This window comes from Megalopta genalis, chromosome 2 (genome assembly GCF_051020955.1).
Source record: "Megalopta genalis isolate 19385.01 chromosome 2, iyMegGena1_principal, whole genome shotgun sequence".
Taxonomy (NCBI): domain Eukaryota; kingdom Metazoa; phylum Arthropoda; class Insecta; order Hymenoptera; family Halictidae; genus Megalopta; species Megalopta genalis.
In genome coordinates this window covers 26,817,247-27,846,875 of record NC_135014.1, presented here as the reverse complement: position 1 = coordinate 27,846,875, position 1,029,629 = coordinate 26,817,247, and the positions used below count along the sequence as shown (strand labels likewise).

The 1,029,629-nt window shown below is 44.3% G+C and overlaps 18 protein-coding genes, 3 long non-coding RNA genes and 2 other non-coding genes across 64 annotated transcripts; 13 read left to right on the top strand and 10 right to left on the bottom strand.

The window, feature by feature from the left end:
* The first annotated feature begins 9,867 nt into the window (after window positions 1-9,867).
* mGluR (metabotropic Glutamate Receptor) lies at window positions 9,868-71,933 on the top strand. The gene is made up of 7 exons (XM_033486652.2): window positions 9,868-10,550; window positions 39,542-41,543; window positions 42,204-43,000; window positions 52,926-53,038; window positions 55,972-56,628; window positions 57,613-58,084; window positions 65,503-71,933. Exons 2-7 carry the CDS (start codon window positions 40,996-40,998, stop codon window positions 65,646-65,648), a joined length of 2,733 nt encoding a protein of 910 aa, XP_033342543.1. The 5' UTR covers window positions 9,868-10,550; window positions 39,542-40,995; the 3' UTR covers window positions 65,649-71,933.
* Window positions 71,934-75,598: 3,665 nt separating this feature from the next.
* Dbct (Dihydrolipoamide branched chain transacylase E2) lies at window positions 75,599-89,647 on the top strand. 2 transcript variants are annotated; one of them, XM_076518936.1, is made up of 6 exons: window positions 75,599-75,835; window positions 79,004-79,128; window positions 79,933-80,361; window positions 83,485-83,880; window positions 84,910-85,150; window positions 86,434-89,647. In XM_076518936.1, the coding sequence occupies exons 2-5, from the start codon at window positions 79,027-79,029 to the stop codon at window positions 85,144-85,146; spliced, it is 1,164 nt and encodes a 387-aa protein (XP_076375051.1). In that variant the 5' UTR covers window positions 75,599-75,835; window positions 79,004-79,026; the 3' UTR covers window positions 85,147-85,150; window positions 86,434-89,647. The 2 variants fall into 2 exon arrangements, with proteins under 2 accessions (XP_076375051.1, XP_033342958.2); XM_033487067.2 differs by having other exon boundaries at window positions 79,812-80,361.
* On the bottom strand, window positions 85,317-95,650 carry Lap1 (leucine rich repeat containing protein 7 lap1). The gene is made up of 10 exons (XM_033487062.2): window positions 94,470-95,650; window positions 94,166-94,332; window positions 93,666-94,091; window positions 92,883-93,594; window positions 92,431-92,621; window positions 92,109-92,222; window positions 91,599-92,031; window positions 90,740-91,530; window positions 90,596-90,667; window positions 85,317-90,524 (listed from the first exon to the last, which is right to left on the bottom strand). Exons 2-10 carry the CDS (start codon window positions 94,319-94,321, stop codon window positions 90,348-90,350), a joined length of 3,072 nt encoding a protein of 1,023 aa, XP_033342953.1. The 5' UTR covers window positions 94,322-94,332; window positions 94,470-95,650; the 3' UTR covers window positions 85,317-90,347.
* Window positions 95,651-95,985: 335 nt separating this feature from the next.
* On the top strand, window positions 95,986-100,265 carry LOC117230025 (RUN domain-containing protein 1). Of its 2 annotated transcripts, none has more exons than XM_033487065.2 (10): window positions 95,986-96,188; window positions 96,250-96,468; window positions 96,545-96,638; window positions 96,700-96,867; window positions 97,235-97,415; window positions 97,478-97,572; window positions 97,650-98,411; window positions 98,479-98,576; window positions 98,637-98,731; window positions 98,793-100,265. In XM_033487065.2, the coding sequence occupies exons 2-10, from the start codon at window positions 96,314-96,316 to the stop codon at window positions 98,897-98,899; spliced, it is 1,755 nt and encodes a 584-aa protein (XP_033342956.1). In that variant the 5' UTR covers window positions 95,986-96,188; window positions 96,250-96,313; the 3' UTR covers window positions 98,900-100,265. The 2 variants fall into 2 exon arrangements, with proteins under 2 accessions (XP_033342956.1, XP_033342955.1); XM_033487064.2 differs by having other exon boundaries at window positions 95,988-96,188; window positions 96,284-96,468.
* Window positions 100,266-100,337: 72 nt separating this feature from the next.
* Window positions 100,338-105,523, bottom strand: Nrk (Neurospecific receptor kinase). Its single transcript, XM_033486636.2, has 6 exons — window positions 105,383-105,523; window positions 105,124-105,314; window positions 104,805-105,066; window positions 104,491-104,733; window positions 104,223-104,410; window positions 100,338-104,033 (listed from the first exon to the last, which is right to left on the bottom strand). The coding sequence occupies exons 1-6, from the start codon at window positions 105,441-105,443 to the stop codon at window positions 103,032-103,034; spliced, it is 1,947 nt and encodes a 648-aa protein (XP_033342527.1). The 5' UTR covers window positions 105,444-105,523; the 3' UTR covers window positions 100,338-103,031.
* Window positions 105,524-105,840: 317 nt separating this feature from the next.
* On the top strand, window positions 105,841-108,171 carry LOC117229817 (replication factor C subunit 4). 2 transcript variants are annotated; one of them, XM_033486639.2, is made up of 7 exons: window positions 105,841-105,979; window positions 106,208-106,427; window positions 106,518-106,793; window positions 107,193-107,586; window positions 107,667-107,780; window positions 107,850-107,933; window positions 108,008-108,171. In XM_033486639.2, exons 2-7 carry the CDS (start codon window positions 106,321-106,323, stop codon window positions 108,098-108,100), a joined length of 1,068 nt encoding a protein of 355 aa, XP_033342530.2. In that variant the 5' UTR covers window positions 105,841-105,979; window positions 106,208-106,320; the 3' UTR covers window positions 108,101-108,171. The 2 variants fall into 2 exon arrangements, with proteins under 2 accessions (XP_033342530.2, XP_033342532.2); XM_033486641.2 differs by lacking the exon at window positions 105,841-105,979 and having other exon boundaries at window positions 106,131-106,427; window positions 106,500-106,793.
* Window positions 108,172-108,970: 799 nt separating this feature from the next.
* p120ctn (adherens junction protein p120) lies at window positions 108,971-173,734 on the top strand. Of its 10 annotated transcripts, none has more exons than XM_033487090.2 (16): window positions 108,971-110,298; window positions 153,556-153,634; window positions 154,058-154,123; window positions 155,344-155,385; window positions 155,476-155,605; window positions 156,106-156,388; window positions 157,247-157,372; window positions 157,636-157,695; window positions 159,899-160,521; window positions 160,600-160,987; window positions 162,337-162,354; window positions 163,111-163,424; window positions 163,868-164,171; window positions 164,248-164,386; window positions 164,641-164,764; window positions 168,114-173,734. In XM_033487090.2, exons 2-16 carry the CDS (start codon window positions 153,603-153,605, stop codon window positions 168,369-168,371), a joined length of 2,907 nt encoding a protein of 968 aa, XP_033342981.1. In that variant the 5' UTR covers window positions 108,971-110,298; window positions 153,556-153,602; the 3' UTR covers window positions 168,372-173,734. The 10 variants fall into 10 exon arrangements, with proteins under 10 accessions (XP_033342981.1, XP_076375048.1, XP_033342989.1 ...); XM_076518933.1 differs by having other exon boundaries at window positions 108,972-110,298; window positions 153,556-153,600; XM_033487098.2 differs by having other exon boundaries at window positions 108,972-110,298; window positions 153,556-153,600; window positions 154,058-154,148.
* Window positions 173,735-175,609: 1,875 nt separating this feature from the next.
* On the top strand, window positions 175,610-180,844 carry LOC117229780 (uncharacterized). Its single transcript, XM_033486572.2, has 7 exons — window positions 175,610-176,324; window positions 176,534-176,840; window positions 177,839-177,963; window positions 178,237-178,461; window positions 179,351-179,486; window positions 179,567-179,696; window positions 180,619-180,844. Exons 1-7 carry the CDS (start codon window positions 176,131-176,133, stop codon window positions 180,702-180,704), a joined length of 1,203 nt encoding a protein of 400 aa, XP_033342463.2. The 5' UTR covers window positions 175,610-176,130; the 3' UTR covers window positions 180,705-180,844.
* A 13,927-nt stretch (window positions 180,845-194,771) lies between these two features.
* Window positions 194,772-323,309, top strand: LOC117230040 (uncharacterized). 4 transcript variants are annotated; one of them, XM_076518931.1, is made up of 6 exons: window positions 194,774-200,568; window positions 220,850-220,957; window positions 273,364-273,436; window positions 303,121-303,144; window positions 304,257-304,372; window positions 313,392-313,530. In XM_076518931.1, the coding sequence occupies exons 1-5, from the start codon at window positions 198,336-198,338 to the stop codon at window positions 304,369-304,371; spliced, it is 2,553 nt and encodes an 850-aa protein (XP_076375046.1). In that variant the 5' UTR covers window positions 194,774-198,335; the 3' UTR covers window position 304,372; window positions 313,392-313,530. The 4 variants fall into 4 exon arrangements, with proteins under 4 accessions (XP_076375047.1, XP_076375046.1, XP_076375045.1 ...); XM_076518932.1 differs by lacking the exon at window positions 220,850-220,957 and having other exon boundaries at window positions 194,772-200,568; XM_076518929.1 differs by lacking the exon at window positions 273,364-273,436 and having other exon boundaries at window positions 194,787-200,568; window positions 313,392-323,309.
* A 717-nt stretch (window positions 323,310-324,026) lies between these two features.
* Window positions 324,027-331,261, bottom strand: LOC117229818 (glutaryl-CoA dehydrogenase, mitochondrial). The gene is made up of 9 exons (XM_033486642.2): window positions 331,121-331,261; window positions 327,850-327,988; window positions 327,638-327,670; window positions 326,666-327,034; window positions 325,685-325,814; window positions 325,398-325,620; window positions 325,101-325,330; window positions 324,307-324,467; window positions 324,027-324,194 (listed from the first exon to the last, which is right to left on the bottom strand). The coding sequence occupies exons 2-9, from the start codon at window positions 327,914-327,916 to the stop codon at window positions 324,130-324,132; spliced, it is 1,278 nt and encodes a 425-aa protein (XP_033342533.2). The 5' UTR covers window positions 327,917-327,988; window positions 331,121-331,261; the 3' UTR covers window positions 324,027-324,129.
* LOC117229812 (caveolin-3) lies at window positions 330,009-332,716 on the bottom strand. The gene is made up of 3 exons (XM_033486628.2): window positions 332,630-332,716; window positions 331,121-331,300; window positions 330,009-330,206 (listed from the first exon to the last, which is right to left on the bottom strand). The coding sequence occupies exons 1-3, from the start codon at window positions 332,714-332,716 to the stop codon at window positions 330,009-330,011; spliced, it is 465 nt and encodes a 154-aa protein (XP_033342519.2).
* A 25,439-nt stretch (window positions 332,717-358,155) lies between these two features.
* Window positions 358,156-892,037, top strand: nrm (neuromusculin). 9 transcript variants are annotated; one of them, XM_033487004.2, is made up of 23 exons: window positions 358,156-359,518; window positions 737,878-738,067; window positions 758,547-758,701; window positions 772,952-773,122; window positions 775,714-775,875; window positions 802,319-802,500; window positions 808,657-808,807; window positions 811,917-812,028; window positions 816,899-817,077; window positions 821,629-821,964; window positions 824,140-824,406; window positions 826,859-827,215; window positions 827,840-828,100; window positions 828,986-829,243; window positions 833,346-833,363; window positions 834,231-834,371; window positions 840,892-840,928; window positions 847,800-848,230; window positions 852,827-852,934; window positions 856,757-856,878; window positions 875,530-876,117; window positions 880,154-880,879; window positions 891,900-892,037. In XM_033487004.2, the coding sequence occupies exons 1-22, from the start codon at window positions 359,422-359,424 to the stop codon at window positions 880,874-880,876; spliced, it is 5,046 nt and encodes a 1,681-aa protein (XP_033342895.2). In that variant the 5' UTR covers window positions 358,156-359,421; the 3' UTR covers window positions 880,877-880,879; window positions 891,900-892,037. The 9 variants fall into 9 exon arrangements, with proteins under 9 accessions (XP_033342895.2, XP_033342893.1, XP_033342889.1 ...); XM_033486998.2 differs by lacking the exons at window positions 840,892-840,928; window positions 847,800-848,230; window positions 852,827-852,934 and adding an exon at window positions 878,031-878,153 and having other exon boundaries at window positions 358,160-359,518; XM_033486999.2 differs by lacking the exons at window positions 840,892-840,928; window positions 847,800-848,230; window positions 852,827-852,934; window positions 891,900-892,037 and adding exons at window positions 878,031-878,153; window positions 885,519-885,570 and having other exon boundaries at window positions 358,160-359,518.
* LOC143258837 (uncharacterized) lies at window positions 599,377-764,486 on the bottom strand. The gene is made up of 2 exons (XR_013032731.1): window positions 764,396-764,486; window positions 599,377-601,435 (listed from the first exon to the last, which is right to left on the bottom strand). It is a non-coding gene; the product is annotated as an uncharacterized LOC143258837 (long non-coding RNA).
* On the bottom strand, window positions 843,803-846,719 carry LOC143258836 (uncharacterized). The gene is made up of 3 exons (XR_013032730.1): window positions 846,155-846,719; window positions 845,594-846,079; window positions 843,803-844,197 (listed from the first exon to the last, which is right to left on the bottom strand). It is a non-coding gene; the product is annotated as an uncharacterized LOC143258836 (long non-coding RNA).
* Window positions 892,038-905,177: 13,140 nt separating the features above from the next.
* Window positions 905,178-913,746, top strand: LOC117230000 (choline/ethanolamine transporter flvcr2a). Its single transcript, XM_033487005.2, has 7 exons — window positions 905,178-906,086; window positions 908,741-908,972; window positions 910,453-910,690; window positions 911,179-911,390; window positions 911,511-911,614; window positions 912,022-912,132; window positions 912,851-913,746. The coding sequence occupies exons 1-7, from the start codon at window positions 905,881-905,883 to the stop codon at window positions 913,179-913,181; spliced, it is 1,434 nt and encodes a 477-aa protein (XP_033342896.2). The 5' UTR covers window positions 905,178-905,880; the 3' UTR covers window positions 913,182-913,746.
* Window positions 913,747-923,952: 10,206 nt separating this feature from the next.
* Window positions 923,953-925,725, top strand: LOC117230001 (uncharacterized). 2 transcript variants are annotated; one of them, XM_033487007.2, is made up of 2 exons: window positions 923,953-924,057; window positions 925,103-925,725. In XM_033487007.2, the coding sequence occupies exons 1-2, from the start codon at window positions 924,028-924,030 to the stop codon at window positions 925,493-925,495; spliced, it is 423 nt and encodes a 140-aa protein (XP_033342898.1). In that variant the 5' UTR covers window positions 923,953-924,027; the 3' UTR covers window positions 925,496-925,725. The 2 variants fall into 2 exon arrangements, with proteins under 2 accessions (XP_033342898.1, XP_033342899.1); XM_033487008.2 differs by having other exon boundaries at window positions 923,958-924,042.
* Window positions 925,726-927,328: 1,603 nt separating this feature from the next.
* On the bottom strand, window positions 927,329-953,954 carry kar (monocarboxylate transporter 10-like protein kar). Of its 12 annotated transcripts, none has more exons than XR_013032727.1 (12): window positions 953,743-953,954; window positions 952,544-952,670; window positions 949,797-950,597; window positions 942,366-942,849; window positions 937,435-937,586; window positions 936,626-936,899; window positions 935,119-935,254; window positions 934,445-934,610; window positions 933,346-933,592; window positions 932,455-932,595; window positions 932,244-932,369; window positions 930,030-930,168 (listed from the first exon to the last, which is right to left on the bottom strand). XR_013032727.1 is itself a non-coding variant. In XM_076518920.1 (11 exons), the coding sequence occupies exons 4-11, from the start codon at window positions 942,790-942,792 to the stop codon at window positions 929,873-929,875; spliced, it is 1,839 nt and encodes a 612-aa protein (XP_076375035.1). In that variant the 5' UTR covers window positions 942,793-942,849; window positions 949,797-950,597; window positions 952,544-952,670; window positions 953,743-953,953; the 3' UTR covers window positions 927,329-929,872. The 12 variants fall into 12 exon arrangements, 10 of the variants coding, with proteins under 10 accessions (XP_076375035.1, XP_076375037.1, XP_076375036.1 ...); XR_013032728.1 differs by lacking the exon at window positions 930,030-930,168 and adding an exon at window positions 930,756-931,029; XM_076518920.1 differs by lacking the exon at window positions 932,244-932,369 and having other exon boundaries at window positions 927,329-930,168; window positions 953,743-953,953.
* A 1,122-nt stretch (window positions 953,955-955,076) lies between these two features.
* On the bottom strand, window positions 955,077-1,016,774 carry LOC117229981 (uncharacterized). 5 transcript variants are annotated; one of them, XM_033486968.2, is made up of 6 exons: window positions 1,016,494-1,016,774; window positions 991,279-991,481; window positions 986,049-986,297; window positions 975,724-975,937; window positions 970,919-971,053; window positions 955,077-967,524 (listed from the first exon to the last, which is right to left on the bottom strand). In XM_033486968.2, exons 1-6 carry the CDS (start codon window positions 1,016,625-1,016,627, stop codon window positions 967,326-967,328), a joined length of 1,134 nt encoding a protein of 377 aa, XP_033342859.1. In that variant the 5' UTR covers window positions 1,016,628-1,016,774; the 3' UTR covers window positions 955,077-967,325. The 5 variants fall into 5 exon arrangements, with proteins under 5 accessions (XP_033342859.1, XP_033342860.1, XP_033342862.1 ...); XM_033486969.2 differs by having other exon boundaries at window positions 970,919-971,050; XM_033486971.2 differs by having other exon boundaries at window positions 1,016,490-1,016,627.
* TRNAP-UGG (transfer RNA proline (anticodon UGG)) lies at window positions 992,774-992,845 on the bottom strand. Its single transcript has one exon. It is a non-coding gene; the product is annotated as a tRNA-Pro (tRNA).
* TRNAP-UGG (transfer RNA proline (anticodon UGG)) lies at window positions 993,811-993,882 on the bottom strand. The gene has a single exon. It is a non-coding gene; the product is annotated as a tRNA-Pro (tRNA).
* On the top strand, window positions 1,008,005-1,009,646 carry LOC143258835 (uncharacterized). The gene is made up of 2 exons (XR_013032729.1): window positions 1,008,005-1,009,134; window positions 1,009,212-1,009,646. It is a non-coding gene; the product is annotated as an uncharacterized LOC143258835 (long non-coding RNA).
* Window positions 1,016,775-1,016,834: 60 nt separating the features above from the next.
* Window positions 1,016,835-1,021,008, top strand: LOC117229980 (Dpt-YFP repressor by overexpression). Of its 2 annotated transcripts, none has more exons than XM_033486966.2 (4): window positions 1,016,835-1,017,066; window positions 1,018,996-1,019,396; window positions 1,019,481-1,019,572; window positions 1,020,405-1,021,008. In XM_033486966.2, the coding sequence occupies exons 1-4, from the start codon at window positions 1,016,975-1,016,977 to the stop codon at window positions 1,020,960-1,020,962; spliced, it is 1,143 nt and encodes a 380-aa protein (XP_033342857.1). In that variant the 5' UTR covers window positions 1,016,835-1,016,974; the 3' UTR covers window positions 1,020,963-1,021,008. The 2 variants fall into 2 exon arrangements, with proteins under 2 accessions (XP_033342857.1, XP_033342858.1); XM_033486967.2 differs by having other exon boundaries at window positions 1,016,945-1,017,066; window positions 1,018,980-1,019,396.
* Window positions 1,021,009-1,021,569: 561 nt separating this feature from the next.
* LOC117229982 (E3 ubiquitin-protein ligase NRDP1) lies at window positions 1,021,570-1,023,658 on the top strand. 2 transcript variants are annotated; one of them, XM_033486973.2, is made up of 3 exons: window positions 1,021,570-1,021,996; window positions 1,022,360-1,022,974; window positions 1,023,344-1,023,658. In XM_033486973.2, the coding sequence occupies exons 1-2, from the start codon at window positions 1,021,907-1,021,909 to the stop codon at window positions 1,022,957-1,022,959; spliced, it is 690 nt and encodes a 229-aa protein (XP_033342864.1). In that variant the 5' UTR covers window positions 1,021,570-1,021,906; the 3' UTR covers window positions 1,022,960-1,022,974; window positions 1,023,344-1,023,658. The 2 variants fall into 2 exon arrangements, with proteins under 2 accessions (XP_033342864.1, XP_033342863.1); XM_033486972.2 differs by having other exon boundaries at window positions 1,021,574-1,021,996; window positions 1,023,521-1,023,658.
* The last annotated feature ends 5,971 nt before the right edge of the window (window positions 1,023,659-1,029,629 follow it).

Sequence of the window (1,029,629 nt, the reverse complement as noted above, 5' to 3'; positions counted from 1 at the left end):
GAATTAAAAATCGCCTGGAACTCGATGGGAAACTGGATCGCCGTTGTTTCGAACTATTAATTAAAGCTCGGGAAATGTTTTCGGGGAAACGTTTAAGAAACACAAACTCGGCCGGCAGGGAAATCAGAGAGAAAGAGAGAGAGAGAGAGAGAGAGAGAGAGAGAGAGAGAGAGAGAGAGATTGAGAGAGAGATTGAAAGAGAGAGAGATTGAGAGAGAGAGAGATTGAGAGAGAGAGAGAGAGAGAGAGAGAGAGAGAGAGAGAGAGAGACACACACACAGATGATATGTGTTGGCCGGCGAGTCGCTCCGAAATAATTACACAATGGAATCACCGGCGTAACCACTCCATTAACCGTCAACCGTGATGACAGGCACGTTCGCGTCCGCTACAAATGAAATTCTAGCGGAGTTAATTTAGAGAATTCCGATGGGATCTCGTGTCTCCGGCCGGCGGGCCCGAAAATTTTCGGACGATTGGCGAAATTGATTCGATCGGCTCGCGCGCGCGCGGAATTAAAAGAAAGGCTTTAGGCAGCCTTTAGGCGCGAGCCAAACGTTTCCGCCTCAACCTTTTAGGTATGGCTGAATTCTGCGCGAGGCTATTTCTCTGGACGGCAGAATCTGATATGGACTGTACAGAGTCTGATGCTGTATATTCTGTCTGTATATGCAGGGTGTCCCAAAAATATCTCGCAATTCGAAAGTGGCGGGTTCCTCGGGCCATTTGAAGCAACTTTTTCCTTTACAAAAATGTTCTCCGAGGCACCGTTAACGAGTTATTAACGAGAATCAGCGACCAATGAGAGGCGAGCTCGGCTGGCGCGAGGCGATCGAGCCAATGAGCGGAACCGGGCTTCGCGCGCTGGTTGGCTGGGCCGCCTCGCGCCAGCCGTACTCGATTCTTATTGGTCACTGTTTTTCGTTGATAACTCGTGAACGGTGCCTCGGAGAACATTTTTGTAAAGGAAGAAGTTGCTTCGAATGATTCGAGGAACCCGCCGTTTCCGGATTGCGAGACATTTTTGGGACATCCTGTAGACCGTTGTAAATCGATGTGAAGACAAAAGAAATATGAAACAATGCGTATGAAGACGATTATTTGATTCAAACGATGACCGAGTGAGCTAATAGAGCAAGCCACTATAGTGGCGCGTCGTCCAGAGAGATGACATCCGCGAAAGCCACTATAGCGGCGCGTCGGGCCTAAAAGGTTAAAGGCGGCGACACGCCTGTGTCCCGGAAAAGAAATCTGGTCCCGAGCGGATCGCCGTTAAAAATGGAAACGGGATCCCGGACCGCGGCCGGGGACAAGATTAATGGTGAAACAACAGAGCCCGATCGGGGTACATTATCCCCTTTCGTCGTGGCGCAATAATGCACTTTTATCAGGAGCAAGGGGGGGGCGGGCGGGGGAGCGGGTCGAGGGTGAACGAAGAAGCGCGGGCGGCGGGGGTGGGGTGGGGGGCTCGGGGATGGAAGGGATGAACTGGAAGGTCGATCTGAAAGGGAAAATGGAATGACGGGAGGGTTGGATGGCTCGCAGGAAGCGACGTAGAGCGAAACGGAGGATGTGGAGGTCCCGGCGTGTAATAGAGACAGCCGCGGAGGGACTGTCATGCGCGTCTTGTCGCGGAATAACCAATGAGGTACGCGTATCCCGGCTTACCTCATTGATTACCGGGTTCGCGCTCGTTCTAAATTTCGCATTGTGCCCGTCGTCCTCGTCATCGCCGCCGCCGCCGTCACCGTCGTCGTCGTCGTAGTCGTCGTACTCGTCGTCGTCGGGCGAAATATGAATCGGTCGCGATCCGCGGCCACCGACCATGGGGGCACCCCGTCGCGGAAGATTGATGGGAGGAAATGGAACGGCCCCGGCTGCCAGGACAATAATCTCCCGCTCCTGCTTCCGCGCTGCATTAACAATAGGCTCCTGGGGCAGGTGTATTGAAAAGCCGGGCGAATCTCCTGGGGGCAGGGGCTGCGGATAGGGAGAACGCGTATCGCCGAACCTACGAGCATACCGGGTGTCCCGCGGAGCCGAACTCGCCCGGCGATCCGGCGATCCTCTACGGGACACGTGCTGTCGATCGTGGGACATCGCCGCTGTCCGTACAGCTGTAATAACAACAATTAAGTAGCTTCCGCGTAAGTGGCGGCTCAACGTTGTCGGCCGGAGGGGGAACGTATTTAGACAGGGAAGATGGATACCGGCTCGTAGGTGGAGAGACGCCTCTTGTTGGCGCTCGAAATGGCGCTCCGGGATTCTTAGTACAGGAACGTCGTTTCAAATATCGCGGAAAAACAGAGGCACCGTGGGCCACCTCGACCGTCCTTGGCCAATAAAAAAGAAATGTCTCGAAATGCTCCGGGTGGGCGTGGCCTCGTTGCTCCCGATCGTGGGCGGAGCCGCGACCGTCCACCTTGGGCTAATTTAACACTTATGCTCGTTCCGCGGCAACGCTTCGCGACTAACAACGCCGAAGAGATGAACAAACGACTGTCCACGGTACGTTTTCCTCGTGGCCGAAGCGGGCGGGCGTGGCTTACCGTGGTTCCGGAGCTGCGACGTTGCTCCACGGGCAATCTACGGTTTGTTCTGTCCGGAGTTATGCTTCATGGAAACGAAAAGAGACTGTCGAGCCGTCGTCTGCCTATCTACGATCGCGGCAATTAAGATAAGAAAAAGGTCTTCGAAGCGGATATCCTTGCGCCCCTATTTACCTTGACCAATCCCTACAGCGGCTCCGAAGCGAGCTAACCCCTAACCCCCCCGGAGTCGGAAGCAACGTTGCACGGGTCTGCGAGCGCTAATAGAAGATCGACGGGGGCCAGGAGCAGGGGCGGGCCGAGGAATAATTATTTCTGCAATAAGTAGTATCCACCGTTGTCTCGATGCCGGCTGGAGGGGTGGTTCCGTGGAAGGGCGAGAGGGCGGAGATCGGAAATTAGGTCATGCAAGAATATCGACGGACCGACGTAATCACGGTGCACGACGCGGCTAAGGTCATCAGGCGAGTCACGCTTTTTTCCCAGGGGAGTCCTCGTCGCCGAGTCGGCCGTCGCGTCGGTCGACAAGCAACCCGAAAGCTAAGTCGGAGAGATTGGTCGCGGTAATGGTCGGACAATCGACCGAGATACGCACGCTCCTCCTGGACGTGTCCGGTTAGCCAGGAAGGTGGAAGGTTCGCCGGGCCTTGCTCCGAACTGTGTTGAATCTTAGCCCGAAGTGAGAAAATGGAGGACGAACGCTGCGCGTCGCCGAGTTCAGGAATCGGTTGATAACTGATTGATCAGGACTCGGACATCTGCGAGACTGCGCTGCGAGAACACTTCTGGGGTTCGTAGAGATGTTCCGGCGAACAGAGAGGTACGGTTCGCCACTGGAAAGACTGCGGATGCTGGCTATTATTGTTTGATTTTTTGTTGATTATGTGTCGAGGACCTGGGGATCCCCATGGAGTGAATAAAACCTGCAGGTGGCGAGTCGATCGTTTCAAGGCTGGATTCGTCGTTGGGTCCGAGTGGCTTCCCAGCGATTCGTCCCGAGAATTACGCAATATCCGTCCCGACTGCCGATAGTTCCTTCTTATTCGGTTACACGGCCGCGGGGAGGATTTCGTCCTCAGGGGTTGGAACTTGGAGAGAACCCTAATGGAAGCGCCGAGGGGCGCGCAGCGCAGAACAAACTGCTCCCACGAGCCCTGCAGTTACTGCTTTCCTCCGAAAGTTCTTTCAGAGACTACGTCGCGTTCTCTCTATCCACCCTATCTATTTCTCTCTCTCTGTCTCTCTCTCTTTCTCTCTGCCTCGGACCAACCCTCGGCGATGCTGAAGCGTGGGCGTGAGCAGCAGCGAGCACCGCCGTTACACGACTGATAATTCCCATCAGAGAGAGGACTCATTAACGAAGCTATACTTCCACGAAGCGGAGCGTGCCAATATGCACGGCTCGTGAAACGCGGAAACTCGGCCGGCTTTGCGCGATATTAGCCGGCGGAATCGATAAATCGACCCGGCTTCCAACCGCGGGAAACTCGCGCGAATTAAATGCCGGGTCCGTTCTCTCGCGACGAATCGGCCAACGATGCCGCGCATCGATCTGGCGCTTCGCGTGCCATTGAAAAAAAACATCCGCGACGCCGATCTTGCAATTTTTCCGCGCGGAAAATGTCACAGATTTTATATTCTTTCTTTCGACAAAAAAAATGATGTTCTCACGAGGAGAATGAATTTGGCTATTAATTCGGTGTACTTGGAATCGCGTCATCGAGTTCTAGTAAAAGGAATGACGTTCCAGCATGTTCGAATTGTATTCTTAAATTTTTTGGTTTATATAGTGTTAATAGTTTTTGAGCGACGATTGTTTAAAGACCGAACTGGGCCCGAGTGACGTAGAAGTACGGACGCGTTTCGCATTGGAAGAGCGTCACGGCGGAGGGTTAATACAGCAAATTCTCCCTAATCGACCCTTAGTTTGAAAACAAAAATGGAGAATTTGGGAAGAAGAGATACAATTATTCTATATGTTATGACATATTTTATAGTATTATATAGTATTATATATATATTTTTTTAAGTATATTATAGTATATTATAATACAGTAATATATAGTAATATATAAAATATAGCAATTTATATAGTATAATATAATATAGAGTATACTATAATATATAAAAAATATTATATAATATATAATATTATATAATATTATATATATATTATATATATAATATATAATATTATATAATATAGTATACTATAATATATTTAGTATATAATATAGTATACTATAATATATTTAGTATATTTATTATATTACATTATGGTATATTATACAGTATTATATAATCGTATCTGCTCTTCCCAAATTGTCCAATTTCGTTTCCAAGCAGAGAGTCAATTAGGGAGAATTTACCTCGTCCATTTTAAAAGCACACCGCTGAATCGTTAAAGGAATGCGACCAACTATAAGACGGTATTGTGACATAAATTTAGAAATTATAATGCGAATGGAAACTGTCCCGAAGACTCGGGCTAAGCCGCGATGCATTCCGCTTCTGCAGCGTGCAAACTAATTTCACTTAGTTCTCGTCGTTCGGACAAGATTCGAAACGAACTAGGACTCGATTAAACAATCGTCGAAGCGCCGTGCCGAAGAACAAAGCGCGTGCCTAATTAACGACTAGTTCTCGTTCGGCAGCTCGAATGATTTTCGTCGCGTCGACGCCTCGCGGAGCGGAGCGCTCTTGGGCCCTATCCGGGCGGATAAGAATGGGGAAAGTATCCGGAATGAAAATAAATCGTCCGTGTAAAGTACACGGCCTGGGATTCGCGCGGACGAACGGGGCCGGCCGTGTATGAATAAGTACGGCTAAGTTAAAACAAACTCGCGAAACTCGCCGAGCCGGGGAACGGGAAGGGGGCGATTGATTAATATCGAGCGCAGCTGGCCTCGCGTCGCTGCTGGAAACTGCTTTTGCCGAAAGAATCGGAGAAAGATTGCCGAAGTTCCCGTAGAACGGACGGGACCTCGAAAAGCCCGGCTTTTCCAGAGCAATGGGAATTTAATGGGACACCGGAGGAAGCGCGCGTTTCCTCCTGTTCAAGCGATCGTGATTTCTAGCTGAAATGGTAGCGCGAACATTACAGGGTGTTCCATAATTATGTAAATACTCGGAAAGGGGTGATCGCTGAGGTGATTCGAAGCAACTTTTTCCTTAGCGAAAATGCGATCCGCGGCTTCGTTTACGAGTTATCGACGAAAAACACTGACCAATGAGAGGCGAGCTCTCGCCTGACGCTAGGAGGCCGGGCCAATCGGCGGAACTGGGCGTCGCTCGTTGGCTCGGACCGCCTCGCGCCTCTTATTCGTCACTGTTTTTCGTTAATAACTCGTAAACGAAGCCGCGGATTGCATTTTCGCTGAGGAAAAAGTTGCTTAAAATAGTCTCAGCAATCACTTGGTCATCGATCACCTAGGAATACCTTTTTCGGGTGTTAACATAATTACGGAACACTCTGTACATTCAATGGGACCGGGTATATTTGATTTTCGTATCGGTGAAAAATAATCGCAGGCTTGAAATGTTCGGGGAAAGTCGGCGCGGAAGAGGAGGAATTTTGCCGACAAAATGACCGCTGCGGCGGACTTAATTATCGCAAGGGTCGTGGGTCCCGCGGTTTAACGAAAACGGAGCATTTGTTAACGAGCACAGGACGGAGCGGTTGGTTTTGATTTATTTCGCCGGACAAAGGAATATAATAAATCGTTCTCGATCGCAGACGAACGCGACGAGCGCGACGAGCTTCTGGGACTGCCGATGGCAAAATCCCTGCAGCAGGATAAAGACAACGGGCATCGTTCGGAATAAATCGTTTCGCGACAAAGGACGAATCGGAACGAGTTGATTATCATTTATTTCGCGGGACAAAAGGATGATAAATCGCTCGAAATTCTGTACGCTTTGAGTTCTCGGACGGCGGTGAAATGATTGGCGGGGCTCGTCTTCCTCGCCTCCAGCAGAATTAATGCGACGAGCGTTGAGCGGACGAGACGACGGATCGCGAAGGGCCGATCGGGATTTGTATTTTGCAAGCTGAGAATATATGTATAAAATTCACCCGCTCGGTAGTCCGGCCGCTAACTCGCCATTTTGTCGGCGCAGATCGCCGAGCGCGGACAGAAGATTCTACGGAACTGGCCCGATTAAAATTCAATTTAGCCGCGCGCAAACTTCCAGATTAAAATAGCCGAGCTTCGGCGTGTTCTGCTCCGAGAACGAGATTTAAGTCGCTCGGTGGCAACCGTCTGCCGTACAAAAGTTGGCGACTCGGCTCCAAGTTCGGGAAAGGAGAAGCCGCGGCGGCGAGTTTACCTTGAAAACAGCTTGCCGCGAGCGCGCGTGTCACTTATCATAATTAATTCGGCAAATTAACGACGCGACGCGACGCAGTCGTCGTCGTCGTCCTCGTGGTCGTCGCAGTCGTCTGGGCCCGCGTGCGTCGGCCAGCCCGTTAACTTACCGCTGTAACAATATTACAGGCATTGCCGGCGACACAGTCGAGTCACGTGTAACGGCCACCTGTAAATTATGGCGGCGTCATAACTCACGGAACGCGGTTCGGTGGCTCGATCGCGAGCAAACAGACGGATCGATTCCATAGTCTTGGTCTGCCGGGTGCAATTATCGCTCGCTAACCCCCCCGCCGCACCCCCCCTGGTTTCTTTCGACCGCGAGGAAACGTTCGATCTCGCGTTTGCCGGAACTTCGAACGCGACTGGAAACGCGTCCTTCGACGGGCGCGGTTAAATTCGCCGTTTCCTTCTCCCGCTCGAACGATTTTCCCCCGAAAAAGTGTTCCTCGCCGAGTCGAACTCTGCCGGAAAAATGTTGCAATAAAACGCGGGAGAACGACCGGCGAAGTTGTTCTGTAAAATATCGAGTTCCCGGTAGAACCGCGGCCGAAAACTTTCCGAATTCCATCGGCTGCCAGCTGGCCGATTCCGCGGCCGATTTCGTGCGGCTCTCTCTTCCGGGGTATTGGCTTCGCTCTCTTTTTCCCGGCCCGGAGAAGAACAGTCCATAAACCTGTCAGACTATCGCTGACCAAGGAGCTAATCCAGATCAAGCGTCGCATTCAAGGGCTATTGACCAAGGAGCTTGAAAGGGTAGCAAACTGCTTGACATTACGAAAGGGTTTCGCTTACACGAGGCCTACCAAATATTGTAAGCGTCCAGAAGTATCAGCGGAGGCAGCGGCGTATGCTGGCTATGATTCTTTCCGCTTCTCTCTCACCCTCTCCCTCTCCCTCTCTCTCTCACTCTCTTTTTCTCTTTCTCTCTGGGTTTCGTTTCTTTCCCGAAGAGGCGGAGCACACAAGCAACTATCTGCGATTCCGTCCGCGCGCCTCGCGGCGATTCTCTCGCCGTTTGCACGATGACTTGAACAAGGCCTGCCTCTCTCACCCCTCGCCCCGGTTCTTTCTCCGCTGTCCGCGTCTCGCAGGGTGAAACGTGCCCTCCAGGATTTACTCTGTCCAGGATAAACTTCAGCAAGGGAAATAATATCCTTACACGCGGCATAGTTTCCGTCGGGGAAAGCGCTGCGACGGCGCGTATTAAATTAAAACGAAATCCCCGGGCCGAGCCGGGCCGAGCCGAGCGGATCGCGGCGAGGACGTCGGAGCGCGCACCTGACTCGGCCGGATATTCCGGTCTCGTCGCTTCAACGTCCGTCGGATGTCTGCATTTAAACGACCCTCTTAAACGCCGGCGAAGATTAGCGCGAGCCTATTAGATCTCGCCCGGATCCCGGCGCAAATCGATTACAGCGCAAACGTTTGCGTAAAACACACCCCGCCGATGGAGAAAAAGATCGTTGACGGAACGGCAGAGGATTTTTCCGCTTCCCGTCGCGACGCTTTCACCGCGAAGACGATGTTAGAGAAGTACTCGCGGTTCCGCGAGTTGTCGAAGCAAATACAGTAATGTCTCTCTAATTGACGCTCGGATTGTGCACAAAATTGGACAGTTTGGAAGGAGGAGATACGATTGTTCGAGCCTTGTGGCTCGTTTTTTATGGTTATCGATTGTCAACAATCGTAAAAACGACCTGCAAGGTTCGAATAATCGCATCTCCTCTTCCCAAATTGTCCATTTTTGTTTGCAAGCTGGAGGAAAATTAGGGAGAATTTGCTGTATTAGGTACGTGGCCGTGGAATCGTGGCATGTGGCCTACGAATTGCCTTCGAATCGTGGCATGTGGCCTTCGAATTGCCTTCGAATCGTGATATGTGAGCTTTGAATTGCCTTTTAATTGCCTTCAAAGCGTGGCATACGAACTTCGAATTGCCTTCGAATCGTATCATGTTGCCTCCGAATTGTCTTGGAATCATGTCACGTGGTCCCCGAATTGCCTTGGAATCGTGTCACGTGGCCTTCGAATTGCCTTCGAATCGTAATACATGAGCTTTGAATTGCCTTCGAATTGCCCTTAAAGCGTGGCATTCGAATCGTGGCATGTTGCCTCCGAATTGCCTTCGAATCGTGTCACGTGGCCTCCGAATCGCGTCTCGCGGACGCTTCGCGACGTTGGATTCTCCGCTTGTTACGACCTTCGCCGACGATAATCGTCGCGTCGCGGCAGCACGCGCGTACACATTAAAAAAGTATCCTCCGCGACGATCTCGAGGCGATCTTGGACGTACGGAAGCGGGACGAATCGATGCTACACGACCGAATGCTATGCGATTAAAGCGCATCGCATTGCGTCGCGTCGCGTCGCGTCGGGCGAATTCTGTAGCGTCTCCGGGATTCGCAGAAACCGTATACCATATTATCCGAATCGGAATCGATAAACCAGCGCCGAGGGATCCTCGAAGCGAGCCAGCCCGAATCAAAACAAACTGGTGGCCTAGTCTGGCAAGCTTAGGCGAGCCAGCGTATACAATAGGCGACGGGACGCGACGCGACGGTGTCAAGATATCGCGCGGACATCTAAAAACTGGCGGGAAAATTCGGGGCGCCGAGACCGTGACGGAGGGGCGGGAGGACGCGGGGAGACAGGGTGACGGTGGGTGTAGCTATTGGACGAGGACGAGGACGAGGAGGAAGAGAAAGAGGAAGAGGAAGCGAAGAGGAGGACGAGGATGAGGCGGAATAGGAGGAGGTGGAGGAGGATGAGGACGAGGAGCAGGAGGAGGAAGAGGAGGATGAGGATGAGGATGAGGAGGAGGAGGAAGCGGTACGAGCCCTGGCTGGTGAGGGTGGGCATGGGCGAGGGTGCGGGCCGCGGGGCGAGGTCGGGGGAGCGCGCGCAAGAGTGAAAGAGGAATGCGGGAGAGATACGGGGCGAAAGCAGAGAGGGTGGCTTCGGCCGGCCGGTCAGTCGTGCTGTGGCGGCAACCACGACGCGTAGTCGGTTCCACGTTCCACCGCGATGTTGCCAAACAAGATCCTCGATCGTCGGTTCGAGTCCTCGAGGACCGGTCCGCGGGAGGGATGAACTGAGCCGGGGAGGATCGGCGATCTCTCGTTCCCGTGGGAACCAGCGGGATCGTTCCGGGCCCGCCGGGAGCCGTTTGGGACCAGCGGACGGACGCAGCAGCCTCGCGGCGCCTCTTCCACAGACCTACGGTCTCCGAGCCCTCGGACCCGTGTGTGTGCGTGCGTGCACCTCCGCGCCTCTAATATCTGGCATAATCCATCCCGGTCGAGCCAGTGGGATCGTCCCGATGGCTCGCACTCGCTCCGCCTCGCGGCAATTAGTCCCGAGCCGCAGGATCCCCTGACTCCGGCGATCCACGAGCCCCTCGCCGAGAGACGATCGCCCCTCGATCCTGGTAAACAAAACGAGGACCCGGCCGGATACTTTCGTCCAGCAGGCTCGGCGTCGGCACCCTCGGCCTCGGGGAACACGTGCGGATGCTCGGGGCGCCAAGTGGTTCCAGATGATCGTCGTCCCGCGACGTCGTGTGTCGATGATCCTCGACGGTCCACGTCCGCGTCGTTCTCGCCTAGCGAAACGATCATCGTTCGACTGACGGGGTAAGTGACGAAAGCGACGCCGACGAACGGCGGGAGGACGGGGAGGGTGAAAACCGCTTTTTCACCGGGGTTTGTCCGCCAAGGACAAGACGCTGGTCGATCGCCCTCGCTGCCACAGCTGTGCACGCGGCTCTCTGATCCTTGCGAACGAGATAACCTTGGTCTATCCGGATCTCTAGGTCAGACACGAACTATCGCGAGCTCATAATTAACGGAGCCTCTTTTGCACTCGCTCTCTCCCTCTCCCTCTCTCTCTCTCTCTCTCTCTGTTCTCTCTCTCTCTCTCTCTCAACGACCGAGTTTCCAAGCGACTTTATCACGCGAGGCGCGAGGATCTACCGCGTTAGATCCTCGCCTCGCGATTTCGTTTCACGAGCATCGCCTTCTCCCGGAAATATTAGCGGCGCATGTTTCGGACGCGGTTGCACCTGTCGAACGTGGAACGAGATCGATAGTTACGGACGGTTCGTCGTGAATATTTATAAATCGTTGCTCCGGGTCCGAATCCGTTCGCTGAACTGCGGAGATTTCTGAACGCTGGACGGAATCCGTCGATCGTTTTGCTGCCAGCAAAATTAAATCGACCGTGCCTCTCCGAGCGCTATTCAACGGTTCGAGACCGACGACGACGACGACGACGACGACGACTCGGCCTCGGCAGTTCCGTGACATTCGAGTAATTCGTTTAATCAAGATCCGCTCGACCTCCTGGCATTTCGCAGCCGAATTCGGCGGCGCGCGGATTATCGCGGAGACCCGTTTCTAAATCTGGAGGAACGGTTTCCACGGCCGGGCAAACGCGACGCGCGCGAATCGCGGCCAGTCCGCCGCGTTCTTACACCGGAAGGGTTTCAATTCGAAGGGTCCCGGGGTCGTTCGGCGGTCCCAAACGCGTCGGCGACCCTTCTCCGAGAGCCTCGCAGTGGAACGAGTCGGCCCAGAGCCGGACCGCCGCCCGATTGATCCAGGCGGGACGATCTCTCACGCAGGATCCCGCAGGATCTCGCGGCGTCGGTGATTCCGCGGGGGCGGCGACGGTAAACAAGTGTCCGTAGCCGGCGGCGGACTGGTTTATCGATTCGATACGCACGATATTCGCGGCCGACAGCGGGTCCAGGGCTAATTATTTCTCGGACAGAGAGGGAAAGCCGGCTCTCTGCCGCCCGGCTACCCGGCACCGGGCTAGGCCTCCTCCTCTGCGTGCTGGCAGCGTTTTTCCGCGGCGCGATGAATGAAGTGGTGATCGTTATTTAGGTCAGCCGGCAATTTTCGTACCCGAGGCTTTTAAGCGTCCCGTTCTCTAAAGGGTTTTCAGACGAAAAGCGGCGAAAGAAGCGGCGAGGCGGGGCGCCCCCCGGGCCGGCGCGAAACGGGCGACGATAACCGGCCGCTTTAAAAAGCCTCGGCCCCGGCTCGGATCCCGCTTGCTCCTTAGACACCAGGACTCTCTCCCCTCCCCCCCTCGCCGCCACCCCTCGGGGCTCGAGAGGTCCTTCGGCCGATAGGTGTAAGCGGTGATTGCCCCTCGACTCGAGAATCCCGCAGTCGAAAGTCTTATTCCGAGAGGAATCACGGAAACTTCTCGAGCAACGCCACGGTTCGTCGAACCGATCCCTTATTTTGGCCGACCCTTCCACGGCCTTTCCCATCGATTCTGCTCGATAGCAACTTCCATTTCCCGTGCGTAATTCGTTCCCGATAACGTTCCTCGCGGATCTCTCGATATTTATGTCGATAATGGGATAAGGGTTGAGTGGACAGTAAGGTCAACCTAATTGACGCTCGGATTGCCAAGAAAAATGGGCGATTTGGAAGAGGAGATACGATAGTACCTTTATAATAGTATATTTATAGTATTATATAATATTTTATATTATTATGTATTATTATTATATTATATTATATTATATTATATTATATTATATTATATTATATTATATTATATTATATTATATTATATTATATTATATATTATAGTATATTATATTATATTATATAATATTATAGTATATTATATTATATTATATAATCGTATCTTCTCTCCCCAAATTGTCCACTTTTGTTCCCAAGCAAAGCGTCAATTAGGAAGAATTGATCTTACCGGTACTTTATCATATAAAAATGTCTTCGTACACTAAGGAATTCATTTTCATAAAGATTCGCCGAACGAATCTTCAGCAACGGCTGTCAACTTGAAGGCGTGATTAGGCTTCAGAGACCCGAAATAAAGCATCGACGCATCCGATACTTTTCTATCTTAATTTCAAAGGTTCTGAGAACGTTGAATTACTTTCGCTCTTGGACAATAACTTCGTTATAGTTATAGTTATACATCCGTAATCCAACAGCGCGCTCCTAAAGTGCATGGAAACGCGTGTATCGACAACTATACCGCAGATCATTATGCATAATGATTGAATAAAAATTGGCCGCATCAATCGCAGAACGTAGGGATCAGCACGAACAATTTATACGTCTGTTGATAATTTTAAGAATTTCACTTTCTGGAATTTCTTCGAATATTTCCACTGTTTTAAATTACACCTAATCGTATTTTTCGCCGTAAATGCGTAAGGTCCATCGACGAGTAGACCGTGGATGTACGAGTAAAAATATTGAAACACGTAGAAGAGCCAGAGCCAGACGGACGATTTATTCGATCATTTTGTTCAATCGTTTCTACGACTTGAAAATAGTTATCTCGATCGATGCTTATTCGCTGGAACTTGTCTCCCGCCGCGAACGCATAATAACCGCGATCTATTTATGCTATCTCCGAAGAAATCGAGCGTCGAAATTGCTCGGAGATCTGCCGTCTACCGATAAGCAAGACCTGAAATTAGAGGAATAACAAACGATAGCATTAAACCACTCGCCGTACCTCGTCGAGCCACGATCCGCGATGGAGATTTCTACTAATGACCTCTTAAGGATGTGAATAGCGCATTTCGTTCTAAGAAATTGGATTAAAATTCAAGTTTCCCTGTCGTTGATATTCAAGCGGCCGGGCGAACGCAGGAGAACGAGAAATATCTTTGTGTTTCTTGGAAGGAAATAGCCTCGGGTTTCTTCCGCTTTTGAAACAGCCCCTCGCGCGTTTCTTCTTTTGAGATTGTTCGAGCCGCGAATCTCTTCTGCGATCCTTCTCGCACGAAATAAATTAATGAAATTTTCTTCGTTGACGCATTATGCTGCGCTAAAGCATCGGAGATTGTAACGAGGCGACGCGCGCGTTAATAAACACACGGTCAAAGCGTTGACACGATTAAAGTGTCAACCCCATGCGCGATTTCTTTCACAGTCGATCAGTTGCTCGATCGCTTTCTCGACGCTAATAAATTACTAAAATAAATTAGTAATTAGTAAAGCTTTGCTTGAACGCGTCCACTGCCTCGCCAGCCTTACCGACGCTCAGATCGTCCATTAAAATGGGTAATTTGGGAAGAGGAGATACGATTGATCGAGCCTTGCGGCTCGTTTTTATAATTGTGGACAATTTATAACTGTAAAAATAAACCGCAAAGCTCGAATAATCGTATCTGCTCTTCCCAAATTGTCCATTTTTGTGGTCAATCTGTCGCTTAGCTTGTACAGTAAATGTCTCCCTAATTCATGCTCAGATTACAGTAAACTCTCCCGAATTGACGCTCAGCTTGTACAGTAAATGTCTCCCTAATTCGCGCTCAGATTACAGTAAACTCTCTCCAATTGTCGCTCAGCTTATACAGTAAAAATGTCTCCCTAATTCGCGCTCAGATTACAGTAAACTCTCTCCAATTGTCGCTCAGCTTATACAGTAAAAATGTCTCCCTAATTCATGCTCAGATTACAGTAAACTCTCTCCAATTGTCGCACAACTTGTACAGTAAATGTCTCCCTAATTCGCGCTCAGATTACAGTAAACTCTCTCCAATTGTCGCTCAGCTTATACAGTAAAAATGTCTCCCTAATTCGCGCTCAGATTACAGTAAACTCTCTCCAATTGTCGCTCAGCTTATACAGTAAAAATGTCTCCCTAATTCATGCTCAGATTACAGTAAACTCTCTCCAATTGTCGCACAACTTGTACAGTAAATGTCTCCCTAATTCGCGCTCAGATTACAGTAAACTCTCTCCAATTGTCGCTCAGCTTATACAGTAAAAATGTCTCCCTAATTCATGCTCAGATTACAGTAAACTCTCTCCAATTGTCGCACAACTTGTACAGTAAATGTCTGCCTAATTCGCGCTCAGATTACAGTAAACTCTCTCCAATTGTCGCTCAGCTTGTACAGTAAATGTCTCCCTAATTCGCGCTCAGATTACAGTAAACTCTCTCCAATTGTCGCTCAGCTTATACAGTAAAAATGTCTCCCTAATTCGCGCTCAGATTACAGTAAACTCTCTCCAATTGTCGCTCAGCTTATACAGTAAAAATGTCTCCCTAATTCATGCTCAGATTACAGTAAACTCTCTCCAATTGTCGCACAACTTGTACAGTAAATGTCTCCCTAATTCGCGCTCAGATTACAGTAAACTCTCTCCAATTGTCGCTCAGCTTATACAGTAAAAATGTCTCCCTAATTCATGCTCAGATTACAGTAAACTCTCTCCAATTGTCGCACAACTTGTACAGTAAATGTCTGCCTAATTCGCGCTCAGATTACAGTAAACTCTCTCCAATTGTCGCTCAGCTTGTACAGTAAATGTCTCCCTAATTCGCGCTCAGATTACAATAAATTCTCCCCAATTGTCGCTCAGCTTATACAGTAAATGTCTCCCTAAGAGGGACATTACTGTACGTCTAAATTACATTCGCAACGAGCGCGTCGCGAGTTGCATTAGGGGATGCACTGTTAGGGGTTGAAGGCCGTTAACGGACGAAAACTTCCGTCGCATCGTAGGTTATCGAGCGATCGATCCGATCGATTGGAACGTTCAATCGAAACGAGCCGACCCGACGATCCAGAAGGGTCCCTTAAGGGTTGATCCGCGGCACGATTTCGAGCGCGAGCATGAATCTACGGGGCGGATTAGACGGTGTAACCGGCGGCGAGCGAGTGAAACAAAATTTCGCGCACGGCCACGGAGCGACGGTGGCCGGATGAAAGGGAGGTCCAGTTTCTTTTCCGAGCCGCGCCGGTGAAAAGAATCGGGGATACCGTCCGAACGGGAGTGGTGCGCTCGCTTCGAGCGTAATTAACGAGCCGTTCGTTCAAAGTGCATCGAACGCGGCCCCCTGCGGCGCGGGCCCCCGAAAACTTATCCGACTTTCGAGCTTCCGAATTAATTAGAGCGCGAATAGTAATTGCGTTCCGCGAGTTTTCGCCGGATTCCGGCCCCGGCCCCGGCCCCGGGCGAACGATATCTTCGGCCGACTGTGATATGCCGTTCGCCGAACAAGGATATCAAACGGTGAACGGCGCTCGAAAGCGTTCTCTATGCTTTAGCGCGCCGAGCCTAGTAATTGTACGGCGGTTTATCACAGACCTGACCGGCTCTCTGCTCGAATTCCGCACAGTTTTAGAGCGCTTGGGAAGGGGCGAGCCGCCCCGCCGTTGCCGTTCGCCACGGCCGCCTAAGATCTCTGGGCGCGGCATCAACCCCTTCGCGAGCGAGTGAAACAGTTTTCCTTGTTTTATAAAATTTGGCGATTGTCGTATTTAATTTATTGGTTATCTAGGAGACGAAATTTGCCAGCGACGTGCAGAAAGCGGGGGAAATGAAGAGATGCGTAAATTGTGTTAAATGTCGCATTTGTTAATTTAAAGGAATCGATTTCTCGATTCACAGAAACGATTGAATCGATTTCTCGAGTCACGGGAAACGATTGGATCGATTTCTCGAGTCACAGGGAACGATTTAATCGATTTCTCGAGTCACGGGAAACGATTGAATCGATTTCTCGATTCACAGGGAATGATTGAATCGATTTCTCGATTCACAGGAAGAGATTGAATCGATTTCTCGATTCACAGGAAATGATTGAATCGATTGAATTGATTTCTCGATTCACAGAAACGATTGAATCGATTTCTCGAGTCACGAGAAACGATTGAATCGATTTCTCGATTCACAGGGAACGATTGTATCGATTTCTCGACTCGCAGGAAACGACTGCAATAAAAACGGCGAGATTCAATTACCATTCGTTAATACGCATAATTTACGAACATTAAGATAAAGGTTGGCATGCGACAAGTATAAATCTTGTTCCGATAGAAGAACTTATACAAAAAAAGAAGTGCTGGTCAACGTAACCGCGAAAGAAATCACGATGCCAGGGGTTTGACGAACAAATGGGCAAGTGAAACACGAAACTGTGCAGACATCGGCAGAATCTGAGAGGCCATGTTTCTCTGGCCAATCTGTCTTCTCTGGCTTAATCTGTCAATTATTTCTCAGCTTATGTTTCTATCGCATCAAGATCCGCAGTCTAATCGTCGTCGTCGTGGCCGTCTTCGCGCAGCGCCTCGGGAATCCTTGTTCGGACGGTCGCCAACGGCGGAGTCACGCGAGCCTTCCAAGGTGTCTCCCGGGAACCGGAAGTCCTCCGACTCGTACGCTTTCGTTCTCGGAGGGCAGCCAACCGGCTCGCAGACCGTCGATCCCGAGGCCGCGGCAGAAGGATGAAGGTATCCGGGTGTCCCGTGGTTCTCGTTACGTTCGTTGATCGATCGGGCTAACGAGCTGCCGGCGGGGACAATAAGAAGAATCAAAGCCGCCGAAGTGGTCGTCGATGCGCGAAATAATAGAGAGAAAAAGAAGCGAGCCTGGCCGAGAGAGCGAGAGTGAGAGAGGAAGAGAGACAGAGTGGAACGAGGAACAAGAACAACGTCCCAGTGACGCACGCCGTGTCCGTCGTTGCTCGGTGTGTTAACTAGGACGACGACGTCGACGAGGAAGAAGAAGAAGCGTCGAGGAGCGAAGGTACAAACCGAGAAAACGAAAGAAGGGAACGGTTTCCGGAAGAGAGGGGGGGGGGGAGGACGGGGTTGGTAGTCGTCGGGGAAAATAATCTCGGTGCCGGGGCGGAGGGGCTCGGCGGCGGATAGCGGGCGGATAAGTGTCCGCGGGCGGACTTCGGGAGAGGATATTGATTTGTTTTTGTTGCTCGTGATAGCGGGCGAATGTGTGTCAGGTGGCAGACGACGGACGAAATTTCCCCGAGGCTCGGCTGAGACCCGAAGGGACCACGAGCTGGCGAGCGACGAAACGGGAGCTGGCGAGCGGGAAAACGGCGCAATGAAAGAGAGAGAGAAAGATAGATCGAGAGGGAGAGATATATATAAATCGAGAGAGAGAGAGAGAGAGAGTGAGAGAGAGAGAGAGAGAGAGAGAGAGAGGTGGGAACAGAGAGAAGGCGGGGGAAGGAGAGACAAATAGACGGCAGGCGGGCCGGTGAAAAAACAGCAGCCACGAACAATTATTGCGAGACCAGGAGGCTCGAAGACTCGGCCGGATACAATGAGAACGGGGCCAGAGGGTCGATGCATTCGCCCGATGCCGGAGAGCTAACTCAGGTTAGCATCGGACGACGATGCTGGAGGGACGACGACGACGACGACGCCGCGCACAGCCTTTCGATCTCGATCCGACCGGATTAACGTCTCGCCGAGCCTGGTAAATCGGCTTGATCCTCGCCGACTTACTTGTCCCAGCTTCCCGGGACGGTCGGGCTTCCGAACGATTCATTTGCGACCGCTTTGTGGCCGGCTGAACCGTTCCTAGACCGCTTGCACCGACTTTCTTCGGATCGCCGCGGTCGCCGAGACCGATGACCCGGGCCGAACGGTTCAAGGTCGATCTTGAACCCTCTTGCACGGTTCGGAGCTCGTCGAGATTATTGCGCCGCGCGTTGCTTCGGTTCTTTGGCAGACGGTAGTTCGAGGGTGCTGAATGCGTCCGCGGGGTACAGTGTGATCTCTCCTGGAAATGTTAGAGGACGTCGGAATCGAAACCGGCGGATACGAGAATACTGTGTCGCGATTCTTCGGGACTCGCGGATCGGTTTTATGGAAACTCGGGGTTAAAGGCGGAAAAAGGTAGCGGCCAGGTTTGACTCTTTTATTTCTAATTTTTTGCCACGATTCGGAGACCACGTGACACGATTCGAAGACAATTCGGAGGCAACATGATACGATTCAAAGGCAATTCGAAGTTCATATGCCACGATTCGAAGGACATTCGGAGGTAACATGATACGATTCAAAGGCAATTCGAAGTTCATATGCCACGATTCGAAGGCAATTCGGAGGCTACATGCTACGATTCGAAGGAAATTCGGAGGCGACATGCCACGATTCCACGGCCACGTACCTAATGCAGCAAATTCTCCCTAATTTTCCTCCAGCTTGCAAACAAAAATGGACAATTTGGGAAGAGGAGATACGATTATTCGAGCCCCGCACCTCGTTTTTACAATTGTTGACAATCGGAAACTATAAAAATAAGCAGAGAGGCTCGAATAAATCGTATCTCTTCCTTCCAAACTGTCCATTTTTGTTCATAAACTGAAGGAAAATTAGGGAAAATTTACTGTACGTGCCCTGTAGCTCCGCAATTTTTCTTACCTGGCTCGCAGCCAAACATAACAGCAGGGTAAATTCACGGCAACCCGAAATTTGTTGGCATTTCCGGCCAAAGAAATTAATGCACGGCCGAACAAGATTACATTTTCGGGGATCGATTAATTCGTTGTTCGACGATGGATCTTCCGACACGCGTTACTTCCCCGTTCGCCAGTCTACTTCGAGGAACATTAACCCCGGGTGATAAATGTTACGGTCTATGGATAAACGATCCGCGGACGAGATTATATCTTTCAGCGACCGATTGGGTCGTAGTTAGATGTTGGATCTTCCAGCGAGGGATACAGTGGTCCATAAAGAATGTTGCGGGGGCGCGCGTTGCTTCTTGTTTTGCAAGGATAGCTTTCGAGGCGGTAGGCTGGAAGGGTGCTAATTGAAATGGGATATAGCGGACACGGTTCATAACAAGATTACATCTTCGAGGGTCGATTGATTTACTGTTCCATGTCGTGGACCTCTGAACAAGATCCAGGGGACTGTAAAGTATCTTGCGACAAGAGAGCAGAAAAGGGTGCTAAATGCTGCGGGGTGGAAGCGAACGATTCGTAAGAGGGTGTCTTTGAAAATCGGCTGAACGATTCGGTATAGTATGCGAAAATGTCTGCTAAATTAGTTTCATCGACAGTAACAAGCAAATGGATAGCGGCAAATATTGTTAGACAAAAGGAAACGATGGTTGGACCACTTTGTTAAGGGTTGATCGGTGGCCAGGGCGGCTGCGACGGCTCCACGCAACTTTAAACAAGTTATCATCGTCGATATACGTAAATTTAATTGTTTAAAAATGCAAGTACAGTAATTTCTCCTTAAATTCTCCTTTGGCGATCGTCAACAATAATAAAAACGAGGTGCAAGGCACAAATAATAGCTGCAGAAAAATGAAGGGAAATTTACAGTAATCCCCCATCGAGTCTGCAGCATTTCCACGTAAATTGAAATAAACGAAATAAACGTTCCACTCGTTAATTTGTGAACACGCAATATCCATTGAAACAACAGCTGCCGCTAATCACGCGATTCAGTCGTTTAACTGAATTCGGAACGATTCCGAACGATTCTCGGTCGATCTTAGAATCACCGCGGCATCCAGAGGAACGCTTGTTCGTCCAGAAGAGTCGCTCGAAAGATGTTTAGCGAGCCAAGGAAGAGACGCTGCCGCCACTGGGCGAAGAAGTGAAAAGTAAACGTTTCGCGGAATTGCGTCGCCGAGGATCGATTAAACGATTCGCTGTTTGATCTCGAGCCTCCTCGGACGATCCTCGGTGTCCGTCCGGCATTCGTCTTCCAGGCACGCGTCGCTCGCGTTCCTTTCGCGCGAGGGGGTAGTTCGGTGGAAACGGGTATAGAACGGGATAAGAAGAAGAAGAATGCCGGTGAAAGCGGCGCGAGGAGAGGCGATGGTAAACGATTCGCGAAATTACGTGTTCGAGGACGCGCGAGCCACTGGAGGCGTTTTTTTTCGAGGCGGCGAACGAACGAACGAAAGTCTATTTAAAACATCGGCTCTCTCTCGCCTGTCGTTTGTCAAAGCGGCCGCCGCTAAAACCGGCGCTCCAGCGTCTCGGCGGTTATTTGTGAAAATGAAGAGCGCCACCGACGAGAATATATATATACATACATATATATTTCGAAGAGTCGAGAGGTCGAAAAACAGATTTTTCTCTCTTCCCTCTCGCTCGCGCTCCTTTTCTCCGTGTCACTCGGTTCCGCTTCGAGATATCGCCGGGATTGAAATAACCGTCGGGCGGCGAAACGGAATCGCGGGGCTATCGATCGGCCGCGGAGCAGAGATTCTAGAATCGCGCCAGTCGATCGAGAGGTTGACATTGCGCAGCCAGCTCTCGGCCGCCGAGACGACGCCAATTAGACAGCCGCGTCGCCTCCGGAGCCGTCGTTTTCGCGCTCGTTATTTCCGCGCGGAATCGGTCAAAGCGGAACCTCCTTGCGGGGGGGCCTCCACTTCGCAACGCTCCGCTCCGCTCGGCTCCGCTCCGTTCGACCGCTCGAACCCTCGAGGAAGCGACGCGCTCAATTACGTCGTCACGGAGACACCGACAATAGAAACGTGCCCGCAGGCTCGAAGCAAGCATTCCCGGTGTCTCTGCGGCACCGGGTCCGATTCATCGGGGCCCGACCAGCCGGGTCCGGCGAATGGACGCCGTTCGGACAGAGGGGATGATCCGGAAGATCGTAGGATTCTCCTAAGATCAGCGACTGGAGAGATAGAGGAGGCTTTGCAGCCTGCTCGGTCGTTGCTCCGAGCGGAGGACCAAGAGGAATAAACGACCAGGTACGACGATCTGATTGCGGAGGATGCGGGCGCGCGTTAGGGTAGTTCGCCCTGTTCGAGGAGATCGAGTTAAACGACGAAGTCGCGGAACCGACGCGAAGGGGGAAACTTCTCGTCCGGGCCCGTTCATCCGGCGCTAAACGCGGTAGCTGGCACCTGAAAAAGACGATACGGAGGGACATTAGGGCGAGAAGATCGAGCTAAACGGGCAAGACTGCGGGGTTAGCGCGAAGGGGGATGATCCCGGCGTGTCCGATAAACGACATCCGAAGAGGAGGACACCGCTGAAGACATTAGCTACTTCGCCGTGGTGCTCCGGCTAAATGGCGGAGCAATGGGCGAGACACAAAGGGTGCCAGCGTCTGTCTCGGGCTGTGACAGTCTCGATGAACGTCGGCTGAGAGGACATTAGGACAAGCAGGATCGAGTCTCTGCTCGCGGATCGCGAGTTAGAGGACCGCGAAGCCTCGGAGAGCGCGCTGGATATTCCGCGGGATCTGGATCCCGATTGCGATCAGCTGACGAGGGCGCTGAAGGGTGCCGGGCTGAAGGACGGCGAACGCGTCGCGCGACCAGCTCGCTCGGTGTTCGCTCGCTAAATGAACAACAGCGGCGCCTTCTAGGTGGAGTGGAAGAAACGGGAAGTCGAGTAGCGGCGGCGGCTTTTAAGGCTGCTCTGCGGGGCCGGCCGCGAGGGTTGCAGCGAGGGGCGGCGGAGGAGAGGCCGATGGGGAGAGGTGAAGGGCAGCAGCCGGCGGGGCGGAGGAACGTGGCATGAATTAGAACTCATTTGGTAAAGTGTTGCGCGTGTAGCGAGTTTTCAAGAGGTCGTCGGGGGTGGTTCGACTACGGCGGGTGGGGGTGCGTCGCAGGGACGCGGGCGAGGGGCGCGCGCGTAGCTAAAAGCGAAAACGAGGATGCCGGGGGTGTGGAGAGGGTGAGTCGGTTGCCGGAGGAGAGACCGAGAGGGAGCGGCGAGAACGCGATGCGAGGGGAAGTGGGGGTTGGTGAGGGTGGAAGCGAGAGACAGAAGCGAAGGAGAGAGCGAGAGAGAGAGAGAGAGGGAGAGAGAGAGGGAGAGGTGCTGGACCGTATCGTGGAAACTTGAATCCGCTGGCAACTTGAAGGGAGAAAAGGTGAAAGAGGAAGCTCGCCGTTGCTGCAGGGCTAAGGGAGAAGGCCGGAGAGAAAAAGAGGGAAAAAGAGAGAGAGAGAGAGGGCAGAGGTTGGCGGCGGAGGAACAGAGGAACACCACTTTGCCGGTTCTCTCGGTCCGTTCAAAGAAAACGGGTCGACTTGTCGAGGTTGTACGACTACCGAGTAAGTAATACCCTTTAATCAACGACCGGTAGGAGGAACGCCGGCAAGTTTATGCTCGCGGATCGGCTGCTAGGCACAAAACTGTTGTACAACGGCTGCAAAAAGATTGCTGGCGAACGCTGCCCGAAATCCCCGTTGCCGGAAACAACGTGGCGCACGTTCCCGTAGATAGAAAGCTACGTTTTCGGCAGCCCTCGACGCGAAATCTCGTGCCGAAATTAGATTACCAGTTGCCAAGAAACTTCGTGCCAATCCGGCATGGTATCTTGGTCACCGGGATAATTCTCCGTACATCGTATTGCAACGTAATTGCAAGCACGGAGTCCATAACTTGTCTCAAACGTTGGAATTTTCTGGTCGCGATCTACGCGCGGCGACTGCAGAATGTCTTCCCGATTTTAAGTATCAGAACATTGAATTTAAAGGATAAACGATTTTTAATATTTAAGAGCTTCGTAGAGCTTTATTTTTATTTTTTTTTATTTTATTATTATTATATTTATATTATAGTTTTTGTTTTATTGTTATTATTATAATCTTTCGCCATCTTTCCGGTAACTTGCTCGACGAAGACCAGCTGCTTATTGGCAAAAAGATTTTATTTCGCCGCGAAGAATGCACAGTAAATTCTTCCTAATTTTCCTTCAGCTTGTAAAACAAGAAATATGGACAATTTGGGAAAAGGAGGTACGATTATTCCAGCCTTGCGCCTCGTTTTTGCAATCGTTCGCAATCGGCAATTATAAGAACGAGCCGCGAGGCTCGAACGATCGTACCTCCTCTCCCCAAATCGTCCATTCTCGCTAACAAGCTGAAGAGCAATTGGGGAGAATTTACTGCAACTAGTTTCCAAACAATCTAATATTTTGTTTGCAAAGGAAAATACGAAGCTCTCGTGCTGGTCGATTTTGATGAAACACGCGCGAGAGATAGTTCCCGGGGAAAATATTTCGCGCGTACCTTTTTTTTTTATCGACGGTCGTCCATGTCGGAAGAGTGAAAACAGCTCGACGCCGGGGGTTGAAACCATATATTTCTTTAATATTACTTGCCACACCGATCACGCGGTAGCAAAATTTCTTTCCAAGAACTGCGACTAAAAGATCCGTGAAAACAGCGCGTTCAAAATTGCGTGCCACCCACGCCCCCGCATTTCCCTCCCGCGACTTCCCATTGCAGTATCGCGGACCGTTTTCACCCCTTTCGAGCGCGCGCGACACGCGAATCGATAAAAAGTACGCGCGTGTTTTTATTTCGAGAACCGGCGGCCGTGCAGATTTCGCAAGCGGGAATCGTCGCGCCGGATCGCGACGACGCGAACCCCCTTGTTAGCGAACAAAATTTCGTCTCGAAACCGTTATAAACGATTGTGTGTACGTTCCCCGCGTCCATTACGGGGAGTAGTTTTTGCTCGTTTATTCCGGAGAGCGTCGGAGAGTTCTTAATGATGACTCGTTAACCGGACCGGCATCGAACACCTGTGTGATCCCCATCGAGCAATGACTCGGCTCTTCTGGTCTCGCGCTCTTCAAGGGAATTGCCAAGAGAAGCGCCGCGCCGCGTGCCGCTTTTTTTCCCACCCCAGCAGAATCAGCACCCCCCTTCGGAATCTTTCGTTTCGAAACGTCACCTTTTTCCAGGAGCCTTTCCATTCAAACGATTTAACCATCGCTCGATCCATCATTACTGAAAGTGTACGGTTTGATCTTGCGGGCTTTTGTGTATAAGACTCTCCAGCTACATCCCTTAACCCTTTCTGTTACAAGTGGAGGAGCGCGTTATGGTCCACATCGAAATTTCTAATATTTTCTTCTGAGATTTTTGGGAAAAAAACTGAAACACCTAACATACGTTTTTTTTATCGGATTCGACTGAACGAATAAGATACGATTATATTTTATTATATTATATATTATATACATATTATATATATATATATATATATATAACATATATTATTATATTATTGTATTAAATATTATATATATTATTATATTACATATTATATGTTATAAATATTATTATATTGTATATTATATATATCATTATATTATATATTATATTATATGGTTATGGTCGAAACCAGGATTGCGTAGAAACATTGAAAATTCGAAATTAGGCAACAAATCGATGCAGAATCATCGCATTTTGTGTCTCGTCTTTAAAAATAAATTTCTCCCAAAAAATGCGAACGTAAAATATCAGAAATCGCGGACCGGACTAGAATAGCCCCTTAAGAAAATTAAGGGGCTACAATTAGTGCTCGAAGAAGAGAAATCCTCAATCTCTCGCTAGTCTCGCTAGACGCGGCAAATATTTTGCCAAACAACATTGGCAACTTCTATTCCGTCTCTACGCTCAAGTTCCCGGAAGGGTTAATCCCTGGGAACTGTTCGACCGAAGGCAACGACGGTCCAAAAACATCCCCCGGCTCTCCATGGGAAATAAATTTCGCCGGTGCTCCGCCCACCGAAACCGTGGATTTGCACGAACTTCCGCAGCCTGGTCGCGAAACAATGTTCCGAGAGGAATGAAATCCGGTCATACAGAGGGCTAACGAGAAGGTCAATATTTACTTGAAGTAGCGACGGGCCGGCAATTGGTCGGGCAAGGATTTTCGAAGTCGATTTCCTCGGAAATTCCACTTGATTCCGCGGCCACGCCCCGTATCAACCACTACATCGATCCCCCTGATAATCCGAGGATATTACCGCGTAGTAATCATCAGCTTTCGAGCTTTTGAGCCGAGCTGTAGCCCGACGAAGACGCGGCCCCGCCGGTTCCCAGAAGCTCCGGCCGAAAATTAGCAAAAGTCTGGAAACGAGCTCCTGGCTCCCGAACCCTTTCCTTTTACGAGAACAATCGCCTCACTCGCTGCAAGGCCTCAACCAGGAAGACGCTCCTTTTAGAATATATTTCGTTGAAAAAAAAATATAACTCGGAGAGTTTTGAATATTTTCTCTTGAAAATATATATATATTGTACCTCAAATACTGTGCAAAAGCATCGGAAAAATACCAATGCAAAACGGTCGATCGTTTTCCTGTGAATAAATCCCGTTGGAGTGCTAAGAAACGCAGCCCCGAAGAGAAGAAAATTTCGTTTCTTGCGATTAACCGGTGCAAGATATCGATTTTGCACAGAGACATATAACCCAGCGATGGGAAATAATTGCGCGAAAGGGTTCAGGCTATCTGTGTATCCGAGATAATTAACCGATCGGCCCGAAAAACGGCTCGGTCGGCCGCGGGCACGAGATATTCCGCCATCTTTTCCGGTCGCCGTCCCAATTTCGCCGGCTCGCCGCCGCCTGGAAATCGAGGTCCGCGGTGGTGTTGACAGCGGAGTTTTAATGCTGGAAAAATCGGCGGAAAATCCGCGGAAGCGTAACGATCCGGAGCGGCGGGCACGCCGCGGCGGAACAGCGAAATTTATGCGAGTTTATTCAGCGGCGGTTGCGCGCGGATTTTACAAATTCCCCCGCGGCGCGGGCACAATGGCTGTTTGGGTTTCCGCTCGAGATGGATCGACGATCCGCGGCCGGTTTCCGCTCGTTTTCAAGATGAACTTCGCGTTCGGTGGCTGGGCGGGAAGGGTTCGCGGGCCGAATGAATGCCCGGGAAATAAAAAGCGATGGCGAGCCACTCGAGCAAGTTAACAGGTGTTCTCCTCGAAGCTTCGAAAGCCGTGCTTCCGAACAAAACCGTTTCCAACCACCCCGGCGTTCTCCTCGCGAAACATTGTTAGAAGTTCGCGGACCGGCCGAGCAGCAACCGAAAAACCGTGAAACAGCCTCCAGACCCCCCTCCCGCCCCTCGAGAATCGATCATTTATCGACGATGCATTTTCTCTCTCGCCTCTTTCTCGCGGATGAAAAAATAAAAGTTCCGCGGAATATCTCCGGCGTTCTCGCGTTCTCCTGTTCTCCCGCGGAAATTCTCACTTTTTTAACGCGAGTTCGCGAGAGGGAGAGAACTGGATATCAAGCCGCGCACGAAATATAATAATTAGTCGGACGAAAAGCGCGGCGGAAAAATCCGACGGAAGTACAATTTCATTCTTGACGTTCTTTCGTCGTCGTCGTTGTCGAGTGCGCGTGCACTCTGGTGACTGGCTGGTTAAGCACGTGTGCGCTGAAACCGACACGGGGTTGGGTTTCACGGAAGAATGGAATAGAACGTTTTTCCGCGGAGCGCGGCGGCGGCTCTGTTTCTCGGGAAAAATATCGGGTTCGAAAGCGTTTTCAAACTGGATATTTTTGCGTGGAAACGACCGAGCAAACTTCATTCTACAGTCTCCGCTCGCCTCCGCCCGTAGATTCACCCGTGCGCGGCATCGAAGACGCTCTCCGATCGGACATTCTCCATAGAATCCGACGCCGAAGTCGTCTTCGAGGTTCGCACATGACTCGTAAATTGATCGGCGCGTCCGTAATACAGTACTTTCACTCTGTAAAATGTTCGGAGGTCGGAATTGAAACCGGCAGATCCGAGAATACAGTAATGTCTCTCTAATTGATGCTGTAATTTACTGTAATCTGAGCGCGAATTAGGGAGACATTTACTGTACAAGCTGAGCGACAATTGGAGAGAATTTACTGTGATCTGAGCGCGAATTAGGGAGACATTTACTGTACAAGCTGAGCGACAATTGGAGAGAATTTACTGTAATCTGTGAGCGCGAATTAGGGAGACATTTACTGTACAAGCTGAGCGACAATTTGGAGAGAGTTTACTGTAATCTGAGCGCGAATTAGGGAGACATTTACTGGACAAGTTGTGCGACAATTGGAGAGAGTTTACTGTAATCTGAGCGCGAATTAGGGAGACATTTACTGGACAAGCTGAGCGACAATTGGAGAGAATTTACTGTGATCTGAGCGCGAATTAGGGAGACATTTACTGGACAAGTTGTGCGACAATTGGAGAGAGTTTACTGTAATCTGAGCGCGAATTAGGGAGACATTTACTGTACAAGCTGAGCGACAATTGGAGAGAGTTCACTGTAATCTGAGCGCGAATTAGGGAGACATTTACTGTACAAGCTGAGCGACAGATTGACCGCAAAAATGAACAATTTGGGAAGAGGAGATACGATTATTCGAGCCTTGCGGTTTGTTCTTATAGTTATAAATTGTCAACGATTATAGATCATCGTATGCTCTCTTCCCAATTTATCCATTTTAGTGGACAATCTGAGCGTCAGTAAGAGAGACATTACCGTACCGAGTTTCTTCGAGCCTCGCGGCTCATTTTTATAGAAATTCGGGGCAGTTGGCCCTAATTTTCCTTCAGCTCCCGCCCTTAAAAGATGAAGAAGTTTCATTCGGCTGTTCGTTTCTTCTGCTACGAACACAATTACAGTAAATTCTCCTGAATTTTCTTTCAAATTTTGCAGAATTTTTAATCGTTGACAATCGGCAAATCAAATAATCGCATCTTCTCTTCCGAAATTGTCCATTTTTGTTCAGAAGCCGAATAAAAATTAGGGAGAATTTACTATACCTTCCACGCACCTTGTAGCTTCGCGGAATTCCGACGTGGCAATGAATTACATAGGCGTAGGATTGGCACAGCGAAATTCACGGCAGCCCGAAATTTGGCATTTCCGGGAGAAATTGCAGTAGTTTCTACGCAGTCCTCCGCGATTTTCGCCGATTTCCACCCCAACCATCGTCTATTCAATTTCGCATCTTCTCTTCCGAAATCGTCCATTTTTGTTTAGAAGCCGAATATAACTTAGGGAGAATTTACTATACCTTCGACGCATCTTGTAGCTCCACGATTTTTCTTACTTGACTCGCAATTTTCTGTTGTCTGGAATTCCGACGTGGCAAAGAATTACATAGGCGTAGGATTGGCACAGCGAAATTCACGGCAGCCCGAAATTTGGCATTTCCGGGAGAAATTGCCGTAGTTTCTACGCAGTCCTCCGCGATTTTCGCCGATTCCAATCACCCCAACCATCGTCTATTCAATTTCGCGTCTCCGTGTCGGTGCACCTACGGTCGGTTAGGCTTAAAATATACTGTCGCCGTTACTATGACGCGCCGAGTGTCAAGTCGCTTATCCGTTATTATCAAACCTCAACTATCGCGTAACGTTTTAACGAACCGCATCCGAAGTGAAACGGACGCGCGAAATACCGCGCACGTACAATGCAGTTCGCTGTGTTTGTTTGTCGGTTTTACAAAGTGCATCGTGTCTTCGGGCAACGTTCAAGTTACATCGTGGCGATGTAAAAAAAATTCTTCGGTGAAAACTTCGGTGAAATTGAACGAGGAGTCCCCTGTTTTCGCGTAAAATCGTGCGATTCGGCGGGAAACGCGTTGTTCCCGGTTCGATTTCACGGTGGTTGAAATTGAAAAAATGAGAAGAACCAAGATGGTCGCCCGATTCGTAGAATCGCAGCGGTTTCGCGCGACAATTGGTTTCGCCGGAAGTTGTCTCGGCCGATGAAAAATGCAAATTGAAACGGGCATCTTGGAACAAGGGCCGCTTTCGCGGATGCCCGCCGTTCCGCCGTCCGTGGAACGCGTAACTTTCGCCTTATCCCGATGAAACGGTTAACAGAGCAAACTAATTTCAAGCTCGCGAACCGGTGTTCCGTAAGTTGGCGAATAAAAATCCGTGTTTGCCGAACGCGTCCGCAAGGAATATAATCAATTTAGGCGCGGGCGCGACTATTGGATCGCCGAAATCAATTCCGACTTGCGCCGCTTTTCCCGGGCTTTGATCTACGTGCCGGCGTCTTTCACAGTTAATTGTGGACAGATTGACGAGCAATTCGGGACGAAGCCGTTGCCGGAACGTTGAGGGAACGGTTCGAGTCGCGGACCGATGGATGTTGCGCCGCGAGGCGCGATTCAGGTGAAGCCATTGTCGTTCATTTGTGCATTATTTTCCGCTTAAAAATAAAGAATGATCTACGGAGAACGACGTTCTACTCATTCGATTAAAATATCGAGCGAAGCTATTCGTTCGTTTGCGTTCAATATCAACGCAGATACAAATATTATAAAACTAGAAATAATAAATAAATAACCTATTAAATAACTTATTATTGTCGTAAAATATTCTATTAAATCGAATGAACGAATATACTCCAGCAGCAACTAAAGTCGACGAATGAACCGACGAACGTTTTGCATTGTTCTTAAAATAATGCAGTTTCGAGGTGAACAGCTTCGAAGTTCGCTAACTTCTACGATTTTTGGGATATTTCGACGATATTTTTTTTCGAAATGTTCGCGAAGAGTCGAGCTTTCGAACCCGGTAATAAAATGCTCGGTTCGCTGAAGTCTCGATTAGCTCGCAGCGCTTCTTCGAGGTGAAAATATTCGACCGAGGCGAACAGCTTCAAAGTTTGGCAACTTTCGCGATCGCTGGAATATTTCAACGAAATTGTTCGCGAACGACGTGGTTTCCGAACGCGGCAACGAAATGCTCGATTCGTCGAAGCGTAGACGGCGGGGGACATAATTACCGCATGGGGTAAGTGCGGGTATTACCGCGGACGCCCCAAACACTGCGGTATTTTGTAAAAGCGATGAGATCTAACGTTTTACAGCGCGTAATCTTCTAACAAACGAATCTCATAATTTTCTATGCGTTTAATATCGATAATTTGTGACATGGGACTAACAGCAATCGCAGTTTTAATTCGTTTATTGACTTTTGATACGTGCATACGTATGATTTCTTAAGATTTCTTTTACATTTAATGAAATTCGTGCTTTCGGAGATCGAATATTTTGATAAAGATAAATATTTTCGCCTTATAACTTAGCCTTAAATAGTTCGCCTTTATTGAGAAATCGCAGTACAGTAATGTCTCCCTAATTGACGCTCGGATTGTGCACAAAAGTGGACAATTTGGGAAGAAGAGACACGATTATTCGAGCCTCCATAATCGAGAAACAGCGATCTCGATCGCGAATTTTTCTTGTTCTCGTATGTTATTCAGCTCGTATTCTTTAGACGTTCGTTCGGGGTTGCGGTGTTTTTTAATCTAATTCCATATTTAACCGCGTCGCGACGAAAGCAGGCAAAAGATGGAGAATGAAACGCGGAACGATGAAGATAAAAGTACAGTAATGTCTCCCTAATTGACGCTCGGATTGTGCACGAAAGTAGACAATTTCGAAAGAGGAGATGCGATTGTTCGAGCCTCGCCGTTCGTTTTTATAATCCTTGACAATCGATAACCATAAAAAACGAGCCACCAAGCTCGAACAAAATCGTGTCTCCTCTGTCCACTGTCCAATTGTCCATTTTTCTGAACAATCCGAGCGTCGATTAGAGAGACATTACTGTAAATACGTGCACACTTACCCTTCGAGAATCGTGTTCACGATGGATCGAGGAACGTCGCGCGAGTCTTGCCGAGAGGTTTTTGTCTTGGATGCACTCGGAAGTTGCCGATGGCGTCTCAGCCTCAGTTCGACGGGCCGTGCTCTCTGTGTATCCGGTTTTCGGACTGATAATTTTGCGGGCAACTTCCGGCCCGTGATTGCCCAGGAAACTGCTAATGTGCGCACGTCCTACATACGGTGTAGGTAGAGGCAGAGGATCGAACGTTCCCGAAGTCGGGCTCCCGAAGGCGCACGCTTTCGGGACCCGGAATTGGTCCTGGATTGCTTTCCAAAGGGGCTTCCTCCTTCGCCGTGGAAAAGAACAGCTGGCCGGCACGCAGGCCGACTGAAAAATCGCCGGGAAATTCGCCCGGGAGGATAAACGAACGACCGGCGGATGACGTCTACGGCCGATATCTCGGGTAAATTGGCAATTTCTCCCCCCTCCCCCTCCGGCGGAGGGCCTCGCGATAAATCAAACGAGAGCCTCGTCCGATTCGCCGCGCGAAAACACGTCGAAAACGTCGGCGCGACAAGGTTCTTCTCTCTAACGACGGTCTCGTTCCCGAGAAAATCGAGTTCAGACGCGGCGATGAGACGCCGCGCGGGCGGCTCGCCTTGATCCGCAATTTTTAAATCGAATTTTCTCATCCGCCGAGTCCTCTGTTGAAACAAATTTCTTACCGCGATCTTCTCAGCGCGCCTTCGACGAAGAACACGTTTTTCACTTGTTAACGCGGCGGATTCGCGGCGAAGCGAGCGCGAAGCGAGTGCTCGTAGATGTTGCTCGTTGCGGAACGGAGCTTGCGTTGGGTGCTGCGAACGATTAAGGAAATTCTTCGCGATAGAATGTGGATGATGTCGGAAGAATTGTACAAAATTTAGCAGATCGTTCGATTCAATTTTTATGAAATTATTGCGTTTTAATTTATCGTTCGAATACCTTTTTTTACAAGGGGATGTTTTACGCGGCCGAGATCGTCGAGTCGTCGCGGTGACGCGTGATCCAAGAAAAGGGTCGGGAAACGCGTTCGTGTCTGGCCGATTAGTTCGAACGATCTGATTTTTATAGTCGTCGATTGTCAACAATTATAAAAACGAAGTGCAAGGCTCGAGTGTCTCCTCTTCCCAAATTGTCAATTTTTGTTCGCAAGCTTTTGTTCACATTCAGTGGACTGTGTAAATGTTAATATTCTTTCAATTTCTCTCGAATTCATGGTATCCAAAGTCTTAATTTCAAGGTCCAATTTCAAAGTAAAAGTTGTCCGCGTCGATATAATAATAATAATAATTATATAATAATAAATAAATAATTATTATATAATTATTATTATTATTATATCGACGCGGACAACTTTTACTTTGAAATTAGATAATAATAATAATATAATATAATAATAATAATTATATAATTATTATTATTAATTGTCCGCAGAGGATATAGGAGTTGCACGTAATTATGTCTCCTCTGTTAACGATAAATTGAAAATAACGCAACAGAGTCGAATACCTCTAAATATTTTTGTTCTTCGTATTCGATCTATCAATCGTTATTTGCAATAAAATCCTAAATTTATCAAATCCTCAGTCCGATGGCATCGTCGGCAGATCCAAGCGTAACGCTTGCCCCGAAAAAAAGCAGCATTTCGTGGTTAACAATCTCTAGCTGCAGCGAATATCGACAGAAATCTCTACGACTCGCGGAATTATTAATTAGCCATTTGCGCGGGGGATGCTGTTTGAATAAGCGACGAGTTCCCGCGAGGCGGAACGAAGAACGCCGATCGTCGTGAACAAACCGTTCCCGGTTAAATATCGAGAGTGCTGGGCAGGCCTCCTGTCCACGCTCGGTCGATACTCTAAACGTGAAAACAGGAAGATAGCCGCTTTTTATTTCGCGCCGGAGAGACACAGGCCCGGAAGTTCCGCCCGAGGAGGAAGCACATCGAGCGTATCGGCGACGAGGGAACGCGCGCGTGAATATTCAGGCCGGAATATGCACTGTGCGCTCCGCTCTGCTCAGCTCTGCTCCGCTCTGCTCTGCTCAGCTCCGGCTGCAAAGCCATTTCGATCGGGATACACGCGATGCCGAAAATTCGCCGGCGCTACAAGGATTGATTGGCTCGACCGAGCTCGCTTTCAACCCCCTTCCCCCCCTCCCCACGGCTATTGCATGTTTAATGCGAGAACGGGAACGGGATCGGGATTCCTCCGGCGGGGAAACGCGCCGGAAACGCAGAAACCAGGTTTTTCTCGCGCGAGCCTTCGTTTCTAAGGTAATCGAGTTTGAAAATGGAACGGCTGACGCGATGACAGCATCCCCGAGCGTGTTACAGCCCCGGCGGAAGCCGTGGGGAACAACTCGCCCGTCGACGGAGACCTGCGAGAAAAATTCCGTTCCCCGAGCGCGTTCCGCGTTTTCGAGCCGATTTTTCGACACCGGGTTCCGCTCTTCCCCTCCCTCCCCCACCGCACTCTTTTCTATTCGATCCCGAAACACGGGAGCTGGTTCAACGAGGTGACGTTCGATTCTGTCAGCGAAACTGGAACGAAAATGTACGAAGAACTTTTTTTTAGTCGTGCGGGATACGTGTAGGGTGACTAACGCGAGACCCATTTTTTCTTCCTTTTTTTAAATCATGATTTTCGATTGAAAATGTTTCTATGAAGAACAGATACACGTTTGAAGAGTGAAGTCTTTTACAATCTACGGTAATGTCTCCCTAATTGACGCTCGGATTGTCTACGAGAATGGACAATTTGGGGAGAGGAGATGCGATTACTCGAGCCTTGTAGCTCGTCTTTGTATAACTGTCGACAATCGGTAACTATAAAAACGAGTTGCAAGGCTCGAATAATGGAATCTCCTCTTCCGAATATTGTCCATTATTGTGGACAATTTGAGCGTCGATTAGGGAGACATTACTGTATTGGGAGATACGGAAGAATAAATTCTGCGGGACTCGAATTGATCGTTGTTGAAAAAATCAGTCTTGCAGATAGTTTTTATTTACCACCGCGATTTAATTGCGAAGGCGTATGATTTTGCTTTTCTTCTAATCGTTGTTGTTTTTGCCGAGTCGAATCGCGCCGGTTAACGCAGACATCTCGCGAAGAGAGGACATATTTTATAGCTTCTTTAATTAGATAAAAGTCCTAATTGAAAGCTCGAATAGTGAAAAGTATATCAAAGTTATTTCCATAACTATTATAAATATATTATAATAATTCAATAATCGTTCCTCCTCTTTCTGAATCGTCTGAATCGCTCATTTCTGTGCACAATCCGAGCGTTGATTAGGAAGAGTTTACCGCGATTGTGTTCGAAGCAGAAAGAACGGGTTTCGAAAAAGGAAAGAAGGAGCGAAAGCTTCGTCTCTTAGGGACGATTTTCGTGGACCCTTGGTCGCACATTTTCTCGCACAGTTTTCTTCTTCGTAGGTAGGTTCGCGGGTGCTGATTGTTTCCACGATGGTGGTGGTATTAATTCGACGGGAACGCTCGCAGGAAAATTCTGGACAAATATAGTTCGCGATGTCTCGCACGTTGGACACGCGCGACAGAAATGGGCCGAGGGTGAGCGCCTAACAAAGAGCCGTGCCTCGAAGAAACTGCGCGGGGCGACGGTTTTCCCGTAGACCGAGGAGAGCGCGTTTTGCATAAAACCTCCATTTACTTTGTGGGATTTCGTGGCGCGGCCCTCTCGCGACGTGACAAATTTTCGATATGCACGTTCCATTTGAACATCTATCTCGCGGCTAAGAGGGCCGCCGCGCGCCGCCCGGCCCTCTTTTTCCGTCCCGCCGAAAGAGACCGGCTTTTCGGGGAATAATGGCCTGACACGGCCCGTTAAAAAATGGTCCCACGACTCGCCGGCCCGTTGCTCCGTTATCAATCAGCCCGGGACTCCCGCCGCTCGGGCGCCGCACGCTTTCCTTTCCACGTTCGCGAAAGGGTTGTCCTCCTCCGTCCACAGTAACGGCGGAAGCATCGAGCTCTAAACGCGACTAACGCGTACTTTTATACTTGCTTTTATAGCAACGGCGGATTTTTATGGCAATACTAATTGCTAATATAATTTTGATAATTTTTATAACAATACCGGAATCTCGTGTTGTTATCAATCAGCGCGGATTTACCGCCGTTCCGTCGTCACATGCTCCCTATTTCGTATTCGCGACGGAGAGGGATGTTCTCATCCATTTTTATTGACGCTAGAACTATCTGAACGCGACAGGGTGTCTCAAAAATGTCTCGCAATCCAGAAAACGTTATTTGAAGCAACTTTTTCCTTTGCGAAAATGCGATCCGCGGCTTCGTTCGCGAGTTATTCGCGAAAAACAGCGACCAATGAGAGGCGAGCTCGGCTGGCGCGAGACGGCAGAGCCAATCAGCGGAACTAGGCTTCGCGCGCTTCGTTGGCTGGACCGCCTCGCGCCTGTCGAGCTCGCCTCTCATTGGTCACTGCTTTTTCCTTAATAACTCGCAAACGAAGCCGCGGATCGCATTTTCGCCGAGGAAAAAGTTACTCCAGATGACCTCAGGTATCCACGATTTCCAGATTGCGAGACATTTTTGGAACACAGTGTATATTTATTTCATAGCAATGTCAGGATTGCTGTTGCTCAAACTCGATTAACCGAGATCTCTGAATTATTTCCAATTTAAAAGCGTCTGGCGTGGAAATAGATCGAGATAAAGTGATGTATATGCGACACTGTCTCGCAGACGAAACAGTAATTAATTCATCCAACACGTCCGGCGATCTGTACGCGATGCTATCTCGTAGAAAAATTAATGATTCGATGTAACATGTCTCGGGAATCTGTACTCTATTATCCGTATTGTATTATCTCGATAAAAAAAATCGGTAAAGATTCGATCTAACGCGACTGGCGATCTGAACACAATGCTATCTCGCAGACGAATCGGTAAAGAACTAATCTAACGTGTCGCAGAACACTCGTTTCACTTTGATCGGCTCGGATAACACGGTATCTACCGCGTGTGCACGAAAAGGGAACATTTTTACAATTTCTGCGACGGCGAAAGAAACAATCGGAACGCTCATTTCAACCCCCGACGATTTCGAGGGTTGAGGAACGTCGCGAATAAATTCGAATCGGTCGAACCTAGCGAGACGCTACGGAGGGATATCCGTCGCGTTTAATACGCGCGCGAGATAATTCGCGTGGGAGCGAGACGACAATGGGGGCGAGAAGAGGGGGGATGGACGCGCGTCTGTCGGCGATCTTAGGCGAGACAGGGGTGGGGGAAAAACGGCGGAGGGCCCTCGAATTTAAAGCCGGCTGCCGGTGCCACGGTTGTTAGAGTTCCGTGAAATTAAGTCCGCTTAACGAGTACGAGTCGGGAAATTTAACGAGCCCGCGAAGGAGCGAGAGCCAGCCCCTAGAATTTCGCAGCCGTTTTGACGCTGACGGCGTGCGCTGTCCCCCCCGGCGTCCCCCCTCGCTCTTATTTCCCCACTTCCTTTCGCCGCGTCTCCTCTCTATTTTTCGCCCATTCGTCGCGGCTTTTCAGAAAACCGGTAAGAGTGAAATCGTCCTAAATAGCGGCCGACGCGGTCACGTCGTCGAGTTAAATCGAATGAAACCGGCGCGCGGCGCGGCGAGCGGAAAGATATCCGACGGGGAAGATAAGGAGGGGGCTGTTCTCCCCGTCTTTTTCGCCGTTTTTTTCGCCAGCGTTTACGCCCACTTTAGCCACCCCTCCCCCCTTTCCACCCTTTCGCTCTCTTTCCCGCATTTGTTAATCCTGATATTAATTTCGAGCCCGCGGACTCGGAAGCCCGCGCCATATTGGATCCGTCGTCGTGCTGTTTATTAGCCGAACGAGTTCGTTCGCCGACCATTTTTTAAAGCGATCCAGGAGCGGGTTTCCCTTTTATCCGTTCGATTGTTAACGCTGGATCGAGGAACGGGGAGAAACGATTCGATTCCGACTCGAAAATTTCTGGGAGAAATTACTGTCACCCTCGGTCAAAATCACCCGCGGGGGTGGATTATTCTCTAATGAAGATAACGAGATTACGCTCGTTGGAATTTCGCGTTGTTTTTGCTATAATGCGCGTCAAAGTGAACGTGCTCGCTAATTTTTCAACGGCAGAATCTTCGCGACTACGCTAATTGGAAAAAAAGAAAACAAAAGGAGAGCCGATTATTTCGATGCACCCCGGGTCTCGTGGCAGCGTCAAGCACGAATTGCCGGCCGTTGCAAGAATGTGAAAACCTGGATTTTATTGAAAGAATATCAATGGGGGAGGGATCGCGAGGGTCCACGAAATTCGTGCATTTAATAGCCGATGGGATTTCTCTCCGGCTCGCGAATGGGTAATTAACTTTTTTAGCCGATCGAATACTATCGGACGGACGAAGAAATTAATCGGCCGTGATCGAAGCGCATCGTTTCGTTAAACGGAGAAAGTACCGATCCGCCATCAACGAAAGAATAAATATCTTTGTTTATATCGAGGGAACGCCGAGGGACAGTCAATTGTACAGCGAAGGATCGATGGACGTTACTAATAATTTCCGCTACACGGTCGCCTTTGTTACGTGGAATTAACAATTCTTTAATACCCTTCTCTCTTTCTCTCTCTCTCTCTTTGTCTGTGTAATTTTCATGTTCCAATGCACACTATCTCGCATTTCGCAAACGGGCGAGCGGGTATTAATAATTGTTTCATCGATATTTTCGTTAAAATACCGTGCACGCTTCCCTTTTGTTTGCTCCTGCCCCGGTGTTTTTCCTGTTTTTCCGCGCCGACAACAGCTAAGAAACAAAACGATTCCAACCGTTCCCCGTTCACGCGTAATTGCCGTTAATTGATCCTACGTGGTCCGCTCGGTTTCCGCGAAAACACGTGCGTGCCGCGCGGATTTTATTCGAACGAACTTGCTGGAAAAAAAGAACGGCGAAAGAGAACGAGCAACATTCGCGTCCAGGAATATCGTCGGATTTTTAACCGTTGCACGCTTCGATAAGAAACTTCCGTATTAAATTTATTCCGCTCATGCGGACACTCGTCATTTTTTCATGTGCTCGTATAGTTCATACGATTACCGTTGTTGAGTCTTGCAAACACGTGCGATATTTACAGTCTCGAAATTTTAGAAATTATCTATTCGAATCTTTCAGGCGATTTTAACATTTTATCCGCTGCATTCTGATGTATACGGGCGGTTCACAATGATGCACGATGAATAATAGTAATATATGAACACGATTCGATACGAACATGAAGCGATACATGATTCAGAAACATGATTCGAAACAGAGAAACAGTAGAAAACAGGATAGAGATCGCTCGGTTGTCCCGTTCGTCTCGCGTTGTAATCGAGAAGAATATCATTCGTTATTTCATATTTTTAATATACAAGATTTCCCAAAAATGTCTCATAATTCGAAAATGGGTTTCATTTGAAGTAACTTTTTCTTTAGCGAAAATGCGATCCGCGGCTTCGTTTACGAGTTATTCGCGAAAAACAGTGACCAATGAGAGACCGGGTCAGCTGGCGCGAGGCGGTCCAGTCAACGCGCGGTCGACACCCAGTTCCGCTCACTGGCTCAGCCGCTTCGCGCCAGCCGAGTTCGCCTCTCATTGGTCACCGTTTTTCCTTAATAACTCGTAAACGAAGCCACGGATTGCATTTTCGCAAAGGAAAAAGTTACTCCAAATAATCTCAGGAACCTGCCCTCCCAATTTCCGGAATGCGAGATATTTTTGGGATATAATAATAATCCTGCAAAAAAATAATCTTGACAACTGCCTCGCAACACTGCAAAATCTAGATTACACGGTACATCGTTAAACTCACCGAAGATAATTCTTTCGAGAACGAAAAAAGTGTTCGCGTACTTTCGTGCCCCGAGCGGCAGTCTCTGCGCCGCGAAAGCAAGTTTCATAAGCAAACTCGCGGAGCTCATTTCGCGCTATCGGTGTTCCGCAACTCGAGTACCATTTCTATCGAAGAAGACGTTTCTCTTTGCCATTAATTTCCACCGCGGTGGAAAAAACACCGCCGGTTCCGGTCGGTCGGTCGGTCGGTCTCCCTCGGGGTCAAACGAAAGAAGTTTCCCGACGATTTACACCCGCGGGGGGCCGCGAAGTGGTCCACACGGGCCGGAAGTTTATCGGGCCCCGTAAGACTCGGGGAAAATATCGTCCGACGGTTCCGAGGCGTGCTGCGACGTCGCCGGAAACGCCGCTGGCGCCGGAAATCGTCAGGATCGTCGCGCCGGGATCGGCGACGGTGCGTTCCGCGGAATCGACGGAGGAGCGTTTTTCCGGGTCGGCCGGCCGGGAAATAGCATGCTTCCGGACGTCGCGACGCCGGGCATCCGGCGTTTCTCGATCGATAAAATGCTTCGGTAATCTTTGCCCGGCTTCCACCGAAACCCGACGCATTAATATCGCGATTGCTTACGCGGACGCCAGGTGGAGATCGAGAGGGGTCAGCCGGGACTTCGCTCCGGGTGCTGGGGATCCACGGATCGCCGGGGCGGACTTGCTGCGGGAAGCCGACGACTTCAGGACGACTTCAAGCCGTCGCTGGGACGTTGACGCTGCGTTCGCAGTGATCGCGGACGCCACTCTGGACTCTTCTAACCGTGAGATCACGCAAATTGTGGTGCAACGAGGTTCCGAAGGCCTGCGAGCTTCTGCGAAGATAGCTCGTTCTAAGAGAAAACTCCGAGAGAAGCGAAGGGACTCGCTTCAACTGCCTCGCTCGCGAAGGAGTTTAGACGTCGAAGCCTGGCAACGCGCAGGCTCGAAGGGCCTAATCGCGAAGCTAGATGGTACACCGAAGCCCACAGCGAGATTTCCGAGGGCCTGATCGCGGTCACCGCGAAGCTAGACAGCTGTACGCCGAAGCCTAAAGCGAGATCTTCGAGGGCCTGATCGCGGTCACCGCGAAGCTAGACAGCTGTACGCCGAAGCCTAAAGCGAGATCTCGTCTAATCGCGGCGTTTGCGAATCCTTGGAGAGCCTAATCGCGGCCTCCGCGACCCCCGGAGAGCCTAATCGCTGCCTCGGCGAAGCCTCGAAGAGCCTAAAAATCGACTAGCCAAAGGGAGAAAGTTTTTCTACGCCGAAGAATCCTGTTAGCCTTTCTTCCCGGTCCCTCCCTGTCCCCGCCGTAGACGAAACGCAGACGCAGTTCCACAGTCGATTGATCGACTTTAAAGAGACTCGATTTTCACTCGAAGGGAAGTGTCCCGACAGTCGAGCGATCGACTTTAAAAAGACAGCCCCCGCCTCCCGGAAGATCGGGAAGAGGACACGCGGTCCCTCGCTGAAAACTTGCAACGAGCCTGGGAGAGCAGCGAGCAGGACGCGGCCGACATCTCGCAGAGTCGGCTCGAGGCTTTAAAGAAACCTAATTTCGAGACTCTTGGAGGCTGGGTATATATATATACCGAGGAGAGAGAGGAGAGAGAGAGAACGGTGTAACTCGGTACGAAGTAGCTATTAAACTTCGCCCGACATCGATACCAGTCGAACGGATCGACTTTAAAGAACGGTACAAGTCCCGGGACAGAGGACTCGGAGATATTATTAAATTCGCGTCGAGAACATAGATAGATCATCCCGGCGGACCCAAACAGCCCCTGGCCGGCCTGGATCTGGCAAAGGCGTGGAGTTTTCGGCTGCGAAACGAGCTAACGTCGAGCCGAGAGGCCCGGTTCAACTCGGAGATTCGGTTCGAGATTTGGACCAGACCCGTTCGGAGACCTCGTCGAGGGCCTGGTGCAGCTCGAATATCGGCTGGAAGAGATCCCCCGGCTCGGGGACCCGGTCCAAGGTGGGAGACCCATCGAAGGGAGGTCTCCTCGACTCGAAATAAGATGTCAGAAGCCTCGTGAACCGAAGAGCCCCCACCGGTTACAATGAGCCACCATCTCGGTCGGCTGCTGATCCTACTGTTGTCGCTCCAGCAGCTTCCCCTGGTGACGCAGTCGAAGAATCACAGCGAACGCGAGGCCGTGGTGATCCCCGGGGACATCGTGTTAGGGGGCCTGTTCCCGGTGCACGAGAAAGGCAGCTCCTCCTGCGGTCCCAATGTCTACCACCGCGGCGTGCAACGTCTCGAGGCGATGCTCTTCGCCATCGACCAGATCAACAACAACAGAACCATCCTGCCCGGCATCACCCTCGGCGTCCACATCCTGGACACCTGCAGCAGGGACACCTACGCCCTCAATCAGAGCCTGCATTTCGTTAGGGCCTCGCTGTCCGGCCCGGACACCAGCATCCTCGAGTGCGCCGATCGATCGGTGCCCAAGGTCACCAAGACCGCTTCCGTCGGCCCCATCTTCGGGGTGATCGGGGGCTCCTACAGCTCGGTGTCCCTCCAGGTGGCCAACCTGCTCAGGCTGTTCCATATACCGCAGATCTCGCCCGCGTCCACCGCCAAGGCGCTCAGCGACAAGACCAGGTATTTAGGAGATGCTTTTGGCTCTCGTTTCTGTATCTCTAGATATTGACAGTCTCTCTAGCACCAGAGGGAACAGCAATTGGCTGCGTGGCAGACGCAGTTGCATCTCCTGCAATTATTCTATACGCTGTTCTTACGATTTTCCCGCGTCCAAAGCAGAGTCTGTTAAATAGTCCGATCCTTTAGAAGATCCCGGACAATACGCTCAATTTCTTTTGCTTTCCTTCATTGACTCGCTTGCATCCTTGGATGTCAAGTATCGCCAATCGGTTAACTGTTCAGGGTGTCCTAAAAATGTCTCGTAATACGGAAATGGGGGATTCCTCGGATCATTTGGAGCAACTTTTTCCTTTGCGAAAATGCAATCCGAGGCTCCGTTCACGAGTTATCAGCGAAAAACAGTGACCAATGCGAGGCGAGGTCTGCTAACGCGTGACGGTCGAGCCAATGGCGGAAGCGGGCTTCGCGCGCTGGCCCGCTTCGCGCCAGTCGAGCTCGCCGCTCATTGGTCATCGTTTTTCGCGAATAACTCGTAAACGAAGCCTCGGATCGCATTTTCGCTAAGGAAAAAGTTACTCCAAATAACCCGAGGAACATTTCTGGAGTATCTTGTATATTCAAGTAGTTTAACAAATGGCCCCCTCCGCATCGTGTCCTCAGGTTCGACTACTTCGCCCGGACAGTGCCACCGGACACGTTCCAGTCGATCGCCCTGGTGGACGTGGTGAAGAGCGCGAACTGGTCGTACGTCTCCACGGTGTACTCGGAGGGTAGCTACGGGGAGTACGGTATAGAGGTGTTCACGCGCGAGGCGACCGAGCGCAACGTGTGCATCGCGGCGGCCCTGAAGGTGCCGAGCGCGGCGGACGACCACATCTTCGACGACATCATCCAGCGGCTTAGCAAGAAATCGAACGCCAGAGCGGTGGTGTTGTTCACGAGGGCCGAGGACGCTCGAGGGATCCTGGAAGCGGCCAGCCGGTCGAACCTGAGCCAGCCGTTCCAGTGGCTCGCCAGCGACGGCTGGGGTCGACAGGGCAAGCTGGTGGAGGGCCTGGAGGACGAGGCCGAGGGCGCGATCACCGTCGAGCTGCAGTCGAAGAACATACCGGGCTTCGACGAGTACATGGCCTCGCTCACGCCGGAGAACAACCGCAGGAACCCGTGGTTCACCGAGTACTGGGAAGAGGTGTTCGGCTGCGTGCTGAGGAGATCATCGCCGGTCTTCCAGAACGGCACCACGCCGTGCTCCCCGCAGCTGAGACTGACGGCCGCGTCCGGCTACGAGCAGGAGTCCAAGGTGCAGTTCGTCGTCGACGCGGTGTACGCGTTCGCCCTCGCGTTGCACAACCTGCAGAAGGACAGCTGCGCGAAGCGCGAGGGTCTCTGCAACAGCATGGCGGCCTACGACCGGGGTTCCTTCTACAGGAACTATCTGCTCAACGTGTCCTTCATCGGTGAGTCGAACAGACCGCTCGTAAACGGTCCGAAACGATCCTAATCGCGATCCGAAACGATCGACGCATCCCGCGGATTTCGAACTTCTCGTCGTCCCCCCCAAAAGATGCAAGCCCGTGATGACTTCCGTCGATGCCGAACACGTTCCCGATGATTACCAAAGCACCCTAGACTTTCCCCTCGTCATCCCCTCGATCGAAAGCCAGCGAGATTTACGCGACCAGGTGATCGCGTCGTTCCTCACAGGTGAGCCTTTGGAAGCGTGAAGAGGGCGGGACGGCCGGGCTCTGAAAGGCGGGATTCAATATTTCGGGGATGAATAGGGTGGTCGAGTGGACGTATTCCCGGCGTCTGGGCTGTCTTTTTCTCTTTTCGGGACCGCGAGCGGCGCGCAATAAACGGGCGCGACCCGTTATCGCGAGGCCGATAATATCGCCTGGATGCCGAAAGCGGTGGAGGATTCGGGGGCAGTGGGGGAGGGCAGAGGTAAACGCCGATGGAACGGAGACGTTCACAGAGAGGGGATCGACGGAACCGCGGGCCGATATGAAATTTTACACGCACCTGGAATGCCTCCGGGGCCGCGCTTTGATCGGACGGGTAATTCGCGGGTAACCGGGTTTCGGGAACCGTTTCAGAGATGATACACTCGCTCTCCTTCTATTTCCCACCCCTCTTTCTCTCACTCTTTCTCTCTCTGGCACTCTCTTTCTCTCCGGTTTACCGTGGAGATGAATTTCTGCCGAGATAGAGAGCGGGTGCGCTCGAGTTTTCCGGTTCTCCACCGCGGATGCAGATTTTTGCGAATAATAAACAGCACGGGGGTGGTAATGACGCTGCGTGGGAAGGGGAGGGGGGATGTGCACTCGGAACGAAGAAGTTATTCGAAGCCCTGTGTTTGAAGCTCCGACCGAGGAGGGGCTCCGCGTTCTTTTAGTTTGCACGAGGATCAAAAGCATTCCGAAACGCGCGCGGCACTCGCGGCGGGGCAACGCGATATCTCTCTTTCGCGTAGTTCGACGTTTCGCGGATGCTTCTGCCAACGGGTGCTCGAAGTTTTCGCGATTGAAGACCGGCATTTTGCCGACCGGCTCTTCGAGATTGTTTTCTTTTTTTGTCGGCGGAGCGTTACACCGAGCACGGGGCGCGTCTTTGCGGAATCCGACCCCTAAAGCAAATAAGCGATTCGAGCGGAACGCTCGGCCTTTCGGAGAAACGAGAGCGGAGAATGATACGGCGGATCTCTACCCCTCGGCGAATAATATACTACCCTCGGAGGAAGATCCGTTTTTATCGGACGATAAATCAACCGGCCATACGGTTTTCTAGAATCCAGCCCCCAGTTTTTGCGGGCCGCGTCCCCTAAATCAAGAGACGATACGTTCTTGGGATACCTACGGTGGCCGACGGAAGTGTTCGTGCACCTTTGGAAACGCAATAACTTCTTTCAAACTTGAGTAAATGAGCTGAACTTATTTTTTTAGATGATAACAGGGGTAACAGACGATAGCGGGCGATGACCAAAATGCTTTTAAATTTTGCTATTACTTGGAATGACGAAAAAAGAATGCAAAGCTCTCGCTTTTTAACTTTTTCATCCGAGCCCATATAAAACAGAATTTAAAAAAGTCTCGTAGATCTCGCGTGCTGAAGATTGTATCGAAATCGATCGACGTCGTTAATGAGTTATAACGAATTGAAGATGGCGAAAACCGCAGTGCAATAATTGGACACAATATTAGAATTTAGAGCCTATATAAAAAAGAATTAAAAAAATGCCTCTCGTAGATCTCGCGTGCTGAAGATCGTATCGAAATCGATCGACGTCGTTAATGAGTTACAACGAATTGAAGATGGCGAAAACCGCAGTGCAATAATTGGACGCGATATTACAATTTCAGCGTTCTCCGGCGCGCGTAATTATTTAAACGGCGCGCAAGAATTTATCGATATTATATTTAGAAATAATTCGGCCGGCTCGGTTCAGTCGACTCGAACACTATTTTCGGGGACACGCAAGCTCGCGTTCTTATTTTACGTCATCGGTTCGATCGAACGGCGGCGCGGTGCGATTTTGCCGAATTCGCTGTGCGAAAAGCTGCTACATGATCCGCCGAAACCGCGCCGAAACCGGCGAGCGAAGAAGAAATCATCGAACCGTTTCCGCGAACAACGAGCATCCCCGTCGCGAATCATTGAAAGGGGCGCTTCTGGAGCGGGTAGCGGAATCCGCAGGGCGGAAACCGAGTTTTCGGCGGGTTTGTTCGCGGCTGTAAAGCAAAAAGGGGGAGGGGCGGGGGAGGGAAGGGCAGAAAAATTAGGAAAAGTCGGTATTCCCGTGTTCGGGAACGAGCCGAGACGAGCCCACTCGGAGCCTCGGGGAGCCCGGCCGAAACACGCGGAGGGCGGTTTTTTTGTCCTCGCGCCGGGCAAAGACAGACCCATTAAAAAGGGTTGAGAGAAAAATTTCGTCCGAGGCCAGCCAGCGAGGCACCGTGACTCTGGATGTGCGAGCACGCGGCGGGGGTTACAGGGGCGGGGAAAAGCCAGGCGAGCCGGGATGGTCGGAGGGTGGGAAAAGGGTGGGAAAAGCGCGAAAGGGAGAAAAAAATGTGGGGCGGGGGTGTATCGCAGAGGGATCGTGCTGTATCGATCCTAAATGTGCAGTCCAATGGCATTGTTTTTTTTCCAGCGATTTGAAAAGGCGGCGGGGGTTTCGTGGGCGCAAACTAGGGACGAACCCTATTTTCTGAAATATTAACGAGCCCAAACGCTGTGAAACGTATCTTCGTACTAACCGTGGAACGAACCGGTGTACCTAGTTTGTACGCGATCTTTCACGGTACACCGAACGAACCCCGCTTTGGGATAACGATTTTTTCCAAATGCCAAATGTTTCCCCTCGGAGAACTGGATTACCCAAGATTTAAATTAACGGGCAGCATTGTACAATTATTCCGATCTCTCGGTGTGTACGCAACGCTCTTAACCAGATTGCCGGTGTAATCTCTGTGAAAAGTGTGGTTGGTTACCGTAGTTGTACTGCGTACGATCGAGATTTTCTTGATATTTTGTTTAAGCTCAACGATTCGAAGACATATATGATTTAATGAAGAACATCAAAGCATGTTGCCCTTCATAATAACCGGTCAGCTGTTTTCGACGAGTGTACTCGGCACGAAGAGATTTGCAACGTTTTGCGTCACGACGAGTACGCCTGTCAAAAACAGTTTCTAGTCAGCTGCGTTATACGACTTTTTTTCGAAATAAAAAGTCTATTACACCGCACGCGACTTTAATAATTTAGGTATACCTCTTCTTCTTCTTTTTCTTTCTATTTCGTTCTTTCTTTACGATCTTTCTGCCATTTAATTTGCACCTTTGTCAAGAGTAATGTCTTAACGACGGTGTGTGAGAATATTCTGAAGTCGCAAAATAAAATATCTCGCATCGATTACAGTACGGGTAAAACGGTTGAAACAAAATGACTAAATTTCCCGCGACAGCCTGGATAAATTGAAAATACTGTACAGATATTTTGACACTCTTGCGACGTCTTCGCTGTTCTGTTTATACAAATTTCATTTATTTCAACTTTCTACGATTATTCTACTTTTGTTGTTATTCTACTATATTTCTACTATTATTTTTAATTTATACCATCTTATTTACTTTCAGTTTTTAATATTTATATATATTATAATATATATAATATTATATTATTTATTTATATTTTTAATATTTTATTAATTTATCATAATATATCCTGGAAAATTCATACAAAAATCTCTGACAAAACCATTTCCACAATATCAGGGATTGCAAACGAAAAAAGATCCGAAAGCAGTCGTCTCGACTGTTTCGGCAGTTCTATCGTTCGAATCATCCCTAATCGATTATCTCAGAAACGACACGACTGTCACGAAAAAGAAAAACGCGTGCTTCGTTTCCGGCGCGCTTTTTTCTGCAGAATCCAGCACGCGCCGTGTCCGCGGGGAGGATATCGGTGCTCGGACAGGCTGCATATTAGTTTCTTCGGCGGATTGTTTGATTCGATTTGGTCGTTGTCGGGGGGCGCGTTTCGACCGGCGTATCTCGAAATCGAAGCGAAAAGAAACGAATCGAATCGACATCGACGTCGGGGGCCGGGTATCCGTTATCGATCCTGTTCGGCGATACCGTTCGGCGTTCGTTCGGCCGTCGGGCGGCCGTTTCCACGAAATGACCAGGAAATAATGGCCCGGTTTCGGTGACTTCGCTCCCGGTTTAGATCGATCTCGGCCGCGAGGCTTTTACGAGCCCGCCGCGGATCAGGAGGAGATTACGGCGCGCGCTACGCGATCGTAAAAAACGATCGGGAATCGTTTTTCTTGGACGCGCGGCTCGAGGGGGTGGCGCGAGGGGCGGGCCGCCGTCGGACGACACGGTCGGGCCGGGACCGGGCCGCCGGATTTAGGGGATCGATCGGCGACTTTGATTTCTTGCGCGCGATTCGTCGCCGGCGTAAATAAACGGTCGACGACGGACGGGCTTTTTCTATGGGGGATGGCACCCACCCTTGTGCTCGCCGCCCAATAAATAAACTATTACGACCGCTTCGGATCGACCTCGGACCGCCGAACACAACCGGGATAGCGCTGGAAAATGTAAATAAAGGGAGAACGATCGGCATCCGGAGAACAGAAGGCAGAATTTAACCCCTTCGCAGTAACGATTTTTCTCGCGGATGCACAATGACCGGCGCACACTTTCGTCGGCTTTCGATTATGCGAATTTCGATTATCGCGGGTGAACACGATGGATTGAACAATAACAGGGCCATTCGTTTAGTTACGGTGGTCGAGGAAATTTTTGTTTCAATGAATTTCAGAGAATTCGAAATAAATTGTGCGCGCTGTGGTTGCAAGATCGCGTCGAATAAATCCTGAAAATTCCTTGAAAAATGTCGAACTGGGGGAAGAAGGGGGGAATAGGGACGAGAGGTGAACGAGCTGTTGCAAGATACGAAAATGAAGTTGTTGCAAGATCAGAGACCGAGGAACAACAATAGCAACCCTCGGGAGAGAGAATCTGGACGAATAAAAGGGAATAAAAATAGGGGATGTAAGGACGGAAGAAAGGATAAAAAATGAAATATAAACGCGTAGGCGTTGCCGCGAGACCGTCGTCGAACTAATTAACAAAAACCGGACGCTATTGATAATTACGGGATGCTCGTTTTAATGAACTCGGGCGGCCAAGAAAAAGTTCCGCCATGCGTTAAGCTGCGACAATTTATGTCAATGCAACTGTGCGCCGCGCTTTTCGCGTACGCTTTTGCACGAAATCCGGGCTACGTATCGCTGTCCCGAATTTTTAAGGACCAATTAGACTTCGCGGAAAAAGGCTCGTGAAACATTTCAACCGGACGACAAAAATGGGAGGCGACTGCTAAACTTTGCCGAGGCTCGTTTTTTAGCGATACAATACGCTAATTAAATACGCCGCCCGCTAATTGCGTCCTCCCTCGCGTGAACGAAATTTGTCCTCCGTAGCGTAGCGAGGGGAAAAATATCGAGACGAAAAGAATAGATATCGGTAAAATTCGCCGCGATTGCGCGAATCTGATCCGAAACGACGTCTCTCGCGTATCCGAAAAAGCACGATTGTAGTTTCAGTATTGAAATTCGCTTTGAAATTATGGCACTTTGACCGTCGCTTACGCTAACTTGTTCAGTCTTTCTAATTATATTAGATTCCGTAAAACGTAAGAATATCGAGACTATTATTTTATATTATATTTATATTATATATCATATGTTATACGATTTAACTTTTCAGTTTTAATTTGGGTAAACAGATTAGGACAATTTTACGAAGATTTTCTGGTCGTTGGCATAGCAATCGAAGCGTTAAGACGATGCATCTCCAGATTTCAAAATGAAACGAACTAAATATTTATATATATAACGATATATTATAATATATATACTATATATATTAGTATATAATATACTTATATATATTATAACGATATTTTTACCATTGCAATAAAAATTCGTCATTTTCGCGACCGCAACTGTACGCACGCGCATCTGGCCAGATTTGTATAATAATCGCGAACCGACACAGCGAACATGTTCTTAGCACTCGAAGTCGGCGCGGAGTTTTTCTTTTTAATCTCGACTCGAGGTTGTCCCTTTCCTCTGGGATCTCTAGATCGCGATCGGAAACACAAAGTTACGCGCACGGAAAAATTCATGCTATATTCCCGCGGCCGACCGACGCTGACACGATCAGATAGGCCCCCGGGGTTATTACCGACGCATTTCCGTTGGCAATGAAGGAAGGTAATAGTCGTCGTGTGTCATTGATTGCCCCGCGGCGGCGTTATCGCGGAAACTACCGTGTATAATTGCGCGCCGGAGCAAACTGGACGAACGCGAAAGGCCGAGCCGCGCTTTGCGAACTTTCTCTAATCTAGTAATTTCGAAATCGACGGCGAAACGGCGCCGGGATCCGCGACATTTCATCGTCGTCTCGCGCTCTAATTCGCGGCTATCGGTTCGAAACAGCTGTCGCGATACGGCCGCGATTTTTCATCCGATTTTTCGATCCTGCGAATAGTTCACATATTCCGCGTCCTCGCCGGTCTCCGAGCCTTCGAACGACGCGAAAAAAATTCGCGAACGCTCCTTTCGACGATTCTAAAATGTCACGCAACAGTTTCGATCGATTTAACCAGTTGGCTGTGGCGCTTCCTTTTAAGACCGCGCACCTGTATATGTGTCGCGAGGATCGAGCGACGACGAGTATACTCGTCGAGCGAAATTTTATTTTGTAAAATCGACGATTTTAGTACTAATATTTGCTTATTCGCTTAATATTCATAATCAACGAAAATAACGCGAAATAATCTTGACATAAAACACTGCCGCTTCTTCGTGACGAGTATACTCGTCGCGACAGAAAACACTGCCGCTACTCCATGGCGAGTATACTCGTCGCGACAGAAAACACTGCCGCTACTCCATGGCGAGTATACTCGTGACAGAAAATAGTGTCGTGTCTCCATGACGAGTATACTCGTCGTGACTCACAAAATACTGCCGCTTCTCCGCGACGAGTATACTCGTCGTGACAGAAAATAGTGTCGTGTCTCCGTGACGAGTATACTCGTCGTGACCCACAAACTACTGCCGCGACCCCATGACGAGTATACTCGTCGTGACCCACAAAATACTGTCGCTTCTCCGCAGCGACTATACTCGTCGAACACAGTTAACTGGTTAAAGAAAAAGTAACACGAGAAAGCGGTTTCCAGTTCTCGTCGGCGGCACTTGCGAATTAATTCGATCGCAAAGCGGGTGAATGCGAATACGCGTCGGATCGACGTTTACAACGGGTTAAGTCGCTCCGGATCGGTATTATTAGACCGCGGCATTTGCGCGTTCGCGCGAACCGACGGGACCGACGCGGAGCACAATGCAGCAAGAAGTTCAGCGCGGTTCGTCGCGACCCCTACTTTTTTTTTCTTCCTCCCCGTGCAACAAAAGTAATTGGGCTAATCAGATTCTATTTATACCCCGCCGTGGCGGATGGATCGATAAAAATATTAATTTGCACTGAATGGTCCGCGATCGCGCCATTACGTCGCACCTCGCGAGCCGGCCGTTCGAATTCCGTTCGAGCTCCGTCGTCGACTCGATGAAAAATCGCTCTGCGCGTCGACGCGCGTCGAACGACGATGAAATTTTTACGATTCCTATTCGACACGTTTCTGTCTCCTCCCGTGGATTTACGGTATCGTCGCGCGATCTTTCGCAGCGACAAAAAAAAGAGAGGAAAAAAAAACGAAAAAAGAAACGGTCGCTGCTACACCGTCACCGGTCGGAACGCTCGAAAGGAACGCCCGGATCGTATCGGCTAACGCGATAAACGTCCTTTCGACATTGCCGTCCAAGTAAATCACGGCAGATAAGCCTGCGAAATAAAAATAAAAACGGAAGAGGGGGAAAAGGAAAAAAAGCGGCGAGCCGTATCGCTCGACGTCGAGCTGGAAACTGCGACGGACGGGAAACAAAAAGCCGACGAAAAAGCCCGAAAACAAAATGAATAAAGTACAGAGGCCGGCGATCTCCCCGGGCGAGAAAGAATAAGCGAGAAAAAACGGGGGCGAGTTCTCCGGGCCGGGTAAATCGAGAGTGATCGGGGAACGGTTTCGTGGATCCCGTTGATCCGTGGATATTGCGCGGGTCCGTGCGCCGTATCGTATTAAAAACAAATCGGGCTTATAATTTTCGCAGCCGGTCGAATTGTTTCGCGAACCGGGTACCGGTCGGCCGCGAAACCCGACCCCCCCCCCTCTCCGGGGACACAATCGCGTGTCAATTACGCAGGCCGGAAGAGCGATAATTAAAAGCTATATTGTCGGGGATCGCGCTCGGCCTCGCCTCTACGCGGATATATTAAAATCGAGCCGGCCGGCCGAGCGATAAGCAAACGAAAGCCCGGCTGCGCGCATAAATCCGCCGTGTAAATTTAACGAAACGCTTTTTTAAAGGCTCGCCGCGGCGAACAATGCGCCGCCCGAACACCGTAATTGAATGCGACCGTGGCGCGACCGTCGAGAACGCCGGATTCCAAAGCGGCGCGAAACATTATTACAATAAAGACCGGCCGGATGTTCGAATGGGCAAGGACACTGCGGATCGTCGGTTTCAAACAATCGGGAACAATGACAATTAAACGGGTGTATCGTTATCAGGTCGCCGGTACTTTCGTTTGGGTAGGAAAATGCATTGAAAAGTCTACAACACCCTGAACCTTAACCCCTTTTGCATTAACCTTGACATTTAACGCGGAGTCTAAAATAGTTTCTTCTGACGTACAGTATTTCCATTTTGTATAATTTAACGCATTCTAATAATATATATATATATATATATATATATACAGGGTGTTCTGTAATTATGTTAACAGTCGGAAAGGGATGATTCCTGAGGTCATTTGAAGCAGCTTTTTCCTTTACAAAAATTTTCTCCGAGGCATGGTTTACGAGTTATTGACGAAAGTCCACTAACCAATGGGAGGCGAGCTCGCCTAGAGCCAGGCTACCGAGCCAATCGGCGAAACTGGGCGTCCGTCGCTCGTTCGCTCGGCCCACTTGCGCCAGCTAATCTCGCCTCTCGTTGGTCAGTGTTTTTCGTCGATAACTCGAGAACGATGCCTCGGAGAACATTTTTGTAAAGGAAAAGGTTGTTTCAAATGACCCGAGGTACCCTCCATTGCCTTCTGTTAACATAATTATGGAATACCCTCTGTATATATAAAATTATTTATTTTGAAACGCGATAGAACAACTTTTAATCGCACCTTAAAGTCACCACTCGACTGCAAAGGGTTAAATCTATAAACGTGAACGGTTGGCTCCGCCCAGAAGGCTCTTCCAACCCCGCCCCTCGATAGCTACTGGTTCGAAGAAACGAATCAGACTCCCCTCAAGAAGTTCAAATCCTTTCCACGAACCCGTACAGTTTCTTCTACCTCGGTCCACTGATTTAAAGAAAGTCAGACCCTCCCAATCAAGTTCCGTCGACTCCTCCCACCAAGTATCCTCAGCTCCTCCCATCGAATTTCCGTAACTCCGTCCGCAATGTTCGTTTCTTAAATACAAAGTTCCGTGCAGCAAGGACGACAGGATCGATCAACGTCGATCTCTTGCGCCAATTCTCATTGCTGGATCTCCCTGGGCCACGCCCCCGGTCCCCGGCTCCTCCCACAAAGTTGAATATCGTCGCGATAGCTTGTCCCGTTTCGCGTCGTCGCATGCAGCAAACATTATTGTCGAATTCGTAACGAACGGGCTGGACGGACGATCGATAGTCCAAGGCGTTGCTAACGAGGCGAACGAGGAAACAAGAGAGGTGTAAATTGATTTTTCAGATCGCGCCGGCAGCGAGGTGAAGTTCGACGAGCACGGGGACGGGCTGCCGCGTTACGAGATCCTCAACTTCCGGAAATCGGACCACAACGGGTCCAACGGATACCACTATCGGGCAAGTGAAAGTACTTACTTTCGGGGCTTTCTCTCCGCCGGTTAATTAGAAGGGCCGGCGGTCGCGTCGCGGCCGGTCTCTTTTCACGGCGGGCCGCGAGAAAACTTTCGCCACCGGGAGAGAGAGAGAGAGAGAGAAAGAGAGACCGCTTTTTCAGCAGTTTTAACGGCCGCGCGGCTCGGAATAATATCGGCTGCGAAGTTTCCATTATTGGGTTCATGACGAGTTTCGACGGGCCAGAGATAATTACCCCCGGGAGATCGGGGGGCGCGCGGCGCCGATCATTCGGTCGTTCCGAAAATACAAATTATTTTTCCGTCCCTCCGGTCGAATCTCGATGCAAAAACGAGAGACACGTGTGCGTCATCCTGGAACATCCGTGCCTCGATATCTCGTATCAAACATCCTGCTCGCTGTTATCTGCGACAGTGTCGTCTCGGTCGCGCGCGACTTATAGTAATGTCTCACTAACTGACGCTAAGATCGTCTTATTAATTGTTTCACGTACTCTAAAAATAGATATAAATCGGGAGAATATTGGGAGGAGCGTCCCGGTCGCGTTGACTCGGCGAAATGGAACGGTCGATCGCCGCGCGGTTTTTGGCACATTATATAATAATAATTAATAATAATTATATATTAATATATTAATAATATAATAATAATAATAATAATAATAATATATTAATAATAATAATAATAATATAATAATATATTAATAATAATTACGATCTAAACTGTGATATCGAGTACAGTAATGTCTCTCTAATTGACGCTCAGATTGTCCACAGAAATTGGACAATTTGGGAAGAGGAGATACGATTATTCGTGTCTTGTAGCTCGTTTTTATGGTTATTAATAATTCGTAACTATAAAAACGATCATCGCAAGGCTCGAACAATCGTATCTCCTCTTCCCAAATCGTCCATTTTCGTGGACAACCTGTGCGTCAATTCGAGAGACATTACCGTGTCCCCGTTCGCGCGGTTCACCGTTTCTTCCGTGCAGCCGCGTCGGAATTCCGCAGAATCGAAGCGCCCGGCGCAACGCGGGCACGACGGTCGACGGGATTCGATTAAGCACACCTTCCGCCGTGCTTTAATTTGAATCGCTTTAATTTGTTTAACGTTCCGTTCCGAGCGGCGACCGGGTGTTGCCTCCCGCGTCTCTCCCGATCCGATGGATCCGCGCGGTTAATTTTCCGCGCCGCGTGCTACTGAAAATCCTTTTCCCTTTGTCCCTGGTAATCGTGCGTCCCCGCGGCCGTGGCCGGCTCAAAGAAACGCTTGATACTTTATTTCCAACGTGGAAACGCCGTCGAACGCCGGGGCGCGGTCCGATTCAATTTGCGGCCGGCCCTTTGGATCGTCGCCGGCACGAGATTTTCGAACTGGGGAGACCGCGCGGGGCCGTTTCGGGATTGCGTTTCACGGCGAAACGGCCGGCCGGGGACCCGGTTAACGATTGTTTTTCGATAAAAATCGTAAATCAATGGGCGGCGCAGGGGCGCGGCGGCGCTCGCGTTTCCCAACGATAAAGTAGCCCCGGCGCGCGGCGCGGACATAAATTGCAACGTGACCTTCGTCGCAGCGGCCACCCACAACACCCTGGAGCGCAACTTGCCGGATGATATACGACGTTTCACTTGCCGGAACAGGTAACTTTAAATCGTCAAAAAGCGCCGGTTTTATTGCGCCCGCTGCGCCCGGCCGTTAATAAAATAAAAAGGCTGGGAAACGTGGAGAGGAAAGGACCGCCGGCCCAACCCCGCGCCATCCCTCATCCGCGGATAGCGACGGGTCGTTCCTTTTTCCTCTCCGCCCGTTGCCTCGCTCGCGTTTCAATCGGCGCGCTATCAGAAAACAAGCTTCGTTCGAAGCTTAGATACACTCGGCGATTAATGGAACGCTAATCGGTCGATGGAAAACGGATCGCGCGATTCGAACGACATCCGCGAACGTTCTCGTCGGCTGCCGATCCGCGGTGAGCGTTTCGAATTTCTCTGATCGGGCGACGCGCGCGCGGCGCCTCCGTGCGAATAAAAAAGCAAAAAGAAAATTGACAAATTAGAAGTGCCCTCGAAATCGAGCGAACGATCCGATTTTCTCGCCCTCGACGAGAAGCCTCTCCAGCCTCGAAAAGCGCTCGCATCGAAAAACAATCCCCGGCGGGGACGCGCGGCGTGTGGAACGTGTCGCTGACATCGAGTGCCACCTGAAGTCACAGTTTTGTAGCGAGTTTCAACGAGTCCTCTCTCTCTCTCTCTCTCTCCCTCTCTCTCTCTCTCTCTCTCTCTCTCTCTCTCTCTCTCGATAGCTAACGGATCGGAATTGGACTAGAATTACCATTTCGATCGATAGCCCGCCGCGAAAATCACGGCTAGACGCGCCGGCTCGACGACGCCGGTGCATCGATGCATTTTTTCGGAGACCGATACGGCGAGACTCGAAACACCTCGAACACTCTTTCCGCGACATTAGTGCCCACCGCACCGTCGAAGATGGATTTTCCGGGCTGTGTGGCTGGTTTTCTCGGGAAACGGTTGCCCACAAACACCGCCCATCGCTTTTCTACACGCCCTTTGTTTTCTCGCCCCACCCACCGCTCGCACGTCCCGCCCACTATTCATTTAACCCCGCCCACTTGCTCCGTCGATTTAATTGTTCCGTCTTGCCTGCTCGCTTCGCCCCTTATTTATTCGCCTAGCACGTTCTTCGCTCAGCCCCGCCCATCGTTCAAAAACCCCACCTATCGCTCATTCGCACCAATCGTTCTTCGTCAGTACCGCCCACGCACAGCTCGGTTGCTCCGCTTATCGTCGATACGCTCCGCCCGTTGGCTGCCAACTCTCAGAATATTCGGGACTCGCGAGAGCTTTCCGACGCGGTGCGTCGGGTTGTGGGTCGACGCGATGACCTTGGGAATGTTGTCAGGTGGTGGGCAAATGGTTCAACTCGCTGAACATGAGCACGGAGGAGCTGGTGTGGGCCAGGGGCACGAAAGACATACCGATATCCGCGTGCTCGTTGCCCTGCGAGCCAGGTATGATAAAGAAGCAACAGGGTGACACTTGTTGCTGGGTGTGCGACCAGTGCGAGGAGTACGAGTACGTCTACGACGAGCACACCTGCAAGGATTGCGGCCCGGGGAAGTGGCCCCACGACGACAAGAGGGGCTGCTACGAGCTGCCGATCAACCACATCAGGTGGAACAGCGCGTTCGCGATCGTTCCCGCGGTGATCTCGAGCTTAGGTATCACGATGACCTTGGCGGTCGCCTGCGTTCTGTTCCATCACCGCGACACGCCCCTCGTGAAGGCGTCCGGCCGCGAGCTGACCATCATCATGCTGGCCGGAGTCCTCGTCTGCTATCTGAACACGTTCCTGTTGCTGGTGACCCCTACCACGGTCACCTGTATCCTACAAAGGTTCGGGGTGGGCGTCAGCTTCAGCGCCGTCTACGGGGCGTTGCTCACCAAGACCAATAGGATCGCGAGGATCTTCGACTCCGCCTCGAGGTCCGCGGTCAGGCCCAGGTACATCAGTCCCACCTCCCAGGTGTGCATCGCCGCGGCGCTGATCGCTTTGCAGGTGAGCCGAAGACGCGACCGGCTCGGTTCGCCGGGGTCTAAAGGTTAAGGGAGGGGTTCTGGGTCGGCGGGGGGTGTTCAGAATCAAAGTGCAAAGTGATTAGTAAATTCTTCCTGATCGACGCTGCTCGGCTTGGAAACGATAATGGATAATTTGGGAAGAGGAGATTGACGATTGGTAACTATGAAAACGGGTCGCAAGGTTATTCTAGCTGTTTCAATTTTAATCGATTGTCAAGGCACGGGGTGAGCGTTAATTAGGGAGAATTTGCTCGAGAGAAGTCCCTGAAGGAACGACTGGGCGCGGCCGGTTCAGGCAACCAACCATTGAGAATCGATAGGAGGGTCTGGATCAGCGATGGCGAACCTATGACCCGCGGGTCACACACTGACCCACGCGTTGATCTTTATAAATTTATTTTTTATATCAGAACAGAGGGAACAGGCAACCAAAATATTAAAAAAATAAAATATCTAATGTTCGTCTATAACATTAATCTAATCATATAATATTAATCTAATTATATCATCTGTAACATTAATCTGTAATATGAATCTATCTATACATAATTGTTCATTCAAATACTCAGCGCAGGGCTGACAGGTCGTGGTGTCACCTGGTGCAGTGATTCATGCCATCACCCCATTTATATCAATTTTTTGCCATCGACCTTTACTCTTTGCTCTTCACTCGCAAAGGTAAAAGTTGCAAAACAAAAAGGAACAAATAAATAAATAAACTTTGTAGAGCATTTTAAAAGCGAATACCAAGAAAAGTAGTTTTCAACCACTCTCCCCTCCCCCTTTCCAAACGACACCACTGACTCGGCGACCCACGAGCTAGTACTAAAAAAAAAGAGAAAATAATGAACTCAAAATTCGACCCACTTCTCAAAAAGGTTCGCCATCGCAGTTCTAGATTGAACCGCGTATTCAGGCTGATTCAGACACGATATCTGGACCGGTCCGTTCGAAACTGTTGCAGTTGGTGTTGACGTTGGTCTGGATGATCGTCCAGCCGCCGGGCACCAGGTACTCGTACCCGACGCGCAGACAGGTGATACTCAAGTGCAACATCCAGGACATGAGCTTCCTGTTCTCGCAGCTGTACAACGCCCTGCTGATCGTGGTCTCGACGATCTACGCGGTGAAAACGCGCAAGATCCCGGAGAACTTCAACGAGAGCAAGTTCATCGGGTTCACCATGTACACCACGTGCATCATCTGGCTGGCGTTCGTGCCGATCTACTTCGGCACCGGGAACGCCCACGAGACGCAGATCACCACCCTCTGCGTGGCGATCAGTCTGAGCGCCTCGGTGACCTTGGTCTGTTTGTACTCCCCGAAGGTCTACATCATCCTGTTCCAGCCGGACAAGAATATCCGGCGGAAGGTGACCATGGGTGACAAGTTCAAGAAGCCGGGCAGCAGCGCGGGCACCTCATCCATTACCAAGTGTGAGTAGCCGACGACGATCGTCGCGAATTCAGGCTCCTCGCGCTCCCAAGGGTGCGTAAATTAGCTCCTTGTGCTCCCAAAATTATTCAACCAGATATTACGGGTGCCTGAAGTCGTTTGGGACACCCTGTATATCGTTTCCAGCTCCGGTAAAGGCGCCACCGGCTTGGCCATGCCGCGCGGCTTTGCCGCTCGGCAAGAGCCGAAAGCCAGTGGCAGCGCGTCTCGAGACCCGCGGAATCGAGCCGGCTTCAAACGAGTCCGGAGACAGGACGAGACGACATTGTTTCGTCGGAGGCTCCGATCAGTTTCGGGGGAGAAATAACGAACGGGAGAATAAGAAATGAAGGCTATTAGTATCGAGTGCCCGAGCCTCGAGCTTTTGTCTCGCGGGGAACGGGCGCATTTTAATGACATCGGGGAACGAGGGGGCAACGGGACGGCTAAACAAATAACAAGCGACGGGGTTGGGCACGAGAATTCGGGATCCCTCCGCGCGCTTTTGTCCCCGCCGCCTTGAAATAGCTCCCAATTATTACGCTACCGTTAAGGTTGTTCGATCTACAGTAATGTCTCCCTAATTGACGCTCGGATTGTCCACTAAAATGGACAATTTGGGGAGAGGAGATACGATTGTTCGAGTCTTGCGGCTCGTTTTTATAACTGTCGAAAATCGGTAACTGTAAAAACGAGTTGCGAGGCTCGAACAATCGTGTCTCCCCTTCCCGAATTGTCCACTTTTGTGCACAATATCCGAGCGTCGACTAGGGAGGCACTGCTGTACTTTTATCTTCATCGTTCCGCGTTTCATTCGTCCGTCTACTTTCGTCGCGACGCGGTTAAATATGGAATTAGATTAAAAAAAACACCGCAACCCCGAACGAGCGTCTAAAGAATACGAGCTGAATAACATACGAGAATAAGAGAAATTCGCGACGAAGATCGCTGTTTCTCGATCGTGGAGGCTCGAATAATCGCATCTCCACCTCACAAATTCTCCGTTTTCGTCAACAGACTGAAAGAAAAATTAGGGAGAATTTCGGTGTACCGGAGATCGAAGAATTAGGCCTCGGAATATGCGCGAGACGCGATACGTCGTACCACAGAAGAGATGTTCAATCGCAGCGGATTTCACGAATTCCTTTCTTTCGTTCGCCTCGTCTTAATCTTTTGTCGCGCTACTGTATTTTCGGGTGTCGCCGCGCGATAGTGGATTATCCTAGGTGCCCCGAGGGCTCGTCGAATGCGGGCTCGAATCAGCTCGTCACGATCGAGCCTAATAATGCCGGGAATACGCTGACTCGATCGCAAATTACCCGGCAGCGAAACACGCCCGGTGAACTCGGCTCGCTGCCAACGCCTTGTATCTCGCGGTCCCACTTTTCCGCGCCCGTCCGCCCCCGCGTTGCCCTTTCTTTTGTGGCCGGACCGATGCGGCGCGGCGCGGCACACCGGGGTCGGCCGATTTGTACGTCATTAGCGGCGGAACAACGGGAAAACAAAACTTTCCGGCCGCTTGAACGCGCGCGCGGCGCTTCATCGAGCGCCACAGTTTTCGAAAGTTGTATAAATCAGTCTCCGCGCTCCTCCCGCAGCGTCTCCGAGTCAATCTGGTCAAGAGCAAGCCGCCGGCTTCCTTGGAGACCGACGTCGGGATCAGAGGGTGTTTGTCACGGGGTGCTAAATCGGTCCAGTCCCGGTCCTCGGACCAATTTAACCGAGGACGAGCCAAGATTCTATCTCTAACGATTATTCGTGCCCCTTGCAGCTCGTTTTTATGGTTGTTGATAATCGATAACCATAACGAAAGAGCCACAGGGCTCGAACAATCGTATCTCCTCTTTCAAAATTGTCCATTTTTGTGGACAATCTGAGCGTCGATTGGGGAGACGTTACTTTATTTTGGAGTACCGCAGCGTCACTTTCACTGTATCAACGTCGTTGAAAGAAGAGAAATACATTTTTATCTAATTTCTGTTCGATACGATTCCACGACCGATGACTCGAGAGGCCCAAAAATCTTGTTAAATCGATTTCTGCGCGATCCGAAAGCCGCGATTACTGCCTAATATCGATCTAGAGTCAGGAGGTAATCGATATTAATTAGGAGCCGGTCGCGATCAACGACACCGGCGAATTACAGTGGCGGTCGTTGAAACGCGAGACGACGAATTTGAGTTTCCGTTTTAATTGCTATACCGTACAGCCAATTATGCGTTTATTTGATTCGTTTCATTCTGAAAACCGCAGACGCAGGTGTTATTAACTTAATCTCGTACCGCGACTCGACTCGTTTCGCATACTTTGCAGCGCAATCGGTTAACATTAAAGTTACGGAGCACACCGCGATAGCAGCTGTTTTATATCAGTTTATAAAATAAGACATTTATTCTGATTTTGAGCAAGCGTTATTGCAACATTTGCCGCGAGCAGCATATATAAATCGAATAAATAACTCATAAAAATGTATTTTCACGAATAATCGCAAGTGAAAAAATTAGTGACCCGCCATTTTGACGAGTTCTGTGAATTTATTGCTAAACGATACCGAAAATCAAGTTCCCGGGTTCCCGCGACGCGCGTCCACGCGAAAACTTTTCGCCTCTGTCGCCGAGGAACGCGGGATTTCACATTAAATTTACGGAGCACCGAAAGCAGCTGTTTTATATCATTTTATAAAATAAGACATTTATTCTCATTTTGAGCAAGCGTTATTGCAACATTTGCCGCGAGCAATATATATAAATCGGACAAATAACTCATAAAAATGTATCTTCACGATACGAATAATCGCAAGTGAAAAAATTAGCCATTTTGATGAGTTCCGTGAATTTAGTGCTAAAATCAAGTTCCCAGGTTCTCGCGCGCGACGCGCGTCCACGCGAAGACTTTTCGCGTTCGTCGCCGAGGAACGCGGGTGCCGATAAACGTCAGTGGAGGGTGCTCGATAGATCGTGCCGGAGAGGAGCAGGCCAAGAATTAACTTAATAATTCGTCGCAGGCAAGAACAATTCCGGGCATTATCGTTCCCGGGGCCGTAATCCCCGGTGATTGCACGCCAGCCGGCTGTGTAACTAGCCCCGTAATTACAATAGACATTGGTAACCGGGGAGAGGGCGACGACGGTCGATTTCCATACGGAAATCGGACGGGGGCTGATGCGTCTGCCAACAATCGAATTCGCATTAAGTATTATCGCCGGAAAATATTCAGCCCTCTCTCTCTCTTTCTCGAGGGTGGCTTCGCGTTAAAACGGGGAGAGCGCGCGCCTTCTTCCTCGCCCAATCGTCCGTGAAATTTCGAAAGTCCGTCGATCCCTCTCCGCGCGCAGGTACGTAACAATTCGACTCCTTTGTAGGGATTGTCTGTCCGGCAAACGTTCGTTCGCTCCGTTCGATTAGGCTCTGTCCTCCTGCAGCTACTGCAATGTTTCGGGTCTGAATATGTCCCGACACGCGTTACCGCCGTGCGTTAAAAATATGGGACATTTTTAATCCCATCGTGTCTCGAAGAGTTGAAAAGTGTGCGAACACTTTCGTGGGCCATTGTAAATCGACGATTCGAGCCTGCAGATTTTTGTCCGTTTTCCCGGCGACACCGATTCGAAGGACAAGCTTCGAAAAGCATCGCGTCGCGGCGAATAAGTGGTTCGTCTTTGCGAAACCTTAAACGACCGGCACCGCCGCTGTATAAGAGAAGCGAGGAGAAGATGTTTTCGAGGAGAATAAACGTTCTCTCGGGCAGAGTCCGTTATCCTTGAGAGTGTCCTGGCGGGATCGCGATTCGCCCGGCTAGACGACGGGGCGTCGCGGCGCGATCGATCGGGGCCGGAGCGTTTTTAAACCGTCCCCTGTTAAGTCCCCTGAAAATTTCATATCACGTAATATCTGGCATCCGCATATTGGGAGCGTCCTCTGTGAAGTTATCTGTGTTGCATATTTCCGCGAATTCCTCGCGAGCGCCGGTTGAAGATACAGAGCGCGGACGGGGGGAGGGTGTGCTGCTGGGTGGCCGAACGGCGGGGGGGAGGGAGGGCGGGGAAATTGGAGGAATTATGGGCTGTAGCATTATTGACGGGGCTCTCGAACCTGGGAAACTTTTATTTCCCAATGATCCCGCAGGCATCGGGACCATGGTATGGTATTCTCGCGGCGTTTATACCTCCGACTCGCCCCTCTCCTCCCGCCCCTGCCTCCTACGCCTCCAGGCACACACTGATTTATTTTCAATAAATGCTCGAACACTTTGTCCGCCGGTCACGTATTATTCCGTGTCTCCTATTTCGATGTTTGTCCGCGCATTGTCCGGCCCGCGCCATTGTGCCGCGCCAATTGACGTTTTTATGGGGTAGAAATGGGTTAGCTTCTGGATAGATTAATTCCTATTTGCGGCCGGGAACGCGAGAAACACTTGTTCCCTTGTTGTTTAGCCTCGGCCATTGTACACGCGGCGCGCTCGCGCTGGCAAAAAAATTTACGAGCCGTCGTTTTATCGACGCGAAATGGATTAGCTCTCCTAGACAGATTGACTGCTACTTGTGCCAGATTCCTCGGAGAATTACTCTTACGCGGCTCGCGGTTTATCGCGACCATTGGGGAGCGTATCGACGCGATGCGCGATGATAATTTGGGAAAAGCTGCTTCCGGAGACAAATATTCGACGCGTGTTTTGTTTCAAGTCTCGAGGCCTATCGGGGTTCAGGCTCGCGCAAGTGGCTCCGCGGGGTAGTTTTCTACTCGATTCGAGAATCGCAGATGTCTGCGCGGGGTTTATATTATTAGAAACGATTGTTTTTTGGACTATGAAAGACTAATTATGGACCGTTTATTCTGAAAGCGATTTTTAAAAATTAAGAAATGAGATGTCATCATAGTTTGTCACTAATTTAGCGTAACCTTTTTATTTATAACCAAAAGAAAATTAACCGCTATCCAAATAAACAGTTAAATACATCGTCGAACAGAATAAAATATAATATAATATAATATTCATTACATATTTTATTTATTTACCCGAACGTCTATCCCGCGAAAATCCTTGAGGGTTAATCTCGCCCGTGAAATTTCCCATCGAGAGATTTTTTATAATTTCGGCCCAGCGATTATTCGATCTTACTCCCGCGATCATAATGAGACTATTTATTCCGATGAATGAATTTAATAAGCTCGGCAAATTGGGATCGCCTCCGACGGAATAATTTGTACAAGGGTTGTGCTCGGGAAGTAATTACCAGAGCGTAGATTTTTCTACGAAAGAAAAATCGCGTCCGCGCTAATTGCGGAAGCTGCGTCGATCTCGTTTTTTTCAATCATTTTAACGAGCTAAAAAATCGAGCAGCAGCAGCAGCAGCGTTTTCAATGTCTCTTAATGTTTTCGCTGTTTCGTACCTCGATCGGACGCTTCGTTGCCATAAACGCGCGAAATTCGTTCCCCCATCCGATAATAATTTTCGAATTTCTCGATTTCGAATCGGGTCGCGCGAATCGTCGAACGTAGACTGCTAAAAACAAAGGAATTTTCCCCGCAAATCGCGTTTATCACGGAGCGTTTTTTCTCTGTTCCTCGAGGATCGCGGGGGTGGGTGGGGGCGAGGGTGTATCGGTTACAATTAAAACGGCGAAAACTTTCGACGATCGTCCGAGAAGTTGTACAGTTTTGCGCTACGTCGATGCTCGGTAACCGTGTTTGCTCTTCCGAAGTTCGAGTCAAGTTCCGAACTAACAGTGGGAATTTTCATTTCCGCGCGCTGCAATCGTGCCGCACGGGAAACTTTAAGCCGCCTTTCCGAATGCCGGCGTTCCGCTCTTCCGTCGCGCCTATCGCGGAATAATCGTTTCCCGTGGGCTCCGCCAATCGCTGGGAAACGTTCCGCCAATTTTCCCGTCGTTACCCTAATTCCTCACCTTTCGACCGTCCCGCAAGTCCCGATCTGCACGAGCAGAACAAATTCTATCCCGAACTCGGTCCGCGTCCGAATCGATATCGTTTCTATTTTAGATTTTCAGATTCCGCGCACCCCTCCGAGACGGTGCCGCATATATCCTGCGGCAGTCATTTATTATGCGTGGACCACCTCGTTTCGTTTTCGTCCCGATCGGTCCTCCTAAAGGCGAGATTTCCTGTCGTGTATCCGACGCTGGCGTTTATAACGTCGTAACAACGGAAACTACAGTAATTTCTTAGAGAAACAGACCATATTGTATCGTTTTCCGTCGATTCCTGGCATCGACGTAGCAATAAATTGCATAAGCGCAGGAGTAGCACAGGGAAATTCACAGCAACCGGGAATTTGGCAATTCTGGGAGAAATTGCTGTAATCGTGTAAGAGATTATTATATATTCTATTTGTTTATCTATTCTTATTCGTTTATCTATCTATTATCTATTCTATTCCATTCTATTATTTTGTATTCGTGTAAGAGATTTCCAAAAGTTGCAAACGCGTTCTGTTTAATTTCAAGGTTGCACGTATAAAAATGTGTAAAGAAATATTGCCAATAAAAGTTAAGGCTAAATTCGCTCGTTCTTGTAGCAATAAATTGCATAGGCGCAGGAGTAGCACAGGGAAATTCACAGCAACCGGGAATTTGGCAATTCCGGGAGAAATTGCTGTAATCCTTTCGTATTCGTGTAAGAGATTTCCATAAGTTGCAAACGCGTTCTGTTTAATTTCAAGGTTGCACGTATAAAAATGTTTAAAGAAATATTGCCAATATTTGCCAATATTAAGGTTAAATTCACTCGTTCTTTACCCGATCTAAAGAAACTGCCTCTTCAGCGACGCCTCGAAGCAACTTTTACAGTTTTCTAGCGATATTTGAACGAAGACTTAACAAAACACCGTACAGTAAATTTTTAAATTGTATATTTAATATATATTATATATAATATACTATAATAACATATAAAAATAATAAAATAATATAATATATAAATAAATAATATATACAATATATATTATATATGTTTTAATACGTATATAACATAAATCTTATATATTTTAATATATATTAAACTATGTTATATATTTCTCTAAATAGGAAGCTTCAAAATATTTCTAAATAGAAAATAGAAACGCACAAACGCGATGCTATTTTTGAAGTTTTCCTTTCGACAGAGCATCAACAACGTAAAACGATGTTATCAACAATCGTCGGGGTCGATTCACCGTCTAACGTACCGAGATATAATCCGACGTGCATCACCGCAAGGGTTAGCAGTGAATCCGACGTATATCGGCACACTGGTGTTGGGAGTCAATTGGACGCGCGTCACCGCTCGTAGGTTAAATCCGCGCTGGCCGGGTTTCTGGGCGCGGAAAATCCGCGTGTTAATCGCGGGGCCACGAAAATATCTGGCAACAACGTGTCATCGAGAATGATCGTCTGCGTTACCTCGGACCTCGGTTTGTTTTCAGACACGGGCTGCGAGCTGACCAGCGAGAGCATGCCGTTGCAGAGCGCCCTGACGGCGGCGGTGCAGACGTCGGTCGGCGTGACGGAGATCAGCTTGACGTCGAACACATCGGGCAAAACTACTAACGAGCAAGTGGCCGAGCTGTAGAGAGCAAGAGAGCAAGAGAACGAGAGAGAGAGAGAGAGAGAGAGGGAGCGCGCGCGAAAGAGGGAAACAGAGAAAGAGATAGAGCGAGGGGGAGAGAAGGGGGTAGGCAGAGGCGGCCCGTCGTAATTCAGATTTTCAGAGAACCCTGGCCTCCGGTTGCACCCTCTGGCAACCGGCCAGCCGATAAGACCGGCCGGAAGGGTCGCGGTAGTGAATAGTGCGAATGTGTGCTAATAAAAAGGGGAAGGACAGCTCTCCCCTACCCCCCGAGACCGACCCCCGCGCGCCGCTGTCTGGCCATGTTCGTCAGAGAAACGTAGCGCGAATCGGGAGCAGCAGGGCCGAGGAGAATGGACGGCCCGGCCCGATAAGGGAGCGGTTACAAAGAATCGCGACAAAGCTCCTCGCGTGATGTCCGATGCCTCGTGAATCCTCCACGGATCTGGGTAAGCTTAGGTTATTTACTGCCGGCGCTGGAGGTACAGCGGGCTCTTCTTTTTCGCGGGGGTCGAACTCCGGAAGAGGATCGCCTAATTTCGGCTCCTGTTCGCACAACTATTGCGAAGAAGTATACGAACACCTTTTGACCCTTTCATGGGCACAATACGAATTTTCAAGGTGTCAGTACATTTCAACGGTGCGAATAATTGAGCCCAGTGTCCGTGTACGCGCTAAAAGGGGGTGGGAAGCTTAGTTTCCAGGGCCTGTGAAAGGGTTAAAACGCAATAACTCTCTTAAAGCCGGACTAAATGATTCGAATTCTTTCTTAAATGTTAAAATAACTGGTTCGCTCTACCGCGTTTGAAACATAATATTTTTTTAATTTTGGTATTACGTAGTGTGGCACCGATAATTTCTTTGAAATCGGAATTATATTTCGCGTAATTTTAATCAGGCCAAAAGATTGAGGGATCGATTTGCATAAAATTCGTTCGGAAGAGCAGCGATCTCAATTGATTTGCAAACTGTCTGATCTAGGGCGGAGCGTTCAATTCGGCGGCCCGCCCCTATCAGCTGCGCGACGCGGCATTGGCCACAGGGACGGAGCGTCGGCCGCACTCGCTCTCGGATTGGTCAGTGTTTTTCGTTAATAACTCGCGAACGAAGCCGCTGATCGCGTTTTCGCTGAGGAAAAAGTTACTCGAGATAACCCCAGGAATCCCTCATTTCCCGGAAGTATCATAATTTCGGGACGCCCTCGTATCTCCTCTTTCCAAATTGCCCATTTTTGTGCACAATCTAAGCGTCGATCGGGAAAAATTCACCGTATTCGCGTTCGATCGCCGACCACAGCAGATCGTTTTCCAAAAAAACATGTAACTATGTCCTTCCCTCTTCCGTTCGAGAATGCCATCTTACTCGCTCCTTCCCAACGCAAATTAGCCTCAACAACACGTCAAATTCCAACGAAACTAATCGCGCAGCCGCTGTCGATCCTTTCGCTGAAGTATCGAAAGCCGATCAAGCGGCAGCGAAGTTTCCGTTTGCCATTCCCGAAGAAGCAAAAACACTCGCCAAGCCCGCCGTACCTCCGGCGTTCGGTTAACAGAGATCAGCGGGACGGAGCATCGCCGGGGAGCGTGACAAAAGACTATAAATAGTACGCGCGGAGAGAAAAAAAACCTAGATACGCTTAGAAATCGTGTTTGACTGCGGCGTCCACGGTGGTAGACCGTCGCCGACAGGTGTGTGTAATCGGTGGTGAACTTTGTATGTTGTATCGGAGGATGAAAGCCTGCGTTGCCTATTGTCTGTAACGGCGGCGACAGCGACGACGATGCCCTCTGACCCTGTTCATGGTCGTCGCCGGCGTTTTCGTTCGCTCATTATATGTATACCGGTACGTCGGGATCACTCGTATCGCGATCACTGTTGTCGTTATTGTTACTGTTAACGTTTACTTCGTGAATTATATATGAACACGTACACACACATACAGACACAAAGAGAGAGAGAGATACATGTACACAGAGACACGCGCGACTCAGAACCTACACGGTGTATAGGTATTGTCGGCACGAGACCGCGTTTTGAGAACGGTCCCGGAACACCGACGACTCGTCGCAGAGACTCGGCGCGCGACGATTTATCGGCGACAGTTAGAAACGAAACGGTTTCCGAGTTCGGAAAGTCGTCGCGCTGTTTCGCGAATCGTTGCACCGATCCCGAGGATATCGGGAGCCCCGGGAACGCGAAGGAGCCGGCATCCGGTTGCGACGATCGCAGCTGAAACGGCGGTCGCCGGGAGCTCGCAGTTAACAAATGCGTCGTTTCCCGTCGTTTCCCCGAAGTTTCGGGTCCGCGGAACGGTAAAAGGATTCTACAGTTTGTATCCGAGCTCATTAAAATTTATAAAGGGAACGGTAATTCTTTATTCGCTCGAGGACGCAGTTCGCGTTCAAATAAATTCGAAGGCACCCCCGAGAGCTCGCGAGACGGCGAAGGATTTCTCGCAATTTGCGCTCGCGTTTCGCGTCGTGCGCGTTCGAAAACCGTCGATTTTCAGACCGATTAAAAAGACCGGTTTAATCGCGGATTAAAATCACCGTCGAAGGGGAAGGAAGCAGTCTCTTCTCCGCCATCGTTCGAAGGACGATCGAAATAAATTCAACTTGGTTTCGCCCGTCCCGAAAAACTTGCCGACGCCGAAAAGTTCCCGCGGCCGGAACAAAAGAACGCGGATCGTCTCGCTCGTCGGTGAAATCCAATTCCGTGGATCCGGGAAAGACGTTCGACGAGATCGTCGAGATCGCGCCGGAAACGATTCTGCCCCGCGTTCATTGACCGGTCGCGCCCCGGGCTAATTGACAAGATTAGAGCGACAGTATCAGAGGACTCGATTCGATTACGGCTAATGACGAGGAGCGTATTCGAGGTTTTCCGGCGTGGCCCGAGGACGCAACCCCCGCCGGACTCGTGCCAGGAATTGTTTCTGTCGGGGAACAACGCCGGTTATTCGCTCGCGCAAATCTAATTAGCTTGTTCCGAGTGATCGACGTTCATTGTCCATTCTTCCCACGTACGGGAACGGAGCAGCGAGAGTGCGAGAGCGTAAGAGATAACGAGAGAAAACGAGAGAGAAAGAGAACGAGAGAGAGAGAGAGAGAAAGAGAGAGAGAGAGTATTTACATTCCGCGAGATGAGTATATAACGCGCGCGCACGTGTCGTAGGCGTATTGTATTATCGCGCGAGATACCTCGCGCGTCTCCTCGAGACGCTATTACCGTAGCTTATTTAACCTGTTAAACGGGCCGACGACGAGTATACTCGTCGCGCCGCTCAACGTCCATCTTCCTTAGCGATCTTTCGAACGTCGTTGCGCTTCAAACAAGCACGCGAAGACCGATGATCCCCCAAGAACAAATTGCATAATATAATCATAACTCGTTGGCTTTCCAACACAATTTTTACATAACAACGTTGCGGGAAAATTGAAACCTCGAATCAACAAATATATCCAAACTTTAGTTCCATCATCAACCTCAACGATCCTCAACGATTTCTTTCACCCCTGTACTCTTCGCGCTTTGTTCTCGGGCATGGTTAACATGGCATTGTAACGAATTAGACGCGTTAAATTTTTGTCATTCTTTTATCGAGTTTATTTCCGAATAAAAGAATTTAATACGTCGTGCATATGTGTATGTACGTCGTATGTAAAGAGTTACCCTCGGGTTACCCTAATTAAGTTGACATTTGTCGAATAAGATTGTATCAAGGTTTTCTTTCTTGACTCAAAAATAAATGAAATAAAAGAACGAAGAATTCTAACACGTTTCATTCGATAGACATAAAAACGATTTATCGATCGTTCCACGGTAACCGGCGCGTACCGCGACGCCATACGGGTCTTAATTTCGCAAAGAGGGAGGAGAAAAATCTGACCCTATCGAAACTGCCACGTCTATCGCGACGATGTATGTACATGTATGTATTCCGTTCGACACCATCTCTTATCGCGGAACGTCTCCGACGGGATAAAAAGGCGGAGCGAAATAATTCGGAACAATAGACCGGAAGGCGTGGGAGGCGTCGACGAGGACGTCGAGCGGCGTCGACACGGGGGAGGAACGACGGGAGATTTTTGGAAACTAGGCCGGCCACGGGACGTGTGAACCCGACACACACATACACACACATACACACACCACTTCTTCTTCCACGAAACGGCGGTAGACAATAAACGAGTCTCGCTTTAAACGCGAACTTCGGGAAACCCCCGGCCCCCGACCAATATCAGGATTTACACTCGACCTGTTCGATCTCGCGACACTTCAATTTCGTCGACTAAGGCGGCCAGGATATTTAGTTTCTAGCCGAGAACACAGCCGTCGAACTGCATACATATAGCCGAGAACATCGTTCTCCTGCGAGCACTCGAGGAGGGACCGCCGCCATTGTTCGCGATACATATTTGTAAATCGAGTTGCCGTCGCCGCCGTCGCGAACTGAATTAAAAGGATTTTAACGAGAGCCCCTCATCCCCCGTGCGTCCGTGAACGGAAACGCCGCTGCAGAAAGATTCCCCGTTCGATTCTGAAACGGGTCGGGCTTGTATCGCGAGGGGACCCGGCTCGCTCCAGCGCGTTCGCGTCCGATGACGCACGTACGCGTCCTGTGCCACCCTTATCGATCGAAGCGTGGATCGTTCGCTTCGCTTGCGGGCAGAGATGCGAGAATCGCGAGAATCGATGCTCCTAAATATACATATATATATATATATTGTGGACGAAAAGGATCGATCGATTTTCCAACCGGTCGATCCAAAATTGTTATCTTTAATTTAAGAAGAATCTTTAATTTAATTCGAAGAACAACTTTACAGCTTTTGTGACAAACTTGTAATTGAAGTGATAGCAATTCAGTGATAAATTATATTGCGCGACTGCATGAACAAGCTGTACAATTTTTGAAACATTTATTTATATATATTTATATCTTTTTGGAACATTTGGAACATTTCGCGGTACATTGGAGAGCAAATTTTGACTGTGATTCGACTGTTTTGGCAATGACGCAATGACGCAGATACGATGACTGCAGACACTTGTACCTTCGATGCAAAACCAAACTAAGAAATATGAAAGTATCGCAACGGAATTTGCGCGCAGCAAATTTTCGTAAATATCGGCGAATTTCTCGAATTTTTGGTTGTGGTCTTTCTGTCGATGATAAATAAATAAATAAATAACAGAGACAACAATAAAAAGAACATCGTTTCTACGATACTCGATACTCGAGTAAAAGAACCGATTGTCAGAAAAATCCGTGATTAGAAAATCGATTCAAGAAATCGGTTTTTCGACCGAGAGCATCGATTTCGCCACGAATCGTATCGGGATCGAACATCTCTAGCTTCAAACGATTTTGTTCGCGGCCTGCGAAGTATTCTGCGAGCACCAGCGGACTAGAACGCGTCATCAGAAAATTCTAATTAAAATCGTTCGCGACGAAAATCGGACGCGAACGCGCGAGAGCAGGATCATCGATCCGATCGAGAATCTGTGTTCGTTGACACGAGTCAATTCTTTGGTACGAAATCCTCGACGTCAATTGGACGGAATCGATCGCCGTGAGAACACTTGCGGGACCCGAAGATTCGAATCGCGATCAAAGGGTTCCGCGATTCGTCTGCGTTCGAACAGAAACATGGTAATTCGTCGTTCCAAGTCAATTCAAAGGTAATTCGTTCGCGTCGCTGTCGGAGACGTCGCGGGTCGCGAGCGACCCGGAGCCGGAGGGGCTTAAAGGATTCGAACACCGAGAACTGAATTTTTGAACGAGGAACGGTGTGCTTCTTCGACGAAGTTAACGGCTCGGCTCGTTCGATCGAGAACAGGGGGCGGATAAAATCGCGCGGAATTTATTATGTCGCGTCTTGTCGGCGACCTAATGCGTCCAGCATTGTCTCGGCGACACTTGCCATCGGATCTCGGCCGGTTCGAATCGATTTTAAAGCGAGAGTTGCGCAACGTTCACGTAACTTCGAGACTGTAATCTTCGAGGACTACGTTTCTCGGACTGCGCATACGAATGAGAGCGATCGGCTCGCGGAAACGTCTGTGCTGAGAGGAAGAGTGCGAGAGAAAGGAAGATTGAAAGAACGAGAGAACGAGAGAGAAAAAGAAGAGAGAAAGAGAGAGAGAGTATCGTCGAAGAGATGGGGACGTGTGCGTGCACGTGAACCGAACGGTTGAACCGGAAGCATCGTACAAAAGGTAACTTTGTATCTTTTATTATAACACTGAAAGCGTTGAAATAGATTTGCCCCGTCGAAAACTCGAGCTGTTCGAGCTTTTCCGTCTTTTTTCTGTCCAACGACCATCCCCCCTCCTCCTTCACCCTCCCCGGCACCCTTTTTTATCGTCCAAAAAAGAGGGAAAAAAAGGAATTAATTAAACATCGTTCTGCCGGTCCGCGGCGCATCGAAAATATCCCTCTCCGAATAAAATATCGGGGCTCTAATTAAACATACGGTCTCTTTGCTTCTGGTCCGTATGAAAAATTAACGAACCCGATACCTGGAATCCGTAATTCGCCGGGACACGGGAATTCGGCTGGGTGGCCGAACGACCCTCGACGAAGAGGCCGCGCGATTGCGAAAGAGGACAAAAGGTCGAGAAATCGACCGCGGGGAAACTGGTCGTTTCATAATTATTTATGCCCTCCGAGGAATTTATAAGTGTCCCGTTACACGTTTTATCAAGACTTGGCTTTCTCCTATCAATTATTTGGAATCGTGCTCGCATGATTCGGGGAAACTATTATGCGACACAAACAAAAAATCGTTCGTCGTTTTCCAGGTGCCGATTCACGGTCCGGTAGAGGATGCAAATCGAATAACGTGCGCATTGTTTACAAATTGGACACCCCGCGGAAATCCGCCGCGTTAAAAAGGAGACGCGAATCGAAAACATTTTTTACAATATAAAATACATCGTAAATGCAATACGGATAGATACGATTCCAAGTTGCTAAATGCACCTCTGCAATTCAAAATGGCCCTACGAGTATATATTAATAATTTTCGCGAATTTATGCCAACAACATTAACCGACTTCGGCGACCAAGATCCACAGTGTTCGGGGTAATGGAGCCGGTTACTGTGGGGCGACAAATTGCCGTGCCTTTGGCTCGTTTTCGGGCACAATCGACTCCATATTTATCGAACGAGACGCGGCAAGTTTAGCTCGATCGTCGAAGCTTTCACAGGTAAGTAATTTATTTGGCGGGTCATTTCGGTGTGATCTAGCACGCCGATTCGTTAAGGTGAGAATTCCGGTGCTGAAACTCGGACGAGGTGGTCTGCTGTTCGTCGTTCGCCGGCGTATTTAAATTAATTAAGCCGCGCCGCGGTCGGCGATACGGTCGCGTCGGTGGATATTATTTCAGCCGGTTGGTAAATCGCGATCCAATTAGGGAGGGGACCGCACCGGTCGCCACGTGTTCTCGTTCTTTCCGAATGATCTTTCCATTAGGAACATTCTGGATACCTTGCCGAACGCGAAGATCCCACGGTGGATCCAATCGGTTATGCGTCGCGGAGCCGAAACCGACTCCGGATAATTTGATTCTCGTTGCTCCGCTAATTTATCGGCCGCCAAAACCGGGTTACAGTTCCATAAGTCATGAAGCGAGAGTGTCACGCTTGCGTCATCGAATCTACGTATGGATTTTGTCACCGGCGGCCGAACACCGAATTATTTAACCTCGCCCCGTCCCGGCGATAATGGAATTTCTGGCCTCGTAATTTCGAATTTCGCGCCTCGCGGAACTGTCGGGTCGCCCCTCGTTAACCCCGCCCCGCGCTGGTTGCATATCCGTCGTTTCGTTTTCGAATTAATTCACGAAGCAACAATCTCATGAGAAACGTTCGAATCGCAGTCGATACAGACTGCGTTTTCGATACATTCGCGACGAAAACGAGTACACGGAGGCTCGCAAAAGTGTTCGTACACCTTTTAAAACGCAATAAATATTTTAGAACTGAATTAAATAGCTTGAATTTGTTTTTAGATGATAGAGGGACTGGTCTACTAGACGATGGCTATAAGCTTTTCCTTAATTTTGCTATTACTTGGAGCGAAGAGAAATAATTGAAAACCCTCGTTTCTTAACTTTTTTGTCCGAGCCTATAACGAAAATTTAAGAAATGCCTTTTGTAGATCTCGCTTGGGAGCGTGCTAATGGCGTCTGCCAATTAGCAGCGCTAAATAAATCTCTTTCAGAAAAATTCCACCGGCGGCACCCTCCGAGTCCATTTTATTCGGCGAATTACCGATTCAGCAGCCGCCGCGTTAAGCTCCGATTATACTTGCGAACGCCGAGTCGCCCACGAGTTATTTATAACCACGGCCAATAAATCTGGGGGTGAATTTCGGTGCCGATTTTCCACGATAGCAGCGCGACCCGAAAAGAACGTGTCGCCAAACACATTCCAGTGATTTCAGTTGCGAATTAACGTAATTAACGCGTGTCGCAGCCGGCGTCGCGTCGTCGTTGCAGCACGTGTGCATGTGCAGGCCGCCATTGTGCCGAGTTGATTTCGTATTCGGCCGCGTCTTATTACCGGACGATATAAGAATATTCATGACCCCGTATTCGGGAACGGTGGGCCAATTTTCGCGGAGGACAGGCTCCAAAAAAAAGACAGAAGAAAAAAGATGAAGAAAACGAAAACTGTTGTATAGCGAGCCGGAATGTGCTGACACGGCTCCGAGTGTATCCCATTCGGTACAGCAAACAGCGGAGTCTGCCGAAGATAGCGAGGAACACGCGGTTATCATCGTTCACCGAGCAATTCGGATTCAACAATAATCGTTATCTGTCGGCCCGCTCGCCGATTTCTATGGAAATCCGATGTGCATCGCATTTAAATAGAATTAAGGCCGAGCCGCGGCTACAGGACGGCTCAACGGAGGCTCGAGATGCGACGATCGCCGACAAAATGGCGGATCCGGGACCTGGTTGCAGCATGAAATGGCAGCGGTTCGCGGGGGACTCGAATTTGCGGAGGAAATCGTCTTATTTCGGTTACATCCTACTCGAGTTGAACGAATTCTATCCCAAATTCTGTTCCAGTCTTTTGTTGTATTTTATATTATGTATATTATAGTTGTATTTTATAAGGTTTAACAACCTTATAGAAAGCAATAAAATTCTCTTTTGTCTCCGGAATTGTCCATTTCTGTTTACAAGCTGAAGAAAGATTAGAGAGAATTTATTGTACCATTATAATTAAAAATACGCTCGAATAAAAGAGTTCGCCAACATATTTCTTATTGAAATCAGAAGCTAAGTTGTATTTCGAGTTGATTAGGTATATTTCCAGTGACGATAACGAAATCATTTGTTCTGCTACATTTTCGTAGACCGAGAAGGCAATTTTACCACTTCCTATGAAAGTATCTTCCGCCAGATAAAAATTGTCTCCACTATAATTGCAATTACGTACGCATCGATCACGCGTTCTCTGTCGAAACACAAAGCACCGGGGCCGTCGGAATCGCATAAAATCCACAGCGATCGCTTCCGCCGTTCCAAAGAAAATGAAACCGCGAATATTTGTCCGCTTTTAACAAACAAACCCCTGCTATTAACACGTTCCGTGCCACGTGTACCATCGATGGTACACGCTTGCATGTTTACTTAGTGAACTGAACAAATTGTTTACAAGAAATTTAGAACCGAAGAATCAATTTCCACTGCAAGAATGGGCGTTGATAAGTTTTTGTTACGTTGTTATGTGTACGAGAATTAATAATTGCACGTAATACATCAAGTTTTAGTAAAATATCAAAGTGTGAAGATTCGAGTAAAAAAAGCTCGGCACTGAACGTGTTAAACCGAACCTCGCGCGAGGGGTCTGCCGCAATAAGCGAACGCCGAAAGCCGAAAGAGAAGCGCGATCGCGCGGCGAGTTTCTGTTGGTTTCGTCAGTAGCTATCGCGTTGCCAGCGACAGAGAATGTTTACAGGCAGCACGGAATCGCGTTGCGTAACAGGCGAGCAACGCGCGCCGCTATCAGCGTGAAAGATAACGAGGCTAAAAGTCGTCCGCGCGGTCCGCGGTGTCTACGAGATTTTCGTCGGTCGCTGGTCCGTCGGATTTCGAAGAGGAATCGCGGGACGCCCTGTTCTCCATCATGTCGTCTCTACCTTGGCGACTCGCGGCCATCGTTCGTCTGGTAAGACAACACTAGAGCCATCCGTTTCCCGAGAGATTGCACACGTACCCCGTGGAAATTGCGGCGTGGGATCGATCGCGGGATCTCGCTTTAGCACGGCGGCTATCGCGTCGCTCTGTTTACAAGCCGCTCGAAACGTTTAAACAATCCGACGATTCTTCGCCGCGGCGCGCGATATTTTTCTGTTCACCGGCGTGGAAATGACGTTCGCGAAGAATCGCGCGCGGCGCGAGTGAAACAGTCTCGGAAACCGAATCGAACGACTCTGTTGTCTCGTTGTTTTTCGATCCACGGAAATAACGAAAATATATTGACCGGTTGGCGCTGTCGCAATCTGTTCGAGAAGCGTGCAAGCTACTGTAATCGTGTCGCATATGCTTGGTTTTCTTCGTAGTTCGTTCAATTGCAACATCTTTATGAAATATATAATTTAGTGAGTAGTGTAAATTCTTCCTAATAGTATATTATTAGAATATAGAATTATTATATTATAATTCTCTCGCTAAGATTGTGCACAAAAATGAACAGTTTGGAAAGAGGAGATGCGATTATTCTTGCTCCTATTCTTATGATTCTAGTATTTGTGAAAGATTAAATTGGGAGCTAGTTATTTTGAGTGATTAGGTGGTCCCAGTGTTGATAATAAAACCATTTATCCCGATACATTTTCGTGGACTAAGAAGGCAATTTTATCGTACAAAAGCGAGCCGAATAATCGTACCGCCTCTTCCCAAATTGTCCATTTCTATTTCCGTGCCGAGAGTCAATTAGGGAGAATTTACTATAACACCAAAATAAATGCTCTTCTTAAACCGGTTGAGGAGTCCACGTGAAACGAAACACCCTGAGACAAATTTTTGTTCGACAAGATGTCGCTCGAACGGTTCCAAGGGCAGAAAGTGCACCCTCGAAGACCAAGGTTCGACGTAAAAATCGGAAACGTAACATTTCCGCGTGTCGAAAATCACCGATCTTCGATCGTCGCGCGTGTCATAATTTGTTTCCACGAGGTTTGCCCGTCGTTTGCAAGCTCGTCCAGCTCGTTTAAAGTGGCGGCCCCGTGCCGGGGCCACCCGATCCTGCGGCGCTGGGGTGAAATTATGCGGGGCGCCGGTGGTAAAGCGATAAACAGGCGGAAATGAAATTAAGACGCGTCGATCAAACCGCCACCGGAAGCGTTCGCGTTTTCCGACCGACGGAAAAGAGATCGGATCGGCGGAATTGCACGGGTTTCGAGGGCTGCCAGCCCCTTTCTCCGCTTCCGCCGGAGCCCCCTTCGCCATCCCTTCGCCACCTTCGAATCTATTCCGTGTAGAACCAATATCCGGACGAATATTAGTTATCGCACACCCGCGTTAACAGTTTCAAAGTTTCGATGCCGATGGAATTGCTGACGGCGGCATTTGTATCGGGGACGAAGTGGCAGAGAAGGGGCGGAAGCCTTTCTGTTTAGCGATCCCGAGACCTTCGGTTATTAGTTCGTCGTCTCCCCGTGATTCCGAGTCTGCTAATGGCAACCTAATAGCCGGGCGTTTTCAACTGCCGGCGACGTTGGCAAACATATTATTAATATCGTAATAACGAAACTTTCTGTGTCGCAAAGGTCTGATTCGTTCTTGAAGCTTCGGCGATTCTATTTTCCATTTTCGATCTCGCGCGGCCGGAGACCGTTTCGACGTTAAAATTGTTGAAATCGCGACGAATCTTTCGTAGGAAATGTTCGATCAAATCGCTCAGCTCGAGCACAGATTGAAATAAAGATAGTTCGCTGTCCTGAAACTTTTATGAAGCAACCGCGTGTCAGACATCTTTAGCGCTCGGTCGGTTAATATGCAATTCGAGCGTTTCTGCAGCGTCGATGCAATTTCCAGGAATCATTTACTGTTCGACGCGTCGTTGAACAATTCGTTCAATTTGAACGAACAGTTCGTGCAATTTGAACGTTCGAAAGTTCTCGGTGGTTAAAAATTTTCGGTTAAAAAACGCGAAGCCGCCGCGCGGTATTATCGCGATTATTCGAGAGCCTAAAGTTGCGCCGCGATTATTATGTATTCGCGAGATGGAAATATCGCGATGTTAATGATCCGGTGAAAGGTCGGGTGCAATTGGATCGCGACGGGGAGAGGGATCGGTGCGACAGGTAATTTCGTTGCTGGGTACGCGGCAAAATATATTACAATTGCTGTGCTCGTAACGTGGATCTGGAATATAATAGTCGTAAAACACGATGAATTTTGTAATTGTTTAATGGCTCACCGGTGGCAGCGATTCAATTATCGGCTCCATTAAGATTAGCGCCCGTCCGAAGCTTGAGAACAAATCGTTGGTAATCGATCGACTTAATTAAGGGATCGGATTATAATTATCCGGGAGCTGTTCGCAGTACCTTGAAGTCGATTACGATCATTATTTATGCCGCTCTTTCAATCCCGGCATGCCTCTGTCACACTTCGCGCTGTCCCCGATTTCGAGATCAAATTGTCTCCCCTTTGTAGCGGCAGTCGCTGTTCCAACGTTGTAACTTCGTACAAAAGAATCGTACGATGATAAGCTTCGGCTCGTTTCAAAGCTCGAAGCTTCCATTTTCGCATGTCGGCGTTCATTTTTCACTGCGATCTTTTTTCTGCGCGACAGAAATTTCTGCTTTCAGGAAATCCTCGGTTCCCAGAAATACCATAATTTTGTGGAAATCCAGTCGCGCAGAAAAAAAATCGCAGAGAAAAATGAACGACGGTCTGCGAAAATAGAAGCTTCGAGCTTTGAAACGAGCCGAAGCTTATCATCGTACGATTCTTTCACAGGGTGTCCCAAAATGGTGGAATTTCCGGGAATGCTTCCAGGAAGTACCACTCATTTCCCGGTAATGCCATAATTTTGGGACATTCCGTAGAGCATCTTCGAAAGCGAGGAAAATTAGTTTATGCGAGTGCAATTGGATTCGCAGAAGTTTCACTAGAAAAATAATTAATTTTCCCGCTTTCGTCGGGCCTCTGGAAATCAGCTGTTCCGCATCGCCGACTTCGCCTCTGATCGATGAAGTTCTTTTCAAGGGCCCGCGAAGCGTCGATTCCTAATCGAACATTGACACGCGCGGCGTACAATTACGGAATCGAATATTCTCGGTTTTATTGCCGAGCGTGTACACAATGAAAATCCATGTTTATTTAGGGTAGGAGCGTCCGCGATCAAAAATGTCGATTTCTCCACGTAAGCGGCTTTCGATGCGGAAACGTCGTCCCCTTCAAACTATCGGATATCGGAGAAGGAATTCGAGACGTCACGATCAAAGAATGGTGAGCAAAACAATGAATTCCCCTCCAGACGTCGCAATTATGCGCTGCGATTTTCGCCGAAAAGCACGGTCCCGTACGAAGACGGCGTTTTCTGTTTCTCTTTCGAGGACCCGTCGACGGTAATAAGCGAGCGACACGCGTAAGCCGTCGCGGTTTATTATTTCTTCCGATACTTGAGACAGAATTTTCGAAAACAATGCCACTTGCCGCGAGTATCGCGAGTCGTTTAAAACTCCGACACGATGTAACTTCAAGGCAAAACTCGCCTTGCCCGGGCTCTTTCGTTTTATTCAGCTGACACAGCTCGCGAGCGCGAGCGCGAGCTTCTGTTTGCCTCGGATAATCTAGAAATAAGCTCGGCAAACTCGGCGAAAGCTAAGCGCCCGTTTAAAAGAGGAACTATTAAAACCCGTCCGTCGTACACGCACGGCGCGTAGCTTCTCTGCTCGCGAATTTTCCGATTTAAGCGAGCGCCGTTACGCGAACGCGCCGTTTGCTAAAGCAAACGCCGGTGAATCGGATGGCACAATCGCGACGAGACGCCGTCGTGCGAACTTTTCGGGCTGTTAATTGCAAGCAGTATTGTCGACGGAGGGCGGAAAGGGGGGGTTTTAGCCGGCTGTCATCCTAAATGCACCGTGAATTCGGCCGGGGCTCTGTACACGAGCGATTCGAATGCACAGGTTCGTGAAGCCGGGGGACCGGGTGTCTCAATTCGATAACATTTGCGAGGTGCAGAGCGACAAAGCGTCCGTGACGATTACCAGCCGTTACGACGGATTAATTAAGGCCTTGCACTACAAGGTGGACGAGGTGGCTCTGATAGGGGATTCGCTGCTGGACATCGAGCTGGACAACGATAACGGCCCGCACGGAAATCCACCGGCGAGTACCACGGCGGCCGTCGTCGAGGAGCCGCCGGCTGCTGCGGAAGGGAAAAATCTTGCCGGCGAGGACGGCGATCGTGAGGGACAAGGGCCGGGAAATGGGCTAGAAAAAGCTCTGGCTACTCCTGCGGTTAGGCGGATAGCCATGGAGAACAGAATCGCGTTAAAGGACGTCGTTCCCACCGGCAAAGGCGGCCGAGTACTTAAAGAGGATATATTGGCGCACTTGGAGCGAATTTCTGCTGGTTCCGCGGGAAACGCCGGCCCGGAAAAACCAGCAAATGGAAAGGCCGTGCCGATAAAGGGCTACACCAAGCATATGTGGAAAACGATGACGCGATCGCTGGTAAGTCCGCACGAGATAGCAACCACGGAAATCGTAAAGGCGAATTATGTGCCTCCGCAATGACCACTCGCAATCTCTTCTCGACCATTGCCGGGCTTTTCTCCCGCGATGTGTATGTTCGAACGCGCGCGGACCTGGTTCCCCTAGAATTTTCCTACCTTCGACCATTTTTCATGCCGGTTCCGGCATCGATCCATCATTGCTTCCCCCGTGAACAGGCTCGATAGACGGTGAAAAATCATGTTCCTGGTTTAGCTCCTCGATGTTATCGGGCAAATTAACCTTCGTATTTAACTCATTCGCGTCGTCAGCGTGATGTTTTCTCGATCGGAAGTACAGTAATTTATCCCGGAAATGCCAAATTTCGGGTGGCTGCGAATTTTCCTGTACTGATCCTGCGCCTATGCAATTTATCGCTACGACGATGCTAAGGGTGGCGGAGGAAGACGGCACAAAATGATCTGCTCGGGTAAGAAAAACCTTATAGACAGTAACAAAATTGCCTTCTCAGTCTACGAAAATTGATCAGAAGAAATGATTTCATTATCAACGCTGAAACCACCTAATCACTCGATATAACTAGCTTCTAATTTTGTCTTTTGCAAAATATTACGATCATAAAAATCTCTCAATAAGAAGTTCGTTGATGAACCCTTTTATTCGTACATTTTAATAGTACGATAAATTCTCCCTAATTTCGATTCAGCTTGTACATAAGAATGGGCAAATTGAGAATGAGAACATAGTTAATAGTTAACAATCAGACGGCTATAGGCTGAATAGGCTCGAATAATCGCGACCCAGTATTCTCGTATCTGCCGGTTTCAATTCCGACCTCCGTACATTTCTGGGAGAAATTACTGTGATTGGTCGATTCGTAAGTTCTCGCTGTTTTAATTTCGATCCGGATTTTCGTTCGATGCACCTTCGGTTTTCTCTTGTCGCGCGATTGTTCGCTTCTATTTGTTCCGCGCGAGTAATAAAATGATTCGAATAATGTAACGAGACCGCAACTGTTGGACAATTACTATACGGGGGATCGTAAGTCGAAATTAAAACCGCGCGAACTTATGGGACCGGAAAGCGTCGGCTCGTTTGTTTATCGCGAAAGAAAATAAAGGGACATCATTTCTCAGCCTGGCAACTGCAAGGTGCGCGCGCTTACTTACTACTTTGCACAGCTGTACGAAACAATTGATGACAGGGTCATTATGGTTCGTTCTCCCTTGTAACGTGAATGGATTAAGGGTGGTTCGTAAACAAGTACATAATTGCGGATACCCGATCTTCGTTGTTTCTACGAATTCGTTGCAACCGAGAAGAAATTACATCATTAGATATATCAAAGTGTTGTAATTTCGTCGAAACGGCTTAGATAATGTATCCAATTCGGACAGCTTATTTTGTTAAAACATGCCGAACCGTGTCGCTTTTGTCGCGAGAGTACGATTTATTGCACATATTATGCAACGGAATTCTCACTTCGACGAAATTCTCAGAACTCGTCGATCTCGCAGAAAAGTTCTCGCAACTCGGTGTTTCGAGTAATGTACTTTGCGTCTCGACGCGTTGGGCTGTAGGCGAAAATTTATAATGTTTTCGACAAATGGCCGCGTTTACGTTGGAACCGGATAGCCGCGTTTCGGATCACGTTCGAATATAATAGAAACGAGCGCGGTCGCTCGCGGCATTGTCCATCGCCGCTTGGCCTACGGGGTTGTTCGGTCGCGTTCGTTTACAATGGATCGTAACGATTGCCCGTAAATCCCGGATAAAAAGAATCCCGCGAATTTTTTCGCGGCATACGGCGCGGCCGTTGAAAGATGGCAACGGTGGCTGGCTGTTCGCGATATTAATAAACCGTACGTGGGACGGGACGGCCTGCATAAAATGCAGGCCACGCGTGAATTGCAAGATTAGCAGAATTTCGCGTATCGCGTCCCACGTGGCCGCAGAGCCGTTAAATAAACGACCAGTTAATCGTTGTAAAACAATGCGTGGCGAGGCGGCCGAGTTAATGACGCGGCCGAACAAACTGCTGCTGCTGCTGCTGGTGCCGCGATTAAACGACCGTGACGTAAACGGGGGTGGCAGCGGCGGCGGTGCGGCCTCTCCGCTCGGCTGTGCACCCGTTAGAACCGGGAGACGAAACAGAGGTAAAAAAAAAGAAGGAGGAAGGGAAGACGGGACGGGATCCAGGGATTTAATATCCCCCCGAGGATTTTTCGCCGGGGCTGAAATTTCGTTGCTGGGAAAACGCCGGAAGTGACGGCGAGCCGATAATGGCAGCGGCCGACGTTGACACGACCGATACCGATCGATTCGAATTTCCGCGTGAACGTTGCCGCCGCGCGGCGAACGCGATTAAAGCGTTCCAAAAGGCACCCCCCGCCCTCCCCGCCGGTTACTTTTAATGTCCAAATATGCTGGCCGTATTTTCTCTCGCTAATTGCGCCCGCCGCGCAAACGTTCCGATCCCAGAAGTACACACTGATTTACCCCGCTCGCAGCGGTTTTCCGAAACAAGTTGTGCCACTTTGCGAAATTCGGGCACAGGTTTTAGGAAAGGTTTTTTTTAGGAAAGAAGATTTTGGGTCAGGCCACGGCGACGTGACCCGACACCCTCGACACCTTTTTCCCATGATTTTTCACCCTCGCTCTCAATTATTTCCTAAGAGGAAAGGACGAACGTGCATTGTAACTCTGACTCCCGAAGAAAAGTAGCAGATCAAATAACAATTCAACCTTATGTCCTACCATCACGTTAAACCTACGTTTGTTTAAACCTCCTATTAACAATCGCCTATCTGGAATAATTAGATTCACATTTATCGCATGCTAACGTTTAATCTAATGGTCGGGTATCGATAAACAAAGAAATAAAATTTTACTTCGGTTTAAGGGAAATTAATTTGGTTATTATTAACTTAGTATTAATTACTATAATATAATCATAATATATATAATATATAATATAATTATTATATATTAATTATTATATAATTTAATTATTAATTATGAACTGAATTAACTTAATTAATAATTCTGTTTGTATGTTATAAACTCTGTTCTCTACCACCCCCATTCTGTTGCCACCATGCACATACACGCAACTATTCGCAGAGCATCCCGCACTTCGTGTACAGCGACGAGTGCACCGTCAATAAATTAATGGCCTACCGTAATGAAGTGAAGGACAATCTGAAGGAGCAAGGCGTCGCTCTAAGCCTGATGCCGTTTTTCATCAAAGCGGCATCCAGGGCGTTGGAGAAGGTGCCCCAGCTGAACGCCTGGCTGGACGAGGATGTCCAAGAGTTGCGTGTCCTCGGGGGCCACAACATTGGCGTAGCAATGGACACTCCGGAGGGCCTCGTTGTTCCGAATATCAAGAACGTGCAAAACCTGAGCATTTTGGAGATCGCGAGAGAGTTGAACAGGTTGCAGGAGCTGGGCAGGAAGTCCTCCATTCCCTTGATCGACCTGACCGACACCACCTTCTCGCTCTCCAACATCGGCGTGGTAAGTGATTTTTCTCTCCTCTCTCTCCCTCTGCCTCTCTCGCTCGCTCTCTGTCGGGTTAAGCGATCTCGATTGGCTGAACGGTCAAATTGAATCTCGAGATCGCTTTAAATTTAATTCGACCCGTTGACGGAGAAAATATTTGCGCTCCTCGCGCTTCCTCTGTATACATGTGTACATGCATACAGTTGCGTGGATGTGCGGGCAAGGGCCGAGAGATTTCCCGCCGCGCCGTGAAACACAATTACGTAATTCGTTAATTTCGCACGCGATTCCCCCGATATTCGGCACAAACTGAATTAATCGCGAGGGGGGGAAAAAAAAACTGTTTTTCACCGGGCCGGTCCGGCGCGCCGAGATTTAATTGACCGGCCGTGCTTTGCGGTCCCAATTGCTTCTGGCAACAGTTCACGCCGTGTGATAATTTGACACATCGCGATAACATCGTGTTGAACAACGTTTCGACCGAACTGTTAGCGAAAGCGAAGGATGATCGATGCGCGGCTAGTCGAATCGACGGTTATACGCCAATGTGTCCGCGCTTTTCTAACGGAAGCCTCGTTACATCGTATTCTTAACAGCTTCTCTATTAATTTAACCGACTCGAAATTTCGATTTCACTGCAACAACATCCAATAGACAGGCATTCCCAAATGCAGTTGCGAAACGCGAAGTCATTTAAGAATTAAATTTAATTTAATTTAATTACTGGTGCAGTAAATTCTCCCTAATTTTCCTACAGCTTGTAAACAAAATAATTATTCGATTATAAAAACGAGTCGCAAGGGCTTGAATAATCGTATCTCCTCTCCCCAAATTGTCCAGTTTAGTTTACAAAGCGAAGGAAAATTAGGGAGAATTTGCTGTATGGAAATTTCAATTAAATAAATCACGGAAACAGAGCTTTCGAAAATAATAATCTTTGAAATCACGTGAAAATCCACCGTCCACTGCACCAGCCCATGAATTTACAATACGTTAAAGGGGAATCCTATTCGCCGATTTGTTTTCAATTATGGCACTTCGCAGGTCGGTGGCACGTACACGAAACCGGTGATCCTGCCGCCGCAGATCGTGATCGGCGCGTTCGGTAAAGTACAGAAACTACCGCGATTCGACGAGGAAGGGAACATTATAGCTGCGAGCATAATCTCGGTAAGCTGGGCGGCCGACCATCGAGTCGTGGACGGCGTTACCATGGCGAGATACTCGAATCTATGGAAGCACTATGTCGAGAACCCCTCGTTCCTGTTAATTGGAGCATGATCAGGTATACAACGCATGGAGAAACATGCTTCGTTTCTTCTTTTTCTTTTTTCTTTTCTCCCGAACGTTTATTAGCACTTTCATACCACGCGGATGTACGCTAAGTCGGATGATTGTTGGATCAAGGACGTTGTTAATCGCTGGATGCGAGAAAAAAGTACGACGCAACGTTTCCTTTTTTTTTTTGTACGTAAATATTAATTTATTTATTGCTGCACAACCAACTAGGACTTTGTTTTTTTCATAAAGATAAAATATCTTGTTTTTTGTCATTTTTATCTGTTTGCTTGTATGTTCACTAACATATTCAAAGTGTTACAACTTGTAATGGTAGTTATTAATTATATATATATATATATTTTTTTATATATATATATATACGATGACCAGTCGAACTGTGAGCATTTTTGTACATTAAATCTATTACACATTGTTCATACAAATTATGCTAGGAGAATATATATATGTATTTATATATATACATATATATATACAAAAAAATATGTCAAGGAAGTGGTTGTACTGATTAGTATCCTTTGTGCATTGATTGCTCTTCTCGTGAGAAGTGTGGAGAAGGGGGAGAGGGGGGGAGGGGGCGGATAGACACAGATTTTCTCTACGGGAATATTCTGAGCGTAGATTGGAGAAAAGAGAAACAAAGTCTAATCATCGGAATTCACGCATGTTGAAACGATAAAAAGATGTTCATAATGAGTACGACCACTTATCGGTATTTACGTATCTCGTAACTCTTTATATACGTATATATACACGGTTTTATAATAATTGTATCCCATGTACTCAGTCACACCCGTGCTCCCACGCAATCATTCCATTCCCTTAAATGCCACATAAATATTTACTCAAAAAGTAGTCAGTCTGTTTAGTAGTTAGAGTAGTAGAAAAGATTGTATATATATGTTCGCATGGTCCAAAATTTTGTATGATAATCAAGTTGCCTTTCGGAGAAACGAGAACCGAAATCCTCGAACGATACTAACGATGTGGCGGATTATTGCTACTTAATTGCTCGACTAAATTATCCCTCCCCCCCCCCCTCCGGTGATCGTTCGCAACAACAATGTTAGAATTCTATTCGCGTGTCGGCCGGCAAATTACCGGCCCGATAGATCCTGCGATATCAAAGCACTTTAACGAGAAGCAATTCCATTTAAAATTAATTCCCCAATTACCGAAACCGGCGATGAACTGTTAATATTTGACACGTTTCGTTAACGATTCGCTATCACCACCGAAAGCCTGCTAATATTTCTTTTTCTTTTCAAGAAACCCCCAATGATGTTGAATGTTGATCTCGAAGCAAGTTAATAGACCTCAGAGACAACTTTTGTTAGTTTACAAATGAAATTGCCATCGTCGCAGAATTATCAACAAAATCTTCGGCTGTTCCGTATTCTATTAAACGCTATCGATTAATCTAATCGAACGTAAGATTGCGACTTGTTAAGAAAAATCTGTATAACTTTTAGTTGTCGTATAAATATTTTATAAATATTTTAGTTTGTAAGGACAAATACTAATAAAAGAATTCACATACAAACGAAGATAAAATTGAAAAATAATATAAAAATTTCGCTGCTTTCTCTCGTTCTCAACATTATCGAGGTTTCGATCCCCCGAAATTCTGTTTCGCATAATCCGCCACCGGACAAACTATCTGGCATAAAAAAGAAACGATATCGACTACGAATAAATGCAGGTTCCCGGTTTCGACGGACGAACGAGAGAGAACCTCGTCCCTATCGCAGCTCTCTTAATCGAAAGAAAATGGAAACCCTACGGATAGAGAGAGAGAGAGAGAGAGATAGAGAAGAGAGAGTATCGATAGAAACACAGACGTGATCGAGCGGGGGCTTGTCCCCGCCCTCAATCATACTATACTTATCTCTCGCGCGCGCGAATATGACTAGGTGTATATAGATTATTATTGGTAATGTAGTTAGTCCAAGAGTGTAAATGCAAAGCTGCTTTCGTCGGATAAAGCTACGCGTATACTCGTCGAGAGTGAAGAAAGAAACCAAAGATTTGAAAAGAAAAAGAAAAAAAAAACGAAAAAGCGAAAGGAAAGCAACGGTGCATCCTACGTCATTCTCGAGCATCGTCAGGTTTTCGCTTTTGAATATCGGACAACAACAGCTTAAACTTAGAAGTCCCCGGATCGTGTATAACTCTCACTAAGAATACCTCATCAATCGAGTATATTAGTCGTTTAAAGATTTTACAAAATACGCAAGCAAAAAGTCAGGATAAAAAATAATTCTTTTTTTCTTCTTCTTTTTGCTTCTTCCGCGCCGCTCGTTTGGAAAATATATATCGCCGCGCACTCGCGTGCCTAAGACATATGTACGCGTATGTGTGTGAAATGTGTGTGCCGCGACACCCCCATAGACAGCGAGCGGGTCTCTGTGGGCTTTTTGTTTTGTAACTTGAAGGAAGTCTTTCTGAAAATATACATTTTCCGCCGTGATTCTCAATTCTGGAAAATCCAAGCCTCGTCACGGTCCCGGAGGAAGAAAACGACGCATGCTGGACGATCCCGAGGCTCGGAGAATTGTAGAATATCGTGTATAGAGTAACTCTTACTCACTAGCATATACTTATTACATAATTATATATATGTACACGTAGATTTGAAATCATGCTCAACAGACACACACTCATAAATACGCCGCCTCCGTCGCTACCGCAACTTTTAACTGGTAATACGTTATTTCAACATTAACACAGAGGTTTGTGTGTGTGTGTATGTGTGTGCGCGCGTGTGTGCGTGTGTGCTTAAATAGATATCTAACGAAACAAACAAACATTCGAATGTCCTGAAAGAGACAGTCTAAGAAACAACGGAAAACAAGAACTGTTCTCTTCTAATCTGTGGAAACGGAATAGTGTAGTTTAATTAATGCTGCGGTTGTCCATGCAGCTGACAAGAGTTCTCAGTGACCGCGGATATTGTTTATGCGAAATAATATCTTTATGCGTACACGTTACAAGAAAAGACAATGAAATGGAGATTTGCTTTCTCCGTTAATAATTATCATTATTCGTCGAACAACGTGCTCGTTATGTTTACACGCTTACAATGCATTTCTATTGTTTTATATTTCGCATGCTCATTTTTCATACAAATCCATGAAATCCGCAGTCCGATTATCGAATTTGGATAGAATCTTAAATAGACAAATCGTAAGAAATCTTGGGAGCTGAAGTCCAACGAACATCCGCAGTTTGAACGAGAAGAATGCGCCTAACAGTTTCCTATGCGAGGTAAAGTGCAGTATTACGATCTTCTTGTAAAAGTACGCATACCGATTCGAACCGGTGTATTCGTCCAGGCGAATCGTTTTCCGCATGGTGCTTACACATCGTCGTTTACAACCTTTCTAAAACATCGATCTCACAGCTCTACGCCATTTACGTGTGCGAATAACTTTCATTCCGCCTGTTGCCGATCCACTAACATAGAAAAGTAGCGTTCGCTTTTCCTTTTATCTTACGATAACTGTCGCCGAGAGAACAGTTTCCTCTACGAGGTACATACACTTTTGTTCCTTTAACATACGAGTGAATTCGAGTATCATAATGATTCACAACCACAACGAGACGACGATACGTCTCTCTCGTCGAAAATACTAACATCCGGAGGAGGAAAGAAGAGAAACATAATGAAAGAAAGAAAGAAAGAAAAAAAAAACTCATAAAATAAACTTTTCCTTTAGCCATCATTAAAATATAAAACGTATCACGAATCCATGGCAAGCAAAACGAGCATAAAATTGCCTAGTCGTCCAATAAAAACGAAACGAGCCGAATTACGGCACATAGAAGAATACTTTTGTCTCCGCATCGTACCGAATGCCGTCTTATAAAATAATACATATTATTTAAAACAAAGAAATAGAGCTCACTCATCGTAATGTTTGTGCAAATTTAAGATAGAAAACATTTCAACGCATCCGAAAAATATATATATATATATATATGTATTCGTATATATAAAAAAAGAAAAAGTCTGCAAAAATCCCATCCAACTATCAAAGATAATGTCGCATATAACGTGCAGGGTGACTCGCGAAAATAGGACATCCGAACGACTCTATTTAAATTGCCTAAATTGTCACCGAAAAGATTTTGTTCGGAATTATTCGAAGATCGTCGATATTTTCTTGAATATTGTATTTTTAGTTTTATAGTGTCGTCTAAAAACACATCGACGGTCTTCGAACGACCTCGAGAATCAGGTGTGACCCATATTTGAACTTTTGTCTTGACCAGTGTCTTTGATCTTTCACTCGAACAGGGACATTCGGGTGTCCTATTTCTCACGATTGACCCGGCAAATCTACGATATATATATATGTATTCACAATATATACTCTCTATATATGTGTGTATATATATATATATATACATATACATAGATTCACTTTAATATAATTACTTTGCATGTATACGATTAATAAATAGTAATTTGTTTCTGGCACATTGTCAGCTCTCCATGCAGGAGAACAAGCGAGTCCACACGAATACAACCAACACCATAAAACAACATAATGCATATGTTCACGGGGTCAGTGATTATTTCATTGTCACCCTGGGTATTAGGGGTTTGAACTTATCTAAACTGTTCGCTAAATAGCCACTACCTTACGCTATCCATATGAATTGGCCCGTGAAGAAATATTCTCTTAAAAATAACTCTCTTGTACATCACAATGTTCAAACCTCTTTCGCCTCCGATAATTGTGCAGGGGACCATGCTCCTAGTCTACTGTATACCCTAACGAATTGTCGACTGCCGCTTATTGTTACTCATTCCCTTAAACACGACGTGTTTGTATCGTATGTCTGTGTGTATGTATGTATGTATGTGTACTTAGGTGTATATATTTATGCGAATCGCGTACGACCACTGGAAGCCAAACATTTTGTTTCATCTGTGAACTGCCCACTCTCACCTTTGGTAACGCTGCCTCAGTCGTACAAATCAGTCGCTCGACAGTGTCGGAGAGAGAGCACTACCAACGTTGTTTGCAAACAAGCGAACCAAGCAAGAGTCCTCTTCATCGCCGATCTTCCTCCGTGTCGATTAATCGTAACAAAACGAAAATACAAGATAAAAGGGCTTACGTAAATCAGTCAGGAATCGCGGGAGTCGATGCTGATCAACCGATAGTCTGGCGTCATTGGTGGCGGCTGATCATCATCGACACAACGGCACCGGTCGCTCGAAGAACAGCCACGGCGTTGTTGTGATCGGACTTTGTGAAATCTATACCGTCCACCTCCAGAATCTTATCTCCAGGTCGAAGAGTGCCTTGAGCAGGCCCGTCAGGGTTCACTTTGGTCACTATAATTCCCTGAAGGGGCAAAGAACGATGTTAGTCGACGGGTCACGAGATCCTCTTTCAAGAGAGGTTGTAAGACTCACGGTTTCCGCGCCTGCAACACCGCCAGCTATGCTAAAACCGAGGCCCGGGTTCTTTCTAACTTGAACAGGCAACTGCAAAATTAGCAATTGATTATCTCTCGGCGTGATTAACTTCGCGAATTTCTTGTATTGCGAATTACGTACTACGTTAGCATTTCTATGGGGGCCAAACATCCACTTGAACCTCGGTCTCCTGTCCAAATTGACCAACTCGCTCAAAGACTTGTTGTTCAGCAGGACCGGCGTGCTTCGGCCGGAATTAGTCTCGTTCTTCAGACTCGTAGGACTGTTTGCGTCCGACATTTCATTGGGTACGCTCTTCAACGGACCATCCTGACAATCCAAACCTGGATTTCCAATTAAATTCGAATTCATGGTGTTCAGCGACGACAGATTGTCGCAGGACGCGTTATTGTTCGATACGGTCCCGTTCATTATTTTTTTCGGTCGATCACCGAACTTCGGTTGCATGGAGAGCGGACTTCTGTACTTCTTGCCCGTTACAGGTGACGTGGGGATACTCGAGGAATTCAGCATCTTCAAACTCTCGTAGTCCTCTGTGGAAGAGTTCATGCACTTGTTGGACAAGTCGCTGTTGTTGGGCGCGGGATTCGCGGAGTCTAGGTGCTTCGTTTTCAAGATCGGGATCCTGCTCGGCTTCAACGATCGGTCGCCCTCAAAGGATTGCTCCTGGTCACTCGGTTCGGTCAACAGATTCGTCTGATCGGGAGTGGAATCTGTTTTCCCATTGCTGATGGCCACGTCCGAGCCATCCGTGTTGGACGAGAACTTCTCGTTGCACAGACGCACGTATTCCTCCGCTTTGAACGACTCGTCGTTTCCATCATAGTTCTGAGTTTCCTGAGACACCTTCAGATTTGATATGTTAACGTCCGTTTGCGGGGAGACGATCATTGGAGAGTCCGATTGACCAGCTGAAATCAAAGTAGGGATATTTTTGGAAACCGTTTTAGACTAGCATCGCAAGTAAACGAAAACATACATTGATTTAACTGTTGGAAAAGTGCTGCTTTCTTGGAGAACGCAGCAGCGATATGATAAGGCGGTGGCACAGGGGGAATTTCGTTCAATTTTGGCGCTTGTATGTGCATCTGATCGCCGTTGTTACTGCCTACGGCGAACTTCTCCGATTCCACGATTTTTGCTGTGTTCGCTTTCGAGTATTCGTCCGGTTTCCACGTCGAGTTCACGTAATCCGCCACTGTCGGGGGCTTTGATAAATACTCCGATGTCGGGTTACGGATATACTTTGCTTCTCGGATGTCTGGACTCTTCTCCTTTGCGAGCACTGTCTTGTTTGCCTCGTCCGATGATTCCTCTGACACTGACTGCTCCGTTCCGATATCCGTAGGGCTCGCGCTCTTGTATCCTTTTGATGTGTTGCGATCGACAGGTGAGAGTGAAGCATGTGAACCCTGAAGAATAAACATATAAGCAGGCAAGAAGGCAATAAGCGTTGCCTTTCTATTACATAATTCTTTTTGATCAATACCTTATTAAAGAAACTTTGTGAGAAACAGGTCCCAGTTTTTGAGGCAAGATCCAGAGTAGTAGTAGCTTTTGCAATAATAGCTTCTTTGATCATTGTCTCCTGTTCTAAATGCATCTGGAAGTGTCAATCGCCAATTGTTTCGTATCGCTCTATCTTTGTGTAAACATAAGGCAGAAATAAATAAAATAAAAATATAGATACCAACTTAAAGTCATCGAGATCTTATGATGTCACTTTCCTACGTTTTTAGAGTTACGCAAGTAACTGTTCGACTTTCGAACGAGAACAGTTGAGTGGATTATTGTTGAACGACGACACTTACTCTTTGATCGTGAGCTGATTGATGTTGCAAATTACGGGCATGCCTAGCAAGGTTGCGCAGCTCTTTAGGGTAGGGTGTTGGTGCTCGATGGAGTTGTCTAGGGATCTCGGATTCTACCTCAGCAGCAAAACATATTCTCTTTCCGGTACCAACAATCGAACTCGAAATTAGTCCTACAGCCGGCGGTATTTCTACAAATATAAAATCGTGTCTTACTAAGAACACAGGCATACTGTGAAAACTATGAAAACTATTAACAATCTCAAGGAATATAGCTCGTATTTTTCTGAATATTATACTTTACCATTTCATTCTTCATCTTCCTCCTCATTTTCGACTAGCGGCAATAATATATTACACATAGATGTTAAATACGCGTTTATAAAATTAAATTCAAGATATATTGGACACGCTACATAGTTATTAGTTATTTAGAATTTAATGATACTCACGCTCAAGTTCCTGCCGCGGATTCTGCGGTAGCATGAAACAGCTCAAGACCATCATATCCTCCTCGCAATTGAACTCCTGTTGCAGTGGCACCAGTGGTTGACTTTGATTGTCGCTCAGCCATAACGCTTTCAAGTTATTCAAGTTTAACATAGAAACAGGCAAATATTTAATGCAATTGTTCACGAGATTGAGTACTCTTAACGAGGACAAATGACCCAACTCTGGCGGGACCCGGGTCAGATAATTTGATCGCAATGAAAGCAACGATAACGAGGTGCAGCTTCCGATCTCTGGCGGAAGGCATCTCAAGCAGTTATTGTCAGCGTTCAAACAGTGCAGTTTCCGTAGAAGACCTATCGACGATGGTAGATACTCAAGAAAGTTCTTAGTAACTATAAGCTCCTCTAAGTTCGACATTTGTCCGATGTCGTTTGGCAGTGCACTCAATTGATTGCGATCGACTTTGAGGGTCACGATTGTTCGCAGATAGCACAGGGAATTCGGTAACTGATAAATCTCATTGGAAGAAAGATGCATAATCGAAATATCTCTCCAGCCTTCTATCTCCGATGGGAGCACGTGGATCGTGTTCATCGTGCAATCGAAATGATTCAAACGGTACAGTTGATTGATGTTGACTGGTATACGCTTGATATCATTCCCGTCTATCCACAGCTCGGTGAGATTGATTAGATCCCCAACAACCTCAGGCTGAAAAAGCGCAATTAATTAATAGATAATAGAAGTACCTATTATCTGTCATAGATAAAAGGAGAACATACCAATTCAGTGAAGTCATTGTTGCCAATATCAAGTCTTTGCAAGTTTACCAGACGACTCATGCTCTTTGGTAATGTCACCATGTTATTAACCCTAAGCTCCAGAGTTCTGAGAGCCGAGAGTCTCCCGAAATTAGCTGGCAAATATTCTATATATGCATCGTTTATATATAATTCCCGCAACTCAACGATGTGCGTAATAGCATCGGGAAAACGTTCGAAAGGATTAACACTGATATCTATGGAACGAAGATTTTTACATTCTTTTATACTGTCTGGTAGTTCTTTAATACTATTTTTACTGAGGTCTAGATATTCAAGGTTGATTAACGATGCTATGGCGGGTGGTAACGTGGTGACTTCATTATCGCTAAGGGATAGTACTCGTAACTCATGGCACTGAAACAGTGGCCTTGGAAGATCCTTTATCTGGAAAAATGTTTGTCGTTAGTATATTCAACGAACATCATTAAAAAAAGCAAATTAATGGCATTGATATTTACTCTATTACAGTCCAGACAAAGCTTTTCCAATGTTCTTTCATAAATGAACACGTCAGGTGGTACATCATAAAGATTATAGTGGCTCAAGTTCAACTCGTAGATATCTTCTTCTTGTGCTCTCAGACATGCAGCGCACTGCCACCAAGCACTACCCATTTCATGTATAACTGTAAAACAATTTTTATCACAACTAACGAAAATGAATCTAAGATGTACACGGTGCTTTATAAATATGCATGCAACGCGGAGAACAATGAAATTCAATTTACATACGAATCTTCTAAAGAGGAAAGAAGGATGATACCTATAATACTTCAACAACGATTCCCTAAGAGCATCGATATATGTATGGCAAGCAGACAGGTCCGAACAGTGCGAGACTCTCTAAAGACTATTGTTCCATGTGATCCTCGGGAATCATTCGGCAATCAGTGCGTCGACGTTCCGTTTCTTTCGTGCCGGCTTCGCCAGGATCGTCTCCAGCCGCATCATCGCGGAACACCACGAAAAGCGACTCACTATCTTCTCGTTCTGAATCAGTATCGAGAATGGATCGCACAGCTTGCGACGATGTACCGATCGACACCGAGTAGATGTCAAGAGGTGCAGGTTATTCGATAGATTTCTTCAAGGACTTCTTTCATGGGCATATCTCACTATTCACTCATCAATTACGATCGTCCTCGTTGTTATCCTAACGACGACCGATCACAAACGGCAACCGGGCGATGTAACTGTTCCCGACACATTTATCGAACAAACGTACAGAACCCTATTATTCATTGAAAGAAAAACCTTCAAAGAAACGTAATGGCCCGTTCATAATGCTGCGTCGATGAATTTTCACGGTATCTTGCTTCACGATATATTTCGAGGCTGACAGATCGTGCGAAACTTGTGCGGAAAATATAGAGCTCCAGTTTAATGAACCGTTATTGAGTTGTCTTGGTGTAGCATGGTGTAGCAGCCTGAATCGATCACAGCCAGATTTTTATCGTGTAAAAACGAGCCAATTCTATGCCAGGGTGCACCGTTGTTGGCAACTTTAAGCCGAGAGGGGGATATATATCCCTACTCGGTTCTATACATAGTGATGCTTGAACGAAATTTGCCCAACTTTGCCTGCTTTGTCTATGTGTTTGTTAGGCTTACGAACTAAATATCTGTAATATCCTTTTTAATATCCTTAGTTTCGTATATTTTTTCAGCATTCCAAACTAAATAATAAAGTTTAAGTTAAGCCAGAGAATTTGAATTAATCGTACCTGAACGGTAGTTGAGAAGCACTGAAGAAATCCAACTGTAAATGATGGTGGGGGGAAGGGGAATACAATTTGGCCAGGCATAGAGTACACCAAGAGGAGAAACTCCCGCGTTTTTCAAAAACCAGTGCGCTTACGTACACGCTTTGTGGGTCACCATGCGCGTAGATGATCAAATATTCGGACAATTCAAAATTGTAAACGCGATTGTTAAGAGAATCATTGAGCTGTATATTTTCCGCACTTTTATTATTTATTATTACCGCACTTCTCGGTGGTTCGAATATAGTCGTAATTTCCAACGTTTCAAATGTCGCCACATTTCCTTCTTCATTTAGTGCATGCACCCGGTCCACCTGTGTGAAGCTGGCTCACAATATCGATGAAACAGCTGAAAAATTGCTCTTTAATTGCATATAATTGCTCACCAATTGCTCACAACTTGAAGAAGCGGCAGCGTTGCATATACGTATGTAGAATGTCAAGGCCACTAAACTTAGAGACGAAAATACGAAAAAATTTGGCAGTAATTTCACCTCTAGTGTACTCTCTGCGACCAGTCTGTTGACGCCATTATAAATCTATGATGGCGACGAGGATTTGAGAACGCGCCTTACAGGGGCGCCTAATCGCAATCGACAACAGTCAGTGACGTTTCCAGTTGTACACGTGCGCAGAAGTTAATTAATGGATTAAACGTGACGAGAAAAGGTGGAAGACCGAGAGCGTTGTGATGTCCTGCAACGGGAATCAGTTTTCTGGTACGTAGAAAGCGGAGGCGGGAATCGGGTCTCGTTTGACTACGCCGGATCTGTTTCTAAGGAGGGGAATCGATCAATGTGAACTCGAATTGTAGAAGAAAGACGAGATCGTAGACGATAAGAAAATGAGTGCTAAGGAACATAAGGGTTGCGAGATAGAGGATATCGAGAATTCGGATGAAAGCGACAGACCTTCTGGAGAAAGGTGGGCGCCAGTCGGGGCGAACGATTGCGACAATGATTTCGCCGATGAGTATAAATATGTAGATAACATGGAGAAGTAAGTAGCCTTCTCCTCAAAGTTTTTAAGATATTTCCTTGTTATTGTAATTAAGCAACGATTTTTTTTCTCTCAGCTTATCATACGATATGGAGAGGCTGAAGGTGCTGGAGGAGGAACAGGAGTTGCTTAACTCATCTCTCATTGCATTGACTACTCATTTTGCCCAGGTACAGAATGCTTCTTTAGTATCTAAAAAACATTTTTCTTTATGCTATTTCGTTATTTCAGGTTCAGTTTCGTTTAAGACAAATTGTGGATGCACCAACCAATGAGAAGGAGGCATTGCTCAAAGAGTTAGAAGAGTTTGCATTTAGGGGAATCCCTGATGTTCCAAATAATTTGTCACTTGATAGTAGATCAATCACTCCGACTTCTCCAGTGTCCTGCAAGCAAAGCGTAAGCTGTGCAACAATATGCCGTGCTAGTATTTCAAGTTTTTAATACTTTCTTTAAGTTTTCACACTTTTGTTTTAATTCTTTTTTCACGATGATTTCCTCTGTGTGTTCGCCTAATTCTAATACAACTCGCTTTGCTTGTAAAATGCTGACATGCATACTGATCTGTGATATATTTTTTCTTTGTTTTCTAGCGAAGTTTTAATTATTTTGTAGATAAAACCTATGTTATGTTGGGAAATAAATGTTTTTACACATGTTGTTCTTTTTTTACATATGCTTCTGTTATTTTCAAGCTTTCGATCCTTACCTCATTTTTAACTTTTTTTTTATAAACAAAATCTGCTTAGTTTGTGCAATTTAACAGATATCCGGTGTGATTAATGATGTTGATGTTGAATCTAAAATGGCTTTGCAAAGAACGAAGCAAAAAGAACTAATATGCCAACTGAAATCTCAGTTGGAGGATCTAGAGAAGTATGCTTATGAGACTGGTGATGCAGACTTACCACAGAGCATGATATTAGAACGGCAAAATATTATAATCAGTAAGTTCTACAAGACTGAAACTTCACACATAAACTTTAGATTAACATGATTTCTTTTTCAGGTCACCTAAAAGAGAAATTGAATTTTAATGTCGACGAGCTCTGCAAACTACCGGTTGACGATTTAAGATGGCAAGTAGATTATGCTATAAGTCAGGTAAATCATTTGACTCAGTAGGATGCATTAATGAGCATTCCCTCGTGGATTAGAGAATTAATAAATTTCTTTTGTAGATCGTTAGTCCTTTGAAAATGAAGGAACAACTAGTATCTCAATTGAAGACACAAATTACGGATCTAGAGAGATTTATAAATTATCTTCAAGGGGAAGTTAGCACAGAGACCCTAGCGTGTACTTGTGCTTGTCCAGTACACACTAGTGGTTCAGCTACTTCTTCTTCTTCTTACGCTAGGAATGCATTTACGAAGAAACCAATAGAGGAGGAAAATGCAACAAAGACGATTAACACTGTTAAGAAGGTGGTTGCTCTGTTGCACATGTTCCTAATGTCCCAGTTGGGATGCGGCAGTGAAAGAGTGCGGCGGAACTTCAAGAAAAATTCGATGCACAAATGGCGCGATCTGAGAACCAGACTGGATATAGCTGTTGAGCATGTTATAGAAATGATCACAGAAGTTAATTACCATCCAGATGACGACGACGCTGCTAACGAAAACGATTACGCCTCGGATTCTGACTCCTCATCCAATTGTAATGCCAGAGTAACATCTGCCGTAAGGAAGCATTTAGCAACCTCCGTACGCGACTTAATGCAGCATGGATTAATGTCCGACGTGCGTTCCAATAGTGTAGTTCCGTTCGTTGGATGTTTTCCGCAAAGACACTCCTCTGCTACCAATTTAATGCACGCATGGGAACTAATATTGAAATATTATGAAATTAAAAATGGCCACCGTTACAATTCTAGCCCGGCACAGAAATTATCACAAAGCTTTAATCTAGATCTCACAGGAAGAATTGTATCCTCCAAACAGGTATTACTTAATGCAATAAATTAAAGTAATAAAAATTTCTACTATTTAAAATGATTAAAATTTCCAGAGCCTACTAACGACTATCGGGAATATCATTGCCTCGCACAGCCCGTACAAGAGAAGTTACGATTCCCATTTTAAAGCGTTCATATGTGCGTCCCTGAAGTAAGTAAATAATGTTAGAAGTCTTTTCGAAACTCACGACTCATCGATGCTTTATTACAGTGCTAAGAAACTAGTGGCTTGGTTGAAACTGATCTTGCAATGCCAGTACCTTCTCGAGAATCATTATGCATCGTGGAGTTATGTCGTAAAAACAGGTATAACGAATTATTAAAATGAAAACTAAAATGAACCTGACTCTGTTATTATTGCAAACAGGTTTCCAAGATGCGTTTCACACTCTCGATCGTCTTACGAATTATAAGTTCGACCTACCAGTGGACCTGGCGGTAAGACAATTCCAAAACATAAAGGATGCGTTTTGATTGCGAAGCAAGATGATGTTCGTCATTATACGACTATGGGTTAGTCAATTTTAGTGAACAAAGTACACGGACAACGTAAACGAGAGTCAGTACATTTTAACTTTTACGTTGACTTTACACGGATCCATTGTATTTTAAAAGTATTCTTTCGTGGCGATCATTCTTTTCTCTCATTCTCTGAGCGATCATTAGTGGAAGATTATTAAACGCAATAATGTAGCTGTAATAATTTCGAGTATCAGTATTGCTGTGTTTAATCCCCAGAGAGGGTCTGGGTTTTTAATTACTCTATTTTAAGAACGTCTCGCTCTGTGAGATCTAAGAGGAAGGTAATCTCTGATGCCTGTGGAGACTTAACGACGATACGTATAGAGATATATTGCGACTTTACAGCACAGGTATAAATGCAATGCTGCCTGATATAATATGGACTGATAACATATTACGTAGTTATTTTGAGGTACATTTTCGGATACTGCACGTTCTCAAGAAACAATAGACATTTTCTTTGTACCATTTAACGAGTAACGTTAAATCGATTTTATAGAATTGAGAACCGGGGTCATCGCTGTGATCAAAATTAACTGAAATTTCTTACTAAATCTTCTCGCGAAAAACTGTTAAGAAAGTCACGTTACTCCTTATTAGATATCGAACGAGAAACCAAAGACCAACATTTCTTTTTAATCATTGAGAAGAATATTACTCTTTAGTTCTTAGTACCTCTTCGCATGTTAAAGTTGATGAGTTTGCGGTAACATATCATCGAGACAGTAGTTAAATCTTGTAACATATAAACAGTATATACCATGCATAATCGTCGATGTTGTAATATATTGTCAACATTTTATCTTTGTTGTGTTTCATAAATCTATATCATTGATTTATCTTCCCATTTTCACGTTCACATATTGTATATGCGTTAATATAAATGTGTAAGATTCGGCTTTAGTTAGTCATCACTGTTGAAAAAAAAGAAAAAAAAAGTGCAGATCATCGACTAAATCTGTATAAAACGTTACATTCTTATATGCAGCTGAAAGTATAAGTCTCTTATAAAGATTTTCTCTCAATTATATAACAACTGTTCCTAATTTTACGACGGTTAAGTACGTTAAACAAGAGTAGATATATTAATAATAGAACACACGCATTGTTTTCAAATAGTTAACAATTTACTGGACATACACAATAGTTACTTGCAGTTATATATATATAAAGATACATCACATGTAAGATAGTTTTTAAGTGAAACTCAAATGTATTATACCATATATATATAAATATCTGCTTTTTATATACATAATAATTTGACATTAGTTTATTGAAGAGAAGATGTGCAGAAATATATTTATGGAGCAATGTATTCAGTTTTGTACTGCAATATATCCTGATATTCTATTCCTATACAAATGACAATGCAAAATGAAAAACAGTGTACATGAAATTGGTTGTTTATTTCTTGTAAAAGTTGTACATTAGTAAAAGTTTCATAGCAGTTCTTCTTTCAACACGTTTGTAGTATTTCATTGATAATTCCCCGATATTCGTAATAATAAAATCCACAGGGCGAATCACAAGAAATCTTTAAATAAAAATACCTAAGACCAATGTTGCATATTCCTGAAAGATAAGCATAACTTTTTTTTCTGAACATTAATTACTTCCCGAAAGCACGTGGTAGATGGTATTACGCTCTAAATAAAATTTGCATTGAAATCTTCATTTTGTCTTACTTCTTACGATTCACCCTGTATAATTTTCATTAACTTTTATTTAAATACGATTCTCTACAGCGAGAAAAAAGGAACATGTAAATTAGACGTCGCTACCTCTAAATTATATATAATATATATATATTTGTTTTCATTTTAGTCCGATACTTATGAATTTCATCTCTGATCTTCAAAATAGATTATCGAGGAATCTCGATGTTCTTACTGATTAGATTACAGTTTTGTTGTACATAAAATTCAGAATAGAGTCTACATTGTCAATAACGTATCTGAACTCAACGAATGTATATAATACCAGAAGTTTCTTTCTTGGTCGCCGACGGATACGCATTTATGTACGTACCATCATAAATATATATCACGTACAATACTACTTATACAGGATACAAGTACACAGATGTAAGAGCACAAACTTGGTAGAAGTTCTTCTTCTCTTTTCACAATATAAAAGTCGTGTATAAAAAGGTTTATGGAAGAGCATTCGGATATTGCATTCACATTTTTTTTCATCTTCTTTCGTGTATTACATTTAGTATTTGTTAATGCTCAACCAAGAATTACAGCGGAACGAAGAACATTCGACTGCCTATTGCGATGCATACTCATTGAGAACCAAATAGACAATGACATTCATTAGCTATACGTATCTATGGTACTTAAGAATAGGATACAACATTCACAAATTAATAGACTGGTTATAATACATTTACATAATACGGAATAAGCAAGGATTACATTTAATATCACTTAGAAGGTGCTGAATTGTATCACAACAGTTGAAAGTAAATACCTGCTCTGATAAAAAAAAAAAGAAAATGTATCCTTATGATAGGAAAAATGCATTAGGCGCGTTATACATATATCTCGTAGAACAAATAATACTCTAAATCAATTCTATGTTACAATTAAAACATTCATTTAAATATCGTTTTACAGCACAGTAATGATTTACTTTCAAACCTTAATGTATAACAGTTGCACAGTATACACTCACTTAATGTTTCATTTCTTTTTTCTTTACTGTAACATTTGTCATAATAGCTTTCATTGATATTCTTCGTACATTAAATAGGCTATTTTTGGTACAGCAACGATCTAACATCTAACAATTAAGGACAGTTTACATATAACGTCGCTAAATATAAACCCATTCTTTTTTATGGCCGAATCGCTCACGTAGTTTATATAAATTCAGTAGGTCAATTATCTGTGTTAGGCTTCACCGAAACATCATTATTTGTTGCTTTTTCATATATATATATAATATATTTATATATATAAATATCTATAGGAAAGTCTGTCTGCCAACATAGCATATGTCTCTTAAGATATTCCAGTTCTGAAGTGAGGAAATACAGCAAATGTATTCGTTAATACATATAATTACGTATAAATATATAGGTATATGTGTAGTTATGATCAAGTCAAATGAAGGGTGAAGCTCCGCGCTTTGATAAAGCAACTAATTCAAAAAAATAATTACTAACTACATATTTATACTGTTCAAACTTATTTTTAAAAAATGCATCATCAGTCTTCAAGTTTCTAATCGTGAGAGTAACAAGGCAGTAAAATTTGTAAAAATATAATATAAAGTCTCATTTTTTTGTGATTCAAGAAATATCAATGACAATTTTGTTCATAAATACGATGAAACTGATAGCCTGCTGATATCAATTATAAATAAATGATTTTTTTACGGCGTATAAAAATCGGCAGTCTGCTTACTACTTACACAAGAAACATTGTATCTATCGGTATTATGTTACCACAGAAATCTTTATCTCAGTATGCTTCATCATCAGTATCCTCACTGGCAGTACGTGTAATGTTGTAAAATTCGTTGACGGAATGCGTGAAATCACAATAGATGTAAACGTAATACAAAAGTTCATGTAAAATCGATACAAAATAGTTTAAACACGCATATAAATAAATTATGGATAAACATAAATTAGCAGTAGAGTACTGGAAACGTTCCAAATATCATCTTACTCCATTCGCTTAGGAATGTGGTCTAGAAACAATTTAGATAGACTTTCGTTGTAGTCTTTAAAAAAACAAGAAAAAAAGTCATTCTAAAAACAAAATATTCAATGTAACGTGATGTATTTACAAGCAAAGAACTAAAAAAAAATAGGTAAATGAATTTGTGCCCTTGTTTTACTCGAATATTCAATGTTGTAAAACACAATGGCTACTAATATCAAACGCTTTTTATAAACATTTCAGTCAGTTCGTTCGACGAGGCTACGCAACAAACATAACAAAGGCAGTTACGCGCAACACGTAGGTACGATTTACCATTCACTTACCGTTACCTTTGCATAAATATCACTTATTTGCTAATTCTCTAGGATCATAGAGTTCCTATTTAGTACAAATTATTATCAGGTTCAAACGTGAATACGCAGCGGCACGCTGTCCGACTTGTTCTCCGCTTCTAAATTGTGTTTTATGGTGTCCAACGTGTTGTAAATGGTTCTGAACGCTGGTCGGTCCGATGGTCTCCTGTTCCAGCACAGTTTCATTAAATCATAGATCGCCGAGGGTGTGTGCTCCGGACATTGAAGGACGTTTCCTTCCTTAATATACTTTACAACTTCCTCGTGGGTCATCCCATAGTAAGGCTGAAGAGCGAAACTAAATATCTCCCATAAGCACACCGCAAACGCCCATACATCGGACTCGACGGTGTATTTGTTGTACAATATGCTCTCTAGAGGCATCCATCTGACGGGGATCGCATCCTGCTCGTCCCCTTTGTAGTAATCCTGCAGATAAATTTTCTGTGACAGCCCGAAGTCGGCAATCTTCACGATCATTTGGTCGTTGATCAAACAGTTGCGCGTGGCGAGATCCCTATGAACGAACTTCCGGTCGGACAGGTACACCATACCGGAAGCTACTTGCAGCGCGATGTTGATCAAGTCCATGTGCGACAGACGCGAGTCCGTGAAATGTTCGTCCCTTTCCAAGCTTCGGATAATGTAATTACCGGGTGAACAGGACCGCAAGAACTCGTTTAGGTCACCACGTCCCATGTACTCGAACAGCAAGCACATTGGCCGTCCTAGCGCACAAACGCCCAGCAATTTCACAATGTTAGGGTGATCGAATTCAGCCAAAAGACAAGCCTCGCGCTCGAAATCCTTTAGCAGGTCCTCCGATGCCTCATCCTTGAGCATCTTGACAGCAACGTTTGTGAACTCCTCGCCTGGGACCAACCCGGGTGCCTTCGCCTGGAATACTCTGCCGAAAGCACCTTGGCCTAAGTCTCGCTCATAGATAACATTGTTCCTTGGGAATTCCAGCTTCTCCAGTTTCGGATTCAGCTGGGCACTTGTCTTGTGATACGCGTTGTTGCTCGGCAGTTTGTCCAGATCGATGGTTATATACTGAAAATAATGTGGCATTACAGACTTTGATAATAATAGTTTTCCTAGATTACCCAAAAATTTAAGGCTGATAACTGAAAGAACTAGTGATAGATTAAGTCCAGACCCAGCAAAATTTTTCTGGACAACTTGCACAAGTACATAATTTTTAATTCTGCATTATTTTAGAGTCAAGCAGATTTAGTGTACCTGATTATTTGTTGGGTTGTATCCTTGGTGTCGTTTGTGAAGCCTGTGACTCAAAACAATCGACAATACGGTTCCGACTATAATTACAAATCCCAATGAGGACAGTATTAGTATAAACATTGGGGTAAACAGTGTAGTCATTGTTAAGTCTTTTGGGTCGACATCCAGTACTTTACTAGTTACTTTATCTAAATAATAGACAAAAAAAGAAACAGACCATGAATATAGACAATTCAAACGGATAACTCGTTAAATATTAATAACGTACCGCATATAGGAATATCACAATGTTGCCACCGTCTTGCAGGATCCATGGTGAAGCACCATGGCATTGGTTCCTCTCCACCGGCATTTCTACAGTAGTTCTCGCCGTCACGAATTTGTGGGAAGACGTCCGGTGGTCTGTCGTGATTATGGGGTATTTGTGCACTCCATGCCTGACAGTCTAAACCAAACTTTGTCGTATTTACTTTGCCCATATAAAACCTACCATTGCCCTTGACACAATCATCTGAAACAATAAGTAAGTAAAAGAAAGCACATATCAAATTGAAAAAGAATTTTCTTTAAAGTCTGCATTACATGTAACAAGCTCTTCGTTCATATCAGTCAAATGAATGTGCGAACAAGTGACTTTCCCTTTGACTACTTTTGGCAGTGATTCGCATTCTGGAAGTGTAAAATGTCCCCTTGATCTGATATAAATCTTCCTTTGCTTGTTGTCTTCTATCATTGCCCAATCGTTAAAGCAGAACTGATGACGTACTGCCATGCAATCTTCGTAACATAATGGCAGCCCAACCGAGTTGTGGCATTGCGGAAAGGCATACATGCACAGCATTTTCTGAAAGAATAACATTGTTAGTAAAAAAATCTGGTTGCTATTTAAGAAACTGGCTACCTCTGCGGCAGAACGACATGGTTCTTGAAGCTTCTCTATCAACTCCTTCCACAAATTTGTGGTAATCTGTTCATTCAGGAATCCTCCAGGATTAATGTTGGAGTCGTTGAACCATACTTTCCCGATACCATCTAGATACTTTTTGCAGATCTTTCCCCTATAGGGGAGACAATAACCATCGGATTCTGGTTCTGTGAAACAAGCAAATACAAATAGAAAATTCTCTCTTTTATGGTACACAGTATTTATGAATACGTACTGGTCTGAGCGGAACTGAAATGCAAAATGATTGCTATCAGAGAAAAGATCCAGAACACCATTATTTAAACGTGTTGCGTCGAAGTAAGGCCAACAAGAAAATATCACATGTTTAAAGTGAGAGATCGCTGCATAAGAAAGCACGCCAACACCGATGCCCGTTTAATTTACATTGAATTGCATCGGATCCGTAGTGTAAGTTAAATATCTTTTGATGTAGAACCGATTGTTACGCTCCATTCTACACGGATGATCACGCAAAGTCTTATTTGACAATCGCCAAATGAATATTACAATTATCGATTGTAATTTTTCAAACTGTTTTCAATGGGGCCCAGCACGATAACTCAACAAAAATAATGTCAATGGGGGTAACGATGATTTGGGACACACGTCGTTGCACGGTAACAATCATCCGAGCTACCCTAAGAAAAATTCTTCTTCCTTATCACGCGTATGATAAACCAGTACACGGCCGAGCATTCCGTTTTATTTACAATGCCGATACGCGACGAACAAACGGCAAATTTGCTCGTTTTGTAACGAGCCTGAGTGGCTGCTAATCTGAGGGAAATTTGGAACTAGGCCAACGCGTGCGGTAAGTTCGAAAATTGTCAGATTTTTTATTCTTCTCCATGTATTCGATATCCTCTTACATTTTGTTACACGTTTGTTTGTACAAATATTCATGACCGATCTCGTACATTTGAATATTGTTATAATTTCAACGAAAAGATTTAGGAATTTTCGAGATCTAGTGTAATTCATAGAAACGTAGGTGGCTTATAGAGGTGTATAGGAGTTTATTGCATTTTATTTCCGACAGTGGCGTGAGTGGATCGAAAGGGAAAATGCGCGGGAACGAATCTCCACCGGTTAATTGAATTTTGAGTTTAGTTTCACAGTAGTTCCAGATAGTTCCAGAGCTGACGAAAAAACATGCACGCTTTTTTAAAAACTGGAAAATTGGGAGCTGGAGAGTCGAGAAAGCCTTCGACCTCTAGTGCGAAAGAACGTGGTCCTGCGCCGCCATGGGTTGAGAAATAGTGAGTATCGCTGCGGTTTAACCTTAATTCAGAATCACGCGTTACAATATATTCTAATGAGTTTAAATAAAGATTTTCGTGCTTTTCCAGCCGCCCCAGAACCGTCGAAGACGTAGTCGAACAAGGTGAAGTGGTTGAGGTATTGAAACAATGTATGAAAGGTAGTGATTTTCCAAATCTGCTATTTTATGGTCCTCCTGGTACTGGTAAAACGAGTACTATATTGGCTGCAGCCAGACAGTTATTTGGCAGCCTTTACAAACAGAGAATATTAGAATTAAATGCCTCCGACGAAAGAGGTATCCAAGTTGTTAGAGATAAGATAAAGACCTTCGCTCAGCTTACCGCGGGTGGCACGAGGGAGGAGTAAGTTTGTATTTGAATCATTTTTATAAGTATAACAAAATCAGAATACCAATGATGCTTAGTAAAAGGTTTGAGAACCACGTTGGAGCTAAGCACAGAGACTGCTTTAAGAATATGGTTGTTATCAGGTGTTATAACCAAGTATTCTTTTAACTCTTATTACCAACTGAATAATAAAATGCTATGGACAGGCTATTCCAGAAGTATCGTAAAGTATTCGAACTTTTGGTTCTGTTTCTAGAGCAGACAACTAGATTATATACTATTCTTCGGCAGTCTGCTGCTGTGCTCGTGTGGTTTCTGTGAGAACGGCACAATCTGAGGCAATGAAAACTTAATACCTCCATCCTACAACATAGAATGGGAATAATACTTTTCACAGGAATAATTTTTTTCCAGTGGCAAAAAATGTCCACCTTTTAAAATTATTATCCTGGATGAAGCAGACAGTATGACCAGTGCGGCGCAAGCTGCTCTTCGTCGTACTATGGAGAAAGAATCGCACAGTACACGTTTCTGTTTGATTTGCAATTATGTCTCAAGAATCATAGAACCATTGACTTCTCGTTGTACAAAGTTCAGATTTAAGCCTCTCGGAGAAAACAAAATTATTGAGAGATTAGAATATATTTGTGACAAGGAGGATATAAAAGCAGAAAAACCTGTTCTATTGAAAATTGTGGAAGCTTCAGGAGGAGATCTGAGACGTGCTATAACGTGTCTGCAGTCTATTACAAGATTAAAGGGCAAAGGCATCGAAATTACGATCGACGATGTCCTCGAAATTATCGGGGTAACTTGTCCTCTTCTCTACAACCTGTTAGTTAATTCTATCGTCATTATTTTAATATAATACGATCTAAAAAATTACAGATTGTTCCTGATAAATGGTTGGAAGAATTGTTAGATGTGTGTAGAACAAAGAACTATAGCAAGGCTGAAGCTTTTGTGGATAACTTTATGTTGGAAGCATATGCCACGTCACAAGTGAGTGCACTAATTGGGCAAAGGCATTTGTACATCATGATAATATTCTAATTTCCTTTTTTTCCTTAGGTAATTGAGCAACTAAGTGAAAAAATTATATACTCCAATGAACTATCAGATAAACAGAAAGCTTTGATAGCTGATCGGCTTGGAGTAAGTGTCCTTAAATTTTGTAGAAAAACTATATTTACTCGGATTTGTATTATTAATTACGCTCCGTTTTGTAGGAATGCAACTACAGACTGTTGGACGGTGGGAGCGAGTATATACAGTTCATAAATCTTTGTTGTGGCATCATACAAGCTTACGAATTAAAATAAGGAGTAATTTACTTAATATTATACATTGTTATATTCTTTTTTATAATAAATATTTATTGTTTTTATAGAAAGTGAGTAGTACTGCTATTTTGTGGAGAAAAGTGGTGGAACTTGTAAACGGATTGCTCGATTTTTAATTAGAATATTTAGAGTTTTTAACATACTTGTCGATGCAATTTGAACGCAAACTATCACGAATCTAGTATTATCAATTGTCCAGTAGCTTGGACGTCTTTTGGTAGATGTCGCCATATGTATAATCCAGCGATCTTTTTCTTACGATAAGAACCAGATCGCGGCGCCATCTAGTGTTATCAATTGTCCAGTAGTTTGCGCGTTTTCTCGATAGATGGCGTTCAAATTGCATCGACAAGTATGTTAAAAACTCTAAATATTCTAATTAAAAATTAACACAACTAACGAGAGCGCGATCTATGAAAAGAACGACTATACATCTCCACCGAAAGTAATTCTCGTAAACGTTTTTCCAAGTACGCCTTCTTCCGTACACAGCCCAAAATAATGTCACAGACTTAAATTTCCCTAGGTACATTCTTCGATCGCGTCTATGTTCACCTATGCAGTAACTTCCATCCTTCCGATGTGTCTCGTCTCTCGGAATTAAAAAAAAAAATGCAATCAAACATTCGTCTCGCGATCAAACTACGGTCGTTGAAAAATGAAATACAGACGAGTCGAACGAGTCTACACGTGGCAGCGGAGAATCCACCGCCGACGAACGGCGTCGCCGTCTTTCATGCTAGTTCCGTGCGGCGCCGGGAGGACCGTCCTAGGGACACCAATCTAGGGACAAAACGGCCCATTGAGAAGCATCGACGTGGGACACCAGGGATTGAGAGCCGCTGGGATCGGCGTGTAGGGGCGTCGTTGCTGCGTGCAATGTGTATCGTGTAGGCGTTGGCGAGGAGGAGACAAGTACGGGGATGTGTCCGTAAAAAAGTTGCGGTTTCTGCGTACTCTGCCGCACGTGCACGCTCGAAATCGTGTCCCGGAAGCCGCCGTGTCCCCAGGGGATCGTCGAGGAGCGGTCGTATCGCTCGCGTAGGCCGCGGCTGTCCGTTGAAACGCGGGGCCCCGTAACAATCACGGGTGCCAGGAAGAAGAAAAAAAGTGCGGTCGGTGTTCGTTCGTTCGTTCTCTCGTCGGGAGGAGGCCACGTATCGTGCGTGTGTATCTCGACCGGCCTTGTCACGGGGACGTTGCTCTGTCGAAGCGGGGGGAAACAACTCGCCCCGACGGGGAGGAGGAGAGGAGGACGGCGGCCGGAGAGCACACGGTGCGCGCGTGCACCGAGAGAGGAAAGACGCCCGTACCAGGATGCCAGGACGTCCCGATCGCGGGCCTATTGAGACGGTCAGTGTTCCACGCGCGAGTTAATTCCGTGCCGCGTGAATCCGGAGCGCTATCGTTGGCCTCGCGCTCTCGCGACGCGTACACCGAGACGGGCACAACAGGAGAGCCGAGAGAGCCTAGAAGAGAGACAGCGTGACGGTGGGAGAGAAAGAGAGAGAGAGCCGACGGCGCGTTTGTGTAGGAGATGTTCGGGATCTCGGAGCGAGATCCTGGTGCGGGAGGATTCGGCTATCAGCGGTCACGATCGAGCGTATTATCGCAGCTCGGTTGTCCGAGCGTACGAGGCGCACGCTTCTGCTCTCGCTAGCCATAGCAGTCCGCGTACGCCCGTACCCAGCGAGCAAAGGCACGCGAGAACAGATTTGATATCGTCGCCGAGCAGATTTTTCGGAGCGCGTCGTCGTCGCCGCCGCCGCCGCTGCCGCTACTGCGTGTGACTCAGGCGACAAAGGATAACGTCACGGAACCGGAGATACGTATTTTTCCTTCGCCGACGTTCCTCTCTCGCGCGTTCCGCGTCGGGGCTCGATGATAGTGGCGCGGTTGACAGTGCGACTGCTCTCTGTCGGCGTGGATTTCACGGGACATCGTCGCGTCGGGGCTCGCGTGGCGTGAAAAAGAAAAACGAGACGGACGCGCGTGCGAAGCCTGGAGTTGGCCCTCTTGGATGGTTAACCGCGGGAACAGCTCGCCGTCGGCCAGATATCTGGGATATCCGGGGATACATCGTCATCGTCATCGTTGGCGACCGGCTACTGCGTCGCGCGTCAACGCTTCTTGGAATGTGACGGGCGACTCCCGGCGTGGGAAATATCGTAGAAAAGGTAAGAAGAGAGACGGACACGCATATAGAGAGAGATTCGAACGAGAGCGTTGCTCGATGCTCCCGACGACGAGAGAGTCGGGACGACGACGCTTCTCCTCTCTGCCCACGTCCTATCGACTCCGCGATGCGATACAAACTGTCACTGGCACCGGCGTCTGCTTAACGGTATACTCGTTTTCTAACCTGTAAACCAGGCCCCCCGGATACGCTGGTGGTAGTAAATAGCCGCGGTAGTACGGCGGATAGTATCGGGGAACCGTAAATAGCAGAGCACGCGATCGAACGCCGACGGTTTTTAACCTATTAACGTCCCATCGCCGCGTTTCAACGGCGCGTTCGTTCATTCTTGTCTTTTACCGCCGAGCGGACCAAATTTTCAGCCGAGCCTGCGATCCAGTTCCCGGCGAATGCCGGGTCCGTCGTGACCCGTTCGTATACGATCACGTGTCAGATCGAAAATTCGATCTGAAATTTCGATCAACGTGTGCGACGTTGTAAATTTAGAGCGATCTTTTCGGTGACAACAAATGATAAAAAAAAGACAATTCTGTTACTTATTATATAATTGTATAATATTATTAATAAACAAATAATAATAATATTATTAAGCAGAATTATATATTATACAATTCTATTACTTTCTTTCGAAATCGGCCGATGTGCGCGCGCAGAGACACGAGAATTTTGAATATTCGATATGAAGAAACGTATACAAAGCTTTCATGGCACGAAGAAGAAGAAGAAGAAGAAGGACGCGATGTAAATATTCTTTTTATGGGTGGTGACTTCACGGTCACCCTTCTCGGTTCTACATGGAATTTAGCAAGCTGTAGTTGTGGGATTCCCGCGTGAGAGCGTTAATATGCTGGAGGATACGCGGGGCCCGAGAAGTATAAATTCATGTGTGTGTGTGTGTGTGTGTGTGTGTGTGTGTGTGTGTGTGTGTGTGTGTGTGTGTGTGTGTGTGTGTGTAGAGCAGGGGGGTGTCAAACTCGCGGCCCGAGATGAACATTTTTGATGTCAAGTATCAGGACGTAAACAATAATTTAACTTTATTATTACTAACTATTATTATTACTATTATTATTACTATTATTATTACTATTATTACTATTATTACTAACTTCATATATGTTTATTACAATGTACTAGTCAAAATGAAAATATTTGTTTCTACGAACATTGATTTTTCTTTTTTTTTGCGGTCCACCTAAAGTTAAGCATTGTTTATTTATTATTATGGCCCAAGTTAGCTTTTGAGTTTGACACCCCTGGTGCAGAGAGTCGAAACGTTTCGCTGACCGATCAGCGTCCAGCGGTAAACAATGTCGATAGCGTATTTTTTCTGTGCACTTTATTAAAACCCGATACCGTTATGTCATTGCGAACCGCGTCTTAAAACCGTGGCTGTTCAAAAGTGGAGGAAAAACCAGCTTCGACGGAAGTCTCGGACTACGATGAAAACGTGAATCGATCGCGTGGCGGGTTCGATTTTTAAAAACCTAGTATTCCTATCGGGGTCATATCGATTGCTCGTAGAATACGAGTGTGTTCAATAATTAAGTAGTGCTGAATTATTAATTTGAGAACCGAAGCGTAGATTACGGACCGAGAAACGTAGAACTAAGCGAAGTTTTTCAGATCATCGGGCAAACAGTATATACATATATATATAGGTTTTAATGTTCAAACTTTGTCAGTATATTCTATGGCACAGAGTATGAAAATATAGGTCGTATAGAAATATCAAAAATATGTAGAAATATCATGTAATATATAATATATGTATATATGTATATTATATGTATATTATATAATATATGTAATATATGTATATTATATGTATATTATATAATATATGTAATATATGTATATTATATGTATATTATATAATATATGTAATATGTAAAAATATTAAAATATGTAAACATAGGTCATATAGAACTTTATTAAGAAGTTATAACAAAAATTCAGAATAGGAATAGTAATCGACTAAAAAAGAAAATAAAAAATAAAAATAAATCTTCGATCGATGTCGATCATGTATTGTCAACAACGGTTATTAATACGTTTCGAAATGTATTAATTCAACACAGTTTACATAAACACATGGCTTGTGTTGAGCTATTCGAGCCAATGCTCGCAGTAACAGCGAGTTGATTACTATACCTATTCTGAATTTTTGTTATAACTTCTTAATAAAGCTCTATATGACCTATGTTCACATAACATTTTTTTCTTACTTTGTGCCATAGAATACACTGACAAAGTTTGAACATTAAAACGTGGGATACCCTGTATATAGATACATATATATGGTTGAGTATCGGTGACACGAGCGTGATCGATGAAAAGCATCCACGTTTATAATTGACAGGTGGCAGATACGCGATTAACAGGTTATCGTAATTACTTTAACCAGGGTAAAAGCAGCAGCACCAGCAGCAACAAGGTTTTTGAAAAAAATCCTGTCGCCGGTGTACTTGTTACCCGGGATACAATGACATTTGTCGCGCCAGTCGTCGTCGGTCGTGTGTCAGCTTTGTTTTTGTTTTGGAGCGTACACAACATTCGACGCCGTCGCGCGTCCCTTGCACGCTTGCCAACATAATTCAAAGCGCACGACCGGATCAATGACAAGAAATTCGAATAATCGCCCGCGCTCTTTTCTCGCTAAGTAAATTACACGGTGTAACGAAGAGAGAGAGAGAGAGAGAGAGAGAGAGAGAGAGAGAGAGAGAGAGAGAGAGAGAGGATGCACGTTCCAGTTACGGAACGTTCGGAACGACGCGAATCGATAGGTACGTCTCGACCGATTTATCGTACGCGGCAGGTTCGATATTTAATTATCGAAGAAATATCGATTCGCGGAAACGGCGCGAAATAACGTCGATACAAATTCGAAATAACGTCGCATCCGATAACGCGTGTTCGAAGCGAAGACAACGGCGAATGCGAAAATGACGTTATCCGAGCCACCGTGGGCAACGGGATGACGACATTTAACACGCGATGCTCTGTACTGTCGTTCTTCGAACAGAAACATTCCAATAATAAATTCGTAATTAAGGCTAGAATTGTCGCGTTCTCTAACGAGTATCATTTTAAAATAATAATGACCAGATTGGATTTACTAAAAACTTCTCGTACGATTTCTGTCGTAGAATACTATATGATAATAGTATTATACAGGGTGTCCCGAAAATGTCTCGCAATCCGAAAGTAGGGGATTCCTGAGGTCGTTTGAAGCAACTTTTTCCTTTGCGAAAATGCGATCCGCGGCTTCGTTTACGAGTTATTAATGAAAAACAGTGACCAATCAGGGACGAGATCATTCGACGCGAGACGGCCGAGCCAATGAGCGGAACTAGGCTCCGTGCACTCGTTGGCTGGGCCGCCGCGCGCCAGCCGAGCTCGCCTCTTATTGGTCAGTGTTTTTCGTTGATAACTCGTAAACGAAGCCTCGGAGAAAATTTTTGCAAAGGAAAAAGTTGCTTCAAATGACCTCAGGAACCTCTCATTTCCGGATTGCGAGACATTTTCGGGATACACTGTAGTATAGTGTTATACTATATAATAATAGCATTATACTATATAATAATAGTATTATTTACGTGTCGCGTGAAACCATTTTTACAATTTCAGCGATTGCGAATGCAAAAAAGGGAGACTAGTCGCAGCACTGATAGAGGACGAATCATTTCTTTACTATTTGATAAAAATTAACCGAACTATGGTAGACGAAACTGAGAACGTGTGTTCGAGAATAGCGTAAGAACGAAATCTCGACGAGACACGCGAGAGAATTCGCGGTACAGTAATGTCTCTCTAATTGACGCTCGGATTGTTCAGAAAAATAGATAATTTTGGAAGAGGAGATACGATTGTTCAAGACTTGTGGCTCATTTTTTAGCTCGAATTATGGTATCTCCTCTCCCAAATTGTCCATTTTTGTGCAGAATCTGAGCGTCAGTTAGGGAGACATTACTGTAGATCTAAAGTGCAGTAATGTCTCCCATACTGACGCTCAGATTGTCCACAGAAATAGACAGTTTGGGAAGAGGAGATGCGATTATTCGAGCCTCGCGGTTCGTTTTCACAGTTACAAATGGTCAAGAAACATAAAAACGAACCGCGAGGCTCGAATAAATCGTATCTTCTCTTCCCAAATTGTCCGCTTTTGTGCGCAATCTGAGCGCGTCAGTTAGGGAGACATTACTGTACGCTGTACTGCTGGCCAGCGGCTGGACGCAAAAATGGCTTAACGCGTTAATGCGGGTGGTAATTTCGCGAGCGGACGACTATTCGAGCACTTGATAATTAGCGGACGTATACCGGAGCGGGGCCCGAAACTGCGGCAGTAAGAAAAGTCATAACGGGAGCTTATGGAACGAGGTGTTGTGCACCGTGGTCGTTCCTTCCTGCAAGGTTGCACTCGGGGATGCTGCATCCCGGCCACGTCCCGACGCTCCCGTCGTAGCTGTTCGCATCCGGCGAGATAAGGCGAACAACTTATGCCATTTCGGAATATGGATGTGTCCAGACTCCGCCGGCTACTTTTCACCGCGGGACAAAGTTAACGAACAACCGGAGAGCCGACCGGGGCCGAACTGCTCGCCCGTGGAAATAACAACGATAATAACAATAAAACCTTGGGACCGACGCGCATCCGTTTCCGTGGCCGTGGATTAACCGGCGGTACCGTTGCGCCCTACCGTAAATAATGAATAAACATTCTGAAAGGGTTGTTGCAGAGACTGGAATATACTGGGAAATAATAGTCGAGGATGTCCTACTCGCTGGAAGCTACAATTACAATTTAGAAAAGTGGGGCTTACCGGCCGTTCCTGTAGCAAGAACGGAGAACTATATTCGAACATGGTTCCACAGGGATTCTCTCCTGTTCTATCTGGGTCAAGACGTTCGTTCGGTCGGGAACATGGACAAGCTGGAATTGAATAAGCAAATAACAACGGTGATTAAACCGTCTTAGCTACCGTCGTCGAGGTCCTCTGTCCCAGACAGTCCAGCAGAGAGTCCCCAGGTATGGACGAGGACACGGAGATGAAACGGAAAAGATACAGTGATGTCTCTCTAACTGACGCCTCGGATCGTGCAGAAAAATGAACAATTTGAGAAGAGTAGACACGATTTATTCGAGCCTCGCGGCTCGTTTTTACATTTCTTGACAATTTGTAACTATGAAAACGAACCGCGAGGCTCGAATAATCGTATCTCTCCTCTTCCCGAACTGTCCATTTTTGTGCGCAATCCGAGCGTCAATTAGAGAGACATTACTGTACCGCGAATTCTCTCGCGCGTCTCGTCGAGATTTCGTTCTTACGCTATTCTCGAACACGCGTTCTCGATCTCGTCTACGATAGTTTGATCAATTTTTACCGAATCGTACAGAAATGATTTGTCCTCTATCAACGCGAGAACTAGTTTCCCTTTTTTCTGTGTTCGCAATCGCTGAAATCGTAAAAATGGTTTTACGCGACACGTAAATTGCTGAAAAAGAAACTTTAGTCTCGGACAAAAATTCATCTATAGTTTACTCAGGACTGAGATTCGGAAATATCAGATTACATTTCCGCCGGTTCCGTCAACGCGCACCGACGGTGACGTAAACTGCATGTTATAGATACCGCGATACAATAATGTCTCCCTTACTGACGCTCGGATCGTCCACTGAAATGGATAATTTGGAAAAAGGAGATACGATTATTCGAGCCTTGCGGTTTATTGTTATAGTTATAAATTGTCCACAATTATAAAAACGAGCCGCAAGGCTCGAATAATCGTATCTCCTCTTCCCAAATTATTCATTTTAGTGGACAATCTGAGCGTCAGTATGGGAGACATTACTGTACTTTAGATCTACAGTAATGTCTCCCTTATTGACGCTCAGATTCTGCACAAAACTGGACAATTTGGGAAGAGGAGATACCATTATTCGAGCCTTGCAAAGAAATGCTAAAAAATGAGCCACAAGTCTTGAACAATCGTACCTCCTTTTCCAAAATTATCCATTTTCGTGGACAATCTGAGCGTCAATTAGAGATACATTTTGGAAACCCTGACGATCGACTTTCGTCTATCCTCCTTGTCCACTTCAGAAACTCCCAAGCAATACCAACCCTTTCATAAGCACTGGGAACTATGCTTCCCAGCCATTTTTAGTGCGTGCATGGACCATCAGGCTCAAATATTCCCACCGTTGAAAATTCTTATCAAATCGAAATATATTCTCGAGAGTTCATACTGCGCCCGTGAAAGGGTTAATTCCTCTGTCAGCTTGTCATTCGACCATCCATATTCACGGTGAAATTACAGTAATGTCTCCCTAACTGACGCTCAGATCGCGCACAAAAATGGACAATTTGGGAAGAGGAGATACGATTATTCGAGCCGTGCATCTCGTTTTTATAATTGCAGACAATTTATAACTATAAAAATAAACCGCAAGGCTCGAACAATCGTACCTCCTCTTCCCGAACTGTCCATTTTTCTGCACAATCCGAGCGTCAATTAAAGAGACATTACTGTAATTTCGAGAGCGATTACGATTAAACATGCCAGTCGGTCGGTTTCTACGGTGGCGGGTCGCGGATTCTTTGGTGCCGGTAGCAAAGGAGGATAATCTTTCAGCTACTGAGGACGTTGAGAAACCGCAAGCTCGCTCAGTCACTCGCTCGTTGGCTCGCTCGCGAGATCCGTCCCCGTTTTCCTAAGCAATCACGCGACGAGAGATGCAGCTTCGAACGATTCTGGTGGAGCTCAGCTCTCGGTTGCGCAACCAGAGAGAGAGCTTCAACGGTTAGAAATATTTCGAGCGGCTAATAACGCTTAGGGTCAAACGGAGGACAACGCGTTTCGCGTCGTATCTTATCATTCGGTTGTAATTCACGATAGCGGAAGAGACGCGGGGCCGCGTTAATCTCGGCCGGCTATCGCCCGGCTTTGAAACAGAGGGGAGAACGTTCAATCGCTATTGACGACGCTGACGTGATTTTATAACGAAAGTTCCAGCGACTTTTTCGCCGGGAGGAGAGAGGGCCACTTTTCCCTCGCGGCTCCTCCGCGCTGAATAATTGCTCGGGTCCCGATCATGTGATTTTGATCGGCGAAAATGCAACTAGCGCTCTCTAATCGCGGCCGCTGCAGACCGGGCCAAAAACGGGCCGACAATGCTTTCCAATAACGAAACACACGAGGGGGGGCTAAGAGCTCTGATTCACAGCCCGGCGATTTTTCATTCAGCCGACAATCGTAATCCTTTTCATTCCCGAGCGGTTTCTCTGTTCCGTTTACCGTCGCCCGGTTTTCACATGTTTTCCACCGCGCGCAACAGTATAATGGCCGGTGTGAAATCTCCGCGATCATTGTTCCCCCGACCCTATCCGTGCACGCTTTATTCCCTCGGATCGCGACGGGCCCGTTGGCCAGGTCTTCTTTCAATTATGATTAATCGCAAATATCCTCTTCAACGAGGCCGTTATGCTGCTCGTTCGGTTCCGTACGCGGATCCCACGATGCCGGCGTGTCTCGCGCACATTTTTTACTCTTTGATAAGTTTTATCGGTTTTATAAGTTTTATCTCGAGGCTTCTCGGCGAAACGCTACAGAGATCTATTTCGAGAATCGAAATAAAGGTTTTTACTTTTATTGATATATATTATCGAGAAAAGAAATAAACGTCTACGCGGCTATACTGTAACTCGCGATTCGCGCGGACAATTTGTTACTTTGCATGGAAAATTCGCTCGGTCTACTTGTCAAAGAAAAGTTACAGCTCGCCGGGTTCGCCATGTGCTGTATTTGTAATTTCAAATAACGACGCTAACGCAAACCTTAACGAGAGATCCATAATTCATATCGCGTGGCGAGACGGAAACAAATGTGCGATTTATTGCTGGCAAACTTTTTAATTCTACCTGTCGCTGTTTCGCCGTTGCCTTTTGAGATTCGGTCGTAGGCTTCGTAGAAATTCCGTAGATTGTAGATTTCATTCGCTTAGGATTAAATTGACCGGGTAGAATGTAGAACGATTAAGACGTTCGAGGAATACAGGAATGTATTTCCTACGTTCTTTTCGATTTAGTGAAATTGGAAAGAAGTTGGAAGAAGAAATACATTGTCGATTAGCTTCCGTTTCTCGCTGAATTGATTTCGAAAATTTCTACCTTGCATATTATTTAAAATGCAAGAATGAATCTTCTAGTGGACAATGAAATATTTCTAATTTCAGTCGCAACTGAGGCAGTAAATTGATTTTCCTTCGGCTTGTTAACAAAAACAGAAAATTTCTTTAGACGAGATGCGATTGTTCGAGCCTTTGACACCTCGTTTTTATAATTGTTGACCATCGAAAACCATAAAAATGAGCTCTCCTCTTCCCTAATTGTCCATTTTTGCTTGCAAGCGCAAAAATACATTGTCGATTAGCTTTTGTTTCTCGCTGAATTGATCTCGAAAGTTTTTACCTCGCACATTTAAAATGCAAGAATGAGCCTTCCAGTGGACGATGCAATATTTCTGATTTCAGTCGCAACTGAGGCAGTAAATTGATTTTCCTTCGGCTTGTTAACAAAAACTGAAAATTTCTTTAGATGGGATGCGATTGTTCGAGCCTTTGACACCTCGTTTTTATAATTGTTGACCATCGGCAACCCTAAAAATGAGCTCTCCCCTTCCCAAATTGTCCACTTTTGCTCGCAAGCGCAAGGAAAATCGGGGAGAATTTACCGTATTCGCAGAGAGATCCGCGTTATTGGACACGTTGGTCGAATTCTTCTTATTGGGATTATGGAATGAAAATGAATATAATACTCTAATTCTTTGCTTAAAAGGACTTTATTTTATTCCTTTATTGAGAGAAGGTATATGGGCGAAAACGATCGAGCGACCAAACTCTACTGAGAGTCCGGCAAGAAAAAACGCTTCTTTTATACCCTTTTTGGGTTCGTCTTGTCCACCAATCAGAGACGTTTTATTTGTCGCGTTTCACATTGTATACGTGATGCTGGGACCCCCAAACAGTCAGGGTACGATGTATATCTAATGGTACCAGTGATGATGTATCGCGGTATCTACTATATACAGTTTACATCACCGTCGTTGCCCGCTGACGGAACCGACGAAAATGTAAACCGATATCTTAGTATCTTAGTACTAAGTAAACTATAGATTAATTTTTGTTCGAGGCTAAAATTTCAACACTTCTAATAAAGCGAGCAAACCGACTTTCCAGGCGGGTCTTCCGCAGGGTCCCGGTGACTTTCCTCGGAAAGAGGGCCTGGACTGTACCGGAACCGGTGTCGGCCACCGGTGTGCGCAGCCCCGGAGCGGACGCGGGGGCGTGGAAAAAGAATGAAAACTGTTCCGCGATCGTTTCACGGGATAAAGTCCATTTAATTCGTGATCGAACGGTCGCGGTTCAACAATGCTTTGAATCGGTATTCGAGCGGCGTGTCCCCTTTGGCCGGCGGCGGCGATGGCGGCCTCTGAATAGGCCCGGTCGGCCTCCGTTATATTCAGCGTTTCGAGTGACCGAAACGGTGACGGGCCGGTGATTGTTCCACCGCGGAAATGACGTTGTCAGTGTCACGTGTCCCCCGATTCATCCTGGCACGGTTATTAAGTCGACGACTTGCCCTACGCCGCCGTCTCGTTGCACTTTTCCCAGCTATGGACACTGCGGTCCAGCGATACAGTAATGTCTCTCTCTAATTGTCCACAGAAATGGATAATTTGGGAAGAGGAGATGCGATTATTCGAGGCTTGCGGTTCGTTTTCATAGTTACAAATTGTCAAGAAATATAAAAACGTGCCGCAAGGCTCGTATAAATCGTAGCTCCTCTTCCCAAATTGTCCATTTTTGTGCGCGATCTGAGCGTCAGTTAGGGAGACATTACTGTAATTTCACCGTGAATATGGATGGTCGAATGACAAGCTGCCAGAGGAATTAACCCTTTCACGGGCGCAGTGTGAATTCTCGAGAATATTTCGATTCGATAAGGATTTTCAACGGTGGGAATATTTGAGCCTGATGGTCCATGCGCGCACTAAAAGTGGCTGGGAAGCACAGTTCCCAGTGCTTATGAAAGGGTTGACATTGCTTGGGAGTTTCTGAAGTGGACCAGGAGGATAGACGAAAGCCGATCATCAGGGTTTCCAAGATGTCTCTCTAATTGACGCTCAGATTGTCCACAAAAATGGATAATTTTGGAAAAGGAAGATTGTTCAAGACTTGTGGCTCATTTTTTAGTATTTCTTTGCAAGGCTCGAATAATCGTATCTCCTCTTCCTAAATTGTCCATTTCTGTGCGCAATGCGAGCGTCAGTAAGGAAGACATTACTGTAGCTGCTAGTAGAAACAGGGGTTGTCGAGGACAGATCGCCATTACAATAAATTCTGCCTAATTGACGCTCGGATTGTACGCAGAAATGGACGATTTAAGAAGAGGAGACTGCAACAGTAAAAACGAGACTCGAACAACTGTATCTCCTCTTCCAAAATTCTGCATTTCTGTGCACAATGCGAGCGTCAATTAGGGAGAGTTCGCCGTATCTCGGCAGTGCGATGGTCGTTACCCGGATTATCTGAGTCGGAAGCACAGCGGAGATAATTCTAGCGAAATAACAAATAACAGTTTGTTAAACCTCGATGAAAATTGGCCGGGAAAATAGTCCGGAGAGGCAAGTTTCCGGAGTGGCCGATTCGCTGCTCGACGCGGCGACGACGGTCGTTACGGTACCGCGGAAGGATGCGGCGGATCTAACGATTAAAAATAGGGGATGCAGTCGAGCCCGATTCTTCCGCCACGGTCAGCGAACAATGGAGCTAAAGTTGGTCACGAAGATCGGGAAGACAAGTTTTCGCGGCAGCGAATTCCACGGCGTGGCGACACAGCCGACCGAGAGAGGCAGTCGTTACGGTGCCGCGAAAGGACGCCGGCAGATCCAACCATTAAAAATAGGGGTGGATTCGGTGAAGCTAGATTGTCTCCGACACGGCAAACGGACGTTACAACGACTGAGAAAAATGGCGGGGCTCCTCGCGAAGTTTTCGGGGCATAAGGAGAGAGAGAGCGAGAGGCGGCCATTAGGGCGCCGCGGAAACTTCGGCGGTGGGTGCACTTAGAAGGGTACATCGTCGTCGGGTGGTTCGCCCGACTCGATTTCGATCTCGACCGAAGCTCAATCGAGGTATTGTTTGGGTACTCGTTCGGTCACGCTTGATTCATGGGGTCGATACTGTCTATTGATACTCTGCCGGGCTTCCGGGGTGACGTCCGGACGTTCCCCTGCGGGCTTTATCTGCCCCCACGATGACTCATTGATGCTTAAGTACTTATGTGCCGACTTATTGCTCGTTATTTGGGGGCTTTTTATTGGCGCGGTCAATTACGAGAGGACGCCCGGCGGCCGGCCGCTCGTCTCTGGGTGCTCCAGGTGGCTGAAGGGTCTTCACGCTCGAGGAATTGGTCTGGGATTATTTTCTTCTTTCTTTCTTTTTTTCTTTTTTTTTCTCTCTCTCCGGGGAAACCGTCGGCTTTACGAGCCGTTTTATTTTTATTTGCCCAGGAGGTTCCGTAATTTTAGGTGAAACGTTCCTCTCGTAGATGGTTACAACCATCTCTGCGCGTCTCTCTCTCTCTCTCTCTCTCTCTCTCTCTCTCTATATATATATATATGTATGTATGTGTGTGTTTTACTTATGATTTCTGCGGATCATTCCACGTCGGACCGGACCTTTCGTCGGTCGGACACGGCATTTTCCCCTGTTATTTCGCGGAAATTGCTAGATAGAAATGAACGGAACCGATCAGAGCTCATCTTGCAGGTAATACGAATCTAATCGCAATCGTTCTTGCAGAATTCCGGGAAATGTGTAACAGTAATAATATTTATTTACCATCCATAATCTGTGCGTTCGTTTTATTTGTTTCTCTGGGGGCTCATATAATGTTAGATGAGAGAAACGCGTTTCTTACATCCACATGGAATTACGACCGCGTATCGATCATCGTTTCTGCGAGTCGTTTCTTTATACGTACGCCAGATTGTGTCCGTCGGTCTCTATTAGGCCACGTTTTCTATTATTTCGACGAACGGTGGATAGAAATGCGCGGGATCGATAAGCTTATCGGGCCGCCTGGAACGTTCGCGATTATTACGGATCTTAAACAATAATCGTCCGCACCTGTTGCGGCAAACAGGAGTCGTTTGCGAATCAATTTCTCGGTTTAATTATTCCAACCGGTCGAAAAAGTAACGCAGCCGTTTCTTCATCTATTTTCTCTCCGCTGCTTCGAACCGCAGCTACACATTTTTCTCGCATAGTAAAATCCAGTGTCCAACGATTATTTTCCTACGGGAATGTTAACGAAGCAGACACGAAACGCGCTAACCCCGGAATATCTGCGCGGCCATCTTTGCGGAGCACGCGAGGTCTCGAATTCAGGGGAGGTTTTCCGTACGAGCATGTAAGGGTCAGCGTCCGCCATCTTGCTCATCTCCCGCGGGAACATTTCCTTTTGGTATTCGAACGTTTATGCCGACAATTTTGCTCGAGGAATCGATAGTCCAGCGCGAACCCTTATCCGCTGCCCGCCGCTCGAGAGGATTGCTTAACGAGAAATGTCTCGGGAGCTGGATCGCGCGTCGATCGGACCGTGACCGATAGATCCGACGCTCGCGATCGACGAACGTGAAATAATTAATTGCCGCGGCCGTCGATATCGTTCTCGTACGCCGTCGGAATTACGAAATTCGAGGGGAAGAGAGGAGGCTCGAACATTTTTTTCGAATCGGCTGCAAGCCGCGACGATGCGCTGTCCGTAGAAATTCTAATGACGCAGCGTGGCACGCCGATACACGCGTCGTATCGTCATCGAATTCCTCTCGCATTACCGTTCCGGTTTTGTAGCAGCGCCTTCGTCCGCGGCCTTCGCGGAGAAGAAAAAACAAATGAATTCGAACGAAAATTCTTCGTCGAAGAATTCAACCAACGTGGCGGAAGCTGCGATTGTTCTCTTCTTGTCGCGAACGATTTTTATCAGAACGGAATCGATCTCGCTTTTCGGCTGCCTATCGGTGCTGAATATTTTTATTGTGCAGCGAGATACGCAATCTAATGATCAGTGAACCTGCCTAATGCTATCTAGTTCCCCTATTTATTTTCTTCTATTTTTCTGTGTTTCCTTGCATTTACCCTTATTTCCACCATTACCGTTACTTTAGTTTTGCATATTATTTTGTTGCATTTATATTAACGTCTTTTCCACTTCTTACTCACTTATTATTGTTATTATTATTATTATTATTATTATTATTATTATTATTATTATTATCATCATCATCATTCTTGTAATTAATGTGCTAATTCTTTTATAATTATGCTCGTGCGATTGCTTTTACGTTGCCTGTATTACAATATTTTATTATATATATTATATTATGTAATATTATATATATTATAATAATTAAATATTATATATATTATAATATTTAAATATTATATATATATATTATAATAATTAAATATATATATATATATATATTATTATATTATATTATATAATTATATATATAATAAATTATTATTCTAAGCTCGTCGTAAACGTGATCGCACAGAGATGATCCCCGAGCTGTTTACGGCTTCGTGGAAGCAAGTTTCCGTCGTCCGAAAACCGAGAAAATTTCGAAAGTGGAACGCGGAGAAGCGGCGAGTTATTTAGCCGTGACCCCCCCTCCCCCCCGTTCCTGTTGGAGAAGGCAAGGATTAATCGTCCGCCGATTAAATCTCGATCGGCTCGGGCAGACGGCGGCGTCTCGGTATACGCGGTCTCGCCTCCTGTTTGTCCCCTAGTAATGACCGGGTGTATAATTTACGAAAAGAAGGACGGAAGACGGTCGAGGAGCGGCGCGCGGCGCTCCTCTCCATTCAGCTGAATAAAACCGTCAGTGGTCCCGCGGGACCGACAGGGAGAGTCGGAAACGAATTCCATAAATTCTTTAAGAGTTTCCTTCGAGATAGAATGGGACACGATTATACGTCCCTCCCTCCGTCGTGGACAATGAGCTCCGTTATTGTTTCGGATCTCGACGCGCCGTTAAATTCGCATTTTCGACGGACGGTCGAGCCCCCCCCCCCCTCCGCCTCCCCCCGTCTCCCGTCTTTCGTCGCGTCCGGATTCTCTTGAAACTGATAGCATCGTCGACACAAAAATACGGCTTTGAGCACAGTTCGTTGACCTTGGTCGCGATCTTGCCCGGGTAAGGATCGCGACGGCGACGAAGGGGGGGGATTACGAAGTCCGTCGATGACCCAGAAATTATTGGGTCCCGCGACGAGTTTGGTCTTTAAACGACGTCGTTAATCCCGTCGCGTGTTGCAACAACGTGTCAGACTCGCGACGAAGATTTTTTTAGCATAAGAAGACTTTATTCTTCTGTTACAATATAATAATGATAATAATACTATAGTATAAAAGAAATGGAAAAGTAGAAGCAATAGTGAATATGAATTAAATGGCGATGAAAGAAGAAAATAAGGAGCAATTACTGATAATAATAATAAAAATAATAATAACAGTAGTTATAATAATAAAAATAATAATAATAATAACGATAGTTATAATAATATAGTATTAATAATAATTAATGATAGACTAGGAGTAATAGGTGCAATTTAGAACACTGAAAAGATGAAAAGAAATGTATTAATTTGAAATAATTAAAATTATAGTTAGTTATAAATACAGTCAGTTACAACAACGTAGGAACAAAATGACACATGGACATGCAAGAGGCAACGATCGCCTCGTATACCGGGAAAATGATTAAGAACGAAGACTCGCCATTCGACGAGGCAGCGAAAGAAGTCGCGGTGGAAGGGGTTAATAAAAAATATGAAATAGCTTCGCGATTCTCGGCGAGCTCGCAGCAGCATCCCCGTGCAGTAAATCCCGCAAAGAGGATGCTACTCTATATTTCAGGGGCCGCTGTCTGCGAGCGAAAATCAGTCGGCGACCGACCGACCAGTATCGGCGAGTTTTCTTTCTAATTAGCGGCGTGTCGTTGGACGATTAATAGGAAGAACCGACGCGGCGTCTCATAAATCTAGATCAGCCGTTTCCGCGAAAGAGGAGCCCCGTTTCAAGGGGATTCGTTCGTTTTTCTTAACGCGGACGAGCCGCGCACCGCGTCGGTAATTAGATCACCGCCGGCCGGTGTACTTTTAATGAAACCACAGCCGCGAATAACTCACGGTTACTCTGCCGCCGCCGTCGCCGCCTCCGCCCCCGCGTCCTCCCCCGGATCCTCGCTTCTTGAAGTCGCGGGATGGCTTATTAACAAAGTGGAACTGATCCCGTCCGATAACGACTCGTATGCGGCGTCGGTCGATCGTTAATTCCAACCCGAAACAATACGGGGACGTACTAACAGGAAAAACGGAATGGGAAACCGCCGTGCGTGTCTCTCTGCGAGCGCAAAGAACGTGCGGAAAGGCATAGCACGTGTCGTTTCTCGGCGATGTCTTCTCGAATCTACGAGAATCACAGATTCGAGTCACGTAGGAATTCTGTTGGAAAAATGATGCGGCGATCTTTAATGACGCCTCGGAGTCGCTGTTCGAGTGCGCGAACGGTTGACAAAGCGTGGCCATTGTCGTTGATATAATCAACTCGGAAGAATGCAGAAGCAAATCGTAGAAAGAACGAAGAAGGAGAAGAAACGGTGGCTCTTTATAGCAAACTGGCGGCGAACCTATGACCCGCGGGTCAGACGCTGACCCACGCAGGCTTTTTAAATCACGCGTTTAATCTCTCATAAACTTATTTTTTATATCATAAAAGAGAGAACGGACAATTTAAAATATTAAACAAATAAAGTGTATATATCTATAATGTTGAATTTAATCGAATTTAATAATCTTCCCCCTCGCTGTCCCCCCGTTTTCCAAGTAATGCCGCTGACTTGGTGACTCACGAGCTAGTATTAAAAAAAATAATGAATAAAATTCGACTCACTTCACGAAAAGGTTCTCCATCACTGCTCTATGCGGTGTATACAGTATACATCCCTCGCCTCTCATTGGTCAGTGTTTTTCGTGAATAACTCGTGAACAAAGCCGCGGATTGCATTTTCGCGAAGGAAAAAGTTACTTAGAATGACCTCGGCTAGCCCACATTTCCGTAATGCGAGACATTTTTGGGACACCCTGTATAGGCACTGCTATATCGCTGCTATATCCTATAATCGCTGGATCCTGAACTACATCCGCGTGTTCTTCATCGATTTCCGAAGGATTATAGCAGCGAACTTGCTGATCTTCCTTGGATTTGGGCGCATCGCCGGACGCGAACGCTTATGAGGCTGGTTCCTCGCAGCCGGCATAATTACGGCGTCACGTGTTTGGATATCGGCCGGGTCTTAATCGTGCCGGATAGGTTGATTCGCGGGACTTTGATCGCTCGAGCAGCGGCCAGGACTCCGGCAAGGAGCAACTGTGGCAAGTCGCGCGTGTCACCGTACGGCCGGTGATTCCGAATGCAACGGAAGACGAGAAAGCCGAGGATGAGGAGACCGAGGAGAGGACGAGGACGAGGACAGAGGGAGGAGGACGAGGAGGAGGTGGTGGGCGTGCAGCCCGGACCCGCGGCTGGAAACTTAAATTAGGCGTCTCGGGGGCAACGTAACGCGCGCGCGACGCTAATTAGACGCCACGGATTTACCGCGACGGAGGCCACCGAGTGGTTGAACTACTTTCGGAGAGGCCGAAAAAATGGCCGAGTTCCGTTCGTTCGCGTTTCGAGTTACCCCGGGATCGTTTAACGTTCCACGGACTGCCTCGGGCCTCGATTAAATTGCTACCGAACTCGGTTAAATTGCCCGCGATTCCCGAGGAATAACGCTTTTGCTTCGACTGTTCAATCTTCCTTTCTTCTCTTTCCCTCTCTCTCTCTCTCTCTCTCTCTCTCTTTCCCCTTTCTCTCTTTCTCTCTCATCCTCTCTCACTCTCGATTGCGCTCCGGCTCTCTCCCTTTTTTTCATCCGTTTAAAACGAGAGAACCTGTAGCGTCAGCGCTAGTGATTTTCCGACTAACAGAATCCTGAATTGACTATTCCAGCAAGAACTCCCGGCGGATAGCAAATCGTTCCGAACGATTCGCGGTTTTGAGGTCGAGCGAAAAAGTAACTAGCACCGCGGATGGCTCTAGGTACTTTTATTCTGGCAATGTCCCGCCGCTGATTGAACTCGGAAGCACGAACGACGACAGAACACTCCGTCCGTTCCTTCTCCGCGTTGTTCGTTCGAGCGGAATACATATCGCGTCGGTCGCCCGGATTTCGAGGCGGATTTAATAAATACAAATTACGACGCTGCGAGAATAATGTCACGGGAGAGACACATTTTTTCCCTCCCGACACCTTAATTATTCGCGCAAACAATCCCCGGACCGCGGCCCGGTAACCCGGGATTCAATTACCACCGCCGAAAATGCGTGGAATCTCGCAAAATTTTGAAAGTCGCCGTGCCACTGTTCCGTTGGTCTCGTTTGTTCTGCTCCTGGGAACAATCCGGAACACTTTTTCACGGTCTGGAGCAACGGAATACGGTCTGAAGAGCGAGCAGACCACGCCCATCCAGGCAACGGTGCGAAGGAAGAGCGAGGATACAGTCTTCCGTCGCGAGATTGCTATCCCTTTCTGTTTCCCACGTTGGTCGGTAGCGTAAGCTTTGCTCCAGAATGATCACCGTGTTCTGCAGCGGCAGAATAGAGTCTCAAGAGCAACTGGACCACGCCTACTCAAAGGGTGCACGCCCAGCAAAGCGACACTGCAAAGGAAGAACAAGATACAGATCTTCTATCGGAAGATCGATGATCTTTTCCACATCTGAGCGTCAGTTAGGAGCGTAAGCATTTGCTTCAAGGTGATCACCGTGCTCTGTAGTGGCAGAATACTGTCTCAAGAGCAACTGGACCACGCCTACTCAAAGGGGGCACGCCCAACAAAGCGACATTGCAAAGGAAGAGTAAGATACAGATATTGTATCGAAAGATCGATGATATTTGCGACATCTGAGCATCAGTTAGGAGCGTAAGCATTACTCCAAGGTGATCACCGTGCTCTGTAGTGGCAGAATACAATCTTAAGAGCAACTGAACCACGCCCACTTAAAAGGACACGCCCATCAAAGCGATACTACGGAAGAAGAGCAAGATACAGACTTTTCGTCAATCTTTTTTATACTTAACGTCAGTCAGGAGTATAATCGAGGCTTCTACGAGCGAACTATAGCTCCGATAGATCCGGAACAGTAAGGAAAGATCTGAAGGGTAACGAGACCACGCCCACTGCGGACACCACGAGAAGAACGACCACGAGAATGATGTTCTCGTAGCAAGATTCTCGGATCTCTTCCTTCTCCGGCGTCATCGAAATTGCTCCTGGAGGCAATAGGATCGTTCCGAATCTAGAGCAACGGAATCTAGTCGCGGTTCCGTACGAAAGCTCTAAAAGCTCCGGCGCTAAATTCGGCAGAAGAGAGACGTTCGTTCCCTCGATCTCCTTCGAATCTTCCGTCACGTTTCCCCGGTCTTTCGTCCGGATTCCACGATCCGGACGATTCTCCGGGGCTATACGATCCGCCCTGGACCGGACTCTAATTTCCGGAGAGCCCGCTGCAACGCAGCGTGGAATTCCGGCCGCGTGCTGCATCGCCGCCGCTAATTTATCGCCGCGCTAATTCACCATTAGCCGGGCGCAGGGCCGCGATAAATCAGGTTCAATTAATTCGCGGGAATATGATCCGAAAGAACGGGACCCGTTCTCTCTATCATTCTCTCTTTCTCTTTCTCTCTCTCGTTCTCTGCCCGCGTTTTATCGCGAGCCACGCTCGAAAAGCGGAGCGGAAAAAAGCGGCAGCGAAGCGACTAGCGAAAAAGGGAAAAGGGTCGAAGAATCGAATTATTATTCGCGTTCGTTCGATTCAACCGTTCGCCGGGGAGTGGCTCGTCGATCCGCGAAAGCGATCGCGGGATCTAAGATCGAACGAGATCTCGATCGTTGCACCGCGCCGCGCCGCGCCGCGCCGATCCAATTAGAGGTTTCCCGGCTCGGACCGCGTGAATTTTGATGGCGAAGCTTCTCTATCCGCCGTAAATGGGTTACACGCGGTCAACGATCGTAATAATGGGCGACCATGGAATTAATTAATCGGGGACCAGACAATCCGCCGGAACGGAACAGAAAGTTCCGGCGAATTTTCGTCGATCTCGGCGTCGCGCGCGCAACAGAAAAATTAAGCGGAGGTCCGGCGTTTCTCGCGCCGGGATTTCTGCTGATTAAACGCGCGGAACTCCGCGAACGGCGGGTAATTAAAAGAACGAATTTTAATTGACTGCGGAGTTGGAAAAAGTTGCCGTTCCGCCGGCGACCGGCGGCGGTTCGACGCGCGGCTAAAATAAATTCGCCGGAAATTCCTGCTTGCGCTGGAACCTGATCGCGCGCGTGTTCTCTCGGTCCGCGGATGGCCCCGGCTTCGGCCGCGGAGAAGCAGAAACGCGGAGCCGCTCGGTGGGCAGTTCGGCTTTTAAGCGACGCTTTCGCGCGATAAAAAAGTTCCGAATCGATCGGATCCACCGGGCTCGTTTCGCGGACCAGAGTTGCCCAAGAGAGCTTGGGAAACAATTAAACGCGCGCTGATCCACGGTTTCCGAGCCATCTTGATACGATACTTTCACCGCGCCGCGCAACTTCATCGGGCCGCGTAATTGCGCAACATTTGCATTCCGCAGGCGATTGCCGCCGAAATCGCCCCGTAAATCATTCACTTTATCGATCCCATTGAGAAACATTCGGCCCGCGTAGTCTTGCTTCGAAGAACCCGTTACCGAACATTGCTCGCCGCCTCGAGACCATCCCGAACGCTTTTTCGAGGGCCCCGATTTTTCGAATAAATCTTCAACGAAGAATTATTAAGATCGTTATTGCAGTTTGATGTCCTGCACTTACCAAAAAATGATTCTGATTATCCAAGAATTGGAATCGTAACGTGCGTTTCATAGAAATGTCAGATAATCGATTCGAAACGGGTATGACATCAATTATAATAAATCGCTGCGATAAATTTGAATTACGATGAAATTTTAATTGAACAGACGGTAATTTTCGGTCGTGATAGATCGTTTCTTCTCGTAATTATTAATACGGTCCTCGTCTTTCCCAAGCAAATTGCCTTTGTCGAACGTACCCGGCGGATTTTCGACAGCGTCTATTTCCGACTCCGTCGCAAATTCGTCTCGAATAGTTGCGCTCGGAGCTCGAATTTACCTTGCGCGCCGTCACAGACGCATAAAAGAGAGATTCCAATTAGCCGAAAATGTTCGGCGAACGTAGTTCTAGTTTTTCTTTCTCGCCCGCGACGAGAGTTATTCCACGGTGCCGTTCGGCCGTATTTATTTCCTTGATTGACCGTAAAGGTGTCGACGACGACGGTGCCCCCGCTCGTCGGGCACCAACGAACCGGCCGACGTCGAATCAATGAATAAGCAATTACGAATTCGCCGAGAACCGCGGGAAGAGTTCCAAGCGGTGGCCCGGCGGCCGCGGTAAAAAGTTGATAAATCCGTTCGATTCCGCGAACGAGCACCATTTTTCATCGTTGCCCGTCGCGGCCCCGCGCGCGTACCGTGTACTCCGCCCGGTATTTACGAGGCTGTCAGATTGCAGCGCGAAATCGAATTACAATTTATATTACACCCGGGCGTTGCTCATTCCGGTCCCCCGGACCTTACACGCGAGATCGATCCGTGGGACGGACCGAAAGAAACGGAAATGGAAATGCGCGCCGCGCCTCACGGTTTCCGCGCTTTAATCAAACACGGTAATTCGATCTGCATCGCGAACGAAAGACGTTCGATTTCGATGCTAATTTCGTGAACGGACCGCGGCCGCGTCGCGACTTGTTCCGAGGAATTAAATGCGGGCACAGGGCGGAGAGCACGGTAAAGTCACCCTAATTGACCCTCGGATTGTGCACGAGAATGGACAATTTCGGAGGAGGAGATACCAGATAGACGATAGCACGATCTGAGCGTCGGTTAGGGCGATTTTTACTGTACCGCGACTGGCGTACAGTAAGCCAAATGTCCCAGAATAAATAATAATTGAGTAAATAATAAAATTATACTTACTATTACATGTGTATTGTATATATATTATATATAAATAATAAAAGTAAGACATCGAGACGATAAGAAAGGCGGAGAAAGAAATGGTAAAACGCAGCGTAGATTTCAAACCGGAACGAGTAAATAAATAAATAACAGTAACACAATGTACGTATAACTGAAATGAAAATTCTTTTAAACGATCGCTACTACACGTTGTTGTGCAACAACGCAAGTTTCGTTCACTTCGAAAATATTCCAAGGATGTTGATAAATGTTCAAGAAGAATCGTTTTACTTTTCTAGTCTGTAGCACCCTGGCTCTTGGCCTAAGGCTTCTCATTCTTTTAATAATTTTCCACTTCTTCGTCTTGTGCAGTAAACGGTTTTCCCGTTGAAATTGCCAGCTAAATAAATGAATAAATAGGAAGAAACGAGAAAGAAGTAACGCGAACTCGCCGGTTGCTCGGGGTTGCCTAGCGTTAAAATGGCGCTATGATAATTTCCACGGCGGAATTAGATTGGCCGAGGCCAACGAGGGGAAGACGAATTCGAATATTTCAGCGTCGAAATGAAGGGCGAAACTTTTCGAGAATATGGTTGGCTCGCCGGAATTTTCAAAATGGCGGCCGAGAAGGCAAGTTCTCCCATCGGGCGTGCAACAGCATCCGAATTTCAGGGCGTTTGTTACGTGTCCACTCGAGAGTTCTACTTCCCCGGCGAAGTTCCTTCCTGCTGGAGCACGTTCGACAGCTTTTTCGAAACTTCCCGAATAACGAGCGATTCTCCGGTTCAAGTTTTTCCCAAGATCTTCCGAGAGTCTTCGCGCGGGGAACGGCTCTGCGTGCTTTTCCTTCCGTCGAGAAAATTCCGGGCGCCCGCCGGGCGCCGTTTCCTCGAGAGCATCGTTTCGTCATCGAACCGATCCCACCGGATCATCGTCGTCGTCGTCGTCGTCATTGTTCCCCGGAATTTCCGCGGAAACACGGTGCACGAAAGCGCGGCCACCGCGCGCGGAAAATGTTCGAACGTATGAAACGACACCGTCCGATAAATATCACGGCGGCTGCGCTTTTAGAGACATTCGTTTCTATCGGGATCGACGTTTGTCCCGACGCAAAAATGGGAATGCAAATAGCTGCGCTGATTTCGCGCTCGCCTTCGTTTCACCGGTGTTCCATCAATTTTCCACTTCAGCGGCCGTTGAAAAGGGAAAATAAGAACGCGTCGCGGGCTCGTTAATTCCCTCGAACAACAACGTTCATTGGGAACCGCTTAGCGAACGATTTGAACGTTGCTAAATGCCGTCGAGATTCAAACTGAAACTTCTGACGAGATTTACGCGTTTGGTCAGCTTGTTTCTGCGGGCTCTTTTCCTAGAAAATCGTTCTTTTCGGTGTTTCGATTATGAAACGCCGAAATTTTCCCGTTTACGATTAAATAAATACAGTAAATTCGCCCGAATTTTCCTTCAGCTTGCAAACAAAAATGGACAATTTCGGAAGAGATTATAATCATAAAAACGAGCTGCAAGGTTCGAATGATCGCTTCTTCCCAAAATTGTCCATTTTCGTTTAGAAGCTGAAAGATTATTGGAAGAATTTACTGTACACAGCGGCGTATCGGCGACATCCGACTACAAAGGGTTGAAAAATGCGCGCCAGGGACTTCGAGGAGCCCTGGAAGGCTCGGACAGGATCCGCCAACGAAAGGCTACGCTGACAAACAAACAGAATCCAGCGGGAAGCACAACCGGCCGAAAAACGTCCCGAAAACAGCGTCCTTGTTCCGGGAATGGCGCGCGTCGCCGTAACCCGTACGGAAAACCTACAAATCCCGGCGGAGCGGCCGCGAAGCCGAATATCCGCTGGAAAATAACAACAACAATAATAACAGCGTAGGAAGCGCGGGGGAGAAGAAGGAGGATCCGAAAACCGGCGGAAAAACAAGCCGAAAACAAAAGGAGGAAGAAGAACAAGGACTCGAGAGAAGAGGAGAGGAGAGGCGAAGAGACGAGCGCTAGGAAAGGAGACGAGAGGAGAGGAGAGGAGAGGAGAGGAGGGACGGACGAGACGAGAGACGAGACGAGGGGGCACCGGAGTTACATAGAAATTTCCACGGCGTGTGCGCAGAGGGAAACGCGTACACGCCTCGTGTTATCGTGCACCGTTTCCGTGTGTGCGTGAGCTTGTCTGTGTGCCGTGCGTGTGCAACGTTGCCCCCCGCACACACGGTTCATTCATTCATTGTCAAACACGCGTCGGCCTCGTATGCGTTCGCACGACCGAGCCATCGAGAGCAAAGTGGCGAAGGGGGTGGTTGGGGGGGCGGAGGGGTGGGAGAGCGCAGAGAGAGGAGAGGCGAGCGGAGGAGAGGACGCCGAGCGAGAAGGGAGACAGCTTTTCAACGCGTCAGCCGGAAAGGAGAATGAGGTTGCGGCAGAGTTCTCATTCTCTCGTGATATATCGCCCCCCGCTCTCCCCCCCCGGCCCGTCCTCTGTACAGAATTCTCCTCGGTGCCTCCCCCCTCGCAACCCCGAACCCGTCGAACCGCGCTCCCGTGCCATCGTCTTTCCTCCCGTCTCTCTCTCTCTCTCTCTCTCTATTTCTCTCTTTCCCTCGGTCACCCCCTGCCCCCCTTTCTCGCCCCTTCCGATCCACGGTCCTTGTCCGTTCCGCGATACCAGTCGATTCTGTTTTCTGGTTTTTCGATCACGCCCCACGATTTTACTCTGCGGCCAAGTGCCGCCTCTCTGTACGCTCCTGCCTCGTCTGTACTTGCGCCGCGCACGTCTCCGCCACTCTCCGAAAACTAGCAGCTCTTCTCTCTTCCGACAGAACGAATATGTTAGGAAGGAACATCCTTATTTAACGGTTTTTGACTGCCGCGGAAACTTTGTAATTTAATTCGTATAATTTCATCATCGGAATCCACGAAATGTAATCACTTTGGGAACGCGATCGATTTTTGTACGATTGAGGACGTTTCTGAAAAAGGAAACATTTTTTACAGTGAACAATTTAAGCGTAGGCAAATGTTGAATAAAACTTATATAGAGAGATTCTCACGTTTCCTCGGGGTTTGGCTTATGGACCCTTTCTTCGGGGCCCTTCTCAATTTAATTTTGCAATTTTAACCCTCTAACAACCCTCTTCTATTTTTTGGCATAAGCGATACTACCGTGGGGTTGCGAGCGACCCAGAATAAAATCTTAGTAACTAAAATATTATTTACTGTTTTCAAAATATAATATATATTATTATTTCTATTATTATAATTATAAGCGATACCATCGCGGGGTTGCGAGCGACTCAGAATAAAATCTTAGTAACTAAAATATTATTTACTATTTTCAAAATATAATATATATTATTATTTCTATTATTATTTACTCATATTATGTGTTATATAATATTTGACATCAATGTGTGTTACAGTATTTATTCGCACGTTTGCAAATTAAACATTTTTCGGGGTCGCCGTTAACCCTAGAGGGTTCAATCCTAGGGTTAATTTGAAAAATAAAGTACTATAATCTCGTGAAACTTCCAAGCTGTTTGCGGTCAAACAAAACCAGCGTCGAGGTATACGTTGATCCACGAAAGAGTCGAACCTATTGCACGTCGTGCCGGAGACAAATTCTGCAACCATTTACATACAAGTTTCGCTAATTACTGACCCGAATGTAACTAGCTAGAACACAGTGGCCGCCTCTCTACGTGTCCACGGCTCGTTACCTTCCCCGAAATCATCTCCGCGTTGCAAGATCAAACAAAATGAGTCTTCGTTTCGAAAGGAATCAAATAGAATACTTTGGGCCGGAGCCAAATTCTCTGGTCATTTCCAAGCGCCGCTAATTGCTGGCTGAAAGCGAGCCTCCGTTTCCGAGAGGACATTTCGCGTTATCCAAAATTGAACCCCGGCGATCGTCCGATGACTCGAGCGGCGAGATTCTGTGGGACGCGATTTCTGTTTTCCGACTCTCGATGACGGCAACCTGCTCTCGATTTTACCCGCTGTCTCCTGAATTTACCGGCGTGGCGCGCCGAGATTAGAATATTGATGGGAACCGCCCTCGGGGGCATTCCGGCACGGCCCGCACGGAGTCCTTTGAGAACGCCGGAAGTGAAATTGTTGGCTGCCCGAGGAGAGGAGGAGAACGATGTCCCGAGGAATCCCGTCGACGAATCGCCAAGATGTTGCCAGAGAGAGAGAGAGAGAGAGAGAGAGAGAGAGAGAGAACGAAAGCGCCCCCGTGACATGGAGCAATTGCCAGACCCCGACGATTTTGCGGGTTTGGCGGTCGAGGTTGTCGAAACGGACGAAATGACGGGCTGGGGGGATGGCTGATGGAGGGCTTTGCACGGTTTTCGGGTTCGAGGAATTTTCGCTTACGCGGTCAGCGCCGGTGACGCACTATGGCGTCGTCGCACCGCACGGTATTCCTGGCTTCTTCGGTCTTGGTTCGATCGGACGAAGGAGACGGATGGAAATTGTTGGAAGAGGGATCGAAGGACGACCAGCAAAAATGATTTGTAATTACACAGTCAGGCTCGATTTATACCGTGGTATTAAAGTCGAAGGTTCTAAGAAGTTGGACGCGATGGCACCAAGTACACGTGCAATTTTCTCGCGCTTCGAACGCTGCGAAAATTCTGCAAAGATTGATCAAGACGCTTTCGTAAATGCGCTTCGAGCCTGCGACGTTCAAATGGACAGAAGCGAGCTGAATAGGTGTATTATTATTATTATTATTATTATTATTATTATTATTATTATTATCTGTTATATAATTCTTGCTTTTGGACGTTGGGTGACTTCCGGTTACATCTATTTCGCTTACTTTATTATTATTTATTTATATTATATATACAAATATTTATTCATATCTTTATATCATTATTATTTATTTAATTTACGTCCAATTTGGCTTTTTCCCTTCATAACCTGTATTATCCGAAATTCTTTAGGGTTCTCAAGAAATATATTACTTTATATACTTTTTATATATACTACTTTTTATATATATATAATACAAAGTAGCAAACTTATATATTATATATTTTATTTATACTATTTTTTACGTATATACGACCGAGGAGGGAGGATCAGAGAGAGCTCTCGCAGAGATCACGTAGATCACGTCCATACGTTATTATAATTATCCGGTACAATAGAGAAAATCGTACTCCGGAGGATCCAGCTACGGTCGTAAAGAGGCCCGCTATCGTCCCGTCGCAGAATGGAAAGTGCTCCAGATTAACAGGGGAACGGATAGCCAAGATGGTTACTTACTACTCGACAGTTAAACCGTGACACGGCGATGACAGAAGCCCGCCGGTAATCGTCCAGACCGTACAAACTCTTTCGTGGTAGCTAAAGGCAATTACCGGTCGCGATAACGTCAGCACTAAACGCTGGAACGGTCGAAAATAAATTAGTTTACCGTGTACACTGGCGGGGGGGAAACAACGGATCCTCGGCTTTTAATAACCGGAGGCCCGTAGAAATTGGCCGCGCTTCACCGCGGCCACGGGAAAAGTCAATTCGACCGCGGGGTTGGTCGGATTCTACGGTCTCGTCGCGGGCTCGTGTGTGTCTGTGCTCTAGAATCCGAGAGAATCCTTCCCGCGAACAATTAGAGCCGATGTCTCGGCTGGCGCTACCTGTCGAGCGGGTTGACGAGCCAATAAAGTGGGCCTCGAGGCCTTGGGGAGAGAGGAGAGCGAGAGAGAGAGACGGAAAGTAAGGGGAGGGAGAGAGAGAAGGAGACCGCGGAGGAGAGGGAGAGAGTAGCGTCGCGACGCGGCGTGCGGAGACCGGCCGGAGACGAGGCAAAAATTAAGTCACGCTACCAGTTCTCCGCGGGGCACGAAAAGGGCGTCGCGCGGAACAAGAAAGGGAGAGGGAGAGAAAGAGAGAAAGAGAGAGAGGACACGGCGGACGAACACGCGACAACGGGACAACGAAAGTTTGTCGTGGTATAATAGCTCCGGGACGAATCCGAACAATTTTTCCGCGGCGGCGGAGAAATAATCCCAGGCTTCATTTCTTTTTTTCGCTACCTCCCCCCTCCCTTTTTTTTAATTACAATTTACGCCGGTCCCCGAGAGACGCGAGCAATTTCCACGCGCGCTTCCCTCGCCACCGGAATCGACCGAAAGAGATCCATCCGTCTCTCTCTCTCTCTCTCTCTCGCTCTCTGCGCTGTCCTCCTAGGTCGGAAGCCTTTCCGCAGCGGGAACGCCGCGGAAAAGACCATTTTTCATCGGGCGAGACGCGCAGTTTCGGTTGGTCTAGGATACACCGATTCGAGGAACGAGAAACGTCGGGGTTAAATTGATCGTTGAACCTCCTCGACTCTCGACGAGGAGACACACAGGGGTTGTTTCTCTGTCTCGAAGACGCGGGGAACGGCTTCTGTTTCTCCCGGGGAACGACGGCGTGTCTTCGTAAAGAGAGGACAATGGCGAAAGGGAACGGTTTCGTAATAGGTTGGAAAAGGGTTCGCTAATGGATTCATCAGGCTGCCCGAGCGGCAGACACTCGATAGCTTGATCTATTTCAAGAGATCGGTGACTAGACGATCGAAAGGGAACCTTTCCCGTAATGGAGACCCTTCGCTCCCCGGTTAGACGTTGCCCTCGATGGAAGCTCGTCGTCCCTCTCCCCCCCTCCGCGGCTCGAGGGGAGCCGCTCGTTAGAAGACTCCGGGCAGCAATTAACATTACTTGGGATAGCTGCTCGCTGTCCGCATTGTATTATTTAATCGAGTCCCCCGGGGACATTAGATCCTCGCTGCTCCAACGCCGGTTAGGACGCGCATACTGGCGAATTAGTGCTAATTTTTGTCTCGTCGCGGAGCCAAGATCGTTCCATTAAATAACATTCTGGACACGAGAAACTGTGACTGTGGTGTTTTCGTGTATTATAGCGAATTCTCCCCGATCGACGCTCCGATTGTACACAAAAATGCACGATTTGAGATGAGGAGATACGATTGTTCGAGCCTCGCGGTCCGTTTTTATAATTATTGTTTGTAATGTTGTTTTGTAATACCTGTTTTACGCTCTTTTCTTTCTCTTTTTATATATTTCTTTTTATTACAGTAAATTCTCCCTATTTTTCCTTCAGCTTGTGAACAAAAATGGACAATCCGGGAAGAGAATATGATTGGACAATCCGAGATAGATATAGTTGCCAATTGTCACAATTGTCAAATTGTTGTTTTTCATTTGAATACAGTCTCTCAGCGTCCAACAAGATAAATCTTATCGAGAAAATACTATCAGTATGCTTTTAACCCCTTGGCATACTTTGACGAGTCTGACACGTGATGGAGACTTCTGGTAATAATCTATTAAATACGAACGCTATCCCTATTTCTCTTCAGTCTGACTAAAATTCTGATTTCTTGTCAGTAGTGTTTAAACATTCAAGTAAATGTAGACACACGATAAATTAAAATTATCTTGTTTCTTCTTAGAAATTATTACAATCGAAAATAGTACGGCAAGGGGTTAGCCTATAAACATAAAAATTCAAAATTACAATTCTGACTACAATGAAGACAACAGCAATTGTCAAATTATCAAATAGGTCAGTCGACCACCTGCGGTTGGTGATCATCGATTGCCTGCCCTAGAATCTGCAGATACAGAAATTCGGTCTAGAGATCCTGATCGACGGATCGTCGGTCAGCGATTCCTCCCGAGCGTCGTCCAGGGACAAAATGGTCGCGCGGGCTCGCGTAAACATCGGCCGTCGTTGTGTGAATGGAAGAGAAAAAAGAAGGGATTAACCCGGACGCTGCTCGGAGAAACCCGTGCAATCCAATTAAACGGGATGCAAACTAAAAGCATTGTACGGGTCGGCCTGGTATCGGGGTTTGCGCGAAGGTCGTCTGGTCACGGCACCGATCCGGGAACGCATTGTTGGACGGGTCTCAGCGTTCGCAGCGGAGCGTGATGTTTGAGGGGGGCGCAGGGGGCGAGCGAGAGAGAGAGCGCTCCAGAGAGAGAGAGAGAGAGAGAGAGAGAGCGCTCCAGAGAAAGAGAGAGAGAGCGCGCTCCAGAGAGAGAGAGAGAGAGAGAGAGCGCTCTAGAGAAAGAGAGAGAGGGGGGGAGAGTTTCCCGTTGAAAACGGGGGCCGCGCCGCTTCTTTATCGGTGGACGGGGCGAACCTGTCGATTGATTTCCCGCGCCTATTAAAACGCCACGGAACCGTGGACGCCGGATGCATGCCGGGCGTCGCTATCTTCAGACCGCGGGAACCACCGGCGACGCCCGACTATCGAGAAATGCGTCCAACTATCGGGTTCGCGCGGCCCATCGATCTCGGAATAGTTTGCGGGACAACGGATTGATTGATGGTATCGGCCAGTACCGACTCAATCCCAGTTTTCGACGGGGACGACCGAGCTCGTGGCTCCTTCGCCGACGATTTCCCGCGAGCATCGAGTGGATACCTCGATATACTACTGTATACATACTACTTGTTCCCATCGCCCCTCCCGAATTTGGCAGAGTCGAGGCTTCCTTATCGACGATACCCTTGCGCCCGAGGGACATCCGGAGTCTCCGCTTGAAGTGCCTCGCTTCTTGACCCACGGCAATCTCCGTTTCGTTGCTTTCCAATAATCTTTAACCCGATCCTTTTCGATGTAAAACCGACCGTCTCTTTGACCAGTTAGCTGTTGCAATCTCCTTGGTAAGTGAGTAACTTGCTGTAATTATACTCTACGTGCTCGATTTTCTTCATATCTTGTTTAAATACAACAGTCTTATAAAAAATATTCTTAAAAAAACGTATATGTGTATGTTTTTTTTAATAGAATATTTTATAAGAATAATAGAAATAGTATAATAGAATAGTAGAGTAGTATATAAAATATATAAGAATAATAGAATAATTTTATTAGAATATCAAATTATATTCTTCTTAACCAGTTAGCTGTTTTCGACGAGTGAAAACAGGGAGAATTTACTGTAGTAGAAAAAAACATATAAAAAGAGAAAGAAAAGAGCGCGTTGCATTCGCAATGAGAAAATTCGCGGCAAAACGATAACCATAAAAAACGAGTAACAAGGCTCGAACAATCGTATCTTCTTTTCCAAAATTATCCATTTTAGTGGACAATCTGAGCGTCAGTAAGGGAGACGTTACTGTACCCAGAGTCGTCCGACGCTGTTCAACGATTTTCCGCCTCGCGAAAGTAACGATTCGGCTTCTGTCCTACGATACCTGTCCTACTGCGAAGAAAACTATATTTACGTTAAACGTCGACGAGTTTTGCGCGAGTTCCGAGGCCGGTCTCGCCCACGCGCGTTCTCCCCGTGCATCGGGGGACACGTCGCTCGATCCTGGCCGACAAATCTCGCAAAATAGATTCTCCGATCGAGTCCCATCTTCGACAGCTGTCCACTGGCTGACACCGTTCCGCCCGCCGCCGCCGCCTCCTCCCGTTGAAACGTGAATAATTAATTCTCGAGGAACGTGGTTAGCAGGCATGTTCGGTCTTTGAAGCGGGCAGATTGAAAACCCGCGGATAAACGGAGATTTCTACAGGTTTCATTTTCTGAAAGCGAGGGAGGGTCGCAGCGGCAGCCCCCGTGGATATTCGAAGGGGTCGTTCGGCGCAGTGAAAGGGGTGTTAAGGGGTGAATACGTTTCCAAGAGGCCGTGGTGCCGCGCGACGTCGAGAACTCTCCTCCTCTCCTCCCCTTCGCCCGCACCCCCGCGGCGTCCGCCGTCGTGCTCGCCGTCGGTTATGCAACCGTGTATACCGCTCGGTCTCGAAAATCGATCGTAACGAGGCAAATGCCAACAATTTCGTGCAGGGCTCTTAAAGTGCAGGTGGAGCGGTCGATCGATGGACCTTGACTAACAGCCACGAAAACTCGATAATTCGAGGCACGTGCAGGGCTGTGCCTTGTGCCTTCGCCTCGTCTCGCCTCGCGGCGCGGCACGGCGCGGCGACGAATGAATCGGTCGTTCGTCGATTTAAACCGTCGCCGTTTCGGAGTTTCCGCTCGAAACGGAGACGAATGACCTCGTGGAAAAGTTTCCGCCAAGAGTGACTTTCCGCGCGGAGGGATGGATTCTCGCTCTGCGGAGAACTAGACGGAGAAGAAGAAGAAGAAGAAGAAGAAGTAGAAGAGAAGAAGAAGAGGAAGAGGAGGAGGGGGTGGAGGAGGAGGCAGGAGGATTACAAAGTTGGCCGTAACGAATGGCCTGGGGGATGGATCACCCTCGGGGAGCAATTTCACCCCGCGGCTCGCGCCGATATCGCGGATATATAATCGGTATCATCATCATCATCATCGTCGCCCCTCCTCCAACCGCGGCGCTCGTCTCCGAGTGCCACTCGAGCGTTCCTCGCCGATTTGATCGATGTCCCGCAAGCTGGATACTCTTTTCACTCGGCATCCGACGGCCCACTTTTCCGAATTAATTACGTTCTAATGGGAGTTTTGGAGGACCGACCGTATTGCGTCTCGATGGATCATGGTAACCGCCGCCGCTCTCCTCTCTCCTCCTCCTGATTATTGCCTGTCCTCCACGGGCCCCTGGGATCTTCGGAAAATTTCAACGCTCGGACGAATTGCCGCTTCGAGTTCGTTTGTGGTTAACCGGTCTCCTTTTACCGTAATTGACACTGGAACCACCGACCATGGAAAACAGCAGGCGCCGGCGTGTTCTACTCGAGAATAATCGCGAGACTGAATTATTGTTATTATATATATTTATTATTATTTTTTATTGTGACAAATGTGTTCATGTGTTCGAATATGAAGAGCAGAAACGGAAAACGGTTAAATATATTGAAGGAATTTGCAAAATATTCGAGTACGATTATCATCCTAATAGATAAACTGCGGGATCTTTGCTGCGAAATAAAAATTGACCGCAATGATTACAGGAAACAGGAGTTAGTGCGTTTATTGAACCGTTCTGTATGGGATTTATGTGTCTATGGGAAGAAAACATTGTGAAAATGCGTTCTATAGACTCGAGGAAAATTGTTAAACTTTAAGATCTATGATTCGCCGTGATCGTGTCATGTGGTCTCCGAATTGCCTTCGAATCGTGTCATGTTGCCTTCGAATTACCTTCGAATCGTGTCACGTGGCCTTTGAATTGCCTTCGAATCGTGTCATGTGGCCTCCGAATTGCCTTCGAATTACCTTCGAATTGCCTTCGAATTGCCTTCGAATTGTCTTCGAATTATCTCCGAATTGCCTTCGAATTATCTCCAAATTGCCTTCGAATTGTCTTCGAATTGCTTTCGAATTGCCTTCGAATTGTCTTCGAATTGCTTTCGAATTGCCTTCGAATTCTTCGAATCGTGTCACGTGGCCTCCAAATTGCCTTCGAATCGTGTCAAGTGGCCTCCGAATTGCCTCCGAATTGCCTCCGAATTGCCTCCGAATTGCCTTCGAATTGCCTTCGAATTGTCTTCGAATTATCTCCGAATTGCCTTCGAATTATCTCCGAATTGCCTTCGAATTGTCTTCGAATTGCTTTCGAATTGCCTTCGAATCGTGTCACGTGGCCTCCGAATTGCCCCGAGTTTCCATAAAACCGATGCCCGAAGTAATCGCAACTTAGAATCCTCGGATCTGCCGATTTCAATTCCGACCTCCGAATTCGGTGAAAATTACTGTATTTCCGGCGCGTACGCTTGTCGCGGGTGGCGCGTGACGAAGGGCAATGGACGGGCCGCGAGACGGTAATTAGCGGATCCCGCGCACGGTTTTCGGCTCGCCGAGTTTTTCGGAAGTCGTTCGTTCCGGTTATCGCGGCCCGGGATCGGCCGCGGCGAAGCCGCGAGCGGCAATACATATTCATTAAAGTCGGCGTTCGTCCCGCAGCGTCGGCGGATTTCTAAACGGCCACGGTAATACGGTTTGTCCGGCTACTTCGCGGCGTTAAACAGGTTTCCGACTTCCTGAGACGCGGCGGTTTCCACCCGGGGAAACGGCGTTAGAACCGGAGAATCGTGCGCGGAACGTCGGCGGAAAGAAGTCGTACAGAATCGGCGAATCGATTCTGTCCCCGATACCTGCGGACGCGTCCGTTATGGTTTAATTTCCCTTGGAAAACTCATGTCGAATCTGTGTACACATTTTGAAGCCGGCGGCGGAGATCCTGATTCATTAACGCTGAACGCATCGAGCATTAACCACTTAGCCGTGGACGACATGCACACACGTCCCAAGGAAATGGCAATTTTACCCTTTGCAAAAAAAATATATAATACTTCTCCTACCATTTCGGTTAAAATGCTTGTGAAACGTATTCATAAATTTCGTACATTTTAGAATTATTCTAATTAATTCGGAGGAATTGACTTGCCGAGAGAAACTGCTTGCCGAGAGTGCCCTAAAAATACAATACTATGTAATAGAAATACATTTCCACTCGCCAGTAACTATTTAAGATCGCCTGAAATAAATCTGACCTGATCTCGACCTAACCTCGACGGTAATTATTACGATCGTTCTAAATAGAATTTCGACTGGTCCATTATAGTAAAATAAATTTTCCCTCGTCGACAACGAGTGATAAAAGCAAAGATTACAATCAAAGCGATAAATTACCCGATATTTTTATATAATCACGTGTTTATAGTTTACAATTAGAGCATTATCCTTAACATAACTATGAACGAATTTTCGTTAGCAATTAACGTTCCATTAAAATATCTCGAACAACTGTGTTTTACCCTTGGCTCCTCTGTTCGCATTGAATTTCTAGGATCGAGCCAAGATTATGGGCTGTCGTTACGCAACGTTCTGTACAGGATAATATCGAAGCTCGGACGGGATAAACGGGCCAATTAAAACGAGATCCCGGTGCCGGGCAGAGGATCATTCGCGTTAAACGCGGAACTTACGCGGCTGCGATTTATCGGCGCGCCGGCCCCCGTGGAAAATTGATCGTTCAATTTTCCATATCCCGGACCTTTGGTCCTCGCAGCAAAGGCCACGTGACCCCCGTGCCGACGCACACCGGTGCCCGTCGTCGGATCGTCGGCACCTGTCCACGGGCTTCGCCGTCGTTCCAACGGCGCGCCTCGGCGACTACGGTTTTAAATGAATTTTCACACGCGCCGGGTTCCCATAAAGCCTCGCCGCTCCTCCGGCCGCTCTTGAAACTAATTAAGACCGCCGCTACTTTGGGCTAAGGGATGTGGTAATCTTGTTTCCCTAAGCGGAGATAAGTTAGACAACCCCTTTTAAGGGTTAACTTATATCCGGTCGACGACGGCCCGGCGCCGCTCGAATTAGAACGTGCGACTCGAACTTGCCCGCAATTTACACATTTTACGCCGCGAAACCGTCCCTCTCCCTCCCTTCCACGCCCTCTCGTAGCGAGAAAGTTTATCCTTGAATCGCCTCGTTATAATGCTAATCCACCCCCGCGTCGCGTTTGTCGAGGCTCCGATGATTTCCCGCGGATCTTTCGGGCACCCTCGGCTCGGCTCGAGATTTTCTCAGGTTTCGTTTGTTAAATCAGAGGCTCGCAGTCCCCGTGGACGAAGTCTTTGCTTCTTCTTCTTCTTGCTAATTATACCTTCTAATTGCTGATTATTTTTGGATCAAAGTATCGCGAGACCCTTTCCGAGGCGATCTTTTCGAAACGTCAAAGGATTCGTCGTTTATGGAATAGTGTCCATTTTATACGAACGCACATTTCATTTAACATATTCAATTAATATTCCGTATCATATTCAAATAATACATAATTTCATTTTGTGATAATTTCTCGCGCAGAGTCGAGCTTAAATTAAATTGTCCGCGCGGCGCGCGTAATGAATCGCGCGGCCTGGAGTCGATCATAATTACCTAATACGAAGCACCTTTAAGAATTTTCCGAGAGAAACACGTCGCGAGTGCTATAATTCGAAACTCGCCACGCTTGTTATCCGATATATAATTCGAGCGATTTTCCCGTATTTTTCCAAGCGACGACAACTATTCCCATCGAAGTTACAGGCGGCCGGAACAATAACAGCGGCCGAAAGCTACGCGGCCGCAACGAATTCCCCCTAAGCTCCGTATTTATTTGACGAACTCCTGCGGAACATGCTCGGTTATGGAATTGTCCGGAGTGTATAGTAACGCGCAACGAGGCGTATTATTTCCGCGGTATCAGTGCCGTGCACGGCGTGGAACAACAAAGCGCCTTCGAGCTGGAACTGGGCCGCGGCCCGCGCTCGATTCGGCAACAACAAACGTCGGGGCTAATTAATTATTTAAACGGAGAATCGCGGGCGAGAGAGAGAGAGAGAGAGAGAGAGAGAGAGAGAGAGAAAGAGAGTCCTGCACACGGTCGCCGATGGCGGACGATGAAGATGAAGAGATATACCCGCAGGAACAGCGACGCGGGTTCTCACGCGCCCGACGGTTCGCGCCGCGTGTAATGTATGCACTTGCGTAAGTTGCACGCGTTGCACCCGCCGCGCGCCGTTACACCGCGTTGCACCGGACCGCGCGAATCTGGTCAGCCGGAGGTAAATGGCTGCCGCGTGAAACTTCGTGCCGCGGCAGGCGGGAGACATCAAAACTTTATGGAATTTCAATTTTCAACGCTTTGACCGCCGGCCCGATACAAATAGACCGCCCACGCGTTCTCCTTTTTTTTCACGGGGAATTTATTGTTCGCCTGGTTCCGCGCCGCTTCACTTTTCGCTCCTCCGCCGGCCGGATATTTTTCCAGCGATTTTTCGAACGCTGCGAACGTGTCGCGATCGCTCGTACTTACGTGCCAACGGTATCGTCGTACTCGCAGCGGAATGATAAGGATAAGGAGTCTGATTCAGCTGGCATAAACGGATCGGTGACTCATTTTCCACGGGCCAACCGCTCGGACACGCCTGCATTCTTTCCTAACCCGTTCACTCTTTCGACGGGTTTCGATCGATTTTCAAGTAATATAATTACAGTAATGTCTCTCTAATTGACGCTGAGATTGTCCACAAAAATGGACAATTTGGGAAGAGCAGATGCGATTATTTAAGCGTTGTGGCTCGTTTTTTATGGTTACCGATTGTCAACGTTTATAAAAAGGAGCCGCGAGACTCGAATAATCGCATCTCCTGTTCCAAAAATTGTCCATTCTTCTGCACAATCTGAGCGTCAATTAGAGAGACATTACTGTACTTGATGTCTCACAGCTTAGATCGTAATAATAATACAAAATGTGCCGAAAACCGCGCGGCGGACATCCGTTTCATTTCGCCGAGTCGACGCGACCGGGACGCTCCTCCCAATATTCTCGCGATTTATATCTATTTTTAGAGCACGTAAAACCTCTCGACAAAAACGGAACGACTCGTTCCGACGGTAACAGAATCAAGCTTGATATTTAATACACGCGCGTTATCGCTCTAATAATTCGATCGTCCGTTGCAGCCGCGTTCGCTGCAACGCCGATTCCGCATCGGCGGTCGGAAACCGAGAAGAGAACGGAAGTTCCGCGTTATCTTTTAGTAGAATTCGATTTAGTCCCGAATGTCTTCTTCGTCGAATCCCGTAGCGTAAGTCGACGTCATTGACGTTCCCGGCCTCTTATCGAACCAGGAAAACGAAGATTATGCAACGATGTTTGCATCACTCGCTAAAGAACACCCGGCGAACCAATCATCGAACGATGCAAACATTTGCACACACGCTTACCCGAGCGACAATAAAGCGTTGAAACATTGTCCTCGCCAGGACGACGTTTTCTCAGCTAACAACATGCACTCTACGCGCGACGAGTCGCGCCTCTTCCCTGCTATTTACTCGATCGATGATTTATATACCTTCTGCGCGACAAAGAAATGTTCGAATTGCAGTAATTCTGGGACACAATTATGTTAATATACAATATTGTCGATCGTGTGAATTGTCAATTTTCTGCGCAATCTGAGCGCGAATTTACCGCGTGCACCTGTTATGAAACACCGCTGATTTGCGAGTTCTTCATGAAACTGCAGCGCAAACGATGCGATACAAAATACGTAGAGCACACGAAAGCGAATATAAAAATTCTAGCAATATTTTTGAGATTTGTTCTTTGTAAATTCGCTCGCAGAGATACTGTCACGTAACAACATCTTTCTGTCCTTAATTATTGTATCAAAACACCGACGTGTAAACAACTGAAAATTGCTGAGCGGTATTATTTTCTGTTCGTATCAGATGACTATTGAATAGTCATCGTTTCGTTATCTAGAAACGTCGATTCATCGAGCAATACTATAAATATTCAACGCTTCTCGATCGTAATGAACGCCGACGATGATCTAACGCCAAGTGAAAAGCGTTCCACGATAGGTACTCTTAGCTTAATCAGGGCCGCTGTTCCGGCCCATCGGCGCCGGAGGTGCCGAAAATAAAAAAAGAAAACGAAAAAAGGAAAACGCCCGAATGGATCTTGATCCGCGGATCGCGAGGGCCGCGCGATATCGGCCGCGAAACGCATTGAAAACGGCCGGCTGAAAGCCCTCGAAGAAAGAGTCTCCGGATGCGGAATTCGCGAGCAGAAGAGTCGTGGGTGGTGCGGCGGTGTGGGTGCAGCAAGGGGCGCGCGGGGCGGGGGAGAGCACGTGGAACGAGGGCGGAAGAGGAGCTGGAGGATCGCATTATCGTCAATGAGATTTCCGCGCGATCAAGGGGACGAGGAAAATGAAGAGGCGGGAGAGGTCGGGTGCGTTCCAGGGCACGCGTTCGACATTCCTGCTTTGAATGCGAATCCCCGCGCCGCTGCGGGGTGCGGCGGGGCGGAGGTGCAACGCTGGTGCAGCGGGAGTGGCGCGATGCGCCGCGTGCGTGCGTGCGTTTATGCGCCTGTCTCCGATGAACCGGCCGAAAGACATTCCTGCCGCGGGATACGTCGATTCTGATAAAATTGCGACACCTCTGCCGGAACGATCGAGGAGCAAAAAGAATTCCTCCGGTTCCCGGGGCAACCCGCGCCGTTTCCGGCCGCGGCGGATCCTCCGCGCGATCCACCGGCGCGCTCCGACTGGCTGACGAAGACCCTGCGAAAATTGATCGAGCGGAAAAAGATAAAAATCGAGGCCTGCTAAAGCTCGGCTCGTATATTTGTCTCGTAGGGGAATTAACATTTCAAACACGGGAAAATGATGCGCGGCCTAGCATCGTTTTATAGGGGAATTAACATTTCAAGGAGAGGAGAACAATGCGTAGCGACATCGCTTCGTTGGGGAATTAACATTTCGAGAGGAGAACGAAATTGGCAATTAACCTGGTAACCGGCGAATGTGACTTATATTCAAGTGGTTTCACAATGGGCACTTTTTTTTTTCTTCGCAGCGAGCAGTTGTATTATCGTGCTTGAAAAAGTAGCAATTCGCATGTCGATTCTTCGCTTTGACAAAATATTTTACGACGTATCTCGAAATATATAAATCAAATATTTGCAATGTCCCTTGGTCGAATCATGGTTAAACATACTAATTATAACGAGAATATCTCTAATTATAACGAAATCGGAGATAAACTTCGTCGAGCAGATCGCGCATTTGTTCTATCAGTTTGAATCGATTTCTACGCTTGTCAAACGAATACTTTTTATGGATTCCTATACACGGGTTCAAAGTGTCGAGTCTCGCCGACAAGATGGCGGCCAGAAGTTCGCAATGAATCGCTGTGTTTCAAAGTTACGGCCATTCGAAGCCCGGAGTGGCAGATTTTCCGGTGCCGGCAATTTACGCGTTTTTCGTAAGTTTTCCATCGTTCTACCGGCAAACGACCATACTTTCGCGGCACTCCGGAGCCCGGAGAACGGTTCGGAATTGTTCCCATCGTTTTTCAGCGTTCCCTGATTCTCTCCCGGCGAGAGGCCGCCGACAAAAACGCGATTCGAATTCCCGTTGAACACGGGAGCCTCGGGTTCCCCGGGATTTCCGTAGCACGAGCTCGTTGATATTCCGCGGAACGGCGAGGCGCGGCGCGCGGCCGAAATTCGCGAAATTTTCGGAAAACGCGCGGAGAATAGGCGGCGAAGTTCCCCAAGCGGATGAAGTCGCAAACTGTGGGACGAACTCGCGGAAACTGCGCGGCCCTAGAGAACGTTTCCGAGAAGAGAGTAGCCTATGGATCGCCGCCTATCCGGCGGCGAATTCGGCGAGCCTGTCCTCGTGGACCACGGGGAGCAACCCGGGAAGCCAAACGCCGGATATCGCCGAACTTCGAGAATCGAATCGATAAATTAAGCAACCGGGGATCCCCCCGGCGAAATTGAAAGCGAAGACGACCGTCGACGCCGCGGGCGTCGCTGTTTTTCACCTGGAGCTCGAAAATTAATCTTCCGAGCAATTTGGCTGCGGCCCAGAAGGCTCCGGCGACTCTGCAATCAATTTTGGTTCCCTGAAAAAAATCGCCCCCGCCCGCGGAACGTTTATCCGCTCGAAACGGTTCGCTCGTCGACGGAAAATCGTGGGAATTTAACCGGGCGAATAAGATCGTCGCTGACGCTCGCGCCGGACTGCATTGACTTCTTGATGATTTTAACGAATTTAAAAGTCAATGATCTTATCGGAAGCTCTTCGGCTATCGGAAGCTGTGTTTGCTCTGTATATTGTGGTTATATTGTTCTCATTTTCATTCTTGCGATTTTTCCGTTATTATTACTATATTTCCAGTGCTGTTATTATTATGTTGAAATTCTATAGAAAAGTTGAAGGGCATTTTATGCTAAATAAATTAAATTAAATTGAATTAAAGACTGGTCGGGACCATCGAATATCTTGGTAATTCGACCGGAAAAGCGAGGAAGCTGCGCAAGGCTACGCGAAATCTCGCGTAGCAAGGCGAACCGGGAATAGAGTCTTACGGACGAGGTGCAAAGAAACGCGCGGGACAAGTCGCGGCGGACGGCGGAGACGGCGAAATATTGATTCGCGGAGAATTTAATTTGCGTGAGATAGTCAAAGAGAGGGAGGACGGGTTCGGCGGGATCGACGGCCATATTGGTGGAAATCAGCGTTTCGAGTCGGCGTCCCCGTTAATTAAGCGACGGTACAGGGCCTCCGACCCGATGCAGGCTAATATTTCCCGGGCCGGAATTGATTGTAAAAGGGGCTGGCGGCGTTCGTCGAGCAATTTTTCATTTCGGAAGAACAGCGTCGCAGGCGTGAGAACGCTTTTGAGCTTTTCAGAGGGTCCGCGCAGCCGAAAATCTGGGCCAACGTCGCCCGGAGCTTTGTCCCGTAATAGTCTCCGGCATATTAGATTTTTTACACGTCGGAACGAATTCGGATACCCCCCTCCTCCCCTCTCCCCGCCCTCGCCTTTTTTTTTATCCTGGCGAATAACCCGCCGGCGAGAACCGTCTCTTCGGCGCGTGCATCTCGCAGCCTCCAGAACCGCGAGGCTGATTTCCGTCGGAGACGGTTTTTCATCCGTCCGAGGGATGCTCCGTCGTTGATAAGAATGATCGACGTACGACGGACAGCGCGACATTTCGACAATCTACGCGTGCTTAATTTTCAATGACCACTTTCTTTCTCCGTTCTCCTCTTTCGTTATGCGTTTAATTGTAGTTACTTAGACTGTCGATTTATAATCACTTCTTTTACACGACTTAGTGATAATAATTATGAAAATAGTTCGACGATAGGTTAACGCGAACAGCGAACACAATTATTAGATGGAAGATATTTAAAATATATAATTGAAAGGGTGGAAGAATAATTGTCAAAAAATAAATACGATAGCAACCGGAGCTCAAACGCGGACGTTTTCGCTATGGAACAGGTGTCGGTTGATAAATCAATTTCTGAGGGTTCGTTTCAGGTATATTTATCCTCATCGGAATAGAATAGAAATGGAATATTAAGAGCAATAATACTTATTCTATGACACTGAGTTTTGTTATATTTGAATCAGCGGCAACGTTTTCTAAAAATACACAATTTCGCGATTAAACGTTTCCAGGTTGTCGAAATATCCTCGAGTTACCGTACCGCGTCGAGATCGCCGATTTCTGGCTCTCGCGAACGATCGTAGACAGATGCACAGGCGGTGCAAACGAGCGAGTGCCGGCCGTGTCGGTTCGATATTCCGACAATAATTCAACGCGCTCGGGGCCGGGGATTAATGCTGGGAAAAAATGTCCGCCGGCGAAGGGTTACAGCGTTTAACTGAAAATTGAATTCCAGCATCGGGGACATTTTCTGCTCGAGGACCCCCTCGAACGAACCACCCGTTCCCTTCGCGCTTGAAAAAAAAGAAAAAAATAAAGATGGTTCCCGCGATTTCAGGTGACTCTCAGCGTGCAAAGTGCAGCGAGCAGAGTTCGTCGCGCCTATAGAACTCCGGGTGCAACGAGCGAGAGAAGTAGAGGGACAGAGCGCGAGAGAAAGAGAGAGAGAGAGAGAGAGGGAGAGAGAGAGGGCGGCTCTCTCTCTTTCCGATTCTTCATTGAAATTATTAAGTGAGCTCGACGAGGCCAGCGGTCGAATTCAACGGCCGTGGAGAAAAAAAGATCGCGACAATGGCAAACACCGGGAGCGCAAAATTTCCACTCGGGGAGACAGACGGGCAAGATGGGAAAAAGGGACGGGGAACACCGAGGTTATTTGTTTAAGTTATGGCACTCTTATTGCGCTTTCGACCTGGATTCAAACGGGCCCGGGGAGGAGGAGAAGAAATCGATGTCACTGGTACAGAGAGCCGTGTTCTCATCGACGTTACCGGGATTATTACGCGCGGGGACGGATACGCGCCGTTTTGCCGCCTCTTTAACCCTTTCTCATCGAGAATCGTTCCCTCCCGTCTGTCTATCCGGCTCGCACGAAAACCTGGGGGGAGAATCATGCTCAGACGATGTTCGGAAGCCGTCGACCGCAGCTCGCCTCCAAATTTTCCCGGTTTGTGGAACAATAGAGAGTGTGCACGCGGAGAACAGTTGATATGGATTTTCTGGCTACACACGCGCAATCGATTTCAGGGACCGACGTTCGAAATTTCGGACAGAGCACGGTGTTAGCGACCGGGGGGAACGGTATTATCGAAATAGAAGCCCGGACGGTTTCCTAACACAATGTTCGTAACGGAATTGAGAAATGGTTTCCCTCCCCCGCCTTCCGGATACAGGGAAAGGATCTTCAACCGGTTCAATTGCCTCCGAGCGAAATGTCACGCCGCCCCGACGAAGACAAAATGCAAATGGCCGGGAGATAGATTGCCAAGGAGAACAGTTTCCAAAAAAAAAAGGAGAAAAAGGAAAGATCACGCGGACCCAGTTCGGGCACTTAACGCGAGGGTGATTAACGGCCGGCGACGACCGCAGGCGAGCTTTAATATTCATTTTACACCGGGACAATCAATTCCGAGTTTCTGTTTCGATGTCCAGCCTTGGATTAGTTTTCGCGTAGCGCGGTGGGAACGAAAGTTGACCGGGTTCCGGACGGTAATTCCATACAGCAAGCGGCGAACAATTATGCGAGTCCTTGCAATAAGTGGAAACGGACAGCGCTGGGTCCGTGGACAGGGAGCAGCCGAATCCCTTTAGGAGACTGCGAAATTCCGTGGTGCTTGCGCCGCGCGCCGGGCGAATTCGTTAGCGAAGCTTCTCTCGGTCGGATCTGTGTCATCCTTTTATGTTCCTAGTTTCGAGCGTGTGTGGCAGGAGCCTCTCTGCCGTGCGTGCATGTGCGCGCGCGAGGCAATCGAACCGCGCGATAAAAGAGCGACGAGGCAGCAAATTAATTAAACTCTTCTGCTCGTTTTATATTTTAATGCTGTGATTACGCGAGGTGCCGAGGACGCGATACAGCCTCGCGCTAACTACGCGAAACTGATGAAATTAATTAACGTATCCCGCGAGCCGACTGCAAAAAAGTAGGGGGATCGAGGACCACGGGGCGTTAATCGAAACTTCGCGGGGCCGCCTTTTTTACCGGCGCGAGATGGAATTTGCGTTCGCGGATCGGTCGATTAAGGAACGATTTCTTTTCTTCGACACGGTCGAATAGAACCGTATTTTTCCCGCGAATTTGATCACCGTTTGCCAAACATTTGTTTACCGATTCGTCTGGTTTGTTTCAGGAGACGCCTTCGACTGCTGAGCGGCAAGAGACCAAAAATCAGCTGGTATGTCAAATAATCAGCTGGTTGACTCCTGTCTGTAAGTGTCTTTCTCTCCTCGAACTATCGAGAGACTCGTAACCGATTAACTCTACGCTCTTCTCCCTTTCTAAAACAAAGCAAAAACAGAAGAAAAAAAATAAAGAAAAAGGAAAGAAAAAAGCAACGCGAATCTTGACTAGCTTTCGATCTTCTCGCCGCTACTAACATTTTCCTGTTTCAACTAACTAAACGGCGTACGAGTGACTAACAAACGAACGCAGCTTCATTGGCATTGTCGTGATCGGATGTGTTTCTCCGTCGATCGACCGGTTAAATCGTTGAAAAAGACAGTTACAACCTTCCGTTGTTGCACCGGGTGCACGGTAGACACCTAGAGACCACGCCCCCCTGACCGTCCCACAACTCTCACCCCCTCTCCGCCCCCTGTCCCCAATAACGCTGGCGAAATTGTTAATGTCAGGCTGGTGAATCGTCGGATCGAGAAGCGACAGGAGCACAGCATTACGCGCACCGAGATCACGCAGAGGTGACTAACATGACCTAATCACGAGGTTAGTCATTCTGAATGCGAGTGTACAAATGATAGTCGTTCACTGGTCATCACTTAAGCAGCCACCCCTCCACCTCGTTTCATTTGCGAGCATCGCCGGCGAGAAATCATCCAGCTGTATCGCCGATCTTTTTGCTGATGGATCCTCGATCGCGCTCGGCACACCGGCTCTCGAACTAGAAAATTCGGTTTCGTCGTGTAATTCGCGGTTTTCGGACTCATCACAGTGCCTAAATCAATCTCTGTCGTTGCTCCTTGGACACTCCCACAAATTTTCACTCCTCCCGCGATTTTTCACGGGCTCCGAAACGTTCTTAGCTCCGCCCACAGCTTCTCCATTGGCTCCTGTTCACGCGACACGCCCGCCCACCGTTCTTCCATTCGTCCTATTTCACTGTTGGATCCTCCCACCAGTTCCCATAGGTGCTGCCGACTCACTGGCTCCTCCCACTTCCTTCGCACCGCCGCCAAACTTTAAATTTGCCCGAAAAATTAGCGACATTGATCATCGATCATTTCGATAGACACGATGACAAGATTTTGAGAGATTTTCCTCGCGGCGAAGAGAGTCGGTTCGCGTCGAGCGCACCGAGGACCTTGGTAGATCATGGCTAAAACGTACCGCTAAAAATCATCCACCGATCATTACCGCCCAATTCTCGTTAGTTAACGTACACGTGACTCAGAATGAATAACTTCGGTCGCACCGGCAGCGTGTGTTGGTTTTTCGCATGCGTCCGAATGGTGTTTGCGGCGCGCGTGCCTGCCTGTACGAGTGTGTGCCTGCGCGTGGACAAGGGACACGAGTAGTTTAGCGCAATTAGAGGTATTCCTGGACGCTTTAGTAGGCCATGCGCGCTCCTTCGTTCTTTCGTTATGCGTGTGCTGTTTTTGTTTTTTGCGTGTCGCAACATAGTCGTCGTCGTTCGGTGTGCACGGTTTTTACATTTTTCGCGCGCGTGTGTGTGCTTTCTTTTTGTTTGGTTCCACGCGTCGCCTACATTTTCCAGGGCTCCCCCCGGATCACATTCATCAGTATTTATTGATTTTCTTTCCGCGCGCGCGAACATTCTTTTGCTCTGCCGATTCGCCTGTTTAACGTTAAATCGATCGATGTTGTCGCTCTGTTTGTAACCTTCGCGGCTCGTTCTCTCTCATGTACGATCGCGTGACCCCGATTGCTTCTGTATTTTCAGACGCGTTCTCCAGGAAAAAGGACCCGACATGCCGCAATACACGTAAGTTATCGACCGGCGGCCGACAAATCGCTGATTGCCCGATGGCGCGGAACGCGGCACTAATTGATCATTATTGCGGACGTTTTCCAGCGGGCAGAGTGATGCAGATTACCACGGAAGTAACGGCCAGGCGGACACCCACTCGTTGCATTCGTCTCATTTGTCTGTACAAGAGGATCCATTACTCATCCGGTCCCACAAGCAGCAGACTACTCAACAAGTAAGTCGCGTTTCCAGGTATCGGACCGTTCGATTCGACCAATTAATTATGTATCACCTGTTCCGCGAGATCTTCCCTTCGATGCTCGCCAGACCTCGCTGCGGGCCCCGTTTCCGTCGAAGCGACGCCTCCCCGCTCCAACCAACGAATAAAAAATAAAACAACACTTTCCGCTTAAAGACGCATCCCGGTCTCAGAGAGACCAGCTTCCGATTTTCCAGCATTTCCCCTGCGAACTTCTCGCGGCGCCCGCGATTCCCTCCTTCCATCGGAACCACGCCTCCCGGCTCCGCCCACCGAATAGTAAAACAACTCCCTCGTTTTCCCTAGAACCCGGTTTACATTCTAACAAAGTTCCACAGGCGTTTGCACGCTGCGCACGCTAAATATTTTACCACGTTAGAAAAAGCAATTTCGCGGCCACGCCCAATGCGGGGCCACGCCCACCGGGCAGACGAACGACCGCCGCTGTAACCCGCCTCTCTGATTCTCCGTTCCAGGTGACAAGCGTGTCGAAAGTAGTGCGCGAAGTTTCACACATGGAGCCGGATCCAGGAGCGGTCAGCTACATGTCGGTGCCATTGATGTCGCAGGACTATCAGCACGCGGACCCGCGGTACCCGACGGACTCGTACATGGTCGGGTTCGAGCATTATGAGCCGTTCATCGCTTATCCACCTCAGCCGGGGTATCCGGGTCCGCACGGCATCTACATGCCGCGCTCGCATTCCCCTCACAGCCCTCATAGTCCTTCGGAGCACAGTCGTGCCTCGCCCCCACATGGTAACTACCTCGAATCTTCATCGATGTAACGCGGAGACCGAGTTTAGTGTCCCCGTTAAACGACCCTGCTGCAAAACCGGGTACAGCAATGTCTCTCTGATTGACGCCTGGATGGTCCACAAAAATGGACGATTTAGGGAGAGGAGATACGATTATTCGATTCTTGCGGTTAAGTTTTTATAGCTACTGATTATCAACAATTATAGAAACGAGCTGCAAGGCTCGAATAATCGTATCTCCTCTTTCCAAATTGTCAATTTCTGTACACGACCTGAGCGTCAGTAAGGGAGACTTTATCGTACAGTAATGTCTCCCTTACTGACACTCCGATTGTCCACAAAAATGGACAGCCTTGTTACTCGGTTTTTATGGTTATCGATAGTCACAACTATAAAAACGAGCCGCAAGGCTCGAATAATCGTATCTCCTCTTCCCAAATTGTCCATTTCTGTACACAACCTGAGCGTCAGTATGGGAGACATTATTTTACAGTAATGCTTCCCTTACTGACGCTCAGATTGTCCACAAAAATGGACAGCCTTGTTACTCGTTTTTTATGGTTATCGATAGTCACAACTATAAAAACGAGTCGCAAGGTTCGAATAATCGTATCTCCTCTTTCCAAATTGTCCATTTTTCTGCACAATCTGAGAGCGTCAGTTAGGGAGACATTAACCGTAGCTTCTAGCGAAACAAAAGCGAGCTTGCGCCTCGCCGAGAAGCGGACACGTCGTCGGTTACTTTTGCACCAGGGTTTTCGGCTATGCGACTGAAGTTTCCGAAATTTGCTTGTAGCAAAAGTGTACGGGATTTCTGTCAGCGCCTGATCGTTTCTTGTTTTTCTCTTTTCCTTTGTAGAATACCTGCGTAAAGCGGCGCCGTACGTGGAGACCGGGTACAACGACATCGATCCAGGCCTGAATCCAGCTTTACAGGATCATTATCGTATCACTCCTAGTCCAGGCGGTCCCGGGGATCAGTACGGTACGTTCGGAGGAAAATAGAGAGAACGGCGGGAACACGGTGTTCGCCGCCGTGTAAAAATCGGCCGCGCTGTCGGCCCGCGTTCGATTTTCGGTAACGGGTCACGCGGCGTTGATCCCGCCGGCTCCTATAATGAGACATTCAGCTATCATGTTGCAGCGCGGCCCCCGGCTATTTGTCTGCCCGTGGTCACCGGGCAGAGCATAATTCACTTTAATTATCTCTATGCCTGACGTTCGTTTGTTATTTTGTGTTCCCTCTAGATCAAATCAGCAACTCTTGGAATATGGATGACTCTGGCGAACCCTCTCAGCATCCTCATGGTAGGGTCACATCAATAATTTATTTAACATTTTTTTTTCTTCTTCTTTGGTTGCTCTTGCTCTTGCTCTGTCCTTCCTTCTTTCTACGGTGTCTCGCTCTGTCTTCTCTTCGCGCGAGTTTCTTTCTCTGTCTCTTGGTTTCTCGCCCCTCCCACCCCCGCCCCCCGTTAAGCTTTGTCACGCTGACCTCGTTCAGACTTCATCTTCCCCAGCCCCCCGTCCATATTCCATGGATAATATGAGTGAATTATGCGTTTCACGTCTACGGCTAAGTATCAAGGATCATAACCGCAGTCCGAGCCAGATTTAGTCCTCGGCTAATTGGTCCGCCGAACGAGTTCTTTCTCTATTAACGACCGCAGTGATTCTGCGGTTCTTCGGTGTGTCGCGGTACAGGGTATTAAAGACTGTATTCGAATTCTGTAACCCGCGTAACAGAGATACGTTGGCCACGAATGAATATCGCGATCTCGAAGAAATATTGCACAGTTTCTCGACGAATAAAGGCTGTTCAATTAATGAAGCAATGCCATTGATAGTTTTGGCCCAAAATGGCAGAGCAATCTGATCGAAGATGCGCGGGAAACATGGTACAATAATTTCTCCCGGAAATGCCGAATTTCGGGTTGCTGTGAATTTCCCTGCGCTGGTCCTACGCCTGTGTAATTTATTGCTGCGTCGATGCTAAAGGGCGATGCGAATTCCCGGAAGATGATACAAAATGGTCTGCTTGTCCTTGTTTGTCTCAGAATTGCCTTTGAATCGTGGCAAAAAGTCAGAAATAAAAACGTTAAGTCATTGTTTTTATTCTAGCATTAGTCTCATATTAGTGTACGCTGGTCGCTGCTTTTTCTTGCCGACTGCCTCGAGTTTCTATGAAACTTAGTATTCTCGGACCTGCCGGTTTCAATTCCGAACATTTCTGGGAAAAATTACTGTATTTGGTGATAAGAGTCTTGTTAGAGCAGCGAGCAGAATACTCGAGCGCTGGTCGAACAGCCAGCATTCGAATCCCGGTGGACCCCGAAAATTTCACACTAATTTCTAACAAGATATTCAAAGTTTTCGTTATATTACAATAGCGATGTTATTAACCGCTCAAATTTACAAAAGGGCACATTAATCCTGAGGACATTCTGAAAATATCTAAGGTCAGTATTCCCAAGGATGATCCCTGGGTCTGCGCGTTAGTTATCATTGTCAGCGTTCCCTTAACCTTTTGAGCTCTGAATACTTCTGGCCGAAACGGTTCAAGGCGCAAACAGTAATAAATCATAGTGATTCTTTTGCAGAAGGTTAAATAATTAATCTTCTGATTCAATGTCCGACGATAGCGATTCACTATATTCTATTTCACTGTCGTCCCTTGTGAAATATTCCTCAAGATTTGACATTTTGTAGGGTGTCACGAATAAAAAAAAATCGAACAAGTTATATTCCGCACTATCGTTGTTGACGCGAGCGAGACCGCGAGGTTCTTACATTCACAAGACGATACTGCTGACTGAGTCGTTTCGAGTGCTTTGAGTCGCGAAAAGGTGACAGTGCGGGTAATTATTTTGAAATCTAATTGGTTAGAGATTGGGACACATAAAATGGGATTTCACTTTCGGAAATTCCCGGGGATTTTTATGACCCTAATATTGCCCAGTCGCTACCTAAGGAAGGCAAATTACTAACGAGTGTCCCTGTATTAATTTTATACGAAAATAACTGCATATCGATTGAAAAAATCGACAAACGCATATATGCGCCCTTATGTGAAAACACATAAATGCGGCCTTAGGCTACACGGATGACTTTCGCCAAACGCATATATGCGTCCATGGAGCTCTAAGGGTTAAGGGTGCTAGGGATCTCAAAAAGGTCCGCAACAGTATTCCCCTGGAATCCAGGAACGCGAAAGACCCAGGATTCCCAAAGACACGCCCGTAGGAACGCGAAGGCCCTAGGATTCGCAAAATGTTCCGACCGGGAACCCCAATAATTCTAAATCTACACGGACAAAATCTGAGATCGGCTTCGCAAAAACCACTTTGCTACTCTTTAACACCCTGTCTTCCTTCTAAATTCTTCCGAAACACGAGAGAGAGAGGTGTGCTCAACGAGACGAGGTGACCCGGGTTTCAAATCGGGTTCTGGTTCCCCTCTGACCCGAATTCGGAGCCATCCGTAACCGTAGCCTCTTCGAATCTGACCGTAGACGAGAGTAAAGTGCCGTACGGTTACGTGTCTCCGTCCCCCTACGGACCAGTCGGATACGGGCCAGGCGTAGGTGTAGGTCCGGTCACAGTTCCTAGCGATGTACCCGGCTACGACGAGGGCCACCCGGTCCCCCTATCGTCGGGAGTACCACCAGGAATGTTCGAGGACGAGGTCCACCTTCAACGGCTACAGTCGCGGCACCCGGTGGTGCCCGGCATGGCGAGCCCGTTGGACGACGACCAGAAGTCGATGAGATGGCGGGACCCGAACCTGTCCGAGGTGATCGGGTTCCTCAGCAATCCGAACAACATCATCAAGGCGAACGCCGCCGCGTATCTGCAGCATCTCTGCTACATGGACGACCCGAACAAACAGAAGACGAGAAGCCTGGGCGGGATCCCACCGTTGGTCCAGTTGCTGGATCACGATAATCCGGACGTTTATAGGAACGCCTGCGGGGCGTTGAGGAACTTGTCTTACGGCAGACAGAACGACGAGAACAAGAGGGCCATCAAGAACGCCGGCGGTGTGCCGGCCTTGATCAACTTGCTTCGCAGGACATCGGACGCCGACGTGAAGGAACTGGTCACCGGGGTTTTATGGAACCTGTCGTCCTGCGAGGTAAGTCGACGCGTTCGTCGTCGTCGTCGTTGTCATAGTTCTGTTCGGGTCTCATAGTTTGTTCGACGATTCTTTCAGGACCTGAAGAAGTCCATCATCGACGACGGGGTCACGATGGTGGTGAACAATATAATCATACCGCACAGCGGCTGGGACCCCAGCTCTTCCAGCGGAGAGACCTGCTGGTCCACGGTCTTCAGGAACGCCTCGGGGGTCCTGAGAAACGTCTCCAGCGCCGGGGAGTACGCGAGGAAAAAGCTGAGGGAATGCGACGGTCTGGTCGACGCGCTGCTCTACGTGGTCCGGTCGGCCATCGAGAAGTCGAACATCGGCAACAAGATCGTGGAGAACTGCGTCTGCATCCTGAGAAACCTGAGCTACCGGTGTCAAGAGGTCGAGGACCCGAACTACGACAAGCATCCCATCCAGTCGACCGTGCAGAACAGGGTGGCGGCGCCCGCCAAAGGTGAGAATCCGTTCCCGGTTCTCGTTGCATTCTAGGGAATGAGAGTACCTTTGCGAAGACACGCGGGTTTACTCAGTGGGCATGCGGCGAGACACGCATGCGGCCGAATGGTGTGTGCGGATGATAAGCGGTTGTACCTTTATCCCGAGAGATAAGATAACGGAGGAAGTGCGTACTTGCGCCGCGGCCGTGTCCAAAGGTTTTAGCTTCGGGGGATATTTATGGGCACGAGATAGCGTTAATTGCTCGGCCGTACAATGGACCGTTTCACTTCTAGTCCATCGGGTTCCGTAATTAATCCGGAGATTCGAAGGAACGGCGGGATACTTCGAGGTGTAATGAATCGTGTGTACTGTGTTTACGGATAAACGCGCGCATTGTCGACAACCTGTTCCCCCTTCGGACCTGTTAAGAGCCGTTCGGAACGTTTCCTAGAGGAACGTGGAACGGAGTGAAATTTTTCTGACAAAATATCCCTCTACCCCTTCCTTGTCGTCCTTTCCTCTTCCCTATATATTCGGACCCCCGTTTCTTTTTGCGTTGTACCGCCTACCTTTTTTTTTTATTATTATAGACTTATCGGTGCATCGACAAAATATAGGCTGACAGAATGATGCACCGACAACAAGTATAAAGTCCTCGAACGTGTAGCGTCTATAGCTAGCTATCTGTAATCCGGTGAAGAAAGAATGATAATTCAAGGTTTATACTCGGTTAGATAACATTAGGATAGACGAGCGTAGCTTTCGTTTTAGATAAATAAGTTGACCGGACGCTTGGGAAGGTCTCTCTGTACAGTAATCATATTGACAATGTGTTTTTTGATACCCTTATTTGATTGTGCAAAGTAGTAATTAGAACTTGTAGCTATAGCCCCCCCCCCCCCACCCTACACTGAGTCTATCAAGACGGTTTCTGACCTGTGTACACTTTCCGTTTGTTGTGATGCTTACGTCTTTGTCTGAAGTTGTTGTTGAGACCGCTTAAACGTTTGATGGAACCAGCGCGCGTGTGTGTGTTTGCGGCAGAGACGCGACCACATTGTCGGAAACAATGATCCTCCTGGCACACGACGGTTAGCAAAGACCCCTGTGTTCCCTCATCGGGCATATTGTAATTGGCTTGGGTGTCCTCTGTTGTTAATTTGGTACCTGTCTCACCTGCCACACCGTCCTGATTTGTTTCGTAGATTCTCTCTCTCTCTCTCTCTGTCTCGTGTGTCTCGAGTTCCTTTTCTGTTTTCCGTTCAAAGACTAAATTCGAGATCGGTGTACAACGGGTTCGAAATGAAACCGACGTTACACCCTTCCTAGTTCAGCATGGATTAAAATGTGTTTCAATCTTTTTAGCGTACAGTTTATGTCAAGGTAAGACATTCTTGTAATTCCACTGCTAGCCATATATAGTCCTCTCGGTTTTGCATCGAATCGAATTCGCTAGAGCATGCTTCGCTTTTCAATGGTTGCTCGTCGATGTTATCGAGGCCCCGCCGATAAGGTGCTGGATCGAGCTTTACTCGAGCTTAGAGGCATGCAAGAGTTATCACAATCCGAAAACAACTCACATCGTCGTCGTCGTTGTCGTCCCCTTTATCATTGTTCCAACATGAACTCCCTTGGCCACACTTTGACTTTTATCTGTATCTAGAGAAACGATACTTGCTGCGTTCAATCCTCGCTTTTTAATGTATATACATAGACAATTAGATTAAGAGTTCTTTCATTGTAGAGGCTTTGTTATCTGTGCATCCGTAGTGCATTTTGAAAATATAATTGTTTTACCCAGGCACGGACACAGATTGCCCTGAGGGGCCGCGAAACCACGCCTAGCCGACGAGGCCACGCCCACTCTGAGCATCTGAGCCAATGCTTGGCGCCCCCCAGGGCGTCAGAACTACTTGTTCATGCCTGGACTACTCGGACAATACTTTGCCAACGAGTTGTCGTTAACAAAAGTAGCGCGAGCAATCAAAATCTAAATGCACAAAGCAATTCTTTCGGCCTTCGAGAATCGAATATTCGAATCAAGTAGCACTATTCGCGTTAGGCTCCATGCAGCTATCGACACGCTACGCAGCGAGTCAGCTTCCGAAATACTGTCAATCCCGAATCTCTGTGCTTTAGGTGAGAATCTGGGTTGCTTCGGCGGCAGCAAGAAGAAGAAGGACGGCCAGCCGGTGCAGAAGGAGACCACAGCCTCGCGCACGACCAGTCCTAGGACAGAGCCGGTCAGAGGCATGGAATTGCTCTGGCAACCAGAGGTGGTGCAGTCCTACCTGAAGCTGTTGCAAACTTGTTCAAACCCGGAGACACTCGAGGCAGCTGCCGGGGCTCTTCAGAACCTCGCGGCTTGCTACTGGCAGCCGAGCATCGAGATTCGTGCAGCTGTGAGGAAGGAGAAAGGACTTCCCATTTTGGTAGAACTGCTGCGAATGGAGGTACGAAAACTGTAGAAATAATATTGTTGCGAATTACACCATTTCTCTTGCGTCGCGGCATTTTATTTACAATAAAGAATATTAACTATAACACAATTCGATACAAATACACTTCAGATCTTTCAGAAGTGGGATGTTGATCGTTCGACGGTCCGATCTCGACTTCTGAAAGATCTAAATTGTATTTGTATCGAATTGTGTTATAGTTAATATTCTTTATTGTAAATAAAATGCCGCGACGCGAGATAAATGGTGTAACAATTCAGATCTTTCAGAGTCGAGATCGGACCGTCGAACGATCAACATCCCACTTCTGAAAGATCTGAATTGTTATTGTATCGAATTGTGTTATAGTTAATATTCTTTATTGTAATTCGCAACAATATCTAACGAGATTCTGAGAGAGACGGCGGACTGATCGAACGAATCGATGTTATTTCTAGGTGGATCGTGTGGTCTGCGCGGTGGCCACGGCGCTCAGGAACCTAGCAATAGATCAACGTAACAAAGAATTGATAGGGAAGTACGCGATGCGAGATCTCATCCAGAAGCTACCGTCTGGCAACAACCAACACGACCAGGGAACGAGCGACGACACCATCGCCGCCGTTCTTGCTACTCTGAACGAAGTTATAAAGAAGAACGCCGAATTCTCGCGGTCACTGCTGGACGCCGGTGGCGTGGACAGATTAATGAACATCACCAGGCAACGCCAGAAGTACACGCCTCGTGTTCTTAAATTTGCAGGCAAGAGAAACGGGACACTTCGATCTTCGAGCCACGAGTCCCGGAACAGTCTAATTAAATTGATAAAACGTTTCAGGACAAGTATTATTCACCATGTGGCAGCACCAAGAACTGAGAGACGTCTACAAGAAGCACGGATGGAAGGAGCAAGATTTCGTGACGAAAACGGTGGCGGCACGAAATTCAGGGCCTAATTCACCCAACAATGCAAATAGGTAATCAACGTTTACACTACCGCGGACCATTTCTTCTTTTTTTTATGTCTTTATGGTTCAATCCGATTTCATTTTCGAATAGTCAAAGTTTCCGTTTGTTTTTCTTTGAGTTCTTGGACTCTGCGGTTGATCGTTCAGTGTATGCTTTAGAATCTTTTTCTAGACGTTTTGTTTTTTCTAGTATGTTCAGTAATTTGAGTTGAGCAGAGTCCTAATTCGTTTTGGAACATTGCCGGCACTACGTTGAAATATAGCTATGATTGTAGCACTCTGAACCGACCGATGGCGAGCCAAGGGAGCACCAGATACGAGGACCGAACGATTCAAAGAGCGAATATGAATTCTAATAACGTTGGTCGACCGAATATATATCAGTCTGTAAGTAACAACAACTAAATGGCACTGTTGACGAACACGTTTGGGGTAGGTTCCACCGGTAGGTTTTAGGGTACCATGTTTCTCAGTGAAAGTTAAAAAAAAAAAAAGAAAAGAAAAGAAAGGAAAAGGAAAAGAAAAGCAGTAAAAACAGAAAAGACCAGGACACGGATTCGTGTTCGGGTCGACTAGACTGTTTATTCGATTATTATGTTTGTTTACATCGCAGTTACCACGATTTCTCATTAACGAATGACTAACGGTAAAAAGGAAAAAAGAAAAAAAAGATGGAGAACGAAAGAAATTAATAATATTCGAACAAACGTCCAGAAGAGAAGTTTTTAAACGGAACTAATGTTTAAACTAAGAGTTTTTTCTTTGCAAATTGAGTCTTCCTCTTGTCAGTATCGGTGCAGATCAACTTATATCTATATAGACGAGATTCTATATACATATGTACACCCTTTCTTGTTTCGATAAAAATGAAAAATAGAAGATGCTAATCGAGCGGTTTGCACAGAGATTGATTTTGTTGATTTTTCTCGTTTTTGTTAATTTTTATATTATATATACGTACGAGATCCGCGCGACGCGCATTTCTCTATACGAAATGCTCGTGGGAATACTTAGAAGAGATATATCGCATTATTACGTATGTACGGGACGATACGGTCATAATCAGCATTGTGACGCCTATAATAATCACGACACTTTATTTATAATATTTATCCGCTTGCACGAGGAACAGACAGGGCCGCGAATATCATTACACACGGAGGCATGTGAACGAGGAGAAAAAATTCGGATTAGTTGTGATAAACAGAGAGAAAGAGAAAGAGAGAGGGAGAGAAAGAGGAACCGCAGTTACTTAACGAACATTTATAAGTGTATAAACTAAGTCAATTAACGAGTACCAATTATCACCACGTGTTTTATGCTAAAAAAAGATAAAAGGAAAACGGCATTTGTTAGCGCAGTATTACTGTAGAATCGTGTGCGGTACGCATCAAAACAGTCCATTGAATTATCTAACAATTTTTACACAATAATCTACACAATTATAATAACAATATGTAGTAGGGAAAAAAGCATTGTTATCGGGTAACGAACAGAATTTATATCACATGGACAAGTGCATCCGCGGTCTAGAAAATGAAACGATATTCGTCGATAGAAACGTTAAGCCTCCGTTGCACAATTTGTTTCTGCATTTCATGGAAATACTGTTTTCCCTCCGCAACGTCGCGGCGACCGTGGGTTGTGACGAACGGCTGCCACGCCCCCCGTGCATTCTCGCCGCTGCTTTATAGTTAGCGGCGAAGCAGAATGGGCGGTGCTAGAGCAACGACGCTACGGAGGAAAAGCTTCATCACTCGTCACCCGATGATCATTCATCATGGCACGCGAGTTGTTCTTGATTTCCATGGACTTTCCTATGCAGATTTTTCTAGACGATAAGAGAAAGTCACGCTGTAACGAACGTAGACTCGAACGGAACTTGTTTCGTCGTCGTCGTCGCGGTTCGCGCGACGAGTAGAGAAATCTTCCTTTCAGTTAAGCCTATAAACTTGCAGTAGCCGTGTTAAGGTGTAGAGTTAGAGCCGTGAAAGTCCAGTTAGTAATGTTTGATACCCAGGAAGGATCGCAGGCGTTTGCCTCTGAACGGCATTCGACTATTTATGCTGTAGACTATAGCAGGACGAAGCACGAGTCTATGCACGAATTAATTATACGAAAGAGTTAAAGAGTCAGATTGTTAACTTAGCGTTGAAGTGTGTCTTGCATAATTCTATGATTGTATAAGAAGAGTAGGTATTACAGGACCAAAATACTTCAAGTTCTTTTTATCATCGACGGGGGGCACGCTCGGCCATCAACATGTACACCACGATCCAGCAGCGTTCATTCAGGATTCTCTAATTTTCATCACATTATCGATATACATATATATATGCTACAGAACTCTCGGAACAATTATTCGACACGTGTCTTTTCGTTTCGACTTCCGCCACGCGTGGACAGATTTTGCGAGACTCAATTTGTTTGGAAAACGTCTGACCGAAAGGAGGGGAGGATACGTGTAGAATATTTTCTGGGGTTGTTTCACGTTGTACAGAAGTCCGCCCCGTGCGCGACTGTACGGAGGCGCAAGTGATTTTCAGACACCGTTCGAAAGAAAAGCGCACAAAGGTTGACGCTCGCTGCCCGGTTAAACAGTAATTAACACAACTCTAACGGTAGAAGTAGCGTGTATTCACTTGTTTGAAGGGATCCCATCGAACCTCTGTCCCTCCATGGACGTAGAGATCTCGAGGACTCGGTTTTCACTCGTTACCTAAGTGATCATAGTCTATATTACTAAGTAAGAAAAGTAAACACACCGAAGAAACAGAAGTAATCAGTAGACCGAGATTAATTACTATACAACAGAGAGACACAGAGAGAGAGAGACACGTACATATTCACACACACACACACATGCACACTCATACATACAGTACGATCAGTTCACAGTAAGCAGGGTAATGTACAAGCACAACAAGAGTCTCTTTACACACTGACATGATTGTGTGTTAAGTTCTTCCTCGGAGGTCCACTCCGAACATCCAATTTTACACGGTGTTACATCGTTACACACGTTGTTGAATCCATATAGCAATTGAACAAATGAAAAAAGAACAAAGCGGCAGCACCGAGAGGAACTGAAACAGAAATAATGTCAAAGAAGAGTTGTTACGATATAAGTTCTTTTTATACACATCCGTTAAGCGACATTTATTGTACGAGAGAAAGGCTAGACGCACCACAAAAGCATGGTTTATAATGATACGTTGACTATTGCACGAACTTATTTATAATCTATTTATATCCAAATTAATCGAGCATAATAAAAGAGTATCTGACAGTATACACCTACTCTATTCTGTCCGGCGCACTTGGTGCGCGAATCCGTGAAGAAACGCCTCTTTCAACGAGGTCCTCTTCCAACCGGAATGATCCTAACACTCTGAAGTTTTGTTACATTTTTCCAAGCAGCACCGTCGAAACACCTCGAACATTCTCTCTCACACGATTCGTCCCGAATTGCTGGAGCACAGACATTGGTTCCCGCAATTGGTCCCACCCTGCAAGCCACGCCCAGTCCCAGTCCCGCCCCTGCAAGCCACGCCCAGTAAAACCGAGAAGCCAAAAGATAAGATTGAACGAACTCGATCGAATGGAGCACACTTTCCCCGGGTCCTAAGGATCCAGGTGCCGGGCCCATCCCCTTGGTACACAGCCCACCCCCGCGTCCACCCCCGGCGCTGATCAGCCAGGGCTCTAACTAACCGTTGGCTTGTGTGTGTTGCAGCAACCGAAACCCGGTGAGCCGCTCTACGCGCAAGTTAACTTGGAGAAGAAAAAGAAGCGGCAGTATGAGCTGGGGGTGGGCCAGGGACAGGGTCAGGGCCCGGTAGGCGGCGGAGTGGGCGTGGCGGCGATCCCACCGACGGCCGGCCAATGGGTGACCGACGGCGTGGTGGGCGTGCCCGACGGCTCCGCGGCCACCGCGACGGTGAACGTTCCGCCGAACTCGACCGCGGCTTCCGCCGGCGATTCCTGGGTATAACAGAGTCGAAATGCTGTTCCTGGAGCCCAGGGTGCTCGAGTTTGCCTTCCCCCGAGCCTGTACGCCTAGGTTGCCGACGGACGAACGCAGAACAGGAGGAACCTCTCTTGTGTCGGGAGGTGTGGAGACTGGTTTATGGACAGCCCTCGCGCCGATCCTAGGCACCGTGCAAGCAAGCAAGCAAGAAGGACCGGGATGATCGTTTTCGTTGCCGATTGTTTTTCATTCTGTCGATGGTCCGGCGTTGTCCGGAAAAGGGCGGAGCTTAGGAGATTAGGAGGTTAAGAGATTAGGATAGAATCCTTTGTTTTGAGGATTTTGGAATCGTTGGATTGTTGAGGGCTGGAGCAGAGGGAATAGGAAGACTGAGGACGGAGAAGGGTGTAGCTTTCTCTCGGTTACCGCGGAGAGAAGATCATCTTAATCTTAGTATGGTTGTTTTCATTGTCGAGGTGATTCCGAAACGATTGCACCCACCACCCAGCACCCCACCCCACGTTTTTGTCGTGTATAGTAGGCGGAAAGCGACTTGTCCGACCACATCCGCAGCAGTAGTCGCACCAATGGCTCTAAACCTTCATTGCACAATTCTAAATTAATATATACACGTAACTATACGCATTATAAATATTATACATATATGTATATTGTAAGGGGTACTCGCTGTGGCGGTTACGAGTGCCGGCGTAAAAGTACTATTAAGATTAAGTAGACGGTATTATTGCTAATATTATTATTATTATTATTATTATAATTACGATTTACGATGACTATTATTATTATTATTATTATTATTATTATTATTATTATTATTACTATTATTATAAATACAAGGAGGGTATAAATGAATTATATAAATATATATTATACAGATATATCGACACACCTGCACACAGACGACACACGATTCACACAGGACACATATATGTAGGCGTATCAATTATCATTGTATTACGGAAACTTCTGAGGCTGTGGGTGTGGCATACACGAGGATGCTGAACATATTCGCGAGCTGCACTTTGTTTTTCTTTTAACTGAAGAGAGAGATATATTATATATATACATATAAGAGCGAGAGAGAGAGAGAGAGAGAAAGAGAGAATGAGAGAGAGAGAGAGAGAGAGAGCGAATGATAGAGAGAAAGAGAGAGAGAGAGAAGAGAGAAAGTGTACGTGTGATCGATGTGTGTCTTCACGTCTGATACTGTCCAATAAGCGACTCGGGGGCGGGGCAAGCGGTGAAAGAGCCCGCTCCCGTCAAAAGCCACGTTGTCAATAGGCGGGTATAAACGCCGTTAAAAGTCTGTTAATCATGATGGGAAGAAAACGGAGCGACTAGAAAAATGGTGAAAAATATTCTCGGGTCCCTTTGGACCCGGCCGGACGAGATAACGGAACGACAAGAGGGAAGAGTATGTGATGTTCAATGTTATCGAATGTTTAACAGAGATGACATTATTGATAGCCGATATACATATTATATATATATATTATATATATATACAAATAAATATATCCTTGTTCTATTTCTTAAATAATATTATAACGACAGTTGAATCGAGCGTGTTCGCGGATGATTATAAATGGAGAAAGTATAAACACCAATCGACGGACGGTTTCTTGTAAAATTCAGAATTCTATATATATATATATATATAAATATATATAATAATTATTATACTAATGAACGTATATGAATGTACGGACGTGGCGACGAAGCACGAGGATCGATCCAGTCGATCGTCCAACAACCCGGTCCAAGCTTCTCATCGATCCGCGCGTTCTGTGTGTGTGTGTATATATACTCATCCTCGAGACGATCCATTCCTTCATCTCTGTCGAACGATCGACGGGATCGACGAGCTATCGTCGCCGGACGGTATATGGTGTTCGCAACCACCATCGTCGACGTACCCACCCGAGGAGAACCATAATCGTCGCCGGAGAGCGACGACAGTCGATCGGCTTAGGCGATCGTTTCTGTCGCGGGAAATCGCTGTAAGACACACCCCGTGTATCGATATCGGCGCTGCGCGAACCTCGAGAAACATATTCGTCTAACTATACATATATATCATATCACAGCCGCGCGATGCCAGCCCTAACTATACCAGAAACTCGGCGACTTCCCGACGCGACGTTGGCGAACGGACGTCGGAACGTCGAGCCTCTACGGAGAACGTTGTCGCAGCGCCGGTGAAAGGGGGAAAACACCCCCGACAGAAACGATCGCGTGCTATCTTTGGACCGCGAGCAGATAACGAGCCACCAATTGACGCCTCTCAGCGAAACGGGAGGCGAATCTTCGAGCTTATCGTTCGGACTGCTGGCGGGTCCCCCGTGCGCTCGCGACGTAGCGTGATAAATAGAGTGCCATGATGCGCGACGCGCTAATTGGCGCGAACCTCTTAGAGGACCCTGGACCATTCCGCTCAAGGTGACACACGCAGCTCCGTTGGTCATCCGAGCGACCCTCCGACCACTCTTCGGGGCTCTCTTTCCCCTTCAAAATCGATCACGACGCCGCCCTTTAAGAAGCTCGCGAGAATCGTCCTATTCGAGGACCTTCGAATTCGAACGACTCGGTCCCGGAAAAATTGTCCGGACCCCCCCTTCAAACCCTCCAAAAATACAGCCATCTGGTTCGAGGCGATGCTCGAAGATTAATGTTCGCAGCACAGGCGTGACCTTGAGATTCAGGGTTAAATCTCTCGATATCGAACGCGGGAGGAAGACGGTCGATCCGTGATCGATTCTGGAAGGGACGACGCGAGATGTTCGAAGCAGGATTTAGAGATATAAGGTACGGGGGGAGAAAGGAGGGATCGATGAAATCGGTTCCTCGAGGGGGTGTAGCCGGGGGAGGGTCGCCGGGGCCGCCGAGATCGACACGAACGAACCGAGATTTTGATACCCGCTTTTTATCGTTTGTGCGTATAACCGGCGTTTCTAATTTTCTACGAAGAACCGCGGGAAATGGAAGAAAACAAGGAGCAAAAAGAAAAACAAACGCCCCCAAGGTGCACCCACGCACGGAGTTTGTCGGGCGAAGCGTCCCGTGATGATCGACCGAAGAGGAGAAGGAGGAGGAGGAAAGATCGTCGGAACGTTAGAACGACCGTAGGCTGATCGACCGGCCGCCGATACACGTAAAACGAACGATTGATCACGCGAGGAAGAATTTTCTATCGATCCTTACACTTTTACACAGTTTTTACCATTCTATGTTCGCGCGCGAGACCCCCGTGATATCGTTATTGGTTCCGCGATCGTTAACCTTTGTATTGGCGCACGTTTCGAGCGACCATGAATTTTTCCGGCGCGGCTCAGCGTACGGTTTTCTACGGGCGGACGAGGGCGACGCGGCGGCGCCATTTCTTTTCTTTTTGTTCGAGAGAGAGAGAGATAAAGAAAAAGAGAGTGAGAGAGAGAGAACGGCGCCGCGTTTCAACAGCGATTTTTACGCTGTCTTTTACACGTTTCTCGCCGGCCTAAGCAGCTACCGGGCTGGAACAACGATCGATGGCGATCGCGATCATTCGCGCTCTCGATCTCTCGCGAACGGGGTCGCGGAATCCTGCTCGTCGGCCGGGGGGAGGCCGTTGTAAACAACTTAATTCGATTAAAGGGCGACTTGAAAGCTCGCCATTAGACGGACTAATTGCGTCCCCGTGATTCGTTTTCTCCGGATTTCTTTTTTCTTCCACCACCGTGCGATAAACGATTCTACGAGAACTATGGTGTCCCCCGCGGAGTTCGTTTTCTCTTTTTCTTTCGGCGCGGACGATCGATTGGCAAAATTCTGCAGCTCGGTAGATTCATTCGAAACGATATATCGCCGGAAAGCATGCGAACGCCGTGTTCGGACGGATTTCATGCGAGAAATACGATTGTCACGCTGCTAAGTGCAATATGTATCTGCCAGACGACTATTCGGCGGATAGACAGAATTTGTTTTTCCGGATAATTTCGAGCAGGGTTCCCGGCCCCGAGAATTCACACGTTCACCGTCAAAAACGATCATCGTCACCGACAAACACGAGAAGACTGATAGCGTTAAAAGCCGAGTGGCTCCATCAGGCCGCTCCATCATCCGGAGGAGAGCGAGAAGACCAGGGAACACATTAACGGAGAACAGGCCGAAGCGACCAACACAGCCGGGACAAGCGATGTCGCGCGCGAACACGTCGAAGACGCGAACTTTGGCTTCCGGCGAGGACGACAGGGACGACGAGAGGAGGGGAGGGTCGTGAAACGACCCGACGCAGGATAAAAATGAGGAACGGAGGCGAACGATGCCAGAAAGGGAAAATAACAAAATCTCTCACGTATCTCGCATGCATACGTACACACACATACACATCCCTCATACATACATATACATTTGCATACAAACACGTACGCCCCACACAGACACAAATGCATAACGAATAGAAAGACAAAAAATGATAGGCTACAGTGCTGCATACGTATTTAAATTAAAGGAGCATTAAATAAGCATGGATGTGCATTCTAGATGTATTAGAGGAGTTTCACCCACACATTTAGTATTAATTGTAAAACGTTGTAGTCCGACGTGGGGGCAGGCCAGAGAGTTCACCCCTAAAAATCGTTTTATCTTCGTCTCATCGACGGGACAATCGATATTCGTGTTTCGCGACGATTATTATTCGACGATCGATTCAGTTGTACGCGTCGTCGTCGATGCTTTTATTTACGTTCATTCCGAAGCCTACTTTGCGAGATCGAGACTGCGATTGCGAGAGACTGCACCGAGACCGTGTGCACCGAAAGATGCAACGCGTTCGACGAGCCGCTTAACGATCCTCAAGATTTACCAAATAATTTCACGAAGCGCGCGGAATCGATTCTTCGATCAAACGGATCGAGATCGTTTCGTTCGCGCGGCCGGTGGTTTATGGGGAGAGCAGCCCTCTGACCGCCGCCCCCACCCATCCCCCCATCCAACCCCTCGAAGAGAACCGCGGCGGGGATTGTCATCGTCACGATCATTTATCATCGTCATCGTCGTTTATTTTATTCCACGCTCGCGACAGAGCGTTTCCCGCAGGGATCTACCGACAGAAAGCGAGTATACATTAAGAAAACACGATGTAGGGTATAATGTAATGTGTACTTTTGTTAAGACCGGGGACGAACAGCAAACATAACTGTCATTATTTTATCGACGTCGTATTATTTATATCTTGGAGGAGTACCACGTATATACAATAACTATTAAACTTTAAAGGATAACAAACAAAACAAAACAACAAAAAAAAAGAGAAGAAGAAGAAACAGACAAGATCGACTAGTGTATTTCGAACCCGACTGACAACAATTAAAGAATTTAATTGCGCTGAACGGGGCGGTCTTCTTTATCCACTTCCACGCCCCCGTCCATCATCGATCCATCGACGAAATAAAAAGAAAGAAAGAAACTTTCGAAAACACACTTGGATCGTCTTTCCCGCAGTTTTGTATACTCCGTTACACTTTTCACCGCTTCTCTTTTGCTTTCCGTTGCTTCGTATCGATTTTCTGCGGGAATGGCTTTTACATCGGCGAAGAAGCAACGAACGCGCGTCGGTCAGAAAAATCAATCTTTTCTCTCATCTGTCCCGCAAATTTTTACGTCCCGTTCCGTTTTTCAGCGTTCCTCCTTTTGCATTGGCCCGGGCACAAACGACGTTCACGCGAACAAACGTCAAAGAAGAGACGCGCGCGCGCGGGGGTGAAACGCGTTTCGCGGGGGTAGCAGCACCAACAGCAGCAGCAGCCGCCGCCGTCGATTCTCCGTCGGTAATTGTTAATTAAGAAACGGATTGCAACGGGAATTGTCAATTTGTAATCGTAAAAGGCGAGTCCCTTCTGGCGATAGAATGAAACAACCGCCCCATCCCCCTCGCCGCCCTTCCGGTCTGCGCCGGAATTGTTCCGCGAATTGTTCGCGTTCCCGGCCGCCATTTTGACGCGTCCCGGCGCAAGCCGAGCCGGCATAAATAAAATCGTCCGAACACTTGGCTCAAATTGTCTCTTTTCGTTCGGGGAATCGAGCCGCCGGCAGGACCGGGAGGAGCTTTTATTTCAGCGGATCGGGCGGAGATTGCACGGGCTGTTAATAGGTTTTGCGAATGATATGTATATAGGAGGGCCGCGTTTCGTTCGTGAATTGATAGATCGATTCGATCCGACGAAGAAGCCGCGTTAAAGAAATGGGAACGAGCGATAAAGGCCCCACGGGGGGAACAGGGGGGGACAGGGGGCTCGATGATTGTATTTTAACAAGAAAATCCTCACGGCTCGGCGAGCAGCGGCACCTGCACACCGCGTGATAAGAAACCGACGACACACATTTCCAATGAGTGAGATCCACTCGAGCGGCGGCCGTCGATGCTTTCAATCGTCGATTTCGCGAAACGGGCGAAATGTGTTGCGAAATTTCGCTCGCTCGGAACCACGAAAACGTTTCCCCCCCCTAACGCCGTGAAAATCTCGGGACGACCCCGTTAAAAAAAAGTTTCACCGTAGAAACTCCCCGTTGGAATTTATTTTTCCGCCTTTAATTCACTGCGATATCCGATCGCATATTTTCACTGATTTATCGGGCGCGATGCGTTTACGGGGATGCCGGTGTCGTTTCAACCCTCCGCGCTCGAAGCTATTCGACCCGTGCGGCTCGAATATTTCTAACACTCTCGTTCTGTGTCGTCGACTTTCTCTCGTTTATGCGAAATTAAGCGCGTTTACACGTTTTACGCCGCGTTTAAGTTTTCAGCGAATTATTACATTGAGACAGTAAACTTAGGTAACAGTGAACATTTGCAATTGTTTACATTGCGACGTGGCAATTTTTAATGGTGCCACAGTTTAAGTTTTCAGCGAATTATTAAATTGAAACAGTAAACTTAGGTAACAGTAAACATCTGCAATTGCTTAGTTTGCGACGTGGCAATTTTTAATGGTGCCTCTAGATCGCCAAATCGAGTACAAACAGTCGAATCAATTTTTGTTCAACTTCCTTTTATTTTCCGCTGCGTGCAAATATTTATTTCGATCGTTCGCAGAATTATTTTACAGATTTTATTCACTCGGTGAAATATTCTCACGATGACGTTGCTAATTTACGCGTTAAATAATGCAATTATAATAATAAATATAGTTAAACATATAGTCAAATAATGTAATTGCAATTGCAATTTCTATGCAATTTTTAATTAACTTCCATGTTAATTGTTGCACGCAAATGTCGATATTTATCGGCTCGCAGAGACTTGTTTCAGTCTTCGTCGATTATTTCAATTATTATTATTATTAATAATCAATTATTATTATTTCGATTATTATAATTATTTCTCGATTATCGCTCGGTCAATTATTTTTTATTTGGACGCGGCGAATTCGGTGACGAATTCATTATTATTATTATTATTATTATAATTCATTATTATTATTATTAATCAATTATTATTATTTCGATTATTATAATTATTTCTCGATTATCGTTCGATCAATTATATTTTATTTGTACGCGGCGAATTCGGCGACGAATTCGGCACAGCTTCGTCGCGGAGATTTCGTTTGGGAATGGGTTTTATTATTCGGTTCCGTGACCGGATTATGGAAGTTTGCCGCACGGGAAAATCGAGGAGAAATGGTCCCGGCTCTCTCGATCAGGCCGAACAGATTTCATTTGAATCAATCGTAGCCCAGTTTCCTGTTCATTTCACACCCCCGTGGTCGGGTCACGGCATATCCCCATGCGCAACGGAGTCCTTTCGCTTTGTGGGACCCCGCGGAAGAATCCTGGCGCAGTTCGTTGTCGACCAGCTGAACCATTGGAGGTCCTGGAAACCGCAGAACGCGTTCACCAGTCCGCGGAGAGTAATTCTTCGAAATTTCGAAGCCTTGTCGTCCACGACAGCAAGAACAAATCGATTCGAACGACCTTCCGGTAATTAATAATAAATACAGCAATAAATGCAGCCGGAAATAAATATCGCTCATTATAAAGATTACTAAAAATTTCTAACAAATTCGACCAGATGCTCGGCACTGACAAAATCGCCGTAAATATTCATTTTAAATTCGATTGAAAGTGTAAAAACTCGGTTCTCCGTACTCGTCATTTCTCGAACGGTCAAAGTGAATTCGGTTGCTCAGGATTTCACGAAGGTTTAGCGAGATATTCGGAGGTGCTCGCGCGATGACGGACGCGAACAGCAACAAAGGAGCCTCCGGGTCCTCGAAGAGGTCCTTTGAGCAAGCGAAGAAGGAGCTGCATTCGATAGTCGCTAAAATCGAGGAGACTGGCCTGACGAACAGGACGCTGAAGCTGGTCCACGCGCAGTCCTTGCTGCGACCACGGGGATCGAAGATCCGCAAGAGACACCTGTGGATCCTGCTGATCTTCGCGTGGATTCTCGGACAGCTTCTGTGGAACCATGTCCGCGTTGCTCGCGACGACCGAGTAAGTAACGAACACGTTCGGACAATCCCTTCGTTGCTATTTCGACACGTCCGAGCTTCGAGTTTCTTTCCAGCACGATTTTCGTTTCATTTTCATTGCGGCGATATTGTTGTTTGATTGCTCGTTCAAGCGACTACTTTTGCAATATCCTTTAACACTCGGACGACGGAGCGATTTTTATTGTGAACGTCGTTATTCGACTGCACAACTTTTGGCAATCAGTTCGTATATTCGCATATTTTATTGTCTCCGCGAAATTTTACGTTTTTTTCAGGGTGTATTTTAATACTTGAATTATCAAACCAGTCGAAACGACTGGTCTCTGGTTCTTTATTTTACGGTGACTGATATTATTAGAAGAATGTTCTTATTAATAAATTTTTGAGTAAACTTTTTTATTCAAGCGTTGTGCACAAATGCAATAACAATCTGCCAGAGTAACCTTTGTAATAAATACTAGTATTATTATTATTATATATTATTATATTATATTATTATTATATATTATAAGGTATATTATATACCATTATATAATTATTATTATATATTATTATATAGTGATATATAATATACCTTTCGTTGCGCAAAAATGCGATGACAATCCGCCAGAGTAACCTTTATAATAAATACTAGTATTATTATTATTATATATTATATATTATAAGGTATATTATATATCATTATATAATTATTATTATATATTATTATATAGTGATATATAATATACCTTTCGTTGCGCAAAAATGCGATGACAATCCACCAGAGTAACCTTTGTAACAAATACTAGTATTATTATTATATATCATTATATTATATTATCATTATTATTATTATTATTATTATATATATATTATATATTGTAAATGATCCCGAGGTCCCGAGTGTTAAAGGATCTTCAGGTTGCCTCAGCTTCGCGACTATCTTTCGCGCATAGATTCTGCATGCGAAATTACCGGCGTTGTTCGAGCGACAATCTCATGGAGCGCATTGTTTTCAAGTGTCTGGCGGGGCTGCCCTCCTTCACGCAGAAAATTTTCCGGCCGGCGGAGGATTGCTCGATTTGCCGGGACGTTCAACAGGTTGACAGAATATCGAACGTGGTTCCTGGGACTTTCGAGGAACGGTACTCGCCCGTCCAATTGGTCTGATCGCGCGATTTTCACGCGCCCCGAACCCCCGGCCGTTCGATTTTACGCGATTTTTCGAACAAACGTCGCCCCGATCCTTCGAATTACGCGCGATCCCATGAAATTCGCGGTTCGTATTAGGTTCGATTCGCCTTTTACATCGCGAGATCCCCGACGGATTCTCGATTTAACTTCTCGAGGCAAATCTAAACCTTTCGATCGTCGAGATCGCGACGATTCGAGCTCAAATTGATCAATTTCGACGGCAGCTACGCTTATTCCGGAAGGCCGGTGGTGGTCACCGACGCCACGACGAACTGGACAGCGCCGGGGATCTTCTCGTTCGCGTTCTTCAAGTCGCTGTACGACGGCGAGAACGCCAACTGCCAGTTCTTCCCTTATAAAACCGGGTTCAAGGGTCTCCAAGACGTTTTCAACATGAGCGCGAGCAGATCCTTGCTGGAGAAGGGCACGGAACCGTGGTACGTTGGATGGTGAGTGAAACGAATCCGTTTTGTTTTTTCTTTCTTTTGTTTTTGTTTGTGTTTCGAGCGAACCCGATCGACCAAAATATTCCGGAAGCTGAGGCTCGCCCGTGAACCGAGCATCCCTAAGGCTTCGACGACTGCCTTAAAGCTCGCACGTATGCGCACAATCCGGCTAACGAGCTTAGGACCGTCTCTCTGTCTATCCCGCGGGGCAATTAGCCTGCGAGAACGCAACAAATCTATCGCATTTGTTGCACCGCCGGCACGAATCTCGCTCTGCCCGCGAGCTACTCGCTGCGCGGAGGAAAATATCCGTCTGTTTTATAAAATATGGGATGCTGAAAATTAGCACGCTGTGGCGAAGATATTATTATTATATTATTATATTATATTACATATATATAATATAATATAATATAATAATATATTATATTATTTATTTTATATATACGAGCTATCATAATAATATTAATAATATAATAAATAATATAATAATATAATATATTATTATATTATTTATTATATTATTAATATTATTATGATAGCTCGTGATGGGATAATAATAATAATGCGATAATCAACTAGAGCGACGCGGAGATGACGATAGTAGAAGACGCGATCCGATGAATCGCGGCGAGAAATAAGAGCGAGCGCGGATAAACATTTGAAAACAATAACACCGAAACTGTCGAGGAACGTTAACATTTACTTCTCATTTATCGAGATTATCAAGAAACGGAAAGATCTTTCTATTCTCTTTTTTCTCTATTCTCGCGTCCACTCTTCTTAATTATATTTTGTACGAAAATCCGCGGCCCGATCGTTTCTGTGTCGCGAAATTTGCAATGCAAATATTTCATCGCATTTGTTTACGATGTTTATGGAACCTTCGAAGGAGCAACTGCGACGAGAAGATCGGCAACATCCTCAGGCAGCACTATCACAGGCCGTATTTCCTGCCGTCCACCGCCGAGACCGAGAAGACCGACTGGATTTTTATGGGGAGCCATGGCTACGGTGCCCCGATGCACGTGAGTATGCCTTTTCGATAACAGGGTGGCAATGGGCAGAGAGACTGTGTGCCGGATATTTTCCTCGAATTTTCGTCTAGGTGGACGACGTGGAGCATCCTTCGTGGCAGGCGCAGATCAAGGGGGCGAAAGTGTGGGTCCTGGAGCCGCCCAGAGAATGTCACTACACCTGCAACAGGCTGGAGATCGTGGTGCAGCCCGGCGAGATAAGTGAGTGCATTTCTGCACGGTAATTGTTTTCCCCCGAGTAACGATCGTAAACGCGATTCGAACGCGCGAGGCATCGATCGTTCCGCGTGCTTCTCTCTCTCTCTCTCTCTCTCTCTCTCTCTCTCTCTCGATAGAATGATCTTCGATCGCCATAAAATTGTTGATCTTTTTTCTGAGACACGATTTTTCGGTTTTTGCGTTGCAAATGTTGTTTGTTGAATTTCGAGTTTTATAGTCAAATTTATATTCGCTGTACTATATTAATAATGTATATTGTTAAATTATTTCGAGTTTCGGCGAATCAAATTTATGGTCGCCTACGTTATATTCGCTATACTATATTAATAATATATATATTGTTAAATTATTTCGAGTTTTGGCCAATCAAATTTATGGTCGCCTACGTTATATTCGCTATACTATATTAATAATATATATATTGTTAAATTATTTCGAGTTTTGGCAAATCAAATTTATATTCGTCTATATCATATATATTAAATTATTACGTAAATTATTATATATATTATTAAATATATATAGTAATATATATATGTATATATATTTATATTAGTTAGTTAAATATATATTATATAATATATAATATATATAATTTTATATATTATTAAAATTTTATATATATATATATAGTTAATACTATAATAATAGTTAATACTATACTATATATTAGTTGAAAGATCGATCGAGGAGCATGGTAATTTCGAAATAATTTCTAAAAAAGATTCTAAAAAGTGCCCAGTGTCCATCTTTTCGGTAAAGACAACTCCGACTGAAATTTTTTTAAAAAAGCCTCGATCGACCGCTTTCGTAAAGACACCGCGACCAAATCTTATGAATCGTGAACGAGAAACCGTGGACCAGTTTCGCGGGCTATACACCTTGACATATTTTGCTTTGCCAGTTGTCCTGGACACGAATCGCTGGTACCACCAAACGCAGATCGTGTCGGAGGAGATGAGCATCACTATCGGAGCGGAGTACGACTGAAGACGGAGGAGTTCAGTTCGAATTGTTCGGCAAGCAGAGATACGTGTATATCAGTATTTTATGATCATCCAGCGAAGTTATTGTAATTAATACAGTTCTAGTATATACGCGAGGATCAATAAAAAAGTCGTTTTATTCTCTTCGGTGTAACACAGTTCTTCGTAAGAATTGTTGCCGGCCATGGAGTCATTAATAACGCGGGTTCTGCCCACGAATGAAAATGTGCAGCAGTAAAATTAGATTCCCGCCGATAGAAAGAGCACACATTCTCTTTTACGTCGCACACTTTCCACGACGCTTTCGTACGCCCACGTCTCTGACATTTGCATACTCGGAGAGCTGCGCTATATAGCTCTCGACTATGTATGCATGTATGTACTAACATCTGTTACGCAATCTGCCGATCTAACGAATCAATCAAAATCGAAATTATTCTTCCTCGCGATTCGGTTCACCCTTTCTGCAAGATTATCGAGTTCCCCGTCCTCGATCGTCTATAAAATAGTCTTACAAAATGGGAAATACGGTGTAATAAATATGATGTAATAAAATATAATGTAAATACAATATATATATAATAAAATATATAATATAAATACGATAATATAATAGTAAATACTATAGTTGCAGTTTAGTATAGATACAAATATGATATAATCAAAATTAGTCTTATAAAATTGGTGCCTGTTTTTAGGAAACAGGAAATACAATATAATAAATATAATATATTGAAATATAATATAATGATAAATATTATAGTTACAATATAAATATGAATATGATATATAATGAAAGAGGAAAAGTACACAAAATTATTGGAGGTCTATGACTAAGTCCAGTCAGCTGTTTCAATGGATATGTAGTAAATTCTCTACAATTGTCCTGCAGCTTGTGAACAATTTGAGACACTTCGGGGAGAGAAGATACGATTATTCGAGCTTCGCGGCTCGCTCTTATAGTCGCCGATCGTCAACGACGATAAAAACGAGGCCCAAGACCAAACTGTTCATTTCTATATACACTAATGTCTCCCTTACTGACGCTCAGATTGTCCACTAAATTGGATAATTTGTGAAGAGGAGGTGCGATTATTCGAGCCTCGTTTTTTATAATTGTGGACAATTTATAACTATAAAAATATAACCGCAAGGTTCGAATAATCGTATCTCCTCTTCCCATATTGTCCATTTTTGTAAATGGGCGTCAATTAATAATATTAATAAATCTGGGCGTCAATTAGAGAGACATTATTGTACAAGCAGAAGAACAATCGGAGATAATTATAATATAATAATATTAATAATAATATTATAATATTAATAATAATATTATTAATAATAATATTACCGAATTAGTACGTTCGCGTAAGTCCACGTCGAAACGTTGGGAACGCGACGAGTTAATAGAGCACCGCATGAAATTTTGTGTAATTCGATTAACGCGTATCAATGCATGACATGTTAAAGTCGCGTGCGGCCGTCGCGACCTCCGTAATCCGGTTAAGGGTTAAGAATAATCCGGTTAAGAGCGGAACATTCGGTGGATGAAATTGCACCGGAACATCGACGAAGTTCAATGTTATTCGGCAAACGTTCGCAAACGATCGAGCACCGGATCCCAGGTTCGAGCCGATCGGCGGCCTCCGGTGATGGCGGTCGTATAGGGCAACATATGATCGAGGGCACACGCATGGATCCACGAGGTCCGCCGAGGGGAACCCCCGCAGCAGGGACCACCTGCCGCCAGGTGCGAATCCACGAGACATCTGCACGAGGGGGCCCGTGCCCGTTTCCTTTTCTCTATTCCCCGCCATTAACCTCGCCGTGCCCCCTCCTCGTGCCCCCTGCCCCCTGGGAGATTAGGTGTCTGTCTGTGAACCGTGCCCTATTACGCGCGGATAATTATCTCGGCCAATTCGTCGACCATCGGCGTCCCCGCGGACTTGACGTTTGTCGCGTGGACCCGTTTCGGTGCACCCTCTCGGGGTTTCGCGACCTCCAGGGGGTGCTGATCGAATTCCGGGAGACCCGATCGATCGTAGGATTAGCAGAAATCGCTGTAAAAAAATATTTAAAAAAAGACATATATATATAAATATATATTTAATATAATAATATATATATTAATACTCATTATTTTAATATAATATATATATATATATTATATATCTATCTATCTATTATTATATATATAATATAATATAATATTATTATATATATAATATTTAAAAAAATATTTCATTTCATAAGGGTGTTGAGAAAGCACCTGATTCGGTATATAATTATTGTTAAATAAAGAATACAGTTTCTGTAATTATACAAGTCAACGGCGGCAGTTTAGAAACGATTGAAAAATTGAACAAGAAGACCGTCGAACAACGGGAACACCTTTTACAGTGTATACGAATTTTTAGCAAAAGTTTTAGAAACAAATAGCTGGGATAATTTCGTTCCGGTGATGTTTCAGATTGGAATCGCGTTTGAAAAAATGGCGGCGGATACGCGCCCCGGCCGCGATTACCGACAAAATAACTGGCGCGACTATAATGAGCGAAACCGGTGTAATAATATGCCCGCAGAGTGACGAAATAATTATAGATATCGATTGTCCGCGCGGACAGCGCGCTCGAGAACAGAGAGGTGGCGCTCTATATTTAATGGCGTTACTCGCAGGAACGCTTACGAGCCAATTATCTACGGATCATAAAGTTTCCCCGAAGATTCACTTCAGAAACAAATTAAATGAATGTTCCATGAGTCTCGAAATCCGCTAAAGAACACGTGATTGCTTTACGGGGAAAGGGGGAGGGAGGGGGCGGCGAGGGGACCCCCGTTCGACGCCGTTAATTGACTTCTTGCTTTTCAACCCTTCCGCGCAGTTTCCAGCAGAGAATAAATTCTGGCCAACTTCTGTGCCGAATAATCGCTGGATTAATTATACGTACGTAATTACGCGAGCGCGACATTCGTGTCACAATGATTACGGGAATGTTTCGCGAGGCTCGAGCAGCTGTTTACATATATATAGAACTTATAACTTTTAAAGAGTTCAGCTGATATATATATATCAGCTGAGCTCTTTAAATAAATATATATATATATCTTTAGATATATAAGATCAATACATGCTTGATTTAATAATTACCTAATAATTGTAAAAATATTGTGCCAAGGGTTGCCGGTGCAACGAAAATTCGGCGCAGCGAATCGGCGCGCAAAGATTCGCGTATTGTCCGGTGAAAAATGACGATTGCCGGATTCCAGGACCGGAAAATTAATTAACAGATCAAAGGGGGGTCAGCGCCCCCCCCCCCCCCCCAGTCCCCGGCCGGAACAGTCGAAACGGCCAGCGATTTTCGAACGGGAAACGCGTCGATATAGATGGCGGCACCGTGATGGTCACAATCGAATGACAGGAAACGGTTTTTCCCGCGTACAGGGCTGGCTGGGAAGGGGTGGAAAGGGGGCGGCAGAGGGGCCACATCGAAGAAGGCCTCGGGGCTTTCCGTTTCAACCTAATTACATTCCACGCGACGCACGTCGACGAACAAAAAATAAAAAAACCGGAGGAGGCGTGGGGGGTGGGGGGTGGACGCAACAAAATCTCGTTAATTCATAAAAATTCTCCGTTCGTTTCCCGGCGGTCTTTTTGCCCGCGCGAAATTAAAATCCCCGCGCCGTCGAACGTGATCGATAGGCGAGGAATTGCGCCCTCCACACCCCCTCGCCGTCGCCGCGCGCGATCTGTCGATCGTCCCTTACCCTTTCTATCCCACCACCTCCCACCCCGCTCCCTGAGGAAAAATAAGAGACACCGAATGAAATTAATTATGAAAAATCCCGGGGAAAATCGCGTTACACCATCGATTTAAAATCCGATCCATCGACATTGTATTTTTATTGCTAAACTAATATTTCCGGCGAAATTCCAGCGCGCGGTGTGCTTCGAGGGAAATGGCCTCGCCTCGAATTATCATTATTACCGCGGATCTGTGAAACGTTGAATTTCGATTGCAACGAAAAGTCGAACGGGGGTACAATTTTATTCCTGGGAATTTTTATAGGAGGATAATATAAAATCTTTATTTTCAGTATCGCAATGTATTGGAAATTTAGGTAGCGAATTCTTGTGCGAAATTTAAAATTATCCAGCATCGTTCCTCTTAATGATATCGATCGTTTAGAGACAATATATTTTTGTAACCGATGATTTTACTATTTTGCACTTCGCACGATCATTCGTCTGCCGGATGCATAAAGATCCGTAGTCTGCTGACGATTTACAGAAATTATTACGCAAATTAATGCAATCGAGATATTATCTACACTAAGAGATCGGTTGAGAGCACGTACACTAATTAGATCATGTACACTAATTGCCGAATAAAGCATTCGAAATCGGTTCTCAGAGATGTCCGGTTGCATTTGAAAGAATTGCACACGCCGTATCAGTGTCGAAATCCTCTAGAACCACGGTTTCTCTTCCACGCGCGATTAAATAAGCTTATTAAATCCAGGAAAGATAGAGGACACGGTTCAACGTGTCTAATTATCCAAATAATCGTTCCCTAATTATCCCAACTATTCCCAATTTCTTGCTAGAAATTTGTATGCACTGTAAAAGTGCATAAATCCTGCACTCCAGCTACAATGATCGCTGGGATTATGCAAGAGGAAGGGGGAAAGGATCCTCTTGTTAAAAATTGAAGGCGGAAACAGGAGAATAAATTTCTTGGACGGGGTCCTGGAAGCTGGCAGGACGGCTTATCGATTCATCGATCTGGGTCGCGAATCCCCGATGTTTGCGGCACAATTTCGGAAAATTTTCAATGGCGGTCAATGCGATACGGGGCGCTCGGTGACCGCCGACCGATGCCTGTAATGGCCTGTGTACGTGTAGCCTAAACGTACACGCGTTTCGAGGCGGCCCACTCTCCCCCTCCCACCACCACCCCCTCCGCCGTTTCACTCCCTCTGTCTCACCCCGTTTGCGGCTATGTACAAATTTCACGTACTTAGGTACATATGGTTTCCCTGTTCGCGTCTCGCTTTCTCCCGACCCGGCAACACCTACGCGCTTGTTCTTCGCGCTCCCTGTCACCCCCTTCAAACCCCTCCCCGTTCCATCCCCTCCCGCGCGTTATATACTTGCGGTTACACATATATACGGTATGTGCCAGACCCTCCATTTCACTTCACGGGAGTACATGGAGGCCCCTCGCACACAGCCGTGCTTTTGTGTACAAAAAAATTTGCCTTCCACCCTCTTCTCGCTCCCCCCACCTCCCCCCGTATCTCTTTCCCAACCCGTTATCGTAGATCGCACTCGATCGTCCAAATTGTTTCAATCGGGGGTGCCCGTCAAAGTTGTTTCCACGAGGCGCCGTCACTTTTCCTTTCGGACGAGCTGCGTGACTTTCCACCCCCCGGCTGACTTCGTTACCCCTCTCACTGCCGGGTGGTAATTGAGAAAATTCGCGGACGTTTATCGCTGCGGCGTTTTCGCGCGGCTCGGTTAGCTCCGATTAAACGGCAGTTCGTCTTCCGCGTTCGCGGTGCCACCCTCTTGTTCCGTTCCCATTCGTTACAACCCCTTCCACGTCGCTCGAATCTTGGAAATTATAATCGGTCAAGTCTTTATTTATAATCGGTATAATTCTCGAATTTGCCGCCTTCGTTTCTCGCCGCTCTTTCGACCTGTAATCCACGCAAGAACGCATAAATAAAATATCTTCATCCCCTCGAACAGCAATAATATCTCCCGCGCCGTCTAACCTCGCTCCCTCATCGAATCGACTCGTCGAGACTCCGACTATCGCGCGAGCATCGCGATAAATTTCCGTTTCTTGATACATTCTAACCACATTTTCTCCGCACCCCCGAGACAGTTCCTCCCCGGGGCCCGCGCAAATATTATTTCCATACGCTTCGCCACCCCTCGCCACCTTTCCCCACCTCCCCCACCGACGGCAGCGACGCATTCTCTTTGATTTGATTCTTTTGCTTCGCGTTCCCGTCCACCCTGCCGTCCCGTTTTCTCACGTAAAATCAGCACGAGCTGATTATTATTAGCCATCCCCCCCGTTCCGTGTACGCGTACAGTGATCATCTCCTCGTCCGCGATCTCCCTTCTTCGGGAACAACCTAATCTATTGTTATTCGTGCACGGTGTACACACTATATTAACGTTCTTATCCGTTCGGTACCGAATGCAAATTTCACGTGCTCGGATTTTATCTTCCCTCTCCCTCGCTTTCTCGCTCCTTCTCTCTCTCTCTCTCTTTCTCGTTCTCTCTATCGCGGCAACCTGTACACCCTTGCCTCCACCCTATTTATAAATAGAATTTGCGCAACCCTGTTAATAACTAGAGTGGTTCCTCCCTCGCGAGCTATATACGGGCTTCAATTTTACACGACTTTCTGTACGAACACGGGAACGGCGTGTCTCCCGTCCACCCTTCTTCCCGACGACAAAACTAAACTTGTACCTTGCCGCTTCCTTCTCCGTCCGGCAGTTGTTCCTCACTGTTTACACCGACGACGACGACGACAGTGCAACTTGAAAATAGCCGCCGAACAAACTCTCTTCAACATTCATCGCCCACCCCCTTTTACAGAGCACCACCCCGCGCTCTCCTCGATCGCGCGAGCCAGGATCCGGCTCGATAAAAACACTGACCCGACGAATCTCGCCCCCAGTTTTCCTTATACTCCCCCCTCCTGCTTCCGATCTTTGCATCATTGTTCCGTAGAATGCAAAGGGATCCAGCAACGCGAACTATGGCTGTCTTTACAGGCGAAATGCAGTGTACAGGTTCGCTAAAGAATTTGGCGTAACCAGCCCGCGGATTTTACACGGTTATGACGATAATTGGTAGATTAATTTGGAAACAGTCGAAACAGAGAATTGGGAAACGTTATCGCTTTGCTGTATGTTCTAATAAATATAGATAGAATATAATAAAACAGGAAAAGTGTAGAAAATTATTGTAGGCCTGTGAAAGTCGAGACAGCTTACTGTTACAATAAATATAATATAATAAAACAGGAAAAGTATAGAAAATTATTGGAGCTCTATCAAAATCCAGGCAGCCGGTTACTGTTACACTAAATGCAATAAATTCTCCCCGATTTTCCTTCAGCTTGTAAGCAAAAATGGACTATTTGGGCAATGAACATTATAGTTGCCAGTTGCTAACAATTATAAAAACCAGCTGCAAGGCTCAATCAGTCGTATCTCTTCTTCCCAAATTGTCCACTTTTGTTTACAAGGGAAATTAGGGAGAATTTACTGTGTTCGCAATTTTCATTCCTCGGAAAAATCCTAATCGATTCTCCTTTGACCCACCCCTCGGCCTCCAACAATGGGAGAACGTGTCCAAGAAAGGCATTGTTATGATCATTGCGATCGATTATACTTCCGTCCATCCCCCTGTCTTTAGCGTCAAGAAACGTGGCCAAGAAAGGCACAGTTATGGCTACAGCAACCAATTATGGCTCGATCCACCCCCTGTCTTCGGCGCGAAGAAAACCGCGCGCAACAAAGGCATCGGCTCCTGCTGTTGCGATCAATTACGATTCCACGCGAGCCCTCAATTTTCGCGATCAAGAAAAAATACCAGGGAGACAACCGTGTCCGTCCACCCTCGGCGACAACCACCCCCTCCGCAATTATCCATCGGCCTCGCACCTGCAGTTCTCGTTGTATCTGCCGGCTCAAAGCATTCTCTCCTTTCTCCGGCACCCCTAATTCCTTTCTCGGGCGGACAAGAACGCGCCACCCCCGCTCGCTCAGAAGACAACAACCCTTTCGCACCTGAACTTCTGTTCCGCTGAAAGTTCGTTCCCTTTAAATTTGCCGGAGCCCTTCGCGTCCCCTTTTTTTCCATGGAAGTTTCCCTTTTCCGAGTCGCGGCTCAAAATTGCCTCAAAGTAGCCCTCCTTTTCTCTCACCCTCTCTCATTCTATCTCTCTCTCTCTCGCGCGCACGCTGCCCCCTCTCACACCGCCCCCTTCTCTTCGCTTCAGCCCCCCTAGTGTGCGGCACGTTTCCGTGTTTATGGCAGCACGCGTTTATGTGCACGGGCTGACCGCTCTTCCTCCGCACCCCTTCCGCCCCCGCGTCGCCGTCTTCATCCCAGTTCTGCTCGCGTGTAACCACACGCGTCGCACATACAGGCCCCCCTCGCTCGACTGTGTTCGTGCGCGGTTATGTACGCTCTCTCTGCCTCTCTCTCTCTCTCTCTTACTCCCTTACTCTCTCCTTCTCGCTCTCTCTCTCTCTTTCTCTCTCTCGCTCGCTCGCTCTCCGCGGCCCCTCTTCGTCTGGCGAACCCGGTACATACATATCGGTCGCGCTATCGATTATTTTACCCATGTGGAACTTTCCCCTATACCCCGGACGCCCCACTCGGCGTCGCGACGCCCGGTATAGAGCGCGATATCGACGTTACATCGCCGCACTCCCCTCACAGCCGTGCCCCACCACCGACCACCACCGACCAACCCCAGGAGCGTCGCAAATGGGTCGACCAGGGCTCCCCGCTTCATCGAAACCACGGAATCAGGCCGCCAGCGATTTCTCCGTCACCGAATTTCGGGGCCCATTTCGCGAGATTTCTCACCTCGCGATCGACCCCCGTTCAATAATCGAGACTTTCGCCGATATTTTTACAGGCGATTTCAGTTTGAATACGTGCGATGCGAAGGAAACATGGTTGCCGTGGCACGGTTGATTCGTTGGATATCGCAGGCTGATTGAACACCCCGTGCCCCGTAACCATAACCTTCGACCGGCGCCACCTTTTAATAATCCGCGTTTGCTCGCGAGCTTTTTAAGGGTAAATTCTCTGAGCTTGGAAAATTATTCGAGAGTGCGACGATTTGCGGGGACTGTCCGCGCAGCCCTCCTTTGACCTCTAAGTTTGCCTTCGGCAAACTAAATTTATCATTATAATTTTTAGAGAACGTCAGTCGCCGCCCGTTCGACCTCTGCCCTCTTAGGGCGAGCTGGATTTATTGTCGTAATTTAATTTTTTCGGCGTGGAGGGTAATCGTTCAGTATTTTTAGAGAGTCGATTTTTTTCGGATTGAAACACTTTTTTGCTCGACGCACGGCCCCCTTCATTGAGGGGATGAAACTGCCATGATCGAGCCTTTTTAGAAAATATTTAGCCAACGATTATTTCGGTAATCATAGTTTAGCACGGTGAGCACCCCGTCAAAATCAAACATGATCGACACTTATTTATTGACCAATCTTGGACTCTCATCGTAATATAATAATAATAATAATAATATAATAATTCGAACTGAATTTGACTAGGGCATGTTTCGGACGCGAAAGAGCCCTAACATCGTGCGCTATGATAAATTTCAACTTTCTAGTTTCGATTTAATTAATTAAATTGCTTCGGCGGTCGATCGCGGACGCCGAACGTGTTAAATCGGCTCCAGCAATTTTCCAACCTTCCAGCCGAAGGAGAATACAATATTTTGAACTTCATTACTTTTAAATGTGTGTTTTGTTTTGTTTTTTCAAATTCTTTAGAGTAGAAAATTTGGAGAACGAAGCAGCGAACGATGCACGAGGGTCGAACAGCAGAGCCAGCCTCCAGAAAAATACCTGCGGGGTTGGTGGGTTCACTTTGCGCGAGCACCGAACCCCGACAGATTTCATTGTTTTGCACGTTACCGTTGTCGGATTCTTTTTTACAAAGTTGGGAGTCGCTTCCGATCTCCTTTTTTCTTCGCACAGCCGATCCGTCGCACGCGGCGAAAATCCGTCGCGAACATGCTCGCTCCTCGGCAAGCGGTCACCTTAATTAAAACGTTCTTCCCATTACTCGGTGATCTATCGAAAACGACTCGATGTTCCGTCGATCTATCAATTATGTAATTCGTTGGTTAAGAGGATCTGTTCCATCGATCGTTGATCCGAGAATTTCGGCACCCCTCCGCGCCGCTATTACCGATTCACCATCGACGGACTCCCCCCGCCTGAATAATTCGACGGTCGATCGAAAAGTTGACCGAAGATTCGAATGTTCGTCCGTTATTAATTATTTCGATACGCCGAATTTCGGGGCGCGGATTCAATTTGGCCCGCTCGACGTTTTAAGTACACTCTAATGAAATTGCATATGCTGATCGGCGAAATAGATTATTAGGACTCCGTTACGCTCTGTTAACCGATCGCTTCGGAATACGCGCCGTCGAATGGAATCCGCCGAGCCGAACGTCCCAGACACGGCGACGATGATCTATCGATAAATTAAAATCTCTGTTTGGAAATTCGGATCTCTCGCGATGGAGATCTGGAGAAACGAAAGATCCAGGCGCGTGTCCGCCGAAAGCGTCGCGACAGTTTCGACGTTGAAAAAGTCGCGGAGACTTTTTCTTCGGCGGATCGATCGTGTTCGCCGAATTCGATCCGCGCCTTCCGCGACTTCCGGTCGAATTTTCGATCGGTCGGCGGCAGAGCGGAGGGGCCGCGCTTTTCAGAGGGCCGCTCGTTCGAAGGAAATCGAGCATGGACACGCGGAATCGCGCGGATTACGTCTCCGCCGGCTCGCCGGGGCGCGACGCGTTTTTATTTCTTCGTGCTCGACTTCGCCGTCTCGTTGCGCGCGCGATATCGATTTTATTTTCTCGCCGATGCGATGGATTTCGTCTGGGCAACGCGACGTGTTCCGCCATTCCGCGGGCAAGCCGACAGTTCCTCCCGCGCGGCCCCGAAACGACGCGATCGCGATCGATCGATCGGACGGCTCTGCGAGCGCGCTCTGCGCGATCCGCCCGGAAATCATCCCTCTGATCGCGTCGCTCCGCGCGGGAAAATCGTTTCATTTTCGAACGGCGAAATCTTCTCGGAACAACACGCCTCTTTTTATCCTCCTGCGTCGCTGCGAGATCAGATTAACAGGCTTTGCCTGTCGCGTTGGCTAGCTGAAACGTTTCATAAAATTAACGCATTTTACTTGCTCGAATTAAAATTGACGGGATCGGTTGTGCGACATCAATTGCGCTTGGAATATTCTTATTCTCATCGTTTCACCATTAGCAAGATATGAGCCGTTTATTTTGAAAGTGGCATAAGTCACTTTTTCAAAAATATCGAGTTAATGGTAACACTAATTACAATTGAACGGTATCTTTTCATTAAAAAAAAAAAGTGACTTTTGCCACTTTCAAAATAAACGGCTCATATATTAGATCAACGCGCAAATTAGTTTTCACGTATTAGCCCTTCGCACTCGAAGCTATTTTAATTATATTTTAACCATATTTTCTGATCTACGATGTTTCTGTTTTATACGACTTATTGCGATTTATGCGTATGGAAGCTTATTGGAAAGCACAAAACTTGCAAATTGAACAGTCTTTTAGATATAAACGAGTTTGATACTGTTACAATTATTTTGAAAAATAGTATAGCAATTTTTAATGGCGCCTCGGAGTCGCCACTCGAGTGCAAAGGGTTGGCAAATAATTTCGTCACCCACGTATGGGTGACATGGGTGTTGATGTCTTAATTACCGTGGTCGAGAATTCTGTAGACATTGTAGCTGGCCTTACGATCGAGCGAGATGCTCTCGTTTTTGAGATATTTATATTATTATTATTGTAATTATTGATAGCGTATTATTTATTTTAGCACTAACGATTCTGAACTTTCTGGAAGCACTTGGACGCGATTAGAAGATAAGGTTTCCGTTTTGGAAAGGACAAATAAGCGCTTCATTTATGCCCGAAGATCCTTGGTCAAACGAAGAAGTAGAAATTGCCTCCGACTAATCGACTGCGCCCATTGTTCTGCCCGTAATAATTTAACTTAACAACAATAATGCCCGATAATTTTCCTCTCGTTGCTCGCTTCGGTCTCGACGACGGAAGAATCAAATACGGTTCCGCGTTGGAGGAATCGAATGGCATTTCTCCTGAGCAGATAACGTCTGAAATAAACTCGAGATGTTGCAAGAGGTTAGAAAGACATTCCTCCCCGTAATTGCAATCGTCTCCGATGTTTTACGATGCCGGTCTTTGCGCGACGTTTCGCAAGATCTGCGTACCGTCCGAGTACCTTCCGCGATCCGAACGATCTCTAAAAAGATCTATGTATCCCCCTCCCCCTCCTCGCGACGGTGTATTCGCGTATTTCGTGCCGAGAGCACGGTAAAAACCGGCGACGAATTCGCGCCGTGAAATTCCCAAGTTCCGCCGTCGCGCGAACGGAGAGCAAGCGATGTCAGTGTACAAACGCGCAGCGAGGAGGATAGGTGTAGCAATTATTTCCGAAGATCGCGTAATATATATACGAGTATCGAACTATCGACGGCGGGATTTAATTAGCGATAAAAATAATGAAATAATGGAATAAAAAGGAGGAGGAGGAGGAGGAGGAGCCCCGACAGAGAAAATGGGTGAGCGGCGTAACGCGGCTAAACTTTTACCGAAGAATGTAATTTATTGGCCTTTCAAAAAGTTTGCCGCGCGGTTGATTTACGAAGAGGAACTCGCGCCGTTCTCTCGAGAGAAAGAGGATATTCTTATTAATTCGCGGGGGGCGCCCGGCTCCGCTGGCTGTTCCTCGGCGGGGCCGCAACGGATCAAACGACGTCGAAGGCGAACCGAATGAAAACGGCTTCGAAGCCGCTTTCTCCGGTGCACCGTGTCTCCTCCGACGCCGTTGTCCTAATAAATTGCGTATTAGCCTGATTCGCCCGTTGCCGAACAAACAATATCCCGGCGGCGAATCAAACCGTTCGAATTTAATAGTCGAGCCTGGGCACCGACGAGCTCTCGTAGTTCCGCGATCCCCTTTCCGCCATTGTCGGGCCATTCTATAAATATCCGTCGGTCATTATTCTAAACACTATTCTCTCGTTACTCAACTGCCGTCGTTCTCCGTCATTAACAATTCTCGCGATCGAATGCCAGAGTTCGTTAATACAAAAATCCCGCTTCGATCTCTCCGCGCCAGATTTCTCGATCACGAAGATCGAGCACCGAGGATCCGTTGGAAACGGTCGAAGAAACCCTGCAGATCGGTGACCTGTAGCTTGACCTCTCCCATAGACGACAAGTAGATCGTAATCTTTCGTAAAAAAATTCTTCGTTGAGCGGCGCCAAAAAATCCCGATTCTCCCGATCATCCCCTAAGTTAGCTTAAGGAAGCTTACGTTTGTTGCTCGACAACGACAACGAGATTGAATTCACCGTTCTTTTTTATGTTTGAAAAATTGATTCCTTACGAATATTCTTGAGAATTTCAGCCATTTCGAAACTGCATATGCGAAACACGTCAATTCGAATGACATATTACGTTAACGCTAGATTCACGGAACCCGTCAAAATGGCGGGTCGCTAATTTATTAATCTACGACTATTCGTATCGTGAAGATACATTTAAGGAGTTATTCAATTTATATATTGCTCGCGGCAAATGTTACAACAACACTGTTGTTCAAAATCAGAATAAATGTCTTCTTATTGTTGCTTATCTCACAAACTATCAATATAAAACAGTTGTTTCCCGTGCTCCGTAAATCTATCGTTAACGGAACAAGAACGGTCGACGAATTTTCCACTGGGAAAAACGGTTCCCAAGGAAGCGGGGAACAAGAAACGAGTAGAACGGTTCTTCCTCGAATACCGGTTTCCTTTCGGATCCCTTAGAGCAGGGTGCAAAGAGAAGCGCCTAGTCCCTGAGCTGGTCGTTGCTGCGCCCCTCGCGGTCTCCTCTCGACCCCTGCGTATCGAGTTCGTTACAGATCCCCGTGGCAAGATCTCCACCCCTCTGCGCTCCCCACCGAGCCGTGGCTTTCCCCTCTGGTCCCGACGAAGGACGAATCGCACGAAGAGAAAAAGAGAAAGAGAGCGAGCGAGAAAGAACGAGAAAGCGAGCGAGAGAGAGAGAGAGGCTGGTATAGTCGCGGCCGCGATCTGCGCAACTCGTCCGCTCGCTGGGTCTCCGTCGCGCGAAAGGGGTTGAATCGGGCCTCTCGGTTTCCAGCCCCGGCGTCCTTTTCTTCCGTCGTGGACGCGCGAAAACCGCCTAACCTCGCCGCGGAACAAACATCGAAATCATTGTCCGCGAAAGGTCCGAGGAATCGTCGAGAAGATAGAGAGAGAGAGAGAGAGAGAGAGTGCGTATATTCGGCGCGCGTGACCGCGGCGACGTTCGCCGAGGGTGGGCCGCCAAGGGGCGAGAGAGACGCGTCCGAAGGGTGCGCGGAGGCGCGCGCGTGGCTGCGCGCTCGCTGTCGAAGGCTCGCGCGATCGCGAGTCGAAGAGGATCGGTTATCCCGTGAGGCGCGTGCGGGGCGATTCGCCGAGCGATTTCCGTCTCGTTCGAGGAGCTTTCGGGAAGGTAACACGTATATCGACTGCCGCTCTCGGCGTCGAATCGAATCGGCTCGCCGTAAAATCGATCCGGGCCTCCCCTCGCTCGCCGCACCGCCGGCGACGCTCCCCCCCACCCTAGCTACTTTCCATCCCCTATTGATCCCGCTATCGACGCGAGAGCCCCGAGAGCCGGGAGGAGAGTCTCGTCGATGGTCTCTCGCCGCTTCGACCATCGTCCTCGACCCTCGATCAACCCTCCTTTGCCGACACGGGGGAAGACCCAGGGGAGGACATCTTGGAACACGCCGGCCCCCCTCGCCGGCCCCCTCTTCCAAGCTTCTGGCCGCCCCTGCGGAGACGGGGATGCGCGTTTCGATCGCGGAATTGCGTCCAAGTGCTCGGCCGTTCCGGAGCGCGTCTCTCGCCTCGCAAACGCTTCGGGTACACGTGGAGCTGATCGATTCTTCCTCGTTCTCTCGCGACGTCACCGGTGGCAGTCGCGGCGCGGTTCGATTGCGTATTGATCAACGGGATTCGGTGCGGCGACGCAACGCCTCGGAATATTCGGGAAACCCGGGAAGCCTGCTAGAAACGATTTAAGAACATCGCCGTCTACGGGGGAAAAGAAACTGACGTCGAGAGAAAAAGGTATCCTCCGGTGGTAATCCTGGTCGGGCGACCGGATTCTCGCGATCCTATATCGCGAGTTACGCGGAACGATAGCGAAGAGGACTCTCTCCTGGAGTCTCTAGAAGAGAGAAAAATCAAGAGAGAGAGAGAGAGAGAGAGAGAGAGAGATCGCCAAAGTGAGAACGTTTCGTCGACGTCGGGGGACAGAAGACGATCGAACGGGCCGGCTACTCGATAATCGGATCGAAGAGGCCGTGGCGTGGAGAGTCTGCCGGAGAGCAGTCGGAAGGTGGCCAATCGAGGATAGGTCGCCGGGTCCGGGGATAGCAGTCGATGTTTATGCTCGAAGTATCGGCGCATCGAGCAACGTTGGTCACGAGGTATCGGAAAATCGATAGAACGCTGAGTGACGGCAGAGTGGTGGCGGCGTCGGTGGCGGCGTCGCCGTTGCTGGTGCTGCTGTTGGTGATAGCGGCGGTGGTGGTGGTGGCGGCGTCGGCGTCGTGGCCGTCTTTGGTGGTGGTGTGACGGTGTTCGACGGCGCGCACGTAGTGGTCGCTCGCGGCACACGACGATATACGTTCGCCGACGACTTAGACGGGGTGGCTTCTCGTCTGGTGACTTGGAAGACCCTAGACTCGCCGGGGACAGAGACACTGTGTACACGTGCGTGTCGGGATATCTTCGCGCGCGTACACCTGGAAAAACAGAGAGGGTTCGCGTACGAAGCCTACGCGCGAATAAAGGCAGACTTACAGGCGTACAGAGAGATAGATATATATGTATATATATATATATAGACAGAGAAAGAGTGAGGGAGAGAGATACGGAGAGAGACAGGGAGAGATATAACGAAGAGAGACAGTCGGCGCGACAGAGAGAAAGTAAAAGAAAAGACGATCGTCGAGTATCTCGCGGCAACTCGAGCCGAACTTCGTGCCGGTGCGGTAGTTCGCGTCGCGTGTGTTAATCCTGATCGACGAAAGGGGGTTAACTTTTCACGTGGATCGTGTCTGGCAAGGATCGCGCGCAGGTACAGGGAACACGGTGGCGCGTCGGTGATGGTGTCGGTGTTGGTGTCGTCGTCGTCGTCGTCGTCGTCGTTGTTGTTGGTGGTGGTGGTGGTGGTGGCAGCGGCCGGGGGGTGTCCCCGTGGTATGCTGGGCAGAGAGAGACGGGACGATAGACGATAGACTGGCGCGAGCGAGGAAACGTGGATATAGTACGAGTCGCACCTGGACCCGGAGGAAGGAAGCGTAGTTAGAGCGTAGCACGCGTCAGAGGGTGTCGCTTACACCGAACGGCGAGCGTAAAAAATAAAGAACCGAGAGAGAGAGAGAGGGAGAGAGAGAGAGAAATATATATATAGAGAGAGAGAGAGTAAGAGAGGTAGACAGAGGTAGAGAGGAAGAGAGATAGACAGAGGTAGAGATAGGGGATATCAAAGGGAGTAAAGGAGAGAGATAGAGAGCAAAAGGGAACACGCACAGAGAGAAGGAAAACGAAGCACGTTAGAGGTAGTAGGGTGGACCAGGTGGTAACGGTGCTACTGGCGGTAGTGGTGGTTCCCGGTGGTGGTAGTGGCTCGTGTGCCTCGTGTCCGGGGTTGGGGGACGGAGTGAAACGGAACGGAAGGGTCTCTCCTCTGGACAGCTCGGGGGTACCGGCGGGAACAAAGTGAGAAAGAGAGAGAGAGACTAGTTCGAGGAGCCGCTGAAAAGAAGGAGAGAGAGAGAGAGAGAGAGAGAGAACCACGTCCCCCCTTCTACAGCACGGGTTCCGCTGACTGATCGGTCTCTCTCGCTCTCTCGCTTGTCGCTCGACACGAACTAACGTATTCACTGGAGCGCGCTTGGTGTGCGTTCTCTCACTCGCTCCGCGTATGTCATGGGCGCACGGTGGTCGCCGCTGCTGTGCTACCGGATCTCTATGCCGATCCGACCGAGTGCCGGAGCGATAGAGGAAGAAGCATCAGCGGCAGCAGCAGCAGCAGCAACGAGATCAGCAGCAGCAACCTTGTTGTCGGGAACACCGTCGACGTCGGCGTCGTCCTCGTACACGAGCGTCCGCGACGACGTCCTCGGCGCCGGGATTCGTTGTCCCACCTCCGCTTCGTCTCGTTGTTCATCTTGTTGTTCCGCGCGGAGGCTGTCGTCGGTCGCGAGAAGTCGTAGTCGGTGGTGGCGATCGTTGTCCCGCTCGATGCTCCCCAAGCTGTCTGCCTCGTCGGACGTTCAGTGACGACGCGGACGGTGATATCGCGGAAACTTTTTCAGTGAAGCAGACAAACGGGCCGACGTCGCAGCAGAACCGTAGCAGACGTAGCAGCACCCGGCAGCAGCAGCAGCAGCAGCAACACGTATTTAGCCTTCTTCGGGGGTGGTGGTCGCTTGGCTCAGTGTCTTGGCGCGGATTCGAAAAGCGAACCTTTGTGAACCTTGTTGCAATCGGAAGTAAACAAACCGTATATATATATACAATATATATGTATATGTATATTTACATATACCGGCGGTGGTAGTTCTTTTTTTGCGTTTCGAGAGGGAAACAGAAAACGTGTGCGGTGTGAAATTTCTCTGGTACCCGGAGTGTGTGCACGCGGTGTGTCCGAGCACGGGAGAGCGAGTGCGCGGCCACACGAACTAGATGTGCGTAAATGGAAGGTATAGGGGACATAGCCGATCATCAATCGCATAGCGAGCAATTACTGGACTCGGTCGATTCCCCGGCGGCGGTTTCTACGCATGGCCGGGGAACCGGTGGGGGTGGCTCGAATGGGAACTGTGCAGGTGGAGGAGGTAACACCGGTGGAGGTGGTAGCAGCGCCGGTGGTAGAGGAACGGTGGTTGGTGGGGGTAGGCATCACCATCATCACCACCACCATCACCACCATCATCACCAAAACCAACAACAACAACAACAACAGCAGCAACATCATCCTCATCCTCATCATCCACAGGGTCATCATCAACAGCAACAACACCATCAGCAGCAACAGCAACAACAACAACAGCATCACCACCAGCAACAACAACAACATCATCATCATCACCACCACCCGCAACATCATCATCATCACGAATCGGACGGTACGATCGGTGGGAACGGTGGTGGTGGAGGAGGAGGAGGAGGAGGAGGAGGAGGCGGCCGAGTCCACGGTGGTGGAAGTGGAAACGGTGGAGGTGGTAGCGCAGAGGGTATGTCGTCTTCCGCCTCGCAAAGTCCCGACATCGCGTGCGCGAGCTTGCCGCTGGAACTACTGGCGGCCGGCGCGCTCGGCGTCAAGGAGGAGCGAGAGCTCACCGCCGCGGAGGATCTGTCGTCGTCCCAGGAACCGCCGAGTAACAGTGGCAGCAGCGGTGGTGGAGGTGGCGGCAGTGGTAGCAGCGGCAGCAGCAGCAGCAGCAGCGGCAGCGGCGGCGGTGGTGGCGGCGGCGGCGGCGGTGGCGGTGGTGGTGGCGGTGGCGGCGGCGTGGTCGTTGTTAGTGGTGGTGGTGGTGGTGGAGGTGGCGGTGGTGGTGGCGGTGGTAGCGGTAGCACAAGCAGTAGCTGTAGTACAAGCAGCAGCAGTGGCGGCAGCGGCGGAGGTGCCGTCGGTGGCGCCGGTGGTGGCAACGGGAACGGCAACGGCAACGGCAACGGTAGCGGCAACGGCAACGGCAACGGAAACGGTGGCGGCGGTGGCGGTGGTGGCGGCGGCGGCGGCGGCAGCGGCGGCGGCGGAGGCGGCGGCGGCGGCGGCGGCGGTGGTGGAGGTGGTGGTGGTGGCAGACAGAACGCGAGGGAGTCCCTGTCGGTGATCGTGCCACCTCAGGACGTGGACGTGGACTCGCGTGACGCCGACTCGGAGCTGCTCAGTCCGGGCAAGCTAACGCCGACGTCGGGGATAAGCGTCTCGGTCGCGAGTATGATCGACGCGACGGACTTCAGGGCGATGCAGCCGGAGCCGACCTATCAGACACTGACCTCGGTCGCGGAGAGGATGTCGCCGCCTGGCTTCAGCCCGGGCTCGTCTTACGCGACCCTGACGCCGTTGCAGCCGTTACCGCCGATCTCGACGATGAGCGACAAGTTTGTGTACAGCGCGCACACCGCTGGCGGCGTCACCGGCAGTTTCGCGGTCATGCAGAACAACGGCCTCGGTAACATCGGCCTCAGCATGAGCAGCTCGCCGTACGCGTACGACAAGCTGCCCTCGATGAGCATGTCGCCGCCGCACAATTACCCTTCGCCCGGCGCCGGACTACAGCCGAGCCCTTTGTCGCCCCAGAGCGCCTACAGCCAGAGCGGACTGAACTCGCCGCACAAGTCCGCGAGCCCTCACTACGATCCGGCCTTTTTGCCGAGGCTGCAACAGAGCCCGGCGGCGTTGAGCCCGTCGTCGCCGCCGGCCGTTTCGGCGACGGCCAGTTTCGCGCCCTCGCATCATTCCCCGCCCACGCACTCGGTGCCGGCTGCCTCGCCGCCTCCCATGCAGACGCAGCTGCAGCAACAGCAGCAACAGCAACAACAGCAACAGCAACAGCAGCAGCAGCAGCAGCAGCAACAGTCGATGCAGTCGCAGCAGACGATATCGCACACGCAGCACGTGCAGCACACGTCGGTCGTGATGAAGACCGTCTCGACCGCTGGGAACGGGGCCGGCGAGGTCGAGGAGATCAACACCAAGGAGCTGGCCCAGAGGATCAGCGCCGAACTCAAGAGGTACAGCATACCGCAGGCGATATTCGCTCAGAGGGTCCTGTGCCGAAGCCAGGGCACCCTCAGCGACCTTCTGCGCAACCCGAAACCCTGGTCGAAGTTGAAGAGCGGTCGCGAGACCTTCCGACGGATGTGGAAGTGGCTGCAGGAGCCCGAGTTTCAGAGAATGTCGGCCTTGCGGCTAGCAGGTTAGTCTCCTACGAACACCTAACACCATTATACTACTACTACTACTACTACTACTACTACTACTACTATTACTACTACTACTACTACTACTACTACTACTACTACTACTACTGTCTTCTCTCACTTTGACTAAACGGTGCAATACACCATGTTAATCTGTCTATCTATATCTATATATATACATATCTATGCATACATACATATATTTATCTTTATACATGTATACGTGCGTACATATATATATATATGTATATACATATACACTGTGCTCCTCTTGACACCTTTATCTCGCTAACATTACGACCACCGCGAAATCTGTCGTCTAATCTACCTTCTACATGTATACACGCTCTCACGCGCGTACATCTGTGTCTGCTGCGTTGTTACGCGTCGACGTATATATGTATGTATACGCGTATCGTTATCGCTCGATACGATCCAGCGTGTCGCTCAATCGTGAAACGATTCTACGCTCGAACACCGCCGTCTGTGTGTGTCTCTCTCACTGAAAACGCGGCCAAGATCCGCGTCGATCTATCCGATTCTACCGTGCTCCACGTCCGATGATCTAGTTACCCATTGTCGGCCTAGACTCCTCTCTCTGTCTGTTAACGATTCGACGTTATTCCGCGTACACCTACAGTCTATACCGCGCCGGTCGACCTCTCGGAATCTACCACCTGAACAGAAGCTATTTCTCTCTCTCCCGAGAGAGAGAGAGACAGAGAGAAAGATAGAACGAGAGAGAGCGAGAGAGAGAGAGAGAGAGAGAGAGAGAGAGAGAGAGCGAGGTCTCCGAAAGAAGATCGTCGCGCGAAAAATCGTTGCCCGATCTCGGGGCCAGTCGATCGTTCCGTCGACGGTTTCGAGAGCCGGAAAACGCTATAGCGGAAAGGAGAGAGGACGGGTCGCGCGTTCGGTCGCGGAAAAAGGACCGAGGGGGCGGCTCTCTCTCTCTCTTTCTCTCTCTCTGTTTTGGCGGCGACGAAATCGGACGACGAGAGCGCGTGCACGCGCGTAAGAGACGCGGGCGGAAGCGCACACGTGGCACCCACGTGGAGAGGCGTTCCCTTCCATATCATTCAGAGATAGACGCGCGGAATAACACTTTTCGAATTCAACATCCTTTGCCCCGGCACAACACCGCGTACAGTTATTGATCGTGGTCACGCGGCGATAGGCGGAACGCGCAGCCGCGACCTCGCGGACGCCATGTTCGCCATGCCGCCGCCACGCTGTCGTCCGCTCCCGCCCCCTCCCCTTCTGCCACCACGGATTTCTACCCCTGTCCCTGTCCCTGTCCCTGTCCCTGTCCCTGTCCGTCCGGGAACACGTTATCTATCTGGCCCGAGACCGAATTCGCGCCCGAATGCCACGGGCTTCCATCCTGCGTCTCGCCGACTTCCCTTTATCCCGACCAGCCCAGCCGAACTATACCCTCTTGCCCGGAACTTAGGGGTTGCCGTTTCCCTCGGTCCGCACCTGGACTAACCGCGGATCTCCCTGATTCTCCGATGCGACCGATTTCCTTAGCCGTCCTTGCCGTTCGATCGGCTTCGAACCTCGAAGATCGTTCGAACCACCCTTCGCTTCGCGATCTCCGCGGCGGCGAAGCTTCCTCCGATTTTTTCAGAGAAATCCGATCGATCCTCGGGGACGATCGCGAGTTCGCTTCTCTTCGCGATCTTCTATGCGACAGCTCGACGCTTCGTATCGGCTGCACTAGCCGATCCAACGTCGATTCTTCAATTAATTCGAAAGAGTCGCGGAAGATGAAACGCTCCGCCGTCTTCCGTCTCGCCGTTTCAGCGAAAGGGCTTCGCGTTCTCTCTCCGCCGGCGATCCCGAATTCGTGTCAAGCGGTTCAAGAAACGTGTCCGCGTCTAGCCGGGGTACACCATAACGGCGTCAAGTTGCTCGCCGACCATTCCCGCTGATATACTGTTCGCGATGTTTTGGATACTAAACGATCCTCGTGTCTACAGCAGGGGTTTAGATCACCGTGGGCCGCGGTTAACATCGGTTATTCGCAAACTAGGCCAGCCCCACGGCCCTCCCCGGCCATTCAGGGGACCTTAATTTCGGAACAACGGACCTCGGACCGTTCCCCCGAACTTGTAAATCCACTTTTTCCCATTCTTCCTTGCGACGCATTGTCTAGGAAGCCTCGTTCTCGAGTGTAACTCCGGTCGAACCTCGTCTCCGGGTCCCTTGCGAGACGTCCCGCGCGTCCAACTGGCAACCGTAGAACGCTTCGGGGACGATTATCCTCGTCGTGGACAATTTTGTAGCGAAGATCGGACCGCCGTGAAAAGCGTTCGGCGCGCAGTTCACAGTTTCGGCCGTTCTTGTCGCGAACGCGTCGAATTCGCGGCCCCCTTATCGTCCCGCCGAACGTCTTCGACGATGCACAACCAACGTTCCGCTTATCTAGCCGTCGTAAATTCGCTTTTTGCGAACGTGCTTCTCGCGTAGCGATCGCCGGACCGCGGATTTTACTATTTATTGCGCGCACGGACCTGTTAATGGTCGCCGTGGCTGAGAATTTCGCGAATTCGGAACGAACTCGAGCGGAGCTCTCGCGACGGGGCGCGAGAATGTTCCGCCGATTCGACGAGGTTGGACGTCGCGGTTGAATTTCCAAAAAAAGAAAGAAAAAGGAAGAACGAAAGCGCAGGCTTGATGAACGAGATCGGCGAACGCGAGCGAGCGCGAAGCGAGAGCGTGACCGAAGCGTCGCCACGGAGGATTGTTCGAGGTCGCGGATGGTGAAATAAATCGTAAGATAGCGAAATGAATCGCGGAAAAAGCGAGATTCGGATTCACCGTGGCCGAGGGCTCGCGGATGAACGGGTAAACGGCGGTCCCGCGGCCCGACGAATATTAATGAAGCCTCTCCCGAAGTAGCCCCAGTGACTCGCATTCGGATCCGCGTCGGTCGGGCAAGAAGGTCAGGCCAGATCGCATGCAAGATGGCGAAGGCGAGGGGGGGGTTGGAAATAAGAAAAGCAAACTCGCGTTTCGGGGCGGACAAACATTTCTCTCCGGAGTCTTTTCTCAAACCCTCCCGGCTTCCGTCGTTCCTTTTGTACGCCGGCAAAGGCGTAAAGATAATGTCGAGGAGGGCCAGTAACTATTCTGTAGCTAGCATCTCCCCGTCTCTCTCCCTCTCTCGCACTCTTTCTCTCTCTCTCACTCTCTTCTTCCCTCTCTCTGTCTCTCTCGTTCTCGTTTCTTGCGCCACGGAGGTTCGCGAGGGTCGTGGAAAGGCCGAGGGAGACCGAAGAAAAGGTGGCAGTGGCGAAAGGGTTCGAGGCAGACAATGCTGGAGGAGAAGGGTTCGATCCAGTGCCCTTCAGATTAGAGTCCCCGCTATTGTTTCCCACGTTTCTTTCTCGCTCGTTCTCAAAGCGTCGTCTCATTAAAACACGTTCGAGAGCGGCGAGCACAGGTGTCCCTCTGGGAATCGCTTCGCCTCCGGGAGACGATCGTTGCCGCAAGAAAATCATCTTCGTCGTCGTCATCGTCTTCCTTCGATGACGAAACACCCCGGTTCGATCCGATCGAAAGATCACCGGCGGGGCTCGTCCCGCTTTTTGAAACCGATTTCTCGGCGTTTCTACGTCGTCGCCGACTTCTTGTGCCAGAAGAATCGTCGACTCCGGGGTCTTCGAAACAGCTGTGCTTTGTACTTCAGACTATCTAGAGCAGATTTTTCGAAGGGGTCGATCTATGGCTCGTCTCAGAAAATCCGATTTTCGGTGTCGTTGCTATCCAAATAGCGGATTTTGTACGCAAACTGGGAACATTCCGCCTCGATTATCGGAGACAGAGATTAGACAGAAATCTATTTCTGATTCAGTTTATTCGGATCACAAGTGCATAATATCCACAGTGTAATCAGAATTAGTACTCGACTGCTAAAAATCATCGACTCCGGTTCGCCGGGTCTTCGAGTCAGCTGTGCGTTACACGCGAAAATAGATCGATCTAGTACCACGTTGCATCAACAATTCTCCCTAACATCGACCACGTAAATCATCAATTTCTCATCAACCAACTGCGGTAATTATGAACTACTAATTAGCAGACCGTGGATCTACGAAATAATAGCAGTCTGTATCGATTGCAAGACAAACGAGCCGATTATAATATTCTCGTTCGGTCTTAAAAAACTCGTTCTTCGTGTTCGCCATGAACGCATGAAACGCATGAAATGCATAAAATGCATAAAATGCATGCAAGAAGGAGGCATAACGGCTCGTTCGATCCCGGCCTTCGCGTTCGTTCGTTTTCGAGGAGCCGAGAGAACGCGGCGCGCGAAACCGTGCGGGTTGCGGCGATCGCGACACCGCGGGCCTAAGAATGCAGCTCGGCCGACGCACGGGTCGGCTCGTAAATGATTCAGCGGTTGGGATCGATGGGAAAACGGTGCTAATTCCACCGGCCGTATCTTGAGCTGCTACGCTCACGATAATGGACACACGGTGTAGTAATAGTCGCATCGATCGCAGCTACGCTGACCGAAGGAAACACGGTTGGCCGGCCGCGCGGCGCGTGCTGCATTTTTTACGAAACGGAGAAACAACTCCGCGGAAAATCCTGTTCTGGCCCAGGCCCGGCACGAGCCCCGGCCGACGATGAATGATGCAGCGCCTAATCATTCCGTGCAAACGGACCGCCGCGCCGCAACGCTCCGCGAGCCCTCGAACTTTGATCGAGCATCGATTAACGCTGGAACCGTCGTGCGCCAGCGATCCCTCTAACTCTCGCCGGGGCTTAATTGCTGATCTGTTCGAACGTCTGCTTACGAAACCGGCCGCGATCCTCCTCTGTACTGGACACTTCGCTGGCCGAAACTCGGGAGCGCCTTTTGTCCCCGAATTTACATCGCTCGCGTTGCTCGCGCGCGATCGCGAGCTCTCCGAATCGACGAAAGAGATTCGGTCGTCCCTTGGCTGCTATTTTGGCCTCGATCTTGAGCTCGATCCGAGCTTCGAGTTTCTTTTCAACGCGATTTTCGTCTCATTTTGATCGCGGCGATGTTGTTATTTGATCGCGAATTAGGGTGAATTTACTGTACTAGCGCCTCGTTTCCGACGATCCGAATACAAGAGGTGCAGCAAATTCTCCTCAATTTTTCTACAGCTTGTGAACAAAAGTGGACAATTTGGGAATGAAAGATACGATTATCATTCGATATTATGAGATATGATTATTATATATATTCAATATAAGAACGAGGGGCAAGGCTCGAGTAATCGTACCTTCCTTTCCCGAATTGTCCATTTTTGTTTACAAGCTGCAGGAAAATTAGGGAGAATTTACCGTACGCGTTTTAATCGCCTCTGCTCTCTGCCACCGTCGACGAGCGTGCCTCTTCTCTAACTCGTCGCCAGATCCTCATCCGGACCTATAACTTGCACTCAAACAAAGATAACAATGGTTGCGGATCGCCATTTTGTAGACACGTGGTCCTCGAATGTTCCGACTTCTCGCTCGGTAAAGATCGACGTATCGTAAACCAACAGAAAATAATTAAATAAACCAACAGATGCGAACTGTCGGGCACGTCTTGAGCCCTCTCGTCGGGTCCGCCGTGACCCGGGCGTTCGTTTCGAGCAGCGGACGAGCCGACGACGAGAATTCCAGGATTCGTTCTCGCAGTCGTTCCACCTACAGTAATGTCTCCCTAACTGACGCTTAGATTATGCATAAAAATGGACAATTTGGGAAGAGGAGATACGATTATTCGAGCCTTGCGGTTTATTTTTATAGTTATAGATTGTCCACAATTATAAAAACGAGCCGCAAGGCTCGAATAATCGTGTCTACTCCTCCCAAAATTGTCCATTTTCGTGCACGATCTCGGCTAGAATTAGGGAGAATTTGCTGTATACAGTAATGTCTCTCTAATTGACGCTCGGATTTTCCACAAAAACGGACAATTTTTGGAAGAGGAGATACGATGATACGAGCTTTTAGGGTCGTTTTTATGGTCATTGATTCTCAACAATTATAAAAACGAGCCACAAGGCTCGAACAATCGTGTCTCCTCTTCCCAAATTATCCATTTTAGTGGACAATCCGAGCGTCAGTAAGGGAGACATTACTGTATTCGGTTCTCAAGATTCTCGTCCGCCACACCTCTCGATTCGAGTCCGCTTTCTAAATACGTAAGTCGAATGACGGAGGTACGCGCACACGAACTTCAGTCGAAGTCGTCCCGATGACACTGCAGTTTTGAATGTCAAACGGAACGGTGCTCGACGGTATTACGCGGCGGTGGCGGCTGCGGGAAATAAAATCAATCCGAGACGAAAATATAAATGCGCGGAGGATCGAGTGCGCTTTATAAAAGGATCGGCCGTACGCGATTATATTCTGGGCCAGTGTTTTCGCGAGCCGCGGGGGGAAGGAGAGATCGCGGCCGCACAAAGGGCAGAAGAACTCATATTTCGTTTGTTAATTCAACGTGCTCGAAGCAGCGTGCCCGGTCTCTCTCTCTCTCCCTCTCTCTCTCGGCTTTCACGGGGCTGGCTGGTTTGAAAGAAACGCAACAATCGGCTTTTCAAGATCAAACCCTGTCTTCGTGTAGCATAATAGGGGATGAAAATTTCATGGAATTAGTGTTTACGCAATGCAATGGAGGAGAGCCTCTCTTCTACTCGAGCCTCGAGCCTCCCCGAACATTCTTCCGTTCGGTTCTAAAGCCGCATTCATCCTCTTCCAGCGCGTTTTCTCTGCCGCCCGGTTTATTCCCAGATCGCGGAAACGTCATCGATGACCTCGTTACAGCCCCCGACGCGTAACCTTGAAGCGACGACAGTTTTTCCGTCGACGGAGCCCGCCGCGTCTCTCCCCCGCCTCCCTTGATAAAAGTTAATTAAAACGAAGACAGTCGGACGAGGCTCCGCCCACGCACGCAATTAATATCCAGGAGCGAGATCAAGCAGTGTCCCGAAGCCCGGATCTCTCCCGTTTCTTTTCAATCCCTCTCCCTCCCCCTCCCCCCGTGTTCGATACGCCGCTCGCGATAGGTTTACGGTTCGCGCGGCGCGCGACATTATTGCGTTTTAATGATCTCGGACAGCGTGTAAGCATACGGCCGGGTAAATAAAACGGAAAATCGACTCGCGGGGATCGGCCGCCTCGGCTGAATTATTAACGAACGCGATTCCGGGAGCCGACGGTGCCGGCCCCCCCGTAAACCACCCCCGACGAAATTCATCCAGTAATGACTGCCTCTGGCCCGCTTCTGACTGTCATTCGCGCTTAATCGCGTCCACCGCCCGGTCCGTTATCGATCCTCGAAACGGGTCAGGCACATTAGTTACAGAGACACGCCGGGCCTCCTGTGTCCACTTATTTACTTTTGCCAGGCAAAGATACGCCCCTGCGACCGTTGTCCGATCGATCCGATCCCGGTCACCGGGACCAATCGGAATCAATGCCGGAAAGCCGGCGAAGGATCGGACAGCTCCGTCGTATCGAATTTTTTTTCCCGACGCGCGCTCGAACGTCTCGCGAAAACTCGAAAGAATTTCTCCCGCGGATGAAACTAACGGCGATTTAAAGATCGAAGCTTCCCCTTTCCAACGATCTCTTCGAATCTGCTGCACGATTTTTCTTCACCGTTTTATGCGGCGTGAACGGAAAACGTGTTCGTTCGGTTCGAATTCTCAGCGTCTTCGAGACGACAAAACATGGCCTCGGTTTCCCGGTTGTTGCACCGGGCGGGAGTATCGCCGGAAAAAATGAACGATGTAGAAAAAAAAGAGCAGGTTTTCAGCTGTAAAAGGAGCCGAGGTCGATCGCCGTACGATGATTCCACGCGAAATTATAACGATATCGAGAATTTATCGGATATCGGGAATTCGGCGTTTAACAGCGGAGCCAAAGTGAAATTGTTCGTCTCGTCGCTTCTTTTACAGTTGTTGAAATTACAACAATGCTTTCCGCGTGAAATTGATCGCGCGTGGATCGCGATAGAGATCGCGCGAAGTCGACAGAGTCCAATTATTGTTATCAAATAATATGCATCGGTCGCGTCGGGGCTCGATGGTTCCAGCGTCGAGCGTCTCGGGGCCCCGGGCGGGGCCCGACGAGTCCCTCGGTCACGTGGCCCCGTAGATTTTAATTTTGCCCCACTCGCGAGCGAGACACGCGCGCAGAGCCCGTCCAGCTCGCGTCGAAGAGATTACAGATGCGAGTGACAGCTGCGAAAGGTGTCGTCCGCAGCCCCGAAACGCGAAGAATAGGGGGACACCGGCGAAAGAAAAAGCCGTGTAAGTGACGTCACGTTCCCTCGTGGTACCCACATCATCTGTCGTCGTTACGGAGGTGCTTCGCAAAGAGAAACCGACACAATGTCTAAGAGGTTCCGTTCGAGGACGAGAGTCCACGTGTCCTCGTCCCTTCCTTTCGAATTAATTTGCAATTTCTCGGGTTCCTCGGATCGGCCGTCTAACGCTCCCTCGCGCTCGTTTTCACCTCTCGAAAGTTCACAAGCTTGCGCAACTTTGCACCTGTTCTTTAGAAATGCTTGCTTCAAATTCAAGCTGTAAAATCGATCGTGGAATGGCTTCTTTTCGCATCGCGAGCACCGATCGACGATCTTTCCGCCATTTTTCATCGATAGTTGAGAGCTCGTTGCCGATCGACGACGCGTTACGATCTACTGAAATTGGTTAAAAACGCTAAAAATTAATTAGAGAACATGTTCTTAAACCCTTGTCGTATTTCGACGAGTCCGTTCTTTATAGTCGATATGCTGTCCTTTGAAATCGGAATAAAATTCGAATAACTGCGAAGAAAATGGCATGTCAAGGGTTTAACCCAAGTACAACTGTTCCAAACGATTTTTAATTTGTCCGCGAACGTGCTAAATAAGTACAAAAAACATTGAGTGGCAGTACTTTTGCAGAAATGTTCTTTTTTCTTTTAGATATTCGTATCGAGCTCTTGGCTTTCTTTATATTTGAAAAACTACGTTTCAATTAAGATTTTATTTCGGGTTGCCCGCGAACGTCGAGAACGTCGCTGCTGCCGTGAAAAAGTGAAAGAGGATCGTTCCGGAATGCAATCTGCACGATCTATTGAAAAACAGCTCGTCAACCACCGACTACATTCTAAATCTGGCCCGAACTTCAAACACCCGATGCGACGCTTCTACGATTCTACTCGGAAGATGTTAAAAGCCGCGGCTGAATAATACAGCGATCGATAGAATTTTCCCAACAACGGCGCATTAAAAATTCGTCTCGAGGCTAGTTTATGGTCGCGGGAAATCGTCGGATTCGCAAGGTCCCATAAAATATGTAAACGGAGAAGCGGCAGCCAGGGTTCCCAGGGTTCCCAGGGTTCCCAGGGTTTCCCGACCAACGTTCGCGTTTCGCCCCGCGAAACCGGCCACGTTTATAAACATAATCATCCCTCCACATTTTCCCCCAAGTTGTCAGAATATTCGAGGAAATCTTGCTCGTCACGGAATGGCAGCCAGAGGCAGCCCTCTCGGGTCCGTTTCCATATTTAGAAACGAAGCCTCTGTCTCGATGATAAGACGAACGCCGCAGTCCGCTTCTGATTGACGTTAATATTTTTATTAACACGGCGCCGTATAAATACACCTGTCGTTATGCCCTGCTCGCGTGGCTCAATCCGTTCCTCTATTCTCGAAAAATATTGCATCCGTCCGTCCCCCATAATCGGCGAAAATGATAAACGACGTTTCCGTTCGCCTTTAACCGGCTCCCCGCATAACAAATTCTTCGCCGCTGGACGACAATTTATTAGTTCGTTCGGAAAACAATTTCGCGTCTCGAAGGGATCGTGGAGCCTCCGGGAGCTTAATGATATTAAAGTGCTTTATTCGATCGGATTATAATCGAAAAGTTCGTTCGATCGTACGACATCGATTACTTTTGCATCGTTCCTGGCGCGTTCGCGGATCCGCGCGAAAATTCGAAGACCCGACGAGTTAGCGCGAAAATTCATTTCGGACCAAATACTTCTCAGACGAGTGTCGCGGCGTCTAGACTCTTAAATCCAGCTATTTAGAGCAAATTTTACGTCGAATAATTTCATCGATCTCTCGCGAGAATTATTTTTCCGAACAAGAATTGATCATCCCCGTCGCAAGATTTTTCCCTGGCCGAAGTTCGTCGATTAGAGAAACCATTGGTACGCCGGCGATTCGTAGCTTAACGATCAGGAACAATTGTCTGCGTTGCCCGGAAATGTTTGCGAAGCGTTCGAAAGCGGGGCGGGAGTTATTTAGAGCGAGTGAAAGACGCGACAGAGGATTTTCGCGACCGGTTTGAAGATCCCGGGGATAGCCGGATCGTCGCTCGGCGGATCGGTGTTCCGAACGGTGGAAGTTCTCCCTTTGACGTTAAAAAGTTTCCTCGGCGGCCGTGTGTCGTTCCTCGAGGCGCGTTTCCTCGGATCCTCTTCGCCGCGGGCGATAAAGAGCAATCGATGCGGGCTTTTATGCGAGAGAACGGCCAGGAGGACGTGTACCGTGGTGACCGCCGCGGTTTCCGGGCCGTAGTCACAGGACAATTATTTTCAACGTGTTGGCTCCCCTGCTCCGAGGCGGCATTCCTTTTTCTTTTTTCCAAGTATAGAATGCCCCCTCTGCGCATGACGATCGTCCCATTATTAATAATTAAAGACGTCGAAACACCCGGCCGCCTCGCGGAGCCTCGCTCGGGCGAAGCTCCGCTTTCTTTCGTTTTCCACGGTTTTCCACGACGAAACACCTTCGAATACCATCCCGGACGTGCAAAGCGATTCTCGCGGATCATTTTCAGCTAATTTCGAACGCTCCACGACGGAGATTCGAGCGGTTTTAGTCGAATTTTTCGTCGCTCGGCGCGCGAGAATTCAACATGGCGGACGGGCGGTTCTTCGCGGTTGCGACGCACCGTCGCTGGAATCGACATCGGACAGCCTGGAAATGTCGTTCGAAAGCGTGTGTCGCGTGTCTCCGGATTCTCTGTACACGATGGATGAATTTTCTCCGGACTCGCGAATTTCCGGAAATGTCCGGGACGCAATTCACGGAGGCACGGAGGACATCGGGGCCCCGTTCCCGTGAAATGCAGTTTAAACACCGTTCGGCTCCCGGGCATTCGAATATTATTACCAATATTATACTAATTCTGGAGCACGTAGCCAGGAATTTTCGACTATTATCGTGTAATCCCGATTATCCCGATCTCGGATTCCGGATTTCAATATGGCGGAGGGGGAGCGGGACACGCGCCGGGCGACTCGGAGCCGCCAAACGACTGCTCCTAATCGTCGCAATAATTCGAGACCGTCTTCTCGGGGGAAAACGATTCGATCGTCCGGCCCCGATCGAAGATCCGAAAACGGCAAAAATCGATCGATTTCTTTCGACAGAAATCGTCACCGCGAGCCGATCGACGATCGCGCGCGACTCGCGTCCCGAGTTCGCAGAGCGGATCGTGGAAGCGCGACGACCCATGCGACGACAAACAGCTATTAATAACGGTTCTGCGTTAAAAATATCCGACAGAAAAATATTGCAGAATCTAGATCGCGTCTTCACGGATCGTTCGCGAAGGATGCGCCGCGCAGGAAGAGCTCTACGTGCTCGTTTGATTTTCGGCGTGCGGACCGGAACGGACGTGAGAACGTTTTTTTTTAGGAAGGTGTTGGTTACAAGCCGGTGGTCGCAGCACGCGCCGAAACGCGACACCAGAACGAAAGAGGCCTTATATGCGTGTTCGCGCTTGTGCGCCGTGTGACGCACGGCCTGCGAATTCCGTGCGTCTTGGATTGCCGATCGGCGGACGCCGCCGTAGGACATCCTGCGGGCTTCGTTGGTTCCGCTTCGAGATACTTCCGTCGCAAACGAATTTCCTGCGACCGTCTTCGCCGCGAATTCCCTTTCCTGGTCACCGATTATTGTGATAATTAACTCTGATCTTTGCCTCGCGATTTTTCCGCGAGTTTCGTCGGAAGCTCGATCTCGCACGTGAATTTCAATTTTACAGTCGATTAGCTGGTCATTAGATCGTCTCTAGACCGCGAATTTTACGTGACGACAGCGAATGGATCGAATAGAATGTACTGGGTGGCTCATAAGTCTTGCAGCGGATGCGGACAATTTTTCTTTCGCGCAATAATCCACTAGCTGTTACCATTGTTTAGCATTATTTAGCATAAATTATTACGCTCATGTATCGAGTGCGAAGCAACGTAGATGGCCGATTTATTTTCTATTTATTTATCCATTTACACATGTGCGGGCTGTGGGGTCTTTAGTGTACCAAAAATATTAATAACTGTACGAGAACTATGCAATTTTTCTCTCGCATAAAACTCTAAGTGTGAGTGTCGCTATCGCGTCGAAAAGAAAGCTATCCGCCATTTTGTCGTCTATAATCTAGTAAGCGAAACGGGAGGTTCGCGGTTTTTCTTCCCTAGAGCAAGGGTGGCTAAAGCGTCGACAACGTAACTATTCTGAATCTATGTTTATTTAAACTAATTTGTGGCTTTAAATTACTAGTTTTTCTTAAGATCGCTTAATAAGTACGACGTTGATAGACCGCCGGCTATAATTGAAAAAAAGCACCCAGTGATCCTCGCCCCTGTGATCAAAATTTTGGCCACCCCTGCCTCGATTTCACCGTTAAAAATTTCTCATAAAATCTTCTCCCTCTCTCGAGCATCTTCAGAATATTCGGCAAATATATTTTCTCAGTCCATGACTCTCGATGACGGACGAAATACAGTCATCACGTGGCCGTTGGCGGGAGATTTAAGTAGGTCGTCGACCCCGGGTTTCCGCACAACGGGCACCCGTTACGATCCCGGAATCGATTCTCCCCTGGGAAAATCAATTTCCATCGGTCGGGGCACGCGTCGTTGATTCGACTGGGGAAAGTTTGTTTTCGGATGCTCCGACGCCGTAGGAAAGGCTACTCGGTACATAGAGTCGAATGCCTGGGCCAGGGGCGACGAGATCAAGGTGCAGATGTCACGTGAACGAGCACCTTTCATGGTACAGCTGTTACGACGGCGCGCCGTGGATCCAGGAAAATCGTGGCCACCGGTTTACGATCTCGCGCGCCCCGACGAAACCCGTCGACTTTTTCAACTCGGGCGCTTACACAGCTTTACCTCGGAGCGATTTCTCACGGAACGGTCATCGGGCCGAGATTCGCGCGACGGGACGAACAACGGATTTATGTTTCCTGTTTTTCGGATACTAAATTACTCTGGAGAAGAGAGTTCTTCGGTTCGGAACAGTTTGATATTTTTCGTGGGCAAAATTGCCAGACTCTGGTGTATATATTTTGAGAAAGCGTTAATTAATGAAATGTTATTGTTTGTATGAATATAGTTATTTGTACCGTTGCAAAGAGGATTGTTAATTGAAACAGTGATTTCTTAAGATGCTCTGGAAATAATTGTTTGATACAGTATGTTCTGTTATAACTGTTTGGAATTCTGTTTCTTGAGATTAATATTTATGAGGAAGAATAAATGTACAGGAAAAGCACAAACACTGCAAAATTGAGATTTGAAGAATTTCTATTATAACTGTTTGAAATTCTGTTTCTTGAGATTAATATTTATGAGGGAGGATAAACGTACAGGAAAAGCACAAGCACTGAAAAATTGAGATTTGAGAAATTTCTATTATAACTGTTTGAAATTGTGTTTCTTGAGATTAATATTTATGAGAGAGAGTAAACGTACAGGAAAAGCACAAACACTGAAAAATTGAGATTTGAAGAATTTCTATTATAACTATTTGAAATTCTGTTTCTTGAGATTAATATTTATGAGGGAGGATAAACGTACAGGAAAAGCACAAACATTGAAAAATTGAGATTTGAAGAATTTCTATTATAACTATTTGAAATTCTGTTTCTTGAGATTAATATTTACGAGGGAGAATAAACGTACAGGAAAAGCACAAACACTGAAAAATTGAGATTTGAGAAATTTCTATTATAACTATTTGAAATTGTGTCTCTTGAGATTAATATTTATGAGGGAGAATAAACGTACAGGAAAAGCACAAGCACTGCAAAATTGAGATTTGAAGAATTTCTATTATAACTATTTGAAATTCTGTTTCTTGAGATTAATATTTACGAGGGAGAATAAACGTACAAGAAAAGCACAAACCACACTGAAAAATTGAAATATGAAAAATTAGCTTTTCCTTACATTTTTCTTAATCAACGAATGTAATGGGAGCAATTAACGTCTGTTCGCTTTCAACAATGCATCTGAAATGTCGGAAGAATTGTCATGGAAATGATATTCAAGTGTTTCACATTTCACGCGCAATAAAGAAGATATTTATTCGAATCAAGTGCTTCAGACTCGCATTGTAAAAAGGTTAATTCGTGGGTTGCAACGCGTATACTTTTGTTCATTGTCCTTCACCTTGTTGTCTTATGTATACCGAAGGGTTTTATGCCCGCTAATAAATCAATCGATCAACCCTTCTGTTGGGACTTCTACAATTTCGTCTGGCAAGGTCGCGAAGGTGTAGAAAGAAACCGTTTGCCAATTCGTTCGATTCTTCGTTCGCGTTCGCGTTCGCGTATTCGCTCTGTCGATTTCTTTCGCGAGGCGATTGTTGATCGGCAGGCTTTCCTTTTTTCTTTCTTTTTTTAGCAGAATCACGGTGATTTTTTGTTCGTCCCTCGCGCCGAGGATCGAGGAGAAATATCGATTGTTCCGCCGAACGCATTGTCACGGTCGCTGAAAGAGCGTCGCCGTCGTCGTCGTCGGCTCGTTGCTCGTTCGGCTCGAATTAAACTTCAGCCAGGTCGTTGATAAACGAAAGGTGACACTGGTATGTTTTACGATAAGCCTGTTCTCCTCGAACGACGCTCCATACGCGGCTCTCGGTAAACGTTAACAAGAACGCGCGAGCCACAATCGAAAGGAATCTTCGCGAATCAGGCCTTGCCCGTCGTTTTTTTTCCTCGTATTGTTCCCGTTCGCTGTGCATAGAACGTTGTTCCCGACAATTTCAAACAAGAAAATTTCACTTCTTCACGCTGCTGGTATTAGCAGCTGCTGGTTAATTCTTTGGAGCATGCTGCGATTAAAAGTGTCGCGTCTTTTTAACGCACGGAATGCACGCGCATTCGTGAACCCGTGTGGCACCCTATAACAACAAATTGAATTGAATTTTCATATTATGCGATTCCTTTGCTAATAAAAATATATCAATTTTGTTTAATTTAAAGCGCGATAAAATTTCTGTGCAACATGGTTCTATTTTATTCTCTGAAATCCTGTGCCCAAAGATCTCAATTTTGCTCGCACTTTTGCGCACTGTTTGCCCAGTTTTATAACATTGTACGGAGGACTGAAACTGAAAATAGCCAAAGTCGAAGAAGAATATTCGACTGCCGGATCACCGTTGATCGCATCGTTCGCAGTTCAGAGTTTAGATGACAGATATTTATTTTATTTTCGAAAGAATAGAGGACAGATCTTCGCGCATCTTCTTCATACGCACACTGTTCACTAAATACCATAGCTTCCGTTCGTGGAAATACAAATTTCGATTACGGAATTACAGCGCCATAAATCCTTACCGATGTCGTACCTGCGACAGTACGTACATAAATCTCTGTTGCGCGTGGATCAGGTTCCGAGTGTTTTATGCCAGAAAACTGTTCGTTCGACGAAGAAGCGAGATATCGGGTGTTCCGTCGCATCGGCATGAAATTAGTTTAACATAAATAATTCCGGTGCACCCAAAAGGCTTCGAATCGGATGAAGAAACAAACAGGAAACAGCGTCCGCTTCGAAAATTTGCCGAGAAACAGAGCCGAGGAAGCTCGGCGATCCGGCGAAGTTCTCCGTAACGGCGAATAAAATCGAAACCGTAAATTCAAGATCCGCGAGTCGCTCGACAAAAATCGATTCGTTCGAACTTCTAATTATCGTCCGTTCCGGACTACATAGTAGACGGTGCTGAACGGGGCCGCGTGCAGAACAGACGAATTTCCGCGGGAAGTTCAAAGTCTGCGAAAGAATTCCGCGTCGGCGGCAAGAAGGACGAAAAAGGACAAACATTTCCGGAAAGTTTCGTGATGAATTCTCCCTGAAACTGCTTTCCACGAGCTGACTCATCCTCCACGTCATGCATGCGGTATATGTCTATGTACACCGCACGGAACACGTATTACAACACAAAGTCTCTCTCTTCTCTGTCGGGTTCTCTCTCTCTTTCTCTCTCTCTCTTTCTCCCTGCCTCACCCTCCCGGTACACACTCTCGCTCTTTCTCTCGTTCGCTCTCTCGCTCTCTCCCGGTCGCTTTCTACCCTCTTTTCCGCCATGTAGACGTAGTAACAGGGTTCTCAGTGGGAACCGGCTTACTGTTACGAGGCATACATGTCAGTCCGCTACTGTTACGTACGTGACTCGCGTATGTACGGGCTGGTACCGTCCAGAAGGGGATGATTCTTCGCGTGGCTAAAAGAGAAAAGAGGAAGAAAAAAGGGCTAGAGAGAGAGAGAGAGAGAGACAGAAAGGAAAGAGAGAAGAGAGAGAGAGAGAAAGAGAGAGGGACGAAGGGAAAAGAGAAGCTCGGAGCCCCTCGACTCTGTTCTCTTCTCTGTGCGACGACGGAGGCTCTTGTTCCCGTTTTTCGTTAACGCGAGGCGCCTCCTGTTTGATTATTCGAACATTTATGACGGGCTTATTAGAGCCTCGAAGACTCTTCCAGCCCGGCCCCACCCCCCGGACAACCTTCTCACCCCATCCCCCCTCGATCTCTAGAGATTCTTCCGCGGCGTTTAACGCGCACCGCGTCGTCGCCGGGCCCCGGCGATTTACAAACGCGTTCCCGAGCCCGGAAAAACGAGACGATTTTGCAGCGCTCGATTTTCTTTCGCGCTCGATTTTCTTTCCTCCACGCCCCGCCCCCCGAAGGATTCCTCGCCGTTGTCTTTGCGGATCAAAGCGGGGGCTCCGGTACCGTTTTTTCGGGGGCGCAGCCAGTTCGCCTTCTTTTTCGGGGAGCCGTCTCGGTTCCGAGGGGAGCAGAATTTAATAAGAGCCGCCTTTGAGCGGTCCGCCGGAGCTTTCCCGAATATTTACAGAGATTTTTAGGAAGAGAGAGAGAGAGAGAGAGAGAGAGAGAGAGAGAGAGAGAGAGAGAGAGAGAGACGACCCCGGGGCCAGCCTGCGCGGACTCCTCCTTTCAAGAGGCATCGGCGAACGGCCGGCCGACGTCGGGGAATAATTTACAACTGCGCATATAATCGTTCCGACCGAATATCCGAACGATTATTCAGGACCGGTCCCGGGGAACTATTCGAGACGCGGAAGGGGATGACAGGGCCGCCATTCAATTCCGGCGGATCGAGGGGCCGAAGAAATAATTCACAATCTGCTCGGAGATTCGCAAACTTTTCTCCGCGCGAGAGATCGTTCGCTTTGGGGGATCCGTTGATTTCTCCGGGACCGTCTAGATCTCCCTCGATCGGTTTCGGCCGTTTTCAGCTGCGCGATACGGGCGAGCCGTTCCGGGGGGCCAGAAGGTTCCCTCGTCGAGAGGGAATTCGCAGGAAGCGACTCGAGGACGAGTTGCCGAGCGAACGTTCTCTCGCGTCTTGCGATCGAGGTCGCGCCGCAGCTTCGAGTCGCTTCCCACGATTTTGCAGCAGACATTTTTCGACGGCGACTGTTCCCGTCTCTGCAGAGACACGATCTATTATTTGTTCGATTTATTTAACCTCGATATTTTTCGCGGGACGAACCTTCCGCGTCGCGAGATCGCGAAGCGACGACCGTCGAACGAACAAGAAACGATGAACACAGATGGGAACGAACGGAACTCGCTCCGGAGAACAGAGAACGACGGAACGCAGAGACATCGAAATAAATAACTCGTGAAATTACAGAAAAAAATCACGATTGCCGTTTATCTAGACAAAGCGTTGCGGTCGACCGTAATTGTTTTACAGTTCGAAGCCTGGCGGCGTCGAGCGTCGCGAAATCGACGCCGACGTTGCGCTTCGATTGTCTTCGAACCGCAACGTAAATTTCGTTCTTTCACGATTCTGGAAGCTCCCGAACGGATCGAAGATCCCCGAGAACTACCCTCCGTCAGGTAGCGCACGTGAACAAAGCGCCGCAGCCCCGTTCCCGAGAACGTCGTTCGGCCCAGCTCGCTGGGACAGGTAACGGAAGAGACGAGCGATGAGAGAGGTTTTCGCTACGGGTCAGAACCGACCCGGCCTCGCCCCGAGTCCCGCAGGGCTGTCGAACAGTGCCCGATCTGCGGTCTCTTCCGTGTTTCGTTGCCTCGACGGTTCTTCGCGCGGAACGAGGAACGTTCCACGGTCCCCGAGAACCACCCTCCCGCCTCGCGCTCGCGCGAAGCCGAGGGTTGAACCGATCGGTTAGTCGCCCCCGTCATCGGCCGAAGACGATCGGAAGAGATTCTACACGGAAGATCGCCGAGGAGGAAGCTTCTTCAAGGGACGCAGGCCGCTTCCGAGCTCCTTCCGTGGCATCGGACGCGAGGAACGATCGATAGTTCGAGCCGAGTTGTCCGAGTTATCACGAGCAGCCAAACGGATAGACAAAGACACGCACCTCCGAAAAGTCGTCAGACGCGCGTCCCGCGGCCGGAAGTGGTTTCGTTCCGCGTTTCTTTCATCCCTCCTCCCCCCTCACCCAGAACCCCGCCGATCCAAACCGCCATCGCTCCCGCACACGACCAAAGTATTTTTGATTTCGTTCTTCGCCTTGCTTTCCACCTTGTTCTCTCCTGTTTTTTACGCTTCATATTTTCCGTTTGTTTTCTGTTCTTTTTTTCAGCGTAGATAGGCCAACGCGCAACGTCTTCGCAGCCCGCTCGATTCGAGTTCCCCGCGTCGTCCATCTTGCGGGCGTTGCAAACGCGCGCCGGGCGCGCTTACTTTTCGCTTTCTCTCGGTCTGTGATTTTTTTCTCGGGAACTTCGACGACGCGGACGTTCGAATCGAGCGCGCGGATTTTCTCGTTTTTCGACGAGACTTTGATCTCTTTTTTAGCGGAGAACCGAGTCGCAGAGCGCTCGAAGACGTTGCCGGCCGGCCCAGTTTGGTTTTTGGTATCGATAAGTTCCGAGCGAAACGCACGCGCGACATACCCCAGCTTTCTGTTTTCTGATTTCTTTCACGGGCCGCACGTTTCTCCTCTGTTACAAACGGTTCTTTACGTTTCCGTTCCATTTTGTTGTTCGCCCGCGAGGACGAGGAAACGGAGAACGAAGTCACGCGAGCACGCGCCCGTCTCGGCCCGGTCCGGTCCCGGAAACGGCGGGAACAACAGAATTCGAACAAACAAACCGGCCCCGTCGCCCCCGATGATTTTCGTCCGAGGGGACTATGATTCAGCGATAGATCCCGTAATATAGATCGTTCTCGCATCGGGCGCTCGCCCCGAATCACCCCGCCATTTTCTGACCCCTTTGCTCGCGCGATCCCCCGCGAAGGAGACTCGCTCCGACCGCCGTTTTCAAAGTCCAGTAGAGTCCAGTCGCTTTTCAAGACGAGTTCTAGCAATCACTTACGATCTATTATCAAATATACATCTTAATATATATATACATATATATATACATAATGTAGAAAGTACACATAGTGTTAAAATGAACGCGTTCGAAATTCGATCTGCGGCTGGCGGATATCGCTTTGGCGACGGGAGAACGCTTGAAAGGCCTCTAGCATTCGTTAATTTTCAATGTTTAGAACGTAGTTGGACAATTACTGAAATTCGAGCCGTGAAAATTCAAAGGGTAGTCGAGTAATTGATCAAATCCAAGGCCCGGGAGCTCGCGAGTCGATAAAAGAAAAACAGACAAGTCAACGAGATCGGGAGTTAGCTGAAAGAATTGATGAAATTCGAGATTCGAACGTCGAAGAATTGTTAAAGAATTGTTCAAGAATTCGCGAAATTTGCGAGCATAGAGTTTCGCGAACAGATTTAAACGATAAAAAAGCGTTGCGCTCTGTAGAGTTTCGATTCAAGGGGAAAACGGAAGGTGGTCGAAAATCAGGGTACGGGGCCGAGGAGAGAGAGCGAGAGGGAGAGAGAGAAAGAGAAAGAGAGAAAGGGAGAGAGAGAAAGAGAGAGAGCGAGTGAGAGATAAAAATCTAGAGAGACGCGAAAGAAATGATAAGCGAGGGTATTCCGCGGAATTACGGATCGCCGTCATTGCAAACTGATTTGAAGTTTAAACGCAAGGTGTGTGTCTATCGGTTTGGTTTTAGCCCTGAGCAACTGCTCTGAGAGCGGAGGCGAGCCGGATGCCATGCTGGATATCCACCACCCAGGAACCGGTCTCGAGTCTCATCACCAACAGTTTCACAACTCATATGGTAATATCAAAATACATCACTTTAATATTTTACTTAAACTTACCGTCGCTCGCCGCGTGGACGGCGACACCGAGAATATCACAAACAGAGAAATAATAACGAGGCAACCCCAGCAGCGTTCCCCCCCATCGGTAAAAAAGCAGACGAATGTTTGCCCGTTGCGAACACCAACGAAAGGGACAACGATAGCCGTTAGGAATAAAATAGAGATATATACATTTAACCCTGATGATCGTCGAGGCTCTTTATCTTCCAAATCGCTGTTAACGTAGAACCGAAATTCTCAGCTGTTGTCAGTTCGCTGAACAGTTTTCGAGTTCGAACAAATGAAATTGGAAGAATTTTCTTGTCCGTGAAATTCGAGGTTTCGGTTCTCTCCCCCTTGTTCGTTTCATTCGAAGAAACGCGACGGTCGTCGGATAGAAAAATGCGTCGGAAAAAGAATTATTCGAGATTTCGGTTGTCCGGAAAAACAGCTGTTCGGAAAACAAAGACGTGGCAGTCCTCGAGCCGCGAACATCGAACGATCGAGCAACGTTTCCCCGTTTTCTTTGTCGTTAGAGACGTTGATTCTTAGAGCGAACCCACAACCCTTAGAGGACCGCGAACGTTCCCTTAGTGAGTTTTAACGATCGCTAGAGCTCTAATGTGATTAAAAACAATCGATTAAACCACCCGCCCCACTAGTTAGATTGTTACACCGGTTGCACCCCACGTAGCTGCCCCTTAACGAGCCCCCCCTTTCCTCCGAAAAAAATAAAAGAAAGAAAGAGAAACGGGACAACGAATGCGCCCTTAATACGCAGGACGTTGCGAACCCTTCCGAGGCGATCGTTCAACCGTTACGGAAGTAAATTCTTGTAAATGTTTGATCGAGCGTTTCCTCCGGGGGGGTTGAAACGCGGCAGCGGAGCACCCCGGATCGCGTGCCGCTCGAGGGTTGGGGTTGCAGTTTTCGGGGAACCAAGGCATATCGTTCTCACCAGGCTCGTGAAATTCTTATCAGTTATATTTCCGGCCTGTTAGCTCCGGGAGATCGATCGACACCATGAATTCGGTTCAATTCGACCTTCCTACCGCGAACAAAGCTGCGATAATCAGCGGCTCGCGGAATTCGACGTTCGTGGACGAATCGGGTCGCGGATTCGTTTCGTTGTCGTCCGAATAGGGTCGCGACGCGACCGTTGCGATTCGAAAATGCGCGGGAGAATTCCAACTCTGAACTCTAAATGCGATTTAATTCGGTGTTATTTTATTGAGCGAATGTTCTTCGAGGTTTCAGTTTGTCATTTATTTTTTATTCAGTTATTAAATTGTAGTAAAATATTATTTCTTACTACTACTGCTACTACTAATTATTTTTATTATTATTATTATTATTAAATGCTAGTGGAAAATTATTTTCGTGTAAAAGCTTGAACGACGAGAAGCGCTTCAAATTTTCAAACGACCATGCCCAGTCTGCCAGCAGTATTCGAAACTCTGTATAATTTTTATCGCAGAAGCAGTTTTACGAATTTTCATAATTATAAAATGAAGATTTTCGCAAATTTTGATAATTATAAGATGAAAACTACCGGAGCAGTAGCGCCGGTTACTGTGGGGTGACCGAGTTAAATATTTTCGTTCGAAAATAAATAAAATAGAAGAATCTTCCTACCAAAAAATAAACAGAACAAAGGAATAAAAGAATTTAATATATTCCATTCGATAAATGGAAGATTAATCGTGTCTGTCAGCAATTGGTCGCCCCACAGTAACCGGTCCCGCCACCCTACCGTCGTACTTATGGACAGTTCGAGGTGCCGGATTCAAAAACTGGCGCCGGAATTCGGATCGAAATTCGATCGGCAAAATTTCGTTCAAAAAAGAAAAAAATTGAAATTCGAACGTCGCGCGCCGGGGTCCGAAATTCGAGCACCGCCCGTCGGGATTCCCGGTCGGAAAGGAAGAATACACTCGCGGCCCGGTACAATTGAATTAATTAATCCAGCCCTAGTTTTCTATCGATTTATCCGTCGTCGGAACGCTCTGAATAATACGAAGCCGCGTCGAACGGACGGCGGCGCGCGCGTTATTTTGACCGGATCGTGCCCCCTCCCCCCCTCCCCTACCCCCCCGAGTTCTTCGGAAACGGTATGAATTTTGCAACCAGTTGAGCATCGGCTAACTTTCCGCCGGAGCCCCGCCGCGTCCCGGCCAGAAAACTGTTGATCGATCAATTAACGCCTCACGGGCCGCCGATGTTCGCCGATGAAACTGATTTAGGGGGTTGAACGGCGCGCGAACTTGCAACAGATAAACTTCCGCGCGAAAGAAGCTCAAATAAACATCCCCGGCGGTCGGGGGCCTGTGTTTCTACCACTCCTTTTCTTCGCTCTTCCGGAACGTTCCGGGCAGCTGCAGCCCGCTGACGTCATTTACATGGCGCATTTTCGCCGAGAAACTCACCCCGCGGTGAAGAATTCGTTCGTTAGCTGAGAATCCTCGAATGGACGTAGAAATTATTCTGGTCGCTTCGCCCGGTCTTGTTTATTCGCGAAAGAGATTTCTTTTTTTTCGTACGTAAAGAGAAAACAGGGTTGAGGGTGCAGCGGGATTACCGTGGGCCGAACAATTGCTTTTGTCCTCGGATATAATTAACTTCACATTCATCGAATAGAATATACTAAATTTTGTTTATATTTGAAAATAGACAAAATGCAGGAACGAAGAAGCCAGTGTGTTTTATTCGATAAATATGGAGTTATATATGCTCGAATACAGAACCAAAGGCACAGCAATTGGCGGCCGCCCCTTGGTAACCGGCGTCACTACGCTACGTTGGGTAATAACACAGGCTCGTCCAGTTTCTCCTCTTTTAGAACGTTCAAAGAACGAGATTAACTCTTTCATGGGCACAATATGAATCTTCAAAAAAATTGGGATATTCACTTACCATCATTTTACTGCATATGTAGTACATATAATATATTATTTATTATATATTATATTATTTTATTACATATTATATATAATATAGTATATAATATATAATATTATATAATAATATATAATAAAAAATAATATAATAATATATTATTTATATATTATAATATTATATATAATAATTGTATAATATTATGTATATAATTATATAATATAATAATTATATATAATACAGCAGTTATTCGCATTTCCATTATTTCCAATTTCTCACCCCTCAAAATCAGAGGTGTTGGGACCTACATATAGATGGCAGCACATTTCAGCGGTGGGAATACTTGAGCCCGGTGTCCCTGTGCGCACTGAAACGGGTGGCAAGCTCGTTCCCAGTGCCTGTGAAAGGGTTAATCGGATCGAAAACCGTCGCAAGAACCGTCGCAATTTTTCAGTATAATTAATAAAATTCGGGAATTGATCAGCTGCAAACAACTCCGAGAAAAAAATCGAGTTCTCGCAAGTCCCTTACAACCCACCCCCAGGAAGAAGGTACTGAAACGTAGCGTAATCGGGGACTCCGCCGAGCCCTGTTCCAATCGAAAACGATCTCCCGACGCTCCCGACGTCGTCCCTCCAATCTCAAGTTCAGCCGGCGGATCGATCGGGCCGGAAGTCGGCCCGAAATCTCGTTTTCAAGATTCCATTACTTAACCGCGAAGATCCAATAACAAATTCCCGTCGTTAGCCCCCTCTCCCCCCGTCCCTCCCACGGGTTCCGTCTAATAAATTCCCGCGCGCCTTCATCCCCCCCCACGAGCCGGGTCGCAAAACCGAACCAAATTCATTCCGGAGCACCGACAAAGCGGGTCCTGCGAACCGTCCCCGCGAAAAATGGGAAGTTTCCTGTTCGGGAGTGCACGTACCCCCGGCGAATTCGAACTTTCATTTTTCCCCGGCGTTCCCGTTCCCGTTCCCCTAATAGAAAACGACGCGGAGGACCGCGTTGAATCGGGCCGGAGGGATGGAATAAAATCAGTCGGCCGGATACAGGCTCAAAAATCCACCCTCTCCCCGGTGCAATTCGCGGAAGAAGCCCGGAAGCTCGTTCGATTCGAGCGGCCGAATGGCGGCCGGGGGTTGCGCGGGAGCGGTTGCTTGCGCGCCCGATGCAAGAAAGCACACCCCTCCCCTTCCTCCCCCTTGCGAATGAAAGTCTAACGTTCCTCTCTCCGCGCCGCGCTCGCGAAGTTTAATTAGGTGCGCTCCGACGATGTGCGCCGCGACGCTCGCCGGCTGTGTTGTGTACGCGAGAGAGAGCCGATACACCGGGGATATCTCTCCCCGGGACTCTCCGTCGAAGGGAAAACGGGCGCGGATCGCGCGCGGGGAGGGTGGTCGAGCTTGAAAGGACTCCGAGGAGCGCGCGCGCGTACCCACACACGCACCCGACCGACCCCGGCACACGTACGTTATCGGGCAAAAGTTGCCGGTCGCGATCGGCGAAACTCGTCTTGACCTCCGCTCGATCGGTTTCCGCCTGCGGATTCCGACGAGCCGCTCTCGTTTTTGTGAACGGGTTGCGAACGGATTCCGGTGCCACGGGGGGTTGGTGTGAGGGCGGCGCGCACGGGCGCGGCTTGACCGATCTGCCTCACGATGGATGGCCAATTTCGGTTTTTCTCTTTTTTATTTTTTATCGGACGCTTTAGCTAATTAGCGGATCGTCTTTATTCGGCGAGCTTTCGCCTGCTGCAGTTCGACGAATTGTTTTTGGTCCGATGGGGCTTGTATCGGGCAACGGTCGAATTTATTTGAACAAATTCTTGGTCTTTGTCGCGCAGAGGAATCAACGCTCGCGGACGAAGATCGTTTGAAAGCGCCGCGAATATTTTATTCCGTTATGGATCAACTTGGGGAGCAATAGGAAAAATTGCCAATACGTTAGGATTTCTTTTATGTGCATAGACTGTGGAGTTTTATGCAAAATTAAGATTGTATGGCCTGTAGGATAGCCTTGGATATTTATTTCGTTTTTTAATCATTTTTAACCCTTGCACTGTTTGTTCTAAGTCTTCATTATTATCTCGTTGCTATAATGCAGGGTTGTACATAATAATTACCGAGTTGAGAACAATGTAATATTCTTTAACGATTATTCATATCGTAAAGACACATTTATAAGTTATTTATACAATTTATATGTTGCTGACGGCAAATTTTACAGTAATACTTGTTCAAAATAAGAATAAATGTCTCATCGTTACTTTTATAAAGCAATATAAAACAGCCCGCTTTTTGGTGCTCCGTGAATCTAGCGTTAATTCATCTAATATTTTCACTGTTTTCTATTTAGTGTTTCTACGCTTATGTGTAACACACAATTGAACAGTTTCTGTAATTAAATATGCACGGATTATGCGGACGGTTCTCCCAAAATGTTAAATACCGGTTTCGTTCGAAAAACGAAGTTTGCCCGGCAAAATGTATAGAATCGGGAAATAGCATAACGACGTTGCTCTGACCGAAATTGCGAGGGTGGCCGCCCCACCCCTGCTAAGGATTTCCCCGGAATGGTGAACGATGGGGAAATTATTCCACCGCAGGATCTTAGACGGCGGCAACGAATGCCTCTCGATTTTTCTTCATTCAGAATGATTCGCCAACCCCTTCGAGCCGACTTTCAAAATCACCCTGTTTAGACTAAGTCTCTCTTGTTCTACATGATTAATGCCTGTAGAGTATTTAGACTCCGCAAGCCGCGGTGTTACGGAATCCCCTAACGTTCCCGAACAACCCTCGTCGTCGTCGTCGTCTGCGAGACGCCTATCCATTTTATTTACCTGAGCGAAGAGGGAATATGATAAATTACGCTTGTTCGGCGAAGTATAACGCGAGTTCTACGATGCGTCGGTTATGTGTGTCGAGTGTAATTTTCGTATCGGCGCGGAGATTAAACGTCCAACGGCGAGGAGGGTTTAGTTACACCGCGAGGGTAGTTTGACTTTTATTCTTTGATAGCTTGAAATAGGACGGTCGAAATTCAACGGTGTCGTTGCTCCGTGCATTTTTTGAGAAGAAATTCTCAACAAATTCTCGCGGCTCATTTTTATAATATATATATATATATATATATATATATATATATATATATATATATATATATATATATATGTCAATAATTATAAAAAACGAGATGCGAGGATCGAATAATCGTCGCTCCCTTCTTCCCAAATTGTCCATTGTTTGCTTGCAAGCTGAAGGAAAATTCGGAGGAATTTACCGCAACCCCAGCAGCGCGATGCAAGAAGATACTTATATTAAAAAGATATAACGTAAAATAAAAATATCACGTACGATTTCCCCGCAGAAAAATTCTGCGAGCAGCCAAACTCTCGAGAGCATCGCCGCCCTCGGAAATTCGAAAGGTAACCACCACCACCACCACCACCACCACCCCATCCGTCTCGAAATTTGTGCTAACAGAAGTTTCACGATTTTCCATACAAAAGGTTGTAGCGAACGGCGAAATCCTGAGAGCACGGGAACGGAGGGGGGGGGGGGGCATTCTCGAAGGATCGGAGGGTAGCCAGCCCTCTCCCGAAATTCTAACAATCCTCGACCGATGCAAGAAAATTGTAACATTCTCGAACGGCCCCGCGATCGGCCAATCGCGAGAAAAGATCGAACCTCGCAATCTAAAGGGGGTGACCACCCTTTCGGATCGCGGAAACTTTTGCCGAGCGAGCTGCTACTGGCGGCGTTAGAGTGGCTAGATTCAAATGGACCGGCGCACACGTGTGCACCGCGATGGGAGGATGTACGTGCACGGGGGGAGGGCGGGGGGTGGTTAGGGGGCGGAGGATCACAGAAATGGACCGTTGCCTCGAGCACGAGTCGCTCCAGTGTCACGAGGAACCGAACCCGCCGGAGTGTGGGCAGGGGGTGGCCGGAGGATGAGGGAAGGCCGACTTTTGTACACGTCAGATTGAAATTTAGCGTGGGATTCGAATGAGCGGCCGAAGAGTAGCGAGATTACCCCCGTTCGTCGCGTTCTCCTCGCTACTTCGACGTGGCTCCGACGTTTTTCGTCCGACTTAGCGTCCCCCCTCTCTCTCTTTCTCGTTCGCTTTTGCTCTCTCTCTTTTCCTCTCTCTCTCTCTCTCTCTCTCTCTCTCTCTCTCTCGCTCGCTCGCTCGCTCCTTTTCCTCTCCGCTCCGACGCCGATCGATCTCTCCACCTCCAACCCATCGGGAGCCCTCCCCTTCCCGCGGTTTTGTATCTTTTTTTTCCAGTGGTCTACTCTCTTGTCCCTTTTCTTCCTTCCTCCCATTTTTTCTTCCTCCTTTTCTCGTTTCCTCCCCCCCTTTTTTTTGATTTTCTGCCCGTTGATTGGGGCGGAGCTATCGTCGGGGATCAGGGAGCTCGTTTCTTTCATTCGTCGATGTTTTCCTTCGGCGGGGGTGGATCGGCGGCCGGCTCGACTTAGATTTCGGGGATTGTCGATGTTCTCTCCTGGTTCCGGGTTTCTCGTTTTCCCTCGTTTTTTCCGTTTTTAAATAGTTTCTGGCCGGCGGGGGTGTTTAGCGGGAACGGGGCTGATTGGACGGGGGTGGATTTCGAGGCTCGGACCGGTCAACTTTGGAACGACTGTACGGAGGAATCGCGTTTGTCAGCTGGAGTCGAAATTCGGGGATAAACGCCGGGGGACAAGTGAACGGTTTCCGCGGGGGTTGTCGAGGGTCAACCCTCGCGTCTTCGTTTTTCAATAATTGTGAATCGAGTTACGTCGGTGTTACGTAGTATATTTCGGAAATCTGTTGGACCAATTAATTCACGAAATTCCACGGAACGAATTCGTCCAATAAAATTATCACACTTGTATGCTTGTTGGGGCTGTTGATGTCCAACCCTTATCTTCTTCCTTAACAATAGATCTACCGAGCCTTAATCGCGACTAATATACGCGGTTTTATAACAATAATAATATTAGATAATAATAATAATAATATATGCTTTTCGATTTATCGAAGTACAATCAAAAATTGCACACAAAAACGTTTTAATAATATCAGCAATTGTAAATGAATAAAAACGGGAACCAGTCATCTTGACTGGCTCGGTAGTTCCAGCCTTAAATAACCATAATGTAATTTACACCTCGCTCGCAATTAGCTCCGACGTTCTACGAAATTAACGAGAGCCCTAAATTCTCGAAATTCCGCAGGGGTATTCGTCAAATAAAATTGCAGCGAAAGCCTGGCGTCCTTCGGGCAGCTGTCAGGGGTTGAAACAGGGTTAAGAATTCATCCACCGACAGGTGAACGAACAGTGAGACTGAAAGGGGTAGATCGATCAGTCGTGTCGAATATCCCCGGCGAAGATTCCGCAGGCAGTTTCGAGTAACAAGCCCCCTGTAGCCGGCCGGGTATCGAGGAAAACACCGCGCCGCCGCTCGAACTAATTACCTTGTTACTAATGAAATTAATTGCTATCGCACGCGTGTTCTTTGATGCGAGGCCGGCTCGAGATACCGCGGGAGCTCGTCGACTCTTGTCAGACGCATGCCACCGCCGACAGTATCGCGTCGCCGCGTTGTTTGCCGGCGTTTTGATGCGCGACCGCGAAAATTCCCGCCTGCCCCGCAGCCCCCTGCTATCCCCCGCCGCGCCCCCGTCGAGCATGAATGAGCACGAGAAAATTCGCCGCCACCTATATTTCCCCGGCATTCCAGCCGGTCGTTTCCGTTCGAAATCCCCCGGCAAATTTTGGAAAAGAGAGATCCTCGGACGAGAATAGTTTAGGGGTTGAAAAATATTTTCGAGCTCTGCGCAGGAAACGGTGGAAAATTCCAGGCACGATAAGAAAGCGAAGATTTCGCCTTGGGAGATGACGGAAGGGTGTCCAGAATTTCGAGGTTCCCTCGGCCAACCTCTGCAACCCCTATGGAGACTTTTTATCGCTTCATTCGCGACACTCTGCCTATTTTCGTTCGAATTAAAATCTTGATTTCACTCGAACGAGGGTTTTTGGATAAAACTGTGTGCAGGGGTTGAAAAATGAGAAGCCGTGTTAAAGATATTCCAGGGCCGCGCAACGAAGAATTCGAAGGACATCGATCAGGGTTCTCAACGACCTCGGACCAGAAATTTCTCCACAGGGGTGAAGAACATCCCCGAAACTCTCGGCCTCCCTCGGCCACCCCCTTCACACCCGGTCATCGGATATCCAGGGAACACGAAGACGCTCTAAAGGCATTAACGACTTTCGAGACAGATTTTAAAACACGGACTCTTCTTCGGACAAGCGCGACCCACCCCTAACCCCCCTCCCCCGTCCTCCGCCGCGAAAGAAAGTGTGCAGGTCTCGTACAAGCAGCAGAGGAACAACGCTTCATTATCGAAAAATTGATCTGATTAGGCGGCGGTGGGCGCCGTGCCTTGGAAACTTTTCGCCGGACATCCCTCTCGGTTCCCACGTCTCGCGGGGATCGGCTCTGCGAATTAAGGGCTGCTTAAACTCTTTACTATCACCCTCCCCCCCCCCAGCCCTGCCCACCATCGAGGTCGTTGATGGTCCAAGTTTCGCTCGAGACATGGTACGTTAATTGCCGGCAGGTCGAAAGACTCCGTGGATGAAACCCCCGGCGAGGAAGTATGGGAAACTCGTGAAATTTCTGCTGCCGGGGGTGGAACCGCTCCCGACTATTTCCACCCTTGGATCTTTCGCCGATTTACTTTCGCGAGACACTCGAACCCTAAGGAACTAGCCGCGAGGCTCTTTAATTCGTGTCAGCTTCCAGCGAAAATAATTCTCTGTTTCGTTAATAAATTGTTCTTGCAATGTTCTTCGAAATTTTCTGATTTTTTAGCTCCCCCCCCTTTTTTCCGAATTTTCTCTGGCGCAAATTTCCGGACCTACGTCGCAACGGTTCTGAATTAAATAATCCTCGGGACAAGATTTCACCCTATTGTTGCATCGAAAATAATTTATCGCGATTATTTTATTAACGCTTCATTTACTGGAATATTAATATTCATTAATAGAGAATTTTCAATTATCGGGCCGCACTTGAGAGAAATCTAAGCGATCTTTTTCTACACGATAATTAATTAAACAATAAAATATCAGGCAATGTTATTGAGGACAACTCGTTGAATGGAACGATTGGAACCACTAATCAATTTATTAAAGAAATTTCTAACCGTGAAATAGAAACTTTTGAAAATCATAAAATCACTGCCGCTGAAAATGATAAAATGTAACGATATAAATTATGATAAAATAAAATAAATTATTAAACAATGATAATATAAAATCATTGCAATCGGAACACTTCGGGGGTTCAAAAGAATCGACAATTTCACCCTTTACTTTAACCGAGAAAAGCAACGATAGTTGTCGAGCTCCAGGAAAATCGGCGGCCGCGGTTTTCGGAGACCGCGTCTCCGTGTCCCCGAGATAAATGTCGCAATAATATTTCACGCGCCGTTGTACGTCGTCGCGGGGGTGGGCTCGGGGTGGCGACGGCGTCGTTCAAACTCACTTAAACCCTCGAACATCGCCGGAGCGGTCCGCGGGCACGGTTTAAGATTGATTCGACGTGCTTCCAGCGCATTTATTTAGTAGGCTGCGATGGAAGTCGGTCTCCCTTCGCGTGAAAAATCACTGATATCGCTCCGAGACGCTCTCGCCTCTCGCATTATATACACGCGGAAGGGAAAACCACCCCCGGTCGCTTTTCCGCGGGCTTAGAGCACGCTCGGGGACGATTCTTCCACTTGCCGGCGCTGCTGAAAGGCGCGAAAACGAAGCGCCTCTGCTCGATACTTGCTCGCCTTCGTGTCGCCGGCTTCCTCGGATTCAGCCGACGCCACGCCGGCGAACATTTTTGTCGCGATATCTACCGCTTGAACTTTGATCGTGGATCGTCACGCGTTTTTTAGAACACGTTTGTACCGCGTATTAACCCCTTCTCGTGTTCGCGGTCTATTTATAGTTGCAACGATTCCGGAAGATTCTCGGTTGTTTTCTTCGAACGAAATATATATTTTAACGTAACTTGCGTTATTATTATTATTTCGACTTTTCGGAACAATGCTCGTGCTCGATTCTTTGGACTACTTAGTTTTTTCTTCCGCAGCTGCGTCGATCGGCACATTTTTCTGCTACGCGTGTAACACGTTTACACGCGTTTCACGTCCACGCTATTTGCAATCGCGAAACCTCGACAACAGAGGAACTCAATTTTATTTCCATTAAAAGAGCGAAGCATATTTAGCGGATTATGGCCGCGAAATAGGTATAACGAGCCTGATACGGTGCACGGCGGCTATTACCAGAAATCTCCATCGCGAGTCCTCCATTCTCATTTCACTTTACGGTAACCGCCAATTTGCAGAATATTATAGAAATCATGTCGAATGCTTCTAATAAAAAATCGTACCAGATCGACTTATTTGTTTATACGCGAACGGATAAGGCAGGATCGATGCCATTGATTACAACAATTGCTTTTGTAATCTGCGTACTTCTCGTAGAGACGCCGAAGAAGCTAGATTTGTTTAATTAATTTTCGTAGATATTTATAGGCAGATTATTCAGAAGAAATATATCAGTTGAATCTCTGGTCACGTGTGAAAGATTTTAGTATTCTTGCTGAAAACGATGGAAATTGCATCTTCGTTCTCTCCGACCAGAGTGTAATTGTTTAACGAATATTGATCGGAATTACCGGGGAATATTGTTGCATATATTCGTTTCAAAGGAAATAAATCTGAGCTCTCGTTTTATGCGAAAGAAAATTGAAAAATTCGGAATACGGCGCAGGAATAATAATCGAATTAAAGGCAGAGGTGGACGTACACCGACGCCGTATCGAATTTGCCCGACCCTTTGGGCAAAGGGACGACGAATGCTTTCACGGAACTAATTTACAATGTCCCTGTAATATCGTCGCGAATGTAAGGAACGTCTTAACCAGTTAGCTGTGGCACCTGTCTGACGAGTATACTCGTCGAACACAGAGTAAGCGTCGCTGTTAAATTATCGGATCGAAAAGACGGTTTCATTTTATTATAAATATATATTTTATATGATATATATTTATAATAAATATATATTATATATATTTATATATATTTATTCTAATTTATTATAAATATATATCATATAAAATATATATTTATAATAAAATAAAACCGTCTTTTCGATCCGATAATATATTTTATATAATATATATTTAAGTTAACAATTTTATTACCAATATTTACTCAAGCACAGCTAGCTGGTTAAAAATTGAAAGACGCTACTAATCGAAAAGTTTCGGATAGCAGATATCTGACTTATTAAATTGCGAAAGTACAGTAAATTCTCCACAATTGTCCTTCAGCTTGTAAACGATTCGAGACAATTCGAGACAATCTGAGAAGAGGAGGATTATTCGAGCCTCGCGGCTCGTTTTTCCAATCGTCGACAACCGGCAACTATAAAAATGAGCCTGAAGGCTCGAATAATCGTATCTCCTCTTCCCAAATTGTCTCAAATTGTTTACAATCTGTAGAAAAATTCCGGAGAATTTAGCTTGTTATCGCAGAGGACGCGATTTCATAAAAGTTGTTCCGGCCGCGTTCTAACCGCGGAACAACCGCGAAATCTTCGTGGACCGTGAGCGTATTTAACAATTAATTATCCCCATTGCTGTTGCATAATTGCGCCGGCAACAATTCGTGAGATAATTCTGCCAATATCGATCCGCAGTTCGGCGGCCACCTTCGGCTCAAATTCCCGCGCTTCGCGACGCTCGCAACGAAGAAACAATTCCGGCCGGTCTAAACCGCGGTGAATCAGTGCCCGTAGATCGTAATTAGGGATACCGGCGCTAATTTAGTAAGGTAAAACCGATCGAGCTCAATTTATCGTCGCGCGCGCGCGCGAGCGCGCTCTTTTTTTCTTCTTGTGTTCCGGGTGTGTAGGATGTATCGTTCTCGTCGAAGGGAAAGACGGCTGATTGGCCCGGACCGTTTAACCGAGCGTTTTTGCCGGCCGCTCGCGAATTATTTAGTCCCGTTGATTACAGAACGGCTCCGCGGAACGTTCCTACGGAACGTCCGTTCATTAGACGGGTTTGTTATCGACGGTTACGTTGACTATGCTTCGTCGCCCTGTAAGTCGGCCTCGTGAAAATTCAACGACCCCCTTCCTTCCCCCTGTTCCCGACGATTTTTCGGCATGACGGCGCGCCGTAGTTCTTCGTCGCGGCCGCTACGGAAACTCTGACGACGTCCGAACGCCGTTTTCTAATCGTTCGATCGCCTGAATTTTTAGTCTGAAATATTTTACGATGGAACTTGGATAATCGACCGCAGGAAGTCTTCACAGAGTCTAACGTAATTTGATCAACGAAACTGGAACTGAAATGTTAAAATTGATCGGAGCGAATGGCATTTGAAGTATTTCGCGTCTTAAACGTCCTAATAAAATTCAGATTATTTCGATATATAATACGGTACTAAACAAGTTATTTTGACGCGTCCGGTGGTTTTAGTATGAAGATCCAATAGTCGCGGAATTATGTTCGAAGCGTTTGATAATACGGTCCAGATCGAAAAGAGCTGCTAAAAAATCGTATCTTCTCTTCCCGAATTGTCCATTTTTGTTTACAAGTTGGAGGAAAAGGAAGAATTTACTGTAGTGGAAAGAAATATATAGAAAGAGAAAGAAAAAAACATAAAACAGGAATTATAGAATTGCCTTCGAATAATGGCATGTGGCCTCCAAATTGCCTCTTTTTTCGATAATCGACCGCAGGAAGTCTCCACAGAGTTTAACGTAATTTGATCAATGAAACTGGAACTGAAATGTTAAAATTGATCGGAGCGAATGTCATTTGAAGTATTTCGCGTCTTAAACGTCCTAATAAAATTCAGATTATTTCGATATATAATACGGTACTAAACAAGTTATTTTGACGCGTCCGGTGGTTCTAGTATGAAGATCCAATGGTCGCGGAATTATGTTCGAAGCGTTTGATAATACCAGGTCCAGATCGAAAAGGGCTGCTAAAAGGAGCCGCCGGAAAAGGTTGGTGAACCACGGATCTAGACGTTTCCCGCAGAAAGGCAAACAAGCGACTCGACTCGTTTATTGGATTATCCGGTCGTTCAATCGAAATCAATCCGATCTCTTATAGTCTATATTATCGAATCCGAAAAGGAGTGTCGTTAAATTATGCATACCTGGCCCGTTCTTGCGCCTTAATCTCCGATGTCGCGTCGATTTTGATTGACGTCTCGGTTCGGAACTCGTCTGTCCTACATTTCCCTTTATTCTCGAATTTCGTTCTGTCTCCGAACGATCCGAAGTATCGATCCATTGCGAGGATTTTGCGGGAAACATCGGCGTAGAGAATTCTGGAGAAAACAATGAAATTTCAAACCGAAAAGCATTGATGGTTCAAAGTCTAGAAAGTACGATTGATGCTCAGCTTCGAAACAAAGATGGACAATTTGGGAGAAGGCGCGATCATTCGAGCCTCGTAGCTCATTTTTATAGTTGTTGACAATCGGCGACTACAATAAGGAATAATAATAATAATAATAACAGAAATAATACGAATGATCGTATCTTCTCTTCCGGAATTGTCCATTTTTGAAAGCTGACGGAAAATTAGGGAAAATTTACCATACCAGAAATAAATATATAAAAAGAGAAAGAAAGGAACATAAAACAGAAATTCTAGAATTGCCTTCGAATAGTGGCACGTGGCCTCCGAATTGCCTCTTGTTTTACCGTAATCCTCGAATCCAGAAATTAAATTTCCGGCAGGAAATCTTCGAAAGTGATCGTCCGCAAATTGAATCGCCGTAAAAATTGCCACGAATTCGAAAGCAAATCGGATCGATAATCGATGGAACAAATGAGAATGAAGAAGTCCTCGAAGAGAGGAACCGGCCCGAAAATTAAAACAGCAGGATCTCGGGAGAAAAGGAGAAAGAGAGGCCGCCCGTGACCATGAACGAAAGCGAGGCAGCAGTCGTGCCGCGTTTCTAGGGTAGAGAAAATTCTACGTAAGTAGGTAGAACCGAATAAGACAAAGTTCCGAGGGGGTGGGCGAGCAGGGCGAGGGTGGGGGTGGGGGCTGTGCGAGGCGAAGTGCGATCTAACGGCGGCGACGTAGTTGCTTCTGCCGAGTACTTGTGTAACGGAGGCCACAGGGGTGGCGGACCGATGGATCGGCCTGGGGTTGCAGGGGGTTGCAGGAGGGTGGTTGCCGTGGGTGGTGCACGGCTTTGTAACGACGTGGGGCACCGTGCATGTAACGAGTTTCCAATAATGGCTCAGCTGCGTTACGCCATTGGCCGCTAGTTTCGTTGCAGCCGCAGAAGTCGAACCAAGAAACCTTTCCATCCCCCTCGAACCCACCCTCGCGTTTTCGGGCGGCCACGATTTCTACTGTTTTCTAACTGTTTTCCATCGGCTCTCGCCTCTCGGTTTCTGCTAATTTTTCTGATTTGCCGGCGTGGTTTATCCTCTTCGTCGCCTTCTCCGCCCTTCTCACCCCCTTTTCACTCTTTGATCTCTGCATTAGAAATTCGGCGAGCTCGATTGTATTATTGCGTCGTTTGTGCTTCGATTTGTAACTAAAATTTATGCTGTGCTAGAATATATTATAATAATATTATATGATAATTAATATACCCGGGCATATTAGTATATTATTATATTATTATTATTATATGCTGTGCTAGAATTTATTCTGTGCTAGATATTATTATATAATATTTATTATATATTATACAATATATTTTGTATATATTGCTACATTATTATTATATGCTGTACCAGAATTTATTTAAGATTTTCAGCATTTATGCTTCGATTACGAAGGCCGAGGTTTACCTGTTTTCTTGAATCCACATTTTTACGATGTTTCGAAGCAACCAACCCCTTTGTGTCGATACTAAAATTTCTTTTAGATTTCGAGCAACTACGCTTCGATTGCGGAGACCAAAGATTCGGTAATTTCTTTTCAAATTTATACTTTATGATTTTTCGGAGATACCATCCCCCTCGAGACAATGTCAGCATTTCTTTAAGATTTTTAGCAATTACGCTCCGACCGCAGTGACCGAAGGTTTCAGCGATTTTTCTCGAAGTGGAATTTTCTGATTTTTCGTGAAAGCCGGCCATCTTAAGTCAGCGCTAGAATTTCTGTCAAGCAATCTCGACACTTTTCGCGCAATCTTTTCTATACCTCTGCCGCCGATTCTTCTTCTACCCCCAGCGTCGATAGATCTTCCGTTCCCTTTGACCGGCAATTCCGGTCTCTTCTTCCCGCGAATTCCACGCCGCGATTCAATCCATTTTTGTCCACCCCCCGTGTTTCCAACCCCCGCCGCTGTATCCTACATTTCTCAGCCCGGATCGAATTTTCTTTCGAAATTCCTTTTCTTCCCCCGACGGCACTGGCCGTCTCGACCGACTGGTTCTCCTCCGGCTCGACTGTTTCGCACGGACTCTTAATTATCAGCCTCAGCGTTTTCAACCCTTGTCTTCAACCCCTTCCGCAGCCCAGATCCGGCGGTGTCTCGGCCGGCAGCTTTTCGCCAGACGCCGCGTGATCCTTTGATCCTTCGCCGCAGCCGTTTTCTTCTCGGCGACCAGAGACTTCTTCGCTCCAACCCCCCGGGATGGGGGGGTGGAAAAGCTCGTTGTTCCTCGCAGTTTCGACCGCGCGAAGAGCAAGTTACGGTCGTCTAAACGCTTCTAACTCTCTCTCTCTCTCCCCGCCATCGATTTCCGTGACTCGAGTGGTAGGCACATACCGGGGCCTCGGGACCGCAGACGTCAATTCGCGTCGAGGATCTCCTGTTCCCTAGATTTTTCGGGATGCGACACGGAATTTTCGCGTCGGTTCGTCGCGAGATCGAATTCTGTTGGGATCAGGCGCGAGCATAACTCCTCGGAGCACAGGATTCCAGAAAATAAAACAGCCCCGCGTTGCTCAGAAATTTCATTGCGTTTTTAAATCGAACAAATATTTTGTGTTTCAACGAAATATTTATTAACCTTTTGCGCTCGAAGCTGTTTTAACTGTAAATGTAACATTATTTTTCTAACTTATAGTGTTTTTATTTTATACGGCAAGGTGCATTTTATGCATATGAAATTGACTCTCGGGAATCGTACAACAATTACGCTCGTAACAATTTTTTAAATCTAGACTTTGTCGATATAGAAATTATCTTAAAACGTGATGTAACAAATTTTAGTGGTGCCTCAGAGTCACCACTCGGGTGCAAAGGGTTAACAAAGCGATCGCATAATATAAAAGCATAACAAAATTATAACAATAGGACTCGAACGGAAGCGCGTGCAATTATTGCAATATTTCAAAAGGTGGGTCTAAAAATGTCCCATTATGCCCAAAAGAGATAAAAGATGTCTATCTCCATTGTATAACCCCCAGGAACGCGTTCGTTCTTCGGGAGGGGGGGGGGCACGCGAATATCAGCTCCGACGATTTACACATCCGCGGAATAGTTATTATCGTAAAGGGCCGATCCTCGAAGAGTAATCGCCCCCCCTCCCCCCCCCCCCTCGTGAAGAATGGCTCCTCGTGCTCGAATAATACGGGCAATAATAATTAGCGTGCAATTACGATCGTTCTCGAATCGTTTCTAAACAAACGAGAAGAAAGGAACGTTGTTGCGTCGCGAGGCATCCTCGAAAGCCCGACCGCGGACCGTTTAACAGAGTCTGCTAGGAAACAATCCGTTGGTAAACGAGAAACGGATAATCGACTCTTCGGGGCGGCACTCTTCTCCCTCTCCGAAAACCGGCGGCCAGCGGCAACAACAACAACAACAACAACAACAACAGCAACGCGAACGACGACAGGCGGCGCACAGCTTTAGGGGATGAAATGAAATTCATGTATCCAGAGCTAACGAGTCCCGAGTGCCGGCTCGTACGGGATTTCTTGGCCGACTTTCACGGCTATTATAAGCTCGAGTATTTTCATTATACATTTTTTTTCCTCCTTCCACGGCCACTTCGCATTGATACTCTTCTGTCCCCCCTCGCCCCCGGCCCACTCGCCGCGCGGCCATACCTTTTTCTCCACCCCACCGATACAACGTCGCGGATCGACGTAACGATCCACTTATGGAAAATGCCGCGGCAGAGAAGAAGAAAGGCTCTTGTCGCTTCTACTCGGACATCAGCCCCCTCCTCTGCCCCTACCCTTCGCCCTGGGCCGCTCCGTTCGCGGCCCTCCAACTTCTGCCGCACCGAATCCCAACCCCCCGCGCTCTCCTTGTTCCGTCTTTTTTTTCGGAGAGAATCCTCTTAGCGATCCAACGGCCGTGCGCGCAGAAATACGCTCGAGGTTCGTGAAAGTCGCAAACGGTTTGTCGATCCCCGGCCGCGCTTCGACTCCCCTCGATCCACCCTCGCCCTTCCGCCGCCGTGTAATTGTAATTAACTTTATATCGTGGTGTTCCGGTCGGCTTTTTCGTGGGAAACTGACGCCGGCTCGACGTTAAATATTTTAGCCACCGCGGCGGCGGGGGCGAGATCGAAGGGGCGCGCAGCGAAGAACGTGGCGGCATCGATCGGAACGATCGTAATTAATTAATTGTTGTTAATAATAATAATATTAGATCGATGCTCCGTAAAGGTTCGAGGTGAACTCGGTATTTATCTCGCGTCGACCTCCGGGGGACGTTCTCGTTTTTCGAAGCACGCCGATCCGCGTGGAAACGCGTTTTTGATTTTTCTATTTTCGTTGGAAAGCTTCGCGGAAAGAGGGTTGCTGGGCGGTGTCTATAGAGCGCCTCTATAACTAGCGCCGTAAAAGTATGCTACGGATTTATAAAATGGCGTCCACGTGTCGTCGAGTGTATCATTTGCCTCGACAACCCTCGCGCGAGCCCCCGTGTCAACCCTCTCGCACCCTCTCGTCGCCCAGGCGCTATTTTATCGATCTAAATTTACGATCCCGCCGTTTCCCGCTTTCGGAACGTTCGATGCAACCAACATTCGCCGGTGGATCGATGGTTTCTAACGAAATTACACGATATAATTTATTTATTGTATATAATAAAACATTCTGAATCGCTCCGTTCCGTTCTACCCGCCCCTCTGAAATCGGCCCCGGCTCGATTCGATCGGCGGATCGACAGTGAGAATTTAATATCATTAGAATCGACGGACAATCCCGTGTTCTTCCACCTGGAAAACTACCCCCGGCCCCCTCGAAAACAGGAGATCCAGCGACGAGAGGCGTCGTTAGACCCGGCCGCTTGTAACCGGAGTATCCAGCCGGCAATTAATTAACCAGTTAATTAAACATTTAGACGCCGTTGGCGGTCGCCTAAAATTTAATTCGTCCATTAATTAATGCTCCTGCAGCCCGGTGCTCGATGGCCGGGCGCGGCGAGAGGGCTCGGGGAGCCGGGAAGACCGTTCGCGGAGGGGTCGCGGGGCCGCGGGGGTGGATGCATTATTACCGGGCTCGGTTCTCAGGTATTCATATTCGGACAAAACCGATAGAGAGGCGCGCACGCTTATCGGCGAATTTTTCTAGCCTCGGGAGAAGGAACGTCGAAGGAACAAAAAAATAATAAAACGGAAAAGAGAACCGGAACGGGGGAAAAAAAACGACGCGAGCATCGGCCGAGAGAGGGGCGGAGCGTGGAAAAGGGGTGGGGGAACGGTCGGCGCGCTATTTTATTTTGTTTCGCTGCGTTTCCGGAGCCTCTCTTTGGCCCTTCGAGGACCGGCGACGATACAGCGACGACATCGAGGACCGTGCGTTTTGTTCCGCGGGTTGAAAACCCCTTCATCGTTTCGTTAGGCATTTGGTTAGATCGTCTTAGCTTTTCGAGCGAGAAATGCCTGTTCAATATCAAACCAGTCTGAACGTATACGAAATGTACATATGAACCGTTTATTTCGAAAGCGGTGCAGGTCCATTGTTTTTGTTCTTGTTACAAATAGAAAGGTTACGCTAAATTAATCAATATCTTACGCGATTACATATTACGCGATATCTCGTTTCCTTTTAAAAATGGACTTACAGCGCTACCAAAATAAACGCTTCCATGTTATACAGTTTCGTTTGCATTTATGCTAAAAACGTGGAGATTAAATTTCAAATCACTGATTTAAATCTCATCGAGTAATTCGCCGATTAAAAGAATCCAAGAACGTTCGTACACTATTTTCAACTCGTCGGAAATGTTAAAAGATCGTAGGAAAATTCGTCTGCCTCCTGTCCGTTGTAATTATTAACATCGGCAATTATTAAATCCAACTCGCTCGGTATATAAAATTCTGTTCCCTTGCGATCAATGTTTAAACAATCGAGTATATATTTGCCTTTTCTTCTAAGAAACGATCGATTCGAAGGCATCCTTGATTTTGTAAGGGAATACCGTGAAACCGTGCCGCGACTCGGCGGCTAGAAATTAAATGCGATTAAATAACATTGCTAAATCGTTGCGCGGCTTCGGCACCAGTCTGCGAGTTCCGTGGAGAGTTAACCCCTTGCCTCTGGTAATAACTTATCGAGTGCAGACGCGATTCTGCCCTTTAAAATTCGAATAAAATTCTAATCCCGACATTTAATCGTTCGAGTAAATTTCGGCACACGATGAGCATCGATTTTCTTTCCCTTCCGAGAAATGATCGCGATCGAGAGATTCCAAATCGCGGTAACCGCGAAGAAAATGTAATATCAACGGGGTTGATCGAACGTCTCGAAAATTAACGTTCTACCGTCCTATTGTCCCGTCGACTGGAAACTCGAACCGGAAGAGCACAGGGGTTGCAACAACGGTCTGTCGCCGAAACTTCCCGCGCCCCTCTCTCGCGTCCTGGAACCGAAAGACTCGGTTCGTAGGCGAGCATTAAACCGAAGAGAAAGGAACCAGCGAGACCGTTGGGCTCGTGGGAAGGGTCGTGGCGGGGTTGGGAAGCCACGGTGAAAAAAAAAGGGAAAAAGACGGAAAAGCGATCGGGGTAGCAGCGGGAAAGAGTGAAAAAGAAATTCGTTAACGCGGTCCACGGTGAACGGGCGGTGGGTGGTTCTCGTTTCGGGTGCGACAGGCACATGTGCGCATAATGATCTCCGCTATGGCCAGGTTTATGTCGGCTGCGGGCAGAGAAAGGTTGCCTTTAATTAGCATAACTACTGCGTACCAACGTTAGCCGGAACGCTAGCCTGGCTGGCCTGGCTGGTATGGTGGTAATATGCGGCCCGACTAGTCCTTGAGTTATTGCCTGATCAATAATCTATATGTGGCAGCAACAGTACCGTACACCGTAGGGCGAGCTGCTGTCCACGTAAACCCACCCCTCTCTCGCTCTCCCACCCCCGTGGCGGCCCCCCTCGCGCAGCCCCCCTCCCAGCGCCGGGCTCTCTAAGCTTCCCAGCGCTGAATATTGCAGCTGGGTATCGCTCTCCGCCGATAAATCTTCCGCTCCTTCGTGCAAAACAAGCGAAAGAAAAAATGTATATATAAATACACCTGCCTAGGGGGGCGTTCGTCGGGGCTGGAGAAGCAGGGCAGCGGGGGGACGCGAGGGGGGCGAGGCACGAAAACAGAAAACTGGGCTAACTTCCGGCCCGACAGCGGAATAAGCATTAAGAGGCATTAGAGGGTGCTCCACTCGCGTGTGTACATTATTTCCAGCGGCGAAACGAGCCGGGGCTGCGCCCGGCCTCGGCAACAATGGAGAAATCCACCCCCCTGGCACCCCCGGCCCCGCCACCCCGGATCACCGTCAAATTTTTTCGGACGGATATCTCCTCTGGAAACCCTTGTTCGCGATTTCTCGGCTAACCGTACAGGTTGCTCGTGTGCTCTCTCTCTCTCTCTCTCTCTCTCTCTATCTGTGTTCGGGGGTGGTTTCTCTTTTTAAGATCGGGCTCTGGTCGTTTTAGAGAAGTTGTTGATACGTTCGAGACACGCGTGCCTCGCTAGAAAGAATTATTCGTGCGTGATTCGCGCGTGATTTCGTGTTATTTCGTCTTTGGAAATTCGGGTCGGAGACAGATTTTTATAAGGGTGAAACGTTTGATAGGACAGAGAAATGATTTTTCTAGATGATCGGTGATGATATCGTTCGATTCTTCGATTCGATGCAATCCGCTGGCAATGTCATTATTCTGTGGCTATAGTAATTTCTGACAGAAATATTCGGAGATCGGAATTGAAATCGGCAGATCTGAGAATATTATAGTTGCGATTCTTCGGGCCCCGCGGCTCGTTTTTATGGAAACTTTAGGGCCAGTCGGCGAAAAAAGGCAGCAACCAGCATGCTGATGTTCATTAATATGAACAATGAGAATAAAAACGATAACTTGACTTTTTTTATTTCTTATTTTTTGCTATGATTCGAAGGCAATTCGCAGGCCACGTGACACGATTCGAAGGCAATTCGGAGACCACATGACACGATTCAACGATCATGTGCCTAGTACAATAAATTTTCCCTAATTATTCTCCAGCTTGTAAGCAATAATGGACAATTTAGGAAGAGCAGATACGATTATTCGAGCCTTGCACCTCGTTTTTATAATTATCATTTATAGTGTTGTTTTATAATTCCTGTTTTATATTTTTTTCTATCACAGTAAATTCTTCCTAATTTTCCTTCAGCTCAAATACAAAAATTGGCAATTCGGGAAGAGAATATAAACGGACAATTCGAAACAGATATAATCGCCAATCGTCAACAACTATAAAAAAAGAGCCGCGAGGCTCGAACAATCGTATTTCCTCATCCAAAATTGTCCACTTTTATTTACAATCTAAAGGAAAAAGTCCGCGGTTTTTCTTACCCATTTTGCATCGTCTTCTAGGAACTTGGTCGACCCTTAGCATCGACGTAGCGATAAATTAGCACAGAGAAATTCGCAGTATCGTCTGGTCTTCGAACGGCGTTGCATGGGAAAGCAATCATTAATATTCGCTCTCCTGTTCCTTGGAAAGGAGACGTTTTTGGCACTGGCCAGATTCAACCAGTCTTTCGCGTCGATTCTTACGGATTTATTTTCGAGCGTGCATCGCGGGCAAGCATCGATCTTCTTTCGGATCTAGCACGAGCAACTGCCAAGTCAAGTCAGCCTTCATAAGCTGGAGTAGTCGGACGGATCTTCGTAGAACTTGGGTCGAATCGAAACGCGCGCTCTAGTACTGTTCCAGAATTAGCCGAAAAAAACTCGCGCCAGATTCTAGAACCGACCCATAAGCTTGCGAGACTGTATTTCGTGCGGAAATAGCATGAATTTTTTTCGAAGGCAATCTAGAAAGTCAAAGACAAATTTACGGAATATTTTCCGATACATCGTCGGGAGATTAATGAAAGCCGAGTCTGGAAAATTCGCGCCGGACGAAGGCAGGAGTGCCCGAAGTACGTTGGAAAAAGCTCTAAACGATAATTTACAAAGTACGCAGGAATTAATTGAATAGCAATAGCCGTATCCAGAGGAACGTTTCGATTAAATAAATGGAAGCTGACGGCGGCGCTAGTAAATATTTGATATCGCGCGAGTCGAAATATCATTCCGGTCGATGTTTCCCGGGATTAAAGTTGTTTAAATTGATTAAAAAACCGTGACTCCGTTAATGGACTGCCTATTAACGAAAGCTGATGAATCTCTCTTGATCATTTCCGAGCGCAGATTACCAGCGGCGGCGCGGCCACGCTCGCCGCGGCTAACAAGAATCAACTTATCTTGTCGCGCACCAGTTATCGAAATCGCGATAGTGTGACGCGGATTATGGTCTGACCCATATCGACGCGTTCTACTTCCACTTAGAACCGTTGGGTTCCCGATATATTCGGGACGGTTAACGGGGAAACGAAACACTGATCCGCGGGCATCCGTCGACGCCATGGTATCATTCAATTAACACCATGAAATATCGCGAACGCTCGGCCCACCTTTGTTACCCGAGCGAAAATCGATCCGAAAGCAACAATCGCTCCCCAGAAGCTTGCGCGTCTCTACGGGAATCGGTCGAAAAAACGGGAACATCGATTTGAATTTTCTTTTTATGGAATACGATCGTTTCCGAGGGAATTTTTGGCGGAAAGCTGGAGAAACGCGATAAAGACGGTCGAAATCGCATCCTTAATTTTCTGTTCTCATATACAGGATGATCCAAAATTATGTTACTTCCAGGGAATGAGAGGTTCCTGAGGTTATTTCAAGTAACTTTTTTCTTAGCGAAAATGCGATCCGCGGCTTCGTTTACGAGTTATCAGCGAAAAACAGTGACCAGTGAGAAACTAGCGCGGCTGACGCGAGGCGACCGAGCCAATCAGAGGAACTGGACTTCGTTGGCTCGGCCGCCTCGCGCCAGCTCATCCGGCCTCTCATTGGTCAGCGTTTTTCGTTAATATCTCGTAAACGAAGCTACAGATCGCATTTTCGCTAAGGAAAAAGTTGCTTCGAATGGCCTTAGGAATCACTCTATTCCGAGTATTAGCATAATTATGGGATGAAGAACGTAGTGTTGGAAACTGTAGAAATTTTTTGGAGAACGTGATACAAAAATTTAGTGGTACCGGAAGGACTTCGATTTAAATTTTGCACGCAATAGAATTGTTTTCGGAGGTGAATCGCGTCTCTGATTAAGAAATGGTCGTTATGGGATTCGGTTGCGGCTTCTATTTAACTTGTAATCACGGAATACGACGGAGTCGTTCGAAGAACGCAGGATTTTCGTTCGAAGCGCGACTTTCGCCGGATTTGGAAACGCGAGTTCGCATTCGCGTAAGGTCCGGCATAATCGTGACGTTCGGGCGAATACTTTACGGGGAAATGAATGGGCGCTGACCGCGAGACTAATGGTTAATTAAATGAGGAAAAATCGGTTCTGCCGTCGGCTGCGTGGCCGAGGCACGGCTGAAATCGATTCCGCCAGGAATTTCGCGGCGCGGACTCGTCAAATCGGCGTCCGACGTCACTCGAGACCGTCAACCCGCGTCACCGTCCAACAAAATCCCAGGATTCGAGCCTCCTAATTACCAGGATAATTAGAAATAACGCTGACAGTGATTCGCAAATTCGTCGCCGGTCTTATGCCGCGCGCGTTAATGGCCGCTCCCGTGGTTCGCCGACACTCTCTATTTTTTTTCCTTCTTTTCCTTTCCTTTTACACCTTCGTGCAGACCCCCGTCTCATTTTTCCGAAAACATTTCAAAGCCTCATCGTTCCGACGTAATCGACGATGTTCGTGCGTGCGTGCACTTAGGTTCTTGATTCGTTCTTAACTAGGTTGTGAAATTCATTTTTATTGTCATATATTCCGAGAACCGAGCGTTGCTGGGATTTTTGGAGGAACAAAGGGCGAACCGTCTTGAGAGCGAACGTCTTATCGCTCTGCGAAACAAGCTGTACAAAAATTTGGTCTAAATTGCTAAAAGATTGAACTAATAGGTTCCATGGTAAATTTTAACTTTCTACTTTCATCTTAATTAATTAAATGACTTCGATATTTTGTGGGAATCTTTGCGTTAAATTTGGTGTCAATGTTATATCTGTCGAGACGTTTTCCTGCGTACGTCGGTACATTTTAATATTAAATAGAAATGTAATATAATATAATAATATAATATAATATAATAATATAATATAATATAATATAATATAATATAATATAATATAATATAATATAATATAATATAATATAATATAATGTAAAATAAAATATATTATATTATGTAATATATAATATAATATTTGTAATCATGGGTGATAATATTAGGAAATAAATGGTAAATAATAACCACAAATCGAGCCACGAAAATTAAGATTTCGAATTCGCAAATTCTACGAGAGAGAGAGAGAGGAGGGGGGAGAGTTTCCCGTCGTTTAATATATTTTTCAGATTAGCGTAGGCATTGTTGTCGCTGAACGAACGGGGAAATCGCGAAGAAAGCATGGCGGTCGCGTCGGAAGGCTGGAAGGAAATGGGAAAAGAAAGGGGAAAAGTGGGTCGCGATCGAAGCGCGGAGGACGAACGCGAACCGACCCCGAAACGTCGCGGTTAATCAGATTACCAGCTAATTACTCGTTACGGCGTTAAACTTATCATTGGATTTATGCGACGGTGACGCGGTCAAAGCGCGCGGTGCCTGAATATTTAACAATAGCCGCGGCTGGCCGTGTCTCGTCGATATCGATTCCCGAACCGGTCGATACCCGCCGATTCGGATCGTCTCTCCCCGTGTCGTCTGCCACGCGATCAAATAGCAAAATTTCCGCGACAGGATTTTCAGGTCGCTCGAAGAAAACGTCTAGCCGAGTCTCTGAATTTTAATATCGCCTCAAATAATGAAGAAAAAAAAGAGAGGAACCGTCGCATTTTTTACAGACAACGCCTAACCGCGTATCGAGCGTTGTTTAACAGTATCGCATACTCGTTCGTACACTTTGAAGCAGTCTGCTTTTTGTTAATAATAATCTTGTAAATTAATAACATATCGAAACGATATATTTTTTAGAGCGGAACAATCGAAATTCTATTAATTGCTATCGAGCATAGATCCTCGTGATTACGCCGACGATGATTTATCCGCGGAGGAATGTGTTACGGAGGGGCGCGACCCCTAACAGCGACCCTCCGAGCATCGAATTACGAAATTAATTTGCTCCGGTTAATTAGGGAATCGTTGGTATTTAAACGACGACTGTTACCAAGCCCCCCGGCCCCCGCAGGCTTTTCAGTTTCGAGGGTGCGGGTTTGTCGAAACTGGGGTAAGAATTAAGATTGATGACCTCTCGACCTCGAGACGAACGCCTAAGAATTTCTTATTGCGACGGTTCACTCTTGGCCGACGCTCCCGGCGATTTACTCAAGATAATGCAACTCGTAAATTACGGTAAATTCTCCCTAATTGACGCTCAGATTCTGCATAAAAATTGACGAATTTGGGAGGGCATGTACGATTAATCGGCTCGTTTCTATAGTTCTTGACAATCGGTAATAATAAAAACGAGACGCAAGGTTATCTTTTTTATCATTTCCCTCTCTTCCCGAATTGTCCATTTCTGTGTCTCCAAGCTGAGCGTCAATTAGGGAGAATTCGCCGTGTTTCTTAAGCACAAATAAACGTGTCCCGAAATCAAAATGCCGAGCCTAGAGTTTCATTCGCGGAAAATCGGTGTGCACCGATTTAAACCTTCCGATCGAACGTCTCTTATTTCTATCGACGATAATTTCAACCGACGCAAACATCTAGGTTATTATCGACGGAAGAAGTCGAAGGGGTAGCCAGTGGTGCCTCGGCATCCCCCAAGTGGTGGATCGCCGTTGAAAAAAAATTCGCGCGTCCGAGGGTCAGTCACCCAGGATCGGCGCGTTATCGTCATCCTTCGATTTCTCACGTGTGCGTCGGGCCGTCGACCAATCGGGCGGGTGGCCTTTGGGGGTGTGTACGCGCGCGCACACACACACGTATACGTGCATGCGTGTACGAGAGCCGGGGAAGAAACGAGAGCAAAATAGAGGAGGCGGAGGACGAGCGAAAGGAGGGAAGAATCGTTGGCGATAGATAACGAGGAGGACAGAAACGATTCGAAACGAAGAAAAATCCGCTCTTGCGGGGCGAGAGGGTAGTGCCGGGCCGCCGAGGGGGTCGCGGGGAGAGGAGACGGAGTCACGGTAATCACCGAAAATTCCTTGGATTTGGCGTGTAACGGGGGTTCTAGCGGCTACTAATTTCGAAAACGGCCAGGTATAGAGCTGCGTCACGGGCTCTTCGATGGCGGGGGTGGCGGGAGCGCGATCGGGAGGTATCGGTGGGTGGCGAGCGAAAGAAAAAGGGAAATATAGAAGGAAAAAACGAGGGAGATCGCGGCAGAACGAGAGAGAACCGGGGGAGAAAGAGACTCGATGAAGAGAGAGAGAGAGAGAGAGAGAGAGAGAGAGAGAAAGAGAGAGAGAGAGAGACAGGGAGAGAGAGTGGGATGAGAACGGTGGATCGGGGGTGGGACGGGGGTGGAAGAAGGAAAGAGAAAGCCACGGAGAGCGACCAGTCCGGTTCTGGTTCGACGCAGTTCGGTTCGGTTCCTAGCCAGTAAGCGGTAGATTAAAGAGAAATGGCTACACGTTCATATTGATTTTTGTCCTCAGTTCGCGGGTGGATACGAGAGGGTGAGGGTGGCTGGTCGAGGCTGACGGTGAGGCGAGCTCACTCAGGAGGAGGAGGAGGTGGTGGAGGAGGAGAGCGACGGAGGTGGTCTGTACGCGAGAAAGACAACCTTATCCGGTCGGTCTCCCTCTCGCCCCTTTCTCGCTCTCTCTCACACTCTCTCTTACTCTCTCTCTCTCTCTCTCTCTCTCTCTCTCTCTCCGTTCCTCGTCCCCTTTTCCAACCCCTCTCTTCCTCCGACTCGCAACTCTCGCTCTCTCCGACTAGGTGCTCGCGTGCTTCTATCTATGGCCTCTTTCTCTTCCCCCGTCGCGCCCCTGCACCCTCGATCCCTCACTTACCGACTCGTCTCACCCCCGCGAGCGCCACTCTCTCGCGTTTCTCTCTCTCGCTCCTGCTCGGTGCCACCCTTCCCACGGCTCTCCGGCTTCCTCCCTGGCCTCTTCCTCCTCCACCTCCTCCTCCACCTCCTCCGGCTTCTCATCCTCCCGGCTCTCCAACCCTCCCACACCCCCCCCCGTTGCCACCGCCGTTGCCGTTGCCGTTGCCGCGACCGGTTTCGCTGCTCCGGCAGAGCCACCCCCCCGCTCTGAACCCTCCCCGAGAGAGCGGCCGCTATTCCAAGCCCTCTTTTTCTTTCGCCGGCGCGCATTCACTGCACCTCCTCTCCTCCTCCGCCCCGGCCGCCCACCGCCGCGGACTCCATCCTTGTCCCCGTTCCCATCCGACGCGGTCTGTCAATCGGCGGAGGGCTGCTGCCACCCCCACCGGCTGAAAACTCGTCAAAAAATATACATTCCGCGACGGCCGGCAATACGTCGATGCTTGTAACGGCACACCGAACCGATGGAGAGGAGCGCGGCGAGCGGGTGGGCCGGGGGTGGGGACGGACGAACGGGGGGAGGGGGTGGAAAAGCGAGGGAGACACCGGGAAAAGTAGTAGTCGAACCCGGTCCCACCGGGGGACCAAAGAGGACGAAACGGGGCGAAAGGGGAAGACGGAGGTACGAAAAGGGGCGGCCCGGAGAGCCCGGAAGGATTGATAAAAAGAGAAACAGAGTGCGGCCTGATAACGATGCAAATTTTCCAGGTATCTGCCTCCTAGGGAACACCGGCACCCATCCCACCCTACTTTCGTTCGTTCGTTCGCTCGCTCGCTCGCTCGCGGTCGCGTCCAATGAAGTTGAGGACGACGTTCGACGATAGAGGGGCGAGGGGAGAGAGACCGGGTGCTGGCTCCGGCGAGAACCAAAGACCTGATTAGCCGTGTTCATCGTATCGTTCGAGGCACGATGTTCCGCGGACAAGCTGCGATTACGATACCCGGGCCACGATGGAGTTAGGGGTGTTCGGTAACGAGCGACGTAAATTCGTGCGAAGGCAACGGCGATGGGACCGCCAGTGGGCGACGAGCCTCCCGAAAGGAATTTACGAGGCTGCGTGCCCCTTGGATTTCGATTTCGTTGCGGCCGGGTGAAGGGGTTGCTTTTCTGTAATAATTGAGACACGTATAACGATATCTTGCCGGCGTTTCTACCCTTCGAGATTTGTTTCCGGGTACTATGCGTCGTTGCTGAAATTTATTGCAAATATGTAGTCTGGGATCGTAACGTTGATCTTTCAATCTTATCTTTTCGATCTGGGAATCTTCTCTTTGTAATTTCGTTTTCTTAACAATATGGTTTTTTCAACACTTTCGCTGGCACATCGACGACCATCAAAATTTCACGCAATCGAAGCATTTTATTCGATGAAATTATAGTTATAATCGTAAGGTGTATCGCGTTGATTATTTTTTAAATGTTTTACGTTTCGTGGATCCTGATAAAATTAGGAAGATGCGATGGATGAACAATTAATTCCTAAATCTGACGATATTCTCGAAGAAGAGGGACGGATGTACGTTACAATCTGATACTTTGGGACTGTCGCTTCGGAGGGAGGGTGGTCTTTCGAGTTGATAATCGCAGTAAATTTTGATAACGACGTTCCGATGGTTTATCAGTGGAAATCGTGTTTCATAGTTACGGATTCGAAAGCAGCAGTTCCAGAGGTTTTCGAAGCCGCGTTCTATATCGATGATGGGTCAGGGACCCATCCCCTCAGGGAGGGTAGGCATCTCCAGCCGACGGTTTTCTTGGTGAACAATAAACGACGTGACGAGCGGCGTAACTCGTCGGTGGTCGCGATTTCATTGTCTCCCCCATCGTGGAGCGATCAAACCCTGTGGAACGAGGCTTCGAGGGGCGCAGAGCCGCGGTGCGTTGCACCCTTTCACCCTTCCTCGAGCATTCGATATGCTTATTAGAGAAAGGGAAAGGTGTCTTCTTCGCTGCACTTCAACCCCCTCTGTTCAAAGGGGCTCGTCACTTTTTGTTATCCTCCCTCGAAACTGCACTTTATCCTCGCGTTCCCGTTTACTCGAGAAATTTCCAGCGGCCGTCCTCTCGCCGCGTCCTTCCTCCGACGATTTTCGTACCGCACATTTTCGTTAACGAGTCTCCTACCCCCCACTTCCCCCTCGAGCCTCGTCGCGCCAAAAGTGCCCGCACGCGGGGCGCGAGAATAATTTCGCGATTTTCTCGATCGCGTTATCGGATTCCCGGCGCGGCTCGGCCCGCGAGGATCGCGCGCCCGATCGCGGTGCATCCCGCGGACGACTGCAATCGATTGCCGCGCATCGGCGGAGGCCTCTCTCCGTCCTCCATAAACACGATTCGACCGACCTTGCGGTTTGCATTCTAATTCCTGTCGCGGCGCCGGCTAACGCAATTATTCCGCGGAACCCGGAAATTGCGCGTATGGAAAATCGGGTTTAGACCTCCCATAATTTACTGTCCCGTCGACCCGCGGCCCAGAGCCCACCCCCGTGTACGCGTCCGACCCTCCATTCCGCCACTTATAGTTCGCCGGGAAACACAATACAAACGGAAAGAGATGCGCTTCGACCGCATTCGCGGAACTCCGGAGATATTGGGGCCGCCTGTTTCGCGAACCCCGCGCACCCCTCGCCGCGCGATCATCCGTTTCCGCCGATACGTTTCCCTTAGGAAGGACACCGACGTCTCCTGACGATTGCATGGAACGATCATCGAACGTCGTCGAAAAGTTTCTTCCAGAATTTTTGCATCCCCCTATATCGGTTCGATCGACCGGCACTCTGGTCGCTTCCCTCCGGATAATGGAAACAGCGATAACAATTACCGCGCGCATTAATAGTCGAAACGTTTCACCATCGATCCGCGACTGAAATCATCATCCCTTGCGAGACCGTTCGATTTTCCCCGATCGCCTCGAATCGAAAAAAGAACTCCGAAACGACTCTCTCACGGTTGACCCTGATTAGCTTCCACCCCTACGGAGGTCCGGGCATCCCCGGACACAAGCCTCGTACACAGGGCACGACCTCTGAAACGGAGCCGCGTAGGGTCGAAAAACAGTTGAAAAATTCGTACGAGCCCCGGAGTGGGGGTAGTCGGAGTTACGAGTTCAAAAGGATCCCGTTGGAATATGGTTCGGGAAGCGAGTCATCGGGAGATAGCACCCGGCGATAGGATTTCGCGAGGAGGAGGACAGGAGCGAGCGAAACGCGGAATGAAAAGAGACGACGGGCTGGCGGGGAGGGGGGCAGAAAAAGGAAAATATCACACGAATATAATTCCGCCGGGGCTGAAAAGGGTGGCGAGGAGGAAAAGTAGAGGAGGGGCGGCGGGGAACGAGCAGAAATAATTTCTTCCTTGGTCGCAACTTCGACGGGGGCTCGAATGGACGCCCGGGGAGAGTCTTCTCCGGCGGAACTTGACAAATTTTCAATAAGATCGCTAATTGGCCGGTTATTTCATCCCCCGCGAAAAAGAATTCAGTGACGCCGGACTTGGTCTCTCCGTTAGCCGGCTCTCCCTCCCATCTCTTTCTCTCTCTCTCTCTCTCTCTCTCTCTCTTCCTCTTCTTCGTTCTCTCTCTCTCGCTCTATCTTCCTGTCTCTATTTTTCTCTCTTCGCCGGTCCACCCTTGAGCCACCCCCCATCCTCCCGCAACCCCCAGAACGGCTGGTCGCCCGATATTCCCGCTCATATCCCCTGGCTATCAATGTATAGCCGCGTTATCGATCGGGTCCGGCTTTCATTTTTTGCTTATTTGACTTTTCGGCCCGGGCTTTCGTTCGTTCGTTAGCTCTTCTTCGAGGGCCATCGAACGACGCCCCACCGCAAATAATTTTCCAGATAAGCCCGCGCCCCGAGCCCGGGTCCGCACGGAAAACCCGTTTCGAACGTTCCCGCGTCCTCGCGACCCGGCGACCACTCGCGAACCACCTAACCCACCGCCGCTCGCTGCAAAATCTCACCCCCTCACCGACGACTGCGGTGTTTTCGAAATGAATCCGGTTCACGGTCTTCGGACCCCGGGATCGAGTACACCATCCACGCGAATTTTCTTCACGGAGAAACATCGGGAACGCTATCGTCGATCTTCAAATTTCTAGGGGATGTTTAACGTGCGCGCTAATCGCTCGTTGCTCGTGTTCGTTCGCGAAATTTTTCATCGTTCAAATATTTCGGTTTTAGGCCCAGCTGCTTTCCGAAATGTTGTAATAATTTTCAAGCGAGAACTGTTTGTGGAATTTGCGATAGAAACGTGCAAATTAGAGACTGTAAGAGCATTTAAAGAATTCAATGACACTTTCGTATCGTGTTCGTTGAGATTGTTAATAGGAGATGCAAATGTCCAGCAGCCATAGCGGACCATTTTTATTGCTAATGTTATAATAATTTTGCAAGCGAGAACTGTTCGTGCAATTTACGATAGAAACGTGCGAAACGAAAATTAGAAACTATAAGAGCATTTAAAGAATTCAATGACACTTTTGTATCATGCTCGTTAAAATTATTAATAGGAGATGTCAATATCCAGCAGCCAAAGCGGACCTATATGCCTGAATATTTTCACATGACAGATGAGATCATGGGGGCGTTGCATCATGCGCCGAACATGTTAATAGGTTAGGTCTTCTTCGAGTCTTCAGCTCGAGATCGTAAGGGTGCAGTAAGTTTCAAATATCGTGGAACGAGAATTGCTTAAGTGGCAACTTGTTAGCAGAAGTTTTCATCATCATCAGATATTCGTGAAAATGGTTAGTTAAATCGTTACTTAAATATTCAATACCTACTTGTTTCGCACATGTCAATCTTGAGATTATAAAACAATGTTAACCCTTTGCACTCGAGTGGCGACTTTGAGGCGCCACTAAAAATTGGTATACTATTTCTCAAAATCATTCTAAGAGCATCTGACTCGTTTATATGTTTAAAAAACTGTTAAAATTGCATTGTACTTGCCAACAGGCTCAATTTCACATGTATAAATCGCAATAAATTATATAAAACAGAAGTTCTGTAGATCAGAGATCATGTTCTGGATTTCGAATTCGAATAGCTTCGACTGCAAAGGATTAAATTGAGAACAGAATTATGTAGCGAGAAATTTTTAGAACGTCCAATCGCACTGTTCCAAGCACCTCGAGATCTTATCGCGGTAGAGCAACGCCGATTAAGTAGAAACCAGACGGAAAAAACGAGACCCTCGCGCCTCGGAAAATCCGCGAAGTGTAACCGGTGGGATCGGTTACCGTAAGGGGTGGCAGATCGCGCGGCCATAATCGCGTCGGACAGCCGAATATCCGCGGAGTTCATCTTCGACTGGGGCTAAAAATCCGGAATGAAAAATTCCCGGGTAAAAATTGCACGTTCCTCCGGGGCCGGGCCGATCCCTGGAGGCGCTGGCTCATCGATTCCTCGATCGCGGCTTACAATTACCCCGCCCCCACCCCGTGTTACGAGCCGGCGAGTGGGATGGCGGAGCGGATCCGAGCAGGCACCGCAGCCTTCGAAACTCCGCCGGTATTCCGGAGAGCGTATTATTAATAAAATATTATAGAACGCTTTATAAAAAAGTGGCCGGCCACCGGTTAGGGGATGTGCCGTGGAGAGGGGTGGGGGGATCGTTGCCGGCGAGAGGGGCCGGGGGATGGTGCGGTTCGAGGCGGAGGCTCGAATAAACCACAGATACCCGACTATAGAGAGCTCTCGCGCGCTCTTCGCTTGAAAGAGAGAGGACCACCCCCTCCTAGGGGGCGAGAGAGGCGCCGGCAGAGAACCGGAGAGAGAGCGAGAGGACCAGCGAGAGAAATAGAGAGAGAGAGGGAGAGAGGGGGAGAGAGCGAACGGGGCGGAGAGTTCTGGAGTTCGAGCGATATATTGCGACTAAACCAAACTGACGGAATGCCAAAACTTTTTTGTAATTAAATTTTTCACCGCGATAGAAAAAGCTGGACGCGGCGGCGGCGAGGGCGGGGGTGGCCCGGGGGCAGGGGCCAGCGACAAGGGGGCGGCCTCGCGCCACTATGCACGGTGTACAGGTTTTTTCGTCGGCGGCCGCGCCGCCTACGACGTACGTGTTCCTCTTTTTTTTCACCCTATTTTTTCATCGCTCATCAATCCCCATCCGGCCAGGTATACCGGGGCTTTGTTAATGGGTTACAGGGGCTCGCTCTCTCTTCTCGCGGCCACGGCAGAGAAAAAAAAACGCCGCTCCCGCGCGGCGCACATACACACGCGAAGTAATGATTCGGGGGTTCGGAGCGACCGCCCTCTCCTCCCTCTTTGCGCTCCGTCGTCGTGATCGGGCCTCCGGAACGGTGTTAATCGAAACGGATTACTGACAGTTTTTAACAATCCTCTGTTTACTCGTTCATTACGGTGCGGTCGGCACCGTCGGTTGGTTCTCCCTTGTCCGCGGATCGGCTCGCTGGACAATTATTTTTTGGCTCGGTCGACCCGAGCTCGCTTCTTTGTCTCCGCTTTGTTCTCGAATTTCGAGGCGGCTTTCTTAGCCTGTTGCCAGGATTTATGAAATTGGGCCAGCCGCGAGGTAGATTCTGTTCGTCGCGGAGCTTCGAATCGGAATCGTTCTTCGCGACGTCGATTTCTGTATCGCGATCGTCGTTTCCGGTCGACGGGCTAAATGTCATCGAGCGTGTGTCTGTGTGTGTGTGTCTAACACGCTTTGCTCTATAGCAATCGCAAGATTTCTACTTATTTACGTCGTTTCGATCGAAATTTCAATCATCTTCAATGGAAACGTCTTCATAATTCCGCAACTATCGAATGGAAGATTGGAAATCGGCCATTTTGACTGGCTCGATAGGTTTAATCTTAAAGATGTACTAGAAATTGGTCATTACAATTGTTAATTATTGTTTTAAAACGTTCTATATATGTGCATATAAACGTCTATATAAACGTCTACCATATGTGCATATCAATATAGATATGCACATATTCATTTGAGACATATATTTTTTGCCATCACGCTGGCAAGAGGTCGTAAGTAACGACGGAAATTATATTGTACAATATAAATATTACTAAATTTATGAAAAATCTATTATTTCCTTTCATTTCTCAAACGGACAGAACTTTCCGGTAGACCTAATATATACATCCTCGGTTCTTTATAAATATTTCTTCACCGGCGAAGAGGAACAACAGCAACATCCCTGTCAAAAGTGCAGATTTCAATGTTCTCGGCTGAAATTATCGCATTTAATTAACGACAGGCTTAATTGATTCTATCGGAACGTTCGCTGCAAGCGTCGGTCGTTTCTCCAGCGACTGGACTACAGTCTTAGCTGGCAGGGGTAGCTCGTCGAGGGCGTAGACTGTTTATTCGAAGGAATATCTTAGGGGTGATTTTGGCTAGGTTATGGCACCCGAACGGGAGGTGGAACGAGCCTGTCGGGTCACGTTTCACGGTCGATTTAGTGAGTGCTAAACGCCCTCTAAGTTCTCCGCCCTAGCTTCCTTCCGGCGTCCTATATTACAACCCTCTTCGACCCTTAACCCGGGATCTTTGAATCCAAGATTTTGTCACTCGGCCCTTCCATGTCCAATAACTATGCCCGAATAAGCGTCCGCGACGCTTCCCCGAACGTCCAGAGCCCCTCTTCCGAAAAATTGGCACCCTTTGGAAAAACGATTTGCTCGACTCTCAACCCTCGAGTCGAGAACCGTGAATTATTTTATCATTTTTACGTACAAAGAAATCACGGATTCTTCCCTCTCGAGCCTTCTCTTCGACGTTCCTCGAAGCGTTTCGGGTTCCTTTTGGATCGGCTCCTCCAGATTTCCATATCTCGAGGACCCTCGCGAGCAACCCTCCGTTCGCAAGCTAATTTTTCCGCGGCCGATTATTTACACCGCGATGATATCATCCGAGCTGTCGTGGAAATCGTTCGTTCGCGGAGCTCTCCCGGCCAGCGGTCATAAAATTCTGACAACGTAATTGCTCGCTCTGTAATTTACTCGGCGAGAGCCACCTCCGCGCCGCCCACCCCCCGCCCGCGCACAGGTCCTAGGAATGCGCCGGGTTTGCCACGGGCCGCACGTGCCCGGCCCGCGTAAATTTGCACGGCCCCTGAGAATTTTTCGCCCCGGCCAATCTCTTTATTAAGTTCGCTCGAATGTGCCCCGGAATATATCTGCGGATCGCCGGATGCGCGCGGGAAATCGGAAATCGATCCCGGCCGATCCTTCGTGGATGCTTTCGCGTTTCGTGCCTGGATTAGACGGTCAGCCGACTGGAAACGTGTCTCCGGCAAATCTTGACACGTGCGGACGATAATTGTCACTTAACCTGTTAACCGGGCATAAGATGGAATACCTCGTCGCGTCGCGAACGACGACGCCAATCGGCGTCGCGACATTTCTCTTTATTTATTTATACGCTTTCGAAATACGTCAGAAGGAACACTTTGACAAATTACATAATTAATAACGGGTGAAAGCGGGTTTCTCTTATTATCTTAGACGCGATAATGTAAGTCTTCGCTGCGAAGAAAGAAGTCGCCATTGTGAAACGAGTTGAAGTTAATTATAACTATTGATAAACAGGTTATACAGTTTCATGTGCATTGCAATATATTGCAAGCGTAAGATCTTTTCTGGATGCTTCGTGCACGCGTTTCGAAGACCTCAGCGCCGTGGTTTATCTGTTCTTGGAGAATTTATCGTCGAATAAATCAAATTCGAATAATCATTTCGCGAAGCCAAGCAGATAATTGGAACTCGTTACGAAATTGTTGGAAAAATTAGATTAAAAATTAGAACCTCGGTCGTTTCAACTGATCAGTTGCAATCATTCATAGTAGAACAATTACAGATCAAACCTCAGAAAATTTAATTAAACCGCAGAAATTACTATAAAATTTGCGCACAGAGTCGCCTGGGAAGATCGGTCGCGATCGAACGGATCGCTAAAAAATCGCTCGCTGGAACGCGTTCTCACTGTCTGATCTACATTTCCCTGATCAAAATTGCTACACATAACCAAAAAGCAGCTGCGCCAGACCAAAGAGAAGACGAGCCGGTCGAAAACCGAGCCCGAATCGCAAACTCCGCGCCGCGATCTCTTGCGAGCGTGATCGAAGCGGAAAGAAAATTTTAGCCGCGAAAAAGGCGAACAAGAGGAAACGAGCGGAACGGTGGATAGGCGGTGGGTTGGGGGTTGGTACTAGTTCCTGCGGGCACGGTCGTTCGCCGGCCGGGGAGAACCACCCCTTCCGATGGATGAAAAATGTGTAATTTTTATTAATTGTACCTTTATTAATTTTCACCGGGGCGAGTCTCTCGGATAGGGGTGGTTGCCGTGCGGCTCTCTCCGTGTGCGCGCGCGCGCGTGTGTGTGGGGCAGGCCTTGTTACACGCATGTACGACACGTGCGCTCGAAGCAGCCGGCACAGAGTCAGCTGCAGCAATGGCGACGGACACCATTTCCCTCGGCGTTCCCCGTGTTCCGTTCCGATGCCCCTGATAAAATTGTTTCGTACCGATGCCTCTGATGAAACGGGTCAGTTGCTCCTTCGCGGAAGCGGCTACCCCCTCGATTTTACAGTGAAATTAACCCCTTAGCCGGCGGGGTATTTTCTTCGTCGACTTTGCGGCCAGAATAGATCCGCGTCTTCGTCGATTATTTCGCTTCTCGACGTTGCGATAATATATTGTCGGAAAGGCTTGGTACCCGGTCGACTTTTAGGATATCCTCGTGTACAGTAATGTCTCTATGTCAGAAATATAGACGATTTGGGAAGAGGAGATGCAATTATTCGAGCTTCGCGGTTTATTCTTATAGTCACGAATTGTCGACGATTATAGAAACGAGCTGCGAGGCTCGAATAATCGTGTCTCCTCTTCCCGAATTGTCCATTTTTGTGCACGATCTGAGCGTCAGTCAGGGAGACATTACTGTACACTGTTTGCGATTTGCCAAGCGAGCCATCGGACCCTTCATCACGGAGATCGAACTGCGGTAATTTCAGTCAGAAATGTTCGGAGGTTTGAGACCGGCAAATCCGAGAGTACTAAGTCGCGATTCTTCGGGCCTCGCGCGGCTCGTTCGCATAGAAACTCGGGGCAAAATGCGGAAAAACGCAGCGGCCAACATTAATACGAATGCATAATAATTGGTAATTCTAATTCTATCCAATAATAATTGGTAATTGGAATTCTAACTGTTTGCAAGGATCGACGTCCAGGAAATTCCATTCTTCTTCTCATAACCTTGACATAACACGATCTTTCCACTGTCACGCGTCCCTTCTGCCCATTTCGGTCGCGAGACTCGCCGTCTGCTAATTGAATCTAGAAGCAGAAAATAGGAGATTCGGTCGTTTCCACGGTCTACGATACAATTTGGCGGTGCTCGTAGATTCGGGGCTGCGCCGCGCCGGTAGAATATTCAAGTTAATCGGGTTTGGGGCCGCACTTCCGGTCCCTCGAGGAAGATCTTATCCGGGGGTGTGGATCGGGCACGTCACAGGTACGCCGAGTATCCGGGTCATCGTAAGGAAAGTGAAACGTCGATAAATTCCGACTTCGAAAGGACCTTGGACTAGTGTCCCGCTTAACCTTCCAGGATCCCGGATTCCAGCGTTACCGGGCCGCCATTTTTTCCCTCGGCTCGTAGACTCCGCGTCGCTTCTTACCACTTTATCGTACAGAAAATTCCTAGTCCGAAGGGACTGAGTCATTTCTCGCGCGATTCCTCGTTCTCTTATAGCTCGGGCCCCTTTTAAAGGAACACCTTTCGAAGGAACAATTCATTCGCTACGCAAAATTGGTCGCCGAAGGCCATCTCTGATCGAGCGAACGAATCGACGCGAGCTCGAAGGATCGAGCTAAATTGCCGAAACCTCAACGAACTCTGCTTTCGCAGGGAGAGAGGAAGCCTATTTTCTGGTCCCGGGGTCCTAGCTTGCGCGAGTAAGGCCGTCGTCCTCGGCACCGCACCGGTTCGTCTCAAAGAGGAGGGCGGCAGAAAGGAGCTAACTTCCACTTGTTCCTCCGGGAGTTCTCGAGGTTCGATCGTCCCCTCGACCACGTATCGAGTTCCTCCGGGGACAGCCAGGGAAGGGGGGGGGGAAGTGGCAGGTAACATCGAGACGAGAAAGAGAGCCCGCCGTCTTTGTCGCGGAGAGGAGGACTTCTGGCCTCGGCGGCGGCGGCGGCGGCGCGGGGTTTCCTCATTTGCGTGCGCTTCCGGTTTCGGTTACCCTGGGGGCCCTTTCGATCGTTATTGAGTTACCGGTAACGTTATACAGGCACTTCCAGCCGGTCGTCCGGCCCGCGGACGCGGACGCGGGCGGGGGCCGCACAAAAGAGGCGAATAATTGGCAAAGCGGACGGCGACAAAGGACCAGGGCCAGGACTCCGGTTAATTCGATCGCGGGGAGGATCGTGCGCGTGCACGCGCGCACACGCGAGCCTCGTGCCACGTTTTCGAATTCGGCCCGTGTGAAATTCCTTAAACGAATTCACGGCTCGCTGGGAATTCAGAGCTTTGAGGAACCTACCCTCTCTCTCCCTCTCTTCATCGCGCTTTCTCTCTCTCTTTCTCTTTCGCTCTGTCTCTTCTTCGTCTCCTCCTCTTCTATCGCCCTCTGCGGCTTCTAGGTCTAGTTTCTGTTCATCGTCGCGAGAGCGAATCGTGTAATTGAACGAGGGAATCGGTTGTTCGAAGGCGCGCACGGTATTCTCAAGATGGCCGCCCAGGCGGAGGCTGAATTTTGAAATTCACGGAAAACACGGCTGGAACCGTCCGACACTGGAACCCGGGTTTATCAGAGAATCTTTGGCATAACATCTTCGATTATCGTGATTAAAACTCTTTCTATTGTAATCATTTCTTGGAGGAAACGGAGTACAGTAAATTCTCCATGATCGACGCTCAGCTTGGAAACGGAAATGAATGATTTGGCGACTACGATATTTATTTCAATGAATTATTCCTAGGGCGCTTAAGGTATTGGAAAGTTCAAGGTCTGCTCAAGGGAGGACAATTTTCTATTCATGGACGTAAGGAAAAGTGCTGTGTTATTTTTTCTGCTCGCGGTATATTTACTTATACAATACCGTTAAATAATACATTTAGGCCTCTGCACAAATAAAATGTAAAGAATTGATAAAAGAACATCGTTGGAACAAAAGATACGCGTTTAAAATTCTCTGGACACTTTTTAACCCTTCCTTAAGCGCGACTAGGGTCAAGTATCGACGACGATAGAATAGAATATATTATAATATTATAATAGAATTGTATTTAAAGATTGAAATAACAGTCGTACTTGACAGCCTATTACCAGAAATCTGGCCATTCTCAGCTTTGTTCGTCGACTTTCCGAAACATATTTCTCAAAATACTTCCTCGTTAACTTGTTGTTCTTATATCGTGACAGTAATTTATTTCTTTATCTTCTCGAACTAAACGATTTACTTCGTGCAAGCAAGCGAATAAATTTATTCGACAACGAATCTGCTACAAATCTATTCGGCACAGAAATTGGTCAGGTCTTGTCACGTTTCTCGATTGCTATCGTTGCTGTCTGGCGATGTGGGACGAATCGGAGAGCTCGTCGAATTTAGAGGGACTTGTTTCTTCGAGGGAAACCTGCGCGAGAGGACGAAGGCTCGAGAAACTGTTCTCAACCGTGTGCTCAGCTTCGGAACCGTTCTTCGTCGGTTTTCGGCGATCGATCGGATCGTTTTCGTAAATAATAATACGTCGTTTTCGCGAGAAAACGATTCCGCCGTGTTTCTCCGTTCGCCGCCGGAGCGAGCCGTTCTTCGGGAAAACATTTCGGGCCGCGGATCTCCGCGTCGGTGAAAATATTCGGCGTCGTTGATTTTCGTTGGATCGCGATCAGATCAGGCGGGTCGAGACGGCCTCGACGTCAGCCGGCGCTCGTTTTCAATGCATATTAATCACGGGCCGAGCTGGCTCCGCGATCGGAGGCCATTCATCAAACCGCGGCCGATCCTGAAATCTGCTACGCAGCAAACCGGGGCGCCCGCCTCCTCGACAGACGCGGTCCTCGGGGGTGAATTTCGGCCAATTACAGCCGCCGCCGGGCGAAACGCGCCACCGAGGAAGCTTCTTAATGCGCCCCGAGATATTCCGGAGAACCGATTATTTCAACTTTCTCGTCGGAATCGGCGCGATCGTTCTTCCAGCGAACGGATGTCAGGGTTGCTTGGCTGTTCCGGGGGCGTATCTGTGCTCTCGTCTAGAAGACAGCGTATTCTTCCCATCGCATTTCGGTATTCCTAATTCGCTCTTTTCGTCGGACAAAAGCGAATTCGCGCAGTTTGATCGCTTTATGATGACGATTGATTGCTTATGGAAATGGCCGACGGAATTAACGTATTTTTATCGCTGCGCCAGTTTTAGAGGAGCGGGAAAATCGAATTTTGATTCACATTCGCTAATTTCTCATCGCGCGTAAGATTTGTGGCACCGATTTGTCGAATACGATTGTTATTTCATTTCTTGGAGTCCGAATGAGATTTTGTTCTTTTGTCGACGATATTCAGATAATTTAAGTAAACGATAAATATAAATTTTCTTCTCGTTTTAAGAAATTTTTAGAGCCGAGGAAATCGTGATCAATCTAATTGCGGAGACGATAATGGCACGGCAAGGGGTTAAATTGCTCGTTAAAAGCTTAAATATACTGCGTTATTTAAATTATATTATACTGCATTATTTATATTAAACCGCAGTGTTTTGTGCAAAATAAAAATTGTCCAAGTGATTCCAAGAATCTTCTTTTCTCTCTTAATCATTTTAGTAAGATGTACGTTATGCCGCGTTTTGCTTTCCGCAAAATTTATTTAACCATTTTCTGTGAAAGAGTCCTCGCAATTCCGACAACTGTAAAATCGAAAATCTGAGACCGATCGTAACTACCGAGCCTTAAACGCGACCAATGCATATTGTTTTACAACAACGCCGAAACTGGATTTATTTGAACTTCGTCCGATTTATATTACAATACGTACTTCGATCGAGAAGCGTACCGGAAGATTTCGTCTGGAAATATTTTTACGACGTCGGAAACGGTGAAAGAAAAAATATCAGAAACAACGTCGAGTTTTCGTCGGGGGCCGAATTTGAAGAGTTAAGGGTGGAGACGCTCCGGAGCCGTTCAGATCTCTACGGAACGGATTTCGTCGAACTGTGAAACGAGGCACAGACATCGACGGTACAACCTCCGATATCCGTCTGCTCGCGTTTCAAATAATTTGCCCTGTTCCGGTGGCCCGACGATTGTCCCCCGAAAGGGATGATTCGGCCCGATTAGCGTCCAAGAGTCAATTAATCGGCCGATACTCCGACTTCGGCCGTTCGGCCAGGAAAATTCGGGAATTTCCCTGTGGCCGGTCCCTAGCCGGCGCGCACGCTTAATTATACTCTGGTGGCCGCACACGTGCACGCGAATACGCACACGCACACACCCGCAGATAGTAGAGACAGAGACACGCTGAAAACGCGCACCGCTCTCGCACGCTCGCAACGGTGTATTTTTATTCGCATAATTAGATAGCCATCAATCCTGCCGATGGCAGTCTCGCCCCGACTGCGCAACGGCCCCGCATTTATAATATATATATTTGAGACAGAGCCGCGTGAAAAATGCGAGAAGAAACCGGGGTCGGGGGTGGTTCTCGCGCCGCGGGATAATTATAAATTATTGATGCGCGTCGAGGTCGCAGCGAATCGTCGCCGCGGGATCGATTTTTGATTCTTGATCCACGGTTTAGAGAATTGTGGGCAGAATTTATTTGCAGAATTTATTTGCCGAATCGGGGGCTGTTATCGAAAAGAAAACATTCTGTCGGTTTTTCGTCGGGTCGCTTCTGAGCGAAGCGTTCGATGGGAATGATATTTTAACCCTTTCGAGATGGATTTGTTGCGGCGATTACATTGGCACTGTGTTCAGACCGCGGATTTTAATGAATAATTTTACTATAATAATAATAAAAGCGTTTTGAAATTGTTTGAAATATTTCACCGTTTTGCGTACGATTTTCTAGCTTTTTTTATAATATATTCGATTATAAAACATTGTATTTTGTTTAAAAACATCGTATGTCGGTAAATGCAAACAATGAAATAATTTTCATCTTATTTTGTTCTTTCTATAATTTGAGCCTTCGAATATATCGTAGGTTACGTCGCGGCTTAGGGGATCCCGCGAAATTAGGGTGGCTTCGCGAATCTCGAAGAAGAAGAAGAATATCCGGTAAAACTGAACGAACACGAATTCGCCGAAGACAATGCAAATATTTTCGAACATTTGCCATCGTTAGCAGTAAATATTTTTCGTGGAGATACAATGCGACCAAAAGAAAGTCGTAAAAACGGGAATAAATTCCTAGTCGGGAATAAAATCCTCGTTATCAGAAAGTCGAATAATAACATATACATTCTCGCGGCCGTCGAATAATTAACGTTCGCGAAGTATAATAATTGACATCGTACGTTCCGCCGAATTTGATCATGCGTATCGCGCGCGAATCGAAAATTAGGAAAATCGCGGTTCGTCCGTCCGTCCGAGGGGAGGGAGCGCCGTGTTCCGGCCGGCGAAAAAAGAATTTCAAAGCCCGTCGAGCATTAATTAATATATCCGTGCCGAAAAATCGAAACTCGCCGGCGAGCCGGTTCTTCCTTTTCTTAAGGCCGACGGAACACATAAAATCCGTGGAAAAAAATTCGTAATTTCGCCGGGCGAAACATCGGCCGGGCATCGACGGGAAACGGATCGGCCGCGCGGCTATGTCGAGGGCGGAGGTTTGCTGCGGGGGCGCAGCGGGGAGGGGTGGGTGGCCCTTCGAAAGCAAAATTCCAGGCAGGAAATACCGGGATCGAATAATGGCTTAATATCGCCTTAATAAAAGTCCAGAGAGAGCCGAGCGCCGGGTTTTTGGATTAGTCGACGTCGATCGAGATATCCCGGTGCCGGTAGACGGTGCGCGCGGCGGGCCACGGTTGTCCCAACCCCCTGGAAACCACCCCCTCGGTCCGCCGGATATAAAATATACACGTCGCTAGATATCCTGACTAGTTTCGAATATGTGTGCAACGGCATATTAAGAGCGTTTCGTGGCCGTATATACCCTACGTACGTGTTCCTCTTTTCGTACGTGTGCGGCCGCGTCCGTGTGTGCGCGAGCGAGAGGGGGATGGTCGCGTACCACCCTCGAAAACCAGCAGCACCGGCCAGGGGGTAGGTATTGTGTTTATATGCATATCGGGGGAAGCCTCCGCGAGTCTCCCTTGTACTCGAACTCGGCGTTTTCCAATATTCGAGCCGAAACTCTCGACCAGAAAAGCCCGGCCTTCGAATCCCTGCCCGCCCAACCCTTTCGACCACCCCCTCGGACCCACCCTCCTTCTGGCCGGTGTACATCGAACCGTCATATTTGGACAAAATCGAACGTATCCTATCTAAACGTTTCCCTCGTTTTCCTACCCCTTCGTCCCTCTCCCTCTCTCTCTCTCTCTCTCTCTCTGCTTCTCTCTATTTCGTTGGTTGCTCCCGCCACTCCTCCACCCCCCCAGCTTTTTCTTCCATACGTTTTTCAACGGATTCTTCATTTCGTGTTCCGCTACACTGCACCGCCGCTCGCCCGCCCCCTCTTCGGCCTACCGCGAGAGCGCAGCCCCGTCTTTTTTCTTCGATGAAATTGCGACTCTCTTCGAGCCAACCACGGAGACGTTGCTCGGCGCGAGTTTTTGTTGCACTATGCGGAATTCAGAGAGGGAGTTCCGGGGTTTCGCGAGCGGTCCCTTTTCAACCCCATCGGTACGCGACCGGGGGTCACGGGTTTTCTCGTTGACGGCTGCTCCGCGGCGCGTTCTCGTTTTTTCCCCGAAACGCGACTTTCTAGACGCTTTGAATTTCATCTTCGACGCCGCCAAAGTTCGCTGAGTTATTTTCGTTATCCAGAGAGAGAGAGAGAATAAGATTCTTTTATATACTTGCTTAGGGTCGTTCTCGATCGGATGATCCACGGATTTTCCCGCTTCTTCGATCTCTTCGAGAATTTGGTGATTTGCAATACGATTTTCGAACTTTCGAGTTTGACGCAGAGATTCCACTGGAGACGGAGAGTTTCATTTTTGTTTAATATAAAGATTCGTCGACATTCGTTTAAAGTCTTTAAATTACTATGAGGACGCGATGATTCTGGAGTTCGCTTCATCGGGAGCGGTGAAAGGGTGGTTTTCTTAACCGAGTTCCACTTTCCCGAGCCAACTTCCTAACTTCCGTTGGCATTTAATAATAATCTCCTCTGTTACCAACGATTAATCGACCGAAAAGAAAGATTCAAACATTGCGGCGATTTTCAGCGATTTCTCAGTACACTACGAACAGTGATAACATACATAATTAACTTTATACTCATCGAATGAGACATATGAAATATTTGTATTCGGAAATAAGCAAGATAAAGGAGTCAAAGAATTTAATACGTCTTATTCGACGAATATAAAGTTAATTATGACAGAAAACAACCCAATGGAACAGTAATTGGTCAGCTCACAGCAACATCTTCCAATCGCCCCAAGAAATTAACATCTTTCAATCGCCCCAAGAAATTGCAATCCACGCTTACCAAAGCCGCGAAACTCCGAGGCGCATATATTTATTTAAAGAATTTATTTTCAATAAATTCTCGCATCCCCAGCAAATCGAACGAAGAACGAAAAATCCATCCAGTCGATGCAACGAGCGCCTACCACCACCGTTCCTGTCCCTAACTGCATCCCTCGTCATTGTAGAAACAGCCTGCCATCGGGTCGCGGAGCACAAAAGCGTTAGTGACCGGTCGGACAGGTCGGAGGGGAGAGGGGAGAGGGGTGGTGGCAACGCGAAGATCAATCGACAATCGTTAAACCCCGAAAAGCGTTCGGCGACTCGAGGATCCGAAGATATCCTGGCAGTCATGGTCCGCGAAGGGGGTAGGCAGGGGGCGATCGCATAAGAGTAGCCATCGAAAGCGGGCGGGGGGTGGTCCGGGGGTGGCGATAGGGCGGTCGGAGAACCGGCGACTGGCGGACGACGGTGGAAAAAAGCGGAAAAAAAAGGAAAATACGGCATTTCCGAGTCCGGGGTTGGAAAGACAGACGGACAGACGGACGGACAGCCGAAACGCGGAGGTAGAAGGCTGGAAGGAGAGACCCGTGACGCGGAGGATCGGCCGGAAAAGAGTACGCGGGGGCGGGACGAGAGAGTTGCGCAAAGGATTTATCCTCTCGACTAGGATTGAAATAGTAATATGTTATTGGTAAGCTCTTCTTTTACATCGGCAGCGCCAATAAACGCTGCAGACAGGTTAACGAACCGTCCATCGTCACGCGGAAGGAGGAACAAGAGGGACACGTAAAGAGGGAGAGAGAGGGAGAGAGAGCGAGACAGAGAGGAGGAGCCGTCGGAGTGACGAGGTCCGGGCTAGCTAGAGGAAAAGACAGACAGCCGGACGAACGAACGTAGTGAGAGAGAGAGAGAGAGAGAGAGAGAGAGAGAGAGAGGAGAGAGAAAAAAAGAAAGTAGCCGGGGAAAGAGCTGGCAGATATGTAGATCGAGAAGGGTGGCGAACGGGGTGAGGACTCCGAGGGAGAGGGAGAGAGAGAGAGACAGAGGGGGAGGCTGTAGAGGTGGCATCGCTAAACTGTCGACTTTCAAGCTTTTAATTCGCGATCAAAGGCCCGTAACGATCCGTCGGAAACCCTTTCGCGGCGCTCTTTCCGACGTCAAAATTACTTTTAAATTCGCCCGGCTCTTCCTGCCCCCTCTCCGGATCAACCACCCACCACCCCCGCTATCTGACCCTTCTCTCTCTCTCTCTCTCTCTCTCTCTCTTTCTCTTTTTCCGTGTCCCATCACCCGCCTTCGACGTCCACTTTGCCGCTCTTCACCAGGGGCGGGTTACGAGCGAATTCGGGGCCTTCTCGCTCTTCCTCTCCCTCCCGCCCTCCCGCTCTCGCTCGCTCCCTCTCTCTCTCACTCGCCTCTTCTCGCGAAAAAAGAGAAAAGGTCGAACAGGTGGTTCCGTCAAAGGTAATCGACTCTCTGCGGTGGATCGAATACGGAGTTCCCGTCGACGAGGCCGCCTCGCGACGAAACGGCGCCGGTTTTCACGGATAATCACGCGTCCGGGACACTTTTAGTTGCCAGCACCCCTTGGGATCGGTTCTTCGGGCTTTTTTTGACCGGTCCCCGTCGGGACAACGGCGAAATTGCCGCTGGAGGAGGTTAGTTTCGAGGAGAAGTTCGCTGTTTGATCCGTAGTCGCCGGGAGAGTCGGCCCTCGGTCGAACTCTACGAATTTTTTCGGGACTAGTTTAGCGGCGTTGCCCGTTCGCAACTCTGGTGGCTTGCGATTTGTTCACAGATCGTTCCCAGCAGAGAATTGGAAATCGGTCTTTCGGAATTTGGAAATTTTCTTTCCTCGAATTCGAGGAATTTTGGTTCACGTTGGACGGAGATCGTTTTAGAATTCGTTCAACCCCTTGCGCTAATCATTCGCAAGTCGATCTAATACAATTCCGATGATCAAAGGAATCGGATTTTTAGCAGTTGGTAAGCGTTGCGGATTTCGCAACGTAATATGGGCCTGGCTTGACGAAAATCGAACCCGAAGATCGTAAATTGTAACGTGAATTGCTCACCGTGAGGGACGGAAGTCGTCTTCTTCAGAAATTCTCGTTTCGTAAATCGTGAAACTTCAGCGAAATCGAAAATAGTCGAATTCGTTACACGATTGCAATGTTCCCCCGTTTAGGGGATGCTTTCGATTCCCTTCGCTCGTTCAACCTCTTGCATCGACCCTTCGAGCGCCGACTAAATTGTGAAAGTACAGTGGAAAATCTTTCCATTTCTTATACTATCGTTTCTGTACCATCGTTTTTGCGTTCTGTTCGTATTATTTGTTATTTACGTCGAATCGCATTCGTATTAAAAATTATACAAAGATCATGGTGGATCAAATTTCCCACAGACGATTCTTCAGATTATATCGATTGTTATTTGGCATTTACGAAGCGATTAAATCCAGCCTGCTGCGTTTAAAATTTGAAGCAAACGATACCTAATTGATAATTCGCGGAAATGTTTGCATTAACATCGGGCGCCGATGAAATCATTTCCGCGGCTTGTTGAGTTTTCCCGAACGGGTTTGCGGGCGAGGAATCGAACGTAAATGAATCGAGGCGAAGCTCCGCCGCGTCCGCCGAGCCTGATATTCGAGAATTTTCAGGCCGCGGAAAGCTCCGATTTCAAAGATATCGGGGCCGAATGATAATAAGAATAGGTATGATTATTCTGTCTTAACGTAACCGGATCCGGCCGCGGCGTTTCCGTTTGAAAAACCGAGGCGAACGCCTCTCGCGTTTTAGACGAATATGCTTTTTACCTCGTTAAAACACCTTTGAAAATCGGATACGATTGAGGACAGTTCTGTGACGTGGAGCAACGCGGCGCGGCGGTTTCTCTCTTTCGCGGCGCCCGGCCGACGCGAATATTTATCGCGCGAATACGAATTTCGAACGTTTCACGATCCAAGAGCGACACGATAATGATAACGATAACGATATGCCTCTTTGTCCCCTTGCAGGAACTAATCTTCTTTTCAGGTTTACGGAACCTCGGCGCCGACACGGAAATTCGGGAAACCGCGCTCGGAGTTTCATGGCGCGAGCCGCGACGCGATTCGCGCGTTTTTAACGACGCCGAGAGGATTGTTCGGCCAGCGCTTGATTATATCGCCGGTTTATTAGCGCTCTCGGGAGCCCGGCGAAATGGCAGCCACGATCGGCCAAATGTTAAAGAGTCGCGTAACCTTCGTTCCGATTTTACGAACGACTACGTTATAGCTCGGAGACATTCTTCTACGCGGCGAGAGCGTTTGCCTTATTGCGTTGTTGCCTTTATAGCAACGAGGCGCGATAAAAACTAACAGCGGCGCTGTTTCGTTTCGTTTCGTTCTTGTTGCCGGTGCTGAGCCGCGTCGACGATTACTACGCAGAGCACCTTTTCATTTGCGACTTTCTTTCGAACTCGTCTGCTCGGCGAGTCGACGACAATGTTGAAAAATTGCGACAACGCCGCGGTCGTCGCGGAACATTTTCTTTCTCTGCGGAAAACTCGATGCTAGAACGTTCTCGAAACGGTCACAGAGAATGCAAGAAGCGTAAAAATAATTCTAGAATAATTCGTTGGCGCTCGCGGAATCGCCTAACCGATCAATTTATCGCACCAACGTCGTAAAACGTAACAGAAATTTGCCCGCGTATAGTTCGATGTTACAGCCGTTTCTTCGGAAAGAAAAGCCGCGTTCAAAATTCCGTCGTACAATTTAGTCAACTAGAAAAGCAAAGAAAAAGAGCAAGATGTTCGGATTGCATCGAAAGCGAGAGACGCGAGAAATTCCGAGTTCCGCCGAGGTTCCCGAGGAGTTCCGCCGGAAGCGAGTGCTGGATCGGCTCCCGGCGGCTGCGAGGATCGCGGATCGACGGGGGAAAGCGAACGCGGTCGTAGGATCTTGGCCGTGGATCGCGCGGTTCTCGATCGCGTGGCCGCGCGAGCCCAGCGAAACCGAAAAAAACAAAAAAAAAAGAAAACGGTTCCCCGAGACACCGCGTTCGCGCCCCTCCTCGCGTTTGTCAAGGGAGGGGGAGAGTCCCTCCGAGACAGATCTAAAAAAAAAAAAATAAAAAAACAGACAGAGATGGAGAGAGGGCAGAGCAAAAGGATATAGCCGGAAGTCAGAGTTCACGATCTCTGCGACACAGGTCTATGTGTGCGGTACACGCGTAGACAGAGAACGGGGACGAGCAAAGAGTTACAAGAGAGAGAATTCACGAGAGAGAGAGATAGAGATGGAGAGAGATAGAGAGAGAAAGAGAGAGCTGGTCGGTTCCGTCCAGGGGATGAAAACGTCCCCGTCTGTCCTTTTGCCCGCGCTACGTTCACCCCGTCCGTTTCGTTTCGAATTTAGAGTGGACCTTCTGCGTTCAGTAGTCGGCACCCTGTCGTAAGATAGCGGCCGGGAGTGGAGAGAAAGCAGAGAACCGAACAAAAACAAAAAAAATATATATATCAAAGATCATGGCAACAGAAGGCAACAAACACCGGAGGGCGAAACAAAGCGCAAAAAACGATTAATCGGTTCGACCGACGAAAAACGGATCGTCGGGTGCCGCCCCCCACTTCCGGTTCTCTTCGACCGGTCGACCGTCGAGTCTCACGGGAGAACGGGGATCCTGGACATGGTTCTCTACCCCTTTCGTAACTCATTCTTTCAGTCATTGTTTCCCGGAGAACGGAGAAAAGTACCGCGCGTGCACGGTTCTTCCGCGGACGTTATTGCCTTCGGCGGAAGTCGACGGATTCTCGGAGCGAGAGCGGATCGTTTTGGATCCGACTCGTTCGAGGATCGATCGCGGATCGTTCGACCGAACCGCGGCGAGACGCGACCTTTCATCGACGGAGATATTCTTCGACGATCTACAAGCGTCGATTCGCGTCGCGAGGATCATCTTCTCCGAAATTGCTCGGCTTTCGACCGATCGACGTAATTAATATTCGATAGTTCGGTTCGAAAACGTGAGATTCGATATTTATTTGGAACGATCGCTTAGACCATGATACGTTTAATAAATTGTCGAGCGACACAGTAATGTCCGCCGGAGGTGCTGAATTATACATAATAAATTATATTATAATAATAATTATAACCGCGCGTACTTCTCTCCGGCTCCGCCATTCACAGATCGTCCGTCGGCAAATCGCAATCGAGTCGCGGCAGAAAAGTCCTAGAGCAGGTTCGGCCGGACAGCCGACAGCCTTCGAGATGTCCGAGAGCGTACGAAGGAGGGTCCCCGTCCCCCTCGATCGAGGATATTCCGTGACGATCGAAACCTAGACGATTTTCGATGGCGCAGCAGCAGGTAGACGCCGAGTGTGTTTCCATCGTCGAGGAATATCGAGGGTGAATCCTGCGATCGGCGTCCGTTACCGTCGGCATTCCCGTCGGAATTCGAGGGGTCGGCGTCGGCGTTCGGCGGGGGTGGAGCTCGCAAACAACCCCCCCTTCGGACGATCTATCCCCGATCTGGCCTCGATCCGTCGTCTCCCCGGGATCGCTCCGAGAGAGCGACGAGGACGGAAAGCAATTAGAACGCGATCGGCGATCGCGAAAATCGGAACGAAATTTCGGAAGGGGTTCGTCGATCCGGAGGATCGAGAGGGTGGATCCCACCCCCGCCGACGTCGCGGCGGACCACGGGCGAGACACAGACGACGGCTTGCGACGACGGGGGTGCAAACTCGTCGAGAAGTAGAGGGTTTTGCGAGGTGGAAAAAAGAAAACGAATCGGAGGGTTTTTCGTGGGGGTAGGTGTGGGGGGTGTAGCCGCGCGAACCGCCCCTGACCTAAGAGACAGAGATGACAGCGTGAGAGATAGAGACAGAAAAGATCGATCGGCGCAGAGAAACAGGAGAGAAACGTAGAGAGAGTGTGTGAGAGAGAGAGATAGAGAGAGAGACAGGAGAGAGAGAGACACGCGTAGAGAGCCGACCATCTGGCGACGAACAAAAAAAGCAAAAAAAAAAAAGAATCAGCACATAACAGAAACAATCGAAAACTAAAGAGAACTCGAAACGAAAATAAAACGAAAACAAAATTAACGAAACAGTATATGCTCGTGCGCCGAAACGAAGATATTTTCGCAAAAACAAAATCAAAACGGAAAAGCAAAAGACAAGTAAACATTGAACACAAATCTAAATAACAAAAAAGAATAAAATACAAAAACAAAACAGTAAAAAAGTAAAAAAGTTGCTTTTCGTTTCTCGTCACCTCGAAAGGCCGTCGTCCGTCCCTGACCCTACCAAAGTGTGTTTTGCATTGCAGACTACCAGATGCGCAATGTTAACGTGAGATCGGTCAACTCTAAACGAAGGAAAACACCCTCCTCTTCCTGCTTGTGAGTCTCTCAGTTTCGGTGTTTCGTAACTAATTCCACCTATGATAACTACACATCTTCTCAACCAGATATATATATCTATACATTATATTATATGACGTTGTTGTAATGGATCGAGACGTACGTTGACCTTTGACCTTGCCTTTATATATATATCCGTAAATATATATACATATATTGTAAGCAACATGCAACCGCCCGTACACAGCATTGTGGAAAGCGCAAGTGGAAGAACAAAAAATATATATATATATATTTATCTATACAACAAAAAGAAACAGCTGTGTATTACACGAGACACGTACATACACAACGAAGACACACATATCGTCTCTTTTCAACTCTCGATCATTCCGCGAATGGATTCCATCGACGCCGGGGGATCCATCGACGAGGATCGCTGGCTATCGTAGATCGAGAATTCGATGCTTGCGATATAATAATTTATTCGATGCTCACGTAATAACCACGTTACATAATAATACTTGATCGTGTTGCGTGTTTAAATTGCAAATTCTCCGAGCGCCCGACGTGTCGCGGACAAGATGGCGCGCGCGCGCTCTGGCTCGTCGGAGGAAGATGGCGGACGAATTTCGCAGTGACCAGAGAGATGCGTTCGCCTGTTCGTTGCGAAACTGGTTCGCTGGAATCTCGCCCGTACGAAATCTCGTTTCGCCTAGCTCGAAAATTATAATTCGGATCTACAAACCTCGGCGATTCGGTCTCGCGGATCCGAGGGGCGCGCGCGCGCGGAGTGCGTCCATCTTGCAACTTCTCGAAGAGCGCTCCGCCACGAAAGACCTAATTTAGACCAATTTAGAACCAAAATACGATTCACGGGTCTAACCGAATCCAAGCATTTCCAGCTGAGAAGTCTCGTTCTCGATCCGCCCAGCCGATTTTCGCGCGACGATCCCGCCGACCGGAAGCAGCGCGGCGTCGTTTCTCCTTTCGTTTCGGTTCGCATCGATCCGCGAATTCGACGAACGACGAACGGTGATCGATCGGCCGCATTTTATGAGTTTGTTTCCGTTTGCGAGCGCCCGCAGGCTTCTTCTACTATTTTTTCGCCCGGCCGTTTAACCCGCGCGCGCTCTCTTCTTCCGCTTTCGTTTTGTCGCGGCCGGGAACAGCGGCGTGCGAGCGAGCGGGCGATCGATCGATCGATCGATCGATCGGCCGATCGATCGCGCGCTCCCAATTGAACGTTTAATCCCGGCTTCGTGCAGCTCTCGCGAGAGTTTCTTGTCCCTTCGACGGACGCTGAAGGGGCTCTCTCGGCCGTTCCGAACGAAAACGATCACCGAATTCCGCCTCTAATCTTCGACCGATCGATAGCGACACGTTATTTCATACTGACGGATGTTGTTCTTCTGTTACAGAGCCACGTCTCTAGCTCTCAGTGACAAAATAGAATCGTCGAATAACGCGCGCGCTAGCCTGTAATAATTCCACTCGGAGAGCCGGGTAAATTTTTAATGCGTGTACAGGATGTCCGGTGACTAGATGGGCGGTGACTTCTTGGTGAAATGTCGAACGATGCACGTTTCTCAGGAAGAATCTCCTGCGAAAGAGGAGAAACTGCGGGCGACTCTGCGGGAAGCAATCGAAAGAATATCCGGCCGACGGAAAGGTCGCTAGCTCGCGAACTTTGCGTCGTCCTTCTTAATCCTTGATTCTCGCGCGAGATTTGCACGAGAGCGACGCTCCGGAAGGAGCCGCGAGAAACTGCGCGGCTGGACCGGGAGAAAAAAGCCCGGAACAGCCGGGAATAGGCTCCGAAATACACGATTAGGATCGTACTTTCGGTCCGACGGGCTTCGACCGAGAAATCGCGTTTCCGCGTGGTTGACCGAGTCGCAGCGCGGTTCGTTCGTCGTCGTCCCAGGCGTTTTTCCCGCGCGTTTCTTCCTTTCCTCGCGACACGTTTCGGTTGATTTCGGCAGCGTCGATTTCCCAGCCTAATTTCCTCGAATCTTTCGCGGTTTATCGGGGAGGCTCGGCGCTTGGTTTCGTGAACGAGCGCAGCGCAGACGTACGCTGCGCGACGCTCGCTCGAAATCCAAGCGCCCCGCCTCCCCGCTCGAGACGATCTCGTGGTGATCGATCGAGATCGATCGCGATCGATCTCCCGCCGGCAAGGATCACGGCGGCCGCGCGCGCCCGAAGCTACGGATGTCCTGCGATTGCAGGCCTCGGTCACAGGACATCTCCGTTCCGGCGCGCCGCGACGCCTCGCCACCCTTGTCCTCGATCAGCTCGAGAACGCTCGAGCCTCGATGCATCGCGAGCCCGCGAAATCGACGCTCCGTTTCACTTTATTATTGTTTTTTTTCGTCGCCGCTTCCCTCGTTTCCCGCTCTTATTTGCTATTGTTGCCGGCTCGTCGCCCGGAATTATTTCGCAACGATTTCGTTCGCCGTCCATTTACGTTCCAAGTTTTCGAGCCCCTCGAACGGAAAGTTCCCCTTGATTTCTCCGCGTTCTCTCGATTTTTCTTCCTCGAGGATCTTTCGTGCTCGCGGGTAGGATAGCGTCCTCCGTTTGATTCAGTTTCGGAGAGTCGAACGGTCGCGTTAAAGGGTCAAACGACTGCTCCTGATTTTCTTCCATGTTTCTCGATTATTTTTGCTTTGTTTTTCGAACTCTTCTCTGATCATCGGAAAATTCTTCGGCAGAGAGAATTCTTTGACGAACTCGTTTTTTCAAAGTGATTATCGAGGTTCGCGGAACTTTTCGACGATCGAGACATCAAGTCGCTCGAAATTTTTCATTTCTCCGATGTTCCTAGAGCCTCGGATTGTCTTCGGTACTTCTCGGAAACTCGCGGATCGTCTGCTAAACTAGAGACATTTCTTTTTGTACGATCTTCAGAGGCTCGGACCGTCTTCAGATTCTTCGATCGCTCGGGAATGATTTTTCCCTACGGATTATTTCCTTTCGCCGAGATCGCGAAGAACAATTCTGTACTACAATTCGGTTTTCGCGGGATTATTTGCATTATTGCCTTATTTTCCCCGGATCAGTTGTCTGTTGCGATCTTACACGACACGCCGGATTTCGGTAAATTTCTCACGCGATCTTCAGACAGACATTTCGCGAGCGCGGTTAGATCGTCTTTTAAGTTCAATCGCGATCTATTATTATGGAACGCGAGCGTCCGGTCGGCATCGATTTCTGCGGTCCCTTTTGGTTGCCACGACGACGCCGGGTCCTTCCGAAAAAGTTCGCGCGATTCGAAAATGGAGCGCGACAAGAGGGGAAGGGCCCGGCAGGGAACCGCGCTGTCGCGAGAACAAAGCGAGAGGAGTCGGTCCGTGAATAAGCGGGAAGAAACGCGTGCACGCGCGCGAACCGAGAGAAAAGTAGTTTCTCGAACGGCTGCGGCGTGCCCGTTAGCCGACTTTTCGTTTCGCCGGATTTTTCGCCGCGAACGCGAGCCTCGAAAGACCCGCGGAATAACGCCACAGAGACAGAGACACGCGTGCCAGCCGACACACACATACACACACACTCGTACAGGAACAATTAAACGAGAAGAGAAAGGCAAGACTGACACGCAGCAACAGAAACAAAGTACAGTACAATTCCATGCACGTTCGCTGTACCTGTATGAACCGTAATAATATTATTTATCATCTCCGTACATGTGACACGCAACATCTACAACACGCACACACGTACACACAGACATACGTGTACACGCGTACACAGATAACACGACGAAGAAAACAGTATAGTCTCTCGACACGCCACATGCATACGTAACAGTATACACGTGTCTGTACATCGTATTTTTGCTGCCGCTTCTTTGAACGTAAGCTTTAGATTGGAGAGAGAGAAAGAGAGAGAGAGAGAGAGAGAGTGAGAGAGAGAGAACAGCGATATCAGACAACACGAACAAAAGAGACAGTCCCGCGCACGTGTGTGCACAGGGTGGGCCAAAACAAGAGAGAAAAAAGAAAGAGAAAGAAACCTCGGACGTCACCTCGATGAAAAATCAAGCGAAAAGGTGCGATTTCTCGCGAGAGAGATCCTTCGTCTTCGCGGCGATCGACTGTTCGAAGTCGCGCCGTGTACGAGGATTCGCGTCCGACCGATTGCTAACTCGCGGTCGAAACGGTGCCAACCGTCTGCGATCGATTCGAGAAGACCGCTAAATAATTTCGGCTTCTTCGAGGCGACATTTTCGAAATATCCGGCCGCGAGTGGAATTAATCCGCGAGCGATCGGACGCGTTATCCGACGCCTCCGACCCCGATATTCCTCTCGAAAACGGGGAACGGGGTCCGAGGAAAGCTGGGCGGAAACGCGGTTTCGACCGCGGAATCGATCGCCGCCCGTTTCTTGCGAAACTCCGGAATTTCAGGCGGATCTGTTGACCGCGGAACGCCCTGTGCACGATCGTGTGCACGGACGGAGACGCCCATACACGGGACACAGGTTCAGCTAATGAACAAGCGAGGAGAACGAAGAAAAGAGAAGCACACACGCGTACATACTGTCGCACATACATACACATACATACACGTACATACGTACACGCACACACGATACACAGGCAGACAGACACGTAACCCATTCTCATGTATGTATGTCTCGCGAAAGCGAACAAGAGAAAACAAGAAGGCACAAAGCCTGACAAGTGACACGTACGGAGGCATTTTATTGAGAAGCCGCTCGGGAGAGCCGCGGTTTGTCGAGGCGATAGAACAGAGAAGAGAGATCGAACGCCACGAGCCACAGACCGAGACAACTACACCGTACACACACACATACACACACGTACATACATTCACGCGCGCACACGCAGGGAGGAGAAGAGTCGACACGCAGGGACAAAGAAAATATACCCAGGGTGACGGGGTTGGGGGCGGGGGTGGAACGGGACGCGAGACGGTTCTGCGGCTCTTTTTGGACCCCTGCGGTCGGAACTTTCGATTTTTCACGAGGATCGCGCGAAACAGCGAACAGAAACTAAATCGTTCCACGAAACTCGAAGCGTCCTGCGCTCCGATCTCGTCCAAATTACCGTCTACGTTCCGTCTCGTTCGCGTCTTCTTCGTTCGTTCGCGATCCAAGCGACCGTATTCAATCGTCTCTGCTCGTTCGCAAGAAGTTCGCCGCGCGCGATCGATTTTCGTTGGCCGAGAATCGATGGCTCGCTGGAAAATAGAACGGCCTCGGTTCGCGTTTTAACTCTTTGGGCCGCGGCGGGATTAAAAATGTCCCATCTTTTTGACGCGCGGTGATTCATTGTGGCACATTTTTGGAACCGCCTTGAAATATTGTAATAAATGCTTTCGCATTCATGGACCCACGTGGCACGGTGGGACTACGTAAGTCCCACCTTGTAACGACGAATCGAATTGAATTGTTATTATTCTTTTATATTCTTATATTATGCGATTCGTTTGTCAATAGACGTATACCAATTTTGGTGAGTTTAAATCGCGATAAAATTTCTGTCAATAAAAGTATACCAATTTTGATCAATTTAAATCGCGATAAAATTTCTGTCAATAAAAGTATACCAATTTTGATCAATTTAAATCGCGATAAAATTTCTGTCAATAAAAGTATACCAATTTTGATCAATACAAATCGCGATAAAATTTCTGTGCAACACGAGTTTATCTTATTTTCTGAAGCAGAAAATAGAAATAGAGTCTATAAAAATCTATAGAAATCTATGGAAACCTGCCCCAAAGGGTTAAAGAGGCTGAACGTAAAGTCGAACTTGTCGCCCGAAATTCGAATTCGCCGGAGGATTAAAAACAAAGTTATTGTCAACGCGAACGTGGAATTAACCCTTTGCACTCGAGTGGCGACTCTGAGGCGCCGCTAATATTTGTTGTATCACCTTTTAGGATAATTTTGACATTTGAAAAATTGTTAAGAGTGTATCTGTTGCGCGAGTCCCAAGAGTCAATTTTCATATATGCAAAACTTGCTGCATTTTCTCATATAAAATAGAAATACTGTAAGTTAGAAAAATTATCTTATATTTTCGGTTGAAGTAGCTTCGAGTGCAAAAGGTTAACCGAGGTTTTAGAAGAGCGAGCAGATTTTCCCGCGATTAAACGGAGGGGAGGTTTTTTCCTCCGAGTCCGTTTTGAATCGGTTTCGGTCGAAGCAGTTCTCGGACAAGATAAACCGCGGAAACGTTGAGATTGTTTAGGATGTCGGAGGATGGACTCGCCGTGGGCGATTCCAGCGAACGGTTCGCCGGAGTTCGCGGACGGAGATTTCGGCACGAGATTCGGACCGTGGCGGAGAGAATTTTGGTTCGGGAATGGTAACCGAGAGAGAGGGTAGCCATGGGGAGGAGGCCATTTCAGCCGCGCGATCAATCGATCTCGCGGCGTTAAAATGTCCCGGCCTTGACCCCATTGCGACCGAAATAGAGGACACACGGTCCCTCTGGTTCTCTCCTCGAGCCGTTTCCTGTTTCACGCGATTCTCCGGCCTGCACCTCGAACGTTTCCCCGAAAATCGGGGCTCGTTGGTATCGATCGGCGATTTTGTTTCCATGGACGCTATTTCCGAGCAAACAGAAACCGTCTGGAAACTTCTGCAAAATGTCTACCGCACGGTCAAATTAAACCGAAACGCAGCGACAGCCATTTTGCGTTCGCGAAACGGTTTGCTTCTCCGAGCTTTGCTGTCATTTTTCCTTTTAAATAGAAACGCGACACGGAGGATTCGAGGGTAAGCTTGCTTCACACGGGGCGGTTTTAGAGGAAAATATCGCGAAAGATCTCGCCGGATTTTTGGATCAAAAGATCGAAATATTGCAACCATCTTGGATCTTTTCGATGCTCCCTTGTCGAGAGAACGAGTCTTTTTCTTCACCCTTAACGACATTAAATTGTTCTTCGTTCGGTGGTATTCGAAATCGAGAAAATTCGCTTTGCGCGCAAGGGTTGTTCTGTTCGAGAGCGGCGTATGTTCAAATAATTTCTAGCAAAGCTAATTTAAAAATAATCGCCGGGCGAAATACGAAACAACGAAGCCGTTGCAGGAGTATTTGAGGATTAAGTGTATCAAAGAAACGATCGAGGGTGGAAATACATTTTTATTTAGCTTCCGTTCCCCGCGATTGCTCCAGACAATTTTTATTTCGCACAAGGGTCCGCGGTCTGACGATCGGAATTCGTTTCTAGAAGGAAGCGCGTTAATTAAATCGTCGGAAGTGCTAATTCGATATAATTTAAGAGGAGGAAGACTCGTTTCGTGCGAGGGGTGGTTTTTCCAAGAACGAGGCGAGCTACCGGAACCGTTTAAAGATTAACAAAGTTCGTATCTGACAATACGGCGAAGAGCTTTTTATTCGCGCGAAGGGTGGGATTTCCGGAACAAAACTGTGCGAAGCGCTAACCTCGCTCGATGCAAAATGGCGGAGAGTTATTTTCATAAAGAGCGAAGCAAGTTGTCAAAATCGCTCAAAGATCTGATTCGGGTTAATTTGAAAAGGAGAGGACTCGAGTTTCGCTCGAGGGGTGATTTTCTCAGCGGTGAAGCAAGCCGACCGAAATTGTTTAAATAATTAACAATGTAAAATGGCGAAGACTCGTTCGGACGGTTTCTTCGGCAGCGAAATGGGTCCGAGAAACAACAACAAAAATTCGCGAACGCATCGTTCGCGGATCTGCGGCGATCGGTTGGCGATTCGAGGGGGTGAGGGGGGCAGTTCGACGGTGTCCGTCTAATCCCGATCGATACCATAGTCGTGAGCACGCGTGAGTCCTCGAGGAGTTTCCGGGGAGGATGCTCGAACGGTGGATGCACGTTGAATCGCAGAAGCGGCCGGATCGACGAGGCCTCGTCTATTCTAATTGGCTTCGAATATTACCTCCAAGTCGAGGGACGAACGATCGACCACCACGAACGAGCTAACGCGACTCTCACACGCGAAAAAGTACATGCCACGCCAATGACCCAGAAAGCGGCAACAATGTATCGCTGGCTGCCGACGCGAGGGACCGTTTCAATGGTCTCCCTCCCCCCTCCGCGAAACAAATTCGCTCGGCGAATTCTCTGGGAAATTCGACGGACCTCCGTTTTACCCAGAAACAATTACTTGAACAACAAAGATCGAACAACGTTCCCGGACGGCGAAATAATTGGAAAAATTAATAATCGCCAGGAAATTGCTACCCGGACTACTGTCCGGCGACTACTTTTGCTGCAACAGAAATCGCTTTTCCCTTCGAACGACACTCGCGTGTCGGCCGAACAATCGTTCCTAAATAGAACGCGTGTCCGATCGCTGGCCGACATACGCTACTTGAGAAATTGTTGTTCATTTCGGTGAAACTTGTTTACACGAGTCTCTGGGTTTCTGTCGTTCGAGAACGCTTCGCGTACGATTTTGTTCGATCTGAAAGCGATCCAAGAGTGCAGCTCGATTTATATTGTACGAACAATTGATCGGCCCAGTTCGGATAGCCGAAGTTCTACCGAGTGGTGAACATTTTTGGAAAAAATGGAATCGAACTATTCTCTTGCAGATTTTAAGATCGATGTCGGTAATTCCGATGGATGCAGGAGGTCAACGAATGTTTCCCGGAGCCAGCGACGCATTGTTTCTCACGGCGCCTGGTCGCGTGCGACAGTCGGAGGGGCCTCAGTCCCGTGGAACCGTCGGCTCTGCTTACTCCGGGGTACCGAAATCACTATCAAGTAGCCACACTCTAAATTCGAAACCAGCTGCCAATCGGCTAATAAAATTACACTCGACAAATTGGACAGGCGGATTAACCGGATTTGGACGCGAGAGGGTCGGCGGGCAGCTCTCGACCGTCGGTGTCAGGACTCTCCCCTGTTTTCCTCGGAAACGCGCGCGCGGAACACCCCCTAAAATTGCTTTCGATAAATCGAATCGAAAGCTGTCACTGGTAACCGCAAAATATAAATGCAAGAAGAACCTCCCCCGGAAAAATGCCGGACGTACGGCGGGGAAACCGCCCCGGCGAAAATATCGGACGCCGGAGGAATGGTTTCTCCGTTTTCGAAACCAGAAAAATCTCGGGAATTCCGTTTCGAATTCTTGGACGACCCTCGGGCAAAAATTCCGCTCGCGGAAAGGGTTTCGAAATCTTCGAACTGCCATGCCGGGAGCTTAAATATTCAAACTTTACAAAATTTCAGTTCCAGAACTCTCTGTCCACTTTCATGGACACGCGAGAGCGAGAAAATATTGGAATGCAAATTTTCAAGAATTCATGCTCGCAGATTTTTATGGAAATTCGAATGTCGACTGTTTTTCAGGAATTTTCAACGTTTAAACTTCGAACGGTTTTTTGAACGGTCGGGCTCGAACGATTTCTCGATGCGTTGGAATATTCAAGCTTTTACAATGTTCAAAGATTCAAAACGTTCGAGTTTCCGCAATTTTCAAATATTCAAGCTTTGTAAAAGCAAAGTATTCGAGCTGTCGAACATTCGGATTTTCTAATTCTCGCGGAATTCGATGTTCGGAAGCCTGAAAATTCAAGCATTCGATTTTATTATACAAATTTTCAAAGATTCGAGCTCATTCGGGCTTTCGAGAATTGCAACGTCGATCAAAAAATTCGATTGTCGCAAGCCTAAAATTTCAAGCGTTCGAAATTTCGCTCCTCCGAGAGAGGGACTGTTGCGGTTTAATAAACTAAAAACAGGAGAGCTATCGGGAGAATCGCCGAAGGAAAGTCCTGTAATCGCGAGTCGAGGCCCACGAAATTATTTGAAAAATCCCGCGAGCCGCCGAGAGGGTTTGCAGGTTTTGATGACACGAGTCACCCTCTCGACTGGCACTCGAGCCACCCCTTCGGAAAGCCACGTAGGCAGAGGGGGCGGCTTTTTTCAATGCCGCTGTCTTCCATTCTGTAAGGAAGCTCCGTCTTTCGCCACTCTATTCGCAGCCAATTTCGAGCCCTTGCCGAATTTTCAACCTCCTTGTCACGGCTAAATTCCTCCAGGATTTACCAATAAATTGTTTCGCCGATCATTTCATCGTTCGCGGACGTCTCCTCGGGATTTTCTATTCTTCTCCTATATTTATTTTTCACGTATTCGACGATCGTGTTCTCGATTTTATTTCTAAATTCATCGTCGACAAACGACGGCGTCAAAATTTCTCCCCCGATAAATATATATATTAATATTACAATATATATATATATATATATACATAAATATAAATATAAATATTAAAATATATATACAAATAAATAAATAAATAAATATATATATATATATTTATATTATATTTATAATATAAATGGAGAATTAATTTTGGATTTAATGTTGCATTTTATTTTGACGCTTAAAGGGGTTGATCGTTCGTCGAAGTCTCGTTTATCGTGCCATTATTACAAAGATTATTTCGAGGGGGTTGAAACAAGCTGCGAAACAAAATGGAAGACGCGATCGTTTCGTCGTTGCAGTTGATCGCGGAAAGACGAACAGCGACGAACTCGAATTTCTGCTATTTATCGGTGATTTTGCGATCCTCGGAGCCCTGTTTTTAGCCGAAAGAATTAGAAACGGTGATCGCAACGTCCTCGAAATAAATCGGCGAAACAGAGGGTCCGCCGACGCCTAGCGACGCTAAACCGGGGTGGCGGTTCGCGGCAGATCGAAAATCCACACAACGAACGCACGAACGCAAACACGATTCATACACACGCACGTACACACGATCGAGATCACCGGGAAACGAGCGAGAAGGAAGATCGAAGAGAATCCACGTAGGAAAAAGTGCGCGACGTGCTGTAAACACGCGTCGCAATACGGTTGATTGAGATTGCAAGAGGATAATTAATAAAGAAAGAGAGATTATAAAGCAAAAAGAGGGGGGATGATAAAACGGTGGGCCGTTCGAATCGTTGAGGAAGAGACAAATTTCTCAATAAAACGCCGCCGGGCCTTATATTATCCAAGTCTCTTATTATATGTACAGTAGCGTATTGCATGGCCAACATACATATATATATTTACATATATATATATATTCTCTATATATATATAATTATTATTATTATTATTACTATTATTATTATTAATTATTATGTGATACGAGTGACATTGAATCGAAGAACAATACAAAACAGAAGTAAACGATCGAGACATGTCATGTTTCCCCTATGTTCTGCGTCTTCGAGTCTGTTCTCCCGCGAACGCAGACGGCGTTCCGGATCGACGACGGCGCCGTTTCGGAAGCGCAAAACTTCGAGGATAAAAGGCCACTTGAAAATGGCTCGAGATTATTTTTGGGAACGGTGCTGGGTGAAAACGAGACGGTCTCATACTCCCACGCGGTGATATCTCCCCGCCCTCCCCCCCCCCAACCCTCGACCCTGGAATCGCGCACCCCTCTCCACCGAATTTGTTCTTTCAACTTTCGAGACGGTTCTTTCTCTCGGTGCATGGCCTCTTCATCCCCGTATCGATTTCGCGCTGCTCAGAGTGACCATTTAGATTCGTGTGCCGCCGTTGTTTTTAAACAATCACCGCTCGTTCGTTCCAAGTGTACCGCTACCAATCGAAAATATTGCAAATTAATATCGAATCGATGAGATCGTGAACAACCGGCCGGGTAAATTGTAATTTAATTGCACGGGCTCCAAATGTTTCGATTTGTTTGTGCTTATTGAAAGCTTTTCAATCGGTTTCGCTGATTTTTGGGCAATCGTGCTAATACTTTTCAATGAACGTTATCGCGTCGACTGCGTTGAAAAAAAAGAAATAATATTCACGTTGCGGAAATATAAATGGTCATTCCACGGTCGTTCCCGACTCTCTCTCGACGATTTGATTATGTTCGCGATAATGTTAGGATTGGTTTGTTACGTTTGCTGCAATTATAACCGATTCGTTCGCGATTTTAACGCGAATTCTGCGATTTAGGGAATGCGTTGGTACGCTTTGCTTCCAAGAGAAGAAAGTTATCAAACGTTTACTGACTTCGGTTATAATTGAACAGCCATGCTAAGTTTAATCTGTTTGTCTTTCGTAGTTTAGATTATTCGATGTTGCATCGGCGAAATTGTTATTAATTTTTGCTCGATTTTCATCCTGATTTATGCTCTAATGGTTTCATAGATATATATTCGTGGCCCTGGCATTATTAATTATATCAGCCACAGAAACAACTATTTCAAGACTTTGGAAATAAGCCATTACTATTGAATCAAACCTCTTAAAGCATATATTATTTATATAATATATTTATATTAATACCGATATGCTGAAACTGTAGATTATATTATTATTATTTAGCTTATCCTCTAACACGCTAGTCTTTTATCTCTCAATATTAATTCTAATTATAAAGTGTATATATTCTGGTTATAAATAATCATTCGGCTGATTTTTTAAATGCTACTCTATCTTGCTGATATTAATTCTGCCGTGGACGCTTCACTTAAACCAGCATTTAATTAAACCTGCATCGCCACTTTGGCTTTCTGATATTAATTCCGATTCTGAAATGTAAAGTTTAATTTGAAATCATGTTTATACTTTCTGTCATCGATTCGGATGCTGTAAATATAGATTTTTCTTTGATATCATTGCGTAACTAATTACATAAGGCCTTTTTTTGCTTTCTTGCAACGAGTCCCGGAAAGAAGAGTGATATATTATAAATTGTATATTTGGTAATATATTATAATGGTATATTCTAAATTAATACGCTCGCATATCCAGTTCCGATTGCCCAGAAAATTTGATTTCTTTTCCTCGGCTACCGAAAATTTCACTGTTAATTTTCGATTCAAAGAAACCGCGATTCTCGCTGCTTCGCAAATCGCAAGCTCGCGAAACCCCGTCGCGCACACCGACGCGCGCAGCCGATCCTTTAAAAAACGACTCCCATTCCCGCGCGCAGCTGATCTTCTTTTCGGATTCGAATCTCGTTTCCCGCGCACCCGAGCCTCGTCTCCCGCCCTCGTGGACCTCGTCTGGACCAATCGATCCCCAGCATCGTTTGCGCAAAAGAACGAAAAACAAAAAACAAAAAAAAATCGAGAAAACAAAAAAAAGCTACCAAAAAACGTGCCGAAAGAGAAAACGGAATCCCGCCATTTGGGTCACGCAATAGGGTGTCCCCGAATTCTTTCGTGTTTCTCCCCTCGAAGCGACCGTCGTCGCCCGAAACCAAAAGCCGAGAAACGAACCAAAAACTGAAAAAAATGAGACTGACCAAAAAAAGTAAATAAATAAATGACCAGTCATGTGAAAAAAAAGTAGAGATCAATTCGTAACGCGGAAAATTCGACGAGACTCGGCGAGAAGCGCCAACAAAAATAATCGATATATCATAATAGAGTACGTTGTATATATAATAGAAACGTATAAAAATTCGTCGAGGGAACGCAAACGCAATCGAATAAAATAATAATTAAAAAAAAAATGTATATGTACATATATATATATAGAGAGTGAAGGAGAGAACAGGCAAAAGAAAATACAGGACACCCTAGTTACACGGCGATCCTTTCGTACAAATTCGACGACGACAGACGACAAGTTTGCTTGCTTGCTTGCTTGCTGAAATTCCTCGGCGTGGAAACGGGGACGAGGAACACGAACGCGCCCTCGTTTCCGGTGCCCCTCTCTGTCTCTCGCGTCTTTGTCCTTAGAATACGACACGAAGACGTACACGGGGAATAAAAAAAAATATATACGTATATATCTGAGTGATGTTTAGACGATTTGTCATGTGCCGGAGGCCGGCGATCGTTTTCCCGAGCACCGATCGATCGATATATCGTCGACCCTTGATCTTCGCTCGATCTTCGATCATTGTCGTTCTTGGCCGCTTGAACCAGCGCCGACAATTCTATGCACAAACAACGATATTTTAGCGATATTTTAGCGTGTCACAGTAATGACTATTGTCCAAGTTTCCCGTCGTTTCCCTCGTTTATTTGCTTATACAGTAAATTCTCCGTAATTCGCGCTCAGATCGCGCGCAAAAGTGGACAATTTTGGGAGAGGAGATTACGATTATTATTATTATTATTATTTTATAGTTGTTGACAATCGTATCTCTTCTTCACAAATTGTCTTTATATGTGTATAATTTGAGTGAGAATTAGGGAGAATTTACTGTATCTAGAATTTTAACCCTTCACGGTATATAACCCATCACGATAAGGGTTTATGCTCGCTGATTTTGTGTGAGATTGGAACCGGAGCCTTTCTTTTCCGTTTCGTGGCAGCGAAGATTGTCCACGTTGAATTTATAGAAATATACCATTCTCATTGATTTTTTGGGGCCAGAGGATTGGGTTCTTCTTTTCCGTTTTATTTTGCAATCTTTGCCTAATGTCGCGCGCGAAGGCGACAGTCTTATTCCCCATTTGTCAGAGAATAGACGCAATGCCGGGTTGAAGTTAATTAAAGTATTCGGTCTCGCGGTCGGCCATCTATAAATGCATCGAGCGCGCACAGCTTAATTAGACGATTCTATTCCGCGCCGTTTCGATCGTCAAGTGTCCGGTAATTTAAAGGACAGTGAAATTCTGTCTCGCGGGTATCCGAGCGATGTAAAATTAGAATTTTTTGATTCGGTCTGGGATATCGAGCTTTTTTTTTCTTCTCCTCCGTGACGAGAAACCGCGGAACCCTTCACCGAGATTTATCGGGATTCTAAATTTCATTATCCGAGTAAACGAATCTTCTAAATTTGCGAGTCGGATTCATTATTAACAGCTGTCACGCGTTAATGGACCCCTCTGACTCCCGGTTAACCGGAAGAGCACCGCAATTTATAACTTGCTAGTCGAAGCTTTGAATATTGATTCACGTCCGAAGACGGTGGTGCGCGCCTTCGTTTCGAAGAATCGTCCGCCGTTCGATAATAATGCCGAGTCTTTGTCCATTTTACAGTCGCTCTTACCAAGATGATTCCATTTGCTAAATGAACCTCAACAATCGACTTTTATCGAGCTCCCCGTTCCACGACCCGGGCAATTTTTAATTATCCCGGCACCCTCTGTTCGCGTTTCCCTAAAACCTCTGGCAATTTTTATTAAACAAAAAAATGTGCAAGTTCATAGCCGGGCCGACCCTCGACGATCCTTTATTTGTTGTAATAATCACGCATCGAGAAATGCGAACGTTCCGAATGTTATTTAACCCTTCGCAGTCGAAGCTATCTTAACCCGCTGCTCATTTTTATAGTTGCCTATATCGTCGACAATTGTAAAAACGAGCTGCAACGCTGGAATAATCGTATCTCCCTTTCCAAAATCGTCCATTTTCGTGCACAATCCGAGCGTCAATTAGAGAGAATTTACCGTATCTCCATTTCATACGATTCGATGCAATTTATGCGTACGAAATCGAGCCTATTTGCAAGAGCACGATACTTGCGATTTTAACGGTTCTTTTTTAAATACAAACAAATCGGGTATCGTTACGATTATTTTGAAAAATAGCACTCGATTGCGAAGGGTCAACATTCCAACTGAAGTAGGACTCGTTGTACATTTTATAAAAGTTACATAGAATACTAATTCAGGTTGGACAAGTATTATCGCGCATCCTATGATTTAACCTAGACAAATGCAATTTCATACCAGTCTTAAATATAGATATAGTCCGATCCTAGAATTTTTTACCTCGTTATTAATTTTACTTATTTATTATTTAACCTCGTACGTACAAACCAAACTTGGACAAGATTATTGTACCCGATTTATGTTAGACAAATACAGCGACACTGAGACTTAACCCAGAATTTATCATTCGCTGAATCATTTGTGCAGAGAAGTTTCTGTCCGGCGCCGCGACGAAAGCGTCGTTTAATCGTCGAATAAGCCACGACGAACGTGTCGATCGGATCGAGGGAAAATCGTCGCCGACGTCCGGTCTCGAATGCTGTCTTACCGAGCGCGAGCATTTTGCTGCGAGCCGAACATCCCCCGCCAGACAAATCCTAGTCTTAGAAATCCACTGTAATACAAAGAGTGCCCTTCTACTTAGCTGTTAATTTTTGAGGTCCCTTCCGCAGGTAGTTATTTGGCCCCATACCCCCACACCCCCCCTCGCCCATACTCAGCCAGATACCAGTATTTGTTAGTCGACACCCTGCGAGACAAAGCATGAATGTCCAAAAGCCCGACGCGACGTCGCTCGCCGCGGCGGCTGCCGTCATATCGACGTGTTTCTCGAATTCTCGTAAGCCGATCGGACTTTACGCGAACCGATCGGCCAGAGCGTTTAATCGGACACGTACAGGGTGGCTGAAAAGTAACGGGCGAGAAGCGTCGGTCGGTGCCGAAATCACGAAACACTTAATGCTCGTCGATTTCGGTGACTTTGATCGGTTTCGCGCGGGGCACCCTGTACGATTTTGTTCATTTCGCAGAATCTCGTCGCGAGATTATGCTACGCGACGTATATGCTACCCGTATGAACGAGAAATACGTCGTGGCGTTTTATCAGATAAAAAAATCAGAAACATCAAGGCTACACGACACAACGAATCGGAACGATCGTCTCTCAGTATCGATTAATTCCCTGGGGAATTCCGACCACACCAGGAGGCATAGTTTCTCTTTTTTTGCTGTGAAACAACGCACCCGAGGATTCGTCGATGGTCGAACAACGAGCGTCGTCGCGTCGTTGTTCCGCCATCCTACGAAAAGCCTCGAACACGTCGTTCGTGCGAACGTGAAACAGCGAGCAGGATTTAAACCGACCACCGCTCGAGAAGTCGAACCACAGCTCGAAAGATCGAGAGTCATCGGCGATCGATCGAACTTCTCAGCTTCTCTCCGGGAACAGTCGTTTTCGTGGGAACTCTGTTCACGGAACGGAATGTAAGAACGAATTAACAGCCTGGAAATCGAAATCTACTACTAATCGCCTTTTCTTTCAGGGTCCATCAGAGTGCCGGTACGCGATTCGAATTTCCCGCGCGAGGAATTCGAACTCGGCCGGACAGGAGACACCCGGCGCCGATCGGACCAGAAAATTTCACGTGTAATTAACGGAAAGGAATCGGGACGGGGGGATTCTCTCGGCGCGCCCGCGCGCGTTCAGAGAGAGAGAGAGAGAGAGAGAGAGACTCGTGTAACCGCTCGTTAAAAATTCCCGATACGATCAATTTTCGCGGGAATCGAATATCCCTTCCCGCCGCGCCGTTTCGAGCGTGTCCGTCAAGTCGAGAAGGGCTCCTCGATGAATCGATAATGAGCACCGACAGAGGCTGCCCGGTTATTGTTGCTGGGATCCGTCGACGGTAATTATTAGCTCCGCGGAACGTTAATTACGCGCCGCGAGCTCCACGGCGGTCCGAAAATATGCTCTGATCGGACGTGACCGATCCGCGTCGAAAATGATCGCTGGATCGCTGTCTCGCCGTCGCCGCACACGGCTTCCGAGGTACGGCTTTCAATATTTTCGAAACGTTTCGACGGTGGACATCGATTTCCTCGAATTAGCGGGCCAAGGAGAGTATCGGCTCAGGCGGAAATAGGTTCCATCGGATTTGGAGAAGGTCCATCACCGGATGTCCTATCGCGGATTGTTTAAGGCTCGTAGAAAAATGCTATGTTTGTAACCGGCGGATCCACTTTCGGGTTCGTCACCTTTTCGCTTATCGGCTTTCCATGTTAATGGAATTTAATCGTAGCCGAAGCCGGGTCATAGTTCGACCGAAACCAAATTTCTTCGTTTCTGTAGCGAGATGAGACGCTTTTCCGCCGGATTTTTAGTTAGATTCATCGGGTTACACACTTTCTTTTTATGATATTATAAAATATAGTTCAGATTGAAAATATATAATATTATACCATGAAATATATATTTTATAATTTGCGATTAGGCGAAAGGAAAGCAACGGACGCGCTTAGAAAAATTTACTTGTAAATATAAAAGTATGTACAATAGATTCGCCCTAATTTTCCTTCAGCTTGTAAACAAAAATGGACAATTTGGGAAGAGAATTATTCGAGCCTTGTAGCTCGTTTTTACAGTTGACAATAATTTGTCAACAATTATAAAATCGAATGATCGCGCCTCCTATTCTCAAATCGTCTATTTTCCTGCAGAATCTGAGCGTCGATTAGGGAGAATTTATTATACTCTTTTATCCAGAGCTGCTTCCTCTATATTTACACGAAGCTTCTTAAAATGATTTTTTTTTTCACAAAAGTTGCTCGATAGACCGGTCGAGCAAGTGGAAAACTCGAGCGAAGCAACGGCGGACTCGGTGGTCGGCGATTCGGGTCAATATAAACCCGGCTTAGTCGGGCTACGATTAAAAGTCGGCTCCGGCGTATCGTTGAAGAACGAAGGTGTTGCTCGGTTGAATCGGCGTAGTCCGGGAATAGTTGCAGAATGTTTGCCGAAATTGCCGGTAAACGAGAGGTTGTTTCTAATTTCTGGTAGTTTTGAAGAGCCGTGGAATTTGTGGTAATTGGACGGTAGGAATCGGTACAGTCGATGGGTGCTCGAAGAATTTTTGCGAAAATTGCTAGTGTAAACGCGAGGATGTTTCGGTTCGAAGGGCTGGTATTTTGGAATTCAACCCCTTGACGTAACGCGCGGAGCTTAAGAAGCGAGGTTCCGGCAGGAAACGACACGAAGATGGTCGAGTTTTCGGCGAGAACGATTTAAACCAAGGGAATTACCATTCGAAGCGGAAGCAAGGGACACGATCCGCGAAAGTTCAGCTAAAATAAATACTTCAGGGCGAGGCAGAAGAAGTCGAAGGGACAGTTTCGAAGGGCCGCTGGAAAGGGCGGGTTTTCAGCTAGGACGAACCGAGACGAGAAAGTCATATCCGACCGCGACGAAAGAAACGCGATTCACGAGGAAATAAATGTGCACGGAGGGTGGAGCGTGAAACCATTTTGAAGGGCGAAGATTCCGATGGTAACACAAATGACGGAAGAATCGAAAGGGATCTGCAGACTGAATAAAGAACTGCGGAACTGCGAATAAATCGCGTATTAAAGAGAGCACGGGGTCAGCTAGCTTGCCTGCTGCGAGACAATGCCGCGAAAAGAAGCCGGCGACGAAGAAAAAAATAAAGAAAATCTGCAAACGGAACGGTAAACGGGCAAACACGACCATACCTCGGAAATAAATGAACACGGAGGGTTGAGTTCGCAGCTAGAACAAATCCGGAACAGGAAAACAATGTTTAAACGAGGTGAAACAAACGCAGACGACTGGAAACGGAGAGCGCGCATATATACGAAACGTGTGTACAAAAGGTAAAAAAGAATCGAGCGACGCGGAGGGGCGCGAGAGGAAGGGGCGCGGGGTCACGCGCGTAAACTAATCCGCGACACGAAAGTCGTGTTTGAGTACGAAGAAAGCAAAACGTGGGAGGAAAGACGCGAAAGGAAATATACATGACGACACACGCGGGGGAAGTCGCAGAACTGTGTCGAAGAGCGCGGCGCAGGACGGGGGTGGGTTTCCGAGTGGGCGTCGGAGCACCGCGAATATCGGCGAGTTCGGCCAATAAGCAATAAAATTGAATCGCTCTCATAAATCTGCGCGAAGCGAGAAAATCCAAGGAGAACTGGGCGTCCCGACTCTATCGGAATGCGAGCCTATCAGGCAAAAACGGGGGGAGCCGGAGGGGGTTTGCTGAACTATCGGAGACGAGGTTCACCCTTGCACCGACCTCTCATCCCCCTGTCTACAGGGTGTACCTTCGAATCATTTTTTTTCAACGCTTCTCGCGTCAACCGAATTTTTATCGATTTTTTCCACGGCACCTAAAGCTTCGTTATTAATATTAATATGTTTTATTAATGTCGGTTTTACACGAATTGGATTATGAAAATTTCGCCGAACCAATCGAGACCAGGTTCACCGATGCTCCTGTCTATAATAGCGTGTATCTTTAAATCATTTTTTCAACGCTTTTCACGTCAACCGAATTTTTATCGATTTTTCCACGTTACCTAAAATTTCAATATTAATATTAATATGTTTGATTAATGTCGGTTTTATTCGAATTGGATTATGAAAATTTCGCTGAACCGATCGAGACGTGGTTCACCCTGCCTACAGTGTGCATCTTTAAATCATTTTGTCAACGCTTTTCATCCCTCTCGAATTTTTATCGATCTTTCTGCGTCCCCTAAAACATCGTTATTATTATCAAAACAAATTTTACCGGTGTCGATTACATAAATTAAATTATTAAATTCTGTCGAGCTATCGGAGACGAGATTCACTCATGACGCCGTCCACACGGTGCACCTTCAAATTATATTATCAACGGCGCTCATCCCCTCGAATTTTTGTTAGCCTTTCTGCGTCACCGAGAAGTTCATTATTGGTGTCCACAAATTTTATTGGCATCGGTTATATAAATTCTATCACAGAAATTCCGTTGAACTATCGGCGACAACGTTCGCCCTTACGCAGACTTCTCATACACCTGTCCACAGGGTGCACTTTCGAGTCATTTTTGGCGACGTCTTTCACCTCTTTTGAAATTGCATCAGTCTTGCCGCGTTACCAACATATCATTGTTATTAACAAATCTCTTTATCATCGATTTTATCGTTCGGTTCCAATTTCTCTGGTCGATTACCATTTCTTTTTCTTCGTATCGCGAAATCTGTATCGAAAAGAACGCAAATATTTATAATAATTATCGCAAATAGACAGAAACATTGCAGCATTTTAAATGAGGTTTATAACATCGAATCTAGCTATTTGTACGTTTCTTGAACGTTGTGTTTCATGGTAGCGTGAATTATCAAAATTTTGTGCACCGAAATAGGGACGAAGAGCTTGATAGAACCGTCATTTTTCGGGGAAATTTCATATTTTCTCTCGGATGAAAATTTAATCGCCTCGCGGCGAATCGACGTTTATTTAAAAATGACTTCGTTTCGGGCAACGTTTTATTTCCCGCTGGGGGATGACGATGACGTTATTAAAGCTGAAAGTGACGAAAGGGCTGCGGCGCGCGAGGTGTCGATGAATCCGCGTTAGACAAACTTCGAAATCGTGATAATACGCGCAATTGCAGTCGATGGATTAACGGAAATGAAGCGAGATTCAATTTCCTGGGCAAGCCGGGGATTTGCTGAAAAATGGCGTGATCGAGTTTCGGTTTAAATATTGCACACGGGAAGGAAGGGGAAACCGAAAAACGGATTCCGGCGAGCGGGGGCGAGCGGGGGCGGGACGATCTCGTTGCGTCGTCTGGAACTTTAAGAGAAGCTGCCACGGAGAGCACGGGTCGCTCTCTTTCAAGGTGTCCGGACGGAAAAAAAAGAAACGAAGAGAGACCACCGCGGTGACGAACGCGAATTACGTACTCGAAAGTATCGCCGCCGAGAGTTGATTCAACCGGAAGTGGCCCATTCGGGCCGGCGTTTCTCGAAAAACGAACGCCGCGAGAAATAGCCTGGAACGTAGCAGAGAATGCGAACGATCTTTAATCGGCGAAAAAGGGATTATCCGAAATGGAAAACCGAAAACGGAGAGCCGTCAAAGAGATTTTTCTAGAGACCGTCTTGAAAAATGGAGGAAGACATTAACGGTACACTCTGCTTTTAACCTCGAGTGCCGTGCTCCGCCGGAAGTGGCTGTTGGCCGTTGGCTTTTCGCTTCTCCGCGAGAAAAATAGCGACAATATAAATGTTGCCGGCGAGCTGAATAATTTCTAAAACACCGAGTCTGTGAGAAAAGGAACTTCTCGTCGGATGGATTCCACCGGATTCTGCCGCGCTCTCGCTTCTCTTATTCTCCGTTGTAACGATTCGCTTCCGAGATCGATACCAGAAATATTATTAAAAAAAAAAAAAACACGAGAAACAATCTCTCCTGTACCGGAAGTTCGCCTCCTTGGCCCGCATCGAGGGACGCGGGAGCAGACAGCTTAAAAATGAAAATGATGGCGGAAACAGGGTGTCAGTCGATTCCCATGGCGCGGCGAGCCCCCGGGCACACCCGGTGTATCGACGGGGGTTGAACGGGGTTGAAAGGGGTCGGAAGAGGCTAGAGAACAGAGTATCGGGCTCACGTGGCCCATGTAAATGCGCGGAGAGGGGGGGGGGGGAGGAGGCACCGCCGCCTCCTCTGCGTGTATTATTTTATTATATAGCAGAAGCTATTGGGGCCACGTGACGCCAGCAGGTTCCCTCGGCCGAAACGCAATCATTCTTGAGTTATTCGAAAAGACCGTCGGCTGCGACGGAATCCGGCCGACCCTCCGGAGCTTATATGAACAACACGCCTACGTGCCGCACTCGCATACTCTCCTGACAAACTTCCTTTTGATTGGTCCCGGCCATCGGTTACGGCCAGCCTCGTCGTACGTGAATCCGATTCCACGACGATTCCGCGGCCTGGTTCATGGACTTTCCGATTTTATGGTCTTCGGGCTCGACGTCTGCCACCTTCCGATACCGATCTCGTTCCCGGACACTCCATTACGAGGCCTCCACTCGCTTCCGGCGACTACAAAATTCATCGATTCGTTAATCTTTGCATTCGTTGCGATCGCAAATTTCGTTGTGAAGAAACGTTGGCCGGTTCTCGGCTCCCCGAAATGGACGCGCAAGCTTTCTAGGGCCAGTTAAGCTTCTGTCATTCTGTATTATGCTGCTTCTTCTCTGCGATGATCCATCGTTCATCGCGTTATTTCCATGGTTGCTTTAAATTCCACGCACGTAGTCTCATAGCTTCGCATAAAGATCTCGAATCTTTGCGCAAAAAATCGCAGGACCAATCTTGGACATCGTTTCGTTACATGTTGCACAGTAACGCTCCTGGCGTAGCCGATTATGGCAACTTCCAAGCAGATAGCGACCACTGTCGATCAGTTTAGATCCTCCGACATGGACGCGCGAGCTTTCTAGGGCCAGTTAAGCTTCTGTCATTCTGTATTATGCTTCTTCTTCTCTGCGATGATCCATCGTTCATTGCGTTCTTTCCATGGTTGCTTTAAATTCCACGCACGTAGTCTCATACCTTCGCATAAAGGTCTCGAATCTTTGCGCAAAAAATCGCAGGACCAACCTTGGACATCGTTTCAATCAATTGCCTTTTGTACGTATTGCACAGTAACAGTCCTGACGTAGCCGATTACGGCAACTTCCAAGCAGATGGCGACCATTGTCGATCAGTTTAAATCCTCCGACATGGACGTACAAAAGCAGAACGTCCAGAAGTGTTTCTATTTTGCAAAAATCGCGACGATGAACGGCATCTTAAAACTTCGCGGCTTCCTCTGCCTCGAAAATCTCCGCTCTCCCCGCAGAAATCCTCGATCCGGCCTAAGGAATCGCGAAACCGTGCGTCGTCGATGAATTTCCGAGAAGATAAATTCCCAGCGAAGCCAATAAAACGGCAAACAGAGGTTCGAGGAAAACGGCGCGCGTGGTGGTCATCGATCATTCTCGTTCCGCGAAGACGGCATGGAAAATTCAGGAAGATCGGGGGTTGTCTCTCTAAAATCGGACCCGGTTCTTGGGTCTGTTCACCGGCGGACAGGTGTTGTTCGACGGCGTGTCTGTGTCGGTGTATACGGCACGGTTCGATTAGGCGGCGATGCGATGGATGAAATTTTTCCGGGCGAGCAGAGCTTCTCCTCTCCGTCAAAGTGGCCTTTCGTCGAGCCGGCTCACAAAGTGTCAGCCGGATTATATTTTCCGAAAAAGCGGCCGCGGAAACACCGTCAGAGATTTTCAACCCCTCCGCACGTTAGGAGGCTGGGTTAGGCTCTCGTTAATGCTTTATCGCGCGTCGCGCCCGACTGGATTTGGCCCACTTTGCCCGTTTCTCGGATCCACCGGCGATCGATCCGGTGACATCCGGCTCTTGCTTCGCATCCATTTCGAGTTCTGCTCGCCGATGGATACACGTCCCGGGCTGTCTGACTTCCGGCTGACAATTTTAACGCGTCCGACGCTCTTGTCCGTTCTCCCGGCCGCTGTCACCGCCGTTCTTCCCCCTTTCGTATCTTCCGCCGCGGCCAGAATAGATTTTTATTGCGAACAATGCGCAGATCGCCGCTTTCTTCTTCGTCCGATCGCGCTCGCGGCCGGCTTCTTACGGCACCGCGCCGTTCCTTCGAGAAGACGAGTTTGTTTTTCCAAGAAAACAAAACTGTCCCTCGGTTAAGGTTAGGGTAAAGGTGCCTAATGAGTCGCACTTTTTTTAAAAATCATAATTGTGAGAAGCAGATGCAAGTTTGAAGAGTAGAATGTGATATATTCTTTTAGAATCGACTGTACAAAATTCTGCTCGTACGTGATAAAGGAAAAACTAAAAGAGCGTATATAAATTCATAGATTTGGAAAAAAACTAACTAACGTGAGAGTCAGTTTGGCTTTTTCTGGAAATTTATTCTGTTCATCTTTTCTCATATTTTGGGCATATTTGTTGCATATTGACAGTATTTATGGGAATAATAACACACTTGCCATTTTTAAGATATTTTTCATATAATTGAACTCTTTCAAAGACTTTTCTCTTTGGGCCACTTTTACCCTATGTCGAGATTATACAGATTTGTATAGAATGATCCTAAAGTGGTGTAGGTTTACAGGCGTGGAATATATTGTTAGAAGAGATGATGTAGGAGATGATTATGTCAGAAGAGGATAATATAGAGGGTATTAAAAGAAGCTAAATCGTCGGTTACTTTGTTCCCTGTTTCCAATCAATAAAATGGTCTCCGATTCTTCTTACGAATGGGCCCGCGAAACGTCCAAATCGTCGCAGATAGTCAATCCGATTTTTAGGGTTAATAGAACATTAAAGTCCGTTCGAGCGGTGCGCGGTCTGCCGATACGAAGCTGCCGAAAAAGGGGACAAATTCTCGCGTCGCGCGTCGACATATAAGGTCGGAAGAAAAATCCAGCCGGGGTCGATATAATTGATCGTTTCGATCGGATCGACGTCGGGGGGATCCTAGACGGTATCCTAAATGACCAGCCGGCGAGCGATCTTGAATAGGGATACCGCAGCCCCCGCCACTTCTCCCGCGGAGAATTCATCGTCGAAATGTTTCCAACGAGTGAGAATTTTCTATTCGAGGCTCTCGATCCACGAAAATGAAATGCCAGCGCGTGGCTGAAAGGGGTTGGTTGCCGGCAAAGGGACGAAGACACCGCGACCAGCCGGGCCGGGGACGCGGGGGTTGGGAGGGGGTTGAAAAGGCAATCGCGTGCCATTAGCAAGCGGGCCGATAGCGAATGAAAGGAAGCTCGCGAAAAAAATGGCACCGGGAACAGGGACATCGAGAGCCCAGCCGCGGATACCGCTGCAAGGGGTTGCAAAGGGGCGCTTCGGGGGTGGACAGGCCGGCAGAGACGGAAAATTGACGCGTTCATTATTACCCCCGGGGGCTTTCCACCCCGGGAAAAGGCTCGATCGCCGTGACAATCGACTTACGGACGCGTCGCGTTTCACTTTTTTACCCCGGCCAACCCCTGTCCGCCTTCTGCCCACCCCCCGTTCCGTCTTATTCCTTCTCGCGGAATATTTTTGGTCGCATGGCGCGACAGGACTCTTTTCGTTCGTGCACCGGGGGACGTTGAACGGGTCTGCGGCCTGTCGAAATTAGAGGGGGTGCGTTTTTATTGCAGAAATCTTGCAATTCCGGGCGATCGGCTAGCGACGTTTTAGTATTTTTCTGTGGAATTTTGCGGAGTAAATTTATGGCGGTTCGCTCAGGGTGCAGATGAGGAAGTCAATTAACCTTTAGCTACTGTGCCGATACGCGAGACCGCTTTTAATTATTTCTTCACTTGTTATGATATTACAATCGTCGGACAAATTGTAAAAAAGTTAACGTTATTAATACGCTTGCTTCTATTCAATCGTGCTGGTCAAGTTGGGCCCCTTAATTACTGATGTGCACAACAAGAATCATTGATTTTTTATTTTCAATAAATATTATCGATTTTAGTGGTTACATAAGTTTTCATTGGCGTAGTAGTTAAGGGTTGGAAAAAGTCATAATTTAGAAATAACGTAGAATTTCTCCTTAGAAGTTGGTAGAACAGAGATTGCGAACGTTAAGAGGGTCATCTTCGCGATAGGAAAAAATTAAAATTTCATCCCCTGCGATCGCGGGCAATTTGATATTAGAGCTCGCCGAATTTTCGAGTCGTCAATTCGCAATTAGAGGATTAAGGACAGCTCCGGTGGAGCATCTATCGACCTCCTCGCGGAGCAATTTATTAAAATCGAGAACCGAAAGGAGCAATTAAGGTCCGAAAAAAATGCGGGACAATCAGCCGCTTTCGTTTCGACCGGAAAGGCGGGAATTATCGAGAAATTTAAATGATGTCCAAGTTTCGAGGGTCCGATCGGCGCCGACAAAGAGAAAATTGACGAGTTATTTAATCTAATATCGGCCTGTTGAGTGGGAGAAAATTCCAGTGCCCGGGACAACGATGGACCAGCGATAAACGCGTGTATATGTGTATATATATATATATATATATATATATATATATGCGTGTGTGTGCTTCTTTCTTTTTTTTTGTTCGTATCTGCTGTCTCGTTCTTTTTTTCTGCACTGGCGCATCTCTTGATCCGCAATTATGCGCCACAGCGTTACGAGACCGGCACAAAGGGTAGGCAGTGATTACGTTCCAATTTCGCGCTAATATCGGGATCGAATCGAAAACGCGATCGTTATTATTTCAAAGGGCAGTCGGCCCGCGAACGGCATTAAATTCGAATCCCGTGATGCACTCGTTCCGCGAGGCAAAAAAAAGAAAAAAAGGATTCGATGAAAATGGCCGCGGCGCCGTCGTCGCATTTCCCATTTGTCTCGTCGAGCGAGCTCTTATCGAGCAGCTTTTTCCGCCTATCTGCAACATTCGACGTTCAGCGGGGGGAATTATGTTTCCACGTTTTTGGGGAATTTTTAAATCGTGTACTCTCGCGATATCGGTCGACGAACGCGGGCCGTCGCGCGGACCGAATTTCAGTGCGCATATTACGGAATAAATTGTTACGATTTCTGAGATCTCGCAATCTCGTGATTCGGACCCGAGAGACGATGCTTATCTTCGAGAATAAATTGCAACGATTTTTGAAATCTTGTTCGGCCAATCGAGAAGCTGAGAATTCGCAGTATATACGGAGATAATTGTGTGTGATCGAACACGCGAATAATTCTCGTCTCCGAGAGCGAAAATATTGATTAAATTTCGTTCACGGAGAAAGTCGAGGAGCTGAGAATGTTGCAATTTGGTCGCCGGCCGTGAAGCTTGTCTTTAACGGTAAAAGTGTTTATCATATTTTCGTTGTCGCAGGAAGTTGAGAGGCTGAGAATTTTGCAATTTCGAGCCCAGAACGACCCAATTAGGGTGTTACTCGCTCTGCGAAGGTTTTCTGATTCGGAAGGGTGGAGCTTGATAGCGTTCTAATTGGGAAAGTGGGAGAACTTGAGAACTTGAAGACGCTCTAGTTCGGGAATTAGAGACTGGAAGATGTTAAACGGAACATTGGGAACCCGAGGCCGTTCTGATTAGGAAATCGAAAGCCCGGGGCCGTTCAAATCAACGACTCGAGAACTTGAGAACTACTCGTATCAGCCACTCGAAAACTATGCGGCTGAAAATACAAAACAGCTTCGTCGAAAAATTCGATGTTCGACGAAAGCTTCCTTCGCACGCACTTAGACATTTGAGAATGTAGACAGCACGATATTTGCAAATTTAGACGATTAGATAATTAAAAGTATAAAACGGTTAGGGTAATGTAGCCGGTTACTGCGAAGCGACCGATTGCTGTGCCTTTGATTTGTTTTCGGGCGTAATTAACTTTATATTATAATATATTTATCGAATAAGATGCTAAAGAGAAACAAAATAAAAGAATAAAAAGATGTAATATATCTTGTTTGATAAATGTAATTGAATGTAAGTGAAATTAAATAAGAAAGCCTAATTATGCTCGAAAACGAACCAAAAGTGCACAGCAGTTGGTCACTTCGCAGCAACCGGCAGCACAACCCTATTTGAAAATGTCGGCTCTTAGATACTTGAATGGACGATTTTTTGTTGCTCGCGCAACTATTCATTCGAATGCGCACAGTCGTCGAGTTTCCCAATCTCCGGAATTCTCGCAAAAAGCCTGGAAACTGTAAACTCGCGCGGCCGGCTAATTTCGTCGATTAGAAAGCGGGAACTTTTCGCGCGATCGGAGATAATTGTGTTTCGAGACGCGGCAAGAATTTCCTAATCGGAAAAGCGGGTAACAATCGGTGGCAAGAAGGGAAACATTGCTGAATGGCGCCGAGTACCCAATTAAAAGCTGCGCGCCGGGTTTTCCCGCGGAAAAAATTAAACACCCTCTAATGGGGCGTGCAATTTCGCAAGTTCGAGTCTCTCTCTGGTGGCTCGGTTTAAATCCTCGTCGGTTTTCCCCGCTGTAAAAATTACCGCTCCTCGCTCGTTGGAGCCTGTCCAACGACAACGCTTGCAGAAGCGAGCGAAAGAGAGAAAGAGAAATAGTGAAAGAGAGAGAGAGAGAGAAATAGAGAAGGATAGAGAAAGATAGAGAAAGAAAGCTAGATAGAGAGATAGAAAGAGAGAGAGAGAGAAAAGGAAGAGAGACGAGGAGAGACGTAGGTGGGTGAAAAGTAAAAATAGAAAGTCAAATGGAAAACAGACATATAGATATATATATATTATATAACCACTCAGATTCGAAACAAGGCAGTACATATATCACTCACTCGAAAGACACCAAACGAAAAACACAGCGTAAACCAAAAAAACTCTCGCTTCTCCAAGGGAATGCATCTCTTGACACTCTTGCATCGTCACACGTCCGCCCCCCCCCCTTGCCAACCCTCCAGCCCATGAACCCCATAGAACCACCCCCTTTGCCAGCCCTAAGACCACCCGTTTTTATGCCGTTTATTTGGTACCCCTTAGTGAGATGTTTATCAGCTGTAGTATATACATATTATTCTATATTATAAATATATATATATATTAATATCAGTTTGGAAATATTCGTGGTATGCAACCAGAACCCCAATTATTTTTCACTCCAGTGACTTGTGTACATGTTAATTATATTATACCCTTGAACATATACATATGTTTCTATATTTATACAGTTCTAAGTTAAGTACTGATCGATGTGTATCTGTGATTCGAGAATATTGTTTTCTTTGCCTTTTCTTTTCGTTCTTTCTTTTTTCTCTTTTTTTTTATCGTTCACTGTCTCTGTCGGAGAAATGTAACGATTTACGTTCGGTAATTATTCACGGGAAGGTGCCGCCCTTCTGTCTCGACGACTATTTAATGTGCCATCAAGGTTGTCGCTCCGAACACCGTCGCGGAGCGGAGCTTCCGCTCGTCGCGGCGGTTGCTTATTAAAAAGTTATTAATGAGAAAAATGCTGATTGCGCGCGCCGTAACATCCAACGAAAATCTGTTCGAACTTTCCGCAGAGCGATTTCGCCGGATCAAAGACGAAGAGATCAGGCGCGGCGATCTTCGCCGCATATCGGATAATCCTCGCGTTCGCCGGACGGCACCTTTCCGCGAACGTTTGCCCGCGGTTTCGTAACGATCGAAAGACACGATTATTCGAAAAGAGAAAACGCGGGAAAAGAGAAAAAGAAAAAATTGATTTTGACCCTCCGCACCGGGTACGCGGGGGTCGAGACTCGATTTTGCTGCCACTATCGATTCACATTTGTCTTTTTTTTCTGCTTTCAGCTGCACAGATTCCTCAACGCGCACGTAAGTACGATTGAATTACGTTGACAAAACAAAAACAGTAAAATTCAAACGAACAGAAAAAGTACCGTTCTCCCTTTCGTTCGCGCCGGCGGCGTCTTAATTGGAACTCTATCGTCGCACCCGTGGAAGAAATTTTTCTTCGACCCCCCGCCCCTCCCCGATTCGCTCTTCGCTTCGTTTTCCGGTTGACTTTTCTTTCTTTTCGTTCCCGTCCATTTGAATCCGAAGAAAAAGTGTTTAATGGCTACTCGCGGACTGCTCCGGATAGAACACGGCCAATCGAATTCGAGTTCCCCCACTCCCTCTCGCCCGGGACGGCCCTTTTCACCGACTAATTACCAATTAGTTCGCGTCTTCTCGCGGCCGCGTACCTCGCAAACACATTTTAATCCGGCAGCGATCGGTCTTCTCGGTTCCACGATCCTCGACATCCGCTTTTCGGGATTCCATAGATCCTTCCCTCGGTTCTCCCACCCTTTCTTTCTTTCTCCGAGAAAAAAAGAAAACAGAAAACCACTCGAGCAGATCGAAATCCAACTTCTTTCGAAGCAAGCCGAAACGGTCAAACATTGTTTTGTAATTATAACCGCCGGTTATTATCTCTGCTGTACTCTCCGGTTTGGCTCGACCCTGTCGATTTATTATTGTCCAGTCTTTTACGCGAACTATTCTCTTCGTAAATAAATAATAGAATTCCTTGCTGAAATTCCGATAAAAGTCCGAAGCGATCTTCAGATCGACGAGCCATTTTCTCCCAGCCTTTGCAACCGGTGCAGCAAACTGCATGCCGATGCAGTTTCGCTGAATTTTAGTATCGATCTTTGTTAAACAATGTTGCTCTAATTCCTCGATCTTGTTTATACCGCTGGTGCTATGAAAATCGATGTAAGAATGCATTCGGAGAGAAACTTTGAAACAACTTTTCAGATCGAATATTTTTCTCTCGCAGCGTTTTCTGCTCGAGTTTCTCAAGTTCCGATGTAAATTGTACCGTAATTAATCGAGCCCACGTTCCCTCCTTTTTCCACGGCGTTTCTTCCCGCCCATTGTTTCCCTGTAAATCGTTGTCAGAGCCGTTACGACGATCGACTAAAAGCTGACTTGAATTTTAGCATGCAAGAGGAAAGACGAGATGGCGAGCCAGGCAGAACACCAACAGCCCGCCCCCAAGAAACCGCGCCTGGTTTTCACAGACCTTCAGCGCCGTACTCTACAGGCTATTTTTAAAGTAAGTCTTGTATAACTTAACTCGCGTTTTGATCGATACCGTCACCCCCGCGCCGCCGTCCCGATTGACCCGCGACGGGGGTGCCGGCGAACAAGCTTGGAAAAAGCTTCTGTAACACTTTGTCCTCAAACCTGTCCGTCAACCGCGGCAATTTTTAACGGGTAACCTTTATCGATCGACCAGCCATTCACCGGAAAATCCAGCGCTCCCGGCGGATCGATTAATTTTTAATGGTAAACGCGAAAATTTATATTTCCCACCGATAAATTAGATTTATCCACGAGACAACGGTTCTTCGAAAATGAAATTTTCGCGACCGCCGCGGCCGTCGCCGCCGCCGCTTGCTTGCTTGACCCGACCGACAGGCTTGACCTAATAGGCTCGACCTAATTCCGGTGTTGTTGAGAAATTTTCGGCGTTGACGCGGCTGGTTGAATCGGACGTCCAGATCGGCTATGTTTTTCTCGAACTACCCTCTTCTGGGGGAACGAAAAGGGAACTTCTGGGACGAGGCGAAATCTCGCTCGTCTTGTCAACCCTTCGAGGACGATACGTGTGTCTCTTGTCCCAGGGGTTGCGAGCATGTTTTTTCATTGTGTGCGCAACGAAAGATTGGGATACATATTGATAGTAATAATAATATATATTATTATTATATTAAATATTATTACCACAGCAGGACCTCGATCGTTCGCACCATTTACTGCAAAAATCAATAATCCGACGATATTCCATTGTATTGGGTCGTTCGCGAGAAAATCAACGACGACTTTTCAATGTACAGAGTAAAAACATTTTTCGACAATTTCCCGGTACCTCTAAAATGTTTTTCCATCAGCAAAATACCGAAGCAGGTGCTTTTTTAACGTCCCCACAAACCGAAATGTTTCATTGAGAAATGAAACAACTTTCCGAGCAACCGAACACATTTGTCCGCAAATGTTCAACAACATTACGGTCGCGTTGTTCATGGAGCTGCTCGTTCAGCTACTCGTGCAGGCCGGACAGGTGTGGAATTGTGTACAAAACAGCAGCGAGCCTCGCGGCCGCTGTCAAAGCAACAAAATCCGCTGGCGAAGAATGTCCTCGTTAACTTTCTGCGGGCGAAAGAGTTCTGTTGGCCGCGGTATTTCCTTTCGCGAGGTAGCACGATGAGAGAGAGAGAGAGAGAGAGAGAGAGAGAGAGAGAGAGAGGAAGAGAGGAGACCCTAGAAGAAGGAAACAACATTCAAAGGATCAACCGATGAAATTTGCTCGTTGCCTGGCGGGCCTCGGAGGCAATGGGCATCGTTAAGAGCGGGGAAAACCGGGAACCGCGGGAGGAGGGCACGGTGAACGGGGTTGGGGTGCGGATTTTTGTCCCGTCGACGTGGAACGCTAATGAGGAAACGGACAATATCGATGGCCATTCTCGAAAGTGCTCGCGATCGTAGTCGCAATCGAAGTGCGCGGGGGACGCGCGGCGAAGGAACCGGCCGCGAAATTATTCAAGACGGATCGATAACCGGCGATGGCGGTTGACGCGCGCTAGGGGTTGCAACTCACCCTCCAATCCCTCTATCCTTCTCTCTCTCTCTCCTCTCTCTCTCGCGCTTCCTCTCACCCTCTCTGTTTCCATTCGCACGCCACCCACGCTATCTCCGCGTTTTTCTCCACGTGCACGCGAAAAATCAGGGACACGCGACCCTGTCTGATTAGTTTCGCCCGGTTTTTTTCCTTTCGCCTCCTCTTATTAGCCACCGTACCAGCGCTTAGGCGAATTTCGACGGGATGGAAACAACCGTGGGACTTCGTCACCCTGATTCATTGGTGCCTCATTTTCGTGTTTCAGCTGTTTTTGTTTTGTTTTTTCTTACCGGCCATAAGTGAATGATCGTACATTTTTCGAATTCCATATATTTCTGCGACCCGTTCGTATTTCGTGTTTTATCCCTATTCGTGTTTTATCCTGTTTTCTACTTCATCCTGTATTCATCCTGTTTATTCTGCTTAATTGTTCGACGTAATCTGACAAAACAATTTTGTTTTTGTTCCTGGCTACGATATGCTTTTTCAGCGATAGATCTAGATTTTTAGCGTAACTTTCGCATTTATCTCCGCGATCCGCTTTGCTGAGCGTCGATCGAGGAGAATTTACTGAATTTAAATAGCGAGTTACTCGAAGCGGTTTTTAGTTAAGAAAACCGAAACGGTGAATTTACAATCGACTAAAGCGATTGTCTCTTTCCTCGCGCATGCTGCACATCCTAGTGAAACTTAATCCACTCGAACACGTCACGATACTTTGCATCGATATCTGATCAAAGAGCGAGTGTCTCATCGGCGGGCCACCGTGTGAAGAACGGAGCATCGGACGCGAAGGATTCGAGGAAGTCTAGAATAATATTCTCGAAGCAATAATTCGGAGCAATAATTCGAAGCTTTCCTCTACTGCTCGCACTGCACGATTTCATTCGCAACCGCGTTAATTAGCCTGCCTTCGTCCTTCATAATCAACTAAATGGAACGAGACGATTTTTGTTTCTTCCTCGTTCACTTTCAGTCCCAGATTTTTGCTCGATCACAGGAGCAGATCGAGCGTGAGATTCGGACACGCCGTTTTAAGTTAAGGCCATTTTTGGACACGCTCGCAAACCGATTACGAGCAGGCGACGAAACGGACAACACCCTAATTAATTCGTAAGAATTCGCGGCTAAACCGAGCCGTCGATGAACACGATAGATCACGAACTCGGCCGAAGATATTACAACGTGACACGGGACGCGTTACAACGCGATACCAGAACGCGTTACAATGCGGCACAGAGAACGCGTTACAACGTGACACAGCACGGCAGACGTTATTACATCCCGATGCAGGACGTATTAGATCTTGTAACACGAACGATCGCCTTGCACCTACACGTCCAATTGCGAACCGTCGAATCGTTATATTTCGAATATAGTATTCGGTTCTATTATCGGGCGCGCGTTCCGTTAGCTCCGCGAATTATCGTCGAAAATTCGCGAAATTCGTTGTAGAAATTTCGCTGTTTGAGGACGCGACGCGACGGATAACGGAAGAATCGAAATTTTATAGCGATTCGGAACGGCGTACGTTCGCGTTTCGCAGATCGCGCACCGACTATCTTTGCACAGGAGTCGCGACCCGGTGTAATCGTGCGAGGGGTTATTTCGAAAATGCAATTAGTCGCCGGAGAGAAGAATTGGCCGAAACCGAAAGCGGTTACGAAATGGAATCGAGGGGATGGAAATTCGTTGACAGCGTTACGGGAGCGGAGATAGGCAATCGAGGGCTATGTGGAAATAGTTTTAAGGTTGTTGCCGGACGGAAAAACTCGAGGGATTGTTGTAGAGTTTTTACGCGGCTGGGAATCGAACGGCCGCGATATCGACGATTTCGACGAGGTATCGAGTGAGCAGCGGCGCGCATAAATTCCGCGCCGTCATTCCCCGGTTCTTTCGTTGTCTTTTAATGCCTCCTTTAATGACAGGTTCGTCGCAGTTACGGCCGCCGGTTTGCAAACTATTTGGCATAGTTCCCAACGACGTTACCGGGAGCGCGCCTCGCTCCGATTTCCACCGTTGCCTGCTAATATTTAGACGTTTCTACTTGCCCGCCCATTACTGTCTCCGCCGTCAACGTCCCCGCCATCTGGAAACACTCGTTGAACCCCCCTAATCCTTCGCCATCGTGACGGAAAAATTTCTTTCCCGTTAAATCGCGAATTCGTTGCCGAGATCGAATTCGAAATATCCCTTCGAAACATCTAATCGCACTCGATGCGATTTATCGGACTCGTCTAGGGGCGTTTTTTAAAGCTGTATTTTTCTTTTTATTCCCGCACCCTCTCTGTTTCAATTATTGCCGGCAGCGTACTCGCGAGTTTTCTTCGTTCCCTACGAAGCGCGCTAATTAGCCTCCGCAAAAATCGTAGCGTCACGCTATCTTCGAAGGTTCGCTGCGACATCGGTTTCTGAGGTAGCGAACCGAAGGTCATTTTGCAGAGTTCGAGGGACAAATTTGTACAGTAAATTCTCCCGATCGTTCCTTTAGCTTGGAAACAAACGTGGAAAATTTGGGAAAAGGAGGATCGTGGTCAACGATTACGAAAGCGAGTCGCAGTGGCTCGAATAATTATATCCCCTTTTCCCAAATTGTTCAGTTTCGTTTGCAATCCGAAAGACATTTAGGGAGAATTTACTGTATTTATTTTTGAGAAACTCTGTCGGCAGTCCGCCGTGAAATCGTTCGATCTTCGAGCAGCCACGGAGAAAGGAGAACGAGCGTTGTCGGAGGCGGTTCGGCCGCGGCCGGAGCGGATCCACCCTTCAGATTCGATCGGGGGATAAATATGGAAATAACGTGGACGTCCGCCGAGGAAAAGGGAAAATCGAGTCGGAGCGTATTCCTCGGCTCTTTGGAACTATGCCAAATAGTTCGCGAATTGACCTTAGCCCAGTTAACGCCGCTCGATCTTTCTCGCGTTCCGCTTCTATTTCCCGCTCGATTATTCGAGCACCGAGCTCCCCCCTTCTCTCCCCCGCGCGAAAAATCATCGATCCACGGAGAGTTCGACTAATCTAGTAGGATGCCCAGGGTCGGTCTAGACCCGACGCTGCGGGCGTTCCATCGGAAATGCTCCAGCAGCCAACATATCAAATTCGAAAACACGAAAATACGTTTCAAATACGAATATCGATTAATCGTTAATTAATGAAGAAAATTCATGCTCGACGATTCGCGTAGATCTAGCCGCAACGGTCGCGAGACGATCGTAATACCAACGAGATGGGCGGCCAGGGATCGTTGATTCGATTGCCGATCGACGCGGCGAAATCCGCGCCGCCGAATGGAATTAATGTTGCGAAAATTCGCGGCGGAGACACGAGTCGGCGGCGAATTAATCTCGCGCGAGCGCGCGATAAGGAACGGCGTCGAATCGCGGTCGGATCGGACGCGGTGAAATCGACGGGGGTGGTTTCGAGTGGGGCACGGGCGGAAGATCGCGCGGCGAAAGTCAGAGAAGAAATGAGATTAAGCCACTGGAGCCCCGCGCCATTACGAGAGATTTAATTACTGCCGAGTGCCGCCGCGGGAATTCGAGGGTAATTCGGCGAACACTTGAAGCCCGCGCGCGCGTTCACGGGAAAAACAACGATCGCCGCGTACGTACGGGAGAGACGTTGAAGCGGTCGCCGGGGCTCGCGAGCTGAAACAACATTTGTGCGCCCGCGATGCACGAATTGATCCCTGACTGCTTCGGGAATTTCGTGTTCTCGTGCCGGAAACGATGACTGGATGATCGAGGAGGATCGAGCCCCAACCCCCGCTCGGCTCGCGGGACCCTTTGACATTCGGGGATTGTGCGACGGGTTAAAAAATATTCTTGCGATCTCTCGTGGACTCGATGGGGCGCGAGACTTTGTACGCGGGGCCGGTGAAATGCGAAACGCGCGCGCGGCTGGGGCTGTTCGTCTTGTTTATTTCTGGAAAAAGTTTTGCGGGGAATCGGATACGTCGACACGTCGATCGGAACGGTATTTCGTTAATTCCGTACGGATATTCATTCGTTTCATTATTTATTTATTTATTTGTTCGTTTGTCCAACCCTGGTTTTATCACTATTTTATTCCGTTTAAATCCTGGCCGCCACTTCTCCCTCCGCACACCGCGCTTTTGCACCGCGTGCTTTATTATCCGCTCGCAAATAAATAAATAAATAAATAAATAAATAATCAAACAAATAAATGAATATCGATTTGCGCGCAGGTATGAATAATCTCGTAATATTTGCGAGATCTTTCAGCTGTTTATAATCCGTGTATTTTGCATATTGTTGTCCGCGGGGTTCGCGGAGGGTTCGAGGCATTGAACGGGGCGGGAATTTCGAATCGTCGAATTCACGCGGACGGGGTGACGTTCAAGGAACCGCAGTCGTATTGATATCCTGTCTGGATGTAATTCAGCGCGTGTAACGCAACGAAACGAAGGTTCCCGCCACTGTCTGTGGGATACCAGTTTCTCTATACAGGGAGCGACAGAGATAGAGGGGAGGAGAAAACGAAAGAGAGGGTGACAAACGGAGGGAGAGAGACAGAGAGAGACAGAGGGAGAGAGAGAGAGAGAGAGAGAGAGACAGTGGGAGAGAGAGAGAGGGAGAGAGAAAGAGCCGTATCAATTGTTGGAAATACAGGACACTATCGGCACGAGGATCGTGATTATTCCTTGACAGCCACTGTGCACCGCGCCTGAAGAGAAAAGGGGAATGGGGGGGGCAGAGGGTTGCGTACGTGTCACAGGGGGTGGAAAGGAACAGACAACCTCGAGATGGAACCGAGAGAAAAAAAACTAGACGCTTCCTGTCCGACAGACCGATCGTTTAGCCAATTTTTTCAACCCTTTGTCCGCGCCGCGATATTCAAACCCACCCCCTTCCACGATCCTCAACAGTTCTTCGAACTGTTAAACTAATTGGAAGAACGTTACGCGAGATCGTACACGTTTTCAATTAGTTAAACAAATTAGAACGAACATTTATAGGACCGTGTACACACCGACTGGGGGCAATTTTTCTCATAATCTTGCTTGTCGAACTTCTTCTTCGATTGTTAGAATTCTTGAAATCGCGCTCTAAAATTGCGATGATTTTGAAGCGCGTGGATCGAGGTTCCACGTCTTCTGGGAAAACGTGCGCAACGCTAGTGGACAGACTCTGCAGTGGGCATCGCGTATTATTATAAAATTGAATGAAAATTGTAGCTAAATTATTAAATGTTCTGTCTCGACGAGAAGCGACTGCGACTTTTACAGATGGCCGAGATCGAGCCGGAGTTTCGAAAATTCGATATCGAAGTCCGGATACAAAGGGCAGTTATCCTAATGGATCGAAGGCCGGTCCCTAAAACCAAATTCGTCCGGATCCTGTAACTTGGCGCGAGTCTGCGCGTGTCCCCGAAGTCTCCGCAGACTATTAGGGCCTCGGGATCGGATAATGCCGTTGAATATTCGCGACTAATTGTCCCCGGACGGTCCGAGAGCGTGTCGGTTTTCAAGGGCCAAGGATTCGGCGAACCGTAGGGACAGGTGAATCGCACGGCGCCGCTCGTTCGTTCTAATTTAATCACGTTCACTCGGCTAAACGATAGGCGTTTCGCGCGGGAACGCGTTAATTATTGCGTTCTGCCACGCACGCCGGAGCATCGGTTTGTAATAATTGTTGCTTCGACCAATCGATATCCCTTCTCTCTGTATTTCTCTCTCTCTCTCTCTCTATTTCTCTCGCTCTGTGTACCTGTCTTTCTCCTTTCCCTCTCGCTCTCTCTCTATTTCTCTCGCTCTGTGTGTACCTGTCTTTCTCCTCCCCCCCCCTCTCTCTCTCTCTCTCTCTCTATCCACCTCGTCCGTTATTGATCGAGCCACGAGTCGAGTAAGAAACGTCGCGTGGGAAGAAAGCGTGCCGGCCCGTTTACCGCGTGCACAGAAATGTTTACCGACGATCTATCGACACGACTTTCTTTCCTGCCCCCCCCCCCTTTCCCCGTTCGTTCCGATTCGTCACGGGCAAACCCGGGGAATCCTTCAGGATATCCCGAATTGGTCCGACGATTTTCGGGCACGTTCGCGCTAATTGGAAACCGTTTTCAAGAATATTCACGGGCCATCGAAACCGATTTCTCTCGAACCACCCTTCCCCTCCCCAACCCTCCGAGTTCGTTCGGTTCGTCGACGGTGCCCACGAAATCGCGTTCTTGCGATATCACGCACTTTCGCAGAAAGGTGACCCGAAGTTCCCGCAGAATCATCCGCTCTTCTCGATCGTTGGTAAATGGAGCGGAGGGGCCCAGCTTTTTAATTGATTGTACGAGATCGCGTTTTACCGTGCAATAGACCGTCCAGACTCTGAAAAATACTGGCAGCAAAACATGTTTGCTCAAAGGCTGAGCCGTGCTACCAACTTCCGAACGGTATTTGACTATAAAAGCTTGATCTACTTTCCGCCGTAAGCGGCGGGCCGCCATGTTGTGTGTTTACGTTCACGTTGACATGAATTTCGAGAACGTCCTGTAACTTCGTTAAATAATATAAGATCCGGATATGCCTGTCGCAAGAAATTTGTCGTAATTTCTCAAATAAAAGAAATATATATATGATATTATATATTATATAATATTTTGTTACGTTTCCCTTTATATATCGGTGACAACGTAAAAGTTACTACGATGCTATAATTGTGCACATCACCGTGGGAATTGTTGTTAAATAAATTGGAAAAACGTTAGGGGATACACATATTAACTAGAGAATGTTCTTCGCATTAAACATTCTAGATTATTTTATTCGTCAAACAGCTACGCTGCACAGATATTTACAGTTCTGCAGTTTTAATTGACGCATAGACTGTACGCAAAAATGGACAATTTGGGAAGAAGAGTTTTTATAGTCTTCGATTGTCTCAACAAAATGATATATATTTATATATAATGTATATAAATAGTATACAATTGAAACTGACCATTCTCGTTCACAGTCTGAGCACCAATTAAGGTGAATTTACTGTATTTGAATTACGGTATTCTCTTCACCTACGAAAGGGATACAAAACTAAGTAAAAAAAGATAATTAATTTAAGATACTATATTATAAATTAATATATTATTATAATATTATAATATTATATATTATATATATATTATATTATATGTATATTATATTATATTATATTATATTATATTACATTATATTATATTATATTATATTATATTATATTATATTATATTATATTATATTATATTATATATTTATATATATTATATATATATATTATAATATTAATTACATTAATTTTAAGATAATAATCCAGTGTCACACTTACAATCGGTCATTATTGCTAAAATCTCGCTATTTCCAAGTTAAACGGTAAACGCTAAGTTCCGTGAAAAAAGTCTTCTGTAACATTTTCTTGGACGCGTTCCAAACGATCGTTCGGTCGTAGTAACCTGTTCGACGTTGTTGCAGGAGACCAAGAGGCCGTCGAAAGAGATGCAGGTGACAATCGCCAGGCAGCTGGGCCTGGAGCCGACGACGGTCGGCAACTTCTTCATGAACGCTCGACGCCGCTCCATGGACAAGTGGAAGGACGAGGACCCGAAGACCGTAGCGGTCGACGAGGGACAGCTATCACCCACAATAGGTATCGGGCAACGGCAGCCAAGCGACGTTTTGTGACACACGTCCGACCACGAGGAGTACCACGACGAGTCCCCCGAAGAGGACCTGCCCTTCTCGTAAGGGCGGCCGCACTTTGTCGCGTAACACGCGGCGCGACGCTCGCGATGCTGCGGATATCTCGATCGTGCGAGTCACGACCAACTGACCTGGAACGTCAGTTTAATCGGGCGACCCTAGGCCATTGCTATGCCGCCCCGGAGCCCGATGACGCCCATCGGTCATCACCCGCGGCTCCGGATCCAGAAACACAGGGGGTCGCTGGACGTGGGGAGGGATGCTCCGCGAAATTCCCCCGGGTTCTCCGCGAACTCGGGGGGGAAACGTGGGGATTTTTGTCGTTGGCAGCAGCGTCTCGCCGACGGAAACCGTCCTGGAGATGTCTCGGGACGTCCGCCGGAAAATTAGCCTCGCTCGATCAACGATCCGTCAACCGCGATTCGATCAACCGGTGATCGATCCATCAACCGCTTCGAATTTCTCCGCGACAAAATTTGCATTTTCTGAACACGATTTTCTGACACTGTCTTCTTAAAACAGAGAACTCCGCGTTGTTCAATCATCGCGAGTTCCCGCGAATACAAAATTGCGTAAAACTAAAGCTCCGTGCTTGCATCGGAATCGGCCGGTTGAATAATTCGTTTGCGCGCGCGCGCTCTGTCGTCGGCCATTCCTGCGAACGATTAGGGGGCGAACTTTTCCGGCGGTTCCGAGATCTGCGAGGCGTTTTTCTTCGGAACAAGACGGAACTGCATACCGTGTCAGCGGAAAGTCAAACGAGTTTCAAGGCGGTCTCGACCGCTGCCGCTCCTCGTTATTATCTTATGGTCTCGCTCGAAGTGCTGGACGAATCGCACGCGCTCGGCTACGATCATTTTTTAACGAGAACGAGAGCCCGTGAGCGGCGGGGCATCGTTCGTGAATATTACAGACGAGCCTCGCCGCGTCCCACGGCGACAAGCCGACGAGGAAACTCCGATTCCTCCGTAACAAGCGTAGAAAAAGATCCGAAAAAACGATCGTGCGAAACGATCGTCTTCGCCGGGCCTCGTACCCGGCGGCCAAGGTCGCGTAGCTCAAGGTCGAATCTAAATTATCCGGGATCGTAGTCGAGGATCCGCGGCGATTCGGCCGGGACTGCGATGGTTTACGAAAAACTGTCGACGTTGCATTCGGCAACGAGCTTCGAAGAACGTTCCAGCGCCATCGAAACCGAGCATCGTCGAGCACAGCGTCGTGGATCGCGGTCAGCCCTCGACTTCCGGCCGGGGAATCTCTCTCCCCCGTGATCCGGGGGAACGATCTAACGGGATCGTCGTTTCGCCGTTCGCGTCCGCGGCCAAGGGTGCCATAATTTGTTGCCATATTAGCGTAAGCAGCGAGATCTGCCGCCGCGGAGGCGGCTTTTTCTCACCCCGCCGCGACGTGTTCCGCGAGAAATTTTCTAGTCGACGCGCGCGCGCCAAGGTCGTCCGCCCGAGGGCCGCCATATTTTATCTAGTCAAAATTAGAACGAGGAGAACGCGCGCCTCGGGATCGTTTCCCTTTTTCTCTTTCCTGATCCGCGTCCCGAGCCTGCTTTTGCTCGGGTCGCAACCCGCCTGCCATCCTCCGGGCCGGTTCTAACCCTCGGCGTTATTTATAAACATTGTTTAACAATCTGTTGGACGTTTAAAGGTCGAAGGAGAATACGTTGTTGTTCGCCGAGGGGGTTGAACACGGCCGCCTTCCGCGACCCTGATCCTTTCAGCTGGATCGAGATGGGGCTGTAATTAACTCTTGTAATCTCGCGAGCCGGTAAACGTTCGATACGATTCGATAGCTTCATTCGAGAGCGTTCCTTTTCGAAACAAAAAAGAAGCGTTGAAACGAGAGTGCCCCGGTGCCGTTTTTGTTTCAAGTAGAACGAAATGTCGCGAGGACGGATCCCGGAGGGTCGCAAGACGATCGACGGTTCCGAGAGAATTCGGTGATCCGATCGACGCCCGCTCCTGCACCCGTGCGGAAACCACGAGAATCCTGCATTTGCTAAATAATAATAAACTAATCGCAGAGTTTACTACCCGGAGAGGTCCATTTCATTTCCTGTAAATCCCTACCGTCTACGAAATAGCGAAATTAAAGGAGTTAGCGCGGGCAGGGAACGAAGTCGATCGCGAGCGCCAAAACTGTAAACCGAACGGCGGTGGTGAGAACGGCTACGGCGGGGGACGGGGGACGGGGGGCGAGAGAACGGTCCCGACTGGAAGCTGGGGGTTGAATCTAGGGGTGATATTCGACTCGTCGTGTCCTCGTTGGTCGCTAAACGGAACAACCACCGGGAGACCCGTGAACCAAAAAATTAAACAGGGACGCGGAGGGGAACGTGTCGACGTTCCTCGAGGCACAGACCACACTGTACACAGATAGAAACGGAGCGAGGAAGGCGTACAGAGAGATCCGACAAGAGACGCAGGAAGGACGGTTTAGGATCGCTGGAGAAACCGAGAGGAACAAAAATATAGGGAGAGGAAAACGTGAGGGGAGAGAGGAGAGAGAGAGAGAGCGAAGTAAATAAAATTCAGATAAAATAAAAAATGAAAATAAGTGGCATCGTGTCGAGGGTGCACGTGCCAAGTGATAATATATATTCTATGTATGTAATGAACATTGTATATCAGAGTGGACGCTGTTTTGCGCGAACCGACATAGAAGAGAGAGAGAGAGAGAGAGGGAGGGAGAGAACAGAGGAGAACGGGACACGGGACGTGCCGAGGATGATCGTTCGCGGGAATTAGTGGTTTTCAGTGTTCACCGACACGCGAACAGCGAGCGGGATCGAATGCGTGTTTGTGTGCGAGCGTCCGTGTGAGTGAGCCAGCGAGATAGATAGCGAAATATGTCCGAGAGAGAAAGAGTGTGAGAGAGGAAGAGCGAGAAAGCGAGCGAGAGAGAGAAAGAGAGAGAGAGAGCGAGAGAGCGTGCGCGAGAAATACAGAGACGAAACTTAAGCGAACCGCACTCGATACCGTGCCGCAATTGTGCTGTGCTATTGTACATATTAAAAGAGATAGGGCAGGGGGGAAGAGAGACAGCTGAGAGAGAGAGAGAGAATGAGAGAGAGAGACTTTCGATCGCGCGGAAGAGCGGTCGCGAAGGCTAAGAACGAGTCTTCTTCCCGCGTGTCACGCGCGCACCGTTCCTCCCTCGAGCGGAAACGCTCGTTTTTCCGATCTACGCGCGATTTACCGATCGTTTCGAAGGTCCTGCGGCCTCTTTCGAATGCCCGAGAGTGATCCGCGGGTCTTTCGGAGTCTTTCAACTGCGACATTTCCCCGGACAAATGCAGGGAACCGGGAGGGCTGGTTTTGTAAAGATGTTTTTAGGGTTTCGGCTGTACTTGAGAACGCTTCTAACACCGACAATGAGTCTTTTCGAAATGGTTTCTAGGCCGGAAAATTGCCGGCCAGATTTTTGCATTGGTTTTCGATGGTTTTGGAAATTTTCCGCGAGTTCGGCATCTCCGACGGGGCACGTTCTTTGAATATTTTCGACGGCGACTTGCACCGAAGCCTCGGCTGCTTTCGGCGTCTTTTCGTATCGGCCGCGAGGAACAAAATTAACGGCGAACAGGTCCTCGAGAAGCCATCAAACGGTAATGAATAATAAAATAGCTAGAACCACCCGTAAATCGTTTCCTCTCGTTTCGCCGACGCGTTCGAAGCGAACGTCTCGCCGAAATAGATCACCGAGCGCAGCGAGGAATCCGCCGATCACTCTAGGGCCCGGCGGAAAGGAACGAATTCTAAGAATCATCTGTGCTAATCGACGCGAAACGCGTTTCCGCGTTGGCCGGAGAGAATCGCGAAAGGTTCTCTACGCTTTTCGAGGAACCTGCGACAGTTCACACGTTTCGTTGTCCGACGTTTCGGTGCGCGGCCGTGGACACGCGGGAATCAGAATCGCGCGCGCGCGCGCGTCTGTTTCGCCGGAAATCGGAGCGGGGGGGATTGATAGTGGCTGCATCATCGTACCAAAAAATAAAAAGAGAGAGAAACGAATGAAAGAAATCTAAGGAGAACTGGATCACCAAGCACCGGAGGGCAAACCGGGAACGCGGCCGTGTCGGCTCGGCCGTCGATTATAAGATCATATATAGTACAAAGTAAACATATATTATTGTAATAACGGTTTAAATCTAACTATAAGAGGAACGTCGCTGTTTCAACGGGGTGCGGGACGAGGGGGTTGTAGGTTCCGAATCGTTCGGGTCGAGTTCTTTTTCCTTGGGGAAGGGTCAGACGATTTTCAGAGATCGGCTGATTAATATCGAGCCTGTGCGAGACTCGCGCGAAGAAACTCGTTAACTGTCGATTTCATTTACAAAATCAAACGGAATTTGTCGCGTTCAACGATTTCGATCGTACGGAATATACTTTGATCTGGCAATATTGCTTCTTGACGATATGTTGGGGTGAGAGATTCTTAGGAGATTCTAATGAGATTCTTAGGTACATCGAGAGGTAACTTTGAGCGACCTATATTACGGCAAACTAACGCAGTTTTTCTGTACAAATTTTGACTAAATGTATCGGCATAATGTAGGTCGCTGAATTCGCTTTTTTAGCCGCAACGTGGCAATGATCAAAATACACGGTTCCATTGGATAAACTGATAATTGGGTCAATATCTCGAAAAAATATACGATGCTGTAAGATCGAAAGTACAGTCGCATGATCGGGCTCCTTGAACACGATGGATTTGGTTTCAAACATTTTTCGACGAAGCGGATGGAAAACGAGTTATTTCGAGCGGAACGTCTCATCCACGCACCTTCGAATAATTCCTCCCGCTCTGCGGCCTCGGCGCGCCGCCATCTTGCGACAAGATGGCCGGTGGCTGCGCCTGCGATCATCGAGTTCCACGACTAATTCGCCGTCAACTACTTACGAGCATTTCCAAGAGAAAATCGCGAACTGCGGATTATCATCTCGACGCATATCGAGCGGTAAAAATGCTTATCGAAGCCGAAGATATTTGGGGGATGTTTAAAACGTCGTGCTCGTCAAACGATCGCGTTATCGAATTTTAAGAGACAAGATTGGGTCCGCGAAGATCGGAAAATAAAATATTGAATCGCGGAAGTATCGGATTCGCGGAAAATAAACGATATTAACAGACAATAAATTCCAAAGAAAGTAATTCGTAAATCGACGAGTCCGTGAAGTAACATCAAATTCACAGAGTTTGGATCTTATTAAAAAATTAACGAAAATTCCTTCAACCGCTTGGAGTACTCTTTAAAAGGTACAAGATGGAAATAATTCGTGGAATCGAATCAAATGACATTGTGGAAAAATCACGAGAGTCGAGTGCCGGACGCGTCGTTGACGGGAGAATTTTCGAGAAAGATCGAGGGACCGGAGGTGGCCGCGGAACCGGAGGAAATTCGAGGGTGGGTCACGAAGTCCGGATCTCGGGGACTCGCCTGATCGGTAGATTCTGCGGGAGGACTGAAATCTGTACGATAGAACCTGTAAATACATGGTTAATTGCGTTCGCGATCGCGGATGATTCTTCTTATCGATCGACGTTTATCATCGGCATCGTCACCTCTTCGTCACTGTTCGTTGTTACGATTATTTCAATCGCCATTTCCCCGTACGACATTTCAAATCGCGGTTTTCATTGTCGTTTTTCCGTGACGGTTTACCATTAATTATTAATTAACGACACGCAAGTTCGTTTGTTGTACGATGGGCGTACACCGAGACGGTTTTGTGGGTGGCAGGATGTTCCGAGAGGGATGAGAATTTAGACACGAGAACAGATGTCGCGTTCGAGTTAGAAAAATTGTTTAAAGAAAAAAAAAGAACTATTACAGGATAGGGGTGGGGCGGGGGGGGGTGGAGGGGGTGGAGACACACACAGACACACACAGGTTAGGTACACGCGAAACAGAACCCGCTAAACGTAAAAAAAAGCAAGGACATAGTATATAATTCTATATATACTATATATATATAAATATAAATATATAAATATGAATATAAATATAAATATAAATATAAATGAATGATATATTATATATATATATAAATATATAAATATAATTGCCATTTTCACGGCAGAACAGGGGGGGGGGGTAGGGATAGTTAGGGGGGTTGGGCGACACGGGGCGGGTAGGGGATACATTGTTTAGTATAGAGAACTAAGGGCCCTGGCGATCGATAAGGGATGCGATCGTCGATCGATCACGCCAATGTCGATCGATCGACTATCCGCGGAAATATTTAATTAGATACAGGGGTTGCCGCGAGACGAGGATTTTCGACGGACGAGACAGAGAGCGAGCGAGCGAGCGAGAGCGAGAGAGAGAGAAGAATATTCGATGATCTATTTATATATATTCTGCCTCGTCTCGAACCGGCGAGGCTCGATCATGCGAAGGTGTCGAGACGAAGAACCATAAATTTCGTGGGGGTGCTGTTTATAACACCCTCCGAATGCCATTTGCAAAATGGCGCGCGGTAATCAGGGGGTCGGGAGCTCGAGACGCAGGCTAATGAACATATATAAATACGAGTATATAAATATTAATATTAACAAACAAAAAAAAGGCAGAAATAATATAATAATAACGATAAAAAATGGGAGTAAAAATCCGTAGACTAAGAGAATCTATTTCGGGTCCGTGTGTGTATACGCGTTTTTTTATATTGCAACGATTGCAAGTCGCGCGCGCGAGTTTTAAATCGATAGAAAACGAAGTGGGGGCGGAGAACGGATCGCGGTTTGCCGGGGTTTGCGGGGCTGGTGGGAGTAGAACAAAAAATGTAAACGTTGAGAGTCGTTGGTCGACGGGTTTTGGGACGTTGGACGAATGTTGAGTAATATATGGATATATTATATTATTGTATAGCACGCGTAAAGGTTCGCGGATCGATCGGGCCTCGATCATTTCGGGCCTGGCCCTCGCTACTCGGTCCGTGGATTTTTCAATATATTTGTTTTCGTTGTTGATCTCGATGCACATCACTCGGTACTTCGATCGTCGCTTATGTGTAATATTATTCATTTTTAACCGTACTCGATAGATTTCCGTGTTCGATGTGGTTCATTGTTCCGGGACTTTTAGTATTAATTGTTGTTGCGCGCGGTCATTGTTCGACTCATCGTTCGATCGAGGCGCGGATCGCCGTTCGGGAATGTTGTTCCGCGGGTTATGTCAAGGTTCAATCTGGTTTTGCTATTCGGTGTCGCGAGTTGCGCATGGTATGCGGGTCGCGTTTGAGCTCGTTCGACGTCGCACGGTTACGCGAGAGATCTCCTACGATGGTTATCTCCAACGTTAAATTCGATATTGTAATAAAATTCATACTGAATCGATTCGGTCGCATCAAGCTCGACGTTGCAATTTTTACAAAATATTTCCGGAACGTCAAATCATTCGCCGGTTCGACGAAAGTCGAAGAATAAAATGTCGAATAAATCTCGATCGAATAAGAGACCGCGCGACGTCCGAAACGTCTTCGAGGCTCGTCGAGCTCGGCGCAACCGCGGAAACAAAAATGCAGAAGGTACAGACGCGAAAACAACAGGTGAACGACACGATCGATCGCGAGGCCTCGTTTCGATCGTTCACGATCGAGTAGCGAGGACAAAGGCGTCGGGAGTCGAAGGTTCTCGAGCGATCGCGAGGAAGTCTGAGGACCTGTAACTCATCAGCTAATTATCTGTTAATTGGATCGAATGGGTATCGACGTGGCAACATAGAGAAAGGTAGAAAAGAGAGAGAAAGTAAGAGAGAGAGAGAGGGAGAGAAATAGGGAGAGAGAGAGAGAAGAGGGATGGAGGAAGGTGCGAGAACAGGTGAACGGTTCGTACGACAATAAGGTATCGATTAGTTAATCAGAGATGAAATAATGTAAAATACAAGTGCAAAAGCAAGTATACATTATTATATTTACTATAATACGAGGGTTCATCGTGTCGACATCCAGTGAACAGGGGCGGGGGCGGGGGGAAAAAAAACAGGAAATATTCAACGAGCGGGGTGGTGAAACACGGTCTCTCGAACGCGAAAGCAGAAGAAAACGGGGGCGAAGGGCGGGCGAAATATACGAACGTGGACATAGGTGAGAGTCCCGAGAGCTGCGAGGGTGGGATTTTTAGGGGGTCGAAGCTCCGTTTTAGTGTTTTAAACGCGAACCGCTGCGTCGCGGGGATCGAGCATGGCTGGGTTTGCGCGGAATTTTCCGGAGAATCGGCGAGAACGTGGACAAACTATAAACGAGAGTGAGTAAGAATGAGCGAGAGTGAGAGAAAGAGAGAGAGAGAGAGAGAGAGAGAGAGAGAGCGAAAAAATTGTCGAGCGGATCGATCTCTCGCTATAGCGGCGTCGTTACCATTTAGTTTCTCGATCGGAGGGGACGGCCGCGGATCGATATGGATCGTCCGCGGGGACACATACCAAAGGACCGTAGATTAAACGCGAGTAACAAAGAAAATTGAGAAAGCATTATTTATTGTTTACACTTACGTATTCATTAGTGAAATGACACACAGATGACACACACACATAATACAGAGAACACACGGTGACACGCGCATATACGTACACACACGTACACGCAGGAGAGAGAGAGACACACACACACACGGGAACACGTATACGGAGAATGAACGAAGGAACGGGTTCGTGAGTCGATGATACCGTAAAAAAAAGCTTAGTCGGTGGGAGCGGCGTGTTGATTTTTGCGAGCGAGATTAGATTGATTGCGGCGAGGCTGGAGTTAATTATTGTAAATGCCGGCTTCGAAGTTTCCGTCGGTCCTGGACGACAAAATACCTAGCTGGATGGGGCGAGGGATCGACGGGCGAGTCGAGCGTTTCTCTCGCGAGTCGCCATTTTGGTAGCAAGCGGGTGCGCGCGCGCGCGCGCCCGTCGATCGAGGATTTTTTTAGGATCGAATCGCGGCGAACGATCGCGGAATCGAACTCGCGATGGACGGAGGAAGGAATTCCGATGGAAATTTCGAGGTCGACATGGCGGCGTGAAAAAAAGAAGGACACACGATGTCCCGGCGAGAGGGGCGGCTGTAAACTACTGTAAACTAACGATGTTACTACGTTTTACCAAGAGCTTATTGTAGTCGAGTACCATTTAAAGATGACAAAGAAAACCTCTTACCAGCAGAAAACAACAGAGAGAGAAAGAGAGAGAGAGAGAGACAACAGTGAGAAAGGGTCGACACACAGAGAGACAGACACAGGGAAACCGGAAATAAATACGACACCGACAGACGGGCGAGGAGCGTAACAACAGAACTTACGTTGTAAAAACCAAAAAAAAAGAGAATAAGAACAAAGATAGAGAGAAAGAGAGAGAGAGAAAGAGGGAGAGATTGCGAGTGAGAGAGTGAGAGAGAGAGAGAGAGCGAGAGCGAGATAAGAACATAACAAACTAACAAAGCAAGTAATAAGAAAAAAAAACCAATGGTAATTGAGTGTAGCACGAAAAAAGAAACTTCTTTACACTTTTGCACGAGACGTGTGTTGTACTTAAATTAATTATCAATTGACATATGTAATTAACGTTTTATTACTTAGCAATTAAACTTAATTTATTTATGATTAAAAAAAAAAGAACATAAACATAAACCTCGGAGTTTCACGCTTGTGTTGTGGACACGCCCTTGTTGATAAATAATAAGCGAACGAAACGGACCAGGCTCTAGTGTGTTTCACGCTCCCCTTTTATCTTATCCGACGATTTCGCGTCGACTTTGATCATCCATCGAGAGAGTGAGAGTGAGAGCGAGAGAGGGGTGAAAGAAGCAGAGAGATCATACTGTTCCCGAGACACATCCGCGTCGCGTTCTTTCACTCTCCTTTGCCGACACTGTGCTAGTTTTCTCCGAACCGGGTCGCTTCGCGATGTTTCATCGCTATTCACGATTGCTTTCACGGCAAATTCTCCCCAATATTCCTTCAGCTTGTAAAGAAACGTGTACAATTCAGAAAAATGAGAGATGCGATTATTCGATCCTCGCAGCTCGCTCTTTTTAGTCACCGATTATCGAAAACTATAAAAACGAGCCGCGAGTCTCGAATGATCGTATCTCTTTCTTATCAAATTATTCATTTTGTTCAAAAGCTGATGGAAAATTAGGGAGAATTAACTGTATTTATCCTGTCAATCGACGATCGTTGCGAAACGTCTAGAAAGCGTCCTCGAGATTCGTTCGTTTCAGCTTTTTACGCTCCGCCGGGTTGAATGGAAAACACGGTCGAGCAACAGAAACGTGCGAATCGTAGGAGAAGCAACAACAAGCTTTTTGTATTGTCCTTTCTCGATCATACGATCTTTCTAGAAGGAACAATCGACTTTTTTAGACCGGTGAGCAAAGCTTTCGCTTCCTTCGAAGTAACAATCCTCCGAGCTCCTAGAAAACGCTCGAGGCTTTATTGAGACGTATCAAAGGCATTGTACAAATGTAAATAAAATAAATCGATGTTTCCCAAAAGACACGCCAGCAGGTGACCCTTAACTGAAGGCCTGTATGCCTGTGATCGCTCTGCCGAGTATCAGAGCATGGATGTTGTCCGTACCTAAGATTAAAACGATTAGCAAACATCGATGTTTCAAGCCTCAGAAATTGGTTCTAGCGAAAAATAACTATGCTAGAAATATAGAAATATTATCTCGAAAATATTAACTCACCCTCGTACGTAATGACGCTCTCTAAGTTCATCACGTGGCGAATCACGTGGTATTCGTCGGATATTCCGTTGCCGCCGAGCATGTCTCTAGCGGTTCTCGCGATCTGTATCGCTTTCGAGGCCGAGTTCTTCTTGATCATCGAGATCATTTCCGGCGTGGCCCTGGGGAACGAGAAAGCCTTTGAGAAACGATGGAAATTAGGCTCGAACGAATGCTAGATCAGGCGACAGAAACTAACGTTAACGGTACGCTATAGAAATATAGCGTCACAGCTTCGGTAAACTGTGACGAAAGAGTTGAAGGATCGCAGGAAACTGATGTAAATCCAGTTCTACTTTTACGCGACAGATACGTTCCTGAATGAGAATAATTATGCTTGAAAATTATCGCGTGAAAACGAAATTGAATTTATTCTTCTGGATCGTGTCGAATCAACGGCGAGTAAAAGCAGAATTGGGTGTACAATTGGGTCCCCAATTTTCCTTCGAACGAAAATGGACAATTTGGGAAGAGCGAATACAATTATTCGAATCTTCTTCTCATTTTTATAATTGCAGATTGCCAACAATTATAAAAACGAGGCGAAAGGCCCGAATAATCGTATCTTCTCTCTTCCAAAATTGTCAATTTTTCTGCGCGATCTGAGCGCGAATTACGGGAAAATGACTGTACAATCCGAAGGAAAATTAGGGAGAAATTACTGTATTTGGACTCGAGTACTTAAGGAAGAGAAATTATGCCAAAGAAACACGTCAGACCCCCGAGAGCGAGGGATCGACGAGACGTTGCCTTACTTGCCCTCGTCCTTCAGCCGGCCAACCCTCAGACAAGCCTGAAGACCGAACGCGATGTCGCTCATCATGTCCGTCAGCTTGGCCTGCATTAATTGGTTCGCCGCCAGCGGCCTTCCAAATTGCCGTCTCTCAAGGGTGTACGTCCTGGCAGCCCTGAAGCAAGTTTCCGCGGCTCCCAGAGCTCCCCACGCGATGCCGTATCGAGCGTTGTTCAAACAACTGAACGGCCCCTGTTCCAAGCTCGCTTCTATACCAAAACTTCGACTCGTCGGACGCCTTAGAATCCTTCAAACTTACCCTCAACCCCTGCACATTCGGCAGGACGTTCTCCGATGGGACTTCGACGTCGTCCATCAGGATCATCCCGGTCGTCGAAACTCTCAATGAGAATTTCCCTTCGATCCTAGGCGTGGAGAGACGATCCTCGTTGCCTTTCCTCTCGACTATGAAACCGCGGATCGTTTCGTCCGGACATTTCGCCCAGACGATCAGTATGTCCGCGATGGGGGCGTTCGTGATCCTGTTAGGCGAAGAATTCGGAGAACAATTTTTTACAATGTTCGATAACTTTTTACGAAACTGACCAAGTTTTGCTTCCGTTCAGCCTGTATATCTTCCTCTCTTGATCGTAAATGGCTCTGGTTTCCATAGATCCTGGATCGCTGCCGTGATTAGGCTCGGTGAGACCGAAGCAGCCGACCAACTCGCCGGTAACTGTGAACAATTAGGGTTTCGGGGTGTTTTTGGTGCTCGTGTTCTGATTGTCTTAAGTGGACTGCGGACGCTTTCGTAGGTTCCCAAAGTAATTGTTTCGATATCGATTATATATATCGATTCTGATTGAGATAACGATTAACGCCGAATTAAATTATTCAGAATAATTAACGAGCATTGCTTTGCAACGACGAAAAGATTGAATGCGTTACTTGTATCAACGATCTCAGACGTTTCATAAAATTGAAGTGTTAGATTTAATCGAATTTACAATTGAAAAGTTACGTTGTATCAAATAGATTACTTTTTTAAAATTAATTTTCGATTATCTGAGCCAATAAGTCAAAGGGTCTTCGTGTCAAGATGTTAAAAGAGGAATGACATTTTCAATTGATTAATGTCTCTTACAATCGACTTGGACAATTTTTATTTTACATAGAGAACCGCAGTCTATTTATAACAGTCACGTGATTTCTTTAATTCTCCATACCGTTTTCAGTATAACGACCGAAAATACAGTAATGTGAATAATTATAGACTCGAAGTAACGTTTACATTTTAAATGATATTTGAACGAAGACTCAAGCAAACATCCTATTTGCATATGTCTGTATCAGATATTTATTATATGATATAATATCTATATAATATTTATTATATATTATTATATATTATATTTATTTATTATATAATATAATATCTATATAATATTTATTATGTAATATAATGTCTATGTAATATTTATTATATAATAGCAAGTAGAAATATGCAAATATGGTTTTTCCTGCTTTTTGTTTGGATACCGGCAACACTGTAAACGTTAAATTGAGTCTTCAACTTGGTCCACGTACCAAGTTTCGGTAAGTACCGTTGCCTCTGCGACTCGTCCCCGTGGGAATAAATCGATCCGATCACCAAAGAGGCTTGAACGGACATCGCGGACCTGTAGCCACTGTCTATAGACTCTATCTCCTTCGCCATAAGTCCATAAGCCACGGTAGACACGTCCGAGCCGCCGTAGCCCTTTATAGCGCAGCCGAGGGTCCCCATTTCGCCCAACTCTCTGATGATCTCTTTGTGGAAAATCTCTCTACGATTTGCCTCGATCACTCGCGGCAGCAGCTTCTCTCTGCAGTAAGCGCGGAATTGATCTCTGATCAGGATCTCGTCTTGGGTCAGCTGGGACTCGAGGTTGAACGGGTCCTCCCAATCAAAGACAGCTAATCGACCAATTCGTTAGTAAATGTTCGTTGTAAATGTACGAAACACGGTGGAGAATTATTTATTATTTATTCATTAACGCCGGGCTTAGCGGAATAACAGCAGCTTTTTTATATTGCTTACTAAAAATAACAATAGTACATTTGTTCAAATTTTTAGCGGTCGCTATTATTGCATAGATTCAAAGAAACAAATTTTGAATATTTTATATTATATATATATAATAATTATGTAATATATATATATAATATATTATATATAATATAATATAATACATTTATTTATATTGAATTAATTCTCCATATATTTATGTTTGCAATTTCACTAAATATGGATAAACAAATTTTGAATTCGTCATTTTGGCGAGTCCTGTAAATCTGGTATCAAAGAATGAAAATTTCCCTAAAAATTAAAAAGAATATATATCTGTACATAAATAAATTAATTAACTTTTTAGACTTTTAATTTAAAGAACAGTCGGTGCTGCCATCCGACAACGAGACAGCGAAACTTCAAGCCGATTACATAACTGTACCGACCAGCGTGTTTACGTGTGTCAAAAGAAAAAGATAGATAAATCGATGGAAGCAAAGATAACTTACATTTTCCGGCGAGCGTGGTCGAAATGGAAAGCTCTGTCGCGTCGAGACAATGATTAAGAACAATAATGATTCACAAAACAGAGAAACCGTATGGTATCGGATGAAAAACTAATTAATGTTTCGATTGCATGAAAATTAGAGATTTCGATTAGATTTCGTTCGAGAGCACAGAGTCGGTCTGATTTAGTTAGTCGACGATAAATAAAGGATACGCCTGGACGATGTCCCTTGATGGAATCGTGCGCATCGTGACAGGATCTTCTGCGCGAGTGCGGCCATTTTGATGGAGAACCAACAGAAAACTGACTCGATCTCTGTCCGGCGCGCTTATCGCGGATCGCCTTCGCCCCACTTAAAATCAACGATAATATTGTTATTTGCTTGTTTTCGCTTTCGCGGAAGATCTCATCGCGATTAAAATTCATAAAACTTCCAGAATAAATTCGCCAGAAGCGGCGCGAAATTTGAACCGTCGAACCGTCGACTTCGTTCTTTAACGAAGTCTTAGTACTTACTTAGTCTTTACTAAGTTTTAGTCTTTACTAACAACAAGAAATAAGAAGATCGAATTCGAATCTATGAAATCGCCGTTTTCATTTGCCGAACTGATCGGTATTTAAATCGAAATTCGAATCGCTGGTCGTCGCTTAATTCCATTTGTTTTTTTAATTTAAACTGATAATCGACGTTGCAACTTGTTGCAACTTCGCTCAGATTTAAATTGAATGCTGTCGTCGAGAGTCAGTAAATTGGTATTTTCACAAGGTTTATACGTTTTATTTACAAAAACACCGTAACAACAGATACACGTATTCAGACGTTCCTTCGTTGATAAGGCACACGAAGAAGTTCCACTAATTTTAGAGTAATTGAGAATGGAGTTTGACACGTTGAATGCCACGGGGGTCACCGGTGACCCGCACTTAAATTGGCGGTGACGCTATGGGGGCCACCGGTGACCGGCGCACCCAAATTGATAGAAATATATATAATTTAAAAGAAATGTCAATATCTAAATTTTTGTACTATTACCATCGTCGATTCAAACAGTGACCTCTGTCGCAATTCACACGTCAAACATGGTTATACACTGTAACTTATTTATTGCAGGTAATATTTCAACATTATATGTATCACATAGAAGAAAATTCATCGTGGCGCCACGGACAATTTCTGTAAAACCGGCGTGGCATTCGACGCGTTAATGACAGGACCGATTAATGACGGACGTAAATCGCCTTCGTGCGACGAAGCGCGAGGATTAAGATCGTTCTAAGTTTCATACTATTCAATTATTGCATTCAGACGCCGCAACAGCACGTATTATACGACGATGAACTTTACCCTTCTCGCTATTACCTTGCACATAGTTCCACTATTTATATCTTTAATCGTCAGAACTTGGCAACAAAATCGTGTTATCGATCCGCATTACGGTAAATTCTCGCCAATTTTCCTTCGGCTTGCGAACCAAAATGGACGATTCGGGCCTCGCGGCTCAGTTTTATAATTGCCGATTGTCAACGATTAATAAAAATTAGATGCAAGACTCGAATAATCGTATCTTCTCCCAAATTCTCTCAAATGCTCCATTTTCGTGTACCAGCTGAGGGACAATTGGGGAGAATTTACCGTATTTTGCAATCGCACGATCTCGCTAAAGACGTTCACGAATTTTCAGACCTTCGAACTCGCAGAAAAATCCAACAGGACTTCGCACGAAATCGAATCGAATCAAATCGAAACTTCGCCAGATTTCTGTTAACCCTTTCGGTACGAGCGCGTTGTCCGCCGTGACACTCCCACTGTACGGGGTGCCGCGCCGAAAATGCGCACATAACGCAGGCTCGGTCCACGTTTGTACGAAGATTTTCTTAAGCGTTAAGTAACGACTGTGCTTAATCCGTTTCTAAATCTTTCTTTAAATGTTTCCTGCATTACATTCTGTAAAGGGCCTACAGAAATATGGCTTACATGGATGCCAGTTGTATTCGGCGCTCGTCCATATTGGTCACCAGATGGATGCCGGATATATCCGGCGCTCGTACCGAAAGGGTTAAACGTTGTACTAAGCTTGGAAACTCTTTATTATTCCGTTCTCTTACAGCTAAATTCCTTTGATCGTAATACTACCTCGAGGGAGGTTGCGACATTGGATGAAAATTGAGATCAAGTGAAACATCGCGCTATTAATTAAAATCTGAAATGGTTCTTAATCCGATTGGGCAGCGTGTCCCGGTGTGAAATTCTGTGGTTATTCGATTGTTCGCAACGTCCTCCGTCCGAAACACGATTGTCCGACGACTGAAAAGGCACTCGGTGACGAGGAGAGGGCACCCCGAAGAGATTGCAAGCGAACGGGGGGTTGCGATCAGACTATCAAAAGATCGTCTTTGATTTGGGCACCGTCAGGTAGCTTCTGATTGAACACACGGATATTGTGGAACAGGTAACCAACGGCGTCCGTCACGGGCCGCACGATAGCCTGCGTCAACGCAGCGAGAAAATTTCTTGTGGCTGCGCAGGTGATTTTCCAGACGCGGAGGCAGGGGGCCACGCACCATATGTGCTGCAAAGATCGATTCCTTAATGCTTATTCTTACCACGATTACACGTGTCGCGAGCTTTACTTGTCGCGTCCGACTTAGAGATAGACTTGGAGTTAGACTTTGAGTTAGGCGTGAACTTAGGCTTATCGTCGAACCTCGGATTTTTATAGAAGAAAAGAAAGAGCGACTGCATCGGTTGCACGAAATATAAACGAAATGGTTACTAAGTTCTTTCTTCGATCATTTGAATAGTAACGATTACGGTAAATTATAGCAAATTCTCCCCAATTTTTATTAAGCTTGTAGAAAACAAAATGGACCACGTATTCGACGATGAAATTTACCCTTCTCGCTATTACCTTGTAAATAATTCCATTACCTATATTTTTAAGCTATTATTATTATTATTATTATTATTATTTTATTATATTATTATTATTATTTTATTATATTATTATTATTATTTTATTATATTATTATTATATTATTATATTATTATATCACTATACTATCATACTATTATTCGAACTATATTCAAACAATAATTATTGGTGTTCGAATAATTGTCCATCTCTGTTTGCAAGCTAAAGGAAAATTAAGGAAAATTTACTAAGGAGAATCGAGAAAAATTTCAATAAACTTCCTACTCCTTCCGAATAATTTTAGAAACGAAATCGCGACGACTTCGCGGAAGACAATAATCGGTGCTCGGAAAAGCCGAATCGATGGATCGCGCAGCAATTTAAAAATCGAACGCTGTGCACAGGTATAATCTAAAAAACTTACTAAAAGAAAGAAACGGGGTCAAGCGCGGCGTAGCCGCACAGTCCAGCCTGGGGATCGCGGGGAACCAGTAAAACGAAAACAAACGCACCTGGCCGGCATCGATCGGCCGGAGGAAACGGGGGAGAAAAAAGAAAGATGGAGGGCTCACCTGAAAGGAGAGGCAGGCGAAGGTGAAGCCGAAACAGAGCGCCAACACAGGCGCTATCAGGACGGAGAGCAAGATGTAGCAGCAGCCCCTGGACAACCGGAAGCAGTGGCCGCTTAGACGCCACGCGCACTCCGGGCTGCGTATTCCTTCCGGTTCTCCGATCACGTCGTCCCACATCACCTGTCATTCATCGGCACACGTCGAGTAAAACGACGGAACGAATTCCGAGTCACCGTGCGCAAAGCTGAGACAATGGTGCCGATCGTTCTCGATGCCGCGTTCTTACCGAAAAGTTCGGTAGGAATGATCGAGAGGAAGAGAAACGAGTCCGGAGAACGGCAATGCGCGAAGGAAGGTGCTTATAAAATTGTTCAGAAACGTGTATGAATCATTTGGGAGATAGATAATAGGTGCTTGAGACTGCGAAAACGATGATTAAATAAAATGGTCGAATGGCGAATTTCATGCATCTGAGACACACGCGGCGCTTATAAAATTGTTCAGAAACCTATATGAATTATTTGGGAGAAAGATAATGGTGCTTGAGACTGCGAAAACGATGATTAAATAAAATGGTCGAATGGCGAATTTCATGCATCTGAGACACACGCGGCGCTTATAAAATTGTTCAGAAACCTATATGAATTATTTGGGAGAAAGATAATGGTGCTTGAGACTGCGAAAACGATGATTAAATAAAATGGTCGAATGGCGAATTTCATGCATCTGCGACACACGCGGCGCTAGCCTAACAAAAGCCTGACAAAATCGAGATTTTCGAACCGAGATCAATTTCTATTCGGCTTTTCATTCTTGCAACTACGTTACGCCGTGCAAAGGTTGGTCGTCCAACGAACGGGAATATTAAACGAAGTACGAAAATAAATGTCACTGAAACATTCGTGGAAACTTCTCTTTGTTCAAGGAACAGCTGAATCGACGAATCATTCTGCGGCACGCGAACATTTTTCAATACGATCCGCGGTATCTCCGTTTGATTTACGGATATTTCTCGTAACGATCGAGCAGGGGGAAACACGAAAAGTCACTCGAAGCCGAACAACGGTGACCATACGGTCGAATATTGCGGTAAATCCTCGCCAATCGACGGTCAGCTTGGAAGCAAAAATGGACGATTTGGGGAGGGGAGATGCGATTAATGACGAAAAGTCACTCGAAGCCGAACAATGACGACCATAGGGTTAAATATTGCGGTAAATTCTCGCTAATCGACGGTCAGCTTGGAAGCAAAAATGGACGATTTGGGAATAGGAGATGCGATTAATCGGAGCGGAGCGTCGATTAGGAAGAAATTACGATTTTCCGAACAAAGACGTTACATTTAAACACCCTCAAATTGTCGAGTTGTGCAGAGAAGTGGTGTAAGCGGACTTTTAAAAAGCATTCGAAAGAAGCGTTCGAATCGAGAAACGTGCTAGTGCGCGTTCAAAGGTCGAAGGCTTGGTGCAAAATTAACAGATCGGTGGTTGCGGAATCGCACGTGGGTACCTGAAGATGCTGGTTCAGGCTGTTGGGGTCCCTGTCCTCGAGCTCGGTGTTGCTCTCGTCCCCGTTCGAGGACTCGGGCTTCTCCATCCCTGGAAATTTGAAATTCCCGCATTTCGGTAAGTTGCAGGCGAACGCGTTTCGAACACGCGCGAGCATAATTCTCCCTCGAGGAGAGCGAGAGCGAGAGCGAGCCGCGACGACCGCGAACTGCGACGCTGCGAACTATAAGAGCGTCGCCGTCGCCATCGGGGAAAAACGTTCGAAGCGTAAGCACGTAACCCTGGCCGGGGGATCCATAGCTGACCGCACATCGATTCACCGGTTCTTAAATAATTAACGCAGCTCCGGTGGAACGGTGCCAATGCCTCGGAACCGGATTCGACGTCGAAGGACGACACTCTCTGTCCCGCGAAACTCCGCCGGCTCTGGGAAGAAACGTGGAAAAACCGCGACGCAATCTCGCCGCTATCGATTCGCTCGGACTTTGCTTGGTAATCGCCGCAGCGGCCGATCCAGGCGATTAGGGAGCTTGCTATAGCCTGATACTTGTTGCGGAGACCGGTCGCGAATTTTATACAGGGTGTCCCGCGACTTATATGTACTTGGAACGGGGTGGTTTCTCAGCCGATTTGAAGACAGCTTTTTCTTTGCGAAATTGTTGCCCGAGGATTCCTTAGCGAGTTATTAACGAAAAACGTTGACCGATCAGAGGGCGAGTGTTCTTTTCTTAATAATAATTTTTGATAAATTTAATACATTTTTTAAAATAATGATTTCTCCCCAATTCGCGCTTAGATTGCGCGCAGAAATGGATAATTCGCGAAGAGAAGATACGATTATCCGAGTCTCGCGGCTCATTTTTATAGTCACCGATTATAAACAATTATAAACAGCCGCGAGGCTCGATTAATCGTATTTCCTCTTCCAAAATTGTCGATTTTCGCATCCAAGCTGAGCGTCGATTACGGAGAATTCGCCGTACATTGTAATCCGAAAGTTTTACCTAGTTTCTAGATCAATAATTTGCGCGCACGATTCGATTAGTAACTAAACCGAACTCGCAACTACCGCGAATAGAAGTTCAGAAGCAAAGTGTATACACTCTTGCGCTTTTAGAACAACGTTGGATCTACGGTCGCGTGAAAAATTAATGATCCCCTCGAACACCTGTTACCTAGCTCCCAGAAATATGCTCAGATATAGAAACTGGGATTCGCCGCGCAGAAAGTGTCCCTTGATCCCGATTCCCTATTTATTTTTCTATCAACTATTAACGCGCGAGGCGATCCTTAACGCAACCTTCCTTCAGAATTTTCTATACAGCCTACGAGAGACCGTGTCAACGCTATCCATTGTCAGCCGTCGTTTATAATTCTGGGTCAATGTGGCGCAGAGACGAAGCTCCGGATTTACACGTTATTATTTATACGTCAATCAGCGTACGGAAAAATTCCGTCGAATTCTACGTACACGAAGGTTGCGACAATTGCTATGCTCGACGAACAAAGATGCGAATAAATAAATATAAAAGACGAAATCGTTTTCTTTAAATCCCTTTAAATCTCTCAACCCTTCCGAATCCCGAACGAAGAACGAACACCTAACTTTTACTTCGAAAGTTTCCATTTGGATTGCGATCAAAAATTGAAACAAAGCCCGCAAACAATGAACGACTTCACGGAGGATCAATTAGCGCGAAAGCCGATCGATTAATCGACCGCGTCGCGATATCAATCAGCAGGACTCACAATAAAGCTCCTCGAAGCGAAAGCACCGGCCCTCGCGACTCATCGAGGATTCTCGCCGCGGTTTCACGCGCGTTAAATTCTTCCGTCACGGAGCGGACAAGTACGTTCACCCTTGCGGGGGGTTGCAATACTCACTGGTCTCCCCGTTGGCGACTCGTGTTCCCCTTATTTTGCCTGCGTTTATTCGTTCCGGTTCACCGACTCCCAGCCTCTGCCACGCTTTCCTCGGTTTCTACTTGACAGCAGGTGCCAGCAGGTGGAGGATTATCCACGAGCTGCCAGGTGGACAGCGGTCAGCGCGGCTGCGCAATCAACCCCCCGATACAACCCCGCGACGTTCTGCGCGGCACGCGACTTCCTGGGTGCAACCACCCCGGACGAACCGAAAGTGAATGGCCCGATCGTTCGATCGCCGCTGATCGAAACGGAGGCGACTGAATTCGCGGGTTCGCGCGTGATTGATCGTCGCTGTCCTCTCGGTCGAGATCCTTCAGGGTTCGAGAGTCGAACGATTGCTCTCGATCGCATTGGAGATGATAGTTGGAATAGTAAATCGAATAGTAGACTGAATTGCGATAGCAAGTGATTTTGAATATTATTTAGTAATTATGTATCAATAATAATTGTCGTTAAAATTTATGATAATAAAATTATTTATAATGTAAATTAATCACATTAATTTATTAATCATTAGAATTTATGTTAAAATAATTGTACTGTTAATAATAATTATAAGAACGTTAATGTTTTTGATACCCCTTTTTATTGAGACTTGTTGCGACTCCATGTATTCTGATTCTTTTATAAAAAGATTAAAACAGTTTAACATAATTTTCGACAGCCATGAGATCAATTATTGTCTGTTTTCTCAAAATAGATCGATGAAAATGTGAACCCTTTTCTTCCCTTTTGAAATAAAGCGATCGAAATCAGCGCTTTTGCAGCAAACACTGCAAACTGTTCGACCAAATTACCAACAGTTGTTTAATATTTGAAAATCTGGACACAGCTTGTGCGCGTTAGCGAGAAGAAAATATCCTATATACCTAATTTCTGCTACTAGTGCTGAAGATTATCACCGCAAACGAGGTATACCTTGTTTACGTTATCACAGACGAATATATCCTATACTTTGTATTGCTGTTCGCGGTCTTTTAGTTTCCGATTTCTCTAGGAGGTGTCGCCACCGTTCACTTTTCCGAATCATTCAATATTTAAATTCGCTTCGTCGCTGTATTAATATTGGTAGACATTATTAATATATTTTTAATAATAATAGAGATTATTGTCGAACTTTCTATCTGTGCGAAATTTTAATAAATTGCATAAAATTATGCATTAACCTTTTTCTCGGTCCCACGATTCGGTGAAATATTCTGTAATCTGGATGAATATTTTATTAATTTAATGAGTAAAAGCGTTAATAATTAAAATAAAGGCTACCGATTAAATATATAAAATTACTTAGTAAATATATAAAGACTGCTTATTAAATATATAAAACTACTTGGTAAATGTATAAAGACTGCTTATTAAATATATAAGACTACTTATTAAATATATAAAACTACTGTTTTAAACTTTTGCACGTTAATTATTCCAGGCTTTGCTATTCTCAGGCGATATAGCTTCGAAAATGAATACTTCTGTCGCGTCACCGAGCTAATGGTCGCTTTGTTAAATAATTCGAGTGCTCTGTTACGTGGTATTATAAATATTTCGTGCGCAGAAAATTCCAACGTCGAGTAATTCGCGGATGACCTGTACGTGTTTCAGATGCCCAATAAATATGTAAAAAGTGTAACACGGTATCTGCGGCGGTATAAGTTTCCAGATGAAGCCATCCGATACGCCGGCGAACTGTTGAACACGTCTCTAAAAGGATACGGTTTACACGCGGAAACCTTATGCAATTCTACCTGTAGGAATCTGCAGTGGCAAGTCTCGAGTAGCTTGCAATATTTTTACCATTAGCCTTGCGCCCCGTATTGGACCGTGAATATTTAGCCTGCCTTGCTGAAATTACATCAGAATTCTGTCTTCACTTCGGCTTGTTCACCGAGCTTCTCTATGATTGGCACGGCAATCACTCGGTCTTGGCGGAACTATTTCTCAATGAAATTTCCGTATCGTTCCGTAACGGTTATATGCTTTATCCAAATTTTGTAAATTAATTGGACGTTATTCTTTTAAGGAGCAACATTTGATCGTAGCTTTTATATTTCTTGAATGTATATGTTTGATCGTCGGACCGCGGATTTGTGCGCGAATTCTCGTGTCATTTTTGAAAAATTAGGACGATAGAAGAGATTCCATCGTTAATTAAAAGATCGCTCGTGAAAATAAAATCGAAATGCTATCGGACCTTGTCAATTTTCCTCGGATTTTAACACTAATTCTACGGCGGTGAAAATGACCAATTTCTCATTTTAGAATTATAAAATGATGTAGAAATGGCTTGGAAGAAGCGAGAAGAGAGTGACGAAATTTTGGCAATTTCGGTGAAATGTCTGCTCGAAACGGCAGAACGTAGCAGAACTTCTCAGGGATTCTTGGAGCAGCGACGAAATAAGTCGCGATAGATATTAAATCGTCATCTCCGGCGCAAGATTTCATCAAGATCGCTTCGGTGGCTGATCGCATGAAACAAGACGAACAAAGCACACACTCGTCCTCCGGTTCCCACGTAATCAAATACTGTCCTACCGGCGCGGCGTTCTCATTTTTCAAGGCAGAAACTGATTCCGCCGAGGATTGTAGTCGAGATGTCGGAGGTAATCTTCCGAATTGGTACGATCTTTAGGGATTCGATGAAAGGGTATTGGCACAATTATCGTCACCGTGACGAAGCTATTCTGCAGACGGTACCCTCGTCCTCCCGATTCTTTCGTTCGCAATCATGGCTTGCTAAAGCGAAGAGAGAGAGGGAGAGAGAGAGAGAGAGGGGGAGGGGGGGGGCGAGAGAGCCGCTTAAGGAAATGCCTGATTAGTTATCGGTTAAGATCGCCAATTCAATGCTAACATTTACTTAACACTAATATACCCTCGTTTACTGGCAGCGTTTGAAATAGTGCAATTTTACTCGGCCGCTGGGATTTTGCCAAATTCAATTGTGCCCGTCGTCAATTTACGAGAAAGAGTTCTGTAAAACAAGCACAAGAAGGGACAAATTTTGTTTAAATCTAGGAGAAACGAGTAACATTTATATTTCGGTAAAGCAAATTGAGAAACAAAAATTGTCTCGTTCTTTAGGGAAGTTATTTAAGGACGAAGCAGTGCTAATTAACGCAGCTGTGAAAGAAATTGTAGCGCACGGGATTAAAGACAATGGGAATAGCAAATGGCGCGGGTTTATGGGACGATCTAATATCTTGCGAAATAAATATTTAGTGGATACTATCCGGCCGCGGTGTAAAGAAAGCCAGTTGGTCCACTTAATCAAAGTCCGGCAAGAAATATCACGTGTCGCCCGGCGATATCCGGGTTGCGTTCCCGTGATAATTATCGCCGTTTATTACTGCAAAATTGTCGCGATAAAATTCCCATCGCGAAATTCTCCGAGCTCCGCGCGATGCAAATGCATACCGTCACGTGTGAAAGTTACGGGGCAGAAGATCGTACGCAAGAAAATTAGATAGTGGCTTAATAAGAAAAGTAAGGGAACTCGTTAACCAACTGAAACGAACGTACACCGTTCTGTGCCCGCGATGCAATTATAATTACTACATTCTAATAGAAAACTTGTTTATTCGAATTACACGTAGTCATTCAATTTCTCGTTACTTGATCATTTGATCACTGATCAGTGACCATTGATCAGTGACCACTTGTCTACTTGACCACTTGTCTACTTGACCACTTGATCACTGATCATTGACCACTGATCAGTGACCACTCGTCTACTTGACTACTTGATCACTGATCACTTGATCACTGATCACTGACCACTGATAAGTGACTACTCGTCTACTTGACTTCTTGATCACTGATCACTGACCACTGATAAGTGACTACTCGTCTACTTGACTTCTTGATCACTGATCACTGACCACTGATCAGTGACCACTGATCTACTTGACAACTTGACAACTTGACTACTTGATCACTGATCACTTGAACACTTGACCACCGATCACTGATCACTGATCACTCGACCAGTGACCACTGTATATTACTTGTGCACAAATCGATTCATCTTGGTATTCCCTTTAAAAAATGCTTAACATATTTGTGTCGAAAATTAATTAGTTCAGAAGTTACGATTATTGTCCCAAAAAAAGGCGCATAAGATCGCATCACTGTGCGCCGCGGCGCTGCTCCCGCGAGCGTATTTCAGTTTCAAAAGCCTTCCAGGTCGGCGATTTGTTTCGCAAAAGTTCGCGAAAGCGTAATCAGTAAAATCTGAATGAACGGTCATACCGAGAGTGGAACAGAAAATTTGTCTGCCATTTCGTTACATTCGCTCGCCCGCACCGTCATCTATGTTATTAATTAATCTTTGCGCGTATCGAGCGCACCGCGAGACCGCCCGCACCTTCAGCACCACGAATGCATGCAGATGAATGACCTTTCTGCGAACGCGAACCTGAAATTGACTTCTGAGAGGAATTGAACAAACGCCTCGTTTATGCCGCCGTCCATAAGCATCCTCTTAACTAATTCAGCTTTCGAATTTATTTGCGAAGACAGAATCGAATTAAATGTTACTCTATTCTATTACTATATAGTAAATGGTCTGCTTCATTTTAGACCGCGTTTTCAGTAATAAAATATATCTTTCGTGTGAAAATCTCTTGACAATAGAAGAAACATTGTACGAAATATTGCAATATTTGTTTCAGTCTAATTAATCGTGGTTTCTTCGCAACATAAAAATATGAACAAGAATAGAATTAGAAAATTAAAGTTGTAATATTATTTTAATTTTAGGTACAACCGGGATCACTGTTATTTAACAACTGTAAGAGTTAATATATATCAAGTACAAACACAATGAAATATATTTATTAGCGAATAATCACGTGGATATTCAGCTTCTTCAGAGATCATACGGTTGCATTTGATAACAGAATGTTTCCATGTTTCAACTGTTCCGGTCGGATCTTAAGTAACGAAGGACTTTATACACGAAACGTCCGACCTTATCATCTCGTTATTTTAAGTACAGTCACTTTTCTGTGTCGCCAAACAGATCCCCGCGAAGCAATTCGAAAGTAATTAACGCGTTGAATAATTGAAATTAAAGTAAGACAACGGCCGTAATTCAATTGAATCGTTCCGGTTTTATGACTTCCACGTTCCGGCGAGTCACTTTTATGAAGTGGCACCGAACAACTTCTGCGAAATACTTAATCGCGAGCTATATTTTTAAACAGAAGAATGTGTGCGTTATTCGTACGAGTGTACCGTCTTCGAAGATGAACGTGTTGTATTCGCGTGTAGCCAGATGAAAGACATTAAATCGGATTACAAAGATGTCGATCGTGTTCGTAAGCGATGGAAACGATAGTTTGACTTTATTATCCACGGTACGATCGTCTTGATTACCTTGGAACTGAAACGGTAGCCATATGTTTTACACGCAATCTAATTTCGTTATGTAAAGTAACACGAGCCGTGTCAAGGTTGGGTCAGTAATGGCAACGCAACCGAACAATGCTGATCTCTTTACGCAGAAACAAATATAAACAACAACAAAAATATCGAAAAACAAATATGAAACGTAGAAAAATTGTTTGTTCGAATGTTGCAACGAATGCGTGCACAATAAGCGCATACATTTCCGGATTACAGATTTTTACGGATTAATCTCGTCCGCGCGTTGTACAAATGTACACTTTGCAGCATAAAGTGCAAACACACTTTTAACCCTTTGCACTCGAGTGGTGACTCTGAGGCACCACTAAAATTTGTTGTATCACCTTTTAAGATAACTTTGATATTAACAAAGTTTAGAGATATAATAAATCGTTAAGAGTGTAACCGTTGCGCGAGTCCCAAGAATCAATTTCGTATGCATAAAATGCATTTTGTCGCATAAAATAGGAATACTATAAGTTAGAAGAACGATCTTATATTTACAGTTAAAATAGCTTCGAGTGCAAAGGGTTAAACGTGGAACAAATAAATAGCGGAATACGACTGTCGCGAAATCATCGGTAAGGACACATCGGTCCGTCGCGGCTCTCGCACATCGAATTAACCTTGCGCGCGTATTTGATTACAAAAGTGGACCGTATATTGTATGAAATGAATTACCGGATTACAAAGACGTCGCCGACCGTGTCGTCAGGCTAACAAACGTGAATCGTGTGTGATGCGGCCGGTCGGTGTCGCGGTTATACAGGGTGCGCCGATGGAACCCGACGGTTTTTCGTGTCACGATGTTTATTTTCGAATAAATTATCGAGCGCAGATTCAGACGGTCTAGACTTTTAAATCAAGAGCAATCACGACGGACGAGCATCCGTTGTCTCGGTAGGTATCGCACGGGGCACCCCGGGTTCAAAGGCGTAGCGAAGGGTGCCCTCTGCGAGAGAGAGCCACGCGCAAGGTTTTCCATCATCGTTCACGGTCTCCTTCCGACGCGGGCCAAGTCCCCCACTAAATCGTCGCCGGCTGCTTTCCGGTACAAAGAAATCTTATGCATATGGCTGAATAATCCTCGGGCAGAATGCGGTGGCCCCTTCGAGGAACTAGGACATCCGATATTAAATTCTCGTAGCGCGGCAAGAAGTCCGACACGATTCCCCACGGAAGTAGCCTTTTCCATGAACGCGCCGAGCAAACATTGACGCTGTTACGTACGGAGACTTTCTCGCCCGTTTCTGGTCACGTGTTGAAACATTTTTACGTCTACTGCGAGCTCAACCCCTCCTATTGCAATCATTTAATTCGCGGACACTCTGAAACTGCGATTCGGGCAGAGCCGGGAAAGTCGCGGCTCTCCGATTCGAAGGCAATTCGGAGGCCACTTGACACGATTCGAAGGCAATTCGGAGGCAATTAAAAGACCGTATGCCACGATTCGAAGGCAATTCGAAGACAATTCGAAGGCAATTCAAAGACAATTCGAAGATCACATGACACGATTCGAAGGCAATTCGGAGGCCACTTGACACGATTCGAAGGCAATTCGGAGGCCACATAACATGATTCGAAGGCAATTCGGAAGCCACTTGACACGATTCGAAAGCAATTCGAAGGCAACATGACACGATTCGAAGGCAATTCGGAGACCACATGACACGATTCGAAGGCAATTCGGAGGCCACTTGACACGATTCGAAGGCAATTCGGAGGCCACATAACATGATTCGAAGGCAATTCGGAAGCCACTTGACACGATTCGAAAGCAATTCGAAGGCAACATGACACGATTCGAAGGCAATTCGGAGGCAATTAAAAGACCGTATGCCACGATTCGAAGGCAATTCGAAGACAATTCGAAGGCAATTCAAAGACAATTCGAAGGCAATTCGAAGATCACATGACACGATTCGAAGGCAATTCGGAGACCACGTGACACGATTCGAAGGCAATTCGGAGACCACGTGACACGATTCGAAGGCACCGACGTAGCGAAATCCACGTCAACCCGAAATATGGCATTCCCGGGAGAAATTACTGTATTTTCTGGCCGGGGTTTCGCGTCGCCGTTCCGTAACTGTTCTGCATTAACGAATTTCTTCTCTCGCGAAAAAAAACACCAAGCGAAACCCCGCAGCCACGGTCCACCCGGTCCCATCCTCCGGCCTTTTCCATTTATCCTTTGGTAATCGATAAAAGAACGACCTTTCAGCCAAGAGCTGACGTTAAATCTTTTTTTGCAACTTCATCGATTCGCCGCGCGAATGGATAAGGGAACAGAGACTTGTTAGCCGACTGATTCAAGTGGACAAAAGCTGCACAATCCAGCCAAATAGGTGCCGCCGGAAAGGACAAGCTCCAGCCCTTCATTGTTCAATATAACCTTACTCATTTCCCCCCTTCTTCCGTACCCCGGCCCGGTTACTTTCCAGGGCCCTGAACAGTCCGCCGGATGAGAAAAAACGGCTCGGGATCGGTCGGTGAATCATTTAACCCAGACGGTCATCGTTTCACGCAATTATTCCTGGAGATTCGGGGTGAAAGTGTAAGAGTCTCTGCTATTGATCCGGAATCTGTTCGGCACGGGACTCGGGAAGAAGCTTCTTCTTCTTCTTCTTCTTCTTTTTCTTCTTTCGTTAACTCGCGTTTATTAATAATCTATAATTTATAATCTGATAACCTTGACACGCGATAGATCTTTATTAGTACGTGGCTTGAATTTTAAGAGGACCGTGCAATTAATAATGATAACGCGGGATCGGAATCGAAGAGCAACGTATTCGATGCAAATTAATAACGTGAAAACAAGATGACTAATTGCGCAACGTGAAACAATGCAAATATATGTATTACATTTGAAATCGACAAAATGACGGATGTGCCAGCTCGATTACCGACGAAAGACCGATAGAACCGTGAACTTTTACAATTGAAAATGGTAATGCTGTCTTCGTAATGCTCGGTAACAAAATCATATTCTCTCTCTCTCTCTCTCTCACTCTCTCAAACGTTATCACAATAATGATAATCAACGTAAAACATAATGGATCCTTGAATCAAATTAAAGCAATTTAATTCAATAAACGGATGCTCTTAACCAGAGGCGATGAGCTAATTGGCCATTGATGCTCGTCATTACCCTTCAGAATCACCTAATTTTCTTCTTAATCCGACAATTAATTTTGTCACTTTATTGTACCATAAGCTCCACGTTGGTATAAATTCGATTTGGACAGCAATCGATTATTTTGTGGTCACCTTCGAAATTGATTGGCAAAAGTAATAATTATTAGACGGCAGATTTTATACATTTACGTGTAATACATAATATTTACGCGTGTCATATTGTATTCGGAATGTTTACATATAAAATCTGTCGCTTTAAATAACATTGTTATTAACATCGTTATTAACATTGTTATTATTTCCTGTTTGACACAGACGAGGCTTTATCCACGCGCCTAGCGAGGAGAAATCAGCGAAGCTTGAAAAAGACCACGGTCTAAAAAACATATAACACTTTTAAAACTAGCAATAAGATTTTGTGAACAAGTATACCACGAGGATTTTCAGGATTTCTTCAAAATACGTGACAAAACTTGCGAGAATTAAATGTTTAAGAAGATACTAATATATCTCACGAGTACACAATTTGTTAACCTCGAGAACAAATCTCGCAGCACAGACGACAAACGGTGAAAAAAAATATAAGTACATATCACCTAGTGATTCGATGATAGGATTTGCGCCACTCCTATCAATATTCCGAGGCACTATTCCCAGAGCTCCGCGTCTCATTAAAGCCCGAAGTTTCCCTCGAGCCGACAATCGCTGACAACGTTGTATTGTCTTCGCAGCCCGCCGAATAAATTATCAGCGGCAAAAAAAGAGGAATGTTTATCCCATTGTTTAATTTGCTCGGGGCGGCTGAGAAGTTCAGCGTGAAATGCGCGGCGCGCGATTTCCGGCCGATTGTGCCGCGGCCCCGAAGAAATTTTCCGGCCGGCGCCCGCCGACAATTTAATTAATCGAAGTCTACGCGCGCTCTTACTAATCGCTTTGCAAACAGAGGACCGGCAATTATTTACCGCCGGCCGTCGAATCGCGGGGCCGAAGTCGTCGATACCGCGCCGCGATCGCCGCGATCCCCACGATTTCCGCATTTATATTCCGCGCCGCGGCCGTCTTTATGCTCGCGAGTTTTTCGAAGTTTACGCGCGGTGATACATCGCGGCAAGCGATTCCGTGTAACGTGTAATTTGCGTTTCAATCGGCCGGGATATTCTCGCCCCCTTTCCACCCCCGCCCCCTCCTCCGCCGAAGGCGAAATCAACGAAACGGAATGACGCCCCAGGAATTCGAAGCCACGGCTGATAACAATAGAAAAACCGGCCGTGGAAACGTCTGCCGCGCGAACCAATCGTGTCGTAACTGCGGCCCAGATTTCGCTGAGCCCCCGGGTCCTGATGATAGACAAAAATCGCCAATTTACTTCTGCCAGTTTCCGTCGCTGAATGGAATTAAAACGCGGTCGGGGAACGATTTTTCGATCACGGGAATAAACTGATATTTTTTTTTTCTTTTTTGTTTTGGACTGCGCGGGTTTAAGAGTATCCGGCGGGTTCGTGTATTCGGTTGTAACATAAATTCATCCCGGTTTTGATTGACGGCAACGCGGCGTTGTTCATTAAACGCGTTTAGAACGCCGGTCTGTCGAGTGGCGAATATCAGTTCAATTTCAAACGTCATCGGTGATTATTTTCGTAAATGTATTTTGCGATCGCAGCCTCTAAAACCAGAGAACAGTTCCGATAATGTTCTTGCTGTTATCGTAGAACGTAAAAGCTTGTAGAAAATTATGTTTAGTATCATAATTGTAATAACGATAACACGTAGGAGTACGTATTAAAATTAAAATTATTGTATTAAATAAAATATTTGTAGTGATATGTTTGTAATCAAAATATTGTTTTAAAACGAGAAGAGCGGAGAGGGTGGCTTTAAAAATGATATTAGAATTTTAGAAATGCTGTAGTTTAATATCTGATAAAATTATCGAAAGTTCCGGTCGGAAAGCTGCAACAATTGTACCTCTTATTTCACGATTGTTACGTTGAATGTTGCAATTGATCTCAATTTTTCTAAGTTATGACATCGAAACGCGAACCAATGTAGCCATTCGCAGTCCGCCGGCAATGCTACAAATTTACACGGAGTTGTACATCTTGCCCACAATTAGCCGGTGATATATATTATGAGCTGTGGAACAATACTGTCATAAATCGCGAATCCTGCGAGACACCCTTGGCGATCGACGCAACTAGTTCTCCGAATCAATCACTTAATTAGGTCGGGCAAGCTTGGAAGCGATTCGTCCTAAGGGGATTTCTCGCTGAAGAAATTTCTTATCGAGCACTGTCGTATAATTATCGAATTTTATGGTAATTACGCCGACTTCTCCGACGACTTCGATATCTTCGATTAAAAACCGTGAAACCGAGGGAAAATCGAATTCTACATCTTTAAAATCGTAAACAACTATGAAGATAATGTTTATACTAGTTAATAATAAATTGTTCCTTTAATTTTTACTGGAAATAGTAAAATTATATATAATATATAATATAATATATTATAATATATATTATACATAATATAAAATATAAATATACTATATAATAGTATAAATTATTATAATATAGTATATTATAGTATATTATATTATAATATAATATAATAATATAATAATAATAATATAATATATTATAGTATATTATATATAGTATAAATTATGTATAATATATAATATAATATATATTACACATAATATAAAATATAAATATACTATATAATAGTATAAATTATTTCCAATCCCACGACAAAATTTTATTTGCACTAGTTCGACGATTTATACACGCGAATGCTTTCACGATTCATGTAGGAATATTTTTCATTGAATATTATAGCTCGCTAAAAATTTTCCCAGCAAAATACAATGCCCTCTTCGTCGGAGAAATATAAATTGCTAACGATTAGAAGAGAACCGAATGCAAGGCTCTCGCAGACACTTTATATATATCGAATGGATTGAGTTTTAACGACGTAACGATTCGCTTCGACTAATTTATCTTTTTTTTTTTTCTTTATTTCTAATTGCTTTCCTCGACGAGTGCCGTAACAAGCTCATCCATTTACGTTTATCGAAATCCAGAAGCAATCGGAGGGAATCCATGACGAATCGGTCCCTCTCATCTGCAGAAGTGTAACCTGAAGTGCTTTAGTCTCCAATTTCCACCCGCCTCTTATAATTGGATTTTTATTTTCACTCGAATGGAACAAAGAGCTCCGGGGACACGGCGGAACTCTGATACCGTATCGGTCGTTGAAAAGATCGTACTTATTCGAACGCAGAGCAAAGTATCGCCTTCGTGGACGATTCTTATTCCGCGAAGCTTCCTGCATTCGGAGATGTGCGAGATCATCGAAGAACTTTATGGTAATTTCGCAAAAATTCTTCAAAAGTTTCTTCCACAAATGATTCGAAATTCGAAACGAGGCACAGTTTCTCCCCCCGCCCCCCTCCTCGATTGATGCATGGAAATCGACAGCAATTAATTTCGAACAAAACTGACGCGCAATTGCAGTTGAAATGCAATTTTATAGAATTTCGTTCTCGGCCGCGGCGATACGGCACGCAATACTTTCGCGTGTTGATTAAATTTGTAATGGATTTAGTTTCTATATTAAATTCGTTACTGCAATCAGATCGGCAATTTCGGCAGAAATTGAAATAATCAATTCATTCGTGGTTATTTGAAGAGACTTTCGTTACTGTCGCCGACGAATCGAATACCTTTCTCGACACGAGCATAATATCATTGTAAAATTTAATTAAATTAATTCGCGCAGATCGATGGATCAGAAATGACGTCGGTTAATAACGGTGGGTCCAGTTACACGTGAATTTTATTTAAACACATTACGGGATCCGGTATTATTCCGTATAATGTACCCCTGTAAATCTTATTTCAGCTAAATTACCGAATCCGTTGATTAATCGGCTGATCGAATCTCCGTTTCTTCCTGAATTTTCATCGAGCGAACCGTACAAGTTTCATGACCGCGATTTGCGAATAATCGTTTCATAACAATAATAATAATAATAATAATAATAATAATCCACTTTTTAACCTTTTGCACTCGAGTGGTGACTCTGAGGCACCACTAAAATTTGTTACATCACGTTTTAAGATAATTTTTATATGAACAAAGTTTAGATTTAAAAAATTGTTAAGAGCGCAATTGTTGCGCGACTCCCAAGAGTCAATTTCATATGCATAAAATGCATTTTGCCATATAAAATAGAAACACTATAAGTTAGAAAAATAATGTTATATTTACAGTTAAAATAGCTTCGAGTGCAAAGGGTTAAAGCGCGTGTCTTAATTACGCTTACGACCTTAGAAATTATTTGCCCACAATTCGGCACGCGAATTACGTTACGCCGCGTTCCAAAATATTGTTACCCCTTTTCATTAGCCAGAGGGAGAGAGACACGTTCTCGTGGCTCTAAACAGCGGCGTGCACACAACAACACAGCGACAAGAATTTGCACGCATCGCCGTACCACTAAATCCCTACAGCCGTTCGAGAGTTTGTGACCACTTGTTTAATGAGAAGTTAACTTGCGCATTTTAATGGAAAAAGTTCGAACGAACGTTCGGCCTATACGTACGTATATGTATCCGTGCATACTATATTTCAAGTTAGCGCTCGGCTCTGCAAATGTTAATGCGTTCTCATACGTTTGTAGAACAATGCGGCGGGGTAGAATTTCACGTAAAATTTATCTCGTTCGCCAAGAATTCCACCGAAAATAAAACACGGATACACATACGCGTGCTGCTTTCCATGGAAAGTTATTTCGTTAACGTTTCACTTCTTGTCGGATATTTCGGGTGTTCCTTTTCTTTTTTTTTTACGTTGCAATCGATAATCGCGAATGACAAACGACGAAGAGAACACGGCGTAAAAAACGCCGCGACACAACGTCTGTCGCAACAAGTTTAGATGGACACGGCCCTTAACACTAAACCTACCAAGCAGTAATATTAACTGGCATGCACTGCTTCGCAAAAGTGAGAAGACCGAGTTTATTTGGAATTTGTATTTGTTATAATATTTATATTATATTATTAGATATTATTACATATTATTATATTATTATATATTATATATTATATTAATTTAATTTATTATTATATAATATTATTATTAATATATATATATATATATATATATATATATAATATTATATATCATATATTATATATTATACACATATTATTATATTATTACATATTGTTATTATTATTATTATTATTATATTAGTATTATTATAATATTTATTATAGAATTTGTTTTTATTATAAAACTTCGACTCGATGTTTGCCCCCGCGAAATTTTCGTCACGTAGAGACCAACATGGCGGAGGGTTAGTGAAAAGGGTGTCTCGCGCTCCTCGATTAAGTGATAAAATTCTTATTTATATGGTGTGTTATCGAAGTGTCAAAGTAGTTTCGGCGAACAGGCTGGGCGTCTGGAACAAGTGGAGGCGTTTGTGAAAATTGTAGTTGCAGAATAGAACGAGTATCCGAGAAGGAAGCGAAGCATCTCCCAGCCCTTTGTCCATCCGGCTGAAATTGAGATCCGTGCGGTATGTCGACGATTTATAATATCGGAGTGTTTAAAGATTGTAACGCACGCCTAGATACACGTTTCAACGAATTTATTACGTTCTCGAAGGAATGTTGCTCGATCGGACCGGGCCGTTAATATTTATCCGCGGACAAATATTTGATCGTTATCGTTCTTGCGAACTGCGCGCGCATCGGCGCGTCCATAGGCGGCTCGTTTTCACCGTTATAGAACAACAAATATTAAATGTTTCTATCGATTCGTTAAAAATTCAATGGAGCCCTCTAATTGCATGTTTGCTTAGTCGTTCTGCGCTCTGTTTACGCTGCGATGCCGTAGCAGAACGGTGGCAATTTCATATCGACAGCGAAACCGTTTACGAAACTCGACTTTATGTAAAACATCGCACCCGCGTTGCTTACCCGATGACGGAAGTTCCGATGCGATTGTATTATTTGAGTTGCAATCTCTGTCTCATTGGCGACGACAGGAACAGTCTTGAGCGTAAGGAACCTCGGGAAATGGGACAATGGCGCGTTAAAATTCGCGATTCTTCTCGTCGTTTTTATGTTAAATATGTTTCTATGGATTACAATAATTGTAATAATAATCTTTTCTTTTTATTGTAAATGATTATTTTTAGGGAGTCAATCTAGGCGTTAATCAAATGACTTTGATATTGCGAGAACTTTCGGATCTCCTCTTTCTAAATTGTCCATTTTTGTGCGTCTGTTAGGGAGCACCGATTGAGCGTCAATTAGAGAGAATTTACTGTATTCGGCATTTAAGACGTCAAAGAGAAATGAATGCGGATAAAAGAACGCCGAATCTTTTGCAACAATTGCACCTGGAACGTTTTATCGCGCTTTATCATCCTTTATTATTATTATTATTGTTATTATTATTATTGTTTTTTCTCGCCGATGTTATTAGAACATCGAAGGTTATTTTCCGCCGCGGTTTGCCGCATCCGCGGGTTCAATTAACATTATTTATGAGCCATTACAACCTCGGAATGAAGTGTCCTTTCCTTTTCAACGTTGTCATTGTGCCGCGCAAGGGTTATTCAAATTTTTATCTCGCCATTGACTTGATTACCACCACATTATACCGTCGGGATCGTTAATGAGTACTTCACCGGCCCTTGTAACCGAGGAATTCGTGTGGCTCCTTAATCAGATAGTTCAAGATCATTTCGAGTGTCTAACCGTGGCCTTCCGGGCGCAGTGGAGCCTTGTGTCCGTATTAAAATCGATTGCTATGATTAAAAAGTTTAATCGAATATTCTGTCCTGCGTTCGCGAATATATTTTACGAAGTAAAATATATAATATATATTAATATATTAATACATTAATTAATTAATATATTATAAATATTAATATTATTAATATATAATATATATAATATATAAGTATATTACGAAGTAATATTTTACATATCGAAAATTTGCTCTATGCTGTACGGTTAATATAATTTTATAAAGATCACGTGCACGATGCTATACGTATGCTATTATTATAGTGTACGCACGATGTACCGTGTGCACGTATTAATTAATTATTGAAAACGATATACTTAGCACCGAGTGGTTTGCACAGTCTTTCAACAAATTTCTTGCCTATCGGCTGAGAGCATCTCCGTGCAAATCTGTTTAACGATTTTACAAGAAAGCTCTACGATATCGAAACTCCCCCACCGTTCGATCGTTACAGAAAGGAAAACAATGGCACGATCATTATATTGGCTATGTATTTACAGTGAATAGTGGGAACTCTACTTGTTTGTAGAACAGTTTCTCTCGGAGCAAGAGTGTTCATCATAGACGTCCGTGTTTTCTTTTCATTCCCGGGGGGGAATTTACATTTCATAAGACCGATAACTTTGTCCTGCGTTCGATGTTAAGCAAAATCCGTCGTGCGCACACTATACAATACTAAATTGAAGGGACCACGTTCTGTCGTGCAGAAAATATACGACCTGTTGTAGCTAACCATGTGAAATTAATCTCGAGCCTTGACGATTCTTTCGCAACCGTGCTCGTCGAAGTCGCTTCATCGACGATGATTTGCTACATTCGCGTAGATATTATTTCCTTCCGGCTTAGGAAAGAATTGATAATTTGTATGTACATTTAATTCGGCTCGAAATTTGCGTATAGCGTAAATGCGAATTTATCATCATCGTGTAATTGTTCTACAGATTAACCGTGCACTGTTAGAATAGAATATAAAAATTGGAAAAGAATATAATTTTATGGTTAACATAAGCTCGTACATCTTAAGTTTGCAACGAGGAAATCCGAGGAAGCAAAATTCATTAATACGATCGATAATTTTCCTTCGCCCGTTTAACTTCTCCCGTAATTAACAAATATTGCCAACATAATAAACGGGTGGTATCGCTGTTGATTGATACCAGTGCCATTGAAACCTGCGTCGGTGCTATCAATACAGCTCTATCACAAGTTATGACCCCTCATAGTATCGCTGAGCTGTTACTCATCCACACGCGAATCGATTGATACGACCTTGTGCAGAAATTGAGAAAACTTCGGGCAATTCAGTAGTTAATAAATTGAATTTCGCGTTCTATATCATCGAATCTCGCGCAATTTGGTCGCGGGTAAATCGAATTTTGCATAAAAAATTCTTCGACCTCCGTACGATTCGGTTAGAAATTAATTGTGTTTCATATCGGGAATGTTTGCATTCCGCGCGATTCGTTGACAAATAAATTGACTTTTGCATTCGAAACTATTGACATTCATACGGTTCGGTTACCGTGCGTACGTGTATAATGAATTTAACCGTAGTACATTTTTGTATTTCACGTGAATTTTTACAGTCGGAAGTTTTCAATTTCACGCTTCCCGGTTAAAAAATTAAAATTGAATTGCGCGGTTCAAAAAAAAAATACTTCGGATTTCGGCTTACGGTTCGGTTACGCGCGAAATTAGACTTCGCATAGGGAATTCGTTGATTACATTAATTTAGTACCGTCGCGAAGATCGACTGGAAACAGGTAAACAGAGCCGAAGCGTAAAAGCGGCGCCCGTAGATAAAACAAAGGTGAGATACCGGCGGCGAGATTAGATCCGGCGAACAGAGAGAACGTTATTTCGAATCACACGGTTCATTTCCGAAAATCTACAAAACACCCGTCCGCGGTCCTTTGTGTGCCGGGAGGGGAATCGAGGCCGGTAGGAAAATTTTAATTTAACGTTACGTACGTTATCTCACAGTCTGGTCCAATTACACGTTCTCATGCTAATAAGCACTCACGAGTAATTAGCCGGGACGCCGAGCAGCCTGAAAATCCATTTGCCCAAAGAAATTCCATGCTTTCCAATTCGTTTGTTCTATCGGGAAACGGAGGCAGCGTTAATTAAACGAATGCCGACTGACCGATCGTCGTAAACATAAATAACCGAACCGTACAAATAAATGGAGCACGTTTACGCTACTCGAAATGATTGAGTCGCGGCCCGATTGATTGCTGATCTAATTATATTTCGGATGATTCCCAATCCGGCGTTATGGAGACGATTACAATACGTTGCAACATTAGCGTTTGCCTGGTATTTACTCGTCCCCGGATAAAACTAGATTTTAACGTCAATATTTGATGCACTATGCCGTACGATTCATGCGAACATCGAATTACTGTATATGGCTACACTTAGGAGATCGATCGAATTCGGGAAACAAATATTTCAAACGTTGCTCGAAGCACTAGATCGCCTTTTATGGAAATAATTTGCGTCATTTGTAATTATTAAACAGGGAGTCCCAAAAATGTCTAGCCATCCGGAAATGGCGGGTTCCTCGGATCATTTGAAGCAGCTTCTTCCTTTACAAAAATGTTCTCCGATGCGCCGTTAACGAGTTATTAACGAAAAACAGTGACCAATAAGAATCGAGTACAATTGACGCGAGGCGGCCCAGCCAACCAGCGCACGAAGCCCAGTTCCGCTCATTGGCTCGGTCGCCTTGCGTCAGACGACCTCGCCTCTCATTGGTCACTGTTTTTCGTTAATAACTCGTTAACGGTGCCTTGGAGAACATTTTTGTAAAGGAAGAAGCTGCTTCAAATTATCCGAGGAACCCGCCATTTCCGAATTACGAGACATTTTTGGGACACCCTGTATATACGATACATACTAACTATTATACGTATGAATCAACGACAAATGTATAGTTTCTGATAACAGCGAATTTACTATGACGCGACAAATAGGATCCGATGATTAAGTTGTAAAATCTTCTTCCATCGTCTTCCATTGTCTGTGTTACAATATTTTAAGATTCCTCTAACGTCATCATAATGCCATAAGCGCATACGATCATAAATATGTATTCGATTAAAAACGTTATACAAATTCTAAATTATTTATACCGTCGTTCCTCTCGAACATGACACGCGGAACATAATATATTCGATAGAATATCGTCGGTCCCAAGGATAACAGAAATTAAAGAGCCTCCACACGCTAACGGTAACGTTTGTGCGCTAATGAAATGATTCGAAGAGCTGTTGCCGCTATTTTACTTTCTATTTAATTCCGTGTGCGAACGATGCTTATCGGGTCGAGCGGCGTTTTTTCCTGGTCGCGTGTGAAACCATCCTCCGTTAGGACAAACCAGCGATTCCGCTATAATTTCGATGGACACGCGCGAGCGATAGCGCTCGACTCAGCGTTCCCAACGAGCCGAACGCGTGAAAAAGACGCGCGAGATAAAGGGTTCGAATAAGCGTAAGTCATCCGTGTTAATGATTTCCTCGCGGGCCGGCGAACAGTTGCACGTTCGGTCACATGCGCGACGAAATCTCTTCGGTAATGGCACGATGCCCCGAGCCGGATTCCTTTTTCTGGAAGGAAGAGAAGTCACGCGGCGTGACTCGATAGGAAACAGGTGTCCGAGCAGAAAGGGGAGATCCGACGAGGCGCTCGGCTGTTCCCCAAGAACTCTTTCACACGGCGATACGTGCGTGTATCGCGATGCTCGTACGGCGGATACCGATATTAAATTGTTCGTTACGGAAGCGTTCGTACGACGATTCTTGCATCGCTACGCCTGCCGCACCGATTCCGTGTACTCCGCGAAATTCGCTCGCTGCGATGCATCGCGAGCGAAGTTGCCGCACGAGCCAGCGAACACGTGTACACGTGTCGCAGATAATTCATTATCGAACATTCGAACTTCGCTTTGCAATTTAAATTCGATCGAACAACACGCTCTGATTTTGTAAAATCGTTCAAGTTGCTTCCATGCCGATCGAAGCGTTGACGATGCATCGATCGCCGTCGATGCAGGTGTCGCGATATTTCTAGCACATGCGCACGCGTGAAAAAAAGTCTAATTCGCCGTCTTCGCGAAACATTCTGCTGTCGGACTGCTGTTCGAAAAGCACCGCGAAGTGTTCGGAAGCTTTCGGAACGTCGAGGAAACGACGTTCCACGGATCGAATTCCGGCAGATCGCAAAAAAAAGGTGAACTGCGAACTGTCGGATCGACGGTCGATTAAGTTAATGAAACAGCGGCCGTTGGAATTCGACCGATGCGAAACTGGAGCGGACGAATAATATGAAAGTTGTATCGGCAATCAACGCCGCCCGTGATTCGCCGCAAACGATCGTTCCGATGCACAGATTTTCGGCATTAGTATACCCGGCTCTGCTCTGCAAAACACCATTCGTTTCGCAGCGCAATCAAGTCCTTAGGGTGGTCCCTACGTTGATGGTGTCTTCCATTAGCTGCGCCGTTTTATTAAACGGCGGAGAAACGTTGAAACCACTTTTTATGGACTTCTGTGCGGAGCTAGTCGAATTGTTTGCTTGGTTTGCACACGCAACCGGAATGTAATTAATTGTTGGCAGCGCAAAAGCGCGTAATTAGGTTCATTTGCGAATGTCTATTGACCGATTAGATGCTGCGGTCTCTTTGAAAAGTGTGTACCTAAACCATGTCGAAGAAAGCAAGCGTGAAGACCACCTAATTCAGACACTGTATAATACAGTTTTCTTATAATAATTATTTATATTTTTTTATTTGTCCGTTTTAGTTCGTCTTGGCCTTCGAATGCTCGAAACATCTTGAAATTTATGTGAATATCTTAGTTTTCATTAAGAATGTACTCGTTATAGCAATAATTATGGCATTTCTATACGACGAGTATACTCGTCAAAAATAGCCAAAGTGCGTTAGCCTAATTATAGATAAACGATCCAACGCATCTTATTTGTAGTTGGTGTAGGAAACGACGAAAACGGGGAAAATGAAACTTTTACTGCAAAATGAAATAAAAACTGCAATGTTGGGATTACTGACCCCAGCATATACCAATATTAACGGCTAAACATACTTTCAAAGTTGCTATATCGAAGCACCTAGATATATTCAATGAATCTAATTAAATAGCTTTACCGTTTAAGTTACTTTTCAGAGGCTAAAAAAGGCCAAACGTTCACGCATAAAACTCATTAATTATATTATCAAGCATGAATTTTCATTCCGCAAACAGTTGTTAGTTCTGTTCGCTTTATTTATCACATTGTGTAGGGAAACACAATCATTTCGTAATTGTGATACTTTGTGAGCGCGCCACTACGTAATTTTATGGTTTTAATTACTGAGCTGCGTCGCGGCTATGAAAACGAGTTGGAAAACTAATGATACATACGAATGAAAATATATGTATGTATACAAATAAGTAGAGTTTTGTATGATTACTTTAATATCGCTGGCAGCCATTTAATATTGTTGTCACTGTGTTTAATATCGTCGTCTGTTACAGTGTGTAACACGTGCAGTACGATGAATTATTGAAATTTATGAGAAGTGTCGTAAACGTCGTAAAACTCGTAAAAGCAAAATTATACTCTTATTATAGTTATGCATATCAGTTGTAGCGTAATGAGTTAATTATAAATTTAGTAACATTTGCTAAAGTTATACAATTGCTACGCTATCGATTGGCGATCGAGTAATTTTTTATTCGATGAGATCGATTTCTTTCCCAGAGATTCTGGTTTCTACGAACTCTATTCGTCCTAGTTCGCTTGTTTAGCAGCATTTTCAGTTCGTTTGCTTTGAGATAACAGTACTGATGAATGAAAGCATTACGTGCAGATGCTCATTCCGCGAAGCTCCGTCGCTCGCTTGTTTTAAATCAAAAGTTTTCGTACAACCGTTTGACAAATGATACAAAGGAGTCCGGGAGGTTAATGAAAACGAATTTCAACTTCGTGAACGCCGAGTTCGATAAGCGTTTGTGCTCTACTGAAAATCTTCGTTTTCGTTGTTCCGCAGCTCGCAATGTTTCTGCTTGCTGTAGCCGAGCGCCGATTCAATAAATGCGACACTTCTAGGGAAGTTTTAATAAACCTTTCGAGATATACAAAAAGATATTCTGTTTCGTTCACCTACTTTTTACGAGGACTATAATATTATATTATATATTATATATATTAATTATATTATATATATTATATATATTAATTATATTATATATATTATATATATTAATTATATTATATATATTATATATATTAATTATATTATATATTATATATAGTAATAATATTATATTATATATTATATATAATAATATTATATTATATTATTTATATTATATTTCGATAACAATAAACATTTCAATCAAAATCGACAGCAAATTTTAACTATGTTTAACTGTTTAGTTTATCATTGCGCGTGTCGTGAGGTAAACTATTTGATCGATTTGTTTATTTAATCAATTATGTGTGAACGCTTTAGTTTTCATAAATCAATATTGCACTTAAGCTAACAATACCATAAACTAGTTATATGTTTTAGCGTATTCATAGTATATATATATATATATATATATATATATATATATATGTTTAACTATACAAACCACAATAGTAATAATATTGAAAACCTCAAATATTGAAATAGCATACAGCGATACACGAAAAATCGGCTCCTCTAACAATGTGTACGACATGGACGAAAATAAAAGCTCTAATTGAGGTAAAAGTTTTTTAATTAAAAATCGGGAACTTTCTGGAAACAATGTCAAAAAGTTGTTCGGCAAATAAAAAAGGACAAAAGCAAATATTATTTCACGTTGGAAATTAATGCCAAAACATGACACTCATTTAAAAAGGGGTTCTACGTTACCGTGGTCATTTTCGATCATTTATACGAGGTAAAAAAGAGATCATTCCGGCCTCGTACCCGGACATCGCTTCCTCCGTTCTTCTCTCCGGTGAGATTTCTTTCTGCCTCTGCACATCGTGCCTTTCATACGACGATGAAATACGTTGGAACAAAATTCTACATATTTTAATTTCATTCCGAATTACAGCAATCGGGCGATTAAATTAAAAATTCCATTTAACTGTTATTTTCGAACGTGCGGACCGCGCGTTCAAAATGAAAATGAAAGTATACCCCGCGGATGCTTAAATTAATTATACATAGAGAATACAATTCATTTGGTCAGAAATGTACGAAATGGGTTTCATAAAAAATGCATTAATACAATGAAACACGGTAGAAATTAATGGACATTATAAGAAATGTTTTATTTAACATCGACAACGAATTGGACTTTCGTTTGCGCTGTTCTACTTTTCATAAAAACCATCTCATTCGCGCTCTCACTCTGTTTCCAATTTATTATATTACTCTGTCCATTTCTCCTACTTCTCTAACTGTTCCTAAGCTTGATTAGACTTCCTTTGTTACCCTTAGTTACGCGCATCTTTATCTTCCCCTCCTGTCTCATCTCCTCAAATCATATTTCGATCTCTCCACTCGTCTCTCGCCCACCGAATCCTCGATCCTCGTCCCCGTTTCAACATTCCCGCGGCATCTAAACAACAGGCATTAACAAAGACCAACAACAACGCGACAAATAAAGAAGCCCCCCTCCCCCTTAACACCGAAACCACGTTCCCCCGAGCAAGCAGCAATACCGGTAAAAAGTCCGCGTCTAGCTTGTGCGGAAGCCAAAAATTTCAGGACCGTGTTAGAACGGCGCGCCACCCCCGCGTCATCAGCGATCTCGAGGGTGGCGGTTCCGCGCGATTGAAGCGACCCGTTCAAATCCGCGAAATCTTGGTCCATCGGGTGAATGGAAAAACTCGCGGCCGCGATAAGCGGGTAAAATTTCGCGTCGGCGGGGTAGATTGCGGGACGGGGAGGGGACGAGGGACAGGAGGATTGAGAAAAGGGAGAGACAGAGGGAGAGAGGGAGAGAGAGAGAGGAATGGTACGAGGGGAGGGAGGGATATGTTGAGCTGCGACGAGCGATGCGCCGTGGCGTCGTGGCAGGGGTTCAGGTCACACGGAAAATCTTAATTCCATGTTCAGGACTTTCCACCACCTTTCCGCGTTCATGCAGAGACTGGCTCGGTTCTCCCATCTGCGCCCACCCCGGACGGACGAGCTACCGTTGCAGGCAGTCGGGTTCCTTCGTAGGGACATGCGCAGCGACCCGCGGAACGACAGGTGCGCGCCGCGGCGTTCGCCACGAATCGCTTAGTTTCGGGTAAGCGTACGAAACGGTCGTATCGCGTCCGTGCCGCCTGGTCTCCGGCACAGCCAGCGTCGGTCTCTCGCGGGCTCTCTCGCTCTCCTGTTCTCTGGGTCAGTAATCGAGACGAGCGCGTTTCTCTGGCGAACGCACGCACCACGCCATTGACACCGATCCGATCCGAGCCGATCGGGACCGATCCGATCCACAGCCTGTCTCGACCCGGTGCGCGGTGGTGCGCGCGACAACAGGGGTCCCCGTCCGAGCGCAACCTTCAGGAAGGATAACACGCTCGATCATCGGCCCGAAATTCCGGCGGTCCTGTCTCTCGCACTTGTCGACGCCCTGAACACCCGACTCGACGTCCTTCTCTCGCTCGCTCGCTCTCTCTCTCTCTCTCTCCCTCTCCCTTCCTCTCTCTCTCTCTCTCTCTTCCTCCCCGCTGCTTCCAGGTGACTCTCCGTCCCCCTTCTATTTCTCTCGTTCTTACACCCTCTCGGCAGCGTCGCTCCGCACAGTAGCCCGCCGTTTATCGAGCGTGCACGTGCTCCTCCTCGTCGTCGTCGTCGTCGTCGTCGTCGCCGTCGTCGTCGTCGCTCGCTTCTTCTTCCTTGCGCTCCGCTGACACGCTTTTAGCAACCCGACCGGGTAACACTCGCCGCGCTTGTACACTCGAAACGAGAGTATCTCCTTCCGGGCCAGCCGGCGTCTTTCCGCCCCCTCGAGTCCCGTGCAAACCTCTCCGGAATCGGATGCTCGGTAGACCGATCTCCCCAGACTCGGGCCGGAGAACCTCGGGACCAATGATCGCCGTCGCGGCACCTCTAGCGACCGCCTAGTGACTCTCGGTGAACCGACGTCGCCGCCGCGACATCCGAACTCTCTGGATAGCGGGGATCCTCCGACACGGGCGCATCCGGCCCACGTTCCCCGTCGCCGACGCACCCGCAAGTATTGTTTTGTGCTACGCGCGCCGCGCCGGGACTCTGTGAGTGTGTTTGACCGCGAGTGAAGATACCCGCCGGAGGTCTCCGCGATTCTCACCGTCGCCTCTGTCTTTCTCTCTCTTTCTCTCTCTCTGTCTGTCCGTCTATCTGTCTGTCTATCTGGATCTATCTCTGTGCGCGCAGAGATAGATCGTCCACGGTACAGTGGTGCGTCGAATGTGGTGCGTGAGCTGTTGAGATACCGCGGTTTTCCGTTCGCCGTACGACGACACGACTCTTCAAGGATGGCCGACGGACTGGGACACCGCAGGAATAGGGGGACGCCTGCGAACATCCTGCTGATGGTCTTAGCCGCGCTGCACATCCTGCACGCCGTCGAAGGTGAGTCAGAGACGGGAAACCGCGTTGCGGAACGTGCGAAACACTCGAACGGAGAGATTGCTCGCGGTTCGCACGATGCTCGCGATTCGCCGGCACCCGTGGAAACGGGTCGCGACCCCCGCCAGTTTCGCCCGAGTTGCACGGTTTTTCGCTGGCTTGTGTTGTTGCGAACACCGGCAGAAATTTTTAAGGAGCGAGACGACGGCTCTCCGCGGGCGGGGAGACCGATGCGGCAAGAACGCGCGCACATGTGCGGAAATTTATAACTGGGAAATGAGCGGAGAGATCGCCGTGCGATGCGAACCGTGGGCAAAAATTCTCGTTTATAGGGTGGTCGGAAAAATGCGGTCCGAGGAATTTGCCGCTGCATCTGCGGCTGCGGAAGCAACGCGTCACTTGGGTGCTCGCGTGATAAAGAGGCTGCCGATCGCGTTAGACATATTCGGACGGCTTCGACGCTTCGTAAAACATTCCGCGTAAATATCTTGTTTGTTCGATCTCGCGGTCGAAGGGGCTCCTGTTCGGTTATGGTCGACCGTTTATCTGCGACGGTTCGTTGTGTCGCGAGTACGTCGATTTTAACATCTCGGCTGAAACTTTCGCGAAACGTTGTTCGTAAATTTCGGACGATTTGCAGCGATTTTGGGAGGATTCGTCGGAAAAAATCGTGCACAATGCGGTCGACGCATGATCTAGCTTCGGCGATTGGTCCACGGAGACACTGTCTAGGGCCAGACATTTCTCGATGTGTCGACGGTTTCGTACGAAACTTCGGCGCGAAGCCTCTCGGAGATGTAATTAAGCAAAATCGCGGAAGGTGGAAAGTTTGTCGATTCCTTGTCGGATAACCGATGCCCGAGACGCGTCACGGGTTTTGGACGTCGATGATGACACTTTCGGTTCTTCGTCGGAGAGCGACACATTTTAGCAGCAATCTAATTACTCGAGACTTCGAGCAGCAACACGGAGTATTCTGTTTTCCACGGTTGCGTATGCAGAGCGCCGAGCATAATAAAGCAGTACGTTCCAATCTGAGAGCTTGGAACGATATTGCAAAGAGAGGGATTAAGAGTAGAAGCAAACGTTATCGTATCTTCGTGCGTCGACGGTTTTATAACAAACACGTAGCTTTTCAACGTGCATTCGAGCTGTTATTGTATTTACGGTCGGTCATAGATTAGGAAAGTGTTCGAGCGTTTTGCGGACGTTGATCGACTTGTCTGACAAAGATCGACTTTGATTTAACAATGGACTGTAACATTTCGTTTTAAAGGGACGCGATGGACATCGTTGTCTAGAAAATGAAAAAGGAACGAGCTTACGCTATAGCGAGCGTTTCCAGTTAGTAGATTGAGCGATCGATAGCCAGACACACATCGACAAAGAATCGCGGTATATTTAACGCAACGAAATGAAGCGATGAATATTAAAATTTCATGTTTTGATGAACGTAGAGAGTTCGGTGGGAAAATTTCATTTTGCTAATTGCAAGACATTGTCTCGCGGAAAACAAAGCGGTCGAATGACAGAAGAATAATCGACGCATTTGCATATTAAGCATTCGCGAGTTTCACGATTAATTTGATAGCTCCCCCAAACGTTTCTATTCGATCGGGTTTTTTTTCGTATAATTAATCGAGTCGTTGCTCGCATACATTGTAAATTTATTTCCGAATGCCGAACGATCGATGGAGATTCCGTATTCCGAGCAGAGAGTTTTCATTTTTAATTTTTCCGAATATCGCCGGTAGCGGTGCGCGAGACACAAAGAGCGTTTAAAATGATTCTCATAATCGTGTTTACGTTCTGGTCGTTGTTTGGCTCTGATTATAATATCCATCGTGTAGCGAGTACCGAACAGAACTGATTCTCCTGTCTGCAACGCTCCGAGCATTTTAATGTTACCGTCAGACTGCGGGTTTCTGTGCGCACCGCATTAATTGCAAGATGCCTTCTCTTTTTCAACAATCTTCCGAGCCAGAAATATTGCAACCGTGTTATTACATTTTTTAAAAATGTTTTTACCGTTTTCCATTCGTTCCGCCGATGTTTGCTATACATTCGCAAAATTCACAATCCAATCGTTCGTATTTTTCTTCGACGATATTTTTACGGTTTTATTTTGCGATTGGTCCGATTATGGCGATTATGAATGCTGATCGGAATTGTAGTTTCACAGACTTCGTCACAATTATAAAGTGAAACTCGAAAATAAATTTGTCGCATTGTACGAAAGCGTTCGAAAATAAATATATAATTCCTACGACATCGTCTTCATAATTTCAACAATTTCAAATAATCTTTGCACCGACAGAATTGCAGAATATTCGAGAATAATTCATACAGGTAAAAGGTTTCGGAACGATCGTATTTAATTTATGATACGCGTAGGAGATAACAATATATCAGGCGGAAGAGAAGTATTAATTAATCCGGTTGAAATATCGAAGTCGCTTCGGTAAAGCGACTCGGAAGTCTCTCGCGGAGCTGGTAAAGAGGGACACGGGTCATGAAAAATGTACAAGAGGTATTCATTGAACGTCAAGAGTCTCCGGGAAAATCAACGAAATCCACGGAGACGGAGTCGCGCGGGTTACATGATCGTTCTCTTGAAAAACACGCCGTGCACGTCGGATATTTCATGTTCCGGCGGTCTGTTCCAGCCGCAGCGTTTTCACTTTCATTTCGCGAAGCCGTGGAAACACCACGTTTCAATAAAGTTCCTTGAATATCCGCCGCCGAAGGCCGAAGACCGCGGCCGCGCGTAATTTCGAATTAAAAATCGCGGGATAAAACTGGACCGCCGCATCGCGCGGCAGCATCTCGGTGGCCGCAAATTAATGTTTGCGCGGAACGGCCGGATGTAAATGCACGCTCGGCCAATCGAAACGGGGGAAATATAAAGTCGGCGTGTTTGCGAAATAAGCCGCGGCAGCAAAGCGCTCGCGGAAAAATTTATTGCGCGCGTGCCGTCGCCGGAAGATACGCAACGTCGTCGCCGTTTCGCGCGCGCGAATATTCGACGCGTTTATTACCGAGAACTCGCGAGAGACAATTCCGTCCTATCCAACCTTGTGTCACGCTTTCGCGAGAAGTTAATGAACTCCGAAGAATTCGTATTCTTTACGGCGCCCCATAGAAATCGTTCGCCGGCCCGCCTCTTCGCGGAAGCATTCGAATCCCTTACAAATGGAACTTCCTGCCGGCTCCGGTATTACATATTTCTGCTTTACGGTACCTCGCGAAAAATTCGCGATCGATTCCACGCCGAGATTTCACCGGCGAAATGAGAATTGGTCGTTTTCAACCGGAATTGCGTTTCGAACTGTCTGTCAAACTGTACGATGCATTTTGCCAATGTAAAGCTACCGAAATGACGCGACGTTTTCTTGCTCGACGATCTTCTTCGCGGCTTCGATGCTCAGAAATTCGTTCTAGTTGTTAATATTGCAGGAGATCACGATTATCTGCTTCTAATAGGTATGTATCGATGAGCAACATACAGTAATGTCTCCCTAACTCAGATTGTCCACAAGAATGGACAATTTGGGAAGAGAAATCTTGCGAATTCGAGCCTTGCAGCTCGTTTTTATAGTTGTTGACAATTCGTGACTATAAAAATGAGCCGCAAGGATCGAATAATCGTCTCTCTTCTCCCTAAATTGTCCATTTTTGTGGACAATCTGTGCGTCAATTAGAGAGACTTGGTACAAATGTTTGACGTGGCCGATGTTGCTCGATGCACATAGATCGATCTTGTTTGATGTTGGTGAATTAATTGACAGCTACTTCGAGGTGTGACTGCGTACGCTTTCGATAGTACTAGTCGTTCGATGCACGTATAATAAATAAATTGTATCAAGTGTATTTGTAACGTTGAATGTTTGGAAGCAAAGAAATGCATGGAATGCACGCGATGCGCGGATGCTTCTTAGACGGTTTGACCATGTTTGAAGCTGTTCGAGCGGACTGGCGCCTATCTATTTTAGATCATACCAGAATAACATTAGTAGTTACCGGATTTTCTTCGACATGTTCATCGCGTGTCCGGCTCGGCATGATAAAGCAAGAGTTTAAATGTCACCGGGAGTCCGCATTTCATAATTTTTCAGGGACTTTTATATAATTTTATACATTCACGAAGTTACGAAGTCTGTCCATTATCAGTTTCGATAAATCGATACGGCGAGCGCAAAATATAGTCTCAACTGAAATGTTTTTTCTCGTTTGAGAACCCCTTTTTATCTCTATATAGCGATCATGTTTGTTTATGTTCCGTCGAAATTATGCATCCTGCGCATTCTGGGAAAATTACGGGTTGTTGACGGTACACGCGTAATTTTAAACGTGAAATATATATATGTATATAATATATCGAAGCGTTTAATGCTTGGAATATTTCACTTTGAGTAATCTTCTCGAAATTCGCATTTTATCGGCGCGCGTATCTCGGCATTCGCGGTCCAGCCGCGTGTAATTTTTTCGCGGAATTAAGGACAAAAGTACTCGCGAATCTGTTAGTCAGTCATTTCTGAATGATTTGGAGCAGAAGTATCTACGCGGGTTCTTTCTTGGTTTTCGAACAATGGTTCTTCCTTTACCGACGATTCAGCTACTTTTACCGCTCTCCGTATAGTATATATATATATATATATATATATATATATATATATATATATATATATATATATATATATAGCAGACGGTGTTCCCAATAGCACTTTCGACTTTTTATTCCTTTTATTATATAACTGGAAGCAGTCTGAGAATACTCCCGGCCCTCATATGAGATTTCTTCCCTTGTAATATCCGGGGAAACAGTGCTTAATCCGATATCTCGATTCCTAAATTCTTCGGAATTCGTTTCTCGCTGCTCGTCCGGTTTTCGGAGCGATTTTCTCATTTTACTTGTTACCTCTGTCGTGTCGCATGATTTCTTCGCGTTTAGAACTTCTTCGTTTACGAGTTTGCAAGAAGCAAAAATATAATACGCACCCGTCAAATAGCTATGTAACTCCGTAATTCCTGGATACCGATAAAAATACGATTCCACTTTCGTTTAAAATAAAGGAATGACGTACGTACCTATTTCGGTTCTTTTTAACGTCTTCATCCACGAGGCTTGATCTCTTCGTCCAATGTCTTCGGCAACGGCAACAGTGTACTCTGTATTTCCATTAAATTTAACGACCATCGGCAAACTTAGAAATTTGTTGCTATCGCTGGAACGACTCGAGTAACATGATTAATGGATTTCATAATTGAAAAGCAGCGGTTCTTTGAGGCAAAGAAATCGCATTACCTTCCGCCGTAGGAAGGAGGAACGGGAGAAGAGAAATTTTAAAAATGAACGCGAACGCAGAATGTCAATAAAAAGGACACCGCTCCAAATGTGATGTTCTACGACTGCGAGGACGTTTACGATGCCGTAAACAGGAGTAATAAAGACGCCGGGCAAAGGCTTCGATGACATTATTTCTTCGAAAAGCGGGGTTCATATAAGTTGTGTTTTACCCTTTTCCGAATCGGAGAGGAAAAAAAACATCCACTCTAGTTTACACCGCTGTAAAACGTACGGGCCGTTTACGTTACACGTCGAATCCATTTGTCGTCCAACAAATTCTGAAGCTGTCGCGCTGACAAATACTAAATAGGCGACGCTGTTCTTCGATTTAGCGTACGAACATTTCACATTCAAGGGTCGAATCTGTGGTCGCAAGGAAGAACGTCGGATGTTTTCGCTTCGGCGACGGTTCTTCTCGCTTAAAGATCCGATCACGCTGTATTCGTTATAATTATTCGCGATTATTCGTACTTTCGTTGAGCCGGATGAATTTGCTTTCGTGGCGTACATTCTGGCGAGCACGTAATACAGCAATGTCTCTCTAATTGACGCTTAGCTTGGAGAGATATGTGGACAACTTGGGAGAAAGAGGTACGATTTTTCGAGTTTTGCACCTCGTTTCTATAATTATTGATAATCTGCTACTATAAAAACGATCAATCGTATTTCCTCTTCCCAAAATCTCCACTTTCGTGCGCAATCTGAGCGTCAGTTAGGGAGACATTGCTACGCGAATATATGAGAATACTAAGTCGCGATTCCTCCGGCCTCGCGGCTCGTTTCTGCAGTCGTCGATCGTCGATGACGATAAAAACGAGCCGCAAGGCTCGAATAATCGTATCTCCTCTTCCCAAATTGTCTATTTCTGTGGACAATCTGAGCGTCAATAAGGGAGACACAGCACGATCGACGCGTAAACCGAGATTTTTCATGGTCGTGACACGCGACGTTCCTGCTTCCGGCCGCAGAAATATCTCGAATCAGCGACGCGCCGAAACAAATGGCCAACGGGAGGAGTTTAGCATCGCGATTTCATTGATCAGAACACGGCTGGCTGTTTGACACAGTTCGCGCTTTCTAAGTAGTCGATAACGTCCTTTGTCACGATCGACGCGGCCGCGTCGGCGAAGTTTCAGCGCGTATAAAAACAATCCAATTTCTAATGAACGACGCGTGCTGACTGATCGGCAAACATTACCTTCGGGGGATGAAAGATGAAAGGGAGGAGGAGGAGAATCGGTGGACGATGGGCTCGAGTGTCGAAACGCTGGAGAGGGTGAATCCATGCACCGACTCGCCCTGGCTCGACCCTAAGTTTACCCAGCCCTGGCGAGACCGAGCCTCGGGGCCAACCAATTTCTCCGCGTACAGGATCACTCGTTTCCGGCGTTCATTATGGAGAATAATACGTTTGTTAAATTAAAAACGATATTTCGGCAGCAATCTGGAGAGAAGACGCGAGCTTTAATACATGATTTGTTTCCGATTTTTATCGCTAAGAAAGAAGAAAAGTGGAATAAATGCTTTTATGTATTCGAAATTCGACGGATTCTAGATTTTCTATTTTACAACTATTTATTCATTCAACTGTATTATGAAGCAAAAATCGTGCAGCATTCCTAATCAATTAATATTTTGGGCAATAGGCATAATATAAATGATGTGGGTTGAAATATCGAATGAAAGAATTGAATATATATATAGTTCTACCAAACCAACGTACTTATACATTGCTTAAATAATGCACTATAAAATTCATACTGCTAAGTGGCATTGTCTCGTTAATTACCTCGACGATGCCATTTTTTAATCGATCGGCTTTAGAAACTCCTGTTCAGTGTTTTCATAACTAAAATAAATGAGAGATTATAATATACACAAGCTTCCTGATAATAATAAAAGAATTAACTCTTTTTTAAAATGTTGGCTCGATGTACCTTCGATAACAATAGTCGGCAATGTTACCTTAAAGCATTAAGAATTGTCTTCTCGAAAAATTGCGTTCTCTCGAAGCATCGCATTTTTGCTACTTCTAGACTGTTTCATCGTTTCTGATTGTAATAATTTCCGAACAATTACGCCGGTTTCATAAATTCCCGGCAAAATATTCCCACCGAAACGTTGATCCGTATCGAAAGCAATTTAAGTTACCCTTGTTCCGCGTATATTTTGCAAATCCGGTTGCGGCCGTAAGTTTATGTAGTTTGTTCGGACGCGTCGCTCTTCCTTTTTTTTCCTCTCCCCCTCCGCGGAAATGTTTTGAGGCAGATAGTTCGCCCCGCGGATTTGCTCGAAAAAGTGCAATTTAAAATTCTCGCGCCTCAACGCGGCGAAGTTATACAGGGCGCGCAGTTTTCGTTATGCGGTGCGAACTTTTAAATACTAGAAAACCGACACTGCCGGCCATAGAGCCGGAGTTTTTTTCAGTTCTTGACAGTTTTAGGATTAACGACTCGACACGAATCAATGCGCGAACGTGTGCGGGGCCGTGCGATCGAGTTTGCGAACCGTTGTCGGTGTGCTTTCGCGAAAATGCAAAGTTTTCGAGCGAGCGCCGCCGTTCGGAAATTAGTAAATGACCCGCGTCTGATAATATCGTCGGACGCGTGTCACGCAGTGTAGTACGCTTTTATTTAGTTCATCAAGTATCATTGCAGCATGTATTTCGGTATTATGCGGTTACGGTTATTATTAAACTGTCGCGATTATATTTAATCGCAACATCGGCACTGCTAATTAAAATGCCCCAGCCATCGGTTCATAAATATCCCACATGTTCAACATATTTGTAACAACGAGACAGACGATGTAATCTACTGGCAACAATGTGTATTATATCGTTTTATTGTTAATCGCGTTATTCCATGTCGAATGCAGACATACGAATTTAGTTGCAACGGCACCGGTCGCTTTTTATAGTTCCGACGAGCGGAATCGCTTGTCTCGCAGAACTTTTTGCATTTACAATGCACAAATAATATGTGTCTCGAAAAATTACCGTTTACCGTTTAAAAATCCTGTTTTTTCAGAGCACACACGTAAACTTTTCGATGAATTACCGAAGGCTGATACAGCAATGTCTCCCTTACTGACGCTCGGATAGTGGAGAGAAACGGACAATTTGGGAAGAGGAGACACGATTGTTCGAGCCTTGCAGCTCGTTTGTATAATCGTTGACGATTCGTGACTATAAAAACAAAAACCGCGAAGCTCGAATAATCGCATCTCCTCTTCCGAAATTGTCCATTTTCGTGGACGATCTGAGCGTCAATTGGAGAGACATTACTGTACTTCGTCATAGAATCGTTATCGTTCGTTCCTGTAACGCCGATAATCTTCTCGAAACACGCCCGGCGTACGAAAATTACGATTCCGCAGGAACGACTTTTCCCGGCGTTCTCCACATTCCGAAAATAAAAATGGCGTGCAAGCGTAAAACCGGCGGCAGCTTAACATATCTTCGCAGTGAAATCGTTCGCATAGCAGACTGAGCAATTTTTTTTTCCTCGAGCCCCGTAAAACCCGGAAAAAGTCCGAATGAATGGAATTCAGTTCTTGCGCTTCTTACCGTTCGAAAAACAAAGGTAAAAATTTTGTTCCATTGTTGAACGAGATCCGGGGCCAGGCGGGACACAGGGGGAGGGGCGGCGCGAGCGCGGCAAGTACCAAAGCGTTTTCGGCGGCGGAGTTTCGATACGTTGACAAAAAGTTTCCTCTAAAAATCGATCCGGCCGGACTTGAATCGGTAAAAAAGGCGAACAGAAGAACCGTGGCGAGGGCGGGGGTGGAGGGGGGTGGGTCCGACGGAATTGAAACACGTCCGGGAGGGAAAAGAAAAGTGTCCCGAGAGCTGGACTCGTTTAATCTCGCTGCTAGAACGCGTTTAATGCTAATCATGGGATTAACGGCGATGCAAATGATCGCGATCGGGTCGAACGAAAACGAGAGGAATTCGTAAACGATCCTTCCCCGGCTCCGAACTGTTACTAACGTAACCGGGACGCCCGTCGAAAAACTAATAATTCGGCGGTGCACGCGGCCCCGAATAGAACGGTTCGGTTCTATTCATCCCGGTATCGGTAATCGATACCGGCAATTAATACGAACACGATGTCGCAAGGTTAAGCGTAAATATTATCGCAGCATTAATTTTCGTTTGAATTTGCATGCCCACGCCACCGAGCTATGTGCGAATGCGTATGTATATCGACCCTCTCTCTGATCCCTATGCGTTGCCGGCCGTCCGAAAGATGCTGTGTATCCTCACAATAATTTATACCGTGAATTAATTAGCAGTCCACTGTTAGGACCGCCGTTGTACGAGTAGCCTGGGATTGTCTCGTAGGAGAATTATTTCGCGACGCGATCGTTATCGCCGCGTAGAAATATTCTCATCGACGTTCCATGCACGTTTTCACAGTGAAATATTTTGTTTACAATTATCCGACGTTAATCGACGTTCTACGCCCTCTCGTTTCTTCTCTCGCGATCATGCGAGTTGTTTGCATCTCCTAGATATAATATAATATAATATAAATATTTTTCAACAAACTACATCGTGCTTAGAGGAAAATGCAGTAAATAGGAATCGCTGTTTTCCTGATGAAATGAATCGTGGATGGTGCAAATAAATGATATTGCATCTGTTATTGTGTATGTGTGTGTGTACAGCAGTGTTTATGAAAATGATTATGCACTTGGCATTGTTCAAGTATTTCGAATTGAATCGAGCCGGTGTAGAGAATGTTGTGTAGAAAAATGTTTCAGAAAATGTGCTTGCTCAATTAACACAAGTATAAATAACGAATACATGTTTAAAAATCCGGTGCGACAGATATTAAATAATAATTTAGCAGCGTCCACGAGAGAATGAACACATTTGGTATATCGATCGTCCGGCCAATAATTGATTAGGTTCTACCGGAAACAATTTGTGTATTGGGTTTGTAGAACGGATGTAATTAGTCGTTGTGGTGGCGCGGCTAAAACAGCGTAAATAATAAGCTGTAAAAACATACTGAATAATGAACGTCGAACGAAAGCGACGGTCTTTGCCACTTCGGTGCTTTATTATTTAACTTATCCGTTCGGGAGCGCGTGCCGATAACAATTTTCTGCCATAATTTATCATCGTCAAAGGTTATATTCGATGATAGTTGGTCACGCAGAATTTGCGCATCAGATTCGCGGAATAAACGTAATCGCTTGTGTGCGAATGATCGAAAATTCTAAAAATAGTTCGACGGCGTGTAGCATATTCGAGCTAAATTTAAAGATTATATAGTAATCTATATTTTTAGTAGCTCGACAAGTTCTCAGCGATCGCGCCAACGGGAATTAAAATTTTACCAGAAGTTAAATTTTCCCTCGCGTTTTCTAAGATCCATAGAAAAGCTAACAAATTCTTTAAAAACTATATCGATAGAAGTGGATAAATGAAATTATAAACGATCTTAACCCTAGAAAGATAACCATATGACAACGTACGTAAAAGATAACCATACGCTTCAGAGGCGCATGCTTTTCTAAGGCGTCAGTTTTATACTAACAATGGATATTTATTTAAGTTAATCTAGTCATTTTAAAGGTTTGGCATTATTGTAAAAATAAAATGCATTTATATTACATTTTTTTATATTTTAAGTAATTTTAAACTTAAATCACTAGACCTCTATGAAAAATTAACAAAAATCAACAGTCTTCGCAGGCGCCTCTGCGACGTAGGTTATCTTTCTCGGGTTAAACACACTCGGTTATGATTTTGTCGAGAAGGTCCATCGGTACAGTGCCGATAAATAGTTTCACGTGTTTCTCTTATACGCATCCGCAACGTTCGCGTCTTAACGTCGTCGAATAAGGGGTTTCCGTCTCGCGGTGTAATCTGTAGAAAGCGAAAGGAGAGGTTGATACGTGGTATCAACGGACTCCGAGCATTTTTCAGAATTCTATTTACAAAGAAGCGCAGGAACGCGGGCGGAACGCGAGCTGAACGCAAGCAACGTCCCTCGGTGGATTTACGTTAAACACATCCCGTTCCTGGGCCGTAATTGAGTCGGCTTAATTAGATCCTCTGTTGTTCGGCCCGGCGTATTTTACTACGGGAATATTTCCCCATGAACTTTCCTAGAAGTAACACAACGCGCTCGAAATAGACGTATTCTAGTGGCGGCTGGAGCACCGCGAATTCTGACAACAGAAATAAACCTTCCGTCTACGCGGAGCCGCGCCGAACGCGCGAATGCGCAGAACTGATTTGCTACAATGGATGTGGTTTAATAGAGCAAACGCTCGAGGTATAGCTAATTCCGAACGCTAACCTATGGCTAAACGCCTTTTCTATTTCCAACCGAAAGTCCATCGCGGACGAAATTATTAATTCGACACGTCGAGAGTGCCGGAAATCAACTCCGTAAATTCCAACCAATTAATCTGCGGAGCATTAGCGGTGTATAATTAATTGTTGAAGTGGCTTCGAGAACGAGATTAAAAGTGGAGAGTTCAAATTTATCACACCGGATGGCGTCTGAATTATTTAGTATCACAGAAAGATCTTAGAAGAATGCGATCCGTTCGAATGCACCAACAAAAATGAATTCTGAGAACTCGTCAAATATTAGCGCCACATTGCAGTAATCCGAATTATTGTACATTAAATACCTATGTCAGAATCGAAGGATTAATTTTGATTCTGAAACTGAACATATTTAGGGTCAACGATGTTGAATTTTCTTAAAACATTCACGCAAGTCTAAAGAACTTCGTTTTATACAATAATTTGGTAAGTCAAATATCATTATTATCATAAAAAAACCAGTTCACTTGTTTCTCAGTAGAATCACGAAGAAAAAGAAGCATTCGTTTCGGTGGATGACGCGGCGAGGAGTTGATGGCATAAAGTACAGATATAGACGCGTATTCGCGAAGCGAAAAATAGTTTTTGTAAATTCGATACTCGTAGCCGTCTGCCTGCGTAACATAATAATATATAGTATTCTGTCGTCTAGTAAAAACTTGCGTTTCACGGCTTACATAAGAAACCAAGAAGAGTTTCGGAGCTGGGGAAGGGTTGACACTCCTCTGTTCTGCCGGTCGACGCAGAAGAAACTATTATTGCCGGTCGCACGTGGCCTCAAGGGGTGCTTCCGGCGCATAAAAAATGTTGATATTGCAAATACTTGTTTTTCCCTCTCTTTTGTTGTAGTTCCGGCCCGGCTACAAAACATAATACGCCCCGTAAATGGATAACGTTGCATGACCGTGTGCCTCTCGTTCCGCTATTCTTTTTATTCGAACGTAAATCCCACGCCGCGCTGGAATTACTTTCGGCTGGGATTTTATATTTGTGCAATTATACATCGCGCGAATATATATATAAATATCGTGTATATATATGTATATATACGATCATTCCGAACGGCGAAACGCTTTCGAGTAGCTGTCCGATTTGAATTGTGCCGAAATAAATTTCGAGATCGATCATATCGATTTTTTAGTATTACAATTTCAGCTTCGCGTTGCCTTTGGTTAGCCGAAGTCCTTTCGCCGAGCACGCCAATGCATTCGAAATGGTGCTTCGCGCAGACATAGTTTTATGTGGCACTCTACATAGTTTTACAAAGGACCGGGCTTCACATGTAAATTAGCCGCCACGAAGTCGATCGTATACATAATCCACCTAAATAGTCTTTCGATAACTTTGCGAAACCGCGAACCGTCTTATAAATTTTTACATCTCGAACCCCTCTTGTCCTTTATCGTTTTTTCGCTCGATCTTCCCAATATCGAGCTGTCTTTTATCCGGTCGCACGCGATAACCGTATCAATGAGAAATAGAATTACGGTCTGCGCCGTGAATTTCGTTGCAAAATGAGAATTGTCCGCGTCGATCGCACGAGATAGAAAATAGATAGAAAATTCTTCCGTTCTTTAATCTTATTTTTATAGCGAGACCAGTGCATTGAACGATTCATTAACATTCTTAAATTCTCTCCAGCCCTCTGCTATATTAAATTGCAATTATTCAATCTTGCTTTAGGTGCATAAAATCCGCAGTTCATTCATGTTAAAATAATCATCCGCAAATATTTCTAATAGCTTCGTTCATTTCTGTTTCACCTACTCGTTTCTGTAACGAATACATCAAAGTTGATCCTACCTAAAATATGTATTTAACTTCAATTTCAAAAGCGTTCGTTAAACATTGGTTACACCAGTTTCATGCTTCTCTCGATGGGTTATTTGAACAAAAAAGTACGATGCTATTTGTAATAATCTAGTTGCGACATGGTTGACGTTTCCGGCACAAAGGGCTCTGGCCCGTATTCGGGGAATAGTATTCCGTAAGCACGCGGGGTTATTGGAAAAATAATTGCCGCGCGATAACGTGATTTGATGAAAATGATATGCGGCAGAAGTTGATCGTTGATTTTCCACGGCGTGTAAACGCGCAACAAACGGCCGGCAAATAGTTTTCCCGGCGGGCAGCCCGCGGCACGAAAAGAAGCGTTAACGTTAAACGTTAACATTAATTTAATGGCGCCTTCCTGTACCGGTTCGATGTCATTTGCATACGTTTCGGTCGGTCCCGCACACTAACTTCGCGCTTACGCGTCTCTACACGGGAACCGTGCGTAAGCCGGCGAGAGCGTTGTCAAGCAACGCGAATTTCAACGGGCGGGCATAGAACAATTTATGGAAATCGTTCGAAATTAACGGACAAATTCGGGGGGGACTCGTCGGAAAGCCGAAATTTTCCGACGAGCCTCTTTGGCGTTCTTTCATCTCGCCGATTCGCGCGCATAACCAAATTCGCGGTTCGTCGAACTCGTCGAACAACGCTCGCTCCTCTTTTTTTTTCGCGCATAATTTTTCCACCCTTCTCATAGATCCACGGCGGACCGGGGTCATATTTTCGCTTCTGCATTTAATAACGCGTTCCCACGGTTATTTGTCAGCAATTTATTTCACGTTTATTTGTTGTTCAGCTCGATCTGTCGGCGGTCCTTTGAGGGGCCCCGCGGCCGATCATTTTCGATTGTAGGCAAATCGAACGCCGCCCAACCATACAGAAATTATTGGTCTGCCCGGAATGCTCGTGACGATTTTTCCATGAAAATTCGAAGCCAATATTTTTGTATGCCGGTGTTTCGTATTCGTTTAAATTGTGCGCCCCGCCACTTTGTTCCCGGAACTTTCGAGATGCTGTTTCACCGCGTCCAAAGGGTTAACGTTTCTCGCAGTTTTCCAAGCTGAAAACATGTCCGCGAACAGCGCGGACGATCTTCCTTTTTTGGTTCGCGTGTCATTTTTGCCTTTGCCGGCGAGATGAAATAACGTTAAACGTCTAAAGTGTACTTTATTCGCTTGCATCGTCGACAGGCCACAAAACTGGCGCAAAGGTATTTAACCCAGCCGAACGTTTTTCTCAACGAATGGTCGAGATCGCGTTGTCACTTGTCGGGATATCCGCGGGTTCGGTTTTAATTTTCCCGGCAAACACAATTACACATACTTTGATAGCATGCACTTTGTGCACCACGCTGGTTTCCGCTAAAATTAATTTGTGAATCCTGAGACTAGAAGCAAACAATGCCTGGAGGCTAGCATGGAACACGCTTTCGACAAGCTGAACCGTTTACGCTAATATTTACGGCAAGCTAACCGATGAATCGCGAATTAATTTTCAGGAATACCGAACCCGAAAATTCCGGATTTAACCCTCTGCTCCGCGCTTCCTCTTTTTTTTTCTCTTCCGAAGATATCTTAAGAGCCGGGTTTACACCGATGATCCAACATCGACGAAGAAATTAAAAGAAAACATACTTCGCGAAATTGGAAGCGTCCGCGCGTGAAACATGGCCTGTTCACGAAAACTCGAGGGTCAGGCCTGAAGGGAACTGTGCGCGAGGATTTTTGTAAGCAGCAGGAAAAACAAATTCTTAACACGTAATTGCGTGCGATAACGAACGCATCGTTTTCGAAGCCGTCATTCTTTTATGCATTTCGTTCTAAGTACACTATAATTATAGATATAATTATAGATATAATGCTGGAATATGCAAATTAAACAGCGTATTCTTGCTTATATATTGTTTTTCTACCAAAAAAACCCTTCGCGCGAGCTTCGGAAGTGCGATTCGCAGCAGCGATCGAACAGATTCGAGAAGACGCAGGACAGGACATTCGGAGAATCCGAAGATTTTCGGTCCGATCGGTTGTATCGAGGGCTCGGCACGCATCGGTTGTTGCACGAATCCGGATCGTTCGGTCTCGAAAAAAGTTCGTTGTTCAAATTCAATTTAATAGGCACTTCGGAAACTACAATTATAGATATAATGCTGGAATACGCAAATTAAACAGCGTATATTTTCTCGTACATTGGATTCCAACAGAAATGTCCCTTCGCGCGAGCTTCGGAAGTGCGATTCGCAGCAGCGATCGAACAGATTCGAGAAGACGCAGGACAGGACATTCGGGGAATCCGAAGATTTTCGGTCCGATCGGTTACATCGAGGGCTCGGCACGCATCGGTTGTTGCACGAAACCGGATCCTTCGGTCTCGAAAAAAGTTCGTTGTTCAAATTCAATTTCATAGGCGCTTCGGAACAGGATCAATCGAATGCGGCCATCGAAAGAAGCCAATTTCACGGAAGAAAGCTCCGGCTACGGGTCCCGAGACGAGTCCGGATGGATTAAGGAGAGACTATCGACAACCGATACATTATTCATTTATCGACATCGATTGCCAGCATACGCGGCATTATGGCGGGAGACAGATAGTCGTAACACCGATCCGGAATACGATAAATATCGGGCATGAAAGTTTATTCGGTGCGCGAATCTCTCGTCGCGAATATACGCGGGGACCACGCGACGGAGCACAACGACGTTTATCGATTGCCCGGCGTCGAACCCGCGGCACAGAATTTCGTTCCCGCGATTGTCAAGTGGCAAAAATGCTAATGCCCGGTGTGTCCCACTCTTGAGCGGGGAAACGGATATCGTGCTTTTTCGCGTTTCGAGCGATCGTTACAACTCGCGCGGCGCGGCGACGTCCTCTTTCGTTCAATTATGCTTTCGCTCCTCTATCGCGTTGCATTTGTAACCGCTGCTGTAACGACGCGGCGCGACGCGACGCGACGCGTCCCGTTCCAAGGATTATTTCATTTGTTTCGACGGTCGTTCCGTTGTCGAACGATACGTAATCGACGCGGATATTTATAAAGGCTAATTTAATTAAAATATTACGTTACAACGGGATCGTGTTTCGCATCCGATTCCGCTGCAGTTTATACGCGCCGCGCGCGCACTGCGGTGTTCGAACCGAAAAATTCAACACGAATATCTTGACCCTTCTGCGGGCAATCGAAGTTTTCACGGTTGTTCGGTAATCTAGGTTTTATTTAAATTTCGACTACACGAGAGTTTCGTTTGATCTTATCGTTTCTTCGAAATTCATAATTTCCACCTACGATAATATCGATTCGATGCTTCGGAGTCAATCGTTCGTGTCTATACATGTATATAATATTAATATTGATAATTTTATTCTTATTCAGGGGCAAAAGCTCTTTGTCAACAGAAAAGAGAAGCATAAAGCATTAATTGTAAGATGCTTTTGCTTGACAGAACGTGGAAAGCTGAAGATTTATTTCTTCTCGAAAATGCTACAAATTCGAAGATCAAAGCCTCTCGTCTTTACAAGGGCTCCTCTTTAAAACTTGATGTACGACTCCTTTTTGACGGTTTTATGGAACAGAAATAAGGAACAAGTTCGATCGCGTAAAACCTTCGTGTATTTTACATTGTTGCGAGGCTGGCGGTGGAAGGCTGTCGTTCGAAGCTCGACGAAACAGCAACGGGGAATCGTGTGTCGGGTTTTTAAGGTGTCGTTGTAAACAGGAAGCTCGAATCTTCGAATCCGTGGTAGGTTCAGCTACGAAGGAAGTTCGTTAATATTTTTAGAAATTTTTTAAAAATTGTCTTTCTCTTTGTAGAACAAAAAGAAAAGAATTCAAACCGAGCGCAGGTTTTTAATTATTTTTTCGCGAAACTTGAAAACAAATTGTGAAAAACGCTATTTGTATATTGTACACGGCCATTGCAAGTTACACACGGTTTTGTCGGAATTTCGTTGTAATTTTATCGCGAAATTCAGGCTTCGAACATTTTTGTCGATTCGACGGTCCGTTCGCGAAATTCCAGCTACGAAAAAACACGACGTTGTTTTGGAAATTCGTTGATCGTTCGACGCGGATAAGAAGGTATTAAAGAGCGAAACGAACATCATTGGAAGCGCACAACGGCATTCCTGTAATTGGCACTTTCCCGTGACACGTAGGGCTACCCCTCGGAATGCTTATTCACGGTAATTCCTTACCTGCAGAGATACTATTTGCATGATCTAATCTCGGTAGAAAATTGGCTTCTGCTCGCAGCTTAGCAGGTACATTCGATGCGACGGTTTGATGCGGAGTTTAGGGAAATCTAATTTACCCGGCTCAGCGAGAACAACCCGATAGTTTCTTCCATTGTTTCCGAATAAATGTAATGAGAGATTTAATCGCGTTAAAGTATTCGGCCCGGAGAATCGTGAATCTTGCGCCGTTTTCTTTTCTTTTCTTTTCTTCTTTTTTTTAGCGCGCACCAACTGCAACACTTCGCGAGATCAACGGAAAAATATCTGCGCGAGAATGTGTTCGTTTCGTTTGCACGAGAAGGAGATCAAGATTAAACGAGAAGGTGTTAATTTATCAACGAAAGGATATATGCAACAATTTCTTGGGAATCGGCACCTGTTGAATTTCACGGCCGAATGTAATTCTCGATCGCGAAACTTTCATCGCGAAAGATATTCGCGAGAAAGATCCGATACTTTCGTTGAGCATACTTACTTCGGTACGATATCTCGCCGTTTAATTCAATAGTTGATGGAATCGCGTCCCGAAAATTACTAAGTCGCTGGTTCAAGGAACCCCAGCCGTGAAGACTTACTATACGGTAATAATAATTCATGCACAAAACTAGAACCTCGTCCATCAACTCTCTCGGAAATTATTCATTCTGGAGTTTGTAAGAGTCGGCAGGAAAATTCTTATAGAAAATTCATGCCGGCAAATATTAACTTTCAAGGTTGGGGCTATTTGCATAACGTTTTCTAGCGAACTTCCGTCCGAATGACGAAGTTTCTTCGTTAAACAGGAATTCACGATCGAGAACAATATTGCAATAATTCATCTCCTTGCTACCTTCGTTCCCTCGAGAATCATGTTTCGGGGCGCACAGTGCCGAAAAAAATCTACTTCTAGGCACGCAAGTGTCGCGAAAGTATTCGAACACTTTTAAAAAGCTGCATCACCTTTTCGAAAGTGCGCGAAATGACTTTTTTACTCGGTCAATGTTTACAATTTTTTTCAGCGATCGTAACTCGTTGGAATGCGCAACGCGTGCAGGAAATGTCATCGAATTTTCCAAAATAACATGCATTTTATTTTCGAGATTAATACAGTTTTATTAAACCGCGATAAAAACGCGGAGCTCGGCGGAGAATAAAAATACCAGCTAAACTTCTCGATGAAATTTCGATTATCTATATTTCCTTCCGTCGTCGATTAATTTCATCAAAAGACTCTTAATTTGGAAACACGTATGCTCTTTTCACTGTTTTCGTGGTATTTTTAGAAAAAACGTCCACCGCGCAATTCGAGATCCGCGAGCATACAATAATATTGCACCGTTCGATTATAATCATATTGTTCGATTACAATAATATTACAGCATACGGTCGCGTTCGTTTCGAACGGATAACAAAGCATTCTAGAGTTTAGGGGACGCCTCTACGTGATACCCGGGCTAATCGTCGAAACTTTACGCGGTGCACTGTCCGAATTGCAGTTGGTCACGCTGCGCTTCCTTCGCGTGCGCGCGCGCGCGCTCTCCGAGAAAAAACAAATTCTGCTCGAATTTTCTGTCAATGACGCGCGAATGGAAATTCATTCTATCGGAGGCCCGACGACGACAGTTCCGGAATTGAACGTCCCCTCGGCTTAAATACGCGCCGGCCACCGAGATTGTTTAATTTCGGTGTGGCCCGTTTCGGAAAAATTTACGAAGCGCCGGCGAATTTATAACGCTGTCCGCGGCAAGGATTTTCGCGGGGATTACCGCTCCGGTTACCTGATTGAATTTCAGTGGAATTTTTAAATCGTATCATTTACGTTTGTTCAATCGCGATCGCGTCGATTCCGGTGGTTTTATTAGCGTTAAATTATTGGCTCGGCTCGGCGAACGCTTACCGAACTCTGTGGAACATTTAACCTGTTTTTACATTATTCTTTTGACAGTTTTTACATATGTAGTATCGCGTTACACTGATCACTGGATCGTGTAATTTATGCAATTTCAAAGGATGCAAATATCGAAAGAATTCAAGGACATTTACGAATTCATTGCAACTGGAATTATTGAAGAATATCTTTCTTGCACAATTTCACGCACGATACAAAAATAATGCAGAAATACGATACGCTGGGGGAAACTACTTAATTTCGAAATTAAAGCGGTCCAGAGTGCAAAGGGTTAATCGTCTGCCGACCGATAAGTGCGATAGAAAAATGTCCGAAAATTCGGAGCGGTTCTCGCGCACGCGACACAACAAGTATGACACAAAATGTTCAACGAAATCGTGGAATGAAGCGTGCGCTCGATCGGTAATCGAAACACGATAAAAACACGGCCGCAACGAAGCACCCTTCCCGATCTTGATTTCATGTTTAATTCGCATAGCAAAGTATCCGAGTGCCGGCGCGTCGCGATTTTTCAGCGTCCATTATCTCCCCGCCCGGATTCTGAAGCTCCGCGACTGCAAGAAATATCGAGCAGACGCGGTTTGCATTAACGATTTCCAGTAATGTGGACGATAAATATCGATCGCGATGTTTTAACAAACCGGAATTCGCGCGGACGATAACGACGACATTATCCCGCGCACGGGGCTACGGGTTCGACGGTTTTCGACGCGATCCGGAACGACTCCCGTGACTCTTCGAGGAGAGATTGATACGTTAATCAGAAAATACGGAAGATCTATCCGTTGTCCGTGAGTAAAAATATGATCGTCCGATAGATTCGTGATTTTCCGAATTAATACCGTTCTCGTTCGACGGCGCGCTCGATCCCGTATACAGCGACGATTTCGTTACGATTTGCAACTTTCAGTTCGTGAAATCGGCGAATATCGTTGGCCCTTGTTGAAGAAATAATAATAAATTCGCTGGAAATGTATTCGAGCTTCCCGCGTGCTTTCTGGACACTTCCGTCGTCCGAATTAATATTTTTGAAGCAGCTTGGAGCTTTTTCTGCTGTAAATACGGGGGATTAATTGCTTCTTAAAATTCAATAATATATTTAATTATTTATAAATAATAACGAATAATATAAGTATTAAAATTGTAATAAAGTACTGAAATTAATTTCTCACAGAAACGGTGAATGTATAAACAGTTTGCACAATTATCGCAATAGAATAGAGTTGCAGAGCTTTTTTTGTAATCGATCGTCGGCTCCTATTCGATTTACAAAATGAAATTAATCGAGTCTGGACAGTGTACGATGGACGATTCAGGTTTCTAATCGAACTCGGTTCAGAATGTGGACATTTCGTTGATAAACTGTGATTTATGAGGCGATCGTAACGGGCTTTCTTCGAGGTGGTGCGGGCCAGGAGAGGACCGCGAGAGCCCGAAGACGATTATAAATTCCCGCGTATTTTTAATAGCCCGCGGTATTAAGGAAGTTTCAATTTTAATGAAGCTTGCCCGAGTGAGGAAGGCCTCGCGCGAAGCTCCGTTACACGCTGCGTAGCTAGGGACTGGATCCCACGCGATTTAAAAGTTCCTCCATCGACTGCGCCGGTAACAAATTGCCCCGGAGCTTCCACTTTTCGCGGACTTTTAAAATGTAAATGAATTAGCGTAAAGTGCCTAAATTACATGAATACGTAAGCCCGGCCAGTGGCCGTGTAATTGGGCGTAATTGCAAATGGCTTAAAGACGGGGAAAGCTTCTTTGCGGACGCCGCGGCAAAGTGAGCGGCTATTAAATTTTGCCTACGTCACCGGCGGACTGTATCTCTCGCAAATAAAGATCCGCGAGATTCGTCGATAAGTGCTATCTCTTTGTCGAAATTCGTTGTACAGATTCCGCTCGTTCTGCAATCTAGAACAGAATTAATGTTGTACCCAAAAATCCCACAATTTACCCAAAATTTCGATCTTCGAGATTATTTTGTACGAGTAAGGTATTTGTTTAAAATCCTAACTGTTTTATGCTGTATCTTTCAGAGTAATATATATATTAATTTTAGTACGAACTATCGCCGATTGAACGATCTAATGAATAATTTGCGAAGAAATATACGAACTTAAATGTTACAACTTATAATATCGAAATTGATCTTGCTCGAATGCTTCCAAAATTGTTCGTGGCAGTTTTCGAAGCAACGTTTACCGACGCGCTTAAATTTTGTCCACGAACTGTTTCATTTTTACACCCGCTATAGCTTTTACCTTGCCCACCGCTTCTTTTCCGCCAATTTCTTTCGCATTTATCGCGTCTAATCGAACGTTCTTCGCCTCTATCGAGACCGCTGTTAGAACTCGTCCCACTTTCGCTCAATGTTTCCACGACACGCTGAGCAAATAATTAAAAAATATGTTCAACAATACGATCGTAGCAGCGCACAGTTCACATGGCGAACGCACGATTTCCAGAAGTTCGTACGCACGGAAGATCGAAGAATACGATTACGACGTGTTCCGCGAGAACAATTCAATCCGAGACTTCGGTTATTATTATTCGACTTGGTAAGGAGTTTCGGTATTGGTCACTTGAACTGTTTCCCGCGGCGCGGCCCAATTCGAAGCTCGCATATTACCGCGCGGAAAGGTGTCGCAGCGACGCCAGGCACGAAATAAAGTTTTAATGGTCGGCAACCGGGGAGAGCTCGCGTTCGGAACGTAATTAAATAAAACGCGGTATCTGGATCAACTTGTCGCCCGGCAAATGGGGAACAAATTATTTAATCATAACTGTTCGTTTACGCCGCGAAACGGGGAACTTTCGTTGCAGCCGGCTCTGCAGATGCAGGCGCGGTCAACTTCCGCGAACGGCCATTTCTAGTTTGGCAGTGCCATTTGTTTGCATATAACTCACGCGCGGCCGGGTATCAATAATTTCGGGTCGTTACGCGTTTCATCGCGAATCACGTAAGTTATAATACGCGCGTTCCAGCGGGGCAACTTAGGCGATTTCGCAGTGAACTATGGGGTTATTATGTCCCCGGGAGCTCGCGGAACGGCCCCGCCGTCCCCTAACAGCATCATCGGGCAAAGCCGAGTAAATAATGCGATTTTCGCCGAGCCGGGGGAAATTCTTTCTTTCTTTTTTTTTTCATGGGAACTCGATTTCTCGGGAACTTCGTAATTTCGCGCGGTTTTAGAAGTAGCGGGCCTCGCGTGTTCTGCATAAAAGAGAAAGAGCCGGGAAGAAAGAGAAAAATGAGCAAAAGAAAACAGACGGACAGAGAGGGAGAAAGAGAGAAAGAGAGAGAGAGGAGCTCCGCGAAACGCGAATTAATTTTCAGGAGTGGGGATTTCATTTTTCTGACGAGCAAATTAGAAGTCGTCGCCGCACACGCGTCGGCCTCTGTCTCGGCCGCGTCTGTCTTGTTTTTTAAACATGCACGAGGACCACGGAGCCTGGCGCTATTTTTGAATGAAACATATTAGATTGTTAGAGCTTCTCGGCTCTCTAGCCGCAAATTAAAAACTTGCCCGAAAAGATTGCATTTTTCTGCCGGCGCAAAGAGCTGGTCGGTCCGCGCCGGAATTATTGGACGGCGAAGTAATCGCCGGAATGTGCGAGACGCGTTTCGCATCGACATTTTACTTTTGATCGTTTCGGTTTGTCGAACTTTCGACAATTTCTGCGTTTTTTCCAACGAGTCGGTCTCGCGATGCTTAATCGACCAAATATTAACGTCATTAACTTCCTCTAATTCGATGAAACAAATCGTATTGTTAGAGGCCAAAGATCCATTTCGGAACAGTTAATGGATAAATGGTGTAATAACTAAGTAGCACAGTGCACGGAAGACTTTTTTAGATACGTTGAATTATGCAGCTGTTCAAGCGACTCGATAAGTATTCGTTGGAGGATAAACCTAAACGGAATACTTCGGTGATAACGATAAATCTGCGGGAAATCAATGGCACTTCGCAGATATCGCTTTCTTTTCCTTATCGATGCAGTTGTTGGAGAAGTTTAAATGAAATAAGTTTTTGTTTGGACAGAGTGATGCATGCCTTATGTAACTTTCGCTCCATCTCCCGCGGGGTCGGTTTGTTTCACAGGAAGCGTTTACTGCAGACGGAAATAATTACCCTTGCCGCGGGTTCACACGATGATAATAATTAAGAACGGACTTTTCGCGCCAGGGAGCCCAGGCCGGCGTGTCTGTTGTTCAGTAAATTCCGCGCGATCGTCTGGAATCGTTAAAAATCCGTGAAATTTCGACCCTGTCGTTCTGCCAATTTTTCTCGACAATTTCGAACGTTTAAATATACTTTCGGCACTGATTAAAACCAAAGACGAAACACGATAAAATGACTAGGATATTTGCGGAAGCTTGCTAATTGTTTATCATCTTCGGGTCGCATTTATATTGATACACGCGTGACAGTGATTTTTTAATCGCTTAAATAAACGTTAAACTTTTTCAACGACTTAATTAATGATTTTATAAATTAATTTGAGGAAAATGTAAACCACGGATTTGTAAACGAAATGAAATGATTGCCTGTATTAATTGCAAAATGCAGAAGCTACGTAGACTTATCTTACCATCTTTAATTATTTTATTATATGGAAAATAGTGTAATATTTGCAAGATACAAAAGATACATACACGTTTCTTCCTCGTTTAATTATTGTGCTGAATACAACGCAACAATTACAAGATACAGAAGCTACGCATAAATTTCCTTTTTTCTGTAATTATTTTATAGAAAATAATGCGACACTATTTTAAAATGTTACAAACTATTCTACTGTTTATTATTTCATCAGGAAATTGTTGTCACACCCGTACATACATCAAATCCCCAGTCAGAATTCGTTATTCGTGCGATCGTAATTGTTCCCTCTGGTGGTACATTTCTATGGGAACTTCGAACTGTTAAAAAAGAGAGCACAACAAGTAAAAGCCATTGAATTCTATGACGCACGAAAAGCAACCGACCAAATTAATCCGTCTGAAATATCACTGGAACACCGAGCAACAGGAAATGTTAACGATATAGGTTTTTTTTTCATTCGTTCCAATGCATGCGGATGGAGGCGCGAAGATGATTAAGGTCAAGCCCGGCGAATATTTCCCAAGTAATTATCGTCTAACGAATTTTCCGTAACATCAACTTTAGGAATTACCGGGTGTACCTTTCCGTGACGTGTTCGTGTTCGCACTCTGATTCACAGTGTCGTAAAGACAATTTGCACCTTCTCGTGTGAAACTGGATGAAAGCTGCGGAGAAAAACAAATTATGCGACTTAATGATGAAGTTTCTCCGAATGCGTACATCATGTGTTCCTAAAACATGTTCTTCTCGTTATTCCCGACTTAACATTGTCCCGCAGAAATAATTAAAATATTCTTATCCATTGACCGAGCTGTCTTTATTTTAATCACGGTGGGAACCGTCCTTGGACGTTCGCGTCGTACCACGACGGTTCCCATGTCGCTTTTCGGCGACGGATGAAACAATTAACGCGAATACTTCTCGTCTGACTAATAAGCCCACCCTCGTGAGTCATTGAAGCCCTTGTTACACTTTTAGGTTGTTGTCGATAGCTCAGCTTAGATGGAAGCCGTTCAACAGCGACAAGCTTAAGAGTGTTCTCTTTTGGAAGTGTTGCTCTGCTCCGATCAGGTTACACGTTTATATTAAGAAATTGTTGAATCACAATTTTCGCCGTATTTTCTACGCGCCAATATCGTCGTTGTATCGCCTATTTCGCACTAATTTACTTGGATGTCGCGCGGCAGATTAATTTTGACCGAAAAAAATTGCGAGATCAAATTATTCGAACTTGGATTTATTTGAACTTGGAATTATTTGAACCTGCAAATATTTGAACTTGGAATTATTTGGACTTGGAATTATTTCGACTTGCAAATATTTGAACTTGCAAATATTTGAACCTGCAAATGTTTAAACTTGCAAATATTGAAACTTCCAAATATTTGAACTTGCAAGTATTTAAACTTTAAAATATTAAAACTTGAAAATATTTAAGCTTGCAAATATTTAGACTTGCAAATATTTAAACCTGCAAATATTCAAACTCGCAAATATTCAAACTGGCGAATATTTAAACCTGCAAATATTGAACCATAAATCCAGCTATACGCTTCGATGTAACTAAATACGCTGTCAATAAAGAATCGAATGTTTCCATAACAAAAAAGTTGTCCGAGAATTGAAAGATTACTTGACACTAGATCAACGGAAGCGAGTCTGTCGAAAAATCATGTCTGCTCTCCTCTATAGTCGCGTTGTCAATCCTGATGGATGCATTCGTGCAGAGGGAAGGACAGAAGGCTTTTATCAGAAACTGTTGTTAATCAAAAAGTCGAGATTTCGGTAAAAATGGAGCGAGCACGACGGAATAGAAAAAACGGACCTCTAATTAAAGAATAAATATAATTGTCGCGACGCGATCCGTAATTGTTCGATTCAATTGATTCCAAATATTCGCATCCTACCGATACAAATTAGCAGAGTTTGTCTTTCGGTGCACGAGCAAACATAACCTTGACATAACCTTTTCCTGCGTTACGTTCTCTGTATTCGCTCGATTATTCATTGCATGAAATAAAATTGCTTGGCGTAGCGTGTTTCACATGGAACGTTAGAATTTTTTTTTTGGGGGGGGGGCAACAATACACAGAAATATTTCCCGTGGAAACACCAAACTTTATCGGGACCAATAACATTCGTAGAGAAACGCGATCGATACGTGCGCCAATCTGCGGTCACGTCCATTGAATCAAAAAATGAATTCCGCTTGTACCTTCGCTCGTTGGTAAATCAATTGCACGAAAATCGGCGCCGCGACGAGTCGCTAGCTCGGTAAAAATATAATAAATATCGAATAAACACGGAGACGGAAGGAGTCCGACGAATTTGTGTTCTTAAAAAATGTTCTCTCGAGAGAGAACGGATCGCCCGCGGAGAGAGGTTTCATTTCGCGGAGACGCGTGTGTCAAGCCTTATCCGGGGAATTAATTAATTAACGTTGCTGCCACGTTCCTATCCGGAATATCGGCTATCGAAGTATCGGAATCGCAGAAGATCGGAAGAAAGACGCGGGAAAAAACGAGCGCGCGGCCGGGTAGCGCGCGGGCGCAGCGCGAGGTAAATTTTTGCGCGAGAACGTGCCGCGAACGAGCACGCGATTACGGAACACACGTTCGTTCCGGTATTCTGCAATTGCGGGGCTAAATTGATACGATGGTACATAAGGACCTGGTTATCTGATACGGCGGTCCGAGTTTTCATTTTTACGCGCATCGCATCGGCCGGCGAAGGCATATTGGCCGGCCGCCAGGTTTATTCCTGTATTTCGGAGCTTCCGAAACTGTGATTGACCCCACTGTAGAATCTGTTATTACACACGGCGGGCCGTGCCTTCGGAATATCGATGGGCTTTACGTTTCATTGGATACACTTAGCCTGTCGTTCCTAATCCGAAAAATAATACACCGTGCCCCCACCCCTCCCCATTAATTACGCCGACCGATATTTCCAGCCGATTCTTGCAGATTTTCATCTCGCGTTGATCGGAAATTCGAAAGTCGTTTTCTTCTGTCGCTCTGTTTTTTCGGTAATTATTTAATCGAACTCGAATTTTCAGGAAAATCTGTTCCGATTTGCACTCCTCTCGATAAATGTATTTTGTTTATCGTGTTATAGATATTTATGGACGCTCGAAAGGAGCGAGATATTTTTATTTGGGAAATTGGGGGGGAGGGGACGAATTTGGAGATTGTTAAAAAATGTGGGTACAACGATTTTTATTTTAAACGTAGTACATTATTGTTTGTAGTAACGAGAGGTCTTTATGCAGAATAATATTCTTTCTCTCGGAATTCGAAGAATTTCTTTCTTTTATCATTAAAGAAAATTGGGAACATTGTATTTGCTTTCTTAAATTCTTTTAATCATTCTGTTGTATGAAATACGAATCGTTTTTTACAATTTTAGAAAGTAACCTTAAAAATATTGTATATTATTTCGAATGTTGTTCTCTAAATAGGTACGAAATATATAATGTACTTTTTTGTATACTTTGTGCTTTAATGTACTTTTATACCCATTTTTATACCCATTTTTATACCTATTTTTATACCCACAGAATTATCGTTATTTCAACTGTTGAATACGCGTTCGTTCGATTTCGAAAACAGGGCGTCGAAAATTCGTATTTTTACTTGCAAACAATATCGGCGAAATGAAATTCACTTTCGCGTGACACTGGCCGATAATCACTGCTTGAGGGAGGTCAGGCACGCGTGACACCGACTGTCAAAGCATTATTCTAGAAATGGAACTTTTAAACCGTGTGTCAGACCCTCTTTAAGCAAGGAAAAGTAGATTTTACCGTTTCCGCGCGTTGAAAATCTCTCCATCATTCATTTGTAAAATCATTGTTCGATTAACCGGTTCATCTGATTTCTTCGGACAGCTATAATTGAAGTTGGAATAGTCATTGTCTCGATTTATATAAACGATAATAATCATCTCGTCTGGAAACTGTAAATCGGCCGGGAATATAACTCGATACAATAAAATGTTATTATATTGCGAAATTATTCGGGGCCATCGAACATTTCAATTCCCCGAAACGAAATACTGTAACATAATTTTAAATTTCATCGTTCCACGCGACTCTTGTAATCCAATATACGTACGATCTACGTACTCTCTTTTTTTCGCTCGAATTTTTCAAACGCTTCTCCGCGCGCATTCGCGTGTTGCGCACAATTTTCATTCCATTTCTCCTTCCGCGAACTACGATTTTCCTCCGTTAGCACGTTATAATTAACGCCACTCTTACGGCCAGATTATTATGCGGCAACGCGTCGCGCATTCGAAGAAGGATTTTCTCATTAACGAGTGTATCTCTCGTTAAAACAAATAAAATGCCTCATTAGTTGAAAGGGAATTTCCCAGCCGAGTGAATGGAAGTTACGCCGTTGAATGGAAATTATACCATGGAAACTGTACCATGGAATCAAAAGAACGCATTATTCTTGGATTTCGGTGGAAATAATTTATGCACAATGGCCAGCGGCAACGCTCGCACATTATTCGAAGTTTATTAACAGAATGCTGTGCATTTAATATCTGGCGATGTAACTTGACCGAGCGAATTTCTAGACGTTCGAGCAAGCGTTCGCGCGAGCAGGGCAATAAAAGTTAGGCTCGCGTCGGCTCCCGCTTTGGACCCGGCGGATGCGTGAACCGTTGCGAATTACTTTTGGCACGTCAAAGACAGACAATCGCTCGATTTGTTTGCCGAGGGTGCAGCAGGGTGCCGAATGCGCACGCAGATCGGCGCGATAGCAACAGCTAAAATAATGGCGGATATAGACGCATTGTGATTGCTTCGTTGACGGTCGGGGGGGATAGTTTTATAGCCTAGGAACCCCGGAAATTACCTCCGGTTCTCGAGCTCTCGCGTTCCCTCGCCAGGGAATCGCGGCAATCCGAAAGTTCCAATTTTTTTTTTTTCATAAAACTTCGCAGATTCGTGGAGCACCTCGACGAAATCATCGGGCTATTTTTCCTCTCTCGCGTGATTTTAGTATATGGAGACGGATATGAACATCCAATGAACAGTGTTCGCGATATTTTATCGAGAATGTTAATAAACGCTTTTGGTCTTTTACCGAATACAGCGAATTCTCCGCAATTTTCTTTCGGCTTGTAAACAAAAATGGACAATTTTAATCATTTTTATAGCCGCCGATTGTCGACAATTATAAAAACGAGATGCGACGGATAAATTGTCGCCAAAATGCTCCTGAATTGTCCATTTTTGTCTACGAAAGCTGAAGAAAAATTAGGGACAATTGACTGTACTGTAACGTCTCGCTAATTGACGCTCAGATTGTCCATAAAAATGGAGAATTTGGGAAGAGGAGACACGATTATTCGAGCCTTGCGGTGTGTTTTTATAGTCGCCGATTTTCAACAATTAAAAGCGAGGCTCGAATAATCGTATCTCCTCTTCCCAAGTTGTCCATTTTTCTGCGCAATCTGAGCGTCAGTTAGGGAGACATTACTACGCGAATATACGAGAATACTAAGTCGCGATTCTTCGGGCCTCGCGGCTCGTTTCTGCAGTCGTCGATCGTTAATGTATCTCCTCTTCCAAAATTGTCCATTTTTGTGCGCAATCCGAGCGTCAGTTAGGGAGACATTACTGTATAACGTGGAATTATCTGCGGTGAATTTTCCGGGGATCCCGTAGACGAATTATCGCGATTGTTCCTCGACGAATTCCCGTTCTCGTCACTGTCGAAGTCGCATATTTATGGATATACCGGCGCATTACTCGCCGGAAACCTTCCCATTGACGTTTCTGCTCGCTTTCACGCTGGAGTAAAGTAAAACTTGCCGCGACACATATTTCGCGTTCTCTCAAAGCGTTTATACTTTTCCGCCGGGGAAATATTATCGGTTAAAGTGAAACACTTTTGACAAGTTTATCGAGCGAAATGCGTTCGAATAGAATCAGTTACCTACGGGCCGAGACCTGGCACGACATAAAAACGTTCATTACAGGCGGCACGCGAACCCCCGGACAGTTTCGGAATAATTGCAATCGAAATATTGTTCCGCGTACGATATTTCATTCGGTTGTATATGTATAAACACGCGGGAAATAACGATTCTTTCCGATACATTTCTATTATCTTACTTCTCCTCGGACGAAGCGATTAATACCGTTTGTCGCTGTACACCGTCGATTTCAGTAATTTTATGCGTCGCTCGGATGAAAAAAGAAAACAAAAAATAACGTAATCGAGTGCGACGGTGTATTTCATTCGCGACCGATCGTCGATATTAATAATTTTATCGACACCGTTTTGGGTCCGGCGCGGCGGTTATTTTAATTTGCAAACGATCACACGATTTTAATTATTTCATCGAATCAACAGATTGAAACTAAAATAATGCGATTTATCTTATTTCCCCGCGAGTTGGACGCGGCGGTTATTTCATTTGCACTAATATACTAATTATAATTATATATTATATTACTAATTATAATTAACACGCTGAATTAAAAGATCGAAATAGTGCGGGCGATTTATCGCTGCCGTGGGGCGACGATTAATCGAACGACGCCGACGTAATTTTTATACAATATCGTAGGACTTTTCTTCAGCCGAAAAGCCGTTGATTCGGCATGCAGTTTCGGGCATTTCATTTTGAAAGTGCGAGTACGCGTATCGGTGTCCAGCCTGTCAAATAATTTTCGCGCTTCGAGGCCGCAAAAGAGCTGCGAAATTCCGAAATTGTTCGTTCCCCGCATAATTTTTCGCAAGACCGAAATTAACGGGTCGATTGCACCGCGCTAGTCCTATTTGTTAACAATTACCCGGCACAATGACGAGGCGCGCGCGCGCGCGTGCACGTACACGCTCGGCCCGGCGACGCGGAATCCCGGCTGTTATTATAACTCAAAACGACTATAAATGAACGGGTGAAAGTTTCATGTGTAAGCGCTGCGAGCGATAAGCTGCCGGTGCTTTCTCGTTCGCTCTCCGGCGAAGTGCGTGTTTACGGGCTGTTTATTAATCTAAATAATTAAGGTCAAATTAATCCGCTATCATTTACACACCCACTCCGCCTCGCCGCTGGATAACGCATGAACTTTCGAAACGCTGTCGAAACGCGCGTCATTTGCTTCGAAACAATTTTCATTTCGTTATCGCCGGGCTGCGGATTTCGTGCGTTTTTTACCGGGCGACGAGAACAGGCGAGATATAGAATAGTGCGAAAAAATTGCAAGAATCTGAGAACGCTGATCAATTTGAAACGCGACGAAATTTCTGGCTAACGTGGGTCTGTTATTTTATTTTCTGGAATTCTGTGCCCCGACGAGTTGAGAAAGATAAAAGAAAACCGCATTTTGGCTCTCATCGTCGCCCAGTTCGCGAGTTTCTTCCCAAAACGTCATCCGACTTTCAACGAATTCTCAAATTCCCTTTAGGCAGATGTCCCCAGAGCGACAGGCATTAGGCACATTAATCCGCAACCGGCACGGGCTGCGAAATATTGAATGGCCAGCTTTTCAACTTGGTGAACGCCGCGCATTACCGAAATGCGATTACAGATGCAATGAAAACCGTGATTCAAATGTGGCCGGCTTTGATTAATTAAAATCCAAGAGTAGTTGGGTAACGAGCGCGAGATAATTTCGTTGCTGTTTTCACGCGCGCGCGCGCGTGTGCGCGTGTCGCTGGCGCGCGGCGGAAAAGTGTAACAGGAAAAATTAGCTTATGGCAGCGGGCCGGTGAATTACGAGTTACGAAAATTCCGAGCATTCGAGGATACGATGAGTCCTGCGTTTTGTAATTGGCGCGCCGCAAATTAGAGAAGTTGCCAATGCGGCTTTTTTTACGCGAGAGTTTCGCGGCCACCGCGCCGCGAGAGGAAACTGCTTCGCCTCGACGACTCCGTTGCAATCGCAAATAAAAATGCCGCACAGTTGACTCGACTTGGCGATAACGGGTGTCCCGTCGTTCATTTTGCGCGCGATTTGTTTGCCCTCCGCCGCGCTTTTTTATTTAAATCTCCGCCATTCACCGATAGAACGAGCTTTTCATTAGAGGTTCCATTCGACGTAATTTACAGTGAATTTGATTTCTGTAAAACCGTGCTGCGGTGTCTGCGTGAACTAAAATCGCGAATCGACAATGTAACGCGACCGTCAGCCTCCTGCAACGACGCCGCTAAATTTGTTCTCCGTACAGTAATGTTTCTCTAATTGACGCTCAGATTGTCCACAGAAATAGACAATTTAGGGAGAGGAGATACGATTATTCGAGCCTTGCGACTCGTTCTTATAGTTACCGATTTTCAACAATTATAAAAACGAGCCGCGTGCCCACTTGTGGACAATCTGAGCGTCAGTTAGGGAGACATTACTGTATTTCGTTATACCATAGGGTTCAACCTGTTCACAGACAAATAAGTCACGTAATTAATCGATGCGAATAACGGAAACGTCGGGAAATCTGATCGTTTCGTTATACCAAAGGGTTCAACCTGTTCACAGACAAATAAGTCACGTAATTAATCGATGCGAATAACGGAAACGTCGGGAAATCTGATCGTTTCGTTATACCAAAGGGTTCAACCTGTTCACAGACAAATAAGTCACGTAATTAATCGATGCGAATAACGGAAACGTCGGGAAATCTGATCGTTTCGTTATACCAAAGGGTTCAACCTGTTCACAGACAAATAAGTCACGTAATTAATCGATGCGAATAACGGAAACGTCGGGAAATGTGATTGTTTTGTGGAATATCTGAGGCAACGATTGTTAGATTTCAAAGAAGCAATTTTCAATATTGCAGAAACATGTGGAAAAATCAAGCGACCCTTTTATTTTAATATTTGCGGATGATTCGATCGACGTATACCATGCTCGAACAACGTTCGAGATACTCGACCGGTGTTCATCGTCGAATAATTGCCTCTCGCGAAAAAGTATTCATAAACATCGCGTCGTTGCCGCGATGCCATTTGATTTCCTCAATAATTTGATAGAATCTGCTCGGTGGGGAATAATGAGAACGAAACATCGGCGGAACATGGCCGACATCGCGGTCGATGTTTACTCTAATTAGAATCATTGAATAATATCAGACACGATACTATCCATATTCATGTTCTATCGGACGAACTTGCCAATTCCATCGCGCGGCAAATAAAACCGTCTGCCGGGGGACGCGTTTTTTTTCCATTCGATTTTTTAGATTCGGTCGACCTGTTGCGGATCACGTTGGTTCTTCCGGATCGCCGGGCACATGAGAATAGTTCGAATATATGCATTTTCTGATTGAATAAAAAGCGTGTTCGTAGTTCGTGATAATGAAATTACGCGGACGGCCGACGCGCGCGCGCCCACCGCTCCGAGAGGGAGAGCTCGTAGAGAGGGAGGATCGCGTGAATTCGAACGATAGTATTGCAACAACGCGGTGATCTCATTGAATTAATTTTAATCAGTCCACGTGATACACCTCACGGAACGCGCAACGATTAGCCGGGTACGCGTTAACACGTTCGGCACGCTTACGTGAAATCGCTAACTCGGCAGTGCCGCTATTGACACATGAAACGCCGCGGCTGTCATTGAATGTTAATGATGCCGCCCGGTAGAACGACGTCTACGGGCCCGGCGAAGTTTAATTAGCTACCGGCACACCTGTTCTATCGATAGAATTCATAATCGTACCGCGTCGCCGATGGACTGCGAATTTCGCGCTTTTACCGTAAAAACGAGGCCGACGAATACGAGATCGTGGAAACCCTAGAAAAGTTCCCGGGAGATCGTTCTAATATTTTTAATTCGGTCGAACAAATACGAGATCGTAGAAACTTCGGGAATGTTTAAAAATTTCGAATCGTGACCAACTTTTTAGGAAAAAGTCATCACCGTGCTGACGATTTCTTTCTTGCTGTGCCTTTGGTTTGTTTTCGAGCGTAATTAATGTTATAGCTGTAGAATAAAACGTAATAATTTTTTTAATTAGAAAATAAAATAAACGAAGGAATAAACAAATTTAATGTCTTGTGAATACGAAGTTAATAATGCCCGAAAATGAATCAAAGGCACAGCGCTGGGTCAGCCCACAGTAACAGGCTTCGCTACCCTACAAATTAATTTGTAAAAGTTACAAATTAAATTACTCATTTACAAATTAAATTACAAACTAAATTGCAAGCTAAATAACAAATTAAAACGGGCAAGAGTCGGAGCGAAATTGGCAAGACTGGATCTACGAAATGTGAACGAAACGTGGAAGCCGCGAGGACGATATCATAGCTCTGTTGACCTCGATAACAATAATAACCTTGATTGTTGCAGAGGAGAGCACGGATCGGATAGCATTTAGAATTCTGCGAAGCCAGAGAGCGTTCGTTGCATTTCCGTTTTCGTCGAATGACGTCTGATCTGTAATTAAATGGTCATTGCAAAACTGAATATAGGTCTTCCGTTCGCGCGGTTTCGGTTCGCTGCAATAATAGACGCTTCGATGAACTTTGCAATTACTGCATTTGTACGTCTCCGAAATCTTACAAGGGAACACGTCGAGATTGCACGATATGCGATCGGTCGCGAGAACATTGGGACAGTTTTTGAAACGGAATAACTTTTTTTTGTAATCGGACCAAGCAACTTGAATTCTGTTTACAAGCTAGTGGCAATGTGTAACTTTTTTTTAATTTTCGTTTCGGGTGAAAAAGTTTGAAAAAAGAACGAGAAATTTGGATCTTTTGTTGTTGTTTCAAGTAGTAGCAAAATTAAAAAAAAAGATGTAATTTCATGTACCGTATTTGAATGTGTGTTCGACTAATTTTGGTCGCGGCCAGTGTACCGGATGGATTAATACTGAAACGGAGTTTCTATTTTCGGAAAGAAAGCGAATCAAGTGAAGCGAGGTTCGTTTCGAGCACAATAGGATAGTTAGTTCTGTGACGATAGAAAGATGAAACAGGAAAGGAATAATTATTACCTCGTCGGGCCGCGGCAGGGGGCAATCTGATGGCTGCGATCAAAGTGCTGTTATTAATCCGCCGAGTTATAAAATGTTAATTTGCATACCGGGAAGGCGGTGGGAAAGCCGGTAATTGGCTAGCCGCTGTTAATGCAAAATTTAAAGGATAGAAAGAATGCAATTTGCGGTGATTCGACGGCCGCTCGAAAAATTTCGGATGTTCCCATTCCGTCTACGAGAATTATTCAAAACGCAATGTCGACGTAGTAAATTGAAGCGATTCGATACTGTTTTTGTGAGTTATTGTCATGGTTACAGGATCATTTTTACTTTCTACATTTTTCAAATGTTACCAATAATTGGTATTCGATAAATTTTCGCTATTTTATATACGGGGAAAGAGAATATTTTTCAACTGCACTTTGAAAATGTAAAGCGATGGATTATGTTCGAAAAGAAAGATGCAGCACAGAATAATGTACAATTATACAAAGATAGATTATAACGTCTGTTGAAATAATTGGTATATATATAAATTGTAATAAATATAATATATGGTATATAATTTATAGTCTATATTATAAATATAGACTATTTATAATATAATATAATTTATTTAAATATCTATATTCATAATATAGACTATTATAAATATTTATATTTATAATATAGACGATTATATATATTTATATTTATAATATAGACGATTATAAATATTTATATTTATAATATAGACTATTATAAATATTTATATTGATAATATAGACTATTATAAATATCTATATTTATAATATAGACCATAAATTATATACTATATATTATATTTATATTAGATATATCTATAAGATATATCTTATAGTCTTATATTATATTTATGTAATATATAGTATACGTATTATATACATATAGTATTTATATAGTGTATATAGCGTACATTCTAATAAATATATACTAGTATAAAAATAAACCGTTCGGTGGACGAACAGTATTTCCCGCGTTCCATTATTTCACCTGGAAAAGCTACTCCCAATGACGCCATGAATTACGCATTCCATGTGAATAATATAAAGCGATGTAGTTTAACGTAAGCCTCTAAGCTTACGGACTTTCTTCTGCTGCACCCCCATCAGTTTCTCCCCGTTTCGCCTTCCCCGTAGAGCACGGTGGATGAGTGCATTGCATACGAACATAATGCCGCGCAGGAAAAGAAGCAGAAGACGCGCCGCGCGGTCCATAAATAATTAGACAGTTATTGGAATCTGATCGAGAGCTTACCATTGTTTCAGCACGAATACATTTTAACGAACTCGCGAATTATGCCGTACGAATATACATACATATATATTACGAAAATGATTCTGTCACTGGACTGCGGATTTTGCGCGTTCGCGACAAAAATCTGTGCGATTTAAAACATTCCGGAACATCGATGTTTCACAGGTTTTGTCACGGTTATATCGATTTAGCGTGTTTCGCTTTAAAAGCATTGAAATCATGCGCGTGGACAGTTTCCTAGAAAATAATTCTACAAAGGTCGATCGTGCATCGTAATGAAACTGTCGGAAAGTTTAAACGGACGTCGCTTTAGTGGGCACAGTAACCGGTCCTATCTCGAAGTCTCCTGCACCGATCGGCGACCTAAGAGTTCGCGCAAGAAACGAACCGTCGAAATGGCCGACCTGAGAAAACGGGACGAACTTTTCGACCCGTTCAACGCACGTCTTGCGTTCTTTTTTTCCTGAAACGGAGCCGCTCGGATCAAGGTTGCGTCGTCGACGGGTCGACCGCATTAGGAACGGAAACAAATGCAACGCGACAAAACGCGGGACCGTGACTTACGATTTCTGAATGCATAATGACCGCCGGCATTAACGGTGGACGGTTGGGTCGCCGAGTGAAACGAAAGCCGGCCAGAGGGGCTCGTTCAAAAATAAAAGGCAATCTTCGTTCTCTTGTTTGCCGGGTTGTATTATCAAAGTCGTGCGGCCGTCTAATGGGGATAGTCGACTGTATCGTATTTACGTCCCATTCCGTCTTCAACGAACCGAGAGCCTCCAACGGTAATGTGATTTCTGTAACGGACAGCTTCATTTGGCCGACGGATTCCGATACGAGCCTAGCCGGTCAAAGAGATCCGAACTTCGTTCCGGCTAATTTAAATTGCATTCCGCGGCTGAAAATTACTCGCGGGCCCGGTCATTAACGTATCCGCGGACGCGGATCATCCTTACCGTCCGAATCGCCGGTGCATTAGAAGAAAATCGAGTTCCCCGGGAATCACCGTCCGTTGCCCCATTAACGAGCATCGTCCACTTTTCCCCTTTGATGCGAAAATTAACAATTGCCCCGGCAAATTCTAGAACGACTCGCGATTTTGCGGTATCCGCGTCGCTAAATATTGCCCCCAGCTTGTAGAATAATATCCAGCGTACCTAATATGCTGGAGCATTAATAAATACCGTGCTGTTAACGGTATCCTTGATTATGAACGCTATTTAATTCAACGCGAATCGAACGGGGGAAAATGAAGCGAAGAGTCGGCTCGAAGTAAAACTGATTATTTTTAAGCACGCGACATACTTTCGCATACGACCACGCATAGAACTTTGCCTGCGTTTTCTCGAAATAGCTTCCTCCTCGCAATTAGTTGGCCCGATTTCAAGCCGAGCTGTCGATCGGCCGACGAATATTTTTCTTCTCGGTTGTCGTGTCGCGACGACACGACGAGGGAGTTTCGCAAGAAATGCGAGGATTCTCGTTCTGATCGGAGAATTCACCGAGACTCGTTCCGAGTTAAACTGATATCAAGGTAATGTCAAGGTTATGTCAAGGTTATGTCAAGGTCATGTCAAGGTCATGTCAAGGTCATGTCAAGGTTATGTCAAGGTTATGTCAAGGTTATATCAAGGTTATGTTCAGCGTCTTCAGGTCACCGCGGAGGTTTTAGTGGGTCAAACCCCACACTACCCTCGTTCCGCTCCCCCGGGCGGGCCGGTGGTTTCTGGCGAGCAGATTTCCTCCATGTAAAATAAAAAAAAAGGTTATGTCAAGGTTATGTCAAGGTTAATGTCTCCCAATTGACGCTCAGATTGTGCACAAAAATGGACAATTTGGGAAGAGGAAGCTTGTTTTTGTAGTTATTGATAATCGATAAGCATAAAAAACGAGCCACAAGGCTCGAACAATCGCATCCCCCCTTCCAAAATTGTCCATTTTTGTAGACAATCCGAGCGTCAATTAGAGAGACATTACTGTAGAACGTAAAATCGGCACAAAAGAGAGGAACCGCGTAATTTTGATTCCGACTCGAACAGTTCCAAACAAACGATAAACCCTTGAACCGAACAGCAACAGCACCGAACATCACCGTCAATAATAAGTCAATACCGCCGCTAATAAGTCACAGTATCTGCTAAGCCCTAAATAGAAGTCGCCGAGCAGAACGCTTCCATCGAGACGAATCGATGAAATCGTACCGCGGCGCCGTAAAAGTGTCGCTAATCGATGAAACCTAAAAAAAGGGTACAATTTCGTGGAGAAAGGCGATACATCCGTCATAATAAGCCCGGTGCCGAATATAAAATTCGCCCAGCAGCCGCAGCGATCCTCGTCAAATAGTTGGCTCCGGATGGAAGCCTATCTTCCACGGTCTCGTTAGAGGCTGGGCACCTTATCGATTCTTGTTCGCGATCCACCGTTGCGAGACAGTCGATCCTTGAATCCCCCGACAATAAAACACAGACTGCACATCCGCTTACGACGGAACACGGCGCCGCGCGTCCTCGCCGCGTTCTCCCGCGAACGATTCCGTTCGAGCCGGTATTCGTTAAAACGGATGCCGCGTCTAAGAGCGGCGAATCCTCTCGGCTCGGCGCGGGGAGACCGCACGCACGTAAGATCGGGCGGGGTTAAGCGTCGCGGAACAGTTTCGCGGGGGGTGAACGAGGGGAGGGAGAGGGTGGAAAGTGCGAGGTGTACGGTGCATATTCATTGAAGGCAAGCCCCGGTAGATTCGCAGGGGAGAAGAAAGCTGTGCTGATACCTCTCGGTTCATTTTTATACGACGAAAATCGTTACGAGCTTTCGCCGTGCTGCTGCCGCCGTTGCTCCATGCGACTCGGAATGGCGTTCGCCGTCGTCGCAGCTGCGCGACCGAACCCCCATTTGCATACGCGCGGGATGCTTTCATTTTGCTTCTTTCCTCCGTCGCCCCGCGCGCCGCCCCCCGCGGCGTCGGTCTTTTCAACGGCCGGCATACTTCTTTCCGCGGCATTTACGAGTCTTCCGTTACGGATCAAATTTAATACGCGCACGCGGCATTACGGTCCATTATATTCCCGCGGAATCCCCGCCACCTTAAAGAACCGCGCGGAAACACCGAGCGCAAAGACACCTCTCTCGGCGCTCCGTTCGCGCGGAATCGCGCTTACACGCGCCGCGCCGCCCGGAGAACCAGGATTTTCAAGTTCCATCGCGCGGATAAGTGATTGCTGGACGGCCTGCGACCGTATCTCTGCGAACGTGTCGAGCTGCCGGGCGCGATTGTTAGCGCGCGAAATCTCTGCACGGTCAGATTCGCGGTACTAATGACGGACCTCGGCCGCGCGTTTCGACCGATGCCTGCGGAAGACGGTTTCAACGGTTGTTTAATTGGCGTTCGAGTCGGACAATTAAAAGTTCCGTTGGCGCACGGCAGAGTGGCCCTTCGGCTGCGGAGGCGAACGATTTTTTTCAGGCAGACTTTTTTTTTTGGTCCGATCGCCATAAATAGCGCAGAATCGGGAAGCGCGCGGACAACGGGAAGTCACGACGACACGTTTGCTTATATTGTTTAAACGTGTCGGGGTTTTTATTTATTTATATTATATATTATATTTATTTATTATATATATATATATATATTAATATATATATTATTTATTAATTATAGTATATTAATAATATATATATATATATATATATATATATATATATATATATATATATATATTATTTATTATATTTATTTATTATATATTTATATTATTTTTATATTATATTATATTTATATATTATATTTATTTATTTCGTTTCTTTTGTATCTCGTTGCTTTGGAAGCATTGTCGAACGATTTCGACAATTTCTTAGACGAATAACGACGAGCTTCGTGTGTTATTTTTAAGAAATATGAAAGATCACAAAATACGCAGTGATGTTTATTACGTTTCTGCGAGAGGTTCATTTTTATAGTTGCCGATTATCGACAAATAGAATGCACGGCCTAATACACCGTCAATAGCGATCTATGTGCCACAAATTGCGTAAGTTTATGCAGGCGTGCGATTTTGTAGGAATAAATTAATTCTCTGTGTATTTCGACAGGAATACGCTTCGTAATTATATAATATAATCGGTTCACTTTGCATAGAGCACACGTTCCGCGTAATCCGCGCATTTGCAGTGTTTATCGCGTGTACGGTATTTGTTTAAAATCTAACGAAATCGAATATCTATATTGTAACATTCTCGAAGTCTTGTTACTGCATACTATAATAACTGCACTGTGAAGTCAGATTATTGACTATACGTAGTCGGAGTTTCACGGTTAAATAGTTTATACAGTGAAAAATACTGTTTACGAAACGGTTTGATAATTTTCTAAAGGGTTTTAAACGTCGTATTTTGTACGTGTAATAAATATTTTAGTCGCGTAGAAAATTTTATACGTGTAATTCTCGTATGACGAATACATTGTATGTATTATATATATGCATAGTCGTCGCGGAGAAATTGCAACTTTTTGAGATGCAAATACGCTCGTCTCATGTTCCCGTGAAACGTGTTCGGGTATTCCCGACTTTCTCGAATTATTTTCGACGGGGACACGCTTCGAAGAAACGCGTATCGTACGATCGATGAAATTTATACCGTCTTAAAAATCGATCCACGCAAATTGAGCTAAACACATAAATTAAACTGAATTTTCCGAGGTTTTTCTTTCTTGCCGATCTCTGTTGTTCTCCGTATTTTTTGCACGTATACTTTGCATATATTTCCCATGTACGCGGCACTTTCGCCGCACACTATGTCTGCATAAACTTCCATAGTTCCGTCATAAGCATTCAAATGAATCGTTTGATATAACGTCGCGCAGAATTTGCCACGTGCTCGCGGATCTTCTTCGGAGAGAACGTTTCGTCTTTCTTTTCATAAAGATCTCGATATCCTTGCATGTTCAACGAAACGACAAACCGACGTCGAAAATTCCAATCCGGATTTACTTTGGACACCTGGAATCAGTGAAAACGAATCAGTTCCAAAGAAACGCTAAATGTTCGAACGAATTTCGCTTGTAACGATTTCTGAACGAAGAGAATTCTATTTGCACGCGTGAACAGTATTTATGCGCCAAAGATAATCGATGCGGCGATATAATTGCTGCAGCTACGTCCGGCACCGGTCGCATGAAGAATTCAATTGATTTTAAATATGCATAGAGCGAAAAGCGAGAGATTCGCGAATTATGCTATATTATAATTATATTATTATTATTTCGAACTTCCGCGAAACCGCATCAAAGAGGAATTTATCGGATGCGCGATGCATGATTTTCTCTGCGAACTATTCCAAATACGCGAACTATTTAAAAACATTACCGATACGCCGGATTATTTATTATTCCATGGTATCTTTGCAGGCGCGCATTTAATGACTGCGATCGAAAGGTTAAACGTCGAGTCACCGTGGCAGCGGCAGATAAATTAGTCTCTTTGGGACGCGTTAAAACATCGTCCTTATTTCTCTGCGCGCGACATTTGTGCGCTTTTTAAAAGCGGAGATCAAACGAATGTCTACGGCGCAGCGCAATTGTTCAAATATTATTATCGATGCGTCTGTGTATAGTAACGACCTGTTTCTATTTACGATCTGTCGCGGTATTATTTGCCGTCTATAAATCGTATTTATCAGAGCGTTTACCAATAATCGTACATGCAAATACTTATCAAACTGTAAATCCAAATACTTATCGAACCGTAAATCCAAATATTTATCAAACTATAAATACAAATATTCAACTGAATGCGAATCCAAATGTTTATAAAAATTGTACAAAATCGAGATAATCGAACGTGAAATATTGAATTTAACCGGCTGTTGTTTTCGACGACGTATAATTTGCGTTTTCGCAACGCGAAATGTTGCGATTTCTTCGTGACAAGTATATTCGCTGAAAATTAATAATATTATATAATATATAATATAACATATTATATATTATATATTATATGATATATTATATATTATATATTATATTATATATATTATATATTATATATTATATATTATATATTATATATTATATATTATATATTATATATTATATATTATATATTATATATTATATATTATATATTATATATTATAATAATATTCGAATATTCGCCGATTAATAAGCACAAGTCGCGCCACCGAAAGTATCGGCACGGAATGAAAAAACACGCAGGTCCTGTTTAACATTGCATCGATGTTATTTCCGCGAATTTCAATTCTGCGAGAGATCGACGATTTTTACTGGACAAAAGCATTTAAAATATTTATTCTCCGTCTATATTTATTCTCGGCTCTAAACAAATTGTTAATATTTGAAAGGCGGTGTCTAGCGGCTTTGAACCATGGCAACTAGATTTTTTTCAACGGTAAAACACCGAAACGTTGGAAACTCGGGCATGAGGTGTCATAAAGCCGGAATGCATGCGGACTTTTTCTACTATTTTGTCTAAAATTCGTTCCGATTTTATGTCTTTCGGTATAACGCGGCCGCGCGTATACATAGCCTAGAATGGACCGGTATAGTTTATCATTCCGAGTTGCCGACCTATGATGCTACAGAAAGATTGCTAACGCTAAAACAAATCCTGATTAACCGTAGAATATACGGAGTGTCCCAAAAATGTCTCGCAATCCGGAAATGGCGGGTTCCGCGGATCATTTGAAGCAACTTCTTCCTTTACAAAAATGTCCTCCGAGACACCGTTAACGAGTTATTAACGAAAAACAGTGACCAATAAGAATCGAGTACGGCTGACGCGAGGCGGCCCAGCCAACCAGCGCACGAAGCCCGGTTCCGCTCATTGGCTTGCGTCTCGCGTCAGCCGAGCTCGCCGCTCATTGGTCACTGTTTTTCGTTAATAACTCGTTAACGGTGCCTCGGAGAACATTTTTGTAAAGGAAAAATTTGCTTGAAACGACTCGAGGAACCTGCCACTTTCGGATTGCGAGACATTTTTGGGACATCCCGTATATCGTGCTTTGAACCGCTGTTCACCCCCGTCGCTGCACGGTTTACGTTTACAAGCGGGAACAGTGAATAATATGAACGGTCGCGGCGAAAATGTATTCAGGAGCGTGCGTAGCCAAGGAATATTTAAATTCAATTTACTCGTAATCGAAGCCGCGTATCAGGGACCCTCTATTCACGCTTTGTACATTATACTTCGCGGTCAATTACCTTCATTTCGTTGGACCAAAACGCCCGATACATACCGTATAAACCGGCCACTGATTGCGTTTTCAGATGCAAACGGAACCTATTATCGTGTTCCCGCTCCCTGCGAAATAGAAAACTTCTAATTGGATAGTGGAACTTTCGTAATCAGCTGACAGCGGCTGTTTAAAAAGAACTTCGAAATATCCCGAACGAAAGCGATGCCCTGGAACCGAGTTTAACCCTCGTTCGTCCCTGCCGTCAATTTGACGCTATCTTCAAGTTTCGGAGTATATTATTATTTTGATGAAAATTCGTCGTTCATTCTTATTTTGCGCATATTTTTATTCGGAGCCAGAGTCGAACAATTCTCGTTCGAGCATCAAGTTTCTGTTAAACTAATTCAAATCTTCGAAGGAAATTCGTCCCTGCTGTCAATTTGACGCTATCTTCAAGTTTCGGAGTACATTATTCTATTATTTTACTGAAGATAATATTCAGCATATTTTTATATGCTGATATAATAATATTTTTATATTATGTAATCCTCATTCATATTTTTCGCATATTTTTATTCGGACCCAGAGTCGAACAATTCTCGTTCGAGCATCAAGTTTCTGTTAAACTAATTCAAATCTTCGAAGGAAATTCGTCCCTGCTGTCAATTTGACGCTATCTTCAAGTTTCGGAGTACATTATTCTATTATTTTGCTGAAGATAATATTCAGCATATTTTTATATGCTGATATAATAATATTTTTATATTATGTAATCCTCATTCATATTTTGCGCATATTTTTATTCGGACCCAGAGTCGAACAATTCTCGTTCGAGCATCAAGCTTCTGTTGAACTAATTCAAATCTTCGCATATTTCATCGAACTAACTACAAAAACGTGACTAGAGAAGTACGAGCGCGTCGAAGGAAATAAGATCGCAAATGATCCTAAGCTGTGCCGAACTATATTTCCGAGATCCGTTGTCCGCTAATGAAGCATTTCAACGATGAAAATAGACAACGAAGAGGACAGCGAGCGCCCGCGTTGATCGAACTGTTAACGCGTTCGCGTTCCTTTGTCGACGCCGAAGTGGTAAATTGCACGGCGACATTGCGTTCACGGAATTTCGCGCGTCTTGAAACGAAAAAAGAAAAGAAGAAAGGAAAAAGGAAAGACCGCCTCCGACCAGCGACGAACCAGAAATTGAACAGTGCGGAGTTCAATCAGCGGACCAGCAGCCGCACGGTCGATTTCTCCGAATAGTTTCGTGTCCGGGACCGGTGTACTTGAACGGTGAATTCTACGAGAACGAGTCGGTCCCGCCGCGCGGTAATTTCGCGCCGGGCTGCGAATTTTTCCCCTTTGTTCCGCCCACGCGTTGTTTAACTGCCGCAGGAAAGTCCCGTTTAAACGAAAATCTTGATGAAATTTACGAAAGGCTTTGCACACTGCCGCGCCACTTTCACTCTCGCCGACGCGAACGTATTAATTAACAGCGGCGAGTTTGGCGGCTCGATCGACGCGTTCGCCGGACTTTACTTGCCCCTTCGAAATTTATTCGCCTTCGGACGTTAAAAACAATCGAGAGAAGGATTTTGTTACTGTGAAACCCCTGCTGTTCACTATTGAAGCGAAACATTTTAATTTTGCATAAAGAGCAATTATATATATATATTTATTATTATTTATATTAATAATCATATAATATAATAATAATATATAATAATGTTATATATAATAATAATATATAATAATATAATATAATAATAATAATTATTATTATATATATTATTATTATTTATATATATATTTAGCAATAATAACAAAGGAATAACAAAATGGAAGGATGCACCCTTTCGTCGAGAAAATTGTACGCGTTCAATGTTAATTAATATGCCAGCGCATAGGATGATCGTTCATTTGCATTGGGTTTAAAAATTTCACCAATTTGCAGCGTCGATATTTGAAATAAAGAGCTATTCTTTGCGAATATTCCTGAGAATCGTGCAGAAAGAAACTTACAAAACGGGTCGATGGAGGCATTGTTATTTGATTCGAACATTTTTCCAGAGTTTATTAAAAGAAAAAGAACCCTGCGCCTCGTCTCTCTTTCGTTTCTGTGAAAAACTGGCCGGACTCTCCGGAAAATGCTTTCGTATTTGAAAAAAAAAGTGTCTAGCGCGGACATTTTTCAAACAAACTCTTTCCGAAATCCGCCATTTCTCTGGCTTCCGGCTGAGCCCGAACCCTTAAAAGGTCGATGAACAAGCCCGGTGATCCAATGTGTCCGCAACATTGCGTTTCGTGTGCACGGGTATCAGATGGGGCGAGATCTGCAACGAAAGTTTGCTGGGACATTTGGCGGCGTGTTTCGGGCCGAGCCATCAAATCCATCGAAATATCCATTAAGGGAGCGTGATAAATGTTGATACGGCGCTTGACATTATTGACTGATATTTTTCTGTTATCCGAAACGGAAGTTTTCGAGAATATTTTCAACAGCTCCGCTTTCAATATCCGGACGTTCCATTTGGAAAACCGAAACCCTCCGCTATCTGCCCTATTTAAACTGTCAACAGATTCTCGGCCGCTAAGCCCTTGATATACGTATATTGCGTTACAAATATAGGAAGTTAAGCTACACCATAACCCTTTGTTATCAACGCTTATGTCTAACGCATGTTTGACCGTTCATTGTGCCGCAAATGAAACGAAGGAATTACTCTTAACGTTTCCGCGATCATTGTAAATATCGCGCGGACGTGACGATACCAAAGAGATAACGCGAAATCGTGGATGCTCGGTTTCTGGAATCATGATAGTTGCAGGCGATCATGCGTCGAATTGATGCGCTAATGAACGGGACAAAAGGAGACATAATAGAAACCGGCGTAACTTTTTAGATATTAAATTAACCGTGATGCTAATTAGATCTTTCTATTAGAATCGTAAAACTATATCGAGCAATTCGAGAAAAACAATGAAATTTTCGTGGTTAAAGAATTAGATTCGATACGAAGAATTATGCTCTAAAATCTTCGTGTCAATACTGACGCAAAATCGTTCGTTTCAAGCGCCCGACAAATTGCAGTCAGTTATCGAAGTTTCGGGCTCGTTTCGTCCCATCATTTTTCATCATTTCGTCTCGAAACGAAGACGAAAAATGTATCTGGTGCAGCAAATTGACGCGTCTGTTTACATTTAATTACCGACGCGATACTCGTCGCACTTTTCTCGTTTACGCGCCGGGCTGTCCGGCACAGGACGCCGCGCGCGATCCTCGAAAATGCAGCTCTATTGTTAGAGTTAGACAATTGACTTAATTATTGCAATAAACATTCCGCTGTTTCGCCTTAATTGACGCAGACGCGGGTCCGCGCATCCGTGCGTCGACGAATGGACGCGCAAAAATGATTTTTTTTCCCACGCGCGAAAACTTCTTCCCATTATTCGTCTCCTCCAATGGGCGTTAACTTAATCGTTTCGGCTTCGATTGTCTTCCGGCACGAACGAATCTCCGGTAGAAATAGTACGAGCGCGAGCTTTCCCGCGACAGAGAAGCCGCGCAGAGAACGGGTTTCGCGCATCGTCAATCAACGCTGGCATTTCGCTGTCGGAGCGTCGCGCTACAACTGCAATCATTCCCGTTTAGCATCGGGTGACCTGTTCCACCGGGAACAGAAGGAATATCGTACGTATAGAGCCGAGTGGAAATCGATGCCTCGAGGAAGGGTAAATCGCGCTCGTTCCGCGAACTTTTTCCACGGTGGTCTTCGTTTCAGCGGCGAACTTCGATTCTCAAAGTTCGCCGCATATCCGTGTCATTAAAATCCTCCGTTCGACCTCTAATTGGATGAATTACTATCGAAAGTCTCGAAGGATCCGCCAAGCATCTCCGACTTCATTTGAACTTCATACATTCGTGATTCCACTCGGGCCGGGTATAACTGCGATTGATACCCGAAACAAGCGCGCCCATTTTACAGTTCGTAACTTTAAATTGCGTGCTCTAACGAGCGTTTTTCCATCTTCCTTTTTTTTGCTTTCTAGATACTTCGAACAAACAACGATAGTCTGTAATCAGAGCGCGGATGTTCGATGAAATATAAACATTCTCTATATTGCAAGGAATAGGATTCGAGTAAGAAATCGTTTCGATTCTTGATCGAAGAATTATAATGTATCTCTCGCGTGTACCGATATGTACAGTAATGTCTCCCTAACTGATGCTAAAATTGTCCACAAAAATGGGCAATTGAGAGGAGGATTATTCGAGCCTTGTAACTCGTTTTCGTAGTTGTTGACAATTCGTAACTATAAAAACGAACCGCAAGGCTCGAACAATCGTATCTCCTCTCCTTAATAGTAAATATCTCTTGACAAATTTTGCAGTGTTCCACGGTCCTAAATTCGAGTCTACAATTTGTCGGTTTGACCCCGGAAACGCTTCTGTACATTTAAATCTCTCGTTCTCTTTCTACGTTCGGCGCGCTGACTTTCCACCATAAATCCACGAAATCCTGATAACGGATGTGAACGGTCCGATGATCATTTCGATGGCTCGAACGGGTCCGTCATCCTCGAGCGTACGAAGAAATAAATGTTTCAACGGGATCCAAAGGCTGGAGAGAGAGTCTCTTGGTCGGAAACGGTGAAATTGACAAATGAATGATTGAGCATGATCGGGCGTCGTCGAACGCGCCGACGGACGGAAGTAAAGCAGAAAGTAGTTGGATCGTCGTCGTCGTCGTCGTCGCGATCGCCGGCGGAGGACCGTGCGTTTAAATATTAATTTTCATTAGATGGAGTTGAAATTAGAGAAGATAATGGGCCGGGGCTCGGTCCGTCGTCGAGGAAAAGTTTCCGCGCCGGTGGCGCGGCCCGCGACTCGCGGGTAACCGGACGAAAAAGCCACGATGTTTCGAGCTGCTCCTCTTTCCCGAAGAAATCATCCCTCTTTCTGATTGTATTACAATTCCCAGCCAGCCTTGTGTAATCGCGGCGAAGCGAGCCACTCCGCGGGCATACACAGGCAGGGACCAATCAGACGAAGTTGAACGTACAACCGAGTTTCCAATAGTGACCGATATGAGGTCAAATAACTTACGTTAGTTTAGATCCAGCCAAACTTCGTTATGGAAAGTTTGCCGACGTTCTCCGCCGCGCAGAAACGTAGGGAGACACCCTCCGGGGAGGGCGATCGTAGGAAAGGGGCAGGGGGGGAGGGGGAAGTTGGAGGAGATAAAGAGGACGAGATGAAAGAAGTCGACGGAAACCGAGACTGTAGTTCTGGAAACGCGGCTACGTCTGCCGGAAATGATTGATGCGGCCGATCCGAGGCAAAGTAACGGCGGGCCGACGTAACGATTTATTTGTGCCGCAATTTTTCTCGGTTTACCTAACTTATTTCATAAGGAACTTCGCTAAAATCGTAAACGGGAACTCGATCTCATCGTTGCGATCGACCGTTCTCAATTACGTTCAATGCCGTGTTTCGCGTTGCCCGCAATTAGCCGATCGACCGCGGGCCACGCGGAATTCGCGGTCTAAATATTTTCTAGCGGAAGAAAAAAGAAAGAAAAAGAAGAAAGCAACTTTCACAGTTACGCGAACCGTCGTCGTGGAAACGTTTAACGGCCAGCTTACCGATTTAACGAGACTGCGTGTTCGACGTTGATGAAGCAGCATTAATATAAGAAGCATTGCTCGGGGAAACCATAGTTTCTCTCTGCGGAAAGGCAACACCTGCTCGCAAGATGGTCGAGGACCATATTGCAGCACTTTTTTCCCTGCGAACGCTACCAGTTGCCGCCGCTCCTGCTTTTAATAATAGACAAAAGGTAAAAACCTCGATTCGTTCCAGCGGAGTTATTGCTTCTTCGGCTGCGCGCGTGCAGGTCCCTTTCGAAATGACAAATTTCTCGTTGACACGTTTTCATCGGTAGGTTATTCTCGAAGCATTCCTTTATTTTATTATTCCTTCATTTAACCGAATTCCTTTATCTTGGCCGAAAAGTGATTTTTTGGAATCCTGCTTAAAAAACTTCGACCAACCCGATAGGCGCACTCTTAATGAATTCGATTTAGCTTAAAGCATCGCGATGCGCATCGTGTTCCACTAACAACTATTTATTAGTACATCGTTTAAATCATTATTTAACGTGCTACGTACATTGCATATTATTTATTTGCGATCGTACACATTTAACGCGATTCGAACAATTTCGAAGTACGGTAAATTCTCTCCAATTCGCGCTCAGATTGTGCACAAAAATGGACACAAAAATTTGGGAAGAGAAGATAGGATTATTATAAAATCGAAGTACAACTATAAACTATTAACTATAAAATCGAGACGCAAGGCTCGATTAATCGTATCTTCTCCCCCCAAATTGTCCACTTTCGTGCGCAATCCGAGCGCGAATTCGGGAGAATTTACTGCACATCGACGCGCAAGATCGGGCAAAAAATGCCAATTAACACGTTCCGTGCCACGTGTACCATCGATGGTACACGCTTGCATGTTTACTTAGTGAACTGAACAAATTGTTTACAAGAAATTTAGAACCGAAGAATCAATTTCCACCGCAAGAATGGGCGTTGATAAGTTTTTGTTACGTTGTTATGTGTACGAGAATTAATAATTGCACGTAATACATCAAGTTTTAGTAAAATATCAAAGTGTGAAGATTCGAGTAAAAAAAGCTCGGCACGGAACGTGTTAAATGATGTTCGAGATGACGCTTCGATAAACTGGCTGTGCAACAACGTTCCCACGACATAATCGTGCAATATGAGGGATGCGGGGAGGATCTTCCGTCGAACAAGAATCCCGCGCGAGCGTGACGCGCAACCGGCGGCAAGTAAATAAAATGGAATAAAGTGACAAAAGCAATTTCATCCAAAGTTTCTAGCTATTTTAATAGGAATTCCAGGAATTCGTTAGATGCCCCGTTCTCCTCGGAGTCATGATCTCGGGCCGGGTTCAAGGTGCATGTGTATGTGTGTGTGTGTGTGCTCCGCAGCCCGTTCCACCGAAACAATATATCGTCGCGATACAGTTTAAATATGGCGGGCGGAAGTGTGCGTGTGGCAAACACATGCGAGGCAGCAGTTAATTCTCGGTAACACGCGATACATTGGCCCGCGCGCGACGAGACGAACTTGTTATTTTTCTATTGAAAAATTTATCGCCGGCCCGGGCCCGCGGCCCGATTATGGAAATAAATATTATCATCCGGCCCGGCTCGCGATATTTACAATGGCGAGGCGAAAGTACGCGGCCGGGCTTTTTCGCCGGGGAAATATTAACGCAAGCGCACGCGAACTTCGTTTTCTATTAAGGGCCGAGCGTAATTTACAACCGGAAAAAAGAACTCGGGACGCGGCTCGTTTTAATATTCTGATATCCGCTGTTCGGAACAACTTCGGACGTTTTTGCGAACCGTTGTTCGTCTTCGCGACGAAGAAACGTTTGCCGCAGGCATTTCAGAATTATTATGATAGCGGCTATGGTAGCTCAAGGATTGCTAATACTTTATCAGTTTATCGAATACGATGTTTAAACATAGAGAGAAATTTCTACACCAATTACACTCGCGATATTTTAGGGTGCACGTAACAATTTCATTTGTTTCTCATTTCTGTCGCATCGTTCGAATGAACTGTCTCTTTTCTTTACTTCAGTTTATTGCAATTAAGCTAGACAATTTTTATTTCCCATAAACATTCTATCGATCTAGTTAGACCGTAATTATTACATGTATCTGTGTAGAATAATATTCAATTTATTGCAATTAAGGTAGACAATTTTTATTTCCCGAAAACATCCGCGGTCCATCGATCTAGTTAGACCGTAATTATTGTATGTATCTATGCGGAATAATATTAAATTTATTGCAAGTTTCAATCTCGACTAGCCGCCGAGAATTCCGACAAATTTCGCGCGCATTGTTAAACATAAGATGCCGATTAATTTCTTTCTTATGCCCGCGCGATGGGACACGAATCGTTGGACCCTCGATTCCAAGAATTTGCACTTGGAATTTTAATTCCGAACATGTCCGGCGCAATTAGCGTGATTCATCCGGATCAAACACTCGAGGAAAACCTGCCGGTTCGTTACTGCACCAATCATGTTGGTACATTATGTGTGCTTGTATTTGCTTTCCATCCACGTTCAACATCTCTTCATCGTATAAATGGAAGCGGATCTACCGGGGTCTCATCTTTATAGCGCGCGCGCGCGCACACGCTATCTACGGGCGAAAAAAGGAAATTTTCCATGGTAACGATACTACGTGACAATTAATACCGACGTTGTATGTGTGTACGTCATTATGCATGGCCATCGGTATTTATAATCGGAGCCCGGCATGCATAATTTGATAATTTCTCATCGAGATTGATAATTCTGTAAATTAGTTATTTTACCGAAAATTGTAGAGTCGGTGTAACCGAACGATCGTAGAGCTCCCGCATTCGGGTATTAATTTATGAAATGATCACATGTGAGCGTCCTTCATAATTCTATTTCGAGTAATCAAACGGATAAACGAGATCTCCAGCATATTGCTGTATTAAAACGTATCGAAACAAGCGGCACCGAACGCTTAATTAACACACCGTTAACGTCGACATGCCCGAAAGAAGGTTCGAACACTCGATTGTTCGGACGGCTGCGGATTTCCGTGAGAAATATGAATTTTCTATGTCCTGTTGCAACAAATTCGAGTTAAAAGTTTCTTTTTCTCGACGGGTTTAACAGCCTGAAAATAATTCTGACGCGCTCACCGCATGTTTCATCTACTAATGCATTCTCATAAACGCGCACACACAAGCCGCGGCATAGTAATTACTAGTGAATTCAGTATCAAAAGCATATAATCATGTGTAGGTAATACCGTAATATTCCATTTATGAACACGTTTCGACGTGGATCTCAATTTCTGCTCTACACTTTTATCGTTCCGATTAACTGTACGGTGGAAGATTACCAAATTAATTATTACCTAATTATTATTATAATAATCGATGATGCTTCTTGTATTTCTTTACTCGCATTCTTATAATTGCTGACAATGGGCAACTATAAAAAATGAGCCGCGGGCTCGAATTCCCAAATGGTTCATTTTCGTTTACAAACAAATTTTGTTACGATAAAATTAGGCAGAATTTACCGTAATTCGGAAAAGATGTATTAATGCACGTAAACACGGAGAGACACGGAAATCAGTGCGGATAACGAGGAGCGTCTTCGCTTTGGGAAATCTCGACTTAAGCCCGAACAATAAATACTTGGTACACAGCGTTCGACGAGCGCACAGTATGCAATATACATTGTGCGCATTGTGCCGGTTATTTTCTCCGATTTCCGTCACGTCCGTGCTCCATCGATTCCCATAAATACCCTGGAAAGCGAGTCTTCATCAAAGCGAGAGAAATGAAAAAAGGTCTGTTCCCCAATCGACAGATTCGTGACAAAGAAACCAGTTCTGGTATACATTCGAGCTCCCCTCCTCGAGTAAGCTTCTCCATCATCGATAAAAAGAAAGTTGATAAGAGCCGTTCAGCAGATCGACTCGATATCCCTTTCTCCTCGGTGACCATCTTGTTCTTATCGGCTCAAATGATCAGTAGTTACGTTCATCGGCTACCAATAAGGTTAACCAATACGGAAAATCAATGCGCATCGACGAAGCGGCTCGGAATCTGTCGCAGTCGATTCGTCGAAACGCAGTCACAATAGAAGCAATAATTGTCAGCGACGCGAAGAGCTTCCATTAGCGTTTACATAAACTTGTTATCGGACCGTCGATTATCGTTATTATCGATATTTTGCAAAAATAAAGAGAAACGAGGCAATCTATTTAATTAGCTGATCGATTTAATCGAACAATCGTTTCAATAATCACGATTACGAGAGATCACACATTTTATTGTTGTATAAGTTGATTATTAAACGGTCGATTTTGATGGACAAGGTACTTCGTGCGAGCGAAAGCGAGGGACAATTTTTTAAACGATTTCATTAATATCAAACGCGATTGTTAACAATTAAACGCGAGTGTTTTCATTCGTTTCATTCGAAATGACAAGATTATTCGAAATGTTCGATCGATTGTTCGATTATTTCGATCGATTCGATTATTCTAAATCGATCTAAATTTTGGATTAGTTCACTGGACAATGGTTAAGAAATTGTTCTTACAAATTGCAATCGGCTGTGACGGTGAAAACATTAAAAAAACGATGCTTTTTCAATCTGTTTATCCGAAGCTGTAAAAAATGCGTTTCGTACATCCGAAGACGTTCCAAGAAAATTTCGATCCGACGTCGCGATCCAAGCGTTCTCCTTGTCGCTGTTAATTAACACGGATTCAACGGAATTCGTCGAATCGCAGGATCGATAGAGAGCAATCGCGCGGCGTCTGCAAATATATAAAATCTTCCGTAATCACGCGGATCCGACTCGTTTCGCATTATTCCGAGCGACGCGACGCGCCGCGGCGCGTTTCATTTGGCTGAAAATCGAAAAGGTGTTATCGAATTTCGTGTGTTCCAGTGTTGTTCCGGCCGACACGACGGATGGCTGTTTGTTTGCCCGGTTCTCCCGGCCGTAGTCGAGCGTCACTCAATTATTTCAAAATTTAAATGAAACTAACTCTGTCACCGGGCCGGGGGTAGAAAATGCGGCCCGGTCTGGTGAGAAAATACGCGATCGCGGGAAACGAATTCAGTGAAAAAAATCCGTTGACGTTCCGCCACGCCGGCCGAACGTGTGAAATTCGATCGGCCTTGTCCTGCCGAATTTTTATTTCACCAAGACAGAAAAGCGCGGCGGTAACGCGGCGCGTGCATACAACGCGTCGAATCGTCGTCGTCCGATTCGCTAAATCGCGCGGCCGCGCTAGCCCGGAAGGGATACGGGCGAGCCGCTGCGATATTCGCCCGTGGGAAATCCTCGAATTCGAATGGAACGACAAATTTTTCCGAGCGTAGTTTTAGGGAAAGGCCCGTTTCCAGCCGGCCGACAAGGGCGCCGGAACGAGGAAGGAAACAAGGAACTTTCGGCCGAGATCCGATACGCCGAGGAAGCGATAGAATCACAAAAGACGTAGGAATCCCGGTGAAAAAGCGGCGAAAGATCGACGAAAGAGTCGCCGGTAAAACTGTTCGAAATATGAAACGAACTCCCTTCGCGGCTTTCTTTCGCCGGTCTATTGTGAAACGATCACGAAGCGTCGCGATCTTTGTCGCGACTCTGTCCAACGATCCATTTCTGGACGTAATGTGTCCGTAATGTCTACAGGGTGTACCGAGATTATGGTACTTCCGCGAAATAGGGGGTTCCTGAGATTATTTGGAGTAACTTTTTCTTCAAGGAAAATGCGATCCGCGGCTTCGTTTGCGAGTTATTAACGAAAAACTGTGATCAATGAGAGGCGAGCTCGCCTGGCGTTAGGCGGTCGACGCCCAGTTCCGCTCATTGGCTCAGCCGCCACGCGTCAGCTGATCTCGCCTCTCATTGGTCATCGTTTTTCGTCGATAACTCGTAAACGAAGCCTCGTATTGCATTTTCGTTAAGGAAAAAGTTGCTTCAAACGATCTCAGGAACCCCTCGTTTCTCGCTCCTACAATAATTTCAGGACACCCTGTGCGAGGAAATTGAGAGCAACAACTTCATTTTTCGGAGTGATAGTGTATAGCGGTTCGTGCATCACGACGAACATAGTAGTGCTTAGGCAACGATGTCACGATCTCGGTGTGACAAACTAGTTCGCCAGTTTTAAGTCCAATCCCAACAGTTATCGCATGTTTCGCTACATGTTTCAATAATTCGTATTATTGTGATATCTAGTATTTTATTACCTTTTACATATCGCGCGAGCGATAGAACTTCTGATCGAGCGAATGTAGCACTTGGATATTGAAAAGTGTGATACGAGGGAAGCGGATCAGTCTTCCTCGAATCGCTGATACTAGGATTTACGGAGCACCGAAAGTGCTTGCTTTGCATATCTTTCTAAAAATAGTGCGTAGCTGTACCAAGAAGAAAATACTAAGGAATCAAATTGAATAAATTCTCTGTGAAAACATGTTTGTCACGTTCAGCGTCGACAATCGACCACTAAAAATCTTACATAGTCAACGCAATTTAATTCATTAAACTGAGACCAGAGTAGTTAATAAAAATATCACTATTGTTAGCAGTTAATGAAACTAATGGTCGAGGTACCGATCTCAAAATTTCTCCAAAAATATGAAAACCGTTGAAAATTGCGAACGGTCCTAATTCTTCTCCGATAATCGACCACTAAAAATCTCACAAAATCAGTGCAATTTAATTCATTAAACTGAGACCAGAGTAGTTAATAAAAATATCACTATTATTGGCAGTTAATAAAACTAATGGTCGAGGTACCGATCCCAAAATTTCTCTAAAAATATGAAAAGCATCCAAAATTGCGAACGGCCCTAATTCTTCGGCCTTCAGTTGTAAATCACAAGAGTCGCCTCCGTTCGCGATACTTTACAGGAAGCTAGAAAATGGATAAAAAAAGAAGTGCGCGCCTTCTCTCATCGTCGACTACGTTCGATAAGAAGTTAGATACTGCTCCATCTTTTCGGGAACGTCATTTGCCCCGAAGCGTTTGCTCCCGGAGCAAATCCGAAGTGCTCGCAAGGCAAAGAGCATAAGTTGCTCGTGGCTGCACTAGACGAACGATGATACAGTGCAACATCAAATGTTCGGTAATATTATTCTGTATTCAGGACTTCTTAAACGTCCTCCGAATTTTGCATAGACTCCCCGGAAACTGTGCTAACGCGATCGTCGTATAACCCTGCTAGTTAGCGAATGGGATCAAGTTCAATATGTGCTTACGAATCCGAGACAAGTTCTGCGCGCAAGTTTCATTCCGCGAGCATCGAATGCTGCGCGAATACCACGCGGTTTAGGCGAGTGCACTTGTCGCGAGCTATTCATCTCGTATTAGCTTGCGAAATTAAATCGACTTTTTCCATTCAATATTAGTAATATAATAATATAATATATAATAATTAATATTATAATATAAATATTATAATATATTATATTATAAGATTAGATTAAGGCAATATTATTATAAGACAATAATATATATTATAAGATTAGATTAAGACAATATTATAATATAAGATATATAAAAATATAAAAATAATAAAGAGTCTTTCGAATAAACAGATACAATAATTTACGACGGATAATGAATTAATCGAATAAAATATTCGACTGAAAGTAATTCGATCGGACAATTGTCTCAGATAAATATTTATTCGAAACAGTCCGAGGGAATAATGACCGACCATGCTTCGCAAGGAATTACCATTATATTTTGTCGAACAAAAAGCACAGAATTCGGACAGAATTTCCTTCGCAACGGAAGAAGCTATCTGTCCATTTTGAACCTTGTCAAATATCGATAGAGTAGAATTGTATTTCGATTGATTGTTCCAAATCTGCGCGACGAGACCGAGGGAAGCGCGACATAGGCGCCGCTCGTTTCTACAAATTTTAATCTAATCGCGCAGCTCGTGGAGCGAGAAATCGTGTTACGCGAAAACTGTGGTCGCAACATTTTTACAGGAACAATTCGCGTCGCACAGGAACCGACGATCCAACGGGAGACTTCGGCGATCGGTTATTGCGGATGCTCGCAACGTGGACACAGAATCGACGCGATTTCGAGAAGCATTCGACGAGACAAACAATTCGACGATTCCCTTAACAATCGCCCTCCAGTTTCGAAGTACTTACTCGTCGCGCGTTTCGAGCTGTCTAGAGGGAGATTCGAGGGTAATATACTTGGCCCCGCGTGCATCGACAGCGCCGTTAACCGGAGACAAGGCCGGGTTACATTTTATTTTGGTACGACGGGCGCGGATTTCGTCAAGTGGCAGATTTCCCGCGGCAACCGCGGCAGCCACGTACGCGAAAATCCCGGGAAAATATTCAACGGCAAACCCGGGGATCTGATTTCCGTCGTAAAAGCTTGCTGGCGCGACCATCCGCGGGGTAATAACTCTTGTAAAGTCGCGTCACTCGGGGCACCCGGAATCGAAACGGAATCCATCTCGTCGCAGCGGAGCCTCGTCAGGTGCGAGCGGACTTCCGAACCGATTATGGCAAAACGGGCAACGCGCGCGCGTGCCAGCGCATACAGGGTGTAAATGTCTCGCCGTGCAAACACGAAACGGTCGACGATACGAAAACGTTTAATAGGGCAAATTTGTACGGTTTCGCGTTAGCTGCAAGCTGCGCGAGATTATTCTTTCCTTATTTGTTCTCGTTCCGAGTTATGCCGAGCATTTACGAGCCGTTCGTACGTGTTACTTGCGGCGAGTGTTACGGCGGCGATCGTTAAAAAATCAGGATAAACGTCTTATTAACACGAAACAGCGCTCTTTGAGCCTAGCGTTGGAAAATGGCAAGTTCGCCGCTGCAACTATTTCTATAAGTTGTACAAAAGAATAATTCACGGGCACCTCGAGGCTGGCTGAAAACCGTGCGAATTTGTCCTATTTCGCTTTTTCGCAGCTTCGACCGAGATGTTTGCTTTGACATTTATGGGCACCCTGTACATACCTGAACACGTTTCGCTCACCTGTATTACACACACACGCGCGCGTAACTGTTCGCTCGCGCGCACGTACGGCGGCAATTTCAACGACGCCGCCGCGCGGCACCAATATCCGAGCGATGATCTTTTGGCGCGGCGGCTGGCAGCTCGCGGTTCTGCATTCACGATGCTGAAAAGATCGTTCCCTTTCGGGTCGCGAAACGGTATTCTATGTTGATAAAAATAATCCCCCCGTCGCCCTTCGCCCTGCGCCGCCCAACGCGGTGCCGGCCCGTCAAAACGACTTGCCACGAAATTGGCCACGTAGCTCGCCGGCTCGCGGCGAAGTTCCCCGGCTGGCAGCGAGCAAACTTATTTACACTTCAGAGGAGAAAGAAACTTCTGTTCCGTGACTTTTCAATTTTTACGGAAACGAGCAACCAAAACAGGAAAAGCCAGCTTCTATAGCTCCGAGGCCGCGACGCCGGGAGAACGTCTGAGCTGAATGGCGGCCCGGTCGTTGGGCCGACTCCATAACGCAGCCCTTAATCGCGTAAGCATTGTTCGCCGGGAATTATCGCGAACCATCTGTTCTATTTATAACGCCGAGAAACGCGTTCAAAGCGGCCGTATTTTCCTTTTCCGGCACGGGGAAATGCTTCGTGCTCCTTTTCCGCGGAATCTATCGCTGCTATCGGCTTCAGATTTTTCGAACGACTGGCGCCGTGTTGGATCCGCATTTCCGAAACGGAGGATATTTTCGAATATCGAGTATATTTCAGCCGGATGAATCGTCGTCGCGTAGAAAACGTAGAAGAGAGTCGTAACCGAACCGCGGATTTTTATGGAAAAATTATCGAATGCGAAACGATAGAAATTAAGTGGAACGTTCTTTCGTTCTTTCTTTAATAATGCTAATAGATAGACATTTCAAATTTCTCTTAATATTCTTACCGTCTGAAATTGCGACCACTGAATTCTCCTGTAAACGCATGAAACACGCATTCTAATAATAATCGTCGCGAAAGTTACGAAATCGTCGCCATTAGCCGCCGGTCCACGAAGTTCGCGCGGTTTTAATTCGATCTCGCAGCAAAACCCCACGGTACAGATTTCCGAGCGATTTTCTTCTCGCAGTATACGAAATGGACTTTCGAGATCGATGGTAACCGGAAATAAAAATCCTGCCGCGAACGGAAATATTTCACAAATAAATCACAGCCGAAGGAAGCTCGGACCGTCGAGCGGCGGTCAAAAATTGTTGTACGACAGTGTACGCAGACCTTGTATCGATTTCAATGAATTTCAAGTTTCAGTGTCGCGGAAGCGCGAGTATCGTGTACCAGTAGCCGCGCTTACGTTACAAAATAAGAGTATACCAATCCTTGAATTACATGATCCGCGGATCCCGCGAAGTGTGTCAGCGCTACTGGAATCGACACTCTCGATCGCGCGCGCAGAAGTCGATATTTTCCTGTCAGCTGTTCGCTGACACAATTTCTGCGACGAGTTCCGTTCCCCGCGCGGTCGTGCTCGTCCGCTCATATATTATTTATACCGTTCATTTGTGACTAACAATCGGCAAATCGAGAACGAGCGCCGTACATTGTGTATTTTTCAGTTGCGCGGAGGGGCGGGCGGCGGCGCGGGTAACGGAAACAAATGTTTATTTCGTGATATATGGATAAATGGATTTAGCATGGGTCGAAAGTGACTCCGGCACCCGCTATTTGTCATGCTGTCGTACCTTCGCGGCGTAACCGTGAAATATCACGACGCCGAAAAAGAGGGCTCGGCGATGATTGTTTCTCGAACGCGGTTTAATAGGCGCGCCTAAGGACAATAAGAACGACGCACGAGAACGCCGACGTATAAAAGTATTAATATTCTTTTGATAACGGGCTCGCGCCGCTTTATGCGCACGGTTTTACAGATAACGCGTCTCCGCGGACATTGATAGGCGTTGTGTTCCTTCGGGTCGAAGGAAACGTGCGCGGCTCGGCAAATGCCAGATGGATACAAGCAATAAAGGAATACTATTTCATATGCTATTACTATATTTCCTTATCTCCGTTTCTCTCCGTTCGACGTACACACACACACATACATCTTTATTAGCTTATTTAAAGACATCATAAATCTTTTATACTTTCTACGCTGGCGCATTGACTCGCGTGGGTGGTCGATAAACAGCAACGATCAAACAGAAACTGTCTCTGTCTCGTACCCCGTATATAGTTAGTTTAATGCCGCCTCTATGCTATATTAGCGCGTTAAATCTTTACGACAGCGCGGCATTATTCGGTACTTAAATTTGATATTTCGGTGGGGGAGGGGGGAGGGGGGTCGAAGTTATAGTATTGTGTTAATGGTCCTTGTTATTTCTATTCTTTAAATGTGCTTCGGCGATATTAAATATCTCGAAGCAAGGGTTCACCTTTTCGTATCAGCGTCTCTTAAGATTTTTGAAGAAATGTGTAATCTTTAGCTATCAAATCGTGAAGTTTCATGTAGATTCGCGTGTCGATAGGAGGCTTCGAAGAAATAAATTTTTCGACATTGCTTTCGAGGAATCGGAACGTTTGATTTTCCAGCTTCGAGCTGTTCTTGGAAGATAGAACGATTTTATTGCTCGGCCGACGTTTCGAATCGCGAGTGAACAAAGTCTGCGATGGTCAGGCACATTTCGACGACGATATAAAATTTGATAAATCGGTATAACTTAATCCTTCTTGCTTAATTTCGTGTTCGCGTTCGGCTGTCGATGATCCGAAGAATTATTTAAACGTGCGTGTAATTTATTCTTTGGAACAATTCGGGGGTACTTTTGTATCACGTTTTATTGCCTAACAGCGGCTAGACGCTGTCGAGTATTTTTTTAATCTTTCCCCCTGCGCCGTCATATTTAGGACACCGGCAAGGTATGCTTTCTATGGCGATGACGATTTCGCAACGATCACAGAGTTCTAGTTTCCGTTCGCCGTGTACGAAGCACGAGTGCGTAATATTCGCGCGTTCTATTCTCGGTTCAGTTACAATAATAGGCCCCTTTTTTATTTCGCAATAATAATAGTAATAATAATAATAATAATAATAATAGTAATAATAATAATAATAGTAATAATAATAATAATAGTAATAATAATAATAATAGTAATAGTAATAATAATAATAATAGTAATAATAATAATAATAGTAATAATAATAATAATAGTAATAATAATAATAATAATAGTAATAATAATAATAATAGTAATAATAATAATAATAGTAATAATAATAATAATAATAGTAATAATAAGTGGACGCGATCCCATCGGTCGTTTACTTATCCGACTTCCGGCCTTTGACACCGATACGCCGCCATTCAGAAACTGACTCCTGTCGATAGATCTCCAACTAAATTGTTTCCACTGTTCCTGCGGAAGACACTGGCTCAACTTGTCCCGATGCTTGTAGACAATGTACCGTGCAGAATGGGATAGCTGACCAAAGCCAAAATTACTTCCATCCCTGTTTGGAAACGCTAATTCAGGCAATGGGCAGCTATGCCCGGCTCAATTATAAATATATGCTTCATGTATCGTCTACCGAGTTTCGTCCCTCGACAAACATTTCACGACTCGAATCGATGCGATCTGTTTGCACGCAAAAATATTCATATCAATGGCAGTATCAATTTTCATTAGTGTAACAGTAATGCTGCTTATTTGCTAATACTTATTAACTATCTTATAACCTGCCCTCTTAATCGCAACATTTCGTATTACAGTGAATTTTCCTTGATGTTTCTTCAGCTTGTAAACAAACGACGATTCGTTTTTAAAATTGTTGAGTCGTTAAAAATAAGCCGCGAGACTCGAATAATCTCCGCTTGTCCGCAAATTGTCCGTTTTTGTTTGCAAACTGAAGGAGAATTGGGGAGAATTTATTGTAATATATTATTTAGCTAGATTTAACAACTATTGATTGGCTCCTCGGATCGAGGTAAGCTAAGAATTAGGTCATTTTCTTGATTCCCCTGTTTCGTTGTAATTTCCAAAGTATTTTTAAGCACCGATTATGCAGTATCCATGCATTATGCGGTACCACGGTTCCTACGATACCGAAATCGACATGCTTACACGATAACACACACGCATATATCTACCACATTCGCGAATGGAAGAGGATACGACATTACAATTTACAAGTTGACATATCGTATACGTCATGCGTTGTCGATCAGCGCCTCCGCGGCTTCTAGACTTCGACAAGGACAAACGAAACACGATATCCTTTCTCGCGGCTGGAGTTGCACTTATTATACTAAAATGCGTTGATATTTTATATTAAAGAAGAACACGTTACGTCGGTATTTTTACAGTTACAGTAAACACGAGAATTACCAAACCGATAAAAATAACCAGTTTCAGATTGTTTCTTCCACGATTCCTGATGTATTATTAAAACTATTTCGAATAAACTTCTTCATTAGAGCCGAATATACTGCGATAAAAATTGTACAAAGTTTAAATAAATTCGATCTTGCCGCTGTTTAAAAACTCGGTATTAAGAGAAATCTCGAAGCAACGTAAAGATTCGTTCAGAAAGCATCTTCAACGATCTCATCGAACAGAAGCAAAACGTTACGAAAAAGCACAAATTTCAGAAACGTCGAGGACTTCGACAACTGTCGGTCGAAGACGCTTTAACAGCTACGAAACGTTTTAATAATCCCCTCGAAATTAGTATCCGCATGATCCTTCCTCGAGCGAGAGTTTTCCGGCGGTACACGCGCGTCGCATAGAAAGCGCGACGGCGGAGGGTTGAAAAAGACCGGAAAGAATGGCCGAGAAGCACATGTCTAAGCCGGGATACCCCTATAAGAGCCCGCACTCTATCGATAACTCCGGTAACTGGCTCCGGGACTCTAAACTTCTGAAAGAGAGCAGAAAGAAAAATATTCCACGTCGCGCGCCCGACGCGGAGGAATATAAATTTCCGAAAACGAAAGGTTTCATCTAGAGAGCCGGTCGATCGATATCGATCGGGGGTAGACGAGGGGTGCCGGCTGTCGACCGGCGTCGAACGATCTAAATATCTCGGCCCCCGGCCCGGCCGGGAAAGCTAGGTCGAAACGCAGCCCCACATATGTAACACCTCCCTTTACGTGGCAGCGCGGGCCCCGAGCTAGATTCTTAGTCGGTTGAGACTCAAGACACGAACTCAATTCTGGATCGCTCCGGGCACTCCGCCCACTTAGGAACAACACCGCTTCTCGCCTGCCCTCTTCACCCTCTGTGCTCACCCTTCGCTCGCTCGCACAGCTCTCTCTCTCTCTCTCTCTCTCTCTCTCTCTCTATCTTTCTCTTTCTCTCTCTCTCCTCTCTCTCTCTCTCTCTCTCTCTCTCTCTCTCTCTCTCGACCCAGCGGGCTCTGCGGCGTTCCCGCGCGGACTTGCACAAGTGCGCACTATAACCTATCGTTTTAGCGTTGTTCGAATTAGGACCACGTAGAAGACTTGTTACGTCGTTACCTCGCTACCGACCCCCGCCGATATCCTCTCGAAGCGCCCCCCTCTCCTGTACAGCGGTGCACGGTTAAATTTACATCGATTCGGGCGCCAGCGCGTGTAAGTTTTAAACGCACGGGACAACTTCTCCTTCGGAGAAGTGACTCGAGACTTACGGAACTCGAGTTCGAATTCTCGTTTTATCGTTGCTAAAAGCAGCGAAAGACGTGTAATTATTATACGCATCGTGCAACTAATTGCTTGTACTATGTGAATAGTATGCGCGAATAAATAAAGGAGGATATTATAACGTTCAAATCTATCCTGGTCTGTCGAGATGAGGCTTCGCCTCGAGGCACTGTCATGCAAAAAAGAGCAAGGCTGAGTCTTGTAAATTTAACCGTGCACAATCATCGAGGCACTGTCGTGCAAAAAAGAGCGAGGCTGAGTCTTATAAATTTAACCGTGCCCAGTCATCGAGGCACTGTCGTGCAAAAAAGAGCGAGGCTGAGTCTTGTAAATTTAACCGTGCCCAGTCATCGAGGCACTGTCGTGCAAAAAAGAGCAAGGCCGAGTCTTGTAAATTTAACCGTGCACAGTCATCGGGGCACTGACGCGTAAAAAAGAACAAGACTGAACCCTGTAAATTCAAGCGTACGGATTTCATGTAAATTTGACCGTGCCCGGTTATGTCAAGAGAAGCGTTGTTCCCACGATTTTTTTTTTCGACAAGATCTTATTCGTTTTCTACGGGCATTGTTATCACCGGCGCGGGTCCTCACCGCCGAGGAACGGGCTCCGGAACTTTTTCGCTGAATGGTTTCACCGCCGAACGATCCGACGACTCGAAACGCGCGCGGGACTCGTTAAAATTTTAAGGCTGTAACTTTTCCGATCGCTTCCTCTTTTAGTTCCGACCCTCTTCTCTCTCTCTCTCTCTCTCTCTCCCCCTTCGATCTCAGGATCCACACTTTTTTAGCGGTGCCAACACGAACCGGAAAACGGATTGAATTTCATCACGGAAGGATTCACCGTAGCCTCGACCGCGCGCGCAGTCACGGAACGACGATGTCGGGGATCCGATGTCCTGGACGACGAGGCCTGGGAATTGACTGCTAGAGTCGGCGAGGTTTATAACACCCAGTCCTCCTGTCCTAGGTGTCCGGACGGTCCTGTGGTATTAGGCCAATTGATAGCGCTTTCGCGGCCTTGGTATTCAAGGCATACCGCTGTCAGGTGCTGGGGAATACGCGAGTCCTCCGACCTATTGCCGTCGACCTCTGACCTCCGGGCCTATTGCTGCTTGCAATCAGCTGTCTTCCACCTTATCTTACCTCGTGGCGGACACGCTCTCCGACCCGGAAAGCGCAAAGACGTTTTTTAAGACGTCTTAAGCGCCCCAGAAACGTCCTCCGAAGGTCTCGCGTTGCAAAACTGCGAGTCTTAAAGACGTCTTTGTGCTGTCCTCTAGACGTCACTAACGGGGCGTTCTTTGTGCCAGCTTCTGAACGTCTTGAGGACGTCTTAAAGACCTCTAACAGCACTTTATTTTGTTTCAGGTAAGAGATTGGTTCCCGTAAACGATAAATGGTGGGATATAAGTGTCGCGAAATAGAAAGATCGAAGAGCTCTACGTCAAGGTAAATAGATCATCGTTGATTACAAATTTATTGAGATCAGTTTGGTAATTTGATTGAACTCGATAACCTACATATTTCCTCTGATCTCGTTATAATATATTTTTGTAACGAGCAGAGCACACCAATGAACGAAACATTCGTCGGAGAAAAGCAGCAGCTTGATAAGAAACGTAGCAACTCGTTAACTGAAGCAAGAACAGCGGATTTGTTATCGGAGAAATTACGAGAATCTGTACGAAACGTAGAAATACTGAGAAAGTAATTTTAAAGTAAAGAAAACACGTCGTGAAATTATGCTAAAAATCTCTGTTTCGAGTTCCCTTTTGATCTAGGTCATAGAGAAAAGGAAAATTGTTCGAAGAATCCTTTGATTCGGATTAAATTATACGTTGTCTGTCGATCATTATCGATCTTCTCGCGAAGGAAAATGTTGCAGTGAGGGACAGCGACGTTCGATCGGGTTCCCGAGAACTCCGCGACTTCGTAGTTTGCGCGATTTTTAACTAATTTCGAATGTAAATTGCTTAGTTCTAGGCGCGCCCCGAGGCGCGCGCCAATTAACGAGGCATAAAGTCATCGAGTCTCAAGTTTTCTCGGAATTAAAATACCGAAGCGATTGTACAAGTGGCGAAGCAATCTAAAGTCGCTTTGAGCTGAAATTACAGTCTATAAGTGACTATTACTCCGAGCAACTTAGAGGCATTCAACCCAATTTCGCGAAGTCCTTCTTCCATCGACACACTCGAACAAATAATCTCCACGGTTTTAGTTTCTAAATTGCCATTCGATTTCGAGTACGGAAAATTCCCTACACAATATCCAAGTTAGCCGTCGGATAAATTGCTGTTAGCTGCGAAATGTCTCCTAGCATGCATCGAAATAATTATGAAAAGGTTCGAAAATATTTCTGCGTCGTGTGCGCGATTTATATATGATAAATATTATATTTTATATTTATATCTTATATTTAGATTTCATATTTATATTTTATATTCATATCTTATATTTATTTTTCATATTTATATTTTATATTTATATCTTATATTTATATCTTATATTTAGATTTCATATTTAGATCTTGTATTTATATCTTATATTTAGATTTCATATTTAGATCTTATATTCATATCTTATATTTAGATTTCTTATTTATATTTTATATTTATATATCTTATATTTATATTTCATATTTACATTTTATATTTATATCTTATATTTAGATTTTTCATATTTATATTTTATGTTTATTTTTCCTGTCGTTTGCAATTGATGTCGGTCGATAAAGATATCGCTTTCGACGATCGATTCTCCAAGACGAGAAACAAAATAGCGTTGCACGTTCATGCACTATCTTTCAATTTGGAGTTCTCGCGCGGGTTAGGGTAGCGCGCGATGCGCTCGGCTCGTAAACGAACGGGACGCGGGAACCGACCGAGACAACGAAACACAAAAGTTTCCAATTTCATTTCGATAAACCATCCCCGCACTCGATAAAACGTTGATCGAACGAACGAACGAACGAACGAACGAACGAACGCGCGCGGCCGCACGCCTACTTTATAAAGGAACTTGTACATCGGCGGAGTTCGATAACAAACTTTTTAAGATAGTAAGCCCGATATCCCATTTCCGTGGGAAGAATGGGGCCGAAATGATTCTTTGATGCAACGATGCACGGGAGTTGCTGAAGTTCTCGCGAAAAATTGTCTCGGTGTCCATGAATCATCGGAACTTTCAATTAAGTCCGGCCCGGTTATTGTCCCGGCGACGGTGAAGAGAGAACGCGAAGCCTCTCTCCTCCGGCGAACTAATTAATATAGTGGCCGAGTTTATCCGTTCCGGAGATGGAGAAAAGAGTAATTCGCTTAATTTCGGTATAAAAAGCACGGCCCATTTAGCATGCCCCTCGGTCGGCCAACCCCGTTCCGGATCCACCCGCATTAATTACGTTAACCGCATTAATCCGGCGCCCCGTCGAAATCCATATCCGCGACGCCGCGCCGCGCCGCGGAACGGACGCCCGGCGAAAGTTAAAAATTTATTGTTCATTAAATCGTCAGCACCATTTAGAGTTCACTAATTAGCCGTATGATATTCGAATGTGAAAACGCGTGCTCGGCCAAACAGCCCGCGTTAATATGGAAATTAACGAGCAGATAGAACGCGCAATAAAGAACGACGGGAGTCGCGCGGACTCGGCAAGTAACTAGAATTAAATAGGGGAAAAGAAGGAACACGCGTGTTCGGATTAATTACGATGAAGTCGTTACGGCTCGTCAAACACGCCCCCGCAAATTCATATTGAAAACTTTACGATTGGGATCAAGCTTCGCGACGATTTCGGTCTTTGTTGTATGCGCGCGCTCACGCGCAATTGTTTCTCGATTCGGCGGAATGCTTGAACTCGATCGCGAGCAGCTGCCGAAGATCATCGGATCATCTATGTTTAATCAATTGGGGACAAAAGTGAAACGTGCTCTTTAAGGATTACGATTAATACGCGCTCGTTTCAGCGACGGGACTCGTGAATTAATTGAATATTTGTTAATCGATCGAGGATCGCTTCGCGCTCGGGCACTGAAGTACGCATTACGGACGATTTAATTGGACTGTGACACATCATGCATTCGCGAAAGGAGAGTTTAATCACGTTTTACATGGTTTTACCGTGTTTTTAATTTAATATCGCGCGCCCCGAATTTCCACCGTGACAAGCGCGATAATGCAATTGATCGCACTACTCTGCGAAGCTGTTTTAGTCGATCGTCGAAAGATATAGGTTTATGTATATATATAGATTTTTCAGAAAACTTTAACAAAGAAGTTCCTTCCTTTTCGTGTCGTTTTAAAATGTCCGCACATTTATCTTGAAATTTGAACGTCCACGCGTAGATTTTTATTACACTCGTGCACGGTGTTGCTTTATTCCTAATTTAACCATCGAATCCATCAAATTGCTTATGAAGTTAGCGCGATAATAATTGATTAATCAGCTCACGAACGTGCCAAAAAGAATTCCCTCGATCTACTGAAAAATATATCAACTTCTCCTGCGTTTTCAAAAATAAAAAACCGCGCGCCGAGCCTCGCGCGCTTCAGCGATCGATTATAACACAAAAACAACTCTAAGTTTCAACCGAACATTGCTCATAGACGTTTCTACGGTTCTCTAAAAGACCATATTGTGCATTTCTCGAAAGACGCCGAAATCCGGCGGAAGGATCGATCCTCTCCGCGAAAAGAAAAGAGATCCCGAAGAGAATCCGAAGATACCTGGGCCAAAGCAAGATAATTACGTTTCCAGTTTCGAAGCAAGAGAGTACAAAGAATAAATTGCATTGTCAAATTAACGCCGCGGGCAGCCAGCAACAACAAACGCGGTTTCCGTGCACGGAAATCTCGCCGGAAATCCAGTTGCGGGGTGCGCCGTGGAAACGTGGGAGGACAATGAAAAACCGAAAACGAGTGAAAGAAAATCTGTGGATCCTTTCTAAGTATCAATACCTTGGAAATTTATGGTCCCCGCCCTCCGTTCCATCTTTATCCGTAGAATAGCGCCGGGCACTGGCCACGGTGGAGAACGGTGCACAATCGGTAGAGGAATAGGGGATCCAGCCACTCATCTTCGCGGTTTCACCGACAGAAGCGGTTATTCAGCCTCTTAAGCTCGGCCGGCCGGTCGTCCCGATCATTACAGCGAGGATCTTAGATCGTCGGCGGTTGGGTCCGTGTTACGTGCACGTGCGCGCACGGCCCCCCGTTCGTAAATAATACTTCCGCGGGGGCCGTTTAACGATCGGAAAAGTGAACCTCGACGAAACATTATGAAATCGTTCGAAGCTGTTCATAAATATCGGGCGGGGCTATCTCGGGGCTTAACAGATAATACGTCGACGGACGTGAAATCACGGGGCCGGCCAATATTAATCTCGTTCGGCGTTATCAAAACATTCATCGATCGCGTCGCGCCGCGTCGCGAACTCAAATGAAGCGTCACGGGAACGTTGCTCGTAAATATATCGTCGCGCGAGAACGCGCTGTTAGCTCTCTCCGGGAAAAAAGTCATTTTTAGGAAAACCGTCGTGCGGCCAAGCGCCAGCGTTTTCATTGTAGATTTTTGATTTATTGCCTCGAACGCGTAACAATGATTATTAGCGACGGAAATTCGTTTCTATTCGAATTCTCCCTCTGTAATATTATTATTTATTATATATATTTATTATATATATAATAACATTATATCATTAGAATAATTAGATAATTAATTTTAATATATATAATCATTATTTATAATTAGTTTTAATTATCTGATTATTCTAATGATTCTAATTAATATAATCACTTTAATTAACCGTTTGACTGCTGAGGAGCGCTGTCGCGCTCTTCTTATATCGCTCTTCTCATTATAAAAAAATACGTCAGCAGCCGAACGGTTAATTTAATAACATTATAAGTTACAGCTGGAGTTACTAGTTCATTAATACGCAGAATCTTTGCACCGATTATTTCAGTAATTTAATAAGTTCGACAGGAATCGTTACGATAAATCTTGTCGTTTCTTTCTAATCAAACGCGAAACACTTAATTCATACAGACTGTTACAAAACACAAATTGAACAGCATCGAATATTACGTTGAACCTAAAGTGTGGCAAGTTTATCGCGTCCCCTGACCGTTTAATTCGTCTATTATCCAATCACGAGCGCGAAGGTTCGATTCCCTATAATCGATGAATTAGCGGCACTATTTTCTCGAATCAGCGAACGCGTACTCTAAAATTGGCTATACTTTTTCCAACGATTCGCATCTCCAGTTCGATTGTAATTATCTGAACGGGACGGTGGCGCGTCCCGTTTCTCATTAAACGGAAACGTACGCGGGCCGGGCCGAACGTTTCGATAAAAAAATGCAGCTTTAAACAACGTAAGTGTAAGCGGCGCCGTCGGAAAATCCGGTCGAAGTCGTGTACTCACTTGTTAGCCCGGCTTTTTTCCCTTGGCCGTTGTTTCATTTCGGCCACAAATGTTATACTCCGCGGGAATTTAAATACTGCATGCATGTACATACATGGATAGTATACGTACCTATGTACATATGCATATGTATATAGAGAGAGGTGGCGCACGCGCGCGCGAGCATCTATATGTAAATAAACAGCCGCGTTTCGTTTCGGCGTATGACGCGCCTCGTGGGAGGACTCGATTGCTACGATTGTTGCGAAAACTGCTCCGTGTAAATAGCACCGAGCGATACACACACGTATGTAGGCGCGCGCGCGCACAGAGGGACACGCGTGTATGTGTTCGTCGGCGGGGGTACATATAGTTTTCCCTTTTTTCTCCCTTTTTTTTTTTAATATCCGCGCGTTGCGTCATTCACGAGCCGCCACACGTGCAATCTGCCACTCGCAATAAATTGGAATACGGATCGATTTAGATTGAGCCATATTAGTTGGTGGAAGTTACGTCAAACCGTCCGGTGACGAATTAATACCATGGTTTTTTAAAATTGAAACAGATGTAACAGCTTCGCCGTTTCGCCGATGGTGCGCGTCGGCGTCGGTTTAACTGGTAGAACCCTCGGCATGATAGCCGAACGGTAGCTGAGTTTGTTAGCTCTCGGTGATTGATGAAATCATTAAGGGGAGCTTCTGGCCGAACGGCTACGAAAGCGATTTTCGGGCATCTCTTTCGGCACGAAGTTTCGAATCGTAAAAGTAATTCGTTTCATCGCAAATCTTTTTACCCGTTACCAAGTTAATCCTTTCGTTTCCGATGTTGCTACTTTGACGAGATTCAATTTTTACATCGAATCCGTGCAATTTATTCGTACAAACGATGCCGTCGATGCCGTAATCTCGGCTTTCAGAAGGCTTTGCGAAGGTAAAGCCTTATTATCATTATTATTATTATTATTATTACTATTATTATTATTATTATTATTATTATTATTATAAAATTATTATATTATAAAATATGATTTTACAAAATAATCGTCGGAGTCGGTAAAAAAGGCGGTATATAATAGTTAAAATTTAAGAATGTCATCTCTGTGCTTGAAAAGGAAAAAGGAATTCTCGAACGAAATATAGAATTGCGGAACTAGAAAAAGGATTCATCCCTCATTCGAGAGCGAGCGAAAGAAAGGGAACTATAAAACCACAGTAATTGAAGAATAAGAAGTGGTATTCTCATGCGTTCGGATGACCCCGTTTCGCGAGTAGCTGCAGTTGAACATTTCTCCGCCGCGCTGCTTTCTATCTCCATTACCGCATCCCAATCTCGGAAATCTTACCAATTGATATGAACCTATTTGTATCCGCTGAAAAATGCCGTAGACCGCGATTGTGCTCATTGTCCGGTTTAACCAATAAATCCGGCAATAATTTAATATTTGTCGATCTAGGGAGAACCGATGAATCGTTATCGTTCGTGACGTTGACAAGCCATATATATATTTATATATATAATATAATGTAATATAATATAATATAATATAATATAGTATAGTATAATATAATATAGTATAGTATAATATAATATAATATAATATAATATAATATAATATAATATAATATAATATAATATAATATAATATAATATAATATAATATAATATAATATAATATAATATAATATAATATAATATAATATAATATAATATAATATAATATAATATAATATAATATAATATAATATAATATAATATAATATAATATAATATAATATAATATAATATAATATAATATAATATAATATAATATAATATAATATAATATAATATAATATAATATAATATAATATAATATAATATAATATAACATAATATAATATAATATATTTAATAAATAAAAATAAAAATAATATATTAATAATATAATTCTAGTACTGGAAATAATATATTACTAGAATACATGTAGACGGCTTTCAACGAATCTATTGGCAATGCCGTCGCTATAAAATAAAATATACAGGCAATCTTTTAAACGTCGAATCTATAAATTTATCGTGTAATTACTCCCGCAGGAATTTTCACGGTATTATTTCGCGGCGTCAACTTTTCTATCAGCCGCGACGGTTTCCAAGATTCTGCATCACGTTTTTCACCCGCAATTTTGAGAGCCATTTCCGTGCCTTCAGCATGTATGTCACTCTATTAAATGATACGTGCCAAACATTTTTCAACGTTCCGCCTTCGTGTTCAATTTCAATAAAATCGGGGATAGACGCGTCGAGATTGTCTCCCTCGTTGAAAGCCCGCGATACGAAAGAAAATATTACACCGGCAGTCTCGAACCGGATCTATTAATTAACCGAACGTAAAATTGTACAGTAATGTCTCCCTAATTGTCGCCGAAATTCTGCACTGAAATAGACAATTTTGGAAGTGGAGACGCGAATTATTCGAGCCTTGCGGCTCGCTTTTTATACTTGTTGACAATTTATAACTATAAAAGCGAGCCAAAAAGCTCGAATAATCGTATCTCCAGTTTTGGGGACAATCTGAGCGTCAGTAAGGGAGACATTACTGTACTCGTTGAATTACCATCTGATTGTTATTCGACCGATTCATCGTACCTTCGTTGCTCCTATAGCAGTCAATTTTTATAAGAATAAATGCTGGTTTATGTAACTAATGAAACGTTTTTTCCTCCGACATCGTGAAAGTATATTTTTTAATTTCTGTCCGAAAGTCGGAAGAGTATCTTGCGCGCAAAGATCGCGTGCATTACGGAATAAAGTGATTTTCTGCAATCTAAGTTTCGCGAAGAAATTAGAGCGGCGATGTAAATTTTTTGGACGAAGGAACTCCGCGTTCGCTATAACGCTACCCGAGGCACAGAGTATCCTACACAGGCGGAACTTCAGCTGGAACTTTTGATGTTGGTGTCCCTAAATTGGGGGACCCTAAGGTATTACTTACGAGCCACGTTGCCGGTTCCTTACAGACGAGTATCTTCATCATTCTCCATCGACCAGGGCATAAAGGAGCACGGAGGAATGTATGCAAAGTATTCGAAACGTTCCGCATGGCCGCGTGTACCGCCATTACCGGCGTACACGATGTTTTTCTCGATGAAACACGAAATTAATCTATCGCACAAGCATGAATAATAAATAACAGTTTCTTCGCGAAAACACGCGTCGAAATTTCATCGCTCGCGCGTGCTCAAATTGCGACTTACATAGGCGATGCGTACGAAAATTCTTTAAAAAATCGTCGCTTGCGCGATTTTCGCAACATTTAATCGAATCTCGACACGCATTTTCGGCGAAATTATTATTGAAATGTTCTCACGGGAAACGCGGTACAAATTCGTAATTATTTGTACGTTCCAAAAGGCGGCCCGACAAAGGAGGAACGAAACTATCGCAATCGCGGCTCGAAAACTGTTTTAATTCCATTTCGGCAGCGAGCTTTTACGGTTTTATTGAAATCGTCGATATCAAATGCAAACAGCCCCGATATCAGTGGACCCAAAACGAAGCAGAATTCTATGAGAAACGATTTATACATGTTAGTTTAAATTCAACCTTCGTTCCCCGTTTAACGATCGATACGTTGTTTCACGGAGCTACGATTCGAAGAGGAGATCCCGCAGGATTTCGCCGTATTAAAAATTTCGTCGGAAAATAAACCGCCGCTGTCGAAAAGACAGCACATTTAACCGGGCCAATTCGGTTCGAACATTCTCTCCGATGATTTTCCACCAGGTTTTCTGCCAACATTGCGAATAACACGATCCTCTTTCGTATCTTGCCTTTATGAAGCAATTTTTACAGACGTTCAATACTTCTTTGCGAAGCAAACAAGCTTTCGTTTTTTTCACAGCGGTTCTAAAGTTACGCGACAAAAATTCATCTCCCCGACAGTCGAAATAACTGCGGGAACTTTGAGATTGTCTATCAACCCTTTGCACTCGAGTGGCGACTCTGAGGCACCGCTAAAATTGTTGGTTCACGTTCCAAGATAATTTTTATATCGACGAAGTTGAAGTTGAAGAAATCGTTGAAAGCGTAACTGTCATCGCAAGTCATCGCAAGACTCAATTTCATATGCATAAAATGCACTTTGTCATGTAAAATGGAAACATCATAAGTTAGAGAAATTATTTTAGATTTACAGAGTTAAAGTGGCTTCGAGTTCAAAGAGTTAAAAATTATTGAAACACTAAGAGTAATAAGAAACGCGCAAGTACGCGATATTTTTAATCGCAGCTCGCAGCAAAATAAACAATGGTTCGCGACAAAATTTTCCACAATAATTCCGTACAATTGATGCGAATACGCGAAACACGTTCCTAAGATTGCTATAAATCCGTCAAAGACATCTCCGTAATCGAAAGGAATCAATAAAAGCACACGATGCTCGTTAACAATAGCGATCGCGTAATAGTCGACTCGTCGAGCTGCATGAAACGGTAGTCGTTTAGTCGAATTTGCGAGAATTTATTGCGCTTTAAGTAGCGTTTGACCAATTACAGGAGCCGGCGCTGCACACGCCGTTGGAAACTTCGACGTAATCTTAATTATGACAGGCGAAATTAACGGACGCGCGCGCCGCGCGGCCGCGTGGCAGCGCAGTCTCTCTTCCTCTCTCTCTCTCTCTCTCCTGGCTCCGGTAACAAGTGTACACGGTAATAGAAATAATGACACCGGTGTGCAGGTCATATCAAAACTTTCGCAATCACCGGGTGCCACTGAAATGAAAGGACAGCGAACTTGTGGAATCTTTTAATTCCCCGCGAAACTTCGGCTCCCCTTTAACGTTCCGCGAAAGTTTCCCCGGGGACGGGAGATCGCGCGCGGATCGAGGAATGTCGTGGAATCAGATTGTTCCCGGTGTAAAGGAGATTCATTTCCGCTTAAGTATGTCGGCGGCGTCTCCTTAGTTCAGTTCCCGGTGTTGTTTATGATCCCGGACCGTCGCGCGTACGCAAAGAAAACGGCCGAGCGTTAAGAACGCACGCCGTTGCCGCGCGGCGCGGCGCGGGTTTCTAGGCCAAGTGGATGATTGCGGTGGTAATTTGCGGAGTTCCCGAGCCGAGCGAACGCTGAACTAGCGGGAAAAGATAGCCGGCCGAGGAATAATTTCGGATTAATATGCGACGCGTGTCCGTCGCTATAAATACTGTTCAGATTAAACTCGCAGTTTGCAGCCCGAGCATTTGTGCTTAGAGGTGCCGAGGACGCATCAAATACGCGGCCGCGGTGCCCGCGGGGCCGGATCACGTAGAGAACTGGATTATCCTTTGACGGAATACTGATTACTCGGCATTTTATGAGATATACCCGCGCGCAGGAACGACGATGGCCGGGGCTTCTCGTCGGCCGCAGCCGTGTTTGCTAATGGAGGACGCGCCGGAGAAATACGCGCGCGAGATCGAGCGCTGCTCTTCGACCCTCCGCAAGACGACGGTCTCGCGACACGCGGAAACATTTCGGAAACATTTTTAGACCGCGGGGTCGAAATCGTAGCTAGGGAGAAGTTTCGTACGGACGACGGACACGGGATAATTCGAACGCTATCGAAACAATTTTCCGGACGAAAGTCTCTCAACCGGAATATAAATTTGTCTATCTGGAAAAATTTACTTTACCCTGCAATTTCATCCCGTCGAATAAATATCCGATCGAGTACGAATTTATCCGAGCAAAATTTCATCCGAATTTATTCGAATCGCGAGGTCAGAATTTATGCGGAACCGTCGCGACCCCGGGCTCGAAGTGGACCGAATTTCTAAATCTGCCGCGACGCTGTATCGTTCAATCACCCTCTCGTGCGTGACTTTACAGCCTATTTCGGACAGCGGAGAAATACTACGGTCGGTGTTAAATGCCGAAGTGTCGAGTCAGGGTCGAGCCAAGCTTAATATTATGGGTAATGAACGCAGAGAGAGATTCGATGTGGTCATCGCGACTAGATCGAGGATTCTACGCGTTTGTAACGAGAGTGGCCGATTGCAGAACAACGAGAACGTTTAACTAATTTAGAGACATCGTTGCGTTGCTATCGACGATCGTTGGAATTATTTAGAAAGGAAACAAGTGTCCACGGAGTATCATTGTACAGTGTCATTGTAACTATAAAGATACATTTAGGAGGAATTTGTTCAATAAATTTCGTGAATTCTGAATAAACGAATTTCTGTTGCCTTTACGAAGCAGTATAAATTATTAGCTGAATTATTAGCTGAATTTTTAGCTGTATTATTAGCTGAATTATTAAATTATTAGCTGAATTAGCTAAATTATTTCGGAGCCCTTTGAACCGAATGTTAACGCTAGATTTACGGGGCATGAAAAACAGCTGATCTATACAGTAATGTCTCTCTAATTGACGCTCAGATTGTCCACAGAAATAGATAATTCGGGGAGAGGAAATACGATTATTCGAGCCATGCGACTCATTTTTATAGTTACCGATTTTCAACAATTATAAAAACAAGGCTCGAATAATCGTATATTCTCTTCCCAAATTGTCAATTTTTGTGCGCAATCCGAGCGTCAATTAGAGAGACATTACTGTAGCTGCTAGTAAAAACAGAAGTTTTCGAGAACAGATCGCCATTACAATAAATTCCCCCTAATTGACGCTCGGATTGTCCACAGAAATAGACAATTTGGGAAGAGGAGATACGATTATTCGAGCCATGCGACTCGTTTTTACAGCTACCGATTTTCAACAATTATAAAAACAAGGCTCGAATAATCGTATATCCTCTTTCCAAATTGTCAATTTTTCTGCACAATCCGAGCGTCAGTTAGGGAGACATTGCTGTATTCTGCAACGTTCGCAGAATTTGCGAAACTATCGACCAAGATGCGCTTCTCTATTTTCATCGCCGGTCTAAAAAAAAAGAAGGTAGAGAATGCAGTTTCCTTGGTAGCAGAGAGAAAAACGAATCGGAGGTTCGTTAGGTTCGAGTATGGCCGGCTGACCATCGCATACTACTTCTACTTACGGCGAATACGAAGTGGCCTGGGTTAGCTATTGGATTTCCATTGAGGATCGCCTTTCGAGCACGCGTTAAATAATTATAAAATAGTAACGATGTCAACGTTTTCGTGCTATTGCTAATGGTCACGAAAAATAGTACGGATAAAAAACGACGTGCACGGATAAGAGAAAAGTATGCGGACTAAATTTCTGCAGTATTTTCGAGCTTCGTGTAAATAAACGTTCCGCGTTAATTTACTCATGTAAATGAAATGTGAATGTCATTCGATATCGACATATTTTTCCTCCGAATTTTTCCAACGAAATTCTATCAAATTTTTCGTCATATTTATTCTCAGATAGGATTATACAAAATGCACCGCATTATTTTTGAACTGTTTCTTTTCTTTATTTAAGCAATTGTCATTTATTTAGGCGGTTATCGTCTATTTAAGCAGTCGGCGTTTATCATAAACTTTTCGTGCAATATTGTATCAATCAATTTGTTCGCTTTCGTTTAGGCTGTCTCGCGTCGGCTGATCTCTCGCCTCTCATTGGTCAGGGTTTTTCGCTAATAATTCGTAAACGAAGCCGCGGATCGCATTTTCGCTAAGGAAAAAGTTACTTCAAATCGCCTGAGGAATCAGCCCTTTCCGGGTGTTAACACAATTATGGAACACCCTGTAGATCCTTTAATTCTCTCGTCGGTACTTTTTCTCCCGTTTGCATCGCGCTCATTGTCGCGTATGTCACGAGTGGAACCGACGTATCTACTCTCGGCGTGATTAGCGCAGGCTTAATTTCCATCTTCCTGTCCGCGTCTCTGACTAGCTAGGCTCTCGCGCACGGAACCGGAGGCGAACAACAGGGGGCCCTAAGATATGTTTTCTGTTTTAAAAAGGGCTGAATGCCAGGCTCATAAAACTGATGGGACGAGAAAGTTGCGCGAAGCGCTGCGCTTTTGATTCCTCGCGGAAAACCATTGTGTAATAGCGATGCTGAAAGGATTGCCTACCAGGTCTGGAACGCGAAGTATAATTAGAGGTATTACACAACGAAAAATAGAAAAAAGAGCCTGTAGTACCTGTGCCGATCGTCAACGAAAAATACTGTTTTTAATACGCCGATGTTTTCAATATATTGCTTCGTTTACGAGAAAACAGTATTTAGGTATTAACACGTCTTCTCTTGCCTGTCGAAGGGGAAATTTCAAACTCGCAGATTTATGGTTTACTTCTTGGTTCTTCGAAAAGAGATCGTCCTTTCTTCTCTGAATATTTTTAAGATTTTTTCTGGCGAATATAAGAATTCGGTGCAACAAAAGTTCAACGAATTTTTATGCTAGTTAAAACGGCGCTATTATATTTGTACCTTTTATCAGGAGAGGTAATGTATACCATCATCGTCACTCGGATAAATTTATAAATTTTCCGTCACGTCGACGAACGTCGCGATTTTCATAAATCATCGATCGCACGATTTCCCGCGCATTTGTTGTCGCTGCGAAAAATTCGGTGTCCGGCGTCTATGAATATTAATACAAGCAGAAATATTCGGAATACCGTACAGGACGATGAATACAATCGACTTGAATTTCCACTGGAGAAACAAGCTTTTAAATTATGCAGATATTAAAAAATTAGTTGAACATGTCGAGCCAACGTCAGCCAACTTCGCATCAACGGTGACAATGGTGTAACCGAAATAGCTTTCGCAGCCGCGAAATGAGTCGGTATAGATTAACAATTACGCGGTTCATAAATTCCATCGCTCGATAATTTAGTTCTCGGCGAAACCGTCTTTATTTTACAAACGAAGTTCGCCCACGATTTGCGTCGACGCGAACGTAATTACCGTAGACGCGCGTGCCGATTCGTTCGGATCTTTTTCTAAACGCGCTCCCCAAATGCTCGAAAGAAAATACAGAAGTTAACGCGTTACGGGACACGGGGAGAATTTAATTCGATTCGGCGGGACAAGAGCGAAAGCGTTTTAATAATAGGAATCCTGGAATTTAATTCCGCGGCGCTTCCGCGTTTTCTTTCTTCGTATTTTCAAATAAGTATACGTGACGAAACTGGGAACGACGGACGAACGAACGAACGAACGAACGAACGGCCGGCCGGCCGCCGGGTATTCGTCCTAAGAACCGCTTATTTTGCAAGTGTCCATGAGGCACGTATGTTTCGGAGGACATCCACTCGAAGAACTAAAGCGGTAAACTAACGGCAGATCCCCGGGACGTGACCGACATAAGCGAGTGTGGGTCGAAATTATGATAAAACGGATCGGCCGGGAAGAAGCGAAATGTGTTTGGAGATTTTCGTTCGCGCGCTATCCACTTGATATTCGCGAGCCGTAATCTCCGAACAGCGGGCCCGTCGATATCAATTAAGTCCGACAGCCGCGTGGATAGCGCGAGAGCGTAGTTTATCGGGAAATGATCGAGCTCTCGGTACGTAGGCGATGGTTAAAAGAAATAAATTGTCCACCGCGGCCGTGGAGAGAATTGAAGCACTATTTCAGCGGCAGGGAAGATCGCATCCTCTTCTGACGAAAGATATCAAATACAGCCTGCCAGGTAAGGAGAGATCCCCGAGGAATGGCTTTATACGTGTCGAGGTGAAAAGAAATGACAGACAAGAGGAGCGAACGTGTCGCCGCTAAAATAGTCGGCAGACATTTTATAACCCCGGAGCATCCCCCCTACCCTCCCCGCGCCTCTTTCTTCGCAATATTTATCAAACATCGCGTATCGCGCGCGCGTTATAAGCGTCGCGAGGCTGAATTTCGCGCGTAACGCGAAACATTCGCGGGGCAAAGTCGCACGTAAAACGGGAATACCGGATGGATCCGAAAAACAGTTTTGGACTTCGAAAAAGAGACAGTTTCGAGGGCAAAGGGTTAAGAAAAGCGAGACAAACGAAACCGCGCACGGATCCCCGCGTCGGCGTTTTTAAGGTCCGCCGATTCGCCATTATGTAATGTCTCCCTTACTGACGCTTAGATTGTCCCCAAAACTGGACAATTTGGGAGGAGGAGATACGATTATTCGAGCCTTTCGGCTCGCTTTTGTAGTTATAAATTGTGTCAACAAGTATAAAAAACGGGAGAGATAATCGTATCTCCTCTTCCAAAATCGTCCATTTTTGTGGACAATCCGAGCGTCAGTAAGGGAGACGTTATACCGTATTCGGGAATCCGGCGTGGCGAAACGTTCGCGTCGCGGGCTCGATATCATATCCAGGGTGTCGCCGCAACGAGGCGGCAACCGCGAGGCGGAATATTTTAGCACGTCGCGTGTTAGCGGATATAAAAATGCGTGACAGGGTTATGCGGCCCTCTCCGTCGGAATTTAAAAATGCAGTGGAATCGTAAAGTAAAGCTCTTACACCGCGGCCGTTCGTCGGGCCGAGAGGCGCCCGGGCGCGCCGGTAAAACCGGGCCAGCCGCGATGAAATTGTCAGTCGTCTTCCATAATTTAACGGAAGAAACTGTCTTCCGTTGCGCGTGAAAAACGCTCGGCCAGGAAAATGTAACGGCTTTCCATGAATCCGGCGAGAGGATGATTTATCCGGCCGCGACGCGCGACGCGTCCTCGCGACGCGCTTGTTAACGCCTCGACGCCGTTACGAGAAACGTTATTCGCGGCGGTTCGTCGATCGTCCGATCGCCGATCCGATTCCGTCGATAATAAGAAGATCGTGGAAATATCCGCGGAATTAACGGCCCGCCTGCATAAACGGCCTCGCAATTCGGCCCGGTTGTCGCGCGTTAACGAGCCTCGGCCAAAGCGGATCCATTCTTTTCACGCTTTTTTCTCCGCTTCTCCTCCTTCTCCTCCTCCATCTTGTTCTTCTTCTTCTTCCTCTTCCTCCTCCTCCTCCTCGTTCACGGCTTCCATCCTCTCCTTCGTTTTTTAATCAATAGTTTAATTGTAAAGGGGGCGAGTTGCGCTATGAAGTTTTCTAGTGCTATGTAACTCCGGCACGGCTCAACTTTAGAGAGCAGTTTCACCTTCTGGGATCGAATTACCGTCGGTGCCGACGGGGGAGAGAAGAGAGAGAGAAAAAAAGGGAAAGAAACGATCCACCTATTTTGGCGTAACTCGGCGAAGTTTCATCAAAACTGAAAATCGAAGTCCGACGAGGGGCCCCTCGTAAATCCGATATTTCTTTCGGGCTGGTTGCGATCGCGTCGATCGCTTCCGAAGGATTCTCGTTCTACGTCCGAGTTGATCAAAAGCGTCGGCCAGATTGTCGGCATCGCATTCCGTAACGCGGGACGCGACATGTCTCGCGCAGATTTCATCGTTCCCGACCTTTTTTTGTCGCTCGTCCCGGGGAAATATCTCGAATCGTTGCACCGTAATCCTTGCGAATACGAGCGATAAAATCAGCGATGATCGCGCGCTTAAATGCTTCACGTTGTACATTGTCGATCGCGCTTAATGCCGTCCGAATTACAAATCGCTTTTGTGGATCATGGGTAACTCCGAATGGACGAATATCTATTACGCGTTCATCTCGTTAACGTAGTTCGAGATCGTTCGATTTTTAGGATGTCGTGAAATTTTTAAAAAGCGATCGCGTACTTGATCGTTATCGACTTTTCATCGCCGCATTTATCGCGAGCGTAATCGTCTCATTTATTTCTGTCATTTTAGCCAAGCCTTTGACGAAAATGAGATTCACAGAGCAATACGCAGAATATTCAGATTTTAAATTGATCCTTGACGCAACCTTTTAATCGCTCGATTAGAACGTCGTTCAGGCTTGCAGATAGTTGGAGGACTGTAATCAAGAATTTCTTCTACAACGAATCGCTGCAATTTAATGCGTGCCAAAATTTCAAATTGTCGGCACTCAGTTGTGATCGATGCGCGTGTTCGACGATCACAATTGACGCAACGAGCGTAGAAGTCAAAATTATTTAGTTTATTATTTGTCGCTGTGCCGGTCGCGTTCGCAACGTTACATTTTATTTATTACCCGGTCGCATTCAGCGAATACACGCCGATTCTAGCACAAATTAACCCTTTGCACTCGAAGCCATATTGACTATAAATCTAAATCCATTCTTCTGACTTACGGTATTTCTCTTCTATACGATAAAGTGTATTTTATGCATATAAAATTTAATCTTGCGACTCATACAACAATTAGACTTTTAGTAATTTTTTATATGTAAGCTTTTATAATATAAAAATTATCTTGGAACGTGATATAACAATTTTTTAGTGGTGCCTCGCGGTTGCCACTCGAGTGCAAAGGGTTAATTTCGATTTACACACATTTTGCTAAAATCGTTTACGCGCGCGGGATTCGATTATTAACCCGAACGGAATTCCCCGGCGGGAAATTTCGGAGAGATCAAAGTCCTCGCGGGATTTTTGTTTATTCGCGCGACGCGTCTTTAGACGTTCGTCCCGTTGTCAGCGAAGTGTCTTGAGACAGCGGGGGGGAAGGAGGGAACGGGAACTCTTGGAGCTTCTGTTGCCGCGGGGTTTAATCTACTTCAATTCATTTTATTGAGAGCGCATTCCGCGCTGAAACAGGAATCGCGAGAGGATAAGTTCGCGCGTAATTCGATCTCTTTATCCGCTTGGTGCGTGGGAAATCGTACTGAAACTGCAGCTACGGGCCTGTGTTGTCGTTTAAAATTTCAAAGTCGCGCATCCGGTGTCCCACTTCTAAGGACTAAGAATACAGTTCTTCTTGAAATTCTCAGCCGGCGTTGTTCTTATCGCAAAAAACTGGGTCCGCTGCGAGCAAAGGAAGCGGCCGGAACTTTTTCGAACAGAATATCGTGTTCGAGCGATTAATTAGAGAACGGCTAAACACGGCGATCTCGATGGATTCGGTGTTTTTAATAAGCGGATCGCGGATTTTACGCGTTCGCGGCAAAATTTGGATAGTTGCGATTTAAAATAGCAGGCAGCAGGCATCGAGATTATTTAAGAACGTCGGTGTATTATTTCGAATCTGTCTAAGTCACCGAATAAAGAAAGAACTTGCTATTTAGTTCGTATTTGCTGCGATCGACGCGAAGATAATTCATATTTTGAAATCGATTAATCAACTTCGCGATGTTGAACAAATATTTCAAGGCGAGCCGGTCACTTTCATTTCGCGAAATAATTTCGGCCCGCTCTTTCGTCGCCGGGCACCGGGCGCTGACAGTTGACAAGGATTTATGCGACTATACCAACGATGATAATATATCGTCGTGCCATTGCCGTGCATAATTAAATACATATATCACGATTAATAATATTTAACGGGTAACAGGAATTGCATATTTCGTATGCGATTTAGCGTTATCCGTGATTATCAGCCGGAAATGGAGGCTGTGAAATCGTCGACGAAAAATGAGGAGACGCGGTAAAAAAATAACGCGTTTAAAGATTAATGCATTTTACGCGAGGCGAGAGACGCGTTTAAAAGAATTTGAAAATACCGTCGCGCGTTCCTTCGAACTCGTTGAAACTGTTAAAGAAGGAAATAAATATTGTCGTAGCTTCGGCATCTTGCAACGAACGCGGACAATCGATACGAAACGGTGGAAATGATAGAAATCGAATCTGCCAAAAGAATTTGTCGAATTTCGACATGGAAACATGCATATTCGCGTAAGCATTCGCGGTAGATTCGCGCCGAGAACGAACGGACGAACCGAGGAGGCTAATTCGTCTTAAACACACTCTAATTAATCGAGAAATCACATCACCCTCGATCTCGATTTACCACTTGGCGTTACAACCGGCACACGCTCTCCCAGCTCGACCAACTTTATATCGCAGCCAATTAAATTGAACCGCTAAATCAAGCATCGACCAGCTCGAATTCAGAGGCAGCCCGGTTCGAATAAGCAGCGCAAACTTCGTTCGCTCGTGCGGGATCATCGTTTGATTCTTGCGAGGACGATCTTCCTAGTCGTGCCCTAAATTTTCCTCTTTCCGCTGGATGGATAACGAAAATTCGACGACACAATTGCCGGGTCGATAACTTCGTCGATAATTTTCTAATAAAATCACTTCGATTTCTTGGAATTAAAGCGATTCGTTTCGATCTCTTCGAATTCGAATGATTCGCTTTCGTTTCTACGAATTTACTTCGATCGCGTAACAAAATAAATCTCTGGGTGTAATAAATAAATTACTGGATGTAATAATGGATAAATGCTCGCTCCTTGCGATCGATACCGGCAAATCACATTTTCATTTTCGGACAATGAAAAAAAAAATGGACAATTTGGGAAGAAGAGATACGATTATTCGAGATTCGATTCGATTATTTATAGTTGTTGAGAATCGGTAATTATAAAAACAAGGCGCAAGACTCAAATTAATCGTATCTCCTCTTCCCAAATTGTCCATTTTTTTCCACAATCTGGACGCCAGTTGTTCAATAAATTTCGTAAACTCTAAATAAACGAATCTCTGTTACCTTCAGGAAGCAGTATAAATTATTAGCTGAATTATTAGCTGAATTATTCAATTATTAGCTGAATTAGCTAAATTATTTCAGAGCCCCGTGAACCTAATATTAACGCTAGATTTACAGGACACGTAAAACAGCTGCTCTATACAGTAATGTCTCTCTAATTGACGCTCTAATTGCGGCTCGTTTTTATAATTGTGGACAATTTATAACTATAAAAACGAGCCGCAAGGCTCGAATAATCGTGTCTCCTCTTCCCAAATGATCCATTTTAGTGGACAATCCGAGCGTCAGTAAGGGAGACATTACTGTATGAGCGTCAGTAAGGGAGACATCGCTGTGATTCGATATTTCGATCGCGTTAGAAAAAGCGCCGAATATTCCGAACATCCCGCGTCACCCTGTAGAAAGAACAACATCGCCGGTAAAAATTCGCGGGAGAAGACTCCGGTAGCTAGGAGGGCGGAATCCCCGGAAGAGTGCAAACTGATCGGGGACCGGGTTAAGAGCCTTTAAAAATTCAGTGCGGCTCTCTGGAAAGGATAGCGACGTGTCGTTGTTTCGCATCCTGCCGAAGACTCGTGTCCGCTGGCAAGACCCGAACAAGATCGGGCATCCGAACGATCCGACACGGAACCATCGTGACCGTTTAATAAATCTCGATAGGGTTACGATCGAGCGTGTGCTGGCCGGCGTCAAAGCCGTCGACGATCGGAACGATTACCGTGAATTTTACCGTCGCTCTTGACCCCGAACGGCGCAAGTAAAACTGTCTTATCTGGCGAATGCCATTGGAATCGATAGCCTTGTTAGCGAACGTTTGCGGTCGAGTGGGCTCGCTCGGAAGCTGTCAATGGTTTTCGTCGGAGAGGCGGTCCCGGCTTACCGCGGAATTACAAATTACGGGATATTGCAAAGCGCCGCTTTACCGCGTGCGCGCCGCCTCATTGCGAGCGATCGTCGAGCCCCGACGCTTCGGAGGAGACGCGGCTCGGATAGCCCATCAGGATCGGGATCGGCACCAGTTGTATTCCTCGGACGTGTTCCCGTTTATATTTATTGCACGGTGGTCCGGGTAACGACTTTTTGCGGCCGCAGTTTCGTTGCAACTCGTTCGGCAACTCCTCGGCGATCAACGGCGTTTAACGCTGGGGTACGCCGGCTCCTAAAAACGACGTGCTGCTGTCTTTTCACCGGTTAGTTGGAGTTTGACGAGTATACTCGTCGTGGAGAAGTGGCAGTGTATCTTTATGTATTCACAGAACGCGGAATTTTCCGCAACGCGCGAGGAAAAAGTGTTTAAGGATTTGTGTGAATTTCAATGGAAATACAGTTAATTTTCTCTAATTGGTGCTCGGATTGTGCACGAAAATAGACAATTTGGGGAGAGGAGATACTTATTATTATTATTAGATTATTATATTATTACTTTATTATTAGATTATTATTATTATAGTCGCAGATTGCCGACAATTATAAAAACGAGATGCAAGGCTCGGCCAAATAGTCCCCAAAATGCCCCCAAATTGTCCATGAAAATTGTCCCTAAAATGCTCCCAAATGGTCTAGGAAAGCTGAAGGAAGATTAGGGAGAATTTACTGTATAACAGGGATCTTGGAGACAAATTATTGCGACGGTTCCTCGACGAACTCTCGTTTCGTCGATTTTATAAAATAAAACCGCCCACACGATGCGATATTTTAACAACGGCACTTGCTCCGCGTTCGACGAGTATTGACGAGTATCGACGGCGCCGGTGTTTCGCAGTCTAGTTTCGCAGAAACAGAAAATGTTCGTATTTCGCAGGAAGAAGATCCGCAGCGAGATGACAGTTCTCGGTTTCATAGATCGTTCGATATCGACGACTGGGAACGCGAACGACCGTTTAATTGCTGCCGCAGATCTCCATTATTCAATTTGTTCGTTAACAGTTATCCGCTCGTTACACGCGAGGTCTAGACAGGTTCATTATCCGCGAACGAAAGTGCTATCGCGCGTCTAGCGTTCACCGGTGCTCGCTAATATTTACGGAACGTATTTTCGTAAACTACTTACGCTCGTTGACTTTCTAGAGAATTATGTCGAAGTAGTCGGCGGGCAGGGACTCGGAAAGAACACTCCTATTCGCGCAGCAGAAAAAAAGCATGGTGCTCCAGGGGAACGAAAAAAAAAAGGGAGCGAGCGAGAGCGAGTAAGAGCGAGTAAGAGCGAGAGAGAGAGAGAGGGAGGGAGGGAGGGAAGAAAAAAAGGAGAACGAAGGAAGCTTAAGAAATTAATTAAGTAAAATATACGAACGATACTTCAGCCGTTTAATGAATTGCCGAGTAATTGTTCTGTATGCGGCAGGCATTTGAAAAATTCATTAAATGTCTGCCACTCGAGACTACCCCGCGAGAACCATTCAAGTATTATTTGCGTCTTAAATGAATGGGAAATTTATAAATACCGTTAATTGCGGAAGCTCCCGGACGCATGGGGACCGGCAGATTCGATTCCACGTTGCCGGAAAATTCTGAACCACCCAACCTGAACGATCCTACCAGATTTTCTGTCCTTAACGAGTCCGCGGACGCGTTCCTCGAACATGTTCCCCGGAATATTTCAGCCACGAGTTGCGATTACTTGGCATTTGCATGTCAGATTTATTTGCCGATTCTCAGACGCCTCTGCGTGCCCTCTACACGTTGCCCTGGCGAACGCGTTTCCATGATATTAACGCTTATTTCGCTTTCTATTTGTATTCACGTTTATTCGAGTCTTTTACACTTATTAAAATTTATATTATTTATTATACATTATTAGTATTATTATTTATTATATATTATTATTATTATTGTTATTATTATGAAAGTCTTAAAAAAACGTATAAGGTGTAATTAACGCTTTCCGGTTCGCAGACCAATGTACAGCGAAAGCTTGCGAAATACAAACCCAGTCTCCAGGAGGCTTGTACAAATACATGTACGAGAAACTAATAATATTTATTATGTATTAGTATTATTATGAAAGTTTTAAGAAAGATATAAGGTATAATTAACACTTTACGGTTCGAAGTCCAGTGGACAGCGAAAGCTTGCGAAATACGGTAATGTCTCCCTTACTGACGCTCAGATTGTCCCCAGAAATGAACAATTTGGGAAGAGAAGATACGATTGTTCGAGCCTTGCAACTCGCTTTTATAGTTGTTGACAATCCATAGCCGTAAAAAACGAGCCACAAGGCTCGAACAATCGTATCTCCTTTTCCAAAATTGTCCACTTTTTCACATAACCTTGACATAACCTTGCCATAAAAAACGAGCCACGAGGCTCGAACAATCGCATCTCCTTTTCCAAAATTGTCCACTTTTTCACATAACCTTGACATAACCTTGCCATAAAAAACGAGCCACGAGGCTCGAACAATCGTATCTCCTTTTCCAAAATTGTCCACTTTTTCACATAACCTTGACATAACCTTGCCATAAAAAACGAGCCACGAGGCTCGAACAATCGTATCTCCTTTTCCAAAATTGTCCACTTTTTCACATAACCTTGACATAACCTTGCCATAAAAAACGAGCCACGAGGCTCGAACAATCACATCTCCTTTTCCAAAATTGTCCACTTTTTGACACAACCTTGACATAACCTTGACACAACAATCGTATCTCCTTTTCCAAAATTGTCCACTTTTGGGGACAATCTGAGCGTCAGTTAGGGAGACATTACTGTACAAACCCAGTCTCCAGGAGGCTTCCTCAAGAGACACAGCACGCATTGAAACATTTCAAGCTGCGACGAGATACACGTACGAGAAACTGATAAGGAAAAGACAGAAGCTGAAACTATTTCGACAACGAAGAGAAACAAGAGTAAACAGTTTTATTTATCTCCAATATTCCGTCGATTTATCCGTAGACCGAACAACAGCGTGAAAAAATACTTGCGTCGCGGAAAGGGTTGATGCCTCTCTGCATCACGCGCATAACGTGTTAATATTTATCCTAGTTTTCCCGGACCACAGATTTTCATTCGAAGTCCAGAGACCGTGCAATATTTCCGGCCCGATATACATACATACATACACATGTATATATGTATTTTTTTGTCGAGCACGTGAATTAAAGCTGATCCGGAGCGATGCTCGCTCATAAATAAGAGCGCGCGCCCGCGCACGTTACATCGGCCCCGGAACGAAAAATATAGAGGCTCTCGGCCTTTCAATCTATGCGGAGGAAGGGGGGAGGGAGGGATCCGCTGGTTCATGAAATGTTCGTAGCTACGGCACTCACGGAATCAGTGAATATCAATCTAGTGACCCGGAAATGTAATATCCGTTACATATCTCATGGATGTCACTAGACGCTCGTATATAGCTACGATAATGGACCGTAAATATTTTCCGAGTTAACGGGGGCCCGCGCGTTCGGTAATGACGACTTCATTCGGCTACGAAATTGCGTCGCCCCGGAACCCACCCCGTCACGGTCCCGTCTTTTTTTTCCTTCGGCCGCGCCTCGTCGTCCGCGCCCTAGCGATATCCTCGCGGAAATCCCCCTACACCGGCCGACGAGAGGAGGGGTGCACGCGCGCCCAAACCTTCGCGTGATCGGGAACTGTAAAATTTCTCGGGGACCTGGATCCCGAACACCATAATTCGAGACTTAAACCCGGCGACGTGATTCATGGTCACGTGAACGGCCGGGGCTCGCGGCCGTTTTATAGTCTGTCCGCGTATGCATCCGCAGAATTTCAAACGATCGTGCGGCGATAATGAAACTGTTAATGATTTAGGGGTCGGGGAACGTTTATCGCGACGTTCGCGGTCCGATCGCGGCGGCTCGGTCCTCTCTTTTTCCCATCGATAATACTCTTTCGTCGATTTCTATCACAGCGCCGAAGCGTAGAGACTTTCGTTCCATTTCGTCGCTCCATCGCCGATCATTTTTTTAAGCTAACGCGCAACGCGATGACGATTATAACGTATAAATATGATAATAATAATATATAGAAAATATACGAATAAATTTGATGTATAAAATTTTGTTACGTCGTTTATTACTTGAAATTTAACGCATAGTTATCATTGTGACATTTATTTTATCGTTTAAGAAATACGTTTCAATCTTTCGATTGAAATATAATGAACTATAATAGAATAAAAATAAAATAATAATAAAAATTTTCCAGCTCAATCGCAACGGGCGGAAATAAAAATTGATTTCACCAACTAAGGCTTCGTTTTATACTATACTTAAGCGTTTCGCCGATAAATTCATAGGAACGCGTTGCAAACAAAATTAAATTCTCCAAAGATTTTTTTTCAGTCGTACAAACATAAAATTTGCACTCTGCGCCAGAGTTTGTTTAAAACCGCCTCGACTGTTTCGAACGTAAAATCTGAAATCAGAGGAAACACGAAAATCGACTACGAAAAACGAATACGAGACCGATAAAACGTGCAACCTAATTGTTGGAAATTCGGCTCGGTGGAATGATCAAACAGTCTCGAAAGCGGTTAAAGTTTCCCCGCGGCGGTTACTTAAAATACTTCGCTAATTGATCGACGCGAGAGCGAGCCGTCATAAAAACCGGGGTAGGGAAATCGGTTCTAATCGCGTGCGGTATTTATACGCGTAATTAGCAGGCCGGCTCGCGAGCCCAATTATACGGGAAAATCGTTCGCGAGTTCCGATGCCTCCGTCGGAGTTCATAACTCTTTACGCAAGCTGCGATAAATCGCCAGATTTGTAACCGGCGCTGGCAATAAATTCGCAAGTTTCTATTGTAAAATATGTGTTTCACAGGGGGCGCAGCAGTAGGCAGGGAACCAGTTCCAGGGCCGGGAACCGGCGGAATAGCTTTCAGACGGTTTTTAACTGTCCCGGGGAACCGGCACTGCCACGCGAAACTTTCGTTCAATTAATTATGCAAATGAAATTCCCGCCTCGTTCCTTATCTGCTGTTTCAATTTTCGCGATGTCGCATTCAAACGGAACTTACGAACTCGTTAATTTGCCGGTCTACCCCTCGCCCCCATCCGCGGCCTCGACTCGAGTCATTTTTACGCGTGGACGAGCTGCAAGTTTGTACTTTTCATTCGGGCATTATGCCGGCTATTACGCGGCGACGATTCCGACGATTTGCGGGGGCGCGACGCGCGCGTTCAACACGGCGAACGAGCGGTTAGCACGGGCCCGCGAATTATCGGAAGCGTGTCGCGGACGCGGCCTGCGACGAACGTTTATAACAATTTATACCTTCCAGGAATTGTTTCGCGAAAATCCTTCGGCGATCGTTCGTTGCGGTTCGAAGAGACGCGACGGACGAATTTGTGTTATTCGCCGAGGTTAAACATTCTGTTTCATACGCGTGCGTTCCTTCGCGTTTCAATTATAATATATATATTTCTTTTTTATTCTTTTATTTTATCGTAATTTTATTATTCACATTTTCGTATTAATTTTATACAAAGATCCGCAGCCTACAATAGCAACTTTTCGTCGCGAATAATTTTTCAATCACGTTATCCCGTATTACGGTTTAACACTTTCGCGTGCCGCGAGTTTATTCGAGCGGAAAATATTGTACAATGTACATCGAATGCAGATCCTCTCACATTTTTTTAGTCCACGAGCTTCTCCAGTACCGTATCTTCTAATTTTTCGCAGGCCCGATCGATTTCTCCAGAGATCGTAGGAGCCCTCCGCTATTGTTAACCGCCGACATTTATTCGACGATACAAAATTAAAACGTGTACGAATATTCCCCTCGTTCCAACTTGTTGCACGATGTTCGATGGTTTTACAACCGATAAATAAACCATGGAGCTTTACGCGGATCCACGTTTTTTTTTTAAACCTACCGGAATTAAATAAAATACTATTTTCCGCGCGAGCGAATCGGATAAATTACAAATTGAACGAACCACTGTACGATTGTTTAATACATTTCGATCAAGATTGTTTATCCTAACGATCGAATATAACACCATCGCTGTTTATTTTGAACGAACGGTTCAGCGTTTACAAATCATCTGCGAATCGTTTACGAAAGTCCGATATTTACGGGCAAGAGAAATCGTTCGATAGCTGATCGATCGATTTATTACCTAGTGAAAAATCAACTCGAGTTCATATTTTGTAAATGTTATACATAGCTGAACAAGTAAATATTTAACGTAAATGCAATTTTCTTTCTGAAATTGCGAGCATACGAATATCAACATAAGATTTCAAAGCTATCAGAAAAATGGCGGAGAGTATTTTTTCCACTTTAAAAAAATCGTCCCCCATTTTCTCGCGAGAGGACGGCAGAAATTTTGATAAAAATCTGCGCATAAAACCGTACGTCGGCTCGGCGATCAGGATTTTCGAATGCGAATTTCGAAGCGATCCTAGGGGGATCGTGGAGTTCCGAGCGGAGTCCAGGAAATTGAAGGATGTTGCGAATCCGGGAAGCACGGGGAGCCCTTGGCCAACAGGGCGAATTAATTCCGTTCGTTTCTAGTCTAGTGAATTTTGCCGCGCACACGTCTCACGGTAAAACTGTGCACGTGAACGTTTCTTACGTTTCGCAGCCTTAATTTAGCGCGGCGCCCCGGCACTCGGCGCTGCTGGAACTCGCTTTCGGGATACTCGAGCCGTCCTAGCGCCCCGCCCGGTCGCCCCGCGCACCCTTTGTTTCTCCCTTTCCGTTCGACGACCTCGTTCCGTGCCAGTTTTCTTCCGATCCTGCGGACCGGAATACGGTAATAATTTCGCGCAATGCGACGGCTTGCGACACTCCGTTGATAGCCATTTTTCTTGCGAAACAGCCGAACTTTCCGCAAGGCGACGCGCCGCGCCGCGCCGCGCGCCGCCCTCGCTCCGGCAAGAAAATTTTGAGAACTTCGCCGGGGCGCGACTTCGTGTTTCGGAAACAACCGTAACGCGAGAAACGGATTTCGGGCGCCGGTAATTTCACGCGGAACACCTTTTTGATTAGAAAGTGCGACGTGCTTCGAAACTCGAAACGCTGATGCGAGCGTCATACTTTTTCGCATTCTCGTGGAAACCAAGTTTCTTCCTAATAGGGCTAGTGTCGGCGTTACTGCGGGCGTCCCAAATGCTGCGGTGTTTTGTCAAAGTAATAAGATCTAATATTTTATAGCGTGCAATCTTCTAGAAATGAATCTCATAATCTTTCGCCTGATTTTTCTCCTTTTACAACTCTCTTGATACTGTGAAAATGTTAAATTAATAATAGTTAATTTAAACTAATGGAGCTAGTGTCGGTGTTACTGCGGACGTCCCAAATACTGCGCTATTTTATAAAAGTTCAGTAATGTCGCTCTAATTGACGCTCGGATTGTCCACAAAAATGGACAATTTGGGAAGAGGAGATGCGATTATTCGAGCCTTGCGGTTCGTTCTCATAGTTACAAATTGTCAAGAAATATAAAAACGAGCTACAAGGCTCGAATAATGCTGAGCGTCAGTTATGGAGACATTATTAGCGACAGTTAGGGAGACAAGATCTAACATTTTATAGCGTGTAATCTTCTAAAAATGAATCTCAGAATTATCCTCCTTTTACAATTCTTGATACTGTGCAAATGTTTTCGTCAATAATTAATAAAAATCGTAGAAAGTTAAAATAACTCCAATCTTGTCATCGTTATAAAACAACATACATTGGTCGCGTTTAGGGCGCGCTGGTTCCAACGTTAATAGCTCTAATGGATCAGAAATAACGCGACAATAGTCTCGAACTCTTTTCGTCCGTTTACCATTCCGTGTTTCGCTCGCTCGCGCTTTAAACCATACTCTTATACGTTTTTTTAAAGCGGGATAAAACTGCTTGTCGCCGATTTAAAAGGAACGTGTAATTTGATTTGCGTCCGCAGACTCCGCAACAGGGAAACATTTGCCAAGGTATATTTCGCTCGGAAACGGACAACCGAGAATCTGAAAGTACAACGATTTTTTTAAATATTCATCGGACTTGGCTAACTGTAACAAACTTTCGCGGACCGTCGCATTGTTTGCCAGATTATCCTGCGACTCGCCGTTTCGCGTTCGCCGCGGCGAAGAAAAAAAGGAGAAATCGATCGGCATTTTCATAATTCACTAGATGCGGGCGCAGCAAGAAACGTTCCCTCTCTCTCTCACACACTCTCTCTCAACAGGGCACATGTGATTTCCTTGAAAATACATATTTGCCTATTCCGCAATCAATGTTGCTGTTTGCACGTGACCGCCGCATCCTACGTTCACAATGCACAATTATCTGAATATGGTATGTGCGGCTACATCGCTGGCCCGTCCTAATGAGCCGCGTTCCGTCGCTTCGATGACAAACCAAATTGAAAAAACCGCCGGCTTAGCGATACGAGTCGCCGGTAATTCGCGTAATTAGCCGCGGAACTCCGGCACGAGGTGTGCCGGAAAATGAATTTCCTAACAAAGTGAACAATTCCGCGACGCTCCCAGCGAAAGAAAAATATTAAGTGTCTTCGCGGGGAACGATTTCACGTTGGACTGCGAAAGTGGTTCACGATTCTTTTTTTAATTACTGGCTTTCGGTATCGCTTGTGAAAATGTCCAGAGGAGAATATCAACTGGAAATATTTTTCTAGGTTTCAGATGCTTCATTTGTACAATATTTGTTAATATAGTGTAACATGGGTTTTTACATATGATAATAACTTAGAAAAATGTGCATCAAATAGTACAAAAATTGAAGCTTCTCTTTCGAAGATTTGAACTGTCTCTTATATTTGTTAAGATCATAGAATACAGCTCTAGGAATATTATTATATTATATATTATACATTATTAGTATATATATTATATATTATTATTATTATTATTATATTATATTATATATTATACAGCTCAGTCTCCAGGAATATAAAAACGCGTTGTAAAATATCAATAATTCGGCGAATGTTGAACTTCTATTAAATAAAACAAGTTCTTTTGGACCAGAAAAGTGAACCAATGGTTTGGCAATTAATTATTAATACTAATTACAACAGGTGAACATCGCAATACATGTAATCGTCTAAACATGTAATTTTGTGAACTGCTTGGTGATTAATTTAGAACCGTGAAACTGTGCTTCAATCTTGATGTTTACAATATTACGGAGGAGACACGAGAAAAAGGAACAAATATGTGTATAATTGTGCAAATGAAGTGAAATTTGCGCGAAGAAAATTGGAGTTCCCGAAGTTCCCTACGCGAAGGCCTCGTTTGCAATCTATTTTAAACGTGGCGTGTCGAGCGTAATTGATCACGAAATATGTATTACGGGACAGGTAGCTTCATAATTGCGGTGCAATAAAGATACGACTAATCTTCTTAGCAATCAGTTCGCAAAAACCGTAATGAATTTTCGCTGTACTCGGTGTGGCTGGAACTTCGACGATTCCGAATCTCCGTAGACGCGGAACGAATGAAAAATCGAGCAGCTCTTCCTCCAGCGAGAATTAATCCGGCCGTTGCGCTTTCGTTGTTAAACGTTCGTTGCTAAAAAGCTAAATTTAAAAATTACGGCTCTCGCTCGTGTTTTTCCTCGTAACAATGAAATCGTTCGATCGACGATGCATCATTACGAATACAGAATTCGCAGAGGTTTATAAACTTTGATTTTTATTTATACGTTGATTTTATTCCGCGTTTCACGCGCATTAAAAGGATTTTATTAAAGGTAATTGTAGAGTCGTACATTTTTATTCGCATTCATTTTTATTTCATTCCGCATTTTGCGCGCGCGTTAAAGTTATTTTATTAGCGGTGATCGTAGATCCGTGAATAAATTTTTCTGTTTGCATTTATATTTCGATTTCATTCGGTATTTCACAGGCTTCGAAAACAATTTTATTACAGTCTGCAACTTTATACGCGACTCGACGTCGTGCAAATCGCAACCGGAAGTTATCGAAGTTAAAGTGAAATGTTTTCTTTTCTAGGAAATCTTTAAGAAGCAACGCACAAAGATTGCTTTCAACGATATTACGAGTCTCTCGTAATATTTACGGTTACCTGCAATTTCAGGAATGGTGAAAAATTGGTGGTTGCTTCAAAGTCGACCGCACGAAACGGAGTTTCGTTTTTTCTATGGAGTCGTAACGGGATCGGCCGACGGTTAATTTTGTTGCGTAAAGTACAACGTGTATCCTTCGTGTATTCCGTTTCTTCGGCATCGTACTCGGCGCTGCTCATTACCGAGGTTTTTTTTTCTCTCCCAAACTCCTTAAAACCGGGTAACTATTTTAACCGTGTTTGATGTACGAGTACTCGACGGTAATCCACTTCTGTGCGCCGTCAAAAGCCATCGAACTGGCTGCCAATTTGACATGCTTCACTTAGGCTACGAGAGGATAGCAGAGAATGGTATTGGCTGTTTCGTGATTGTTCCAGGATCCACTCGGAGCTTCTCGAAAGCTTTCCTATTCTGAACTCGGCGATGGAAAGAAACAGTTATCGTGGTTTTAGCGTTATCCGCGAATATTCACAGTTCCGGGAATTTCGGGGATACTTTGACGGCTGATAGATACGGGGATGATAATCGTGCCATGGACGAAAGTTGATTTTACGATTCAATTCCGATTCGAAATGAATTGAATATTTCGCTACTCTCGACAGTGGTCGATTAAATATTTCGATTTCAGCGGGTGCACAGCTTCTAAAATATTCGTACGAATAAAAATATAATGTATGAAATGCATAATAAAATATATAATGAAAATATATGATATATGAAAATTGACGCTTGTTAATATTAACAGTAAGTTCTATTGGCATTGAGTTCTATTGACACTAAATTCTAGCAACACTAAATTCTATTGGCATTGAATTCTATTGACACTAAATTCTATTATTACTAAATTCTATTGGCATTGAATTCTATTGACACTAAATTCTATTGTTACTAAATTATATTAGCATTGAATTCTATTGACACTAAATTCTAGCAACACTAAATTCTATTGGCATTGAATTCTATTGACACTAAATTCTATTGTTAGTAAATTCTATTGGCATTGAATTCTATTGGCACTACATTCTATTGTTACTATATTCGATTGTCACTAAATTCTATTAACACAAAATCCTATTATAACACAAAACTCTATAGCACTAAATTCTATTGTCACTAAATTCTATTGTCACTAAATTCTATTGTCACTAAATTCTATTGTCACTAAATTCTATTAACACAAAATTCGGTAACACTAAATTCTATTCATACTAGAAGATTGTTAAAAAAGATCGTTATAACGTCATCCATGCTCCAACAAGTTATTTATTGTAGATTAACGTAATGCGACGAATTCTTTTGAAAAATTATCATTTAGATCCACTCTTCTCTTAGACAGAGCGCGCGGTCGTGAAATATGTATCAACGTATTATATTTAATAATTACATTCAATGAAAAGAAGTTCTTCCCTCGCATCGGCATTTATAAAATTGCTCGCGAAAATAGGAATTTTCGCGACAACGTGTTGAGCACGGACATCATAAAATCCAAAATACCGACAGGTCATTCCCATTATGTCGTCGAAGCATTCATAGTAGCTACTTGAATCGGTTACGTTTACAGCCTACCAATGAACGTTCCGAAACGATAGTGCATTATTGGACGATATGTAAAACGAGCTCGCGTACGGGCGACGCCGAATATTCGAATATTTATTACATAGAAATCACGTTTAATTTCCATCCCGCAGAATTTATGAATGTTTCGCATCAACATCAGCTGCTGCAACGGTCCGCCGCGGAAAGTACAATTTATCCAGCGAACTAAATATCCTAATGCATATCCGAAATTTCATTCCATTTCCGTGGAAACTTTGCGACCGTATCGAAATTTGTTTACGCGTTGTTTATGGACCAGCGCCGGCGTTAATTACGAAGTAATTCGTTTCGAGGAAATCGACGGGAAGCTGACATGCTACGGTAAATTCGCGCTAATCGACGCTCTCAGATTGTGCACAAACGCGAACAATTTGGGAAGAAGCGACACGATCGCTCGAGCGTCGTTCAGGGAGAATTTACTGTACTTGGGGCAACGTAATTTTCTGGTATTTCAATGTTTCCGTAGATAAACGCGAGGGCAAAATTATAACAATCGTCGGATGGTTAACCCTCTCGTTTCGTTATCCTCTAGATCGGTTCAGACAACGAACTTTCCATTCGAATGATTCATCGCTTCCATCCCTCCATATGCTTAATAAGCTGTAAATTTCATGACTGTCGGACGGTTCGTTTAGATCTCCGTTAAGAATTTCTCATTTCCTTCGTTTCAACGAGGTTTCGAGCAAGAACACGGCATTCCAGCTCTGTAATCGCATGGAATCGACTTTCTTATAATCGCATGGTCATAGTTAACGTGTCATGCAGCCAGTTGATAGCAGCCCGGTCTTGTTTCAGCCTTGATAATAGCGCCGGAGAGAATCGATTGGACAACTTAGCGTACAAACTAAGCAGCAATAACGAGTACAGTGAGTTCTCCCTAATTGACGCTCGGATTATACACGAAAATGGACGATTTGGAGAGAGGAGATACGATTGTTCGAGCCTTGCGGCTCGTTTCTACAGTCACCGATTGCCAACAATTATAAAATAATATATATCTATAATATGCAATTGTAAAATAATCGTATCAGCTCTTTCGAAATTGTCCATTGTTCTTCACAAGCTGAAGGAAAATTCGGGAGAATTTACCGTATACAGGTTTTCCCGAAAGAATGCGGAAAAGAGCCAAAGGCTTAACGAATACAATTTTATTCGACGCCATCGAATCTCGTTATTCACGTTATACATTATAACAAAGTTAGCATTTGCAGGATATTCTACAAGTCGCCGTGCTTCAACTGGTCGCAAAGCAATTATTTAATTTCGCAAGGTCCTCTGGATAAAAATTCGTTCGGATCTTAACAGCGCGGGTGTTGAAATGCTCCTCGGAACTTTCTCCGTCTTGCACCCTCGTCGCTAACATCGAAACTTTCTAAATGCCTGCATTTATTATCGTTGGACCGCGCGGATCTTAATGCGAACGTTGGCGCGGTTTTAGGGTCTAATCGACGCAAACAGGAATTAGATAAAAGCGATTGACGAAAGAAAGTTTTGACGGATCGTCGTCCGCGGGAAGCCGAGAATCGCTGCCGGCGTGTCCAACAAGACGTTGCGGAACGAAAGTTTTAGGACAAACCCGAACGCCGCGCGTTCATTAATAAACCGGCGGAATTGCGTGTTCGCGGCGTGAAAAGATCGGCAAGAAATTGCGGGAAAAGAACAGCGCGTCGACAGAGAATCCGACGCGGTTCCACTTAATTCTCGATTCACTGAAAGCGTTCGCAACGGCGCGGGGCCGGGTGCCGGGGGGGGGGGGATAGGGGAGAAGGAAAATTCCATTTCACTTTAATTTCTCTTAATTTGTGCACAAAGCTGTGAATTTGCATAAACTTCCGCGGCGGGGGAGGGGCCCGGTTATAACACTTGTCGTTGCGGCGGCGGCAACGACGACAATGCTGTACCCTTTAATACTTCGCGCCGTGTTAATTGTTACGCCGACTAGATTCGAATGCGGCCGGTTTTGTTCCTGAGAACCCATTCAGCTAACAAAACAATAACTTACCGATTGTCGCGCTGCCGCATAATACAAGCGTTTTCGTTCTTCCGAAGGACAGAGAATACTCGGCGAACTGTGCGCCGCCGACTGAAAGATGAGTCCGCGACGCGAAGCGAAGCGAAAACATGGCGACGGACATGACGAACTTTCCGTAAACACGAAGGAAAGAAGCACGAACGGAAAGTAGAAAGTTTCCCGTTGCCCTCTTCCGTGGGCGAATCCGCGGCGAATCCGCGATCGAAGCATGAATCCGACGCGACCGCGCCTAATCAAGTAACGAGGCACGGCACGGCCCCGTTGTATCCGTTTCAACGATGCGCGCAAGTCTCTTCCCATTGTTTCTTGCAGCTCGCGTGCCTGCGCGGACCCCGCTAATGAATTCTCTCATATTCATTAACCAATTTGCGAGCTCCTCGAGGCTGCGACAACTGGAACTTCCTTCGTCTTCGATGGTTTCCTGGAAGAGAAAGACAAGGGAGATATACATCGATACGATCTTCTCTTATAAAGAAGATCGCGAAAAGGAAACTTGAAAAAGTTACTTCGAATGATCCCAGGAAGCCCTTTCTTTTTGAGGCAGCCTGTATCAATGATCCGTTTACACGCCCGGAATCGATATTCGAGTCGATCGAACATGAACAGAGCACAAAAACGAAGAACATTTGATTAGATAGAATAAGTCTGTTGTCTGAGATGTATTTAAAAATGTGATTGCGAATGATGATTTAGAAACGACGATTTGTCGAGATTTAATGATTAAGCCGTTTCAGAACACTGTCCAGGATATACAATAATGTCTCTCTAATTGACGCTCAGTTTGTCCATAAAAATGGACAATTTAGAGAGAGGAGATACGATTATTCGAGCCTTGCAACTCGTTTTTATAGTTACCAATTGTCAACAGTTATAAAAAAATGAGCTACAAGGCTCGAACAATCGTATCTCCTCTTTCCAAATTGTCCATTTTTGTGGACAATCTTAGCGTCGGATAGGGAGACATTGCTGTATTAACACTTAGCCAACCGAATGGGGAGATCTCCCCGTTTGAAATTCAGTCGATTGATGACCGAATTACTGAAAAATTAAAAATGATTGCTTAATTTTATTAAGATCTGCAAAAGGTACGAATGCTGATGCCATATAAGTTTGCTTCATAATTTTTGTTCAATCGAATGAAATATTTTAATTTTATGAAAACTTTTTAGGTTTCTAGCGCGGTCGTGGAAAGAAAGTTAAGAAAGTGACCACTTGAAATCGTTATCCAAGATGTGTATTTAAAAATTCAACAATATAAAAATAATATTCGACGTGCGCGTAAACGATTAAAAAGCTTAAGAACGTTCCTCCGAGAGAGGTGTTTAGAAATCGAACAATTTCTTGAATATTATCCAAGTACGCGCGATACCATTAAAAAAAAATAAGAACAATCGAAGAACGTAATTCAAGAACGTGATTAAGCCATCCAAGCTCGATCGAACAAGAAAAACGTAGACGACGGTCCAAGATCAATGTCTATTAAAATGCCGGCGCGGATCTCAGGTGTGCGAAAGAGCACTCGAGACGGATAGGGTTCACCTGACAGAATGGTCTGAGGTTGATCCGATAAAGGTGGCACGATCGAATGCCTCCGCAAGATGTCGACAGATTGAACTGCGTCGAATGCAGGTCGAACGCTATCCACGGCAGACCCTGCGCGAGGTTTCGGAAAGTCCGGGAACTTGGACGTGTGTCGTTCAGCCCTCGATCATGCGATTGGGATCCGGGCTGGGTTTGGACGAGCCGATTGGGCGTATCCCGGTCCCTCGACCCTGTGGATTAGGGCATCGTCCATCGAGCTAAAATCACCGGCGCGTTCCAGGGATATTTATCGCGCGCGCGCGCGGATTCGGCCGCGTGTTAATTTTCGTTCTCGAGCCGCCGCGGAAAAGAGATTCGCCGCGATCGCAGCCGCGGATAGCGTCGTTGAAAAAGCGGCAATGTGATGGACAGCGTGCAAGAACGTATACCTCTTTGGATGTTGAGTTTGCCTCGTTTCTATCGTAGTTACCGCGCAGTTGACTTAATGGAGTGCTTCGCCCTCATTAGCGAGCGTAACGACAAGTGCTCCGGTTCCGCGGCAGACATTTTCAGCGCGAGGGCTTCAGACTTTTCTTTTCTCTCTCGCGTCCCTCCCTCTCTCTCTCTCTCTCTCTCGCGTCTCGTTCTCTCTCTCCGTCTCTCTTCTCCCTTCCACCGCCATTCCATCCCGCCGTCCCTCTATTCGCTCTTTTTTTACTGCTTGGCAACTTTCACAGCGTATCGGTTCGCGAACGCGAAGTCACATTTTTCTTGTTCCACTCTCGGAGTCTCGAGTCCTGAAAACTGTTCCTCTCTTTTTTTACCCCTCCCCCTCCCCCGTTAAAATCCGTCGGTATACAGGGTGAATCGCGCGACACCGACATTCCGTGTGCTTAGGACGCCATGGGGATGAAAGTGTCGTAGAGAACGATTAAATGGCGTTCGCGTTACGATGCCGCCCCGCCCCTCCCCCTTTCGCGCTCCGATGAATCCGAAAAGTGTAAGACGCGTTTCGGTCCCCGTATTTTCGTTTGCCCGATTCAGCGTTCGCTCCGGAAACCGCGGGAGAGACCGGTTTCTTGGAACACGGTTGATTAAGGAAACGGCCGCTGTCTCCTTTTCGTGCACGAGAATATGACGAAAGAGAGCGCCGCGTTTTCTTCGCGAGAGTGGCTCCGAAGTTCGTTGTTCCTTTCAGCCGGCGGTCCCGATGCCGACGAGGATAATGTTATTTCCAAGGGAACGGTAAAACGCAAATTGTACAGCAGAATTGTTTATTTTGTCCCTCGAATCGAGTTACTTTTCATCGGTTGTTCGCTAATGGAGTTCATTCTGAAATTAATTACACGACCGTGGAAGTTTATGCGAAATACAGATTCGGCCGAGGGCAGAGAATAGAAATGCGGTTGTCTCTGAATAATTTCAACGAGTCGCGGAAACCGTAATAATTAGTCCGCGGATTGTACGCATTTATGGGAATATCGGGCATCCGAACTTGAAAATTGCGAGGACAGTGGAAGAATTTCGTAACGCTGTCGCGGTATTTGCTGCTTATCGAGTTTATTAGAAGAAACTATTTCACTTTTTCTCGCTTTTATCTCTAACTCTTGTCTCTAGCTTTTATCTCGTAATTTTCATTATCTCGGTTTCCGTTTCTTACGGTCGCCTTGGAAACTTTTCATTTCGCACAAAGATCCATACTTTACGACGACATCGACGTTTTTGCATTTCGCCTGAGATACAATTTGTCGCGCATGAATAATATTCGTTTATTAATTACACACACACACACACATGTGCGCACGAAAGTCTTCGAAACCGTGAAAAATATAATTACAGTTTAATTCAATCGCCAAGTCCAAGTCCATTAAAAATGTTAATCAACTTACATCGAATCTTAATTACTCATTTCAAAGACGTTGCTTTCGAATACGTTTACACACAAAATAATCGTACGAACGTAAAATTACGCGGCGTTGTATAATTTGAGTCTCGTTCGGCAAAGACGCGTTCTATTCTCACCGATCGGTTTGTCACGGTTATCGCATGGGTCACACTGTATATATAATTAAACTAGCGGCGAGACGCACCCCATGGGATAAATGGGACCACGTCGTTAAATGTTTTCCTTACAAATAATGCACGATAATTTAGCACGGCGGCGTAACGTTTCGAATTATGAACGCGCAGCTAACGCGAAATACTTTTAATGACGACGCCCGGGTGTGGAAATATTTCCACCAAGGAGAGTGCGTAATCTCTGGAACGGCACTCCATTATTCAGGCATTTCTTTTTTTCACGACTCGATGAAATCCATGGATTTCAATGAAGAATCGTTATCGTTCCGCGTTTTACGTTTACCGAAAACGTATCGTTAAGTCTCTCCGAACCAATTGACGCTCAGATTGTGCACGATATTGGACAATTTGGGGAGAGGAGACACGATTATTCGAGCCTTGCGACTCGTTTTTATAGCTACCGATTTTCAACAATTATAAAAACGAGCTAGAAGGCTCGAATAATTGTGTCTCCTCTTCCAAAATTGTCCATTTTTGTGCGTAATCTGAGCGTCAGTTAGGGAGACATTACTATGCGAATATACGAGAATACTAAGTCGCGATTTTTCGGGCCTCGCGGCTCGTTTCTGCAGTCGTCGATCGTCAATGACGATAAAAACGAGCAGCAAGGCTAGAATAATCGTGTCTCCTCTTCCCAAATTGTTCGTTTTTGTGCGCAATCTTAGCGCTAATTAGGGAGAAATTATTGTAATACCTAAATTTAACCCTGTTTCTCTCTCTCTCTCTCTCTCTCTCAATGCGAACAATACAGTAATGTCTCCCTAACTGACGCTCAGATTGTGCACGAAATTGAACAATTTGGGAAGAGGAGATACGATCATTGGAGCCTTGCGACACGTTTTTATAGTTGTCGACAATCGATAACCATAAAAAACGAGCCACAAGGCTCTTTACAATCGTATCTCCTTCTCCAAAATTGTCCATTTCTTGTGGACAATCTGAGCGTCAATTATAGAGACATTACTGCAGTTTCGCAGCGCATTCGACCGTCCGGAACCATGTTCCCCTCTTGTTAAATTTCGCGCAAAAAGCACGGGTATTGTTTGCCATCCGCGAGCGTATTTGCATTCTTATCGAATCGCAGTAATATCAACTTTGCGGAACGGCACGTGCTCCATGTGACAGCTCGAGGACACATTGTTTTCTTTGAGGTCGGCGAACACTCCAACTTCTCCCTTACTGGGACGCGTTACGTAATACTTTTGCTCGCAAGAAGGGTGATTTATGAAAGGCGCGAACGCGAGAGACAAAGAGAACAATGCGTCCCTTTATTGGATTATCCGTCTTTTTCCTAAACACGGCGTCTGTGCTCTCTTATTTCGTCGTAGTTGACGGGCCACTTTTTTTTTACTGTGTCGCAGCTCAACGCAGATCCGTCTACGATTCGTCATTTCCGACTGGCTCGTACGGGTTCGCCCCGCGTTCGTGCGATCATCGAATCGAATTAATTTTAATCTATTCTCTTTGAACGCGCACGGATAACCCCCGATCCTCGGTGGGCGAGACTAAAATTTCCGGGACTCTGTTCAATTTCGGCCGCGAATTGACGATTCATAAATACGGCATTCGGCGAAAATTCGTAATCGCCCCCGTCGAATCGACAGAAATCGGAATTTAACCATGGCGCGCACATAATTGTCCGCACACATGTTCGATATACACGTTCCACCTAATTCCATTAATTCTGCGATCGTGGCTCCGCCATTGGAGTTCTTGGCGCGCCGATTGTTTTGTAACAGAGAGATATCGATGGTTCGCTAATAAATAAAATCGACCGAACTTCTCCCTTTGAACAACCGCTGTGTACCGGTTAATTTCACGGAAAATCGGTTGCGCAACGATTATGAACCTTCGGTTCGCTGCTGTATTTGTCAAAGTCCACGGGCATTTCGTAGACCGAATTTAGTTCGTTAAATTCGCCGCGGCGAATAGCGATAAAAACTGTATCAAAGAGATTCCATCGTGTCCCGATGCTTGACGCATTATGGCTCGAGGTGTCAACGCGCGTTAAATTAGTCGGCTTCCGTTTTCGTAAAATACGGGCACGGCCGCGCGGAAGTCGTCCGAAATACAGTCAATGTCTCCCTAATCGACGCTCGGATTGTCCATAAAAATGGGCAATCAGGAAATTGACAGGAAACGCATTTTGTTTTTCCGATCGTATTTACCCGCGAAAATGCGCGTACACTTGAACGTTTAATCTGTCTGTTTGCCAGCGATTCGCGCCGGGTATCGGGAAATAGAATCGTTAATGCGTTTCCGTGTTGCCGCGTTGCTCGCGATGCGACGCGATGCAACGCGACGAAAAGCGTGCACACGTACGCGCCGCGAACGCCAAGAGCGCGTTCGCAAGGAAAATATTGTTCGCCGGAAATATTACGAGACACGGGCGTCGGTCATTTATTTCTCATCTTCCAGATTTCTGCTTGATTTCGCCGTGCCGGCGATAATACGTCCGAACGTTACATTATTTATGGTAATCCAGCTGTCGGCCGCGTGCAGCTTTATGCGCCGATTAGTATTTCCAGCGGATCTCGTTCGCGTAATATCCAACGGGCTGGTTTTATTTGAAAATAGCGTTGCATTCGCTTTCGCTGCCGCGTTCATCTCCTCCTCCTCCTCCTCCTCCTCCTCGTCGTCGTGGTGGCAGCCGTTGCTTTCAGCATTTTCTAAAGTGTTCGCCTCTTTCGTAGTTTCGTGCTCGGCGCAACCTTGCCAAGAAAATGGAACGCGGAAATTACAAATCGTTTACACACCGGTTTCATCGGGGGCAACGAACCTTTTAACGAAATATAATAAGTAACGGCGCGCTTTACGTACACAACGAATAGGATTTCCTCTTATCTCGGATCCCAACTTGAACTCCAGACGCGACCGTGGCGTTTCAGGAGCCACGGAAAAGACGCTGAATAATCCAATAACGTTCTAATAATATATGCGAACAGTTTGGCGGCGATGTGCATTCGCGGATAACACACGCACATATATATATCTTTTTTTTATTATTTATATATATATATTTCAGTCATCAAGTTCGCGACCCGTACTTTTTATATCGTTATGTTATATATATATATATATTCTCTCTCTCTCTCTCTCTCTCTCTCTCTCTCTCTCTCTCTCTCTCTCTCTCTCTCTCTCTCTCTCTCTCTCTCTCTCTCTAATTCAGAATGTTAAAGAAAAGAAAACGATTTAAAATAGGCCGAAATTTTCCGCAACTCGCGTACAAAGTGTATATTTATTTTTCTTCCAAAAGCTGCGAATATTGATCAGCAGACCGCGGCTTATTATGCATTTCTGAGAAAAATGAATCGGTCAATTGTAAAAGAATTTGACGAATTTGAAGAATTTTCATTGGAAGGATTCGAGGATGTCGCACGAAGCGAACGATAAGAAAACAACATCGCGTTCGAATATTAATGCGTATGAACTTTATATCGGCGAGAGCACCTCGGCGGACATTTAAGAGCAACGGGCACATTACGAGGAGAAGAGAGAGAGAGAGGGAGGGTTCCCCGTGCCGGAATTACATTGCCGGTCGAATTCCGGTCAAGCATAACTGCGGCACGTGTCGCCAAGGAAAAGATGACCAGGGCTAAGTGGCCGAAAGGTAGTTAATTTTTTGCCGCGAGCAGTCTCGAACGGCGGAAACTCGATAACGACGGCCGTAAATCCTGGGCCGGGGGCGAGTTCCGCGAGAAATTGAAGAAACGGAGGGGCCCACAGAGTTTCCCCTGTTAGTAATTTCTCGACGAAGGCGGCCGGCAACAGGAAATATGAAGCCACTCTCTCTCTCTCTCTCTCTCTCTCTCTCTCTCTCTCTTGGACCCCCGGCTCCGGGATCGGCGAACAATCGGCGCCGCGAGCAATACACGACGCGATACATGTACACGCGCGCCAAATACACACACAGACACACGCGAGAGCGCGCGGATGTACTTCGCGACGAAACTGCGATTCCGCGCCGGAAACACCGCGACCCGGACCACAACTTCCCTCCGCAATTATTTCGCGAAACGGATCACGATGAAACGAACTCCGGCTAAGCAAACCCGCCCTCTGCGGCGCGCGGATGCTTCCGGGAGCAAATGTTTACTCGTAGAAAATGTTTATTCGATAGGTTTCGCGCTCGGTATCAACCTGGCCGCGCGGAGTTTTCGACGTTGTTCGAAAATTAATTGACGCCTCCACGGTCGAGAATGCACCCCGCGCGATCCGGATGGCCGGACGAAACGTGCCGCTTCGCCCGACACGCTCGGAAACGCGATCAGCTCGGCTCGTAAGTACGGAAAGTTGGTTAGCAGCGATCGCCGCGCTTCCAGGCTGGTTGTATTGTACAATGTTATTGACGATGTTTCGGAATCGTTTGGTCTTGAACGGCCTTTTTCGACGTTCCGCGACGCACCGTTCTACACAGCGGAACGATTGTTATAATCAGTTTAGCCGTGTTCGACGAGTATACTCGTCACGGAGAAGTGGCAGTATTTGTGATTAGTCGTGACGAGTATACTCGCCGCGCGAAAAAGGTAGCGACCATTGGCTATTCGAGTTGCAATTTTAGCGAATACAGAAACATGTTCTGAAATTTCAAGGTGTTTCGAATATTTTTAGGCCAATCCTACGCGAAAGTGTTTACATTGTTATAAAGGAGATACCGTAAATGTCTCTCTAATCGACGCTGAGATTGTACAATCGACGATGGACAATTTGGGAAGATAAGACGCGAATTGTCCATTTTCGCGCACAATTCCAGCGTCGATCAGGGATAATTTATCTCCTGTAATTAACGCAGAACATTTTTATCGCGCACAATACAAAAGTAGAAATTTCTCCTGAAACAACGATGGTCAATTAACGCATTCCGGATAAAGGTATTAAAGATATTTAATTTCTTTTTCTCTTAAATTGTCTTATACATTCGACAGAATCCACCTTTGAGATCCTAAAAAACCCCGTTACACACTCGTTGTCGAGATCCCGCTGTCGATTCTCAGAACATTAAACGCTTCTGTCTTCTCTTATATAAAACGCGTTGATAAATTTTTCATTGTTCATCGAACGACGTCGCGTCGCGAGAACGAACGCAAACATTGGAAACGGCGAGCAGAACGTTTCGACGCCGATAGAACTAAGTGCGCACCGCGATAGTGGTCGGTCACCCGATTTCACGGGTGCAAGTCATTAAACGATAAAAAATGTCGCGCGGCAAAAGGGACGGACCGCTGACACAACAAAACGGTGGAACCGCGGCGCGATTGTAACGGTGCGCGGGGGGTCGCGGGGGTGGCCCCCGTCCAGCGAAAATAATTTCGCCGGTGTACGTGCAGCAGCACACCGATGGTCACGGGGTGGTTTTCATTCGACAATGCGATTTCGCGCCCCCGGAGATCGATAATGCTCGTTAAATATCTGTTTCGCGCGATCAGAAACGGCGCGGCGGTGGTGGAAAAAAAAAGTGTATTTCACTGAACGCTCCGCGATCTACGCTCTCCTCTTTTTCCCGCGGATTTTTAATGAATTCGCCGGGATCGCTTTAAACCGGGGCCACTCCGCGATGCTCCTCGCGTCGAACGCTTCAAATTGGAATAATAACGCGTCGTAATGGTTCGCCGGCATGCGAACGGACTACTCGCCGCGTCGATAATCCCGTTGTAATACGTTTGACGCCGAACTACCCGTTTCGCGGCACGTTTAACGTTTATTACATGTTAGTATTGTCCGCTGCCTCGCCCGTGTAATTACCGATGAATGCATCGCAAACAAAGAATAACCGCCGCGGCCGTCCGACAAGTGAATCGTAATTAACCGACCGTTTCGCCCGACGAGAAGTTTAAAGCGGCATCACGGGATCATCGGAGAGAGGGAGTGTAAACACGGCTAATTAAATTCTCTCTAATTTTTCCGACAGCTTGTAAACAAACAAAAAATAGACGATTTGGGAAGAGGGGATACGCGATTCATCGAGACGTTCGATCATTATTGACATTCGGCGACTACAAAAACGAGTCGATCTGGGCGTCAATTAGAGAGACATTACCGTATTGTGCACAATGATGGACAATTTGGGAAGAGCGGATACGATTGTTCGAGCCTTGCAGCTCGTTTTTATAGTTGTCGACAACTCGTAACTATAAAAATAACCCGCAAGGATCGAATAATCGTGTCTATCCGCTGCCCAAATTGTCCATTTTCGTTTACAAGCTCGAGGAAAATTGGGCAGAATTTACCGTGTCGTGAAATCCCGATTACGCGAGCCTCGCGTTTTACGCTCGAGTAGCTCAATTTATAGCGAACGCTATTTATCGTATGTTTATCTAGCACCGCGATCGAGTAAATTGTTCGCGCCCTAAAAGTTTCGAGCTTTCTAACAAAATTTGCACCGCGCACGAGCGGCTTGAAATCACGGTGGCGCGCGCGGTAAATCACATTTTCCTCGCCGTAAGAAACGAAAAACGTTATTGTTTACCAGCACGCGGATTGTTCACCGACCGAATCTTCTCGTTAAGATAATTCAGAGTCGAGTCGGGTCGTCTTCTCGCGTTCTCGTTGACGCGTGCACGCGGCTGATGAAAACATAAACGCCGGATTTCGTTTCACCCTTTCTCTCGTCGACGTCCCTCTTCGGCTCGTCTTCGCCGTCGCCCCTCTCGCGGGGGGGAGAACGGCGGTCGGTATAAAACATCTTGGCGCCTCGGCGAAGCCGGATTTAATTAAGGGCTAACTTGCATACGCAATGTTTATATAGCGGGCACGCGGGGGCGGCATCGCGACCGCGTAATTAAATGCATAAACAGCCGGCATTTTCGACTCGTTCCGCCCTCTTCTTTTTTTTGTTCCGCTCGCGGCAAGTTCGCGAACGCGTGCCACGCGTAAGTTTCACCGACACAAATAATTGGCATCGGTTCGGTGAATTTTGATCGCGTGCAATTCGCCCGCTCGTTCGCTGGAAATTTTTTGCGTGCGACTCCGAGGAGAAGTTCGATCCCGCGGTCGAGCCCCCCCTCGGCTACTCGACAATCATAATTGAATTTATCGCCGCGCTATTACCGGGATAACGGATTAAAGTCGGCCTGGCGACCGCGGTGATTAACCGGAATGTTCTTTTCTTTATTCGCGGCCCTGACGGATTTCGTGTGCTTCGGCGGGCTCGCCACTTCCGGCGGTAACTCCGAGGCACCGCGAAAATTTGTTACGTCGAATAGTTTCAAATTTATGTTTATGCATTCGCTTTAATAATAAGCGATACTCGATGCTTCCGTATTTTATAGGCTTTTCACCTTGTTCGCATGAACCTTTTAAGACAAAATTGATTCTTCTCAAAATATTTCAGCCAGGAATGAACGTTCTTGAACGATTATTTGTTATACTGTGGATTTTTATGCAAGATAAAAATTGTCCGCGCTAGTTGCACGATACAGGAGATACATTGGAGATACGTACTTCCATTCTGAATCATTTTACCGAGTTGAGAACAATGCGATAGATTCTTTTTTCTAGCCTGGATGCTTTCGTTATCTTGCATTTTAAACGAATGATATATAATTGAAATATACGGTATAAATATAATTAATTTATTACAATTATATAATATTATATAACATAATTATACGTAACTATATAATTGAAATTAATTATCGCTGTCCAACAAATTCGAATATCTTTCGCAAGCGAGTCGTTTTTTCCAGCAAAGATCAACACCAAGAATTTTGTCTGCTTCGAGTGGGAACGGTTATGCGAACGGTCCTTACGACCGGCGAGATTTTTGCAACATTGTAAGCCTTTTGAACGCGAGACACCATCGACGTTGGAAAATTTTATTCGGGAGCTTTTCAATTTATTTGGAGCGCACGTGTATAAGAATCGTCTGCTGATCGTCAGAACGTGAAATTGGCGTTGGACAGCGTAAAAAAATTCCACGGTGAAAGGTTTCAAGGGACCTATTTTTTTGGCGAATGCCTGGAGCGACGCTGGACATTCATTTTTTACAGTAATTGCTAGAGCGCGAACGTCCTCCTCCGTGAATTCAAGTTAATTTAGCCGCGCAATTATCAAACGCTTTAATTAGTAAATTGTTTTTCGTCGACGTTAACGAGGTGTCGCCGCCAGATTAATGTTACGATCGTCGGCTATAACTGTAAAACCGATCTCCATCGCTGCAATTAATTCGACACTCTTACGTTAATTGTTACGTCACGGCCGCAGAAGCCGCGCGACAAAGTGTTCGCAAAATGCTGCGATTACGTGATCGCGCGCATCACAGTTTGCGTCCGTAGAATCGTGGCTGTACCATCGAAATTGCATAATATCAAGTACAAGTAAAATATTTATACTATGCTAATTATACTTGGAATCAGCCTCGATTGCAAATCGATTCGGCTTTATTTGTAGCCGCGCGTCGAAGATACGGTTAATAGACTATGGTTCTTTATGCGTTCGTGACAAAATGAATGCGCGAAATACAAGAGAATTTGGCAATTTGTTTATATCGTTTATACTATGTTCCTGTTAATCGTTATTAATATTCAACGATATTATATATTATTATATAATATTATATAATATTAATATACCGCAAATAAAATGTTGACGAGCCTGTTCCATGACAGCGCGAAGTACAAAAATCGAGTAAGATCGATTTAATTATAAATCGAAGACAAATACGATAATCTTAATCGGATCGTAACAGCGTATCGATGCTTCTAAATTCTTCCAATCCACGTGGTAATTACAGTCCAGTCGTGAGTATTATTTCGGTTCAGGAATTACAGATTCGTGCGTTCGCATCGGGTACGACATCATCAGCGGCGCGCGGAATTTTTCTTTTAATAAACCCCGCCGGCAATTTCGGGTAACTTCATAAGAACGAGGAATTGGACCACATACTTCCGTAAAGATTAATAACGAAAAAGGCGTAGCACGTAGTTTAACGAGTCCCATAAACGGCGCATTCCTTCGCATTCCGCCATTCGGCTTTTTCCTTCTTGAAAAGCAATTTCCTCTCCCCTCCCCCTCCCCCCTCCCCACGGCCGCGTGTACCGCGATTTTCATCTGCAATGCTAGCGCGGCATAATTTAATTTCGCGAAAGTGATTAAAATTCTACGCCTGTTAAAATCCACTTGTGAAAGATTGCTCGACTCTTATTCCTCCGGTTTCCTCGTTCCCCTCTCTGTCTCCGCATTCCCTTCGTCCCCTCGCACACGTATTCCCTCCCTCCCTCTCTCTCTCTCTCTCTCTCTCTCCAGAATAAAATCCCCCGTTCCTATAACAAACATTTCGCCCCGGAGACTCTCGAGCATTGTGTTTTGACTCCGTATAATTGCGCGCCGCGAACGAGTCCGGACACACTGAATAGAGAACGATAATTATTAATATTTAATTCGCGATCCGCAAACACCGGCGTGCATCATTGAAACTGTAATTGCAAGGTAAGGAAGAAAACTGAACGTTCGTCGACCAATTGGCGGAAAAGTTCTTGCATACGTAAGAATGCAAGTGAATCTTGCACATACATAAGAATGCAAGAAAATCTTGCCCATACATAAGAATGCAAATGAATCTTGCACATACATAAGAATGCAAGTAAATTTTGCACATATATAAGAATGCAAGTAAATCTTGCACATACGTAAGAATACAAGTAAATCTTGCACATACATAAGAATGCAAGTAAATCTTGCACATACATAATGCATGCACGATAAACGCGATCTGCGATCTGTTTACGTGCATCATTGCTCGATATTAATTAATAACAGATAAATGGCGTTCACAGTTGGTTCTAGAGGTCCATTAGCTGCGGGCCGTAGTCGTCGACTTTTCTGGCCGGGCATTCGTCGCGACGTCTGTTTATTGTGCCGCAAATGCAGAAAAATTGTAACATTCGACCTCTCGGCGGTGTGTAATTGATCAAGATTAAAGTAAGTGGCTCCGGCATTGTGGAAAAATCCGCGTCCATTAGGTTAGCACTTCGAGTGGAACGCCCAACAACTTAAAGTCGACTCGGTTGGCATTCAGAGTGAAAAGGGTTAGCACGAGAGCCCTGACAATGAGTCGCCTGTATACCTTCGGGAAGTGCCCCGAAGCTTCTTTCGCTTGATCCACGAAATGCTCGAGGACGCAGTTAACTGCCCCTGACATATTATGACATTGACTTCGACCTTTAGACGCGTTTTTCCCATTCGTCCCTTTAAGCGTCGGCTGTGCAACTGGACGAAACGTTTCGACATTTTGTTTAAAGAGACGTTATTATTTGTATACGCCGGCCTTCAGAATTCTCGAATTCGCGTTTTATCGCCCGCGGAGCCATTGACGGAATCCGTGCTATGCTAGTACGCGAATAAAAATGCTAATCCACTTTTCTGCTTCGTGACACAGCGAATGTCTCCTCAATTGACGCTCAGTTTGGAGACGAAAATGGACAATTTGGGACGAGGAGATGCGATTATTCGAGCCTCGCGGCTCATTTTTATAATCGTTGACAATTCATAACTATAAAAACGTATCTCCTCTTCCCAAATTGTCCAGTTTTGTGGACAATCTGAGTGTCAATTAGAGAGACATTACTGTGCAGCAAATTCTCCCCAATTGACGCTCAGTTTGGAGACGAAAATGGACAATTTGGGACGAGGAGATGCGATTATTCGAGCCTCGCGGCTCATTTTTATAATCGTTGACAATTCGTAACTATAAAAACGTTTCTCCTCTTCCCAAATTGTCCAGTTTTGTGGACAATCTGAGCATCAATTAGAGAGACATTACTATATATACAGCAAATTCTCCCCAATTAACGCTCAGTTTAGAGATAAAAATGGACAATTTTGCAAGAGGAGAGATGCGATTATTCCAGCCTCGTGGCTCGTTCTTATAGTTATTGTTGCTATCGATAACTGTGATAGTACCCTCCTCTCCTGACAAAGATAACAGCAAGACGCTCTATGCGCATAATCTTCCTAAATCGTTTCAAGCTCTACAACGTCGCGTAAAGATAATAGAAAAGCTCTCTGTATAGATCGCTACCCTAACACGTTTCTACCTCCATAACGTCTCGCAATGGTGCCAGCGAGACACCTCTGGCGTTTTTTTAAATACATTTTACAGCTCTGGAATGTCTCGCGTTGGACACCGAGAATAACGCGGATAATATCGTTCCTCTTAATGTATTCGCAGCTCTAGATTGCAGCCTGACAATGGGAAACGGCCGAATTGTAATACAGGAGATTTCGCGTAAACCGCATCCGCCGGCGAGTGCGTTCACCTCTAGGATATCTGACAAGGAGAACAGCAGAACTGAATAGCGAAATAATTGATAGAATCCGCTCCTCTGATACCATACTGGACGAGCAATGGCGGAGGCGTGGAACAAAATATTTCGTCGAAATGTGTTCTCGGCTCTAAAACGTCTAGCAGAAAACGGAGCTGAATATTAACCCGTTGACGTGGGAAATGAAACGGAATTCGACGCGTGTGAAAAATGCTATTTAATTTGGCTCGACTGAAATTTGTTTTATCCTCGAATTTAGAAGTAAAAGTTGCGTAGTGCGAGACAGTGAAAGTGACAAAGTGGGAACACGGAGACGAGGACTCGGGCGAAGATGATGAATGGGCGGATGCGACGGAAAAATAATCGTATCTCCTCTTCCAAAATTGTCCATTTCTGTGGACAATCTCAGCGCCAATTAGAGAGACATAACTATGTATGTATAGCGCAGATCGTTTCTTCTAATGTGCTCTATGCTTTGAAATGCATCGCAAGGATTGCATCTGCACGACAATAGCGTAGCATCCGAGTGATCCGACAGCTTCGTTCGGTAGATTGGTAGCATCTTACATCGGCCGCAAATTATGCGAGTGCTCGCGATGCGCTTGAAATTCTCTAAAATGTTTGAATTCGACGAAATCGAATTCGCGGTGTCTGCGTCGTTGACGCGTTCTTTTCGGTACACCGTGTACACTTTGTTCGGCGATTGTAATTTTTTTATTCGATCGCCGTTCGACTTGGGTTCGACGACCGGCATCGATTTTTATCGATACGCGAAGATCACCGCCGACACTTTTCGCGTATCCACTTCGCCGTTCCACGGGAAAATTGATTATCTTAATCGCGGCGACACGCAAATTGCAGGCAGCAGTCGGCGGACGCATACGCGCACGGAACTTCATTCCGGCGATCAATAATCTAAGCACCCATCGTTCCGTTTAATCGAAGCCCCGCAACTTCTACATAAACGCTGTTAACTACATAATTGCCCTAAAACTCCCTCTTAGGATAACTACGATAAGTGTTTACGGGTATCTTCGAGGCAATTGTGGCCTCTCCACGAAAGTGCAGCCGCGGGTGGAAACTGTCGGAACAGCCTGGCATTATTGCAACATTCTGCGCCCCGTTGAATTTTTTCCCCGGTTCGCCACGGTTTTATTCCATCGAGACAACGCTTATCCCGCTAATCGTTCGCGTTTTAAAGCGATCCGAATCATTCTCTCGCCGGATAAATTGCGTCGACGATGGTCGTACGTTGTCTCGTTCGCGATCCAGAGATCATTCTTCAACGATGAAGCGTTTAATCGATCAAGTTTTTCGATCTTTCGATCGATCTTTTTTTAATCTTTCGACAAAAATCGAAAACGAGCCGAAAACTCCGCAATTTATATGTTATTATTATATGTTATTTATATATTATTATCTCCGCAATTTATATATATTTCTCCGAAATTCCGTTTCGGTGATCTTTTCTATCCGCGAAGTTATCAATTTTGGTATTGTTTCCGCGAAAGCGATCGTTAAATTCGCGAACGAGAGAGAAGAAAAAAAGTTACAAATCGTTTCGCGGTATTCTTGATTTCAGCGCGGGATCGATACTTCCGTTCGCCAAGGCGTTCCGTAAAACTCTGTTTCTTCTGACCTATTTCAAAGAGAAACAACAAACCTCACAAATTTATTCATATGAGACAACCCCGCTCACGCTCCAGTTTATGTAGTCATAGAATTTCTTCCGAAATCCGAGGTACTATATTATATGCGCAAGAGAGTGTTGTACTATCCTCTACCCTTCGTGTCCTGGCCGTTTCAAAGCTAACAAAGAGATCCAATTAAGAAATGAAACTTGCCGGCGAACTCGCTCGCTTAAAGTAATTCATACATTATCGTTAATTGTGTGCTGCGACCTATTTGTGCGGAAATATTACTACCACGTATAATAGAAAGGTGTAACAGGAAATTCCAAGATAAATTCGGCGATATCGAGTTGGGACACTGGGTGCGTTACTTTTTAGCTCGGTTAACCCTTTCGCAGGCACCGGGAACGAGCTTCTCGTCCACTTTTAGCGCGCGTATGGACGCCTCGAATATTCTCACTGTTGAAATGTGCTGCCATCCGTAATATAGGTCCTACCAGCCCTAAATTGAGGGCCTAATTTTGAGGGGCGAAAAATTAATAATATCAGAGAAGCGAATAACAGCTGTATCGCTGCATGATAAAATTATGGCAACTGGATATTCGAATTTTTTGTGAATTCATATTGTCTGCATGGAATAAATAAAAATAAAATTAACCCTTGATTATGCGAATATCTCGGTCCACGGGACGATGTTACAACAAAAATGTGCTTTAATTCGCTCGACGAACATCCGCGCGTGTTTTTTAACCATCGAATCCGTCGCTTTTCATACGGTATCGTCGAAAACACGAGCGCGAAGCGGGCATAGATTGCGTTACGCGGCTAACCGAGCGTTAAATTTACAATAATAATAATAACAGTAGCAACGAAAACGCAACGGCGAAGGTGCGGCGCGTAACGAGCACAGAATTCACGAAACCGTTTATAGCCGTAAGCTTCTATTAACCTAACCTTTAGCGATGTTTGGATAAACCGGCACCTACGGAGGAGGTTCTATTGTACCTAATTTAAAAATACTCGCGGTATCTACAATCTAATTTCCTTATGTAGAGCCGCAGCCGCGTTCTACCGTGCCCCGCCGTTACCTTGTAATGAGTAGATCGCGGATCTTTATGCACCTTGTACCTCGTAAAATCGTTTAAAAAGAACAAAGTCGGCCGGAATCTTATTCTTTAATTAAATCGAACCGGTTGATCCGCGTTCGAGTGAGTCCAGCCGAACGGAAAATTCGCGTCGAACCATTTCCATGGATCTCGAACGATGAAAATCGGTCGAAACGATACGTTTCTGCTAGATATTTTACGATGGAAAAAATTCATATGCTCTCTGCACGCGGCGCTAAATTATCTTGAAATTTTCGAGCAGAACGGCTTCGTGATTTATTTTTAAAACAATCACACGGGTCGCCTGTTTTTTAAATTCTAACATCGGCTGCGACCAAAGAGGGTTCTATGTAAATAAATATTTTTTCCTGTCCTAGATTTGTTTCTCGATGAAAAAAAGGGTATATATATAAAGGGTGTCCCAAAAATGTCTCGCAATCCGGAAATGGCGGGTTCCTCGGATCATTTGAAGCAGCTTCTTCCTTTACAAAAATGTTCTCCGAGGCACCGTTAACGAGTTATTAACGAAAAACAGTGACCCAATAAGAATCGAGTACGGCTGACGCGAGGCGGCCCAGCCAACCAGCGCACGAAGCCCGGTTCCGCTCATTGGCTCGGTCGCCTCGCGTCAGCCGAGCTCGCCTCTCATTGGTCACTGTTTTTCGTTAATAACTCGTTAACGGTGCCTCAGAGAACATTTTTGTAAAGGAAAAAGTTGCTTCGAACGACCCGAGGAACCCGCCACTTTCGGATTGCGAGACATTTTTGGGACACCCCCACAGGATATTTGTTATGCAAGCTGTCGATTATTTTTACATTCTCGAATGGTTCTCATGATGTATTTTCGATGAATCCGCAAATATCGCCTCGCCACGAAGTTCGAATACGCGATGGAATTGCAGAGGCTCTATTAAACATTTATACAGATCCATTTCTGCCGGATAGTTTTTAGCGAGAAAATTCGTGAATACATGCACGAAATAAATTATTGAGAAATCCCGCGAAGACCGTCCTTCGCTCTGAACTCCGACCAACCGGTCAGAATACCGAAAGCCTTTCGGTTAACACGCAGGAAATAAAAATTCCTTTTTCGGGGCCGGTTCCAGAAGAGCGAGCCGCACGAATGTAAATTAGCGGAGAAACATCGGCCGGGTAGTTACGAGTTTATCGGCCGTAGCACGGCCGCAGTCGAGGAAACGTTTCAGCCCGGTCGAAAATTTCTTGCGCGCCGAGAGCGGCGCGCGATGTGTAATAGATTCGCGTCGGATTAGCCGAAATTCGTGGGTGTACGCCGCGACGCTAGACGAAAATCGACGCCGCGCATGCCAACGACACGTTTCGCTCTCCTTAATGAGAATTCGCCTTCAGGCACGGCCGCTTCGCTTAACGACGACCGCCGCCGCTATTCGTTGGCCGCGTTGTTCGCGACGGGAAAGACTCGCGTGTCATTTAACACGTCCGACGGAGGCCTTGATACTGTTCGCCGCGTTGAATCCAGCATCGCGGAACGCTTATCCGACCACGGGGCCACCGGTTCGTCCTTCTTTCTCCTCGCCTCGGGATCGGCCCTGCTCGCGGAAGAAACGCGAGCCGTTGCGTTTCGCCGCATACGTTATGCTCAAACGACAGGGAACGCCGTATTAAGCCGTTTCGCTGCTTTCAGCTTTTCGAGGGACGCGTATTGAAGCGTGTGTTTCAACGATCCGTTGAATTCCCTCGGGAATTACGGCTTTCTTCGAAGCATTTAAACTCGCGTCCGTATTCGTACGCTGTTCTTCCGAGTTTAATGAGGTACGTGTCGTGACTCCGCGGTTTGTCCAGCTAATATCGTTCCTCGTGCTTTGGAATTCATAAGCGCGAATTTTGATGTACACGACTAATAACTTCGATATTGTATGCTATATCGTGCAGACGTATTTCGTTGCTTCGAGAACAATACACGAGTTAGAAGAAATCGCACAAAAATGTCTCGCTATGCGGATTATGGTTCCTGAGGTCATTCGAAGCAACTTTTTCCTCAGCGAAAATGCGATCCGCGGCCTCGTTTGCGAGTTATTAACGAGAAACAGTGACCAATGAGAGGCGAGCTCGCCTGGCGCCAGGCGGTCGACGCCCAGTTCCGCTCATTGGCTCGGCCGCCACGCGTCAGCTGATCTCGCCTCTCATTGGCCACTGTTTTTCGTCGATAACTCGTAAACGAAGCCTCGTATTGCATTTTCGCTAAGGAAAAAGTTACTTGAAATGACCTCAGGAACCCCTAATTTCTCGCTCCTACAATAATTCCAGGATACCCTGTAGAAATGGTGGGATTTCGTTTCAACGTTGTTCTCGTTTGGACAAATAACATGAACTCCGAAACCAGCAAAATATTGTCTTTAATAATAAAACAATCTTCGCTGTTCTCCTGGCATCTCATCTACATATTTTAGCTGTGACATCAAGACAATCGCCGGCAGTAACAATTTCCCTAATGTCCACTGTCCCTTTCCCATTGTCCCAATGTCATTCGGGTTTTCATCATCATTATCCTTATCATTGTATCTTGCTTTCATCATCAACCTTTATGCACCGTAATCTGCATTCCTCTGCTGCCTCGTCGCGCGAACACTCGAACGATGACTCTTGTCGATAGTCTAAGGCTTCTCTGCGCTATCAGCATGATAATAGGAGCGGGAACGACGACCTGTTCTTGATCGACAATCGAGGACGATATTCGTAATGATTTCTTTATTCGTTTCATTCGAATTTTCCCGATGAAAATATCAAGGGCTAATATTATTGCATTTGTTATAACAGAGAATGGTAAAATAATATTTTATACAACACGAGCAACATCGTGGAATATTTTTGGAAATACATCATTGAAATATTTTTTCAACGCGGAATATTTGTGCAATATCAAAGAGTACAACAATATTATCCATCCATGAAATTGTTCGCGAACAATCGGATTGTTTACACGTCGGTGCAAATTAATAGAACGAGACAATTTCACTTTTCATTTATTATTTCTTACTGTCTCACTTTTTTCATTCACTTTCATTCCTGTATTCTGTTAAGAGAAAGATAAGATTTCGTTGTAATCCTTTGCCCTCGAAGCCGAATTAACGCAAAATTTCAAGCAGTTCTTCCGATCCACGGTTTTCCCATTTTACAGGAATGCATTTTATGCACATGAAATCGAATATTGCGACCCGTGCGACAGTTACGCTTTCAACGGCCCTTCAAATACACAAACATAATTTACCAAATGAGATTATGTATTTCGAGAGACGCGACATAACAATTTTTAATGGATTCGCCGCACGAGTGCAAAGGTTTAAATTGAAGATGAACAACGACCGACGCGCGTAGAGCAGTAGATCACGTACGAAATCCTTATTTGTTGCTCTCCACGGTGTTCCATAAAGGTGGCAGCGAAACTCTCTCTCGAAAGTAGCCAGAAATCTTGCCTCTCCGAAAAAAGTGGGAATCGGATAAAAAGAACGTCGACGGAGGAACGTGTGTGTGTGTGTGTGTACCATCGCGATGTTCCACGGTGTACGAAAAGGGGACGGAAGCCTCTATTTAATTCATAAAGCAGCGCGCTCTCGCCGGGTGCAGCGGCAGTTGAAGAGTCGCTGGCCCAGTCCCATGGTGCCCCTTAGGTCGAATCTGGTCGTCCGAGTGCGCAACGGAAATCCTCGTCGATCCTCGTCGCCCCCCGCGCGCGCGCGCCCGCAACCTCATTGCTTACAAAAGTTTCGCTTCTCGAGTGCAATAAAAATGTTCTCACCCCGGTTTTTCTCCCGTCCATTGTTTCGCCTCCGCATTTGTTCCCGTCGCGCGCTGGAACAGACGTAGGCGCGCGGGGTCTCTCTTTCGTTACTCCTTTCCGCGGACAGTTTTTGAGTCGGGACTTAATTTTATCTTCGTCGGTATCCAGAGAGCGTCCCATTCTTGCGAATTATTTTTCTTGCGGCGCGGGTGTTTAGTTACGAGGAAACGCTGCTCCGCGACGGCGTCGCCGACGACGGCGACGACGACGGCGACGGGTTTGCGGCGCTGATACACGCCGTTTCCAACGCTTTCTCGTCGAGTGAAAAAGCGTCGGGTGTCCGCCGACAGCTTTCTTCCCGTGGAATTCTTTGTGCGCCGCGAAACATTGTTTCGCGTCCCGGAGGCGCGCCGAGCCGCAGACGTACACGCACGCACACACACGGACGGACAGAGACGGACAGACAGAAAGGGCCCGGTGTCTTTGGGAAACCGGAGACTGTTTCATTTTCAGAAATAAAACGAGCAGGACAATCGGTGACCAACACACGCCCCCGCTTGTTTTTGACGCGCCCGAGGAAATTGAATCGCTCGGCGTCACCCGCGATCCGAAACGGATAAACGGACGGACGACCGCTTTTGATCCGCGATTTAGGTCACGACTCGCGTTCGGACTGTCGCCCTTCTAAAGGATTAATTCATTAACTGCCAAACGAGTCGAAACACGACTGCTTCCTGATTCTTTTTCTTTCACAGTTTTCCCGGGATACAAGTATTTCTTGCAGACATTGTTTAGGCACGCTTTCTTGTTCAAGTGTACATTGTGATATAAATTATACGATTAAAAAGATTTAAATTGCTTTCGAAATTTAAATAAATCCAGTCTCGACATTGCTATAAAATAATTAGTCGCGTTTATATATTTTAACATAAATCGTACGATGAAATAGATTTAGATCGCTTTCGAAATTTAAGTAAATCCAGTCTCGACGTTGCTATAAAACAATTAGTCGCATTTAGGGCTCGTTGGTTCTAATGTTAACGCGTTAAATTCCGAATATTTGCTCGAAAAATTCACAGAATATATCAAAGTTATTTAATTAATGAAAGTGAAGAGAATAGAGAGCGAATATTTACCATAGGAAATATAGATATCGCTATTTTGTATTCTACAAGTCCTAGTAACATTCGATTTGTTCAATGTATTACGATAGAAATGAATTTCGAACACCTGGTTAAAAATTAGTGTCATTCACACGTGACTCACGCGGCATTGAACGTGTTAAATGTCCGGATCGGCGAGCCTCCTGCTTTTTCCCATCGTTGTCCTTACGAATGTCTCCCTAATTGACGCTCGGATTGTGCACAAAAATGAACCATTTGGAAAGTGGAGATACGATTATTCGAGCTTCGCGGCTCGTTTTTACGGTTGTTAGCAACCGATAACCATAAAAAACGAGTCGCATGGCTCGAACAATCGTATCCACTCTTCCAAAAGCGTCAATTAAAGAGACATTACTGTATCTGCTTCGAGGTTGACGCGCGTTTGTTCCGTGAATTATTCTTTCACCGAGGAATCCTCGACACTCGACACGGTTCTCCATTTGTTCGAAAGCAGCGAGATCACGTGGAAGCTCGACTTCCGTTTCGAAATGCGCGCTCGATCGAGAGATTGTTTGAAAACTTCCGCGAAGAGGTTCGCGTAAATTGTTCGTCCGGGCGAAAATTAACTTTTACATAAATTGATTGTTGGGCAAGTTGACGCTCGGATAGATGAATTTGTTCGCAGTCAATACAGGGAAAAGGACGCGGACACGGGCGGGCATAGAGGGTTAACTTCGGCAATTGAGCTAGTCGCAGTATTTAATTAATTGGTTAATTTTGAACGTTCCCTTAACTTCGGCGGCGCCGAAGTGAAAAACAAGTTACTGGGCTACGTTCCCTCAATTTACGTCTGTAATTTGCGACAAACTCGCTGGGAGATCGTATAACTTCCCCGAGCCAACCTGCAGAATCCTTTTAATTGAATTCGACAGCCTTTCCAAATACGGAGATAGCAGCCTGCAGAAACTCATCTGCGCTCTGTATACAAATAAGAAGGCTAAACAGACGGGTAAACAACTCCTGAGAGCGCCGATGAAACAAAATGGACGACAATCCGAACGCGCGGATGGCTCCGTACGCTGGAACACGTGTGACCCCTCCCCTCCCCCTCGCAAATGAGACGCGAACGAGATCCTTAAATCTGGAAATAACGATCGGACAGTATACAGTGGCACAATAGTGCGATATAATTAATTAGAAACGCTGTCAAATTATACTAGACGTTTATTCGCGGTTCTGTTGCTGGTCTTTCGCGCGTTATTCGTTGGAAATTCATAGCGAAGTTCGCATAGTCTGCGCGAAGTACGTTCAAGGAACGTGCCATCTCCGAGAGAAGGAACACAAAATGAAATTGTTCGAATTTTCAGGCAATGTGTTATCCTTTATGATATTTCGGCGGAATTTAGCTTAAACGCGGCAATACGGAACTTCTGTAATTATAGTAGCATGCATAATTAAACTAACGTGTCCATTGTAATAACCTGCCCTATACGTTCAATTACGGAAGACATTAAATGGCCAGCGTGTAACGTGTCAACGCTTTGAATCGCTTCCCTTGTCGCATCAACTTCCCTCGCCGTTATACTTCGTTATAGTAAATTTTTAATAATCTTTCTAGAACTTACGGTTAAACTATGATCGAGTATCATTTTATTCCGTCGATATAACATCAAATGTTGCGTTAAAATTGTCTTCTTTGCAACGCCCCGTCGCGCTATCTTGATCATCGTCGAAACGAAACGAAAGCGACGGTGTTCCGGGGACGGCCACGGTAATTGGGACTCTTGTCCCCCGTTACCCGAATCCATAGAATTTCAGCTGGCAGTTTCGAGCCGCATGCGCGGCATGCCCGAAAGATCAACGAAAAATCGATGGACCGGTCGTTGTTTTTACGAACTCGAAGACGCTGTTGTATACTGTTGGCAATAAAACCGCGTTACGTTTCGTTCGGTCGCGTGAGTTTTTGAAGTTTCGGGCAGGGTCGTTCGAGGCCATCGGAAGTTCCTTGCACGTAGCCGGTCTACCGAGAAAGGTATTCCTCCTTGGTTATGTCAATGGGTGGGAACCGAGCGGAGGAAGCACGCATGAGGGAGCGCCGTCCTGACCCCAGACGCGACTTTACGTGTCGTTGACTGCGCCCGAATATACACGATCTACAGGAAACCCGCACGTGGGAACATCGTAGCTTACTTACTTAAGGATCCCCATTACGGCATCGAAACAATTACCGCTCTCCTTGCTCGTCTCGCTATCATTTCTGGCCCGCGAACAATGTTGCCCTGCGTTCGCGGTGTCGCGCGTCCCCTGAATATCTCGCTGACACGCCAGCCCAGCCGGCGACGTCGACGACGACGACGACGACGGCGACGACACTGCTTTTTTAAATCAATTAATTAAGGGAGCCGCGGAATCTCGGCGCCGCCTCGCTGGAAAAATGGAACACGCCGGTGTTACACCCGATGCGACCCGGTAACGCGCTCCCCGGATTATAGGTCTCTCCGTGTGTCCCTTTCAAATTTATTTGCCGTGCGCGAGGAACAGCGCTGAATGCGGGATACTTGACGCGCGAGATCATTCTCGAAAACGTATCCCCGTCGCGGATCTGTTCGCCGAGCTTAGGTGAGTTCGTTCGTTGTTCTAGATCGCGCCGATCTTAACGAGCTGCGTGGGTTTCTGTTCCCGGCTCGTTCTAGCTTGCCGAAGATTGCCAGCACGATCATGCTACAGGCCCTATCGAGGCCTGAAATCGCCTATTAAATCGTTGTTTTATAAACGCCGATTTTTATGCGACATTTTGTACGCATCGATCGCAAAATTCCAAGCATAATTCTCTTTCTTTCGATATTTCTTTTCTCAAAAGATTCTTAATTTTTTCGACGTTTCCGGTAACGTTCGTCCACTTTTGCTTCGAATGCTTGAAATCCGCTGAAATCCGAAATCTGTTCACGATCGGATCGAAATAATAAACCGTTCGAAATAATAAAACCGTAGAACGTCGCGGCCGATTAGCAGCGGGCGACGTTATCGTCGTCGGTCGTCGCACGTCAACATTACTTCACGGTTTATAGCAGAGAAATTTACCGGAACAAATTCCCAATTACCCAGCAATAATGACATTAATTGCACGTTATTGCTTCAACGAGCAGATAATTTTCGACGCCGGTCGCGAAGTCACCACCGAGGCTGAATTATTGGTCGCGCGGCGCGCTTCGCGCTCGCATTGCGGACCGCGGAAGAACTGTAACGCAACGGCATAATGTACAATTAAGTTGTCATTCGAAATAGTGCACGGGACCGGTCGATACGCATTATCGACACCGCGTTATTTGCGCGACACTAAATTCAATGTTAACCGTTCCGGCGTTTCCTACGCCGAAAGAATCACAGCATTTGTTACAATACGCCGTTTCTCCCGGAAATACCGAATTTCGGGTTGCCGTGAATTTCCCTGGTCTAGTCTTACGCCTGTGCGATAATACGCGCGATAATTGTTGAAGCATCGCACACGTATTGCGCGAGGGACCGTGTGTTAACCCTTTGCGCTCGAATGGCGACTCCGAGGCGGTGCTAAAAGTTGCTATTTTAGCGAAATTTGTCTGCATTCGATAAATTGATAAATAATAGAAGCGATCTTTATTTCAATTTCACGCGTATCGAATAAGAGCAATCATAGCAAATGAAAATACAGCAATGTCTCTCTAATTGACGCTCAGATCGTCCATGAAAGTGGACAATTTAGAAAGAGGATTGTCCATTTTTGTGCACAATTTAGTCAGTTAGGGAGACATTGCTGTACTGTCGAAGCAAATGTCTCCATTTTGGAGTTCAAACAGTTTCGAATATAAAGGGTTAACGCACACCGGCACGTTGTCCGCTACCTTTTTCCGTCGACCACCCCCGAGTTCTTAAAAAACCGAGCCGCGAGGCCCGAAGAACCGCAGTACGTATTCTCAGTATTCCCGGATCTGCCGGTTTCAATTCCGAGCACCGTACGTTTCCGAGAGAAATTACTGCATTCATCTTTCCGCTCCCATCGACCGTCGTCGCAGCTTGCCGACAGTTTCGCAGCATGGTCGCGGCTAATTCTCGAAAACCGGTGAACCGGGTCTCGGTTAAACAGATTACGCCCATTCGGCGCAATTTTTCCGCTCGCTGGTTCAGCGGCCGAATGCGACGCGTTACAAGCTCCCGGCGACGAGACAAAGAAGCGAAACGTGCTCTTCCGTGTTATTAAGCGAACCGCATAGCGCGCCGCCGATGTTGTCCACCGCGTTCACGAATTTCGCCGGCGGATCCGCGCCCAAGGCGGCACCCGACGCGGCCCGGCGAGACGGTCGCAGACCCGTGAGAGGGTTTATTTGTTTTTCAATTAGATTCTGCGACGCGCGGTACTTTTTTTCCCCGGCAGGACGAGGGGCGACGGCGGCGGCGGCAGCGGCGGCGGTGCCAGTGGCCGCTGCCAAGAAACGGTGACGGTCCTCCTGCGAAATCAATTCTTTTCTTTTTCACTTTGCCTCCGCGTCTGGTCCCCGCCGCCGCACCGCACCGCACCGCGCCGCGCCGCGTCCATCCGCCGCTGCAGCCACGCTAGGCGACTCGTTCCTCCGCTCTGTTTGTTGAACTACGTACAGGGAAACACTCCGGGGCGTCCCGTGTTCATTGTCAGACACCCCTTCGTTCGCCCCTCGCGCCCCGTCGCTCTCCCCCCGCGCGACTCCTTCCCCCGTTTTCCAGAAGATTTGTATCCGTGGGTGTGCGGCAGACTCCTGTTCTGAATTCCGTGATATACTTCGCTTACGTATGCCAGCGGCGCCGCGCGGCTTCTAGACCCCTCCGGAGAACTCTCCCGGCAATCACTGTCGATTTTCGATACCTAAAACCACCACCTCCGCCCATGCCTTTCGTACTGTCCATACTTGTTAGCTATGTCTCTCTCTCTCTCTCTCTCTCTCTCTCTCTCTCTCTCTCTCTATCTCTCTCTCTGTCTGTCTGTCTGTCTCTGTTTTCTTGCCACAATACGACAGCAAAGCTTTCCAAAATGTTCCTGGCTAGATCGACGAAATTTACGTACAGTTGCTCGCTTTATTGTTCGCACGCTGCGACACTTTTTCATTTTCGATCGCTCGTATCTTCCCGGATCGTTCGAAATATTCGTTCGATTGCTCCTCGCTGTAACCGCGTTGGTTCCAAGTTCTCTTATTTTTCAGATTTCTTGCAATCGATTGGCGACTCGATTTGCGTCACAATTCCGAATGAATCAAAGATTGGTATCTTAAACGTTGTTGTTAACAACAAGAATCCAGGTCGCTCGCGCGCCCTTTGTAACAAAGCACTGCAGTTTAAAAACCGTAGTTCGGTCGGTTCGACCCCACGCGGCTCGCGGGGGGTTAAAGGGGTACGGACGTCGGACTGTGAGCTAGTTTAAGCTGACGTGTGCGAGATGCGAGCGCGGACGTTTCAGTTCCGTGGGAAACGCGGTTTTCATCGATGGCGGGTGAAGTAAATGACGACGGTAGTACTCGTAATAATAATAATAGTAATAATAAGAATAAGAATAATAGACATTCACACCAATAAGCCAGATGTCACATTTATGGATAAAATAAATAGATCCACACGCATCATTGACATAGCAGCACTCGGTGATCACAACGTAAAAATAAAATAATAATAGTAATATAAATAGTAATAATAGTAACGATGATAATAATAATAAATCTAGTTAGAATAATATACGTGATATTATTAATATATAATATATTTAATACTAATAAATCCAGTTATAACTGATGATAATAATAATGGTAATAATAATAATAATAATAATAATAATAATAATAATAATAATAAATCTAGTTATAACTGATAATAATAATAACAGTAAGAATAGTAATAATAATAATAATAATAAATCTAGTTATAACTGATAATAATAATAACAGTAATAATAGTAATAATAATAATAATAATAATAATAAATCTAATTAGAATAATAGCAATAATAAATCTAGAACCGAAGCGCGCAAAGAGAGTGAAGCAGTGGGGGGCAGGGTGCACCGCGCTCTCCCTTTCCTCCCTTGTTTCCTCTCTGTCGCGCGTTTGCCGGTGCAGCCGCGCGGATCCAAGATAGCGGCGCAATTAATCTTGCGTGATTACTCCCGGCTCTCCCGCGTGACACCGCGTGTGGCTGCAGTTTTACTTCAGCCAGACGATTGGCCGGAATTTGCATTCATCGCCGAGACGTATTCAGGTGCGCCGCAGATAACTACTTGTAAATCAGACGGCCGCGCTTGGAAATGGTAATAAGGGGGGGGGGGAGGGAACGGATCGAGCGTGTTTCGGCGAAGAGGAGAAGCGGGGGGCTCGGGGAACTTTGAGGAGCCGGCACCGGGTCACTTGAGACCCCTCCTTCAATCGGGAGGAGACGCGCCACGCCGAGAATTGCGCGAAATTTATGTGACGTTCCTGGAAGTACGTCCAATCGGTGGAACTAATGTCCTTGGCACAATGCGGGCGCTGATTTTGGGACCGTATTGCCGTCTAGGGAGATCGCGCGTTGCTTAATCCTGCGCGCCGTGTCTCCGCGTTCTTACCTTTTCTTCTTTTTTTTACCGTTCTCTATTAGTTCCATCGTCGTCGGAGATAGCGCGATTAATTCACGGACTGCCCCGGCGAACGGAAGTATTTTCGCGGAACATTTGTTCGCGAGCACGCTGTCACATTTTCTCGTTATGAATTTACGGGGCACATTTAAATCCGTTTGCGAGACACGGAATGGATTTTAATTAATTCTTGGAACTGGCGCGTTTCACGCGCGGCGCGATTACAGATCGAATCATTTTCCGATGCTGCTTTTTCCTTGAGTGAAACGCGCGCGGTTCGTGTGGACGATTCGAACGTAAGCGGTGCTGAAGAATCTTGCATATTCTAGATTAGGCGAACGTGAACGTTCAGACAGTGGAACACTTAAATGAGGCGTTCGTGACATATTCTTGGAAAATACTAAACGCAGACGACGGATGTTCGGATAATCGAGGTTCTGCTTTAGCAGATCCGCAGAACCGAAACTATATTTTTATTTAAATCGACTTTTAATTTGAATCGACGTGTCGCTGTACACGTTTACACCGTCGCGATCGCGATACACATTTACAGTCAGCGTATAAAAGACGAATTTATATACAGAAACGTCTCCCTAAATGACGCTCAGATTGTGCATAAAAATGGACAATTCTGGAAGAGGAGATACGATTATTCGAGCCTTGCGGCTCGTTTTTATCATCATTGACGATCGACGACTGCAGAAACGAGTCGCGAGGCCTGAAGAATCGCGACTTAGTATTCTCGTACATTCCCGTAGTAATGTCTCCCTAACCGACGCTCAGATTTCGCACAAAAATGGACAATTTTGGAAGAGGAGATACGATCGTTTTTATAATTATTAACAATTCGTAGCTATAAAAAGAAACCGCAAGGCTCGAATAATAGTATCTCCTCTTCCCAAATTGTCCACTTTTGTGGACAATCTGAGCGTCAATCAGAGAGACATTACTGTAATTCGCCCGAAATGCATACTTCTCTCGAAACAACGGGAAAAATTGAGCAACGTAGAAAAAGATTAATGCCCGCAATTTTCTGGAAGTATCCAGAACGAAAGTAGCCCCGGGTAAAACCGGCTTTACGCGGGATAATGCCTACGGAGCACTCAGAAAGTTGAATGGTCAAATTTTTAGAATCCCATATTCGGAAGTTTCCGCTACATTTACGTTCACTTTGAAGCTACGTTTTAGTAGGTACGTTTATGTTGTCTCTCCAGTGTAAACTTTTCGCGCCATTGGGCATCGGCGTGCTCGTTTTATCCGTTCCTTTTATCCAGCATTTTTGGCTCATTTGCGCGCGCGCCCGCGTGCCGGTACCAGTGCCATTTGCGGCGCGGAAACTTTTCATACGTGTGCCCGCGGAAGATGGGGGAGAAACTGCGAAACAGTTGGTACGGTCGTTAGGTGAGTCTGTAGTATTATGTTTACGAGTGAAAGTGGCGAGCATGAAAAAATTGGGCCAACTGATGTTCAGCGCGCTCGCAATTAGGACTGTTCTTCCTGTACCGCAGTTTCCCGTGGTTGTTACGCGGAACAGAAAAAAAAATAAGAGCGAGTTTATCGGAGGTTTCTTCATTATACTAACACGCGGAGCGGTATCTTGGTGGAACTTGAGCTTCGAAAAATTGTCTGCGAACGCTTCCCGACGTCCGCTCGCGAAGTCGAAGCTGCCAGAAAACCTTGGATTACGGTAATGTCTCCCTAATTGATGCTCAGATTGTGCAGAATAATGGACGATTTGGGAGCAGGAGATACGATTATTCCGGGTTTGCGCTATGTTTTTATAATCGTTGACAATCGGAAACTATACAAACGAGTCGCAAGGCTCCTCTTCCTAAATTGTCCATTTTTGTGGACAATCTAGGGATCGCGCGAGCTGCTCTCGTTTCGCGTAGATCTTCGATAATGTTATTTCACATTTAACATACTCGTCGTCGCTCGATTCTCGCGACACGTATAGGCGCGCGCTCTGAAAAGGCGGCGCCTGGTTAATTACTGTTCCGTTTTTCGAAGGACGGGAAAACCGGTGTCCACCGACGATCGCACGGTCCTGTAAACGGTAGTCGAATCGATAATGAAAGAATTTACCGGTCCCAAAGAAAACTGCAGAAACGCGGAATGTCCGGCACTCTTCGCAGTTTCGTCACGCGGCGATAATCAAAAGTTTCACGGCAGAAGACGAGGGAAGCACATAACGAATCGGCAATGGATTTTAGGACGAAATTGAAACCGTGAGATTTAACGCAGTAGAAGGATTCGTGAACAATGGTGTACTTGAAAACAATTACGGATGGAACGAGATTGCAATTTAGCTTCGTGCAATCGACGCGGAGAATTTGTGTTCCCCTTAAAAATTCACGATGCGGATGATAACATGTTGCAATAGACGCTGAAAATTATGCGAATATAAGATCGATCGAACCGTGTTTCACGAAACTACGACGATGGTAGATTACGTATCGCGAACCAAGTGCATCCTCGATTTATTACAATCCGAATGCAATCGCGGCGATTAATATTTTGTAACGAAGAGAAATACAATCGGTGATAATTAATGAGCAGAATGAAATTCACTCTGACTTAATGAACGACGAATCGTTGGAACAGCATCGTTGGAACAGGCAACGAACGCGTTTCTGCCTGGTCATGGTGTACGCGGAATAATTATTTTTCGCAGATAATCGCGAATAATTTTTCGCGGTCTAAGCACCGCCTCGGCGTGCTTACGCGCGACAAATGGTGCCCTTTTGCGAGAATAATGTTTCGAACGCGTTTTCTGCTGGCCGGTATTCCCCGGCCGACCGGTATTCTAATTGAAATTGAAAATTTCCCGTCAACAAGTACATTAACATTCAAATGCCAGCGGCCATTACAACGGAAATCTACCGTGGCAGGATTCGCGCGTTGACGCGCGCCGACAGCGATTTTACGCGCCGATCCATTCCGTTCAATTACGTTTTTCCTCCCACTTTTCTTCTACGTTACGACGCGTAACCAACGTTTCACGGAATTCCGCTAAAGCAATAGAGCGATTTGACAGCGCGTTTCAGCGAAAATCAATTCGCTTCGACGAATTATCCGTCGCGAGCGGTTTCGCGTTCCCGACGTTCGAGCGACGTTCTTCGCTGCGATTTTTCGGTTCCGTTGTCGTTTATACGCCGGATCAAATTATCGTTTCAATCTCCTTTTTGTCGCGTAATAAACTACTCGATGTTCGATCAAATTCGTTCGTTTGTCGTACATTTTTCCGTGCCGGACGAAAGAAAGAATAACGCGTTCGAGTGGTCGAAAGCGCATCGCGACATGTTCGAACAATAGAGAACACGATCATTCTAATATTCCTATAGTAATTTTTCACTGGATACAATAATACTTGACTTTATATTCTGTCGGCTGTCGTATCCGTTTACCCTGGAAACCCTTACAGAAGCAACTGGTTTATTAATAAAAACGAAGAAAATGAATTCACAGAAATTTGTCGTCGCGCACAGTTGGTTAACAAAAGCATCCCGAAACGGTCGTCGGAGCTCGACACGGATGTGCGCATTGTTTTTTAATTTACTAAAAGCACAGACGGAGAGGAGATCGCTATCGAATGTAACAGCTTCCGAAAATTTGTCTATAAAACCGTGAATTTACGCGGCTCCTCGAGCACGCCGGCGCATCGCGTTCCCGTTCAATTTTTAAACAAACAGCATTACCGCCGACGGTGTTGCGTTTCGCCGATAAACATCAATCGAAGGATGCCGCGACGTACGAACGGATCAAATTCGACTGTTTCATCGGGTTTCATTCCGGCACACAAAGGGCCGCAGCCGCGTATTAGCGTGGAATAAACGCATCCACGCGAAATCTAATCCCACGTGACATAATTTAAATGAGCGCAATATGCTAGAACACATTATCACGCTGTGAAACAAGTAAACTTGGCGCGCAGCGCTCTGACGGATACGGGGAAGTAAATTACACGGTTTATTAACAACCCACAAAAATCAGGGAGGGACGAGACTGGAATAATGATGTCACCGTCAGCGGAGCCGCACCTACAAAGTGTTTCCTCGTACGGTTATTACTGCAATTAGTTTCATTACTTGATTTTTCCGTGTGCGGAAAGTTGGACCGAGCCTTTCAGCGGAACCGGTTCGTATTTCTTACCGACACCTCGACGGACGGTTCGTTTATTTAACGAACCATGTTCGTTCCAACATTCGCCGCTCTAATGGGTCTCCGATTCCATTAGGAATGATTTAGAGATTTAGCGAAAAATCAGATGCTATGGGATATAATAAATGATAATGACAATAATGATAAATGATATCAACAAGAATTCCTCGTTTACTTATTTATTTATTTCACTAATAAACAGGGCAAGGCCCTTGGAGCGCATAAAATTGGAAAAATAGAATTGTGTAACTTGAAATATTAAAAATTGTGCTATTAAAAAAATAATAAAAATGATGAGTGTAAAGAAGAGTAAATATTTAAAATTGTACTATTGAAGAAAAGAAAAAAAATTAGCTGTAAAAAAATAACCAGGCCACTAACGATAACGATAAGATCGTATGCGTGTTACAGAATCATTTTTGCTATTGAAGAAAAGAAAAAGATTGGCTGTGAAAAAAATAACCAGGCCACTGACGATAGTGATAAGATCGTACGCGTGTTACAGGATCCTTTTTTTTCGTGTTCTTAGCAACAGTAGCTAAATACGACTGCTTGTATGCGAGGCGAACGGTGACCATTGAATCGGAGAATTCGGAATGCATACCAGTCCGTTGCATCGGGATCACGGCGAAGCCGTGAAATACATCGACTGTCCTCTTACAAGAGAGCCCCGATACCATTTAACGTATACCCGCGAAGCGGCCAATGAGATTCCGCAGGAAATTGGTTCTTGCGTCGGGAAAATTTTTCGGCTCCCGCTGTCAAAGTTATCAAGCTTTGCATGGGAATGGAAAATCATGCGGCAGTATATCCTAAACTCGGCCGTGCCTTAAAGCGTCCATCTCCCTCTCCCTCTCCCTCTCTCTCTCTCTCTCTCTCTCTCTCTCTCTCTCTCGCGGATCGACTTTCGTAAAACGGTTTCATCTTAATAAAATCGAGTTATCGTCGCGACGAGGAGCTACGTGTTTCTTATTCTTCGTACCCTTGCGTTACCTAAAAATTTTACGGTCGCTTACACGAGTCGAGCTATTTATTTTTACCGGCCAATCCCTCGAAACCGATTCCCTTAAACCTTATCGCCGCCCCGGTGCCAGGCGTTCCCCTATGATTTTATCCGGCCGCTCAAATTCTCATGATTCCGCGTCTAATTATTATTAGTAATATTAGTAGTAATTTATTAATATCATTAATAATATTATTAGTAATTTATTAATATCATTACTGATATTATTAGTAATTTATTAATATCATTACTGATATTATTAGTAATTTATTAATATTATACAATAATATTATCGATATTATTAGTAATTTATTAATATTATACAATAATATTATCGATATTATTAGTAATTTATTAATATTATACAATAATATTATCGATATTATTAGTAATTTATTAATATTATACAATAATATTATCAATATTATTAGTAATTTATTAATATTATACAACAATATTATTAATATTAGTAATTTATTAATATTGTACAATAATATTATTGATATTATTAATAATTTATTAATATTATACAATAATATTACCAATATTAGTATTAATTTATTAATATTATACAACAATATTATTAATATTATTGTTATTATCTAATAATGATTACACTCGCGGCGTGTTCAGATTTTCAAAGTGCAAGAAAACGTATAAATCAACAAGGCCCAATAGCATTTTCTTTTTACCATGGATAATCGATTAATCGACGAATTTTCTTTAATTTTAATATCTGTAAAATGATGCACGAAGGTTCGAAATTTAATTATGAACGTAACGTAAAAATTATACGATAATGTGACAAATTCTTTGGAACGTGATCTAACAATTTTTTAGCGGTGCCTTGGAAAAAAGGTTAGGAACACGTGCGCAAATTGCGGACGACGACGCGTAATTACTGAAAGTGCAAGACATTTCTGTCGCGAATAAATATAATCTATTAGAACACAGATGGTGTATTTTTTCAGAGAACGTATTTCCAGCTAATGTGCCACCAAGCTGCCGAACATCAACGGATTCCGATTTCTCGTTATCTAGCGTGAATTTTCGAAAGACAATAACTCTTGGACTTGTCTCTTAATAGCGCTTTCAAACGCTTGTCTCGAGTTATCAAAGCAGTCCGGTAGTTTGAAGTAGTATACCCGTTTGTCGCATCGCCAGTTTCGACTATGGTCTCGGTTTACACTGCAGTCGACAAGGACAATGCCGTTTTTGAGACGCGAGCTCCGGCGAGCTCGTTGTGTGCATATTCCACGACGGCTAGGCTCGCGGGGTACTACCGTTGGAAAATGTCGGCCGAGTTTCTTTGGAAAACAAGCCAGCCGTGCCGATCTCAATGGTATTATTTGATGTATTGTCGGCTCACACATTGCCAGAAAGAGGATTCTGATTTATGGCCCGATTTCTAGAATTCAAAGGACTTTCAATCGTGTCCCTGCACCGCCGAGCAGCCTGCTTGCATCTGCATGCTGTGGCCGGTGAACAAAAAAATCAGAAAAACGACTACGCGCTCGTGAAATTATGCTAATTGGTTTCTCCTAGTGCTCGATGATAAAACGTTCGAGCTTCGAAGCGCGTTACACTGTTTATCGTCTCGAAATAAATTGTCGTCTTTGTTACGCGCTGCGAACGAAATGGCACGTGCTATTCGTTATTGCATAAACGTAAGGCTTGTGTTACATTTTTTATCGTTTTACCTGCTGTATTTTTTAGCGTTACGAAGTCGTTGTCCGATATGAATGGGGGAGCATAGTTAACAGTTACTAAAATTAGGTAAATATGGATATATTTAAGAAAATAAAGCTAACTAATTGTAACCATAAATACTAGTAATTGTAATTGCAACGTATTTATTTTCTAGAATATCTAAATCTTCATCTATATATATATACATACATTTTGTTTTGTTTATCACGAAGGAAATTATTTCGATTTTCTAGAAGATAAATACATTGCAATTACAATTACTAGTATTAGTAATTGTAAAAGTATTAGTAACTTTTAACTACATGTATATGCAACTAACAAACGTGTCAATCTTTTGGGTCAATACCGATCCACCCTTACCATCGAACCCTTTACTTGACAATTAAATTCAATCGGAGAATCTGATGCGTTATTCTCTCGAGACTGCAATATATAATTATAATATAAGAATATAAATTTTCTCGAGATTACAGGGTGTCCAAAAGGGGTGAATTCACGAAGTAATTCGAAGTAACTTGTACTCTCGCTACCGTCTTCGACAATTGACGGTGCAAACGATCCATAAAATGGCGTAGTTTCGTCCCGAATTTGCAATCTGTTTCGAAGGTCCCGCCCGAAACGGTGGGATGACTTCGAAAATGGGGAACCTTCCGTCGCGTAAAGGATTCAGCACGTCAGGAGTTGGTCGCGTTTGCGCGCCGAGCGTGATAACGTGGTTTACATTTTAATCCGCGGCAACTCGACTAAACTGACAATGAAACTTAATAATTGAAACGGCGGCGCGGCCATTGCACGAAATTGCGTGTCCTTAGCTGGAAAACTGGTGGCGCGGGCATCCGAACGCGCACGAAATCCCGCGGAGCCCGGAAGAGACGCGGAACGGCCCGGAAAATCCCGGGTTTCACGGCGCCCTCCGAGCGAACCTCTTTCATCATCCCTTATCAAGATTCGAACCTGCTTAAACCCCCCTTCGGAGGTGGGGGGGTCGATTCTCTTTTTGTTTCGCCGGAAAGTTGTGTAACGGCCGATAACGTGATTACAAAGTGAAAGCGCTCTCCTCGTCGACTAAACTCGAGCCGTTCGTTAAGTCTCGTTGCATTTCAAATACTTATTTGCGGTCCATTAAGTACCGTTGATGGAACGAAAGCTGCCCGGGGAATTTTCGTAAAACGAAGATATACCACTGTCGGATTCTTCTCGGGATCGCAACGTCGAGTTGACGCTTTATTTGACGCACGCCGACGCGGAACCAGACATTTTTGACGACCGAGTTCTCTGCGCTGCGTTGATCCGACGATTTGTTGAATCGTGGACGAAATTGCTGTCGCCTTGTTTTCTCGGAAATTATTTTACAAGTATATTTCGACGAGAATAGCTGGTAAATAAAGTGTCGAGAACGAAGCTTTCGCCGAGAGCCGATTACGAATTTGTAAGTACAGGAATGTCTCTCTAATTGACGCCCAGATTGCGCTCAGAAATGGACAATACGGGAAGAGGAGATACGATTATTCGAGCCTTGCAGTTTATTTTTATAGTTATTAATTGTCTACATTTTATAGTATTTATTTTATAGTTATAAAAACGAGCCGCAAGGCTTTCGAGCCTTCGAGCCTAATCGTATCTCCTCTTCCCAAATTATCCAATTTAGTGGACAATCTGAGCGTCAGTAAGGGAGACATTACCGTAATTGCAAGTAAAAGATGCTACTGTAATTGTATAGAAATTCTCATTTTTGTTCAATTATAAATTATTATCAACCATCTTCGAAGCCGAGCAATCCCTATAACGTTTATTACTTTATTTTTAAAAGTACTCTGTTTCATAACTAATTCGGTGGAACAGTAATTACGTTTCATACGTCGACGAAGAGCACAATCTATTCTTCATTAAATTGTTCTCTTTATTAAATTCTTTTCTTTACTAAATTTCGATTACTTTTCAAACGTTCGCAACGAAGATATATTTGGCAAACAATTCTGTTTGAAATACACGGTGGACACGTGCACGCTGCACTATAATCACCGTCACACGATTGTTTCGCAATTACAGCGTTGTTGCACGAGAACGGTCCCGTCAAAGTTTTTCAAATGAAACGCAGTATTTCTAATTTAGTTTCACGTATGGTCGACGACATTTTTAATATCCCTGGTTCGGATACAGTTAACCGTTCCATTCGGCGTGTAAACGATGGAATTCTGTCCGAGTGAAAACACGAAAATCGAAATTCTTAACCGTACCGATTCGATTAAATCGAGATCGAAGGTTACAAAATAATGGTAAAAAAAACGGTGAAATATGTGACTTCGAACGACAGAAAAATTGAAAGAATTTCAGAGAACATCGAATACGTTGTATCAACTTCGTAAAATAATCAAGCGATATACAATAAAAATCTAATTCCGACGAGCATGAATAAGCGAAGAGTTTCGCGGTTACCTAATAACGTAAAAGGTCGTTGAACTTTCTTGATCAGCTTCGCTAATCTGTTGCCCCGAATGAAAATGGCGCTCGCGGATGGACCCGCCGCCGGTGTAGTAACGCAAATGGTACATAATCTCTGCCGATTTAGTTCTGCAGATTTTGCCAAGATCACTTTGGCACTGTATGACTTGCCATTATGGCGTTGGAGCGATGCCTGTTCCCTATTCATGACGTTTGCTTTCCTTTATTAATTCCCACCCCCCTAGCTCGACGTGAACCAAGGGTAAATTGCCAAGAGATGCGCGCACACGCTGCACGGTGTACACCCTTGGGAATTAAGAAAACAAGTCGCTGCATCTCGGTTAACTTACAGAAAATACGGTTCCGGTATTTCTGTAATTTCCGGTTCATTGCTGCCGCGGTTCAAGCGAAATAGGGGAACGAAGAGGACGTAGAGAACGGAGCTCGATTATCGGAAAGGAGATCTCCTTCGCTTCGACAATGATTAGAACTTCTTGAATAATGTCTCCGGACATAGAAGAAGATTCCTGTTTGTCTCTACAGGGTGTTCCAAAATTATTGTACATGTGGGAAGCGAGGGATTCCTGAGGTCGTTCGAAGCAACTTTTTCCTCAGCGAAAATGCAATCCGCGGCTTCGTTTGCGAGTTATTCGCGAAAAACGCTGACCAATGAGAGGCGAGCTCGGCTGGCGCGAGACGACCGAGCCAATGAGCGAAGCTGGGCTTCGCGCGGCCGCCTCTCTGGGCCGTCTCGCGTCGCCGAGCTCGCCTCTCATTGGTCCGTGCTTTTTCGTTAATAACTCGCAAACGAAGCCGCGGATCGCATTTTCGCTGAGGAAAAAGTTGCTTCAAATAACTTCAGGAATCCCTCATTTCCCGGACGTGCCATAATATTGGAACAGTCTATAGAGAATTATAGAAATTTTTAAATAATTACAGTAACGTCTATCAATGCGTGACCGTCGTATTAACCATAATCGGGTTAAGGGTTAAGACGCGTATAAGCTCCAATGCGCAACGTTCATTAAAAGTCCAGCTCGATATGATATTGAAAGAGGTTAACGGCAATCGAAACCGCCGCTATAAAGCTTCGGTATAATGCAATCAAACGAAATACGTGCCGTACCGATGGATAATATCCCGCCATTTTATGGTTGGCGCCATTAATTCCGCCGGCGCAGAATTTCTACGGCTTCCAGTTAAAGAACTCGAAAAGGTTTTAAACTTCTCCGACGAACCAATGGGAAAAAGAAAGGCCTGGGAGAGCGGGACTAAAGCCCGCAATCTCGAGATTCACCTCGGCCACAATGGCCACGGTGCCATTCCCGCTTTTCGCAGTTTCCCGGCGTTCTTTTAACAAATTGTTTGCCGATCGCGGGTTCGTTCGCGAGCAAATTTCGCCAATTAATCGCAGCGCGCGTTATTTGCGAACGCATTCGGCGAACGAATAGAAGATCGTCGAAGATCGTAGAACGATCTCTGTGTAAGCAAACGATTAACTTTCGCTTAATGGAAAAAGTGCTGCGAAAGTCGCGGCACGCCAGAAAATTCATCGCGTTTTAAACTATATCCGAATGATAGGGAATTACTGTAGCATTCGCAAAACAATCGTGGAACGTAGAATAATATTTAAAATTGTTTTCCATTATGTATGTTTCGATTCGTCGTGTATTTCCTGTTAGGTCCGCGCGCGGAAATCCAGTTTCCGTGTTCGTTGGAAATCAAATTTTTAATGGAAACGGAGGTCGAACGAAATATTTCTGCTATGCGCAACGTTCCGATAGAATGCAGCCAAAATGGGGTTACCGCTGGAATTGTTAACCTTTTTACAGAAAGATTCTACCGTGCTGATAATTAACCATTGTCCGACAAATATACTCGTCACGGAGAGGCGGCAGTATTTCGTGTCGCGACGAGTGTATTCGTTGCGCGTAAAAAGTAGCCACCATTGGCCTCATTCAAATTGTAATTTCAGTTAAAATAAAAATATATTCTCGAACCGTCTTTTTCATCGAATGTTTTAACAGCGACGCTTCCTACAGTAATGTCTCCCTAATTGACGCTCAGATTGCCCACGATTTGGGAAGAGGAGCCTTGCGAATTCGAGCCTCGCGACGAGTGTATTCGTTGCGCGTAAAAAGTAGCGACCATTGGCCTCATTCAAAAATTGTAATTTTAGTTAAAATAAAAATATATTCTCGAGAACCGTCTTTTACATCGAATGTTTTAACAGCGACGCTTACTACAGTAATGACGCTCAGATTGTCCACGATTTGGGAAGAGGAGCCTTGCGAATTCGAATCTCGCGACTCGTTTTTATAGTTACCGATTTTCAACAAGATATAAAAACGAGCCGCAAGGCTCGAATAATCGTGTCTCCTGTTCCCAAATTGTCCATTTTTGTGCACAATCTCAGGCGTCAATTTAGGAGACATTACTGTATGTGTTCGACGAGTATACTCGTCGTCGCTCGATTCTCGCGACACGTACAGCTGCGCGCTCTGAAAAGTAGGCGACCAATATACGGAGGATTCGGTTCGCGGAATAATCATTTCGATGATAATAGCTAATTATCGAGTCTGTCGCCGAGCGCGAATGTCGGGAACGAGAGCGGCGATGTTTATAATCGAACCAGACGGTTCTAGAGCTGCCAATTACGAGCAGAACGACGACGGGATTCTCTGTCGGAAGGAAAGTTTCGTTTCGCATAAGAACCGAGCTATCGTCCGCTGTCTCTGTAGTCATGCTCCATGGGCAACGAATAATTAAAGAGAGAGAGAGAGAGAGAGAGAGAGAGAGAGAGAGAGAGAGAGAGAGAGGCTAATCTAGAGCGGCATTCAAAAAGTTCTACGGGGCAAATGGAGGCAAAGTTTCCACGTGAAATAATTCATATTCATTCGCTGCTCTATGCACGGAAACGGAAACCTAAAGAAAGACCGGCAGAGCTAAGCGCCGGGTGGCGAATAATCCTCAAAGGAAAAATAAAGAGTGTGGGATTGGTCGAAATTGTTCAGGGGGAGGGGGGTGGGAGGAGGGATGGAAGGCGGTCGCGAAAGAAACGGAAGATGGATTTTCAGGATTTCATCGTTCCGTGGCGTTACGACGGGCCCGGACAGTAGGAATCCTCTGATAAATTGTGACAGGCCGAAAGACAGTTTAATCAAACCCGGGAGAACCGGCTATAATTAATCGACCATTTTTCTCCTGTCAATTAACCCGCTAATTTCGACCGGCGTTTCTTGCCACGAACAAGCTGAATATTTACAGGCGCGACGCGCTCCGGCAATATTTCATTTTTATTAGGCTGTTGCACGTGGAATGGCGGTTTTTTTTTCAGGACTCGTACCGTTTCTCCTTTATAGTTTAACTTCCACGCTGGCGTTTCGTGCGCGTAATTTGAATAATCTCCGTTCGATCCGTGAATCAGCGTGCACGCATCTATGAACATTGTACGATAGATTATCGTCTCCTAAAACGAAAATCCATGGACACGATAGATAAAAGTTGTCGCGTCCTGTTTCAAAATCATTTCTACATCATTTCTGAATATTTAGACAAAAAAAACTGTTGATAGTTCAAAACTGTACAATGGAAAAGTATTATAATAATTAATATATAAGTTTAAGTTTTCTCTGTGCAAGTATACGCAATATTTTTCAATGAAAACGCGCGACACGCGTTACATTTGATCTCTAAATAAAAATATCAACGTCGTATTAATTTTACAGACAATACGTTTTAACGAGAGTCCGACGCGCGTCGTGCAATTAAGGGTTGAAACGGGTTCGAGTACAAAAGGTAATTCTGCGATACGAAATTTCTGGACGTTATCAGCGGCACGGTTGCTTAACAATGGACGGTACCAACGGAATAATTCAAGCAATGCCTCAGAGTAACCCAATACATCCCCGGAGAGGTATCGGGTACACCCTTAAGCAACCACCACAGAGACTAAATCGGCTGCAAAATAGCCGCAAGAAAGCCGTCCTCGTGGTACAGGGAAGAACGCTCGCAGGCGCCGGATTTCCATACGCAAACCGAACGAAAAACCGGAGCGCGGCGTGTCCTTAATGCAGCGCGGACGATCGGCACGCCGAAGAAAAACGTTATCCGGCCGCTGTCGATCCGACAGGCGGGCGCATTAATCTTGGACCGATAACTCTTGGGCGACCGGCAAATTAGAATTCATGAAAAGACGCAAGTCGCGATGGCAGATCGGGGCCGACGAGCGAACCTCGCGAGATGATTCTCCGCTTTCCGATCGTGATTCCGCTGAAATTCGGGGAGCCGGCGAGTATAAACGAACCGTGAAAATCAATTCCTTATAGCCGGCAGTCCTCGTAATGCATTATGGTTGCCTATATAAGTAACGTCGTTTCGACGACGTCGTCGAAAACCAGCTTTCCTCGCGTCGGCTCGTTGTTTTCTTATGCGAATTCGCTGAATAGAATCCATTTCGCGTCTTCGCCGACAATATTTTCGGATGATGGGTTCTCCCGGTTTTCAAATCTATGCCGACACTTCTCGGAATCCAAAAACTAACCTTTCAAAACGCGATAACTTCTTGAAAACTGAACGAAACGTCTCGAATCTTTTTTTAGATGGCAAAAGGACCGATCTACTAGACGGTGGCTAAAAAGCTTCCTCTTTTCAATTTTGCCATTACTTGGAATTATGCCATTACTCGAGTCGTTTGGTTCAGCTTTAAAATAGTTATCGAAATGGTTATTATTTTAAGGGGGTTATTTTAAAACGAACACTTTTGTGGGCCACTGTATACTCAAAATTAATATCGCTCTCGTGGCACCGGTACCAGTTTTATTCTTGTTTTGTAACCCACGGTCCTTTTCTTTTATAAAGTTCAGCTTTCAAATAGTTATTGAAACAGTTATTATCTTGAAAGGTGTACGAACATTTTTGTGGGCCACTGTATATTCAAAATTAATGTCTTATATAGAGAAAAAAAACACCAAATCGTTTCTAAATGCACTCGATTCGCACAAAACTCGAAGCTTGTCCATACGACGAGTTTGCGTGACAAAAATTCTGATAAAAATTGCGCAAAGTCTAGAATCTAAATGCCATCATACGCCTGTTAGAAGGTAATAAAAACCAGTCGCTTTCAATTCACAGAGAAATTCGTAGCCGGTGCCCATCGTTCGGCAAAAAGTTGCCGCACCGCGCGAGCAGACTCCGAAGGACCGGCGACGTTCCGTTGAAACGGAGCGGACTTATCCGAGCCGAAAATTAACGCGGCGATTTCCGGAGCGTCGCGGAACGGTTAAAAACAGGCCCGCAGCGATCCTCGGATCGTTTAAACGACGGCGCGACGGGGGTGTTCGAAGCGCGAACAAACGACGGCGGATTTATCAGAACGTTTTGGGACGCGTTACCGGCCAGTCGATTTGCGGAAGTCGCGCGGCGTACGCCGCCGCGCTGATGAATTATTCATCAAGACAGGGCGCGATCGTTCTTCCGGGTGGTTGGTAGACAGGGGTAGGCAGCAGAGGGTAGGGGAGAGGACTGGGACAAATCACGGCGGGTCGAGACAATCCCTTGGAGCCGGGCGGCCGCGTCTACCGTCGTCGGATTCGCCGCGCGTACGCTCCGATCCGGCGTGTCCCTTTTTCCGCCGTGCAGGTGCGGTTCGGCGTGGCATTTAGAAGCGGATCTCGATTTCCAGCGGCGACGGCGACGACGACGTCGGCGACGGCGTCCCGTTGATTTTCCGTCGAGCCGTCCGCATCGGTGTCGCGAGCAAATTGAAGGGACTCGAGGACGGGTCTCTCGAGTCGTTCCTCTCGTGCTTCCTTTGTCGAGGCTCCGGCTTTTTGAGGGCACTCGACGCTCCGCAGTCTGCCTCGTGTTTTAGGGCCGGATCGAGCCGAGTTCAGATTTAAACGGCGGGGTCGCGGCCCCTTTCCCCCCGCGCCATTCTTATACGAACAAATAACATCCTCCGTTGCCACGCGGAATCCTCCGGCGAGACGCCGCTAACGGCGCAACGACAAGCTTGTCGCATTCCTTCATCTACGAGGTCAAGGTTCAAAGGGGATGCCTCTGCCGCGCTAAATTCGATCCCGAGGAGTCTGGCATAACAGTTGGTTGACAGACGTCGCATTCGGCTGACCATAGCTCGTCGATTGTCTCTGCATTTTCGAGAGACCGGAGTCATTGATCCCCGACCCCCGTGACCTCGATTGCACGAATTTAGGGAAACGTTAGTGTTCAGGCATTGCCGCGATTTCTTTCGCTGCTGCGTCGATTGCAGCTTGATCGACGCTTTAATAATACAACCTGGAAAGCGAAGACTATGATTTTGAGATCCGTGACAGCATAACGGCGACGCGTAGTGTCTACCCACGCACGCTTGACTCGACGTAAAACAAGACGCCGTCGCGTCGTCGCATAATTTCCGGAGTTTATGTGCAAGTTCGTTCGCTGCTTTAATTTTGAGGCAATTAGGCCACTTCTCCGCGACAAGTATACACGTCGAACACAGCTAAATCTTTAGGACTCGCACGATTCATAATACGCAAGACTTTACGAATATTTCGATCGAGATTCGCAGAAATCCTTAATAAAGAAATCCTTAACCTCTGCACAGAATCGCGTCGGTTTTTCTCGCGTGTCATATAAAATTCCGCGATCCGTGATCGTAGATAGATCAAGGCTTATCTTCGAAGCCTGATGTTTAGGGAGCGCGTGGTAGCAGGGGTCGGCGCAAAAAGCGGGGAAAAGAGAGGCGCGGAACGCGCGGCAATCACAGCTGCCATTTTCGCTCCATTGTCCGAGTCACTTAAGAGCAATTTATTTGCTAGGATTCGCGGGGACAATGGTGTCAACCCTCCGCGGCTTAGCGCGATCCTAAACAGCCCCGCAATCAGCCCTCCGGCCCGTCGAAACTTCCGGCGAACTCGTTCGCCCCTCGTTGGCCACCCCCATGCATATCCGGCTAATTTTCGGAACAAAAACCATTGGAAAAGAGGGCCGGCTGCCGCCTCATTCGAATGCATAACTATCGCCAATGAATTAATCGCCGCTTTAACGCAATATGGCAGGAAAGTTTTTCGGCCGTTTAAAGGCTTGAAACCACGCCAAACCGAACGGCGGCGGCGGCGGCGTCGGCGGCAGCCATCCGAGTTCGTTGGATTCGCTTCCGCCGAATTCGCCTCTTTCCATCGCGATAACGAATTGCACTCTCGGCAGGCTCCGTTGGAATTTATAATAATTGAATCGCGAAAACAAACGGCGGCTAATCGCGCTCCCCGTTCACCGTATTTTAGCATGGCTGTACGAACGTTGCCCGGGGGGTAGTTCACCCGAATCGCATCTTCGGTTTGCGATTACGCGAATATTTTATTCGAGGTTTGATGGAAATGAATTCCTTGTGCAATTTCAATTTTTGGGAGTCGAGGATCTGTTGAAAAGTCAAAAAATATATTCTGAGAATATATGTTCTGAAGTTGTTATTATATCAATTATTATTATAGCCTCGGTATGAACAACAATCGATCAAATAACTCTATCGATGCTGTTCTCGTTTTTTATTTCAACGATAAAATATATCGAGATTTTAATGCCGCAGTTTCTTCGAATAAAAAGAAAAAACAACATCTTGCACACACACGCTCTATACCGAGATCTTCCATTCGAGATCGATTTCGCGCGTGCACGTTTAAAATTAACTTCGAAGCATTTGCATCGCCGATCGAGGCTGGGCTCGGACACGGTCGTTTTCAAGGAAGTATCAGCAAGATCCTGGCGCATCGAATGATACGCGAGCGGCGACTGGTAACAGCGGCAGCAGTTTGCGTGACAACGATCGTATAAATTTTCAGTAATTGCGTTAATGCGAGTCCCATGTAAATGATTGTTTATCTTCCACAAAGGAACAAGGTACCGGGTCAATCGTTAGGAGCCAATGTCTCGGGAGGATAGCGCCGGGCGACGATCTTGCAGTGACATATCGGACCACTGCAGTGTCCTGCAGCAAACGCATAGATCAGCCTTGGTGAGCAATTCCCGAAGATTCTGGTTACGAGAGATAGAAGACGCATAGATTTATGGTCGTTATAACCTTTAACTGCCTCCGGTGTGGTGCCGGCACCTCTACAGTAATGTCTCCCTAATTGACGCTCGGATTGTCCCCAAAAGTGGACAATTTTGGAAGAAGGAGATACCATTATTCGAGCCTTGCGGTTTATTTTTATAGTCACGAATTGTTAACGATTATGAAAACGAGACGCGAGGCTCGAACAATCGTATCTCCTCTTCCCAAATCTTCCAGTTTTGTGCGTTATCTGAGCGTCAGTTAGGGAGACATTGCTACGCGAATATGCGAGAATACTAAGTCGCGATTCTTCGGGCTTCGTGGCTCGTTTCTGCAGTCGTCGATCGTCAATGACGATAAAAACGAGCCGTAAGGCTCGAACAACCGTATCTCCTCTTCCCAAATTGTCCATTTTTCTGCGCAATCTGAGCGTCAGTTAGGGAGACATTGCAACGCGAATATACGAGAATACTAAGTCGCGATTCTTCGGGCCTCGCGGCTCGTTTCTGCAGTCGTCGATCGTCAATGACGATAAAAACGAGCCGCAAGGCTCGAACAATCGTATCTCCTCTTCCCAAATTGTCCATTTTTCTGCGCAATCTGAGCGTCAGTTAGGGAGGCATTGCTACGCGAATATACGAGAATACTAAGTCGCGATTCTTCGGGCCTCGCGGCTCGTTTCTGCAGTCGTCGATCGTCAATGACGATAAAAACGAGCCGCAAGGCTCGAATAATCGTGTCTCCTCTTCCAAAATTGTCCACTTTTGTGCTCAATCCGAGCGTCAGTTAGGGAGACATTACTGTATTTACAAATCTAAGAGAACCTGCGATTCGTTCGTTTATTTATACATCCGCACAGTCTGTAAACACGTTATTCGAAAATAGTCCAAATCGATTTCTTCGCCTTCGAAATAGCTTACGTCCGAGTTTACATACACAGCTACGCTTCTTCCAATCTTGAAAAGATTTTTCGAGTACTGAAGAAGCCCCGTATAGCCTTCAACTTCTTCTGCGAGTTCTCTTTTGTGCCTTCAGTCGACTCAAAACGCCTGCATGCATTCTTATCGCTAGTAGCAGATAGTATAAACGTTAGTATAATAACCTACTTAAATACAAGAGATTGTATCGATAGATATCGTGCACCGCGGCACTGTTAGAACAATAAATTTGTCACAGCTTCTCTGCCAAATGTATAATGAAAATATGTCTCCTAAGGTAAATCGGAGATTGGTAATTGTTGTTTGAAAAAATTGGGAAAAAGATTGTACCGATAGAAACGTGCACTGCGGTACTATTAGAACAATAAATTTGTCACAGCTTCTCTGCCAAATGTATAATGAAAATATGTCTCCTAAGGTAAATCGGAGATCGGTAATTGTTGTTTGAAAAAATTGGGAAAAAATGCGGTACTATTAGAACAATAAATTTGCAACAGCTTTTCTGCCAAATGTATAATAAAAATATGTCTCCTAAGGTAAATCGGGGATCGGTAATCGTTGTTCGAAAAAAATTGGAAAAATCGACTGCGTTTTCTCATCGGCTTTTGCAAACATTTATAATAAGAGACCACGTCGGAGGGTCTGCGTGGGAAAAGCTTTCAGCAGATTGTCGCTTAGAAAACGTGTGACGCCCGCCACTTTTCATACACCTTCCCTGTTTAGGTAAACCGAATTTGAAAATCCGTTCAATAAAAGCTCCGAATATTTGCATGCGCCATGCATTTAACATTACTCGAGATTATGCCGAAGTCAGAAATGGCTGCCGTTGACGCTCGGTGCGGAATACAGCGCGAATCGGAAATAAATAATTCATCTGCTTACTAAATTCCGAAAACAATTTGTTGCCTTCCGAAAATTGTTGCGATAGAATCGTGACACTCGATACGAGAAACGTATCAAAGATTGACGAAACTCTGTGAACGTTGAGCGAGACATCGAAGAGCGGAGAAATATTTGTAATATATCGTCGATCCGATTTACCGAACAAAATTGTCCGATCAACGAACGTATTAAATTTTCCGCCGCTTACAATTCCGCGAAAACGTGCGCGGTTCGTCGTTTCAGAATTTTTCGATCGATCGAAAAAGCAAAAATTTGATATCATCTCAGATTCCCGGCGCGATCTATAAAAGCTTCCGCCGCAGTTGGCACCGTGTTCGACCGCCCCTGTTCCTGAATAATCATGAGTAGAGTGCAGATCTTTATGCAAAATTCGGTCTTCGTGTGTTGTTTTTTAAGAATCGGAATCGGGCGAAATTTATTTCTTCGAATAAACGACTTTTAGTCGCGAAGATAACGTCGAAATATCGTCGATCATTTTTAATCCGAACGTCGCTGTATCTCCGAGCTTTGCACAAACACCAAAATAGTAATTGCAACCTAGAAATCTGTAATCGAGAGATCGAAACGCGCGTGACCCGCGATTTTTATTTTATAATTAATTATTCATATATCATTATTAATATATTATTATTAATATATTCTATAATTAATTATTTATATATTAATTATTCTATAATTCAAGCAGCGCGCGGTTACAGCCGAACAAATGCGAAACACGGGCCGATAATTGCGAACAAAAATGCACGCATCAAAAATCCGCGATATATATATATATATATTTAGGGAATTGAAATGGAAGACCACGGCGCGCAATTTTTCAGAATATATACATCGAAGTGAAAATCAATCTTTGTTAGCCTAAAAATTCTATAGCGCTGTACAGGCTTCGCGAGCATCAAACGCGAGCGGATAATGCAACCAACAAAAATTCGTAATCTATTTGCGAGATTTAAACCGGGGATTCTGTGTACAATTAAAAAAACACGACTACGTAAATATGAACAAATGCTGGTCCACGAATTCTATCGTTGCGAGCTTGAACTACTAGACGCGGAAAAATTCGCCGTGCAGGAAACTGAAACGAAGGACCCGCGTAGTCGCAATTTCGGGAAATAAGTCCAAATAAAATTTGCGGAAGATTGCGCAGTTCCGCGAATCTCGGAGGGATGAAAAGGTTCGACGTCTTCCGACGTAAATCGTCGACACGTTGAAGCTCCGTATGTCACGCGGCCAGAGCCGAAATTTGGCGTGCTGGAGCAACGCGAAAATGTATATGCCCATGTATTGCGAAAACGAGGAAAAAAGGAGGAGCGGAAGATCGACCGATAAAAGGTTGGCAGCCGTTCGGTACCTCTCTCTCTCTCTCTCTCTCTCTCTCTCTCTCTCTCGTACTCTCTCTCTCTCGCACTCTCTCTCTCTCTCGCGCGCGCTCTGACACTCTCGTATTCTGTTACTCGCGCGCTCTGGCTCTCTCGCGCTCTGGCTCTCTCGCGCTCTGACTCTCTCGCGCTCTGGCTCTCTCGCGCTCTCTCTCCCACGCTCTGGCTCTCTCGCGCTCAGTCACTCGCGCTCTGACTCTCTCGCGCTCAGTCACTCACGCTCTGACTCTCTCGCGCTCAGTCACTCGCGCTCTGTCTCTCGCGCTCTATCTCTCGCGCTCTCTCTCTCCCGAGCATATCGGTTTTGTCGCGGCAAGAAAAACCTTTCCCCGTGCTCGTTTCCCCTTTACATCCCGGTTAATATCCTGTCCTGACGTAGATGTTTGCGAGTGATCCGATTTCATACTTTCCTGTCAGGCTCAACTGGTCTCGGGGCCACGTTAAAAATCAATGTTCCAGTGTGTAGGCGTTTTTCCACGGCCGTCGCGACACGCACACAACGTGTATTGTTTGATCCGAACATTTTATGGTTTTACGATGGTTTTCGCTCGCGATAGAACACACGCGATCGGCTGCGGTTTTCACCGCTTCTCGGCCCACCGCCGGTCAATCTGCAGCGGCGGATTGCTATTTTCTCGATCAATATTAACGATTCCACGAGCAAAATGCTCGACGCTCCCGTTGACTTATCGTTCCAACGAAACTCGAACGTTTCGTTCCGCGGGTTTCGCTTCGTTACGAACGGGGATCTGTTTTGTTACCAGATTCGCGCGAATCTTCGTGCAAATTCGGACGATTATTCGAGCATCGCGGCTCTACTAGTTGACAATCGACGACTATGATAAAAACGAGACGAGAAAAGAGGAGACATTCGCGTCTCCTCTTCCCAAGCTGTCCGTTTCATCATACAAGCTGAGGGACAATTGGAGAGAATTTATCGTATACTGATTTTCTCTTATTCGCAGCGGAGTATGTGGGCGCGGTTAAATGGGAAACGTCCGGAACACTTCGCGGGACCACGGTTATCCGACATGCCGAGTCGAATAGAGAGTCTGAAAAAAAGGAGACGGTTCACTTTCCTGTCTTCGACAAGCAATCCCTCGTCTTACCGAGATCCACCGACGTGGAAACGCGTCGCACGAGGACCGCTTCCTTTCTCGTGGCATCGTGGCGTTGTGTACACGCTCCCGATTTGTTTGCCTGTCTGCTAATGATATGCATTTAGGCGAGCAAACATCGATAAATTCGGAGTACGATAGGGTATGACGCGGTAATTGCTTTAGAAACTGTTCCGGCCGGTGAACGTGCGACGTTGTTACGCATCCGCGTTTATTTTCCACTCTTAACGCTTCCTGTTAACTTTCGCAGCCAATTTATCGCAAACCTGATCTTTTATCATTCACAAGTCGGCTAATCTCTTGCGTTAATTTTGTTCTAAACTTGTATATTTAATATTAATATATTAATAAATACGTGCATTTGGAAACTGCACTATAGTGCAATGCTGTCGAGCTTGTTATGCGAAAAGGCATTATTATTGATATAAGAATATGCTAGTTAATTTTTAATATACTAATGAATAATATATTAATATGTCAATATATTAACAATAATAATATATTAATTAATGCATTAATAAATAATGGATATATTAATGTATGGATTCTTCATATATTATTATATTAATATATTATGTATATATTTTTACTATATAATTAGTATATTTTTAGTATTATTACTATATTATTATTATTATTACTTATTAGTTATTAGTATTACTATATTATATATTACTATATTAGTATTATTACTATATTAGTATATTGATATATTAATATATTTTATAGTATATTTTTATTAACATATTAATATATTATTTACTAATGTATCAACGACTAACTTGCACATTTTTGTATTAATAATTATGCCCTCTTCGCATAATAAATTCAACAGCATTGCATTATATGCAGTGTTTCCAAATGTATCTACTAAGTCCATTGATGTCTTCACGGCCACCGCGCGAGAGTTTCGAGCAAGCTGCACCGATTTTAACGAGTTTTCATGGTCGCCGTGCTGCCGATCGCGTTGAAAAAAAAATCGAGAAAGCGTAACATCGATCGCAACGCGGCAGGAGCCCCGGTGTTCCTTTGTCGTTCGTTGGTAGCCAATTTGTCAACGTGGTGGCCCGATTGTCCGTCCCGTCGGTGTATCCCCGCGAGACACTCGTCGCGGACGATTGATTTACCATTCCTTTCGTTTCCGTCGAGTTAAACGGCATTTACATGGCGAACGAAGGCGGCCGCAGCCGGCTTTGTGTCGGCCCCCGCAGCTCCTTGGGCCGATCGTCGCTGTGATTGATTAACCCGCCACGGCTGGCAGCTGTTCACCGTCTACGGTCAAAGGATCGATCCGCGGCTCGCGCTGCGAAATGGAATCTCGATCCGATCGCAAACAACCTAATAGATATTTACGTTATTCGGGACGGTGATTAGCAATTCTCGCGACCAACGACGAGCAACCGCGGCGACCCGAGGAGCGCGGCATTCTCTGCTAATCATTTTCTGGTTGATAATCAACTTTTGGAACGGTGCGAAGAAGAACGAAGAACGATGCGATCACAGACGTCTATGTTTAGTCGGAAAATACCATTAGCAAATTAACATTCTGCCCGGGAAACTAATGAAACGAGGACAATTTAACCGACGAGATTTGGCCCGATCCGAGAAAGATTTTGGCTAATGAATGGGCCTAGCCGGTGCTTTTCGGTAGACCGTTTTCAGCGAACGTTTTCGTGACAGCCGAGGGTCGATTGCTGTACCGATTATTCATAAAAAAATCGCGCGACGTTTCGCGAAACATTCTCGCGGAACAAAGCGAAGCGAAAAAATGACGCGTCGCCCGCATAACCCGATGTCCCCGTCGCCGATTCGCAACAGCCCAAAGAGACCGACAAACAATGTTTCGGATACTTGTCGAAGCCCCGCCCCGGACGTTCGTTTCTCGGCCGTTCGCGATCGCGGTTCCGGCAGCGAATTAAAAAAGGCTTTTTGCCCGGCGATTGGCCGGTTAATCGAAAAACAATCGCAGAAATACGAGGCGGCGTTTCGTCCGGCGGATTTTGTATCTCGAGGAAATCGATTTGAGAATTTCCGTGACATGCGCAACGCGGAATTGTGACTTTGTGGTACAATGCGGTAGAACGGGGAAAGAAAATTGCGCTGGAATCGACGGGAATCATTGGCTCGTCGATTTCTGTCCGGGATTTTTATCTTCTGTTGATTGTCTTTCAGCCACGGAACAGAGAGACTGGACGCGGTTTAATCAGATACTTTTGGCGATGGATTGGAGAGCGGCATCGCAGATTATTTTGTTACGAAATGGGATCCGCGGACTGATCTACCGTTTTTTTTTTGCGTGTGAAACGATAGCCTTAAAAAACTCTAATTGACGCTCAGATTGTCCAGAAAAATGGACAATTTTGGAAGAGAAGATACGATTGTTCGAGCCTCGCGTCTCGTTTTTATAATTGTTAATAATTCGTAGCTATAAAAATAAACCGCAAGGTTCGAATAATCGTATCTCCTCTTTCCAAATTGTCCATTTCTGTACACAACCTAAGCGTCAGTAAGGGAGACATTACTGTAATTACAGTCGTTCACATTTGTTCGAACAACACCATTTGTAAATCGACAATCGGATGAAAGTATCACCTAATATATCTTGCAACTAATTTAAAATAGATTGTAGATTACTCTGTCGCGTGTCTGACCGTTGCTGGCCTTTTCTACTTAAACGAATACCGTAATGTCTCCCTAACTGACGCTCAGGTTGTGCACAAAAATGGACAATTTGGGAAGAGGAGATACGATTGTTCGAGCCTTGCTGGAACTATCTAAATTAAGTGGAAGGCTCGAATAATCGTATCTCCTCTTCCCGAATTGTCCATTTCTGTGGACAATATAAGCGTCAATTAGAGAGACATTACTGTATTTCCTTATAAGAGCTCTCTCTCTCTCTCTCTCTCTTTCTCTCTCGTGTTTTCTGCTATCGATTACTATTGATATTCCATACACATTGAACACGATTCAACTGTACAACGTTAACATTCAAATATATTTCAATAACACGTTTAAATGATATATCGATAAAAACGAATTCAGCAACGAATTCTCTAACAATTTCTACCGTACGAATTTCTGTCGTTTCTTAACACCTGCGGATCCGCGCGCGGGCGTAAAATTTAATAATGAACGTTCGGAAGCGGGAAGCGTGAAAAATAATTAGAGCTTTCCCCGCGAAGAATTTTAATTCCATCGCGTTGCCTTATTCTCATTAATGCCGTGACGATACGAGCATAAATCCCGCTGCGTACCGTATTATTTTATCACAGCGTTGACTCGTACCGCCGCATTTTAACGGCCGCGTTTTCTCTCTGTGTTACAGGTAAGGAAATTTTTATAACAAGCGCATCTTGCCGGGCCGCTCGAAGAAAAAAGAAAAAGGTCGGGAGGTCCGAACCGTAAAAGCTGAAGATTCATCCTTCGAGTAAGTAAATCCGCTAAAAGCTGCAGACAGAATCTCCGGGTAAAGAAATTTTGTTTGCGTCGTTCCGCGAGGATCTACAGTTTGACTACTCTCGTAATTAGAATGCGGATTAAACTGGAGCTGCAACAAACAAAAAATTAGTTGCACGTTCTACCGGGTTACAATCGCGCGCACCTAACAATCCCATTGACGGTCCATTCGACGGTCATTTATGTTTCATGATTATTCCGTACGCTCGAAAGATCAATCGTCCGCAACATGGAAGCGCATCATTAGAAAATTATTCAATTCATTACGACCGATCGATCGATTAAAATCAACTGTGTTATTTGAAAAAAATTTCGGTATTCTTTCAAGCGACTTTATCGGTTCCATAAAGAGATTATTATTATTACGCATTATGTACGTGGGTGACGGAATAATTTGCTCGGACTTGAAAATGAAGATATACAAATATTTGTTACAATTAACCAGTTAGCTGTGGCGCCTCCATTTCAGAGCGCGCACCTATATGTGTCGCGAGAATCGAGCGACGACGAGTATACTCGTCGAACACAATGTAAGCGTCGCTGTTAAAATATTGGATCGAAAAGACGGTTTTATTTGATAAAATTAACAATCTTATTACTAATATTTACTTATTCACTCGACGTTAACATATACTGTATACATAATAAACGAAAAACCCAGGGATAATCGAATACTTATAAAAGTTAAAAATTCAAATTGCTGCTGTAGAAAGAGAGAGAGAGAGAGAGAGAGAGAGAGAGAGAGAGAGAGAGAGAGAGAGAGAGAGAGAGAGAGAGAGTGGTATTTAGCAAAGCAGAGAACAATATACAATGACACTTTGCACATCGAACACCAATACCGTGATTCTTTTCTAATTTTACTTTTACAACAATGTAAACAACTTCGTGCAGGATCGGCCTCGAAAACATTCTGAACATCTTGAAATTTCAGAATACGTTTTTGTTTTCCTTAAAATTACAATTTAAATAACCAATGGTCGCTGCTTCTTACGCACGACGAGTATACTCGTCGTGTCGCAAAACATTGCCATTTCTCCGTGACGAGTGTACTCGTCAAACACAGCTAAAACTGGTTATTTGAACAGTATTTTGTTCAAATCGATGACATTTCACTTTTCATTTCCGCTTTCGAACGGAACGTCCAAACAAACTGCGATCTTTTGCACAAAAAACAAGCGCACCAAACGCGATCCCGGCGACCTAACGTTTCTTGATCGCGCGCATTCGCCGCAATGTGACCGACCACCCTCCCCCGTTCCGTCCCGCAATAAACTAAAATCTGGGAATAGTTCGAATCGGCGAGCAGTTCGGCGAATCATTGATCCCGCGACGCCAATTTCGAATCACTCGCTTAAATCGCACGGACGAACGAGTCGAACGAAATTACGGGTCCGGGCTTCGGTTTCGGCTCGTTGGCAGCCGGCGATGCCGAAGTGTCGTCAAATTCGGCGTCTGTCACGTTCAAAGCTGTCGCCATTACTCATGCCAGGGACAAGGCGCATTCGATATGAACCCGGTCCGTTCTCATGTTTCTAAATTGGACATGCTCGAGACAACGGGTTACGCGAGCGGGAGCGCGAGCGCGCGCGCGCGCTAATTTTCCAATTTCCGATGTCTCGGCCGGCCATAACGTCGGCTCGTCCAATAACTTAAGCCGGCCTATACGTGTGTGCGTGCGCGCGGGGCATGGGCGCGGCCGGGGTCCCCCGGCAATGGACGAGAAAATCGGGGAACGTAATCGATCGCGGTCACGACGCCGAGATCAATTTTTATCGGATCACCGGCACCGAACAATGGACGCTAATGAATATGAAGTTCGGCCGGCCTCTGTCCGACACCCGCGAACAAGCGATCCGATCTGCGGACGAATTAAGGCCGCTCCTTTCACCGGAGGGGGCGACGGAAGAAATCGCGTTGTTTCGACGTTTCTGCAGTTCCCCGCGGAAAAAAAGACTCGCCCGATGAATCGAATTGTTCACGGCGATGCGTGGGATCGTTTGATCCGGCACAATGTCTGCACCACCCGTTGCTTCGCAAGATCGTTTTGCACTTTTGCCACGCTCGGATCGTTTTTCTTCTTCTCGGCATCGCGCGTTGTTAACCCTTTTCACCCGGAGCCATTTTAAATGTAAATTTAAATGTAAATTTAAAATAAAGTGCATTTTAGCGCATATAAGTGCATTTTAGCGTATATAAGTGCATATAAGTGCATATAAGTGCATTTTAGCGCATATAAGTGCATATAAGTGCATATAAGTGCATTTATGCATTTAAGTGCATATAAAATTGAGTCTCGCGACTCGTACAACGGAAACAATTTTAACAATTTTTTAAATCGGAACTTTGATCGTATAAACATTGTCTTTGAACGTGGTGTAACAATTTCAGCGGTGTCTCGGAGTCACCACTCGAGTGCAAAGGGTTAATATGCAATGATTTCTCCGTAATTAGCGCTCGGATCGCGCGCAAAAATGGCCTTTTTTGAAAGAGGAGATGCGATTATTCGAGCCTTGCGTCTTGTTTTTTATAGTAACTGACGATCGGTAATTACCAAAAACGAGTCGCAAGGCTCGAATAATCGCATCTCCTCTCCACAAATTGTCCACATTTTTGCGCGCAATCCGAGCGCGAATTAGAGAGAAACTGCTGTATTCCGTAAATCCATGGAATTCGATCTGTTTCCGTATTTGATCACTGAACTGTGCATTTAATTAATAATTAATAATAATTGGTGCGAGGTAAAAATGTTCCGCATCAATCGCACGGGCTAGAAACGTAACAAAAATGGCATTTGGACACCTCGTTAGTAAATGACGTTGCGTTATTCGGACGTTCTTCCGATGGTTTCGCCGTTTTACATTTCACTCGCGCGTTCTCACCGTAAAAACTCTCTCTCGGTTTTATAAAAAAAAAAAGAGGAAAAAAGAAACGACGAAAATCCGAAAGCATCGTAATGAAAGGCTGACGGTTCTTTTCGATGCACAGTAGATTCTCTCTAATTTTCGATCAGCTCGTAAACAAAATTTAACAATTCGGAAAGAGGAGACACGATTGTTCGAGCCCCGCGCCTCGTTTTCATAATCGTTGATCAAATCGGCGAGCAAATTCACTCGATTTCAGTTCGCGAGCCGTAGGTGAAATTAGAGAGAATTTTCTGTAATTATTGCGCGCCGTATTTTGACCGTATCATTATACCGTGATTTTTTACGTGATTCTTGTTCTCGTAACGCGACACCGCGTAAACAATCGCAGCCTACCGCTACGGGTCAGTTTCTATTACGAGACCCGGGGAATTTCGCAGGCTGTACGCGAATGCTCGTGTTATGGCGCGACCCTAACTCACGGGGCTGGATGCTTGATTGATTTCTTGCTCGCGATACGTCAATGCTAGTTGGTAAATTAATAGCACGAAGCCGGCGCGGAGATGGGCGCGATACGATGAATAACGTACCGCGGGCGCACGCTCGCCGATAAAAGTTACGATGGCTAGATGTTTAAGCGGGATAGCGCCGCTATATTTTCCTTCTTCGCTCGCGTCCGAATTAATTGTATGCTAACGGGCAGTCATAATTACGGCGCTTGTTAAAATTCTTTTGTTTCTTTCGCGTTCACCGGTGACGTAACGGCCACGCTTTGACAGCTACGACCACGTCACAGCTCCGGACACGATTTTCCCATTCGAAATTCAAAGAACGGAATTCTACGAAATTCTGTTTAACCACGGCTTCGTTTAAATACACGCAGCTGTGTGCTTCGTTAATAAAAAAAAAACGTTCGTCGACGCTGCGATTTCGCGGCGGCGAACTTCTTCGAAATTCGGCCGAATTAGCGCGTCGTCGTCGTCGTCGTCGTCGATACGACGATGCTCGCTGTTACAAATTCTCCGCACATATTAGTCCAAGGATTCCATTAGATCCGGCTTCCCGGTAATAAATTATGTTCGGAGATAATATACCGTCGCACCTGATGTGTAGCTACGCGAAGACCTCGGTTTACGACTTCTTGGGGGATACATTAGCCGTCCTGAGACCACCCGGTGACCATCGATTCGCCGTGCCAGGCTGCTGCTTTGCATAAAAATTGCAGCGCCGGGAATCATCAAAATATCATCGCTGGACCTTCGTGCGTTTACGGTGCTCTCGGACGTTGTCGAAATACGAGAGTGCACGTATCGCCGGACGTTCGTTTTATTTGTATTTCTACGAAGTTTTCTAGTTGGCGAAGCGAATTTGTTTCCGATTCTGAGAAGATTGTTAATTAGAACTACACGCGAAAAGACGCGTAAACATCTGCTTTAATACACCGTTTGTCCGCCGTCGTATACTATGAACAAAACGTGCCATATTTTTATATATTTATGCATTGCGCGCATCGTTCTTCGCGTCATATTTTACGCAATCGAAAATTTGTTTCTCGAGTGAAACAGTTTCGTTTTTCGATCTAGGGACATTGATATAACAGAAATTGCTTCGCGACAAATTTACGGTCCGAAAGGTTGATACATTTGTTGCGCGAATAATTACTATTGTTCTCGAATGTTGCGTAATTTCATCGTGATCTTCGAAGAAGAATCGCGATCTAAAGAAAAGCGGAAAATGAACTCGTACACAGAGTATATACAAAAGTGTTCGTACACCTTTTAAAAGGCAATAACTTTTTTTAAACTGGACTAAGTGACTTGAATTGTTTTTGGGGGCATAATAGAGCGACGTTTCTTTTTGGGATTAGACGTCAAATTAGACGTCAAATTTTATACGAACCTTCGCGATATCTTCAATATAACCCTTTGCAGTCGGAGCTATTTTAATTTGAAATCCAAAAGATGTTTTCTGATCTGCAGTATTTCCGTTTTACACGATTCAGTGCAGTTTATGCATCTGAAATTGTGCCCACTGGCAAGTACAATAATTGCAATTTTAACAGTATTTTAGATACAACAAATCTGGTGCTGTTACAATTATTGAATGAAGAATGCTATAACAATTTTTAGTGGCTCCTCAGACTCGCCGCTCGAGTGCAAAGGGTTAACCTTCGCGGCTCGCTTTCGATTCGAGACTGCCACCAAGCCGCGAATATCTCAAAAGTGTTCGTACACCTTTTAAAAGGCGATAACTTTTTCAAAACTGGACTAAGTGACTTGAATTGTTTTTGGGGTCATAATAGAACGACGTTTCTTTTTGGGATAAAATTAGACGTCGTCAAATTTATTCGAATCTTCACGATATTTTCAATTCAACCTGCGCGGCTCGCTTTCGATTCGAGACTGCCACGAAGCCGCGAATATCTCGAAGTAGCCGAGCTATCGATCACAACAAACGCGAAGCTTGGTAGAGAATGATGAATGAAAGCGGGGAAGACTCGGATGTCGCGATTGTCGAAATTTCGCGAATGCCAATCTCTCGAATGACACGGCTCTCGATAACCGGTGGCCAATTAACCGTGTCATTGGAGGGTTGGTTTTCACGTGGAACGCGACACCGAAACGAGCCCGCGACTCGGCCGATCTAATGAGACCGGTTTCCCGCGAGATATCGGCGAAATTCGTTCCGGCGTAGCGGCGCGTTTCGGCTCGGCGATACATCCGCGCGTCACCGGCACTCGCGCCGCTCGCGGAAACAGCCTCGCCGTGATTTATTCGTCGACTCCGGCGACGCATGTTTTCGGGGGAACACTTCGCAGGTACAGGGAGAGCACTTCCCGTAGCGTCGCGCAAGGCGTCGCGACGCGGGCGTGAATCATATCCGCAACCTGACGGCTTGAAATATTTATGCCGGGCGTTCGTTGCTTTCTGGTTCCGCGGAAACTTGGTCCCGGCCGGGGCCCCGTATTGTTTCTGTTAAGGCACACGTTGCCGCGAGCCGGTGGGAAGCCGCTTTGTCGAATCTCCTCGAATCACTCTTCCTCTCTCTTGCTTTTTTTTCCTTTCTTCCCGACTTCCGCCGACAGCGTTACGCAAGTTTGGTCCCCGCGACCCAGCGAGAGAGAAATCCCGGGCAACTTTCCCGCTCGTTTGCTTTCCGCGGCTCGCGTCGCTTTCTTTTGTCCCGATATCGTCTCGTCCGCTTAACGCGGCCCCGTCATTCGCGATCTATTAGGGCCGCGCGGACGTAGCTGCGCTTTTTGCTGTCGCAAACTTCGCCTATTCCGCGCGGTCGCCGAAACTTCGCCGGCCGAGGCTCTCGGCGACAAAGTTCCCAGCGAGAAAGTTCCCGTTTTCGAATATTTCGCCAATTTCTTGGGAAACGTTCGCAGCGTCGTGGACCTCTCTACGAGGTCGTTCTGCAGGATGAGGGAATTTTGATTTAGGCGAGTTGTATCGTTGCGTCGGTTTCACTCGTCGAAGGCTGGTTCGTTGGACGGCAAATTCGGTCTTCTAATTTTTCTTCGGTTTGTACAAAAATGGACCATTTGGGGAGAGGAGATACGATTATTCGAGCCTGGAGGCTCGTCTTTGTTGTCTTGATTGTCGACAGCTGTAAAAAACGAGCCGCGAAGCTCGAGTAATCGTATCTCCACTTCCCAAATTGTTCAGTTTTTATTCCAAGCTGTCGGTCAATTAGGGAGACATTTACTGTGCTATCGTGCTTTAAAGTTCGTCGAATTGGAATACGTTCGTGAATAATGGCAAATTTTTAATGGAAAATCTACCTACAGAAGCATCGTTTTAACTAATTTCTGTTTCGTATCAATAATTTCATAACAGTGAAAAATACGTCGGCAGAAATTTGCAGCGTTTCACGTTTTGACAAAAATCTGTCTCGCATTGGGCCAAATTTCGGCGGTAAAATTATCCTGATTTTTTACAATTCGATTACAAAACTAATAAATTATTTTCCTGGACAGATCGTTGATTTACAAGCGGTGTTATTCGAATAAATACGGGCGGCTGTAATTACATAGTTTGCCAAGGCTACCGTTCCAAAAATTATTTATTAACAGGGACGTTATATATGTATATAATTTAGATAATAATATATAAATAATAATATATATAATTGGGATAAATATACTGTATTTGTTAGGGTTTCCACGTCCGAGAAAAATATTTAATACCGAGCGAATAACAACCTTCGTTGTTATTGCATGTATATAATTGGGATAATAATATATAAATAATAATATATATAATTAGGACAAATTTACTGTATTTGTCAGGGTTTCCACGTCCGAGAAAAGTATTTAATACCGAGCGAATAACAACCTTCGTTGTTATTGCATGTATATAATTGGGATAATAATATATAAATAATATATACATAATTAGGATAAATTTACTGTATTTGTCAGGGTTTCCACGTCCGAGAAAAATATTTAGTACCGAGCAAAAATAACAAGCTTCGTTGTTATTGCTCCCCGGAATGCGATAATCGACTATCGAACATCAACTAACAAAATAGAGCGCAAACGCAGGTTTTCAAACGCAGTTTTCAAGCGCAGAAATTCCTCGGGATCTCTCGAGCGTAGCACACACAATTCGGAAGTGATTGAAAGTACACATTAAAGTTTCCTATTTCATATGTATGCCCGTATAGTGGAAACGGTGACGTAACCTACTTCGGCATACTGTTTTAGTACAGCGCTGAATAATATATCTGCTATAGCAGGTCCTCGTTCTGCCATTGTTCATGATCCTCGAACTACGAATTTTATTCATAACCGTATAAAACGCAGTAAAATAGACGGTTCCCCGAAAGTGCGAAATTTTCGTCCAATCCGAAGTTCCAGCAATCGTTCCATAAAAATTTCTATTCGCTCTCGTGAAAAGAATTCTTCATCCAATTACACGCATGTTTCCGTGCTACGTGCAAGATACAGTAAATTACAATATGTTATATTATTTAGAAAATATTCGTCCGGAATATTACAGGATTACGCACAGATTACACGAGGAGCATGCACTCGATTTATATTAAAAGGGATTCAGGATTTAGAAATACTCGTCGCAGAATTAGGGATAGAAAGAAAAATGATTAGGCGATTTAATTGGGCCGATACTTCGGCATTGCGCCGGCTGATCTCGTCTCTTATTGGTCAAAGTCTTCGAAATCAAAGTTACTCCAAATAATCTCAGGAATCTCTTATTTTCCGCTTGTACAATAATTTTGGGACACCCTGTAATATTTGTAGCACTCGTCTTACGAATAATATTCGATTAAAATATAAATTAAATGCTGCAATAGTCTTCTGCGTTTCTAATGATAATGATGGCGATACAGTAATGTCTCCCTAATTGACGCTCAGATTGTCCAGAAAAATGGACAATTTCGGAAGAGGAGCCTTGCGAATTCGAGTCGAGTATAGTTACCGATTGTCAACGATTATAAAAACATAGTGCAAAGCCGGAATAATCGTATCGCCTCTTCCCAAATTGTCCATTTTTGTGGACAATCTGAGCGTCGGTAAGGGAGACATTACTGTAACTCGTAATCAAACTCCAAATGACGTAAAGAACCCCTCACATTTCCTGCTTGTACAATAATTTTGGGACACCCTGTAATATTTATAGGGTGTAGGGTAATTTATGTATAATATTTTATACGAATAATATTCGATTAAAATATAAAATAATAAACTGTATACCATTATGTGACAATTCTGAAGAAATTAAGATGCTGCAATAGTCTTCTGCGTTTCTAATGATAGCGATGGCGACACTACGCATTGCCAAAAGAATGCTTGAGGAATCTTCCTCGAGCCAGTCTCGAATTTCCCCCGTCTCGTCTTGTAAATTACGTAATTACATGGTCCACCTTGAATTCGACAAACATATCGCAGCGATATCGAGAGAACGAGAATCCGCGCAATCGTTCGTTGTCCAGCAACGACGAGCAAAATATGGTCGGGGCCAAGTTATTACGCGGCAATAACTTACGTCCGCTATTTTATATCTACTCGCTCGGAGTCGTACGACGCGAACGGGGCGAAGTTAAGGTGATCAAAAGTCGGATGCGCTTTCATGCATTTAATCAAGATCACAGCCGAGCCGTGTTTCCAGTGAGTTTTCAGGGCGTCGCGTCGCGTCGCGTCGGCTGACCCAGCGTCGCATAGTTAATTCCGAATATAATATCAGGCCTGATCCCCGGCCGAAGAAGCTATAAATCTTCTTTTATTCATGGTACGTAGCCCGGGTCTTATGGGACGAAATTTCAAACGGAGACCGGGCGCGCTCGCTAAAAACTATTCGCAACGAAGTTAGCGGGGAAGAGTGAGGAGGGGGGAAGGAGAAGGAGAGGCCCGGCGCATGCAGAACGGAACAGTAAAACGTTTGAGTTCTTCATTCGACAGAACCTTTTAGAGAGACATAAACTTTCCCGTAGTTTGCCGGCCATACAAAAGGGGTTAAGTATCCGAAAGAGAATGACTGGGGAAGAGATAGCGCGTTGGAAGTTGATTTGCGATGCAGTCGGCGCTCCCGCACAAAGGGGGTCAAATCGAAAAACATCCCCTTCCAGTTTGATTTCCCGTGGCAGCCGGAACGAGCGTCTGTCAGCTTCCACCTACGCCATTGCGTCCCGACCGGCTCGAACAAAAATAAGACAATAAATAATTTTGACAAAGGCTCTGGTTATAGGCCATGCGGGACCGGTTACTGTTACGTCACCAAGCGCTGTGCCTTTGGCTTGTTTTCGGGCATAATTGATTTTATATTTTATATTTATATTGTATTTATATTTTATTGTATTATATACTTATATTATAATTATACTTTATTACATTATTTATATATGTGTATTGTATTTATATTTTATTATATTATTTAGATTTATATTATACTTATACTTTATTACATTATTTATATTTGTATTATATTTATATTTTACTATATTATTTAGATTTATATTATACTTATACCTTATTACATTATTTATATTTGTATTATATTTATATTTTACTATATTATTTAGATTTATATTATATTTTATATTTACATTTATTAACACATAATCTTTTTAATTAAAAAAAAATTAAGCGCGCCTTATTCGAAAAAAATGAAGTTAATTAAGGGTAAATTTAGGGTGTTAATTTAGCTACTGCAATTGGTCGCACCACAATAAACGGCTCCTTATCGTCGCCTCGAAGCTGTATTTTCAAATTCTCCGAAACGCTCCGTATTCGAGTGAACAAAACATTTTGCACTTGCCATAAAAATCCGCGCTCTATTTTTATAATTAACCCTCCCAATATTTCGAGCACCGCGACGATACATCGAAAGAAGTAACGTTTATTCGGACAACGCAAACATTGCTGCGATCGATCGAGGTTAAATTGGACCTTCGGCGACAACGACCAAATCATTCGAAGGCGATCGCAGTTATTCCTCCACCCGGTAGATCGCCGGACATCGGTGCGCCCGCGCGGCCCGATGTATCGAGTTTCGTTGACAGCGATAGCCGGGTTTAACGTTTCCGAAACGGTGGGACCACGGGAAAACGCGTAAAGAGTATCGTGTTCCCGGGACTTGGAATTTAGCGGAAGATAATTTCGCCGGGGATTATTTCGTATTCAGCGAATTTCGCGGCCGCGGAGAAAGAATACGGAGCTTCGGCTCCCCGACTGCTTGGTTATTTGATATTCAAATTCGAGAAAAAGAAACGTCCGGCCGAGGCGGGGCCCCTGTAACGTAACCGGATAGGCGGTGATTCTACGTGTACGAACAAAGAAACCGTCCGGAATACGTTCTGCTACCCCGTGAAGCTTCGTTTCCAACGGAAACCCGGCCGCCCGGTGGTGTGGACGCCAGACCAGAGACAGAGCTCGACTACTTGCACCGCTGCGTATTCTTCTGCGCGGACCGCCGCATCCTCCATTATGAATTAGGTTCTCATCGCGGAACGGTGTTTCGTCAATCGACGATTTAGTCGAACAAGATTGAAATCGGTTTTGGGATAGTACAAGGGCCGGTTGAGATACGTGCGAGAATCGTGTGCGTTTTGGAGACGTTTTCTTTCTGTTTCAACCCTTTGCGCTCGAAGCTATTTCAGCCGTAAACCTAAAATAATTGTTCTGACTTACAGTATTTCCATTTTATGTGACGAAGTGCGTTTTATGCGTATGAAATTGAGTCTTGCGGCGACTCGTGCAACAGTTACACTTTTAACGATTTCTTAAATGTAAACTTTATTGATATAAAAATTATCTTGGAATATGCTATAACCATTTGAGTGCAAAGGGTTAATGTCCGTGTATCGAATATTTGATAATGAAATCGAGTTATTAATCGCGAGCAATGAAACAGAGGCAATGGAGGAAGGAACACGTTTCACGTGTCGATGTAATTAAACAATGGCAATACAGTGGAGCGAAATGATGTAGAGAGGAGCACGTGCCAATTGTCAATGTTAAATTAAATAGTGGCGAAATAGTGAAATAAAATGATGTAGAAGGAAACAGGTTTCACGTGTCGATGCAATTAAACGATGGCAAAATAGAGGAACAAAATAATATAAAAATATAGAACACGTCCCATTTACCAATGAAATTAAATAATGGAAAAATAGTGGAACAAAATAATACAGAAAGGAACGCGTCCCATCTGTCGACACAATTAAACGATGACAATTTATTGTACGTTTAGATATTCTTCGGATTATTCTATACGAGAAGGAAACACAATACGTTGCAGTAGAAAATACATGTCGAACGTGTCTCCAGTAGTTTTACATTTCAACGAAGAACGCGATAAGAGCAGTTTGATTAGAGGTCTGCAGAAGCTTTGTACGCGTCTCGAACATTTTTCATCATTCCGTGAACGGTGATTTTAAGGTGCGCCGATAGTGTGACTCTACTTGCACGCGTCACGCTCCTATCGAGAGAATAATAGCCTTCGATGAACTTTCAACCATCTTGGAAATCATAAATTGATACAAGGCGTCGAGTAGCAACACGCTCCATCATCGCGCGAAGTCGCTTCTTCTCGTCGATAAGTGACATCCGTGACTAAGTAGTTCGAAACTGGAAAGGCTTCTCTAAAAGGTGTCGGAAAGTTCCGATGTACGTCCCCGACGATAATAAACTGCGAAATCTTCGTTTTCGACAAGTTGCCGCGATCGTGGACGAGGAGCTCGACGGTTTTACGACGGCGCACGAAATCTCGCGGTTGCCGGGAAACGGAGAAATCGATTGTTCTTAGCAACCTGCAAACTTCCTATGCTTTGCGATCGCTTTCAATCGATTTTACACGCTGTTACAGTAAATGTCTCCCTTACTGACGCTCAGATTGTCCACTAAAACGGCTAATTTGGGAAGAGGAGATACGATTATTCGAGTTTCTATAGTCACCGATTGCCAACAATTATAAAATGATATATATTTATAATATACAACTATACAATAATCGTATCAGCTCTCTTTCCAAATTGTCCATTTTTGTTCACAAGCTGAAGGAAAATTCGGGAGAATTTATTGTATACAGGTTTTTCCGAAAGAATGCGGAAAAAAGGCATTTATCGCTCGCGGAGCCATTGACAAAATCTGTGCTATGCTAATATGCGAATAAAAATGCTAATCCACTTTTCTAGTTCATGACACAGTGAATGTCTCCCTAATTGACGCTCGGTTTGGAGACAAAAATGGACAATTTGGGAAGAGGAGATGCGATTATTCGAGCCTTGCGGCTCGTTTTTATAATTCTGGACAATTTATAACTATAAAAATAAACCGTAAGGCACGAATAATCGTATCTCCTGTTCCCAAATTGTCCATTTTAGTGGACAACCTGAGCGTCAGTAAGGGAGATATTACTGTAATAGCGTATGAAATCGTTTGAAAGCGATTGCAAAGCATAGAAAGTTTGCAGGTTGCCAGGAACAATCGAAGAGAAGATACGATTATTCAAGCCTCACGGCTCGTTTTTATAATTCTGGACAATTTATAACTGTAAAAATAAACCGCAAGGCTCGAATAATCGCATCTCCTCTTCCCAAATTGTCCATTTTTGTGGACAATCTCAGCGTCAATTAGAGATATATTATATTATAGCGCAGATCATTTCTTCTAATGTGCTCTATGCTTATAATTCGTTTTTATCGTATCGCGGTCAATATATCATTTAAATATGATATTGAAATATATTTGAACGCGTTAACGTTGTACAGTTAAATCGCGTCGAATGTGTATGAAATATCGATAATAATTGATAGCGGAGAACACGAGGGAGAGAGAGAGAGAGAGCTCTTATAAGGAAATACAGTAATGTCTCTCTAATTGACGCCTAAATTGTCCATTCTGTGGTCAATCTAGCCATCAATTAGAGAGACATTACTGTATTCCGTCCGAATGGTCGTCTCTAACGCTTCAACGTTAAACCAAAAAAAAAAGATCAAAGATTGTTCGCAGAAGTTATTTTCGTTTTATATTCCTCGATCGTTCGGCGGCCAAGCCGCGCAAGAAATTCAGCGTCCGTCCGTGCCTTCCTATCGCGGAAAGCTGGACGAAATCGTGACACGTCGGTTCGAATAGGTGCACGAAATCGCTGCAAACCCGGCCTTAATCTCCAAACAAAGCATTCCGCGCGCGTCCTCTTCGAGATTTCTGGTCTCGCGCAGCGGCGCCGTGCTCTAAAGTCGGCGACGCGCGGGGCGACGGGGCGGATGCTTCGGTCAACGCGAATCTCTCGCAAGACTCGAACAATCGGTAATCCCCGAGTGCCGATGAATTAATGATTTCGCCGGTGGCCCGGCGAGGCGGTATTCGGTAGTCTTTTGCGTGGGCATCCGCGTCGGCGGGCATTGTTGCGCCGCATCGAAAGCGGTCGGAGCTTTTGACGTTGTTCCGTTCGGGCGCTCACCTTTGCCGGAATGGCTCAAAGAATCGACGAATTCGAGTTGCGCGGGCCGGTTGTGTCTCGCGGCGATGCGCAAAGCTGGAGAGAACAAGAGGAACAGGCAGATACCGAAATCGAGGAAAAGCGGAAGAGAGAGAGAGAGATAGAATAGAGCGAACGAGCGTCGATGTCAGACGCTCCGGGCGAAGCGTGTGCAGGCGTGTTGCAGCGAAACGGGCCAGGGAAACTCCATTCTCTTTCCAGTTGGTCTGTGCCAATTCCCCCGAGTGATGTATCACCGCGGCGGCGTAATGCAAGCGGATAACAATATGCCGGTTCCAAAGACGCGTTTTGGGAATACCCGGGAATTATATCTCCGCGTATCGCGACTTACACGTTTAAATATTTCCGGGCCCGGCGAGCTCGCCGGTGTTACCCGGAGAGATTTTTCCGGATTTTCCTTATCTTCCCTTACGCGAGCCCTAACCTTTGCCGAGGATCGTGAGCCGGTACAAAGGATCTATCGTCGACCCTTACTCGGTTAGCCGTTCGGTTCCCTTTGAAGAGCGCGCGAGTTACTCTAATTAGGCTGTATACGTTCGAGTTTCTTCGTTTAACGCCGTTTCTACCGAAGGCGGAATGATTATGATTTCCTATTTAACGCTGTCTTTTTACCGAAGTGTTGTCGAGTGTTGACGTAACCTTTAAAATCAAATTAATGTTGGCTTTGATAAAGGAAATGATTATTATAAAATGTATAAATGTAATAAAATGATTAGTATGAATTAATAGTAAATTAAATGGTACAAAGGTAACCTTTTAACTCGTTAATTTAACGAGCCTAATTCCATGAGCCAAACTCTTCATTTTTAGCGATAATCGGTCGAGCATGAATTTCATTGTTCCGTTTTTTCAAGTTTGAATAAAATTCTGTTCATTTCGCCGCGATATTTAAATATTTGTGCAAACGAGGGCACACGATACATACAAATTTTCTTTTTCTTCTTTTTCTTCTTCTTATTCTTCTAGGAAATTATTATACAATTATTCTAATTTGGTAAAATCGATGGATAAAATTAAAGTACACGTACATTTATTATTATCTTTTGATAGAAAAATTTATCCTTTCCTCGCAATATACGATAAATACAAATTTTCTTCTTCTTCTTCTTCTTTTTCTAGGAAATTATTATATAATTATTCTAATTTGGTAAAATCGATGAATAATATTAAGGTATACATACATTTATTATCTTTTAAATGTTCCATCTTCTTGAGGCACGGTAATGCACGGTGGGACATTTTGGACCCACCTCGAAATATTGCAGTAGCTGCACACATTATAGCTGCACCCTCGAAATATTGCATTCACGAACCCACGTGGCATAGTGGCAGTATTCGAGTCCCCTTTACCAACAAAAACACCTATTTTGTTCGATCCAAAAACACGATAAAATTCCTGCGTCTATGTTTATTTTATTCTCTAAACTCCTGTTCCCCCGAAAAAAGTTAAATACTTTGAATTTACCAGTTTCGTCCGTTGCACCGCAGGCCGTGCATCGTTGTCGATCCGTTCATCCGGTCTGCCCGTCTCATTGTCAGCTGTCGTTGCGCTCGCGCGCGACAGTGAATCACCGTAGGAGATAGCAAATAAAAAGAAAAAAAGGGGTGGAGAAAAAAGGAAGAAAAGAACGGGTTTCCTTCGTTGCAGTTCCGATATCACCGTGGTTTTTCTTTGGTCTCCCTTAGCGTTCGGTCCGGTTACACGTTGTTGTCTCGAATTAAACTTCGCCTTCTCGCTTTATCCTCGGAAACGAGTGGCCGGCTTTTTGCGGTCGCGGCGTATTCGAATGAATTCCGTTCGCCGTTACACGTGAACCTGGCACCGCTATTGTTTCCATTTGTTTCTCGCCCGGTTTTTTCCCCCTCTACCTCGGCGCTTCCGCCGTCGCTCGTTTTCCTTGCGATCCGTCGGACGGCACTCCAATTGCGGATCGAATGCATAAACCCCGAGCACGCCGGATAGGTAAATAGATACGAAAATCGATGGCCGGGAAGTTTTGCATTTATTTACAAGCGAAGGATATCGCTGGGCCAGACACCGCTCGCACGGCGGATCCGATGAATTTGTAAATACTGGGTCCCGCGCGCTCTGTGTGTGTTCCGGAGCATCGTAACTGGAAATTATTGCTCGCGGGGCTCGGCCGTGTCTTTCGGAGCCGGACGATCAGCGGAATTGTTGCGATCACGCCGATCCGGTCGTTCGCAGAGGATATAAGTGGATCGCGATACGGTAATTTCTCCCGGAAACGCCGAATTTCGGCTCGCTGCGAATTTCCTTGCGCTAGGTCTACACCTATGCGGTTTATCGCGTGCGATTGCGTGATGTGCGACGCGAATGCCCGAAAGACGACACAAAATAGTCTGTTTGGGTCGCTTGGCCCAGTTTCGCTCATCGGACCACCTCGCGTCAGCAGATCCAGTCGTTCGCAGAGGACGTAAGTGGATCGCGATACGGTAATTTCTCCCGGAAACGCCGAATTTCGGCTCGCTGCGAATTTCCTTGCGCTAGGTCTACGCCTATGCGGTTTATCGCGTGCGATTGCGTGATGTGCGACGCGAATGCCCGAAAGACGACACAAAATAGTCTGTTTGGGTCGCTTGGCCCAGTTCCGCTCATCGGGCCGCCTCGCGTCAGCCGATCTCGCCTCCCATTGGTCACCGTTTCGTCGTTGCTAACTCGCGAACGACGCCGCGGATTGCATTTTCGCCAAGGAAAAAGTTACTGGAAATAACCTCAGGAACCCTATATTTCCTGGAAATACTATAATATGGAATATATATATTGTGCCATAATAATAGGACAGCCAGTATATTACCGGCATTCTATTCGCGACGAACTTCCTCGTCGACGAACAGCAAAATTGCTGTCGATTTTTACTCCCTCTTAGCTACAGCATAGGGACTCTCCGAAGGTTCATTTTTGTAATATCCTGACACGAAAACGTTCTACTCTATAAAAAGAATGCCTGCGGAATCTCGCAGTCGCGATGATAATAATAATAAAGAATCGCAGCATACGCGAGGGACGAGTACATAGAGATGTTTACGGCGAGCCCGATATATCGGCGGCGGTACGCTTGTAGCACAGAGCGCGGCGCGTTATTGAAATCGCCTAAGTACGGCAGCGTCAGAAGCCGTCTGAACAGCTCGGCACACATAAGTCCGTAATCGATGAAACGTTGCCGTCGGCCGATTAATAAGTCTAATGGCAGATTAAGGGGGCGACAGTGTTACGGGGGATGCATCCGCAAACCGTGACCCACATGTCGGACAAGCAAGTTAATCCGGGCCCGGTTTCTCGACGGTGTAGATCAAATTAACGCGGTTTATACGCCGGCAAGTTAGACAACTTGGCCGAGCCGCTTAGTCACAACCGTGAGGATACCAAAGGCTTTCGCCGAAAGCGTGCGCGTTCGGCAAAAACTGGTAAGGGGATTAAATTCGACGGTCGCGCGAAGCCACGCGGAAACCTATGAAGTTCTCCCCGGGCTTTCGCGTCGGAGATCTCCGGGAAATTTCGCTGACTTTCTTTAAGCACCAGAGAGACAGGCAGACAGAGAGAGAGAGAGAGAGAGAGAGAGAGAGAGAGAGAGAGAGCTCTATGAAAATTGGAGGCTGTTGCAGTAACCAGGGAAAAACTGCTGGCTGTTTGAGGCGAGCCGGGGCCACGCAAACAACTAAACTTTCACGAAAATATAAGCGAAAGAAACTCCTGGCTGGCTATCTGCTCGTAAAAACATTTAAATTCGTCTCGCGATGCTACTCGAATCTTTCGGAGCCATTCGTGCGAACTACACGGACGCTATTTTCACGGAGACCGGAGCTTCCGTTTGCCGGGGACGTTGAAGCATTGTTTTAAAAGCTAAACCACAACCACCGAGCTGCGCGGACTAATTTTTTGAGAACGCGCGCGCGTGTGCGGCAAGTTGTCCCCTAATTGATCCGAAACGTTTGGAACTCGCGAATACGTTTCACGATTGTTTTAATCGACGTCGAAGGACCAGCCTGCTCGTTGCGACAGATTTTGTGTTTTTACGATGATGAAATTTTGAGAAATCTTTTATTGGAAATTATGGAACGAGCTTCTTGGTCCAAGCACATTTTTCAATGATGATAATCGAATGTCTAAATAAATCAGCGGTCTTGTATATTGTCCTAACGACGTTAAATTAGCGGAATACGAATGAAAAATGAGCAGAAAAATTTGAAATGAAATTTTAAGAAATCTCTTACTGGAAATGATGGTACGAGCTTCTTGGACCAAGCACACTTTGCAATGACGACGATGGAAGGTCTTAATAATAATAAATAATATTATTAACATTAATATAATAGTATTATATTATTAATAATAAATAAGTAAATCTTGTCTATTGTCCTAACGACGTTAAAGTGGCGGAATACGAATGAAAAATGAGCAGAAAAATTTGAAATGAAATTTCAAGAAATCTTTTATTGGAAATGATGGAACAAGCTTCTTGGTCCAAGCACACTTTGCAATGACGACGATGGAAGGTCTAAATAATAATAAATAATATTATTAACATTAATATAATAATATTATATTATTAATAATAAATAAATAAATCTTGTCTATTGTCCTAACGACGGAATACGAATGAAAAATGAGCACAAAAATTTGAAAAGAAAGCACGTCAAAGTATGCCGAATGAAGCAACGAGCATTCTTAACGCTAATTAGTTCCGTGAGAAATCGATTGTCCGCAATTCCGGACTTACAGCGCTTGTCAATAAGGGGCCCGTATGACGTTTATCGATGAATCCCTGCGACATTTATCGGCCAGGTTCCGACCTTAACAAGTCGAACGCGTTTCGGCGGCGCTGCTCTAAGCTCATCCTTCACGTTCGACAGTTTCGAAATAATTCCTGCACCGGCCGCGGCGTTTTCGAACGGCCATCCCCGACGAGAAATTCGTTCCCCCGGAATCGGGCCGCGCGAATCGATACGCGTTTATGCGTATCAATTTCACAGTCGGGCATCCGATTATCCGACAACGTCCGATTTCAACTGTGAAATTTTCACGCTTCTTTGGAACCGGTCCGGCTCGGCCCGGCGCGCCGGAATCGGTGTAACCCGTCCGATATCCTCCTTTGTTTGCTCGTCACGGGGGATCCGATTCGACGGTGAAGCAAAACCGGCGAGTACTATAACCCCTGGCCGTATGTTTGTTTTCATTAGTCGAGAGCGCCGCGCCGGCGAGTTCCGCGCACGCTTATATCCGATTTCGCACGCGGACGTTCGAATTCCTGTAATAAACGCTTCTCTCGCCGTTCAGCCGCACTCTTTCGCACGCCCGTAACCTTAACCCCCGTCCGACCCTCGTTCTCTTTCAAGCTAATTTGTCATTTGTATGGAACGCGGCCCGTTTAAGGGCGCGGCTGCGGTCGCATGCGATACGTTCGATCGCGTGCGACACGTACCGGCCGACCGACTCGCTTCGATGCGAATTTTTAAGAGCCGCCGGCCACTTTACCGCCACGGAGATTAATATTTCGCCGCTCGCAATTGTTAGTAGACTAATTTTCTTTTCGTTAGCTTGTTTATTTAGCCTGCGCACTCGACGCTGTTTCATCCGCGCGACGCGGACTTCGAGTCTCGATAGAACGGCGATAGCGGGTCGCGGATTAATTAGTAATTAGGCTCCGGATTTTATGCGTTCATAGCTGAAACGAGTAACCGATGTATTGTTGTTAATATCGTCTATTTGTAAAAGTCGCATCATTCGGCAATAACGCGAATAAAACCGTTCTGTCGCGATGCGCAGTGTGCGCAAGGAAAACGCGCGAAATTGACAGAAAATGCATACAACGGATCGCGTGAATAAATCTGTGTAGCGTAAAATTTTGAGAAGGCAGACCAACATTTGATTCGGCTTGATCCAAGTCGTTGTTTTCACAAGCACCGTTCGTCGCGGGGAATCGCGATATTCAACGTTTAATTTAGCGTCAAATATTTATCTTTCGGACGTGGCGAATTACAATAACTCGAGTTATACCGAATAACAATAAAGTATAAAGAATATTCTCGTTCGCGTTTCGGTTTAAAACGATAGAACGTTTCGATCTTGTTCGTCGCTTAAACGCGTTCTTTAAAGTTGCCGCGAGTGCCATAAGTGGTACGAACGTGTCTTCACCAGAGAGAGAGAGAGGAGAGACAGTCCTTTTCTTTTTTTTTCTTTTATAACGAATGCAATTTCTTCGGAAAGAAATGTATCTGTTTAGCCGCACGATTGCATCGAACGCCGGCAAACATTGACTTTTATCGACTCGTCGCGTGCGCCGGTTTTATCATTTTGCTGCCAAAAAGTATGAAAGATGTAAGCCGTGCGATCGTATTGCGGATCGTTGCGCGACGTTCGCGCGATGTTTCAATGAATTATTCGATCGCAGGAATTGTTAAGCGAGAACACGTTGACGCTGCTCCGCTGATCGGAAGAATCGCGCGGTCCGGTTTACGGTGCTCTTATAACGCGATAAATATTCGCGCGGGCTTCCGTCGTTGCTTGACACACCTGTCGGCGGTGTAACACGGCACGTCGCGGAATTTATGGCCGGCCGCGAACCCGATATAGCAAAGTAAACATATTTAATTAATAAACGTCCGCGGAACGTGATTCACCGATTCGCGACCGAAATGCTAAGAATAATTCATTGATTTAATTTCGCGGCGCCCCTTCGCCGGCCGCTACACTATATAATTTGAAGTCTCGCTGCATACAAATTGTATGATTAACTGACCTTTATAGTTTAACGTTGTTAATGTGACAGTACACGTGATACAGTTACACACGCGAAACTTCAGTTACTTGTTTTCGGTTCAACGGTGGCCCGGCCGCGTTCCACCGAAACTCTGGTTTTAATCGATTCCGCTGCAATTTCTATCGCTCTCGCGTCGCAACGCGCCACCCAAAACTGTATGCAAATCTTGATTTTAGGCATCCGTTATGAACGGTGGTCCCGGATGAAATCGTACCGCGAGATCGCAAAAATTACCGCCTCGATAATAACTTGCTTTGCTAAACGTCGTTCGAGCAGCGCGAAACGATTCTTTCCTGCGATCGCGTTCTCGGCGATTTACAAATTTTCACGGGTTTCGTTGCGGCAATGCTGAGAACTTTATCAGAGTTCAAGATTTAATTCGGTTACGAGAAACGCGGATAAAATTTTATTTGAAAAATTTCGCATTTTTAATCAGTTTTAGCTGTGTTCGACGAGTGTACTCGTCGCGGAGACGCGGCAATACAGTAATGTCTTCCTAATTGACGCTCAGATTGTCCACAAAAATGGACAATTTTGGAAGAGCAGCCTTGTTTTTATAGTTACCGATTGTCAACGATTATAAAAACATGGTGCAAAGCCGGAATAATCGTATCTCCTGTTCCCACATTGTCCATTTTTCTGCACAATCTAAGCGTCAGTTAGGGAGACAGTATTTTGTGCCATCGTATAATCTATTTAAATAGTAATTCTATTATTTTATTTTATTTCCTATTATTTTATTATTATAGAATATTTTGAGGCCAGGCCAAATCAAAAGTATGAATAATTCGAAATAAATTCGTGCTTTCCGTATGCACAAACTGAAACAGTTCATCAGTTCGCATAACAAATTCATTTGTATGCAACGATAACGTTCTTTAGACGTAACAGCAGCAAATATTAGCAATAGAATCGTTAATTTTATAAAATAAAACCGTCTTTTCGATCCAATATTTTAACTCTGTGTTCAGAATTGATAACTCTGTGTTGTTTCAACCTTTGCACTCGAAGCTATCTTAACTGAAATCGACATTTGGGACTCGCACAACCGTTACGCTCTTAACAATCTCTTAAATTCGAACCTTGTCAATATAAAAATCATCTTACAAACGAGATACAACAAATTTTAGCGGCGCCTCTGAGTCGCCACTCGAGTGCAAAGGGTTAATCACGTTGCTCTCGAAAGCGAGTTAAATTATCGTAAGGGCACCGTAATTGGCACGCTTGCCCTATTACTAAGCGATCATCCCCGCGAATCGATTCGCCGATCGCAAAGTCGCGAAATCATTGCGCAGAACGTAAAAAAGATCAAGGAGAATCGCGTTTTCGATCTGGTACACAGGCCCGCCCCTCGCCTCCTCCCGTCGCCCAGCATCAGCAATTCAATCCCGCGCGCAATAACACCGGCCTGTTCGCGTTTACACGAATGCGCGTAGAAGTTCGTACCTAGCCGGAATCGTTGCCGTCTGGGTTACGACGAGTCGTGTCACGGAACCGTCATCTGCCGGTGTTTCGTATCGGCTGACTTATGCAAATCTGCACGCGAGTACGCTCTTCCCCCGTTCGTCGGTTAGGTATGGCTCGCAACCTGATCGCACGCCAGCTCCACGCCCCGAGCATAAATTTTCGTGCTCGCGTTGCCAGATTTATGAAACTATCCGACCGAAGGTGAGGGCACCCCGTCCCGCTACCCCCACCCCCCGTGGTCCACGTGGTCAACGGGTATAATGACTCTTGTCGTAACGCGCGATTAATAAACCGTTTGATTCGATTTTTCACGTGAATTATGACAGAATTTACCCCTCGACCGGCGGCGGTTCCGGTTAATTTACCCCTACCATAAAAGCAAACCTTTTCTAACCACGGAGATATATTAACCGTATTCGATGCGTTCGATCATTGCCGGCTTGAGCCCACGGTTTCGGATTTATCGCGGGAACGTGTAAAATCATTTTGCGCCAACGTTACGAATCAGAGAGAAATTGTCTACGCGAGGATAACTCTGGCAAATATTGATTTTATGTTCTGGACGAAGAGAGTACGGCTTTTTTTCTCTGTCTATTCTATTTTCCGTAGGTTCATTGTCGAAAGAAAATATTGTTAACTATTCGTGTCAATTCTAACGCGTTGCGACGACTTCGAGGATAATTTTTTCTAATAATGAATGGTATTCGTTTCTTCTAGATGTATTGGTTTTATAATCGTATCTTATAATTCGATTTAAATAAATTTGTAAATTAAATCGATATTTGATTCATCTGTTATCAAAATCTAGGAATTAAAGTGAAGAGACAAAAATTGTCTACGTTCTATTAGCGAAATTATTGAGGACGATGGAACTCTAATCAACGTAGGTCAATGCAGTGGAAAAAATCGTGTCAGAACAATTATCATGATTAGGGACAATTTAAATGTATTCATATTAAGGGAATATTAAATGAGAATGTGAATGGAAATGCGAATTGGACTGCGAATTAGATTGCTAATTAGATTACGAATTCGATTGTGAATTGGATTTGGAATTGGATCGCGAATTAGATTGTGAATTAGACTGTGAATTATATTGCGAGTTAGATTGCTAATTAGATTACGAATTAGATTGTGAATTGGATTGCGAATTAGATCGCGAATTCGATTGTGAATTGGATTGCGAATTATATCGTGAATTAAAATGTGAATTATATTGCGAGTTGGATTGCTAATTAGATTACGAATTCGATTGTGAATTGGATTGCGAATCAGATTGCGAATCAGATTGCGAGTTAGATCGCGAATTAGATTGTGATTTAGACTGTGAATTATATTGCGAGTTAGATTGCTAATTAGATTACGAATTAGATCGTGAATTGGATTTCGAATCAGATTGCGAGTTAGATCGCGAATTAGATTACGAATTGTATTATAAATTAGATCGCGAATAAGTTCTTCAATTAGATCGTGCATTGCTCGAGAAGACGAGTTAGTATTTTTCAGACTCGCTGTAATATGTTTCCCCGAAACGTTAGTATGCAGAAGAAAAATGTCTCGAAGAGCACGTTCGAATCTGATTTTGATGGCGCCGGATAAAATATGTATAAGGTTTCGGACACGTTCTACTTTCCCCGGGGGGCAAGATAAATATGTATATCATCCGCTGAACTTCCGGCGTCCATTTTTTATTACGATTGAAATTTATTTGGCCTGAAACTTTGAAAATGTCGCGACGCAAACTTCGGGGGACGCGTTGCTTATGAAAACGATGCGTGGCACCGTGTCACGGATTACTCCGGCAGCGCTCATCTTTTAAAGTTCCCCGCTGCACCCTTGTCATCCCCCTTCGAAACTCCGTCTTCGAGTATATCCGGTTCTTTTTTTGCATACATACCCGACGAGCGCATTATAAATAACTACTTGACATAACCTGGAATTTGTCGGCCCGCCCTTTGACGCTGTCCTCGATTTTTCCGAGGCGATCGTTAGACACTCTTTCCTGTAATTATCCAGTTCTTCGTTAAGGAACCCTCCGCACCTTCTTAAGAAAAAAAGAGGAAAAAAATGTACAGTCAGCGGAAAACGTATTCGCACGCTGTATGTCGGATCTTCGATATATCGTTGACATTTGAACTGTTACAATTTCGTTATAATGTTATACAATATAATATAATTATTATATTATTATAATTATAATAATATAATTTGATGAGGGCTGGTACACAAAATTTGACTTGTTAATATACGAAATCGTTACTTTCGAGAAAAATATCCTAAAGCTATAGATAATGTGGTATTGAAATGGCGAGAGGTGCTTGTGAATAATTATTTAACATCCGAAAAACAACGTCTCTTAAATGAAACAATCTCTGAAAACCTAGAAGTAAATAAAAGACAATTTCGTATTCTTAAAAATTGTATCCATTTTACATCGACCAAACGCGAGCCAGTCAGAATCGTTACGCGTAAACCAAAATTATAGTCTTTTTGCGTCGAACAAATACAATCCTAAGCACCGGGGCAACGCGAAACCAGACGATCGAACTCCCCCGCATCGAGGGACTTCAAATTACCGAAAGTACCGTAAATAGATGATCAAATATTTGTCTCCGTGCAAATGTTGCCGGTCGCAGTTTAAGGAGATTATTATGCTCTAACGCTACCGCTTCGCAGGAAACACCGTTCGCGGCACTCTATTATGCCTGATTTCCCTTCAATACGACACTTGTTCCACCGCTCGGAGTCCTTTCACTTATTCTCAAGTTTCTCGGAGGGTAATAATTTTCCGGTACGCTTTTAAACGGCGCGCCGCGCGCCGCGCCGGGTCGGCGTGTGGATTGACTTTCCCCTTTGATGCTCGCGAGCATACCTTCGCCGTGACGACGATAATTAGAAGCCAGGTGGATCCTTCGTTCCGTTTGAAGAAGACAATTTTCTTAGCGGATCGCGGCGCCCGGCTTCGAACGAGATTAAAAGCTGGATTTACCGGAGGGCGAAAGAAAACCGACGTTGAATTACATCGAACGTATCGAATCGTGCGCGATGTTCTTCTCGGCCCCGAAGCACCCGGGAACACTTTTAATTTCGAACACGATGTACAAAAAAAAAAGAAAAGAAAAAAGAAAAGAGAGAGAGAGAGCGCCGAGAGACCATTCCACTTCCATTTCGTTTCATTGGAAGAGTCGGCTATCCGGCTGGAAACGTGTGTGGCACATTACGAACGAAACGGTGTAACGAAAGTCCGACCAACGGGACGAACAATTATATTTTCGCGGCATAATTTCGCAGCTGCGATATCGGGACCGGGCCTCGATTCAACCTGCGAAAAGCTTCGCGAGCTCGCGGAATATTCGAAGAGGACAGAGAGTGCCCCGGGAACAACGGGCTCGTCTTTTAACGTTTCGGAAGGAACAACGGACGACGCCTCGTTCTTTGCCGCCTGCCTCGAAAGTTAGTGTCTTACGTGCTGAAGGTGATGGAACCGGACCCGGGGAAAAAGGCGGGCAACTTTTCTTAGTTCCCGTAACTGGATTGCGGATCTTATGCAAATTGAAATTTCTCCAGTCGGAAGTTACGGGAACTGCGGGGAATAGAATTTTCTTTTTCTCTGCGCGCTAACAGTTCCGGCGCGTTAAAAAAGTAATGTAAACAAGAACGAAATTCCGCGAGAAGTTTCCGCCCTGTATCACCGTTCGGAGATTATCGGGTAATGTTATTTCGTATCGGAAAGTCGCGTCTCGACTTACATCGCCGAGAGGATTACGAGGCCGACGAACAGCTCGGTGTTTAATGCGACTGCGAATGAAATGAAATTCGATGAGAAACGCCTTGCCTCGTTCTTTCTCGATAATCGTCGGATAATATTTGATATAATAACGATTAATGAATCGTGTTCGATCGAATTCTAGAGAAATGAAATTCCATAGGAAATGTTTATTTTGCTTTTGCTTGACGATGGTCGCGTAATGTGCATATAAAAAGATCGCGAAACTGATAAATAATGTTTCGTTGAATCGTGAAGAAATTAATTTTCGGTGGAAAGCTTTTATCTCTTGTTCTCTTCGAGGATTGCCAAGCAACATTTGCGCATCTAAAACTTGCTTCTGAAACGAAGTGATTAAGTAAATAACGAGACTGCTAAAAATATCATAAAATCGCGTGTAATAGAAATAAGAGTTTCGTACAATTTGTTTTTATTATCGCTCGCGAAGGAATTCTTCGAATGCATTTTCTATTTCTGTTGAAACGAGCAAAATTGTATAAGGGAAGATCTGGTTGGATTTTTGGCCAGTTTCTACCGGTTCATTGGTAGAATAAGCAACTTCTCCTCTCTCTGTATCATTCCATTCTGTCCAACTACTGGCAACTGGGTGAAACTGTTCGTGCTAAACGTCAAAATTCTCGACCCTCGTGCACGACTGAAACACTATTCGCTAGGTCTAAGGTTATCCGGAGATCATTCTTAAGTACTTAGTTAAGCAGTTCCGACTGCGTTCTTGTTGTTAATTCGCAAAGTTAGTTTTGGTTGTTGCCGCTCCGCGTTGTAGCTGGATACTAATCCATTTTGAATGACAATAATAAGGTCGTGTCCAAAATTAATTACCATATAGCGGCACTAACAAAGTTGCGGGAACTACTTAGCGCTCCCGTAGAATCTACTCGAGTTACAGTGACAATTCTTCTACCGTCGTCGTTCCTCTGTACAGCAAATTCTCCCGGAAATGTTCGGAGGTCGGAATTGAAACCGGCGGATCCGGGAATACTGAGTCGCGATTCTTCTTCGCGTTTTTATAGGAACTCGGGGCATAGCAATGCTAGAATATAAAAAGGATTACTTCGCTTTTTTATTTCTAATCTTTTGCCACGATTCGAAGGCAATTCCGAGGCCACGCGCCATTATTCGAAGGCAATTCGGAGGCCACAGACCGCTTTTCGAAGGCGATTCGGAGGCCACGTAACACGATTCAAAGGCAATTCGTAGGCCACATGCCACGATTCGACGTAGCAATAAATTAGAAAGGCGTGGAACCAGCACAAGGAAATTCACAGCGACCCGAAATTTGGTATTTCCGGGAGAAATGCTTCGCTTGACCATTTTTGCCATAAACGAGTAAAATATATTTTACGAGAATATTCATTACTATCTACAAATTCCAGCATGCTTAAAAGAGGGTCGAACAAAGTCCCCAAACTTTTAAATACATGTTTTTCTTCTAACAATGTCCTGTCATAAATGTTTTACACATTATCCACCCGATTGTCTTACATTGACACAAAACGAGCCTCCCTTAAGCAGACCTTGAATCATCTAATACTTCGAGCATCCTAGAATTAAGTAACTCAACCTTTTCTACACTTTCTTAAGCTGTCCAATTGCTATAACAAATCGTCTCTTGCCGATCCTCGTATCGGTTAGTTCGCGTGCCTGTTACGGAATACGGAGTCGACGCGTCGAACCCGTGAAAAACGACAGCACGTCGACCATATCGGGACCAAGGAACCGCTGTGGATCGCGAACAGACGGTTCGCATTGGTCCTCGATTGTCATTTCGCTGTCGGTGCACCGGCAGGCCGATACACGCGACGCTCGGTTCGCCTGTCCCGTTCTTTCCGCGCCTGTATTTTACAGGGCAATCACGCCGCGAACCGGCGGCGCTCGTTCCGCCGTTGTGATTAACACGAGCATTTCACTGTTTACTCGTTCCCATCGCGTATGACAGTTGATCGTGATTGGAGCTTGCGCAATCATACGGCCGATCGCCTAAATTGGCGATACCGGTTTGATTATGAGATATGCGAGCCGGCGATTCAACTGATTACGATCCCCGTGTCGCTAACTATTCTCTGAGCCGCAACGTTTAATCGCGGAATCGCCGCTAAGCCTCTTCCGGACTCCGAGGAACACTGCGAAGTTTCAGCTGGAGCCTGTGCCAACCGTTCCAGCGATTCCGTGGCCGCAAGGTGAAACGCCGCGAGTCACAAATTCGAATAATTTAGGTAAACGCGTTGATTGAACTGTGGAATATACAGGGAGTCCCATGATTTTGTTAACAGCTGGAAAGGAGTGATTCCTGAAGTTATTTGAAGCAACTTGTTCCTTTACAAAAATGTTCTCCGCGGCTTCGTTCGCGAGTTATTAGCGAAAAACACTGACCAATGAGAGGCGAGTGTGGCCAGCGCTCCGCTCTTAGGGCCAATGCCGCGACCGTCTAACGCAGCGGCAGTGGTCACGAGGGCGGGGCGTTGGCCGTACGCGATGTCTCATTGGTCACTGTTTTTCGTTGATAACTCGTAAACGAAGCCGCGGATCACATTTTCGCTAAGGGAAAAGTTACTTCGAATGACCTCTGGAATCTCCCTTTACAAGGTGTTAACACGATTATGGGACACCCTGTAAAAGGTTTACGTATTTATCAGGAAAACATCGTGATCACAAATTCTATAGACTCGATAAAATCATGCAATTTGAAGAACTACTGCTTGAATGCAGCAATGCCGCTGTTTAGGGAGTCTCGAATTTCACGACTCGTGTTCGCGGAGAAATACATTAGCTAGATGGAAATACATTAGGCATCTAGGAGGCCGTAAATGTTTGCTTCGGAGATCTAGAGTTGATTATGAAAATGATGAAACATTAGAAAGGCATTGTGAAATAGTTTTGAGCGTTTAAAGGCATTTCATTAATTTCGTTCACGATAATTTCAATTACGTTCTGAATTTTTGTCTTAATTTCAGTGTCACTTAAAAAGGATATATTTCAACTTTTATTTGACGTTATGGTTACTTTATCAATCTGTGTTGTTAACGTTCTATTGCGAACGAAATGGTTTTCACATTTTTTATAAATATTCTAAATAAAAGCAGAAATATTATAGGCGATTTTTAAGACGAACGAATTGAAATAATGATTCGGTCGATCGTTAATCTCTGAAACGCTTGAAGACTCGGATGGGCGGTTCCTCGAGAGATCATCGATTATTTCAGTCGATGATACAAAGCGTTATATTGGATGATGACTACTATAGCTGGCAGCTGGTCGTTCGATTTCTGCGAAAGTTAAAAATGGAAATCGTGGAAAACAGAAGATTCGAATTCGAGTTGTACAGAATCTGGCGCAACCTTTGATAATTAACTCCCGCCAGCTGATCGTATATTTCAGAAACATAATTTGCAAAGCAGAAAGCCATAATAATAATTGATTTAATGAATGCACTAAAATTACCCGCGTTACACGAGCACATAAATTAAAATAATAATTATAACGGATGAAATTTGCATATCTCTGCTGCTTTTACCTTCCCCGTGCGCTTTATAATCGTATTATCGTTATAAAATTAGCGTTTCCTTTGTTGGTAGTATGAAAGTTGCGCGTATCTATTACGAATTCAAATAATTTCGGTCTGGCACTGACGGAATTCTACGCATCAGATAGAGAAACAGACGACACGATCTCTGCTTTCGACGCGAAATGTGATCGATCGAGAGAAGAATCGTTTGTGTTCACGGTTTTACGGAAATTCTTTTGTTCCGTGCGAAATCATTGTCACGTGTACGTTGACACTGGAACTACGAAAACAATCAAAATAACTGGCGTCTGATTTTTTCTTTTACAATTCCCGATGCTATAAAAATGTTTTCGTTGGACATTCTCATACGAACTTCATCGAAGCACATATTATAATAAAAATAAACGTACAACAAAATAGATATATGCATAAACAAATCCGATCTTGTCGTCGCTATGAAACAATACACGTTAGTCACGTTCAGGTCTCGGCATTTCTAGCGTTAATCACAGGGAAGCCGGTGTTTCGCGGGGTCTCGTCCGAAAAGCGGAACGCATTAGCTATGCAGGGCGTTACTTAAAGCAGAAACTAATCGGCGCTGCTTAATAACAGGCCGACAAGTTAAGTTCCCGTTCGTAAGAAGCCGACGAAGTCGGAGTAAGTACAGGATTTAAATTCCAAAGTTAACGTATTACTGCTTGTTGCGGGCGAAACTCCGGCGACGCGGCCGATCTTCTTAAACTAACCAACGGGACGAACTCCGGTTACTTTAAGAGTGACGTTACTTTCAATAAAGAAGTTAAAATTGACGCAGGAATACGAGCTGTCTTTTTCAGATAAGTTCCGTCATCTTTGTAGCCGGCAAGCGGCGCGGCGCGACGGCGCGCCTGGATATAGAACTTCGAGTATAACTTTGCCTTCGCCGAAATAGATCGAACTTCGTAATTCGCGGCAATAACGACCGATTGTAACCCGATATTTTCGCTTTCCGCCGGGTTAAAGCGTGCGTGAACAATGCTCGAGGCGAGAATAGAAGACCCGAAACGCGTCATTTCGCGAAACCGATTTGTTGCCGAAACTTTCGAGCGCTGGAAATTAGATGATTTAATAATTTAACATAAACGTGCTTTCGTATGTTAATAATTTAGAATTAAACCTATAATTATTTATATCATATTAAATATACAGGGTGTCCCAAAAATGTCTGGCAATCCGAATAGTGACGGGTTCCTCGGGTCATTTGAAGCAACTTTTCCCTTTACAAAAATGTTCTCCGAGGCACCGTTAACGAGTTATTAACGAAAAACAGTGACCAATGAGAGGCGAGCTCGGCTGGCGCGAGGCGACCGAGCCAGTGAGCGGAACCGGGCTTCGCGCGCTGGTTGGCTGGGCCGCCTCGCGTCAGCCGTACTCGATTCTTATTGGTCACTGTTTTTCGTTGATAACTCGTTAACGGTGCCTCGGAGAACATTTTTGTAAAGGAAGAAGTTGCTTCAAATGATCCGAGAAACCCGCCATTTCCGGATTGCGAGACATTTTTGGGACAACCTGTATATATTATACGAAGTACGAGTAAACCACATTAATTATATTATATTAATTTACATCGTATAAATACTGATACGTTGGGATAATTCAATGGAAACGACAGGTCTCATTTGCAAACATTTTCTGCGCGAAACTTCGATTTATCGGGCGATGATAATTAAAAGAAAAAAAAACATTATTGTGCCATTTCCACATTGTCAAGGTTATATCGTGATCGAAATAATTCGAAGGAGTAAAATAAATAATAATAACTAATAAAGTCGGAGTAAAATAATTCGAGCTTTGTCCGACGATTCGTGATCGATGCACGCTTTTAATTCGGGAGACGCAGGCGTGATCGCGCGAAATTGTCACCAAGACAGTATGTTTAACGCCGCCGACGACGAGTATACCACGGTTCCTCAATTCGGGACGTCCATCACTGGCCGCCGGAGATCGTCAAAATATTCTCCCTGAGAACGCTGTCGATGAACTGACGGCAGTTCAACACGCCGGTGACGAACAGCCGGTGAACACTCGAACGCCAAAATCCGTCGAATGGTTTGACGAACGGCTGACAGACGGTTGCCAGCCCTCGACCAGACGGATAGCCCGAATTATCCTTCAGACATTGCACAAACAGGAAGCCGCGGTAATGTAAGCCGAACGCGTCTACGTAATCAAAATGAATCACGCTGTTTTGTGCTGACCACTGGAAATTTTCATATCTCCGGCCGATGGAATTTTCCTGCAAATGTCCGCTCGGATTTGTACGAATTCCGATTTTGTCGCGTTTCAATAATCATCGAAATTAAGCTCGCGTAAACGCCGTGCCGAGCTTTGGTAAATCAAGAGTCGCGTTCGCGTGCAGAGACGATTGTCATCTAGATTTCGTTTGAATTTAGAAAGATTAATCGGTTAATCTCCTCCTTGGGGGTTTCTAAACTAGTCGCTTTAACACTTAAAAAGAGATTCAAGTGAATTGGACCACTTCGAAAAAAGTTATCGCGTTTTAAAGTTATCGCTCGAATACATTTCGCCAGGGTTCGTATATAAAAACGAGCGGCGAGGCTCGAACAGTCGCGTCTCCTCTCTCCCCACATTGTCCATTTTCGTTTCTAAACTGATGGTCAATTAGGGGGAACCCGCGAGGCCGCTTACGCGAGCCTAAACAACGAAGATGCACGATGGTCTCCGCATCGATGGAAATGGCGTCGACCGTATTTTTCGCGGTTCGAACGGCGGGCTTTGTCCGTCACAAAGCGTGACGCTCGAGATCGTTTCTAACTAGACCGCGGGATCCGAGGAATTCGCCGCGAATAACGGCATTGTAAAAACCGGGTTATAAAGTCGGACGCGTTCGCACCGAGAGACCGCTGGATGGAAAATGCGGGGAGGCAGAGAGAGAGAGAGAGAGAGAGAGAGAGAGAGAGAGAAAGCGAGAGAGGGAGAGAGAGAGAGAGAGATGGAGAGAAAGCGAGAGAGAAAGAGAAAAAGCGAGAGAGAAAGAGAAAAAGCGAGAGAGGGAGAGAGAGAGAAAGCGAGAGAGAGAGAGAGAGAGAAAAAGTGAGAGAGGGAGAGAGAAAGCGAGAGAGGGAGAGAGAGAGAAAGCGAGAGAGGGAGAGAGAGAGAAAGCGAGAGAGAGAGAGAGAGAGAAAGCGAGAGAGAGGGAGAGAAAGCGAGAGAGGGAGAGAGAGAGAGAGAGAGAGAGAGGGAATGGTCGCGAGGCGATTGAATAAAGTATCCGGGAGCCGGTCCAGCATGTCGCGCACTATAATCCGAGCCGATGCAATAATGCACGCTAAGTGCGCAATAAGTAGATCCGCGGAAGGGAATCGGCCAGTTACCGTCTTCCCGGACGGCATACGGGGAACGATGGAACCGTAGACGTCGTTCGGTTTAAAGTCCTATTCTCATGCGGCATAAACTCGGTGTCGTTAGATCCGTAGGACCATTCTTATGGCAAACATTTGGAGAGAACTCCGTTAGCGGATCGAAGCACTGGCTCAGGGAATACTTCGATTCCCTCTATGATAGCGCGGGATCCCACGGGGTATATATGTACATATATACACGAACACCGCCGGATACTTTGCCTCCCGTGGATATCCTCCCGTGTAAGGTGATTTCGGGACAGCTATGAATCGGAACGGGTTTGACGGTTTTTGGAAGCTAAACGCTCGCGAGAATCCCGCTATGCCGGGGCATTTCGGCCCGAATAAACTTTGATACGCGACCGAAAAAGCACTTTTATTCGGATACTGGATGTTAAGGAACTAACGGGGCCACGTTCAGTTTCTCCGGCGTCGGTAACCGGCATTGAAATTCGCCGCGCGGCACGATTCTATGTCGTTCGAAACCAGTCCGCTGTCCTCGACGAGTACGCTCGTCATGCGGGAACGGCGACGTTTCGCTTTATCGGGGGCACAGAGAACCGGATAATTTCAGCGAATACGAATGAATGTCGGTGGCGAAATAAAAAACAAGCGAAACGGTCGTTTCGTTGCGACTTAATTCTACAGGTTGTCCCAAAAAATGTCTCGCAATTCGGAAATGGCGGGTTCCTCGGATCGTTCGAAGCAACTTTTTCCTTTACAAAAATGTTCTCCGAGTCACCGTTAACGAGTTATCAACGAAAAACAGTGACCAATAAGAATCGAGTACGGCTGACGCGAGGCGGCCCAGCCAACCGTCGCACGAAGCCCAGTTCCGCTTATTGGCTCGGTCGCCTCGCGCCAGCCGTGCTCGCCTCTCATTGGCCACTGTTTTTCGTTAATAACTCGTTGACGGTGCCTCGGAGAACATTTTTGTAAAGGAAAAAGTTGCTTCGAATGACCCGAGGAACCCGCCACTTTCGGGTCGCGAGACATTTTTGGGACACCCCGTACGTTCGAACGGCAGCACGCGTTTCGAAGCGACGACGCGTATTTATCGTTTAGTAGCGGAAACGATGGAAATTTCGCCGCGAGAGATCCGTTCGAAAAATTGCTCCCAGCACTTGGTCCTCGATAGAACGAGAACATGCAGAACATATAGAAGGTTCGAAGTAATTAGTGCGAGCTCCGTTCGAAAGTCAAACATCTTGCGAATCGCGAAATTGCGAACGGCCGCGGAAAAGTGGTCTCCGCGAACGAAAATATGTACATATTTATCGGACGAAGGAAACTTCGTCGAAGTCGGAAGCAATCGAGGGTAATCACTCGCGGACGAGCCCGGTCGTGTTTTTGTTACACTTACGCGGGACGAGTTATATTTATTTAAGAACATCGAATTGCCTTGATTTCCTATTCACCGGACGAATCGACTCGACGATCGACGTTTTGCATCTCGTGATTACAAGCTCCATTCGCTGAAAAGATCCGAGACTTTTCATCCGGTTGCCCAGTGTTTGCCTCCGCTAATTGTTATTGGAATAGCAATTATTGTTTCCACCGTTTCGCCAAAGGTTCGATTGCCATGAATTAATGAACGGCTCGACGATGCCGCGCCGGGCATCGAATGGAAACTTTCGAAATCAAGCGGACAAGCGTCGAGTCCTGTCGAACCTATGAAAAATGCATTTCTATCGGCTGACATAACTTTTACATAAGCCTGACATAACATTTACATAAGCCCGACATGATCTAAGTACAAAATCGGAATAGAAAATTAATGCAAACGAAATTTTGCACGTTTTTCTTCGTCTTTTGATACGACTTCTCGCCGATTTCTTCAAAAATTAATAAAATCTAGATTAGAAAAACAATCGTGAAATTACGATTATAATCGAAAGTGCGATTCCTTTTATTTCAATCGCCGAGCATATCCGTGTATCGCGTTTTCGCGGGGACGACGAAGAGAGCTCGCAAATGTTGCTTTTTAACAATGGTTGTCGCTGCAGAATCGATGCCGTTTTTATCCAGTAGAATTGCATCGGATCCCGTGGCCGGCGCAGTTCGCGATCAAAAATTCAGATACACTCGGCGTGCCCGATTTCCCGAAAATCAAAAAGCTAGCGAAAATATTTGCCTTCAATTTTCGCGCACCGCGAACTATAGAATCCGTAATGGAGCGGGGCCGCAATTATCAGCCGCGAGTCCATAGTAAGAGCGCGAACCCGTAAGACACGCGATGATAGATATCGATCGGTCCTGACAACAGACATCGCGTTTGATTTCTCATGAATATCTATTGGACGAGGCGACAATGAACGTTCCGGTATAAAGGATGCACGCCGAATGCACTTGACATCCCGAGATATTCGATCGAGATGTCGCCCGATTTTGTTGACTTTTCTTCGCTCGCTCGCTCGCGCGCACCTATTTTCAACATCCCATTTCGCTGGACTCGGATTTTTCATTTTCGCTGCTTCGAGCATATAGGAGGATTAAATCGAAATAGGGGCTTGTGTAAATTCTTTTAGAAATTCCTTTATAAGTTTGCAGTTCGTCTGCTCGATTTTGCGATTCGATTTGTTGTTCGGGAAGGCTGTTCGTCGCCGGACCGTGGATTATTCCGCGAAATAAATATTGCTCGTCGCTTCGTAGACTTCGTAGACGTTGATTCTGTTTTTTAATACTTGTACTATTTCTCTACATAATATTCTCTATTTTTAAATCCGTTCAATTGCAATAGAATCCGCAGTATTCTAATAGCAACGTTCTTCGAGCAAAATCTTTTTACCAGAAATATCGCAGAGATGTATGAAACAATTCGATAAACAGCACTCTAACTATTGCACAAATATGCATCGAACGTAGGATAAATGTAACAGGATAAAATAATGTAAGTGCAGAAAATCGCAAGCTAAAAGGAAAATGATGATTATTTATCCGAATTTTTCCTTTTAGTTCCAATCGCAGTATTTCATTTACTGTGCGAAACGACTTACAATACGTTATAATGCGACTTACAATACTTATTAATACGTTATAATACGAATTGTAATACTTATTAATACGTTATAATACGTCTTATAATACTTATCAATACGTTAAAACTTTCCTATCACCGTGTCAAATTTTCCTATACACCGTAAAAATTGACGAAACCACGTTTACCATTAAATTCGTATCGGAGAGCACAGTAACCGGGGGAGAAAGAACGAACACATGCGTCTTGTGCAACATATTCAGAAGCACCGAAGGCTAAGCGCCGAGGCGTAGTACGCTACTTTCCGAAGAGTTCGGGCGCACACGTGATGCACGCCGAGCTGCTTGCAAAATGCAGGACGTTGGTCAATACGTAATCCGGCAAACGAAACATGGGCGCGTCGATGGAATCCCAAGCAAGCGCGGTAGTTCCCGATTAAATGAAAATAAAGAAGCGGAGAACCGGTCGAAAAAGTTCGGCAAATGAAAATCGAGAAGTTGATCGGGACCGATGGGCGGTGGAGAGGAGAGAGAGAGAGAGAGGGAGAGGCGAGGGGGGGATGGAGAGGGTGTTCGTTGAGATTCTCCGCGAGGATCCGTCGCCAGACCGTGTCCCGGATTCGTCGGCGACGGTCCGAGGTTTATCTTTTCGCGGGCACTATGCAGAATTTCCAATTGCGGAACTAATCTTCGCGAGTTTGAATCTCGATAGCTATCAGCATTCTGGTCGACGCGCGTCGCGTCGCGCCGCGCCGCGCCGTGATATTACACGGCACGCAAAAGCAGAGGTAAGTAAGCCGGGGAAAATACGGAACATCCCCGGGGAGATTGTTGTTAGAGACAGTCTTAGTCGATCGAGCCGGAGCCCGACATTCCTCCAGAACTTTAATAATGCACGGTTTCCCCCCCTCCCCCCCGTCCCCCCTGAGGAGGATGTTCGGAATTTCTTATTCCGCGTGACGCTGTCGATACGTTCGGCCCCACGGTCTTAAAGGATCATCGGCATTGATTAATTACGCCGCGCAGCTAATTAAGATACCACGGAAATTCGAAAATTCGAGGCGTTCTTTGCTCTAAGCGATCCGCGGGCGCACCAATTTAGAGGCGGTTGAATAGAAGATATTCTCCTGAATTTTCTTTCGGCTTGGAAACGAAAATGGAAGAAATTTGGGAGGCTCGTTTTTATAGTTGTCGATTGTCAACGATTATAGAAACGAGGTGCAAGGCTCGAATAATCGTATCTCCTCTTCCCATATTGTCCATTTTTGTTCGCAAGCTGAAGGAAAATTAGGGAGAATTTAATCGTGGAGTTGCATTTATTGGACTGCGAATTTTACGAGAATTTACGATCGAATTGAATGGTTTAATGCAAAACTATTGAGACGCTTTAATGCTATTTAAACAACGTATCTATATTAATATAATATATACAATTTAGAACAGTTCTTAAAAGAGGAGACATTTAGCATATATTTCTCATAATCGATACTTATACTATTTTTAGTTGCAATAAAGAACCACAGTTTGGCGACAACAATTGAACTGTGAAGTTTTACACGAATGAAAAATTCGTAAAGGTCTATTGCAAGGAACACAAGTTGAACGTAAATGGCGCATCGTATCTTTACAGTCTTGCATTCCACAAGTGCAGTTCTGCCAGTGCATTTCTGCCATTTACGCATCGGTCTCTCGTGGAAAGATATTTTGGTAGAATATTTGCTAGATATTTGATAGAAGCAAACGCAATTGTCGAGCCAATTTTAAAGGCGCGTAAAACATTAACCGGAAAGTGCATATACTTGATTGAAAGTGAAATAATTACATTGCTAGAGTAATTTAGAGCGAGTCGAGTCCGCTAACGTTCGGAATTTCTTACTCCGAGAGGACGTTGTCGATACGTTCGGTTGTACAGCCTTAAAGGATCCTCGCCATTAATTAATTACGCTGCGAAGCTAATTAAGATACTTTGAGAATTCGAAGCGTTGTTAACAAACTCTGATTCTCTATGAGATACTATAGATCTGTGTGCGCTAGTTTAGGAGGGAACTGAATAAAATAAAGAGCTCGTTAATCAGTTTCCCCGGGGAGATCGAATTTTCGGAAATCCTGCACGCCCGTAAGTGCATAAAATGCACGCGGTCTAATCGTGAATCGTGGCGGGAACACGAGGGCGGGCTTTTAGAGAAGATTATTAAGGCGAAGATTATAGGGGATATTTTGGGTGAATTTAGGATTATTCCACTTGCTGGTCGAACTTACGGAGTGTCCGAAGTATGCTCGCCACTGGCCATAGCGTTTCAGACACGCGATCCTGCCTACCTCTAACGAATAACTATGAAAAGCTCTCTTCGAACTGCATATTTGTAAACCTGATATTCTGTTGTTCAAAAATCGTGAAACATTGTTCATTGATGTCGACGCAAAAAAGTCGAAAAACTTCTCCACGTTTTGCGTCAAAAAGTAAATTCCATCGAGTGTGTAAACGCTTTAAATATTGTTACATATAAAATAAACATACAAAACATATAAAACATGCAAAACAATTTTCATGCATTTTATGTACTCGCGTTCGCTTACTCGATATTATAAAACGCGTTGCAAAAAACGAATTGCATTTTGATCGATTCGTTACAAATGCATTACGAATGCATTACAAATACACTATGAATGCAGTACGAATGCATCACAAATGCACTACGTACGCGTTACAAATAAGTCCACTGTCAACACAGATCCGATTTAATTGACAGGATAATAGTGCGACAATGTCTCGGACGATGCACAAACGACGAGGCAATTGCGTAACGAACGATTTATCGCAGCTTAGAGGCAGCCGAGAAATTGCAATGCTGCGACGATCGCAGCAATCGAGGCCCGGCTCGTAATTAAATAAATAATCGGAGGTTCGTGGCGGCGACGATTCGCGTTCCGCGGACATGTTCCAGGATAATTTTGACACGCGAACGTAGAAATTCGCCGTTCGAACAATTACTTATGATGCAGCGGCGGCCCTCCGAATAATTGTCCCCCGAGATCTCCGTATATACATATTACATCCTACAAATGAAATCGGCACGAAGATGTCAATGCGACCGCGCCGCTGCCGTGGGAACCCAGACGGCATGCGCATATGGTTTCGATTCGCCGTTTCATATTCGGAAAAATGGGAATCCACGGCCGAATATCGTATGCTAAAAGTCTGAGCTACGGTCCGCTCTCCGTGGACCTTGGATTAAAATTGATCTCGCCCGTGCCAGCCGAAAAATATCGATCCCATGAATATTACATTCGACATAGCTCACAATTAGCACAGATATTAGATACCGTTGCACGATTTCCATCTGGTATCTCGCCGCGCATCGGGCACATCGACATCCAAGAAATTATTGTCGAACCGCGCCCGCTGGCTCCACTTCGCAGCATGCATCTCTTCGATTGTCTCTTCGCACGATTGTCTGTCAAAACGTGCGCTTACGAAACTGTCCGATACGCATAAGCGAGCGGACAAGAAATTAATGCAGCGTTCGAATGAAATACATACGAACGAAATACATCGTGCTCTATCGATTACAAATTCAGAGCGAAAATGATTAAGCTCCTCTTTTAACTCGTCGCGATTATTCTCATATTTCCTGTCACTCCGCTGGCCAATGCTTCGCGAAATTATTAAATATACCGTGCTCTATCTATTGTTATTTACGGTAGAAATGATTAAATTGCTTATACGCGTTTTTCTGACGGATTTATCCATGTACAGTAACGTCTCCCTAATTGACGCTCAGATTGTGCAGAAGAATGGAGAATTTGGGAAGAGGAGATACGATTATTCGAGCCTTGCAGCTCGTTTTTATGGTTACCGATTTTGAATAGTCATAAAAACAGTTATAACAACATTTCATGATCGCATTTCACAGTAATACAGTAATGTCTCCCTTACTGACGCTCAGATTGTGCAGAAAAATGGAGAATTTAGGAAGAAGAGATACGATTATTCGAGCCTTGCGGCTCCTTTTTATAGTTGTTGACAATCGATAACCATAACAAAAGAGTCACGAGGCTCGAACAATCGTATCTCCTCTTCCAAAATTGTTTTTCAAATTGTCACATTCTTGTGGACGATCTGAGCGTCGATCGGAGAGACATTACCGTAAACCTAGATTCTCAAGATTTACGTACGGCGACTCCAATTGATTATTCTCGGACACTTTTTAAGGCTGAAATCAACGATTCGAATTTCTGTTTTAGCCGATATATTAAGGTGGTCTTTTTATATAGTTCGCGGTAAAGCGTCGACGCGAAACGACCAAACAGACCACATTTTTTCCGCGCGAAAAAAAGAAGAAAGAAGAATCGGGTCTACGTCGGCGCGCGTGGCGGCAGGGCCGGTTTAATGAATATCGATCTTTTCGAGTTTCGGATGTTTCCGACTCTTTAACGCCATCAGTCATAATTAAGCGGGCCGAACGTCACCTGGCCGGGTAATTGAAATCCGGCGCGGTTTTTCCCGCGGATATTAATAGCGGCCGCACGCGGGTGACCGGCGCGGTCGAAAATCTGAGAAACCCGGCGTCCCGTGGAAAAATAACGTATATACAGCCCCGAAGGGGGTGGGCGCAGCGTGGAAATTAGCGGGGGCTCGGCATCGATCGGTCATTTGTGCGGTTTCATGACACAGCTATAGGTCCGCCGGCGAAGCGGGAAACCGTCTCTGGTCTGCGACCTCCACCTATTTTCGTATAGCAAGGAATTGGCATGAAGCCACAGCCGCAGAGCTGCAGCCTACCCGTACGTAGCCATCATCGTCCGACAAACTCGTCGTGGCTGACATCCACGAACGATTACGTCGATTGCGTCACCGTGTACACATATATACACACACACAAACACATCGATTTCCTAAGAAACGCGCTGGCGATCGAAAATAAACCGTTTCGCCGGAACCCAACCCTGACCTGGGCCCATTGGACGCCGTTTCTCTGTTTATGAAATACGCCGAACGGCATTGAAGTTGACGCAATCTGTGCTCCGAGCGTCGCTTGCGTCCGAAGCAGTGTCAGATGCATCCCTGTGCATTTCGCCGGTGACTAGAGGATTTTATTGCGGTACGGAAGTACAGTCGTTTCTCCCAGAAATGTTCCGGGGTCGGAATTGAAACCGGCAGATACGAGAATAGTTGGTCGCGATTCTTCGGGTTTTATTTCGAATTTTTTGATTCGAGGGCAATTCGGAGGCCACTTGACACGATTCGAGGGAAATTCGGAGGCAACATGATACGATTCGTAGGCAATTCAGAGATAATTTGAAGGCCACATGCTACGATTTGAAGGCAATTCGAAGGTCACGTGCCATAATTCGGAGGCAATTAGAACGCCACATGCCACGATTCAAAGGCAATTCGATGGAAATTCGGAGGCCACGTGATACGATTCGAAGGCAATTCGGAAGCCACATGCCACGATTCGAAGACAATTCGAAGGCCACATGTCACGATTCGAAGGCAATTCAGAGGCCACATGCTACGATTCGAAGGCAATTCGATGGTCAGATGCCACGATTTTAAGGCAATTCGATGGCCACATGACACGATTCGAAAGCAATTCGAAGGCTACATGCCGCGATTCGAAGGCGATTCGAAGGCAATTCGAGGGCCACATGCCACGATTCGAAGGCAATTCAGATTATTTGACCATTTTGCGTTGTCTTCCAGGAATTCGCGTAGCGTGCCACATCACACGAAGTAAATTACATAGACGTAGGACTAACCAGCACGGGGAAATTCACAGCAACCCGAAATTTGGCAATTGGGAGAATGTCATTGAGATAATGACAATGCAATTGACAGATGCCGATGCAACGATGTTTTCGCACTGTTTTAAACTTGTCAAAATTATTGCATCGAACGATTTATTTTCATTTAATTTCTCATTTTATTTCTTTCGTCTCGGATTATTTTTATTTCGCCCAAAGATTTGCAGGCTGGTCATACATGGATGACGCTATACTCGACATTTATAGCGGAAAATGTAGAGAGAATGTTCGTTTACGAGGCGGTCGCTTGAGAAAATGATTACGTAATGCGTAGTTGACCATTTGATTCGCAATTTCTCTTGATGCACTCGGGGAGATGCACGAGCGTGGAGGGTGGACAGCTTGAATTATACAAATTGGAAGACGGAGTTCAGCTGATGCTGGTTCAGGTGCACTTGTGCAAAGACACGGGGAAAATGTGAATCGAACGAATTGCGTCCGAGGGGATTGATGGACGCAGACATCGAATTAATTATAAATGATGGTCGAGTCGTATCGATTTTGCTCAGACGTTCGTTTAAGATGTTAACCGTCTCTTCGCCTGAAAAGATGCTCGAACATCCGGTTGCGTGTTATTTAACGCAATAATAGAACACAGAATTCCAATAAAATGTTCTCCGGAATTTTCTGCTGCAATTACGAAACCGGCGAATCCAACAAAATGTTCCAATAAAAGCCGTTCCAATAAAACGGCTGCCTCGGAATTTTGCGCTATCGTTGCAAAAAACAACGATTCGATAGAATGTTTTTTGCAATCTTTTTCGCTGTCGTTAGAAAAATAATGGCCGCGCTCGAATATTCTTCGCAATTTTCTACCACGATCGGAAGTCGGCCGTGCGAATAACATATTCTTCGCAACGTTCTGTTGTCATTTTAAAAAACACTGATTTCAGCAGAACGTAATTTACGATACTGCTGAACCGTTATCATCGGTTATGCTGTCCGTTATCGTCGGAACGCCATCGGTATCGTCGATAAATAAAAATGTCGGGCGACTCCGCGAGCAGATGTTAACCCTTTAACTTGTACGCTCGAGTTAATTCGAGCGCGCTAAACAGGAGGCCAAACTGTGCACACTCGAGATAATTCGAGCGGCGTTGTATTTTATGCTGCTACAATTGTTCACACTCGAATATAATCGAGAATTGAAAATAACAATGCGAAAGCAAAGAGAAGAAAATCGTTTTATCGATATTTTTATCATTTACATGGGATCGTAAGCTGTAACACTTATTTATTCAAGAATAAAATATAGCCTTTCTCTACGGAACAAAAGCGCAGCATATCAAAATTCTCCGCCGAAAGAAAAGTTGAATCAGAAAATCAAAATTGATTTTTTTGGCCAGTTTTTTCCAAAAAACTGCGTTACGGGGTTAATGGGCGCGCATGTCGGCCGGCCCGTTTCTTGATTTTCCAGCCTGCGCGTTGGTTGAAAGATTGCACGGCCGCAAGGCAACGGAATCCCGTGGCGACCGAATCGATGACCGTTCCACCGGAAACCGAAGCGATTGTTAGTTTGTTCCGCGTAATGTAGAAAGCTTTGTTTACTTCATCCGCGGACATTCCGTTCGTATAAACTGAATTAATCACGACGGAAATGGAGCGAAATGGAGGAACAGAGAGCGGGTCGTAGATTTCGAGCGAAGTAGAATGGGCCCCGGACGAAAATAATAGCCGGAGAATTAAATCGATCGCGGCGAATTGTAACGTTGCACACGCCCGTTGTTTCACCCCGGATCGCCGGAGAAATTTCGGAAATCGTCGCGCGATCCTCTAACCCTTCGTCCACTTAATTGTCGCATTTTCATCGCCGCCCGGACGCCTTTTGACTCCGAACTTTCCTCCCGGCGACGATAAACAACAATTTCACCGTGCTGTTAGAATAGATCCGAGTAACTATGCTGTATATATTCGTACCGGAAACTTCCGGCCCGTATTTTCACGACAGGTTGTTCAACGCTTTAGGAACTATGAACATTTAGGATCGGAAAAGTTTCGCAATTTTTGCGAACTGCGGCATGAATAAAATTTGAAACGGAAGTTTAAAGAACCGTGTTCGGTCGTTGATGCGACGATTAATACGATTGTTTAAACCGTTTGCATTTCGAGAACAGCGTTCGCGGCTGCAATGTCTCGCAAAATGCGGTTCCTTTGTGCTGGAATTGAACAATTCTCTCAGAGGGTAGTCGCCGTTTTTTAGAATACGCTGCGCGTTGTTAACGATTTAAGCACTCTTCTAGACAGATTTTGATAATTATTGTGCAATAATACGTGGATCGAACGTAAATCTCTGTTGAAATTATTATTCAATTATTATTCATTTTCTCCGAGGATCGACGTTATTTTCCAGAATATCTCGCACATTGTTAATGAAATAAGAACGCTTTCGAGTAAAATTGAAGGTACAAATACGGTAAATTCTCCTGAATTTTCCCTCAGCTTGTAAACAAAAATGAACGATTTGCCGATTGTCAAGAATTGCTCGAACGATCGTATCCCCTCTTCCCAAATTGTCCATTTTTGTTTGCAGGCTGAAGGAAAATTAGGGAGAGTTTACTGTAATTTTACCGTAAATTTTCTGTAATACGCGATTCAAGTGTAGATATTGTGGCGGACCAGACACAAAAAGACACGTCCTTCAAAAACGGGGTGTACACATGCCTTTTTCGGGTTTTCCCGACGCAAGGCGTACACCCCGCAATAAAACAATAAAAACGTTGGGACACAGCTTCGGACCATAGGTCCCGGACCACTCCGGTCGGAAAATCTTCGGGAAAGGCCTTCGCCCTTCCCGAGGACTTTCCCTTACCAATTTCAAGGACTTTCCCTACCAATAAATACGAGGACCTCTCGACCGAGAAAAGTCAGTTAGCAAGTTTTCCTCCGACTCTCAACGTGTCCATATTTCTGTATCATCCGTCACTCGTTTACCTTTACCTTCTACACACTGTATCTCATCGCCTTTGTTACAAGTTATATTAAAGTTCTCGTTATTTAAAAACCAAAAAAAACTCTCGGATTATTTTATACAAACCGTCGCAGTAACCCCTGCGACAAACTGGTGACCCCCGACGTGATCCGAGAGTACCGCGAGTGCGTGATAACCGAGAACTTAGTAACTCTTAGTGACATTCCGTTCGGCAACATACGAACTTCGCGATCCGAGTGGTGTTATACAAACTGTGTGAACCTTTTTTTTTAATACATACGAAATGACGGACGCCAGCCCCATCCAAACTACTGCCTCCGGTGTAGAGGTAAATCAAATTAATATACGCGTACCTAGCTTCACACCCGAGGTGCCAGCTATGTGGTTTGCACAACTGGAAGGACAGTTTCTCATAGCGGGAATAAAAAGTGAGAATAAGAAGTTCTGGTACGCAGCCTCGAACTTGGAAACCAAGTATGCAACAGAGGTACAGGATCTAATTATCAACCCTCCAGCTGAAAATCCCTTCAAAATTTTGAAAGAGACGCTCATATCGCGCCTCTCGCAGTCGAACGAATCGCGTCTTCAGCGACTCCTGGAGCAAGAAGAAATGGGAGACCGGAAACCTTCACAGTTTTTGCGGTACCTAAGGGGACTGGAAAATTCAGTGCCGGACAATATAGTTCGAACTATATGGCTCAACCGGTTGCCGACGCATGTACGAGCAATCCTCGCTACGCACACGGATACGACGTTGGAGAAACTCGGCCTACTCGCCGACCAAATAGTGGAACTCGCACCGAGAGCATACGTAGCCAGCATCGACAGGACACCCGCCCCGGACAACAATTTGGCGCAGCAAGTAGAAGCTTTAACGCGTCAAGTAGCCACGCTGACAGCAAGATTAACCGAAAGAGAAGCCCGACCACGCAGTAAAAACTTCACGCGAGGCAGATCACGGCAACGTAGCCATAGTCGTGGTAAGCAAGGTATGTGTTGGTACCACGCACGCTTCGCGGATAAAGCTGTAAAATGCATTTCTCCGTGCACCGCGAATCCGGGAAACTCAAATCCTCGTCAATAATCGCGGCAACATATGACGAGTTCCCTACAAGCCGCCTTTTTATCACTGAAAAAGCGTCAAGAATTCAATACCTCATTGATACTGGCGCGGACGTGAGCGTTTACCCTCGGACGTACCTATCGACGAACCCGCCGCGCTCAAATTACGAAATGTTTGCGGCAAACGGCACAAGGATCCCCACATATGGGACAATTACACTGAGAGTCGACTTCGATCTACGTCGCGAATTAATATGGCGATTTATTGTAGCGGATATCGCTAAACCAATCATCGGCGCGGATTTCCTAGGTCATTTTGGGTTACTCGTCGACATCAAAAACAGATGTTTAGTCGATGGCACAACATCGCGAACTACGCAAGGCTCAATAGTACGGGACAAATTTGTCACAATCAAGACAATTCACGGCGATACGCAATATCACGCCTTACTTTCACGATACAGCGAAATTACACATCCCGCGGGCACGCCTAGCGCTGCAAAACACAGTATCGAGCACCATATTGAAACGACCCCCGGAACGCCTATCTCTTACAAAGTCCGACGACTCGCACCGGACCGCTATAAAGCAGCAAAAGCGGAATTTGACCTGCTGCTCAAGCAAGGGATTATTCGACCTTCTAAGAGCCCATGGTCATCACCGTTGCACATGGTCACGAAAAAGAACGGAGAATGGCGCCCTTGCGTCGACTACCGCGGGTTGAATAAACGAACAATTCCGAATAGATATCCCATACGACGCATCGAAGATTTCTCACAAAATCTACACGGGAAAACAATCTTTTCAACCATCGACCTCGTGCGCGCTTACCACCAGATACCGATAGCTGCGGAGGATATTCCAAAAACCGCCGTAATTACACCTTTTGGTTTATTTGAATATTTATACGGACCCTTCGGCCTTTGCGGGATAGCTCAAACTTTTCAGAGATTCATAGACGAAGTTACGCGAGGTTTGGATTTCGTCTTCGCCTATCTCGACGATTTTTTAATAGCTTCCGCAAACCCGAGCGAACATCTGCAACACCTCGAGATTATTTTCAAAAGATTTAAGGAATATGGCATTATCATAAACCCAAGCAAATGCGTATTCGGAGCCTCTCAGGTCAAATTTCTCGGCTACCAGGTAGACGAGAAGGGCACTCGCCCACCCGAACATAAGGTCGACGCCGTAAAAAACTTCCCTCAGCCGACAACCGTAAAACAATTACGCCGTTTCCTTGGGATGGTTAACTTCTACCGTCGATTCCTGCCAGCAGCTGCGACACGACAAAAGCCCCTTAACGGCCTACTGACAGGCCCAAAAATGACAGGCAACAAACCTATCAATTGGACCGAAGAGGCCAAACAAGCTTTCGTCGCAATAAAAGAAGGCCTAGCCAACGCCACGCTGTTGGTACATCCAGCAATAAATGCTCCATTATCAATAACTGTGGACGCTTCTGACCACGCGATAGGAGCCGTTTTGCAACAAAGGACAAACAACGATTGGCAACCCCTTGGATTTTTCTCTCGCCCCCTGACAAAAACACAAGTTAAGTATAGCGCGTACGATCGCGAGCTTCTCGCTATTTACGAAGCCATAAAGTACTTCATTTACGCTGTAGAAGGCAGAAACTTCACCATATTCACAGATCACAAACCGCTTACTTATGTTTTTAACCAAAAGAAAGAAAAATCCCCAAGGCAGTTTCGTTACTTTGATTACATTTCACAATTCACATCGGACATAAAACATATTTCGGGCATAAATAATGTAGTCGCAGACGCTCTATCGAGAATCGAAGAAATCGAAGAGATCAATTATTCAGCTCTCGCCGCAGCACAAACCGATGACGAAGAACTACAACATTTATTGCAATCCGATACAAACCTACAACTAAAATCTATTTTCTTTGAACCGTGTAAAGCCAACATCTACTGCGATATTTCTACACAGAGAGCCCGCCCTTATATTGTACCGTCATTTCGCAAGAAGGTTTTCCAACGGATCCATGGATTAGCCCACCCAGGTACACGGGCCACCATAAAACTTATCTCAGAAAGGTTTGTGTGGCCATCCATGCGGAAAGATTGCACACAATGGGTTCGAACATGCATACCATGTCAAAAAGCAAAAATAACTAAACACGTGTCTTCACCTATAGGCAAATTCGAAACACCGAGCGCTAGATTCCAGCACATTCATATGGACATAGTTGGCCCGATGTCATCCTCAGAAGGTTTCAAGTACTGCGTAACGTGCGTGGATCGATTCACGCGATGGCCCGAAGCCTGGCCAGTGGAAGAAATCACCGCAGAAGCAGTCGCAAAAGTTTTTATGAACTGGATTAGCCGCTTCGGAGTCCCCGCGAGAATAACAACCGACCAAGGAAGACAGTTCACTTCACAGTTATTCAAAGAATTAACCCGTTTGATTGGCGCCTCACACCTTATGACAACCGCATACCACCCGCAAGCCAACGGAATGGTTGAACGATTCCATAGGCAACTCAAAGCAGGAATCATGTGTCATGAAGACAACAAATGGACCCAACGACTTCCGATTGTTCTATTAGGCATTAGATCAGCACCCAAAGAAGATCTACAGGCAAGTTCAACAGAGCTAGTATATGGAGAAAGTGTCCGCTTACCGGGAGAATTTTTCGAAAACCACACAGTACAGGATACCAATGATTTCATAAAACAACTACGCCAGCATATTAAGGAAATAAAACCAACAGCTCCGGTTAAACACGGAGAGAAGAAACCTTTTATTTTTAAAGATCTAGCAACGTCGCAACAAGCCTTCGTTCGCCATGACGCGGTAAGAAAACCCTTACAGCCACCATACGATGGACCATATACAGTAATCGACCGCGCAACAAAATACTTCACCCTTGATATCGCCGGAAAACATACAAAAATCTCCATCGACCGCCTTAAACCAGCATATTTCTTAAAAGATGCCGCAAACAATAATACACAACACAACAAGACTAACCTGCAACCAGAAGTACAAGTACAAGGCACTTCTAACGTACCAACGACAACACGTTCCGGTAGAAGAATAAAATTTCCAGACTTCTTCGGAATGCCGTTAGCTCACGAACATACTTATTAATATACTCCGATATATCTTACGTACGCATATTACAAACCATGAAAAGTGCTGTCCACTATTAATACTCCCATAGGTATAATATTTTTTTTTCTTCAACCAATTTTGTACCTTAGCGTTAATCACTGGAAGGGGGGTGAATGTGGCGGACCAGACACAAAAAGACACGTCCTTCAAAAACGGGGTGTACACATGCCTTTTTCGGGTTTTCCCGACGCAAGGCGTACACCCCGCAATAAAACAATAAAAACGTTGGGACACAGCTTCGGACCATAGGTCCCGGACCACTCCGGTCGGAAAATCTTCGGGAAAGGCCTTCGCCCTTCCCGAGGACTTTCCCTTACCAATTTCAAGGACTTTCCCTACCAATAAATACGAGGACCTCTCGACCGAGAAAAGTCAGTTAGCAAGTTTTCCTCCGACTCTCAACGTGTCCATATTTCTGTATCATCCGTCACTCGTTTACCTTTACCTTCTACACACTGTATCTCATCGCCTTTGTTACAAGTTATATTAAAGTTCTCGTTATTTAAAAACCAAAAAAAACTCTCGGATTATTTTATACAAACCGTCGCAGTAACCCCTGCGACAAAATATCTATTGGAATTGTTAGATCGCTTGGAAAAAAAAAATATACAATTTCCTATATGGAGATTAAAGAAAAGAAACGCGCGTTCAAACGAAGCGATATTTCAAAGCCCGCGAAAGGTTAAAGGATAATGTTTGGCAGCGTCGAGTGTTACCGGTTTAAACGGCGTTCGCGAATCGCTTCCTCGGTTCCTATCACGAAGACCGATTGCGCCCGGGGAAAGAATATTACAGAGCACCATAAAACCCATTAGCTTTCTTATGTGTACGATTTATACGTGCCAGTTGATCGCGAGCCTGTTCTTGAAAGAGCCATTTTTATTCGAGAGTCAATATTGGATACCTGCTTGGATTCAGCTTTCTTCCATTCAGCTCTTCAATGCCTGGAAAACTGACGTGCCGTAATGGAGTTTGTTTGCCCCGACTTCGTATAGTTATCGCAAAGACATTCTACGCCCTCGCGACCGAGGAAACGTGACAACCCTTTGCACCCGTGACTTGTTGAGCAAACACTGTCCGGGAAAAAAAATTAAAATCATTTATATCGATATTTGTAATGTCGTTTAAATACGTCGAGCTCGCGCGTTTTTATTATACTGTTTTATTGTTCTATTTTATTATTCTATGTTACTATTCCATTTCTGCGAGAGCTCTGTATTTTAGTATTCAATATTCAAGAGAGAAAATAACAATGATTTTTCTCGGGCCTGCTGTAGCGATCGTCTAATTAGCATCTCCGAGTGAAAATGTGTACTTTTACGTTTATTAAGCATACATGAGACTGATTGTTATAATAGTTGGTTGTCTCAGTTGGTTGGAGTCTTTTGATATATGACAATATATTTAGTTTAGACTAGCTTAAAAAAATATTTAAAAAATTGTACTTACCGGAAGATGTTCCCATAATAAATTCCATCGCGATCACGTCAGTCAAGTAACAAATGACGGAGATAACTATAATCGTCTAAAGAATATTCTCCATCGATCGCAGAAAGAGCCAGGTGGACATTCTTTCTGAAATAATTTGTTCATGTTCTTCGATTATCTGAATTTTTCGGTGATTTCAAGTTACTCATTTTTACATAAAATTCACAGGTCCATTGGCGTACTATTTTCAAAAGTAACGATTCGAAAGATCGATCGAATATTTAGCGATCTTCTGTCTTGGTTAATAAAAGGAAGCTAACAAATCGGATCGATAAACCTTTCTAACATTTCGAAACTACTTCGAAACGAAATTCCGTCGATGATTTCGTTTCGCGCGGAACGTTCTTTATTTTACAACCGTACGGGATACGATATATTTATTAGTTCAGCTCCGCTGTTGCGCGCGCCGTGATCGACAGATTCTAAACAATGGCTGGCACTTAATTTTGAATTATTGCAGTTTTTATTTGCGTTGACAGTGCAACATGTAACGTCGTATATCATCGTATCATCGATACATGCTCTACAATCACCATTATCTGTGCGCCGAATACACCGAGCGTCGCGTATTGTTAACACAAGACAATAGTTTGTATGATGTATCAATACAACTGGAAACTATGATTTCCAATCAGGTGACTGAATCGATCGACGCCGGTGCTCAGATTGAATGACCCATATTTATAGTTCAATCTCGCTGTTTACTCGACGTCTGCTATTACAGCTGATCGGTCGGCGCGTTCTCTTTTTTCTTTTTACAGAAATCGTCTTCTTTTCAAGAACGAAATACAGTAATATGTCTCTCTAATTGACGCCCCGATTGACACACAAAAATGGACAATTTGGGAAGAGGAGATACGATTATTCGAGCCTTGCCGTTCATTTTTATAGTTATAAATTGTCCACAATTATAAAAACGAGCCGCGAGGCTCGAACAATCGTATCTCCTCTTCCCAAATTATCCATTTTAGTGGACAATCTGAGCGTCAGTAAGGGAGACATTACTGTACATTTCCTGGAAACGTAGAATTACGAGCGAAGCAAAATTCATCGACAGAAAGTGTAACATAAAAGCGGATTAAGCGACCCATTCCGTTCGAATGTGTTCGAAAATCTTTGTTCTCCTTCTACTCGCGTCGCGGTATTTTATTTTTTAATATCTCTCTAATTGACGTCCAGATTGGCCACTGAAATGGATAATTTGGGAAGAGGAGATACGATTATTCGAGCCTTGCGGCTCGTTTTTATAATTGTGGACGATTTATAACTATAAAAATGAACCGCAAGGCTCGAATAATCGTATCTCCTCTTCCCAAATTGTCCATTTTAGTGGACAATCTGGGGATCAGTAAGCGTCCGCTTTAATCGATTAATTAGTCGAGAGTCTCTATTGTAGACGCTTTTCCCATTTTTTCATCCGCGCTTCGTTTCCGTAATTTCGCATAATTCTGGCCCTGTTTCTACGCGAACGTGGATTGACGCAATTTACGTATGGTTGGGAACACATAACAGAGAAGCTAAACAAACCGAGCAGTTTCATTTGCTCGAAAAATTAGTGTTACGCGGGAACGAAAAAAGCGTGCCGGATTTTTCGAAGTGCCTTCCAATATTTGCGTTTCCTTTTGTTACCGAAAAAGTCGAACCGCCTGCTGCTTCACTTTATTGTATTTGCTCTGCAATTCGAACATTACTACGGCTACCCCGTTCGTTCGGCTACTCCGCCATCATACGTTCGTGGATTTTCAAAATATTGGACATTCAAAGGGCCGGCTATTCCGTATTCCATCTAAAAAAAAATTTGTTCCGAACATGTCTCGCGTTTCAAGCTTTCCCGTTCGCAATCGAAATAATTTGTTTCGTCTCTGGTCGGGTATTTCGAGGTATAGCCCCCCATTTGAAAGTGTTCGCGGATTTTTTAGAACATCAAAAATTCAATGGCACCAAGAATATTGTATATTCCATCGAAGTAATTTTGTCCCGTCCCTGATTACGCAGCGCTCCAAATTTTTGTTCTGCTTCAAAATATTCGCTCGTCGATTTCAACAATATCTTGAAAATATCGAAAGTTCGAACGGCTGGAATTCTCGATAATTTTCCCCGTTTTTTAGTCAGATATTTCAAACTGTATACTTCGTTTGAAAAATTGCTTCGTTTCGCTTGTTTGTTTACCAGCCTTTCAAGGTTATATTTCGGAGGAGGGAGATCTTGTTCCTCTCCTTGGTCTAATACTTTCGCCCGATAGAAAGAAGCATCCGAGCCCGCCATTTCGGTGAAATAGAGAGGCACTTTTGCAGATTGAAAATCATGTTTCATCCCCCCGCAGAAAAAGGGCCGCCGTCCAAATATCGTTTCTCATCATTTATACGGATCACGGCCCGCTTTTTGCTACTCCATTTTACGAATTCTTCGCGGACCTAATTTCCCCTTCTGGAAACGCCCGAGATCTATGGAACCTTTCTACAGAGTTAACAAACGCGAGACGATACATACGCGTGCTATCGTTCTTCTTTTTTTCCCCCCTGCGATACCTCGGTCGTCGTAATTCATAGCCGCGAAATCTGTATTTATAGCGCGCTGTGTTTCACCCTTTAACCGAGCATCGTCGATGATTAAATTAACCCTTTGCACTCGAGTGGTGACTCCGAGGCGCCGTTAAAATTGTTACATCATCGATTGTTTCCAAGATAATTTTTATATTATAAAAGTCTAGACGCGAAAAAATTGTTAAAAGTCCAACTGTTGTACGAGTCGCAAGACTATAAATTTCGTATGCATAAAATGCACTTTGTTATGTAAAATGGAAATACCATAAGTCGGAAAAATTAATTTAGATTTACAGTTAAAATCGCTTCGAGTGCAAAGGGTTAATACAGAAACTAGTCGAGATGACATAGATAAAGTGTAGGCATTACCGCGAACGCCCCGAATACTGCGGTATTTTATAAAAGAAATAAATACTGACATTTTATAGTGCGTAATCTTCTAACAAATGAATCTCATAACTTTTTATATATTTAATATTGGATAATTTATGACATAGAAATAACATCAATCGCGCTTTCAATTCATTTATTGACTTTCGATATTCGAACGCGAACGCTGATTCGAGAGGCGTTTATGTGTTTTGGTAATTAACAATAATCTATTCATGTTAGCGTTGCTTTTTAGATAAAGTAATCGTTGCTTCGACAACAAAAAATCGACGTACACCGTCGCCATCGTGCGTCCCCGAGTTAAAGAACAATAAGTATACCTCGAGTTGTCGATTCGTCGAAAGATATTGTCATTTTATTTTGCAACTGCGGCGTCTTCGTTCGCTCGATTACGATTCATGCGGACCTTCAGCACGTATCATTCGCGAATCTTTATCGGTGGGACGATGCTTCCGAGTGGCCCGCGCACAGCGCGAGGCAAGAAATTAAAGAAAAGAAGAATAGGGCCGCGTTTTCCCCCCGGTTTAACAGCCGCCATAAATCGCCGATGAATCTTGCGCGCGAGGATCGCCAGGACGATGGCGGCACGGTTGCCAAAATAAGTCGCGAGTCGGTTGTTTATCTTAAATGTAGCGGATGCGTCGCGTCGGCGGCGTCGCGGCGCTATCCTACGGCACCTCGCCCCGGAAATTAAGATAATAAGGCGTAATTTGGCAGTCACGCGCCGGAGTTGCGGCGAAGTTAAATCCTTCGCAGAGACAACTGCAGACATACATTACGTTAATCCGTCAATATAATTAGGAGCTGCCGCGCGATTCAGCGATTCGCTGCCGAATGCGGAAACTCTCGAGACTTGAGACCGGCGTCGCGCAACGTTTTCAGTATCCCTGGTATCTTAAGAGTTGCACTTTTAGCGAGATATTCGTGCTAGCGTTTCAGCTAATGTCCGCCCGCGTTAGGTTTAATTTATAACGACGCATAAAACTTGTATTTAGGGCACGACCCAAATCATAAAGTCAGCCACGAAGTTGGATGATACCGAGAGGATGGGAATGTCTTGGGTCGCCGTAGAGCATTCGAGAGCGATTCGGTGGCTCCGTTTAGTTAAATAAGAAGATTATTTTCATTCGTTATTTCACGATTTTTCGAATATCGAAAGATAGATATACCGCGCGTAAAAATAAATATAAAATGGAAAATATGACATATATTGTATGTTATTTTTCGTTATAAATGTAACGGTGAATATGGAAATGAGTTTTTTCGTAATTAACTTCGCCGTATATAGCTGACAATATTGACTGAAATATATTGAAATTTATTATATATAGTATATAATATAACATATATAATACAATATATAATATAATATATATAATATAATATATATAATATAATATATAATATATAATTAAATATATTGAAATATATTGACTTAAATGACAATATTGACTGAATGTTTCGACGATTGGCAAACCCGCAACTATGCTTCAATAAAATTATAAATTGACTCGGAAATGAAAATGAATTCGCTTCGACGTCGCCTAATTATTTATTTTCCTAATTATTTTCTCGCGATCGTCTCGTATCTTCATCGCCGTGCCTCCTTGCGTGAAATTTTCATGTCCTCCTTCTTTGCATGTTTCAGGTAAGGAGGGGCTTTTAATGTTTCACTCCGCGCGATGAAAAATTTAGCGAACCTCAAAGGATGGAAAGTCCGCCTTCGCTCAAGCAGTAAGTAAATTCGCAAAATGTTGGTTCATACAAGACGCTTTGAATTCGTTTTGCATACCTGTTTCTATAATTCCCGGAGTCTGTACTTCTGTATTACGAATGTGGCCCTGCGGACGAAGGTAACGATCCCTGTATATACGAACTAGAAGAAAGTATTCTTTTAAGCGAGAGGGCGAATGTCACGTTTGAATGGGTGAAAAGTGAAGGAAACTTGAAGAAACTCGATGAAAAGAACTTCCGAGGCGGCTTAATAAATCGTTCAACGAAATTTCTTATAATTCGAGTTTCCCAACAGCAATAAGAATCCTTTAAGAATCGGGGTTCGACGCTTTCGGGAATTAATAAATATTGCTTTGTATATTTTATTTTGTGTACGTAGAACTTTTGAACAAAAGTTTTCACTCCCACCAATCGATTTTTAGAAAGTTCCTTATGGCGAACCAATTTTTTGGAACACAGAAGTATAATATACGTACACATATACAGGGTGTCTCAAAGATCTCTCGCAATCCGAAAGTGGATTCTTGAGGCCATTTGAAGCAACTTTTTCCTCAGCGAAAATGCAATCCGCAGCTTCGTTCACGAGTTATTAACGAAAAACAGCGACCAATGAGAAACGAGCTCGCCTGGCGCGAGGCGGTCCAGTCAACGCGCGGTCGACGCCCAGTTCCGCTCATTGGCTCGGCAGCTTCGCGCCAGTCGAGCTCGCCTCTCATTGGTCGCCGTTTTTCGCGAATAACTCGCAAACGAAGCCGCGGATCGCATTTCCGCTAAGGAAAAAGTTGCTTCAAATCGCCTCAGGAACCCGATATTTCCGAATTCCGAGACATTTTTGGGACAGCTTGCATAATAAACGTGATCTCGATTTCAGTATCTCAATAATCAGATAATATTTCCAGTCCCGTTTTGCACTATCCGAAGGATCGATTAGAAATTCTCTCGAACAACACGAACGACAGAAGTAATACCCGTGGTTCGATCGAAGATCAGTCGAGATCTTGATCACCGAAGCGTCTCGCGGAGCCGTGCAGCTCGATTCCACCGAACAACCATACACTGCCATGTTTATAGTTGGATTTGTCTCAGATATCGGCGACTCGAGACCGACGCGACGTCGGGCTCATTGTCCCGGGGTTACGACGACTGCTTGTAAGCCGGGTATCACCGGCTGTAATTCCGGCCCGTATAAGCATGTAACTGCTGTTCAATTAACCACAAAGCATTCGGTAATCATAACTACAAAGATCCCGGCGTCGTCTTGCAGATAAGTAGATTGTTCAGCGTTTATGCAAAATCGGTCCTGGGACCACTTAACGGAAATGCCAACGAAACCGGGTTGCAACAGATTAAAACGTTGTTATAAATAATTCAACATACTCCGGAGAAAACCGATTGTTCGTTTACTAAATTGCTAGCAGCTGGAAGATCGGCCCTCGAGCATCGCTCTCGTCGATGAAATACGGTGCATGCATATTTAATAATTATAGATCGCGAATCTCGATGCAGGAGCCACGTTTGATGCATCGGAAAGGCCCAGATAAAAATATTCCGAGCTTCCTTTGACACCGTTAACGAGCATTCGCGAGTAATCGAACGGTATTCTCATCTTTCGACCGTGTTAAATCACTTTTGAGCGATTAAAATAGTTTAGATACGTTTCGAGTGCATAAAATCTGTAATTCACGAACGATCAGCGTCGTTCTTGTTTCCAGAATTTTTCTTATTTCGCAAACGGTTTCGCCATAATGTTTACAGAAATATCGCGAATACGATCGAACGTTATTTCGGTCACCTTTAAGAAATTCATTCTGATCTGATTTAGCGATTTGAAATATTTTTTTTTATATATTCCCGGTTCGTTGTTTCTTCGAATACACGTACATTAGTTGTTAGTTGTTACGTGCGAATGCTAATGTAAACGATCGAATGCTGAACGTCAAGTTGTCGGCTTCGTTGCTTCGCCGACGCAGGGAACGATTTTGATGTTGATTCGTTTCCTAATGCCGCGGAGGCTCGGCTGTGAAACGTTTTTAAAACACTGTCGTGTCTGCGCGATTACCGGACGTGTGCAGTGTGCAGGTAAAGTAGTGCATCAGCGTGCAACGTTAAGGGATCAACGTCGATGCGGAGTGGCGCATAAAAGAGGCACCTCAAAATCCATCATGTTCAAACGGCGTAGGCTCCGCCCTCGGTGGATTTACTGTTACAGTAATGTCTCTCTAATCGACGCTCGGATTGTCTACAAAAATAGACAATTTCGGGAGAGGAGATACGATTATTCGAGCCTTGCGGTTCGTTTTTATAGTCGCCGATTTTCAACAATCAAAAGCGAGGCTCGAATAATCGTATCTCCTCTTCCCAAATTGTCCACTTTTCTGCGCAATCTGAGCGTCAGTTAGGGAGACATTACTACGCGAATATACGAGAATACTAAGTCAGCATAGTTACGAATTGTCAACAATTATGAAAACGAGTTGCAGGGCTCAAATAATCGTATCTCCTCTTCCAAAATTGTCTACTTTTCTAGACGATCTGTTTTTTTGGACTTAAACGAATCCTTGCAGCGGACTAATAATAAATAAATAATAATAATAAATATATAATAATATATAAATATAATATAAATATAATATAATTAAACAGCGACGATTTAAAAAAAAAAAATGTTGTCTTAACGACGAAGGTGTCTGTTGCTCGAACAATAGTTCCAAAAAATCACGGCGAACGGAGCAACGATTTGAAAGATTGTCTCGTATTCAGCGACGAATTTTCCTCGAAAACTAGTATTCGAACGATCGTCGGAGATATTTTCGATTACTTTCAGCGTCCGCGAATTCTCGCTAATTATCGTCGCGCGTACCCGTTCGATTAAAACGAACGCGCCTCTCCCCCCCCCCTCCCCCGCCAGTGTTCTACGAAAATATCGCGTGGGGTATCGGTCGCGATATTTTAAAACATTAAAGCTCTCGTTTCATCAGAGTGTGCTGGTGAATTATTCCGGCGTTCCTGTGTTTTCATATTTAAACACAATTTCCCGAAAGGAAATTCGGTCGTTAAAACGTTCAATATGTATTGTTAATGGGGATCTCTTTGCGCTGGAGAGCAATCAAAACGATATATCCCGGGGAAATTAATCATCCGATGTTGTCCGTGGCTTACGTTTGAGGACTAACAGTTCAATCTTCCTTGGACGTATGCATAGAACATCAAAGGCCCGGTTGGGAGGGGAAGGGGGAAGGGGAATAATTGAACGTGTGTGCCAAAAGTCAATACATAATACGGTCTGACGTCGTCGTCGAACAATTTCGTATTTATAATAGATTCTAGCGTACTCGATCTTCTGGTTACCAACGGTTCGTTGTCGCGAACGAAGGTGAACGACGACGCGCGTTGTAGTAGTCTGGCTAATTAGTGTGCCAACTAAATATAACACGCGACGCGAATATATTTATCGGATGCGCGCCGAACGAAACGCGAATTTCTCAAGCAAGAGAAACGCGTCTTTCCGAAGTAATTCGAACAATTTCTAATATTTTTTCTTAAATCTCGTTAAAAATCACGGGCATTCTTTTTATAAATATCGACAGAAGGTTCTTGAAAATGTGAGCTAGTATTTCCCAATTTTTTCTGGCAACAGAGCCGACGCGTCTTTCAAAGATGTTCTATAAAAGATATCGTGCATTTAATGGGAAAATAAATACAGCGACTCGCATTAATATTCGGACACGACATTGTTGGAAGAATTATTGCTCCTTTTTATTGTTTATGATAGTATTATTGAATCGATTGTATGTCAGAAAGTCATGATGACAATAGATGGATTCAACGACATTGTTACATTACTTTCGACTCGTTACAGTTATTAAAATAGAAAAGACTCTAACGCATCTATTTAAGTCACGTTTCTAGCAATTAATACGACCAACTCTTCGTTTTGCAAAAAGATCGCGCGTTCATCGGAAGAACGAGAGCAGATCAGCTGCATTATTCTCGGCTCGCCAAATTTATTAACAGAAGAAACGTAGTCGTAATCCAGCCCGTTCTCGTCGACGCGCACGACGATTTTTATTCCGCGTAAAAATCCGCCGACCGGTTACGGCATTCGGTACGAGCTGCAAAATCTATCGCGCGTAATAAGGCTAGCTGGCAGTTAGTATCACTCAACGTAGGATGAAATTGAGCCTACGAGGAGCACGCTCATTGGAGTAGTCCGCGTTCGTCCGCGTCTCCAGATGTCGTCGTCGGCGCGATTCAGCGCACGAGGAAAAGTGGCACTAGAAGCCACCGGCTCCCGTAAAATCAGGGTTTTAAGGAAAGGAGACCCGACTCGCCTCGCCGCGAGGAATTTTTCTCTCGGGCATTTCTTAGCTAAATGGATTGTCTGAACCCGCCGCGCCGCCGTGGCGTGGCGGGAGCTGCTCGCAGAACCGGCTGACAACACATACAGGGTGTCCCGAAAATGTCTCGCAATCTGGAAATGGCAGGTTCCTGAGGTCATTTGAAACAACTTTTTCCTTTGCGAAAATTTTCTCCGAGGCTTCGTTTACGAGTTATTAACGAAAAACGCTGACCAATAAGAGGCGAGCTCGACTGGTGCACGGCGGCCCAACCAACGAGTGCACGGAGCCCGGTTCCGCTCATTGGCTCGGCCGTCTCGCGCCAAATGATTTCGCCTCTGATTGGTCACTGTTTTTCGTTAATAACTCGTAAACGGAGCCGCGGATCGCATTTTCGCTAAGGAAAAAGTTGCTTCGAATCACCTCAGGAATCCCCTATTTTCGGATTGCGAGACATTTTCGGGACACCCTGTACAGACGTTGCCTCGGTCTCGCTGACATAACGGCAGGACAGGCACTCGCTGACGGACGAGTGAAAGAACCCGGGTAGCAGCTAATCGATAACCGATGTTAGCGACCGCGGAATCGCGTTCGCCGCTCTTTATAATCACGTTGCTTGTCCCGGGCGACTCCTGATGCGCCCAGATATCGCAACGTTCCCGGCACAATTTTTTTTGTGACTCATTGTGCGTCGCCAGCAGCCGCGCAAACTTTTAATTAATACACGCCGCTCGAATATTCTGCTCTTTACGAGCGTTCCAAGTATTGTTTCAAAAATATTGCTGATTATTCGATGCCACGCTTTTTTACCTCGCCGACGGCGTCCCGGTTCTAATTAGCTAAGCAGTTGCGTCGACGTGCGGGGAATTCTTCCTTTGCGAGATTTGAAGCTCTCGCTTGTCGATTCGAGGTTGAACGTTGCATGGAGAAATGCGAAGAAAGCTTGATAATGTATTTCTGATGATGTAATGTCACGTCTGATCTTTTTAGGTAGAGGATCATCTTTTAATTGCCTCCGAATCGCCTTCGAATCGTGTCCTGTGATCTTCGAATTGTCTTCGAATTGCCTTCGAATCGTGGCATACGGTCTTTTAATTGCCTCCGAATTGCCATGGAATCGTGTCACGTGGCCTCCGAATTGCCTCCGAATCGTGTCACGTGGCCTCCGAATTGCCTTCGAATCGTGTCATGTGATCTTCGAATTGCCTTCGAATTGTCTTCGAATTGCCTTCGAATCGTCTTCGAATTGTCATCGAATTGCCTCGGAATCGTATCACGTGGCCTCCAAATTGCCTTCGAATCGCAAAATTAGAAATAAAAAAGTCAAGTCATCGTTTCTATTCCATTTCAGCATATCAGAGCATTGCATTTCCTCGCGATGCCCGCAGAATCGCGACTTAGTATTCTCGGATCTGCCGGTTTCAATTCCGACCGCCGAGCATTTCCGGGAGAAATAGCTGCGCTTCCGTCGCTATTGTCGCGCACGTGACGCGATGTCAGGAGGCCGCCGATAGCGAAACCAATCTCTCGGAAAAGAATTAAATAGTTCCGCCGCCGTGATTCGAGGCGTGGAAACGCCGTAGAGACGGCGGGGTAGATTTCCGCGGATCGGATTAATTCGAAGCGTAGCACCGTTCTACAACCGAGAGAGAGAGAGAGAGAGAGAGAGAGAGAGACAGCGAGAGAAGGGTTCGCGAAAAGGAAAAGCGAACGGCTCGCAACGAAACAACGAAAACAACGCGAGCACGAAGGTGGCTGCGCACGCGTGCCCAGCCATGCAGTTTCGGCTAGGGCGCTGCGAAGATTTGGAGCGGCGCCAACGCCTCTGATGCTGCATCTGCATTTCGCAGATGTGAAAATAGCACGGAACCGCTAATTCGTATCTGCATATTCGAGGTTTCTCGCGGCGGTCGTGCGCGCGGCATTTCCCTAATTTCCAAATGAAATGACGTAACGGCGAACACCGACAGCGGGAATTCGATTTTCTTTTTACCGTAGCCCCGTATCGGATCGCCTCGTTCCGCGGCGCGGCGCATCCCGTCGCAGCGCAACGCGGCGCTTCGTCGGTCGTTCGTCTTGCGGCTCCCTTTATCCTACACCTTTCAGCCTTGATTTCCCTCATGTCACGTTGCGAATCGTTCTCCGTTCCTGGGTCGACCTGTCACAGTCATCGCGCCCAGACTTCCTCTGAATCGACTGGTCGCGAGAGAGAGAGAGAGAGAGAGAGAGAGAGAGAGAGAGACTTGGAATTTGTCGGACGCGTTTCGCCGTCTCTTTGCGAACCCTGACGAGTGACGGCGATTCGTTTCTTGGATGAGCAACGTTTTTTTCGGTCAACAGACTGAGATCTGTCCGACGAACGAACTTGCGGTAATTATCTACGAATTATTCGAGATGAATTATTCAACCAGGTTCAGCTAATATCACCTAACATCGCCTAATCCTCGGATATTTCATATTTCGGCACAGCTAACCGTTCGAGTCCCAGGGATTATTCAGAAAACACGGTCGAAAAGTGGCGAACAACGTAACAGCGCTTCTCTTAATCGATCGCGAAGAGAACCAAGCAACGCGATAGCGCTCGTCAAGATTGACAAACACAACAAAATGGATCAAAATGAGAAAAAGCAGCTATGTACGTGCGTCACTAAGGCTTGATCGCGATACAAGATCTAAACAGCGCGATCGTGCTGCTTGGGACTCGAACGGTTGAACGAAAATTTCTCGAAAATCTCGTGATCTTGACAAAAAATCTTGATAATACAGTAATGTCTCCCATGCTGACGCTGGATAATTGGGAAGAGGATAATTTGGATAATTTGAGGAGAGGAGACACGATTATTCGAGCCTTGCGGCTCGTTTTTATAATTGCGGACAATTTATAACTATAAAATTAAACCGCAAGGCTCGAATAATCGTATCTTCTCTTCCCAAATTGTCCACTTTAGTGGACAATCTGAGCGTCAGTAAGGGAGACATTACTGTAATAGCGTATATAATCGATTGAAAGCGATTGCAAAGCATAGAAAGTTTGCAGGTTGCGAGGAACAATCGAAGAGAAGATACGATTATTCAAGCCACGCGGCTTGTTTTAATAATCATGGACAATTTATAACTATAAAAATAAACCGCAAAGCTCGGACAATCGTATCTCCTCTCCCTAAATTGTCTATTTTTGTGGTCAATCTGGGCGTCAATTAGAGAGACATTACTATATCTACTCGATCGACGAGAGAAAATCGCAAACAAGTGAAAGACGGGGTCGCGAGAAAGAGGAGAATACTTTCGAGAACATACTCTCGAGTCTCTCGTCGCGTTTCGAGTCGAAATCTTGGATGCCTCGGGCACCTTTGATCGCAGCGGTCGAAGAGTTGAGCCGAGAACGACGGAGGCGCCTCGGAAAGGTCGAGACGCGTTTAATCGGGGCCGCGGACAGGTGAATCGGGTTCCATCGGTGGCACAATGCGCCGCGAAATTAGACTCTCGCGCGGCCTATGCGCGGCATTTGAATTATAATACCACCGCCGGCCGGTTCAATTGCCGCATTCGAGGCTCTCGGACCCTTCCCTCCGAGGGTGCGCCGGCGATTCACCGAGCCGGCTGGCGACCTAATTTCTTTCGGCCGGATCCCACGCGTCCGTTCGGACACGATCGGGTCCGACGGGGAACTTGAATTCGTGCGTTCTATTGCGGTTTGATTTTTCTTCGTTCTTCCCTTCGTTCCACGGCGCGTGAAAAGAACGGGACTCGCCATACGCGGGGGGGGGGGGGGGGGGAGGCTCGCAAATCACAGTCTATTGGATGTTTATGTATCGCTTGACCGGATCGGAGCGATACCGGCTGGAATGAATATTTCATTGGACGCAGGTCGCAGAGCGGCCGCCATCGCGAGAATTCGGCTGCGATGCTCGTTCGCGGAACGCGCGCGGTGAAAAAATGCCGGCCCGAATTGCTTCCTGTGCCACCGCCGCTGCCCATTAAAGCCTATGAGTCTATCAAATAAGATTTATTGGTCTGCGCCGCCCGGTTTTATTTATTTCGCGGGGAACGCGCCGGCTCTGGGACCCGCTCGTTCTCGCCGCGGAAAGATTAAAACCGTGCTTTCCCCGATCCTCCCGGATAAATTCGAATTATTCGCGCTGCTATTTTATCGAGATCGCTTGATTTCGAGCGCGGTTTCCACCGGCGCGTGCTAATATTTCCGCGCGACGATTCGCTCTCCGGGAGACCGCGGATTTTATGCAGTTTTTCGAGATCGAGAAAATTTCGTAGATCGAACGCGAAACGGTGGAAGCGTTTAGAGAGTTCGAGAATATTCGCGCAGCGTTTGGACCAATTCTCGAGAGAAATAAATGTGTATGTAGAATTTTTATTTTACGTAAACGTCTACTGCACGATTATAAATAATTTCATGCAACTTTTACATTATTAAATTATATTACTTGGGAAATCGTATGTGAAACGGTAGAAGCATTTAAGGAATTTAAACAAATGATTGTACTGCTTTCAGTTAATTAAAACTGATTCGCAAGGATGACCTCTCTGAACAATTTTTGTTCCCCGTAAACATCCACGGTCTAAATATAAATAATTCTGTGTAAATAATTTCGTCTAATATTCCAGATTAAATCGCCCTATTAAATAATAGTAATAATAGTAATAATTTCACTACAATACTTTTTCAGTCAGTTCGATACGAACTTCCAAAGTTCGAGATCTATCAATTAATTAGATTTCAAAGGACAGAATTAATTGAATTCTGTTCTGTAAATCCCTGCGAAGGTGTGCGCCCAGCATACGACCATGAGCGTTTCAATGGCCGTCGAGTCGGGAATCGATCGACGACCAATTTTTTCCCGATTATTACGGCATTAATTACTCTGTTCGAGTTTATCGGGAACAGTGCGCTTCTCCGGTCGAAGCGGTACGGATCAACAATGGGTCGGTCGTCCGACGTGCCAACCCGTCATTTCTGTGTGTCGGGGAAAGTTTATCTTGAACGTGATTCGACGGTAAATCTTCCGCGCGCATCGTGCCGCTGTAAAATGTTCAAAAATGTATAGAAAAGGCGCGTGGTATTGTAAGAGGACAGTCTTTGTGCGAGCGAAGAACAATTATCGGTCGATACGAGAGAGCGCGGCCATTGTGCCGATCCGCCGAAAGAAGATTGCATCTTCGCGAAGAATCGGATAGATCTTCCTCGGAACTTGTTCTACAATTTGAAGCACGAAGTTTGAAAATAAAGCGGGAAATCGCGCGAACGATATCACAGGATTAAAAGTAACGACGAAAGTTCGGAGAACGATCTCGCTGAAATATCATCCGTCTTTCCGTCAAACATGACACAAGAGATCTTCGAGATAACTTCGAATAAATTATTTTCTAGAAAGCATTTTATTCTGAGAAACCTTTAAGCGAACTAGGTTTTTTTAACAAACCTCTTTCCCTTCGCGAAGAGGTATAATTCTAGAAACAGTTACGCATCGAAAAGACCTTATTTTAATTAGCCTTCGCAGCGTTTTGCTTTCAGCAGAACTCCTTCATTAAAAAGATCATCCCCGAGAGTTTTACGCCCGGTTCCGTCGCGAACGAAAATAATCGTTCCGCCGGCGTGGAAAGATAAAAGATGGATGTCAGTCTTTAAAACAAACGTTCCCCGTTATGTTATCTCGTGGAAATGTCGCCAAAGGATGTCGCTATCGACCGCCCTTGGACTTGATGTAATTAGATCACCGTGAATTCGCCAATTTCGAAGAAGAACCTCGCGATTATCTCTCGGACAATTGTTTCAAATGATTGGAAAATGAAATAGTACGTTATTTAAGAAATAACGTTTGAAATGATATTACTTCGAAAGTGATCGCGGGCAAGGAAATAATTACGATATTGAAATTACACGTTACAGTAATGTCTCTCTAGTTGACGCTCAGATTGTCTCTCTGATTGACGCTCAGATTGTCCACTAAAATGGATAATTTGGCTTTCGGCTCGTTCTTATAGTTGTTGACAATTGACAACCATAAAAAAACGAGCGACGAGGCTCGAACAATCGTATCTCCTCTTCCCAAACTGTCCATTTTCGTGTACAATCCGAGCGTCAGTTAGGGAGACATTACTGTGCTTGAAACAATATTTCTAAAAACATCGTTTTTTCAAACGTGCTTTATAGTGTGGCGTGGAGAAAAATGGATAGAATAAAATTTGCCGCAATTGGTGCAGCAGCCAGCCTAAATTTTCGTTGGTAATTCATCGGACGCAGCACCCGATCGACATCCTTCTGCGGTATCGGTAAAGTGGCCGGCACTTTGTCGCGGAGGAAGCGGTTCGTGCCATTTCTACGAGAGCGGAGAAGCGGTTTATATCATCATTGGACAATTAGGCAACCCCGTATCAGCTCTCCTATTCAGTGCTTCTTCTCCTTTGGAACAGACGACCGCAGGAAGGTGGCTTCTGTCGAGTGCAACCAACCTCGTTTAGACGCTCAAGTGCCCCGGCTGGAATTCTTCTTTCCCCCGGAGCGTCCTTTCCTCCTCGAACTCGCGGAAGACAATTAATCGTCTTATTCCATTGCGCCCTCCATCTTTGCCCTTTGAACGGAGTCGTTATCGTACGGCGTTTAAACATTATTTGCTTATTCACGGCCATTAACGAACGCCGGCCTTTCGTTTCATCGCATCGACTGACCGTTTGCTCCACCTTTTTTTTCTGAGAAAACTCCGGACGAAATGCGTTCTAATGCATCCCAGGCCACCGCGAATGCTCGTCATACCGAATATTTATCGAAGGCACATTTTTAACTCCGACGCGACGATCTCCGAATGCCAGAAGCGAGATTGAACGTTAAATTGCATTTCCGAAAAAATTGCGCGCAAAATATCTTTTCGATTATCGTAACCGGAGAACATTTTTCGACGAGCATTTCCAAAACAATCGAGCACTTTTCGCGTATCGATTAATATTTCCATTAACGTTTCGATTCATATTTTAAATTGTTGATGTACCTTTTATGGTTTATGAAATGTACAGTGTTATATTTAAAATAAATAATTTCAAAACGCTCGAGAAAGACGCGATTAGATTCGAAAGGGCAATTACTTTAAACGTTGAATGTATAATTTCTTACGTACGCGATCCTTTTGATCTGCGAAAATGAAACTTGAATAAGAGAACAATAGTATTCTAAGTACGCGTACCGTCGATCTATCTATATATACAGGATATCCCAAAATTATGGCACTTCCGGGAAATTAGAGATTCCTGAGGTGATTCGAAGCAACTTTTTCCTTTACAAAAATGTTCTCCGAGGCGTCGTTAACGAGTTATCAACGAAAACCGCTGACCAATGAGAGGCGAGCTCGCCTAGCGTTAGACGGTCGACGCCCAGTTCCGCTCGTTGGCTCAGCCGCCACGCGTCGGCTGATCTGGCCTCTCATTGGTCACCGTTTTTCATGAATAACTCGCGAACGAAGCCTCGGATCGCATTTTCGCTGAGGAAAAGATTGCTCGAAACGATCTCGGGAACCCCTGATTTCCTGGAAATACCATAATTTTGGGACACCCTGTATATCTTGTACGCTGAATTTGCTTCGCCCAAGATGCAGTTTATTGCGCGCGCGTTCAAGTTACAGCACAGAAATTGTACCGAATTTTCGACATCGATGCCGAAGACGTATCGCAGCTAATAATTAAATTAATTACAAAAGGTATCGAATGTCCTGTACAAAGACTCGATCCGGAGCCGAGAATTTAGTGAATAACTAAAAGCGACGTGTGCACGAGAAATTCGATAGCGACGGACCGTTCGCTTTCTACACGGAAAATTTCGAAGTTGACGCATTCAACGATGGATCATTAAAGAGATTCCTCGTTACCGAACCGTTCAAGCTCGCCGAAAAGTACGCTGTTAGACGCGTGCGTCGAGCCCGCCGCACTCCGTTAAACAAGTTCCACTCTAAAATCACTAAACTCCGTGAAAAACCTCTCTAACCCTTATCACGCCATCGGCTGCCATTAAAGACTCTCGCCTCTCATGCATACACAAAGGCGAAAGCTTGTAGTTCAGCCACTCCGTGTACGCATTCCGTGAAACCTTAGTTTTTAAAGACTTCTGTTACACTGTTTCTCAGAAGGCAACCTCGTTTTTACGGCGGAACAATCTCGAGTTTCCAGCAGGGCAAAAAAAAGAAAAAGGAAAGAAAAGAAAAGAAAAAAATAAAGAGCAGCTTGCCCCCTTTATTCGCGATTCTTTAAACGAATAGTTATGGGATCCGAAGTGAAACGTTTTCACCACCGTAACACCGACTTTATGATACCTCGCGATAGCTTGCTTTTATTCGATTTTACGCTGTTTACTCGTTTTTTTTTGTTTTTGTTTTTTTTTTTTAATCAGGGTTCCAGTTCTTATCGCCGAGGGTTGTAATCGAAGTCCGACTCGATTATTGCTATGATTCGATGTAAAGGAAAATAAATGTTCTGCTTCGGCGTTGTGAAAATGTTTCGCGCGCTGCTACCGAGAGATCCGCGAGTGCAAATTTTCGTTTTCGACTGTAAAAAACGCGAGAATTAAATGAGAATTTACGCTCTGTGCCGACAGGTTTCATTATGTTAAAATATAAAATAAGAGGACACGCGTTTTATGGTACCGCGTGTGCCATAAGCGTAAGGAATTGTTAGTTCGCTCGACGGAACAGCAGTCGCGACGAGATGCAACAATTTTTCCGTTTCAAGATGTTACTTCTGTGCGATTGTTGCTTATTCATTTTCTTCCGTGCAAATTCTTAACAAATGCAAAGCTCGTTTCGGCGCAGCTGTTGTTCTTCGTTCGATAAAAATAAGGCGTACTTTGAAACCGTAAACAATTCAGAAAAAAAGAGAGAGACATCCGACAATATCGATGCAATATTTCGCGGACTGCTAATAAATTATCTCATTCTCCGGCTCCGTCGACCGCGTTGTATACACATTTATGATAGAAACGTTGACGCTTCCACTATTTCGTGTTCGATATCCGTTCTCGAGACGCGGCGTAAACTTCGGCCGCCTTTTTAGGAACTTTTTCTGTTTTAGTAATCGCGCTCCCTCTCGCCGATGTCCGTAAATCATCGCATACAGGGACGTGACTCTCGAAATATCCACCGTAAACCAACATTTTCCGGGTCTACGTGCCGCACAACGAACACGGGAATTTCCTCTGCCGCGAAATAAAATGAAGGCATCGAAACACCGAAAGCGGAATCTTGCCAAGGTTTCAATCGTATCAAACGAATCTTGGGGCTCGTCGCGTCTCGCTTATTAGCACGGCGATACGAGTACAGTAATGTCTCTCCAATTGACGTCCAGATTGCGCACAAAAATGGACAGTTTGGGGAGAGGAGATACGATTATTCGAGCGTTGCGGTTTATTTTGATAAAATTCTATAATATTATTTCATAATATTATATTATAATAATATTTATAATATTCTTATAATATTATTTTATAATATATATAATATTATATTATATATATTATTTTGATAAAAAAGAATTTTTAAAAATTCTCCACGATTATAAAAATGCACACAACTATTATAAATCCGCGACACGAACGTTTCGCCACGCTGGATTCCCGAATACAGTAATGTCTCCCTTACTGACGCTGAGATTGGCCACAGAAATGGACAATTTGGGGAGAGGAGATACGATCATTCGAAACATTCGATTATCGTTGACATTCGGCGACTATAAAAATGAGTCGATTAATCGTACTTCACGTTCCAAGCGTTCTTGTTCAAGTTGATCGATTATTACACGCTTATGGTCGTTTGACGCACCATTCTCTTCGCAGTTACTGCGAGCAGAAATTTTTCGATTGCAATCATTTCTTAGAAATGGACGAAAATTGATGCTTATCGCGTGCCTAAATTTACTCGAGTGCTTGAAAATTTTATTCCAATTTTAAAGGACAGAATAACATCTAGACTCGATAAGTGTTAAATGCAATAAACTTTCCAATAAACTTTCGTCGAACATTTTTGTAACAGCTTCAAACATCATGCTTACCGTTTCGTTAAAATTCCGACCGGTTCAACAAGATGTCAACTATATAATATGTACATAGTAATACGTAATAATACGTACGTAATTTACGAACAAACATTACCGCAGACTTTTTCTGTTTTTTTTCAGACGTTTTTACATTTCACGGCCGCTGATCACGGCCATCGCGGCGGCCGCGTCCCCTCGATTTACGCGTTTCCCGAATTTTACAATTCAAATACTAGTTCTCGCACCTCTGTTAATACGTTCATGTTAATACGGTCGCGTTAATAATTCCTTTTCGTTTGCCGGCGGATTAAACTTGTAACCCCCCAATAAATTCCCGATAATAGTCAAATTAACAATTCCGTGTACTGGCTCGTTCCATTCGGCCGCGAATTATGCGCGGGGCGCTTAAGAAATGCGGATAAATAGACAGCGGCGAAATTTCTTTTCTCTCTTTCAATTATACACCGGTTGTCCCGGATGCATATTCATTGCTTTCTCGACCGTGAGCTCGAATATCCTACCGAGCACAAAATAATATTTGCCGGATTATGTTGCAAAGAACGACGACGCTTGGTAGATTAAGCGAAAATGATCCATTGGCGTACGATCGCGTTCCTTTTTTCCCACGGCGTTCGTACAATTTCGAATGAAATCGTTTTTATCGATTCATTGCGAAGCGGACACCGGATCGTTTCGCGCGCGCGATCTCGCGATTTCGTAGAATTTATCGCTGGAAAATTAGTGAAAAATCGTTGGCAAGTAGCGGCTCGAGATATAATCAAATGAAATCTCCTATCGTCTTTTTAAAGACGAGGACAGTGTCTCGATTTTATCGGAATATTTATAATAACATAAAACTATTCTTTAGTATTTATAATAATTTTATGTAGTATCTATATAATATACTATAAATATTCTTCGTGTAAAATATTTAACCGTAGCAGGGAGATATTTCGAAAGTTTCCGCACGAAATTCGAAATAATTAAAATCGTCGAACTCGAGGAACTAGTCTGACCAATCTGTAAAAAATTTTAAACAGGAGATATCACGAAAGTTTCTGGTGGAAATCGTGGAAAAATCTCGCTGTGTAAAAAGACTGTCAAAAAAAATTCGGCTCCCCGACTTAATTTTCGTTGACATTTCGGCGACCTTGTTTTCCATGCTCTTCAACGTTTAACCCCTTAACTTGTACGCTCGAGTTAATTCGAGCGCGCTAAACAGGAGGCCAAACTGTGCACACTCGAGATAATCCGAGCGGCGTTGTATTTTATGCTGCTACAATTGTTCACACTCGAATATAATCGAGAATTGAAAATAACAGTGCGAAAGCAAAGAAAAACAAATCGTTTTATCGATATTTATCATTTACATGGGATCGTAAGCTGTAACACATATTTATTCAAGATTAAAATATAGCCTTTTTCTATGGAACAAAAGCGCAGTATATCAGAATTCTCCGCCGAAAGAAAAGTTGAATCAAAAAATCAAAATTGATATTTTTGGCCGATTTAAAAAAAAAAAAAAAAACTGTGCGTTAAGGGGTTAATATGTCGTTTTGAATACGACGAAGATAGAAACGAGAAAACGGTGGAAAGTTAAATAAGAAATGCCTCGAAAAGATCCATGAAAGGGCGGAACTGTTAAATAGGATTAAGCCGAAGTAATATAGTTAGAATGAAGCAAGAGAATGCCGAAAGTCATTATTCTCGGCAGCAAGGAGTCGAGAAAAAGCCAGAAATGTAGGGAACGCGAAAGGATCTTAGGATATGAGAATTTAATATGTCGCCGCGTCTTAGCTTCGCGAAGGAAGAAGATAACAAAGTTTTATGCGAACGCAGCCACGGGAGAGGGTACTCAAGAGACACTATGTAAGTCCTCAGGATTCTCGGATTTGATTATGGCAGTCAAGGGATAATGCGGAGTCATCAGGCTCTCCTAGACTCCGTGAAAGCGTCCCGGTTGTACAGATTCCTTCGGACACACTTCTCCGAACGATTCGTCCATTTCTTTAATTAAAACGCGTCGATCGGTGCGTTCGATCGACGATGCGCCGATCGACGCGATCGCATTTATCAAAAAGAAATTAGTATCGTTGCATTGTTCGTTTCGCCGAAGCTGCGCGAATCACTTCGTTCGTTGAAGCATTGCTAAAATATATTGTTCAACGTTATGCGGACGATAATGCGGGAAACGTGTTCACGTTCGTCAAAGATTTCATAAGCGAGCGAATCGGATTTTTACAGAAATGCATCGATGCACTTGTAAGCTGCGATCGCATGTTTCTCTATTTTTTTTTTTAAACGAAGCGCTGCAATCTTTTCGCACCATTCGATTGTCCGATTCTCACGATCGACGAAATTATTGTCAAACGATTCGATGGTTATGTCAAATTTGATGCGAAAACGCGCGGACGTTGCACCTGGTACGTTTGCTAAAAAAAAAGTATACAACGATGCTAACAAACTTCCGAAAGGGACTACACCGTTTTGGACTGTCGAAACCGACTGTCCTAACAATATATCGTTGAAAATGAAACAAAGCGCCGAACAGCGTATAAAAATTCGGCCGTGCCTTTTAAAAACGAATGGAAACGCACTTAGCAACAGTGCCCGATATGGTCGCCCGCAGAAACCCAAACCGCTCTCTTTCTCTCTCCCTCTCTCCCTCTACAATAGAGCTCGATAAACACTGCAAAATTGCCCCGGTACAATTCGTTTTCATCCACAATGGAAACGGAGTTACAGCCGGCCCGGTTGTTAGACTCGCAACACTAAAAACAACTTTATCGCGCGTATTTTACTTATCCTACAAAAGCTGACCGCGGTTCGGTACGAAGAAAGCGAAGCGCACGTTCGCGGCGATATCACAGGTCGGGGCAATAACTATGACGATCTTTGGATGGTTTCGTTATTCCCGACAATATAAATTGCATCGCACGGATGGCTCGGTATTTCCGTGCAAACATTTTTCTATGCATTTTGCAGGGCGCGGCGATTAAGCGCGAGTTGGTCGCGAGCGGTGCGTGGACGGGAAAATAAGTTACGCGAGGAGGCAGGCGACGCGTGCGCGGGAGTCCTGCGCAGCTTAATTTTTTCATTTTTCTTTTACTTTCTTTACTCTTTTCTATCGTTATTTTTATAAAAATGTAATTGTTACGCATGGGATTGGTCTCAAAATATTCTAAACATCTTGAAGTTTGAGAATTTTGCTTTGTTTTCACTGAAATTGCAATTTAGTTAGACTATGGTCGCTACTTTTTTACGCGCGACGAGTATACTCGTCGTGACACAAAATATTGCCAGTTCTCCATGACGAGTATATTCGTCAAATACTGCCAGATCCCCATGACGAGTATACTCGTCGTAACACAAAATGCTGTCACATCTCTATGACGAGAATATTCGTCAAATACTGCCACTTCCCCATGACGAGTATACTCGTCAAACACTGCCACATATCCATGACGAGTATACTCGTTGTGACACAAAATACTGCCACATGTCCGTGACGAGTATACTCGTCAAATACAGCCACTTCCCCACGACGAGTATACTCGTCAAACAAATTCAATTGGTTAACAAAGGCATTATTGCTTCTAAAAGAATGCTCTCCCTCGTACAAAAAAGAAAGATCGGAGCGAAAGTATTAAACGGGACGCTTAAGAGGAGCAGCTCGTCGAGATAAAAAATAGTAGTTCGAAAATGCGCTACCTCGATAATCGGCGTCGATCAAAACGCTCGTTAAATCTCGCTCGTTTCTATATTTTCCCGACTGACGGACATTCGTGGAGCAATACAGGCGATACGGAAATGTCGGCGTTCGAATCGCCGCGCTGAATTTCTCGAATCTCCGGACCGCTGCGGCGGCGATGATAATCCCGGCCGCGTAAAAATACGCGCGGACCGCGACGGCGTGAAATCAGAAAAGCAATCGCGCAACAAGCCGAATGAAAACCGTCTGCAATCGGCGGCCGTATCACGGTCGCGCAGAGAGAGAAAGAGAGAGAGAGCAGCGTATTCTCGCGCCTCGGTGTTCGGAGGGATGTACGGTTTCTGCAATCCGCAATTCCGTGAACGGCGTTCCCGCAGCCCCGCCCCGCGCAGAGGCCCGTTATGAATCGGATATTAATCGCGGCCAAACGATCAAGGATTGCAGTAATTCGTTTCGGGCCGTTATCAATCTATAACGAACGGAGCCCGGCCGCCCCGCGCTCCCCGATCAAACTGTCGCCGGATTACACCGGGCGCCATTGTGCCCGCGTAAAAAGGAACACTCTCCGCGAGGCTTTACGAGCGTTTTCCGCCACGGCTCTTTCGTTTTATTAAAAGCTAAGAGCGTACACCGATGTCTCGACATGGCCGCGTCGCTGTTTCCTTTTTCCGTTCCTCTTCCGCTGGCGCTTTCGCCCGCGCGCGCCCGTTCCTCTCTCTATCTCTCGCGTTTTTCGGCTCGATTTGCCTCTTTTTTTTCTCTCCGCCCCTCCCCCCTGCAGGGGGTTCTCGAGCGCATGGTAAGCTGATTGTAAGTTACGCGGCTCGCTCTGCGCCGCGAATTGATTGCTCTCCGCGAACCGGAGGGGAGAAAAAAGAATGAAACATCGGACAGTTCGCGGTTGTCGAGCACCCACCGGTGCACCGAGTTTATGGACACGTGGCTATCCGCCCGATCCCTAAGCGTGTAGCCGAGCGGCACTGGAACGTTTTATACGGCGACGTTGTAGGTAGTCGCGAAGCTCGCAGTTTCCACCGGTAACAAAACGGAATCGTAAGACGGTACCGCGCGCGGTGTCGGGCGTAGTCGAACGAATGGAGTCCGGCGACGTAAAAGTTTTAGCACGACGGGACGCGCCCGGGTTTATATTCCTCTTTGTCCGGTTGCGATAGATTTTTTTTCCACGACGCGAGGCTTGCGTTTAATAGGTTTCTTCGATCGAGCGCACTTTATTCTTCGCGGATTATACGAGCTTTTCTTGGCCCTTTGAACACGGATTTCGACGTAACGCCGAGCCACGGCGAATTGTTTCCAGCAAATATTTTTGGCAAACGGTTGTTCGAACGAAATTGATTTTGGTCGGGCAATTTATTGTGAGAATCGTCACAATTTTGTGAGCAATTATTCTGGCTATTTTACATTCGAATGATTCTTCGTTTGATCTTCGAATATTGTTCTTTATTTGTTGGTCGAGCAATTCGACGTTCGTTGTTCGAATCAGTTATTCAACGATTATAACAACAGTTATTCGTTGCTCGTAAGAAACAATTATAGCTATTTATTCATGATAATTTTGTTGCTCGAATAATTCTTCGGTTGTTATTCGAATAAATTCGAACAGAGATTGCAAAATCTTGTAAATGCGAATCCTGGAATGTACGACGACTTCATTTGAATAATTGGCGAAGAAGTTTAACGATGTTTAAACAACGGGAACACGTTCGTTGTTGATTGAGCTATGAAATGATTTTTCACGACGAGTAAACAATCGCAGCGTTTCGCAAAAATTCAATGGAGCTGTAGAATATCATCAGCAATGATTTCGTATATAATTTATTTAATGTGTAAATATTGAATATTGAATGTGTTAATATTAAATTATATTAAATATTAAATATGTTAATGTTAAATTATATTGATATTAAATATCAAATGTATAAACACGATTGCATAAAGTTCGAACGAACGTGCCGAACGCGCTCCGAATAAATAACGCGATCGTAGATATATATATGTACACACGTTTCGTTTTATCGCATTGTATGAATAATATAAACATTAGTATTTATAGAAAACTGCGAGAGTGTAGGAAGAATAAGGGCTACCACGGTACGGTTCACTTGTCGCCTTGCATTAGCAGTCAAGGACTTTTTACAGGCGGCTCGATATCATCTGTTCCGTTTTATTACAATAGAAGTGGGCTAACATTTCGCGCAGCAATCTATATATTCGCTAATGAACATTTTACATCGTGCATGGAATTGCACATTTATAATCCGGTTCCAAGTAGTTTGCTCACCGATGCTATCGTACCACCGCCGACTCGCGACCGTAGTTTGTCGATGAAACACGAACCTTTCTCCTAGCTTATTTACACGAATCACCGCCGTTCCCATGATCGGATAATGAATATTCGTACACTAATTTCTTCGTTCATTAAATTTCCTTCCGTATTGAAAATAGGATCGACGATCGAATGCGCACGAAGCCGATAATTTTGAACGGATTTAATAAATGAAGCAAATTCTCCCTAATTGACGCTCAGATTGTACGCTAAAGTGGACAGTTTGGGAAGAGGAGATACGGCTCGCTTTTATAGTTACCGGTTGTCGACAGTTATAAAAATTATAAAACATTATAAAAACGAGGCAATTGTAAAAACGAGCAGTTATAAAAATCGCAAGGCTCGAACAACCGTATCTTCTGTTCCCAAATTGTTCTTTTTTTTCTACAAGCTGAAGGAAAATTAGGGAGAATTTATTGTAATTTTACTGTAATTTTACTGTAAGTTTTTCTGTACAATTTGAGCGTCAATAAGACAGACTTCTCTGTACACCGAAATCATAGTTCTCGACGTTTCAATAATTCGTCGGTGTATTTACATTCTTGGCAACTTTCGAAGCTGCGCTGCATTTATTTATTATTCCACGATATTCAGACTGCATCCCAGGAAAATCGACGCAAACTTCGCCGTTCATGTAATCAAAGTTCGCGTACATGCTTATTTATGTACACAGGATACTCGTCGAATTCGAGCCCCTTCTACTGCTCGCGCCTTAATCCTGTTAAATTTTCAACTCGTTCGTCGAAAAAAAGAGAGCTCCCGCAGGCGGGAGCCGGAGTTTCCGTGCGCGTTCGTTTATTTAATTGTGGCTGATATTTAAATTATTTTTCACAGAGAGAGAGAGAGAGAGAGAAAACTCTCCCCGGCCGCAAAAGAAGTTTACGGATTAAGCCGGTTCTAATGAATGCATCGTTGACGATAACTGGTCTCGTTGTTTCGCGATGCACGCGCGATGCTCGCCGTTCGAGAGAACCGCGGATCGCAAATTGCAAAAAACGGATATACTATATAATCAGCGCTTTGACGAACAATAAACTTGGATTCCGGGGGGTTACGTACGCGGCAAGCATAAAGACATCAAAGCCGCGACGCGGTTTCGTTGTCATCCGTTTAACCGGCGGGATCGCTCTCCGAGACACAAAGAAACTTCTCATTTAAATAATCGTCCGACTGTCTCTGTAACCAGACTGCGGAATTTCGAGTTTCAATCGACTGCCGTCGCGAGAAATACAGCGAGTCGAGGTAGAGGTCGTGACTAAATTATGCAGGATTATATAGAAATTATGTGTGCTCAAAATTATGGTATTTCCGGGAACTATGAGGTTCCTCGGGTCATTCGAAGTAACTTTTTCCTCAGCGAAAATGCGATCGGCGGCTTCGTTTACGAGTTATTCGCGAAAAACACTGACCAATTAGAGGCGAGAGCTCAGCTGGCGTGGAGCGGCTGAGCCAGTGAGCGGAACTGGGCGTCGACCGCGCGTCGACTGGACCGCCTCGCGCTAACTGAGCTCTCGCCTCTCATTGGTCACTGCTTTTTCCTTAATAACTCGCGAACGAAGCCGCGGATTGCATTTTCGCTGAGGAAAAAGTTACTTCGAATCATCTCAGGAATGCTCCCCTGGATTGCGATACATTTTCGGGACAGTCTGTACATTTAGTGCCGCGTCAGCAGGACAGAAGTCGTGCGATCATCGATTAGCGATAGTTTAGCGATCGCCGTTGCCCGTATGTTACCGCGATTAGAATCGGATCGCCGTGGTTCTGTGAGTAATGAAGAGGAACGATATTATCTCGAAACAATGGGATTTATGATTGACCCGTCAAATCTGTAACACTGTACGAATGTTCCTATTCGGAAAACACAAAGTTTAAATGTCTGATAACAATATCATTTTATAACGATCGTTAGCATTGTAATTATACGAATTGTTCGTGTTGTTATTTCGAGAACAATGTTTTCAATGTTCGTCGATGAACATAAAGAATAATAAAAAATATACAGACTGGTTCCCACGGTTTTGGCCGACAGAATTTGCACCCAGTTTCGACGAAGCGACGAAGTCTGCGGGACAAGAATGAGTTATAGCTCGCTTCCGCGACGCTGCATGTGCGAAAGAGGTCCGACGGGTTCGGCAGATGTTGCTAAAAAGCGGAGACGGCCGATAGAAGGAGAGGGCGACTGTGTTCTAATTAAATCGCAGGAACTTGCATTCTGTACAACACCGTCGGTTCCACTGAATAGCTCAGCAGCTGCCTTTAAAAGTTCCGATAACTTCCGTTGTGGCCCACAATTCCATTTCATCTCCGTAATTGAAATGGCAAGTTAGTTCGACCTCAAAACAGCTTCCTTGTATTTTCGTAACGAAGAAGTTTGCGCCGCTATTAAATAACGCCTTAATGATCCGCGGCGATGGAACCGCCGCCCACGCCCCACGAGAAACCCGTTGAATTTTTCTTAGAGCGCCGAACCTTTCCGCGGCGAACTCCGAACTTCGTTGCCGCGAACCGAGCACCCGGACCATTTAATTCGTCTTAATTAAGTGGACGAACATGGGAGGCGTTTCGTTCCTCGAACGGTCACTCCCAATGCGCTTCGATCTTTTCTTTTTCTTACAGATCAATTTCACCCGAAAGCAGATCTTCGTTTTCACTTGCAGTTTTCACTTGATGAAATATGTCAAGTAATTGGACATTAACAGTCAAGCTTCGGTTAATTAGTAATGCACAAAATGGCGTAATATTTTTGAAAGGCTAGCCTCTCGATTAAAAAAAAGAAATCGATTTCTTATGCCATAATCTTATCTGCGGCACGGCTAATGAAATGTTAGTATTCGTTCTCAAAAATTGCTTCTATTTTTGTTAATTTTTATAATATAATAATATAATATATATAATAAATTTTATAATATAATATAATAATATAATAAAATTAATTCGAGTCGAGAACAGGTTTCCTCCGCAGCGTTGTTTATTCCTATTTCGCACAGCGTTGTAGAAAGGAATTGAATGCGCTAAAAAAAAGCTCATAACGAATTTAGTACGAAAAAATTAACTTCCGCCGCAAGAATGGATCATAATGGCTTTGTTGCAATGTTATAAATATACGATAATTAATAATTACATACAATGTACCAAGTTTCAGCGAAAATATCAAACGATCAGAGTGACGAGTCGAGTGAAAACAGCTCGGCGCGTTAAATAAATAAGAGCACGCTTGTCGATCGAGCGAGCAATCACGCTAATAGAAACATCGAGCTTAATAGGCGATGAGAACGACGCTTGGTCATTTATTCCGTTAGCTCGTCGGGTTCTACAACGTTTTTCACGATCTGAATTTCATAAAGGTGAGAGGTTAAGGTCCCTTAACGTCGCAGACTCGAAGGCTCCGCCGGTATCGAGAGCGAGGTCCCAACATGTTTGAATAACATGCGATTCGTAGGAGCCAGAAGCGCATCGAGAATGTCAACTACCCCTCTCTCCCGTATCGTAAACCCATCTTAAATCCATGGGAATGCCAGATTCGAACGAAGGGATTGAAGATTTACGGGGGCCGGTTTCCTCGAGATTAGGAACTTGCTGAACGTCCCTGAGCTGCATACCTGCATGTTATGCGCGACAGCAGTCTAGAAGCCGTACACCGGATCCAGAAAACCTGCTAGAACGATCCCCTGTAGCTTGTTTTATATTCCCGTACGCACTTGCGATAAACCAGCGGATTTTTGTGCCCGGAGATCTCGAAAAATAAGACGCGCTTCGGTCGATCGAATCTGAAACGCTCGTAGATTATTTTTCGTTCGCTCGAACGTACTCGCGATTAAGCTGTGAATCTAGTATATATATAGACAAAGTGTCCCAAAAATGTCTCGCAATCCGAAAGTGGCGGGTTCCTCGGATCATTTGAAGCAACTTTTTCCTTTACAAAAATTTTCTCCGAGGCACCGTTAACGAGTTATTAACGAAAAACAGTGACCAATGAGAGGCGAGCTCGGCTGGCGCGAGGCGACCGAGCCAATGAGCGGAACTGGGCTTCGCGCGCTGGTTGGCTGGGCCGCCTCGCGTCAGCCGTACTCGATTCTTATTGGTCACTGTTTTTCGTTAATAACTCGTTAACGGTGCGTCGGAGCACATTTTTGTAAAGGAAGAAGCTGCTTCGAATGATCCGAGGAACCCACCATTTTCGGATTGCGAGACATTTTTGGGACACCCTGTTTACGTACAACTTCCTTCGAATGTCGCCTTATCTTCGTTCGAAGCAGCGTTCGATCGCAGTTCATCGGCATTGTCCCGTAATTAAAAGCGCTCAAGTACGTTCGAGTGGCGAGACGACGGCCGCGTTTCGAGCCGTTCCAAAAATCGATGATCGAAAACCGATAACGTTGGCGGGCGTCGGCTAATTATAAGACCCGCGGAACGAGAAGCGACGCGGCCTGTCAAGCAGACACACCGGGCATTCAGGATTTTCGCCGGCGAACGTTCGCGAGCGATTCAATCATTGTGGGAAGTTCGACGTACTCCGGTAATTATTCGGGGTCAGAAGATCTTGTAAGTTCCTTGGGCAACCTTGGGCAAACCCGTCGAAAATCGCGAGAGCCTTTTATATCTCGCGAAAATCTTGCAAGCCTTGCAAGTTTTCCGAGCAACGCGGGAGTTTCCGGAAGTTCCGGCGGGGGAGGCATTGCTTTGAAGCGAGGCGAAAGTTGTCCGCGTCGTGCCCGGTCCCTTAAATAAGTAGCCGGGTATTTAGTTTATAATTAATGCGCACGAGCGACGTCTAATGACAAACGTACGAAGCGAATGAGCAATGGAGAACCGTAAATATCGAGTTCCCGTTCGCGTCGCGTCTACGCTCTCTAATTCAAATATTTCTGAATTTTCGAACCTCGACGCGAACTTTATAATTATTTGATAATTATTGTCGTCCGGGGATCGTGTTACCTTCGCGTTCCTGCTCGTTAAATGCCGGAGACGGTAGTGGATTGCTAGTGTCGTTTGAACAATTGGAAAATGCTTCGTTGGAAAATAATTTAGCGGTGGAAATATATTATTCTTCCATCTGTTGGATATAATATGTTATACAATATGTACATATATACATATAATTTATATATTATACAACTTTGCAATATAATTTATATACTACTATTTTTTGTATATTACTATTGCAATATAATTTATATATTATACAAAATATTTTATAATATATACACTGCATAATATTTTGTATAATGCATGCATCATATAATATTTTATATAATATATAAATTATATTACATATTGTACTATTGTGCTGTCTTAAGACGATATTAACATCCTTCAATTCTCCCAACACCTTCAATATTTATTTGTCAGTTAATACATGTTTCCGTGCACAAGATGCGCGGCATTGATTACGATCGTGCGACGATTTCCCTTTCGTCGCGCCTCGACAAGAGTAAAAATACCGATTTTCCGAAGGCGGGGCGCCGTTCGGTCGGTTCTTCATCGCGTGGAAAGCAGCGAGATAGCGTTCCGAGGCGAGAATTTCGCTTCGACTGTCCGAAATAAAAGAATTATCGGAACAGTTAGTCGGTGACTCGGGCCCGGCGGAAGGAGTGCACACAAAATAGGGACAACTTATTCTGCGGGGTGGTAAACAGCCGGGAAAACGACTCGCGAGATGCAAAAGAACTGCGATTCCTTTTGTCGTTCTTTCAGGGGGAGCGCCGCTCAGAGAGATCTCATTATAGCTAGACGTCCTCTCTTTCTCTCTCTCTCTCTCTCTCTCTCTCTCTCTCTCTCGGATCCTTTAATGACGCACTAATCCACGCTGGTCCGGCGACCGGAACGCAGGACAATGCGGCGCAAACAGCCGACGACTCTCTGTTCCCAATGTCCGTGTTCCCGATGCTGCCGTAGAATATCCAGTCGGTCGTCGGACTTGCCAAAAATCCTTTGAACTTCGTTATCAGTCGTTATGAAACGCCGTGCCGCCTCTTTCACCGGGACAGAGAGCCGTTTGATACCGGAACATCGGCCGGGGAATTTCGTGAAATGAAAAGTGTTCCTCCCAATCTCTGGTCCCTTTGACATTTTCCCGCGGCCCGGCCCCGGGCTCGGCGACAATTTTCACGCGATCGAACGTGATTATTAGACCACAGGCTCTTTATGCGATCCCGCATTTTCACTGGCGCCGCGCCGAATTCGCGGCTACCGGATTTTAACGACGCTTTGCTACCTTGGAACACGGTGAAATATTTTCGAAGATGTTTCGTTCGATGCCGAGCGATTTTACTCCGGTTTTCAGCGATTTTATGCGTTTTACGGGATTGTTGTTTATGATTTCGCGTGAACGAATGTTTAATTTCGTCTGCGAAAGCATTATTTTTAAACGAAGGCATCTCTTGTCTTTCATTGGAATCGGGTGTCGCTTTTAATAAAAATTGAGATAAATAATTGACATAGAAAGATGACAGAAGATCTGGCGATGATTTTGACGGGAAGCATAACTTTTTGTAAATGATCATTACGTTTTCATCTAAATTAAATACAGTAACGATCTCTCTCTCTCTCTCTCTCTCTCTCTCTAATTAACGTTGCCGTATAAATCTTCGAATATTTTGTAACTGCTCGAAGTTTCGCAATTTAGCCCTCGGATTTGTATACATTTTTAGCTTATGAAATATGTCAGGAAACGATGGAACATCAAATTTGATGTAACTCGGTTTCATATTTCATATTCCCAAACTGTTATTACCCCGGGGGAATAAAGTTCTACTTTCCTTCCACATTCTTGAGATTTGACTATGAAAAGAGGATTTGCATAATGAAAATATCCTCCTGCTGTATCTGCAAGTTTCGCGGCGTGGAATACGCGGCGTGTAATTAGTACCGTTTCATTGCGTATGAAAAATACGATTGTAAAATTATTACTTTATTAACCGGAAATCTCGTCGAATTAGAGAAGAAAGACAAATGCATAGTAATCATCGATCTGAACAAACTATTCGATGATTCTATTTCGCGTGAAATACATTTTCGAGAAATGAAAATTAATTAATAAACGATTCGAACGAGCATCGAGTAAAAAACTGTTAAGTTATATGCGATTAATATACTGCGAATTATTAAACAAGATAAAAATCATCAGCATCGATTGCAGATCGTTTCTAGTCTCGATAATTTTAATTGCAACGATATCCTTAAATTATTCTGCTGTTTTTGATATCTGCTAATTCGCCTATTCGTATCGCGAGTGCATCGAGTCCATTATTAATGCATTATTAAAATCATATAGTTGCTAGGATTGCTTAATCTTTACTATAAACACGGTGATTGCTGCGCGATCACCTTCGAACCTCGCTAAAATACATCGAAAGCCTAATTCGCTTAGAAGAAGCGATCGCGCGCCGGTAGGTCGAAAGGCGTAGTTAAATAATTCGCCTGATATAATTAGCTGCAATTTCTAGACCAACATGAAATATCTGGGAGCTTGGTTGAGGCCGCGATTGATGTCGGCTGTCCATCCGATCCCCTGATTATGTGGAACCGTGAATATTGACATTTTCTGTCAATATTAGCGCAAGTACGTTTTGTGATTACAGCCGAGGTTATTAAGCAGTGACTCGGTAATTGGATAGTCTTTTCGAAATGGAACCCGAACCCGGCCGGGCAGAGGTGCGCTGCGGAGAGGGTGGAGGAGGGAGGAGTTAATGCTATCAGTTTCGCTGAAACATATTTTAGCGCAGCTAAAGTCGATTCCATTACTCCACCCTCTCCGGCCGGCTCCAAATACATATTTTCTACGTGTCCTTCCGTGCCCGGAATGGAACGGGAGGCGAAAGGACGAGGGTGGGAGGGGGGAAAGGGAAAAGAAAAAACGAGGTAAAAATGAGGAAAGTTAAAAGTCACGCAGAGCCAAGCCGGCGCGGCGCTTTTCCACGTAACAAATGCGTGCACGTCAGGCGAAAATCTCGGCGATAGATAAATTGGCGAATTTACAGCGTGTCACTTAAATCACGCAGCCTATGATTTACTCGTAATCTTCGTATAATACATTTATGTTCCATAGTTTATCGTCTGCCCTCGCGGCGATAGATCAAGGCCCCGGCGCTAAATTGTTTTTTCGAGCGGGACACGCGGAACGGGAGAAATCAAAATTCAACGGATCGTCGAGATCGCGACGAGACTATATTTTTACATAAATTATATATGTATAATATAATGTAATATAATATAATTATCAGATAAAAATTGAACGTGCGCAGAGGAATGCGATGCCTCGCATCTTCGTTAATCGCCGAGGTCCGCGCGTTTTTTCGTTTTCTCGTCGATCCGTTGCAGTGCAACCGCGATTCTGTTCTTTCAGGATGCTATTTTGAACTAAAAAGAGGAAAGAAAAGTGACGATGAACGCCTGTCAAAATAATCCGCCGAATATAATAATCGTCATTAATAACATAACTTTCGATACGAATATTTTCTACCCAAAAAGTATGAGCCGCCTGCTTCAAGATCGAAAGACTAATTACATTCGATTAAGCTTTGTAAAATCCTGCAGATGTCGCTCGCTTTCCCGAACATATATCCAGCCTCCTTCCAGAACACCGAATTGTATTTTTATCTTTCCTATCTTGCACGCTGCTATCGCGGCACCGAAAAGAAAACTGATCTAGCCGCTGCATCCAGGCCGATGAATTACCGCGTATAAATCTTATTTCCCGCGTCTTTGTTCGTGCTCGGAGCGCGATTCGGCGGGAATTCGGTAAACGTTGCTTAAAATTCATCGATGTCAAGTTTAAACACCGCGACGGAATTTATTGGACAATAGTTAATCAGAAGCGACCGAAGCCCCGTCCTGCTCGTTTTTTGCCGCGCCCCAGTCCCGGCGCGGCGCGGCGCGACGCGGCGCAATCGGCGAAGAATGGATTAATGCCGGAATATTTCATGAACGGGACCAAGTATCGGGCCAATGAAGAACTGGAAAAGGTCACCGCCGGATATCTAAAAAGTCTACGGTCGACTGAGTGGATATGAAATATTTACGCCGGTTCCGCGGAAAACTTCTTAGGTCGGTTCCGAGTGAATGAGCCTACTCGCGGCGAGCAGAGTGGGCCCCCCGATAAAGGTCCATTGTTAGACTCGATACGAAACCGGGATCTCGTGCGATACATTGTTCGCGAGAAAACGGGATCAATGAAAGGACGTGTCTCGCGAGAAATATTGACAGAGAAACCTGCCGAGGCCACCAATCTTATCCGGCTTTGTTCTTGTCCGCGCGGACACGATATCGCAACGTTAATAACACAACGGCGTGATTCAATGTTTAATAGGAGAGAACGATATTACACTTGAGAAACGTTGATCACTGACGCAGAAAAAAAAGCTGCGTCGCCATTGTGTCGCGGCTATCCTTAACTATACCGCTGCGATAAGTATTAGATCCTTTTTGGATAATCGATTAGCTGTGTTCATATATTATTATATCATTATTATATATTATTCTATTATATATTATATATTATTATATATTATTCTCTCTCTATTATATATTATATATTATTATATATTATTCTCTCTCTATTATATATTATATATTATTATATATTATTCTCTCTCTCTATTATATATTATATATTATTATATATTATTCTCTCTCTCTCTCTCTATGATATTATTATTCTTTTTCTTTTGTACAAATTCTAACAAACGCAGCAGCGAAATTCGCATCGTTCCCACAGTTTTGGAAACGTTTTTTGTGCGCTCTGAAAAAGAGGCGCCACGCAGCAAATTGGTTGGATTGTTCCGACTAACATTTCTATTCGTTCATTTTATTTTATCATTTTATCAATGCGTTTTCATTCTACCAATGCGGGAAACAACGAGTGTAAGCGAGAAAGGAAGATCACGTTTCCACGCGGCACAGATGCGAAGAGCAACGGCCGTAATTGTACAGAAAATGCTATCCGAGAAGAATTTAAAAATATATGCGAGATATTTTGTGCTCTGGTTGCGTCCGACATCTAAGAATTTTCAGTTTACCGGGCTACCGGCATTCTCGGTGAACAAAAGAAATTTGTATTACGCACGGAAGCTCTATTATCTCGTAAATAAGTACCTTCTTCGTAGAATAATAGCTGGTTGTTATTATAAAAATGCTCTAATTGATTTTGCATCGTTTCATCCTCTCTCAACAGCCGGTTTAAATTATTAATTATTCTTACCAAGCTCGACGATCAATCATGACCCCCTCCCCCCCCCCCCCTAAAAAAGAAACAGATTGAAAAATATGTATAAGAAAATTGGTAAATAAGAGCTTGAATAGGTTTGATCACGACTGTCATAAAATCGTCGAAAGCGTCCACCGTGCAAGTCGAATGAATAAAAAGTGTCCAGGACATTTCAAGAATTGTTAAAAATTCGCGAAGGAGTTAATGCGACGCGTAGAAAATATTTCGGACGTTTCCCGAAAGCGGGAGAGGCGAGCGGAACGGCGAAGAAATTTGTGTCCCGTAACACGTGTGTCGAAATGATCAGTGGAAAATTAATTGCCTTTTAATGTCTCCTAGCAGCGGGCCACCGGGACACGAAATAATTGACGGTGGAGCGACGCTCTCAAATTGATATCGTGTCAGCGGAAAGAAATGGAACGCGTTAATTACAAATTTCGAGGGGGGTGAGGGGAGGGGGAGCGCGGTCGCCGCGCTAATTGTTTCAATTCGGAGAAAAAGCCAACCGGGCACGTGTACCGGCCAATTTCATACCGAATTAGCGGTGTTTCACTTTCGAATAATGTCCGGCCGAATCTATTCGCGGCGGTACGCGAAGCGGCGAATTAATGAAACAAATTGGAGGAACGTAAGAACTTTCGGTATTCCAATTCCGGTATTTACGATCGATCTGTTTGCGCGGAAACATTTATGGACGACGAATGAAATATCAAACGCGGCGTCAGCCGTGTTTGAAGAGATGCTATCAAATATTTCCCTTCGTAATATATTTATTGGATCGATTACGTTTCAATCGTGACAGGCATCGCCGATGTTATCGTACAAAATGCATTATCTTACGCAAAGAATAGATGCCGCGCGCAATTTAGCGCATGGCATCGTGTGCAAACATTTCCGCAGAAGTATCACCGAACAGCACTTTTATCGACAATTAACTTCGGGACGTTGATTAAAAATTCGCGTCGCTCTCGTTTCGATTATCAAAACAATGTACGAAAGAAATGCAATTTACTCGCATCGATTTCTTTTCTGTGAAATGCTGTGAAATTCTTCTTCCACGCGATAGATTGCTTCTGTTCATCGACGATCAGCATGATCGATTAATATTAGCGGATAATTGCCGACGTTTATTAGTAATTACCCGACGAACGGGTGTTAATTATGGACGTCGAACATTCGTTGCCGGACGGCCAGTGAAACAGAGGTACTTCCCGAAAATGAACTTTAACAAAGTGCGGGTAATTAGAGGTATTATAGCATCGCCTAACAAAATCTTTTAATCTGGTAATTAAACTTGCACGGCGCAACGTAATGGCGGCGCTGTTCGGTCATTTCCGCTGTAATAAAAAGGCTAATTAAGCCTTTCTTCCTCGTTTATCACCAGAAAACAGATGAAGTCCCAGCTTATCACGTGTATTCTATTTATTTACAAGTAGTCCGCCTTCATGGTCGCGCTTTCTCTTTAATAGCTCGTAAGAACGTGACACGAAACTAATTATATTTGACTAACATGTACGAAGATTCAGCCGCGATTCGCGCGAATACGTTACAGTTTATGCAATTACTAACATTCTAATTCGATAATGACGTACGCATTTATTTTTCTCTCTCGTTAATTTAGCTCATTTTTTCTGCACTTTGTTCCATTATTCGCAGGCAACACTTATCTCATTGCATTTCACACTGCGAGCCCTTTTTCTATAAATTAGATGAAAACGTAAGCCATATTTTCACTAAATTTCTTTGCCAATTTATTGCAAATTATTCAACGTATTTAAATACTCGACAAGTTATATGCAGCTCTTATAAATTAGATGAAAACGTAAGCCATATTTTCACTAAATTTCTTTGCCAATTTATTGCAAATTATTCAACGTATTTAAATACTCGACAAGTTATATGCAGCTCTTATAAATTAGATGAAAACGTAAGTCATATTTTCACTAAATTCGTTTGCCAATTTATTGCAAATTATTCAACAAGTTATACGCAGCTCTTGCATCTTGCAAGCGATGCGACAAATTTTTATCTCGCATGAAGATCCGCTGGTCGCGAGTAATCGAGAAACAAACGAGAATCTCGTGGAAAATGAAAAATTATCGAATGACAAACAAACGCGAATAAGTGAGCTGGTCGTTCTCGGTTAACAAGTTGAAATCCTATTGCGAACGGCGCGTCGCGTCGACGTATTTTCGAAATGGCAGATTTTATTAATTAAACGGTATAACCGGTAAACAATCCCGAAACACTTTTCGGCAATCCCGTTTCATTTGATCCTCGCTAACAGCGGCTCGAGAGACACAGAATGGCAGGATTATTGTTTCCCTGTGACCCCGTAGTTCGTCAATATTCGCGATTTAGGCCGAGTGAATTGGAGTGCACTCTGAAGGGCAGGGACGCCGAGTTGATTGCACGTGATACATCCTATAATAATCGCATCATTCCGAAGCGACTGTACTATTATTTGGGTTCAGTGATCACGCATGTGAGTACGCGTAACGTTCCGAGTATTCAACACGGTTTTCGCATCCTGTAATACGCTCGCGTTTAGGCCCGAATCCGCGTCGCTTATAATTGATATCGCGAGATCATTATGCGGAAATCCGGCGCAGCTTTGCTTCCCCTCCCGCGACTTCCCGAAGAAAAGAATCTCCATCTATTTCCATCCACCGGATGCAGTTCGCGTTAGGCTCGCCAGAAAGTTCGCGCGGTTTTCGACGATTCCTGCGGTTAGGCGTCCCAAGATGCAACTTAATTTCGGTTGCTGCTTGTCCGAAGCGGATAAAAGCTCGACAGCTGCGACGCTTTCACCTGAAATCATATCGAAAGATTTTCGCATTTTAGTAGATTCTGCTGAGATATGATATCGTAATTATGTCTCGACTTCGTTCAGGAAACAATTAATTTCGGAAAATCCTGCGACATTTATTAATCGTTGTCTGAAAGAAATGGAAATAATAAGGCATGATCGGACATGCCAAGAAATCTTTTTACCTAGAACTTCGAAGAAGCGATTTAAAAAAAGATCCTCGATATCGGAGAAGACAGAATGATCGATTTTTTCCCGAAATTTTGTATGCGGTTTGTTAGAGAAAATGAAACAAAAATTGACTGTTTCATTTTTACTTTTCCAGTGAATATAAAGTGATAAAATTGGTATAATTGTATCAAATAAACCGTCGAATGATATATCATCGAGTTAATCGGACTATCCGTGATTGAATTTCACCTAAATGTTCATTACACGTTGACGCTTTCGTCGTTTTTCTTACAACATTTGCAAGCGTCTTCGGTACGTCTTCACACACGTGTTTAAAATGTGAATGCACGAAATCCGGGCGAATTTTTTTTAGGGAACGAATTAAGAACTTTCGGGGACAGAACTTTTGTTGGCCCAATTGCGAGAAGAAGGGTTCCGTTGAAGCAGAAATACTTTAAAAAACTGAAAGTTCCTTTTTCTCTTGTGTGTTTTTTTTTATTCGAGCGCCCTTAAACCTCTTTTGTTCCAAGCATGGTATGAAGCTTATTTCGCAAAAAAATCATGAGTAAACCGTTCTCATTATAACCGGCGTGGAAATATTATTAGAACACGGGAGAGAGAAAAGTTTCGTCAGTCTGAAACTCTTCTTGAAAAATACGAAATGGTCTTGATACTTGAATTTCCTCGGGAATTTTTCCTCTCCCCGTGCTAAGAGCGATAGAAATTGGCTGCTTTTCGACATTAGTCCGTTGAAAACCAATTAAAGCAACGTTCTAATTAACTTTCTGTTTGCGGCACATTAAAAAGGAAGCGGATTTACGAAAAAGTGCGGCCGGGAAGCTGTTTTTCAATTAGAACTTTTCGTTGCTGCCCCCGCTCTGACAGGGTTTTGCTTATTGAAAGCATAACGTCGGCATGATTTTTCGTGACCCACGATCCACTTTATTTTGCTTCTCAAATATTTCTTTCGTTCGCCTGAATTATATTTTTCCTTCTCAATATAATTTATTTCACGAGAATGTGCCCATTCTCGGTTCCATTTGCGCCAAATCTTTTATCGTTAAAAATTTCTCAGCATCCTCGAAAATGGGATTTCAATGTGCCTTGGATCTGCGTTTATCTATTATTTCCTGGAATTTCAATATTGTCGCGTTTACTTTCGCAGAGAGGGTTATATTTGGATCTACATTTATCTATTATTTCCTGGAATTTCAATATCGTCGCGTTTACTTTCGCAAACGGTTATATTTCGGTGTCCGCGTAACTCGTTCTGCAAATCACTGATTAGAACGTGAATTACACGTTCGCCGATTGATACAAGCTCGCGCGACGCTTAAATCGACGAAGCAGAAACTTGCAAACGTATTAATGCGAAGCGCACACAATCCGCGATATAGCTTTTTGATCGAACCGACGCGTGCACGCCACAGTTGCGACCGTTTTATAATTTATTGAAATGGAGTTCGCAGCGTATTAGTGGCGGAAGTTGTTCAAATAAACACGTCCAGCAGCATTAACAAATAAATCTCCAACCTGTGCATTTAATCGGTCGACCCCGCGATCGATAACACTCCCGGAAGAAGAAGAGCACAAGTAAATCCGGATTACACGAACGAAAACAAAAAAAAAAGAAAAAAGAAGGACTGCTTCTCGCTCGATATTTTCCATCGATAAACACTTCCGCGAGAAGTGGCAACGCGATGTTGAAATTTTAATTAAGCGAAACTTCAAGTCGTCGGCTCGGACATTTATAGCACCCGGGGAAAAAAGCAATCGCCGAAGGTCGGAGAATTAAGCCCATCAAAAGGTAACAGTCGGTGACTTTTATAAATGTCAGCTTTGTCCGACGGCTTGTAAAAAAATCGTTTTTCTTCTCTTTTTCCAGTTTCCCGCAGTTCCAATCGATTTATTAACATTGCAGCTGAATTCCTGAACTCCTCGCTGGGCACTTTAAAGCCGTGCCCCGAGGTGAATGCGACTTTTTCGAAGCAGCTTTCTCCGACTATCGACGATCGCGGTGTTTTAATAATTAATCGGTGCACTGCGTATCTTTTCGCGAAATAAATCATTTAAATGATACCAATACGCGTTGAGAATCAGCATCCGGGTGCAATTCTGCATCGGCCGACTGCGCAAAGCAAACATTTTCCAAGACTTCTGTCTCAAGAACCAGAAATATCAAATAAAAATATGTTTATCCTGGAATTTTCATAAATCACGAACGGTGCACGAATGTTCTTCAATTTTGTCGATGTCCTCGCCGTTTAACTTGTTCAGTTTTCTCACAAATACGCGAAATGCTCTTGTCCAGTTGATTCCATCGAAATTCTTCGATCAAATGAAAGCATTCCGAGTCAATCGGCAGAAACAGAAATGACGAATTAAAACTACGTTCCTCCAATTTGCGGCTTTAACAAGTCGAACAATAACGCAGAAATGTTCGTCGACGTTCGCAGCAACGTCGTCGCAGCTCCGCGTTCGAGTTTATCGTAAGTACATAAAATTCTCGATTTAATTAATTCGTTGCCGCCGTTCGCGCGACGCATAAAACACGAGATCGAGCAATTTTCGGCGAAACCACCTGAAAATCGGAGGTTCCGCGTTCATACGAAGCCGCGAACTGTTTATTGGCCGCGCGCGTAAAGTCCATCGGAAAGGGCCTCGCTCCGATAGCCAATATTTAATATCGTATATTCATTTACGCTTTGCTCTTAAAGCGTCGATTTCCGGCTGGCAGCGGCCGTACACGATCGGAAGTAATTTTTCATCGAATCGACGCCAGTCAAGCAAACGCGTCGACGACTGGTAGGGTGTTCGGTTTTAACGTGATTGTTTCCCTCGCCGGCGTGGCTCGGTTTGCTGATGCTACTGCGGTCGCGAAATCCATACGCATAATTGCGTTGACGTCCCCGCGCGCTTCGAACATTTACAATGTCACCGGCGGGAGAATGGATATTGCTGTTGCGACTGTCCCGTCGTGCAAATCAAATTTACAGCATTCTGCGGTTTGAGCGGAATGGATTTCTGAAAGACTTAATAGGGATTGACGTGTTTTCTGAAAGAGCTGCGGGACCTCCAATGCTACGGCGTTTATTCGATAGTCGCCGGCGAACGTCGCTCGCAATTTAGAGAAATTCCGGATTCGCGCGGTATTATCAAGCATTATCCGATTCGATTTATATTGCGAGTAGAACTGATTAATCGATTACTTCGTTATCTCGTTCATTTTAGAAATGAGAAGTGGTATCGTGGTAAATAACTATGATGTCGGGGATATTTAGCAAATTGTAATAACAAAGTCTGAAAATTGTCGAGGAATTTGAAGCATTTTTTTGAATTGGTGTCACATCTTTTTTGCTTCTGTAATATTCGTGTATTTATTTTTCATAATGTTATATTATATAGTAATTTTCTAAATTGGTGTCACATTTTTTTGCTTTCGTAATATTCGTGTATTTATTTTTAATAATGTTGTATTATATAGTAATTTTTTAAATTGGTGTCACATTTTTTTTGCTTTCGTAATGCTCGCGTATTTATTTTTAATAATGTTATATTATACAGTAATTGTTTAAATTGGTGCCACATTTTTTGCTTCTGTAATATTCGTGTATTTATTTCTAATAACGTTATATCATATAGTATCGTAATTGATTTCGAACAGAAATTGAAACTGTAATAGAAAATTATTCTTTAAAATTGCCATAAGCCACGAAGTCAACATTGTTGTCCACAAGATTCGGTAATAACGTGTTGGAGAATGCGTGTGGCCGTGTAACATTTCGGCAGACCTTTCCGGAATTATCAATATGCGTGGAACGTTATGCCGTCATTTCTTTATTAAATTCCTTTCCACTGGATATGTGGGATGCTGTGTCTAAGGGTGTTCTCTATTATCGTTAACTCGGAGATTGTGTACATTTCCCGCATTTGCGATCCTATCGCGTATTATGAAATGCACGGTGAAGAACGACGAGGCAATTTTTGTATCTAGATATACGATGATTCGCAGCGAAATTTGAGTGATTCTAATTTGATTCCACTGTGTTCAGACAAATTCAGCGAATTCATAATTAATTGCTCGCGATAAATTCAACATGGAGCACAATAAAATCATAATAAAGTGTTCACAATAAATTCGCAATAAATTGTGCGCAATAAAATCGTAATAAAGTGTTCACAATAAATTCATAAAAATAAATTGTGCACAATAAAATCATAATAAAGTGTTCGTAATAAATTCGTAATATATTCATAACAAATTGTTCGCAAGAAATTCGTAATAAATGACGATATATATACTTATTCGCAGATACAGTCCTCTCATAACTAAATATATTATCGTCGCTGTTACATTTCTTGGCTTCCTTTAACCCTTCTGCTGTCATCGGAACACCGATCACCAAATTATAATTTCATAATTTAACATAAACAGCCGACGATAACTTGAGACGACGACCGTGCGCAAAAATCATTTCGAACGTTGTCGCCGCATCGAATCGCGCGCGGCCCGCATAAATTTCCGCGGCGTACAGCCGGGCGATATGGAAATCTATCGGCGCTGATTCCAGGCGGCGCGTGAAAATTTCGTAAAAACGTTAGCCAACGCGACGCTTCTAAAACGGCGCGGCGGAAACAAATTTTATAGACGGGCGATACACGCGTATATTTAACGTTAATTCGAGTCGCGCGGCGGACGAACGATAAATAATGGTCACGTACGCATAAAATGTCGCGGAAAAAATTGCAGGATGAAAGCGCGTAAATTTGAAGCCGTCCGAGGGGAAGAGCGCAGATAAAAATGATAAACGCGTACGCGGGCCGCGTAATAAAAACGAAATTTGTAGGACGCGTGAGTGTTACGTCAGCGTGGAAACGGATGTTCAAGCAACGGCCCTCCGCCCCCTGCCTTTAATTTCCGCGCGATATTAATTACCAAGCAAATGTAGAAATAACACGTGCTGCTCGCTCTCCCTCCGGTTAGTATCTTGCCGTATCTTCCAACCAACGACACCGCAACCCAGTTCAAAATTGTTATTGTATATTACTCGAAACGTTTCTGTACAACATCCCCCAACGGTGGTACTGATAATCTCTGGATCAGTATTACGCGTTTAGGCTAGATTCGTAGCAGATGCCGCGAAACTTTCGTGTTTGATTGGTTGTATTTGAACCGTTGATTCGATTCGAAGTACAGTAATGTCTCTCTAATTGACGCTCAGTTTGTCCACAAAAATGGACAATTTAGAGAGAGGAGATACGATTATGCGAGCGTTGCGGCTCATTTTCAGAGATACCGATGTCAGTTTCCTGATTAAATAATGGAATTTAGGTCGATTTTGATCCAAAATGTTATCTCAATCATAAGTTAATTTATATATACAGGGTGTCCCAAAAATGTCTCGCAATCCGAAAATAGGGGATTCCTGAGGTGATTTGAAGCAACTTTTCCCTTAGCGAAAATGCGATCCGTGGCTTCGTTTACGAGTTATTATCGAAAAACAGTGACCAATTAGAGGCGAGATCATTTGGCGCAAGACAACCGTGCCAATGAGCGGAACTGGGCTCCGTGCACTCGTTGGCTGGGCCGCCGCGCGCCAGCCGAGCTCGCCTCTCATTGGTCAGAGTTTTTCGTTAATAACTCGTAAACGGAACCTCGGATTGCATTTTCGCTAAGGAAAAAGTTGCTTCAAATGACCTCAGGAACCTGCCATTTCCGGATTGCGAGACATTTTTGGGACACCTTGCATATATATTTTTGTATTTTTATATTTTTTATGGCCTGCTTCCAAAATTGTTCAAATTATAAAAGGGCTTATAAAAGGGCAAAAAAGCTCACAGTGGAAAAATCGTCGCGTCCGCGATATTATTGCGTGGTCCGGAACCTTTTGAACACCCGGTACAGCAGTCTCGTGGCGTTCCTTCGCCAACCGACGAGATTCTGCTCCGCCGATGTATCAAATTTCCGACGCGGATCGGCCGCGCATATGATGCGTGAAGCCGTAACGGTGCCCGGTTAGCGTACGATCCTCGAAGCGGAGGCGCGACGACGCAGGATGACCGGCTTTTCCGTGGGAACGAATCCGGCCGGGAGCCCGCGACCCGCCCGAGAAATATCGCTTTATTTCGGAGCGGAGCCAACGGATATTGCGGACCGTTTACCGGTCGACAAGCCGCCGTTAACCTTTATCTTATTGACGGCGGAGCGAGCGGAAAAAAAGAAGGAAGGGACCCGGGGAAAACGAGGACTCGATACACCCCGCACCGGAGGCTGAAATATTCTTTCAGCCCGAATCCCGCCGGTCGCCGGGCTAACGGCATTAGATCCTCTCCTTTCCGACGTTTTTTCGTCTATTTCGGGGACAGGGGCTTGCCGGCGAATTAATTGATTAAGCTACAACGGCAACGCGGGCCTGGCTGTCACCGGAGAAGATTGGTCATTGTTGTTCGCGGGAATTACAGTTATTGCTCCCAGAAATGTCCGGTGGTCGGAATTGAAAGCGGCGAATCCGAGAATACTAAGTCGCGATTCTTCGAGCTTCGCGGCTCGTTTTTATGGAAACCCGAGGTTAAAGGCAGAAAAAAGGCGGCGGACTGCGTGCCTTTTCTATTTCTAATTTTTTGCCACGATTCGAAGGCAATTCGGAGGCTACGTGACGCGATTCGAAGGCAATTCAGAGGCAATTCGAAGATCACGTGCCACGATTCGAAGGCAATTCGAAGACAATTCGAAGACAATTCGAAGGTAATTCGAAGGCAATTCGAAGATCACATGACACGATTTGAAGGCAATTCGGAGGCAATTCGAAGACCATATGCCACGATTCGAAGGCAAATCAAAGAGCACATGCCACGATTCGATGGCAATTCGAAGACAATTCGAAGGTAATTCGAAGGCAATTCAAAGATAATTCGATGGCAATTCAAAGATCACATGATACAATTCGAAGGCAATTCGGAGGCAATTCGAAGACTATAATCCACGATTCGAAGGCAAATCAAAGAGCATATGCCACGATTCGAAGGCAATTCGAAGACCATAAGCCACGATTCGAAGGCAAATCAAAGAGCATATGCCACGATTCGAAGGCAATTCGAAGACCATAAGCCACGATTCGAAGGCAATTCGAAGATCACATGCCACGATTCGGAGGCAATTCGGAGACCCAAACAGACCATTTTCGTATCCAAGCCGAGCGTCAATTAGGGAGAACTTACCCTAATAATATCAAGAATTTAAAAGAATCGATTGCAAAGACCTTTGCATACTTAAACCAGAAATAACTATAAAAATGACAAAAGAGCCCACCTAAACAAATTACAGAAACGATATAAAATAAAAGAGACTCCACCCACTACTACCATTCCAAAATCTGCAAATAATTGTATTTAAATTCTATACGTTCTCTTTACTTCCACAAACAGCGTCTCATCATCTAGTACAAGTAACATTATACTATTACTATTATAAATTCAAACACATTTATCATCGCCCCTTGTGCAAAATTCACGAGAAACCTCGCTCGATAACCCGATTTTATTTTACATAAAACGCATTTCAACGTAAATATCGTATGAAGCTCCTGCACCAACATTTTCCTAGCTCCTCGACTCGCGAGTAATCTCGCGTCACAGACCACGTATACCGCGTTGCAAGGGATCCTAATCGCGAGACATCTTATCCCGGCGGCCGATTTCTCGGACACACCCGGTGCACCGGGCGCAGCCGGCGGTAACGGGCATATTTTTCTTTGGTCGCGCGGATAGCGTAAGGTTGCCCGCGCGGATCATTCGGTGCCGTTTCCGGCACCGCGAGCAGCGAGCTATCTTCCACGGCGACGGTCCCCGGGGTCACGTTCCGGGCATACGGAACGGAGAGAGGAGAGGGCATTTTTCCGTTTTGCCCGCGGAACTCGGTTTTGGCAGCGTCGCCCGGACGGATTCGGCGAATTGTCTGAATTCCGGCCGGCGGAAACTCCGCCGATCTGGTGGCATCAAATTGGACGCGGATCCTGGGACCTCGCCCGCCCCTGCCCCGCCGGGCGACGCCGGCTGTTAACGACGGGCGCCGGTTTATGAGACTGATGCGACCGTTTCGTTAGTTTCTGGGTTAGCCCCGGCTACATCCGGCGGATCGTCGATCGCCGTTTTACTGGTTTCGATGAGCGCGGTGCCTGCTCGACGGTCGGCGACGATTGAGAAAGTAATTATGCCCGAGCGAGGGAACGAGCAGTTTCCGGGCCCCGATCGAGCTGCCGGCCGAATTGCTACGCGCGCGCCCCGTTCGACGAGGCCCCGCTCCGCCTCGCTACTTCCGCGAGCCGAATTATCGCTTTCTTAGGTTTTACTCGCGAATTCGTTCCGGATATACCTCGAGGTGCCGTGACGCGGTCACTGCCGACTCAGCGAGACCCCCCGAATCCCGTGGAAGTTCGTTTAATTAACGAAACTTTAAAGCCGCGTTTAAGGAGCTCGATCGCGCAGCTAATATGATATATTATGTATGATATAATGCAATGTAATGTTACGAAATGTGACGTAACGTAACGCAATGTAATGTAATATATAAATATATAAATATAATATAATAATATAATGAAAAAATAATCTGCTATTCGTGGCGTGGAAATATTAAGTTCATTGAAAATATTACTATTTTTGATGGAGGCGTATTTCTATCTTTATTACACGTATATTATATAGACCGTTTGTTTCGAAGGTGGTGCAAGTCCATTTTGTTAGTTATAAACGAAAAGATTACACGAAATGAATCGCAAAATTATGTGATATCTTATTTTCTTAAAAAATTGGACTTCCAAAATAAACGGTCCATATATTTGTATTGTATTGTACGACTCTTCATTATATACTTGATATTAATGATCTAACAGTCTACTGATTAATAGGAATTTAAGTATAGGTAATATAAGTATATTTAATAGATTTAAGTATAGTATCTAGGAAATTCGAGATTTTAGCGAACGATCGGCATTTAAGGTTTCAAAGCTGACAAATGAAATTAATCGAAGTTTTCAATACAATTAAAGAAGCCCGTAATCGTGGCGAAGCGAGTTGCCTAATTACTATTAAGCGAATGGCTATTTAATTACATTAACGATAGATCCGATATTCTAGATGGATCTAATGGTTTCTTTTGAAGTCGATTAATTTATTTAGCTTGTAATTTATTTAGCTCCAGAACGATTTGAATATATTTCATCGATATTTCATCGAAATATTTTTCCATTTACGTAAATCTTAAATGTATAAAAAAATTTCAACGCATGTAAAAAAGAACATTTATTAGAAATAATATAAATATATGTATATAATAATATAACTAATAGTATATAATTTCACGTTGAAGACGCATAACGAGATATTTGAAGAAGCAGAATGTTGTGTCACGAATGAATCGAGTTTCGTTGCTATCGAACGAGCAGAAGTGTTCGACGCGAGAGTTCGTCGACGCCACCGAGACACAACATTTATAGAGTCTCGATTATTTTATGGACGAGGAACACGGCGAGACGAGTTTCGGATTTCGCCTAAATTCCGCGTTTAAACGCGATAAATGGTACGGTGAAAATTGAAACGACGGTGGAAGCCGCTTTCAAGGGTGTTCCTGGGAGGCGACACGCGAAACGAAAATCGTTCCGGTTGACGAAATTTGTTAGTCGTCTAACTATGCTCACTGCGGCGAGTTTTGTTGCTTTTGTAATTACACGCGCGGTCTGTAAATTTCGTTACTTTTGCAATCATGCTTGCGCAGCGGGGCGGCCGGGCGGAAGGGCGCTCGCGCTCGCGCGCGCGCGCGCAATATTTTTGGAAAAACAATTTCGTCTCTGGATCTAGGTACGTTAATTCCGGGAACACGCGTGCAATTGCTTGATCATTCCCGAAGTTGTGACAGAGTGAAGTGTCAATTTACGTTTTCATTTCGATTAATCACGTTTCGCGCACGGGTTTTCGTTACCGTCGCCGTTCTCCGACACGCAGTTGCTAGAAAATGAAAATCATATCGTACTTTCCGTTCGCGAAACTTCCGACGATGCTTCGCAAATTTTTCCATATTTTTTTCATTTCGCTGCCAGCCGGTTTCGATTCTGTAACCGCGGCCGAGTTTTTGGTTTTTTCGCTATGAAATCGCGGTCCGGCTTTATTCGTTATGCAGATGCGTCCCAGGAATTAGTTTTAAGCAGATATAATAAGAGAAACAAATTTAAAAAAAAGGTTAAAAAATCGTAAGAACTTTGAACGTTGAAATTTGTTAAATTCCGTTCACTCTTTATATTAATATTCTATATTTTTAATCCGCAACTGTTTTCAATCTCTAGCCATTTTTAATCGCAAAATATTTTTGAGATATCATAAGAGAAACAAATTTAAAAAAAAGGTTAAAAAATCGTAAGAACTTTAAACGTTAACATTTGTTAAATTCGGTTCACTCTTTATATTAATATTCTATATTTTTAATCCGCAACCGTTTTCAATCTCGAGCTATTTTTAATCGCTAAATATTTTTAATATCTAGCTATTTTTATTCTTTATTTCTAGTCTCAGAAAATTTTATCGTCGAAATTAATATTACGTTGTCCTAATTTTAAGTACCTCACGGGTCTCCTCTCCCGCAAATCCGAGAGTTATTATCTACGATTATTTCAGAGCATTGTCCGACTCGTGTTCAATCCCGTTTAATATTTTATTAATTTTGCATGCAATCAAAATTTTATCAGCAACGTGTGCCTGCATTTCAATAATCTGCAACGTGGCTTTATTCCCTTTCATTCCAATATCTGCGTTTTCATTATCGTCGTATTTTTCATTTTACATTATTCATTTCGATGTAACCCATTTCCGTCGCTCTGACTTTGTATTAATTCTTCGCTGTCCGCCGCTGTTTTCAGCGATTTCGAAAAAGTCATCGAATTATACGGAATTTTTTGTTTTTCGACGTCGATCGAATATAATTACGTTGCAACAATATATTCATTTCGCAACCTGTGTTCTGATCAAGTATGGTAAACTCGCGAAAAGATAGAAAAAACCATATAAAATACACACACATACAATCCGTAGAATATTTCTATTTTTTTTTTCGCAAATGAATTATTTCCTCGACGATATCGAGGTAGCATCAAGTACACGTTTTCGTGTTGGAACATAATATATATTACCATGTGATAGGCAAACTCCATAGTGGAGCACTCTTCTCTCTATAGAAGGCTCAAATTGCTTATGCTGTACGTCACCTTATTAAGACTATTATAGTGTGTTCAAGGGAGAGTGCATGCTCGTATCTGTACGAAACAAAATTTGTAGCATGTTCCATTTACTTGTTTCAAGCATCTGCAATATCCTTAGTCACAGTCAGTTCCATTTAATACTTCGTCTAACGAGGGGTTATTAAAATTGCCTTTTAAAGTGACACTAATTAGAAATTAGTAAGTTCGTTGGAACAACATAATTACGAAAGAGCTGATTAGATCTGATCGATTCGATCATTCTTTTAGGAGCATTACGGTATCAAGAAATAGAAAATAGATGAGCCAATCAGAAATTAGTAATTAGAAATTACTAATTAGAGATTAGTAAGAGATCCATTGGAACAACATAATTCTCTCTGATAAAACTGATTAGATCTGATCGATTCAATCATTCTTTTAGGAGCATTACAGTATCAAGAAATAGAAAATAGATGAACTAATCAGAAATTAGTAATTAGAAATTACTAATTAGAGATCAGTAAGAGATCCATTGGAACAACATAATTCTCTGATAGAACTGATTAGATCTGATCGATTCAATTATTCTTTTAGGAGCATTACAGTATCAAGAAATAGAAAATAGATGAACTAATCAGAAATTAGTAATTAGAAATTACTAATTAGAAATTAGTAAGGAGTTCATTGAAACAGCATAATACTGATAGAACTCTGATTAGATCTGATCAATTCAATCATTCTTTTAGGAGTATTACATTATCGTAAAAGAGAAAATGGATGAATTAAGTAATTATAAATTACTAATTACTATTAATTACTATTATAACTTATATTAGATCTGATCAATTCAATCATTCTTATAGAAGTGCGACAGTATCATGAAGAAGAGAATAGCTGAATTTATATGCAAAAATAGCTCTCTTATCGATCAAGCTTGGAAAGATTGCAACGCGACTATGTGTAAGAAGAGGCACGGCAGCCCAGATTTTTCAAATCAAACAGTAATTATTTCGGTGGCGGAACGAACGGTTAACGGACTAAACTAAATCGCGTGTCGCCGGATCGGCCGCTTGTTCGAAATTGGAGGAGCGCGGAAACGTAATTTCCATAAGAAAACCAGACGACCGCGAATCTCCGCGGTGCAGTTTGCGCAACGAATGCGGAGCGAGAGAGGCAGAGAGGGTGGGAGGGAGGGAGGGAGTTATGAATTAAGCCCACGGGTAATGCAAGAAAAGTAAGCGACGACTTACGGCGTAAGCTGAAAGTGTTAAAACGCCGTGATACATTTTGATGACCTCTCGGATTTGTATTATCACGTGCAACGCGATATTATATTACCAAGTTGCGAGGGAAAATTTGAATACGCTCTGCGCCCTCCCCCACGCCCCTCCCCTCCCCGCCCTGCTACTCTGTTCCCGACGTTATTTAAGTTTTCCGGCGAGTAAGTTAATTAAATAATGGGAAATAACTTGGTTGACGATTTCAATGGAACAGAAACTTTCGCGGATCTCGTGAATCCCGCGCTAATGCAGCTTTCTATCGCGTATCCGCGACTTTCTATCCAGCGAACTCCGCGCGAGTTATTCAAACGCTTCGATTCGCTTCGCGTTTCTTGACAAGTCCATCGATTTTCTTCGCGACGATTAATGCGCTGTTTCGGTAAACAGCTGATCTTAGTACATTTTTGCGAATTTTTGAAATGCAACACGAAGCTGGTATTAACGTTAGAATGGCTCGGGTCCGTTCGGACCCGCAGAGCGTAAATATTGCTATTTAACAAGTTGAATAAATTAAAATAAAATTATAGAAAATATTAGTTTAACCATATCGTATTCTAGAAATCCTGGAATATATTGCAATGTGTTGCACTAAAAATGAATCTCAAATCCTAATTAAAAATTAGTGACATTAACACTCGACGTGTTAATATGCCAATCTTTAACGAATAAAATAGATATTATTAAACATCATTCGAACGTTCAAATACTAATAACGTAACGGTAGAAATTTCTTTCGATTTAGAATTCGCCATTAAGATCCAAATTCGGTACACGTGTTCCAAATCTTCGTAACGTGTCCGACACGTTATTTTAAAGCGATTGCTTAAAAATATTAATATCACGCGTCGCAGGATAACCTATATTCTGGATGGAGATGAGCCGTTTCAAAATACGAAGATGTTGCATTATTAAAAGTCTGTTCTTCGTTACCGCGAACTAATTCCACCGGTCTGGTCGGAGCCGAAGTATAATTTAAGTTTTCGCGTATTTCTCCAATGGTCAGCATTCCAGTAATCGACTACCTGTCAACTTGTTTGCGAAGTTTCGCGGGATAGACAGAAACCTTCACGGCGACAGCAACTTTTAAATAAACAATAAGAAACCGCCGCAGAGGTTCTTTCTTTGCTTCGAAGTGACTCGTGTCCACGACAGCGATCGAATTTTCTGAAAGGTGGAAGAAAAATCGGATTATAGTAATTGCTCCCGGAAATGCCAAATTTCGGGTTGCTGTGAATTTCCCTGTGTAATTTATTGCTACTTCGACGCTAAGACGCAAGACAACGCAAAATGGTCAGTTCGGGCCTCCGAATTACCTTCGAATCATCAATTATCCTTCGATCATTTATTCCAGCATTGCTGCGTCATGATTATCTAAAAACGGCGACTTCTCGGCGATAGCAACTTTTAAATAAACAATAAGAAACCGCCGCAGAGATTCTCTCTTTGCTTCGAAGTGACTCGTGTCCACGATAACGATCGAATTTTCTGAAAGGAGAAAGAAAATCGGATTATAATAATTGCTCCCGAAAATGCCAAATTTCGGGTTGCTGTGAATTTCCCTGTGCTACGCCTGTGTAATTTATTGCTACGTCGACGCTAAGGATCGTCGGAAGACGACGCAAAATGGTCAGTTCGGGCCTCCGAATTGCCTTCGAATCATCAATTATCCTTCGCTCATTTATTCCAGCATAGCTGCGTCATGGTTATCTAAAAACGAAGAACAACGCTCATCGATTACGCGCGTACCAGTCACTGTGAAATCGCGCAATTATTATCAATTCGCAGCGATATTTGTTAAAACCGTGTGTGCGCTATTCTTTATCGATCGCCGAGCGTCCCGAGGTAACTGGGTCGCGGAACAACAGACAGAAACGTGGAAAAAAAATCCGCGGACTTGGCGAACTTCTCGGCCAGCCGCGAGATTAAGCCGCTTATCGTGGGGAAGTAACCCCGCCGCGACTCCGCGATCCGATTTAAACATCTACGTGCTCCCGTACAATAACTCATTCGCGAGGAATTAATCAACGCTCGGCGATCGCGTATTCAGTAAACGTCCGACCGATGAAATATTAATGAAAATCTCTCACTTAGAAATTCCACGTTCCGTCCCATCCTCGCGCCATCCCACCCCATCCCTCCCCCCTTTCGCGCCGGACTCAATTTTTTCGTTCATTGCCGGGTCCCGTGATCGACTATCGTTCTCTATCGGATTTATTAATTTCACACGGACGAAGGCGCGCTGGCATGATTGATTAAGCCCGATGTTAGCTTACGCCCGAAAGACTCGTCGTTCGCCGGTTATTGCTGCCGGTACCGAAGGTTCCTACCTCGCGAATCCAAGTTATTCCAGGATTATTTAAATTATCCATTTTAGTGGACAATCCGAGCGTCGGTAAGAGAGACATTACTGTATTCTTTTTGTAAAAGCATCAAATCTGTAACAATCGTCTAATAATCGAGTCTTCAAAGAGATATTAACAATAAGATAGATATTAAGATCTATCTTAATAATACTTCTATTAATACTATTATTATACTATTATTAATAATAGTATTATTATTATAGTATTATTATTATATTATTATTAATAATAGTATTATTATTATAGTATTATTATTATATTATTATTATAGTATTATTATTATATTATTATTATTATAGTATTATTAATAATAGTATCATTATTATAGTATTATTATTATAGTATTATTAATAATAGTATCATTATTATAGTATTATTATTATAGTATTATTAATAATAGTATTAACTATTATTAATAATAAGATAGATATTAAGGCAGATAAGAAGAGCTATCAACAATTGTGAACACAAACTATAACGAAATACAGTAATGTCTCCCTTACTGACGCTCAGACCGCAAAAGAATCATCCCCGGGATTAGGCGATCGCGCCCCGTCCGCGCTGGGCGAATTAAAGATATTACGAACGAATTCCGTCTCGCGAGACGGGAATTAAAACGTTCCACCGATCGGTTCGCGCCTGCTTTAGGGGTAAGTCAGTTTTTGTTCTGCATAATTGAGAGCTTTTCTAGTCGATTAGTTTTCCTTTCGCGGCATTCAAGGTGCCGTTAATGGGCTGGTCTTCGCCCGACGATAAATGAACGTTTCATTGGGCGAGTCGCGCGCTTCCACGGAGTGGAAGCTGCTGCAGGTAAGTTGCAGCAAAGAGGCGAAAATAACCGTCCGGGGGGTTCGAGGGAAATTGTACCGGATTACTGTGCTCCGTTTTAAAGTCGGCCCGCTATTCGCAGCGCCCGTACGATATCGTTATTATTGAAGAAATAATCTAGCGATCCGATTGCGCGCGCGCTTCTCTTTCGAATCGTTGGTAATAGCTGCGCGAAACGCTCGTTCTCTCTGTGTTCTACGCTCCGTAGAAATGATCGCGCGCGTTCGTTATAACGAGCTAATCGATTATTCGCGCGGAACGAACGTGGCGTATTTTTTTTCGCGAAAAGTCGGAGGATGCGAAAATCGGTTGCACCGAATAAAATGAATTTAATTTCAATTTTTCTCATTCGATGCGTGAAATTCGTGTGACGGACTTATAAGATACAAAGAAGAAACAAGAGAAATCGGATCTTGAAATCTCGTCTGCTTTTAAGCAGAATTTATTCTTCTACGACAATGCTTTCTATGTGCCTTTTTATCGCCGCGGTCGGTCTTACATATTACAAGCTTGTAAAAATGCTTTCGCGATCAATTACAGGCTGCACACCGTTTATTCGCTCGTATTTCGACGCGAACACCGTGCATTTTTACGATAAATACAGCGTCGCTGGTTTCAACGTCGAATGCAAACGTCGGTCAGCCGAAGTCTTCGATTGCGTCGGTGTTACTATAGGGAACAAGATTTCGAACAGTAGAGTAATGTCTCCCTTACTGACGCTCGGATTGTGCAGAGAACTGGACAATTTGGAAAGAGGAGATGCGATTATTCGAACCGCAATGCTCTTGTTTCTATAATTGTTGAGAATCGATAACCATAAAAAACGAGCCACAAGACTCGAACAATCGTATCTCCTCTTCCCAAATTATCCATTTTAGTGGACAATCCGAGCGTCAGTAAGGGAGACATTACTGTATTCTTTTTGTAGAAGCATCAAATCTAACAATCGTCTAATAATCGAATCTTCAAAGAGATATTAACAATAAGATAGATATTAAGATCTGTCTTAATAATACTTTTATTAATACTATTATTATACTATTATTAATAATAGTATTATTATTATAGTATTATTATTATAGTATTATTAATAAGAGTATTATTATTATAGTATCATTAATAATAGTATTATTATTATAGTATTATTATTAGTAGTATTATTATTATTATAGTTAATACTATTATTAATAATACTATAAGATAGATAAGAAGAGCTATCAACAATTATAAACACGAAATATAACGAAATACAGTAATGTCTCTCTTACTGACGCTCAGATTGTCCACCAAAATGGATAATTTGGGAAGAGGAGATACGATTATTCGAACTTTGATAATTGTGGACAATTTATAACTATAACAATAAACCGTAAGGCTCGAACAATCGTATCTCCTCTTCCTAAATTGTCCATTTTTGTGGGCAATCTAAGCGTCAATTAGAGAGACATTACTGTACCGCGCGAAGAAGCTCGAACGCCGTCGATCGAACACGAGATTCTAAGCTGGTGGTTTTTGCAGCGGCCCTTTAATTTGCATGAAGCGAGCCCGGCTGTGCTCATCCGAAGCAACATGTGAAATTCGAACGGTGCGCTAAGAACTGTTGTTACGGAACAGTTAGCAGAAATGGGATACTGTTACTCATCGATCAGGGGGTTACCTAATCCCCTTACAATTGAATCCCCGATCCCCTTTTGATAATCGAGGGCCGCGGACCCTACGATTTTCTAATAATTTTTCGCTGCACACCATCGCGGATCACGGAACACGCCTTGCAGAGGCGTAGTCGCGTTGTTTCGTAAGATCACATTGTGGACGATATAGCTGTTCTACTCTGTTAACATTAGATTTACGTCAAAACGACGGGTCACTAACTTTTTAATTTACGATCATTCGTATCGTAAAGATGCATTTACGAGTTATTTATTCAATTTACCTGTTAGAAATCAGAACACTTGTTAAAAGAAGTGTCTTATAAGAATAAGTTATATATATAATATTATTATATTATTTATTATAAATATATATATATATTTATATAATAATCTATAATATTATTATTATTATATTATATATATAATATTGTTTGCTTTTATAAACTAATACGAAACAACTGTTTTCTGTGCTCCGTAGATCTAGCGTTAATCAATTAGCTGTGTTCGACGAGTATACTCGTCATCGCTCGATTCTCGCGACACATATAAGTGCACACTCTAGAACGAAGGCGCCACAGTTAAATCTGGTCAAAGGTCGAATGTATATTTTATTTCGATGCTACGGTGACTGGTTCGTGCGAATAAATTATTCCAATAATTCTGACATCGACGAATTCGTTTTAACGACAGTTTTAATCGGAGCACTTCAACGAGTATACTCGTCGTATACAGCCGAATGGTTGAAACGTTGTCAAAATTTCTAATAATTGCATCGATTGCTGCAAAATGTATGAACTGAATGGAAGATATTTAAGATAGCTGCCACGGTGAGAAAGCTGTCGCAGCTAACCGATTAATAAAACATCGCGAATCCGGCGTTCCGCTTAAAAGTTACAACTACTTTTCAAATTACCGTCAAAGCTGAAAATGTTTTAAATTTCTCCCGTTTAAACGTAATACAATATATGAGTTTGCAAAATCTTCCGCGTTTCGCGCAGTTAAAAATATCCCCGGGGATAATTCCAGTTAAAGCTTTGAGATATGTAACCATTAACCCGTCGTGCCGCGACTTTTTGTAACCGCTAAAAGTATTATGCAGAAGGAAGAGTGTGAAAAGCTTTCGCATAAACTTTTTCCCTCGCATAGTTCTCCGCTTGATTCTATCCTTTTTCTCGAGCTATATTACACGTATTTTATATTTCGCTGCTGTTTCGTAAGTCGCATTGTTTCAAAGAGAGAGAGAGGTACAATGATTAAAATTCTGCAAAGAAATTCTGCTCGACCCGCACGAAATGATACAGCGTTTGTTCAACGATTATTGTTAAAGAGAAAATAATTTTGTTGTTACTCAAAACGTCCAATTTTTAGCATCGATGGCTATGTAGTCTTATAAAGCTACTCTTTGCGACCTCGAATTAATTCCGAAACTTGCAACAAGGAAAAAGACTTTTCCATAATTTTATTATAATGTACGTAAAATCTTGATACAATTTTAACCCCTTGACTACGGCAGGCTTTGAGGCGCATCGACCGTATTATACGGCAGGAAATATGTTACGCCGAGCACGGCGATCTTTTGGGTAGGGATGCATTTTTGTGAGAACATATTTCAGTAATCAAAAAACTGAATTTCACTGCATTAAAACAATATTATTAATTTCTCTGAACCAAATTGCTATAAATATTACAAAATTTAATATTAATGTAAAACTTTAGATAAGATTTATCGGAATATGTAAATATCGATAAAATTCTCAGGACGCCTATGGACGCCCTCCGTGCCAGAAAACTAAACTGCGTTGACGCCTAAAGGTGCTCTCAGTGTCACAAACGCAAAATTCTAAGCGCCTATAGGCGCCCTCGGTAGCCGTGGGGTTAATATACACATATATCTCTATCAGGCCAGTGGAATTAACGATAAAAATAAGAATTAACTTCAAGAACCGTAAAAGTACAAATTTTGTTGAAACTTTCCTCGATTTAAGCGTAGCATTTAATTACGAAGTAGAATCGAAACACGCGAAATGTTAAACATCGATCGAATCGCGTTGTATGAAAAATACCGCGATCGCGAACACCGAGACACAATTTGGAGCAGAATCTCGTTTACACTTTCAGCGGGCGGTGGCGGCAGAGTAAATAATGTTACTAAGCCGGCCCGAGTTCTTGGCCTTTATGTTATTTAAAGTTATGAATTCTATTTACGCGCTGGATTACTAATTAACGAAATGAAAAACCCGCGTCTACCAGCGACGACCACTTTGCATTAAAACTTTCTTACATTTTGCAGCTAGTTTCATTAACAACCGGTTTCAACTTCTCTGCGCACAGTTACCAAGCACTTTCTGCGGGGTATCATTTACCTAACCAGAAAAGTGGAAGGGAAAACACAAAGACAAACGAATGCACGAAATTAAATTCGATGAGACTGAATTACATTCGCGATATTTTTTACTCTGCCTATAATAAACGGTCGGATGCTTCGGCACGATCAATGCTTGGTGAAAAAGACACATTCTGCATGAAATGAACATCATCGTCACATTCTGAAGCAATGAAATCGACGCTAAAAATTCTCGCAACGTCGAGGTCGTTCGATCAATGAAACTAGAAACTTAACATTCGTCATAGGAAACATTGATCTACACTAATATCGATCTATTCCGATGAGAATAAATTTCAAAAGCTAATCTCCAAAATTAGGGATATTACGTATACGTGATCGACGACGCATCCGTCCGAGTGTCCCAGTAAAAATTTCATAAAAAGTCAGCAGTCTAATCGTCGCATCCGCGAGAGAAGCGACACCCGCTAGACCAGCACGGTTAAACGATCGAGATCATCGATCGGTCGTGGGCGTCGCGGCGATCTATTCCGATGAGAATAAATTTCAAAAGCTAATCTCCAAAATTAGGGTTATTACGTACGCGAGTGTCCGAGTAAAAATTTCATGGAAAGTCGGCAGTCTAATCGTCGCATCCGCGAGTCGAGCGACACCCGTTGGACCAGCGCGGTTAAACGATCGATCGGGAGATCATCGATCGCGTCGCGGCGGGTCGCGTCGGGCCCGAGGGATGAAGACTTATGGGCAGGCCGGTCTTCCAAGTGTTCGACGTCTCCCGGTTTCCCGGTGACAATAGAATTCGCCCCCTGTGACAGATACGTTCTTACTGTCTCGGTGGAGACCAGCCTCGTCCTCTTTGTCCCGATACGTCGTCGAGCCCTTTCAACCCTTCGGGCCCGACCTTCGCCCTCTGTCACACGGTGTCTACTTACCCGCCATAATAGTCCGCCGCGATAACACTGCATCATCCGCGCCGTGACGCGGCAACATCAGTTTCCGACTGCCCAGATATTTACGACGGGATACGCGGGATTCTTCGTCATCTGTGTGTTTCAACGGACGGATCCAGGCGGCGGCCCGCGCTGGACGCCCACGGAATAGTAATTCTTATCGAATATGATAAGAAGAATGAATGGCTCCGGCGTCTGCGGATCGTTACGGTCCAAGGAAATATGGCGGAGGCTTTTATCAGGGAAGATTCGGTCCGCTGGATTTCGGGGGACCTCACGGCGATTCGGTGCGACAGAGATCGGCCATCGGACATGCTCCGACGAACCGAGTTTCGTAATTTTTCACCGAGGTGCGAAGACCCGGCTGCTGTCTCTTCTTTATCTGTCTTCTTTATCTGTTTCGTTGTGCCATCAAGCAACGACAGAGTTTCTCGAAATGCGCGAGTGTAGGTGTTACAGTAATGACGCTCTAATCGACGCTCAGATTGTCCACAAATGTGGACAATTCGGGAAGTTATTTGTATAAAATATAAATGCCTTTCGAGTCAACGTTCACAGCTGCCGTTAAGAGTATTTTATGAGATTCAACATTTTCGCGAGCTTCCGAATATCAAAAGTCAATAAATGAATTGAAACTGCGATTGCCGTTACTTGCATGGCATAAATTATCAATATTAAAAATATAAAAAATTATGAGATTCGTTTTTAGAAGATTACACACTATAAAATGTCAGTGTTTATTTCTTTTATAAAATACCGTAGTATTTAGGGCGTCCGCCCTATAATATAAGGGCGGATAATATGTAATATGTATAATATATAATATATAAAATAATAATAATATATATAATATAATATATAATATATAATAATATATACAATAATAATAATAATATATATAATATAATAATATATAATATATATAATATAAATACCATGTTTGAATATCTCCATATAAGAAATAATAAAAACTAGAAATACACGAGCAGAATTTCTCCAACTGGACATTATTTGTGTTTCTGTAACAAATAATGTGCTACGAGTTTAAATACGAGATAAATTTTCTCGGAACTAATAAACAGCGAACAAATGCGTTGAACGAAACTGTCGGCCGCTGTTAAAAACGTGGAACGATAATTTGCGGATACAGAGGGCTGCCCCACGGTTTATAAAACAGGATCGGTGAACAGCAATGAGAGGAAAAGAGGTCGGTCTTAAATGAGTCATTAAGCGTGAAAAATTTTCGAACCGGCGCGGCGGCGTTCCCGCTAAATAAATCGCCGGAGTCGAATCGGCGTAACTCCGGGGAGAGCACTACGTTCCGGCGTCCATACACATTTAAGCGAGATAATCTCGTTGCCGCGGCCGCTTGGAACTTTTTTACGTGATGTATTTAAAGATAACTTGAAAAAAGTTGCGGCGGAATTGAACACGTTTAGAGGGCATCTACATAGTGTTCCGAGCACGAGAGATTATATCGCTTAAGTAGCTGGATACGTGATCGCATCTGGCGGTGTTTTACATTTTTTGGAAACGTGTTTGCGCTGTTCGGAAAAATAGGGAATCTTTATAAATAGCTGTACAGCGTCTGTCCCAAAATTATGGCGTTTCGATGAAATAATGGATTCCCATCAAGCAGAGCTATGGTTTTACCGGTAAAAAAAACAAAACTCTGCTACACTTTCTTGCACAGGGTGTCCCAAAATTATGGTATTTCCGGGAAATAAGGGATTCCCGAGGTTACTCGAAGCAACTTTTTCCTTTGCAAAAACGCAATCCGCGGCTTCGTTCGCGAGTTATCAAGGAAAAAGCAGTGACCAATGAGAGGCGAGGGCTCAACGCAAGGCGCGAGGCGGCCGAGCCAATCGGCGCAACTGGGAGCCAAACTCCGCCTCGCCTCGGCTAATCTCGCCTCTCATTGGCCAGCGTTTTTCGTTAATAACTCGCAAACGAAGCCGCGGATCGCATTTTCGCTGAGGAAAAAGTTACTCGGAATGACCTCGGGAACCTCTAAATTCCCGGAAATACTACAATACAATTTTGGGACACCCTGTGCAAGAAAACGTAACAGGGTTTTGTTTCTTTTACCGGTGAAACCATAGCTCTGCTCGATTCTAATTTTCCCAGTCTGTCTGCGCAAACATCGATTTGCATAAACCTCGTCCGAGGGATTATTACTCGTCTCCTCGGTAACAATTACACAAACGAAAGAATTAGGAACGGACAATTCGCTCGGACTGGATGGAAAAACATTGTGGAGAAAGCTGTCGCCCTTCATTGTCGCGAAGGAAAGTATTCTTCTAGCCGGGATGATGACAATGCCGCGGTAATTTACGATGTTTTTCTTAGTATTTCGTTTGAAAAGCTGCGACTATTCTCTTCCACGTTCGCGAGACGAACGAGATTTCCTCGTTGATCGTAATTTACACGCGATTATAAATTGGGTAAAATAAACGCTGTCGTTTATTATTCGAACGAACGCGACTCGATTAACGGACTGCAGATTTTTACGCGGTTATAACAGAGACGAGAGGGAGAGAGGAAACGAGCTTGAGAAAGAATTAAAAAATCTTATTTTCCGGATGTTAGAGCTTACGGAGGAGGTAAATTTTTTGTTCGGTTCCCGCGTTCGCCGGAGACGCTTATAATTTCAAGAAAAACCGCGCACGATCGCGAGAAAAGCGATCGAGTGCGGGCTGGGAAATTGTCGCGGCTAGAAAATAGGAAAGAAATAGGAGCACGGAATCATCTGGCACTCAATATGGACGGCCAGATGCAGTCGCATTCGGTCGGGATTTTGATTTATTAACCACTCACTGCATAAAGCAGACGATCGATTGCATATAAATGTATTCGTTCCCGTCGAAATAGTTTTGACAGGGAGCTGGGCCTAGGTGACGTACGATTGTTAATGGGAAATTTACGAGCCGCGGGATTAAAGGGGACGATTTATAGAGGAATTTAGTTATATATACCGTCGGGGGGCCCGCGCATACACGTAAAGATGCTTATTAGCTGCGATTGCGCGAAAAGTATGCGCGCGTTCGCGAGAGATTAATGCGGAGCGGAGGCGGAACGAAAATTTTTTAACGGGCAATAAGTACATAGAAATGACAATTTATGGTTTTAAAAGCGGGATAACGGGCGCCGCGCGGAAGAGGAGTCCCGCTTTCTCGTTGAATATTATGCAAACGGACGCTTCGAGAATTACAGAACATTTTTTTAATAAAGCTCGCGGTGCTTGATGCTGTTTCATCCGATATTAAACGATCGGCGGATTCACAGCAGATTTTTACATTCGCAGAAAATATGCAATTTGTAATAATGCTACGGATTTCCAGTTCACTCTTAATTATATTTTATATTTTATGTTCTATATTTTTGTATTTATATTTTATTGTGCTGCGAAAATTTGATCTCCGTACGTTTCCATTATTTTATACGTTGGAAATAAAAATAAAACGGAACGGATCGTTTCTATTCGGGGTCTACCGTGACCCAGATAAATAGAACTCTTCTATTTCACGAGACGCGCGCTGTAAGAATAAGAAAATACGTCAAGTTACAATTATTTCTGCTCGTTCGTCTGTTAAATTATTCGTTTGCAATCGCTGGATTGCGTATCCTCGTGCAAAATATAAATTCTTCTTATCAATTAAGAGGAACGGAGGTTCGATAGAAATGTATTTCTTCTCTTAATGATTTTAATAAGCTGAGAACAACGGAGCAGCGTACGTCAATTCTTCCAATGTTTTCGCCATTTCGCACTCGCGGTTTAGTAATCACGTTAATTACTTTGCTCGCTATGACAATGATTTTGTATTTTGTTTAAATCGATTCGAATATCGTTGTTTAAATTTATTTCAGCTGTAATGTCAGTCGGAGTACCCGTTTTCTTTCGATTGTTACCAAGATCTGCGGACTTTTTATTCATTTCTTCATTCATCTGAAGAACTTTTTATTCATTTCTTCTGTCATTCCAAATAATAACAAAATTTAAAACAAGATACTTTGGCGATCGTCTAGTATACTAGTCCCTCCATTATTTAAAAAAAAAAGTTCAAGTCACTTGGTCCAGTTTGAAAAAAGTTATTTCGTTTAAAAAGATGTACGGACACTTTTGCGAGCCACTGTATACCATATCGAAGTGCATCCAAGTGTGTCTCTCGTACGAGAGACGGAGAAAAGAGTAAAGTTTTTTCCCGGGGGTAAAGTTTTTTCGTTGATCGTTATTCGACAGGCGCGTACGGTTCGCGCTGTCGAGCCGTTTATCCGATCACAATTTCCCCGGAATGATCCTGGCTGGCAGTCGCCGCCCGCCGCCACGGCATTCTTAGAGTCGAACACGTTGTCATCGATGAAATAACGCGGAGCCGGGGACCTTCGTGAAAAGGGGGAGGGGGCGGCAGGGGGACACAATACCTGTTTGCGCGACAGTCTGCGGGTTTATTCAATGATTGGAAACTCGGCGGCGGCGGCGGCGGAGGAGGAAGCAGAAAATTTGATTCTTCCTTTCGAATGGAACAACACGTGACAGTTTTCTCGATCAAAGAACACGGGGCGTTAAAGCCGAACGAACGGCTGTCTGGTCGTGATACAGCGCGCGCGCGTGCGCGCAGACACACACACAGCCGGAATAAGCGAGCGAGCAACAATATTGTCATGAAGTGGAACGGACGTAAAAGGCAATCGATTTTTGATCGGTTCCGTCGACGGATAGAAAAAAAACCGCGCGCACGCACGTACGCGCGCGCGCACACACGGACGTCGCATGCAGGGGCGGGGGTGGGAAAAAAAGAGGAAAAGAAACGACGGAGGTGAGGTTCCTCGCGAGCGGCTTTCGTATATTTCCCCCTAGATTTTTTTTTCTCTCCTCTTATTTATCGAAGGGCGTCGACCGATTCCATCGGAGTCGCGCCGATCCCCGAGGCTCGTTCTTCGCCCTCCGCGGAAGAAGAAGTTATTATCGGCATCTGGGGTTAATCAAAATTACGCGGGAGAGCCCGGCTGCGCGCGGGAATTCTTCTCTCCTTTATGAACGTCGTCGCCTTTATGAAGCCGAGCGAACGACCCCCGCCGTCTCTCGTTTCTGCACGTCTCTCGCGACGCCGTATCGCGGAATTCTATTCTTTTTTGCCAGCTAATTGACTGCGCCGCGGAGTCACGTAAGTCTTGATCCAGGCCCGGCACCACAGAAGAAAAAGATTTATTATTATTTCGACCAGCCGGAGAAACGCGGCGCTCTGTTTTCTTCTCGGCCGGCTGACAATGCGCTGCTCCAACGTCCTCCGACTCTCTCTCTCTCGTTATTCAAGGGTTTTTTTCTCCCACCCCCCAGAAACTACACTTGGCAATTATTTCTGAAAGTTTTACGGAAACAGCGGCGTTGTTTAATGGCGCGTGCGAGTCGATTCGAAGAGTCGTGGACACGTTTTCCTGAATGCGAGAAACAATCGTTATGTTATCGTTCAGCAATGTGCGTACCGTTCGCCGATCAAATTTATTCTTAACCCTTTGCACTCGAGTGGCGACTCGGAGGCACCGCTAGAATTTGTTACATCACGTTTTAACACTTCCACGACCGCGCTGGAAAGCTGAAAAATTGTCATAAAATTAAGATATTTCGTTCAATTAAGCAAACATTCCGAAGCACACTTATATGGCATCGATTACTTCTTCAGCATTCGTACCTCTTGCAGATCTTAATAAAATGAAGCAATCATTTTTAGTTTTTCATTAATCATCCATTCGGTCACCAATCGACTGAATTTATAGCGGGGAGATCTCCCCATTCGGTTGGCCAAGTGTTAAGATAACTTTTATATTGACAAGGTTTAGATATAAAAAATTGATAAGAGTGTAACTATTGTGCGGAGTCCCAAGAGTCAACTTCGTATGCATAAAATGCATTTTATCGTAGAAAATAAAAATACTATAAGTGAGAAAACTGATTTTATATTTACAGTTAAAACAGCTTCGAGTGCAAAGAGTTAAGATAATTTGAGACGAGAATGAGAATTTGAGACAAATATGTATAACTTTCAGCTTTCTTGAACATTTTGCAGTAGTTGATATATGCTATCCCTGGCAAAAAGTATTCGACCACCTTTTTAAAACGTAATAACTTTTTTTGAACTGGTTTAATCGGCTCGGATCCTTTTCCAGATGTCAAAGAGACTAGTTCATGGCCAGCATTGCATTATTAAATTCTGCTATTGCATAAAATGACAGCAGAAGATAAAAAGCACTCGTTTTCTAACTTTCTCGTTCGAACCTGAAATTTAAGCGACTGCGATCGAGACCGATAAGAGACACGTTGAACAAACGGCTCGACAAACAATTCGGAATCACATTCTGCAACTAATTGTAAGAGCACTCGCAACGAAGGCCGCGCAATCCGCAGCGGCCAGAACTTTCGGATGGACCCCCGATACAAAGTTTGCCCGCGATGGCGCCGCGCATGAGACCAATACGGATCAATTAAACATTTCCTGTTCGAATTTAAAGACAGCGAAGTGTGGCGGAACTGAGCGCAAGCCCCGAAACAGTTCGAATCGAATATTCGGCACTGAAATTTCGACGAAGCGAGATTTTCGAACAGATTGAAAGAGATTTTCGAAAATTACAGCGCAATCTCCCGAATTGTCCTTTACTTTGTGACCAAACATGGACATTCTGGTGACTCGTTTTTATAGTCGTTGACAATTGGCGACTGTAAAAAACGAGCCGCGAGGCTGACGATCGAAGAGAATTTACTATATTCCGATGATTTTCATACTGTAAAAAATGCGAAATCTGCGCGTAGAAAATGCGGTGTAGTATTTTTTGTATACATCGTGGACGTGTTATAAGATATCGGAGAATAACGAAAAACGTTAAAAATTCGAGAAACGGTACACCTGAACGCTCGAATGGAATAATAATAGCGTAAACGATTGGCGTCTAGCGGGTTTCTAGCATAAGTTCTGCATAAATAACCGCTGCTTAAATAGGTTAACGCAGAGATCTGATACGGTATGCGAGGAAAAAAGAGATTTCGCGATAACGTGATCTCCCGTGACCTTCGTTGCTTAAGATTTTCTATGCGCAGGCCGGATCGAATTAAGTTTGTATAATCAGGTCAACGTAACGGGAGAACAAAGCGACTCGCGCGAGAACAGAGTTCCATGGAACGAAACGGATCGCCAGAGAATATAAAAACTAGACAGCGAATAATATGCATTTATGAGAAAAGATACGCAGATCGAGTGCGAAATAGAGAAATCGATTGAACGATTCGAAAATATTATCGCTGTTAAAGCAACTCGCTGAAACGATTCGGAGTAACGACAAATAAATGTCTGCAAAGTTCCTGTACGTTGCAATCGACGAAGACTGTTTTTAATTTGCAAAAAGACCCGTGGCACTTCGGGATACATTTCAGCGTCTAATTTTGGTTCAAAGTCGGACCGAATGAATCGATTACCGAATCTTGAAAGCCGTCGTCTCTCATAAACTGCAGCAGATAAAAAAGGAGAGAAAAAATGTTTCGAGTGCAAAGAAGTTGGCTGGCTTTTTAGCCGGGTGGGAAAAAAATCACATTTTGCAAGTATCGGCTTGGCTCTAGTTCAGGCAATAAAGCGACGTCCGCCGAAGATATCTGCCAAGTTTCAATATCGTGTCAGCCAGCTCGAAAAACGTCGTTTCGAGGAAAACGCGTTCAAAGTTTCCCGTCCTGTTTCAAAGCGTACGAGTGGCGCTCCATTCCCGAGTCTATAATACCTCGGCGTTATATTTTTAAGATATAACGTCGTAAGAGGCCAGCGGAATAGAAATTCAATTTTTTGGTAGCTGCCAAAGCGAGGGGGCCACTCCACGATATGACTGCTGAGAACTAGTTAACGCTAGATTTACGGGCCACCGAACAAGTGGCACCTGTTTTATATTACTTTCTAAGAGCGAAGGCGTTTATCCCGATTGGAACTTGAAAGCAAGAACGTTCTTGGAAATAAAGTTCCACGAGTACAGTAATGTCTCCCTAACTGACGCTCGGATTGTCCACAAAAGTGGACAATTTGGGAAGAGGAGACACGATTATTCGAGCCTTACGGCTCGTTTTTACAACTGTTGAAAATCGGTAACTATAAAAACGAGTTGCAAGGCTCGAATATTCGCAAGGCTCCTCTTCCCAAATTGTCTATTTTTCTGGACAATCTGAGCGTCAATTAGGGAGACATTACCGTAAATCTGTTCGATTACGACAAAACGTGTAATTGGACGAAACGAAGAGAAGATACTATTATATATATAATATATACATTATTATATATATATTATTATATTATAATATATTATTAAAACTATATATTATATATATCAAGACTATATAATATATATTATTCAAACTAATTATATAAATCTGTTCGATTACGACAAAACGTGTAATTGGACGAAACGAAGAGGAGATACGATTCTATATATTATATATATCAAGACTATATAATATATATTATTAAAACTAACTATATAAATCTGTTCGATTACAACAAAACGTGTAATTGGACGAAACGAAGAGGAGATACGATTCTATATATTATATATACATTATTATATATATATATTATTATATTATAATATATTATTAAAACTGAATATATTATATATATTAAGACTATATAATATATATTATTAAAACTAATTATATAAACTACAAAAACGAGGCTCGAGTGCTCGTATCTCCTCTTCCCAAATTGTCCATTTCTGTGCACAATCAGTGCACAATCACCGCCAGCTAGGGAAACATTACTAGAACCTGTCGAAAAGTTCCAAGACATTTTCCATCTCTGCAGCCGCGCATGAACCCCCGTCGCGAACCCATAAAATCCGCGTTCCCTAAGAAAGTTCAGCATGGATTTCGAAGCGAAAAAATCGCTTCGTACGACAAAACGCGTCACGGAAATCGCTAACAACTTCGAAATAATTTGGACAGCGGAACGTGTCGAACGAGCACCGTGGCCGGGAGGGGCAGCGAAATAGCGGGCGAACCGTAGGATGTCCGGCGTAAACGAAGCGCAGTTCATTAACCAGAAGACGAGATTCGTGTCGACGTAATGGGCTTATCGGCGCAGCGGCTGTCGTCCGATTTCGCAGAGGATCTTGAATAGCGTGGCGCGGCTCCGCCGTCTCCTCCGCAACCTTCTCCGCCGCCGCCGCCCGGTCCCCGACGTTCTCCGATTTGCGGGATTTTCGAAATTGGGTTGAGCTTCGCCCTGCGAAATGCAAAACCGTGCAATCGGCGAAACGTCTCGGCCAAGATAGCGACTGTACCGGAAGTTCTGGAACGCTTGCGGAAACAAAGGACGTCCGAGCGGGGCTGTCGTTGCGCGCCCGGCACACAATGCTCCATCGTGTTTCCCATAATTAAACCGATACCGAGTCGGTTTGGTTGATCGAGCGTGTGATTGGATGCCGATGCGATCGCGTATATGGCAAAATAGAAGCGCCACGGAATGCTCGCAAGACGCGCAATTGGCGGCTAAGAGATACTAGTCACGCCGCGGTCGTTCGCGCTGATTGACTAATTAAACCGTCTCGCGCGCACTCGTAACGGCGCTCGAGGCGCGCGCCCCCGCGCTCGAAAATCGGGCCGAAGGTCGCCTCCGAGTAGGGGCTCGTCTTTTTTCTTGTTTTCTTTTTCCTCTCTCTCTCCCTCTGTCTCTCTCTGTTTTTTTTCTTTTTTTGTAATAGCAGCGGAACGGTCATTGAAAACAGGCGCAATGGACTGTGAAATTGAAAGACCGGATGAAAGTGTTTTACCCGGCGTTGTCGATCCGCGAACGCTAACGACGATGCGCTACGCCCCGGCTACGATTCAATGAAAAATCTGAATAGGTCGTGCCGCTGTTGTGCCGCTGCGCTATCCTCCATCAAAAATCTAAACATCATTAGTACGACGACCCCGCGCCGATGCAGCGCCGAACGAACACCGTTCGCGGCCGTGTAGATGGGGCCTTTTCAGATCCGTAATTCAATGGATCGACGCCGCTAATATAACATTGTTCGATCGATACCGAACCGGGGAAGGGAGCGTACGAACTGTTAATGATCGCGTTCGATCGAAATTCGGGCGCATCGTTGGCGAAAGAATGACTCGAAACCGCGTTGGAAACCGAAAATTTGTTGCCCGCGCGTTGGCCTAATTTTATCGGCACGCGTTTAAACGCGATTGAATAGATCGCGATATTTTAACAAGACGCTAATCATGGTTGAAATAACGTGTTTAGAATGGATCGCGATATTTCAACGAGACACTAACTGTAATTAATGTAATGAATTTAGAATGGGTCGCGATATTTTAATGAGACGGTAACTATATATTGAATTAATTAATTTAGGATGGGTCGCGATATTTTAATAGGACACTAACTATAATTATAGTGATGTATTCAGAATGGGTCGTTTTTCAAGGTGGCACTAAATATAATTAAAAGAATTAATTTAGAATGGGTCGCGATATTTTAATGAGACACTATAACTATAAATTGAAATAATGAATTTGGAATGGATCACGATATTTTAATGAGACACTAACTATAATTTGAAATAATGAATTTAGAATTGATCACGATATTTTATCGAGGCCCTAATTATAATTTGAAATAATGAATTTAGAATTGATCACGATATTTTATCGAGACACTGATCGGATCTTCGTGCACAATAAACGTTGAATTCTTCTGGTTTTCATCGGGTTTTCTCATAAATTCTAAAACCTGCGGTTTCACTATAACTGACTATAGCTCGTTCTGTTCGAACGCTCTGTCAATTTCGCAATTCAGTCAAAAAAGGAACGATTACAATAAGCGTGGTTTCCGTCTACTAATTATTGTATACTCGAACGAACGAACGAACGAACATGTATCCACCGCTGCATTTAATATTTAATAATATTTGTTATTCGAAGAATACACCGGCGGACAGTGTACGCTGCTTCTCGCCCGAGCATTTTAAAATTGCATTTCTCATTTACCAAACGAGATCGTGAAATACGCGGTGATACGCTTAATTTGCGATACCATAAAATAAAATCACGTAAGGAATACTTTCGCCGTCGGTGGAAAATGTTCCGGGTTGAAACAGGATCGCATATATACGTATAGGTATTGTTATTTTCAGTTACGTGCAATTAATGAATCGCTCACGGGCGAACAGAGAATCGGCGCGTGTAGATTTTATTTGGGCCGCGTCGGGGAAAATTCCGCGTTTATATAATGAAAATTTGTCTGCCGATAAAGTTTTTATCTCATTTTATTTCATTGTTTCCGTTTCCATTTTACTAATACCGATGCCGCATAATTGCTGTCGAAAAATAAAATGATCGTGTTAACAACGAGCGCGCCGGACTTCGTTCGTTCGCTTTATTACTTCAACATTTTCTTTCTTGTTTTTTTTTTTTTTATTTCGAATATTGCATACACGCAACTATCGCTCGCACTCGTATATAATATACGTATAATACAATATTTTTTTTATAGTTATTACGTACGGCTGATTTCGCGCTAAATGGATTACTTTTCGGACGCGACGTCGGAAATTTGATAAAATTGAAATACGATATAACGCGCGCGGGGAAACTGTTTTTTTTTTTGCTCAAACAATTCTCTCTCCGAAAATTCGCGCATTCGTTTTTCACCGTATCTCTTGTGACACTCGATCACACTTCGCGCTTTCATCGCATGTTTGACAATTGAGACGCCTAATTATTTTCCATCGATAATTAAATAGCGATCGTCTTCGATCCAGCGTTTTATTCGTGAAATTCTACGTTTCCGAGCTTTCGGTATTTTAGATACAAAACGCATGGATTTTACGGTAGAATTATGCAGCAAAGCATGCGTTTCATACTTAATGACCTAAATAATAGCTACATTTAGTTTTCAATTAGCAACTCAACGTTCTCTTTTTTTGAAAGCACGATTTGCTGTAGCAATGCGGAATCATATTGATATAACTGCTTTAAACGCTATTCGGCCGCGATACGAAATTCATACTGAATTAATTGAACAAAATAGATGATTCAGATCCGGAAATGGCGGGTTCCTCGGATCACTTGAAGCAGCTTCTTCCTTTACAAAAATTTTCTGCGAGGCATCGTTAACGAGTTATTAACGAAAAACAGTGACCAATAAGAATCGAGTACGGCCGACGCGAGGCGGCTCAGCCAACCAGCGCACCAAGCCCAGTTCCGCTCATTGGCTCGGTCGCCTCGCGCCAGCCGAGCTCGCCTCTCATTGGTCACTGTTTATCGTTAATAACTCGCTAATGGTGCCTCGCAGAGAATTTTTATAAAGGAAAAAGTTGCTTCGAATGACCCGAGGAACCCGCCGCTTTCGGATTGCGAGACATTTTTGGAACACCCTGTATATGTATAACATATACAAGATATAATCGCAACGATAATACATCGCCCGTATTTTTAAACAGAAATCTGCAAAAAAATATATTTTCAGCCGACGATGACATAAATTTCTATTTATGTCTAACTATTAGTCCTTTAATATTTCCGTTCCGGCGCGGAGCGATTCCGTTTCGCGCGGAACGATCGACGTTATAATACTTAATATATTCGTCTGTCCCTCCCACGAAGAGTTCGCAAACAGCCGAGGCGCGAATTAATTTATTCGGATCCCGGCCGCTCGATAAAATTCTCCGTTCAGTGTCTGACGTCGGTATCAGGAAAAATTTGTATGCTTTCACAGTAAATTAAGCCTCGTATCTTTCTGAACGGTAAATTTTATGCGGCCGTATTGCCTTTGCCCGCGGGCACCTGGGAGACCCCCCTGCACAATAGAAACATAATACCAGTGACCTCGATATTTATACACGAACGCCGGCGCGCTCTATCGATGAACAATGTCATTTAACATCTAGAACGCGCGCGAATTATTATCGAAATATCGAAACGAACCCGTCGGGAATATATTTGATTATCAGCGCTGTCGGACGAAAGAACGCTCGACATATTTCGTAATTGTTTATATTTAAGTGTGGGGTTAAACGTTTTCTTGCTACTCGAGTTGAGTCGTTCGGCTCTTTCGGTATTAATAAATTCAAGTATTGATAAATAAATAAAGAAAAATCGTAAAGATATAATAAAATTGTGACATCGACATCATAAAGGGTTGTAAAGTTCACACAGCTTCAATTGTGTAATTAAAATATTCAATAAAAGTTCTCTTACTAGAATGACAGAAATTACAGTATATACATCGAATTTGATATTAACGATGTAAATACCGTGAATAAATGTCTCATTGATTTTTAGAATTTATTGTTAAATAATTTCATCACGATAGATATCGATTTATTTCCAAATGTGTTCGTATTTTAATGAATAAACACGTAACGATATATAATGTAATAATAAATGTTGATTATTGCCAAACGTGTTCGTATCTTAATAAGCAATTATTATTCTTCGAAAACACTTAAAAAAAATTCGTACAAATATTTCGAAAGATGCGAGGACCTTGCTCCTCGTATCAGGTATGGCGTGTGGAACAACCCCTTTATTTCTCCAATTCGTAGGCATAGAGATTTCTCTCGATTTACATAATTGTTCTTAGTGGAAACATCGCACATTTCACATCTCGTGCAAACACTTATGAAATATGGCGAGCGCCTTATCCCTTTGTCCGGGACTTTAGCCGACTTCCTTTCCGCGAGATTTATTTTTCCTCGCGCCGGAGATAAGGCCAAATTGCATCAGCTGCGAGAATAGCGTTAAACGTTGCACCAACAAGTCGAATTAACTGAATTAATTGGGGAGGAACAAGGAGGGAGAGAGAGAGAGAGAGAGAGAAACCTACGGAGTTACAAGTTGGTTCGCATTTTAACTCTGCCCTCCATTCGGCGAGAAACCGGAGGACCTAATCTTCCGCCCTAACTTTTGTGTAATCTCCTGGAATTTTTCTTCCCGCCGGAACTGATAAATGTCCGTCTTCGCGAGCCGGGCTTCGTTCTGACGGGGTTTAGCAAGATAAGTGAAAAATTCGATTCGCGGCCGAGATAGCCGGCTTTTAATTCCATTCGCCGCGATCCGAACTTGCCGGCGCTTCTCAAATATTCCGTCTTGTTCATCCCTTTTTCTCGGCCATTTAATTGCTCCGCGAAACAAATATCGCTGGCCGAAGCAACGTTCTGCGATTCCGCGGTAACGGAGCTGTGTGTGTGTCTTTTTAAGCAACAATCGTATAATATTCGCGAGAGACGCTTCCCGAAAACAGAGCGAATGATTTCTGTATGACTCGCGGACAATAGTACGCCGAGGGCTGTTTATGAACTGTGCGGTTCCGATTTTAGTGTGTCGGCTACAGGTGTTGTTTTAATTATTGCGAGGGCTTGATGATATGTACAGTTTGCGAATGATTCATTGTTGCGCGGAGATCGTGCGATAAATTGGTCGAAAGTAAAATGTCTGCGTATGTTATTTTAGACTGCAGATTTGATGCATTTGTAATAATTAAACCGCGGATCTTCATGCAAAATAAAAGCTACGTTCGTCAGTTGCAACAATCACGAGCCGAGCAGAGATATCTTTTTAGATATTTAATTTTATATTTATATATAAAATTACAGAACGTTCAAGTCCTTATTTATTGCTTGAAGTAACCCAAAAGCAACGACGTTCCCGCCAAAATGTTGAATTATACGAGAACATTAAGAACATTAAACACCGAATTGGAATCGATCGTGCTTATAACGATGTTTCAGGTATTTAACGGAATATTAATTAAAGAGTCGTCAACACGACGAAATTCCACTCGCGTTCTATCAATTGGCGAGGAGAACGGAGAAATTTCTGCACCGCTGATATCGTCAAACGGAGGAACATTCCATATTTATATTAAATTGAATAATGGAGTCCCATTGAAGTGTTACATTCTATTGTCGAAGCGGAGATTTATTCATTATTCTCACTCTCTCGCGTTAACCGTTTTACCAAAGATTCGTCGCTTATTAATATCGAATATCCTTTCTGTGTTTCAGGTAAGCGACGATCGATCGCCGTATTCGAACGGTTTCGCGGTACGTAATTAACAATTGTACTAATTCCTACGATCGCCGCGCTTGTCCAGTATCGTTGGATGTTATTACCGATTAATCCGAAATTTAGCCAAATTGAAGGCAAGGTCGGAAAGGCTGCAGATGAAATTTCTATCGCAGCCGAAGCTCTAAAACGAAGCCAACACAGCTGGTGCAATAGCTTGAAACTTTAACGATTCGAATAATCTTTCGCGGCATTTATCGCGCCCTGCTGTTTCGTGTCCCGCGGGGCCTTCTCCTCCTATCATAGACGCTTCGCAATTTGGCCTAATGAAAAATTTCGATCCGATAATTGCTCTCGTCGCGAGCCGAGACGAAATCGCACCGTGTCGAACGATGCGACTCGCGTCGCATAACATAGAGAAACTAATCGATTAGAAACGATTGTAAATTAGAACTTAATCAATTCGAAAACAGTTTGTCCTCGATGCGACTCGATCGGACAGATACAGTTTCCTCTCGCAGTATTTCCGCGGCGTTATCGGACCGTTTCATTTCCGTTTAAACCGTCGCGACGCGTCGCGTCGTCGCGCGGTTCGCAAAAATGACGGTGGATTCCGGGGGGAGGGGCCGGATCGGTCAAAAACAATTTGCTAATGGCGAGATCGACCGCGTCACGCTTGTCGCGATTCTTATAAACATTTTAATGCCGTTCCAGCCCGCTCGCCAGTTAATTCGTTTCCGCGATATCGTAGTATGCGCGCCGCCCGTAAAACGAACTCTCGTTTCGGCTATCGCGCGGCTGAAACTAAATCCCGAAGTTGCTCCGCGCCGTTTCCGAATTAGTATTCAACCGTCGTCATTCGGAATCATGGACGTTACCCGCCGCTGTGTCTCAATATTCATGAGAATACGCATACTTTTTCTACGGGATCCTTCGCCGCTCCCTGTTTCAATCAATTTTCCCGGGATAGTATTTCACCTTCGCGGTATACAGTAATGTCTCCCATACTGACGCTCGGATTGTCCACTAAAATGGATAATTTGGGAAGAGGAGACACGATTATTCGAACTTTGATAATTGTGGACAATTTATAACTATAACAATAATATAATCGTAGGGCTCTTCCCAAATTGTCCATTTTTGTGTACAATCTGAGCGTCAGTATGGGAGACATTACTGTACTTGCTTCTCGGCACGATGTAATTCCGTGCGCCATTTTAACGGGACTCTTAATACGAACTTCTGATCTTAAGTCACATAATTCTGTGCACAACGATGTCAGAAAAAGAGGTAAAGATGTCCAAAATACCATCAAAGAATGTTCGAGCAACTTTAAACAAACAGCAACAGTTATACTTATATTACTTAGAAGCAACCAAATTGTCTAGCGAAATTATATAGTAATTTGAGTAGCCTAGATTAAGAGAATAATATAAAAATTTTAAATGCAAAATTATTGCATACACTACGCTACATGTAACCCTAAAATTGCTATCCCACAAGTGATCGCTAATTGCTGTTAAGCAGATGCGACACTAAACGAATCAAATTTAAAACAGAATTCTGCACACGATATTTGCAATGACCGTTTAATTTGCCGCGTCTGCTTCGTTTTATCGCATATTAATTGAATCGATCTTCGGATTTGTCGCGGAAACGCTTCAGCGTTGACACGAGAACAAAAATGTCTACGCGCGTAAAAATCGGCGAAACGAAGCGAACGACGCGCACGTTTTCATTTTATCGAGTTCCTCGGGTCTTTCGTCGCGACGACGAAGTTTTTCGAATTTACGGTCGCCTTCCTCGTACCGTTTCCGATAAACCGTACACCGCGTTACAATTTCCTAGCGACACAAAAACAAACATAAATCTACATTTCTGCGAGGAGGAGAACGGGCGGAGCAGCACTTGGCCCATTTAATCCCCGGCCGGTACACACGTGCGACGCGTTTATAAATTAATATTTCACGGTACAGGATTAATCGTGGCCCGTCCATTAGGCGTGCCGTGGTCTGTACCCGAGATGGAAATCGCAGAAATTCGTATCGCGTATCCCGAAATCGCGTGCGATCGTGTTTCTCGCGTGCTCCTCCTACGCCGCTGCGACACCAACGAATCCATGAAAAAAAATCCTTTCGCAAGAAATAATGCGACTTTGCTCCGTTGTGATCGTAACGTCAACGTTTTCATAAGCTTCCGAATATCAATGAATAGCAATAAATGAACTGAAACCGTGATCGTTGTTACTTGCACGTCATAGATTATCGGTGTTAAACGTGTACAAAGATTAGGAGATTCGTTTTTAGAACGAATTTACCACGCTATAAAATGTTAGATTTTATTGCTTTGATATAAAATACAGCAGTATTTGGGGCGGCCGCAGTAATACCCACACTTATCCTACGCGGACCGGATGATAGAATTGCCTCTGTTGGTTTCGCTGGGTTCGCTTTGTAGATTTTCTGAATCATTACTTAGACGCGCGGCCTAGAGACGCGTTTCCTACGTTAGTCTCGCTTGCTAAAGATAACTGTGGCATGCTAACGCGTATAATACGCGGTTTTCACGAGTCAGTTAGCCAGGTAATGACATAAACCCCGTAATAGCCTTGTGTCTGACTTTCGCGTCGCGTTGACGGCAATGTAAAGACCGTAAGACGGATCTGTACGGAATATACGCGCGGTAATTAATAAATCGAGGATTCGATACGTGCACATAATATTTAACGAACGAATTATGTACTCAAATTTTCGAGAACATTTACAAATCCTTCGATATTTTGAATAAGATTTGAAAACTTTTCGATGTTTCGAAAAGGATTTAGAAAAGATTTGATAATTCTTCGGTAAAAGAGATTTAAAAATTATTCGGTATTCTAAAATGCATTAAGAAATTCTTCAGAATTTTAGGGATGATTTAATATAATTCTCCAGTGTTCTAAGAAGAGGATTTAAAAATTATTTTGTATTTTAAAATGCATTGAGAAATTCTTCAGGATTTTAGGGATAATTTAATATAATTCTCCATTGACTCAAAAAGGATTTCAAAATTATTCGGTACTCTAAAATGCATTAAAAAATTCTTCAGGATTTTAGGGATGATTTAATAATCCTACAGTGTTTCAAAAAGGATTTAAAAATTATTCGGTATTTTAAAATGCATTAAAAAATTTTTCAGGATTGTAGGAATAATTTAATATAATTCTCCATTGTCTCAAAAAGGATTTAAAAATTACTCGTTATTTTAAAAAACTTTAATAAATTCTCCGGGATTCTAGAAAAGATATATATAACGATTCTTCAGAATTTTCTGAGAAACTAAAAGATCCTTCGGTACATTAGAAAAGATTTAATAATTCTTCGGTGTTCCACAAAGGACACGCGAACGCCTTCGGAATAGATCGAACGGCGGACACGTCCAGTTAATTAAATATTACACCGGCCGGCACACTTTTGAGTGGCGGTGTCTATTTGCGTTTGACAAGCGACGGCCTCCCGCCGATACAGAAAAGTAGAAAGTGCCGGGGTGTCAGCCGTTATCGGTTAAATTAGCACCCCCGTCGAAATTCATTTTACAACGAACGGTGTCGCGTGTTAATCACGCGAGTGGACTCGTTCGTGTCATTTCAAAATATTATAATTTCACAACGGCGAGTGGGGAAACTCGATTAAAACGCGGAGTGCGCGCACTGTCGCGCTCTATTTGAACGCGGATCGTCCGCCGGAATGACGTACATATAATGGATTTGACACGCCGATGGACAGCCCGATGATAAAATTGCTACAATGTTCATTATTCGGCTAACCTAAAAATCCATAATATCTTCAAATTTTCATCGAGCCGAAGGATTCCGGCGCGGCGCGGCTCGCGCGCCGACTAATTTGCAGTCGCGCAAATTGCACGGGCTTCCGGTTTAATTTTCTGTTCCGTCGCCTGCACCCCGTTAATTGTTTGCCGACAATTTCTGGAATACATTTCTCTTCGTTCATCTCCTCGGTGCTCGAACGCTATGGAAATTCGATTCCTCGGCGCGCGCGGTGTTGTTGTCCAGCAATTATTGTTTGCGGCGGTTAAAACAGCGATTCCGACGAAATTTTTCAGAAAACCACGCAGATCTGTTTCATGATTTTTCGATCGACGATCAATCTCGCAGCAGCCAATTTCGTTTCATCCTTAAACAAATTTGATCGCATGAAATTATTAGATCGACGTTCCGAGTTTCATTCGTTATTTTTCGTTATTGCACATTTTTGCCAGAAACGCGTAACATCCGCAGTCTAATTGTTCATTTATTGAACGAAATAACTACCAAATGAAGAAGGATCGCGGTATAGTAATTACTAGACCGCGGATCTTTGTGCATTGATGACATGTCGAGATTTTTAAAATGCAGATTTAACGGTATTTTTCTTTCACTCTTACAATAAGTAATCTTTTAATCAACGAAGGAATTAATCTTTTATTCTAATTTCCGTAAAATGACGTACGAAAATGAGAATTTGCAGAAAGATCCGCAATCCAGTGATTGCTAATTACGCGAAAGGATTAATTTAATATTAATCGATATAAGGAAGGGTGCCCGCTTCTATCTTCCCGACGTTTCAGGATTAGGATCGCTAGGTATTAATTGCGTGCGATATTTGCACAGTGGACTCGAATGGAAAGCTACATTTAAACAGCAGTCGACGCGATATTATGATAGGGCCGAACTTCCGGCTGGCGGAATGTGCGGAAAATTAGAGTAATTATAGGGTATCCTGGCAAGTAATGGCCGGAATTAACGAAAGCCGCAGCTTTTACATGTTTCAGTCGCACGGAAATAGAATGAAATTTCAGTTAGCCCAACGTGTCATTTGAAATATGTAGTTACAATTACGAACGAAATTAAAAGGACCACCACCACCACCACCGCGTCGCGTTAGGTAGGCGCCGTTTAATTTTTCACCGGCGACTGTGCCGGCGTGCTTTCACTTGCTAATGTAATTACTTGATTCTTTATTTGCAAATTTAACCGACGACGACAACAACGGACCGATGAGTTTCGACGACCGGAGAGATTTAATAATAACGAGACGATAATGGGACTGCGCGCGCGTGCCGCCGAATTGCGAAGAAACGAGAGGCCGGCACGGTGTGCGACATGATTCATTGTAATTAGGAATTTTATCGCGGAGCAACGAACAACGTCGGTTTAATGAAATTTAGCGTAGTTAATACTGAAACCGATCAATTAATGGTATATCGCGCGCTGCCATTCGGCTTGACATGATTTAAAACAAGCACGCGTTTGCACGCGTAACGCGAGCGGAACCGTATTTATTCGCGCTAATTGTGCGAACGTATCGCGTTATCCGAGCACATTGTGAACTCGCGTGGCAGCAAAATCGCCTGGAAGAACACGTTTTACAGCTTCTGTATATTGTCTCCTATGTATAGCCGTCTATTGTTGATCCTCCTCTAATGTCGTGGCGAAATAATTGCGTAAATTGTATGAACAACGCGTTCGTAGAATCATCGACGCGAACTCGAATACTCATTCTCTAAACTAATATTCGCGAGTAAGCTTCGATCAATTAATTAACACTGTATCTAATCGTTTATAGAACCTTTTTTTTCTAGTCACGCGTTAATGTCATTAACGCTAGATTTACGGAGCACAAAAAGAAACAGCTGTTTATTATATCAGTTGATAAAAGTAACAATAAGACATTTATTCCGATTTTTAACTAGCGTTATCTTAATATTTGCCACAACTGACACACACATTGAACAAATAACTCGCAAAACGTATCTTCACGGTGTGAATAATCGCGAATGAAGAAATCAGCGACCCGTCATTTCGACGAATTCCGTAAATCTAGTGTCAATTAATTTCTCGCGGAAAATCAGGGAATTATGCGCGAAGCGGCGAAAATACCGAGGAGACTGTGTCATCCCAGATTTAGCCTGGGAATCGAAGACGTTTTAAGAAGCATTGAGAGGTCGCCGACAAGCGATGCGTGAACGTGTTAACCGAACCATTTCTATTTTATACGAAGCGCAGAGCCCGGAGAACGTCTCCGCGGCTCGCCCCGAAATTCCTCGAACACCCGCAATTCTTCCTTAAGCGAGAAAGCGTTTCGGTGTTCCTTTAAGGATCGCTGAACGTTGCGCGATGTGCGCGCGCGCGCTCTCTCTCTTCCCTCAATTACCGGGGCCACGGAATTTTCGATTCCGCGGCGAATGTTTCCCTAACTGACGCTCGAATTGTCCAGAAAAATGGACAATTTGGAAAGAGGAGACACGATTATTCGAAACTCGTGGCTCGGACTTACAGTTGTTGACAATTCGTAACAATAAAAATGAGCTGCAAGGATCGATTTCCATCCATTTTTCTGGACAATTTACGTGTCAGTTAGGGAGACATTACCGTACAGTGATGTCTCTCTAATTGACGCTCAGATTGGGCGATTCAGTTTGTTCTTAAAATGGCAATCTCGTTCTAAAATGTAACTCTACCATCGCGGACAGGTTTTACAGCGTCGAAATTTTGCACAGATGAGTTCTATGCGGACGATGTAATTAGTCATTAAAAAACCTCCAAGAGCAATTTTTACAATCTTGATCGATGGACCCTTTACTGGCCGCAAAGTACAGTAATGTCTCCTTACAATTTGGGACTATTTGGGAAGAGGAGACACGATTATTTGAGACCTGCAGCTCCGACGTTGCGCGATCGTCGCTGCTTCGACGACCATAATTTTCTTAATCGCAGGGAACCGTGTACAGTAATGTCTCCCTAATTGACGCTCGGATTGTCCCCAGAAATGGACAATTTGGAAAAAGGAGAGATACAATTGTTCAAGCCTCGTGGCTCGTTTTTTATGGTTATCGATTGCTAGCAACTAAAAAAAGGAGCTGCAGGTCTCGAATAATCGTGTCTCCTCTCCTCTGTCAATTAGAGAGACATCACCGTGGTCCCGTATCGCATCGCCTTGAATCCGGCGAAGGCGCGGCCGGACGTTCGCCGTTCCCTCGTCGAGGATCGGGAAAAGTAAGACGGTGCCGATGTCGGCTCGCGACAAATGTCCGGCAAACATTGGCCGGCTGCAGGACGCGGCCCGTACTTATTCATTGTCAGTCTCCACGGCAGCCAGCGCGGCTGTGTGCGCGCGTACTTGTGTAACGATCCCTCTCACGGCCGGTGCAACGCGGGTCCCCGTGCCAAAAGTGCATTGACCCGGCCCGCAATGCCATTTCCCGCTAATATTTTGCTACTGCGGCCGACGATCAGGCAATAAAACACCGCGGACACGGCGATCCCATCCGCTGGATCTGTCGGGAAACGGCCCCGCCGCGAGGCCAAGGCTGCGCGATTACGTGCATCGTCCCCGCGATTACGTTTCATAAGCTGATGGAACCGCCCCGCGAAATTCCCGCTGACCAGACACGTCACGCCGAACGACCAAACAGATCTTCGCGGACGTTGCTGTTCGTCGGTCCGGCGATTACCTGCAGCCTCGTCGGAGACCCGTGCACGTTTCATACGGCGTTTGAAACGTTATTTTAATCGTCGCACGAGGGTGGCTGCGTCAGTTTTGACACAGAGTATGTTTAAATCGTTCGCTCGATTGCTCGATTTTCGATGGTCGGGTCAAAGAAATCGCAGTTGCGTTAGGCACAGCTGAAAGGCTATCGCCTTCTTTATTTCTTCGTTTTTTGTTTAAAACAAATTCGAAGACACTCGAACAAGTACGGTATAATTACAGGTAACTTGCACACTTTTCAAAGAGACTGCGATAATTAATATCATTAATTAATGCTAGAACTACCGAGACCTGAAACGCGACTAATGTGTATTATTTTATAACAATGCCAAGATTGGATTTGTTCGAGCTTCGTACAATTTATATTATAATATATACTTTAATAAAGAGGTGTATTTTAAAATTTGTCTTATAGAAGCATTTTTGTAATATTAGGAACTGTAAAATAAACTGAAAACTGTTCTTTCTCGCGTTAAAAGTCGCGAATGAAAGAGCAATGTAATGCCTCTCTAATTGACGCTCAGATGGTTCACAAAAATGAACAATTTGGGAAGAGGAGATACGATTAAACGAGCCTTGCGTTTCATTTTTATAGTCACGAATTGTCATCAACTATAAAAATGAGCTTACAAGGCTCGAATAATCGTATCTCCTCTTCCCAAATTATCCAATTTAGTGGACAATCTGAGCGTCAGTATGGGAGACATTACTGTAGTAATGTCTCTCTAACTAATGTAATAGCTCTTCTTATCTATCTTTATATCTACTTATTGTCAATAGCTCTTCTTATCTATCTTATTGTTAATATCTATCTTATTGTTAATACCTCTTCTTATTTATCTTAATATCTATCTTATTGTCAATAGCTCTTCTTATCTATCTTATTGTTAATACCTTTTCTTATCTATATATATTTTAACATCTGTCTTATTATATTAACATCTCTTTGAAAACTCGATTATTAGACGATTATCAGATTTGATGCTTCTACAAAAAGAATAATATCGTTCGGAGGCTTCGTACATCGGATTCCACGCTGGATGCTGATGGATGCTCGGCGACAGGTATCATTGCTGGCAAACATTTGTTCGATGGTTGTCAAATATGCCAAACGGGAAGCGCCGGGGACGTGTTAAAAGTGTATTAATTACATTTCGATTCATCACGAACGGCGACGAGCACACCTTAACAACTCCTCGTTTCCTTCGCGATCGATGGGACGAGCGCGCGCGCGCGCGCGTACATTCGGTCGCAGGATTTTCAATCTCTCATCAGTCATTATACCGGACGGTTTTTTAATGTGTCGTTTACCGGCGAGCGTTGCATCGATCTCGTTGAACTTTATTTCATCGCCGGACGAAATCAGATTCAATCGCACGCCCACCGTTAATCCGCTCTCAGGTCCGCGGGCGTTCGTTACACGAAAGATTTATTCCGTTTCACGTGCCACGGCGGAGATCAATTAAAACAAAAAAATAAGAGAGAAAGAGAGAGAGAGAGAGAGAGAGAAGAGAGCTCGATACCCGCGTAAAATAAATAATTCGTGTGGCTGAATATGTTTCGCGATCGCGTATTTTAACGCATTTAACGACGGTTTCTTGCTCTTGCCGACGACAAAATTGTCGGAGTATTTCTCGCACAACAAAACCCACACGCGAACGAACAAGTACAGTGTTTTTCGTTCGCGAATTAATATTTGATCGCCAGCTGCGGCGAATAGAACTATCGCGGACCGAATAAAGAGACTGTGAATGGAACGAATGAAATTGAAACCGCGCGATATATACATTTCCTCGCGGGAGAAAGTGAATCGTGCTGTCGTCGCTGGCAAATTATTTGTAGAATCGTTTTTTTTAATCGCGAAAAGCAATCGATGCACGTATCGTATTTCGCGTATCTCTGCGATCGTCCAACGCAACTCTTCCGCGATCGCACGATCCGTTTTTTCTCCGCGCGATCGGACGTTATTTCATCCTAGTTTACGCTATTATTCATCGATACACTGTTATTATTGCTATGATTACTTGCGATTACTGCTACTGCGTCGTCTAAAAAGGATCGAAGTCGTTCAGTTCGATCGTAGAAAAGTTGTACCGCTTTTTTCGAGCGATCAAAAATTCCTTCGCTCTAAGACACCCGGTTCCGCGATCCCGCGTTCCTCTACAGGGAATTGTAAATAAACTTCTGTTCGAAGGGATTTTCGGTGAATCAGTTGGGAAACCCTGGGCGCGCGGGTCGACAAACACTTGCGGTCCGGTGATAAAATATTCAGCGCCGGCCATTTCGGGGTTTCGGGCAATGGAAAAACGAGGAGCGGCTGGTTAAAGTCCGCAAACATTTGCCGAGTTCGTAATTTCACGGTCACGTGTGCGTCGTCGAATTTTCGCCGGGCCGTGTTTATAGGTGTACGGGAGACCGGTATCGTTCACTTTTCGCAGGAGTTTGCCGAGGAATCCCGGCGGCCTCGTCTCTCTTCCCTGCCAAAAAAACGCAAGCGCCGGCGCGGCGCGCCCGGCGAAAGCTCTCTCGCCGAAAACCACTGTTAGCAGCCGACGCGGCGCGGCGCGCGTTCTTTCGGGCTGGTTTTATTTCGCGCGGCCGGCCGCCGCGCCGCGGCCGAGCGGACCAAAGCAAATATCCATTCTACCTCGCTTATGTTGCGCCGCGGAAGCAAACGTTCGCACTTCTGGATGGATGCCGCGGAAATCCTAACTTCGAAAATATTTTCCCTTCTATGACTAACACGCGATGTTCCTACGGGCGGCGCGATATTAGGCGGAACACGGTAGTCGCGGCCTCGTACGGACGATTCCCGGCGACCAGCTTTCGTCGCTTTGCTCGCGTTGCTTCAGCAAACAAGCGCCGAACTTTGACGCGTCGGGCGCCGCGCGTCGGTCACACTTGGGTGACTCTGATTTTTCGCCGATTTTGAACATTCGTTTTCATTGCGATATGTCCCCGGAAAAGAGTTCTAATGTTATCCACTGTGGTGTAAATCCACTGTGATAAATATTAATGTTCCAGTTTCGGTTTAATTAATTGAATTGCTTTCACTTTGTGGGAGTTTTAATCGATTATTGTGTTAATCGTCTATGAGCGTGTTAACGGCGAACAGTTGCAGCTTCTGGATTATAGAGATCAATTTTCTACGAATTGATAGATTTCGCTAATATTAAATCGGCAGATTAACTTTAAATCCACGTGTGCAATTGTCATTCGTATATTTTATGTCCATTTGGATGCATTTTCTTTATTTCATATTTCTGCAGTTGAATTTCCTGGTACAATAAATTCTCCCCAATTTTTTATCAGCTTGTTGCTAACAAAAATGGACGATTTGCGAAGAGGAGATACGATTGTTCGAGCTTTCAGGCTCCTCTTTATAGTCGCCGATTGTCAACGATTGTGAAAAACGAGGCACAAGCTGAAGGAAAATTAGGAAGACAACGCATTGAATAAATAAATGAATAAGTACAATAATTAAATACAATAAATTCTCCGCAATTTTCTATCTGCTTGTGAACAAAAATGGACGATTTGCGAAGATGAGATAGTCGCCGATTGTCAACGATTGTAAAAAACGAGGCGCAAGCTAAAGGAAAATTAGGGAGACAGCGCATTGAATAAATAAATAAATACAATAAATTCTCCGCAATTTTCTATCAGCTTGAGAACAAAAATGGACGACTTTTTGCGAAGAGGAGATACGATTGTTCGAGCCTTCAGGCTCCTTTTTACAGTTACCGGTTGTCAACGATTGTAAAAAACGAGGCGCAAGCTGAAGGAAAATTAGGGAGACAGCGCGCTGAATTTTCCATCGAGCTCCGAGACGCGACGCGCAAGCGGAAAATTCGTTGCCGGAGCAACTCGCGAGAAGGTCTCGGGCGCCTGGAAAATCGTCGACAATGGATCCGCGAACGAGTACCGCATAAAACAATTATCCCTTTTGTAAGTGGCGCGATCAGGGTGGCTGAATCCGCGATCTCGGCACGCTTTTTTCGCCCCGAGGGGGGGGGGGGAGGCGAGGGGCCCGCAATACGCGAGCGTGCTCGAAGATGCGAGCGAAAATAACAGGCGGATAGCGAAAAACGGAACGCCGATACAGGAAATCGAAGGGCGAGCCGGGAAAAAGGAAGGCGCGGAACGCGCGGCGGCATCGAAAGCAATCTGGTAGAGGCCCGGGCACAAAGACCGGAACAATGGAACAAGGTAAAGGGAACGGAACGGCGGCGGCGTTGACTGGTATTGAGACGCTCCAAGGAAACTAAAGGAACACATGCAAAACAATTGTCGGATTTCGAGCCGGGGACGAGACGAAAGGCGACAGCTATCGGGGACAACATAGACGGAACTTATGACGAAGAGGGACCCGGGAAAAGAAGCTCGAGATATAGATACAGGGTGTCGCAAAAATGTCTCGCAATCCGGAAGTGAGAGATTCCTGAGGTCGTTCGAAGCAACTTTTTCCTTAGCGAAAATGCAATCCGCGGTTTCGTTTGCGAGTTATTGGCGAAAAACAGTGACCAATGAGAGGCGAGATCAATTGGCGCGAGACGGCCGAGCCAGTGAGCGGAGCTGGGCTTCGTGCGACCGCCTCCCTGGGCCGCCTCGCGCCGGTCGAGCTCGCCTCTCATTGGTCAGTGTTTTTCGTTAATAACTCGTAAACGAAGCATCAAATTGAATTTTCGCCGAGGAAAAAGTTTCTTCCAATTACTTAAGGAACCCTTATCTCCGGATTGCGAGACATTTTTGGAACAGCCTTATATTTAAAGAATATACGTACATTCTTGAGCCTGCGATTATGCGGACGGGACCACCGCCACTTACCTTCGGGTACAGGCGGTCGAGAAAACTCGATTGCACTTTCTGTAATTAGCGGACTGCGGATTTTAGGCGTTTGACAACACCGGGACTGTGCATCTTATTTCAGTAATTGCAAGCATAGAATAGAGGGTAAGTGTGCCAGTTACTGTGTTTCCTCCTGGCTACTGTGCCTTTACGATCATTTCACTTCTATTTGAAAACGATATTTAAGTCGAATCAAAGATTTTTGATTATCTGCAGACTTTTTTTTAGATTAGGAAATATTGAAATATTTCTTTTCCTTCGAGCAAGATTATTCGACGTTTAATTTCAAACGTCCGCAAAATGTACGAAGATCAGCTATGTAGGTACACGTTCGCAAACTTTTGCGCCCGACTGTAACGCGCAGGGCAGAGTCCCCCGCTCGCTGAAGAATATTTTAACTGTTAAGCTACCCAGGTCATTTGGCATCGTTTTCCTCCTAATTTATATAGAGCACGACACAGCAACCCCCTTTTCTGCTTATTCAAGCATTCATAGCGTCCCTTAATCTGCAAAGAACAGTAGCTATAAAGGTTTTAATGAACTTCGGTGTTCCGTAGATCCGATTACGGTTCTGTCGAAATTTCTTTGCAACAAATTTGCGTCCACGGTTATTGCAAAATCGGGCTGCAGGGTAATGGTAAAACACTCTGCGGAAAATTGTCGTTGTAAAAATAATAATGAATAAACTATGAATAATTATTAAAGTAAAAACTAATAATAAATAAAAGAAAAAAAATCGGTTTAAATTTCTCTATTATATTTACTATTATTATTATTATTATATTATGTTATACTATACTGTTATATATCATGCTATATTATATTATATTATATTATATTATATTATATTATATTATATTATATTATATTATATTATATTATATTATATTATATTATATTATATTATATTATATTATATTATATTATATTATATTATATTATATTATATTATATTATATTATATTATATATTATATTATTTATATTATATTATAATATTATATATATTCGCAATATTCGAATATGAAATATAATCGAATATTCGCAATCGATAAGCTCTTACAAAATTGCGTAAAAATAAAAAAGAACAGCCAACTGAATTACTCGCGTCGCTACTTGTATTTATTCGTAACAATCCGAATAATGCCGAACTCTAGTCGCACGTACGTGTAACGAATTCTCAGCCATTATGAACGGTCTCTGCATTCGATATTAAATATGTAATCGCTGCTTTTGTACATTGAAGTTTGTAAGAGGATTATCGCGAACAGTGGACTCAATTCCGTTATAATTTCATTGACTGAAATCTATCTTCTGTTTCGTTCCTCTCCGCGGCACTAAATCTCGCAGCGAAGTCTCTGCAGTATCGCTCGGAGCTGCTCGTGCACCCAGAAACTGGATTTTACGCATTTATGACATTATAAGCGAAAGGCTCGAATAAAAGTTTCCTTTCACGTTCGGAACACCGTGTTTCGTTCATTTATGCACGATCGAACCGGTTAACCGTTCGGGAAATAAAAACGCGTTCGCGACGCGCGAGCGATTTCGAAAATTTCGCAAATTTTCAGATCGTATAAAATCGCCGCTTCTTTTTCCACAAATTTTCCAGAATTTCTCGGATCCTTTTTGTTCGAATTTTCTTCATGAAAATTCTGTTCAGCCGAGACCCTTGCAAGATTTATTTAAAAATAAGAAAGAATCCGATATCTATCGTCGATATCTATCGACGAACGCGCGAGCAAATAGTCGTTTCGTTCGAAAACATTCGATCCAGATATCTCGGGAACAACATATTTTCGGGAAAAATGTCGAGTACACAAATATTAGTCGACTTCAAGAGGCAGCTATTTTATTTATATCTCCGTTGTTGATCGCTTGTTCGAAGGTTATATTCGAAGGGCAACGTTGTCCCTCGAAACGAAACGAAACATTTCCAATCGTATTTACAAAACGACGTTTAACGAGATAAGAAATGTTATTTAATTACTAAATGCTGAATACGACCGAATGCGCCGATAAATCAATAATAATTACGTTTCGAAGACGGAAGCGACCGATCGCGTTTCTTCGCGGGCTTCGATATTTCCTGCGCTGATAAAAGAACAGATAGAGAACATGAAGAGAGTTCCCGTATTTTTCAATTGGAACGCGAATGAATCGAGAGCACACACACGCGCACAGGCACACGTACACACGGTGGATGACCAGTTAGTACACGACGGCCAGTTTCCACGAAATAGTAATATTTACCGTAGCCTATTTGATCAAATATTTGCGACCGTTCTGACACGGAAAATCGTAGTTATTAGGTTTAACGGTTAATTGCGGGGCCGGGCCCGGCGATTGTGAAATTAATCGGCAGCGCCGATTGATAATAAACACGAGGGCGGGCAGTCGATATTTGTAAACACGCCCGGTGAAATTCGGCGGCAAGGTTTACGCGCGCTTTAATGCGAAACCGGCGGAATTGCCGGCGGAATTAAAATGGAAAGAACGACAGCGCGAGAGACGTGGACAGAGAGAGAGAGAGAGAGAGAGAGAGAGAGAGAGAGAGAGCCCCGGCGGTGAGGAGACCGTCCATTTTCGTAGCAGAAACGTAATTGTAGAAAGATAAGTAATTTCGCTGGAGAAGAGAAGATCCCTCTGTTCGAATTACCGCCGCTGCGAGCAAAGTCATCCGGTAGATTAAATGCTTCATTCTTTACAATCTGCCCGAGCCGCCCTGAGTCGCGGGAAACAAAATATTCATCCGCCCTCCGATGTTCGCCGGGGAATTGTTCCGCGTTACGTGAAAAAAGCGCCCGGATTTTCTGGACGGAACGCGAACCGCTTCGTTAATTCATTGAAATCGATTCCTGTCGTCTTCGAGATACATTCGAAAAAAACACATTCGAAAGCCCTTCGAACAACGCGTAACAACCGGACAATGGTTTAAAAAAAGTGCAAGCGATTGGAACAAGGCGAGGAAAATTTCTTTTCTTACAATTTTCTTGTCCGAGCCTGCGAGCAGAATTTACAAAATTTCAGCGAAATTCAGATCAGAACATTCCGTGTATTTTTTTGTTGTTGGTCGACACGGCGCACAGAACAGGAACGAGAGAGCTGGCTGTTGCAACTTCGAAAACGATTCCGGCACGCGGGAATCATTTCGAAAAACTGTTATCGGCGAAGCGTATCGTTTTATCTTTCTAGCCGGGCTGCTGGCATTTTTCTATTGCAGCAAATCTCGCACAAAGAGAGTACGCGTAGAACGTTTTCATAGGAGCCTTGTTTCCGAGGGAACCGCTGGAATTGAAAACGTTTAGCTCCGATGCCGCTTCCGAAATTCTTGTTTATCGATTGTATTTGACAGAGTTGTGCCGGCTCAAAGTCTTCCTACGACTCGCTCCGGCTGGCAACCGTGGACAGTTATTGTCATTTTCTCCGATCGAGCGTGTCGAGGCATACCGAAGCGTTTCATTAACAAAATAAAGGAAATCAGGGGATAAAATGGTCGGCCGCCGCACAGTAACCGGCTCCGCTATACGCTATCGGTGTCCTTAATCTCCAAACTGAATTTAGGTTATTCCGGGATATTGCACTTCTTCAGCTTCGATGATATAAACTTCGTGTCATTTTTATTTCGTAAACAATCGTCGATGCACTTTTGTCGTCGACAAAATAGAAGTTGAAGCTGCTGTGTCAGTTTTTATGAAAAGAATTTAATCGCTTAGAATTTAATACCAGAACATTCGAATATTGAAACAGAGATGAAAGGAATTTTATAAATTAAAACAGACAAATGGAAACAGAATAAATTATTGTAGAATTCAATATTTTAACGTATTTATTCACGCGAAAGTTAAATAAATTCGGAGGAAGATCGTCTTCTCATTTTCGATGGTTTCGCGAAAGCGATACTAGTATGACAATTAGCTGGCCTCGACAGCAAATTGATATAATTTTCGGTCCTCTATTTTTCCTGCATATAAGTACTATAATTCAATGCTGTCGCACGTATAGCAGTGTAAATTAGATAATGTATGCGCGTTTAACGGGCTGTATCATTGCAAATCACTCTCATCCATACTTAATTGTGTTTATATGAGCATTAACGACCGGCAAATCATCCGGTTAGCGGGATAAAATTGCAATTACGAACAGTTGGATGAAATACAAACTAAATTATTTGATACGTGGATGATAATCGCGGTTTCGCGAACTCTTCCCGGCGAATCGAATATTTCACAATTTATCGGCGAAAAGGCTGAACAGAATCGTGTCATCCAATAGACGTAAAAGTGCTTGCCAATCATCTTGGCATGCTTTTCAATTAGTGAAAATACGAAGCGTTTCGTACGATTTTTTTTCTCTGATGATCAGCTCGCATATCGCACGGTTAAGGACCGGCTTTTTGGTTAGTAACGCCCATCTCGAATTCGTCACGTTCAGGATGAAGGTATCAGGTGCAGGAACGATGCACACGTTCCGAAGGCTTAAGGGAAAATCCGAGACGTGGGTTTATGGCAGCGAAGAGGCTGGAAGAATTACTTTCGAACGTTGCACTTATGTATTATCGACGTGTTTACAAATAATAATGGCATCGTCGTCGGTCGAGATACGCGAAAGCCTAAAATTACTATATTATTAATACCGAAAATTATTATTATATATTATTATTGTCCCAAAATTATGGCGCCTCCGGGAAACGAGGAATTCCCAAGGTTATTTGAGTTAACTTTTTCCTCTGCAAAAATGTTCTCCGAGGCATCGTTAACGAATTATCAACGAAAAACAGTGGCCAATGAGAGGCGAGCTCTGCCGGCGGGAGGCGGTCGACGCCCAGTTCCGCCACGCGTCAGCCGATCTGGCCTCTCATTGGTCACCGTTTTTCCTTAATAACTCGCGAACGAAGCCACGGATCGCATTCTCGCCGAGGAAAAGATTGCTCGAAACGATCTCGGGAATCCCTGATCTCCCGGAAAATGCCATAATTTTGGGTCCACCATGTAGAGATTCGGAGTACCCGGAGGAATAAATGGAAACAATGAACGAGCCGAAACAATGGAAAGCCACATAACACCAACTGAAAACTTAATCCGAACCGCAGCGAAGAAGTCACGTTCGGATCGTAAACGCGGATTATGCTCGTGTATTTCTAAAAGCATTCAAAGGATGCCGATCATGGTTGTACGTATTCGCCGAGCCGTTTCTATGATACACTGCGACGATCGGGAGGATAAAAATGGCCAACAATGTATCGAACTGTTTGGAACCGTATTGTTACGGTGGCCGGCGAACAGGTAATTCCAGACGCCCGCATATTTCCGCCCCGCTTCCGAGATTATACACGCGAGAAATGACCAAAGAAATCAAATTTCCGATGTTCCTTTATCCGAACGGGGAGTATACATAGCTCGGAGCAAACGTTTTTTTTCCTCTTCTTTTTCTACAGGCGTCAGTTTGCGAGCTGTCGAAAAAAATGTACCTCGAAATTTCGGCGCTGTTTGCCTCGGTTCAACACAGTCCATCATCGATAAAACATGACTGGATACCCAATTCGTAACCACGCGATTTCGAGCCATATTTCTCCTAGATACTTCTGTTTTTTATAATATCAAATCTCCACTGTTTTAAGTCTGTATGGCGATAACACCTATATAAATAGTTATAACTGTAAACTTCGGATCTTTACATTCGCTTAAAGAAAGATGTGTGTTCATCCTTGTAATTCTCTTAGGTCAAAGATGATACACCGATATATCCTTAAACAACATCTGCACAATTTTCTACCTTATTTATTCATTGTTACAATAATCGCATGAAATATCTACGGTTTAATTATACTTCGAATAATAATTATACTTCGAAAAGTGGTTCGAGCATTGCGGCTCGTTTTTTATAGTATAGTACAGTATACCAATTGTCAACAACTATAAAAGAACCGCGAGGCTCGAATAATCGTGTCTCCTGTTCCCGAATCGTCCATTTTCGCGAACGAGAACTTTCATTACGACCGGACCAAACGGTAACCCTGAGTCGAATTTTTCGCTCGAAGGCCTCCGACTCTTCTCCGTTCCCATAATTTCAAGATTTCGCCACTTCGTGCGAGCCCGTCAGCCCGAAATTTTGCCGTTTGTTCTTTCGGGGGCCGCAGTTAGCCCCGAGAAAAGGATTAATTGTCGGTCTCCGCGCGAAGGCACGGCGATACGAAAGTAATTCGGAGTTGCTGTTTATTAGGACAGCGGCGAAGCGCTCGAAGTTGGTCTAGCTCCTCCTTTAGTAATTGCTTCTCCTTGCCGAATTAATGGAGTTGTGGATGCGAAACGGGTAATTACTTGCCATCGTACGGTTAACCGGGGTGACGCGCGTTACTCCGTTGGCAACAATTATTTCATAGGGGGCCCGGGCCGAATCCCCCGTAAACGACGAGAGACCCCGGGCACACCGTCCCGATGCGCACCAATGTCGTCCGGGTCCAATTCATCGTCGCGACGACGGCCGCCCCGCTTTGTTAACCGCCGAAGTAACGTTTAAACGTGTTCCGGTCCCGATGTTACGATTCACGGTCGCTTGACCCAACACTCGGCGAAGGATCACGCGATTTTGTCCGCCGGGCAATTGAACACGTAGCCGCCGCTATTCACCAAACCGTTTCGACCTTATTCGTTTAACTGTTAGCACATAGCGGCATGAAAATATTTCGGCGAATAATTGGAATCGCGTTTTCGATATCACTTTTTGTCGCTTATTTAGAATCGCTTCGGTTTCCGCGTTCAGAAATCGACTCCGCTTAGGTTCTTGATGGTTCTTATCGATGTTTCCCCTTTTGAACGGTGTCCGAATATTTTAGGGAGTACAAATAAATTTTCTTTAACTTTGTTTCTGCTTGTAAACGGAAATGAACGATTTGGGAAGGGGAGATTACTCGAGCCTCGTTTTTATAGTTTGTATAATTAGTTTTAATAATATATGTTATATAGTCTTGATATATATAATATATATAGCTTTAATAATATATATAATAATGTATGTATATATAATATATATAATCCTATCTCTGCTTCGTTTCGTCCAATTACACGTTTTGTCGTAATCGAACAGATTTATATAATTAGTTTTAATAATATATATTATATAGTCTTAATATATATAATATATATAGCTTTAATAATATATTATAATATAATAATATATATAATAATGCATATATAATATATATAATCGTATCTCCTCTTCGTTTCGTCCAATTACACGTTTTGTCGTAATCGAACAGATTTACAGTAATGTCTCCCTAATTGACGCTCAGATTGTCCAGAAAAATGGACAATTTGGGAAGAGGAGCGTTGCGAATATTCGAGCCTTGCAACTCGTTTTTATAGTTACCGATTTTCAACGGTTGTAAAAACGAGCCGCAAGGCTCGAACAATCGTATCTCCTCTCCCCAAATTGTCCATTTTTGTGGACAATCCGAGCGTCAGTTAGGGAGACATTTACTGTATTACCGCGAGACGTGGCAGACATTGTTCGCATCGATTTGAAATGACTCGGAATCTCGAAGAACTTAAAGTATCCTCCGGGCACTTTCCGTTTCAGAATGTTATGTAGCGAAAGACCCATTTTTCCACGGTTCTCCCTTCGACGTCTCTCGTCTCTTCCTTTTTACGGTTTCGGCATTCTCAATTTCCTTTCTTGCGCGAGGATACTCCGTCGAAGCAGCGATGAATAATGCGCGAAGTTTATAAAAGACGGAAGTAGTTGGAATTTTTAATCGCCTCCGCGTGGGAGATGTAATTTCTTTCTTTCGCGATTAACAGAACACGAGGGCGTAGGCTGGTCCCGTATCGCAGCTGCGAGCTTTCCTTTCGAGCAGCGATGTTTCTTGTGTTATTAATAGCGCAACGGCGTTCTAATATCTATAATACGGCGAATAATAATTCTTCTAAATTACAATTTTCGATTGAGAACAATTTTACTAAAAATATATACACGTTCGAAAACTGAAATACGTATTCTTTGCTATAATCCTCTATTCTCCAGCAGAGAATATTCTCTCTGTATTCTCTCTTTAAAACAAAAAAGAAAACAATCTAATCGCTGGTATAATTACGTTTCGCACTGTTCTGTCGCTTAGATTGTCGCACCGGGGATTTGTAAAATACGACAGCGACTGCGGTAATTGCGTTAGAAATTGGAAACTGATAGGAAGGTCGCGCTATTGGGGTATCTCGATTATCCGTACATGATCGAATACACTTTCGACCGCCTCCATTAAGCGGACTTTCTATTATCTCTGTGGACAATAAAACGGTAACAGTATCAATTATCTGCAAATAATTTTAGGATTTATCGCATATACATATATATATATATATATATATATATATATATATATATATATATATATATATATATATATTATATTATATTATACTATATTATATATAATAATATGCACACGCGAACTGATAAGTCATATCCGATCGAATTTTAATCGTTAATAGCCTTCATAATTAGCAGAATGCTTCAGTAGACAATTCGATGCTCATTATACGATAATTACGCTTGATAATTCATCGCGGTTGTGCTTCTCGCAGAGGGAACGGCCGGTCGCATAATCGGCGAAACGAGTCGTTTCACTTGTGCGACAATTTCGAAACGATCGACTTAAGATTCGGCGTCTTTTAAAGCGATTTTAGGGAGACAAGGAAGCACGTCAAAAATATCTCGATGGAAAAGCAGCGATCTTCCGAAAAATTGTCCAGCATAACAGAGTTACCAGAAGAATGATTCACTATTGTTAGAGCGAATCGAGTAATTCCGAATCGAACTTTCATGTTTAACAGATTAACCGGCACGTCGATTCTATTTGAATGAACGTAAATTTAGTAGCGACCTAATTCTTCGCAATTTCATTAGGATCGTAAGAAACTGAAAGGGTCGATCGGATTTCGTTCGTTAAATTATTTCGAGTCCGCGTAAATTTTTAGATCGCTCTTTCGGTCGTCTAACGAGAATTACCGTCAACCGAGCTTAATATCGCAAGTAATATTAGTTCTGTATAAAATTGTCTGCATTAGAGACCGAGCAGCGAGTTCGTTCAGCAGATTAAAAATAATCCGTCGACGGTTTTAAGATCTTTCGATCTCTTCGCCGCTGAAATGCATCTAATTCGCACACTGCTGGTCTCGGCAAGTTTTTATTACGCCTAAAGATATTTGCGCGCGACGGTCGACAACGAAAATATCCCCCAGAAACGGTTGGCAACGGAAACGGTCGGCACTTGTTCGATTTCGCAACGATACGTTTGCAAATTCTCGCGAGCGCGACTCCATAGGAAAAATAAAAGAGCTCCGTCCAGAGTTCGAACAAGTCCTCGAAACGGTTTTTCGCGAACTCACACGTCGGTTCGTTAGCTGTCGAAATTGCCGATAGGAAAATTCGCGCGACAGGCTTACCGAAATCCGAGCACACTTTTTCCTCGCGCCGCCTCTTGTTCGGTCGCGTTCGAAATATTTTCGCGTCGGCCAGGGAAAAGACGCGCCGGGAATTTCCGAGCGTAGTCGAGACGAAGAACCCGGCGCTGTTAAAGGGCCGCCAACGATAACGGAGGAGCCATTTACGTAAAACACAGACCGGTCGGTACGTTTCCGAGCGTGCTTCCATCACATTGTCCCCGTACAATGTGTCGATTGCTCCTCCCTCTCCCGCTTTCCGAAATTCTGCAAATCCGGTGACGCGGTTTGTAAGTCAGACAGAATTAGTGCAGATGGTTTGGAAGTAGTCCAATTGCCGGGGAGAGAACATTTCGACCGAAGCTGTAAAGCTTTCGAATGCTACAGAGGAACGCGAATATCAAAAGTCCCCGGCGATGGTTGTCGCTCGAGGAAATGTGAATTGCATTACTCGCAGGACGATTCGGGTCCTTCCGATCGTTAAATTTCCCGGAAGCTCGTTGCGCAGGACGTGTAAACCGTGGCCGTGTTCCGGTCGAACGCTGAATCTAACGATGTATCCTTTAACTCGACAATTACGGAATCTCGTCGGGCTGCTCGGCACCGAAACGTTCTTCGATTTAATTAACGCCGGCTAAACAATATCGTTGACGCGTCGTCGGACCCGAGGTCTTGCGGACAGCCTCTGAATCATCGGAGGCGATATCGTTCGTTTCTCGTGCTCGAATTTGCGTAATTTCGCAATGTACGCATTTTTGCAAACGCTTCCGTTTTCGGTGTAAATGAGATACAGTAATGTCTCTCTTACTGACGCTTAGATCGTCCACTAAAATGGATAATTTTGGAAGAGGAGATACGATTGCTCGAACCCTTGTGACGCGTTTTTTATGCTTATCGATTGTCAATAACTATAAAAACGTGCTGCAAGACTCGAATAATCGTATCTCCTCTTTCCAAATTGTCCATTCTAGTGGACGATCTGGGCGTCGGTAAGGGAGACATTATTGTATTCTTTTTGTAGAAGCATCAAATCTAACAATCGCGTAATAGAATAATAGAGGAGTGACCATAAAAATGAATACAGTTCGAAATTCTGTTGTCTCGAATTAATCTTGGCAAGGATTTCGGCGACTGTCCCGGCGCTCGCCGACCCGGCGAAATCATTTGCGTTTAACGCGGCCCGGCCGAGATTAAATATTTCTTCGGGGCGGCTGCTTATTACGCCCGACAACGTCCGGATGTACGTGCCTTTATTTCGGAATTATTCTTCCGAAGGTGCGAGTGGCATTTATTAGCGATCCGACGGCGGAAAAGTGGAAAAAGAAACGGCCGGGATATTTCTTCCGAGCGGCCGGCAAAATTAAGCGGCCGTATAAAAGCTGCGGCGAACGGCGAGTGTGCCTAATCAAACTCGAAAAGAAACAAAGAAGAAAGAATGAAAGAAAAAAGGGAAACGGAACACAGCTGTCTGCCGGTTTAATTAATCCATCGGGGACGCGTGGCGATTCTTTAGAATCCAATATGGCGGACGGCTCTCTCTCTCTCTCTCTCTCTCTCTCTCTCTCTCTCTGGAGTCTCGTCTCGAGACGCGGATTACGGCGCGCGAGCGAGTATGGCAGCGGAGGAGGCTGCTGCATCATCGGCTAATAATATTTCCCGTTGCCAGCTAGCACGTGAAATCCTATTAGCAGTCGAGCGATACTCGAGCGATACAAAACAGCTTCCGGAATCTTTATTCCGTTTAAATCGCTGTTCAGCTTCTAAATAGTTCTCTCCGCGAGCGTTATTACCATCTCCGCGGGATCCCGAACGGCGTTGGATTAATGCTTCTTCGTAAGCGAAACAAAGCCCGTCGAATTACAACGTTCCGATTGCAGCTGGCTCTGATTAAAAAAGAGAAAAAAAGACGAGCGCAAATTGCGATATGCGGAATGCGATTCCTTCGATTCCACTGTATAATCGTGTTTTCCGTTTAGGGGATATACTAACGCGCGCCGGAGATGCTCGCCGAGCAAACACGAACCGTACAATCGTGTGCGCCGAATTTCTCTCGGTTTTCTCTGTCGTTGATATCGAGATTGGTCGCCCCGGTTCTCCGATACTTTCGCCGATTTCATGTTTCCGTTCGTTACCGCGCCGATGATCGACTCTATGGCCGGGCTTCGGTCATTAAAACTTACACGGTACAAGGGAGCCCCGGCCTGGCCAAGTTTTATAGATGAAAAATAAAGAGCACCGCGCGAAACGACCGCCTTTTCCTCTTTTAATATCTTCCGTTTCGATTATTTTTTTAATGTCCTTCTTTATCTCCCGATCCTTACTGTCGCGGCATCTTCCGCGGCTGGCTTCCTTTCGGCCCGCGGAAGATCAACTGGGATTTCTTATTTACAGGTGCTTAACGGAGTTCGTTGCGACGGGCTTGTGGAAATTACTCGCATCCGAAACGAAAAGAGAATCGAACGAGGCGAATGGGTATTATTAATGGGGGTGTTATTGACGGACGTCCCAAATACTGCGGTATTTTTTAAATAAAATCTAACATTTTACAGCGTGTAATGTCCCAAAAATGAATCTCATAATTTTTCATGTGTTTAAAATCGATAATTTATGATATAGAAATAAGAGCCATCGCAGTTTTCATTAATTTATCGACCTCGGATATTCGGAAACTTCTGAAAACTTTAGCTATTATTATTAGAAATACATTATATTATTATATTATTATTGTATTATTATATTATTATATTACTATATTATTATTATATTATTATATTATTAGAAAATTTTAGCTATTATATTATCAATAAGATAGATATTAACACTATGCCGTCCGGTGGTTCCACTTTGGTGCCATTTTAAAAAACTGAAATAACAATTGAACTATATTTCTTGGGTGTTAAAAGGCAGCAAACTAACTATAGCATTGTGCTTATTTAGCTAAGAATTAAGTACAAAAACTTTTGGATGACCTATCTTAATTTTAGGAATTTATATTACCGCCATCTTCGAAATTTCTTTTTTAAATCTAAAATCTCCAAGCTATTATGCCGGCGTCGAACGAAAGAATCGTATCTAAGATCTGCGGACGGCACAGCGTTAAGACAAATAAGAAGAGCTATTAACAATAAGATAGATATTCAGATCGATAATAAGAGCTATCAACGATTGTAAACACGCGAAGTCGAACAGAATGCGAGCTGGAGGATCGATGGAGCCTCGTTTCACCGTGCAGCAGGCGTTCTAAATATCGTTCTAAAGCTTGACTCTAGCGAAGAAGAAACAACAAACCGTGGAAGGATCGAACCGATCTTCGAGTGGTTAATGAAAGCAAATTTCCCCGAAAACTCGAAAGGTATCGATGGGAAAGTGGAGGAGAGAGAACCTTAGGAGGATCGGTGCAAACAAAGCAATCAACCGGCGCTTCTATCAGCTTCAGAGTAGAAAATACATTTCGAACCGGCTCGGGTCGAACCGGATGTACCGCGATTCGGGTGAACTTTCGATCTAATTAGATTTTAATTCCAATTCTCGCCGGCGGTATTTTTTTTTGTTCCGCCGCCGGCAACGTTTTATTGGAACCTATATTCCAATCAATGCTCAATTCGAAATGAATATGCATGCGTTGTAATAGGTCACACTCTGGCCGGCTGTCAACTCTCCGCGGAATTATTAGCGCGCCCTTTTTTTTCTCCTTTTACATACACTGTTTGCATACTTTCGCAATCTACAGTTGACACATTTTCATTTCTACCGTGTCGCAGCTTACATTTCCACGGATCGCCATTCATTTCGGCCGGCAATACATTTAGATTGCTAACGAGGCATTCAGGAAATGAACATCGCACCGGTATAATACGTTTCGTTTCATTTTTTTAATCACTTTTTAGTCGTTAACTACGCGCTGCGCGACGCGAAATAGTCGAGGTAAGCGACCGTATTTTTCGTTTCTTAATTGTTACAAGCAGACTTTACGCTGAAGTGTGAGCGCGGTTCGAACAGAAAACAATGAAAACAATTGAACACATTCGAGACTATCGTCGCATTGCTGTCGCCTCGTTGAAACAATTACACCGGGAAACAATATTAAACATGTACGTAGTTTCTGCGTTCGAAAATGGAACGGGAAAAAATCCATAAATCGATTATAAACTTGTCCGAACGTTCACGCCGCGATGTCGCAAACCGGATAATGCCTGACTTATGTATATATGGGGCACCGGTGACTGATCAGGGATCGTCATAAAAAGGTGCTCTGAAATTCAGTCACGCTCTCGCGAAATCTCTGCGATCAACACGGCGGAAGGGACGAACGATCCCGCGCAAATAAGCGATGTAAAGTTTGCGGTCGAATCGCGACTCGTCGATGCTAATGGATCCGAAATTTTCAGTTTTAAATACCACCGCGGCCGTCGACGTGCCACGTTGTGGCTTTTAATCGGTTCGGCGCGGAATATCGAGCGCTCCGAACGGGCCGATCCCGCTGTTTTATGCGGAACAAAGCGATCGTTGTCCGTCGAAGCTGCGCGATCGAGCCGCGCGAAACGTTTCGAAACGGCGGAGAATCGTTCGAATCTTCGGACGATCCTAATTTACGATGCCTAACAGCACACGACCATCAAGGTTCGGCCGTTCTAAAAAAAATGTTCGAGACACGGTCCGTTTTGTCCGGGAGTGTACATCTGTCTCGCGAAGTATTTAGGTCCTCCGTACGGAATTCAGACGCAAATACTTCGCAGCCCAGCACGCGATGCTCGTGACGGAGTTCTCTAGTCTGAAAAAAAAAAACGAGGAGGAAGAAGAAGGAGGCGGAGAATTAGGTTCGCTGCAAACGAAAGTAGGGTAAGACACTCGAGCGCGAACGCCAAGGGCCGCGAATCGAAAAATTTCGCCGTGCCAAGGAACAATAGCTGATGTCATGGGTCGGCGATTCCGAGTGCGCTAGACGCGCGCCGCTATTTTTAGACGTTCGTCAAATAGTCGCGGCGAACGGGACGACTATTTTCAGCAACGCGTTCCCGTCGATCGTGCGCCTAGTCGGTCGCTTTTTCGCGCGTTCCGCGTCCGCGCGACGATGTCCGGCTCGATCGCGATTTCGAACGAATCGATTTCTTCTGTCGAGATGTTGAAATCTCGTTATTTAGGGCGGCAGAACTGAGACGACGCTTTTCGGAAAGCTGTGCTGCCTTTTTGAAACAGGTCCGAACGACTTGAATCGCCTTTGGATGAATAAAACGCGTTTTTTTTCTTTCTTTTTTAATTTTGCTGATACTTCTTTTATACTTCCTTTTTAGCTTTTTTATCTGAACCTGTAACGAAAATTATACTACGAATTTTATAACGAAATTTATACAGTGTCTTGTATTTTAAGCTTTGAATTGGAAGCCTTCGCGCCTTAAAAACGCGACTAATGTACGTGGTTTTGTAACGATGATAATATTGGATTAATATAAACTTCGTACGATTTTTATTGTAATATATGCTTCGATGAAAAAATATGTCTAAAAATTGCTCGCGGAAAACGAGCTCTTAACCCCTTGCACTCGAGTGGTGACTCAGAGGCACCGCTAAAATTTGTTATATCTCGTCTTCAAGATAAATTTTATATGAACGAAGTTCGAATTTAAGAAATTGTTAAGAGTGTAATTGTTGTGCGAGTGCCAAGAGTCAATTTCACGCGCATAAAATGCATTGAGTTGGAAAAATGATTTTATATTTACAGTTGAAATAGCTTCGAGTGCAAAGGGTTAATAATAAGAGAATAATTGTAAGAGAAAAAAAGAACAGAAACCAGTCGTTCCGACCGGCTCGGCTGTTCCGGTGTTAAAATAGTCGCTGAATTCGATCGTCACCGCGAAAGTGAAAGCGTCGCTCGAACAGATGGGTGTTATCGATCTCAGAGTTGTTGAAAAAAAAATATAGAATTTGCACTTTTATGCGACGGGTTGTTTCCCCGTTTTCCACGCGCCGCGCGGCGTGTCGTCCACAGCCCGAACGCGATTTCGAGCGGCGGTAGACGCGTTTCGGGCTCATTAAACGCGTGCCGCGATAACGTGTCGCTGTTATTCGCGTTTATTTGCAACTGGATCGCCGACGTAACGAAACACAATGGACGTCGCCGCGCTTTATCGTCCGCTGTTATGACCGTCCTCCTATTTTTGCGAACCGTCCCCGGTGAAATTTATCGGGAGTAATCGATGCTATTTGATTTATTTTCCCCGGCCCCGCCGTGCTCTCGCCGCGGGAAAAACAAAATAATTAACGAATCGAGCGCCGCGGTCTCGCCAGCCGAAGATTTAGATATCCCGCGATCGCGTTTCCAAACACTCGTCCCGTTTTAACGTTTCCATTCTTGTCGCATGACGACGGTTTTAGACAATTTCATTCTCGTCGAGTCCATTCGTTGACGTTCATTACAGCAAATTCTGCCTAATTTTCTTTCAAATTGTAAATAGAAATGGATAGTTTGGGAAGAAGAGATACGATATGTCTCCCTTACTGACGCTCAGATTGTGCACGAAAATGGACAATTTGGGAAGAGAAGATGCTATTACAGTAATTTCGCCCTAATTCGCGCTCAGATTGCGCGCAAAAGTGGACAATTTGGGAAGAGGAGACGCGATTATTCGAGCGTTGCGTCTCGTGGACTGTCGATAATTATTAAAACGAGGTTATTTATAATCGTATCTCCTGTTTCCAAATTGTCCATTTTTGTGCGAAATCTCAGCGCGAATCAGAGAGAAATTATTGTATTCGAGCCTTGCGGCTCGTTTTTATAGCTGTTGACAATTTGTAACTATAACAAATGAACCCCAAGGATCGAATAATTCTACCTTCTCTACCTAAATTGTCCATTCTTGCAGACACTCTGAGCGTCTCTCAATTAGGGAGACATTACTGTACTCACATTTTATTTTTCTATTTATTATCCTATTCTTAGTAATTGTCTATTAACGCGATGAAACTATACTCTTATGGAAAGAAAAATGATGCGATTGATTTTCGCGTTAGAGTAAAAAAGTTATCCTATTGACGAAGCCAGGTAGGTGCAAGTGCTTACCTGTAAGTCGTCTCACCGACTTACTTGTACTTACATGAAACGGTATCGTGTCTTTATTCATACAAAACCATAAGAACAAAATGATCGGAATTAACTCTATTAAGTGCAGAACACATACGATTCTATCTGCACGCGACCTTTCACAGGCGGTGCACACATTTGAAGCTAAATAGCAACCTGGGGTATCGCAGTTGTTATTTTATTCTATCTGCCGAGCTATTTGCGCCAAGGGGAACGCAATTTGTTCGCGGGACAATGAACGATTCGTTGAAACCTTCCGCGCGAAATGGATTAGAATTTGTTTCAAAGATATCGTTCCGCAGATTGTATGTATTCGGGAAAAAATGCTCCCAGACGCGGTTCTTATGAAACGGAAGGCGCCCCAAGTCGGAGAGCTGCGTGCGCGTCGGGGACAGAGTGCCTGCGTGCGGGCACTTATCTCGTAATTAAATCTGAAATTGTTTTTATAATTAGAGACGCGATATTCAATTGCCGTGGCGTTCGTACCGAACCGCCTGAAATCAGATAACGACGCCGTAATAACCCGGCCGGGGAGAGCGTATGCGGTGTTCACGTGAATATTTCGTAAGCCAATAATAGGAAACCGTACGAATCGCATCCGGCTGGCGTAACAGTTCGTACGGAATGCTTTTATTTATTGCAATCGCTGCGTGAACGCGGTCAAACATCGAGTTAGCTCGATGCAACAAAAGGGGACGTCACCGGAATGTATTTTCTGTCTCTTGCCGCGTCGTTTAATCGGGTTTTCATTGAAATCAATGGTATTTTCGAACGGACCGTATCAACCGGTTGATCTTTACCTATAAAGTGGACGGCCGGCCAGTGCTGTATGATGGTTACTATCGCGCGCGTAATCCATGATCACGGTACGAAACAAATCGCGATAGTGTTTTACGACGACGCTTTATAATTTTATATCGCGTCGCGTGGTAATCATGCGATACTCTCTCTCTCTCTTTCTCTTTCTCTTTCTCTTTCTGTCTCTCTCTCTCTCTCTCTCTCTCTTCTCTCTCTCTCTCTCTCTCTCTCTCTCTCTCTCTCTCTCTTTCTCTACAGGGTGTTCCATAATTATGCTAACACCCGGAAAGAGATGATTCCTGAGGTGATTTGAAGTAACTTTTTCCTTAGCGAAAATGCGATCCGCAGCTTCGTTTACGAGTTATTAACGAAAAAGTAGTGACCAATGAGAGGCGAGCACGGCTGGCGCAACGCGGCCGAGCCAACGAGCAGTTGGCGCCCAGTTCCGCCGATTGGCTCGGCCGCCTAGCGCGCTAGGCGAGCTCGCCTCTCATTGGTCGCTGTTTTTCGCTAATAACTCGTAAACGAAGCCGCGGATCGCATTTTTGCTAAGGAAAAAGTTACTTGAAATGATCTGAGGAATCACCTCTTACATTTTGACATAACCCTTTCATAGGCACTGGGAACTAAGCTCCCCACGCACTTTTAGCGCCCACATGGACATCAGGCTCAAATATTCACAGCCCTAATTTTGAGACATAAAAAATTAAAATTAAGAAGAAAGCGAATAACAGTTCTATTACTATACGATAAAATTATGACAATTGAATACTCCAATTTTTGGGGGGAAATTCATATTGTACCCAGAATAGGGTCAAAGAATTCAAGGAAAAAATAAAGTAAAGTTACTGTAACGCGGCCGAGCGACTAATTCGAGCACAAAATTATTGTATACTTGACTGTTGTAACTATTTGTCCAGCCGTCTCGCGTAAGTACAGTCATTGCAGGTAATTTTACAGGGTATTCCACCGTGTTCCGGCCGAGTGTAATGATTCCTTGTTTGTTGGTACTTACAGCGGCAACCTAATTGTTCGGTGACCAATTGTTACGCTGGCTCCAACTATTTCCGTTTCGCGGCTGTGCAGTCGTTGTAACCTAATTTAACGGCGAACGAAACCGAAACCGATGGAAACCCGTCGATCCAGCGAAACTATCAATGTTTTCGATTAGTCGCGGTATAGTGAAATTATTTCATCGGCGTTCCGCTGTAAAACTTCGTACGAGAAAATACAACACGAGAATTAATTCGATTGATCTTTGCGGAAGGAAAATTAATTCAATTCACTTTCGCGAGACAAAAATTAATTCAACTAATATTTCCAAAATAAAAATAATTACTCGGAAAGAAACTAGCATGCGCGACTGTAATTTATAGTTTCATTAATCGCGTTGCAATCGTGTCGCAAACTTAACTAGATTATTTAGTCAATTATTATTGCTGTTTATTATTAATAATTTTATTATTAAAATTCACCTTCGCGAGACAAAATGCGCATCTATAATTTATAGTTTCATTAATCGCACTGCAAGTCGTGTCGCAAACTTAACTTAACTAGATTATTTAGTCAACGATTATTGCTGTTTATTATTAATAATTTTATTATTAATCATTGCTAGTTAATTGCTGTAAGCATGATTAATTGTTTCATGGATACGTTAGCTTGCAGTGACTTCATTTTAATTTTAAAGAGGTAAATGCTGCAGCTTGTTATGCTTTTTTTCTAATTACCTACATATTTAACCGGCGATTAGGAGCAAAAATTTGTTTCCCAAATGCGATTCGTGCGATTAGAAGACGAGAATGCTTCTTCGGTCCGCAAAGTGGCACGGTATCGTTTGAGCGGGGCGATCGAAAGAAAAAAGAAAACGAAAAAACCGGCAGCCCGGAAATCGTAATTTCGCGTCGGCTCGTTTGTACAATCCATTACGATTCACTTTACAGGACAAATCGAACCCGGTTCTACGTGATTTAAATCCTTCTTCAGCAATTTAATAATTCTTGGCGCGTTTAACGCGCGGTTCGAGCTTGCGCTCTCTCTCTCTCCCCGGGCATGATCTAGAGTGGTGAATTTCGGAAAACGCGTCCGCACTTAATCACTATCTGAAATCCAGTAATTCCGGCAGATTCTCGTTCCGATGCCAACTTGTCCAGAGATTACAATCCGGTACGAACGAGGAACGCTTTCATCCGACAAAATAAATCCCGCTGTGTTGCTGCGTAAATGCCCCCGGAAAATTTGCAGTTGCCGGCCGGCCGGCCGTTCCGGGCTCGCGGACCGGAAGTGAAACTTAATTTTCCCCTCCGAGAAGAAAATCCTCTTAACTCGAAGGATTTTCGGCGCCCCGTTAAAACGTCCGTCAAATTAGTTCGATTAATACCTCATAGGCGACAGCGTTAAGCCTGTATCCGGCCGACGGATTTCCCCTTGTTTTCCGGATTATTTATCCGCGGGGCGCGCGCGAATGTTTCCTGTTTCGACGATGATCATTTCGACCGACCAATTAATAGATTTTCACCGGAACGGCTATCCTGGCGAACGACAGAACGAAGCTACCGACGATCCCGTTCGTATCTTCTACTTCGAGAGTGTGAATTACATTCGAATATTCTTCGTCCCGGTGTTTATTATTAAATATTATTATTTCGAAAATATCCGTTCGATTGCTCGAACAAGCGCTAGCAATTTCGGCGAGCATATGTTACCAATATCACTGAATAAAATCATTAAGTAAACTGTCAAGAGTACCTGTTGCAACGACGAATAATTTTCAACATTTATTTATCCTTCGCGCCCGACCAGAAACAGAAGAGAAAAATAACGCAATTTCCTTCTTCCGGCCTTTGTGCACGATTCTTTGTAGAATAATAATTTTACATAAATATATTAGCAATCTGTGTACAGATAAATCGTAATTCATTTATCTTCTGCAACGTACGATTCGCAATTTTCCTAATTTCATAGACAGCAGCGAAGAAAAGTTGACGCCGGCGCGTCAACGCTGCCGCAAATGAACGCTAGAAAACGTTCGAGAGCTCGAATAAATGACCAAACAAAGCCGGGGGGGTATTTTCAATTATCGAGACGGAGATGATTGGAACTTGGGACGAGTTCGTCGACGGTCGGCGCGCGCGCGCGTAAAGTTCCGTGAAAATGCAAGTCGTAAACCGTTCGCGAGGTCCGAAACACGAGCGCGGACAATGTAGCTTTTAGCGCGGATAGATTGGCAGCAGTTCAATGCATATTTCTGACCTAGAAACGGCAGAAGGATTAGTCGGTTCGGAACCGGGCGTAGCGATTGTCGCCGTGAACGGAACTGCGATCGCGTCCTCGTCTCTCCACGTCAGCTTTTTTCGGAAGAAAAATGATTTTTCCGAGTGCTCAACGCCGAAAACAATACCACGTTTATCGGCAGCTTTTGCGTATAATACTTTATACGACTCTCTCTCTCTCTCTCTCTCTCTCTCTGGTCGCGATACACATACACATACATAGAGAGAAAGAGAGAAAGAGAGAGAGAAAGAGAGAGAGAAAGAGAGAGAGGGAAAGAGAGAGAGAGAGAGAGGGAGAAAGAGAGAAAGAGAAAAAGAGAGAAAGAGAGAGAGAGAGAGGGAGAAAGAGAGAAAGAGAAAAAGAGAGAAAGAGAGAGAGAGAGAGAGAGAGAGAGGCGTACACATTCGCGCATGCAGACGGTCGCGCACGCACGATCGGACACTTTACGATGATCTTTCCATGGTCGCGACATCGGGCCGCCGTAAATAACTCATAGCGCACGACCAGAGAATCTCCGCGCGACGTTAAATTCTTGTATTAATGTAGTACATCACGTCCAGATAAGCTGTAAACAACGGAACGCAAAGTCAAGATTAAAATAGCAGAGCCGTGAGCCGGCAATTTATGGTGCGTCTGTAGGTTAATGGAATTGTTCTTCGCTGCAGTTCCCTCCCCCGCGCGCGCGCGTCGCTAGAAAAATGGCGATGGTATTACGATACGTTTCCTACCTGGGAAGCTTCCGTGATATCCACACCTGCGTTGCGAATATATCCCCGTTTTATTGCGAATCAAATGATGGGATCTGTTCCGGCGGACGTATTGTTCGTGCCGGAGAGTTTGAGCGCTGTCCGAGGCTAATGTTACTACGAGGCTGTTTCGAAACGTGCACACGGGAAAATTAGGGTAATCTATCCGCGATTTGGATCGACGATCGACCGGGAACGGGTTCCCGAAAAATTATTGTCCCGTTGATGCGTCGCTCGTGCGAATTGTTTAAACGAAACGGACACCCGGAGGATCCGTTGCAATTATCGTCGCATTTCTTTAAATGCGCGTCAGTGTGTCCTCGTGTGTTTATGGTTAAACTGTGGTTAAAGTACTATAAACTAGAAAATTCGCTGACATATGTCGCCGTTTAATTGTGGCATTTAACCCTTTGCACTCGAGATTTCTTTAACTCCAAAAAGGAAGACATTTGTTTCGATTTATAGCATTTCTATGTGATACGATCGCTTTTATTTTATTCGTATGAGATTGACATTATTCGACGATCTATCGAATGCAGACAAATTTAATAACGTGGAAATTCTGTAAAAGATAGTGTAGCATTTTTAGATTACGCCTCGGAGTCGCTACTCGAGTGCAAAGGGTTGAACAACTGGTTTCCTCGTTGAGAAACGTAGAATTTATCTTTCGCGTCCTCTTTTACGCAGAAATATTTGTTTACACGTGGATATCATAGATTTACGAGTATTTCTGAGGAGACTGATGATCTCGTAAGCTTCGAGAAAACAGTATTACCATGAAAATGTCGAGCATAAATTTTCTGCTCGATATTCTTCGAGATGAATTCGTTCTACAAATTGCCCTCCGGTCAAGATAGCTCGACGACTATTCGGCGCAACAATAAACCCGCTGCAAAAGTGCATTTGCACTATGTATGTAACTGTGTGTGTGTGTGTGTGTGTGTGCGCGTGTATGAATTTGACGCGTTATGTCAGCTTGCAAAGAGTCGCAGCGCAATAAAAACCGGCGTCGGTGTGCCAAAGGGTTTCGAGGTAGCTTATCAAGTATCCCGAGAATTCGACGATTCGAGGAATACGATAATCAAAAACGACGAAGTCGCTGACTGCGAGAACTTGGAAAGCAGAAAACAGCATTGTTGCGTTGCGATACACTGGCCGTCACAGTTTCCAGATGCCGGCGCAATAAAAGTCGCGTCCGTTGTACGCGAGGCAGAAGTTCGCAGGGGAACGTATTCGAAATGCGGAAAATGCATCCGGGCGCATAAGAAAGATACGCGGTTTATTTCTTGCATCGCGTACGGAAAAACATTAGCACGAGCCGCGCTTAAACTGGAACATATTGTTGCGAAACATAATAGAATTCTGGGTACGCGCTCGAAATTTCGATTTAATCGAATTCTTTCGAGTGCGCCGAATCTCGATTTCATTCGCATCGAGTTAAATGCACTAAATGCGCTAAATGCGCTAAATGTACCGAGCCCTGAAAGTAACCAACGCTTTGACGCGACGTTTTATAACGTTGAAGAGACTTTATTTTATTATTTCGCCGTTTTCATTAAGGAGTTTCATGTAACAATCTTTATTATTTCACTTTAAACGAAAAGGAAGAAGAAAGAAATCGGTCATTTTTTGATCGACCGCGTTCGACACTGTTCGCAGCATTGCTGTCGAAACAGCAACGAAAGTTTCACCGGTTAAAACAGACAAAATGTAATAAAAAATGCGATTAACCTTCTCTCATTCGTCGATCAGCTTCCCGCGAACTGCGTCTATTTTTTAGAGGAGAGATATTAATTTTCTAGTTCGTACTAATTGCTAGCAAGCTGTCAAATTAAGTGGAGATCGTTGTCTCGTCGACGATAAGAGTCCGAAATAGGGATACGGTCCGCAGAGCGAGGATGGAATGTAATATTTGAATGTGGAAGCGGCGGCGTTGCGGATTCCCGGCAATAATCGCGGCGAGAACGAACGTGAAAAATGCGGCTAAGGAACGGCTCGCGTTACTCGCGTTCATCAGTCTTTTTAATAGCTTGTCAGTTTCGAGATAACGCGAAATCGTTTTTATTTCCCCGACCACTCTTTCGGGCCGGATAAAAACCGTTATTGCTACAGCTGCTCGAATCAAAGTCAATTAAAACGTACAGAATCCGCCGTTGCGGAAGTAAATCGCGCTTCCACTCGTTCTCGGCTAACAGTTCATTTTCGTGTCTCGTGTTCCACCTTATTACAACGTTGCTCATCGAAACGCGTATCGTCTTACAACATCCAGCAACTTAACATTGCAACGAACAACCCTAAACGCGACTAATGTATACTACTTCGTAAGTACGAGACGGTTGGTTTCGCCCGAATTTCGTACGATTTTTCTTACAACGTATGCTTTGATAAAGAAGTATGTCAAAATTTGTTATAGAAACGTTCGCGTAGTTTCAGAAAATGTAAAAGAAAAAAATCAGAAATCGGTTCGGTTGACTAGTTTCGTAATTCTAGCGCTGAAGCGCTAAAAATATCGATGGATGGCTAATTTATTCAATGACGTTCCGTTATTTCGAAAGTTCCGGCGATCGATATTTTATAATTGATACTTTGAGAGCAATATTTCAGACCAGCATGGAATTATTAAATTTTTTCGAAGAAAATTTTTTGCTGCAAAATATCTAATTCCGAAATTATATTTATATTATATTTAATTAATATTATAATATATTGTATTATATATTATATTAATAATCTCATTTATAATATACAATATAATAAATAATTTATATAAAAAGAATATATAATATATGTATAAATATTATAAATATAATCCTAATATAATATATAATATAATATGAATTATAATATATATTAATTAAATATAATATAATATTTTAACATAACAGTATTCCTGCAATCTACTTCGTATTTTTTATCATATCCCTTAAAGTAACAGTTCGTCAGTTTCCATCAAATATTTATTAAAGCGAATCAAACAAATCCTCACGCATACTGCTCGATTTAATATAAAATCATTCGAATCTCAATCCGAATGTTATATTCGTCGCAAGAGTGTTTCGATAAATCGGATACAAACTTAATATTTTCCCGCAATCCAACTAATCATAATTAGTACAAGATGAGAATACGAATTCGCAATGAATTCGTTCGAGAAGCATCGCATAAAATAGAAATGTTGTCGAATGAAAGATCAGCCTCCCGAAAATCGATCGACTGTCGACAGTAAAGTTCCCGATAGTTCCCAGGAACGCGCTGTCAGCCGCGGCTACGGAATACTAAAATTAATTGACCATAATTCAGACAGTTTTTTATGAGCTTGTGCGTGCGTGCCGGTCGATAAATCCTTTCGCGCGATCCCCACTTCGGCCTCATTTTTCTCCGAAACCCTTTCCTTTCCTTTCTTCCGTTCCCCGCAGTTTTTGCCGAACGATCGGATCTATAGAATCACAATTCATCCGTCAATCTATCACTCTTATCGATTGACGCTTCCTCCGGCGGCTACTTCTTCTTCTCGAGTCCTTCTTTCGTCGCTTTCTGGAGTGGCGCTGAGTTTTCCCCCGTATTTTGCGACCGCCGTTCGAAAGCAAGAAAGACGCATTTTCTCGTGCAAGAATCCGGCGATTAATCCGATTAATTGTTATTTACGACGGTCCGTGCCTCGCGGTGCAACCGGAACAACGTTCGTTCGTCGTTGCCAGTCGCGAGAACTCGCTGAGATTTTCGGCAGGAGAAATTAATTGCTGATTATACGTATAAATTTGATTCGATCGCGATACGAATCTACAATTATTGTTTATTGTATATAATAATAAATATATAAATAATATAATTATTATAGCGCATCTTCAAAGTCTCCAGACTCGAACACTTTTTGATTTCTCCCCGTGGAGCGTAGGAACAGAAGTTTGCTCGCTTAGCTTCGAAATGTTACACCGCTACGCATCAAAGATATGCTTGAGCTCATTCTTTGAGACCTCTCTCTCTCTCCGAAATTGCCTTTCAGATCTATTCTGCTCCGGTGTCTGTATTGGAACGCTGTCCTTTGAGCTTTAGTACCGAGATCGAGGACGTGAGGCCAGAGGAACGTTGCGTAATACAATAAATTCTCTCTGATTCTCTTTCAACTTGGAAAAAATCGACAATTTGGGAAGAGCAGATACGATTGTTCGAGTCTCGCACCTCGTTTTCATAATTGTCGACAATCGGCAATTATAGTAAATGAGCCGTATCTGTGCTTTCCAAATTTTTGTTTACAAGCTCAAGGAAAATTCGGAACAATTTAGTGTAATCGTAAATTATACTAAATACTAAAATACTAAAAATACTAATATATATAATACTATACTATACTGAAGTACTAGTATAGTACTAAAGTACAAGTACAGTACTATGTACTAGTATAGTACTAAAGTACAAGTACAGTACTATGTACTAGTATAGTACTAAAGTACAAGTACAGTACTATGTACTAGTATAGTACTAAAGAACAAGTACAGTACTATGTACAAGTATAGTACTAAAATACTAGTATAGTACTAATACTAATACTAGTAATAGTATAATACTGCTACTAACACTAGTAATAGTATAGTACTGCTACTAATACTAGTAATAGTATAGTATTACTACTAATACTAATAATAGTATAGTACTACTACTAATACTAGTACTAGTATAGTACTGCTACTAACACTAGTAATAGTATAGTAATGCTACTAACACTAGTAATACTATAGTACTGCTACTAACACTAATAATAGTATAGTACTGTTACTAATACTAGTAATAGTATAGTACTACTACTAATACTAGTACTAGTATAATAATACTACTAATACTAGTATAATAATACTACTAATACTAGTATAGTACTACTACTAATACTAGTATAGTACTACTACTAACACTAATGCTAGTATAGTACTACTACTAACACTAATGCTAGTATAGTACTACTAGTATAGTACTAGTATAGTACTACTACTAATACTATACTGAACACTAAAAAGATAAATAGCCTCGGCACTGATCGCTAAATAGATCACTATGTTGCTCGCAATCCGCAGTCAGCAAATTCAAAGCGATTCCGACAAAACGCTATAAAATAAGTATCCCGAATATTTCCTTAATGCTAAAAGCTCTTCGCGGCAACAATGGTATCGTTAAGTCTAGATTTCGTTTCCTGAGAACGTTCCTCGTTCGAAACGCGCGAACGAAGGCGCACGACGAACAGCTGAAACTTAATTAAACACAGTGTATAGAGAGTTCCGGTTTCATCGTTGCGGAGGACATCGACGAGGCAAGAAAAATTGCTTTGAATATAAATTTCTTTAAGTTCGCCCGCGAGAGCGTCCGCGTCTCGGCCAGCCCGTAGTTTCCGTAATGACTTTCGAAACGGCACGGTAAGTTTTCGTGGGAAGGAGACCGCTGTTTTGCCGAACTGCTTCAATTGCGAGAGCATCCCGGAAGGATTCTTTGACGGACCGGCCTAACCGTTTCCATGAAGCGGTTTGATTGCATCGAAGCCGGGAATTGTCTCGACGACGAGTCCCGGTTGTTTAATGAAAGCTATTCAGGGGGACGCGAAGTTCGGCCGGGTATCGCCGATGAATCGTAAATTCGTCCGGCTCGCGGCCGAATTAAACGAACGCGAATCATATTTCGTTTTCGCGGGTTTTCCGGCGTTAAAACGCGTCGTCGGCTTGGACGCCGCGAACCGCTTTTTGTTCGCGGAAACGCTTTCGAGGGGGGTTGGGGTAACGTCGTTAGGCCCAGCTTAGACGGTTATAATTACGCGGACAATAGGGGTAATTGCATGCTCGTCGATATTGGAGAGAACACGTGGCCAACAGGATGTCACGAAAATTGCACGGCGTGCACCCTTCCACCCCTCCCCCTCCCTACCTTGGACAAAGGTAATCAAAACAAGGTGGAAATAGCCCGATTGATATCAGAAATTGCATCGATTCTCTATAATCTGGCTAACGCGAAATCAATTCCGCGAATCTGTGCCGACGCGACGAACACGCGGCTCCGATGGAAATCGAAGGACCATGGGAATCCTGATTCCCGGATTCGCTGGGAAAGTTTATGCGCCGCCGCGGCCATTATTTCGTCGGTGTCGAGAGCCAGTGTGCCCGTGAACAATTAATACCGATGACAAAATGCTCGTCCAAAGTAATATATATCGGAGCGACAAGACCTAAGCGGGCTAATTCGATTCGCCTTTAATCGCGCGCGAAGACTCGCGAGCACGCTGTAATTAATATTTACGGTTCGCTTTTGTACGAACGAATTTTTACGTCGACGTAATTGCGTCGTTCGTTTCTCGAAGCAGGTACCAAAGGGATCGTTATAAATATTCCGCGGATCTCCGAGGGAAAAACGGACTCGCGGCGATCGGCCGTCGTCCAATTATCGTTCCCGTCTTCTTCGAGATAAAGACGTCGGCGAAAAAGATGAGACAGCGACGCCTCGTAAATGGCCGAGCCGGAGTAAAAAAGCCTCGGACACGGTGTAAAATCCGGGAGCGTCGATTCGCGGGGCTCTCCATGGCGCAGTCAAGTTCAATTTTCCGGGCGACCGATGACAAATGCAACAAAAGATGGCGGGACGATCCCGGGGACGTGTTCCCGGATCGAGTGGCGTCGCCGTAAAAATTCGGCGTGCTTTATAGACGTTGTCTGGCGCAGAAACCGAGCTCAATTACCTTGAAGCGTTTTCCGTCGTGCCGTATATTACCTGGGAAACCATTTCCCACCTGTCGCCGTGTAATCGAGGGCCCTTCATCAATTTCCCGGGGCATCAAGAAAATATTAATGAGAGAGAACCCGGACGAACGTGTCTGACGGTTCCATCCGCGGGTACGGGAACGCGCGACCGACGACGTCGTCCTGGCGGAATGCATTGTCGCGCGCACGATGATTCCGGGTGCCGCGATGCGTTGCAGCCGGATGTAAGACCGGAAACTTCCTCGCCGCTGTTATGAACGCCCAAGGGTCGCGGATAATGGGCATCCGATCCATTGTGGCAGGAAATCGGATAAGCGGATATCTCCGTTTCAAGGAGTATCAATCGTCGAATGTAGGTTAATGTTGAAGCTAAACACTCGCGCGTGTACGACATCGTAAACCGGCTGCTGCTGCTGCTGCTGCAACATTGTTCCGCGGCATTCTGTCGCGGAATCGAGCACCCGCGTTTCGACGATGACGCGATACCATTATGTATACCGTCTATTTTTCGCTCTCGCTTTTGCCAAGCTCCGAGTATTTTCTTGGAAAATAATAGCCAAGCGGTCCTATCGACGATGAGTTTGAAACTATGTTATCGTTTCTTGTTTTATGTTTAACCGGTGGGATCTAGTAGTACTATACTATTACTAGTATTAGTAGTAGTACTATATTAGTACTAGTATCAGTAGTAGTACTATACTAGTACTAGTATCAGTAGAAGTACTATACTAGTACTAGTGTTAGTAGCAGTACTATACTATTACTAGTATCAGTAGTAGTACTATACTAGTACTAGTATCAGTAGTAGTACTATACTAGTACTAGTATTAGTAGTAGTACTATATTATTACTAGTATCAGTAGTAGTACTATACTAGTGCGATTTGCCGAGGTTATTTATTTTTTTAGTATTCAGTATAGTATTAGTAGTAGTACTTTACTAGTATTATACTAGTACTAATATTAGTAGTAGAATTATACTAGTACTAGTATTAGTAGTAGTACTATATTATTACTAGTATTAGTAGTAGTACTATACTAGTACCGGTACTAGTATTAGTACTATATTATTACTAGTATTATTAGTAGTAGTATACAAGTACTAGTATTATTAGTAGTAGTATACAAGTACTAGTATTATTAGTAGTAGTATACAAGTACTAGTATTATTAGTAGTAGTATACAAGTACTAGTATTATTAGTAGTAGTATACAAGTACTAGTATTAGTATTAGTACTATACTAGTACTAGTATTAGTAGTAGTACTATACTATACTATAAAAAGAAACGAACAACAATGCTCGAATAATCATATCTCCTCTTTCCAAATTGTCCATTTTTGTGCACAATCTATGCGTCAGTTAGGGAGACATTATTGTACTGTGTTCAATGGAATATCTTTAACGAAACAGAGGAGTCGAGATTTATCTCGAACGTCGCTATACTGATCTTCTATACTCAATTCACCTAAATTTTCTGTAATTGTATCGTACTCGTTGCACGATCGAGAAAAGAATAATGTAAAAAATTCCAGCGCACGAATTAAGGCTACGTTGAAACCGTTGTTCTAAATAACGTTCGATTTGTCTATGGTCGATAATGATTTATCCGCGTACCGGATAATCGCACCTACTTCGTAACGGTCTGTTATAAGTGCGGGACAGCGTAACAGAGGTGATTAAACGCTGATTACGCTGCAATCCGAGGCACTCGGTTAATATTAATTTTACTAGGGACGATCGAGGTACGCTTCGACGCATTAATTTCGAACGTTGCCGTTTGCCAAGAAAATTTCGACGAGAATCGGCGCGTCTGTTTGAACCACATGTTCCGCGAAATGATCAATTACCCTGTGCATTAAATATATTGAAACCGGGTCTTTGATACCGAAGCAGTTCTCCGATGGTGAATTTTTGATCCGATATAAAGCCTAATTAATGTTGCTAATGAATGGACCGCGCGGTACTCTGCGCAGGAATAAATGTTGATTTATTCATAAATTCGTAGAAACTGGAATCGAAGAATGAAATAGAAAATTTACAGAAAATTTTTGTTATATAAACTATCAGCCTAATCCAATCCTAATCTATCAATATATATATATATATTTATAAGCGATTAAATTTTCTCTATATTTATTAAGCGATATTTGATTTTAATGACACCGTTATTATTGATGCAGCGCGAAATGCATGCTCTAATGATTAATTCTGTGTGTTGCAGGTAAGGGAGCATCCTAATCAATATTTGATCGGCCTAACACTTCGTGTACGTCACCGGCTGCGAGCTGGTAAATTTGTTTCGCGAACAAGGTAACTCATTTTTTATTACACGCTACGCGACGATATTTATTTCTATGAAAATTCGGAATCGCGGCGGAACATTCGTAAATCCCTTTCAACTTGTAAGCTTTTTAAACAATCCCGAGATAATTAGCGCGGACATTTTTCTCCTTTCCTCCCGGCAAAAGCAAGTTTCGCTGCACGCGTTTTGATACCGCGGCCTCGCGTCTCGAATCGAGGAATGCTCGACGCCCTGCATAAATTATTAAAAGCGTGACGTAGCCCTATTTACGTCGCCGGCATTACGTTAATTACACAGCAGTCAGATTATCTATCACACGCAACACCGTTTCCCGTTTCGTTCTCGTCATGGCGCGCCATAGAAACGCAGCGAACAAGAAACGCATTTAGCATTCGCGTAGACAAATCGTAGTTTCTTATCCTCGCTAAGAGTAATTATTAAGCCGCGAATTAGTAAGCATTCCCAACAAAATTCTACGGATAATAATATACCGTAATTCTGCGAATCAAATTTCGCTTCGTTGTCTTACGTTGCAAAAGAAACGAATGAATACAAGCAGCGAGTAAAAAGGACGAAGCAGCGAAAAGATGAATAAACTTCGAGGACGTTGTTGCATCATTTTTAATTTCTTGCATCGATCGAGGAAGCAAGCGATCCATTATTTCACTGTGATTTGTTGCAGTTGAGGTCGATAATTTCAATTTCGAAAATCCGTAATAATAATAATAATAATGATAATAATAATAATAATAATATATTCGGATTATTACGTTGCAAAGAAACGAATAAATAAACAGCGAGTAAAAAAGACGAAGCTGCGAAAAGAATAAACTTTAAGGACCTTGTTGCATCATTTTGAATTTATTGCATCGATCGAGGAAGCAAGCGATCCATTATTTCACTGTGATTTGTTGCAGTTGAGGTCGACAATTTCAATTTCGAAAATCCGTAGTAATAATAATAATAATAATAATAATAATAATAATAATAATAATAATATATTCGGGTTATTACGTTGCAAAGAAACGAATAAATAAACAGCGAGTAAAAAAGACGAAGCTGCGAAAAGAATAAACTTTAAGGACCTTGTTGCATCATTTTGAATTTATTGCATCGATCGAGGAAGCAAGCGATCCATTATTTCACTGTGATTTGTTGCAGTTGAGGTCGATAATTTCAATTTCGAAAATCCGTAGTAATAATAATAATAATAATAATAATAATATATTCGCGTTGTTACACGAAATCTGCCGGCGCTGACAAAGACAGCCCGATGTTCCCAATTAAATGTCGCCGCTGGTATAATGATTTATAGAGACACCGTTTGCGGGGCATTGGGTTCCGCCTGATATATTTGGCGATAGATGTCTACGCGCTCGTTAATTTCAATCTCTTTGAGCGGATCAACAAACGCGGCAAAGTGGCTGTTCAAGCCGATAATATTTATTATTCCCCCGGCCCTGTGACGCGATTGTTCGTTTAAAGGAGCGTTTCGAGAGATTACGGGACAATAGATGAACGAGCTCGCGGCGGAAGACGAAGTTGTTCGAGGACGATTACGCTGATACGTCGCTTTGGGTTAATTGAATTGTTTGATGTCCCGTAGATCATCGAATACATTCTATGTAAAGTAGGACTGTCGGAACTGGGTATAACTTGGTCAATCTAGATTCCGCGAGAACACAGAGTTTCATCGAACGCCCATAGACTGCTCCTCAATTACGGTGCCGCGCAAAATTCGTTCGTACACCTTTTGAAACGCGATAATTTCTTTTAAACGGAATCGAACGACTCGAATTTTTCTTTTAGACGATAGAGAGACTAGTCTAGGAAACGATAAAAAACTGAAACGATTTTTTTCTTAATTTTGCTGTTACAGTAATGTCTCCCTTATTGACGCTCAGATCGTGCACAAAAATTTGGGTGCAATTGGGAAGAGAATCCTTGCGAATTCGATCATAGCAACTCGTTTTTATAGTTACCGATTTTCAACAGTTATAAAAACGAGCTGCAAGGCTCGAACAATCGTATCTCCTCCTCCCAAATTGTCCATTTTTTTGGACAATCCTAGCGTCAATTAGAGAGACAATCTGAGCGTCAACTAGAGAGACATTACTGTGCTTGGAATTACAATAAAAATCTCTCGGTTTTTGACTGTTTTATCGGAGCCTGTAACGAAAATTTAAAAAAATACCTTTCGTTGATCTCGATGACTTATGTGCATGGTGGAAATCTTATCGAAATCGGTGCACGTTGTTACGAGTTACAACAAATTAAAGATCGCAATAAATATATAGAGGCTCGGATAAAAAAGTTTAAAAGATGAGGGTTTTAATTTTTTTCTTTTCATTTCAAGTAATAGCAAAATTAAGAAAAAGCTTTTTGGCCATAGTCTAGTATACCAGAGACTCTCTGTCACCTAAAAAAACAATTCAAGTCATTCGATTCAGTTTTGAAGAAGCGTTTTATATTTATTTTTCAATTATCGTCTGTTTAATCGAACGAATCCTCGTGATCTCGTCGTACATCGGCAATTCTCTCGCACCATTTTGCGCATGATTTTGCAAACCGACGTACAACCTCGTCGAGCGGAATAACGCTCGCGGAGCTGTATTATACATCATTTGAACAAAGCCAGTTACCGCCTCGGAGCCTCTGAATGGTTTATTAGCGCGTCCTAAACATTTTAGAACGACGATTATCAATTCATACGTTGACCGACGCAGGAAAAGACACGCCGGGAACCCATGAATTACGTTTAATAATTTCTTTGCTACCGGTCATTTTTAACGTTATACATTTCTCAATTCCCGAAGTATTTTTAACGGTGTAAACAGCGAACAAACGAACGAAAGAATATGATCGAAAATAAATTAAGAATGAGGAATTCTCCGAGCAAACTTTCGAAGCGTTTGCGGGCGAACTTTTCAAGTATTTCCACGAATTTCCACGAAAAAATAAATAATTAATAATAATAATAATAATAATAATAATAATAATAATAATAATAATAATAATAATAATAATAATAATAATAATAATAATAATAATAATAATAATAAATTCGTTCCTAAAGAAATTGTCTGAGAACAGATTTTCAAGCGTTTCAAATCGCACCAACGACTGCGCTCCAAAAAAAAGAAAAAATAAACGCGACTGACACGAACGTGAAAAGATCGTGCAAATAAAAAATAAAAGATATCGAATAAAATTTGTTTGCAAGGAAGTCTTTTAAAAGCATCGGATTCAGAAAGTAATTCCACCGTTCTTTCATGAGAAAATGAAAGGCGATCCGGAAATGTTTAAAGTAAATGTTGTTTAACGACGTATTGTGCGCGGGAAGAATAAATCAGAGACGCGGGGCAACGTCTCGGTGCGAGCAAGAAAACTCCTCGGAGGAAACTCGAATTAGAAGACTCGACTCCGGTAAAGGCGCTCTTGGGTACGCTTGCTGCCGTGTCTGACTAATAATCGCTATTTCTACTTGCTGCGAACGGCAATCACGAGCTCCGCGAGTTCCATCAATCTCGCTAACATCCGACTATCGCTCCGCGCCGAATTAATGCGATAAACAAATACACCGCCGCGGCCCGCTAACAATGTTCCGCAAACATTCGGATAAATGGGAACAGCCTATAACGGCTAAGCACGCAAAGTAAACGGTGCTTGAGCGCGCACACGCGCGCGCGCTATAATTTTTATTGGGCTGACACGTACGAAATTGCCGATCGCGGATAGCGCGAAAAAAGTCCTCGCCTTTGCAACGGGAGACGCCGGATTTTACAAGGGAATACGCTGCGATTGCAGACGACTTTACGAATCCAGTCGTTGAAAAGGTTTCTCGTTCTAAATCCGACGAAACGAGTGACAAAATATTAGGTTCGTAGCGTTTTCATATTTTCTTTTATTTTACAACGATTTCTTGCTGTTTCACAAAGTGTATAATATTCATTCGATAGAGCTCTTTCTGCTCTACGAAACTGTGCCAATCGTCTTTTGGAGTAATTTAATTTTTCATTACTTTTGAGGCTTAGAAATGGAATATCCAGGAAGTAAAAAGCAACGTTTTCGACACCTTCTCTTCTTCGCTTTTCATCGAGGCCGAAAAGCTGCCGAAGCAGCCCGGGACATTTGCAACGTATACGAAGAAGGTGTCTCATAGGCGAGTCCACAGCACAGAAACGGTTTGCGAAGTTCAAAAATGGCGATTTTGACGTCGACGACACACCCTGCGGCGGAAGACCTTCCTAATTCAACGAAGAGCGACTCGAAGCACTTTTGAAGGAAGACGGTCACCAAACAAGTCGTGAATTGGCCGAAAAAATGAACCGCGATCATAAAACGATTCTCGATCATCTTCGTTCAATTTGCCGAAAAATTGGGAGCCTGGGTGCCTCACGAGCTTAACGAAAACAACAAAGAACATCGCCTTCGAATTGCTCGATAAAAACGCTACGAACTTATTCCCCGACCCAATAGATAAATTATTTATTGCCATCCGGTTCCCTCGCACATTTCATTTCAACAGGCTAAATTAGCGATTAGTTCGAAGCGAGCGGTGCAAGAGCAAAATTCCTCGGACTCGTTCAACGAGAGCAACAGCAATTTTACGCGCACTGGTTGATCAATCGAAAACGGCAGACAATATCGCGAACCTCGTAGATTATCAATATTCTCACGTTTCGCGAGTCTTGATAGAATTTGGAGATTTGGAAATTTCGCCCACGCTGTCACGGCGGCCGAAGGTTTAACCAGCGAAGAGACAACGATTGCAGGATCGCGGTAACAGGCTCCGTGCGATAAATTTGCGTTAACAGGCTCGGATGGCGGGGCTTCTTTCCGGCGGGAATTAGGCGAAATTAGTAGCAGTCGCTCCACGCGAAGTTTGCTTTTAAGGCGACTGCACCGTTCTCGAGACAGGTATATAAACTTAACGGGACCGCGGAACTTTCGGAATTGCAAATACGCTACAATACGCATACGTGTCCCTGTCAATTCGTCGCATCCGCGCTCAAGTTTGCGCCGGCTGTTGTGGACTTGCGAGATCTCTCTCTGTTTTTTTTTCCACTCCGGCCACCGCTGCGATTTATCCCCGAAGTTTCTCCCCGGTCTCGAGAAAAATTCGGCGGGGGCACCCCGCGCGCGTGATTTATTTAATGTCCGCCGAACATCGTAAAATAAATTAATTGCTGCGTGATGAATACTTGCGCGGCGACCAATCATTTCGCGCAAAAACGAATTCGCTATTCAGGAACGCGGTAGACCGGTTCCGCGGCCTTCGGATCCTGTATTGAAACATCGCCGTTCGCGAAAACATCGGCGAACGACTAATTATCACGTTTCTGGCGGATTTATGATTATCGGATTATTCGAGCGCGTCGCACGAAACAGCCCACTCTGTCTTTCTCGTTTCGTAAGTACAAGGTCGCTGTTGATAAAAAAAGAAGTTCCTTTTTTATTGGTTATCTTTAAAATTGCGCCAGTTTGTTGGTAGACTCCGAAACTTTAGGCGAAAGAAAAATTACGTTCGTCGATCGCAACGAGGAAGAGCCGAGTTTTATGTTCATTTTTAATATTTTCAATTGGTTGGAAGTAATCCAGTATGGCATCGTTAAATATTTCTACTGCGTTTATTAGGTTGCATTGAACCATTTCAGGTTTGCTATAAACGCATCAAATTCGATCCAGTCGTTAGCAACTGTACAGTCATAATGATCATTTTTAACTTACGGTGATTTTTTATCATAGATTTGATAAAGTATAAACCAATAGACTCGAGAAATTCGAGCAGTTTTTCTGCACAAGTTGCTGTTGTTATTGTATTTTTATATATGACTTTAACGTTCATAAAATTAATAGAACTGTATACATAAAATTAGGTTGGCATTTGGCGTTGTTATTATAATTTTATATACGACTTTAACGTTCATAAAATTAATAGAACTGTATACATAAAATTAGATTGGCATTTGGCGTTGTTATTATAACTTTATATACGACTTTAACGTCCATAAAATTAATATAACCTTAATACATAAAATTAGATTTGTATATCACTTGTATCAATTCTAAGACAAGCGAGATACCATAATCTAATTTAACAAAGCAACTATTTCACTGTTCAGTTTAAAATTTAATATTCTCTTTATTCGTTTTTTAATAATGACGCGCGTTCCGCGCGCAGAAGATCGCGTTGCAAGATCAAATCGATCCCCTAATGCAACGTCCGCGTGCATTTTTATCTTTCACGAGCTCGGATATGAACTGCAGTATTAGCGACGACTATTGGATGTCGTGTGCCCAGAAATGCGATACTTCGGCATTTTATTACGTTCTTTCTGCACGCAGATTTCGCAGGAAAGGGAATTCCTACGCTCCGTTCTAGGACGTTTCGGATCATAATCCACGTTACGTACGAAAGAAAAAGATGCATCGTTGCTTCGATATTGAATTTTCAAACAATAGCGGCGCCGTCCGTCGATTGCGAACGACAAGAACGCTCAAAATATTGCGACGCTTCGGCCTTCGAACAATTTGGAAACGTTGTCGCCGTGTGATTTCTTTCGCGGTTGAATGACAGAACTCTTTCTTAAACTTCTTTTAATAAGACAAATATGCGACGAGATAGAAAATAGCTGAAACAAACGCATTTCTGTTAGAAAAAACCGTGGCATCACCATTGAAACGACTCGTTTCGATGAAACAAAAGTTGCAACGATCGCGAGCGGGAAGCTTCGCGTTCGACTTGCGATGCAACGAAATCCGAAAACTGCAGCTTCGTGCAGTTCGTCCATAAACGACGCGCTCGTTTATTTTGAAGGCTGAAATAATTTTAGACGATTGAAGGAGAGCGCGCAGAAGGAAGACGCTTCTCGGAAGCGTTCGCAGCGTTCTCAAGGAAATCTCGACGCTGTTTCCCCGACCCGCCGTGTCCGTGTTGTATCGCCGGACGGGAGAGCTTCCGGAGCACGCGACCCGAAGAAAAAACTTAATATTAATTATTAATAGCCCGGCTGAATAATTCAGGCTGGCTCCTCGCGGCGCAGCATCGGCCGGACCGCCGTCGGGAACCCGCGCGTGTTTGTCAGCGTGCACCGCTCTTTTATTCCGCGCCGCATCCGGCCGAGACGCGATGCGTTTTTCATGGCCGCCCCCATCAGCGCGGATACGCGCGGCCCGATTTTCCTTCTATGCACATGCACGCGTCCCCCCTAGCCGGATAAATTCATGCGCATCTCCTTTATGTTGACGCTCTGTAAACATCGGCTTTATTCGTAACAAGACGCGGGGTAAATATTGACCCGGACCCTTGGCCCCGGGCACGGCCGGGCCAATTCCTCGATTACAACCGGTTAAAACAGTGGAACTCCGGCGCACCGAGTCCACGGATTTTGTTTGCCGATGATCATTCGCGATCATTCATACGGCGAAGTCGCCTAACGTCGGATGTCCGATCCGATGTCCAGGAGACGTTACGTCCTCCGTTGCAGAGCTCTTGAACGCTTCGGCGACGAGCTTGTACATTTATGTATGTAATTGTAATTTTGCCGACGAATTGTTACGTTTACAGGCAATTTTTCCACGGGCGTAGGAACACGCGTTAAATCGTGACCGGTCATCGATGCGTTGAAATCGTTCAGCTGATTTTCGCCTATAAAACGTAATTATTGTAATAATAATAACTGAAACGCATATACAGGGTGTCCCCTGTAACCAGAATTATGGCGAATCCAGGAAACGAAAATCGCTAGAACTGAAAATTATCTCGATCACTTTGCATTCTTCTCGTTCGCAAAATACAGTAAATGTCTCTCTAATTGACGCTCAGATTGTCCACTGTCCATTGTCCTTGGGTCTCGTGGACAGTCGATAATTATAAAAACGAGCAGCAAGGTTATTTATAATCGTATCTCCTCTTCCCAAATTGTCCATTTTCGTCCACAATCTGAGCGTCAGTTAGGGAGACATTACTGTAACGTCGAGTTGCTCCAGAAAAATTGAAGATAATCCGACAATAAGTGCTTCCAAATATTAGCATCGAATGTTAAAAAATATATAAATATAACCTATTTATAATCTAGAGAGTTATTGTTTAATAAATCTATTTTTCCCCAAGCTCGAAGACAATCGAACCCACCTTTCCGAGATAATTTTCTCTTTAAATTGCAACAAATGACTCGGATATTTTCAGACGTTAGATCGTTCACTAAGTAATCTATAATCATGCCACTGCTTGGAACCGTATCGATTCCACGCCAATGGACGAATTCCGCCGAAACCAGTAAAAAAGTAAAAAAAGTTCGAACAGCATAGAAACGGTCGAAGCATTTGTAACGGGTGGCTCGCGCTATCTAACATTATTTCCGGCGTGTTTCCGAAATTATTATTCAGTAGTTCCACGCTCGCGTATGAAACAACTAATTTCATTCCGTAGAAACTGTTTAAATTGTTTGCCGGGGGCGGTATAACCGGTACGGTTCGTAAATTTCTCTATGTTTGTATGAATAAACGCATTCGGTTTCACAACTCCGCTATTACATTTATTTGTAATTACGGCAACCGTTGCCCGCAAATCGCGGCCTACCTCTCCGCGTTTGGCAAAGCAGCCGAGCACAGATTCGCGTCGCGGCTCCTCCTCGGCGTTGCTGCGAGCCAGTTCCTTAAGAACCCAACGCGGCGCCCTTTTTATCCCGGGTATGAAACGCCGGGTCTCGCGTTTCTTTGTACATGAAAAGTCAATACAGTCTCTCCCGGGCGCGCTGTCAACTTCGTTTCCAGTTACTTTCCTCCCGGCCAGTTTCGTTCTTGTTTGTCAACGAAGTCGCGCGCGTACTCCTTTATGCGGCGCCGAGTTCGCGAGCGCGCGCGCGCCGGCACAGCGCAACGCCGCGTCGCCCCCGTTATAGCGAAATAAATCTGGATTTAGGTCAATGCAAATTGCGTATGATAATGACGGAGGAACTATATCGGCGTAATGTATGGCCTGCGTTTGATTCGCGTAGCATAATCGTGGCCAGTTAATTATTATTCATCCCAATAATGGAAACAGGAGAAACACGCGATTGAAATGTTTATGCCGAACGGGCAGCAAGTATAACTGTAATTAAACGAGAAATCATTCCGCGCGCGAGGATAGATCGAGCGTGATTCCATTGGCGGCGGGCACGGTGGCCCGCGAAATTCCGAGCGCGCCTTTTAAACCGCGATAAATCTTTCAAGACTCGGCTAAACGACTCGAATGTTTCTTCAGATGATGGAGGGACCAGTCTTTTGTTTAATTTTGCTGTTACTCGGCGTTTCAGTCATCGTCTAGTAGACTCCCTCCGTCATCTAAAAACATTTCAATTCAATTTTGAGCCTTTTAGTCCATTTTCAAAATACTTATCGCGCTTTGAAAGGCAGATCGTAATCGAATAAAAAGTGTCTTTGATCACATCATAATTACGATTCGACGAAGAAACGGGTCTCGTAGGAGGCGCCTTTGCTGCCCCGGCTAAACAGCGATCGTTTCCAGGAGAGCATAAAGTTGGCAATAGTCCGGCGAACAAAAAATTGCATTCCATCATGTATAATGTATCGTTCCTGGCTAATTGCGCGATGGCCCATCCATTCTACGGCGAGAAATAATAGGAGCGCGGAGTTCGTTCCGCGGACTTGCTTGAACTATCGGTACCGCGCGCGGTAAATGAAATAAGTCACAATTAGAGCGGAGTATCCATGACAGCGAGCCAGCCAATTGATCGAGATCACCTACTTCGTGAAATTGCGCCGCTCCGAAGTCGCTGACAAATAAGAACAGCGAGAAGTCCCGCGACTTCTCTCTATTCGCTCGATGAACGGATCAGAGAGTCGAAGGAGCATCCTTCTATCTGGCGATACAGTAATGTCTCCCTTACTGACGCTCGGATTGTCCAATGAAATGGATAATTTGAGAAGAGGAGACGCGATTATTCGAGCCTTGCGTCTCGTGATAATTATAAAAACGAGCAGCAAGGTTATTTATAATCGTATCTCCTGTTCCCAAATTGTCCATTTTTGTGCGAAATCTCAGCGCGAATTAGGGAGAAATTATTGTATTCGAGCCTCGCGGCTCGTTTTTATCGTTTTCGACGATCGCCGACTAGAAAAACGAGCCACGAGGCTCAAATAATCGAATCTCCTGTTAACAAATTGTCCATTTTTATGCGAAATCTCAGCGCGAATTAGGGAGAAATTATTGTATTCGAGCCTCGCGGCTCGTTTTTATCGTTTTCGACGATCGCCGACTACAAAAACGTTCCACGAGGCTCAAATAATCGAATCTCCTCTTCAAAAATTGTCCATTTTTATCTCCAAGCCCATCGTCAATCGATAAGAATTGACTGCAATTCGTGTAACCCGAAACTTCCGAATATCGACGTCTAATTAGAAAATTAAGACGAACAACGTTCTCGTTGACGAAACAGAAACCGCGTCCACCGAATGGACAGATTTTTCCTTGTAAAATGCAGTTGCGCATGCGGACGTAAACGATCCCCCCAATAACATTTTTCAAACGGGATTTCGTTTTCAAGGATACAGAAGCTCGAAGATTTATTTACAACGAAATGTGACACGTGCGTCCGAGTCCAGAATAAATAGAAACGGTGCGATTTCGATAGATACGTTAGCCAAATCCGATTTACTTGTACGCATAGTCGTACGAAATTCAATTTCAATTTTTTCGACAACGAAACGAGCAATGGTGGCGGGGGGGACGTATCCTATATTTTTCCAGCGTACTTTTTCCACCGTATAGGATCACTATTCTACAGTTTTAATTAAAAAATATTCGGCGCCGAAAAGTCCATGAAAAACGACGCGCCGGAGACTTGCGTATAATACGGCTCATGATCGCGTCGCTGATTACCACGCGTTAATGAAAATCCTGAAATCGCGATGCATTGAAATAAAAAAAAACGAAGACAGATCGAGACTTTATTTACTAGAAATAATTGGCGCGGACGATAATTTTCAGCGGATCGTGCGAAATGCAGAGGCAAATTGTTATTGGTAAAGGAAATTGTTTCAAAGACGAATCGCTGCTTCGATGAATTATCTGTGCAGAGTTGTACGCTTTCAAAAAATTATTTTTGATGTCTCGTTAGTATTAAAAAATAGACTGTCTAGTAGACTGCTAAAACTAAAAATTTGTCCGAATCAATTGCGAAGAGTAAAAATTACCCAAAAATGTCTCCCTTCATTAATTTTTCGCGCGAACGCATAAAACAAATAGGAAAAATACAGTAAACGCAATATACAAACCATTTACATTAAATTCGAATTCTCGCATGAAGTGTATGCACGTAGCGCGAAGTACGCGCACGTGTGTGCACCTCTGCGCGTAGAAGCGAACAGACCGAAGCACGAGACAAAAGCCTGGGACAAAGGATTTTCAACGGTCATTGTCATGACATTATATCGGTCTGTATCTCGTCCCACCATATTTAATAATGTATTATAATTAAACAGCGAACACTGTGCATTTATAATAAAAACAATCGGACGAATAAATGCATTCCAACGATTTAAAAATATCATTGCAATTATTGCGATTAACTCTAGCACGCTTATGCTAGAACTTATGCGAACAGTTCCATCCCGATTGTCCTACGACAATTTTTTAATAACTGCGATAGATTGATAATAACGCAACGATATATTTATAAAGTCGATCCTTCCATTGTTTCGCGTTTCGCCCGCTCAATTTTATTAGAAACGCCCGAAGTCCGCGCGCGCGGTCCACCGTTCAAATAAAAATCGCCGATGAAATCGCCGCGATCGGTTCATCCGGGTGAATTAAATTTTTGGATAAACAACCGATGGGAGCCGCAAGGAAGCCCGTCGCGAAGACAGGCCGCGCGCAACAATAAATTCGCGATCGCGCGGCGGCATTACGTTTCTCGAAATTCCCCTCGTCCCTGAATCGCCTCGGTCCACGAATGGCCGCGTTACCATGGTTTTCTATAGAAAATGTATTTTCGATAGATACGTTCCGAAGAAGCTTTCCCCATTGAAAGACAGTGCATCGAAGTTATGGGCGAGTTCGAAGTGGCTGTAAAGAGGCGGCGGGGGCCGCGCGCGGGTTCGGTCTATCGAACAATGCCGGGATACGGACTGTTTCCCTCGGAGAAAATGGAAGGAAGCAATATGACGGATGTGTATTACATCTATTTTACGAATAAAGGAGGAGGAGCGGTCTTTTTCTCGGTCCTTTTGCCCGTGTTTTCTTTCCGCGCGACCGCCCGAACGCCGCGTTTTCTTATCGCGATCGAATCCTCCCGTGTCCGCTCGGTTCTCCGCTCGGTTCTCCGCTCCGGGCCGGATCGATAAAATCGAGCAACCTAATTACAACCGGCGGGACACGCCGCGTTACCCGCGTGCCGACGCGACGCTGCGTTACGTTTACGAGTATTATTATTACTCGGCGGCCGCGTGGCCGGTGCTCCACAATTTTTCCTTTAATAAGCGCGCGAAATTCATTAAAATTGCGCGCTGTTGTCCCGAATCGACGATCGCCGTTATGGCGCCGGACCGCGCAAAAATCGAACCGATAAGTTGTGGCTCGACACCCGCGCCGAATTAGGCGAATCGAGGCACCGGCACAGTTAAAGCTTGTGCCGGCGATCCGAAAAAATCCGGCGTCTTCCAGCCGGGGTTAAAGGTTCCCGAAACGAGCGTTGTATTGATAATTCGTAAATGTGGTCGTTTATTATATTATATTATATTATATTATATAGAGGGTGTCCCAAAATGTCTCGCAATCCGAAAGTCTCGGGTTCCTCGGGTCATTCGAAGCAACTTTTTCCTTTACAAAAATGTTCTCCGAGGCACCGTTAACGAGTTATCAACGAAAAACAGTGACCAATGAGAGGCGAGCTCGGCTGGCGCAAGGCGGCCGAGCCAATGAGCGGAACTGGGCTTCGTGCGCTGGTTGGCTGGGCCGCCTCGCGTCAGCCGTACTCGATTCTTATTGGTCACTGTTTTTCGTTGATAACTCGTTAACGGTGTCTCGGAGAACATTTTTGTAAAGGAAAAAGTTGCTTCGAATGATCCGAGGAACCCGTCATTTCCGGATTACGAGACATTTTTGGGACACCCTGTATACTATATTATATATAATACAAAAGGTATTAACGATGCAGACAAGCAGCGAAGCTGATATCGACAGCGACCGCGCAAACAGGTTGTTCCAAGAGAAGGTTTCGACGGCGCAGAATTGCCGGGACCGCGAAAGAAAATTGGACTTGCACTGATTGGCCTCCGAGCCGTCCGAATATCGTTCCCCGTTGCCTGTTTTCAATTGGTTCCGGTAAAGGTCAAAGAAAAATAGGAAACAGTCGCGGAGGAGGAAATCTTCTTCAATCATCGTTAGCAGCGTGGAACAAACTGACTTTCGTTCGAACAGCTTGTTACCGGCAACAAGTGTAGCCTTAAAGCCGAAACAAACCGCGAGTGCACTTCAGATTCTGTCGCTTCGGCGTGGACAAATTGTTCTTGGAAGCGTTTAGGGGCAAGTTTCTCGTTAACGGTCGAGCATTGACGAAGCTTCCGCGAACAAAATGTTCAATCTTGGACGGCGACGTTGCGCGATCGTCGCTGCTTCGACGAACATAATTTTCTTAATCGCAGGGAACCGTGTACAGTAATGTCTCCCTAACTGTCCACAAAAGTGGACAATTTTGGAAAAGGAGATACGATTGTTCGATAGCCTTGTGGCTCGTTTTTTATGGCTATCGATTGTCAACAACTATAATAACGAGTTGCAAGGCTCGAATAATCGTCTCTCCTCTTCCCAAATTGTCCATTTTTCTACACAATCCAAGCGTCAGTAAGGAAGACATTACTGTATTACTGTCAAATGCGATCATGAAATGCTATTATAACTGTTTCTATAACTGTTGAAAATCGATAACTATAAAAACGAGCAACAAGGCTCGAATAATCGTATCTCCTCTTTCCAAATTGTCCATTTTTCTGCATAATCCGAGCGTCAGTAAGGGAGACATTACCGTACTTTGCGGCCAGTAAAGTGCCCAGCCGATCAAGATTATAAAAATTACTCTTGGAGGTTTTTTTAATGACTATTACACCGTCCGATAGAACTCGGATCTGTGCAAAATTTCAACGCCGTAAAACTTGTCCGCGATGGTAGAGTTACAGCTCCGCGAGGTCACCATTTTAAGAACAATCTAAATCGCGCGAACGTAAAAATTGATTTTTACGCCGACGTTTAAGCGTTACGCGTCAAACTTTTTGAGCCTTTTAACGTTAAAAGTTCCGTTTCATCAAATAGACGATCTCTCGCTGCGTTACGGTTGCTTCGAAAGTCATTGCGCTAAAGTACACGTCCTCGTGTCCGCGTAGTTCTTCGATTTTCGCCGAGTAAGAGGATCCAAGATTCGTCTTCGCCGATCGGATATCCTGCTTTCCTCGTCTCCCCACGGTCAACGTATAAACAATTCACCGGCTTCGTTCATTCCGCGAGATATCTTGTTCGACTTTCCGCATCGTGTTTCCGAGTCGCCGACCGTTCGAGCTACACTTTCTTTTCCGTCCTGTTGCCGTTAAAGTCGGCCGGAACCGGGAATTTGGTATTGTAACGAAGCTCGTCTACTTAATAAAAGAGACAGGGAACATGATGCAAAAGCGTAACGCAGAATTCCGTGAACGCTGCAGCGAGTTTAAAGCGGAATAAATTTGAAAGGTTAACTCTCGGCCGCGTCGCGGCGCCGAGTTCGCGACGCCGTCGAATATCAAGCGTAATTTCGTCGTCGCGACGAAATCATTGCTTTCGATCTATACGATTTTAATTCGCCTTGCTACCGCGCGGCGTGAAATAACGGCAGAAACGGGAGCGTCGCGACTGTTTTGTTCGTCCCATTGTTAGGAAAGCCGTCGTTCGACCGTCGGTCGATAGTGTACGCAGTGAATCACTGCGAACGCTCAATTACAGCCCGACAAAGCTGTTTAGTCGATAAGCAGTCGCGAACGTTGCCGGGGCTTCTCTAAAACGATGGGCGCGGCGGCGGCGACTTTCGAGATTCGAGCGTCGGTCGACGGGCGTCCGTTCGAAGAAAAATATTTCAATAATTTTTTGCGAAACCGGCAGCGTCGACGGAGCAGAAGCAGCGTCCCGTTAGCGCGGCGGAACGCTCTCTCACTCCTCTTCATCTCCGTTTTGTTAAGAAATCACGGCGGAAATAGTTCGGCGAGCATCTATCTCCGTTATTTCGTCGCGCGATTCGACCCGCTAATTGCATTTATCAAAGGGTGGAGAATGCATTTCCCGCCCATCGGGGAAGAGTCGTGCTCAATCGTCGGGAAGCTTTTTTCCCCCTCGGCAAGCTAAAAGATTTTTTTATCCAATTAATTCGCCCCGACGAGAACCGTTGACGCAGCGGCGGACCCGTTTCCTTTGAATGTTTTAAATATTAAAGTTTAATAAAACGCGATCGGGCACACCGTGCCGGTAGCACGAAAGGCGAGGGGGCCCGCTCGCAAGTCCCGTGGCCGATCCAGCTTTCGATTTTTCACGGATCGGTGGCTCCCGTTGACTCGACCGGTCGCCATAAAATCGCGCGGTAAAATCGTCCGTTTGCTTCCGCAAGTTTTTGCCCCCTCGATTTCTCCCGTAATTTCGATCGCGTGAAAACCGTGGAAAGGTGGCCAAATATTATCTCAGAGGAACGGGAACTTAAAGGAAACGCGGACGCGTGCCGCAATTAGATCGACCGGACCGCGAATCTTTATGCGCGTTCGCGTTTCCACGGTTAATTTCATGATAATCAGCCGATATGAAAGTCAGTCGGTTCTTTTCGTTTCGCTTCGCGGAGAGCAGTTCCACTGAAATTTTCAGAGACATTTTTCCACTGGAAAATGGCTCGCATTAAACTCTACGAAAATTACTATAGGATGGTAGCGCGTTTTATTAAACGTTTAATTATCGAGTTCTCGTAATTGTCTTTCTTCGTTACGCGAATCACAACGTGCGTTCATTTTACATACTTGCAAATACCATTAACGCGTGAAAGTCTGCCATTTTGTCGCGTCGCAATTTTGAACATTCATTCTCATCGAATTTCATGTTCGAACAAACTGAATTTGACTTGGATATTTCCGATGCGAAAGAGTTCTAATGTCATTCGCTATGATATATAACTTTTTAGCTTCGGTTTAATTAATTCAGTTACTTTGATTATTTAAATTGTGCGCTTAGTTTAAATAATCTCTCTGAGAGAGATAAACTAATCTATATACTAATCGTTAGACTAATCTATACTGGCACATTATAATAATCTTATCCAGAAGTACGGTAACGTCTCCCTAACTGACGCTCAGATTGTCTCTCCAATTGACGCTCAGATTGTTCACAAAAATGGACGATTTAGGGAGAGGAGATACGATTGTTCGAGCCTTGCAACTCGTTTTCATAGTTGTTGGCAATCGATAACCATAAAAAACGAGCCACGAGGCTCGAACAATCGTATCTCCTTTTCCAAAATTGTCCATCTTTCTGCACAATTTGAGCGTCAGTAAGGGAGTCATTACTGTATTCCTACGATTCTTAAGCGAAAGAAGTCGACGCACTCCCAGTTCCTTCGCGATATTCGTAACGCGGATCGATGAAGGATCTCTGTTGTATAAAACAAGATTTTCTAGAGACAATTTCGTTTAAACTGAAACGTCTCGGTAAGGTTGCGGTATAATATTTTAAGGTTTCCACGGCGCGCCAGCCAGCGGAAAATAATTCTTCGGTGAAACTTGACTCTAACAACGTTATAGCTTTCTCCCGAAGTGAGTACGCTCGAATAGCGAGCCTTGATTCAGTGATCCTGTATTATTTTCCATGAAATCCTTCGCCGTCATGCTAAAAGTCATCCGAGTGTCGGCGAGTTTCCCCGTTGAACGTTCGAGTTACTTCGCGAATTCGTGGATGAAAACAGGTTATCTTTCTACTGACGGAAAGAGAATGGTTCCTCGATGGAAGAGAATCTTCCTTCGACAGAAAGGAAAATGATTCTTCTGGAAATAGAAACGATCAAATACGGACACGCACACGGAAATACGGGGCACGGAATTATGCGCGGAGCCTTCTGGAAGTACGCGGAATAAAGTCAAAGACGCGTTCTTTCGTTTCATTGAAAACGTTATCGAATTTCTAATGTCTGTCACGCGAAAAAAAACATTTCTACAAAAAGAAACGTCCGAAAAAATCGAAGTACAGTTTCAACGCGATAAATGAAAATTGGAGCATTCGACGAAAGCTTCGGCGAGTGCAAAAATTGTCTCGAAGGCGCGCGGAAATTGGGACATCTGCCGTAGTTCGGCTTCGACACTCGAGAAGCTGCTGGACCGCGCGGAATTAAAATCTTAACGCAGATTTCGCGCACGAATTTTCTGCATCGTTTCGCCATCGGCTCGCGGGGAAGGGCTTCGAGAGGGCAACAAACACGGTCGCGCGATGGAAATCCCGAAAATGATTCGAGTGTATCTTTTCGAACAGCTGGACCTCCGAACGGCGGCTCAAAGCGGATGCGGGCTGGATCGCAAAGTTGAACGTTCCATCGACGAGCCTCCGAAACCAAAGGACCGATCAACGGTCGGTCAGGCCCGTAACAACGCGGCTCGTATCGACAGCGACTCGTACGAAAAATAATTCATTCCCCCGTGTGTATTATCGATGGTCAACGATATCGGTCGGTATCGGAAATCACTTTATAGCCTGCATAGCGATTGCGGTGCCGAGCAGGGAATTGAACGAGATCGTATCCAATTAAGATCGTTCAATCAGCGGAAACAGAATCAAGGTATTATATATATATATAGAAACCAAGGGCCGTAGTACTGGCTGTGCCAAAAATATAGGACAATTGCGCGCTTCTCAACGACGGAAACGTCCTCGAACATCTTGAAGATCGAAGTTTCGCTTCGCTGATATTAAATTTTCAAGATTTCTTGTTCCAGTGCCCGTTTAGATCTACGTTGTACCACTTGTTTGAAATATCGGCGCCGAGTATAATCGACGAACTGCCGATTTCTACGGAAAATAAACGATCGAAGTCAATTTTAAGAAGTTTTTTTTAGATCGTTTCAGTCGGAAACGCACGAAATCAGCTATGCGAACGCGATCAGCGTCGAACGCGACGTTTGATACGATTTACAGTACTGTCTCTCTAATTCGCGCTCAGATTGTCCACGAAACTGGACAATTTGGGGAGAGGAGATACGATTATTCGAGCCTTTTGGCTCGCTTTTATAGTTATAAATTGTTAACAATTATAAAACGCAAGGCCCGGATAATCGTGTCTCCTCTTCCAAAATTGTCCATTTTCGTGGACAATCTGAGCGTCAGTAAGGGAGACATTTTCTTCCAATAAATTGTGAACCGTAGGAAAATGTTTTCCAAACTCTCTGATCGAGAAGATATCGCTAAATCTTTTGTAATAAAATAATACGAACATCGTATTTCGTTATATTTCCGGCCACATCGTCGCATCTCGTTCCACTGTTTCTCCTTCACGATCAAAAATTCATTATTATTTTATGAACAATACAACTTACACGTCAAGATTGTGATCATACATTCGCCGATCACATCTAACCATTATTTTGAACGCACGAAAATGTTAGACACCAAGAAGATCGTCTCGCACGTTGTCATTAACTTTTGGACACCCGGTGAACAGCGTGCAGAGACGTGGCCAGGCGAAAAGTCGTGCCGCGCGAATCCATACAATTCGCCCCGCAGACGGATCTCGCGCTATTGACACATATTTTCGATAAAATATTTGCGATAAAAGCCGTCCAGAGGGCTGTGAATAGGCGGCGTAGTTTAATTGAACGATCCCGCGGTTTGTTCGATCCCCGATTACACTGTTTTCCTTCGGCATTCGGAACTCGAACGGGAGGGATTCGTCGATTTCCGCGAGAAATACGAGATTCGGCGGGATATTAAATTACGACGGCTGAATAATTCGCAGCCGCCGCGATCGTTCGGATTTGCGCACTTCGCCGGACTTACCTATACCTTGTTATCATAATCGGAGCGCCTCGCGTTCGCTTTTTTTTTCTGATTTTATTCGGACCGAATACACAACTCGAGATCGACGCCCCGTCATACATAAATAAACCCGAGAATAATAAGCTGACGTTCGCGATTATTTCGTTCGAAAACCGTCGAACCGTTCCTCGCGAAATTTAAAGATACCTTTCTAATATAAATAATTTAAATAATTAAATATAGAACCTGGTTATCGGCCGGAGACAGATCGTAGAAAAAGTAGAAAAAAAGATCTATTTTCGTCGAGCCGGTTCGAATCGAGAACACCGTGTTAACCCCTTTGTTAGGGTTTATAAAGGTCATAATGAGACTCTTGTTCTGAATCTTAACAAGAGTGTTAGGGATTCCCCATCTGGGCTTCACGGCGGGGGCCAGACACGTGGGTCCTTGATGGCTAGGGGGGTGGGCCTGTCACCCCGTGGCAGAAGTGTTAGTTTTCGCGCCTCGTAACTCTCATGGGCCCCGTCGACAGGTTTATGGTGGTCCTCCGTGAAGGCCTTATCTCTGATTTATGACCAGGCGCTAGCGGAGTTGGGACTGGGACCGCTCGGCGCGATTGCTTCCAGATGGGATAGATTTCCAAATTTTCCCATGAGGAGGAAGCTCATCTGGAGGCGTTCGCGGTACCCTTTCCCAACCAATTAGCGTTCGCTTTTTGGGCCTGCCATGATTGGGCAGGTTTTCCTCGCCGCCCACCCTGAAGTAAAGGTAGGGCTAACCGAGGTGACCTCGTGGAGGCCACACGATTGCTCGACAGTCCTGATCTGTTCATCCACCCTGAGTCTTCAGTGGATACAGAGGTCTCCCGGGAAGCTAGTTGTTGGAGCACCCGGTTAGCAAAGTATAGTTTTTAGTCGGCACACCACGTGCAAGCTACTACAAGGCTCGAAGCTCACAAGGAGCACCACGAGCACTAACACCCTTCGAGACGAATTCCTCGCGCTTTTTTCGAGCGGAAATCGTGACAGCAATTTAAACGAGTGGCCGAGCGTCTCGCGATTTCGACGACGATGAAACAGAGACCGCCGCGCGAAATTCCCCGGATCCGGTGTTTCAACTACCGCAGAGAGAAATTTGTTCCATGGAAGAAGAGCGCCGGATCGGCGGTGTTACGCTTTGACGAGTGCCTCGAACACGTACTGCCAATTTGGGTTTATTTTTAATTGCGAGGCCGGGGAATCCTGGAATATGTTACGGCCGAGCTCCGGGCGTTTTTCAGGGCCTCGTAAAAATTAAGCGCTCCATTCAGGCTGGTACTTTACGATTCAGACGGAAGGAGGGACTCGTACCTGAAACTATTCCTCGAATTAGTTGATTATTTGGGATTTTACTGTGTCGTCGGTTTTATTCGCTTTTCCGACGTTTCGAAATTACAGCGGGCTGCGCATAATTGTAGACGCGAAGCGACTTTTAAGTTGTTACCGATAAACAAACGAGAGCTTAATGGATTATTCTTGTTTCCATTTCCCATTGCTTCTGATTTAGAAAATATATAAATACATCTGAACGAGAACTTAACAAATTATCTTGTTTGTATGTTTCCATTTCCTATTGCTTCTGATTTAGAAAATATTTTATATATTAATGCTATAATATTATTTATTTATTTATATATTATAATATTATTTCTGATATGGAAATATACAAATGCGACGTTTCGTTAGGATTTCTTTTTAGATATACAAGGCGCCTCAGCTAAAAAAGAGGGCGACCAGACAATGGTCGCTACTTTTTACGCGCGACGAGTATACTTTCTCCTAAAAGAATAATTTCCTAAAGAACATATAATCGAAACGAATGTTAATTCGAGCAAAACGAAGACGACGATATTTTTCAATCATGCTTCGGACCATTAGCGCTGTTCAATCGCGCGAAGTAACGCCTAACTGAAAGCACTATCCTTAAACAAGAACCTAAAACTATATTTTGCATGTTTCTATTTTCTGTTGTTTCTAACATCGAAGTATACAAATACGATGCTTAATAGAAAGATCACTATGATTTCTACGCGAATTGCTATGCAAATTGACGCGACTGTAGTCGCATGCGTCGTGTACACTGATAAATTCCGTCGGACGGCGCGAGCATGCCGAAAAGGCGAACGATGTTCAACGAGGAAAATGTGTTTGATTTCAAGATACTATCGACCCTGTTTTATGCCGAAGGATTTGATTAAACCCGTCGTACGACCACTGCGAGCCAGCTACATCGCGAAATTAATTTTATGATGGCGGCACGCAATGGAAACAGGTTCGTTGCTAGAACATGTTTGCCGCTTCCCGATGCTCGCTTCCGAACAGTCGATGAATTTCGATTTGCTAATGCAACGCCGAAATTCGCTGCGCGCGTACCAGATTAAAATTTAATTTTTCAGATTTCGTCGACAATGGGGAGGCGGATGACTGCGACCTGATGAGCGAAACGAAATCGGCTCCATTTGTGCCGCGTGTTTCTGTGCTTTTTGCGAATTTCGAGAAAATATGGACGTTTTCGCGTTCGCAAATATCAACAACACTCGTCCGTCCGCGTTACTTTCTTTTTCTGTCACATACCTGCGCGTACACCTTTCTCTGTTAACATTGATTTTGATAAAATAATCCGCGAAAATACGAATTTCATTGTACTTTCGTTCGATCAGAATTTTACGTTATTTCAACATAAATTATTCGACCTCGTTGTTGAGGAGAATTTTTATTCGTTAAGAAATCTTCAGCTGTGACTCGTAGATTTCCAGAAGCTGTTATAAATAATCGTTAAAAGAACGTTTTACAATTACAAAAATATCGAATCGCGAAGTAACATCTTTTTGAAAAAATATCGCACTATTATTTTACAATTTTTAGATATAGCATCGATCGCAACATTATTTCTTTCTGTGGCAATCGTGAAAAGCGATATTGTTGATGCAAAAGTCAATAAAGTCAATTCAATCGAGGGAGAGAACATTTTGCATAGTTCCGTGTTCCTTCCAGAGTAAACAATGTAACTTGCCTGGCCAGGTAAAACTTGGTACATATTACTGGAAACACGAGCATACAAGACCACGTCTGACATTCTATAGTGCTTGACTACTTCGGTATGAATACGCAACAAGTAAGCACGTACTTAGGGGTCTAGTGCTGCTTCAAATTTTGATATGCCGGTGGCACTCAAGAGAAACCACTCCGGCAAGTTTGAAGAATCGGTTTCCATTTTACTACTTTTAGATTCGAACGCCGCTTTAACCAGCCTAATACTTTTCTATTCGGTAGTACGCCCCTATATCGACGCCAATGCCGATCAGATCAATTAGACAGATATTAAAACAGCCACTGCAAGACTTTATACAAAATCTTCGTTCGTTTCATATTTTTAAATAGAAATATATTTACTATACTTTTTGAATAGAAATATATTTACTATACTTTTTGAATAGAAACGTGTTTACTATACTTTTTAAATAGAAATCTGTTTACTGTATTTTTAAATAAAAATATATTTACTATATTTTTGGATAGAAATGTGTTCACTATATTTTTAAATAGAAATATATTTATTATATTTTTAAATAGGAATATATTTACTATACTTTTTAAATAGCAGTATATTTACTATACTTTTTAAATAGAAACGTGTTTACTGTATTTTCAAATAAAAATATATTTACTATATTTTCGAATAGAAATGTGTTCACTATATTTTCAAATAGAAATATATTTATTATATTTTTAAATAGGAATATATTTACTATACTTTTTAAATAGAAACCTGTTCACTCTATTTTTAAATAGAAATATATTTACTACACTTTTTAAATAGAAACATGTTAACTATATTTTGAAATAAAAACAAACTTAGAGACAAAAACGCTCGACTAGAAATATGCAGACGACAAGGATCTTGAATAGTCTTGCAGCGACGAAGAAATAAATTGCCAAAAATCACTTTTTAAAGACAGACCGAGGCATGACCCTCCAAGACGATATTTCAAAAACCCAGCCGTTTAGACCGGTATTGCGGTATTTTTATGAATGCGCGTTCATATGTACCTACATCTTTTCGACCCGCCGGATACAGCCCGGTAGAGAGCAAGCTTCCAGTTAAAATCCGCCCTAAAACTCCGCTATCGTAAAACTTGGTCGCGGCTATCTCGACGCGGTAGCGTCTGGGAACGACGCAACGGGCCGAAGAATTTATTCCATGTAATTTGAGTTTCCAAAACACGTTCTAAAAACCCGGCCGAGGTATGTGTGTATGTGTGTGTGTGTGTGGCGTAATATTCCCTTAAGCACGCGTTGCTCTCGGGATGTCTTAAAGATTTCTTTGCGCCGCGAAAGAACACCCGAACAAACCGACGCATCCGCTCTCGCGCGGTTAATGAATTCCGGGCCCACTTGGACCAGCATAATGAGCGCACTTCATGTATTCGTGGCGCATACGAAATTCCAGGGAATCCAATAGAATTCAATGCAACCTTTGACCTTTCATTTATCGGAGGCATTGACGAGCGAATGAACATTTTTGTAGGGGCATTTACGCGCAGATTTTTGAACTGCGAGGAAACGAATTAACAAGATCCGACAGCATTTTCATTATTGCTAAGACTCGCTTTTATTTTGTGTTTAGTATTATTCGCAGCTCGCTGAAAATTATCAGCTATTTTTAATCGAAGCTGAGAAAAAACAATTTGGTGATTCTGGCAGTTGAATAATTGTTCTGCGATTTGTCCTTAAATAAACCGAGATATATAAATCGACAAGAATTAATAATATTTCGATTAATAAATGTCGCAGAAAGATCAACGGCGTGCTCGTCACGCTTACGATGCCAATAATATGTATATTTCGCATTATAAACGCGAAGAAGTCGCCTGTGCAAATCGAGAGCGCAATTTCTATTTCGTTCGAAGGGGACGGGAGAGGGGGAGGGGGTAACACGAAGAGTTTATTATATTTATATTTCCCGTGTAACATGTCAAATTGAAAACTCCGCTGATTGCGAGGATTATTAAAATCGTCGGCGGCCCGGAGTCCGCCGGAGAAATACTACAATTCGAGTTTAACTTTTTTAATTAACAAATGTTCGCGTTCGAAATGAAATCCACTTTAAAACCCGCATTCATATATTTCTAGCGAAATTAAAAAGTACCGGCGGCACGGTGAGATCGATGCCGGATCCAATATTGTCTCAAATAATAAATAATTCGTTTGATTTCGCATCGCGCGCGCGCGCGCGCACACACATTTCGAAACCGAAATGTTTCATCGGACAAGTGTTTTACGAGGTGTTTTCGCGATAATTCGTTTCCACTCTATTCCCGTCGAATTATATGCGGAACACGCGCGATCGAAATGTTCGCACGAGAAGCAATTTTTCGCGACAGATTTTGAAAGTGAGTACGCTCGCCGCTGCGCCGAGTAAAGTTTTCGCCTCGCGGCGAATAAAACTTTGAACGCTTCCGAAATTCCTCTCGAGGACTCTTCGCCCAATCGCGAAAGACCGCGCCGCTTAAAATTCACCGGCAATTATGAACTACCGATTTTCAGTCTTGCAAAATTTTCCGCTTTCGCGCTCGATTCTCTTCGATTCTCTGGCCGGCCGAAAGTTTGCACCGACTTCTCGCGCCAATCGCCCTCGATTCACGAAAAGAAACCCGCTCTGTTATACAGGGTGTCCCAAAAATGTCTCTCAATCCAGAAATGGGGGATTCCTGAGGTCGTTTGGAGTAACTTTGTCCTTAGCGAAAATTCAATCGGCGGCTTCGTTTACGAGTTATCAACGAAAAACACTGACCAATTAGAGGCGAGAGCTCAGCTGGCGCAAGGCGGCTGCGCCAGTGAGCTGAACTGGGCGTCGACCGCGCGTCGACTGGACCGCCTCGCGCCAGCCGAGCTCGCCTCTCATTGGTCACCGTTTTTCGCTAATAACTCGTAAACGAAGCCTCGGATCGCATTTTCGCTAAGGAAAAAGTTACTTCAAACGACCTCAGGAATCCCCTATTTCCGGATTGCAAGACATTTTTGGAACACTCTGTATAAAGAAGAGCTCCCGGGTGACGGGCGCAGTGTCATCTGCATCCCGCTCGTGCAACATTCAGCAGTTTCCCAAGGTTTCGCGAACGGAGGAAACGGTAACAACCGGCGTTTAATAACGTCGTCCCTGCTGTTCCCGCGGCAATAACGAGTCCGCTGTGTTTTCCCCCCCGTTCGGAAATACATCGACCGAACGGAGCCGGTCCCTCGTTAGGATCGGAGAATGAAATTTTTATAGAGAAACTCACCGCCATTAATCTCGTCCGTGATATTCTCGTCGCAACGAGTTCTACTCGCAGTTTCGGAGCCGTGCGCGCGGCCGCTCCCGGAGTCAAAGGTTTCAATAATTTGCCGGCTTCAATTGGCAAGTTTCTCTTGCCCATCGGGTCAGATGACACTTCTGTCTCGCGAAAATCCGATTACCCGGGAATATTCAGAGCGACATTTGCCCGCTAGACAACGGTCTCGCGAAATCAGTTATGAATCCGGATTCGACGGAGACGCCGGGGCTTCGAGCTGCGTGAAAGACAGCGGTTGTCAACGTATTTGTGCGGCACGAAAATATTGGGGTGCGAGCGAGGGCTTCTTTTTCGTTTCGAGGGTGAACGAATTTGTGGGCCGGATGTCCGAATTTTGGATCAGCGGCGATCAGGGTAAGCGTTTGGTGTCGCTGCGGTTTCTCAACGAGGGCGAACTTTGACGGAGAAAATAATGGACGGACATTGTTGAAAACTGTGCGGTAAATACTGTGCTAGGAAGTAATGTTTGTGAGCAGATGATGGCGACAGCGTACGTTAATTTTTTTTTTATCGAAGTAATGACCTCTTTATCTAAAAACAACGCTAAAACGAATAGTTTTCGTAAGCTTTCGAGTATGAAAAATCAATAAATGAATTGAAACCGCGATTATTGTTACTCGAACGTCGTAAATGATCAATGTTAAACATGTAGAAAATTATGAGATTAGATTTAGATTTTATGAAAAATATCGCAGTATTTGAGGCGTCCGCAGTAATAGCCGCGCTCACCCTAATCGCAAAATAAAATACAGGACTTCCAAATGCCTGTCTTTGTAATAATTCGTTAAATGCGAATTATATCGTAAATTGCGACACGATTTAAAATTGGGACACAACCATCTCGTCGTTTCGTTAAAAAGTACATAAAAAGGTACATAAAAAACTGAATCCATTCATGCGTAACGATTGGGTCGAATTTAACCCTTTTAAAAAAGATAAATTAGAATCACGACAGAATGAATTCGGTGTTGAAAAAAGACCGTACCACCTATTTGTTTTATAATCATTCTAGCAAATGAAAAGTCAATTAAGAGAAAGTGATTAAATTCGCAATCGGCGATGAAAAATAATTGGCGCAACGCGTACAATGGTTAATTGTGTATTGTCTGAAATCCGAGGTGTGCCCTCAATATTTATAACGTAGCGCGTTCGTCGAGTTACAACTTCGTTTCGAATCTATATATATATATATTCCATAGAAAATGAATCTTGCGACGAGAGATTCGAAACGACGAAGAAAAGAAAGTTTTCAACCTGTGAAACAAGCAACATTCGCTTCCATCGATTACATATTTCGACGCGTGTCAAACCCGCGAAATTATTTATCGCACTTTCGAAACTCGCGTTGAACGTCCAATTAAATGCGAACAAAATTCTTTCCAACGTCGACGATTTAAAAGGCGCCGGTTCTCAAGATTTTCCCCCCCAAAAAAATGTGCAAACGTGAAGGGAATCTGACGATCCTCCCGCGAAACCCGACGTATATGGAATCCGTGAGAAACAAAGAGAAACTGCCGTTTCCAAGTGGCAGAAATTGATCCGCCGATGTCGGCAGGGCCCGGGGTGTATTGCCAGAGAAAATATTCCCGTCGTTTTAGAAAAAAAAAACAGAAAAAAGGCATTGTTAATACAGCCGGCTTACAAAAATCCACCGACAGCCAGAGGTTGTCGGACGTGGCCGGACTGTTCCCTTTAAAAAGGTTTTCAATGTTGGTACTACCATCCCCGTGATATTATCGTTTCGGCGAAGCACCGTTTTGAATGTTTTACTACTTCTTTTCCGCTCGTACAATCGGCTCTCTCATCCGCGCGTTTTCATCCACTTGGTAAAAGCTCGGTGGTCAGTGACACCGAGTCAGCGTTTTCTTACCGGCTGTGTTACGACGACGCGCGTGTTTCCGTGAAGGGAGGAAAACTGGGTCGCGCCGTTTCACTTCGGAGAAACTCCGGTTTCCCATTCAACATCACCGGCGTTACAAGCTCCGCGCCTCGAACACCCGTATCCCCGGGAACAACCGAAGTGTTAACATATAATAACGCGCATTCCAAACGGGCCACCCCGCGCAATTTTATCCCCTTCTAACCTGACCGACGAATGCACATTCCCGGGCAACTTCGCCGCGAAACGTTCGCGGCTCTTAGAAATACGCGGCGGCACCAAGGCACGATGCTGTAACTTCTCGAACAAACTCGCGGGGGGGGGGGGCGCACACACTTTTAATTCGGAATACTTTCGACGCAGTGTTGTTGCGGAAACCTCCGCGCAACTCGCCGCTTTTTATTCGAAATTTTGTAATTTGCTTTTCCGCCGCGTTTGTTGACGTTTAACAGAGAGAGCCTTGTTGAGCACGCTGAACTTTCGCGGAACTGCTCGCGAATCAAATTAACTTCCACTTCGCGGTTATTATAATTTTCTTTCGAGGAATGGATCTCGAAGGGAGGATCGAGGGAAGCGATTTCGAACGAAGCGAAATATTTGAGGCCGGTTTTGTCAGATCGCGTTGCTGGTTAAAGTTATTTCTATCGATCGGTTCGTAATTGAAAACATCGAGAAACGCTGAAAGTGCTGTAAATCCTTAAAAATCGCTGTAATCGAAAGCAGACTTCTCAATTTTTCCTGCTGCAATGTAGAAATAAACGACACAAATTCTATGCGCAGTAATTTCTCCCGCAAATGCCAAATTTCGGGTTGCTGTGAATTTCCCTCTGCTAGTCCTACGCCTATGTAATTTATTGCTACGTCGATGCTAAGGATCGACGGAGATCTCAGAAAACAACACAAAATAGTTTCTTTGGGTTCGAGTCAGCTAAGAAAAACCGCGGAGCTGCAAGATATATAATACTAAATGAGGATGAAATCATGCGTTAAAACAATGAAAAAAGCTGAAAATGCTATAAATCCTTAAAAATCGCTCTCTTCGAGCGAAATTCTTTCGCGACAAATTCTATAATCACCGAAAGCAGGCTTCTCGATTTTTCCTGCTGCAATGCATAAATAATCGAAACAAATTCTATGCGCAGCAATTTCTCCCGCAAATGCCAAATTTCGGGTTGCTGTGAATTTCCCACTGGAAGTCCTACGCCTATTTAATTTATTGCTACAGTAAATTCTCCCAAATTCGCTCTCAGTCTCTGCACAAAAATGAGAGAAATTACTGTGCATATAATATAGTAATAACAAGATAATAATAATTCTCCAATTTAACCTGAAGTGTGTGGTCGAACTTAATTCGATCCGACTTAGTTTGTTATCGGAACAGATGATAAAGTTCAGCGTTCGAGAACGACAAGTAGAAGCTCGCGTGCTCGGTAATTAATTGGCGAAGCGAAAGCGGAGAATCGTTGAATTTATGGTAATCATAGTCCAGGAGGAGTAGTTCACTGGGAACGTACCAAGAGTTCTGTCACTGTCAGACATTTTTCGGTCGAAACGAGCAGACCGGCCCCGGAGTTTTTGCGGTACGCTGAAAACGTTGTCTCCAAAATAAACAGACATCGAGTTATCACTCCGGACGCGTGACTTATTGTTGGCGGAAGACAACGAGAAAGGTATTCGTTTACGTTAGGGAACGTGCCTGGGATGATTTTTCAGTCGCGGCCGCGTAGTCCGGGCTCTCTACTCTCTTACCCGCCGCGGCCAATGCGAGACTCCGCTTGCTTGTATTCTGAATCTGGCTCCTCGATCCCGCATCACGAAATTCGTTCCACGGTTGTCTAGGGAACCGCCGTGTAAAAAGTTATGTGACCCGGAAAATGAATCTATTTCTGTTTTTCTATGAGAAATAGCAGCGACGGGAATCAGCCGAGATCCTCTGCCGCCGCTACTTTCGTCTTCCATGAATTTTAAAATATGTGAAAAATGGTCGGCGAACGCGACCGGCTCGCATGCGACGATCGCGAGAAGAACCCCTTCGCTTTCACGATCCCTGAAATCGAACGACTTTTTCGCCGAACCGATTAACCAGGAATTAAGCGACTAACTCTACCCGAGACGCGTCGGACCGCGAAGCTTTATGCGAGATAAAAATCGTTTACGTTAATCTCAAGGAGACATTTTAATGAATCTGATGGATCGAGAAGGATTTATCGATATTTTCAGACGTCTTTTTCAATCCTCTATTACATCCAATAATCGTCAGCTGTCGCCATCGAATTTTAATCAGTATTATTGCGAGATCCCGAGTTTTTTCAGTCGATATTGTGCGCAATCCGCGTTCGAACGCTATAAAGAAATTCTCACGATTTTCGCAACTCGCGATGATATATAGATATACAGGGTGTCCCAAGAATGTCTCGCAATCCGAAAGTAGGGGATTCCTGAGGTGATTCGAAGCAACTTTTTCCTTAGCGAAAATGCGATCCGCGGCTTCGTTTACGAGTTATTAACGAAAAACAGTGACCAATCAGAGGCGAGATCATTTGGCGCGAGACAGCCGAGCCAATGAGCGGAACTGGGCTCCGTGCCCTCGTTGGCTGGGCCGCCGCGTGCCAGCCGAGCTCGCCTCTTATTGGTCGGTGTTTTTCGTTAATAACTCGTAAACGAAGCCGCGGGGAAAATTTTCGCAAAGGAAAAAGTTGCTTCAAACGACCTCAGGATCCTCCTATTTTCAGATTGCGAGACATTTTCGGGACACCCTGTATAAATTCGTGTGTCTAGGTGCTGCGGGTCACCGACGACCCGGGCAGCGCGTGACACGAGATACGATCCAACGATCCACGATCGCGATGGTTCTTTTTTACGGCGTCGCCTTTGTGTCGCGTCGATGGTGCATTAATTATTCGCGCTCGCGCACGCAACGGCGCAGGCTCGGCTGTCTGAAACGTCGCTGCAGTCAGGGCGCGCGTCAGGCTTTTTGGGAGGAAAAAGGTTATTGGAGGACGTAATTGGGAATTATTAGGAAAATTGCCCCTCAAAGGGGAGCCATTATAGACTGCTCCGAAATAAATTGGTTCGCGCCGGTCGCGAAAAGGCCGTCGCATAAAAGCCTTATTAGCGTTATATTTCGGCGTTAACTCGGGGATCGAATTGAACATTTTATGGAACGCGCCGGGGAGACGGCCCCAAGAGTGATCGGATTTTCGGAGGAATGGCGCGAAGGTTCGCGGCAAAAGGCATACACGTCGATGCGCGCTTTATTAGCACGCGGGACTAAAAGCGGCCTAAATTTCACATTGACCCGATCGTCTTTCTTTTGTTTTTTTTTTATTTTTTGTTCCCGATAGAGCACGAATTTTATGCACTCTCGCGGCGCAAACTTCGAACGGCCAGCAATTCGATCAGCGATATCGCTGAATTATTATGTTACCGAAAAATATGATCGCACTGTTACGAATTCGCTGGACTTCGAACGCGCCTGTGAATTACGCGCGTTACGAAACGTAAATTAAAATATATCGAGGCAGTGGATCCGTTCGAACGCGTGCAACTCGATTTCCAAAATGTGTATTTACGTTACGTCGCGCAGCAATTGATTTTTACTTAACTTTTTCCACCGATTTCTAATTTCGTTCCTTCGTAAAATATTACAAAAGCGAAGTGATATGAAAATTTTCAAACGAAATTATGAAGATATTCGAACGAAATTATAAAAATTTTTAAACGAAATTATGAAGGTTCTCAAACGAAATTACGAAGACTTTTAAACGAAATTATAAAGATTTCAAACGAAATTATGAAAATTTTCAAATGAAATATTACGAAGATTTTTAAACGAAATTATAAAGATTTCCCAACGAAATTGTGAAAGTATTATCAAGTATGAAAGTTATTATGAAATAATAACATCTTCATGCCGAATATAAAATCGTTAGAGGAAGAGTGAAACTTCAAATTGGCCCAGTGCTTATTTTGCGCGGAGATCCGCGGTCTGCTCATTAACATTTCAAAACCAACGAATGCCGAAAATAATCCTCCAAGTAACCGTAGAAAAAAACGAGACCAACCGATCCAGCCCTCCGTTGAAACAATCCAGCGGCGCGGAGATATCGCAAAGCGTTAAGCAAATATTATACGAGATAGAAAGAGCAATTGGTCGAACGTAGTTGAAAACATTTCGCAAATATTATATCGAGCAAAGGGATAAAAAGCTACAAACACGAGGGAACCGAGCACGTTTTGTTTCATCTTCTTTCAACAAACAACACATATACATGCACGCCCGATTATTCTGGTTCCTGTTTTGCAACAATTTCTTGCTCGGATATCGGGATTCCTGTTTCCCAGTTTCCCCGGCGCTCCCGCGTAACGTGCCTTCGTGTTTTTAAAGTAACCGCGCCGATATTGGTAAATCTATAAATTTCATAAATGACACGCTGCAGGGTTGCTTTACTCCCGGCGCAGCCCACCAGCCAGCGTTTCGATAATGATTGTTCCCGGGGTGCATAAAACGGCGGAATAAAACAGCATCGACGGACTCCGGTGTCTTATAATTTAGAAGAGAAAGAAAATGCCCGGTTAAGATTAGCCCCCCCCCCCCACCGAGTCTGACGGGCTGCATTATTATTAATTTCGGTTTAAGCCGCGCGCCTCCGCTTGATTTACAGCGAGGAAGAAATAAATATGCGCGCGGTAAATCGATAACCGCTTAAACCGCGAGGACCCAACGTAAGCAGACCGCGGATTTTTACGCGATATACAAATTTTAATCAGGTGAAAATGGCGCGTCGAAGCGCTTCGATTATGTCTCTCTCTCTCTCTCGATTTATAGTTTTTTATTATATTATATATTATAATATATTATATTTTTATATTTTAAATCGCGTCCGTTTATTTCTTAACATCGTATTTTTCAATATTTTATTGCCGCTTTAAATACATATATATATAATAATAATAATATAATATAATATAATATATATATCCAGAAATGGCGGGTTCCTCGGATCATTTGAAGCAGCTTCTTCCTTTACAAAAATGTTCTCCGAGGCACCGTTAACGAGTTATCAACGAAAAACAGTGACCAATAAGAATCGAGTACGGCTGACGCGAGGCGGCCCAGCCAACCAGCGCACGAAGCCCAGTTCCGCTCATTGGCTCGGTCGCCTCGCGCCAGCCGAGCTCGCCTCTCATTGGTCACTGTTTTTCGTTAATAACTCGTTAACGGTGCCTCGAAGAACATTTTTGTAAAGGAAAAAGTTACTTCGAATGACCCGAGGAATCCGCCACTTTCGGATTGCGAGACATTTTTGGGATTTCTTAACCTATTCAAACGCGTATAAGCACCGCATGAAATTATAGATCAACGTTCCCAGTTTCTCCGAATTCGTTCGCTGTCGCAAGTTTCCCTTATCCATTTTTGTCGCAAATAGATAAAAAAATCCGCGGCCTAATCGTAACAGAAATCGATAGACGAAGCGTAAAGAGACGTTGGAAAGAACTTAAAAATTCTCGCGACGGTATTATCGAATGCTCGTTAATTTTGATACAACTTTCTTAATTGTAAAGCACATTGTACAAGAGATCGATCTATTTCGAGGAAAGAATAATGATCGTTGTAAAAATCGTTCTTTAAACGGAACAGCGCGAACGATCCACGAGAAACACGGTTATAGAATACGCTCGAGCATCGGCGATCCGGCGAACGTGGAAGTTCCCAGTCATCCGGACAATAAGGAAACGCGAAGACAGTGCGAACGATAACGGGAATAGATGATAGCGGTCCCGGGACGATAAGGATGGAACATTGTAGCTTGCCTACGCCGCGGGATCTTATCGGACCGTGTAATCATTCACGCTCCGACGCGCTCAGAATTTCTGGAAGTTTGATCCCGTCGCGTCGATGGCACGCGGGGGGACGGTTCGCGTTTTACGATGCGCCGTCGGTGCGCGATATTATGATTCTCGGATTTTCGATTTCAATGGCGGACGAGTGGGTGCCGCGTTATCGATGAAAAGAATTTCAGCGCGGCCATTCCTCCCGCTCCCGCGTTCCGCCGCGGATAAAATGCTGAATTTCCGATCCGCCGTAGGAAGCTCGCGACTGTTCGCGTGCGTGTTTGCAAGATTTCGCATAATTCCAGCGCCGATCTGAACGACTCGAATCGAATTTCACGGTCGTTAATTGCAGAACGGCGAGTTTACTTTAACGTCGAACGACGCGAGTCCTTTATTCCGTTGATTATTATCGGTGTCGATCCTTTGAACGTTTACAGTACTATTAAAACTTCGCCGGCGCTTATTATCGCGGATTAATAAATAGCATTTTCCCCGGCGCGCTGTTATCGAGCGCGGGAGAAACGCTCGAAAATAATATTATATTTGCCGGTGTAATGGACCAGTTTACTTGTGTTCCCGAGCAACAATCGTGTTACTCCATGAATATGCAGTTTTAACCGTGACGTTAAAGCTCGCGATTTCGAAACGGCGCAAATATTTGAGGACCGGATAACGCGGAGTTTCTCCTCGGAAAATTGAAATGTGCCAGCGACGTATCAGAATGCTTTCGACGTTGCTCCACGATTCGAGTTCTAATGGTCTTAAACCACTGTTAACGGTTTGCTAAGAAATTAAATGTTATAAATCCACGTACCGTTTGGTATAACATTATTGGACGAGAAGTAACTAAATAACGCGAACTTCTACGTTTTACGTGAAAATATCCGTTGAGAAATAAATGTACAGTAATGTCTCCCTAACTGACGCTTAGATTGTCCTCGCTTAGAGACGCGATTATTCGAGCCTCGCGCCTCGTTTTTATAGTTGTTGAGAATTATATTATTTGAGAGTTATTATAAAAACGAGGCGCGCAAGACTCAAATTAATCGTATCTCCACTTTCCAATTTGTCCATTTCCGTGGACAATCTGCGCGTCAATTAGAGAGACATTATTGTACTCCGAAAATTTTTATCGATTAAATATACAGCAACCGATTAAAATTGAGCTTTTGTAATATATATTTATATAGTGACTGTATATTTATGTAATGACTGTATATTCATATAATGACTGTATACTTATTATAATGACTGTATACTTATATAATGACTGTATACTTGTACAATTACTGTACACTTACGTAATGACAGGAAAATTTATATAACGACCGTATATTTATACAATGAAAAAAAACGCTCGAATTACAATTAAAAAATCCAAGCGCGAAAACAATTGTTCCCGGAACCCTTTCAATCTCCGGTTCGGGATGTCCGCAGGAAGAGCATATCTCGAGGACTCCGTCTGGAAATAGCGGGTCCAAAATTGAAAATTTTCGTTCGCTCGGTGGGACGAATAGAGAGCGGCTTGGTGGATTAGGTCCGATTGAAAGATGGTCCCAAAATCGGCGCGGCGGTCGTTCGAAAAACGAGCGAGATAACCAGAGGGGAATTCAGGCTGCCGCGCGCGTTCCCCGCGCGCGAATCCTATTCAAGCATTTTACTTAATCCTTTTAGCGTTCTGAATGCGGCCATGGAAAGCTCGGTAAAATTAGAGCAAGGCGCGAGAATACCTATTCAGGTTTACATCATCTCGGCCTAATATCCTGTCAGAGAATCATTCCCGTCCCTTTCCGCGCGCGTCGCGGAGACGCGCGAGGCCGTGAGCGCAAAGCGCGAGCGCGCGCGCGCGCACACACGTTTTCTTTACAGACGCGAACGGCCGCGCGAAAGCGGAATGAAGAAGCACAAAAGAGACGACTGTAAAGTATGCTGCCGATCAATAGCGGGACAAAGCGTCCTATAACGTCATTATTGGTTTGCCGCTAGCTTTTTCGCGTATTTTTCCATATAATGAAAGAGCGCCGGAGAAAATTACTTGTCGGCCGATTCTGTGCAAGTGACAAGCGGTTTATTCCCTGATAACGAACAATACGCTCCGCGTGTATCGGAAATCGCGCCAAGCCAAGCCGCGCTTCCGAAGAACGCGCCGCGCGGAACAATATACGCCTTCGCCGCGCTCGAGATCTTCTCAACCCTTTTTGCTACTCGCAGTTGCATCGACTCGAAATCCAAAATAGCTTTTCCGACTCACGGTGTCTTCCGTTTTGCACGACTCGGCGCAACGGTCGCGCTTTTAACAGTCTTTTCGAGTTTATACGAATTCGATGGTGTGAACGTTATTTTGGAACGCGGTGTAACAATGTTTGCACTCGAAGTCATCTTAACCGTGAATTTCGATCAACTTTTCCGACTTGTAGTATTTCCATTTTATATGGCAAAGTGCATTTCATGCACATGAAATCGAGTTTCGCGACTCATACAGCAATCAGACTTTTAACGATTCTTTTTATATCTAAGCTTTGATACTATAAAAATTATCTTCGGACGTGGTGTAACAGTTTTAGCGGTGCCTCGGAGTCGCCACTCGAGTGCAAGGGGTTAACGATCGAGATTATTTCCGACCTACCCTGACGTCTGTCTCGTTATCGACGAACCGCGGATCTTTGTGCGAAACGGAAATTAGCGTCGTCTCTTATGTCGAGCACGGATTAGTGCAACGAGACATTATTTGTAACGTGTTTTATTATTTTATCGTGTTCATTACATTTATTATTTCTCGAGTTTATTAATAATTATAAACGTGCCGGTAAACTCGGGTACGATAACAAATCTGGATGGGACAACACGACGAAATTTTGATAGCGAACTTGCATCTCGCGCAACGAATATTGTGACTCGACTTGTCGTTAATGTACCGTACGGGGCACATACTCCTTAAGGCGTGATTCCACCGAGGCAACGCTGAGCGACCTGAATAACATTCTGTTGCCTAAATGTTGCCTCGATAGAATCTTGTTTTGTCTCGTGCGTCATTATCGCATAATAGACGTTGCCGAAATGTTGTCTCGGCGGAAATACAATTTTGCTCGAAACTGTTCATTGGTAGCTTGATTAGTTCAATTCGAAGTGAAAGAAAATAAATATTCCCCTGCGAGTGTACATATAAAGACGCGAATCGAGAAATAGAGTAATTTCTCTCGGAAATGCCAAATTTCGGGATGCTGTGAATTTCCCTGGGCTAGTCCTGCGCCTGTGTAGTTTACTGTGTGTGATGCTGCACGCGACGCGAAATCTTGGAAGGCAACATAAAGTGGTAAGTTTGGGGCTACGAATTGCCTTCGAATCGTGTCATGTGGCCTCCGAATTGCCTTCGAATCGTAGCAAGTGGCTTCCGAATTTCCTCCGAATTGTGTTCGAATTGTCTTTGAGTCGTAGCATGTGGCCTCCTAATTGCCTCTGAATTGCCTCTGAATTGTCTTTGAATTGCCATCGAATTGCCTTCGAATAGTGTTATGGGACTCTAAATTACCTTCGAATTGCCTTCGAATAGTGTTATGTGGACTCTAAATGACCTTCGAATTGCCTTCGAATCGTGTCATGTGCCCTCCGAATTGTCTTCGAATCGTGGCATGTGGCCTTCGAAAAAACTGCTGCGGAAAACAGCACGTCTGCGTCCACGCCGCAAAGAGATCGTCGCGTTAATTAAATTAATAAAATTAGTTCCCAAATTAAAAGAAGAAAATGCGATCATAACTAGATAAGAAACTGCTCTCCCAGGATCGCGAGAATTTCGTTACTTCGAAAAATAAAGTCTGGTCGCGCGCCGCATCCGGTAATATCTGCGCCATTAAGGGGGGTCTGAGTAGACGGCAAGTTCCGCGGTCTATTAACATTTAATTGTGCCAATCGCCTTGACAAGTACAACCGTCGATAAACTTGTTAGCAAATAGGTATCAGCCAGCAATCTCCTAACTGCGTGGGGCCGCTCGAAATTTCCCGCAAATAGAAGCGGTCTCATTGCGGGGGGTGGGTGCGCACCTGTTTCGACCCCCGGACTCGTTGCATTGCCGATAGATCCCCGCGCGCTCCCATCGTGCCTCGCGCGATACCGTTTCAATTATTTTCTTCTTCCACGTTTCGGCCGGAATTTTCTTTCGAGCACGATAACGCTCGTCCGGCGCGGATACGGTTTTAATGCGATTACGGGGGCCCCGGCGAATGCGATATCGCGTCGGCTTCGAAATTAATTGGGTGCGGTCGCTGAATACGTTGTTACAAGTTTTCGACGGTGTTCCAGCCCTCCCCCCTCCCCCTGTTCCAAGCACACCTCTCTGTCAATCGCGTTGGCTCGATTTCGTTCGTTCGTTTCTCCCGTCTGCCGTTCGCACGAATTCATTTCGTTTCCGGCGAATATTCGTTTAACCCTTTAATACAGCGGCCCACAACGCGGGGCGTCGCTGTGCGACGATTTCGAACACTTCGAAAGGCAATCGGGAAATGGTTGTCGGCAACGGTTGTCGGCAACAGAGTCGAACGTTGTTCGAATTAATACTTATCTGAACTAATTAGCGGGATGAATTCTTCTCGGTCGAGCATTTTTGTTCGAGCACCGATTATATTCATGGTTCGTAACAAATTGTTCTATGTGTTTGTTCGAATAATTCTTCGTTATAATTCTTCGTCGAATAAATAATTCCTCGTGTTTTGTTCGTCAAGAATTAACGCGGAAGAAATTATTCGACAGAAAACAGTATATATGGGAAAACAGTGTATTCTATAAGTTTTATTCGAGTCAATTGTTTTTATTCGTATAACAAGTATCTTCTTATTCGTAAGAATTTTTAGGATTACTAGAACTTCTACATTAATGAACTAGAGTTGAATACTAATGAACTATAATTACTAGAACTATATATACCAACGAATTAAATGAATTGAATGCTAACGAATGAAAATTATTAAAGCATTCTACACCAATACCAAATGAACGATTCTACAGAAAATATATATGAAGTAACATTTACGAACGATCTCTCGTTGCTTTTTCGATCACGATTTCTATGAGTATAACAGGCTCTTCGCTAAGAAGATGACGCACGAGCATCAAGCAGCTCGTCCATTAATATGTGAGCGGATTGTTGCAACGGGATCAAAGAAGCGCCGGGATGTCCCTGTCTCACGGATTTCGAACAAAAACTCGTGTCGGCGTAACACATCCAGTGAATGATCAAACTGCCGCTGACCCAAATAGTTTCTATATCTCAGGCTACGAAAACGTGCCAAGCGGTGCATTATGCATTGCCGGAATTATTCACGGGACAGAGCGCGCGGGCCGCGAGTTTTCGCAACGGACAATAAACAATCGGGCAAAGAAAAACGGCGCCGCATTTATTTCGGATCGTAGTAGGCGGCGGTGCGATTAACGGAACGCGGTAGCACGAACGACTTATTAACGGGATGAGAATGATCGAGCGGAACAGCATGGCGACGATCGTTTGTTTCTTGCGGAACCCGCGAAAACAGAAAATTACCGCTTCCAATGAATTATTGTTACAAATTGCGGCGCGGAAATTTTGCTGGGAATCGTTCGCCCGAAACGGTGCCACGTATTCGTCGGTGTTTCCGATTTATGCGAACCGGAGAATACAGTCATTTCTCCCGGAAATGTCCAGAGCTCGGAATTGAAAGCGGCAGATCCGAGAATACTAAGCGGCGACTTTTTATAGAAACGATAACTTAAGTTTTTCATTTCTAACTTTTTGCCACGATACGAAGGAAATTCGAATGCCTCGAGTGCCTTCGTCGATCCTTGGCATCGACGTAGCAACGAATTACGTACATAGGCGTAGGACTAGCACAACGAAATTCACAGCAACCCGAAGTTCGGCATTTCCGGGAGAAATATGACTGTGTCAGTCGTCGTAAGGAAAATGAGACGCGTTATGTTTCGCAAGGCACGTCGAAATACGGTTTCCGAGCGGCCAGACGGCCATTCGAAGCGTTCTATTCGCACAATGCCCGGCGATGATGCCACGCAACGACGCTAATGCGATTCAATGAAACGTTTCGCAGTCTTCTCGACTCGTCGAGTCGACGCCCCTCCCGCCGTGCAAACGGAGACCCGGCGCTTGATAACGCCGTGGAATCTGCGTTTTCTCTTGTAAAAATCATCCTTAATGTTTTCCGCTCGGAGCTCCTCGGCTTCCGGCTGGTTAACTCTCGCCGGGGATTCTACGTTCCCCGTCAGAAATTCAAGTAATCCCGGCGAATAGGAAATCTTTCTGCCCAGCCAGAGAAGACGAAGACGCTTTGTGAACAATTTGCTTTATTCCGGATTAAAAATAGTACGGGGTCACTCCGCGAGCTGCATCCTCGCCGAGGCGAGACGAGGCGAAGCCAGGATTGTCGAAGGATGTTTGTAGCGGGACTTCGCGGCCATTGTGCCGCCCCGGCGGCCTTTCACCGAAACGAAGAACTGTCTTTTAATTTGTTTGCTGTAAAAGGAGCTCCCGGACGACTTTCACAGAACCATTCGCGACTTGCCGGATTCAGATTTTCAATGCTGTATTGTGCGCCCCTCTTTTTATCTTTGTTTCTGTGCTCGCCCCCTTTGCCGGTGCGTTCGATTCTAGCGCGAATTTCGTTGCATCCCTTGCAGCAGTTAAATGAATTGTGAATTAAACGAATCGCGAGCGCCGTATCGAATCGATAATTCGATTATCGAGACTCTCTATGAACCGAACCTCTCTCTATGAACTTCTCACTCGAGAGAAACGACAGTCCTTTCGCAGATCGTACTCGTCCTCTCGCGGAAGAATTCCGCTTGCCCGCAATTTGTTTGCAGCAGATTTCGTACGAAATGAAAGAAAAACTGTATGTCATTTTACGAATCGTTGTCGAAGATTATTCGATTATTTTTTATTCTAGCGAAATTTGCATTGTTCGCATTGTGTCACGATTATTCGAGCCTCGCGGCTCGTTTTTATAATTGTTGACAATCGATAACTATAATAATGAACCGCAAGGCTCGAATAATGGACAATTTGGGAAGAGGAGACACGATTATTCGAGCTTTGCGGCTCGTTTTTATAGTTCTTGACAATCGATAACTATAATAATGATTCGCAAGGCTCGAATAATTGTATCCCCTCTTTCCAAATTGTCCACTTTCGAGCGCAATCCGAGGGCCAATTAGGGAGAATTCTCCATAATTTACTGTACCTTCTAAACATTTGTAATCATGAACCGCAATTTTGTACGCAATCTGAGGGAAATTTTAAGGACAATTATGGAGAATTTATTGCACCTTCTCTAAACCCGAAACGTTTGCGATCCGCTCGCGGAACGACAAATTTCTGCTGCGCGAATACACAAATTTCACGGTTAAATAATTGCCAACGCGTCTTCTTTCGACTGTCGAACTTCTCGAACGGTTTTTCGTCGTCTGCCACCAATTTGCAAATTGCGTTGCCGCGTGCGATCGCGACGGCACGGCACTGGGCCACGTTACATCGCATCGATCGCGACCGCGTGCAACATGTCCCCGCGACCGCATTATCAGCCCCTCGATAATTATTTTAACAAGTATTAATTATTCGATGCTAAACGCGTGTCCCGGTCGAAACGCTCGGCGAATCGAAAGTGGATAATATTTCAAGTTGACACGCGAGAGCTCCACTCCCGGAACAGAGAGACAATAACGTGGAGGAGGATCGGTAACAAACGTTAGTTGAACGTCGATATCGCTCTGGTTTGTTTCTTTTTTTTTTACATCGTTCGGTGAACAAGCTATTCGATGGGTTATCTTGTCCCCAATTTGACCGAAGATAACGAGTACGGCGCGTCGCGTAACATCCGCGCCGGTGCAAATGGAAACAGTCGGAGACAATATTGAAAAATTAGAAGGAAAAAAATAACATCGTTCTCGATTTTCATTTCGCATGAAATGCATGCCGAATCCCAGCGCGTCACGAACGCGCGCGCGTCCAAGGAATTCATTTTCTTTTTCCCTTCTTCTTTTTCTTTTCGTTTGAACCGTTTCAACCTGCAAATTAATATCGGCCGTTCCGCTGTTCGACGGACAGCGGCGGAATAAAAAATTCGTTACGAGTCGTTTGCAAAGGTCGAAGCCGGGAGCCGAGGTAATAATAATGCTCCAGAGTTATTAATGTATCAACACGAAGACAATCGTCGCCCGTTCCTATTGGTCGGCGGGGATTCATTATTTGTTTTCAATTTGCCCGGCTTAATTGGCGCAAACAAGATTCCTTTGCGCATTTAGAAACGCGCGCGGACTTCCTCCCATTTTACGCTTCCGCTTTGTATTTATTCCGCGAGCATTGGCCACGATACTCGACGCTCTCCGGGACACGTCGATATTAATTGTCGCGTTATCGATCTTCGCGTTATTTCGCATCCTACGGTTACATTGAAATTAATTGTCGCGTCGTCGATCTTCCGGCCGCCGTTCTTAATTAATTAAAAGTTCGCGCGCGACGATACTGGCCGGGGGTGCCGCGCGAAAACGGTTTCGGCTCGATCGGTTTCTTCTGAATTTTTAGACCGCCGATGGCCACTCTTTGCGGAGGATTGTTTCAAGCCGGCTCGTTAAAATATCCCCGCGGATTGTTATCTCGCGCCGCGACTTCGAATTAAGTCTCGATCTTTCGGGAAAATTAGCTCGAGAGCTTCGTTCTCGCGATAATGGTTGTTTTCGATACTAGCAGAATTTTATTTTCAGCCTTTCGGAAAGTCATTTCGTTCCTTCGCAAAAAGAATAACGGAGCGTTTTCTTTTTTAACGTTTGAAGGGAATATCGTTTGAAGATTTATCGTTCTGTAACGAAAATTTTAAGATTGTAAATCAGGATCCTCCGTCAAGGGTCAATGCAATTCGAGCAGATTTCTGCATCGCAGAATGCACAAATGACGCTGAAATTTCGTCGATTATTTTTTTTATCAAAGTAATGATCACTTTATCTAAAAATAACGCTAGAATGAACAAGCCTCGACGTTTTCGTAAGCTTTCGAATATCAAAGGTCAACAATTGAATGGAAACCGCGATTGCTGTTACTTGTACGTCATAAATTATCAATATTAAGCATGTAAGAAATGATCAGATTCATTTTTAGAAGATTGATAGATTTTATTAAAAATACCACAGTATCTGGGGCGTCCGCAGTAATGCCCACACTCAGCCTAGTCAGAAAATAAGATACAGGACTTCGAGTGCCTCTATTTATAATAATCGATTAAACGGAAACAGATCGTAAATTGCGACACGTTTCAAAATTGGGACAACCACTTTATCGTAAAAAGGTATTAAAAAAAAAAAATCGAATCAATTCATGCGTCGAATTTCGCTCGTAGAAAGATAAATTGAATCCGCGAGAGAATTAAATCGGCGTTTCATACGGTTGTTACTTTGATAAAATACCGCAGTATTTGGGCCGTTCGCGGTAATGCCCACACTCGCCCTGAGAAAGAAAAACGTCGCGACGACGCGGTGGAACGGGGATTAAACGACGCGCGACGCATTCACGCCGGAAGAGCGTGCGTCCATTTACAGGGGGAAACGTTAGTCTGTGCGGAAACGTTAGTTAATACCGCGGTTCATCCGTCATTTCGACGCTTCATCATCCGCGTTTTATTCCGCGTCTGAACGAGCTCGACGCTCGCGCGCGCTCTCTCTCCCCCGTCATCGGTTCTTATGCTAATGCGACCGCAATTTGTATAATTCCGAAATGGGTTAAGCACGCAGGATGTCGTAGTATCGAGGTCGATAAGTTTTTCTTGGCCCCGTGATAGGACGTCGTTATCCGCAGGTGCTCCCGAGCGACGCTCGTTTCTCGCCGCCGCAGTTTACTTTACATTTTAATGTCCGATTCATCCCCCGGCCGCGCGGCACCCCTCGCGCGCCCCGGCAGCCCGTCGGCACCCTCCGGTGACGTCGATCTTCCAAAACGCTTCTAATTTCATGGGTCCTCCGGAACGCGCGTCCCTGTCCCCTTATTTATCGGCTGATAAAGAGCCTCTCGATCGGACGTCATCTTCACATCGGAAATCGATCGGTCGCTGTGCACCCTCCGACCCCCTTCGCCCCTCGCGCGCCTCTCCACCCACCTCGAAACCGTAGACAAAGGAGAGCGGGCGGCTTCATGGTGGCTTCACGCTATGGTCTGGGAAAGGATCGAGTACGTGGTCGAAGGGAACTCGAACGCGTTACACGATCGAACAATTTCGAGCGGTTGCAATTGCCGAAACTATTTAGGAAACAAAGGCGTCGATTGGCGAATGTCTTTTTGGACGGGTGACCCGCCCGGTCGCGTATGCGATCAAATCGTTGCTCTTAATTCGGGGAAACGATGAAGTTGCCAGTGCAACGTCACGATATCGATCTCCGCGACGTTGCGCACGCTTCGCGTTTATTTCTGCTGATTTTAGTTTCGGCTGAAAGCAACGAACACGTGCGCGTTCTTTAAGCGGATTAACGCAGATTTTATGGATTTATCGCGGGTTCGTTGGATCGTTGGATAGAACTGTGCGCGTTTGTAGTAGTTTGTTGTTCAATTTATTACATTGTAACAGGCTCTAGTTGTAGCTTGACCGATGCACAGTGATGTCTCCCTTACCGACGCACTGATTGTCCACTAAATTGGATAATTTGGGAAGAGGAGATACGATTGTTCGAGCCTTGTGGCTCGTTCTTTTATGGTTATCGATTGTCAAGAACTATAAAAGCGAGCTGCAAGGCTCAAATAATCGTATCTCCTCTTCCCAAATTATCCAAATTCAGTGGACAATCTGTGCGTCAATTAGGGAGACATCACTGTAGAAGTTTGTCCATCTGGGAAATAATTGCCAACAGCAATGCCAACGAAACGTAATAATTTAGTTAATAATTTAGGAAAAGCTTTTACAATCTGAGCGTCAATTAGGGAGACATTACTGTAGAAGTTCGTCCATCTGGGAAACAGCAATGCCAACAGCAATGTCAATGAAACGTAATAATTTATTTAATAATTGCCAATAGCAATGCCAACGAAACGTTATAATTTAGTTAATAATTTAGGAGAAGCTTTTACAATCTGAGCGTCAATTAGGGAGATATTATTGCAGAAGTTGGTCCATCCAGAAAACAATTACCAACAGCAATGCCAACGAAACGTAATAATTTAGTTAATAATTTAGGAAAAGCTTTTCTAACTCGGTAAGCGTACATCGAATTATTTTGTTCTAATTTTGATAAGAGATACAAACAAAAGTAAACGAATAGGAATAAGTTTCTATTAAAAAGATATTCACGATAAAGAAATCCTGAAAAAATTGCATGTATTTCGTGTTCGTATCGTCTTCTATTAAATTGATTGAAATTCCGAGGGAAAATGTGCGCGACATTTTTACTATAACGACGCGATTATGCTCGTGCCTGATTCGATTGCACGCAGCACACACACACACGTGCGTTGTGTTTCCAGTAAACTCTATCGCAGGTTGCGTAACTCGGAGGATCGTATTCTTCGAATAGGTGAAAAATATTTTCCACGATGGTCACGGTACATATTCGTTGAAATTGGAAACCGGAAGAAACTTATAACTCGCCGGTTGTAGACTTGGAAATGCATCCTCGGTTGAATTAAATATAAACACGTGTGGAGGGGGGGGGGTGGACGGGGGTGGAGGCACAACAGTATGCCGCGCACAACAGTTCTTGCGCGTGCCTTGTTTTGAAATATAATATTCGTTTAGACAAAAAAACACCGGCCGAAACGTTCCACTGGCTGCGCAAACACGCATTGTTTACCGCGGCGTAGATTCAAACTTTTTCCAAGAAAAACGTTCCGCGAGGCGAAAACAGTTTAATCCGAAAAATATCAAAAGAGAAACACCGATGGCCTGTAACAACCTGAACGAGAATTTCTAATTGTTTCTATTTGGAAAACAACTTCGATTTGCAAATTAAAGATTTCTTTCTTTCTTTTTTTTTTAGAACGAATTTAAAAATTTGTCTTCGCTGGAATCACAATTTAGGTAGTCGATGATCGCTATCGTTTTGCGCGCGACGAGTATACTCGTCGCGGAGAAATGGCAGCATTTTGTGTCACGACGAGTATACTCGAGTATACTATACAAGTATACAAATCACAATTTAGGTAGTCGATGATCGCTATTTTTTGCGCGCGACGAGTATACTCGTCGCGGAGAAATGGCAACATTTTGTGTCACGACGAGTATACTCAAGTATACTATACGAGTATACTAATCACAATTTAAGTAGCCGATGATCGCTATTTTTTTGCGCGCGACGAGTATACTCGTCGCGGAGAAATGGCAGCATTTTGTGTCACGACAAGTATATATATACGAGTATACTAATCACAATTTAGGTAGTCGATGATCGCTATTCTTTTACGCGCGACGAGTATACTTGTCATGGAGAAATAGCAACATTTTGTGTCACGACGAGTATACTCGTCGCGGCCAAAAAAATAGCGATCATAGGCTACTCAAATTGTGATTAGTATACTCGAATAGTATACTCGAGTATACTCGTGACAGAAAATGCTGCCACTTCTCAACGACGAGTATACTCGTCGAACACAGCTAACTGATTAATTAATTGATATCTTTCAGGCACGTTTACGATTTCATCGAACACGATTTCCCAAAGAATCTAATCGAAGCGAATGTTAATACGATGAAAACGAAGTCGACAAAATATTTTTCAATCATGCTTCGAACCATTAACGCCGCTCAATCGCACGAAGGAACAGTCTGGTATCGTTACTTCCGAAAATTCCAGCCGCATTACCGGCTCTCCACGTCCAAACGACTGCAGAACTCGAACAACAAGTTGCAAATTGGCGAAAATGACTGCACCTTGATGCAGTTCGTGAACTACTATTGTTTTCTCTGTGAAAGTAGCACGGTACTGTGCAGCATAGTAAAAGCACATAGATCGTGCCGAGTGCCGGAGTTATTTGAGAACTGTTCAACGTTTCGTGAAATAACAGCGACGTGAAAAATATACAGCGACAAATAATTGATAGACTTATAATGACTTTTACAATATTAGCGACGTTTAAGCAGAACGTCTCGACAAAGCACAGTATTTCTACATTTCTATATTAAAAATGATAGGACAAAATAGAAATACACAAGTATAGTATTTCTTCTGTTTTCGTATAAATCTCGGTAAAAATGTAAATGTTGCCACTGCACTAATCTCCGACATAAATCAAATGTTAACAATAATTCTACTTTTCTATAAAAACCTGTTTAAAAACAATTGCTCCCTAATTGGGAGCTATAGACAGCATCCTTGTTTTGCTTCTTTTACTATAAATTATAGCCTTTCAAATTATTAAAAAAAAACAGACAATAGAGAATGTTAAAAGGCCCGTAAAATTTGTTTCCGCATTTTTCGAAGCCGTTAAAGGCTTGATTAATTTCATCGCTATTATCTGCAGCTATCGTAAAATTTACGATATATTAGACCGTAATTGTTCGCAGAACTCTCTCTCTCTCTCTCTCCTCTCTCTCTCCTCTCTCTCTCTCATTTTGTAGAATATAAAATTTCGTCGGCAGATTCGTATGCCGAAAATTTCGACTCCCGCGCGACAAGAAACTTCGTCATTTATCGAACCTCGTGCCGCCGGTAAAACATTGTAATGACTGGGCAGAAGCGAATTCGTTTTTGACCGTAGCCCATTAACTCTGCGGACATGTTTAAACCACTGACAGTGAAGCATGCAGTCGTAGGAACGGGGCAGGCAGAACCAGCCGGAACGGAGTTCGGGCAGAAATTTTTTGAATAGAACTCGCTTTCGAAAGCTGCAGCCGCAGCTTTTCGTAATTAACTTATTTCGGGACTAATCGTTAATCGCAACGATCGATTCAAATATTTATATATAATTTCTTTCGATTGTTACTCGCGATCGACAACTAAAATAGGAATTTCGTTCTCATCGATCGTTCGATCGACATCAAAACTGTTAATCGATTCGACGGTTAACGATTAAACGATAGATTCGGCAATTTCGACGGTAGGTAAGTATGAAAGGACGTGATTGGACATTGTGCGGGCAAAAAGAAACGGCTAGGAATTGAAAAGCAAATTTCTTTTTTTTTTACCGCAACGACGCGACGCATAACCCGGTTAAAATAGATTCGCGGCTGAATAATTCAGGCCGTGTGAATCCGGTTCCGTTATTATTGCAAAATTCGAAAAAGATCAGTTAAAATTCCAGTCGAGGATTGGCAGTAATCGAAATTTTCAGTCCATGCGAGCCACGTACGTGGCATAATTTTCCCGCGGGGCGTGGAGCCCTTGTAAAATCGACCAACCCGAATGCTTAGGTAAAACGGAGTGGTTGGGCTATCGACGCCGCTGAGATTGCGCCGAAAAATTTCGAAAACGACTGAACTTTCCTCCCCCGAGTGTCCCGGCGTCTCTCCGTGGGACCAAATAGCATTCGCGAAAACAGACGATTCCGCGTAATCGAAGAATTTCTGGCACGCGCGTCCCCTTTGATTTTCCCCCCGCCGAACGAAATGGAAACTGCATTCGGAACAGACGAAATCATCCGAAAACATCGAACGGCTCTCGGTGGAAACACTTATCCGCTGTTTCGTGTCCCCTCTAGCGCTCTGATAAATTGTCAAACAGCGAGAGAAAAACGTTTGACGAACTGTCCGGAACGGTGCATCGAATTCGGAGAATTTTCTCTGCTCAATTAACCGGTTTTTACGCGTTCAGAAGGAAAATGACGAAACAGAAAACTAAAGACATTGGAAGAATAATTGTTAGAATTATATTATAACTGTAATATTGAGAATAATTGTTACGATAATATTATTACTGTAATATTGAGAATATTAATTATAATAATATTACAGTAATAATATTATTACTATAATATTGAGAATATTAATTATAATAATATTATTACTGTAATATTGAGAATATTAATTATAATAATATTACAGTAATAATATTATTACTATAATATTGAGAATATTAATTATAATAATATTATTACTGTAATATTGAGAATATTAATTATAATAATATTATTACTGTAATATTGAGAATACTTATTGCAATAATATTATTACAGTAACATTAAGAATACTTATACCAATCACCATTTTGGGAGGGGCATTTTCATCCAATTTATATTCCTCGCAATTAACTCCGCAGTTTTTATTCAGCGCAGAGATCCGTCTAGCCATAAACGACTTAAAATTTGTCCCTTTGAAACCGGCGGCTCGATCGGGACGTTTATTTCCAACTTCCATGAGAATTGGACCATTAATCGAAGAAGTCTTTGCCGGCGCCGATATGTGTCTTCTACAAACGACTTCCTGATTGCCGCGCGGCCTATCCGGCCACGCCTAGCAAAACGTTGCCCGGCGCTCGATTTCATATCAGGGTCACACGAACTTGTTGTAAAGTTCGCAATCATAAAGTAAACGGACGTGCAAATTTGAGAGACGAATGCCTGTCCGAGGCGGAGCTACGTCGAAGATAAACCCCGTCGGCAAGCAGTTTTGTAACGACTTCCACGGATTTTATGGATCTTGTCGAAGTATAAAATAGCCAGGATATTACGGAAGTTGGTTTATACGATATGTTTGTATCGAAATTCAGTCCTCTGTTCCGACTGTGTCGCGTGTACGCTTCGGTCGACATAATTAAAATGCCTTAATATATTATTACGATAAAAATACTTAACAATACCATCTACATTTTCTACAATTAATTTTCACTTTATACCAACGATTATTAACCTCGTTAGCTCGCACATTCGTTCACATTTTTAACATTTTATTCGACATAAATTTGAACGTAAAAATCCTGAGACGAACTTTGTGAATGCAAATGAACGGAATTTCTGAAAATTCGGGAACGATGTAAAAATGTTTAACGGCGCCCTGGACTCGCCATTCGAGCGCGAAGGGTTAATTGATTCTATAAATACATAATTGATATTTAAAATGTATATTCTACAATATAATCCTGAAATATTCGATTGAAATAAATATTGTCTTGGCCACGTGATTTCGATTCGAAGGCAATTCGGAGGCCACATGATTTCGATTCGAAGGCAATTCCGAGGCAACATGCTATGATTCGAAGGCAATTTGGATTATATGCCATGATTCGAAGGCAATTTGGACCGTATGCCATGATTCGAAGGCAATTCGGAGGCCACGTGACACGACTCGAAGGCAATTCGGAGGCCACGTGACACGATTCGAAGGCAATTCGAAGGCCATAAGACGATTCGAAGGCAATTCAGAGGCCACTTGACACGATTCGAAGGTAATTCGGAGGCCACGTGACACGATTGGAAGGCAATTCGGAGGCCACATGATTTCGATTCGAAGGCATTTCGAGACCACATGATTTCGATAATATTGAAATGAATAACTTTAAAAGAGGAGATACGATTATTCGAGCCTTGCAGCTCGTTTTCATAACTGTTGAAAATCGGTAACTATAAAAACGAATTGCAAGGCTCGAATTCGCAAGGCTCCTCTTCCGAAATTTTCCGAAATTTTTGTGGACAATCTGAACATCGATTAGGGAGACATTACCGTATCTTGGACAAACTATCTTCGCATTATATCTTTTTCGGGGCGCGGCTAGCTATGACGGATCATCTAATTTCCTATTACCTTAGCCGGCGGCCCGCGTCCGCGCCGGTAACGCGCGCATTCCTCGGTGCAATTTACATGTTGATGCAAAAAGTTTCGTTGAAAATTGGTTCTCCCGCTGGCTGAATCTAAGCGACGACGGAGCACGCGCTATTCCTGATCTCTCGATGGGCCGAGACACCGGAATACGTAATCCGGCCGCGCCGACAGAAACGAAGCCGGCCGACGCGGATCATAATAAATACGTCGCGTTTCGTTAATACATACATACGTACATACATACATACATATACGTCCCGGTGCATTCGCAGATTGAAACTGTCCGCGGTCGTAACGGAAGCCGGGGCTCGAATGATCTCGCCGGGAATCAATTCGTTGCCCGCGATTCTCGCGTCGCCTCGTTGTTTATCTTTTTTGGACGAGCACCCCTTTCCCCCTCGCCCTCTACCCCGTCCGAGCCTCGTCGTTAACGCGTTGATCCTATGGATGAGATGTAAAACGGTGCTCGATCGACTTCATAATTGGAAAACTTTTAAGGGCCCTCTTTGTAAGATAATTCGCGGAGATCGATTACCTGCTCGTTTTTTTTAATTGGCTCGGGCACGCGCGATGCGCGCTGGAAAAATATCGTTAAGCCGAACGCGATAAAGCGGTCTTCTTATTTAGACACGAGAACAGGCGCAAATTGAGCTGGCTTGTATCACTGGATCGCGGATTTTTTCTCTACGAGTACGCCTTCTATCGTTCGCCGTCAATTAACAGATCTTTGGTTACAAATTTTCGGCATTTTAAAACGCTTCTTTAGATGATCGATTCGATATTTATTTATATAATATATATTTTATGTACTTTACATATATTTTATATGTTTTATATATTTTATATGTTTTATATGTTTTATGTATTTTATATAATTTATATATTTTATATATTTTATATATTTTATATATTTTATATATTTTATATATTTTATATATTTTATATATTTTATATATTTTATATATTTTATATATTTTATACATTTTATATATTTTATATATTTTATATATTTTATATATTTTATACATTTTATACATTTTATATAGTTTATATATTTTATATATTTATACATATACATTATTCGACAAATAAATCTATCGTCTCCGCGGGAAATAATATTCTCCGTGAAACATTATTTCAGCGTGTGTCCTAACGAATTGCCACCGCCCATGCCGTTTTCGCTGCTTTACGCACGCAGGAATCGATATCGGACCAGATAGATATCAGTTCTAATCTGAATCCTCGAGTCACGTTCCCGGCTCACGACTACCTCCGTCCCGGCGGCTGTATAATCGAAGGCATAAAAATTTATCAAAGCCGTGGAGCTGTTCCGCGAGCAGCGTTGCATACGCAATTGGCAAAATGAGAGAGCTACTTATTCGGTCGGCGAATGCGTTTAAAACTCGCCGGCCCGTGTTCGGGCACGTTGTACGTCGGGTTCGTACGTCGCGCGTTTTACCATAATTAGTAGCGCATGGTTAATCGATTACTCGCCGGATAGTTAACCGTTCAAATCGGCAAATTAATTTACTCGAACGATCCAGCCGATTATTAATCCGCTCGGCTCCGATCGATCGATGATCTGAAACTTAACGCGCCTGTGTCGAAACCGGAAACGAGCCGAGCTCGATTTTCATTGAAATTGTTATGCGATATTATATTGAGTTTTTGCCGGGGGAAAATAAACGATCGATTCGAAGATACCGCTGCCGATAGCATGATCATCCATCGATCGTTTTTTTCAGACAATGTTTGCGCGTATCGAACGAATTTCGCGAATTAATACGATATTAAATATTATCGATTTATTTGCCACTGTTGTTTTAAAGATATTGGTGATACGTATTAATTTAAAATATTAGAGGTATATATTAATTGAAAATATTGGTGATATTTATAAATTTAACATATCAATAATGTATGTATATTAATCGAAAATATTGGTTTTAAACGCTGATTTTAAATATTATTAATGTACACGCCTAGCGATAAAAGTTAATAAATCTTACATATTATGAACATATCTTATCGAATTAAAAGTACATATTACAGTGAAGCATGTAACACGTCGTCAACACAGTGCAGTATTATCTTATTCGGTAGACAAATAGAAAATTAATGAAAATGGAAGAAGATAGAAAAAAACGACTAATAATAAAATAAAAATAAAATTAATATTTTCAACGATACGCGATACAAATCGAGAAAGAAAAAACGTGATTAACCTTAACTATCGTCGGTGAATGTGCATAATTTCGTGTACAATCGGTTCTCTAGGACCGGCACGGCTAATTCCCGTAAAAGAATGTCCGCGTTTCCTCGGCAAAGTGTCTGGGACGGAATTGAAGGCATCAAAGCACGTCGTAGAAATTCGTTTCATCAAAGAGCACGAACTGTTGCCCCGGGAAGGTATAAACGAGTTATCTAGCCACAGGAGAGTAGACTTCTGCGAGTTGGTAGACGCTGTTAAAGTGGCTTTTCGGCCCGGCGTGTCCGGTAGTTCGTTCTACTCGTGAAAGTATCTTTCGATTATTCTCTTAGGCGAACGCGCGGACCGTTAACAATTTATCAGGAAAATGAAGTAACGGTAACTGTTTCAATTTTACGCTACATTTAATGGGCCGGCCGTTTCTTGCAGTCTCCAAGACAGACCCTATCACGTTTCCGGCTCTTTAACGTCACGATTCTGTAACGTTCCATAATTTATTTCAACCTCCTTCTCTTGAAATATGATTCTATGCTTCATCGAAGTTCGTCGAGATCACTGATAATCCACGTTGCTTTTTCTTTCTCGAATTTCGCCTTTGCATTCATTCGAGTCTCAAACGACTATTATATTCTGCCCGATTCTCTTTAACGCTAAACCTACCAAGCAGTAATACTAACTGGCATGCACTGCTTCGCAAAAGTGAGAAGACCGAATTTATTTGGAATTTGTAAAGTTTTTATTACAAAACTTGCTCCAATAATATATAGCTTATTCAAGCGTTTTCCACGAAAGAGTCTCGGAACTTTGCAGAATTGCGAAATAAGAAAGCGGTCACTTTGTGACCGCGGTAGGTTTAGTGTTAAAATAAAAAAGGAGCATCGTTGAAAACGGAATATTCATTTCACTGAGAATAATTTAATAATATAATATAAAAAATATAAAATAATATAATAATAATATAATAATTAATATAATATATATAATAATAATATAATAATTAATATAATATATATAATAATAATATAATAATTAATATAAAATATATAATAATAATATAATAATATAAAATAACGTAATAAGTAGTAATAACGTGTTCGACGGTAAAGGACGTGTCGCGATATCGTGTCTTTTTAAAGCGGATAACGGGCAACGAGACCGACGACGACCGTTCTACGTGTGTTAAGGAGTGTTAAACAACTATAATTTGGTGTCACGGGATACGACGACGGAAACCGTAACGCGAGACACCTCGACGTAATGCATTATTCACTACTCGAATATAATATTTGCGGTGTGATACGACTTTGGGATCCTGTTCCCCTCGAAGATAAGCGGACCTTTCCTCCCCATCACTTACCGTGCCCGAACCCTCGAACTTTAACAGATTTTCGCTCCCAACATATTCGCCGGGCGACCCTAACATATTCGCATAATACCGAGCACGACAGACGCATCGCTAATCCTTCTTGCCAGACGCGATTCTTCTCGGTCGAATAGAATAAACTTTTGAATTCTCTGTTCGTCTCGAGCCTGTAACACGTCAATTTTCTATCGAAATATTTTGCATCAGCGCCGAAAGGGTTAATAATGATGTCATTGAAACGCGCGAGCGGTCTCGATGACGATCCGAAGGCGACACGAGATGAGGTCGCTGTTAGACTGCAGATTTTTATGGCAAAGAAAAATTGGTAGATATTTATCTATGATATTATATTTTTATTTCTTTTTATATTTATAATATTATATTATGTTCATAGATATTATATTTGATCGAGCTGAAAATAATTCCATGGAATCGTCTACTTCTTGGGCAATTTTTATTTCTATTTATATATTATTGTACCGTATTTATATTTACATAATATATATAATATTTTTGTATATTTATATAATATTATATAATATTATACAGAGGGTCCCAAAAATGTCTCGCAATCCAAAAGTAGGGGATTCCTGAGGTGATTCGAAGCAACTCTTTCCTCAGCGGAAATGCGATCCGCGGCTTCGTTTACGAGTTATTAACGAAAAACCGTGACCAATCAGAGGTGAGATCATTTGGCGCGAGACGGCCGAGCCAATGAGCGGAACCGGAACTCCGTGCACTCGTTGGCTGGACCGCCGTGCGCCAGCCGAGCTCGCCTCTTATTGGTCAGTGTATTTCGTCAATAACTCGTAAACGAAGCCACGGAGAAAATTTTCGCAAAGGAAAAAGTTGCTTCAAATGACCTCAGGAACCTCCCATTTCCGGATTGCGAGACATTTTCGGGACACTCCGTATATTAGATATAAATATATTTTTGGTGTCTGTACAACTCGTTTTGCAAATCACCGTATCAGACAGTTAAAATCGAAGGGATTTTTCGCTTCTTCGTAATTACGCGATCGCGAAGATCGCGGAACGATCTATTTCGCCGGCGAACAAATATCACAAGCGATGGTGGCAAAGCTGGCATATAACACGCCGCGGAAACACGCGCGATTTATACGCGCGGGCATTGTGTTTTCTATAACGGAGTTTCGCCCGTTTCGCGCGTACCGCGTCATGAAAATTTTATCGGCTTTCGATACTCGGATAACTTACAACAAGCGAAAGCCACTGTCTGATTATTGTCTCCTTTGAGACAGCTTCTCGATTCAGCGGTGAACGGGATTTTTATGGGCGATGTGTTTATGCTGCCTCGTGGAAAGGATCGGCGGAGCAGTTGGCGCGACGCACGGAAAATTGAGGAAACGGATGAGGTGCATAAAACAGAATCCCGTGCAGGGAAATATGTTTTCAGAGGGGGGGGCCACGTAAACGAATATTCTATCTTTGCGCTTGTTTCGGCCCCCCCACTCCCCCCGCAAAAATCCAACGATAAATATAATCTTTCTTCGTTTCGACGGCGAAACGGCTGTTCGCGCGTTTCGATTCCTAAACCGATTTCAATCCTTCTGTTGGCCAACCGGGTAATCGCTGCTACGTTTACAGGGGAACCTCGTTTATCCGAACCTTGTCCATGCGAACGAATTAACCGGTTTACCGCGGATATACAAACTCCTGTGATTCAACGTTTATCATTCGATCCGCTGTCGAGAGTTTATTCTCGTTTATTCGACTGTGTATTAAAATTAATTGGAAATATTTATTTGAGATAATGATCCGAATGAATTCCTTATTCGAATAAATTCATTACTCGACGCCGACGAATAAAATTGTATTCGTCAGTCTTCATCATTCGTCCTCGTAATTCGAACAAAATTTCGCCCAACTCGAAAAGATAATTTTTACGAACGACGCGACAAGAATTATGAATCTCGAAGGAATTATAAAATAAGGAGAAAATCTCCGTGGACAGTTAAAATTTAATAATAACATAGATCGGTTTGTGTTATTATTAAATTATAATAATAATTATAGATCGGTCCTCTCCGCGGTTGTAAAATCGTAAAAGCTTTGGTTTCGTCCGCGCGAAGGGGTTAGAACGGAAGCTGTTTGTTTTTCTGGAAATTCGTTGGCCGCGTTAACGGAAAGTTTGCAGCAGTGACGAATGAAATTCCCTGTGTCACAGAAACCGCTAATAAATCACCTTAAGTCGTCAATTTCCAAGGCGGCGCTTCCAGTTTCGCGAAGTTCCGCGGGCGCCCGCGCGCTCTTGACTGCCGCGGAGTTTTCGCGAGAATTAACCAAGAATTATGCTCTTGTTTATCATAAGTTGTGACTGGGAAATTTACTGCCGCGTTCACAACATGGTATCAGGCGCGTGTACGTAGATTAGAGCGGACTCGGCTTTCATAGTTTACCTTTGCCACTAATTAATATTTAGATAACGGTAATAATCACGCGACAGTTGGGCGCGAAGAAAATGTACGTTCGCGGACGAACGGCAATTAGCTTTGATTTATTTCGGTTCGGCAGGTTCTCGTGCGCCGGGATCGTTTCCTTTAATCATCATGGCCAGGGGGAAGGGGAGGGGCAAAGAAATGCTGTTGGCAGGTGCAACAGATCGGCCGAAACACGAAATTAAAGTAACGTTGCATAGGCCGTTGTAAATATCGCGGCGCGATTTCGGATTAAAAGGGAAAACAAAAATCTGATGGCGCGCGCTGCGCTGCCGCGGCCGTGATTTATCATTTCATATCTCTGTAAAAAGCGCTATATTTATAGCTCTAGCGACGATACGAAAGAAATATTGAAACGCGGCCCGTGCTACGTCATTCTCGCGAAATGCTTTCTGGGTCATCGAGAGAATTGACACTCCATTCTGACGTTCCGGGAACGTGTTACATTTCGACTGTTGCCGGACGATCGACTGCGACCTGTTCGTTCTTGGCTCGATTCTAGCGAAAAGTCGGAATATTTTTTTTGTCCACGGCGAGTATACTTTCGTTAAAAATGTAACAGTTAATGAACTCGATATTAACGTCTTGCGTGTAAATTGAAAACGATCGTTGAAGATGAAAATGCCATCGCAGCTCGGGAAAGGTGTCTCGATTTTGGAGTTAGATTTTGCCTCCAGTGCAAACGGGTTAATTATAAAGTAATTAACACGACATACAAAATCAAACGCGATCGTAGCAACTCCGTTGCTGTCTTATCGCATCCTAATCTCTCGGATTATTTTCAAACACCGTGTTATTTGCTCGCTCGGGAAAAAAAAACCGTTCCGAATTCGCGACGAGTGCGCTGGTCGAACACAAAAACCAAAAAGCGAACTTCCGGAGACAAGCTAATAATTCTGCAGCTATTCCCATGCGATCGAGTGGAGAGCATTTAAATTATAGCAGTCTGTGCTACGTCGGATTTACAGGCGCGATAAATCCACGTCGGTAGCTCTTTATTTGTCTACTATAGCTTCGATTTCTCAGCGCGATGGTTTCAAAGCGAGCTCGTTCTTTTGTCCGCCTCCTATTTATATAACACAGCTCGATAAAATTATAGCACAGCAGGCTGAATGAAAATCGGCCAGCCTCGACACTCGATAATTCCGCGGAAGATCATCGTAGGACGATGACTGTTCCCTTGAATTAAAGCTCGAAACCTCTACTTTAAGCAAATGTTTGCGAATTGTAAGCTCGATAAAATTATAGCAGAACAGACTGAATGAAAATCGGCCAGCTTCGACTGTCAACAACTCCGCGGAAGATCATCGTAGGACGATGACTGTTCCCTTGAATTAAAGCTCGAAACTTCTACTTTAAGCTAATGTTTCTGAATTGTAAGCTCGATGCAATCCTCGCCACGGTAACCCTTTAAATACGAGACCATATCGTTTGTCATCTCGAAAATCGCCTGATTCGACTCTGTATAATTATCTTCGGAGATGACGTTCGCAGCCGAACGAGGTTCGATCCTTCTTCTCCTTCAATTCAGAGAGGAAAACGCGATTTTTCCCCGCCAAATTTGGCGAACTTTTCCGTGAAATTATCACAGAATTTTCGTCGTACGAAACGAACAACTTTCGGCGATTTTCGGGTCCGCATTTAGCAGCAGTCGGACAGCTTCCGTTTGCCAAAATTGCGAACACGTTCGCCCGTCGCATCCGCGTTTCGGAAAAATCTAACCGGGAGCAGGATCCCGTCGTTCCGAAATCGCGTTTCCATAATTGCTTCCTCGAAACAGACAACGTCCTCGGTTCGACCGTCTCGGCGAAGATCGGATCGAGGGTTCGGCAAGCCCGCGGAGAAATCGCGACCTATCCCCGTCTGCGAAACGGTCACGTTCGCGCGGGCACGGCGCATCGGGTAAAATGATTTCGTTCCGGCGGAACGTTATCCTTTCTGTAAACAAGCAAACAAACGAACGAACGAACGAACGAACGAACGCGAACGAACGGGGCGCAATTCACGGCGTTTGCGTACGTTTGTTTCAGGGAGCAACGAGCCGTGGCTGAAGAGCGAGAAACGGGCCGAGCTCGGCACAGAGGTGGAGCTGCCGTGCGTCCTGAAATCGCCGCAGTGCAACGGGCTGCACAGCATCAAATGGTATCGCGACGCAACTCGCATCATCATTTTCAGCGAGAAAGGCGGGACAACGCGCGGCAACGACGACATCGCCGCCAGGTAAACCATATAAAGCAACTTTTACCGTCATCGGTCTTCGCGACGACGCGACGCGACGACGACGACGCGACGCGATCGCTGTATTAAACGGCCCCAACGGCTGCCAACTGCAATTGATTCGCAGCCGGTCGCGCGACAAACCCTTCAACGGCGATTCATAGCATGCCGTCGTGTACTCGAAATCACTTCCGGCGAAACCGGCCGGCCAAAGTGCATACACACGGCGCACGGAACGCATTTAGATAAGCGCCGATAAGATTAACGGTGTAATTAGACTGCGGATCTTTGGTTCGCCAGCACGTGCGAATCGACGCCACTTTCGGTGTAACCAGCTTGTTAAACCTTCGCACTCGAGACTACAGTAATTTCCCCCGGAAATGCCAAATTTCGGGCTGCCGTGAATTTCCCCGTGCCCGGCCCTACGCCCACGTTATTTATTGCTACGTCGATGCTAAGGGTCGACGGAGTTCACGGAGGACAGCGCGAAACGGTCCGTTGGGTGTGACTCAGGTGAGAAAAATCACGGAGCTGCGAGGCACAGTAATGTCTCTCTAATTGACGCTTAGATTGGACAGTTTAAGAAGAGGAGATACGATTATTCGATCCTTGTGATTCATTTTTATAGTCACGAATCGTCAACAACTGTAAAAGCGAGCTCCAAGGCTCGAACAATCGTATCTCCTTTTCCGAAACTGTTCATCTTCGTGGCAAAATCTGAGCGTCAATTAGGGAGACATTACGTGTACATTTCTGGGAAAAATTACTGTATTGCAATTGCAGGCGATTCTTCTAGATGATTTCCATTCCCTTTGGTCCTTTGGAAGGTAAACGAATACTTGCAGAGCTTTCGTGCCGACTCCGTGATTCCCTGGTTCGCTCGCGAAAAGACCAGAGAGTTCTCATCTGCTTGCAGCAGGATAAGTGCTAATTGCTATAATTTAACGTCTTGCTTGGCTAGGGTAGATATAATCCAAAAAGCAAAATGCGAATGCAACTGTTACAAACGTTTGATACAACGTTTAAAGTCATTTCAAATTTCAGTCGAAACGTGATTATTGTTGCTCGAATATCTAACACATATTATTGTCAAATGCGATCACGAAATGTTATTACAGTAATGTCTCCCTAACCGACGCTCAGATTGTGCACAAAAATGGACAATTCGGGGAAAGGAGATACGATTGTTCGAGTCTTGCACCTCGTTTTTATAGTTGTTGAGAATCGGCGATTATAAAAACGAGGCGCAAGAGTCAAATTAATCGTATCTCCTCTTCCCAAATTGTCCATTTTTGTGGACAATCGGAGCGTCAATTAGAGAGACATTACTGTACTTATTCGTCGCACTAAAATCTGGCACCCTATTGTCAAGAAGATGCCACTCGCTTCAGCGAAGAAGAATCGTTTAACAGTAGCGTAAACGCGCGTGAAAGAACAATGTCGTTGACAAATTTGCGAATAAGCGAAGTTTAATATTTAGAAAACGAGCGAAACAGTGAAATGAATATCTTTTTCAGCAGCATTTCGGTTTACCGAGGAAACAGTTTTCGTTACGCGAGCCCAAAATTTCACGTCACAGACCTCGGTGTACATTCGCTTCTCCCTTTGTGCCTGTATTTGCGAACTTATCAAGATGTGGTACACTGGCGTAGCCATAGTATACGGAGCCAGGCGCAAGAAGGAATGAAAACGAATTCCGTGAGAATGGGTGCACGCTATTCTAACTTCGTTCGGAGTGTGTGCACGTGGAAACTTTTCCAACGAAATTTTCGCAATAAAAATCTTCGAACGATAAACTTTATCAGTAAACTTTATCAACGACGCCTCTTAAGAATCTTTAATATTCGAAACTTCTCGTAAATTATAGCAGTTTATAGACCGCATAAATTTTTATTTCGCATCGCGTGAGCAAGTAATAATAGTTTTTCCACCGACCGAATTGAATTTATTTCCAAATAAATTGGACACGATTAAATAGCTTGTTTTCAACCAGATCGAATTGGAATACAATATTCACTTCTTATCATTCATCGAACGAATAATAGTATTCTTTCCAACTGAATCGAATTTATTTCTAAATAAATTGAACACGATTAAATAGCTTGTTCCAACCAGATCGAATTCGAATACAATACTTACTTGTTATCATTCATCGAACGAATAATAGTAGTCTTTCCGACTGAATCGAATTTATTTCTAAATAAATTCAACACAATTAAATACCTTGTTCCAACGAGATCGAATTCGAACGCAATATTTACTTCACCGTTCATTAAACGATTTCATAAATACGTTCTCTCATCGCGCATCTAGCGAATTTCTGGTCGCCGAAACAACTATGAAACTCGTAATAAGAATATTCGATTTGACGCAGTTCGGCCGAATAAAATCGGCGCTATAAATTTTCCGTGGAAGAGATTTTATCATCGAAATTAATGTTCCCGTAATTTGCATATATATTGCTGCTTGCCGCCGGTGCAATATTGAGTGAAACGGCATGAAAAAAAAAGAATACTATATTCCGCGGAATTATTGGTCCGAACAACCAATTGAAAAGAACGCGTCGCGGAATTTCTTCTGCCAATGATGAGACGATCACTACCACACATTACGGAAAACATTGAGAAACCGAAGGGGAAAAATGCGTTCGAACGAAAATTCCATCGGTAATGCGAACCGAGGTTCGTCAAAGCGACTCGTCAAAGCGAAGAAGCTGGTTTCGAGGTCGTAACAGGGTGTCTCGCGGCGCGACGATAAATTAGAAAAAACCGCGGATTCGCCGGGAAATGGAATTATTCGGAAGGTTGATCGCGGGGCCGGAACACAAAAGCCAAAGGAACCCGGGAGCTTTCGTCTCCGTGCGTTCATTTTCGTCGCGTTTCCCCTTGATATCTGTTTCATTTTGACGGATAGTTTCATAATTACAACGTTTCCAAGATACCCTTTGAAACCGTGACCCACGAGATCCCGGGGCAAGAAAGCCGTGTTTCCAGGCGTGCGTTTCTTTTCACGAGGATGACCCCGATTGCGGGGCCAAAGAACGCGCGTAAGAAGAGGAGGAGAAGCTTCTTTCAGGGGAGTGTTGTTACACCGATGCGATCTCCCTTTAGAGAACGACTAATGCGGAGACGTAATATCCGTGCCCCTTTTTTCCGAATCGCGTTCACGGCGTAATCCCGAATCAGCGGCTGCTCGGTTTTCTTAAAATTACCCCGGCCACCGGGGCGAGCTTTCGCAGCCAGGATTGCGATAATATTTCTGACGGTTTAATCCCTTCGCCAAGCAGTGCTCGGTGCTCGCTTCTTTTATCCGGCGATCCCCGAATCAAAGGTCCCGTCGCCGCGACGAGCGGGACGTCTCCTTTGCGTCGCGCATTCGGACTCCGAACAAGGCGATCGCGGCGGCTAATTAGCGTTTCAGCGATCGCGCGGTGAAATTCAGCCGATGAAACGTTTAGCCCTTTTTACATCGTTTGCAGAGCCGCAAGCACGAAAGTTACAGGTGCAGATGGTTTTTTTTCTATTCGCCGTATTCTCGTTGTCGGAGGTGTCGAAGTTGAATTTTATCCCTACATATTTTACTGTATTTCTGATTTCACATACGAGCCGTTTATTTTGAAAGTGGCATAAGTCACTTTACCGTAATGAAAAGTGGTGATTTTTTAATGTTTATACGAAATTATTTATACCGAGAAAAATATCAGTGTCCTGAGATAACAAATACAAGTGAATGTTCTCGAAAGTTAGCATCCATATTTTTAAGCGTCTTAAATATATCGACTTAAAAACAAAGTGACTTATGTCACTTTCAAAATAAACGGGTTTATTATATGGACCATATTTATTATATGGCCGAATGCCTTTTTTTTAGAAAAAGAAGAAGAATAGAGGACTCCGTTATATTTCGCCGTACAATTTATCCGAAGCCGAACGGCACGAGATTAAAGAACGTAACGAGTAGGCAGCGGATTGAATGCGTTTGCACTCGCCGAGAATAAATACTTGAACGGCGAACGATTGCTTCTTAATTACGGTAATTACGTTAATTTCTTATTTTACGTCGTGGTGCACACACTATCGGCATTCTATCAACGGATCTGCGCTGCAAAGGAATCGGTCGCGTGTTCTTAGAATTTAAGTAGCCGAACACGTTTCGCGCGGCTATCGTTTTCCGCGATCGCCCCGATCTCGCATTTACCGGATGAATGCAAATTTCACCGGCACGAAAGGTTAGCCTAATATCCAAGCAAACAAACGGAGCAAACAGGATTATTAATTTTGCTCCCGTGCTTTACTGCGGTATTCCGAAAATTTCCGACGGCTACATTATCGAGAGAACGCCAGGCGCGATCGTGCTTGTGCGCTTAAACTGTGCAGGAATATTAACAAATTTCATTTTGTAGCCAACCTTCCGGAATCGAGTCGAATGAATTACGCGACGGAAAGAAACGGCGAAGGGCAATCGAACCGTGAATGTCCATTTAGTAGACTTTCGAACGTTGTTTACGGTTATAAATTAATCGAAATTATTAATTACACGAAATTCTCCGCGGTTCTCGTTTTACGGTTCGCGCGAGCAAGGCACTTTGATACTCGAAAAGTACTCCGAAAATACAATTTAAAGTCATTCGAATACTTCAAATATAATTTGAAGTGATTTAAATAATTCGAACATAATTTAAAGTGATTTAGATCATTCGAACACAATTTAAAACGATTTAAGTACTTCCAATACAATTTAAAATAATTGAAAAACTTCGAATACAGTTTAAAATAATTCAAACATTCAGAAAGTAGAGAATAATTTATATAACTCAAGAGATGCCGAATTAATTTATTAACTGAAAATATACGCATACTTTGGTTTTTTGTCAACGATAAATACGGTAAAAATGAAGTCCTTTATTCTTCGTTTAAAGAAGTCATTTGATAAAGATTTAGTTAAAGTCCAAAATGAAAAATAACGTCGAACGATATAAAAAGTCAGAAAAGCTTTACGTGCGAACATATAATATAATAATAATTTTAATAACTTCTGAAATAGTTTACTTGCCCGGACCCTTCAGCGAGGCTCGCAAGATTTTAATAAAGACGTGCAAATCCCAGTATAGACAGCGCAAAGTTTCCCTCGCAGGAAATGAAATTCTGATTTTCCTGCGCGCGCGCGCCGAGGTCCGCGAGATTCTCGAAAACGTATTTCCGATTTTCAATTCCGCGGGAAGTCGCCGGACGGTTTTTGATATAGTCGAGCAGGGCGAAGGAGACGCGGCCACGCGCCGCGCCCCGCCGTCGAGAACTTTATTATCCTATTTGTTCGATTTTCCTCGCGGCCCATTGACAATTTCTCGCGGTCTACCAGCGTCGGTTGTCGTTGAGTTATAACCGCGCGATAAAAATTCCCGGCGGTTCGATAATGGCGGGGGCTCGGTGTAATTGAAAACGTCAGCGCGGTTTCGGATGAACACTTATCAGCGAGGCAGGCGCGCCGCGGGATTGCCCCGGCAAGAAACGAAAGAATAGCGGAATGCTTTATGTTCATTTACATTTTCGAACTTTTATCGTCGCGCCGGACGGCTCCTCCCGAACTTTTCTCATTTACCGCCTTTCGATTTAATCGGTTGCCTTCTGTCGGCTTACCCCTTTCACGGGAACCGCTCCCTCTTTTTTCTCTCTTTCTCTCCCCTCCCCTCTCTCTCTCTCTTTTTCTCTTTCTCTCTCGGAACCCGAACAGAGACAATTTTCTCCGGGCGAATTCCATTTGGGAACACGTCGATAGCTTAACACGGTCGGGTTCGTCGAAAAACAATTTTGTTTAGGGCGCGCCGAGTAAAGTGTTACAAGCTCTAGAACATCAAGATATCGAGTTCATCTTTATCGGGCTTTTTATTCGACAAAAGGTACGCAACGTGCACGCTTCGATACGTAAATGCATAGCAACTGCATACGATACCGTGCACAAGCGTTCGGACACCGGGTAAAGTACGATTAAAAGTTTTACTACTTCGTTGCTATATATATATATATATATATATATATATATATATATATATATATATATATATGTATATATATATATATATGTATATATATTCACGTACCATGAACATTCGGGAATTGAAACTCACGAAACCCAGGTAAATAATGATTTGTGCGAACAACTTACGAGAATATTTCGACGATACGAATTTATCTTTATTCAACTGTTAATAATCCAGACTTTAGACGCGTTTCGATTGCTTTTCGTTTCACGAATACACGACAATTATAGCCACATTTAATTACATTTACAGGTAACTAATGATTTGTGCGAACAACTTACGAGAATATTTCGACGACATGAATTTATCTTTATTCAACTGTTAATAATCTAGACTTTAGACGCGTTTCGATTGCTTTTCATTTCACGAATACACGACGATTCTAGCCACATTTAATTACATTTAATGTTCGTCTAATTATATTCAATTCGATGGTTATTTCTTCTTCAAATATGTCCGAATATTATAATTAGTAACCGTATATTTATCTTTCCGGGAAAGGCCATTGCAAGACTGCCATACCTTCCGCAGTTTCATATCGCGATCCCAGCTCGGTGATATTTCACGCACAAAGTGGGTCCCCCTCCCCCGCCCCCCGTGCACCTCCTTGTCTCGAACTGCGCTATCATCATACGTCATACTCCGTGCTCCTTAATTCGCGTGTCCTCAATTTACTTACACGTCCGCCTATTTCGTTCCCTTCCTCTCTATTTGCCGGCTTATCTTTATTCTTTTCTTCTACCCTCGACCGGCTGCTCGCGCACATGTCTTCATCGTTCCACGTTCGTTTCCCTTATTTTCCGCGTCTCTCGTCGCCTCGTGATCTCCCTCTCTCTCTCTGTCTCCTCTCGTTCAAAGGCGCGATGGTAGAGGTGATTACAGCAAAGAAGAAAATTGCCTGGAACTTACGATTACCCGCGGAGACGTATTTGCCTAGGCGGTCTCTGTACTATTTCTTATGAATTCCGACATGAATCTCGCGGAGAAAGGGACCCGGGCCGAGAAGAAAGGAACGAAGCTGCACGGTTATAAACGATAAGTTTGATATCCGGACCGTTTCCTCGAGCGCATTGAACTTCCATTTAAACGAAACTGCTTCGAACTTCTTTGCCGCGACGCCCATTAAATCTCTCGGGTCCTTGGCGCACCGGCAGCACCCTCCGCAGCAGCGTTCCGATTTTTCAACGAAGACGATAGCCTGCCGGTTTCTCCCCTCGCTCTCGAATTCCGCGGCGACGATTACTGCGATTAGCGGACCGCGGATTTTAGCCGTTCGTCGGGGTGAATCGATGGGTCGAATGCGAAAGAGATCGAGGAAATTTTGACGACGGTGTCGCCGCTATTTCCGAGCGTCTCGTTTTTTTTTCGTCTCGTCGAATTTATGAGACTACGTTGATTTAGACTTTCACTCGTTTTCGTTACAATGTTATTACAATTTTGTCACGATATAATGCTTTTATATTGTTCGTCTTCGGATACGAAAATTTAACGCGTACCATTCGATCGATGGAAATTTAATTATGACCGAGAGCAAATCGGAGAGGTATAGTTTTAGTAAAAATTTCATTCCCACCGTTCTTTATTTTTAATTAAAGACGGAGATCATCTTTAGCTTTTTTAAATTGAGTACAGGCTTCTTTCGGAATTTTAAGTTCTCCGGTCGAAAGCTGTCTACCATAGCGCTGCGGAGTTTTAATTTAATACGTACGCTATCGTTCCGCAAACGACACACAAAATTAGAACAGCTCGTTTAACAGTGTAAAAGTAGAACGGTGGAATTTTATTATAGTAATTGCTTTTGTGAATCTGTTATGTGCAATGCTAGCCGTTTCTGTCAGAGATAATCTGTTTTTAAAGGCACGTGGCCTCCGAATTGCTTTCGAATCGTGTCATTTGGCCTCTGAATTTCCTTCGAATCGTGGCATGTGGCCTCTGAATTGTCTTCGAATTTCCTTCGAATTGTCTTCGAATCGTGGCATGTGGCCTCTGAATTGTCTTCGAATTATCTTCGAATCGTGGCATGTGGCCTCCGAATTGCCTCCGAATTGCCTTCGAATCGTGGCATATGGCCTCCGAATTTCCTTCGAATTGTCTCCGAATCGTGGCATGTGGCCTCCGAATTGCCTCCGAATTGCCTTCGAATCGTGGCATGTGGCCTCCGAATTTCCTTCGAATTGTCTCCGAATCGTGGCATGTGGCCTCCAAATTGCCTCCGAATTGCCTTTGAATCGTGGCATGTGGTCTCCGAATTGCCTTCGAATAATGCCACGTAGCCAAGTTTCTATAAAAACGAGCCACGAGGCTAAAAAAATCGTGTCTTACCGCGAGGTAGTATTCTCAGATCTGCGTATTTCGATTGCGATTCCCAACATTTCTGGAAGAAATTACTACATTTAACTTCTAGATTTCGCAGTATTTGCAAATACCGCGTAAAAATCTGCGTTCCACCGACTCCGCGGCGAAATTCCACGATTACAGCAAGCCCGTGTAACAAACGTACAAAAGACTGCGCTAGTGCAAATTTTGATTTTCACAGGTTACTTCGCGCACGTCCGAGTTAGCGAGAAGGTTCGCGGCGGAGTAATTATAATTAACGGTAGAATAACAACTACGCGAACCTCCCTGAATATTTCTGTCTGTCTGTCTCTCTCTCTCTCTCTCTCTCTCTCTCTCAGTCTCTCTCCCTGCGTTTCGTACATTCGTCTCGCCTGCAAGCGCACAAAGTCGCTCGCGCGAGAGCGAATTCGGTTTCATTAAAAAAAAATCTCTCTAACGAGAGATTGAAAGATAACGATTATTTACAGACCGATCGGAAAAGAGCCGTGGAAACCGATCGGCAGACAATTGAGCAACGTCGGCACGGTGAATTTATTTACTCGACCATGCACGAGAAATATTATATTTCCAGTAACCCGATACAGAGTATTTAAAAGCGAGATTCAAAAGCATATTTTAATCGATACCAATCGATAATTCCTATATCGCCGGCCGGCGGAGGAATTTTTATCGCAGTGCCGCCGTTACGTTTAATACAATAAAAATGCTCGCATATTAAAAATGCTGCCGTTCCGCTTGAAGTAATAAAAAAAGACTATCGCGCATAAATCGAAATTCCTATAAATAGTTCGATATATATACGATACTTCGCCACGATATTTTGCCCGATTCAGAAGTTTTCTAGCTAGCTGCGCTTATCATTGGGACAAGAGATGTCTCTTCTGATATCATTGTTAAATTAATAACGATTCTACGCGCTTACTTTTATTGTAAAACGTTAACATTCGATGCAGTAAATATAGAGATATTTCCGTATTTAATCTTGCCCTAGTGAAAATTCATCCGTTTCCTGTTTTAGGCAGATTTATTATATATTCATACAGATATTATAGTATTTTTTTCATTGGACTGTGATAATGCGATTTAAGCCGAGCCAATTCTAAATCACTCGTACGCAATTCGATGCAACACTTCATTTATCCAAGCTATTATTATCAAATATTTACAGTTCAAATAATTATTCGACAATTAGAAGACAATTCGAAGGAAATTCGGAGGCCACATGCCACGATTCGAAGGCAATTCGGAGGCCACATGCCACGACTCGAAGACAATTCAAAGGCCACGTGCCACGACTCGAAGGCAATTCGAAGACAATTCAGAGGCCACATGCCACGATTCGAAGACAATTTGAAGGCAATTCGGAGGCCACATGCCACGACTCGAAGACAATTCGAAGACAATTCAGAGGCCACTTGCCACGACTCGAAGACAATTCGAAGACAATTCAGAGGCCACGTGCCACGATTCAAAGGAAATTCAGAGGCCAAATGACACGATTCGAAAGCAATTCGGAGGCCACGTGCCTCTAAGCACAGATTATCTCTGACAGAAACGGCTAGCATTGCACATAACAGATTCACAAAAGCAATTACTATAACAAAATTCCACTGTTCTACTTTTACATTGTTAAACGAGCTGTTCTAATAATTCGTTTCACATAAAATTCTACGATTCATTTCAATCATGTTCATCAGCGTTCACGATCGAGGCTCTGTCATATTCGATCAACGCAATCGAGGGAGCGCGATTCGTCGAATCAAAGGGTGAAACGAGAACGCGTAAGAATCGCGGGAGTATGTTGAGCGCGACTGTTTCCGCGAAGCGTGCGAAAATTAATCTGAATTCACTCGGTTCGAGGGCTCCGTAAAAAATCGGTGTTCGACACGATGCACCGTGGAAAGTCTGCGATCACATCTGGCGCGCGCGCGCGCGAACTGTTCACAGAGAGATCAAAATTGCGAGACAAAGAGAGAGAGAGAGAGAGAGAGAGAGAGAGAGTGCTGGCAACGCGACACAGTCCTTTCATTTTCAATGTACATCCTGGTCGACGGTATTATCCTGTTCCATCTCCATTTCGAGCTCATTAAGTTGCGAGTTCGGATTACGCGTCGTAGGTATTTAAGGCGGGTTTAATCTCCCGTTCCTTTGTGCGCGCGATTTCAGTTTGATGGAAGCGATAAAAGAAGCACAAGGGGGGGACGGATGTTCCGGCGTCGAGGATTTCTCGCAATTGCAACTTTGATAACAGGAAAGCTGACCTCAAATAATAACTTCTCGACTCTCTGTCCGGCTTTATCCGCGCTGCTCCAGCCGGAAAGATCGACGAAGTACTTTTTATATTCTCGCGGCGTCGCAGAGATTAAACAACGGGAGAAAAGCGTGGCTCGTCGAACCGTATGCATTAGTATAATATATTCTCCGAGCCGAAAACCGTAAAACAAAAAAGAAAAACGGTTCATGCAAACCCGGGGGGGGGGGATCTGAATTGAAAATAAATGTCATATCTGTTCTATAACCAAAATAAAAAAGAAGAAAAGAAAAACTATCCTCTCGATCGAAAGAAACTGAACGTAATTAACGAAAATTTCTGAATAAAAATGTTTCGGGCCAGCTTTTATCCTGCATATTTCATTAACCCATTTATTACGCGTATCCATAATATTCCGTGGGTTCCATTCAGAAACTTGGCGACTTCGTTAAAAATTTCACCTTTTTAATTAGCACGATAAAAAATATGTTGTCGCAACTACGTGCCATAATAACGGTAATAATAATATGTTAAATAATGAAACAGCTAAAAAGCGGGGACGAAGTGTGCTGTTAAGTGTTGAATAATTGCTGTTAATTGTATATTTGCTTGTTCTTTTGCACGTGGAAGAAATGATTTTTACGAGAACTATGCACGATATTCGTGCGACAAATTGTTGACGGAGCTATTGGATAATAGCGGTGATGAAACGAGCATTTTTAATATTATTATATATATTAGTAGTTATTATCACATATATTATTAGTTATTATTATATATATTATTATTGATTGTTACATATATTATTAGTTATTATTATATATATTATTATTGATTGTTACATATATTATTAGTTATTATTATATATATTATTATTGATTATTATATATATTATTAGTTATTATTATATATATTATTATTGATTATTACATATATTATTAGTTATTATATATATATATATTATTATTTATTATTATATATATTTGTAGCGTATTTCTATTGCAATAGAAGTCATTCGGAGATAGAATAATATCGCGCACGACGTCGGGAGTAGTTCTTAAGCCCGTGTCCACTTAAGAGTTGACTTTTGCGAGTTGCGCCGGAGAAAACAGAGGCGACACAGCAGCTGTCGGAAAATTCTACTCCCGAAAGTAACGGTGAAGTTGACGCGAAAGATAAGACCGAAAGTGCTTAGCATGCTACAGAGATTCGTCGACTTCTCTTCATGGTGCATCGCGTAAGATATTCGTTGCTTGGCCCCCAAATCATTTCTAAAGTCGTGAAAGAGGGAAAACGGAATGTAACGTTAATGTCCGCGGGCGTGTAAAAGTACGATTCCTGGACGATTTTACGGAGTTCTCGCGAAAATGTAAAAACGCAGTCTGAAGCAGTAGAGAGAGAAATCCAAGTACAAAGTAATATCTCCCTAACTGACGCTCAATTTGTGCACAAAAATGGACAACTCGGGGAAAAGACGATACTATATTGTTCGAACTTCGTGGCTCGTTTCTCCACTCGCCGATTGTTAACAATTATAAAATCGAAGCGCAAGGTTATTTTGCGGCTCCTCTTGTTCCAAAATTGTCCATTTTTTTAAATACAATCGGAGCGTCAATTAGAAATATAATATAACCTAATTATGGTATAACCAAGGTTGACATTGACCTTGACATAACCTTGACATAACCTTAACATAACCAAGATTATACAATATAACTTTGACATAACCTTGACATAACCTTAACATAACCAAGGCTATACAATATAACCTTGACATAACCTTAACATAACCAAGGTTATACAATATAACCTTGACATAACCTTGACATAACCTTGACATAACCTTAACATAACCAAGGTTATACAATATAACCTTGACATAACCTTAACATAACCAAGGTTATACAATATAACCTTGACATAACCTTGACATAACCTTGACATAACCTTAACATAACCAAGGTTATACAATATAACCTTGACGTAACCTTGATATAACCTTAAGATAACCAAGGTTATACAATATAACCTTGACATAACCTTGACATAACCAAGGTTATGCAATATAACCTTGACATTACTGTACAGTAAATTCTGCCCAATCTTCCTTCGGCTTTTAAACAAATGTGAACAATTCGGGAAGTGGAGATACGATTATTCTCGAGGCTCGCGATGTTTCGAATATAGAAAACTGGAATTACGTAAATCGGAAATCCAGTTTAACGAGTGGCAAGTATTTTTCAGAGTTTCATTTGTTTTCATCGATCGAAACCGAAGTAGATAGCGCATATTTGCGAGGCTATTTTGTTAAGATCCTAATCTAGGATCGGATCTAATCTAATTTACACGAATTACATTACGCTGGTCAAATATTCATCGCACATAATTCACCCTCTATTACCACTGCGCGCGTATTATCTTAACATTAAGCTATTAACAGATTGTATCGTAATCTGGTTAGCTTTGATCATACGCTTACACGCAACTGCCGGTTGTGTCGTCGTGCGGCTGCTGTAATCAATGCAACAAACAAAGCGCGCGGTAATTAAAGATACTCGCGAAGCTATTATACATGGAAGAAGCCCGAGATTTAGACAAATATTTTGCTACGAATTGTTTTCCAATTTGTAACATATGCCATCGGAATAACTACTTCAATTTTTTTTTTAAATACAGAGCGGTAATCAAATTGCAAGGATAACAAAAAACGAAATAACTCGAGTTAAATTTAAATGAACATAAAAGCTAGGATATTGTTTGCATGTTCGTAATGTAAATGCACCATCGGTGAATTTTTTTTTTAATTTTTATTCGTTCTGGCAAAACATACGAAACATCGTTACGGTTGCCAAACGTTAAATACGACTTCTTTCTTCGTTATTTATGATATTTATGGCAATTGATTTAAATTACGCGACGAATGAAAGGCGACATAATTTTTATTAGGCTCGCTGAAATTCTTCTTCGAAAACTGAGCCGTTTATTTTGAAAGTGGCATAAGTCACTTTGTTTTTAAGTCGATGTATTTAAGGGTTTGCGTTTTAACACGTTTCAAAATATGGACGCTAACTTTCGAGAAGATTCACTTGTATTTGTTACCTCGGGATACTGATATTTTTCTCAGTATAAATAATTTCGTATAAACATTAAAAAATCACCACTTTTCATTACGGTAAAGTGACTTATGCCACTTTCAATATAAACGGCTCAACTAACAGTAATTTCTCGCCGATTCGCGCTCGGATCGCGCACAAAAATGGAATCTCCTCTTCCCGAATTGTCCATTTTTTCGCGCGATCCGAGCGCGAATCGGGGAGTATTTAACCGCGATCGAGAGATCGCGCGTGACACGTAACGATAAACCGAACAGCATAATGCATGTTTAAACGGATTCGGACGAACATTGCAATAAGTGTGTGTCGTAATTCCACTGAATTCACGAACAGTTCCCTATATACTTCGGATTAATTCGTTGCAGGCTAATTTCGAACGTTCTTCGTCGTGTTCTATCTCTCTAATTGCCGACCCCGCGCTACCTATTACCGGCCTAGTTTCACGGAGGCGGGTAATTAACGTCCCCGACATTTTCAGTGTCTTTAAAACTTTCGGTGGGGTGGGGGGAAAAAAAAGAAAGTTTCGTTTCAGAACTCTCGTTAGAAAAGCGATACGCTAAAATTACTCTACTTCACTTTGCATCTATTTTAGACAGCGAATGCACTTCGCTTCTTGCACCGATCCCCGGGCCAGATTAAGAATAACCGATAGCTTCGCGATGCAAAAAAATACACTCTGTTTCCACGGGTTCTCGAACGTTTTCGAAAGGAATCGAAGGTACGACGAATCTTCGATACGCGTCGCGTAAACAATTTATCGGCTTTATTCGTTAGACCATGGATTTCTGTTCGATTTTTGTTTTAACGAAGCTCCTATGGATTTTTATTTGCGCGCGTCGAAACGCGATGATTTTATCGTTGCTTCGACGGGATTCTGTTGCACGTAAATTCGGTGGAAATTGTATTACAAAAAGTTTGCCAACACTTTCGCAAACAGAACGAATTCGCGTTAAGCGAATGCGTTTCATGAAATTTCGTTTAATGAAATTATACAAGTACAAATTTCGTTTAATTACATTTAATGAAGTTATACAGTACAAACTTCGTTTAATTTCATTTAATCCCATTTAATGGAATTGTTGATGTATTTCTCGAATAACAAAGCATTACTTTCTTCTGTAAAACTGTGCTAGATTAAACGTTCGAATCTGAGAGATATTGCATAAAGTCAACTGAGAGAAACTGAAATCCTTCGTTTATTCGTAATTAATTCGTATTTAATTGTATGTCGAATGAATAAATTCGATTCGAAACTGCCGACTAAATAAATTTATATTCGGACTATAGGGATTAAATATAGATTTATTCGAACTATGAGGAATAAATATAAATTCGTTCGAACTATGAGGAATAAGTATAGATTGATTCGAACGATCGAATAAATGATTTCTGTGATAATTAATAATTACGCGTGCGAGCCTGTGTGCCGTCAGTTCCGCGAACGTGACAGTCGCAGAACTCTATCGCGACATGTTCAACAATAGCGTTTCGTCAGAACAGTCAATATGCTATACATATTTCTATCGGATCGTTTATCAAATGACGTAAGCGTTTTGACACGGTTGATCCTGCCGATTAGGAACGTATTGCCGTGTCACGGTGTGATATTGGTCATCGGGAGGTTAAAGGATTGGACAGAATGCTCATGGCGATTCGTACGTCAATCTGTAGGACGGACCATCTGACAAACGGAATGCTTGATTAATGCCTCGTCCCTGTATTCCGTCCCTGCTAATAGGGTAATCTTGACCCTGCCCATAATTACTAATTATATTAATCTCGTATCAGGATACGCAGATTACAGAATTCAATGGAATTATTGTGTTAATTCCGTCCTTTGGAAATTCGGACTGAGAACTGCCGCGAGAATACCTTCGGATCGTAAATTAAATAACGTTTAACCCTTTGCACTCGAGTGGTGACTCCGAGGCACCACTAAAATTTGTTGTATCACCTTTTAAGATAATTTTAATATTAACAAAGTTTAAGAGTCAAACACAAGAGTCAATTTCATATGCATAAAATGCATTTCGTCATAAAAAGTAGAAATACTATAAGTTAGAAAAATGATTTTATATTTTCAGTTAAAATAGCTTCGAGTGCAAAGGGTTAATAATGATCGATCGAATACTACGGATCGTTTGCATTTTTCGCGAAAATGTGTGCGCATAATTGAAAACGATGGAAAGATTCAAAGAAGCTACGAATCTTGATGTATCGATACGAACTATTTAATAAAATGATTACAAAAGGAAGAAGACTTATGCTTGTCTCCTGCAATCGAATCAAAGAATTTTGCATAAAGATCCGCGATCTTGCGATGTCTAGTCTTCTTAAACATTCTCGCATAATTTGTTTCCCGGATCGTGGACCTTAAAATTACGATTATCGTGCTTATATTAGCAATTTAAAAGGATCAATAGAAAATCGACTCTTTCGGAATACAAATCTATCGTAGCTCGTGTACGTCGCAATAAGAACGTAAGTTACACAAGGCTGATAATGTACAATGTAATATACGATGCAAGATATAATAATAACGATAGAACATGAGCTAAATAAATAAATAAATAATTATAGGCAGTCTACAATCTCTACAAGCCAACTGAGCCGGTTAAATAAAAATCGCATCGACAGGACCGAAATCTTCGAATCACCCCGAGAAAATAGTAACGTCGCTACAGTATTAACGGAGTCGATTCGCCCGAATTTGTTAGGCGACTGGATACTTACGAACGGCAGCGTACACGTTTCCTCAGTGCACCCACTATTCACCGTGTCAGACGCGTAATAGAGAGTTAACAGCCTATTAATGGCGTTCCACGTTCTTCGGGAAAGCCTTCCCTCTCTCTCTCTCTCTCTCTCTCTCTCTCACTCTCTCTCTCTCTCTCTCGGAAAGCGTCGTAAATCGAACGCAGATTAACGACACGCCGTCCGGGAACGTCGCGACTACTTTACTCGGCATCGAACAGCGTCGATTAACAGAACTGCGTTTAAGCTTGCCGATAAACGCGAGCAAACACGGGCAAACGCGAGTGAACACGAGCAAACGCCTTGGTTTTGCGCGGTCGGTCTCGACAAAGAGGATTAGCTGAACCGGAAGATATCCGGCGCGCGGCTATATAACGGAATATTTGCGTTCTAGACTCGAAATATCGTTTCCCGGCACCCGCACCTGGATTTCGAATTTCCCTGGATTTCGAGCACCGAGCTAGACAATATATACGCACTCGCTGTCACACAAAAAGCTCGCACTCGCGTACAGTCGCCCAGAGATATCTTCTTCGATCGCGGCGATAGGGTAGAGGGCGCCAATTACTGCGCCCTCGGGAGTTCCGAAAACAACTTTAGCGATTTAATCGACATTTCTTGAGCACCGAAAGGGGTGAATTTCGAAGTTTATTTCAACGATATCTTTACCATGGAACGAGTACCGAATCTTCTTCGAATGTTAGAGAAAAGAAAGCGTTCTGGAACCAGTTACTGTGTACCCATGATTCATGAAAATCGGTTAACGTGCCTCGGTTAATACTGTAAATTTCGTTTTCTGTAGAAAAGATGTAATATCGTGATTTATTATTTATAAGTTCGCGTTAGAGATAACCGTTTTGACAGGGCGCCTCGTAATTATATTAAAATATAGGAAGGGGTGATTCCTGAGGTCATTCGAAGCAACTCTTTCCTTTACAAAAATTTTCTGCGAGGCGTCGTTAACGAGTTATCAATGAAAAACAGTGACCAATGAGAGGGGAGCTCGCCTAGCGCTACGCGGCCGAGCCAATCAGCGGAACTGCGCCTCGTCTGCTCGCGCCGCCTCGCGCCAGCCGAGCTCGCCTCTCATTGGCCAGTGTTTTTCGTTAATAACTCGTAAACGGAGCCTCGGATCGCATTTTCGCTAAGGAAAAAGTTACTTCGAATGGCCTCGAGAAGCCCAATATCCGATTGCGAGACATTTTTAGGCCACCCTGTATTATCGAGTCGGTGTTCGGTGGCGGTATGACGGAAAATACACGGATTTCGTCGAGAGAGATCCGCACTAACAACTCGGGGAAACTTAATATGATTTCGAACGAAAATGTTGAGCGACTCGGTGCATCCGAAAGTTAACGGAATTACGCGGCACGCTATCTTTTCGTCGCTGCGTTGTAGCTCTCAGCGACGCCGGAGGACACGGATCTAAAACTAGGATGATGCTAACGTTCCGGAGAATTCCTATAATCGCGGAGAGGAGGATTGTTTAGTCTCGTTTGATGCTTTCGCGTAGCCATTCGGGCCGACGGGTGCTCCGCTCCCGTTCAGATCAAAGGCTTCGCCCCGGCCGTTTCACCTGTTATCCGTTATGAACGCGCGCCCGGTTCCGTTCTCTGGCCCGTTAATGCGATTTCTCCTTCTTTCCGGCGGAATCCGCGGCCTCTCTCTTGTTTCTTTGACCGGTCGTTGGATATCAAATTCGCCCAGTGTCCAGCAGCCGGGTTTATTAGTTTCGATTGTCACGGAGTCGGCGATGGTTCTTCCGGCGACAACGATGCGTCCCGTTAACAATTACGGCGGAAACGTAGTGATACAGGGTGTCCCAAAAATGTCTCGCAATCCGGAAATGGCGGGCTCCTCGGATCACTCGAAGCAGCTTCTTTCTTTACAAAAATGTTCTCCGAGGCACCGTTAACGAGTTATCAATGAAAAACAGTGACCAATGAGAATCGAGTACGGCCGACGCGAGACGGCCCAGCCAACCAGCACACAAAGCCCGGTTCCGCTCATTGGCTCGGTCGCCTCGCGCCAGCCGAGCTCGTCTCTCATTGGTCACTGTATTTCGTTAATAACTCGTTAACGGTGCCTCGGAGAAAATTTTTGTGAAGGAAAAAGTTACTTCGAATGACCCGAGGAACCCGCCACTTTCGAATTGCGAGACATTTTTGGGACACCTGTAATAGTGCTAATGTAATATAGTGCTAATGTCGCGTCGCCCTAAATCGCGCATAATCGTCGGAACGAAATCCGAAGATCACCGATCCGATGCTGGAAACTCGGCAGATTAAAATTTTTAATCGAACGATGTCTGACTCGGATTCCATTCGCTCGGTTTTTGCATTATTCGCATCGGCGTCCCGTCGATTTCGTAATTGAAACACGTTCTACGATACGATCCGGATGGAAAGATGAAGTAATCGAGCGTGAATCGTCAGCGATAGCCGACAACGATCGATTCGCGAGATTCGGCGAAATTTCTTGAAGCAGCCACGGCAACGGCGACCTAAATGGACATAGCGCGCGGGGAACGCGGGGAAGGGGGACAAACTGTTTTCGATACAGCTGAAAACATATTTGAACAGCCGACGCGTGTATCATTTCGCCGGCAGTCAACAGAAATGCATAGCATTAATGAACAAACGCGCCGGTTAATAACAGTTATCACTGCCATTCGGATATTACGTCGCTCACCAGATACACATCGGTGCCGCGATTGCCTAAGCATTCATGCTAACAAACCGAAACTACAATATCGACATAAACGCGGGGACATTCGGAGCTATGATTGTCGGAATAGCTAATTGCAATAAGAGGAGCCATTACCGTCTGTTTTACGATCACGAGTAAACCGTTCCTAGCTCGTCTAAGCTAATTAACGCGCGTTCTTTTCGTCGCGCGGATCCAAATTACGGACCCGCGATATTTATTTGTCTCCGTTTTGTCGAAGTAGAACATAATTATATAAAATGTTTAGTATATAATTACTAAATAGATTATAATGTTTGCGCGGAGATACAATCGTCGCATATTTAATCATTATATTATTAATCATATATATATATACAATATATAATATATTAATTATATAATATAATGTAGATATATTATATATTAATATATAACAACGATTATATGATGATTATACAATAATAAAACCTATAATAACGACAAGTACGCGGGAAATAAAGTTTCGCTCGAAAAGAATTAAATAACTACTACATTTGTTAATTCAGTTCTCAATTAATACCAACCGAGTGCAACGAACGAAGAAGTTAATCATTTTTTCTTTAAATCTCCATGATTTCGCTTGCAATCTGACCGGACGGCGACGAGTAAATATACACATATATATGTATATACAACGACAATATAATTACATAAATTTTATTGTGCGCACGTGTATACGCGAGTTAACAACACGCGAACAACGTGTATTTGTTGTTCCGTGTCGGAACGCTTAATTACGGCAACGCAAACGGGTAAATTGCGATCCGTTGTCGCTCGAAAGACGGAATTTTAATAATATCAATTATGTTAAACGCGCACCGGCAATTGTAACCGGCGCCGCCGGAGGAATTGCCATAATAGCCGCGGGGGTAAATCGGATGCGCGATTCTGTCGCATAAATTCTAATGCCATTGTTTCCTTAACGGCATAAGTAAAGCGGTATCGATTTAGCAATATAACGAGCAGGTTGATCCGATTCATTGTTCTATTCATTACTCGATGCTAATAGGATTGCAAATGCGTTATATATTAACGACGGCAAGCCGCGTGTAATCCGTGTACAAGTAAGAATATTATTCTATCACAGTTTATAGACCCTAGTTTCGAGAATCTGGCGTTGATCGCGTTTCACGGGAAGACGGCTCGGCTCGACCGTTTCGATCGCGTCGCTTCGTTTAAACGATCGACGGATAAATATTCTTCCGGGTGGACACCGTGACGACTTTTCGTTCGAATTATCAACTGTCGTCCGTTTCGTTGTTGCAGATCGAACATAGAGTACACGAAGAACATGACGACGTCGTATCTGAAGATAACGGACGTTAAGATCGAGGACGAGGGGCTGTACAAGTGCGAAGCTACGTATCTGACCGTGAACCGGAAGTGCAACAACGTTCATCATATTATGCTGAACGTCACCGGTAAGTTCCCTCGATTTTTCGGAGACTAAACGACAGCTTTTTCTTCGTTTATCGGATTTCAATCGAATTCGAACGTGTATTTTTAACGCGAAAACATTTTCCTGCTTTCTCTATTTCTCACGTTAGAGTCTAAAATAACGGATACGCGCGAAGATCTGCGGCGAAATGGCAACAAATTATGTGCAACGAAGACTGCGCGAACTAAATTATATATATATATATATAATAATATAATAACTAAATGATATGTGTAATAGAACAATTCGATGGAAGAATGTTATTCGAAACTCTTTCGAAGTGGCCAACGTTTCGCGTTTCTGATTCCCTGATAAACGCATCAAATCCGCGATCTATAAATGATCTATACAAATCGCGAGTCGCAATGCATATTTCAGAAACTAGCCAGTTTCCCGGAAACAACGAATGTAATCGCGCTAAGATGGAAACGCGTAGATTCGAGGCGATCCTCGGTCGAACGGCATCGGCATAATTCGGCGGTAAGAGCGATTTTCATGCGTCGCGACTCGAAGCGGCGTGCAATTTAATTAATCGATTAAACACCGGCGATCTCTGACAGTAAGATATGCGCGGAATAACTCGCATTAGACGTATCGTACTTGTACGATCCGTGTAATCTGGGTAATCCCAGTAATTCGACAAACGAGAAAGCCGCAGTACTAATCCGAAGTGGTAGCAGGTAAACCACTGAACCGGTTATCTTGACACACGCAACATGTCATACTATTAAAGTGCGGTTGAATTTGCCTACATGAAAGGGATGCCAATTACTTTGAAATTTTAGCCGGAAACCGAGATTTCGCCGACTGGCATCGACGCAGGAGCGAGCCTAACCGTGGCATAAGTATTTGCGGATGCGCGTTTGAACGTCGGTCGGCATTCGCGCATTTCGAAACGTTCAATTTTAATGAACCCGACAACCTGCAGACGACGAATCGATAAAACGGAGCTCTGCCCCCGCGGATCGCTGTAATTAACGAACGAGTTTTGGGCGTTCGCGCAAAAATTGGCCCTTTGTCGCGCTCGAGTGAACATCGTTCGGAGATTATTAGATATTTATTATTGTTCTCCCCGTAAGAGTGGAACAACAACGAATAACCGTATATTTAGAAAACGGAGCGCGGAGCCTCGTTATATGCGCCTACAATTAGTGCAAGGTACAAGGAGGTGGACGTAATGAGCGAAGTCCGCGATAATGACCTCGGTGGAAAGCTCGTTCGAAAATGACAGACAATGACTGCAAGTTGTATTCGTACTCGCAGTGAACAATACACTCTGTAAAGTTCTTCGTCCGCCAACGGACAAATGATTCAATTACACGCAGAGTCTCGATGTATCGCGCACCGGTCGCTCTCCTCGCGGCAACAGAAAATCGCGGAAATTTCTCCGAAAAATATGCGCGCCGGCGCGCCGGGCTTTCGCAAATCGGATTAAAACTCGAAACTGACCGCAAAGAGCGGCGGGTCCCGCTCCGACGACGCGGTATTATAAATCACGGTGGTTCCGCTAACGGATTTGAATTATTTTCGAATTTGAGAATTCGCCCCGGCGCAAATGAGAGATCGGTGGTTCTCGGCGAGCGGATAGAACGGCGAACGCGATCGTGCTTTCTTGCCGCGGAAAACGGGATGTGCCAAGAATACCGGGGCTCCTGCGCGAAAGCCCCTCTTTCCCGTTAATAATGTTGGAAACTACCCAACGTACCATCACGATCATCATATTCTTACTCGCACAATAACCGCTGGACTGTACTAATAGCGGGATACGTTCTGAACCGCCCTACAAGATCCTGCTGGAACAGGGCTCATTGAAACTTTATTGTAATTGTAACGGCCGCCAAAGAATACCTTGCGAAGCCCGAACGCGAAGACGACAGTCGTTTCGGGCTGGAAATGGAACTGCAGATTAGAATCGATCTTCTTGATTGGAACGATTCTCTCCGCCTTTGCCGCGCTTTCAGCCGGAGTCGGCCAGTAATCGATTATTGCGTGCGATTACTTTCGTAATCGGTATACGAAAAGTAATCGTGTAATCGTTGATCGATTAATCGGTAATCACGATTATATGTTATACATGATTACACTTTATTTATTTACTTGTTATACAAATCGAACGTTTTCCGAAACAATTCTTGTAGAAATCAATTCGGACAACAAATGTTTGATAATATATAAATACATCAATGTGCGATAAATAAGTCGAATAAATTCGGACGAATTTTTATTCGACTAAATCTGATCGGGTTTAATTGTTATCTGGACAAGTATTTCGTTCGACGATGTCGAATAAAATCGTGTTACGTGGCTTTCGAATTCCCTTCGAATCGTGTCACGTGGCCTCTGAATTGCCTTCGAATAGTGTCAACTGGTTTTTGAATTGCCTTCGAATAGTGTCAACTGGCTTTTGAATTGCCTTCGAATAGTGTCAACTGGCATCTGAATTGCCTTCGAATCGTAGCAAGTGGCCTCCGAATTGCCTCCGAATTGTATTCGAATTATCTTTGAGTCGTAGCATGTGGCCTCCGAATTGCCTCTGAATTGCCTTCGAATTATCTTCGAATTGCCTTCGAATCGTTTCATGTGATCTCCCAATTGCCTTTGAATTGCCTTCGAATCGTTTCATGTTACCTCCGAATTGTCTTCGAACCATCTTCGAATCGTGCCATGTGGCCTTCGAATTGTCTTCGAATTGCCTTCGAATCGTATCACGTGGCCTCCGAATTGCCTTCGAATCGTGTCACGCGGCCTCCGAATTGCCTTCGAATCGTGGCAAAAAATTCGAAATAAAAAAGCCCGAAGAATCGCGATTTAGTATTCTCGGATCTGCCGGTTTCAATTCCGACCTCCAAGCATTTCCGGGAGAAATTACTATCATATCTGCGGCGCAGAAATTTGTAACGACAAACCGGCCGACGCAGTTGGGCGACAACATTAAAGACAACACGTTTCTCTCTTACGTACGTGCTTCATACAGAGAATCGCTCGTCGTTCTCTAGCCCAGGCGACACAGCTGCGGGCGTTTCAAGTTCCCATTTCTTTTTATAACACGAGGCGTCTTTAGCGCTCGTAAATTGTTCCAGCGAAGTCTTGATACATTTACACGGCGACGTCCGCAACGTAAACGCGAATCCATTTTATAAAGGCCGTCTTTCGCTTTGTTTATCCGGAATTGCATTTGCTCGGCGGCTCGCGGCAACTGCATAATATTTTGCCATAACCGGCGCAGCAGTCGTCCGGCGTATTACGTTCCATCAAAATTCGCAGTCCAGTTATCGGTTGCGAAATCTAATTAACGTTTCGTTACAGCTCGTCGCTTTTTTTTCCAATTACATCGGTCTCCGCAGCGCGCGCGCGCGCGCTCGCACCGACGGCTAAAATTCTCCACGTTTCGCAATTTCTGCATCGCCGTCCCGCGCCGCGTCTGACATAAGGCTACACGTAAGAAGCCACGGAGGAACCGAATACCGTCGGAGATCGCAAGAAATTTTCACATATTGGATTTCATAAGATGTTTAAAACCAAAGTGGAAAGCCGCGTTCGATTTTATTTTATGAAAGTTTCGGCTTCCGTGTGTATGCAGCCCCGCGGCCGGAAAACGTATGGCGGAACTTTTACATCAACCTAATGCCTGTTCGGAAGTTTTCTATATCTCGTTCCATAGAAACGCGTAGACGTAGGAACTCCCGGCGATTTCCAGCGGGCGGAATGAAATTTGAAAACTTGAAACTCATTTCGCGCATACGCGCCGCGGCGTTTCTTTCACCTGCTGTCACGTTTCACCTTCAACGTTGTTCGTTCGGCGCGCTTGTAAGATCCCGTGATAAATGATTTCTTCCGCGGGAAAGGGGGGGGGGGACGCGATCCCAAGATCTCGCGGTATTTCCATTTTCCTGTCGGAGATATTTCGTGTTGCACGGCTACGCGGAATTTGTCGAATTGACCGGGACGATTCAACGGAACGGGGTGATTTATTCGAAGCGAAAACCGAAGCTGTTCTCTCTCGCTCGTCTCGCTGTTCTTTTTTCTTCTTTTTTTAAACTTGATCTACCACTGGAATAAATAAATCGATTTTTATGTCACCTAATTTCGTCGGCATCGGGAATCCAGGAAATAAAAAGGACGGGAGAGGAAGAGAGGGAAACGAATTTTACAAGCGGTTTTATGGCTTTTCGAGAAACACTGTTATCATAAAATAACAGTATGACTCGGCATAATAAGCGGAGAGCGTTTTCCAATTTACTGACAGCCATTGAAATATAACGGGGTTCGGATACGGAAGAGAGCAAGTAATAATAACTCAGCTGAAAACCGAGCACGTCAAATTTATTCGCCATTAGCATCCGCGAGAATCGGAGCCTCTCTAGACTGCAACACTTGCAGTATTTTAATGACGGCGATTCGCATTGTCCGTACATATTTTATGCTTTAAACGATGCCGAAAGAGACCGCGATTAAACGTCAGTCGTATCGAACGTTTCGAACGTCGCGCGTTAGACCGCGAATTTTTATGCCAAATTAAAGTTATGCCGATCGCAACGCGCGATAACTGCGCAGACATTTATTTCTTGCCAGAAAATAGTTTCAGCGAATTAGAAATAGTGCGGTAGGATTTCTCAATTTCCTAAATGTTGTTACCGTGTCCGCGATTCGATCGTTTTTTGCGACGAATCCATCGAATCCGCGGTCTAGACGTCGTTAAAAATATTTCGAGTCCCCGGAGAACGCAGATTTTCGCCAAAAATTGAAGGAGATCGACGTCGACGTCGATTCCTCGCTGAAACGATTCATCGTTATTTATTCACCGTCATATTTATCGTAGAACCAGCGAGAGGAACGAAATTCTCCGATATTTTTTAAGACGTTTCGATCTCCAACAATTTCCAGGAAAAACGTGTCCTCGGTTCCTCGTCTTCTGTGTAATGCAAAAACAGTTAAACGAAAAAGTTAACAAATGTTGGCGAAAGCAGAAAGTTCGAGCAACGAAATGAATCCAGATTTATCGTTATACCATCCCCTTTTACGAAATTATGCCACCGTTAACCCTTCGCAGTCGAAGCTATTCGAATTCGAAATCCAAAACATGATTTCTGATCTACAGTATTTCTGTTTTATATAATTTATTGCGATTTATGCATATGAAATTTAGCCTATTGGCAAGTACGATGCAATTTGAATAGCTCTTTTTTAAAAATATAAACGAGTCCGATGCTCTTGGAATGATTTTGAAAAATAGTATAGCAATTCTTAGTTGGCGCCACAGAGTCGCCATTCGAGTGCAAAGGGTTAACATCGAATATCGCAGTTGTCGCAGCTGTTAATATTATCGGGTCGTTCGGAAAGTTGTTTCGTTCTTTCGCGAGAAAGAAGAAAAACCTTCCGACATTTTTCTGGTGTTCTCAAAATCTTATCTCGTAGAAGCCCCGTCGTTCGCTGAATCGCGTGCTTCTTTAACGAGCTCGCAAAACGAAATTTTTGTTGAGAAAAAAATTTTTGTTCTATCAAAGCTACCAAATTGCCGATACAGTTTGCATCTTCGAGATTCGCGAAGAGGAGATTGCCAGACAACGCGATCGATATCTTGTTGCAGGAACATCTGGGATTGTCCGATGAGCCAACTCGAAACAGACCGCGGCAACGTTCGCGAAGAATTATGAAAACGGCACGCGCTATAACTCACCGTAAACCGGGCGGCTCCCGCGGGTTCGCTCTTTTCCCACGTCAATGAACCGCGATGGAAGTTCTGCGGGTCGTAGGTCGGGCGTGAAGGCGGCCGCGAAACGACAAAAGAAACCTCCGCTCCGAGTATCGTCACCCGGCTAGAATTATAATTAACCCCCCCGCCTCTCGCTCTCTCTCTCTCTCTCTCTCTCTCATCCCCCTCGTTTGGCACCTAACCCCCCACTTCCGTCGTAATTCAGTGGAACTTATTGTAACGGTCGTCGTTCCTGCGGGTTCTTCCAGTCCGCGTCGCGTCTTTCAAAGGCCAATTTATCGGATGGAGAGCTGTTACGGTCCCGAACTATGCCGAGCACCAATTCACCTCTGTTTAAATTGCATGAAGGGCCACTTGACTCACGGCCAATCCAATTAGATCTCTCCTACCTGCTAGAAATTATTTTAGACGGCGGGGGAACGCGCGCGGGCCGTTGGGCCGTCGATCGAGTACCGAAAACTTCTTATCGGGCGCACCTTGACATTAGACCAAGTCGCCTATCGATTCTTTGTTCACGGTTATGTCAAGGTTATGTCAAGGCTGTGAGTAATTTATTTTTGACAATTGGACGATTAGATGGATATTTACAACGTTAATTTTATGCGCTTCATAGTGCTGGCATTGCGAGACTAATTTAGGGTTTTTAGGATTAATAAATAACGGCTTGATAAATAACGTCTTAATATATATTTCCTTAATACTTAACGCCTTGATAAATAACGCCTTAATAATAATAATATTAATAATAATAATATTAATAATAATAATATTAATAATAATATTAATAATAATAATATTATCAATAATATTAATAATAGTAATATTAATAATAACGCCTTGATAAACAATGCCTTGATAAATAATGCCTTGATAATTAACGCCTTGATAAATAACAGCTTGATAAACAACGCCTTGATAAACAACGCCTTCATAAATAACCGCACAATAAATAACGCCTTAACAATTAACATGTCAACGAATTATTGCGAACCAAAAGTGAATCCATCAGCGAACAAGACGTTTTCTAATAGTTCTCGAAAAATGAAAACCTAACAATTACCACAGTCATTATTTCGCGCAAAAATCCGCGATCTATTCGTCGCGCATTCCCGCTTAAAAAGCGCGAACAACATGTTTGCGTAACATCGCGAAGGAATCGTGATATTTAAACAGCTCGAAATGATTTTTGCCGCGCCGTGCGTGATCGATGAAATCGGTCGATACGATAGACGAGAGTACGGTTTTTTAACATTTTCACCGTAGAAAACGCCGCTCTCGCGGCGACGTTATTAAATAGATTAGGTGCCCGGTCGGCCGGAAACGCGGGAGAGCGTGACATAAAAAGGTGAAACGACTCTGCTCTAGAAGTTAAAAAGAGGGTCATAGAGAGATAAGGGTAAAGGGACGAGAGGACGGGCGCTTAATAAGCTATAGATCACGACCTATCCTCGTCTCGAGTCCGGGGTTAGTTATCCGCGAAAGATCGCGAATCGAAGAACGAGGTCCGCCGGATTTTTCGTTCGGAACCGCCCCCGCAGAGGAGCTGCGGAGTTCCCATCAGCGGACCCTGGAACGATCATCGGACTGCTGATGACCTCCCCCCCATCTCCACGGGAATGAAAAGAAACGACGGCCACCGGGAGTTTTCTCGGACTTTCGCCGAAATTCCCCCGGAATGGGTGAAACATCGGCTCCGTCAGGAGTCCTTATAGACCCGCTGGATTTTGTTGAAATTTCCACCGGCGAGAATATTAGTCCCATCAAGAAGCCATTTCGCCGCGGAAGAGGTATAGCGCGGCTCATAATCATTCGAACGACTTGAAACTTTCAAAAGAACGAATTTTACGCTTTGGAAATGAAATTCTCTTGCGGACACTCTCTCGACGGTGTCGCTTTTCGTTTAAAAACGAGAAAAACGCACGGTATTCGCTGGGTGGGTGTCAGTTATTTATTAAAATAATTTAAAAGGTTTATTAAAGCGATTCAAAATTATTAAAGCAATGTAAAATGTTTATTAAAGTAATAATGTTAAAACGTTGCCAAAAAATTGAACAAACCAAGCCGAAATTTTGTACTTTCATTCTATAAAATTATACGTACGTTATTTTTAAGTCGTTATTTATCAAGGCGTTATTTATCAAGCCGTTATTTATCAAGGCGTTGTTTATCAAGGCGTTGTTTATCAAGGCGTTATTTATCAAGGCGTTATTTATCAAGGCGTTGTTTATCAAGGCGTTATTTATCAAGCCGTTATTTATCAAGGCGTTGTTTATCAAGGCGTTATTTATCAAGCCGTTATTTATCAAAGCGATATTTATTAAGGCGTTAAAAGCTTCCCATACGTAACATTTTAACGGGGAACTCGCGATATTAAGCGAACGAAATTGGTGAAATCATTTCGTCGCTTCGTTTCTGGTTTTCCTTTTACCGAACAATTTCGTTATATTGTTATTTAGTGCCTGCGATATTAATTAAACCGCGAGGATTTAAAATATCTACGCTATTAAAAGCATCGCGTGCTCTAAGAAACTTGTATCAAGTTGCTCGAAAACTTCTCAGCACTAACGACCGAAGATTTATGGTTGTCTTTCAAAAACCGAGTGTAAAATCACTGTTGTTCAAGTAATTACCGGCGGTGCTATACGTCTTCATTTCCCACTGGTCATGAAGTCGGGAAAGTTAGGAAGTTATGGGAGGAAGTTGGAAAGTATTTGCCAAAATATTTCCACCTGGGGCAGCCTGAACGCCGAACACTTCGGCGATGCCGAAAACGTAGTTAAATCTTTCCGTCGTTCTCTAAAGAAACTAGACGTCTTATTACCGTAAACAACTATCGATTCGTCGCAAAATACAGGCGCTATACGAATCGTTTATTTTGAAAAATAAACGCAAGTCCATTCACAGTCTGTAAATCTATATTATTTTAGTTAAATTCGCCTAAAAAAAAATTTATACGATGAAATTACACATCGATAAATTAGTAGAAACATTGCCAGGCTTGACACGATTAATTTATACTTTTGAATCGACTGATATATATGCTAACCTTTAATTTTCTCGTAACAACAACAAAAAATGGACTCGCAGCATTTTCAAAATAAATGGTCGATACAACAATTTATCTTCTTTTCTAATAATCCTAAAATATAATAGAACAGTAACTTGACATTCTCGAAACGTTTTCTCGACGTTTTACGTTCAATTTATTCGACGATAAATTGTTCGAGTAAAATATGAGCAAATTCGAGCAAATTCGATCGAACAAATTCATCGTATGAATTGTTTCGTTCGAATAACGCTTCGAATAATATCGAATAAATCTTTTTCGGACGAAACGTCGTCCGAATAAATACGTCGAATAATTTCAACGATTAAAATTGTACCCGAACAAGATATGCCCAACTCCGAGCACGGTCTATGAAGCTTATACATACATATTTCGGTAGTCGGAATCTTTTCTCGAGCAATTATCGAGTTGTTCAAAATTTACGAATGCGGCATTGTCGAGCGTTCGCTTTAATATCAGCGTAACCGCGTCGTGTTGCGGCGACCTTAGTCGTTTTATCCCCGCGACAAAAGCGATGAAAATTTCTCAAGTGCCGTCGAACTTTTTGGAGAGAGAGAGAGAGAGAGAGAGAGAGAGAGAGACATGCGAAGCGACTTTTTATGGTATAACTGTCGCCCAGTACTCTCCCCGTTTTCTCGTTATTTGCGTAATAAAGTGAGGAGCCGTATGGCAGAGTGGAGCACGGAAGGCTTCGTTATAATCCAGATTTGACATATTCCATTTTTTTTTCGAGAGAGAGAGAGAGAGAGAGAGATCGAACGGATCGCGCGAGAGCTCCACAACGTCCACCTTGATTTTTGTTAAATTCGACCGATCGGGAACAAATTTGTCCCGTAAACATTTATTCATCATTTCCGATGCACGGACAATAAATCGCCCGCGCTCAACAGATATTTTTCAATCGAACGCGCGGATTCGTTTCGAACGAATGTTTGATTGCATTTCGAAGTTTCGTGGAATAGCGCGAAACTTTTGATTTCAGATTTTTATTGAAATAATCGCGGCAGCTGTCGTTTTACCAACAGCCAAATTCTATTCGAAGCTCGTCGGAAGTTCTTTAACGAACAGCCGAATGAAATCTAGGCGGAGTTCGGCAACGACTTAAATTTCTCACGAAGTATACGTACGAAACCGTGAGTTTCGGTGCAAGACCGAGGATGTATTTGCACTCAATGCGCTTCGAGGCTTCCACGTGCAAACAGTGTCCTTTTGGATGTCTATACAAACGCCTCGTCAGCATTACAACTAGCTTCATCAAGAGTTTGATGACGCACTGTCACCGATACAGCGCGCGCGACCCAAATACTAACGAGATATTGCTATTCGAAAACTGGCAAAAAAAAAGAAAACGACAGATAACTCGTCGATACCTTTGCTCCGAATACCGCGAAGTTACAAGCATTCTTTTAATCTAATTCAGCGCATCCGTTCGTTGCACTCGACAACTCGCGTTGCTTATCGAAGACTCTAGATTCAGTTTCGAACGAACCGTTTCGTAATCGACAGGATCCTGTGATTAGAGCTACTTAACAGCAAACAGCAATTTCGAACATTCTTTCAAATTGTAAATTACAAAATCACCGATTTCATTTTACGTCGCAGACGTATTTTATATTCGGTAAACTGTTTTACCCGTCGCGGAAAAGCTTTTGAAAACATTTAATTTCGTAGTCGATCTCGCATAGTAATTAACAATTCTGCCGATAGGCAATTCCCGGGTGAAATTATAAAATTGTGACATTACAAACGTGCACGCGTGTTCGTTTTATCGCAATTCCATGCAATTTCGAACGACGTTTACCGGAACGATCAGCATTTTGATCGCGATTCGCGGGATTTTTACATCAAAATTCTGAAAATTACATCGACAAATGAACTCTGACACGATAGTAAAATTTTACCGGTCAATGTTGAACGACAGCTCCGTTGCATCCGCCTTGTATGTACTTTGTATTTCGTTCGAACATTATCGCAGCTCTTTCATTTCCCCGCGAACTTATATGCGGCCGCGATATAAAATCGCCGCGCTGGGATTCGGTGATTTATTACATAAGTGAGGCTCAACTATAACCCGCGGTAAGTGGTGCTCCCGGTGTAATTGTGCTCCTAAATTTTTCCTGCCCCACATGAACATGATGCACTACGTGCTCCCTAGAGCAACCGCCTATGAATACACTTCTCTGCTGCCATGTTTCATTCTTACTGCGCGAGCAAAGTGTAAAGAGACGCGACGTAAAAGCTATCCAAAAATCTGTGGATTACAGCAATTTCTCCCACAAATGTCGCGAAGTCGGAAATGAAACCGGCGAATACCGGAATACCGAGTCGCGATTTCTTTCGAAATTTATTTCCGAAATTCATTTCCGTGAGAAACGACTGGAACAGACGTACCGAACAAATCCTCCAGAGTTCTAATTTCTCCCGGAAATGTCCCAAAGTCGGAAACGAAACCGGCAGATCCCAGAATAGCGAGTCACGATTTTTTCTGAAATTTGTCGTTTCCGTGCGAAACGACTGTAACAGACGCGCCGAACAAATCCTCCAGAGTTCCATAAACAAATCGACCAGTCCTCTAAACAAATCCTTCGGCTCTAATCGACCCGTTATGGATCCAAAGCACACCTCGGCCGATTATCGGCGAAAGCCTCATTGTTTCCTGGCGATTGATTTCTCCCAAAAATGTCCCAAAGTCGGAAATGAAACCGGCGAATCCCAGATTAGCGAGTCGCGATTTTTTTCGAAATTTATTTCCGAAATTCATTTCCGTGCGAAACGACTGAAACAGCCGCACCAAACAGATCCTCCAGACTTCTAATTTCTCCCAGAAATGTCCCAAAGTCGGAATTGAAACCGGCGAATCCCAGAATACCGAGTCGCGATTTTTTCCGAAATTTGTCGTTTACGTGCGAAACAGACTGTAACAGACGCGCCGAACAAATCCTCCAAAATTTTATAAACAAATCGACCAGTCCTCCTTCGGCTCTAATCGACCCGTTATGGATCCAACGTACACCTGGACCGGTTATCGGCGAAAGCCTCATTGTTTCCCGGCGATTGATTCTTGAACGGTCGAGCGGCCGCGCCGCGGATGTCTCGCCGGTCAACGCAAATATATTCGCACGGTCTGGATGCTTATTACTGTCAGAGCGGTCGAGCACCATCGCCGTGCTCGTTTCCAGCGCTGGCTAACACCTCGAAAACTGCTAATAGGTTTGGCGAAACATTCGTAGTTGAATCGTGTTACGGCCGTGTAACAATATAATCGCGGAGCGGTTCGAACTCGGATTTTGGCCGGCATAACTTGTTCGCCAACTCGCCGGTCGGTCCTTTGGGGACTCCGCGGGACTCGTTTGGGACTTGCGATTAGCTGATTTTTGCGGCGAACAGTTGCCGCGATATAGATAATAATCGATAGATCGTTATAAAATTTTTAAATATTTATTCCGAGCTAGAGGATTTTCTATGCGGGGAAACAACCTTCGCGTGTTCGCTATGAAAAGGAGAATTCAGCGACGCGCCGACTGTTTCGACTCGGCGACCGGATCTGAATGTTCCATTGCTGTGCGAGAACTGATCGCGTTCGTCGATCCGCCATTTTGTCGCTGTATCCGCGGAACTTCGACACGGATATCCGTCATCGGACAGTCGAGACAGGTCATTGGAATCGTCCAGGCCTGGTTTAGAGGGTCCGCGAGCGGCGATCGCGGGGAAAAAGTTGGCGGCGCCTCGGAAGCCCGGCCGGCAAGATGAATTTTCCAGCGAGAAAACAGTTACTTGACATTCAGTGGCCCACCCCCGCAGAATTCCGGCTGGTCAGCGACCGAGGACGCGAGCCCGGCTTCCGGAAACAGCGGCACTTGCACGCGCTGAAAAGGTTATTCATAGCCGGCTCGTCCCCGAGAAAAGGTGGTCCGCTTCAATTCTCTTGGTCGTTTTGAAACCGGCCTCGCTTTGCCGGGCCGAGCCGGGCCGAGTCGGGCCGGCCCCCGCACAGCTCTCTGTCCCACAATGGGAACTCCTCCGGCGGGAGACACGAATTAAAAACTAGATCCAAACGTACCAGCGATGCGGAAACTCTATCTCTTTTCTCTTCTCTTTCTCCCTTTTTCTTCTCTCTCTCTCTCTCTCTCTCTCTCTCTCTCTCGCTTCTCTTTCTCTAAGATATTAAATTCGAGAGAGACAGTGCTTGCCACGCTGAATGAGAGGACCGAGAACACCCAGAGACCTTATTGTCATATTTGGCGCGAAGTTTGCCCGACAATTCTCGTGCGAACAGCAGTTTTTGGACGGTCGAAGCATCGTGGCTCTGAAACGTGTGTCATTGGCAGCATTGTCAGCGCTCGTGCAGCCAGTTCGCAAATTTTTATCTCGGTATTTGTCTTCGACGAACACTCGAAGCAACTTTTTCCTTTGTGAAAATTTTCTCCGAGGGTTCGTTTACGAGTTATTAACGAAAAACAGTGACCAATGAGAGGCGAGATCAGCTGACGCGAGACTGGCGCTAGGCGGCCGGGCCAATGAGCGGAACTGGGCTTCGACGGCTCGACCGCCTTCCGCTGGCCGAGCTCGCCTCTCATTGGTCAGTGTTTTTCGTTAATAACTCGTAAACGAAGCCGCGGATTGCATTTTCGCTAAGGAAAAAGTTGCTTCGAATCACCTCAGGAATCCCCTACTTTCGGATTGCGAGACATTTTTGCAGAAAAATGGACGATTTGCTTTCGTTGTAATCGTTTTTATAGTTACCGGTTGTCAACGACTATAAAAACGAGCAAATCGTCTTCTCGAATCGTCCATTTTTCTGCAGAATCTGACCGCGAATCAGGGAGAATGTACTGTACATCGCAGATCTTTATGCAAAAATGATCCGAGTTAATCCCAAGAAACGCAAGTTACACGTAAACGTCTTCCCTTTATCGGTAATTAGAACAACTGGAAATTAGGGCAACGGTATCCGCGAACTCGTGTCTTCGCGGTGTTGCACTTCGCTCGGTCATTTTCGTCCCGTAAAATCCATGAAACGCGTGAAAATGTTTTCTTATTACAAGATGAAACAATCGCGTTAAATTCGTGACAGGTTAATCTCCGATAACGGCCGAACAATAAAATCAAACACCGTAACAATAATAGCGACGAACGTTCGTTTCGGAAAAGCAGGCAATTGAAAATGTGTAACTCTTGTTTGCCGTTTTATCGGCGCGCCGATGCGTCGCGCTTCGATATTAACGACGAATTTATCGGCCGCGCGCATTTATAGTCGCGGGTCGCATCGAATCGTTTGAACGGTTTCCCGAGCAAAACCGATAGACAGTTATCAAAACGTGGAAACGCAAAGACTGCAGCGTAAGCGACCGTATTCGCTGAGTAGCAGCAATAATAGTCGGATGAATCGAAGCCACTTTTTCGCCGCGTAATTGACCGACTTCCAATTCAGCCGCGCGTCCTTTCTGTTTCAGTGCATCCGAAGTCCGTACGTGTCATCGACGAGAGCACCAAGAGCCCGTTAAGCACCGGGACCACTTTAGGGCCTATCAACGAAGGTTCCATGATTTCGTTGTATTGCGAAAGCGGCGAAGGAAAACCAGTGCCTTCGGTCGAATGGTATAAAGACGATCAGCTGCTGGAAGGTGAGCACGGCCAAATATTTTTACTAGATCTTAACGCGGGTCTCGCGTTGTTCCACCGCCGGATTCTTCACGGCGTAGCTTCCGGTACACGAAATCGGATCCCTTATCAAATCCATCGATAAATTCTATCTTTTATCGAGAGGCCTTGTTCGACGAAATTTATCCTTCTCTTGATGTATAATTTTTATTTTATGGTCAGTCGACGACGCTGTTTATCTTGGAAAATCTTGTGCAAAAGAAGCTACTGTTCTCTCTTATTGTATAATTTTTATTTTATATTAAGTCTACCGGAAAATTTTATCCAACTGGAAAAACCTTGTTCGACGAAATTTATCGTTCTCAGATGTATAATTTTTATTTTATATTAAGTCCACCGGTAAATTTTATCGCGATGTTAAGTCACTTGGTGGCGCAGCGCAGTCTTGAAAACCTTGTTCAACAAAAATTGTTATTTCCGTGCCACGCAATTTTGTTTCCTTCGTTACTTACAGCCCACTCGCTCTTAACTTTTTAACGCAGTCTCTATAAACTGTTTAATCTCTTGTAATAGAGGACTTTACTCGTTCCATCTTTCAGTTTTACATCTCCATTTTCAATTTTTACGACACGCTGTTATCATTTTGTTGCTCGCGATGTATACAATGCCGTAAATCCTGCTGTTGCATAAACGTGTTACCCGGTTTGCCCTCAACGAAATAAGAAATTGCCAATCATTTCTGGATTATTAAAATTACCATTTTGCATAATTCGTGAACGAGCAAAGTGGAGCATTCTCTCGGGAGCAAAATGCAATTGCATAGAGGAACCAAGAAAAATGGAATCAACAATTTCGCGCAGACGTTTCACGTTTATTCCGTATCAATGATTTCATAAATAAAATACGGCACGAAGGAAAACAAAAAGAGATCTATTCTCTCGCGGATTTTAGCCATTCGGTTCGCAGAAATGCGCATTGGAATCGCGAAAACGCGGTCTAGAATTTAACGCTGCATTATTCTCCCGAAGTACAGTGGACGCCGGTAGATTAAATTCAATTGAAATTATTCAAATTTCGGAAAATAACAATTAGACAGAGAGTGAGAGAGGGAGAGCAAAAATGTCTCGCGATAACTCCCGAAACGAATTGTAGAGAATCTCAGCCCGCGCGGAATAACGTAAATATTCTTGACCGGAGCAAAGCATAATTAAGACGCAACTTTGTATGCAGAAGTCCTGCGCAGAAATCAACAGAGGAGTCTCTGCAAACGGTGCGGAGAATAAAGTGGATTATGCCAGGTGTTGTAATCTGGAAGATGCATTCAGACTGGCCTTCCTTCGGGGGCCACGCAAGTATCAAAGAAAAACATGTTCATATTATGTGTGCTTTCTTTGCGCGCTCCTCCTCCTTTGATCAGTAAGAAAGTTTTACAAGGGAATCCATCTCAAAAGCCGAAATTCTGTTTCCCCTTTGTGCAGGGGAAAACGCCGTGAACATTCCTTAACCGATGGAACAGGTTTAATTAGATCTTTGTACATGTCTTTGTGGAATCTTTTCGTGCCTTTCCGGTATATCATAAGATCTAACCGCTATTCTCATAATAAAAGCATAATTTCTAGAAAATATATTATATAAAATATATTATAGAAAATATTATATAATTATATAAAATATATTAGACAGATATATTATAATATATTACTGTGTTAAGTATATTACAAGTACATTTTTTATATAATACTGTAATTTAACGTGGAGTAAAAATATTTACATTGTTACTAGAAATCTGCTAACAGCTTGAAAGAAATTTTTATCTCATCAAGCTGTTAGCAGATTTCTAGTAACAATAAATATTTTTTTTATTATTATGTAATGTAATAGAATTTACAATATTATCAAGCTGTTATTACAATATAGCATATATATATAGCATGTATATATTGCAATATTATACTTGCGATTATTATACAGTGTCTACATACATTTTGAAACTATTCAAAAGATACGATTCTTGTAATTTAAAAAATATTCGCGCTTCTAATTCGTACGTTGCTTCAAGATCCGTACGAAGTCCAGTATAAAAGAATTGTTAACGACGCGACAATATACGAAACGAAAACGATTCCTGAAGGAAGAAAACACAATCTAGAAATATAGTAAATTCTCTGTAAACCAAAATGGACAAATTGGGAAGAGAAGATTTTTTATATATTTATTTACATATATAATAATCGCATCTCCTCTTCCCAAATCATGCATTATTCGTTTACAGGCTCCGAGAAAATTGGGGAGAATTGGGGAGAATTCGCTGTGACTGCTTTGTTCCGAATAAAATAGATTATTATTTAGAATACGGAGGCATCAACGGTAAATATCCGCGTGCTCGTTGGGTAATGAAATTTCGTGTAGCGTACAGCAATCGCCGGATCAACGACAGGAATACGCAGCACGCGGGGCAAATGAGATTTGTCAGCTCGAACGCGGCCGGGGCGCGGGCTGGCCGGCAAAAATCGTGCAGCATTTCCGGGTAGGATGTATACGGCCGGCACGTAGCCATCACGGAATTCGATCTAAAAACACATCTAAACACGTCTCTGCCACGGTTGTGTTTCAGCGACGAACTCGACGACGATCGGTGACAACGGGATAGGTACGGCCAGTAGCCTGCTGCAGATGCAAATCACGCGCGAGGAGCTCGGCGCAACTTTCACGTGTAAAGTCAACAGTACAGCGCTCGTTGAACCCCTCACCGTCGACATCAAACTGGATGTTCACGGTAAGTGTATCGGTGTATATATATATATATGCATGCATGCATGCATGCAATCTCCATTCCCCGTGCACCGTCGAACAGCGGAGCACCGGTGTACCCCGCAGAAAAGTGATTCACTCGAGACGATAAGCGTTTCTTTATCGGCATTTCGATCGGCAGAGGAGAGTAAAATAATCTCGGCGAAGTTTCAGTACCCCGTCGCCATCCCCCCTTACCCCTCCCCACCCCTCGCCGATCTCCAACAGGCTCCGGCTAGGTATTCATTATCTGAACATTTCGTTGAGGCTTCTCGGAGTTGAGAGGATAAGTTTCGAAAGAGGGTCAAAAGTGGAAGATTCGTTTCTCCCTTAGTTCCTCCGGGCTTAGTATCGATTCGGTCCCATGAAACATCGCGCGTTCCCTTCAAGATGTCGTTCTCCCTCATTTCGGAAAATAATTAAGACATTCGGCGCCGCCGAGATCGCCGGGATAAGTTTCGAACGAGTGCCGAAAGTTCGCGGATTCGTTTCTTCCTTCTGTGCTTTATCGGCGATCCCGTCCGTTCTACGCCATTGCGGCGGCTCTTCGGCGATGATACCGTCGATACGATACTTTGTTCGTATTTTAATATTGTACTTTCCGTCGACGAATTTTGTTTCGCTCGTAATTTTACGTTTTCAGCAGATTTAAGGAAACTGTCGCTGCGCAAACGGAACAATAATGAACAATTTACAGGGTATTGGTACAGGAAATGCGTGGAGACGATTGGGATTAATTCTTTCAATAATAATAGAGATTCATTTGTCTCGAGGGTTTCATTACTATTCGAAGATATCTCCGTCTGTCTTTTTTACGAGTTTCCTAAAAACGAATCGCGAGCATAACACCTTTCTTAAACGTTTAAACGCTTAAAGAAAAATATAAGATCGTTCTGGTTTGCTTAAATATCAGGCATTTGCCTCGCGATAACGACTTTATCCATTCCTAAAAATAGTTAGGCTATTAGCTTCCCCTGGATCGGAGGATAAGATTGGAAAAGAGGATCAAAAGTAGAAGACTCGTTCCACCTTCGGTTCCTTCAGCCGCAGGACTCTCGTTTTGTTCTCGGAAACATCGCGTCTTGCTTCAAGCTGTTTCCTTCGTTCCTTTCGAATTTAATTAGGATATTAGCTTCCCCGCGATTTCTGGGCGAGAAAAAACGAAAGGGCGAAAGAAGATCAAAGAAATAACCCCGCTTCTTCGTGAATTCTTTCAGATTAAACCGCGTATCTTCGCCGTGATCTTATCTGCTCGTTGAAGAAAATAATTGAAACATTTGGCTCTCCGTTGTTTTTCGATTCCTGTTCGGACGTTTCGGTTTCCTGGAACTGGTTTCCGTTGCCTCGGGCAATCAGTTCCTAGGATTTCTAAAAATAATTATGACATTAGCTTCTCCCTAGGATTCGAGGGTAGGATTCGAAGTTGGGTCAAACGTGAAAGATTTATTTCACCCGCTACTATTTCTCTCCGCTCTGTATCGATTCGAATTTGCAGCACGTATTCTCGAAGATGAAATCCCCTTGTGAACGTCTCGAAATAATTAAAGGCTTCAGAAGGGCTTCTTAAATATTAAAACCGTGAAGTTTCATCAATTTTGCTTCCGTCCACGGTCCGCTTTAAACTCCGATGTCGCAATGTTAACCTATCTAACGCGAGGCTAGGCGAAGCGAAACAATTAATTGAACGCTTCAAAAATCGGTTGTAAAAATCATAGTACAGTTACAATTAAATGCCGTGTACTTATATAATTTCGTAAGTCGAGGATTAATTTCGCTTCAGAGTTAAAATCAGAATCGCCTTCTAAAAGCGAAAAATCTAATTCCACGCCAAAGAAGTTCGTAAACCCTCTTGGATCCTCGAGAAGGGTTCGAGATTTTTCGAAATACCTTCGAAATGAACTTCCCCCGCAACCCCCGACGTTAATCTTGTATCCACCGTGCCAGCTCGTGGCTCCGCGCAATGCCCGTTGTTATTAAATTTTCCGCGGAACGGTGCGCCGCTTCGATATTATCCCCGAATGTGCGCACTCTAAGCCGAAGATTCAATTATAATTTACGATTTCCCTTGTTGCAACGATAAAGGCTGCACCGAAGATTAATGTTGTCCGATCCTAAGAACGATACAGGAAAGAAGATCAGCTTGTGATCAATTTCTGTCGAAACTTCACCAGTTAAGCATGATCTATGAATCGCGAACGAAGTTAAAGAGTATCGGGCCGTCAATAAAGTACGACCTTGCTTGGTGGCGGTTATTAACCATCGTCCCTTCCTGCTGTCAATTTGACATTATTCTTAAGTCTCGGAGGATACGCTATTCTGGTACTTTTTAGGGAAACCGATCTCAGACTTTGTCGCTCGTATTTTTCAATATTTATCTATCTGCCTCTTAAAATTGATTTAATTTAATTTAATATTCAAACTTTCCTCTCTAATTTAACTAACAAATTGTGCTTCACAAGAATCTACATTATAAGTACCAACAAATCGCTTTACTCATTTATTACCTAAATCCCAAATTTTTTACATTATTTAGTGTCTGTTTCCTGTAACTTAAGTAATAATAATAATAATAATAATTATTATTATTATTATTATATATCTACTATAAAAATTTAATACATAAACACACAAAAAATAGCATTTATTTTTGAAGTATACGTGTCTATTATAATCAATGCAAAAAATACATAATGTAAAGATGCGACGATATCTGTTACGCTTAAATCACGCGTTTAGCTATCGATAATCGAAAGAAGTAGAATTTTATTTCGATTTAAATACCTGTTCGAAATCTTCGCAACGGATCCGACGCGATGTTACAGAGAGCAAAGGGTTAATCGCACCGCGTAACGCGACGTTAAAAAAGTCTTTCCGGGTTCCGTGCTCGAAGCTGGGAAATATCGGAGAATCGACGGCGATCGTGCGCGAACGATCCGCGCGCGGATTCCCTCGTCCGCTTCCGATCCGCTCGCCGCTGGATATCCGATTTTTCCTAATTTCAAGCCGTCAGAGCTTGTTCCGATTAAACGATGGAGCCTCGCGCCCGGCGTGTAAGACTTTTCCGAACAATCAGCGTCTCGAAAGTCACGCACCGATCTAATGAATTCCCCTGCAAACAGCTTTTCCTTAATCCGATCCTCCCCTAATTTATTTCCGCCAGTTTTCTGCTACTTGATTTAATCTCGTTCGATCCGTTTCTTTCAATTTCCGCCCGCTCTTATCACCGTTCGACGTCATTTATCTCCGCGAGGTCGTTTACTTTCCGCCGGGGAAAAGCCAGCCGCGCAGCTAATACGATCCTCGAATTATGAATCGGTGCGTTTCGGTGCACGGCGGTCTGGCACATCGGTAATTTCTGGCCGAAAGTCGATCTTTCGTATTTTATATCGAAACAATTCTGTGTTCCTTTCGGCACGGCCGATTTCAAAGAGTCGAGCGAAGAATCAGTTCTCGAAGAAAAAGCGCGAATCGTCGACTTCGATGACGTTTCGCGTTGCAACGATGCCTGTAACGCCGTTCTATCCGATGTAATAGTGTTCTACGGACCCTCCAGAGTAACGTGATACAGCTAAATCACTCGTTTTTATTACGCAGTTACGAATAAATCCCTCTGAAAGAGCAACTGTGCTCCGACCGCGAAATTTTTAACATTTCAAACCGCCGCGACTTCGTGAAAAAAGATCCGACAGTCGCGCACCTATGCTCATTTAAAATCGTAAATCCTGCCCTTTCGATCCCCCGAGTTGCCTCGTTAAAAAAATGTTTCTACATTTTAAAAAGAAGAAAAGAAAGAAGGAAACACATAGAGCGAAAATGTGAAAATCACTTCGTAAAAATGTTTTTACGAGTCGTTTTTTACAGAGGTTCTAACGTCCCCAGGATCTTCGAGAAAGGTTTCGTCCGCGAACTCAATTTAACCGCGGATTCGAAGATTGGAAGTCTCCCCATGAAAAACGGCCCCGTAAAACTCGACGCGCGATTTGTTGTGCGCCGTTTTGGCGCGCTTTGAGCGGCAACCGTGGCGCCGGCATTATCATAATCCGAAGCATACAACGCGCGTCCGGATCTAAATTTGTATCGTCGGATATTTTCGGCGGAATCCAACATATTTTTCCGTAAAATGCCGTTTGTATAAACGCACGCTGGAACACACGCCTCTGCATCAGCATGAACTGCAAGAGAGATGCATCCCGCGTGTCGTGTACCTTGGGTAATTTTAAGGTCGACGTCGCATTTCCCATTCAAAGCGCAATAAAACGGCAACAAAAGATCGCGCATCAAATTTTATGGGGTCGTTCGAAAACGTAGACTCCAATCTCCGAATCCGTGGTCGTTCGTACGGCGGGAAAAAGTTTTTGGATTCCCTGCGGACGTTCGAGATTCGCGTGATTCTCGAAGGAAAAATCATCTTCGTTGTTCTGTTCGCTGCGAAGCGGAAAAACGTGCACGTAAAAAAACAACCTAGCGAGGCAACTCTTATTACTAGTACAGCGAATATTGGCGATGACAATTCAGCAATATTAACAGCGATGTTAACAGCAATATTAGCGAATAGCGATATCCAAGAGGTTATAAACAAATTGGAGGCACAAAGTCGCGCAGCTCCGAATTATTGCAATTAATAACATTATTAGGCAATGCATTTCGTGCGAAATTATTGTTATTTATTTTTATTTCGCACGAAATGCATTGCCTAATAATGTTATTGATTGCAATGATTCAGAGCTGCGCGACTTTGACTAATATAAATAATAATAATAAATTCTTCCAATGTGTCTTTACAGTTTTGTATCCGATCTGTTCATTTTTCCCATAAACGCATAAAATACGCGATCTAATCGGTTGATTTAGATTTTTCGAAACTGATGCAGAAACATCTCAACCTGCAAACGGATGTTTGTTTCAATTGTTCGACATTTGATGCGTGCGGTTATATTTTTATCAGCGCGACTATGATCCCCGCGTCGAAGTTCAGAGGCTGGGAATCGAATAAAAATCGATTACCACGATTAATGGGTTAAACGCGCGTTATAAACTTCGTCAGGCGCCCGTTAATGTTTTTATTTTATTGCGTTTTTATTACGCGCGCGTATACGGCCGCAGATGTTATAAACGCATAAAACCCGCGGGACTTGATGGCCCGGCGCTCTTGTTCGCATATTTATTGTTTTGTTGCTCGAGATTCCAGCGGGCAAAATTTATGGCGCGGAACAACGAAAAAGTGTTGCGAACCTTCCAACACTCTGTATAACGTGTTGAAGCTTAGATCGGGGTGAACGCGTCCGCTGCACCGTCCGTGCACGCGCATACGCTCGCGAGAATCGCAATCCCATCTAAAACAACGACAACAACAACAAAAAAACAGAAAAAAAATCGACGGACAAACAGGAAAAAAAATCGGCGAAAAACGATCGCGCAGAGTCGAACGCCAAACAGTATTAATTAGAATCGCTCGCTGGGCGATCGAACGAGCGAGAAAGGAGATAAATGTCGAAACAATTACTCGTTTCCGATGGGAGATGCGATGTCGGGCTTTAAACGCGACGACACTTTCTTTTTCGTAAGTATTCGCGAAATATTTTATGCAAGGCTTTAATATTCACGAATCGAACTAATATTAATAAAAGACCCGGCGAACGTGCGTCGCGCCGAGAGGACAATCTACATATCGAATAACTGTCCGAGTTTTTCACGCAAAATTTATGCAACGTTCTTTATATTCTTTCAATTTCGTCGCCTCGGATAATGCGAGATATCTGATTTGAAAAATCGAGCGCGCCTCTGTCTCATAAAATGGGAAATTCGGTATTCCGAAATAGCTGTTAGCTGCGCGTGTTTCGTTAACAATAGTACCACTTGTCGTGTGATTATGCTACTCGAACTTATCACGCACGTCTTGCAGAAATTTTGCAATGTACGATGGAAATTTCGGAAAATTTCGATGTCTCGTGCGAGACGGAGGAAACTGCTATTGTCTCGAAAGAGACTACCATAAATTTCCTAGATTTAAAAACGTAAGAAGGTCCCATTGACACCTTCTTTTCTGTACAAGGATTCTATACAAGAAATGATTTTACGAAAAATATGCAACTTCCGGCAGGTTTGGTGATACGAATGAAATTACGAGACGAGATTCAGCTCGAAATTATTATTTCCGAACCGCGCGTTACGTCAACAGCGTACGGCAAAGTAAATAAATAATACCATAAATGAATACTACAAATAAAAACGCTACAGAATCGTGAACGACGATTTTGTTGTCCCATTTTCTCGGAGACAGAGATCTTTGATTCCGGTAAAAGGCGACATAATGCTTTGACAATAGCGTCGCGTCAAGCGCCCGCATAGTCTGCAACCCGGTCAATGCGGTTAGTGCAGTCGAAAATACTATAGAATCGTGTACGGCGATTTGTTGTCCCGTTTCCTCGGAGACAGAGATCTTTGATTCCGGTTAAAGGCGAGATAATGCTTCGATAATACATTGCGTCGCATCAAGCAGCTGCGGTAGTGTGCGCCAGGACAATACGGATCGTAGTTCTAGTATTAAGTAAGGATCACTATAGCATGTGTAGCACCACGTGAAATGCCCTGATCTATATCAATCCGTAACTACCGCACGGGATTGCCGCATACGCGTCGCATACGAACGGTTCGGCATGAAATCGTCGATAAACAATATCGCGTAATGTTAGCGGAATATCAATATGCCGCGCTATAGCAAGAAATTATGATAATTTCGCTTTGCCGATCGCCTCCCATAAATCGCATTCTACACCGAACGATAAATACAAAATCGAATCTTCCTTATCCGAAACAAATCGAAGCAACCGATTCGTAGCCGCCTGAAAATGTTCGAGCAACTCGACGATTCGGCGTTGAAAAATATTTCGATAAAAACTCACGAAACTGTGAATTCAACTTGAACCAGTTAGCTGTGTTCGAACACATGTGCGCTCTGAAAAAAGGAGACGGCACAGCTGAAACTGGTCGAAGCGACAGTTACAGTGATGTCTCCCTAACTGACGCTCAGATTGTCCAGAAAAATGGACAATTTGGAAGAGGAGATACGATTGTTCGAGCTCGTTTTTATAACTGTTGAAAATCGGTAACCATAGACACGAGTTGCAAGGCTCCTCTTCCCAAATTGTCGATTTTTGTGGACAATCTGAGAGCGTCAATTATCCATTTTAGTGGACAATCTGGGCGTCAGTAAGGAAGACATTACTGTACAGTACTGTACAATCTGAGCGTCAGTAAGGGAGACATTACCCTTACTGACGCTCAGATTGTCCACTAAAATGGATAATTTGGGAAGAGGAGATACGATTATTCGAGCCTTGCGGCTCGTTTTTATAACTATGGACAATTTATAACTATAAAAATAAACCGCAAGGCTCGAATAATCGTATCTTCTCTTCCCAAATTTTCTATTTCTGTGGACATTCCGAGCGTCAATTAGGGAGACATTACTGTACCTCGAACAGCGTTCGAAAAATCTTTGTAAACCGTGCACGGTGATCGAACGGCAGGAGAATATCCGAACCGGTAACTCTCTTTACAGATTCCGTTCGATCCTCGGACGCTATTGTTCCCGAACACGTGTTCGAAGAGCAGCTGGCCGATTGCCGTTTAAATAAACGATGGCATCGCGAGCAGCGCACGGAAGAGCAATGCACTCGAAGATCGCGGCGCGGCCGGCGTTAAAGAAAGATACACGCCGAATCTGTTTTCGCAGATTAGAATAATTTATCGCGGCTCCTCCCGCATGCTGCTCTGCACTCGGTAGGAGCTGGCCGTGAGCTACGAATCGCGAGCAAGCTATCGTAATGGGGGATAAATAGCTGCTCGTAGCTCCGTCGCCGGATCAAAAAGTTTCTCGCGTTTCTCACGGGTCCCACTTCGCCGACTTCCTCGGATTATACAGGGTGTCCCAAAAATGTCTCGCAATCCGAAGGTAGGGGATTCCTGAGGTGATTCGAAGCAACTTTTTCCTTAGCGAAAATGCGATCCGCGGCTTCGTTTACCAGTTATAAACGAAAAACAGTGACCAATCAGAGGCGAGATCATTTAACGCGAGACGGCCGAGCCAATGAGCGAAACCGGTCTCCGTGCACTCGTTGGCTGGGCCGCCGCGCGCCAGCCGAGCTCGCCTCTTATCGGTCAGTGTTTTTCGTTAATAACTCGTAAACGAAGCCTCGGAGAAAATTTTCGCGAAGGAAAAAGTTGCTTCAAACGACCTTAGGAACCTCCCATTTCCGGATTGCGAGACATTTTCGGGACACCCTGTACACGGCGCCGGCATGCCGCGGCGAGAAGAGACGAAACTGTCCCGTCGCAGCGGCCAAGTAGATCGCGAGTTGGAAGTTACGATCCGGTACGCGGAAAGCCTGTCCTCCGTTTTCGTTCGCCTCCGCTTCTTCGCGTTAAGTTGTAATAACGATGCTTGTTACATCGCCCCGAGGAAAAACGTGCTCCTTCCGCGGAGTCCCTCGCGAAGACGTGTCGGCGGATTCCGAAGCGGGAATCGGAAGGGCGGGAAACGGAATTTTTGATGCGCAGAAACGCGGAAACTCCGCGTTTTCCCAGTTCGGCGGAGGAAAGCGAACGGAGCCGAACGACCGAAGATACTGTAAAATGTAAAGTGCAATTTGCTGCGAAACTAATGCTGCAGGATATGAAATTGCAGCTCGTCGAACGGCGAGTTCGAAAGTCGCCTTCTGCGTTTTCTGCGATTGTTTGCGTGCAACGAGACGCGTTCGGGAATAGCTGAGATCGCCGAAGAATTCGTGATCGCGTCCATTAATGATTTCAGTCCGGTTTCGTTCAGATTTTCTCGGATTCGGAGAGAAATCAGGGAAAACCGGACGAGAGAGAGAGAGGAAGTGTCCGATCCGCGGAGACCAAGGACGGATGCAGCTCTGTCTTCTGTCCTGACTCTATCGGGACAGAAACAAACGAGTAGAAGGCTCCGACCGGAGGGTGACGCGGCTCGTACAATGCTAGCAAGCTCCCGGAGCCTTCCGGAACCGATATCCGACGCTCTTCATCCCGAAGAGATGATCAAGCAACGCCTTCGTTCCGGTCCCCGTTTCCCCCACCGCCCTGTGCCCGGAGGCAACGGCCATTAGCGCGCGTTCAGGGGACTCGGGACAACTCGCGGCAGAGAGGCCTTACCCGGAGACCTCGCCGGATCGCTATCCCCATGACTACACCCTGGAGAACGTCTGAACTGGCAGGTCTTATCCGAGGGTTGAAAGCAAGACCGGTCGCTGCGGAAGACTCGTCGAAACGGGACAGCTTTTTGGATCACTGCTTGCGAGATAAAATAATTTTGTATGCGGATAAGCTTGGTTCAAGTTCGTTGTATATAATAATAATAATAATAATAATTGGAAGTGAGTAATAATAATTGCAAGTAAACCGAAAGTAGCATTGGAGAATAGCTGGTGCACCATAAGCAAGCTTAAGGAAGATCGTGGCCATTTTAACCCTATCATGGGCACAGTATGAATTTTCAAAAAAATTGGAATATTCGCACTGCAATAGCAGAAATTGGAACAGCGCGTCGAAATGTGCTGCCATCTATATTATAGCTCACACCACCAATTAATGCTTGAGCAATATTTGAAGCACCCTAAAAGTGGGTGCGAAGCTTAGTGTTCCCAGTGCCTACGAATGGGTTGAAAACCCTTGGGCCAACTTAAAGTAGCTGAAGGCAGGCTCCCGAGAACCACTGGTCAAACTCGAGGTAGACTAAGTCGACTTATGGTAGGCCAGGTTAGTTTTGAAAGACCTCTGGTCCACCTAGAGTCCAAGGAAGAACAAGACAGAACAGGATAGACCAAGAGGATTCAAGCTAGGCCAAGATAGTTCAGAGATAGTTCTGAGATAATGCAAGGTATGCAGAAATAGCCCAAGAAGTCTAAGATACTCCAAGATGGGCGAAAGTAGACTAAAAAGGAGGACCAGAGTAACGTTTTAATGAAAATTACGAAGAGATTTCCAAACAGACTTTCAACGAGCCATCCCAAGCGTCGCATCATCGAACACGTTTCATTGATAAATTGATCGCTTCTAGCTGCTCAATATTTATGATTCCTTCCGCTCATGCTGTTCGGCTCTTAATTATTTCGTCGTAAATTCTTCCGACGCGTTCCGTGCCACATATACTTTATTTACTACTTTATTTATTACTTCATTTATTACTTCATTTATTTACACATTTACCTACACCGATGCGTTCCCATTGTCTAGCAATGCTACTTCGGCGAGCAATTATCCAATTCGCGTGCAGTTCGTCGAAAGAGGCCGCCTGGAAACCGGAAAATATGGAATCGGTAAAGCAGTCGGACGCTGGACACGAACGCCCATAAAACGTTATGTTTATTCTTCTATCTCGGCGGTGGTTCGACCTATTTCTCGCCGGGAGAATTACGGGAGGCCACGGGAGCGCGGCCTAATTACATCGCGTCGGGCGATAGAGGGACGCAATCTCTCGCGGTTTCTCTGCTCGCGCAATGGACTTGATAAGGCGATTAAAGGCGTCGCACGCGCCGAAATCGATAGCTCCAGGCCCGGGTGTCCTCCGCACACGCATCTTGCTCGCCCCTAGACCCTTCGTGGCGACCGGTCGCGTCGCACCCGCCGCGGCCGAGTTATAGACACAGAATTTCCCTCATGGCCACCGAGCGAACGGACGAAGCCAGTCAATTTGTTAGCCCCGTGTCTCCGGTTGTTTTGTTAGGACTCCTCGCGGATCGCCCGTCGCCCTTCCTGTGAGCGCGCGGCTAACACGAGCCGCGCGGCTCGCGAAATTAGCGTATTCTGGTTATATTTCGTTTCTGCGAAACCGGTTGGACGAATCGTTTCGGAACTGCTCCGTCTGTTCGGTCCTCCCGTGTACCGATTTTTAACGGGAACGAAGTAATACGGGATACACGTTGCATTCACGTTTTCATGTTTTTTACGTTCGATTCGTTGACAATTCTTGCTCGTCCGGGCGACGCGCGCTTGCCGACGAAAGTTGTGGAACTTCGCGCGTCGTTCACGTTTTAGTGAAATTCGATATTTCGATAAGTATTGTTGTATGTTATTAGATTGAAAGTATACATATACATATTAGGGCAAAGTAGAAAAATACAGTACAGAAATAAAATTGATGTTTTCGTTGGCATAATACAAATTTGTACCCTTTGTTAAGAAGGTTTTACTGCGCCCAAGAATATGCATATTATATTGTATATAATATATAGAATAATTACTATATACACGGTGTCCCAAAAATATCTCGCAATCCGAAAGTGTCGGGTTCCTCAGGTCATTTGGAGCAACTTTTTCCTCTACAAAAATTTTCATTGAGGCACCGTTAACGAGTTATTAACGAGAAATAATGACCAATGAGAGGCGAGCACAGCTGGCGCGCGGCGACCGAGTCAATGAGCGGAACCGGACTGGGCCGCCTCGCGTCGGCCGTACTCGATTCTTATTGGTCACTGTTTTTCGCTAATAACTCGTAAACGAAGCCTCGGAGAAAAATTTTGTAAAGGAAGAAGCTGCTTCAAATGACCCGAGGAACCCGCCACTTTCGGATTGCAAGACATTTCTGGGACACCTTGTAGAGGCGAATTAAATAGACGGGTACGGTTAATCCGGGAACTCCGAATGCGTCCCGTTAGGACGCAGTTCTCTGCTCTTCACGCTTTCCAAATTCGCCATATCTCTCGGTGCTCGCGCGCCGCCGTGTCAATTCACGAGCCACGAACTTCTCGGTCCTGATAGCACCAGCCGCGGACTCTGTTGAGTACCAAACCATGAACCGTCAACGCGTTGCGAGTCACCTCGATTCTCCAGTATAGTACACCGTTCCGATAGAACGCGCCCTTTCGGCTTGCATCCGCTCTAATATCGCGGCGCCGTGTCTTCGGTCCGCAGAATTCGCGCGATCCATCGTAAACGTACGCGCTGCTGTTTTGCCAGTCGAAAACTAGTTTTCCCCCGCGAAATTTTCCTCGGTCGCTGCGTCGACGCTTCGCGGTAATCGCCGCTCCGAAAAATCCCACGGTGGAATTTAGTTTGAACGGCGCGCGAGCTTAGCGTATGCGACACCGTTCTCTCGAATCGTACAAATCATATAAATTATAGAAATAATCGTATATATTATCGTACAATAAATGTCTCAAAAAATCGAATCGGTAAAATTTTTTGCAGCGGAGAAAAGTGAAGAAAAACGATTAAAATTGCTCCCGGAAATTTTCGTTCCGCGTCGAACGAACTTCATAAAAATGAAGAAAGAGACTCGGCGCATTATGGTTCTAAACGTGCAATTTTTTGCAGCTTTTTTCGAAGCTGTATGTAGCTTGCGTAAAACGCGAGTTCCGCGATTCGTAGAAGAATTAGCTGCGCACTCGGGAGAATAGAAAAATAAAGCTATCGGACGCGTTTTTTAAGAAGAGGATTGTTCGCTGCATGAAATTCGCGCAAGTTCCGCGGGACGCGTGGAACGAGGAAGCTCTCGAAGATCTCGAGAAAAATATGAAATCGACGAATCGATCTCGTCTCCCCTGTTCCCCGTGCTCTCGATCGATCCCGAGGCATTTCACGGCGTAACCGAATTTATTATACACGAGCGATCGGCTTCTATTTATTCGCTACTTCGCGCGACACGGATCGGTCGGCGCGCGGAAAGTAAATTTTTGCCATCTGTGGCGGTAGTTACATGCGAGGCCGTCCAATAAATTCGAGGGTTTTAAAGCGATGAAAAACATCGGGGCCATTATATCGATCGATATTTTTCCGAAAGATATTTCTACAAAAATGCCGGCCATCGTATTTTCAGTATGCGTCGGGACACGCGACGGAACGAATGGCGAGCTTCGAAAAAAACATGCGGAAAACGCTGGGCGAGTAGTTTTTCGGCCCAGAAATCCCGGCCCGGAATCCTGTGCCCGGTATAATACGCATTAACGGACCGGGAGCCGGTCTTGGCGGCAATTTTCGTTTGAACGTTTAACGAGTAAATAATTACTCGCGCGGCCAACAGCGTAGTACACGTGTGCAGCTCAGCGCATTCACCGTGCATAAACGAGATGGATAGCGGCTGCTTTAGAAGCAAATAAGTCGGTCATCCGAATACCAGAAATCCTCGAATTTCCCGTACCTCTGTCGACGCCGTTCTCCATCGCGAAATTTCGCGGGGACTATTTACCGGAATAATGGTGTGCCGGGCGAAGACACGTTTCGCCCGTGCGTTGAGAAAATTCGTATCATCGTTCGGCACACCGTTGTTGTCCAAACAACGGCGAAGCTGCGGAAAATTCGTAAAATTAAAATGTAGCGCCAGAAATTCTCTCCAATTGACGCTTGGATTGCGCTGAAAAATTGACAATTCGGGAAGAGGAGGTACACGATTGTTCGAGCCTTGTGGACAATTTATTTTTATAATTGTGGACAATTTATAACTATACAATTGAGAAGAGGCGATGATATTGTAGTAATTTTTCCCTAATTCGCGCTCAGATTGCGCGCGAAAGTGGACAATTCGGGAAGAGGAGGTACACGATTGTTCGAGCCTTGTGGACAATTTATTTTTATAATCGTGGATAATTTATAACTATACAATTGAGAAGAGGCGATGATATTGTAGTAATTTCTCCCTAATTCGCGCTCAGATTGCGCGCGAAAGTGGACAATTTGAGAACAGGAGACGCGATTATTTGAGCCTTGCGTCTCGTGGACAGTCGGTGAGTATAAAAACGAGCAGCAAGGTTATTTATAATATAATAAATATAATATATAATAATATATATATATATATATATATATATATATATGATAATATATAATAAATATAATATATAATATAATATAATAAAATATAATATATATAATAAATATAATATAATATAATATATATCTCCTGTTCCCAAATTGTCCACTTTTGTGCGAAATCTCAGCGCGAATCAGGGAGAAATTATTGTATTCTAGCCTTGCGGCTCGTCTCAAATTGTCCACTTTTGCGTATAATCTCAGCGCCAATTAGGGGGAATTTACTGTAGCTCGTTCGACTCTCGTACGATCCTCAGGAACAGCTTGCGCAAACGAAACGTCTGCGGCTTTTATTTTTCGTTCCACGTATCGATTCGACCAATTGTTTTATTCATGATTTTATGGTTCGATGAACAAGTAAAATTGCAACGCGGATGCGGAGAAATAAAAGGTATTGTAACGTGGAAAAATAAAGGACTTTATAACGTCCAGAAATAAAAAGACCGGAACGTAAAAAAAATATACAAAATTGTGTAAGATAAGGAAATAGAACGTTGTGTAACATTCGGAAATACAAAATTACGACAACAACCGGAAATAAAAAATCGTTCGATATTCGGAAATGAATGATCGTCAACGTCCAGAAACAAATGATCCGGGAATATCGGGCAATGCAAAATTGTACAATATCCTGAAATAAAAGATTATGTAAGATTCGGAAATAAAAGATCGTATTGTTATACTAAAAACTAAATACGGATGTATCGAATCAAATAATTTCGATCAGCATTCGATCTTTTAATCGTTAAGAAATGCATTTAGGCAGCTCGTTGTGTTTTTCAATGGTACTCCATCGCCTGGATCCATCGATTCGTTTGTCGCGCGACCATCGATCGAGATTAATTAACAATGACCGAGCGCAGAATGTCGAGAATATTCTAATACCTCTCGGTCATTATATTTCCTTTTGTAGCCGCTTTGTTCCGAACTCCCGAATGTTAAGCGGCCGTATCCGTGCACGCAATTTGGCTTTCAAATTACAAAAATCCAATTACGTTTTTGTCTAAAAATGCAGAAATGCGATCCGCCGGAAGGAGCCGGCTGTTATTTATTCATAAGTGGATCGGCGCGAGACTCGAGCAATAGGGCGCGCAACGGTAATCGATTCGAAAATATTTTGCATAAAAGCCACTCGATCTTTGTCATTTTCTCGGCATAAAGTATAGGAGGATATTAGATTCAGTTTCTGCGTTTAATATTTCATTACGATCCCGCTGTATGCATATTTATCAGTAAATAATCGGACAATACGTAATCTTCGTTCCGCGGGAAACTGTATTTTAATAACATTCACCGCGTTGCTTCTCTGCTCCGACACAACCGTACACATTTATTAATCGTGCGCGGTATTAATTATTATTATTATAGCGCAGCAGCATTACTTTTTGTCAATTTCTTCTTTCTTCCAACGTTGACATATGTTCGACGATTTTAACTGTGTCTCCTTTGCTCAAAATTTCGACCGAATCTTGTTCAATCTTTTTCCAGCAAATTCGTTATAATTCTAATAATTTGGTAATAAAATCGTTTAATCGCCGTGATGAATCTAGCGTTAAATCAAACTGTCGTCAGTGTCGATAGCGATTAGATTACATTTCAGTGAATAAAATAGTAAAGCAGTCTTTTAGCGAGTTCGGTTATTAAAAATATTTCCGAGCGCGATCGAATCGATCTCGAAATATAAAATATTCGAAATCGGTGACTTCGATCGATCCGACAAGTTCAGCATGAAACGGGACCATCGTGGCACTCGACGGCTATTATGGTCGGATTTCGGTGAGTACAACGGCGGAAAAGTTTCCACCGACGAGTTCGGTTATTAGGTATTTATGTTATTACCTGCGGCACATCGTAATACGGTGTGTCTATACAAACGGCCGGCAGTTTTCGCGCCCGTTCCACCGGCATTTCATTTAAAAGCCACGGTAGCCTATAAATTACTCAAGATTACTAAGCGGCGCGCAGCTGAATTGGCTTCGATCCCTTCCATGGCTTTAATCGCGCAGGAATAATGACTATTTTTATCCGGAATTCAATAGAAGGATCCGCCACCATTATCGGCTGCACCGACCGCGTCGACAACGGCCGGTTTTTGCGATACTTTCTTCGATTCCTGGCGACAGGAACCACGTAAACACGGGAACACCAAATAATTTTCATCCCTTAACCGGTTGGGTAGCTATGGGTGCCTCCATTTCGGGGCGCGCACCTATACGACGAGTATACTCGTCGAACACAGAGCGAGCGTCGCTGTTAAAATATTGCATCAAAAAGACGGTTTTATTTTAGAAAATTAATAATTTCGTTACCAATATTTAATTGTTCATTTAAGTAAGAACAAAAGTCGCGACTTTTTCGACGAGTATACTCGTCGTGACGCTTTCGTCGACTTTTCTGTACTCTTTGTTCTGCACTCGGATAGGGAACGAATATTTTTCTTTGCGAGTGCACTCATCCCTGACAGATAATATCAATTAATTAGATAATATCAATTAATTAGATAATATCAATTAATTAGGTAGTATTAGGAATTCGAGTTCTTCTTTAGAGACCCAAAAATACTTTCCATAACAAATTGCAAGTTGATATCAACGATTAACAATGCACTCTCGCAGGCATCCTACTTTAGAGTCCCAAAAATATTTTCCATATCAAATTGCAAGTTGATATCGACGATCAACAATGCACTCTTGCAATGCACTCTCGCAGGCGCCCTCCTTTAGAGTCTCAAAAATATTTTCCACATCAAATTGCAAATTGATATCAACGATCAACAATGCACTCTTGCAATGCACTCTCGCAGGCGTCCTCCTTTAGAGTCTCAAAAATATTTTCCATGTCAAATTACAAGTTGATATCGACGATCAACAATGCACTCTTGCAGGCGTCCTCCTTTAAAGTCTGTGACACAGTGCACTCTTGCAGGCAAAGTTTCGACAATGAAAGGAAGAAGAAACGTTCTAGTCAATAAAATACGATATTCGATTACCTCTTTCATTTTATATTCCCGTATATTTTACAATCATAAATTATGCCCCCGGAGAATTTCTTAATGCAGGCGCTATCTCGTACGAGCACATTGTATGTATAATACGCGTCGTCAATTTATTCGAGCACGTCCACGTTGACAACGAGCCGCGTGCTCACTTTGAAGTTCTGACAGAGATTTGATCGAATCGAGCGACCCGCGCACGGTTCACGCTTGCTTCACCGTCAATGCTATCTAAACCTTCACGCGTTTGAGGTTCATACGATGCGCTCCTCGCGGATGCTCAAATGAGTATACTTGCTTTGAGCGAGCGCTTCGAACTCCGAGCTTAATAAACACTGATAAAAAAGTCCGGGTATCGTTCGCGGAGTTTACGCGGCCCCGCCGGCTGCCTATAAATTCCCGGCAAAATTTTATAATTCACATAAATATTACGAATTATAATTACCGTAACCGGTAGCTGGGAATAAGTAAAGCGCGCAATGTTGAAAGCAGATAAAAGGAAAGCGCGCAGAAAGTTCCCCGTTTGCGACTCGCGCTCTCGAAAGTTGATCCGCAATTTTTAGTCTCGGTTTCACGATGCCATAATAGGTTACAAAGAAAAATTGTGCCGTTGTCGTCACTCGTACTTTGGATTATTCAAATGCCACCGGCACACTTTTTTACGTTGAGTACAATAGGAGTCGTGGCAAAAAATCGTGGATCAACTTTTCAGGGGACCTTTTGAAGAGTAATCTTTCTTCCGTGAAGTCGCGTTGAAGTGAACGTGCGACCATAATTCTATTTTTTATCGAAAAGTTGGACTTCGAGCGGATCGTTCGTAAATGTTCATCGAAATTGACGCGAGTATTGCCATTCGAAGAAAATTATTGTACCGTACGGTGTATTAATTAAATTATACGCTAAAATAATGCTGGTGAAATGACGAAAATAAAATGGAACGATGAAACAACGCATTACAAAGTTGAAATTGAAATGGCGTACTAAAATGATTCAACTAAATTGTACAATAAAATGACACGACAAAATGGAACGATGCAGTGATGCAACAAAATAATGCATTAAAACGATGTGTTATAACAAAATGGTACAAAAAAATGCTACGATACAATGATGCAATGAAACGATGTAATGAAACAGTACAATGAAATGATGCAACGGAAAGCTGCAATAAAAACGGCCCACTAAAATGATACTATAAAATAACGCAGTACAAAGCCAAAATAAAATGGTGCACAATGCAGCGATGCAATGCAACGATGCAATAAAACGATGTAATGAAATGGCACAAGAAAAAAATGATACAATACAATAATGCACTAAAATGGTAGAATACAATGATGCAATACAAAGCTAAAATAAAATGGTGCACAATGCAGCGATGCGATACAGTGATGCAATAAAACGATGCAATGAAATGGTACAAAGGGAATGATACAATAAAATAATGCAATAAAATGGTAGAATACAATGATGCAATAAAAGAACAGAAGAAGGAACAGAGAGCTGCAACAAGGAATAGTACATTAAAATGACACAATAAAACGACGCGACACACAGCTGCGACAAAACGATGCAATTTCATTGCAGAACACCGTTGCATACAACAAGAACGAGGCGCTCAATAAAATGCTGCAGTACGTTGAAAACATATTAGAAACGTGACGAAAATTTATATTTCCGACAAGCGTACATATCATTTCCACGGGATCCAGAATGAAATGGCTCGTCGTGGGTTGAAGGTTCAATCGAACCCGACAGAGTGGCCGACGCCTTCAGAAACTTCATTCCTTTCCGATATCGGCGCGGCCGGAAGGGGTCCCGGAGGGGGCGCGGGGTCGCGGGCTCGCGAATAAATCGATTAAATAAGCCGCTTTTAACGACTTGTCAGGGATTTAAAGTTGAATCGTCGCGAGTGGCCGCAACGTATCTGCGAAAGTCTCACGGCTGGAGCAGCTGCTGTCAAAAGTCAGGCCTCGGAACCTGTCGCCGCTCCGCGCCGCGCCGCGCCGCGCGAAAGTGCGAAAGAAACGCTCGCTGAAAGACGCCCGCCGGAGTTCCACAGGGGGGTGAAACCCGCTTCTTACCGGCAAACAAGACCCGGCAATCGCATCCGCGCCGATTCCGTACTTAAAAACTCGGCTCGGGCCCCGGGATCGGCTTCGCCAACCTGCTACCTCTCCCAGGAGCCATCTCGCCCGCGGTAAAGAAATATTTCACCCCCGTGGAAGTTCGTGTAATCGATGGAGCAACCGACGACTCCGAGGGCGAAAGGAGATCCTTCCGTGGATCACGGTAGACCCTCGATTATCCGAATTCAGAATCGACCGTTCAATATTCTTGTTATTTTCGATTAATCGTTATCTTCGATTCTACGGTTTTTCATCGTTATCGCTTGGAACAATAAATAATATCTATATAATAAAGATCGAGGAGAATCTAGTTCGGTTAATCGAGGTTCTAGTGTACCTTGATCTCTCGTTGTTCTTTTCTTCTTTTCTTTATTTAATGCTTGAGGATTAAAATAAAGTAATATAATAAAATAAATAAATATCTTATAGTAATATCTTATATAAAATAGTAAGTAATAGTAAGTAATAGTAATAGTAAAATAATAAGTAGTAAGTAGTAAGTAATAGTAAGAGAGTAATAGTAATAGTAAAGTAGTAAGTAGTATCTTATATATAGTAAGTAATATATAATAATAGTAAGTAATAAATATAGTATTTACTATATAAATATAGTAATAATAGTAAGTAATAAATATAGTATTTACTATATAAAAATATAGTAATAATAGTAAGTAATATCTTATATAAATATCTTATAATAAAATATCTTTTAGCGTCCTTTTTTCCTAAAATAAAAACTATGGAACCCGCCATTTTGACGATCACTGTAGCATTAATATTGAACGAATAATCCGATATATTATTATTATTATTATGTAATGCCCAGAAATTATTGTTTAAGTTGAATGCTTACTGTGTATAGTATACCTAAATCAATTTAGAGACCTGTTAATTGGTTGTTGGTGACACTAGTGGATCGTTAAAACGTTAAAAAACGATCGCAGAGCGGAGACCCTCGCTATTTTGTTTTTGTAACATTTTTAGTTCAACAGCTGGTACAATATCGTTCCATGCATCGCATCAAGGAATGCATTTATTTTTCATTATACTCGGTGTGCATTTTGTTGGAACTACTCAGTTTAGATCGTCTAGCTTCATGGCGCATTTTCGAAGACCCGAGGAGAGCGACGGGGTAATTTAGATTCCATCGCGAGACACATTCTGTCGTTGCGAATCGTTCGATTAGGGTATTATGTCTCTAAGCGATTGAAGAAAATGCCGTAATTTTCGATCGATTTTCCATCTTTGGAAATTCTCCGTCTCTTCTTCCAAAGCTTCCAAGCTTGATCATTTCTTCGGGATCTTCCCAAAAAATCCATCGAATTGAATAAATTATATTCTTCGAACTGTAAGAGCTTCTGATTTGTAAAATTGTATCGGTTTCGATGACCGAGCTCTTTTTACGTTTCAGTGGAACACAGTTATCGCAAAGTTTTGCCTACGATCTGCTATCTTAATCGATCCTTTGACCCGCAACATCGCACGAAACGTGTTACAAAGATTTTAATGAATATAAATATTATTCAGTTCGCGCCGGTCACGGGAAAATGTTATTCTGCATTTATGAATATTCAGTTCTTTCGATAAATACATACTGTCTAGCCGCTGCCTACAACGAAATAATTCTCGCCGTGCTTGTTACATGGAATTAAACGTACAGTGGCCCGCAAAAGCGTTCGTACACCTTTCAAAACGCGATGACTTTTTCAAAACTGCACTATATGATTCGATTGTTTTTAGAGAGACGGTCCAGTCTACTAGACAATGACTAAAATGCTTTTTATTAAATTTTGCTACCACTTGAAATGACAAAAATCGTTTTTAACTTTTTTATTCGAGCTTATAACGAAAATTTAAAAAATGCCTCTCGTATTATTAAAAAAAAAACATTTTAGCCATTGTCTAGTAGACTAGTCCCTCTGTCACCTAAAGAAAAAAAAAATTGTTTTTGAAAAAGCCACTGTGTTTCAAAAGGCGCACTTCGATTCCTGTTATTTTATTAGGAATAGAATTTACAAATTGCAAACAATCGCATTTAACAACACCGTAGCCAACGTTATCCGCTTTCACAGACAATAGATAATACCCTTTGCCCGTGCATATTGTTGCTGACACGAAAGTACAATACATTCAGAGATAACATTCGGTCGTCCGAATAATGCGTCCTGGATATGAGCTTCCGACTGCCAAAATTAAACGCAAATATAAAATTCATTTCGAATATATTTCGATAAATATTTTTATACGGTAACAGGTTCTTTTATCTCCTTCAAATCGACTCGCACATGTCCAGGAACAAAGATGCGCGGCGAAACCGTCGATCAAGCTCCGTCGAAGTGAACCTTGCCAAACCAACGACGGACTCCGACGTAAAACTCTTAAGGTCATGGACAGAGAAATCCCTAATCGGATAATAATTATCGAGGGAGCAAACCTCCCGCGCGCGGCAAACCAGGGATATTAGTTATCGCGAGAAGGTGGCGGAGGAGGAAAGGGGCGTTTGAAACGCAAATCTAAAGACGGTAATCGAGGTAGCGATTGAGGGAGTTACAGAGGAGAGGGGGGGGGGGAGGCGAGTCGGGGTTGAATCGCGTGAAAAACACTTTGAACTGCCTTTCTACGAAAATTACTTTCGCTTTCCTCAATTATCCCCGCGAAATCCTATTACCTTCGTCGAAAAATTTCCCTATTATTCTTCGAAACCGCACGAGACCCGGCTCGATCGACCGTTCTCGCTGAATGCGGCCGCGATTGTGTGCACGAACACCCGCGCGTGCATGCACACGCGCGCGCGTATACACACGCACGCGTATAGATGCACGCATACGGAGAGAGAGAGAGAGAGAGAGAGAGGGAGACTCAGAGAGCAAGATAGAGAGAGAGAGAGAGAGAGAGACTCAGAGAGCAAGATAGAGAGAGAGAGAGAGAGAGAGAGAGAGACTCAGAGAGCAAGATAGATAGATAGAGAGAGAGAGAGAGAGACTCAGAGAGCAAGATAGATAGATAGATAGAGAGAGAGAGAGAGACTCAGAGAGTAAGATAGAGAGAGAGAGAGAGAGACTCAGAGAGCAAGATAGAGAGAGAGAGAGAGAGAGAGAGAGAAAGACTCAGAGAGTAAGATAGAGAGAGAGAGACTCAGAGAGCAAGATAGAGAGAGAGAGAGAGACTCAGAGAGCAAGAGAGAGAGAGAGAGAAACTCAGAGAGCAAGATATAGAGAGAGAGACTCAGAGAGCAAGAGAGAGAGAGAGAGAGAGAGAGAGAGAGACATACAACGGAGCTCGAAAGTTGCAGCCCGCGTCTCGGAAGCGACGTTACGGACAGGTCGAGAGGGAGCCTCGCGCTCGCGCGCGTCGTTAAAAATAAGAACGGCAGAAAAGGAAGAACAGGTAGTTGTCATTTTTTCTTCCGCTTTCTTCTCGTTAAAGGGGTGCAGGAATAGGAGAGAGCGAGGCGGGTCGACGCGCGCGGTTCAAGGCAAATGCAATCCCCGATATTAGATTCCCCGTTCGCTCCCCACCCAGTTCCGAATCGACAGTCTTTCTTTTCACGTTCCCGCCTCGTCGCGTCGTTTCGCTGATTGCTCGCCCCGTTGGTTTCACTCGAAAATTATCTCTCGTGTAATCGTCCCGAGGAAAGTTTCTTCTCTCTGTGTTTCCCCCCGGCAGGGGGTGGCGAAGGAGGACGGGGGGACCGGGACCGTCCAGAGCCAAAGGGAAAAGTTCGGTTTATTCGCACCCAGACAAAGCCGTTGGATGCCAGCATGTGAACTTTTTAATGTTTCTTCGGTCCAGGAAGCAGACCCGAGAGCCACGCCGAGTGGCTCGCCCCGGAGTAGCCGGAAATTGAACTTGCCGGATGATAAAAAGCGGGAGCCCGCAATGTAGTCGGGGTCTTCGTAGACCGTCTTCGCCGGGCGAACGGATTCCTGCTGTTTGTTGCTCGCGGACGAGCGGAATACAAATTGTTGCCCAGCTGGCGATCGCCCCTGTTCGAGCGAATTTATTTAGCCGACTCGGTAGAACTCGACCCGGTTGTAACCGCGCCGCAGATCCTTTCGCGTTTATGTGGCAAAAATGAACGCGTCGCGTCGCGACGACGGTGGTCTTCTTAGCTGAAACCGCTGCGAACATAGTCGAACGGTGTAAAAACGATAAAATCGCTGCAACAATCGTATCTCCTCTTCCAAAATTGTCCATTTTGAAGGCTAGAGGAAAATTAGGGAGAATTTACTGTATTTCTATGCTTCATCGTTGCGATCAACGTTTATCGAACGCGATGCAAACGCAGGCGTTCGCGAGCTAATCGAAATCTATTTTTCAACAACGTTAAATTGTAATTAACACGTTCGTCGGAAGCGATTGAATAAATTCCCCGCTCGAAAATTTCTATTTTCACGTTAAACAAAGCGGAATCGCTAATTCCCCGATCTATAGAACGAGAAAAAATGAAATAAAATTCAGCATAATTTTCATTTCATAACCGAGATTGCACTGAAACTGTTCAATTCGTGGAACAAATGTCTCGGAACCCTGAATCGAGGAAAGTTCATCAACCGGTTCTAATTTCTCTGTAAATAAAAAAGAAGAGTTTCCGCTGTTTCTATCGCGCACCGAATATTTCATAGAACAGAGCTTTCGCGAATCCGTTTCGAAGAGCCTGCGAATCGTCGCGCGGCCAGGCTTCCGATTCTCTAATGACCCGCGCGACTTATTTCCACCGAAGCCTCTTTTATTATCCGGCTATCTGTGTTTTGGAGTAAACGGCAGCAACGCGATCCGAAAATTGGCCGGCGCTCGCTGTTGCAGTTCAATTACACAGATAGCCGAGATGACAGAAGTCGAACCTCCCATCTGGAACGTCCTCTCTTCATTTCCTGCCGGCCGAACACGACAAACGAAAGCTTTCGCTTGTGAACTTTATGACTGGTTTCCGAAATCCCCGTGTGATTTTACGATATCTGCCGATAGCCGGCGAACATGGACGTGCACTAGCGCTTAGAAATTTTACTACACGCCAGACCCGAAACCGTGCTAAAAGCGCCCGACTGGAAACTTTTTAATATTCCTCACCGTCGAATGTGCCCGTTAACTAATGCTCTCGCATATGCGCCTCCAACTGCAAACTGTCCGATAAATATTACGATTTTATGACAGCGACAACTTCGGGACAATCTTTTATATAATATATTACTTATATATTACAATATATTGGTAATATATACAATAGTATATAGTAATAGTAATATAATACTATAATATATATAATATAATATATATTACAATATTTATATAATATATTATATATATATATGTATATATTACTATATTATTATATATTTCCAGTTATGCCAAAGTTATATCAAAGTTATGCTAAAGTTATGTCAGTATTATACGAAATAAAAGTTAATAAATGCTCATTATACTCGTATAGCCATATAATACTTAGTACAATTTTGCTCTTCACATTTCTACCATAAATGCATAAAATCCACATTCCACTAATCACCGACTCGAATCTCAATCTAACAGAGTGTTTCACTATTTTATTCTTCCCTTTCACATTTCTGCCACAAACGCATAAAATCGACATTCTACCAATTTAATTCCCAAAGTGTGCAGAAGTGTTTCCAGTTACCCGGACAACCGAAAGCACTGATAACGGTTTCCCCGGAACAGCGTGTCTTAAACCACCAACAGTCTTGCAAGATAGAGGCAGATCCCCGGCGAAGGCAAGATCCCATCGAATTCCTTTGATGCAACTTGACTTTCTGATTTCCCTGCGCCACCCATCGGCGCCCCGTCTTTATGCAACCGAGTTTCTCAATCTTGCTCCGTCCCCGGTTGTCCGGGCTCCGAGCTTATACGCCCGCATATTATTCTTCCGTGAGACAGCGGCTCAGCCCCGGTGCCACGTTAGATCGCGAGGAACGAACTGTAACGCGTATAGAGGGTGTCCCGAAATTATGGTATTTCCGGGAAACGTCGGGTTCCCGAGGCGATTCGAAGCAACTTTTTCCTTAGCGAAAATGCGATCCGCGGCTTCGTTCGCGAGTTATTAACGAAAAACGTTGACCAATGAGAGGCAAGAGCTCGGCTGGCGCGAGGCGGCGCGAGCGGACGAACCGTGGTTCCGCTGATTGGCTCGGCCGCGTAGCGCTGGGCAAGCTCGCCTCTCATTGGTCACTGTTTTTCGTTGATAACTCGCGAACGAAGCCGCGGATCGCATTTTCGCTGAGGACAAAGTTGCTTCGAATAACCTCAGGAATCTCCCGGTTCCAGGTGTTAACATAATTATGGGACACCCTGTATACTTCCTTTCTTTCGTACACGCACGAGCTCGGAGGAAGGTGCGGGAAAACGTGTCATGAATCAATTGCGGTCCCGCGTTCCCGTTGGACGAAAGAGAGAAAAAAACGACGAAGGCTAAAGGTTGCATCACTGTCAAGCCCGCCCAACACGATAATTGGATTTTCTGAATAATGCGTTCCTCGCCGGGGCTTATCGTTTATTTTCTTCGGGTTTGGCCCGCCGGTATCCTTCTGCGGGGAAATTTAAATGGATCCGGCGGACGAGACGTTATGCGGTTTCGTTGGGCCGCGGCGCACTGAAAATTTAAGCGGCCCGGACGCGCTCGGCAGTTTGGACAGCGCATTGTAATTTTCAACTTGCGACGCCCGTCCAGATTATCTGCCGCTCGCGAAGTATTACAATCGTCCGCGTTTTCGTCTGGTAATCCACGAATTTCGATGCACTGGCCCGAAAGCGAAAGCTCGAAAGCGACTGTTACGGTTCGAATTACGATTATCGGCGGACGGTTTTGTATCCGCTGGAACAATTTTCGCATAGAAATTCGACGGTATAAAAAAAGTCCAAATATAATTAAGCTAAATTATTTCTAGCGATATTTTATGCAGCCGTCTCTTGTGTCTCGAGTTGCTCGCACGCGATGAAGACGAGGGAATTCCGAGCCGGCTGCAAGACTTCGCTTGTTTCTAAAACTTTAGAATTAAAGTTCTAGAAGAATTAGAAAAGCAAGATAATTGTTATGTCGAATGAAACGTTCGACCAAAAAGTATTCGTTCGGATAACTGTCTCGGATAAATATTTACAGTAATGTCTCTCTAATTGACGCTCTAATTGACGCTCGGATTGTCCACAAAAATGGTCAATTTGAGAAGCGGAGATACGATTATTCGAGCCTTGCACCTCGTTTTTATAGTTGTTGACGATTCGTAACTATAAAAATGAACCGCAAGGATCATTTTTGTCGCATTACCGTATTCGAAACAATCCGAATAACTTTTACAATGTAGAATAACATATTTATCGAGCGATCTCCGCGCACAAAACGTCTCGACGGATCCGATTGTCCCGCGTGCTCTGCAATATCACACGCTTTAAATGTCCCCCCCCCTCCCCTTCCCGAGGTTAACATCCCCGGGCACGGAAGTTTAAATATTTCTACGACGTGACATCTTTTCCAGTGCGACCGCTGAAGATGGATTTAAACGGGGTGGTGGGCCACGTCGTGCGAGGAACGAACATCCTTCTGCAGTGCACGGTACGAGCGGCGAGACCCGCGGCGAATGTCACCTGGCAGAATGGCACCGAGTACTTGGAGAGCAACGACAGATTCGAGATGTTCGAGACGAAAGTGCAGGAGAACGTGAGTACCGTCTCTCCGAATTCGTGTGCATACGTGTCGGTTTTGCAAAATTAACGCGGCTAAGTCCCTCCCCGCCGACGTTTTATTCCGTTCGGCGACGCGAAATATACTCGGCGACGACGACAAAGACGACGACGACGAAGACGACGAAGACGCTTAATTGACAGAAGTAGCTAAATCAGCCCCCTTCGTGCTTTTATCCCCGTTGTTCCGTTTCGCGCAATTCGTATACTTGGCGATTCCGCGATTTTTCGATGCGTCGCCTCTGGCAAAAGATATTTGTTCAGAAGAAATATCAACGAGAGTACAAAATATTGTTTACATCGTGTGATATACTTTATTGTACAGTTTATTATTTGCTTTCGGGTAACTCTTTAACGATCACAATGATCTTTCTACTGAAATAAATCGAAACGAGAGAATCCAGAGAGGAAGCGAAATAATATCGATTTAATAAAAAGTTTACAAAGTGTACCAGCGTACACTTTGCCACCAACGTACTAATAGGTACAAAAATGAATTCACCCTTAATTAGCAATTCCATATTTCCTCGATCATTTCACGTCGCTTCGATCATGTCCTGATAACTGTCTAATTTTTTTAATCGAATCATCGTACGTGAAAAATAAACCGTTCTCGTCGAACGATTCTCATCGCGAGTCGGTTCGCAAAATCTGACAGCGAAACTTAACGTAACTGTCGTCACGGATCCGTCGGTTCACCGTTGCATCTCAGCTCTCCGTTAAGTGGTATTCTTTCGGGCACTCGCGAACTGCGATTCGCTGCGAGAACAACGAACACGTTCTTTCGTCAACTTCCCGAAACCGTGTTAACGCAGTTGGATGTTTCGACGAGCAAATATTTTCACTAACAAAGTGCTCTGGCGCTCGCTGCATAAGCTGTCCCGAGACGTCTCTCGCAGCGAGTTCCCGAGCAATAAACTACTTTGTTCTCTGAATAAACGGGAATCCGTAGTTGATGATACTTGAAGCGCGAAAGCAATTACTCAAATTCGGCCGGCGACGCGACGTTTTCGGTATATTTCATTGGGACGTGGGTCGCTTGCTCGTTTCAAACAAGATCGATCGGCAACGCGCAGCGTTCGAGTTGCTTAAAAGTTACAGCAATGTCTCCCTAACCGACGCTCAGATTGTCCACAAAGAGAGAGAGGTTTGTTTTTATAGTTACGAATTGTCAACAATTATAAAATTATTATATGGTTAATTATATAATCGCATCTCCTCTTCCCAAATTGTCCATTTTTGTGTGCACGATCCGAGCGTCAATTAGGGAGACATTACTGTACTCTGTTTCATTCCGTGGGTAACGATTTATTCAGAAATTTATTGGATTCGCGACATTTTTATGGTTAGACGTTGCTTCAGAAAAGTCGCTCGGATTTTCGAAATTTTTATAGACAGAAATACGTGTACGCAGAATTGAATTTTCTAAATGTTCGTAGGCGTGTATCGGTCGACCAGAAAATGATTATGATCTCTAAGAGTCCATGTTACAACGTTATTCGTTCACTCTATCGTAGTTCGCTCAACTATTATTTCCAGCAAACGCATAATATCCACAGTTTAATTGCAAGCACAGTAAATTCTACTTCACGAGCAGAGAAAATACAAAAGTTACTTTTTAACATACTTCCGTAAGTTCGAAAGCCTGCAGCCAATCGATTTTCGTAATATTCATTAAGCTGAGAGGAAAGTTTCGGACCTAATGACTCCGCTGTTTCGATGCTATTTTAAACATTTAATAACAGCAATATACATATATGTATATATTAATAATAAATAAATATTAATAATATAGCAATAATAACAATAATAGCAATAATAATCGTGGTATAATAAAACGGACGATTCGTTCTAGCAATTCGTAGCGCATAACATTTTGAATCTACTATCCGAGTTCCACGTTCGGTTTTCGATACCTTCGGGAACGATGCACACGCCTCGTATATTTCCAACATCGAGCAATTGACAGTCAATTATTCATGAGCCCTTGACTGAACAAAGGTTCTCTTATTCGGGCATGAAAAAGTGATTTCACAGATGAATAAGGTGTTCCAGGCTTCTCGCATCGGAAAATCATTATATGTCATTTCGGTCTGCGACGGTGTAATAACGCATACACGTATATATCGCGGATCTGTACGCCACGCCGCCATCATAAATCCATTATGGCAATATCTGAAGCTATAAAGTCACTTCAGTTTGGCTGGCTGAATAAGAAATCGGATCACTTTTCTTGCTCGCTCTCTAAGAAACGATAACTTGATCGTCGCGTTCGCGCCGGCATTGTTATTAGCGATCGTGCCCCGAGTGTTCTACAGTCATTTCTTTAAGAAATGTTCGGTGGAAAAAGGCGAAAAGAGGCAGCGGCCAGCATGTCTAATTTTTTTGCCACGATTCGAAGGCAATTTAGAGGCCACGTGACACGATTCGAAGGCAATTCGGGGGCCACGTGACACGATTCGAAGGCAATTCAGAGGCCATGTGACACGATTCGAAAGCAATTCGAAAGCCACGTGACACGATTTGAAGGCAATTCCGAGGCCACGTGACACGATTCGAAGGCAATTCGGAGGCCACGTGCCTACTACAATAAATTCTCCCTAATTCACGCTTATACTGTGCCCAAAAGTGGACAATTTAGAAAGACAAGATACTATCATAGTCCTACGACTGGCACAAGGAAATTCACGGCAACCGGAAATTTGGCATTTCCGGGAGAATTTACTCTATTCAGACCTTCGAGTTGAAAACCGTTCGGAAACAAAAATCAAGATTCCGTCGAGCTTTCTAAATAATACCAGCTAATTCCGGGTTCCCCGGGCAACACAACTTTCCATTAGCGAAATGCGGTTAGCTTCACGCCCGGGTACAACGTATTATTAATTGGTCCTGGCAGAATTGTGAATCGCATTATCGGCGCGGTTCTAGCGCTCGGTTTTCGGCGCGTCACGGATCATAATTAGCATTGTTTATCGAGTGCGCTTGATTATGGCGCGCGGGTGACTCAACGACTGAATCACGCGGCTTTGAACTTGGCAACAGACGGAATTTGCATAGAGCCAAGTAATTATGTGCCGCAAACGCTCGTCGATGTAAACATCGCGGCGAACGCGAGATTAAGTGGATTCGCCCGAGCAACCTTGATGGCGGTCTTTCTTCGTCTTCGTCGTTCCCGTGGGTTTTCGGGCCACTTCCGTGGCACGTGTCCCCGCGTGACCTTCTTTTCGATGCAGGTTCACCGCGGCGGAAGCTTCTCGATTTTTCTGGGCTCAAAATATCGAAATCTCCGTCGTTGGAAGCGCGATAGGAAAGACTTCTGCGGGCTTCTTTTCGCGAAACAAAAATTGTGAGAAATGGGAATTAAACAATTCTTGAAATGATTTCAACGAATCCTGTCACGAGACATGTGGCCTTCAAATTGCCTTCGAATCGTGTCACGTGGCCTCCGAATTACCTTCGAATCGTATCATGTGGCCTCCGAATTGCCTTCGAATCGTGTCACGTTGCCCGTGAATTGCCTTCGAATCGTGTCACGTGGCCTCCGAATTGCCTTCGAATCGTATCATGTGACCTCCGAATTGCCTTCGAATCGTGTCACGTTGCCCGTGAATTGCCTTCGAATCGTGTCACGTGGCCTCCGAATTGCCTTCGAATCTGCCTTCTTTTGCCTCTTGCGCACGAGTTACTATAAAAACGAGCCGAAATATCGCGACTCAGTATCAGAACATTTCTAGGAGAAATTACGGTACTCCGGTGAAGGTACTAGGTCTAGTTGGAGGCACGTATTTCAGCTTCCGAATTTTTCCCGAACTAAACGAATTACTTCGATTTCACGGTAATTTTGAGGTCGGCGCTCGCGCCGTTAAAGAGCTGGCTATATAGCCAGACGATCTCTATACGAAATGAGTAGCTCATTAAGCGGGTGGAGTTCGGACAGCCGACGGTTGAAAGTTTCCGCAAGACCGTCTTCACTTCTCAGCCGGGTCCTCCCGACTCCTCCTTCAGCCATCGGCTGCTGCGCTCCAATGAACTATGACCCTGAGTTATTAGCCATAGTCTCCGACAATACGGCGAATCGTATTCAAAGGGAATCCTATTAATCCCGCCGAGATTATTTCGCCGGCTCGGAAACTTATTCTCCATTTTTCACCGGTATTGGTTTCGGGACCTGGTCTCCGGTGTTTTCGGGATTTTTGGTCGCCGTGACGGATGGTCTCCTCTACCATGGGCCAAAGTATAAAGCGATGATTTGTTTTAAAACTGGTCCGAACGACTTGAATATTTGTCGAATGTTAAAGAGACTAGTTCACTGTACAGTGACCGAAATAACTTTGTCCAAGTTTGCTATTTCTTGGAATAACGGTATAAAATAAAAAGGGAGTTTTCTGAGCCTTTTTATTGGAATCTCGAACGAAAATTTAAACAACGCGTTTTGCAGATCTCGATAACTATATCTGAATGAGACGCGGACTTGCCAATGTCAAGGTTATGTCAAAAACCGCAGATCTGTTACAATTACATCCAGTCGAATTGCATCGATAATCCAGGAAAAATACTAGTATTCGAACCGTAAGGATAATACAATATCATTCTCTCGCGCGATATTGCCTCCGTTCTATCAATTTCTACGCTAAAAGTGCATATACACCGTTCACCGTGATTTTTCTCAATTATTAATGTTTATCGACAACGTTGAAGCTCGAATTAACTATTAATAACAGCGACCCTGGCAGGTGACACCCCAATTTCCATGAAACTTGCACATAATACAGAACTCGATAAAATATTCAACGCGTATTTTTTTTTCTACCAGCCTTCATTCATATTCACGAGTTGAAAATAGCCCTCAAAGTTCGGGCTATGAATAATATATGTACTCCTCAAACAACTAGATCTTTTAATAATAATCTGTTTACGTAGGGAAATTCGGCGAGCGCAAAACACGCGAGTTTCGCAGTTACCGTTTTTCTTTCTCTTTTTTTTTTTTGTTAAAAATTAATAGAGATTTACGAGCGAACCGGCCGAATATACTTTCGCAGCGCCAATTTTCCGCTGTATTTTCACCTTTTCGATATGAATAATAATTGGCCGGGAAAATCCGTGTCGCGTCGTCGTCCCTTGATAAACACGCTCGATAGCGTATGCGAACACGTAGCGCGACCTTAATAAGAAAGACGAGGCCCACGAAATTAGGATCACAGCTGAAAGATGACGCAACGATGGTAGAAATGTTAAGTGACACGAAAATTCGTCATTCTGTATTCTGCTCTTTGTATTTATATTTATATAATTCTCCTTCATTTCCGGATTATATTTTTGGGACATCCTGTATTTATCCACGTACCACGTAATCACTATTTTTAAAAAAATGTATTTGCTATTCTTTACTACACGAGAAGATGCAAATACACGGTGTCCCGAAAATGTCTAGTAATCCAGAAATGGAAGGTTCCTGAGGTCATTTGAAGCAACCTTTTCCTTTGCGAAAATTTTCTCCGAGGTTTCGTTCACGAGTTATTAACGAAAAACACTGACCAATGAGAGGCGAGCTCAGCCAGCGGAAGGCGGTTGAAGTCCAGTTCCGCTCATTAGCTTGGCCGCCTAGCGCCAGTCTCGCGCCAGTCTCGCGCCAAATGATCTCGTCTCTGATTGGTCACTGTTTTTCGTTAATAACTCGTAAACGAAGCCGCGGATCGCATTTTCGCTAAGGAAAAAGTTGCTTCGAATCACCTCAGGAATCCCCTACTTTCGGATTGCGAGACAGATCTTTGGGACACCCTGTATATTTACAGTCTATTCACTATTTCAAAGATCTATATTTTCCCAGCCCTGTTAAAATGCGCGCAGCTCCCGAAACCCCTAGATAAGCACGCGCCACCGTCAGACTAGCCTAAAAAAAAAGAAAGAATAACGCCGTCGTAATTCCGGAAGGTGAAGTTGCTCGGAGAAAGGTAACAGTTCCATTTCAATAATGGTGAAAGTTTATATTGCGCCGGCAGTTAGGAATACCGCACGATTTCGGTGCCGCGTGCCCCGTTTCGCTCCGAGTTTTCGCCGGTTGACGTGCCGCGGGAAATGCTCGATAACGAATGTCGCGTTGATTTAATATTCTTTTAATACTTTTTGTTCGCAGAACGACAGCACGTCGGAAACCATAAGTTACTTGGCTTTTACCGCCACCGAGTACGACAACGGCAGGACGTTCAAGTGTTACGCCGAGAACTCGGTCACACGCTACGAAAACCTGGAGCCAATGAAAGAGTCGACAACGATTGAAGTTTTATGTAAGTGAGACATAACTTTCCCCCAATGCCTCTGTTTCAGCGGAATGCATGGCTGCGGCCTCGGCGCACGCGATTTCCATTATTCTGCCAAAATGGAGTCGTGAAGTATCGTCGTTGTGTTTTGTTCCGCGCGCGCGCGCACGATCGTTGATCGCTGCCGACGATCGAAAGCTTCATATTCGAAGCTTCGAATGTAGGGTAAATGTATCGATTACCTAATTTTCATCACGAGATAACGATGTGTTCGAGCATTTCATCGAGGAACGATGTGTTCTGAATAACGACCGAAATTGATTGGCCCGGAAAACGATACGTATGCAAGAAAATATGAAAAAATAATTCTTTTAAATTTTTGTTGCAACAACGTTGATATTGCCTGTTCAATTATTTTGTTCAATTTATTAAGGTATATAGGCTTATAAATTGAATATAAACCGATTCGTGCAGCAGTTCTTTAGTGGTCGAGGCAGAAGAAAAATAGCCTAATTGTTACCCTTTACGAGCAATATTTCTTTTCAAATCCTTCAAAGTAGAATGATAACGATCGACGACTCCCTCTTTTTCTAACAACAGTGGGAACATTTCCAAGCGTTAAAATTTCAAAGCGTAATTCTAACCCGATTTTCTTCTCTCGTCGCATTATCATCTCCACGCTTTCCTAATCAACGGAGAGACGGTTCTTGTTAACCCGTTCGGTGACGAATAAGCGATATTAATATAAGCGATACAAGCGATATAAATTTCGCCGAGATTAAGGATTTTTCATCGGGGCACCGTTCCCGATAAAATTCTCGCTTACCGTCGGCGGCCATTGTCGCCCGGAACTTGCTTAGACAAATGATTCTCGTACAATTGTCTGCGCGGAAATACGAGAAACTAAAGGCTACGATTAAACGGAAATTTTCCTCGGGGAGGAACGGGCCGCTCGCAAAAAAAGTCGTAAAGAATCGCTTCTAATTTAGCCCCAACGATCCGAACGGAATAAAACTACATCAAGGTCCCGGCATTCTTCTCCCTAATTTTTCTTTTTTTCTCTCCCCCCCCCCCCCTCCTCTTTTCCTGCGACGTTTGATCAACATCCGATATACCAGACCCGAAATTAAGTTACGCCTCGCCGGCGAGGGACCTGCGCGCATGTATATCCCTGTTTTTATCACACTCTTTCCAATTTGCTTCTTCGGCCCGGTTAAACGGCCGTAATCATAGTTTCAATTAACCGGAATAAATTGCAACCCTGTCAATTTACTGGTCGATCATGCTTCGGGAAAGACGAACAAGCAACGCGAAACCTCAACGAGACGCTCCCGCATTTTGCAAAAATAAAATACAGTTGATAATTTCCGGATTCCCTATCTCCGGGCTGCGAGACATTTTTGGGACACCCTGTGCATTTTACGCGCTGATACGAAAATCGCGTTACGAATAACATTAATATTACAACATTAATTTCACAATATTCTAACGAGTTATAATATTTTACAATATTCGCGTAACATTATCGTCGCGTGGTATCATTTATTATTCGTTTCCTCGAGAATATCCCGATTCGTCTTCAAACGCGCTCGTAACAAACACGATTACAATTACAGATATCGACATTTTGATCTTTTTTCCATCGCACGCTTCGGTGTGCGACGTTGCAAACCGAAGTGTTCGGGTGGACAGGCCGCAGGGACCTTAAATCAGGCGAACGTGTTCGACCCAAAAATCAGAGCCCGGGGTTCCTTAACTGCATTTCCATCGGAGGGGTGTGGGTTTGGACATGTCCTCGGGTCCGATCTCGAGATAGGACGGCGAGAAAGCGCTAAATCCCGATGGACGTTTCCGATAATCCCGTCGCTTATAAGCAACTTCTTGTATCTTTCAATTACGTTTGTAGGAAGGTGGGTGGTCTGGTGCCTGGGGGGAGGGAGAGCAGCCGTGCCGAGGGAAGAAGATGGGGGACGGTAGATCCCGGTGCCGCGATACGAAAAAGAAAGATAGATAGCCGTATATCTCGTTGATGTTTCCAGTTACGTCGCGAAGCGACGGGGAGAAGTTTCGTTTTGTAGCCAGCACGAAAGCTATCTACGGATTGGAAACGAGAAACTCGAAGCTGGCACCGCTCCAACTTCTCTCCCCTTAGACAGGCCACTCTCCCGACTATGTACTTACGGCGGCGGCGGGGGGGTTTTGTTTTATGCCCGGTATTTTGCGCTAGCCGTGTTTAAACATATCCCGGAACGCGGACGAAAGCTCCGCGGACGAACCGCGACGCGCCGCCGCGGATTTTCGCCCCCGCGCGGCAGCGGCCGCGTTTTTGTTTTCGCGTCGGACACGCGGAGCACGCGGCGACATATTTTCGCGGGGAAACCGCGGCGAACACTTCCGCTTTTCCCGCGAATTTATTGTCCCTTTCGTACGGTTACTGTTCGACGCCCGGCTCTTTGCGAAGACGAGCACGACTTCGGCACGGAAAATAGATTTCGGGCCGGCGATTTCATCGAGTTCACCGCGCTTTTTAGACTTTTATCAGTTTTCGATTTTCCGCCATTATTTTTAGACTCTCTCTCGCTATCTCTCTTCTATCGTTTTTGGATTAGATTTTTCGAATTATTTCCGGGCTCTCCGTTTATTTTTGGTTTCCTATACGGTTAAAGAGTACCCGTTATGGAACGCTTTTCAGGAGAGCGTAAGATTATCGTCGATTTAATGACAGCTTGAAAGTGTCATCGTCGAATATTTATACTGCCGTTCGGCAGATCGATGTTAATACGAGTAAAAAATAATGCGAGTAAAATAGTGAAATGCAATCGTGTACCTATTATGGAACACATATTCTGCGTTACGGCAAAATAACTTATAAGCAGAATAACTTTTTTCAAGTTGAATCAAATGCACAAACGAACCAATTATAATATTTTCTTTAGAAGGGCTTAGATTAGATTAAAGATTGAATTAAATTAGGACTAATTTACTAGGCAATGTGGGAAAAGTATTTCTTCGAAAATTGCAACTGCTTCGAATGACAGAAAGAGTAAAAAATATACGTGCTTCTCAACTTTCTTATCTGAATCGAAATTATATATACTATATACTATATATGTATATTTGCTATATATATTTACAGATCCACCGACGGTGAGAATGAGACCGCAGAACATCACAGTGAACGAAACCGAAGACATTCTCATATTTTGCGATTACGAAGCGAACCCAGCAACGTTAACGAATGTAACATGGTAAGCTGACACGTAGCTTGTAAAATAGATTAAATTAATATATGCGCACTCGGAGAGACGCTCTGCTCGTGTTACCGCATTATAACGCGAGCAGATGCAACTTAAAACGGTGGACGTATTAAAACGATTTAAGATTATCTCAACTGCAGCGATATTGGTACATTAAAATGATTAGAACGAGACCGAAATTTGTATTTCGCGCAAAGATCCGCGGTCGGGCGCGAATCGATATAATTAATATAATTAATATAAGATTATCTCAACTGTGCAGCGATACTGGTACACTAAAATGATTAGAATGAGACCGAAATTTGCATTTCGCGCAAAGATCCGCGGTCGGGCGCGAATCGATATAATTAATATAAGATTATCTCAACTGCAGCGATACTGGTACGTTAAAATGATTAGAACGAGACCGAAATTTGTATTTCGCGCAAAGATCCGCGGTCGGGCGCGAATTAAACCGCGAAGACGCCACTCTGCGACAGATTCGTTTCGAAACGAACAGTTGAACGAAACGATAACAGCGTTTGTCGCGGTATCGTCTCCGAGACACTTTCGCTCTCGGCGCTCTTATGTATAGTAATTATGTCGTTCCCGGCGCCTTTATACGTATGTATAGTAGTCGTGTCGTTCCGAGGCGCGCCGGGAAGCGTCAAAGTACAAGCATTCGCTTTGAATCACGCCTCGCTTTCGCACAAAACTGCTCGCTGCGGGTTTATTGACGGCACACGGCTCGAGAAGTTCATACCGCTTTGTCCGACCGCGGCTAACTATGTTATAAAACAAGACGGAAGTAACGAGAAGTTAATCCGTAGTTGGCGAAGATTGGATTGAACTTGGCCCCCGCGACAATACAGATTCTTTATCGACTTAATGCCGCGGCATTCCGCAGCCACGACCCGCGAAGTGTTCCTTTCTAAAATTCATTTCTCTATGGCGCGGCCTTTATGGCGGAATACCAACTGTCGCGGTAAGTTCCCGTGAATTCTTGTGTTAGCAGTAAACCGCGGGAACTTCATTAGTTACACGGTGGTTTGAGGGGGAGGGAACGCGGAGCCGAGGAGCTTGTTCAGGTGTACTTCGAATTCGACGACAGATTTTTCCCGTTTCGCGCGCGCCATTTCGCTTGTTACGACTATTTCGTTCGTTTTTTTGTATTTTCTATTTTTTATTCCCAGACTATACTTGTTAATATTTCTAGCAGGTATCGTAATTTCTCCGAGAAATGTTCGGAGGCCGGAATTTCGGAGCACGAAAGCTGTTGCACCAAATTATCGTCGAGTTAAACGTCGGTTCCATCGAACGAAACCTTGTTATTCGTTATCAACATCGAATTGTTTTTCTTATTCGATCATCGAGTACGTTGAAAAAGCTCTCGAGAATATTGCTAAATAAAATTACAACCGGCCCGAGGCATAACTCGGCTACGGTTCCGTCGGAGAGGTCCGCCGTTCGAATGTTAATGTCGCAGTTGAAAAATATTCGTTTGCGCGCGCGCTATATCGTTTGCGCTATAAATATTTCCAAAGCGAGATGAAACGTCCGACTTGATGCTGTCACTTAGTCCATATGCAGCACTGTTTACGAGAAAAATTTTTTACGAGTCGCAAAGTAACGTAATCGTAAACCTGTTTATCGACCGTATACGGATATTGGTATTCAAAAGGTTAATACGACGCGTAAAACAGAAATAGGATAACTTCCGTGCGATAACGTTTCCCGCCGTTGGTCTGAAAATGTATTTTTTAGCAGTGCCACGCCGCGAAACCTTTAGAAAAGCGTCTAAAGAACGCGCGACGCGAAATGCTTTCTAATTCGCAACGAGAGAATTCGAATAAATTGCTTGGACGGACGTTTATTCTGTTAACGAAAACCGTTTCGAAATGCCTCGACGTTATTATATTTGTACATTATATATTTTATCATCACATATTTTATCGAGAAAGTTAGAAATTGGCAAGATTTCGTCAATTCGAATGTAGAAATAAAAGCATCGTATCACTGTGAAGAGGCGAACGGAAAGAAGGGACGAACCGATTATAGAATCTATTATATTTTGCAATATTATATACTATATATTACTATCGAATATTAACATTATTACTTATTATACTTATTACATATTACATATGAATTTTAGAATATTTCAAATCCCATGGAAAACATCAGAGAGTTCGAACGCAATCCGTAAATAGGAAAGGCTTTTTTTTATCCATTTCCGTCACCGTTTCCGGTATAAGCTTCTTAGAAACACTTGTATCAAATTGAACCCCCCGCAGCTGTTAATTAAGGAGTTACGAATGAAAGTTCACTCGAATCGCGGTCCTTCGGAACGCGAGTCTTTCAAGTTGCCACTATAATTAATGCCGCATAATAGGGTGGAGAAGTTTCTCGTTCGGTGGTTCACGTTTTGATCTCGAAAGGAAAAAGTGACTCAATTCCCCCCCCCCCCGACGCCTGCGGGCTGTAAAATAAAATAAACCCGTCGACTAATTAAACGGTCAACGACTCCTCGCGTCGCGTAAATAAAACGCGGGGATTTAAAAAGATCGTTCGATCCGGAACGCGACGGAGAAACATTTCGAATTCTATGCGTTTACGGATACGGTACACATTTTTTCCCTAATTCGCACTCGGATTTCGCAGAAAAATGGAGAATTTGGGGAGAGGAGATATGCGATTGTTCGAGCAATTGGATCTTGTTTTTACAGTCGTCGACAACCGGTGACTATAAAAACGAGCCGAATAATCGTATCTCCTTCTACGAAATCGTCGATTCTCGTGCGCGAATCCGAGCGCGAATTAGGGAGACATTACTGTATCTCGCTGTGACTCGGCTCGCCCGAATCGCCGCCATTTTGTTCGAGAAAACGCATCGATCCTTGGAAGGGCCGCAAGGCGGTTGAAACCACCGGGACACGAGCGGGATTGCGGGACGGAATTTTTTCCGCGATATCTCTCGAAGAGTACGTACACCGCAGAATTATTTCACGGGGCGCACGTCCACGCCGCGGATTCACGATCCACTGGAAATAGATGAAAAACACCCGCCGTATCCTGGCGTATCGTTCGCGCTCGCCTCGTGGCCCGCCTCATGTCTCATGATGATTTACTCTCGGAGAAAATATTTCATTCGAAACCGATCGATTTTTACGTAAAATTCAACAACGCCGTTACGGATTTCAACAATTCCGATAAATATTTTCGTAGCTACAAATTCCGAGGCTGTTGTATAATCTCGTTTTTAACTCGTTGTGCTCGCGCAATTGCGAAGTTCGCCTCTTGTTGATTTACTCGCGGAGAAAATATTTCATTCCGGATACATAGATCGATTTCACGTGAAATTCAACGACGGGCGCGGATATCAACGATTTCGATGAACACTTTTGTCGCTTGCAAAATCCCGAGGCTGTTGCACCAGCATAATCCTCTGTTATCTCGTTTTCGAACTCAATACTACTCGCGATTGTAAGTTTTCCTTTCGTCGATTTACCCGCTGAAAATATCTCGTTGCGAATGAATCGACGTTCCGTGAAAATCGACGTCGGTGCGGTTTCTAACAATTTTATTTTCAAGATCGCGAACTCCGTGGCTGTTATCGTTTTCTAAGATCTCTTATTTCAAGCGAAACTCGCGATTGCGACCGTTCGAGGATCGTACAAATTTTCATTCATTTATTAACGTTGTTTCGATCGACCTGCGCGAGTAATCATCTGTAATAGGATTATATATAGCCCTTTTTCGTTTGAAAATTGATCTTGATCAGGATCTATCGAGCGAATCGTTTGCACGGATTGCAAAGAACGGAAGCCAATTATAGTTATAGTAAATTATAATAAATTATTATAAATATATTAAATTATAATAATAATTATAATAAAATATTTAACCCTTCTACATTTGAAAATTGATCTTGATCAGGACCTATCGAGCGAATTGAATAAAAAAGCCTAAATAGATTCGATAAATCGTCCCGAAACGCTTTCGATCTCTCCGCTAATTTTTGTTTGTTAAACGCGACCCCTTCTTTTCCATCGGAAACGCGCAAAATCTATTCGAACGAAACGGAAACAATTTAAAATCGAAATCGTGTTCCGTAATCGGGACACGGTGTTTGAGAATGTCGAACGTAAAACCAGAGGCACGTTAGCGTACGCTATTAAAAGCCGGCGTACTAAATTTTTTGACACATTTAAGTATCCGGCAGCCAGGTGTCGTCGTTCTGTGCCTCTGGTACAGGTACCTCGGCGCCATAAAATGATAGCACCAGTACTTTGCGCTCGTGATCCTTGAATGGCCCGGGTTTAAAGCATCCGCGTACATCCCCCCTGTAGCAGCACTCGAAACGTCAAAATAAAAAGGCGCGAATCTATCGGGATGATTTATTATGTTTTTTGTAGCGTGCTCTAAAAACCATATTTCACACTGATGCATGCAAACGCGGCAGCCGCGCAAGGATTCGATCGTCGACGTCAGCTTTGCGCGGCGCTGCGCGTCGCGACGCGAGTTTTGTTGAAAAAAACCATACAGCAACATACGTCTGGATAAAAGTAGACATTACGCTTAAAAGCGCAATGGCCGAAAGACTGCGGACGTGCTCGCGTAAATTCGCACGTAATTCGCGGTTCGATTGTCGTTCGGTGGGTCTGGGAAAACTCTTAAATCGTTCGAAAGGAGACAAAAATTTTAATAATTCGATCTTGCTCGATAAAAATTACAGCTGAGGCTGCTTTATATTGGCGCTCGTTTTTACTATATTCTGTTGATTCGGATCGCAGCTTCGCAAAGGAGATCGTTGTTTGCACAGTTTTCGAAAAAAAAAACAGTCACGATGTATATGTGTGTATGCGTTCCCTTCGTTCTTCAGGCTACGAGACGACAAGAAGATCACCCTAACCGAGGATCATTATGAAGGCGGCATCACGGAGCAAACAGCGCTTACCGTGAAAAATGCGACAGCCAGTGATATGGGGACCTACAAGTGCATTTTAGACAATAAAGTGGGCACATCGGTCTCGGACGACGTCGTCGAAGTCAACGTCTTATGTGAGTACGAAAATCTGCCCTATATCCCAGAAATTGTCTATGATCCTTTAAACCGCGTTTTCATCGTTTACCTTCGGTATTTTTTGTTGTATGAAGAAACCGTGCAGCTTCTTGCATCGGCGGTTTTCGTATATACTTGTTATTCTATGAAATTAAAAAGTATCGAATTTTATTTGGTTGTATATATACATATATAGTTATGAATAAGGATAATTTAGGAAATAATATAAAATTAATAATAATAGATATAATATATAAATTATTAATCATTAATATTATAATAATTATATATATTATTAATTATAATATATATTCTATTCTACTATATTCTATTATATTCTATTATATATTCTATTATATTCTATTATATATTCTATTATATTCTATTATATTCTATTATATATTCTATTCTATTCTATTATATATTCTATTATATATTCTATTATATTCTATTATACTCTATATATTATATTCTATAATATATACAATATAATAATAATAATAGAAAAAGAATTTATACGAGTTTATTTACTTTAGCGTTATAGATATATAGTTATACTCGTGATTATAATGAAAAATTTATATCAACAGGAATAACCGTGACTGAGAACGATAACGAGTCGCGTATAGAAATCGCGGATTGAAAGAAGGCAAGGACCGAAAAGAACTGCTCTATTAGAATACGCAGTAATGCAATAATGCGTAATCGGTTAAACAGAGAAATTCCAAAAGCCCGTGGCGGGAGTATTGGCACGCACATTAATAAGTAAAATACACAGGCACGGCATAGTCGTAATTAACTCTGTACTCGTTCAATATTAATGCAACGCTTAATTAAAACCGGTATCAGCTCTACACGGTAAAGCTATATATTTGTTCAATTAGCTTTGTATGGGGAACCGTTTGATCTTATTTTAATCGGCCTGTAGAATCACGTGCCCGATACGCGCAAGTGTTAATTAGCAATAATTCCGACTAAGTCGATGAACCCGGGGCCGACAATGGTCGGACGAATACCCCTCCGTAAACGGTCCGGCGGTTCGCGATCGACAGGTCGGCTCGCGAACAGCTTGCAAAAAGGGCACTCGATGGATTATGTTTGTTAATGAAAAAGGCAAACGGGGCGCGCACACGCTAACGGGATCGGCTCTCTAAAGCGGCGCCCGGCGACGATTTATGGACACATAAATATCGTTTACCAGACCAAAACGCGACAAATTGCTGTAATGCGAAACGGAACGGGACTATTTTTCCCCGCCGGCTGTTTCCCCCTGCGCTCTCGCGAACGTCGATCATCGCCGGTCGTGAAAAAACATTTTTGCATGCGACAGACACCCCGGCCGGTTTCGTCGCCTCTGCCCAAGGTGGAAAACGAATCGTTTAGAAACAATGGAGCCGGAAACAACGAGACGACGTCGCCGCTGATTTTCGATCCAACTTTGCTCGCGGACATTTTCAACCCCTTGCCCTGCAACCACGTCCGGGAGACGTGGCAAAGAAAATCGGGCCAAAAACGATCGTCGCGTCCGAGAGACGTGGTCGAAGAATCGACGAAGCTTCGGTTTTTCAAATAATTGCCGGACGAGGAGAAATGTTTTTCACCAGCACGCATCGAACGTTGTCTTCTTCGCTCCGTTGTTATCGAGTACCGGATCGTTAAGAAAGAAGGGGATCCTTTGTATAATTGGTTCGCTCGCGGAACACCTTATTTATTTGTTTGCAGGCGAGACGCGGAGGGAAGAGAAGCTCTTTGAGAAAATTGTGCCCGAAGAAACGTTCGATGCAAATGCATCCCCTGTACATTGAATCGTAATGTCGCCTGGGAAGGAAGCGATCGTTATAATAAAAACGGAAGGTCAAACTTGAAATTTCAAAGGGCCTTTGTCCAATGACGCGCGGAATGCCCGAGCCGGAGAATAAACATTGGATAACGGTCGCGGAGAGGAGCAGTTAAAATAATTCAGCATATCTAAACTGTCGGGGGCCGGAGCCGCGTCTGACGCTTATTGCTCCACATTTCGGTCAAGCACGAACAAGATAGGAAACTTGTTGGAGAAAGCGCCGACCATAAATCTAAACACGGAGGCAACAGAAATATTGGGAAAGTTAATGTCGTCTGAGATATCTTAAGCCCCGCCGGCATTTCCTCTTGTCGTTCGCGGAAACGATTCGCGCGGAAAAGGATCGACCGTTTTTTTGTTTTTTTTTTAATGGATCGTTTAGACAATTCTATTCGAGCTTTTGCACACCGGCGTTTAGCTTTTCCGGATTAGTTCGCCGGAAATTGACGTTTACGAATTTAGATTCGAAGCGCGATCGATTTTCACCGGAGCTAACCGCGATATCGGAGAGGCGCGGTGTAGCGCATTTCGACGGAAGCGATGCAAACAAAAGAAACGACCGCGGGCTTCGCGGACTTCGTTCCGCGAGTCGCGCGGAAACGGAGGAATTTTATCGAGAGAAGCGAGTACAAATGTTTGTCGGACCGGAGAGCACGGTCGAACAACAACACTCGATTAAATACAGGCGACACGATCGATCGAGAAGTGTGCTACGAGAATAATTCATTTTTGGAGAAATCGCGCGCGGATATGGGATGCGGCCAAATGCAGTGCTCGACGGCCGTTCAAATTGAATCTCCTCGATAACGAGACTTCAAACGAAAAAAATTTTATGCTCTCGTGCGGCATACTTCGGATATTCCGTGAAAAAAAGAATGAAACGCGCGTTGCGAACTCGACGAATGAACGAATAATTTATACGCGAAACAAACGACGATCTCTCGACGATGACAAAAAAAAACGAGGCACGCGAATAATTTCTCGTCTTTGTGGGAGATGTGAACGGTGTAACTTGTTTTTTTATTATTTTCTAACCGCGGCCTTAACCCTTTGCGCTCTGAGACACCGCTGAAATTGTTATACCGCGTTCCAAGATCATTTTTATACGAAGAAAGTTCAGATTGAAAAAATTGTCGAAAGCGCAACTGCTGCACGAGTCACCGGAGGACACAATTCCGCATGCATAAAATGCACTTTGTCACGCAAAACGGAAATACTGCGAGTCCGAAAAATTATTTTAGATTTGCTTAATTAGTTAATTTTGATCAGTTAATTTTGTATCGTCACGAATCGAGTTCGGTTTCCACGGTTCGTTGTGTCGCATAAATAATTTCCGCGAGGGTGAACCACCCCCCCCCCCGCCGTTCCGACGGGATAAACAGGATCACGGCACAATGAAATTCTAATTGCAGTCTTAATAACGCTCGGGAGTGTTGTATTTTGCGGAAACAATCCACGGAGAGGGGCGAGCCGAGAATTTCGAACGCGGAAAATTAGTTCGCCGGCCGTCCACTCTTCCTCTTCCGTGGTTGTTTTTCCGTCTTCTAGTTCCCCGGGTAAACTCCGCGGACGGTCTTCGGATTCTTTTGTTTTGAACTTGCTGAAATCTTGATTACCTTGCGGATAAAAAATGTTCCAGCCAATCTGCTGATTGGATTCTCCGCGGGAGTTTTCTTTCAGGTGCTTCGGAGGCTGGTCCCTAACTCACTCTCTCTCTCTTTCCTCTCTCTCTCTCTCTCCTCTCTCTCTCACTCGTGTCTCTCCGTCTCTCCCCGCTCCTCCCTTTTTCCCAAGTATGTTGTCCCAGCGTTTATCCGAGCTTCGATGTAGCATAAACGAGACTGTTACTTCACACATCCGGCAACCGGCCGCGTATGGTTTGCTTTGAATAGCTTCACCGCGAACATAAATCTTTATGGTTCGCGCGGTCTCGTAAAAAATGCATGAGCCATGAGACTTTTAAAGCAGTCCGCCGGCCGGCATTCAGCCGGGGAAACATAAAGAACCGGGATATATTCGTTCTCTTAAATTGATTAGATCCATTTTAATGAGACGGCTCTCCGCCGTGGACGGCTCGGGAGAAGGAGAGGCCGATTACGTGGTCGCCAGGATAATTGATTATCCGAGGGTTATAGGTTGCGATCACTGCCCCGGCAACCCTGTATACACTCGTGACACCGTAAGCTTCGTAAAATGCAAATAAACGTTTACATTTACAAACGAGAACTATCGTTTCTACTTCGTTGCTGTCGTAATACATTTTTAATTAATAACGGTGACTGGATAAAATGAATACCAAAGTGTATTAATAATAATAACTTCATCATTAATAAGTGTAATAATTAATACAGAAGATTAGAGAAATTTCTGAATGTCGTCTCCTCGCATTATTAAGATGATTGAAAGAGGATACAAACGTCGGTGAAACAGAGCTTTACGAAAGAACGAACTTAGAAAGTGGAGCACGGTGGAACGAGCCTGTCTCATTCGGAAAACAGAGCCAGTTATTTATAATAGAGAGATTAAACTACCGATGGTTGATAGTCCGAGTTAAAATGATCGAAAGTTAGGGTCGAGCGGGACCGCGACCCTGTGTGGAACGACCCGAATAACGTGCAGCTCGTCGTCGCGTAACAGTATCTTGCCAGGGTTTGTCGGAAACTCATCAAGTACAAGTTATTTTATGGTGTGCTTGTCCATCTGATTGCAGATAAACCAGTGGTCGAAGTGATAATGGACCCAGATACCCCGGTGAACGAGGCGGACCGTTTGAACGTCTCTTTGACCTGCGAAGTTGTTTCTGGGAATCCGGCAAGTCTGACGGCCGTCCGTTGGTACTTGAACGGGGACCTGCTGAAAGAACTTCCGGATTGCACGAGGAATAGCACCGCGACCACCACGAGCACCGAGGATCTCTGCGATATTGATCCGAGCAAGCTGCTGCTGCAAGCAGTAGATCGCGAGTTTCACGGGAACTGCTCTTGCGAAGGCAGAAACGATGCTGGCTGGGGACCACTTTCACCGAGTGCGCCTGTCATAGTCTATTGTAAGCTCTTTTAATTTTTGATCCTTTGATCCAATCTCTCTCTCTCTCTCTCTCTCTCTCTCGTTCTCTCTCGCTTTTTTCTTTTTTTTTGTTCTTTGCCTCGACGGTTCGGGGACTTCGCAGTCCGTTGGTCTAAATTATTTTGTCCTCGCTAAGATTCGACGATCGAAAGTCTCTCTCTCTCTCTCTCTCTCTCTCTCTCTCTCTCTCTCTTTCGCGTGTCCTAGTTGCGATCTTGCGAACTGTTGCAACCGAAAATTACGGTAAAACGTCTTACTGATCGACAGCGACACTTTTCGCATAACATATTGCCTGAGATGGGTGATTTTTACAGTAATGTCTCCCTTACTGACGCTCAGATTGTCCACTAAAATGGATAAATTGGGAAGAGGAGATACGATTATTCGAGCCTTACGACTCGTTTTTTATAATTGTGGACAATTTATAACTATAACAATAAACCGCAAGGCTCGAATAATCGTATCTCCTCTTCCCAAATTGTCCATTTTTGTGCGCGATCCGGGCGTCAATTAGAGAGACATTACTGTATACAGTAAGTATTTGAAATGTGCTGTATCGAATAATCGCAGTTCAAATGAAACGGCATTTCGAATAGGACATCGAATTACGGTGAATAAAACATTTCGTTTTGATAATCTACAGCTAAAGCGCGAGATAAATATTATATTTTGATTCATTCATTATTTTTCACTTAAATAGCATAAAGCATAAAATAAAATTACTTCTCTATGATTTGATAAAATAAAAGAATTTTATTTCGTGATAATGAATCGAATAAATGAAATATTCCGAACCATGGCGCAATATTTTCACTATTTCCTTTTTTCTTTTTGAAATGAAGCATCGTTTGAAATATTATTCGAAAAAGCTCTTTACCACGACACAAATGTTTTATCCTAAAAAGTACATTTGCCAACGAGAAATTCTGAGAGTCTACCTAGTTATTTGCATAATCGCAGAGAGGATCATTCGATACAGAGACACCCTATATATATATACATATATAGAGAGAGAGATCGTCAATCCGGTATTAAATTTTCATGTTTCCTGCAACGATGCTTATTCAATTATCTGCAATACCATTCGTAAATGTTTTATGCATGAAACAATCAGCTTGTTATCCTACTTTAGAGGATACGTACGCGAATGTGTGGGAAGGAAGATGTGTCACGAACACGTACGATGATACCGAAGAGGCAAGAAAGATCTAATAAGCGATCTTCGTTCTCGTACGATCGTTTTGATAATGGAATACGTGAAACGTTCAACGAAATATTTGTTAGCAGGTTCACAGTCCCGCGAGGATTAAAGGGGACGATATTTAGCTGCATGAGCCAGCATTTCCAAATTTCTCGTACATTTGTTTATTTTTTTTTCTATACGAAAGAACAATTTCCCGTACATTTTCCTAGATGAATGAACAAATTGTTGCTCTGCGAGTTTAATCCTTCTGCGCACAAACCAAGTCAATTCTTCTTATCTTTTGCGAAACGTGTTCGATAGTATGAACGAATTCTTTGATATTTACAAAACAGCTGTTCAAAGAATTAAACAATTCTCTTTAAAATTACAGGTATCTGAATAATACCTGAATAATATCTGAAAATAATTTTAGAGAGAAGAAATAGTAAAAGAGTCAAAGAGCATCGACACGTTGCTCTTCAACCTACTACAATTATTTTAAAAAAAAGAAGAGAGGAGCTTTTTAAATGGCTCCCAGTTCGTGCAACAAACGCGGACAATTTCCGTTTCGCATAAAGATCCGCTGAATAATACCTGAATAATATCTGAGAATAATTTTAGAGAGAAGAAATAGTAAAAGAGTCAAAGAGCATCGACACGTTGCGCTCCAACCTACTGCAATTATTAAAAAAAAAAGAAGAGAGGAGCTTTTTAAATGGCTCCCGGTTCGTGCAACAAACGCGGACAATTTCCGTTTCGCATAAAGATCCGCGGTCTATCGATAACAAATAGGAACGAGAGAACCGTCGACGTGTCTACGTACGGAGTTTCCTTGATTTGTGCACCGTAGGAGGATTAAGCTCGGACACCGGGACGGTGAGCGCCGCTAAAACGAGTTTGAAATGCCCGAAGCTCCTCCGGGCGTATATCGTAACAGACGTGCGATGACTTTGGTATGATTGCAAACGACAGACAAACCAGGGCCGGCCTCGATCTCGTACGAACCTCAGCGGGTAATAAAGAAGGAGTCGTTGAACATCACCTGCTCCGTCCAGGACCCGGGACTACCAAAGGTAGTTGGCTTTAAATGGTTTCGAGGCCTTCACAGACTTCCGGATGCAAATAATGCTACCCTTACCATCGGCTCGGTTAATTTGGAAACTGAAGCGAACTTTACTTGTCTCGCTTACAATGAAGCCGGCGACGGGGACCCGGCCACCACGTTTATCGACGTGTCTGGTGAGTTGTAAAGTTAGTTGTTAAACTTTCTAATTCCCGTTCCGAATAAATCTGTCGTACGTCTTGCGCGCGACAGCCGGTCGTATGGTGGTCGGAAAATGGCATTGTAATAACCGCGTAAAACTGAAGCTCGTTTTCTACCGTGTTATTCTCTTTCTCCCTCTCTCTCTCTCTCTCGCTCTCTCTCCCCGTGATTTATTCGAATCGAAATGGAATATTTTTGTGGGAAACGCCGGGCTCTAAGGTGCACGCAGCTGTGGATATATTCGCCCAGTTGTTTGATTAGATGCTATTCTTTTACAAGCTCGACAGCATGCAGTAAATTCTCCCTAATTGATGGTCAGATTGTGCAGAAAAATAGAGACACGATTATTCGAGCCACCGCGGCTCGATTTTATAGTTGGCGATTGTCAATAATTATGAAACCGAGGCACGAGGCTCGAACAATCGTGTCTCTTCTCTTCCCGAATTCACCATTTCTGTGTAAAATCTGAGCGTCAATTTTCCGACCGAAATTGCTTTTAATTCGTAGCATCGAGAACATTGATAAGCCGAATAATTTGCAACTGTATTCGATCAAGATATTTAGGGTGACGTAGAGAAGTTTATCGCGGAACGCGTCGTTAACAACGATGCGATGCCAATTGAAGTTTCACGTTGATATTACAATTGTATAATAAATGATTGCGGAGAGACGCATCGAAACGTAAATAAATACGAGCTGCTGTTTATTATACTAACCGTACTAAATACAATTGCAGCACACGGTACCATAAAATTTTAACGAAACCCGTAATTGCTTTCGTGCTGTATCCGAATTAACGATTCGCATCTTCTGCAAAGCTGAAACGTGTACCCTCGTCACCGTTGCTTGTTGTATTTTCCCCCACGTAACAATGTTTCTGTAACGTTTGCTGTAATCCTGTTTTAACAATAACACGGCGATCCCGTCGATTAAATAATAAGAGCCGCATCGATTCGAATAATTAAAATCGCAATTAATCTCGTCGAGATACATGTTTATTAAAGTGAAACGAAATGCAACACGTTTCCAGATGCGCGATGACATTTAAAAATATCATAATTTCATAAATGCTTAACACTCGATCTGGTCGAGGCAACGACCGCGTCGCGATAATGCTGTGCGAAACAATTAAGCGACTGCCTAACGTACGATAGCCTAAACATTTGTTTAATTTCCGAGAAGCTCTGCGATTAACGGCTTCTTCTCTTCTCGACTATAAACAGGTTCTTAAAAAAGTTGTGTAAATTGCTTTATCGTTCCCGATAAAAGAAACAGAAAAGAATTAGGCGAAAAGTGTTCGAACACTTTCGCAAATGCTGTTAAACAGACTAAAATCTTTCGCTAAAAAACAATTCTCTCTGTCCTGGTTAACGTACGATATGCGTTCAAGAGATGCAACTCTGAAGAAAACGTTATCGATCCTATCTCGCACAAATGTAGTTTCTATCGCGCTGATTACGTCACAATTTTGCTCAGAAATAGTCCTGGTAGAGGTAAAAAAGCACCCTCCAAAAATACAATAGCTAATTCATTTTACAATTGTCGAATAAAGCTTGTTAGATTTTTCGATTCTTTCACTTCGTTTATTTTCAAATAGATAAAAGATACGTCTTATTCGATTATTATTGCCAATTATTATCAATACATAATACATTAATTATGAATATTATTTACATAATTAATTCTGCCCGGAAACGAACGAAAGGCACAGCGATCGGTCCCCTCACCGCGGTAAACGGCCCCACTACAGTAATGTCTCCCTAATTGACGCTCAAATTGTGCACAAAAATGAACAATTTAAGAAGAGGAGATACGATTATTCCATTATTATTGCAGCTCGTTTTCATAATCGTTGACAATTGGAAACAATAAAAACGAGTTGCAAGACTCGAACAATCGTATCTCCTTCTCCTCAAATTGTCTATTTTTGTAGACAATCTGAGCGTCAATTAGGGAGACATCACTGTACCCTGCCGTTTCCTTTCGGCGCCGCTCGGAACGGTGTTTTCTGCCGCGGTATAATTTGTCACGAAGAAAATAGAATGTTATTACGCTATTCTCCGCGAAGGGGAACTAAATTCGCGCAAACTTTCGGAGTCCCCTCGAATCTTCCCGGCCCGCGGACCCGTCGCGAAAACAAGCAATACGTATCATCCGCCGGCTCTTTTTATCTCGTCCCGCCCACTGAAAAGGCGCCGCGGAAGATGCACCGAACGTCACCGACAGGGTACTAGTTCCCGAGGGTGGTTCCCGAGAACTAACAGGGGGCCGCGATAGCGTGTTCCGGGTCAGAAAATCGCGCGTATTTCACATCGATGGGTGCGCGATCGCGTCACCCTTATCTCCGTGCCGGCCGTGACAATGTCTCTCCGCTGGAACCGCTCCGGGAAACCACGGCTGCTGAACTTGTTCTTTGATTGTCAATAGCGGCGCCTGCGTTTATCAACAAGCTGCCCTCTTATCGCGGCTTCGTGTACAATGCGTCGAACGTTAACATCACGTGCTGGGTCGAGTGCGCGCCGATCTGCAACATTTCATGGCTGAAGACGAACACGCGCATAGACTTCACGAAAACGAACCGGTACTACGTGTTGAACGTCTACTACCCGCCCGATCCGCGAAAGAACGACTTCGAGAGCATCCAGTCGACCCTGGTGTGGAACCTGACCGCCTGGCCCGGCGGCCAGCTGGACAGGGCCGAGGACAACGTGGAGTTCACCTGTCGGAGCAGCGACAACGGCATCGGCGAAGCGATCAACAGCAGCACGCATGTTCACGTCGAATGTACGTCGCCTCGCCATTTTTTTTCTTCTTTCACGGACACGGGCTCCGAGCTAATTTCTCGCTAATCGCGCGCGAAACATCGACAATTTCGGAAGGAGGAGGCGCGATCGTTCGAGCCTCGCGGATTCGTTTTTGTAGTCGTCGACGATCGGCGAAGAGAATAGCCGCGAGACTCGGACCATCGTGTCTCTTCTTCCGAAACCGTTTTCTTCGCGAGCCGAGGGACAATTGGAGAGAATTTATTCTCGGTGTCGCGAGCTTTTAGAATCGTGGGACATGTTGAACGCGAGACCAGCCGGAACGAAGCCGAATCGAGCAAGTCGATAGAATCGCGGACTCGCCGTTTAGCGAGTCTACTCGCAGAATTTTTATTATTCGCGGGAGAATCGCTGGCTGGATCTAGCTCGATTCGGTTCGATCTGCCGTCGCGCGAAACGCGCTGTCTAATTACGTTTGATCGAGTCCGAGTCGCCGCGCCTCTGTCGCGAAACGCGACGCTTTAATTCCTCTTTCAATGTCCCTTAACCGGCTCGTGAATCACTCCGCGCGAGTGTGTCGCGGCGATGAAATACAGCCGGTTTATAGACGGTCATTTTTTGTCTCTCTTTCTCTCCCTCTCGGCAGTTCCGCCGGAAAATGTGACGATCTCGAAGAAAATCGTAAACGTCACGGTCGACACGATACCGGAAACCGTGACCTGTAACGCGAACTCGCACCCGAAGCCTGCGTACCGCTGGTTGCGCGAGGGTTCCAACGACACCATCATGGAGGGTCGATTCCTCGATTTAAAGGTGCCGGCGCCGAGGCGCAGCAACGGCACTTACTATTGCGAAGTGCGGAACCGGCACGGAAGCCGTACCATCGCCGTGGTCTTGAACGTTCAGTGTAAGTCTGTATTAATAATTGCCGTTTATCAGCTCGGCCGCACTTCCTTAAAATGCGCCCGATCTTTGTCGAGAGTCTGTCAAAAAAAGATAGTTTGTCAAAAGAGATTCGCTTGCTTAAACTTGAATTCCCGGAGCACGAAGCAAAGATGAATAATTATGTTATCGCTCGGTACGAGGTAATTCCCGAGCTCATTCGAAGTAACTTTTTCCTTTGCGAAAATGAAATCCGCGGCTTCGTTTACGAGTTATCGACGAAAGAACGGTGACCAATGAGAGGCGAGCACTGCTGGCGCAACGCGGCCGAGCCGACGAGCAGTCGACGCCCGATTGGCTCGGCCGGCCAGCGCTAGGCGAGCTCGCCTCTCATTGGCCAGTGTTTTTCGTTGATAATTCGTAAACGAAGCCGCGGATCGCATTTTCGCGAAGGAAAAAGTTGCTTCGAACGATCTCGGGAACATAATTAGCCTGTATACATAATTTATTTATTCAGGTTTTGCTGAAACACGTAGAAAAAGACATTGCAATTACGCTACGTATTATACTATTTTGTAATATCGTGCAGGATCGAAACACTATTTCCTTTGAAATTCGAAGCGAGCGGCGCAAAATGACGGGAAATCTCGTCTAATTTCGCTACGCTCTCTCTCTCTCTCTCCCTCTCTCTCTCTCTCTCTCACTCTACGACATCTCCCAGGTGTCCGGCAGTAGTTAAATGATCATAAAATGTTGCCCGATAATTATGGAACGCGTGTTTCGAACGTAATTTCGTAGTTTCTTTTATCACCGTGAACGCTGCTCGGCCGTGTCAAATTTGATTCGAACGGGCATCGTAGCTGTGTATTCGTATAAAAGCAATCAAACTCGTGCATTTTCCTCTTCACAGTTAAGCCGGAATGTCACGTGGAAAAGGAACAAATAGACGGCAAGGATTACGTAGTGTGCTCTGCGATTGCTAATCCGAGAGAGACCGATTTCGTTTGGTCTTTGAAGAACGACAACGACACGTTGGAACAGGTCGCCGAGATACGAAATGGGAAGAGCTATATGCGACTGGATACTTCGGTAACCAATTTCCGGACATACATATGTGTCGTAAACAACACCATCGGCTATTCGAATCCCTGTGAACGCGACGTACCAGGTAAGTCGAAAAATCATTACCACGTCGTTCCGCGGTGAGCATCGGGACCGATTATCGATCGTTATCCGACGTATTCGATCATGAATGTTTCAATGTTTACCGACTGTTCGATTGTTTTGCAGAGCAAGACCAAAATGAGTAACTCCGTCGAGAACTGTGTTTAATTGTAGGGGTTTATATAGATCGCTATCGATCCACGGAGAATGAGAGAAATTCATTGTCACATCGAAAGCAACATTTAATTACGAGCTTAAACATGATTAAATCGTTCTACGATGAAACGTATAAATCAAGGAATTTTGATTAATTTTAAAGATTGAAAACCACGTTTGATTAGACGTTAAAAAACAAATCATATAAAACTACATCGTTATATTGTCGTGCGCGGAGAGATGTCTTTGGCGATTCCGTTTAAAATTGCATCTAATTATTATGAAATTGTTGCACAGAGAAAGAGCAAAAACCACTGACACCGTTGTAAATAATAAGAACAAATTGCGACAGTCCAAGCACTTAACAATGGCATTATCCTCGCTGCTTTGTCATGTGATACTGTGCGTCACATCGTCAATGCTTTCTTTCCGATTTTAATAAATAATCCAATAATCCAATAATAATAATAATAATAATAATAATAATAATAATAATAATAATAATCCAAACTGTGCCGCACTTATTTTCCACGACGGCGAGAAATTAGCGAAACCGAAACGAGATCGTTCGACCAGGAACGAAATCATTTGACAGCGGCGTTAATGAACTATTATGCCGAGAGAGGAGCAGCCTCTGAAAGTTACGGTTTAATTATGAAGGAGATTCCACCGCAGCCTGATGCGAGCTTTTACAGAAAACGCATTCCTCCGTCGTGGTCATTTTTTCAGCCCCCCCGCTTGATATTACATTCCCGTCGTAATTCTCGTATTATATTGTGCAGCTATAATTCCCGTGCACGCGCGCGGGCCCAGGCCCGGGAATCTATAGCCGCGAGAGATTAAAGGGAGCCGAAAATGCTCAAAAAGCGACTCCCGGAACTTTTGCGAAAACACGGCCGCGAAAGTTTCCCCCTGTACATCGTCCCGCTTCTACGAGACACTTCCGGAAACGTAGACTCCCGGCTTCGGTGTTTTATCGAAGTTTACGAAACAGCTTTTCCAGATATCGCGGAACGGTTTTTGTTTTTCCCCGCATTTGTTTACCCGCCTCGTCCGCGGGAGAAATATTTTACCGCGGAAATCGCCTGAGCGTGTCCGCGCGAACGAAAATTCGAGGAACAACGGCGGGAACGCGCGACACGTTCGTTTCGTTTCTCGAGAATCGCGCTTCGAAAGGCGAACCACGTCCTTTCAATCGCGAGCGTTTCAATTACGACCGCGTCGGTAATCGCGTCTGTTTCAATTACATTCGGTAATTATAATTGTTTGTTTATTATTTATCGCCGCGTTTGCTCTCGCGATTATTCGCTCGTTCTCTTGAAAAGCGAAAATTCATGCAATGCGCGACATGGAAAAGCATCTTTACCGTGCCAAACATCATGGAATAACAATTCTGCAGTGTTAGGTCGCCGTGTATAAGACGCATACTTTATAATTTAACCGTGAAAATCGATGCATTTCCTACGCAGCACCCAAAGCCGACTAATTTACAGCGTTTCGTAATAACGACAAGATTCGATTTATTTGAACTTCCCACGATTTTTATAGAATATAGAGAAGTTCGCGTAACAAATTCTGACGTCGATATTTTTATAGTATCGGTGTGTGTAAAAAAGAAAAATCAGGAACCTGTCCGTTCGACTGGTACTTCCGGTTCTTTCTTAACATCCTGCAGAGATTGTTGCAACGTGTTAAAATTTGTCGACGTTGATCAAAAATCACTTTTCATGTTTTTTGTTCCGCGATCTTTTCACCAAAAAAGAAACAAAAAAAATACGAAATGATCGGAAAAAGTGTCGCCGAGATAGAAATCGCGACGAAAGCTGTTCCCTCGAAATTCCGAAATTGATGACCGCAGAAAAGATTTGCACGGTCGACGCGAACCGACTTCCGTAATAATCCTGAGACGCGAAAATTAATATTCGTAATTTATTCAAGGTGACGAAAGGAATGGAATGTAACTATGAGTAATGAACTTTTCGCCGGGGAGAATATTAAATTCAAATAGGATTGTCATCGAACGAAATGAACTGTCGACAAAACGCTCGAATAAGGGGCGGGGGGAGAGGGTAGGAGGAGGAGGACCCAGGACCCCGCTAATGACTGGGACATCAACCTACGAAGATTTATTAACATAAAAACGTAACTTCGGCCCACGCAATTTTTCAACGTCCTCCTATTCCAAAGTAAGGAATTATTTTGTTTGGAAGTTTCAGAAAGCCATTGAAACTTCCAGCTAAGTTACTTAATATTTAATGCATTAAAGTCCAGGTTTCGTGAGAAAGTTTTCTAGAAAAAAAGGAAGGCCGAGGGCTCGTTCCTGATAACGAGCCGTGACACTGCGCCACACTTCCTAAAACGATTTTCCACGCCTTCGAGATTCCGCAGGGCTAATTGTCTCCCCCCGCGAAACAACCGTCGAGGAAACGAGCACCGATTCCGATTCCTGTATATCGCATTTATTGCGTTCATCGATTGCAGTCCAACGAATCGCTGCGCGCTCAGTTTTTACCGACACGCTCCGCGGAATCGCGCGAACGAATTTCATAGAATCGAAAACGGGTGCTTATTTAATTAGCAGATGCACAGTCGATGCGAAAAGTGTTCGTGCACTTTGTAAAACACGGAGCAACTTTATCGCGATCGAACAAAGCGATCTACAGGGTGTCCCAAAAATGTCTCGCAATCCGAAAGTGGCGGGTTCCTCGGGTCGTTCGAAGCAACTTTTTCCTTTACAAAAATGTTCTCCGAGGCACCGTTAACGAGTTATTAACGAAAAACAGTGACCAATGAGAGGCGAGCTCGGCTGGCGCGAGGCGACCGAGCCAGTGGGCGGAACTGGGCTTGGCGCGCTGGTTGGCTGGGCCGCCTCGCGTCAGCCGTACTCGATTCTTATTGGTCACTGTTTTTCGTTGATAACTCGTTAACGGTGTCTCGGAGAACATTTTTGTAAAGGAAAAAGTTGCTTCGAATGATCCGAGGAACCCGCCATTTTCGGATTGCGAGACATTTTTGGGACAGCCTGTATGTCTTAAATTGTTCCAAAGATATTCCCTCAACTTTTTCAGCTTAGGACGAAAATTGAAACAACGCGTTTCGCGGATCTCGTATCTCTCGATTTTCTGCCACCGTGCTCGACCGACTCGATCGAACGATCTCCCATTGCACACGTAAAAATGTAAATACGAATTACACGTCAGAGGCTAATTCAAAAAATCCTTGCGAGAGGACGCGCGATTACATTGGATTCTCGTCGTTTTTCCTGGAGTTGCGGAACTCTTCCGCGAAGAGTGCGTGCATCGGAGCAATTACAACGAGAGGATAGAAACCAGTTGTCATTAAAATTTTCGTAGAAACGTAGTCGCGTCTTATACAACTCGGCGATTGAGAAAATACGGAAAAAAGAACGGCGAGATACAGGGGCGGCAAAAAGTATTTCGCGCAACGAATTCGCGAGTTTTCGAGAACTTTCGAACGCTTCGAGCGTTAAAAGTTTCGCGAGGAACGATCGGAACAGCTGCGAATCCGGACTCATCTTGAAAGCTGTGTACATATTTTGCGTGCAATCCGGCTCCTCGATTTCGATCCGTAGAAATGAAATTTTCTACGGACGTTTCCTAAAAAAAATGAAAATAACGTCTTCGAGGAAGGCGTCCGTCTCCTTCGGCTTTCCATGCCGCAGTTTCTCGCGATCGCGTCTTAGAAGGAAATGGAACGACGGGTTACGAAAGTAACCGAGCCTGAAAAGCCTCCTGAAACCAACCTGAGAGCTTATCGCCGCGCGATCCTTTTGTTTCCACGAGATATCGAACGTTTCAAGATCGTCGAGTTTCGCGAACGTCGGAAATTCCTGCGCGAGAGCATTTCCGTGGGAAACGTTAATTTTTAATGAAACACAAAATTATCGCCGAGAGATAAGAAACATTCTGATGTTCTCCATTCTTTCTTAGCTCACCACGGACATCGAAGTAAGTTTCTTACCCGACTATGTATTACCATAAACGTAGCAAACCGAACGTTTGAGATCGGTTTATCTGTCCCGTGTGATACTACACCACATGAGAAACAGTTTTATGCATACCTCACATTACTGCCATTTTCCAGACGAAAGAATACGAAAAATTGGAATGTCGCTTAACGATTATGACAAACGCGCCTACACCGTTCTCTGCCGTCGATATATTGTTCTAGCCGAGACAGGTGTTCGATTTATTAAAGAAAGAAATGTCGTTCGCTTTTCATTTGTGCCAATTCGTTGATCAGAATCGGAGGACAGACATTTTTACGCACGGTTACGGTAAATTCTCCCGGATTGTCCTTCGGCTCGTAAACAAAAGTGAGCAATTTAGGGAAGAGGAGATGCGATTAGCCGAGCATCGTATTTATAGTTAATAGAGCCTAGTATTGTATAGTTTATATGGTTCATTTATAGTTTACATAGTTTATATAGTTTATATGGTTCATATAGTTTATATAGTTTATATTATATTATATATATATATATATATATATATATATATAATTATTATTATTATATATATATATATTATATTATATTATATATTATATATATATATATATATATATATATATATATATATATATATATATATAGTCTATATAGTTTATGTGATTTATGTAGTTTATGCAGTTTACATGGTTTATACGGTTTATATAATTTATACAGATTATATTTTCGTTATATTATTGAATAATCGTATCTCATTTTCCCAGCTTGCCCACTTTTGTTTGCAAGCTGAAGGAAAATCGGGGCGAATTTATTGTATTTCATTGTTTCGATATCATCGATAGCGTTGCATCGATTCTCATTTTAGGTCATATACCATGGTGGCATCAGCTGGAGGGAAACATCCTGTTGATCATCATCGTATCGGCAGTCGTTCTCATTCTTTTGATCATAATCATCTGCGTGGTGATCTTCATCGTCTGTCGACGCAAACGCTGCCAGATGAAATGTAAGTAAGATTTCCGCGAGCACGTTGTGTCAAATTGTCACATTGTGTGATCGGCCGATTCACAAACGATTATTGCATGACAGCATATGCAAAAACGGACTTTCTTCGAGATTCGTGCGCGTCGATGGATAAACAATGAATTTAGACGTCTGGTATACAATGAATCCCAATGAATTTTGTTTTTCGACGAACCAAAAGTCTCTTCCGTGCAACCAAACGAGTGTCGCTCGAGAGTGCTTTCGAATACTTCATTTTAGAAGCATGCTCTTGGATCGTTCGACACGCGACACCGATTCAAAATCTTGAAGAAGTCCAAATTAAAATTGTGGCAATCATTGCAAACGATTTTTACATACTTCACGAACGTTCGACGCGAACCTCATCGAACTTCGATGACTTTTAGTTGGCCGAGAAATATGCATTACCCGAAGGAATTCGTTGAAACAATGAACGAGATCAGGATGTTTCAGGCGCCTAAGTTTCCTATTTAGCTTCGAAGCGTGAAGTAAAGAAAAAGAAATCAAGTCTTTAAAAAACACGAAGCATTATTATGGAGTAATATTAATATCGTGATTCGAGTTACTGAAAATTACAGCGATTCCTTTAATAATAATTAAAGTTACTTAATAATTAAGCAATTCTTTAGCTTGTCTTCGCGTGAAGAAAAAACACGATTTAACGATTACGGTACACCCACGACTATCCGATCATTAGTTCAATCCATGTGTAATTAATCGTGCGAGTCGTCAAAAATTGATTTTAATTGCGGCTAAACGACTGTTCTATTATTCAAACACCAATTTCCCTCTGGTTAGTGTAATCGAAATTCCGGTCTATTCGTATATTTAGACAATAAACCGGTATTATTTAGAATTACAATTTTGCGGTTCCGATTTAAACGTGAACTTGATATAAAAATTGCAACGAAATAATTACAGTTCTGTAATTATGTACTATAATTTTTTTATAATAATATCTTTACTCTTAGCGTTTATTAAATAATACAAAAATTCAGAAAATTCGGTCCATAAAGACGTTCAATGAATCAGAGTACAAACGGAGCTTGCAAATATCATTCGCAATAAATGTGCCAGTATCGAATAGAATAAACCAGGACATTTTTAAAATTCTACCTCGACGTAATGCATATTTGTCGCAACATTGTCTAGCAAGGTTCGCAACTGGATAGAGCTCGGCATAGTCCGCCGAGTGAATTACATAATAACAGTTCTTGCAATGTATCGCGGAACATCCCCATAATAGATCATAAGCACCCCCTCCCCCCTTTTGTGACACGAGATCTCGTTTCATCGAAATCCATCCACTTTGCTCGCACTATTCTCGACATTGTCCACTCACGGAAAAGCACACCATACATGACTATCGACATACGGTGGCCCGTAAAAGTGTTCGTACACCTTTTAAAACGCAATTAACTTTTTCAAAACTGAATCAAACTAATCTTAGACCTATTAGACGGTGGCTAAAAAGCTTCTTCTTAATTCTGCTATTACTTGGAACGAAAAGAAAACATTAGAAACCCTCGTTTTTTAACTTCTAAAATTTTTAAAAACACCTTTCGTAGATCTTGGTATCTTACACCCGTGCAGAAAAATTTCGATAGAATTTTCCACACGCGTACAAGTCACCGAGATCCAGATTATTATATCTTTGTCGTTCCAAGTAATAACAGCAAAATTAAGAAAAAAAAGAAACATTTCAGAGTCATCGTCCAGTAGATGAAACAAATAACCCCTATCGTCGAAAAAAAAATTCGGTTGGTTCAGTATTAAAACAGTTGTTACGTTTTAAAAACGTGCACGAACATTTTTGCGAGCAACTGTACACTCGCGACAATGGAAATACGTACACGGTATCGGATTGTTTCGAGCCGGTGAGATTTTTGGTCGGTTCCGAGCCTGCTCGGGTCTGTCTCGCAGCACAACGGTTTGTCCAACGGTAAATTTTCACGGGATACGATCCGATTTCTGATCCCTCTAGACACGCAGCATGTCGCTTGATCGCGGAGCAGTAAAAGAAAAAAAGCGCGCGCCGCGAGCTTGCTAATGATTGCGAAGTAACGTTGAATCAGTACCAACGAGCTCCCATTGCGTAACGTATCGATCCTTAACGAGTAGCATCCTCGCGTAGAGACCGAGTCGTTGAACGAATATTTCTTGCCTCTCGGTTCGGCAAAGAAGAGAAACATCGTGTAAGATACTGGAACATCTCGCCCCCGTCAACGAAAGTACAATTACTATCATTCCGGCTGGCTGCAGGCATCGAATTTCGCGCCTCGATAATGGTCATTCTTGAATGGAACGCGACGCTCAATGCTTCCACAGGATTCTGTTTTAAATTGCGATCCGCGACGAATCGGCTGGATTGTTGCTCGAAATTAACGCTAAACCTACCGAGCGGTAATACTAACTGGCATGCGCTGCTTCACAAAAGTGAGAAGACCGAATTTATTTGGTATTTGTAAAGTTTTTATTGTTTATTATTATATTTTATATTATATATTATTTATTATTATATTATATATTACATATATATATTATTGGAGCAATTATATAATAAATATATAATAATAATAATAATAAATAATAATAATATATATATTATTTATATATTATTATTATTATTATTATTATTATATATGTATATACCGAATTTATTTGGAATTTGTAAAGTTTTTATTATAAAACTTGCTCCAATAATATATATATATAATAATATATATATATATATATAAATAACAATATATATAATTATATATATATATATTGAATAAACTTATTCAAGCGTTTTCCACGAAAGAGTCTCGGTACTTTGCAGAATTGCAAAATAAGAAATATCGGTAACTTAAGACCGCGGTAGGTTTAGTGTTAAAGAGAGAAAGGAGATCTCGAGATTTTTTGTTGTCGATATTCTTATTCGAGCCGAGCGCAACGAATAAAATTGCCTGACAACGGCAATTCGTCGAAGGAGACGTTTTCGTACGGTCGCTTCGGGGTTGTTTTAAAAGACGAGGAGAGGCGCGCTCGCGCTTCGTTCGACGACAGAATCCTCGGGCGTTAATTGGATGGCTGCAGTCAGGTTTGCATAAACCATGCACCCGCATACATTATTTTTGCGTTGTTATTAATCGTTCATGCTAGTTCCAAAGAGAGCATGCCTATTATGTTTACGTAATCGTGTAAAGTAGATGGACAATGCGAATTTCCTATCTGGATGCAAAGAACAACTACATAATACATGTACAAATTATTAAGTATACATACGAACCTGTGGCACGTGCTGCCGTGCGGTCGAGGAAACGACAAAATTCCATCGACTCGCTGGACAATTTCGTTCGAAAACGAACGCGGTGAACTGTTTGTTTCGCCGAAACAAATTATATTTGAAATTGTTGTGATTGCTTGATCGGTTTTCTTTTTAATTTTTGGTTCAACTATATGGCGATAAAATTTCATTCGAGTTGAATGTTACATTCGAAATCTGCTATAATCATTTGCAAAATTATATATTTTGAATATACGTATATCAGTGAAATAAACGTTAGTTAACGGATGCAAAATAATTTATTCGCGCGCCAAAGCTACGATTTATACATACTAAAAGCAGCGACCGATCGAATTGAATTTTTCGAGTCGCGTTATAATAAATCGACGTGATTTAAACGGTATGTAAACAAACGCACATTTAAAATTCAAAGTATGTTTATCGAATTTTAATTAACCGTTGCCTGCATTTTAATGCATTAACTATATCGTCGCGGCAGCTCCACCGGCGCGCATTAATGAACATTTAATTCGAACGGAAACAATCGCGAACGAATTATATAAATATTCCCCCGTTTAAAATGTTTACCGATGTCAACCGGGGGCGCCCCGTGTTTCGCGCGTACTCTTTGTCCGCGCTAATTGATAGCAATTCTTAAGAAACTCGGGAAATAACGTCGCGTTCCCTGAGTTCCCTCTAAACAAGATTGCGCAATCAGTTGTTTGTTCTTTTTTGTTTTTTAATTAACCGACTTTCCTATCGACGATGCCAGGCGTAGTCAAGAAGAAAACAGTCGTGTTTTCTACGGTAAATTTTCAATCATGTTTCTATGGTAAATTTGGATCTCCTGGTTTCGGTTTTCGATTAATTATTCTTTCGCGAAGCAAGTAAAAAACGAAGCGACGCTCCGAACCATCAAGATTAATTATAGCTCGAACATCGCCCCTCTCCAACTAGTTCGTCGTTTACTTTTCCTTTTTTTTAATAAGCTCAGACCTCGATGAAACAGTCGTGGATATTTTAAAAAATAAAGATTTAACATTAATAAAAACAGTTTTAAAATCGCGGAGTGTTCATTCGACCTCGCACGATTCGCGAACGGTTAAACGACGTTGACATCGAACGTGTTAAAAAATGCTTTCGCGAATCTAGCGAGCATAATTTCGGATCGATCGTTGTACGTTAAAATATGCGTCGGTGTTGGACACGTTCGTGCACAGTTGGAGACACGATTCCCTTGAAATCGTCAAGCCTGAGAAAAGGCATTAACGTCTTTCTCGACGCGACCATAAGCTCGCGCTCCCATAATACGTCAAACACTGCGATAGCAAAGTCGCAAAAAGCTAATTCCTCTCTAAAGCGAAAAAATCGGCGGGCATGCCTGAAAGGCATCTTTAAGCCCCCGAAAGAGTACAATGCTTACCATAATTAACAAAACCATTTCACGGCGGTGCGCGGTGGAGCAGGACACAATGTAACATAATCTCCTGCGAAAGTTAATTAAACGTTCGTCCCGGTCCCACCGTGATAAACCCTTTGAAAGACTGAAATAAATAGACTCGCCCTTAATTCTAATCCTCGCGGAATCCATGTCGGCGAGACTCCGCGCAAACATCCGCTCGTTCACATTAAATTAAAACCGAACGGCGCAAAGCCGTCGCGATGGTTCTCCTTTTATTTTCAACGCGCGCGCAGCAAAAAAGAATGAACAATTTCGGAAGCGGAGATACGGTTGCCGACAACTGTGAAAACGAGCCGCGAGGCTCGAATGATCGTGTCTCATCTTCCACAATTTTCCATTTTGGTGCGCAATCTGGGCGTCAATTAGGGAGACTTCACCGCACTTCGATATGATCGAAACTGTTAAAACTGTTAATTCGCCGCTATTTTGTAACGTTAAAAGAGTTATTTTACCTTTTTATCCACAAATAGTTTATATTAATTTACATATTTGCTGATTGACGAAAATTTGAAAAGAATACATGTTCCTAGATCGGAATTCGATCAATGTAAAATAATTTTCAAAGCTGATACATCGATGTCACAATCTAATTATAACCCTAAGTGGACCCAGATTGCACCGTCAAATTTAACCTTAATTAATTAAAACTCAATTCAATAAATCTTTACAGACGATGAAGTCAAAGATACCGTAAACTTTTAAAATACATAAATTTCACGTAAAAGTCGGTTCTACCGTGAACACCGGACTCTCTGTTTCCCATAAAAACAATCTCTCGTTTACTCGCGAAAATATTATCTTGAGAAACCCGTTGGCGCACAAATACAGTAATATCTCTCTAATTGACGCTCAGATTGTCCACGAAAATGGACAATTCGGGAAGAGGCGATACGATTGTTCGAGCCTTGCAGCTCGTTTTTACAGCCGTTGACAATTCGTAACTATAGAAATGAACCGCAAGGATCGAATCATTGTATCTTTCTTCACCTAAATTGTCCATTTTTGTAGACAATCCGAGCGTCGATTGGCGAAAAAATATATTCAAGAGATCGTCATGAAACGAGCCGTTTATTTTGAAAGTGGCCATAAGTCACTTTACCGTAATGAAAAGTGGTGATTTTTTAATGTTTATACGAAATTATTTATACTGAGAAAAATATCAGTATCCTGAGACAACAAATACAAGTAAATCGTCTCGAAAGTTAGCATCCATATTTTTAAACCTGTTAAAACGCACACCCTTAAATATATCGACTTAAAAACAAAGTGACTTATGCCACTTTCAAAATAAACGGCTCAAACGTCGAATCTTCGCGAACCGCGTGCACGGGGACGCCGCCGCCGCGGCGTCGAAGAAGTCGACAATCAGCGGAGAATGAAAATGTCCAGCGAGTTTTCGCCGTTTCTACGTACAAGAAGAAGAAACGGGGCTCGTTCGTCGAAGAAACGGCGGCGCCACGCGAAACACCCGCGGCCCCCGGACCCCGGGAGTTCAACACGATCCTCGGCGAACTTAGCCGGCGTTAATTAAATTCGCGCCGTCGTAAACTTCAAACTCGAAAAGAACGTCCCCAATTAAACGCGGCCGGGAGGGAAAATCCGCGGGCGCGGGGGAAAGGAGAGAGAGAGGGAGACCGACGGGTTCTCCCCGTAGTCCTCGGGGGCACGGCAGCAGCTGGCGCGGGTTTCGTTTTCGGTGGCCTCTCACTAACACAGAAAAACTGATTCGTTTCTGCTCTACTTTTTAATTTGGACTTGGTAAACAAAACACAGACAGTAATCGGGTGGTCGAGCTGGAGGAACGCGAACAGTAAGTACGAAAATACAACGCATCGCCGTTACCCCGGCCCTTCTCTCTGACTCTCTCTTACCTACAATTCTCTCTTCTTTTCTTTTTATCTTGTTCTTCTTCTTCTTCTTCTTCACTTCTCCGATTCTTTCTTTTTCCGTTCCATTAATCTTCGGCCGCTCTCTTTCCGTTCGCGACCCCACACCTGTTTTGCTCGCTGTACAGTTCGCGGCACCGGTTTCTCTTTATTTCACGAAATTACCCTGACTCCCGACAGCTTGGTGTCCGCGTCTGCATGCGCTCTATTACCGGAACGTGCTTACACTCGCCGAAAAGCGGCTGCAATGTTCTACTTTGCGCTTTACGAGGCACGGCCCGCGCGCGTGTCGCGCGCCGAAACGACGAAGTTGCGCGGAGATCGAAGAACTTTTCGGAGGAATGTTGATCGAGCGACGCGATATTCTCCCGCGTCGAAGCTTGAATCGTTGCGGAATATTGAGACGACGGACAGGACGCGGCGCGAACGTTTCTCCACCTTAAAAATTGATATCGAAATATTCCATCGAAATTTTGCTTCTTAACGACGCGTTGCGCGCCGATTCCCGGCGATCTTAGGATCTTTTTAGACGCTTTTCGGGATCTCAGATCTGCGAGTTATCGAATCGTACCAACGAGAACATCGCGAGTTCGCTTGGATCAATTTTTCTTATTTTTCTGATACGGTGGATCGATTCTGCGATCGAATTTGAGATCAGCGTCGTCGAGATCTACGGGAAACGACGCGCAACGCGTCGCAGAAAAAGCTCCAACTATACACGGTAATGGACAGATCGGAATTTCGTTGGAACACTTCGAGTTTAACGTAAATCGTCGAGGTTAAAAAATGTCATTCTTCGACATTTTTCAGCTTCGACGCGAAAAGAAGCAGCGCCGTTTCATCCGATTTCCGTCGGAAGTTCTTTAATTTTCGCACGGCTTTGTCGTTTCGTCCGACACTGTGCGCGTCGCACCGGTGTGCTGATAATTCAGTGGTATTATTACGTTTGTGCACGATGTATATAGTTGTACATGCATGTCCGTATGTATGTATATACATATATATATACGTATATATATATGTAGGACGACGGGAGATGTACGGGTGGGACATCGCGTGTGTCGTTGTAGAAGGATTCGATTGGATCCGGGATACTAATTCAACCTTGGCAAATCTTGGTACTCGATTGATCGATGGAATTATCGGTTCCTCGTATCGGCGGCTTAACGGGAATCAGCTATAAAGAGGATTCCCGTGGTACTCCGAATTCTGGAATTGAAAGAGTCGCCGTCGCGATCGAGGCGATCGACGCGACGGGATCCGCGATAAATTGGTACAGTGAGTTCTCCCTAATTGACGCTCGGATTTGGCGCAGAAAGGGACAATTTCGACGGAGGAGACACGATTATTCGAGGCTCGCGGCTCGTTTCTATAATCGTTAACGATCGGGCTGTCGCAAAATTACGAGTTATTAACGAAAAAACAGGGACCAACGAGCGGAACTTATTCGGATTTATTCGGAAGATTTATTCTCGTTCAGAAAATTTTATCAAATCGTTTTTAAGTTATCAACGCGATTTCGTAACAATTTTTGAGTTTACTTCGTTCGCGGATTCAAATGTTTGAGATAAATTTATCGAATTGTTTGGATTCAAATACGAACGATCTATACATTTTAAAGTATACAAAATTTCACATAAAAATCGGTTCTGTTAACACCGGATTCTCTGTTTCCCATAAAAACAATGTTCCACCGTCGTTCATTCGCGAAAACATATCTTCGGAGAACCGTCGAAGCGCAAATTTAACGAAAGAACATATTCGAGAGATCGTTGAAATTTCAAGATCCGACGAAAGAAAATATTTGAGCGCGCGCGTTAAATTCTTAACGAAAAGAAGCGCTGTTCGCTGTTCGTGTTAAAATTTCAAGTTCTCGCCGCAAGAAAATATTCGGGGATACGTTTAAATATTCAGATTCGACGAAACGAGCCGTTCGAGGGGGGGGGGGGACGTTTAAATTTTGAGATTCGACGAACGAAAATACAGTAATGTCTCTCTAATTGACGCTCAGATTGTCCATAAAAATGGAGAATGTGGGAAGAGGAGATACGATTGTTCGAGCCTTGCGGTTTATTTGTTATAGTTACGAATTGTCAACGATTATAAAAACGAGCCGCAAGGCTCGAATAATCGCATCTCTCCAGTTCCCAAAAATTGTCCATTTTTGTCTCCAAACTGAGCGTCGATTAGGGAGACATTACAGTATTTAGGGGACTAGGGAAATATTTAGGAGCACGGTCCGAGAGACTGGACGAAAGCGCGAATATTTAACGAGCGAAGAGCGTCGACAAATAAATAAACCGGGCAGCGATAACTTTGCCCGTCGCATGCGTTCGACGCAACGTTTGTCCGCGAGCAGGCAAACGACTTTCGAAGTAATTATCCAGTCTCTGAGCCGATATTAGATAGAATCGGTAACACGTCCACGAGCGCCTTAAGTTATTCCGTCGTGTGTCGAACCTGTGTTTCTTTCTTGTTAGACCTCTGGCATCATCGAAGTTTCCGTTTAATCGTGCAAGGTGTTGAATGTACGTATTATCGGCGCAATGACTTACGGACTTTATTGGTGTGAGTTCACGTAACAGCTAGCCCCTGATGTGTAGTGTGCACGAGATTGTCTCCAATCTCACAGGAAGCCCAGACCTCTCACCGACTCTCTCACACGCTCTCCCGTCTCTCTCTCTCTCTCTCTCTCTCTGTCCCTTCGTTTCTCTTATGGCCTCTCTCTCTCTCTCTCTCTCTCTCTCTCTCTCTCTCTCTGATATACACACACATATACACGCACACTATATCCCCCTTGTTCTCCACCATGGCTGAATGCATGTTGCGTTGCATAATTTAGTGACCACTTCCGACTTATAATAGTTTACTGTCGAAGTCTACATAGAGGTGAGGCAGGTAAGGGTTGCACGTGCAAATGAATAGGGTGGCAAAGTTCTTTGTTATTCGAATGTTGCACTGCGCGGTTGTTGCATAATTTAGGGATGATTAGTTACACTAGCCGATCTCCGTTCCAATGGTGATCCCTCTCTCCCTCTGTCTCTTTTTCTCTCTCTCTCTCTTATTCGCCCTCTGATTCTCTGTTCTATTCTGCCGTGGCGACACTTTCCGAGGTGAAAGGTAGGTGAAGGGTTGCATGCCCGATGAGTGGAAAGCTCTCTCTTATTGAGTTGGCTGTCGTTCAAGTCGTGACCTGAAACGAAGAATCCTTTCGGAGATATGAATTTTTTCGGCCGAGCCTCCGCCCACGCGGCGGCGACGGCGGCGGGCGACGACGACAGGAATGTTTACAACGTTCGTTAACGTCGAGCACGGGACCCGATAAATAAACATGAGCATAACGATTATGGAAAGTCGCGTCACCGGGAGTGCGCGAGGTCGCGCCGCCTATGGAACTCTCGCGACCACCGTGCGTAAAGCATCATCATCATCATCATCGTTTCTCAAACTTAATGTCCCGCGATTCAACGTGGTTTCTTCGCGCTGTCACGCGAGTCTTTGTAATAGCGAATTTTTTAGGAGAACGATGAACTCGGGCAACGTTTTCAAATGAAAAGAAAAGGGGCATTTCAGTCGTCGTCCAGCATCGTCTGGAAGAAGATTCAATTTGAAAGTGAAGTTGAGTTGAATTTTTGAAAAATTGTTATTATGTTCTTAAAGGTGTACGAACACTTTTGTGAGCCACTGTACCAATCGTCGAGACCACTGTTCGATAAATTTGAACCTCTTTCCCCGGTTTTTCGGTTTAATTTGGAGAAATGGTTAAATGTTAAATTATTAGAATTTGTTGTACTTCAACGCGAATAGAATTTGTCGAATGATTCAGACTGTAGAAATTGCTACGAAAATTAGTTTTTTGTTACGCGGATATATAATTTTTTACCGTTCATACGAGAGGACAAGCTGACCGAACATTTAATTCGCTGAGTAACCGCGAGTTCTTTTTTTGTCACGTGCAGTAATGTCTCCCTAATTGACGCTCAGATTGTCCATGAAAATGGACAATTTGGGAAGAGTAGATACGATTATTCGAGTCTTGCAGCTCGTTCTTATAATCGTTGACAAAAACGAGTAGCAAGGCTCGAACAATGGTATCTGCTCTTCTCAAATGGTCCATTTTTGTGCAGAATGTGAGCGTCAATTAGAGAAACATTACTGCATCTCGAAACTTTTGGCGTCGGAGGTAAAGCTTGCGAAACGTTCGCGCGTCATCCAGTGAAATATCGTTTCGAGCACCAATGAACGTCGGAAGATGCAGGTGACTAAAAAAAGCAGTGATTACTGAAATAAGGAAAACCTTGTTACCGGATTCAGCGAAGTCTCTGATTAATTGGCAGCCGTCGCGTAAGATGTGCATTCGTGATCCAACATGGACGAGGAAACAGCTGAATTCGATTACGCGAGTCGATTCGAAATGAAACAGCCCGAGACCATGATACTGATTATTACGCGACTATAATCGCGGGAGCATCGAGATGATATCGGTCGGTGACGATTTTTGTTCGCGAACTAACTCTTTTTCGAGGACAACGTCCGTCCGCGATATTTCGAAATCGAATGCATATAAGAGAAAAATATTCGCTACATACCTGAAATTCGATCCGCGATTGTCCTAAAGTTTAATTAAAAAGTTCGAAAGAGCCGCGTGCGGCCGAGACGCGTAACTCCCAGTAGATTACTTTGCACGATCGAAAGGATTCTTCTTTTCAATTTGTCTCTCTTGGTTCGCAGACTGTTCGGGTATTGTGTCTATATCCTCCATAGCGTAATTTAAGTGCCCTAAGGAAAGTTTCGAATAAACGTCTGATCAGCAGAAAATCAATGTCCCCGGCTTTCGAGGAACTGGAACGAAACGAGCAATTCTCCTTATCGCGCAGTCGTGGCAACTTGAAAGAGATCTCTGAAATGACTTCGTTATTCCTCTTGAACATTGAAGTTTGGATATTACAGCTTCCTTTATAACCAACGGTCTCTCTCTTTCTCTCTCTGTAAATATACCGTCGACGCTGATCTCGTTTCTTTTCCACTTTTTATCGAGCTTTCCGTTTCGAACGGAGATTCGCTCTCTTTCTTGCCTGAAACAAAAATTGCATCAAAAAATTGCCTAAAATATTCCTGTTTTCGTAACGAACGCTTATGTTATTTCATACCATGACCGTTGGCTCTTAAAACCCCGGAAAGAAACAGAACAGCAATTTTGCAAACGTTGCCGACTTCGGGTCTTTTCTGCTGGTCACATTAAATTATCTTATGAGAGACTTTTGTTCGAAACTTCGGCGTGTAATCGGTGTTCTTTCACAAAAGACTCTTCGTACTTTACGAACTTCGTAATGGATGTTTAACACAGTGCCATAAGTTTTCGAATACCATTAAGTTTCGTGATCTATTAATTTCTTGGAGGAAAAAAAAAAGAAAAGAAGTTCGCAAAGAACGCAGAGTTTACGCTTGCGATATTAAAGCAAGGCACAATGATCCGATTATCGAACGGATCGGACAGAACAGATCGCACTTAATACGATTCTATCGAAATTTGATCGATGAACGCTGAAACGACGCTTCTGTAAAAAGTGGTAGCAATTAAGAAATTAACGGCTGCCACTAAAAATTGAAACGCGACACTCGCATCGATCGAACAAGCAGAATATCGCACATTTGCAACAACGATGATTTCCAACAAAATTATTAACCGGTTGTCAAATTAAGATTATTAGTTAGCTTTATTCGTTCACGGTGCTTCAATTTGCGAAGAAAAGTCGTATCAATTGCGATCGTTTTGGAAACGATTAGAAAAGAAAGAGGAAACAACGACGATGTCGACGAAAGAATCGAATTTTGGCGAATAGAAAATGTCTCATCGACACCGCATCGCTCAGTCTATGCTTTTACGATATAAAAAGTAAAAAGGATTTGTTCACTTTTACGCTCTTAAAACAATCGACACTGCTTATCCTACTTCATACACAAATTGTAATCTGAAGCTCGGTGCTGAATTAAGAGAAGCAAAAATCAGAAACGTCTAGCCTTGACCCGAACTTTGCACTGTCATAAGCTTACTTACAGCTGTCCGACGTTCTGCAATAAGGAATAAAGGGCTTGAACAGTCGAAGCTGAAAATGTTGCTTTCTGCTCAAAATTTTGAGGATGACCTAAACGACTGTCTAATCTCACACAGACTGCACATGTATACATATGCATATATGCATATATATGCATTCGCAACGAGAATAGATAACAGAGAAGACACAAGCGAAGACGTTCAAAGAACTGAAACAAATAGGGAAACATTTTCCTCTACATTTTCGTGGAACTTGTTTTCTTGAAACCGACGCAGACGATTATTAATTTTGTACAAAAATCCCCAGTAGAGTGACGTTTAAATCGCGGATTTTTCACGCGTTTCTGTTTAAAACGAGAAGGCCATACTTAATAACACCCAGAACTTCGAAATACCCGCGCATATTATTACAAGCTAGCTAGAATTGTTAAGACGCGAAACGATTATCTGCTTAATCCGAATGCGTTGCGATCGACGCGTCGCATAAATTAGACCGCGCGAACAAACAGTTGAAACGAGATTAAAGCGAACTAGGACCGTCGACGTGTTGCTTCGAAGTTGTCGAAACGATTCGCGACAGAAACTTGCGTGCTTGTGTCCCCCCGTTGCGATCGATGCAGACAATTTTTATCTCGCACAAAGGTCGCGGCACAGCGACGACAGTTCCAAGTCGCTTCTTTCGTCGGAATCGGACGTGAAACGAGAAAAGGTAGCCGGTATGAAACGTGATCGTCGGACAGTCCAGACGGTGGGCCACCGAGCCCGACGGTGTCCTCGCACTCGACTCAGGGCCCGGCGCATCCGGTGCACCCGGTGCAGCCGACGCCGGCGCCGAGGTGGCCGCTGAAGCCCGGGGTGCTGGTGCACATCAATCGGACCCACAGCCTGCGGTCCGGCCTGAGCGTTCGCAACGGCGAATCGCTGCGAAACGAGTTGATAGCCGGACAGGCCGACGTGGCTACCACGACCGATCGATTCCTGATGGAAACGACAATCACCAAAGTGCCGGCCAAAGTGTTCCGACGGCGGAGGGACGGGCCGCAGAGGAGCCTGACTGTGACCTCTCTGAATGACGAGGGTATGCTCGCCAGGGCTAATAAGATTAAGGCCATGTTTGGAGTGCAACTTAAAGAGCAGGCTACTTTGCCCGGTATTTCCAGGGAGAAGACAGGTAAGTCGGCGACGGAACACCGGGACGAGTGTTCGCTTTAATGCGGCCGTGCCTGAGACGTGGAAACTCGAGCGGCGGCGACGGCGACGACGACGACGACGACGACGACGACGACTCGTCTCGCGGAGGTGTCACGTGTAACAAGGCGAATCCGTTAATTTATTCAACCTCGCCGGCGAGCCGCCAAAGGAGACAGCTAAGCGCGACGAATTAGGTGCGTCGATGTTTCTTAACCCTTTGCCCCCGCGATTCAAGTCCCCGCGTGCCACAGACGATAACAACGAGGTCGGTCGATCTCGTTAATGTTCGGACACTTTTCGAAACGTGATTACCTTTTTACAACTGGACTGAACGACTTGAATTTCTTCTTTTTTTTTCGATGATAGAGTGATCATTTTGAACGACGAGAAACAAAAAAACATAAAGCGCACAGAAATGGTCAATTTGGGAAGAGGAGATACGATTCTGCCTCGTTTTACGAATTATCAACAACTATAAAAACGAGATTTAAGGCTCGAATCATCGTATCTCCTCTTCCCAAATTGTCCAATTTCGTGCACAATCTGAGCGTCAATTAGAGAGACATTACTGTATATACACGGCGATGAAAAAAATATACAGTAGCGTCTCTCTAATTGTCTCTCTGACTAGTTATATTTATATTTGGCCCGACGACACGCCACAGCTCTCGTTTGTGGCCCGATTATCAGACCACGTCTCTCGGACGTTGCAGGGCAAAGGGTTAAGCACGCCGGGTCACAGTTTCGGGCTGCCTACGAGGCTGAACCGCGATGCCCCGCAAAATCAGAGTTGGCAAAAATTCTGTTCGAACGGCTGACGAGAGATAAAGAGTAACGAATCGAATTCGATTCGACGTCGTCGAATACGTAGAGTGGTGGAGCCGGTTACTGGACAGGTGACCAATGTACGTTTGGTTTTGTTTCTTGACTATGTGAAGTATGACTAAATAAGATACACGAAATTTTGTTGTTCTCTTTCTCTCTCTTTTGTGTTGTTAATTTCTGAATAAAAAAGATATATTTGTACCCGAAAAGAAACTAGGGGCACAGCAATTGGTCACCCTACAAATAGAGCAATTAGTTACGAGCAACGAATAATTGTTATTCGAATAAAATGGTGAAAGATCCTCACCCCCGAAATCGTCGATTTTCGTGCGGAATCTGAGCGCGAATTAGGGAGAATTTACTGCGCGCCGGAAATTGATTTTTTTATATTCAGATTCTCGTAGGGGAAAAAAGCTGTTTTTTGTAGGCGCGTCGGTGTATTTATAGAAAAGTGGTGTTCCAGAGAAATAGACCTTGCCCGCGCCATTCAACTTTTCCCTCGACAACTTTTTTTCTAGCTTTGACCCGGCTCGGCATATAACCCGCCCCAATTGCGTTACTCGCGCGGTACAGATGGAAGATTGGAAGCAGACTTTTGACGCAGTTAAATATAATTGGTTCGCGGAATTAGAGAGAACACCAGCTATTTTTATTAATATACTTCGTATCGAATTTGCGTCGAAAGAATTTTCTTCTCTCTCTCTTTTCCTTTTTTTTTTTGTTTCATAGAAGATTTTCATTTCGCCGGATTTTTTAAAATCCTTTCGAATCAACTTTCGCGAATATTGATCCGGTCGTGCTATATTTCCAGGCGAAACCTGCGATAGAAAGTCGAACACGATATAATCGAATAAAATGGTGGACCGCTCATTTTCCGTTAGATAAACGGCAGAAAATCATTTCGTTTCGTTTCGTTCCGTTTCGTTTGGGAGTTTCGATCGGAGTAAATTAAATCTGTATTTTACAGATCGGAAAGTTTCTTATCGTCAAAAATCGATTCTGTTCTATAGATTTACACGGACCTGGGTCAAAATATTTGAGAAAGCATTGGAAACAGTTAACGAAATACTATCGTTTGTTCGATGTAATATTTCAAGATTTATTCGACGTCGCATGGAGAAGTGTACGCATCGAAAATCATTATTCATGTTGTTGCAAAGAGAATTATTGATCGAGATAGCATTTTCTCACGGTGTATCGGAAATAATTGTTTGAAATTGCATTTCATGCATCTAAATTTCTACGAATTCTTTGAAATTCTATTCCTCGAGATCAACGTTCATGAAAGAAAGCAAACCCATTGGAAAAGTACAAACGCATCGTTTCGAGAGTAAATTGTTTCGAAAAATAAGCTTCTCTTCTCGTAAATAAATTGCAAATCTTCTCGAAATAAATTGCTATTTCAAATAAAATAGTATTTGCAAATATTTGTATCTCTTGGTCGATTTATTATCGCCGAGGTCCGTGTTCGCGCGAGTTTCATATACTTAATTATCCGAGTTTCGCTGCGATTCACAGAGCGATTGGCTTTCGACCGGTTCAATTACAAACGGCTTACGCGAAAAGTACACGGTATTGCCGGATTTATCGTCGAAAACTGACAAAATTGACACGAAATTGGTGCCGATAAAAATGATAAAACAAAACAAAAAAAAAGAACACCCTTCGAACACTCGAACCGACGTTAATATGATTACCGAGCAATCGGCCGATAGCTCTCTTTTTACGAAACAACCGGATTAAAGCGTGCAGCCCGGCGGAATTAAACGGAATAAATTGCGATTTGCCGCGCAAATTATCCGTAGATATTACGTTAAAAACACGGCGCGCGGTTACAATCCCGCGGCGCTTATCGGGCTACATTGAATATTTGATAAGCCCGAGTGTATTAAAGAGATCGGATGCTCGGTCGCACGAAAAATTGTGCAATTTCGTGCACCGATTAACCGACGTTAACAGAGCCGTTCCCGTCGGTCCTTTGTAATAAGTCTGGGCACGTTGATCGCGCGCCGGCCACCGGTGCAAAAGCGGTTTCGGGCCGCGTAACACGCGAAATATTTAATTACGAAAACACGGGTTCGTATGTGGGAGTCTTGCGAAATATAAGGCAGCCGGCGCGCCGCCGAGCGCGATCGCGAATTTTCCGGCCAACGCGGGCTGCTTTTCCCGGTTACGGAATATATTCCGCATAAATAATCGCGCTCATACATTTCCAATTAATTCGATTTCGCGTGTCGGCCGTACGTTCGGACGCTTTAATCCGACGATTGTCGGCGAAATGCGTGCGCGGAGCCCGCGCGCTTTTAACTTCGATCGTCGCGAACGTCGATGAAACGGAACCGCCGTCGTGCGGAGGAGAACAGAATTTCCAGAATAGAAAACTCAACAGGTTCGCGATAAAAAGCGTATTTGGACAGGGTCCATTTGATCTCGACGCCCTTTCGTTGTCCTCTCATTTCGTCCTTTACGCGGAACGTCTAAATTCCGCTGATTTCGCGATATGTTTAAACGATCCTTCGTTTCCAGAATTTTCCAATGGAACCTCGGAACCAAATGGAACGACGATCGAAATGCGAAAGTTCAATTTTAGCACGGACGCCTAAAGTTCGATTTCGGTACGAACGCGAATAAGTTGACTTCAGCATTAAATCGCCGAGTCCTGTCGACGCCGCGAAATTAATTCTCGGGTTTCGTGGAAATTCGCTACCGCGAATTTAACGCGAATTTTATTGAGAAACATATATTTATCTGGGCGACCGTGAAGCGATTTTATCCGCAGATAAAACGCGCTTCCGGTAGTTTCTCGTCGTTCCACCATTATATTCCACGTACAGCAATGTCTCTCTAATTGACGCTAAGATTGTCCACAATTTGGGGAGAGGAGACGCCATTATTCGAGCCTTGCAACTCATTTCTACAGTTAACAATTGTCAACATTTATGAAAGAACAAGCTACAAGGCTCGAATAATCGTATCTCCTCTCCCGAAATTGTCCCTTTTTGTGGACAATCTGAGCGTCAATTAGAGAGACATTACTGCACTTGCCAGAGTTCTTATTCGAATAAAATCTTATTCGGATAAACATTCGCCTTGACAAATTGTTGATCGACTGCACACTAATTCTGAATGAATTTTATTCGAATACAATTATAGTCGTCAGTCGGTTACCTCTCGTCCGTCATCCGAACGTCGGCCAACTCTGACGCGAGATCATCGACAGTTTCTAAGTCGATGCTTTCTCGCGAATGATTAACGTGTTTCTATGAGCGTGAAATTATTGTTACACGAAACGAAGCGCCGCGAAATCTACATCGCTTCGCAAACACGCTTTTTAAGCTTCCATTAGAGCAGAAAAGACCGGGCTCGCTCGCGAAAATGCAGTTCGGATTCCGCCGCGGAGCGTTCCCGGGCGTGCTCATTTTTATGTTTCGAAGTTGTTAAAGTGGCAGGAGCCTCGCCGGCGACGTTATCGTCGGCGTCGCGATTTATAACGGGCATCAAAGCGTCCATCAGGCCGACATGAAATTATCGCCGACGATTTTCGCAACTGTTCGCGTCCGGGCGAACGATAAAATCGTGTATATGTGTGTGTGTGTTGCACGTAACAGGCGGGGCCGCATGAACGAACGGAAAACAGCTTTATGTGTCGCGCTTCTCCTTTCCGTTTTTTTTTCTTGTCCCCTTTGTTTCTCTTGTATGCGTGTGCGCGCGCGCGTGTGTATTTGTTGTTTCTTTTTTTTGTCTCTCTTAGCTGTGACTTACAAAAGAATAGCACCACGGCAGAGGATATTGCATGCGGAATCGGCGTGCGAATCGAATCGGGCCAACCTCTCCCGTAAGCGAAAAAAACCAGGCGCAGGTACGTAACAAAAATGCCGCGGCGAACGGCACGTGCACGGCTCGCACGCGTGAACTTTTCCGCCGCGAACCACGCCGGACGGGGGATGATTTCCGAACCCGTTCCGTGCGCCGCCGAACAGACACCGCACCCGCGATCCGAAATGTTTGCACGTACAGGATTGCGATTGGAATGCACGAGCAACTAATACCGTTTTGCGGAATAAAAGGTTCGTAAGCTTCTCCGTTGGAAACGGACGGGATCGTTCGACCCGCGAAAAATCCCGGAACGTCGATCAAAAAGTACCGGTTCGCGTCGAGTCGGCGCTGATAGAGTCTGCACGCTTCGTCGAAGCTGCATAATTTAGGCGCGTCGTTCTTGGAGACAGATCGCCACCGAGAAAACGGTGCAGTCGTTTCTCCCTAATTCGCGCGAATTGTCCATATTTGTGCGCAATCTAAGCGCGAATTAGGGAGATACGAGTGTACTAATTCGCGACTGTACTAATTTTGTACTAAAAAACGACCTAATTCGCGCTCAGATTGCGCACAAAAGTGGACAATTCGCGCGAATTAGGGAGAGATCGCTGTACAGTAATGTCTCCCTTACTGACGCTCAGAGTGTCCACAGAAAAATGGACAATTTGGGAATAGGAGATACGATTGTCCGAGCCTTGCGGCTCGTTTTCATAATTGTTGACAATTTATAACTATAAAAACGAGCCAAAATGCTCGAATAATCGTATATCCACTTGCCAAATCGTCCAGTTTCGTGGACAATTCGAGCGTCAGTAAGGGAGACATTTCTGTCGCCGACTCGAAGGGATCCGTTTTCGCTCGCGAAGTCGCGTTAGAGCAAAGCGTTCTGCGATTTCTCTCTCGTTTCTAACGGGACGCGCGAACATTTTTACGATGTAGAACGAAAGAGACTGCGCGGTTAATGTTCTACATTCGTTGTAGAATGTCACGTTGATAAATAGAATGCGCATACCGAAGAAATTGGTCTGTCCGAGGCCGTTCGCTGTAAATCCTGAACGTATGAACACGCGTACGCGGACAACGCGTGTGCAGTCTCTTCCACGTTTCGTGTTCGCAAAACACACGATTTAACCGGCTGTCCGATGCTCCGTTGCACATTATGAGCAATCTGTGTCCTCATAGCGGGTCGGCCCGTAAATTCGTGCCGGTTCTAATCTCGAGTCGAATTTCCTTGTTCGTTCCGCGCCGGGCGACAAAGCGATCCATTTTTTGGAAACCGTCGAGCGTCGGGATCGCGACCAACGAACGCATCTCGGACAGGTTTCGCCGTACGATAACATTGTAGATCTTTCTAATTCGACGCTCTCGTAGTTTTTAGAGAATTAATCATAATTTGTACGAATTTAATCGTGCAGCAAAGTCTGTCGGAGACGTTCGTTTCTGTTCGCTCGACGCTCTACGGTTTTCAAAAACTTGACGTGATCTTGTTGTTCGCAGGGTGCGAATGAGTGAACGATCGCGCGACAGGAAAAATCTAAAGCTATTGGATCGACGTACGAGATATAACGCGGGATTATTTTATTATTATCGCGCGGGGAAGTTAAAATCGGAGTTAATAGCCGCGCGAACTTTGGACCGACCTGTTATTTCTGTGAAAACATCGAAACTGCTTGATACAGTAATGTCTCTCTAATTGACGTCCAGATTGACCACAAGAATGAACAATTTGGGAAGAGGAGATACGATTGTTCGAGCCTTGCGGTTTATTTTTATAGTTATAAATCGTCCACAATTATAAAAATGAGCCGCAAGGCTCGAATAAGGTTCAAATTGTCCATTTTAGTGGACAATGTGAGCGTCGGTAAGGCAGACATTACCGTAGTGTGTTGCTGACAGTAACAGAAACCGGTTCTCGTTGCTTCAAACTTTCCCTGGAACACGAAAGAAATCGTAGAAGATCTTACGAAGATATTATTTGCCAAAGTTGGAGTTACAATTAGAGTCTCGATATAGATTTTATCGACGTTAAATTCAGCCACGTCGCGGAGACGCAAATCAGCGATTTGAGAAAGATTTCAGAGTGTTCGGAGCTTGAGCGACCGTAAAATGTTCCCGATATCCCGGAAACGGGCTAAGAATGGGAAATTACAACACACGTCCACTTCGTAACTCTCCAACTACTATAAGAGACCTACACACACCGTCTAGATAAAAACGTCAGGATTCTGCATTTAGCTGTCTCTTGTATCCGTGCAGCAGAGGTGGAGAATACCATCGATACTTCGCGTTATCGACGACCATCGTATCGTTTTTCTTATTATCGATAGAGCGTATTGAAAGGTAATTTAAGCGAACTGTTGGACACTTCTATCCCCATTTATTATTCCAATACATTTACTTAAATGCTTCTACTGTTTATACGTATACATCGAGAGGCTATTTAAACGAAGTTTCAGATATTTCTATCCCACTTATTATCCTAATCATTTCTTAAAATGCTTCTACTAAGTATAGAAATTGGAAGGCAATTTTTAAACGATGTTTTAGATATTTCTATCCTGCTTATTATATTCAAATACATTTATTTCAATATTTCTACTATTTATACGTGAATGGAAACGTCTTATGCTATGCAAAAAGATAAAATAGTTTCGCAAACAAATACCTTCGGTATGGTCTAAAGGAATATTTGGCAAAGTAAGATCCGTAATTTTCGATAGGCGGTCAAAAAAGGTTGATGCCAACAAATGTCGACACTCTGATTTGTTTTTACATAAAAATCAGTAGTTAGATTTAATACGAAACTGGTACCTTGAAATCTTTGTAACTCTGAAACTTGATATTACGCGTATTTCCCACGGTACTTCTAACGATCTAGAGAACTATCGATAGGTTTTACAAACTATCGGAAACTATCGATAGCTCTCCACCTCTACCGTGCTGCAACAAGAGTAGATGTAGTTCCTCACTCGTGACAGCATTTACAATTACACTGGAACAGCGACGGATAAAATCTATCTATGTGTCTCTCTCTCTCTCTCTATCTATTTCTCTCCCTCTCTCTCTCTTTCTCTCTCTCTGCCTATCTAATTCTCTCTCTCTCCTAGGTTCTCTCTGGTCCTCACTCTATCTCTGTTTCTCTCTCTCTCTATCTCTCTCAGGCTCTCTCTGGTCCCCACTCTATTTCTGTTTCTCTCTCTTTCTCTCCCAGTCTCTCTCTGGCCCTCTCTCTCTCTCTCTCTCTCTCTCTCTCTCTGTCTATCTATTTTTCTCTCTCTCTCTCTCTCTCTCTCTCTGTCTATCTATTTTTCTCTCCCTCTCTCTCTCTCAAGCTCTCTTTGACCCTCACTCTATCTCTGTTTCTCTCTCTTTCTCTTTCAGTCTCTCTCTAACCCTCACTTTCTTTTTCTCTATTTATTTCTCTCTCTCTCTCTCTCTCCCCCAGGTTCTCTCTGGTCCTCACTTTATCACTGTTTCTCTCTCTTTCTATCCCAGTCTCTCTCTGGCCCTCACTCTGTCTATCTATTTCTCTCTCTCTCTCTCTCTCTCTCTTTGACCCTCACTCTATTTCTGTGTGTCTCACTCTCTGTCTATCTATTTCTCTCTCCCAGTCTCTCTCTCTCGCTCTCTCTCTCTCTTTCTCTCACTCTGTCTGTCTGTCTCTCTGGCCCTCACTCTGCAACCGCGTCTCCGTCCATCTTTGTTCCTGCCTGTTTCTGGCGCACTCGAGAGAACCCACCACTCGAACGGTCCACCATAGAAACTTTCGGGACGTGTACTGTCTCGCTGGTTACCACCGGGAACTCTCGGCACCGCGACGGAAGGGTGTCGATTCTACAAAGTCATGTTTCATTTGCACTTACAGATCCCAATCAAGCTGCGAATAACAATCACGTGAACAGCGTGTCGGAGGGTCTTCCGGAGTCCGGGGCGAAGACGTTCTACGAGAACCTACCCTTCCACGGGATCCAAGCGCCGCCTAACAAGGTCAGTAGGAATCGATATACGTGGCATACTCGGCGTCGCCCGCGCGTTCACCTGTTCAGAGCAGCATGACTGTTGGTACCTTAACGTTCCACTTACGCGCTTGTCAGTAACAGCCGGATGAAAATGCTGCGCGCCGGAGGCGTTCGACGGTGGAACGCCCGGCCTCGTCTCGCCCCGCCTCGCCACGGAATCACCGGCCTACTATATATATATGTACCTCTTTTTATACTCTCGTTTTTTCTCTTTTTTCTCTTTTTTTTCTTCTTTTTTTTGGTTCATTCGCCCTTTTTTCTCTCTCTCGATTTTTCGGCTAATAAAATCGACCGCAGCAACCTGCCGCGCCGCACCGGCCCGGCCCGGCCCGGTCCGCGCCGGCACCGAAAACGCTGTGAAACGGACACGAGTACGTTTTGTTTCGCCGCGACAATCCGACGCGACGCGACCGTCAGTGTGCTTCTGCTTCGTCATTCATATATTCCATTTGCCGATACGATATTGTATTTGTACGGGCCAGCCAGAAGCGTACCAGAACCGAAGGAGCGTGTCAGAGTGCTTTCCCAGGTGCCATATTTCAACGGTGTACGCTGATTACGGATACGGCCACGGACACGACTGCGAACGTTAACTCTTCGGGGCGACGTCTGCTGGTCGACTATCCGATTTGTTATACTATTATACTATATGGTATAGTATATATACTATACTATACTACTATTCCGTATTTGATATACCAGATTATTAGCTGCGATACAGTTTCGCGATTTGCTTTTTCTCGCGGGGATGAAGCGTGGGTATTACTGCGGACCGCAAAAAATAGTGTGCAATTTTCTGAAAATGAATCTCATAATTTTTGTATATTTAATATCGATAATCTGTGACATACAAGTAACAGCAAACGCAATTTTAAGTCATTTATTATTATTATCGGCGTGGAAGATCTCATTTTCTCTGTCAAAGTTCGCCACTAAACAATTAATTAACCCTTTGCAGTCGGAGCTCTATTTTAATTCGAAATCCAAAAGATGCTTTCTGATCTGCAGTATTTTTATTTTACATGATTCGGTGCAGTTTATGCATCTGAAATTCTGCCTATTGGCAGGTACAATAATTGCAATTTTAACAGTTTTTTTTTTAAATACAACGAATCTGGTACTGTTACGATTATTGAATGAAAAATGGTGTAACAATTCTAAGTGGCGCCTCAGACTCGCCGCTCGAGCGCAAAGGGTTAACAAAACGTGCAAGAATCTTTAGATTCGTTACGGTCGCGTAATAAAAATAGAGCAATATTGTTACTACTCATTAAAAATCACGTAATAATGCCTGAATTAATATTAGTAATAATAATAACGATAACAATGGTATAATATCAATAAAAATATGATAATATTATTAAATTAATATTAATAAAATATCGAGAAGAAAAGAAGCAAAAGTCCGGGGCTTAAGCGAAAACTGGGTCATCTTTGTCTCTATTTCTGTCAGAATGCAGCTGCATTTTCTTCGAACCGAGTTCGCAAAACTGGTTTCCCTAAACTCTGCATTTTCAACTTTCGCCCAAGTGCCTAATTCAATTATTCCCGAGAACTCGTCGAACGGCTCCAATCTAGCCGAATCTCTCGCCGACAAATTCCTAAGTAATTTCTAGTCGTACAACGTGTGTCACGTTCGTAAAGTACAAACTCGTGATCGCAGTTGTGCGTCGCTCGAGCGAGAGAAACTTATCGCGCGGCGCTATTTCTTTCTCGTAAGAAATTACCGCAATAAATAGCGCACCGTCAACCGCGAGAGAGTCTAGTCTCTCTTGATCTTTTACACAGCCGCGGCGCGGAGGCCCATTGGCCGGCCAATAAAATCAATATATCGACGGTAATATCCAAACAATTTCGTCCCGTGGAGAGAGAGAAAAAAAACGGGGGGGGAGAGGGGGGGAGAAATTCGTAATCCCGGCTTACGGGATTCGTAGCCGGGCAATTTGGGGGACGATAATAAAATGGTACAAAAACGCGGGGGTAAAACGGAAGAAATTGTTCTCCGCGCGTGCTCTCCATTTACCTGGAACAACTTCAGCGGCGGAGGAGAGCGGCTTTTTCAACAAGTGCTTTTTCAACATTTTAACCCGGTGGCCGGTGCAATTGCACCGCGGGATCTTTATGTAAAATAAAAATGTTCCGCTCTAGTTAGACGAAACACAGAGGTTAAATAAAAGCGCGGCTCCTCCTTTAACCGGGTATTCCCGGTGCCTGGAACGCGTCTTTTTCTTCGGTGGTTTTTCTTTGCAAAGAAACGCGATGCAACGTCTTGCAGCGTCGTTCTTCCTGCGAGTGTGTATATTCGTTACTCTCTAACAACAATATTTACGAATTTCGACAAGCAGCTCTCCGAACGTTTTTCAATGCTATTGGACATTTTCGCTTTCGATATTGTTGTTCGATGGACGATCTATTGGAAGCCGTTTGACCGCAAGCTCGATGTTACAGTCGCTGCGATGTGGTTTCATAGTTGTTGTTGCATCCGAAAGATGCTTCAAAGGACAGCTTCCATCGTTCTTCGTGCTCGTGTATATTTGTTACTCTCTAACAACAATATTTAGAAATTTCGACAAGCAGCTCTCCGAACGTTTTTCAATGCTATTGGACATTTTCGCTTTCGATATTGTTGTTCGATGGACGATCTATTGGAAGCCGTTTGACCGCAAGCTCGATGTTACAGTCGCTGCGATGTGGTTTCATAGTTGTTGTTGCATCCGAAAGATGCTTCAAAGGACAGCTTCCATCGTTCTTCGTGCTCGTGTATATTTGTTACTCTCTAACAACAATATTTAGAAATTTCGACAAGCAGCTCTCCGAACGTTTTTCAATGCTATTGGACATTTTCGCTCTTTCGATATTGTTGTTCGATGGACGATCTATTGGAAGCCGTTTGACCGCAAGCTCGATATTAAAGTCGCTGCGAAGTGGTTTCAAAGGACAACTTCCATCGAGCAGGGAAGGTAAATGCAATACCCATTTCCCATGATCTAATTTCTTCGGTGGGTTACTTCTTCGACTCCAACCATTGGAATCTCCTTTTAGAAATAATTCCTGTGCTCCAGTTACACATTCTCGTTCACTTAAACTCTCTGCTTTATTCTGGGCAACGTGCAGCGGCTCCCATTGATATGCGGACTGTTTCTAACCCTTTGGAGCCTATCGGGACTTACGTGTCCCACCTGTGTATTTCGTACGTCTATTGGGAGAAATGAATCCCATTTTTCACAATACACGAATATATCAGTCTTAGAGTGCATTCCACGCACGTATTTGCTTACATGTAATCAATGGGACACGTATGTCCCGTTCTAAAAGGGATAACCAACGCTAATAAAATCAATATTTCTCGTTATTAGCATCCACGCTATTGGTATTACTATTAGCATTACGCTCGCTCACGTGCATCCAGGTAAAGCTTGACGTAACGCAAATTAACGAAAAATTAAATCAGACTCCAAAGGGTTGTGAAACGCGATAACTTTTTCGAAACTAGAACAAACGATTTGCTCGCGTAAGGGTGAAGCGTGTGACTACCGCTACCGTTGCGTATCGTTGAAAGGGTTCAGCAGTTTCCCGGTCCACGTCGGTCAAAGATGCAACGTAATAATCTCTCGCCTGCCGGCAAGACGGATTCAACGGGCGATCATTAATCATCGTCGCAACGGCCGGAAAAAAGTGAATGCCGAAATGAGCGGGGGCTGAGTATTAACGGCGGAACCTATTCCTAATTACGTTCTCCGCGCTTCAAGCCTCTCACCACAAAGTGCAATACACGCTGGTTCCTTCTGACGACGGTTTCTCTGTGTTTCCAGCGTTCCTCTTCGAGGGAGCGAGAGAGATAAAGAGAGAGAGAGAGAGAGAGAGAGAGAGAGAGACCGGGCCTCAGACTGCCGGCACTCCGGCACTCCAGCCTCTTATAATGCGATTATTTCACGGTGACTTTCTGTGCCACGTTTCGCGGTTGAGAGCCTCGAGTATTCGCGTGCTCCTGATATTTTCGACCCCTTTTATCAAATTACCTTCATTCCTCCCTCGAGTTAGCCTCTCCGTGGCTGCGCGGGCCGGCTCGCGTAAGCAAAAACGTTTGACCTATTACATTACCCCGGGAACAAAAATTTCTCCTCGCTCGCTCCCCTCGAAAAAAAAGCACCGCGGCCCAGCTCGGGCGCCGCGGAATTTTTCCGACGCGTCGAGCTCTTTCCGGGGACCGAAGGATGCGAAATCTCCTTGATCGTCCGACGATTTTATTAGGCGCGCGAGTTTATTCCTTCTTTCGTTTGAGAAATCCTCTGTTCACTGTTTTTTAGAAAGTGACGCGAGAAAGATGTGTCAGATATGTTTTTTCCCCCTAATTTCCCTCTAATTCGCGATCAGATTGCGCAGAAAAATGGACAATTTGAGAAGAGCAGACACGATTGCTCGAACCTCGCGCCTCGTTTTTATAGTTGTCGACGATCGGTGACTTTCTGTCTGTAAAAACGAGCCGCAAGTTGTGCTAAAATGTCCCAAATTGTCCATTCTTGTGCGCAATCTTATAACGCGAATTAAGAAGAAATTACCGCATCGCCGTAAACTAGACAGACCGCTTTCCATTCGAAGCTGAATAAACTGACCCAGAAGCATCGAACACCAAAGTTCAAGGGGTCGTCGTAAAGGCGATTCTTCGATCTTTAAACCTGTCTTAGGACCCAGTCGCGGAACAAATTTTCCAACATGTTTATAGACGTTTTAATCCGTAATTAAATTAAATTATTCTGCATTTTCAAGGCAGAGCATCGTCTTCAATTACCGACCAGCTTTATTTAGTAGTAATGTGTAAACGGGAAATGAACGATCCATGGCGATAGTAGAAGCTTCGAGCTTCAAAATGAATCCAGATCGACCGTCGTACGACCATTTTTTACGAAGTTATAGTTTAAGCATCGCCGATTGCCCGAAAATCGAAGTGTACGGAGACTTTCTGTACTCCTAAGAGGATTTCCTCGAGCGATACTTTCAACTTCGTGGCTCTCGCAGCACGACCGGATGTTAGAGTGCATTGGTATTCGGACACCTTTGAAAACGGCATAACATTCGTAAAATTGGACCGAGCAGTTGGAGCTTTTTTTTAAAGAAGTTAAAAGGATTAGTTCGTTGAATGACGTTCGACAGGAATTTTCGATGTGGAGAAAATACAGGAAATCATTGTTTAGAAGATTCTTATATTCAGGAGCTTAGAAAGTGCATTTCGTGGCTTTACATGCGTCAGTTACGCACGCTCGGATTATTCAGATTTAAAAGTACAAATTTAGAAACGAATTTTTTCGCCGGTGGATTCGGTGCACCGTCTGCGAACGCTAGCGCATCGAACGTAATTTGTACGGTAAATCCCGACTTCTCGGTTTCTGTTCTATCGATTAAATTGTCTTCGTTCGGTCCATCGTTTTTACAGCCGCCGTGTCGCAGATCAACGTGCTAACGAGATCATTGTGCCTTTTACTTTTGCCGGTAGCTCGGCGAAAGTTTAAGGTCTTGGGATTCCAAAGGAACTTCCGAGCCGTTTCACTAAAATCGGTAAAAGTTGGGTCGGCGCAAACATTTTCTCTCGGACGATTTACTACTAAAATATTTTCCTTAAGGGTTAAAAGTGAACGTTCCAGGGAGGAGGGAGGGGGGGGGGAAGGACCGAGGTACGAAATTTTTTGCGCCGCCTATCTTCCGCGCGGAGATACGAATTCCGTATGCAAATGTCCAGATCGATTACTCGGACAGTCTGAACTTCGCCCAATTTGTTTCGGCCGTTCGCGCAGACTCTCTTCGGATTATTTAAAAGATAAGCGGCTAAGAGCGATGACTTCTTATCAGTTTGGTGGCTCAACTTACACAGGGCTCGCTCGTTTTCCTCGCACGATCCGACCGGTCTTTTTTAATGATCTTCCCGCGGCCGTTGCAGCTTTTGTAATTTAAATTTGTAAGTAAACGCGTCGCGCGCGACGCGCCGAGGAAAGCCGTCGCGCGTCGAAACGAGAACGAACGTTTACGTCGGAGGAGGAAAAAAAAAATTGGGAACACGATTTCATCGAATGCAAGATATTAAAAATATTTTACGCGCGCCGGAAAATGCGGCCGCGGAATATTTCATTAAACGGTCCAACTTTTTCCCGCTGCGAATTTTTTCGATTATACGCGCGCGGGTACGCGCGCACCGGGGATGACTGTTACACCCTCTGCACGAGGAAAGGGAGTGCAATTTCTTCTAATGAAGTGGCATACGGATCTTTATACTTCCACATGCACTCCTTTCAGAAACGTATCGTACATTCGCGGCGCGCTTTTATATTAAACGGGAAATGCCGAGGAAATTTCTCCATTCGGAAAAATTGAAAACAATCTCTTTAAGGGTTCGCATAAACCGTTTCGGGCGATGGTGAATTATTTGTTAAACGCTGTTTCAATTGTTCCGGCATTTTTTCTAATTAATTGCTTACAATTTTCTGTTGCCGCGTAGCCGTCCGAATTTGTTGTTACTAGTTACTTACGATTTTTATTCCACCACTCTGTTGTTCTCAATTTTATGTTATTAGTTATTTACGATTTTGTACGACTGCTCAGTTACAATTTTACATTAGTATTTACTTACAATTTTACATTGCTACTTACTTGCAATTTTATATTAATACCAACTTACAATTTTATATTACTATTTAGTTACAATTTTACATTGCTACTTAGTTACAATTTTACGTTGCTACTTATTTACTACTATTTTATATTACTACTTAGTTACAATTTTATGTTACTACCTAGTTACAATTTAACATTGCTACTTACTTGCAATTTTATGTTACTACTTACTTGCAATTTTATATTAGTACTTTGTTACAATTTTACATTGCTACTTACTTGCAATTTTATATTGCTACTTACTTACAATTTTACATTACTACCTAGTTACAATTTAACATTGCCACTCACTTACAATTTAACATTGCCACTTACTCACAATTTAACATTACTACTTGTTGCTACTTTCGCCTCGCTATCTATCGACAACTTGATCAAAATTCGCGGACAGAAAGCGCGACATAAAAACGAATCTTGCCGTTTCGTCCCGCCGAATTTTCATCGCCGAAATTCCAACGATATTCGCGGATGCGTCGAAACTTGAAAATTTAGTATTTTTAGAGCCATTGCGGGGGGTTTTGTTTGCCGACAATACTACACGGCCGTTCGGCAAGCAGCGTAAGGTATTAATGATCGAGAGTACCGGTGACCGCAGACCGCGGTGATTCCGCGTAACGGTGATTCACGCCTAACAATCGTCCGGCAAATAAATAAATATTTGAGCCGGCGATGCGTAGCTGTCGGTCAATAATCCACACGTATTAATCAATCGCGGCCAGGCGAACGGCGCTGCGGCAATAAAATATGAAAATCCCGGCGGACGAGAGACGCCGAAGATGCTCGGCGAAGGCCGCCGTTAATATCCGTTTTCTTGCCTCTTCGCCTTCCGTTCCCTGACCATCCTCAATTACACCGGCTGCGAACCGTTGCCCCCTTTCAAAATGGTCATTACAGGTCGAAGGTAGGGACACTTGGTTAAATAAGGGCGAGCCGAGCTCTCTTCGCGGGCGACAGTACCGTAAACTATGCAGGTTCGTTGTTGAACGCTCGCTCGCTCGCTCGCTCGGCCCCTCATAAAGCTGATAGACAGTTCCCGCTCTTCAGGAACTACGTCTTTGGCTTGCCTCGAGTCAATGCAGCGACGGCATTGTTGGATTCTCGGCTAATCTTGCCACCGAACCAGGGACATTTACACTCCGTGCTCTCCCGGCCGTCTGACACTCGCATCGATAAACGTGGAATGGAACTAAATTAACCCTGGAAACTCCATAAACTGCGGGGTGTTAAAGATCTGTTTGTCAACGCTTTGCAGTGCAATTTATCTCCGAGCAACGACGCCGGAGCCGAGCTCGTGGTAACAGTTTCGCTTTGGAGCAGTGTCGCGGCCAAAAACTTGGCTTATTCTCTCTCTCTCTCCCTCTCTCTCTCTCTCTTTCTCTCTCTGTGAAAGATATCGATGCCTCGAAATTACTGGCTGACGTTATTCGGCTATACTTGAGGACTAATCATTTTTTTAAGGATTCAATAAGGGTAGGTCCTTCTAAACCAGGGGTGTCAAACTCAAAAGTTAACTTGGGCCAAATAAACAATGCTTAACTTTAGGTGGGCCGCAAAAAAAAAAGAATCAATGTTCATAGAAACAAATATTTTTATTTTGACTAGTAGATCGTAATAAACATATATAAAGTTAAATTATTGTTTACGTCCTGATGCTTGACATCAAAAATGGCCATCTCGGGCCGCATGCGGCGCGAGTTTGACACCCCTGTTCTAAACGGTGTGTGTACTCTCTTTCACACTGTGTACAGTAACGTCTCCCCAATTGTCATCCAAATTGTGCAGAAAAATAGACAATTTGGGAAGAGGAGACACGATTGTTCAACGCCTTGCAGCTCGTTTTTGCAATTGTTGCGACAATCATTAACCCTTTCCACTCGAATGGCGACCCCAAGGCGCCGGTAAAAATCGTTATGTCACATTTCAGAATAATTTTATTCATCAAATTCGTTCATATTTGAAAAACTGTTGAAAGGATGACTGTTGCATCTGTCGGAAAATTCAATTTCACGCGTATAAAATGCATTACAATCTGAGCGTCGGTTAGGGGAACATTACTGTGTTTCCAATAAATTGTGAACCGTAGGAAAATGTTTTCTAAACTCTCTGACCTTTTGTTATAAAATAATGCACAAGCATCGATCACGACGTAATCTGTCAATCGATCAGCGATAACCGGAATAATTCTGAAAGGAAAATATCGCTGTAATAACAGCGTCGACCTCTATACATTATGGCTGAAGTTCTACCACATATAACCGCGTTTCTGCTTCTACAACATTGTAGAAACTCTAATGCAGTATCGAAGTTCTGTAATTAACATAGCAGCCCCGTTGAACTCTGCTATACACGACAAGTGGAACGCGAGCCGCTTTTGATTTCGTTGCGAACTTCGTTCTTCGTTAATTTGAATTTATCTTCCACTTCGATACGGATCGGAGTGACACACTTTTCGAAACCACCGCTGGGATGAGATTTTAACACAAATGCGCCCACATCTCGGTTGCGGTATCCGCTATCTTTCTCTCTCTCTCTCTCTCTCTCTCTCTCTCTCTCTCTCTGGAGCGCTCTCTCCCTCTTTCTCTCTCGCTCTCTCGTTCTTTCTCGCTCTCTCTTTCTCTCTTACTTGCTCCATCTCTCTCTCCCTCTCTCTCTCTCTCGCTCTCTCTCTCGCTCTCTCTCTCTCTCTCTCTGGAGCGCTCTCTCCCTCTTTCTCTCTCGCTCTCTCGTTCTCTCTCTCTCTTTCTCTCTTACTTGCTCTATCTCTCTCTTCCTCTTGCTCTCTCTCTCTCATTCTCTCTCGCTCTCTCTCGCGTTTTCACTTGTTCGCGATTTAGTATCGCTCTGCGTACCGCCAATCATAGAAGTGCACCTACAAAACGACTTGTTCGATTTGAAAAATTGCAAGAGAAACGGAGATTTCCCGCGATCTACCGATACCGTAGCACGATCACGCTTTTTTTCACATTTTCATTACGTAGACACTCGTCGAACAGCTCCGCAGAAATTTCAATTTGCAACATCGGTGATTCGGCATCATTAAACACTTTATTCGTCGACAGCCTACGAACAGTCTTTTCGACGACTGAACCGTGTCTACGACACGAGCTAAATTCATAAATAATATATTAAAAAAACTCTTAGCTATTGAGATCTTCGAATTTATAAAAGCTATCAGAAAACCGCCGATAGGATACAGCGTTAAAACAACGCAAATGTTTTAGTATATTCGCGCGATCTGTTTATAGATTCGTCTACGTTTTCCTCGCTCGTTTCGCGAACGATTATGCAACTATTGTCATACCTTAAACACGTTTCCTCGTTTAGAAAACATAGAAAAATTTTGCATATCCAAGAAGTATATTCAAGTGCATTTCAAAATCATAGTTGTTCGAATTACAACCGTGCCCCGTGCCCCAACAAATCTCATCGCAATTTACCGAAAATCTTCGTTAAAAAGTCCTCGCTTCGAAGCATTCATTTTCGTAAATTCGAACTGCGCGCAGGATCCAGTCGAAAAGCAACGGGCGCCGATATTCGTTCGCCTGGACGCATAAAATGAAACTCGCGAGGATGATTCGTTTTTCCTCGAAGCGGCGCGGGTTTTTTTCTCTCTCTCTCACTCTCTCTCTCTCTCTCTCTCTCTCTCTCTCTCTCTCGTTCATCGTTTATCAAGGAAAAAAAAATTCCGGTTTCGCGAAGAACTGAAATATTTCCGGCACGGAGCGGCAACCGCTTCGGTAACAACCATTCCAAGCTGATACCTCGGGAAGCATTGCGCGCTTTCTTTGAATTGCAAAGCAGGTATCCGAAAAAACGTCGTGACGAACCGTCTACGAACGATCTTCCGGGACTTTCCGGCTCTCTCTCTCTCTCTCTCTCTCTCTCTCTCCTCTCTCTCCGTTCCGCCGGGAAACGTTTAACTTTGGAATTGGCAACGCGCGCGCGCCAGCCGTTCGTTTCCCGACATCAAAGAGCATATAACAATGAATAAAAGTTTCCCGGGCTTAAGACTCTCGCTGGAGCGGATCCGAATTTCGCTGGAGACTCCTTCGATGATCCACCGATCGAGCCGATCCGAATTGCCGGCTACCAAAAAAATCACGGAGCAAAAATAATTGAACCAACTTCCCGGAAAATGAAACCAGAAGTTCGTAAACGAGCGCGTCGCGTTTCTTCCGTGGTTGTAGCCGCGTAATTGGTTCGCTTGTATGCCTGGAGCACGATGACGTATTAGGTCCAAAAAGCTGGGCCAAAATTCGATTTTTTAAGCTTCGAGTATCGTATGAACAACGGCGCAACAGCGTTGTTTTTTCTATCCACGATAGGACGAATCCGTCTATCTCTATTTTGACGTTAACAAATTTCAAACGGTGCGGTAAAGGCGACAATATTCGACGGCACAGCGAAACTAAAGAAAACGAAACATCGGAATTTAACTAGTTAACTGTGGCGCCTCCTTTTCGGCGCGAGAATCTAGCGACGAGTATACTCGTCGATGAGTGTCGCTGCGAAAATATTGTGTCAAAAAGACGGGTTTTCACGGTGTTTTTGTTTCCACTGGAATTACAATCTAAGTAGCCAATGGTCGCTAGTTTTTACGCGCGACGAGTATATTCGTCGATAAGTGTCGCTGCGAAAATATTGCGCCAGAAAGACGGGTTTTCACGATGCTTTCGTTTTCACTGAAATTACAATTTAAATAGCCAATGGTCGCTACTTTTTACGCGCGACGAGTATATTCGTCGATAAGTGTCGCTGCGAAAATATTGCGCCAGAAAGACGGGTTTTCACGATGCTTTTGTTTTCACTGAAATTACAATTTAAATAGCCAATGGTCGCCACTTTTTACGCGCGACGAGTATACTCGTCGCGACGCAAGATATCGCCGTTTCTCGGCGACGAGTATACTCGTCGGACACAGTTAACTGGTTTTAAAGGACGTTGCGGCAGATTTTTGCGCGTTCGGAAACGTGCAGTTGCATTGCGCGAATGTAGTCCAGGGCCGCGGGAAGTTAATGTTTATTAATGCAACATGTTTCTCGTACTTGACAAATTTAAAAACCGCCGCCGACCGCGGAGGGAAAACGGCGCGATCCGGCTATCGCGGAGCGATCATATTCGCATAACTAAGTTATTCGTCGGTGTTATCCAGTTTCGCGAATGAATATGTATGAAGCTCGTTTTGCAGGAACAGCCGAAGAATGTCAATTAAATGTGACTGTCGCGATCAAGCCTCCGACACGCGATCGGCGCTGCTCGAACATCGGCTCGTTCCGAAGGCTCGCTCGTAATAAGAACGATCAAAGATCGTTTGTAAACATCGTCGTCGGTCCGGTGAAATCATTACTCACCGTGGGCTCTCCGCTACGGTCGAGGTCATTTAACATCATTAACGCCTCGCCGCTTTGATAGCGACGCCTAGACAGAGATCAATTTCCCGCAGACGCTAAATAATCAGCGAATCGATAAATGTTGGCCAATTTGCATCTCGCGTTGCTGCCGGCGAGCTTCTGTGATTACACCGAAACTGTCGGTGCTTGATCAAAGATGCGACGACGGGCTCGGGTCCATTCGAGGCCCTTTCAACGTCCGCCACATTCGGCCCCTGAATGGACATCCATTCCAATAATTGCTAATCTTATAATTGACACTTGCCCGTAAACCGAGACTCGTTCTACCTGTCGCACGGTCTCCGCCCGAGCCGCGCCTCCGACCTTTTGTTTAAACGAGCATTGTTTCTTCGCTGCGTGATCGACGCCGCCGGTCGTCAGCTTCCCCCTTAGGCTATGCTAATTAACAAATTGTCACGCTCCGATGAGTTGGCAATTAACACGCTCGATCGAACACTATGATTTCCTCCTCGGCACGGAGTACAGTGACTCTCGCAGGAGTATTCGATCGCGTCTTTAAACGAATACGAAGTAATGTCTCTCTAATCGACGCTCGGATCGTCCACAAAAATGGACAATTTGGGAAGAGGAGATACGATTGTTCGAGCCTTGCGGTTTATTTGTATAGTTATAAATTGTCCACAATTATAAAAACGAGCCGCAAGACTCGAATCGTATCTCCTCTTCCCAAATTATCCAATTTAGTGGAGAATCTGAGCGTCGGTAAGGGAGACATTACTGTACAGTTATGTCTCTCTAATTGACGCTCAGATCGTCCACAAAAGTGGATCATTTTCGAAGAGGAGATACGATTGTTCGAGCCTTCTGACTCGGTTTTTATGGTTATCGATTGTTAACAACTGTAAAAACCAGCCACAATGCTCGAGTAATCGTATCTCCACTTCCCAAATTTTCCATTTTTCTGCACAATCCGAGCGTCAATTAGGGAGACATTACTGTAGTTCTTTTTTTGGGGTGAAACTCGATCGAACGACTTGAATATTTTGCTGAAATGTTAAAGACACCGATTCGCTCGATAGTGTCTGAAATAAATTTTTATCGAAGTCAGTTGGAATGACCAAAAAGAGATGAAAAAACATTTTTCTCCTTTATCTTAACCCTATCATGTCGGCAGGATGATTATTATAAATTGCACGAAATTATTATAAATTATTATAAACTATTATAAATTGAACGAAATCCGCGTGGTATATAAATTTTCATTCGAGGCACGGGTGAAACAATTAAAAAACGTGAAACGATAATTAGATAATCAGATTATTAGATTCGTATTGGATTATTATCATACATTAGGTTATTAGATTATTAAATAATTAGATTATTAGATAACCAAATAATTAGATCAGATTTCATTTATTTCCGTCGCGAGTCAAACTCATCGAAGTACGGCACGCTGGTTGAAAGTAAAAATCGCCCATCCAGAATGAAAATGCGACTACGAAAGCTATTATAGATATAATATAATTATAATATAAATATAATAAATAATATAAATATAATATAATATAATATTATAAATATAATATATCGGCATGATATTCGAAAGATTCGCGGCACGAAATTAATGGCATCGCGGAAGAAGGGGTGGAAAGCATTCTGGCCTCTCGTCGGAGATCGTCGCGTCTGGCCGTCGGAAATCCCGGGGACTTTTGAACCGTCGAAAATGGCCGGGGGTCGGCTGAAAGACTGCGTCGTTAAAGCACTCCTTAATGAAGCAGAAGCATCGGACGAATGCGTGAAAGGTTAATGAATGGATATTCATCAACGGAACCCGTGGAAACCGCGAGCCGTTCGTTCGGTCGCGCGTCGGTGTCCATCGCGAGCAGCGAAACATTCCGCACAGCCGCGTGGATAAATCGTCATCGGCGATTGATCGATATCGGTGGACGCGGCCGGTGTCAGAATTACAACGGCATAACAAATTAATTTCTCGGATCACGGCTGGGCGTCATAAACCCGGCGGACGCGTGTTCCGCGCACCGACCGGGGGAATACGGGGGGATGGGAGGGATGGGTGCACCCACCTTGAACGAAAATATCGATCTGACGTGCGAGGCATCGAACGGGGCGACGCGTTCGACAATTATCGGCACGATGACCCGACTCTGTCCAGGTAGGTGCGATTACTGCGGATCAAGAGTACCGCTCCGCTGCTAGAGAACTCTGCGCCTGTTAAACGGTTAAAGTACCTATTACGAAACACCGCCCAAACGCGGCCCCTTCTCGCAACAGTGGCACAAACGATACGGTACAAAATATGCAAAAACGTTGATAACACCTTAATATATCTTATCGATACGTTAAAAGCCTCGTCGCCAAACGTTTACGCCAATGTTCGACAGACGTCGCGTTTCATATACGATCGTCCCCAATTTGGAACGCACGTTCGAAATGCACGTTCCAAAATATGGACCCGATTTATGGAACTGTCGACGTCCGTGTTTCATTAGCGAACTTCGGCATATTTATTTCATGCGAATCAAAAATATACCTCCCTATGGAACACCGGATTTCGTACCATCTCTCCGCGTTTTATATTCGATCGCTCCCTATTTTGGAACGTGCATTTCGAACGGTCGTTCCAAAATAGGTTCGCCGCGTTATCTAAGGAACGTCGATCCGTCGGACAGTCGCATAAACATTCGATAACAACGCTTTAACGTTGCGCGACGAAATCGATGATAATCTCGTACGCCGCTGAAAAGCGTCCCGTAATAGGTGCTTCCGCCGTTCTCCTTGTTTCTCAGTCTCGCCTTTCTTTTTCTTTCACTTGCGTTTCCGTTTCTCTTTCGCTGTTACCGCCTGTGCGTCCGCCAGTGCCTTTGGATTTTCCTTGAATCCGCCCGGCCAGCAATTTCGTTCGCTGAGATTGAAATGAAGGCAAACCCCGACAATAGCCGTCTCGATGACCGGACCTCGGCTCTCCGCGCCGCCCCAGTGCGTTCGAGTTCGCTCGGCCTGTGTTTGTTTGCCTGCTTGTTTGTTTGTTTGTTTGTTAGTCCGCGACACACGGTTGTTGACGTACGAACGACAATAACCGCTGATGCCTGCCGAGCGAATTTTTCGGGACCACCGTGATCTCAATTACACCGCGCCTCCCCCCGCGCCGCCGACGCGCCACTGGCACGGCGTTCGTTATGATTTCGCGCCGCGATTCACGGTCGTTTGTGAATACGCGACAGATCCGGCCGAAACCGGGACCACCGCGCGATCCTGGACGGTTTTCAATAAAATCGAGTTTCGTCGTTAAGCGGCTGCGCCAGTATTTTCGAAGGGATAAAGTTTTTTTACGCAGCTTCGAAACTACACCTTTAATCCTGGAACGACACCCTGATTTAAACGGCGTTCGACGACCTCGAACGATGGTCCGAAGATCCAAGTGTCGGAGGTCAATGAATTGATCTCGAAATACAGAATTCGTTCACGTAAAAAGAACGTATAGAGTTCCGTTAAAAAGATAGACGAGCTCGGCTTGAACCGTTGATTTTAGAAGTCTAATACTGTCGCACGCTAGACGTCTAATACTGTCGACGTCTAATGTCTCCCTTACAGACGCTCAGATTGTGCACAAAAATGGACCATTTCGGAAGACGAGATACGATTATTCGAGCCTTGCAGTTAGTTTTCACAGTTGCCGATCGTCAACGATCGTTAAAAACGAGCCGCAAGCCTCGAATAATCGTATCTCCTCTTCCCAAATTGTCTATTTTTCTGCACAATTTGGGTGACAATTAGGGAGACATTACTGTGTTCGGTACTGTTGAAAATCTGTGAGGCTGCTCCCAACCTTCGTCGTTGTTCCAATTTTTACAGTAATTAATCGTCTTATAGCTTCCTTCTTTTATTAATATTGAATTGATATTGAATATTAATATTAATATTGAATTAATATTATATTGAAATGTTCCGATCATATCGTACCATAGAACAATTTATAAAACGCAGACGAACAGTGTACTTTCCTCTTTTCAAAAGTTAAATCATACAGTTAAATAATCGGTGAGCTTCTTAACGATCGTTTCACCGGCTAAAGAATTTTGTTTAATACAAAATAAATGCGTTTAAACGATTCCTAGAATTTCATCTTTTCCGATTGAAGGAGCAATCCGCGACCGCTACAGTTATGTCTCTCTAATTGACGCCCAGATTGACCACAAAAATGGACAATTTGGGAAGAGGAGATACGATTGTTCGAGCCTTGCGGTTTATTTGTATAATTATAAATTGTCCACAATTATAAAAACGAGCCGCAAGACTCGAATCGTATCTCCTCTTCCCAAATTATCCATTTTAGTGGACAATCCGAGCGTCGGTAAGGAGGACATTACTGTAATTCGGCCGACACTGATTTCGGAAGTTATCAGTTCACGCTCGTTTACTTCGGAAATAATAATTGGCCGGCGAAACTGGTTGTAGTTCGAAAGTAATTCCACGAAACCGGTGAATTGTTCGGCGCGGGCATTACAATAAATTGTTCCATCGAGATCCGAGGCCGCGATACCGATATTCGTTATACGCCGAACGATTCTTTCGAAGTTCCGAGAGGGTTCGGTTCCGTGCATGAGAACGTAAACTCTCGAAGTACTTCGCCACGCAGAAACTTTCAATCGCGCGTTCGCGTTATCTGAAATTGAACGCCCGAGTACTTCGGAACACTTGAAAGTAATAATGGGGCGAAGACCTCGATCCTGATTACCGTTAAATACGTGTGTACACTAGCCTAAAACAAAATGATAACGGTCCGGCTGCAATTACGAATTTGTGGTCGAACGAACGGATGGTCGATGCGACCAACGATGAGAATTAATCGCACGTTGTCCTACGAAATTCAGAATTTTATCATTTAACCGTGCGCGTTCTATGGTAGCTTTGTTATGTGGATACAAATAATCAGGAAACGCCGTAGCCCCCGGACTCCCCTTCCATTTCCGATGCAACATTTCGTAACACGTTTAAACAAGAGCGGACATTAAAATTAATGAGATACAATCGGACGAAAAATAATTTTAACGAGTCCTCGCATCGCGCTGCCCCCTGCACAGTCTCATTTATCTCAATTCCAATTACTATCGCGATCGAGTACGTTACGATTTCTCAGGCGCGCGTAAACACGAATAATCCGCGTCGGTGAAACTATTATCGGGACAAACGAATTGCACGAAATGCTACGTTGCGAGAAATAAGTACGCTTTACCATTTTCTTTATACGTCGACCTACAAACTACAAACGTTTTTCTTTATTGGAATGTATACGAAATAAAAATTAGCTCCCACGATTTCTCGGGCGCTTCTAATAGTTGGAGGAAATATTGTTTCGAGCAAATGTTAATTAGCTTTCGATCGAGAACGAAGCGCGGTGTTAAAAGTTTTAAAGAACACTTTACTTCGTTGAAGGATCCAGATCACGAAAAATGGCGTAAACGATTTCTTGTTCAATCATCAAAAGTACCTGAACAGTCTCGAAAAAGTACCTGAAATTCTCCACAATTGTCGCTCAACTTGTAAACAAAAATGCACGATTTGGAAAGAGGAGATAAGACTATTCGACTCAATTTTTATTTTTTACCGATTATCAGCAATTATAAAACGAGGTGCAAGGCTCGAATAATCGTATCTCCTCTCCCAAATCGTTCATTTCTGTATACTGATCGACAATTAGAGAGAATTTACTGTATCTCGACATCATTCCGTGTGCCATGAAATGCCTAAAAAGTGGAGCAGCCTCCAAACCAGGGCCTTGAAGAGGTTGGTTCAAAAAATAACTGTTTCAAATCGTAATACAGGGAGTGTTCCATAATAATGTTAACACCCGGAAAGGGATGATTCCCGAGGTAATTCCAAGTAACTTTTTCCTTTGCGAAAATTCAATCCGCGGCTTCGTTCACGAGTTATTAACGAAAAACCACTGACCAATGAGAGGCGAGCTCGGCCGGCGCGAGGCGGAGTTCCTCTCCCACCTATGCTGATTGTCTCGGACGGCTGACTTAACCCGCCTCGCGGCAGCCAGGCTCGCCTCTCATTGGCCAGAGTTTTTCGTGAATAACTCGTAAACGAAGCCTCGTAGAACATTTTCGCTAAGGAAAAAGTTGCTTCGAACGATCCAAGGAATCACCTCTTCGCAGGTGTTGACATAATTACGGGCAGCCTCTATAAAAATTCTGGTAGCAACTGTTACGAAGTATTTATAACTGTTTCAAGTACTTAACCCTTCCATAGACACTTCTTACCCCTTTTTAGCGCGCGCATGGACCGCCAAGCTCGAATATTCCCATCTTTAAAAATTCGTATTCAATTTAAATATTCTCGAAAATTCATACTATGCCCATAAATCGGTTGAACCTATGTTACGACAACTTTCGAGTCCCGCTGCGAACCCTTTGCACCGTCGTGCCACGTGAAACCCGTCCGAAGCAGGTAAACCCGAAGCGCGGAGCAGGTCCGGAAATGTGTGTCGATTAAAGGTGCAGGCCCAGTTTCCCGGCGAATACAGTGGCGCAAAGAGTCGAGGCCGTGGATAAGTAGCCGCCGGTTGTCTTTTGTTTTAGTTGGTTTCCCCTATGTTTGCCCGAGTTTCGGCTTTGCATGGCACGTTGCATCATTCCATCGTGGCTGCGGCGTGCGGCGGCGGCGGCGGCTCGCAGCCGCTCAGCAGAACGACGTCGTTCTGCGACGCGAGTTCCGGTTACGAATCGACCAGGAGCCACCTAGGGCCGCACTATAGCGATTACAACATGCCGAGGAGTAACTCGCCGGTGCCGAGGTACAACAGCCTGAAGCCGCGCCGCCGGAAGCACAAGCGCTCGCAGTTCTACTCGCTGAGACTTTGCCGGCGGCACGAGGCCGCGCAGAACAGGAAGTATCAGCTTTACGCCATACCGATATACAAGTGTCCGCACAAGAACAGCAGCACGAGCACCCTGGCGACGATCGTTACGCCGGACACGCCGTCATCGACGAATCGCCGCTCGCCGGATTCCAGCTCCAGATCGGATCTCGCCGTTAAGGAGACGGCGGCGGGCCCGCCGGTCCCGGCGCCGAGGAGGTCCAGGAAAACCGATCCCTCGAAACACACTTATCAAAACGTCCCTCTTCCCGTTTTCCCGCCAAAAAACGCTTCGTTGCCTAAGACAAAGGTTTGTCGACTACTCATGTTCTTTGTTGGTAGTATGTGCCCGCATTCGGTGCTCCGAAACGTTGCTGCTGCCACCGCCGTCACCAAGAAGTCCTTCCGTTCTTGCCTCGACGGTCGACGTATCTGGATCGATCGGTGCTAAACGATCCGCCAAGTAAATCGTCCTCGCTGTGATCCCTCTGATCTCACGGTTCGGTCAACTTTCTTCTTGCGCGTAGCTGCCGGTCTTCGATCGCAGTCTTTTCGGGCCGTTTGACCGGAGTTTTAACGAATACGGTAAATTCGCCAGAATTGTCGCTCGGCTTGTGGACGAAATTGGACAATTTGGGAAGAGCAGAGACGATTGTCCGAGCCTCGCGGCTCGGTTTTCTAGTCGCCGATTGTCAACGATTAGAAAAATCGTGGAGAGATAAGAGATAATTGGAGAGATTTTACTGTGATCTGAAGGATTATTTTTGTACGGACAAGTTGATCAGTTTGTTTTTGGCTTTAACGCTATTTAGTTTAACTACGATTTAATCCACCCAGTGGCAAAAATGACTTAAATCTCAATGTAGAGAGTAATTTCACTGTTTTATTCCTCTCTTTCACATTTCTCCCGTAAATGCATAAAATCCACGTTCCACTAATTACAGTAAATTCTTCCCGATTGTCTCTCAACTTATAAACAAAAAATGGACAATTTTTGAAAAAAAAGATACGATCGTTCGAGCCTCGTTTTTCTAAACGTATCCGATTCTCGCGTCGAAAGGGAAAATCCGCGTCGTTTGTTGGGATTAAACGGATGCGCGCATTTCCGGGAACATTATCTCTTCATAAAACGCAGTTTCCACGAAACAGATTAAATCTATTCCGAGCAGTCTTTTAATTATGTATGTACATACGTAGCGGATGACCATGTATAAATGTATACCGTGTTTTACTTTAGGTTACACACGGTCTGCGAAAATCTTGATTAACTTCAGGTACGCGATGTCGTCGTTGCATATTCAATGGTCATCTCCGAATATAAAATTTCCACGGTGCGTGAAAAAACGTTTCTTCCGAAATGTTCGAGACATTTTCAGACATATTCGGGATACATGATTCGAACGGTTCGAACCTCCGCCAAATATTGTCAATTATTCGAATATTATTCCTGTTTGGAACAGTCGAGCGATAATCTTTAATTATTCGCTGCATGATCTCTGCACCAGATCTGCTAGAAACAACAACGAATTCTCTCCAATTGTCCCTCGGCTTGTCAAGAAAAATGGACAATTTGGAAAGAGTTTATTTTGGAGTCTCGCGGCTTGTTTTTATAGTTGTAGACTAATAAATAATGTAGACAAATCGGCGATTATAAAAACGAATCGCGTGGCTCGAACAATCGTGTCTCCTCTTCCCAAATTGTCCACTTTTGTATACAAGCCGAGGGACAATTGGGGAGAATTTACTTACTAAAGGTATTATTTCTTTCAAGAATATTTCCAAGATAATTATCAATATAATTTTTCAAGAGCTTATTTTCGATATGTCGACCTTCATACTTTTTCAAAAGCTATACTTTTTCACCAAGTAAAGAGATACTCGTACAGTGGTATCGCGAGCCTTCTGCCACGTTATTTATACAGCAACAAAATATCTCAGCTTACAGTTTACAAAAGGCAAGGACCGATTTGTTCGCAGTATTATTAAATAATTCGGAGCGATAGCGAGGTATAACGTAAAGCGTGGATGCAGCAGCAACGAATGATCGAGCACGCGAAGTATAAATCCTCTCCCCTAAGCACCGATATAATAATTAGCATCGCACCAACTGCATGAGTACGATTTACGTGTCCGCAATAGATATAAAACAACAGCTTCGAGCAAATAGGAGGTAGAGTTACTGGAAGCCGAATTATAATCGGAAATCATATTTTCCCTGCTAAGCTGGATCTGGCCACCTATGTAGCGACCGTCCTTGTGTATGTCGGCCGCGCATCAAGTAAGTTCTCACTGACACAGCCACCATCAGACACACAGTCACGCGCGTACGAGCGCGCGCGCTTAAGGGTGAGCTTTTAAACCTTATCCATAAAGGAGGTAAAATATTATTTCGATCCTCTCGAAGACACCGCCTCGACGCGACGCGAAACGACGCGAAACGACGCGAAACGACGCGAAAAGGCGCTCTCTCTCCTCGAAGACCGATGCCAATCCCCTCAGCATTCAGGATGAAAGGTTCAAATCGTTGTCGCGCAGAAATTTTAAAAAGATGTTTGCTCCTTTCGCGGCTTACAAACTGCGGACGCGGCCCGGAAAAATCTGGAGAACTTGTCGCGATTCAAAGAAAATTGCTGCCTCCGCCGACGTCGTGTCAATTTAACTTGCCTTCTTGCAAATGGACCTACCGGATCATCTTGAAGTTGAATTACACACCTTGCAGTCGGACTTCTTATTTAGAAGTCAGTGGAACAGCGAGAAAATAGTCGATCGAATGTACTCGAAGTTGGGGCGTTTTTACGCGGACGGTTCGATTCGATTCGTTCTTCTCCGTTTTCGATCGGTTTTCAAAATTTATTTTCATCGCGAGAGATTCTTGTCTTGCTCGAATCGAATACGCAAGCTTCTTCGGCGATTCTTGAGCATCGATTTAATCGGTTTTAAGGTGATTCAATCGATTATAATTGATTCGAAGCACGAAGTTCGCCGACGCGCTTCGTCGCGCCGGAAGCGATCGAAATATTATTATTTTAATTATTATCGACCAGTCCCAAATATTTGTCATTCGTTTACTCTTCGGTTGCTCCACGTTCTCCGGAAAGCTGATACATCTTTTTAAAATATCATTCCGCCCCGCGGACGAAGCGAAAGAGCAGTGAGATTATTCATTCTATGTGGAACACGAAGTGTCGTATTTTCAGTTGTATCTGCATTATGAGCGGAGTTACCGACTCGTAACTCGCCGTTCAATTTCACCCGGCTGCATTAAATACGTCGGAGGACGTATTCAGACATTCCGGGATTTATAGATATTTATTCAGAAGATAAGCCCCTCCGAAAGTACAGAAAATAATGTCTCATCTTTCCTGAAAATCTCGAAAGTCTCGGTTTCGGGACGAAAGTTGTTTTTATCATTTTGATCCATCAGATGCTGAGAGAGTCACAAATAGAGTTACAATAGAGTTGCCCCAATGTGCTTCATTTAGCTTTCTAATGTAAACTTTCGCCGCGAAAGAAATGTCTTTTCGATTAAAAGAAAAGCGACGGAAACGACGATGCATCGAATCAAGAATTTTCAGACACCGAAACGAAAGAAACCGGAATAGGAAAAAGTAAGCAGAAAATATTCACTGATGCGCCACATAGAATAGAAAAAAACAGAATGCGTTCGGTTTTCGTTCGAGGAGAGAGTCGATTAACCCGTTGAGCGCGGCGTCAGCCTCTTTGGGCAGACAGTGCACAGTAATTTCTCCCTAATTCGCGCTCAGATCGCGCACGAAAATGGACAATTTGAGAAAAAGAGATACGATTGGCTCGTTGTTATAGTTACCGATCGCCAACAACTATAGACGGCTCGAATAATCGTATCCCCTCTTCCCAAGTAGGCCACTTTTTAGCGCGATCCGCGCGCGAATTAGGGAAACATTACTGCACTTTTCGTTTGGCGTTGTAGTTCCCAGGAATTGTCAGCGAACCTACCGCTTGGACGACGCGTAATAACCTTGCCATAACTTATCGTTTGGACGACACCGACTCATGGTAACCTTGACACAACGAATCCTTTTTCGCCGTCATCGGCTCACGAGACCGGCAGTACCAATGTTAAAAAATAACGGCCGCCGCCCGAACGGAAAGCCGCGCTCGACGCGTTAACATTCGTAAAAGAAACCAGTCCGGAATCCGGGCGTTGCAAAAAAATAAAACCGGGGATCGGCCCGCGGGAAACGGGGATAGTATTTCACCTCCTGATTGTTCACGATACGTACCCGGCACTAACGTTCGCCCCCCCCCCTTGCCCCCCGTTCCCCGCGCGATGCTGAACTTCCACCGACTAACCGTGCCTGTTGCAGACCGACAGCCTATACAACTACAAAGAACATTATCAGCAGCAGCACCGGCAGGAAATGCAGCAGTACAGCTACCCGTTACCGAGCAACAGTTCGAGCCAACTAACACTGCCACTAACGCGCAGCCTCTACCACTCCTCGATAGTTAGCCCCTTGCAAAACTCCTTCGTCCACGCTAACAATCGTCCGTCCACCCTGCCGCACCACGAGACCGTCAATCACCTGTCGGCGGTGCATCCGGACGAGGACCAGCAGAACTACACGAACCACGACGGCGCGAGGCAGCCGCGGCGGCACGCCAGCCGCGGCAACGAGCGGGGCCAGAAGTACAGGAAGCACAAGAGGGCCGACCGGAAGTCGAAGCAGAGGCGAGGCGAGCGCGCCTGCGAGACCAGCTTCCATCAGGTCCAGGAGCTCGGCATACCCGAGACCTGTAAGATCGCCTATCCCCATTACTACGAGGACAACATCGCGGAGTGCCCGACCGAGTACCACAGGTTAAACCCGGCCGCGCGCCAGCAGATCTGGGAACGGCGGTCGAACCGCAGCCAAGGGGAGAGCACGTATTACGCGGACCCCGGCGGCGACACCAAGACCCGCAATAAGTCGAAAAATCGGCTGTCCTCGTCGTCGAATCTCGGTGACGGACGATCGCCGTCCGCGCCGACGATAATGCAGTACGCCGACCTGCACTTCCGGGACGTCGGTCAGGAGATCGATGTCTGAAAGGTCAGTAGAAACGACGGGGATGTACGACCACGGGCCGCAACCGGGCTTCGTAAATTGTCTACCACGTGTACCGCACGCTCACCGGATAACAGTATTAAGGAGATCCGCCGCCGGACCGGCGCATCCGACAAGATGGATCTCGCGAAATTCCACCGGTGAAGGGTGTCGCCGCGTTTACTAGAGTTTAGGGTAGCTTCATCGCGACCCGCGGCACTCTTGGATCGAAAATGTTCAGGTTGGAGATCGTTTTTGAGACGTTTCGCTGTTTTTAGAGCATCCGACAAGATGGATCTCGCGAAATTCCACCGGTGAAGGGTGTCGCCGCGTTTACTAGATTTTAGGGTAGCTTCATCGCGGCCCGCGGCACTCTTGGATCGAAAATGTTTAGGTTGGAGATCGTTTTTAAGACGTTTCGCTGTTTTTAGAGCCGGGATTTCTTGCGCAGAGGAGACCCGAACTTTCGATGTCCCGATTCGTTGACGGTCGAGCGCGATAAAATCTGGGAGAAGTTGATCCACCATTTAATCTACAATCCGAAAGTGGCGGGTTCCTCGGGTCATTCGAAGCAACTTTTTCCTTTACAAAAATGTTCTCCGAGGCTCCGTTAACGAGTTATTAACGAAAAACAGTGACCAATGAGAGGCGACCGAGCCAATGAGCGGAACTGGGCTTCGCGCGCTGGTTGGCTGGGCCGCCTCGCGTCAGCCGTACTCGATTCTCATTGGTCACTGTATTTTCGTTGATAACTCGTTAACGGTGACTCGGAGAACATTTTTGTAAAGGAAGAAGCTGCTTCAAATGATCCGAGGAAGCCGCCATTTCCGGATTGCGAGACATTTTTGGGACACTTTGTAGATTAAATGGTGGATCAACTTCTCCCAGAGAATTCGAGCGTCAATTAGAGAGACATTGCTGTATTTGTAACGTTCACGGGAAATACGAGCAACCGACGCGTAAAACTGTGAAAACGTCTGGAAGAAAGAGAGAGAAAGAGAATCTAGAAAGTCTATTTAAGTGAACGCGTTCCGCGTTATCTTGGACCTTTTGTTCCCGTTCTCGAATCTGATTACGCGGAGGAAAGAATCGGGCCGCATCGTAAAGTACCTCATCAGTTTAGGATTAAAAACTGTAACGCTCCTCTTCGCAAGAAATCCCTTAACGATGATCGCATTACGCGGAACAGCATCGTCATACAACCAATCCCGTTGCAGTCGCTGAAATCCTGAATTTAAGAAATTGCTCCGGCCAAAATGCTGTTTAACGTTGCAACTAAATTTCGGATTAATTTCGCGGATGTATTTATTAACTGGAATTTCGCGACACCTCGCAGTCGATTCCAATTGTAATAATTATTTAATTCCACTGCGACCAACGGTAGCCGAACGATTCGACCGGCGCGGCCCGAAAGATTCGCTTCGCGAGCCGACAGACGCCCGGCGTATGCATCGCGAGCAAAGTGGAGCGCGCGGATTAACGCGTTTCAAGTTAAAATCTTATCTACTGTTCGCATACCAGCTGTAATCATGGTTACAGTGGCGCAAACTTGGCCTCCTTGCGTCGCCCGTCGACTTCGCAGTTTTACCCCGGAGGGTTGGTTTCCGCGGTGGAACTCCCCAGTCGACACGAACTTCGGGGGCCAACGGTGTCGCGCGTTAGCATTGCACGGTGTAGACTCTCAAGTGGACGCGAGCGAGGAAAACTATTTTTGGCGGAATGTTGCTCTTGTTGCGGATACGTAACGCCGCGCGGCACAGTGTCGTGGCAAATGCGCGGCGAGGCACGAACGTTCCGGGAGTTTTGCATAGAAAATGCCGCGGAAACGGCGAATTTTACGATTCCGCTCGGTCGGATCAATGGGATATTCGCTTGTACGTAGAACGTGGTTAAATTAAATATCCGAATATCACGGACATTTAGCGGATATTTGAGAAAATTAGAAATAGCGTATGAGAAAACCGAGCGGCCGAAATGCGAGAACAATCGAAAGAACGATCGAAGATTCGAAGAAAGTATTACTTTCGCGTCGCATTATTCGCAACTCGTTAAATTTACGAACGAATGTGAAAATGCATTTTTCTTCTGCTTCTTTCATAGTGATCGAGGCGGACGATTTTCCATTTCGCAGAATGATCCGCCGTGTGTCTAGTCATCGACGTCGATTGCAAATCCGAGCGTGTTCTTCCATCGTTCCGACGTGCATACAATCGCACCGCGTATAGATGCAGGAAATTCAATGATACGAGTAATTACCGATCGGCAAACAGCGTTTCAATAATAGAAATCTGAGATAATCCCATCGAGAACGCATAGAAATTGCATTCGCTCGCGTTCAAAGCGCCGATTCCATCGCGAAACGCGCGAAAGAATACGCGGTGCTCTCTTTCGCATTTATCGATCATGATGCAAGTGAATTCAATGATACAAGTAATTACCGATGGGCAAACAGCGTTTCGATAATAGAAATCTAAAATAATTGCATTGAAAACGCATAGAAATCGCATTCGCTCGCGTTCAAAGCGCCGATTCCGTCGCGAAACGCGCGAACGAATACGCGGCGCTCTCTTTCGCGTTTATCGATCGCGATAAATCGATCGACGTCGTTGATAATTTCAGGAACGTATACGATTGCTAGATCGCGATAAATCGATCGACGTCGTTGCGCGATAATTTCAGAAACGTGTATTCATTCCTGGATCTCGATGTCCTTTCAGACGAATCGCGGCGCGGATCGGCCGATCGATCTCCATCGACCTAAACGATCTCCTTGATACTATTAATCCGTCACCTTGGCGAAAGAGAGATATTTCATTGAGAAATATGTATCTCATTAAAGATTCATAAGCCGGTGTACAGCGAGCTGCGTGGATTCTTTACGAAAGACACTCCGGTCTGTTCTCTCTCGCTGCCGGCAGCGCTGATTCATGCCAACCTTGTCTCGTTCCGCGGAATATACTCGCCGCGATGTATGCGCGAGTATGTTTCCAGAATGTCCAACAACCTCTGCGCTTGTCGGAAGAATATTCGAGTCTCGAGCGAAACGGAAAGACTCGGTGAAAACTATGCCGAATCGAACATTCAAAAATTGTTCGCACGCGCACGTCGTAATCGATTCGCACGTTTCGCTTCGCAATCATCGGTTCCGCTGTGCGAACACAGGTAGGACGAGTTAATTATTTTGGTTTGTTTGTTTGTTTTACGCTCATTTGCTGAGGAACGGTCTCATTTTCACTCGGTCGGAGAAAGAAAAAAGAAGAAGATCCGCATTTTCTCCTGGTTTGTTTTGCGTCTGCGTGCATCTCTGTTTTCCGCTTTGTTCTCGCCCGTTGTTGCTTTTGAAAATGACTTTCCTCGGGGCTTGTTGCGTCCGCTGCACCACGGCTTCGCGAATTTTTGTATGATACTTTGCCAACTGGTTTCCAACGTTTGTTCAGTTGTCGTTTGTACGGTCGGCCGTCCGCAATCTCGGTAAGTATGTGTGTGTGTTCCGGTTCACGCTGGTCGATGAGGGACCGACGAGACACAACGAACGTCGGGCGGCGCATAAATCATTAGCGAACGAAACCTTGTAACGATTTCCGCGGGCATCCGAAAGAGTTGAATCGCACCCGATAAGCAGAGTGACCCAAAAATGTCTCGCAACCCAGAAATGGGGTTCCTCGGATCATTCGAAGCAACTTTTTTCTTTACAAAAATGTTCTCCGAGGCACCTTTAACGAGTTATCAACGAAAAACAGTGACCAATAAGAATTGAGTACGGCTGACGCGAGGCGGCCCAGCCAACCAGCGCACGAAGCCCGGTTCCGCTCATTGGCTGGGCCGCCTCGCGTCAGCCGTACTCGACTCTCATTGGTCACTGTTTTTCGTTGATAACTCGTTAACGGTGCCTCGGAGAACATTTTTGTAAAGGAAGAAGCTGCTTCGAACGACCCGAGGAACCCGCCACTTTCGGATTGCGAGACATTTTTGGGACACCCTGTATATGTATATGTGTACACCTGGAAATCGCGTTCGCCGAAGCGAGACGCGGGCTTAAAATTGAATTTGAGTCGACGCGATCGCGGATTATGCCGATAACGTCCGAACCGAGCACTAATACCTGAACCGTTTTAGTCGTCGCGGCGTGGATTTTATCTCCGGAGCGCTTCGATCGCACGGACGGCGAATGAAAATTCGATCGACGTTAAAAATGAAACGCCGAATCTCGGGAGCACGATGATATCTCCGTAATTCGCGCTCGGGTCGCGTGCAAAAATTTCGAACAATTTCGGAAGAGGTGTCACGATCGTTCTTTGGCTCCGCGCGGCTCGTTTTTATGACGGTTACCGATTGTCAACGAGCGTAAAAACGAGCCGCAGAGGCTCGAACAATCGTGTCCCGTAAGCTTCCATTTTTGCGGCGCGATCTTGAGCGCGGAGAGAAATTAATTGGAGAGAGATCGCTGTGCTCGCGTCGCAAGTAAATTCGCGGAGAGCTTCGCGAACATATTCTTCGGATAAAATATGAAAATTTTCTTAATTGTTCAAATTCTCGGCAGGAGAGATTCGCGCGAGACAGGAGAACCGTGGAGCGAGGAACGAACGAAAAAACTGTAATTTTTGTCCGGTCCACATGCCAATTGTATGTAAATGTTTGTTCGTAGGAGGGTCAGCGGACAAAGAGCGATACGTACATTTACTAGGACATTTTGGCGTCCGGCATGCCTTGTAGGTACATTGCATCCTATGGATTACGTCGTATTGCTTAAACACGTCTGTCAGTATGGCCATCGATCCAGTACATGTACCAACACGTTGATCACAGAGCTCTGTGCGCGACAGAGAGACAGACAGACAGAGAGAGAGAGAGAGAAAAAGTGTCCGGCTTCCGGTGTCGTAGCAATTTAATCCTTTGCACTGGAACACAAACGCTTCCGGCATGCGAACGGTTTTTGTACGATGTAATTAGACGCTTCTATCCCTTCGAAGTAAGATGACAAATGCGAGTCACGACGAACGGACGCGGCCACGATCTTCATCCGCGGCCAACGATCTCTCGTTTGCTCGCCGTTTCCGAAGCGAATTACGTTCGCAGTTTACTCGAATCTATCCTCGCAATTGGCTATTTAACGCGATCAAAAGTAATCGAACTATTCGCTGGTCTTTCAACAAATAATAACGAAGTTATTGCTAATTAGCGTCAGAGAAATCCGCGAATATTTCTTCGCTCGAAATTTCCAGTCTTTCGGTTGCTTCTTTTTCGTTTGTAATTCGAAGTTCGCGAATATATGTAATTAAAATAATAATACAGTGCAAAATAATAATAGATAATTATTATATATTATATATTATATAATATAATAATATATTAATAATTATTATAACTTATTAATATATAATATATTATATTACTATATATTGCTATAATATATATAATATTATATTACTATTATATTACTATAATATATATATTATTATATATTATATATATTATACAGTAAAGTATAATAATTATATGTAATCAAAAATGCAGATTTACAATAACACTGCAAATAGCACGGTTTCACTGACGGCCTGCGTTCCGTTTAATTTTACAGGCGCCGGCACGGCGTGTAATATATGTGTGTAATTAGTTCAGCAAGTCATCGTTGTACCTTCGAAAAGCAAATCCTCCTAATTGTCCATTACGCATAAACATGCTTCCGTTGCGAACTCAGCGGTGCAAAGGATTAATCGCTATTGTTTCATGATTTCTGAGCGAGACAACGTAGCGTTTATAATTCGCTCAGCTCGGTATTCGAACAGATAAACGCGCTATTGGGTTGCGATATATCAAACGGTCTATTTTTACCAAGATTTATCAATACGTCTTCTTCAATTATTCGAAATAATCGCAAAATTCACACGTTGCTTCGCGACGAACGAAAGAAAAGACTCAACGATAGAGAGCTTCTTTGATTAAATTGTCGATGTAAAATTCATCCGTGCAACACGGGGCCGGTGTTCAATGGACCAAACAATTATTAACACGGTTAGTTTTTCTTTTTTCAATGCAATTTTTAATGTAATAATAATAATTGTAATGACAATAGATAATAATAATAATAATAATAATAATAATAGTAATAATAATAGGTAATAATAATAATAGTCGCTATTAAACAGACGCTACACAAGAAACGAAAACATTTTAATAAAACAAATATTGCCACACCGTTGGCGAAAAGTGTTCATAAAAGCTAGCACGCGAAAATCAGGACCGTATCGGCGCGATGCATTTTTAATTCCGTTCTCCAGCGCAGCACCGAAAACTTCACGGTCTAGCGAAAAGAAAATCAATCGGCGGCGCGGAGACCGTCGGAATCTCGGATAGAAATCTTATCTGTTATTTATAAGTCTGGCGCGATGCGGTATGCCGGAGCGGCTGTGCAGCGTGTGAAATGCCAAACAAAACGTTCTATATGTTGCAATCCAATAGTCGGAGGCAATTCGCGGCTAATGCAAACACGGTGTCCGCCGTGCATCGTGCTAAAAAAAAAAAATCCGCTATATTGCCGTGCGAAAAGCGACGTAACGAATGTAAGTCTCGTAAAACGAAAAAAAAAAACGAAAAAAAAAGAACCGTGCCGCTGCTCTCTGTGTGTCAGCAGCCCGAAACGATTTTCTTTTTGATCGACGGAAAAGGGTTGCCGGCGCGGCGCGGCTCGGCGCGGCGCCGGAACCACCGACAACAAGCTACTAAATTTCGTTTGGTTACGGCTCGATATGACACTTGCGAAGTATCGGTAATGAACAAAGCAGTGATTCGCGTTATCGCGTCCGCTAACGAACGACGTCCGCGTGATTGGCCATTAAAATTCTACCGGCAGTAACACGGTTTATTCGCCGAACAATAAACTCGTCCAACACCTACACGTGCTCATGAAAGTTTAGAACCGACAACGGTTAGAAACGCGTTGATTTACCGCTGAAATAACGATATCGCTTTCCGTGCGTTTAATTGTGCATGCCCGGAGTTCGAGTTATTGCCGAAACTGCCCCATCAACGGGCAAACACCGGCCCGAACCTGTGACCCAACGTTCCCCTAAGACGGTACAGAATGTTTAATATTAATAACGTTTCGTCAATAACCATCGCGCCGCGTGTCACGCCGCTGCTTCATCGTTAAATAGTATTTCAACTGCTGCCGTTGCTGCCGTTGCTGCCGCTACGCGCTACGAGAAGCGCCGTTGTTTGATTTCGCTTCTCGCACGAATCTAGAGAAACGTGGAATTTCAAAGTTTCAACGGGAAATGCAACTTCGATGGAGTTCGACACTTGCGCGTTCCATATAGAAAACTGTGGAAAATGGTGAATGACCAGTTCGCTGTCACTTCGACGAGTATACTCGTCGCGACGTGTATAGTCGTCGAGAAAGGCTGACTGGTTAAGTTCGGCGAATGAATAAATGTTGGTAATAATATTAAGAAATTATAGAAATTAATTCTATATTATTATAGTAGCCGCGCGTACATTTTTCGAAGAGATTGCAACAGCTGACTGGTTAAGCAGAATGATATCTCTTAAAATATCTGTTTATATTGCATAATATATATGAACTGGAATTATTCATTGGAATAATTGTTTCGTAGGGCGTGTGTAGAAATTAATATTTTTATAGAATATATTCGAATTAATATTATTTTATATATATAGTACAATTATTATGGAAAAAATAAAATACATAGCGTAATTATTTCTCTAAAGAATCGATAATCAAGATAGATCCATTTTTTGCATTTTTCGCGACACGCAGCTGCAACTTATGTTCGTCGACGACAAACATATTTCTCCATCGTGTGATTTATAAAAAGAAAAGATTGCCTCGAGAAAGCCTGTTAATCTTTAACGAGATTTCAATCTTCCGAAATATAGTAACTTTTTTTATTTCGAATTTTCTGCCACGATTCGAAGGCAATTCGAAGGACACAAGACACGATTCGAAGGCAATTCGGAGGGCACACGACACGATTCGACGTAGCATAGCATCGACATAGCGTCGGCGTAGCAATAAATTACATAGACGTAGCGCTGGCACAGCGCAATTCACAGCAACCCGAAATTTGGCATTCTAGAGAGAAATTACTGTATCCTCTGTCCAATTATAAAATAGATCAAGTATACGACTACTCTGTCGCAGAAATTGATAAAACGATGGTCTAAAAATCGCGCAAAAATTGCGCGAAACGATAAACAGGAGACAATAGGAGGTAGCTGTGCATTCGAGGTTCCCGGAAAGAGCGACTTCGCGGAACCGCACCGTCCAAGTGCGCACTTCTTAATCCCGTTTCTTTTATGGACAGCTATAAACCGCGTAAATAAACTTCGATACGCGTGTATGCATTCTTTTCTGTTTCTTTTTCCGTGGTGCGTATTCGCGGAGTGTCGGTTGTGTGCGGTGCAAATAGGAATCCGTTCGCGTTGCGTCGAATTAATCCCGGCCGATAAAGGAGCGCATTTATACGCGAGAGAGCTGTACCAGAAGATACTGTCCGCGTATACCATCTCTAATCGGTAGCTTAAAACTGGACACGGCCAGGCGAGACCCGAAAAACGACGGGAATAGATTTCTTAGCAATTTAATAGCGTAGTCGCGCGGCAACGGCAAAAAAACAAAGAAAACAGAAAAAGAATCCGGTAAATCTGTTGCAGGCCGCGTTATTTCTTTTGTCTTTCAAACGCTTGAATCGCCGCGCTATTTGTCTCGCATGCTCGATTGTTAACAATTGTTTCTGTTACGTTATTAACTTATTGTATTTACCGACATTTATATTATGTTCATAAGTACGTATAAGCTCGGAAGTGAAACGAAAGGAGAGAAATACGAGATTAAAGTAACAGCAAATCCGCGATTCGGTGATTTTGCCGTAAATTTTTTCCAAAAATAATTCCATGTTCTTATTTTATGTTTATCATATTTCTTATCATTTTGCTTTTCGAATCGAGTCGGTCAGTTTCGAGTATCTTCAACGTTGCTACGATTTTGATTAACACACCGATTTTAATTAACGTTTTGTAGTTATATATTAATTATTGTATATAGTATATATTAATTATATATTAAATGTACATATAATAAATTAATGTTTTGCCTAGCCGATGCAGTTAAATCGATACGGTTGCTTCAGGAACGTTTTGAGATTACGCATACCTGTCGGCGACAGCTGCTGCAGCGTTGAAAAAGTGTCTAAATAATTCTCCGGTCGGACGGGGCTTGTTCCCGAAGCCCGTAATAATTTTAATTCTCTCTACCCCGATAATTTCACCTCGGGATATCGAGACGGCAACATGAACCCTCTGTTTTAATTCGACATCAATTCGATACAACGCTCCGCAAAATCTGTCCCTTGCAAATCCGCGCGCGCAGAAACGTCAACTTTGGCTGCTCGAAATGCGATCGTTCCGCATTTATAAACGTTCATAGGGGCAGGTTGCCAATGTAGCGCCGATCAACAATTTATACAAGTTACAATCGTTACAAAAAAAAAAGCGATTTTGGCAAACCGATACCATAAATCGTGCCGATCTGTCCTCTCAAATCGTATTTTATTCCCGACATTTAGATCTGTACGTAGAAAGCAATTTTTCAGAATTTTCAAAACCCGTTTCTCTCGAAAACCGAGTCCCCGGAACGAGAAAACAATCACCCGATTCCCGCTTGTACGTAACAGTCGGAGACACCCCGTATATTAAATTGTTTCATGGAAAAATGAAAAAATGAAAAGAAAATACAACAATTGCCGTGCCTTTGGCTCGTTTTCGGGCATCGTTCACTTTGTATTTATCGAGAATAAAACGTATTAAACTGTTTTATTAAAAATAAACAAAACGGGAGAACGTTTAATTCGTCTTTTTCTGTAAATATGAAGTTAATTACACCCGAAAACGAACCAGAGGCACAGCAATTGATCACCCCGCAGTAAACGCCCACCCCCCTACTTTAGGCGTCGCAAGAGTTATTCTATTAATAGAACAGCTATTAATTTTCTATTCATAGAGAAAGATAAATTAATATTCTATTAATAGAATACCTAGGAGGTATTTTATTATCCTAATAATTAGGAATAATTAATATCTGCGAGGTATTCTACTATCTTAATAATTAGGAATAATTAATACCTAGGAGATATTCTAACATCCTAATAATTAGTAATAATTAATACCTAAGAGGTATTCTATTACTCTAATAATTAGGAATAATTAATATCCGGGAGGTATTCTATTGTCCCAATAATTGGGAATAATTAATACTTAAGAGGTATTCTATTGTCCCAATAATTAGGAATAATTAATATCCGGAAGGTATTCTCTCATCCCAATAATTAGGAATAATTAATACCTGGGTGGTATTCTATTATCCCAATAATTAGGACTAATTAACACCTAAGCGGTACTCTATTTTCCTAATAATTAGGAATAATCAATACCTATTCTATCAATTAATATTCAATTAATCGCTGCACGTCGCAAAGAGCTTGTAAACAGCGATCGAATCACAATAGCCGGGCATTTGGCAACTTTCCCCTGCGATCAGAAATTACCGCACCACCCCCTGGCGAAAGAATCGCGCGCGAACGTGTCGCGCGACCAGTCGCCTCGTTATTCTCGGCCGAACCGTGCGGACGGAGCCGTAATTAACAAGCGTGTACGAGTACCGCAAAAAAAGAAAGAAAAAAAAGAATCCGGAGGAATGTTCGTCGAGTGCAGCCGAAGGAAAGCTCGCGTAAAATACGTACGTCGGCGAACAGTCCGGCGAAGAATGCCGGGCCTGTCTTCTTCTTCTTTGCCACGTTGAACGTCGAATATCGCCCCGGCGTTCCCGCCGGAACGTTTTTCCTCCCGAGGCTTTTAAAGACAGCGCCCGGCCGGCCACAGCAACCCCCGGCCACGAATTCCGCTCGGCGTAAACCGTCCCCTCGCCGGCCATGCCTGCGCCAACCCCCGCCAAAAAATTCGAGGACAGCCCCGACTAAACGGCATTCGTTCTGATGTTCTGTTTACGCAGCCCTTCAAGCCGGAATTTTCGGATCTTGACTACGCCGACGTGGACTACCGATCCTACGGGCCGATCAACTACAAAGCCGCCAGCATCGCGCTCCTGCAAAAGCAACAGGCGCAGAGACAGCGGGAACAACAGCCCCAGGAACGACGGCCCCAGATGTACGGTGTCTCGGACGAGAACGAAGAGCTTCTTTAACCCTTCCCGAAGTTCGCTCGCCTCCGCCCCTCGTCCCTTCCACCCTCTCCGCCCCCCGTCTGGACGATCAGTCGCGATGATCCTCGCATCCGAGTCGCATACGCTCGGTACGGCCATGTATTTTTACGAAGTGTGCAAAAAAGAAAACTATCCTTAATTTAATCTTGCGTAAGCCAGCCAGCCAACCCCCCAACCCCCCGATCCCACCGCGCCCGACTCCCGAACAAGCTTTAATTGTCGTTTAAACTTTTGACGTTTCGACGATCGTAGTCGACGATCCCGCCGCGATTGGATCAGCTCCGCCAGAAGACACCCGCGTCTCGCCAGCCGTGATCTAACCGGCGTTTCGATCGCTCGCGAAGCTTCAGGATCGCGACGATCTCCGTCGATCTCCTTCGACGTCGATCCTTCGAGTCGTTCGCACGTTCGTAGGCTTATTTATCAATTAGCAGCGATTTTTCGTGCTCGCGTCGCGTGATCAGGACTGTTTCTAGTCGTTGACTGTTTAGGTTTTCTTCTTCTTTTTTTAAGGGCGATTACGCGCGTTGCGGGCCGCCGCAGGGAATTTCGAAACCGTCGACAGGGAATTTGAGATTTTAATAGTTTCGGGGACTCGGAATGATGATCTTGGATCCACGTGTCTGCCACTTGATTCTGCGATTATATTCTTTCTTTTTCCGTTTTTAAGTTCCATCGTTCCCGCCACGCTTGTACCAAAGGGTCGCGCATCCCCGCGCCTCCCCGCCGGGAATAAACACGGTCGGCGAATTAATTGAATAGTCTCTTGTATTACATTTGCAATAAAGCGCGTGTTATGCGGTTGCTGAGGGAGCAATATCGGCTTTAAATAGCGCCAACGAGTACGGTTTGAAAATTAACCAATTCCTATATCGCATTACGATAAATGCGATTTGTTCGCGGCGCGCGCGGTGTACACGCGGTAATAAACGCGTTGTCGTTTGTTCCCGCGATTATAATAGGAACGGTCGGTCGAGCGATTCCGGTCAAGTAAAAAGTTTACCGGAGAGTTTAATTACCTCGTGTTTCTAGAGACCGCGTGCAGATTCTGTATTTATAAACACCAATGGCGTGCTAGCGAGTGGCTTCGGCTTCGTTGTTCCGAACGCAGATCGTGCTACGATAGCAATCCGATCACCGGAAAGATCAGAGTACACGTGTCGATCTGTGAAGAAAGTCTCCCAACGCTTCGAGACGCGTTGGATAGACTCTCGTCGATCGAGGAAAATGAAGACCACGTTCGACACTTGACATCGTCCGATACGTCCTTCGATACGTCGGAATTACGAGATTTCGTAAGAGCTGCTCGGATATGATCTTCAGCGATTAACGATTAATGATTATTAGATCAGAATAAAATACGACGATATCGGCGAAGTCTGCTATTTGTACTCTGTTTTGTGTTTCCTTGACTCGCGTTCGTTGTCTACTCGTTTCTATAGAAAAGAATGTGCTTCCAAATATCGTGCCGAACAGTTGAAATTCAATTTAACCTGGACCAAACTGTTTTTAAAACAATATATTGCTCCGCTAAATTGATTTTCTCGAAAAAAAAGGAACGAGCAACGTCGTTCGTCCCAGCTGTAATCGAACGATCTTTTCGTCGATCGGTTGTCGATATTTTGAAAATAGACACAGCAATGTCTCTCCAATTGACGCTCGGATCGTCCACAAAAATAGACAATTTAGAAGGAGGAGATACGAATATTCGAGCCTTGTGGCCTCGTTTATTTATGGTTATCGATTGTCAAGAACTATAAAAGCTAGCCGCGAAGCTCGAATAATCGTATCTCCTGTTCCCAAATTGTCCCAAATTGTCATTTTTATGCACAATCTGAGCGTCAGTTAGGGAGACATTACCGTAGTCGCGAGATCGTTTTAATTCTTCGCGAAGGAAATCTCGTCGATCGATCGATCGATCGCGTGTTATCGGTTCTGTAAACAAAAATAATGACCGACGGAATCATCGACGAGGCGTCACGGTCGGACGCCATTTTGAGCCGGCAGTATCTCGGCGGATAGTTGAAGCGTCTTGAAACTCAAACTTGCTCGAGCACTGGCACTCGGGAGCCAACTTAAGCAAGATAATGTTTGCGCGTGTATAGTATATACACGCTGCAGGTATACGAATCTCTGCAAACGTTTACAAAAGCAGACCTTGGCTGAAGCCACTCGAAGCCCGAAGTCTGTTCGGGCCTTATTAGCCTCGTGCGCAAAATACGCTGCGAGAAGCGAGACCCGGATGGAACTTGAAAGACTGCCGAGCTTAATAGAACCGGTGCAGTAAATTCTCCACGATTGTCCTTCAACTTGTAAACGAACATGGACAATTCGAGAAAAGAGACTCGCCGATCGTTCGAGCCCCGCGGCTCGATTTTTACGGTCGCCGAGCGTCGATAACTATAAAAACGAGTCGCGAGGCTCGAATAATCGCATCCAATCTTCGCAAATTGCCCACTTTTGCGCGCAATATGATCGTTAATTAGGTAGAATTTACTGTATCCTCGGATCCGCCGGTTTCAAATTCCGACCTCCGGACATTTCTAGGGAGAGAAATTACCACGCTTCTCGTCGCATGAAATCAGAACAATTATAAAATATTGAACGAGAAATGCTCGCGACACGTTTATTTCGTCGAATGTTTTTCGATGGCGACGCCGATAGAGGATGATGATGATTCATAAGAAACCTGTTGTTATTGGTAAAGTTGCGCGGCGCTCGCGAGAGATCTGCATCAGAGATTTTATTATCCCCGATTAATCTCTCTCGGCAACAGGTACGTGACGAAATCTCAGCTCGGCGGATTACGAATGCTCGTTTAATATGTGAAGTCACAGGCAATGAGCGGCCGCTCGCATTAGTAAATTGCCGGTCGCTCGTGCGAGCCGCGCGGGTCGCGTCGCCGGTTCGATCGCGGCGAAACATTTTGAGCTTCCACGGGGCAGCGCGTGTTCGCGTTTTCTGGCGGAACAGTCTCGGGATCGCAGCGTGTCCATTGATTTCTCTTCCAGCCCGAATCGCCAAAGATGCTGAATTTTCTCTCTCGTTTCCGCGAGCCATCCCCCCCTTCGCCCACGATCATTTCGCCGGAACGGCGACGGTCCGCGCGATCGATTTTACGTCGGCGGTTCCGGTCTCGAGGAACGCGGAAAGGTTACGATAGTCGGTAAGCCAACCGCGGGGGGGAAAAAGAGACAAAAAACAAAAGGAGAAGAAGAAGAAGAAGAAGAGTGGACTCTCGAAAAGCCACCACCGACGGTGTCTGTACATTTATATACATATAACAGAAATTCGTACGGAAACTAAAAACCGACAAAAAAAGAGACGAGAAAAAGCTATACGTTTATAACAAAAAAAAAACAAGATGAAGGAGATGAAGAAGAAGAAGAAACTATTGCCATGTGTTCTGGGATCAAATTGTCTAAATAAAGAAAAAAAAAAGCGAAAAAATGAAATCGGCTCGGGCGATGATCGATAAAAACGTTACTATAGAAAATATCTTGTTACATGTTAACAGAAGGATCACACATATCGGAGCCATTATCGAGCGCTCGCGCGTTTTTTCTATTCGTCGTGTACAGTGATGTAATTGCCAAGCGGTCCGACTAATTAGCGTAACTCTCCCCCTCCCGACGCCCTTTTTGTAACACCGAGATCTTCCCTCCACCTTCCCTCCCGCTCCTCCTGCCCCGACTCCTCCAATTTGTAAGTTTGTACATTTCGAGAGAAAAAGAAAACGCGGAATAAACGTAAAAAAAAAACGAGAAAGACGTACCCCGAGCGAAAAAAAGGAACCGATAACATTGGACGGGAGAAACCCGGCGACAAGCAGAGCGTTTGCTTGCCACGCTGTCGGAACGACGAAGCGACGCGTTCCCGTGATCCCCGGCGCGCTAACGATTCACTCGCAACGTTCGTTTGATAATGTTCTCCTTTTTTTCCCCGTGCTGCCACGCGGGATCGCGCACGGTAACACGTGACACTGGAGGCGGAAGAGGCCAGACAGCCAGGGAACAGCGGTTTATCAGCAGCTCGATGCCGCCGAGACCCCCGCGAAATAGTATTTTTTCCCCCGGAAACAGCCGTCGCAGAAGAGGCTGCCGCCTTGCCTTCGCAAGGGAAATAAATAAATCTACGCGGAGCGGTTTTCTCTGCCGACCTGCTGCTGCTGCGACAGTCTCGCCGATAAAGTCGCCCGCTATTTCCCTTTTCTATTAATTTCCGAACCGCCGGTGTCCGCCGACAATCGGCCGGATCATCTTCCTCGTTTTCGCAACGATCGGCGTCCGCGCGCTCGCCGAACCCCGGCGCTCTTCTCTATCGATATTCCCGTATCGATGGCTGCCTTTTGTTCCCGATTCGTGTTCGACGCGTTTAGAGCATCGCTCGCCGTTTCTTACGTCGGCGAACCGTCTGTTTCGACGATCAGCCGAGGCATTTGGCTTGTTTTCGGGCGTGATTCGTTTTACCAGGTTTTCCATTCTCCTGGTTCGCTTGTCTCCGAAAGAAAGACGCTCGAACGCGTCTTACAGGAACAAACGCGAGGCCAATTTTGTGTCCGAGAACGAGCCAAAGCCACCGGCGATCGGTCTCTCCGACACTGCGCTTCGTCGGATCCGCGCGAATCGTTTAAGGCAACGTTTTGTTTCGGCGGTTGTTTGTACGTCCATCGGCGGGAAATTATCGCGCAGCAAAGAGAGAGAGAGAGAATTTTCGAAGGAACAAGGCGAGGAACGACGGACGAAATTTGTAAAACGGACGGACTTTGTAATCGTAAGCCGTCGCTTCGACGAAGAGCGAACAATTTCTACGAAGGCGCGCTTATGACAACCGTGTCACCGAATGCGCGAAAACGATGAGCGTGCGATGTCGATGTTACTTCTATCAATTTTATACTGTATACAGCAATTTCTCCCGAATTCGCGCTCGGATCGCGCGCGAGAATGGACAATTCGGGAAGAGGAGACGCGATTACGCGAGCCTCGCGTCTCGTTTTCACAGTTGTTGACGATCGGCGACTGTTAAAAACGAGCAGGAAATCGCGCATTTTCGTGCGCGTTTTCAGCGCGAATTAGGGAAAGAAATTACTGCGCGTTCACGAGAGATTTTTCCGGCGCTTCGGCATAGCGTAATCCGCGCGCAGTTCGCCCCGAAATTTCCCAGGCGAGACATTTACAAATCCAATTAGACGCGTTATATGTCTATCCGGGACGGCGGCGGCGGCGCCCGCGAACTTATCCCGAAGCATCGGGAAATATTTCAACTTCTAATGGAAGATCGTGCTGAATTTCAGACGGTTAGAAAGTTCGGGACACTGCCAGTCAGCACGAATTTCCATTCGACGGTTCCGTCGGCTGTCTGGCGACGCGGTCTTCTTCCGACGGACGGCCGGATAACGGCGTCCTTAACGCGTATAATAACGCCGCGAGTTATGCTGTTTAACGTTATTAACCCTCGAACGTCCAGCAACGGCCAGCCGGTTCTATGCGGCGGGTGCAGGGTCCGTTCGGACCCGCCGACGATACAATAAACATCATTTTTCGCGCTATTCTTGTCGAGTTCGATTTGAACGGTCGATGAAGTTTCGACGAAATAGATTAGGCTTGAATGTACAGAGGCTCGCAAAAGTGTTCATACAATTTTTTAAAATCGCTTTTATTTATTATTATGTTATTATTTTAAAATAGCTTTTTTGAAACTGGACCAAGCGACTTGAATTTGTTGTCAGCTGATAGCGGAACTAGTCTAGATTAGACGATGACCAAAATGCTTTTTTTTTAATTTTGCTATTGCTTGGAATGACAGAAAGAAACTTTATTGTTAGGAAATTATCATGTTATTATTTAAAAATAGCTTTTTTGAAACTGAACTAAGCGACTTGAATTTTTTGTCAGACGATAGCGGAACTAGTCTGGACTAGACGTCGACCAAAATGCTTTTTCTAAATTTTGCTATTGCTTGGAATGACAAAAGAAGAAAAGAATAAAAAGCTGACGTTGTTACGACGATTGTTATTATATCAATTGTCGAAGGATCCTGCATTCGCCGAACGCTAAACCCGCCGCGCGGACTAAGAGCGCACAGCGGACTTGCTTCGAAAAAATCGAGACACGCCGAGATGATTCGAGGAATTCAAAAATATCTCCCGAGTCTTCCGATCGGCGCAGATAATTTTTCTTTCGACACAAGCGATCATCCGCAGTCTCGCGGTCGAACTTTGCGCGACGCTTGCTTCGATCGGGAAAATTGAATAGTTCGCTGCAAAAAGCTGTGCTTGTTTGACCCTTTCGTTACGGCAGTTCGCGCCGCCAAAGAAGCTTAAAAAGCTTCGAAAGCTTAAACGAGAATCATCATCGCGTGGATGCCGGTTACAGTCGGTGCTCGTAACGAAAGGGTTGATCGTGGAATAAATCATCGAGAGCCGATCGCCCGGCGGCTGGTTTAGCGTAATCGAGGGTTAAGAAAAGACTCGTCTTCGAAAGCATTGGCGCCGGAAATGATCGCAAACACGTCCGTTGTACAGTCTGTTGTTTAACCGAGACCGCGAAGAAAGGGGAGAAAGATGAGAGAGCGAGAGAAAGAGTGAAAAAATAAAAGATAGAGAGACGGTACAAAGCTTTGCCGAACGAGAAAATATTCACGCACACGTCGAACCGTGCCAAATAATATTATTGAAACGATTGGGCGTTTTCGATAAATTTTATGCTACCCTGTTGAAATGCCGAGAACGTTACGCGCAGCAGCGCGACCTCTGTTCCGGAAGCGGAATTCGATTTCCGCAGTGACACGCGTTACCGTATTTCGTTTCGGTGCTCTTCCCCGTTGTTCTTCGATTCGTTCGAACTCTTTCGGTAAACCGAACGAACGGCCAATAAAACGATCGATCGGTGTTTCAGAGTTGCCGGCGCGTCCGGGATCCGGCGGCAACGCGGAATTTCGCCTCGAACCGAACGCGAAACGCCTGGCCCCGTTTCCGAAAAACGATCTTTCCTCTCCTTTTTTTTCGTCCGTCGTTGTTGTTCCAAGCTCCGTAAACTTTTCCGAAAATTCCGGAATCGCGCGCGACTTTCGCCGGCCAGGAACCAGCTCCGACGAGTTGGGCGCCGCGTCGGTCGCATTAGGGTGACGCTAATTTTTCATCAATTTAGAAAATTTAGAACCGAATTCGACCGTATCGGATGCGAAACGAGTTCTAATGCCAAATGATATGATAAATATCAACTTTCTGGTTTCGGTTTGATCGATCAAATTGCTTCGACTTTTTCTGCAATTTTTCTGCAATTTTTATGGAATTTTTATGGAATTTTGGCGGTCGACTATCGGCGCTGAACGCGTTAACTCTTTGCACTCGGTGTTACTTGAACTCGAAATCTAAGAAATAGCCTCTCTCTGCGACCTATAATATTCTCATCTCGTGTAACTTACCGCATTTGATACGTATGGATCTTATTCGTTTATTTGTCGAAATAATCGATCAACCATCCAAATTTTATACGTTGAATTTTCTGACTCGGACAACGATCGCGCTTCGCGCGATTCTTCGAATACAAACGAATTCGATGCCGTTCACGCTAGATTTGCGGAACCGTCCGCAGCGTCCGTTCAACAGCGCCGTGAAAACACCGTCGTCCACGTCGAGCCGCGACGTGTCACTTTTGCCGTCGGTGCCGACGACACCAACCTTCGTTTCCCAACTCTCGACGATTCGCGTATATTTCCCCACGCGTCGCTTTAATTTCGTGTTTCTTCCGGTGCCATTCGTCCGCGGAACTCGTTCCAGCGGAAAGATCGTTCCGCGCCGGCGGTTCGAAGCTGCCTCGGGTTCGATTAAAAACGGTCCGCGGCGCGGCGCGGCGATCCTCGCGACGTCGAATTCTCTCAAGGAAATTCCGGTACATCGCGATCCGGCGAGCTGCTGCGATCGCGTCGAGCATCCAGTCATGATTTCGCGGAAAAACTGCGCAACGGATCCGCGGAAACCTGGCCGTCGAATTACGTCATCCGCGGCGAACGCGCCGCGTCGCCGCGAGAAGAACGGCCGAAAGAGGTTTGGAGACGCGGCCGAGAACCGGTGGACGCGCGCGATCCTCGCGTGTCGGCTTGTCCGTCTGCAATTGTGTTTAAGGAAACGGGAAACGTGCCACGGAGAACCGTACGGTTGATTTTTCCGCGCGGGTCGTTCCTTTTTTTCTGTTTCTTTTTTCTGTTCTTTCTTCTCTTTTCATTACCCACGATACCACGAACGAGAGAAAGAGTGTCGCCCTGTGAACTGTTGCTCGGTGAATTGAATAGTTTGTAATACGTACACGTACACACGGACACACACACACACGCTCAGATACACGCTGTATACACACGTCGTTAACATGTTGAAGAAAAAAGGAAAAAAAAGATGTGGAAGAAAAAGCAAATGAAATATCGATTGTAACGAGTTACGGTCCCGATGGAAGCGTTGCATAGTACTCTTAAACAATAAATTGTATACAAGATACGACTCCGAGTAATCGTTAGACTATGTGTATAGATTATATAAACGAGAAACAGTTTAACATTAATCCGTACAAAATAACAAAAAAAATAAATAAATAAATAAACTTGTTCTTTCGACTTCGTAAACGATAGAGGTCCGCCGTCGTTTGTAATATATTTTCCCCGGGGGCGCTTGTTTCGAGGACAGGATGATGATGATTTTTCGTCGATTTTCACTGGGAAACGGTACATGTGTGTGTATAAAGGAGAACGATTATTGCAAGCGCGAAAGAGAGGGAGAGAGAGAGAGAGAGAGAGAGAGAGAGGAGCTACGGTTGCGTGTAATTGTAAAGTACATTCAACATCGTGCAATGGTAAAATACCAAAATACGAGCGTTGCTCTTCGGTTCGCCGGTAGAACGGTTTCGAGGACGTGTTTCACCGTAGAAAGTATATTTTTTATACATCGGAGACGCCGTTTCCAAAGCAAGTTACGTTCGGTTTTGCCGCGGAATAAGTTCACGCGTGAATCGCGTGCGAGATCTTTCTGTAAATAAAACGGATATCGTTCGAGGATCGATCCGGGATCGTTTTCGATTGCGTTCGAGATTTACGGGTTTTTTGTTCGATCATCGTTATTATTATTATTATTATTATTATTATTATTATTATTATTATTATTATTATTATTGTTATTATATGTTATTGTATATATTATATTTTGGTATTCTATCATTCGCGGCGATCACATATTTTTACAGTGAAACAAATTTTTCCGCGTACACACCGGTTCAGTCAGTCATAGTTTTTCCTCCCTTCCCCCCCCCCCCTCCCACCCCAAACCCCCCACCAAAAAAGCGGTTTTTAATGTTACCGTCGATGGTAATGCATTTAAGAATGTCGCGGAGTTTATGGAGCGGAATGCGTCGGAGATGTTTAATTTTGTAATAAATTGTAAACTTATGTAACTCAAGGAGCCTCAGATTTACATTGTCTTTATTGTTAAAGTGTAATATCTAATAAACTTCTGTTATTATTCATTGTACGAGATATACTTTATTGACGGCTACTTCGCGCTGCGATAAAAGACCGTCCAATCTCGAGCGAGTCATTCATTTGTTCACGCAGATATTTCGAAAGAGTATAAAAAAGAGTACGAATTAAAAATTAACCCTCGGGGGACCAAAACTATTTATTTCCAGTTTTGCACACTGCCAGGTCCAGACTTGTTTTCCAGACGAAGAGAAATGTTTTACTGAAAATTTTTGCATCAAATATATAGAGAAGAGATATTCATTTTTTAAATAAAACTTCGTTGATATATATTTTCATCGGAACAATCGCGCCTATTCTTCCAATGTTTCCTGCCAGATTTTACGGTTTTATTGATTTCTGCCGCGCGTACGGCGGCATTGGGGACCGTTAAGGGTTAATTCGAAAGGAAACAAGAATTTTCACATTTCAATTCTCACGTTCTCACATCCCCAGGAAATTCGATTACTCTGTTTGACGAGAAGTGTCAAAAGAAGTCCAAATTCGAGGAAAACGCTTCGGCCGCGAAAAATTCCGCGAAATATTCAGCTCGCGAAGTCCGCGGTTGGACGGTTAATGAGCTCGTTAGAAAACCGATAAGAAATCGTCTCGGTTGACCGCTGGACCGCGGATTCCGGCGCGCGAGACAAAAATCATCGCGATTATGGCCGTCGATTATATTTTTTCGCTTCGAATCCGCGGTCTATCGACCGCGTCTCATTCAACAGTCGGGGGACACGCGGTTGGCCGGAATGGTTATCAGCGTAGTTCCCGTGTTTTTCCTAAATCAATCTTGGCCGAGCAGAGATATCTCGAACGACGGAAAGATGATATCGGAAATGAGGAGCCAAAATCCAAACACAGCGCTCCAGACAGCGATAATAAAGAGATGAGTGAGTTCGATAACCACACATCTACGTATCGAACCATCGCTTCTGTTTTCGAAACGCGGGCATTAAATGTGTGGTTACGTAAGATCGGTCGTTGACGATCGGCCGGTGAAACGAAATAAATCGGCGCCGAGGTACGTATCGTTCGCGAACAAATGCATCGCTCGAATGCGATTATCGTCGGGCGAGCGTCGTCGCTGGAGCTTCGCGCTGTCAGCGGTAAAGTATTGCTCGCAGATAATATACATATTTCTGGAACAGATACTCCACATTCGGATTGAATAAACGAACCCTCGCGCGGACGTTGTCCTTCCATTATAAACGCAGAAGCAACGTTAACTTGTTTAGGTGTTATATAACGTTGCCCGACGAGAAGACGCGCGCGCGACGTGCAAGCGCAATTCAATTTTTAGACCTCGGATTTTGCGCGTCTTCGACAAAAACGGATTTAACGAGATCAGGGAGATTATTGCATTAACTTGATAATGATAGTTTAGGTTAATAATATTATATATTTTTAATAATATATTATACTCTCGCTCTAATCATTTTATTCTATATTATTAATAATATTATGCTCGCTTTAATAATGTTACTGTATATTATATATATATTGTATATATATAATATATATATATAAAATATAATATATATAATATATATATATATATATATATATATATATATATATATAATATAATATATAATAATATATATTAATATTTATATATATTATAAGATATATATTATATATAATAATTATCGTACGGTTAAATTTACAAATCTAGCGCGACACGGCAAGCTGTCGAAGAAAAAGAAAGAAATTTATACTTTCAGCTACTTTTTTACTCGTTTACAAGAACTGCATCGGTCGCAGATGCGATCAACGTTGCCATAAAACGTCGACGAAAAATCCTGAAAACAAGGAGGAATATAGCGGAACGCGATAAATCGGGAGAAATAACAGTTGTTAAGAGTATAATGAATTATAAAAATGCCGGTGCAGGCTGCGCAAGGAGAATCGTTAAAAATGCAACGGTGCCGGACAAAAAGATGCGACATTTGTCGGGATGAAATGACGAGAAAGAAAGAACAAACAAGCAACAATCGCTGAAATCTCGTGAATGCTAGATACAGGGTGATCCGATTAACCGGACTTGCTGGAATATTTCGCGAGGGATCGAAGTTATCGAAAACACGTTCTCGCAAAAGTTGTTTGGTACGGAGGGGGACGTTCGATGGTATAAACAATATTCCCGCAGGTGCAATGGCGTGGGAGATACACGAGTCAAATTGATATTTTTAAATGGAACTCTGTATTTTTGTGTTTATAATATAGCAGGGCTCGTTGAGACGAATACAGTGATTTGTCACGTGATATCGTTCCACGTAGTAAAATGATATAAATGACATAAATGATATAAATTAAATGTGAACTCTACGCCACTGCATCAGCTAGCTCTATCGAATAACGTCAATTCGATTTTGCATCGTCTTCAACCTCTTCGCTCCTTTTGAAATGCTTTCAGTTTCTTGTTCCAACAATCAGTCTGAGAAGTGCCTTCTGCAGATCAAGAAATCACAAAAAGAAAGATTAAAAAAGAAGAAGCAAAAAAAGGGAAAAGAGAAAAAGTGCTGAAACGCATCGAATTATGTCATTTTGCTACATCGAATGATGTCACTGTATTCGTCTCAACGAACGGATAAAAATATACAGCTAAAAAGTTATTTTTTAGCTGTTAATGCTCCCATTTAAAAATATATTAATTCGACTTCAATGTCCCCCTGACCACCCGCATCCGATGGAACATCGTTCACGCCGTCGAACGTCCCCCTTTGCACCGAACAACTTTGTACGAAACAAACGTGTCTTCGACGACTTCGATCCCTCGCGAAATGATCCAACGCGATCCAATCAAACAGATCACCCTGTACATACATACATGTATACAACCGGCAGGTTCGAAAGCGTCGAAACCGAAGAGAACCGAGAAATCGCAAGAACGAAATAAGAATCGTCGCGATGTAATTAAGCGATGGAAAAAAGCGTCGGTGGCACGCGCGCGCGACACGGAAAGAATCGATTCAACGATCGTTGAAATCGCGATAGATAGACGACGAAGACGACAAGGACGAAAACGCCGGAGGCTGTGTCGCAAGTACGAAAAAAAAGATATGGCAGCGAAGCACACAAGGGATTCATAGAAACAACAACGATTAAACTGCAATAAACGATACCAGATACCGGGAAGCAAAAATTCCGTGCACGAGCGGTTCCCGAGTCCAGGCTTCACGATAATTAAGTAGCTTTCCTAAGGCCGGCTGGGTGGCGCGTCGCTTTCCGCGATTGTTGCGACTAATTAACGACAGCTCTCTCTCCCCCCGTCGACGAGGGAGAGAAAGAGAGAGGACAACGATTGCAGATTGCAAAACACCGAGAGCGAACCCCGCGAACGGTGTGCACACACACGTTGGCGCCGATGCTACTTTCTCGATCGTGCAACACTGATCCTCCTCAAGACGAAACGGGATTAAGATGCGTGCACGCGCGCGAGCGCGGCTTAATTGTTTGTGCCTGGGAGATATCGGTAGAGCGGCGGCCGGCGATCGTCGATGACTGGAGATTCATGAATATTGATTCGTTCCCCCGTGGCGCGGAAAATCCGAGCCGGTCGTACTACGACAACAACGTCGACACGTCGGCGACGCAACGACAACGACAACGACGGTCGTTCCGTGTCCGAGCGTTTTTCCGCGAGCGTGTCGAACGATCGGCCGGTGATGAATGGAGTGAACGGATCGATTAGGCTCGACTACGTCTAACGCCGTCGCGAATCTCGATAAAAAGCCGGCGATAACGCGACGGAGGCATGGAACGCGGAGTGTAGGCGGCCGCAAATGCTCCGCGCGCAAATAAGTCGCTCTTGTTTAATCATGAACACAGATAAAACAATAAGCAATGACGCCACGGAAGGCGCAGTTCGTCTGTAGTCGAGGTGGAAACGAGCACGCCGAGAGGCTGGCAACCAGATTTCCGGTCACGCCGATTGTTTCGCCGAGCGAGAACCGCCGATCGAAGCACCTGCCGATCGATCCGAACCGTGAGATGTGGATCACCCTTCGCCTAACCGTGAACCGCGCCGCAAAGTGATCTCTCCTCGAGGACTGCGAGGGCCGTTGAAGGCTGTGACCGGCTGCGAAGGACGCGAGGACCGTGACCGAACGATCTCTGAACTGAACGATCTCGCACATGGGCGCACGTTGACCATCGTCCAGCAGCGCGAAACAATTCCGAAAAAAGTGGACGACAGTTGCCGGGACCGATCGGGAGATCGAATCGCAGAATCGATAGAATCGCAGACTCAGGCCCGAGACGAACTATGAAAATGACAGGGGAGAAGGAGCTGAGGGACGTGATGTGCGTCAAGTACCCGGTGAAAGTAGTAAACGGCGAGAAAGCTAAGGACATGCTCGAGATCAAAGTGTACAAGAGAAGATGGCTGATACTCGGTTTGTTTATTCTGTACACCGGGATGAGCACCTTCCAGTGGATCCAGTACTCCGTCGTGCCGAACGTAATAACGAGGTATTCGCGCTTGTTTTTTTTTTAGTCTCTCCCACGGCCGTTCTTGGCCACGACCGGTCGAGGTGCGCGTTACAAGGTGTTCCCCGTGTGCTAGATGTCATTTTACGTGCACCTGCGGCTCTGATTGCTCGCCGATTCCTTCGAACGTTTCACGCTTTTTCCTCGCGGGATAGCTTCGATCGTTCTATCGATCGTTTTCGCTGGACCCGTGTCGTAAATTAGTCGATCGCGCATTTTTCTACGGTAGCTTTTCAATATTGGACAATTGTTTGGCGCGTAGAATCGAAAGGTTGAATTTAGATTGTTGCTAAAACGCGTTGCATTTGTATGCATCTCGATGCTTTAGTAGATTACGTGAAATTGCGTGTTTTGCCTCGTGCGAGGCTTCAAACGTTTCTTTCGAGACGCGCGTAGACCTGTTGAAAAATTTGAGATTTCGATCTTGTTCGAAAGCTGCACTTCGCATTTTATTGAAAGATCTTAGCGAGCGATGAAAAGTTCGTCGAAAGTGGTCCTGAGAATTTCGAACAGTCGATAAACGTGGTAAAAGAACGTAAAAAGATGCAACAGTAACGCAGAAAACGGTTGAAAGGAGAAATTAATAATCGGTTCGTCTTTAAACAACGAGCAAATAAGCAATCTCGCGAAAGAGTTACGTTACGATTAATGACAATGCAGACAAATTAAACGACAATGCAGTATCTACTGTAAAAATTCTTAATTTACATTCTTGGCTCGATGCGAATCGCTAATATGCCTTTTATCTCTTTTAATCAAAAAATACGGCAATCTTCTGACTGTATTTCCGATGGAAAATTCGTAGCTTCGATTCGCGTATCGGCCGAATGCGGCACGAAAAGTGCACGACAAATACAATCTCGTCTGCGAAAGGAACGATTACGCTTACAGCATCGAATATAGATCTTATCTGCGAATTTCCGGATCGCGGAACGAACGATTGAAAACTCCCGAAAACGGACTGCACGCACAATTATTTGCAAAAGTTGCTAAAAGTCGACTGAACGTCGAAATAAACATCGAAAACGTTCGAACGTGACTTACAATTTCATTCACCGTAGTTTCTGATATACAGTAATGTCTCCCTAATTGATGCTCAGATTGTGCAGAAAAAAATCGACAATTTGGGAAGAGGAGATACGATTATTCGAGACTTGCGGCTCATTGACGATCGGCGATTGCAGAAACGAGCCGCGAGACCCGAAGAATCGCGACTAAGTATTCTCGTATATTCGCGTAATAATGTCTCCCTAACTGACGCTCAGATTGTGCAGAAAAATGGACAATTTGGAAAGAGGAGATACGATTGTCCGAGCGCTGCATCTAATTTTTATAATTGTTGGCAATCGGTAACTATAAAAACGAGTCGCAAGGCTCGAACAATCGTATCTCCTCTTCCCAAATTGTCCACTTTTGTGCATAATCTGAGCGTCAATTAGGGAGACATTACTGTACTCCGTTCAGATGTTTCGGTTTCTCCGTAGACCTCGACGAAACGCGCGAAAATTTCAATGAAATCGCATCTATGCGTTTCGAATCTATGCATTTCATTCACGGTCACGATTGCCGTAACGCGTTGCCTATATATGTATACATATATACATATATACATATATATAAATCTGCTTCTCAATAGGAGGAACTATTGCTCGACGTTTCGCAGTCCATCATTAACAGAAAATGATGTATTACTAAATAGTTGTTACCGTTTCAACGTGATACAAATAAACGGCCCCTGGCCACGATATCACGTGCTATCCGTATGCAACGTGACAGCATGTGATTTCACGTGACGCGGTATCTCTCTATGTGTTTCTATCTTAATTGAGAATGTGAATTAATGAACGTGTATCTTTATTTCAGCCTTTCGGCCTAGAAACACGGCTCGGTCTTTGCATTGTCATTCGCATAAACGATCCGACATATAAGCAGCGTTCAGACGAGTATACTCGTCGCGGAGAAGCGGCAGTATAATGAATTATCCCTAACTGACGCTCAGATTGCAAAAATGAACAATTGGAGAAGAGGAGATTAATACTTACGCCTCGTTTTTATAATTACCGATCGTCGACGACTATACTTTCGCGCGCAATCCGAGCGTCAATTAGAGAGAATTCACTGTGATTCGCGTCGAGTATACTCGTCGCTCGATTCTCGCGACGCACAGCCGCGCGCTCCGCGGAAAGGAGGCGCCACGGCCAGCTGGTTAATCGCGCAAATAACGAACGAATAACGATATTTGTACTCCGATTTATACTCTTGCATTATTTACACTCTATTTAATTCCGAGAAACCGTGCGACGAGCATCGTTTCGCCGTTCGAATCGCGTGGAACGGCACGAATTGTGACAGCTCTTGCTCAATCGCCGCGGCAAACACGTCGTCGCGCTAAATATCTGGGACATCGTTGAAAGAATGAGAAAAAAACCAAAGGGGGAAAAACCGCTTCTGCGCTAAAGTATCCTGTACAATTCTTTCCGCTTATTTAAGCGCGATGTGGTCGCGATAACCGGAAGATCTACTTCGCCTGGCACGCCGGTCCGAAGGAAAAATCGCGCGACCGATTAAAACAGCGGCGCGTCGCTTAGTTCCCGCCGCGAAAGACGAGCCCCGATGAAATTGAACTAATTATCCAGGTATTACGGAGTGTCCTCGTTAGTCGTCGACTGGACTGCGATGTCGTTCCTGGCGTACTACGTGATTTTCGTCATCCCGGTGACCTATTTCATGGACCGTTGGGGCCTCAGGTGGACCAACATTGTCGGATGCGGAATCAGTTGCCTCGGCTCCTGGATCAAAGTTCTGTCCGTCAGCCCGGACAGGTTTTACGTTACCTTCATCGGACACTCTCTTGTCGCTTCTACGCAGGTTAGAGAGACACGCGGCACCGATAACTTTATCGAGAATATTTATTTTCTGTCGACGATGCCCGTCGAACGGCCGAGCAGCCGAAATTGGAAAAGAATCACGAGCCACGCCGCTCCGCGCAAAACGAAAATCCCGAGCAGGCGATGTATAACTATATCGAGCAGGTTGAAAAACGCCGATATATCGGGTGTCCGCGGAAAAATCGACGCGTTCTTTCGCGGGAAAACGAGCGACGATCCTTCGACGCTCGATCATTTCCCGGCGGCTTCGAAATCTTATGCTCGTAGATGTCCCGTGTTTTTTCTCTTTCCGTGCTTTTCTAGCAGCTTTGCCGAACGAAATCTTTTCGCGAAGACTTTGCGAACGATTCGACGTCGAATCCGTCGAGCCTCGAGCCGCGAAGTCGACGATAACGTGAAACGGAGGAGGAAAGTTCGGCGCGCGAACGTTCCGCTTCGACAATTAATAACCGAAATATAGTTATATACTGCGAAAAAAGATACGTACAATGGAACAGTCGCGAGAGCAAGGAGATTCTGAAAGTTTCGAAAGGAACGATGCACGCGCCGGGACATGCGTGTGCAGTCAGTCGGCGCTGCTCCGATTGAAAAATCCGCGGTGTGTGCGCGCGAAAGCTGAAATTGACACAGCGTGTTTAACGGCGCTTTAATACTGCTCACAAATACGGTCGGCGTGGATTCGCGAAAATGTCTAATAAATTTCCGGTAATGCGGGGAATTACGAGTCTAGTCGTTCTTTATGTACCCAAAGCTTAAGCCGGTGGTACAATATCGAAATAAGAGTAATGTCTCAGGCGCGAGAGGATTTAGGTGTCTACGTTCGCCGACTGCATCGCGTGTTGACCTGAAATGAAATCCGTATCGTTCCGCCGCGCCGCGAGCAAAACTCTCTGATATCGTTTCCGAAAGGATCCCGGATTTCGTGTCGCCTGTTCGCGGTTCCCGGAAAAATCGAATCCCTCGTCGAACCGTTCGTTAAAGAGGCTCTTCGCTGACGCGGAATCGAATATTCGCAACGTGCTCGTTCACGTGGTCGCGATCACGATTATTTGCATGATTTTGTTGGCCGTGATCAAATCGCGGCAACCGCCACGGCCGGATGCGAAACGCGCTAACAATAGAACTGATAACTTATCGTCGCTATTTTATATTATAGTAATAGACTCCGCTTAGGTAACTAAGCTCGTAATCGAGCCCGATTCGACTTCGCGCGGCCTCAGAACTAAATCCGAGGACTTTGTAAACGTCGCGGCGCGAGGCGCCAGGCTTCGAATGTAAATCACTCCGCGGCAGAAAAGTTGTTGAAGAAGAATTGTTGTTGCCGGTGATTCTTCAATCGCGCGAGCTGATCGGTTCGATCGATGATTCAACGAGAGACGCGCGTCGACCGAAAATATATCATCTTATCGTAAACGAGCAGAACTGATTTTAATCGATATCGATTTTTCTACGGTGATCAGACGATAGTTCAGATTTTCCCTGGACGTATAGCTGCCCAATGGTTCGACACCAACGAAGTGTCCACTGCCACGTCGTTAATCATTTTCGGTAATCAATTGGGAATTGCTCTGAGTTTCCTGCTGACGCCGATCATCGTGAAAAATCACGAGAATCTCGACGACATCAGCAAGGACTTGTCGTTCCTATTCTGGACCGTAGCCATCATCCTGACGATTGCGTTCATACTAGTCGTGATACGTAAGTTGTACAATTAACAGATTAATTAATAAATGAAATTGATGCGTAAAGAGAGCGTTCGAACCGCACGATTGCAAAATATTTCAACGAAATGGAATAGATATGCTGGGAAGAGGAAACAAATTCGGCGGCGCTCTCTACTTCTGCACTGGTTAAAAAAGTTTAAACAATTGCCTTTTGGTACAAATGTGTTACTGCAAATAATATTATAATATATTAATATGTATTATTATATATAATGATATTAATATTAATATATAAAAATTATTACGCAGTGCACATATATGTATTAGCAATATAAATAATATATTATATATAATAATATATATAATATACACATATAATAATATAATATATTATATATATATATATATATATATATATATATATATATATAATATATATTTGTTACAAATATATTATCACTAAATATATTATTATAAATGACAAGCAACTTTGGTCTAACCGAACGTTATTGTTTCACACAGTGTTCGAAGATGATCCAAAGTTACCGCCGAGTAAAACCCGTGCGCTGCAAAAGATCAATCGAATGAATCATAACGAGGGCTTCGTAGCGCCGATTAAGAGGCTGATTAAAAATAAACAGTACATATTACTTTGCAATACCTATGGCTTGAACGTCGGCGTACTAAACGCCGTAGCAACATTATTCAGTCAGATCTACCTTGTGCATTTTCAGGTGAGCTGGAAGAAACATGTTTCTTTTTATATATTTTAATTATCGGAGCTTATCACCATCATCATCATTATTATTATTGTTATTATTATTATTATTTATATGATGTTACATGTTTTGCAGAATGGTGAGGAGGACGCGGGTAGAATCGGTTTGGTTATGATCATTTCCGGTATGGTAGGTTCTGTCTGTTTGGGCGTCATTATAGACAAAACCCATAAATTCAAGTAAGAGTCTGAAATTTCTATTTTTTTGTCTTCATTTTCTATTACAATTTTCGCAGCTGAATCGCACGACTAAATCTAACTTTCTTTGTTATTGTTTTATCTTAATTTCGCGTAGTACGTATTCGCTGGTTTAAAAAGTGATCCATTGTCGTGTATATTATTTTAGAAATTTAATAACGTCGATATTCGATGCCGACTGTAAAACAAATTTCGCAACTCCGATAAATCGCGAAAGAAATCTTCGACCGTGTGTGTACGTTTGCGTAGACGAATTTTCGAAAGACGAATTTATTTCTAAAAATGGATTACTAAAAGTCGAGCGCTTCCAAAGCTTTTTGTACATTACGTCGTGTCGCAGATTTTTATTATTTCGCATCTCCGTAATAAAATCGAACGCGTGTTTTTAGGCAAATAACGGTGGCCGTATATTTCCTGGCGCTGTGCGGCGAAATTTTCTTCGCCGTGAGCAGCGTCGCCGAAATCCAGTGGATGGTGTATTTGTCGGCCATTTTCCTCGGGTACTGTTTCACGCTTTTTTTATTTTCGACGTTCGAAGCTTCGCGCGGCGCAAATATTAAACAGAGCATGCTGAACTGAAAATCTATAAACCGAAAGTTATTTCGCGGTCCCTTTGTATTCTTCTCGTTCGAAAAATAATGTCGAGCTGCTCCAATTTATTTCTCAAGTCTCGGTTGCACAGAGCGCCCCAAAAATGTCTCGCAACCCTTAAAAGCAGGTTCCTGGGGTCATTTCAAGTAACTTTTTCCTTTGCGAAAATGCAATCCGCGGCTTCGTTCACGAGATATTAGCGAAAAACAGCGACCAATCAGAGAGACCAGCTAAAGCGAGACGGTGGAGCTCGCCGGCGCGAGGCGCCCGAGCCAATCAGCGGAACTGGAATTGAAGCCCCGCCTCGCGCCAGTCGAGCTCGCTTCTCATTGATCACTATTTTTCGTTAATAACTCGTGAACGAAGCCTCGGATCGCATTTTCGCAAAGGAAAAAGTTGCTTGAAATGATCTCAGGAATCCCTATTTTTAGACTGCGAGACATTTTTGGAACATTCTATATAATCCACTCGTAGCATATTAACAGGACACCGTTTATTACTTGACATTTTTAGACCCGCTCGTTACCGAATTCAATGTTCAAATTGTCTCTGTGATCGCGACGTCGGAGGCTTCCGCATTCGGATAAATCGATGCTCGCGCGTCTAAAGGCCAATTATTCTTCGCAGGTTCTTCATGTTAAGTTACGTGGCCGTGGGCTACGAGGTATGCGCGGAATACACGTACCCGGAATCGGAAGGCATAACGGCAGGAATTCTGAACGTGGCTAATAACATTTACGGCATTGTTCTGGTTCTGATACTGGGCGAATTATTGGAGCTTTACGGCGATATACCGGTGCACGTGGGTCTCTGCATAGCGTTGCTGATCGGCTTTGTCGCCACCGTGTTGACGAAGGACGTGCAAAGGCGTCAGGACGCTAAAAAGGGCATTCGTTACGAGGGCGTCGGTCAAGGTGACACGAACAATGACTCCTGCAACGAGCACGGGAACACTTAAAGCGTGCCCGGCGACACGTTTCGAAGTGGATTAATCGACAAGGGTTTCGTAAATGTATATACCGTTTTTTTATACATTTCCTACTATTTTTTTGTTCACACACGAGACGCGTAAGCGAAACACGGCGAAACTGGCGCGGATCGCTTGTCACGACACGCGCGATCGTCAACACGATCGCGAGCACAAATTGCGATCGGTTGGCGGCCGCGCGGGGTTCATTGTACTCCTATCAATCACGTGGCCGTCGTTTGCAAGTCAACATTTGTAGAATTTTCACTGACTCATAACGTAATCGCTGCACTTACGATCTCGTCGTGATTGGAATCGCCGGAGTTACTATTGCGCCAACGATCATCCTCGGAAGCGGAAGAAGAACTGTTCGACGTTCAGCGTAAACTCAGCACGAAATTTTCATCACAAGTCTGACTAGTTATTGTAAGATAATGGGTTGAAGACGTTATTCTTGCGAACATGCGTCACCGAAGCAGGTCTCGATTATTGTTAGAATCTGAGTTGAAGCAACGAATTTGAATAAAATATTACAGATATTTATTGACACCTGTAAGATTCCTTTTTGATTACGTTCTTTTACTGTCATAAGCACTGGGACACCTAAATTTCCCACCTATTTTTAGTGCGAATATAGATGCTAGAATTAAATAAACCCAACGTTGAAACGTGCTGCCATCTATATATAGGTCCTACCACCCCCAATTTTGAGGGGCGAAGAATTTAAAATAACAAGAAATCGAATAACAGCTGTATTACTGTATATTAAGATTATGGTAAGTGAATATTCCAATTTTTTCGAAAATTCATGTTCTGCCCATGAAAGGGTTGATTGACGCACAGCTTGGAAACGAAAATGGACAACTTGGGAAGTACGATTATTATACCGATTATAGTTACGGATTGTCAACAATTATAAAAGCAAGCCGCGAGATTCGAATAATCGTGTCTCCTCTTCCCAAATTATTCATTTCTGGGTACAAGCTGAGGGACAATTAGGGAGAATTTACGGTGCTCCTGCCAGTCCTTTTCCAAGATGGCCGACAGTAGCCGACTCGCGCGCCTTTTCCATCTCCGAGCGAATTATGCTGTTAATGACCAGTTAATGCTGTTCTGTTCTTTTCACCCTGAATAAAATACTGATTTGTTGCCACCAATATTTAAACATTTCAGTAAACGTAGACATACACACAATAAATACGAATCGTCTTCTTTCTTCTCGGGAATTATTGCAATCGAAAAACTTCTGATTACCGAAATTATGAGGAAAATAGTACGACAAGGGGTTAATATCGCGACATAAAAATGCAACGTTATTCTGCATAAAAACAACACCGTTCCAGACTCCACGAACGATCAGCATGCTTCGATCAGGTGTAGAAAATGTCTACCGCGACTTATTCGAACAGGATAAATTTCATTAGACGATAAATCTTATTATCTTCGCGATGCTTTCCCCGATAAATGCGTAAATAATACGGCATTCGATGCGGCAACGTAAATTCAAAATTACGAGTCGCCGCATTTTTCATTCTGGCCTCGCAGACTTATCGTCCGAGCTCCTTATCGAAGAGCAAGCGTGGTCCTTCTTCGGCAAGTCCGGCACTTGTTCGCTGTTTTTCGCGTCGAATAATCACGGAACAGAAACAAAGCACGGTATCGCTCGGAATCGCGGGAATATTTCCGGCTGTCGGACGATTACAGCGAAATATCGGGCTCGGGACAGAGACAGCGAGAGAGACAGAGAGAGAGAGAGAGAGAGAGAGAGAGAGAGAGAGAGACGGTCCTTTTCCCTCGGTTTCGATAATTCTTCGGCCGCGGGCTACGGTAAAAATAGATGAGGGCTGAATAATGTCTCGTCTGAGCGTCCGGACGGAATCCACGTAACGTTCTGCAGCGGACAGATAGGAGTGCTCGGCTGATCGAAAGCGCGAAATATAATAGTCCGCATTGGGTACTTTTGTTCTCTGATCGGGTATATCAAGTATTCCGGCCGAGTAACAAGTGGTGCACACGTCATGTCACCTGTCAGACGCAGGGCACGCTGCGCCCTCGGTCCCTGCACCTTTCTACCAGAAAACAAGGACGAGTATTCCTTGTCGATAAAAAGTCCCACCATTCATCGAACACCCGTCATCGTCTTGCCCGTCCAGATTACCAGCCCTTTTCCGTCAAACGAAAGAGCAATTTTTTCTCTCTTCATTTATTTAATTTATTTACTATCTTGACGGTTTTAACAAGTGACAAGTACTGCGACAACGTTCTTAAATTCTTCAGACGTTTTTATCGTCCTTTTATATTAGAATATTGTTTTTATTTTTTAAGCTGAACTCGAGAGATTTCAGTTTTTTTTTGGAGCTTAGTGTTAGCGTCACTAAAAATGGCCGATTTTTGCAATTTTGTCGTGTCCCCTCGGGGAAATTTGAAAGCCGAATTTTCTAGATTTACGTCAGTTGTACGCGCCGCTGACTTTTCGTTTTCTTTTTTTAAACAATTTCCAATAAATACGGCGAACAGAATCTTTTGTCTCCTTGCAATCGCGGTAAAGAACATTTATTAAATTTCAACCGGATATGGAACGCCAAAGAGATTCCTATTAGCTTTGTTTTTCAAGCTATATTTTCTCGGTTACAGTTGACAGAACAATTTGAAAATAACGTTGTATAACTCTGCCGTTCCTTTTTTCGTGTAACAGGCGCAAACGTTCGGCCGGTTTGATGTACTCCGCCCCGGCTATGAAACGAACGCAAAATTAACGGCTAAAAATTGACGTTCTATTGGAAAACGGGGAAAGGAGGACACGCGAGTATTATGCGCTATTAAACGATTTAGCTGCTTAACGAAGTTCCCCATAAAACCCTAGTAAAACGTTAATTGATTCCGACAAGAATACTTAATTATAGTTAATTCAATAAGCTTAATGAAGTATCCTACGTTGTGAAATTTATTTGGAATTTAATGCGAGGAGGGAAATTATTACGTTATCCAAGTTTAATCCCGCGGAAAAAACTCGCCGGGCAGCTTTGCAACAACAAGAGCAAAAACATGATATATCGTTTTCATAATTATTTCCGTCTATGTATATACGCGAGCTTCGAGTTATTACCGTCAAAATTATGGAACGAGGCTGAAACATTTTTAAACATTCTAAAACACTCGATGTCGCGGCGCATCCATTAGCTATGCAAACTCAGATTTTCAAGAAATTATGAAATTATTGAACAATTTTATAAAAATTGATATTACATGTATTATTGTATATTATATTATTATGAATAACTTGGATAACCGGCGAGGAAAATTTTGGGAGCATTCAAATTGCTGGAAATTATGAAATTGTGAAAATAAATAGTAACTATAAAATTATATTTCATAAAAATCTGAGCTCGTATAATTAATGGATACTCTGTGATCCGAAATATAAAATATTTCATATCATATCGTAAATATAATTATACTTAATTATAATTATTTCTAACTTAATTTTATTATTTATTATTACATCTATATTTAATAATTAGTATTATAATAATAAATATAATATATAATAATATTATATTATATATATATATATATATATTATATTTGTAATTATAATTATCTTTAACTTAATTTTATTATTCATCATTATATCTATATTTAATAATTAGTATTATATAAATATAATTACAGATCTAGTTACAAATAAAAAGTTTACACTAAATTAAGCATAAATTACGCGATATCTCATTTTTCTTGAAAGAATGGACTTGCACCGCTTCCAAAATGGACGGTCCATTCGCGAAATTCTCCCCTAACGCAATCATAGCCGAAACGGGCTTATCTCTTCGAAAATCACGAGATCGCGTGCAGACATTGCCGGCGCCATTATCGATAATCCAGTGGCGGTTCTTAGGCGGCGACGTCAAACGCATCTGCGAAAAAAGATATTGATCTATTGACAGCGCAAACACGTTCGATTGGGGCGCAGAGGGGTGGCCCTCCGTATCCGTCGAGATTGCGATTATCACAAAGGGACTTATGGATTATCGATAACGGGCGCGAATGAAAAGCGGAAACGACAGGTCGCCACAAATGGACTCGAGTGGACGGGACGCGCGCGATGCCAGCGTAGATCGATAAATTCCATTTAATTCATTCGGGCAGTCGCCTGTCGGCGAAGATAAATGGAAAATTTTGTACAAATATTCTACGGGATTTTTAGTGTTTTTTGGTACACTGACTTACGAGCGTGTTCGCGTACTCTGTCACCGCGATTTTCAATTCGATCGCGTCCCCCGTCCCTTCGCCCCCCCAAACCGGATTCGACGGAATAAAATTGTGTCCGTCCGCCTCTTGTTTGCATTAATCCACGTGTAATCTAATTATCACGTATTAATCCGTGTGCTAACCGACGACGTTGCTAATTAACCACTCGCGGTTTCGTATGCAAATTTGGAACAGCTCCCAGGTACGTGCTAATTACATATTTTTTCGAACGCGTTTACCCGCGCGAGATTGCAAATAATCAAGTAACAGCTCCGGCTGGTTTTTGTTGCAGTCGTGTCTCAACGATTATTATGATCTCCGGCGGAATCAATTTTTGATTCGTTCTTGGCGCGACGCCTTGGAACAACGAGTTGCGGATCATTCGTAGCGTCACGGTTCAGAGAAATCACGCGAATTATCGGGCCAGAAATGATCATCACGTCTGAGAGACGTGGTCAAAAAATCGAGCCAGAAATGATTATCATGTTTCAGAGGCGTGGCAAAAGAATCGGGCCAGAAATGATTATCGCGTCTCGGAGACGTGCCCAAAAATGACTGTCACGTCTCAGAGACGTGGTCAAAAAATCGGGCCAGAAATGATTATCACGTCTCAGAGACGTGGTCAAAAAGTCGCGCCAGAGATAATTATCGCGTCTGAGAGGCGTGGTCAAAAATTACTGTCACGTCTCAGAGACGTGGTAAAAAAATCGAGTCAGAAATGATTATCACGCCTCGGAGACGTGGTCAAGAAATCGTGCCAGAAATAATTATCGCGCCTGAGAGGCGTGGTCAAAAGATCGGGTAAGAAATGGTTATCACGTCTGAGAGACGTGGTCAAAAAATAGAGTCAGAAATGATTATCACGCGTCGGAGACGTGGTCACAAAATCGCGCCAGAGAGGCGTGGTCAAAAAATCGGGCAAGAAATGATGATCACGTCTGAGAGACGTGGTCAAAAATCCTGGTCGCCAGTATCGATCACCCCTGCTCTACGATATAGAAAGTTAGTGGAAAGCGGTCGTCCCGTCGACTACTAATTCTATTTCGTTTTGTCGGCGGGCGCAAAGAAGCGCGCGTCGACGGGCAACCGAGAAAGAAAAGCAGTCGCGAGTCGCTTTCGATGGGACAACGAATGAAAAATATGAACAGCGTTCAAATATGTATTACGAAATAGAGGAACGAGCAACGCGTGCGCGCCGGCTTCCTCTTTTAACCGAGCGCTGTCCCATCGCGTCGAATGAAGAACCACGTCTTTCAAACGCTTTCGCGTCTGGAGATCCTGAGCGCTCGGCATAGTCAGTCCCTGCGGTATCGTTGCAATTGCATGCACAGCGATGGGACGGTGATTGGTTGGGAAAACAAAATGGCACACTTTGCTCTCGGTCCCTGTGTACACGACTACAAGATCGTCCGCGTTCCATTTACGTAACTGAGAGGTACTTGTATGCATACGTTTATGTGTCAATTTATATGTTTATTTAATCGGACGGTCGATTTCGATTGGAGACTGTAAAACGAGTTCGAGCGAATTTACTCTGCTTCGCGCGACGATTAAAATTCTGATGCGCCACTCTTCCGAGGTAAATAATGTAGATAATTTCCTTTGGAATTTCGAGAATCGCGATCTTTTTTCAGATTGAAGCCACTTTGACGCAATTCTAATTCTATTTTATGCGCTACCTCCGAGGTATAGATAATGTAAATAATTTCCTTTGGAATTTCGAGAATCGCGACTTCTTTTCAAATTGAAGCCACTTTGACGTAAATCTGGTGTTCGCGAAGGCGATATCAATTTCGCGACATTTGCGGAACAAGGCAGATCATTAAAAAGTAGCAGATGAAATATTCGGAAGTGAGCTGTATCATTTTTAAACAATTTTTCTCTACTTTAAACCGTGATTAAACCGTGATCGAACAAGCGACTGAGAAGCTTATAATAATTGTATAAAGTACAATCAAGTTCAATATTGTACAGGCATTGGCGTTGATTCGCCTGTGCAACTCTCGATTATTATCCTAAAATAATCAAGAACATACATATACATATACAAGTTCCTCGTGTATGCAAATTAGGCTAGTTCGTACTAAATGATCGCGAAAGCTCCTTCGATTCGCGACCGCATTAATGCGCGCGACGCGCGAATCGAGCGAACTTTCGGAAATTCGCGGATGTTAAATAAATAACAGCTTTGTAAACAAGAGAACGTTCACCAAAAACACGATCGCGCGTAGACCAGCAACAACGGGCACGGCAAAATAAACTTTCAGCACGGCCTATTATTTCGCGTAAAGATCCACGGTCCGGCGATCGGTGTTTGCCTAGTTTTGCGCATACGTGTACAACGCCATGCGTCAAAACCCTTTCATGAAAATATCGCGATAGCATCGTTAGCTGTCGTGTATCACCTGGCCGGCCATTCTGATCGCGGCTTTCGAATTCAGAATTGCCGTACCAGCGATCGGGAGCGAACCGAACTTCGCGGGACGAAAAATCCTGATAAAACAGCGAGAAACAAAGAGCACCGGCCACGAATTACCGCGAGTACCGGTAATAGGGCGGAGGAGCCAATTACTGTGCTCTCTGTTGGCGGGCCTCGGGAGTTCTCGCTGCTGAAAACCGCGAGATTGCTTCACGAAACATCGATGTTACTTTCGATTAGTTTTATATTTAAAACAACTTTAGCAGCTTTATTTTATCTTTATTTTATTTTGCTAATAGAAATTATTAGCCCTTCGAGAAAAAGAAATAAAAAGACTAAAAGAACAGGAAAGAGAAGAAAAGGAAGACTGAAAGTAAAATCGACATTAATTGGCATTTCTCGCGGAGGTAAAGGTAAATTTCAAAGCATCATCGACATAAATTTTCCCATGAATCTTCGCAAATATCAAATCTCTTAAAAATTATTAATAAGTATAAGTATTATATATATGTATATTATATTATATATTATTTATTATTTATTATATTATAATACATATATAGTATAAGTATTATTATATCATTTAAAAATTAAGAGAAAAAGCGAAAGAGGAAACATTGAAAAAAGATTGAATACGTAAAAAATTATTAAATAAGTCCCGTTCGACAAATACAATTTTAACGATGCCTGGGAATAAGCTAAGGGCGCCCTAATTGGGTGTCCCACGGTAACTGGCTCCGCTGCCCCGATTCCACGGAAACGGCCGAGTCGACAATTGGAATGACTGGTCGAAAGATGAAAGTTGACCGATTCTGTGTTGTGCAGGAGTCGCCGGAGACGCCGGGATCAGCGTGGGCCTCAGCTTCGACCTCGGCGGCCGAGGGCCGGCAAGTTCCGAGCGGGCCGCAAGCAGAATCCAGATCGAAGTCGGGTGAGCCTCACTGTCAATCCGGTAATTAGTTTGCACGCCACGTTTTTGGACCGCCGCGTCGGTCGCCGATCGAATTCGTACGCGTAAGAGCGAATACGGGCGATCGCGCGGCGGCCCGCCGCGGCGCGGTTCGATCTTGCGAATTCATAATGCATGCCGCATTCGGGGCACGTTGCCCGCTCACGTAACCCATGACAAAATTATGTACTACAACGGGTGCTTTCGCCGGCGCGTTTTAAAGCGGCGTAGACGGGAAGGAAATTACCCATCGCCAGGATGATGGCGCGCTCTAACCCGCGGGGAAATTTCAGCGAACACGAGCCGCCCGTTTGTAAATAACGCGTTCGCCAGCCAATTCGTTGGCAATTGATAGGCGAAGAGAGCCCCCTGCACCGGCGGTACGCCGTCTGGAAATTTATCAATGTGTCGACTTGTTATGCCGATGCTCGACGCCCGAGCGGACCACCTTCGCGAGCACGACCGCGAACGCGAGCGTTCCGCGCGGAATTTCCTCCGATCGCCGAAACTCGGTCGCCGGATTGTTCGGTCGCTTTTTCACGCTTTGCTCGCGCGAGCTTATTAACGCATTGCCGAAATCTGAAACGCGAATTCTCGTTAAAATATTAGATTCTAATATTGTCCATATATATGTCTCTCTAATTGACGCCCAGATTGCGCACAAAAATGGACAATTTGGGAAGAGGAGATACATTATTCGAGCCTATATATTATTCGAGCCTTGCGATTTATTTTCATAGTTTATTTATTTTCAAGGTTATGTCAAGGCTATGTCAAGGTTACTTCAAGGTTATGTCAAGGCTATGTCAAGGTTACTTCAAGGTTATGTCAAGGTTATGTTACATCATATTGTCCATAATTATAAAAACGAGCCGCAAGGCTCGAATAATCGTATTTTATTCCCAAATTATCCATTTTAGTGCAAAGAATTAACTGTTCTCTAATATTATAAAAAAATATTAGATTCTAATATTGTCCATGTATAACTCCTGAAAATTTCATATATTAATTGTATATTTTCATATGCCGATATCAACTGTTTTCTAATGTTATAAATATATTAGATTCTAATATCGCCTGAAAATTTCCTATATTAATTACAATAATACTTATCAAGCATACTATTAATTTTTAGCGTACGCGCGTCGAAGGAACTCTGTATCATTGAAATCACCGGATATTTCAATCGACTGTTATTACATCGCCGACTGTTCTACGAGTTCGAATTAATTTTATTCCGAACGCGTGTAATATTCTATGAATATTCGGAGCAATTCGAACGATTATGAATTTTACTCTACATAAATTGTGCGCGCGGCGGTGTGCTGCACGGCGAACGAAAATTTCAATATCAACCCGGATTATCAACTTTTGCAAAATATGCACCGATTGAAAATCATTCGGTGTCTTCCGCTGTTTCGCGATCGAATTATAATGCGTTCTTCGGAGAAGTGAAAACTTCGCCGACCGTACACCATGAATATCTAAAAGTCATAATAAGGTTCCCCGCGGCTCGGCGCGCGGCACGCGTGTTCGAATAATGTATAACGAACCGTCATTTATGTATCCGGTTTGATTGAATTTTCGCATGACTGCCGGTCCCACGGTAACGATACGATTCACTGGGGGAGGGAAATTATGCAACCAAATAAATAATTGAAATAATGAAACCGTGATTGACCCGAACGGGGCCGCATTAATAATGCTTATTTTAATAACAATGCGTTATTAACGCAGGCTTGTTAGCCCGGCAAATATTATGCTATGGGTGCTGTCTGTCCTCGAAATCTTTGCGAACGCGACGACGACACGATCATCGTTGTTCCCTAAACGAAGGGGTGACCAACAGTACAGTAATGTCTCTCTAATCGACGCTCGGATTGTCCACGAAAGTGGACGATTTTGGAGGAGAAGATACGATTGTTCGAGCCTTGTGGCTCGTTTTTTATGGCCATCGATTGTCAACGACTATAAAGACGAGTTGCGAGGCTCGAACGATCGCGTCTCCTCTTCCCAAACTGTTCATTTTTGTGCATAATCTGAGCGTCAGTATGGGAGACATTACTGTACTCCGATCTCGACGTCATTGTTGCTCACGAAATCTGGAGCAATTTTGAAATACGCCTGCCAATTATATTATATTTGTTATTTATTTCTATTATATTCTTTCAATTATACTTCGCGAGAAATTCGACCGACATCCTTCCGAAGCCTCGATCAATGATTCGCTGAAATTCGAGGGCAGGGTAAGTGCGGGTATTACTGCGGACGCCTCAAATACCGCGGTACTTTATAAAAGCAATAAAATATAATATTTTATAGCGCATAATCCTCTGAAAATGGATCTCATAAATTTTAATATGTTTAATATTGATAATCTATATAACGTACAAGGAATAGCAATCGCAGTTTCAGTTCATTTATTTATTTATTCATTCTAGCGTTATTTTTAGATAAAGTAATCATTGCTTTGATAACAAAAATCGACGTACAGTGTCGTCTATCGTCTATCCTCAAATAATATTTACTAAGATAGTATTTGACGCATAGTTACTAACTATGAGCATACATTACTGCGGTTTTATAATTGTTGATAATCGGTAACTATAAAAAGGTATCGCAGGGCTCGAATAATCGCATCTCCTCTTCCCGAATTGTCCATTTTTGGGCGCAATCTGAACGCGAATTAGGCAGAAATTACTGCAATACCTAAACTTACCCTGTTTCGATGCGAACGATACACTAATGTCTCCCTAACTGGCGCTCAGATTGTGCACAAAAATGGACAATTTGGAAAGAAGAGAGCTCATTTTTATAGTTGTTGACAATTCGTGACTATAAAAATGAACCGCAAGGCTCTCGAATAATCGTCTCCCTTCTCCCTAAATCGTCCATTTTCGTGGACAATCCGAGCGTCGATTAGAGAGACATTACCGTGTCAGAAAATTCTTCTCCCGTGGCATTATTTTCGTCAAAGGTCTCGAATAAAAAGCAACTGCCCACTGCTCTGGTCATTCCCGACACGTAATATAGGTCTACGGTTGGTAGTTACGAAACGAGAAGCAATAACCAACGAAACGAAATCGTTTCGTGTCGCTTCGTATTCAAAAGATGGCCGGCCGGCGTCCCGTAAACGTGCGGCCGCATATAAAGACCGGCGAAAGAGACGGGCAAAGGCCAGTCAAATTTTTCGGCGCGAAGTTAACGGTCTCGGGCCAGCAATGACGAGGAGAACGGTAACGAGATCCTTGGTTCGTCAGCAACTTTGAATATTATTCATTCGACGTGAACCGCTTCGCGGCACGCTGTCGGTCCCGGGCATCAGTCTTCGTTTGTTTCGAAACGCGGTGTTCAAATTTAAATACTCATCGCTCGTTAAATATTCATTAAACATCCGTTGCTCGAATCGGTTCGGCTGCCTTGCACGGGGATACACATTGTTGCTTCTGGTCGCCGACCGGATGAAAATCAAACGTTCGCTCAAATCCTCCAATTATTGCGTCCTTTATTCAATCTGTACCCGCGGCCGGAGAACAGCGCGTGTTCGTAATTATTAACAGACCGTGGACATTTGTGCGAAATAAGCGTTCCCGGGGGGAAACAAAAGATAAAGAAAATTTCTTTAGTGTAAAGTAGAGCGAAAGACATTTTCTGACATTTTTCTAGATAGCTTTGAAATCTCGTGCTCGCGGAAGTTCTGTTCTTTTTGTCGGTTAAATACTTAATTAGCCGCTTTCTCAACACCCTCGGGAGATGTAATTGTTATTAAAAAGTGAAACAACCTTCCGAACGTCCCGATAAACGGCAAGACACAGAAATTAAGCGAACGCGAACTTTTGTTCGCGGCGACTTTCATAATTCGTAAATGTTCTCTGTAATTGTCCTCGAATTCTTCTAATTCGATTTCTTCTATTTTCGTCTCGAGTACATAAAATCTACGGTCTATAAAAATCGTGAAATCGCGAGCTAAGAATGTGTGAATTACTCCATGAAAGTCACAGCATCTTCGAGTCTTCTCGTAGAACGGAGTACAGTAAAGTCCCCCTAATTAACGCTCAGATTCTACGCAAAACAAAATTTCGTAAAAGACTCGAACAGTCGTATCTGCTCTTCCAAAATCGTCCAATTTCATTTCCAATCAGAGCGCCGATCACGGAGAAAACGTATCGTAAAACGCGAAGCGACCCTTCGACGTTCGTCACCGGTTTCTTCGTCGCGTTTACAGAGCGCGTCGTCGGCAGAACGTCCGCGAAATCGCGGGCCAGCTAAGCCATTAATTGCTTTTCCATTTTTCAGTTGACCCTCGCGCTCCTCTGTATCGGACTGGCAACATCAGATTTATCACCATATAAACCAAGGGGATGGCGTCCTAATGGTCAACGCTTTAATCCCGCCGACAATCGATTGCATGCGTATTACGGGCCCCCCGGATTACCAGCCTATGAACCGGCGGACTCGACAAGCCACCCCCCAGTTTTCACGAGCACCACCGCCGCCCCGAAAACCACGACAACACCGAGGACCGCAACGACGCCGCGAACCAGGGAGCCGACGACGCCCTCCGGCGCACCCGAGGAAGACTTCGACGCGAACCCGGCCGTGGCCATCGCGAATTCCTTCGCCTTCAATCGACCCGTTTACATTTACAACACCTACCCGTTCCTGCCGGGCCACGTTCTGCTCAAGTAACCTAATCGTTCGGCTATCGCGCGACGAGTCTCCGCGAATCGCTGGCGAATCGTCGCCGCGTCCGCGGAAGAACGGCCCAGAAGTCGTCGCGGCGTTGCTCGCCGCAAACGGTCGAGTTGTTCCTCGTTCGACGAACACTGTGAGATTACATTAGGTAGATTACTTTTCAATTTATCGGCGCGTATGGAACGCTTCTGTTCTTTCTGTCGGCGAAACGCCGAACCTCGACGCCCTCGCGAAACGTAATTGTTGCCGGAAAAAAAAACAATAAACGTGAAAACAGAGATCGGGCGAACGCGAATTTTCGTCCGCGACGACTTCGACCGTCTGTAAATTGTCGCAACAATGTCTTCGCATCCTTTTAACGCGATTTTTCGCGTTTCGCGCGCGTCCGTTCGTCGTCTCGAGCGCGTAAAACGCTCGGAAAACGCGATCGTCGCGGTCGAGAACGACGCATGTATCTCGCGTGCTGTTTTTTCACGGGACCGAGAGACGTTCGGGTTTAATCGGATTCGTCGTCCTGGCGGCGAGAGATTGGAAATGTCGGTGTCCCATTGAAGTAATCGCGATTCGTTAACACCAGAACCGGCCGCGTTACATGGTCGACTGACGCGCCGATATCGCCGCGTGTCTCGCGACGATGATTCGCTCTTAAACTACTCTATTCATGTTCCGGATTAATGGCCATCAATCAGAGATCTCAATTGCCTCCCACCGAGCTGGCAACGTTAGGCGAAATGTTGGGATAATCGTTCGCGGAGGACGCAATTTATGCGGAGCCGCGAGAACGGTTTGTTTCGTTGGTCGTTTCAACGATTGCTCGACGCTGGAACCACCGAACTACCAAAACGAAGCGACTGGTCTCTGATTTTTTCCTTTTCAGTTCCTGATATTACAAAGAAAGTTTCTGTTAGACATTTTTATGCGAACTTGTTTCCATTGAAAAGCATATATTGTAACAAAAATCGCAGGAAGTGTAAATAAATCCGATCTTGACACTGTTATAAAATTATTGTTAATAATAATTAGTCGCGTTTAAGGCTCTACTACCAAAAACCGAGTCGAAACGACTGGTCTCTGATTTTTTTCCTTTTCAGTTCCTGATATTACGAAGAAAGTTTCTGTTAAACATTTTTATGCGAACTTGTTTCCATCGAAAAGCATATATTGTAACAAAAATCGCAGGAAGTGTGAATAAATCCGATCCTGACACTGTTATAAAATTATTAGCAATTTAGTGATAATTAGTCGCGTTTAGGGCTCGGCGGTTCCAGCGTTGAAACATGATTATCCGCTGATAAAAAGCTACGGGAGATTATTACGCGCTCGAAATGAAAGCGTTTATGCATTTGATGCGGAACGCTTCTACTCGGATCTTGCTCAAAGCACAAAGTCTTACCTCGAAATGCGATAGAATCGGCCAATGGAATTGGGATTACGAGGAAATCGATAAAGCCCCGTTACACGGAAAGGAATATTCGGTGATAATAGGATATTCGCTGCTGCGAACGGTTTTTCGCGATAGAATCCGACCAGAAAACGTTGTCAAATTGTGCAACACAACTATCGAAGTCGCAGTAATTACAATATTAATTGGAACACGTGCCGCGTTCTTTGCGAAATTAGCCAAAAATTCGTCGGCAGCGTCTCCGTGAAGATGAATGTCGCGTATCGAATCGAGAAAGTTGTATTCCAGCCGAGATAAAAATTGCAGAAAATAATATTTCGTACGCGCCGATTTAGTCGTTCCCTTGAAAGCATCCGCACGCAAGTACAAACTAAAATTAAAACACAGTTCCCGTTCACTCTGTAAGCATTAAAGACGCAAACCTGTTTATCAAACAATATCTGGCTCTTTTATTTTTCAACATGGGTTCCATATAAAATAAATTACAAATGATTTCGTTCAAACGGATTTGAATTTGAATCGAATCCTAATAAATACATGGTGTTACGTTAGTAATAATACAATCGTGAATTAAATAGGAGAACGCTGAATGGAATGTCCTGACACGTCGTTTTTTAAAAATGCGAACGCGGGAGTTGTGGCCTCAATTAAAACTGTGAATCGAACCTGGACGAAGTTCCAGTATCTCGACGTGTCTTTGTAATTGAAAATACCTTGGAAAAATCAACGAACAATAACTACATATACAGGCTGTCCCGTAATTATGTTAACATACTGAAAGGGGTGATTCCCGAGGTGATTTGAAGTAACTTTTTCCTTTGCGAAAATGCAATCCGCTGCTTCGTTTACGAGTTATCAGCGAAAAACATTGACCAATGAGAGGCGAGCTCCACTGGCGCGAGGCGGTGCAGCTCAACCGTCCCACACCGGCCGAGCCAATCAGCGGAACTGGGAGAGGAACTCCGCCTCGCGCCGGCCGAGCTCGCCTCTCATTGGTCACCGTTTTTCGTTAATAACTCGTGAACGAAGCCGCGGATCGCATTTTCGCAAAGGAAAAAATTACTTCGAATCACCTCAGGAATCCCCTATTTCCAGATATTAACATAATTACGGGACACCGTGTATACATATAGCGAACTCTTGTGTTAACATTACAACGTATTCGTTTCGATAAAACGAGCCTCGTTACAGAGCGCAATTAAAATTCCATTCAGTTATCAACATTTCGAGAAGCAACTATAAAACATTTGTATTAACATTCTACGATATAGGAAATCGTGTGCACGTAAGTATACACTTCGCAAATGCGCTTTCAGGAAGAAAGGGGCACGCGGTTGCATTTATTCCTCCCCGGAGGAATACATCGTGTGCCGACGGTCTCCTCGAAAGGTGAAAATAACGCAGTGTATTTTCGGCAGGCGGGCGCGGGCGCAATGTGATAACATCGACGCACGCTGTAAACGCGTTCTTCGCGCCAGTGTTGCAAGACCTTCTTTCGAAAATTTCCATACAAAATATCCGCGAGAAAAAAATAAGAGATCCGATGTTCTTTGAGCAACGCGACGACAATGGGAAACACAACCTTCCGCGTCGTTTCCCTTTGCAAAACATATCCCGGCGCATATCGCTGTCCACATCGGTGCAACAGTAATTAGCAACTAGTTCTAGCGACACCGAGTTTCTCACGGTTCGCTCGCTACTTTTCCCGCGCGCGGTCCGCCGACGGCAGACTTTGGCAGAAGATAAAATGTCTCGAGACACGTCCGACTCGATAAAATCGTTACGCTCTAATCGAGATTCTAGTTTCAATCGCTAAAAATATATATATATACAGAGAGTGTTCCATAATCATGTTAATGCGATTCCTGAAGTAATTCGGAGTAACTTTTTCCTTTGCGAAAATGCGATCCGCGGCTTCGTTTACGAGTTATTAACGAAAAACGCTGGCCAGTGAGAGGCGAGCTCGGCCGGCGCGAGGCGGAGTTTCTCTCCCAGTTCCGTTGATTGGCTCGGCCGGCCGAGCTAGCCCGCCTCGCGGCGGCCGACCTCGCCTATCATTGGTCAATCGTTTTTCGTTAATAACTCGAAAACGAAGCCACGGATCGCATTTTCGCAAAGGAAAAAGTTACTTCAAATCACCTCAGGAATCTCCCCTCTCCAGGCGTTAACACAATCATGCGACATTTCGTATATACATTTAAAACTCTCGCGGCATTTTTAAGAATCGCTAACGACGGACTATGGTCGTCTACGGTGGTAATCTGATCTATTTCCAGCGTTCGACAGTGTACTCGTACTTATGCTACTTCGCGGTTAAACGTGTCGCAGACTTTCGTACAGAATCGTACGTAGGTTTCGCCTAAAAGGAAAAATGATTTTAACGTTCCACCGGCAAAGATTCCTAGAATCAGATCTTCCTAGGCTAACAGACATCGTTCTCTTAGACGACAGAGAGAGATATGCGAGACACCTATTTCGATAACACCATTTATTGTCTCTAATCGAATCTGTCTAAAGTTGCTCTAAAAATATTGTCACGATCCACGAGTTTAACACGTTGACTGCCATCGGCCGATGCGAGTCTGACATATCGTAGATCCGAACGAGCTTCTCGACTCGCGACAGATTATGCTAAAAATCGAAGCGGCAGTCGAAGCGTTAACTATACCGAATACTATCATTGAACAACTTGATCTTCTTCGAAAAGAATCAACCATCTACTCGACGATGTGTTCTAACGATACGACGAATATTCTGTAACAATTAATTGTTTCAAACAGGACCGGTGTCCTCCACCGATCTGCCGAGGAAAAATGGGGCAACCGTGTCTCGCCGTGTTTCGACGTCGAAATCATCCTCTCGAGAAGTACGCGCGGAAAATCTTGCGGCGTTCGAACTGCAAAGACGCCTGGCCGGGTGACAGTTGTCGCCAAATGGCTTCGATCGCTCCGATTCGTTGGCTGGCCTCGTTAGAACGTGAGGAACATCGAGGACCCGGTCGTCCTTTGGCAGGGTGCTCCGCGTGATATGCTCCCGGCGTGCAGCAACGGCACGCTCTCCGAGTGTTCGCTGCGATCCGGACGCTTCTTCTTGGCCCCGTGACACTTGCGTCCGACCTCTTCCTTAAGCTCGCAGCTTCTCGAGCAATGGTAATGCACGTTCGAACGCATCAGGCCCAGGCTCGGATGATGCCGGCGCGGCTCGCACACGTCCTTCAGCGCAGCCACGAAACACGGGGCCAGGTAGTCGACGCCCGGACGATACTCTGCGAATCGCAAGCACGACGGTTTTCACGGGGCCGGCAAATTCAAATTTTCCTGCTCGCCGGGGACGAATAACTCCTCGCCGGCAATCAGCGGACTCGCCGAAATATTTGCAGGGAAACGTGTGCTTGTTAAATATGCTGATCGGTTTCGGGGGATGCAACGCGCGGGCAATGTTAGAGGAGACGGGGACACTAACTTCGCCTTGCTGTTAATCAGCCGGCAAGCTACCGGGACGGAGCGGGTTAAGGGGTTGTGTGCTTGGTCGGAAGGCGAGACGATTTTTCGATCGTTTCTTTTCTTTTCTTGGGAATTCCGAGGTTTTGTTCAATTGTTGTTTTTGTATTTCATAGCGACTGATGTAGAGAGCACCTCGTCGGTTGCTATCATTCGGAGCTTGTTTATTATTAAATAGAGCTTGTATTTTCAGCTTGAAAATAAAAATGGACAATTTCGGGAAATGGAATTTTCGCAGTTCGTTTTTATAGTTGCCGATTGTCAACGATTATGATTGATGTATTTGATGTGAAATGTATAATATATTTCTTCCGGAATTGTCCATTTCTGTTTACAAGCTAGGGAAGAACAATTTGGGAGAATTTACTGTATTTATTTATTACAAAGTTATGGCCGATTTTCCTGGAGATCGAAATATTCATTCGCATTAGAAATGTCCTCGAACGAAGACCGACGAAGGGCTCTCTCGAACGATGCATTTTAAACGCAAACGCATCTCTTCGGGACAGTCTCGCGGTTTTTCAGAACAACGTTTCCAAAAATCTCGTGTTTCGGCTTCCTGACTGAGCACAAACTTCTTAACCCACTCGCTGGCAATTAGGGGATGTTTCGTGGCAGACGCCCACCTAGGGATGAAAAAAAGAAATGGCGTCTAGAACAGATTTCTTCGAAGTAGGCTTGGCAGTGGATGCGTTAAGCGAAGAATTTGTCTTGTTTTATTAAAATTATCGATTTCATCGACGTTCTTTGTTGACAACAAATTTTTTTTATAATTCTTTTTATAATTTGTTTCGTTAAAAAGTTATTTGGAATATTATAGTTATACTTAGTTTGTGCGATTAAGAAAAATATACAACGTATTGCATTCATTATTTGTGAGAACGAAAAAATGGCTATTGAGATAATATTTTGTAAACGTTAAGATAACTGCAGAAATTCGACCGAAATGAGAAATCGATATTTTTTACAAAAAAAGTGAAATTACTGTTCGAGCTAGAAGAACGAAGCTGCGTCTAAAAGGACGAAATACGACGAAGAATCGAATAATTATGTCAGGGTAAGTATAGAAAAAGCGAGATTTCGAAATAGGTAACTTAAATAAATCTAAATGAAAATCTAACAGACACTGACTATAGCTATTATCGTTATTAAAAGAGCATTAATCAAGTATTTAGTCGTTTCACATAAAACGAAAAATGTTCATAAAGCATTAACTTTGATTGTCTCTTTTATAAGAACAAAATATTAATTTCACGTTAATAAAAACATACTTGTATCTATAAAAAAAAGCACTGCAGACGTATTAAAATTAACTTAAAACTCGACGATCCCGGATGCAAGAAGTGATTGATTATGTCAGTGCCACATTATCCAGATTAATCGGGACGATCGTAACAAACCTTGTTATAAATCGACGCGAAGAAAACAGAAATAAGCGATGTTAAAACTTGAAATAGTGCAATTAAGAATCAGTGATCGCAAAGCCAAGTTGATTAAAAGCGAAAATGCATTAGAACTTCCCAAAACATCTGTGCATCGAGGGTGTTAAAAATATTCCTGGATAACATAAACGATCGAATCCGATGAAATTCTCGACTTGTTAATTAGAAAGACTTAACATCCTATTTAGAAATAATAGCCAGGAATATTTCGGACGTTTTGTCGATTTCATGAACGTAATGGAAGTGTCGTGCGAAAAGAAAATGTGCAATTGTGAAAACATGCGGAAAATCCCAGCCGGTGATGCAGTACGTGAGAGAAGAATAAATAGAGGCAATCGTTTGTTTGAGCAAAAGAATTATGCAAACATATCTCCTCCAAATATTGAATTCATTTTTACCAAGTGCTCTCTCACTCTCTCTTTCTCCCTCTCTGCCCCCCTCGACAGCAGACGGATTCGTGTTTTATTTATCCGAAAAGCTTTCCATGGAAAGTTTCGACCGCCTTCGTGAACACAGTTTACAAACTGACACGCACGTGTTTCAATACCACATGGAGAAACAGACTCTGTTAGTTAGATGTGAAGGATGCACAAATACCTGTTTACCGACCATTCTGACAAGCCGCCTTATTATCCGCGTTCTCTCTAATACAGTTCTGGTCGTCGTCTTTAACGAACTTTATTAGGAACATCATCAGTGCTCCGACTATGGGTGGTATACCTGCTAGGAAGAACGGCAGATCGTAGCTACCTAAATGAGAACACAAACGAAAACAGCGAATCAGTGAAATCGCAAAAATAAAGCTGCTTCGAAGAAAATGTAATACAAGGTACAATTATCATAAATACGATTGTACAATTTAAGTACAATTTAAGGTACAATTATCTAGTGACAAAAACTGAACAATGTAATAGGTACAATTATCAAAAAAACAATTGTACAATTTAAGTACAATTTAAAGTACAATTATCTAGTGACAAAAACTGAACAATGTAATAGATACAATTATCGCAAATACAATTGTACAATTTAAGTACAATTCAAGGTACAATTATCTAGTGACAAAAATTGAACAATGTAATAGGTACAATTATTGCAAATACAATTGTGCAATTTAAGTACAATTCAAGGTACAATTATCTAGTAATAAAAATTGAACACTTCAAAACGCTCTTCTGTATTGGCAACCCAGCCAACCGACGTGCATGTTCGATGAACAACAGTGGCGCCTATAGCCATTTCAAACGAATGCTTCCAATTGCCACTGTATCGGCAGATTTGCAATTAATAATCGCTAAACCTGAAGCAAGATTTTTATTGCCATCCTAAATTATCGCAAAGAATTAATCCCGAAATTTTCTGTCACGCATTGTTTGCGATAAAAGTAATCGATTCTCTCGGTACAGCGGCTGCTTGAAATTTAAGCAGCTGCCGTTTGGACGAATCCTTTGAGAAATATTAAGACGAATAGAAGAAACAGAAACGATCGACTATATTTACCAGTGTGATCGTACAGAAGACCAGCGATTGGCGGACCCACGGTCAAAGGTATCGAGCACATGCCCAACAAGAATCCAATGGCTTGGGTGGCCCCTTCTCGGCCGCATATGTCGAAGGCGATGGGGCCCAGCAGGGATATGAAGCAGCCATCGAACAATCCCATTGCCAGAGAGATAAGTAACAACACCATGAAAGAAGGTGTGACAGGTAGAAGCATGGTAAGCACGCCGATGCTAACGAAAGAAATCTGAAAGGGAAGACAAATTCGAACAGAATGTAACAATATTTGCAGATGTAATAACGTGACCGGGTCACTAGCGATCCGTGTCGGATTTTTCATCGCAGACGCGCACTATACAGTAATTTCTACCAAATTCGCGCTCAAATTGCGCACAAAAATGGACAATTTGGGGAGAGGAGATGCGAATATTCGTATAAAAACGAGCGTGTAACTATGAAACCATAAAACTTGCGGAAAAGTTGACTATTAGTTAAATTTAAAACTTGACTGATAAAAGTTGACTTATAAAACTTGACTAAGAAAACTTGACTAACAAAACTTGACTAATAAATCTTGACTAGTAAAACTTGACTAATAGTACTTGACTAATAAAGCTTGACCAATAAAGCTTGACTAATAAAGCTTGACTAGTAAAACTTGACTTATAAAACTTGACTAATAAAACTTAACTAATAAAACTTGACTAGTAAAACTTGACTAACAAAACTTGACTAAAAAAGCTTGACTAATAAAGCTTGACTAATAAAGCTTGACTAGTAAAACTTGACTAATAAACCTTGACTAATAAAGCTTGACTAGTAAAACTTGATTAATAAAACTTGACTAATAAAACTTGACTATAACCTTGACTATAAAATTGACTATAAAATTGAGCATCGATAGAAAAAATTTACTGTATCTAATTTCGACATTCAAGATGCCATCAAATTGTGCTCGCAAACGCAGCAAACGAAAAGAGCTCGCCGAAATAACATATAAGACTACGGATGCGCTTGCATTCCGCTTGCCGCGCTCTAGACAGGGGTCACTAGCGACCCGGAAGCAGCGTGGCCGGATGAAGCGACGCGATTGACTTACCTGTTGCAAAAATATCCGGTCGACTTTCGGCAGATCGGCGATGTAGCCGAAAATCAATCGGCCGAGGCCCGACGTGATGCCGATGCACATGATCGGAAGCTTGCCGTCCGCGTCCTTGAATACTGTCTCAACGAATTTCCCTATATGAACATACGGGACGAAATACCTGAAACGAACGTTCTCATTGATCCGCGAAGCCCATGTCATTTTATACGGTTGACGCTTTCGCTGCGGTCGTTTCTTTTACAACGGTTTGAATTACACGCCGTGTAACTTGATTGCCGCCCGAGAAACGAGTTCCACTTTCGCAACCGTCGCGACCGAGCCGCCTGCAACTTCCCCGACAACGTTTCCGCGCGCGCGCGCGAGCTCGCTCGCTCGCGCCGCGTCTGAAATTTTATTTTATGCGACAGCTTCCATTGTCTCGATATCAACGGCGAGCCGCGGTGTCGCCTGCGAAGCCGAACGGCTTAACAAACAAGGCGCGAAAAAAGGAAAGAAAAGAACAGAGAAAGAAAGATTCCCGCGAAGACGTTGACCCGACGTTCGCGGATCGTTCGCGCGGAAAAGCTGCGGCGATAGCATCGGTCCTGGATTATTCGCCGCGATTTCTTGCAGCCGGGGTGGGTGTGTTTGTGTGTATGTGCGTGCATGTGTGTGGTTGCCTTACTAACCCAAACAGCGCCAGGGGGATGGAGCTCGCCCAAACCACGTATCGTTTCTTCTTCCATATCGAAACGTTCACGATCGCTTTCACGCAGCTTTTGATGTCCGACTTCGACTTCAGCTGGTTCCGCGGCTCGGGCGTGACTGGAAGAATGATTGCGAATGATTCGCGCAGCTCGCCGCCACGATTCGACGCGAAAATAATCGATGCGCAGCGTCGGCGATTTTCTACAATATCAGGCTTGTAATAAGAAATAATTAATTCGCGATTTTCCAAGAAAATATTGTGCACCGACAATAGCGAGCGTTTCGCGACACGGTTTTCGGGACGTTAATTCTAACGAATGTTCGGTGTAAACTACAAGCTCGCTTTTCAAGCTTGTTAGAAGCGCGCCGCAATCTTCGGTGGGCCGCGCGGGTAACGAGACAAGCACCCTAATTAGTCAACTTCGATTAAAATCTGTTTTCGCAAGGTAGCATGTGGATAATATTATCGCGTCGTGCATCGTGTCCGCCGGATAACTCTCTGCGATTCTACAAATGAAAACAGTGTCCGTTTCGTTAACCCCTTGACACACGATGACGAGTCGGGGTCGTCATTCGTTTCACGTGCCACTGTAGACGAGTCCGACTCGTCGAGAGAGCCGTTTTCGGCGGACCACGTGCAGTATGTTATTAGATTGCTCGGTTGCTTCGCTGGTGCGTCGATTCTGGTTTCTTTGCAGTGTTTTCAGGGTGCCCCACCCTCCCACCTTCTAGACAGTACCGATCACAAAGTTGTATCTAGAAATCAACGATCCTAATTACGAAGTAAAACATTCGCTTTCTCAGCTTGCGCGTAACTCCTCGGTTGAGGTTAAATTAAGTATAGCAAGAGTAGCAATATTTAGAAGAAAAAAGGCATTTTGGTCGTCGTCTAGTACACTAGTCCCGCTATCATCTAAAAAAAAGTTCAAGTCGCTCGGTGTAGTTGGAAAAAAGTTATCGCGTTTTGAAGGGTGCGCGAACACTTTTGTGCGACCGCTGTACAGTAATGTCTCCCTTACCGACGCTCAGATTGTTCACTAAATTGGATAATTTAGAGGAGATACGGTTATTCGAGCCTTGCGGCTCGTTTTTATAATTATGGACAATTTATAGCTATAAAAATAAACCGCAAGGCTCGAACAATCGTATCTCCTCTTCCCAAATTGTCCATTTTTGAGCGCAATCTGGGCGTCAATTAGAGAGACATATATATGGACAATATTAGAATCTAATATTTTTGTATAATATTAGAAAACAGTTCCCTCTGTCTCGGCAACGCGTATTTCAATAAAACGAGAATTCCCGTTTCAGGTTTCGGTAATGCGTTAATAGGCTCTCGCGAGCAAAGCGTGAAAAAGCGACCGAGTTTCGGCGATCTATATTACTGTATTTATGCTGATTCTCGTTCTCCGCTTCGCCGAGAGTTCGCGAGAGCCACGGAAACGCTCGAAGTAAAAATTATATCGAAGTTATCGAAGCTCCACTTACAAGGAATCGGTTTGAAAAGAATCGCGCAGGCCATAACGATCGCGGTGAGCACGGCCAAGGATCTTAGCGCGCCTTCTAATCCGAATCGGCGAAGTATCACCTCGATGAAATACGGCATGAGGGTGGTGAATATTGAACTTCCAGCTGTGACGATACCGTTCACCAGACCCAGGTATCGCTTGAAGTAATGCCCCAGGATCGCTAAGCTCGGTGTGTAAGCCAAACTCGCGCCGAGTCCATACATCACACCGTAGGTCAAATAGAGTAACGCCACCTGAATGAGCAATAAAAAATATTACAATAGCAGTCGTTTTCATCGGACGATACACGCTCGGGAAAGAAGCGTAATTCGTCCTGAATTTGTACGCGAAAATAAAACCGTTCCTATTTTAGTAAAACTGTTCTTCCGATCGAGTATTTTTCTCTAATCCGAATATATTAGATCCGCGCGGCGCTAAAAATTACTGTTTTAAAAAACACGTGTTTCTTTGGACATTTGATACTTTTTGTTATAATACTGTAGATCGTAGGCGATTGAATTGTTAGAGTTACAGTCTACGAAATAATTAAAAATCGTCCACGGATAATCTACAGTGTTGCTAAATGTATATTTGCGATCTAAGAACAGCGACAAAAGAATGATAATAATTTTTCGTCTTAATGTCATCGTCGTCGTAAATTATTTCATCGCCCTCTGCGAAACATTTTCATAAACCGTTGTTTGCAACAATCTCGACGATCGCAATTGAAAAAGCTCGTCGCGTCGAATAAAGATCGATCCAAGTCGAGGAGATGAGAAACTAATTCACCTTGTCGGAAAATATCGACGAGAGAAACATTCCGCTGGATGCGAGAGCACCGCCCACAAACGTTGTCATCTGGATGCCGATTTTGTCAGTGAGGATGCCAGAGACCGGCGATAAAAAGAACGTGGTACCAATGGTTAAAGATCCAACTAAAGCTATAGTAAAAATACATTCGAGCATCAGTAGGTATAAACAATCGTACGTACAGTAATTTCTTCCGGGAATGCGAAATTTCGGGTCGCTGCGAATTTCATAACCCTGTGCCAGTCCTACGCCCATGTTATTTATCGCTACGCCTATGCTAAGGACCGACGGAGCGAAGCGTGCGATGCGGCACGCGACACGAATTCCCGGAAGAGAACGCAAAAAATGGTCCGTTTGGGCCTTAGAATTGCCTTGGAATCGTGGCAAAAGATTATAAATAACAAAGTTAAGTCGTCGTTTTTATATTCTAAAATGCTTTTATCGCCTTTTATCGGCTTTTATGGCCGAGTGTCCCGAGTTTCTATTTTTAAAAAAACGAGCCGCGAGACCCGAAGAATCTCAAGATTTCAATTTTGTGGTTTCGATTTTTCGGTTTCACAATTCCGACCTCCGAACATTTCTGGGAGAAATTACTGCACTTTCTTATACTTAATCATTCTGGACGAGCTCGGCACGAGTTGCATCTGTTTGCGAATCGTTCGAATGATAGCGGTGCAATGCTTTTTTGATGTAAAAACCGTCTGACATCGTACTTTTTAACGAAGCAACGCGATACAGTAATGTCTCCCTAATTGACGCTCAGATCGTCCACAAAAATGGACAATTTAGATAGAAAAGATACGATTATTCGAGCATTTTGGCTCGTTTTTATATTTATTGGTAACTATAAAAACGAGCTGCTACGCTCGAACGATCGTATCGCCTCTTCCCAAATTGTCCATTTTCGTGGACAATCTGAGCGTCAGTAGGGGAGACATTACTGTACACAAAAAAGCGAACGTAACCGGAAGGTCTGGCATATTTAGAGTCAAGCTAATCGATTTTTTATTAAACTAGCAATTATTTCGGTCGGTTGCTAGTAACATCGACAAAGACTTACGCCATGTTTCCAGCGGTCAAATGTTTTTTCTCAGCTTCGATCGCAATATTTTTTAATCGGTAAAATTTAGCTCGACGTTGTTTAGCTTTTGGGACCACTGCAACGCGTTTTGTCGCACTTTCTATCAAATTTCGATAACAATCCGAATACTATATACCGTATTAACGCGAATAAAACAACGAACGTGATCCGCGCGCACTGTTCGAAATCGACAGACAGATTTCCGGGGAGACGCGAGGCTACCGAAAAGTGGGTTGCAAATTGATGTCACGTTAATAAACAATAGAACGTCTCTTATCGCGGCGCATGATCTCAGGGGCATCGTTCATTGGCCGCGTCGCTTCGCAAAGGTCTAGTTTTACTTGAAAGAGTAACTACCCCTAGATTAATATTATTTGACCCTCGTTACTATTAATGTCCATGTAATTGTCGACTAATTCAGATCCAGGTTGTCCCGAGCATTGACTCTACGGACGATTAGGCCGATCGATCCGGTTTAATTGATATGCAACCCTAAGTAGTTATTTCATGCCGCGTTTAACAATGATTAAGCCTAAGAAACGGTCAATACGGCTGGATTCGGTGGCGCGGCGGCCACGCGTTTGCATATTCAGGCCACGGACAAATTAACAAACGGAATTATACCGTACGGGGGTTATTGGCGTTCTTATCGGCGGAGTATGATCCGCGTCGAGCTTACATAATTTACTAATTGTTCGTAAACACGATCGAGAATCGCGCGATCGACGCCGCCCAACTAAATCGCTTGTGTCGAACCGGCGCAGCGATTCCTTATGGAAAATGATCGCCAATTTAACCGCGGATCTACCTGCGAATTCGCATTTTCCTGCGTCGATTTACAAACGTACGTCGAATCGAAGCGAGGTTTCTTTCGCAAATTACTCGCAGCGAACAGAAAATTCAAAACGCCGCGAACGCGAGTTTCGGAGAAAATTTCAGCGTTTTAATCTTCGAGGCGATTTCGAGGGGACCGATGGAAAGATAGACCGCGCAAACGAACGAAAACAAAATGTGAATGAAGCGGAGACGGTTCAATGATCCGTCGTTAAAAGTAACTATTAGATAATACCTTATCGACGGAAGAATTCGTAAATACTAAAAATGGGAAGATAACGGCGGTTCGTTGACTGCGCTGAACAACCGCCCGTCGTACACAGATCCGATAGAAGCGAAACGCAGCGTTACTTTTTATTTCGTTTTGCGCCCGCGCGCAGAATCTATTGTACTCGCTGTAATCGAGCCTAGAAAAAATTACGCGAACGACTGCGCCGACACTGGCAGCGTAAAGTATCTCTTCTCCATTGAAGACATTTTCTGTTCGGCTGTTTATTCAGTCGGAAACATTCGAACGAATCGCGGATCCCCGGCTAAACTTTTTCTCTTTAATTGATGTTCATTTTCGAAATTGCAATTTTTTATCTAGGTCGTTTCGATATTTAATAGAAAAGCAATCGATCGATATTTCTATTAGATATTGTTATTTGGTTATTTCAATATCTAATAGAAAAGCAATCGATGGACATTTCTATTGGATATTGTTATTATAGATATTGTTATTTGGTTATTTCAATATCGAATAGAAAAGCAGTGAATGGACATTTCTATTTGATATTGTTATTATAGATATTGTTATTTGGTTATTTCAATATCTAATAGAAAAGCAGTGGATGGACATTTCTATTAGATATTGCTACTATAGATATTGTTATTTGGTTATTTCAATATCTAATAGAAAAGCAGTGGATGGACATTTCTATTCGATATTGCTACTATAGATATTGTTATTTGGTTATTTCAATATCTAATAAGAAAAACAATCGATGGACATTTCTATTAGATGCTGAAATAACCTAGGTAAAAAATTGCAATAACGAAAACATTAAAAAAAGAAATGCTTGGTATTTAATAATCGGCCGGAAAATGTTCGAAACTTAATATTATTGTCGAAACGAAATATTAAATTTCAAATACGGCAGTCACATTAACCGTTCGCCGTGTTTCATGACGTATGCAACGACGCGAAAAATCCGAAACAATGACCTACTATGCAGAAAATTTGCAGCGCCATGAAAATATTAAATAATGACGAGAACTGTTATTCGCGTGCACGTGGAGCACGCTCGACGCTTAAATATCCGTAAACGCGTTAACTGCTCGAAGTTTCGCCGTTAACGTAGTACACTAATAATAAAAAGTCCGCGTTAAATTTCCGCACGAGATAATATGTACGATATGTACGAACTATATTACGAAGAACGTAATTCTACAAATGCGCGTACAAGTGCATCTTCCTGCAAATTCTCGTTTTTCGATCATTGTTTTATAAAATAATATTCGAACACGCGAACGTTTCTGACGTGAATTTAAACTAATTCCCTGCGACGACCATAAAGCATCAACTTTAATATGCACATTCCCTTGCATTTTTTAAACTACAGAAATGTGAATCCACGGTTCAGTCGTACAACGCGAGATATAGTTGAACCAACTAATGATACTTGTTCCAGGAAGAAGAAGAATACCCGAAGAATAAAACTAATAAATTACTATACACAATGCAATTACCATAATGCAACAACGTCGATCGCTATATCGTAACAAATCAACGTCTTAACTGCAGCTACCTTAACCGCTTCCACAAACAAAATAACTCCGATTTCTTGCAGTTTATTGCACCCGAAAATTTGTTTCAATTTCAAAGAATTTAATAACTGGCTTAGTCGATTCTATTTCAAAAAAAAAAAACAAAAGTCTAAGTCCAAATTTTTCCTCATCAACTTTCCTTATCGCTTGACCACCAGACAGTCCTAACTTCTCCTTTCTCTCCGGATCGCAATCGAACCTACAAAATGATCTAATTAAAGTTCCAATTAACCGTATCGCACGGTTCAAACGGTCTAGAACAACGTTCGCTCTCCTCGACGTCGCGTACAATGCACCGCTAAAAATGATCAGGCGTGAGCGCATTGAATCGTCGCAAGAACTGCTAGAGCAGCGATGGCGAACATTTTCGAGAACTGGGTCAAATTTTGTTCATTATTTTTGTCTTTTTTCAGTACCAGCTCGTGGGTCGCTAAGTCAGTGGCGTCGCTTGGAAACGGGGATGATGGGGTTGGATGGTTAAAAACTACCTTTTTTTGGATTTTGAAATATTCTACAAAAGTTTACGTTCTCATTTTGTTTAGCAGCTTTTACTTTTGCAAGTGGAGAGCAGAAAATAAAGGGCGACTGCAAAAAATTGATATAAATGGGGTGACACCATAAATTACTGACAGCATGCCCAGTCGGCAGTCAGCCCTGCACTGAGTATTTGAATGAACAATAAAAGAAAGAATAGACAATCGAAAATATTAAAAAAATAATATTGGGCGTTATATATTTATAATAATATTAGACAATAATATAGGCAATATTATATATTATAATATAGACAATAATATAGACAATCAAAAATATTACAAAAATAATATTAGACATTACATATATATATAATAATAATAATAATAATATTAATATTATATAATAATATTATTACTATTACTATTATTATTATTATCATTATTATTATATATGTAATGTCTAATAATAATAATATTATTACTATTATTATTGTTATTATTATTAGACATTATATATACTTTATTTTTTAAATATTTCTGATCGTCCGTTCCCGCGTGGGTCAGCGGCTGACCCGCGGGTCATAGGTTCGCCGTCGCTGTACTAGAGTCTAGAAGCCAGGCTATTACAGCGACAATTACTTTCAGCAATCCAAACAACAACGTTATCGCCGCTCGCCGCCCCTTTTATCGAAGCAATTAAACAAACTCACCAGCCTTCGAAGACGCCGCGGTCTCTCCGGACTCGAGCAGCCGTTTCTGCAGCTCTAGGTAGATCAGCGAGTACGTGTTAATGACGCTGAACAATACGCCGTTGATGACGAAGCTGCCGATCATGATCATCCATGCCCGCATCCCGCCGTCCGGCGGTGCAATGTTGTTCGGCTGGCCCGCTTCCGGATCGTGCCTCGTGTTGTTCGTCAACGTCTGCTCGGCGTCGTCCATGCTGGCCGTCTTCTTCGGCCTGGTGCTCTCGATCTTCACCGACACGGACCTGCTGTCCGGCTCCAACAAAGGATTCCCTTCCACGCTCACGTTCGAGTTCTCTTCCGACGGCTGGCCGTCCCGCGCGTCCTCGGCCGCCGCGCTCGAAACATCGCTGGAACTTCGCTTGCGTTCGGCATTCTCGGCGAGCGTCATCGTTCGCTTCGTTTTTGATCCGCTACACACCGGCCCGGTCCCGAGGGTGTCTGCGACCTGCAAAAGGGAGAGCGCCCGGTCCAGTGTCTATACAGGGTGTCCCGAAAATGTCGCGGAACTCGGAGATACGGGTTCCTCGGGTCGTTCGAAGCAACTATTTCCTCGGCGAAAATTCAATCCGCGGCTTTGTTCGCGAGTTATTAGCGAAAAAGCAGTGACCAATGAGAGGCGAGCTCGACTGGCGCGAGGCGGCCCAAAGAGGCGGCCGCGCGAAGCCCGGTTCCGCCGTTTGGCTCGGCCGTCTCGCGCCAACTAGATCTCGTCTCGCATTGGTCACCGTTTTTCGCTAATAACTCGCGAACGAAGCCGCGGATTGCTATGAAAACGAGGTGCGAGGCTCGAATAATCGTGTCTTCTCTTCCCAAATTGTCCATTTTTGTTAACAAGGGCGATTAGGGGGGATTTACTGTAGCTTTTAGAACGCAAGAATTTTTTGAAAACTGGACTAAACGAATCGAACACTTTTCAATCTTAAAGGGACTGGTTTATTGTACAACGACTATAATACTCTCTTTTAATGTTGCTGTTACTTGGAACGACGAACAAAAATAAAAAATAAACCCTCGGTTGCTAACTTTTCTATCGGAATACCGAAACGAAAATTTCAAAAATACATTTCGCATGCATCTCGATAACATATGCGCGTACTGAAAATTTCATTCGAATCGATGGCGAAATGTTAGGAAACGAAAGGTTCTTTTTATCGCTATATATCGCAAATAACAGCAGAATTTGTTAAAAAAAAGTATTTTAGTCTGTATCGTAAACTAGTCCCTTTAACATTCGAAACAAATTCCGGTCGTTTGGCCCTGTTTAAAAACAGTTATTTTTATTAAACGGTGTTCCGGTGTCTGAAGTTGAAATAGCTTGAATGAAAAAATTGCTTCAATCGTTTTATTCATTTAGCGATAGAAGGAAAATGTAAAGATGGAATATGGGGGACGAAGCCTTGTAATCCGTTTGAGGAAAGCGATAAAGCACACTAATGCCACTACTACTACTACTACTACTAATAATAATAATAATAATAATAATTGAAATTTTGTTAAATTGTATCAATCGATGTATATTAATTTCAATTTCGTCAAGTATTCATTGTACATACTGCGATATATTGGAATATTTTATATTGGAATATTTTATATTAGAATATTTTATATTGAAATATTTTATATCAGAATATTTTATATTAGAATATTTTATACTAGAATATTTTATATTGAAATATTTTATACTGGAATATTTTATACTCCAATATTTACGTTCTCCATATGTTTCACATATAATATTAAATATATATCTCATAATCGTAGAACAGTGAAACACTGCAGAACACGCTGAGCCGGCGTATATAAATATTAGCGTGCGAATAACACGTTAAAAACCGCGTTTTAACGCGAAAGAACGCGTTAAAAATTTCGAGTTTTCTTGCATTTTGTATGGCACCGAAAGCCGACTACAATATCATTCTGGAAGCAGAGCGGCGCATACATATATCCCAGCGAATTGGTAAAAGCTTTCTGCGAGATCAAAGCTTTAAACGAACATAGAGGAGAGGATACAGAGAAATACAATACGCCGGCGCGTTGCGCGTCGCCGAGCCTTTCTTTTGTATTTTACAATGAATACGGCGATCCATAAAATTATGTCAAAGCAGAGGCCGTTCGATTAGAAGAGACGCCGGATGCGTTTTAATTACCGCCGATCGAAATGATTTCTTGGAACGGGGCGCGCTTCTTAATGCACGCCTCGGCCGCGAGACAATTCTGTATTAAATAACCGAGTGACGTGAACTCACGAGACCGATAACGCGGCCGGGGGAAATATTAAAACAAGTTAATTACGGTTGTTATCTGCACGTGGAAACGAGTCTGCGCACGGTTTAACATAGAGAACCCGTATCAAGAGCAATTCGTAACAATGTGAAAATATGTACGGCAATGTCTCCCTAACTGACGCCCGGATTGTCCAGAAAAGTGGACAATTTGGGAAGAGGAGATACGATTATTCGAGCCGCGAGGCTATAATATAATATACTATATATAATAATATAATATACTATAATATAATATAATATTATTATATATAATATATATAATATAATATATATAATATAATTACTGTATACAGTAATGTCTCCCTTACTGACGCTCAAATTGTGCAGAAAAATAGAAAATCTGGGAAGAGGAGATACGATTATTCGAGGCTCGCGGCTCGTTTCTATAATTATTGACAATCGATAACCATAAAAAAACGAGCCACAAGGTTTCGAACAATCGTATCTCCTCTTCCTAAATTGTCCATTTTTCTGCACAATCTAAGCGTCAATTAGAGAGACATATACACGGCGATGGAAAAACGAAGACGACGGAATTTTTGTTTCACAAGGCGAGCGTCGATTAGGGGAGAATTTGCGGTATAATAAATAGAACGCGCAAACGTGTAAAAGGTGACAAGGCAACAAAAGGGCAACAAACAGGTAAGAGGTGTTGCTTTTGTTTCCCTTTCCGGTTGTGCAAAAGCTTAATAGAGGATAATCGGTGTACGTTATGCGAAATACGATTTGTCTTGATACACATCTTGTACAATGCATGCGCATCCGACAAAGTGACGATTGCCAATTGAGGCAGAAACGAAACTGTTACATTGTATGTATGCTGCCACGTTGGAAACGCAGCAAATTTTGAGCCCGCCGCTCGCCCGCCAGAACAACATAATAATCAGATTATTCGAGCCGGCCCGTCAATGCAACTTTCTAAGAACATTAAATAGTCGAGTCTAATTCAAGCGAGCCACCGAACCTAATGATAACATAATGGAGCCAGCAAATGATATCATATTATGCGGACGGTTAATAGTTGGGGAAAAAGAAACCGAAGACGGGCCGTCGTCTTTGAGATTCTTCTGCGAAAGCGACGTGCTCTTCTGTTTTCGTTGCAACGTCGCGCGACGGTCAAAAATAAATGCGAAAGCGAAACTACAAACTCGAAAAGAGAGACTGCTTATAGAAATAAATAAATGCGAAACCGAAACTACAAACTTGAAACTGACGATGCTTCGCGCTTCGAGCGTCGACTGTATAACTTTAATAATTAATAATAATAATAATAATAATTTTAACAATCAATTGTATATTAATTCTAATAATTTTAATAATAATAAATGTAATTGTGAAGTAACGCAACAAGTACAACGCGCATCTTTTCTTCGACAGTGAATTTTATAACAGATCAAAGTTTGTCGGCTGCATGTGCATGTGCAACGTGTTCCAGAAATTATAGTTGAAAATGATTAAAACGAAGATCAACATTTTATTCCATCGATCGTCACTTGGATAGAGCTGTAAATCTTTACGAGCCGATCAAATATGCGTACAAATATGAATCTAAGCCCACGAGCAAGTAAGATCAACGCATTGTTTACGCGTATATTTACCAATAAGATAACGAATGAGTTATAATACTCGTCACAGTTGCTCTTGTACAATTTGCTTATCTCGTTCGCGTTGATTCACCGTTTCGTATTCTTATCGGCGAATGTATTTTTATCGTATTAATATGTTTACGTAATCGAGAGCCCAACATATCTGTTTATAATCGCACGGTTGTATTCGCTGTGATTTAAAGAACGACACACCTGATAAAAGAAAGCGTGAATCAGACGATTCTTCAAAAATAGAATATATTCTTCATTCTTATAAATATCCTAGTCGTCCACGCAAATGCTTTCTAAACAATAACAGAATCTACCGAACAAAAAAGTGCCGATCCAAAGAAAAAGAAAAATGTCCGATCAGCAAATGTTAGATTGCAAAGACAAGCGTTTAATGTACTACAATTTGGTTCGACGGAGTAAAGGACGTTTCTCCTTTACGCCGGTCGCGTTCTTACCCGCGAATTAGAACATTTGAGAAAATTGCCGTCGTTTAACAGCAAGTAGAAAAGTAAACACAACGACGACACTTTTCGAAAGCGTTGTAACGTAATTCAGAATCGTACGAGGAAGCTCGCGACAGCAGATAACTGCGACAGCCTTATCGGTTCGGAATGGTGAATCGTAGCAATTTGGTAATACTAATTCAATAGAACCTCTCTTCACATGATTATTCGATGAACATTTGCAATTCTAAAATTACCGGTAAGTTATAAGTTGCCTGGTAGCAAATAATAAAAATAATAAAAATAATAAAAATAGTAACACGTCACAGTGTTCGTTTGTACCAGTTTTTCGTCGCAATCTAGCACACTGTTATTTACATATACAGATACCAGCTTAAACAGCTTTTATCGTACAATAATTGCGCAGCATATATCGGACACTGACAGATATATCTTCCCGTTACGATTTATGGCACAATATGAGCAAGATACGACGATATTTTTATTCACCGTCGATGTGGACATTCTTTAATCAATTACGTAGAGAACATCGGCACAATTCTATGTATTTTAATCGATTTTAGAATATAACGTCGTCGAAGATCGTGCGAGCTTTCGCGTTTAACAATTAAATCGAATTTAGAAGCTAAATTTAATATAATAATATACAATTGTATGTAATAATGTATATCATAATATACAATAATAAATATGTAATAAATGTATATAATAATATACAATTGTATATATATATATATATATATACAATTTAGTTTATTATTATATTAAATTTAGTTTTTAAACTCAATTAATATATATAAATGTTTTCAATCATTTTAACTGTTCGATCAAGCTAAATTAAATTATGTAAATTATATAAAAAGAAAGCATTTATTTTGCACGAAGACCCACAGTCTATGGATAACGAGATAGTACGGAAATTGACAGCAAAACTATCCAGAATTGAAGTCAATTTACTCTGGCGCCGATTTTCGACAGAAAAGAGCAACATCCCAGGCAAGAATAACGCGAAGAGAAATATTCGCGTCGCTCGGGAACAATTTGTAACGTAAAAGATGCTGTTCCGAACGCGCCAGTATTATTCACCGTCCACCCATGTCTTTGCGTAAAATCATCGAATCCGTTCAGTTTAACCTTGACATTCATCTGCATTCGTGTTGAGCGGTTCGAAGCACACGAACTACATACATCGTACACGACTCCCATGTTTATTAACCACCGATTAACCTTCTCACGCGTAGCACGCCGCCGGTCATTGATAACAAAGCCTATCTTTCTGAAGAAGGAAGCCAGTTGATAGTGACCAGTGACGCATCTTCGGCGCGAAGGAACAATTCTTTGTAATTGAACGAGGCATTCGCCGACTGTTACAACAATTGCGTATTGCTCATCGTATTCTGATACCCATTGAAAGTTTCGCTCCGAGCCGTAGATTGTCGGCCAATGGGTTTCCATTTCACACGAAAAGTCTGAGCACGATAAATTCGAACGCGTCTTCGCCGCGACCATACGGAAACATTTGAAACGGATCCAATTTTTTCAAGCGTCCTTTTCTGTTGCTTCATAAATATAACGAATAACGTGAATATAATATATCTGATATAAATATAATATGTATAATATAAATATAATATATATAATATAAATATATAATATATATAATATAAATATATATAATATATATAATATAAATATATATTTAATTATGTATACGATATAAACGTTGTGCAGCGAACGAATCGTTTCTTTCCAGAAGATCGTTATTTTTCCACATGAAAGTTAACAGGGGAAACAAAGTCCTTTGTTGTTCCGTTCATTGAAACGACCCTCCCAGTAACGTAAATGAACAAGGTAAACACATTAGAACGCGATGACAAAAGAGGATGATTCCATAACGCACGAACGATTCTTACGAACGCTTTATCAGCCATGAAAATCATTAAATAAATTGTATACATTTGTGGCAGCCAATAAATAATAATAATAATAATAATAATAATAATAATAATAATAATAATAATAAACTAGACAATTAACCGAGCAGTTAAGCAAGCGTTTTACACAGCCGAGTTAATAATATATCTACGAATTGATACGTTCGTGAAAACAATTGGACAGTATTTAGTGGTTAAAAAAAGATCAGGGTAACGACTAAACTTCTCGGAAATGCTTTTAAACTAGTCAGCCGAGTCCCAAGAGCTCAAATAACAGAGAAACAAATGGAACTGTAAATCCTTGTGGCTCGTGAAGACGATTTTCGGTGAAACAACTATTCCCCATGAATTTCGATTGACAAAAGAAGGCGATGTCAACGACGTCGCCTATTTTATTACAACATCTCGGACCGCCCCGACGATACAACAAAGAGACCGTGCCCGTTAAACGAAACGTCCTTCCGACTTACAGAGAGATATGCACTGTTTAACATACGGCCGTAGAGCGTGCACAGAAAAAGCTGACCGTAAACATTCATTAGCGCGATAAAAACGTACAAAAGCGACGATAAGCGAATCCGCGGGACGAGAGAGCCGCACCGTCGGACGGGCCCGCGGCGCGGAGAGCAAAATCAATTAATTATTATCAATAAAACCCGTAAACCAGCGCCGCGGGCATGTGCGAGAGCAGCCGTGTTACCCTTGAATGAAAAAGATGCGCGGCGACGATATGCGCAAAACGATCAAACGTGTTCGTCGCGAAAACCCCTCCCCCCACCTCGGCGAACCGGGGGAACAAGGTGTCGCGCGTACGCCGGTGTCGACTTTGAAACTCGCGTCGGCTTAATCGTTCTCCGAACCCGGACTTATCCTAATCCCGGCGACCTCCGCGACCGTCGGCCACGCGCGCGTTAGGACGATCAACGGACCAGGATCATCCCCGGGGAACATAAGCCCGGGGACGGCGCGGATTCCTGCGATCAACCGGTTGCCAGCGGCGGCGAAAGGCCGAGCCGAGAGGACAGATTCGTCGCCGATGAAGAAACGGTCGTGCCGGGCCCCGGAAGAGGTCCGCGAAGGGCGTAAAAAAAATAATTTCTATTCGTGTTACCAGATCCGTGCTTGCCGCCGGGCGGAACCGTGTTCCGTAGCCACGTGTTTCCACGAGCCGATCCTCCTCTGAAGCGAGACGGGACCGCGGTTCCCTCGGCCGATCCGACCGACGACAGGGTCGAGCATAAACTAAGTGGCCGGTGCTATTCGCCAACGAACGAGAGGTCGAAAGTTCCGCGTTAAGAAGAGGACTAACGCGCCTAACGAGCGATAGAGCGAGCACGGAAAGCGACGGGCTAAGAGGAAAGGGGCAGCGCCGGGCTTTGCGGTAGCGAGTGCGCAGCTCGCCGGATTCCGAGATGCGACACCGTCGTCGTCGTCGTCGTCGTCCTCGTCATCCTCCTCCTCGTCGTCGTCGTCACCGTCGACGTCTGTCGTTTAACGAATCTTCTTCTCTAAATGCCCCGCAACGACCGGTTCTCCACGGGCTCCTTCGTCTCTAAACCACGATCGCCACCGACGACGCGCCACACCTATCATTGATCCGGGATCCACGCCCTTTCGGGGCCCACCGAAATTAGCCTCGCGCGCTCGGCTGGCGCAACAGCGCGTTACAGTGTCGTCGGACACTGCCGGACCCCGGGCTACACTGAGCTACATGAGTTAGACGGTTCCAGAGTTGTATGGAGTGGTGAGGGAACCGGGGACCTGCGACGAAAATCCGACTTCCGAGCTTCTACGTTCCGACGAATTTTGGATTTGCTGCGAGATGGTGATGTGTTCTCGAGTCCTAGGAGAAACTTCGGGAATTTAAATAATCCGAAATCTGAGCGCACCGTGGGAAATGGTACATTGTCGGCTGTAATGAATAATTATTAATAATTAATAATGGTATTAAGTATATATAATATATTATATATGCTATATAATATGGTATAATATTTTACTATATATATATAATATTATATAATACTATACTATATATATAATATGATATAATATTATATATAACAATAATACGATATAATATTATATATAACAATAATATGATATAATATTATATACAACAATAATATATATAATATATTAAATATTAATAATTATTAGTGATAATAATTAATAATTAATGATGGATTATATTGCCAGCAACTGTTCATGCCCAGACTTTTCATATTTCAAGGCGTGAGTAAACTATATTATAGCAAATGTTCGAATATATATTGTCTATCTAGAGACGAAAAATGTTCTCCAAGACCTTAAAAATTATCTATAAAATTATCACATAGCAAACCATCCGGTTTAAGGCGTCGAATAAATAAATCAATTAATGATACAAATGATTCTCGCACTCCTATTACCCCTCGCTATAAATATAGTCGTGTGCCCAACGTCATAAATAGAATCTACTTGTTAAGGGTCCATTTTACGAGCTTGCTATGTCGTTTCTCCCAACTGTACAAAGGTGAGTGAAATATTAAACCAGATCTACATCGGCGCGACGACCAACGAGCCTAAAATCCATGCAGGAGGATAAATTTTACGAGAAATCGTCGAATCGTCGTCGTAAACGAAACCGAAAGGATCAGGTATTCGATTTATGCTACGATTAATGCTATTTATTATTGTATTCTTGTTATTATGATTATTATATTATTGCAATTTCTATAGAATTGTTTCATCGGTTGAATTCGCTAAATTAAACATTTAAGCTAAATTAAACATTTAATTGTATAATAGAAATTGTAACAAAACTGTGTGCAGTCATTTTACTCAACTTCGTTTAATCTCCGAAGTTTTCACTAAGTCGCAATGCGATGCACTATGATGCACTTGTAACCCTCGTAAAACAGAAGCGAGGCGCCAGCCAATAAAACGATCACGAAACAATGTTCATTACTCTCTGCACATAATCGCGTGCCGAGTACGGGATAGATATGGATTAGGTGTGCTATACACGGTGTAGACACGCTACAGATAACTGTTTTCGAATTTTCTAATGAGTCGAAACAATTCGAAGAATTTTCGCGTGTATGATTAACGAATAAAACAAACGGTGTCTAAATGAACATATGACGTCGTGACTGTATATTGGCAAAATTAGGCGGAAATTGATGAAACAGAAACAAGAAGTATCAGCTCGAAGAAAAATACGGTATAAAGTTTATAAAAAAAAAAAAAAAATAAAAACAGTCCACTCCGTTTCATACTTTTATCTCGTTCGATGTCCGCCACCCTTTGATGAATTTTTAAAAGGTGCGAAAACATAAAGGACCATTATAAATACGTAACAGCCAAAGCATAAAACGCGATCGAAAGTGCAGCGATTAAAAATTTAGCTTAATATCGAATGCCTTTGAACTTTGAAAGCGAATATTGTGACGCGGGTCGGGAAGGTAAAATTTTCCAGTTGCAGCGAGGAACAAAGTTCCAGCGAGAAATATTAACATTGCACGGTGCCTTGCATTTCAAATTCACGGTTATTTTCATTCGAAAGGGTCCCGTAATACGTTACATTTTTATCAACTGCAATTTCATTTTCACTTTGCTTTTTTATGACGATCGAGCGACGAACTTCGACCTTCGTTTAAATCTAAAAAAAAAAAATAGTGGCCATAGTTTCTACGCTTCAAAATTTCCTACTGCGATATTGTTAATATAAATATTAAAATAAAAAAGAAATTGTGTTCGTTAAAGAACAGAGCACTCGGAATAAAAATACGGGATTCAACGATGTCGTGAAACATCGAAGTGAAAAATCAGGAATGAAACAATAATTAATTAAGTAAACGTAATTTCCATTATTACCTATTATACGTCCTGCTTTCAGAGGTGGGAACAAAATATTCTAAGACACTTTCCTCCCTTTCTTCGTGACACAATAGTCCATTACACTGTGCAACATCGTTCTAAATGTGCAAGTAAAATTAGTTTTCTATAAAATCATGAGAAATGTATATTATCTTCTGTTCTTGAATGTTTAGTTTGTTGCTCATCATCAGTGAATATATAAATTTAAGTGGCCTCAATAAATATAACTGATATTTATATAAATATCTGAATATCTAAATATTTATATAAATAATTGATATTTATATAAAAATTTAAATAAGTCTGTGATGTATGATGGTGATCAGTGAAAGTGAGAAGAATGAAATTATATTTTATCGTAGTAGACTTTCTTTCAATTTGAAACAATAATGATACGATGGAAACAAAAGCTATAATTAAAGTGAAATGAGTTCAATAATTTGAAGGTAATATATATATAAATTATATTATACTATACTATACACAGGAGAGTAAAACGATCTCCATCTGATTATTGTTAGAAGTGCTATTCCATTGTGCAAATAACATATCACACTCATAGAAGACGATATAAGTAAAAATACTGTTTATTGTAGAACATTATAATGTTACATGAATGTAAATGAATCATAACATCGTGTCGAATGTTACAATTATTAACACCTCTGATAATATGACGATGATATAATGTTACTGATGAAGTGAACATTCTGCAATTTCATGCTAGCTCCATGCATACAGTTATTCACAACTATACAACATAGATGCTTGTCAACGGAGCACAAATAATTGTTTGAAATTTTATCTAACAAAGTGGGAAATTGCAGAAGGTTTGTACAATGATTAATACAAAGATGGTAAGTAATAATGCAGCATACTTATTCGATTAAAGCTAATATAAACACGTTTATTGAGACCACGTCGCTTCGTTACGTCGCTATTGCTAAAATAGTTTATTCTTTTATAATGTCGCGCGTGGTTACACAATAATTTAACGATTGTACAAATTGCATAAGCCACTGTAAAAAGTTAACTCGCGGAGAACGCATTTTTATAATTTTCATCACATAAATTGTTAGAACACGAACGTAATATCATTAATTTGTTATTAGTAAAGACTGGCTCGTCTCAAAGAAGCGATAGAATGTTCGTGTAGCTGTCAGAAATGGAAATTTAATCGATAAAGTGACACGTACCGTATATAACCTTATATGCACATCACTTCATAATATTTTTATTTCGGTCCATGTCTTGCAAACAATCGCGCTCCTCTTCGCAGAAGAAATGTCACCGTTCAATAATTATCTTAACTGCTTCTACACATGACACTCAAATTATAATGCATTCGCGGACACGTGTGAGGCACAGCCATTTAAACATTTTGAAAAGTTCAATTTCATCGAAAGTCCCTAGCGTTACTCTGTCGCGTACTTTTCGGGGGGATTTGGGGGATTTAGGAAAATCGGCCAATAGGAAAATTCGAGTCCTCCAGCTGGACGCTGATTCGTCGGATGGCCCGCCTTCCGGTCGCAGCTCGATGATAGTTGGCGGTGACGTCGCCTCGACGGCGCGCGCACGTATCGACCTCGTTTTAGGAAGCAACGTCACGATTTCAATAGATTCTAGCGAAGGAAATAGAAATATCGTTGAATTATTCTCGCATTTTTCAGATATTAATATTCGAAGCTTTATGAAAGATTTAAAACTCTTCTTTTCTCTTCTCTTAGTCTGATCACCGAAGTCCTGCTGCTTGAATAATTGTATATCCAATACACTGCTCTAAACTAAGCAAAGAAAAAGATTTTATTACTATTATTATATTATTTATTACTATTTATTATTTATATAAATTATTATATATTATTATATATTTATTATTTATTACTATTATTTCGATACATGCTTCATTTGAAAAAAAAATATGAAACAGAACTTTCCTTGCATTTTTAATAAAAAGATTAAGCTCTCTCCATCGTGCACGCTTGATTGGTGGATAAGTCATTGGCGTACGGTGATCGATTCCTTCTAAAAATGGGACAAAAATAATTACAACTTGCAAACTAGCTGTACTGACAAACAACAAAATAAAACATAATTTATATACCTTTATAAATGGATTTTTGCCATGTAACGTCAACATTGATTTCTACTTTATTCTTTATTCGTACACCCCCGTGAGGCTTCTTATTGGAGGATCCGGTGTTATGCAAAGCATAACGTTGTTTATGGTTTTCTCAGACGATAGAGATAAAGAAACTCGTAAACAAACTCGCAGCTATTTTTAGATTTCACAGTTGCAGTAACGAGCACCGCATTATGTATTGCAAGAAAGAATTCGTTCCAACAGAGTCTACAGAAGTTATCTAACTAATTCCATGCTATTGTTATAACACTTCGACACCGCGCTTTTAAGTTTTTTTTTCTCAAACGATCAGGATAGCATGCTCGTTTCGATGGATAAGAAAGACGATTATGAAAATTCAAATAATTTCATCGGTAAGCAGTAAAAATAAATGCACAAACGGACAGCTTTTCTATTAATTGTATCGTTTATTGATTAACATTAATTATGCACTAATCAATCTGCAATGTTCCTAAAAATGTTGGACTTAGGCCACTTATCAATCGTGGGCTCGCACATCCAATTTATGTATAATGTAGTATTTGTTCGGTCTGTTGTGCAAATGATACAAAGGACATTTTTCAAATGGGCTCGCATGACGATAAAGTGGATCGTTCCGTTAGCGACTACGTTTGAATTAACAGCATTATTCGTTTAGCACTCGATGCAACGCATTTTTCAACGAGGAAAATAATTCTTAAACAATATTAATAAGAAGACGTGTTCCCGTCCGTCGGGTCGGGGCTGTGAACGACGAAAAGCATACTGGCACAAGTTTTTTTATGGTTCTTGCTAATTAAATTGTATGCGTGCAACAAGTCGTACCTTGTCTCTCAGCGAATAATTATGAGCAATTTCAAGTTATTAATTAATTAATTAATCGTTGATCCATTCGAGGATGTCAATTAATCTATCTACACCTAGATTCGAAAAATGATTTATTTAAGTACCCGTTGTTCTTGCATCTTTCCGTAGAGAATCGAAATTGTTCACGTATACATACCGATGATAACGAACGTACATTTTGTTTTCGTAATTGCGTAAACTAACGAACTCCAAGAAATCAGAAACGTGAATTGCAAAGTGTATGTATTGCTGGTTACTACGACGAAAAGTTTTTTTAAGGGTCGATCTCTTTCGGGGCGGTAAACTCGCTCCGAGCATATACATATACATATGTACGTACGTATGCGTTTCGAATTTAATAAAAATTCAGTCGACATTCCTTCCACGATGGGAAAAGATCAACCCGGATCAAAACTTGTCTTACATCGTGTCGGTTATTCGTTATGTTATTATTACACGTTTTCATTTCATTCCGAACGATTAACAATATAACGTAACACCGTCGTTACAAACGAATCACGTTCGCACCGTTAACTCTACGATCTCCTCGTTTTTTTTTCGAGTCCTCGTCCCCCTCGTACGCGAACGCGTACCCTAAACCGTAAACGTCTCGTGAGCTTTCCATATCGCTAAAGATACATTCGACACGTCTTTTGGCACACGTTTACGCACACACACACACGCGCGCGTGTGTGTGTAATCGCTGAACAACGCTATCAGCCAGAGATGGGCAAAATTTTTCGTCCACGATCGATTATGGGGATAGAAATTATTGTGATCGATGGAGAACGATAATTAAAAATCGTGCGATTACGTGTCGTATCGCGTTAATATTTTTCACGGGGCGACCATTGGCGTAGGAAGCCAAGAAGCACGACGGTTTATCGAATGCAACTAGCTGGTCAGTTGGTCGATGTGGATAAATAATATTTCTTAAGACCCCTGTTCCAAGAACCAGGTAATTTTGTATCCGTTCAAAATGACAATAATATTATTAATAACAATATTAATTAATCATATATAATATTAATGTATTAATATATTATAATATACCGTATCATTATATTAATAATATCATTAATATACATTATATTATTATATTATTATCATATTATTACTAATAACAATATCTTACTTCGCAAACAGGTATTCGCATGATTTACTCGATCAACGACACACACACACACACACACACACACACACACACACACACACACGTTCCACTGTCCGCGTTTCGTTATTATTTGACAAAAATTTCGACCATCTCCGTTATCAAACTCTCCCATTCCTTATCGTTGGTATTTTAATAATCAAAAGAATGCGTGCATGGTCGGTGACTTGAATGATTGTTCAACGTTAGAGCCACTTCCGTTTCCACAGCTCCCTCCCCCCGCGTTTCACAGGGTTTCGTTTTCCCTTCTCGCACGATCCAACGAGGCGCGAGAGCACTTCGTCGCCGTCGAATGAATTTACATACAAGTATGCGTACTAGACCGTTACAATTAATGTAAATATATTGTCGGATATATCAGAAATCGGGATTTGTTCGTTCGTAACACGTTTGTGGCTGGCGATTACGATTGGTGCGGATTTCAAGCGATACATCGAGTGTCCGTTTTTATTGCGCGCGGTGAAAAGCTACGATCGAAAGCTAGGATCGATAGGCACAAGCTTTCCTTTTTTTATATTGCACGCAGAGCGCAAAATGCCGGCTCGCTTTCAACGCAAAATTAATGTCCCTGGTTGACAAGCGCCTCGCAGCGAGCACGAATGTTTCGTTAATTCTGTGGCAAAGCGACGGTAACGAAGTCCGCGACGTACAATTAAACCGTAACGAAATTCCGTCGTCTCGTTCTATCATTGGAAATTGTAAAATATAAACACTTAGCGGCGATCAACTATACGCGATATAGAATAAATCACGGCGGACAGTAAGAGAAGATAGTCTTATGCGATTCGAAATGCTGCAGAGTCACGAGCAGCGATAGGGGTGGCAATCGCAATGGCGGCACCGAGGACACGGTAGTTAGGCGGCTAAACACGTTCCTGGAAGACGAGCAAGAAGAGAAGCAACGGGACAGCAATGTTTCTTTTTTATCGAGACGCTCCCTTTCGCACGCTGTTCACACGTTGTCTCCCTTAATTAACGCTCGGATTGTACGCGAAAATGGAGAACTTGCGAAGAGGAGACGCGATTATTCGTTTTTCATAGTTACCGAGTGTCAGCAGCTGTAAAAATCAAGTACAGTCGACAACTATAAGGCTCGAACAATCGTGTCCCCTCCTCCCAAATTGTCCGGTTTTGTATACGAGCCGAGGGACAATTGGGGAGAATTTGCTGCAGCCTTTCTTTATAGAACAAAATGCGGTTACAAGACTAGCCTAACGCGATTCGCAAAGCTTTCAACGCTCGCACGATCTGGGAGAATTTGATCGAACATTTCGTACGACAAGCACAATTAACGGAAATCGCCTGGCGATCAAGTAATTAAGAGTCGAAATTACAGTTCCATTGCAGAGAGATGATATAACTTCGAAAACTCGGTTACTATATCGGAAATACGCTATTGTCTTGGCTGTAGAGGCTAGAATTATTGCTGAACCGGTTAGAAATGATATCACAGACACGATAGAGGCTCTTGCGAAACGATTCGATGGAGACTGAAGAGAATAACGCGCGCAGCGAATATGCGAGAACGAGGCGACTGTGCATGTTTTATTTATGTGAAAAAAAAGGGAAACTAACTTTTCTACGCCGTGGATTCAGCGATGATACGACTACTTTAGAGCCAGCTAATTCTAGATCTGAAATAATCTACGCGAAGTATTCGAAGACGGATATCGATCTCCTGTAAAATGTGATTTGGGTGTTATACGCGAAATGTCGACGACGATCGGATATAGTATATAAGTGCTGCTTCCCAGCTTAGTGTCCTATGTATAAGATTATAAATTGGTGTACAGAGTCTAGAACGACATTTGAAGCGATGTTTCAGAAGCAAACTCTGCCGAGATGCGTAACTCCGTAAATACGTGCCGCCACGATGCCATTAGTTAAGCTGCTGACGTGTGGTTTCGAGAAAACTCTATGTATGCATATCGTATCGTACGTGTTGCATTTAGTCACAAAATCGAGCTTGCTGTTTCATGGAACGCATAGCTCATGACGAGAAACAACGTTGAAGCGATAAATAAAAGTTCGGTTTCTGAGATTGTAAAATCACTGCGAGAAGCGCTCCAAACTCGTTGGGACTTATGAACGGTATAAAATAATTATTATATTATATTATACATAATTTTGCATATAATAATTATATATAATATATTATAATAATATATATATAACATTATATATAATATGTATATATAATATTATATTATAATAATATATATATATATATAACTATTATATTATAATATTTAGCACAATTTAAATAAATGCATTGCGATACGCGTGTATGCTCGATTTTGTAATCACCTGTACACGTTTTAACGACACGATTTCCTCTCTGTCGACATCAACCATAATCGAAGTATCGCCAAGCGTCTGGCCCTGATGCGAATTAAATAAAAGCTGACCATTTATTATTGTGTCAACTCGGTAAAAAAATCGATTCTCGTTAACCGCTAACTAACTGGGCCCGCGCGTGTGCATAACAATTCTAATAAATCGAGGTGCACAAAACGCAACACAATTGTATAAATAAGGCGACTGTGAAGAGACATTAAAAACTAACGTAAATAACACCTTCTAACAGCTTCAAAAGCTTCTTCGAATAGTCGTAATATCTTGCCTTAATTGTTAAATTAACATAAAATTATGTTACACGTTGAATTGCTTTAATGGTATAAAATGCAATATTTTGCGATATATATTTCAATCAAATTTTAATATCTCACATGATGAATGATAAAAGATTGGCCTGCAGTAGACCAATATATATAATAATAAAAATAGTAAAAATAATAATAGTAATAGTAATAATAATGTAATAATAATAATAATAGTAATAATAATATAATAATAATAATAATAATAGTAATAATAATATTATAATAATAATAATAATAATAATAATAATAATAATAATAGTAATAATAGTAATAGTAATAGTCATAATAATAAAATAATAATAGTAGTAATAGTAATAATAATAAAATAATAATAATAATGTGGTTTAAATATTACGAAATAATGAATTAATGTTCTCATTCAAGGCGTAGCTAACATTTAAGTCAATCGCAACTACGATTGAATGTGAAATTAGAATACCGACTAAAAATTTCATTTTTAGGCGTTTCAATTATGTGTATTATGTTCGATAAAATTCCGAGAAATGAACGGTTGACCAGAATCCTTTTTCAGTCGAATACGATAATTAACTTAACAATTCTAATACAGCTGACAGCGATTACCGAGGGCTGAACGTGGTCCGACATCACGAAATAATCACAATCACAAAATCAGTTTCTCGCGAACCACAAACATTTTACGTCGGTAGTACGAGACTATATCGCAATAACAGTTCCGATGATCGTTTTTGTCGTTCAACGTTTCGCCTAGCTACGTATATACAGGACTAGAGTCTTAGTTTTTATATTCCGTGTGCCTGTTCGCCGCGTGTACGATGTTTCGTATCATAATGAAATCTTGGTTTTCCAATTAGATAGCATACATATACATGTACATAGTAAAAACGCAAACGCTTGTGTTTGAACGAATAATTCCGGAAATGCCAAAAAAAAAAAACGAAGAAAGAAATAAACACGCGTTACACAATAAACTTGTAATTCGCGGAACAAACGGATAGTTCGATTTTAAACAATCAAGAAACATTAGGTACAACAAATAACTGTAACAATCGCGTGCATATTTTCGGACAAGTTATACGTAACACATTGCGTTTGTCCGGTAGAGAATTTTGCTTATGTCTGTGCCTAGTGAAACAAACATAGTGACTTCTTGAAGCTGTATGTGTGTGTGTGTATGTGTGTAACGAAGAAGAGACTTGAGCAAATTGAGTATCAAGTGTTTCACAGTTTTCGTGGTGGAAAACAATTGTCCATTATAAATATCCGTAATCTAAGCCGATCCGAATCTATTATATTTCTTTTCAGCGTGTAACCGAATTTTTCTTATTATTTGGACTCTAATAACGGCGTCGCTAACTATAACACTGTCAAGCATGTTTCGGTAGCTCTTGAACAACGTCGTGGAAACGATTTGCACACTATGCGTCGCGATCAATTATGGCAAAGAGCGGTTTACATCGTCCATAAAGACATCGATTGATTTTGACAAGAAATAACTTACTCGAGACAGATAAACGCCGTCGTTAAAGCTTTATTATGCTCGTTCAGCAATGCTGTAACTGTCTCCGGAACATTTACCGTGTATAGGTAGTTCCGTTCATTATTGTACGATGTACATAAATAATAGCCGTTACGAATCATCGGTTACAGAGGGACACGTTCGCGTTACTACAAGGAACAGCGTGCTCGCCGTTCTGTCTCTGCGTGTCGACAGAAGATATATTTCGAAGGTATAATTTCAAACTTTTCGAAAGTCACTATACTTGTTTGATCAACGACACACCATCAACAACCGAAACAGAATGAAAACGGTCCGACGAAATAGAAAAACACGATCATTTAAACGTTACACGTGGTCACCGAGCAGGCAATGAATTTCTGAGCATTATACGTGTTACCTTACGTCTAAATATCTTAAAGGCTATGTGTTATTAACGCCCACGTTAATCGGCGTGGATAATTTTGGAGTTTCATCTTCATATATATATATATAGATCGATCGATCGAGCACTATTTCTTGGAACACCGATTTACAATGAATCCTGAGAGTCTTATTTTCTTTACTGATCCCATCTCAATGTGGGTTGTCATCGTGGGCAAAGATCGTAGCTAGGTCTTATCAGAGAATGGAATTCGTTAAATTATCTAGAATGACGAATCAAAACAGAAAGGGATCCTTCGTTTTCTTGAAAAATGCTTCCTTCTATTCTGAATTTTGTATGTGTGTGTGTGTGTTGTGTGGTAGATGTTTTATGCACGAATTATACAGAGTGTTTGTTCAATTATTCGGTCGAACCTTGCAATGTTAAATTTTTTCCAATTGTCACTGTGTATTTGATACAGTAAATTCTCTCCAATTGTCGCTGTGTATTTAATACAGTAAATTCTTTACACACACAATTGTCACTGTGTATTTAATACAGTAAATTCTCTACAGTTGTCACTGTCTATTTAATACAGTAAATTCTCTACAGTTGTCACTGTCTATTTAATACAGTAAATTCTCTACAATTGTCACTGTGTATTTAATACAGTAAATTCTCTACAATCGTCACTGTGTATTTAATACAGTAAATTCTCTGCAATTGTCATTCATAATTTTGAAAGAGGAGACTATTCGAGCCTCGCTTTTATAGTCGCCGAGGCTCGACTAATCTTGTCTCCTCTTCCCAAATTGTCCATTTCTGTCTACATATTGAGCGACAATTGGAGAGAATTACCGTATTAAATAAACTGTACTAAATAGACACCGATTTTCTATATGAATCGTTTTCTGCAAGCTTCGACACGGTCGCTCGGCGGATCAACGTTCTACCAATCGATTCGTTAATTACTATTACAATTTTTGCCCGTTCATCGCGCGAGATTGCTTTCCAAGTATTCAAACACTCTGTACAGAAGCAACGGTTTGGTAATGGGCTGCCGAATGGTCTCGTCCGACTCTGTCGCTCGCCCCCCGTTCCACTAAACTCCCTAAGAATGATTTATTCGCGCGAATTCCTCGTAATTGAACTACACCCTTAAACGTTAAAATATTATTGTACCAATTTCAATGGATGAAATTCTTTCCCCGGCGGGTCGTAACACGGTTCGACTACTCTAAGAAAATTACGATCTCGCCCTGTAAAATCGACGGTACGGAGCAATAACAATGGAATGAGATTTATAAACGTATACATAAATCGTGTAGCAGTCGATGTTTCCGTGAATGCACAGGCATATAGTTTCTTATCCCGTATTTTCCCCCTTCAGTGACCCTCGTCGCCTTTATTTTTTACGGCGGTTTCCTCCGCGTCCGATGGAAAGAGTTGTCTTTCACCGTAGAATCCAGCGTTCTGTTCGCGGCTCGTTCTTGAATGATTCTTCGGAGAGTACATTGATTGTCGTGTCTAAGATTCTGTTGTGGAACATTGAATGTATTCGTGGGTATCGATGAACGTCGCTTTAACGGTATGATAAATTCGGTGACATCTTTCGATGACCGCTCGAATTGAATGGAGAAAGTTCTGCTTCGGTTCCACGCCGGATTCGTTGATGTATTTAACCCCTTCGGCACATTCGACGACCGAGACCCGTGCACTTGTTTTGCTCAAGTTACGAATGACGAGCCTAATTCGTCGTCCAAGCTTCTAATTATTGTGTTATGTTGCATCGCTCGAATAAATTTAATTTTCGCAGAAAATCTGCCGCCTTTATACGCTATTCCGCGCATCGGCAAATGAAATCCGAGTCGTGGAGTAGCTCGTGGATGAAATTGCACTCTGTGCTCGCCGTCATTCGGCGTTCATCGTCGGCGGAATACGTATTTAGCCGGCTGAACCAGTGAACGTGTGAAAATTACCGAAATCAACAACGCTTTATGAAATATTGTATATTTACTTTGCAAGGAACCCCATTACCGTCCGTAGTACATAAATATCGGATCGAATGAAAAATGCATTCGCGCTAATTTCAAGTGAACTTTAACACGCCGCGTCTTATATGCAAGCATCGGATATTTTTAAAACGGGATATTCTGAAGTATTGCCATTTTCGCGTAACGCGGTGAATACTCGCGCGAGTATGTATTCCGCGATTCGTCCTTAACTCGGGTATTGTCTAAATCGTATAAAATAATATACAGTATGTTACAATCCTTTTATACCGAACTTATAGTTAACAGAAAATGTTATTTACAACGTGAAATTATATCGCGAGCCGCTGGGCGACTCGCCGGATACGCGATTACAAAACCTTCTCGCTATCCTAAAACCTTCTCCTCGATGAAATTAGCTCCTTCATATGTATAATAGTTATCGATAGGCGAAACATTTCATGGAACAGGAGTAATTTAATTGAATAGTTCGTTGCACGTATTCGTAATTTACAACAGTTAAGTGATCGCAAATTAGACTAAGAGAAACTGAGAGTTACAACCCTAAGTTACAAACCTAGATGAACTATGATTACTCTCTCGTTAATATGCATCAGCTATGTACAGCACAAACTACTTATTTAGATGTGTGAAATAAACGAATTTTCACCCGGTCACTGGTCACCCAGCCATTTTACAAGTGTGATTGCATCTGACAGATCTGTGTTGCTTTCCTTAGAGTACTTGTTCGACAGATTGTTATTAATTGTTTTGCAATAATTACGATCTCTATTTTGTTCTTTTAAACATTTACGGGACGCTAAGAGTCCTCGATAAGATACATTCTTTATTTTAACAATTTAACAAGCATCGACGTGAATAAGCGTTTCAATTAATTAGCAACGCGAGCGAAATTTTTATTCGTTCGCAATTATTTGGGCACGTGATAATCATTTACCCATCTAATCTTGATCATTGTGAATAGTCTTCATCGAATTTGCACAATTCGAAATTAAACAAATATTTCTGTTATCTTACACCGATAATTCCATTATAATAAGTCAACCCTAAAGGAAAGCTTTATTATCGAGCTTCTATAAAATTGTATGTTCCACCATCCGTGATCTAACGGTGAATTCACGAGACGCGGATGCATGTTTCTGTCGCGAGTGTTTCGCTATCGGTCGCAGTTCTCCATTCAAATCGAACCGTCAATATTCACAGTCTTGTTCTCAAGACTCGCGGTTTTAAGCGTCGACGAACCTTCGCGAGGCCAACTTCGTACAAATCTGGGCCAACTATTAATATCGGCCAGGATGACGGCAAAGCGTGACTGACTTCTTAAAACAGGACACTCGGAAATCAGTTCGGAAATCTCGCAAACGATTATCTCTCGTCGGCGCGACGACAATTTCAGCTTCGCCGTCCGGTAAACAGAAATTATTCTTCGCAATGAGGATTAAAATTCGTCGCGCGTACCGTGCATCTGCCAATGGTATCGAACAATCTGAATTCACTGTTTACCGTGAAGAGAGAGAAAGAGAGAGAGAGAGAGAGAGAGAGAGAAAGAGAGAGAAGTTTAGATTCAGAAAACATAACACGCATAGAGTCGCAACGTATAATCTTAAGCATTTTTTTAATAATATCATCGTTAATGATCGTTTCGGTAGTAAATATAACCGAAGAAACAGAGGATACTTCGTCACGGTAATCATGCTTCGAATTAATTTATTTTCCTATCAACCTAAGATAAGTGATCGTGAAGTTCTCATCAATTATATACATTACTTATTACATATATACATCAATCACACATAATGCAGAAACAGCCTCTCATGGCGACTCCGATTTTAGGCTCCATCGCTGAACATATTCGAAAGACGTGTACCTCGGGAGCAGGAGTATGTATGTGTATCGACGAAATATCAGCCACCAGTACAGCTGTTGGTTTTATTGTCTCCGGTTGGAAGTGAAAATTCGAATTCTGCGTTTGTCGTTTCGTGCGAGATCGTCTACGATTAAAAAATCAACACGCGATCGAGTTTGTTAGAATCACGGCGGCGGAAGTCGCATTCTCCTTGCACAAAGTACGATCGTTTATTAACCGAATTTATTCTCAAGGTAATTTAGAGTTCAGTCAAACTTTAATAGCTTTGTAATTTGTCTCATTTGTCCTTTTTAACATTTTTGTATTCCTTTGTATTCTACGAAGTGAGGCAAGATTTTTCGAAAATGTGTCCCACGTCGCTGCGATTCGAAGCCCCGCTCGATCAACACCCTCCGGCCGGCTCTAAGGTGAAATCATAATTCTTTCGAGATTCTCGGCACTTTCTCGGGTCTGTTCACAGCCTTTGTCGCACGACGACGGTTCCTGTAACTTCACGCTTGACATTTGGACGACCTCCCTGTATCCGGCGTAATCGATAAATTTCATTTAAAATTTCAACCTCAATCGGAACTTGAAATCTTAAAGGTGAAATATTAAATGTCAGACACGACGATATCGTTAAGTGATTCATTCGGCTACCATCAATCGAACATAAGCGAGGAAAAAGTAAATATCACAAACGGTATAAAACGAAGCGGCCATGAGAGGACATCCGTGTTTAGAATGTTAGCGTTTAAGAAAATGTCTTTTGTAAGCAGAGCTGGGCATATTGTTCCGACTCGAATAAATATTTATCGAGCAATCGTGTATTTATTCGAACGATTCTTCCGTTTTTCATTCGAATAAATTATTCCAACAGAGATTGTAAAATTATTCGAATAGCGATGCGAGCAATTGTTGACCGTTTTCCACGTCATTTTTTAAGGTTACACGTGCTGTAAATATGAATCCTGGAATGTGTACGATGACGTCCTTTGCACCTGGCGAAACATTATTAACAATCTACCCAAAAGTAACAAACAATCCGATGCAGCATTGAAAGAAGAAAGAGTTAATCGTAAAAATTGACACGGAGAGAGAAATTAATCAATAAACTATTGGGAAGAGAGAAAACTATATTCTATAATTTTCATTCGAATTGATTATCTTCCCAAATTAATTGCTACACGAATACATTCTTATTCCAACATCTTATCCAGATGAACTATTATTCGAGTAAAAACTTATGCGGATAAATCGTTATCCGGATAAATTTCTATTCGATCCGATAATTTATAGCCGATAATATCGAGTAAAATTGTATTCGTTTATTATTAAAATTTGATCCGCGTCTCTTACCTGCCGTCCGAGTCGAATTCTGCCCAGCTCTGTACGTGAGCGCGCGTTCGCGCTGGTTTTTCACAGACGCTGTTTCTATCCGATCTGTCTGTACAAAATTACAAACCCTCGTAATGAATGAATTCGAGACTATTGTTCGACACGGGGGCGACAGCTGCGAATAATTCGACATGAAAACCGACGGTATCCATCCATCCATCCTGAAAACGCGTTCTTCTCGTCGAAAGAGTTATCTCTTCCTCGCGGATGTCTTCGCCGAGTTCTCCGATGCGAACGTCGCGGCGTACCGTCCCTTCCTCCAATATCTTCGCTCGATGATTGAAAATGATCCGGAGAAAAACGATCGTATCGAAACGAAGGAAACATTTTTTTTCTTTCAATGAGATGACACGGACTAGTCGAGGGGGGGTCTCTAATTGTAAGGCAATTACTTGACAAATTGTCCTCGTCGTGGATTATACACTAATTTGGGTGTTCGCGAAGCAGAGTCGATAATTGAATCTCTGTCAATAATCGGTTAACAGACCGTTGACCTCTCTCTATATACCCCCGTTTAACTCTGATCTTGCAGTCACTGGCTGTGATATCACCTAACCCTTTGGTCTGGTTACAATGCCGCGATGTCGCATGTGGTCGTCGCCGTTCACTGAACCTCGAACCAGACTGCGTTGGGTTCCTTATGAGCTAGTTTTTCTTGGCAAGCATGCCATGACTGTATCCCCGAAGAAGAAAAAAAAACCCGATGAACCGATCGCCCGACAACAAATTGTTCGAACCCGTTGTTTTCGTCGAGCAACAGATATCTATCTATCTTCTCGCCTCTATCCACGATCCCCGCCGTCTCTCTCGTTTCTCGTCGATCCTAAATTGATGGGGGTTCTTTGTCGCAGCGATGCACAAATCCGTGTTGCTGTTGGGGTCATCCACTCGAGTGCTCGGGAAGCAGTATGCTAACCGACTTGCGATTCGCTGATCCGTTGGTAATCACGCTGGTTGCAGCAAGGGCTGACGGAGGTCGATGCGATGGAGCGACCACACGCACTTCCGGTCTAGGGGACGCTTCTCGCAGCGGGCTGCCTACGTTTGCTAGGTCATCTGCGTTCGCTAACGCGGAGGCTCTGAAATTCAAAATGTTCGGTTGAGGTTTCGACCGCCTGCAGCGCACGCATCTCTTACAAATATCGGGTATTCTAAGTGTCCTAAGAGTAGGTGAGGTGATATCTCGTCGGATTGTGATAATGCGGAAAGAAGCGTCGCCAACTCTACGGATTTTCAATGCAGGATGTCCGAAATGTTATTTGAAGCAACTTTTTCCTTGGCGAAAATGCGATCCGTGGCTTCGTTCGCGAGTTATCAGCGAAAAACGGTGACCAACGAGAGGCGAGATCGGTCGGCGCGAGGCGGAGTTCCGCTCCCAGTTCCGCCCCGCGTCGACCGAGCTCGCCTCTCATCGGTCACCGGAACTGGGAGCGGAACTCCGCCTCGCGCTGGCCGTGCTCGCCATTGGTCGCCGTTTTTCGCTAATATCTTGTAAACGAAGCCGCGCATTGCGTTCGCGCCGAGGAAAAAGTTGCTTCAAATAATACCAGGAACCCGTCGCTTCCCGATTTCGAGCGCCTTTCGAGACACCCCGTATAAAACATTTGACAATTCGATGAATTAAAATGAAACTGACACTTCGGTTCGATTACGATTTGTCCCACGTGTATTAAAATCTGCTACACGTCTAACGAATACCTATTCTCCGCTTTTCGTTTACTATGCCTCGGTCCGTTTAGTATGCACAGAAGGCAGATTGCATTTTCTCTTCCGGAAAAAAATATTAACAAGCCGCAACTATCGATATTCCGTGGTACGCGTCGCTTTTGATCAATATTCATGGTTCTGCGAATCCTTCGAACGTGAAACGATACGTCGCGAAATAAATATGCAACATTATTAGAGATCTTTTAGTTACGGTGATGTAAGAAAATGTTTAAGGAATCGTTTAACCGGTCTTCTAAGAGGAATATATACATATATGTTACAAACGAGTATATTTTCTTCTTCCTTGTACTATTTGGCGAAACATATTCAACGAAACATATTTGTTCGAACTGTGCAAAGTTTTTGTAGAGTAAACAAAAACTTGTAATTAATTTTATTCGAATGCAGTTAATTATTTGACGTACGATCAGAGATAGCAGGGACATTTAAATGGACATCCGTTGCATAAACGATCCAGTAATACGATTAGCTTGTTTCGCAACACGATTCTATAAATAACAATTCTATTACAGTTATAATCTCCCTTTTTTGTTATAATTTGCCTCTATTGTTCATGTTAAATGCCGACACTGTCGTTGTCATTCACGAAGCGTTCGTTGAGAAATGTCGAGTACGCCAAGATCATTTTAATTCTCAATGAGTGTCTTGCATATTTCATTAACCAGGTGTACGCTCATGCAAATAATCGACACAAGTCACTTCTAAAAAGAGATGCCTGGCTTTTCTAGAACGAATGCGGATATACGGAAGGAAATTGGCTGCCTAAAAGTGTGCTACGTTTCTGGAAATTTTTTTCAAGCATAATTAACCCTTTGCGCTCGAGTGGCAACTCCGGGGCGCCACTAGAAATTGCTATACTATTTTTCAAGATAACTGCAATAGTATCGGACTCGTTTGTAATCTAAAAGACTGTTAAAATTGCAAGTTTTGTGCTCGCTAATAAGCTTCCATATGCATAAATCGCAATAAATCATATAAAACAGAAACATCGTAGATCAGAAAAAATATGTTTAAAATATAATTGAAATAGCTTCGAGTGCAAAGGTTTAATAAGTGAAAAATTTAGGCCTTTTATAATAAACGTCGACGTAACTTTTAACTGCATTTTTAATTATTCAAAAAGGAGATAACATGAAATATCACAGTTATCGACTGTTTTTAGAAAGTACCATCGGTGTATCACTAAATTATTAACATGGCTGACAAAAGATAAAATGTCAGAGATGAACAAAATTTTGTATTAGATGAGAACAAAATTTTTAAGTGGAGGAGACGCTATGTTACAGAGAGCAAATTTTAACTATGTTACAGAGAAAATGTTAAACAGTATTTGAGTTGTTTATCTATACATGTATATACAGGGTGTATCTGAAAGACTGCACACGCTCAATCGACTCATCGGATACTGTCCTGCGAGGACTAAAAACAGTTTCACTCTTTGGAAACTTCCAAACTGGAAAAGTTAAATTGCTGTTGCGATTCATGTGTCATCGACCCGAAGATGCCACGCTGCGTTCAACGAGTCCGTCGAGCGCACGCCTCTATGTGTCGCAATTAGGTCCAGTTGCCGTAATTCATTAGATGCATCATCGCCTTTTCCAAACAATTTTCAGGTATTCGCATTATTTTCAACGTTGATTTTAATTTGTGTTTCGACCAGTTCAGTAAAAATAACGTTAAATTAAAATGTTTGAAAATGTCCATTCGCCCCTTCCATAGAAATAATGTTATACCGAAATTTTGAAAGCTGTCTTTAGTTAAAATAGCGTTAAATTAAATTAAAATAGAAAAGATGTCTTTCGATCTCTCTAATAGAGAAATTTTGCGGAAAAAATACCAAGAAAATTCAGTAAACGTGAAAGCGATTGCGTGGCAAATATATTTGTCGTTTACTAAAATATGCTCAATGTAGAGAGTAAAGAATTTCTACTTTTTATATTGAACTGTTAAAACGTATGCGTGAAAGTTGTTCTCAACATTCATTATACGATTCATTCTAATCCTTTAAACACTTTCTCAATTAACTGTTCTTTTTTTAAAATATCGTTTCCAGGAGAACGATCATTTTACATTTAAAACACTTGGAGATATAATTATAAAATTACTGATAAAATTACAAAAAATTGTAAATATAATTGTATGCGCTTAAACCAGACATCGTCTTTTAACGAGATCTCTTCTGTAATCAAAAAGCAAGCGAAATATTCGAAGTTGTTTGTACGAACGCAGTCGCATATCGAGCACGTTTATTGCATAAATGAGCACCGCGTTAATCACAGTGGGCAAGTAACGATCCTGTGTTCGGGTCGACGCATTGCTTCTACATAAATTCGCGATACGATATCAATGGGCTATTAATGGATATATCTGCAATATTCCATGCGATTTTATTTAAACTGCAGAGATAAACTGCCGTCTTCGTACGCGAGAACAATGTGGCGCCGCGTATTAATTACTTTCGCTGACTTCTCTTTCCCGAATCGCAAAGCGTCATTCCGCTCGACAGTCATCGCGGTCCGAGAGTCTCGACAGGTTTTCAAACGAAATTACGCACGGTTATTTCGGGCCCCTGAAAGAAATTCGAAGAAACGCGCGCGCGTCTGACATTTCTTCCGTCGTATCTAAATCTCTCGTAGTTATTCCCCGGCTCCTACGCTTTCCGCGTAGTTATTCCGCCTCCTCTTGTTTATTCGATATTTGTTCAACGCGGCGGTAGGAGGCAACGAATAAAGAAAAATTACCTACCTGTGTTGCGGGGGCGGCGTAGGCGTTCTTGATAGAGGAAAACTGGCGACTTCTCTCGTCACCGATAGCGAGCGAATCGATCCGAATGTTTGGTCCGGGGATAAATTAGCACCGACGCTTTGCACCATCCCGCTACTGAAACAGATCGTTTAAGTCAATTTGCATATATGTACGCATACAATAATTAAAAAATAAATTTTCATAGTTAACGATATTTTTCTTTTAATGTTACATATTGTATATACATATATTTATATATATTATATTTTATATTATATTTTACGTATATTGTATTATACTATTATTCTATATTAATATATTCTATATTATAATATATAGAAATATATATTATAATATATTCTATATATTATAATATTATTATTCCTCAATAATATATATTATTATATTTTATATTATATTATATATATATATATTTCTTTTAATATTGATTACATTAATATTATCGCCTAATATTTCAAAGCTTCGAGCTTCAAAATCGGTCAAGTTTAATTACTCTTCCCAACTGCGGATTTGATGTATTTGTTACAAACTCAAGAAGTTAAGCGTAAAAAAAACTGTGCAAAGATTAAGCGACCTTAAGAATTTCAGCGTGATATTTTTTACTTCTCGCTATTGTCAACGCTAAATCTACCGATGCGATCGAAACGAACGATTCCGCATCACTCGTTTTAAGATATTGCAATTGATTGAATAAATTCCACGATTCTAGCATACATTGTCGCAAAAAAAGAAGGCACGTAAGAGGTGTTCTCTCACCCTGAAGAAACAACCGCTAATAAAAATGGCTGAGAATTTCTGTTAGGGTCCCCATAACGAACCGGCACGGTTTCAAAAACATCGGTATTTTCGGGTTGCCGAATGTCCCTTGTCAGTTGTCAAATGAAAATTATAAAAAACGACTGCATATGCGTCGGCCAGGATACCATGGAAGGCTCGGATCAATACCCTTTCCAGAGCAGGTAGGAGCTTCTATAGCGATTCCCGTCTGGTCTCGATGGAAGGGAAAATACTTGGGCGAGGTGTATAGTTGTAGGTATACAGGGTGTTCTGACGGTGCTCGAACACATTCGAATGCATCCTGGCTTATTCCGACACGAGAAATTGTATTAACAATGGAACTACCAAACCGGTCGAAACGACTGGTTATTTTCTTGTACAATTGCCGATATTATAGAAATATTTCTCGGAGAAATTTTTAGGTACACTTTCTTTACTCATAATATAAATATATTATAAATCGTAGGTTAAATATAATATAAATCGTACGAAGTTTAAATAAATCCGATCTTGGCATTGCTATGAAAGAAATATAGATTAGTATGTTATTATTATATTAGGGCTCGGTAGTTCTAGTGTTAATTACATTTATTAACTATATATTATTATTATATAGTTGATATAATAACATTTATGTTATTACTATATTATTATTATTATATATAATATAATTATTAATATAATAAGTTAATAATATAATAATTATTATATAAAATTTAATATTATATTATATAATTTTACTTGTGTTATATAAAATATTGTAGAACACTGAAGTTGATGTAATATAATATAATATAATTATTAATATAATAATTATTATATAAAATTTAATATCATATTATATAATTTTACTTATTATATAAAATATTATAGAACACTGAAGTTGATTCGACCACGTCAGAAAGTAAATTCGTATCCTTCGTTCATAGATGTGGAACGCGACAATTAATGTCGCTGCATTGTTCGAAAAACGAAACATAATAAACGTCGATTGATTTCATTATTTTCGTACGTGGAATAGGCATCGGTTATTAAATGATTCGCTTCGTGTTGCCTTTTCAAACGAGAAGTCGTTATCGGCCGACGCCGCGAGTACATATATGTATACTGTGTTACGCTGATCAACATACTTTTTTGTCCAGATTCTGGCGAGACGCCCTATATAGCAGCGAAATCGAACATTTTGAGATGCCGACTTATGAATTATTCAATATGAGGTTGCAAGCCAGAACGTCGAAGTTGTAGTCGACAAACCGGCTCCCCCCCCCCCCCCCCCCTTCGTCGCTAAATGCATTTTCTCTCGCCGAATTTGCCGGAGTTTCCGCGTGCAGGCAGTTCCGGCGAACTTGTGCGATCTAAGCGTTTCTCGTCGATCCGACGATCCCGTCGGTGCCGTCTTGTAAACAATACGTCTAATTGCGAACGAGTCGTTTTTCAATCGTCGCGGCCGCAGGATTGCAGCCGGACGCGCTTTCGCCGGCCGGCAGGTTAAACGAAAGTTGTGAAAACATAATTTCTCAAATTGCTTCCAGTTATTTTCTTTCAAACCTGTAGCACGCGCGCGCGCGTGATTTCTTCGGATGCGTCAACAAGTTCGGATAAAACATGATATTCGCAGGTGTCTTGCAGCGTCGACTCTGTTCATCCCCGCGAAGTGAATTTCGGTCGGGCAAGTTTCAACAAACAAAATACGAAAAACATAAACGAATCATAAAATCGTGCGAAACGGAGATATAAAACGACATCGCCGCGAAAGAATTGTTTTCGCGCGAAAGAGAAAGAAGAGTGTTTTCTACGAAGATACGAGCTGCAAATATAGCGCTTCCTTCGGTTCCTGGTTCGTTGTAAATCGTGGACTTTCGAGGCTTCCCTAAGCGGACCAGGAAACGATAATCCGTCCTAGAAGATTAAGGCTGTACAGAGAATAATCCAATATATTTCCAATAGATCCTTTTTTTAGACTTGCGAGCGGGTGGTATCGTAACGCCGACCGAGCTGCGGATTTTCGTGGAAAACAAGAATTGTTTACATCGGTCGCCAAGGACAGCAGCAGCTAAGCACGCGGGGCTTCTTTCGTTTTTAACCCTACTACGGAGTTTCGGGTCCACCTATATGTCGTATTCTATAAATATTACTCCCCTACCCTAGTTTGCGTCGCATATTGTATCGCGGAGCTTGCTCCGATTAGTTCGGCGTTAAGCTGCGCTACCGCGATTTTCCGAATACAGTAAATTCTCCCTGTTCCACGCTCGGATTCGGCACGAAATAGGACGATTTGGGAACTGAAGACACGATTATTCCGGTCATCTTCTCCCAAGCTGTCCATTTTCGTTTCCAAGCCGAGGATCAATCGAGCAGAATTTCCTGTAACTCGTAGCGTGTTACGAATAACTACGAATAATTAATTGGGATTAATTATTTGAACCTTGAAAAATCTTGCTTAAGGTGCTCCGATTAGTTCGGTGTTAAGCCACGCTACCGCGATTTTCCGAATACAGTAAATTCTCCCTGTTCCACGCTCGGATTCGGCACGAAATAGGACGATTTGGGAACTGAAGACACGATTATTCCGGTCATCTTCTCCCAAACTGTCCATTTTCGTTTCCAAGCCGAGGATCAATCGAGCAGAATTTCCTGTAACTCGTAGCGTGTGTTACGAATAACTACGAATAATTGATTCGGATTAATTATTTGAACCTTGAAAAATCTTGCTTAAGGTCGATCGAAAATGTAACAGAGGAATCAACGATCGATGATGAGGATTTACGTAAGACCAAGAATAGAATCGGCCAGGGACTAACGAATTATCGGAGTATACCTACGATTAGCAGACTTAAGCAGGCGATATCGAATGGTCTCTCTTATCAAGCTATGTCTGTCCCATTGCTGAATATAGCACGGCATTCATTATAAATGAGAGGCGACGTGTATTTTTAGCAATAATGATTTTTAGGGTCGTCTATACCGGCAGCCTCTATTAAAAATACATGCCGCACCTCCGAGTGTTCTGGTTAAACGCGAGCAGATAAAAAAGCATTTTAATAGCCGGCTTCGCTTTATTCGTATTTTCAAAATATAATTTTCAATGCCACCCGCGTGAGGAATATTTCATACTCAATACAGCGCACGCCGCTTAATATAATTGTGCTGGGACTCGGAATGTTTTACAACGAAAACAGATCCGTGATGAGATAATACGAGAAAGAAACAAAAACAAAGACCTTTATTGAGACTAGAGAAACATGTGAAAGAGCACAGCGAACAAATCGTACAATAAACTGAAAAGAAATTCCAAAAATAAAATTACGTGTATATTTGATTTGTATTCGATTTCATTTCATTTCATTTCATTTACGTGTACTTTTCTATCGGTTATCGCGTATAAATAAAAATAAAACAACAAGGCGATTTGATATTATCCCTCGGTATGGCGGACGTTGATACAATCTCGTGCAAGCCGGACGTCGTGTCACTTCTGACCCAGAGAAAATTTGCTCTCTTACACACGCTAGAAAACAAACTTTACATGAGAATATTATTTATCTTATTTAGCAGTTTCGTTACTCTTCTTTTCACGAAATAGAAAAGTAACTTCGAAGATGGAGAAATATCGAGTACAATGAAAATCGAATAGAGAAATATTATATATAATAATAATATTATAATATAATATAATAACTATTATATATATATAATAATTATATTTTATATAATTGATAGAACAATGAATTGCTTTCTATAAAAAAAAAGAAGTGGGTCACGAGAGACCTGACGTCCGCCGGCGGAGGGTTAAGTCGCGCATAGAATAGATGAAAAAATATAGTTTCTTAACTTCTTTTTTGCCGTTCTAAACGTATGCAATTTTTGCACAGATGTTTTTATTCGTTGACTCCTTTGAACGTTGTTGTATCGTAGTATTAATGAAATTCGAACAGCGACTATACGTTTGACGCAGGTTCAACCGGAGTTCCCGAGTAGTAATATTAATGTGTCTACATCAACCTCACCTGACCGAACCCGAGGTAACCAAAAACGGCATGGGCGTTGGACACGGACTCAGTGGCGAACTGCTTACTGAACTTCGGGTACTACTTAATACAGAGTGTGGACATTGGGGTGGGCCGACGTGTGTGCCTCCGGTTGCACTTCCACCCTTGCTCGACGAACGTCTCTTCAGGCAGGGTATTTTAGACCATCCGCTAACATCCTTGCCCGACATACCTGCGGACAAACGTCACAATTAGAGACAAATGTTACTACGATACAGTCACAATTCATATATATATTGTTAGAGATACACAGTAATTTCTCCCGAAATAACCAAATTTCGGATTGCTGTGAATTTCTCTGTGCTAGTCCTACGTCTATGTAATTTATTACTACGGAAATGCTAAAGGTCGACGGAGCTCTCGGAAGATAACACAAAATTGTCGCTTTGGGTCTCCGAATTGCCTTCGAATCGTGTCACGTGGCCTCTGAATTGCCTTCGAATCGTGTCAAGTGGCCTCCGAATTGCCTTAGAATTGCCTTCGAGTCGAGTTATGTGGCCTCCAAATTGCCTTCGAATCGCGGCAAAAAATTCGAAATAAAAAAGTTAAGTCATCGTTTTTATTCTGCTAAGAGTTTCCATGAAAACGAGTCGCGATGCTCGAGGAATCGCGACTTAGTACTCTCGGATCTTCCGGCTTCAATTCTCCGACCTCTGAACTTTTCAGGGATAAATTACGGTAACTCTTGAACCGTTCGCTGAAATCTTGACCACAATTATCGTACATTCAATCGTCCTTATTTTAACGATTTACTCGATTCGCCCTCCGCTTAATTCTACCACAAGATGCTTGACAATTTTACATAACACCGCCTGTCGAAGAGGGGGGAGCGACCTTGACCATAGACGATTGAAGATTTTCGCGTTGCAAAATGCGAAACGCTGGATCATCGTGGTGAACGATAACAAGAGTGGTTCTTTTCTTCGCCCACGGAAACTCCACTTATCCGGCACAAAGCCTGTGACCTAGCTTTCCGTTGAACACTAAAGAGCAAACCGAGTTTTTACGAGCGTTTCGTCGTAAAGATCTTTCGAAAAATCATATTTTCGACGGACGAATTCCAAATTTCTATTAACGATTCGATGAAGAACGAAGTACTGAACCGGCATGGTTAAATCGTGCAATGTGGACAGTGTGGTCCACGCAACTTCTGCAACTTCGAAAATATGCGAAATTCGACATAAACTAATATTATATAAATTTAATATTATTATATAACATAATAATATATATAATAATATATATAATAATATAATTATATAATTATATAATTAATATTATAATATTATAATAATTATTATAATAATATATATAATAATATATTATTATTATATACATTTTTATACATATACAATATCTAGTTTCTATTTAATTTATATTTATATTAAAGACACCAAAGTATAAAAAGGATAAAAACAGCAAAATTAAAGGAAAGCATTTTAGAGTAATTGCCTGGTACACTGATCGCTCTATCACCTAAAAAGAATTCAAGTTATTTAGTGCAGTTTAAAAAAAAAATTCTCGCTCACTTTTCGAAACGCGAAAACTTTTTTTTACCCACTGCATGTATTATATTTCGCAGCTACTTTAAGAAGGAGTCCGAAGAGAATCGTGCGCTCTCCTCCAGTACTCGTCGGCCCATCGTTTTCCATTCGAACTGTAACAAGTCGATAGCAGCGTGCTGATAGATAAGTGAAAAAGAAACAGGGCAAACTCCGCGGGAAGTAAGTCGACATTGTACCCATCGGGCGAATTGATTGCGCAATAAGGGCCAAACGAATACGTTGAAAGTTTCGCTTATTGGAAAACCGCCGGACAAGAACTCGATGAAATCCTCGAGCGAGGATTTTTTTTCCAACACACAGGCGAACCCAAGATGTAACGGTTCACAGAGCATTTCCTCGAGTTCGCTATGTTTCGATGGATTCCTTTTATCGACTCGGCCGATTCTGTATAGAAAACTTTATTTCCCGTCGTCTTACATTTACTCGCAACTCTCATTGTTCATTTATCATTAGACCGTGGATTTTATGGATTTACGAAAGAAATTAGCCGATCGAACGAAAAACAGTGGAAACGTTCCGAGAATTTCGCTATTATTGACATAAAAGTGTTCAATAAAAGACCGAAATCAATGATAAACAGTGAAGAGATCCGAATTCGTTTGCGTAGAAAAGCAAGTGTATCAAAAACATTTAGCAAAGCAAATTTTCTAAATGTGAAGAACGTTTGAAAAACATTTCTCACGATTGTGAATAAGAATGATTCGTAATCATTCGCCCTTCGTTAGTCGTTCGTTGTTTAAGGGCTAAAAAACACTAGAAATTCAGGGGTGTCTCATAGATGTACAGTAATGTCTCCCTTACTGACGCTGGAATTGTGCACAAAAATGAACAATTTGGGAAGAGGAGATACGATTGTTCGAGCCTTGCAACTCGTTTTTATAGTTATTGACAATCGATAACCATAAAAAACGAGTCACAAGGCTCGAACAATCGTATCTTCTTTTCCAAAATTGTCGATCTTTGTGGCCAAACTGAGCGTCAATTAGAGAGACATTACTGCATCCTGGTGTATACAGTAATGTCTCCCTAACTGACGCTCGGATTGCGCCCAAAAATGGACAATTTGGGAAGAGGAGACACGATTATTCGAGCCTCGCGACTCCTTTTTATAATTGTTAACAATTCGTAACTATAACAAATAAACCGCAAGGCTCGAACAATCGTATCTCCGCTTCTCAAATTGTCGATCTTTGTGGACAATCTGAGCGTCAATTAGAGAGACATTACTGTACATCGGCCACAGTGTTTTTATCGCATGGAAGAGATACGACGAGTATCGCAGGGGTTGGAAAATAGCGCACAGGAAATTTTCAAAAGCAAGGGAAGCGATAGACTCGTACAGGCGAATGGTAGCGAGATATCGTAAGATCGAGGGCAACAGATGTCATGGACCCCAACGGCGGCGCATGTCCTAGTTTATCAGGCACGTAGTAGAGCCAGAGCTACAGCGGTCTCGTCCGCAGAGAATCCATTCTCTTGCGCAGGTCCCGTTCAATCATTTATAATTTCAATGTGACTTTGCCGAATCCCGCAGTCTTACCTAACGTAGTTTCTCGTAATCGCTCATTCCGTGAACAAAGTAATTGCCTGAAACCGCTGCGCATTGTCTTCGCAATTACGATTCAATAACACGTACCATTTCCGCGCGGCCAATAAATAGGTCGCTCTGCGAACATCAATACTGCGAATGCTCGAAACTCTCGTCGCGCGTTGACGAAAGAATCTTATCCGTGTAATTCTGTCTGTTACGTGTACAGGGTGTCCCGAAAATCGCTCGCATTCTGGAAGCGAGAGATCCCCGAGGCGATTCGAAGCAACTTTTTCCTCGGCGGAAATGCGATCCGCGGCTTCGTTCGCGAGTTATTCGCGAAAAACGGTGACCAATGAGAGGCGAGCTCGGCCGGCGCGAGGCGTGCTAGCTCGGCCGTCTCGCGCCGGCCGAGCCAGTCAGCGTAACTGGGAGCGAAACTCCGCCTCGCGCCGGCCGAGCTCGCCTCTCATTGGCCACCGTTTTTCGTCGATAACTCGCGAACGAAGCCGCGGATCGCATTTCCGCCGAGGAGAAAGTTGCTTCGAATCGCCGCGGGGATCTCTCGCTTGCCGAATGCGAGCGACTTTCGGGACACCCTGTGCAACGATGTAACGCAGGGGTTATCATCGAGACTACGAGTATCATTTAATGGCGGCACATAATCGCAAGCGGTTACGCGATGCCTTCGCTCGCAATCAAACTTGCAATTCACATTCGAATCGGTTCGCCAGTGAACCGTGATTTCAGTCGCATTACGGGTAATTGCATGCAACTTGCTCGGTTGAAATTGAACGTGTGCCTACAGCGGGACGAAATCGGGGATTATTAATTCTGATCCTGACCTCAGACGAGTACGGTGGAAGGACGAGAGCGAACGCGGAACAATGCATAAGCAGCCGTTTTATTGATCGACGATTCGAACGCGACGACGGAACACGAATAACGAGGCCCGATCGTATCGTCCCCGGGTACGTTAATCCGACGGACGCGACGGGGACTTCGTTCGAATGCGATTGATTATCGGGCTACATTTTGCTAATGGTTACGTTATCCTTGTTCTTGGAAATAATGATTGTTCGAGACCGGATGTTCGTGCGACGAGTGCGTGCACAGTAAATTCTCCGCAATTGTCGCTCGGCTTTTAAACATTGGTATAAAAAAGCGAATCTTTCCGATCGATATTTTTACATAATATATGCAATATATGATATATGCAGAATATAATAATGCAGGAAATTCTCCCTAATTTTCCCTCAGCTTGCAAACAAAAATGGACAATGTTGGAATAGGAGATACGACTCATTTTTATATGCATTGATTGAGACGTAGAAAATAGGATTTATGCATTAATAAATAAAGAATCATGAACAGAAATTCGAGAGGCTAAAAAATAATGCTATTTGAAGCGCTGCTAATAGCAGTGGCTATAGCAGCAGCATAAGCGATCGGAACTTTAAGTTCGGAACTTTTAAGCAGCCGATGGCCCACTTTTTCCGCTCGACGAGCATACTCGTCGCGATAAAAAACACTGCCGCTTCTCCGTGACGAGTGTACACGTCAAACACAGCTAACCGGTTAACGGGCGATTTCGTATACCGATTTCAGAGAGATGCAATTTACGACATAAAATGAATAACGTTCGCATGATCTAATAGATCCTCCTTAGAGAAGTCTTGTTCCAAAAGCAACGGCTCTCGATCACGGACGACTAACTCCTCACGGTACTGTGAAGAACATTCGACTCTGACAAATGCGCCGAAGCCGTCCCTCGGTAGTGAATTCATGACTAATGATTGCAAATTATACGTTCTTCTATAACAGAGAATGATCTGTTTGCACGATGATGAACGAATGAAGAATCACGTGTGAATGGAACTTCTTCATCAAGGCGGCATTAGAAATCTTCAGGAATCATTCGGTGAATCATTCATTGATCCTGCTCCGAGGCGAGATAAATTGTCACCGGGCATCGGTAAACAATTTGCGCGGCGCGGCAATTATGGAGATTTGTTTTCAACAAAGAACTGGCGGGAGATCTCATTAACGTCGCGCCGAAGCATAGCAATATCATGGTGTAACGTAAAACTTAAGCGTGATCAAACTTTCCGTAAAAGAGACGAACAACAACAATTCGAGCGCATGGTTAAATGCAACTTTCTACGCAAGCGGCATCGTTCCAGTTGCTCGCATATAAAATAACGCATAAAGTATACGCAACGTTTTAACGTAAGACGGGGCAAAAAAAAGTTGCTTCGAGAACAATTTTCTCGAAGTCCTAGCACTTCTACAAAATGCTAAAAAAAGGGAAGCTACAAACGGTGCTTTTTACAAAGCGCTTGCAAGCGTTTTACGAAGAATTCTGAAATTCGTACAAAAAATGCACACACGCGCGCAGAAAAATTCTAGAAAGTACGGGCGGTATAGAACAATTTTATAGAATGCATCGAACGGCAATTATTCCTTAACGCATGAGCGAGCTCGCGTCGCGGATGACGCATTGCAGAGTTATCAACGCGATCGCTTAAATTAGTACAAATATAATCTCGCTTCTATGCGATTATAAAATCTCTTATACACCTCGGTGTATAATTTTCAAAAAATTGTTACGCTCATTAACTTCATCGGCGAAGATAATACGATTCGCATGCGAGCGTACGAATAAAAATGCCTTGTTCCCTTTAACCCTAGAAAGATAACCATATGACAACGTACGTAAAAGATAACCATACGCTTCAGAGGCGCATGCTTTTCTAAGGCGTCAATTTTATACTAACAATGGATATTTATTTAAGTTAATCTAGTCATTTTAAAGGTTTGGCATTATTGTACAAATAAAATGCATTTATATTATATTTTTTTATATTTTAAGTAATTTTAAACTTAAATCACTAGACCTCTATGAAAACGGTGCAGTCAGTTGTTTATTTCGCAGGCGCCTCTGCGACGTAGGTTATCTTTCTCGGGTTAATACAACGAAAATTATATCAATGAAAATCCATCGAAGGTAACAGAAACGGTAATTTCGAAGATAATAGAAACGACGGGGAAATGGAACTAGAAACAATCAGCGAAAACATTTGCTCGATTACCCATGGCCACGGCGATGCGACAAATAACGTTTGTTATTGCGACCTCGTGCAACAATTTAATCGCAATGGACTGCGTCGCCGCTGTTGCAAGAATCAAATGAGACGTGTACTATGGAATTAATTAGGCAGGGGCTCGGAAATGAAATGGAACAAGAACATCGATAATCCGATAGTTTGCCTAGATGAAATGAGCGAACGCATCGTCCTACATTCGTTTCGTGTTGGCACGGTCATTGCTGATTCGCGAAACTTTACCTACAGAAACCTCAGCGTCGCCCTTGCCCCCCTGACACGATAAGACGTTTCTTGGCGATCGTGGATTAGCTATTTTCGTTTAGAAAAAATTCAAGTCACTTGAAAAGAATCCGAATATTTTTGTCACCGACTGCAAGCGTATTTCCAAGAATACTGTGCAAGTCAATAATGTTCCATAAGGTTGAATAACCAAATTATTATTTACCAAATTATTACTATAAAATTTATTTGTTATTATATATATTTATTTGTTATTATTATATATGTTTATGAATTATTATTGTATATATTTATGAATTATTATTATATATAATTCAAGTCACTAAAAAGTCACTTGAAAAGAGTCCGAATATTTCTGTCACCGACTGCAAGCGTATTTCCAAGAATACTGTGCAAGTCAATAATGTTCTATAAGGTTGAATAACCAAATTATTATATACCAAATTATTACTATAAAATTTATTTATTATTATTATATATATTTATGAATTACTATTGTATATATTTATAAATTATTATTATAAAATTATTGCAAAATAAAAGGTTATTTAAGGAAAATGTGTTCGCAAATAGTTCCATAAAAGATAGACTGGTAAACCCAGCGTTAAAATGGAAAACAACGGCAGAGAGATCCGCGGTTGCCGGAATTTTCCAATGTCGCGAAGCCCGCAAAAATTAGGAAAGAAAAGCGCATCGGTGCTCTGACGCAGGCTCTACCAGGAATCGTCTTATCGTTTATCAACTTGTTAGCACATTGTCGGTAACGCGTAACGTCAATTGCGGTGCACGCGAGCGCGTGTGCGACAGAATCGCGTAAATTGCAAAATAACCGACCAAAGATTATTGTACCGCTGACAGTACTTAAAGCCATCTTCTATCACGGATACGTGCCCAACGGGACGCTTAATTTAGGAGCGCGGCAAGGCAGAAAGGCAGCATGGGACTGTTATCATTCAACAACAAACGATGCGCAGGTTTTAATCGATTTCGCATATCGGAACGATAACAAATGTTGAACCGAATCGAATATTACTTTCTCTCTTCGAATCGCCGATTACATGCTCGCTGGCGAGAGTGCTCGGTAATTAAAATGTTTTCGTACCTGACTGGATCTGACTGGATACGGAGACTATAGTATTGTTTCGTTCCGTCGTCGCGAGTTGAATTATGATGGGTGAAATTGAGAAACGATGGAAGAAATTCCCGAGAAATTTGCGCTACCACTCACCGCGCGCGCGCGCGCGCACCCGTTTCCTTACAGCCCGGAGCACTTTAAATTTTTCAGTGCCACCTCTCCCCGAGCTTCTGAATGTTTCATGTAACTTTCCTGCACGATTCGCTTGACGTGAAACATACATTTGTTGCATCTTGTATTTTACGGGCCTACGTTCCAATAGTATTTCTCTCTCTCTCTCTCTCTCTCTCTCTCTCTTAAATATTAATATATTAAAAATATATTAAAAACATGTGCAATAATATATTGCATATATTACATAGGAAAATAATGAAAAATCTTCAGCCATTGAAAAACGGCAATTTCGTGTTAACGTCAACGTCGATGCTACCATAAATAAATTTTATTTGTCCGTCACGTTGCTTCGATGCTCCCGGAGAAACTCGCTATGTAATTTATCTTAAACATATTTTACGTCCTGCTCCAGACATCAGAATTTATGGTCCATCGTTCATTCCGTTTTGATATCGATGCTGTCACGTGAAACGCCGGCGATCAAAGTTCAACCGTAAAAACCGTATGTATGCGCCGACCCGTATATGATCCACGATTTGTTACATATAAAATCCGCAAAAGCATTTGCAGCCCTGTGTTACAACTATATTCCAAAATGTAATGAAATAAGACGAATGAGAAACTAACTGTATCTTTATGTAAAAAATGCGATGCGAAAGAAGTTCGTGTTAAAGGTTATCGGAACTCCAGTTCTAATGTCAAGACTCGTTTCGAGAGATGCCATGAACTAGATGCCATTGAAAAATACGAAGATTATAAAGCGAGTGTCGATATAAAAAAAAAGGTTGATCCACGAAAAACGAAGATATCTCGAAAATCGTGACTATTCCAGAGAATACGATTACTCGAGCCCCGCGGCTTTTATAGTTGTCGACAATTGGTAATTATAAAAACGAGGCGCAAAATTATAATAATATATTATAGGCTATTTATTATGATATTTATTCATTATAGCCTATTTATATAATGTATATAATATTATACAATTTATATAATTTATATAATATTATATAATTTATATAATTTATATAATATTATATAATTTATATAATTTATATAATATTATATAATTTATATAATTTATATAATATTATATTTATATAATGTATTATAATGATATATTATAGGCTATAATGTATTATAATAATATATTATAGGCTACAATGAATTATAATAATATATTATAGCCTATTTATTATATTTATTTATTATAGCCTATTACAACTTATAACATATTATAGGTTACAATAATCGTATCTCCTCTTCCCAGACTGTCCATATTTGCGCGCGATCCGAGCGTCAATTAGGGAGAATTTACTGTAACCTCCGTAATGGATTCGGTCGAAGCGCAGAGACGCGACGGTGTCAGATATTCCGTGACAATAGGTTTGAAAGGCGCGCAGGGAATTAGTGTTTCTCGAAGACATTTTACAGTTTTCTGCTGTCAAATGTCGATCCAGCGCTGGGAAGCCCATCGGAAACGTTTATCAGAGAGTGCTCCAGTTCCCGTCAATTGCTTTGAATTCAGGACGAGGCTGGATCAGGGTTAGGGTAGCTAACTGGATTGTCGGAATTCGGGCTAATACAAGTCTATCAACTTATTCTGCCGATCTGTTAGACGCGTTTGCGGCTCCCGCGGGTTGTCGTTCCCCGAATATATCAGCCGTAGCTAAAATTCCGCCGAGCTCCCCGGAAACCTCTGTCCCGTAGGGCAGATATTCGGCAAATGTTTGCCAATCATCTCGATAATCGAGGTTGAATTTACGGTTCTCTCCGCTTCCATTGTTTGAACGCGCTCGAAAACTGAGAAATCGAATGGAATAAAGTAAAAACATCGTTCGACGATCGGGATCGGAACGATCGTTTAAAATCGCCGCATGGAAACGTGGTTATTCGGTTCCTCGCTTTGTGCATAACCGATACGTAACAAGAGAAAGCGAGGTAATCTGATAGTTTGCATGTCGTCCGGAAATTCAAACGTGGGCCGCGCACATACCGATGTATCGCCGATGTGAAAAATAATTTCCTTGCGCTTCGTGCCGCGCGTCGTAGATCTTTTTCATGGAGAAGCTTTAAGATGATCCGAATAACCGAAAATTATTTCGATCGTTCGCGAGGTGTACCGAAGAAAAATCGCTACGACCCTCGTTTATAATACTATTCAGCGAGGTCTATATACAAGGTGTCCCATAATTATGTTAATATCCGAAAGGGGGTGATTTCTGAGATCATTCGAAGCAACTTTTTCCTTTGCGAAAATGCGATTCGCGGCTTCGTTTACGAGTTATTAGCGAAAAACAGTGACCAATGAGAGGCGAGATGATCGGCTCGGCTGACGCGAGGCGGAGTTCCGCTGATCGGCTCCGCCTTGCGCCGACCGAGCTCGCCACCCATTGGTCAGCGTTTTTCGCTAATAACTCGTAAACGAAGCGGCGGATTGAATTTTCGCTAAGGAGAAAGTTACTTGAAATGACTCCAGCAACCCCTCGTTTCTAATACCTTCAAGAAATTCAAGTATTTCCGTTCAGTTTGAGAAATGTCATCTGATATAGCGTTTTTTTCTACATTATTCAACTGCGATATTTTAAACTTACCGAGCATCTTGACACCCTGGACAGGACTCAGGGGGTAAAAATCGCCGTGAAGCGGACAATGGAAGCCGACTCTGCGTTCCCTTCTTCTCGCCCTCCTGGTCAGCATGCACAGTAAGACGCCTAGGGCGAGCATAAGCGCGCCGACTACGATACAAATCGGCCCGAGGATTCGCGAGTTTCCCGTAAACGCGATCCTGGCTGCGTACGAGTCCTTGTCTTCGTCTTCGCCGGGTCCTCGATAGGATGCAGCTGCGACAGAAAAATGGGAACGTTAATCGCGCGCTCCTAGCCATTTTCCCGGGGCCAGGAAAAACGATCCAACGATCCCCTCGTTCCGGTCATTATTCCTTTCTTTCAGATTTCGAGATCCTCATCTTCGAACAATGCGCCAGACGGGAGAAGATCGCGCGTAAACGACCTGCGCATTGTGGGACTCTTTTTTTCTTTTTATTGGAAACGTCGTTTGAACGCGAACGAGTGATCGAGAAAGATTGCGTTGAAAGGATGCGCCACGAAGCGACACGAAAAGCCATGGGGTGAAGAAAATAGACGAATGTTAATTATCGATTACTCGGTGTGTCGGCGACTGAGAGCATCGAGAGCTGGCTAAAAATATTTAAGAAAGGGTAGGGTAAATATTTAAGAAAGTATAGGGTAAATGGTGAATTATTAATTAAGATAATACTCTGTTACGATGTATCGGAAATAATTGCGATAGCAGAAGGAAACGAAACGATTAGAAAAGCTCTCGTATTTCGACATTTCTACGCGAGTCTACAATGAAAATTCAAAAACATCCCTTCCGTAGATCTTGTTTATGCATGCTGAAATTTACAGGAATCAAATTATCACTAAATCATCAGCTCGAAAGTATCATGGTGTGCGAATAATCGCGTTTCACGCGAAATAGAAATATAATAAAAATAATAACAATGCTTATAATGTACGTTTTACCGTAATTATTTTTACCAATGCCGTTGAATTCCGAGCATAGGGAAAATTACGAGAAATCGCCGAAAAGTGAGACAAGCCAAAATTTGTGCGATTTCGCAGGTCGCTCGCGATGTTTGGTTGATATAATGGTCGATTCGATGTAGAGTAGCTGTGCTTTGCGAACAAATGACATGGAACGAAAGGGAAATGGGCTGCAGGACCGGTCTCATCGAGAGTGCCGGGGGGCAAGAAAAAGAATAACGAAGGAGGTTGGGAAGGACTGACCGGTTTTAATAAATCGGTTGGTAACAACCGTCCAGGCTCTCGTATCCGAGAAACTGTGGGTAACAAGTAAACGACCAGCTGTTGCCTGTTGGTGAACAGCCCAACCTTTCTTCCAACATTTTTTCTTCAGCTTCTTCTTCGTCTTCGTGACATAAACGCTACATCGCCACCCTAGGGTTCGATCACCTCGAAAGTGGTTCTCAAACGCTGATACTGGACGACCACGCCGAGGATAAAGCGATTGGATATTTTAGCGTGACGGCCGATACGGTAATGTCTCTCTAATCGACGCTCGGATTGTCCACAAAAATGGAGAATTTAGGAAGAGGAGACGACACGATTGTTCGAGCCTTGCGGTTCATTTGTTATAGTTACGAATTGTTAACAATTATAAAAACGAGACGCGAGGCTCGAATAATCGTATCTCCTCTTCCCAAATTGTCCATTTTTAGGCGCAATCCGAGCGTCAGTTAGGGAGACATTACTGTATACACCAGGATGCAGTAATGTCTCTCTAATCGACGCTCGGATTGACCACAAAAATGGAGAATTTAAGAAGAGGAGACACGATTATTCGAGCCTTGCGGTTCATTTTTATAGTCACGAATTGTCAACAATTATGAAAACGAGCCGCAAGGCTCGAATAATAATCGTATCTCCTCTTCCCAAATTGCCCACTTTTGTGCACAATTTCGGCGTCAATTAGGGAGACATTACTGTACCTGCGGCATCGCGAGCGACAATGATTTTCGATTTCTTTGCTCTATGTCCACAGCTCGAGCACCCTAAACTCGTCTTTTTAATCTGTTAGCTGTGCCGCCCCCTTTTCATCGAGCGACGACGAGTATACTCGTCGAACACAGCCAACTGGTTAACAGGCACCGTTTCACCCTTCTCAAATCAATTGCATTTTTTCGCAGAACCTACTCGACGTATTTCCAAATCAGATACGCCATCTTTGCAAATCAAATTCATTTTGCGGCATTTTTTAAAATTTCCATTGTAGGCTCGCATGAAAAATAAAAGTTAAAACACATTGTTTCCATGTATAAATTGAGAATTAGTTATTCACTGAATATATGTACTAGGAGAATACACACGTGTACGAATACATACGTGAAAGTGTAACACAGCTATGTGCCTATATTTTGACATTTTGCATCGAATAATCAAAAGAATCGGTGGCACTTTTCGGATAGAAATTTCGAACAGAAAATTTCGCAGATGGCGCTGCATCCGCGATCACAAAATCATCTCGAGGGTGCATAGCAGAAGTTTAAATGTTAAGAGGAAAGTTTGATTTCAGTCGGGAAATTACACATTATATCCCGTATTGAAGGGAAAGGTTAAGCGTAGGCGACTTTCTCGTCCCGGTTCTGATACCTTAATTAATGTTAAGTGGCGATTAACGGCGTAAAGTTTGTTACGATCGCGGAATAAAAACATTGCATCAAGGTCGTGCAATATTCCTCGTAAAAGTACACTCTGCTGCTCCGTGGTGCTTATCCCGCTGTTAGATTGCAGATTTTACACATGTGTATGCAACAAATGCATAAATTTATGCAATAGAAACGTTTACGCATTCGACTGGAAAATAGCTAGAACGTTTAAACAATTTGTCTGTAGCAAGAGAATATTTATTTTGCATAAAGATTCGCAGTCTGATCGTCATCGTCTTTTATAAAAGTTGACATTCTAGAATTTCTGTATTTCTCGAAGATGGCAGAGGCTGTTCCATTGGACCGAAACAACCCGAACGTACGTACGTTCGTTCCCGCGGACATAAATCTACCACTTCCAATAAAAACGACCAGACGGTGATAAATGAAAATGATGCGGCCAGCATCGATCGATGTTTATTCAAACATGCCAGGTCCAATAACGCAGACGTTCGGAGCATCTTATCATTCACTCACACTCCAGTCACCGTTGATTGTCAATTTGATACAACCGTATTGAATTACTTTGCAACGACACCTGACGGCGAACTAGCGAGAATTATGCAAGCCATATAATGTATTCAATAGGAAATAATCTAATCCAATGTCGTCTCGTATTACGTAATACTCGTGAACGAAATTTTAAGCGTTTGACGAGCGGAGAAATAAAAGATGCGCCGTATATCTCGGGCACTCTGTAAACATTATCGATTATTTATTATATCGAGTCCCAAAAATTATTGAATGTTCTTCCGAAATTCTGAATTAAGGATGGACACTGCTTTGTTTAAATTACAATATTTATATAATATATATTATATATAAATATAAATATATATAATATATTAATAAGTTAATATACATATATATTATAATATTATATTAGTATATAATAAATTATATTTATCTATAATATATTATACATAAATATTGTATATATATATATATATATATATATATATATATATATATATGTATATTTGTAAGTTATAACTCTAAGTTATAATATATTGTAGCGGCACACGGTCGGCGACCGTAATAACCATAAAACTGTCCGCTTGCAGATGTCAAGGGTTCGACGGAGAGAAAACGTCCTTGACGTTTGCAAGAACCGGAAATTCCTTTGTCTCTTTATTTTTTATCACTGCCAGATGTACTGCATGCCTGGTCGCGGAGAAAGCCGCCGGCCGCGTACCGCTACCTGGCCGAACGGCCAGCGCGCCCCTACAGCGGGGGTTCAACGATGGCTGTCTCCCCCGCCAAACTAAACGGGGGTAAAAGAAGACAGCGAGTCTCCAAAAAAGGCGTGGCCTTTTTGGGGGACGTAATATGAATAACAGAGCCAAGACACAGCGAGACGACTCAGGCGCTCAGTACTTCTTAGTTTTTCTCTTCCATCGTCTCGCTGTCCCGAATCGCGACTCTTACTATCGGCTCGTCACACTCTTCGCCTACGGTAATAAAATCCACGTGCACACCACAACGCTGCACAACTATTTACTGAACCTCAGCATCGATCAAGTACGCACCCACAATATCATAACTATTATTATACTTACTTATATTATAACTAAAAATAATAACTTAAAATATATGTATATAAATATAAATATATATAATATATTAATAAATTAATATACACATATATTGTAATATTATATTAGTATATAATAAATTATATTTATATTTATAATTATTATGTATTATATTTATCTATAATATATTATACGTGAATATTATATATATACATATATTTATATATTTATAAGTTATATAACTCTAAGTTATAATATATTTGTAAGTAAAACACACAACACAGAACGAAGAGATCAAAAGTGATTCATTTTAGAACGCGTTTGAACGTTGCACGCCACGTGCGTACAGCGACGATTGATACTCTCTTGAACGATCGCTCGGACTGTCTTTGTTAGATTCGCGGAATCCTATTATTTTCCGATCGCGTACCGTACACGTATCAACGCAGTAATTTCCGTGGAATCGATCGCGTCTTGTAACTTCGCCGTTCAAAACAACCACCGGCAGCTTAAACGTTCGACGCAAGGTTTCCTATCCGACATCGCTAATCAAATTCCCGGAATACGATAGAGGCTTCTGTCAGATCAGCGCGAAATGTCCGTCTATGTATGGAAAATTATTCTCATCGTCGACGGAGCCACGTGCTCGCATCGTTTGCGACTAAATATAGCTGCTTTTGCAACGGCATTGGAAAATAAAAATTCTTTTTAGAAACGAACGAACTTTCCGAACGAAATCCGCGTAGTTCACGTAACCAGAAAATCGCTGTTACATCTCTCATTGTCCACGTAACGTTCCGCGAAATCGTCCGCGAAACAACTCGGATTAGTCGGCGATAGAAAGGTGTCGGTTTCCAAGCGAGAACATTATCGTGAAAGTTATTATCAAGAACAACCGAGATATACATTCTCGCTCCTTGTTCCGTTCTAATGTTAGCGGAAAGTCACGCGGGAACACAATGGTGCCGATATATATGTATGTACGTAGGAAGCCATGTATGTACAGCGAGTAGGAACAATAAGGAGGAAGATACAAACCAGTGAGCACAGCGCCAACAAGCATGAAGAGAAACCCGAATGCCGGAAGAGCAATCTGACAGTTCGCAGCTATTACCACTCCAGCCACCATCAGGCCGCCTTCTATCTTCTCCACCCTTAACCGTGATATGGGGGTCGGACATTTTAATTTTGCTCCAAGGCTACCACTCAGCGCACCCTCCTCAGCCGCCATCGCGCCGGGCCTGAAATCATTCGTAGAAAAGTCACTTACTTGGTCGTCTCGATCGAGCAGAAATTTAGTTTATTGTTTATAATCGATTACAGTCAAATTGTATATCACAAATCATAGGGCGTAGTAAAATTATTGTGACAAGCGAGATACGAGGGGTTCCTGAGATTATTTGAAGCAACTTTTTCCTTTGCGAAAATGCAATCCGCCGCTTCGTTTACGAGTTATCGACGAAAAACAGTGACCAATGAGGGGCGAGATCGGCTACCACTAGGTGGGCGAGCCAATCAGCGGAACTGGGTGCGGAACTCCGCCTCGCGCCAGCTAATCTCGCCTCTCATTGATCACTGTTTTTCGCGAATAACTCGTAAACGAAGCCGCGGATCGCATTTTCGCTAAGGAAAAAGTTACTTCGAATCACCTCAGGAATCCCTCATTTCCCGCTTGTGCAATAATTTTGGTAAATCATATAATCATTACAGTTAAATTTATTTATTCGTGGCTGACATTGCAAAGGCTCTTTTATACGAGACAATCGTAATAAATAAATTTGTTAATTCAAGCGCACGTTATAACAGAGCCGGTGAAATGTCAAAATAAATTCTGTCTCGTCGTTCTTAGAAGACAACGATAAATATTTAACAATTTTTCATTAAAACGCGCGGTTTAAAAGTTATTCGGGATGTGCAGGTTGCTTGACTCATCATGTACATATGCGCATATATTGTCGACGAGACGAGGACGACGTTACCGGGTCTCTCCATATAAGATTTATACATTTCGAATAAAGGAGGACGTTTCTTATGTTGCTGGCTTCGTTTAAGTTCGTCTGCGGGTTATTCCTAATAGAGAAACGAGTTCGTTCCAGTGAAAACCTGCGGCATTCCAGTAGAGGATGCATCGAACAGCGGTAAGTGGACTACGGATCTTAATGCAATTATGGTATATGCAAATATGTGAAGTGTAAGAAACCTGTTTGTATTAACAAATGTTAACCTTGTTAGTATTCTATGCTCAACGTAAGAAACTCTTTGGTCGACGCAAAAAAAGATCTCCTTTCTTCGGATCTTTGTTGCATGAAAATTATGCAATATTGCACGATATTTATATCTCAGCTTAATTATACGAAGTGATTTTATTCAACGATACATTATATTTTATGCTTACAGTATGATTGAAAAATATTAGAAATTAAATAAATACGCGAATGTTATAATATAAATATAAATATATAGGTATAGTATGTGAATGTTAATAGAATGATTTTGGAAAAACGATTGTAAAAAAAGAAGCAGAAAAAAAATTGGGCTCAGCCGGGATTTGAACCCGGGACCTCTCGCACCCAAAGCGAGAATCATACCCCTAGACCACTGAGCCGCTTGCCATAGCTAGCTATAAAGTTTATCCAAGTTGATAACTAATAGCTATCAAAATTTTTATTATTAATGTTACAAGTAGTTTTAAGTAGGATTATTCTCTGTATATTATGACTGAAATGAGAAAAATAAACTTACTTTGAAAAAAAAACCACTGAGCCGCTCACGCTTTTCTTTCTTTTATACCGATAGTCCCCGTTCTCTTCCGTATGTTACATATCGATTTTATTGTACGTCGTTCCAATATCAACTTTTTATAAATAACAAGCAATATATATCGATATTTACCTTGTAATAACATCGTGATCGACTGACATACGATTTTGAAAAGCTTATTTTGTTTTAAAAGAGGCACGAACGCTTTTTATACCGACTAAACATACGAACTTAACCAAATTTTAAGTATGCGCATTAATTAAGACGTAGAAAATAGAATTTACGAATTAATAAACGAAAATCATGAAATCAATTTCGAGTAGCTAAAAAAATAATGCAATTTGAAACGCTACTAATGCGAAGCATAAGCGATCAGAACTTTAAGCGAGAATATAATACGTTAAATACGATAAAATACCGAAGTATAATAGTTTATCTATAATTTACAAATAGTTTCATGAATACAGTAAATTCTCTCGAATTGTCCCACAGCATGTAAATGAAAAAGAACAATTTGGGAAAAGGGGACACGATTAATCGAGGCTCGCGGCTCGTTATTATAGTCGCCGAGTGTCAACAACTATAAAAACGAGCCACGAGGCTCGAATAATCGTGTCTCCTCTTCCGAAACTGTCCACTTTTGTTTACAAGCCGAGAGACAATTCGAGAGAATTTACTGCTACCTCTACATATTTACGAATTAAATATTTTGGTCAGTTTTGTAATATAATTTACAGAGGTCACTGTCGATTCATCAAAAAAATAATAAATGATACTGTTACGGTGCAGAAAAAGTCAGAAAAAAAAATTGGGCTCAGCCGGGATTTGAACCCGGGACCTCTCGCACCCAAAGCGAGAATCATACCCCTAGACCACTGAGCCGCGCTCCTGCTTTTCTTTTACTAACAACTAACGATACAAGACTGATAGCATATAAATCTCTCACCCTAATAACGTGCCTAAAACATATCATATTACCATAGCTAGCTATAGAGTTTATCCAAGTTGATAACTAATAGCTATCAAAATTTTTATCATTAATGTTAAAAGTATTTTTAAGTAGGATTATTCTCTGCATATTATGACTGAAATGAGAAAAATAAACTTACTTTGAAAAAAAAAGAAAAAAAAACCACTGAGCCGCTTGATTCCAAACGTCCAAAGAATAAGTGATTTCGTTCGTGTCGTATTTTCAGCGTTCAATCGTTAAATTCTTTTATCATTTTTATAGAACGAAGCGACATTTCATCGCAAGCATATTTCTATCTGTCGAACGATTTATTTTTCGTTCGTCGACAGACGTTTAACGGTATCGGAACATTGTGAAAGTCTCTTTTAGTGCAACCTGCTGCGGAACAAACGCGAACGAAATTTAGGCGTGACAGTAATCAGTAATTCAGGCGTACAGTAAATTCTCCCTAATTGTATGTACAGTAATGTCTCTCTAATTGACGCTCAGTTTGGCCACAAAGATCGACAATTTGGGAAGAGGAGGTACGATTATTCGAGCCTTGCGGTTTATTTGTTACAGTTACGAATTGTTAATAATTATAAAAACGAGACGCGAGCCTCGAATAATCGTATCTTCTCTTCACGAATTGTCCATTTTTGGGCGCAATCCGAGCGTCAGTTAGGGAGACATTACTGTATACACCAGGATGCAGTAATGTCTCTCTAATCGACGCTCAGTTTGGCCACAAAGATCGACAATTTGGGAAGAGGAGATACGATTATTCGAGCCTTGAGGTTTATTTGTTATAGTTACGAATTGTTAACAATTATAAAAACGAGACGCGAGCCTCGAATAATCGTATCTTCTCTTCACGAATTGTCCATTTTTGGGCGCAATCTGTGCGTCAGTTAGGGAGACATTACTGTATATACAAAATGTCTTACATCAAACTTTCTTATAAATTGTAAATTTTAATTTGTTACAACATCTTGCAGCGTTAACAACAGCCGTTCGTAACAAGAAAAATCTTTGGTACATTTAACACGACGTTAATAGCATCATAATGGCGTAACGTACAGCACTTTATTTTCTTATCGTGGAACTTAACACATTAACTACCGGCAATGATTTAACTTTACTTTCCAAAAAGACCGTAACGTACCGTTAAAAAGTTCTTCATTAATTGTTTAGTGGCGCTAACTACGTCGATCGGTGACAACAAGTCGTTCCCAAGAACATTATCTAATCGTTTCGGTCGATATCACCGTGTAGAGAAACATCGTTTAGACTCCTCTAGATAGCATAGCGAAATAATTGAAAATACCATTCGTAGACATGACAATAATTATGGCTGAACTGAAATATTTCCTATGGAAAATTTGCACTTTCTAGTTTCGGTCTCGTTAATTAAACGACTTTGATATCCCGTAAATTTTTCAAGCCGATATTCGGTACTCAACGTGTTAAATTACGAAAAGTTTAGTCGCAGTTATCTAAATCGGTGGCATGTTTGGCTGATTATGAAACAGATGCACAACGATTCTACGTTCACGAGCGTCTCGGGAATCGAGGGACGGGTAAAAGTGTAGGAACCGGGAATCAGTCACGTGCTAAGAGAAAGTTCAAGTTCTATATTTGGTACCTTTAACTTTTTAACTATAATTTCATATAACTACGTTGTATCGATACATTTACGTAATTCGTTTTCAAACGAAATTTGCTATAAGCGCGTACACTGGAATAGCTTATTCCGTTGCTTTCACCAACAATTTGCCTGCTTTTGTCGTAACTTCTTCCGCCTTTTTTTTGTAGTAATAAATAATGAAATACCTAATTTGTGGTATTTGAATTACGGTTTTTCTTTTAGTAGACAATTCTTTTAAAAGATAATTAGATTTAACTCTAGTTTCACACTTATAATCGGTTTCACGTGCGACAGGAAATTCTCCCTAATTGGGAGCTCAGCTTGGAAACAAAAATAGACACTTTGAGAAGAGGAGCTGCGATTATTCCAGCTTTGCGGCTCGTTTTTATAGTTGACAATCGGTAACTATAAAATTTATAAATCTATAAATCTATAAATCTATAAATCTATAAATCTATAAATCTATAAATCTATAAATCTATAAATCTATAAATCTATAAATCTATAAATCTATAAATCTATAAATCTATAGATCTATAAATCTATAAATCTATAAATCTATAAATCTATAAATCCATAAATCTATAAATCTATAAATCCATAAATCTATAAATCTATAAATCAATAAATCTATAGTATCTCCTCCCCCAAATTATCCATTTTCGTTTCCAAGCTGAGGGACAATTGGAGAGAATTTACAGTATTGCTAAAATATCAGTATTTCCAGATTAGAAGGTAAACGCTAAATTAAAAGGAAAACGTAGTGCTAATTGTTGCATGTGCTGCCACGAGTGCTTCGTCTAGCTCGCAAGATATCTCAACGTGTACCTGGCACACCCTGCAAGCTTTGCCGCATGCACGATGTAGACAAACGTGCGCGCAAAATTTTCGTTCTATTTTTAAATCTACGTCTTCCTTTTTTCTATTTGGTTTCATACATCGTCGTGGATTTAACGAGGTACCCTTTTCATTATGCGAAGCAAGAGGTCGGCTTGCTTAATGAAGAGCGGGTTGGTTGGTCGACGTTAATTGGGCGACGGAAGCTCAAAGCTCCAGAGCTTAACTCTGTCGCGCAAAACCGACATCCCTGCTCTTTTTAAGATCCTCGCAGCGAATGCCACATTGTTCATATTTGTGCCATTGATTCATCCGAGTCTGCCAAGGAGAACATAACGGAAGGTTAAATTTATCTTCAGCGTCGGAAACTTTAATTTAACCAGATAGCGGAATAACAAATATCGGTGATAACGATATTTCACAGAATTGGAAAATCAGAAAATTGTAATTATAAATTATAAATCGAGAGTATACATTATAATTATAAATCGAAAGTGATAATTCGATGCTCGAGTATAGAGTCGCGAATTGAAAAATTGCAGTCGAGGCGCATTTTTCGTTCTAACAACAGCGATTTCTCTATTTCTCGCACTGTCAAGAGTTTCTCATGTCTTTCACGCGAAAGAATAGTCGCTACTGTGAAACCGGTTTTACTCTCACTCGCCGGTGCGAGAGACATTGGGACCCGATCATTTAACACTAATTCGGGCTGTACTGCATTCAACGCGTTTCCCATTTTTGACGAAACCTGAATTCCTTAGCTTCTTTATACGCGATGGAAAATAGTCGACACGAGTGTGTTCATTCTGAACGTCTCGAGTGCGACACGTTTTCCAGAAATTTGTCGATTACAAATATCCGAATTTCTTGTAGTAGTAAACGCAGTTTGCTTGATTGTAGAGTAGCAGTGCTTTAGTTCTGCTGTAGCACTTGGAGTATTTAATTTGTTATTACAACGATATTGTTTACAAATCCCACGTGCCGCGACAATTACGCGGAATACCGAAAAGAAGCAAAAGTTTCGAATTTTTACTGTTCCAGTAAACAAAACTATATTCGTCTAACTATTCGAGTGTAAAACGAATGGCCATCACACCGATATGCATACTACCCTCGCTATAGTATTTGAGAATTATCTGCTTGGATGAGTGTACCAGGGGACGAAAATTTCCATTGTTTAAAGCGTGTCAAACGCGTGGAAATATGGCGTTGTATAGTTGATCAATTAATGATCCGACAGAGGGGCCGAATCTGTTTCGAGCCATAGCATTTGAATTCTCTAATTTGCAAAATTGATAAACTGCAAATTATAAATCGATAAAACTACAGAATTTTCTGCAATTGATTTAAACAAATCGCTGTTACACCAGGAACAGCGGAATGACTAAACATGAGCCGTTTATTTTGAAAGTGGCATAAGTCACTTTACCGTAATGAAAAGTGGTGATTCTTTAATGTTTATACGAAATTATTTATACTGAGAAAAATATCAGTATCCTGAGATAACAAATACAAGTGAATCTCCTCGAAAGTTAGCATCCATATTTTTAAACGTGTTGAAACGCAAACCCTTAAATATATCGACTTAAAAACAAAGTGACCTATGCCACTTTCAAAATAAACGGCTCGTATATCTACGCGAAGTGTCTTCGGAAATATGTTTCGAAAAGGTTCGCCTTATTTTTACCGACCGAATTACACAACGCTAAACACGTAAGTAAACGGCTAACGACATCGCGGCGCAGCGTTACAAAATGTCCGTCTAAACGGACAAAAGTCACTTCGACGACCGCAAGAAAGTCTTCTAATTTGTATCGCGAGTCGCTGAGGATGGTATCCACGAATCGATTTTACAAAGTCTAATGAGCAGACTGTGAACCGGCGCGGAGGCTAAATTTGCATGTGCCATAAATGCATAAAAATCCGCGGGACCGTTAATAGATTCGAAAGACCGTTCCGAAGACCTGTTTTATGAGGTAAGATACACAGCTTTAATTACCGTACCATGAAGAGCTGCTCTGTGCTCCGAAACAGTTTGTTAACATGTTCTTACATTCCGCGTCAGACATTTTCTTGCAAAGTGTACACTTTAAAGACATGCTAAATGATATTTTAATACTTTACGATACACACGAATGTATGCTTCGATACCTGAACTTCAAAATTTAATTAAAAATTTACAAAAAATCGCGAGTGTCTTCTCGGATCTGCCGATTTCAATTCCGACCTCCGAGCATTTCTGGGAGAAATTATTGTACAATGACGATTTCTTGCGCCGCGCTGAAATAGTTGCGAACGCCATTTACGTAACAGCCCTAAGTTTCACTCTCTTATTTATGTTTCGCTCGAAGGAACGCTTCGAAGAGACACATGAAGTTACATTTACGTGAAATAAAATGAAAGAAGCCTCGTGGAACATTCGTTGCGTCATTCGCTACATTAAAATTCCTATTTTACGTGTTTTCGTGCGAAACGCGTGTAAGTATGATTCGTTTCAAATAAAATTGCAAACCATTTGGCTTTCCACAATTTTTAATGAACAGCAATATGCACGTCACATTTTCCTGCGCATACATTACTAATACATGTGCAGAAGCCGTCGCAGTGTCTGTCGATTCTAATTATAAGCTTCGTTCATCGAACAACATTTTAAAGCAACAAAACGATTAGAATAATTTAAGAGCATCGATGTAACATCCTCGACGCGCCCAAATTATTACAGAAATAAGAAAAATCATATTTGGCTCCCACTTTTTATTTTGCGCGAAGATCCGTCGTACTGATTAACGAGTTAAGTCAGCGGTGCATAGGTGAAGACCACTGGTGTCTATGGATAGAGCAAAGTTTTCCAGAAACAGGGAAACATGACCGCGTGACGACATAGCAGGAGACCGGTAGAGGGGAGAAAGAGCAGTATGGTATATTTGTGGGAAGCATATGACGTCGTCGCGTCGTGTTCGTGACATTTGACATCGTACCTGCACGAATGTATAGTTGATGTGGGTCTATGTCTCTGTGTGACGTCACCGCGTCCCTAGACGCAACGAATTTTCTTCAGGGAGGACGTCGTTGCAGAACAAAGAAGCTCTTCTGGCACAGGTAAAAGAGCTATTTAATCGATACCAGAATTACCGAGCCCTAAACGCGACTAATGGGTGTTCGTTTCATCTAACAATGACAAGATCGTACCTCCTCCTCCTCCCAAATTGTCCACTTTTCTGCACAATCTGAACCGCGTACTTTGAGAGAATTTACTGTAGCAGATCCGCGGCCACATCCGCCGGCTTGCGATTCTACCCTAATTAGAACATTCTGGATTCTACGAATCTATTCATCCCTCGGTCACGCGACGCGACGCGGCACAAAGGCAACGACACGTTGAAAGAATAACGCGGTACAACGAATCCAACAATAAGTAAAATGACCTTGCACAAAGAGTGGCCAGAGAAACGGGTCGACGACCGCTTAGCACGGCTCGCAAGATGCAACGAGGAACGCCTTTCTACAGCCTTGACTGCAACCTCCATTACGTTGCTGCCAGCTTCGTCGTCACGTGTAAACGTGCACCGAATGACGTATCCCTGTCGTTCCCTGACGACGGCACAGACTCGCCACCAGCCTATTAAACGCACGCCCGTTAATGCGTGGGCCGATATTTTTGTTGTCGTCGAGCTGTCTCGATTCATCGAGAACTTTCCTAACGCCGAGCCCGCCCCGATCGCTAAAAACGACCGACCAGTGTGTCACTTCGCGGGTTTCGTACACCGAATTCATAATTCCACTTCCACTTGTACACACCTCTTTCCGAATAACCCTGGACATCCCTTCGAATTTCATCGAATTTCAACGAATCTCGTCCCTTCGAATTTCATCCCTTATTCATCTTTTTCCTTCAAATCGAAATCATCTCTCACCCAAATTATATAGAAACCTTTACGAGATCACTTCGTAGATAAACAACAGATAACAGCACTCATAATCGAATGACTGAACAAAATAAAAGAAGTTGTACTGAAAGAAAGATAACAATAAAAAAGATTAGATAAAACGATTAAATCTCAATATTAACTTTATTTTCATTCAATCGTAATACAAATTGTGCTTTGCATTTTCATCATTCTTTCGCAGCTAATTTGGAAAATGCTCGTCCATTTTCACTTCAAGATTAATGCATCTGCACCGTTCGATTTCTTTTTAGCCGTCCATAAGGAATCGCTAAAACAATTCCGTATCGTAGAACGGTGCAGTTTCGAAAACTCTCGAAAATTTCATTCTCCAATTCCTTTTCGAATTTTATTTAGAATTGGGCTGCGACCTGGCCCTGCATTGTACGAACTCACACCGGATGCGCATATCCGTTTAGCTTTTAGCGTGCTCATCGGAGCGCAGAATGAACTCCAACTCCGCTAATAAGCTTCGTCTAACGCCTCGGAATCTCAAGACTATTATAATAGTCGACCATTCATCGTAACATTACATTTCTAGATCGTCGTTAGAAATTTAGGATCTAGATCCGATTTGCAGACTGCTGATACTGTTCTGCGGAAGTTATCCGAGTGTGGACGTAGGGTAAATTCTCCATAATTGACCCTCTGCTTGGAAACGAAAAATGGACAATTTGGGAAAAGGTTACTCGAGCCTTGCGGCTCGTTTTTATAGTCGTTGGCAACTATAAAAACTAGCCGCAAGATTATGATAATATATATTACAGGTTATAATATATTATTATAATATATTATAGCCTATTTATTATAATATTTATTGTAATATATTATAGCCTATTTATTACAATATTTATTGTAATATATTATAGATTATAATAATCAGAATATATATAAAATATATAATATATAAAAATAGGAATATATTATAAGTTATAAAAATCGTATCCGCTCTCCCCAAATTGTCCATTCTCGTGAACAAGCTGTCGGTCAATTAGGGAGAATTAATTTACAATATAACAACGAGTTCGGAACTGAAACTGTGAACGTTTCACAACGTCAACGACCTTCCTAAATTCGTCAAAGGATCGTTCTGGTCTGACATTCAACGTTCGGAACGAAGTGTCTGTCCACACGCGAACGAATGACGTGGACGGATGTCGAACTGAATTGGCGCAATGACCATAACCGATGCCTAATGCGGCAATGGATGTGCGACGGTTTCCTTAACGTTTAAAACAACGATGTACGCGCAACGGAATACGCCGGTTTGTTAGACACGTGGAAACATCGCCGACACGGGTAAACAAATTAATGCGATCTGTATTATGTTAACCGGGACGATCCGCGGGACGTTAAAAAAAGGGTATCACAGATCGGTCGAACGATAATATTTATGGAGAAGAGATTCGACGAGAGAGAAAAAAGCTCGATGCGAGACTTTCGATCGTCGGCGGATCATGTCCGATCCAGGCAATGAAATATACATATTTATTTGTTATAAATGCATAAAAACCGCTACCTATCGATTACGCGTGCAATTCGTAATTATTACGATGAAATGACCAATGACCTCTCTGATATAAAATGTTCGAATGCATCGAATGCATCGCGACGAAGCATTAAGGAATCATGAATAAGTAAACACGCGCCAATTTTATGTGCTATAACTTCGCCTAAGTTTTTCTTTATCATCGAGATCACCTGATTTTTATATTTTCAGTTTCCAATTTCAGAACTATACCGGCAGCAGCGTTATTTACACGTTATGTACACGTTATGTTCGCGTTACGTACGCGTTACGTATACGTTGTTATGTACACGCTACATACACGGTATGTACACAGTATATATACGGTATGTGCGCGGTATGTACACGTTATGTACACGTTATGAATCTCACCTGCTCACTCTTGCCATAATAATGCATACAATCCGCGGTCCACTTGTTAAACAAAATGTTACCACATTTGTCTATCGCAAACGTATTCATCCAACGCGTTCGTTCAGAAAATCTAATTTTACAGATTTAAGAGCCACGTTCTATTTCTATTTCTTCCCTGTATTATTCTCTCGTAAATTCTTTTTACAATCGAAGCATCGCCGAGCATTCGAAACTGAAAACTTCGAGCAGAATGCACGCTGCACTTCGCGCAAGTATGATTGAAATGGAACATGGTACTTCGCTGCGAAGAGTATTGTAGGTGTACATAGCATGTCGCACAGACACTGCATATCGTGGTCGTATATTTAGAAGTCGGCTATTGTTAGAACGAAAGGTCTTCTTTATTTCAATTTTCAATTTCTATTTTTCTAGTACAAAACGTTGTGTCGCGGCTTCAGCCCTGTAACCCTCGAATCGACGAGTGAACTCTCATTATTCAAAACGAATATTCGTCATGCACTTTTTCTCGTTGGCATCCCGTTATGCCAGTAGCATAACGCGTTCAGATTAAGGTCATATCAATCTACACCGTCGTGACCTTGTCTACTCGCTTCCACTGCCGTGCCATCGTAATATTTTTCTGGTTCACTGACCATTGCGTTTCCTCGAATCACAGCCGCGTTTCTTCTGCATTGTCGATACTCTTCGACGTTCTCGAACGCGATTCGAGCAAAATACGAATTTCTTTCAAGCGAGATCACCGCCGCATTAAATCATCGTCGCCCGCTATTTACAGTAATGTCTCCCTTACTGACGCTCAGATTGTCCCCCTTACTGACGCTCGGATTGTCCGCTAAAATGGATAATTTGGGAAGCGGAGATACGATTATTCGAGCCTTGCGATCGATACGATTATTACAAAAATAAACCGCAAGGCTCGAATAATCGTATCTCCTCTTCCCAAATTGTTCATTTTTGTGCGCAATCTGGGCGCCAATTAGAGAGACATTACTGTATGTACTTGTCACCGATCAGAGCATTTAGGCGAACAATTACTCATCAATCATTACTGCGACGAGACTATTTAGCGCGTATGCATTTTTTCGGTTCGTTGCGCGAGCCACGCTTTTCCATTCAATTTTACTAAAATTTGTGCTCTTTTTTTCAAGCGGCACGCGAGATTCTCGACACGCGGCGGTACAAAGAGCCCGTGATACCAGGGAATTCGGTTTGGCTCGTTGGCTGTTTGGTTCGTTGATAATTTCCTCGCGCCGGTCCCGTGCCTTCGTACAGACGGCTTTTGTACGAGCGTAATCTATAAAAGTGCACGTTACGCGCTCGGGAACAGAGACCTTTTATACCCAGGTGAGAACGTATATCGATAATTACGCGTACATGGGGACGTATGACGCTCGGCTATGTCCAACCAATGCCAAATCGGTAGCCTACGAGCGCGTTGCACGTGAACGCAAGAATCTGTTCGACGGACTGCGACGCGCGACGTCGACGCAGACCTTTAACACTTAATTGGTTGGCGCGCTGCTTTGTCTTTCGCAGCACAGAGGAAACTTCTGTAATTGTTCCCGGAACGATCGATACAAAAGAAATTACGTTTCTTATTGCGAATTGAGAGCTCGGCGCTGTGCGACAGCGTCACGCTGATTTGTTAATTCCGATGGCACGTGTCGTACAGTAATTTCTCCCTAATTCGCGCTCAGATTGCGCAAAGAAAAAAGACAATTTGGGAAGAGGAGACGCGATTATTGGAGACTCGAACCTCGTTTCTATAATTGTTGACGATCGGCGATTATAATAAATGAGCCGCGGGGCTCGAATAATCGTATCTCCTCTTGCCAAATTGTTCATTTTTGTTCGCAAATGCTGAAGGAAAATTGGGGAGAGTTTACTGTATTTTAAACTGTGATTTCACGGAGACTGTCGCCATTCTTTCACACTTCTGAATATTTTCTAATTCGATGTCGTGCAGAAACATCGAAAGTGTATGTGTTCGTTCACGAACGACGAGCAGATATTTCTCAATTCTTTTCAGGACACGATTTTTGTTGCGACTGATAAAATAAATGCCCTAAAAATATAACTAAATAAATCGTTGATGTCGAAGAAACAGGAATTATAAGGAAACATAATTCTTCCTTCGAATGCGAATAATATAATCGAATTCCCAGAGTCTCCGAATATATTCCCTATTTTATTCGCTGTAAATAAATTCTGCTATAAATGCATAAAGTTCCGCGGTTCGCTAATAACATTGATCTCTCCGTGTCCGTTTATCACGTCTATATCCCCGGTAATGCACTGAAACTATGCAGGGCGAGTTATCCAACTCCTCCGCCATTTCTCTTGTAAACTACATGTGTACGTGTCCTCTTTATACCAAACAGCTTTCCATTCGGAAAATTAAGGTGAACGAGTTAAACGATTCACCCTGCACGTTAGAAAGAAAATCATTCTCGAAACAATTGAAACTCTACATTTTCAGACATAAATATTTTCCGAGTAAAAAGGAAAGCACAAATTTACGGTCACACGAGCAATACTGAAATAAGATACTTTTATAAGATACATCGTTCGCGGTGAAAGACATAAGAATTATTCAGCGGTTTCATCGTTGAAAACAGCGGAGAAAGTATTTCACATTCATTGGGAACTGAAAAATGAATCTCCTGCTGCATTATTTTTCTTGTTCTCATTGAACTACGAACTCGTTGTTTCTTGTAATAAAATTATGCAATTGTTTCGGCCACAAATAAAGGTATATATATACACGAAAAATCTGTTCAATGACAATTAAATCGATATCGCGATGATAAATAATAATTATACGATTTGAAAAATGTAACAGCATCCAGCATTTCTGCTGCTTACAATTGTAACACTAAAGAACAATACCGCCGCCATATCGTAAAAGCAAGAATATGCATTTTTTTTGCAACTGTACTTTCAATCCGACACATTTATTTAATCCGCTTACAGCGAACAACTCTCCGAATCCTCTTTGGTTAAAGCGGATCCACCTTTTCGCTTAATTAACGGAAACCTGTATCGAGTAAGAAAGCAGGCCGCAATTAACAAATGCATCGGACAGCGCCGACAGCTTTTCCATTGCACCGAGCAACAAACACGAAAAAACCAGTGGCATAAACAACAGGAGCCAACGCATCGGTGGCTCTCCGACGATAATCAATAATAAGACGTTTCGTTCGCCGTGGTCAGGCATGGTCCGAAACACGGTTCTGCGAGTAGCATGGACCATTGGTCACCCCACGGTAAATACCTTGCCTCGGTTTCATTTAAAAACACATACACACATATATGTATATACATACACTCCAAATAGTCGTTTAATCGAATACCGCGCTCGATACAAAAAGAATAGCGAATATCGAGCAAGATTAACCGGTCAGCTGTTTTCGACAAGTATAAATACGCCAGTCGTGAAGCGGTGCGTAAAAGTTTTCAATTTTTTAAAGTTTGAATTGCAATTTTATTGAAACCTTAAAAATATATATATCATCGATTCTCAGATGTCTCGAGTATTTGGAGGCTGAGACAAAATAAAACGAACAAACAAGAACGTATAAATAATTATCACGAAGAATCAGTATGCGCGTACCGTCTGAATTAGGGGTGGCAAGCGCGACGAGTGCGCTCACTTTTCGCGACATGTTTTGGTTGATATAGAAGGCGATACAGTAACGTCTCCTTAACTGACGCTAAGATTGTGCAGAAAAATAAACAATTTGGGAAGAGAAGATGCAATTTTTAGAGCTTCGCACCTCGTTTATTACAGTTACCGATTGTCGACAGCTGTAAAAACGAGCCGCGAGGCTCGAATAATCGTGTCTCCTCTTCCCAAATTGTCCATTTTCGTGCACAATCTGAGCGTCAGTTACGGAAACATTACTGTAGATCGAACGATGTGACCGACGACGGTTCGAGACGGTATTCGATCGTCGGTTTGAATGAGGAGAAAGAACGCGGTTCCGATGCCGATCGTAATCGGAATCGGAATCGGAATCGGAACCGGTTTGCCGGTTCGGATCGAACGAACGAACGAACGAACGAAACGCAATGAAAAGAGAAACATACCGAGCAGGGTTATCGCTGGGAAAGTGCGACTTGTCCGTGTGAAACGGCGTACCGAACGTCATAACCGAGCAGGTAGACAATCGTTCCTGTCGTTGCCGAGAATCCTTGTCGGTGTTCCGCCGATTCCCGTTACCGGCCGAGCGTGATTGTCCGCGGCCGCCGAACAGTTCGGCTAGTCAGCTGATCGCGCGATGTTTCATCGCTTCGCTCACTGTACGCATTATCGCTAGAATTTTCGTGGGAACCGCTTCTCCCGTGACTCGAGTCGCCGCTGCCGCTGCCGCCGCCGCCGATGCAATTAGAGGCCCGGCGATGCAACGCTTCGGCCACGGACTGGTTGCAACGGATATACGGCTCTCTCTCTATTCGCTTTGCGGGCTCGGTGTAGTGTGTATATCGCCGAACGGGTGTCTCGGCGGGCTCGAAACCTGTTCGCCTCTCTTGCCGTTGCTGTTGCTGTCGCCGACGAACCGAATCGTATCGCGAAACACACAACAGGCCAGCCAGCCGCCTCTGTGCGCCTCACCGTTCACACTTGCTCCCCGTTTACCAGCTGCGTATCACAACAGATAATATAGCTTTTGCACTTGAGAAACCCAGATTCGTTCACAGCGAGATCGTCGTCCCGGAATTGATTTCGAGAACTGTCGCGCAATGGCTGGACCCGACGATCCGCGAAATTAAATGCGGGAGGGACGGTCCGCGTAGACGGAACGGGACGAGACGAGACGAGACGAGACGAGACGAGACGGAGCGGGAGAAAACTAGTCGTCGAGATAAGACGGGACCAGACGAGACCAGAGACGATAGGACACGAGACGGTGCTAGAAGACGAGGCAGGACGAACGAGGCTCGGTACTGTCACGGGTAACGGGATCGAGGCGCGGTCGTTAAACACAAATCACGCACTGAAATTTAACGAAGCGACACACTCGATCGGCTCTCGTATCAAGTGCAACGACCTGTCACTCCTTCCTTTTACGTGTCCACGGGATCTATCCGACATTCGGTTATCCGTGGTCGCGGCCGTTCAATTCTGGGCAAGCGTTCGCGGAACGGAAACGCGTGTGCACAAGTATTGGTCCGCGGACGTGCAACGATGTGCGACGACTCTCTTATACGTGTGTGTGTGTATGTGTGTGCGCGAGCGCGCGCGCACGCGTCTGTCCGTCCGTCTGTCTGTCCGTGCGTGCGTGTATGTGTGTGTAAAAAAAGCAGGAGATCCGACGAAAGCCGATCACTGCCGAGATGCAGCGAAAACGAGCAACCGACTCCCGTCGCGTTTAACATCCGACTGGCTTCGAGGAAAGTCGGCCTGCCGAACGTCACCCTCTCCTCTCCACTCTCGTGACCCCACACCAACTACCCCGGCCGCGCCATCGCACTGCCACGGGCCGTGTCACTATCCTCAACCCTCTACCTATACATACGAGCAGTGCACGGCTACACACGGTGTGCACTCCTCCGCTACGGCTCTGTACGGTCTACTAATACTACTACAGCATCGTATTGCCGCCTATATTTACGCTCGACGGGTACATACTGCGTTCGTGCACCTACAATTATTTTATACCGTTCGCGTCGACAATTAGATCAACGCTATCTTCGATTAACCCTCGTCCGTCCCTGACGTCGATTCGACGCTATTTAAGGGCGTCGGAGTACGGTAATGTCTCTCTAATCGACGCTCAGATTGTCCACGAATACAGTAATGTCTCCCATACTGACGCTCGGATTGTCCACCAAAGTGGATAATTTGGGAAGAGGAGATTATTCGAGCCTTGTGCCTCGTTTTTATAGTTGTTGAGAATCGGTAATTATAAAAACGAGACGCAAGACTTAAATTTTTAATCGTATCTCCACTTCCCAAATTGTCCATTTTTGTGCGCAATCTAAGCGTCAGTAAGGGAGACATTACTGTATAAACAATTCGGGAAGAGTAGATGCGATTATTCGAGTCCTGCGGTTCGTTCTTATAGTTACGAATTGTCGACAACTATAAAAGCGAGCTGCAAGGCTCGAATAATCGTATATCCGCTTCCCAAATTGTCTATTTCCTAAATTGTCCCTAATTGTCTTCCCAATTGTCTATTGCACAATCTGAGCGTCAATAAGGGAGACATTACTGTAGAGACAATTTGGGAAGAGTAGATACGATTATTCGAGTCCTGCGGTTCGTTCTTATAGTTACGAATTGTCGACAACTATAAAAGCGAGCTGCAAGACCCGAATAATCGTATATCCGCTTCCCAAATTGTCTTCCCAATTGTCTACTGCACAATCTGAGCGTCAGTTAGGGAAACATTACTGTACATATATTGTCCCGCTGATTTTAGAGAGAATTGATCTGAGACTTCGCGAGTTTTATCATGTTTAACGAGAACTAGGATAAAGGTGGTTAACAGGGGAGCTATTTTCTTGTTCAACCCTTGGAAAGGCGATGTTAAGTAATTTCGAGGACGTCGCTTCTTTCTAAGAAGCTTCGTCGGAAAGATAGCTAGGAGATACAGGGAGCTGGAATTTAATAACTCTGGAAGAATGTTTAATGGATATGGGCGATAATAAGCGAGCGAAAACTTGAACGACGAGCGACGAGGATGGAAGCAAGCAAAGGGTGGAATGAATACAGTAGTCGCTTTACTATGCGGCTTTGATTGTCAATAACGGTGGAAAAAGGGCATAGAGCGAAAAGAATAAAATATAAGCAGCTTGTCCGACACGTCGTATTATTCTATATGAAAAATGTGAAGAGAACGTTGTACGAGTATGTTTTTCTTTATTTTCAGTGAAATATTTAGTAAAAGATATCGTTTGCCTCGTATTGTATCGATTTTGTTCAAGATACTGTCAATTCGACGCACGAACACGTTAAAATCGAGTGCCGGACGAGGATCGAATGGTGAATAACGATAAAGATTGTCGCATCGCTTCATAATTATGGAACGCTATGAAATTCTTATACGTCACGTTTATGGCGAGTGACGAGCGCCCACCGGTGATGCACTAGTCACTGGATGATTCCTGCACGTTATAGGTGTACGTATCGGGTCTGAGTCATTATTAAGCTTACACACCTTACATATTTTCTAAAGTATGCGTTTCTTAGAATATGGACACGAATGAAAGATGCGCGAGTTCAAGAGACCTGTTACGCGGTATATGTATATGCTTCTCTTAAATGACACCCTTTGGAAGATTTATTTATTACATTCTTTAAATTGAATATTTGTACTTGTTATGTTAGAGGAGGAAAAATTATAAATACTATTATACGCGTTAGGTTTACATTTATTCCAAATTTGCCTGCATTTGCTGCATTAATTGCATGTTATAGCCGAAAGATTTCTTTAATTTTCATCAGGATTTTAATCAAGATTTGATGTCATTTTATTTAGAAGAACAAATAACATTATTTATCATTTCCACCCCCCCGGAAAAATATCGTATACAGAAAATTGATCAGCCTTGCGATATATTTTTAAATAGATCTTGAACAGCGTAGAACAAATAAATTGACTTAAAATTGATTGACGCCCCATAAAATAAAAGATGTAACACCGAGACGTACAAAACGCGAGAGATAAGAAGAGCAATAAAAATAACGAGACATACGACTTCAAAAGGAAAATGAAACAGCGCTGGTTCTTTGATGAACATAGTTTACGTCAGATTATATTTCTGTCGTCGTGCAATTAAAACGTCACACTACACGGTCCGAGAACGTGTCCAAACTTTTTAAACCGAATGTTCTTCTATCAACTTTTAGTCGGAATCCGAGGCCGCGCACGGTTCATGTGCTTTCTGGATACCTTGGCGCCAATATTTTCGAGAATCAACATACCAGCGAAATCTAAAATTAAACTGGTTTAACTGCATACTTACATACTATATAGATATGCGCGACATTCGCCAATAATTGTCGTGGAATTTATTTTCGACCGTAATGAAACTTCGAATGGGGTAAATAAACCATTTAGGTGTCGCTTAGATTTGCCGAGGCCCTCGTTTATTAGCTCGAAGAAAGCATTTCTTCGAAAATGCTGATTCTAAGATCTCGATAAATGTGCATCATCTCTATCCTCTACGACGAGGTGTTGTTAATTAAACGGAAATATTACTCGGAAGAAATAAATGCGAATTTATGGAGGAACGCCGCGTGCATTTTTCAGAAGAATATCGTTGTTTCACTTGGAGGGGAGTATTTCAAAGAAACGAGAATAAATCGTGCGACGGTATTCAATTTATTACAGAAAGAATAAAAAATTGCTATTCGTTATCCGAAACTACACTGCATTTTCGGTAATACGAAGATCATGTGTCAATATTTTACAATTGTTGGCACAGATTTGGTTATTTGCTCGTCGCAGAATCGTCGAAATTCGATTTTCACGTCGTAATAAGCATCGTTTCGTCAACAGCGTCAACTTCCCTAATTCCATATTAATTTTAAAAAAAAAAGCGTATCGCTTTTATCGTATAAAAGTACGAGAAGCATAATGTTGCTGGTGCACGATGTCGAACGCATAATAAGCGAGAGAGCGTGCATTGGCGAATGTACACATGCTGAACGTGACGACACTACACCCTTTCGATTCCGCGTGCCGAATTTATCAACCGATTTGTCGTAGCAATTTTTCCTTGGTCGGATTGTTCTCTCGCTTTCGTTATAGACTTTCGCAAAAAAAACATTCGAAGATCGAATCGTTTCCTCGAGGCTCATCGGTTCATGGCGAAGGGTCCGCCGCCAACTACGGTCCACACCTCGAGATTAATCCACTTGATGATCACGTAAAAGAAGATCAACCGATTGATCGTGCAGACGATGTCGTAGATATTTTTCTCGGTCGACACGTCCAACAACAGATCCCGAAGAACTGGCGCGTCGATCAGGAAGTCGTTCGTTTCGATAACGTTTTCCGTTTCACGTGTGCTCGTCTCCTGGATCTTGCTCGAACCGTTTAGTCCCTGTATCCAGTGATCGATCGTTTCGAAGATCGAGTAAACCTCGCCCATGATCGTCGAGTCGTTGGCGCGTTAATTCGAAAAGCTACCATCGGCGCATCCAACGGATAACTGAGGGATCCATTCGATGCAAGACGGTTCCTCGCCCGAATGCCAACTTTGATGTACATTTCGTTACCTAACTGCTCTAAAATCGTCATCGGTTAAAAGAGTTTCGGTTCTTGCGAAATCCTTGCGTACGCCGACCAGTCGGGTCGAACCGGAATTGTAGAACTTGCTAAATATCAATAGGGCGGCGGTGCCAGTTACTGTGGCCCGGACAATTGCCGTGCCTTTGGTTCACTTTCAAGAATAATTAGCTTTTAATCGAAGATCGGCGAGCGAAAGAGAAGAGTGAAGAGAAGAATGTGTCAAATAAGATCGATTTGTATAAGTACTGCGAGTATCTAAATGTTATAATAATAATAATACATTAAAAATTATGGTGCGTCCGGTTTAGGGGATTTTTGAGAAAGCGGCCGAGCGAGAACCGTTCGAAGAATCTTATATTTATGGAGATGTGTGATGCCATTCCGAGAAGTTTAGTCAGCCGGGAATCGTGACTTAATTCTTCGAGAGAAAAATGTTTAAAAACATTCTGATTCCTCGGAGGCGTTCGCTTTTATGACAAATCGTCTAGGACGTTGACACCGGATCATTCCTATAAATAAGGGCCACCGGGATGCATTCTAGGATCACGAAACCTAAAAATAGCGGGAATGGCGAGGGGACGAAATGCAATCTCTACTGTGATTCGTTCTCTCGGGCTATACAGGGTGATCCACTTTATAAAGCACGTTTTGAGACTGCGAGTGGTGCCTCTATGCCATTGTGACACACCGATGCGATGGGCGGATACATTATTGCGTTCGATTATGTTCCGTAAAACCGCAAATCTCATACTCGGTTGTCGGCAAACATTTTATAAATGACGCCGCCATTCCGAACGCATTTAGAAAATATTAGATTGATAATTACGTATAGTTAAACGTTCGAGTACATTTAGGCATCCCATAAATATCACTTTTCTTCAACCGAGAAATTATTACAACCGAAAAAGTTCTGATCTCGTTGTAACCGCGAAGAGAATGGTGCCGAAAATAGTGCAACCGAATTTTCTAGATTCCTTGAATTTTGCTCGCTGTTTCGTGCTCGATGATTTTTGTCGAGCGCACGCTCGCGGCCAGATTATTTGAAAAATTGAAAAGTTTTGTAAGAACGTAAAACTGTCGAAAAATTTCGGCAACGTGTATCGACACGAAGAATTCACGGCGCGCCACTTTTTCGACGTTCTCGCGAACCCTTGAAGTTCCGTCGAAATCGATGTAGCCCCTAACTTCGCGAATATTTTCTGCCACTACCAAGGCCTTGACCTTAACATCGAAATTTACAGTCGCTCGGAAAAAAGAATATTACACGTTAAGCCTTTCAAAGGGGTGACTGTAGCGTATGTACATAAGCCTTAGCCATTCTTTCTATGAATAGAGCAGACTTTCAATGCGACCAGGCTAGTTCATGGTTACTAGCGAAATACGTATTTGTTACCTCGAAGCTGTCAAACGATATAAACCAGCAAGGACGAGAGCGTTCGAGTATCCAGACGCCAGTCACGGTATTTCGAGCCAAGAAGATTTATCAACTGTCCTATCCTAACAACATCTGATTTTTGGTAATACGAGTTGCCCGGCTTTTCAATCTTGCTACAATATCATCGAATAGCCATACGTCGCGTCTATGCCAGACGTTTGGCGTTAGAATCGGATACTTAATTATCGGTTGTGCTTTTTAGCGGGAGATGAGCCAGGTAAGTGTTACGCGTTCGATCGAATCAACGAGTTCTGTGGGGTTTTCTTGGACTGTTTCGATGATTTCGAGTGGTTTTATTGTTTTAGCGTCTTTTACGGTGTTAATTGCGCTCGTGGAATCCGTGCGGACGATGGAGCGTAAAATATTGTTCGATTTCATCAGGTTTAGAGCTTCAATAATCATTTATTCAATAATCATGTATTCCATCGCTGTGAGAATAGATGGTGGTATTTCTTGATAACATTTTTGTTGGTCCCATCTCTGTTCCTGTTCCTAGATTTTAATTGCAGAAATCCACATTTGTGCTCCCTAATTTGCCTTTCTGGACCATCGGAGCATCCGCCAGTTCCTCGTCCAATTTCTGTAGTTTTTAATCTTCCAGGGGGGCGAGAAAATTACGAGGGGGACGAGAAAATTCTAGTTCGAGAATATCGAGAATTTGTGAAAAATCCGGAAATACAGTATACGAATACTTTTCACGCGGAGTGTATGTGTCGAGGGAAAATGGAGAGGACGGGGCGAAAATTTGCATCGAGGGAAAATACGGGCAGCAGGAGGGGAACATAGGGAAATAAGGGACAATGAAACGAAACGAAGTAGAAATGGAAATAAATAAGCCCGAGTAAGATAGCAAGATGGAAGGCGAAAGGAGAGAGAGAAAGAGAGAGAGAGAATAAAGACAAAAGAGGAAGGAAACTCCCGGCTGCTGCAGATCGATAGAACGGAGCTGCGTGTTGCTCGGGTGCTTCGCACAGGAAACCGATAGTGGCCACGAGTCACGGCGAGGCGGAACGTCTGTGAATGAGATACATGGGCTCGCTGATGAGCATGCCTCGAGAAAATTACAAGTACTTGTGCAGATCTGTAGCGATACGAAGTACCTTGCTTATTGCAATCCTACGCAAACGTAAAACGCAACGGCGCGATTGCGCCAGACTCGCGGAACTTCCTAGCCTTTCCTTTCATAGCCACGGACTTTATTGCAATTATATTAATCCTGTGCGGTTTTGTGCCGCGATATCGTATTTCATTTCAGCCGATCCCACGCTCTGCGTCTCGGTCGATGTCGCATTTCGTTTTAACCGATTCCACGGGCATCTCGCTGCGCGATCAATAATTCCGCGCGTAATTACCAGATCGCGGATCTGTATCGAAATAAAAATCCTCTGCCGCCATTGCATCGAACGGCACCAAATTACACGGTGAACGGAGGAGACGTTCGTTTCGAGACATCCCACCCTCTAGAACCGCCAAAGGCATCGCTATCCATCTCTTTACCAGCACAAAAATATCGAAAAGCGAAATATCGAAAATAACTGTTATAGTAAATCGATACTGATCGCCGGAGCAGCGAGCAGCCGTCGAAAGTGCCACGAAATCGACGCCCACCTCGTCCGCGTGGGGTATGTTGCATCTCCGGGTAGGGCGCCCCGAGCGCAAGCCGACCCAAGGGTCAGTCCTTCGATCTATTTCTGCTTCCATTGTTCGTAGCATCGGCGCTACAGCGAAGCGTCGCGCTTTATGATGCGACCGTCTCCATTGACAAAATGTCTAGAGTCCACGTGCTGACACACAGGCACATAGCGACATTCATAGTTGGACGGCGCTTGTTCGCCGCCTGTGCAGAATTTTCCGAAGTAAATACTTACGACTGACCGTGTCGTAAACCCCAACGTTTCTGTGACACTATCTGAAACTATTCTGCTACGTAACTTGTACACAGAGTGCCCCTTTTGGATCCATAAATATAATTAACTCCACAATTGTTCGTTTCTTGACGAATAACGTCGCATCGCTTTTTTTAATAAAAATATTGCAACGCGTGAAAACAAAAATCCCGAGTCATTTATCGCATTTTTCAGCTTATTTCGAAACACAATGGAGACAATAATGTGCGAGCAAACGATGTTCACTCGACGACTTGCAACAGAAAATCAATCGACGCGCGTTCAGAAAATCGGTTCCATTTTATCGCTTTTTTTAAATAAAAATATTGCAACGCGCGAGAACAAAAACCACGAGTCATTTAGGGTTATCGCATTTTTCAGCTTATTTCGAAACACAATAGAGACAATAATGTCCGAGTAAAATTTTATTTTAAAATTTTAAAATTTTATTTTATTGAAACGAACGTTGTTCGGTAACTTATGGGCGGGTGCATACGCGATCAGCGAGAATCGTAAAACAGGAACCGTCGTTGCCGACGCGCGAGAACGTATCGGTGAAGAGAACAGTGGAATCGCGTGTGTGAAACAGAGTGTGTGCTCGCCTCTGTCCGGTACACGTTCGAGAAAACAGGATTACCGGTATAGCATTATCGGTGCTTGTAGAGACACGCGAAACGTCATCCCGTGTGCACCCGAGCTTGGTGGCTCTGACGCAATCGTTTCGTACGAGAGACACACGCGACAGAAATTAAAGGGCATAAATAGTCCGATGCCGCAGCACCTCCCATGCCACGACACGAAAATAAATTCCCCCGTGGGGCCTACAATCAATGACGTCACGTTCGGTCAGAGTTCACCGGTCAGTGACCCACGTTCGTTCCAGTCGCCAATGACAAAAGGCTGCGGCTGCTCGCGGAACATTTCAGCCGCGTGACGTTCCTCGTTCAGGCGACCGTGTCGACTAGATCAACGATACCAAAACGATCGTGCACACGAGAACCATCCCGATATACTGCAACTCTGCATACAGAATGGTGCAACGTTTTCATAGGGAGAACTTTTGGTGAATTTATAGTGAGAAACTCGCGGTATATATATAGTCTACGTCGTACTATGTACATTAACTCGCGAACTATCTTGATCCTTTTCCCCTTGCCGCACCGATTGGCACATCTCAACAACCACATTTATAGACGGTCCGTACGCAGAGGTATCGCTCAAACGATTCGGAATAATTGTCTCGCGAGAAATGCTCGATCGATTCAAGAGAGAGCCGCTGCAACGGCTCGACGAATCGCCTCGCCGCTATTACCGAATTAACGCGCAGAAATTCGAGCAGCAATTTTCATTTCACAAATCAAGTGTCGCAATGTTTGCCGAACGTTCCAATAACGATTCCTTTTCGCCCACTGAATCCATTGTTCACGGCTGTCGCAGCGAAGACAATGCGTCGCACCGATGGAACAACCACGCTGGCTGACACTTTGCGGGTATACGAACGCACACACAGAGAGAGAGAGAGAGAGAGAGAGAGAGAGAGAAGAGGAAAAATGTCATCCGAGATCGTAGAACAATTTTAGGGAAGCGGAGTTTCGAGGAACGTGTGGCCGGCCATGGGGGGATAATTTGATGTTTCTCTACTTACTTACTTGCTGTCGGCGTTCCCTAGCTGACAAGACGATGAGGATACATCGCTGTCATTGTCGTCAGCCTGGTCTGTTGGGGGTTGTGCTGCGGCATGGCTCCTGTCGCCGGTCTCCAGGTTAGCGACGAGGGTATACATCGGCGGCGTTTAAATGAATGGGAAACGTCGCGGGTCGGACAGCATCGTTGCCGGAATCGCGGTGCAACACACGAACCACTTGCCGCGTGTTGTCTCTCGTTGTCACACGGCGGAAACGTAATCGGTTGGATCCGCGAGGAGGGCCAATTTCGTGCAAGAAACCCTTATGCACCCGATCGCAAGCAGCGCCCTCCCGCCATTCAGCCGAGCGGTTGTGTACAAATAGACGGCCGTGGCTCCACCTCGCGGCCCACCGACGGAAAAGCTCGCGGTAGTTATGTTCCCGAGAGTCGAGAGGATCGATATCCATTTGATACCGTGTCATGGAACCGTAGTGTCGGACTTAAATGTCACAGAGAATACGCAGCTCTTCTGAATGGAACTCAAAGCTGATTCATTTCGAACAGTACACACAGATATCATGTGCAAAGCCGTTCAAGTAAATATCTATTATTTTATTCTTCCGATAGAGAGTCGGAACGGTACGGTCTGCGGGTTCGGGCACTGAATATTTTTTTATGTAACTGTGCTACAACTACTTGTGAATCTCTGCATATCAATCGTCCATTCCAGTGGTCGTCAAACTTTGTCGACCCCGTGGAGTCCTTGAGATAGTAGCATTTTCTTAGAATCCCCGCCGTTCTAACCAAACAATTATTGAAGAATATTTGACAAGATATCGCTGGCGTATGCAATTTATGTGGACAAAAAAAGAGTACATACACGCTGCTCTGTTTGATTATGTTGGACAGTCCCGAATACATGTTCGTTTCGTACACGATTAATGTGTGTAGTATGAATTTCGATTAATCTTGTAAAGAAACACAATGGTGTGCCTGGACAAGTGAAGGCTTGGAAATTAATGAAGCATTAACAAATAGATGATTGTGTTATTTGTGTATGTATATCCTTATTGTAGGACAGCATCAAACGCGTATATTATGAAAAAAAATTTTGAGGAAACCTAATATTTTTCTTTTGTCGAACGATTTAATTGATATAATATGCTTACATTTAGCACAATATATTGAGATCGGATTATATTCGTTTGAATTTTATATTGTTCTTACGTTAGTTGTGGTTTTTAAGTTGAGTAGAAAATTAATTATTAATAAAATCCCGCTACTAACAATTTAAAAGTATTTGCCCACGATTGTAATATTGAATTTTTATACCTAAATAAATATCATCGAACCTGTAAAACTCATTAATGTATGTCGCACTGGTACAAGTAAATACACACAATTTTCTGTTTGTTACCTACAAATCATTTTTCATGTTGTCCACGTATCTCGACAAGGTTGTTATCTGTGAAATTAGACATCGTATATTGTCGAAAACAGTAACTGGACAACAATCTCTAAATAACTATATACATGCTCTGTCTCTAATGTTACTAGAATTTCAAGGTAAATAAACAGTTATAAATAGTTAAGAAAGAAGTGATGAATCAAGAGTACAGGTGCGCGAACAGGTGCTCTCTGAACCATGGTCCACCTGCGCACCTACCTTTTAGTTTCTCTTCTTTTAAATACCGTTCATATAGAGCCCCAATTGTACCCTGCGTTTGCCCTGCGGCCAAGTTCTTACTGAACGGGTATACCGTAAATGTATTAGGTCCTAGCCGACGAGTGTAATTGTACACGATTAACCCTTAATTAAATTAAGCCCTTAAATATTCCTTTTTGCGAATTAAATTAACGCTTCCATCGATCAAAATTTTATTCGAAGAATTTATGCGAATTGTTATTCGAATGATGCCCAAATATGCTGCAGCTGATTAAAGTAGAACTCCATTTGTATGAACCAGTCCGGCGACAAGTTGGTTCGCATAATAAGGCGACTCATATACCTGATTGTTCGTTCATCTAACATTTTATTTACCGGAATCGTGTTAACAGATATTTAATAACTGAACTGTGTCTTAGACAAGCTCGATAATTATCTTTCAAATAATAATCTTGAAAGAACTCGTTACATTGTATTATCTTAAATGATTTCATGAAATTATGAATGAAATTATTGCAATTATTTTCGAAGCACTTCTTCAGAAATGAAGTTCCACCGTGAAGCATATTCGTTTCGTGTCTCACACTTGTACCTTCTTCGACAAAAATATCCGTAACCAAGTGTACTTAGGATCATTTATCCCTCGAGGCACTTCGGTTCATTGTCAGAAATTAGATAGTCGAACAACGATGTTCACACTCGGGGTCTAAATGGGCCCGAGCCCTTCCGTCCGAATGTTAAAGGTGTGTCCATATTTGTTACGGCGCGTTGTTACCGTTACTCGCCGATCCGTGTAACGAGTAACGGTATGCGGCACAACGTATCGAACGTATCACCGTCCAGATTCATCATTGTGCAGGCAGCAGAATGCGGCTTGCATGGTAACGGTAACAAATGTGAACACAGCTTTACCGCATACCGTTACTTGTTGCGAACCGCTTCGAAAGGAAGTAACGCGTTACCTGAGCGGCAGTTTAGTTGTGGTAGCCAGCGAGGTACACGTCCGTTCTCAGTGTTACATAATGGAATGGAACAATGAAGGTGCTATGAAATTAATAGATGCATATAAAAAGAGAGATATTATTTGGGATCCCAAGCATTACCAACACTTTAATAAATACAAGAAGTTCGACGCCTGGAAAGAAATTTCCCAAGAGGTCGGAAGATCGGTGGACGAATGTAGAAGAAAAATGGAACGTTTGTTGTCGTCGTTCAGAAGGGAGAACATGAAGATCAGAAAGAGTATCGGCACCGGTAAAGGTGAGAAATTAACGAGCATTTATTTCCAGGCTCGGAAACTGCTGCGCGTACAAGCTATACAAAACAGCATCATTTTTTACGCAGGGTCGAACGAGATATACAGAAGTACTTGGTTCGCCTACGACAGTTTGAAATTCATATTGGATAAGAACAAACCGCGGGACGCAATGGAAACTGTAAGTAAATTACTAAAAAGAAGAAAGTTAGATGAACAATAAATGGTTTTTGAGACGACGAAAGATTTTGGACGACAAATTAGGAGGGTTCCGTAGCTGTGTGGGTAGGTCGGTCGACTACAAAACGAAGGTCCCGGGTTCGATTCCCGTGGGGTGGGGGGTTTCCTTTGTTTCTTCCCAAGATCCCTACATATGAGCCGTTTATTTTGAAAGTGGCGTAAGTCACTTTGTTTTTAAGTCGATATATTTAAGGGTTTGCGTTTTAACACGTTTAAAAATATAGATGCTGACTTTCGAGAAGATTTACTTGTATTTGTTGTCTCAGGATACTGATATTTTTCTCGGTATAAATAATTTCGTATAAACATTAAAAAATCACCACTTTTCACATTACGGTAAAGCGACTTATGCCACTTTCAAAATAAACGGCTCATATGTACATACGTAAAATGCGTGACGGTGTAATACGTTGAGATGTCATAGGAGATATTGTCATTGAATTCATACAGCGCGAGAGAGTAAACAAAATACTAATTACAAGTAGAGAGCGTGTATAAGTACGTTGCCGTCACGTCGATGCCCGTGAACGTCACAGACACGCAACAAACTTGGACGGGTTGAGTCTGCCAATATCAGGGGCACGGGCATTATACAAGCGTTAAGTGGTTAAAAGGTCGTATATCAGGAATGGTTAGTGATTTCCTATAGTAATAATAATTTCTATTAACATCCCCATATATTTTTACATCGAAGTAATGTCGCAGCAAACGTGCACATGCATGATACATACGTGTTTTAAAATTCAATACTAATTGAAACTAATACTATTTAGATTCAAATCGAGGATACGATTGTAAGAGAGAATACAGAATTCCCGGAAGAGATGGAAGCTTTTCAGTCTCAGTCGCACAGAAACCCGAGAAAGAAACGGATGAAACAAGAAGAAGATCACCGGTTGGACACAGCTTTCAATTTATTGGCCACCTGCGCAACGAATTCGTTACCGAACGACGATCCGCAACATTTTGGAAATCTAGTTGCCTCTAAATTGAGAAAGTTCCCGGAATCTACACAGTGCGCGATTCAAAACGCGATCATGGGTGTGTTTCTTAATGCCGTTCGGGGTGGTTTCGATCAGATGCCGGTTAATCATTCTATAAACGCTAATTCGACTCCTACTTGCAATATTAGACAAAGTATGTACGATCCGCATACAAATACAACCGTAACTGCGAATTCGATGTACAATTATCCATCACCTACATCTATAACGCAAAGTATCATTTCTACGTCTCAACTATCATCTACCCCTTCTACTTCTAATGACATGGTCTCTTCCGAGAATGATGATAAAGCTAAATTAGAACAATTTGCAGACAAAATTGTATAAATCCAAGACGTTAAAATGAATAAAAACAATTGTATTTCTCTACAAACTTTACGACTGTATCTTGTCTTATGGTTTTTGAGATATTTAACGTTAAAGTTGTGAATAAAAGGCCAGGAAGACGCGCTGGATTACGATGGAACGCTGCACGTCGCGTTTAGGCAGGTCAAATCGAGCCACCCACCTTTCCCCACTTCCTAATATTTCTAATAGGAGTGGTAACCCTTTCGCCGGCGTTACTGGGACCGGTTCGGCCCCGACCGATGATGCCCGAACCGTGCGTACACTCCCTCACTCGGTTGGTGCTGAACCGTTCCGCGTACGGATTGCGGTTTTGAACGGTATTGTACATACGCGTGTCCGCATGTAGTTAATATGTACATATATCGGTGTATTTACTCGTAAAATCGATAAAAGGCAATGTTTTACGAATAAGACGAGGTAGAGCAAAATGACAAGCGATTGTGTTAAAAGACAGTGATAGACATAAGTATTTTTACGTAATAGCGGCTCATCAGGCCTTGTCACGCATACCTGTCTTTTCCGATGCATGCGGATGTCAATTATCGATTTTCTATCCGATGCACTCCATGCTGATACATCGCCGGTTACACATGCGGTCCATCACTGGGCAGTATTACATTACAGCGATTCGATTTGGACAAGTCGTCGGTATCGTTACAAAATCATAACTCAAAAACTCGTGGTACTTTTTAGTTACATACATATATGTAAGCGGTATATGTGCATCACTTTTGTAACACAAATTTAACGTTAACAATAAGCAATGCTTTTTGCGAACTGTTCGCGAACGTTAGTGAAAACACACCTTAACAGATGACAAAGGAGAAAGAGGTACTTATACCGTTGAACCCCGCGTTCACCGCGTTGCAGCCTATTCCCGCCTATCGTGGAAGCAGGTTTCTATATTGTAGCAATCACGCAGAATGGGATTTTCTGTGAACAGATTTCAAGGCGAAGTTGACCAGGAACTTATTTGTGTGATATGCTCAGGTGTACTGGAGGATCCCATCCAGGTATCGTTTCAGTTTTGGACGAAGCAAATAATATAAATTAATTAGTTTCATGCCTTTACGTGAAAACAGTATCCTCATAAAAAAAAAGAAGTAAGGTTATTTTCACATAGAGGCATGAAACTAGTTAATTTGTAACAATATCTTTATTTATATCTTCATCAATATCTTTTATATCTCCATTTAATTTTGTAAGAATCATTGTAATCATTCATTCATTGTTTTCCTTAATCCATTCATTTGATAGATGTAATATGTAGTGGAATTTTTCTTTGTTACTGCATACATTGTTTAAATATTTGCGTATTGTTATTATGTAGGAGATGACCGATATTGTGAAAGTTATTTTCAATATCATTTATGTAGATACCGGAATGTGAGCATACTTTTTGTCGAACATGCATTAAAGAATGGATGAAGAGACAAGCCACTTGTCCCATAGATCATACGCCAATCACCTCCGAACAGCTCAGAGCAGCTCCACGAATTTTAAGGAATATGTTAACGCGTCTTTGCATTAGTTGCGACAATATAATGTACGGATGTCAAGCAATAGTGAAGCTCGATAGTCTTGTATCGCATCTGGAACAATGTGAATACAATCTTGAAAGACCTATGCTTTGCAATCAAGGATGTAATCTTGTTATTCCCAAGAATGAATTTAAGGATCATAATTGTGTGAGAGAACTCAGGAACATCATAAACAGTCGAGAGCAAAAGTTTGTAGATATAAAGCATGAGATGGGCGAACAACAACTGCAAATAGTGAAGAACGAGCAGGAACTACAACACATAAAAAATTTGCTCAAAATTAAATTAGAAGATTATATACGAAAGGCTTCGTATTTAAGAAACAATTGCGGCGGTCAACAACTGCAAATAGTCGAAAACAAACAGGATTTACAGCGTATAAAAGATTTGTATAGGATCGAATTAGAAGATTTCCTACATAAAAGCTATGAATAATAGAAGAAGTTGTTGGTAAGTGCGGATAAGCGGAAGCCAAATTTATTTATTAACCATCGTTAATTGTGTGATACGAATATTTATACAATATACAATAAACTTTTTTAATTCTTCTGCTATACAAGTCTTCATTGTTATGATACATGTTTTATATAATCTTCTTTGCAACAAAATTACAAATGCGCGTTAAGAATTTGTTCAGTTCATTCTTATTACGGATGTGTCGAGTACCCCATTTTTTGTGTCGCGTCGGCAAAATGCAAATTGCATATTTTCTGCAGTTTTCCGAATATTAAAGCTTAATGCTCCTTCGACGTCGCAATCCTTTTTCCAGAGTATTTCCTCTCGATGCTTCACCACTTTATCCTGCGATAATTTTTGTAGGTTGATACAATGATCCAAAATTAACATTCTCCTTTTCATCGAATGTCGCCATTGTGGGCGGCAGCATCTTCATGACGGAACCACATCCGAAATCTGGAAGCGAGGGAAACGTCTTCTGAACAATTTTGCAGTTCTTCGTTTGGAAAATTGTTATACCTTTTTGTTTTCTTTTTTCAGGAGGAGGGGAATTCGTTAAGCACCACGGCGAGGCGTCAAGCGCTCTCAGCCTTTCTGGGACTCTTCGACAAACCGGCCTACCCACTGAACCCCTCCTCAGAGTTTCAGCTCTTCAAGCCGTCTTGCCTGACAGTTACAGATTTCGGGTGCACTATATTTAATACTACTTCCCCGAGTATCCGTTGGACAAGTCCTTCGTCAGGTTTGTCATTACGTCCTTTATCAAGTTTATCATCGTTATAACCTTTCCCGTCTTACCCTCCTTGTCCCGTTTCTCTTTCCAATTTCCTCTCGTACCTATCCTTGTACTCAATGGGTTTAATTAGAAATGCGTTTATTTTGTGCCAATTTTTATTATTTTCTATCATAGTTTTACAAATAAAGTCTGTCTATAACCAGCAGGTCTTTGTGTTAAATACGCCGTAACCAGTGAGAACTTGTGTTAGGTGGAAAACACAAGTCTCTTATTTTTCTATTATACCATGTATTAATGTCAGGTATTAGCGTGTATGTCCATCTTCCCTTTTTACCGTTGGTCCAAATATTATTCCATTCTCTACCTTCACTTCTTCTATATATATTTGGGTTTTGGTCATCCTTGATATCATAGTTGTCGCGATCCTCACTTTTGTATTTTATACATACATATTTAATTGTGCCCTGTTTCCTTCTCGGTCATGGGAGTTACCTTGTTATTATTGTTGGGACTATCCTTAACAACTGACGATGTGTGAATTTCTACAGTTTCTCATGTTAGCTTTGGAAGTTTTATTAGCAGTAACAAGTCTCCCGGATTTGTGTCGCATACGTTTCTCTGCAGCTCCTAAACGTCGTGTCTCAATTACTTGTAATAGAAGAGCTTCAAGTTCAGGACCACGTGCTATATTATTTGGAAAACGTGTAAGCATATTAAATAAATGACAACGCATTTTCATACGATCATACTTCATCCTGTGTGGACGTACACCTGTGGATGCGCGGGACTGGATCGTAAAGAATTCGTCGACTGTTCTAGAAACGATCTTCCAATGTCTCTAACGGCTTTCGAAAAAACAATAGCAGGACGCTCCATGTACACTATGTGGTAACGGGGTGCCACATAATAACGGCATCTCTGCTGCTGTAACGCCGTCCCAACAAATAGTAAGATTATGAAAAGCGAACTGATTATGCGAAATCAGTTGGCCATACAATAGTGTATAAAATCTGTCAATATATATATATCTACCAGACTCGTTTGAAGTGTTCCGGTGTGATACGCATCATGGCGAAACAAGAGATATTTTTGTGTCGTTTACTGACAATAATTCGAGACGATGTTAATGGTATAACGATTTCTTCGAATGGCAGCGAGTGGATGAGATAAAATGAAAGAAAGTTGTCGGAAGCGTTCGAGATGAAAGAGATTTGGAAAAAGTGAGTAGAATCGGTGCACAAAGTATGCCGTACACCTTTTAAAACGGTACAATTTTTGTAATTGCTTAGGTCAAGCGATTTAAATTTTGCTCGGGACAATGGCTGAGCTGTGACTAAAATTTAGAAAATGCAGTTTATAGATCTTGGCAACTTCTACAAAAAGTTAGTAACTTACAGAAAGCAAGGTCTACAAAATGCACATCCCCAAGAAAATTTCGATCTGCTTGATGTGCGAATACTTTCTGCACCGACTGTAAGTTGTTTGGGAATTGAATTCTCGCGTGATTAGAGCAAACGTGTATTCCTAAGTCGAAAAGTGTGCATAGACGAAATCTTAGAACGATTTGATATGAGTGAGTGTAAAGCTGCTTTCAAGTTTGTACAACATTGTAAAGTGTCGGGCGTTGTTGGACGCGTTTTTGAAATAATAAACACGTAGTCTAGAGAAGAATAAATAGGAAGTAATTTATTATTTATTTATCCCGTGATTGGTAAAACGTTACTAATGACTTGTGTTCGAAATAATACATTTCCTACACGAAACAATACATTTCCTAACCCTAACCCGAATTCCTAACATTGAGTTCCAAACCTTCGAATAAAATTTTATTAAACATAATTTAATTTATGTTTATATTGACCCTTATGTCAACCCTTAAAAATTATGACAAACGCAGTAACGGAAACAATAGGATTTTGGTAAGGTCCACCATAGTAAAAAATTTAGTATTGTCTCCATCATTGAATTGTGTATATTCGATATAACATATAAACAAAGCATTGATGGATTTTACTCTTCACATCGAACTTAGAACATGGATGTTGGAAGAAACACAACCATGCTGTGTTCCACATGTGTTTGAAATTCAAATACCAATCGAGAATAATTTTTTTTAAATTCAGGGGATTCGAACTGAGCATGGTTGTCATTTTGTATGACGAACATGCAAAGCAGGTCATTTAACGCGCACGTCTACGACGACTGTTGTAATTTCATACTTGGACTTCAATGATAGCTTGTAACCGTCGTGGCATAGATTCAATTAACTTATCAATGAAGAAAGACATTTTGTCTCATTATTCGCGCAGTTGTGTGGTTTGAATTCTTTTATATTTGTGAAATTATAATGGCAACGGATGATCGAGGAAAAATGTTCGAAATTCGCTCGAGCTATGACGACCCTGCCTGTGAAAAAAGGCAAAACAGGCAATGTTTGTGTAAGTTTCGTGACAAGGTAACTGTTGCGAGTACCAAAATTAGTGGCTCTCGTACTCGTAAATAATTGTATCTCCTCTTCCCAAATTATCCATTTTTGTTCGCAAACTGAAGGAAAATTGGGGAGAATTTAATGTATTTTTACCTTTAATTTTACTTATAAGCGATCTTATATAACTAACAATATACGAAATATTCTGGAAAATAATGTGTATCCTCAGAGAAAATATTTTAACAATTTCAATAGACGATTACATTCAATCTATATATTATTGGTAGTTATTCAACCATATTTCTAGCAAGAAACATTGTCTTAAATATTGAGAAGCGAGAAATAATAAATTTATCAACGAAGCTTGCTTGTTGCAACAATTTCCCGAAATATTAGTACTCGAAACATTACTCCATACGTCCGATTCTATCAATTATTTTCACTAACAAATTAAATGGCAAAATAGCCAGTGGGGTGCTTGATCATACATTTAACAAATAGGATTGTTGTAAATATTAAGAAGCGAGGAATAATAAATTTATTAACGAAAACAATTCGATATAATAACTTAAACAATTCGATCGATTTATGCAAGTCTCTTGTTAATTAAACCTCGTTGGTACTTTTCACGAACAATTTAAGTGATGAAATAATTTTTCGGGCACCGGATAGCATTATTGCAAAATAAATTACCGCAAATATTAAATCATTGGAAATAATCGAAATTATCGATATTATCGATCGCCGTCGATCGCGCGATCGTCGATCGTCAATGTCATTGGGAGGGGGGGAGGTGTACCCTCCGTGCTCGCTCGGCTCAATGTCAAAGCTCAATTAGTCGGGACTTGACTAATGGTGGAATCAGACGTGTTTCAAGACAGCTCTTCCAATAATGTCGATCGTCAAAGTCATTGGGGGCGGGGGGTTACCCTTCGTGCTCGCTCGGCTCAATGTCGAAGCTCAATTAGTCGGGACTTGACTAATGGTAGAATCAGACGTGTTTCAAGACAGCTCTTCCAATAATGTCGATCGTCAAAGTCATTGGGGGCGGGGGGGGGGGGGTGTACGCTTCGTGCTCGCTCGACTCAATGTCGAAGCTCAATTAGTCGGGACTTGACTAATGGTGGAATCAGACGTGTTTCAAGACAGCTCTTCCAATAATGTCGATCGTCAAAGTAATTGGGGGGGGGGGGGGGTGTACCCTTCGTGCTCGCTCGGCTGAATGTCAAAGCTCAATCAGTCGGGACTTGACTAATGGTGGAATCAGACGTGTTTCAAGACAGCTCTTCCAATAATGTCGATCGTCAAAGTCATTGGGGGCGGGGGGTTACCCTTCGTGCTCGCTCGGCTCAATGTCGAAGCTCAATTAGTCGGGACTTGACTAATGGTAGAATCAGACGTGTTTCAAGACAGCTCTTCCAATAATGTCGATCGTCAAAGTCATTGGGGGCGGGGGGGGGGGGGGGGGATTACCCTTCGTGCTCGCTCGGCTCAATGTCGAAGCTCAATTAGTCGGGACTTGACTAATGGTGGAATCAGACGTGTTTCAAGACAGCTCTTCCAATAATGTCGATCGTCAAAGTAATTGGGGGGGGGGGGGGGTGTACCCTTCGTGCTCGCTCGGCTGAATGTCAAAGCTCAATCAGTCGGGACTTGACTAATGGTGGAATCAGACGTGTTTCAAGACAGCTCTTCCAATAATGTCGATCGTCAAAGTCATTGGGGGGGGGGGAGGGGGGGTGTACGCTTCGTGCTCGCTCGACTCAATGTCGAAGCTCAATTAGTCGGGACTTGACTAATGGTGGAATCAGACGTGTTTCAAGACAGCTCTTCCAATAATGTCGATCGTCAAAGTAATTGGGGGGGGGGGGGGGTGTACCCTTCGTGCTCGCTCGGCTGAATGTCAAAGCTCAATCAGTCGGGACTTGACTAATGGTGGAATCAGACGTGTTTCAAGACAGCTCTTCCAATAATGTCGATCGTCAAAGTCATTGGGGGGGGGGGGAGGGGGGGTGTACGCTTCGTGCTCGCTCGGCTCAATGTCGAAGCTCAATTAGTCGGGACTTGACTAATGGTGGAATCAGACGTGTTTCAAGACAGCTCTTCCAATAATGTCGATCGTCAAAGTCATTGGGGGCGGGGGGTTACCCTTCGTGCTCGCTCGGCTCAATGTCGAAGCTCAATTAGTCGGGACTTGACTAATGGTGGAATCAGACGTGTTTCAAGACAGCTCTTCCAATAATGTCGATCGTCAAAGTCATTGGGGGGGGGAGGGGGGGGGTGTACGCTTCGTGCTCGCTCGACTCAATGTCGAAGCTCAATTAGTCGGGACTTGACTAATGGTGGAATCAGACGTGTTTCAAGACAGCTCTTCCAATAATGTCGATCGTCAAAGTAATTGGGGGGGGGGGGGTGTACCCTTCGTGCTCGCTCGGCTGAATGTCAAAGCTCAATCAGTCGGGACTTGACTAATGGTGGAATCAGACGTGTTTCAAGACAGCTCTTCCAATAATGTCGATCGTCAAAGTCATTGGGGGGGGGGGAGGGGGGGTGTACGCTTCGTGCTCGCTCGACTCAATGTCGAAGCTCAATTAGTCGGGACTTGACTAATGGTGGAATCAGACGTGTTTCAAGACAGCTCTTCCAATAATGTCGATCGTCAAAGTAATTGGGGGGGGGGGGGGGTGTACCCTTCGTGCTCGCTCGGCTGAATGTCAAAGCTCAATCAGTCGGGACTTGACTAATGGTGGAATCAGACGTGTTTCAAGACAGCTCTTCCAATAATGTCGATCGTCAAAGTCATTGGGGGGGGGGGAGGGGGGGTGTACGCTTCGTGCTCGCTCGGCTCAATGTCGAAGCTCAATTAGTCGGGACTTGACTAATGGTGGAATCAGACGTGTTTCAAGACAGCTCTTCCAATAATGTCGATCGTCAAAGTCATTGGGGGCGGGGGGTTACCCTTCGTGCTCGCTCGGCTCAATGTCGAAGCTCAATTAGTCGGGACTTGACTAATGGTAGAATCAGACGTGTTTCAAGACAGCTCTTCCAATAATGTCGATCGTCAAAGTCATTGGGGGCGGGGGGGGGGGGATTACCCTTCGTGCTCGCTCGGCTCAATGTCGAAGCCCAATTAGTCGGGACTTGACTAATGGTGGAATCAGACGTGTTTCAAGACAGCTCTTCCAATAATGTCGATCGTCAAAGTAATTGGGGGGGGGGGGGGGTGTACCCTTCGTGCTCGCTCGGCTGAATGTCAAAGCTCAATCAGTCGGGACTTGACTAATGGTGGAATCAGACGTGTTTCAAGACAGCTCTTCCAATAATGTCGATCGTCAAAGTCATTGGGGGGGGGGGGAGGGGGGGTGTACGCTTCGTGCTCGCTCGACTCAATGTCGAAGCTCAATTAGTCGGGACTTGACTAATGGTGGAATCAGACGTGTTTCAAGACAGCTCTTCCAATAATGTCGATCGTCAAAGTAATTGGG

Coding starts and splice junctions, on each gene's coding strand:
- Lap1 (XM_033487062.2), bottom strand. CDS start 94,321: ATGGGTAGTGCTTGGTGGCAGTGCGCTGCATGTCTGAGAGCACAAGAA. Junction 94,092..94,165: donor TTTGTCTGGACTGTAATAGA/GTAAATATCAAT, acceptor ACATTTTTCCAG/ATAAAGGATCTTCCAAGGCC. Junction 90,668..90,739: donor CCCATAGAAATGCTAACGTA/GTACGTAATTCG, acceptor CTAATTTTGCAG/TTGCCTGTTCAAGTTAGAAA.
- Dbct (XM_033487067.2), top strand. CDS start 75,794: ATGTCGTCTCTACCTTGGCGACTCGCGGCCATCGTTCGTCTG. Junction 79,129..79,811: donor GACGTCACGATCAAAGAATG/GTGAGCAAAACA, acceptor TCGAATGCACAG/GTTCGTGAAGCCGGGGGACC. Junction 83,881..84,909: donor CGCTCTCCAACATCGGCGTG/GTAAGTGATTTT, acceptor GGCACTTCGCAG/GTCGGTGGCACGTACACGAA.
- LOC117230040 (XM_076518929.1), top strand. CDS start 198,336: ATGGAAGGTATAGGGGACATAGCCGATCATCAATCGCATAGCGAGCAA. Junction 200,569..220,849: donor GTCGGCCTTGCGGCTAGCAG/GTTAGTCTCCTA, acceptor GTTTGGTTTTAG/CCCTGAGCAACTGCTCTGAG. Junction 303,145..304,256: donor ACAGATTCCTCAACGCGCAC/GTAAGTACGATT, acceptor CTTGAATTTTAG/CATGCAAGAGGAAAGACGAG.
- LOC117229980 (XM_033486966.2), top strand. CDS start 1,016,975: ATGTCACAGAGAATACGCAGCTCTTCTGAATGGAACTCAAAGCTGATT. Junction 1,019,397..1,019,480: donor GAGTATCGGCACCGGTAAAG/GTGAGAAATTAA, acceptor TTTTTTACGCAG/GGTCGAACGAGATATACAGA. Junction 1,019,573..1,020,404: donor CGCGGGACGCAATGGAAACT/GTAAGTAAATTA, acceptor AATACTATTTAG/ATTCAAATCGAGGATACGAT.
- LOC117229982 (XM_033486973.2), top strand. CDS start 1,021,907: ATGGGATTTTCTGTGAACAGATTTCAAGGCGAAGTTGACCAGGAACTT. Junction 1,021,997..1,022,359: donor TACTGGAGGATCCCATCCAG/GTATCGTTTCAG, acceptor TCATTTATGTAG/ATACCGGAATGTGAGCATAC.
- nrm (XM_033487004.2), top strand. CDS start 359,422: ATGGCCGACGGACTGGGACACCGCAGGAATAGGGGGACGCCTGCGAAC. Junction 359,519..737,877: donor CATCCTGCACGCCGTCGAAG/GTGAGTCAGAGA, acceptor CGTTTGTTTCAG/GGAGCAACGAGCCGTGGCTG. Junction 876,118..880,153: donor CTTCGTTGCCTAAGACAAAG/GTTTGTCGACTA, acceptor TGCCTGTTGCAG/ACCGACAGCCTATACAACTA.
- LOC117229780 (XM_033486572.2), top strand. CDS start 176,131: ATGCGCAACGGAGTCCTTTCGCTTTGTGGGACCCCGCGGAAGAATCCT. Junction 176,325..176,533: donor TCGATTCGAACGACCTTCCG/GTAATTAATAAT, acceptor TCGGTTGCTCAG/GATTTCACGAAGGTTTAGCG. Junction 176,841..177,838: donor GCGTTGCTCGCGACGACCGA/GTAAGTAACGAA, acceptor ATTGTTTTCAAG/TGTCTGGCGGGGCTGCCCTC.
- LOC117229981 (XM_033486968.2), bottom strand. CDS start 1,016,627: ATGTATACCCTCGTCGCTAACCTGGAGACCGGCGACAGGAGCCATGCC. Junction 986,298..991,278: donor TGTTGGCGCTGTGCTCACTG/GTTTGTATCTTC, acceptor TTTCTGTCGCAG/CTGCATCCTATCGAGGACCC. Junction 975,938..986,048: donor CCAGGGTGTCAAGATGCTCG/GTAAGTTTAAAA, acceptor GTTTGTCCGCAG/GTATGTCGGGCAAGGATGTT.
- LOC117229817 (XM_033486639.2), top strand. CDS start 106,321: ATGCACGCTTTTTTAAAAACTGGAAAATTGGGAGCTGGAGAGTCGAGA. Junction 106,428..106,517: donor CCGCCATGGGTTGAGAAATA/GTGAGTATCGCT, acceptor GTGCTTTTCCAG/CCGCCCCAGAACCGTCGAAG. Junction 107,781..107,849: donor AAGCATATGCCACGTCACAA/GTGAGTGCACTA, acceptor TTTTTTCCTTAG/GTAATTGAGCAACTAAGTGA.
- LOC117229812 (XM_033486628.2), bottom strand. CDS start 332,716: ATGGAGAAGCCCGAGTCCTCGAACGGGGACGAGAGCAACACCGAGCTC. Junction 331,301..332,629: donor GCCTGAACCAGCATCTTCAG/GTACCCACGTGC, acceptor GATGAATGACAG/GTGATGTGGGACGACGTGAT. Junction 330,207..331,120: donor TCGCCTGCCTCTCCTTTCAG/GTGAGCCCTCCA, acceptor CGATCTTTGCAG/CACATATGGTGCGTGGCCCC.
- LOC117230000 (XM_033487005.2), top strand. CDS start 905,881: ATGAAAATGACAGGGGAGAAGGAGCTGAGGGACGTGATGTGCGTCAAG. Junction 906,087..908,740: donor GTGCCGAACGTAATAACGAG/GTATTCGCGCTT, acceptor CTAATTATCCAG/GTATTACGGAGTGTCCTCGT. Junction 911,391..911,510: donor TCTACCTTGTGCATTTTCAG/GTGAGCTGGAAG, acceptor CATGTTTTGCAG/AATGGTGAGGAGGACGCGGG.
- LOC117229818 (XM_033486642.2), bottom strand. CDS start 327,916: ATGGCCGCACTCGCGCAGAAGATCCTGTCACGATGCGCACGATTCCAT. Junction 327,671..327,849: donor TCAAGGGACATCGTCCAGGC/GTATCCTTTATT, acceptor TCGACGCGACAG/AGCTTTCCATTTCGACCACG. Junction 325,621..325,684: donor CTGAACGGAAGCAAAACTTG/GTCAGTTTCGTA, acceptor TTCGCCTAACAG/GATCACGAACGCCCCCATCG.
- kar (XM_076518920.1), bottom strand. CDS start 942,792: ATGACGCTCGCCGAGAATGCCGAACGCAAGCGAAGTTCCAGCGATGTT. Junction 934,611..935,118: donor ATCCCCCTGGCGCTGTTTGG/GTTAGTAAGGCA, acceptor CGTTCGTTTCAG/GTATTTCGTCCCGTATGTTC. Junction 933,593..934,444: donor ACCGGATATTTTTGCAACAG/GTAAGTCAATCG, acceptor CTTCCCTTTCAG/ATTTCTTTCGTTAGCATCGG.
- p120ctn (XM_033487090.2), top strand. CDS start 153,603: ATGTCAAATAATCAGCTGGTTGACTCCTGTCT. Junction 154,124..155,343: donor CGCACCGAGATCACGCAGAG/GTGACTAACATG, acceptor CTGTATTTTCAG/ACGCGTTCTCCAGGAAAAAG. Junction 155,606..156,105: donor AGCAGCAGACTACTCAACAA/GTAAGTCGCGTT, acceptor TCTCCGTTCCAG/GTGACAAGCGTGTCGAAAGT.
- LOC117230025 (XM_033487065.2), top strand. CDS start 96,314: ATGAGTGCTAAGGAACATAAGGGTTGCGAGATAGAGGATATCGAGAAT. Junction 96,639..96,699: donor TGACTACTCATTTTGCCCAG/GTACAGAATGCT, acceptor TCGTTATTTCAG/GTTCAGTTTCGTTTAAGACA. Junction 97,416..97,477: donor ACGGCAAAATATTATAATCA/GTAAGTTCTACA, acceptor TTTCTTTTTCAG/GTCACCTAAAAGAGAAATTG.
- Nrk (XM_033486636.2), bottom strand. CDS start 105,443: ATGGTGTTCTGGATCTTTTCTCTGATAGCAATCATTTTGCATTTCAGT. Junction 105,315..105,382: donor TTTCAGTTCCGCTCAGACCA/GTACGTATTCAT, acceptor CTTGTTTCACAG/AACCAGAATCCGATGGTTAT. Junction 104,034..104,222: donor ACAACCCAACAAATAATCAG/GTACACTAAATC, acceptor CATTATTTTCAG/TATATAACCATCGATCTGGA.
- LOC117230001 (XM_033487007.2), top strand. CDS start 924,028: ATGACGAGGAGAACGGTAACGAGATCCTTG. Junction 924,058..925,102: donor GAACGGTAACGAGATCCTTG/GTTCGTCAGCAA, acceptor TCCATTTTTCAG/TTGACCCTCGCGCTCCTCTG.
- mGluR (XM_033486652.2), top strand. CDS start 40,996: ATGAGCCACCATCTCGGTCGGCTGCTGATCCTACTGTTGTCGCTCCAG. Junction 41,544..42,203: donor GCGCTCAGCGACAAGACCAG/GTATTTAGGAGA, acceptor TCGTGTCCTCAG/GTTCGACTACTTCGCCCGGA. Junction 43,001..52,925: donor GCTCAACGTGTCCTTCATCG/GTGAGTCGAACA, acceptor TTGATTTTTCAG/ATCGCGCCGGCAGCGAGGTG.